Genomic DNA, 1,153,433 nt, shown 5'->3' on the forward strand with positions numbered 1-1,153,433 from the left:
CAATGCTCTCAGGCACAGGGTGGGATTCTTGGGGTGTCCTGTGCAGGGCCAGGAGTTGAACTTTGATGATCCCTCTGGGTCCTTCCAACTCAGAATACTCTATATGATTTATGCATATATTACATATCATTTTATTATCAAAGCATGTATTAATCCTTTCCCTGTGTTTCTGAAGCAACATATCCTTCAAGGTGGCTGTAGATTTTAAGTACTCTGAATTATGTGTGAAAACAAGTCACCCATGGTTGCATAGTAACTCAAAACTGTTGATCTTAAAAGAAATGAAAAGAACTAAGGACTGAAAAGAACCCATCATCACCCAATTGCTGGCATGGTTTTCTGAGAAGTATAATGTTATAATCAAATTTGTCCCAGTACAAAAAGACATCTGAAATCCATTTGTTCTTATTGCAAAATTTTTCTGACTGTGGGGATCGAAGTTGCTTGGAAAGGTAGGTGCTGTCTTCTTCATCTGTGTGTTGGAAAGACACCCTACTTTTAAGAAGGCAGGCTCAGTAAAATCCCTGAAGTATCTTATGTCCTCACTAAAGCCAAAAAATACTTTATTCATAAAGGACTCCTCAATCATGAAAATACCTCTGTGCATTTAATAACCAACCTCTTCATTCACTCTATCATATACATGTCTGGAATTGTGTAGGCAATATAACCTACTCTGCACTTGGATACTAACAGCTATAGTGATATTGTTATTTTCTAATTACTTAGAAAACCATAATATAGGCAAAACAGGCTTCTTTAGTACTATAATTCTCTTAAATTCCAGCTTTTAAAAGCACTGGCCCTGTTATTCCCAAGACACCTGGGTATTTTTTTAGCTAACTCATTTTACCCATTTTAGGTTGTATTTGAAATAAAGAAAGCTGAATTGCCACACTCTGTATCTTACTAACACCTATCACAGTGTGTTACAGGTTAAATGAAGCCAAAATGGCTAAGAAAAGTTTTGCTTTTGGAAATGTGCTGCAGAAAAGGGAAATACCTCTTTTTTACCAGTTTGTCTGCTTTATCTTAACTGACACCAGGTAAGCAGCTCTGCAATGCCCTCTGTGTATTTCAGTGAGAACTTTCACTTACAGCCCTGTTCACAATCCTTGTTTTAATAGATTGCAGTATGGTTTTTAAGAGTTTAATGAATGGGAAAGCTCACAAAAACTTTTTCTTCATTTCAGGAGCTCAGAAGATAATGAAATTAAAATTCCCACAGAAATATTTAACAAAAAGACATTTTATAAAGTTTCCAGCTATGCATTTGGTACTTCATTGCCTGATTTTTCCAAGATTACAATTGAAGGATTTAGAATTGGTACCTTGTATTTCTCAAATATTCATTCTGCTAGAGAAATATTATTTTACCCCTATTCTCATGTGAAGGCAACTGTTGAGAAAAGTATTTGAGTGTTTGTCTAGAGGTTAAAGATTTTTTTTCCCCAATATGCAAAAAGAATAAGTAACAGCTGTTGAAGTATATCTTCCTTAACCCTCCTCATCAATGTTACTGTAGTCTATAAGAGGACATTTTTGACTTCGCCCACTTCCAGGAGAATAAGAAGATTTTTGCAGACATCACAGAAACAGAATCTGGCCACTCAATCTTTAAAATCAACGAGTGTGAAACAAAACTCCCAGTATGAGTAGCAGACCACAAATTACATTTGTAGATTTAAGACTCATAAAAATGAAATAAAATTATAATTAATAAATAAGCTAAAAGAACAGCAGATCCCTTCTTCCCTAGATAGCTTTTTGCCTACAAATTGGAGACATTTGATCTGAAAGCTTTGCAACACAACGAAAAACCTCACAAGACTCCCATAGCTGTTTCGATATTTTAGAATAATTACTCTCCCTTAGCCTGTAAATCTACTGATTATCTCTGATGCCGATTTCCACAAGAACTTGAGAAAACATCCAGCCCAATATGGACTTGGACTTTCCTGCAATACTGTCACATAAAAAGCTGGAGAGTTAAAAAATAATTTAAGTGCACCAAAGAAACATTCACACTGACAGCCACAAAGACGCTTTTCCAGGACTCTTGTTACAGTAAGTTAGAAGGCAGAGCTCATATTTTTCACTTCAACTATGGTTTGACAGATATGATAATGGATCCTATTCCAGTGTTTATGAAAAACCTGCAACATGCCAAGGATGGCTTACAGCTTTGGTTGCATAACAGGCAGCTATGAGTTGTTGATGTGAGCCATACAGAGTACCTTCATGGAATTAGACAGCTTACTTCAAAAATTAAGGTATTTAGATGTAAGAAATACTTCTTTAAGATCGAAGAACTGCTAATACCAAGATGAAAAATGTTTACTGGAGCAAATGCATTATATTGATATGAGAACAAGTTTCTAAACTTAGCTCCTTGAAAAGGATGTAATTTCCAATAGCTGATCAAATCAAATCTATTTTGAGATATATTAGTCAGCCTTCTTGGAAGTCTATAATTACTGAATCATTAGTTTGGTTGTCATATGCAAAATCCGATGCTAAATAGTTTATATTTCTTACACTTAATTTTTTTCCTAAGTCATGCTAAGGAACACAAAATGAAATAAAGCAGTTGTTGTGAATTAAAAGACACTAAAGTTTCAGCTCATTATTTTCAGTGCCAAGAGGCAGAAACACAGATCATGTCATTTCCAATTGGACATGTGTATATCTATTTAGGAGGAAGGACATGAATTCACAGGGTGGCAGTGTCAGCCAATAAAACATAGGAAGAAAACCTTATTAATCATCTTCCAATTCTACCACTGTCCCAAATTCTTTAAGCCATTTACTTCAACTTGCACAACTGATAGCTGCAGAGCAGAGATTTGATGTTAAAGTCACTGCAGGTTAAAGGGCGGTAATTAGTCTGAGGGGAACATAAAAAAAGAGGGCAATGCAAGGTGTGTAAGGAGAGTGATTGTCAAAAAAAGGGCCAATGTGAATTTGTTTAAACTGTATAACCTCAGAGAATGTCAGTCTGAACTTTATTCATTTGTGTGGTTGCCTTTGATAAATCCAGTGAGGAAGCCTGACAGCCTCATGCTAGGTGGACTGAAGCTGTCCACCAAAGACAGCATAAGTGAAAAGACAAAGCAAAGCAAAAAATCCAAATAAAGAATGAAAAATTTCTCAACCATATGTTAAAAATCTCTTGGAATTAATAAAAAATTGAATGTTCCCTGTTATATCCCTGCCAGAGCATATAATTATCCTTGTGAATTAATTGTTAACAGAACTGCACCAAAGGCATGCACACATCTACCAGTAAATAATACAAAAGATTTAAGGACTCTGCTATTAAATTATTACTTTTAAACTTGTGGGGAAATGGTATTGTCTGGGCATTTCTTAAACTGCTAGGTCCTTATAAGTGAAAATAATTCACATGCATGTCCTGAGCCTTGTGTATATCAGCAGCCTCTGGCAGTGCTCCGTTTCAAAGGTCCATTGTCCTTCAAGTTACACATTTGAGCATACAAAGAAAGGCTCCAGGCTCATGAGTTCCACAGCTCACACCTGACTCTAGAATGGTCACATCTACTTATCTGTTAGGAAATGCTCTTCCCTGATTATTCCCAGGGAGTGTTTGACCTTGCTGGCATAGATCAAACCCCACTCACAGAATGTGCCAAGAGATGTTCCCAGTTGTCACTTTGCATAGCAGAAACATCAGCTTGGGAGCAAGAACACCGTTTAAGAATGTCAACAAGAAAAGCTGTGCCATTCCACTCAGAGCCAGCAAACACTTTCTGGGCTAGGTTCAAGAAGCATCCTCAAATCTGGAGCCTAGTGATTAAGATTGTCTTGTAGAGGAGACAGATTTTAGCTACATCAGGCTAACTGAATTTTCACCTTTTTAATTGTTACAATTGTTAAACACTGTTATAATAAGAAAGGTAAGACAACATAATCTCCAACTACAACTTGAAAGATTATCCTGTATGTAGATATAAATATTTCCTAACTGCACACAAGAAGCATTTTCTTGCAAATTCCTGAGCTCTGGGGCACAAGGAAAAGGGGTGGTTGAATAGGATCATGTGGTTATAATCATCTCGCTTAAAGCTGGAATTTAGTGTTAGTTTATACAAAGGCACCTAAATTCTCCATGCACTGCGCTGCCTTCTGATTCCAGAAAATTCCTAAGAGAGAGGAAGCCTTACTATTTTTTTTTACTGAGAGTCTACTCCAAGGTATTGCAAATGCATTGAATCTCTACTAAATACTGGGTTGGCTTTGAATTTGCTTGTGTACGAATTCAATTATTCAAATCCACTCACCTTGCAGCCAGCATAATTCTTCTATTAAAAAAGAATAAATCTATAGATTTAACAGGGGAAAAAATGAATAACATACTTTGAGGTTTTCATTAATATTTGTCTAATCTTGTGGAGAGTGGCAGAAATGTATTAATTTTAGATTTAGGCACAAACTGGACACAATGATGTAATTTACTTAACTGAGAAACAAGCAGAATAAAGGTCACTCTAAAACTTGCTGCCTCTGGTGCTAGAATAAAATGGAAATGATACATAAGATTTACAACATACATTGAATGTGAGGATTAACACAGTCTTCCTTAGACCAACTAGAAAAACTGATTCCAGGGTTAGTGACTCTAAAGCAGGACACTTGCCAATTTTGCATAATTTCTTGGGATTAACTCAGATTAATTTTGTTATAATTCAGGAAAGTAGCAAATAAATTATGCTTTAGTGCAATTGGACTGGCATAAGGAAAACATTTGCAAAGCCAGAACATACCTTATTTTCCACTTGTAATTCAAAACTACAAGCCCTCAAACTTGCAGTCTATAGAATATCTTTCTGCATTATCTGTATCTCTGCACTACCTGTCTCTAGAGATACTTATAAATGTGATATATGAGCTCATAAGGTGGCTGCTTCAGATCCTGTGCAGTTTAGGATCAGCGTAAATGTTGTATAAAGCAGACAGCAAAAATTTGGCAGTCACCCGCATGTGAATAATTTTTAAAATGAGGGTCAGAGGTGTAAAGTAGAAAAAAAAGTTATTAGATCATAGTTTTCAACTTGGTGAGTTCTCTGTCCCTGTAACCTTCAGTCCTCAGATTGCTGAGCTGCATGAAGAACAGCATTCCTTACAGCAAAATAAAATCTTTTAATTCAAATACAATATATGCAGGATATTTCAGTGTAACTAAATTTAACACAACAGGGCATGTTGGCAAACACAGAGCACCAGCTGTCAGCACCCAGAGCTGACATGGTTATTCTTTGTTCAGTTAATTATCTAGGTTGGTTCATTGCTGTATTGCAGCCTAATTAGAGTAGAAGTTATATGATCATTTCTTTCACCAGTCCTCTGCCTCTATGGGTCAAATCTTTGTTTCAGAAACAAAAAGTCTCTCATTTGTATAAATTTTGAGCTTTAGTTTCCAGATAAAAGAACTGGGACTAATTTTCTCATTCTTGCTCATAATTGTAGTGACAATTTTTTGGGTTTTACACTCTTTAAGACTACCACTTCATTTAAGGTCAACAAAGTTATATGTGGTAGAAGCGACAATTACACCTTAGACTTCCTTCTAGAGAACCAAATGCTCTGAAATACTTAGGTCCCAGGAATGGAGATATTTTGTAATTGCTCTTTTGAATGAACATTTTGAATGAACATTTTTTAGAGTTTGTTCACAACTAGAATTGTATGTAACAGGCTCTTGAAATTTGACAGGGATTGGAAAGTTTTGAGTTAGTAGGATTAAATAAGGTTTTGTGTTATCAAAAGCCAACCCAACCCACACAGACCATTTTTCTCTTCCTACTGAGAAGTACTGGAAATTTCATGAGACTCTACTAATGAAGGAAGATAATAGTGAATATTACTTTAGAATAAAAAACAAGTTATAACATGAGAACACCAATCTCAAACACCAATCATGAGAAGTATATTTCATATACTCTGTATGGACAATCCCATCATACATGTTGGTCATGCGGAACTATTAAACTGAAAGACATGGATTTTTCTTAGATGCTTTGGGCCTTAGGTAATCACTTTTTACTTTCAGATTCCTGTCATTTTTTATGGATTTCAAAAGAGCACTGTGTGATTTAGCCTGGAAAGTGCTGGGAAGAAGAATGAATGTGAATATACTATGAAACCACTTTTCTTAAAAGTATTTACAAAGTATTTCCTAAAAGTATTTTGAAAATTTTGAATGTTTACCAGAAAGGTCATTGCTTGCAACTAGTTTTGCACATGCAAAGAAATGCTACTGAGGCACCTTGGAAGTTTGTGTTTGTCCTTAATGAACTAAGTAAAGGCTTTACTACAGACACTTGTGCTGAACTTCTCTCTGATGTGTCACTGTATCACACATCAAGTAGTTATCTCTTCAATTTATAATATAAAAGTCCATTTATAGCACAGAATAATAGGCATATTTTATTTCCAATTAAGATTACTCATCTGTTCACCCCCACTAAGATTTCTACTGTGCTTTTAATTTATCATTGCTTACTTTAATGCACCCAGCTTAATCACACTAGCATCAGGAACCAGATCATTATAACCAGAGCTGTACAGAACTAATTTAATCTTCTTGGGGGTGAAAAAAAAAAAGTGTGAGAGAACATTTTAGATTCAAAGTACTTGGGCTTTTCTTTTTGTAACATTACTTACAATCTCACTTCATATTTCAAAATTGCTTTTGAAGGATGAGGCTAGCATGCCAGTTTGACTATGCTGACTCCAAAAAAGTGTCAGCTCTCCATCCAGAACCCTACAAAAGGAGGCAGATATACCAGAGAGAGTTGATTTGACATAAAGCTCATAATCAAAAACAACAAAAAGAACATAAAAACAGAAATAAAATCCATTAAAATTCCTTGGAATGTTCATATTTTCTTTCTCACTTTGGCATATTCAAAAGCACCACAGAATTTTTTCAATGTCTGTTCATTTCTGTGCAAGAGAGATCCAGATGCCGGCAATGTCAAAGATTGGGACTGAGGTGTCCTGGCAAAGCTGCCTCAGGTGTACAGGAGAGTTACCTTAGAAAGCTGCTCAGGCTGAGATCAAAATGACACATTGAAATAGTAGAGAGCTACAGATAAGAATTACTACTGTTTGTGATACACAGGAGAGGTGAAGGAGCACGAGTCCTGACATTGGGAAGACATGAAGGGCTTCGGGCAGCAGCGAATCACAGCAACAGCTGAAGGATCCCCCCACAATTTTCTGCTACAAAGGCATTTCCAGGACTTTAGTGTCATGGTTGAAAGATATGATTTTAGAAGCACACACAATTTAGGGTTAAAACTTTGCTGCTTGCTCATTCAGATCTTTCCCTCAAGGAAACAGAGGACTCAGGCTTGTTTCTTTGGTAAGAATTATTTTGCACCATGTAGTGGAGATTTATTCACTATAGTAGTTAGTGAGCAAGAACTTCAATCAGTAGAGAAGAAAGAAAGGTTATTTTCCAAGGTGAATGTTTTAGGCTGTGAATGCTCCCTGGCTTAGGAGATGTCCTGTTATTGTAATGAAACACATCTTAACTGCCTACAGTGTTTCAGGTAAGTCACAGGAAAGGAGCACAGAGCAAGGAAATGTTACTGTAAGGACACTTGACTCTGTATCCACTTTGAATGGCAATCAGCATAAACAAACACAGCCTTCAGGATCTAACCTGTGTAAAAATAACCACTGAAGAACTGAAAAAATTTAGACTGGGATGGGATGATATGCTGATCTCCATCAGTAGTGAAACTGTGAAACCTTAATACCAGTACCAGCTTTACTTACATGCATCTCTGCCAAAAAGTCCTAGCAAAGAAAGAAAGAATGTGAAGGAATCACATTCATCAGCAACATGTCTCAAAGGCATAGAAATAAAATTTCAGAAAGTGTTTCAAGTCAACAACAAAATGCAGTGTTTAAAGAGGAGCTGAATACAAAAAAAAAAAAAAAGCCCCAAACAACTAAGGTATGCAACAAAACATAGAAATGTCTACTCAAATACTTTCAAAGGCCAGAGATAAAGCTATGTGCACAACACTGCAGCTCATGTCAGGAAATAAGGAACAAGTAGACATGAACAATTTTCATTAAAATAAATTGTATTTTCCTCACAGGCTTTGTGGCACTAGTTGCTTGCTATATATCAGCTTATTTCTTTATGGGCAATGAAGCTTTTCCTGCCAAACCCAGCCCGCCTTCATTACTTATGGTCATGTACAACAGTTTTATCATCTGTCTCTTAATTTCAAATGCTACTGTATAGGAAGTGATTTACATCTTTCTTTAAAGCACCTGTAATTTCCATGACAGTTTGATGTACTTTTTCTTGTTCATCTGAAGTAGATGAAACTAGTCTTAATTTTTTTTTTCTTGCAGGTGCTTTACAAATAGCATTGTCTTTATGGGTTAAAAATTGTAGGAATATGGACACACATCTGGTCACTCCTACAAATAGTTACCACTAGCAATATACAAAGTATCACTATAAATCCTCTGATTATTTCTCTATAGATTTTGGAAAATTCCAAGGAACCACACACCAGATATACAAGTGAATGCACTTGCAAATATTTTCTTAAAATATGTCTACCTTCTTAGCAAGTGCCTATTGGGAGAGATTTTCTTTTCCTTTCCTACAAAGAAGGTAGAGCCACCATGGTCTTTTCTATGTTAAATTGCAAGGGTTGAATGGTACCTTCCAGCACTCCAAACCCATCATTATTCTAATAAAAGAGTTGACCTTTGAACTTCCCAGAGATATTGCGGAGAGGCAAATCCTATCTAAATACCACAGGAAAGGACTTTGGGAGATAGAGAAAATAATTAGAAAATAAGAACTTAATTTATTAAATTCAAGACAAATCAGCATTATGCAATAAACTGATCCTCCTACTTTGATTCTGCTTGGGGTTGGAGCACACTGGTAAGCACAAGGGAGATATGGGTACCAGGTGGGGAGGTCAGCTCAGTGCTCAGTAGTGCTATGAATAAAGAGAACTTGATTCTTCAGAGTTGCTAATCTGACTTTTTCACAGAACATGAAATTAATTAAATAACAAGACCAAAGCATTTCTCTGCCTCAATTACCCATTTTTCCCTGAAAGTGATAGAATATAATTATGCTCACATATGTAAGAAGCTCTCGTAAAAAGCAAAATCTATTAATCAGTTAATCAGGCCACACTTCAATAGAACTGTTAATGCTGTGCATGCAGGGGTGCTTCACCAAAAGGCAAATTAGAAACTCAATTAATTCTGAATTATTTTAATAAATCACTTTAAGCCTGGATTTAAAGGAGATATACATATGCCAATGCATCAAGTTATTATTAGTATGGGAACCCCAAAGCTATCATGAGCTGCAGCTGGAAACTTCAAAAATAGAGGAGACTAAGGATTGGCTTAATCTGAATCTAGAAAAAATCTGAAAGTTAATGAATTTTGAAGATCCCAATAGAAATCTAACTCTGCAAGTCAAAGAGGACGAAGAAAGTACAATCTATTAACCATGTAAACTTCCTAGGGATTACCAGCATGCCAGATACTTTCAACATTTCAAAATTCACTATAAAAGAAAAAAAAAAAAAGGTTTAATGGCTAGGAAGAAAAGTTTACTACAAGATTGAAGCTAAGTAAGTCACTTCATATATGCTCTAATATGAAGGCAGACTGAAGCCAAGTACATGAGTGAACATCAAAAAAGTCCCTGCATCTTCCTCCCTAGCTATGTAATAGCTGTGCCATATTGCCATAGCCAAAATGCGAAGCTGTTGCTGAACCACATTCTCATGGAGGACTAATGCAGATATTTGAATCATGCCTACAGATTTAATAATAATTTGTTTTTATGTAAGCACTCTGTGTTGTCTTCAATGTCAATTAAATATATATATATATTTAGGCCTTCTATTGCTTGAATAGTTATAATTTACTAGAAGCTTTGTTCATTTTACATGAGAAAAAATTGTAAACTGCAGTCTTCATAATTCTCTGAATTACTCAAGGGAGCTATGCAGTCAGGGAAATAAAATGTTGTACAATGTCATTACTTATATGAGAAAGAAAATAATTTTACTATCTGTGGTACTTGGGTATCGTCAGCTTTGTGTCTTCCTGTTATATTGACATCCTCAGCACCACACAGTCTCACTCCTGTCAGCCCTGCTTTCATCCTGCAGTGCCTCCTTACCCTTTCCATGACAGTGAGCGCTTGGAAATGGCTCTGACACCTTCCCATTGCTCTACTTTGTCTGATAAGGTGGTGAAAGCTGCTCCAGGCTTGTGACCAGACTTTCAGAACACAGGAAAGGATGACTCAGGAGATGTAACACTGTCTTTGATGGGAAAAAAAAAAAAAAGAAAGCAGAATGGAGAAAAGGAAAGTGAGCAGAATCTGGGACAACTTAATATTTAGCTGGATGTCACAGAGGCATATAGTCCTTCTCACTTAAAAGATTTTCAAGGGGAAAATTCTTACAGCAGCTAACATTAAAATATCAGTCTGTCATCTTCTCTGTAGACTGCAGAGTCAAGAGAAAAATCATTTATTGTCTCAAAATTGTTCCATTGTTTTTGGAAAATTTTCCCAAATGATTTTTTTTTAATTATTTTTTTCTGGCTAGGTAGTTTCATAAAATGATATACTACTGTGCTCAACTGAAAGATTGCAATAAATTACCAAAGTAATTGTTTTATCATTGTAGGTCTTCCAGCCCTCGGTTGCATGTGAAAGACATTTTCATTTTCATCCATATAACTTTTGGTTTTTACTAAGTACCTTAACAAAGATACTTAAATTGCGCTTTCCTCATTTTTTAGATTTTTATCACCAAAATTGCTCATACAAACTTGTTGTTATCATACTGTTGTTATTATATTTTTAGAGTCCCATACCTTCAGGGTGGTTTTCTCACAAGCAGCTCTTCACAGCAGTGTTGCTCCTGCCGCTTCACCAGGGCTCCTCCAAGGCTCTCCCTGACCTGCCAACCCACCCCATTTATCTTAGTTACCTTCATTAGCCACAGCTGCCACCCAATTAAGGACATCACAGCTGCAGCCCATTTAGAACAACTAGGATCGAGGCAAGGCCACTTACATATATTATACAATATATATATTTTACCAAGACTCATAGGCCACTTATACAATATATAGATTTTACTACGGCTCAAAGGCCACCTATACAATACATACTAAGATTCAATGGTCACCTATACAAACTGGAAAAGATGAGTGACTTATGACCCAAAAACAGAAATAAATAGCAGCCTCTGTCAAAGCAAGCAGCTTTGTAGTAGTCATGGTATATTGGTACCAACCCATAAGAGAATTGTTACACTGCTGGAACAATTCAAGGACTCAAGGGTAGGAGCAGAAAATGAAAACTGCTAGAGGGTATAGAAAGAAAACAGACTTGGGGATATCAGAAAGCAAGTTGCATTTGGAATTTATTATACTCAGCTGGAAGAGGCCAAAGAAGAACCTAAGTCATGAAAATTTCCACAGCTTCATTTACAGGGCCATTAAAAGTTTAATTTACCCCAGGCAATGGTTTTTAAATTGCAAATTAGAACAAGGCACTGATATTTTAAATTTGTCCCATTGCTTTGCACTCATCAGAGGTGGTATTTAATCTCCTGAGGCCTTTGCATGATACAAATACCACCATTTTCACGGAGTGTTTTTCAGAAATTTACATTTACTTCTGGTTTGCACCTGATGACGTGAAAGTTAGGAGGCTGCATAACACAAAATGTAAACACAAACCTGGTTTTCATGTAAACGTCAGTCTAGCCCCAAAATCTAAATTAAGAGTGGTTATCTGCTTGAGGCATTCAAGCCCAGAGATAAAACTTATTATAATGAACCAGAATTAATAGCATATACATTATATCAAAGCTTTACTTATACGCATCACTGACAAAAAGTCCTAGCAGAGAACTTTTATAAAACATTCAAAAGCATGGCTTAAAATCAACAGCTAGTAAAGTTTGTTCTTTCAAAGGCCATTTCTGTGAATTTCAACACCTGATAAATTGTGGTGAACAAAGCATCCCTGGAGGAAGACCTTAAAACACTCTGATCTATCACCAGCCTACTGTAAATTCTCTAATTTACTGTTCTTAGTCTGTTCTAGTTCATAAATGACATAATCAGCAGCTGCTGAACTGCAGTTCTAATAAGTCACTAGTGCTTGCAGCAAACTTTGTGCCAGGCTTTACATAATTTTGTGACATTTAGTAGTTTTATTATTTATCATTAGCATTCATTTATTTGTAACAGCATTTATTCCACCTTAGCCGTGTACCATGCTTTTTAATTCAAAGACAATTACAGGAGCATAGTTCCTGGTTTTATATACAGTGCAATACACAAGCAGGTGCCTTTTCCCCCACTACCTTGATCCTGAAGGCCTGTGGTCATTTGTTGCCTAGAAGCACTCCTCCAGCCTTTTAACTTCCCCTCACTGAGGTCCCCAGACACTAGAGGTGATGTCAGAGTTCAGCATGCCACCAATCACTTGCTGATGATGAGAGGCAGCAAGGAGTCTCAGCCTCAAGGAATGACCTTGGCAGGTGCCTCACCAAGGGAGATCCTGGTGCACAGCCTGCTGCTGTGCAGGAGAGCTCAGCGGGCCCTGGGCTGTCCACTGTTTACAGAGTCAGATGATTCATTTGTATTTGCATGCCAGCAAGACATCTGGGTCGCTGATGCAGACAGCCCTTGGCTACCGTGCTGCCATCCATCCCCCAAAGTCCAGAGTAAGCTGGGTGCAGCAGTCACCATCCCCACTGGTGGCTGTGGCTAAAGCAGGGCAGGGGAAGGCAGGGAGACGCACCATCATCACTGTCCCTCTTCCTGAAGGTGTTACAAAGATGAATGGGGTAATCACAATTTCAATGTCCAACTGAGACTCAGCAAATGAGAGATGATGAATGTGTGGGCCTTCATCTGAGGAACAAGGAACCCTCAAGAGACTGAGAAGCTCTGAACTTTTTATTGTAATCAATATTTCTTATGAAATAGCTTGATAGCTATTTGAGAAATGGCTGGCATTTGCTGTTCAGACCAATAAGCCAGTGGTCTGGGGGGAAAGAGCAGTACAGAAACACAGACTCACCAGGGTCATGCTGCCATGGCTTAGCCCCAGCTGGCAGCTGAGCTCCATCCAGGCCCTTGCCCATTCCCACCCTCCCCTCCAGTGCAATGAAGGAAAGAATTGCAAGAGCAAAAGTGAGAAAACACATGGATTTAAATAAAAACAGTTTAATAGGTAAAGGAAAGCAGAGCCAAAGAAGGAATTCACTCGCCACTTCCCACAGGCAGGCAGGTTTTTAGCCATTCCCAGGAAAGAGGATCACACATAACACTTCCTGGGGAAGACAAAGGCAGAGGACTATTTCTCTCTGCTGATCCAAATCCATAGGCTCATCTCACAAAATTGATCACAATATATAAAAAATGAGATTATTTTGCTTGGTTTTTTTGACATGGTTTATGTTTTCATTTTGTACTCTAATTGTTAATATCATAAATACATTTTCTTCACACCAAAAATGATGAACTAAAAAAATAAAAAAAGAAGCTGTTTGACAATTAGGATGTGTTAAAAAAGTTCAGAAATTCTATACAGTGTAAATAACTCTTCCAAATACAGGAACTAGCAAGCAACTCATTTTTGCAATGCATTTCTACTAAATGCAGTAATCTGAAGGATCCCTTTGACACTTACTGAAATCAGTATGCATTGGCAAAACTTGCACAATGAAAGAATGCTTAAGTGGTCTAAGATCATACATGCTTTTACTTTATTATAGAATTAAACAGAATAATTTTGTGCAGTATGAATATTTACCTAAGCAAATGGAAAGATGCTTTTTGTACCACTTACCTTAACTATAGTACAGTTTGGAGAATGGTCACATAATCTTATCTCTGCAGAAAATGGGTAATCAAAGTTGAAAAACAATATAAAATAAACAGCTTTTTTTGTTGTTTCAATACCACAGGATTAAACTGTCTCGCTTATGACAATGGAAAGGTTATATTCTGTCAAGAGCATAAAATGGGCTGAACATTTTTTTTTAAAATCAATGATATTCTGAACTATAGGAATCAAGTTTCAAAATTTAGAAAGAAAATTAATTTCAGAATAACCTTTTATTCAGGATACATCTAAAATGCAAAAGACGAAGACAAAAATGGATGTGGAACTCTTACAGCTTTTTCTGAAACACTAGTTATTGGACGTTAGTGTATTTTTTTGAAATTACATATGCATACACTCTCAAAAATAGAACTTGGATCTGGTTCAACGCAAGATAAAAATCCTTGGTTTCTTTTTATTTAATTTTGTTTTTTTACATTCAGTTTATGTAGTAGTTGAAGAGAATTTGGGAGAATTTATACAAGCAAAATAGGAATAGAGTGACTAGAATTATTGCATAAAATATGTTTTTTAAAATTTTCTGTAGTTCTATTTTTCCTATACTTTGTGAGATACATATGCTTGCTTCAAACAGAAATTGTAATTAGATGTGTTCAAAATAATATATACTTAACATAGCTTTTGAAAAGGAAAAAGCTGACAAAAAATTTCCCAGATTGCTAAAGACAAATAAATGGATTCAGGCTTGACTCTTCTTAATTAATTTCTTTCCAATTGGGTGCAATCTACTTGTATTCTCTTCAGGCTTGTGACTTAAGATGCATCATTACAGCACTGCTTACAAATAAGAACCTACACTACCTTCAGATGGGCAGTACACCTTGCTGTTAAACTTCCAGTTTAACTGTGTATAATGAGTAATGATCATTGATAGGATGATCTCTGGATGCCCATCTAGCTCAAAAACACTTGGATTTCAGAGTTCTGAAATGTCTGTTTAGCTCTGCTCTGACTTCTGAAGGCAGAAACTGAAGAACACTATTTACTTTAGAAAACTGTCCTCCACATCAGTGCTCCTCAATAAAGCACAAAGATTTCTAATTCAAATTCATTACATTAAAAAATGTTGTTTAACATCAAGTAATAATAAAATAAATTCATAAACCACAACTTATGTAAAATGAAAAAAATATGATTACTACGTACGGAAGCACAGGTGCAAAATTGAAACAAAACTTTAGATATTTTTCTCAGCTTCCTTGCGCATTCTGTAAGTTTTTAAGAACAGTTTTAAACTCTTGACTGATACTAAGGTGTTAAAGACATCAAATAGTTCACTAATGACTCGATATCCTTTATTGCTATATTTCTGAGAAAAAAACTAGATAGCAATGAACAGAAAATCATGTTTGAAACCATCTACTGTGCACTCATCATAAGATTGTTGCTCTAGGAAAATAATCAGAAAAAAAACCTGTTCCGCACAGTGGCAAAGTTAAAGATTTTTTATGTATATATATATATATATATATATATATTTTTTTTTTTTTTTTTTTTTTTTTTTTTTTTTTTTTTTTTTTTTTTGCCTCCAAGACACTACTTACAAGCAAAGTCAATAAAGATTAGCAGAACACAGTCAGTAGGTAGTTTCTTACTCTGAAACAGCAGATACTTTAAAGTGTACTGTGGCTGCACCATTGCTATTATTTCCTTCATGGGCTTCAAGAACTTTATTTCCTCTCATTCAGCAGTTCATCTTGCCTGTCAAGAAATTCAATTAGTTTAGTGCTTGGCCTGAAAAAGTGCTGGGAACTGCAAAGATTAATACAAATGGAAATTATGAGTATACTCTAGCAGTTATAGTTGAAATACAGAAATGTATTTCCTTAATTCTGCCTTGTCCATGATACCTTCAAAACAGATATCTTTCCCTTAAGGCAAAAATTAATACTTGCAAGGAACAGTGTCTGTAATTCCGTGAAAATAATAATTCCTTTTTATTCTACCCCCACTTTATGTGCATGGAAAAAAACATCCTTCAGAAGGGCAGAACTAGTATAAAATCAATGAACTATAAATCTGGATTTGTTTTTGTAGTTTATCACTGAGCATGAGAACACAGGTTCAGAGCCTACTTTTTATTTGGCAGGCATAAAGTTCTTGACAATCAACAAGAAACTATTGGAAATTGCTCAACTTTGAAGAAATATATCTCTTTGTAAGACTAAAATATTTTTAATATTCACTAAACCTGAAAACAATTATTTGATATTTCTAAATTACCATAATCCCATAACTTTCTAATGGGAAATAATTTAATCCGTACAAGACTCTCTTACCATTTCAGGGCAAATCACACCTAAACCTTTGGCTAACTGATATTTTTCTCATTTTTAGCTAACCGGTCATTTCAACATATATTCTGCCCCACTTTAATCATAATAAAGAATTTTTCAAAAGCGATCTTAATAGAGTAGTAAAAATGAAAGGAGAAAGAAACCTGGAATGTACTTTAATTATCTATGGCAAAAAAAAGTGAGATAAAGGTGAGAAAGAATTTCTCCAACCATAGCTATTTGATATTTCATATTTCAGAAATTTAATCTCATAATGCACATTCCAGAAAGAAAAAAAAGGAAAAAACTAAACAAAACCAATAAAAACCCTCCAAACAACAACAACAAAAACAACCCAAGCAACTGCATATGCAAAAAAAAAAAAAGGCTTTTGACCACCAGTGACAGTAAAAATTTATGAAAACTAGATCTTTTAAAGATCAGTAAAAAAACCCATTAAGTTGAACTCCCATCTAGGTCTGAGTAAATCTATATTAGTGCAGTCCTGATTACTTAATGGCATTTAATTCAGTGAACTTTACATAATTTTTTCACTGATCTAAAATGCATTGAACTTACATAAGTGACTCCAAAACACATTTTGTTCCTGAATATACTGTTATAAATTAAGATTAACTTCAGAGAATTCAACACCACAATCAACTTTAGAGAAGTCAGCATCAAATTTATGAAGCTGTTAATAAGAGCAAATTCCTTTTCATTTGTTACCATCCCTCACCATTCAATGTTTGTGTGCTATTTACATGCAAAGCTGAGATGCTACAAAGATGTTCATCACCCTCTTTTTATTATTATATATTTTATTACATTTGCTGAGAATTCCAGATGGATAGCAAGGTTGAATTAAATTTATTTATAATGAGATGGATGTTTAAGTCCCCAAAAAGTTTAGTGTAATCTGTAATTTACTATCAAAATACATGACACATATAAGTTCAATCATTTTGTTTTCCAGGTTATACATATACATTCATGTTCTCTGTGAATCCTGAATAAATCCTTTACTGCTCTATGAGGCTGCAAGCAATCTGGTACAAATGTTTATAAAAACAAAAGCATATTTACAGGGAAAATTCTTCAAAATTCTGTGAAGATTAATGCTGTCCTTATCCTCTAAAGTATAAAGATGGAAAATCAAAGGTCTCTGAGTGGTCATTTCACTTTGGCTCCTCCTTTGAGTGGTGACTTCCTTGTGGGTTCTCATTCACAAATAATTTAAGTTGATATAATATGGTTATATAACAAGAGAAAGCTTCATTCCAATCTCCTTATGGGCTAAATTCACTCCTAGTCAGTTTATCTCCATTTATTCTGTGCTTAAATTGTCCTTCAGCTTAAGCAGTTTTCTTCATCTCTGATGTTTATCTCGTGAGACATTCATGGTGAACAATCCTCTCTGCTCTCAGTCTTAGCTTTACTTGGTTGAACATCACATTATTCTAGTCCATAAAACAGGTTCTCTCTTCTCTTGACAATTTTATTTGTGCTTGTCTTTACCTGCTCTTTGAATTTAGCAGCCATGGACATTTGCTCTGGATGCATTCTTACTAGTGATCTGTAGAGTGGTATCAACATTTCTCTGCTCCTTCTGAAACTAGTTTGCCTGTTATAGTCTGAAACTATATTTGACTTTTGAAAACAGCTTCCTCTTGACAGACATTAGTCTTTTCTGACTGCATTCCCCCATGTTGGGACACACAATGTGGAACAATCTGATATGACTTGATTAAAAAGTAATAGGTCTGAAACTGTATTAGCATGTCTTTAAACTCATGTAGTCTATGAAGCTGTTAAACAGATTCTTTTTAGCAGAACAATAATATACCTAAATTAAAGTGTTTATAATCACTGAGACAAAATTTGCTCAACAAACTTGGCACAGCATGTAGTGTCCAGCCTCAGGCAAAATTTTGAGTGGACTTATTTTATGATTTTTGAACAAAAATTTTATGATATTGCTTTTTTTCATATGATTTCAGCACTTCTGTTAGCTACAGTATTTTCAATCAGAGTACTGCAACGTTTTTTTAAATAATGAACTCTTAACCTTAAAGGAAGCTTGAGCAATCACGGTGATTTCTATTGTCTCAAATATTTTTCATGTGTAGAACATTTCTGTCACTCTATTTAAATTTATTTAAAACTGTGTTAATGCTCTGCTCAGTGTGATCTCCTTAGGGCTCTCTGGCTAAGTTGGTAGAGCAAAACACTTGGTGCTGAGGACTCAGAATCCACAATGACATTACAAATGGGGCTAACTTTGGGATGGAAACATGGCAAGATGACTTGCACAACAAGAGTGCTCCAATGGGTGGCTATAAATAGGGTTGAGCATTTATGGATAACAATTGGGAAAGGCCAGCAAGGCAGATATCCCACTGAGAGTCTGTTATAGACTGCCCAACCAGGATGAAAAGACAGATGAAACACTCTATAGGCAACTGGGAAAAAACCTCACCAATCACTAGTCCTTGCTCCCATGAGGGACTTCAACTTACCAAATATCTGCTGAAAGTACAAGAGGGCAGAGTACAAGAAATCAGTCTGAGAGGTTCCTGGAGTGTGTGGCAGACAACTTCCTGGCAGCTGTGGAGTGAGCCACTTTGGGAAGCTGTCCCGCTGGACCTGTTGTTTGTGAACAGGGAAAGACTGCTGGGCGATGTGACAGCTGGAGGCAGTCTTAGACACAGTGATTATCAAATGATTGACTTTTTCCAGACAGCAGACCTTGTCCTGCTTATGAGACTGACTCAGAGAGTCCTTTGGGAGGCAATCTTGAAGGGTAAAGGAGTCCAGGAAGGCTGGACATGCTTCAAGGAGGATATTTTAAAGGTACAGGAGAAGACTATCCCCATGTTCCAAGTGATGAGCCAGTGGGCAAGAAGACCAACCTGTCTTAACAATGAACTTTGGCTGGAACTCAGGGAAAAAAAAAGTTTATAACTGTTGATAAAGGGGCGGGCAACTCAGGAAGAGTAAAAGGATGTTGTGATATTGTGGTGGGCCAAACCCTAGCTAGAATTTAATCTGGCTGTTGCCTTAAAGGAAAACAATTTAATTTTTTTTACAAACACATCAGCAGCAAAAGGAGGTCTACAGAGAATTTCCATCCTTTATTGGATGAAGGGAAAAACCTAGTGGCGAAGGTTGAGGAAAAAGTTGAGGTACTTAATGCCTTCTTTGCCTCAGTTGTTAATGGTGAAATGAAATGTCTTCTGGTTTCCTGCCCCCTGAGTTGACAATGGGGACAGAAGGTAGAAACAGGGAACAGAATGAAACCCCCATAACCCAGGAGAAAATGGTCAGCAACCTGCTGCTCCACTTAGACACACACAACTCTGTGGAGCCAGATGGAATTCGCCCAAAGGAACGGAGGGAGCTGGGGTTACAGCTCAGCAAGCCACTTTCAGTCATTTAGCAGGAGTCCTGGCTCACCAGAGGGATCCTAGCTGATTGGATGTCAGCAAATGGGATGCCCATGTACAGCAGATATTGGAAGGAGGAGTCAGGGAACTACAAACCTGTCAGTTTGACTTTGGTGCCAGGGAAGACCATGCAGCAGATCATCCTGAGTGCCATCACATGGCATATGCAGGACAGCCAGAGGACCAGGCCTAGCCAGTGCAGGTTTGTGAATGACAGGTCCTGCTTGAGCAGCCTGATCTCCTTCTTATGAGAGGGTGATCCTTTTAGTGGATGAGGGAAAGGCTATGGATGCTCTACCTGGACTTTAGCAAAGCTTTTGACACCATTTCCTGGAGTCAATAGCCTCAAGTTGTGCCAGGGGAAGGCTAGATTGACTATTATGAAAAAATTGCTTTCACTGAAGGGTGTCAAAGCAGTGGAACAGGCTGCCCAGGGAGCTGGTGCAATTCCTGGAAAGGTCCTTAAAAGACACATAGATGTGGCACTCAGGGACACGGTTTAGTAGTCACCATGGCAGTGCTGGGTTAATGGTTGGACTCGATGATCTTAGACGTCTTTTCCAAAATTAAAGATTTTATCATTCTGTGACCTCAACCTGCTGTACAGGAAAAACTGCATTTTCTTCACAGCACAAGCCCCAGTGAAACTTTGATGATCAATAGTGATTGACTTCAATAACTGTTAGTTAAAGCACCTACTGTGTGTGCTGCAGAAACACTTGTATGACCTTCTATTAATTGATTAAATATGCCACTGACTCAAACAGACCAGGATCCACATCCTTTTCTCTAACAGTTGCAGAAGAATTCAGACCTTCCTAGGGAGCCACAAAGCAGGCAAGCCAGGAGACAGGCTTTCCCTTACAAAGCATTTACTTAATTTAAATCTGGGGTGAAAGTAAGGTTAATTATCATTATGCCAGCATTTTGTTTATGTGTACCTACACAAACAGATTGTGGTGTTTAATTGCACTGTACCTAATTTATTAAAAGCTTATATAATAGAGGAACATGGAAGGTTTGGTTTTTTTCAGAGAATGGTTCTTATCTCAAGAAAGACTGTCATATACAGATTCATATAGACATATGTGTGTAGATACTTTTAGTATTTAGGTGTAATATATATTTTTTGGTAAACATACAAATCTATATTGACAGTTGAGGAACTTGTCATAATCTTTTATCTTATTTCAGCTTGAACTAAGAACATATGCAGTCTAAATCACTGGTTTACAGTTCTTTTCACCTTCCAAATGTCAGTTTGGATAAGATAACTTATCGAGCACTTGGGACCTATTTTAACATCTATGTATTACCAGCTATAAAACATAGTGCATACATTTGAGCACATCCTTTTGGGGGAGAAAAGATTTACAAAATTGGACTGATGCACCAATCATAATGGAATATAGCTGGGTAGTGAAATGGCACATTGTTCTTAATAGGTGTTAAAATTAGGAATCTGTAACAATCTCTGACGAATGCCAGAAAATACAGTGCTAAATACGAGGCAGTCTCCTGCCACGTGAAGCTTGAGTACAAGGACGCTATTTATTAGTGGGCTCAAGCAGCTAAAGGCAAAGGGTTTTTGATAGTGTTGGCAAAACCAAAGCACTTTAAGCAACTGTGTTCACACAGAATGAGTTTGCAGACACCACTTGTAGGCAAATTATCACTGTTGGTATCCCTGATAACTGACTGAAAGATGCCAGCTGTAAAAGGAATTCTAGCACTTTTCCTAAGGCTTCATTCCCTCACAGACAGACAGGGAAATTATGGCAAAGCCTTAGAGCCCAATTAAGTTAACAGACTCTTACTTGGAGCACAGGAAGCAGAATAAGGGTTTGTTCAGAACACAGCTCTCCGTAGGATATCACCAGCGGTTGCCACGGCCACATGGGTCCTTCTGTGCTACACTGTGCCACTGCCTCTATCATCACAGTGAAGGCTGTACATGTAAAAATGAGCTGGCTAATTAACCACAAATCTTACTAAAACATTAACAAGAAAGAAAAGTTCTGGTGCCACTTCTCAAAAGTATTATGCTGTGCCTATTTTATTCTGCTTTTTCCCATCAATTATGGAGCAGTCATTATATAAAGGTTTGGAATGAACTAACTCACCCTACTTCCCATTTATCTCAGTGTGATGCATTTACTTTGGAAATGGTTGATTACAAATAGATAATCCTGAAATGATAAAAGAAACTATTGTGGCTTTATTTTAAATATATATTTTACTTTTTCATGTCTCTAGGTACTTATCCCATAATAATTTTCCTCCTCCTTGTGTATGAATTTCTTATGCAATTTACAAGTGTGTTTGCTATAATAAACCCTAATAATATCAAATCTATTGAAATAATAAAGTTGTGAGAGAAAACAATAGGGCAGAGGATTTTTAGTAATCAAAGATGGTGAAGATTAAAAGTCCATTCCCTTCACAGTAGGATCTCTGAATTCACCCAAAGAAGCCTTTGGGCTTTACAGAAACCATTCATAATTAAAAGACAACCTATCACTTACAGAGGAGGCTGCAATACTGAATTACTTGCTTGATCTAATCTTCATTTACCGACAGTTTAAGTATAAAGTTACCAATTCTGATCTCATTGTCAGCTCTAACCACCATTAACTCACCTCAGCTTCGATGAGAACGCCGGCCACTGCTCAAGGTTTCAGCCACTGACTGAAGAATGTCTGGCCATGTCCTTGTTGATGCATCTTGTGTTTTTTACTGAGGTGTGCTTGGTCCTTCCTAGCTTTCAGCCAGGGCTGGAGGACAGTCATCCCACAGTGGTGATTTCAGGAGCTTTGGGCAGTCACAGCAGTAGTCTGAGGCCACAGTTTATGTTTCTTGGCATTTTTGAACTTCTTCACAATGACGTTTGTGAATTGAAAAAAGATAATACTTCCCTACCACAGACATTATTTAGATACTGTGATATGTCTGATTCTGTAATTATTACCACCATAAGGACAGATAATTTGACACCAAAAAGCAGGCAACAGAGTTATTTTTGTTACAGGGTGAACTCAGTACTCTGGAGAATGGCATCTAGTGCAGAAGGACTTCAGAACTCTGACATGAGTGCTTTAAAAACAGATAAAGGAGCAAATGCATAATGCATTCTAATAGCTACTCACATGTTAAATAGTGGCAGTATATTATTCTGAGACATAGCTTTGAATTTACAAATTCTTTGGATTTATATATTTTTGAAGCTTTTTGATACTACTTTTTATAATTAAAGCAATGTGGCTTAAATGCACATAATAGAAAGTGGCAGAACATACCAACACACCTTTGGGAACATGATTGTGTGCTACTTCTTGCAGCTTTGTTTAGTATCAGAAAATTAATGCTAACATTGATAAGCAACACTCATAAATTTGGGTCAGATAGTGATGCTCTCTTTCATTTAGAGAAAAAAATATTTCAAAGACTTACTCTGCTGTGTTCAGAAGCTTGAATAATACCCAGGGCACTCAGACGGTGGCCATCAGGTTTCATCAACAGATCATCAAATGAAGCTTTATTTTAATGCTAACTTGTATTTATACATGAAGTTGTGGTGAGAAAAGAGTACAGTTTCATTTGACACTTTGGTATCTGTAAATAACTAATGGATTTGTTTCTTGGTAGCAGGATTGGCGACTTTTTTTTTTTTATATTTATCTTCCCTTAGAACTCACAAGGAAAAATGTATAAATCTCTTATTTATTTTCAGGTCTATAAGGAGCAGAGCACATATTTCAAGATAAATAAATTTTGAATCACAAATGGATCTGACTGGGTAAACTCCAGAGACTTCTAACAAGATACAGAGCATTTCACTCCTATGACAGTGGTTTGAAATTAGCCCAGGTGAACAGAAAGCAGGAGTCATTTTCATCTCATATCTGTTCAGCAGCCTGCACAAAATGAGTTGTTGGGGTTTAATGCATGCATCTCCTTGGGGGTCACACAGCTGCTTTTCAGAAACCAACGTTAATCAGCAGTCAGCCTGAATTATGAATATGCACAGACAAACTAGCAGTAGTATGCAAAAAAAAAACACATGGGATAGGGACTACTCTAACTAAACATACACAGCAGCATACTCCAAAGGATCTGCAGAAATTCAGGAGAAAAATATTGATATCAGTGCTGGTATTTCTTTGAAATCATCCACTCGAAGCATGAAGCTCAAAAGCAATCAGAAAGGCAAACAGATGTTCAAAGTTAATAGGACATTTTCAGAGAGAACAGGAAGCACTATCATTCCAATGATGTTAGTTCTACACCTGGAATATTATTTTCTTTTTTTCATTGCATCATCTTAAAAATACTGGAGATTTAGAAGAGTCCTTAAAAATGTTCCTAGAAAATACAAGAGAGTAATGATAATCTGAAGCTTTGCACTGATTGAAAATAGAGAAAAATTAGCTAGACAAACCCTCAGTCTGCAGGAGGATAAATGAACAGGACATATGAAAAAGTAGTGATATCATGGATGGCATGAAGAAAGAGAATGGTCATGTTTATTCAATTTTTCCACATAAGAGAAAAACTAGGAGGCATTAAATTAAATAACAAGGCAGCAGGTATAAAATAAACAGATGCACTTTTCCATGCTATATGTAATTAAATTATGGAAAACATTTCCACAGGATGTTTCAAACCCAAACACAGTTATAAAGTGGCTAGAGAGGTAAGGGCTATCAAGGATAATTAACACAATGCAGTTGCAACCCCTTATACTGGAATGCCCAAGCTGCTGATTGCAAGTAGCTTAGAATATAAGCTTGGGGAAGTGCATTTCTATGCTACCATTTCATTTTTATGGTTTTCAACAAGATATTTCTTCCAGGCATCTACCATTAGCTTGGGAAAGAGAGGGTTCTAGGTTGAATGGTGTGGCTGTTTCTGCAACAGTATAAAAAATACTACTTGCCTATTATTTTTGTAAATATATTCAAAGCAAAGAACCAATATTTTATTGTGGCAAATGTGCTTAAAAAGTATCCAGCATCTGATAAAAATGAACATAGGAAGCAAATTATTCCTCAAGGGCAAAATACCTCTTAGAGGGTTTTTTGTTGTTGTTGGTTGTAGTGTGGGGATACTAAATGCAGCTTTTTACATCATTAATTCAAAGGTGCTATGACAGTTGAATCTCTAAATATGTAAACTGAAAAATATATGGCGAACTTACTAGAGCAATAACATTAAATTCAGGGGAAAATCTGTTTAATACTTCAGGAAAAAACAAAAATTGCCTTCAGCATCTTGTACTTCACGGGAAAAACATTTGTTTCAAATTTAACTCTACAAATGCTGATATTTTTTAAACTCCTAAAGAATGAAAGCACTCATTTCAGATTACCCTCTGTTTTCAAATGAGAATTGCTGCCTATACTTGTTATCGAGGAAGTTGCCATTTTCTGTCTCTGTGGAACCAGCTATGTACAGACATAGTATATATTCCTTCTGTACTTACTTTCCTTGGGCTTTCTAGGTCCTCAGTATTAAAAACCCTAGCAGTTATTTTTATTTCCTTGTGTGCTCTTGTACATAAGGAAGTCTATCATATATAAAATGTAACCATGTACCATTTTCTTCTTTTAAATCAATAGGTTGTGTTTTCAAAAAATGCTTGAGCACCTGTCATAAAAATATCTGCATTTTGTTTCAACAGCAAGGATATTGCAATAACAGTTGCATATGGGTCAAGAAAATGGCTGGAGAAACAGGACCAGTTTTGTAAGTCAATCGATTCTCCAACACCATTCTGCATGAGGGCTACAAACATTCATATATATATATTACAATTTTTCTCAAAATCTTAAAAAAATATAGATACTAGCTCATGTTGAACTCCCATATCCAGAGGAATATTAAACTGTCTATATGTTTAACTTAGGAACGTTTAACCTTCTATAGCCAAAATTTCCAATGGAAAAGAAGGAAAAATACAGCAGTTTCACATGTTGGCACTAGTAGAAGAGTGCATCAGTAGAATCTGCCATTATTGTAGTAATCAAATTTGAATGTCTGGATCATTATCACACATAATGGATGGCAAAATTTTTAAAGTGTTATTTCTTTCTATTTGATTTGTAGCACTGTTATACATCATGAAAAAGGATGGTTGAATGTGAAATCTGAACTCATCAGTCACTGGGAGCTGCTTATCCAGGCTATTAAAATAATTTTTTAAACTACATATCTGGTTAAATTTGAAGCTAAAATGGAGATTTTATATCTTCTAAATGTCAAGAAACAAGGGAGCTTAATCATATTTATGAAAGCTCACAAAAAAAGAGCAGATCAGTACCAAACAATGAGAAGCCACTGATAACTGACAAAACCAGTTTAAAACTTCCACACCGGGGAGTGAAGTCCTAGCTCAAAGGAAAGAGTAGAAACTTTACACTGATGCTAAATAGCTTAATGAACAAACAGCAACATGATAAAGAATAGTCAAACAGCATTATTCCTTCTAAAATATGGAAATTGCTTCACTTATCTTCCCAAACAACTACCACGATTAAATTGTTTTAGAAAATTATAAGATATACTTAAAATTTTTTTGCAATCTTCAAGGAACAAGATCCAATCAGGTTGACAACTGTGTGAAAGTCAATTTCTACAGAAATGCCCTTTAAAACTCCAGTCAACAGAGGTTGTAGATCTTAAAAAAGAGAACGCAGATATTACTAATGTCAAGATGACAGATAATCTTAACCAACAGACAATGAATACTGAAACTATGAAGGTCGTAAAAGAAAAGACCCCCAAAAAGCACAAGTCTGTGTGGAACAGTTTTTTACTTGTCAGTATTCTACATTAACTGCCTATGCTTTTGTGACCATGCTATCTATCTCCAGAAAATATACCTGTATTTGAAAACAAATCCCATTCTGTATTTACTTGTGTTCAATTAAATTATATTTTCACTTGGACAAACTTTTCTGGGTCTTCTATTATCATATTTATCTAGAAGACTCAATAGTTATACAAAAAGTGCAGCTTATTTTCTGTATTTTCCTTTTGTAAGACAGGAAATCTCACCTCATAAATTTGAAGAAATCATGAAGACAGCAAATGAAATTAAATGAAATAAATAAATAAATAGAAAAAATCAGTGTTCCATTCAATAGATCCCTCTTGCTGGGCTACAGGGACTGTCAATGGAGAGGGACATATAGTGACAGAACAAGGGAGAATGGCTTTACACTGTAAGATTAGACACTAGATTTAGATTAGAAGTCTCCAAGGCCAGGCTGGATGGGGCTTTGAGCAAGCTGGTGTGGTGGAAAGTGTCCCTGCCAGTGGCAGGGGGGCTGGAACTAGGTGACCTTTAAGGTCCCTTCCAACCCAAACTGATTCTATGATGACTGTACAGCTCTGGTTTTGCGACCTGTTCATTCTGAAAATGAACAATGCAGCCCAACATCTGCATGTGTGACTATGGAACTGCATCAGTATGCAAGTCTTTCTATATTTCCATTTTTTTTGCCTTTGGTTAATTAAGTTCTCCCTAGAATGTCTGACTACAGAAAGATAATCTCTACTTTGCAAAGATTAACCCCATTAATACCAATTAACACATAACAAAGAAGGCTTTTAATGTTTTACAGCAGCGGGCTAAGGAGGATGGTTCTGAGGAGGATTAGAGGGGATCACTTGTATCTGTAGTTTATGACATCTCATTAAATAGTTTATAATAACCATCAAACATTTTATAGTGATGAAGTTGTAAATGTTTAAGCAGTGGGATCCATTACTGCAGTGAAGAAGAGGAATTTATTTCGTACAGTTTAATACAAGGGAAAAGAGGAAAAAAGTCCTACAGAAAGCAAAGATTCAAAGATGGTATCAGCAGCATCACAGGTTTTCAGAATGAAATCTACGTTTGTTTCCTTGTTTATAGAAAAAAAAACCAACAACCTACAAAAAAAAAAAAAAAACTCGAAAGAAAAAAACCCTATACCCACTTTAAAGCACTCCAAATTCAATGGAAAAATTAGCTTTCTCCTCATTATATATAATGACTACACTGGTTCAGTTTCTTCTTTACATTTTATCTTAAGAAAATCACTGACCAATGTCTGTGAATTAGTACATATTTTCAGAATTAGAACTTCAAGCATTTTATATTTTTTTTAAATATCAAGTGTATATTTTTAAATAAAGACAATTACATTCTTCCTAACAATGAATTCTTATAAATTTTTATTTAGGAATAGGATTCTTCTATACAAAAAGCAGATACTAAAATGAAACCTTATTATCCTGTTTACTGAATGGATTTGTAAACAGGAACATTTAATATATTGTTTCCTCAAACTCTATTATAATTTTTTTTCTCCACTTTCCCATCAATATGCTCAAATTCAATTTATTGGAATATAAGAGTATTGGACATACTAACACCAGAATTTATTTCACAAACAACAACCGAATCAGTAGTTTGTGGGTTTTTAGGTTTTTTTCTCTTTCAGGCACAGAAGTTAAAAATATGTCAATGGATGAGTGCATACTGAAATCCTTGGGAAATATATGATATTTTTAGTGCAGACAGAAACTGAAAAATGAACTTTTTTATCTCTGTACAAGTACTTTTTGCAGGGCATGAGAAAAATAGAACCTTGCATATTTGAAAAGAGCCAATTAATCTCCAGTCTAATGCTCTGTTCTGTTCTGCTTTGCCATCCTCCTCTTCTACTGATATTTTATTCTTCTTCCAAAGATCTGAGAATATATTGGGCATGGAAGCTGCCACTCTGACAGGTTCATGTGAGGAGATGCTCCTGTCAGGCCATGTCACACTCACAGCTATTGCATTTCAGTAACTATGATAATTTAGCAGAGATACCTATATAAAAACAGCGACCTATAAAACGTCTGCTTTGCTGAGCTGGCACTATTGCTGCCGTGTATTGCCTCAGAGCCCTCCTGCTCTCCCACATCCTGCTTGTTGCTAGGTAACCAGAAGGATTTCATAAGCCAGCCCAGAGCAGGCTTTTGGGTTTGGGCATGAACTTCAATAATTTGTTAACTAACAAACACAGAAATCAGAATTTGCCGTCAGACCCAGCTGGTAAAATTACATCTTGAAGTTGTGTGTGTATGTGACCATTGCTGGCCACCAAGGCAGTATTTTTGTCAGAACAGAGCCATGGTGCCTTTTTCCACATATTCCACAGGGATATCAACTGCAACCATCTGCTGAAAAATTGCATTATCTCCTATCTGAACATGATGTACCCTCTCAGAATTTCAGGAGGACATTATGAACAGTGTGCTATTCCATAAATGATATGTCAAACATGCTTTAAGACTTCAGATGAAGCAACAGAACATAAATAAGTACATATGCTTATATATATATATATATCTTCATCATACTTTCGTGTAAGCATATCTTATATTATTGTGGAAATATTGAAATTATGCATGTGTGTGTAGTTTTTCACTTCCAGCAGGATTCAGAAGCTCCATTGAGGAAACAAAAAAAAAGATGCACATGTGTACATCAACCTTCCACAACAAACCTGGTTACACCGTATTTTTGCCCTCATGGTACAGCCACAAAGAGTTATAATGACAATGTTGGAGTTTGTTAATCTCTCTATAATTACCAAAAGATATATTTCACAGCAATTCAGTCACTCAGTTGGTCAAGGTAGATTTGTCTCATGTTCATTATCTTCTTCACCACAGAGGCTCTCCCTTCAAAACTAATTTCTGACTTTCCTTCTACAGCACTTGCCATTGAACTTTCTAATTGACAGCATTTGAAAGCCTGGAGACTCTTCTGTCTGCCCCAGTCTTCAATGATCTACTTCAGTCATTTCCTTTAAAAGATAAATTTTCTAATAGACTAATAGTCCAAGGTTACCCCCTTGCTCTTTCATAGAGAAACATTAGAAAATAATATGACAGTGTAAATTAGACAGCTTCCTGCAAATCACAGATATTCTAAGAGGTGATAACATAACACTGCTCACTCAGTCACCTGGCTTTTGCTACGTCCCATCACTTTAACATCACACCTCTTTATAGTAAATTCCCTTTGACTCCATTAGACCTCTTTTCTCTGTGCCCTGAGAAGAGCAGTAGTGACAGAATTCTTCCAAGCCACAAACTAGCACTCAAAACAATAACACAATGATCAGGAACTGGGAAAAAAAGAATGATGCTCCACCTGAGTCCTCTGCATGGTTTGTATCATGTAAATTGTAATGATCCCAAACAATAAGTGCTCTGCAGGTCCTGTGCTCAGGATGACATGCTTGCTTCCTAGCTGTTGAAATTGCTATATGGAGCTACAATAATCTTCCTGCACAAGTGACAACAGCAAATATTTCCAACCCCTAGAAATCTGATCACACATAATTTAGCATAAAAACTTACTTTTCAACATATTGCATTTTAAACATGCCATAGAATATATAATTTTATTGACTCTACCATCTTTAAGTCCTCAGTGTCTTTGAATTAACAGCAGGAACAGAATTCTCTGTTTACCTAAGAAAACAACCAACCAACCAAATACAACTCACCCACACGCATTTTCTCTGAGCCTTGAATATCATTTGAATTGTTTTTCTGTGTTTCAGATATGACCCTGAGTAGTAAATATTCATCTGCGAATAATGTAAACTATACACTGTCTAGATGGTTGTAATTGTCAAGGGGATTGTGATGCAAAGTTCTCTTACCCTGGAGGTATATAATTGCAGGTACTCATAATAGATAAAAATGCCTATCCAGCTTTTTCTGATGCTCCATGATCTGCTTTATTATTTCATAGAAATAGAAGAACAGAGCAAAATTTAAAATAAAAATGTACAGTAGGAAGAGTAACTAGTAATTTATCTGGAATCACACATGAGATATTTGGTTTAGATCCTGAAGTACAACTCCTGCAAGGTCAATAGACAAACTCAGACTTGATTTTCTGAGAATCTGCACACAGAAACCTGTATCACCATTGAAATATCAGAGAACAACAGCATAAAATTTAGAAATTCCTTGTGCCAAGACATAGCACCCATTGCTTCACTGTGAGCAGACTTGGTCATCTTTTAGTATTGCCTGTCTCAGTACAGGCAAACCACCAAGCACCAAACACAGCTCCAGTGATCCCCAGGGGAAGGCTTTGCTCCAATGACAATGTGAAGAGCATGCAAATATGGAAAGGATTACTCATGTATGTAACAAACTGCTCTCCTGATTGGGACTCGCAGGTGTTTATAACTCTAGTGCAGAAAGCACAGAAATCTGCCAAGAGGATATGAGAAGCACTGTGTCAACACGGTAACTTCATCATAACTTGAGTTTCTATTTAAAATTTTCTTTCAAACAAAGAAACCTGACCTAAACAATATGTCACTGATTATTGTTTTCAGAAAACCCATGAATGCATGTGATTGTACACTTCAACCCAGGGTACTCCCAAAAAAAGAACTGCTTTTAAATGACTACATAGATCTTAGAGAACAGAATTAACCTTGAAGAATAAGTTAATTAAATCAAAAGAGAGAAGCATTTTTTGTAGGGTAAAGAACTGGAAAACTTATAAAATGGTCAAATCCTACTATAGTCAACAAAAAACTTCCAGCAATACCCAGTAACACACTGATATTAGCTGTCATATCCAGGAGTCAAGTTTGCAAAATACTGCATCCTCAGGTACATTTTCTGAAAATTAATTTATGTGAAATAAAAGTTTCTGCATTTCACGTTAAGGGTTAAACCCAAATAATATATTCCTTTTAACTGAAGTCATTCACTAGTAGAATTGTGCAGAAGAAATAATAGGATTTGATTTAAGAACTCTTGATAGAAAAAGCTTGAAAACTCTTCAGTGGATTGTTCAAAGATGAATACTTATTTGTAGCTCAGTGAAAGTGACTTTAAATAGTAGCAGAATTTGCCTTTGACAGCAAATATACTGGAAGACAATTTCATATGCCTTTGCTTACTTTTTTCTGGTGTTGGCTCCACTGAAAAACTGCTCTCCATTGACAACAAAGAAATTGAACCAAAACAAATTAAAAACAAATAATCATACCACTAAAATTTCCTGATAAGCTTTTAAAGAGTCAACATGAGATGAATTTTGCATGGGACTTAATGCTTTCCTTTATGATATATGAATGGGTTCGCACATCCTTCAGCATAATTCAGCTCTCATCAGGCCATTAAGATATATAAATATTGCATCTATTTCATTGCTTCTATAATGATATTTGAAAGTGCTTGCTTTCTCCCAAGAGTACGCTTTCAAAAAGAACAAATAAATAAGGCCAAGTTGGTATTTTTTTAATTTTTTTTTTCATTTACACTTAAAAGTTTGAGCTCACTTTGTGGCAAAGGACTACAGATTTGCCCCAAAAGCTTTATAGGCTTATTAAAAGAAAAATGTTATTCAGTTCACATGCTGCACATGAGAGAAAAGAATGTTGATGTGACTGTTTTTGGTTTCATTGAAGACATTTATGAATGGAGTTCCTCACACACATATACATATTCACATTCAGCCTCCTCCCAAAGAGGCTCAATCATCAATCTCAAACCAAATAAACATATATTACAAGAAATTAAATCTGTGTGAGTCCTCTTCATAGCAATACTCTTCATTAAAATCTCTAATATCAATAATTTTGTTCACAAACTGACAATTCAATAAAATCACTTTGAAAAAAGTCTGTAAAGTCCAGTATAAACTCATAATTTATCTTCATTATGAAGCCAAACTTCCTAATAAGTTATTAATCTTATGTTAAACGAAAAAGTTATGTTCTCAGACCCACTCTTCCAGTTTTAATCAGTTATGTAAAAGATACCTCACTGTCTGGAGATTGTTGGCTTCCATGTGCCTTTTATGCATCTCCAAGTTTTAGTTATTTTCTTCCTGGAAGAAGTGGTACACCTGACATGATATCATGCTGCTGGATCTCATCACCTTCTGCAGAATTCTATCTACCTTCTCCCATATTGCAATTTCATACTACAGAAAATGGAGTTAACAAATTGCATACTTTTAAAAATCTATGCTTGAGTTCGTTTTTACCCTACTTCCTCTTAAAGCCCAGGTTAACAATCTGTCCATACTAACCACCTGAATGCAGCAGTCCTAGCAGGGCTTTTTTTCAATTTGTCTGCTGTTTCCTGTTCTATTTCCTTGTTCCTTCCCAATATTATGCTGTTTTTCTATGTAATATATAATATTCATATTCGTTCTCACGTACATATGGAAGTTGTGCTCTGCAGTCAACTTTCTAATTTGGGCAGCTCTAATCAAAAACACTTCAAGCTATTTTAGCTGCAGGAAACTAAAGATGCACAAAGTCATGTATAAATATACAAGAATACATGCATATATATATCTACTCTCATATATACACATATTCTTGTATATATATATATATATACATATTTATATATATATTCTGGTACATATGTATGGCAAAATTGGGATTTGAGAGTGGGAATTGGAATGCATTGGAAAAAAACAAAACAATGAACACCCAAACAGCAATGACTTAAGGAACCAGAATCTTTGTTACAGATCAAAGGTGTATGCTCTGTGGAACCACTTTCTCTTCTGCAATTCCTTTTTGGCTAATTTTATAATTTACAGACCAAACTGTTTGAGAAAAAACTGGAACCTAAAGAATAATTTTTTTCTAAAATCTTTGTAGGCAACAGTCCCATGCCAAATTGACCACTGATAACCTTCCTGTAGACTACACAGCACCTGTGGAATTTCAGAACAGCCCTCATCACAGAGCTGGTCTGGCACTACCTTCCTTCAAATTTCGATTGCAAACTAATTGCAACACAGGGAGGAAAAGTAAATTGAAAACTCAGAAAGATGAAGAAGAGAGAGTTCCAAAATACAAGGCATGCATCTTGCTACCTGGACTTGAAACTCACCCTGGTTTTATTGCTGGAAATTTTTATACAGCCATTATAAAAGGGAAGGTGTAACACTCTTATGTATTCAAATAAATGTACAGAGTTAAATTACAGAATTTCAATGAGAAGTGAAAGTGGCTCTTTGCAGCACAATTCAGGAACAGCACAATTCAATTCTTTTTGGTTACAAACACTCTCTGATGGGTGAGTTATGCTCTTTCCTCCACATTGCAGTGGAATTGATTCATTGGCAAACAGGTGCAGTTTAATCACTTCTAGTCCACATGGCTTGCAGCACAAAAGAGGGTTAATAATCTTAGAAGCTCGAAAACATTTTGCATACAGTTTATTCAGAAGTGAGATTTCCCGTCTCTTGGGTATTGCCTCACAATTCCTGTTTGTACCCTCAAATAATTACTGTCCAAAATATACTCAAAACTAGCTCAGTCTATTTCTTTATCTACTCTTTTTGACAGTCATTGCATTGAGGGATGCAACATAATTGTGTTATTTCAGGCAATAAAACGGTCATCCCCCATAGACAAATAATCAAGCAATTTAAAATGTGGTCATGGTTGCCTGAGCAGCCAGATTCTGATTTCAAAAGGCCTGGCTACATAACCCTGAGTGCGTTGTGCTTTTTAAGGGAAAATCCTTTCACAAAATAACTATTACCTGGGGCATGGGGGGAAGGAACAATACATTTATTGTTTTTGCAAGCATCTTGTCCGCTCTCTGGATATAACAGCCTCAGAAATCCCTTAAACTCCAGTGTTTTGCTTCTCACACACACACACAGAGTTTTCTGTCTGGTTTTCACATACACACACCAAGGTTTGGGGTACTTTTGAGTAGGTTTGTTTTGTTTTGTTTTTAATCTAAGACTTCAATCTGTGGACATTTTGTTAATTTATTATGATACTGTGAAAGCTATGTGAAGCAGTTAATAAATCCTACAGATGAGGAAGTTGTTGGAGAAAGCTGGAAGACAGTTACAGTAGGAGGAGCGTGTTCTTGATAGCATAAAATTTATTTATGCAGTCTTCACAGCCAGTCCTGAGGCACTGCATTAAAATGAAATTGACTGATGTCACACTTACCAGTTACCAAGTTAGAATGTGCAGATTCATCAAGTATTTGAGCTTCTTTGCTTAAGACTTGACTTAGTCTTCTTGAAGAGTTTAAGCCAGCTGCAGCAGTTAACAGATGGTAACAGTTTGATTTGGACTCTTTTAAATGAAGTATCAATATCATATCAGATATTACAATTCTACTGTTTTAGAAAACAAGACCCATGAGACAAAGGAGGAAGGGGCAGATCTCATCCTTCTCCTTTTACTAGTTTCCTTTTGACCATCAAATCTGATTTCCTTCAGGCCTTTTCTCTGTCGAGAGATATATTTTCTAGCTTTTTAAGATATGCATCCCACTGGATTTGAGGACTTGCTCTTTCCCTTAGCCACTAGATCTGCCCTCTCAGCATTCCCCCCAGCATCATTTACGCCTCAGGATATGCAGAGCCCATTTGAAGGTGAAACCAATGTGACCCAGCATCACCGGACTGGGCAACCACCAACAAAAAGGATAAAAAGCATTCACTGAACAGCTTTGGTATTGTTACATATCATGAATCTCAAACTGTGACTCTATTAAAGTACAAATTCACTGTCCAGCACCAAGCAGCAAAGCAGCATGAACAGTGACTACATCAGACTGGTGCCTAATGAGATCACCTATCCAGTAGCCTACAGCCTGCAGCCCTGACAGCTCTCTCCTCTGCATCAGAGCAGCTGCACAACTTGCCCTCAAACCCTTCTGCAAACTATTCTCTCCATCTTCATCCAAGATAAGGCTTTCTCCTCATATTATACTGTTGTAATGAAGTCCCCTTTTCTCACAGTTCAGTAACCACAGACAACTGACAACTGCTTAGTCCACTTCATGGACAGTTTTTCACTAAAAGGTTTTTTTAATTAAAAAAAATATTACATCTGAATGCTCTTAAGTCAGCAAAATCCCCAGAAACCATAACTATAATGAAAATAAATCCTCTCAGATATTTTGTGAAATAACATAAAATTTTTCATTAATCTCAAAAAAAGAAACACTGCAAAAGTAAATTCTATTCTTACCCACATTTGTCATTGACATTTCTATCTTAATTCACTTAGACAATGACAACAGGAAAGCCATATTTGCTTACATGTTGTTCTTCTAGACAATCATTCATAATAGTAAAAAAAGAGAATTTTTTAACCATACAACTCATTTCTCCTAAATTAAGACCTGAAACACTGATGCAAATATTTTGTTAGTGACTTTTCATCTGTTTCAAAATTATTTTTCTTCAATTACATTATCCAGAAACTTTTCTACTTTGCCTTGGGAAAATAATTTTAGAGCCAGGAAAACTTGTGGCACTTTGGAAAAGATCACAATCTCCCAGATTTTTCTCTGGGTTAGTTATTTTGAGGTTGTTTGTTAGTGAAATAAAGAGCTACAGAATATAAATTCCCTTTCCTCCGCTCCCAGAAATGGACAGTATTAGAAGACAATAAGTCAAATTTCCCCCTTATGTCCACGGCAGATTTTTATCATATGCTGGTCTGAGAAAATAAGTAATTTTACTGTTGTCATACATATTTTTGTCTCATTATATCTTCTTGGTATTAGAACAGTTTTCTGGTAGTAGCAATGAGAAAAGGTTAATCACCAGATAAAGAAATACAACTAAAATTTTTAAGCTGTGCTGGTTATGCAAGATATACTCAGTGACTCTTCTGCTGATAATAATTTATTATTCAACTAAGATTTAAAAATTTTTTTAAATACAAATGACTTCCATAATCACTCTTTCTTTTCAGCATTTATACCGCTTTTTTACACTTAGCCATCCTACTTTGGAAAAAAAGAAAACAGAGTTTATTTTCAGCTTTGCTCTGAGTCCACACTGAGCCCAAAGATCTTGAAAAATTATTTAAAATACAAAAATGAGATTTTGAAGTGTCTTCAAATATACTAAAATAATTTGTTGTCCAAACAGATAAAAGGAAACAGAACTCATGCCAGAATTATTTACAAATCTATTTCCTTCCCCTCACTCAACTCACTGCTAGCTGCAAACTGCGGCACCTGTGAGTTCCTGGCAAACCTGGTTTTCCATCGAAGAAGGGCACAGCTCAGCTCAACATCCCTGCAAGGCCTCAGCAGGCTTGTTTCTCCTCCCATCCACGAGCTGCCAAAGCTCCCCCTCCCAAAATGTGCCCCAATATGTCCTGGGGAAAAGCCCCAGCAGAGGAACCCCCACGGCCGGCCCAGGTGTTCACCTCACCCACTTCACGTGGGAGGAAACAAGCCAGACTTTATCACAGCTTCCCTCTAACAGCTGAGGAGGAGGGAAATTGTGAACAAGTATTTGTAAACTGCCTGAAAGGCTCCCGTGGAAAGATTTAGCGAAGCAGTAAATGACAGCAATTCCTCCTTACCCCTATCAGCATGAATTTCCACTCAGTTTACAAGACGGAGTTAAGTTCTAGTTTAATGTGTTGTTTCCTTTCCATAAAGGCTTTCTGCCCTTTAGTTGAATCAATTTTCTTGAAGAGGGAACACTTCACAGTCCGTATTTAAGATAAGATTGAAACAGATAAGCCTAAAAGTGCTCTTAAAGGGCAAAAAATACCCACAACAATCTGCAAAAGCTTACTTATTCAAGAGAAGCCTTTTTCTGAGGAATAGAGTAGATATTTCCTACAACTTTTCCCAAATGAAATATATCCCATCTCTGATTCTGTTCTGATTGTTTCATCCATGTGTGCCTGTACCTTTCCTGCATCCCTTCACTTTCTTCCTAGAGGATGGAATTGCTGATTGCTTTGCCTTTTCTGTCAAAGCTAATGTTTGAGAAAGCTACAAGAGAAACAAGGGTGTTCCACTGTTTGCTCACATCTCACTCCATATGACTGTTCTGCCAATGTCTTCGGCAGCAATGTCACAGGTACACAACAGGCAAAAATGCCATATCCTTTAAATACCATAAAATCCTGTATTAGTTTTACTTGGAAACAGTGAATCATTGACCCTTCCACTTGAAATTCTCAGAGAGGATCATTTAATGCTTGAGAAACACAAAAGAAAAGAAAAATACTCCAACCCCAGCAAAGAGAGCAACAGCAGTAATGAACCAGCATTCACACTGCTTTTCACATCTGTGTTTCCCAGCACATTTCGTGAAAGGGGAAATTGCTACAAAAAGTGAAATGAAGAGTTTTTTCATATTGATTACAAAGACCAGTGGCAAACTCGAATTACTACAGAAAGAGATATTCACTTTCTCCAACTTTCAGATACATAAACTTGAGTACTCTTTCCCACTGTTTATACATGAGGAACCATTTTGTCCTGCGATAGAGTAGATCCTCCAGACTCACTGCACTGTATACATGGGGTCAGCCCTTACCTCAGGGGTAGGGGGACTCTGTCCACACCAGAACTTTCACCTTTGGTGAAAGCCTCTTTGTCTCATTTTCCTCCTCTGTCACAAATGACTGTGGGCAACCTAACCACCCAAAGAGAAGTGCGCTGCATTTCCTCTGCATCTGCATTACTTTCCAAAGCAGACCTGATGAAAAGCATAAAATGAATGGGTTTGTGTGTGTGTGTGTGTGTGTGTGTCTCTCTGTCTGTCTGTCTGTCTACAATAGAGGAAAGAATGGACTTATATTTGTTTCTAATCTTATCTGTCTTGACTGGTCTGTTTCTTGTAGTACTATTTTTCACTGGCGCTTTACCCAGACATTGTCCCTGCCTATGGAACTAGGTGATCTATAGGCCTAGATGATCTATCAGTTCCCTTCCAACCCAAGCCGTTCTGTGATTCTCTGATTATCTGGATGCACATATGTTCTGGAAGTTAAATCACCAGCTTCTTTCTTCTTACCATTACTTGTGCCATTCCTTGAAAAGACCCTGAGTAATGAAATGGAATAAAAAGAATTAATCATGTCAATTAGGATTGCAGAGGCACAAGATTATTGGAAGATTCCATAGGGGATGGAGAGAGAGCAGTTTGTATCTGAACAACAGAAATAGAGTGATGACACTTTTAATTCTGCATAACTTACCCTGCAAAGACAGGCTGGCAGCTATCAAACACTTTGCAGCTGCACTAAGATAGAGCACTTGATGGAAACTTAAATGAAGATACAGAAATTTAATCCAAGGCCAAACTCAGAAGCAAGAGGTATCAATACTTATTACCCCATGGTGAATATCCTGTGGCCTATTTGCAATGTGTCTGGTATGTGTCTGATAGAGTTTATATCTCAGAGTAAATGCCCAGACAGAAAACTGCATCTGTCCCAGATGACTTGGAAGGGATGAACACTTTTCATGTGCTTCTGGTATACCCTTAAAATCAAAGCTGCAACGCTGTCACAGCAAAGCAATGTGAAAGACTTGGTTCTCAGCCCATCAATTCTCCTAGGACTTAATTAACATTTTAAAAGAACAAAATATTTTCCCCTACTGAACCAATATAGCAACACATGTCAGATCACAACTTTAAAATTAAACTAAAGCAACAGACCACTACCAGTGGATTAGATGTGATGAATTTGCACAACTGTAAAATTTTGGCATCATTCCTAGCAATGTGCTTCCATAGCTGTGCTATCAGTACTTAAAAGGCATTTAAAAAAAGACCTGTAATTATCTGTGATCAGCACAAGGAAAATCCATTTAGAAGTAGGCTGATCCAACTCTTCAGTGATATCAGCTAAATGACAGTCTTGTGGCACCTCCATCAACCATGCATGAAATATGGTTGCAGTAATCTAAACTTTAAATAGATTTCTGAATTTTTAAATTTAAAAAAACACCTCAAAACAAACAAAAAACCAAACAGCTTTTTTTTCACTTGGGTTGTAAAGCACACTTTAGAGGAGACAGAGTATAATTCTTCTCCTCTTCAGAGGTAACATTTTCCTGTGTTAAGATATGCACAAGAGATTAATTACCTCACTTTGGGCAGGCTGTTCTGCTGACATGCTGCAGCCAAACCACAACTGCCACAGAAACCTGGAAAGTTTGAATTTACCCTGTTGTGCTGCTGAGCCTCAAAACAAGTGCTGGGCAGTCATACTTTTCTGCACTTCCATTTACTTTGAGTTTGTGTGGAGGAAAAACTTCCTGATGACCATAGAGACTGACTCTCAATTAGAGACAGAGAGTGGTACAACCGAAAAATGCTACGAGGGTACTGAGTGAGACCAGACCCTACCAGAAAGTTTGGGATGAAACACAGCACCCTACAACCTGCCATCATGGAGAGAATACATAATTAAAACGATTCAGCTTTTTAATTAAAAAATATGCTGAGTGAAAACTGAAGGTACAGGGAAAAAATTGAAACTGTAACTAGAGACAAAGGAAAAGGCTTCTAATCTGGAACATAATAAAATCCATTTAATATTAATTTGATTAGTGAAAGAAAACAGCATATTCATAACCTAAAGGATGATGAAAAAATTATAAGGAAGACTTATTTGTGCTTTCTACCCTTTTGTGCCAGCAAATTAGAATGAAATTAAGAAAACAGTAGGGACATATAAATTTTGTATGAAAATAATAAGGATATCTTGCACCTTCCAAAATTTAATCATAGAGACAAATTTTCTATTTTGCAATTTCCTTCTATTATTTTGTAAAGGCAAGAAAAAACAACTTAAAACAAAACAAAAGCATGTTACAAAATTACCTCGAGTTTCACAACGCATCTTTCCTTTTTTTTTTTCCCAATATTCTAATACCCTAAAATGTTATCTCCACTTCAGGAGATAAAGGGGAAAAATGTAAGGTCCTTCTTAGTTCCTAATAAAAAATATTGTATTACTGAAAATAACTTCAAAGGATAAAAATGGGAAGTTCTACTAAATGAATTATTTCACTACTGCCATCTTTGTCCAGTCTATGCATTCCAGTGCTTCTTTCAGGTTGATTTTTGTAAATCCAATTTTAAAATCAGCAGAAGTTAATGCTAAAATTATACCTACATGCAGAAATTGCCAATTGGGGTCTCCCAAATGTCTACTTTTTCTTTTGGAAAATTATTTTCTACCTGTAATGTATGAACAGTTTATTTTTCAGAATTCCAACTTAAATCTCTTTCTACAGTAATCTTTAAGTGTCCTTGTACAACATTATAACAACTTAAATGGTTCCCTGTGACTTTTTTGACCCACACAAGTCTAAGGAATGTTGCTTTTATTACTTTTAAAATAATCCCGAAAAGAGTTTCCAGCGTGATGTATTTAAAATTAATTCATCAATGGGTTCAAATATGAACCAGCTATACCAAGGAACACAGTGCACAAAATGAGAAGGAAAGCATAGCTTCACAGTCTCCCTCAACTTCCTTCATCTTTTCAATATATTTTTTCTCCTCCTGTAATGTTTGTTTTCTCGGGACACTTCCCTCACCATTACTACTCCATTTCATTTTATTCTTCATTGCTAGGTTCACCCCTTTATTATGTTATTGTTGTGTTTTGTGGACAAAAGCTTTTTTTGCAGTACAGAATTGATTGCTTCCCCACAGGAGTGTCAGAAATCAGCGGGAAGTTGAAAAAATAAACATCCAGAGCCAGTGTTTCTCCAGATAGAAACAGCAGGGGACAATATTTCCAACAATAATTATTCATGTCCATCCTGATGGAAACACTCCCAACATAAGAAATAGAATTTATTTAGAAAATAAAAATAGGAGAAAAGAACAATCTCTGCCCAGGAAGTTTTAGCAAAAGCCATCAGAGTTGTCAGTTTCTTTGTTTTATTCAGTCTGTTAAGGCCATGATAATTTATTTAGGTATTTGTTTTCTATGAATCTTAAAGCATTTCTATTTACTGTCTATTTTTGTTTCTTAATTGTATTTTTATACAATTCATAATCCTTTTATAATCTTAATATTCAACAGCATTGATAATTCTTTCAAGTCTTTATAATTTTATCAAATTCTTGATTTTGATCTTTCTTCACCGCAAACAAACATATATTCTAACAGGAAAAAAATACTCTTTCAACGTGGAAGATAGATTAACGCATGGCATGTGATCAACAGCCTTAATCTTGGATACAATATTCAAAACTTATGCATTATTTATGAAACTACTTTATGTTATCAGATAGGAATGAGTTGTTTAGGAATTAGTGAACTAAAACACCAAGTGCTGCAGGAGCCCTGCTTTAGGAGCACAACACTGACCTGTGCTTGTCTCACTGACCATTGGAACTCACTCCCAACACAGGCTGGACAGGTGGGTGCCTCGGGAAGGCACTAGCAGAAAATGGGAATTTAACAGCTCAACAGCAATGGCAAGCCCAGAGGAGGGCAAGGAAAGGGAAAACCTGTTTGATTTCATGTGGGTACTGACAAAACCAGAACTCATCTTTCCACCTCGTTTTTTAGACAACTAACTGTCCTTTTGAGGAATTAAATGAGCAAATTGAATCAAATTTAATTACATCTTATGGGATTAAATTTGTTATAGGGTTTGGATTAATTCTGTGGTCCACTAACTCCAGTTCTGTTTTACTAGATTCTCTCTTACCTCATTTATTTTCCTTTATTTTCTTTTTTATAAATATCTTTCTTTATTCCTTTAAACTCACCTGTAGAATCAATTTTTTAAAAATACATATATATAGACTCCATCTGCATGCAGAGCAGTCCAAGATAGTTTCTCTTTTTAAATTTTTTTTATTTTTCATTTTTGAAATTTAGTTGCATTTAACTGAGCTGCTGTGAAACGAACAAAAGTATTTCTTCAAGTCAATAGAGTTCAAAATGTTTTACTAAAATAAAATAAAATTGCAGTTCATATTTTAAATTTGATGAAAATATAATCCCTGCAAAAACTTCTCCAAACTAAGATATTAATCATATATTGCTATAATAGCAGAGAATCAAAGAAACTAAGGAATCTCTTGCTACACAAGCCATTTCAAGTAGACTGAAAAAAGCCCCAGAGAGTACCAGACACACACCCCAATAAGTGGAGTTTGGATGATTTAAGAGAATTTCATTTCACACTCTGTGTAGGAACTTGTTGCAGAGTTGAAAGACCAGATTTTACCATGCATGTACTGCAAAATGCAAGAAGAAAACAGGAAAGTATGGATAAAGCAGTTAGAGTCCTTGTAGAAGCTTCATGATACACAAAAAAGTAATTTTTGAGTTTGCAAATTGTACTGGTAGAAAATATGTAAAGATTATCTGGGATATACAACTCCTACTTCTTGCTTTGAACATTACATCTTACTGTTCCTTTCAAGTCCAATAATAATCTAATTTATTCTGGTTTATCGGGGTTTTTTTATGCTAAGAATTTCTATCTTAAAAAAATATTTTTTTCCAAGTTCTCAAAAATTACAAGTTTTTTTTCTCTTTCATATTTTACAAAAGATGATCATAATATCATCTGATGATGTTATCAATTCAGTATCTCCCCCTCACTCCAAAATTTCATACCTCACTGTAGTTACACTACCTGAAAGACATCTCTTACGAAAGTCAGTCAGAATTCACTGATTTGGCCCCTTGGAGAGCTGATTACCAGACAATCTGGGTGTATGTTATAAACATGAGAGGAAAGAGTAAAACCAAGACAAATTAAACTAAATATTTCCTTACACATTTCTCACCTAACAAAATCATATTTTATTCTTATTAAAATAAATAGCATGTAACTATTAAAGTACAGATTTCATTTGTCTTCACAGAATTCACAGAATGACTAATTTGGCAGAGACTTTAAAGATCATCAAGTCCAACCCATGCCCTAACACCTCAACTAAACCATCGCACCAAGTGCCATATCCAATCATTTTTTAAACACATCCAGGGGTGGTGACTCCACCATCTCCCCAGGCAGGCCATTCCAGAACTTTATCATTCTTTCTGTAAAAAACTTCTTCCTAAAATCCAGCCTATATTTCCACTGACACAGCTTGAGACTGTCTTAATCAAGTTAATACTGAAAAACCTATTCTAGAGTCAATCAAAACAATATTCATATTTTTTCAAAGCATGATTTTGCCATTTGTGTAAAACTTACACTGTAAATCCATTACTTTTTTTATTCTTCAAGTTTTCCATTGTTTAGTACGCATTAAGCCTTACAACCAATTTGTGATTAAATGTGGTAAACAAATAAAAAAAAATTCCTCATTTCTAATAAGACACTGCATGTCTGGACCTGAGCTATTAGCTGTTATGCTGATCACTGCTGTATCTATGCTCTTAAGTGGGGAGCTGTCAATGAAGTCATTCCCAAACCTATTCTCTTCTGCCCTGCTGTGCTCTTCCATCCACAAACTAGATACAACCACAGTGTTCTCACAAGGCACCACCAACCCATAAGAGAGGTTGCAGGGCTAACAGGAATTTCAGATTTACCTGGTAGGCTTCACAGAATTTACCCAAGCTCATCTTCTGCTGATGAACTGCTGCTATGTCAATAGTGGTGGCTCCATGTGTTAGTTTTTTATAATACTAATATATAATTGCACCTCTGTAATAAAATGTCCACTACTACCTTTGGACTAACTGCAGATTAAATTTTAGAAATGAGATTTTTCTTGAAAACACCTGCACAAATGAGAAAAAGATAAATTAAATTGTTCTACAATGAAAAACAGAAACCCGGGTACTAAAGCCTTACTGCTTTTATTACATCTAGAAGATAAGGATAAATTATTTCTTCATTTACTTCTTTTGGTATGAAATTGCAAGGTAGCTCCTAACATTTCTTAGACCTTCACCTTCTTGTCTTAAAGAAAAACAGTGAGAATTTAAAAAATAATGTATTTAGGTCATGTAAAAATGGTATATAACCTTTAGAATGGGGTGAAAAAGTTGAAGAGATTTTCCCTGCCCCTCGTTGAAAAGACTATATTAATGGTCTACCTGACATATAAAAGCTTGTAACAGCTGTTATGAAACATTTTCCTAAGACTACAAAGCTGTTATAATAAAGTACAATATTAATTTACTTGTCTTTTCTCTAATTCTGTGATTAACCTGTGTCAGTGGGGACAGGGAATCTTGAAACAATTAAATATAACTTTTAGTGTGTTAGAATATTTTAGCAAAAAATACAATTAATCTATTACTTTTCATACATTTAGCCCTTTTGGAAGGAAAATAAAATGTCCATCTTCTATGATGAATTGAATGGAACTGACTTGGTTTGCTTTTACACCTGTCATTTCTGCATATGGCAGGATTAGCAAGACTCGATGAAAATTCCAGAAAGAAAATGCATTGCAATTTCTGTTTGCATAGGACAGCAGATAAACATCTTCAAACTCCATCAAATGAACTGAAGAACAAATCATAATTTCTCATGAGCCCACTAGAAAGCAATAGATCATAATCAAGAACACAAATGCTTTTGCACAATCCCTTTACATCACACACAACCTGCAAGATAAATTTCATTAGAATTTTTGTCAGTTATGCTCTGTCATACAGGAGATAGAGGCTTCTTTCTTAAAATTGTTGTCTCTGGAGCAGTAACAGGAGGCATTGGCATGTGATTTGAGCATCAAAAGTAGAGAGCACGGCATTCCTTTCACTTTATTACAGAGCTCTGTTCATAATTTAAACTGTGATCTTTGCTAACTCTGGTATTTAATTCACCAGCAAAAGTACTGTTTTGTAGAAGTAGGAAGGAATCAGAAATAATATCTGTGGTTCCAAGAAGGATAGGGAACATGATGGGAAGATCATACCTAATATCACAGACATGTAACAGATATATACTTACCCAACCAAACACACCCCAATGATGCTCCTTTATGATTATTATGAGCAAGCAGAAATATCTGATTTTTTGATTAGCCCATAAAACTGGATTAACACTCAGTAAGAATTAATATATTGTTTAAAACAGTCACTGATAATATTTTGTATTACTGCAAAAAGGATCAAAGATTGTCACTAACCCAGTGTTGTACTTGACAATAACTATACCTGTTTTCTTATAGGCCTCCTACTAACCTACTTTAGGGCTTAGTAAAATACTATGTGCTTATAAAACCATGTTGACCATAACTGCTTTCCCAAATATTGATTAGCATAGCCATAATTTGTTAACATAAACCCATTAATTACAGATTTAAATTGTCCAGCTTTAGGTTTCCTGAATTGAATTGTTTTTCAATTTTCAGATTAGCATTTGCCATGAACAGACTGTTCCTAGCCAGATGGGCAAAGAATACATAGGAATGTGCAACTGTAGTAGTTTTGTACAGAATCTATCACAATGCTTAAAAAAAATCACCAATGAAATTCTCAATTACACTTTGAAGAAACAGGAAAACCTAAGAATCACAGCTGCAATGTTTTACATTCAGGTCCATCTTTGCCCTCTATTAAAATTCCCTTTGAGTAGATATTATTTTTCATGTAGCACATCAAAGGATAATGCCTTGCCAAATGTTTCTTAGAGATTGTTATAGAACTTTGGGTTTCATTCGGTATTATAGTTATCAGACTCCTTGCAGGGTGTGATTCATTGTCACCTATCTCCACTGTGTCCTCTTTAAATCAGGCCTTTGTATTACAACATTCACTTGCAACCTTGAGAACTGTGCATCTAACAGGAGATGTTTACCTCCTAAACCTATCAGAATTCCATCTTAAACTTACAGAATAGAAGTATATTTTTCAGTGGGATCTTCATCCTGCATGCTGTTCCATACTAGAAAGATGCAAACAGATTTTGCTAAGAATTTTATTTATGTGGCACAAGGCCCCAGAAACCCTCAGTTTGGGTGGTTAAGAAAGAGAACAGGTGAAAAGGCATTCAGAAATCATACATAAGATTCTTTTTTTTGGTCCTAATTTGAATAATCTTAAAATGCTTCTGTTCAGCTGCCAATGCATAGAGTTTAATTTGGCAGAATTTCTGCTTGGAAGAACACAATGTCCTGAAGTGGGTTTTCTTATGGAAAGCTTTCCTTTTAGCTTTCAGCAAGCACAGTATACACCAGTCCTATACCAATGAGCTAAATCCAGAGAACGTATATAAACAGAAAGGCGGAGGGTGCGCATTTCCCTATGGTACATGAGTCTGAGTTTAAATTAATGGAAACTGAGTACTCTACAGGGAGTCTAATTGTCATGCAAATTACAGTAACTTAAAATATCCTCTGATTTATCTGACTTTGTTCTTTCTATTCTTTAAACCAAAATCCTCAGATTTTTTCATGTGATTTACTCCATGAAGAGAATGTTGATTTGATTTTGCACATAGGGATACAGCTCTTATGACAGGTATTATTATGGCTAAGCTTCTTTCATATTTGTGCCTAGAAGTCCCAGAACAACTGAACTGGAAACCACTACCTTTGATATAAAGATGAATTTTCTTATTGACAGTTATAAACAGTAAAAAACAGAAAAAAGTTTTTAGTTTTGTCTAATAAATTCGGAGGCAACTGAAGTTCCTTGCAAAACTTTTTCTGGCATTGTGAAAAGCATCTTGTGATATAATAGAGATAATTGCACACACCATTAGAAGGAACAATCTCAATCTTGCATTAGAAATCAAACACCCTTGTTTGCCAGTATGTTGTTTTCACAAACTAAAATGAAAACTGTGATATCCTTCATTAATGATCCAAAATGATTTAATTATTCTCTTTAAAGTGATTGTGTTTTGGACCATCAGAGCAGATTATCATAAGAATTTTAACAAACTTTTGATGTTTAAAGCCACACTAAGAATGAGCTATATCCAAGTACAGAAAAAAACCAATATTTTATTTATAATCTTAGTTTAGTGTTTGAACTACAAATTCTGGTTCTAGAATTGCTTAAAAGATCATGGGTTTTATAGGCTTTCACAAGTAAATTAATTTTTGGGTTGATTTTTTTTAACTTTTTTTCCATTTTTTTCACAGAATGGTGCTTTCGGTAAGTACAGAGCAAATCATTACATGGAGAAAAAGAAGGTTTACTTGTTTTTCTCACTTGCAAAGTTACTGTTATTACTCCATTCTCTGTTGAATAATTTCAAAAAAGGGCATGAGAAAACAAAAGAAAAAAGAGAAAGTGACAAAATAGACCGAATCTCACCACTAGAATTCACCATAAAAATTCCCAAAGTGTAACAGAATTCTTACAAAATTTCCTAGATCAGTTCTTTTAGGCAATCAAGATCTCCTATGAAAAATATGGCAAATGGGAGTCAGGGTAGGTTGGGCAGGAAAACAGGAACGAGGAGGGTAAATAACTGCAGCAAAAACAGGTTCTGAGGAATACACATAATTTTGTCTGCTTTAGATCACAATAGAATTTTTAATAAATAAATTTCTTTTTCTTTGTAAAGACACTTTTGAAACAGTAGATTTAGCCCAGTCATTTGTGTCATTTGTTTTATAAACCATCTTTTTTGTCCCCCCACCCCACCCCTTAATGTCATAAATGTTTTAGATTTGAGTCTCTTGAACATTGTCTTTCGAGTTCATTCGGATCAATAACGGTTCATGCACTGAACTGTGTATTGAATTTATTGTGTTAACTGTTGTTGTGTGGTTGAAAGGAGATTTATAAGAGTTATAGTGATTTAAGTGCTCATGCTCTATTGCTGGCATGGGCAAATGACTCTCTATGGGTGTATCGCCTGTAAGCTCATCATCCACATTAATGATCTCTACAGTCCGTGTTGGAGCATGATGGCTCTGCCGGTGATGCTGTTTCCTCATTTTGTAGAAAATTACCAGCATCACAGCAGCCATGAGAGTGATAGCCACAAAACAACCAATTATGATTTTGGTAGTCTTCATAACCTCATCTATTCCTGGGATCCCGTTGTTTGCGTCCGTCACAGGAATGGTGAACGTTTTTTCTGTCGATCTTGTGCTCTGTGGAGTGAGTGAGGTTGTCATGTTAATGGTTTCCCAGTTGGTAACTGGTGTGGGCCCAACCTGCTCTGTGGTCTGTGCCTCATCCTGAGAAGGTTCCACAGTCTCTACCGTGACGGTTGAAAAGTAGGTGTAACCAGGGTTATCCAGGGCGGTCACATTCAGCGTGGCAGAAGCCGTGGTATTCCCAACAGAGTTACTCACCATGCATGTGTACAAACCCGTGTCTTGCACAGTTACCTTGGTAAAATTTAATGTGCCATCACTGAGCACAGCAATCCGAACTCTGTATGCCCCATGTGTCATTACAGATCCATTTGGAGTAATCCAAGATACGGAGGTCAGGGAGGTCGATGCCCGGCATTTCATCTCTGCAGCCATGCCTTCTGTGACGTTGAGGTCTGCTGGTGGCTCCACTATGACTGGAGCATAACATGTGAAGTAATTCAGGTCCAGCTCACCAATGTACCTTCCTTTTAAACTGGGGGGCGTGTGACAACGGGCACAGCATGCAGTGTTGGAGGGTGCCTTATCTTTAATCCACCAGCTGAGCCAAAGGATATCACAGTTGCAGTTCCAAGGATTGTGATGCAAGTGGATCCTTTCTAGGCGGAGCGGTGTGAACAGGTCATGAGGCAGTAGTGTTAGATTGTTGTGTGCCAGGTTGATCTCCACAAGTGACTGAAGGTTATCAAAAGCATTCCTTTCTATCACTTGAATCTGGGACTGTATCATCCACAATTTCTGAAGATGCATCAACCCTTGGAAAGAACCTGGCCGGATGGCAGTCAGATGATTCCCAGAAAGATCTAACTCATCCAGTTTTACAAGCGGAGTAAGGTTAGGAATCTCTCGAAGATTGCACATGGCAAGGTTCAAATACCTCAAGTTGGACAGACCTTCAAAGGCACCTTCTGAGATGTATGAAAGCCTTTTCAATTCCCCCAAATCCAGCCTCCGGAGAGAAGGGATTCTGTTAAAAGCATAAGAAGGGATGCTCTCAATGGGGTTGTTTCTCAACCACAGTTCCTTCAGTTTTGATAGGTATACAAAAGCCCCATTTGGGATAGTGGTCAGACGATTGTCAAAGAGTTCCAAAGTGTTGAGATTGGCCAGACCATTGAAGGCCCCTATTTCAATTGTTCTGATGTGATTCCTGCTGAGCTGCAGGATTTCTAGGTGCCTCAGATGCTTGAAGCTATTAACTTTAATGATTTGAATCTGGTTCTCATGGAGATTGAGTAGCCGGGTGTTGGTGGAGATGCCGTCTGGCACGTCTCTAAGATTTTTCCGTACACAAATCACTTTACTGAACTGGTTGCTGCAGGAGCAGACCGAAGGGCAAGTTTGAGCCCTCACTAGACCAGCCACCACAAGAAGTTGAAGAGCCAACAGCACCACAAGCAGGGGGTCAAATAGGGCCCTGTTAAACCTAGGACCTATCATTATCTGCTGTGGATGTAAGGTCATCTTGTTCAACATTCATAATTTATTTGGTGTTGGTCCTTCTGGAGTTTGAATCGTCTGAAAGAAAGGAAGAAATGAGAAGGAGAACATTAAATTAATCTCAAATAATTGTGTTCTCTCAACAAAAGCTTTTCAAGTCCTTTCAGTCAACTCTACCAATTTCTTGAAATTCGATAGTGAGAGCAGGTGTAGAATTTCTAATATTACTTTTCCGTACAGATATGTATGTCAGCTGCAACTGGCAATGAGATAAGAAATAGCCATACATTAGTTATCCTGCACATTCCAATGTACAGTGTATACAGGTGGATGGCAGATAAGAAGTTCAATCACAATGAATACTGAAAAGAAATATAACTCAGGGGAGAGTTGAAAGAAAGGACAAGCATCTCCAAAGGCAAAAGTTAGCAACATAGGAATTTACTAAGATAGGAATTATCAGAGTATTCAAGGTGTTAACCTTTTTTACACATTGAAAGAGAACAGATAATACGAAAAGCAAGTTTCTGGAATGAGTAAAAATCTCTGTCTATACAAACATGATTCCTGAATCAGAGTTTAGCTAGAAGTAAATCTCTAAAACTGAGTGTCATGCAGATGACAGGGCAAGATCTTGCCTATAAGAATTAAAAAAAAATTAAAAATTAAAATAAAGAAGCATACAGAGCATTATCCAATTTAATAATATTGCCTCTTCAATTCTTTTGTTTTACACCAGCAGCAGAGAAACACTCATTAGCAAATGTGTACTGAACACAGAAATGAGAATAGCCATTTATTTAAATGCTGAAAAATATCCCTGTAGGTGCAGGGTTGGCAGTTTCATTGGCACCTTGAAAAAACTCCCAAAAAAATTCTTACTGCAAAGGGAAAAAAGAGCTTCACAGTAGAAATGATCATTACCATTTTAAGAACTTCAGTACTGATTCATGTGTGGCAGTTTTTATAGTCCCCAGCCTTCAGTTCATTTTCAATCTGCTGCTCAGTTTAAGATTCCTCTGTTGCTGAGATTAATGAAATTTCTTATAAATCAGCCAAAAGTGAAGTCTTAGAAATTACAGCAAGCTTAAAACATATTTATTACCCAGAGCACCCAGATGGATAGTACATATATATTCATTAAAACAAAATACCATAAGGCAACAGTTTTCCACTCCAGGCTCCAAACTGATTCATTTTTTGTAAAAAATAGAGACTTTTCATTAAAAAAAAAAAAAGGCAAAAAAAAAAACCCCACGAAAAAAATCACCAAACCAGGAAAATATATTAACTTTCATCTCACAGCAATTCATTTAATGAAACACTTTTTTTTCCTAATTGTATATTCAGACAATGTGTTTTTGAGAATTCATTTCTGCCTTTTAAAAAAAAACAAAAACCTGTTATAAGGGTTCAGAGCTAGCAAGTGTTCTCATCTCAGTTTTAGTAATTTACTGCAGAAAAAACCAATAGAATGGTTAAAAAACTGTGAAAAGAACTAGAAATTCTGGGTTGTATATCTTATGTTTGATCTCTCTATATGTGCTATTTATAAAACATCATTCTTGTTATGAAAGATTCATGAAACTGATGTGTTTTGCAACCTTGAGTAAGTCACTTCTGTCTCTGCAGCTTCTTCTGACCCCTGGCTCTGGAGAGCCCTGTGGCTGTAGTGTTAGATCTTACAGCTCCCACCCCTCCATCCCTTCCCTCTGCCAACACCTGCACTCCTGAACATCAGCTTCAGGATAATGTACTGGACTAGATGAGGGGTCGCTGCTCTACACACCTTCCTTTTCACTGCAGGCTCACAAGGTCACTTATCTCTTCAGAGGCGCTGAACAGGATGTATGGAGAAACACTCCAACCACTAAAATTCAAGTTTGCTTGCAAAAGTCCATCTGCAGTGAAACTATATTCAAAAAGAAGGTGAAAAGGCCATAGTTCCCATCTTTCCTACAGAGTTATGAAGAAAAATCTACTGTTGTGGTCAAAAGAATTCTATTAGAGCCTTATATCAATTTTAGGGTTCTTAGTTAAGACCTGTGATCCATGAATTTTGCTGCTGACTAGTAATTAACCATCATCTGTGATAGTTAAGTGATTGTATTAGCATTTTTGTCACCCTTTAATTTTTTTTTTTTTTTTGTGCAGTAATTTGTTTTTCCTTTCTCATTTTCAAAATTCTTCTAAAACTTATACCCTAAGGATTTGGACTGAATAATGAATTCCACTAACAAGTAATAAAACAGACACAGAAACACAACAAACTAATTATTTTACCATTGCACTGGTGCAATATTTTTGTCTTCACTTAAACTGGCATGAGAACACAGGCTGCTATGTCTGCCTTCAGAGCTGCCAGTTATCCTTGTGCACAAGGCTGGTGAGGCACAGGCAGCACATTGGGCTTGCAGAGGCACAGGAATCTTAGACCAATTCACTACTAAAGGCCAGCTTTGTAGGATGTCATACAGTTTCTCTATCTTTCTTTTTGTCATTGTCTGGTCTCAATCCTGCATCCTGGATTCCCTGAAGGACCAGGAAAACTACAACATTTGTAGAACAAAACAGTACAGAGAAATTAGAAAGGCCATGGGAGAGCAAGCACCCTCAACATCCAGCTCTGAATGCACCAAGTCCCTTCAGCTGCTCTTTTCCAGCCTCCGTGAAGCTGATGATCCCAAGCCATGCTGCAAGTACTCCAAGGCACTTTTCTCCTGTTCCAATTACTTGAACCTGAGGGTATCTCCCAAAATTTCGTTTACCTAGTTCTTCATCCAGAAAATCTTCCCTTTTCATCACTACGCATATGCTCCATGGGGGGAAAAAAATAATTTTACTTGAGTACATTATTACAACAAATAAATTACCTAGTTATGAGACTGATCAGTAAATGTAGTCTAACCAAAACCAAAGTGTTTACCTGTCTCAATTGCAAAAAGATTTTTGAAAGAAATGCTTTTATCTTCTTATGATAAATTCCCTATATTCTTCCTGGTTTTGGTTATTGACTGAAACAATGAATCATTCACAAGGAACAGCTTTTTCCTTGAGCCAAAATCGCCTGTGGCTTTTACATTTACTGTTCTCCCTAGTCCTGTGCTAGGGATGTCTCAATCAAATATATGCCTCAGTACAACCATCTATCAAAGTCCTCCAGGGAAATCTGACACCAACAGGTTTCTGTAAAATTCAAATCTGTGCATACTTCAAATACAAGTTTGGTTACTGACTAATTGATAGCTTCTCTGAGTCTATAATTCTGAAGACAGGATTTGTGACATTTTGTGATATGTGAATACTTAGTTCTAGATATGTTTTCACATGTATTGGTATGTTTGATCTTTCTGTGTCTAAGCTGTATCTTGCTTAATATATAAGTACAGAATATCTATATAGCCATCCCTCTGTAACATTTTCCAGGAGGCAGTGAGAGCAAATCTTAGCTTTTGCAAACACCATTTGATTTAACTTTGGACTTATTTATATTACTTGTCTTTTTTGCCCTGTTCTTTGTTAGTTCAGGAAGCAAAATGCCTCCTGTTTTTAGGACAAGACCACACTAAGTGAACTTGGTGCTGCTAAAGTACAGGGGAGATGATGATTCAAAAAAATGGCCATGACCAGCAGAAAATATACCAGGCAATACCTTGCTAATCATCACTTCCACCTACTGAGGTTTGCATGAGGCTGAAATATGGCAGTAAGATTCCTGGTGGCTGGAAGAATGTAGTAAAAAGATCCTTTCTTTTATGTTGGCTGTTTTTCAGGGCTCAGGGCTTAAATACTCAGGAACTCTTGATGCAGGTATTTCATATTAGGGCAATTTTAAATCATAAATATCTTGGAAACACCCTGGAAAAAAAATAGCCAGCATAAAATAACAGTGGAAAATTAATTTAAAGCCTTGAAGGGTGTTATGGAAATATTTTAATGGGCTTTACATAAAGATCCATCTGGAGCTCTGTACTAGAGTAATTTGCTATTCAATTCCTATTTATGCTAGAAATACTGAAGGTTTAGCTTTACAAGCCCACACATGGAACACAGACCATCAACCAGCTTCTTTAGTCCTTGTTGACACCTCTTTGTCTTCTAAGTATTATTTTTTTTTGATTTCTCTAGTATCAAAATAGCAACTCTACAGTCAATTCAATATCACTAGTGCCCTCTGCTGTATAGACTAAAAATTTAGTTTAAAATGTTCAGAATTTCCTTACTGCACAGTTGGTTCCCTACACACAGTGCAATTATCAAATGTGTTTCCAAACATGGCCTTTAGTCTGTCTGTGGCACTGCTCTAATTACCACAGTCATCTGTTTTTTTAGCGCAGTAATGTATGTTCTCTTTATGGCCATAGAGACATTCCCAGATACATATGGAGAGCTGTTCATTTTGTTTTCCATTTTTGCAGAAATAAAAAATCTTTTTTTGAAATTGACACTTGATGTGCATGTTGTCCTCTCTATAGCTTATCTGACTCTCTGTTACTCTTAATGTACTACACATTTCCCTCTGAGCTAAAAGCTCTGCCCTCTTAAGATCCAGTATAGAAGATGAAGCAAGGAATGACAGAGCTAATCTACCTCTGCAACTATGCTCAGTGCAACTTTCCTCAGCTTGGAGGATGCAGTGGTTACCCTATTGAAATGTAACTTTGCCAAATGTGTATGCAGAGGTGCCTTCTTTATGGGCCTTGTAATATTACCTACTTGTTTTTTTTTGTTTTTTTTTTTGTTTTTTTTTTTTTTTTGTTTTTTTTTTTTTTTTTATGAGATCTTGGGTCTGATGTGCTTTGTTCTCCTTTTGCTATACTACCAGGAGAAGGTGACTGTGCTCCCTCTGATTGCTGGAGGATTTTCCTGTAATGGGGATCTTTGATAACAAAAGAGAACTTGCATGCCATTTGCAAAGATCTGCCTAATGAGGTATGGCAGGTGGCAAAGATATTTCCCCAAGCTCCAGTGACCCCAAGCTCCAGTGACCCTTAGCTGGCAGTTTAGTTGCTGTTGGCAACTCGTGCTTTGCCTTCTGTCTTGTCTGTGGGTCTAGGAAAAACTGTCTCAGCAGCAGAGCTGTGCACTGCAAAGGCCATGACTTTATCCCAATATATGGTTTAAGATACAGTATGATCTAGCACACTTTGGTTCATGCTGTACCCCTGCCATGAAAAAAATTGAGATGTGATGTTATACGTGCTGCATTGAAAATACAGACAGAATTAATCAAGTATCAGGTGTTTAAACTATCACAGTAAAATTACATCATCACAAATTCATCAGTTAAGTCTCAGCTGAAGAACTGTTAAATCACAAAAGCTCTCCCTCAGCCATGTCCCAGAAAATTTCAGGATAAGAAGCATTCAAATCACTTTTTTCAATTTTTTTCAAGTTGACAAATGTGTGGATGCATTCAGAAAATTCATCTTTGCTTCACTCTATATAGCACAGTTATGTATGCTGTACCTCACACCCTTTTAAAGAGGTTTTCTGAGAGAAAAACCCTTTGCAATGATATCTGCATTTTTTCAGAGAACAAGCCACTCTACAGTTGCAAATTAAACAGCAGATTCCAAACATGTGAAGAAGAGCTAGGTGCGTCAAGCAGCTAATTATGCTGGGAAGTCTCTTCCGGTAGCATCAGCACCAGAGAATTGAAAATAGTTTCTGTATGGAACAGAGCTTGGAGTACAGCAGTAAAAATAGGTCCAAATCCCAGGATGACCTTATGCAGAAGTAACTCTTTTGACTCTCTTTTCAGGAACTCTAAATGCTCCAAGGGCCTGAGACTGATCCCCTTTTGGCAGCAATGGCAGCAATGGCAGCCAAGGGAATTTCAGGGTAGACACGCACACAATATGCTTTAGCTCCACAAAGTACTGAAACACAGGAGGGTTAGCCTTCATCCCAGAATAGAGACTGAGCTGTGGGCTGGGAGTTCCACCGGGGTCAGAAATGCTCTACCAACATCTGCTCTGCAAATGCTCCAGCAGCCTCACATGTGTGTCCCCATATGGCTGTGCAGGGTTGGGCCAATGGAACCACATTGCCAGGGATTCACTCACCCTAATCTCCTGCCCACCTCACCTCCCCCCTTTCCTCTCTGGAAATACCTTTCCACCTGGCTGAACCCTCAAGGACTTGAGCTCTCAGTTCAAGAGCAGTGTAAGCAGTTTGCATGCTGTTCCCTGCCCCTACACAGTACAATGACACCATTCTCTTTTTCCATAGGATGCTTTTGTCACTAACAAAGAACACATGCTATGCTCTTAACAGACAACTACAATGCATCACGAAAAATCAGTGAAACGGTTTACAGTAAGTTTACCATTTTAAAATGGTTTCCTTTTCCTAATCTTATTTTTTATTTCTTCGTGGGTTGACTCTGGTCAGAGGTGTTTGGCTTTCTTCTAATAGATTGATCTACAATGAAACCCCATGTTATGACTATAGAACTGGGTAACTTTATGTACATTGTTAAAAACCTGTTTTCCCTTTTCACTGCTATAGGACTTTAAAAGCCTCAACAGCAGTTAAGGGAACCATTACAATAACGTCTAAAATCCTGTGAGGTTTCAAAACCCAGCAGTTTTTATCTATTTGGTTTTTTATTTTATTTTTAGTTAAATACAGTGGAGGCCCAAGCAGGCTAGATAGACAGCCCTGCAATGCAAACTGATTACTCATGAGACCAGACAATCAAAACACTCACAATGCAAATTATTCTCCTCTTTGCATGTTTCACTGTTTTGCTCTGGGACATAGTTCTGTGGCCCCCTGAAGCATTCAAGTGTAGGAGGCAGAGCGGATATTGCTGTACCACACACATTTCCTAGTTCTCTCCTGCAAGCCTTTCAAGACTCAACTGAATCACTAAGACACTGATCTGAAAGACCTAAATGTGATTGGACACATTCAATCCTCCTGAATCACCACTGATTTCAGTGGAGTTCAATCAAGGGTGAGTTTGACCCAGTCTGCCTTTTTCTTCTTGTCTTTCATTCTGTTATACAGAAAACAGCTTTATCTCACCCACCTCATTTTCCAGCATGATTTCATGTTTCCTCTCTCATTTCTTCCTAAGGTTTAAAATTTTATCTTTAACAACAGGTAAAAGAAAAGAACATGAAATAAACCTTTTAAAAATGAGAATTTGAGTGCACATTGGTCCAAGCAAAAATATTTGCATTTTAGCTAGAAATTAAGATATTTTATAGTGTTTGAATCTCAATCAGTTTGGCATTTCTCTTTATAAACATAATTTTAAGCATCATTTTCAGTTTGTATCCTCAGTAAAACTAATTTCACTGTAAAATCACAGAAAACATCAGATAATAAGTAATGAATATTCCTTTAGGACAAACTTCGATATCTTAAGAGGAATTATACTACTTCTTTGTTGTCCTCTCCCTGGATACCACTCCAGGGAGTCACTCCAAGGGTGATGAGGACAGAACAATCCTAACTTCTCTGTTCAAACTGTTCATAGTTGCATGAATAGGAGCAATCTATGAACTATTCACAATGAGATAAAATTCTTTCAATAAAAGCCACCACAATGCAGCTTGGTTTTAGTGCACCCAGAAACATTCTAGAATTTTAATTGGAATTAACTTTTAAGTGGGTTAATTCTATTGCATTAAATCTTAGTGTGGACATTCTTATTTAGAATTTAATTTAAGCTAAATTGAATCAAGGCCACTGTAACTTCAATTAAGAGTGTCCATAAAAGGATGTAATGTAGTTTAGCTAGTCCCTTTTCAAAGTTAATTTGGATTCATTTTCTTGAGGCCCCGTATAGACATTAGGAACTTTTGTTCTGTATTGACTTGGGCTTGATTCAAACCAATTACATAAAGGTAAAAAGGTTTTCTACCTCATCACTGATCCCCCTGGGTTACTGAAGTTCCATTTTGCTTCACTAATTCAGTTCATTAAATATATTTTCCCTGTCATTTTGTTGTTTGTTTCATCTTATAGCTCCTTCTGGACAGATATTTATGTAGGGGAAAACGGGCAACTGAACAATAGAAATTTTACAATACCCAGATAATAAAATTCTCTTAATTACAGAAGTCTGTCATGGCACCTCATGAGCCAACCATGATATAAGAGGAAGTCCAACAAGACATTCAAGACTTGGCTATCTTATGTCAGAAATATCTCAGTGAGCAATAATTAAACTGCACAATTTCTAAAACTATATTTTCTTAATTATTTTTCATTCATTATCAAACTAAAATCACAGATCCATGTTAGGAAGGCATCTGAGAACCATAACAAAATTAGTACAAAATAACCCTTAATAAAAACTACATGCTGTTCAAAAGCACTGGTCAAAAACAGCACAGGTTTTAGTCCTGTCATACTGGGGTCATTTTTTAAAGTACCATAGTATTTTCTGGTTTTAGGAGCAATTGAAAATCTATTTAGACATAGTAAAGTGATACTTTATTAAAAACAAACTAGTTTTGCTCCAGTATAATATTATCAATTTTTATACATGGAAACATTAAATTGTAAATTAACATCCTTTTAAAAAATGTACTAGAACATTTCAAAACTGGTAGGCAAAAATCTGTTACTTTATGTAATGTTAAAGTTTGTGTCTTTTCAAAAAATGAAAAGGTGAAAATGTGTAAGGCTCATGGAATCCAAGGTATTAGCCCTGATTACTTTCAGAATTTTCTCACTACTCACAAATGATAAAAAGAGATGTGGGAAATGTCAGGTCAGAAACACCTAAGAATGCATATACGAATATAGCCAGTATAATGAAGAGAAACAAACAAACAAATAAACAAAAAAAAATTAGAGTATATACCTGCACTTAAGAAAGTTTCATCCTAACCCAAGAAAATTTGAATCTAGTTTTTAAAGTCCAAAACATTATTTCCTAAATTGCAATATTTACACTTGTCCACTGAATGTGCTAATGCTGAATAATCTTGTCACCGATACACATCATCCTCTGAGCCTTGCTGAGCTCTGGACCTCAGCAGATAACAAACACAAGAAGACAAAATTATTTTAGTTTGATGAACATGTAATGCAGTAGCAGTTTTCTATACCTCTCTACAATTTGGCAACAGAGATACCTTGGTAAAAGCTGAAGTAACTTTAAAAAATTTGAAGATTACTTTGATATTAGCAAATCAGAGAATTGTCCATTTGAGTGGCATGAGAAGATTGAGTTTGTACAATAATAACCGCAGTTTTTCCAAATGAACTTTGTATTATGTAAAACAGAGGGGACTGAGGGATGAAAGGAAATTATATTCAAGCAGCCATGGAAAATCTGCATCGATATTTTTTTGCAGTATGATTTAAAATAGGTATCTGCCTAAATACTTCTGTGCCATGATGACATGCCAAGAAGAATGTTTTCCTTTTTAAACTGCTAAATTATTTGATGCTGAATTGAAGAAGTGCCTGGTAGATATTTCATAACCTTGATAACGACAGGCTGTATTGTTAATATGTATTATTTCAAAATACCTTCTGGGAAAAACATACCCAGCTAACAACACACTAAAGCACCAGAGTCCATTTTGCATCATTGCATTTGTAGTGGCTAACTGAGTCCAAATTACTCCCTCATTCTGTTAATAAACAAAGCAACAAAGAGAAAAAGAGACATGAGCTAAAAAGTTAAGGCTGCAAATAGCCTTGAGTCTGGCAAATGATGGTTAAACTTCTTGTCCTTGTAACTATGGAAACCCCTTAAGGTAAGAGTGGAACACAGGCACTTTGTGGTCTGCAATTTACAAGCTGTTTATTTAATTATGAAGGAATATGAAACTGTTAGGGGCAATGCAATTATCCTACTGTGATAGTGTTTTGAAAGAAAAAATAGGTACAGAGAAATATAAGAAGTTAATTTTTTGGAAAATTACTTGTTTTAGGACTTCTATGAAACTGCAGCACATTGTTTTTTACTGAAATCTGTGATTTTTTTTTTTCCCCCAAAGAGAGTGAGGAGCCAAAATTAGTAATACGACATTTTGCCATAATATGCCTCAGTAGATTCATAGTAATTATGTCCATTCTATGCTTCATGAACAAAACCAGTGTCAGGGTGTATTTCAATTAAACCCTAGGTGTTACCAAAGTGCAGTACAGCCAGAATAGCAAGCACATTATTACCAGCTCTATCACTGCTGGGCAATGAGCAGGTCACAGGTTCTCTTGTGCACAGCATTTGTACACCTTTAAATATCACAAGTGGGAGAATGTTTCAATTCAATTTAGGAGGCAGCTAGTGACATAAAATTAAGAGTGAAACTATGTGGTGACTCAGGGGGACTATAAAAACTACTTACAAGTATTTTTCTGGATCTGAACAACAAACTTTGACCTGAGAGTTGTGTTATTGGGAATTGCTTGAATATAGTGACCCCAGGGCCCTTTGCACACAATGGGAGTTTTTGGCGTCAATTCATCATTTCCTGGACTGCTGTCAAATGTAATGTCAAATGTAAACACACCTTCACAAGGCCTCTGGGAAAAAGGCAGGTAATATTATTCATTTTTACAGCTGAAGAAACTGAGGCAATAATGGATTAAATTATTTACCAAAATTTATGATGTGTATATAAGATACTTTGCAAACATGAGCTTCACACTCCACACTGGCCAGATGCAATATATGTATTATCAAGTATTTGCTGCAAGTTGTTGCCACTATAAATTGCAAATCTGAAGAAATACTTTGGGAGTTTGAAACTCCAATTTATAATGCTACTCTTACTTGAAACTCATGGGACTCTTCTACCCAAACAAAAAAGCACAGACATCAGTCTGGATCACTTGAGGCACAGTCCAATCCTTCCAACAATAAAATTACTAAAGTGATAAAGGCTGAAAGAAAATTCCTTCCATAAGATTGTATAACTGGCAAAATGTGACATTCATTATAATTTGCTGCTATCCAACTAAGGAAATGTAAAGCCCTTGAAAAAGAACAACGGTTCACCTTCAGAGCACTAGCTTCAGTAGCTGAAGGAGGAAAGGGAAGACCAACTGGATTTAGCTGCATTCAGCACCACTCTCCATGCCCAGCTATCTAGCCAAACTTTACCCAATGAATTGTTCACCTGTCCACACCATGGGAAGCTCGTTTCTCCAGGAAAATGCTGCAGAAGAGAAAGCCTTTACTAAATTCCAAGAGGACAATATCCGCAGCCCTTCCCGGATCCACTAGGTGGGTCACCTTGTCACAGATGGAGATCAGGTTAGTGAAGCAAGACCTGCTTTTCCTAAACCCACCCTGGCTGGCCCTGATCCCCTGGTTGTCCTATACATGCTGTGCAATGGCCCTCAAGCAATCTACTCCATGACCTTCTCTGCCATGAGGTCAGACTGATACAAGCTCTACAAATCTCATTTTCATTAGCTATATTCTTTCAAGTGTCAATTTTTCTCTAACAAACACATGTTTCTGACCTGGTAAAATACTCATGTTTTTTACAGTAATGTTGAAGAATAAGTTTCAAAACCAGTTTCACTCTAAAGTGACTAATTACTAAAGTTTTAATTTCTAGATTCCAATATTTAGTTCATTAACCCCCAAATATCTTTGTATAAAGCATAATAATAGGGTCATACATGCACATATAAGATGACATTTTTATTTTACCGTAACAGGGAATAAACATCCTTTAACAAGCTAGCTCAGTCAGGCACTGGAAACAAAAATATTGAGACAGAACTAGGTCTGTTTTTTTAACTGTGTCAACCACTTTAACATGGCAAAATAATTTTTTTTAACCAGTTTTAATTTTATTCAAATTAATTTTATTCAAATGTTAAATTAATCCTGGAGTAACTTAATATTGTGTTTCAATATGTGCTGAAATATGGTACTAGCAAAATCCTGTATCATCCCTCCCAATGTGTTTTCTTGAGGTATTCAAGACAGTGCATATCTTTTCAGAATGTCATCTGATTCGAGAATTGGCAATATAGATCTGCCTAGCAAGTGATGATTAACAAAGAGATCTTTGAATGGAGCTTGGTGAAAATACAAGGCTTTAAAGGAATTTGTGAGAAAATGTGGCAACATATATGACTTATTCTATTTTTGTCCAGACAACCTATAAGAATCATAAATTATAAAGATAGAATAGATGTTATCTCTCTGGAACTTCATACTACAGGAAGTCTTCTAGAGAAAAATAATAGATTACTTTTCACATAGACATGGTTTTAAATTTGATGAAAACACCTTTATTTAATGGAATATCTTCTCTACACAGGCTCCTTATAGCCTGCTTGTCAAAATCACTGGCCAAATTCAAAATATTATTACATTACTGTGAAAGTCATACCAGATCCAGGAAAGCTAGCTTACAATACTTTAGCAGATGATAATTTTCACTACAGTGCTGTGTATCTGCTCCTCGTTTCCAAAAGGCTCTAATGCTCAGCATCATCAGTGCTGCCTGCTTGTTCAGCTGTTCAGACTCTTAAAAGTTGATGCAGTATTCTAGGCGCATGACCTCACCACACACTTGCATTTTTAATTAGTTCTGTGAGAGACAATCATAGGTAAAAATTTACTCCTACAGAAACCAAAGGGAGTTTTGCATTTGGTTTCAGTGCAGTCACAACTCCATGCCATATATCAATAAGAATTTGGTATATCGTGCCAACGGCAGATTATTGCTGATGTAAGCACTAGGGCTTTGATGACATTCTTTTAGGATAGTTTTCAAGGATATGAAAATATAATTTTCATTTAATTAAAACTGTCAGAGAACATAAAAGAAAAAAATAGTAACTGAGGCAGCTAAAAAAGAGTTCCTATATATAAAAGGCAGCTATAAAAAACCCAGTAGTACAATATTTTAAAATGTCAATATATTAATGCAGCTGATTTAAAGCAGCTGTCATACCTTATGGTAACAAATAGCTTCCAGCAAAGGAGAATGTTACTGATAAGGACCCAAGTACTGAATTTAGGATATTTTTTTCATTCTGTTCGTTGAAAGATACAGTTACTATAGACAACACATGATCTGGTCAATAGTTAAAGATAATAATAAAGCACAACTTAGCCAGTAAAGTTTTCATTGAAACTCATGCATTTTTACATGCATAGCTATACCTAATACACCTAAAGATACCTCAATGCTATTTTTAAAAAGCTACTTGTTTGTGTTCTATCAAGAAAGAACTTTCTGAATTTTTGAATTCTAACTGTTGTTCTAGTCAGAGCACATCAAAAATACAGTTGAAGGACAAAAGTGCTAACGTATCTAGTTCTCTTTGGCTCAAAATTATTTTCTGGATTCTTGTGTATTCTTCTTCCTACTCCAGAAAGATGCATGAAGACAAGGACATGAAATATTTCCAAGGTGTCATTAGCAGGCATCCATGTAAGCACTTATAATAAATATGGATAATGCATGATACTTCCTCCTGTGAAGTATCCAAAGACTTTCGGCATCATCAGACACTCTCCCACCAGAGTATTTCACACCAGTTCCATGTACTTGTGAGCTACTAAAAGCAACGATGAGTATAAGTGCTAATTGGCATTAAATATCAACGATACACAGCATGTATATCCCCAACACTGTGATGACTTGCAGACCTGCATCACATAGTGCACTTTTTAGACTGGAAGATTACACAATTAAAGGTAGAGTGGATTTTGCTATCTGCCTATAGGCATATGCAGTTCTTTGCCTCTTTCTAGATGTATCCACTTGTGCAAGAATGCCTAATGGCAGCTATTACCAAGTAATTGTCTGTCATTGTCTGCCTTTGATCTGCAAGAATGGTTTTAAAACTTGGGTTTAAGCATCTTCAGAAAAGCACCTTAATTTCTTTATTCATACTGCTGTTCATATATTCAATGCTTAAGAATGCTCAGAAAGTGACAAAATGTAATCACAGCAACTAGAACCAGCAAAGACTTCAGGGAGTTCTGTCTCACATTCTTCACATAGAAGCACAGAGATTTCCTTTACTAGACCTGATTTCTGAGCTGGGATCTAAATCGCAGAAGGATTTCATGGAAGACAGGACAGCTGCTGTGTATCAGAGATAAGGAACATGCACAGATTTAAGAATTTCCTCTAACACTTCAGCCATAGATCTAAATCTAAGCTATGACTAGCTGGGAGGGAATGATGGAAAAAAATATATAGGGAAAAGAAAGTGATATACATAACCCTTTCCTGTGGCTGCTCTTTATAACTTTCTTTCCTTTTCAGTAGAGTGAAGGCAACATTTTTCTCTGTAATTCTAGGAAATTGTCTGAACTGAGACCAATTTCCCAGATGGGATAAACTAGGTTGTTTCATTCAAGTCAATGAAACCAGATGATTTTTATTTCAGTTGAAGGCTGTGATCCTTGGTAGCCTCTAAACTAAACTTATCCCTTCTTGAAAAATAAGCTTTCTTGGGACACCTTAGAGCAGCCTTCCAACACTTTAATGGGGCATACAAGAAAGCTGGAGAGGGTCTTTTTAAAAGGGCATGCAATAATAGAACATGAGAAACTGGCTTTAAAATGAAAGAAGGCAGACATAGATCAGATATTAGGAAGAAATTCTTTACTGTGAGGCACTTGAACAGGTTGCCCAGAGAAGTTGTGAACGCCCCATTCCTGGAATTGTGCAAGGCCAGGCTGGATGGGGCTTTGAGTAACCTGGTCTAGAAGATGTTGGGGGTGGGTTGGACTGGATGATCTTTAAGGTCCCATCCAACCCAAACTATTCTACAATCTCATGTGTTTATGACTATCAAGAGGTTCAGACAGCCAACTGCTATGAAAATGGAGCTTTTATAAATTAGGCTTAGAATGGTAAAGACAAAACTAATTGTTTTAACATGAAATAAAGAATTCTGATTGCTGAATGCTGAAGGACTAATAATCATACATTAGGAGTGGACCTTTTTTTTAGTTCTCAAGACATAAACTTTCCTTTTCCTGAATAATGAGGTATTTCCTTTCTTTTTCTCTTTTTTCTTCCTTATTGCAATAAATTATAGGGTTTCAATCAAAATTATGAAATAAAAACAGCAGACTTAATCCACATCAAGGAAAGAGAGATTCTTATCTCCTCTTTTACAATGCTGTCTGGTGTACATGAAATTTAAGTTTTATATTAATAGATGGTAATAGATTAGAGTTATATATTAACTTTTATTTAGGTTTTTCCCTGTGTTTTACATCCTTCACTGAAAAACAATATCCATCCATCCATCTATCTCTCTCTCTCTATCTATCACAGTTACTTTATTTCCCACTGAAACCTGAGTATTTCTGGAGAGACTCGCAGCAGGTTTTTTATAGTTTACCATGTTATATCAAGAAATACTGAAGGCTGCTGTCTTCAATTGAAATCAAAGGAAAACTTCAGAAAGTTTAGAAAAGTGGGCTATATATCTATGCTCAAATTTGACATAAAGTAATTACGGTAAACTTCCCTTTTGTTTTGGAAAATACATATTTGGAAGAGGATTTGACTCCAAGTGGGGTGGATTTCTCATTCACCTCTATCATGTTAAAGAACAGTTATTTCTGTCAGAACAACACTAAAACACTGCTGTAGAATTAGACTGGGAGAACAATCTGCTTTTACAAATTTGACAAAATAGCTTCTTGCAACTTTCCATTTCTTTCAGCAGATGCAATGAATCCTTTTAAGGAGAGACAGAAAGCTAGGTGCCCAGTGGGAAGAGACTGGTACCCTGCATCCTTTAGCTAACAGTAAGCTAAGCACACTGATAATCTTTATAGCAGTATTTGCAGAAGCGTGTTCCAGACAGTGACTTTTCCCTGACATTTGTCCTGAGTGAGACAGGGTGTGAGAGAAAACTTGGGAAACAGCCACGAATTATCTTGCCTCTTCCTCAGAGAGTAACCATCATTTGGTGGGATCTATTAGCATTCAGTATCTGCTGTCCAGACTGCCCTGAGCAACATTTCTTACTAAAACAAGTAACAAATTAATGTTCAGGGGCAGATACTGGGATTTAGAGTGCACTCTATAGGTAAGAGTGACAAGCACAAGAAGAGAGCAAAGCTATATTAAAATCTTTTCATAATACTTTACAGCTGTTTAAAGATGGATCATTTTCTGCAGCTCTACAAAGTATACTGAAGTCAGCAAAACAGTTTAATAGTTCCTCCTTAATGTATAAAAGTAGCACAGTAAGGCACCTTTCAATTTAATTAAGGGTCTTCTAAGAACTGACAAAATTCATTTCTCCTTCCTTCTTAAAGAATACTAAATCCTTATTTTAAAATTTAATTTACCTGCAGTCTGGTGTCCAAGTTGTCAGCAATTTCTTTTTTTCCTTAAGTGTAGCACAAATTGCTAATTTTAAAATTATATAGCAGCAAAAAGAAAAGATTTTTTTCTTTTAATGGTTTGGGGTGCTTTTCTTCCCACCAGGATCCCTCACATTTATACTAAATACAGCTTCATTTCTCAAAATGAAATTTAACAAGCCGTACTTAGGAGTGAGAAATGCACTTACTAGATCATATTCAATTGCTCTTCAATGTTATTCTTCATCTCCCAAAAGGCAAAGTAAGAACATACTAGGAAATGAGAGGAATTTTATCAGTCATTGCTGAACAATACGAACATACAATGCAAAAACAGCAGACAGTATACCTGGAAGTGGGTACAGAACCACTGCTGTCCTCGTGAAATTCTGATTTTCAGACTGTTGATTCAAGGATTTTGAACTAGGCTTTGCTTCACCTTCCTTGCAGACTGCAAGGAATAATGACCAATTCCATTTTCAATCCAACAATCCTTGGCCATGCCACTCTGCCCATTATACAAGTGGCACAATCATCAAAAGCATGAGTAAAATTCAAAGATCCACACTTCATACTACAACTGTAATGACCTGACTTTTTATGCTCCTGAGTAAAAGGTCCTTTTTTTCTGAACACATGCTGAATTTTGCTATTTTTGGAATGTTCTCTCAATGGGAAGTTTCAATATCAATTCAGTGCGTAGCGATCGCTTCATTCAACACCAAATTAGTTATGGATGCTGAGCCAGTGCTCTGTGTCATGAAGAATGCCTGTAGAAAGTCCTGACTGTGCTGTAATAGTGGCTACTGTCAAAAATAAAATTCATAAGCCAGATCCACAGCTTGTATAAATCAGTGCAGCTTCACTGGCACCGGCTCTGTCTCACTGCATCCATTTAAATAGTTTCTCAAACTCCTGATCCAACATTTTTGTCCAAGTGCTGGTTTAGGTAACTGCAGGCCAAAGTACATACATTTAAGAAAAACAACAATAACAACAAAGGGTACCATCTCTCTTTGTTCACTGTTAATAAGCAAGAATGAAGATTAGTTTTTCAAAATATTTGTCTGGTAATTAGTTCATTATATTCTTATGGAAATTATATTTAATGCAGTATTTCTCAAAAATGTTTCCACTTAATAAACACCAGGGTCACAAAGACCCTCTACAACAATTTCTGTCTCTGTCCTTTGCAATGACAATTGGATTTCTGTCACAAGGAATAAACAAGAGGAGGTTCCTAGTAGATGCGGATGATGGCTATGAGGAATTCAGTGTTTGATATGCATGGGAGTCTTTCCTCTGGAACAAAGACATTAAAAGGTTTAGATTATAAGTACTTAAATTTAAATTCCATTTTCACTCCTCTTCTGATGAATTATGACTTACCAAAGCCATGCCAAAATTAACAAACAAAATCAGAATCAAAAGTTCCAGGTTCAAACTTTCTTTTATAGTATAAACAATGTTGTTTTCACAATAATATTAAATCTACCTTAGATATACTTTCATCAACTGGTACTAAAAAATCAGCTGTTTTGAACTGCAGAAATTAATCATTTCATCTTCCCTATTTTCCAGTCATCTCACTCAAGGATAACTCATGTGCCACTGACCAACGGCAATTAAGAGGACTTCAGAAGAAAAGTTGGAATGTTTCTATGACACTGCTGTTTCCCATTTCTTTCTTCAGGCTAATGTCATAGCCCTTAACAGTATCATATTCTCTTGTGCAATATGCAGAAATACCACGTTTCTGTTTAAAGTCACAGATTTATCTTAAACATAAAAAGTAACAATTGGAGACGGCAAAAGCCTTTCATTATTTTGAATGTTTGATCTTAGTGAGGCCTCACAGCACTTCAGTTAAGTTAGGAAAAAAATGTGTAAAACTATCTGGACTGTATTAGAAAAAAGTACCCATAATCTTTGATGCTTATTCCTTTCTCACAAGTATGAGCTACTATTTTTCTTTAGCTTAAAGCAGCTGGCTGCAAAATCTTGAAAATGCAAAAAGTCTTTGCCAAGAGAATGAACTGCAAAAATTTTTCTGTATTTTAACACCTGTAGTTTATTGTCCAAAATGCATTTAAAATGTAATATTGAAATATTTTTCAATATCAATCAAAATGTTGTTATAGGAAAAAAAAATATTCATACTCACTTCATAGGGTAAAACTCTAGGTTTGCTGGAAATGAAAGTAGCATGTGTCCAAACAAGTCAGTCTTTCAGGAACTTTTCCCCCCTATACTTCCTTGCCTACATGTAGTATCAGATACCTGATGTATCTGAAAGATGAGTCTTCACAAGTTAATCTTAAACCTGTTATAGAAAAACAGAATTCAAACTTGGCTTTTGCAAGCAGTGTAGGGATTTTTTACCCCGCCCCTTGTTCATTCACAGTAGAGCTGGGTGGTGTATGTGACATTTGCCATTATTTGCAACTCTTAGTTGAAGAAAACTATGTCCTGTGCCACAGCTAATGGGGCAATTCCTGTAGCTCTTGTAGCAGAACTTTTGTTCTGCAATACTGAGGATTATAAATTTATACCCTGCTGCTAAAATATGCTGTTGAGGCCATTACTCAGTCTGAGCTAAAGCTGATTTGATCTTGAAACTCAGCAGAGTAGCTTCCTGACTCAAGATCATAGAGTTATAGAGTCTTTCTCAATAAAGGGTCAGATTAAAAAAAAATAATAAAAAGAAATCACGGGGGGGGGGGGGGGGGGATCAAGAAGCTCATTTCAGCTAATTACTACCACCATATCTGGCTCATTAGTGCCACTGACTCATGTGGTGTGAAAAACCAACTGAAAAGGTTGCACACCAGCAAACTAAACATGAAAAATACTCTTTTGTAGTTATAAATGAAATAGAATAATTGATTTATGGTCAATTAGTCCTCCGACCATCTGTTATAACTTAAGTGGTAAATAGCTAAATAATGCAAAAAATATAGGAGATGTGAAAAAAAAAAAACTTAGAAAATGTATCTTCTTAATAAGCTGCTTTCTTTTAATTTAAAAAAAAAATACTTAATCTCTTCCACTCATCCAAAACTACTGCCAACAGAACTTGCTGAAAAACAGCCTGTTATGCAATACCATGAAATGTACACAGTGGTTTTGATGATAATAAACTATTCAAAAGCCTGGAAATTCTTTTTGCAGAGCCTGGGGATAAAAATCTAAAGAATTTAATTTCTACAGACTTTACAAGAGAGTTTTATCTATCCTACAAGATAACCCCCAACCACAATCTAAAGAAATAATTTTAGTTAGGTTCTGGGCAGGAACTACTGGCCCCAGTAAAATAATTAGAAAAATACTTTATTCTCACAAGAGGTTCATTACACTCCACATGTTTTAATAAGAAAAGAAATGCAGTCCTGTTCAATTTGTAGATCTCTACTCTTTTCATGCCTGTTAAATCCTACATCAGGTTCTCTCTCCCTCATACATATTTTCTTGTGAGTCATTTATAGATAAGCACAAATACACAGAGATTTAAAGGACTGAAGCCAGCATGCTTCATGATAATCAAATCTTTAATTCCTAAAGTAGGAGTAAGGTGTCTACCTAATTTTGAGGATCTGAGCCAGAGCTACTCTTTGCAACTTGTTTTTGCATTGTTCATAGTCATTTTCCTGGAGTTTTAAAAGCCTTCTATTGGGTTCAGTTGAGTAATACACAGATCATCTATTTCTAAGCTAGAAAGAGACCCATGTTGTGATGTCCTCTAATTTAGGGTCATCCACCCCTTTCATTAGTGCGTGTACTGCAGATAGAAATAAGAAAAAATTATGGAGTGGAGAAAGTGCAGAATTATAGTATGCAGTGGATGTTTAGGCAGAGGATCTGAAACCATCACCAGTCCTTTGAGACAGTCCTGAGAGACTAGGACTCAACAACCTGAATATTGTGCCATGCAAATGAGACTGAATTGCTTCTGGGGAGAGGTAATGAAATGGGAAGATGAGTGTCTTCGTTACCATTTTCTATTTCAAAGAATAATCATGCCTTAAAGCTGCTGAGACCAGTTCCTCAGATACTTGTTTGTGGCTTGGGCTTCCAGACAAATCATGACATTTACAAGTGCTGTTTCATCCTTCCAAAGATGTTAGCACGGCTGACTGACTATTCTGTTGTTAGCTGAGAGGTGAATATATAAATATACCAAAACATATATATTTCATAGGGACACATACTTAAAAAGAGATAGGGACTGGAATTAAGGTCTCAAAAGAGGAAATTAACTCACTTGCCCACTGACTCGCCCTAGCCTAGCCTTGTTTGAGGATAGTCACATGATCCATTAATTTGAAATCTAATTATGCTCTACTACCAAGCACAAATGCAGGGAACTGCATGTACCCAAGGAGACATTTCAATGAGCTTTCCTCTGTGGAATGTCTGCAATACCTAATTTTAAATAAGGACCCAAGATTTTGCCTTCACTGAAATGAAGCTAATCTCTGCACAGTGAACCAAAAGAGCATTCCCTTAATTAGTGGTGTCTGTGTTGGGCCAGACACAAACATGAGAGAATTACATTCCAGTCCTGAGAATTACTCAAAATCTCCTTCTTATGTGTCTTGTTGAATTGGCAAATATATGTTCTCATGCGACTAAAAACCCCACTTCAAAAAAAAAAAAAAAAGTTGATATCTCAGTGTTTTAATCACATTAAATTTTTAGTTCTAATTTATCCTTTGGACTTAACAGCATAGGGAAACAAGTCTATCAACAGAGGGACAGATCTGTGGAGTCTGTCTAAAATTCACCCCAGCTTTTCTAAGATGGATTCACATGGGAAATCTTCCCTTGTTGAAGTCCTGTTTCTTTTTAAAAAAACCTCTTCTTGCAGTGAAATTGGTACCCTTATATCAATAAAAAATACTATAGGTGCTGGATTAAATGTTTCATTTGAAAACATCCAGCAGCATAACAGAAATGTGCAGCTCACTGCAGCTGGGATTCAGCATGCACTAAGATGACCTCCTAAAACTCTTCATGATCAAAGATTTCATCTAAAAATTTGTCATCCATAGTTTTAGTCCTTCTGAAACCTTGAAAATCAAATTAAGTTAAACAGAACATTTTAGTCTTATTATCATTGCCAGCATAAACAATTCAATCAAAATTATCTCAGATAATAAAAATCAGCAAATATCACAGGTTTTAAAAATTACTTGATCACTAGAACAGGGAAATCACTATCAGTTTCTAAAAACAGCTGTGGATGTGCTGTGCTTTTATAACCTATTAAAGGTATTTTAATTTGTACAGTTATCAGAGTCCCCCTATTTCACATTGGTGCTTCACAGGAGCTTTATCTGAACACAGTGTTCCATACCAGCAGCCCTGCAATCAGCAATAAAATATAATGAACCAGTGTTAACAGCACAGTGTGCTAGCTTTAGCAGCATGTCAGTCAATGGTTTTGTTAGTTTGGCCAGGAAAATTCCAACTTGCCTGTAAATTCAAGTAGATAGAAAATACCTTTTTCTCCAAGTCTGTGCTGCAGATGTCATCTCTGGCTTTTACTATGTTTTTTCCTCAGACCAATTAAAGACAGCTTGTCATTATTGCTAAAGTATTCCTAAGTCCAGCTCCAGACACAGAAGGGAGTCATGGCTTTATGGTTTATTATGGAAATAGCTGGGTTTTCAATTCCATAGGCACACAGAGCCAGTCAAATAAACGCTCCCCTTCTGCCACACACAGTTCTCCAGTTACATTGTTAGGTGCTTTCAGCTTCATTTGAAACATCAGGTACTGGTCATTGCTTAAAGCAAGATGCTGGATGTCATGGCTGTGTGATCGGATCCAATGTGGTAAAATCTCTCCCTGCAGGAAGCAGACATCTCTCTAGATAACTGCGGCTGCTGCCGTGCCGATCACACTGCGTGCAGGGCCCTGTCTGCAGGGAGAATTTATGGGCACACCCTGCAGGCAAGGGAGGCTGGAAAGCTGGGGGCAGAGCAGGCGGGCTGTGGAAGCGTCGTGGATGGCCAGCAGTCCCCATCGGGCTGTACCGCAGCAGAAAATGAGAGCGCGAGGGAGCTGCTGACAGCCCACACACTGGATGATGGGTTTCTTTCTGAAATGAGGAAAGTAAAACAACACTCAGCAGTGATGAAAAGACGTAAAAGAGCAGCCCTGAACTATCACTTCTTTCAGTGTTGCAGGGACTGGCTCTGTGCCCAAGGCAAAATTACATCTAAGCTCTCACATGCAGCTGAGCAGCTGAGAGGGAAATGGTGGTGTGTGCAGGGACTATGTGAGTTAAGTTCCCATTTCTAATTGATCCTAAAAGAAGCTGAAAATTCCAACCTCAGAATTCAGCCTAAATGTTATGAATGTCTTTTTTTTTTTTGCAGTCTTGTGCAGCCAAATGTGGTGTTGTGAAGTGATACCAGAGTGTCCCTATAGGACATGTAAAAGTCCTTATTCAGGAAAGCTACAGCTCTCAGATACAGTTCCCCAGTGCTGTGCTCTCACATCTGCGCTCCACTAAAGCCAAGGAACCTCTATAAACACTCATGCCCTTCCCAAAAAAGCATCTGGTCTCAGCTATTCACCAAAAGGTATCACAAGGGTAGAGGTTTGTCTAGATTTAAATGTGGGGATCAATGGCTGTTTACTGGTATTGCGAATATCTCAAGATGTTTAAACACACAACTTTACTGAACTGAATAAAAGAGTGACAAAGCCCTGCAATTCACAGCACACATTGATATATTTATTGAGATGAATTTAAAAGAAAACTCTGTTACACATAGGTTATTTTATAACTACCATCTGTCAAGGAATTCTATATTTTTCCTCTAGAGCACTTGTACTGCCCACTCTCCGGGATGGGAAAAATGGAAGAAAATAATCTCTAGGTTGAGCCAGTAAGGCAGTTCCTCAACTGTCTCCCTGCATATGAGGGGACATATGAGTGAAACTACAGATGGGCCAGCTCCAAGACAGACGGCTATTTCATTTTTTAAATGATGAACAACAGATAACATTGCCAGCCATCTAAAGCCATGTTGTTAGCTGTTCTTTATGTTGAGTTAGGGTCACTGCCTGTGAAATCAGCTTGTCTGAGAATAATCAACATACTGTTCTCAACTATTTCCAGGGGAAACAGAGCTGGTTTTGTTTTCTGTCATTTCAAGTTTAATACTCTCTTCTTAATCTGAGTTTTAAAGGGTCTCACAGAAGTGTCAACTCTGTGTTGCTTGATGAAGGAATTTCATTAGTCTAAGGTGACATTTTAGGTTTTGTTTAAATCATTTCTAGTGTTATTGCTTCCTGCAGAGAAGGATTCTTTTAAATCACCAACACATTGCTGTGCACAGTAGAGACCTCCCTTGGCAGGATATGAAAGAAAAATCACGTACTGATAGCTATTCATACTCTAAAAGTGGGCAGAGAGTAATGAGGAAAAAGGCAGTCAGAGAAACTCTGAGCATGGACAATTTTTGCAGAAAGAGTAATTAGAGGACAAGGCATGTTCCAAAGTTGTTGACGAAAAGCTTTTCACATAAAGAAGCAATTAAAACTCCCGTGACCACAGTTCAAAAATAAACCAATGGCATTTCCTTCTGTACCACATTTAAAACTAAGTATGTACATGCATAAGGATTAAACATAAGTGAATGCATTGCAACTTCATTTGCATCATCAACATCCTTTAAAAAGAATTAGAAATATTCAGCAAAATATGTTATACAAGAAATGAATAAAACTGTCATAAAATTCTTAAGACCACAGCTGTCAAAGTCTGTCTCTATATTTTCCAACTTACCTAGCATTTCTACAAATTTACACTAACCTCAGCTAGTTTGGCTTCATTAAAACCAATGCCCAGGTCCCAGATATTATGCCATTAATTGTTCTAAGGCTGACTCTTTGAAAGACTCAAATGCCTGAACATAACATGATCAAAATATATTTTAAAGTTGTTTTATTGCTGGTGGCTACAAATAAGAATTAAGCATTCAAAAAGGTAGCAAGGTACAGAAATTATTGAAAAAACTATTTTTTATATTTCCTAGTTCCCTATCTTTTCAGCTCAAAGACAAACCAATTTTTAAATTACTGTTCTCATAGATCTCTCTAAAGCTTAAGATCTGTCTAAAATGTATTTTTTTCCTACATACAAAAGTTAATTTTTGTTTATTAGAAAGATTTTGAAGAGCAATGTAAAAATCAAGAATGAGATTATCAAAGCCATTTGACACATATTTAAATGTGTGCTCTTTATTTATTTATATTTTCCATTAAAGAAACAACTATTACAGGAATGTACTGTCAACAGAAAATTTAATTTAAACACTAGGGATTATTTGCCTCTTTTTCAATTTTTTTTTTTTATTTTAACATTTTCCTGCAAAGCTCTGATTGCAAATAATAGCATTATGTTGGCACATGAACTGCAGAAACAAAACCTTATTGGTGTTTATTCATTGCTTGTGCTGCAGAGTGCAAAGTGCACATGCATTAGCTATAAAAATTCTGTCTGCTTTAATAATTTATGCTATTATTAGTAACACTGTGTGAGCAGGCATGCTTCCCAGTATTCTCCACATACAAGGCAGAGTTCAAAATTCATGTATGTCCTGTGGTTAGGCTTTATTATTACATGAAAAATAATAAATAAATAAACAAATAAATAATAAATAAATAAATAAATAAATAAGTTTAACATTTAAAAATATGAATGTTTCTATATAAACCTCCTCAAACTCAGCTGCTGGTGTTTGTCCTTCCTCAGGATGCCTTAATCTTTTCTTTTTAACAGAGTCAATCCTACTTCGTTTCTATTTAGGTCATGATAATGAGTTACCTGCTTTGGTGAGTCATTGTGCTGCTATTGACAATTCTCACAATATATAATGAGGTATTATTTTAAAATGTCAAATTATTTTACCATCCTACACTCATGATACTTTCTGCTCTTTAAAATGACTACTGGCCACAGGTATATATTGGAATTTGCTGCAGAAATTGCTAGAGTACATGTGTAAATATCCACTGGGTTTTTTTTTTCTTTTTTTATTAAAATAAAGTCAGATTTCCCTGAGAGTTAATGGTCACCTCCTAGATTTGATTTTATGCTTAGTGGGCTGAATAATAAGACTGGTCAGGAGTTTTACAAGATTTATTTTTTTAACTGAATCCTTGGAAATAAAACAAATTTGTCAGATCTTCCAGAGGAGTGGGAAGTCCAGAAAGCGTGTCAGCCCCATTCAGAGATATTATCTAAGACCATCTCTCTGCCCACTGCGGAATGAGGGACCTGGGGGTCCTGGGGCTTCTTCCTTTGGAGCTCTGGCTTAACCTAAATCTCCAAACTTCTTGTTACCCATCTTTGCACCTAAGCTTATGTAAGAAAGAGCACAGGTTTCCTGAGCAGCTCAGGAACCTTAATGTTTTAGTTATGTTTCTCACTTTAGTTTGCTTGAAACAGTATCTTAGACTTCCTAGTACACATGGAATTTTGAAGTTTATTCTGCAATTCCTTTTTTTTCTCTTATTATTTATTTTTGAGGTAAAGACTTTCATCATCCTTACAGTTTTGAGGTAAAGACTTTCATTATCCTCTGCAGAAAGAGGAAGGCACATGTAGGAAGAACAGGATGGTCAGAGGATGGTAAGGACAATTAACATAAATGCATTCTGTAATGCAGAGAAACAGCTGTGTAGAGGAGGATTGTGATGTGACGATGGTTAACTCTACAGAAACAATTTTATAGCAGTCAAAAAAGCATATTAACATCAAGAATTATTAGGGAAAAACCAGAAAACAAAAGCCTTGCAATTCCCTCTTTAAATGTATTACTTCCACAAGGCTTTTGACACTGACTCCTGTAATATTGTCATAGGCAAGCTCAGGAGTTGTGAGCTGGATTAATGGACAGTGAGGGGGGTTGAGAACTGGCTGAGTGGCAGATTCCTGAGGGTCATCAGCAGCACAGGCCCATACCCCAGAGAGCTGTGTAACCCTTCAGAAGGGCCTGGACAGGCTGGAGAGAAGGGCAGAGAGGGACCTTCTGAAATTGAACAAAGGCAGGTTCAGGTCCTGCTCCTGGGGAGGAACAACCCCCTGCAGCAGCACAGGCTGGGGGCTGAGCTCTTGGAAAGCAGCTCTGTGGAGAAGGACCTGGGGGTCCTGGTGGAACACAAGCTGTCCATGAGCAGCAGTGGCCAAGAAGGCCAATGGGGCACATTGGCACACCAAGAAGAGCATTGCCAGCAGGCTGCGAGAGGTGATCCTGCTCATCTGCTCTATCCTGGTGAGGCCTCACCTGGAGCACTGTGTCCAGCTTTTGCTGCATCTCTCTATGCAAGCATTAGAAAATAAAAAAGTATATGCATCATGACACAAAAATATTTTTTCAGAAAGCAGATAGTTATCCAGAAATGGATGCTAGGCGAGTTTTTGGAAGAGTAAATCAATAGGAATTTATAAACATAAATCTACTCCAGGCTCAGAAATTAATCTGAACTGGAAAGAGTTCAGAGAGAGAAGAGAGACTGAGAAAACCTAGCTAGGAAGGAAGTAAAAACAGTTGACAAGCTCTAGGTCTTTGGCATGTTCATATAATTCCTTATAGAAAAAGAATCCCTGGGCCATATTACCACCCTTATATCGAGGCATTCATCATGTTAAAAGCAGTTAGCCAGGTGACCTTGCATCAAAAACTGATGCAAGGACACAAGCTAGCAGAATGACAAACTATCAAGAGTATCAAAAAAATAACATCCCAACAAAGTTTTAAGTTGAAAATACTACAGAGTAAATTAATACATTGTTATTATTGTTAGTTTTGTTTTGTTCTTTTCCTATAATGTTTCCTGTATATCTACTGTGTGCCACTACAGGAAAAATATACTGAAATACATGGACCTTTGGTCTGACTTGGAAAGACCTTTCTTGTGTTCCTGCTAGGTAGTTGGAGACTAGAAATATTAACAATAACATGCTTTATAAGAAATATGTTGATCAGATGTTTTGAACGACTAATTGTCCTGAGTGAGAGACCTACAGGAATGAAAAAGGAGGTAGGACATTGATATGAGAAGAAAATGGAAAGAATAAACACAATACTGACTTTGTTAGACATGAGGATGTTTACAATTTTGCTTTTCTGCATGAATTTGGGACTTAAATATGAAAACAAGTGTATGGCTAAAGCCCAAAAAAGAAAATGCAGAACACATCCCACAAAGTGTGAATGATGTTCAAGAAAACAATCTCTTAAATACTTAGCATTGATGGCAGTTGGAGCCAAGAGAAGATAATTAACCCTGTCCTTATTGAATTGATATCTGCATTTGGAGTGGGATGCTTTAATGCTGTCAGTACCAACTAGTTACATTTATGATTTCCTTAAGTCCAATATTTTAAAAAATAAGAATGACAATCTTCAAGATATCTCTCCTAATTCAAGCAGAGTATAAATTTGTTGAGTCAGTAGAAGTGTTTTCCAATAACAGAGCAAAATAATAAACAATCCTACAGATGGGCTAAAAGTCTGAAAGAAAAATTCTATCAAGTATTTCCAGTGGAACTCTACTAGACAATACACCATGCTCTACCACAAACAAAATACCTAAATAATGACAGGATTCCTCACTATTTACCAGGAACAAAGACAGAAATACTTCATTTTCCTGGTTTTGAACAGGAAAATGCTGCCAATGCTACACAGTTAAATTAGATTAATAGAAAACAGTGAATTCCTTTCCCTATTTAAGTGGGCTTCAAAGTTTAAACTCATGAAAAGAAAGCACAACAAACAGAAATATTTGACACAAGAATGTTATAGACACATAAATTCCAACATGTGCACACATTTGTATGCACACACACAAATTCTTGTTTGTCATTCCCACTCCTTCTAGATTGTTTCTACCTCCTAAATCACTTTGGGGAAAAAAAAAAATCACTCTTTGTACCTTGATAATGTATTTGGCCAAAATTTTGGTGCCAGCAGTAGAATTTGATCAGTTTTTAAATCCTTATATAGTCATTGTAGCTATTAAAGAATTGACATGTTAATTGCCACTGCAACTTATTTTGCATGAAATATTAATTCTTTACTTATACCGCAGGATTCAGTATGGTAGGAAAATCTTTCAAATGAAGAAGCTGAAATTGCAAAGCACAAATACAGAAGCAAAGAAAAACCTAAAGATATGGAGAGAATCCAATCCCCAAAAATAATTCACTTTTCCCCCCTATCATTTATTTTTATTTCATGGCATAATGTGCCCTGCTCATAATCTCACAAGCCAAGATGAACCTTGATAGATCCTTATTCCAAATTCCACATATTCAACACAGTTGAGTCAGTTTCTGATTGTCTGAAGGCAAACTTCCATCTCTTTCCATCCCACTGTGTCAGAATTTTGCTAGTAAATATTTTCTAGTAAAGAGTCATGAGATTTTTGGTTTCGTTTGGGTTGGGTTTTTTTCTCAGTTTTGGTTTTTTACCTACTACTATTCATTACAAAATCAGGAGCATTTTATGCGAGTGCTGCATAAGCACTAAACTTCATTAAATTTTGACTCAGTATTAGCCCAGCTGTGGTGTTAGAGAAATCAATGATGTGGGAGCAAGGACACTTTCAAATATCTTTCTTGGATTCATCATAGACATAATCAAGTGATAACTCAATGGAAAACCGTGGCATTTACATTCATTGAACTCAATGTCTTCTATGTTTTAGAGTTCAAAGTAATTTCATTTTCATGCTCCAGAGTCAAATAGGCATTTTTGTGCACTCACGTTTTAATTACATTGGTTTCTCCTCTTTTCTTTCTCGAGGATCTGTCACTAAGACTAAAATTGTTTTTCAAAGCACATCTAAGCAAGAAGGTGACTTTAGGGTTCATTATCTAATTGATCAAACAACCTGCTAATTAAATGCATCTGGGCCTAATCAAAGTAGAGACATAATGCAGCAACACAGTGAAACTGTCAGCAAGGAGTGTGAGGCTCGCACCATCAAGGCGAATGGAGCTCACTCTGCTGCTTAATTACATTAAAGCTAAGATTTTCCAGGGAGCCTGGCTGAGAGAATTGGCTGTGTATCTTAAATTGCCCTGGATATGTAAGACTGTGGTTTGGAAGTGCCTGAGTCTTAGCAATAAGCTCTGCCTCACACGACTGCTCTTGCCAAGCTTGCTCAGCTCCTACAGTCTTGACTCAGCACATTTGAGGCTAGTGTAAAATCTGGGCTGAATGACCTGAGTGAACGGGCTTCTTCATGGTTCCACAGTCAAGGCTGGACACACAGACCTGCTAGATCTCTAATGTTCAATAAACACCATCATTTCTAGTGTTTAAAAGTAATGAGCTGCAATGAGATTTACAGAAACTGCCTTGTGCTCTCCCTTAACTCTAAGTCAGTAGTGTTTTCTTTTTCGTTAAAGCCTATCCCCATTCTGAAATAAAACCAAATAGCTGACTAATCTCTATAAATCTGCTGATGGCAATGACTCACCTAAAAAGAAAAGGAGATCGGGGAAAACTCCACACTTTTTCCTGCTATAAGAAAAAACAGCAACTGTGTCCTTTGAGGAAAGATTTACCAGTCTAGATTGATAACACGGGTTGGAGACGCATTAAATATATTCTTAGATCTATCTGAATAATAGGTAGGTCTTACTGACTGAAGGCTGAGCTGTTCAATCAAGGCTAATGTATACTTTGCACACAATGTTTATGAAAAGGTGAACTATATTTTTCATCATAGGTATTGAATTTATTGTAGTAACATCTGGAAATGCAAATCATGATGGTAATGCTGAGAGAATCTTACCCCAAAATTGACCTTAAAAGTGAGGAGAGAGGCAAAAGTAATTGTCTAATCCCATTAAAAAAAAAATCAAGAGCACATTTATGACCCAAGCTCTCCAGCATCAGTCTTCTGTTCGAACTTGTGGGCAAAACTCCAGTTGTTTAATGATGTGGATAAAAACTCTAAAGCATGGCTCTGCCTGGTGTCACTCCTGGTTAGTGACCAGTTGTACACTGCTGCAGTATACATTGCCCTGGAGCCAGCACAGTTTCCCCATTATTTTATAGAGTGGCATCTTCAAAATGGAAGAAATTAGCTGCTAATTATGATCATACACTGCTGCCAAACATCCCCTATTTTTTTGAGTATTTTCAAACTTCTCACTACTGTGAAAGACATAGCAATAACCTCCAACAGAGAGAAATATCTTCTGCCAAAGAGGACATTTGCAAACATTTGCCTGAGTAGGGTAGAAATCTCCAGTTATTTCATATAAAAGTGTTTCCAGTAGCCCAAGTATAATGGCTCTCACAGGGTGCCTCTGAAGCCAAACCCAGAAAGAGATAATATGGTCTCATAATCCTGACATAAATAAAAGCAGATTCCAAAGTAAAGAACTAATGAAATTCACTTCAGTGTCAAGAGAATAGGAGTAAGGATAGAAGAAAAAAAGAAAAATTAAAAGTCTATGTTTTTAAACAGATTTTGCAGCCAAGCCAGACTTCAGGAACTCCACCCGTAATTATATTCACAAACATTGTTATTGTTCCTGGGAAGCATCAGCTGGTTTTAACCACTTTCCTTCTGAAATGAGTTCAATATGTTTACTACTAGCTCCCCAAACTTAACTGACATATTCTGATTTGAATCTTAACCATTGTGGGTATATGTAGCCACTGTATCTGAGTTTCCTGTCAAATCCAATGTAATTTCATAACCTCCAAGGCTTTTACAGCAACAGAAATTACAACATAACCCTTTTAATTGAAAGCATTTTAGTAACCAACAAAAAATTTGACAGAAAGTTCATGTACATGTCAGGAAGAAAGCATGCACACATAGTAATATAAGTTTGAATGTGTATATGAACTAAAATATGAAATCCCAGTTTTGTTATCAAAGAAATTTCATATCTGACTTGCAGTTTTCAGAGGCAGGAGGCCATTAATCATCAATGCCACTCAATTCCCAGCAGTCCTTACAGTTCTTTAGTTCTTTAGCTTTACTTCTGAGTTATTTGTACAAAGAGATAAACCAACTGGTTTAGCAACCAAAAAAGCAATCAAAAAATCCCAAACCAACCACCCAACCCCAAAACCCATATCTTAATAAGTATGTGCAAAAAAGCTTAAAACAAATCAAAATCTTGCAGCTCTTCTCTAGGTAACAGCCTAGCAAAAAGAAGCATTAGTTCAGAGACAGAATTGCCTGCTGTTTCAAAAATTTAGTACAACTAGAAATTTCACTACTAGATAGTGTCTAGGACACAGATTTGGGGAAGGAGCCTCATTGGGTAAACCTGCAAAGTTTTAGCATCTTTAGACTGGCAGAAGCTGAGGGGCCTGATGCAACTTCAGCCAAAGGACACTATGAGAATTTATCTTTTCTTCACAGTTAGGGCAGTCAAGGAAATTTCAAGGAATTGGAAGGGCATGTAAAATAGACAGTAACACCAACACTAAGAGTCAAGCAACAGTCTTCACACCCTAGAATCTGAATTACTTCTTTAGCAAGAGCAATGGCTTAACTTTCAAATGTTTTGCTATATATGAATCAGAGGAAACATATCTGTTTTTTCTGAATTTTCTAGTGTGCTACTGTAGGGAATCAGCAACTCTGCTTGTTCCAAGAAACTCTTTTGCAATGTTTAAAATCTCAAGAGTTCATTAGAAAAAAAGCAAAGAGAAAAATACATTTTTCTCATTTTGATTACAAAGGATTGCCATTTTGGGGTTTCTATCTCCCTAGAGTCTTCTAGAACTGAATTTTATAACTTCCCTTCCAGAGATTTTGTAAGAGAAAAAAACATTTAATCATCAAGTACTCCATAAATATTCTATTCATAATATTATCTTATATAGAGTGAGAAAGTTTTTTTTAAAAAAAGAGTTAATATAGATCCATGGGTGGCAACTAGCAAAAATGAAGTCTGAGCAGTTTCACTGAAGCCAAAAACTTACCAAAGTCATTGTCTAATTAAAATGACTTTTGATTTGACTTTTTCTAGACTTCCAATAATGTACAGGAAATCAAGAAGGCAAGAGCAGGAGATTTGTTTCTTGCTCACACTCTGTGTCTTTGCCAAAACATTACCTTCCTTCTTGTTATGAAAAGAGATATCTAGCCCTGAAATTCTGTATTTATTAGATGTTACAGCATTCAAGTGAGCACAGGTATTTATTGCACGAACATGGCAAATGTCTAGCAGCTGCAAGTACACAGGAAAAGTACATTTACAGGAGCAAGGCAATCCTCCTTATGCTCTGCTACTGAAATGTAGGCACTGCAGCAGAACATTAATAGTCATATTTTAAAATGTCTGGGGGATGTTACAAAGGAAAATAACAATAGGAGTTCCTGGAGGCTAGAAGGAACACCTAAGGGATGGAAATAACACATTGTGATTTCAAAATTATTTACTTGGATGTTCTTTTGGAAGGGGTCATTGCCTCCCCTGTTTCTAGCCAAAGTGGACCTCAAGCAGGGAAAGGTGGGATGCCTTGGCACAGGCACATCAGTGGCAAAACAGGAAGAATTTAGATTTCTGAATTCAGCTTGATTACAGCTCGATTTATTTCTTCTACAGCAGATTCATTATTTACTAAACGGGGAGTTGATTCATCCAGATCAGTGAGTACTTGGACTTGTCTTATTCCAGCAACCTGCATTTTACATTTCTTCACAGTTTTAACAAATACAGTGCAAAATGCTCAGCCAAATGAGAGCAGTTTTCTTTCCTTTCAAAAAGCAAATAATCCTTGCATGATTTGCAGTTGCTGTATTAATTATATTTTTAAAAAATCTATTTACTTATGATTTTTCTAAGCTACTCCAAAAGTAAGACCATTTAAATGTTGATTCAGTTTCAGTGCCCAAGAGAACTGCCCCCAAGGAATCCCAGCCACTGAATCACTTGAAAACGCCCTTGTAAATTAGCAAGCATTGCACAAACACTGCTGGTAAATTCAATCATTTCTGTGTCATGCTGCATTGTTATCTCCTGCTCACTTAGAGAGCTGAAGTTCATTCTGCCTTGATTCCATGTAGGCTAGTGAGATGATACGAATGACTTTGGTTAAGTAGCACTGACTCTATTAATATTTAAATACAGGGAATAATAAAACCAGAGCAGAAAGACTTAGAAATTAAACTACCAATTGCACGGTTCTTCTTCGTGTTCTCTGTTTCTTTAATAACCCTCATTTCTACAACGGTACTTTTCCCTTTTAAATATTCCTTTGTATTTAATGTAGAGCTATTAGAAGAAAGAAATGCAAAAGATCAAGGTTCAAGCTACAGTATTTCTTATGTCCCTCAATCCCTATGGGCTTTCACAGAAGTTACCAGGGTCAGAATTTTGAAAACAGATGCTTTTGCCTGAGCCCAGACATCAGCACCTTTTAGAGATGCTGTTATATAAGTACTTTCAGAAATCAGAGCCTTGATACAATAAAATCAATCTTTTGTTTATTCTTTGAGTGATTGCTTCCTAAATTACAGGAAACTGAGAAAAATATTCAGAACTTTAATACCACATATATCCCTTCAGCAACAAAAGCAACAACATGTGAAACTATTACATGAATCCCATGTCAAACACAATTCCTACTATATTACTACTATAAAACTCCTGCAAGTAGCAATTTCTTAGTTGAGACTAAATAAAGGATAAAAATCTAGACTTTAGAATTTATTCTCATAATGTATAAAATGCTTGCTAAATTTTAGATTTCATGAATTCATACTTATTTTGATCATGTTATAAACTTATCTCAGTGTTTTATGTAGTTACATAAGTAAATGTTTATATTGACTGAGGTATTATTTCAATTAAATATAAGTACAGGAGAAAAAAGACTTTGTTCTGCTTGTTCGAGGTTTTTTCCAAGATTGAGACAGTTCAAAATTTATTAAAAAAACCCAAACCTGCTACATGACTTTTCATCAGGGCTAAAAATATTAACTTTCAGTGCAGCAGTGAGGATATAATTAAAGTTTGCAGATGGTGTGTTTCCAATATTTGGAAAAGAGTGTAAAAGACATGAAGAATAATTCTTACTACAGCATTACAAGTGTATTATCTGACAGTCTATTAATATTTTCCCCATTTTATTCCTTACACTCAAGTAATGCTAATATTGTTCTCAGGCATATTACAAATGTCCTGCCTATTCTGTTTGTTTACATTTATAAACTCACATAAATTGGTGTCAACTATATTTGTATAGATAAATATAATTTAATCCTTTTTTGACCAATAAATGGAAGTGATTAAGCAATAGTTGGGTAAAGAACTATCACCTCAGTTGTCTGCCCCTCCTACAGCTAATATTCCAGCCTTAATGAAGTTAATCATCTTGCATTAGATATAACAGTGCCAGGCAAATTGTCAGTGATGCCAATAACTTGGCAATTTTCTGAAAAGCCACTTCAGCCGTTAAATTGTCCAAGTTATTCATTCTCATCAACCTGCTAGGGGAATAATTTGAAAATAAGATGATCTAGATGTCTAAATAAGATATAAATAAAATTCTTTTTTTTTTGCTCTAACAGAGAATGAGGATGCCTTGGATTTTTGGATCCTGATCATAAAAGTACTTAATACAGCCATGTTCTTACTTATGTGTGAGACGTACTTACATCATGGCATGAAATTCCTGTCACATACAAAACTGAAGTAGACTTTAATATAGAAAGGAAATTGAAATGGACAATTTGCTGCAGAAGTGCTCCCATATGTATCTCATGAAGTTTAACAAGGCCAAGTGGAAGCTCCTGCACCTGGGTCAGGGCAACCCCTGGTGTCAATACATGCTGTAGGATGAAAGGATTGAGAGCAGCCCTGCTGAGAAGGGCTGAGGCTACTGGTGGATGAAAAGCTGAACAAGACCCAGCAATGTGTGCCTGCATCCCAGAAAGCCAAATATATCCTGGGCTGCATCCAAAGCAAGGGCAAGGGAGGAGATTCTGCCCCTCTGCTCTGCTCTGGAGAGACCCCACCTGCAGTGCTGGTGGGTAATATTTTATGGTACCAAACAGTATTAATAATAGTCCACATGTTCAGGCCTCTTTAAGACTCTCAGTGCAGGATCTATCCTTCACCTGTAAACAGCACATTTTCGCTGCATGCTTCTAAACTGCAGACAAGGTTGAAAGGAAAATAATCTACATTTTTCAAAAGGCTTATCTTAGAATGAAGAACTCCGGTGATTCATATGGAGTATGAATAATAAATCTTTAAAATTCTCTTTGATACATCTTTGCACAAGAAACAGTCATTATTTAGAGGTGCATCTGAGAAGTGAGAGAACTTAGTTATGACCCACAAAGGGAAGCTCTGTGTATGAGGAGAGTAAAACAAAGTAGCATTCCCAAATTCACATGATATTGGGCTGAAACATAGGAAATAAAATAAACATATTGCTATGACTATTGCATATTTATAAAGCACCTTATAAATGGGAACTTCAAAGGCTTTTTCAAAGGATTCATTAATTAGATCACAATAATCCAGTGAATTAAGTTTATGGTATTCATTTTAAACACCATTAAATTTAGGCAGCTTAAGTGACATACCCAAGAGTGTATATACAAAACAGTGGTAAATTAACAAATTGGGCCCCTCAATTCCCTTGAAGACTATGGGCTGACACTTCAAATTTCTTATATGAACAAGACAGTAAGGAGACATATATGTTCTATCCATGAAAGAGGATTTTGACCATTACAGATTTAAAAGTGCAACAAAGGATCAAAACTCAGTGATGAGCAATGAGCATACTGAGCCTGGAAAATATGGAAAATAAATAATAAGTTTTTCCTCTGAAGTGTGACTTGATTATCAACTGAGACAACAGCCTAACGTGAACTGTGATTTTCATAGTAGAAATTTGCTAGATATCCATCTGATCACAAGAGGTAAAATGAGGTGGAGATGATAATTGAAATGCAAAACAGGCAGTTAAAAAGATGGCATAGGTTGCAATCAATGGGGGATTTCAACAGCTGCCCAGACAAGTGCTGGAATCCATTACATTGGATTAAGAAATGTCACCAGTGCAGTAAGCAGTCAGACTCAGATTATAGTAGTTCAGAATAGAGAAGAGATCATATTTCATTAGGATTATTCCTGTTTCCTTTTAACATAGTTCCCAGAATATCATGGAAGAAGTGATACAGAGATATAGTTCCAATTTTCACAACTTGACAGGTTTCTTCTATGCACACACCACTGTCATTTTAAATACTTATCTACAGCATATATTTCTGCTGCAGCTTTGCTTGCAGCAATGTAACTGCATCTCCCACACTAGATCTATCACTTAAGAAAGCAGCTAAAATTTTAAAATTAAGAATCTCTAAAACTTGATTACCACAGAGCTCTTTAACAAACCATATAGATGCCTATCTTGCTTTCTTCTGCTTGTGATCTTTTCTCACTGTTTTCAATTCTAGATATTCACCATTGACCACTTGCTGCTTATTGCCCACACAAGTCTGGTCATAGTTCCTATTCAAAACACCCCACTATTTAAAGACATGTATTAAAGCAAGCTACCACTAAGACAATAATATCAAATCAAAGTTTCCACATTAGGTTTTCTTGTTTCATCCAAAAGAAAAAAAAAGGCAAATTGCATATTTTTAAATACTACCTATTATGTTTTCATCATTCATCTTAGAGGCTCTAGCTCCCCAATAGCCAGCTTTTTTCATATGAGTGTCATGAGTAAAGCAGTGCTACTGATTAACTTCTCAATTATGTATCTGTCCAGGTATTTTCTGAGCTCAGAGTGTAACAGGCACTATAACCAAAGAGAATGAAATGCATTTGCAAGATTATTTGAAAATAATTTTCTATAACCTTGGTTTCAAAATGCAGCTAGTTTTTCCTCTTACACTTATAATACGCCAAATATCTAAGCCTTCAGACATAAAGGTTACGATTGCAGCACTATGCTAGAGGTCCAAATATTGGAAAGTACTGGTCACCCCAAAAGCCTCACAACTTGGAACAGAACATTAAAGTACTTAGATCCTCACAGTATCAGTTATTACTTGAAGTGGTACAATAAAACTTCTGGGAATGCTCTGGGGCTCATAAAAAACAAGTATTTAACAGAAAAGCACATAAACTGTAGTCAAAAAGATAAGGGATGTGTCAGCTGCAGGAGCTGACTTTGGTCTAAGGTTTAACCTTTCTGTCTGATTTTCTTGGGCTTCACTCCTGTTCCCTCTATGCTATATTGGAACACTTTCCACATCATTTGGATTTTATAGTAGCCAAAATTGTAAAATTCATTCATTATGTGAACATATTATATGAATGAACACAATGACAGAAAAGAAACCAGGAAATAAAAAATAAGAAAAGAAGAATCCCTTGTATGTTTTAGAATGGAGAAGGCAAATACTGCATGGTTAAACTAATTTCAAATTATAGTCATACCATGTAAGTATCAAATTTTACCCTGCTATTAACTTGAAAAAAAAAAAAAAGCATTAAATGATTTTAAAAAATCAGAAAATTATTTTATTTCATCTTACCAACCACACATTCTGATATTGAGGAATGTCTTGCTGCACCTGAAAAAACTTTAAATTTACTAATAATTTACTTTGATAAGCAATAACAGCAAGAATATTTGAGATTAAGCCAGATTGGAATTAGCTCAAAATGATCCCAAAAGATGATGAGAAAAAAACTAAACAAGCTTTTAAATCTATATCTCTCAGTGGGTGATATAAGTAAAAATGAAGCAAAGCAAATCAAACCAACCAAACAACAAATTTAAAATAAAATTTTAAAAAAATTTAAAATTAAAAACAGGGAGAAACTGCAGTCTTTTTTGTCCACTGATGGGGAAGAATACCCATTCTTTGTAAGTGATACGATCTCAAACTCTAGATTGGAAACCAAGCCCAACAGTTTTCAGCACCTTACATCATCCTCCCCAAATATGAAATTCTCGACAAGTCACAATCCTTACAGTGGAACAGGAGCCAGCTCCTCCTGTAGCAACACAGGTTTGGCACAATTTTATGAAACATATATCTCTGTCACTAAAACAGACTGTAAAATAGCTAAGAGCAAAAACTAGGTAAGAAGGCGCCATTTTTATGTCATCACTTGTCATTCCTCGTCCTGAGGTTCTGTCTGATTGGGTCTGCTTGGCTCCTACCTACTTGTGTCTAGTTAACTTGAACTGCTTAACAAGTTCTGTGCATGCATGGCTTCACATTCCTGCCATAAATCTCCTAGTAGTACCGATACTCCATGTTGTATTTCTCCTGATTGTGTTCCAAAGGAGCAAAGGCATAAGAGAAGAGCAGATGACACATTTTATTCACAGATAGGTGACATCTGAGACCAAGTAGGGCACCAGATTAGTACAGTTTTCTCTGACTGTGAGTCATAAATCCCCTGAAGGTCACACAGAGGTTAAAAAGAGAGCTATCAATGAGCAGCAGCTCAGTCCCTGCAGGGCTGTGAAATAAGAGACACTATTATTACTTACTCCAATTTTTACACTTCCCAGAAAACTCAAATTACCTTTAATTGCTGGAAACAGTTCAGCTCCTCTAAAATGAAGAAGTCAATAAGTGCAGTTGTTTTTTACTCTCCTGTCCTGAGGGGACTTGTTAATACTGATTAGGTGAGATCACGCCAAAACAGATGAGCTGAGAGGGTCTTTAACTTTCAGAAAGTTACCTAAATGTAATCAATAAAGTAAAAGATCTGAGGAGAGATGGCAAGGGAATAGACCATTGTTGCACAGCCATTTCTCTTGGCAACTCTGTCTTTCTCTGAAAGATCCTGCCTCCTGTGTCCCCAGCCAGATTTCCATCCCCTGAACACACATTTGGTTGTGCTAGTACAATTCCACTCACTGCAGAGATTTCTGGAAAAGAGGGCTACAACTCTCAGGTTAATAACAAGCCTTCCTGTAAAGGCAGAATAAGTTTAAAACAGATCTTTCTATTTCATCATGCAGCCCCATTAACAGTCATAGGGGTAAACAGCAGGGACAGAATAAACTTAAGCAAAATGTACTACTCTATCAGGATAGAGTGGAAATAGAGCTAGAGGACACAAGGACAAGGACTAATTACTAACTAGAACACCAATATGGAAAACAGAATGACAGAGGGTGTACGGAAACCACTGTTCATATCTGGAGTAGAGAAGGACAGGGTGAGTCAGCAATATAATTTTTTTTTAAATCTTTTTAATGCAGACAAAATCAATAAGATGATGGCACAATTGTTTCCAAGAAGAATGGCTTTCAGAGTTTTCCATGAGGTTTTTAAAATAACTAAACATGATGAGGCTCTTGAAGACTGCAAGGGTAGAACTACAAGACAAAGCAAATACAGAAGCATTGATGAAATGCAGAGTAAGAGTACATCAAAGGAGACCAAAAACATCTCTTCAGAATTGCAGGAGGAAAGAAATGGAAAGCTAATCAATTTTCCTTTTAGCTTATATAAATAATACCAAGTTAAACCAAATGTCATATTTTAAATGCATACATCTTTCTTTTGGAGAGAAACTGATGGAGTGTAAAATATACAAATAGCAGCACAAGTAAGGGCACCTGGAGTATTTAGTCCTTGACATACCTTCTTTTTGTACTACCTACTGTCAGAGGAAAAAAATCAGGTCTAGGGAAGAACCCTCCCTTCTCAGATGGACTGCTGATCTCAACTCAATAGTCTGCTTCCCCTCCATGTGCAGATCTCCAGCTGCTTATACTGGGAGTTCTGAGTATGCAGTGAAAGGGTTTTAAATTCCTAATAATAGCAGGAAAAATTGTATTATATCTAAAACAGAAGCAATGTGCTTTAACTAAAAAATACCAAAATAACAACAAAAAGTTTATTTCAATTGCAAAAACAAGCATTCAAAAAAAAAAATCCCAAAATGTCTTTGCAGCTCCTTTTTCAAGTCATCCTCTGCAAAACATGAGGCAAGGTCTGAATAGATGGTGAATGTAAGGGAAGGAATGACTAAAACATGATCACGCACTTGAGAATAATATAATAATATTTATATTGATGTATGCAGTATAACCACTCAATCCCTCCCACATTTTACTGGAAATACAAAGGATTTTCTACCATAGCAATCCTTACATATGTACTACATTCCTTCTGAAGTGGGGAACCAAAGAAGGTGAAGTATGGCAAATTTATGGTTCAGAAAATGAAGAAAGTCAAAAGTAGAGCTGTTAATGGACTATGCATGCACACTTCTATTGCAATTGTCATAGAGGTAACACAGCAAAAATCATAAAAAATCATTAAAATTTGAGTAAAATAATAAAGCTAAGAAATCCAATTTAATTTACCACTAATAAGTTTCACAAACCTCATAAATTTAGTTTCATTTAATGCTCAGAATAATTAATTAAGAGATATATATATATATATATAAAGGTAAGGATCAACATAATTGTCTACATATCCAGTTCAATGTAATTCCTTACATGCACTAAATTCATAGGCATGACTAGGGAATATGGAACCTTTTCAAGTGAAGAACATAATGTATAATAATTAGACTGAATTTGTCCTTTTCCTCTGAGGGCACTGGAGATAATAACTGTGATGTCTTTGAAATGACAGCATGGCAGGTATGGTTCTAAGCACCATATGTCAACGGCTCTGAAGCTTCCCTCTGAACTGACATAATTTAATAATATTTTTTCCAAATAAAACCTAAGTATTGTAGCAAAACCCCAGCTCTTATGCATTCTAAATTAGCTCATCCTGTATTCATTTCACTTGTTTACAACTCTTATGAAGTTTATCTCCTTTACCTGTAGTTATGTGGAAGTCATCAAAATCCATACATACAATTTAATCAACACTCAATAATTTTATGTACAAGCTAGCATGACAGCAAAATAAAAAAAAAAAATCAAGTGTGTATATATCTTCTTATACCTGAATGGATAGGCAATATATTCTAAAGGCAAAGCTCCAATATTCCTCTTGAAAGTCAGAGAGTATCTTTCCATCAGAATGAAGAGGTTTCAAATCAGGCTATGTTTACCATAGTCCAGTGTGTTCTGAAAATGTTCACTTTTTCCTATTCTTTTGTTTGTTCTGTGATTACTTCAGAGATCAAAAGTAACAAATGCCTGGAAAACCTGCTGAAATCTGTTTCTGAGACTAAAAGTGGAAGCTATACCCTTCATTATAATAACAAAACTTTCCTATCTGAATGACCCCTAAGTTAGTTTTTACATGTTCCTTGATTATATTAATAATTTTAAAATAGAGGAATGGATATTATCATATCCTATGAGAACCTAGAATACTACTTTTTGTTTGGAAGTCAGTTTTAAGTTTGATGGAACAAATTCTTCTTGTTATTTCATTCTGTAGACAGCATAGCTTACAGTATTAACTCAAAAATTCTCACCAAATTCCACATTAGTCTCTACTATAGAAAATTCTCTGTTCACACTTGGCTCAGGAATATATGAAACTTTGGCAAGTAAGACAAGTAAAGTCTAATATTCCATATTCATAAAAGAAGGAAGCTGAAGAACACATTTAGCAAAGTGGAAAGGAGGATGCATGCCAATAAGTTCAAGCAAAGCACTCCTAAATAGAAGATTAGCTTTACATTTCTCACACATCAGATTAAACCCCATGAAAATCTGATTTCTCTTTTCACCTTATAAAACCTTATTCTTATCAAGTTTTTTAATCAAGCAAAAGTAGAAAATAAAAATATTAAAAAATACATCTATTGTGACTGGCTGTACATTTTGTTTATGCAGATTTTCTAATTAAGCTTCAGCTGTCATTTGAATCTCATCAGCCTGTTATACTGGGACAGGGGAAAGGTCATCAGAAAAAGATTTCTGGTGGCATTTTGTCTGAACAGAACCATTAGAAGGAAAAAAGCCTGGGAGTGGTACAGAAGAAAATAGCAATGAAACCATACTTCACAAACATGGAGTTAAGGAAGGATGCAAAGCATGATCTGATTTTGATCCAATGCTCAAGAGATTAATCAGCTATCACTCTCTGATCACCTGACTCTGACATAGCAGAGGTGCAGCAATGGTGTCATTGCTTTGCTCAAATACCTAAACCCATATTTTCCACTCTTTTGATGCTAATCAGGTAAATAAGAAATTTGATGCAATCAAGAATGATCATTGATTTCACTCTACAACCATCCAGGATGCACAAAGTTTATATGCAGTTTGAATTTGTTATTGCTCACACAGATCAATCCAATTCAGTGTGCAAGCCTTATTTTTCACTTTTTTCTTTTTGGACCATGACACCTTTTTTTTTTTTTTTTTTAATTACATTTTTAAATTACCAGCAATTCTGTATCAAATGACAATTTCTACTTATAGAGCCCTTCTTCCTCATACTGGTAATTTTAAAGTTAACTTTTAGCTGCAGCAAAGGAATGGATTATGGTGGCTCCCAGATTTGTCACTAGTGGATATTTGACAATATTTATCATTATTGTGGAACTCAGCAGCTAGTTGTAATGCTTAATATATGCTTAGAAGAGATCAGGACAGGAGAAATGGGAACATCTCTTGCTTATAACTCAAAACATAGTGGACTGCGTCTTGCCAAAACTTTAGTATTCCTAGCAAAACTAAATAGGGATACTTATGCCACTGAACAATATTTTCTGGTTTAGCTATTAATCCTTTGTTATAAAAAGGGCTACTTTATTTTCAAGACAGTGTATAGGACTGGAGACAGGACCATCCTTGCCTCTCTCTATGCAATGTCCGTAACTAAGACAGCTTTTCTCTGTTTAGACATTTTAAGGTAATTTTCAATTGTAGTGTCTCAAATCCTCAAAGTACTATCAATACATGCAATAATAAAGTCAAAGTGGAGCTTTCTGTGGAGAAAATGGCCCAGATTTCCAGATCAAAGTCACTAGGGAAGAGGTTCTACCCCCTGCAACTTTCTTAATGCTGCATCTCTGTGTCTTTGTAAAACTGAAGTAATGATCAAACAGAAGTTGCAAAGATAAATTACCTACTCATTTTCACTTATGCTGCTTCTAAACATGAAATTTTGCTATAGAATCACATTTTCAAATGCAATATTCAGAGAAGTTGAGCACTTCTGTGTTGCTCAGTTATTAAATAAATTAACCCGTGCACTGTCACTTTTGTACTGATGTAGCATATTTTTCTCTATTCATCAGAGGCTCATTGTTTACAGTGTTACTTCATGTATCTAAAGGAGTAAATGACTCTGAACTCAAATACTCTTCTATTCATCCCAGCAAAAAAGTTTTAAAAGAAATAGAAGTCAATAGCTGTAAATCAAGAGGATTAAATATATTGCTTCCCTCATTGCAGCATCTGAATGATATAGACCTCTCTTTTATTCGGCTCAAAAAGCTCTTTTCATAAAATATCAAAGGCACTGCCATAATATAGCAATGTTAGAAGACTATTAGAAATAATATTATGACAAAGTGTAATAATCAACTTGTCCAATATAAAGCAATGCTGTAATATATTGGAAATATTTTCACAGTTTAGTTCTGTTAGCTGCTATGTTCCATGTGGCATAAAATCAGCCTTGTTTGTACTGCTCATTTGCTTTATATAAAAAGTGCAGGGATTGCCCTCAACATAATTTTCAGGTTTTTCTAAATCAGTTCAAATATCCATGTGACTAAAATGAACAATGACTTACTGGATTAAAGCAATCTTCAGCCTACAGAGGCACAGAATACCCAGGTCTGCCTGGTGACGTGGGTTTCCTCTTTGCCATCTGCTTCTAAGCAGAAGGAACAGAGAACTGTTCTGCCAGAGGGAATTCCTTCCCAAAGGCTGATACTTGGCATTCACAGTTCCCATAAGAATGCTTAACAGAGCAGCAGGAAGCGCTCTCAGCACTGGTGTCTCGAGGTGCAGCTCCTTTTCCACCGCTCTCACATTCTTCTGCCCTTTCACCTCTAGCTCTGCAGACAGCCCTACTGTCTCACTGTGGTGCATCTTGATCCTGAACATAAGACAGGCTTACACAGAAAAAAGTTATACCGAGCAAAATTTGAGATTAATTTGAGATTTGCTTTATGTGAAGCAAGCAAACAGAACATTGCAAGATAAAAATAAACCCCAAAACTGACCATAAATCACCATTCTATTCTAACCCTACAAGTATGCTTCATTCACATCCCTCATGTACATTTCTTCCAATGTGCACTTTCTCAAAGGCCATATAGACATGAATTCTCTCCCTTCCCCTCACTTTATGAGGTTCCACAAGAATAACTTCCATCACTGCTACTTTGGGTAGATTTAAATGTCCTGGGAAGCTCTAGCTGCAGTCAGGTAATTTGTGTATGTAAGGTGTATTCATCTGCTTTTTTAACAGTCACACTGTCTAATCCGGACTGTTCAATATTCACTTTTTCAATCTTTCAGATTTCAATAGCTTCATGATAAATATTACATCAGACACTGGATATAAACAAAAGATGTTATGCATCTGATTGCTGGTATGTTAACAATTTCTCACCGAGATCTCACCTTCTTCAGCAGACGCAAATGTCACCTCAATAAAAAGTGATCTACTTGATGCATTTGAGAGTTAATTCTTTCCCTCCCCTTCACCCTGCTTAAATATGTTCTCTTTTGCAAGTAAAAGTTTAAAGCAATTTGAAGCTGATCTTTTGTTATCTATCAATTTTATATTGCCAAATCAACAACTTGTGTTTTCCAAATTCCCAATATTTCAAGGGAATAAGGGGAAAAAAATTCTATTAGGTATTCAGATCAACTCTTCCACATCGAGTTTTATTCTACTGTAGTCAAAGCAAAATTTCTGTTGAAGGAAATGTTAAAAATTGCAGGACATAATTCTGGAACAGTACAGGAACCACAATATTCAAAGGAAGGTATCTGAACATCCAGTCTTACAAAGAGTAAATACCACAAACTGCTCTCCTTCAGCATCAGATGACCAGTTTTCTGCTACCTATCACAACAGAACTTGAGAACTGAAAAGGGAAATCATAATTTATCAAACTAAGAGGAGCATAATTGGTAAGAAGTTACATAATAGCAGAGAAAAAACAAGAAAAAAAAGGCAGATGAACAAAGCCCAACTCTACAGACATGAGGAAAATAAAGAAGTAATTTGATAGACTGTATCATTGGCATTCTGGCACACTAAGGGGACCAGCTTTTCAACTATTTTTAATGAAAGAAGAATTTTACACACTAAGTTTCAATAAAAAGAATATGAAACATAAGAAAACTATTATAAACATTGTTATCAGCTGTGGAGAGAGTAATTTAAATGGCATTCAGTGATGCAGGTGAAGGCTGTCTGGTAGCTCATCCCTTTCATATTTGATTTCTCAGATAATTTCAGAGATCCAGTGGTCTATCCTTGTCATGTCATAGGCTTTAGCCCTTTCCTGAAATATTGAAGGAATTGCTGCTGTCCTGTCTCTATTTGACTCTTAAGGGTTATTGACATTGGTTCTGCCTAAGGGTTCTTTCTTCTAAGACAAAACCTCGGGATCTCTTGGTGCTTTCTTGCCTGCTAGCAAGGGGTACTGCCAGTTTTGCATGCTCATGCTTTGTGACTGCAGTCTTATTAATCTCCAGCTGTGTAGAGCTAGTTTTGCCCACACAGACATTCAAGAGACAAGCTTTGTTCTAAGCATGGCTATGGGATTTGTTAGGTGAAAAGAACTTCTGTTTTGATTTGAATATCTCATTTCTTCTGTTCTGTTTCAAACTCTGGGCCATGCCTCATTTTCAAATGGAGATTTTCATTATGTTTAAGAACATAATTAATTCTGAAGCTGTATACACTTCACTTAATTTGAAAGGTTTGGACTTTTCCAAAAATCATGGAAGAAACTGGTTCCTCAGCTGTTACAAAACAGGAAACAAAATCAAACCCTGCATTGACTACTATGACTTTACTCTAAATACCCTCAATGGGGCACAGAGACTGAAAATTCAGACCCATTAATCTTAAAACGTACCAAAAGAAAATATTGATCAAGCAGACCAGCAAAATGCAGCCACTTGTAAACTGACCAGCCAAAGAAATGCACAGAAAGAGTTCTATTTGCTAGGACAATGTGAAACATTTGTCATTCATACCAGAAGCAGAATCTGGTCAGAATTCAAGGATATATACTTAGTACTGATATCAGATCAATATCACTAGAGTCCAATGAAGATGAAAGCCTCTTACTGAAAATATAAATTACCCTTAAACATCAAGATCTCAAGTTATATTAAAACAGCACTCTTATCTTCTACCTTCAGTCCAAATGGCATTTCAAGAATAGTTCACATGAAACACAATTTAAGCAGGGAATCAGAGACTGAAACATCAATCCATTAGGTTTCCTATTTCTCAGGAAGTTTTAGGTGTGAAGAAGTTCAAACTTCACTTAATCTCTTGCAGATGAAGATATCACAATGTCATCCCCTCTAATTTCAATTTCTTTCCCTATTTGTCTTGAGGGGTTGTAATGTCTTTTCCAGTGTAAAGCCTGAAATACAAATGATTCTCTATGGCATTGTTGGATTCATAGAACTATAGAATATCTGAAGTTGAAAGGATCGTCAAGTCCAACTCCCTGCTCCTCACAGGACTACCTAAAACTAAATCATGTGACTAACAGTATCGAACTCTCTCAGGCTTAGGGCCATGGCCATTTCCGTGGAGAAGCCCATGGCAGTGACCAACCACCCACTGGGTGAGCAACCTCCAATCTGAAGTTCCCGTGGTGCAGCTTTATTCCATTTCCCTGTGTCTTGTTGCTGGCCACTAGAGAGAAGAAATCAGCACCTTCCCCTTTGCTGCCCCCAGAAGGAAGTTCTAGACTGCAATGGGGTCACCCCAGCCTTTCCTTCTCCAAGGTGAGCAAACCAAGTGACCATAGATGCTTCTAATAAGTCTTGCTCTTAGGACCTTTCACCATGTTGGTTGCCTGTGGACAGAGTCTAATAGGTCAATGTGCTTCTTTTGAGGTCCCCAAAACTGCCCTCAGTACTTGAGGTGGGGCTGCAGTGTAGAGTGGGACAATAATGTCCCTCAACCAACCAATGATGCTGTGCCTGATGCACCCCAGGACACAGCTGGCTCTTTTGGTTACCAGGGCACTGCATATTCAATTTGCCACTGACCCAGTTCCCAGATCTCATTCTGCAGGGCTGCTCTCCAGACTCTTCCTCTGATTTGTACATACTACCACACTGACCTGTCCCCAGTGGAGAATCCTGCACTTGCTCTTGTGTTCAAGTTGCAGAAGTTTGCAGAGAACTGTTGCCTGTGGGATGGACTCACAATGGAGAAGTTCAGGGACTGCACGCTGGATCGGGGGAAGGATTCCTCTCCCTGAGCAGTGGCAGAAACAACCCAGGATAACCTGGTCATAACCCTCATTTCCTGTCTCCGTGCACTGCTGGATGTGGGGAGGTGGAGCTGGGAATGAGAAAGGGATGGAGGAGCGTGTTTTTAGGATTTATTTTACCTCTCATTATCCTGCCCTGATTTTGTTAGTAACAAGTTCAGTTAATATCCCCAGTTTGAGTCTGTTTTGCCTATGATGGTATTTGGGGAGTGATCTCTCCCGGTCCTGATCTCAACCCATTAAATGTTCTTTATATTTTCTTTCTCCTGTCCAGGTGTGGGGGGGATTGACAGAGAAGCTTTGGTGGGTACTGGACATCTGACCAGGATCAAGCCCACTACACTGATCATGCTGTGTATATTAGCATAAAGGCATTTTAAATGTGCTCAGAACATCATTGAGCAGACTGATGGACCTGCTAGCACACCATCCCACAAACATCGGCATGCTACCCTCATGCTTTTCACTAGTGAACCTGGTTTCATCCCTTTCTCGCTTCAAATCTAGTTTAAAGCTCTTTTAATTACACCTATCAACTATTGGGCAAAGATCCTTTTTCCCCTTCAAGAAAGGATTATCACTAAAGCATCCACAAAGCAACATTACAGAAGTTCCATGAGAGCCTGCCCACATTGCAAGTACAAAAATGCAACCAAGACGCCTGAAACACAGTAAAGGACTGACACTGGGTCCTCTGGATCTCAGACCAGATCCAACCATGAGCAGGCTCTTCCTGTCTTTTGTTTACTGTAAAGTATCTAAGACAAATTGGTGTCATTTTTTGTGAAGACTACTGGGCCCTTACTAAAAAAAGCCCCATAAACTCATTTCTACTAGATAATAGAAAACCAAATTAGGTCTGGAGAAGCTAGGTTGTTGAAAAGTAGATTATAAGCTGAAAACTATCCCATCTATAAATGTAGGAGGCAAGGCCTCCCTTTCTTGTATCAAACCTTTCTTCTGTGACGACTTTGTGAATTGTAGCAGTAGATTCTCTGAACTGTTTTAATGAATGAATGTCAGGGAGCCGGAGGGAGCTCATCAGCAACAAAAGGAAGGTATCTCCCAGGCACATTTGAAAGCCTAACCTAGTATTCAACCAGCCAAAACATCTATACTGAGCAAAGAAAAATATTTCCCCATTAAACGATATTTTATGGTTTTTCGGTGTCTCATGAGATGTGGGAATAGATCCTTATGAAAACTTTTGCATCAAAAATCCCATTTTATTTTCTACCAGTGTGATTTTCCATTGTTATTTTTCTTGCACTCTGCATACATTAAGGCATATTAATAAAGGGAAAAAGCAAGGCAGCCTGTCAGATATTTCAAAACGTACCATGGGAAATGATTGGTTTAGGATGAGTGAATAAAATCTGTTTGTTCAGCAAACTTAATTTTAGCTGAGAACCAAGAAATATGTGTATAGCATGGATATATGATAAGTTAACTGGGCTCAAAAATACACCATATAGCTGGGCTTTTGGGACTGCAGAAAATGTTTTGATGCTTCATGGCTCAACTTTCAACACAAAGGAGAAAGCATTACAGTAATTCTGAGGGATGACACGTTTTTAGTTTGCACATTCTCTTGGACTTCTGAAATGCTGGGAACAAAAGCATCCATAGTTAAAGCTTCAGGGTAGGAAGAGAGTCTCCACAAGCACAGTAGCTAAGGTGAGATTGAAAGAACCCAATCAAACATGATTATGTACTTTTAAAAATTCAAATATTAGCTCTCCCTGTGAAAGAACATTTTATTCTGCTAAATTGTTATAGGGCTTATAAACTGGCATTTACAGGATTTTAATCCCTATAAAGAATTTTAATTTCTATAAATTTCTTGGAAAGTTACTGTAAATTTGTGATTTGTATTCTCTTACAGGTCCAAAAGAAAACAAGAAAACCCCTGTAAGATACAGCATCCAAATTCTCTCTCACACAAGGATGGGAATTGAAACTCAGCACAGTTTAAGAAGTTCAGGAAAGATATTCAAGGGATGCTGTATGAAGAGTCAGACAACAACAAAGGTTTGTGCTCCCCTTCCCTACCAGTTTGCTGCCATGCATTCCAACACATCCGTGGAGCCTGAAAAGCTGACTTGCATAACAATATCCTAACGTGAATTACCTTTTCAGTAGGATTACCGTCTCGGGAGGTGATGTTTCTCCTCGTTTCCCAAACTACCCCTGGACCTTCTCATCCTACTAGCCCATTGGAGACTGTTCCACAGAGCTGCCTGGACCCCCCCACAGCATCCACCCTGTGGAAGAAACAAAGATTGAGAAACTGTGATGCAGCAGTTAAATTTTCTCTTGACATAAATTGATGACATGGAGAGAGAATAACTCAGGTAGAACAAACCATGATCTAGAGCTGTCACACACAATCTGAGAAGGGAGGGGAGTTGCAGGATTACAGTGCCCCCTCAATATATGTAGGTGTGGCAGAACTGCTGAAGGCACAGTTATTTTGAGAAGACTTTTAAGGAACAAATACAAACAGAGATTTCAAAGGCAGCAATTAGTCAATAATGTGATCACTTAATCTTACAGATGACAACCTTGCCTTGCCTGTTGGAAATGCCTGTATTTTTGCATACTTAGCAGTAAAAGGAAGGAGGTGGTTACTTCTGTATTTCTGTAATAAGTAGCTTCATCATACACCATAGAGGGCAAGGTGGTAGAATTCAGGTCTTTTTCTGTCATTAGTGACAGTGAAACTTGTCTGTGTACACCTCTTGAGGGCAAGGCATTCCTTCCAGCATGAAAACTATCTTCTTCTAGAGTCTTATATGCACACCATAGCAAAAATTAAAATTAAGTTTTAAAATTAATTAATTTGATAAATAGTTTTCAATTTATAGCCTCTATATACTGCATCAAATTTCTGTATCAGTAATAAGTAAAGATTATAAATAATCATGCATAAAATTTCATAGCTTCAAAACACAGATCGGTATGAGATATAAAACAGGCGATTGTTTTCTTTTTACTATTTAAAAAAAATTAATTTGCAAAAGAAAAATAAATTCTACTATCTCTTGTTTATGACAAAAGACAATTGAGCAAATCATGACTTCAGATAACCCATAAGTCACTGATTCTGTTTTTCAAAGACCTGCCTGCTTTCTATTCCTTTGGCCTTGGCTGCCTAGCAACCTCCACAGAGCTTTCTTAGTCTATACTAATTCTGGAGAGTTTTCATTTATATATTTATTTATGAGAATGTCTATAAGGAGGATGCAGAACAAAGAGCTGCTTGTTCCTTCCTTCTAACAGTGGATTCCAAACATGTCATCTCAGTGTCTCAGTGAAGGACACAGTCCTCAGTTTTGCAGAGGTACCTGCCTCCTTGATTTTGCTTGGGAAAAAGCTGTTTCTGTTAGACAAAAGCTTCATCTCAGTAGAAGGCTACTGATGTAACAGGCACTAGTATTTCTTGCCCTCCCTGTTGGTTTGATTCATTGATAAGATTTTTCACCCTGGATTCCTAGGTCCTTATATAAGGTTACTGTGCTCATGCAGCCTGCAGCTCTTACTTAACATGAAGACAGTTTGTGCTACTGCTCTGGGTCACCAACAGCTCCAGTATCAACCAAGCTCTAGAGGGAAATGGAGACTAAAGCTGATCTGCTGTGTCTGTGACTCAAAGCAGGACAATCTGGAAGGTTTGGATGGGACTGCTTGTTATAATAAGTCGTTTGGAACAGGATATGGACTGTCTTTCCCTGAGCCAGTCATCAGCTTTGCATGGAAAAGACTATTTCCTCAGGGGTTTTTCTGTTGTTTGGGGTTTTTTTTTTCCCCTTCATTATAAGTGCAAAATTGGGGATTTCACAGAAAATATCTCTATGCTACATTAAGAAAATACATATTCTCTTGCCAGTACTATTCAACCAGCACTTTGCAAATACTTTAAGCCCTTATCAACACAGCAATCTCCTCCAATTGAAAAGAAGGGGAAAAAAAACAAGAGAGGAAGGGATCATCAAATATGCACCCTGAAAAGCTTAACAGGCTCTCTCAAATGATGTGGTAAAGAAATGCCAGTATTCGTAGTTTGCAGCCCCATGGCGGGGATGTAGGATTTGTGTCTCACTACTTCCAACCCTGAGCTCCGACAAAAGAGGTTGCATTTACTTCTGGATCACACTGAAGCCTGAAACACAACAAATCAATATGTCTTAAGATATCTCAATACACCTTAATCACTTGATTCCATTTTTTTTCTGATTAAGTTGACCTTTAGCTACGTTCTGTCCTTAAAGGAAATGCAAGGGATCTGTGACAGAACATAAATCTGAAACCAGATCTTCTAACTTCCACTCAATTTCTTACCAACAGGGCTAGATACATAAAGATTAGGTTGTTGTAAGTCGTAGGATTGTGGAAGCATTTTTAAATCTTGGTGTTTACATATACTTATGAATCAGTAAAAATTTACTCCCAATTCAATAGTAGGGAAAGAATATATTTTTAAAAATCTCCTCAATATTGTAAAAGGCAACAAAAATATTGGTATATTGGCTGGGTGGTATATCGGTGTCCAATTAAATAAAATAAATGTAACAATACAAATGATAGAAATTATTCAAAAATTACCTGCTGGTTAAAAGAAATACATTTTGTAGAGCAACTTACAAAGAGTGAAAATACTCCTAGAAACTAAAATAAGCGAAATTATTCAATAAACAGGAGAAAGAAAGTTACTAGAAGTAAACAGAGGCCTAGGATTTCTTTTTTCTATTCATGGACTAACAATAAACAATTTTTCACGTTCCTTTCCCTCTGTCATTCCACACACTAATGTAAATTCGTAGTTAGCAGCAAATATCTCAATCTGTACTCCTCTGAGTTATTGTAATACAAATAAATTCCAAACATAATCCAAAACTAAGTAGTTGCTTATTGAAAATGAGTTTCCATACGTATGTTCATTTTTCACAGAGCATGATTATTATAGCAAAACTTGAGCATGTGGTGTTTCCTCCCCTTACAAAGTATGATCACAATTACATATGTTTTTAAATGTTAAGTTAAACTCTCTGAAAATAAACCTACTGAAGGGTACCAGAACCACAGACTCACATGTCTGTTTTCTCACTTACTTTTGTGAGAAGTCTGTTTTTAATAAGTTCAAGGGCATGTAAATAGACAATAGAGAAAAACTTCTTCATGCATTTTTATTTAAGAAAATGTGTAATAGGGTTTTCTACAGAATGAATAAAGTTGCACCATGCTAGAGCAGCTAGAAAAGGAAATTCAACCAGACAAAATGAACTGTCTCAGGGCATATGGAAAAATAAGTTCCATGCAGCCCCATTCAAAATTTCAGAGACTATAATTAGGTACTAAATCTACTACATTTAGACTGGAAAACCTCACCTGCCATGCACTTATGGTCCCAAAAGAAGAGAATACTAAAAAGAGATACAATCCTCCCTCCCTCCCCTCCCTTCCTTCCTTCCTCCCTTCTTTCCCCAAGAAAGAGATACAAAATGCCTTCAGTTTCTGGATATGGACTACAGAATAATGAAATGCTAGGGAGGGTGTGGGAAAAGGTAATTACAAAGCAAATGAAACTTTAGTGGGAAAAACAGAACAAGAAAATTATCATCAACATGAAAGTGTAATCTTTGCTTGAATAACTAACTCACCAACGAGAATTGCAAGAAACCTTTTCAAAACAATCAATATTATTATTCCAAAACTCATCTCCTCATTTCAAGTGCACTGTATTTACTTCAGACTTAGGCCAGTAACTGATCAAAATTTGGTCTAAAATATTTAAATATTTTCTGACAATTCATTATGGCAATAAGTAAGAAAAACTCATTGAAGTTATAACTGGGCTTTAGTCATTGTTCTCAAAGCAGTGATATTTTTACAGATTGCAAATGGATGAAAAAATCTGCAGTAAAAAGAGTATTTATCATGAAAGACTAAACATAGTAACATATGCTACCATGATTATAGTAAAGAACATAAATAAGCAGAAGAGAAAAAACAGTTACCCAGTTCCTGCTATTTTTAATAAATATCACTAACAGGGTAACATTCAACTGCCAAAAGAAAGGAGGTTGTTATACTCTGTTACTACGTCTGGCCCTGAGCTGCCATTCCAGAAGAGCACAAGTTTCTTGTAGATTCAAGGCCTTATCTGCCTGCTCCTGAAGTCTTGGGTAGGCTAGGATGTGTGAAATAGCATTAGATTCTGTTATTTATGAATCTGAGTCACTTGCAAGCTGTTAGTAGAAATGTGTGTGAGCTCTGGTTACTTACATGTTAAATAACAAGAGTAAAATCAATAAAACAGAAAATCATAGTGTGCTATGCCCACATAAGACTTTAACATCAGGATACAGAGAGAAAATACTAGAAAGCTCCTTAAAGAAAGGTGTGTGTACACAAATTCTATACTAGCAGTAAATATGAAGAATTTAGAGCTAAATCTCACCTCTGACTGCTGACTCACTGTGCAGTAACATAAGCTACTGGTGTTTCCTTGATGGTTCAAAAAGGTGTTCTTACTAGCTTTCATTCCCTTCAGTTTTTGACATATTCTGCCATTGCAGAGCTCTATTTTATTTAGCATGCTTAAAAGAGCAGAACTTTTTTAGACTTCAGAATTTTCCAAACCTCCAAAACCCTGATTAGCTATGGCCAAGGTCATAACTACACTTTTTCCTGATATTTTATCTTAGTTAAACGCTGAGCAAGAATTATTCTCTTGCATAAAACCTGTACTTTCTATATATACTGCACTTCTCCTTTTTCTTCTTTCAAGAATGCCAGATGGAAGCAAACCAAAGAATAGTTGTATGCCTGGTATGCTAATTATTTTAATATTTCTGCATTTGAGTTTAGCAGATGAGGATTAGTTAATTCTGCATGGTTATCTCTCCAAAACCAATTTAAATAAGGTACACCTTCTAAATTGTAAAATAATTTTCTCTGATCTTCTGCAGCAAAGATATTCACTCATACACTATTGATTGGAAATGTTTTTGTACATCTAATCAATAAACGAGTTAATATGTGTTAAACCAATCTTCTCGACTATTTGTCTTGCTCAGCCTAACTAATACCAAGCTGTGAGCGATTCATTTCAGAGCAGCAGTACAGTGTGAAAACCAGACTGGTGTCTTTTTAATGTGAGTGTCTGTGTGTGCTTACAAACACAAAATGTCATTAAAAATATTTTCCCCTGACAATATTTCCCCCATTTTAAGATCAGTTCTATTGACTCTTAATAATGGTCTCCAGATACTCATCTGACAAATGGCTGTTTAATTTATTTTTTACTGTGAAAGATTTGACCTGGTTTGTTCATCTATAAATACACATTTTTGTACTGTAGACAGAAATATGCATTTGTTTTAGCTTTCATCCCTGCTGTGTTTGTATAACACAGTAGGATATTCACAAACAGAAAGAAAAGAGATCGAAGAACATTTGATAGTGTTTTCTAGCATTTTAAATACAGAAAAAAAAATTAGTGTCTACTTCATCAAGTGCTAAACTCAGTATGGCTGAAATGAAACAGAGACTGGGCCAGAGAGAAAAAAAATTTTCATGTTAGGTGGAAAAACAACCCATGTTGTCAACAAAGCAATAGGATGAGTGCTACTGAGTTCTACTGAACTGGTAATTTTAAACTTATATTCACCTCCCCTAACAGCATATCTGATGTAGCTCCAGCTTAGCAATGATTATAAGGAATTTTGCTATACCAGAAGGTAATAGCATCAAAGCAGTCTGTGAGGATCTTTATCTCTACAAAAAAAGGAAGGTGATCATCTTAACAGATCTAGAGCTGCAGAAAAATTCAGAAAGAAATTTTGAGTTCCAGAGTCCTATTTTAATCACAGTAAGACATAAGTCACTATTTTTAAAGAGCAGCTAAACCTTTTTTTTTTTCTTTTCAAATGAAAACAGAAATTCTCTATTGTTAGTAGTATTGGTATTGTTATTATTTATGTGAATTATTCCTATTTTCTATTCCCCTGCTGGTGTATATGTTGCTTATATCAAAATTTTGCAAATCTTTTACCAACTTAATACCATTTTGTAGAGTTTTCAATCATTAATTAGAAGTGAATTTATGTAAATCAGTTTCAGAAACACAGCATGGAAGACAAAGGGCTGGCACTAAATAACCTTTAAGATCTGTTGTGATCCAAGCAATATTTTAATACTGTTATATGAAAGGAACTACAGGATGTTCCTATTCACTAGTTCACGTGGATACTTCCTAATCACAATTCATTTCCCACAACACAGAGTTTCCAAATAAAGAAAATTTCAATTATATTAATAATGCAAAAGACCTATCCCCTTATTGAATTTATTTTCTGCCCTTTGTACCCTCAAAGTATTGTGAAAGAAAGTGACATCATTTGCTGATGTTGCACATGGGAAAAAAACTTATTCCCTGCATCATGAAAAAGCAAGAGTTTGAAAGGTGCCTGCTTTGTAACTGAAGAACATCTTTCAGAAGATTTGAAGAATACGGTTTATCTTATACTAATGAAGAAGGTGATTTATTTACAGTATATGTGCATAGTCACTTATCATTGCTACTCTTGAGGTGAACATAAGGTGGAGGCTGACAAACAGGGACTGAAGCACAGCTAATATTATTCCCTGCAACATACTGAATAGAAATAGCTTAATCTTGCCTTGCTGGAAGGGGATATGCACTGTTACCTGCAAAAGAACAGGGAAAAACCCCACCAAACAATTGATGTAGAGCCATTAAAGATCAAAATATTTTTAGTGCTATTGCAACAGTGTAGTCTACTAGTACAAAGCAAAGCAGTTAAAAATGTCAGCTGCTTTCTTATCTGGAAATTGTTCATAAATTATTGATGCATTTCTCTGCTAATAATGATATTTTTAAAGAATTTCCAGAAATACAGCTAAAAGAAATTAAAACCTATAAATTACAGATTAATTATGTGTCATTGGTCATCTAGTGCAATGCTGATGGTTCAGATGGGATGACCCAACCTTAACAGCTAGAAAGAGGCAAGAAAATATTTGAACATTTCAGGAAAAGAAACGGAGGCTTTAAACATGTAAAGGACATAAAAATAGGGGTTTTTTTCCTTTAAAGAGAAGGTGTTTTGGAAATTATGTTCAGTTTAAAAGAAGTTCTCTTCCCTCTGAAGAGTAAAATGGGAATAGTCACCAGATCTCTAAATAATAAATATCATTATTAGCAGAGCATTTCTCTGCTAATAATGATATTTTTAAAGAATTTCCAGAAATACAGCTAAAAGAAATTAAAACCTATAAATTACAGATTAATTATGTGTCATTGGTCATCTAGTGCAATGCTGATGGTTCAGATGGGATGACCCAACCTTAACAGCTAGAAAGAGGCAAGAAAATATTTGAACATTTCAGGAAAAGAAACGGAGGCTTTAAACATGTAAAGGACATAAAAATAGGGTTTTTTTCCTTTAAAGAGAAGGTGTTTTGGAAATTATGTTCAGTTTAAAAGAAGTTCTCTTCCCTCTGAAGAGTAAAATGGGAATAGTCACCAGATCTCTACCAGGAACATTTGCTTCCTGTTACACTGATTACCAAGATGTGAAAAATACCATCAGTTCCAGCTCAGTACTCCAGTTTTCCAAAACTGTCAAAATCGTACTCATGCAAAAGAAGTATCCACGCAAGCATAATGAAACAATCTGATAGAAAATGGCACAGACAACCACAGGCAGTGGTGCCCAGCTTATGAACCCTCATTAAGATACATGAACTCCACTTGTACATTTTTTTCTCCAAAATATGCAGTGCCCATTTTCACATGGCAAATTTGGAATCAAATAAAAGTAGTAACCTGTAGGCCTTATAAAGTCTCAGAACAGACTTAGACTTTGCAAGCAGGTTATCTGGTTAAGCATTTTAGAAATATTTGCGAGCAGAATTTTATCATCTCAAGTATTAATTTCTATGGTCTGGGAATTACAGTTGTACCTGCATTAATATCACCTTTTTATTGCAAATAAAGAATGGTGAAATTTGCAGAAATATCCCTTTCACTTTTTTTATTTTTTTAATTCTACACTTAAATTTAGTCTAATTTTTTAGTTACAGTGCAATGAATGTGTAATAATCCATAATATTTTTTTAAACATAATTAAAAGTGCTCACACATCGTAGGGAAAAAAAGATTGGTTATTTGAAAGAGCAGCAGTGCAAACTTTCATCTTTTGCATATAATCTAGTAGATAAACTACTTGCAAGGAATGAGGGATACTCAGTTCAATTCCTGCTTCAGTTTGAACTGAAGCTCTTCCAGAAAAGAAGTTTATTTCACAGCACTAAGGTTGGAAAAGACCTCGGTGGTCACCAAGCCTAACCATCAACAAGCAGCACCACAATGTTCATCATAAAACCATGGCCTCAGCTGCCAAAACCACGTCTTTTGAACACTTCCAGGGATGGTGACTGGGATGGAACCACTTCCCTGGGCAGTCTGATCCAATGCTTAACAACTCCTTCTGTGAAGAATTTTTTCCTAATATCCAGTCTAAACCTCCCCTGACACAGCTTGAGGCCACTTTTTCTCTTCCTGCCATTTGTTACCTGAGAGAGGAGAAACTCCCACCTCACTACAACCTCTTTTCAGGTGCTTGCAGAAGTGATAAGGCAGACTTCATGCCCCTGGAGCAGAACCATACTTGCTAACCATGTAAAATTTCTGGGGACAAAAGGAAAAGAGGGAGCACCCATGGTAGTGAATCTGGACATGGAAAGATAGTTCTGGTTCAGAACTGGGTTCTTCTTTGTTTATTTGGGATTATTACCATAGTAACAAGATCATATAAAATGTACCTTCAAGATCAGCAATCCAAAGCTGGTCTGGAAATCAATTGTGGCCTTTGTAGTCTACCTTAGACACTACTCACCAGAGTATTACAAAGACCCTTATCTATGGATATTAGATACAATATATTGATTAGTATATTGAAATACACCCTAGAAAACAAGTTTGTTCTCCTTAACAGCACACTCATGAAAACCTTTTGAACAGAGTTGAAGAGGTTTCAGCTCAATTAAATCTACAGTAGACAAAACCCCTGCATGTATTCTTGCCTAGTCATATTTCAAGAAGGATGAAGAGAACACCTTGCTGAGACTTACCAAATGTTTAGCCTCCCCCCTAAAAAAAACCTGTTACAAGTTTTATCTAAATGATTTTAGGCTACAAACTTTATCACTTTTTGAATTTCTGTCTTGAACATTCATAACATTTTGTATGAAAGGCCATTTTTATCCAACATAAGGAAAAGTAAAAAAGGAAGAAAAAAAAACATAATCACACCTTGTGTGACTGCAGTTGTCCAGGGCTGGACTATGCAGGAACTTGTGAGGCAATTTCTCCACAGGAAAGGGAATTGTGGTGCACCACTGCTTAACTTGTCAAGCAGCAGCACAGATTGACCAGGGGACCAATTTTGGAATACAAGGTATAAAATAAAACCTGGACCATTTTTTATGCTTGTATTCAGTAATGTTAAGGAAATGCACAACAATTATACTGAACTCCTGAGTGGAGGGGAGAGGAAAAAAGTAAAAAAACACATCCAGAAAAAAATAATTACGGAACTTCGCAAACGTGTCAAACCACAACTTCAAATGACAATCTACATTGTAAAAAATTCAGCAGGTATCAATGTATTAAAGAAGGTATCTCAGTTTTGCTAAAAGAAAAACAAAAAAAAAAAACCCAAAAAAAAACAAAAAACCCCTATAAATATGAAATTTGATAGCAAATTCCCATGATTTCCCCCCTTTCTTCAAATACTCTTCAGAAATAAAATTTAGTCTTTGGCTGAGATCCAGTATAATCAGTCTAACTTTCAAATCAAGAAGGAGATATTGTACCCAAGCGACTAAAAATCCCTAAGAAAACTCAAAATCCCAGCAAATTATGCTGCTATTAGACTTCAGAGACCATCATACTTTTGACACATCTTTAAAATGGTGGGCTTAGTGGTTTAGAGAAATATTAAATTCTCTCATGAAGAATTTCAGACCTCCTCTTTCCAGATCATTCTCCACATTTTCCCTGATTTCCCCTAGGCTGTGGCAAAAATCTCATTGCAGATGAGCACAGCACCCAAGCTCCTGACACAGCCACTTGGAGACAGTGATTCCAACATAACCAGTTCTCATCTATTCTCTTGTCAGGGCTTACACATAATTATCTCTAAAGTCTGTGTTTTCTTCAATTTGAATCATGCAATACAGTCATGAGGTGAAAACTGATATTTTGTTGACTTGCTAATTAAGAAAGTAGATGGAATACTTGAAGCATGTATTACTAAACTTTTTTGTTGTTTTTAGTCCTGTCAAGAAGTTTAACACAATTTGTGAAAGCTTGGAAATGCTAGCTGTTACATTTTTACTCATATTTATTCATTAGAAAAACCAAAATTAAGCAAAGAAAATTGGCATATAGTTCTGAAAACCAGTTCTAGAATGAGATGGAAACTTGCAATCCCCTTAATTTCTATGTTTAAAGAACAATCAGTGCAGAGAAAGAATACCTAATTTACAAACATTCATTCATTCCTTTGCTTATCAGCTAAGGTAGTCAGGAGAAATGTCATTATACAAAACTCATGTTTGCTTCAGCAGCAGAGGGAATGAGAACAGAGCACTTTATAAACACCTCCAAGGAATTGATAAGGGATGACTGCAGTTATCGGCATCAGAGGCACAGACAAGGAGTTTCTCACCCATTGCTAATGCCACAAGCTACCCAATCACTCCATCCATAATGACATCCACAGGAAAAAATCTGGGACCATACTCTGCATGTTTTCAAAACATCCAGCATGGAGCATTTCTTCCTCCTAAATATATATTGTAAAAGAGTTTCTAAGGAACTATCAGATGAATTTATATGCTCATAATTCAGTGGATTCCTGACTGCTTACTTCTTTCAATGGCTTAGAGTTGCTAGTACCTAGAAAATTTATTTTACTTCAGGTGAAAGAGTTCTCTGGTCTGTGTAAAAGAAGGATGCAAATTCTACATTGTATCTTATTAAGTTCCAGATGGTCACAGACAGCAGCACAGTGACAAACATAACCTTCCTGAGTAATCACAAATATACTAATAAAGTACAGCATATACAGCATACCTGGACTGTTACCTTGACTGACTTTCTATCTGTAAATTACTTCTCAGAAGTTAAATAATTGTTGAGCTAGCCCATGGGTTTATTGCTTTTCTGAATCACACATACAGCTAGCTAATGGTTCTGATTACCATCCTAAGAAATATGCATAGCAAAGGAAGATTTTGCTGTACTGCAGCCATGGCAGAGCTATTTAAGCAAATTAAAATGTCTCCTTAAGAGCAGGTTTCTTTCTGTGCTTGTTCACATCACAGGGAAACAGAGCTAATGCTACGCTCCTATGAGTGCTTTATGCATTCTGACAAACCAAACGAGGTTTGTCAGGAGAGGCTCTAGGCAGCATGGAACTGCTGCAATTTTACATCTCATTGATTACCACAATGGGAATTGAAAATGGTTCTCTGCTTTTGACATGATATTAAAAATACTGTTGCAGAGCTCAGAAAAATATGCAGGTCCTTCAATGAGGGGAAAACTTTGTACAGCATTGTTTCCTCTTGAATTTGAGTCAGGCCCATCTGACCTTTACGAAGGCTAATAATAAAGCACGAAGGTGACATGCGGTAAAGCGTGTCATTCTGTGAGTCGTTCTGCAAGAGGATGCATGAAACAAAAAGGCAGTTCAATACCCCGAGGCTTTGGGGATCTGCTTGTGTTGTGCTGTGTGCATCCTGTATACTGCTGGCATTACATAGAGTATGTGGGAACCCACATGTCACAACAAACAATACAAAAAGAACAAGGCCTAAAAACGACTGTAAGAAAATTAAGATTTATTATTACTGTCACACAGTGTATGTCATTGGCTGGTTTGATGTTTTGGAGAGGTTTTCTATGAATTTTTCAGAAGAATTATTATTGCTTTTATACAAAAAATCTGAAATCTCTTCAGTTGCCATGTCTTCAAGTGATTTATTTTTGCTGGATCCAGCAGTCCCCATCCACAGAATGTTACCATTTTATGAGGGACAGACTCACATTTTAAGCACAGCAAAACACCCCCAAAAGCACAGAGAATAATCTACAGTGACAGCAGTAGAAGTTTGTTCTACTCAGAGATTGCAAATGACATATGTAGTACCATGTGCTAAGCAAGCTGTGATAGTCACTAACCCTTTGAGGTGCCTAGCAACCCTCAGCAGCATTCAGGAGGAAGAGAAGATTCTCAGCACTCAACAGAATTAAATTCCTAATAAAACTGTTTACTCAGAATCCTAGCAGCCCTCAATGATCTTTAAAATCAGGCAGAGGGAACCATACTTACCACAAGACCAAGACATTAGTTACTGCAATTGCAACATCAAAACCAATTTCATTTAAAAAGGAAATCTCTGTATTTAAAAATAATTTCAGGCTAATAGAACTTCCAGTGGACTGGTCAACCAACTGGGAATCAGAAAATCAGAGCTCTGAATTTCATATCTTTCTGATATTTATTCTTTATAATATCTATATACAAATAGCTATACTGATGCTTTACATTTGCATACAATGCAGATACATTTTCAGCACACACACCATATAATCAACAATTAGTATAATAGGCAAGCTAATCAATGGAGTTTGAAATCATACAAAAATTGAAAACCAAGTTTCAGTAAATTCATGACATCTGTGGTATTCCCACCTGTATATCCAATCACAGTAAGTCGGATGCAGCAATTAAACACAGGCATTTCCAGTGACTCACATTAGGACACACTGGGATCCATGTATCAGCTAAAACTAAGTCTGTATGATAAAAAAACATACCATTCAATAAAAAAAAAGAAACAAAAACTCAAATGTCACTCCAATACTACCAAGCTATCAATAAGAACTAAGCTATGTGTGAAGACAACTAGTAGTTTGATAAATAGCAGAACAGGAATAGAAAATCCCTCTCACAGACCAAAGGTAGCTTTTGAGAATTCACAAATATCTTGTCCTTGCTGGACAATAATGAGATAATAATAAAGGCAGCAGTCTGCCTAGAAATCCAGTAAGTGATCTCAGTAATCATCTTAAGAATATTAAGGACTAAGAATAAATTTGTGTAAAAAATATTGTCTTGGACTTCTTGATCCTTTGATATAAAGTGAGATAAGGACAAAGGGAAATAAAGCCAGAGAAGTTATGTGGTGATGGGACAAGCCTCCTGATCACACTTGAAAAAACTAATTTTTCCAGAACAGAAGTCATCTGCTAGCCAAACCCAGCAAGCATTTAATTTTTCTATAATAAGAAACTCTTTCACACAAAACTTTGTGATGTGTACAGTTGCACCTGTGACAGCTGTTCTCATCTACTGGTAACTGGTCTGATGGAAAGGCATTAATATGAACTTTAATACTAACAGAATCATTATCACCCTTAGGTTTTTTTAATATATGCATATATAACCTATCACCTGCTACTTCATTTGGTGATGGTGCTTCATAGAATACCTATTGCTAATTTTTCAGTATAAAAGAATACACTTTTCTGGGGTTTTTTTGTACATGTCATATACCGCCATAAACTAAACCTTATAATACCAACAGCAACTTATTCTGAAACAGAGAATATTTAAAATAATAAAAAAGAAGCAATTTACAAATTTCAGTTAATTATATTAGTTTCTAACACCAATAAAGAGTTTTAGATTGGCAATTCTTCAGTACAACTGGCTTCAGCTGTTCCAGAAGGTCATCAGCTGCTACAAAAGGCCTGATCTGATGCCAGCAGTAGCTGAGAGTTCCATAAATAGTGAAACAGTAATTTCATTAGTATAGTTCTTACACAGAGCAGTGTATTGGAATACCACAGAATGGCTGAGGTTGAAAGGGACCTCTGTAAATCATCTGATACAAAACCCATTCTCATGCCCCTAGATGCAGTTGCCTCTGGCCCTGCACTAGTGCAAGGGTTGTTCCTCCTCAGATACAAAACTTTGCATCTCTCTGTGTTGAATTTCATGAGGTTCCTGTCAACCCATTTCTCCAGCCTTTCAAGAACCCTCTGGATAGCAGCACAACATTCTAAATACATAACACATTCTTGGGTCACTTGTTTAAGACACTGCTAATTTTGTCATTTCACCTATTTTTTTCTTTATTTCTTCCTGTGAAATGCAAAAACATTAATGCTTTCCCCTTCTTTTACCATTTACTCAATCAATAATATATGCATAATGTGTCTCTTCAGCAGAGACTGAATTTTTTTCTTAATTTCTGGGAAGTATCATTACAAATGCTGCTATGAGAAAAAAAAAAACACACACACAAAACAAAACACTGCAGCTTGGGTCTATTAACCTCACAAGTAACACTCTTCATCTGAATGCATTAAATCATATAAAAATGTGATATAATAAATGAAACATCTCTAATCTTATCTTGGTGCTCTACTGAAAGTCTAGGCGGGCTAAAGGGCTGAATTATAGCTAAAGGGATTTTTTTGTTGTTGTTTTAGCTGTTTGGGATTTTTTTTGAAAAATAAAAGAAATAAACTAAGGCACTAAAGTTCTGATTTTGAGTACCCAGTGATAGAAACCGTATGGCCTGAACTTCAGGGTTGCTAAAGTCGCAGTGAATTCAAAGTTAGGCATCATCACTGTTCTGTAAATTCAGACTTTGCAGGTATTTAAACTTGGTTACTTGCATACCAACACATCCAACACAGAATATTAAATAATGTATGGCAATCCACTCTCCTATATAATTTTAACCACTTTCTAAGAAGTGGAATGATTGTAATCAGTGAAAAATCAATACAATATCTCATCTCATAAATGGATTTCTACAGATTTTAAAACTTTCATTACACTGTTATTTAAATTATTTTATATTTAAATGAATAAAAATTAAAGTGGGTATGAATTTTTGAATGACTTTCAATCTTTAAACTACATATGCATTGTTAATACAGATGTACTGAATCTTATCTAAACTGGATTAGCGGCAGCCTAAGTGTAAAGAAGATCTCCAGAAGAATGATTCAAAGCTAATAGACAAAATTACAAATTTTCTCTCAAATTTGCCTTCAGGGCAGAGGGAAACCAAAAACTTGTCCTTTGCTCCACCTCTTTTCCACCGATAAGGAATGATGGCCTCTGAGAAGGAGATACTGCCAATCACCACAGCCTTGATCATGTATATGGCTGGTACCACAAGGAATTTTGGATCCAAAGCATTACTGGATGACAAAGAAAATTTACCAGTATATCTCGCATTATCTTAGTCCATTGTCTCCTTCATACACCTTACACGAGTCTGATGCAATCATGGGTGCCAAGTCCCCCTAAGTCTAAGCAATCTTGCTGCCAAAATTATAATGATGAGCAGGATATTCGGAGATGAAAGAGTAACAAGAAAACCTCATTTTAGAAGGACAGACCAGTCAAACATGACTAAATAAAAAAAAATAAAATAATCACAAGCAAATAAAAAACCCCACATGATTTTCTGAAAATCTGAAGGTTACAGATCTTGAGAAAGAAAATTTAGCACGATACAGCAAGAATGAAATGCCAATAAAACAACAATAGTATGAAATGAAGGTAATAAGCTGAATAGCAGCAAAACACTTCATGAGACTAAAATCTACCCAATAGAGACATAATTCTGTAAGGCAGGAACATTTGGAAACAGAGTAGACAAAGCATGAGACAGCATGAAACAATTGTGTACTGATGACACAGAAGGCTAAATCATCTATATTTGCCTTTTTGTCTTTGAGATTACTTCTTCTAGTCAATCATTCTGGAGCACCACTACATTTTAACACCTCTTTCTTTCATTTTCTTTCTCCCTTCCTCTTCCCTTTGAAAGCACTATCAAAATAGATGTGACCTCATTTCCCTTCTTTTTCCTCTGGCTTTAAAGGAACAATCTGTATAATCACTACGTTTACCCAAATGTTTTCACATTTGGTTCTTTATATCTGAAAACCTATTTTAAGGAACATCTGGACATAATGTTCAACATTCCTCTCTTAAAATGTAGTTTTCTGTAGTCACATGATTTTTATAAGGTCACCTATCACAAAAGTCAATGACCTTATAAAAAAGTAGATGAATGAGTGAGGAAAGATTTGGGCTGGAGAAAATGTTAAGTATCATGACTGTTTACCACAAGCATACATCCATATACAAAGTTCATTCACAAAAAATAGACTAAGGCTCTTCCAAAGACAGGAAAAAACCTAGAAGCCTGCAAGCATTTTAGAGAAAAGATTTAATGTTAATAGAATTCTAGAAAATAGTATTCAAAAGCTCTTGATGACAGAAGAAAATAAATGCTTCTCTCTCCTTGTTAAAAAAAAAACAACCTCAAACCAGTTTTGGCTTTGCTGGGAAACTATTTCAAATACAAGAGTATCTGTACATGCTTGTTGAAATGCTCTATATCTTCTAAAGGGGATGTGTCATGAATTTTTACCAAGTTTTTAGTAATATTCAATTTTTCCAATAATTTTTTCCAGACATTTTTAAATGTCGAAGAGAAAAGGAGGAAAAATACAAAGATAGTTACTAGTATCCTAATAGCATATTTTCTGCCAATAGCTGCTAATATTTAAATTATTTTAAAGAAGTTATGCCTCTTATGAAATACTCATTACTTTTTCAATACCAAATTTATCTATTTTCAGTCTCTTGTAAGAAGTGTCTGAAATAAAAGATTTTTATATCTCAATCCTCTCAATATTGTCACTATTACACTCTGTTAAGAAATAGAAATTTATTGTCATTTAATAAAATGCCACAGTTTTTGGTCCAAATAAAAGAAATTAAAAAATAAAAAAATCAAAAACATTTTATTTAGTTTGATTAACTTGACCTGTAGTCTGCAGTCGGGGAATTATGAAAAATCTACTGCCTTATGTGGGGGTATGCGCAATAGAAGAATCTTTATGTAGAGAGTTGTTTAACAGACTTGATGGTATTTGGTGTGCAAGAGCAGGTTCTTTAAAAGGAAGTAAATCTTTGTCCATTTGTCTCTTCATGTAGGACATAATTTGAATTTATTTTTTTTTTAATTCTCAGCAGCTCTTGTCATCCTTCTCACTTCAGCTGCAGGAAAAACAAAAAATTTTGGTTGATAGTCTGAAAATATGATTTAAACTCATATATTTCACATCCTTTAATAAATTAGGCCTAAACTCTGGTGAAATTGAACAATTGGCAGAATGGACTGAAGACACAAAAGAATGGAATAACAAGGGCTCTGCATATCTGGGACTGTGTGGGTAAGACGAAGTGATAGAAAAGTTCACTAAATAAAACATATAAAAAGTAAACAAATAAGTAACAAATAAGTAAACACATATGAATAAAGTAAGACTAAAATAAATAATAAGTAATTGTAAAGTAAAACATAAATAATTTGTGGTACTACAGTCTCATGCCCCACTGATACCTTGTATATCATAAGAACCTGCAGAATGCAGGAACTCTAGGCAGAAGAATGTACAAAAAGTACTTGGAATAAAATTTAGCTTTGTATCCCTGAAAAACTATATGTACTGAGCTAAATTTGGAAAAAAATCCCAAAGAACACTATGGAAGTATTGCTGGTTCCCACTAAACACCAATCTGGTTTGAATTCCAAGGACATCTTAGAGTTTTTATTCTCTTATTTATAATACCATCAAAGAAAACTTTGAAATTAAAAATCACACCATAGAAACCCCCTCCCACACCCAAAAAAGCCAAACCAAACCAGTCAAAAAAAAAAAAAAAAAAAAAACAAACCCTAACCCAATGACAATATTTGCATTCATTTCTGATGAACAGGAAGAAGTATTAAGGCAGTCAATTGAAGTCAAGTAGAACTTGGTAGGTTTCTTGCCTTGGTAACCCTTACCACCTCTTGGGATAGGGATTGTGAGATAAGTGGCCAATTACCTTGGAAGAACAAATGGTTTAGCCTAACTTTACTTAAAGGCTCCAACATTTTTAAAGGACAATTAAATAAGAAATTATTACCTCCAACCAGGCTCATTTAGGGCAATTAGAACGAGCATAATACCCAGTGATATGTTATGTCTATTATGTATAAATAAGGAGGAGGTTTTCTGAACATTCAATATTTTCTTATAGGAAAAGGGGTTTTTTGTTATCTTTACAGAACACTGAGAACAGCTAAAAAAGCTGCTTTACAATAAGTCCCAACTTGACAGATTTTGGAGTTTTGTTTTATTTGATCAGGTTATTCTCAACATGTTTTGGAAACCAGGAGTCAGTCCTCTGAGCAAAGTATGAGTGGCAAAACTGAGTTATGATTGAAAACTAGCCTTGCTCTAATGGAGAGATGGAGCTAAATAACTACAGCAGCACTTGGATCATTTAGCTGCCATGTCCTGGGCCTAGGCACTCAGTTCTGGCTGAAAATGGAAGGGTATCCACAATATTTACCTTTGATGGCATGCTTGCCATAGAATGATCAGTCATAATAAACTACTGTATATTTATCATACACATGCAAACCAGAGAAACTATGTGAGTCTACCAAGGAAAGCAGAGAAAATAATGTGTTATAAAAGACAGTTATTCTTTTTCTTTAATGAAAAAGGGAAGCCAGCTCCAATTTCTTGAATCTAGAAAAAAAGCCATCTAAGCCCAGAACCATATTTGCAAATGCCATTACGTAGTTGATTTCCTGAATAAAAGAGGATTTTGAAAATACTTAAGGCCTGAGTCAACAGAAATATCTGAAAGTTCAAGGAGTGCAAATGTCTGCAGCCAGCAGAGCTCAGTACAGGCACACTGACTGTTCAAGGGAAACTCTGAGGGAGACAACTGGGAGGTCCCACTGCATGCCAGGCTGAGCACAAGCATTTCCACTGACTACTTTGGGAGGGCAGGTGGTCATGCTGATTTCTAATAGTCCTCTCCATACAAAAATTTCCTGGCTTTATTGAATTATAAAAGTAGCAACACTTGCATAGACATATTCACAAATATTTTCTCTTAAATAAACAATAAAATTAATTAAAAACTTAAAATATGCAAGAATTAAGTAGAAGTTTAACAATTTTATGTAGTTTGAGGGGTTTAGGCACTCATGTTGGAAAAAAAGTCCATAAATCCTAGAAAAAAGTAGAAAAAAACCTTTTTTGTTATCTAAATGTCCAACTTACAGAAACAGATATTAGGGAAAAACACCATCCATGGTTTAATATTTTTTACATAATGGATATACTTTTATAGGTATCATATATTCTATTTTATATGTGGTATAATCCAATATTGTGCACAATAATTAAATTTTTACAGTTAATAACCACTATTATGAAAAAACAGTTCTGGGCTTAGTTCTAAGCCCACTTTCATTAGTTTCCCAAGGGTCTAAAAGGTGCTGAACAACTCCAGCCTCTAATGACTTTGTAATCCTATTTTGCACTTGGCTTATTATAGCAACTTGTATTTCTCTTCAGTGGCTCAATCCTGCACAGCAGAGAGATCTAGTCCTGATCCAGCAAAGCGTCCTGATTCCTGCAGTTATACCCAGATCACAGTCTACAAAAACTTAATTTTCAGCAAAAATGATAGAAGAAATGGAAGGGAGAGCCTTAGCACTGCTTTGCCGGCACAGGAGAAAGCTGAAAAAGGCTGATGTAAAGAAGGCAATAAAATGAATAGATTGCAATAAATTGTTTTCTTTATGGATCAAGGTATTGTCTGATTTTCAACTGTGACTAAACCACAATTCCCTTCCTGAGATTCTTCTTGGATATTCCTTTCCCTACTGAGGGAGTTGAAGAACTGTTCAGTCTAGCTTTTCATTTACTCTCACCTGTATTGTCATCTCATGCAAAATAAAATAACTTGAATTTTCAAGCTGGGTTTTTCAGATAGGTGTGAGTCTTATGGTCATGAACTAATTATACTTTTTAATACACTTCTTTGCCTTCATATTTGTTACCAATATTTCAAGTGTTGGGTGTTTTTCTTCCTTCATTTGTTATTAATTAATATGTTTCTAACCAAATAATGCTCTATAATATTTATACGTAACAGCTACTAAATTTTGCTGCACTTACTCTGCCCTACACAAAAGCAAGTATAACATTATTGTCTTTTAGGAAAAGGACTCAATTTAATGTTAATATATCTGGATTACCGTATCTTGATCACTCTGGTATTCATTAAGTCCATTTTACCTGTACAACAACACAGAACAGTGGTAGAAGCATGGGAAAAAATATAGGAAATGACAATTTCTTTTAAGAATTAGCACTGTATGAAATGCCTTTGGATGAAGGAGGGATGAAAGGGGGAATTGGTTATTTTAATGATTGGGGCACTCTATTTGGACTTAGATAGGATCTAATGCATCAATACCAACAATGAGAATAATTACTCAATGACTTTTGATTTAACTTTCTTGGCCAGCTCTGGGACACTGCAAAAGAAACCCAGCTGTTCCTTGATTGCACATTTGATATTAAATGTTGTTATATTTTCCTCATTGCAATACAGACAGTTATAACACAGCAAGTTGGTTACTATGTATGTTCTCTGGAATACTGCAATCTTAACAAACTGAAAAGAGATTTTATAAAAGAATCAGGTAAGGAAGAAAGATAAAGCACACCAAGGAAATTCTGTACATGCTACTCTGAAGGACTGGACTTAGGGCACATGTGTTGTAGAGACTGGATCTAGCAATAAATGCAATTGCAGAGTTAAGCTAAATTACTTTTATCAATTCTATTTAATAAGTGTTTGTATAGCCTGTACCATCAGACTTTGACCATTCATCTTCCAGTCTATTCAAGCACATTGACATAATCTAACAACATAAGCTTTGAAAAGATAAACGTAAAACCAATCTACATTAACTCTTTTCTATTTGAAAGACAGGTCTGATTAAATACATGATTTATTTTACATTAGAAGTCAACAATTTTTAATGGTATCATAGGAGCTGAAATCCATGAGAACTGCAGCTTTTGAGATTCTTTGACACAAACTATGTATGTAAAGTGTTCAGATATAGGTTTAGTTGTCTTACCTAATGAAATGAAGATTCAGGGCTTCAGTTTATACCCTCTGCTACCACAGATAATGGTAGTAGCTAATTCCCATGCCTTCTGGAATAGTGATGATAAAGGAAGTAGAAACACAAAATCCGTAAAATTTAAATTGAGGACTCTTTGTCCCAAGGCATTAATGTTATGTATGCTTGTTGTTCGAAGACAGTTCACCCCAGACTATCACTTCTTGCTTTTTAGTCATGGTGCATAACAACTGTCTCTCATTTACTCAGATCTCATTCACATTTATTCAAGAAGAATGAAGCTAGCTAGGAATACTTATGCACACTGATTGGGTAAGTCTACTGGTAGCTTTAGCCAAAATACAATGATCTTTAAAATTAATTTACATTTTAAAAAACAGGATTTTTTAAAAATTTCACCTCTTTTAAAATATTGCAGATTAGTATTTTAAAAATATTTCTGCTTTTGCACCTACTGCCTGAAGAATGATAAATGCTCAGTTTAATTTATTTTCCATCTGGTAACAGGCATTTACTTCCTTCTAAAGATGACTGATGTGCTGATCACATTTCAATGCAAGAAAGTATCACCAAATAAGGCCAGAATTTTCCATTCGCTTCTGTTGGATTTAGGCAATACTTGTTCTGAAGAATGTTCTAGTTTTTCACCCATATTTAGAAAACGTATTGTGTACCATGGTGAGATAGTCTGATTCTTGCCAGATTTGAACAAAAAGGCAACACAACGTTAGATAATTTTAGTCGTAATGATACCATTCAGTGGAATCACAGTTATGCAATGCTATGTTTTCACAGCATTGTGGAGTTGTGTTAGGATACTAATTTCTTGGCATTGTAGCCCAATTATTTTCATTTATGAACTCAGAGGGTGGAGGGAAATTTGCCATGCTAAAATTTGAAGCGGTCCTTTAGCTTTCTACTTTGAGTCCACTGTTGCACATACACCATTCTCATAATAGCAGAACAACTCTGCTATTACTGAACAGGCAAATCAGATGGATTTAAAAAATAGAGGAACACTGTCAGGATTTTTTGATGAACAGTAAAGGAGAGTAGTCTAATTGGTAGAAAAGTCATGTATGAAGCAGATCTCCTTTGTGGAATGCAAACCAAAGCAAAATGCGAAAAAAAGTACCATCATGTTCTCTTCATCAACAGAAGTTTATGCAGACATCTCTTAACCTAACACCCACCACAAAAATAAAGAAAAATACAGTATGTTTGGGAGACAAAAGTGTCAATTATTTTCTTTAAATTCCTAGACAGTCATGGCTCTGACTCATCCAATTTTCTCAGTTTAATAAAATATGACCCTGTGGGAGTAGCCTTTTGCAAAATTTACCATAACTATCTTCTGCCTCCAATGTGAGAACTGAATTGTGACCATGTGGACAATTTCTCCTTTATCTGGTTAGTTAACTATTGAGGTACCTCTGTGTAACTTCCAGCCTGATCATTCTGGCAATGTGGAATTTATGCAATGCACAAAACTTTGATAAGAATCTCTGAATTCATGTAAATTTTCCAAGAACTTTTAAAAAAGGATGAAATTAAGAGGTTGAGAGAACTGAATTGTGACCATGTGGACAATTTCTCCTTTATCTGGTTAGTTAACTATTGAGGTACCTCTGTGTAACTTCCAGCCTGATCATTCTGGCAATGTGGAATTTATGCAATGCACAAAACTTTGATAAGAATCTCTGAATTCATGTAAATTTTCCAAGAACTTTTAAAAAAGGATGAAATTAAGAGGTTGGGGGGGGGGGAAGGGGGAAAAAAATAAAATTTAGAATAATTATGAAATCAATAAACAATTAAGCAATTCACCAAAGCTACTCAAAACACCACAACACCAAAAGACGCAGATTCTACGTTAAACTCAATTCATAAAAGATCCTTAATGTGCCAAGCAGAGGCAAGTAGGCAGGTGATATCCATTTCAGTGTCTTAATTGTATTTTTACCTCTACAGACAGTCATAAATTAAAAAAAAATAAAGTTAAAAGTGAAAAAAAAGAAGAAACCTAACACTACATTTATTCCCTTTCCCTAAGTCTGACAAAATGTTATTGTACTGTATTTGTAATTTATAAACAGTGATTTATGTATAAGCACAGTACACTGGAAACATTACATTCAGACAAACTTCTGATCTCAAAAACCCCTTCTCAAATAAACAGTTTTTATTCATCACAGTATTTCTGATTCAGTCGCAGACATGCCTTCCTGTGCAAACTCAAGGCAACTGACAATGTGAGAAATCGAGACATCACCAAGCCCTTTGGCTGTGCTGGGATTTTCCTGGGGGTAGGTTGGTCACAGTAAATTGTCCTTAGCTGTGAATTTCACTTTCCTCCTGAGACTCTAAATCTCTTGACCTCTGAGTCACATTTCAAGTCCACATACTCTTCATCTGCTTGTTTGCACAGAAGGGAGAGGATGAGTGTCTGCAGAACTAGAGAGGAGATTGAAAGGAGATAGGTCCTGGGTTTGAGGTAAAAAAGGAACATCTCTATATTAGTGGGGTGCTACAGAAACTGGTCCTCCATCTGTAGGAAGTGGTTCGTCTACTAAATGCATAACAAGGCGGCACATCTTATCAAATGGAAGCACTCAATGTTATGAATTATGACAAAAACATCTTTATATCCCTAATGTTTCTGAACATTGACAATAGTCAGAGTATACAAAATCTAACAGTCCAGGAAGAAGAAAATTTGTGCTTTTCAACCATTATATTATATGAACAGAAAATAAATGAATAAGAATTTTGGTGCAAAATATGTAGAAAGCCAGATAAGGTTTTGCTTGAATGCTCCTTATCTACTTGTTTAGAGCTAGAATATTAAAACAATATTTAAATAAGCATATGCTTGCAATTCTTACTCTTAAAAGTAAGAATTTTTGTAGGCTTATAATCTTGCTTAATTTTAAGGAAGGAAATTTTAGGTTTTTTTTTTTTTGTGCAATTCAATATATGCCCAGAGTAAAGTAAGTTAATAGGAAAAGTCACTATGAGCCTGAATATAAAATAGGGGTATGAAATTGCTGGCAGATCAGGAAAAACCCTTCTTAGCCATGCAAAGACAAGAAAAAAATTGACCCATGCATCCAGAATTATTTATTAAAAGGAATATTAAAAAGATGTATGTATTTTTTTGTTTTCATCTCTTACTCTGCACTGAGACACTGTTTTGCATATGGTGACACAGATTGCAATAAGAACTGTGCTTACAAAATGCCTTTTATTCAAGTACCTTTAATGCAACTTAAATCTTATGTTCACAAAATCTCTCCTTAAATCCCACTCTCACCTCTTAAATTACACTAAATTTGTTTTGATATCTGAACTCTTAAAAACCGAGAGTGTTGGCTGCATACATTGGGTATGCACGGGATCTGTCCTACAACATGAGAATGCAATTTCTGCTAAGTTACAAAGAAGTAAAAAGGAGCACATAGAGTCTGTGTGGTTTGTTTCAAGCAATGGGTAAGAAGCCACAGGAAGGGTGACTTCTTCACAGAGTTAAGAAATCTCTAGAGCTGCCCACTACAGTGCACAAAACTGACCATTCCACTATATTTAAATCTATATCCTAATTGCATTTTTCTTTCAAAACCTATAATTTGAAATTTTAGATGGAAGAAAGATGTCAAACAAGATCTGATATGTTTTCTTGCTTTTGGGAGATGGGTGATAGTTTCATTACTTGTTTGGCAAAAAACTTATTCTTAAACCTTTCTGAAAGTAGTTCCTTTTTTACCCAACTGCCATGTAGTTAGTGTTATAAATCATCAGAAATCTAGATGACTAATGTGTGGAGATTTATATCCCACTCCTAAAAAAAAAAAAAAAAAGGAATCGGGTGTTTTGTTAAATATACATGAAAAATAATATTTCCCTGCTACTTTTCTACAGTGCAACCAGAGTTGCAAAGAACCATCACTTTAATATGTCATAAGGCCAAATACACTCCAAAACTTTCAAAGCAATCTATCCACTAACACACATGCATGCACCTACAGAAATATATAGCTTTAGCAGTGAAAGTAGCTCAGCTCATGCCAGTGAAATTAAACTGACAGCTCCTCTAGTACATTTCTGCCTCAATATAGAATCTGTTTTAGTTTCACTGAGGCTTCATTTTGGTCCGTAGATCCATCTGCATGAAAAAGCTGACAAGAACAGTGTTGTATCCTAGAAGTTTTTAACTTTTCATTAAAAAAAGCTACAGAAACGCTCAGAATCAGGCAACAGTTCACTTTCTTCCAATCTCCTCACTTACCTCTCCCCAGTGCCATGATCATTCACTGATATTTCTAGTCTTCCAGAGACCTCTGGCAGCACAGTACTCTTTGGAAACACAGTGTGACAGAAAGAGCTTTGGAATTCTGCTGCCACTGAGGAGAGAGAAGAGCTATTGACAGACAAAATTCATAAGGGCCCCTAGTCAAAGATTAAGGAACAGCCCTATTACAGTTAGATTTCCTAGTAAGTAGGTAGTTGGTCTCTGTAAACATGTGCCTTATCCCAAGCTAGGTGGATGGTTTGAAAAGTAGTCACACCAGTTTCTGACAAGAGAATTTGCAGAAGGGACTGGGAGGGAAGTAAGAGAAAAGGACTATCCCAAACAAGATTTCAGTAGTAGGGAAATTTATTGGTTTCTGTTGTAAGGGAACAGTAAAGGATATTCAGTCTCCTTCCTTGAAAATCCAGGACTACACTATATGGAACACACATGTGGAATAATGCATAAGGATTAAGATGGGATATGGATTTTCTAAATGCTGATTACTACACTGACTACCTAGAGAGATATTCTCAGTCATTATTAACAGGCCTTTTGGATAATATACCCTTAACATGCACTAGCTATGCCAGCAATATTAGTGCAAGCTCAATGCAGCTTAGTGTTTTATACTCATGTGAGGCATGCTGTTTTCTCCTATAAACAAGCACATGAGATCACCCAATTCATTTTTATAATTTCTGCAAAAGTAGTGTTATTTTTCCAAAGGCAAAGTAGAGGGTGCAAAAAGGCGAACACAGAAAAGAGCAGCGAGGTAAGAAGCATAACTGTCTCTGACCTCACCCAGAGCTTTCTAACATTAGGAATGCCCTTTGCTACCTCAGAGCAGCATTCCAGAAACTTTTGGACTAACCTCTCAGCTGTAACAGTGAAATGGCACACTACTCCAGGAAGGCTCATGAATGGAAGAAACACAATTTATCTGAAAAAAAGGACCTGGACTACAGAATTCTAAACAGAGAAAGTGAACGTCTACCTCACCAGTAAGTATGAAAGATGTATATTTATTTTAGATTTCCATAACAATTTTTTTTTCAGAAATATTTAGTGCCAGAAATATTTATTGCAATCAGTGTCCAAGTAAGGTGAAGAGTAACTAGAAATATGAAAAGACAGTCCATTGAGACTGCATTTAATTTCAACCTATACTACCAAAATCTACTACCTGCAGAGATGCAGAGGAAAGTTCACTTAATTTTTTCTTCCTCTCTTGTCTTCCCAAACCTAAGACAGGAATTAGCAAAAGAAATAAATAAGTAAAATCAAGTCCATGAATGGAGTTATTTTATGAGGATAGAAATGCACATTTCTACTCTGAAATTTTTAGGAGCTATTCACAGCAAGAAAAGGATGTGTTCAAAGCAATCTTTAGTGTTCTGTAAGCTAAGAACATGTTGGATATACCATCTTTGACACCTCAATATTTAGTCTATTTCAGACCAGGGAAGAAGACTGTCATCTATTGCACAATAGGTACCACCTGACCAACTATTGCAGAAATTCATGTCCGGATTCATATCAGAAGCCTAAACTGGACACAAGCTCAAAGACAATAATTTTGGTTGGTTTTGATTTAGATGTTGAACCCCTGGGTCAGCTTAAAGAAACAGACTTCTGCAGCTGGAGGCCCAGGTTGCTGAAAAGACAGTGTTTCAGAAGTACAACACCTAAAGCTCGCAAACATCTACACTGGGGAGAGAACTCTGGAGGTAGAAGCTTGGGCACATAAATAAGTTTGTGGATCGGGTACCGAGGGAACATCTAAATACACATGGGATTTGTTCAGGGATTTGCTCACCCACAGCATAGCTTTCAAAATTCACCTTTGTAGAACATTTCAGATTTGACAAATTCACAGATTTCAAAGGACAGTTTTCCAACTAAGTAGAAGACTTAGGCACTGAGTCACAGTACTGTCATAAAGCAGCAGATGACCCAAAAACTTATTTGGTGTTCTGATAGCAATCTCAGCAGAGAGGGAATGATGGACTGCAGAGTGACATCCTTTGGGGTATTTTGCTCATAGCTACATATATATGTTGATGACAGGATTGGAAGCCTGGTTATAGGTGCTCAGGCTACATTCCTTCTGCCTGCAGGTACAGGAACCTCAGAATCATCTACTCTGCCTTTCTGAATTGTCAAAATATACAAAACACAACGAGGAACACTTAACTACAACAGTCTTCCACAAAGACAAGGACCCCAAGAGACAGAAAAAATACTTCTCTGCAAAATTTTAAAATGGTAAATTATTTTCAACATTAAAATTATACCCTTAATTTCCAGCATGAATTTATGAGACCTCAGCAGAATCTATTGCTTCTTCTTTGAATTTTATTTGGTATAGTACAAAACATTTAAACATCTACTTTTTTTCCTCTTAAACTAATCACATCAGTTCTTGAGCTTCTTAATAAATAGATTGATGTTAAAGTACTAAACTTTTCCTTTTTATTTAGCACTGAATATTCTTTTCAACAAAATTTTTAAGTGTGGACAAATTCATATGCAAAGAGCATTCCAGTTTTCCCACTGACATTGGTAAAATCACTATTCTGTTTCTCTGGAATGTCATAATATTTTTTAACACTAGCACAGTGGGAGCTCATGTGGAAATTCTTGCCTGTTGCAATACCAAATTCTCTTTAGAGTTGGCTTTACAGAGTGGCCGTCATTCAGAATTTGTCCTTCTTGTATGTCACATTTAGCATCCAACATTACTCAGTATGCCAGTCTTATTTATCATGCTGCCTTACTTGGTCTCAAGGGAAAACTTCTCAATCCATGTGATTGAAATCACATCACTATGGCCAAAGACATTTAATTAACTGGCACTCTCTGCCAGCTCAGAATCATCAATACAACAAAAACCCCACCATACTAGACATTTAAAAAATGGCAATAAATACCTAAAAACTTTTAAAAAACTTTATATAATTAATCCTCTAAAGCAACATCACTCAGATATCCTCACAGGCCATGCTGGTTATGAGCACACCCACACTCCTGGGAGCACAGGCTTTATGCTTTAAAAACATCATGCTTCTTTCAGACTCTTATTCAAGCTTTGTTTCATGGGGCTTTTATTATTTTTGATTATTGGAGGGATGTTTTTGCTTTTTCTTAGTTTAGGGATTTGTATCTGTTTGTTTTGGTTTTTTCCAATTCTCCTCTTTAGCAGTCAGTTTTGGGAAATGTCCTCTCAGCTCAGTTAATCTTACTCACCCAGTTTGCTCTCACATACCCATCCTAACCAACAGTTTAATCAGTGTAATTTTGCTAACTGTGGGCTCTATTCTTATATGAAGTACAATTTTCTGTCAATGATTTTGCTAGAACATTGGTATTATTATTGTAAAAAGAGTTACAATATCCACATAATCCATTAAAAATATTTCATCTCAACACTTACTACATCTTACAAGTGCTTCTAAGCTACTTGAATATCCCATGTTTTTTAAAGTTTGAGTGTACTTTATTTCCATGGTAACTTCTATCTACAGCCAGGCAGTATAAAAGGGTCAAATTGTTTGCTTGATAGAAAATAATTCCCATAATACCATACTATTGATATTAAACTTTTCTCTGCTTAAACTTTCTACCAGTTGAATCCTATATTGTATTTTCAGTACCTTTGCCTAAAATTTATGCCAGGGGAAATGGACAATGGTTACCACATCCATATAAGTTTCACCTGTAGCATTAGAATGTTTTCTAGACATATACTCTTGATAACTTTTTGAAGAAGTAAAACACTACTAAGAATATTTGTCCCCTAATAAATATTCCCCAAAATCCTTTTACTTGCTTTCTCTTTCCATAATAAAAAAATTAATAATAATTTTTCCAGATACAGAATGGAAATATTAATTGAAATATTCTGACAGTGATGCATCACTACTGCCAATATCTCTTCACAGGATGTGGCCAAAAAAACAACAAAAGAACAGCAATACTCCCTTATTCCTGGTGTATTCTAAGACTAGCACACAATCACAACACTGGTCTTCTATGACATCAATTGTCCTCCTTTTACATCTAATTTTTTAATAGACATTGTTATATGATTTCCTTTTTTTCCCTACTAGGTACTAGTTTGTTTTGATATAATTATTGGTGTAATTGTTAATTTTTTTTTGTCCTTTTCCCTTGTATCAAAGACAGACTCAAAGTCAAATACAAACTCTTTTATAAATTGGGTTTTTTCAGGGCAAAAAAATATATCCCTAGAAACTGACCAGTTTATATTCATAGCCTTGTGTTTATATGTCTCTTCCAATCAATTTTTCTCATAATTTTTCTCAGGTTTAGAAGACAGGCATTTCTGAAGCAGCATCACTGACTGCTTTTTACCTTTGATTTGGCCATAGGTAATCATCAACTTTACCTTTCTTTGCCAAGACACAAAAAAAGTGTTATCTGGGTGATATTTTAAATTAGATGCAATACCTTTGTGAATGTATTTATTATCATACTTATTTGCAACTCTTAATGACATTCTACAACTACTGCATGACATTTTCATCATATCCACAAACCTGAAATTTCCCATTAAAAAATGCAATTATTTTTTCCACATGTTATGGAAAGTTACCTAAGGACTGAGCCATCCTCCACTATGTAGTCTTTAACAGATACCTCCAGGCCTTCACTTAATGTATGTAACTCAATCTTCAGGGCCAGACCACTCAGGAAAATGCACATTACAGAAAGAGGGATATCAACATGAACATTCACTGAAGGTGAAGTTTTCTGACCTCTTTCTGGTTCAAAGGAGAAATCCATTATGGTTTTAATTCCCTGCACCATATACAGTCAAAATTCACACGGGCGTTAAATGCAATAAAACTCCTATTGAAGTAGTAGACTGTGCACTGCATATGAGCAACATGAAAGGCTAATGGGGTCACCATCCTTCCCCTCTGGTAGCTGTGTCATCAACAACCTTAACAAAAATGAACCTCAGTTCTCCAACGGATGTAGCAAATATAAAATCTTTCCTTCGGAAACATAATATAGAATCACTTGTAGAAGAAGCTGCCTGTCCAATAAGGGTTCACAAACTGAGTAGGGGCAAAGAAAATCCTTGTAAAACCAAACATCTAAGCAAAGAACCCTTAACAGAGCATATATGCCCTTTGGCAAAGAAGCTCATGTAATTGAATATATTTGTGCACGTTTCATTTGAAACTTGCATGTATGGAGAGAGAGAAAAGTATGACTCCTTAATCCACTTCTTTCTGTCCCTGTAAAACCTCTTCTAGCCTCTTTTAAAATAAAAACTATAGCATTTTTGTTAAAATGATTCTAACATGTTACAATATTCAGTTATTGACATGTGTAATCAATACACAGAGATTACACCATCATAAGGCTGAGAATTCAGACCTAAAATATCTAAAATATCTTTAAAAACAGCTACTTTTGTTAATATAAGATCAGGTTTTGCTGTTGCAGTGAGATTAATTCATCAATTATTCCATTACACACTGATGAAAAAGATGCACTAACACCTGGAATGTCAGCAGGGATGGCAAAGGAGCACAGAGCCTTTGGAAATTCTGAAACTTGTAGCATATTAACTCAACATGGCATTCAGATCATCTTTTTACATCCATAAATATACATACTTTTTGATTATTTAGCTGTGAAAATAAAGAAAAAAGAAAACAAAAACCTACAGAGCAAGATCTGTCCTGCTGAAGTAATTACTAAATATCTTATTGAGATCAATTGGAGCAAATCTGGGTTTATGTTCTCACAATGACAGAAGAAAATAAATGGTAAAGGAATTAAACCGGTTGCATGGAAGGGTTATTACAGAGCCAGCTAGTTCATACACTTTACAATGCTAAATGATGACTAAAAAATGAACAATAGTGAATTACAAAAAACCCTCATTATTTTAATTAATTCCTGCAAGACAAAAATCTCACTTATACCTGTTCATGGAGAGACTGTCATCCTCTTCTCTTACATGAACAGTCCACTAATAGCTGTTTATGGAGATTTACAAGAAAGTTAAATGTTGCTTTATAGTTGATGACGATTCAGTATGATGAAAATTTCCTCCTCTATTCCCTACTATCATAGTTTCCAGTTAAGACAATGGAACCTGGTGATCTTCACTAACTTGATGAGTGGGCACAGTGCATGAGAAGTGAGGTGAGTAGCCCCCATCTCAGCCACAGGTGGCCACCTTTTTGCCATTGCAAGGATTTTGGTAAGTTCAAAACACATGAACAGAATTATTGCCTGTTTAAGATCTTAAGATAGTCTTTAGCTTAAGATCATGTCTAAGGGTGATGATAAGCAGTGTGAGGAAACCTGCCTTGTTTTGACTCTTGCTGCACCCTCACAAGGATAAACAGGCTCTTTGTGTGCTTGGCTTTATTTCCCATGTAACATGGTGTGAGAGGGAAGAGATTATTGCCATGAAAGTGAAGCGAGGTTTGTAAGCAAAATCAAAATATGCTGCAGATCTGAAGGACTCTAATACTTTCTGAAACTTCCTACCACTGTTGTCCAGCATCAGGTCAGATCCTTTGGGCAATGACTCTTATATGTATGGTGAAATAAAAGCACCAACTCCTGGGCCTTCTAGAAGTCAGGTCATACTGCAGTGCCTGTACAAATATGAAAGGAAATCACATCCATATTTCTGAGGATTATTTTAATGCACAGGATGATATGAATCCCGTAATCCCATAGCTGTTAACTAACTGATCCCTCAAACACAAAGAGCATTAATGAATGCTCTGAATTGCTGCTCATTTGCAGAGAAAACATCATTTATTTAACTTATCTTGCTGTGAAACTTCTGAGTAAGCTTTAGCTAGCTGCAAATGAAATAATTGTTGATGGAATAGTTTGCCTTGTTTTGAGGGTGATTGGTTTCCTTTTTAATTCTGCTGGTTCCTGGTTATATTGCTCCCCCACAGTCCTGACATAACAAGTACAAGCTTGGCAGCAAAACTATGGCAGATTTTATTCAGTGGTCTGATGCTGCCTCTCTCTCTTTCACAAGCAGCAAAGGTAAATCTTGTCCTGGCACTGTGAAAACAGAATTTCAAGATATATGTTAGTATTTAAATTTACACAGGCTATGGTATATACCTGAAATGCTTTTTAATATGCCCAAGGAATAGATCCAGTCCTGGAAAGTCCATTGTTGTTTCTAATTGTCAGCGACTGCTACACTTTGCTTACCTGCAGCTATCCAATTAACATATCACCACTACAGAAAATATTGTAATATGCTCCATGTCCTAACAACAAGTCTCACACTCCACTTCTATCCAACAATTTCCTCCTAACTGGGTTTCCAACATATTAGCAAGTATCAGTGAAGAGTATACAGGCATATATGCCATCTGATAATGCAGCTTGCAAGCATCTTTTCCTATTGCTGTGCAAAGTTCTGCTGTGGAGATATTCCTGCTAGTTTAGAATATCGAGAGAGACAGAGAGAGAGGAGATTGAGAGAGAGAGAGAGAGAAGCAAAGCTCAACTCTAGAAGAGGAAAACATGTAACTTGTGCCCTGAGATATCGCTATGGCAACATTTAAACAATGAACAGAAAGCCCTGCAGGATTCTGCTCTTGCTTCCTTGGATACCAAATGTAAATCCTGATTCTCTTTTATTGTGTGCATGCACAAGCTTCTGATTTTTGCCTTTTTCACTAACAGATAGCAAAATATCCAGGCCCCCTACCAGGAACTACACATTAATTCACTTCCAAGTATTGCAGCTTGTGAATATGCAAGCAAAACACACCACTGGCATAATCATCTCCCTTCTTGTGCCCCCATTTCTACCCCTTAGGATCAAAAAAATGACCATGAGAGTACAGTTAAATAACAGGTAGCCCCTTTTTTTTTTTTTTTTTGGTGAATGAAGTCATTAAATCAACCTCTCTAAAGTGTCACAAACCAATCCCCAATGCCTTCTGCCATGACAGGAAGTAGAGGCAGGATCCTTTTCAAAGGCTGCTCCTTCTCTAAGCTGCTAGAGTCAAGCATGCTGCAAGGCCACCTTCCAGATCACCATAGCTGCTGCTATTTCTAAATCCTTCTCATCTGGGTTATCCTGTGGGGGCTGGAGGAGGCTGTTTTTGTTTATGACTTTCACAGAGCAGCTGGTAATGGGCTGAAAGGCCCCTGAGAATACTAACCTGAAATGCAGTCAGCTTCACTACTCTAGAAAATACTTAGCAGGTTCCAACATGAATATCTTCAGAGTAATTTTCATCCAAGACTGGAAATGGCACTAATTCCATCACCCTTCCTTCTCCCCTTGTTCCCTCACTAGCCATCAGAAACAAAAGCATATCTCCAAGCCAACACAAAGACACTCTGGCAAGACAGAGATGGAGGCTCTCTCTCTCTCTCACGCTGCTGCTGAGTGCACAGTGCACTCCTTCAGTGAATATGCTGCAACTTGGCTAGCCTGGCTTGGGATTTTTCACCAGCAACAAGCTCTCTCAAAATGTGCTAAAATCCTGTCTTGAGCCCCATCCAAAATCTTCCTGCCTCATATTGCAACAGCAAGAATCTTCACATCAAATAGGAGATAGCTTTTTAGGTCACAGGCAAATAATTTTAAAGCCTACATATAGGAATCCATAGCAACACTTCTGGAATCCCTTTGTTTTTCTCCAGTCCCGCATAATTGCTTGTATTGGCTCACATCTACAGCATTTTTTTCTTGGGTCTCACCTAATTTAAAAGCTCATTTTTCACTTGTCAGTGGTATCAGGCTGGGAGATACTGTGACACAATTTGCCGCTCCAGCAAACTGAACCTGCTTCAATTCTAGATCAGTACAAATCATTCCTGACATGAGAAAAGACATAGAGCAGCCATCCCCTTGCATTAAAAACTTACACTTTGCCTCAAGTTTGAGGTTTGATCTCCGACCTTCTGGAAAACAATTAGACCAAGCAGAGCAGGACCTTCCAATACAGCTTTATCTTTCTTCCTGCATTTAGTGCATAAATATAGACAAAATTGTTCCCTGTACAGTGCTAAAATCCCAGCTTCCTGGGGTCACTACCAAAAATATCATCCATGGTTTGAAGAGGAGACAGCCCTCAGGACCAGCATATGCCACTGAATGACACACCTGTGCTCAGACACCTGTGAGGGAAGTAGCAGAGACAGCCAGCTCCTGCCTCTGGATGAGGAGATATGTTGCTTCCACTTGGCTGGATGTTTGGATTAATATTTAGGCTATTTATTTTATTATCAGCCCTTTGGGCTCTGGATAAGCCTCAGCACAAATACTGAGAAATGCTATACTCATTCCCACTTTGACATTGAAGGAGTTAAACTCTGGGCTGTTCCATTCGTCTTTTGGCTACTGTATTAAGTGAATGATTCACTGAAGTGTGAAACTGTTGCCTCTTTGGAAGCAGACACACATCCCTAGCTTTTTAATGTTGATAAGGTTTGCCTATTTCAGCCCAAACTGGTGACTAAATTTTCCCAGTGCTTCTTTATCATGTCAAGAAAATACTCCTGCTAGTTATTGTACAAAATGAATAGGGCAGCTATGACAGCTTTCTATTGGCCAAAACTGGAGTTGCTCTATCAAATTTTCTGTTTATGTGTTCACTTGAGAGCAATCCAGGGAAAAGCTTGGAGATGCCTTTTTCTTAGCCAGCTTCTTTTTCCTTCAGTAATTACTGAGCAGCAGCTTAACATAAATTTAGCTTTTCTATTGCTGCAACTGCTGATGTAAGTGTAGCCCACAACAGGGCACAGACTTATCATGATACATGAAGGAATAAACAAGAGTTTTGCACTTGTTTTCAGATGCTGACAAACTTATTACCCATTTAGTGTCCCACCAGGAAACATGGGCCCAGAGATAAAAAAAGGAGGCTAAAGCACTTCACACTAAAACAATTCAGCTATATTGAGAAGGATGAGAGCAATTGGAGCTAGAAGGAACAATTTTTGCTGTGCCTGCTTCCTTCTTTTCCTGAACACAACTGCACAAAGGGTCGGATTTGTTCGCGTGGCCAAACAAGAACTCCCAGTGATTTCCTTAGGTGCAGAATTGATTAATCCTTCTCAAATAGCCAATGTTTAAGAGGCATGACCTCCAAACAGAAGCACATGGGACACATTTGAGGGGCAGAAGTTCTCATTTCCATTACGCCAAAAGATTCAGGACATTTACATGAAGTAACAGTAGTGATGTCGATGAATGAAGAAAGGGGGAAAAAACAAAGAGGCTAATAATGGTTTATGTATTTATCCAGGGAAGTTACAGCCCTTTTTTGTGTTGTTTCATGCAGGCAGCTTGTGAAGTGAGAAATGCTGCCAGAAATTAAAAGAGCTAAAATTTGGATCTATCAACACTTCTTTCCTCCCTGACCGCTCTCCCCTTCTCCAGAATATTGCTGCTAGAGAAAAGTAAAATGAGTGCCAAAGCTAGTTCTGCACCTTGCCTGCAAAAAGAACCCAACAAAAACCCATTCCTATTCAATGGTTCATTTAATTAGTTGTTTCTCCCTCTCATTCTGCACCAGTTTTGGCCTAATACCTTCAGCTGGAACCTTAACATGTGAAGGCCAAGGTTGAAGAGGGCAGAGGTGAAGGAGGACAGAAAGGGAAGTAAAAGAAAGACAACTCCCTACTCACGAGCTATGCAGTCATGCCAGGAGAGGGGACGGAAGTAACACTCTTCCCCACAGGAAAACATGGACCTCTATTTTAAACATCATGTTATCCTCCCTTTATTCTACCCTCCCACACGACATTTCTTCAGGAGGGGAGAGATATTTACTGGTCTGCTACATAACATTGCTAATTTCTGAAGCCCACCACTTACAAGCCACTTTTTAATTATTTTCATTACCAGCATAATAAAGAAAGTCTCTTGACACCTCCAAATCCTCTCCTTGTAAATCAAAGTAAATCTCTTTTAACTGCCATGAAAGTCCAATGGAATCCTGAAGGATTCACCACAAAATCACAAAGAATTTCCTAGGAGATCCAGAGGGCATGGGTGGCCAGTACAGCAGTTCCCTAAACTCCCCTTCAATAGGAGAATATCCTCTCTCTGCATATTACTGTCTCCTTTTTTAGCAATGGGGTGTAAAACACGTCATTTGGCTTGGAGCTGCATCCTCAAAATCCATTAAAAGCCCCTGCCCCACACCCCCCCCACTCCCGCCAAAAGCCATCCTTCACCTCCCTGCTTGATTATAAAATGTTCCTTTAAATACACCATATTGATCTGCAATGTCAGTCTGGATACCAGCATTCAAATCAGAGCCTTGAACTATTTTAAACACTTAGTAAATAAATAAACCTCCTCTGTGCATCTAATTCCATGCAACTTGCATCCGTTTGTAGAGACTGGGCAATCAATCAGGCAGCACCCCCCCATCACTGCAAGGGCTTTCTCAAAAGATTTCTTTGCTAGCAAACATTTATAAATGCTATAGAGACACACGGGCAGGTGTCTGTAACACCCTACCAAGGCTCGAGTTTTAGGAATTTGAGCTACTGTGAGAATTCAGTTCTACCCTCATTCCTTCCCTTCTCTCTTCCCAACCGCCCCCCTCCAGCCATTATCAAAATACAGTCAGGTTCTTTATTCAGGTGGGGGGAAAGACTGAGAAAAGAGGAATAAGGATGAAAGAAGAAAGGCAATGGGGCATAGATCCTTTTCCAAAAAATAATAAAATTAAAAGTGTACTCACTGTATCCTCAAAGACTATCCAGCTGGAAATCCGAGTGATTATGAAAAACCAGGGTGGGGGAGGGGTTAGAAAACTATTTCATTTCAGCAACCAAAACAAAATTAAAAACAAGAAAGGAAATAAAAAAAAAAAAAAAAAAAGGATATCCAATTGCAATTTCCCAGCAATTTCAGTCCATACAGGTGCCAATCCAACCCAACACTGCTGAACTCTCCCCTTCTGGCAATTTGCTTTCTTCTTCTCTGTCCTTATTTTCTCGGTGGCTTTCAACTTTTCTGCTTAAAATATCTGTGCTAGTAATGTTGATGGTTGCCTCCACTGAAGAGTAGTGGTTTAAAATAACAGGAAAAAACCAAAAATCCTTGAGAAGGATGAATAGTCCTTTTCCTTTCTGAAACTTTTCATTCCACTGTGGATCATTTGCTTAATTTCCTTTTTCTGAGGTTTTCTGCCTCTTTGGCTCCACTGGTCCCCATTGCTCTCTATTTGTTTTTCTCTGGAGAGCAGAAATAACTGTATTTCCTTTTAAGCAATCCTCCATCTGCATTCTTTTAATGTAATTTTGTTGTGACACTTAGGATCCAGGTCTTGCCAGCCAATTTTCTTTTTGCTCCTTCTTTGCTGCACTATCAATTATCCAATCCATGTGTCTCCACAATAGAATGGGGATTCCCATTCTTATTTTCCTCTATACCCCCACACTCCTTTAGAAAAGAATCTCCTCTTGCATTTAAATTTTTATTCCTGTCTGTCAAAACAATAAACTTTTAGTCTCTCTCCCCCCTCTCCAAAGATCTGATTAGATTTCCAATCACAACCCAGTGCGCAATTGGATTTTTGATTTCGGCAAGAAGCCAGCAATCCACAGCATCAGCACCCTCTCCTTGTTTCAAACTCCACGTTATATCCTTTTGCCTTCCCTCCAACTCCTCTGCATTTTCATAATTTCACATTAAATGAAATGAAGGAGGGAGGGAGTAGCGAAAAATTCAAGGTTCCCACCAGCTGTCAAGGATAAATCCATCACCTCGTTATTTTTTAAACACTTGGGATGGGTATTTTTAACGCCCACTCTCGCCTTCCCCCCCCCCCCCCCCACTTTTCAAAATCCTTCAGACGTTAGAACTCCCCCGATGGGGCACAAAGAAACCCGAGAAGATGTGATTTGTCCTTTTAGCTGTAAATTTCAGAAGCATACTTTGCTTTTCATTTTAGCTTCCTCTCCATCTTTTGTCCAGCAGCTCTATGAATCCAGAAGCAGTGAGACGGATAAACTTCTATTTCTTTGAGGAGAGAGAGGGAAAGAGAGAGAGAGGAAAAAGGATAAAAGCTCTCCCGTCTCTGCCTCCCTTTTCCTCCCTTTCTGTGTTTCAATGCAGGTCTGATCTCATTTCCAAGCTGAGCCTGCTGTATTTCAGATGTACAAGTTGGATTTCCCTTCTGCACGGCAGTGAGTTAGTCTCCCATCTTCTTCCACATGCCAGTTATCTTCCCCCTTTTCTTCCTTCCTTCCTGCCTCCCTCCCTTCCAAGATGACACAGTCCCAGGAGCGCAGCCGATTCTTTCAGCTTTTAGTTTCATCCCTGAGATGCATAGCCCTTTGCACAGCCGAAACGCTTTCCTCCTCCTATGAGCTGCAGCTTGAATTCTCCCCGTGTGAGCATGTAGGGACGCATGTATGTGTATATCCAGCTCCTGACAGCTGCGGCTGTTGCTGGGAGTAGCTCCGCTTTTCAGTCGCTCTGGCTTTCTCTTACTCCCCACCTTTCAGTGGCACCCTAGGATTTGCAAATGTCCCAGGGCTGGTCGCTCTGGCTACACTCCTCCTTCTCCCCTTCCGTTCTCTCCCCTCTTCCTCTGTCGCGGTTTGTTTCTTCTCTTCTTTTTTTTTTTTTTTTTTTTTTTTTTTTTTAATTTCTTTCCCCCCTCTGTCCCCTTCTTCTCTTCCCCCCCTTCCCTTTTTCTTTGCTTGTGATCAGTAAAATACAATTACCCAATTACCTCCCATCATCTTAGCACTGATTGGTCAATTGCGTTAACACTTGATGTCGGGGAAAGGGGCCGGGAGCTGCTCCGGCGTGGCGTTGCTGCCACCTGCTTGACAGACTGGGAACAAACTCAGGGTTACCTTAAGAAATCTCCGAGTCAGAAAGCAGTAATTGAAAAACAAGGGATCATCTTAAGGAAAGGAATGTCAAAACTCATTTTCTTAAAAGCCTGCCTGATTCTGACAGCTCAACCAATATTCTCAGGTTCCAGCCTAGCCGATGAGGCAGAGTAAATGACAGCAAGATGAAATGAGGTATAAAGTGTCTTTGCAAAAGAGGTACAGGGCAACCAGAATTTACAGGTAGCAGCTCTGGCCACTGATGTAGAGGCACAATTGTAATATGAAACAAGGTATAAAATTATCTTTGCAAAATCTGTAACAACGAAAATAATTTGCATTGAAAGACAATCTGTTTTCCAATTACAGAAATCAATGTTTGTTTAAAACTTGTATGCACATAAAAATTACCTAAAATTCCAGTTTGGCAGCTGTTCAAGGGCAAAAGCCCTTTGAACAGCTTCAAGGTTTCAATGAGTTTAAGTCCTACCTTCAGTAAGCTGTGACAGCAATGCAGCAATGCAACATCTGGGCTTGCCTATCAAATCTGCCACAGTTTGATTACAATGACTTCAGACATGCATTTTGGAGTTTTCTGAACTGACTCTCTAATTTGAGTTACTGAAATACTGACATGTGCTCTTACCTGCTTGCCCAGGTATGTTAGATGTACTTATCTATATTACCTAAAGTGCTCAGAATTGGGCTTATGCCTTGTTTCTCTCAGGGATCTAAGTTCAATGGAAATTTTACAGAAAATTTTGTATGTTTAAGATCAGATACAATACTCACTTCATGGAAACAGAAAATGGGTGAAGTATGTGCTGGCATTTGTCTCTCTTAAAATCAGAAAGATATTATTTATAGATCCAACTCCTCCATACAACCCAAAAAAAAAAAAAAAAGTGAGGTGCTTTAATTGTAATTATAGCAAACTTCAAATATTAAGCAGTAACTGAGTTATTCCATGCACTATGTAATATAACTAGCTCTCTGCTCAGTCCTCCCTCAAATAGTAAAGTTATGTTTGGTAGCCTTACTCAGGCTTCAGCTTTTGTGTGAAATTGACATATGAGAATATAAAATAAAGTGTAAGTTCTATGTCATATTAGAAGTTTTTCCAGAATTATAAAATCCATAAGCTAGCTGAATTCAGTCAAGTAACACTTACTGAATCATTGACTTTCAGATTTATTCTACTGACTCAACAGGCTTTCTGGTGAGAAGGTCCTACTAGATGTAAGTTAAGCAACTGGAACTGGGCGCATTTATCATCTGATCTTACTATCCCTGAAATCAGTGGCAAACACAAATTACCTGCAATGGGTGAAAGGCTGAGTGTGTAGCAATAATAAATAACCCAAACCTAGCAGTCTTCCCAATATGCTGAAAAAGTCTCTGAGTTTTTTGAGGAAGGTTGCAAGTGTGGTAGGACATGAAGTAACAAGTTACTTGCTGACAAGTATCAATCTTTTTCTCAGTTGGTGAGCTTATTTTGTTCCTCTCTGTTTCACTGATGCTGGTGGTGTATTTTGGGTCTACAAACATCTTATAAGAGTCTTTTTCTTTTAACTACTCAAAATCCAAAAAACCACAAGGTTGCTCCTTTTCCCAGAAGGATGAAAACATCACAGTCTAATATGTTTCCTGCACTGTTTTTTCAAGAAGTTCCTGAAAAAATTCTTGCTACTATTAAAGAATCTGTGAGTGAAAGCAAAGGTTTCTATAACTGAATTAAACAAATATACAGGTGTCAGCTGCAGAAGATTTTTGGCATCCAATCAGAATCTAAGACACAAACTCTGCTGTAGCTACAATATCTCTGTTGATTCAAAGGGATACTTATGATAGAAATATGTGTATTTTCAAATGACATCAAAATACACATTTCCAACAGATAACTGCTTAAATATATTACATATCTTTCTATATACAAAGATAATATATTTGCTGGCATATGTGTGGCAAAACAAAAAAATGTATCAAAACTGCAACATGCTCTAGGCTATGATATGATCTCAAAGTTTTGTTATCTTTAATACATCGATTAGGCTTTATCACCCAATAAACATAGAAGATAGTGTGATTATTTTCTTAGAACATAACTTTAAAGCAATCTAGTTTGCAATATTTACAGGATAACATTCCATGCTACATGAAAAAGTAAATATCTTTATACAAAAAAAATAATTGCATTTATCTGTTTAGAAGCATATATTTCACACACATATGAAACCTATTTAAAATAAATATTTTGGTACTATCACAATAACTCATTTTTTAATCAAATGTTAAAAGACTATCATTAACTCTGGAGAGAACTCTTACGTTTTTCCTCCAGCACATTATATATTGTTGCCTTGAAACACTGTTGTTTGTATATTGCCTTCAATCTTGCCCAGTGCTGAGTATGAAAGGATAACAAAATTCAAATGTATGTACTGGCAAATATTCCCATCATAAACACGAAGAACACATTGTTATAAAGATTGCTATATAGATTGTTTTCCTTTCCAGCAGACAAGGCCAGCTACAGAACTCTGTGTATGACTAACACTGTAAGAGACTAGTGGAAACGACCAAACATTCACAATATTCAGTCATTTGGTGGACGAGAAATGTGGCTAAAGACTAAGAGAAAAGGATTTTGACCCTAAACAAAGGAGAACAGAAACATTGTAATTGAATAAACAGAACCAAATTTTGAGGAAAAAACCAGTAAAACAGATTGCTTTGCTTAGACAAAGTGAAAAACAATTGCAACATTTTCCTAAGTCAGTTGACAGTCCCACCATCCTTTTAAATATAAACTAGAAAATCATAAAGAAAATAAAATATTATTCTTTCTATTTTATTTAGTATTGCTGACAAGAACATGTTTGCATATGGAGAGAGTACTTGAATTCTGTTAGAGCTTTCTACTTTCAAAAGGGAATAAAATTCACTGACAAACATACTTTTGACTGCACAGATCTAGGATCCAGCTTGTTAATTAATTTGTTAATTCAATGGATCTCCTAAAACTCTCAGACTATATAAAATATATTATATATAATCTAAAAGAAATAACATAAATATTCTATTGTAATTGGAGCCCACAGTATATAATTTCTTGTTTATGTGATTTCACTGATTATTGTTCAATTTTTTTTTAATACAAAAAGCAATAAAATAAGGTGCATGCCATCAACACTATCAATTGAATGATACTGCCTCATTTATTGATTTTCATGGGCTTTTTTTTCCTGCTGTTTACAGTTCTAGTGAGATTTTTTTTTTTTTTTGCAAGTAATTTCTACTGGGTCATAGCAGCTTGGAAGAAGTAAAAGAAAAGCTATCTTCCTTCCAGGAAAATCCTGTTTTTTTTCCAGGATAAAACCACAGCACATGATTTTCGCACGGGGATGTGTACCTGACTGTTCAATAAACTAACCTCTTCATAATATCATAATAACAACTGTTTCTGATAGAGATGGAACTGAATGGTGGGGTTTCTTGTTTACATTTGAAGGGAACTACATTCTCAAAATTTCTGTATGCCTATTGCATGTTCCCTGTGCAGTTGGGTAAATAAGACAAATTTAGAATTGTTGTACATTTGTGCAAATTTTCATCTTCCATGCTAACCATCCATGACTGAAAACAGCCTGCTGTTGGAAGAGACTTTCTAGAATTTCTTCTTATGGAACTGAGTCACTTATTGTCAAATTTTCTGTTATGCAGAGACAAAACCAGTTCCCCAAGCTGATCAAGAGTCCTAACAGTATCCTGGGCTGCACCAGGCAAAGCATTGCCAACAGGTGGGGAGGGGTGATTCTTCCCCTGTGCTCAGCCCCAGAGAGGTCACACCTGGAGTGCTGTGCCCGGATCTGAGCTGCTCACTACAAGAGAGACATGGACAGAATGGAGAGAGTCCAACAAGGCAGTATAAGGACAACATATTGGAGCATTTTTCCTATGGGCAAAGGTTGGAAGAACTGAGACTGTTTGGACTGGAGAAGAGGAGGCTTGGTGGAATCTTATTAATGCCTCCATGTGCATGGAGGAAGGGTGCAAAGGGGATGGAGCCAGTGATGCCCAGTGACAGAACCAGAGGCAGTGGGCACACACTGAAACATCAGTGGTTCCCTTTGAATATCATGAAACATTTTTTACTATGACAGTAAGAGCACTGGCACAGGTTGCCCAGGGAGGTTGTGGAGCCTTCCCCCCTTGGTAATATTCAGAAGCCATCTGGACATGGCACCAGGCAATTTGCTCCGGATGAATCTGCTTGAGCAGTGGGGATGGGCTATGTGACCTTAGAAGGTCCCTTCCACCCTCCAGTATTCTGTGATTCTGCAATTTACCAGTCCATAGAAGTATTTCCATGAAAGAAAAATAAGAAACCTCATATTTAACTGGTAAAAATATTTTTTCTCAAGTGCTCTTAGTTTCTCATTTACTGTGGGCTTATCAGAGTTATGTGCTTAGCATTCAGCTCTGCACTAGCAGAGGGTCTCCTTTGTTTTCTAAAATGAATTATGCTTGGGTTAAAAAACAGGAGAAAGAAAAAAGGTAAATATTTCCTAATTCAGCTCTTGCAATCGTGTTGCAATTCTGACTGGGACATATAAATTTCAAGTGTTTCCACCATATAGCTGTTCTGAGAATAGTACCCAAATCCTGTGATTTTTTTATGCTATTAATTTCAGGCTTAGAATTTGGATTGAGAAAAATTATCTCCTTTCTAGGACTGAGCACCATTGACATTAAGCTGTCATGAATTCATTCCATAGGGAGGAATTACTTCTTTGATTTCAATGGACCATCTCCAGATTAATGCAGGTGTAAATGAGAATAGAGCATTCTTTATTTTATATCCATGCCCCATTTAATATGTACTTGGTTTTCTAAATCACACAATTACATAATCATTGAGATTGGAAAATGTTAGTAGAGTAAAAAAGAGGAACAGTTTCTTTGAAATTAAATTTTGAGAATTAAAATTTAAGAATATAGACAACTAGATTTGGGCAGGAATAATCCATCTGTTTGAAAATAATATCTTTATAGTGTGACAGCCTTTTTTTCCCCTCAGTGAATATTAAATAGCAAAAATATGATACTTTGACACAGAGATGAATGCATCAGACATCCTAATTTCTTCTCCTGTGGAGTTATTGTGACTGGAAAATACGATTTCCACATATTGAGAGACAACCTAGCAACCATATTTTCCTATCTTGTCCTTATGTTTAGCATCTATTTAAAGTGAAATTCTGATACAGGGAAAAGATTTACAATTTAACTTCTAAGCCAAAGAAAAGGTAACATCCAAGATCTCTAAATTTTCATCACAACAAGCAGGATAGTTTGCTTTAACCATGCAAAGAAAGTTACAGCTTTCAATAAACTGGGGAGGAAAATAAGTGTTGCATAGAGAGGGAAAATTGTCAAAATGGAGAAAATATGAAAATTTTGTGCCATAAATAACATTTCCAAAGCAGATAACTTTAATATTCAAGATCTCTTTTCAGGTACATATAAAATAAATTACTTCAGCTAAGTATCTTCAGCATCTTCTATTCCTATGTCCAACACTGGGGAATCATCTGTACATGAGAAAATATTTTCACTTCATCCTCATTTGTCAATATGAAAAAAACCCTGTACTTTCATAGAAATTTTTTTTTCTACTCCCTTTTCCTTTTACTTTTTTTCCCCTTAAAGTAGTAATGGCACAGCCTTGGCCACCAGTAAACAACATAAGATTTTTTTCCCAGATTTTTCTAAATTCAAATGCATTGAAATACTATAATGCATATTATATAAGGACCTGATTTCTTACCGTTGGTGCTTGTAGGACTGCTGCTAGTGATGTGGGCATCAAAAGTGTTATAGCCAGGACTCACTGGAATTGTATTTCCAGAGTATTTGCATGATATCAAGATGGGCTGTTTGATTCTCTCCACACCTGGCTCTCTACCTGTAAAATGGAAATAATTCTTACTGCATGTGTTAAACTGGAGGGACTCACCTTTATTTAGGGAGTGTAAAGTCTTCCACTAGTGTCCGTGTATGACCTGACCCCAAAATCACCACATGATATGCACTACAGCAGGCAAGGCAGATTGGAAAATATAAGGTAGCAATTGGGGTAAAAAAGCCATCCCTCTAAATAATTCTCATTCTTTCCTGTACCCTAGCAGTCAACACCTGATATCAAATAATTTAAGATCCCTGAGCGTGTTATAGTGTAAATGTACATTGACAGATGTTGACATAAACTAGAAGGATGAGAAGTCAGAGAACAATTTAGGACCTAGAAATGAACAAAGGCAAGAAGCACTGTATTTATACTCACCAATGTTCCGAACTATGGTGTAGGTTACTTGAAAAATTACTCTTCAACTTTAATTTCTCTGGATTTTTTCATCAGGTGCTCAGCTCTCCCTTCTATCTCCACAAACACGTCAAAACTCTACATCACTTAAAGAGCATATGAAATACCTAATCATCTTCAGTATGATCTTAGAGAGATGGATGAAACACTACAAGACAATGCTGAACATCTTGAAACTCTTTTGGAGTTTACTGGGTTACTGCCACTCTAGAGCAGACCAATAGCCTGCCTAGTCCGCTGTATTGTCATTTCTAAAAAGAAGACAAGATTGTTCCATAACTTTCACTTCATAAAGCACTATAAGCAGAAGAATAGCCAAGACCAGTTTTCATTGGATTTGCACTGAAGCCCTGGAAATGTTACAAGTGGAAAAGATACTTCTAAATTTTGGAGACAATGAAAGCAAACAGGTTTAATATGAATAAACTTCTTTGTCCCCATCAGGGCAGGATCCTTTGAAAAGGTCTTAAAAAATCTGTGGTTGAGAACTTTTCTCGTTCTTTATTTACCCCACATTAGACACCCTAATAAGAAGAAATGCTGTCAGTCACAAGCGGTGAATGGGATGGCAAGAATAATGATTATTTAAATATTTATTTTCTTACAAAATATTTTAAATATTCAAATTATTATTTTATTTTTATTGTATTAATAAACAATATTTTCTTCTTATCTATATTTTATTCCGTGATAATTTAGGCTAAGTTTTCCTACAAATTCTCTGAACTTCACTCCCAGGGGCAATGGTACTAAATATTAAATCAATACTAAGTATTAAATCAATACTCACCTTACTGAATCAATCACATCTGATCTTCAAGGTCTTGGGAAGAGTTTCTTGTTAAAAGAATTACTTCCGGTGATGAACAGGATAAAACACCTGTAAGGGATGTAACTTTGTTTTAAGAAGCTGCACATCATGATTATTATAAATTGTTTGAGTGTGGGGAAAAAAGCAAAGGAACCACAAGATGTGATGCACAGAAGTCTGGATTTGATCCAGAGTTATACTAAATGCTTTTTTGTTTTACAGATCTTCTATTTCTCTCTCCTTGAACTTTTCTCCTAGCTTAGATTGAGGCTGCATTTCCTTTAAATTGTATTTGCTTTACAATCCTTTGTGCATGTCAGTGGAAGGATAAAATATAAAAAAATTCTGTAAGAGATAAGGAGCACTACTGGCTCCAAAAATCACAGTACTGATAGTCTTTGAACAATAAGAAGGTCTAATATTAAGAAAATTAGAATAAGAGGCTAAAGAAAAATTCTCCAAAGTTCTTCAAAACTTAATGGAAAGCACATTTTGTAAAAATCAGGAGGTCAAAGGAAATGACCTTTCACTTAAAATGTTTCATGTGGGCCTTATTTTCAGAAGCAGCACAGCAATATTTGCTAAATCCAGCTCCAGTTAAAATGTGTTCTCCAAAGATGAGCCAACTACAATGAGTCATCACTTTTGGAAAACACATTTAGTAACTCCATCCATGAAGGCATAGAATTGGAAGCAGGAATTAACCATCTATAATAATAAAGCACATACAGTACATTTTACTAGCATTTCTTTTGTGGAAGAGAAATTTAGAAGAAAATATTAGGTTCAAAGGAAAATTGTAATACAATCTCTCAAAAAATTAAGGTTCAAAAGCGGTTTCAATTTCCTATTCAAATCTGCCCCAAGAAATATGATAATTAAACACAAATCAGTTTGGTTTTTTTATTTAATACTCCTGCCCTCAGGTTTTTTGGGAAAACAAATACAAACAAAAAAGAAATTTATCCCTTGTTATTTATTGATATGAAAACAAAAAATAAATATGTGGTTTCAAAGTGATCATTTTACAGAATTGTGGTCCCTTAGCATTTTTTTAAGAATTCACATAGCTATTGAAAATCACAGAATTGTATGTAAATTGCTGTTTCTTTTCCTGCATGACTAGTGCAGATAGAAGAATCAAAAATTGGTTTGTGTCTGCCTTTTTTTGAGATACATAACCTATGTACATAGATGTTTATAATGAAAAATGGAATGTCTAAATGCTTTCATGTTTGAATGTAATTGACATGGAGGTTTTATAGTTAGAAAGCTTTAAGGAATAGCTATTTATTTAAAAGAATATTCCAAAATGTGTGACAAATAATTGACAAAATTTAGATAAATATTTGAAAATAAACTATATTTTAGATACTAGAAAGTATATATTTTTAGAGAGATCGATGCAGATTGGTCCTTGAACTCGATAGTTTAGGATTTTTTGCTTGTTTGTAGGCAGAGCAGCATTGGCATTGTTCCTATTAAATTAATGTGTTTAAGATCAGAAATTCTAAAATTATTATTACTCACACAAGAATTTGCACTTGCTGAAATTCTTCAATTTAAAATTTTCTGAGGAACATCAGAGCATCACAAAACCTGACTTTATTCTGCAAATAAAATCTCTAAAAGATATTCTAAAAGGTGTTCAAATGTGTGAATTTGGAAAATTCTGTGATTTACAGGTTTTGTCTAAGTGCATTAATCAGCTAACTCCCATATGTTTTCAACTTTAGAAGCCTTCCAGAAAAGAATACTAATTATTTGTTTCCTAATATAACAGAAATTAATACATGCTAAATGTTTAAGGTCCATGTGTAACCTTGCAGGTAGTCAGCACCATCCAGGTCAGTTTAATCATACTGATACTGAAAACTATCCCATTTTTTGAAAGACTTAATTTCTATTCCTTATTTCTTTTCAGCAGAAGAAAACGAGCAGCTTGTCACTATGGTATTAGGTGGGAGGCAGTGCATGGCAAGATATGAGTCAGTCGTTAAGCCTGCTGGTCAGTTAAAAAAACCCTAAAACTCAAAACAAACTGCAGCTTGTCACAATTACTGGGGCAATTCTATGCAGAGAGAATATGCATTTAGGCAATTTATTCATGGATGGGAATTTATTTCCAGAATATGCTAATACTAAAACAGGGGATACATTTGAGATACCTCTTCTGTACCTTGCTCCAAAAAACTTCAAATACCTGGATTTTATATATTCCCACTTTAGGAAACTGATTGATGTTTTTTCTCTGGGCTAGTTCTGTATTATACCAATGCCCATCCTTGGGGTTTTATTCTCCAAGATATTTAAGTGGGATATTTATAGGGAAACCATGCTGATGAAGACCTTATATGCTAAGCTCTAGAACGACAAGAATTTCTGCTTTGGTTAAATGAGAGCAAGTATATAAATATACCTCAGCCCTTTGTCACAAAAGTGTGTGGGAGAGGCACATTAGGCGAGGTGCTAGAAGTGAGGGAAGCTCTAACTACTTGCAGCTATGACACATTATTATTCATTGCATGGCATGTCACTCAGACTGTCATAATGCACAGCAGAGAGCATGCACGTTATCAGTGCAGAACAGCACTGAGGGGCTGCAGAAGCACAGGTCATTTGGGGAAAATACCTCTGTAACAATCCAGGCACAAGTTTGCTGCTCTTTGTGAAATGGATCTGGCAACACGAGCGAGGGGATCATCAACTGGTTACTATCAACAAAATTCATCCATTACAAATGGAGACATATCTAAAAGGGCTTCCTGACGTGGTTAGAATTCTCTATGCAAATAAATATTTATAAATAAATAGCCAATAAATATTTTCCAACAAGATATATCAGTCTTGGAGAAAGTGATCTGAACAAAGAACAGGTCAAATGCTCGAGAAGTTGCATGGGACCAAAGTCAGTACAGTACTTTGCGCTATGGAAAAAAGGTTAGGAAGAGAAGATAGAATCTGCAGGGTCAGAGAAAGCACAAATACAAAACCTAAAATCAACCAGGAAGAATGAAAATAAATAAATCAGCAAAGGAAATCAGATATAGGCATCAGGTTCAAACACACACACAAAAAACAAATGAGTCAATTAGACAAAGAAGGCAGTCTGAATTTCTTGAATATGAAATTATCAGTTTATAGATATGAAAAAATCAAACTTAGTTTTTATGTATTTGAAAATTAGCTTTTATGAACAAAAATCTATGTTTTTTTCTGACAAAAATTTGCTTTCTTAAGTATTTGCAAACAATGAAATCACAATGTGCAAGTTTATTTTTCAGGCCCATCTTTAAAATGATTGCAATATTTAAATGATTGCAATAACTTCTTCAATTTTTCTGCTTCTTTCTGTTTTCTTTTCCCATACACAGTAGAAGCCTCTGTTTAGGAATTTTGGTTTTGGTTGACTTTAAAGTCAGGCTTTAGCAGAAATTCAGAGAATCCTCAAACGGACTTACCAGGTCAGAAAACATTACTGCAGTATATCATAACCAACCCTGAGTGAGACTTTCAGGCAGTTGGTATCAGCACTTCCAAACATCATCTATACTCCACTCATTATATTTATTTCAGAATGCACTTGATAATATGATAAAAATCATATGGTAATTTTCTTTGTTAGACAATGAGTTTGAGCAGTAATGACTGAGGTGAAGCACATTTCCAAGGAAACTGTGAGGAACTAATTATCATGCTCCTCTATCAAGAATATCAATTTGTTAGTAACATTTTAGTATTTATCTATCTGTGAAACCCTGTGAACTTATTACCTTTCAATTAACAAACCTTTCAATTAACCCACACATTAAGTTGTACTGATGCAGGTCTTTTCATGGCAGTGTGTCTACAATCCACGTATAGGAATCATCTCACAGACCCACAAAGCATACCAGCCTCAAAACTATGGTGTTTTGCAATAGTTATCACACAGAACTTGCACATCAACAGCAAGAATTGGGATTTGTGTTCAATTTCATTCAAAATTTTAGTAGGTAAGAGACAATACTGTTACCATCATGTCACCATCATTTTTTATCATTGTTCAAAATACATTGATGACAAAGGACCTGAAGAAAACTTTCTAACTTGCTCAGGAGTTTAATGGCCTAAGCAGTACAAAGCATGTTCCTCATTGTGTGACCATTTCCTAACTCATTGAACAATTTTAGAACAATAAGCAAGCAATTTAGAACAATATGGCTGAGGACAAAGGTGATACGGGAAGGTCAGGATGAAGATAAAAAGGAAAACTAGAAAGGATTTATGTGTTCATATCTTCATTAAAAAGTCAATTTCTTTCAATAAGTATTGCACCGTGTATAATTAATTTTTCATAAGATTCAGAATTGTTATCTGACGACTTTTACCAAACTTTTTATAGAAACTACCTTTTATAGAAACTACCTTTTATTGAACAACCAGAGAAGTTAAACACAAAGAAGAGAGGAAATATACTGTTGCAGAATGTGATACTCTTCCTAGAATATTCTTGGTTTGGGTTTTGTTGGTGTTTTCCTTTGGTTTGTTTTATTATTTTTTGGGTTTTTTTTTTTCCCATTAATATTTACAAGGGACAAATTAAATTACAGAGTCATTACTTTGGAAAGGAAGGGGTCATCCAGTCCAGCGTTCTGCTTAAAATATATCTGATTAGAACAAGTATCTCAAGGCACATCCAGCAGAGACATACAACACCTACAAGAGCCCACAATGTCTCTGGCATATCTTACCTGTTTTTTAACCACCCCAGCGTTTTAGGGGGTTTCCCCCGATTATTAATATGAATACTGGGAGCTACGCTGAGAAGGAATTGTTCAGGAATGTTGTCTATGCTGTCCTGGGAGCTGAATTCACCATTGCAATGCTGGTAATCATTGTCTGTTGAATAGGAACCTACTGCATGGTGTCAGAAGAGTAAATAGCACCCACTCTGCTAATCTAGGCACTAGAAATATTTCACACAAAGTCTTATACTTTTAAATTTAGAATGAAAATATTGAAAAGGCAACCTTAAAACCAGAACAGTGGGATTAAGATATTAAGAATGATGAGACAACACCTGTATCTCCAGTACCTCAACAAGTTTATTAGAGAAAGAAGTGATGATCTTTATGCAAAATTGTCAACAGGGCATTGTGGGACATCTGGTTTTATTTTCTGAGTTTTATTGATATCCTGCTTTTCCTTGTGGTACTCTGGTGTCCTGGATTTATTCACTATTGAAAATAAAGTTAGAATGAATTATCCAACACAAAAATGTTCATCTCAAGTCCCAGTCTTTCAAATAAATGAAGTATAACTAATATAGATAACTTTTACCCAAATGTGTCAGAAGTAGCTGTATTTTCCATTTCAAATTACACTGGATCATTCCAGATGAAACTGGCCTACTTTAGCCTACATAAATTTATACTGTTATTAGATATGGCATATCTTTTTGAATTTTTAGAACCCAGACTAAAAAGACATTTCATGAAAATGTGGTAAGTTTGAAAATCTTGATAAAAAGTGTATAAAGTTTTTTCTAATACACTGATATGTAAGTCTAAGCTAAATATTTAATCAAAATAAAATTATACAAAATACAATATTTAGTAATATGTAATTTTAGGATATGAATATACTAAGAAAGAGAATTACTGAGATTATAAAAAGATCCTGCTTTTGAACGATACTTGAAAAAACCGTGAATGTGTAAGACAGTTTGTGGTCAAACGTAGTGGATGTCCATTGAAATGCGAGGCCAAGTGTGCACCAAGGATTTATTCTCAGATATTTCTAATGATTACTAGCCAGTTCCTACTGGACCTGCTCAAGCAATGTATACACAAATACTTTGCCAGAATTACCTTCATAAGAAAAGCTGAATTGCAGGGCCAGAGGTTGGACTTCAGTGACCCCTGTGGGTCCTTTCCAACTCAGAATATTCTATTATTCTAAATATTTTTTTCACCTTTATAAAATGACTGTCAGCTAGTCTTGTTTTATAACACATAAGTATGTGTGTATACATACACTTATTTCGTCTGCCCCATACAAGCAGAGTAAAAATAATTTTGTGTGCAAATATAGCTGTAAATAGTAACCTAGAGAAAATAACTTGGACGTACTGACAAAATTTAACAGGTACCATATGAGGATAATGAAGTCTAAATTATCAGAAGACATGAAAAGTCAACTGGGGATCAGCATATATGTTGAGTTTTCCCTGACAACTGTCATTCTTATGCCAAAGTTCAGACAAGCAATGGAGACGTCTCACTCTGACAGTCTTCCTCTGCTGCCTGCCAGCACTATCAAAGCATCAAGGCCTCTGAAACAAAACTAACTGATAAAAAATACTAGAGCAAAAGGAGACCAAATTTTTTCCTTATTATCTCATTACCTGTTCACAAGAACTGTGTATTGTTAAGGAATTTTATGTAACAGTTTCATCAAGGAACTTCCTGCGTACAGATTTTGATAAAGGTGAGACTGATGCAGCAGAATGCACTTCTGGCTGTGGGTACCTTTCTTCCATGTATATAGGACGTGACACCAGACTTCTGAAAGACTGTCTGGGAGATTGCAGAGAGATATTTTTACCTATGTCTACTGTGTTGCATATGAATTAAACTAAATAGGTCATTTAAGGAGTTAGGATGCGTTGTCAACAACTCTTAAAATATCTGTTAGTAATAATTAAAAAAAAAATGAAGCTTTAAAAAAAAGGCAAGCGTGATTTCTAGTTTTTATTCCCCAAAAATAAAAATTATGACTGTAAAAGATAGTCCTGTATCTCCTCCAGAACACAGCTGGTAGGAGAAAATAAGCAAGACTAACTAGCACACTTATTATCATAAATCATTCTTGGCACCTGTATGAGTTAAAGCAAAAATCTAGTTTAATTTACAGCAACAGAAGAAAACTGGAGGAGTGGCGGGAATAAAATTGCTAGCTTTAAGAACAACTTTCTTCAAAATGCACAGTAACCTTGATTGTGATTCTACTTCCAAAATGTTCAAATCATCAAACAGAAATAAATGAACTTGTATGTTCCTCATTTCAGGTAAATTCAGCAATACATGAGTCAACTCTTGATTTTCTCCTTGCTTTCAATAACCACTCTAATAGTACCCAAATCTGTTGCTATGTAATTTCACTTCACAGGAAAAAGTGGTTGCACACAGACTTTTTTCCAAACATTTGTATTTGTATGACCTCAAATTAAAAAGCACATATTTTATGCCTGCATTTTCCAGACTTATTTTAAATACTGATACATGCAAATCAATTCAACCTTGAATAATTCTCAAGCTACTAGAAAAGTACAAGACAAAACAAAGAAATTCTAACATCACTTTAATTTGCCACTAATAGCCACCTTGCCACTAGACTTGGAGTAAAACCTTTGATTTTCACACATCTACTTGCTGGATTTGCCATGCTTGAGATGTCTGTAAGAAGTAAGTACCAGGAGGGAAAGTCAATTAATTTCCCTTAGCAAAAAAATTCAGTATATTTAGCCCAGAGTGATTTTGTGATATTCTTGCACTTTTCATGGACTGGCTCCCACATAACCATTAACAGTTTGTTTGCAGCTTGAAAGTCACTGTCATAATTTTAAGTCACCAGTTAAATTAATTTATTTTATTATAGCTTCTATTTGAGGAAAACAACTCATTTCTGTAATCTATAGGAAAATAACTTCTGATTCTGAAGGTCTGAAGAGAAGCTATAAATAGTAGAAATACATTATGAATATTTTCAAGGGAAAGCAGTAGTACAAACCAGTCTATTTGCCATTTCAAAACTAAGAACAGGTTTATACTTTGAATGCCAATACAAAAAAAAACACTAAAATTTGGAAATAAATTAATGTTATGAGGTTTGAATGTAAAAATAATCTTCACCTTGAACCTAGAAGTCATCTATCCCATTTTATATTTAGAAAAGTAGTTCCTTTAGGCAGGTAATATTTTTACTGCTCTACCTTCTCTCACAAGGTAGACTGTCACCCTTTTTGATAAGCACTCTACATTTTTCAGGAAGAATTTAGTAATAGATATTCTTCTGCCTTATGGTCCAGTATTTCAGTGTCTATATTAGAATGAGATTTCCAATGACAACATGGAAAAAAGTGTCAAAGTATAAACCCATATCCTACAGAAACTATAGCCGATATTAACCAACATATCCTGCCCACATTCAGCATGGGTTGCCCTTGTTTACAGCAACTTTTCATGTGCTGAAAAATTTCACTATCCCCCCCTTCCATACCTCATTCTTCTCTTCTTTTCAATGCCAATTTTTTCAGTTCTTTCTGAAATGCCAGTTTCTCTAGACCTTCTTTCTCCTCATTGTCAAGATATGTAATAGCTCCTTTTTGAAGCTGAATTTCAAATTCCATTAAAATCCTCAGAAATCCAAAGCAGAAACACTGCATAAAAGATCAAACAATGTGCCTTTTGTTCTGAAATTATTTTTTCAAAATTGGTTTTAATAGAAAGAAAATGAGAGAAAATTTTAATTCATTTTGACGCCAGTGTACTTTTTCTTTTTGATTTTGAATTTTAGAGGATTAGCTGGAAGATCATGCACATGCATGCATTCATAACTTTTGTCTTTCAAACTCAAAGGTTAAAATGCAAACTCTTTAAATAACTTCAAAATCCTAATTATTAACTGATACACAATCTGCCCATAGGAAATAACTTGTTCCTATAACATTATTTTGCCAAGATTGCCATGTACACATTTAAAAACTACTTGTGAAAGTGTCAATCAGTTTATAAGTGTTTTGTCCATATCATCAAGTACTTCTGGGTTGTTTTCTGCATCATATTCTGCATTGCTTTGTGAGATTTAGTGTTAAGTGACTCCCAAATCATTCTATATTATTTGCTACTCCCAAATCAGCTATTATTTGCTATTCAGATGGTTCTGTCTGTACTTAACATTATGATTTTTCATTCAGTTTTTCTTTGTTTGGTTTTCATTAATTTTTCCCATTTGAAGCTTCTGTATTAAACACACTATGGTGTCTTAGAAGGATGAAAGACCACATGCCACTTTAATCCCACTCGCTTAAATTCACATCAACTGAACAATCCATTCCAGATACCCATATTTCTAGATATTTGTAATTTAGATCAGCAATTTAGAACACAGAGAAAAAAAACCCAATAAATAGTACAGCAAAAAATGAAGATGGAAAAATGTCACGGTGTGTGACTCAGAGTGATGATTTTCAACTGTTCCTTCTACATTTGAAATGAGACAAAGTTGATGCATGACAAGGTACAAACAACCATTGCATGCAGTGATGTCTCTGACATTCCCACGAAAATGCCTGTGTGGGTTTTATTAGGAGAGAAAAAAACTACCCCCTGAAAATATCTTTAAGTGTATTGCTGGGTTTAATAAGAGCATTAGTGCTGAGTACCACCCTACAGTGCTTTTTCAGCACTTACAGTATATGACTTTTTTAATCTTACATAGTATGAAGACCACATACTCCCTGTAACTGAATTTTAATGAGTAAAATGTCTCTGGAGAGAAAGTGAAAAATAAAAATTCTGTTACTCAACTCATCCCATATCACTGATCATAAAACAATTCAAAAACCTGTGTGTAACATTTAGGCCATACTGTCTGAATAGGCATATATGGAAAAATTTTATGTTACACTGACACTTTGATATTTTTGGTAAGGGAGGCCACATCTCTACTTATATATGACTGAGATCTAATCTGTTTTCCATTTTGCAGATTTCTTTTAAGAATGAATTAATCAAAACAAGTGTACTCCTGTAAACTTAACCATTTTTAGGCTGTTCTAGGAAGTTACAAAGAGATTCTGATGTGTGCACTTGCTGAGTGCTTGACATACGGAAGCAAGGAGCACTTCCCAAAAAAAAACACAGAGGAAAAGAATTCCAAATACCATATGTTCTATGCCATTCTCAAATCCATTAGGTTTTAAACAGAAACTTTTGGTACCTACAATTCTAATCAATAAATTAATTGCAAAATAACTGAGTTCATCTCAGTGACTTTTTAAATAATATTTCCAACCAGTAGTTAAAACTTTGTAAATGTCAACCTATAAATCAGAGGTCGAACAGGGTCTTGAGAGATCTGGTATTCAAAAATACCCCACAGCTTTGCATCCAAGGCTTGCACTTGGAAACCCCTCAGTGTTCCACTAAATCCCAGATTTCTTGAACTCCTTGAATGAATCATTTAGCCTGGTTCGGATTCAGTCCTCCTTTTGATGGACTTGCAACTGTAAATAAATTCTTTCAGGATTCTTGTTTCTTCAGTTAATGCAGTTATGTTAACAAGACAGGGCCTTTTTAACTAAGGAGGAAAGCTTTTCTTCTGCTATTAGAAACCTTATTCTAAGTTTTACATTTTCTCGCATTTTATATACAATTAAACTAATACACTACAGTTTTAATACTGAGTCACACCCAGTTGCAAATGTACACTCATTTTTGGATGATCTAGTCCAAACACAATGAGACACTTATGTTCATAGCAGCTCTGTTTCATATTGAGAAGGATTTATAGGGAAAATATTCACATTAATTGAATTTCCACATCAAAAAATCCCCACTGAACACCAATGAACCCATCCACCCCTCTCCAAAAAAATTTCCAACCAAAAAACTACAAACATAAAAGCCCAAACAACCAAAAAAAAAAAAAAAACAAACCAAAACCCTGCGGTCCTTAAAAAGGATTATTACTTATCTCAATGAAAAGGACTTAGATTCTGAAGTTCTTAAAAATTTTCCATGAGAATTTGTTAATTCTCTAGTTTTAGGATGATCTATTTTTATTTAACTTAAACAGTAGAGTAATGAAGACAACTGTCTGCCATGTAGTGAAGACAGCTGTATGCTGAACTCAGTTTGTATTTCAGTAACCACACCATACTCCTGCTGTCAAAGATCTTAATTCGTAGACATTTATACAGTACAAAATACAGTGGTGTAGAAACCTACCAAAAGGCCTAGGAACCATTTATAAACCACTCAACTTTTACTTGAGGATTTAAAATAGTCTATGGCTCCTGTGTGAAGCTTTGCACAGTGACTACTTCATCTGCTAAGATACAGCAGACCTCCTGTAGCAAGCTATATGTAGAATAATTCCTATATCTGATTGATAAGTAAATCAACTAATTATAGTCTAGTACTTACTGGCCACACCTATAACATCTCATTAGGCAAGGGATGTTTATGTCTTTCAGAATCATCTCTCTGAATCTCCACAACAGTCAGGTCCTAATCACCTAACTTTCAGGACATTTTTCTGATCTTGCATGTGCATTGCTGTTTGTCAAGTATTGTGCTTCAATTTCACTGTAGTATGACAAGAAGAATAAATTAATAAACACCAACTAAATCTCATTATGGAACTGTTAACTCCCCACAGCCTGCAACATTTCAACAACTAAGTCAGAAAGCCAAATTTACCACCTTAACATGCAATAATTTCACTCTCCAACCCCTTGAAAACCATCCCTAATTAGACAAAATAAGCAGAGATAAGCTTGAGGGACAGAAAAATCAAGTAAGTTGTTAATAAAATTTTAGTATTTTAACTTAATCTATTCACAGGTAATTTGGGATATTTTTATTTTCTTCTTTAATTAAGAAATATTATGTTCTATACTGTGAAGAGATTAATATTTAAATTAGTAATGCTTATGAAAATACTAGATCTGAAACTCCATTGTATTAAGAAAATCCTGAGGCAATTTCACTATGAAATTGCTGAAATATTCCTGAGGATCTATATATTTAATTGACAAAAATCCAGTTGCCTTTATGATCAGCTACCTGAAACATCTTATGTCCAGTAAAGTTTCTTTAGTGAATTATGTTGACATGCTTTCTATTGTATTAATTAACCGATGGATAGCAGGAAAAAAAGAAAACAGCAGTGGAAGAGATTCAAAAAACTTCTACATTTACAGAGGCAAAAAAACTCCATCAAATTCTGGCAAAAGCTGTAATGAAATGTAGCATCAAGTACTTGATTAAAAGCCAAAGGTATTGTTTCTATTCAGTACTCCAAGAAAAAATCAGTGAGCATTAAAACTCAATTCTTGTTGCTGAATCTGCATGCATAGGAGTGAACATGACTCATTCATCATTAAAGTACAGATGGACAGGCCATCATAAGTGATTTTTTTAAACTTTGTGAAATCTATCTCAGCAACCATTAATAATAACTACTAGGCATATTTACTTGGGATCACTGGGTCACAAAGGGCATGATAAACATAGTGACATGTTCTTGGCATGATTGAAAAATGAGTTTTGGCCTGGCTGAGGTCTCCCATATGTGTCCTGTAAGCCCAGCTAATGAGGCAGGACAATCATTAAAACTGGATGAATTAATATGACGTGAAGAGGAGAATCCACAGATGCAGTGACAGAGATGAAAGTAGGTCACATTCTCACAATTTAAATAGAAACAGTCTAGACAGCATTAACATGAGCCTCAAAAGACTTGTACTGAAACCCTCAGCACAAAACTGCAACATCTACTATGGCTGATGATGAATATAAGAATAAAACAACTAAGATAAAGATCACAGATATACATTAAATGGGAAAAAATAAAAACTACTTTGGCTTTAGCTGGCATTCAGTGGATTTAAAATGTTTACAGCATACCCAATAAATAGGATAGAAACCAACCAATATAATAATTATTTTGAGGTAATTTCCCTTCAAAAGCCGGTAACTGTAAAAAAAAAAATACATCTCCCTGTTATTTTACAAGAGAATTGAAAAGGCTTGTTTTCTCTAAACCTGTTGGCAGAACACCCAATTTTAAAAAAGAAAAAAGCCTCAAATAGCCCACAAAAAAACCTGTTGCATAGAACAGTAAGAGTTCCTCAGTCATTCTTTCCCTTCATCTTTATTCTTTGCTCTTTTTAAGAGGATAGAATGGTAATGTGGAGTGGACACGTGAAGCAGCAATGACATGATGAAGACAAACAACTGAATTCCTAACATGATAAACTGAGATAGGAAAAAATGTTCTCTGTTTAAATAAATGGAAGAATAATGTTTACACAAAAATAACAACTGTTGATTATTGTTCAACACTTATGTAATACATGGTGTGACCAGTTCCCAGGTGAAGCTTCTCTTCAAAATTTTTTGTACCACAGAAACTTTTTCTGTTTTGTGCACATCCCCTACCATGAAATGGAATGATACAACCACCAAATAATTTCCAAAGTCATGGATATTTCGTAATGTGTTGTAATGAGTGGATATTTTTGCAGTAATAAGCAGGTTATCTTTTTAGCGGCTGCTTGATCTGCGTCCCAGTAGTAGAATTACTTACTAACAACAAGACGCTTCTCAAACTGTTCCCTCTACAAGAAAAGGTATCAAGCTTCATTGTATGGTCATGTTGCCATTTTGGATCGTTAAATTTCACCAAAAACCTGTACTAGGCTACCCCAACTTTTTATTTCCCCCTACTCCAATATTCTTTATAAGAAATATAAAAAAGTGTGTATTGGTCCATTCCAATATAATATTGGTAATACTCACACTTTTTAGTATTTGTCCATGATTTTTATATCTTTTAGAAACAAAAGTCTGCATACCTTATCTATATTAGGTAGGTATAGAAGTACCACAGAACTCACATTTTTAGTATATAGGCAAAAGAATATTTTGGAATCATACAGCATTGTGTAATTTGATCTAAAGCTACACATATTTCAAATATGTTTTAAGCAAACTCACATTTTAAATATATGAAAAAATATTCATTTACTCACCAATTAAGTTCTATAGTTGTTTTAAACATAGAATAGATAAATTTTCCTGTCATTATCAAACAGCTATGCTATTTTCCAAGAGGGAGAAGCCCCTTTGTAACATGGCTAAGAAAACAAAAATTATTCTAAAAAGGCATAGGGAAAAATTCCAGTTTAGAAACAGGGAAAATGTTTCTGCTTTATCTGAGAAATATCATTAGAAAGGTAACAGTAAGAATACATATTGCCTGCTTATTTCTTCCAATGTTCATATTGTTTCTTATTGGAAATCTTTTCAGTGTATTTAGCCAAGTACATGCATATATACCAGCTTTTCATTACTGCTTCATATATCCTTTCAAGACACATGCATAGTTTTGGTCTTCACAACTACAAGCATTGAAGCAGCAAAATTCAAATGTGGAAAAAAATTATGCCATAAATCTTATGTTTTGAAGATCTCAAGATGGAACACAGAAATAAGTGATGTCTTCAAACTCTCCTTGGGCTCAGGAGAGCCTAAATCACCTGGAGAGTTCTGAGAAGTACTGAGAGAGTACTGAGAGTTTATTATACACATCAATATCAAATGTTAGGCAAGTTGAAAGGCATCTGTCTTGGACATATCTTTATATGATTCTTAGTCATGGATTTAAACAAAAATTCTCCCAGGGAGATAAAACAGCTTAACAGCCAGATGCTGCAGAGCAGTATTTGGCACACGCAGAACTGATGAAGTTACCGACTATGAAGTGAACAGAAGAGACTGCAAATGTTTCCAATGCTTACAATCAAAACAGCAGAATGTATAGGTAGAAACTTTTAGCTGAGTAGAGTGTGGCTTAAAGCAGAAGTAAATACCAACTGGTACATGGACATTTAGAATATATGAGCTGATATCCAGCCATTCCACTTTCAATTATTCCAAATTACACCAGGTTGACAGGAAAGTAGACTTCTGCATTGAGGAAGAGTTGTTACTTCTTATTTATAAAGTCCTGAGAACTCTCTAGATGGGCCAATAGCAAAGCTTTCCAATTTTACTGAAAAGTATTCTAAGCATATAGGAAGTTGAATCATCTAGTCTCATAGAGTGCCTTGATTCAAGCAGCACTATAGGGATGGCCCAAATCATTACTGGTGTCAATTTTTTTTTATTTTTAATTATAACATTTTGTGCAAAATATTCTGTTTTTATTAATTCTAATTAATATTCTATTCTAATGAATAATAATGCCTTAGAGAGAAGGATCCTTCCAGATTTCCAGGGTCAGTGGCTGTATATCATGAACAGAGAAATTATTTGTCATATTAACTTTGCAGATACATAAAACTCTTTTGGCTTTCACTGCAAAGCAACTTTCTGAATGCATCTCTGCTATGGATAAGTGACATGAATAATGTCCTGATTTTCTTCATGAAAATACTTCATTTTGTACTCAACACCACAGCCTGGAAAAACGCATCCTTCTTCATTTTCAGGAGCAGAAAATTTCGGCAAAACAAGGCCAGCCATATTTTCAAAATTTCAAAAGTCTGCATTTGAAATACCTCACCTATAGTATTTGATAAATACTGCTGATTATTCTCAGTTCAGCAGTACAGAATTTAATTAAAAACATATCCAGATTATTCCTGGAACACTTCCAATATATTTAACAAAATTTCACGGAGTGGAAAGCTAGTTGCAGACAATAGAAGGATAATATATTCTATTATTTTCTTAGAAGTCACCTGCACCAAATAGGCCAGCACTCATTTTTCCCCTCAGAATCACAACACCAAAAATACTTTTTACTCAAGAAAGTTACATTAGGGACTGGCAGGCCAGCAATTATGGTTTCATACTTGAGGGTATATTATATACACTGCTGTAGTGACAACACTACAGAAAACCCTCTACTATTAAGCCAATGGGAGGAAGCACTCCATATGTCCCAGATAGCAGGCTTTACTGTCTATATAAAATAGATTAGCATGTTTCTCTTACCTCTCAAGGAAAAGATGCCAATGTCATAGGTAACATCAAGTTTAGAGCACTGGCCAGCATTTTTTGCAGTGAGACAAGGACTGTGATGCTCATAGAGGAAAAGGTTATGGTTCAACTCCTAGAAGCAATCCCTCTGGAGACCTCTTACAGGATTTACTGAATGTCAGAAGGTTTTGCTGTTCCCGTCTGCTAGACTTGTGCTGCAGACAGACAGCAGGATTTCAGCATACAGTTTGCCTCTTTCTATCAGCTTCTAAATTCTATTAAAAGTGCCTATGGCACTCCCTTGCTAGGAAACATTTAGCACTGTCACAGACACTCATTCCGAGAAGTCATTTCAAGGCACCAGAGTGCTTTTTAAAACCTCTGCTGTGTATGCATGAGCACCAGAGCCTGCAAGTACCTGCACACACACACCAGAAAAAACTACTAATGACCTCCACACATGAAAAACCTATAGGTGACAACCATGCCCTCAGTTATTTTGGTTACAGTTCTGTTATTTTGAGAGAGCATTTTCGGCCATGTTCATATTTTATGCAAGACCCTTTTCCTCCTAACTTTGGGGTTTTTAGTTTTGGGGTTTTTCTCCTATATACACTATGGTACCTCACAAAAGAGAGCAGTCATATGTTCTACTCTGGCATTAACATCTCCCAGGAACATACAACTGCAACCTAGCTGACATGTTATTTCATTTCAAAGACTCTTCTTGTCACTTTATCTACTGATATATAAGCAAATCCATGGTCATACCAAAGAAAACAAAAAATCAATGGATTTTTTTGACACAGTAAAAACCTCCAATCACTGGAGCATATCAGTATCATTCTACTTGCCCCATACCTCCATTATTTAGGAGGTATGGGGCAAGCAGAATGATACTGAAATGCTCCAGAAGGAAAAAAGCATTTTAGGTCACCTACAGATTTCCCCAAACAAGTGAATTGCAAGTTTTCTGAGTCAGGGCAAAGCAAGGAGATTAAAGGTTTGAAATTTATGTTAAGCTCCAATCTTATACTGAGAAAATAAGTATAAATGTATGCATGCATGTATGTATAGGTATATATATGTGTGTATATATATGTTGTATAAGTATACATATGCATGTATGTATTTAAAACATAAATAATGATTCCAATGAGATACAAATTATCTTTTGCTGAATATAATTTTCATTAGCCCATATTATTTTTATGTGAAAAAAATTACTTCAATTTCTTTCCTAAACTAAATACAAAAATTATCCTTCCAGTAGGTTCAATAAGTAGTTATCTGTCAGAAATCCATCTTGAGATGATAGTAGTAAAACTGCAATTCTAATGTATATGTGGAAGCTTCTCAAGATTTATGCATATTCTACCTTTATTTCCACTCAAAAAAAATCATAGGGACTAAAGAGTCTTCATATTTTTCACACTGAAGTTACTAGTTTAGTTGGCAACAGAAGGTACAACTTAGTCTTTAATTAAAGGCAAAGAAATACATAAAACTACCGGGAACATTTCATCTCTCAAAACCTAATCAAGCAGTAATGCCAGAGTGCGACTGCACAGTAGATGTGAAATATAAACATTCATTTAGTTAACCCATTTGAAGGTGTTTTCCTGGGTACATTCACAACCACTAGTCAGGTTGGAAGTTAAATTACTACCTGCTGGTGACTGTTTAGTGATTTACATCAAAATAGGTGGAGATCTCAACTTCATGATTTCCAAATTGTTTTGAGATGTGTCTGCTATTTAGACAATTCAGGAAAGAAGCCAGTGACAGGGATTCCCTCTGACTCAGTTGTTTCAGTAGAGAAGGAAGTTTTCTTTAGTTTGTAGTTTTCCACTCCAGTAGGTTTTAAAATATCTCCTATGATTCAGACAAAGGAAGAGGACATAGAGAAGAACAATACTGCAAGATGCAGAAATGGTTGAAAACACCAAGATTGTTGAAGGGGAAAATAGTGGTACATAAACCCCTTTTTCTTTTAATTTTTTTTCTTTCAAGAAGAATACTTTTATGATTGGAGCAGAATTTCATACCCTGACCAACTGCCATTTTCAAATAGAATCTTGCAAAATTACCCAGACAATCAGACAAACATCCTCCAACTATTTTTCTGCAATGGCTAGATGTACTATTCATATTTAAATGTATGATTGAGAGGATTAAGAAGATAAATGCAGTTTCAGACTAGGAGAGCAATCTAGTCAATAGATTAATTTTATTTAGAAGACAAATTTGTTCCCAGATGAAAAATGTTTATATCTTGCAGTAGTTGTAAGTGATTTAAAAAAAAAAAAAGTGAAGTATAAAAAAAAACCAAACCAAACACTGGTAACAAAGGAAGTTCATTAGGTACAGACAAGTTTTAAATGACCACCTACTTTTGGCAGTGTTACTAATCAGTCTGTCCTTCTTACACAATATTAAAAGCAGGATGTTCAAGTAAATGAAAGGTACTGTATTTACAAATTTATGAGGAATCCCAGCAGTCCTCCATCCTTTCATGTGTAATCACTGCTTGTGGAAGCAACTATTGAAGGCTGTGGCTATGCTGAAGGCACCTGGCTGTGTTCCTAACTGCACTCAGATGAAATGAGGCAGAGATGCGAATTACTGAAAGTGAAACCTCTACTATGTTCTTCCTGAGTATTATTCTGGCTTCTCTCATAAATCAAAGCTAAAAAAGCTTCTCTGATTTTTCAGTGGTTGCCAATAGAAACTATTAGCCACTTATACAGGTGGGAGGCCAATATGTAATAGGATGTAACCAAGAATACTATTTTCCTAGAAATAACCTGACGTGTAGAAGAGAAAAAATAATTTCTTCCTCCTCCAAACACGCCTTATAATGTAACTGCATGAAATAAGGATGGGGGCAAACTTTTAGATTCAGGGCCTGAGACATCCAATATTCGTGTCCCACACCAATTATGCAGGAGGCTCACATTAGAGCTCCAGTGCTTTGCTGTGACTACAAACACCCGCTCACATGTCTGGGGAATGTGGGCCTAAAGAAAAGAGGAATCAGTTAACTCATTTAAATCAATCCCTTTGTGCTCCCCACTCAGCTCCTGAACAGTGCCAGCCACAGAGCTCAGAGACAGTCTGCTGTTCAGGCTTCCACAACTGCCTGACCTTTCCTCTAAGCATATTAGCCTACAGCAGTCCAGCCTCAGCAGTCCTTCGGGGCCGTGGACTTTGCTGAGTTTTATCCGACAATCAGTGTTCTGAGCCCCAGGCAAATCCTTCAGTGCTGCTCTTCTTATCACAAAGTAATTACCTGGCCTTTCTTATGGCTGGTTTGAATTCATGGCTTGAACTCGCTGAAAAGGTTATAGAGTCAAAAAATAAAATCAGAACTTCTTTTCAGTCAGTTTTCCTCACTTCATACCAGATGGAGTCAGCAACTTGAGAAGTCTGACAGGCAACTTGACTGAGTCTATCAGATGGTCAACTGATCACTTTCATGTTTGCCAAAACGCTTAAGGATAAAAAACAGAAGCATATTCTATTGACATTAAAATACATAGACTAGAGACAGATTTCTGAAATGACAGTAAACCACTCTGGAGTGGGAGGATTTTTTGCATAAGAATTACAGACTTCCTCTCTAAGCAGAGCGACTGTTGTCTACTAGCATTAAACAGTTTCATGTGGAGTTTTAGGGCAAGTACTTTGTGAAACAGAAAAGACGACATTTCTCTGAGGAGCTGATTTATTTGCTTTCCAAAAGACAGTATTTGATTAACTAGCTATAGAAGCATGGACTAAGTCCTGGAATAACTGTATGCTATGCTTTGTCTTGTTCCAAGCACACTTTTGTTAATAGCAAGATGGACAAACACTGAAATCTGTGACACTTGCAGATCACAACTGGATTAATTTCAAATAGGTCCATGTTCCTGGACTACCTGCATTTATTCATTTGAGATGCTGCCATACCCAATAACAGATCAAATAGGATCCTTCAGCAGCCTGTCGTTGAGGGCCATCCTGCCCTCACCTGTCTTCTCACTAGACCAGAAGCTTAGAAAGGAGATACATGAAGCTATATACAATAATCTTTTGGTTAAATATATTGCAATTCTAACATTTCCAGAAAATACAATGAAAAACTACATAGTAAAGATAGAAAATACTACATTGGATGCATTGATATTTATTCCATTTCACATTAAATGGATTTAACAATTAATGGCAATCCTCCCTGCCAATCTGTTATATATATCTCAAATATGAAGACCAAAAAGAAGATCAAAATTTCATCTTTTTTGGTCTTAGGAAAAAGCCTCCTTTCATATTACTTGTGAAGGACCTTTTTGGAAAATATTATTTTGGTTAAAGTTATAATAATTCCTATTACTGGCTGAAGATAATATGCAAATTATTAAAGAAATACTGTGCATTTCATCTATACCCATATAGTTTTTGCATAAATAATTAGTTTAAAATATTACTTATAAGGTGTTATAATATCCATTTTTCATAATGGGCTTTATGTTATCGGAATACTCCGACTAAGATTTAAAATTGTGTAACAATACTTGTTATATTTATGACTGAGGAAAGCAGACTTACTTCTGAAAGCAGAAGCCCTCAGGAACAAAACATTTAAACATACACACTTGCTTTTTTTTTTAATTCCTCTTTCATTGTATACGTACCTATATATATTCACTACATATTGTGATGCATATGGAGTTGCCAGCATAATACATGTCTTCCATTCATGCAAAAAATAGCAAGTAAGAACTACTTATTTTAAGACACTTGTATTAAAGTTTACCACTCTTAGATTTTCCCACTTAAGGAATTTTTTTTTTTTTAAGATAATTTAATATAACATTTTTATACATCAAGCCACAGTTCTCTTCCCCCTCCTCTGTATTATGTAGTTTTTTGGACTGATTTATGTAGATGTAATACTGTATCTGTGCTATATAAGTAAATAATTTTAATTTGGCTATCTGCCCCATGTAATACACCTCCAAGGCTATGCTCAGGCTCGCACTCAGAGGCACCAGGGAAGACAGCTAACAAAAGTTTATGAGGGCAGCAGATGTTCGTTCATGCTGTTTGATGTTGGTGAGATCTGGAACTTTACCACTAAGAAATCCAAGAATAGGAGTCACAAGGGCAACGTGCAAGCTTCCTGCAAACACACTATTAATCAAATCAGTATTAAAACTGGAATGAATTTCTGTGCAGGCAATTCCAGGAGCTTCTTTAGCCGTTTACTCCTCTTTGCTACATTCCCTTTGTAATATACTCATAAACAGAACACAGAACTCACCATTAGTCATGCCCTTTTTAGGAAACGTGTAAGGCTTTTGAGGCTTGGAGGTCTCAATATAATCAAGTGTCTTCTCATGCTGAAGTATCTTCAGCCAGAACACAGGAATTTATCCAACTCTTTATGCCTGTTGGACCCAAAATTTACTGAGTAGAATGCTTGTTTCATTCATATGAAGTGTTTAAAAACAACTTAACATTACACGTAAATCTTTATCACATAGTCAATAAGTGATACCAGAAAATTTTGTGTCTGTTTTTTAGCAGTGAAATAGCATAAAAATATTCAAGTGCCTAAACTATTTAGAAGCATAAATTTCATTTTCTGTAGTGTAAATGGCACTCACAGACCTAAGACTAATTGGTTTTCAATGGGTTTCTGGTTTCTACTTATTTAATTAATTTGTGATTATGAGAATTAGGCTCCTAAGCCATTTAACAACCATTAACAAGTTTCTATATAATGAAAAATTAAATTCACAAGTACTAAATTAACACTTACATGATAGATACACTGAGGGATGAAAAATTATTAGAAAAGATTGATTGTCTGCTGATACTCTTCCATTCTGGTCTCTGAATCATCATTTTCCTACAAAATATTCCCAACTATTAACCTTTTAGGAATAAATATGTGTTTATCATATCAACAAAATTTAAGACTATCTACTACTGACCAGATTATTATGGCTTTTTCTTTGGAGTGGAGAAAGAAGATACAGGTAAGGCAGTTTCAGCGCAGGAAACGAGAGATTTAACATCTACTAAGATCCATATAGATAAAAATATTCAGAGAAAGAACCCCTATCAGTCAGTCATCAAAGTATTTTAGTAACTAGATTTTTATCACATATATTAAAAATTTATTTCCATTACACAAGTGACTGTAATCTTAGAGGAAAGACAATGGAAAAAATACCTTTATGCATTTTACTGGACTTTAGATTAAGTTTTTAGTGACCAACAGATAAAAGAAAGAATAGAATGCATAATGTTAAAAACTCAGGCTCCAGCAACAATTACCCATTGTGAAAATATATTCACATGGTATTCTCAAAACTTCCTTTCCATAGGTCATTTGAAAGGATATGTACATATGTATGTTTTAAAAGGTTACATTAAATGGAAAATACAGACCAGACAGCAAAATTTCCTAACTTTATTTTTCTAAGGACAGACTGAACTTCCTCCACATTCCATAACATGCAGTCAGAATAGCATTCTATGCAAGAGCAAATGAAAGGAACAGAAGTAAATTATTCATGACACTTCCAGAGGTGACAATAATAATTACAAAAGTTAAAATTCCTGTCCTTTTACATATTCCCCTTCTATGCATTTACAGCTCATTTTCAAGATATTTTGGTTTCTAGTAAAATACTTCCATTACTGACAAGTTTTCATTTTTGTTTTGTTGACTTATTGTGACCAAGGCAGCAGTAAAACAAAGTGAACAACCAACCTCCAGATAGATATGTACAAAATTAACCTCTTTTCCATAGAGTCATGTCTTATTTTCTTAGAAATTTTCCACCTTATTTGATCTGTTATGCTTAGTGTTTCTTACAGCATGATTGAATGGGCAAATTGCTGCACACCAGAAATGTTTATTCCCATACCCATAATTTTCCCTAATTAGCAACTTTGAAATGTAATTTTTTAAAGAATGAAAAAGATTGTGATATTATTAAAAATATAATCTCCCTAAAACATTGTTTTATGTGTTATAGTTGTTGTCTACCTGCTCGTCTTAACTTTATTTAGCAATGCATTTTCTGAAAACGGTTTTGCTGAGTTGTGAGATATAACAGGGGTACAAACACTGTCAACCAGGTGTGCCTCCTCATTTTTCTTGATGGATTTTGTTCTTATTCCCTGCCCTAACTTTATTAGAATCCAAATGGATGGAAACAGCCTTAATGTCATATTTAGGTAATTCTGGCTAGATAAATGAAACACTAACAAAGAGGAACTAACTAAAAGAAACAAACAAAAAAAAACAAACAAACAAAAAAAATCGCTCTTTTAATTTACACATTCAAACCTTAGCCTTTCAGTCTTCTAGATAAATCCCCGTAGCTTGTTGGTAAAATCTCCAAATCAATCAATTTTAAATCTTATCTGAGAAATGCTAAAATGCAATAGAATTACCTTTTAGCTAAACCACTACTAAACTTCTCCTAAACTACAGCATCAAAATAGCATCTTCCAGGAGAAACCATGTGTCTGTGCTCTGGCATTTAGTGAGTAAGAGCATAAGTCAAATGAATAGATTGATTAGACAAAGCTATGTTAAGGATAAATTAAGTATTGATAAACTTGATAAAGCATGATATCACTCTGGTGTGCCACAACACAGAATGACATATGGCAGAACCAAATGTCAATTTAAAATGCTGTAATGTGCTATAGATTTGAATCAGCATGGTGATATGACAAGAATCCTAAAATACAAAATAAAAGATTTGGAAGAGTTGTCTCTAGCAGTGAAAACTACAAGTTTTCAGTTCTAGTTTAGCGAAATTTAAGACTAGAGAAAAAAAAAAGCCAAACCCACGACATATCAAAACCAGACCCAAAAGTTAGTAAATGTGATTATTATATTTTCAGTTAATTCTTACCTCAAGAAAAAGACTTTATATTTAAATACTCAAACTGTTGCTAGGAATAGGGCGTGGGACAAATTTCAGAGGCAGACTAGTAACCAGCATTAAAATTGTTAATTTTACAGTTACAATCATCGACACTGATTCACTCAGAAAGACCAGTCATGATGGAATCTCATAAATGAATGTGTACATAAACAGTAAAAGAAGTTTTCTGCTTTGGAAACTGTACAAGAAAAAGAGCATATTACTGGGATTTTTAAAATCCTGTATCCATAGTATTGACTTAGTCCATTTACAAATCCTATTGCTAACCCACTTTGGGGTTTGTATGTTGGCAATTACAACAGTCCTTTAGTCCTTTAAAGAGATTTATTTTACAAACAAACCATGATCCTTTCTTCAATATTTTTTTATCTCAAAAGAGATATTTAATCAAAATTAACTTCATACTTTTTAAACTATGGGCATGAATTCTCTGCTTCTAGAAGAAAAATAAGAATAATCAGAAACACGGTAAAAGCAGACATGGCGTATGTTTAGCGCATTAACACAACCATTTTATACATCATATGCTGCAGTTGTCATACAGGTTTTCACTCTCATGAGAACAGAGTATACCTTCGACTAAAATGTACAGTCTTCACAAATTGTCAGGATTTGACAAGGAGCTCATCTAGGAAAGCATCAGAAAAGAAAATAAAAATTATTTGTTCAATGTAAGCACTTGGAATTTGGATCTCAATTGAAATACTCTGAGAAATGAAGGCATCTGCGTTACAGACAGCATCAGCTTCCGTTTTACATAGACCAAAGAGCAAGTAGGTGAAAATGTATTTTTCAAAGAAATGCAATAAAAAAGAGAATAATTAATAAGCTTGATTTCTACAGGAAAAAAAAAAAAAAAAAGGTGGTTAGTGTGTAATGCTATCTAAACTGGCTGCCCTGGAGACTGATATAATTTTTTTTCTTTAGCCAAAAGGTAAACAGAATGTTTCACAAGCTTTCCAATGAACTAAAACATGTAAGAACCACTTAAAGAAATGACAGGATATTAATTAATTAAAAAGCTCCTGAAAAGCCTGCTAAGAAGAACACTATATGAACAGAATTTTTATTGGAGCTACGACAGATATATAACAATCTTTCACATTAGTTCCCCTATTTTACACAGTTCTCCCAACAACCACTTACAACCACTTGTAAGCATTTCACTGCATAACACCAGAGATGGCTCCAGGCTCTGGAATGGGACTCAAACAACAACCAACCACAAGGTCCTTACTACTCTGATAGCAGGTAAATATTCCTTACTAACCTCACTCACTGACTTATGATTGCTATAGTCCTGACACAACTGATAGCAGACTTCTAACACAAGCTATTTTTTCTCCATACATTTTATGCCAGCCATTTTTTTTAATTCAAAGAAAGGAAAAGACACTTGTTACTGTGTTCTTCCCATGTAGGACATCAGGTTAAAAAACATGTTTGTCAGGATATAATTATTATTCATGTTTACAACCAAATAAATACAATGAAGGCACTGTGAATAAACAATCATATCTTCTCAAGGACATTAGCAGTTCAAACTTTCATCAACTTAATATGTCATTAAAAGACAGGAAGAAAATAACAAATACAACCAGAAAAAAGGCCCAAACATTTTTAAAAAGGAAAATCAGGTTCTGTGTGATTTCATATGGCCTACCTGTCAGGCAAGGGATCCCTTGAAGTCTAGGTGATGGTTTTAAGTACAGGCTAGATAAATATATGTCAGGAATTAGTTATTATATTTATTTTATTTTTGAAGATGGAGGTCGCGTGCTTATCCTATTCAGGTCCCTTTCAATAGAGTCCAAATCATCCTCAATGATTGATATACTACTCAGAGTAGGCTTCCTTGCTGTATAACACAGGAAAAACCTATTTAGTAAGAGTTATCTTTCAAAATACTGAATTAGGAAAAACTATGAAGTAGCTAAGTCATTATTCTAAATGAGCAGAAATAAAGATCTTGTATGATCACCATTGAGTTTGATAACTTAGGTGGGATTAATACTCCACACAGTCAGTTTTGCCTACTAAATATGAAAAGTAAATGTATTAGCCATTTCCTACTATACTACTTCTAGCCATACACAGTGATGCCACACCAGAAAATAAAAAGTTTCACATCATATTTTACTAACAAGGAATATGGAACCTGTTTCCATGGCCTTGATGTCAATTTACATTATTGGCATTAAAGCTAAATGAATAAGATTCAGGGCAAAATAAGTTAATTTCTTGCTCATCTTTTCTGTGGGAGTCACCTGATGCTTGAGTTGCAGTTGTTATATTTTAGTGTAAAAATTAAATTAATATTTGTACAATAACGAAATAGCAAATCATCTTAAATGGATTTCCAAAACCTTTGATACTATAACAAAAATAATTGACCTAGACAAGAAGCAGCATGAGAGACATCATAATTTCTAGCTGAACAACAGTCTGAGTTAGAATCAAGCAACTGTAGATGACCTACCAGTTATGTACGTCTCATTTTAAATGGCAGTACAAAAGAATGGATGGATTCAAAAAAGATGTTGGACAATTTGAATATAGAAAAACATGGAGATCTGCTACCAGCCATCTGGAATAAGTTTCTTTTCACTTGCCTGAGTAGCATGTTTTAAGAATTCAAGCTGCAAACACATTGAAGTAACCCAAAAATCATTTAACAACTTGACATATAGATAGAGAACGAGCTGAGGCAGGAGCGATGTGTGTGGTTCCCAGGAGGATAATCCACCTGAGTTATAACATTTCCAAATGTGCTGCATAATGTAAGTATTAATAGGACACAGGTGCCTTTGCTGTTGCATAGAAACAGGTGCACTGAGGCGAATCAAGTTATTTTTAATAAAGTAATTTCCATTTTAGACAACATAAGGTGGAGATTCTAGAAACAGCTTCCAAATTCTGAAGTGCTGTTTGCTGCCCACTAACACACGAGTCTCCATGCTTTGCAAAAACACATTATCATGTTGGATTAAACATCAGAACTGGAGATAGGATAAAGCCTTTGTACCAAAAATTAATCCAGGAAACACTACCATTCAAGCATATCTACCAAGATAAAGATCTATAAAACCAAAGAAATATGCCAGTGGAAGTTTAACTGACAAGGAAATTAACCAAATTAAGTCCATGCCATAAACAGGAGGAGAAAAAAAAAAAAGGTAATTAAATATACTACAACACTATCCTTTGCTTACATTACAGCGTAAAATCTAAATAATTTTGTAAAAACAACACGCTACCTTTACTGCAGACTGCTGAAATAATATTGCAATACAGTTTCAGGTTCTGATTGCAAAACAATGCCAGAGCAGGATTAGCTGTACTTGGAGAGAAACATCACAAAAAACAGGGGGTGTTTCTGAATGCAGTATCAGCAACACATTAGCCGGGTTGGAATCCTTTTTTTGGAGAAACAATCTAGGCCAGCATGTAAGCTTGGCATGTAGAACCTCTAATGAACACAACCCTTTCATCTCAGGTTCATCACTAGCCACAAACTATTATTGAAATGGCCTGCTTTTGGAGAAAATCTGACTATCATTTGTTTTAGAGTCTTCAGAACTAATCACAGTCTGAGGAAATTACCTACATTTTAAGTAGATTTTCTGCTTCTTCACTTCAACTGTTCTGAAACTGTGCAGTGTTAACAAACAGCTGTAGCATTCCAGCACAGAAATAGTTCATTTAACTGCTAAGCACATGATAAATAGCTTCAATTATTTGTGGTCCAAAGGAGCAGCGTTTTATGCTGATTAAAGATTTGGTGCCTTAAAGTCAGAAGTAGTTGCCCTAATAGCATTTTGGCTGCAGAATATAACTAACTTTTTGTACTAGATTTGCTCAGTAAAATCCAATTCCTGGGATATGCCTCCCTATTTCTGCAGGATCCAACACCAACCCCATTGCAGCTCCAGTACATTTCCAGTCCAAGTGTATGCAAAGCTTTTTATGGGACTCTGAAGGTAAAAGATTCCATAAAAGATATCATAATCACAGTCTATAAAACAGTATAGCCCAAAAATAAAGAAAAAATTGAGATGAAAATGAGGATACAGATGGGTAATTAAAATTTTGTTTTTACATCTGTTATTACAAAGCAAGACCTCATTAACCGTGACCATAGGGGAAAAAAATAACAATGCTGAAAAGCATGAGTACCTTCCAGTATAGAGTGAAATACCAGATGCAGCCTACATCATGCAGTTAAATACCAAACACAGCATTCAGAACCAGTTTTAGGAAATAGAAGAGTTAGGGGATGGCAAATATCAGGGTCATTTCTCATTTTCTAATTGAAAAAAAATAATATTTGCGAATAAAAGAAATCAGCTGAGAAGGTTTTTTCTTAGTTAATAATTATTAAAAGAATTTGAAAAGGCACCTTCAAGAGAAAATAATGACCTAATCCTCAAGCAGGGAACCCTTGATAATTATGAGACCTTCATTTTGCCGTATATCAACAGCTTGTTATGATTTCTGGAATGTTTATGCACAAATTTCTTACTTCAGATAATGCATCTTTCTTACAATGGAGGGACAATTTTATATTAAACAAACTGAGAGACTCATTTATGTTTCTGCTATTGACTTCCTGTGAGATTTTGCATCTAGTTTCATTGTATGCTGCCCCATCTGTTTTGAGAATTCTACAATACTACAATAATGAAGATCACATAAGATACTAGATATATGTATTCCAGCCTTCCTTAGCAACAGAAAACTCATGGCTTCTTGTCTCCTTGGGAAGATAACAAGAGATGTGCAATCTTACATCTAGAGAAGAAATATTTTTACCAGGGACAGTGTATCTTGATTAACTACATATCTATAGAACAAAAATATAATGTCAGGGCCATTAGGTGAGAGCTTGTAGCTTTTTTTAGTTCAAAGCTCATAACCCTAAATAGTTAGTGTTAGTTATATATAGTATAGTTAGAATATATATATATATACACTAACAGTTTGTTATATATATATATAAAATTTGTTATATATATAAAATTATATATGTTTAAAAAGTTATTAAATATGTGTGTGTATAGGGTCTATACATGTAATGCTCACACACAAAAGAGACTCTTGTAAGAAGAATATTCTCAAATTATATCCATCGCACATTTGTGTACCATACCTAGCAAAGTATGTCCTGATGGAATTAAGTGCTTGAGACCCCAGAGGTTAATCTGTTCATATTCTTGAAAAATACAATTAATATTAAAACACTTTAACCCAGACCAAACAAACTTCTTAATTCTGTCAGTTTTTATTTTCTTTGTTGCTAGCCCTTTGCTTAATTCCATTCTACACTCATCAGAAAGACCTCTAAAACTGCTTCTCCAAAATTTCTTAAGATAATTTTTTCATTTCCTGTAAGCACCGTCAATATAAAGAAAGGTATCTATAAATTATCTTAGAAAGGAATGCAGAATAAAATTAACAGTATCATGAAACATAATTGACTGAAAGTTGAAAAGTGCAAACTGAGTCAAAAGAAAATCTAAATATTCCCAGAGTAAGTTACTTTTCCTTCCACTTCAGGAATTTAAAATGTTCAGCTTTATTACTTTGCTTTCTCAAAAACGGAATAATAAAGGCAGGACAATAAATGGATCCAATTATTTCTATAAAATATTATTCTTCCAACAAAAAGAGCAAGACCAGTGTTTTGTATACTTTTCCATTTGCTTGAGCCCGTCTGAACTGAATGCAGCCTTTCAGCATGTTGCACGGGTGTTACATTAAAGCACTAAGAGCACCTAAATCCTCAGAGACCCTGGTGTCAGAAAAAGCAGGTTTAAAGAAGGGCAAAGGCCACTCTCTCAGTCATTATCATTCTCAGACGCAAGTCTGTTGCTCAGTAGGACAGCATTCATGGAAACTACACTCAGCAGTGTCAGCTCTTTGAGAGAGGGCTCCCTCCCTTAAAGAAGGGAAGGCTTTCAGAGAAAGACTTTCCTCCTCATTTCTTCTGCCTAAGACAGCAACAGATGAAGGTGCCTCTCTAAAACACAAGGGAAGACTTGAACCTTGGTCTTTGAAATAATTTTATCCACTGCATAGGAGACTCTGAACATTTTTTCACTACAGTGAGGACGATAAACTAGATTTATACTTTTCTTTAGTGCAGGCCAAGGTATTTCAGGGGAAAGAAATTATGTCTGTATACTCACCTGACAGTTAGTGCAATGTAATATCATTACTAATGTTAAGCAAATATTAGTGATTTAAGAATTTTTAGTGCTCACCCTCTAGTTGGTTTGTTTGGGGTTAACTCAGCTAATTTTTGTTTGTTTTGTTTTTTGTTGTTGTTATTTATTTGGGGTTTTTTGTTAATTTGTTTTTTCTTCCATCTCAACATAGCCTAGTAAAAGGCTTACTAAAAGGGATCTTTCTCAAAAATTACTGTCAGACTGTAAATATCTGCAGCAGAGTATTTTCAATTCATTCTATGTATTTATTCAGAGAAGAAGCTGAAATCATTATAAAATAATTTCTTTCATATTTAAAAATTCAAAAACCCACATTAAGTCGCTCCTTACTGAACTACAGAAAAGTTATTACTGTAATTTAAACACCAAATATTTGCAAGTAATCAATAGATTGAAGAATTTACCAATCTGACTTCAGACAGGTGAAAATGTGTTGAAAATAAAGCATTACTTACCCACTCAGTATAATGACATTTGATCCATCTATTAGAAGTGTGTGGAGAAAATCACAGAAGCAAAACATAAATAAAACCAGTATGAAGAGGTTTATTACTGCAGCTTGTGAAAAAAAATCAGTGTTTATCTCTGCAGGTGAGTCTGGGTCTTCCAATCATGAATTAATTTGGAGGAGAATCTGAGTTACACAGTGAAATATAACCTGACTAATTCTTAATTTCCATACATTCAAAATTCAACCTTTTGCTTCCAAAACTTTGTTAAAAATTTAAGATGAAACTTCACCTACTTTTATACAGTACTAGAAGAAATAATATTTTAATTAGATGAATCCATTAACTTTTTCTATCTTTTATTTACCTATGTGGGTATCATACCCTGTCACTACCTTTCAAAGAGCAAAAATACACTGACAGAAATTTTTTTCTAAGACTTGTGAGTCAACATGTGAGTATGTTTTTTAAAGATATCACAAATATTCTCATTAATACTTGAAACTAAAAAGGTCAGAGACTAAAGACGTTTTTAAAGTCATATATTCAAGCAATTACCTGGAATTCACAACCAGTTCTTTCAAGCCCAGTTACAATATTCAATAACTAAAAAAAAAAATTAGTTCAGTCTATTCATCTAAACAAATATCGCAGAAATATTAGTTAACTAATAATCCTTTTGTAAAATCCCAAATAAAGAAGAATATGGGAAAGAGAATTTTGGGGGCTTTTTTCCATAGAGGTTTTGCAGTCTATATACAACTACTTCGTAAATAAACAGGAATTACTTATGTTCTTAGAGTACATGCTCTTTTGGGAAATGAATACACATGGTGAATATAGAATGATGCAAGTTTTATCATCAGCACCCCCAGACTTCAGACATTTGGGAAGGATGTCTCCACTTTTCCAGTGACAGCAGGAAAGAGGATTATGAGACAAGATCAGACGTGGTCTTCCAAATTATGTTTTAACAGAGCTTCCTTTAACTCCTACAATGCTGAAAAACTTTTTACATAGGATTACAATAGGATTACAACATGTAGGCTCACATGGTTTATCAGATACTATTGAAGTTCTGTAGCACTTTTCAAACCGAAAATATTTCAAAAAAGACATGGAAAATAAAAAAATTACACAAAAGATAAAACTGTCTGAACAGTAGTTTAAAATACTTCATAAAATGTAATTTTTCCTCTCATCTGGGTAGCAGCCATCATTAGTTCCTAGAAGAAATCTATGTTTTATTAGTTAATCCAGATATTGTCCTAATGCTGGCAACCCTGTGACATAAGGTATTGCAAATTACAAATTTCAGACTCTTGCCTCTAGGCAGATGAAGGAATCAATATCAGTTGCTTCCTCTTTACTCCTGGAAAGGTATGTACATGGAATTAGAAACACACTTCAGATAATAGATTTTGGATAGATTTATACTTTTGTGATTTCTTTGCAAAACGTCATTTATCCCATCGGACATCTTAGATTACAGCTTGATGTTTGTGCCACTTTGACACAGCTACATTCAAAACAGCAACGTCTGCTCTAGATAGAACAGCAGACATTGCCACAGAGTTTTCTGATGCTGTGAAGATGCTGAGACCAACCATGTATTCCAATCAAGAGTAAAAAATCAACAAAACCAAACCACAGTCATCACCTCATAATCCACAATCCACACAATTAGATAATTGGAGTGATTGCTGAAATTGCTGCAAGACAAGATAAACTTGGGGGTTTTAGTGGAGGCAAATCCCAAGCCTATCATATTGATTTTCCTGTTTTTCAGCATTTCAAAACAGCCTATCTATTTTCATTTCAACTTTCCCTTGAGGTATTTAAATTCCTTTGATTGGTTGAGGCGTGCAGCATTTATTTCTTGATTTCTTAACAGCTAAAATAATTCTTCAGGAATTAAACATTTTAGTGTGCTAGACTGAAGGAAGCCACTACAACTCATCAATTTAGTGTAAACTGGTCTTTCATTTTTATTAGACTTCTCTTTCTAAAAAAAAAAATAAATACCAGTACTAGAGATTGACTGCAAAAAGCATTTCTACACTTGTTAGCAACTAAAATCACATAAATTAAGATTATTTTTTATTTCAAGAATAAAACTAAAAACTATTAGCAAGCAGTATTTGTATAACTTTAACACACAAGAACAATTCCATTGTGTAAACCTAATTATTACACAGAATCCAGTAATAAAATAGGCCTATAAATTTGCCAGGGGAAAAAATATTTTCTTACAACTCAACAAGGTTTAAAAGATGGGTATGTTGAATTAAAGTTTAAAGTACATATGCTGAAGTTTTTTCTGCTCTTGGAATTGAAAAGAATTTTTTTTAAAATCATTTTCAAGCAAAGGTTCCAAAGGATTTGTTGCAAGCAGTGTTCTTTAGAAAAAAGAAATACATATTGTAAAAAATGACATAAGTTTCTAATCATTATTCAGCTAGGGGAGCCAAAGTTCAAATAATCACAAAATACTTGAAGGTGGGAGAGGACTCTGGAGATCATCTCATCTAAGCTCTCCTCTCAAAGTAAGGTCAACCAGAGCAGGTTCCCCAGGATAATACTCCACAACCTCCCTGAGCAATGTGTTTCACTGTGTCAACATCCTGACAGCGGTTTTCTTTTTTCTTCTTTCCAATGTATAAATGATATTTTGCCAAGATAAAAACATGCTGTAGGGCAGAAAGTGGAAGGAAATTGGTCCTGATGGCTTTCAAGGGCTTCAGAAAACATGAAATGTTCAGCTCAAATAGTAATGAAATTCAAGATAAAAAATTCAAATTTTGGGGGGATATTTAGAGAATGGTGTTCGTATAGTTTTATGGTAGGTATGAAAAAGGCTCTCAACCTGAAATTGACATAAAACTTCTGCACTAAAAATCTAGAATATTGAATTGAGATTTGCACCTTGGCTCAGTTACATCCAATTCCAAAGGATCCAATAAATCAGTTAATCACAATTATGTTCCACTGTCAGGTTATTTGGTGGTGGTACTTACTTACAATTTTCAGTGTTAAGTTGTTTTGGTATTTGGGGCTGATTTTTCCTGCCTCATAAAAGAGAATGGCAGAAGAGTTGTCTGTATAAGGCAGTTCAAAAGGTGTGCTCTAAATCATAAAATTATTTGTTCTCCTTATCATCATTTGATACCAAGGTACCAAATGACCTGCCCTCTTTTCCTGAAAGACAGGATAACTTCTTTCTTTCTATACCCCAGGCTCTGAACATGGTTCTCTGCACTGCCCACTCCGAGTCAGAGACTGACAAGCACAATTCAGCCATTGCAGTTTATATCCTTTAGAGGTGATTATACAGCTCTCCCTTTGATCCTTTTTCCAAAATTCAATTCATTCTGCTGAGCTATATGCTGCCTATCAGGCTCAATTAATTTTAACTTGTAAATCCTCTGACCTCTAATACTTCTATTTGTTCTTATCCACACCTTAAAAAAAAAAATATTCTTTGATCCTACCACCTCTGAGATTTTAAGGTCAGATATGGAAAAAGTTCAACATATGGGGAAGTATGCCACCAGTGTGAAGAACATCAAAAAGAATGCATAAATGGAAGTGGAGATTGCCTTTTACCACTGCTGCCATCTGCTTTGAGAATAACACCTGCTCATAAAGACAGACAATCCAACAGAGCAAGAAGAAGGTAGAATAAAAATTTAAAAAGCCAAACAAAACCAAATCAAAAGAAAACAAAAAACCCAAACCCAAAAAAAAACAACCAAAAAACCCCAAATTAGCCCTGCATGAATTCTTTAATTTTCTGTAGAAAATATGGATTGGCATATATTTTTTATAGTTGCTGTGAAAAAGCTAGCTAATACATATCAATAACATCTACATGAGATCTCTTTCCTCTGTAATACAGTTTATAACTGCATTCCATTTGCAATCTAGCTTGCATTTCTATCTTCTACTGACTAGAGTGTAGATTACTGCAGAGTATCATGAGAGGGGACTAATTTGACCTTCCAAGATGCTTTAAAAACCTCAGCACATTTACATCTATTAGATCTTGAACTTCTCAGAAGAGCTGATATATTTAAATACGTATCTAGTAGAATTATTGTTAGCAATGCACTAGGAGCAAAAAATGATTAGCATACCTTGCCATTATCTACTTTTTAAAAATAGATAAGCTGAATCACAAAGTGCCAAGTGTATTTTTACATTACCAAAGTAATTTGTAAGAACAGATTTGTTCTATGTACCGTGTGGGTACTTTACACTCAGATTCTACAGAAACAAGATTTACCACAGAGATGAAGATGCATGAAGATGTGATAAAACTACAAAACTGTCCTCAGTGTCAGCTGGCTGAGCGCAGGCTGCAACTTCCTAGAAGGTAAACATTGTAAAGCTAAAATAGCTGATTTTTCAGAATATATGCAGTATTAGGAGGCAATCAAGCTTGCCTAATGGCATCTTTCAGTAGCCAAATTACAGCTCAGAGGCCATACAGTGTATTTATTAAAGACAAACATGGTTAATTTAAACTACTATAGACAGAAAGTAAATATTTCAAGAAAATTTTGCAGGATATAATTTTTTGAAATAGCTTCTCCCTTCAAAATAGGCTGAAAGTAACTTAAAGGTTTTGTTAGCTCTTTTAAGAAAGGTTAATCATTATAAAAGACTACAGGAGTTCACAAAGTACCAGCTCCAGAAACTGAGGGCCTCTAGCCACAAGCAGGAATAAATGAAGATTTGTTCACTTTTATCTGATATTCCTTGGGCAATTTCTGAATAAAATAAACTCAGCTTGAAGGATTGAGATTGAAAAAACTGCTCAGCTGCCAGTCATAACAGCAGCTGAAAATGTTTTTCCTTGCCCACGAAAAACACTTAGTATGTAAAAGTTGGGTTACAAGGAACAGTCAGAACAATAGGAGCAGAACAATTCTAAAAAAAAAGAAAAACTCTTAACGACACAACGAAATTCTCCAGAAATCAAGGATGAGAATAATATGAACTCAATTGTCAACCACTCTGACTTGTACAGAACTTAACATAAAAGTTTGTTTTGAAGGTAATTATTTTCCTGTAATAGATGAGATGAACAAGGCATTTTCGATATCACTTTCAGAAAATGAGTACTGTGACTTCTTATTGTATTTGAACAAATAAATTCAAAGGACAAGGATGTTTATGTTACATTTTGATATGATATTTTAATCATACATCAGTTATTTTAGTTTTGTATGATTTTCCAACCTTCTTGTTGAAATCTTAAATAAATTTTTAACATACAGACTTTTTTAAAATAAATGTTTACATTTCCATAATAGCTTAAGAAAGTAGCTACAAAATATGTCAGGTTAATTTCAAAGAGAAAAAACCCACAGGTCTTATAATAAAAACTCCTGTTAAAATAACATTTGATCTTCCTATTGTTGTAATTTCAGGAAAATTTCCTTTAAATGCATTAAAAACTCATCCATTTTCTGTATTTACTTCCTCAAACATGTTTTTTTTTCCTTGCAAAAGAACACAAAATTAGAAGTTGTCTGTAGTCTGATAAGTTATTTTTGTTTGTTTCTTCAATCTTATATGTATCTTCCCATAGTAATGAAGGCTGAACCCCAGCACAGGCAGCAAATCCATTTTCATAGTAGAGAGATAATAATAAATCATCTTAAGGTCCAGGTTTATTAGAAATGACTGAAATACATTACAGGGCAGCAATAACTTCAATGGTTGGTTTGCCAACCAGTGGTGTGGAATTAAAAATGCATTAAAATTTGTAGAAAGGAAAGTAAATAGCAGAGAGTTTAGATTGGTTTTGACATAGTTAAATGAAGCATTATTTCTCTTTGTGTGGTTAATAAAATAAAACTCTACAGAATGTGAGAAACATTCTCTTTTCAAAGCTGAAACGTGGAAAAATCCATTATTAATTAAATTTAATGCTTATTCCCTCCACTGCATGTCAATGATGCATTTCAGAAGAGAAGTGCAATGAAAGGTTCTTCTCCTTGCTTCTCCAGAAGCCACTTTTATAGATTTTAACACACATGTTCTGTTCAAACTTTACAAATGTAAAACAAACACACATTTGCACAGGAGGACCTATTGTAATAATAACATTAGTAATAGTAGTAATATTATAATTATAACAATATTTGTTGATAATTGTTAATAATAACTATTATATAATTAACCTGACTCTTACAAATTTTCCAAAACTATTTAGACCATTGCCCAAATTTACCCAGAGGACCAGGAAACAATAAGAACGGAGACATCATAGGAAGTACCTGCTTAAGATGTATTTCCTGTATAAGGAAAAGTTTATGGTGGCATGGGAGTTAATTTTCTAAGGGCTCAGTTGTCCCAGGGAAATGGGGTCTGGCAGTGAGGCTGAAGAGCTGTGCAGCTGTTGAGCTGAGCAAAGGATTTGTAGAGCTCACAGAATCACACTTTTTTCAGTTTCTATGGGAACAGGTAAAAATGCCACTGACAGGGTGTTTTGTCCCATGCTAATGATTTAGGAAGTTATCAAACCCTCTTTCTACACAGTATAGCCTCTATCCTGGAGGTGGCAAAAGCCAACACATGTGCCTAAGTTGTCTAATGGACACTAATAAGAACAAGTTAGCAAAATGTACCCTGTTTTTTTCAGCTAAGGCTCTAGGCATGGCAGAAGCAGGCAAATGCCTTTAATTTTCAGGACCACTTCAGCTATTCCTAACTACAGCCATTCTTCATTGGCTTTCAAACTACAAAGACATTTCTATCAGATAGGGGAAAAGGAGGGGGAAAATCTCTACTGGTGTAATTGGGAATCTTTAGGCTGATTTTACATTGACCAAGCAGACTGCTTGGAAGGAAAAAATGTAAAGGAAGAAAGAGGTCATTCATTGTAGCCAGTGGAGAAAGAAGAATAAAATTTCAAAGGAGAAATATAATTAACCAAATTGTATTTGATTATGACATGAAGACTATCAACTTGACATTTATAGTGTCAGTCTTATTTCCTAATTTTAACATTGAGGATGGTCAAGACCTTCTCTGTCTCTATTTCTAGAAACACTAAATAAAACATCCTGAAAATATTCCAGAAATATCCTTAGAAATATTCTGAGAAATATCCTTACAATTTCCCCACCCCACCTCCCTGTTGACACATGTTATTTTCACCTATTTTCCAGGTTCTGCCTGCTCACCTACATGTTCTCATTAGGCCATTCATACTGCAGAAAAATTATTGTAGCTGCCTGTGTAAAAGTCACATCAACAAAGAACATCAGCTTTTGCTATTGTATAGACCAGTCTCTATACCACCTTACAAAAATTTGTGTGTTTTGGTTTTTTTTAAACAATATATAACTGAAATTTTTGGCAATATCTCTGATTTCAAGCATGAGATCTCCTGAACTCCCAGTGATAACATTTTTGTGATCATACCAAATGGCAAATCATGAAATTCTTTACCAGTTCCAGTGCTTTGTTTTGGCAAATAAGTAATTTGGAAAAATCCCTCATGAAACAAGCTCCTAACTCTACTTTCACTGAAATAAAGGAAATAGCATTTACAGGTACAATCAAGATGTGAATACAGGATGGAAAGACAAGTGGTTTTACCTAAATAAAGGAAAATTAAAGCTTTTTCTCAATTAAAAATGTATATATCTATGGACAGACATCAGATACATCATCATGAGAACTGCCTCTATGTATCATTAAACTAAATCTAGATTTAATCTAGAAAAATATAAAAAAATATTAAAATATCATCATAGTAGCATCAAAATTTTAAAGATCAATTTAAGATTGGAAAATGCAGGTTTGATTTTAATAGTTTTGCAGACAAACTGCACTACAGATACCCTAAGACAGCTGGAAATACTTAAATATGCAATGTGAAGTCAGCCTATGATTGTTGAAGTACTAATCCCTCATGCTTCAGGAATACAGACTGCTAATCTCTGCTTGTCATAGAGAAGACTCCAGAGCAGCAGTGGGTATTAGAAGTACACAACTCACAGTGATAGATACTGGATTGCTTGAATCTTATCTTCTTCTGAAAAAAAAAAAAACAACCCCAAAAAACCCCAAATCCCAAAACCCTACCTAAAAACCAAAGGACAAATTCTAAGAAAATGCCAAAACACTTCAGATTTTTAAGATGTGGAGTTGGCCATTGGATGGGTCAGAAGTATAAGGATGGCCTATACCGGGTTATATCATCAATTTCCATCCAGGCCAATGTCATTGTTTTCTTTCATTTTTTCTTAATTTTTGTTACAGTATTTCATAGGGCTAAAGGAATTACTGATAGGCATCCATACCACACCATCTATAATCACCTCAAACAAAGCAGGATGTATCCATCCTCATTTTTCTAAAAGACAGGGTGGAATGTGAGGTGTGCCTATTTCTCATAAAAATATTATGGTATGTCTAAGCAAAATCAGATTCTCACTTGCCTTTGCATTCCCTCAATTTTCAAGGGTTCCAAGAAAAATGAACATTTACCCTTTGATATTAAGCACAAGGTCAGACAGAATAAGTGGTTGCAAATGTCCATTACTTTCCTGTCATCTGCTCAATTTAGGTTTCCAGCTGCCAGTGTCATACATTGCCACACCATTAAAAATTAAGGGACATTCAGATGCATTGATCTGTATCAAAAGCACTTTAACAGGAAAGAAAAAAAATAAAAAAGGCAGAAAATCATAATTTTCCTAAAGTGTCAAACTATAAGATGAAAATGTCAGAAGGAAGAAAGGAAGAGAGGACTCCCCCAGAGCTGCCCAGATGTCAATTGGTGCAAATAAGTTAATTGTTGCTGCACTCACCATTACTCCCCACCTTTGATCAGGCACCTTAATTTGGTCGGAAAGGGAAGACATTCTAGAGAGCACAAAGGGTGTATATATGTATGTTATCCAGGCAAATATATTTTCATTTTTATTTGTCGCTTCTAAAATAAAACTGACAAGGTGTGTATTGAGGAATAAAAATACGTTAAGTATACCGGAACCAAGGGCCATAGCACAGAATTAAACATTGTAATGTAAAATATTCTGCATAGAATGGCACTTGATTAACTTTTATTCTCTTCTATTTTGGAAGTTTTCCAATCAATTTAAATAAAATTACCTTTTTTCTTTTATCACATCTGGAAAAATCTATTATTTTCCAAGCACTAATATAATCAGTCTTAAATAAAAATGCTACCTCTATTTATTTCTGCTATATCACTTTTGATGGGCTTCTTTTGTTCTGCTTCCTATTTCTTGTCTTTTGGAGTCTCTTACTACAATTTAATAGAAGAAAAAATTTTTTCCTATATTAAGAAAATGTCTAGTATAATACTATCATTAAGAAATTGTGTTTGAAAGGCAGTAGCCACAATAAAAATATAAACCATAGGTTCTAGCACCTGAAAAATAACTACAAAAGAGAGAATAATGCGCAACAGATTCATATATTAGATCTTATTGAACTGCTAATCCAATATAAATTATATGTTCAATATAATTTTTGCAAACTGAATGCATTTTATAAGTTTCTTGTTTCCTTAAAGCCATTTCTTTAAGCTCAAACTAGTTCAAGTTCATGGCAGGGAATGAGTAAACATTCCAGATTTTCAGTACAAAAGGATCATATTTTCAAATTTATATAGTCAGATAAAACCAGACAGGAAGACAGAGGGGTTTAAGGACGATCCAAAACAACTAACAACTTTCATCTAAGACCTCGATGAAATAAGATTGATTCTTGACTAATACTCTTTTCCTGGATGCCAAAACACATTTGTATATCTACCGTGGTGTTTATAAAAATTGGAAATCTCTGGAAATTGTAATATTATTTCATTTGTCACCTCCAAAGAATCAGCTGCTATTCAAGAGGAGAGTCTGCTTGAATTATGCAGTAAGGTGTGTGCACCCTTAATTTCAAACTCAGAGCAGAGGAATACTAGCTGTACTAAATTATGCAAACCTTGGTAACATCCGTTCTTTTCACCTTCAAGTTTCTTGACTGTTGGATCAGATATTCACCCTGGTAACAAACAGTAAATATTTGATTTTCTTCCTAAATAGAGATACAGTAGAAATCTGGTTTTATACAGTCACTGAAAGTTTATGTTGGGATTTTTTCAAAGTTAGATGAGGGCAGCTGGGATAAAATCATTTTAAGACAACAGTCTAGAGACTTTTAAATCATGTTGACAGTATGTTTATTTTATAGAAGTACTTCAAGCAATATTGAATTCACTATGATAATCACTACCTCCAGCATTAGAAGATTTTCTTTTAACATGTCTGTTTTTAAACTGAATATAGAGCTTTCAAAAACATAAGTCAGACAATTATGAGTACAAAAAAAATCCTGTGGGTAGGACATAATGTTTATATATTTCTTTTAGGCAACTAGTCTAATGCTGAACAACTCAGTTTTTTCTTGCCAGATAATTAAAGGTTTGGAAACCATTCAGATGCAGCTGTTAGGCATTATTAGTGATAGTTCAGCAGAATGTATAAAGATAGTGAAATACTACTGATCCAACTAAGAGTTGTAAAATGTTAAAGGAACCTGCAGAGTTAACATCAAATTAAGTTTCTATTAGTTCCAGGTTTAGATGCATGCCATGTAAGGAATGAAAAATTTCCTAGATACCCGAACTCCTCTTTCTGCTTTTTGTTTTTGTGACAATCTGGTGATATCCCTTCTGATATGGGAAGTAGCCATTACATAAGGAACACAGCAATAAGACTAATACTTGTTGGTACAGTTCCAGGAAAAAAAAAAAAAAAAAAAAAGAAGAGTCAAACAAGATGAAATTACCTGTCTCAAACCAGAGACTGGAACTGAACTCAACTCTGTTGCATAGATTGGAACTGAACTGAAGCCATCCAAGCCTCACAACATTGCTGGTCCTCTCCTATGCTTCCTGACCTCAGGTAACACCCTTAGCCACAATATGGACATTTTCATGGGTCACCTTGGATCAATAGTGCTCCATGAATGCAAATTACCATGAATATACAGCCCAGAAAGCACTCTGCTGTGTAATGAGTACACCTGGTGTTGTTGCTATTTGTCTTCAGCTCCATATTCACTCAGAGGCAAAGTTAGCTCATTGTTCTTGCCTCTCACGGCACGCTCGACATGCTATTTCACTTCTCTTGTTTTCCAAGGTGCAATGAAAACAACAGGCAACTGTATTACTGTATTGTAATGCTTTATATTGCATTCTCTTCCCTTCTGTTAAAGTCAAATTGTTATTTAGAGCCACTGGCATGACACTAGCTGTCTCAGTAGCAGTATCTCCCCACAGTTTCCCCAAAGTAAATTCAAAGAATCAACTCCATGATGCAAACATCTCCCTTTTAATCACCATACTGACTATAAAGCTTTCTCATTATCAAATGAACATTTACTGTCCTGTGGGTAGTGGAAGAAGTAGTACTGCCTTCCCATTGGAAGCAAAAACCACTCTATATTCTGATTTGAAAGGAGGCAGGAAAAGGATGTTTCTAAGGTTATCTTTAAAAGCCAGTTCAAAACAGCAATTTGGTGGCATAACAACTAAGTTTGACGTATATTTTATTCACTACAAAATACATTCTGCTTTTACTATCTACAAAGAAACATGTAGGTATTCAAGAAGTCTGAACTAAAGCCACAATTATCTCAGTACAGACACAGAGGTAAATACTTTTAAAAAAGCACAGACACAGGAAATACTTTTAAAACTTTAAAATTTAGTCTCTTTAGGGAGAAATTAATCCCTATTTGAGAGTAGCTATAGAAATACTACACTCTTAAATCCTGATTTCTCTAGTTGGTGCACTGTTTTTGTACTAATGCTGTGTTTAAGAATGACTGTCCACTTGTATACCTCATTTTATCAACAAAGCAGGTATAGTAATTGCCCTCAGGACAACTATGAGATATACTTTTCTAAGTGTTAATGACCTTGAAATTCATATACAGTAATATCTGTCTAAATGCCAAGTATAATCCTTTAAATGAAGGCTTAACTATTGATGTCCCTCAAGCCTGGAGTCTGGATATGCAGTCCCACAGGAAAACAGGTTGTGAACTGGAATCACAAAAAAACCTCTTGGATTGGCAGCAAACCTCTCTCCATCTGAACAGCAGAACCTACATTTCCAAAGCTCTATCCCAAAATATACAGCAAGGGATGTTGTACTCTCATTACACAAATACTGATGGTGTAAACGGCAAAGCAGAGGAAGAGAGTAATTAAATGCAGGAGGATGGCTGGGTAGAGAACAAACAGAATTGAGCCACATTGCTGATTTCTTCATTGTTTTAGTATTTCCAATGAATACTCATCCTTCTATTATTGTGCAGTAATTGCATATTTCTGTTTTGCAAAAGAAAACCCTGCACACTGACAATAACCACTTTGCCCCCTTGAGGCTTGAAGCTAGCAGGAGAGTCCATTCTCCTCACAATAGGCTGGCACTGGAGTATTAGTTCACGTTACCACTGCTCAAGCAAGGGTCACTGAATTTTAGCATCACTGTGGCCTTCTAAGACCTTTTTAAAATTTACAGTGAGATGAGCCTGAGAGCTTACTGCAGTATTATGAGAGTCTGGTTCTTTTCCCATTTTTATAAAAAGTAAAGGTAGATACTTGAAGCAGGAAGCTCTGTTTGTGGTCGTGATGAGAAAGTTGATTAATTTAGTTGCCCATTTACCACAGTAATTTTCTAGCAGACTTTTTTTTGTTTTTCCCCCAGCATGAGCATGAGTACTAAAATATAGAGCTCTGCAGTACTTTGGAACAAATTCAGATTTTAGAAGGGCCTGATCCAACATAGTCCCCACAACCAGAACAAGAGAATACAGACAGATCACACAGGCAATTAAAAGAGTTAAAGAAATGGAATCTGGCTTCTAGCTATGCCTTATGGATACCAGCTTAAAACTGTGGCATCCATAAAAATAATCCATATTCTATTAAGAGGGCTAAGCATTGCTGGGCAGCCTAGTTTTGTCCCTGTCAGAGACTGAACCATTGGTCTTCCAGATGATCATTAATTTAAAATAAATGATCATTAAGAGTTTCTAATCAGCATAAACTCCAGGCAGTAAGATGAATTTTAGTTATAGTCAATATATAAATTCCCAGCCATTCAGATAACATTTTATAATTTAAGTAAATGGCTTTTGTCATGGTTGACTGCATACTTGACCCTGATGCTCCTCCTGTCCCACTTTTTTCCTGATTGTTGTACACTGACCTCTCATGATTTTTACAGTTCTGTAAGGTGGTGAAGAAAAGATGAAAACTCATTAACACTGTCAACATCAGAACTTGTCAGGGTCATGAGGCATATATCATCCTCACTTCTCTGAGACCCCCTCAATTTAAGTCTGCCCTCACGGTAAGCTAGAAAAGTGAATACTTCAAAATGAGTCAGGGCTATCATTCAACAGTTATTCATGATAGAATACAAGCTCAATGAATCAGAGTAGATATAAAATACTATCAAACTGTATTATATTACCGTACTGTCTTTTTAATGTTTTCATTTCAACTTGCTTCAAATTACTTTTTCACAGAGCAAGACATCAAAGATTGTCATGTTGGTTAATGAAATAAATGCAAAATTTTAGTAATCACAGTACTAAAGCAAGGCAATTACAAGTCAAAAATAAAGAAGAAACTCTCTAATTTGAAAAAAATATAGAGAAAAGTATTTAAGAAACTAGAATACAGTTTTTACGTACTTTTGAATTTCAACAGCATTTACCATAATTTATAACAACAAAAACACTACAAAAATTGTGTGGATATATTAATAAACACAAGCAACTCCTACTTCTTACAAATGTTTGCTTTTAAATTTCATTTGGAATTAATATAATATTTTCTATTAGTTTTAAAAGCAATTTCAGAAAAACACCAGCTAGGTATTTTTTCAGTAATATGGTATATCAAGTATCAAAATAGTTGAACCTTAAAGAAGAATATGATTTTTTCACAGCATCTCCCACAGTAACAGGATGAATTCAATCAGAAATAGATTAAGTGTCTCAACTGCCCAAAACAATACCCAACCAGAAAGCAAAACATAAAAATACCTGGAAATCCGTAGCCATGTGTTGTAAGAAAACATCCAGACCCATCAATCACCACTGAGCTCTATTTACACACAGCTCTAATGGGCAAATTCAGTGTAGCCATGCAGCAGACTAGCAGCATATGCTACCCAACTGCTACCACCTTCATGTCATTATAGGAAGCAGCATGTGCACACACATGCAAGCTGTGCCTGATCCAGGGATCAATGTGGGTATCAAGTGATCCTCTGATTAAAAGCCACAGGATATCCCAAAGAACAAGCCCATCAGTTTTATGGAGTTTTATTTCTGGCTACTTTTTGCTACATTCTATGAGAAAAAGAGGAATCCCAACTCTAAATTTATTCTTTAACCTTCAATATATAAAGAAGTACAGAAGATGGACTTTCATTAAAAGAAATATCTACTCCTTTAATAGATTCAGTCTTGTGATATGAGAAAACAGTACTTTGGAATCTGGTTTTATAGTCAACTTAGATCATTATTAAGTAACCTCCAATTTTCTGAACACTGTTATTTTTATAGAAATGTATTTTCCTGGCCAAATAATCTATTTTCTGTTTTTTTGGCACTGTGAAAGTACCTGATTCAGAGACAACAGAGAATCAATAACAACTTCAGCAGCAGCAATATCATACATGTCACCGTACTGAGATGAAAACATACAAGAAATCTGCATTTTCAGATTTTAAAGTACAGATCTTCAGTGAATATTGGTGAACAGAAACCTCCTGGGCAATCACCCATGCAAAAGGAACAAAATGTGGGAGAGTCACATTGTTGCTGAGCAGCTCCTTCATGTTATCTCTGCACTCCACATTCATTAGAGTGGGTTAATCCAATCTTTATTTACAGGACGTCTTTAGGTATAGAACAAGAATATTCAGCTTGATGTCAAACAGGCAGTTGAAATTTTCATTCACATGGTAGCTGTCTCAACTGCATTTTCCAATGCCCTTCCAGCAAGAAATTCCTTCACAGGCTAAAAATACTTCCTTAAAAGTGCAGTACTGGAAGAATGAGACGGTAACAAACTGTGTCCCTCAAGCAGTGGGATAGATAAAGTAAAACTGAAGCATTGCCTACAAAAACAATAACCCACAAAAAAAAATTCCCATCCTGGAAAAAAATCCTTTTAATTCAATTCTAAATAAAACCCATTTTCAGGTGAAGGAATGGAAGAGGAAGAATGGAGTACTTTCCTAAAAGAGACAAAAAATCTGGAAGCCCTGAGTTCAGGATAACTACACTTCAGAAGGATTTCTCTTCTCATATGGTGTTCACAGTCTGAGGATGATTCCAAAGATTTACCAAGTAGCTGGGAAGCTTTTGGAACAGTTTATAAGCAGGAAATATCAATTGCCCACCTATATATTTACAAGATGTTATTGGGCTGAGAATGCATTGGGATGGCAACAAGGTAATGTTCATCATTAGCATCCTCTAGCAGGTATCTCAGGTTTTTTCCCTTTAGCTGAAATTGCTCAAAAGTTGTGTCTCTCTTGTGCACCCATAAACTCATTAACTCATGTAACAGATGTCTTAAGTCTTCAATAGTTTCACAGGAATTCTTTTGGTTCCAGTCTGATGTCACCAGTAAATAGGAGAGGAAACTGTTGTCTAATTGTTCTCTACCATTCACTCCTCAGTCAGTAAATGCCATGTTCAAAAATCCATCCAAAATTTCTATTATCTGTATGTAGAACTTGCTTTTAAAAGTTCCTCTTTGCACAGTACCAGCGCTTTCTTCAAAATCTGTAATTGAAGTAAGTGCACATCCTTACTTGCAAGGTATTTTTGATCTCTGCTGGCCAATTCATTTTATCTCCAAATTAAAAGCAATGCAGAGAGGAACATTAGTAAAGGCAGCACTGATATTGATGGATGGATAAAAGCACCAAGTAACAAGAAGAGATATTCCCTCTCTTCAGCTAATCCCATTTCCCCACTCCCTGCTCCCCTTGTCCCACACTGCCTCTCATAATGTGTGACTATTTTTATAAATTTCTGCAGAAGTAGGTACTTATTTAGTCTTTATAAAATTTTCCAGTAGTAGACCCAATGCTTAAGCCCATTTTTTGTCCTCTTTCACAGGGTGGGTAGAACTTAAGTAGGAAGATGAGCAATTAGGATCATGTGTTGTATCCTGTAGCAGATGTCACGAATCACTGGTGTGGTGAGTTTCCCCACCTCCTCAGGCTGCTCTAAAATCTCAGGAATTCTCTTTAGTCCTCAGCTCTGAGTAATGAGTTAGGCAATACCTCTTCCCTTGACCTTATAAGAAACTCAGGGGATAACCTGAGATATCTAAAAAGTAATAGAGTGAACATTGCCATCAAACTTTTTCCTGTTATTGGAAATTTGTATTAAACTGACTTTTGCCAGTGCTTCTTTAAGTGACCTAAACCAATCATTCATGACATTTATGTAAGAATCTATTATGAAATCATGATTATAAATATATTACACTGTATCATTTAAGGAACTTCCTAACATAAAATATTAAATGCATTTTCGTTAAAACCACTTTAAAAGAAGCCATGATCTATATCTATTCTGGAGACTGTCATTTTATATAATCACAAGAATTCCTGTGAATGAGTAGTTTAAATAAAAATGCATGATCACCTGCCATTCTCTATCTATCTGGGAAACTATACCATGATTTCTTATGTAGTACTCTGCATCACAAGTTTTTCCTTTAGAAGAAGAGAAAAAGATAAACAAGTCAAGTTCTTATGGTTCCAGACATTCCAGGATCTTCCTAATCCATACAAACCTTAAGGATTGGAATAATTGGAATAATTAGGAACCTTGGAATAATTTCAAGCAGATGCAGATGATAGCTTCATATTTCAATGTCTGCAAAGAATCACTAACTGATCAGGTTTATTATTAGTCATAGGGTGAATGATGAAAATGAATGTGAGAAGTTATAGCAAGCACAGACAGACATCATCCTAAACTGGCATAGCTATGACATATCAATATGATTCTTTCAGCTGCCACGTAACTTCTCTCCAGAGAATTGTGCAAATATATCTAAAATCTAACAGGCAAAGATGTTGGTGTCTTTTATCTGAACCGAATATCTTAGAATTGAATATCCATCAGTACTTTGAAAGGCCATGGCTTCATTACCTTCTCACGCAGACACATTTTAGAAAGAAAGAAGTTGTATCTGATCCAGGCTGCAACCCCACCCTATAGATTCAGAAGTCTCATTAGCTTGGCTTTAGCTTAACCAAACTAGTTACAAGATTTTTTTTACTGAGGCACAGGCAAAGCAAGTGTAACTTTCTTGAAACATATATAAAATAAATATAAAAAGACACAAAAGTAACAGTGAACTTTTGGGGTCATCAATGTCAAAAATTACAAGTTGGCAATCAAATCCATACCAATCTTGAAAGATGCCCATCATTTCGAATGACCGTCTTCCAATGCACACATATTAAGGAATGCAAAGCTTCTCTTATGTCTCCAGTAAGTTCAAAGAGATATCCAGGATTGGAATATTAGAAATTCCATGTGAACCCAGAAATAACTAATCTATATTTATCTTTAAAAGAAAAAGCAACCAATAATTTGACCAAGTTTTTTAGCCTGTAATTTAACACCTATTTTTATGGCAAATTAAATTTCCAGCTAAAATAAAAATCATCTTCAGCTAAAAGAGCTAGTTATGTCCCTTGGAAACTTATTTTAAATATATCTTGATTTCATTGACACAAGTTTGCAGTGAAATTTACACAAATCCCTATTGCCACTTCTGCCAGTCTTGTTCAATTTCCCACATTCTGTCAACATGTACCAGGAAGAAAGCATTATGCTGTGTTAAATTATGTTACAAGTAGAACCTTCATCCCAAACTGAAAGGGAAATAAATTTTAAAATAGCACTGGCTAATAACCTCCTGTGGCTTTTCAAAATCCTGTCTGTTCTACAGAATCTAAAGTTTATCATTTTTACAGGCACCCAGGGACAGAGTCACTAAATTTCTGAATTCTCAGACACAAAAGTATGGTCTAAAAGGCTGTTGGTGTGTAAGAGACTCCAGATAGCACAAAATCTCTGCTTATGTGTATCTTAATTAAAACTAGTGATATTCCTGTCAGATACAACATTGTTTGACTTGAGTGTTTGTTCAATAGTCATGCCTTAAGCAAGCAAGGCTTTCAAGCAGCTTATAGTACCCCAAGACCCAACTTAAGAAAAGGAGAAGAAATTAATAGGAAAAATCTCAAAAGCATATCTAGATTCCCATTACAAAATACACTGTATGTGAAGATTTAAAAAACCAGCTGGGAATTAAACTCCAATTAAACTGCAGGTACTGCTTTTATGACTCATGCACTCCAATAGGGAGTTGTGCATTTAAGGGCATTATCTAAGTACAAACTTTTGAGCAAACTTTAGACAGCTGGTAAAACAGGATTTACTGGAGAATCCTAAGGACCCTCCCGATCTTCTCAAAAGCATAGCAACTACCATCATTCTAATCAAGAAAGTAAAATCTCAGCTGGAAAGGTAAATTAAGATGCAGATCCTCCGCCACAAAGACACATCTACTTAGATTCTTGAACTAAGCGTTAACCTAGATGTTTCTGAGGCCCTTTCATTCTCATTGAGGCTTTAGCAAAAAATAACTTCCTTTCCATTTTGTTGACCTTTCTGTATATATTTCCCTATACATTAAGAAGCAAACAAGCATATGGCATTGATCTCATCTGAGAAGTATAGGGACAAAAAAGTAGATAGCAATAAATAGGGCATCCTTTTGGCAATCAGATGACAATCTGACGTGTCTGCACAATCCAGAAACCTACCTTTTAAACTAGGTTTTTGTTTTTGTTTGCTTGCTTGTTTACATATTAATCAAATTAATATTTTAAAATTATTTCAGGTAGTATATTAAGAGAAAATACCAGACTGGAAATATAACTCAAGCAGCCAGCAAAACCCTTTATAATGGTTATTTTAAAGAAGAGAAGTTGATTTGCCATATTTCCAAGCTTTTTAATTTTTTTTTTTTTAGGTAAGGACAGTTTTGTTTTTCTGGTTTTGTTTTTCATTACCTCCCAGAGGCAAATTCTTCTTGAGTTTGTGAAATTGCTATTGCATTTACATTTTTGCTACAAGTGCTTTGGTTTGCACTTCCATGGCTATACTCTTTGTATTACAGTTCAGAAAACAAACAAACTATAAATCTGAAACCATAACCTAAGTTTTTAAAATAAGTTTTGGAATAGTCTTTATGCATAATCTCCTGTTAGCTGGACATTATTTAAAAATATTTTTTTTTCATAAGAGGCAGAGGTTCTAATAGATTTGGGAAGTCACCTGTCTTCTATGTCATATGAGAATGTAATTTTATTTCTTTATAGAGCATTTTTTGCTTTTCTACCACTAACTGGTGTTGCAACTATCTCATTTCCATTTGGGGCTTTTAAGTTACATATAGCCCTGAAAGTGTCATGTTTAATTTACTTAATGAATATATGATAATTTATGTGTGTTCTGCTGCTTGATGGTGCATAAATGTTCAGCTAGATGCTTCACCTTCAATTTGCTTTCACAGAAAAGATATCCTAGACTTGCACAGGTAGATATAAATGACAACACTTTGAAGAACAAAGATTGTCGAGGGTGGAGAAACACATCGCCTGCTTTGTGACCAAATTCTCAGGATTACTGGAACAAATAGCTTCATAAAAAGGAAATATTCTCTATTCTAGCTACTAAATTGTTAATAGAATTTTAGTATTTTTGAAAAGTAGTTTTTTTGTAGTATTTTGCTGGACAATGATATAAAAAAAACCAAAACAAAACTCAATTTTAACTCAAGACTGATTTTCTTAATTTTTCTTTCCTAAGAAATTCTACAAATAGTAACCGTTTTAAATTTCTGTCCTTGGTTATAGAAAAGGGGAATCTATTATGGACATCATCCAGAGCTTGCTCTGGAGCTCAAAGTGTGTAAAATAAATAAATAGTTTATTCTTTTTTATGATGTTAACTTTTCATTTATTTGTTTTAAGGCAAGCCCTGCTGTCATTTACACTGATAAAAACCTTACTAATTGGAACAAGTCTTTCTGTCTCTTTGGTGCCAAACATCCTACATCTTTTCTCTCTCTCTCTACCTTTAACTAAAGACTTCAAACAAGCTTTTCACATTATCTCATAAAGGTATATTCTATCAACATCCAAGCTGGTAGACTTCTGAAAGCAGAAAGTCGCTGAAAGATGAGACATCACACAGAGGATCACAAAACTCATCTTACTGGCAAAAAAATTTCCACAAAAGTGGTGTAAATTCATCTTGGACAGAAAAATGATACTAACAGACCAGTGACAGAAATGGACATGTAGCTACTACTGATACTGTGGCTTGGTCTGGGAAGAAGGCAGCATCAAGAGTGCACAGCTGAAGGGTTTTCTGGCAGCTCATTTGCAAAAAGTTCTGCTCTCTGAGCAGCTGGAAGAAATATCGCAGCTGTTACAGCCCTGGCAATCAGCATGCTCTGCTGAGGATGGCTGCTATGCAAACACTCCTTTGTGGCATACACAACATACTCCATTGGCTGTTAAGTGGCAAACAAACCAGTTTGGGAATTCCTATGCAAAGAGCTGTCCTGCTGATACTGGAGAAAACTGGTTCTAATCCCAGTTTTACAAGCCACACTTCATAATTAAAAATCAACATGAAGTGCTCTGGGGAAGATTTTAATTTTTTATCTGGACTCATTTTGTTGGCTCCAAATGTATAGTAAATGACAGAGAACTGCATAAGATATAATCTTCTGTGTAAGTCCTTTAAAATCTCTACTCAGAGGAAAGTAAATCAGAACTTACTGCATTAGCATATGGAAAAGCTCATAGCTTTTCCAATGCATATCCCCAAAAAGACAAGTAAGTCAGGAAGCCCCAGGTAGGTCTCCCAATAAATGGGCATGCTAGACACAAAGACCACAAATATGATGCACAAGTGATTCTTCTGGTTCAAGACATGTTCTCGTCCTGAAGTTACGACAGATGGGCAATAATGAACAGATTACTCAAGTGGGAAAACCGGAATTTAAAGGCTGACAAATGAAGTACAGAAAAAAAGACTTGAACATTATTTGAATGTAAAGGTGATAAAGGCTTAAACATATTTATGCAATTGTTTCTCCCTTTAAGATTCACATGGAATTTTATAGTAAAGATACCCCAGTTTAGAAAAGTACACCCTAGTATAGAAAAATATATTTATGGAAAGCCGAAGTGTAGCTATCTAAAAAAGAGAACAATAAAGAGGATTGATGTTTTGGGCGTTGTTTGAGGTTTTTTGGCAGAGGGTGGTGGGACCATTAGGTGTTTTGTTGTGTTTTTTTCCATTTCAGTACCACAATAGAGAGGTGTCAGACAAATTTAAGAATAAAAAACAAAATCATCAGGATTTAGAAGGAAACTTCAGGTTAATATTATATTCCTTGAAAAATCTGCTGGTCAAATTAATTCTATAAGAATCATAAACAGTCATTATTTTCCAACTGCTCAATCTTCAAAAAGATGAGCAACAGATATTGAGTCTTAATTTCTTAAAGTATCTGAAATCAATGTTCCTTTTGAAGTATCCTTAATGATAAAAAATAACTGTCCCTCTCATGTGACAGTTATAATACCATGCTTACAATAAGGATTTGTTTTGGTAAGGATCTCTTTTTTTAAGTAGTAACAACTGAATATCTAAATTATTGTATTCAAGTGAACTCTTTTCTGCTTATGTCCGATCATATCAAATATCTCATAGTTACAGTCAGTGACTGATGTCCAAGTGGAGATCACTGATGGTCCCCATGTATTCCTGAAGTGTCCCTCTAGGCTTGGCACCAGCCCTGTTTAGCATTTTTGTTGGTGATGTGGACAGTGGCACTGAGCTCATCCCCAGCAAATTTGCCAATGACACCAAGCTGTGTGGTGCAGATGACACTCTGGAAGGAAGGGATGCCATCCATAAGGACATTAACAGGCTTGAGGGGTGGGCCCATCTGACCCTTATGAATTCAACAAGGCCAAGTGGGAAGCCCTACACCCAGGTCAGGATAATCCCAATACAGGCTGGTCCAAGAATGGATTGAGAGCAGTCCTGAGGAGTTGGGGTGCTGGTGAATGAGAGGCTGGCCATCACCCAGCGATGTGCACTCACAGCTCAAAATGTCAAATGTATTCTGGGCTGCATCCAAAGCAGCGTGGCCAACAGATTACAGGAGGTGAATCTCCCCTTCTACTCAGCTCATGTGAGACCTCACCTGGAGTAAGGCATCCAGTTCTGGTATTCCCAATGTAAGAAGGACATGGATCTATTGGAGTGTGTCCGGCAGACACACTGATATTATGACCAGAGAGATGGAGCACCTCTCCTACGAAGACAGGCAAAGAGAGTTGTAGTTATTTAGCCTGAAGAAGAGAAAGCTCTTGGAAGACCTCAGCATGGCCTTCCTGTGCCCAAAGAGAGCCTACAAGAAAGATGGAGGGGGATTTTCATAAAGATACATAGCGATAAGATAAGGAGGAATATCTTTAAAGTGAAAGAAAGTAGGATTAGATGAGACAGAAGAAAAAAATTATTTACTGTGAGGGTGGTGGGGTACTGGAACATGTTGCCCAGAAAATGTCCCATTCCTCAAAGTGTCTGAGGACAGGTTGGGTGAACAACCAGGTATAGGGGAAGGTGTCCCTGTCAATAACAGGGGAATTGGAACTAGATGAGCTTTAAGATCCTTGTCAACCTAAAGGATTGATTTTATGATTATAGGGTTCTATCATTTCTAAGATGAAAAGTGAAACATTATAATTCTTAAATGTTAGATAAAAATAAAAATAATTTGTCTTCAACAATTCCATATTATTTCTCACTGGAACAACACTAAGTTCAATATCAGGTACAAAATATCTTGTGAAAGTACAGTGGTCATAGTTCGAATCTTCTATTCAGAAAGCTCATTTAAATAATGAGTCTCTGTAGAATGTCAGCAATCTGAGAACAACAAAGAAATTCCCCCAGATTCTGTGTTATTATATGGAACGTAAGAAGAATGATCACACTTAATTAAATATCGCAGATACAAAGAGCTTTGTTTGACCTTATGACAGCCTTTGAGTTTTGAAGCTTCAAGCTAGTTATTTATATCAATAAACAAATAAGGTCTGATTCTTCAGCATAGAAATTTCAGACTTTTTTTTTCAAACTGCTATAATCATCACAGCTAGATAAAATGAAATGTATGTGCAAGTTCAGCTACAATTGCAAGATAGTAAAAAATTTTCATTTTTCAGTATTAAATGCTCTATTTTCATTAATTTTCCTTGGTATACATTGTAACTAAATATTTAGGGGAAAGCAAATTTGGATTATGATCTAAATCCAGCTCCCAAAGATACCAGAACTTCCAGGTTCAGAAACTTTTCTTGTAGAAAAAAATGAAATTAGCAGCCATGTCAATTTACCTGAATATTACAAGCAATAATTTTTAAATATCAAAATTACTGAGCACATATAAATTATTTCTGTTCAGTTCTCTTCATATCATTTAACTGGCATGCTAGACTTCTCGATATGACCCGTGATGTGCTGTTTGCTAGTTTCAACCTTGTATTAGGGCTCAATACTACACTGAAACAATTCTTTTTTATCAAAACAACAACCAGCACAGACTCAAATACCTAAGGGGGACAAGTTTGGTGTTTTAGTAAGCTATGTGTAATGGAATGATTTATGGGTCATTCACAGAGGAGGTGGTGTCACTCAGCCTTGCTTGGTTTATAGTCAAATCACCTGTAGCTAACACACTGAACAGATATTTTTTGTTAACTATTCATTTCAGAGCACTACATCTACTCTGGAAGTAATTTCTTCTAGATCTTCATACCTTGAGAACTTTCTGGTAATGAGCACCACAGGTATTCTGTAAACATGTGTTTCTAGGACAACAACACTGCTATTTCTATAGTCTCACTAGTCTCACTAGATACACCAAATGGCTTAATTATAAAAACAAAATTTTTCAAATAAACATTACTTCTTGTTTTATACATGCATTTTCCTGTCAATAACTTGTCTTTCCAAGCAAAACACTTCCGTATAATATGTTATTATATTCCTTGAGAAACAAGTAATCCTTAAATCCTGTGGCATTTTGGCCATCATTATTTATCAACCATATTTACTAAAATTGACCAAATGACCTTTAGGATAACCAAAATAGAAAAAAATACTTTTAAACTACAGAATAGCACATGTAGCATACACATTATTTGTTGTTTATGATGATCTTCCATTTTTTAGTCCCACACAGCAGCAAATGAAAGCAGGAAATATTATGCACATCACAACATAGGCTGTGAATTCTGCCCCCCTGCAGTTCTTGGAAAAGAACTAGCTAATTTCTAATTGATCTAATGATGTCCCACAGTGTATATCTGCAGAATTTATTAATTCTGGCTTTAAATAGCCTTTTACTCCTTGCTATGTTTCTCTAGATATAACTTTGAAAGCAATCTCCAATATACAGTACAAGATACACTGGCAAAATACTATTCAAAAGTATTAAAGAAGGCTTTCCACTATGAAAAAGGACCCTACTCTGAAATGTTTTCTGTGTACAAAACATAGATATATTGGTCACACAAAAAATATACTTATTTTTTAATAAGTATATTAAAAAATAAGATTTTTACCTAAAGGATTAGGAGCTGCACCTGATTTGAGTGGAATTTCAGTCTATGGATATATTTGCAGGGACGCCTCACTGATACTCACATCTCTTTGCACACATCTGACCTCTAACATTCACACAGTAAAGGGAAACTAGATTACCAGATTTAAAATAATGAAAGGAAATATTTTCCTTTTTAATTTTTTCTTTTTATTATCCATAGTCCTTGTCTTATGGAGCTTAAACAAAATACAAATCCATCACTGCAGAAGAGACACATACGTTGCAAACCACAAATTTAGTCCAGAGCTGGAGAAAGTGTTTAAAACTTGACTTACTACCTCCCTTACCTTTAAGTACTTTCACACAGCCTTTATGTTTCACACAGCCCACAACATCACAGCTTTCATCCCTGTTTTTACATAACTATTCAGATATGCCTTTTGTTTTTTATTTTTTTTTCTTAAGAGAATGATAACTATTGATTAAAAAACACTATATTATTTCTGAATTTGGATATCAAGATATGATGCAGCTTACTTCCAACATTGCACTGCTTAAAGGACTTTTAGTAGGCAAAAACCAAATACATGGAGAAGCAGTCAGCCCAGAAGAGACATGCATTCTCAAAGTATTTGGAGGAACTTTACTTTCTCAGACACTCTCTCCATGCCATACATCTCACTGTATCCTCTGGAGCATGGAAGCTGCCACAAAGGTGCTTTTATCTAGGAAAGTTCTTTTTAAATCACCTTCATATTCCTTTCAGTTTTCATCTGGCTGTTACATGAACATGAGCCTTTCTGCATCACTTGTCTTAAACTTGAATTTCATCCTAGGTGCAAAGCAATCTTTAGAACTCCCCTACTGATGCTTAGGCTGTACCAAACAAATATCACAACCAAAGGTATTGAGTCTTCATCTGAATCATGATATGTCTTACAGTCTGAAGGCACCAAGAGGTATGAGTTAATCACAGTCAGCTGAATTACCTGGATGCTGCACACAGAGAAGAATCATTCTGCTAGTGGCCAAACAAAACCAGCACAAAACAACAGCAAACTCTGTTAACAACAAACCCTGAGAACATACTACTTCTCCCCACCTACCTTCCCATCTTAACTATTTTTAAAAGAAATTTGTACACCTCCCTGCCTCATATACACACTTTGATGGAATCTAGAATATGAATGAGAAAGGAGTAGGATACAGTCATAAAAGGCACATAACAAACACAATATGGAAATTTTGAATAGCCAATTAAAATTCCTGAACTCCCAAACAATGTTTTCACAATGTTACAATAAATCTAAATATAGTTTAGTTATGATTTGAACTTTGGTAAAATGCTCATGGCTGCATCCCAGGAGGGCACACAGATGTACTGCTGCCAAGTCATTCAGCACAGGTGAGGCTTCACCTGGTAAACAGAATCAAAGAATAATATTATTGTCACTGTGTTCATCACACCTCTCTTCCTATCAGCATGCTCTACAGCAGAGCATTTCACCATGCTCTGCTGAACAGAGTGCTGGCACTGCACTGAAACTCTGATCCAGCATCATGCTTAAACATGTTCTTAATCTTAAATGGCAGAGACATCACAGAATGCATGAATGGGTTGCAAAGGGAGGCCCAGAGTGCAGCCTGAAGAGCAAAGCAGTCACCTGCCAGCATTGCTCACTCAAGAAAAGCCTACAGGGCTGATCTGGCATATACATGTTCGTATTTAAAAGAAGTAACAGTGGCTATTCCAAATGTTCACCCCAAAGCACATAAATCAAATGCTGTGCATCCTCTAGCAAATACTTCTGCTTTTGCAGCAGTAAATTCAGGATAAAAAAATACAGCTCCTATCCAAAATCTTTCTTACACTGATTTCTAAAAGAATGCTTAGGTCCCCAAATACAATTAATGATCGGTTTTGAAGTAATCTAATTTCAATCTTAAGCATAGTCTGTCTGAAAGGACAGATTTTTAGTTCTAAGAAAAGTCTGGAGCTCAGATTATGCAGCAGTGTTGATTTTAGTAGTATTATTCTTATACACATGGAAATATACATTCCTATTTCCTGTATATGTTCACAAGTTGTATTGTATAATGTTTTAAAAGTCACGCTGCTGAGATTCTGCAGGAAATACAGAACCTCTCTCCCCCACCCCCTCCCCGAACACACTGAACCAAGTGGAATCAGCGTCCTGGTTCTTAGTCATGTAACAGTTTCATGTATGCACTGGGAGCAAACATATTGTGGGAATGACATCAACACTGCAGAAAGGTTAACAAAATATTACCAAAGATAGACAGTTCTTCAAAAACCTCAAAGATTCACACATACTTCCAAATGAATCTATTCATATCTTTGACAAATTTGTACATTGATAAAGCATTCAGCTTATCCTAAATAATTCATCATATTTCATCAGGAAGTAAAATTCTTCTGCCTTTTTTCTATAATCTTTATAGTAATTTCTCACTAAATGACACGATTTCTGCCTCAGCCTCCTCTGGTCTTCAAAATTTTTGCACAACTATTTTGCTTAAAAAATGAAATTTATTTCACCTGAATGTCTCCTGGAGAGACTGTTTACTTTCATATCACCTCCTTCCAAACACATGCATTTTGCAGAATAAGATGCTGCTCAAACCAGAGCAAAGAAAAAAAGAAAAAAATCTTTAAATAATTAATTGAGAATACTTCTCAATCCTCACACAATTACTTCATTAATTGATTTAACCATCAACAAGGGAGGTGGGGAGGAGGTAATTCTTACTTGAGATCTCATGAGCCCTTCCCTGACAAGATCTACTGACAGAGGTTTAACATACAGATATGAAAGTGCTGGCCACATGAGCAAAGACTCTATGAGGAGGTGTTACTGCTATCACTCTGTACCATGGCATCTTGGACAAAATATCTTGATGTGTCTCACCCAGTGTTTTTCCACTACAGCTCTATTTCAGTTCCAGTTTTCATTTTAACAAAATATTTTCATTTTAGAAGAGATGGGTAATCACCACATCTGTAGGTACCTCTCAGTGTTGTTTACCAATTTAGATTAAAAAGGTTAATCTTAGTCCTACCTCTATCTAGAATTCACACTATCTAAACACTCAGGTACCTACAAGTATGTAGCCTGATTTCCAGAGCTGTCAAGACTTGTTATTTAAGGAAATGATGACAGTTAAGTACCAAGCACTTAAAATCTAAATCAAGGCATCCAGGGATTCTTGATTTCACTACAAACCGTCTTGAAAATGTAAGTGACTGGAAGCTTGTGAAAAAATCATGGAATCTTAGATCATTCTGTTCAGTGACTCAGCTGGAGGCATGGTGGTAGGCAAGCATCTCAGACTACATTAAAACATGTTAGAAGAGTCAGGAGCATTATAATTTTCCAGTGTGCTACAGTCAAAAAATATTGCCAAGTCTCACGATCACCATTTTAGGAAGAAGTACAACTAGAGACAAAGGTTAACCACCAAATATGAATGATTCACAGACATAGCTGGAGGCAAAAAAGGTTTTTGCCTCTATATATTGAGGATATTAATTGGATTAATGAGCAGCAATCATAACTCCTCAATCTTAAAAAACAAAAAAACAACAACAATAAAACAATTGTTTTGAGTATAAGCATGTGAACCCACTAAATGGCAAGACATTCCTTTTCTCCCTGAGGGAACTCTGGGGTAGGTTAGATCAGGTGTGCTGTATCTGACCTGGTATATCTTGCCTTCTCACAGAGGCTGCATCATCTGTGAGACATCAGACCTAAGAGCATAACACTGTTCACACTTCTTTCACTTCAACCCCCTTCCTCCCACTTACAGCCCTGTTCTAGGCATTGTTTTTCACACATGAATGTCAGAAGTATTATAAAACTCTTTCTAGAAACACCAACAGTTATAGAAGGTGTCTCATTCTTCCCACATAGGAGCTATGAAAATGGAATTAATGTGATACTCATTCTAAGACAGCAGGCCTTGCTGAGAGTCAATGTACACTGACAGCATTTTGGGCTCAACATCACGCTGAGTTCACTTGGTCTCAAATTAATACAAATGCAACGAGCTTACATTTGTCAGCCTGCAATGTCACACATATCTATTTGATTTTCAAGTGTTGCAAGGGATTCAGAAATCAAAGGATTTTCACCACCAATTTCTGTCAAAGTGTCCAAGGTATTTTAGACTATTTTACCTTAGGTTCAAAGCAAGAATAATGGTAATATTTTTCATCTCAGAACGAATTCAATATTTCATTTCAGAGGGTACAATTGTGATGACAGTAACACTGATGTTCCCCTGCAATAGATCTATCTATTAAAATTTCCAAGAAGAGATGAAATGAAATTGAAAAACACATCCAAAATAAGACTATTCACAAAAATATGCTATTTCCAAAAACTATTTCCAAGAAAACTCCAGATTTCACAAACGTATTTGTTATGCAAATAATTATGGTTTACTCCTGTTATATGAGCTCACTGCAAATCATTTTCACAGTGCTTGGTTAGCATATAATTGATTATGCAATTGTGAAGTGTTTTCTTGGAGGGATTTTCTTTATCAATTTGTGTTATTTAGATACTCTATTTCCTTCTGTCACAAGATGTTTTTGTTTTCTGTCACCTACTGGGAAGTACAACGTGTCAAAAAATGACTGTTGGCTAAATTATGCATATCTTTTTGTGATGCAGAAATCTTAAATAATTTGTTTTTACCATTGTTATCATGCTTTAAGTTGTCCCCATTGTGTTTTCCAGTATGGATTTTCAAACCATTTCTATGGAATATAAAGAATACTATAAGCAAAGTTTTTATTTTTGTATCTCTCTCTAATCTTAGAACAGTCAGAAGTGCAAAATATTTTCAACAGGAAAATACTTTAGGTTCCTTCAGGTCTTTATGCTTAAATAAAACACTGATGGTTATTAAATGCCATGCAAAAGATATTCTAGACTACCTAAATCCTTTTTCCTCCTAATATCATAACTCTCAATCATGATTAAAATATTTTGGGTTTTTGTTTTGCTTTTTTGGTTTTTTTTTTTAAATGTAGTTGTATTTACTAGATGTTGTTCTTGAAGGTAACGTACTTGGATTAATGCAGTTTTTTTGCCTTTTAAAACATTTTCTAGTGGATCATATATTAACAAACTCTTACCGTAGATGAAATGCAGGAATGTAAAAATTTACATCACATACAGCTTTCAAAATACAAAAAAATCCTCTCTATTTTAAAGCAAATTGTTTCAACTGCTGTGGAAATTGCTTGTTTATTGGATTCTCAAACTTAAAGAACAGAATCACTTCTTCAAAATACAATATATTTATTTGCTTAAGATTGAAATTAAGGATTGGCTTAAGAACAGAAGGGAAGTAGTACCCAGTTTTAAAGTGTGAGTTCCTTCACATAAATTTATTTCATCCTATGCAAGTCAGATATTAGATTTTTTTCTTCTGACATAATTTAAATGCTCTAAATCAACTTTTGGACACACTTAACTGATTCCAGGGACTACATTAGGACTCAAATTTTAATACTTTGAGTCACATTAGAGTCTATTAATTAGATGCCTGAGTAACCAAAAATTGATGACAAGGATATACCTCAGAATATCAATTCCTCTCAATATGAAGAAATGAAAATAACTTTTTTTAAACTTTGCTGAATAAAAAAAAAAAAAAAGTTCAGACTTTAGAATCTGAAAAATATTATCACGCATTAAGGACTATCTGCAGTGTATTATGTAGACATTAAGCAAATATGTGTATTCATGAAATGAGGACATTACACTAATAAAATGAAGCACTAACATACTTAACCAAGCTTAGAACTAACTCTCTAGACTACAAATTTGAGTAATTCTCCAGGTAAGGGTATTCAGCATGTAGTGACACTAAACAGGCCTACCTAGCTCCCATTATTCCACTTCCATTCAAGTTAATAGTGCTGCTTCTCTACCTTATTGAGGCAAAAAAACTCCAAAAGTCACTCAAACTACTCTTCAGCAAAGCATTCTGATTCTCAATACAAACACAATACCAGACAAAAATTCCTATGAGTAAATATAAATCTTAATGAAATTCACAATTAATTCATCTGCTATTGGAAGAATAACACTAGGATGGGATTAGTGTAAATAAAACAAGAATCATAGTCATAGAATGACTTGGATTGTAAGGGACCTTAAAGGCCATTTTGTTCCAACTCTTTCCCTCCCATAAGCAGGAACACATTTCACTAGACCAGGTTGCTCAGAGTCCCATCCAATCAGGCCTTGAACACTCCCAGGAGTGGGGCATTCACAACTTCTCAAGGCATTTGGTTCCAGTGCCTCACCACCCTCAAAAAATATTTTCTTCCTAATATGTTATCTAAACCTACTCTCTTGCACCTTAAAATCATTCCTCCTTGCTCTGTCACTCCATGATCTCTCCATCTTTGTTGTATGGGAATCTTTACCATATCATGCTGTTCTGGCAATTATTTCAAGGTCATCTTTACTATCAAGACTCTTCATCGTTTAAGCAAACTCTACTCAAGTATTTTTGATACTCTTCATTCCTGTATCTCATAGTGAAGAGCTGGACAACTTACAATATTCCATAAGTGCCTGCAAGGGGTCTACTCTGAAAGAATTTCATAAACCCCTCTGATCAGGAGGTCACTTTCAAATATACCATGACAATATTTAGGTATGCATCTCACGCTTCTGTTTTATACCTGTCTGTACAGGACTTAGAAGTAGAGGAAGACAGGGTCTTAGTGGGTGTTAGTTTATCCACTCTCTTACCCTCAGTCTTTTTTTGAATTTGACTTTTCCATCAGTGCAAATAGTAATAATGATGCACCTAATTTCCAGTTGCTGATGGAGGACTGTCTAATTCCAAATCATACCCAGGCATTCATGAAGGTGCCTGATCACCTAGGCCCAAAATAGGGTCTCAGGTGGGATGACATAGCATGCAACAATTCTGCCTGACTATAAGCACCAGAGACTCAAAAATTTACTATTAAAAAATGTTCTTTGAAGAAGTTTTAGAATATACTCACAGCTCACACTACCACTTATTGCCTGTTTCAGTAGGAACTGGAGATAAACAGTGAATGATTTTGGTTTAGCTTGTCATAACAGTAGTTGAGCATCAAACATAGAACCATACTGAAGACCCTCCTTTGGGGCTAGCCTATAACTCTTGTTTGCAGAAATGTTTTTCTATTTCCATTGCAAAATTTTTCCAAATATAATTCAAAGAATTTCTTTTGTTTGCCCAGGAGTTTTACATGTTCAATTTTATAGCAGAAACTCCTAAGAGACTTCTGGACATGCTGGAGACGTCTGCTGTACATGTAGCTGTCTAATCTACTATTCATTCATAAGGATTTCAATCTTAATTGGAAAATCTGACAATTAGCCTTATTTCTGTCTTGCATCTATCCAAGAAAGCAATGTTTTTTAAACCATCTGGAGTGGCTAAACCCCATAAGCCAATGAAAAAAATATAAAGTGTCAAATTATATGTTTGCACAGCAGTTCTGTAGTGCCCAATGATACAGACCACACATGTACTGTGCTGAAACAGACATAGAAAAATCTTTTTATTGGAAACAACAGTTGAAAACCTACACCTTTCTGTTATAATAAGATATAGGCAAAGAGAGAGAAACTAAATTAAATCTTCACATAGAAAAACACTGCTCAATACACAATATTGTAGATGCATTTTTCTCTATTCCTTTCATCAGTGTTTGGGCAAACTCACACAGATCTCCCAGTAGTTATTAGATAAAACATTCATCTGCCTTTTCACCACTTTTACAGCCAGAGGTATCACCTTCAATAAGCTGGAATTGAACATGACATTTAATGTCAAGCACAGCACTGCTAATACGATCACAATTGTCTCAAGAACAACCTGCAGCATGACCCCTCTGACATATATGAGTTGTGTGTCCTTCTCGGTGTCCTAGTCCATATTCCTTGCCCAGAAATTCTACACCACTGATACTGAGCATCTTTTTTTGCTCCATTTAATCCTCAAAGGAAGTTGTTAGTGTCATCTCCTCGACACAGATACCTCTTTCTCCAGTACTTAGCACACCCACACCTGCAATCCCCTGTGAGGATGCAGCAGTCACAGGTTTTTTTCATGCAGCCAATGACTGGTGTTGTTTGGGTTTTTTAATTTATAAGGGGAATTAAAGAGATTTTATGCCCTTACCCACGAATACTTAAAAAAAATTATGAACACACTTTTGTCTGGCGACAGCAAAGAGGCTTCTTACAGTACATGCATTACATCAAGGCAGGGAAAATCAAGTAGAAGACACTGAATGGCAACAGCTTTACAATTTCTGTTTCACCAAGGCAAAACAAAAAAAAAAAAAGCCTTTTTGAAAGGTTTATTGACATAGGATGTATTTGTATCAAATTATAAGCTTATAATATACTGCACTGCGCATGTGAACAAGGGGAAACTGCAAAGCACTCTGTTGAAAGACTGTCACAGAAAAGCTGTTTGGGTTACCTGGTTTACTCATAGTTCACAATCTTTAAATATCAGTGTCCTGGAATTATTGTTTACTATTTCTAGATCTGCAGTAATGATGAAGTTAAAAGAAACCCATTGGAGTTCGTTAAAAATAGCACTGACTTTGGGGAGAAGGAATAGAATTCTATTGTCATTTCCAAGACACAAACCAAGACAGAAAACAGAAAAGACAGCTTGAAACTTTTTACAAACTTTGCACAGAAGGACAAAATAGAGTCCAAGCAGTAAAGATCCCAGTCAATAATGTTGTTTCATAGCTTAAAAAAAGGTGGAAATCTCTTGGGATAAAAGGTTGACTTGTTGACAAGTACAGTTCTCATCTTGGGGACATCAATCTAACGGTATCTGATTGTCATTTCTTCAAGCAGGGGACATTTTAGATGGGTCTCTTGAAATCAGTATAAAGACCTCAAGAAATGTGGGCAGTCATTGCAAAAAGTTGTTTGTATGATTTTCTGTTTCTTTATAGATGAGTGTCTTGGTAAACATAGTTTATAGACAGAAAACAAATTGCTAAAAATATACACATGCCTTGGCCAATAGCAAAATATATACAGAAAACCTGATGAAACAATTCTCACTTACCGATGATAACAAACAAGTAGCCAACATATTCTATTAGACCTTTAGAGGGGGATTATTTTTTTACTCTATTTAAATACCATTTGGGCACCTACCTCTGACTTAGCACTTTGCTTGCCTGTGGAATTAAACAGATTTCAAACTGTTCTATTGAGCTCTGATGTTCCATAAAAAACCAAATTTGATTAATCAAGATAATGTATTAACTCCACCAAGGACAAAACCTTACTCTTATGAAACTATTTTGGTGTTTTATATTGCCACAATTAACCACCAAGAGCTTTAAACAGAAAATCAATAGCTACAGCAAAATCCCAGCACAGATATGATATTCTTTGTCCTGCTGTATATTAAAACTCAGCTTGGAGGGATAATGCAATGAGGTTGACACAAAAATGGTGGCTCATTTATTTTTCTTTCCCTTGTCATTATCAGTAGTATTAGATGGATAACCTAGAATAGAAAGGAAAAAAAATTGTTTTTTCCAAATAATAATGGCAGAACAAATTCATCTGGACTCCAGTGGAAGCCAAACCTCTGACTACAAATATCTCTTGCACAGTGGTTCACAGGGGCATCACAGAGAAACCTAGAGGGCCAAATTTGGTCTTCAATGGAATGGATATTTATCACTTTTAGAATTAAAGGATATGATGGATATGACGTATGGAAGTCTGTATCTTAACCTGGAGTGAGAGTCAAAACTTTTTAAAAACCTGAAATAAAGCATAAAAGCTACCATAATTGATGGTGTACCAAAGCTTGCATCTAAGCTTACAAGGAATAAAATGGGAAGCCTGAATTTCAATGCCTTCAATTTGGCAGGACTCTGATTTCTGTGAAACTTAGGCACAAGTTGCTTATTTGTGTTTCCTGTTTTTACCAGCATCTCATGTGTTTCCTCAATTTAAGCCAAATGCTATTTTTCAAGAAAATAATTTTTCATAAACATTCGGTCTTTCCCTTAGTCACAACAACTTATTGAATATACTTGTTAGGTAATTTGGTCCAGTTCTGTGAACTACAGCATATTCCTGAAGGCCACTGGTTTGAAGCAATTATTTTCTCACTTTTCTTAATTCCTTATTTATTTTCTGTCTCACAAACTTTTCTTCAAGTCAGTCTGTTCTGTTTTTAAAAGAACTTCACCTTTTCCTAAGTCCCTTCTCTGCAATCATTCTAATATCATTGCTAAATATACCACCAGTAATTGCATGAATTCTAAGGCTGGATTTTTTTTAAAAACCAGCATCAAGGTACTCTATAATATTATTTAATTTACAAGTTATGGTGGGAGCAGCCTACGAGAATGATGGACAGGGCCAGTTCTCAAGGGTATGTGGTTTTAAGACAAGAAGGAATGGCTTTAAAATAAAAGAGGGAGGGTTTGGATTAGATATGAGGAAGAAATTTTTCACTCTGAGGGTGGTGAAGCACAAGAACAGGTTGCTCAGAGAAGCAGTGGATGCTCCATGCCCAGAAATGCTCAACAACAATTTGGATGAGGCTTTGCACAACTAAGCAGAGTAGAAGGTGTCCCTGCCAATGGCAGGGAAGGTGGAACTAGATGATCTTTAAAGGTCCATTCCAACCTACACCACTCTATGATTCTACAACTCTAAGATTCTAAATCAAACAGCAAAACATAAATGTGGCATATATGTTTTCTGAATGTTAGCATATGAAGCATCCAGTATTAGAATAAGTGGCCACACTGGAATTTAGCAACAGCAAACTGTGACACCTATCAGAAAACTTGGGCTGCAAATGATCATTTGAGAAGCTATTTTTAAGAAGGCTCAACACTCAATACACCACCGCTTCCCCTCCACCCCCTGAGAGATAGAGAAAATGAGATGTCAGCAATCAACACAGTCAACAGATCCAATGCAGCATCTGACAGCATTTATGTTAATAGCACTGTCTTGTCCCACGGTCCGAAGAAATATCCTGTCAAAGCTCCACATGCAACTGGGACATCTCACTATGGTTGTCTCATCCTCAGATGAGAATCTCCTGACAAAAATTTGAACATACAATTAAGCTTTCTTGTTTACCAGTGAATTCAACGTTTAAGGAATCTATGATCCAAACTCAAGTCAGAGTAAAGATTAGTTTGCTGCAACTTTTTTTGAGCCAGTTGGACATATGATGTTCTACTAAAATTCCCTAACAGCTGATCATGAGGCATCTAAGGAGGTTTTGATCCCATTCTGCTTCACTGAGCATTAAACAGTATATTTCTAGCCTTCTCAAAAGAAGATTGTTTTCATGAAAGATATTTTAAGCCAACATCAAAAGATGAACTGACAAGGATAATATTTCTACTTACTTCAAAGTCTGCACTTAAACACCATAATTAAATGTCCAAATTATTGCAGAATTATTTCTGCTTACCTTGTACAATGGTACCAACTGTTTAGCCAGGAAGCAAATTTCTCTGGGGTCAATCAACACACAAATTTCTCCATTATATTTAATATAGAAAGCAAGGTGGGTTATGTTAAGCAATTCCTCTACAATGTGTGACTTTAAATATTACAGTACATTCTTTTTAAGAGAAGGAAATATAATGGTGCGAGATCTGGTAATTTTTTTTGCATTTGGACATGATGTTAATTTAGGAGGAGAGGAGATATTCACATGAAAGACAGCTATTAATTTTTATTTCAAAATATACAAGGAATGTTTGAAAAACATAGATGTTTTTCAGATTCAGATTACAAATAGATCTTAATTTGAAAGCATTTTCTATAGGAATTTTCCTACATTCAAGTTCTGAAAGGACAAGAAACATCTGGAAAGCAAAGTGAAAAAAGTAAAGGCTGGTTTTATTTTTAATTTCAGTTTCTTAAAAGGGCCAGAATCAGTAGTACTGGGTAATTCTGATTTGCAATTCTATTTAGATTCTGTATGGTAGAAAGTGCAGACCCTTTCACTGTCAGAATCTCCTACAAGAACACTGTGTCATGCACTTGAAATACCAAATCAGTGTTTTCACTAACGCCTGGAAGTTGTTTCAAATGTTTACTTCAGGATACTGCTATGCCTAAATTATGTCACATGTCTATATGTAAATGAGTGCATTGATGTGTGCCACACCCATAACAGGCAGCTGCTTCACTTCCCAGGTTAAGGAGGCTATTTCCTTCCCATGGATCTCAAAAGTACCTCCTCTTACAGAGGAACTGCAATAACTGGATGGCATGTTTTCTTCCTCTACTAATAATTACTTTTCTTACTTCAAAAGAATTTTAAACAGACAGTCAGGAATTTCTCAACAGGCTCATTTTAGCTGGGAACAGCTAAAATATTTCATTTGCAATCTTGATCTTATTTTTTGATATTTTTTTGAGAAAAAAAAAAATTGCCAGTACTTCAAATTAAAAGTTTACTATTTAGTAAGAAAATAATTTTGAAACAAAACATTTTGGTACTTTTAGAAATCTTCTCCTTTCCATTCTATGTTATTTTAAGTTGATTGACTAATCAAAACTATTTCTGGTGTAAAGAATTTTGTTTCAGCAAACAAAAAACCAAAGTTTTGGCAAAGATGCAAAATGAGAGTGATTTTCTGCTTTTCAGAACAATCTTCTCATCCCTAGGAAAATAAATGGTACAATCCGCTTGTCCATATGAAACCAGCACTACCGGGGGTCTTTCCTAAGGAAATTTCCATGCACCATATGATGTATCAAGATGAACCTCTTAGACTCATTCATATTGCAGATAGCCACAACCAATACTGTTCTTTGAAAGTTATTTTGAAACTTAGAATGGATAGGCACAAGATTATGAGGGAGTTTTTAACACTTGAGAATGCAGACACTACACTTAATAACAGAAGTAGGGCTGCATCTGTAAGATTGCTCCATTCTAATTGCATATTGAAAAGATCAGACCCTGGGTTTAGAAATTAAAGCATTTGTTAAAGTGTTTATTTAACATGTTCTGTGTCTTCCAGATGATGTGCCCACCTAGTACAACTGAAGACAGACAATATCCAGGATGTCTCTGTCTACTGGGCGAATGGACTGAAACAGCCTGAGAGAATGTATTCTGTAAGTCACACATCTAGAAAAGATTTATTTTAGTGACTAAAAAAACAGCCACTTCTGTAATTCTTTGAGACACCAATCCCTATTATTATGCTATTCTGGATGCTGTCTCACAGTAAGATTCTAACTAAATAGCATAGGATTCCCCACCAGATTCCATGAGGAATCAAACTGCTGGAAGCATGAAGGGTTTTTGTATGTTTGCCTTTCATCTGAGTTTTGCCTTAAAACATAAGAGGACGGGAGCTGGGCTAATGAATTTCTTTAAGATTTATGTAACTAAATTAGCTCACTTCACTCCATGCAAATTCCCAGACTGCTGAACCACTCAGTAATGAATACAAATATAGGTAAATCGCTTGAGTCTAAACTGTCTGCTTCAGCAGTCAGTGACAACATGGCCAATGGGAACATTAACCATGTTTTACTCTTCAAAAATGCTGTGTCCTTTTGCACATTAATGACTTCCTATATTCCATACATTTACAAAGTATGGTAGGTTGTGATGAAGCAGAAGAGCAGTAAAGATGCTACGTGTAGTAGTGTAGAATCTCAAATAAATAGTTTATGTGCAATACTAAATAAAGTGATAATAAATTTATAAGCATACTATGTATGGTTGGAACATGGAGCAGAAGATACTGTAAAATTATATACATCTGTTTCTTTTGTCTTTGCACGTTAGCTTTACTAGGGTTTGGGAGGAAAAAGAGGAACAGTTTGACTTCCTATACAAGAACACACAACCTTGGAAGTTGTTTAAAAATAAGAAAGCTATAAGCTTTTAAAATCATTAACACTCAGAATAAAAAAGCTGACTTTTACCAGAAGAGAACAAAGCATGAAAATACTTAAAACATTGCATCGTGTTCAGTAAGAATTGCCAGGGTCCATGAGGACTCATTGAGCTCTGACAGGAAGACAAAGAGAAAGGGAAACCTGGAAGTGCCTTTTGAAAGATTAGTCTAAGATCCTTAAATAAGTGGTCAGATACCTATAGAAAAGGTACAAGAGTTTAAAATATACCTTTTTCTATATTTCTTTAAAATATACCTTTTCCATGTTAAACAAACACCGCTTTGCTATGACTTAATTATTTTATTATAGAGTATCACAGTCATAATTAGAGGGGGAGAATTGTAAAGTGAGAACTCAGATCAGACCTGCTGAATGACCTAAGCTGAAGAATACAACTGCATTCTGTGAACTATTTATACCACACACACCAGATATTATCACAGTGCTCAACTTGAGTCTTTATAGATATAATGAAAATATCTGTTTCAAGACTGAATGCAGTTTATGAACTTAGCTACCCCAGGAAAACTAAGTGAAATAATTCTGAATTATTCTACTAATTCATTACATGGTTGCTAAACTCATGAATGAAATGAAGGCAAAAAAAGCAAAAGTCTCAAAACTATAACTCATTCTCTTACACTCTCTTTTTCAGTTTTCTGTTGCATAAACTGCACATTGTTTTGGATTTAGATTATTCTGATGGCTTTAAGAAGCCAATAGGAGAGCTTGTGTAAGATAATAAAAGGAACCAAGCACATCTGTATTTATTTGCCTGAACTAAATTAAAGCAATTTAATTTCTCTTGGTTTTTTTTTCCCCCTCAATGCAGTATATTTATAAGGCAACACAGTCATGGTCTCTGACAGTTTACTCTATTTTTTCAGGGAGATGAATAAGATACAAAAGGCCACTGTCTCAGTAGAGCACTCAGATTTCATTAGTGAAAAGGACAGTACTGTACAGAGAGTTGCCCTTACATAAACTTCAGCCATCTGAAATTATGACTTATGCTAAAACTTTCCAAATACTGAGACTAGATTCCAAGAGTACCAGAAGTGATCTAGGCCCATGTGGAGAGTGTTTACTGTGTACATTTCAGTTTCTGTACACTGGAGGTGCAAGACAGACGCAAGGAAAAACAGCAGCTTTGCCATCCCATGTGTCTCTGCAATCAGCCTTAATCACTCATTTACTTGTAATTTCCTTGTAAACTTCTTCAGAAATCATTTATCCATTTCGCAAGCATGCCTTCAAGTGTGACATATACAACCTGAATACCAAATAGCATTTGAATTCTAAAACCATGGCAAGAATTTTCTACTTATACTAATATTCATATAGATCAGAAACACATAGACCTTGAAGCCAGTGCTGAAAGGAGTCAAAGCTCCAATGCCAGCATGAACCACAAATATATTGTTTAGAGAAATCCAATGTCACAGAAGTGCATGGTGACAAGAGTTTTTTACTTTCTTTAGGTGACACGTTTTATCTATAAATTGTTGTAATCTCAGTGCTGCATTCATCTTTGTGTTAGGCTTAAGTAAATATTTGGTAAATAAAGCTGGTCAATAAAAATCTTTTTGACAGCAATTGTGAAAACCTCCAAGTGCATCAGACTACAATAATTTTCTTCACTACTGATTAAATCAATAACAGCTAAATCATTGGGATATGAAAGATGATTTGGCACGTGTAAAGCTTGTATTGAAAGGTACCACACAGGATTAGCTATATTAATTTCAATTAAGTCAAAACACAAGGAAGAGGAAAAATATAGGACAATTGCTTTAAAAAAACCAGTGAACAATAAATATTAGTTCTTCTTTGGATGAGTAAAGAAAAGTAACAGCTACTAATAACATCTTGTTAGGATACTAAGAATAGCCTGCGGAATCTCGTTTTCTTGCTATAAACAAACAAACAAACAAATAATATGGAAACTGTAACAAAACCACTGAGTACTGCATACAAATCTACCAAGATAGCCAGTATTTCAGATCTGCTGATAATTTTTCTGGAGTCCATCACAGTAATGAAAATACTTTTAAGCTATTATATTACCCCTTTAAATATCAAAAATGAGACTGCCTTGAATTTCCACGTGGTACTTCAGTTTTACCCAAATTCCGCAGTGCACAGTCCTCTCTTTTAAGATTTAATTACTATGACAAAACTAAGTTTTAGTTTGCTTGCTTTGCCCTTGCTCCAAACAGAAATAAAATTTGGTCTTACATGCTATTTGTTCTTACCAATGAAGGTGACAATAAAACTCCCACAGACCCATAAAATTAATTGGATACTGATCACCTTTTATGCCTTATAAAAAGATAAAATTTCTACTGTCTACTAAAAATTAGAGAACACAGGAAAATTAAATAGAGCATAGAGTAAGAACACAACTAGACAGCCCTTTTAGGACTTTATTTGCAGATGAAATAGTACTGACATCATGTTCAGGGTTGATCAATCTCTGTAAAGGAGATTTTTGTACTCAGCACAACAAAGTTAGATTTCTAGAAACAGCCTGTCCCACTGAGGTCCTCCAGTCTGTGTAAAATAGAGGAACTCACTATTTGTCATGAGAGCAGAAGGAGAACCCAATGCTTAAGGAAAACCAAGTAATACTTTGCATGGAAATGCAGGCTGTTTTTATATGGAGAGACTGTTGGATTCCAAGTAAAGAGCTGGGCTTACCAAAGGGGAAAAAAAAGACAGAATTGCCTAAATATTACACCATCTTTTAAAATACTACACTGCAGCGAGCTAGCTACCTACTTGTAGCAAATGCTCTCTCATTTTCAAATTGTTATCTGTCAAAGAAGTATTGCAAGTGGGGAGGACTCTGGAGATCTCCAAACACCCCTGTGTTTGACTCTATCAATATATGCAGATATCAAAATACACATACACAAATACATGAAGGTTTACACACATCTATATAAACATATATATCTAAGTTTCTACATTTTCTATTCGTGTCCCTCACAGAAAATACCAGTCATTATTTTGTTGTAGAGAGAAAGTTCCAACTTTCTTTTGCTCTAAGACAACACAGGGAAGTTTGAGGAAACAACGACATCACCTTTTTTCAGGAAAATCTGAGCAAAGCTGTGCAATTGTCCATTAGCTGCTGACCATATACTTCTGAAATCTTTTCACACCTTCTCATTCTCTTTTAAAAGGCATTGTACTTTATTTACTCATGGAATATTTGAATGGAAAGGGGACAAACTATTAAACTTCACAAATAGTTTCACTATTTCTTTGATTGGTATCCTGATTTCACTATTTCTTTGATTGGCATCTCCCGATGAGATACTCTGCTGTGTTTTGGTTTTTAAAAAAAGGTACATAAACTTCTCTAGGATAAGCAGGCCTAGCTACACTTAACTAAAAATCTTCATTCTTACTATCTTTCCTTCTTCTACCTTAGTTTAGGTTTCTCAGAATCTTGATAGACATTTTTTCTTATATATGAAGATTTTCCCCAAGATTTTTAGAAAACAATATGCAAGAGAGGAATTGTTGTCCTTAAAACCACCAGAGACCCATGTCTTACCCATACAGCTATAGATAATCTCTTTGTTATAAGTAAACTCATACACTGTAATAAGTCTACTGTATAAAACCAATAAAATGTTCCTGTGGCAATATTAATTTTATTGCCAGCATACTCACAAACATACAGAGCTTCTTTTGCAGCCTTGGAGACGTCTGAGCATCTTGCAGTTTTGTCAGTATCCTGTATCACATCATCCATCATAGATACATAAAGCTACTAAGACAACTAAAGAAAAAGGCACCAGGAGTATGGCTGGAGGCTGTGCATTTACTAGCTCAAGCTTTTTGGTTGCTCACTGAACTCATATACCTTTCATGGTTGATTTCTTTGGACAACTACCTACGGAAATTAAAAGAAAATGTAGGAGAAAAAAACGGTCTTTGTAGGAGATGAATAGACAAAACACCTACTGTGTCTCCAGCCGGTTATTACACCTCAACAGCTTGGAGGTTTGCCCTCTTCTTTTACCTACACTTCAACTTACACAGTTCCATTCTCAATAATACATCATTATATACTAAGCAAACTCCCCTGATAATCATGCACTTTTCAGAAGGTCTGTGCATCATCTAAGGTGCAATTTCTTATTTTCAGAGCTGTATCTAATATATGTCTATATCCTAGTATATCTTCTATTTCTGCAATACTTACTTGACTGTGGTATAATACAATCTCTAAAAGACAGATCATTGCTCCTGCTATGACAATATTTTGTCTTAATTATTCTGATGATGATGGAGTCCTGAGTGTTCTTGGTTGAGGAGATGTCAGATGGTTGAGGCCTAATTAAGTAAAAATGATACTTGAAGAAAGGCTTCAGTAGTGTCAGTCACTACATTATTACCTTCATTTGCTCTGAGTTAGATTTAGATAGCCTTGAAATTAAAACATTTTAAACTATGTATAAACTTAAAATGCAGAAGTCCTGATATGGAATGACTTAACACCACCAATGACAGATTATTGTTAAAACAAAACTTTTTTTTTTTAAGCATGGAGAATGGAAAGCACATCAACCAGATGATCACTTCATGAGGAAAACCACAGATATGTGGCAGTGAGATACAACATTACCTGGTTACTTGACAAGGGCACTAATCACCCTGTACACATTTTCTGTCAATAAAGGATGTAAACCATTCCTCCTGCTTATTATACATCATCTAGTAATCAAAAATTCACAGACTGTAACATCCACTTTTTTGCTAATTAGACTCAGGCCCTGCTGACGGGAGCTGACATTACCCTCTGCACAATTAATTTCTATGCTACTGCATCATGAAGTCAAAGAAAGATATTTTCTGAACTTCCTACCCCACAGCCCTAGGTTTCATCTGCAATAAGTTCTGTCTGAGCTACATGGATTACTAGCACAGTCAATTCAAGTGCTGACAACCTTTTTTTATCTAATTGGAATAAGAAAGCTTAGGCTATGGCACAGAAACCTCACACATGAAATCATCAGCAACATTCTTAATGGTGGATATCGTGCAGTGGTTTCACATTTAGAGCTGGCAGTGCTAATGTCATTCCCTGATGAGAAAAAGAGACATGGCAAAAAGCCATGGGATGTAAGTTTTTTCCCCCAATACCTTTCTTTTTTTTTTTTTTTTTCTTTTACTTTTCACTTCAGATGTACAACAGGTGCTTGTAGGAAAACCACTACTCTAACTTAATCATGCTCACTGAGATAAAATGCTAAGAGGCAGCTCTGGGCGGGGAATGACAAAACACATTTGCATAGTTTGCACTACAGATTTTATTTAATTTATGAAGAAAGGCCTTTGAGGCTTACTGCATTGTCAAAAGCTGTAAATATAAAAGTGCTTTCAGTATTTCCTCAAGTGCAAAGAAAAATGTCCTTTGGATTCAGAGGTTAAGTGTCACTGATAAAATCAATCTTCATAGCCTTTCAAGCTCATGTTTAGAGGGTAAATATGGTATGGGTAAACTATATCATGTTGAAAAGGTTTTCAGTTACTTCACTGGAAGAAAACCTCATTCAGCTCTGGACTTCCCAAATACAACCACAAAAGTCTTGTTTGTGAATTCTAAAATTAATATACACACACAATATTAATAATAGATTTTGTCCTTCAATGAAAAGTCCTAAATGCTAACAAAAAGCACTAGATTACCACCAATGCCTTCTTCCACATCTATAATGTATCACAAGGTATTACATGCCCATAACACACATGTGAAATAGTTCGTTCAGTGCTTTCTCCTACCTTGGTCGATCCAAGTATCTCACACTTCAATATGTATTCAAAGAGCTTTCTGGAAGAGACACATGATTTAATCATCAAATTATCTAATTGCTTTTTGAACAAACAGATTAACATGGGTGCTCTCCAGATCTGATATATGATTCCTAGACTCACTAAAAATAACATCAAAGAAGAAATGGAGTAAATAAAACAGCTTGAGAAGGAAGGCCAAAAAACATGAAGGTGTTTATCTTATATGGGAAAGGATGATTTATGGTTTCCTTTTCTTGTACATACTCCAAGAGCATTCTTACACAAAGGCTGATAAAGGCAAAATGAAAAAAATGAAGGGAAACAAGAAAAAAATGAAGGAAAACAAGAAGTGCCTCTTAGCTCTCTATTAGCAACACAAAACTTCATCTGCGGAACAAAGAAAAGTGTCCTTTGCTGCAGCTGTCAGATAGGTCTAAATTCTATGTTAAAATACATAACCTGTCTTTAAGAATAAGTGCTTCAGGAGTAAAATTGCTTGTTTGTAAGTAGAAACTTGTTTTAGAGGCATTTCTGAATACAATAAGCTTTTAAGCTAAGTGAATAAACTCAACTTCATAAAATTTTCTTCTGTTTCAAATAGATTTCAAAAGCCTAGTCTAGATTTGTCCTTTGTTCTGGCAACTCAATTTAGAAGAAATTTCAATGTTACCAAAATCATTTTGTTTAGGACCCTTTTTTTAAATCTGCACACTTGAAGTAGCTTCTTGAACTAATGGAAAATCCATTACTTTTTTCATCTGACACTTGCAGGGGTTTTGCTTTTAACCTAATAAATTATGAAAAGTTGAAGTTCACTTTTTCTCTCTTTTTTTTTTTTCAATCTGTGAGAAACAGGCACAGATGCCTGAACTATAAGATAAGTGACTTTACAGCTCAGAAACTAGAGATGAAAGACTCAAAATATGCTGTATCATTTTACAACTCATGTACTAATCTCAATATTTGCGTTTGTCTTCTTATGATATTTTCTAAGGAAGCACTTCAGCTACTAAAAATATGTAATAAACAGAGTGTAAAGGACTGAGAAAATGTTGCCCTTCAGCTTTAGAAATTTTTTCCCAAAAACCATGCAGTCAACTTCCAGGTAATATGATATGCAATATGATACTTATAGTACCTGATCTCTCAAATACAGCATAGGCATGATACTATTCTGATGAGCAAAGCAATAATTGTGTGATGAACACACATGCATTCACAAGCTACTTTCAGTTGTATTTAGTTATTGAAACATTTAACTATCCAATGAAAATCAGTATCTACGCTACTTAGTCTTCAATTTCTAACAAAGTATTTTGCTGATGTCATCATTGATCTTTTTAACACTGTCTTATTTAGGTATTGGTTGTATCAGAGGAACTTGAGAAGCATTTTAGGACTAATTATTTGAAAGAAGAAAGGAAGGAATCAGAAACATTCTCCTTCTAAAGGCATTTTAAAATCCAACCCATACTAAACTGACACAACATGCAGTCTGAAAAATACAATTACTGCCTCTTTTACAGTATTTTAACTTCAGGACACATGCTTTTGGTGATGGAAAACCTTCAATCTATCCTTCCAAACTTAACATTGAACATTACAGAAAACACAACTATCTTAATTGTACCAAGTTAGAAAGGATACTCAGTGATAATTTCAACAGTAAGTTTTATCTCTTTTGCAAAGAAAAAAAAAACAAACAGCAAAAACTTAGAATATTAAAACACTATAAATAGCTTTGAGGTGTACTTGTCTGACCAAATGGATACAGTAGCTGTGTGCCAGCCAGGACAACCACTGGACAACCGAAAAATTTTAAGATCTTGTCTGATTTAGGAAGGTGTGTGTCTTTAACATACATCTTAGCACACATACTGTGTCATGAATATATATGATGCATATATTATCAAACAAGTCTGTTTTTCTAGAACAAGACAGTGTGTTGTTGACAGTCATTTTGAAGGTCAACAACTACAATAGTCATGAGCAAGACCAGTACCCTTGATTTGTAAAGACTATCCTAGCCTATGTGTTAGAAAACTGGTACCAAGTGCAAAGAGATCTCAGTCAATACCTGTGTAATGAACTTAGAGTAGAAAGGAAGAGCAAGACAAGTCCTGGCTGCAGAATATCCAAGGGCCTTGTCATGAGACCCACTCCAACAAGGGCATGAAAATCCCAGCAAGTGCTTCCACCAAGTGACTACACGTTCAAGAACTCTTTCCCCCAAATTCATAACCATTCTACAAGAAGGACAGGTAACTAAAGTTTTAGCATTTCTATTACCACCAGACTTCCATTTCTCTATCCACATTCCAGAGCAGGATTTGGCACTAGCTAACACAGGTCTTATAAATGGTAATGAGGATGACAGGATTCTTTCCAATACTAGATCCAGGAACTTACTCCTGGTGACATTCTCCAAACATGAATAAAACATGAATAAAACAAACATGAATAAAACAATTGCCTAGCTGACTTGGATACACTTGTGCAAGACCAACAATTTGTGGAAATAGTATTTGGTACTGGCTGGTCTCATGTCTGGTGTGGTAAGCCAAAATTATCTCCATAGTAAAGCATTTCTTAAGGCAGTCAGACTCAACACAAAGTGATCAGATTGAACACAGCAGCAGGGAGCATGACAGCAATCAGTGATCTGACTTTAGTCCATACTTGTCCCTTTTTCCAGTAACTGTAATTTGCCTACTGATTGTGACCCAGTGGTCACAAAAAGTACTACATGAAAATTTGGTTCCACAAGACATGCCACTCTTTATGGGTATTTTCAAAGACTACTTCAAAGTCAGCTGCCAATTTGCAGCCCAGTTCCCAGAATTAGAATGTCTTCCAAGACCAGATTTGTTTTTAATCAAATTCTAAGAGTCTTAATACAGCCCCGCTTATTTCTGTGGCTACCTTCAGAACTGAACTTTTCCTTTCTGCTGATGTACTATGTCTGATGTGGTAGAGATGACACCACACAACTATAAATAGTTTCACAATATTCTAAAAAGGGTTCCAAAATATGCCTGTATTTTAAACTCTGTGCTTTCTCAGTCTGTATTTGACCATCATGTCACAAAGCATGATGAGGCAGCTTTCATAGACTGTAATTCTCCTATCATTCCTCATCACAGATCTGAATGCAGAATGATCATCTAACAAGGGTTAGCTGCTCCCTAAGTGATGAGGAGACAGAAGCCAAATGAGATAAAAAGGTTAGCAAGGCAGAGCACCATTGGAGAGGTAGCAGAGATAATGGTCAAGTTAAACCAAGAGTGCAAATCAGCAGGGATATGCATAGCCACAGGGCAGGTCCCAGATCAAACCAAGAAAACAGTCTGTGGGTCAGAAGCAATTACAGGTAATCAGGGTGATATATTATCCAGAGGTCAGTGAGCAGGTTCAGAGGCACAGAACAGGTCAAGATAGGATGCCAGTACATGGGCTAGGACCCAGAACAACAGGATCTGTGTCTGTGCACACAAATGGCCGAGCCAGCCAGCAACCAACACTGCCAGCACAGCTCAGACAGAGGCTGAAGACTCCAGACTGAGCCAACAAAGAACTCTTTGGTTTACAGACAGAGATATGGATGGAGGCCACAGTTGAGGCTGCTCTGAGTCATTAGAGATATTAATACACTCAAGGCCCTAACAGGGGTGATCTTGGCCACTTGCCCATGATTTGAAGATTACCCAACAATCTGTGGTGATTAGACAGTTATGTGGACTATGCAAAAAAGATACTCCAAATTTGGCAACCCTGACTGGGACAACTTCCCTAGAGATTCTTATCTTTATCATTCAAAGAAGAAGGCTATATTCAATTAAACCCAAAAGCGGGATTTTTTTAAGTTTAAAATGAAGCACCCTCAATATATAGTTTTAGCTGTGCTAAGATAGCACACAAAACGAGATTAATAGAATTCAGATAAGCATTAGACTTAATAGGCTTAATGAGAACATGTGAAATAGAATAATTTTAGAGAGAGATAAATCCTCAAGCTCCAAGGCATATTTCTACCAGGAAATGAGAGAAGCTAAAAAGTTCATTCCATTATGATTCACTTTTCAGAATAGTCATGATCAGAAATGAGCACTTGAAAAACAAAGAAAACAGACAGCCCTCTTCAGTTTTTAAAAGGAGCAACTTATATGCAATACAAGCTGTTCTCATACTGGAAGGCTTTTAAAGTTCCCCTCTCCTACTTACTGTTATAACTATGGATGCTTTTCAGATAGTGAAAATATATAAACTCTTCTGTTCAGATGCCTAATTTCATAGATTGTCCAAGAGTCAAGAACGTCTCTTGATGGATCTAGCATTCAGCCTGTGTCTAATATTTTAACAATTGCAATAGATGAAAATACTAAAAAATTTAGGGCAGATGACAAATAAGGGTTGGATTAAGATTCACTAAAACACATGCAGACCACCAACGATCAAGTTTCAACCATCACTTTACTCTTCCCTGTCCACCTTCAAAACAGAAAATCTCATCATTTTCAGCAAGGATTTAAGATTGCAGAATCATGAAATATTCAACCTTAGGAAGACACAAGTGTCTGGGAATGACACTAAGTTGAGTGGGAGCATTCATCTGCTGGAGGTAGGAAGATTTTGTAGAGGGATGTGGAAAGGCTGGATAGATGACCAAGGACCAAGACCAATGGTATAAGGTTCAACAAGATAGTGCTGGGTCCTGCATTTTAGTCACAACAACCCCAGGCACTGCTACAGGCTTGTAGAAGAGTGGCTGAAGAGATGCCCAGCACAAAAGGACCTGGGGGTGCTGAATGTGAGCCCGTGTGCACCCAGGTGGACAAGAAGTCCAGCGTCATCCTGGGTTGTAGCAAGAATATTGTGACCAGCAGGACCAGGATGTACTTGGCGCTGGTGATGATCTACCCCAAATCCTGTGTTCAGTTTGGGGCCCCTCACTAGGTGCCTCAGACTCTGGAGGCCCCTTATACTGAGGTGCTGGAGCATGTCCAGAGAAGGGCAACTGAGCTGGGAAGAATCTGGAGCACAAGTCTCACAAGGAGCTGCTGAGGGAGCTGTGATTGCTCAGCCTGGAGTAAAAGAGGCTCAGGGGAGCCTCTTTTACTCAACTCTCTATAAGTCCCTGAAAGGAGGCTATAACCAGGTAGGGATTGGTCTCTTTTGTCAGACAACTAATAACAGGAGAGAGGTCATAGCCTTAAGTCACATCAAGGGAGGCTTATGTTGGACATCAGGAGGAATTTCTTCACAGAAGGGGTTGTTAAGCACTGGAGTGGGTTGCCCAGAGAGATGGTGGAGTCACCATCCTTGGAGGCATTCAAGAAATGAATGGACATGGCACTTAGTGCTACTGTCTAGTTGACAATGTGGAGAACATCATTGGTTGGACTTGTTGATTTTAGAGGTCTTCTCCAAACTAAAAGATTCATGTGATTGATTTTGTATGAGATTAGGCTGCCAAATGCCTTAAGACATTGGTCTTTATCCTGTGTTGATTTCATCAACATCCTACATAGACAGCCTTTTAGTCAGTTCCTTGACTTATTTCATGATGAAGACTCCTGCAGGAATACACCTCACTCTTCCCTTGCACACTTCTCATAAGCTGTTAAAACACATAGTTCTGATGATTAGATTTTGTCTGGCATTAGATTTTATTTACGTTTTCATACTTGGAGGTATGTTTTCTCAAAGCCAGCCTCTTAACTATAAGAAACAAGAAGATTCATTTTTTGCAATGCATTAGCACAAAGCGCCCCTTAATGGCCTGACAGCCTGCACACTAAAGTGATAGTCTTATTTGCATGAGAAGAGAGGCAGGAAGTACATGGAGACAGATGGGTGAATATTAATTAATGCTTATAAGACTGAGGAAAATAAGCAATTTGAAATTTGTTATACCCTCTTCCCAAACAACCTTGTCTTATTTACATTATAACAATACTAGAAGACAAAATGTATTAAACGCATAAGGAGCTAAAAGCTTTATGTTAAGTATTTTGTGAAAGATAAGAACGGAAACATGCACAGCTAAGACTGTTCCAGCTCAGCTCTTCCAGACACTAGAAGAGGGAAAATAATTTCTCACACGCTAGAAATATCTCATAACCAGAAAGCTATGTTATTTAAACTTGCCTTTAGGTGGACATCCCAACCAAAACTCACCAAATAATAGCACTGTAATTCTACTACTGAAAATCTGATCTGGTTGCTGATGAGACACCATAGACAGAGCTATGAATATTAAAGGTTAAGATGTCTATATAAAGACTTATTGTCCATGGTTTCCATGTATTCTATAATTCTGGCAAACAGTTACCATTACTGTGAAGCTCTTTCTCACTGTCAAATTAGGCACAGCACAGCAGCTGTGCTTAACATGCGCCATATGTTATCTCAGAACAGAGCTGATCAGGTACAACCAAACATCGCATCTACTCCAGCTCTGAAAATCAGGGAGTGTGTTCCTTGCACATAACCACCACGTTATTGAATATATCGTGTAAAGAACGTGGCTGCACTTCCCCAGCAAAGTCAGTCCATATGCTGAAAAACTACACTAATTATGTCCATAAAGGGCAGCTACTGTGCTAGTGTATGCACTAGATATTGGCACACTAATGTTCTGCTGATATTACTGCATTCTTGTACAATTTTTTTGATAAGCCTTCATTAAATACCTATTCATCATACTTCAGTATGAAAAGGGCAGCTTTTGCATGATTTGAAGTTGATGGCAGTATAATAAGTTAGATGAAAGAACAGCCTTGAAATGAGAATAAATTTCTCACAATTTTCAGGCTTCATTTCTTTTTTAGGCAGGAAGAACAGGATCTAAAATTGCATAACTGTATAAAAAAATCTATATCACTGATATACAATAGGATGTTATTTTATTCACACCCAATAGCAACTCAGTGGACCTGTTCACATGTAGATGAGTAAAGTCTCAAGTCCTATAAATTTTGCTGTGAATTAATTCACAACGCTCCTGCAATGACTCTGAAAAGTTGATAACTTGGAATTGTCCCTTCCAACCCAGCAAATTGTGCAATTCTATGATTAAGAGTCCCCATAATGTCCACTGCACATCTGCCATTGCTACTAAAAAGGTAAAATCAAGCCTTAAAAAAAAAAAAGGGGAAAAAAAAAGGAAAATATAATAAGAGGGAAAAATAAGGAAAAAATCTAAAAGCATAAAAGGAGAAAAAAAAGACCAAGACGGAGTGGAAGAAGAAGGACAATAAAAGTTTCCATAGTATTTTAGTTAGGTAGATCATTAACCTCAGGAAAATGGAGAGATTTCTATTGAATAGGCAGCAACCATTTTAAAAATTGGAATTCTATCTGTATGCCATGTTTACTACTCTTGATGAAAAAACGACACACAAAATTTTTTGGAAATACATTTTTTTCTTTCAACTATGATAATCAGATTTTCATTATGCTAAAACTGTAATTCCCCTTGAAAAGAATAAAGACCTTTTTCTGGCAAGAATATATTGAGCTATAAAAATGCTACACATACATGTGTGCATAAATTCATGCTTGTTTTAAGCAAATAGCCTATAGGCTTATATTCAAGGTTCAATTACAAATAAATCAAGAAAAATATTTAGATATGAAGCAAAATAGATTACCTGAAATCTCATTAAAGTCTTTTTTGAAGTGGAAAGCATTATCAAGATTCATCCCCCACTTTAGTCAAGATGCAGATGAGACACTTAGACACCTGCACAGCTTCCCATTCGACACAACACTCTGTCCCCTACACTCCTGGGAAACAAGAAGTGCGGGTTACCTAGGACTGTGCACCAAGAAAACATGGTCCCTGAGAAACAGCACAAAAATATTTGCCTGTGATCTCTTCAAAGTTCATTGACCCAAAGGTGATTTCATGATGCACTTTCAATTTCAACATACAGAGGTTCCCAACAGAAAATGGTGACACAAGACTGGATGGTGAAACAACAAATGCTACTAGTTTAAACACCCAGATTTTCCTAGATAATAAGTCCATGGGTGCTGGTTAACAGTATGAAAGTTCAGATGGAAATCTTAGTTTAAGCAAAGACAAACATATTTTTTTTTTATGATTTCCTAACACTAAGCATTTTTAAGCTTTGAAACACATAAAACTTTTATTTGACTGAATCAAATACTAACTTATGTGTTGGGAGTTTAGTTGACTAGAGATTGGAAAAGTGCAAGGCTGTGGCTAATTCTAAGTCTTGCACTTGCAAGACAGCATGTCCTTGGGCCTAGCTGTGTATGATAACAAGTAGACAGAGAGACATGAGAAAAGAGAGATGTAAGTTCTAAGGAATGAGGAAGAGCTGATGTTGTAGTGTAGCCAATAGACAGTGTAAGTTACAGAATTTTCATGAGTTTATTACTTGCTGTATAAGTGTCTGGTGCTCTCTTCAATAAACAGAACTTGCTGATGATTCAAATTGAGCCCCTCACCTGACAAATAGCTTGAGTTTTCCCCTCACCTGACAAATAGCTCATCCCCAACAAACAGATCATTCTGCAACACTTATGTATAATTTCTTGTTTTGGATTCTCTAGTGCCATTTTGCTATCTACAGCATTATGGTAGTCATCCTTACTTCATTCACACGTTCTCAGGCTGAGAAGTCATTTTAAAATTTTTTAAATCCTTGCTTAAACACACCTCCATCCCTCCCATTTTTCGTTTTTTTTTTCCTTTAGGCTACCTCAGAAAACTTTCTCTATTGGACTTTTAGAGCCTTACATCAACAACTTATCACCATTTTTTGTAAGATGTTCCTAGTCCCTTAAAACAGTAATTCTTTGAACCTAATCTGAGTAAAAAGAGTTGACATATAGCCATGGGGTTTTTTTCCATTTAGACAACTCGCTTCCAAACTCCAGATCATGTAACCTGTTAAATGTCTTCTGAAGACAAGACATAAGGAGTAAAAATATGACAATAAAAGAGGATTGACATACAATCACAGCAATAATTCACAGACTGTTCACAGATTTACTCCCAAATCTATATCTCAATATAGAAAAAGGATTATGCAGACAAAAACCTTAGTATATTTCTGAAGTTTTGCTTTATATGGAGGAAGGGAAAAAAAAAAACAAAAAACCAACAAAACAATTTCAGACTGTTGAAATCTGTTGTTCTTATTGTACATGCCAAGACTTATTTAGACTCTATCCAATTTTAAGACTCTCAGAAGATAACAGCTAAGCTGTATAGCTCCCTAGTGTAGCTGGTTAGCGGTAAAATGGAATCAAATACCGATCACCCCAGAAGTACTAGCAGTCAGGTTTTAGGAGAACTGTTTCTAATAATAAAGAAAATATAGAGATGTTACATAGTGAGCAGGAAAACTAGAGAGAGGAGTGGAGGTGGAAAGGCAAAAGCATTAGTGATAGGAATAAATTCAAAATAGTTCTGTAGTCACTGGAGCACAAATCCAGCTCACCTAATATCAGGAAGATTATCAGGCATTTATCTGTCTCAAATACTAAAAATAACCTGTGAAATAATGTTTTGATTTGCCTCGGAAGACACTGCAGTCAAATAGATCCCCTAGCAGCTGTAGCACCTGTAAGTATAAATCATGAGATGCCGAGTAAAATTACGATTTTAAATTAAGCTGGAACAGTTCAGAAAAGAAGAGTCTAGTCAGCTCTGAGCTGTTTTAATCTGCATGGGTAGCATGAGGGATGAAGAGGGAGGGGGAATAAAAAGATTTTTCCAAACCACACAGAGAGGAGCTGCTTTTTCCTCTGTATTCCTTGACAATAAACTTAGAAGAAGATCTTGTTTAACAGTACTGCTATACCGTTCATAACAATTGAATGTGGGTGCCTATTTTAAGCCTTCATTCAGATTGCTCCCTATGTGATTAACAGAGATGTTGGAGAGCTTGAGCTCATCAGTTGACGAAATAGCTTGAAACGAGAACTGCTGGATCACGTTTCAACATTTATCACAAGTGCTGGACAATCACATATGTAAATTTTTAAATGTGAACTCAACTCAGAATTTGAGAGTGTTCAGAATTATACTATAGCTATGCATAGATTAGTGATTTGATATCTCTTAGATGCATGTGTTAAACAAAGATGAGTAATTTTGGAAAAAAAAGAATGTGCACTGCTATCAGGGTTTTGAAGACAAGCTTATTAACATATAGAAAATGTGAGAAGGTCCTGAGCTGAAAGCCACAACAGGAAAACAAAAGGTTATTTCCCATAATATTCCCTAATAAATGCTTAGTCTTCAGATTCCAGTGTTGGCAAAATTTGCATGTGGATTTTAGAACAGGTTGCACCATTTTCTTTCTCCTTACAAAGACTTGTCATCCTGAGAGAGCAGGCAATTTGAGCCTGTAAGCATTCCATTTTGTTCCAGTCCAGAGCTGAGTGCATATTTAAAGGTGAAATAATAAATGTTGTACACAGCAGCCCTTAGGTACCCTCAAGGAATAAAAGGTTGTACGTAGAAGTAAAGGATTGTTTTTCTTGTTTGAAATGAGCTAAGATAGACTATAACTGGTCCAATTTAGAGCATAGGATGCAAAAAACCAAGAGGCTTTGGAACATGAGAGTTCTAATACTTCTGCTATTACAGTCTTTTATGATTGAATTACTACTGCTTGATGGAGCATTTGCTCTTAAATGACACTGTTGAAGACACTAATGAAGGAGGAGACATGGTGAGCTAAATCAAAACTTTTAACTTTCAAAAGTTATCATCATTATTATTAATTATAACACAGAAAGTATAATACCTAACACAAAACTATCTAGAATAATGCAAAATTTAGGGGTTGTTCATTTGAATGACAGTGAGGCAAAGAAACATTGGGACAATCTCTTGGTCTATGCCCAGTCTATTTGTGTGATAGCAAATTTAGTCATTGATCCCTTCCAAAATCAGCTGTCTCAACTTATTAAACCTGATTGAGAGGGCTGGTCCTGAGAAAGCTCTTATTTACGTAAAATTGTTAAAAGGAAAGGCTTTTAAAGCCTCTCTTCACACACAAAATTGTTATTAAATTTGTGAATTTTTCAAAGAATTGACAGAAGTTAATGTCCTTGCATTCTAAATCCAACACAGAAAATTGTCATTTCAAAATCATGAATGAGAATAATGACCAGCAATAACAACTGAAGTCAGTATTTATTTTTCCAGCTACTGCGACCCTTATCCTGTTTAATAGCTGATACCACAAAAATACAAACACCTGGGAAATCATGTTTGTTACACAGCATTAACAATTCACAACTACAGTAGATCAGAATCAGAGCACAGGTTCCTACACTCATGATTGCATATATAATTTTACACTTCTATTCATTCACACATGTGCTATATGTTAAATACTTAGAGCAGAACTGTTGCCATCAGTATAAAAGTTTTGCATCCCTAGAAAATAAAAATAATCTGATATTTGAAGTTAGAGATTATAGCAAGTCAATCAAACAGTATTTTAATACAGAGATATCTTTGCTATATTTTAAAATGTTCTATTGCTATACTTTGAAGATAGAATCTAAAGGTGAAATATATTATTTGATTGCTTCTAAATTTTGAAGAGGATTCAACAAAGAGGTCACACTAAAGCCAAAATTACTTAACCTATAAAAGTTTCTAGACCATTTCTATATAGCAATGTCAATAATAAAAACGACAACATGTAGAAACTCTCAATATATTTGATTTGTTGTGTAATGATAGTGGTTATTTTAGTAATCTATTCTTTGAATTTTAGGTGTCACTTGGAGTACTCCATGTATTCTAGTTTACACTCCTAATTATCAGGTATTTTTAACATATGGGAGACTTGCATTCACTTCCATGACTGTGACACTAAGAAAAATCAATAAACACGCTAAGATTTGCAATATGAGAGATTTCACAAGACATAGCATGACTGCCACAAAGCAAATCCTTACCCAGACCAGGCCAGATTTTCTGCAGCCTTATATTCCTGAAGTAGTGAAAAGCAAGCAAAAGAACATACAAGGCCAAAAACCCACTATAAAGCAGATGCTACCACACTGTCCCCAATCCAGCCCCTTCCCCCTACACTGATTTTACCCATTCATACTTCAGTACCTAAACATTCTCTACTTGTTATACTCCTTACAAACCTAGAGTAAACTCAAGTTTTACATTAAATGGGATGGAGATTAATGCTCTTTGCCTTTTAAGTGAGCAATGAAATTATAAATTAATGACAAAATGCAAAATCACTAAAGCCAAAATGATCAATGTCTATGCCCAAAGCCTCCCACTTTCACATCTACTCAGCTTGACAAATTGTTTTCTCTACCTAAGACACCCAAAGATTTAATTTTGGTTGGAACATTCAGTTAACATTCAAGTCCTTTATTCATCTCCCCATCCCCTCCTGATTAAAAGCTTACCATTTTTGGTTTTAAGACTACTCATTTGTGTGAGCATGCTACTTAAATGTCAGGTTCATGACCCCTTCAGGTTACAGCAACTCTATCAAAACTCCAGCACATCTTCCAGTAGTGGTACAGTGCAAGGATCTCATTGACAGCTTTTACCCCAGACCATTCTCACTCCTTAGATGACCCTAAAAGAGTTTCTTGAAGCCATTTCTAGATCAACATAATGGCTGCCTACAGGATTACAAAACCCGAAGTACTCACATTTCTTTTAAGCAGGAAGAATTCTCAGGGAGAAGAAAAATTCAGCTCTTATACACCAATAACATTGAAAACCAAGACTATCAAAACTATGTAATTATCAAAGCAGAAGTCTTTGCACACACAGCACCTGTTACTATTTGCATATGCAAATTATAGATAAGGGCTCCACGAAGTATAGACTCCAAAAGAGGCCCATGTGTGAGATGAGGGTGTATAGGGGAAGTCATATGAGGAATGGCTGAGGTCACTTGGTCTGCTTAGCCTGGAGGAGACTGACAGAAGACCTCATCACAGTCTACGACTTCTTTGCAAAAGGGAAAGGAAGGAGAGACTCATCTCTATCTGGTGACTGGTTCTGACAGGAACCAAGGGACCAGCATGAAACTGAGTCACAGGAGGTTTAAATTGGATATTAGGAAAAGGTTTTTCACCCAGAGAGTGGTTAGACACTGGAGCAGGCTCTCCAAGGAAGCAATTTCTGCATCAAATCTATCAGAATTTAAGAAAGATTTGTACAACGCACTCAGGCACACGATGCAGTTCTTGGTATTGTCCCGTATAGGGTCAGGTGTTGGACTTGATGATCCTTGTAGGTCCCCTCCAACTCAGGATATTATTCTATGATTCCAAGCACAATTGTTATATGCTCTGTCTACTGGTATGAGTTGGTCTTGAGAACACCCATGAAGAACCACAGATGTTCTGAAAGTGAAATAGTTTCTCTGAGTTTAACAGCTTTTCATCTTTCTCTGTGGTTCTTGAAAGAAAATTTCTCACATATCAGAATTCTGCCTTTCAAGCTGGTCCTACACGTGGGTTCTTACAACTGCCATTTTTCTTTGTACAGACAAAAGGGAGAAAACCTATTTTGTCTTCATCCAATTACTTTTTTCCCAGTGAAGCATTAATACTGTAGAAAGATCTTCCAGCAGCTTGTAAGTCCACATATACTAAAATATCAATCCTACACTGGGGAAAAAAAAAAAAGACATTTTTGTCAGAATTATTTCTCAGTGATTTCTGTAGCTCTTTGCTAGGGTTGTTTGGCCATCCATGCGTAACACAGCAAGAGATTGAATTCCACAACTATAATGAGCCACAGAAAAAGATCAGAAGACATCAAAGACAATTGTAATATCATATCCTATGATGAATGATAGCAAGGAATTTCTTTCATATAGTTTCCCGATCACCCTAGAAAATGGAACTATACATCCCCAGGAATGAAGAGAGAAAAAGAAATCCTCAAAATACCATCATAACTTAGAAAAAGGATAGAACAAAAAAAAAAAGACAGCTGTACTAACATACTAACTTGATAGCCATATTAACTTGAACAGATGAGATTAAATTTCATTCTGATTCTAAATATGGAGAATAACTTAAACATAAATTTACACCAACAAAACCTAAGGATGCACCAACAAAATAGCAGAATTTAACTCCAGTGTAACTTGCTACCATATTACCTTCCCTTGAGTTTTATTTCTGGTAATTTAAGAACTGAATTTTGCAATTTCAGCAGAGAAAGGGGGAAGAAAACACCGAAACCACCTTCTTGACCTCAATAAATGACCAGGAAAGCTTTGAAGTTTAAAATTAACACAAATAAAAGTGCAAATTAGAGGCTGCCAAGACTACTTTCAACATCCTTTAGATAAAACAGAACATCAGATATCAATATGTCCCTACTTATGGCAGAAACTTTTGGACATATTTGCATAACCCTTATTTCAAACCTCACCTTAAAACCATTTAGTTTCTCTGACTCTACTTAGAAATCATTTTAGAACCACACTTCATGACTTATTGCAGACCTTCTTCAGTTTATGATTGTTTAATAACAACTTATATGGTTTTAATATTGTCTTTTAACATATTTATTCTCCCTCTCTGATATGTTTAAAGAAAACCATCTCTCAGCTTCAGCTGGACTGCCCTACACAGACCGTGTTGTGTCATGTTGTCTAAACTGCTGTATTGCTCTCCCTACCCTGAACATACTTGAAATCAAAGATTTTTTCTTAATATAAGTATCTGATATGTCACACTACACATTGCCTATTAAAAAAATGACACCAGTATTCCTCTAAGGCAGCTAATAATTACCTGTGACTGCCTTCTAGAACCTGCTTTGTCATTTCCATGCTACTTAACAGCATCAGCAGATAGTCATTCTCTGACCAATATGTTCAGATTCTCTCCTTCTCCCATCACCTCCAACTGGTAAATCCCCAGATTTTACCTAAATTCCTAGTAGAGGTGTCCTGATGCCAGACTTTATTATTAGATTTCAATCTAGAGCAATTATTGAGAACAAGATCTCTCCCTGGTTTTCACTGTTGAATGATACCATCAGTCTGTGCCTAATTACAGCTCTCACACTTTTGAGTGCAGCCTTGTATGAGAAATAATTTATTATATTAAAAAGATATGCAGTCATATTTTAACCTGTACTTCTGAATCAGAAAAAAAGGTACAGCTTTTATGTTTATTGCCATTATTTATCTGCCCTTTTCTAACAAATCAGTTTTCTTTTTTACTAGAACTACTTGTACATCCATATTTATGTATTTGCCTATACTTACTTATATATATTTTGAAATGCCCAGCACATCAACACATACAGATCTTAAAATCTGAAGGTGGAACACAGTATCTGTTTAACACCTTCCTATAAAACTTTTTAAAAGTGTATCCAAATGATATTTTGAAATTGAAATTATTGGAGAGTAAAGAATGCTTTCCAGCACTTAAATGTGTTAGAAATTTTAACAATGAAAAAATACATAAAGTCTTATTAAAACAGTATAAAATATTGTTTTCACCTTACTCTGTCTGTAATCAATGTCTTTTTTGTTTCATTTAAGTACCTGGGGAATTATTAGGAAGTCATCCAAATGTTCTGTATCATTCACCACATATCAGATCAGCCTCAAGCTAGAACACTCAATAAACATTTTCATAACATTTTCAATAGAAATTAATGCACACAGTATATCTACGGAAAATGCTGAAACAAAAATAAAATGCCAAAGGCAGCATTTCTTTTCTAAAGTGCTATTGGGATTAATGACCTTTCTTCTATGGAAAAAAATTCTTTCAAAAGTAATCAGCTCTACAGACTATTTAACAGAAATACATTTGGAATGACTGGGAACTAATCAATCAGTCTGAGTGCACAGAAAAATGACATGCTACATGAATTTGACACAGATGACATCTCTTTGTGAGCAAAAACGTTCAGTGGGCTTAGTCCAGCTTATGAGATTGGGGACTGGTTGCTTTTCTATCTGTCACACATGTCCAAAGTAGGACTATGTTCCTGTGACATTTACTGAAGAGCCACTGTAAGTTTTTTATTCAGAAGTACACAGGCATGAAAACTAAATTTCTAGAATGGTTATATGAATGATCTGAAAAATCTGTCGTTATTTTGTAGCAGCTTTCCTGTGCGTTTCACATCCTCTCCTAAGAAATCAGTCTCATAATAGATAATTTATTATTACTCTCAAGAGTCTTACCAAATAGAGTATGATGTTTGAATCAAAGTGGGGTGCTGAACATGTGCCAAGGAAGGCAGCAAAAGAACTCCTTCATCATTTCAGCACTTCAGCCTTCTATTATGATTGCATTGGCACCTTTCCTAATGTATAAATGAATTTAATCTGCAGCAGTGCTATATGGAAGGTGTGCTGTACGAACCTTGAATTTTAATGTAAAACATTCTGGATAATTTTCCACACACTATATGAAAATTAGTGAAGTTCACACACTTGGCAGCCTCTAAATCTGAAAATGTCACAGATCTGCATGAAGAGCTGAGCAATTCTGAAAATTAATGACTGTCACATATGGCCATAAGATATTCCTAGTGAATTAGTGACTTCAGGTTAGTGTTTTCAGCTATGGAAGATGCTTAACTCTGCAGCAAACCTGCACTTTTTCCTTTCAAAGTTACCTAACACCCAGTGCTCAAGAGAAGAAACATGGCACAGCTACAAATGCAAGATTATTCCACTTTCCCTTATTTAATCCATTGTTTTTCTACAAAATGACCAATGGAACATTAAGTCTTGAGGCCACTGGCTTAACTCTCACTTTGCTCTGTATGACACAGTTTCAGCCTTGCCCTCTCTTCTCATGTAGACTAGAAGAGCCTGTGAGGGTAAGGAAAAAATTAGCACTTCAAAAGTGGTAATAGAAAATACTTGGTTGTAATCACTCTCATTTTACCATCTCCATAATTTTCTTTCTATCCCTCTGCTCCCACCACATTCTTCCTTATATCCTCTGCTAGACTGTCTCACTCCTGTGTATCATAATCACAGTTACCATCTATGTTACAAGGTACATGATAGTCCTATTAATAGAAAATATTAATTAATACTTGCGATAACACTTAAAATGCATAGAGGTTCCAACTTTCTATCCTAGCACCCTAGCTCACATCAACCTAAATTTAATAAGAGTTATTAAGAGGTAATTTGGTGCAATAACAAATAAATAGAAAACCAGATAAAACTAACTCTTCTGCAAATAAATGGTTTCACTTCACCCCAAATCAAGAACTTCACCGGTGTTTCAGTCTCCAGCTGCCCTGCCACCACAGCCGCTCTGCCCACACCACCTAGCTGAGTTATGCACACTCCTCTCAAGATGCCACATGAACAGTTTTGCAGTGTCTCCAGAGTTTGCAGTGGACTGCAGCACTTAGGGGCCCTCTCTTCGCTGGAGGCTCAGTGGGTATCTCAGATTGCAGTTAGGTCTCCAGAAATGGAAGGTCAAACGAGTAAGTTATCAGTCTTAGTTGCCAAGGCAAGGTTTTCACTAGCAACTCTCCAAAACAGCAGAGATACATCCCTCCTGTAAATCTTTTCATCCTAAAAAATTAAATCCTGAGATGACTCAACTTGCATAGCAGATGCAAGGTATGATGCTTGGGCTGCCTTATGACCTGTTAAGATCCAGCCTGATGGGAGAGTTGGATCATTTCACAAGCACATCTTTAAAAATTTCAAAATTTCGTCAGCAAAGGAAGAAAAAATTAAAAATTGATTGAAATATTTTTGTTGTTTGTGTTGGTTTTTTTTTTTTTTTTTTTCTGCATGGAACAACCAGTATTTTAACAAAAGAAGCCAGTACTGAAATATACGTCTATGTCTGTACATAAAAAAAGCAAATCATAGGTTATCAGCCTGGATATGCCACGCTTCATCTGATCATTGCTAGATGTGAGCAATGAAAACAGAGTTAATGTTCCATAGAGAAAGCAGAAGTGACAGTAATGCCCAGGAATGGACTTTTACACAAAGAGCTCACTGGAAAAGCTCAAATGTCAAGTGTAACAGAAGTTTACATTACTTCAGGTTTTTGACTTATGGCCCATGCTTCCTTTTTCCTATCCATACAAACATACTCAGTAACACAACTCAAAATCTGGTTAAGCATAGCACTTAGGTTTTAATCATTATCTGCAGAGTGAATAATCAGGACTCCCTATGTGTATGAAAATTTCTTGAACAAAATAACTCTTATTCTCTTGCCTTCATGGGCAGTATGTGCCTTGAGGATGGACAGATCACAGCACAGGCAAAATTCAGTTGGACCTGATAATGCTCCTTGCCTGAACTAGAAAGGGGGTAAATTCCAAAGTAATTTTCTAGCATTTGCCTACTCCCTACCGAAAAAGAATTTGTATTTAAAGCTTCAGCAGATGTCCACAGAAAAGCTTGTACTCATTCCCCCAAACATTTCATAGGTATTATCCAGCTCTCCCATCTCTCCTAATGCACTATCTCTTGATGAAATGCATTAATTAAAACACTGGGATCTATACACGGTTGATCGTAACATAGAAAATATATCTGAAAGAAAGCAAGTTTTAATAATTAAACTAGAATGAGAAAAAGGAAAAGAAAACCCCAAAAACCCCACAAAAAAACTCCACAAAAACCAAAAGCAGGACTCTCCATAAGCTGAATTATATCTGTTAATACACACAGCTCTGTAACTGTGGCTAAGGTGGTGGGCTCACAGGCTTTAAAATACAGCAGAATTTAATTCTTCTTTTATAAATGCCTATGACCTATTAGAAATCACGGGCCTGATTTCCAGAGATACTGAGCCTGTCTCTTCCATTTACTTTACCCTGAGGTATGTGTGCTCAGTCAATGCTCCTAGAAATCAAAATCCAGTAACTTTATATTATATTAATGGCCGGATTCTCTGCCTTCAAGTAAAGTACACTGATTTACATTGGCTGAGGCTGTTTCTCGTGCTGTTTTTCTTGATACTGAAGCCTCTCTGCTTACAGTAAAATAGAAATAAGATAAATAAAAATTACAGAGATAAGATAGATAAACGAGATAAATTAAACAATAGATTAAAATAGACATATTAGACTATCACAGGACTGCTCTCTCCCACAGACTCCTCTCCATCCTCTCCCAAAGCTCATGCTGCTATCTTCTTCATTTGCCTTTGGCAAGCTGCCACTGCCAACTCCTTCTTACTGCCCGGTTTCCAAATGCAGTCAGCCTGACTGGACACAAGCTGACTGCAGGACATTCAAAGCCTTTGCACTGAAATTCTCAGTTCCTTGATCTAGACACACATATGTAGACTGGCAGTAAAGAGAATCAGCTAAATCAGCTATACTGTATCACAAAATTTATTACTTGACTTCATGATACTGAAATACCAGATTTTCAAATGTCACTGTTCATGTAAATCTTCATAATATTCAGCCAATTTACGTGAGAAGAATGTTTCCATGGTTTGCATATACACACTAACTTTTCCTTTTGGAGTTACACACCCAATTGGTACTCAGTAGTTTTACCTTTTGGCCTATGAAAATTTGCCTCAGAATGATATAGCATGCTGTGGAAACAATTAAGATTGTCCACTCAATATCTACCAGAGGTTTTCCAGCATCTGATATTAAGCTGACATGATTGCAAGAGACTATTCAGGACTTGCAATTTTGATGTGACATAGTTGGATCTTAGACTGAGAGTTTAGGAAATTCCCCACAGTACCAAAGGGGAAATTATGTTCTCTATTTTCATGCACTTTATAACTCAAAAAGGAAAAAAAAAAAAAAAAAAAAGGCATTTAATTCTGGAAAGATGAACTGTCTCTTGTGTAAGTAGGAATCCTTAATCCTAGTTCTAAGGTATTGTACTGAAGTGCAGACACATGCAGACACAAACACGTGAAAAGCTATGCCAGGAAAAGCTGCTTCTCCTGCAATTCAGAATATGAATGTGCTTGTGCACTGGTGTGAGATTTGTTTTGATTGGTCAGACATTCACTTATTCCACTAGATCGGTTCTGCAGGGGCCCAGAGGAGTTGTGTGTGGCAGTGATGCATGGAGCTCCTCTGTGAAAAGAATGCTTTTCAATGGCATATCTATGTTACAATGAAGGAGAGAGAGAAGATGCAGTGTTTTGTGTTTTCCCCTACTTTACATTACTTGCCAAAGAGAAAAAAGTCTCACTTTGTCAAGTCTACAAATTCTTTCCCCCTTAACCACAAAAAAAGAAGATACAGAATTAGAAGAATTTAATGACCAACAAACCAAGTCTGAATTCTCTTTCTGTTGGACTAATTTCTCACATCCATGAAGAGGGAGCATCCTCAACTTTCAGAGAGCTTCCAGTCTCAACTTGCTGACACACTCATGTTGCCCAACCCCTCTAGAAATGGCTGTTGATTGTTACAGATTTTAGTTTCCAGTCACCACACATCCCACTTGAGGTGCTAAAATGACCTTCAAACAGTGTTAATAACCAGCAGCTGGAGATCAGAATAGCTTTGATTTTTTGCTGCGCAGATCTTCTGCCTGCCGTCATCCACCACCATTGTATCTACCTCACTTATTTAACACCTAGCTTCTATGTCCCATTTCTCTTCATTTTCTCATTTAAAAGGATTTCACTCCCCTACAGTGAATGTTTACATACATAAGGATTTAAATTGGCTGAATTAACTGAGCTAATTTCTGTTTGGTACCACCTATTTAATTTACCTCACACAGTTGTAAAATGAAACCCTCTATTTTAACTGTGAAAATAAAAACAGAGAAAAAAAAATCCACAAACATTAAAACATAATGTGGGTTCAATTCCTTCAGTGTTATATAAACAGACAGGGTTTTTACTTATAGGCATACTTATTATGGATTTAAAAATTTTACTTCCATATTAAAGACTTAAGGCACAAATTCATCTCAAAAAATGACTTAACCCCTTTTTAGGTCTGCAGAGCTAGCCATTTTAACAACTTGCATCTCCAGATTTGAGAAGATCTCTTCTCAGCATGGATATACTTATAGCCATGTGAGTTTTAGCAGTTGGTCTTTAGTGCTGTTTCAGTTGATGATTCACATATTCTGTAGGTAGAAATAAGTATAGTTAATGAGATCACAGAAACATTCTGACAGCTTTGATGTGAATACAATCCCTATATTAAGAGCAGTGTGTGGAGGAGTAAAGGGTGGGATGTTCTCACTTGTAATTTGAAATAAATTTGGTGCATCTCAGCACAGTGCATAGCAGACTGATGTTCAGAAAAATCACCAGTCAAAATAAAATGGGCACCATTCTTAGCAGCAGCAGCAAAAAGTAATGATTAAATGGGCACATTAAGATCGAAACACACTTGCCATGCATTTGCTGAAAGGAAAGTGTCTTTGGAAGTTTGATGTCAATCCCATCTGCACAATGAAACCATGGTCAAGTCAGCGTCCTTAATGACAAATAATTTTAATTTCTAAAATATAAGTAATAAATTTTCAGGTGGCCTAAATCTGCCCTGCTCTACTGACTTTAGGAAAGCTGTGCTTTTACAGAAAGTTTCCAAAAAATACTAATGGTTACCTACCACCTAAACATTTTATTTCTTCTTGTATGGCTATGCTGATTTAATGGTGGTTTTGTCTCAGAGGAAAACCCCTAAGAAGCTGCTATGGTCCTCCACCCATGAACTACTCTGCTAATGCCAGTTTTCTGAGGTACACTGTATAAATCCTGCGGATCTCAAACACAGGAAGCTTTTGGCACTGGTCATATATCAGGATCAGAAAATTTGTGACCCTTTTTTTAGAATAAAATTAAAAACCGTCTTTTATGTAACCACTGTCATCCACCACAAAATAAGTGAGCAGCACAGTGGCTGTATGAAAACTCCTTCTCATATCTGAATGGAAAGGAGACTAAAGTTAGAACAGAGCATTACAGTTTTACTCTCCACACTCTTCAAAAAACCCAGTAACAGCATGAAAATTTTAAAGTGATGCAAACATTACATAAATTATTAAGTATTAAAGCAAATTTCCTTTGGAGGAAGAAACCTTCTAAGCTCTTTCTGGAATGACAGGAATGGGGATAGTTCTGAAGACACCTTAGGCAAATGAAATAGACACACTGATCAGTCCCAGACAAGATGCTACTACCCTCATGTCCCTCTTCCTTGCATTTGGATCCACTTTGATAGCATGACATCTAAAAGCCATTTCCACAGTCCACACCATGACATAACTTGCAGTTTTGTTATCTTCCTCTCATGCTTTTTCTTTTCCTCAGAACATTCTGATTCCCTATTACTATAAATATAAGGACCTTTCAACTGCCAGTGAATTGCATAAAAATCCAGCGACACTGGACTAAACTCGCCCTTGATAGGAGACCTAACCTGTATTTGTGATTAAAAAGAACAAAAAAAAAAGAGGCAAAGTCTGCAGTTTTAGGAAAGTGTAGTGAACCTAAATTTTACTTTGTAAAATCATTTAGAAAGCACAGGTTGTTTATTAAGCTAAGTTCCATAAAGACAATCCTTAATTTACATCTATTAAATTTTTACATATCTAATAAAAAAGAGCATGCAAATGCAAAAGCTGAAAAAAAGCATTCATTTCTTCCCCATGTTCCTACCTGCTTGCTACTCTGAAAGGAATTCTAATGTTAAAAAGCTTCACACAGTCTTCCAGTCAGTAATTAGACTCAGTTTCACAGTCAGTCTTTACTTTCTTGTATCACCAGAGGCTAAAGGATTGAAGGTAGCCTAATCCAATGAGAGGGGAAATCCTCAGATTTAATGGTGGATTTAATTATTATCATTAAAAAGATAATAATTACAGAATTCTGGCTTGAACTAGGTCCACACACTGTCCACATACACCCCATGCATCTGTTGTGAGGAACTGTATGCCTGCCATATTATCAAATGTGAGTGAATACAGTGCTACATTTCACAAAACTACTGTGAAATTACTTTCCTTTACTCTTCTCTCTACTCTGCTATTTTAGTTTTTTCTTGTTTTGTTACATAAGGTATGCACTTTGCTAGATCTATAGCTCTGTATAATTGCAGGAATAATCTCATGAGCGATTTTACCAGTCATACTGGCAGCAACCCAGAAAAAGTACTACAGCAAACATTATGGTTTAAAATTCCTTAGTTATTTTTACAAAGGTTTTTACAAAACCAAAGTTTTTATGGCCCAAATCTATAAAGCTACAAGAATCTGAGAATTTCCTATTAATGAAATTGCTAAAGAAACATAAATTTATCTAATGCCATCAACTATTGTTAGCAAGGAATCCTAACCGTACTAAGCAAGCTCTCATTTGTCAAGAAATAAGAGGAACCAGATTAATAATAATACTAAATTATAACAGAACACTGTATTTTGATATTAACATGAAATGCAAGACTATATTCTGAGGATTTCTCAAGTAATCTGGTACAGATTATATAGACATAAGAAGTCTAGTGGATTAAAACCTTACATTTGGAAAAAGGACAAATAGATTAGTGGGCACTAAAATATTTCTATAGAGTCCAGTTTTTTTCCAGGCATATACATTTCTCAGAATTCAAATCAGTAATTTGCTATTTTTTAATTAAATTTGTTGCTGTTATCCATATGTCTAAAAGAACTCTCAACCCTGTAACTTTCAAACATGAGTCCCATAGTGCAAAAATTCATCATAAAGCCTGATGGATAGGTGGATAGTTAAATTGTAGTTTGGTGAATTCAAGTTAGTTAAAGTTAAATCATATAGATAGATTGAGTCTTTAAATGAAGGTACTCGCAAGCCTATCTATCATAAATCATGAAATTTCCCAAATCAATGTAGTTTATATAAAAATTAGAAACACAAAAATCTCTATCAGCAGTGAATTATGAGCAATGATACTAATTCTGGTGGCAGCCATGGTAAGAAGTTGTTCCTCTAGTGCAGGTGGAGACACAAGCTGCATCACGCTGACTTTTTATAAACACAGATGAACTGGACAGTAAATGCTGAGCAACAAGAACACAACTACACAGCAGACAGGAAGCTGCCAATCTAGAGAACTATGTACACCAGCAGTTTTCACATCAAAGAAAACCATTCCATGTACCATGAAAACAAAAGCTGTAAAGAGACCTTGTGAACAAGTCAGCTATAAAGACATTTGTGACAAATTTTTTAAAAACATAAAGGTTGGTCTGGGAGAAAAACCTGTATGGGACAAAACAAAAAAACCCAGGAGGCAACTTCCCCTTAACAAAAAAACCCCCTGTATTTTCAAATTCAGTCTATTATATTTGGTAAGGTCTGGGCAAATTTTTACCAAGCACAAACAAGCAGATGTTTGATAGAGAGACACAATAAAGTAACTGAATTCCAAATAAAGGTTAGTATAGCTAAAAGTTAGTATAGCTAATTAAATAATTTTCCAGCATTATTATTAAATGCAGTCTTCAATTTTTTTTTCCATAAATCTCAGTATATCACAAACGTTTTCATATTTCTATATGTATTTGCATGGGTTACACATAAATCAGAATTTATTTCTGAAATCAATTAAAACAAAGAAATAAATCGATCAGGAAGTGTTAGAGTGCAAAGACATAATTGAAAACCTGACATCCTCCATGTGCAAAATTGTTAATAGTCATCCTATTATACTGCCTTTTGCTTTAGTTTCTGCTGTTTACATACCTTAACACTTATCCAGTTGCATCAATAACATGACTTAATTTCTATTCCCTAAAAGTCAAGTACATGCCAGTTGCACTTGGAGCTAACTTGCTGACAAAAAGAACTTTGCCATATGATTATTCATCATTCAGAAGCTGGAATGATCACCAGTACCATTAAAAAATGCAAAAAGATAATTATTTTTCATAATTCTCTATATAACATGAATAATCTAGAAGGAAAAAAGTGAGCTTCCAGTTGCTTCATTCAATCATCTGTTAATAGAAAATTTCCTTAAATATATGTTGATTTGAAATATACTTTTATATAGTATATGAAATATTCAGAAATTTATTTTTTTAATCCATAACAGTATCCCTATATATAAAAATATAGGAACTGATTCCCCAAAATGTTTCCTGCCTTAGCTTATACTGACTGGATTTTTGGGAAATCCACACAGCTGGAAATCAGGTCAATGGCTCCAATGCATAACCTCCTAAAACTAATATATACCCCTAGAAGAAACAGGCATTGGCTCAGGGTAGGATGAAGTGTTTTCTCTACTTGTCTCACAAGTCATTATACTCTCAAATCCAAACTGAATAGGTTTTTTTACAGTTAAAAAAATACATGACCCTTCTGAGGTTTTATTGACCCAGTAGGCTCTAAAAAAATCTCTGATGCTTTGTTGGCACTTACTATCACTTGTGACCTTTATTTTCTAAGAAGGATTATCATTACCGCCTTGCATTCTACAGTTCCCTACAGGATATCACCAGCCATATGTCAGCCTTGCTCAGGGGGTTCTCATATACAACTCAAACAATTTTACACCTATTTCTAGTGTTCACTCAAAATTATACCCATTTTTTTCTGTATTAATTCCATCAGTTTCAATTGAATGTGGACTACTAACATGCAGTTAAAGACACAATAACTTATATGATATACAGAGACCTGCTGGTATCAGTAATTTGAGAGCCCTTTTTTTTCATTAAATCGCACACATGAAGCCAGATTTGTGAATCAAGACAGTAGAAGATAATATTTTTAAAGACCTTTCTAGTCTTGCAACTAATTATTTGATCATATACCATTTTGTGTGATGCTCCCATGATAACACACTTAACCACGAAGCTTTGATCTTTCCTTATACCTGCCACTTCGCTCATTAATTCACCTTCTCAGTCTATAATACTGTCTCATAAGCCATGACAGAGACTCATATTCTTTATATTTATTTCAGTAATCTTCACTCCCATGATGTGGGAAATTTTCACTCCTGAATCTCTAAGTTTTGGTATCCCATGATTTTGCAACACTGGAAATTTGAAGTGCTGTGTGTCAAAAAAAATAGAAAGAAGAAATAAAAGAGATGTATCTATGAAAGAGAAAGAAGTTACGCATTCAAGTGGTTTGGATCTCAAATTGTAAGACATCTATGTGCAGGCCAGTAAGAGAAACACAAGTCATAACATTATTTTGCTAATCAATTTTGCTACATTCCAAGATGGTGCCTGTTATCACATCTAGGTTGAAACGCATGGCTATATTTTCACTGGTTTGGTTTGTTTTTCTTGAATTGTGATGAGAGAGCTGTGAATTAAAGAAATGAGGTATTATTAACAACTGTCAAAGTTCTAAACCTAGTACATTCCGTAGCTTTAGCAGTACTGATCATTTTCCTAAACAGTGCTATTTATTTCCTGGCAAATGGAAACCTGAGAGGAGTATTCCATAATAACAGTGTCATATCCTTCCACAGGGAATTTAGACTGTAGGAGATTCTAAGTACAATGTTTGACCAGCAACATAATGACGTAGCTTCATGTGAAAACTACCTGGGATGGCAACAGGAAGAGTGAAGAGGAATGGTCATTTGAGTCCCAAAGATATTGTTACAATGTGGGTAGTGCAGTGCACAGTATAGTCCAGGCATTGCAGTCCACACCTTCAACCAGAAGTAGAGCTGGCCGCAAACATCATATGCCTTAGGGAACACACAACACCTACAGATTTACCCTGAATATTTTAGACACTGTGGGAAATGCAAAACATGAATCTCGTGTATTTCAAGTGGAATTCTGCTCCAATTTTCACTTGTGAAAATGTCCCTCTTGGACTACATTAAAAATACAATATAAAGAAATAAGATGGATGTAAAATACTAATGCTTATAATATTTCCATTGATGTAATTATTCTCTTCCCAAATAATTAATTTTAGTATTTACAGGACATCCTATAATCCAACATACGTTTACAAATTGAGAGTAATTTCTTTGTCTTTTAAATACAACTATTATAGCTCAAGTTTTAAATTAAAATGATATGAAGTTAAAAATTCAAATGCCCTGGAACATTTCAGAATTCCCTGCTTTCACATTTCATTATAATTCAAATACAGTCCAAGTTTTCTAGAGATTTTTAAACCATATTGAGGGACATGGATTCAGGGGCAAATGATGTCTCTGAAAAGGAAGAAAACCCATGGGAAAAGTTTTAACCACAAATATAGGATTTTTTGAGGAGCAGGATAAAGCTTTACTGCTCTCGAATGTTATTAGGTGAAAGTTCAAGAGAACATAATCCCACAATCACATCAGTGAAATGTGCCAGCAGAAGCAGTGAGCCAGCCCCTGAGTAGAAAGCAGATTCACCTTTCTGCAGATGAACAGTAAGAAGTGGGCATCATCATCTAGTGGCTGCAAGAATTTATACTATTTTCCAAAATACCGTCACCTGCTGTGGCAGGTCAGTGCCTTGAGGACTAACTGAGCACTTTCAGCCAGTTCTTCACATTCTGGAATAACAACTGGAATAACACTCCTCTTGAATGTCACATAAGGTGACACAAAAGTGTTTCAAATATTTCAAGATATATTTTCTTTAGCTTTTTGTGTTTGACATTTGGACTTCTGTACTTCTGCTATTTTTGCCCTCCGCTTTGGTCACACAGTAATTAGTTTCTTCCTGCTTCTAAGTATAAGAAGCTCAAGAGTAGCAGTAACCACTAATACTGAAGTTTTAACATTTCTCACCTAAGAATAGAAGCTGTTACTAAAATAGCTGTTGCTTTGAAATTTAGTCAGTTAAAAATCTTATGCAGGAAGGACTATTTTCCAAGAATATATGGAAGAATAAGGATATATGAATTTATGATTGCAAGGCTACCATTTCAGATTTTTCAAGCATCAATCTTTAAGCATAGGTACATTCATGGTCAAGCTGATCCTTTGGAGCACATTAAAGCCTAAATATTGACAACATTTTTCATACTTCATATCAGAGGATTTTGAGGACTGTACGATCTGGATTACAAAGTCACAAAGCTGCAAAGTCACAGTGACAAAACTGCAAAGTACTGACCCATTATTTTCAATTGCTGTTTTGTACATGAAGCCTGCAGAACCTTTCAAGCATTGTGTCTGCTTTTCTGACAGTGTATTGGTTCTTATCCTTTTCCTGGGGAAAAGCTCCAAGGAAATTTTGCAGATGCAGATAAACTGTGAGAGGACAAAGATTCAGTGGATCCAATTCATTACCCAACATAAGTACCAAATTTTGAAAACAAATGCTATTTATATGTCATCCTTTGATGGTTTATAATGGCCATTATTTGGAATGTTTGCTTTATCTTCCCTCAAAAAAGGTTAGTTGTCTAAGACTTTGAGATGAATTCTGGAATTGGACCCATAATAACACAATTGCTAAGGCACTTCTATTAATCTCCTAAGTGATAGAAGATATAGCTCAACCTAAGGGCTTTCTGAGACATATTTAAAAAGATTTTTTCTGTTGTAAATAAATTGCAGATGGGCCAAGTTATTCAGAAAGCAGATTAGTTTTACATAAGCTCACTGCTGTTCCAAAGACAAGAAAAATTTCAAGTTTATCACCTTGCAATTCCTCAAGTTACACCAGCTGAAGAAGATAAAGTTGCTTTCTGCTAAGACTTTTATAAAGGAATTGTTGCTAAAGTACATATAATCTACCTGCTTTTTTTTGCATTAAAATCTGTCATAAATTCAAATTTCTGCTTCCATCACAATAAAATATGTTTAAACACAGACAGTATTTAAAGCCAAGCCACCCATCAAAAAATTGCCATATCATAACAAGTGTATTTAGCGCACTGTATTTTAAATGCTATGGGCTTGTACAATTTATGTTCAATTAGAAAGCAAGTTTTGCTGATTCTGGAGCACCTGCACACATACCATATGAGATAGAAAGGGAAAAAAAATAGATTACTGCTGTAATAAATCCCTGCATTATCATGGCAAGCTGCAGTGGGTTGACTCTGGCTGGATCCAGCTGTCCCTGAAGGGACAGGAGGGACAGGTGGATCTGCTCCACTGCAGGCTGCAGGGAAATCTCTGCTCTGGTCCCTGGAGCACCTCCTCCTTCTCATTCTTCACTGACCTCAGTGTCTGATGAGCTCTTTCCTTCATATATTCTCTCTTGTCACTGCTGCTGCCTGTTGTGCAGGTGGATTTTTCAATCCCTTTTTTAAAGCTGTTATCTCAGAGGAGTTACCACCGTGGCTGAGGGCTCAGCGGTGGGTCCATCCTGGAGCCCAATGGTATCAGCTCCATCAAACCTTGGGAGGCTCTGGCAGCTGCCCACAGTAACCACCCCTGTAACCCTCCAGCTACCAAAACCTCGCAGTGCAACCCCAATACAAGTGTTAGTTTTATTCAGAAGATAACAGTATGGGTAATTAGACAATACGAACACCATATATGCCATTTGTGCTTCCTCACCATTATAAAAACCTATACATTTCAAGCAGAGATTTGTAGAATGTTAATTTTAATCCACAGACAACAGTTCTCTACTGAAGTGCAAAAAAGCAATCCCAGAATGTAGTTAAAAAATATTTCTGTAAATATAAGCCTGAAAGTGATACTATCAATACCCGAACATATGATTTGAGTAATTTAATATAGTGACCAAAAAAACCCACCAAAACAGGAAAACCAAAACCAACCAAAAGTACCCACCAAAACCCAAAAATCTGAAGCTCTAAGACATGCAAAAATAAATGAGCAGAATTCCACCCTGCAGGTGGTGTACAGATTTGAGACAGTAATTCTCACAGACAAGTGGCCGTAATAGAACAAATATCTACAGTAACACATTAGTTTTAACTCTTTTACTCTTTTTTTCCTAAAGGGAAGAGAACAAAGGACTAAATATCAATTCAGACAAGTCTACTTCCATGATGCTTTCACATTTATTTTGAAAATTTAGTTTCTATCTTTTTTTTTTGACTTTAAATAAATACTAACCAATGAAAATTAATTCTAATTTAGTTCGTCACCCTCATTACAAGTTCTCCAATTGTATTGCACCAACACCAAAACTTTCTTAAAACGCCTCTCAGCAGTCTCCAAAACATGACAGTCATCACTGTCCAGTAATTTCTAGTAGCATTATTAGAAAAAAAAGAGTAACATTCTACCATAAGGGATACTAAAAACTGCCTTTCAGTAAAATGGTTTTCTATACATATATTTTCTATTTGAAAATACTAAAAAGAAAACAAATTATTCCTTAGAAGAAAACCATATTCTTCTTTGATTTATAGAGATTATCCTTCTATGAGGGGAAATAGAGATAATTGAAAAAAATCCTGATATTTTTTTAGTGTCATTATTTTTGATTTTTTTAGGACTGGCTTTTTTAACTTGAAAGCTTTTTTTAAGATCTGGATGGTTATGGAACTCAAACCAAAATAATTCTTATTTAATAGCATACTTGCATGTAGGATAAAGTCTCAAAAAATGCTTTTACAAGGAAAGAAAAATCAAAACTAATTATTAACCTAGAAAAGGTTTCAAAATCTATTTAGCTATATGAAAAAGGAAAATGTAAAATTCCCATTCCAGCACTGGTAGCCATCAGAATTCCCTTTTCACAATCATGACTGCACAAAAAAGTCAACAAAACAAAAAATCAGGTTGAAAATTGTTCTGTACTCTAAATTTCTCTCATGATTTGGAATTCCTCTGTACAAATACAAAACAAAAGACTGTGCTCCCCTCAGCACACACTAACGTTCTAATAAAAAGTTCCATGCTTATTGCACTCCAAATCCCGTGGAATGCACGCAGACTTCTCTGACTGTTAATGATTAATGCTTAGCTCTACTTTATACATTAAGCACAAACAAACGACTACAAGACTGACACAGATGAGTCACAATAAATTCATTCCCTATAATTTGCATCTGCTATCAGCGGAGAACCTACAGTTTCAAACTTAAAAGTCATTTTGAGATCTGTAAACACTGATAACCAATCAGCCATTTATACACTTTTTTCTTATAAAACCTTTTGTGAATATATGAAAAGTTATAAATGAACAGGCAAGAACAAAGTTTGGGAAGAAAGTAATAGCAGGCCTAAAAAGACACACATTATTAATGAATAAAGAATGGAAGGAAAGCAATTTTCAGTTTACCTGTCCTCAGTAATACATGGCACTGTTAATTATCCTTCATGAAGTGATGTGTATTTATTTTCCCAACAGTTGTCTTAGGATATGATCATAATAACAATCTCCATTGCACATTCCTTTTTTTTCTGGCAACCTGTGCATGTTGAGGGGGAAAAAAAGGCATTTCATGTTGCGGTGTGTCCCATACTGACAGAGCATGAGATTATAATTTGCTTTAAAATGAACATAAAAATCTTGTTAATAATTATGAAATAAAAACACCTATAAAGTGCAAACAGTTGAAATTTTTTAGGCAGACCACCTTAAACATGCAATCTATAAAGAAAGGAAATTAAAGAGAATTCATCTGGTTTTGACTTGGAGTTATATTCTGTTCTGCTTCTCTTAATCAACAATAATTTTAATAATAATAATGTGGAACTTGCTCTTGAGACACCACAAAGCGGGTAGACTATGCTACAGGCATTATCCCATTTACCAGACAAATATTTGCCAATTCACACCAGAACTCAAAGACATGGAAAAATCATTATCCTTTTCTGAGCTGCATACATTGAGATACTGCTAGTTTTTTATTGTGGGTTGGGTTTTCCAATGTTTAGAGCATTTTATAGCACTTGGCAGGAGCTCTACATTCAAGGCCAAATATACAATGCTAGGGAGCACCTGGGAACTTGGAAATTCTTTGTGCACAAACTCTCTCTGACAGTAGCGTTACTTCCTGACAGGAATTAAATGTCGGGTATCACCACCATGACACACATAAATCTTCCCTACAAGCAGCAGATCTGAACAGTATTTTTCTTTTTAACCCCTTGAAGCTTTTCATCATACTGATTCCACTGCAGTTTTATATATGTGTGACAGTCATTAATGGTTACTTATATATTTTTTTTAATCTGGAGCTACTTTATAGTAGCTATAGGAACTACTGCTTTATAGTAGCACTTACTCTACCGAGGAAAACAAAATTCTAAGGCAGGTGTGTACTATGTTAATTTTGCACAGTGTAGCTATTCAAATACCTGGAAATGTAATTTCTCCTTTTAAGCAAAAAAACATCTGATAGTAAACAGAGTGGTCTCTAATTAATTAACAAATCATATTTGACAAGTTCATGACAAACATCAAATACTTCCACAGAAAATATGAAATCACTTGAATACCAGAAAGCTTATTTCTTCTGTGTTCAGAGGCAATGTGTGAGGGAAAACTCAGAGACAAAAATACAGTAACGTTCCTTTAGATATTGTAATATTTGCAGTTTCTCCTATGTACCATATCAGCTACATAGATAATACTTCTGAATTACTAAAATGGATGTATCTAGTTAATATGCAGTGTGGATTTAAAATAAATATTTCGAACATTTCTATCTTGTTTTCTCCTAAGAGTAATTTTTCTATCCCAAAGACACATTATCACTTGCCTTTATTAGCTTATTGTGATCCAGTGGGTTTATTAATTAACTGTAAATTGCCTCTGCTGACTGCTTTCTATGTATACAAAACAGATTAGTTTTGGTACCTAGAAAAGCAAAATCATCCTTTAGAATGTAACTGGAGGGGTCTAGTAGTTTCTTATCATCAGAAAGAATTTCTATTTGGGCATAGATGTTAAAAATACATTCTTTTTCATATTTATGAAATATAAAAATAGAAATTGAAACACTGAATCCCATACAAAAAATATTATAATACAACATATAGGAAATAAAATATAAAAGTAAAAAAAAAGTCATTCCTTAAAGCAGGAAAAAAATGCTTTATATATACACCTACACCACTGATATATTATTCACTTCCATAATAAATGAGAATAATCAGGGGACAAAAATAGACAAGGGAGAAAAACCCATCAGACACATTCACAGTCACAGATTATACCACAGCTTAATTTACTATTATATAACAGAAAACTAAAAAAATCACAGCTGTTCTGAAACTTAATCAGAAGGATCATTTGAAAATTTCATTATAGAAAGAGATTTTTGTCCTGTGCTGTATGAAGATGAGAATTTGGCCTAATTGTACCATTAAAATTATGAGAACCACTATGTCAAAAAACAGAAGGTACATATCATCTTAAAAATTATTATTACAAATTAGTAGATTTTAAATTAACCTCAAATATTTTGCCTGCCATTAGGAGTTTATCCTTGCCAAGGATGACACGAACTACCTTTGGCAACAGTAGATGAAGGAGTCAGATGACATTCCAGTCTGCAAATTAGATCACATACTTTTCTTATTTGTGGCAGTGAAGATTATTCTGTAATTACAGATGTTACAACCACCTCACAGTAAGCTGTTAAGGTAATTCTTCACAAAAAAAATTTCTTAATCTGTTTTGTGTTTTTTAGTACATCTCAGAATCAATTAGCGCCGAATATTAATCCAGCTTTACCAGCAGTTATCTGAGGTGTTTCAACAAGCACAGAGAGCTCACATATGCCCCATGTATGCTGGTAACTACCATCAGTCAGTTCCTCTTCTGCACTCAGAGTTCAGGGAAAGGGATGTTGGAACACGAACTGGTGACAGTGACTCTGACTGCAGAGGTTCTGTTTCTAATTCATCCAAATGTTTCAAATGGATGACCAAGGGTGGAAATTGGATTATGCGTAGAAAAGCACTGAGCAGAAGGATTTTATCTTTTGTCCCATGTTTTCCACCTGTAAAATGACTATTGAAATTCATTGTATACTTTATATTTGTATGTGTAAACAATAGACAGAACTATTTATAAAAAGTATATAACAATGATAACAACCTCTGCAGATGTTTTCATAACAAAAGTAATAACAGCACTAATCAATAATCCTATTGTTAAACAACTGTTGTAATTGCCACTGAGGAACTGCCTGGAGTTTAAATACAATTGCCTATTATGATTGATTACCGAACAACTTTCATTCAGTGTTTGGGAATCGCTGAAAATCTTTGAGGTTGGAAGGGATCTGTGAAGAGGATCTAATCCCAGGTTTCAAAGGCATGCAATGTTTTGAGGATGTGCTGAAATAAGCATCAGTTTGTTTCTCATCCTGCCTCTAACATCACACAGTACTATTTCCTAATCATGTTCCTACCACACAATGGCCACTGAAGGAAAGACTGACCTTTTATCTACTAGTAGCACAGTGTTTTGTTGTTAAAACATTCTACTATAGTTGAGCAACTTGCTACTGCCTCAAAAATTGAAATTAAATTTTTGACTCTTTAATTTCAAATTCTGAATTTGTTTTGCTTTCTTGTAGCTTCTCCATGTACATATCACTACATTCCATTTTCTCTTTTAAAAATACTCTTTCTCGGTCTGATGTGATTTCTCTGTTTCCACAGCAAAGATTACACGCTCATGAAAGGACAAATTCTCTCATCTCTCATCATATTGTATTTAAATATAGCCTTACTTTCACCATTCTTCTTGTCCCTCACAGAAACAGCAAGGTCAATTTATTTCACATTGCAAATGTGAAAATTTGAAAAATTTATGTTATTACTGTTCCCTGATGAGTGATGTCTAAGACTAAATTATTTGGATTCTCCTCTGCATTGCATAATGTTATGAAAAAAAAAAAAAAAGAAAAAAACAAAAAGAATTCTGCAGGCTCATCTAGATATCAAGAATTTCCTAAAGGATGTAAATTTTCAGTACCTCATTCAGGGCCATTTTCTTGTTTCATGATGGTTCTGTGCTGAAAAGAATCTCACTCCCAAATAGATTAAGTCAATGTACCACACTGTAGAAGTCTGGGTAGGTTTATACTTGGGATTTTATGGAAATGACTCAACTGTTCCTACTAAGACAATAGATCATACAATTTTATGCATGGTCTGAATGTGACATAAAATGTGCACATCTATTTCTCTTACTTATCACCTAGGGAAAATAAATTGTGTTTGATACTCTAATTCTAAGAAAGACTTCTGGGACACAGTGAAGTAAGTTGATTCTGAACTCAACCATAATGATTTAAAAAAAGGTTACTATTTTCTTTCTTGAACTACATTCATGTATCACACAGAAAAATTCCTTGCATGCATGAACCACCATAGAGCTTTTGGAGATATAGTTTCCAGCCATGTAAAATGAATAAAAGACATGTTGATAAACCATTTCTTTACCACTGCATAGGGGATAAGCCACACTTTAGGCGCTTTTTATAAAGATATTTTCTTATTCTGTCATTGCTTTAAACTGCCTGATTTCTTTTCATAGGGTATTTCTCCATTCCCAATGATAATTTCATTTCCCTCCTCTATAAAAACTTCTCTATTTCTCCATTCCTAACAAACAAAAAGTGTGAGCAACAAAAAAAGAAAATAGTATTCACTGCCATGAACCACCTTTTTCAACCCATTCCCTAGTGTCTGGCTTTGAATGGAGTCAGTAACACCCGTGCAGAATTAATACCACACAAAGCACATGGCAAGAAAATGCCCATCTCACACAGGTATGGAAGATTAGATATGCTCTAAAACAGAGTGAAAATAGCTATACTTAATTAAGAGGATATTCAATCACAGCCCAGGATGCATTTGTGTCCAAAAGAAAACGGGAGGAGAGCCATCCTTGCAAAGGAAGCTGCACAGTTCAAAAAAACCGTGAAGGAGCACCACCAGCTGATTCAGAGTGCCCTCTCCCAGGCACAAAAGGTTTCCTGAGAGGAAAGTCTTCTCACATCATGTTCAAATGTGTCCCTTCAACTCCTAAATGTAACAGGAACAGCTTGAGGTGCAAGCTACGTTTGAGATAGACTGGGAAATGGGACAGTGCAGTGGAAGTTTTTACTGGTTGTACAGCTTTCAAATGTCGTCTTATGTATACAGTTTGCATGAAATTTCAGAGTAAATACTACCGATATTTTAAGCCTCTGTGTAAACATTCCTAACTTTAACACTGCATTATATTGATTTAAGTCATTTTTAGCTGGCTTAAACTAAATCAAGATATGACACATTCTGGAACATGAATGTCTACGCTGGGGCTTACACAGAAAGAACTGAAGCTATGAGTCATTACAGGGTTTCAGAACAAATTATATCTGGACTTAAGTCATCTTCATATACTCTGTGAAAGATGCTATTCAGTGAGAAAGTCAATTTAGAATTTCCTTCCCACAAAGAGGAGAACAAACTTCTGGACACAGGGAATAACCATGTCATAATTAGTATTTACATATGCGGATCCTGCAACTATTTTTCACACCATGATTGGGAAATTTTAATGATTCAATTTATCAAGACAGAACAGTATTTAGTTTTAATCAGAAAACTAAAGGTTGCAAAACAAGAAAATATTTATATTTACATTGAAAAGCAATCTTCATGTTTATTCATCAGCAATTGAAAAATATTTATCACAGGATTTATTTGTAAACTTTTAGAATTCACATACATCTAAAAACCTTATTTCATACATAATTAAGGTCAAAAAAGGACTGAGTCTCATAAATATATGGATATACATAATTGCTATATAAATAAGTAACATCTTACAATTAGATTAGCCTGAGTTTATGGATTTAGTATTGTATTTTACAAATACCTTGGAAACAGAATTTGAGCCTCATAAAAGGATGATACTGTAAAAAGTATGTTATTATGCCTTCCTTACAGTGTGCTCAGAATTAAAGACAAGCTGATACACAAACTGAACTTTACCAAAAGACAAGCTGATACACAAACTGAAATTTACTAATGTAAGACAGGTTCTTATCCCTGAGAAATTCAAAATAAACTATGCCATCATTACTTAAATATGACTGAAATGAAAAATGAAACAAGCAAGCAAGCAAACAGAAAAACACCTGAAAACCTATAATTTAAACTGCTACAGAAATATATATTTCCTATTGTCCCTTGTAGGTTTACAGATTTAGTTCTTGATATTTTCTAGGAAAATTAATCCATGTGTACTAGAAATAGCATAGTTCAAGCAAATATCAGTCTATATCTCAATTTTCTCAAAAGCCTTTGATCCAAACAGAGGGTTGTAAATGGATAAAGCCAATATATCTTATCTTCCTTAGAATCCTTTCACAGGCAGCATTATACTGACAGTTGCCATGGGGTTCTGTTTATGTTCAGTATAATCTGATTTATTTCATTATATGCAGTTCAGAATGCTATATAAAGTCACTTCTTGCAAATACTGCCCTAGGTCATTGTACCCTCCAGAGATTAATTTCAATTAAAAAACATTTTTCACATCATAAAATAACAGCAAGCACTTTTGGTGAAAAACCCAATTTGGTGTTTTTTTAATAGTATTTATTTATTTCAGCAATAAGGCATGCCTGTAGGTACATACTAAAGTAAATGGAAGACAAAAGTTTGGCTTTTTTCCAGAGAACCCACTGATTTGCAATTCCTTCCATCTCTGCCCAGATCCATCTATGAATAGAACCTCCCCTCTAAGTGTGTGAAAACACATATATGCCCTTCTTTAATAAATTAAAAAGATAAAATAAAAGTTATCAGAACAATAATTTTTTTTTAAAAAATCACACAAACCATAGCATCTACTACAATAATTTCATAAGGGAGAGAGGAAAGTTTCTATTACTCCTTGTGCATGATTTTCCCTACGTGTGAATTATTATTTCAACGGCTTCCAAACTATTAATCATAAGTTATGACCTATTATTATGGAACAGATGAACTGAGGTGAGCTGATTTTGGCTGGGATAGAGTTATTTCTTTTCATAGTACCCCTGTGGGGTTGGATTTGGTTTTGTACTGGAAGGTTTTGACAACACAGGGACGTTTTGTTACTGCTGAGCAGTGGTTGCATAGAGTCAAGGGCTTTTCTGCTCCTTACCCCACACCACCAGTGAGGAGCTGTACACTAGAAGCTGGGAGGGGACTCGGGACAGCTGTCCCCAGCTGATCAAAGGGACATTCCACACCATATGACATCATGCTCAGTGTATTAGGGTGGAAGGAAGGGCTGGCTGGGGAGCATGGTCAGAGTGATGGCATTTGTCTTCCCCAGTAAGCTTTATGCATATAGAACCCTGGGAAGGGGTGAATGAATTCCTTGTCTTGGTTTACTTGCATGCGTGATTTTTGCTTTATCTATCAAACTGCCTTTATGTCAACCCACAAGCACTGTAGCTGTTGGGATTCTCTGCCCACCCCAGTGCAGCATGCAGGGTGAGGGAGGCTGTGAGCAGTACTTGGCTGCTGGCTGGGGTTAAACCACACCATGAGGATTACACCTAACTCCCCTTGGAAAAATGAACCTGAGAAAAGATCAGCGCACACTGCATCGATCCCTGCAGCAATCAGCAGAAAATGAACACACATTGACCAATGAGTGGAATAATTGCTTTGTTGACAATCTCAGTGAAGTTCAACCTCTGTAACTAAGTAGATAGAGAGATAAAAAGAAAGACATGATAAAAATAATCCATCATCTCTGTTTGCTGCTTTATATGATCATCTGCCATTAGTCACATACATGTCCAGATGGCCACAGATCAAGGATCATATGATACTTTTGATCGCAGCAGTTTCTTTGCCCTCCTGTCCACAGATAATATGAAAATATTCCACTCATCAGAAACGTATTTCTACTTTTTAAAATGTTAAAACACCTTACTGTAATAATTAATATTGTTCACTCCTCTTTACCTCTTAATTAAATTCAGGAGAAGTCAGCAAATCTACAGTGGACTTGTAGTCCCAATTTATACTTGCAAATATTGTAAGGTCCCATGAGTATCGTATAGCTGCTGATACACCAGTTGCACATGACTTTTCTAAATGAATATATTGCATAAGAAGGAAAACAAAAGAAAAACAAATCACTATCTGAGGTGGATGCAAAGATGCTAATCAAGAAATTACATACCCATTCAGAGACTAGATGGAAAAAGAGACAAAGATTACTTTTTTCCAGCTGAAGTAAACTTGAATAAACCTGAAAGTCAACCTTGTTAGGACATTAGAAATTTTATGAACCTTATTAAACCATAACAATTTTGAAAGATAATAAAAGTAGCCGATTGGTTTTTTTCAAATCCATAACAAACAATCAATAATGCAGTGACATGATCTTTAAATCACTGCACTATTGAAAAAACAAGTGTGGAGATGTGTTCACAACAGTGGAAAACAAAATAGTCACATGGAGGGATAAAAAACTTAACTATACATTGTTTCTTTGCATAGAGCCCGTTAATCAGGCAGAGGTATCAGAGCTATTTGGCATTGAAGTGGCTGGACTGTGCAATCCAGATATCCAGCACTGTCATATGATGCCAAGAAATAAGATTATTCTATCCTCTTCATTCAGACTTGTTAGGAATTTAAGTAGATTCACATGGAAAACCATAACTTTCTTTAGTGATAATTGCTTTAATTTCTGATTTGAATGACCACAAGCCAAAGTCTCAGGAAAATAAAGAATAAAAGAGGGAACGTCACATACAATTTACTAGCACAAACATATCTATATACACACACATATATGTGCACATATATACATATATATATACACACATATAGACATATATACACATATGTATATGTGTGTGTATATATATATATATATATAAACATACATACAAATATATGGTTCTATTTGATTAGAGAGGAATAAATATTAAAGTTACTTGAAAGCAGAGGGAGCAATGTTCCCAAGAACTGCCGATCTAGGAATTTTCAGAAAAAAATCAAGATAAAAGTAATCCAAGACAAAGATGAATGTGAAATGTGATACAAGGCAATGAAGTTTGACTGAAAGTACATTATCTATCAATATTTGACAAACATTTTAAGCAAAAAATACCTGGGGTTTATTCATGCTTATAAGGTCTGATTTTTTTATCTGTGTTTATTCAAGCATCTGAAAATGGAGAAAAGAAATTGGGTGACAGTTACTGGTATATCCAAGGTCCTCCACTTAATGAGGTAAATGGATTTACAGTAAATAGTGCAATCTTATAAACTGTATATGGAAGGACTAAGGTGAATAGTTTAATGCTACTAGAAATTACTGGACAATGAAGAAAACATGACCATAATGATTCAGTTGGTCTTGTTCCACTTTTAATGCAACTGTACAAAACCTAATCTGGACTTCAGTAGATCACAATGCATGTGCAAGAAATATTAATTCAAGCTCTAGAAGATAACAGGATCATCATCAAAAAAACAGAATCCAATCTTATAAGAGGAACTTGAAAATGCTTAGCTCATTCACTCTAGAAAAATGAAGGTTAAGAGAAGATACAATTACAGTCTATAAATGTATTGGCTTGTTAAAATTAGAAAGATGCAGAGAAATTTTAGTGTAAAGGGCAATGTCATAAAATCAAATGTGCATACCCTAATGCATTTCTTAATAAAACCAGAAGAGGACTTCTGAACATTGAGATGCATTTTCTGTAACAGACTTACACTCAGAAGTGGGGACAACTGTCCTTTCAAATTTACAGTCAACAAAATTCAGGGAATTTAAGAAAGGAAGTACATGATCTGGTGGTCTTGTAGAACAGAGAATCAGTCTCAGTAAGGTGTATTATAACAACAAAATCAGTTTTAATTGATTTAGGCTCTGGTCAGCTGTATTCTCACACAGAAATCATCTTGACCATATTCACATACTTATTCTCCATAAGTAATTTCCAAAACTGTGCATTTCTTCAGTTTGAAAATTAGTCAGTGAGACACTTAGCATATTATATTATGATTACGATTACCCTTAAAGTACTGTATTTGCTTTGGAAATCAAAAATCTTTATGACACTTACCTTTCAGAAGAAAAATAATGGTGGTACTTTAGGCATATATAAAAGGTCTCAAAACCAGCCAGAAATCCATGTAAAATTGAGTCCTACAATTATTCCTACTTGTATGGCTGTTTACTTCAGTAGCTCCTACCATTAATCATTCCTCATCACCCTGGCATTTCTGACGGATTTGTTATGGGTGGATACAATGATATGCATGCACATTGAGTAGGTGTTGCAATATTCCAGACATTTTCTTTTACTAATTACGCCACAAACAGTGAAAGTTGAACACCGAAACAAATTCTTGCTAGAATTTGTTTATTGAGGATTCTTTTCCTTCTCTTTTTTCCTAAAAATGTTTCCAAATATTGGTAAAGCAGCTGAACTATATGAGAGACTCTAATACAAAGTAAAAAAGACACCAAGATTAGCATTCTCCAGAACAACAAATGGGTTGAGGGGGAAAATCAGACTGGAGTTAGAAACCTTTTTAGATCTGCAGTCAAAACTTGGAGAACACTAGATATAGACAAGGCATGGTATCAACATTCAATGACTTATTGATTTATGTCTCTAAATATTTCCCCTCAGATGAAATTGTGAAGGCCATATTAATAACTTCTCAGAGACAACATACAGATAGAAATAAAGGTCCTATTTCCCTTCCTCCCATGGAATTATTTTATATTCCATGTCAGGAATTCATGTTATTTTTTGCTAAACTAAATACTTACTCCTGTCTGAATCCAACAGCCAAACGAAAAAGGACTTTTGATTTATTTAATTGGGAAGCGAATATAGAAACTTTGTTTGGATAAAAAATAGTCCAGGTTAAATGAAAACACATATATTAACCTGAATGGGAAAAAACTCACTTTTAAACATGAATGAGATTTAACACCAAAAAATAGCAACACTGTCAAACCCCTCTATTTCTTATGCCTTGATTTCTTCACCTATATAGGGCTTGTATCTTGGTTAAATACCACATTGAAAAGAGCTGTCTGAAGCAGATTACTCAAAAATACATTATATTCACTTTCTGAATATATTGATAGCCATGGGCAAAAAAGAGGTGATGAAGTGTCTTAAGACTTTTCATGTCATGGAAGACTAAAGGAAAATAAGAATGTGAACTAGAATGATAGGATGGCAGAGTCTGTAGACCTCCAAGGCATGAAACAGGCTGAGGCTGAGGTGTCTAAAAGTCCTGCTGTGTCAAGGAGAGCTGAATTAAAGTTTTCTCACTGCCTCAACAAATACTGCAACAACAGTCACTGGAAACTCGCATTATAAGACCACCATCTCCAGTTATTTGACAATAAGAAGTCAACAGTAATAAGAAGAATCTCATTTTGCCAGTACAGAATTGAAAGATAAAAATAACCAGGATCAGATCTGTTGTTTATAATTTATAGCCCTGTTTGGGGAAAACTAACACAATTTATAGATACAATTCTTGAAATTCGAATAACAAAATATAATTGCATATTTGTTTTTCCTCCTAAAGATGGCAGAACTAGGGAAAATAAAGGGTGCCAGCTTTTTTGCCATGTGATTTTTTCATCCATTTTTCTCTCAGTATGACTTACAGGTTGCAGGAAATTAGAGAGTATAGAGATCATCATAAAGAAAGAATATTTTGTAAACACATGTGTAACAGCTAAACCATAAATTGGTTCCATTTCCTTAGGACTGCTTAAAATATTCATTCTCATTAGATGCTTCTACTTAGTTTCTGGAGGACATATTCATGACACAATATCAACATCAGATACCTTTCTCTGATAACTCATAGACCTCTTCACTAGCAGAAATATGCTCACTCTTTTGATGAGCTTTTACTGTGTTAATTCTAAATCAGAAGTCCTCTCTTCTTGCTCTCAGAATTTCTGAAATGACTGTGTGCCTGCCCTTAAAAAGAATTCTCTACAGAGTGAAGCAAAAGTCAAACAAATATTATATTTTAAATTCACTCTCCTACTGAATCGGCTCAGAGATACAATAGGAACAGTTTGGAATTAGTTTTTTGCTATTGATGCCTGACACCTACAGTGCGACAGAGCACAGCAACTCTATACGGTTTTAAAGATCTAATTAATAGCAAGTTGTCATAGGAATATTGTTAAAAGTGAAAAAAATGATAGAAATACTATATCAAGAGGAAGCTTAAATTATGATCAACATAGTAAAGGAAGATAAATATTAAACTGATTAGTAGAGTCAATGGATTTCATAATTCTTACTCTAAAATATTCTCCTAAATTTGTAGATGAATCCAGCTCTAAAATCTAACTATGTTAGATTGTATATGCTGAGATTTTAAATCATGTATAGGTATCATACATTGCTATATGCTGATATGTAATGGACAAACAACTTTGAAACTTAAAAAAGAGGTGGAGAACTTCTACAAGATTTGCAACATGAAAAAGGTTTGTGAGGTACAATTTTCTGATGACAAGAAAAAATGTCATCAGAATGTGCTAAACAGTAAGAGAAAAGTACTTAATGTAGTTTATTCTCCATTATTGCTCTTTGACATATTCCACTGAGGAACAAAACCAAACAACAGATAACAAACTTTTCCACATACTACTGAGAACACTCATCAGTGTTTAGCATTTTAAATTCTCAGCATCAATGCTGACAATATCACTGAGTCAAATATTATGGCTAGATATCTAAATGCAAAATAACTGCATGACTAAATAAATCTGTATTCATTAAGGCTAAATCAATGATAATCAAAATTCTTGTTTGTGCAGAAAACAAACTGCTGCTAGAATTATGAGGAATTTTAGATCTTCACGAGTACTTCTGTTTTCATACAGCATTATGTGCTATCAGTTCTGTTGCAGGACTTGTTTTGAGGGATCAGATATGATAAGTGGAACTGACTCAGACTGAGACATGATTCTGTGTCTGAAATGACAACCACACACTCTTGCTATATTTTCTTTGTGGGATTTTTTTTTCTTAATATGAAGATAATGAGCAGAATTTAAAGTCTAATTACCCAAACTTGAATCATTGATTTCACATATCTAGAAATACTGCTACAAAATGACACAAAGACAAAAAGGCATAACAAGTGCATCTTCAGTGTCACACTGAAACACTTTGGCTAGATCTAACCTATTATCTATTTATTGCACATATCCTTATGTATCACAGAATGACTCACAGAGCTAAAATAATAATTTTAAAAATATCTGAATTTCATGCTGGATTGACAACCTTGGAGAATTAAATTTTCTCCTCATCAGAAGTGCAGAAACAGTGTCAGTAGATATACTACTATCTCGTTCTCATCACCACCCACTTGGAAGAGACTATTGTTAAAGGCAAAAAATTTCTTAACTTTACATGACAATGCCTGCAGCTTTGAGTCATATATGGCCTCTTTTGAAGGGTTGATAAGCACCTGCATTTCAAACTGACTTTCAAAGAAATTAAGGGCACTTTGAATCTGTGGAAAGTGGAAAGACATAATGTGCTGAAGTGATGTACCTCAGATTCTAGGATCCTAAATTAGCAGTCATCTTGCAAATAAAAATAAATCCTATGTTTCTTAGATAAGATCACAAAACAAATTCAGTCAAGTAATTGCTGCAACTGTGCTAAAGTCAACACACCATTCAGTTAAACAAATGATCTGGTATCACTCTCTTAAAATTGTGGACAAAAATGATTTGAAGAAAAATATCTTTCCTTTATCTCAAGAACAGGAATTGCATTACTACTAAAATTTCGATAGAGAAAGTGCTGTTGTATTTATCTATTTTAAGATTAAACTTTGATTGATTTAAGTATTTCAAAAGTATACACCTATATAGATGCAAAGACATATGGCATTACCATTCTGTGAAAAGGTCTTACTAAGATGGCAATTGCTCCTGCAAATGTAAAATGATTTAATTATAATCCATATAATCTAAATTGAATAGTTTCTGTTTCAAAGACTCACTTGCATAGTGTTAAGAAGCTTGGTAATTTCAATTAGAAAAAATATACAGCTGTTGTGCTTTCTTTCTGAAACATGAATCTATCATAATGAAGTTCATAGATTATTTTACTGCAGGGCATTATTGGTATAACACATCATACAAAAGAAAAGCTTAGAACAGTCTTAAAGATCTACTTACCTTTTAACATGTTTTTAGACATTCACTCTCAAAAGAAAAATTAATGGAAACATGATAATGCCATAGTTATAGTCAAAACAAAAGAACTTATGATAAAAAAAGAAACATGTAATAATTATTAAAAATCAAAAACTCTCAACAGATATATGAATGCCAACAATTCAGAGGAATGTTGCTTCAAAACAAAAATTGAATCTATAATGATTTTCTGGCAGGAATTGACAATTTTATGACGACTGCTGTACATATACAGGAATCATTTAAAGTCAAAGCACTTTAGCAGCCTAAATTCATTGTGCATCACTTATGTAAGACTATAAGCTAGACTCTACGCCTCACAGGAAACAAACATTAAGTGTTCCTGTAAAAATTATGTCTGTATAAGCTTATGCTCACACACCTACAGAAATATGGCTTCATGTGTATAAGTTTGTATGACACTGACAGAGAAACCTGTGAGACCTTGGTCATCCTTGTGGCTGAGCCCCTGAAGCACAAGTGAAAAAGACTAGAGAATGGAACATTACTAACACACCAAATGGTGCCATGTGTTTGTATTTAAAGTTGACTCAGAAAAACTTGAGTAAATATTATGTGTTCATACATAGCTTAGTAAGGTCAAAGACGTAACAATTCAATAGTGTCTGTTTGGCACCTCTACATTATAAATTGGAAGTACAAGATCATTCCTTTTAGATGCCAGATGCTGAGAAGAGGTGACTTGCTGTTTTGTGATAGCACTCAAATGAGTGTCAATAGGAAAGTACAGATTTCCAATGAGCAGATTTCCACAATCATCTTCTGAGGTCTCCTCCCCAACTACATGAAACAAAGGCATAAGAAAGTAGTTGAGGTGCCTGAGAAAGGAGTGGTGGAATGAATATTTGTTAAAATTGACAAGCATTCAGAATTAAATCTGGGATTCCTTTCAATGCATTAATGGTATAGAAAGACCTGAGAAACCATCAGGACACCCATCAGTGTCCAGCTTTGTTGGGTTCTGAAAAATATGCTGGAGAGATTATTATTAGCAAACCATTGTATGGAAGGTATAAATGAAAAGTGAGTGCTTGAAAACCCATGAGACTCTGTTAGTTTGTTATCCATACCTGAGAGAATTATGAGAGTTTTTGGCTTTTTTGCCTTTTTTTTTTTGTGGTTGTGGTGGGAGGGGGCCTTTAAGGGTAATGGAACAAGGAAAGGATATTTGTTAGCAAGAGAAGGGCTGATCCTCCAGTGGAAAAACAAATATAAGAGATATGACTAATTATGATTATGAAACCTGCTAGGCAAATGAGACAGAAACAAGTCAACATGGTCACTTGAGTCAGAGATGCTTTAGGGCATAGGACTAAGAGAATATCCAGGCCCCAGTCCATGTGTACACTTGAGGGGAAGGAGCAAGACGAAAGGAAAGATATGCACACATAGAAAAAACAAACTTCATCTGAAACATGCTCTTAATCCTTACTGTCATTATTGTTGTAACACGGTCTATTGAATAACTAAAAAACACATATGTCTGGGGTCAAAGTGTATGAGGCATCAGTCTATCACAGCCTCAATGTTTGATTCATAAATGATCTGTAGAGGGAAGAGCACCACCTACTGAATCACATATCCACTAGTAAATAGATTTTAGCACTCTTTAAAGATTTGTCATCCAATGGTGCTCAATTTTTGGCAAAAGCTACTAATACACAATTTATTTTGTTGCAAAATACACGTGAAATTTGATCTAGTTCAGGTCAGTCCACAGCATTTTCTTTATAGTTTTTTCACTTCCTGTTTGTGTTTCTCTTCTTCCTGCGTTCAGTTAAACATTTTTATATGAATGAAAATTCAGATACAATGGATGCTGGTATAACTTTTATTTCATTTTAAAAGTTGATATGACTTTATAAACTTCTCAGAAATATGCATCTGAGGTGGAAGTTTAGGGGGTAGGCTTGCCCAGCCACAAGTTTATGACAGAGTAGAAAAGCTCTAGAATTGCAAGCAAGCTTCTCAATAGATTAAGAGGAAAGACACGTGATACTGCAGATACCTATAGCATATACTCCACTTTCAAACCATACTCCACTTTCACAATCAATCAGCTGAAACAGCTCTGAAAATGATGCAGGAAAAAAAGACTCTTTTTTTTTCTTCTTTTCCTTTTTTTTTTTGGCAGGTACTCTCGGTATATCCTTGGATAAGTTCTCTGTGAAACTGTCGACCAAGCACATATTAATGCAATGTTTATGAGGAGGGCATTTAGGGACTCATGGAGTCCCGGCAGCTGTTTCTTACAAACTTAAGGAAAAATATTTCTGGATAGATTCCAAAAGCAGAGCTTAAAGCATTTTTAATATTTTTTTCCCCTTGCAGTCACATTAGATTCAACACATTAGAAGGAAGAGTATTACACTGACAATCTGTGACAAGCAGGTCATGGCTAGATGAGAGACTTAAGAGTTTTGTATACTCCTACAAACTCAGTGCTTCATTTCCCAATCATGTCTCTTCTTCAGCCACTGCTTTCAGTTCCTGGCACTGGTTCAAAGTTGAGAGGGAAGAGTATGCTAACAAATATTGTAGAAACACTCAATGGATGAGATGTGTAGAGTTGAAAAATGAAAGACAAGGAAAAGATCAATCCATTTGGCAACCTTGCCACTGCACCTGCTATGGTACTCTGGAAATCAAGAAGGGAAACATTCAGAACAGAAGTTTCATCCTGGGCAGCTCAAATGCAAACTTCTGTTTATAAGTATATCAACTCTTTTCTACTATAACCTAAATTTGTGTCCATGTTACTTTTCTCTGACTCTTCAAGAATCTAAAATGTTTGTGGAATCCTGCCTCTAAAAATTAGGTTAGCTCTTGGGGAAAAATAGTCACCTTTCCATTGGTTAAATGAGTTACAAGATGTACATCTAAAAAAAAATGCACATCATCTTTCAACAAGCAGCATTACATATGTATCCAAATAAAACCTCTATTATTAACTTAAAATGCAGTTAAGCAGGGTAATTGCTGAAAAGTCTCAGGAATGAGCACCTAGGGACTTAAGAGGAAATTTTAGGCCTCATTAGTTCAACAGTAACACTCCTAGTGACTTAATGGAATCAAGACCACTTCAGGTTTGAGCTGTAGATCAGTCCCTGAAATCAAAAAATAGATCTCTATTTCTTTCTGGAGGGGTTCATTTTTCTTTTACTCCATACATGTTTTGACTTGGGCATAACATTGGCTAGGACTTTTAAGAAACCCATTCGTTTACAGGAAGGAGCTGTGACAACCTACTTAGGCTATAGTCAAGTGAGATGTGAAAGGTAAAGCTGCAGAGATAAAATAGAGAAGAAAAGAGCTATGAGGCATCTCAGGATTCAAGAGAAAAGAACACTGATGCAATAAAATGTATAAATACCTAAAGGGGGATTATAGAGCTAGAACATGGCAATACAGGAACATCACAAACCATCCTATTCCACAGAGCAGTGGCAGACCCTGACCCTCCCCTAATTGCCTCATCGAGGGTGATGAAGCATGTTAGTGATCAGCCTAAGCTTATTGCTAATTCTAATTAATCCTTCATGTCTCAGTCAACAAATTACTGCTTTTTACCTTTAAATGGAGCATATCCTGTTCACCCTTTCTGTAGAGCAAAAGCCATCCAGACTGGTCCAGAGAGCGAGGCACTATCTTCAATGGACCTTTACCTGCTCTCTTGCCACAAATTATACCCATCTCTCCATGTCATGCCTCACATGGCAAACATTTTAATCAACCATAATCCCATCATAATTCCATCCCAATTTTTTTACAGTAACTGCACTATATTTGATGAAAATTGTAGCATAATTTTTGCAGAGTAATTAAGTTGTTGCAGAATAAATACCTCATGAAACTGATTTTCATTATTTGAGGCAATACAATATCAATGGCGCAACACTAAACATACAAGAAAAACAATGTAAAAATCTAAGGCATTTTTCTACTACCTTGTTTAGTTTCTTTTTGGCTTGAATTACTACAGGAAAACTTGGAAAAGGAACAATGATGGATATTTGCTTTTACTCTGAAATATAAATCTTAAAAGTATTTTTAAAGTGTGAGTCTCTGTATTTTCCATGTTGTTCTTTTTCACTGAAACTAACAAAAGAAATTATGAATACTCAAATATGAATCACTTATTTGGACAAAGCACATATTTAAATAATCAGTAATTCACTTCTACTGTCAAAAGACAAAGGCCTACAATTTTCTTTCATATAATACCTTTTAAACTGTGCGAATGTCATCATGCACTTTAAAGGGCAGCAGAGAAAGGGCTGAGGAGAAGCAGATAATTCCAGTGCTATATCCCAGAACTGAAATGGATTGCTGCCAACTGTAAACATGCTTAATTCATGTCTTGGTATAAGAGAAGATGAAGGCCAGTTGTTTGATACATTTATGGTACCATGCAAATGTTGGCAGCGTTTTATAGTGCTGTCATATTCAGAAAAGCAATAACAGAAAATATGACACTTAATACAATTGCTCCATTCCTATATACAGAGAAATATCTTAACCACTTTTAACACTAATTTTCTGATTCTCTGAACGTTGCATAGCAAAGATCAGTACTGGAGAGTAAATTTTGTTGTACTATGCTTCCTCTCCTGAAATCATCCACACTATTGTGAACTAAGTTGTGAAAATAGTTCTGTGAGCAGAATAGTGAGATGGGGGCTGGCAGGGAGTAGTGAACATTAAGAAAGCATGGACTGATAACTCCAAGTGATGAAACATTAGTACTTCCACAACACATAGAACAGACATAAAAACTACACAATGATTCCTGAATTTGAACACTCATTTAAAATTTCCATGACAATTTATGGAAATGTCTAGCAGTATTTTACAGAGATTCCAGCTAAGTATAAAAAATGTCTTTTTGTTTCTTTCCCTCACCTCAAATTTTAACCTAAATTAACAACACGTAGGAATCTTCACAGGAGTTTGACCAATTTTACAAATGACAGAAATGCACACAAATAATCTGTGTAGCTCTTGGTTACCATTTAAGGCCAATATACAGAAAAAGTGTGCTGCTTTTGGCTGGGGCGGAGTTAATTTTCTTCCAATTGGTTGGTATGGGGACGTGTTTTGGATTTGTGCTGAGCAGAGGGTTGGTAATACAGAGATGTTTTTGTTATTGCTGAGCAGCACTTGCACAGTTTCAAGGCCTTTTCTGCTTCTCCCCAGCAAGGAGGCTGGGGATGCTTAAAAAGTTGGGAGGGAACACAGCTGGGACAGCTGACTCCAAATGACCACAGGGATATTTCAGATCATTCGATGTCATGCTCAGCATATAAATCTGGGGGAAAAAGGAGGTAGCCTGGGGACCTTTGTAGTGATAGTGTTTGTTTTCCTGAGTAACCATCGCATGTGATGGGGCACTGCCTTTTATGGATATGGCTGAACACCTGCCCACAGGAGCAGTGAATTAATTCCTTGTTTTGCTTTGCTTGGAGGACAGCTTCTGCTTTAACTATTAAATTGTCTTTATCTCAACCCACAAGTTTATTCTATTTGCTCTTCTAAATCTCTCCCACATCCCCTTGTGTAGGGCTTAGTTGCCAGCTGGAGCTAAACCACAACCCAAACAAGCAGAAAACCGCAAACAACAACAAAAGAAAACCCAACCCAGAAAAAACAAACAAGCACAAATGAATTGGCATTGCTTGATGTTAATGACCACTGAGCACAACTACTCACTTCTAAATGAATCTGCTATTTATGGAATGCATGTTTTTTGTGCTGGAGCTTTCAGGTTTTATTAAAAATAACAACAGAAAAATTGCAGCATCCCTGATTAAATGATGTAATGTCTCAGAAATCCCAAGTAAAATATGTATTATAAGCTACTTAGTACCTTCACAGACCAACACACTTTGGGATGATTTGAAAATTCCCTACAGAAATCTTTAATTAAATCAGTGTTTCTTTTTTTTCATCCTACAGAAATAGTTTGTTATTAATAATTCAGAAACCACAAATCTACTTCCTTTCTGCTAGGATAAATTTCCTCAAATTCTGCTCTAGGAACAATAATTATATTACTCTATCTATAGATAATGCATATCCCAGACTGTACTCTAATGGACAGCCTTTCTTTAATGGGGAAAAAAAAAATTACATCAGTCAAATAAAGAGGTAGCCTCTAACTTGCCCCTCTCATGTAATACTGGACAAAAAATGCTCCATAAGAAAAACCCTATGCTCCACAGGATTTATTTGGTTTTTTTCCTCAAGTGATTTAGAGGTAAATACTGTATAGAAATGACATTTCACCATCCAAAAAATCTTACTCTTGACATTAATTTAGATTATGAAAATTCAATAAAATAATTTGGACTTTCTGGTAGATTGGCACCTTTTCAGGGTAAAATATTCTGCTAAAAAAAGACTAGAAAATTATTCATGAATATGAACATATGCATTTTTCGAAAAAAAAAAATATTAACATGTTTTTGTGAGCAAAAGCAACATGATACTTTCCCAATAACATAATAAATTAAAATTAATCTAATTAAATTAAGTCTTTTAACTTGAGAGTTGCAGTACTTTCTGCAGGCCTCATATACTCTTTAAGACGACAAGAGCCTACACAGCTTTTCTTGTCTTTCTTCCAAGATAACAATGAATTCAATTGCAATAAGAAAATCCATACCACATCAGGTTAAAATTGTACCATTTCTTTCATTAACTCATACTCTCAGAAATGTTGTGATGGTGGACTACTCCCTTCACTCTGCAATGTGGAGTTTCATTTCAATGCAAACTTGCATCTCACATCAAATGTCTCATTAAGCATATATGATTCATAATTTTGATTACCATTTTAATAATCACCAGCACTCTGTATAAATGACTGTGCCAACAGCAGGATAAACCAGCAGTTAGCTATACTAAAAATTTTACTCATTATTCTGAAATCTGTTCCATCATCCTGTTTCTGACTTATCTGTTTATACCATCAGAGGGTAATTCACTAACATTACCAGACATAAAGACTGTACAAGCTTCATTTTTCATTTAGACCCTCCCCTGTCCTTTCTATGAAATAGGCTTGCATACATTGCATCCTCTCTTCCATTTATGCTCTCCTTTCTTTCTGCCCTACATACTTCTCAAATCTCTTTTTCAGTTTGAATGGAGTGACTTTTCCAGCCTTTTTAAGTAGAGCTCAAATACAGTCCCACTTGAGCATGAGTTCAATATCTTACAACTTTGGGAAGCTGACAGTCCAACTCTGCACAAAGGTTACTGTCTCTTATGAGAACTGCAATGTTATTCTTGCTTAATACTTAATGCAATACCGAATTCTTACTTACTTGCCAACAAAAATTATTCCTGGGAAGACATAAAAAAACATTGTGCATCAAAAAAAATGTTTAGCAGAAGTGAAGTGATTTTGTCTTAATGGACAATGCATAAGTAAAATGCATAATTCCTTTATTATCTAATGAAAGGATCTTTGTGACTTTCATTAATATTGTTTTAGCAAATGCAACTTGCTTCAAAGTATTTTCAGAAACCTGTCAATCCTGACAAGTTTTGTTTCATATAATTCACTTTAAAATCAATCAAATACCTTGCTAAAAAAAAAAAAAATAATTTTTTTTTATCTTTTTTTTTTTTAAATAGAGGTAGGCAAGTGAAAGGAAAAAAAAGTAAGTCACATGCACGATACATGCAACTCAGTAATGAATAATATTCCTATTGGTGTCCCAATTAAAAATACTCATGTGGAAGCAAACACTGATAAAAGACTGCAGGACAAAAACTGTGCCAAACTACTAATATGTTGTATTTGACATGAAAGTCACCAGTTTGATGTATGATTGGCAATAAGAAGGGGAAAAAAAGGAAAGAAGGAAAGAAGGAAAGGAACAACTAAAACATTTTTAAGAAGTTCAATAATTTTAATAAGAAGACACAAATTGATGACTAGAGAGGGATTTTGAAACATTACTAAGAAAGCCAATGGATTAATATGGTTGCTAAAGAGTGTTTCTATGCTTGAAGAAAACACCAAACCACAAATTCAATGTCTGAATTACAGGTCTGTTTTTTTTTCACAGCTTACTTCAGTTTCCCAGTTTGGATAAAGTGAGAAGTATTTAGACTTAAGAGATTGAACCCCGACTCCATTTCAATCCAAGGCAAACCTTCTACTAGGAACAATATTTCTGTCAAGTTCAAATATTCTGAAAGACCTTAATCAAGCTTTCTTCTACTTCAGAGGATTCTGGGTTTTTTTTTTGTTTTTTGGGTTTTTTTTTTTTTTTACAAGGAGACTAAGAACTGTCTACTGAAATCTGTCTTGCAAAACAAAAGTACAGACCATTGAAATATTTTAATGCTTGTGCAAGTAGAAAAACATGCTCAAGATCAAAACTATCAGTTGTTAAAAGTCTTATTTTGTGAGTAGACACTTTAACTTCCAGATTAAATACTCTGCATGACTTGAATGTACTCTTTATCTCATTATGTATCTGACTTCATGAAAACATTAGAGTTGCTGTGGATGAATCACTTCTGTTCAGCTGTGACATCAATTAAGTTAGGCTGAGTGGGGCAACAGCTTCTTTGCTTGAGGTTAAAATGGTTACAAAACATCCATTCAAAGTAAAAGTGACAACATTAATGCCATTAGAGATTCCTTTTATTTAGTGCTTCTTTTATTTCAATGTGTAAAACCAATGCAAAAGAAGAAACTGAAGTACTAATGAAAAGCATATGGTACGATATTTGTTTGTGGCAGAAGCGATGCTTAATTACTTTCCCATTACTCACTGTTCGCAGTATAACATACTTGTAAAATGACATGGATTTTGATGAAAAAACACACCCTTAGAAATGAAATAGCGTAATAATTAATCTAGATCAGAAAAAGTCACTTCAGTCTGCAAATATTCACCTCAGGATTCAATCTTCACAGTGCAAATAATTTCATAGATACCTGTACTCACAGATACATAAACATGTCACAGTACTTAACTATGAATCTACTTTTTTAATTAAATCAAAAGAGGTTGAGATCTGGCTTTGGTCAAACAACTGCAAAAAGCCCCTATGACTGTGTAACTTTCTGTTTTTCACCCTAACAACCTCCTTGCTACAGCTTTCCACCCAACAACAGAAGTAACATGCAGGTAACATTCCTCCGCTGCCACTGTGAGCTGCTGCATGGAAGGATATTGAATGTTTTAACTCAAAACCACACAAACCACATTAAACTGCTTCTGAGATTCACTGAAAAAATCGGTCCTATGGTCCAAGAGATGAGAGGACAGAGACTGGTCAAAAATGCAGCTCAAAGCAGCAACACCTTAACTGAAATCCCTGTTAGTTTCTGTGGCAATCACTCGGCCATCATTCACTTGTCTTTATGAGCTAGTAATAACTTTGGCTGACCATTATATGATAACTACATACAGCAAAACAATTAAAAATGTATTAGATTTCGCAATCAAATATATTCTTTACATATCTGCTCATTATTTATGCTAATAACAGTGTGCAAAAAAAATATAATTTGCATGAAAAAAAATTAACCAATCAATGATAAACAAATATTATTCAATTTAAATAATTAATATTAGTTGATAATATTTATAGAAAAATATTTGTACATGATGGAGAGATCCATAGACTAACCTGAGTAAAAAGGGATCCACAAGGATCAGCAGGTCCACCCCCTGGCCCTGCACAGGACACCCCAAGAGTCACACCATACACCTGAGAGCATTGTCCAAGCACTTCTGGAACTCTGTCAGATTTGGTGCTGTGGCCACTTCCTAGGGAGCCTGTTCACCCAAACACCCTCTAGGTGAAAAACCTTTTTCTAATATCCAAACTAAACACCTCTTGACACAGTTTATTGTGATCAGAGAAAACAGATTAGTGTCTGCCCCTCTGATTTCCCTTGTGAGGAAGGCTCAGGCCACAATCAGGTCTCCCCTCAGTCTCCTTTTCTCCAGGGTGAGCACACCAAGAAATCTCAACCTCCTCATATGTTTTTTCCTCCAGGCCCTTCACCATCATTCATCAAGTTACCTGCCACTAAAAGTGATCTGATACATAAGGCAAGAACATCAATTAGTAGACACCACATCACTTATTGTTAATACTACTTCATATAACTTTATCTCTTCAAAACATTTTTGTCATTATGCAATATGTTTGATAAATACTTGAGGGATTCAGCCCTGCAAGCAAATATCATGTAACAAACCCTGCTTTAATTCAGATACAATCAAAATAATAAATTAGACATTTTGTGCAATAAATAAGTTTCATTCTTCAAGGTGACACATTGTACCTATTCTAAGGTTTGATATGCAACAATGCAGTTATCAAAGGAAGTGCATATTATGATTTTCATACAGGCACACTTCAAAAAAGTCCTATAAAGCCATATGACACAATGTTTTATTTTAGTCCAACTTAAAAACAATTATTAATTATAATACATTTTTCAAATAGTAAAGTCACTACAGTCAATAAGAAAGAATTATTTCCACCAGCTTTAAAAATATCTATTATCTCATGAAACAGAGTGAATAGAGATATAAAATTCCATACAGTACTATACCAATGTGATATATATCATCAGTATATAGAGGAAATTATAATGCATAGAGAGGTAGCCAGGAATGAGTTACAAGTCTCTTGACTGATACAGATTAATTTCACAGAGTTAACACGTATTATAATGATATAAAAATAACAGCAGTTCCTATTGCTACACGGTCTTTTATCTCTGGAGCACTTCACAAGGACTAATTGAAACAACATCCCTGCAAGGTGAATACATTTTATTTTCTGGGTTCTACAAATTGGAAAATGTAGGCACAAATTATTAAAAGAGTTTGCCCTAGGTCACAGGGCAAGTCATCAGCTAAACCAGAAATACAACTTTCAAATTGAAGTTCCCAGTTCTAATTCTTCTTTAATACGGTATGCACAAGAGTAATAAAAAAATAAAACTCTTAACTAAGCACCTACTGTCATTGAAATCAATAGCAATCCTGTTGCTTTCATTGGTGGAATCTCAACTGCAACACCAAACAATGACAAAGCTCTACTAACACCTTAACACATACACTGGACAGTCTCCAGATGGCTCCTGAAAATCTCCTAAGAGGGAGACTCCATGGCATCCTTTCCCAGTACTGCCACCTATCCCAGTGCTGTTTCTGCTGTTCTTAGGGAACTTCCTGTCTTCGGGCTTGACTCTTTGCCTCTTGCCCTCTTACTGGGCAATGCTGAAAAGAGCATGTCTCTGTCTTCTTTACAGACTCCTCTAAGGTATTCATAGTCATTAATACATTTCCCTCCTGAAGTTTGTGTTCTCCAGGCTAAAGAGTCCCAACTCTCTCAGCCTTAGTTCATTTAACCTTTTTTTTCCTGGGGGAATGGGTGCATGAATAATCTAAAACTCATAACTGTAGAGGCAAAGGACTAGACCCCAAATTCAAGGATAAAGGAATTAGGCATATAATATATTTAGAAATAATTAAGTTCTCAAACAATTCCAATTATCTGAATGCAAACAATTTAGACAATATCAAAATGAACCCCACTATTCCCACCAATCTTTAGATTATCCAATCTAATGCCCTCCAATATTTCACATGATAGCAGAGTAGCTGTCTACCACATATTAAGCAGAAGATTTATTCTGTTTGTAGAATGGAACAAATTATTATTATTTTTTAGCTACTTTGAAATACTGTGAATAGAAATATTTATTTCAAAGGCTTCTAATGTTTTACTAATATGAAGTTGGTTTTGTCTTCTCACAACCATATTTTTTTCATGCATTCACTTCAAAAAATGATAGACATTATTGTTGAAAAATTTTATAAAAAGGAATATTTTTAATAAAGTTAAAATACAAGCCTTGTGTAATTTTTGGTGGAGTCATCCTTTATTTATCCTGAGAAACAAAACTAATTATTCATACAACCCAGCTGCTGTCTTGAAGTGCATGCTTTAATATACTAGTAAACATAGGGTGCATCAGATTTTTCTTTTCTAAATAAAATATTTTAGAAGTACTAAAGAGGAAAAAATATCATAAATGTCTTAAAGAAAATGATCATTTTAGTATAGGAAATTAGAGAAACAGGGGAGACTAAAGAACTTCTGCCTACTGAATCTTTTCCTATGGTATAATATTGAGCTATTGCATCCTGATTATTCCAATCAGTTCCAATTATTTCAACTCCTACATGTCAAGCATCAGCAGTTCAAAGTATAATGGGAATATCACACAGCTAAACTCAAGAGACAGAACAAAAAAAACACCAAGCTATTTGTTCTCTACAAGGAAAAGCATTTACTGTACTGGAAAACACAGAAGTGCCTGTAAACAGATATGCCCATTAAATCAGTTAGTCAGCAAGGTCCCTTTCAAAAGAGCAACATGGAAAACATCATCTCAGGTTTTACTTAACTTTCTGTTCAAAGGATGGATGTTGAGCCTCAGGGATCAGCTGGTGACATGAAAATCTATCTTCCAAATCACTCGGGTGTTTTTCAGTAATGAGTTCCCACTTCCCTATCCCTGAAAGGCATGGCAAATAGAGTCATAGATCAAAGCAGCACATAGCTGAGTGAGTACAGCTATGGAAGCTAAAATGGCAAGGGCTGCTGTGTGGTAATGAAAAGAGCCATCACTAAAGATTTACTCTAGAATTCAAAACTGTCACTTTCAATTTGAAACAAGGGATCCATTAGCTCAGTGCACTTTTTATTGTTATTGATTTGCAATTTTTTACTTTCTTTTAATTTCAAACTGTCATTGAACGCACAACTGTTTTTTACTTAACGGAATAAGCCTTGATAATTTTGCTTTCAAATAATTATTCTCAAACCACATTTTTTTCCTGCATTAGCTCCTTAATGAATTTCATTAATATGGGTTTCCATTTCCCTTAATTATATTTTGGCAGATTTGCTTTTAGCCACGTCTCACCTTACCACAGTAGTGTTTTGTCACATCCTCTGGTTAAGCCAGAGAGGCCCTGAACAATTACTACTCCTACTAAGGTGTGTGTGCAAGCAGGGGGCTAAAGTGCATGGACACTTTTATTCATACCTGATCAAAAAAGCCAAACAACTTCCTATCTAACTTAAGTAAATTGCGAGGAAATCAGCTACTGTTCCCCTTGGTAAGGAGAAACTATTCAAAAGAACACAACCGAAAGTGGAAGAGGAATTCCAGAATTGCAAGTCCCAAATATAAAAACTATGACAATAATTTGAGACAAATGTCGTGGCGAATTATATTTACACAGAACCATGAACTATATTTACACAGAACCCTACCAGACAGCAATAACACTGATATTTGATTGACACCTTTGCCCTGTTAAACTCAGTCTAGCAAAACAATATATATTTTTACCTCAATCCATTGAAGGCCTCATATGTACACCTAAATTTCAATGAAAAACTAATATAAGGAGGTTATTTGTATTAACTTAAATGCATTCATATTAAATTAAATACATCCTTACAGACTTCACTGGATCAGGATCATAGACCCCTGAAAGACTGAAGTCAATGTTGCTAAACCTTAACCTGAGAAATAAACTTAGCATAGCTTGAGATAAGGATATGGACCATTTCCTAGTATTAATAATACTAGAATGATATTAATATAATCACAGAATCACAAAATGTGTGGGAGTGACCACAGGAGGTCATCTGGTCCAACCTCCATTCTCAGCCAGGGTCATCCTAGAGCACATGTCACAGGACTCTGTCCAGACAGTTCTAGAATATCTTCAGCAAAGGGGATTCCAAGCCCCTCTGGGCAATCTGTTCCAGCGCTCCTCAGTCACCTGCACAGTAAAGTTCTTTCTCATGTGCACTTGGAACTTCCTGTGCATCACTTTCTGCCCACCATCTCTTATCCTATTGTGTGGAATCACCGAGAACGGCCTGGCTCCATCATCTGACATCCTCCTTCCAAATACTGAAATTGATGAGATCCCCTCTCAGTCTTTTCTTGAGACTGAACAGGCCCAGCTCCCTTAACCTTTCCTTGTAAGAGAGATGCTCCTGTCCCTAAATCACTTTTGTTGCCCTTCACTGAACTTGGTCTAGGAGTTCCAAGTCTCTCTTGTCCTGAGGAGCCCAGAACTGGACACAGAATTCCAGATGTGCCTCACCAGGGCTGAGCAGAGGAGCAGGATCATTTCCCTTGGCCTGCTGGCAATGCTGCTCCAAATGCACTGCAGGATCCCATTGGCCTTCTTGGCCACTGCTGCTCATGGACAGCTTGTGTTCCACCAGGACCCCCAGGTCCTTCTCCACAGAGCTGCTTTCCAAGAGCTCAGCCCCCAGCCTGTGCTGCTGCAGGGGATTGTTCCTCCCCAGGAGCAGGACCTGCACCTGCCTTTGTTCAATTTCAGAAGGTCCCTCTCTGCCCTTCTCTCCAGCCTGTCCAGGCCCTTCTGAAGGGTTGCACAGCTCTCTGGGGTATGGGCCACTGCTCCTGGCTTTGTGTCTGCAGGAACTTGCTGAGGAGGCCTCTGCCCCTTCCTCCAAGTCAGTGTTGAATTCTTTAAACAACAGTGGGCCGAGGATGGAACCCCGGTGGACAGCACCAATGACACGAGTCCCACCGTACCCTGTGCTGTTGATTACGTCCTTCTGGGATCTGCCACTCAGCCAGTTCTCAATCCGCCTCACTGTTCCCTCATCCAGTCCACACTTCCTGAGTTTGCCTACAAGAATGTTGGGAAAGACACTGTCAACAGCTTGGCTAAAGCTCAGACTGACAATATCCACTGTTCTCCTTCATCATCCATCCAGGTAGCTGTTTCATTGTAGAAGGAATTCAGATTGGTAAAGCATGATTCACCTTTAATGAATCCATGCTGACTACTCTTGATCATCTTCTTGTAATCCCTGTGGTTAGAGATGGCCTCCAGAATGAGCTGGTCATTAGGGATTGAGTTTAGACTGACTGACCAGTGGTTCCCTGAATCCTCCTTCTCGCCATTTTTGAAGACTGGGGAAACTTTTGCTTTCTTGCAAAACATGTCTCAAACATGTCTCTCCATCACCACGATCTTTCAAAGATGACCATGTGTCCTCATCACTGCGTCCACCAGTTTTCCCAGCAGTAATGGATACATTCCCTTGGGGCCCATGGACTTGAGGATGACAAATTCCCTAGGAGTCCTCTAACTCAATCCTCTTTGACAAAGGGAAAGTCTTCTAACATTCCTTTACCCTTCTAGGTCAGAGATTCCCGGGGGCTGTCCTTGTCAGTGAAGACCAATGTAAAGAAGTATTTCAGTAATTGTGCCTCCTCTGCATCCTTTATTACCAGGGCCCTGCCTCCATTTAGCAATGAGTCCACATTATCCTTAGTTTTCCTTTTGTTCTTGGTGTTTTTAAAGCAGCCCTTCTTGCAGTCCATAACACCCTTGATCTGATTTAATTCCAGATTGGCCTTGGGTTTATACCCATTTCTACTTTCTCTGAAAAAATTTCTAATTTCATCCTAGTGGCCCTACCATGTTTCCAACTCCTGTGTATTTCCTCCTCCTACTTGAGGAATGACAGAAGTTCTTTATGCAGCCATGGAGGTCTTTTCTCTCCTTTGCCCAATTTCTTGCTTATTAGAAAGCATTGTTCTTAAGCCTGGAGGAAGTGATCCTTGAATATCAACCAACCTTGAATATATCTTGGACTCTTCTTCCCACATGTTCCCATGTGATTCTTCCAAGAAAATCCCCGAAGAAGCTAAAGTTAGCTCTTCTGAAGTCCATGGTTGCACTCTTACTTGTTTCCCTGCTTCCTCCTTGCTGTATAGTGAAGTCCACAATCCCATGGTAACTACAGCTGAGGCTCCTCCCAAACTTTATAATAGTAAATTCTGTTTCTTGTAAATATATGTTATGACATAGTGATGCATGAATCTTTTTCCTTTAAATCTCAACTAACAAGCCAAACCCAAAAGCGTTTTGCAATTTTATATCTCTTTCATAATATGCCTGCAGCACCATCTTTTATTTTGTCACGGCCAAAAATCCAAACACTTAAGCAGAACAGTTTGGATTTGCTTCTAAAGTTCTCTTGTACTGGGTTTCTGTAGCTGCAAGTACTTGGATACAGAAATTCCTGTCAACAAATGAAAAATATTTCATCTGCAGATAACTTAGTTGATCTGCGAATTCTGTAGTCCATGTTCTTTCAATATACAGCTTTCACGCTGATAAGATAGATTCAACTTGACACCTAAAAATCACCTGGTGGTGACCTCAAATAAAAGTTCTAGTTTAGAATTTCTGGATTTCTGACCCTGAGCAACCATAAAAGTTCCCATCCCTGGAATTGTTAAAGGTCAGGTTGGACAGGGCTCTGAGCAACATGATCTAGCTAAAGATATTCCTGCTCATTGCAGCAAGGTTGGGCCAGATGACCTCTAAAAGTTACTTCAAACCCAAACCATTCTAGGATTCTATGAAACTCACTGACATAGAGCTTCAGACTTTGAATATTTTACTGTGTTCCTATCTTTACCTTATTTAGAAACTTAACTGATACATGAATATTCAAGTTCACTTTATAACCAGAAAAGAGAGATACTTAAGCAGATGTCATAAAATGATTTTATAAAATGAATTTTCCCAAAAGAAATGCCATTAGATCTTTCCCTCAAAAAAGGCAAAGTCAGTATAAAGACTGTGATTCTGTAAAAGAACAAAAATACAAACCCAAGAAAGTGTTATAAAAGTACCTGGTTTTCTCAAATAAGTAACATTTCTCTGTTGTAATATAACCCTTATTCAACAGTATACTTTCATTTTCTTTTTGTAATCAATTTTCAATGATATTTAGGACTCAGGATGACTTCATTTTTCAATTTCTCTAGCATGAAAATTTTAGCCAGTTTTAGACATTTAGGCCATACCAAACTATCCTCTCATTATGTTTACTCTCTTCATGCTCTCTCTCACTTCATTGTAATCTGTATTTTAGATGAGGAACTACATTTGAACATAGATATTTTAATGGCAGCAGATCAAATACAATTAGCGACATAAATTTTCTTATTTTTTGTTCTCTGGTAAACTAGAATAATTAAGGTAGACAATCTTTCATGAAAATATTCCAATTAGGAGTTAAATGAGGATTGCTGAATTTTTGCACAGAGTTTTCTCATATGATTCATTTGATAAATTATTTTTTCTGTCTTTCATTTTCAGCACTTTCTTTTAACATATCTAAACCACAAACAAAAGGAATTCTAGATTAAAAACAATCATTATGAATGCACATTTTATAAATAACTGAGCCAATGAGGTGAAATGCATTATACAAAGAATTATTTTACAAAAATACGCATATTACCCTCTGATTTAGCAGAAAGATTACAAGGAATTAAATAAAAGGTCCTGTCTCAAAGCATTTGTGTTTTTTTCAAAGCTGAAAATTGAATTCACTTCTGTGAAAAATTACAAAGGTACAATAAAGCAAGCAAGATGCCTCAAATTTTCCCAAATTAATTTTTTTCCTCTAACAAGGATGAGCTCAAAATCCCAGACACAGGAAATGCCTGGGATCTCTCCTAATCAGAAAACTGAAGATGAATCAAATGACAAAGCTGGCAAAAATCTCAGGCCTTGATACTTCAGTTCTAATACAACACAGATTAAAAAAAAAAAAAAACAAAAAAATCGAAACACAAACAAAAAATATTAGTTAACTGGGTAATTAATGCCTCTGTATCCTCCTCTGTATCCTAAGGATGTTCAAGTATCTTTTCCTTTGTATGCCAATGATATTTTAATGCACATTCCAGGGTATAAGACTTGGCTTTAAGGCATTACCTGCCTATTTAAAATGATACAGTTCAGTGAGCCATATGCATTCACTGATTAGTAAATATACCCCTGATGATTCTCTCTAATGTTTTCTAGTGCCCAAATTTTCTTCTGAATTTCTTCACACTTTTTGGCCTTAATAGCACAAACAGATTTTCCAGAAATACATCCTCTGCCAGTTCTGAAACAGTATTCAGGAAATTCCAACATGCTCTACTAAATTAAAAATATTCTTCCAAAACCCTCAGATATTTGGCTAATCTTGGCTTACAGAACTAAAAGATCATCATGGTTTGAAGACATGGATCCTTCCCCCACAATATCAGAGACTCATGTACCAGACCTTTTGCTTCCACAGTCAGGGCAAACCTATGAACCACCTTCAAAGACATAGACCAGAAACTAAAATGTATACAGACTTATTAGAGGAGCTTAATTTTATGGAGCATTATAGTTTCTGCCCACTAAGGAAACCCTTTTTGTGCCCTAAGCTTTTCTAAAACACAGATAGCCAAATTTTCCTAGCAGATGACCTCAAATGAAATTAAACTTAGACTAATTGTTTTTGACTTGTATTTAACTTCAAATTACTGTTAATGGCCAGGATTACTGCACATTTCATTTCATTTAAACTTAACTTTGTGAAGCAGCTGATACCAAGTGCTTACATGTACAGAAAAGGTTTTTTTAGAAAACATGTCAACAGTTGGCAAGTCTGCTTTCTACAAAGGTTTTAGAAATTTCTAAATGCCACCGGCACATAAAGAGATTTTAGAGCACAGCTATAGTCAACTGCACTAGGTTCCCTTTTGGCAGATAATCTGTTCAATGTGCATACACATGCCTTTGTGGAGTGTGTTTGACCATCATGAATCCGATTTCTAAAGCTGCAATTATTTGTCATTCCAACTTACACTAAAACTCATCAATGCAATCTTTGCTGAATTCACAGGAATTCACAGCTCATTACAAATATTTTATAAAACTTTGTTGGTGGAGGAAATGCTCCTAAAACAAGAAATGACACAAAAGTGACATATATTCTTTTCATCATTCAAAAAATGTGCACTACGATGCGCAGAGGAATGACAAAACTAATACAGACGTCCAAAATAACCATTTTTACAATTGCTTATGTTTTTTTGTTTCTTATTAAATGCAGAATTTCTGCATCACCAATAAACCAAGACATTCACACTTTCTTTGCCTTCCCTTTCTGCATTCCAGCACTGGAAGAGAAATTTCTGTTCATGACACTCTTGCGCTGACAAAGACAGAGAAGGCAAGCACTGGCTCAAAGTCTCAGCTCCCAAAGATCACTGCTTTACAAAGATATGGTTAGGTCTGGGAAGGACAGTGCATGTTGCATGTCAGCTAAAAGAAGGGGACTGGTTTCATATGTTCATCTTACTTTCTCAAAGGTCTTCTCAATTACCTCAGTTCTATACAATCTTATCCTTAGGTACAGATCTGGGAATGAATTATTTTTGAAAGCAGCTAATAAGATGGACTCAGCAGCTATTACCACCTGCTCTTATGTGGTTTGCACATAAAAGAGGCTGGAATGTATTTTAAGATCAGAAAACTCTGCTGTATATATAATTCCTGTTCCTACCTCAGTCTAGATTGTCCTTAAATGGGTATTTCCTATTATTATACCAAAAATGTTATTAACTAAACCAAGATATTTGACTTGGTCTACTTTTCTAATGCATATATCCTAAAAATTATTATTTTCAGTTTCAGACAGCTCTAGAAGTTTCAGAAGCTTTAGAAGTCTCCTATATTTTTCTAATATAAAATGTAAACAAAAAGTGCATGTGTATGTGTTTCTCTCATTGCACAGTGTACCATTAAAGTACGAGCAAAATCCTGAAACCTTAATATTTAACCAAGAGTCATGCTTCCACTTCATCCTCTGCAGCAGCTCCTTTCAAATTAATATAATGGAAACATGAACATATATGGCTAGGAATTGGCTTTAGATAAAGATATTAATATAAATCTTTGATTAGCGATAGTCAAAAGTTTAATTTAATAGATAATCATATTTAGAAGTATTTAATGTTTCAATTATTGTTACAAATAATACAAAAATAGCTAGTCATATGCAACATATTATAAAAAACCTATTTTTTTATCTTTGAACCGAAATTATTTTAAAGCATATTTAGTAACAGTTAATGCTTATTATTCAAAATTATTAATTTTGTATAAAACATTCACACTGATTAAGTTTTAGAGTAACTAAACTATCCATCAACTTGGATAGTACCATGTCATGCAAGGCAAAGGGTACTGCTTGCAGAAGAGGAATGTCTAATCTTGTCTTACATACCCATATAAAAATACTCTAAGAGATAAATGGCTAAATCATATCATTTTACCTATCAGCTGATCTCGCTAAATACCATTTTCTGGGAGCATAATAGATGTGTCATCAGCACAACCATTATTTCTTACTCTGTTTCAAGTTTTCATGCAGTTCAGGAATTCATTTGAACAACTCCCCTGCTTTGAACAAAAAATACCAAAACAACAAAAACCACAAACAAAACAAAAAAAAACCCCAAACCCTCTGAAATTAAGCATTTCTCATGCATCTATTAAACCTGACGTGACAAATGAAAAATTTTCTTGTTAGAGAAAGCCAAATCCATTTAACTTATGCTGAATTTAATTCTTTGTTTTGTAGCCAAACTGAAATTATGTGAATAAATTATCTGCATAGCTCAACATGTTATTGAGTCCAAATGTGAGCAAATATAAAGCAATCCTTGATTTGGTGCAGTCAATGTGCCACTATAAAATGTTACTGCATAAAAGAGATTTTGGGGGTGAGGATCATTTCAATTGAGCTGAATAAACCAGTAGTTTATTTTTCAAGAGCAGGAGATAGCTACTTGATAAAATATCATCAAATTTGATAGTAACTGATCAAAATTAACAAACATGTACTTTGCTACTTGATGGCAAACAAAGCAGGTTTATATTCTGTTAAGATTTTCCATTTAGGATATCACAAGCTTACAAGTGTGGTAAGTATTTGGAAGAAAAGTAAATCCATTTCTAATTTTGACTAATAAACTAACAGACTATCAAGTTAAATATTTGTTGTACTTGTTACCTTTTGAAAGTAATTCCATGAGAAAAGAAGTTAAAAAGTAGAAAAACATTTTTGACTGATTTCAACCAAATTTTATGAGTTTTTGAAGTACTGAATCTGTAACTTAAACGTAGGAAGAAGTCAAGAAAACATTGCTGGACGTCATAGTTTTGAAAACAACTTTTCATATGCAAATTTGATATAAGGTCCTGCTGCAAATAATGGCCTGAAAAGATGGTAAAGACGCTTCAGGGAAAAGATATTTTCTCCATTCATCTCAATGAAGTTGTTCACTTTAACAATCATCTCTAAAACGTAAGAGTCAGTTTTAATAAGTTACTTGAGAAATATGATAAAAAAGTCACAAGCCTATCTTCACACTTCACTGGTGCTAAGATTAAGAACTTAGCAGAATACAGAGAAACTTGTTTGCACTTAAAGTACTGCATTACCTGCAACTTCAAATGGTTGTAAAGGCAGCTTTACTTGAGTAGAATAAATTCTGTATAGGAACGTCCTGGGGGAGCATAACTCATTGCAGCTCTATTTCAGTAACTGCTTCAGAGAGCAGATTAACTATCTTCAGAAACTTGCCTACTTTGGAAAACAGCTACATCCACTAACAATCTGGCATACTGTCTGAACATCTGCATTTTTCTGATGTCATAAGGGTATTGATTGCTATTCAAATGTCAGTCTTTCCAATGTGATTTTTTCTTAATTACTTTTAGATACGCAGAGCCCCTAAACCATTGAATTCCATCACCAGAAAAAGAAATATAAGCATCATTATAGCTTATAAGCTTGCTGTCAAACCAGGCCAATGCATGTATTTTAATTCTTTTCATTTAAGCATATAAATCTTCTTTATTAGTAGATGTTCAATATGTCAAATTAAAATGTTTTATTTTTCTATTTGGAATAATTATAGATTTATACATTTAATAATCAAGTAAAAATAAAGATTAAATCAATAGTAAACTTCAAAAGTATATAGAAGATTCTCAATTTAGTTAACTAGTGGGGGTTTTTTGTGAATAAGACTCTGAAGAAGCAGTTGAGGAATATTCAGAATATTGTCCTGACTATAACAGTAGTAGTAAGAACTAGCAGGTACTGCTGTTTCTAGGCTCTTCCCTTGTTATTTGGATTTTCATGTTCAATTAGTATATTCACAAAACTATGAAATAATCAGGCGTTGAAAAAAACCATTAGGGAGAAGCTCTGAAAAGTCTGAGGAAGTTCACTTTCTTTCAGTAAACATGTTGGTTTCCTGCCAAACGATTAAAAGTCTCTGTTCAGTTGTAAAGAAAATTGGCCCAAGTAGAGAGAAAATGATCATCCTCTAGACTCTTTGCTAGACAGAGGAAAGCTCAGAAATATACAGCTTCATAGTTCACTGATCCCAACACTAAAACATGATCAACAGAAAAAGACATCACAATCTGGATAAATAAACACGATCATGTATCCTGGGGTTTCTTGATGGGTATATATTTGTCTTAGAAATGGAAGGGGTTTATCTCTGTGGACAGATGTTGGTAGCCAGAAGAAAAGTCAAGACATTCTAATATATTTTAAGTAAATCAGAACAGCAGTATGGACTGGAAATATTCCTTGTCTTAGGGAGGTCTCTAGCCTTGGAGCCCTGCGCCCCTAAGAAACTGGTTCATGCCCCCCTTGATTGTGCTTTCAGTCTACACAAATTTTATTAGAAAACTGCTTTGACACTGCTTTCTTAAAATTAACGTTGACAGAGAAAGGCTCACAAATGCTAATATATCATTTGTCTTTCATTAAAATGAAAATTAATTAGATATAATGACCAAATTCACCAATCATTTTGGAGAAGGAAGTATTTGAAAAGAGCTTTACATCATTAGTAATGCTGACAAGTCTTATTGTCTTAGCATATTTTGTTATGCTGGGTTTATCTTTAAAACACTACTCCAAGAATGAATGTGTTTTGCAAAATTATAATTTTCATGCTTTTCTCAGTAACCAGATTTTAATGCTGCATGTATAAACAGATGAAAGAAAATAAAAAGCACCAAACACTTACAAAGAATTCCCCCTAAAAAACCAAACAGCCAAACAACCAAAACAATCAAAAAATTCAGAAAATAAGAGAATGGAGGTTTTTAGGATCTGATTCAGGGTTTTAAAGGCTTTAAATGGTGAGAATGTTCAATTGTGCTAATTTAGTTGAGCACAGACTGTAATGTTCTGCATACTCAAATAACATCAAAAGAATAAAATGCTATCTTATGCCAGGAAGCAGTTCTTGAAACAGTTTAATATATGTTCTGACATGTTTTATTACTGGAATATTTTGCCACTGTATCCTAGAATCAAAAGTGGTTTTTTGCATAAATTATCACAAAGAACATAGTTTACTGTAGCTTAGTTTTCAGCAGTGACTTAATTCCTATTACTCTAAGTTAGCTTCATTAAACTAATTGACTTAGCTGGAACCAGTCACAGTAGTTAAGGTTTGCAGAATTGCAAGTAGTAGCTGTGCTGGAAAAGTTGAGAATAACACAAGTGTTTCTGCCTATAGTGAATAAAACTACTGAGTTATTTATGATGCATCAAACCAATAAATTCGCTAAAACAACTCTAACTGACATAGCTTTTATAATGACAGCATACGCAGAAAAAGAATATCAAGATTTATATTTTCTCAGCTTTCTGAAAAAAATCAGTAAGTGTATTTGTGATAATTCCATTTTCTTATCTAAAACCACCAACAAGACAGATATATTTCTACTCAGATCCATTACTTACAAGGAGGAAGGATGGTCTTGTTCTTGTGGTCCACTCCTAAATCTCCTCTATTTTGGACTACTCAAGCAACCTTAAGCAAGTGACTTCATGACAGGGGGTCTCAGTTTCCTCAAATTCTCTCCATACTAAAACTGTAATTTGCTTCTGCAAGAATTTTGCTGAGTTTGGAGGTTGAACATTACAGAGCAACATCAATATAATTCAGCTGCTGAATATATCTACTCTAAATACTGGGTTTTCAAAAGGTCTAAGAGACTAGTAGCTATAATGCAATAAAAAATAATCATAAATAATAAAATAAATATACTGTTAAGGCCTGTCCACTCAAGTTTTGCCTCAGTTATTTCTAAGTAAACAGATGCAATAGTATTTTATTAAAACATAACTTCATTATGAGGATAAATTTACTAACATTAGGCGACACACTCCAGAATATGAAGTAGGAAAGAAATCACAGAAATGTCAGCCCCTCCACTGATAAGCCAGTTTTTATGAATAGATCTTCTTTCAAGGTTTAATTTTAATTACCATTAAATCAGACTTCAGATTTTCCATCAAAATTCACTACTTTGACATCATCATTTGCTCATGTAGCCGTAAACACAAAATGGATATCACAGTTATGGGATGAGACAAATCTTGCCACCATTTGAAGCAGTCTGCCATGCACAAGGATAAATAGATGTCAACCAAAATTCAGAAAAGCCCTTCTCTGATTCTTCTTTAGAGTTATATCCTTGACAACAATCAGCTTCTAAAGAAATGTCATCACAACCTAGTGACAATGCCTCTGCCATTTGTTACTTTCATTTTGAGGGACTTGTGAGGGCCATCAGTAGGAAATCACCTTTCTTTGTTTGGCTAAACTGCTTTAGATCCTCTTTCTTCTTCTATGACTAATTCATGATCTGTCTCCTTCAGAGGCAGTTCCAGCCTCATTAAAACTGACTCCTGTTGCCTTGGATGAGTGTGGCTTCAATGGGAAAGCCACATCTGAGCGCACTGGTTGACCCGAAACTTACTCTTTAACTCCAGCCCAATCAGCTGTCAGAATGTTATCAAAAATGTGACATATTGTAAGAAGGGAAAGCTTTATCCACATTACTTAATTAGATATGTTTTAATAAAGACATGACCTACTGCCTCTCTTCTCACCTGCAAGCACTATAATTAAAGTTTCTCTAACAGAAGAGCAAGCTATATTAGTTCTCTTGCCATTTAAAAAAATTGAACAGAATTCTGCAAGAACTTGAGAAGTGAAAAAGGAAAACATGTCAATCCTAGTACTATGATAGATCTCTATTTTTGTGGATGCACAGTTTTTAAACACTTGAAACAGTAAACAAACAAAGGTAGCAGGTATTCTAGAAGTTCTGGTTGGCATCTTGGCCTTTTCTTCTAGTCAGTAGGAATGTTTGTTGTGTGGAAGCATTGAAAATCAACACACATTTGTTTATTTAGCCACATATGGGTACTCAGGGTCCTTAACATCAAAACCATCTGGACTTTCACAAGTAGTAAACACGTAAAGACTCTTATTTACGTCAATGCAGGTGTAAAAAAATATAAAAATCATAAACATGATTCAGTGATGGGTTTAGGTATTAATCTATGTGTATGGATCTGTTTGAACTAACAAAACAACATGTAAAAAAAAAATAAAAAAACAACAAACCAAACCTGGAAATGAATATGAATTTTATCTAAATGGGGGCAAAACCCTCATTTTGTAGAGTTTCTATTCCAGGAAATAACTACCAGTGAATAACATTAAGAAAATATAAAATGCTGCAAAAGTCATGCTCCAACTTTGAAAATTATAAAAGAAATAAATTCTCAAAATTTATTTCATTTACCAAATTCCACACATGTTTGATAACTCCTTAAAATGCCACACTGGGAGAATAATCCATTCAAGAACACAGACAAAGCAAAATGAATGAACAACCTTATCCTAAAACTGAGAATCTCTGCTGTTGTTTATAGTTGATATGCAGGGGACCTACATTATGTATATGAGAGTCCACAAGCATAAAGAGTAAAGCAAAATCTAATGTCTCTAGTACAGGAGGCTAATAAGTTTAATTACAGACAGGCCTTAGTTTTATTCTTAGTGTTATTTGAGGAGACTGAGTCAATGGGTTTCAAAGAAAGAACTTGAACTTCATCTCATTTACTGACGTGCTACATGAAAGACAATGATGAGATCAAGACAACCAAAAAAAAAAAAAAAAAAACACATTATGAAAAGCCACAGGCAGGTTGATACTCTCAGCACGTTCAAGGAAAAACATGTGTAAGTCAGTGAGTGAAGGTGTTTCAGAGGAAGTGCTGTGAGACAATCCGCCTCACAGACTGCGCCGAAAGGCTCAGCACAGAGCCAGCATTCACTGCAGCAATGTGGCCCTTTAAGCAAACAGTTCCTGCTAACTGAAATACTTCATGGATAGTAAGCTTAAAATCTCACATGTAGAAGAACTATTGAGACTTTCATCACATTTCTGAGCATAAAACCTAATCTTATCCAGATGTACCAACAGACGAGAAAACGGATTTCTTATGGTTAAATAATTGTAACTAAACTTACTGACCTGTAAAGATCAGTGGAAAATGGAATATTGCTGGTCAGAAAGTGACCTCAAGTCAGAATAAGCAGGCTTAATGAAAAGAGTAATTACGAAACCTTAAAGCGTAGACTAGAAATTGTCCGTGATACAAAGGGAATTGCATTTTTAGACTACTCTGCCCTGGAAAAGTTTCAATTCAAAATTATCTCTGTAATGGGAAGTCACACTTCTAGACAGCAAACAGTGATCTTGAATCTGTACTTTTGACAGCAAATAAAAATAAATGTGACAGCAAATGAAACAAATAGCTGTTATTCAGTTTAGAGAAGACAAAACTGAGGGATGTAAAAGACCACTGTAAAGAGATTAAACTACTCTCCATTAAGCATTCTGAGTAGCTCAAAAAGAAATATTATGCAATTATCACAAAGACAGCACATTTTAGGGTAATTTCTACAAGCAAGCATTAGAACACATCACCAATGGATCAGTAATGTTGAAAAATTCAGTTAGATTACATTTCAGGAAGTGTACACTGCAGATGTTGTCTTCTGCAGGACAAGGACATCGAAATGTCCAAAGATGAGCTGGAGAACCTTCTCATATCCTTCTGTACATTTTGTACATCATTTTCTGGTGTTTAAAATCTTATTTAAATGGTAATTTTTATTTGACTATACATCATTTTCAGCAGTCTCAGACAAAAAGCGAAATTTGGAATCCTCAACAGTGCAAGTTTTTCCTCTCTCTTCCTCTGCTCTCTTACAAAAGGCTCCTCATTTCTAATGAAATTATACTATTAATTCTGAAAAGTATACATTTCTTTCAACAACTTTGTCCCCCAAAAAAAGAAAAATAGGGCTTTTAAGTAACGGTTTCACTTCATCACTCTTTGAAAACAGTGTAAGAAATTCAGGATTTCAGCTTTATTTTACTTTAGATTCACTTAGTCCAATAATAACAGCTAATGGGCTGAAACATTAAATGCAGAGTTTGTGTACAAAATCCATTGAGATACATATGAGGTATGGCTGCCTATAACCTTCCATGCTAACCTTACTGTTCTCCATTTCTCATGAAAGAGAAGCACTTGCATTAGTGCACTATTGCTATTGATTTATTTTCAGTAATATCCCTGCTAAGTATTTGACAGCATTACAAGAGGAAAGAAACAGAGCTTCTTCTACAAGAAATGAAAACAATGAGACATCCCCAGTAATGAAGAGCAGTAACATTACCTTACAAAAGTATTCAGTGGAAACCTATCCAAAGCACTGAACCATCCCTGCAAAAGTTTCTGCCCCATGAAACAGCTGGATGTTCACATGAGTTTACCTCAGAATAATGCTTTGCAAAGGACAAAATAGAGCAAAACCAGCACCATTTCAGAGTTCTCCCACTCCAGGAGCAACAACACTGGCCTCTAAATAGCAAAATACACAATAGGAATGTTCACACTCAATCCCTCCTGGGATAACACAATTTACTATGCTAGACAAAGATACTAAATCAGATCCTGAATGATTCAATCCATTTTAGAATGAGCAAGTAAAGAGTTATGTGAATTCATATTTGTATATAGTGTTATTTTAAGGAAGTACAGACATCCAAGTATATCCAGAAGACACAAATCATATTAGCTGTAAAAATCTAAATCAAATCTGAATCCAAAATCAACCTTCAGCAGAGGTAACAATTGCTGTGTTACACAGCTAGTATAGTAAATTTTCTTCGTAAAATGCATGGTCCAGTCAGTATCACAGGTCAAAATAGGTGTTCTTTTACTGAGCTGCCTCCTACACTTGCTCCTTGCCTCCTACTTGGTCCCTTGCAAAGCAAAATAAAATCAATCCTTCCAAATAACTGTAGCTAGAATTTTAACTAAATGAAACTGTCAGATGTTTTCCTTGCAATTATCTACCTTTTCATTCATCATCTTTCTTGAACATTGGGTTGTCAGCTATGAGTCCCTGAAGTATTTCAATCGCTGTTTAGAGCAGCAACTTGTGGAAACTCACATTTTGGTGTTTGATCTAGCCTCCTAGATACAATTTGTTGTGAGGGGTCATCCTTTATCACCAAGGTTTTCTCTAGTGTGATGAGTTAGGGTGCATGAGTGAAATAACTACAACCCATTAATTCTTTAAAGTAACCTTGAGATTTCACACCTATATACAATAATAGGAAAACATTGGCGTCAAGGTGGTCTCATCTTCTTTACCTATTTTTAAACTCTAAATGGCAGTGGTGGGGTGACCCTGACTGCATGACAGGTGCCCAACAAGCTTTTCTATCATTCCCCTTCCTCACCTGGACAGGGGACAGTAAACATACCAAAACACTCATGAGTCAAGCTAAGGGCAAGGGAGATCACTCACAATTACCATCACGGGAAAGACAGACTCACCTCAGAGAATAAATTTAATTTATTGCCAATGAAGTCACTGCAAGATAATGAGAAATAAAAACTAAACCTTCAAACAACTTCCTCTCACTTCCTGCTTGTTCCTGGGCTCAGTCTCACTTCCACAATTTTCTCTCCATCTTCCCATGACAATGGCACAGAGGCACAGACAAGGGGGATTACAGTCAGTTCATCACATGTCCCCTCATCCTTCCTCCTCAGAGGGAGGACTCACACTCTTCCCCTGCTTCAGCATGGGGTACATCCCATTGGATACAATTCTCCATGAACTTCAACATGACTCCTTCCCACAGGCTGTAGCTCATGAACTGCTCTAACAAGGCTTTTCTCCCCAGGAATGGGAGCAGTCCTTCAGGACCAGGCTGCTCCAGCCTGAGTTCCCTGTGGAGTCACAAATCCTGCAGGAGCCTGCTCCAGTGTGGGTCTCCCACAAATCCACAGGTCCTGCCAGGAGACTGCACTGAAGTGCGGGCTTCCCACGGGGTAACAGCCTCCTTTGGACATCCACCTCTTCTAGCATGGGTTCCTCCATGGACTGAAAGTAAATATTTGCCTCACCATGGACCCCCATGGGCTGCAGGGGCACAGCCTGGCTCAACACAGGCTGCAGGGGAATCTCTGCTCTGGAATCTGGAACAACTCCTGCCTCTCTTTCTGCACTGACCTTGGTGTCTGCAGGGCTGTTTTTCTCACATTAGTCTCACTCTGGCTGCTGTTCTGCAACAGGGATTTCTCTACCTATTTCTGAATAAGGTATCACAGGGGTGCTATTACTATTGCTGATGGGCTCAGCTTTAGTCAGTGGCTCTAAAGGTTCCAGCAGCTTTTTACTGAAGCTGCTCCTGTACTCTCCAACCTCAAAAGTTGCCACTGAAACCCAATACAATGATCCTCATCTTTAATTTCTATCAGATTAGCCATCGAGACCAGGAAGATAGCATTTGTTTTCTCTAGTGTATACTCTTGTTTAGCACATTCACTGAAACATAGAAGAATAGCAAGTAGTTCATCTTGCAAGACCTTCAGGGAAAGCATGAGCTCTCTCTGTACTGTGATTAGTTCTGATAACAGGCCATGAGCCCCTGGTACTGTATCATGGTTAGCAGTGTGCAGTATTGAGCAACTTTTAAACATTGCTACAAAGCAAACAGTTTCAGGTAGAAGGCACAAAAGGTGCTCTGTTAATATTCTCTTATATGTATTTTCTAATGCATAGATTCATGTGCTATTTAAAGTAATGGGTTGCTTTCATTTATGGGATACATTCAATAGGAATCCATCAGCTTCTATCACAGAAAATATCTTCTATCCATGAAAACAACTAACCAGAGAGTATTTTCATTATACTTAGAAAACCCTCCTTTCCTTAACAGTCATATTACCACAGTGAAAAATTAGAACAAGAGTGACAAATGTAGCATGTCAGGCCATGTTTTTCAGCATCAGACACACTGCCACTCAAAACTGAATTCCAGCTGTGGAAAAGAGGGCCTCCTTAGCTACCATGAACATGTCCCGTGTCCCTGTCAGGTACAGCCAGGTTCTTGATTATGGGCTGTTCTATCAAGGTACCCTCTGGAAAGTAAAAATTGGGTGGTTTTTTTTCACTGTATTTGAATGAAGATACAATAATACATATTTTTAGCTCACAACACTTGAAAAGAGGCAAGTTTCATAGAACAAGTTAAGCACATTGTACTACATTTCCATGTATGGATTTTTTTTACCATGCATATTTCACCTATTTTTAACTTTCCTCTTTAACTCTGGATAGCATTATTTACTAATTTCTGGTGGATAACATGTACGTATATCATGACATCCTAACTGATAACATCTTAATATATATTATTTCAAAACATTAGTGGCAAAAGTTCCTGCTGTCATACTTCTTAAGAAGAAAACTTTCTAAGAATAGCAGAAAAATTGAAGATTTATTTTCCATCTCTGAGCTAGACTCCACATAGAGAACATAACACCCTTTGAAAGAGACAGTGAGAACTACCAGCATTTCTTGACGATTGTCAATTGTGATAAATACAAGAAAGGTGACATACTACAGCGGACAGAGTCAAAATTGTAGTGGTAAAGATGGCACGCAGTGATGAAAGGGAGATAAGAAATTATTACAAAGACACACAAAGATAAGAAATATCTAAAAGGGTTTTATTAACGGTATTAAAAAAGTTTCTTAGATTAGGTTTTATAGTAGACGCAAATACCTGTAATGCAACTAAAAGTAGCAATCCCAGCACTATTAAAATATATATATGGGGATTGAACATTTATTGAACATAAGTTTTTTTTTTTTCAAAAGGAAAATGAGAATTAGGAAATATACAAATTTGTATTTTAGTTCAAGATATGATTTAATAAATAAATAGGTTGAAGATAATAGCTCATAACTAGAGGACTCTCAAGAGTTTAAAAACAGATCCATGGTATTTATGCTGTAACATTTTATATATCTCAGACAGAAGGGACTTTTTAATGCAAATTATCTCTTTCAAATACTCATGGAGATGAAAAATTTTCTGGTGACATATTTATCAAAATTTCTGTATTTTTGTTTGAAATTAATGCTTAAAACATGTTATTTCTCTAAAATCACTTCTTACTCCAAGTGGAACTACATAAATTCCTTCACAAGCCTCTCCCATATCTAAATTCTGAGGCAGGATATGTCCAATTTGGGCTTCTGAACAGTTTGGCAACTGAGAATATCCAATACATGCTGTTATATCTCCATAAATATATTAAACCTGTGCTGACTAGTCAGCTTTTTATTTTCTGTTGAACTGTGTGTGACTCTACACAAACTACAAATGCATCATTTCTTACATGCTTGTCTAAGTGAAACAATAGGTAATCTCAGAAGTTATCACTGGCATGATTGTCTGATGTAATGTATGAAAATTGACATCCTTAAGCAGTAAGATATATAGAAAAATGGAGGAAGAAGGCTCAGCGATTTGACCAAGACCAGGTATGGTAAAGCAGCAATAGTTAGTTAGCTTTGTTATATATTTAAGCTGGATGTTTAAGGTCTTCATTTATCTTTTCACAAATCTTTCACTTTTTGGGTAAACTAGAGATTTTTTTTTTTAAATTACCATATAACCATATGCCGCTTACTATTATAACACCAAAAATCATCTAAAATGAAGCAACTAGACCTTTATCTTGAATTTTCTCATCAATATCTTTCTCTCACAGACCCATCTTCTACAATTATTTCAAACGTAAACAAAGTCTTAAAGTCAAGATACAATTGAGCCGCAGTCTAGTTTTGCAGATTCAGTAAAGTTTAAGAGATCAGAAGGTATTTTTCTTCTACAGGATTTATGCAACTAGACTCAAATCCTTTAGAGCTATTTCAAGCCCTAGCTGCTTCTGCTGCCTTCTAGAGCAGAATAATCTCAAATGGTTCTCCCAGGGAGAGTGAGGAGAAAGAAGTATATTATTGAAGCCACTTAGAGACATTATCACCACCTTCCCAAACAGAGAAATTCAGCAGGATGGTAGGCCTCTATTCCATTGCACCTCCAGTGTGTCCCTTGAGAAAGAAGGAGAGATTGCATTTTCTGTCAAATACGCTTTTTTGTAAGAGATAAGTGAGGGAGGTGTTAGGCCAGTTGGAGGGTTCTAAAAGCAGTGTTTCACATTCAGTCAAAGAAGGAAAACTTGACCCTTCAATGACCCTAATGCTTACTCTAATCAGTGTAATAATATTCGGCACAATTCACCTGCTAAAACATCAGGCAGAGCAATGAAAAGAACAGATTTTCTTAATGTCACTCTGGTGATTGGTCTATCTTGTAACACCTTTTGACACTAAAATGAACAGATTAAGCAGTAGGAAATGACAGAGCTGCCAAATTCCGAACACTTGCTGCCCATTTCAGCTGGATTGCTAAATCCCTCCCGAATCACACATCTACAATATATGCAATGAATCTCTGATTAGAATTTTAATTTTACCTGATATGCTGCTATGTTGTTGGGACTTTTTTTCCCTAAAGGAAAACAAAACCTTTAGCAAAATAAGAATCACTCATGCAGGAATTCTATGGTCAATGTCCAAACAGATCTCAGATCCCTTTTCTCTACAAAATTATCTCCAGGGAAAATCCTCTCTATCTACTAGCAGTACAAGGCCTATAAGGTGCAGCTAATCAGTGCTCATTCAGCTTGATAAATTTATGTTATATATAACATTGAACTGAAAAGGAAGCAGTAAGAAAACACTCCTATTATTGCTGTGTTCTCCACAGTGGCTAACCTGTGGCTAAAATAAGCATGTAACTCTGCAAAGCCGTATTTATAGAGTTGATTATCAAAATAACTTTCAGATAATGGAGTAGAAGAGATCCAGTGGGAATGATATTAATGGGTGAAAAGAAGGCAAGCCACAAATTATGGTACACCTGTACGTTTAGTCAGCGAAAAAATTAAATAATATTTTTATGATGTGCTTTTATATATATTTCAGGATCTATAATAGAAATAATTTTTTTAAAACAATTGTATAAAACATAAGAGAGAGAAAAGATTTTTATCAACAACAGAGAGTCTATTTCTCGATATGCTTTGCACTATTTTCTAAGTCTAAAATGCACCTTGCATCTCTAAGTCATATTCTATAACACATTCCCATTTAGCATGCCTCTTGGCAGGCTGGCAAGACTTCTCCTTGGACAGCGTCTCCTTTATTTCAGCTTGAAATCTTGTGACCTATCTTTTACACCATTCCAATACACACCTCACACTTTGAGTTCATACACAACATACCATCTTCCATAGTGCTTAGATTTCCAGGCTGAACAACAGAAGGACAGCACTGATTAGAGGAGGCTGCAAAAAACAGTGGAGATGATGTTCAGTGAAAGAAATACCAGAATCACAGGTTTTTCACTGCTGGAATATTTTAACTCCCCATTTACCCCACATAACCCAAGGATTTCTGTTGACTTTTGCTCACTAGAGTTTCTGTAGTCCTAGCATCACACATAAGATTGGTACTGAAATGTCAGAGAAGCTGGTAGTAAAAACAGTAGTGACAGCATGGGAGGCAGTAAGATTTTCCCTGCTTTGAACTCATATTTTATGTCCTATAGTAAAAGCACGAAGTAAACTTGAGGTAAAGTGATAGTTTGTGTGCAATTACATTGAGGAAATTAAATTTAGAGGCAATAGGTATGCATTTTTCATAGAAAGCACAGGGTATCAGTTTGAAATAAGGGTTATTTCTTATAAAATTTGGTTTAAAACCAAAGAAAATGGCTTACAGGAGAGGAAATAATTGTAGTAATTTTTTGTATTTTTAATCTATCCAACAATCTGTTAGGAAAATTAACACTACCCTAGAATACACCAAGGGAAGGCACAATATTATTTTAGCTTGGTGACTCCAAATTGTTTGATTCTACATATGTGCTCCTCTTTACCTTCTAAACATCATCCTACCTAAATAATCTTTAAGGTCCCTCCAAACCCAAACCATTCCATGATGTTCATGGGGTTTTTTGAGATCTGGGTTTGATTTTCTTTGGTTTTTTTGGGTTTTATTTTTGGTTGGTTGGTTTTTGTTTTTTTTAGTTGGTTGGTTGTTGGTTTTTTGGTTTTATTTGAGATGAATACAATGATGTCAGGATTCCATAAATGCATTCATAGGGTACTCCTACAGAATATGTTTACTGTGATAAAGAAAACGTCATCACCAAGTTTCATCAATCCAGGTGGCTGATCTCATAGATCTTAAATCACATTGAAGGAAGAATGCAAATCTTCAAACTTTTTTCCAGAAGCTGAGGGTGTGGTGGGGGTGGGGCATGTATTTCCTTTGACTGTGAAAGACTGCAACAGACTGCTTCCCTCAAAACTCTACAAAAAATTGATTTGCTTAAAAGATCTATGACCACTAAACTCCACAAAGAAAGAAAACCCTAGGGCAACATGCCTCAAAATACATGGGAACCTAATTATCCATCTGAGTGGCATATTAAAATTAGCAGTTTTAATAACTATTAAACTATTAAAAGCAACAGTCCTAACTGGTTTTAACTATATAACTAATTATAAAATTTAAGGATGAAGAGACATTTGCAGTGCAGAGAGTGAGAATTCAAATGGGTGTTCCTATAGTTTCTGTATGTGGGTGTGTATGGGGGAAGTGTCTTATTTAAATGCATACTGACAGTGAAAATGCAACAAAAACATTTACATTTGCTTTTGGAAATGTTTTCCCTTAATTTCTAATTATTTTCAAACAAAGCAAATGCTTAGGACTTTATTAAATCCCAAGGGAATAATGTCAGCACTACCTCCTGCTTATCCTTCACATGAAAAGCCAATTATGTGAGAGAATATTTAAGAGTATGAGGGAGGTAGTAGAAACAATCTCATACTTTACCAAAAATATGGTTGGCTGCAAATATTTCCTTTCTCAGGCTGAAAAGCTAAAATACCGGTGTTCTAAGAAAACAACTGGTACCTAACATTAGGCTTAGCTTTAGAAATTAATCTCTTCAGGTTCTCAGTCACTGTGGGTTTATTTTAGTGCTATGTATGCAATCTCCTTTTTCAGCCTTATGTGTACATGTAACAATCAATCTCAAATTGGGGGATTTCTACTTGGTTTAATTTACTGCTAATTAAAGCAGTGAAGGAAGTGAGGCATGGGGCAGAAAAAAATACTGTCAAGCAAACACTTGGATGTCAGGGTCATGTACACAGAAGTTTGCCTCAAATGCTTTGCTGTTCTTCCTGCTTTACTCTCCCACACTTTGCTTTTTGTCCCTTTTCTCAAATGTTCTCTGCTCCTTCAGGTTTTCCTACAGCTCTTTCTTAGCATCCTTGCTGCAGCCACAGCCCTTCAAAGGCTGTTGCTACCCAATGTGGTGCCTGGTTCCATGAGTGTGTCTCCAGTAAGATGCTCCCACACCCTCAGCTGCCTCTTTCTTTCCTCAACATTTTTCTGTAATGATGCCAGCACAGCAGATAACACTGTGGCTACTTTTGGGCCACCAAAGCAAAATTTACATGTTGTTATTTACTTGAAGGAGCAGGAGAAATCCTGTGTTTTGTTTTCTCTCTGGTGCATTGAAACTGTTGCTACCACCAGGAATTATGAGACACTGCTGGAATGACCAGTTTACATTTCTCAAGATGCTTTGCACTGAAGAATTGAAAAAAAAAAAAAAAGGCATCTCAACATATCATTGTGGGATTTACTGAAATAAGTACGAAATAGACTTCTACAAGTGAAACCAGAGTGGTGACAGAAAGACACTTTTCAGAGCTATAGAGAAGCCAAAGTCCATATGGTTTAGCAAGAAGATTGAGAGAAAGGAATATGATCCCACTCTAGCTTTCACTCAGTAGGGTTATTGCCAGCTTCGAACATAACCTCAGTCCAAATTTACAGAAAAAAAAGAATTTGCAGACATTCAAAACTATTTACTTGATGTAAATTGTCCCTCTGAAAAAACACTGTGTATCTAATCATTTCCAAATCAGGGGCGAACAAAATCGATAAACATGTCTGTTGAATTCTGTATGTGCATTTTGTAATCAAAAATGTACATATGTTATGTCAAACCAGTGATGACACTTGTGGGCTTTGTAGCTAGCAGTGTCTTTAGGGTTTTTGCATTAATCTCAGGTTTCCAGATAAATTGTGACCTGGAGTGCATGCACTATTGAGATCTTTTCCCAACCAGGATTTTAAATTGAAATTGGGAAAAAAGGGACCTAGTCAAAATTCACACACACATGTTTTCCTTTATGTTTGTCAAGAGATTTTGAAATGGCTTTTGCTAACTGAAATAACAGCTAGAAATATACTTGACATTTCACTTATTTTTGAGCATTTTTAACCTTGGCGCAAATGTTTCATCTCTTATCTTGTATACTGGGATGCAGTTCATGAAAAATTTATCTTCCATGTGGCATCCAATATTTGGAGATTATACCACCTGGAATCTATTTATTCAAACACACCTGGTGCTGTCCTCCCTTTTTAGACTGTATTACAACTTAGTCTTGCCACTACCATGAATCATAATTTTTTGGGCTGTAGAGAAGCCTGTTTACTTATTTCCCAGTAAGTTACATACATTTGGGAATATGACTGAAAATTTAATAATTCACAATGCCATTCTACTGGAGTTTGTCTACCAGTTTGAATAGTAATTTTGTTTTTATTTTGTAATGTTTTATGCTTGTTTCATAAATCCCAGCAAGGTAAAAAGGACTAAGCACTCTTAGTATCAGAAGCCAAACTTCTGTTACCCCTGAGCATATTTATTGCTTTGTTTTCTGTTTAATTTCACTGTTCTTCAAACAATTCCTCATCAATGAATTCCCAGAAGAAACCACAAGCCCTGAAATGAGGGATTTTTTTACATGGCAGAAGGTACTTAAAACTCTGTGAACCTTAATGCAAGTCTTACTTTGGCAGTTCATAGGAATTCCCTCTGCTAGAGCCTGAACATAAAAGAAATATTTTATGCAAGTTCATAGTAGATTCTTCAAATGAATTAAATTATTGTTCGAAAGCTAAATACCATAAACATTGCAATTACTATATATTGCAATTACTATATTGTACATCATTAGAAACAACATTAATCCACTTCATCTTTATCCTTCATTTTACAATGGAAAACAATCTGTGATTATTTTCCAATATTCTGGCATTATAAAGATGACACTACAATATCTTATCAGCCTGCTTTTGCCAAGCCAATTGTTTTTTCAGATCACTCGGTAAAGAAGCAAGTTTATTTCAAAACTGGAAGATATTTAGTATAAAATAAGAGCCCAAGGAAAAAAAAGGCCCTCACTGCTTCTGTCATAAATTTAAGCTTTTACACACTATTTTAATATAATTCTGTCTGTAATTTGCTTCTATTTGTTATTCCATCTCTCTGATATTGGTTTGTCTTGAAAAGAAAAGAAATTTTAAATCCTGACATTACTGTGCCTTTTTTTTTTTTTTGTTAATGAAGAATTACCAAAATGTAATAGGTGTTTCTCAATCATCCACCTTGAAGCAAATACAGGGATATTCCCTTAAAGGTTTGGGTGAGGGGAGGATTCCTTCTCCCCTCTGCATAAATAATAGAGTTCCAAAGCAATCTGTGAGAACAATTCAATATGAATTATTTGGGGCTAGCCTTCCCAAAATACCTCTGTCCCCATTTATCTGACATTTTTGAATCTCTTCGTTAAAAAACAAAACAAAAAAAACCCAAAAATGCAAAACAAACAAACAAGCAAAACCACCATATAAAAGCCCACAAAAAAGTTCATTAAAAAAAATAGTGACAATCCATACTCTAGCAGACCACACACTACACCAATCTCCAGCACTCACCTACGGTGTCATCAAGCTCCCAATGCAAACTCTTAGTACCAACATACAGCATGTTAGCATGTTTTCTCAGTGTCTGACTGTCACACAATTCAAGCATGGTGAGCTACCAGAACTTAAAACACCCAGAATTCCATGGTTACTGCTCTCCCAAGACTCCCCAAGTCTGACCATGTCTGCCTTATTTGGCCCTAGCAGGCCTACTGGATCATCCTCCGTGGTCAGCAAGAGACCTTGGACTCTAAAGGTGTCTTTGCAGAAGATGTTCAAGTGCACACTAAAGATTAATGCTTGTGATACTGACACTTTCTCTAGTTCTCCAGAAATAGGCTTGATCTACTTTTTCTTCTTGATCAGATTGCCCATAGCAGATGCACATCAAAATTCCACACTTGCTGATCTCGTCCTTGCTCTTAAGTTCCCAAACAGCTCCTTGTCTTTCCTGAGACACAGCTACAGATTCCCAACTGGACAGAGCACATCTCCTCTTTCTTCCCATCCTTATCCTCTCAGCAGCATGTACGCATCCAAAGCAGCCCTCTAATTATGTAACCTATCCTTTACCACTTTGTGATTCCATTGAGATAAAAGGTCTGTGACTGCACATCGACTTCTCATTCCTCCTGTGAGATTCCCATGCTGCAGGCATTCATGCACTGCATAAGTGAAATTTAATAAAGGAAAATGCAAACTTCTTGCATTTAGAATAGAATAACCTGTGCAGTAGGACTCTCTGGAGAGAAAAGCATAACAGCAATATGTCCTTGTTATAAAGGTGACCTAAATTCTAAGCAATAGAGCTTGTGGTCAGTAAGTTAAGACAAGTGATTATTGCCCTCCATTCTGTATCTTTGGGACTACATCTTCAATACTGTGCTTCAACTTTGAGATTCCAAGTATAAGATACTGTCACGTCAGAATGGAAAACCATTCCTATAAATTCAGCGAAGGGTCAGCAATATACCTAGGGTACTGGAGAATCCAATGTGCCAGAAGATGCTGAGGTAACTAGCTTAATTCTATTCCTAAAAAAAGGAAATCTAATGTAGGATCTTATTGCCACAGTTAACTATTTAGTGAGAAGGTAAAGACAGACCCTCCAGAATAATCTGGAGGTACACAGTGCCGGGGTGAGAGACAACAGACACAAGATGCTTGAAGGAAAATTCTAATTAGATATAAGGAAAAACCCTTTCACACTGACAGTGATCAAATACTGAAACAGGTGCCCAGAGAAGCTGGGGAATTTACATTTTTGGACATGTTCAGAATTTAACTGAACAAGCTTCAAGTGCATCTTCATCCAAAATAAGCTGGTTCTGCTTCAAGCATGCAGGCAGACAAAACAACCTCCAGAGGCCCCTTCAACCTAAATTATTCTTGGATGATATCACTACTGAGGTCACTAAAACACATCAGACAGAGAGACTATTTTTTCCTTCTCCTTAGTTTTGTGAAAAGCGTTGAATTTCCTTCCTACAAAAGAGTGAAAAAAACACACAAATTTCTTGAAGTTCCAATGCAAAGACATACAATGCTGCATTAATTCCTCATCTCCCTAAACATTAAAAGAAGTAACAAAATTAGGAGCTGAAACCTAGAAAAAATTCAGGTGAATATATTTCATTGCTGTAGGAATACCTATTCTGTATTTCTAAAGAAAAGGTGACTGGAAAATTATCAGTGTAACACTTTTTCCTCAGGTTTTTTGTTTCCTGTAAAGTTAAAAAGTGGAAATAATAATAATGACAATGACAATGTATAGTTTAGTATTTTTTCCTCTTTTTTTAAGAGTGTAAAATGGTTGAGGTATTTACCTATTTGGCATGCAGTCACAAGATATTATACATCCTGACAGACCTCAAAGCACTTCACAACTCTATAATAATAGACTAATTCCATTTACTACTGAAGTGCAGCCAACTATGAGACAGAACACCGCAGTGGTTTAACAGCACAGATGAACACTGTCAGCCCTTTAGATTAGTAGGTAGATGTAAATATCCTATCCATTTAAAAACCACAGGGCGCTTTGAAATAGAGTAGAATTAGCCAAACTTTAAAATAGCAAAGAAACAAGAAGTAATATAATTAAATGGTAGAGATATATTCCTCTTCTGCTTTTTGTATTTTCATTCTGTTTGGGTTTTTTCTGTTTTTTTTTTTTTTTTTTTTTTTTTTTTTTTTTTTTTTTATATAGACTCATTAGAACACATTATTTGGGATAGCTAAAATCCTTATTCCAAATGAATACTGAATTTGACCTGAGTCAAGAAAAGATTAGTTTCATATGGAACACATACTAATGTCTCCTTTGATGGCCCACAGTTAAATCCTGACTCACAATGAACTAAACTACTGAGTCTGTTCTGATCCCAGCTCAGAAATGCTTTACTTTTCCACAATGCTTCTTGAAGTCTCTCAGTAAAGCTTAATGACATATACTCTTGGTATTTAAACATACAGGGCTCAATCTGTTGCTTAAGTATAAACGTCTAATGCTATTTGTCATGCTCCAGGATTATGTGAGACATTGTCAGGAGTCTGGCAGATATAACAGGATCTATGGGAGACTCATGCCCATCTGGAAAGGCAGCTGGAGGCTAGATTTAGGCAACTAAATCAAGCCTCCACTGCAAATTTAAAAAGCATCAAGCTGGTGCTACACACATCACTCTCCCTAATGTTTCTGCCTATTTTATCTGATGATAACAGCTATTACGGAAGTGTTGAAATAAAAAATTTTCTTGTTTTAGAAACTCTAAGGGCTTCCTACAAGTGTATCAGTTAAAATTACAGATTTCACTGGCAAAGAAAGTGTGTCTAGTTCTGATTAGGAAGTGTGTCCTTAACAAATTAAATCACCAGAATCTTAGGTTGAATTATCATTAGCAAGACAAAGTTCTATAATTAGTAGGAATATTTTAGTATTATACCTACATTTGTTGTGTAATAGAGGTTATAAACTTTAGTTGGTGAGCTAATCTGGCATGTGTCACTGTGTCACTTGAGTGCAACCAGACTGAAGACAAGTTATTCCATGTTTTCATTCTCCAAATATAATTGAAGACTAATTGTAACAAATAGGAGAAATACAATTAATATTTTCTTATTTGGGACAGTTTAAGAGATTTAAGAGTTAAATGATTCTAATCTGAAATCACTAAGTACTGGAGAAGTGTCGCAGACATTTCTCCACAGAAATCCTTCCTTTCATATTTCTGTGTCTTCGGGAGCCAGAGGCCCCCGAAGAGAAGGTAAACAATTATTATCAGCTGCTGTGGAATGCAATAGGATTCACCTTGATTGGCTCATTTTCTATGTTTATAATTAAGAGCCAATCACCAGTTCAAGCCAGGGGACTGAGTCCTTGGCCACAACTTTGTTGTGGGTTCTTTTCTATCTCTTGTCAGCTTAGCTAGCTGCTCTGCAAACGTCTCTCTATATTCTTTTTAGTATAATTATAATGTATTATATCATATATTAATAAATTCAGCCTTCTGATCAAGATACAAGATTCACCGTCTCTCTCTCACCAACTGCGACCCACACAGGTCGCGGTAATATCTGGTGACCCCTCGTGTAAGAGCAAAAATTAATCTGATAAGACCAGAGGAGCAAAATTGCTGCCCTGGGTAAAAATCCTGTATGTGTGGCATTTGATGGTTGCTTTGAAGTGACCTCAGAAAGTGGATTCAAGCCAGGAGCTGAAGAACCGAAGATCCTGATTTGGACAGAGTTCACAGCCAAGGCTGACCACAAAGAGAATCTTTCTTCTGGAAAACCATCAGGAAAGATGATGGAAAAGAGCAGCAGACCTGTGGAGCTGGCCAGAGCAAGCTGGACTCTTTCAAAAGGTACTGTTCACTTTTCTATCCCTGATGAACCAGCCCTTCGTAGCTTGTGGCTGTTTGTATGGCAGACCCATGCCTTGCCAGAGAGATTCAATTCTCCCCTTCAGAGGAGAAAAAAATAGCCCTCTGGAAACATTGGTGCAGGGAAGATGGTTTCTTTTTGTCAAAAACAGATATCTATGAATTCTTTCGATGGGCAAAGCTTTTTGGGTTCTTTGCTGATGTCTTATATGCTTTAGATGCTTTTGTCTGGGAGTGCATGGACTCGATTATCCAGCACGTCTTCAGTAAGGGACGCGTGTTGCCTTCTATCTACCCAGCATTTATAAAGCTTTTCCCTGTCCTGAAATGCAGAGCAGCTTGTTTTCAGTGGATCTCTAATTGTTATGGCCAAGCTCCGTTTCCACCACCTTTGGCAGAAGACGCGGTGGGGGAGGACATTTTTCTTCCCAGCCCCCCCTGCTTCACGGCGGGGGGGGGGCGAAACTTCGCGGCGCGAAGAAGTTTTTTTTACTCTTGCTCCGGAGCATGCTCAGATGGAGTGTTCTCTTTCCCCCCCTTCTCTCTCTCCGGGGGGATGGGAGCGGCCGCTCAAGCCAGCGCCGGCCTCTCAGACTCCGCCTTCAGAAACGGGGGCGGCACCGGTCTCTGAGGTTTCCTCCACGGCCCTGCTAGAGCCGTCACTCCAGGAGATCCCGTCTCCGCCTCTCCAGGAGGTCCCGCCCGCGGTTTCACCGGCCTCCCTGCCCCCGCCAGAGCCAGTGTCGGAGAAGGCCGAAGAGACAGCACTTCCGTCGATTGACCTGTTGCTAAGCAACGGCGACGCTCCGCTGTCTCTCCCAGCTCCGCTGCTGCCGGTTTGCACTGCGACGGCGACTGCGACTGCGCCTCCGCAGAGGACCCCAGAGTCAGCAGCAGAAAACGGAGTTGAACCTGCGGGACCCTCGAAGCAGCCCGCGGCTGATCCCACGCTCAGCGCGGTTCCCCCCCCGGTTCCGGCTTCCTCCCCGGTTCCGGCTCCGTCCCCGCTGCTTCCACCGGACGTCCCAGCAGCCGCCCTGGAGGCTGGTCTCTCCTTCAGTGGAGCAGGGGCTGCCCGCCAGCTCACTCTTGCGGCAGTCCGGCTGCCGGCTTTCAAGCTCGGCGGTTTGGGGGGTGGTTTTTCGGGGATTGTCCCATGGAGGCCGCCGCCTCTCTTGTGCCCTAGCGGCGAGGGGGAGGGGGCTCCCGAAAGTTTTGCCTTTGGTCCCCAGCCCAGTGGGGGTGGTGCCGTGATGCTGTGGGAAACAAACATTCCCAGACCCGAGATGAAGATTCTCGGGGCAGCTTCTATTTCCCTGCTGCTGGCATGCCTCAGTGGTTTAGGGGAAAGGAAGCGTCTCACTACCCGTGCTGCCATTGTGCTGGCAACAAGGTTCAGGCCCGCGGGAATGCAGAGCCTTCCTTATGGGTTTGGCCTGGGATGCTGGGCTCAGGAGGTTCCTGGGCCAGGGCCATCATTTGGCCTCCTTGTGTTTCTAGGGGTTCTGGTTTGTCCTACCGGTCCGGGTCCCCCTGTGTGAGCCAGTTTTGGGGTTCCTGGTCCAGTATGGGCCAGGGCCCCCAGGGCCTTTCCTTCTCTGGCATTGCTCTGCTCGGTTGCTGCTCTTTTGCTTTTCGATCAAAAAAAAAAAAAAAAAAAAAAAAAATTTAAAAATTAAATAAAAAAGATTGAAAATAGGCGGGCAGCAGCTCTGAAGTGCTGAAGCACTGAAGGGCCAGAAAAGGACATTCTAAAAATTGTTCAAATTGTTTCAAATTATTTAAAATTGTGTTATGCTGTTTCAGGACCAAAAAGGACTCTCAGATGTCCAAAAGAAACAACTTCAGCTGATGGACTGTTCCTGAAACTCAGCTGCATGGACTTGAATTCTCTTTGCATTGTTTCTTGCAATTTTCTTATACTGTAGGATTGTTTTAGTGAATTATTAGTATTCTATATTTTATAGGTGAAGGAATTTCCTGTTCATTCCACATCAGCATTTTTCTTTTATTTTTATACAATTTAGAAAGGTGAGATGTCGCAGACATTTCTCCACAGAAATCCTTTTCTTTCATATTTCTGTGTCTTCGGGAGCCAGAGGCCCCCGAAGAGAAGGTAAACAATTATTATCAGCTGCTGTGGAATGCAATAGGATTCACCTTGATTGGCTCATTTTCTATGTTTATAATTAAGAGCCAATCACCAGTTCAAGCCAGGGGACTGAGTCCTTGGCCACAACTTTGTTGTGGGTTCTTTTCTATCTCTTGTCAGCTTAGCTAGCTGCTCTGCAAACGTCTCTCTATATTCTTTTTAGTATAATTATAATGTATTATATCATATATTAATAAATTCAGCCTTCTGATCAAGATACAAGATTCACCGTCTCTCTCTCACCAACTGCGACCCACACAGGTCGCGGTAATAGAGAAGTATTAGAAGTCAATTCTTCAGTCATATAGCCTATGTCTTTAAGTTCAATAGGGTATGAAGAATAAAAGAAAAAGTAGTTTACGTTTAATTTAGCTTGCTACAAAAGAAGTCTTTATTTCCTTTTCAACATATTAGAAGTGTTAATTTGAGTCTGAGTCATTCAGCACCTATTTCTCTCTGATTTTTTCCTTTCTTTGTCCCCATCTTTTCCCTAATTTCAGCACATATCTAATGAACTGATATATTGATAAAAAGGTTAAGAGATCTGCTTTCAGCTCCTGCGTAAATATGTCAAAGAAAATAATGTTACAGAAAGTCCAAATGGCACAATAAAAACTTCTTGCCATGGACTCATTATACAGTGCATCATATAAACTCTATCTGTAAAAACTTTTATTGGTATGTCAAACATTAGATGTGACTTTTTTAATGTGGGTGTGAAAAAATTTCATACTTCTTTAATCTGCTTATAATTTAAAATTAGAGAGATGAAAACACAGTTTTTAAAGTAATCTGTTTTAACTTTGAAATGGAATCATGAACTGGATAAAAGATGGAAAGCATGAAGTTGCCTTCATTCAAAAATTATTACCAAATATTTACATAGCCACCAATCTTTAAGCAATTAAACTACTTTAAAACTGTGGGGTTTTGTGTTTTTTTTTTTTTCATTTGTCAAAAGGTCATAAAACAACAGATTTTCCTTCCATAAGTCATCTTAATTGACTGTAGATGTATTAGAATTTTTTTAAAAGGCTCTCTTTAAAAGTTATATATGTGCTGAATAAAAATATTGTCTAGTAAGCAATTTTTGAGGCAGTTCCATCTGAGAATCTTACATTTGATTTTGGGCTTGATTTTTACTTTAATCTTAGATAGACATAAAAACAAACAAACAAATAAAGTATATTTTCATTCATATTTGTTCATTTTATGCTAGAGTATTAGCAACCAAAAATGATATCCATTCCATATGCAAACTCTTATCAAGCATCTCAGAATCACAGTACCTCAACTGTGCTATTTGAAAATGAAATTAATTATGATATTAGGATACTTTAACAACTTTAGATATTATATGAAGTGCAAAATGTTTCAAATTGATCACAAATGTACTGCAGCAAATATGAATTTTACCTCTCTTGTTGTTCAGTGTCTCCTATTCTGCTTTCTAGTAAAAACATGTACAAACAAGTAACCTGGGCTGCTTTTTGTAGAAGGCAACACATCACAAACAGATCACATTTTTAGCATGCGACATAGCACAAACTCAAAAACTCAGGGCATATATTTTCCCTTTGTGACATGAGTATTGTATCATGCTCCTTAAAACTGAGCACAGAAACTTGGGCTAAATTTGATGTGGTGAAGAGAATGAAACAATAGTTAAGAAGTGAACCAAAACAACAACCAAAGACAAATTTTCTGGTTTGGCTAAATTAGGACAGATTTCAGAGAGATCTCAGTGCTGGAGTTGGACACCAGCAAAATAATGAGTACTATAAAAAGTTCCAAATAAACTGCAATTTTGACCAGTAAAGACCTGCTGCTGTAAAGCAGCAGGAGAGTTGGTTCATCCATTCACTGGTATGCCTCAATGCAATGTGCAGTGTTTAGTGGGGCCACAAAACCTCTGTTTCCCAAGAATTGCATCTGTGTAATCAGATTTTATCCTTCTGCACGAACACAGACACAGAGTGTGTCTTACTATAATCTGTTCCAGTTCTAAAAGGGTGAAATAGTTTCTAAACAAAACTTAGTGTTGCTTTTTTTAATTGCTTGTTTCAGTTTGTGTTCAGGTAAACAATGTCACTGCAAATATTTTCTATTTAGAAATGTCTTCTTCTCCAGAAATGGAGTATGGACTATTAGATTATTTGGCCTACAAACTACACACTGCTCCTACAGTGCTGTTTTTTCTTTTTTGTAAAGGAATTGAATATTGTGGTTTTATTAGTATTAATTTTCAAGGCCTTTCCCTCTGGCTACAGTATTAATGCAGAAAAGAAAGTACTACTTTATGTATAAACTGTTTTCAAAGTCTAAAATACATTTCATAATTAGAGAAAAAAAATCTTTTTTCACTTAAAAGCTGGCTAAATTATCTTTAAGCACAATTCTTTCTATATTGGGCCATGTCTGGCTTTGTAACCATTACTTTTTATAACTGTTTGCATTCAAAATAACTAAAAAACTACTTGAAATTAAGCAGTCACTATTAGTTCCATCATAACACTGCTTTACCAGTGATATTTGGTATCTTTGAATTTTCTTATTTGAGCTCAGCATAAGATGCAAATTTGACTACAATGCAAACCAGTACAAGAGCTATATAAATATTACATAAAAACAAGAGGCATGTTTTTAATTGGAATTGGTTTCAACGCTTTGAATGGTTGTAGACAAATTTACTAGGGTCAAGGATGTGTGCATGTCTGTATTGTTTAAACCAATAGAGCCCACAACAAAGTATGACTTGGGGAAAGCTCAAAAGCTAAATTTCGTTCAATCCTCAAAAGAACAGTGCAAATTATCAAGCAGAGTGAAGTATTATTAGAAGAATTAAATAATATAATCATGGCATGCTGCTTTAACAGAATAACTCTTCTGCGAATAGGTTGTGGAGACAGCTTACCCAATTTTTAAACAAGGTTTCAATGGTTGAGGCTTGAGGCGCACTGACAATTTCAAAAACCCCATTGCATTTGTATACTCCATAATAATCTCCAAGAAAGGATTTTAATCTTCAGGGTTGTCAATTGATACCCTTTACCAGCACAAAAGTCATCATAAAAGAAGGACAATTACAGATCTACTGAATCTAATGAAAGAGAGAAAACTGGAAGTGAGTAAAGGAAGTTCATGTTGTGAGCATGAACAGAGGGCATCTCCTTCCTCTGCACCAAGCCTGTTCTGCACGCTCCAGCATTTCAAGATTCTAAACAGACGATTTTCTTCTTTTTCCATCACAGAGAAACTACTATGGAAAGATCTTTGTTTGATTTGTGACATCTACTTGGTCTTTTTTTCTGCCTTCCCAAATTGGAGAAAACCACAAAAAAATGTCATTCTTAGGTACCGCTGAATTTAAAGATCCTTTTTTTTTTAAGCAGATTTCAAATTAGCTGAAGTTTAATAAACATGAGCAAGGCCAAACATGAAATCTTCTCCATATAGGATCTGCTCTTACACACAGCTTACAAAATTCCAGCATTCCAAGGGAAATACCAACAAGCATAGCCGTAATGCGAACTGCTGACACTCAAAAATGTCCTTTTCCACTTCAAATTCCAACAATTCAACAGCTCTCAAAAGAGTTATTGATGAAGCCTCAAATTAGCTGTAAAAGTTCATCCCATCAGAGGCCTTTTCAAGTGTATTCTGAACTGAATTATTAGCAGATGGGATTTGAATTTCAGCATTTGTAAAATAATTCAGCCCTGTGAACAAAGGGTTCTCTGAGGATTTCTTCAGTTTTTCTTCTTAACCTCTCCCAGTAGAAGTAAAGAAAAAATTCTTTCATCATCTGAAAGATTTTTTTCCCTTTTATATACTTACTGCAGTGGTGACCATACGGTTACAGTCCTGTCATTTTAATCTCTTTTTACTCTCCAGTGTTTGTGCGTGCTATTGAATTGCTGCTGTACATCACCCCAGAGGAAGAGTTATGTTTCAGTTCTGGATAATGGATTTGCTGTACCATAATAGTTTTTTACAGCGATTTACCTTATCAGCATAGCCCTTAAACACTGACCCCTTCTGAAATTCAAGACTTTTAGATGGTATCAGCTTGTTACATCCATTTCTACTATTAATTGCTTCAGTTTCAAAGTTTTACTTAATGTAACTTGAACATGAAGAATGAAAGAAAGCTATTAAAATGTGATACTCGCTAGTGCCCATATGGAATAGAGATTCACTCATTTACAGGTTTCACCATATTCCCTTTTCAAATCATTCCCTGTTGTTCAAGCCCTCAGAGGACTATAAAGACCTTTTATGTTTGCCTACAGCCTGCCTACCAAGACCCTCCTGGAATCAAGAGACACATTTTGAATTGGTCCCAACTGCTCTGCCATTTTCAATGAAAGCACTCAGCAGAACAGCTGTTTTTACTCATGTTTTTAGTCTTCCTTTTGCAGTTCTCCTAGGCAAGACCTACTGACTAAAGCAAAAAAAAAAGAAAAAAATCCTTTTCTCTCAGAAAAGTACATAGGCATCTGAAGACAGAAAAGAAAACATTGCATATTGAGAAAGGGAGAAAAATTAGCCACAAAAATATACCTGAGAATTCAGAGGTCACTGGATCCAAATTCTTGCTGCAAGCAAATATAGTCATAACTATCAGAGGCTGTCAAGCATTGTGCTAATAATTCTCCCTTTTCCCAGAAAGTTAGCTCTCTTCTAGCTAGGCTATACAATAATTAAAATACTCCATCAAAACGTATTCATGCCTAATTTCTCCATTTGCCTCTCTGCCAGCCCCAGATTTTAATGCATTCTTCCTGCTCTGGCACTTACTTGTGTTTTCATGCATTTAGAGAAAATAAACACAGTCTCCTCTCACTTGTCATTTTTCTATGTTAATTATGTCATCTTCTTCCAGACCTTCCTCATAAAGGAAGCCATTAGTCCTCTGAGTATTGTAGATGCTATTGTTTACTGTAATTTGAAATCATCACCTGAATATGGAACAAATAAAAGAGACCTTCACAGTATAAATTTATGACCAAATTTTTTATTTTATCTACCTCTGCTAGAAATTCCTCCTTCACTGCCTGGAAGAGTTTAAGATTCAATTTATCTTGGGTGATCCTGTAATGACTGAGCCCTACTTAAAGAACTGACAATTTTCAAAGCTGCTGCTCTATCATCCATGCTGATATTAGATGTGAAAAGAAAGAGGAACAAAAAAAAAAAAAACCCCAAACAGAAAAAGGTAAGAAATCAGACTATAAAAAGCCAGTAGAATTTCAAAACATTTATACCCTTAAAACACATAAATAGTCATACTTAAGTATATAACCTTCATGCTGACTCCTGGAAAATTATGTCTGGACTTCTCTGTATGTCAAGCAATGTATTCATACTTCAGATGGCAATGTAATCGTTGCCTACCTCTACAATAACTGAAGAGCAATTTGGTAAATGGAAAAGAAACATTGGATAACAATTACCTGGCTCAACTAATATTCAAAAGATGACTCTAAGCATATTAAAAATATCCCTAAATTATGATTCTTTTCAATTGTGTTATAAAAATAGTATTGTATTATGAAATAAAAGTTCTCTTCAGCAAAGAGAGGCAAGTTGATCAGCTACTGTAACCTACAGCCAATATTTGTTGCAAGAGAAAAAGCACATGATTCACTACTTAAGAGAGATGTGAATCACTAGGCTGGTGCTCTTTAGGACCATTTTGGCAAAAAGAAGGTAATTTTATGCATTTTGAGCTGTTTCTGTGAAATGCCTTTTAGGGTAGCATGAACATCCCTAATGGACAGATATTTGAATAAGATGACCATCAAAGCAGCATATCACAAACAACACAAGGTTCATTTTCTTGTCTGTGCAGACATAACAAAAAGCGAAAACTAGAAATGCATTAATGTAAAAGTTCCTCCAATTACAAAACCTCCACCTCAGGTAAGCAGCTCTGACATAAAGTGGTTGGGAAAGCTTGAAGCCATGCTTTGCATGTCTCCAAGACTCCTAATAAAAGAATTTTAGAAACAAAGGAGCCCCTTGAAGGAGAAAGCAGATAAAATCTAGAGTAAATAATGCAATCATAATAAAAAAGAGAATATTTATGGGTTATCTCACCAACTCCTTCCTCAAATTTATTAACTGCATCAGATTTTTTGATCCCTGTACTTCCTAAGTTGGTAGTTTTGTTAATGAAATGAAGCCAAGCGTTACACAGAACCAAGAGAGTAGTACCAACAGAAGACACTGAAGGCAGATCCAAACCCAACAAGACAAGCCTTTAAATAAAACTTAAATCTGATCATGTAGGGGCCTGCCATCATTCAAATGCCTGACTGTGCATGTGAGATGTGCATTCTTTGTGCATCTCGAATGTATTACACATGGACAAGGGCAGTACCTCCTCCCTAGTCTGCACGAGACACAGCAAGAAACAAGGTGCAGGAAGCCACTGGGAAGCTGCCAGAACTCTGCCATTGTATCAACCATTTTCCTTTGAGTCAACATTGGGTGTTTAGTATGCTCCAGTTTTGCTTGGAAAAGGGAAGATGGCAAGAGTATTTTTCTGATCAAATCTTTCAAATGAAAGACAAAGTGGGATGGGCAAAGAAGGCTGCTAGTGATCTGAAAATGAAAGTAAGGGGAAGGTACTTCCTTGACCTGTAAATGGCATAAAAATATTTGGTTTTTTTTGTTCTCTGGTAAAAACCAAAGGAACTGAGCAGTCAGTTACTCAGTTTTTGCCATTTTATGTACCACATGGTCTTACAACTGTAATACTTGCTTTCAGACCAAGCAAAAAAAAATCTGAAACACAAAGATATTACAAAGAATATATTATTATAATATTATATAAATTCTGATTTTTCCTGTACTTTTTCTCTTTCTTCGGTAAAAAGAAGTATCAGCAAAACATGTATTTATTAAAACTGCAACTCGTCATTAGATTATATATATCACTGATATGCTTCTTTGCCTAATGTTTGATAAATTAAGGGGTGCTGACTCCAGAAAGAAGTCTTTCCTGAGAAATAATATTCAGAAAAAATGATCTAGAGCTGCATTACCAGCTTTGACTGAGAGTAATATACTCCATGATATACTCCTGCTTGTTCAGAAGCAAAACCATATCTCATTTAAATTTTTAAAATAAGATATACTGCTTTTCCTTTTCTAACTCCTTCCCAGCTGTGTAATCAAGTACTGTCACAGCATTGAACAGTTTCAATATGGTCCAAGCGGCACACAGAAGTTTCTTTCCCTCAGGGAGCAGCAAATCCACACTGGAGCATTTTTCAGGCACATTTCCAGACTGCTTGCTGTCCAAACCCTGGTTTGGATCTCTCAAGTGCCAACAGGATTTCCTTCCTGATCTTGAAGCTACTCAGTCACCCCTGACTGAGAAGCAGCCAGGATAAATTTTAGGTGACAAAGGCCCATCCTTCCCCAGCAGAACTAGGCCAGTGCCTCAGATCATTTGAAGAGTGAAACACCAATACAGTTATAACTTCATCTTCCTGCTGCTGCTCTACAACTTTGCTTAGCCAGCTACTGACACAAAGCAAGCTATTTCTCCCAGTTCTTCAAAGTTGTTTAATGAGTGATGAAAGTTGGTAATAGAAATAATTGTTATGTATACTGCTCCAAAACTGACAGAAGAAACACCTACCAGTATTATAATCGCATACTTTTTTCCAGAAATAAAGAGACATAGAAGAAGGATGTTTAACTGTGCACAACTATCATCTTCCTTTCAGCATAATAATTGTTGTGTATCTCTATAATTAAAGATAATTATAGACTATAAAATTTGTACAGCGATTAACCAAAAACAAGATGATGCTCTGTGCTGCCAAGACAAAGACATCTATCACTGAAATTTCTCCCTCTTGTATTTGGAATTTCCCTCCATTCTATTTCTGTTGCCTTCAACCTTACAGTATATCTACAACTCAAAAAAACCCCCCTGATTTTCGAAGTGCCATGTTAAATCTGAGTTGCTCCATATTTTAACCTTAATAGAATAGTGAAACGAGACTTTAACAACTATACTTTAGCCAAAGAAGCACATTTATCTCTAATACTAAGAATGTGTTAAATGTACATCCAGTAACAATAAATACTATAATCCTTACAGATATGCTCTTCACTAATGCCATTGCAGATACTCATTGTTAATTCTACATGCCTAATCCCTTTCTGAATACCTGATTTCTGTAATTTCTATAATTGTATAGATTTCTCAGGCTAGCTATCCACCAAATATAATGGTATTTCCTTCTTAATGCTATTTCTCCATTCACTTTAACATCCATTACTAGCATGGCACGCTTATTTCCTCTGATGTGAGTTTTTCAAGAGACATTTTGGATATATTTGAGGAAAAAAATCCCAGACTTACTATCAAAGTTTTCCCTCTAGTGACAAGAACACATACAAATGAGCTTACTATTTAACAAGGAATAATTTGAAACTCTGAACTCCTGCTCTATGTTTAATATCTGCATTATAAATACTTTACATCTGCAAAGAGATGAAATATAAAGCCCAAGGTACCAAAGGGAAGACTTCAGAAAGCAACAAAAGACACAAGCACACAAACTGTATTGCCACCCAAATTTCTATGTATTTTTGTTGAATGAAATTTAATGCAATTTGCCTTTTTTTTTATTTTTTGTAATTTGAATTTAGCTGTATATTTAGTTGGAAAGAACATCATGAAGTGAGGCTAGAAGATCAACAGCTACCCTATCTTCTGTTTGTATTGAGGGTTAAAATCCATGACCTACAACTGGTTTTCATGTAATTAAACAACATTTCCACTGTATAATATAACAACAGATATGCAACTGTTTTCATGAGTTTCAATTTGGAATCATATTTATCTTTCTTTGGCAGGAAGCATTAGGAATTTCTCATTTTCTCTAGGGCTGTTTGGCCTAAATTCAAAGGATTTTTTGGATGCACTGTCATCATGAAAGTGCTTCATTTATATTTACATTTCCAGGCCTTCCATGGAGAATGCTACTGAACATTTCATTCATTCCATTTTCACTGGAAAAGTGCACACTGCCTGCTTTTCTCCTCTATGACTGGAAAACAAAAAATATACTTTTTAGTGATTTATTTATTTTCCTTACAGATTTGTTCAACAACTTTTATCTAATGGGTCAGTCAGCATTTTCTGTTCCTGCTATTCATAGTTTCACCCTCTTTTGCACAATACTGACTCCATAGGTCTTTACGGCACTGCATCCTCATTGAAATAATAACAGCAGAAAAAAATCTAATTTCAGTGCAGGAATTATTCATTAACATCCTGTGGCTGCTTTGTTAAAGCAAACTTGTTTCTCCTTTGTTTCTAATTCTTCATAACAGCACTTATTTGAAGGGATCAGAAATACTACTGAAACACATTAGCAAACTGCACGTGCAAAAATAAATACTGTTGGTGACATGTTTGTCCATTTTGACTCCCAGAAAAAAAATCAGTGGATGAAGGTAGGGAGAACACCTTTAAGGGAATAAAATTCCGTTTACTTTCACTTTGACTGAAGAAAGTAGGAGAAAATTCTAAATTTATGTCAAAATTGAGCAAACTGGTTTTCACTGCTTTTTTTCAAGATGAAGGATGAAAAGGGTCACTCATTTCACACTGCTATCTCTTGAACTTCTCAAAAATAAAACAAATGTGGCTGCAGTCCAAGAAGCTCAAGCAGTCATCCAAGAAACTGACAGTATCTTTCAGGAATGAAAAATGACTGTCAGCATGAGAGACAGTTCTTAGTTTGCCTGTCATTATTTACTTCTAAGGTCTGCCTAGTCTGGGGAGATGTCAAGGGAGCAGCTGTCAGACTGAAGGCAACAGAATTGGGAAAACAACCTACACTTATATTTGAATTATGATTGATCATAACCTGTACTATGCAAAAAGATAAGTATAATGAGGCAAAACAAAAAAGAAGGAGTTGTGCTCACTCAGTTAAAATATTAGTGGTAGTATAGGCTAATAGTTTAATTTATAGTTGCTTGGAAATATCCTACAGAAATTAAGTCTCACCAAAAAATAATGATTTGCTGAATTTCAGGTCTCTTAAAGTATATAATAAACAATAAAAAACCCTTATTTATATTCGTAACTGGTTTGCTTTTCTGCACCTTTTGCCAAAGAGGAACAAAGCTCGAGAACTACTTGAAACACACTTATCAAATTTTAATTTTTCTCTACAATTCAGTTCAAAGTATGTAATAAATAATCAGTAAGTATAACATTCATCTTTAAAGCTGAGAGAAGGGACTCTTGTAAGAAACTTCAGAAACCCACTGACAAAGCCCAGTGGTGAGCTAACAAAGTGTTAAGCTTTTCTAGCTCAGTTTAGGAGTGGACTACACCTTTTATTCAGATTGGTTTTGTCTGAGCTATCACTTAATGATGTATCACTTCCTTCAGAGTGGAGCTGACTTCATTTTAACTTAGCTTGTTTATGCCATCTAAAATTGATCAGGCTTCTGTTATCTGGGATTTTAAACTGATGGCTAATTCAAATAGTGCACAGGTAAAGAATTTTGTATTCCTAAAATAAATCTGGCATATCAGAAATTTGGTTTTTGCATATACACAAAATACATCCAGAATTTTTGAAAAAAATCTTTAGAGCCATGATATAACTGTTGAATGCTGTTTATTTGGCATAATAATTTTGACGGGTTTGCATTTGACAACTTTCTGCACCACTGAAGAAATTTATGTGAAGTAGAATTATTCATTTGCAAACATCATCATTTCTTTTTTCATTAGATTAGTAAAACATGAAGATTTCAAAGACAAAATGAAAATTTCTTCTGAAATTAAGTGTAAATATCTCAAAGCTTTAAATAAAAACCTAAATTAAGAAATAAAAATATCATAAAAATAAACATCATGATTTACCTGTTCCTGTGTCTTACCACCAATTCTATTTGCTTCTTTTTTCTGCATCTAGGTTTCTCTCTCTCTCTCTAAAGAAATATACATCCTTTTATTTTTCTTGCTTCACAAGAGCATATACAGGCTACATTACCAGAATGTCAGACAATTTTTCACCTTGTAAAAGTGATGTAAGGGTGGTGCACCTTTATTGATACACTGCAAACATTATTGAGTATGTGCAAAGATATTAGGTTGATTATTCACAAAATTTGTTAACAAAGTGTTATGTGTAGTAAGTTGTGCTGGGTTTGGCTGGGGTGGTGTTAATTTCCCAGTAGCATGTTCTGATATCATGGGGCTGGTTTAGATTCCTACAATATAAGTATAGCTTGTTATTACCAGAACCAGCTTGTTATTGCCAGAACTATTCTGAGCTTGCATAGTTCCACTGCAATAAGCCAGTAGCCACCAGTTTTTCTTCCTTCAGGAATTATTTTGGAAATCACAAGGTGTATAAATAAGCATCATACAGTTTATCCTACCAGAAGAAAAGCAGTACTATTGTTTTCACTTAGTTTCTGCGGCAGGTTTTGGTGCAATTTTTAAGGTTCTCTTACAATTGACCCGCACCAGATGAACACTTACTCATATGCACCAAACAAGGTAAATAAATATTTAATGTCCAGACAGTTTATCCATGATGCAACCAACAAACAGCCACTCTCAGTATTGTTCTAACCATTAAATGCTGTTATATCTAGCAGATTAGTCTTGGTAGCATCATCAAAATTTAAGCAGATAATTCGTCTGCCAAATGCATCAGGATAAATCACTTGGAATGGATCAGAAGTGAAAAATTCTCAGAAAATCTAACTGACTCTTCCCAGGGATTAAAATATATTAGAAAACATCCTAAATTTTAGGTATAATTGCTGATATTACACTTCCTATATGTTTCAGGCTCCATATTAAAAGGAATCATGCCTATCACTGTAAGTTTTCAGAAAGACAAAGTAATAACAAATGAGAAGTTAATTTTTTTTTTCTTAAAACCTTTGAGTGCAAAGCATTGCATGTACACAGTTCACCAGGGGGACTGGGAAAAAAAAAAAATCTTTCTGCCCCAAATCTGCCAGCCATACAAAAAACCATACAATACTGAAACTGCTGTCTTCTTGGTTTATTTATTCTGCTTAATTTGACAATGGAACAACTCTGATTTGTAAATAGTATCTGGCTTTTACTTTTCTTGTGTTACCTTAATCTCTCTGGTCTTTGGGTGAGGCTTTTATTGACATTGCACCTTTTCGTTTTACTCTTCTTGACCTAAAAAGCAGCATAAGTGAAGTTTGCTAGAATTTTTGTATTTAGTAAAATAGTTTTCTTATGAGCTCAGTAGCTACACACTATGTAGCACAGGAGAAAATTTCTCAAGAGTTAAAACTGCATTTCATGAATGTTTTCCTACAGTAGCAAACGAGACTTACACCTGTTTGTAAAAATTCCGGCTCCTCTTCAATAGCCTCTGTCTGAGTAACAAAAGTTCTCCAAAGGGTAGGGCTCTGGAGCTGAGCAAGTCATATCAGGGAATAAACTCCACTGTCAGCTCTTCCTTCAATTTTTCATTTCAAAAGCAGTATTATCCCTCTTGGTAAAAACAAAACACAAGGAAATACTGCAGAACATTTATCATACAGTAGTTCTTCAGAGCCAGACAGAATGTTTTACAAAAAAATCTTTGCTACCATATCCTTTCTTGCTTTATTCTTCAAGATTTCATTTGAAGTTCTATTTCTGCAATCTTCGTAAACATGATTTCCACAAGTTTATTTTTTGGTGAAGGTCCTCTGCACACACCACAATCCAAAAATTCAAGAGATAGGACAGTCTAATCTATTAGTACATATAATGATACTATTATTCCTGTAGAATTTCATCCATGAATTTGCCAATTTGTCAATACATTGATAGATAGCAATTCTTCCCCTTACATGTACTTACTTGCTTCTACCATCCCATTCATCACGTTTCTTTGAAACTTCCTGCACATGTGACATGTGGCAGAGTTCGCTGGGTTTGTAGCCTATTACTTAAACTTTGACTTTTTTTTATATATATATATATATATACACTGTTTTATTCTTTTTTTTTTAATCTAAAAAAGAACATCTATGTCTCAGTTTACTAAGTTACTTTGATGAAGTATATTTAGGCTGGTATGAAGACTTCCTTTAATAAAGCACTATTATACACAGTGATAATGCATCTCTCTTCCTATGCTATATACAAGCTAATGTGTGGGGCAGTTTTCTGAGAGCAGAAGTCAAAACATTTGGGGGATGGGATCCCCATAACAAAACCAGGTGCTCCATCTGCAGTCCTTCCTTGCCTTAAACTAGCAACTAACTAACAGAATTGCCAGCTGTAAGCTGCACAATCATTCAGATTGGGAAAGTCCAACTGCAGCAAGCCCAATGAGCCACATTTACACTCAACAATGCTGAATAATTTATGGTAAGCACACATAGCCTATTATGTGGTCAAAAGGAACATGCAAATGCTTTTAAAGGTGTTTTGGGGGGTTTTATTCTATGTGAAGTAATCACTTTCTGTGTTTTGCCAGCAAAAAAAAAAAGCACAAAACACAGCAAAAGGTAAATCCTATAATGCCGTGATGGCAAGTATGCTGCCTTCTTTGGAAAATATCAAGAATCTGATAGCATTTAATAATTATAATCTGGAAAGTATTACACAAAACAGAAATAACTGTCAGTAAAGACATGGAGCTAATGCTCCATAAAGCATGTCTGATTTGTTCTGCAAAGCTTAAATATTTTTCAGGAAAGCCTTGTTGGGTTTTGTTTTCTAAAGAGAGCAAATATAGCACAGATGCAAACATCAATTACTCCATCCAAACAGAACAAAAGGTTACAAAGGTTACCTTCCCTTAGTGAAAACACAACACCTACTGTGTGCCAAGGTGAAGATAAACAGATTTCATTCTGTATTTGTAGTATGATATATCTCCATCATCATTGCATCGACAGAATTTTATCTTTTTGCATGATCCACCACCACTTAGTGTCACTGGATACTCTTTCAGTCCATTTTATACATCTGATGTGCCCTCTGGCTACATGTACTGGAAAGAGAGACTTTTGCACTTCGTTGGCCATTAAGACAGCTGCTTATGAAAATGAAAGAGAACTGAAAAAAGAAATGTTCAGAATACCATGAGAAAATGTCTATGAGATGGAGGAGTAGTTAATGACATTGAAATTGAATCAGTATGGTACCAAAGCTGCTTTGAATTGTTCTTGAAAGTGTTCTTTAGGGCCTAGGAGGACAAAATCAGGAAAATAGAAGGCAGAATGAAGAATTACAAAAAAAAATACTGTCACCCTGAATGATGTCTTCTCTATCTGTGCCCTTTTTGCTGCTGATTCATAACATGCACTGAGAAGTAACAAATATACATTTGCTCTGGCTTGGCAGAAAGGGCACAAAGAGTGCACAAAGTCAGAGCTTGCTGCTCATATTTCTGATCTTTTCCAGGTCTCCGGCTAAATGTTTCCATGGAAGCTTGAGAAGTGTCTCAAAATGGACTAATACAGTGAAATGGAGACAAAAGTTGCTTTCTTTTATATTTTCTGTTTTTCATACAGGAAATAGAAATTAGGTATTCACCATTTTTACACCACTATTTTTACCAATTGTTTTACTAAGATATTAGCTTAAAAATATGTATTGTAATTGGAGCATGAAATGTGGGCATTTATCCAAGTTAACAACATTTGAAACAGAAAATCATTTAAGTACTTTCTAATAGAGATGCCAGGAGTATGAAGCTTGTGTAAAATCCCATATTTTGTTAAGTGATAGCTTTGTCTCATAGTAATCTCAAACACAACTACTCCCCTAGGAAAAATCACAGCATCCTCAAATGGATTTCTTTGACACCCGCTTTTCTGAAGTTACTTTAAATTTTTGACCCTTTTTTTTTTCCTTTCAAATCAAACCATGTAAAACTCACAGAAAAACAGTTGTCTCAAGTTGAGAAAAAACAAGAGAGGGATATAAGAGTATCTAATAGCTAGGATTATACCTGCATTGAGATGTCTGTCTCCTATAATTCAGACCAGGACATGAGAACAGACTACTCTTTATCTCCAGAACTGTTACAGTAATAATTTTGGTCAGCTCTTTCATTTAATGCTGCTCTTCACATTCAAAAAAGTATTCCTACCAACTGTGTCCTAAGATGTAAAAATGTTGTACTCCGTCTTTGCATTGTTATGGACTCATTCAAAGTTCACAGGCTGATTGAAAAGAGCTGCTGCAGACCATTACAGAAAGTGCTACCAACCTTTACTACTCTGGGCTCAGCCAAGAAGCTTTCCAAAAATTATACCCTCAGAGCCTTGAGACAGGTTGTGGAAGCTCTCTCATTCTGTTACTGAGATGTTTTGGCTGTGTTCTGGAGAACAGGAGTGATCCATTTTCAGGTTCATGGTGTGCAGCAGCAGGGACATTTAAAGCTACACTGCTGCTCTGATTCATCTCAGATGTGTTTAGGGTGACAGTAGCTGTATTTTTCACATGGTCTGATAACATTCAAAGATGACTCCAGCCACAGGTCCCCCCCATGAATTAAGATCTGGGCATATCTGGTAGAAAACAATGCAGAGTTTAATGTGATCTAAGCTTATATAGGTGACAGCAACAGAAATGGGGTAACTGTTCAATAAAATGTCTGCTTAATAAAACAATTCATAGCATTTAATTATTTTGTGTTAATCACCTTTTGAAATTTCAGGTGTTTCCTATTTTATTGCACCTTTGCCTTTCTCTGTGCAAGATGAGCTAGAGAAATATGTGCTTTATTTATCAATCATGTTCTTTATTTGTATTCATATTAGCCAACTGTTGGTGATTTACCATGCATTTTTAGCTATATCACCTAGTAAAGAAAACTTCTTCACCAGAATTTATTTTACTATTTCAAATGATGTTAAGTAGCTGATATTCCTCATAAACCTGCATTTTCACTTGTCCTTCTTTTCCTCTCTACTATTCTCATTACAGTGTGAGTCAATGTGAGAAAACATATGGCTGCTTCAGGTAGAAGTATGTGGTCATAGCCATACCATATGTAACAGCATTGTTTTCTTAAATACTAAGACATGGTACATTAAAAAAATATAATATAGACATACACAGATAACCAGAATGACTGAGAATGAATTAGCACAGACATTTTTGATTGCGGACAGTATCTATCTTCCAAAGGAACAAAATAGAATTGGGTAGCAAACATGAGTGAGTGACTATGTGTGTGGTGGATAGGTTATAGGTAAATTAATATTCCAGAACTCTGAATAGATTTGGAATTGAATTCAGTGAAGAAATTAGTTTAGTTTTATTTTAGTCAAATAGCATTATCCAAACTTAATTACTCTTCCCCAATGCTTGAAGTATTTCCATTTGCAGAAGTGACAATTCTCTAACAAAATTGGCAATGAATACCAGAACTGAAGTGATGCATCTTCTTTATGACATTGATATTTAGATTATTTAGACAGACATATATATATATAAATCACAGCCTGGCATCTTATCTTTGAGGGAAGCAGATATGCTAGAAAAACAACTGTGCACAGCAAATGTAAAACTATACTACCAAATATTTACTTTAATTTTTTATGAGAAAAATAATAATAACATATACTATGGCCACAACAGAAATGCATATGTAGAGCTGGAATTTATTTTCAGGTACAATGCAGTTTGCGGAGATAGAAAAGAGCTAAAATTCTTTGTATCCATTTTTCGCACCACAGATACAACTTTACCCTATGAATTCCATCCCTTTGCTCAACAAACAACAAATGAGAGATACACTTGGTAAGAATCAGTAGAGTATCCGGCTTCTTTTAATAAAGCAGTTTGGAACATTTATCAAACAGAATTGTAACAGAATGAAACTTCAACAAAGAGAAGGATTGTCAGGATGCCAGTAAAACAGCAGCAACAAAAAAGCACCCAAAAGCAGTTTTGATATCAATACCTCAAAAATAGGGAATTTCAAACATCGCTTTTTAGAACTGCGAAGTGCAACTCTCTTACACTTCTTTGGTATATCAGGTTCAAAGTACTGTAAGACATCTATCAAAATTTTCCATCAAAACAAGATCGCTTCATCGCCTATCTGGTCTTGGCACACATCTCGCTTCCAAACCCAGCTGCAACCTTTCAGCTGACACCCAGTGCACGGACAGCTGCTCCCTGTGTTAGGGCCAAGCTGCCAGCTGTGTGACAGCAGCCCTGCACCTCTGCAGCAGCCAAGTAACAACTGGAAACAAGAGAAAACTCTCTAGCAAAGCAGCATCCCAGAGTCTGCACCAATAAAACTTCCCTCTGTTTAGCAGAAAAATAGTCCATAACAAGTATATACACAACCAAACTATTTTCCTATTTTTCAGTCACCTATGAGAGTTTTTATTTCCTTGGCCTAAAAGATCACAGGACCATATAACAATAAGGGTTTAAGAGCTAAACAGTGCTTCAAGCCTGTCTGCAAAACCAAGAGCATTCCAATCGTGGCAAATCCAAATTTGGAATTGCTGTTCTGACATTTTAAAAGACAGTCATGGAGAATTACAGTGGATAACATGTTTAATTTCTTCATCTTCAGAAGCTGTTTGTATGTAAATATATCAAAGCTCTAAGGACACAAGTGAGGGATCGGGGAGGGGGGGAAGGCATTTGCCAACACTTAGGATATAACTTAAGAAGCTTCAGCTTGGTATCAACCACGCCGTACCTACCAGAAATATTTTAAATGCCAAGACCATAAACTGGTGATGTATAGGACATATCTTATTCCTGTTCCAAAGAGACTAGGATGACAAAATAATTCTGTAGTAATTTTACTGTCAGCCAGATGTGCAGTCTGAAAACTGAAAACCTATAAATGAGTCAGCAGAGCTTTTCATTTCAGTGAACAAAGTGGTATTTAACATGTGATTTGTGGCATAAATAATATTGTACTAAGTTGATGAGGATGAAAGTATCTAAGAAATGCAAATACTTAATAGAAATAAAGAATAGAAATAATAGAAATGAAGTTAATTTAATTTAAGCACATAAACTGCATTTAATATACGTGATGGTTTATGACAACTAGATTAACTGCATGTGGTTTTGATGTATTCTAAGCAAAGCCTTTTTTCATTCTTTCACTTTCTGCCCTGGGTGTGTGGAAGCAGCTCAGACACCTAATAATATTAGCCATACTTTCTCACAGGCATTAATGCCTGATACATTTCAAATCAATTTTTAATAAGCCCAGTACCTCAGCAGTCTGAGAAAGACTGAAAAAAAATTGTGTCTGGCTCAAAGCATCTACAGGATGTGTGGGAGGGGGCAGATCAAGTTCAGCAAAGGCAGAATAGTGCTCTGCCCCACACCCCATCCCCTTTGGAGCCTCTAGTGCAGCTGTCAGTCACTAGCACACTGGAAGCAAGGTCCCACCCCTGCCCTGCAGGCCCAGTATAGCCCAAGCGTGGCTATCAGAGCAGAAGCACCTCCTGAGGAAGGATGGCCACAGGAGGCCAGAGCAGAAAAAACACAAAGATTGCCCAAAGATGCACCTGGCTATGCACCGGGGCTTTGGAGGAAGCATTCTCCTAATTATTTTCCATCATATGGAAATGATTTATGATTTAACCAGAAAAAGAGCTTTTTATGATTTAACCAGAAAAAGTGTGACTGGACACTGGTACATGAGGAGGTCCTAAAGCTACTGGATTTTGAGAAGGAATATATCAAGCCCTTGGCCCCATTGATCCAGAGGACCCTTTGCAGGTTGAGTGGGGTTTTGTTATCCATGGGCTGTCAATTCATTTGTGGCAGCATGGACCAGAGGATCCTACTCATCCAATCCAATTTCACTCACACAGCTTGAAGGATGCTGAAAAGCAAGACTGTAAAAGAAAAAGGGTGTGTGGTGAAATCAACCCTACAAGAAGCAGCAAGATTGTAGGAGAGCAGAGAATAATACTGAGAGGCCCCTTTAAGGTCCTTAAGACAAGGATTTTGGGCACACCACCCTCTTTTGGGGTGGCACAAAGGGAGACTGTCAGGAAGTGTATGCTCAGATAGAGCATTATAGCCACATTCACAGAGGGGAATTGTTTTCTCTCCCCAACCCCACCCACCTCAAAAGGGTGTTTTTAAAAGGAGATATTAGGTAGTTAAAATTTGCTAGACTAAAAGCAGCAGATGAAACTGAAAAATGTTACTAAATTAGCAGTAAATTCACAACATCTTTGACAGTAATTCTTTTGTTCTTCAAGCTGGCCCTAGAAATCAAAATGATAATCACAGAAGCCTATCAAAAGCCTTCATATAAGTGTCTTTCTTTGTATCACAAAAAATGTCTGCTAGAATGAAGCTGTATAAAGTTGGGCAGTTGAGACTCCAATAAAAACCTCACCTATATGAGAGTGCTCCTATGCAGAATGCACACAGAAGTGTTTGCTTGGGTGCACACGCTACAAATTCCTCACCTTCAGACAGTTTGAAACTGATGAAACATCAAAGATTTATAACTACTTGAAGTACCACCACTTCTGCCCCCAAAGGGAAAAGCTAACCTCAGGCCTTCAACCTTCCAAATTAATAACCAGTCCTTAAAACTTAAGGTCTTTATTAGATGTTCAAATCTAATGTTCTTACTGTACCTCCTATGGTTTCCTCACAAATTTGCTTAAATAGGAAGAATTATTTAATTCCTAACAATAAACTTGGACCAAAATAAAAGAACAACATTGTGCACATTTAAAAGTATGTGCCAATACATTAGCAGCAAGGAAACATATTATTATTACAAAATGCATGCCCAAAATTACAAGGCTTCAAAAGCATTTTTATTTCAAATCAGCTTTTAAAGAGTGTGATTTGTCTAACATGTTATTAGGACCTCTTCAGATGAAAGGAGAAAAATGGATTAATAACAAAGAGAATGCTGATTGAAATCTAATTTCTATTATCATAACTAAATGATGTTTTTGCATGCAGGCTGAAGCTGTGTATTTTGAGATATGCAGTCCCCTAACACAATGTCACTCATTTCTGTGCTCTTAGAGCCGTTTCCTGTTGAATTGAAAATAACAGTGCCTCAAGTAACTACACAGCATAAAATGCTTCCAGTTAGAAGCCAAGACTCTAACCGGAGAAAATAATTAAATCAATCATTCCCAAACAATGTTTTCAGCTGAAGAACAATATCCACATGAAATCTCTTTAAAACATTATGTACCTGGATTATTATCAGCACTACTCAGATGATTATATTTTCACCCCCCAAATCACACAGCAATAAAACTCCTAACAGAATTTCTATTCTATCAAATAATGATTAAAAAATAACAAAAAACACACAGAACAAACTGAATCAGGCAGAACTCTAGTAAATGAAAGATATTAAGGCAGTACGAAAACAAAACATCATGAGCTGCCCTGGGTTCACAGATCCTCAATGTACTGTCAAGTACCTAAAAATCCTGTAAGCTGGTCTGGAAGTTGGGAGTTAACCACAGAAGTGAAGCACCCTGAGCAAGACAAGCCTTTTAAAAGCACGGAGGGCTCCATCCCCAACACCATCTTCCAGGCCTTCAGAGTTCCTAGGAGCTACTTCTAGCACCAAAACACCCCAGCTAGGGGCACAGCCCAATTTCTACCTTGCAGGCTTTGTGGCATACAGCTTCCCTGAGAGAACTGTGTTTAATTAGCTACCAGTGGAAAAGCACTGTTATTCCTAAAGGTTATCAGGAAACCAGTTGGGATGAAAGGCTGAGGACACAGATTTTAGTTTCCACTAATCTGCATTTTCTGATGTGAAAAAAAACCTCTTGCAAAATGTAGATCAGTTCTCACTAGTACTGACACCACCCTGTGGCTGCCAGAATTCCTTTGATTGCTGCATGTGCTGAAAACCAAACACTTGCAGCACGTGTGTTTAGTTGTCTTGTTAGCTCCTAGACTGAGGGGGGGGTGTAAATAAATTAGTACTGCATGCAGCACAGCTTTTGCTAACTTTTTACAACAACAGGGACTAAGAGTCTTCCAAAAACCAGAGAGAAGGACCAGGCATCATAAAATTGTAATAGCAGAAAATGTAAATGATGGGATGTCACACATGGAAAGTTGAGGCTTATTGATCAGCTATAGCCAGTAGCTATGCAGTCATTTTAGGCCAGCTGCAACCTAACTCTTAGTCTGCACAATAAAATGGTACTAAGACATTTAATTTTTTATTTGAAATTGATGGCTTCTATCACAAAATCTAATGAGCACATCAAATAAAAGAATTCATCTTCCCAACACAATGAAGAAAAATCTATTTTTTTCCCTAACAATGAAAACCTTGATCTTAAATCGTCTGATCATGACACTGAAAGTATTTATGAATCAGAAAAAAAACTATCTAGATGTTGATAAAGGGATGCCCAGTTTTTATTTTTCTGTCTAGTCCTCTAGGAAGCTACAAACATCGGTGTCAACTTCTCAGCTAAAACAAGAATTTTCACGGCACATCTTGAACTTTTTTTGTCCAGAGACCCATTTTGCAGCTTCTTCTTGTCATTTTTTCAGTAGAGAGCACAGACACACTGCAGTTTCCATTGCATAGCTTTTGCATCCCAGTTTGAGAATGCCCACCTATAGCTGAACACATTCAAACCACTTGTTCCATCAACTGATAATTTGTTTGTGAAAATACCATCTTATATTAGGTAATTTACTTGTATAGTAGTTGGAAAGTTCACCTGAACAAAGAAAAGTTGGCTGGCTGTGTGTCAAACCGCACATTTAGGTTCTGACTAGTCACTAGATGTGGCACATCACCTCAGCCAGTGACATCTCTTCTACTCATTGACTGGAGTATTTCTATAAACAGTGACAGAAATCATACTGAAAACACTGAAAACCAGGATGTTTAAAGTCCTATATCTGTGTGAGTGCATGACTATTTGGATCAAAGATATTCAGTCCCCTAACGCTGGAGCCCATGAATTGTCCCCACAAATGTCTATGCACATAAAAGACCAAGACCATGCCTTGAACAAAGCTGAATCAATTAGCCTTTCAAAAGTCAAACAAATAACAGAGATACAACATGAACCTCAAGAACTGTGCCTTTATCAGGCAGGAAATGCTTATGGCAATGAAATCAAACATCAACAGGAGAAAAGTTCAGTCTGTTGTTCCACTAGCAATACCAGAAATCATGCTGCTACTGAGCAGCGACATTGTTCCACACACATCGCCCTGGGAAAGAGCAAACGAACTTTTAAGCCTCCCTTTCTGTGCTAGTGCATTAAGTCAGAGAAGGTCATTAATACTACTTAGCATCTCCTTCAAACTGAAAATTTTAATCAGATTTTACACTTCTACCAGGCACTGTGTAGTTGTGTTTTTGCAGTTCCTACCAGAAAAGGTCACAATACCGCTATTTTGGGGGGAAGTTAACGCATAAAGGCACTTACTTAGTGCCAGACCATTTTGCTGAGCAGGTAGGCCCTGTATAAATTTTTTTTTTTCAGAGCTTTGCTTCGCAATTATGATGGATTTTAACTTGTGCTGCTATAAACCTGCCTATGTGAAGCTTACAAATGATTAGTAGAACCTGATGAATATTAATGTGCTAAGTAAAACTAGGGGATAAAAATATCTTCCAAAAGGTATTGCCTCAGACAATCTGCCGCTGTCACAGCTATCACTTAGCTGCTGCTGTGATAAAAAAAATACATTAAGAAACATCTCTAACCAATGGTTTCTTTGGTAAAATCAAATAATAATCACTACCTAAATTGAAGACATAATCAGGGTTACAGAAAATTTTAACTTACATGTTGTTCAGAAGACCCAAGAGAACATCAGTCTGTTTTCTTTCTGACTCAATAAATAATCACAATTTCTTGCAGTAAAAGAATTCATTTCTGAAAGACAACAATAAATAATAAAAAGATAAAAGTGAGGTTAAATTATTCACAGTTTTTGGGGGGTTTTTGGTAGCCACACTGTGATAATAATATCAAAATACATTACTACAGCTGGGAAATTTACAGGAACATGGTACAACTTCATTATATCTTCATTTGTAAGGCAAGCAAATTATTAATATTTTTAATACTCAAGGTACGTTTAATGTATAGGTTAGTGTTACTTGCACTGTAGGGAGTTTAATATTTCTGTTTTATTCTGTACCACCAGGAGCAAAAGTTTTATTTTCAAGAAGCAAGTATTCTCAATTTCTACCAAAAATGCCTTTCACATATAGTCTAACAGAAAATGGGAGCATGTCCAAAAAAACCCTAACATTTTTCTTATGTAAAAAAAAAAATCAGATTTTCCTTGAATATTAATGAGGAGAAGATGTGAAGAAAATCCGGCATATCATATCCCAGCATACCTTCCTTTATCCCTTTTCAATATGTATTAATGAGAACACATGAAAAAAAAGAAACAGGTAGGCTGAATAATAGACTCTTGCAGTAAAATCAATTTAAGAGTGGAATAGGCTGGCAAGAAAATGAAGACTATACATACATACATGTGAATATATGCTCTATATACAGTTCATTTCTACAGCTTTGAAAGAAGCTTAAGAGGGCATAACTTTCCTTCTAGTAGGAAATTATACTGATTTTAAAAAATCAGTACCTGTAAACAAACCCTAGTTAGCAAGTCTTGTTTCTTATCCTAAAATAACAAAACATTATAAGATTTCCATCAGTGTTGTGACTTGCTGTCAACAGGGAATTTCAAGCATTTTTGACAAGAGAATGTATTCTTTCAGATTCCTGAATATTTTTAACTGAATAACTAAATTATTAGGTTTCTTTCCTTACTGTTTGTGACCCCTGTGAACCAGTACTCAGCCATCCGACAGATGAGGACACTAAACAAAATAAGGGAAAAATTACTTAGAAGATTTTAGTAATTTTTAACCTTTCAAGACTGAGAGAAGATATTACTGAGGGTACTATTTTCAGTGAGAGAATATGTCAGGTTATCTCTACTAAGTCCACACACCCTCTAAAGCTTCATCAAATTCTTACAAAGAAATAAGGGGTGGCATGCAGGTTCTCATGGAATGAGTGCTGGTAGCCTGACACAGCTTTCCAGTTTTGTCAGCATTTTATCGAACAGTAATTCTGACATCCTGCATTTATCTAACCATAAAGAAACAAGACTGGTTACAAGCAACTTGATTGAGTGGAAGTTGTCCCTGCCCACAACAAAGGGCTTGAACCAGATGACCTTTAAAAGGGCCCTTTCGACTCAGCCTATTCTATGATTCTTTTATTCCCAATAGCCTCTTGCCTAGTTTGACAACTTCCAGTTGTTTAAAAGTCGTGTATGGGTTCACAGAAAGTAAACAAATGCATGAAACACAGTATAACTATCTTTCCATGTAAAACTTAGGTATCTGTAGCCTTTCCCTCACCAAACTATCTCTTATAAGAAAAAATTTCAAAAGATTCATCCATGCGCAGCTCACCTGCTTTGACTTTCATAGAAATGTCTCCACAGGACCAACTAAAATATAACTTATTCCTGCAGCAGTTCAATGCAGCCTTTCTGCCTCGGATAACGTAGTGAAGCTTTGTTTCACACCCATGTGTGTGGCCACATCATATTAGGACTGCCACCTAAGAGTATAAGTGTGGTTAGGGCCTACAGTGACCACACAGAAATATCTAGCCCCTGGTAGCATCTGCTTATTGTGAATATACAGAGTATGGGAGAAAAGATCACTAGAGTAAAAATATTAGAGATTTGAGTGAGAAAAAAATGAAATGAAACCAGAGAAATGTAAAAATTGGGGGGAAAAATCTATTTAGTGACAATTAAGAAGTCATTGGTATGGCACATTACAGAAGATAATTCAGGGAAGAGGAAGATTATAATAGTTTTATGAAGAAATAAAAATATTAAGTCCTCTAAAATAGTTCATCTCACAGTCCATGCTCAAGTAGTGACCAAAATTATCGCTATTCAACGTGAAGAGCTGAAACCAATTTTCTTCTCATGCAAAAACATTTTATATTTTTATAATCACTGCTGAAAGTTTAACACTGGGACTTTAGAGGGAAAAGCAGTAAGAGAAGAACGAATTAAGGTGAGATACTCTATATGTGAAACCACATTTAATCAGCATGATGCAATATTGACGTAATTATAAAATTTTGCACAAACATTAGTCAAGGGTGTTATAATTAGTGCTGTCTACACTGCAGAGGGTCTTGAGCTTGAAACATTGTAGCTAAGAGAATGAAAATGATTAAACATGGCAAGCTGAAAGACAGCAAAATGTGTATGATGTTTTCAACATCCACGCCCCCAGAGCAGTGTAGCTTACTTTTATTTATTAATAGTCTCCAAATGCAGGCCTTCAGAAGAATTCAACTAATCAACTAGCACACACACTAATCTACTGAAATAGAGCCAAGGATATTCAGCCAGCCTTCTGCCTACTTGCCCTCTAGTTACTTCAAGAAACTATTAGCAGAGAACATCCATGACAGTATTTCTCCATTGTTCTGTTATCCTTACTATTATATGGCCAATATTAAAAACTAGAAAATAAAAAATACAAGTTTCTGTGTCAGCTGCAGTGAGAATGAAAACAACACACTCTTCAGTGTAAAAACCCACTCTACAAACCTTGGGTAATTTCACTGGCTTTTGTTTCCTACTATCACATCTGTATTTATCAAAACTTCTCCAGTGCCCAGATGTAAACAAAATGCCCCACCCATAGTTAAATGGAAATATCCCTATGTCATACATACATTTCTATTGCATTTGTACTTAATTTTATTTTAATTTGCCACTTCAGCAGCGGAGTAATGTGTTAAATGTACTTTATAGTCCCCTAAAAGGCCCAGCTAGGTGCAATACTGACTCTTTTCAACTTGTCTGTCCTGCAAGTTCTCCAACATTAACAGTTTCTAGTTACTCAACTACTTCCAGTTTCAATTATTATTGCCTGTATTTTAACTCATTATTAAAAGTAGGCTTTTAATTAACCCTTTTTCATGATGATTCACTGAATAACTCATCTTTTTTTCATCATCTTCCCTTTATAAAGTCTTATAACCCTTTTTATAGCTATAAAACACATTTTGACCATCTTTCCAAATTTATCCTTAAATAGACATTTCCTCTGCACATAATCACATCTCCATGTTGCTTTTTTACTTTTTGGTTTGGCTTTTTTTGGGGGGGAGCAGTTTGCAACAAAGGCAACCCATAGCACTACCATGCAAGGTAAATGAAGTTTTCTAGATGACAGAAAGAGCAGCAGAGTGGACACAAGGCCAGCCAATTAGCCCACAACAAAATGTGTTCAGTGCTAGTCAGTCCTTTTATATTAACTTAGAGGAGCATAAGGTAATAGGGTAGAGGAGACTAAAACAATGCTTATAATGAGCAAAATAGGGAGAAAACGTAACAACAGAACTTTTTTTTGCTGAAAAGAAAAAAAAAAGACCGAAGTCTGCCAAATTTCAGTAGTGTTGGGTAAACAGAAGGGCCAGTCAAGGACTTTGCGTAAGGCTGAATTTTCATATTGAAAATGAGTTAGCGTACCTGAAGCTTATGAAACATTGCTCTTACATTTCAAATTATTTCTTTCTCTTAAAAACATTAGAACACAAATACAGCAGTGCCATGGACAACTTTTCAATCAAAATCCCTCTGAGAATTCAGAATGCTACTGTCTAAGAGCCAACACAAATTAAGTACAAAATAATTCAAGCTAGTGCTGGTGTTACTAAAACAAATTTCAGAAGTTATACAGCTACACTGAATTAACTGGAAAAGCTCTGGTTTTGGTCAGCATTTCTACAGCTCAAAAGCTAAGCAGATAATGTAATTACTACAGGAGAGCTTGGGTAGTTTTATGCTTTATCCAAAAGGAAAGGGGATAGCTTCAAACTCTCTTTCTAAGGCACTGGTTCCACACCGAGCCATTAAGGCACAGTAGTGCCTGCAATTCACAAGCTTCTCTGCTTTCAGCTTTGTTTGTTTTAGAGCTGCTGCACAAGGAACAATCAGTGAAAGCTGCTCATAGGAAGTGAATTGAGCAGCACTTTGAACTTCCAGGAGTCATACAGAGCTTCTCAGAAAGCTCTGTATCATTATTCAGTTCATTGCAAGAAGTGCTGTCTGTAGCTGCAGGAACATTCATGACATCAGGTGGTGTTGCTTTGGGGTTTAACACTTACACTACATCTCACAAATAAATTACAAAGACTGGAATTTTTCTTTTGCAAAACCACTAGAGAGACTTACTCTTTCCTAGTGCATCCTCCTGCCCTCTTTCCTTAACCCTAATAAATACAGTAAACAATGTCAAGACCTGCCGAGACAAAATATTATTGTAACCAACCTATTTTCACAATTTATTAACATTATGAAAAAATGCAGAATCTTTTCAGAACCACGAACAGGGTTGCTGCCTCCCACGAAGAGAGAAGAAATAAATATGTTGTAGGCATTATTAGGCATACCTATTCCTTCCTCTTTTTAGCCAAATGCATTACAATTCTATTTTGAACATTATTCCTGTATTTGCTATATAGTTCAGGGCCAAATTTCTGGAGGAGAAAGGAAGACACAGAAAGCAAATTCTATTTAATTTCTGGCAGTCCATGTGTTACTAGGGCAAAAAAACCACAGAGGTATTTGTGAATCCTGGTTACTCACAGAACTGAGCTGTTTGAAATCAATGGATTTTAAGGTTTCCTGACAAGGGACACTCAAAATTTACAGGTTAACATATTCAAGATTCACTTGATTTCCTGCACCTCCCCCCGTGAACTTTGCCATGCTTCTTAATCCTCAAATTTAGCCAAGGGGAAGTGAAAAATTGTTGAGATTACTGATGGAGCACAGGTACACAGCTCAGAAAAAACAAAATCAGTGCATAAGTTTAAGCAGGCTTTATCAGCTTTAAGGCCTGAAATGGAAGCTCTGCATGTCAAGAAACTAGTTTCAGTCTGGTTGCTGTATTTCTACACTCTCAAAAGCGAGCAGAAAGGGAATCACATCAGTTAAAACAGACCTGAGAAAACAATTCATGTTACATTTCAATTCTGAGACTCTCTCATAATTAAAATGTAAGATGTTACTTAAACTTCTGTATTGTGTTTATAAACATGTAACTCAGTTCTTGGCAATTTCTTTACATTTCTTTGGAAAAGCAAAGTGCTTTTTCAACAAGTGTTCAAACATTAATTGCCTGCTTAAAATCCAAATGCTTGCATGAAACTACAAACATCATCTAAACAGTAGGCAACCTAAAAGCAGTCCAGACAATGCCACGGGAACACAATGTCATCCGCATAAATTTGATGGAGTATTTAAAAAACAAAAAACATAATGCAAGAACTACAACAAGCTAATAATAAACTGTCAGTGATAATAAAATTAGAACTCATAAGTGGATAGCAGGCAATAACACTGATTTTTTACCAGACCTCATGGGGTGGTGGCTCCCATCGGACTACTGTTAATCACATGGATAAGAAAAACACAGAATATTTTCAAAAGTTCCTGCCAGTTGCCAAGAGAGATTCTTGTCAACATCATACTAAAAGGCTATAACATTCATGAAAGCAATTAGCAAATGGTAATTAAGTTCTATTACACAATATTTGCAACTATTTGCCTTATTTATACTCATGCCCTCACCTGTACATATGAAAATTTTTGTCATAACAGAACATAGACATATGCTAAAGTTAAAATTGAAGTATTCCTTTAATCTTTTTATTTAAATTGCTATTGGTCAAATTACACCTCATTTTTGAGGCTGTTTTACATTGGGAAAGAAGCTAGTCACTATGAATAAATCCAAAAGCAAATATTAGAAAATATACTGAAGTAAATTGAAAATCACATGGAAAACATATGAAGAATTTAAGTGACACCAACCCACCTCCTTTAGTGCATAATTCAAAATTTTCAGTGTCACTGACTAGTTGTATAACCTTTCAATAGAAAAATAAAACTATGCAGCTCATTGAAACTAATCAAAATTTAACAGGTGTTAGCTATGAGCTTGAAAGTATTTGTGAATTATCTATAGATGAACTTTAAGAACATGAAAAAAAATTCAAATTAACAAGGTTATTAAGAAATTATCAGCTTGTTAATCAATAATCAGTTCACAATTTTGACCTACATATTAAAAACCAGCTAATTATTAATCTGTAGTTTCAGAAAATCACACTGCTGTATTACCAGCAGATTCACTACAAAGCACTGCATAAAACCTTGTAGCACCATGTAAGCAGAATCCTTACTAATCCAATCCAACAGCCAAACAAATAAAGCCCATAATATAACACTTATCACCATACTTTTGTCCTCATCTTTTAATTTAGAGTTTGAACAAGAATCAGTTTATTGCTAACTGAAGTCACAACAGCTGGAGAGCATGCTACACTGAAAGTCTCTGAAAAAGAATCTGTAAGGAAAGTTTGAAAGATGATCAGAAGCAAGGAAGATTAAAGCAAGCTAGAAGTCATTCCAAGTGCTAAAAGAAGCAGGAGAGAAGGCATAGAGCTGAAAGTGAAAGAAATGAATGAAGGAAATTATGTGTAGGATTGAATAAATATCACTTTTTAAACCCAGTAAGCAGCTGAACACACCCAATTGCTCGCTTACTTTTTGACCTGCTGTGTAAGAAGAATTGCAATGTTAAAACTGTGAAAAGTCATATGTTGGAATAGTTTAATATGACAAAAAAATGGTAGATGCCTTTTCCACCCCCTAAAAAAAAATAAACCCAAGAAATACTAATGATTTTTTTTTTTTTTTTTAACTCTAACTCATTGCTCACCATCATCTGACTAGGTTCAAGCAGTCCCTAAGCAAGAGCAGTACCTGCTCCTTTCTCCCCCTCACTGTTTGATTGCTGAGCATGACACATTATGGTGTGTAACATCCCTTCGGATGCTTGGGCTCAGCTGTCCTGGCTGTGTCCCCTCCCAGCTCCTTGTACAGTCCCAGCCTGCTCACTGCTGGGCAGTGGGGGATGAAAAGTAAGTCCTGATTTTGTGTAAGCTCTGCTCAGCAATAACAAAAAACATTCTTGTGTTATCAACACTGTTTTCAGCACAGGCTACTCCAAAGAAAATTAATGCAATTCCATCCAAAATGGGTACAAAAGCTTCAGAGGTTAAGACCTACAAGACCTCAGCACTGAAACAAAAAGTTAAGAATTGCAAAGGACTCTGAAGGTGAACTTCAGGTTGTACAAGGCTAGAGATCAGAGGGGATTTGAGACAGATATGTGAGGTGAATTTAGTAAAATAATAAGGGGAGTGATTTCAGTATATACCCTGGAGAGATCTACTGGTTATGAAGGGAATTAGCAAGCAATACACTAGGAGAATATCAATTAATATAATTATTTTTATAGAATGCAGACAGTGTTTCAGTAAGATGCCTTGCTTTTTGCTTTCATTTCTGTCCATAATTCTTGCACATCTGCCTTTTTGCAATCCTTTCAGATTCACTTAGAACTGCTCCCACCCTTCCCTCCTGCTCCTACTAAGGCATAATGGCCTTTCTCTTTTTGTATTATTTTTCTGAGTCATGATCTCATGCTGAATAGCATAGTCCATTCCCCCATCCACTTAAGATGTTAAAGTAGGTTTAGGAATATACTTATGTCAAATTATAGAGAATTCTAAATAAAATGACATTTTCCCAGGTTTGAAATCCTATTCCTTTTGAAGCAGGTTGCTCTTGGTGCAGGAAGTGTAAACCTTTAGTGCAAGATGTACTCACAGATATACACAACTCTTTTCTGTATTTATAGTTTCCAAGAAGTAACATATCATGTCAAAGTAATTTAATAACCATTACTTCATGTATTTGTTCTTCATGGCTAATATCAACAAATCCTGGCCACCTGTCTCTTTTCTGCTTAAACATTCCTCTGAAAATATTTATCAACTCTGGTCTCACTACTAGGATTTCAAATTTTCAAGCCAGCTTCCCCAAACACAGAAAACACCTTAAGGTAAGGATGAGAGATAAAAAGACTGTGTTATTAATAAGGGAGAATCTTTCTCCTGGTTCTCAGTTCCCAGGCAACATTCATCTCAAGATGAGACCTTGAAGTGATAGAAACACAGACCCAGAAAACTATTTCACATCAATACTCAAGACTCGCTTATTATAATTTTCCTCTGTCCTTTGAAGGAGCTTAGAAAAACTTTCAGACAAATAAGATACTTTTAAAATACTTATAATAAGCATATTTTAAAAGGAGAAAATGAGAAATAGATTCCAGGGCTATAGTGATGATGATGATGATTAAATGAAAGAACTACTCAAATGAAAGATTCAAATAATGCTGATCACTAAAGCAGGAAAATAGAAATGAACTGGTATTTTTAATAACTAGTTTAGAATTAAAGAAACACTTAAATCAGAAGTTTTAATGCTTATTAGTGTTGAATAATTTCTTATGGTGGCTGAAGAAGGGAACCCTGAAAATTAAGTAAGTTTGGCATACTGAAAATTAAAGGAAAAAATAAATCAGTGAAACAGAGCTCTGATTTCCCCACATCCACTGCATTCTACCCCAAATATCTGAAAGATGAGTGAGGCCTTAAGAATACCTATGGGAAGTAATCGTATTTCCTCAACATATATCAGTTTCTCTATCCTATTTCTTTTTATTCTTACTGCCTCAAGGGGACAGACTGGAGTAACAAAAGGAAAAATAATAGGAATTCCCAGCATATTTCGAGACCGCAAATTAGTGTCAGTTGTGTTTTCCCAGGAGTCAGGCATCGAACCAGTTCAGGTGTGAATATTGTTTTCTTACAAAAATAGTTGTTATGATGACAGTAGCAAATGTCAGGTCATGAATCTACTAACAAGGCAATAATTGTTGCACAAGGACTCAAGCAAATGTTCTAAACTCTACACAGCTTTAAGGTTACAATATGCTGATAATTCCCAGTGCCAGCACTGCAAGGGTATGAATTGTCTTAAGAAGAGTTTTACAGTGACTAACCTGTATTCCTGACGGTAGAAACTCACAAAAGGAAACTGATTTCCTAAGCCTTGCTCAGTCAACATCATTGAGTAGAAGTAATCAGTAAGAGGACCTTTATCAGGAGCACCCTGATTCAAAGCCAGGTACCATGGCACAGCTCCAAGGCTTTAATCACAGCATGCACACATGTACCTACAGGTTCTAGGTACAACCTGTACTCAACATGTCAATCCCAACACTTTGATGCCCTAACTCATCCTTGAAGCTAGTCTTTTTAAAGATCTTACCCAGAAGACCAACGCTCTACTCTTGTCTCTACCTGGTCATTACAAAAGCAGTATACTCTTCATACTCTTCCAGTATGAAACCTGACTGGTACTGGTGCCTCTTTCGGTACTGAGAAGAGCCAGAAAGATGTGCATGGCTGGCAGCTTATGTGGGGTCCCAAGCAGGACAGCTTGCCCCATCAGGATGCTGTCAGTCCTGTTCTTACAAACTTTGCTGGGGCAGAGCTGCAAACCCAAATGAGATCAAATCATCAGCTCCTGTGTCTCTGTTTGGAAAGGCCAGTCTTTTGCTTAATTCTCCCCATTTGTGTTTGATTCCAGCTTTTTCTACATTTTACTGACACCTTATTCTGTTGGTTTCCTATACCCATGTTTACATGTTTATATTTACTTCTTTTTGTAGATTATAGATAGAATATATGACTCACACAGTGAAAACACATTACATAACAGCTACCTCAAGTTTTCAACATTTTTAATTTCTACATTCTCATGTTACTCTAAATTCTTACAATACGGTAATCATCTGACCTGAGTACATCAAAGGGCACCTTCATGGTGAGATTATTGCTAAGAATACTTTGTCACAGAATGTATATCTGTTGAAGGAAAGCACAAAAGTTCAGGATCTCATTTATTCCTTCAAACAAAAAATATAAATTTTATAGCTACATACTCAGACCTGAAAAGAGTAAAGCATGAAAAAAAGCTCCTTCCTAAAGGCATAGAACTTGCATCTTCAGGCAAGCATACAGGAAATTGACGAATGCTTACTCAAACTAGCAAAGACTACATTGAGCAGTCATTTAAATATAGCAGTCATCAGAGGAACATAAATTCCTTTTCTCTTGCCTGACATGTAACTTATTTCAGCAATAGAAAGCATAAAACACTGAGAAGAAAACCATCTCCACAAAAGCCAGTGGAAGATGGCCACTAGGTGCTTTGGAAGCAAGTAAGAGCCAAATAATGTGCCCATGCTTTCTGCAGAATATGTTCATTTTCTCACACTAAGAATCAGGATATGAAGAGAGACCATAAATTTCTAAAAATAAGTCTTTGTAAAGTTATAATAGAAGCTTCTGGCAGGTATTAAAGAATTTAACAAGAGACCAAAAAATTTCATGTTTCAAGTCTGATCTAATATTTAATTTTTAAGGGCAAGGCAGACAGCTAAGATCTCTGGGAAAGGGCACATCATTAACAGCTGTTCGTGAACTTTAGTTTCAAGAACCTTTACCTGACACTTTTCAAAGCTCTGATGGATGCTGTACTGAATAAATGACCAGCCAATACTCTAAAGAATCAATTCAGGGCAGCATAAATATCTTTTAGTCAAAACAAAAAGTTTCTGTGATTTGCTAGATAAATATTAAAAATATCTGCAACTTTATATCAGAGTACCTAATTTACCAGGATTTCAATTTAAATCACCGTAGTAAATTCCTTAAGGAGAATCAAAACAAAAACACCAAAGAGCAAAAATATTCCACCTTCTCTTTAGTCAACACAACTGGGCACAGAAGCAGCAAATGGAGATGTCTTGTTTTATGAGGGATTACCTAGATGATGCAGTAGCATGTGAAAAAATAGATGGGCTGGATGGCACAGTGAAGAGGTTATTACTCCTGCAAATTTACTGAACTTTTCCATTATTCAGAGACCCCACACATAAGATGACTTACACTGCTGGCCTGAGCAGTGCAGCAACAGGTAATTCATTACAGAAGATTAGGACATAGATACACAAGGTCAACAGACTAATTCAACTTCTGTGATTCTATTTTATTTTGGTCAATGTTGTCTCTAAGAACACATTTTCTTGTCTGTTGACCAGCGTAGTGTTAGGATAAATATGAAAGTTATGAGAAATTTCAATGTCCTGTAACCTGATAACTCTCAACGTGGTTAAGATTGTTCTTGAGTCTGCCTAAATTAATCATTTTTTAATTTATTTCCACAAAATACATCATCTGCAGTTTTACTGGAAGCTAGTAACACTAGCCTGTTTAAAAGTCAGAAAAAAAATTCCTTCAGTTTAATTTTACATGTCCTAGAAACAGTTTCTTAGCCAACTACAATGCTGATGGAAACTGGCAATTTTCAGGAAGATGAATTTTCACTTCTGCAGCTAAATGTGAAACACCTTTTAATGTAAAGATTAATTAGAGCAGAAATAGATCTGATTATACCATTTTATCTTATGTCAAAACTATTTTTCCAGAGAATTTGAAAGAATCCCCCCCAAAATGCATATAATTCAGACTTAACGTAGTGGTATGGGAACAGTATATATTATAAAGAACATTTCTGAACATGCCACAACTCTAAGGGAATTCATAAAAAGGATTTAAAAAAAAAATTGAGGGTTTCTCTGAAAGTAAAAAGGGGAAAAAAGGCACAGTAAGAAATGCCTTTTCTTCTTCAGTAAGAAGCAGGAGAGGAAGTGTTTCCAGGATGTTGGTAAATTTTGATGCTTTGAAGGTGTCTTGAATGATGAAGACACAGTATGTAGCATACAGAGTCAGAGAGGTGAATATCTGGCTGAGGGTCAGTTTGCTCTCAGGTCAGCAAAGAAGAGCGGACAATCAATGCTGACAACAAAATCTTAATACAAAAACAGAGAAAAACTGAGTAACTGTGGAGTTTGTCATAGAATGCAAAAGAAGCCTAATCTAGGAAAGAGAACAGTAGCTGCTGAAAGTTGTTTTATTTCTTATGTACTGAAGAGTGATTATGTCACCTCCACATTTTACACAAAATGCTTAATCTCTACCACATAAACTCTTCAATTCCACAGCACAGGTCCACACTATACAATACAATAAATATCCAGAGGAAAAGTTTCTTCTTATCCTATAATTAACATGATTTTTTTTTTATTTTAACCTTAGAGGTTAAGCAAAAATTGCTCATGAAATTACAGAGCAGAAGCTGCTCAAAATGCATGACAGTTTCTGAGTAGGGGTGAAAAAGTAGTTGGAGAAAGAATCAAACGGCATCCTGTATATCCTGTGTCTGTGGAACACAGTAACACTTATTTTTCAGCAAAGAGGTACATTTATTTAAAAATTACAGTTGTGTCACTGAACTGCATTCTCTCTCACTCCATATAAGCAGCTCAGCAGATCTACTCTGTATCTTTCCTGCATTCTAGGTAACTACAACAGTGCAGTTGAAGCAAAAATTCCTTTATTAGCCATTTTTAGTGCAGCTCTAAAACAGGCTGAGTTGTTTCACTAACATGACCATGGTTATATTACCCCAAGTCATACCACAGGTATGGAGGACAGAAATAAACTCTAGCAGAGACAGTCACTCAAGCACAGCCAATTGCCTTAAATGAGGGTAGACAACTAATGTGTAGATTTGAAGCAGATATCACCATGTCAGCCTCATGAAAATGGAACACAAACGGAACCCAAAAATATACCATTAGCAATTAAATATCAATGCAGGAAAATAATGAGTAAATTCTGTTCAAAGACTGGATTTTTAATTACAGACACTCTTTAAAGGTGAAATACTGTGGCAAATCACAGTGCACAATGATTAAAATGCTAGTCTGATACTTTAAAATGCTGTATCCTTGGCTCTAGTATGTATTTACCATGCACAGTAATTCTACATCCTCAAAAGTTACAGAACACTAGAAAAACATTATTTTTAGCACCTAAGAGAATTAGGAACTTTGATGGCTTTGAGTGAAAAATGTTATAAAGTCATATATCAGCACATTATGAAATTCAAAATGGGGGAAAAGAACAATAAACTTAGATGCTTCTAAAACTATCTTCCTAGAAAAATTTAACAAAATTGATTCAATTTTATTTGAATGTCACTTTGTATTTCAAGGTAAAATTGCTTGGCCAAGGGAATGCACAAATAAAGAGAAAGGTTTGATTTGGGAAGGACAAAAACAAAAACCCAAACAAACACCTTCCTCTGCAAGTTATTCAACTCATATTACCTCAGTTTGACTAAATGTATGACTCAGTATGACTATAAAACTCTTTGTATTACATGAATTACATGCAAGACAGGAATGAAATTATATACTTCTCCTGAAGAGTCTATGAAGCAATGAAGTAGCCCGCTAAACTCAGAATATCTTTTGCTAAGAGTGTCATCAGATGTGCTGGAAGTATTGAAGCAGGAGCAGACAATCAAACTGAAATCACAGCAACTAAAATAATTTTATCTAAAAAAGATGATCACTTTATTCTTACCCACACCACAGCATATTCCACAATTTACTGGAGCAAACTGGAAACACATAGTACAAACTGGCAAAAAAAACCAGCTATAAGGACAAAAGCATAAAAGATCAAATTCAAAAGCAGTTCTGTCTGTAATAATGTCTTGATCATCTTGACAACTGGCATTCCTTAGTGGGAAACTAAATAATACCGTACCAATTGTGACTTTAGTTCAATTTTCCAAAAACTTTTCCATCCCCATGCTATGATTTCTGGAACAGAACAGGAACAAAAATACAGCAGAATACAATGCACAATTCAGATTTTCATCATGTTTTCTGTATAAAGTATTTTTAATTCAACTTAATTTTTATAAAGTTCCAGTGAAAACTAAAAAAAAGTTTTGTGATATCCTTGCATGAATGCAATGATTTCTTGGGGGTGAAGGTCTCAGTTTAATAAACCAATATGCATTTCAGTTCATTGTAGAATATCTCACAGATAGTGCTTCAGATAGTTTCTTAACAGTTCAGGAGGAGAGGATAGATATTCTTTTTCAATCCAGTCACAGGAAGAGTTTTGTTGTTGCTATGGTAACAAATATATATTTTTTTACTTTCTTTTGTCATACCATACAATTGGTAGGCTTTACACATTTGGACTGGACAACCAAGTTTCCTCTCCTCTGCATCAACAACTTGCCATAAAGGTGGAAAAAAAGGGCTGCAATCACACCAAAATAAATTTGCTTGAAACTATGTAGATGTTAAGCTTTCACAGGGCAAACTGCAGTAGCTGACTGGATCACAGAAGGATGTTTTTCTGCAGTCTTGAGTAAATAAAAATTGTGATCCAAATAGTCTCTAAAGAAAAATTTCCTTAACTTAAAGGAAGAAAAAGTAGCACATGGTGGGATTTTGTGGGATTTCCAGTGGAGAGAAGGGTGAAGTATTTTCTATGTTGTCCTTGTTTATCTTCCATTCTGAGATCTCCCATGAAATCTGAGATGAGGCAAACTGCCAAGTCTGGCACAAAGCCTTATGACTACTGAGAAGCAGTGTGTCCCCAAATTGTGGGACAAAACAACTCAAAATACAGTTATAAGAGAACTTTTACACAAAAGCCAATTTTTTAGCTTTTAATTACTGAAAACAACACTTTCTCTCTCAATGCAGAAAAAGATTAGAATAAACAGAAGCAAGTCCAGTAAGGGGCCACTGTGATGGTCAGGGTTAGATTCACTTGGTCTGAGGAGAAAGGGAGAGGGCTGGGAGTGTTCAGAGCCAGTAACACAGTGGGCTGGGAGGTGGCAGGGGCAGTTTCTACAGGAGGATATCTTCACAGTGGTGTAAGGGAGGAAGACATCAAAGAACACACAAGTTGAAACAAGAGAGGTTCTGACTTCTCTGTCATGTGAATAATCTAGCTTTACATGAGGCTCCTCACAGAAACTACAGTCTTGGTGTCCCTGCAGATTTCCAAGACTCATTTGGGTAAAGCCAGGAGCAGTCTATCCCCAGGCTGTCCTGGCTGTGAGCAGGAGGCTTGAGCACCAAACTCAACTACCCAGTAATTCTTTATACATATGGTAAATTTTATATTAAATATTTTATATTAATATGTGTGTATTAGAAGTTGTACAAATCCATTCCATTAATAGTTTAGGTGAAGCAGTCTGAGAGCTTTCAATGTCCCCTTTCTGTGACCTGATCTTAAGCTACGATGAAGGATTCTTTTTGGAGAAACATTGTTTAAATTTTGGACACAGATTGATTACTTACAGATTTTTTCTCTTATCTCTTAAAGAGTTCTGCTCTAAAACTTGCTCCAGTTACAATTGCATTGCACATGCTTAGTGTGTGTGTGTGAGATGCCATTCTATTTTGGACTTCAAGACCTGGTAGTTTTGTCTAGGTGTAAACACTCCTTCTTCAACCTACACCTACAAGCCAACATGATTTGCTTTCCTAAAAAAACAGTTTTACTTTGGCAATAGCATAATATGAATAATCTTTTGTAGCAAATTCTCCTAATTTTTTCAAGTCTATTTTTTTTTCTGAGAAGTTCTCACTAAGTAGTAGTTCTACTTCAGTTGATTTAAGACATTTCTGAAAACACTTTTTTTTTTAACTTTGTAGTTTGTAATAGTTGGAATATCCTGTGTATTACACTGGTGCTTTCTCTTAATGAGTTCTGTTACATTATCTTCTGAATGGTTCTTAAACATTGTCTTAAATGAAAATTTAAGCTGCTGACAAAAGACTGAAATCTTGCTACTGAAGGACTCTTTCATCTGCATTGGAAATTAGCAGCTAAGAACATGTCTACTTGGAAATTATGCAGCATAGGTATGGAAATCTCACAAGGTCTAGGATGAGGTTATTCTTCCATAAAATCCATGAACCTGAGACATAAGCATAGCTTCATTCTACAATAATATTCTCATTACTTTCATAGGCTTACTAAATATTATATCACATTAGAAGAATATATTTCATGGCCCAAGTCCCATTTTATCTTTGAAACTTTGTCCATGGTTCTTTATAACTGCAAATTAAATAACATTTCAGTGATAAAATAGATCTATGTATCCAGAGCTATTAGAATTCACGTGCAGAAATATGGGACCAAGTTTAGAAACCACCTTGTTTGCATGACAGACAAGGTCAATTGTTTCTTTTTCCAGACAAAAAAACCCCCAACTATAATAGCTTGTTTGAATCAGATTCAAACATCTATTTTTGAATTAAGAACACATTTTTAAAAATATGCTTAAAACTGACTATAACTGATTTTGTTAAACACTGTTCTCAACAAAATAAAAATCAATGCTTTATTTAGATAAAAATTGGCCTGAACACACATAATTACCATAAAACAAACTCAAAAAAAATAGGAAAAAAAATCTTTATTGCCCTATACTTAGTGCTTGCTTGACTAAATTAGTCACTGAACTGCCTAAAAAAAAGTTATTGTTCTGTTCTAGCTACTTAAATTAGTTTGGCACTTCCACTGGAGTTTCTGTTGCATTGGGGTAATCAGTCTGGATGACAGCTCTGCCATTGGTAGGGTGGACAAATAATGATGACAAACAGCTATTTTTTCCACTATCATGTAGGATTCACAAAATACAACATGATCATATCTTGTATTGGCTGTATGGGCCATGCTTCTAAATGTCATCAAACCAAACCAAACATCCCTGGATATTTGCTTTTTTCACCTCCTCGCAGCAGTAATGGCTGAACAGAGCACTAAGATGGCCAGCATCTCCCCATCCAATTTTGGGGTTATTTGTTAAAGGAGGATGGAGCTTCAAATCTGACAAAACAAATTCTTTTGGTGGCTGCAATTCAGACCTCATTCAGGTAGCAACAGAGTCAATAAAATCACCCAAATTCCGAAATGTGGTGTTTTCCTTAGAAGACTGCATCAACTAAACAGTAAAAGCAGGTTCTTGCTCTCCTGCTGAGGTTTCTTCACATCATTATAAAACAACAATAAATCTGTCTGAGCACCTGCCTCTTGTTATTGGCTATAAATCCCACAGTATTACCAACCACTCCAATTTCATTTTAGCAAACGTCTGTTACTGATTTAATGCTCTATGCTTCAAAGATTTGCATCATCAGTTGAAGATGCATGGAAACAGTAAGGCTAACAAATCAGGTCCTGAAAAGGATTAGAGACAGTTGTCTTGAAGTGCTACTTTGCATTCAGTCATGTTACTGATATCCACAAAACATAATAATTGTCATAACTGGGAGACTGGAATTACTGGGTCTTTCTCACATGCAAAGCCATGTGACCTTGGAGTGAACAGCATGAGTAAAGACTGCAACTTTGGTAAGGAACAATCTCTTCCTTAAGGACATACTTGAAAGCTATTCCAAGACCATCTCTCGATCAACACCTTGATAAATTTAGCAGACTGAATTTCTCAAGCCTTTCACTGGTGTTTCCCAGATCACCGGCCTTTCTTGAAACTTCTCTTAATTCATCTCAGCAATTTGCATTTGCGTAAAGGACAGCCAATTTGGACATCAATATATAGAGCAGTTACATGGATGTACAGAAGAAGAGTGTTACTTTTCACCATCTTGCTTGATTTTTGCCGTCTAATTCAAAAATGTTTTTGGTATAGAGGATATTTAAATGCTCCTGAGAAATCAGCACAAGATTGCATTAAGTAAAACATGAGGCAAACAACTTTTAACTAGTTAAATATATCTAGAAAAAATTAAGAATTCAGACATTAACATGTTTTATATTTTCTCTTTCATCTAATGCTGGAGCATACAAAACTCATTTAACTATCCAGTACAGCACTTTGTGACTATTTCTACCAGAAATCATCTAACTTGCTTATACTGTCAATTAACAAAAGTACATGATGTACATTATCATCTTCTCTATTATATTCTTGTTTAAATTTGGCAGACTTTAAAATGTCATGTCAGAAGTTTATTAGAGTAAAATTGTAATCAAGTAAAATGTTGCTGCCTGCCTGTTTTGAATATTTTAAATATGAACAATATTTTCAATATTTTAAATATGAAAAATATTTTAAATAGGAGGACATGTTGAGATGGTCTCACAAATACTATTATAAGGTCACTTGCATTAATTTTTAGTATTTCTTAAGCAATTACTGCATGTAATCATACATAAAGTGTATACTTTATCTTAACAGAATTTTATCTTGTCCCTATTTTTTGAAGGTATGTGTGTTTCTTCTCTGCAATTATCTTTGCTCTTTGGGCTTTATATTCATCTATGAGCTTCCACTTAAATGCCTTTCACTTGACTGCTGCCCCAGCTCCCCCCTGCATCTCTCTGGTAAGCTTTTTAAGTTTTCTATGGAGTATCTGACACATGTAGTGTTACTTTCCTCTACCTTCACAGAATGTACATTGATGTCTTGATTACAATTGAATGCTTCTGTTTTCCCCTTTATCTGATGAGGTCCCTTATGTAAAACTGAATGTAATTAACAAATGTCTCTGCAATACAAATGTCTACTGAATTTCAATTCTGACCTAGCTTGACTTGCCACATTAATTGAATTAAAGTAGTTTCCTGGAAGGACATTGCTTATTGATGAGATGACCTAATCAAAGTTATCTTGGCAGGTATCCATAGTCAATACAGAGCCATATAGAATCTGGGGTGAGAAAGCAATCAGATTGAAATTTGCTTTCCTTTTCCTTTTGAAATTAGGGTTTTTCAATTCTTAAAACATTCCTAATATACCTACATGAAATTCTGGGAGATATTGTGCCATTTAGAAGCTGTATCTGAAAAATTTCCTGTAAAGATACTGACCTGTTTTAGTGAATATAAACAAATCATGCAGATACTGCTATTCCTAAGGACTTCTCTAAGAAAACAAAAGGCGTCTGTGAAGGAAAGTAGTGGTTTAAGGGTTGGCATAATCAGATTTTTGTTTTTCAGTACTTTCAGGTAAATGTACAGGGGTTCAGGGAGAAAGCAGATGCAAAGACAACGTGTGCTTGGGCAGAGGAAGGTCCAGAAAGGTTCATCTTTTGGCCACAGGACATATTTCATGGCAACATAATACAGCCCAGATGAATTAAAAAATATTTTGCTTACCAAATTACAGACCTCTTCATATTTCTGGGAGACAGTAACAGAAACCCACAGAGAGACACAAAAATTATGAATAACCCTAAAAATTTAAGAAGCAGAAGAATCAGAGCAAGGAACAAAGGAGTGGTCCTCCTCTGCATACCAAGTAGCTACACTGGTCACATGCTAATCTAGGTGTTACAATGGTGTGCAGATCTACAGCAGGACCTAGTCACCTATTCATATCATATTTATATGAATAGTAAGTAAGCAGAAAGAATTCAGCCTCATGATAATTAAGACATTTAACTAAATAGCTGTCTGTTGGGAAAAGAATATTGTGTGAAGACCTCTTAGCAGCATATGGAGTGTCCTATGACAATTTTCTGATACTTGACATGTTGTTTCATAACAATATTTCTATACAGCACAGTGGTGAAACCAGAAGAGGGCAAAAACTTTCTACACTTGGGAACAAAACACAGCTGAGCAGTTTTGAGGATTTTAAGTAAGTTTGAGTTCTCCGAAAAACACTGGGAAAAAAAAAATGCCATCAAAACAATCAAATGTGTAACAACTAGAAATTTCTTTCTGCTACAACATACAAGGTTTTATGATGGCTTCCTATAACAGCACATGAATTCAGGGTTTTGATTCTACCCCATCTGATATAAACAGGAGGAAAAGGACAACACCAAGGAAAACAGATTATCACAAAGTTGCTCAGAGAAAATTTTCAACAGGCTCTATCAATGCCATTTCAGCAAACGAAACAAACACATCTGTTGAACTTTCCTCATGATTCAGGCTCACTCAGTGTTTTCATTAACGATGAGGATAATGAAACATAAAACATAACTTTCAGTTCTAAGCTTCCAAGTGGTTGTCATCTCGACAACATGTAACTATGATTTAAAGAACCAAGCAAAATTATCCTTAAAGGTGGACAATATTTTGAATCTAGGGTCATCACCCTCCTACACAAACAGAGTGGTAGTGTGGAAAAATGGTTTCACACAAAAGGATTTGGAGGTTTTTATGGTCCAGGAGTTAACCTAATTTTATGCTGTTGTAAAAGCAGTAAATTGTATATGGGATATACCTGCTAATACACAGCCTTGAAAAGGCTGGAAATTATCCTCTACTGCACTTGTCAAGGATAAAGACTCACATCAAATTTCAGGCATTTCAGTGAAGATTAGGGTCAACTGCAGATAGTCCAGAGGAAACAAGAAAAATTACAAAGAGATTAAGAGCTGTGAAAAAGAAGGAGGAGAGAAAACAATAAAGGAGTAAAAGGACATTATGATAAGTTTGCAAATACCTAGAGAGCTGTGAAACAGAGGATAGCATGAATTAATTTTCCATGCCTAGGGATTACATGACCAAGAGTAACCGATTTAAACTGCATCAAAAGGAAGAACCAAGTTAGTCTTAAGGAAAAAAAAAAAAAAAAAAACACACAAACCACCTATCCATGTGGAAGATAATGCAATAAAATATAATTTGGAAACTGTGATGACTCTGTCCCCGCAATCAGTCCCTTCAGAGGTACTTTGGCCTTCCACAGACATGGGCTGACAGAGACCTAATGAAGTCTGACAAGGGCAAATTCAAAGTCCTGCCGCTGGGATGGAGTAAGCCATGCCAGCTGCACACAGGGCTACATCAGCAAAGGGACAGCCAGCAGATTGAGCAAAGTGATTATTTCCCTCTACAGCATTTGTGAGACTCAACTGCTGTCCATGGGTGCTTCGTGTATAAAACACAGATTACAAGACACGTTGAGGTACTGAACAGCAGCCAGTATGAGTTAGAGCCTGATGTACATGATGGATAAGGAAGACTGAAAAAAGAGACTGGTTCGTCTTCAGAAGAGAAAGTTCATGGGCCATCTTGCCTTAATGCCTAGTGGGAAGTTGTCAAGAATAGAGAGACCTACCTCAACAGTTCCAGTGACACATGAAAGGAGATAAACAATGCAACAAGAATCATCTGCTTAAAATTGCATTTAAGTTTAAAGTAAAAAAATCACCATGATGGCTGTCAAATATTCAGCTGCCTTCTCAGAAAGATGTGTATGTCCATCTTTGGAAATACTAAAAAACCTGAGTGAGTAAAATCCTCAACTACCTGATCTCATCTGGCCATACACTAAGTAGCAGCTGCACCAAGCAATCTCCCCAGTTGCTGTCCATGAAATCAAATCCTCCTGAAAAAGAAGTATCAGGAATTGCAAGCATACTTGATTTTATTTTATATCATAAAGATGACTGCATCACCGTGAGCTATTCTGTCAGTTCTATAACTCAAGAATTTTCCATCTTGTGGGGGTATTTTGAGGAACTGTCACTTGACAACTGAGGATCTATCAGCAGACAATTTCACAGAATGACAGAATAGTTAAAGTTGGGGGGGGACTCTGAAGATCACCCAAGTCCAATCTTTGTCTCTAAACTCAAGTCAATTGGAGCAGGTGGCTCAGGACCATGCATATCTGGATAGAAGTATTAGCAACAACACAAGACTGCTGGTGACCAATTTATGTTCCTGTTTTACCTGTTTGGGTCTCACATAGTAAGTCAAGTTTGCACGGTACATATTCCTATCAGACCCACACACATTTGAAGATGCCACATGAAAGTGTTTCTGAAAATACAGAACTACCTGTAAATCAGAAAAATGCTTGCAACAGCCCAGATACATTTTTATTTCCTTATTTTTACCATCATCAGCATCACTTACAACAACAGTGTAGGGAATCTGCTATCATTCCTTAGCACAGCTGGAAAATTTAACTCAATTTTGCCTTACACCACCCCTTTCCCATGTACTCTGCAGGCAGTTATTTGTCATAAACAAATAAATTAGCCTTAACTGTTATGAGCAAGCAGAATGCTTTCAATTAGAGGCAGCACCTTCAGACTGTTCACTCAGCAGCAGGAGGACAGGAAAATGTTTCTGTTATTGAACTCCTTGGCACCATCTTGCTTGAGGATATTTATTTTAATAAACACAAGGTCGTTATGCTGGCATGAGGACACCACAGGTTCTCCCTAAGTGTTATTCTCTGATTACATGTTATCTATCTTGCTGCTGTATCTCTAGCTGAATTCTGTCAGCCTCAACTGAGCAGCTCCTGTTAAAATTAGACAAAACCTCAAGGGAGGGCAGTCTCATAAACAGAGGACTCTAATTCTAGACAGTTAGCAGACAGCTCCATATGCAGGAACAGCTCCAGCTTCTTTGTGCTGCTTGCTCTATCAAGCACCTGTCACCTCACAGTGAGCTGCAAAAATTGCATCTATCTCTGCATACTAAGGACAAGGTTGTTGATGTCTTACTTACCTGTTTTATTTTGTATGCAGTATAGAATGTAGCAATAGAGGTGCTGATAATTAAGAAGCTTTTTTGAAAGTTCCAGATGCTTGGATATTATCCTGAATCTAGAACCAACAATTGCATACTCTGACACTTCTCTGTTGTAGACTAATTATACTGTCAGATCAGTTAATGACACTCAGTTTTACAGATGTTTTAGTCCCCTTCTGCTGCCACAAAGCAGCAATTTGCCATGTTGCAGAACAGCAAAAGCAGTATGATGAAAACTCATTCAGGGTCCTGAAACATCTTTTAAAAACAATCAGTGTGCTTCTAGTGAGGGCAGTCTCATTACTATTTCTCGGTGACAATGAAAGAAGAAATAAATGCTCTTGGAAAATATTTGAGACCTCTGTCTGTAGTGAAATGACCAAATAGTCTTATCTAACATTTGGGATGCAGAGGGTAGACATTTAAAAGATCACTGAAGGGGGAGGGACCAAAAAACCCAAATTCTCAGGCATTCACTTCCATTAACATACCACTTAGGGACTGAGCCTTTCCCAAATCAAAATATTGAGACCACACTCCACCCTCTATCATCCTGGAAAAATACAAGAAAAACACCTTGTTGGAATTCTGTTGACCTAATAGACACAGCAGTGAGTGGGGGTTAACTGAATAAGGGATGGAGGGCAGAGAGAAGTTATTTTTTTAGCTTATTCTAAGCCAGGCAAAGTTTGAAAAAGAAAATATTTCAAGCTAAAATAAAAAAAATATGTCTCAGTATATGTCACAGCATATGTCTCAATTCTTGAACTAATACAAAAGGATGCTTTTTTTAAGACTTCAATTACTGAGTATTTTTTCCAAAATCAGAATGAAACTTTGAATGTTCATAGTAAACATATAGCTTAGAAAGCTGCATCTATGACTCACTATTGCATTTGAAAATTATGTATATACTATGTGTCCATTTTCTCAGGCTCAGAGAATGGCAAAAAACATTCTCAACAGTCATAGTAATGTATAAGAGTAGAAACACTTCTCTCCTTCCTTCAAAAATGGAAAAAAATTCAGCTGCTGCCAAGAGCAATTAATCTTACTGCTAACTCAGTCATTTAGAACAAAACCTGTAATTCAAGAAGCATTTTTAATTATCTTTCACTTCCAGGCTGTCAGCAACTATGGTGATACAATATATATTCTTTGTTATCAATGATTTCTAGAATATCTGATTTCTTAAGCATTTTCTAGCCCTTTAGTTATTTCAAGATAAATAACTTGGTCTGTGTTTTGGTGAAGACAAGCAACCAAATCATCATTTTCAAATCCTGAAATTTTTCTTACACACAGTCTTGAAGGAAAATTCAAGGCTTTCTACACCTGGAAGATTTAATGACAATGGACAATTCAGCCACAGAAAGAATTTCTCAGAGCTCTGTGTTCAAAAGACGCTTATATAACAAATTTCAGTGCATTTCTTTCAATATTAAATATGGCCATTTAACTATGCTTGCCAGGATACTTTGCAGTCCCCAAAGTATCAGCCGGAGCAAATGCAATCGAGTCATGTTTGCCATCAACTATTACTTCCACCTGGTACATCTGGTACATTGATTTAACTCCCTTCTCAAACTTTAGGCATCCTAGGTACAAACGGTCTTTAGCCACACAAACTGTTTTACAGTTAGCCTTTTTAAAATTTACTGTGATGTGAACATTCCTTTTTCTAATACTATTCATTATTAAACATCTCTTTTGAGTCACTACACATGGTAAAGCACAATTGCCTGAGCTTTTTGTGTCTTTGTGTGCCTATTTTGCATGCACTCCCTATTACTATTCACATCCAGATCTGTTCAATCCATTATTGTCTTTGCAGTTCCCACAGGTGATTCAATGTTTTGTAAAACAGATGCCAGATTCACATAATCCTAACTATTACTATTGTTATTATTGCTGGTTCTATCATTATAATAATAAAGGGAAGGAAGCATTGATGTATAAGCTGCCTTCTTAGATGCAAACATCTCTCTTCCTGGTGTGTTACAGGCTTTATTGCAAACCTTTAGCTACTCAAATGTTGAGCCTGTCTGGAATCAAACATCTTTCTTGCAGACTTGCTGCTTGGCAGCTGAAACTTCCCTAATGTATTTGTCCTTCAGCAACTAAGTGTGTCCTGCTTTGAGTTCTGATTACTCTTTGTAATTCAGGGAGGGAAGTAGAAAATGGAAGATCTTTATAGTAACTCTTAAAATACTGGTGTATTACACAAAAGTAAATAAGAAGCATAATTAGGATTATAAATTAGAAAAAAATGTTAAAGTGTTCAATGTCTATTCAGGAAAACATAGTACATTTTTTTCAACTCATTAATAACCTATAAAAATTACCTAATATTTGTAAAAGAGATAAAAGCTTCTTGATTGACTTCAGACCATAAGATTCAAATATGGAATTCAGACCTGACAATGCCATTGTTGAAGTGCATCTCTCTTTGCACTGAAAATCTCTTTCTCAAAAAGCAGTATTCCTCTTTTGTCCACCCCCCCTATAACACAGCATCACTCAGTCTTAACTAATGTCCACACTTAGTCACTGATATCACGCCTTTGCTTTGAGCCAGTTTGCCCCAGCAATTAATTTAACCAAATCTGAAAAATACTTTAACATCATCTAACACAAGGTATTTCATAAAGGGAGGAAGCGGGACACGTATTGTTTAATACAAAGTAGAGATTTAATAAAGAAATCCTCCAGGTAATCACATATTCCTGAACACTGCTGTGCGTTTTCATTTAATAGCTCCAAAACTAATTATTATGTAGCTACCTCAGTGTTTTGAAAAACATAACATGCAGTTATTTTGTGATTGCATGTTATTTTTTCATATCAACCTTGTCATTTCAAGAGGCCTTAAAACATAATTAAAATATCAGAGATCCTATGATTAAGCTGAAGAGAAGCTTGTGCTTTGAAAATTCATCATTCATCTACACCATTTAATTGCTCTTCAGAAAATTTTAGCTTAAAAGACATTAAATAATACGTATTTAATCAAGCAGCAAAAAGACCTGTTCCCATTTCTTTTATAAGGTATGTCATTACATTCAGCCATCAAGAACAACCTCTTTTAGGGCTGCTGTGTAAGCTGCTGTAAATGGCAATTTAATATACAAAAAAAAAGAAAAAACAATGAAAAATATACCCAAACCACCACCAAAAAAAAAAACAAAAACTCAAGCTACTCAAGCTGGACATTTTCTGCAAATGGGGCAGCCAAGTACGGACCCATTCATAAAGACAAGGAAGCAAGACTCAAGCAAACTGTCTATTAATTAGGCTATTCATTATTCTCCCACTGAAAGAACTTGCAGACACAAGGCATACAATATGAAGTAGCTCAAAATTAGGATTTCACTGAAAAGTCTAGATGATGCATACATGCTTTCATAATAGTAAGAGATTTATTTTGTGATTCTAACCTATACACCTTTTCTAAGTTATATGTTCCAACATGAAATGATAAATTCTACATTAAAGTGGTGGAACAACTATGCTAATTTTCAATGACACTGGCCAGGATATGAAAACAGTATGTCAAAATAAATGTGGCTTCACTTCCCTTTTTCCCAGACACACAAATCTCCAGTAAAATCTACTCTAGGCTTCTCTACTGTAATCCAAAATAAAATCAGTAATCAAAAAATAAGGTGGTTTCAAAATCAAAGTAGTATTTTTATATAAATTATCAGGAGCATTGAAAAGAATTTTAGAATTGAACTACAGGCCTTTGGAAAACACTAAATTAATTACTCATCTCAGCACTTCTCCATCAAGATGCGGTAGCCTAATTTTCAAGTTCAGATATTTACTGGAGCATTTTTTCAAGCTATTGCAGTTTTATAACCCTGAAGTTCACTTGATAGAACAACAAGGAGGCCTCCAAGCTTCATATCAATAAAGACATCTCTATCATCTAATAGCATGTAATCACAGAATATCCTGAGTTGGAAGGCACCCAATAAGGATCATCAAGTCCACCTCCTGGCCCAGCACAGATCAGCCCCAAAAATCACACCCTGTGCCTGAAAAAATTGTCCAAGCCCTTCTTGAACTATCAGGCTGGTGCTGTGACCACTTCCCTGGAGAGCCTGTTCCAGGGCCCAGACACCTCTGGGGGAAGAATCTTTTCCTGATATCCACCCTAATAAATCTTCCTGACAGAGCTTTATGCCACTGCCTCATGTCCTGTCACTGGTTAACAGGGAGAAGAGATCTGTCACTCCATTTCCCTTCATGAGGATGCTCTAGACCCCAAGGAGGTCTCCCCTCAGTAACAATTGTGTATCAATTATATCAGAGAATCCCATCACAACAACCTAACATAAGGATGGTCAGATTTCTAATACTTCGGGAGTCTTAATAGCATATTATGTGTTGAATACTAACATTCTCAGCAAGAAAGAAGAAAAGTCACAGGAACCACATTCAAGATCAGAGAAGAAAATGGGAAAATACGTATCTAATGGCCTGAAGTTTTACATTAATAACTTTAGTCCCTTACACCTAGGAATAACCAGCATCTCCTATTTTAAGTAGGACTTATTTCGAAATTGTTTCCTTTCCTAGAACCACATTATGGACACACTCACATGTAATTTTAAATATTTCAAGTTTTCAGTGGGATAAGAACATCCTAAGCAGTTAGCAACTCACAGCTGAATCGAGAAGATACTGTTAATTACAGTAGAGAGAAAAGATAATCTCAATGCTCAAGATTCAAGCTGCTTGGATTTTAAAAAATAATAAATACTGTAACAAAAGGAATGGATTATACAGCTTTAGATTAATATGCTCTTACTACAGCTTCTGGCTGTAAACACTGTCAAGGGTCAAAATTAGAAATTGAGAATTTACTGGATATCAGCTGGCCCATAACTATGGGCCCATTCAACTCACAGTATTCAGCTTCTGAATAGCCACTTTTTTTTTTTTTAATTATCTGTAATGGAAAGTGAAAGCACACAGCAAAATATCTCATATTATGGAAGACTGCAGAATCAGTACAGGAATTTAAGAAAAGAATATGAAACAAATGTACCCCTACTGGGAACTGTAGATGGTTAATATCCCTTAAAAATCCAGCAGCTACATAAAATAACTAGCATATAAGATTCTCATTTTGAAGACTCTTTGTGACTAGGGACATGGAAAACTTCTGGTTAGTTTGCTCAAGATATTTTTTTCAGATCTAATGTTTGCTAAAACAAACACTAATCATGAACCAAAGCTCAAGTAGCAACATCGTTAGGTGGGCAAAGCAGTAATAGTAAGGGGGAGGAGGGAATTTTTTGGTTTTAAGATTTCTGCCAAGTGCATGGAGACAGAAGTGGGGATTGTCCAATTGCATGCTACAGAATCCATGGGTTTCACAAGTAGCATGCCTTTTATCTTCCTGCAGGGATAGAGACTAGGTAAGAATTTAGACCTGTTTTCCCTATCCATTAGACTACTGCTATTTCCTTGATGTGACTGAGTTTTACTCATCCTAACTGCTTTCACAAATCTGTAATTTATCTCAAATAGAGGGAAAAATATTACAGATTTGTCTCTTTCAAGCATTTAGAAGTTAAGTGAGACCTTAAAATGACTTGAAATTAATTTGCTGAAACAAAGGGAGAGGTAAGATACAGGAACTTGTTGGTCAGCTTCACCTTCATTTTGTGAAAAAAAATTCCACACATATCTGAAAGCTAAATTGGTAGGAAATGACAAACCTAACACCCAAACTGAACTGACATTAGTCAGAAGTGGCATGATAGTGCTCATAACCTTCTTGTCAGCCTCCTCTAACAGGAAGCAGATAATGAGCTCAAAGTTAAATTGCTGTATAATAGTGGCAGAGGACACTTAACCACGGATGCAATATCCAGTGAATCAGTGTGGACGTGCGAAATGCACAAAGTAAAATCAGAAATATATTATTCATGAAGAAGCTGACAAGCTTGAGATGTAACTCCTACTGTCAGCAACTGACCCTCGCTATGCGAAATGTTACTGATGTTAACTAGCAAGGCTACAAAAGAGTCTGTACGGTGTGAGGAAACACCACTCTCACTTTACACTTGTAAACTGAGCAACCACAGATTAGAGTCTGGCTACAGCAATATCCACATGCATGCACTATAGAAATCCAGTAAAAAATTAATACATGCTCCTAAAGTTAATAGAGCTACCATGGAGAGTTCCAGCTGTCTGCAGAAGAGGAAAGATCATACATTTTAAAGATGCCATGTAAAAACTGACCTGTTTCATTTGACTTATTTACAAGGTCTGAGGTAAAGACAAAAGTAGAAATCTTCTGCAGCAAGAGGTATGAATCACTGCAAGGACAAGAGGACACCCACAGTGCTACAGACAACTTGAATGAAGGGAGCCCAGATGGCTTTGAAGTAAATACAAGTTCATTTCTGGCTACCCCAGCTTACTTATCAATAGCAAGGCATAGAGGAGTGAGCAAGCCTACCACAAATCCATCATTCACATTTCTCCATTTCATTACAGACAGAAAATGCACTTGCAGCATGTCAAGCTGAAATAGCTCTTGGCATGAGTCAGAGAAGAAAAACCATAAAAGATCAGCCAGGAGGAAATGCAAAATTGTTTAAAACTGAAGTGTTTGTTTCTCCGAGTCTCTGGAAAAGGAAACTGCTTCATTTTGCAGAAAACCAACTCAATAAAAAGATTATGAAATTTTTTATTTCCTGATTATTGTTTAAAAGTATTAAATTTTTTTATCTTCCACTCCTCCCTATTAGCTGTTTGAAAGGAGAACAGACATAAGACAAAATAACTATTTTTTAGAATATATCCTCTCCTTTTTCCTTTCATATATTTTTTTTCCAGGATTATAATAGTTTACTTATACCAAAGGCATTAAGACTGAGACAGTATTTTAAAACTACTGTTCAATATGCTTACTGGGTTTAGTCATACTCTACTATGTCTAGAGGCTGAAGCACATAGAGGCTTTGCCTACGCTGCCTGCTAAATGTGCTCTAATATCCTGAAATTCTGCTCCCCTAGCTGTTGTGAACACTAGTGAGGAATCCTGCTGCTCTTTTGCTGTCTACACACTACTACCTCCTTCTGATGGAAAAGTAACACACGTCTCCTTTCACAATCCAGTCAGAGGTAAGTTCAGTCACCTCCCCCAGGTTCTGTAGTCATCAGATGATAAAATGAACCTAAAAAATCCTGTTGTATTTATTTTTTCATTATTTTATCACTTTTTTGCCTCAATAAAAGGACAAACAATGTTATAAGGGAAAAACAAAGCACTCAGTAGTTAATAACTATGAAGCATTTAATATATAGCATAAATCAAAAGCCAGAAAAAACACACAGAAACAAGAAATTACCATTTTGAGGGTAATGAGAGAATAAAAAATTGAAAAATAAAACTTTCTGTGCAATACCACTATATAATGTACAGCAGCAGTTTATACTTTCTCTAATATTGCTGCTCACAGTAGATGAGGTCTCACAGGCACCAACTCTAATTATTCACAAATACACACACTGCTACAGGGATCAAGAGGCCAGATCAAATGATCACATAACTGATCCACTGTTAATAAACAATATATAGAAAACAGGTAGTAAATAATTATAAAATGATAATGATGAGAAAATTATAATGAAGAAGGAAGAAGGAAGGAAGGAGGGATGAGGGAGGAGGGGAGGAAGGAGAAATTGCCAGCAGACTCAACATGAGTCAGCAGTGTGCCCAAGTGGCCAAACAGGCCAATGGCATCCTGGCCTGTAACAGGAATAGTGTGGCCAGAACCTGCAGTACAGGGCAGTGCTCGAGTCCTAAGGAAACCTGGTGTGACTGTGTGAGTGGGGGTTGTGCAGCTGTGACTACTCCAGCTCAGGTGGGGCAAGGGTGACTGCCAGAGTGGCTCCTGGGTAATCAGGAAGAGAAGTTTCCTTAACAGAGACTTTATCACTCTCTACAAGTACCTTAAAGGAGGTTGTTGCAAGGTGGGGTTTGCTCTTCCCTCCCAGGTAACAAGTGGCAGGACAAGAGAAAATGGCCTCAAATTTTGCTAAGAAAGACTTAGATTGCATGTTAGGAAAAAAAGTCTTCACTGAAAGGATTATTCAGCATTAGGACAGGCTTCCCAGGGAAGTGGTGGAACCACTGTGCTTGGAAGAGTGGAAAAAATATCTAGATGTGGTGCTTAGGAGCATGATTTAGTAGAAGAGATCACAGTGTCAGGTTAATGGTAGCATGATAAGGTTAATGGTTGATAGATTATCTTAGAGGTATTTTTCAAATTTAGTGATTCTATGAAATTTAATTTTAAACAATATTTCTCACTCAACAGTTTTGTTGTGTATTTCATCCTATTGCTGTACTTAAGCATACCATGCACAGCGCCCTACATGCTTTCTTTAAGGGGTCCATCCTTGGTTTTAAGTACATCAAATAATTTGAAGATCTCATCAATACAAACATTTTTGATCCAATGCATTAAGCAACAACTACTCTAACAGTCAAATGCTTATTTCTGCTACCTGTCAAGAGGATACCTACACCCAACCCATCCCTATCCCTCCCTATAAAGGAAGGGAGAGGAGGCAACAATCCAGTGACTAGGGTACTAGTAAAAATATTGATAGGCTTCTATTGAAAATTCCTCTCTGTGGACATCTCCATTAATCACTGTATATATGTTAAAAATAATTATAAAAAGTCCTCAAAGTAAACCATAAAGTCTCTAGCACCCGACATCCATAAAGTATTAGTCCGAAGTCCACAATCAATGAAACATCCCAGCTCATAGGTGTGTCCTGTATTCTGTTTATGTAGAAAACCAGACAGTGAAGAAAAAAATCCACAAAAAATGTTTTTCATCTTTCTCTGCTTGAGGAAGTGTGTGCCAGGCATGTGTCAGATGTTAGTCACTACTGCTTAAGGCAAATGAGGAGAGAATATTCCATCAGACTAGGAAAGTCAAGTTTCTGGATTGGTCAACAAATCCCTAAACTCTCAAACTGAACTCAGCCAAAAAAAAAAAAAAAAGCCTTTGGAAATAAACTAACAAGAATGTTTCTGCATTATTTGGAATTTTACATTAAGGTTTTTTTTTGGAAAACAATAATTTCTCACAAGCAGAAGTTGTACCCATGGTGAATCAACATACAACCATATCGTATATCGTAACAGAACTATTAAACTTCTTCATCCTTTCCTTACAGACAAAAAAGCTTTAGTATTTTAGCTTAACAGTGATATTTGCATTTCTTAATACACTGTTTGTTACTGCTAAGCTCTTGTAAGATTTTCCTTCCTTTTCCAGGTGAGCAGACAGAGGAAGACAATACTAACACAACCATAAAGAAAGTATCTCTGGCATGTTTGGTTGTTTTGCACACACAGAATCAATCATGTGAGAAAACTACAACTCTGAAGAATGTAAACCAAAGGAAGAAACAACATGATTTACATGCAGAAGGTCAGCTCTGCAACAATATTTTCCTATCACAAGGACTTGGTCCCAAGCTCAGAAAAACTGAAAGTATGGTCACAACCATTCTGAAGGGATTAAGGATTCTGACTGGTACTTGTAGTCACAAAGAGAAAACATGGAATATAAAAGGAAGAGCACACACAGAACCTGTGGCACACTCAGGCCAGGCTCAGACACAAGGCACAGCGCTTAAAACTATGTTGCAGTTCAATAAATTACCCACTTGCAATCAATCTTATCACAGTGAAAAGTAATTTTACTTAATGAGAGGATCACTATTTTAATATTTCAGATTAATCTGAGGAAATGAGAAGCCATCCAATTTTCCCTACTCTTTTTCCTAACCTCAGCCACATTTGACCAAGTATGTTTTTTATGCAAGGGGAAAAAATGAAAATTGCAAACAATTAGAAATTTAAAGTGCAATGCTCCATTTGTTCAGGCAAAAGTTATTGTAGTCCATGTAGTCCAAATTATGGAGGTGTATGAGACCAATACTTTCCTATAATAACTGGCAAAAACTAGGAAAAGAGTTTTTCACCAGTAAAAGCGGCATTTTACAGGAACATTGTGGACAGAATTGCATAGAGAGCAATGTCAAAATTAATCACTATACATTCCCATTTAATTTAAATAGTGTTGCTTTGATGAGGCAAATATTAATCCTTAATATATCCTTTATTTTGAACTACAATGTAATCAATATGATTTGGACTGCATGCACTAACACCTTTTGAAACTACAAAAAAATTATTTAAGAAACAAGATACTCACTTTTTCACTTTGAATTGGAAATGAAAGAGAACAATGCCGATTTGTTGGGATTTCCCATTGGAAAAATAATTCAAGATTGTTTGTAACTTCAAAGTCTTGTTTGTGGCTAAACATATTCCACACTGAGAAACCTAAGAAAATTCTGATTTTAAGCATATATTAATATAAAATGTGGGTGCCCCACTATTTTTGTATCACTAATAAAACCTTTTCAGTTCCAATGCTGCTCAGTATTCAAAGAATTTAAGATCATGATATGATCACTAAGAAATGTTATAATCTGTAGAGCAAGATGAGTTATGTTTTAGATGTGTTGTTTTTATATTATTGACATACACAGCTTGCTGTTTTCATATTTCCAAGTCCTAGTCTTTCACGTATATAGATGTTCATTGTCAAAGCTCCTTCTTGTAAGAAACTCAAATCCTAGACTTTCAGGAGGACAGAAGAGCATATCAACATTGCCTAATATTAAATAATGAAGTTGGGAGACTTGTCTCCTTTGGGGCCTTATGCAATCCACAGTGAGCAAGAGAATCTTCAGAGAAGAACTCAGACCTCTCTATTAGATTTCTGCTCATGTTCATCTGATAAAAAAACCTCTTTGTCCTCTTTAGATATAGAAGACTTAGAGATTAAACTAATGTACCTTTAAGAAAAGAACATTCTTACCTAAAACAAAGTAAAAATACTCTTTCCTTCCTAACAGTTTAAACAATGCTCAAATTAGTACTTGTAGAAGAATTGGAAGCCAAGACTCAAACATCACAATTCAAGAAAAGAAACCCTCATCTTGTATAAAAGTATCAGGAGTTCAATACAAAGTCAAATTCCTAAATTGGTCATTGATTAGTTATCACATGGATAACAACTCCTTTGAATTATTTGAACATGATTTCAGACATACCAAAATAACTCCTTTTGCTTTGTTTCTCCATCTGTAAATTAACATCTTCAGGTTTAGGTTATATCTGTCATTACAACATACATACGAAGGGATACAACTACAGCCAAGTGGCATTCACACTAACTGCCTAATAATTGAAAAGCACCTTCAGGACATGAAGTGTGTATTAAGTATTGCAAGCTCCTGCCTCTTTATAAAAGAAAGTTACTAGTGCTTGCAAAAGCAAAAATGACTCCATGTAATTAAACAACCAAGACCCCTGCCAACTCTGCAGTGTACAAGCCTGTACCCCAGCCAGAAGCCAGCACACTCAGGACCAGTCCTGCTGAGCTGTCCTCATTACAACAGGGCAAACAAAGATGTTTTCTTTATGTTCTCTCAATAATTACATTTGATCTGCCTCACTGAGGATCTCCTGCTAGCAATGAAAAGTATGAAGTGTTTCAACGGGTCAGTCTCTAGCTGTTTTATTTTCATTTCAAACATAGCAGACACTTCCTATTTATAATTTCCAAGGCAATAACCAGAGTACTCTCCCATCTTAAGCCTTTCCAGTGACGATGAGCCAATTACACATCAACTGCAAGCTCAGCTAGCAATTTATCCTAATTTGCCAATGAGCACAAAGTAAAATGGGCTTTTTCTAAGGCTTCAGATGTTCTGTGACCAGAGGCACTTTGAAGGTTCATCAAAGTTACTTCAATGATTTTTTTTTTTCTTGCTCAATTTTCAATGTTCTTTTGCTTCACAAACTGGTTGATTGAGAAGATTAAGGTGTATCTGTTAACATGGATGCAAAAATTAATCTTTAACATGGGCTATATGGACTTAAAAGAACATATACTAACTTTATCAAGCACTGTGATCAGTTACTTGCTCTTTAAAATCCAAATAAATTGCCACTGAATGGACAATACTTTAAAGTACAGAATATATCTAAGCAACTTTTCATACAGTAAAAGCAGGTAAAAGAACAAATAATCTATCCTCAAGTCATGCAGAGGGTCTGGATTGGAGAAAAGACACTCAAGTTTGTCAAGATCTGGAATTCACATGTGACATCTGATATATTTATGCAACTCTTCTATGAAAAAACCCACAAATATTGTAAAAAAAACCCCATAAATTGGGACAGAAACCTATTTCTGAAATGAATAACTTTTGCTCCAATTCATTACATTTTAATTCTTCAGAGAAGGAGGGTAGTGACATTTCAAAATAAAGCCTTTTGAGTAAAAAACCTAAATATCAGAGAGAAAACTTGTAAATTGCATTGCTGGGTATTGCATAAAGACACATAACCAGTTTATGAAGATTCTGATGCCCAAATCGCCTTCAGAAAGAATGAACAACAAGGAAATACGAGGAAATTATGTAAAAAGAAGAAATTAACAGAATTTTTATTTTTCACACACCAAATTTTAGACCATACAACAATAATCACTGTTGCCTTTACACAAGTGGGAAGGCAAAATAATTCCCAGTACATCATGTCAATTATTTGAAACTGTAGATTTTAAGTGAAAAAAGATAAATCTCACATTTCAATATTCTTTCTGAGCTCCCTGTCAACAGTCTGAGTCCCTTCAGCAGAGATCTCTAGCTGAAGAAGCCTAAGTTTATTTTAAGATAAAACATAAAACTTGAGGCCAGAAGACAACAAGTAAGATTTTCCACAGCAGATTCGAAGTAAGGCAAGGCAAACTGATTAGGGAGGTCACTTCATTGCTTCCTGTAAGAATTAGTGAAGATTCATAGAGCTTGTTTAAACTATATCTAAACAATCATTTCATAGCCTTTTAGTACAGCTTCCAGCTTAATGCGACCCAGCCTGCTTGAATCCTTGCCTGTTCAATGTCTTCCCTAGACAGTTCCAGGAACTGAGCCTTAGCTTAGATTCCAGTGATCATATTTCAGCAATGGGATGAGCATCCCTGAGAGCATGCATAGTCCAAGAGTACTGTCATAAATGGAACTTTCTCTACCAGCATTAATCTCATCAAGGCTCAGTGAAGGCTGGCTTTGAGAAGCGATAAGGCAATACATCTCAGAGCCAGTGTTGCCTAAGCAGCTATGCACAGAATAATACCTTTGTTCCCTCACCACAGGCAGACAGATTGCAAGGCATAGTAAAAACATCTCTACCCACCAAGCCTTTGGCATCATGTCAGCAAAGAAAGTTACCACCACAAGAGCGTGTTTGACCTTGAGAAAAGCTTAGTGTTAACTGGTACCAGAGGGATTAGTAAATGGACAATTTTTCCAACACAGTTTTCAATTACTTTGATGAGCAATTAAAATGTTAATTAAAAAACAATCCAAAACTTAGTACTCAGTAGGTTATGAAATAATAAGGTCTTGTACACTTGCTGCATTAGAAGCACTAAGGTCACAATGCAGAGAGGTGTGAAAGAGAGGGACTGTATTATACTTGGTGCTGTTTGTTTATTTAAAGAGAAAAAAGATACCTTAAGTACAGCTGCCAATGTGTTTTCTGAGTTAGACCAAAGATTTATATAAACAGTGACTTGAAAGATAGCGGCTTCAGGCAGAAACCATCACTCACCCAGGACAGGAAAAGAAGTACCTGCACTCTGCTGTCACCTCAAGAAGTTCAGAGTTCATCAGTCAAATTCGAAAATAATCATTAATTATTTAAATAATAAGGAGATTTTTTTTAATGGCCAAAATTTGGGCTTACTTGCTTTCACATCTGCCATCAACACAATTAGAAACTGACTTCTATTTCAACTTCCTGCTGTGATTCTCATGCAACTGTAGAAATTTAGGACTTTGCATCTGAAGCAAACCCCTGATTACTGTGAGTAACCAAAAAAAGATTTTGAAAGCTGTCTCTTTTACACCTTCACTATGGAGCAGTTAAGATCTCTTCAGGAGGGTGAAGTGGCTCACCTGTCCCTCCAGAGTTACCAACTGAGATCTTGAGCATTTACCAAGTCATGTTTTCCATCATACCTATAAATATTTGCTAGCAAAAAACCCCAAACAAACAAAAACACATGAACCCCCCCCACATACACAAAAAGAAAAACAACTAACCAACCAACTAAAAAAAAAAAACCCAAACCAAAAAAAAACTGAACAAACAAACCTCAAAGTTTTGTTGATTTGGGGTTGCTTTTTTTTTCCACACTGCCAAGCTGCATTTAATGCAAGGTAGGAAACCAATCTCCTTCTCACTATGCATTGACTCTATCATGGATGCTGCAACAAAGCAATTTTCTCTTAAATTGCCTCAATGACACAAAGTGCATTATCATTAAAATTAAAACAGAGTAGTAAGATAACCTCAGTCTTCTAGCATTTTCAAAAAGCAACTGTGATTCACTAAAAGCAAAAAAAAATTCTTCTTAGGAAAGCATGGGTTCTTGCCATCCATTCAATAGCTGTCATGTCATGTGATTGTTAACTAATATTTGAGGTTAAAGACGGAAATCTTTTGCATTCTTGGAAAAAACTGTAGTGGTTCTACTATGAAACAGTATTAATTAATTTTTCCATCCTCTAAAATCATACTTATGGAAACACACAAAATAAATTGCCCCTGTCTTACATATCAGTTTATCTATCAGTATTAAAGCAAATAAAGTAGAAAAAATACTATGAGGGAGTCAAACAGCAGAAGGAGCAAGAAAAAGATGTATACCACAAAATATAACTCAGACTTTATCTCAGAAGTTAAATTCTTGTTCTAGTGATATAGCATCTGAAACTGCGTTGGACTGCATGGTTACATAGGCCCAGCCACAAGGCCAGAAAAATCATTTCATAAGTAGTCTCACTGAAGTAAGCCATATACTAAATTGTAAAACCAGTTTAATTTAACTCCACTGCCTAGAGCATGCTAGTAAAAAAAATACCAGAAATTCTTTGCCTTACAGACTGAAATCCATAATGAGTTATTATTTAAAGCTTTTCTTTTTTCCTATTAATAACATTTATCTACAAAATAATCTGAAAATTAAAGTTTAAATCCTTGAATTACACCTTCCACTTCAGTATATCACTAATATTTTTTTTGATTAATAAATCTCCATGGCTGTACTCGACAGATGTAAAGGGACTCTAGTAATGCTGAAGGATAGAAATAAAACAACTGTCTTCATTGGAAACTGCCAGGTGAAACTTGATCTGCTAGCTGTAATTAACATGAGTCGATTTTGGCTGAGACCTTGTAAAAATTAACACTTCACATTATAATATAGATCAAATTAAGATTTCAAAGAAGCGTTACTCTAAGCATATCATTATTTTACTTGAATATATCTGCTGGAAAAAATGTCTACTTTTCAACATAATTAAAAGTATTTTAATAAACACTGAAATGTTCAAATGACTGGTATCAGCAAAAAAAGAGCATTGTTGCAATGATTTTTTGGGGGGAAAGTCCCTAAGGTGTTAGGTTTCCCTTTATTTCATTATAAATCCCCTTAAGTCTGCTAATCCAACTTCATTTCTCCATCATCATTTACATATTGCATGTGAATTTTCATGCAGGTTCTGGCAGTTCCAGGTATTTTACTTTGCAGAGTGTCAGAGGATTCTCACATTTTCTCTATGCCACAAAATCCTTGTAATGCCACCTAAATAATATTGTGGTACATGCTAGAAAGATCACATTTCTTAGCTGACAAAGTGGACATAGTCTTACACTAATGCAAGAGAATCAAATATAAAATATTTTATTATTAGCTTATATAAGGAAAGTTGGTGGTTTCAGCAACTTTGAGAGTGACTTCCTGATACTAGTGCAAATAAAGAGCATAGAAGAAAGCCACTGAAGGAGCTGACCAACACTCATATTTTTAATTATGTTTTCATTACATATATTAAGCAATGAGAGCCCTGAAGATAACCAGGTGGGTGAAGCATCTCCCCCTTTTTCTTACAAGGAAAATCGTAGAGAAAGGGGGTTCTTAAGACTGGGGAAGACTCAGAGAACATACAGCATTTCCAGTATTTAAAAAGGGCCCACGAGAAGGCTGGAGAGAGTCACTTTCTGAGGGCGTGTAGTGATAGGACAAGGAGGAATGGTTTTAAACTGAAATATGTTTAGTTTAAATATTAGGAAGGAATTCTTTACTGTATGGATGGTGAGGCACAGGAACAGATTTCCCAGAGACAGTATGGCCTCATCCCTGGCCAGGTTCAAGGTCAGGTTGGATGGTGCCCTGAGAAACCTGTTCTAGTGGAAGGTTTCTGCCCATGGCAGGGGGGTCAGAACTTGGTGATGTTCAAGGGCCCTTCCAACCCAAACCACTCTTCTGCTATTACATTATTCAAGACAGCAATGATTTGTGGCACGGGGGAAGAATACTGAATATGAACTGTTCAACAGTACTAAGAATTGAACCAATTTCACTGTTCTATATAATTTAAGCTAAACAAGGAACAGTACCAATAGCTTTTCATAGTTTAATACCTAAATGGCAGTTTATGTTTCTAGAAAGTTTGTTTCTAGAAAGTCAAGGGCAGTTTCTGCCTAAATACACCTATGTCATTAACTACAGTTTATTTAGGTCTCCATTAAATACAAAAACACTTTGCTGTTTCTCTTAAGATCCAGAGTTGGTTTAAGGATGCTGCAAATGTGTTTACCTTTTCTCTAGTTTTCTCTACCTTTTCTTTGTACTTAAATGGAATTAGTTGTCCCTTTCAATTTTCATCCCAGTACCACATAAAACTGTTAATATGTAGATTTTAACAAAATGCATCTCTCAAACCAAGCCCACAGTTTCAAGCACATGTACTTCATCTGAAGCAGGACAAGAACCATTGAAGGGGAGAGGAACAATCACAACACAAATAGAAAGCATAGTTATGAAACACATAAATTTGTTTTATAAAATTCTTTTCTGTTTTGTTTTTTGAAATTTCCGTTCTGAATAGCTTCTGAAAGCTTTATCAGAGAAGAGGAACACAGGGGTTTCTTCCCCTTTAAAAGTGTTAAACTGAGTAACTGCTCACTCTTAGAGCTGGGTGCAAATTGACTTTTCTGCAGACTGAAACGAATATTTTTTTAGTTGCTGTCTTCTGCAGTAAAGAAAACATTTCTGATATAGTTGCTATTTAATTTTGATTTCAGATATAGACCACAAGTTATCCTGCAAACCATATCAATATAGTCTATATGGCCGAAATTCAGAGTTCTGATGCTGAGGTTTGAAGCCTACAGTTGCCATGTGGATTAATGTTACATTATGATCATTATGTACATTAATGATACGTAATGTATTTTTCCCCTTTTGTTTCTTCTTCCCCCTACTATCCATATCCCAAATGTTCTGCTGAGATACCCTGAACACAAAATGACAGTTTGGTTGGGATGGTTTGAATAAAAAAGCAGAAGGAAAGGTGTCACAGCAGAGAAATCGTGACCCATTTAACTCCAGAGAAAAGATGAGAAGAGGAAAAAGTAGTTGGAGGTGGAAAAAAGCCAAAAGAAGGAACCATGAGAGTATGGTTTCAGTAATTCACCTTTCTGACTTCCTTTTTACTGTAGAAAAATAATTCTAGCAAATAAAATACAGGCATTTCTATTTGCTGGGGCAAATTTACTTTCCTGCTCTATTTACTTCAGCTGATTGCTGTTCTCATTCAAAATTGCTTCATTCAAGGAATACATAACTTGTGACTCCATTCCTTCATGTGCCATTTAATTCGTGTTCCTTGGGTTTTCTCTTCTCCCCTCCCCAAGAAATTTTTTTCTTTCCTTCCTAACTTTCTCCTCAATATCATTCTGTTTCATCTGCTGAAATTTTTATATTGGATTCTGTGAGTCAGACTATAGTTTAACAGCCAAAATATTTCAGTTAACAGTATAAAAGACAGATGGCAGAATTTGCAAAGTTTTAGTAGTGATGGTCTTTTACTAACAGTCACTAAAAAGAGAAAACAAAAGGTTGCTTAAACTTTTTCCCACAAACTTTTGGAAATGCGTGGAAACACTGGGAAATCCTGGCAAATTTTTGGAAACTCCCTTGTTGAAAAACTCAAAGACGCAGATAGAGTACTCAATATTGCACATTTCTGAGAGGAAGACTATAGGTCTCCTGTAGGCAAGGGGGTAAAACCTGGCCCCATTCAGCCATTGGCAGCAGCTCCAGAATCCTCTACTTCTTTTCTACAAGAGAAGGTCCTACTAAAAAGTTGCTCTTTGTTTACCTCTTGGAGGCCATTCCTGCATGTTTTTACCACTTTACTACCATTTCTGATTAAGTGGATAAAGAAGGGGAATGAAATTTAGCTGTGTTTTGTAGGACATAAAAAAGGTGCGATGCTCGAGGGCAAAAAGAATTGAAAGTTAACCTTCTACCCAAAGTGCTTGCAGGACATACAGATTGCAGAGGACAGCCTGACAAATTGGTGGTTTTTTTTACAGTTTCATCCTCCCAGATACTCCTTCTCTCAAGACAGTATGAAGGCCAAAAAAAAAATAGGATAAGAACCACATGGTATCACCATAATGAGAGTAGGTGGAAATATTAAAATTGACACATTTATTCTATAGTATGCATTACACCACTGCACCTCCCAGATTCACCCATCTTTTCATTCTAATATTTCTGTGCAGTCACCCCCCTGATTGCTGTGTTTTTCAGCACATAAATGAAACCTCCAGTCTGCAAATGAAGAACACAATTGTACCAGAAATTGCATGTTAACCCATAATTTAATGTGAATCTGCACATAACAAATAGTTAAACTTTGCTGCTGCCACTGCCTCTTTTGGAGTTTCCCAAGCTTTAAAAAGAAACAAAAAAAAAAAAAAAATCCATCTTGTGCTAATTTGGATTGGTAATTTTCAGTGAGCTTGACACAATTACTTATAAACTGCATTAGTGGGGTTTGAACCTTTTGCATTGCATTGAATTTCTGCCACCTGTCTCAGAGTCCGCACTACAGGGACATTGGAAATCACAGTTCCAATGAAAAAACACACGCACAAGGAAAAAACAAAATAAAACAAAAACACACCATAAAAACCATCCTGAAAAATGAAGGAAAGTATTAGTACTGAGTTTTCTGTTTGATCCAGTAGTGTTCTTCCCTCACCCTTTCCAGGGCTAAGCAATATGCCAACACTCAGCCAAAGATGTGAGAAGATTTGCAGTTATTTTTGTGAGTTAGCGCATGGCTCCAGGTCTAACAGGGGGAAGGAGACCCCTTACTCCACATTTTGGTAGAAAAGTAGAAGCTCACGTCCCAGCTAATTCCAGATTCATAGTTATAACATGGAACATCTCAAGAGCAGTAGCAGAAGAGTTTGTCACATCTCTGCATATGGCTTCCTCTCCACAAGCCAAAGATCTGTAAAAGTCTCCAGTAAATGTCACTATGCACAAACTCCTCTTGTTATCAGAAATATTCTCTCTAAATTAGACCTATTTTAATTTTAACAATAGCCTTCTGCTATTCTATTGCACTTGCCAGTTTCAATTATCATCTGAAAATCTTCTCTATTCACATTCCAGAGCTTTAAAATGGCTTAATATCCCATTAGCTTTTGCACACATAAATTTAACATTAAAATAAAAAAAATTAGATTGCTGAGATGCTTGAAAAGGAGACAAAAGTACAAGACTGCTTCAAATGCAAATGAAATCTCACTAAGATATTCACCTTTAACATTACTATCTGTCAAAACAATAGGAATATGGATGAAAAATGCAGATCAAAGCAACCTTTGAAAATTGTCGATTAACATGGCTATTGCTGGACATCAATTTTTATGCTTCTTTGGGCTGTCTATAAATTATGTATACTTACTACTTGCATAGTGGTAATTTTATTTAGACCTCATTTCCTTAGTTTGCCTCTGAATGTAATGTAGTTTTGTTCCTTTAATTTTTTGTTCACTTACTGATTTTTTCTCACAAGGCATCTGATGATGTTATCCTGATCTTTATTTCCTGTCTTTCCTCCACAGCAGACAAGGAATCATTTATTATTTTACCTTTAACATAATGTCTCTCAAATCACCACAAATCTCTTATGCTGTAAGTTTGTTTTCCAGGAGGCCTGTAGAAGTGGTGCTCTCTGTTACACATCTTAGTGCCGGCAGAACAAAAGAAAAAAAATCTCTTCCCATTTCTAAATCCAACAGATATTCTACCAAATTTTTCATTTATCATATTCCAGGCAAAGTAAATTAGCAGATTTAGCAAACAAGGAACGGATAAGTCTAACCCTCATTTTCTTAACACCCTTATGGTAAATGATAGCATCATGGAAAAGAAAACAAGACAGGGAAGGCAGAAGAAAAGATCAAGCACAGAATTTTATAGAGATTCTTGGCATGATTTAGCAGCATTGCAGGGACTAGTGCACATCCACTAGACATAAAATACAAACTCAGATATTAAAGTAAATCTCCATAGTCCAAAACATGAGTTACTGTCATTGTGTAGGACTGTCTTGGTGGAAAGGCTCCCCTACACACACTTGTCCCAATCATAGTTCCTGCTGCTGTAGAACTGTGCGCCTCCAGGTCTTTTACATTTGCATTTAAACTGGATAATTTAAAGAATTCTATGTTAATAAAAATAAGTGAAAAATGTTAGAAATCAGAATAAGAGTTAACTCTATATCACCATTCTCTAGATTGAAAATTCCTTATTCTAAATATTAAAAATTGTCAGTCATCTATGATAAAATAATAACACATTATGTACAGACCAGCTATGCCCCAAGCAGTGAATAATAAATAACCAAAGCAAATAAATCACTCATTTTCAATGGTTCATTTTGTGCCGTTAGTTGTTAAAAATAATTTGCTAAAAATAGCTGATATTTATGAATGACTACTACAATCACAGAAACAGGGATGCATTAAAAGGTAAGGAGAAGAAGAGACCACATTTGTAATTAATAGCTGATAATTAATGCTTTAACTAGTCTGATCTGTCACTCATTTTATTCCAAGTGACCAGACTTGTTGAGTCTGAAATTATGATTTCATACCTTACAGTATAAAATGAAAACACATCAGGAAACAGCAGCTTTTACAGGGCATGCAGAAGGTTCTAGCGTTCACAATCATCTAATAGGAAACGTGTGCTGAGGTGACAGATGGGTCTCAGTCCTGTGGGTACCCACGTTACACCTGACTGCTTCATTCTTTTGTTCACACACATGAAGTGCAGCTAAGGAAAGGTGGTGTTGCTCTGAACCTGATGTTATTGCTAGGTGTTGTTTTCATAATGCCTATCAGCAAACCACTGGATCAAAAAACTCCTTCTGGAAAAGCATCAGGTTTTTGGCCAGCACTTGTCAATTTCTAAACAGGCAGATCTCAGCAGATACCTGATGAAACTTCTGACCTTCCCTCTCCATCCTGCTTTTAAAGCGCTGAGCACTTCAAAGGACATTTTCTCTTAGTGTGATAGAGACACCAAGAGCATGATACTAAAAGCAACGAAAAAACCAAGAAAACAGAGAATAAAAATAGGGGCTATTAACTTTTTGCATGACCACAAACTAGAATAAAATACTTCTAGATTTGAGCTAAAATTTGCTGAGTAAAACACAGCAAATTTTTAGACATGGCCATTTGTTAGAAAAGTTCCCAAATCCAAGATATTAAATGCTATTGTGTGTGAATGTCAAATTTTAAAGAACAGACAAAACAGATATGCTAAAGAGAAACTAATTTTCTCAGGGACTGCAGAAAAATAAGTCAGATGATATTTTATTTATTCTACTGTACCATAAGAGAAAACAGTAAGATTTGTCATACTGTTTTATTCTAAATTTTCCATCTGAGTTCAGGCAGTAGCCAAAAGTTGGTTTCATCAGAATGCAAGTCATGAGCATTCATTCATATCTCCCAACCTCTAGGTATTAATATCTATATGTAACAATATTAAAGATTTCAATGATTAGGGGATAAAATAACTAGAGATTAGGGTAAACCTTGGATTTACACAGTGATCCAAGTTATCTGCTTTCTGACAATTTCTTTCAGTTGGTTTGTTTTTCTATTTCTTTTGATTTGCTACCAGGTACTAAATTGATACCTTTATGGACATTTTGCTGTATAACCTCACAAATGTTCCTTCTGACAACTAAAAGTAATTTCAGCTTTCAACCTTTCATATACAGCATCAAAATGTACTTTTTTCTTGTGGAAAATTTAGCCCTTACTACACAAAATTTCATTTGCCACTTTATTATGCAGGTATTGAGTTGTGTAAGATCCTCCTTCAGCTCTTTAATTTAACTTTAGTATTTCTATTTACACCCATCAAGAGGATTTCTTACTACCAGTTGTACATTGTTCCATATGATAGGTAGCCCTTGTCCCAACACCAATATCTTTCAGTTACTCTGGTGACTTAAGGAGCTGACCATTTGTTCCTTCCCTGTGTTGCCCATGTTTAAATTGCTGATTCACCTATTCAAGGAGTTCCTTTCTTATTCCCCTGCTCAGTGCTTTGCACAGAGGAATTCACTTCACAAAGCTATGCTGCCCTTTCCTCCATGTACTTATTCACAAGGCCTTTTGCCTTTTGTAAAGATTTTAGTAATTTGCCACGCACAGTCGTCCAAATCTTCCAGAATCCCTGTTTAGAACATATATTTTTCACCTTTAACTATCTGGGCAGCAGGAAGCAAGAAGACAAACTACATTTATTGGTTATGTGTAGTGTAGTTTTATTAATTCCTTCTGAATTTTTTTCTGATCCTGGCCTATTCATCTCATCTCTTGGTTGCACAGCCTCTACTGCTGACAATGCTTAGTCTCTGAAATAACTTTAATCCAGAGTAAGACCCCAAAAGCTGTCATTAACTGTTGTCATCTTCGTGTAAAGGTTCTCATACCTTCTCGGTGATTTCTCATGGACAGCTCCTCACAGCACTGCCAACAATCTCCATCTCTCTTCATAGCACAGCCAACAAACTCCAACTCTCCCCTCACCCAGCTAACCCACTCTTTTTAGCACTCATCTTCTTATTGGACACAGCTGTGGCCTATTAAGAGCAGGCCTGCTCCTAATCTTAGGTGATTAGTACAGCTGTAACTCCTCAGGTATAAGACTACCTTCTGAACTATCTTTATTTTCTTACATTCTATCCCTACACAATTAACATGGGCAAATCAAGCAACAAAAGATTGCCAGTCTGTAACCCCATTTTTAGATTATTTTATCATAAGTGTTTTAAACTGATCATATCATGCCCTAAAACATGAACAAAAGCTTCTCCACAGGAACAGAGTATCAGTAATTGGTGCTTGTCTTTTCAAATTCCCATGCCAAAGTTCTTCAATTATGTTCTGTACAGACTATACATTTGCTAATGAAGCCAGAAAGATCCAGAAGGACAATCATCAAATTTGTAGCAAATTTGACACACAGCAAATTTGTATGAAGAGGACAAAACCAAAAGAAATAAAACAAAAAACCACCACCAACAAAATCAATCTTATTAATCTGCACTTCTTTCATTATATTTTTGACTACTAATTTTAATAGCCAGTACAATAAGTTAATTTTCATAGCCATTAGTTTTAACATTCCATATATTTGCAAATGTGTGACTCAGTCTTAGACATGCATTCTTCAGAACTGGAAGAAAAACCTAACCTAATAAAAGAGAGGCCTCAGACACCTAAGATGATATTTCACTGGTCTGGGTAGCCATTGCAACTCTGTTTTGATCTACGGGAAATTCAGGCACAGAATATAAAACCGATTTTCTGGAATTCTACTTCCTTTGTGGTGGATGCATAAGGGTGTTCTGAGATGCACTGAACAGCCTGCTTTGAAGGACTGACAAAAGATCAAATTCACAATTATACCCATTCCTACACAGATGACATAGAAATAGACATTACCAAAAAAAAAAAAACAAAAGAAAAAGGGAGAAAGCTAAACTGAATCATTAGCAGATTAGCAGAACTAGCAAAATAGCCTTGCAGATATGAAAAGCCAAAAATTTATATGGACAAAATCACTCACAGTAAGGCAGTTTCTGTGACTACTCTGATGTCTCAGGTCTTTTGGATGTCAGCTGCTTAATCCACATGTTTTATCTCAACTCCTTCCCCTCCTGATTTTTTGCTATCTCTTGAAATTCAAAGTACAGCACAGAATAAATGTAATCTTACACATTATTACCTTGTCTCTTTCATGCAAAAGAACACATTTTGGCAAATATTAGTAGACCTTCCAGTATTTTACTCCTCTTACTCAGTGGCTGAATAAATACTTCACATTATACTTAATATAATAGAAGCTGTTCGAATGGTTTATGGCCTTGGAGCCAGGGCATATATTTCACATTGAAAATAAAATGCTGACCCCAGAGAGAAGACTACAGATTTCACATTGTGGGAAAGGAGGAAATCAAGGAAAAGGAAAGGACATAATTTAACAAGCTAGATGACTAAATCCATCCCTAAAATAGCTCTGCTGAAAGCAATGGGGCTATTTCCAGCAAGGATGAATTCATGCCAGAAATATCAGTTATTGGATTGCATTAGCAAACAGAGTTTTGCAGCAGTGAAAATTCCTTGGATGAGGAGCAGTGAAAAGAAATGAAGTAAATGTCCAAGACCACTGCATCAGCCTTCTGAAATGAACTTGGGATATTATGCCTACAATGTTACTGCTAGAGTCACTCCTATCACCTGTCTGGGTAAATAAAGCAAGGGAAAGAACAAAGTGTACTATAAAGAAATTAGATAATGGAATTAGGAGAGGTGTGGGAAAAAATTGAGAACTCCTAGCTAGACAATCTAAGATACAGCAGATTAATTAAAAACTCAGGTAAACACATTGCCTTTCTCCCCACTTACACCAGAATGTGGTGAGAAACAGACAAGTTGCCACATTTAAAGAAGAATGAAGAAAGTGTTTAAAAAAAATCACAAAAATTCAGCATGTATTACGTAACTCCTCACTGCAGTATCCCAGTAAGTCCAACAGTAATTGTATCCCCTCTATGAATATATGAAGTTCAACTACAGAGTAGGAATATATCTCAAATAAATCCCCTAGTAAAACTATATTGAAAAGTATGATTTATCATTACCATTTTTAAGGATCTGAAAACACTTGTTGCATAGAACTAAGATGAATAGATATTCTAAACTGACAAGCTTCAAAGCATGTAGACATTAGACGGTGATTTGAGTAGAATAAAATCTCAAAGAAATATTTACATACAGGAAGAGTAACTCAATAGCCACCAAATCCTACATAAAGTCAGATTAGAGTAAGATCTAATTATTTTGGAAATCAGCTCTTCAATTAATAACCAGTGATCAAAATAGATAACTACCCTTTGATAAAAATTTAAAAACTCACAAATTGAAGGGACTTTTTGTTACTAAAAGATAAAGCCCTTAAAGACAGAAGATAACTATTTCTAATAACACTTACTGTTAGCTAGTAGCAGGCAGGCAGAAGTCCTAAGTAGCATTGAAAGTATTATACTTTCATTTAGTATTCAATGCTATATGTACTTTTTGACTGTACTACATAGAAATACTTTGAAAACAAGACAATTAGCATTTTAAATAATTTCTGTTTCCTAGACCCTCACTGATATCCATGGCCTTATACTGCATAACGTGTGCACAATTTTTAAACCCAATGTGAAATATCCTACCAATATACATATAAAATTTGGGTGTATTTACTGTAAGCAGACCCCTCAGCACAGGTCTCCACCAAATATGTGATCTATAGGGGGCTTTCAGCTCCTACTGCATGATGGGGTATCCTGGCCACAGGGAATCAGGACATGGATACACAGTGTGGTACCCAGCAGAGTTAGGCGTTACTGGGCTCAGCCACTTAGGCCCCTGGGTAACTGAAGGGACTCTGATTTAGGAGGAAGAGCAAAATGAACCCTCGTAGCTGGTACTCTGAGCACATTGTAGGACTTTACCCTACAAAAGCAGGCAGTTTATTTAGTGCCTAAACCAGAGCAATAATCCAACACTAATGGTTGTTACTAATTAGACTTTTAAAGAGCTCACTGGGAATTTGTAGCTAAGTATTACTGTGCCAAAGCCCAAAGAACTGGCCATATTTTAACTGCTTGACTGTGGCTGAAGCAGACAGAAATAGTCTTAAAATGTGGCATAATTATTCAGCTGTGTTACTAGCTAGTAGTCGATGTTAATTATGCATTAAAAGCTAAGAATGTTATTTATGACTGTGCAGGGTAATATTTATTTATAATGTATACTCAGGATTTTTGACAGAAGGCTGTCTTATATGTTCTCCATGATTTAAGAGCAGGAAAGAGGGTCACAGATTCCATTTTATCTATGTGGCACTCATCTCTTCCTGTATGGTAAATATAAGCAGCCACCCAAACTCATTTTTGGATTTGAAAAATATAATCAACAACTAATTCAAAGAGCAAGTCAACATGTAAATCTGCTATGCAATTGAAATCAACTTTAAACACTTCTAACTAAGAAAAGAGTACGTATGAAATGTCTCAAACACCTTCCCCCTCACCGAGTTACACAGAAAGTCACATGATACTCTGCAATGAATTCAATGTAGCAATCAAACACATCTTCTCACAAAGTGATTTCACAAAAGACAAGGCTTTAACAAGCCAAAACAAGTTTGATTGTTTTTCCTTAACCAAGAATTATTCTAGATCACCATGAGCCATAGCTACATTTCTTTTTCCTGGATTTTGGAAACTCCCTCGAATGTACACCACATAGATTTTGCTACAATGAAAACCTGCTAGGAACTACTTTCCAGCCCATACTAACAGAGTAAGAGACAGCAATACCAATTGAGTAACAGAAATTCTATATAATGCTTGCTCTTATGAACTAAGGTCAGGAAGAAGCGTTGCAAAGTCTATTGGCCGCTTTTAAAATGAGATTTAACACAATGGCATTCCAGGGGGCTCTCTGGGAGAGCGAGCAGAGAAGGAGAGAATCTAAAGATGGCAAAGACTAATGGATATAAACATCTGAGAGCAAATATGTTCAAGGGCACTACATCAAAATTATCACTGTTCTGTAATCCAGAAGCAAAAAACTTTGGGCAGGAAGTATAAAATCTAGAATTGTATAAAATACAGTTGTAAATTTGCCAAATTGCGCTCACTACTGAATTTCTATACATCCTTTCAACACCAGATAGCTTATAAATAATTTAGAATAAATGCAAATTAACTAAAAATAGATATTTAGATTTTTTTTTCTGCACAGGAAACGAAGATATTTAAATCAAATTCAAATATCTTCAAATTTATTCAGGCCACTACTTCTGAGCTTAAGAAATCAAATAGACTTTCAAAAGGTAACAACAAACTCTTGTTTCTTTTTGTTTCACCATAAACCCACCCAACACAGAATTGAGAGAAAGACTCCTGATTTTCAAGCAGTTCTCAGTTACAAGTGTTCCTGGTCATTTCTCCATTATTAACCATGCTTATCTTTGTCTGCTCCTACAGAGCACATACACTTGCAGGTATAACTACTGTTATTTGTGTAGTTCCCGATGCAAAATCAGTAGAGAAAAAGACAAAGAGTTCTGTTTCTTCAAAACTGAACTCTGCACTTTAACATTCGAAAAATCTATTCTCATATTAATGCCTCTACCTATGGTTATCTTCCACCATCAGAATGGGTTAATGGCTGTCAAATGGCAATGCACTCCACTGCTATAGTGCTCCAGACATTACTGAAAATACCCAGATTTGGGTTTGCTAAGGTTATCCTGAAAGGATACAGACAAGTTTATACTCTATCTTTTTATTTTTCCTCCTCATATTGCGGTTTTCATGATTAATATAGCCCTTGCCCCTTATCTTATTGTGAAACCTTCTAAGCCTCTCTAACCCCAATTTCTTTTCATGGATAGGTAAAGTGGCTGTGATAGGAGAGCTAAGACAGCATTCTTTTATTTTCTCATGCCAAAATATAAATTGTAAGGACTCAAACTGAGTGGCTTGCCATATGGAAAGAAAGTATATTATTGCATCAAACCCTATCATGAAGTAAGCAGATTAGGAATGCAGGAAAACAAGCCAACTTGAAATCCTTGCTAGCTATTTCATTTCCCACAGGATTTCAGAGGCAGTTCAGATGAAGCTGCTATCCTTGCAGCCTCCAAAACCTCTCCCTATAATAACTTGCCTCTTATGAAGATTAGCAGGTTTTCGCTAATAATTATGTAAACCTCCCCGAAGAATCACAGGCTCTCCTCTATCACACCACAGCCTGCATTTACTGCATGTCTACCCTCTTTTTCATGTTTAAATGAAATACTCTTTTACTCCATGCACAGATTCACAGCAAAGATTTCAGTGTCATTTGCATACTACAAAAAAGGAGTGATACCACCTCCAAATGAGATATTGTGAACTTCCAGAAAATAAGGACGTAAAAAATGTGAGTCTGGATGGTATGATAAACACAATTTGCATTCCCAGTTGAGAACCTGGCTTTGAATAGGGGCTGTAAATGCAATATGCATTAGGTACAGCTGGAACTCTGAATGGTCAGTATCATAAGCCCAACTCACAGATAATTAAAAGAAGAGTCACTCAAATGTCAATAGAAATGTGCTATCCAAGTTCAACAAGTTCCTGTTCCTAGCAGAGATGGGTAACTGACAGTACCCCAACACATCACTGACATCAGGTAATGTATAAATAAAAAGTCATTCAAAAAGCCTTCCAAGCATACTCTTTTTAAAGTAGGTTTCCAAACACAAAGCATCTGCCATGGGGAACTGAATTATTGTTCCACTTTGTAAGATGTAAAGCATGAAAATCATTAAGACTAAAATACTTGTGCACACTCTTTCAGATTGGAAATGTTGTCAAAAGGCACAAAACCTTAGCCCACCATTAACCCTATAAAACTTTTATGGTAGCAATAATATATAAATAACTACATTAATATGACCACAGATTTGTGTAATTTACAACTGTGCTTTACCAGACATTAAAATTCTAATTCACAAACATAGGTGAATTTAACTTTGTCCCATGGTTAATTCTCCTGATCAGACTTCTTGATTTTTTCCAAGGCTGGACATCACTAAAAATCCAACAAATAAGACAGCAAATATACACGCGCATAAGACAAATGGCATCTTCACATCAAAGCAGTGGTGAAACACACCATTTGTGCATCACTTAGAATAATCCCATTATTGCTCAAAAATTATATACTTGACAGACATTTTCGGAGGAATTAAACATTCAGCATTTCTGACAGCCAAGTTCATTTAACACACAGTGGTTCCTTGACATGCTCCCTGCTATCCCAGCACTACTTCTCTCTGTCTCGATCTTTTCCAAGCCAAAAGCCACAGAAGCACCCTTCCAGAGTGATACAGGATAAGCAACATGGGCCCATAAGAACAAATGGAAGGGCCTAACCCTGTCCACACAGTCACTGGTTTCCTTTTGCTATGTTCTGTGTGTGTCCTTATAACACCTGTGTAGCTAATACCCATCATAATGCTCTAGCCTTTTGTTCATGATGGAGGAAGCCCCCATTGCTCTAAGCTCTGTATTTCTTTGCAGATATCCTGCTCTCCAGTCTATTTATTTTTATCCTTAGCCATCACAGTATGGCTGATGCCACTAATGTCCCTTTTCCCCAAAACAGAAATAACCTTTATCCCCAAAAATGCAAGCAGATGTGTCAGTTTCTCAGTTTGCCCTCTGCTGCACTTCTAACTTCCCTTTTTCATTTCCCACCACACAATCTTCATACTGTTCATTTCTGAATCACAGTCTTCATCTTTGTTCTCCGATTATCTGACTCCCAGTCCCTAATAGGGTCCCTGTGGGTTCCTTTTTCCTTCAGTGCCATTATGGTCTCTTAAGTATCAGAACAGAGAGTCTGTATTCCCCATGGCAGATTCACCACTTCTGCAAGGCTTTCCGAGCAGATGCCAGTCCTCTCTTTCCTAATTCCTATTATTAGCTGTCAGAAAAGTAAATAATTCAGCTTCCAAAACTACTTTTAGAGAATAAGCAGAAACAATTAATGAGAATGCCATAATAGTCACTGATAACTGTTTATCTCTAACTGCAAGCAAATGCTAAGGTGATTTAGCAGACAACTTCTATGATGACAGCAATTTCTCTCCTATTTTCTCTTATTTTTCTGGGTTTGTAGTTATTTTATGTTTTGAATATGAGGAAACATGAAATTTTTATTTTTCTCACATGGTTAAAAGAATAAAAAGAATCTGAAAATGCTCTAAAAATCGATTTAGATATTAACACTCATGGAACTAAACAGAGGAAGAGTAGGTAAAGCAACTTTCTATGAAAGAGACAAAGGTTTATTTTACAATTATCTCCAAAGGCATGATGAAAATGAACGTCAAGATGCAGAAGTAACCTGGAAAAGTTCTCAAGGGTTAACAAGAAGTCATTGCAGTGGGGCATAGGCTGATTGAAACTCCATTTACCTACCCGCTACAGGTAAACTCCATTTACCTACCCGCTTCACTACCCTAAGCCTAACCTCATAATTAGGGGTGGTCCAGACCAGATAAAACGTAGGAGCAGCAATGCTGGGGCCTTGCTGGGATGGCCTTGGTATGCCTTTTACAGCCCCAGAGTTTCAGGAGCTGTAAGCTCTTGGACTCTCTCAACCCTAACCCTAACCACAAACAACATTTCCAATACAAATAAGTTACTCAGAAAAAAGGGAAAAACTACAGTCCACTGACAAAATATTTGTATTTCTTCTTCCTTCACAGAAGAAAACCCAACTGCTACCAAGCACATTCTCATGTAAAGCTAATCAAGAGAGCAGCGACAAGGGGACTAGAAGGTAACGTCACAGCAGAAAAACACAGTTTACAGCAAAGGACTTATCCCAGCTGTTTTTCCTGTTGGAATTCAGAAACATATTAACCAGCAGTATTTTAATGTTAAATAGACAAGCTTGATAGAGCTGGCTTGATAAATGTTCTCTCCCAATGTCTCACCATCAGCTGTCTTCACTTGTTATCGCATTAAACCTGTTCAAAATTATTAAATTAAAAGCAGTACGGAAATACAATTATTTTTCATCTAATGCACTAATGTCTTCAATCCTTTTTTAACAGAGTAGCCTTCTCATTCATGTTGGGATTCTATTCCCCATTGGAATGTATTGCTTCTCTCTAAAACTCAAACTTTAATTTGCAAAATGCTGATTTCAATGAGTGGAAGCTCTCCAGTCCCTATGCCAGATCTCTTAAACCCTAGATCCTGGTAGTGACAGATACCATTTCCATTGAATTTCCCAGATTCAGGGAGAAAACTCCCAGATTCCAGTACTGGCCTTGAAACTTTGTGAATTATGACAAAGGGGGTTTGTATGAGGGTTTGTTTTGCTCAATTACATCTTCTAAATTCAGACAAACTGATGAACTTAGCAAGGTAGGATCAAAAAACCCAAATTCATTTTTGAATTGGTTGTTTACAAAGGAAGAACAAAAATTTTTTAAAATGTTTCAGGGCTCAATTTGATTCAAATAATAGAAAAATAATTTTTCCAAAAGCACAAAATAAATCACAGAGATTGAAATTCACACACCACCTTCACTGCAGTTTTTCTGTTCTTGAACTTTGCTATTTAACATGAAAAATGTCAAGCACAGGCACCGTTTCTAGAGAAAGACACATTACAAGAGCAATCAAAAGTACTTACAGGTTCTTTGTGACAGAACAGGGTACAGTGCCACAGCTTTCATTATACTGCCTGGGTCAAAGAATCCAATAGTCTTGGATGTTCAGGAGAAGCTGTAAAGTGGAATTTTCTATGCTGTCTCTTCCCACACCCTCTAAAGATCTAATGAGTATTTTGTCATTGGTTGTTTTATAAAAAACATATTGAGAAAGAGAGAGAAAAAAAAGTCAGCTTATAGTGTCTTGCATGAAAGTCTGACTTGCAACAACAAAGAAAGTGAAGTGCTGAAAATTCTTCAGAAAATGATGACAAAACAGGGTTTATTCTGAAGAGCAATCCCTAAATGTAACCCAAATAAACAAAATGAAAACAACAGGCCACAAGCTATAGACAAAATACAATCCAGATCAGATAGTCTGTGCGAGACACTGAGCTTTCCATGCAAGCTGAAAAAGCATCAGTACCTTCTGGGAGCCCAGCTAAGCACTCAGAGCTGGTGTACTTTGGCCAGCAAATAGATAGGCGCTGACAGGGAAGCCAGATGGCGTCCACCTAGTCCAAGTGGCTGGCTGCCTCTCGGCTGGCCACCTCATGGTGCTTCTATCCCTGCAGCAGATACTCTGGCCTGCAGGTTAGTTGCAAAATTCTGTCTTGGAGCCTTGCTTCATTTAGAGGGGAGTCAATGGCAGACAGCATGTTGAGAGAAAAGGAAAAACTGGAAGCCTTGGGAGACAACATCTGACACAGAGAACAAGGTAAGAAGAATGGAGAGGACAATAGGCTTTACCTTTCTCCTGTAGCACATCACCTAGATCAGCTTGAGTATTTAGCAGCTCACCTCTGCATTTGAGATGGAAACTTCAACAAAAGAGGCTATATTGACATTACAGCTCTAAATGGCTCTACCAAGTGCATTTAGAATATGACACTTGACAAGGAAACACAATTTTTTCTCCTGTCCTCTCCCTGAAACTGCCAGAACTAACGCTGTCATTCCTAAACAGTCAATAAAAACAAGACCTTTTAAAAGGTTTTCTAATATTAGATTAGGACACAATTCTTTGTCCTGTTCACAGTTGGAGTTTTTTTCCAGTTCTCAGTGGGTAATCAAATTACTAGATAGTCTTGGACGCTAACTGAAGGACCTGCGATTGGTACAAAATGTACTGTGGTAGCTTGCAAAACAAGTGTTATAAATAGATATGGGAAGGAAAATCCTTATCCTGTCTGCTACTTCACCTTTCTAAGATCACAAGTAACTATGACCATGGCATTCTTGTTTTAAACATTATGATGATGAAATCCTTAAAACATTCTTTGCTTTCATTTTTTGGATTAGTGACATTAAGTATCAGTTCTTACTTTTAAGAAGCCATCCCATTTTCCAATACACAGTAAAAGCAAACCGGTAGCACTGCTTGCTGGGGTCCCATGAGGGCAAGCCTACAGAAATCACTTCACCATCACCACTTGAGGTGATAACACTCACCAGTGGCGGATTATATTCTGTAAGGACACCAGCCCCACTGCCTCTGAAAGAAGTCTTCTGGTTTAACTTAGATGATTCAATGCTGTACCCCAGAGCCTATCAAAAACCAGTTCTGTCAGCTCAACTGAGGAACTACTGAGCAACCACTGCAGAAAACACAACTACACTGAGGAATAACAGTGGCATTTGCTTCCTTGAGTGACTGTCACAAGAATATAGAGCAAAGTAAGATCAAGAACATAGTGCTTCCTTTCTTCCCTCAAATGGTCATGTGAGGCAGTTTGGAGTTCAAATCTAGCTAAACTCTCACACAGATATATATAGAGTACCCTGACAATGGTGAGTTTGAAAATGCCACTTGCCCTGACCTCAGCCGACTTTTATTAGTCCTGCAGCCTGGATATCTTTTCTTTTCCACCTGTGAGGAGACACAGCCTCTGTTCCAATGGCTTTTCATATGAAAAGCTTGAATCTAGAGTACATTAAAATTTCTCTTCATTATAGCTCCTTTCTCAGATCAGTTATTTCATATTGCCTGAGCTTTTCTCATTCTCTTCAAGAGACCAGAAGCTTTGCAGTACTTGTAGTATTTCACCCATCTCAGTTCATGCAGTGAATATTGACACAATGCTGGTTTCATATTTTATACTTAATTGCTCTAACTTTCTGAAGTAATGGTTTTGATCATGGCTGATAAGGACCTGCAAAATTGTAACTCAGGATTTGCCTCAGCACTATGCACTCTGTGATTCAGTTTATTGGCTTCACATCTGGGTTGCTCTGGTTTAGCCATCCTGGTCAGGATCCCATATGAACTATCTTCCACTGACCTGGTGTAGCACCTCTAATATTCTTTGGTGTTCCTACAATAACTCTATACATGCACAGTTTAATAATCAGGTTTACTTTTTTCTTTAAGGCAAACAAAAAATTCTTTACCTTCTTGTGCTGTGCACACAAAACAAAAATATACCTTCTATACTTGATCAAGATTGAATCACTTGAAGAGTAATGGAAAAAAAGTCAGAAAACACTTCCACCAAATTAAGATTTGCCCACAAATACTCATCTAAAACACTCTGATTCTGTTTTTAAAAGTTTGTCTTTGTACTAAATTTCTCTCAAATCCTTTCTCTCTGGCAAAGCTGCTATGATTCCAGTTCCATTAAAGCCAAACCCTATATGGTTGTAGGAGGTGCCAGGACGGGATAAAAAAAAGTGTGAAGTACTTTAGTGGCACATGTAACAACCACTTCAAAGCCATAAATCCTACAAAAGTACCTCCGAGAATAATGATCAGTCAAGACTTTAATCATCGGCAAAAGCGAGTTGAGAGAATAAGGAGGGCCCTAAGGGTAATAGCTGTAAAATGAAAGTGTCCACCAAGCATATTTTTTTCATTACAGACAATTGAGCCATTTCTCAACCTTGTTTATCTTTAGCTTTTCCTGTTAGACCAGAGGGAGAGTAAAGGATATTATGCCTAGCTTCTTCCAGTGAAGTAGAAAGAAAAATGGCAGAATTGCTCTAAGACAAACAATGCTACTTTCACAGATCTGGTTACGTGCCCCCTTTTGGGGCAAGCCTTCAGGCTGAGTTCCAACTTGCAGCCCCTTGAACATGCAGCATCTGGCTGAAATCCAGACTTTGTTCTAGGCCCAGGATACACAGCATACTTTGGGTATACTAGCATGAATTTCTGAGTACTGAGACACATAATCCCATTATTCACATTATCCCAAACAATCCTATTGTCTCCTGAGCCTTTGTCACATCCTTCATGCAATCTTCTGGCTTAAATTCACCCAGTCCCAGAAGACCAGGGATATGTGACAGACATGTAGATTTCCATAATATTGATCATTTTTGCCCCAACTTTGAAAATCTTATCACTCTTTACTTAGTACTAGGTAGAGATAAAAAATGGAAAAAGATAATCGGGAGATTTACTTTTTACTGAAGCCTGAAACAAATAAGGAGCATTTGGTTTCCTCTTTAGTTTTTCCTATTTATTTTTTAGTTTTTGCGTCACAAATACCTTTAATATTTTTTCTAAATTATGCAAAAGTGAAACAGCTGACGTAATATATACATCTTCAGCAAAATAATCAGAACCACAAACACAAGCAGAGTTTTTACAAACCAAGAGACTAAAATTTTCATTTAACTTGCATGACTGTTAGTTTTTAATTATAAGTTGAATTACTGTCTAGAAGACAAATTCAGCACAGTTCAATTGATTTAAACTCTATTCATTTATTACAAACAGACCAAAACTGATCAACAATTTGGAAGTATATATATTACCAGCATTTTTCAGAATCTCAGGATATTCTGAGTTGGAATGGACACACAAGGATCATTTGATGTGTTACAGTTAATAGTAGCTGAAAAGACCTGTATACAGCATACAGTCTATGGTTACACTGTAGCTGTATTTCTGGGATGTTTCTGATTCCCATTTGCTTATTTTACAGGTAAAGAAACACCAAGTGAGAAACAAAACTATATTATTACATCTGCCTAATATTCTTACTCAAGAAAAAAATACATTATCAACTCTTTCTGGATGAATGTAGAACTCCTTTTAGTGTTTTAAATAAATTGCAAATCCAAATGCCAGCATAAATTTAAGCTGCTCTTGTGACAGAAGTACTCAAGCACAACAAATGACTGAAATACACACAAAAAACTAAGATTAAATTAGACACCAACTTAAGCATCCCTGGTTAATGTAAAATAGCCTAGGAACATCCATAATTTTTCAGTCAACTTGGTGTTCTACTGATATGTGAAGTTGTTGAAAAGTGCACATTTACGTTAGATTCCAGGTTAATTTTGCACTCTTCTGTGAGTTAGGACACAAAGGGAGTTGGTACTCAATCTTAAAGGAACAGAAATCATTGCATAAACAACTGTCCTACTGTCTATCAAACTTGACCAAAGCAACACAGTTCTCACTTAGAAAAATGTGGAATCTGTAATTGTACTTTCCATTTTAGCCCAAATTAATCAAAGAAAAAATTAGTGCTTTTTTTCCCTTTAGGAAGATTAATCTGATGTTGTACATTCCCAATAAGATGAGCTAGATCACTTTCATCCATAAGGAAAGGATAAGATAAAAGTTCCTGTACATACTGAATTTCTTAGGGACAAAAGAAGTCCACCTTATTTTTTTGAGGGAAAAAAACACCACAAACAAAAGATTAGTTATTAATAATGAACCAAAAAGCCACATGGAAAATAGAAGCAAATTGGTCTAACTTCAACATTTTATTTTTATTTACTTTCCCCCATATATCAAGGTTTTTTGTTGTAAATTTATTTAAGCTACAGAATATAAGATCATGCCTTTTAAAAAGTATGAAATTATGAGAGGATACTTGCATAACAAACCATTTCCTTATTAATTTCTCCAGCAAAATAAATATTGATTGAAAAACTCCTAAGTGCTAATTATAGTCCTATGTCTTCTGAAAATATTGTTTGCAATATTAGACAATGTTCATTTACTGCTATAATGCACAGCAGTTAGTTTTGCAGCAATGAAGGGTCTCAGTGGAGTCATAAACTTCTCAGCATCACAGAAAAATAAGACAGGAAGAAGAAAAGGCGAAACCAAAATATTAATACAACTTTTTAAACACAACTTTCTAGTCTAATCAACAAGAGGGTCACAATGGGAAGCTCCTTCTCCTACTACCCAGTTGCATATCCCTAATTATGTCCTTGCAAATCTTTCCATATCTTAAGGTGTGCAAAGCAATTGGTTTACAAGATTGCAACCTATTAGAATACAGAAAACCATGTAGTAGAAACCTCATCTGCAGCAGGGTATATGAGTGAATTGCTGAAAAAAAATCAAGGGAGTGTAGGACTCTTTTAAATTATTAACCAGCTCTATTTGGTAAAAATGTCACATCCCTAGCCCTCTATTTTTTAACACCACATTAAAAAGTAGCCACTAGGCAATCATCTTGACCATGGAGCATTCTTTTCATCTTTAGAAAATCTAAAGAATTAAATCTTCCAAGAGAGAAAAATTGGTAATTTTTTTTAAAGTCTCAATTTTCTCATAGGCTCTCCACTTCCTTTTGCTCTTTTTCCTTGTAAAACACACAGAAAACTCAATTCTCTAAGTGACAAACTATTGCAGTTTATAAAACATAAGGTAAATAGCAACAGAAGTGTAAGAGCACTCAGAGTAATTTAGATGTAAGAAATAATTTGGGAAGGGCTTAATAAGTGGTTTTTCAGATGTGAGAATGTCAGCAAGAGAAACATTCACAACCACCCTGGTTTTGACATGTGATAGAAATCTTCAGGGATCATCCCTCTCAGATCATATTCTGCCATCTAGCAAGACTTCAGATATATCTAGGTCACATACAACACTCTGTCCACCCCCCCATACACCTCTGCTGGCCCAAGAACTGTAAATATTTTATCACAGAGCTGGCCTATTTCTTCAGGATATTTAGAATGTTAAATAATCATTTGGCAGTAAACAACTCATAATAAATGTTTTTCCCCCTCACCCAAACACTGTTGGCTGTTTCAGGGCAGAATATTGGATCTTCTTCTTGTGTCTGGGCCAAATGGAGAATTTCCTAATTTTAAAAGGTCTGTTTCCTCCCTGCAACTAAGCAAGCAATTGAAAGTTATTGACAAATTCCACTGGCTACCACATATTCTCTTAGCAGCATTAATTTTCTTTTTCCATTCCCAGTATGTTTGTCTTTGATTTCAAAGATTCACTTCCTGACGAATATTCAGCGTAAAGCACCTACAACTGCTGGTCCAGCAGGTTGTTCATTTGGCCACGTGTCCCACTAGAGAATTCAGCCTAGACCAGTGCACTTGCAGTACATCACTCCCTTTTATGTGCCAGCCAGGGAAGCTGCAGGTAACCTTGCCATGACAGAACAACACAGAGAAAAGACACTGTAAACCAGAGTGTGGAGGGGAAGAGCACAAATCCAAACCCTCTCCTCTAGCAATTAGTCACAGAAAGAGCAAGACAAACACTTCAGTTGTATGTATTCTCAAGAGATTTGGAGTATGATTTTTAGCCAGTGATCCTTGTGGGTGTGAGAATTTGCCTTTATGAGAGCAGGAAAACCACTCAGAGCACTCATTGGAAACATTCAAGATAAAATTCATATGGCAGATGGAGGACTTCCTATAAATGATGATGTGACCTTCAGATTATTCATATTATTATTCATATATAAATTGCAGAGGCAAATTTTCTTCCAAGACATTGGTGCACACATAATGCCTATTTAAGGAACAGTAAAAAATTCCTATGCAACTATTTACACATCCAACACATTCCCTTGTGTCTCAGCTGATGGTTACACATCACACCAAGATGATGGATTTACTTATTTCTGTAGTGCAGGGTGCCTATCAAACATTCAAGATGACAAGATCACAAGTCATTCCCTAAGCGGGGGAAAAAACCCCACTGGGGTATAAGAAAAAGCTCATCATTATGAGTGATGTTTTATTCCTTATTTCTTGTTTATTTTCTCTTTCTTCATGTCCAAATCAAGTACCAGATGCAAATACGTAACAAATTATGATCACAAACAAGCTGCATAACAAGAAATTTGAAGAAAGAGGTTTTTTCTCTCTTTCTTCACGAACTGGATATTTTAGGCAAGATTAAAATATCCATAAGGTTATGTGAAAAATAAAGGAATAAAGCATGTTGCTGCTGTAACCAGAGGGTCACATCACTGTCTTGTTGCAACAAGAGACTGAAATGCTTGTCTTCCTCTACTGCTTCATCAGATAGATGATAAATGGAAATCTCAAGGGGCAGTCATACCAAGCAGCACCCTAGGTAGAGCCTGTCACCTGAAGAGACATGAAAGCAGGCACAATGTCCCTTTCTGATGTCCCAGACTTCTTGTGCCTGCAGGGCAAAGCTAAGCGAAAACTGAGAAATCTCAATGTTGTGATGCTCAGAGGATAAAGATGAGCTCAGAAACAGATATTGTTTCTATAACTGTTTGCATAACTTGAAGCACAATATAACACAGAACCACCAAGAAATAGAAAATTTTCTGTCACCATGTCAATATAAGTGAGTTTTAAAGTAAAGGGAACCTGAACCTCAGAGGAAAGAGAAATTCACTGTGATGTTGCAAGAAGCCCTTCCCACCCCTCTCCCTCCCAGGGCACCCTCTTCTCTCACCAGAAGGTTGTGTCAGTGAAAGAGGTGGAAGCCTTGAAACTATGGATGATGCTCAAGTTAGGGCTCAAAAATGCTGCCTCTACTTCCTCACAGCCTGGAATAGCTTTCTACAAGGAACTTAATTACCTGCATGGCTGCTGTGGCAATGCTTCCCTAACACAAACATCCATAGAAGAAGAAATTATTAGAGTCTGAGAAATATTTAGTCAGTGAGTCTTAGATTGAATTCCTAGTTCATAAACAAAACAGACAACATGAAAGGCAAGTTCACTGCTTTGTATAAAATCAGATACAGATGCATAGAATTATTATAGCACATGTCTAATTTCTAGTATCTATATTCCTGAGATTCTCCTAAACTCCTGAAGATGGCCAGTTTTGAGAGAAAACAAATTCCTTCTTCAAAGTAAAAAGAACATGGTGCCACATTATTCACTAGATTACATGTAGTCTACATTGAATTGGCATTCCTTGGTCATGCAAGGAAAGCAAGATTAAATAAAAAAGAACCTGTTAAAGTAAGAAAAACCTTTGTCAATGCAAAATCACTCAACAAATATGAATACAATTTTTACTGGTATCAGGATGGATGGGGTGGGAAGGAGAGAAGGGTATTTGGATTTTTTTGAGTTTTTGGGTTCTTTTGGGGTATTTATGTCATTGCTTATGTCATTGCTGTTATTCAGAGAGATTGACAGTCTAATAAGATCCGCCTAGAACTGGATTGTAAATTTACATTACACAGCATGTGTTCTGTCATTATTACACTATATGGTAGGATAATGGTCTTAATACACAGTGCCAGAGGCAGAAGAGGCTTCTGAAAATCACTTAGGAATCAACACTGCAGAAAATAATCTGATTTATTTTTACCATTACTACTTATGAAAATACAAACTCAAAATTATTATTGTACAATGAGAGAAGCTATAACCAGCAGTATCCTGATCCAGGAACATCTGGAAATGAGTCACTGCAACAAGCTGCTGCTTCAAAAACACAGCATAACAGTCCCTTAAGAAGGCATTAAATTTAATGGAAAAAAAACAGTCAAAGCTCATATCCATTATCTAGAGGTGGTGACATAATACTCCTCAGACCTCAAAGTCAAGCCATTTTCACTTACAATGAGAAGACTGTATGAAATAAATTCCAGCACAAAAACTAGAACAGAATGAATAAAACCAGGACTTAAAAAGGATAAACCAAAAAAGTAGCTGAAATAAGGAGGAAAAAAAAGACTCGCTTGCTTTTAAGAAGGGAATTTTTTCTAACAGGACCAAAATTTTAGAATACATGAGACACTAATAAAAATTTTATGATGTTAAATATCTGATTTTTGCTAAATGAAAACAGTAGCATTGAAAAGGGAGGGACTGTGGAGGGTATTTCTCCAAAACTATATAACTTTGATTCATTAACCAAGTCATACTCGGCACCAAAAAATCAAATGATTAAACATAGTACACCTATTTTAAGTATTGGTCACCTAAAAGAAAAGAATGCATGTGTTCATTCAGCAAGTATATTGATGCCATAGTAGTGACATGATTCTAGTTTTCGAGAAGACCAACAATTACTTGGCATTGATATGCCTAGGAACAGGAGAGGTCCAGCTCTCTTTACTCTAGCACCCCCAACTCTAAATGAGGACACGAGTACAGGAGTAGGAGCTACTGAAAGCATCCAGGTTTGGGGGTGCTCTCCCACTCCCCAGGGCTCTCATGAACCCTTTCAGTGCAGAATATTAGGCCAGATTGACCACTGGTCTTCTGGCCCAGAGAGCATTTGTTATGATTCTTCCCCAACTTGCTTTTACCTTCCTTTTAGGCAATTGCAGAAAAGCCTCCCAGCCACAAGAATATAAGAGAATATGTAACGTATTAAAAACTAGCCTGGTTTCTGTGATACAGTGCAGCTTGTCCTGTCTGACTGTTGGCTTCAAGCTAACAAGGTGACTTCAGTATGTCCTGTATTTCCCTTGTGCATTTCCACATCAAAAACAGTGATGCTTACAGAAGAGGAAAGGGAGAAATAATTCCTCTAACCTTCCTCAGGTGTGCTGTAAATTTAATTTCAACTGCCTACCCATTCAATCTGCTTGAAAATCTAATGCAGCTGGAAGCTACTCAGTCACTGAGGAAGATGACAACACTGACCTCTCATCATCATAAAATCTAGTGTAAGATTCATATCAAATTCTAGTCAAGTGTCCAAAAATAAGGTTACGTGGATCCTAATGTTCATCCACAGTGTGAGTTTTCAGTACTGTATTTGATATTGTTTTTCAAAAATTTCTTAGCTTGATGTCATTAAACAAATCCACTTTGAATAGCTTACCTTCAAAAAACATAAAATAAAACTTTACTAGCAAAATTACACTATTTGGTTTTACATCAGGCTCTGCCAGTAAGAACGTTCTTTGCTATTTCCTCTTCCGAAATAATCACTGTTAGAAAACCTTAGACAGCAGCTCTCATTTAATTTGTAATATCCGGCTTGATCCCAGGCATTATATTGTTTAAAGGGCACATACGGGAAATTATATGTAATTGATTATGGCTGACTGTAATCAAGTTAAATGTTTTGATAAAACCAAAGATGTCATCATTGCTCTGCACCAGCCTTGGCATTGCATTTTCCTCCCTCTAATATCAGAATAATAAAAAGAACTAATCATTCAGGAGAAAATACATGCAAAACTTCAGAAAAGGAAGCAACAGTCATAAATTTTGTTCTGAAGATGGAAATATTTAGCAACTCTTGGCTCTGGAATTTGGATCCCTGCAAAACAAGCAAGCATGTGGAGGACTGTAATGCATTTAAATATGCCATAGAAGTGGTGCGTGCAAAGTGTGCTGAACTACTGTGAATTAATGTTGAAATTTTCAAGGTAAGAGCTAATTATATCAGGGATGTATCACAGAATGCAAAATGCAACACTGCTGTAACCCTTCCTAACTCATGTTTTGCCCGTTTGTGTGAGCTGCCTTTTCCTTTCTATTGGAAGCAAAGCAAAAAGGAAGTTTGAGCATTTTCATTAGAAAAAACACGTTAAAAATTAGATATTTAGATCTCAGTTCATTAGTTGGGTAAGAATGAAGGGTAAAGCTTACAAGGAGCTAAAAATTATCTAATACAGAAAAACGCCCTTCAACTTCAGCCAAACCTTCAATAAGCAATCAATATGGATACACTGATGCATGGCAGTGAATTAATAATCTGAGAACTTGCTATATGCAATTCAAAGCCTTTGGATTCAGAACAGTAAACAACTGAACAGTTTCTCATAGTTTATCAAACACACACAACTTCTCTTGTCTAAGAAAAGGTTGGATAGTGCAGGGACAGCACAGCACTAAGATTGTGGAAAGAGATAATGCACATTGTGTTACCATCTCACCTTCCTTAGATCGTGCTAGCTTCAGGGCTTCCTGAATCACTAATTCCTGTTAATAGTCCGTCTGCTGTCACTGTACTGAAACTGGTACTGCCATCAAATCAACCAGTTTTACTTCAACATATTATCATGTTCTCACACTCAGTGCTATTGATCTGCTCTTTAGATTAGACACAACCTAGAGCAGAAAGCAGTTCTGCCCTGCTCAAGTAGCACATGGCAGAGTTGGGTTAAGACTTCTGCCCACCTCACAGTAGACAAATGCAGTTTTAGGAGTTTTTAACTCAACTGCAACAAACTCTTAAACAAGTATTCATTCCTGAAATTACAGTAAAAATATGAACATAAAAATATGCAAAATTTTGGGGGGAATGGGAATGACAGACTGCACCACAGCAGAATTCAACTGAATTTACCAATACAGAAACAAGTTCTGTGATTCCAGTGTACTACTATTATTCTAATAAAAATAAATCAGGAAAATTCCAACTGCAGTAGAAATTCCAAGTGCCAGCAGATATGAGCAAATAATTACTAACAAGGCCTCACTCTAATTCAAAAACATCAGACATGAGGTCCGTACAATATTCTGTACATTTCTTTCCAGCTAGGTATTCTGCTGAATGGCTTTATTCCTGAAAACATTTGCCAAGATTATGTTTGAACTCATTTAATTAAAGTTTGTAAAGTGCTCAGTGATCTATCAGCAAAGTCATGCTAAAGCAGCAAAGTATTATGTAAAACCTACAAAAATATGAACTTACCCATTCATCAAATGAATTAGGTTTCTCTCATTAACTGCTTTGAATATGATCTAATTTGCCACAAGTATTGTATTTTGCTTAAAAACTGCATAAGTAAACTCTATTCCACCCTATATCTACCACTAACCTAATCACAATACCAGCTGAGGAATCTCTCCATTTGTATGTGGATTTAAAGATCTCTGTTGTTTTCCTACACAAGTCAAAGTTCACCTTCAAAGTATTAGGACTTCCTCCAAGCTTAAGACTCTGTTATCTTAGTTGAGATAATTGATTTTCTTACTTCCTTTCACATTCAGTATGATAAATTCAGTATGATAAATTCCCAAGGAATGCCCCCTGCCAAAGTCAGAAATATTGAAAAATAATTGGAAAGATGGCTAATTTTTCTGAAACACAGTGTTATAATTTAGAGTTCAGTGGGCCTTGCTAAATGCATACAGAAAATGTGACATGGCCTAAATTGACAGCATCAAAGGCTAATAGAAAGAGCTACTAGACTGAAAAGGAGCATGCAATTACACTCTGAAGATGGGTGGACTCAGTTCTCTGGGATTACAGATCTCAACTGCTACTAAATTGGTAAATACTAGGGAAGCCATTTGCTGGGACTGTTCATTCCTCTGTCTGTTTGGATTTGAACCTCATGGTATTTGAAGAGCATAGCCTGTTATGGAATAAAGCCTAGCCCGCTCACGGAATACGGAGAGTGGTTTTTTTCTTTCCTTACTTCTTAGGAGCCTTTCAAAGAGCTGTGTTTACACCCCACAAATAAATCTGTCCTTTTACCCTAAATTTCTGCCTCATACAGGGCTTCCTTAACCTCCTATTTCAAGCCTAACATCTTTGTTGCTCAGCCCTCATTACCATTATCCCTTGCCCCTTCCACCAATCTCTGACTGCACACAAAATTTTCATTTTCTTCTCATATTCTTGCTAGTAATTTCTCCTCCAATTTAAAATTTCACGAAGTCTACCTCTGTACTGTATTTAATACCACCTCATTTCTGCACTTCATTTACTTACCTTCACATGTAATATAGGACTAAATATAAATTAAACTACCTTTATGGCTTCATAAACCATCCTTTGAAATTGTTTCTTAACAATGAGGCAAAAAGAAAAAAATGGCAAATACTTTAAAGAAGGAAAAGAAGAGAGGGACTGACTACAGCTAGCTTTAAAAACAGAGCTACAATACAGCTAGCTTTAAAAATCTAAATATTGGATATTTTTAAGCTATTTGCACTAATTCAACATGAAATTTTGACAAGTATGAAAGGTACATAATTTTTTATAAACACATTACTACCTGCCCTCTATATGCACTAAAATTTTGTTCTCTCTTTGAGTCTTGAATATATGTAAAATATACATACAGTTACAGATTTTTCCTTCTCCAATTTCAACTATTCTGTGATTCTGTGAAATGCTATTATTTATAAGTTCTTTAAGGGTCATATTTTACACAGTAAGCAATATTAAAAATAGGTGCTATTTGCCTTCATACGAAATTATTTAAACCCCCACCACATACGTAATATTTTATGGAACCATAGAATATCCTGAGCTGGAAGTGACCTATCAGGGTCACGGAGCCCAACCCCTGGTCCTGGACAGGACACTCCAAGAGTCACACCACGTACCTGGTAGCATTTTCCAAACACTTCAACTCTGTCACGCTTGGTGCCATGACCTCTTCCCTGAGGAGCCTGTTCAGTGCCTGACCACCCTCCGGATACAACACCTTTTCCTGATACGCAGCCTAAACCTCCCCTGATACAGCTTCACAACATTCCCTTGGGTCCTGTCATGGGTCACCAGAGAGAAGAGATCAGTGTCTGCCCCTCCTCTTCCCCTCAGGAGAAAGCTGTAACTGCAATGAGGTCTCCCCCCAGTCTCCTCTCCTCCAGGCTGAACAAACCAAGTGACCTCAGCAACTCCTCACATGGCTTCCCTTCTGAGCCCTTCACCATCCTCATGGCCCTTCTCTAATCTCTTGATGTCTTTTTTATATTGTGGCACCCTGCAGACAATATTCAAGGTGAGGCTGCCTCAGTGAAGAGCAGAATGGAACAATCCCCTCCCTTTTCTGGCTGGTGATGCTGTCCCTGATGCCCCCAGGACAGGGCTGGCCCTTCTGGCTTCCAGGGCACTGCTGGCTCAGAACCAACTTGCCATAGACCAGGACCCTCTGGGCCCTTTCCACAGGGCTGCTCTCCAGCATCTCATTCCCCAGTCTACACACATAACCACATCGGAACTTAAATAATTTGTTTTAAGCTCTTAAGCAGTCACTAGGGAGATTTGGAAATACCTGAGGTTTAGTTCTCAGTGGGCAAGGTGGTTTTTCAAAAGGACTTACTTTCTCATAATTGGACATTTTATTATAAGACTCAATGAAGAATTTTACCTTAAAATGAAAATCCTACTCTTTGGGAACTGAGATCACATTTATACACCTGGATCAGCAAGTAATGGTATGATGACCAAGTTACTAAAGTGAGGAGACCTTGTTCCAAAAAAGCAAAGTAAACTCCATACATTTCTGAAAAAAGGAATTATAACAAACTTTCATTTCTCCACCTCTGTATACAATTCCTAATCTTCCACTGAAAGTCCAATCAAGATTTATAATCCTTCTGTACACCCTTCAGCAATTCCATGATTTATTTTAAACGCCAAAGACCGTTTATCTTAACCAATCAACAGAAAAGTACAAAGGCTTCAAGTTTTTTTGGTTAGTGGCTTGCAAAGTATTTCCCCCCTAAAGAAAACTCTAATTGTGTATTCACTTATCCACTTAATGATCCACAACGATTTTTCACTAGGCAGGTGTAATGCCCATAAAACCAATGTCCACAGAAAATCCTCAAGTATAACCTACCAGGTAGACCAAAAGATACAAAGTTCTTCAGATAATGCTGAACCTGGGATGCAGAAGATCATTTGTGTGCCCTTAAGTAGCCACTTCTACATAAGAATGTGAGAATTAACACATTCTTTTTAATAGGTAAATTACATTGAGAACATAGTTTAGCAGACTCCTTTGAACAAACACTTCATTGTCAAGAAGCTGATAAAGTTTTATGCATTTTTGAAGCACCTCTCGCAAGTGGCATAAAATTATAGACTCCATTTATAAACTTAAATAAAAGTGTAACTTTACAGAACTACAGAATAGTCATTCAAAAATTAATTTCTGTCTCAGATCCAAAAATAAAAACATATTTTCATTTTTTCATAATTACAACTATTTACATGTCTTCAGGGGAAGAGCATGACCTTACCTTACAGAATAAGAGTAAGAAAATTGAGAAAAATAAAGTTAATTTCTATTAAAAATTTTAAAAGGAAGGACCTTCTCAAAATCATAATCAGTTTCTCCTAAAAACTTGAATGTCTGTTATGATTACCTTCTCACCTATCTTCCAGGTCAGACAAAAAAAGCAAAATATGCAATAACATCACAGAACTATATTGCATTCTTGCCCATTATCTGACAGGAATTGGGGTTACTACTTTCATCCCAAGAGAAGTGCCACAGTATCTACTCAGAAATACCTTAGCATTTACCTTGTTTTCAGAGATCAGATTCCCCTGAAGGTTGAAGCTAAGTATCAAGTGATGATCAACAGATTTACCATTCAATTTTTTGATCTGTACGTTGTTTTCCAGAGCACAGGTGATTAGAGATGCCCTAAGTATTGACTGCTTTGTTAAATCTTTCACATCCAGTCTTTTTTAGCATCATTGATCCAAGGCTGAGAATAGTACATAGACCTTGGCAACCTGGCCAAAAATAGGGACTACAGGCTACCGAGCACAAAATGAACAGCTACTGCCTGAACTGCTTCTCGTGGTGAACTGATGCAAGATTTCACCATGAGGATAATTGATGTCTCCAAGTGGATCTGAAAATAATACTATTTCCAGTTTCCTGAAGTTTATAGTAATTACACAGAAGGTCTGCTTTTCCAGAGCAGTACAGACACTACACAGTATGGAACAGGTAACAGTAGTTGCTACCAAGTGCAAAAAATATTGAACCAAAAATGTAAAGAGTAACTACTAAACCCAAATTCATTACCTTTTTAATAGATGCAAGAACTCTGAAGACAGCAAAACAATAATTACTAGCAATACATTTGAAACATGTTAATCAACTACATATGTACACAGAAAGGGAAAAGCAGTCCTCTCTTATCTCTTGAGGGCTATCAAGGGAACATAAAATATAAATATTCAATTGTAACAGATGTCAGACCTGATGAATATATCAATTTTCATCCCTGAACAGATATTTTTAACAGCCCAGCAGGAGCGCACACATTTCAATAAATATCCACATGTTCCAAAACTAAGAACATTTGTTATTTGTAAGAGAACCACTACATTAGAAAGATTATTACAAGAAAATACTCATGGGAGAAGTCAAGCTTTCCTTTGTAATTAAACTTTATTTGAAACTGAAACAGAAGACTTCCTAAAAGAGACACTTGCAAAGCTTTCAAAACAGTTTTCATTCCTAACAGCCATGCAAGATTTAGAAAACATTTCTAATATCTGACTTTGTTCAAAAGCAGAGCACATTTTTGTTTTTCATTTCCAGACCCCCCCCCAAAAAAAAAAAATCTGTGTAATAAGAAAAACAAAAGCAAAAACAATCTCCATGTTAGAAATGGTTTGGGCTTTTGCTCTCACTCACACAAGCCGCCATATTATCATCTTTTTTCCATTCAGCTCTCCACCAAGAATTTTTTAACGAAAAGGTAAAAATTCTTTGTGTAGTATCAATGAGGCTGACAGGAAAAAACAGCGATACAATACAGCAAATTTATCTTTGTTCTACACAGAGGTTTTCATGAACCTGTTTTCAAAAAGATATTATTTCTAAGAATACTCTTCCTATAAACACAATTGTTTGTGTGCAGCATGCAAATTCATAAAATTCTCAAACCGTTTTAAATTTGCAAATTGTTTTTCCTAAATTTATCACAACTTTTGAACTTGTTTTGGAGGGGTGAAAAGTATTTCTGGAATGTCTCATTTTCTTCTCCACTATTTTCAACCCACAGATATTTGAAAATTTGTTCAAAATCAAGACTTAATAATTCTTTTTATGGATGAACTAACTTGCTGCTCAAGGGAAAACTGACAGAGAAACAATCAAGTGAAAGAGATGAAAAGAAAGCTCCAACCCAGTGAGACAAACGTAGAGAAGATCTTTTTCAAACTTATGGATAAAATGTTAAAAAGTAAAACAGATTAATCTAAAGGGGAGAAAGCAAGCAGAATCTCAGTCTCAGTACTTGAACTTCAGTCAGAGGTGAGAGAAAGTAAAACTTTGGCATTTTGCTATGTTTTGGCACTTGCTATAGTTACCATTTCACTTCTGAAGACCTCAGCAGGGAATCAGAATTGCTTTAAACGAGCAATGATTGAAAGGAGAAAGATTTGTGGATGCCTCTTCTTGTATCATGGTCTAGTCAAAAAGAAATATGAAAATTGTGATACCAAGGACTTCTGTCCTAATTTCTTGCTAAGGTCTAGCCAAATTGAACAAACATCTTTTTATTGACATTATGAAGTCAGAAAAAAATTACCAAAGAAACAAAGGAAAAGCAGTGAGAGACTAAATAATTTCTCATTAGCAGATGAAAATGCAATTTAAAAAAAATAACATCACAAAGCAAGACAATTATTCATATATTAAAATTCTCAAGGAGAAAAAAAGAAAATACTTAAAACCAACTATTTTGTGTTCAAACTGAGTCAACATCAGCACAAAACTTGGAACAAAAATGTCAGTTGTGAAACGATATTTCAAGACGGCACATGAATTGTGATATTTGGAACTACCTGGATAGCTAATAAGGATTAGATTCAATTTGGTCATGAAATGGAAAGGAAAAAATCATCTGACACATTCTGCAAGTTCTTTCTGGATTCATCTGTCACCTTTGAAAATTTCACCCTAAATCTTCCTTTCGCTGCTAAGTGACACTTTATTAATTTGATTTTAGCAATATGTACATGCATGGAAGTATCCCACAGGTACACACATGAGAAATCATGGGCTAGATATACCCAGCTGCCATCCCAAACAATACTCTTCAAGAGGCACACAAATATCCAACTACCTATGTTATTTACTCAATTGAAAATTTGAAATTTAGCAACTCAAGTGAAATACAACAGGCAAACAGTAATTAACAAAGGTTATTTCTATTATCCCTACTACAACAAATGAAAAGAAATCTTTCAAAGTAAAAAATTACAAAAAATATTCATTGAATTTAAAATTTATATATAGAATTCAAGCAATTTCCTTTCATGAGACTAATACTAATCTACAGAATCTAGAAGAAATCCTACAGGAGCCAAGACCTAATATACATCCTTTAAAAACTGTAAGATCCTAAAGTTGAAGAGCAAAACTTCTAAGTAACCATCTACTTCCACATGAGCAACATGATTACTGTAAGCAAGAATATATTATCAATTTCCAGTGCAATTTAAAGTAAGTGTAAGAATTTCTTAAGAAGAAAAATCACCTCATATAAGAATAATATTTTGGGAAGTGAACTGCACTGTAAAAAGAGACAGTGTGCAAATGAAAGAGAGACTAGTGAGGACTTTGGGATTTAACTTGAAATTGCTTGCAGCTGAAATAAATTTAAAAAGCCTGCTAGGTGACAACTTTTTTCTGAATCTGAAGAAAAAATAAAGAAAATGATGGAAGAATAAAGATTCTAAAGATATACTGGGAACTTTCGTTTCATATTCTACTCCCTCCTTCCAGCCACACACAAAAAGAACTAACCATTTCAGCAGAAGAAACTTAAGCAAAATAAAATTTTCTCTCAGTGACTGCAGAAACACTCAAAAATTAGCAGTTTCAGTGAATCTTCTTTACTGCTTCTCTAGCTGCAAAAAGGTGGGGCAAAAGGGAAGAAACTTCTCTGAAAACAAATGCAAACCTTTGTTCTGACAGTCCTCTGTCAGAACAAAAATATATCCTTCTCAAATTTCAAAACCAAAATTCAGTTATAAAAATTTCCTAAAATTTGTACTTTTTTCCCCCCAGCCAAAAGTCCCAGAATCAGCATTTTAAATGGGTCCTGTCACAGACATCTTTTGTGAAAAATCCTTTCTTAAGGATTTTTCCTTTGGGAAGCTGAGGCCCCAGAAAAAGCATGTAAACAATGGTTATCTGCTGCTGTGTAATGCAACAGGTGCACCTGTGATTGGCCCATGTTGGATGGTTACAATTAAGCGCCAATCAAAGGCCGAGATCTCTCTGGGGCAGAATCAGAGAGAGCTCCTTTGTTTATTCATTCCTTTTCTATTCTTAGCATAGCAAGCTTCTGAGACTTTCTCTCCCTATTCCTATTAGCATAGTAATGATGTAATATATAGCATAAAATAATAAATCAAGCCTTCTGAACATAAGGTCAACATTCTCATCTCTCTTCACCCTGCAACCCTTGCAAGCCCTGTAACAGGGTCCCTTTGATTTACTGCAAAGCACATCAGACCTTTGGCTGAAAAAGTGCCCATATACACATATCCCTTTTGAGCTCACCTGGTTTTTCTCAACATGATTCTAAGCCTCATGAATGACAATAATGTCTTCAAATTTTAAACAAATCTGACTGATGCAGACATATATGATAAAAGCTTGAAGTAAATGTCAGACATCAGGCTTTATTCCTCTTAGGAATTAAAAAAAACCTGAATTGGTTTTAACATGACTAATTTTCAATATTTAGCTTTATTTATGTTCATGCCATTTAATAATTCAACTGCTATTAATTACAGAAGAGCAAGAGAAAAGATAACCTTGCACTAGCCACAGACATGAGCAGTGGAACACTGATGCCTGTACCACTTTTCTTATCAAGGTATGATAAGAAAAGTGGTAGAGGCATCTGTGTTCCACTGCTCATGTCTGTTTTTTACAGCAGTGTTTTCTTACAGTGATATGCCAAGACAATTAGCCGGAATGCAAGAATGACTCAATGAATCTTTCTTTAAAACAACTGTACCAACATACATCTACCCAAATGTGCAGATTCAGAAATGCACACATGTATGAATTCAAATACATAGTTCTGTTCTTCAGAACAGCATTCTTACATATGAATGGGGGAAAAAGAACATTTAAAAATAACATATTTTCCATATATTTGGGAAGAAATGCAAAAAGAAGAATTAAACTCAGCAAGCATCAAAACAAAAATTATTAAAATGCAGATATCTACAATCCCACAACAGTCCAATATATTAATTTGTGCTACTCTGACTTCTAAGCTTTTTTTTTGTTATGTCATGCACCTGTGTAACAGATGGCAAAGCCGTGGGCCATTGCCTTAAAGACCCAGCACAGGGACCTGCAGTCTTCTCTAGACATCTGTATAACAACCAAGGGAATTTCCACCAAAAACCTAGGAACCAATTGCCTAACTTTCTGAAAAGGGGCATTTTTTAGTATGTTTTCAGCGGAAGATGAAGAAAAAACTGTAGATTCACTAACCATATTAGAAAACAAATTGGGATACTTTAACAATAAAGCATTTTCTGTGACTACTTTGGCAAGACTAATTGCCCAAGGGAAAACAATTAGAAGCAAGTGATACAAGATGAACAAGGGCAGGTCCAGATGACACAAGAGGCAAGAAAAGAATCTAGTAAAGAAACACTGTAAATCTTATACTGGCCTCAAGCGACCTTGTAATATACTTCTACTTATTTGAATTTGCTTATAATTCATGAAACTTTGAATTATTCTGATTCATTTAGAAAAGAAATGAGGAATTTATATATAATATTCTATTTGTATAATATTATCCACTGAACAGACCTAGCCCTTTACTGGGTCTCACCTGTCAAAGTAGCCATATTTCAGCAACAGCTCAATCCAAGCCTGCTATGATGCCAGATAGTGATTCTGTAGCACATTTTGCGTCAAAGTGAAAAAATGTTTACAGGCTGACAACTTTGTGCTTCTGTACTTATAACAGGTGAAAAGGCAGAACAATGAAAAGCTGTTCAAAGAGCAAGACAGCAGTTTACAACGACAGGGGTTTGCTTGCATGTGGTATTTACCAGGAGATCTCTCAATAAAATGTAATAAACCAAGCATGCCCATTTTTTATTTCTACAACCTGTGAGGTTAAAGGATTGCTTACTTCTTTGCATCTTGTAGTATCTTCAAAGGATCAGTGTTTGTGGGAACCCAAGAATTTAGCAGTGCTGTTAGAAAGCCAAAATCTATGATACTGAGCATTTTAGACCAATGCTTTGTAGCATTAAAAATAAACATTTATCCCAAAACTCCACTGACTGTTTCTCATTAGAAAAACATAAAATTTTTGCCTATTTTAATATTCCTTCATCTTTCTTCTATGCTTATTGCTCTATATAACATGAAAAAAATGTGAAAAAAGAGGCCATATGTAAAGAAATTGTAATAGTAGAAAAAGGAGCAAACACACCAGAAAACATCTCTATTTTTTACAATTTCCTTCTCATTAAGAGAAAATCCATGGAAATTGGAGGAAAACTAAACTCAGTTCATATTTTGTAGCTTCAAATACTATTTCTATAAGCATTACTGCAGGCCATAGTAACAAGTTAAACCAATTCAAACTGTGCTGAAGCACCAGTAGAAAAGCAAACAAGGGTCAGAAAAACAGCACAATTATCATATTTTAAGATTTAATATTCAAAAGAAGACCTACCTTTTTCTCAATGTTGTTTACAATTAGAGACAGAACACCAGACAAAGCTTGTAACATTATTAATAACTAAATAGCTGAAAGGGGAACTTCTGAAATCAGTGATACAGACCTTCAAAAGGGTCTGTAAAAAGAAAACCTCAAATTAATTGACCAGTATGTTAAATCATTTTTGTAGAACATCTCACGATTCATGATTTTGCATAACAACATGATAACACCCAGGCAAGGTGGAAGAAAAACTGAAAGAAAGTACACACATAAACTTCTTTTATATCATACATTGATATATGATTGACATCAGACAAAAAACTGCTTACTGCAAAATTGAGTACAGAAAAGATTGAGACTTTCTCCTACAATCAGTATTTCCTCACATAATAAGATGCTCTCAAATCCCCAATACTGAGCACCAGTAAGGTTTCTCTTTATTGTTTGCACAAATAATTATCTAATTATTAAGTAACTTCACCTACATTCTAGAAATACAGTATTTTGACATCACCTCCAAAATAAAACATTCTGCAGGAATGTACCATCTATATCCCATATCCAACTGATACTGTCTACAATCAAGGTTACCCAAATAAATTTGGTATTAAAAACCAATCTGCTTAGTGACTCAACAAGCTGGGGGAAGGTGATGTTTTCTGAGTCACAGAAAAGATTCAACACAGTGCAGGCAGATTTTGTTTTATTAACCAGAACTGTGTAGGATTTAATGATCTGAATGAACCCTCTCTTTTGAAATGAGCTCAAAATCTTCCTAAAGTGAGAACATACACACATCTGTCAAATATAAGCAGGAGAGTACATATACTGTACATATGCACATGGTGCCTGTATTCTGACAAGTAACAAAAAAATCCACAAGCTCTATGCATTGATGCATGGGGTAGATGATACAGTTGTGTACTCGTTCTTGCTTGAGATACACCAAACCAGAAGAAACAGCAGAAAGAGAATGTACTAAAAAATAGTTATTAGAGGGGATGTCCACAACAAGGTGCTCTGGCAATCACTTTGGCTTCACTGGATTGAAGCAGGTAGAGAGGAAGATGGTTTCACTGAAGAAATATAATTCAAGACATTTTAAGAACAGTAGTGCTGTATTCTTCATGGATATAATTTCAATTACCTTGGGAGCTTGGGAAATCCTAAGGCTAAGTGCCAGAATTATTTTTCTGTGCTAATTCAGAAGATATTAAGAACAAGTCCGCTTATTTCTAAACTGGACAAAGTCCACACAGCTACATGCAGGGTCTTCCCCCCTCCCTAAACAAAGCATTTTTCTTTCACACAAAGTCAAAACACAAATAATTCAATGTTTCAATCAATTAAATAGTTACAAAAATTACTTAAAAATTACAGTTCTATACCTGAAGTTGATGTCAAATTCATGATTTGCTGATGAAAATATATAGAGCACTGCTGCAGCTTTCTTATCAAATCTTAACAATAAATTGCACCTCTTTGCCAAAGAGCAGTTACTCGTAATGCTAACACAGCAAAAATACTATGATTTGACATGGAAAGTTGCAGGACTAGGGCAAAAAATCCATTACCACACAAATGAAAATTATGCTGGACTGAGTCACAACTTCCTTCATACGTATGCCACAGGATTTATTACCTACTCCCTGTCCTCTGTCTTCAACAGTTGCTCTGTGTTTGTTCCTAACCAAGGACAAGGAATAATACTTCTCCCATTAGCTGTCCCTAACTCACAAGACTGTCTTGGAAAAAAGTGATCAAAAATAGAAGAGAATTTTTGAGTACAGTCATAACCTTCTCTAGTGGCTCAATGCATCAGAGAAATGAGATTTCTTTTAACATAATGTAGCTTAGTATCACACAAAACATTCCTTCAGTTCTTTTCACAAGGAAACATAGCATTAAAACCTACCTAATATTTTGCACTTAATTGCACAGCAATTCCCACAATAAGGACTAGTGAACGTCCATAATAAAGCCTACATCAGCTGGGGCCATGAAAGTTTACCTACATTTCTCCAGATTCCCTAACAGGCTAATTTTGGCTGTGCTAACTCCAATCATATTACAGCCACTCAGAGGTTGTTATTACTTAACTTTTGTCTAAAATGCCAACAGCTTTTGACATAAACCTTCTGTCACTTCTGAGTGACCTATCAGGAAGTAAACACCTTTGATGCACGCATATTAAACAAAAGATGTAAGAAAAAAACAGGAAAGAAAGTTTTTTTTTGCAAAATACATTAACAAAGACTACTTATATTATCATAATGTTCAGTAGCTTGACATTTCCAAAGAAAATTCATATAAAATCAATATAAGTCAAGAGAAAGATACAAAATACTATTAAAACCATGGCAAAACTCTTAAATGAAAATATAATCTAAAAGTATGGATAAAAGAGATTATTCATCTTCTTCCAGGTCAAATATTAATGATGAGCAATAACACTAGCAGCCTTCCTCCCTCCAAATTACTCTTGCACTAGCAATAGATCTAATCGAGGTTGTTTAGATAATTTAAACAAGGTAGATACTATGCTGAAAAGTCCTACCATTCCAAGTAGAGTTGTATCAATATCAGCAATTTTGGTAAATAAATCAACACAGAAAACGTCCTAGAAAACATGTAAATCACTATTACTCCTACTTATTGTATGAAAATAGCTATAAGCATACAAACAGACGCGCACCATAGGTTTATCTGCTGGGATCATTTTCTTTCTTGGAGCAGACAGATGATCCAAGTCACACAAAATCACAGCACTCATTAGCATTTTGCAGTGGTAAGTGTTTTCAAATTATGTGCATGGAACAAGTAATAGTAGCGAAAGCATTTTTCTTAACAGAGTGAAAAAATGTAATAAGAGTATGCACCCACCTTTCTTTAGGGAAAAAAATGTTACTATTTATGTTGGAGAAGTATAGCAGCCTAGCGGTTCTTTTGCACCTCAGAGAAAGAGAATCACATTGTAAGAAAAGCTTTGCTAAAGCTTCTCTGCAGAATGAACAAACCGGTCCTTTGTGCTCCACAGGTAGCATGTTAATCACCTGCTGCAAGCTCAGGCTGAGCAGCTCTGATCGACACCTCTGGAGAGCACACTCCCAAGCATGGGCGGCGCTATAAAATGTGCTACAGCATCGCTTGTGGGTTGCTCCAAGGCACATTTTCAACACTCAAAAACCCAACTATTTCTCTCGATGAGCCTGGTTTACAGTAAATGAAATAGAAAAACAATAAAGGCAGAACAAATGATGAATGAGAGCAATTATTACTAAGCAAAAAATGATGACTCAGATTAGCTTGTTGATGAATGACAAAAGCTTGGTAACTGAACTCATTGTGTCTTCACTTTGTTCAGTGAATTTGTAACAGTTATGGGGCTGTTCAGCCCAAATCAATTTGTTAGGAAATTAACTTTAATTATTTGATTCAAATCAATGGAACTTCAAAGCTGATTCTAACAGCTTTTCAGTATGCTAGTGAGAAAAAGACGAAAATCTCCATACTGCTAATAGGTCTACCAACTCTCAAATCGCAAACGTAAAGAGAGATTTTATAAGTATGTATTTCTGGACATCCCCAAACAACTTCTGTGTGAGACACTGGGATATGCAAGAGAATTACACAAGCATCCACAAACACAAGGTATCATTAATACAAACAATACATTTTCCAGACCAGGATCGAGCATAAATTGTCAAAGCCCATTATTTGTCAATAAAAGGGGTCAATCAGAAAACTTTGGAGAAGCAGACCTTAAACGTATAACTCCAGCAGGTCAACTAAGATACAAGGTAGACTCCATTCCAAGAAGTATCAGTAACCCACTGAAAATGCCCCTTGAAAACAGTGACACCTGCAACACGTGCTGTGAAGAAGTTGTAGCCACCCCAAAATCACATCAAATCATGAAACAGCACGCCATAAAAGATTGATTTCTTTTTTCCTGCCAATTTACATCTGTTAGCCAATGAGGCTCTTAAAATCCATTTCGTAAACCTATTATTTTTCTGTGCTCCCGATCCAGTTTTATCCACCATTATGTCCTGCATAACATTGATCTTTCACTTTGTCCTCTGTTTCACCTAAAAACTCTTAATAACACTAGGCCGCATCTCTGAAGTAATACTTAACTTGCTAAAGGACAGCAGCTTTGGAAATGAGTACTGCAGGGGTTGCAAAAAAGTTGATTTGAAACATGAAAGACTAAGGATCTTTTTCTTGTGCTTCTTGGCACCAATGAAAAATTAATACATAGTTCTCTTCCTGGGAATATGAATAATCAAAGTTAAAGGACAGAAAATCTTTGCCAAAGCATCCTCTCAATTTAACCTCTGTTCAAGTTTGCAATGGAAGTAAGTTTGCTGAAGAAAAATCCATCCTCCAAACTACTAGAGTTTTCATGAAGCCTCCACCCAGCACACTGAAGGAAAAAATAAAAGGCATTGCAAAGAAACAAATAAAAATCTTTTCTTTACCTTCCTACAATTTCCAATAACAATAACCTCTTCATTACAAAAATCTTTTCTAGATTCTAAAAACTGAAAAATATCCCTCTTCCTCTGCCATCCTGCCTCTACCATTTTCTCCATCTCATAATGCAGTTTTTCTACATGATTCATGGCTACCCTGTGATTATTTTAAGATCTGTGAAAACTGAGTTGTAGTGAGAAGCAGTCCACTTAAGAGATCTGGTTTTTGCTGTCTACTATTTCCTAAGTGTCATTTTGTCTTTCACAGAATTAGGACTGCACGATTAGATCACAAATATATAAGTAGATTTGGAATAAGTAGTTAATATCATGCCTCTATCCATGCAGGGTCATTGCACTTTTTATATCTGCACATATAGAGGAAAATATGTGTTGAAAGATTTAGTGTTGTTAGATAACATTGTCGCTCTTTGCCTTTTGTTGAATTTTGCTTATAAGGCTCCTGCTCTGTCACGGACTGGTAGATAAGCACATAACACATCAATGGGCAAGAGGTTTGTGCCTAGGAAACTAACAGTACTTTAAAAGTATTCATCAGATTTTATGCTACCCTGAAGAAGAATTGCACAGGGTTTGGATAGTTTGCCACCTGTTCATTTATGCATTATATCAAAGAGAAAACAAAAAATAATCTAAATGACCAATTTTGTGATTTGAGCTCTGTAGGTCATTTATCGCTGAAGATTTAAGGTACTTTGGCTATAGTAACTACCACATTTTTATTATCAAATGCATGATAAAGGAATATTTGTTTTCAATACAAAGTTTCAAGTACTAAGCACCACAGAAGATATTTTCACTGAATATCTGCAGCTCCCGACTGATTTCACAGGAGCAGTGAGTGGCCAAAATCTTGTGACTTTTTAGAAAGATTAAAGTAACAGCAACAAATCAAGTAACAGTCTGGTAAGCTGACTATCTGCTCAGGATTTTGTGAGGGCACTATTATGTATTTTTCAGAATTTTACCTGCCCACTTATTTACTTCATTTATCACCTGATTCCATGACATTATATTTTTGCTATAGGCATTATTCAGAGAGGTGTAAAAAAAAAAGAAAATAAGTGATAAATATATTCTATTTTCTCTACTTTTTGATATTATATTCTTTCACTCCTGCTTCATGAGTTACAAAGTAACTTTTTTGAAGGCAAGAAATGAAATGTGTTCATGAGTATTCAAATAGTATAGATAGTCCAGCACATATTGATTCAGACTTTGTGATTAATGGGAGCTCCGAAACCTAATTGCAATCGTTAGAGAAGAGTAGGATTGTATTATTCTCCTGGAAGCTGCCACCATCTGTGGGTCATGATTGTAACAGGAAAAGGTTAGGGCAGTATGGAATATTACACATTTATTTATACCTTTTGGTTCATCAACTCACTATGAATAAGACATGTAGAAATAACACTTATTCAGTAACCACTACAACTTGAAATAAAGTTACTGACCAAAGGGAAATTTAGACTTGGGAAGAAAATCCTTTAGCTTTCAGTCCTAGCTCTCCAGAACCAAGTATTCTTTAGATAAAAGGGCCTGAAGAAGTAATTCCAGCACTAATATTTTGATCAGCCTATAGGAAATTAAAATACAGGAGTCATAAACCAAGGATTCAATCTTGAACTTATCAGCACAGCAGCAGTCAGGATGCCTCACTTTGTTCTGTTTCAAAGTTTAGTTCCAGAAATTAAGTGGCAGTAAAGAATTTAGTAGAGGCAGAGAAATCTAATTCCTGTGTTGGGAAAAGAGGAAGACATTAAGTAAAAAGTTTGAAAGTCCAGTTGATCAAGGAATTCGTTGTGACTTCCGGGACTGGTGTAAAATAGTGGGAATTTGTAATTCTAACCAGTTTGACAATTAGCTCACCTCTGTGGAAGTGTGCTTTTGTATCTGTATGCCAGGACTTTGCTTAGTGACTCTGGATACTGAGCTAAGCTTGCTATTCTGGAGAAGGCAGCCACCTAAAAATCACAATGGAAATTGCTTCCTTAGTTGGCGTATTAGCGGCTAAGGCTGAAGCATGCCTCATGACCAGTCTTTCACACAGGCTTTGGAAATAACCTAGGCTATTCACAGCTCAATCCTGCTGCCCAGAAGCTGAAATTCAGATATGACTAGATATGGTTAAATTCAGAGCTAACCTTGCTCAAAAAGTCAGAGATTATATAGAAATAAATTCTGGAAATCAATTGACAATCAAGGTAAAATGGAAAGGGCATGCAGGCAGTTCCATTTCATTGAGAGAATGAAGAGTCATCTTGTTCAATATTGTGTCTGCTTTTCTTTTACCTTAGGAGTCTTAACCTAGAAGCTGACTGAACAACTCATTATACTTTCACTTTATTATTATAGCCTGACATCTTTGATCATTAAAAAACATTTATCATTATGAATTGTGAAATGATGCAAAATGAAGCAATGATCCATCTCCAACTTGATAGGCAGAACAGCTGGAAGAAGTAATGACAATCAGACTGCTGTTCAAATGCCTGAGTCTTTCATGCTCAAAGAAGAATGTTATTTCCTCTAACTGGGCTTTCCATTATTCTCTTTGGGTAGTTAGGGATGAGCGCTCAACAGTGTACTGGATTCGCTTATAAAATGTAAAGCAGCCAAAACATGAAGAACTACTTAGTCCAACTCTTCATCACACATTCTGCTACCTCCCTGCCTTTCTTTGAGAAATAGGACAAAAGCAAAGGTACAGGTTTTTCAGTGCTTTGATACTTAAGCTTATTTATAAAATTGAAATGCATGTGTCAGAGTTCATACATCCAACTGGAAAAAAGCAAAAGAAGTTTCTTTCTTCAGAGAAAGAAATGTGTTCAAAGATACAAAATTCAAATTCTGACACACCTCCTAGCATTGAAAGTACTGTGGAGAAACTGTGCATTCCTATAATGCTTTTTAACATAAGCTTTCCCATGTACTGTATTGCTTTTTAACATAAGCTTTCCCTCATCCTCACCTATCTCTTCTTTCCTTCTTCTACCCTCCCAAATCAGTAACTAGATTCATAAAAAAAGTTATGTAACTATTTTAATGAGGTGGTCTTTTTTAATCAGATATATTTTAATAGACAACGAGAACAAACTGAAATAAGCATTCACTTTCCATTCTTCTTACGCGTGTACAAGAGTAGGTTATTTTCCCCACATTCATTCTAATTCTAATTAAGTCCTCTCAAAATCCCTAATTCCTAATCATTCATTTCATTTCCAAGCTTTCTAAGCAGAACACTTAATTCAAGTGACACCCATGTGTCTCAGTTGTTTCAATTTTTACTGGTTTTTGACACAAGCAGTACTGGATTATAAATGTATAAAGCTACATAAAGGCATAGAACATAATATTTCTGGTTTTTGCATATTTTATCAGCATTTTATTTAAAGCTATGGAGCATTAGCATCTACATTAATTTTCAATGAATGTAAAGCTGTTGCCAAGAAAGCAGCATTTCTAGCAACTCCACTGGACAAGATTTTCTCAGTATCTAAAGTTTCTGCATCTTTTAGCCTTTATCAGTATACTAGAGGTTTTTGTCTACATTTTTCTTTCAAGACCATGCTGCAGTCATCATCACTTCTGACATATTACCTCAAAGCATAAATCTCTAGCGAAATCCAAGTAACATCATCAAGAGTAAACAAAGAAACTTCCAAAGCATGTTCCTTACACTGGAACCTATCCAGTGTGCCTTTTACAGGGTGTCATCCTGCAGGAAGGCAGCCACTAGCAATTTTGCTAGTTAAATGAGAAATGTAGTGTCTGCAGTTCATAGAGGGAGAACGTACGTGCTTTTGTGCTTCTTCTTGACATTATAAAATATGCCAGGGAAGGATGGAGTTATTTTGTCAAGGACACACCACAACTCATCTTTTCTCTTCACAAATCTTAAACATGTTCCACATCAGCTGACAGCATTTTCAGGCTGGGAATGGGAAATTCTTCCCAGGATGAGACTTCTAGCACTACCAAGCAACCCAAACAGGATTGCCTATCTTGACTAGAGACTACAACTTGGTCAGTATAGACAGTTGGTAAAAGAAATCATGATACAATTCCTTGGTCACTGACAGAAGACCACAAGGGGCATACTCTAAAGGAAACATTCCTGAAATAAAACAGATCGAAGGAACTGATAAAAATATTTTTTTTCTTCACATACATTTCTTTTTTCTAATGGCAAGGGCATTATATAATATGTTTATACTAGCCTTAACTTGGGAAAACAGTATATAAGACATCAAACTGCAAGATTTACAAAAATTACTGCAGAAAATGCTTTTTCCAAAAAGCTTATTCAAAGATCTTATTTCACCTACTCAAAGATCAAGATGTAGAGACTGCATTCTGCAGGTGCAGCATTTCCTTACTTGTTCATGTATTTATTTCTAAGCTAGCGATGGTTTTCATATTTCACCTTCTACCTCCTCAAAAAAATACTCCACATTTTAATAACTATGCTTCTAGATAAGGAGTTTCCAGAATACCTCATCCATTTTTATTTTTTTTGGTCAAGTCGTGGGTGCTTTTCAGGACAGGTTATCGTAGAGTCACTGAGACACTGATGCTGTTACCAGGTATGGTAACTCAACCACTTCCCTGGGCAGCCTGTTCTCTGGCAGCTACAGCTCCCAGCCAGTCTCACCACTCCCTGAGGGCTTCCCAGCTCAGGAAACCTCCCCACAGGCAAGTGATCCATCACTCAAGTTGTAGGACTGGCTGGTGCTGGAGCAGTTCAACTGGGTGAATGAAGGTATTGGCAAAGGATCTTCCTGAACCAGAAAATACTTCGGCATCTTCTAGTTTTTAATGTAACATGTCATGATAATGTACAAATGAACACACAACGGGAATGTTATTTGCTGGACTTAAAGAATTTCAAAATAATTTTCAAACTCCAGTAATTGAGGCAACTGGAAAATAAAAAGGTCAACTTTTTAATTTTATCTTCCGTATATGATACTGGTGCTCCTCATTTCAGAGGAAAGAATCCACCCAAAACTGCTATCCAGATACTCAAGTTCTGTGAGTCATTAGAAGTAGAGCAGGCACTTTACTTGCTGGCAAAAAAGTCATTCAACTTTTATGGGAGAGACACAAAATATGGGACTGTTGTCACTCTATGTTATTTCTTCCCAATGATTCAAGCTAGTTTATAAGCTCCTCAGATCAGGATTTGTAGCTTTAATACCAAATGTCACACAGAATTATAGTCTGACATCCAAATGTTAATATAACAACAATTGACCCTGCAGGCATCTACAAATTCTGATCTATCAATGGCTGTCAGTACTAACAGCAGACTTGGCATAAGTAATATTTTACAATTTTTCCAGCAGGTAAAAAAATATTGCTATTTCCCATTCTCTTCTCTTTTCAGCTCTAGGTTCCCTCATCCTATTTACACCTAATTTCAGAAAGCATCGGCAGAGATTTCTTCTAGAATTTCTAAGCCTCCTTATTCCCATGGGTAAAGTTTCATCCAATTTTGCACTGAAGCCTGTCTATGAGTTGTTCTATACTGAGGTCTTATGTAGCCACATATCTCTATGGCAATGCTCACAAACAGAAAGCAAATTTTTCTCAACAAGTACAGGTGACAGTTTAAACAAATGACTAAAATACTTGCCAAACTGAAGTACCAGCCTTGCTGGATTAAAACCAGAAAAACCTGAGAGTAATGAATTTGCCCAACAGAGTTTAAAAGGTCATGCTTATGAGCACGTCACAATGTCTGTAAACTTCCTGCAGGTCCAATACAATTGTTTAAACTGTATTTCCTCTCCATCCAAAAAGACAGTAGAAATTCCTCATCAAGTTGAAAAATCAACTTGAGGCTTTCCTGTGTGAAGAAGAAAATAGCTTTGAAAATGACCAGAGAGTGTTTCAATCAAAATAAATTCTTCAAAAGCCAGACTAGCAGATATGGTTGATAAACCCTTTATATCTCAACAGAAGAAAACCTTTGCTGTAAGTATTACAGACCAAAGTGTCCTATTATTCTTGGAGATAGTTTTGCATTAGTTTTATATTTAATAATAAAAAATTACTTTAGATGACTGATAGCATCAGAAAAACAAAGCTATTTCAAGTGCTAAGGTTTTATAGGATAATATACTTCTACTGCACTTTATACTACATTTATTTTACTTTCTGGATGTGTAGAAAAGTTTATACTTTTTTCTATTAAAGACATTCTCTCTCAGTGACAAAGCATTAGGATTGAAGAATGAATTTTTCATGAGAAAACACTGCTTAGGCTATGACAGGGTCAAACTCTTCCCCTTGAGCTCTGCCAATGTACCTTAAAATTTTCCTCGAAGCTCTATCCCTTGGAGTCAAATCGTGCAGAAATATTCAAACTGATCCTCAAATGTTCTTCCCTGATGAATGTTGAGAAATTTCTAGTTCTATGTGCAGGAAGAGAACCAAGCATCTTTAAATGCTCTACAATAGCTATCAAAAAATCTCGTTTTGTTGTTTTTTTTACAGATATGTTTTGAAAGCCTCAAAAAAGGTTCAACTATCCCAACAAGTATCTAATTTCCTTAAAAGCATCTGAAGGGAAAAAAATCACAAACCTTTTATCTAAATCGCTGGGGTATTTTCAGTGCCAAAGATCCAGAGGAGATATTTAGATATGTCAGACACAAAAAGATAAACCTATCTTGCTTCAGGCTTTTGGACAGCTTCCAAATTTTTTCCCTCTAATATATATTTTTTTAAATAGATTTGAAGTCAAGCCTGCCTCCTAGCAGGAACAATTCAAGATTTATATTACTTATTAAAGACATTGCAATTACTAAAAACTATCTAAGAGGTGAATGATGGGCTTTAGACCATTTCATAAAATGCAAATATATTCCCCACTGGTGATTTCAGTAGTGAGCCCAAGGACTCCATTTTCCAATGATGTGGGTACTAGTTCTCTTCCAGATCAGCAGAAAATATCTCTTTTTGGTGTAATAAAGCATTTTTTCCAGCTATGTTTCTAGACAATCTTCTCCTGCTCAAAATTTAGACCAAGGTTTTTATCCTCATCCTGCTTAGTCTGCCATCTTCACAAAGACATTTTGTCCAAACTTTCGCATCCTCCTTTTTTTTAGCCCTATTGATTCAGAATTCTTGTCCTCCTTTTATAGTTTTCAATTAATTTCTTTTGCAGGTTGTCATTCACCTACACAGTGTTCACCTCAATTCACCCTCAGTGCAAGCAGCCACTCCTGCAACAAGACCAGTTTGCTTGACTGCAGCCTCCAGTGCTTGTTTCACATTGCCTTCCCAGCTCTCAAGGCAGACCCTAAAGCTGTCCTGTGAAGTCCATCCTATGAGTACAACAATGATGAAAGAGTCAAGTAAATAATTCTCAAAGCCATGTGTTACTCTATCATCAACAGTGGATCACAAAGTGCACAGAAATTACTATTTTGTGGAGTTGTTGGGAAGCACCTAAAGATTCTGGCTCAGCACCATCATTTCAATATCTCATCTCTTTCTTGCATGTTTTGAATTCTTTTGCTTCTACCTTCAGCTCCAGAAAAAGAAAACTCATTTGAGGTTCCCTAGAGCCAAGGAAAAGACTTTCACAGCTTAGTACCCTTCCAATCATTAGAGACAGGTGGTATTACCTCATTTGTCATACACGAATTCAAAATTTTGGAGTTATCAGGTAATAATGCAAACGTCAGAAAACACAGAGAAGAGAAAACAAAGAAAAAACAGTATGAAAATTATTAATAGCTTTCATCCAAGGTGCCAGAGCATTTCATGGTTCAATCTAATTCAGCAGAACTTTTGAAAATTCTGCACTTTAAAAGGTAATAAAATATTTCATGGTAATTTTAAACTTGTCTGCCTCTGTGTGGCCAGCATAGGTGAATTCCTAATCAGTTTACTGAACTCAATCACTTTTTAAGGAAAGTGAAAAAACCTTTTTACATTTCTTGTAAATTTATGTAAGGAAAGAAAGCTTTTTAGAAAGCATTGTAAGGACATAAATAATTTTGATTATACTTCTGTCTGTGCTGTGGATTGTGTGCACAACCCTTAGTAACATGTATAAACAAATTTTTAAAGCTTTGGCATGAAGGTACATAGCAGCTCCACTTGTACACAACAAAGGTTATGATGCTCAAGAATTGCGTATCCCAGATGCCTTTCTGTTCCTAATAAGATCTGACACAGTCTAGCGAGAAATGCCATAGGAAAGTCTGTATCTAGAAGAGGTGAAGAGGAAAGTCAGTTTTTGGACTTTTAAAAGACAATTCTCTGAAATAGAAATTCAAACTATGGGAAGAAATATAGTCTTGAGCAAAAATGAAGTAAACAAGAGAAACAGCAAAAAAAAAGGAAGACTTTTGGAAGATAATTGTAGAAGTTATAGAAGCTGAATAGATTAACTAATACACAAAAGGTGCTTACAGAAAACTGAATTCCTTCTAGTGGAATGGGAAGGGTATCAATGTGTAAATGAAATAACTCAGCCTGTACAGCACAAGCTGCAGCACTTTCAAACACCAGTTGTAAATAAATAAGTTTTCCTACTCATTTAGTGGCAATCATAGGTACTAGGTTAGCAGCATGAAGAAATTGGATAACATGGTAATGGCAGCCTGGGTAATGGCAGGACAATCTGAAATGTCAGGAAACCATGTGACACATTTTTCAACAATTTAAACCACTGTGAAGTATCACATTCGCTGCTGTTAAAAACAATTTTCATAGCTGTAATTCCTCTGTCTTCCACTTGATTTGTAAAGAAATTCTAACATGACAAATTGATTCTTTTTAATTCTCTCCACAGCAGAGCTTCCCTTCCTTATTTTTTTTGGTTATCATTATCCTGTATGATAGAGATTTGCTGATAAGCAGCATAACCATTTAAAAAAAAAAAATTAGTCTGAATTCAATTAATATGTATTCAATTCAAAACTCAATAAAAAGGAACACTTCAAACACCAACTAATGTCTTCTTTATAAAAGAAACTTTCAGCCACCATATTATTTTTCATTAAGAAGTTTCTAGAGTTTATAAATAAGGTATTTAATTCAAAACAGCTTTTTTGAAAAATTACCCAATTTAAAAGAAAAAAATAAATGGAATAGTTTCAAATACTTTAAAGAAGGCATTGACACCTTATGTCTCAATTCAGGTGTGAGTTGTCTCAATTCAACTGACCCTGAAACAATCTTTTCCTTTCCATTAGTTTGCAGTTCTGCCTTCAAACTGAATGTATTTTTTCCTTCCTCTTCCACTCTATTGTGCTTACCTGATTTTCCAAACTGCAGCAGGGGAGCTATCCAGACAATATTTATTTAAGCAAGCTATTACGCAAAAACAAGAAAATGGTGAAGCTGAAATAACACCAAACAAAATTATGTTGCTATTCCTGCCCAGGGATTTTTAAATTTCATATCAATACTTTCTTAAATGTAGTAATTATCTCTCTTCAATAACGATGGGAATGCTACATCTAAATAAATTTTAAAATCTGCTTCTGTTGTATTGAAGCATGGTAGCAGATGTCCTTTACTTGATACATTAGATTTCCTGACCAGAAAGTGAGTGGTTCCACCATATTTCTCATGCACATTTCCTGTCCGGAAGAGTTTCAACAGGTTTGACATATTGTCGGTGTACTGCAATCACTGTACACTCATGGTAGAGTTGATTTGCATACATACACAATTCCAAAATTATTTTCAGAAAAAGTAGCAGACAACATGAAACCTGTGGACTTGATACTGTTGCTTATCAGGAATCACACTTTTAGCGGGATTTGTTAAAAGCCACCCAGAATGATTTTGGTAGACACATTCTACAGCACAGTCCATTAGAACCAAGGTCGTACCCTTGGTTGTTCTCATTACTGAACCATAAAACCAAGAGCAAAAAGACTGCCTGAAGGAAGGGTTGGAGGGGCTGGTAGTCCTGACAGACAATAAAGCTTCTATATGGCCGGGACAGCTGAAGAACATTTAACAGAGTTAAAGCCAGACAAGAAGGACTGTGAAACTAACTCAACATTAAGTTGTGCACTTAATGTAAAAAACAGGAAAGAGAATGTGGGGTTTATATGAGAGAGCAAAAAATATAGCTGTTTATAAATCATATAAGGGTAAGGACCAATCTTACTACTTTCAAAAAGTAAGATTAACTTAACATACTAAATTGTAACTGATCTGAGAAGAAAAATTCGGAAAGAAACTGTTGAAAAAGTACTGCATAAGCCATCAACAATCCAATAGCATTCAGCTAAGCAGAGAAAGTCGCCCAGTTCCAACTGTAACTCACACTGTACAGATTACAATCTGTCATGGTAGAGAACTCAAAACTATGCTAGAAAAGCACCTAGACAGAAAATTTGTGAAGCCCACAAATCAAAGTCCATACAAAGAACACATGGAGCTACACATGCTATGAACAATGCCAACAAAACCAATGTTTTTCTGGGCAAAAGGAGACAACCAACCCACTCACCTTGTGCTTGATAAACATTATTCCCACCCCCATCACTTAGACATGAGAGCCCTAAACCAGCATGTGTCATCAAACCTCTTTTCATTCATCTTCCAAGGATTATCTACCTCCTCCTCTAAATCTGTCTTCTCATCTCTCAGTCTTGCCAACAGTCACACAAAAAATATTTCTTATCTACTTCATGAATCTCAATCATTTTATGGTAAATATACTGTTTTAATTTTGTCTTAAATTGCATCTTTTCAGTAATTTCAACTCACACAATTTCCCATAAATGGAACATTTTTTTGTATTATGGTTATCTTGGTAATCGTAACTGCACAAGGACCGATAGCCTGTCAGCCAAATACACAGGAGAAAATTTTATTGTGCTTATGGTTAAAATTATGCAATCAAGATCTATTTTGTAATAGGTCATTACCCTGTCTATCATTTTTATAACTAAAGTGAGACTCAGGTCCACTGTACACTGCAAAACATTGAGCCAAGTCATGGAAACCAATCAGCTTGACGAAGCAGGAAAAACTTAACAATTCGCAAAACACTGTGCTCCAGCTTGGAAACATGGAAATGTCAACTTGAATTAATGATAATGTTTTTAGGGAAAAATATTTCAACCACGTTATACAGATGTCTGTATGTCTGTCTTTATGTCATAAAGTTGACATAAAAATTGGAGGGTGGGATACATAAGGAAAGAGCTCTTGCTCCAAGGGTACAACACATCACTGAATGCTTTCTGGACGTGGAGAAAAATCCTTTTCTGGAGCCCTACACATAAACCTTATCCACTTGATCCCACAAGAAATGAAAATCTTAAAGTGAAATATTTCAGCTTAAAATTTCTTTATATAAATACATTGTTTTAAAAAATCTTACCAATCTGTGGTTTTTCATGGTGTTTACCTTCATGAAAAAGCAACCTTGTGGTCTCAGGAGACAGAGCAAAATGTCCTAAAATCCATAATTTTTTTCTTCATAGCAATCTGCTGCATAGGGCATACATTTTTGTGATGTTTCCAAGCTTCTCTTAAGCATTCCTTGTCCCCAACCTCGAAACAGCTTTAATTCCTAAGGATACTTCAGATAATATGAATCATGCCCATTTTCTTTTATTTATATTTCTTTACTTAAAAAGAGGGAAAAAATAGATTTTTTAATAATTTGCTTCTTTTCCCATTAGGAATGCATTCAGCCACTGTCAAAGTAATAAAGCAAACAGAATCCTCCAAAAGAATTGTATAGTCAAGAGTAGAAGAGGGGTAAGATTAGAGATGACAATCTCTCCCCTCAGTCCTCACTGCAACTTTTACTGCAATATCCTGGCCAAAGTACCATATTCAGTGTCACTTTAGTTTCTGTATGTATATACCTGGGAAAATTGTAATGATAGACATAAATTTCTATCAATCAGTCCAGACACATTAAACAATAGAACTCCAAACATACACAGCATATAGTCATTTCATATAAATATAGTTCATGGAAAACCACACACAAAATCCATCTGTAATTAAAATTCTTCAAAATTGCCTAATGTATCCTATGGTATACTTAAAAAAAGTCCTGTATGAGAATCTTTAAAATAGATTTTCTTCTTTGAGAGAGGGAAACAAAATTAAGCTATATTTCCTACATGCCAGAATCAAAAACTGATGTACATTTTCTTTACCTCTATTCAGGTTTCATGCCTTATCATTCCCAGGTGTACTAAATTCTAAGTTACAGAAATTACTATTTCCCCGCTTTTTCTACCAATGCTCTGTTATTCTTGCCCTAGTCCATCAGCTCATAAAAGCAACTGTCACTTTCGAAGTTGAAATTGTACTTGCAATATTTTCCTTCCTGAAGTCCATTAGAAAATCACAAATATACTAATTGTGTTCAAAAGGTTGACTTCTAAACCAAAACTGAGGAAAGGCAGCAAATTTTCTAGTAGATATTAAGAAGGAATAAGTTATTACTGTTTCCTCAGACTTAGTGAAAAAATTCAGTCTGTAACTGAAATCCCAATGGTCTCAGTGGGATTACAGGCAAGTCCCATGGATGCAAAAAGTTTAGCAAGGAAAACACAAGACCCATGGTCCCTAACACGTAATAAGATACATGAATGTATGTCATACATGCAGTGTGCATGCAGTGTGACATCTATGTGATACCAGTGTTTTGTACCTTATAGTACAAAGAATATTATGATCATTCAACCTCTTCTAGATCAACAAAATGCAGACAGAGAAGCAAACTCCTAATAACTGGCTTTACAGGTAATTGTCCTCAGATGTTTGCAGTACACAGCCTATGATAAAACTCATTAATTCCATTCAGTGAAGACATGCTCTGTGAAGCAAGGACACACCAATGTCAAAATATCCCCAAGAAAAAGACTGTTAAAATATAGGTTCTAACACTCTTTTCTGAGTAAACAGCTAGCAGAAGATAAGCCTCTGAAGAGATGAGCACTGTGACAAGATTCAGAGAAATGTGACATTTGAACGTCTTCTCAAAGTTCATTCAGACTATGCAAACCCCTTGTATTTAAACAATTTGTTCCAAAGCGAACCTCACCACAGACAAGGTATCTGGCAAACACGACCTTCCATTTTCTTTGCCTACAATTAATTAGATTTTAGTAGCAAATAAATTTCAGTGAGCACTTTCAAAATTCTGGGGGCTTTCACTAATCATTGAATCCTAAATAAAAGATATAAAAGAAAAAACATTCTCTCCTAAAATATTTATGAGATAGGGTTTTTTTCCAACTGGAAATCTAGTTTAGGGTACATGTCTAAAAGCAGTTGCATTGCTCAGTTGAGTAAAACAACCTGTCGTTTTTGGTAAAGAGAATTAAGACCTTGAGGCATGTCAGTATGATACATTAGTATCTGTGACTAGAAATAGCTAAAAATAACTCTTCTAACTAACACTGAGTCTGATAGCAATAAATTCAATTGTCTTTCCAACTCATTTTTTCCTGTACCTGGAGAGCCACCCAAATCAGAATTGTGGAATAATCTATGTTGTCAGGGTTTTTGTTTTTAATAAAAAATCATACCTGGTCTGGTTGCAGGTGGGATAGAATCAATTTTCCTCCTAGTGGCAGGGAGAGTGCTAGGCATTTTGCACTTAGTATGAGAATATTGCTGAAAACACAGATGTTTTATTTGTTGCTTAAGAAGTGCTCACCTTACATCAAGGTCTTTTCAGTCTCTTAATGCAAAAAAAACTGGGAGGGAGAATAGTGGGGCAGCTGACTCAAACTACCCAAAGGGCTAAGCCATAACATAGAACAGCATGCCTGGTATAACAGCTTGGAGGAGTTGGCTGGAAGGTGCTGATTGGTGGCTGGGAACAAGCTGAGCATCAGTCAGTAGGTGGTGAGAAACTTGTGCATCACTTGTCTCTCTTGAGTTTTATTTTTCTCTTTGCCTATTTTTGTTTCTCTTTTCATTACTAGTATTAATATAATTATATTTCATCATAGTTTGATTACTAAAATATTTCTTATCCCATGGGTTTTACCTTTTTCCAATTCTTTTCCCTATCCCGCTACAGGGCTGGGGTGTGAGCAAGTTGCATGGTGTGCAGTCACTAGCTGGGGTTCAATCAGGACTGATAGTGAAGGGTAAATTTTTGAAAGAGGTTAGTAGCTAGGAACAAGCAGGTAGAGAAAGCAGCAACAAATAGAGGATTGAATGACTGATGAAGGCCCACATGAACATCATCCAATGTGGCTGAATAAAAAACTACAAGACACACACAAACTGGAACTCAACTGAATATTCCAGAATTTTTTTACTAGAAATGCAATGTTGGTTTTTTGCATGTTTTAGAAATTTTGATAAAAGCGAAGAACAATTTGTGTTGGAAAGAAACTTCAATGATCATCTAGCCCATTACTCTGGAAGCCCAAAAGAAAGGAATGTTTGGTACTGTTGTTGATTAAAGAGAGAAGACTATGGTCAACACCATGCCTTTGATCAATATTATGAAAAACAAATCCATGAAAACAAATTATTCATTATGGTTTTCCATTTCCTGAGCTTTTTATCTCTTTCAAAAGGCTGAAGCTGGATTTATATACATCCTTTACCCCTTATAAAACTTGCTTCTAGTTTGTTAGGATAAATCACAAACAGCCGAAATATGAGATAAGACCTTTTAAACAACCAACAGCTAAAAAGTCAGTTAATAGAAAATTAGTTAAGTGAATCATGGTTCAGTCTGCCTCTTCATTCCTTAAGCTAAGGCAGAACAAGATGATAAGCATCTTTTCTTCTCTCCTATTATTATGGATATCGGTACAATATTTAAATTTTCATTAGCCAAATGCTGCATTTGTGTAATAGGATCAACAGCATAAATCAGATTTGCCATGCTACATGTTTATGGTTTGGTTTTGGGTTGTTTGTTTTTTTCTTAAGCAACTTAAATTTTATGGTGAAAAAAATTATACACAGGTGCTTTTAAAGCAGAAAAAAAAATCTTAAACTGAGCTCTGAAATCCACAGTAAAGGTAACTAAAAACCACCAGCTTCATACTTGAGAGGAACATTTCATCTCCTAAAGCATCAGCCACTAAGTTTCAGATGCTAGACAAAATATTCATGTGTCCGAAAGTGAATGTCAGGCACCTATTTCTAAAATCTATCACGTTGCAATACCATTAATTACCGCTCATTTGCATAAATATTCTTCATTAAATTAGAAAATGGATTCGCTGTACTTGCCCATCATTAATCATCTGTCCAAAGGAAGATGATTACAAATCTCATGTTACCATCTTGCTGAAGAACACAAACTGAATGGATGTATGGCTAACTGTCAATGCTCATCTCCTCACTAACAAGATGAGAAGGAACAAACAAGTAACAGTTTAAGGCATTATCAATCATACAATCCCATATATACACTCTTGGGGAGAGGGAAATGCTTTTTTCCCTAAGGGGAAATTTCAAAGATGGAGCAGTCCTTATCAATTATTAATCAGGCAGTATAAAAATAGTCGAGATGAAACAAACATTATTCACATTACCAGATTAAATTGCAAATTTATTAATATCTAATAGATTTTTTTTTTTAATGAGAACTCTCCATAACAGGCAAAATTGACAGAAACAGAAGCCCAGGCTGGTGAACACCTGGTGATCCAGAAAAGCATCCAGTCACCAAACTGCTCAAGGAGCTGTTCTTTTATCTCAGTATATTGACATATTGTTGGAACTAAAAATAGTCTTAAGTGCTGGTAATGACAAATTTTTTGAGACTTTTGTTTTCATTTTATCTCAGTATTTTCATATAGCCAGAACTAAAATGTACTGTATGACACTGTTTCTGCAGCTACATTTTTGTCCTATATCAAGAAAGTACTGTGCAGATCTGAGTTTTAAATCATGAACTTTATTGGAATGAAAACATCTTAAAGCCTTAACCTCACCTCTACTTTCCATCCAGGTATAATTCTTCCTTCCTTATCTCCAAGCCACCATTAATATGCTTTGCTATGAGTTCTTCATATTCCAAACACAACCCTCACCAAGTTGCCTACATCTCTTCACTATCCTGCCAAACAAGGGGATTTCATAGGCAAATAACCTGTTGGTCATTTGGCCCCATTCCCATCACTGCCAGACAAAGCCCAACCACCCCATAATTCTTCCATAGGCACCAACAGATTTGGCTATACTGCAACAGCAAAATATTTCTTGTTTTTCTATAGAATCTTATTTCCTGAAACTCCCTATGTGCTTCTGAATGCTGCACTGTCTCATCTATATTTTTACCTGTGTGTGTGCTTTCCTTTATTTATAGCACTCAGAATTTATCTTCACAGTTTTGTATATTTTCTTTTTAGGTCATTTTTTCCCAGGAGCCACAGAAATGTTACATTCCAACACTGTCTTCCCAAGCATCCAACAGTCCTCCCAAGATGCTGTCATGTACAAATATATTCATTATTACTTCACACACATTCTTAATGAAAATACCAAATCAAAGGAATAAGAAAACCTTCAGCTTCTTTAATTGCCAGTAATAAACTTTTCACCACCATGTTGACTAGGCGCAAAGAACACAAATCAGTGTCTTACTGTGCTAAACACTACGCAACAAACCAGCAGCCCTTGGAATAAAGCATTTGCTGACAGATATACACCAAGACAACGAATGGATACATATCAACAGGCAAAAAAGATATTTGAAAGTATAACTAATTTTTTTGTATCTTAACACATCTGAGATAACAGAATTCACACGTACGGAACAGAAACTCAGGAGAACCCATTGTGTGAGCTTGCAGCATATGTGTTACCACACTGCATTGGCCTATATATATTATCCTTTTTTTTGTGGAAAAACTTTTAAGGAAATCTGCTTCATATTCATAAGTGGAGAATTCAGGTGGGAGACTGAGATCCAGCAGTTATGTAACAGAAATGAAAACGTATTTTGTGTGATGGAGGGCACGCCTCTCCTGGTGTACATAGACCTAAGTCTGTAAGGCACAAACATCACACTGGTGGACAGATACTGAATAATATGTTATCCTCTAAGTGGCTGCACACCCTTTTGCCTCTGGTCAGCTCAAGCTTTTCCTAGTAAGGCTGTTATTCATGACACCGGAAATGTCAGAGGAAAGTTTGTGTGCATGGTGATGTTTATATATACACCCAAGTTATACTTCAATTTTCAGCACAGAAATGGCTGCTGGAGAGAGAAGTACCATAAATCAGCTTCAGAACAGTGAGAAATTATTCCTAGTACCTGAGTGTAGGTGTTTCAGCCATGTACAAGCTAGGAAAAAACCAGTAAGTTTAGCAAATTCTAAACATAAGAGTCTTTATAATCTATTAGACTTATAGCATATGATGCAAAGAAGGAGGGATATTTTTTTCCTTTTTGGGAGAAATAAACGCAAACAAGAAGAACCTATTCCAAATTCTTTGGTATCTGACGATTAAAGCCTATGACCACAATGTTTAAAATAATGTACTACAATTTTATTTGGTAGGGGTTTTTTGCAGGTGTTTGCATTGTTTGGTTGGTGGGGTTTTTTCTCTTGTCTTGTGGGTTTGGGTTTTTTTTGCTTGTTTTTTAAGTGTTCCCAGTGATGACTCAATAGGCAGACAGGAAACACCCAGAAGCACAGAATGGTTGAAGCTGGAAGTCATCTCTGGAGATCACCTAAATTCAACTGCCCTGCTCAAGGGGAATCATATCCAGGTGGTTTTCCAGTATCCCCAACAATATCATAAAACCTCTCTGAGAGACATGCTGGGGAATAAATTGCCACACAGTTAGAAGCTTTTCCTTTCACAAACCTAGAAATTCCAGTTTTTCAAATTTGTGCCCATATCCTCTTCTTTCATCAGGCATCTGATTCATCTGTTCTCCCTTCCATCAAGTATTTACACATATTTGTACAATGTTCATGTTAGGGAACTGCTAAGAAACGTGACAATTTTGATTGTGGGCAGGAGTGAAGTACAGAAAAAAAACCACAACACAGCAGGCTTATTAAAAAACAACAAAACCAAACATTGCCCCCACAATGATTTTGTATTCTCAATTACATATTATAAAACTAATTTCAATAAATAGAAAGTTCAGTGTTTGACATTGTGTTCCCTGCTTATGAAACCAGTTTTCCTTCTAGGGCCCTTCTTTATAAAAAGCTGCATTATGTTCAGGTTGCTGGTTGTTTGGGTGTTCTTCTCTTTTTTTTGGCTCATTTGAGCTTTATATGATAGAAACACTGGAGGAGGATTTAAAAAAAAATCATATGTTTTTTTCTCCATAATTACCATGTTCGCCCACATGAAGCAATTTTAACACATTTCCTAAGCAGGTGTGTGTGACTTGAGGCTGTCTGTGAAAGACATCAGATGAAAGAGGAAATGTCCAGCACCTGTGTTGGCTTTAGGTTGTGTAGCACCGACCCTTTTCACACAATGAGATGTGTGAACGTTCCAGATACAAGGGGTAGGCACAGGGCTGTAATGGCCTGCAAAACCAGCCATTTTCGATAATGAAATACATGCAGGAGATCCCGCTCCTTCATCCAGTACCTCTAATAATCCCATGCTCTGAGACATGATCCCAGCGTGACACCTAGTGGCAGCAGCATTTTTAACCCATCACTGTCTTTTCAGAAGGTTCCTTACTGCATCCCAGAGATGCACACCTATTTTTAAGTTTGTTCTAATGCACTTAAAACATCTTCAATTCAAAAAATTAGTAAAAACCAGAATATTCTCAAAATTATTAAACTGCTTTGTTTCCTCACATCCAAGCCAGAATTTACTGAGACATATCAGGACACTTTGTAAACAATTGAGGCAACAAATATCCAGTAACTATTTATTTCTTGATTACTTTTTAAAATTCTGCTTCTGTTAAAACTCTCAGGAACAGGAATTGCTCAACTAAATGGTCTTAATGAGGCTGTAATACACTTTTCATGTTGAGGTTTAATAGTACAAAGTTACTGCTTTATTCCCATAACTAAACATGAGATCTATGAAAATATTTAAGCGACTAATTCCCCCGCCTCACTAAATCAGGAGACCCTGACATGCATCCTGAAATATATCACACTATTGTATGTATACAAACTATAATTTATAAAGACTGGTTTTATATGTGTTATGTGCAGCATAATATGTATCAGAGAGATTGATGATAATGGTCAGTTCATGCACACATTCTCAAGGCTGTAACCTTTTAAACAATAATATTGCCTCATATGGTCCAATATCTGCTCTGTTCCCCAACTGGTATTTTGATATTAATTTTTAATCCTCTAATTGAAAAATAATTTATAGAACTAATATCATGGTGCTCATCTCTATGATTAGTATAAATTTGGAATAGCCACAAATTATAAGAAGGGAAATAAATTTTTACCCAAAAATAGCAGGCTGTATTATTTATCAAAGTAAGAGCTGTGCCACCTAATTGTATTGCCTATTGTATTGGATTTACATGGCAATGGTAGTGAGGGGACTACAGGGGTGGCTGTGAGAAGCTGCCAGCAGCTTTCCCCATGCCTGATAGAGCTGACTCCAGCCAGATCCAAGCTGGACTTGCTGCTGGCCAAAGCTGAGCCCATCAGTGACCATGGAAACACCTTTGTGGTAACACATTTAAAGGAGAAAAAAATCAGAGCAGAGAGAGAAGCGAGCATATGTGAGACAAAGAGCTCTGCAGACACCTGGGGCAGCGAATAAGGATGGACAGGAGGTGCTCCAGGCAGAGGAGCAGAGACTCCCCAGGAAGGACTTGTGACCTGCAGGAAACCCATGCTGGAGCACCCCTTGGATGGACTGCACCCCTTGGAAAGGATCCACACTGGAGCAGCTCATGAAGAGCTGCAGCCTGTTGGAAGGACTCTTGCTGGAGAAGTTAATGGAGGACTGCCTCCTGTGGGAGGGAACCCAGGCTGGAGGAGGGAACTGAGAGGAGTCCTCCCTTTGAGGAGAAAGGAGATATAGAGACATGTGATGAACTTACCACAGCACAGCCCCCATATTCCCTGCATCCCTGCACTGCTTGAGGTGAGGAGGTACAGCATTTGAGAATAATATTAAGCCCAGCAGAAAGGGATAGGTGGGGGCAAGGTATTTTAAGACTTAATTTAATTTCTCATTACCCCACTCTGAATTTGATAGGCAATAAATTCAAATAAAGTCCTCAAGTCAAGTCTGTTCTGTTCATGACAGTAATTTGTCATTTGATCCTTAACCCATGAGCCTTTAATTATGTTTTCTCTCCCCTATGCAGCTGAAGAGGAAAGTGACACCAAAGAGAGATGTGACAGAGCGGCTTTGAGAGCACCCAATGTCCAGTCAGTCAATGTCTCACATCTATGATTGAAGAAATGTTGCTTCCCTCAGTTATATGGATAAGCAAAAGGCTGTTGCAGAGAATTTCCTTGTACTTCAAATAAAAATTAAATTTAAAAAATTTCAGAAAAAAAAACAACACAAGAAAAAACACAGCACAAACCGCAGCAGCACTTAAGCAAGACTCATTAATTTCATTAAATTTCCAGGTGAGAAGAGGCTCTCATAATATCACTCTCTCTACAATAGACCAGGACTTAATAAAGAAAAAAAATTTGAAACAACACATTTTTGAATTTGGGGAAATGCATTTTCAGACTGCAGTTTTATCCTTGAGGCTTAGTGTTCCTTGTTAATATATTCAAATATGCTTACAGAGTAGAAAGAAAATAAACAAAACAATATTTCCTAAAAGAACAGCACTTTGTTATTTTCATTGCTATTCTTTACCAACCCCCAAACACTAAATTACTAAATCCACAAAATAAACCAAGGGATCTTTTTTTGCTTTTTGTTTTGTTTTTATTGAGAGGGTGAAGGGGAGGGCTGAATGCATGTATGTGGAGGTGGTGGTATTTTTTTCTCTTAGAACACTGCAATTACCAATATCTCTTAAAAATACCTGCACACAATTGCATGTAATAGCCTTATTTACCCTGATTTGTGTCACATAGGAGTAACAGGTTCAGAAGAGCCCTGTGCCTCAACAGACTGGTTGGATTCTGCAGTTCATGTGCCTTCCATGCCCAGGTGGTAAAGCATAGTGCTGCCTTCCAGGGCATCTCATTTACACACCTTTCTACAGTCTTTGAGAAAAGTTTAAGAAAAGCAGGAACATAGTTTGCTAATGGTCATGTGATACACAAAACCAAAAAACACTTGGAATTATAAAGACTTTTCAAGGAAAACAAGGTTTTTAATGAAAACCCTTGCCAACAGCCGCAAGTAGCAGTCAGTAAAATTCTAACCATAAAAAAAAACAATTATACAAATTGGTGGGAGCAGAAAGTGAAACTACATTGAGACAGATGACCAGGGAAATAAAAAGTCCTTCTCAATGAGTCTTTAAGGGAAGACTGGTTATCTTTCTTTCTAAACAAGTTGCTACACTGTTAGGCATACCAGATACAACCAATAAACAATTCTAAAGCTTGCAAAGAGGATGGGATATTAAAAAGGGGGTTTAATCATGAGAGAAATTATATTCTAGGACAGACTTTCAGCAATAAGACTGGTGCCTCACCTCTTTTTTCTTTTCTAGATAGAGATGCAAAAATTATTTTCAAGCAAGTTTATAATCCAAGACCTAGACCCAATCTTCCTGACTCACAAGATGCTCTTCTTGTCATACACCAATTATTTTAAATTTCTCATTTCCCTTTTCTAGAGAAATTACGAAAAGCAGTATTATAAAAAAGGACTAATTTTGGTGTTACAAATATTGAAAAAATTCCTTGAGGCTCAAACAAGTATCAAAACCCCCAGTGTAAAATACTCTTCACAAGCAGCATCTGTTTTGACGGTATATAGACCATCTAAAAATTTTTTTGGCAACTGAAAGAAGAAACAGATAAACCAGGAGTACAAAACAGCAATAAAAATCTCTTGGGATAGGTCACACATATTTAGAATTTGGGAACAAGTATTTGTGCTCTTTGTCCTATCGCTTAACAGTGACCAACAGCCCATATCTAAAGAAAAAAACCCCAAAACCTGAATGATTTTTCCCCTCTATGTTCATTGCCTCCAACAGCAATCAAGAAAGAAGCAGCAAAACAAAATCTTCATTTTTGATCCAACACTATAAAGAACAAGATCTGCATGGTGTACAATGTGTTTTGGGGTTTTTCTAGAAATAATCAAGTATCTATTGGAAAAATCATACATAGAATACTTTAATTCTGGTAAGAGAAAAATGCAAAAAAAATGGGATGAACAATGCAAATATCATTTTCAAGAAATTGGCTATTACCACCATTTAAAACTATTTTTAGTTCAATATGTGAGCTGGTTAACTCTAATAAAATCACTTAATTTCTTTAATTGTCTATTTTTAAATTATAATTTTAGCAAACTACTGAGCTGGCAAAGAGACACCTATTCAGATCAATTACTTCTACTACAAGTTAATGCTGAGTCATTTTACCATTTGGACATTTACCACCAACAAAATACTTAATGTGTGTCACATGAAGAATTACTTGAAGAACAAAATATATGCCTGTTTTTCACAAGTCTCTAGGCAAGACAAGAGCAGTAAGTCCCTTTTCAGAAGGCACTGTTCATCTCATTCAATTGAAGCTTAAAATCATAGGCACATAACTTAAGTTTGATAAGCTTAATGAACTACCATGCTTGAGCTGTGTCACAGTAACCAACAAAACTCATGTTCTTAAACCAAGAGACTTCTCTCCAACCTATCTGGACTCATAATGGACTTGCAGATCCCATTAATGTCCTGCACTATCAGCCAGCCATTAGCCAGAAATTAGCAGCGTCACAGGACAACATTCTAACTGCTTCCCACACTTAATACACTAATCCATAATACTTGATTATTTAATCTAAAATGGCCGACTTTCAGTTCAGTAGATAATGAACCCTCCCCCGTAACTGATGTGAGTGTGATTTTGGGGTGTAGCACCTCCCAAAATCTCAGAACAGAGTATGGGGTTCTAATAGCACCTGCTCCAGTCATGGCAGAGTGAACCTACCTTAAAAGCCCACCAGCACTGACAAAACTCAATTAAGTCACATATCAAAATGTATTTTAGATGCCAAAGAATATAATCTTTGACTTCACACCTTAGAATTGAGCAAAAATAAAATTAAATTTTATTTACTTACATATAATTTACAGACACCATCTAGGGAAAGCGTAAAAATAGAGACAATCAAATTAACAATTTCACTATACTTAATACAGGCACAAAGCAGTTGAATTTTCAGGCTTTACAGCAGGAACTAAACACGGGCTTTAGAAAAAACTTTCTAAGATCAAAAACTTCCTATCTTGGAGGGGCCTGAACATTTTGAAAAACAACAAATATTGTTTAACCTCAAGAAAAAACAGGTAGATATGTCACTAGTTTGAAAAATAGGGCAATTCCTGGATATGGTCCTAACTGAATTCTGGTTGAGTAGCCATAAATAGGAGAGGACTTGCCATTGTTTCTTTCTTCCACTTGCCTAGGGCAGCAAGGAACAGGGGAAGGAGTTATTAATGAGGTTTTTTGAGGTAAGCTTGTTTCAATCACATTTCACTGTAACCTCTGTTGTTACCTCATAGAGCTCCAGTAGACAAAAATTGCTGACCTAATTTACAAGTGACTTTTCAGAACATGGAGGAGGACACTGTCGGCACATTGACAAATGAAGATTGAATTGTTGTAACCCCATTAAAACTGGCTTCAAGATAAAAGGATCATCACCAAATCCCACTGAGTTGACTTTGTACTAGTACATGTTATACACAGTACATGCAGGTCTAGATCATTTGGAAGTGACATTTTATAAGTCATCCATAAAATTCTGCATGGTCTACTACACATGGCTGTTACCAGTAAGAGCCAAGCTTTGCAAACACTCTTAAAAGCCAGACTGGTATCTTCTATATTTCTAAACAGCAACAATGAAATTACCTTTTTTTTTAAAGGATTTTCATTGCTCAGGTAAGGCACTGAGGCAACATTAAAGATGAAAGCTTAATAGAAGTAATTATTAATAATGAGATATAAACATTTTAAAGTCAGCCTTTTGATCCATGTAATATAGTAGTCATTAATAGATAGGATTGAAATAATTAGCTTAATTTATTAGCATCTTTAATGAGATTATTTTTCTGACTTGAGATAGCAGATAAACATTAAAACACTTCAAAGGTGAATTGTTTCACTAAGATCATTTGCTCAGAGTGGTAGGTTTATTAAGTTTGAATAGTATATGCTGCAAAGATAGAGTAGTGTACAACCTCTGTTGAAAAGTTCAGATACAACAATGACAAAGTGGAGAATTAGAGTGAGTGTGAATATGAGCAATTTTGGCCAGTTGTGACATTTAATCTGAGATTTTAAGATTTTCCTCCTCTTTGAGTTTAATATCTACTGAAATTAAAGAATATTCTCTATCTTAAATCCATAACTAGGATAACCTCAGAGCTGTAAAGAGAATAAAAACTCATGAGCAAGATGTTGAGATCATTGGGGTATCACATCCTTACCACTGCTTACTAATGAGCTGAGGGGCTCAGACCTAAGACTCTGGGCTATGGGGAATCTCTCCATGCTTCTAGTCCTCCCAGATGACAGGACCATGAGGACTCAGACTGAGGACTGCCAGAGGACCTGTTGCACAAGCAGGAGCCAGGTCTCCTGCTCACAGCTGAATTCTTAGACCACCGAGTGAACGTGCCAGGGCAACACAAGCCAGATCAGAAAAGGTTTGATAGTGAGAAATGTGAAAAGACAATACCACATTAAGGGACCTACTTTCTGCTTTCTCACCGAAGTCTTAGATATCCTAGTGTCCAGCTGGGATTAAAATCTTTGAAAGACCATTCATGAATTTCCAGGCTAAAGAGTGCTGATGTCTTAACAGACTAAAGAATTTATTTTTTTTTTAGTGGTCCCCCCAACCCAGAAATACTGCAGTCTGGCAAGTTTCAGACTTGGAATCAGTCTAGGCAGCAGAGCTGTCTGCACTTTCTAACCCTGCTTTACCAGGTGGGAAGCAAACCAAACAGATCTCATTATATAATTTAGGTCTTCTTTCTAAAAGCCTTAAAATGGAAATACTTAAACTCCATAAGAGCCCTATTAAAAAACAGCATCCAGAAAATATCACCATAATGACAATGAAAATTGGAGTGTAATTCCCAGTTCAACTGAATAGGAACAAAAAATAATGTGGACAGGATACCTTTGGAGGAGAAGCTAAGGAACATCCTGTTCCTCAGGGAGGAAATGCTCTGGGGACAACGTACAGGAAACCTCACAGCTTGAAGAGGGTCTGCAAGTACTTACAGATTGGGGACCTATAAACTACAGGGTCAAGTCCAGAAGCAAAAGCCAAGCTCAGAGCCTACAGAAGCTACATTGAGAGTGACAGAATTTTACTAGAAAGAAAAGGAAGCCAAAGCTCCAAGTAGATAAATGTCTAGAAATACTGAAGACACAGAGGGAGCCTACTGTAAAAACAATTGCAATGGTACCTACATTTGGATAAAGGACATATAAAAGGTTGAATACTGAAGGTGTCACCTTTCATGAGACTATTAGCCAGGACTGTACACTGAGTTTAATTTTAGACTACCTGCACCATGCTCCACCAAGTACTTATGCTTTTTGTGCTTAGAGTCTGAAAGAAGTATTTAACATCTGTGTCCAAAACAATAAGATCCAGATTAAAAGTCAGGTAAATAATTTCATCCAAATAGATTTCGTTCACACCACCATTCAATGCTATGCTGTTGAATTTGTTCTTCCTTTGTTTTCTTTTCTGACAAGTATCTGCATGTCTGGATTTCAGTCAGAACTGTGTGGGTTTTCATACAGGATTCATCACTATAGTAACCAAGAACAAATCACCAAGTGTGAGGGGTTTTCTGTTTCCCTCTTTTTTTCTGTTTTTGTTTTTTTTTTTTTTTACATTTTAAACTGACAATGAAGTCACAGTAAAATGGGACACAGTAAAATGGTTCAGATTCTCAGGAGCTTCCACAGAATTCCAATGACATTTGGGTTTATAAGCCCTCTGGAATCCACCAGAAATCCCTGCATAAATAGAACTATGTAGGAATTTTCTGCAGTGCTTTAATCCCATGACTACAATAGGACTAAATCTTGTTCCTAATAATTTTATTAATAGGAAGCAGAGGGTGGATGAAAGGCTGTATTAGTGAAATTTCTAGCCTCATCTTCCAGACAAAAATTTGGACGATTTTGAGATAAGTCACAAAGCTTATCAAGGACCATTGATGACTGGTTAAACAGATGATAAAAAGTCTGAGCCAAACAATTTGAATAAAATCCTGGGAAAAATATTGCCTGTCCTTTACAATCATTTTAAGAAAGCATTTTAAGCACAACAAGAGATTCTTTTTCCACAGAAATATTTCTAAATTAAATGTTCCTCGAATATTGCATAAGCTAAGACACTGACAACAGTATTCAAGAAAAGATGTTAACTGAAAGATCATTTTTATGTGTATATCTGGATGTGCATCTATAAATAGATTTGTAATAAGATGCATTAAGATCTCAGGCTCCTCTGCAAATAACAGATGAAAGCAATTGTCTAAGTTTCTCTCAATGTTACCACAGAAAACTTTTATTTAGCATTTCTATTTATCTGCAAGCAGCATTCCTTATTTTGATTCTATTGCTCTTAAAATGAACAGATGAGGGCATCCTGTAAAATTATTGCAGAATGTCCAATACCATGAAAAGAGCGCTTGTTTCACGTTCTTGCTAAGTTCCTAATAACTTACAGTGCACTGAAGTGCTGGAGCAGGTATCAGGAGTGTGCTGCAATCGGACACAGATCTCTAACTATGAAATGCAGCTCTAGGAATGTTTGGCATAACGTAGTCCAAGAACTGAACGACCAAAACTATGCTTAACAAACAAACCCATCTCCCATCAAGTTTGAATCATTGAAATCAATTTAAATAATGAAAAACTGCATAAATGGAATGGGTGTTTGATGACCAAATTTCATTCAACAACTATTATCAGCTAACACTGCGTATACACAGGTGTAGGGAAATGACATTTGAACAGTCATAATGACTAAGTTTCATCCTGAAGGAAAGTTAAATTGAACCTACTCATATACTCATTAAGCATACTGGTTTAAAATGCAAATGCCACAGACTGCTTAATCCCATTATACAATTTCCACCCTTTACAAAGTAGAATGTTTTCTTCCTGCAACCTTATCAACACAGGAAAAATTTATCTGGGTAGGAGGGCTTGTACATTTACTTGTGCAAGCAAGTCAATTCAAAACAAGATGACTGCGTTAGTAGGGACTATCATAAATAGAGACAGAACAGCTCAGGTTCACTTAATTTGGTCCAGTACATTATGAAGCCGCAAAATACTTTAGGAATGTCACTACTATTAACTCACGCATAATGAAACTACTTTGCCATATCTGGTGACTTCAAGAAAGCAGCTGTTTGCATCCTGAAAAAGATAAGCAACACCAGATCCTGCTTACAGGAATGAGATCTGGAGCTGAATGACAGGATTCAGTAGAAGGAGGACATACAGGGGCCTAATGAAGTGACAGCATGGCAGTAAAGCTACAGCGCCTTTTATTCACAGGCTACAGGTTTGCATTAAGGAGCTGCTATAGAAATGTGGAGATAGAGGCCTACATTCAGTTCCAGCACTTTTCTCTCAGTTGTCATTAATTTTTACACACACTGGCAATGAAAACTAATATACAAAAATACTATTTATGGTTACTTTCATTTGGTGAATTATGTAATAAAAAGGAAAAGAGAGAAAACTATACTATTACTGATTTATTAAATCTGAGGATGAAGTGACCATTCTGCATAACACAACTTCTGCTCTGCCTATCAATACTTTGCCCTTAAACTGCATTTAGTGCAATTTAATGCATTTAATGAAAGTTGCACAAAGGAGAGATATAAAACACTGAAATATAATGAAATGACAAATAGAGTGAAGAATGATAATGGACTCAAAATACACCCAAATATCACATCAAAAATAATTACTCATCTAGTTGGCCAATATGATTAACTGCTAGCCAAATAAACATTTCCTGGGATAAGCAGATGTAGGGGAAACTTCACATCTAGAGGTTTCATGATACAGCCTCTGTTCTATAAATGTCCCTTAAGAGAGTGTTTGAAAAATAAAAAAATAAGCTATATATGAATAAGTTTCAGAGAGCATGAGGACACAAAGACAGAATAACCACTGCTTCCCTACTAAGAAAACTATATATTTGTTGAAATGCCTTGCAAGGAACTGCTAAAAAAATCAGAGTTAAGAGTCTGCATTCAGTTCCCCGAAGGCAGCAATTGGCTCAGATGACACTGGCTGATTAAAATGGATTCTCTACTTTATGCATAGAAGAGCTATGGAAAGAGAAGATTAGGGTATAAGACTAATGGGGCAAAACAGCTAAAGCTATAAAAAAACTGTATGGCTGAATTATCACCCCAAGGACCAACCCATAAGGATAAAGAATTTGAGCATACTAAAAATGTCTGTACTCTGTCATATGAGTTTACCATCTTGTATTTCTTGAAAACATGCCACCAGCATTTGTGGAACTAAACACAAAAAAACAACTTTTCTTTAGTAGTGTCTGGGGGAAGAAAAAAAAAAACCAGAACACAAACAACTTCACTTAGCATTAGAATACATAACAAAAATAAGTTAATGAAAACATTGAGTCCATTAACAGCCAGCCTGTTCTTGTAAATAAGCAGAATTGCACAACAAAATCTCTCAGATATAGAAAATGTCAGATAACAGCCACAACCTCCTGAAAGAAAGCACCTAACTAATGAGGCTAGGTCTAGTTTATGTCCACATTGACAGCTGTCTTAGAAACGGATTCACAGATTCCCAACAACATTCTTTCAAACCAGTTTCCGTAGCAACTGCCACCCCATACTCCTTCCCCTAAGGCACAAAACATCTAATAAAATAATAATATTAGCAACAATAACAACATTATCTACTTCCACAATATCTATGGGAGAATAGGTTAGATTTCTTCTAAGAAACAAGGTTGACTCTTACAGTGGAGATTCAATCTATTGCAACCACATTATAATGTATTTTTTATTTATTTTGTTTTTTGAAATGGAAAACAAATACACAACTGTCTAGAATCAGAGTGAACTGTCCTTTTCAAAACATTTGTTGCTGGTGGTAATGAATTTCAGGAAGGAAAGCAGAGAAGTATATAAGAAGAAAAAAAGGAAATGTAGCAAGAACAACCTAATAAGCTATAATTTTAACTTGTTGTCAGATTCTGTCCATTATGAATTGATTTAGGCAGTCCTCCTGACAGGTCTTGAAAGAACTGGGGAAACCTGTAAACTTACAAGTAAGTGATGCCCACTATCAAGATCAGTGACATCTATTCTTTCTTTGGCAGCAGTGATAAAGGAGTGCAGTATTTTCTGGCTCTCAGAAAATTCCAGGAGAGCTGCAAAAACAGGTTTTTTGCTACAACTACTCCAACATAGGTTGAGAATTTAACCAAATAGTGCATCTGGTATCAAGCCTAGCAGAAATCCCAGTGTATGATACCATAATAGCACCTTATATATTCTCTCTATTCCCTCATGAGTTGTGCATGACTCATATATGCTCCATGATGACTGTAAAATTGCTGAAAAGCTATGTAATTATTCTTTCACAGTAGATAAATTAAATAGATATACATGTCTTATAATTTACCTATTGTGCAGATACTCTTGAATTATTCCAAAATATGGTATTTTGATTGTTGAACCTATGACAAAAAATATTTTCAAATGTGTTCTCAGGACAACATGCAGACCAACAGAATAGCAGTAATGAGAATAGGTACACTTACACAGAAATCTAAATATTAAAATTCAACAAACACCCTCCACACACACCCCACCCCCCACATTTTTTAATACAACCTAGGATTAGAGAATGGGTTCAAATTTCTGATAAGCAGAGTAGTTTGACTGGAAGTGTAGATTTAGACATTTGTGGTCACCACCATCTTGAGTGTGTAAAAGAAGCCTAATAAGCGTGGAAGCGATCTTAGTTTGGGGCTGGTTTGGTCAGCACTGCTGATATCCAATCCTTTTGATCCAAAAGCAGGCTAAGTAGTTTCAGATCTCTGCAGACAGACTTATACACAGCAAGCACACATATGGAAACAAGGAAAACCTCATTTGGAGGTTATTTGTTCTTAGTAGCAAAGCATAATTGAAAAAATTAAGCCTTGAAAAAAAATTCCATTTCCTATAAATAAGGCAACCACCAGTCAAATGGTCTGAAAGGTGAAGGAAAAGACTCCCACCATTTCCTGTCCCCAGAATCCAGGAACTTAGTCATCATGCTGTGGATATGCTTTCTGGAAAGAGTTTGCAGTTTGTTTTTGAGAGAGAAAAATGCATATGCAGAGTAATCTCTTCCATGCTTTCGATCAGTGAACCAGTTCTTTAACATCTCCAGTGAGGGAGACTCCACTACATCTCTGGAGAACCTGTTCTGGTGTTTGGTCACATGCACAGTGAAAAAGTTCCTCCTCATGTTCAGGTGGAACTTCCTGTACTTCAGTTTGTGCCTATTGCCTCTTGTCCTGTTGCTTGGCACAACTGAGAGAAGCCTGGATTCAGCTTCTTGACATGCTCCCTTCAGATACTAATGGACACTGATGAGGTCCGCATCTCAGTCTTTTGTTCTGGAGACTGAACAGGCCCAACTCCCTCAACTTTTACTTGTTGCTCCAGTCCCATAATCATCCTTCTAGCCCTGAACTGAACCTGTTCCAGAAGCTCTCCAGTCCTGAGGAGCCCAGAACTGGACACACAACTGCAGATGTTCCTCACCAGAGCTGAGTAGAGGGGCAGGATCACCTGCCCTGACCTGTTGGCAATGTCCTTCTAATGCACCCCAAGATACCATTGACCTTCTTAATCAAACGTACCAACCCTAATCCTCTCCTACTTTAAAGTAAAAAACTTCGGAATACCACAGTTAAAGCAGAACAGCATATGAAGCAAACCTTTAACTTCCCAAGTAGGCAGCCTAGATAGCACTAAGGGTAAAATATTGTAAATTCTCTACTTAATCAGGGACAGAGAAAAAATTTAAAGAGAGCAGCGATAAAGAGTGGCAGTGAGGGAGATGCAATCTGAGGGAGTGAACTGGCAAGCCTAGAACAGCTCTCCTCTATGTGATTCCCTGCACACTGTGGCCATTTAGATATTCGGAGGATCAAATTTGCATGTACAGCCAAGGAAGCAACAATAAACGAGCATTATAGCGATGCTGTTCCTTAGGAAGGTGTGAGCATGTTCAAAGCAAAATGCTTCAGCTGGCAGACTGACTGACTGCACCAGTGTGTTATGTGCTTTGAGGGCACAGTCATGTTTTGTCTCAACAGGATGCAGCTATGGGTTTCTGACACTCAGTGCCACTCCAGGAAGCAAAGTCTAGGTTAGACACCCCCAGCACAACCACTTTCAGAGAGCAGTAGATGCTGTGCTGAGGTTCTGCATATCCTATTCCCTCTCCATCACTGGCAGCAGCACATATGCATGATTACACAGACAGACACAATAAACACAAGCTGCACTTTAACCTACAGTTTTGTTGATATTGGTGCCTAGTGTGACAGGGCAGATTTTCTCCAAGACGCACTGGTCCCCCCGCCATGTTACATCTATGCAAACAGCACTGGTATCTGTACAGTCTGAGTAAATTCTGAAGTTACTAATCCTCTCTTTTTCTCCCCAGCCTCCCTGCTCTAATTACTGTGCAAGAAAGAAAAGAAAGACTGAGATTACAAGAAACAGGTCGTTTAAAGATGCACTTTCCAGACATTCTCCAGCCTCTATACAAAAGCACTAACAGTGCCTGGATGCTCGCCTGTTCTGTCTCTACCACTGATTTATTATAGAACCTTGTTAAGTAATTTACATCCCTGTGACTTCTACTGTCTCCAAAATACAATACTAAAGCTTATAATAATACTAATCCTCAATTCATACTAATATTAGTGCTCATATTAAAGCTAAGACTTACACTTTTCTAATAAAAATTTACTTATCTGCTGTGAAGATATTTTAGTTAATAATGATTAAGATACAACAAAACTTTGCTCTAAAATAGACAAAAATGGCAACAAGTGATAATATATCCCTCTTTTGTATCTTTCTTGTGCTTGAACATCTTATTTCCTTAATAAGATAAACTTCACAAAGCCATTTTTTAATAGTTCAGATACAATAGAGAACAATAAAATTAACAACAAGCAGTAGTGCCATTTTACTCCATTTTAACACCAAAGTAGTAATCTGTTCCAAGATCATTGTTGTTATTTCTTCATGAATAGATTCATTATCTCAGTTGTCCCATTAGCAAAGGCACAAGTTTATTGCTTTTAAAGCAAGAAAAACAGAAATAATGTCCCTCTGCATTTCATGAGACGCACTGGATTTCATTTTGAAGCTCATGCAGAAGGAAATGCCAAGAGAGGGTAGCCTGGTGGCTGTTGCGTGCTCCATTTCTCGTAGGAAAGATGCACGGCAGCTCCGTGCAGCTCCAGCCCTGTGTGCTGCATGTTCTCCTAGCTGAAGGGAGCATCTCTCCAAGCTCCCGCGGCAGGCTGCCCAGGCGGGCGCGAGGCTGGCTCCTGGCAGGTGACAGAGTGCTCCCGCTCCCCGCCTCACCAGGCTGCAAGGGCACTGCTGCTGCCGAGCCAGCCGGGGGAACGCGGGGGGAGCACCGAGGAGAGCAGGAGGAAGAGCAAAATTCCAGCTGCACTTCCTCACATAAGAGCTCCCTGTTAAACAGCCTTGGAAACAGCCACAGCACCAAGTTAGAGGAAGCCTGCGCCGTGCCAAGTTGGCACCTGCTGGGGAGGAAAGGAAGCTGCTGGGGGAAAATAACTAGAAAGATAAAAGAGTGAGGAGTCACTGGAAAGATGTGAAATATTTAAAACAAGTATGGAAAATGGATATTAGGTGCTGCTTTTCCCTTAAAACTACAGTTTGGTAGGAAATCCTGGGTTAAATAAAAAAGCTGAGAAAAATACAAACAATACTGTCTCAGGTATTTGTCTTACTAAACTAAGCAAGCTGGGCAAAGCACAATTTGGTGGTCTGCTATGCAAGGCAGATGGAAGGTTAAATTAAATTTCAGGAAGCCATGCAAAGATGAACATGGTGTTCTCCACTTCATAAAAGAGAGCAATTTCACTGGGAAATTTATCTTTTGGTATAGGTATAAAACAGAATTAAAACTCTTCCTATTTATTAAAGTGTTTAAGATGTCTTCCCTAGTGCACTAAACCAATTTAAGCACTGCAACTTCAATTTGCCTACCAAAAATTCACCAGTGATTACGAGTGTAGAGTACTTCTGCTCCTGCAGTCTCAGCGGTAACCCACACTACAAGAATTCTATCACAATGGTTTTTACTCTGGTACCCAAAAGTTTTGTATTTATAATCATTAAAAATCCATATGCCACCACACAACAAGCAAGTGCCTCAAGTAAGCAAATATTACCTGCTTTTAAAATAATATAAGATACACACCACAATTATCAAAACTTACCACTTACCAGGAACAAACTCACTGTAGGACAGAACAGGAGAAGAGGTTGTACTAATGGGGTCAGCAGAAAATTCTAGTGTCAAGCTATGCCTCTAAACTTTAGCAACTCCTAACAGAGCAAGTTAAGAACATTTCAGGCTGTATTCTAAGTCCACAATCACCATCATTTAACCAGCATGATCATTTGGACATTTTGCTAATTTAATTTGCAGGTTTTTTAACCAGCCTAGAAGAGGAGAAAGTTTCTGATCTTTGATGGATACAGCCACAAAATTCTGATTTTAAGAAGAAAGTAAGGCATGTTCGTTTTGGTCATTTTATTCTGCTCCAAAAGATGCCAGTTCAATTATTTTCTGGAGTTTCCTAAATATTCTCCGTGCTTGGAGGTTTGTATCTGCTTGTTACCGCTATGAACAAAATTTCTCATAAAGGTTAATGTAAAATAGTATGAACCTAGAGTAATAGAAAATTCCTCTGCAGACTTATTCAAATATAGTGTTACTATGCAGCCAAAACAAGCAATTTTGCTTGAATAAAATGACATTAAAGAATAGGGAAAAGGAGAGACTGGTATTTCTCAAAGGGGCCATTGATGCAGACATAGGTATCAAGTAAGCTGCAGGTAAGTGTTGTCCGAGTAAACAGAAATCAATCAACTAAGTACTGGTTACTTGGAGAATTTAGCCTCATTTTCTCTTCACATGACAAATGTTAGGACAATGAAACAAGGACACTCGGAAAAATTACCTAATTAATCATAAGCTTAATTGACTTAGGAAAATCTTTTGCCCAAGTGAAAAAATATCCATACACTTTTTTATGCAAAAAAGGGGGTATATCACAGCAGAAGTTTATGGAATATGAAAAGACTGGTGAAGTGGTGCTGCTGAGATAGAAGAACTAGTGGGAGAGAAGAAAGCGCAAGGAGAATTTGATATTGTTCTCATCACCAAGCTATCCGGTAATTTCATAACAACAACAAAAACCACTTGTTTGAAATGGTGGGAGGAAAAGTCCCTTAGGTTTGTAGAAGGAAAGGAGGCAGGAATAAAGGGACCCTTCAATCAGGATCTCAGAATTGCTTTGTACTAAATGCACAAATCAAATTACTTGCATGTGAAGGTCAAACTCTGTGCCATGTATAAGCACAGTGCTCATGGAAACCTTTCATTGCTTTCAACAATGACAAAATGAAAAAATTAATATATCTACTGAATTAAACCTGATGTGGTTTAAAAAATTGAATCCATTCTGTTTTCAATTTTAATCATTCATCGCTCCTATTTTATTACACCAAGAGACAGAACAAACTTAAAATGCATTAACTTAGTTAAACAAAGCCTGATTTTATGATGCAAATGTCAGTCTTCACAGTTCAGTAAGTTCTTTTACATGTTATGACTTGTCTGCATTACCTCAGCTGACAGGTTTTTTTTATAGCTCCTTTTTTCAGTAGGTATCAGGGTCCCTGATTCTACCACCCACAGCCATGCTGATCCAAACCTTATCTGAAGTTATGCACTGTTGTTTCACAAGCAGCTCCTGCTCTGCAGGATGACACATGGTAACCTTCATGTTCAGAGCAGCTCACAGGAGAAATCCTGCCTAGCCCTCATGGAGAGCACACTTTATTCCAGATACATACACACTTAACAGGTACAGCCAAGTACCTACATTCTCAGTCATTATATGTCAACAGCTCCAAGTATTTGTTTCCTGTTTGGGAACTAAGGCAACATGAATTACATCACCTCTTCTTTCTCTTTGCTAGCTGAGGAAAAAAAAAAACCCTTCATACACAGAACAACTTGTCTGGTTTTTCACTGGCTCAAATAAAGCAAGATAAGGAATTAATCAAAGTCAGAAAAAATATCTTTTTAAATTACTGGAAGAATATATGTAAAATGTTAAGAAACTAATTATCCAAAGGTAGTGAATCACATGAACCAAATACTGTACTTTAGAGACATTGTGACAGGAACTAAGAGTCATAAAAACTTCAGGCAGATACACTAATCCAGGTATTGGAAAAGGAACCAAAAAACTGCCCCATTGAAATGCTGATAATCCCTGTGAGAATGTATTTAAAGTAGCTCCTAATTAAGAGAATTCCTCCACTTTCAGCCACACCAGAGTAGTTTAACCCTTTCACATAGAGACATCAGTAACACAGGAATTCAGTTAATTTTTCTTTTGCTGCAAGAAAAGCAGACACAGGTAATAAAAGAGGACACTGAATAATGTCAACGTGAAGCAAGACTCAATTAGCAATGCCACAGTCCAGCATAAGCAACCAGTAAACAGATTATTTTAAGTCACACCATGCAGATAAACAACTCCTTTAAAAAGGCAGTTTATGAAGACTACGTATGTCCTATGTCCATCCTGCATAAGAGTCAAAAAGAACAATTAATTAATGGTCACATAAATCAAAAAGTAGCATCCTGTGTTCAAGCTATGCATGGAAGTGTAAAATATATGGCCAGTACTGATATGTACAGTTATGAAATGGAAATACAAGACATGCATAAAGAACAAGAGAGGAAAGAAGCTCTTTGGGTTGCATTCCTGGGGAAGGATTCCCTTTTTTCTCTTCCACACTAGGTGGTCATAAGTCTACTTTCTCTTGCTCAAGTTCCCTCAGAAATGTTGTCTAAGTGGAGTTTTAACAATAGTACAAACATAATTAGGATACACTACACATTAAACTAAGATATACACAATGCCAAATGCCACATAAGCATAGCTTTTCCACCAAAAACTGAAGAAAACCATGTAAGGAATTGTTTTGCTAGAATTCAGAGTAGTTTGAAAATCCAACTTGCAAATTGCAGCTCTTTCCTGGCCTATTTATTCATTATGAGTTTTCAGTTATGAAAAAATGTCCTTAACAATCACCTCCATCAATACTCTGTGGAGTGGAGCTATCTATCACTACATACAACAGAAGATGGAGTACAGATGGGCAATAACTTTATTATGATGGGGAATAAACATTAAGTAAATTCCATCATCGCATCATTAAATAATCTTATACGTATTTTAAACCTGAGCACAGAGAAAAAATAAAAATCATATGACTTCCAAGAAAGCACAAATTTCCATTACTTCTTCCTATTTGAGTGGCCTTCTCTTGAATGCAGAGAGCACAGTCACCATAAACACTAGTCATGAGGCCAACCACTGCAAAACCATTACTAACCAGGAATGCTTGTTACCAGAGGGACAGGTAGGTCTCCTTCTGTTGCAGTAAGGTAGAAAAATCAAAGAAAGGCTTCATAAAATCAAGACTGCTCTCCTGGAATCAGTGACTGGCCTTGTCAAGCTAGCACTTGGCAAATACCCACGTGAAAGCAATCCTGGCATGAGCAGTTAGTTAACGTAATCTATTCCTGGGTGAAAAACAAATAGCACCTGTATAAACTGTTTTTACACCGTTGGATAGAAAAATGAAAACTATCTCTTACACACAACTTTTCCTGCACATACACACTGGGGGTTTGAGTAACTAATCAATACAGAAAAACAATTTGTTGCTAACCAATAAAGAAATTGGCAAGAAAACTACTAACCAATTGGAGTCAAAGAGGGCTGTAAAACTGTATATAAACAACCTACAAGAATAAAGAAGGGACTTTTTCCACCATGAAGAAAATGGAGTCCATGTGATTTATTCCCATATCCTTCCAGCATGACTTCTACGCCTTCAACCTTTGTTTTATTTCCCTCCTGCACTGAGTGCGGGCAGTATGGAGCTCAGCAGCAGGCAGAGCCCTGCAGCAATGGCAGAGGAGGAGGCACCAGTGGGAGCTGTGCATGCGCTGCACCTGTGGCACAGCCCTCACACAGGGATCCCAGGCAGCAACACTGCATTGCAGCTGCCACTGCCAGTTATGCTAGCCTCCCATACAGGAAAGTTCTTCTCCTGGACAAAACTAATCCTGGGTTTATCAAGTCCTTACGTTTCACTTGATATGGCCACATTTCCTTAACAATGCTCCAATCCCATTCTTTCCTTTTTTAATTTACAGCTATCCCGTCATTGAAAGAAATTAATCTAAAGTGCTACATTTAATCTGAAAGTTTCTCATCTCAAAATATCAGCTAAGATTTTCAAATAACTATAATACATGTCTATCACTTTTGAAGGTACAAAACCATACACACATTATATATAATTAACATGGTGCCAGGATATACTCGTTCTCAGTTCTGACTTTCTTGGGATAGCAATGCCCCAAATTATCCAGGAAGTCTAACAACTGAAAAGAAAAACCTCCAAAACAACAAACCCCAACAAATTCTAAGCAAATTAATAGTAATACTTTCAGAGAAAATCCAGTATTTCATATAACATTTTCATTTTCCATTGGGATTACCATTTACATACAGTCACAAGGTTTAGGAATGCCAGGACAGATACTACCAAATCAAAGATTTTCCTATCCCCAAGCAGCACCACCTGTGTCACCCTGATTTTGGACCGCATGGAGTCTACCCAAGTTTCTGTAGGGCTCTGTGATTTGTTCCCCTCTGCTGGTCATTCTACCTTTAAGTTATTTGTCATAAAATGGTTCATCCGAGGGTTTAACTGGCACACAATTCTGGATGTCAGTCAGAAAGTCTAGTCCTTGCACGTGCTCCTTTAAGGAATCATGGTTTAGGGGAAACAAATCAACAAATATTTCAGCAAACCAACCCAGTTGATTCAAATTCAATTAAAGTGCTGTGATTTAGGTCTACTATACCCATAATTGCTCTCACTGTTTCGCAGTGGAAGGGAGGAGGACAGGAACTTTACCGAGTTATTTCTAGCACATATGGAATCAACACATCAAATTACCTACTAAATCTTTCATCTAGAAAAGCTAAGCAGCAATTCAACAACTTAGTATTTTCATTCAATACTTGTGGAATTGCAGACATTATAATGGAAACCTTGTGCAGCATCTGACACTCAAGTATGCTGTAATCAAAGCTGTATCCTTCCTGAAATATATATTTTCATCAAAATACGTATTTTGGTCAAAATATGTGTGATTAGACATACAGAAGCAAGAAGGTAAACTGAATAACATGTAGACATTTACATTACGTGAAACACTGCATAGGTTTTTGCACATTACATTTTTCACTTATGGAGAAAATGATAATTTTAGTGTTCCTTAAGTAGATCCTTTATCTAATGCATACAATGGGATTTTTTTTGGAAACAAAGTGGAGGCTAGCTGCAGCTCTTCACCTAAACAGTGTCATTGGAAAGCATCCTCATCTTCAACATGGCAAAGCTGATCAACTGTATTTAAACAGCAAGCAATGACCCATATTATTGTCATCAACCCTGAAATTTTGAAGCTGTGGTTTTTAATGTTTCCAAATCACTTTAGGCAGATAAAGCAGCTCAAGTATCTTATCATGAGAGAAACAGATGAAAAAGTACATAGAAAAATGTTATTCTAATGCAGATCGAATAGCTAAAAATCTCCTCAAAATGCAGAAAGTTACATAAGTGATACCTTCTAGAAAAGCATAAGGATGGATAATACAATGAACATTGGAGTGAAGCAAAAAACACAGACTATTTTTGAGCTAAATCTAAAAGAAAGCAGCCTGGCATTTTTAAAGTAGTTTTCCTTCTTCTGTGGCTAACTGAAATTGCCAGTCTTCTTACATTGTAAGTAACATTGTAAGTAACAAATAGAGAATTATAGCAGGAGAAGATAATGTGGAAGCCTGAAGTGAACTGTACTTCTGTAGAAGGGTAGCAATTAATTTCAACACAGAGTTCTAAAAAATAAGCACAGTAACACAAATGCAAGGTTTATCAAGACAGTATATGACTTTTTACAACTTCCCATGTCTCTCTTTAAGGATTTTACTCTAGATATCATCACTCAGACCTAACAGAAAGAAACATCAGACATTTGCAATGTAAAAACACACCATGATTCTGAAGAAGCTCAAACATTCCTTCTGGGATGTGTCCACAGCAAATAGTCCATCACCAGCTTTCTGTTTTGACTGCTTTTTATCCCTTTATCCTAGCATAGAGATATGACTCTTCAGGGCCCCTTTTCAAACTCTCTGCTAATGACTTGTACTGGCTGCATGTAGCAGGAGTAGTGGGAGACACTGAGGTCAGACAGCTCATTCTGTGCCATCACCTAATATGTACTTAACAATTTGAATGGAACTGAAAATTCCTAATCACTGCCATTGAGTTGGTAAACATATTCATTGCAGAGAAAATGAGCTCTTGTGACGTAGGAGCCTGTAAAAAAGGGAGCTCTTATGAGCTCATTTGCTGTATATTCTGAGTACTGCTGATATGCCACTTCTTAAGTGCTATCTTGCATAAATAATATCCTCATAGTCATATTTATGCCTCAGAACTAGAGGTCAGCTGAAAAATAGTTCCATCACCAATAACTGAAGCATAGGCTGGAGAATTCCATGTGGCAATTTTTCACTGTGGCAATTTTTCACTGTATTATCTCATAGCAAACACAAAAGGACAAAAGAGATACTACTTTTTGAAAAATTTATCTCCCAAGAAAGCTCATGCCCAAATAGCGAAAAGTAAGTGTTAGAAGAAAACAATCTGACAGCCACTGACTCTGCATAACAAATATGTCAGTGCACTTGAGATATCACTGTGAAAATCTTTATGACATTTATAAGGAGGGTTTCTAAATACACACTCAAAGACAGCAAGCTGCTATCTGCCAATTTATTAGATGTGCTCATTAGTAGCAAGCTATCATAACTTAAACCATCCAAAATAGCTCACTTATAAATATTTCCCACAATCCACTAAATATTCTGCATTAGTATCTACCCATGAAGGTAACATCACAGACAAAACACCTATACTGTCCAAAGGTTGGTTTATAGTTCATAAAGACTACTGTAAGAGCTCTCTACCTAAAGACTGCAAACACTTTTCAAAGACATTACAGGTATAATGATACAAATACAGAATTATGGTTCAACTGTGTCTGAAAAGGTTGACAAAGGAAGAATAAAGAAGCTCAGGAACCTGTAAAAACACAGAAAACAAAACGAGGCCTAGAAAAAAACCAAAAATATTCATTTGCAGAAGGCACAAGCATCTTAAAATAGCTTAAGTGCTTTGGGCATAAAACCCTAGCTGAACTTGTTTGGCCAGGCTAAAGGGCAGCTGAGCAGAAATTTAACTCCAGCCTACAACTATTTGAATGGGAGTTAAAATTTATGTCAGAGATGCCTCTCCGTACTGCATAATGCTACAACTAGAACCTTATTGTCACTGCTGCTATCTGGGAAGGTCCTGATTAGAGAAAAGTTAATCAGGAGAGTGGAGCAGCTAAGGGACAACTGATGAAACCTCCACCCTCAGATTTTCAACAGGATAGCAGCACTGATATAGAAGAGATTGAGAGAGATCCCTTTTAAACCACGCTTTTAACAATCAACGAAACACAGGAAGAATACAAATGGTCGAAAGCAAATACAGCTGATGTGTATACGCGCAATGGTGCCAAGGTATAAATTTAAAATTATAAAAAATGACACCTGGAAAAAAAAGTTTAAAGAAACCATAACATGTTTTGGATTCTCTGCTTTATCACATATATAAAACTAAATAACTCTCCCATCCCAAGTCCATAACTATCTTCTTTCCTCTTTAACACTAAAATGCCAATTTAAAGAACTTCCAAAAAAAATCTAAAGCATGAACTGAAGAAAGATAAGAAATAATATGACTAGCATGTTCCTTCTCATTAATACAGAAATGGAGGTGGGAAAATAACAGTGAAAGTGTTCTAATTTTAAAGGACACCATGAAATATTTGCTGTTACAAATAATATGAATGGCCTAACATCAGTATTGACCTAAGGCAGTTGATTTTATTGGGTTTAATGACCCATTACACACAGCAGCCCAGAGCTTTGCTCTGTGCAATCAGATCTAATAGACAGAAGCATTTTATCTATCATTCAGTGTTCAGAACCTGTTTGGTGTTGACTTTCTGAAGTTTATTTTTAAAATTCAGCTTTACATACTTTACATACATAAGTATCTTTAATGAGACATCCCTAATCCCAGAATATATGCCAACTGAACAGGGAGGTTTGCTCAAGAGCACATGGTCTCACTGGCACCCCAATGCACTACTAAGGTATGACCTTGACCTTGGCTCATATTCTTACTTAAAGTGTTAATTCAAGGTGTGAGGAGGTGCATGATCCAAGGCTACAAAATACTTGAAAAAGTCAAAGCAAAGATAATAGAAGATATGCCTGTTTCAAGGAAAAATAAAGTCTGACTTCCTCATATCCCTGAGGGCTGCTGACCAGAAAAGGCTTATCACCTGTCCCATCAGAGTCAATAAATCCAATAACGTTGCCTATGGATTGTTCCTGATAAGCAATACATATTTGCTGATGTTTTATAAATCCTGTCCTTTTTCCAGTGATAAAAAGGATATTACTAAGACTGACATGAACAAGAAGGGTTATACCAGAATTCTCTGACGTTTCAAAGGCTACATGGATATGCCCAGATGATTTACTATTGCTTGTTGCCCTCCACAGGACATACATGAGGACCAGTCTCAGCACAAAGTAGCTTTACAAAATTATTCTATTAGAGATCCAAATAAAAGACTCTTGTGAAATAATACAAAAAATCACATAAAAAACCTGAATGGTGGCAAAATTATTTCAACTGATTTAGACTATTCAACAGTTAAGTGACAAAGTCCTCAAGTTCAAAGTATGGCATTTTGCACTGTGTGTTTTCTCATTTAAAGTGTGATGAACAAGATTTGAGCATTTCACCTCTGAAAGACAGATGACATGTCCCCACTCTCCATTCATACAAGGAATAAAGGCTGAAATACCTGATATACAAAATCAGAAAAGCTATTACATTTGGAGAGAAATTCAAATACAATTAAGGCATAAAAACAAGTAAGGTGTTAGTATGAGTAGCTTCATACTTACTTTCGATTTCAAGCAGCAGTATTTGAAAGGATTTGGTACAAATGGGCCCAGGTAAGGAGGCCAGAGGTCTGCCTCAGTGCTCCAGATCTTTGCACAATTGCAGTAAACAATCAGGAACAGCTCTTTTGGAAGGGTTTCAGAAGCACCCAGTACCTTGTCACAAGCACACCTTTCAGGGCTACATCTTCCCACCCTCTGGGAACTAGGTCACTCGTGCAAAGACAGTTTCCAATAGATTAGAGATAATTAAATTATGTTTTAAGTGCTTGTTCCTCAAAACAGTCACATCGCCCGTTTTGCAGTCTTTCCACCTAAGCCTAGATGCCCATTCACAGGTGTCCCACACTAGCCTTTAATGATGACTGCTTGTAACTATCATCACCTTTTTGTCAAGCTTACATATACAAGATTAGTTTGATGCTCTTGAAAACTCCCACAGAGGCAGAGTTCAGGCTCTCTTCATGAAGTTGAGCTGACACACAGAAAGTGCTGTAATCACAATCTGTTTTAAATTGACATGCCACCATTGCATTGGCAGTCTTATTTACTTCTAGCACTTCAGTAGTTTGATTTAGTAGAAGTTCTTTACCATAGACTGCCTAATTCAGAAATTTAAGAGTAACAGACTATCAATTAGACCTTAAAATGTGAATAAAGTACAAATGCTCCAAGTCATCATGCCTTCCACAGGTCAGCTGATGATGAAAGAAATATGGATCTATCAGAAATAACTAAACTGTTTATAAGCATACAACAAAGTCAACATTCACTGAGTGCTTATAACTTTTTGAGAACATTCTGAGAGCAGTTTAGTTCTTTAAATTCCTACATTAAGTCAGTAAAACTGCTGCATCTCAGCTGCAGTAATCACAGGCAACTGCTTTTCTAAGATTTTCAAACCCAAAAATTTTCTTTCTTTAATTTAATGCCAGCACTCTCAATTAACAGATGTTGATTTGGTCTTTGACTTGTCTCAGCTAAAGCAAGCCTAAGGAGGGAGAAAAATAAGTGTCTGGCTCCTGGTAATGGAATAGTTTTGCATGTAAGCTGACTTGCACCTTAGATAGACTTGGACTGATGAACCAATCGTTACGCAGGAGTTCTGGTACCATAGCCATGAATTTATATGTAGTGAACCATTCATCTGTGCAAATTAAAGGCTAGGGATAATGGTTATATTCAGGGGTAATCATATATCTAGAAAAAGGAAAAAGCTACATTCCCCAAAAGTGCTTCTTGCTGTACCAGAAGTACATTTGCTGAATAGAGCTAGGGACAGAAAAGAAAGAAATCTTTCATATTTTGCTGTTAGAAACAAGGCAAGAATTCTTGCCCACCAAATATGAAACCTGCCGTACCCTCACAAACATTCTATTGAGGGTCTTTCATGGGATTAATCATCTATAAATCTAAGCATGTACTAATCCCATATTATTGAAACTGTAAAAACAACCATGGGACACAAAAAATCAAAAGCTGAAAAAGAGGAATGGACATTTTGAAAGGACAAGATTAAGTGGACATTCTGAATAGTCATTCCAGTCTTGCAGCTCTGCTATCAGGGCTCTCAGCTTCAGACTTACTTGAATTATAAAACAAGGAATCAGTGCTGAACATTAAATTGCAAACATCACTGACAGTGGGAATGTGAAAGGGTAAAATGAGCATTTATTTGTGTGAAATGAAAGAGACAGAAAACAGTGATTTCTGTCTAATGCAGGACCAGGGTGTGCAATGACACCAACTCTTGCATTCAAACTCCACAGAGAAAACAGGCAGAAGAATGCTGATGTCCCACTCCACCCCCATGGCCATGCCCAGCTAACCTGAAGCAGTATCTGACTCCAGTTCGTGTCACCAAGCGTGATCCTAAACCTCATCCAAGGGCCAGCATGGTGGCCCAGCCTGAGTCTGTCCCATGAAGCTGTCTGATGCCCTGGGGCTAGAACTGCCCCCATCTTGTGCCCCAGTCCCGGGACAGGGAGGGCCTACAGACCACAGCAATTTCTTCAGAAGAGGAACTCAGGTGATATGACTGATACTTAGATATACTAGAAATCTGACAACTCATTCTTTCATTAGGAATAGTAAACAAGTTCTGCCAACATCTAACTCAAATGTAAGCTTTTTAGACAAATTTTCTTCAATTATAAAAGGAACTTTATGAAACTTATCCTCAGTTTCTTCTCACCAAGTACCCTCAAAGCAGTAGGTACTTTCATTGCCTATTACTCTGCTGAAAACAAAATAAACAGGAAAAAACCCCAGAAGTCCATTAGCCCTAAGTAACTTGTGAGGATGTTTTTCTTTCACATTAATAAATTTAATTAGCGCTGTGGGTGGCAGAGCTCCATTACTCTCTACCTTCTTCCTATTTTAAGTATTGCCCAACTGCAACATAAACTGTACCCTTTAGCGCTGCTCTACTATTCAGAAAAGACAGACATACATTCCAAGGCAGTCATTTGATATGTGGGTAAAGCCACAGGCAAATGTAAGTAAAGTCAACCTATGTAATCACAAGGTACAAAAAGTCTGGAGTCAGCTGTCATTGTACCCATCAGATGTCTTGGGAGTGCTATGCTGCTTCTTCCTGCTTTAAAAGAGTTACTGAAAATTGAATCTAGTATTAAAGAATTTTTAAAAGGCCTCTTTTGGCATGGCGCTTTGCATTTGATGTCAGCAAATGCTTTTTTTTGCTTTTCTTCAAGCAGCTGCATTCACTATTGAAGCATTAACCAAGCTTCTTCTAGCCAAAAAAGGCAAAAAAATTCGACTGTCTGCAGTAGGACCGCTTACACTTGTATCAACACTGTGTTCAACCTGTCACTGCTCCCAAGAAAACACTTCACACAGAACCTCCCTAGATGATTTATACTGTTAATGATTCTAATTCTAGATAAAAAAATTTCTTCTCTATTCACAAGGAAAAGAGGTCTTTTTTCTCTGACATTTTAGCCAGCACACATTTGGAGATGTTTTTCAGCCAAATGTAACATGGCCCTAAACTTCATCTCAAAAGCCCCTGCACGTGCCTTGTGCCAGCCTGTACATAAAAGTCAGCCTAGAGTACAGTCATGCTCCTCTCAAATTGTGTCACATGAACATGTAATTTAAACATTCTTTTAAAAGCTGCAGTATCTTTTAAGGGAAAATATAATACTGCAAAATTTGAGCAAAAGGTGCATTCATGAGCATCTCTACACTACATTAAAAAATCATCTACTACTCACAATCCTGACAAATCCTTGGCCAGGCAACAAATTGAAACTCTAAGTGGGGGTGAAAAACACTACAGGATTTCAGGCAGAAAAGGCTGTAATAGCAATGATGAACTGCCTATTACAAAGAACACAGAGTAGCATATCTTCATAAGACATCCCTCTGGTGAGATAAACAGCTTGATTTGTATTTATCATCTTTGGAATAAACAGTAGAGTTGTTTGGGTTTTTGATTGTACAATCTATATGTATGCAAGTATTTATAAAGTTAGTGTAAAAAATTAGGCCAAAAACCCATTTGAGATTCTCTCTAAAGCCATAAATTCTGTTCTGATTTCAATCTTCAACTTTCGTGTATCTAACGCACAAATGTCTTGACTGCTACATGAAAACCAAATTTGGGCTTCCTGAATTTATGATGCTTGGCTTGCCTAGCTTTGTTTGATCAGAATTGATTTTGTCATTAAGTTTTCCTTTTCTCCTTTCCTTACTGACATGAACATAAGAACATAAAAATAAATGATGAAAAGTCTTAAGCAAAACAAAAGGCTCTGCAACATCAGTCATTAGTGAATTGATTCCTCTATAGTTATTCCCTGACTGGGGTGGGGAAAATCCCTTCCAACCCAATCCATTCTATGGTTCTAGGAGAATGATAAATATTTTCTCAAACAGTTGATATCACAGGCATTTCCAGTAATGTCTCGCAGTTTCAGCGGGGATGTAGCTAGCTCACAGATTATGCCATTTTTCAATAACTAACAGACTGGTCAGCCCTGGAGTCTTAATTGCAAGACACCCAAAAACATTGGCTCTGAATGCTACTTTGCTTGTACAGCCTGAGTCATACCTTAAGCCCAACATGGACCTTCATGGACAGTGAAAGTTTAGGAAGACAGTAGCAATTAGGGTCTCATTAGATCTATTTGCTCAGTCTTAACAGCCATGATTTCACAGATCCAACAACTCAATTTCAGAGCTTTTTGTTTACTTGGCTATCTTGAGAAACAACTCTCCCATGTCTTGGAAAAGAGACCACAGTGACAGCATACTAAGCCAACAGGGTTTTGCTCTACTGGATGCAGTGACCTCCAGCAATGGCTGCACACTTGCCTGAGGAAAAAACAAAGTTCAATGAATGTATAGAACATAGATATTTTCAGTGAATATCCTCCCAGCTTTGCATTAATTTCACCTCAGACAGATCCTGAAGTTAATATGCTGCTAATATATTAAAGCAGTCTTTATTTTACTATCAGCCATGAATTAATTTTATCTGCAACTGGATTTCATCATATTATAAGATCACAAACCAGACTGGCCCCAAAGGAGACCAAGGAGCATGCCGAGGGTTTGGCTTGGAATGGAATTGAAGAAGCTCATCAAATCCTTGTCATTTTCCAGATTTTAAAGATGTTTCTTTTCACAAAAGTGAGGATTTTTAATCAGTCCTAGGGTATCTGTCTTCCAGACTGAAAATATTTGCAGTATTGCTTCCCCCTTCCTGATCATAAGTTATGTGATAGTAGAAAACACACAAGAAGTGTCCACAGATAAAAAAAAAATCTGATTCAACTCTCCACAGATTTGGGTAGTAAGAGACATCATAGCTTATTTGCCAAATAAGCTATTAATATTTTGAAAACTTTTTTCTGCATACTAATGAACACATGCTACTAAATTCACAATAATTGAAGGGTACAAATGAGGCCAGTGCAAAACAAGGAGAAAAGTTACCCCTTTCAACAACACTTGAATATTGTTTGAAAACTTTTTTTTGAGACAGATCATCTTAAATAAACACCTCCCTCTCAAAAATAAGGACTCTCCCTGGAGACAGTACATAAGTCTTATCTTCCACAGAGAGTAAAAAGTGTATTCTGTAACTGTAGAGAGTACTCCTGGTTTACAATGATTCTGCAGTCCTTCCATCAGCTTTCCAAGCCCACTACACTCTATAAAGAAGATTGGCAGATTAGATAAACTTAGGATACTGCACCTCAAAAGAGGGATCAAGTGTGAAAGGAACAACTACTGACCAACTACAGAATCCACTATTGTAGCTAGATATGAAGAGGCTAGTGGCAATAATGCACTGCCAAAAGCCTGTGCCTTTCAGACTAATCCACTTTGTCTTCAAGTGAATTCAGAAAAGGTACAAGAAATCTGCAAATAGGTTTTCTAAAAAAATAGCCCAATGAACCAATAATTAAAAGCTTACACATTATAGTGATTTGAAAATGATGGGCTTTTTTGCTGTCTGTGCAAATAAAGAGTTACATTAAGATCAAAGCCATGCAAGTTCACTGTTCTCCAGTATATTACCTGGACATTGCATATCTTGCTCAATAAAGTGATACCTATAATAAATATAACACACTATATTTGAGCAACTTAAGCAGTTAAAAAATCAACCATAGAGATGGAGAGGAAGAAATCTATTCAATGGTCTTGTTTCTCACCTAGCCTAGTGGTTACATCATGGTTGACTTTGCTTCTAAAATTCAGGTTTCCATTCAGAAGATCAATATAAATAAAAAACATAAGATTTTTTCTCACCCAGTTGTGTACCTCCATCTTATCATTTCATATAAGGTAGAAATGCTGAATGCTGATTTTTACATGTAACTTTACCTTTGAAATATTTTCTTTGTTTTATATTAAAGTACAAACATTATCAGAGTACCTTTCCTACAGCTATGCAATCTCCACACATTTCTAAAATAAGCTGTTCATCAGCACTTTTGTACTTAGGCAAAATGCTCCAACAAAATAATAGAAGCAAAAATACATAATCACATATCTTTATCTGACATTTCTTAATTATGCTCTGTTGTGTAAAGAGAAAAAAAAAGAAGAGACATGAAAGTGACCACAACAAGATGATTCTCAAAGAGCAATGGTCACACAAAACTGTTCTCATTTGTTAGTGTTTTTTCTTTAGCTTCCCTTCTCTTGACTAACCAGCAGAACCAAGTTTTTAGAAATGCATGACTGTGATAAATCAACTTGGCAACAAGTTTTAAGCTTCAGGGTACACAAGGCAGAACACAATGAGTCACTGAAATAAAGCAAAAGGAGAGAAAAAATGGAATCCAAGCTCAGACAGGGAAGAGAGAAGAAGGGTAAAAGTCTATTACAGCAGTATAATCTCTAAGCTAGATATGTAACTCGGCCTTTATCGCACTAAAGTCTAGACAATTCCATACAAAGCTGAGCAGTTTCAGACGTATCTGAAAGAAAAACACAACTTCTGGTAATAGTGCAGTTTATTTCCAGAGAGGAACAAAAGAAGTGAAAGATACAAATTTAAGTGTTGCATTTGTAAGTATTCTCACCAGTTTTATATGCTGGTTTGGGAATAATCCAAGGGCTTCCACAAAGTAGTAAAACCTAAATCTCCAATCTTACTGAGTGTTAAAGATCTGACTGAAGCGAATGTGAACTGCATCCTTTAAGTCATCAGGTCTTAAGAGGAAATTGAATAATAAATTTCTGTTAGCATCACACACACACTGTCCTCTCCGACTCATTACTTTCATTCATCTCACTGTTTTCAAATTTATAGAGATGCAGAAAAAGTATAACTATTCATACAATATACGAAAACAAGCCATGCAGTTTTCCTTCTTACTTAGGAAAGTATCAAATGTGAAATAGAGCTACAGACAAGTTCTGAAAATGATACACTTGACATGTCAGTGAAAGCTAAAATAACAAATGGTGTATTTCAATCCCAAAAATTAACTGCATGACTTGTACAGGAACAAAAACGGATAAAACCACTTCAATAAATACTCTGAAAACTCTTACATTGGGGAGAGGTAGATAACATTACTAATCTTAACAGCAGCTAAACACTTCCCAGGATCAGATCCAAGGAAGCTGCAAATTCATGTCATAAAGCAGTTGGAGATATATACAATTTTTTTCTGTAAAATAACGACCAATGTCAAGAACTCCGGTTATGCTTCTTAACAACTACCATTAAGCTGTGATAAATTAGATAGCTGATAAAATCTGACTTAGGAAACTCCATTTAAAGGCCTGTAATACTAGGAGAAACATATCACAAAAACCTAAAAATGCATCTTGGGCTTGTCAACAGAGGTGTCACTTCTGTATATCCTTGAAATGAAAGTATAGCAGAAATGTAGCAATCAAAATTCATCGTTTACATGATAATCTAAATATGATAGTATTTAAAACCATTCCAAAATTTCAAACACAAAGTCTTAATTCTAGCTTGGCCTAAGAATTGGAAGAGAGGAAGAGAGTCATAGCTACAGTTACGGTCCACTCCAAATAAAATTTGTTTGACTTGCCTGAACTTAACTTGCCTTGAAATTCTCTTTGTTTGAACTCCAGAACCTCAGAGTTTCAGGATTCTCTTTGGCTATCTCACACTAATGACCAGCACTCAGGTTCATTACTTAAGTGATGGTCCATTTCAAGGACAATTTTTTAAAAATACTTTGGTGTTTCTTTGGTTGGCTGGTTGTGGGATTGGTTTGGGATTTTTCTATTGTTTTGTTGTGGGTTTTTTTGTGTGTTTTTTTAATATAACAAGAAAAAATATTAAAAATCATCTAAATAAAACTTCCTAGATTGTCTATGAAGTTACTAAATGGCTGTGGCAAATTTACCTCTGAGCCTGTTAGAAAAGCAATCAAACCCAAGGTTGACCCAAGATATTGCATCACATGTATAAAACCAAAGAACCTGTTCTGAGTATGAAGATTTGATTAAATGCATTCAGACTCAATGTATAGTCTTCAATGAAATATATAGTAAATAAATTACATCAGAAGCAGCCTTGTGCCTAGCTTATCCACGTAGTCTAAAAAACCATTATTGGCACCTTATAAAAATAATCACCTTCACTGAGAAACACATAAAAACTCCAATCTCTCTATTGCAAGGCAAACAATTTCTGAAAAATATACAGTAAGAAGTAATGTGTGTAAAGATGCCTTACACACCAAACTACTCCCAAGCAAAGAAGTATTCGAAAGAAATAAGGATTTTGGAAGTGAAAACTCAGATGAAACTTTCTGATTTCCATATGTTACTTCCCATCACTAAGACATCAGGTAAAAGCCTCCTGAAAATCTTTCAAAAATTAACACTCAAATATTTCATTCTGTAGTTTAAAACATTGCTAAAAAATGCATACAACAAATAGGAGGATTTGGTTTTGCTGATGCTTTACTTTTGTTTCTTCATTACACCAAAACATTTCCCCCTTCCCTTTCACATCTACTGAGACATTTACCATGTCTGTTCCCCTCCACTCAGTTTCACTGCTCAACAGATCATTTTCCATTTCTTCACTCATTCCATTCACATGATTTTCAGACTGCTTCCTTTTTGCAATTACTGTTCCAAGCCTTTACTTGGTGGCTAAAGAGCTCAACTATCTCATAATTGAAATAGTTCTGTAGTAAGAAATATTTTAAGAATTAAAACCAAAAGCACAACAGCCTATAAATTTATTAAAGGCAGAGTCTCTTATAGTGGTATATCTCACTCTGCATCAAAAGCCCATTTGAGATCCTGTAGGGTCTTTCCATTAGGTTTTTTAGAACTAAGTGTCCGCAAGTGTGACTCCTTTCACACAGTGATATATATATATAGATATATCTACGATCAGCATTTGGAGTCACAGTCCCCTCTGCAGAACTGATTTTCTCATCGCTCGTATCAAAATTTCCTGCCTTTCTTTTTCTAGCTTAATATAGATATGTGACTGCAGGTATATAAATATATATGTACATACATAACACATGCCTATTTAGGAGGTGAGCAGATTTTGACTTCGTTTGCTCTGGCACATCGACTCACTGCCTGTTTTTGAGCTATGAGCACACACTGCTTTTAGACAAATAAGTTCAATTGATTACATTACTGGGACTCAAGCATTTCTACCTGCATGCTCTGTTACTCCTTAGTTATATTACTTCTCTTCTGTATGATTTACATACCAGATGTTTATAAACCTTTTACTTTACTCTCCCCAGATAAAATATATGCAAACCTTTTTTTTTTCACTGTACAATAGCAATTCAATTCCTATTCCAGGGCCTGCAAAATGATTTTGCTGAAGACCCCTAGGAAGGAAATAGAAGTCTTCTCTGTGTCTTATGGTGTTGGTTACTATCTTTACAAGCAACCCAAGGAATGAGATGAGATGAGATGAGAAGGACGCACAAGATTGGTCAAGGATGTGTCACTGCCCTGAGTTGGAGGACCATGACTATGAGATTGATTAACCCCCAGTTGATCCTGAACTTGTGTAGGACCTGCTGCTCCAGCTGCATCCCCACAAATCTATGGGGCCTAAAAAGATCAATCTGAGAATCCTCACGGTGCTAGTTAATATCACCACAGTCCCTCTCAATTTTTGAGCCATCTTGGGAAACCACAGGGGTCCCAGCTGACAGGAAGCAGTCCAACATTATCCTGCTTCTTGAGAAGGGCAAAAAGGACAACCTCAGAAAATACAGGCCTGCCAGTCTCATTTCAGGGCCTGGTAGAAGATTATTCCAGGAGGTATTGAAAAACTCCTTGAGGACAACTCAGTCATTGGGTACAGCCAGCAAGCTTTACAAGAGCAAAATCCTACTTGTTGAACCTGATTTTCTTCTAGGACAGGATAACCCACCCAGTTGATCTAGAAAAACCAGTAGATGTCATCTTTTTGGACTTGAACAAAGCTTTTGATACTGTCTCTAACAGTATCCTTCTGGACAAAATGTCCAGCAGACAACTGGATAGACACATGCCATAATGAGTGAGCAACTGGCTCCACAGGTCAGGCACAAAGACTTAGAGGGAATATGGTGACATCAGCTTGGCCAGTCACTGGTGGGGCTCCACAGGGCTCCATCCCTGGCCCAGCTCTCCTCAACATCTTCATTAAGACTTGGATTGGGGGACTCAAAGAAATAGTAAATTTGCTGACAACATGAAACTTATATGAGCTGTCAACTCCCTTGAAGGCATAGAAGCCCTGCAGAGAGAACCGAGAGATTGACATTCACCAGCCATATGAAGTTTAACAAGGGCAAGTGCCAGATTCTGCACCTGGGACAGGGCAACCCTGGTTGTGCATATAGATTAGGAAATGAGAGGCTGTAGAGCAGTGCCACAACAAAGGGACGTGGGGATTCTGTTTATGGCAAGTTGGATCTGAGTCAACAGGGCCCTGACAGCCAGGAGGGCCAACCCTGTCCTGGGGGGCATCAGGTCCAGCAGCACCAGCTGGGCAAGGGAGGGGATTGTCCCCCCTGCTCTGCACTGGGGCGGCCTCACCTTGAGTGCTGGGGAAAGTCTTGGGTGCCACAATATAAAAATAACAAAGCTATTAGAGTGTCCAAAGGAGGGTCATGAGGATGGAGCAGGGTTTAGAGGGGAAGTTGTATGAGGAGCTGCTGAAGCCACTTGGTCTGTTCAGCCTGGAGAAGAGGAGACTCAGGTGAGATGGCACTGTGGTCCTTAACACCCTCAGAAGAGGAAGCAGAGGGGCAGATCTTATTCACTTTTGTGACCAGTGACAGGACTCAAGGATATGCCACGAAGTTTAGGTTGGATATCGGGAAAAAGTTCTTCACCCAGAGGGCAGTTAGGCACTGGAACAACCTCCCCAGCAATGTCACAACACCAAGTCTGAGTTCAAACAGCATTTGGACAATGCTTTCAGATATGTGGTGATATTCTTGGGCATGTCTTTGGCATACCCAGGAGTTAGACTCAATCATCCTGATGGGTATCTCTCAATATAGCATATCCTATGATCCTAGGATTTTAAGACAGGAAAATGCAGGTTGTCCCAGAAGAATGGAACATTTGAGAAACTGGTAAGGACTAGCAACAAATTTACTTGTGGTCCAGGTTGAAGTCCAGCATTTTCATAACCTTGTAAGGAGTGCTCATTAAGTTGATATTTCTGAAATGCCTGTCATAGCATCCTCTCCCTAAAAAAAATAACTGAAAATGCAAAGTGCCTCAGAACTATTATTAGAATCCAATCTATTTTTCAATTAAAATCAATTTATAGTAGCCAGATTAAATGACAAGTTCTTTAAATCTTTGAGTTATCGTCGTGTTCCTGGGGAGTTAAAAGACTCACCTAGTGAATCTCTAAGCCTTGTCATCATTTTATTTAGTTTAATAGCTGCATTTTTTTGGTTTTATCCAGGTATTATCCAGAAAACAAAAAAAAAAAAAAAAAGAAGACAGGGACACCTACCACGGGGATTTCTCATTTGTGCCAACAAGAACAAATCCACAGCATTCCTGCTTAATTTTCATTTTACCACATACTCCCCTCTCATAAATGCAGATACCTACAGGCACGTGTCCTTACATAAACTGCCAGCTGCCCAATTGAAAACTGCCTTGCCTTTGAGTCAGCGAGGTGGGTGCAACAGAAGGACAATAGTTATATATGCTCTGGTAGCAGCCTGCTGCCTATCCAGGTGACACAGGATGTGCTTTAGGGAAGGTCAAACAGACCTCAGGTATTCAGATGCATTAAATTTCATATCAACAATAGCTCAGTCACAGGGGTCATTCCTACCCTTACAGTAGAGCAATCTCAGTGGTATGTACTGAAAAAGAGATTGAATTCCAACACAAAGTTGAAGTTACAAGCCTAAAAGTCACTATTTATGGTCCTATCACTGTAGCCTGCTTTCTCACTTTGGACAAGTCAGGATAAATTTATCTGTTCAATCCATGAACCATTTAAAGTAGCTATTTCTCCTTTCACACATGGCAGTATAATTTTGCACTGCAAAAAGACATGGATTTTTCCAAATTACACAAGATAGTTCAATAACACATATTAGATTAGATCAATACCCCACCAGATTACTTGTTAATGTAAGTCACATGAGCCCACCTTCAGTCCACTGAAAAAACAATGAAACACTGCATGGTACAAAAAAAGCACACAAACAAACACAAAAAAACCCAAAAACCCCCATCTACCCATAAAGAAGATATATTCATGTAGGAATAATTAAGTTTAGACTCAAAGATCAACTAACATACTCTGTCACTTTTAATATCAATACTTTTTTTTCTGCTAAATGCAATATGTTTTGTCAAATACTTCTGCTGTTAATCATATGAATGTCATTTCCTAACACACCTCTCTTCCGCTTCATAATAGTAGAGGCTACAGTGTTTAATTTTTCATTTGTGTCTGTGTGTTTGTCAAGGTCAACCAAACACAACACGTGAAGGCACAGCCTATCCGTTGGGTATTGTGGCACACGCTCTGTTATTTTTCCTAATAGAATTCCTGTAGCACAGAATAGAAGCAAAGAGATTGAAGGTAATTGAGCTGATATGTACTTGTGTACTAATTTTAAAGGGTATTTGTAGTGGTGAATACTTCATTCAAGAGGCTCATTTTTGAATCTTCTACAAGACGTACATAGCTGAAGATCCTCAGTGAAGTTGCTTTTGAAGTTGTTGAGCTTGGAATAGATGGGGTGTGTCTCCCACCAATTTTCAAAGGCTTTTAAAGATTTAGATTACTGGCCACAGAAGCACAAACTGCTACTTGTCCCAAAACCAGCTCTTTCAAGATTTAAACTAATGGCTTAGCCCTTGACTCAGTCTACCTCAGTAAAATAGAGACGAAACTGATCACCTGGTTATGAAATATTAGTAACAGAACATATGGCTAAACACTATAAATATAATGAATGCAATTACCTAATTACCTGTCATGATTTAACCCCAGCCAGTAGTCACGTACACTCACTCCTTCGTTCCCATTGAGATCATGGAGAGAATCGGAAGGATAAAAGCTGGAAAACTTGGGTTGAGAAAATGACAGTTTAAAAGGGAAAGCAAAAGCTAGGCCTACTAAAAGCAGAGCAAAGAATTAATTAATTTACTGTTTCCCATGGACAAGTAAGCATTTAGCCAGGAGAGCTGGGCTGCAGCACACGTAAAAGTTACTTCTAACAAAACCTCATCGTTCCAAACGTCTCTTATTTCCTCCTCCTTTTTCCCTCCACTATACATGCTAAGCATGATGCTATATGGTCTGGAATATCCCTTTGGTCACTTTGGCCACTTGTCCTGGCTGTGTTTCCTCTCAATCTCCCATGTACCCCCAGCTTCCTCACCACCATGGCAGCATGGAAAGCAAAAAAGGCCTTGGCTCTGTGTGAGCCCTGCTCAGCAATAACAAAAACATCTCTGCATTACCAACCCTGTGCTCAGCACAAGTCCAAAACACAGACCCATACCAGAGTCCGTGAAAGATATTAACTCCATCCCAGCTGAAACCAGTATCTTACCATATTAAGAAACATGCCTAATCAAATGACACCTAAAATATTGTGCCATTTTTTAATTTTAAGAATACTCCAGAAAGAACACGTTATCAAACACTTGGAGAAAACTTGATAACACTAAACGTGCTTTGTTTTCTTCCCTCTTCTCCTTTCTAGAATACTCAGTCTTACATTCCACTGATCCAGTCTGATTTCCACGCACTTAGAGGAGCTACCGCCAAAATGAGTGGCCTGTGTCTAATATTGATAAGCTTCAACAAGAAAATGTCAAGTCTGGCACTCGTGTGGCATATCCCATTACTGATTTGACAGTATCCATCAGATTCAAAACATTAGTAGAGCATCTCTTTCAAAAATTATATTGAAACAGAACACCATTTAAAATATTTTACTACCATTTGTGGAATGCTAATGTGCAAGTGGAGGAAGCAATTGAAATGAATATTATATTGGAATCACTTTTGCAAAACTAAGAACAGTGGCCAAACTTGAAATGAGAAATTTTTGCTCTTGCTTCATAGAGCAAAAAGATGTCACAGAAAAGACATCCCACTGCTATATTCATAATCTTGGTAAAACAACCTACAGGAAAGGCAGTTGCTCTCATTTTCTGTCATGATTAATTTTAATAAATTATCATAGTCTCTGTAAGCCCCATTCATTCTATCCCTGGTCAGTTCCTCAAAGCTTTCCAATAACTCTAAAGTGGATTTTTTAAACTTAAACAGAAAAAGTCAATAATTTGTTTTATAACATCAATGCTACAACCACTGTCATTAAATTCTGTCCCCAATAGACACAAACTGCCTAGAGAGTTACATTATTTTGTTTTCATAACTTTGGTCTCATCTTTCTGTGAGAAAATCCAGTAAACAAATGATTTAGAAATGAGAATTAATATAAGAAGAATGCATGTCCCAAGACCAAGCCACAATACAGGCTTTTGAAACACACTAAACGTGTTTGTTCTTTGGCTTTAATAAGAGCAGCTACACTTGTAATTTCCCAATAATTTGATATTTAAAATGTTCAGATAGAGCAAATCAAACAATGGTTTATCCTTGAGGAGAACTGCTGGTCTGCCAAGGAACTGAAGCAAATCAAACCTTTAAAAGGCAGGTGCATTTTAGAGGACACAGAGCAAGGGCAACAGGAACCCACACATGGGTGGGTTCCATTGTGTGGAAGGTTGTTCCAGTGTGTTCCTCCAGAGGTGTGGGAGGTTGACAAAGCAGAAAAACCCCGAGATTTTATTTAAGCAAAAACTAAAGTCACTACATTCTGTTTGCAAACTGAAAGCATCTTGTTAAAAAACACAACACGTCCAAGGCTTTATGAAAACATTTTCTTGTATTTACAGCGAGGACAAGTCAAGTTATCTCAGATTACCCTCTGCTGAATGAACCAAGTCATTAAACTGGCATTTGCATTGAAAGGCTTTTCACAGGGTTTTCTGTCAGCCCTTTCAAACAGGGATGAAATGAATGAGGGCCAGCTTACAAATGATGCATTGTTGAATGTATGTGGGAGCAAACAGCCACCATTGTGTGTGCAGGTGGGAAAGAAAAATGAATAGACAAGGAAGCTCATGGAGACGAAGAGTCTGATTATTGATGGGCTATGTGCATGTCTTTAACGAAGCTCACCCAATAAAAGATAGATTCTCCCCTTACCCTTCTCTTTAAAAATTAATTATCCTGAAAAATATACAACAGTGAAACATCTCAGATCATGCTTTTTTTTTTTCACCATTACACTACTAATTTAGATCTAGAAATATCTTCCTGAAAGTATCTTTCAGTATTTAATTATTTCAAACTCAGCTCAATCTCTTACAGTAATACCCTCATGGCCTTTTATTCAGATGAGGAAACCGAGGCATGTTAGCAGCAGAATGCAAGAATGACAACTTAAAACACAGCACTTCTGAACTCCCATACTTTAGCTAAGGAATTAAACACCAGCTTTCATTTTATCCTTTCTCAAGTAGGATGCAACCACATGTTCTAATGCCAAATGTTGATACAAACAAGAGCAAAACCAGAAGAACAGATAATTCAATACATTGCATAGAAAATATCATCTTCCCGTCACAACCTTTTTCTCTGTAAGTAGTCTCAAATAGTCTTCTGCCATATTTTTCACAGCTGTTTCATTACTTTTCTCTCCTGTTGCCTGGTGGCAGCTTTCACCCATGTTTTCCTCACTGAAAAGACACACTTCAAGCCCTATTTGAAAAGATTTCTTTGCTATTCTGTTGACTTCTCCCAGCTTTTATTTTACAGTAGAACATGCTTAAGCAGTATTTTTACAGTCATTTCTGGATCATCTACCATTAGTCTCTAAACATGTAATTTTGCAAGTTGTTTGGATTTACAGGGGAAACGCTTAATTCTACTAATTTTCAACTCACAAATTGTATCTTGGCTTCCTAATAATATCATTACCTTCATATGAACCTTGAAAACTGCCAATTTTATTCCACATCACCAGAGATCTTAACCACTGTATAGTTTTCCGCCAGGTTAATAACTTTAAAGAGTGTGGGGCTAGGAACAGATTCCTGAGGGACTTTAGCAGAAATACTTCTGTAATACCAAGGCACCTGAGCAACTGCCACCAGAGAACCAAAAGTAACACTTTTATTACACCAACATGTGCATACAACACATCCTGCAAGGAGAAAGAAGCTCTTTACTGAACTTTTACTTCTAGTAGTAGAACCTCCTGATCCTTGAACTTAAAGGTCCAACCTAAAACTGACATCAAGAAGAGAGCACAGAGTGTGAATCCCAACCTCACTCTCCTAAGGTGTCTAAAATGCCAGGATTCAGACATAGCTCTGCATACCCTGCAAAACTCTTAACTTTGTGTTAATTACAAATTTCATTTACTGCAGATCATCATGTATGCCAGAGAGATTATCCAACTCTCATCTGGGACTAATGAGTGAGTATGAGATTTTGAGTGGAAAAGGTTCTAACTTCAAGTAATATCAGATACACTTGGAATTCAATTAAAAACTAAAAAGCTACTCTGATTGGGCTTTTTTAAAATTATTTTCACTGATTAGAAATAATTATATTACTTTTTACACTTAAAATGCAGGTCTTAGGTTGAACATGCTTCCATTCTTTGTTCTTTTTAATCACTGATACAGCACTATTAACCTTCATCTGGAATTTCCCTAATGCTCCAAGATTTAGGCTATACCAATGTTACAGATGACTTGCACAGATAAGTTTTAAAATATCTTGCAGAATATCAATCCAAATATAATGATAGAAATCAAAGATATAAATATTCTACTTCAACAAAGACTACTAGCAAAATGGAAAAGAATTATCAGTTAGTTGTATAAATTAGTACTTTTCCAAAACAAGAACAAAGCATTTAATCCTTCCTGAATTATTGGTAGCAGTACCACTGGTTCTATGTGATTAGATTTCCATCTCCTTATATTTCCTTTTTTCTCCAAGACATACATGCTTGTTTATAAAAAGATGAAATGTATTCTATTAATATAATATGCATATTTTCAACACAATTTCTGTACATCATCCTTTTGTCTCTACCCTGAGGGACCTCAGTGTCATTTTATGTTCCCTTTTGTAGATACTAAAAAAAAAGTCCAAGTGATTTAGGATAAATTTTACATTTTTAAAGTGTCTTCTCTCCAAATCCCCTCTCCTAGTTCAGGAATCTCATCTGTTTGCAGCTGCACCTAGCTGCATTGAGAACCTGGCATGATTTCTATTGGTTTGGAGCTTTCTTCTTGCACATAAGTCAAAATCCTATTACAACATACACTTTTTAGTTCTGTTATGTTTTATTCCATCTGATTTATGTGCACTATAAAACACTTTACATTGTATGTAAGGGTTTTGAACATGGAACTTGAAGTCCATACGAGTGCTAAAGTTGTTTGAGCTGGGAGGGCAGGGGACACCACACACCACTGGTAACATTACATCTCTAGCACACGACATGGAAGTTGAAACCATCAGTGCTAAAGCTTTTCCACTCATCAGCTTAAAGGTAACACAGTGTTGAATAATTCATTTTCTTGTGTGATTCGGCAACAATAGGTAATAGTAACTATGCTTAAATTTTATATTGTGAACATGCAAGTATTCTAGATCACTTGCTCCTACTTACCAGGAATTTGGAAAGAAGTAACATCATTTTACATGACTGCAACTTCATTTCTTTTTCACCTACTTAGTCTTTCTTAATGAGGTCATAATTTATTTTCTTTTTTCACATTCCAAATCCAGGGACTGAAATAGCCATATTTTAGTTACCACTTAGTCAAGATTAAATTTAGAAATGAGCAATTCCAATTAATCTTAAAAATAGGAAGAATAATTGGGCTCCCAACACTGAGTTTAGCAGTTACATTATTTCTTTTTATATTCTGGCAGGCTGATAATTGTCTTTCTTCCTTTTCAATCTGTGTTCTTTCCCAGTCCATACATCCTCAAGACTGTAGTCATGATTTTAGAGAGGTTCTAATGTATCTAGAAGACTCATTTTTTGAACAAATTTCCCTCTCTGCTTGGCAGAAATCACAAATTGTACAGCACGATTCTTCCACAAGAGACGAACCAAAATACATTAGCACCCTGTGTGCACCTGCTTTGTCAGTGATTCATATGTGTCATTCTCTATTCATTGAGCAGAAAAGAGATCCAGAATATTTGGGACAATTCTCATGTTTCCTCCATGGTCTCGAGTGATCCATTTGTGGATAAATGTTGGGAGCAGGGGGTTGTTGAGTTTTTTGCAGGTTATTTAACTTTTTATAACTGTTCATTAAAACTTACCTACAACTCACAGGCAATCTGTTCTCTGTGAAAGCTGTCCTTCACATCCATCAGAAAAATTTCTCCTATCCCCGTTCTCTAGGAAAAGAGTTCTTTTATTCACTTAAATATAAAAATGCAAGTGAGGATTATGTGTTTTCTGGGCATATACCCTGGCATGATAGGTCTGAAAGTGGAAGCCTATATACAATACCACCATACAGTATATCAATTCATAGAGTTGCCTCTATTCCAGGGAAAAAATAAAAAATAAAAATCCAAAGCTTGCCTCCACTTCCCACTTTCCCCACAAAGCAAGAAATATTGCACAAATTGCCAACAGAAGACATGCTGTAGATTTTTGCTACAAGTGTACTGAGCACATGCCTGCGTCCAAACAAGCCTGTGACATTGCCAAACATCCTTCAACCTGCTCCCCTGCAAATCCTTTTGGTTAATTCCATTCACCCAGAAGCTACACTCAAAACCAGCCACTTCAGTACACCTAGTTTTAGCCAATAGTGTTGGCAACAAGATGTAAACAGCACTGTTTTGTTTGTACTCTTCTAGGTCAGTAAGTCTTCAGCAAGGTCCAACTTCAGAGACTGAATGTTTAATATTTTGTAAACCAGACGCAATATTTTAATAAACAAAATGGTATCTGATAAAAATTAGCTGGAAAAAAATTAATGAAGTTCATTTTCATGGAAACACATCAGAATTTCTATGCTCTTAATTTTCAAGCTCATAAAAGCCCTGTTTTGCTTACCATTGAAATATTATGCATTTCAGGCAGACATGACTCACAGATTTTATTATGCTCCTTCAGATCGTGTGCACACACATCCCCTTTATCTGTAACCTCTGTGGCCAGGAATTCACTATGCATTATTTGTTTGATACTACAGCTTAAATTAAAATTGTTATTTCATTACCATGCACAAACCAGATTGTTTTTTTTTAAAAAACTTAAAATCTTTAGCATGCATAAGATCTCCAATATATGCCTCCCACCCCTGAATCACAGGGAGCAGCTCAGAAAGAGAGACTGAATTACAAAATGAAATGTTAAGCACTCTTGTCAGATTAACAAGCAGCTAAACTAAACTGTGAAGAGACCCAACAGCACAAGTGTGTGGAGCTCTTCTTCTACACAAGTTAACAAGAAGTATATGGAAGTGACACTCATGAACCCATAAACTTGACAGTAGGTGACAAAAAATAGAAAGGACTTTGTTACCAAGTCTGCCATCTGTTTTTCTAACTCCCTATGTCATTTACATAAGAAGATAAGACATTTAAATCAGAACTTCATTGGACTGCATGTTAGTGATACGCCAGGCACTCATCATATTGGTGATACCAGTGACTCACTGGGAGGAATACCTGGCATTAGGTGAGGGTGGTAAGGCAGCAGTCGAACATCCACAGCTCTTTCTCAGTCCTAGGACCGAAAGTTAATATCTCCTCTTAGGTGTAACTTCCTTTTACAAAGTGTGCATCTCAAAATTAAAATAAATGAGATGCAAGTTGTCTTCAAAAAAGCGTTCATGATTATCTTAGATCAACAAACCTTATATTTAGTAGGTTAGTACTTAGCTGCAAGCTAAACATTAACAATGAAGAGACATGCAAGTTCAGTTTCCTAGAAATTAATCCACTACTGGATTAGCAGATATTTTATTATTTTGTGCAGCTACATAAACTAAAAATCAAACATCACCACCCTACACACACAAACATACACAAAAAAGCAAGACTAGAAACAGGTAGAAGCAAAGGAACAAGCAGCCCTGCCCTTCAGCTGCATGTCACTCTTAGCTCAACTGTGCAAGCACTATAGTTCATTGCTTTAAGCTGACATAAAACCTGTCAAGTAGCAATCAGCCCATTGCTTCTACCCTACCAATTCCTGTGCATCTTTCAGATGCTGGAACAAATCCATCTGAGACTTAACCAAGTAAAACAAAATGTTTTATGTGCCACATCTGTGTCCTAATCATGTTCAACAAGTGGATACACAGCTCCCCTTACTTGTGGGCTGAATGGCTCACAAGGATACATTAATTTTCCACTCACTTATTCTCCTTCCATTTCTTTTATCATGTGAACACAAAAAGAACCTCAGACAGCACTGAAGAACTCCAGCATCAGGCCATCCTGATGGCTCTTGTGAGGAGACATTACATTGCTTGCCATAAATACAGCATAACAGTTTGAAAAGAAAACTAAACAAAACCATTCAAAACCCCACCATAATACCAACAAAAAAGAAGTGTGCTTCTTTTATGACCTTCCTTCCTGAACATTTTGACTATATTTGTCTTTTGAACGGGACATTTTTGTGTTATAAGCACTATGGTTCATTATAGTTTTCATGATCCCCACCCCATAATTAACCTCAGTTTCATTTCCACTATTGATCATTGTTTTTAGTAATGCAACCTGTTGTTATTCAGGCTAATATAAAAGCTACCTTAGTAACTGGAAAATACTAATGTCTCTACATAAAACTTTCCATCACATTTATGTCATTTGTTTCAAACATGGTTTCAGAATTTGTCCTTGTCAGTCTACAAAATGAGATAAGGATCATTTCAGCTAATGTAACAAGGCACTTGAGTAGATAAAAACAGAGCCTGACAACAGTAAATGCACATAGAAGCATAAAGTAAGTTCTTCTAAACATTTTTTATCACCATTATTGTCTACTTGGACTTGAAAAAAAAATGATCCAGCCCTTCCGTTTGTGTTTTTTTTTCTATTCTGAACCAAAGAAATACATTCAGAAGAACATATAACATTTATTTATACATGACAAAATTCAAAACAGCTTAACAGGAAAAGTAATAATTTTTAAAAAGCAACACATTTAAAAATATAAAGTATCTGCACTGAACTTTGCTTTGAATTCCTATTTTCTAGTGATTCAATGCAGCTGATTCTTTAAGTTCTTCAACTTAAATTCACCACCACAAGTACACCACTTGATATCACTGGGACCAATCAATTGCAAATTCAGTCATAGCAATTTTGTGGAGAATGAAGTTATCTGCAACATTACACTGTTATGCTACAAGCGGTAAGTTTCTTGCTGATGGAAATGGCCACTTCACTAGCACTTACATCGAATGGGAGTGCTGAGATTCATTTGCATGTACTCAAAGATGGCAAAGCAGTCAGTGGTTTCTGACCTGCTTAGGTTTGTAAAGTTTTTTTTATATTTAAGGATAAAGTTAAGCTGAGCAATTTGTCACACATTCTGAAATACAAAAACATCAGCATTATGCTCCAACTCCTCCTTTTGTACTCAAATTACTATATTTAAAAGAGCAGTTCCCTGTTCTAAGATGTAGATTAGAATAATTTCACAGTTTTCTATGATTCTTTGCAACATTTACTCTTGAATAAGCAGAGGAGGCAATGTACAGAAGGACTTGGAAATGACTACATTACGCCACTTTCACTGAGTAGAAAAGAAAGTAAATTCATCACATGGGGTCATCTGCCTAATTAGCACTACAGTTTTTCTGATCTTATTCCATCTGGAGTACAGCAATTCCTGTTCTTCTCCTACTCTGCAGCATATTACCAATGTCTATATTATGTTGTCAGACATATGCAGGTGGCTGTCACTGGCATCAGTAGACACAAGCTTTCATCCAAGGGAAACACTGATTTTGATGAACAGCAAATGAACTACATTCTTTGTTCTTAATTTAGCAGACAGGTGTGGCTTTCATTAGCATTCAGTAAGACCTACCTTGTAAAATATAAGCAGAATAAATTTCATAAAAAGAACAGATACAAGCTTGTGCTTCATTTATGTGCTGGAACAAGCAGAAAAGCAAAGCAATCACAAGAACGGCTGCTTCCAGCTACAGTGAGATCCCCAGTTGATGTAAACTGCAGTAAAACCAGCTAAGCCAAAGCAACTATTTGCTCAATGCAGCAACAGAAGCTTACCAAAAACATTCATCTGACCATTTATAATGTCCTCTTAAGCTGGTAAATAGTACTTTCACTAAATATTCAAAGTACAATTAAAGAACTGTGTTTTTCCTTTTGGCTTTTGTTTTTTGTTTTTTGGGGGTTTTTTGTGTTTTTTTGGTTTTTTTTTTTTTTTTGTATGTTACACTAGCATTGACAAAAATTCAGATCCACCAGCATGGCTGAGAAAGAAAGCTGAGCTAAAATGAAGAAGTAGTAATTCAGAACTCACAGATCTGTAAGCACACAGCTGTGGGGTAGACAGGTGAGTTAGGGTAAATGACCTAGTAACTGAAGTTACTGCTGCCTTTTAGAAATCAATCTTTGATCTGAAAGCACTTTTACTTTCTGAATTCCCCCAAAGTATCTACCTGTATAAAAAAAGCTTCCTGTATATCTCCAATTACTATGTCACAGAGACACAGCCTGGACACAGAACACAGCCTGACACACAGAAAAATTCCATAAAAGCTCTCAACACTAGACCAGAATATGACTTACCTGTCTACTGCAGCTGGATAAAACAGGCACTGGACTACAGAAGAGCACTGCCCTCTGGGCAGAAGAGATTAAGCAGATTGTCAAGGTGGGAGGTACATTATAGCAAAGACTTTGTAAAAGAATATTAATCTAGCTTTGGAACATTTGCCATTGTTAAGTGCTTGAGAGGAACTCAATTTTCCAATAAGAATTTTTCCCTGTAAAATCTAATCTGCAAAAAGCACACAAATTCCATCTCTTCATTTCCAAGGGTGGAAGACTGTGTTTCTTAACAGCAGAAGACCAGACTTCAATGCAACTTCTATATTGCAACTGCACAGAGATTTATAAATATGGGATTTAAATACCACTTAAACAAAACCAGAAACAAGAACTTGCCCTTTCTATGTGCCATTCAAGTTATTTACTAAATCTCACTTAAGCTCTCATAAAGATAACGCTCAAGACTTGCAAAGCATAAACTGAAAATCTGACTAGTCTGCTTATATTTTGCATATCAAAAGTCAGTAACTTCACTCAAATTTCATATATATATCTACACACACAGTATGGCATGACAACATGCTCAGATTATAGCAAGGGCATGAAATCCATTGCATACAGCAACTTGATCACTGTGCAGATCCCAAGGATTATTTATGAATGAAGAGGACAACAGCAGGAGATAAAGTGGACTATTTAATCAGGTCAAAAGCAACAGACCTCATTCAATCACACAGATACACACAACCACCTTTTCCTCTCCCTACACCTTACCTATTCTTTTAATCAAATAATATTCTGGGACAACACAGTAGGTTCATTTCATGATATATGCACCAATCTTATTTCATTCTTTAGAAATTGGGCTAATCTTTATGAATTTTCCAATAACTCAGCAGTTGCATAACAGAAGATGCTTCTATCCAGCATGCCTCAAAGCAAAACACAATTCCACCAAACCACACCCTACACCCAACAGTCCCATCCAACTCTTGCTAGTACCAGAGATACTCAGAAGTCATGGGCAGATGCACTCCATTGCCATATCATTAATTACAGAACATAATCTATTGTTAATTCTTCACTAGGCCATGATGGCAACAAAATCAGGATCCATCTCAATTTCCACATTGAAGTTCAGGGAATTGCTTGTCTTCACAACTGAAACATCAGTACTTTGTTATTGTTTTTTAGTTTTTCCCTTCTCCTAGAGATAAATTTTGTGGTCAAAAAATGGTGATAGGAACATAGGTTCATGCTGTCATCCTGTTGCAAAGGCTCCCATACCATCTCAGTGATTTCTCATGGGCTTCTCCTCACAGCACAGCCAACGAACTCCAACTCTCCCCTCACCCAGCTAACCCACTCTTTTGTAGCACTCATCTTCTTATTGGACACAGCTGTGGCCTATTAAGGGCAGGCCTGTTCCTAATCTTTGGTGATTGGTACAGCTGCAGCTCCTCAGGTGTGAGACTGCCTTCTGCACTATTTCCTTACATTCTATCCCTCCACAGGTTCAGATGAGTATGGACCATACTAAAGGCAAAGACCAAAGGATATAACCTTAAACTCTTGACAGTTCTTTTAGTATATGCAAAAACCACAATGTGATATTGCAGCCTTGGCCAGACTTGTCATTTTTTGCCAAGAGTATAGTCCTCTAGCATCAAGTTTGTCCACGTAAATTTCCCCTCATACATCCACTATCCTTATTCTTGGTACTGCCTAACAGTAGGCCCAGCAAGTTCTGCCTATCTCACCCCTAGTATACAAATATTTTAAATACAAAATGCAGCATATATCTGCTTTGTTATCTGCACTCCATTCTTAATAGCAGTTGCAAGAAAGTGTCTGTATCAATCCAGATGGAAAGTGATGCAAAACATTTCCCCTCCCCACATCCACAAATTATACCCCATTTTCCCAAGGAAAACTTGGGAAGGAGGGATGGCTATAATAACAGCCTATAGAATTAAAACACAGTTAGTACATTGATCTTGGTACCACCACCAGCAAGCAGACTTCTCACTGATTTGTAGAAAGCACAAAGAAGATGATAAATTTCCAGCAAATCTAATATTGCAGGAACAAGGAACATGCTCAAATTATTGTCAAGGCAGATGGTTTTATTTCTGGACTGGAGGTTTTCTGCCTTCCTTTGAATTGCCTGGTTTTTTTCCTCACTATTGTTGCCCCTATCACTAAAATGCAGAAGAAATCCATTCTGCAAAGCTTCCCCAACAAAATTTGTCTCAGAGAAGTCACTTGCTCCCCTCTCTTAAACACTCATTTCATTTATTTGGCCTCCTCTCTTTTAAAATCTCTAGTAGATACCAACACAATAGTAGATCTCTACTTTGCATTAACCATATAGAAGAAAGAAAAAAAATAAATCTAAGATATTTAAAATTATCTCTTCCTATTGTTTAACACTACTTCCTCTAGAACTACCACAGTAAATAACTCCCAAGTAGGCTGGCAAAAGGGAAAAAAACAGTAAAAAGGGAAACAAGATAGAAAAGAAAAAAATCTGATATAATTGAACACTCAGTATAATTAATGACTGTGTAGTATGAAGCAGGGCTAAACACCCAACATCTACCTTTAGAGGCTGGCCTAAACATAGAGAAGAGTAAATATCCAAGTCCTTTCCTATTTTGACTGCCATATGCAGGAGCCATCCTTCTTATCAAACTTGCATTTGTTATCTTCTTTATACTTAATGCAAAATAGGGAAACCAGACCTTGAATCCTATTCATCCAGCTGCTGGGATAATTGAGTAAAGACACTCAAGTGATGAACACGAAGCAATGTCAATAGTTGCATTTTGTCCTGTGCTATTTATGCAAGGCATAGATAATAGGAAAATGAGCATTTTTCTGTCCTCACTGGAGAAATAGAAGTGATGTGAAGTGATGAGAAGTGAATGAGCAACTCATTAGGGTTCATAACATGCTTTAAACAGCACTGCATCAAGCATTATGAACCATTCTTCACATTCATTCAAAGTCCAAGAGAAGGTTTTATTATATAACCAAAAAAAACTACTAAAAATGGTTGTTCTTAGCAAGCACAGTCTCCACTAATGAATTTGTTGACAAAAGCTCCTATTGGTTTCATTGCTGTTAGTTCTATAGTCAAGTGAGCCAGCTGGACTCTGTTTCCACTCATGCAGCTTCATATCTAATTAAGTTTCATTTATGGAATCAAAGTCCTCCAGTGGTTATAACCTTGCTGGAGACAGAAGGTCATTAACTTGCAAAAAAATTTTATGCGTATGTGTGATAAACAAAAACACCTACTTTTACTGTCACTTTTCAAAGCAAAATATGCAATACTAGGTTATTCAACACAATGATTCTGGGATCTGAGTTATTCTTTAATAATTATATAGCTCTATGTAGCTCTTTCCCAGATACTTATTTTTGCACCACAGTTGGCCCTTGCTTTATATATTCACCTGCTGTTATTCTGATAATTAAAGAGTTAATGGAAACCATTAATGAAAGAGGTAAAGGTGCATTGATTTTCTGAAATACTGTGAAAAGGTCCTAGTTCTCAATTCAACAGAAATAAAAAGATAAAAATTTATATATATTTGTACTATCATCTGGACAAATCAACTTTCATTTATATATCTGGAGTTGGTACTGGAAAGACAGTTTTAAATTCTGACTGGAAACTTTTGTTGTCCATTTGTGATCACAAGTAAACTAATATATCCCTAATGAAAAAAGCCCCTTTCTTCCTCAAGTGAATGATAATCACAATAATAATACAACACTTATAACATTTGAATTCACATTTCTGAATTTCTTAGCCAGGAGACAGAAAAATAGTTGATAGCTAAATGTACACAATTTCCTGTAAAAATAAATTAGTTCTGATATCTCAAAGAAAAGAGGCAGGTGACAAGGAATGGTGAAAACACAATGAGATCTCATTTTAAAAAAAATTTTATCAAGTTATCCATAGTCTCTGGTGTGCTGCCATTTTCAATATGGCACTGGGAAAATTATATGATGGAAAACTGCAGAGTTCTCAAATTCATAGAATTATCAGTTAAGGAAAATAAAAAAAGAGAAAAAATGAGAGAAGAAGAAAAAAATAAAATAAAACCAGGAAAAACAAGTTCACTATGGCTTTAACTTAAAGCCTGTTCTATAGTCTTTTGTCCACAAGATTATTAACTAGGTCAACTTAAACAAAGTTTTTGTTTAATAAATTTTGACAGTGTTTAAAAACTGCTAAGACAAACTGCTACATTTTGATCTTTCCAAGGCCCTTGCTGATGAAGTTTTTCACAAATATTTCCGTTCTTTTCATTTCGTCATCCTCAAAAGTTAAGTGCCTACACTAAAGCACAACTGTTACAAAGATAAATTAATCGTCAAAGAACTTGAGACACTCAGAGCTCCAGATTCCTCCTGAAACATCTTGCTAGGTTATTTTACCATCCCTTCCTGACTATGTGCCAAATTTAAAAAAAAACAAAACAAAACCAAACCCACCAAAAAAAAACCCCAACACTATAGATATTGGAAGGAATTTTGATAAAGGATAGGTTTCTTTATTATTTTTTAATTCCTTCCAAAGTATTAGCTGAAGATCAAATATAATTTGTGGCAATAAGAGGACTTAATCTCAAAGCCATATACTTTACATTTTATCAGCGTAATCCTTTTATATCCCAGGCTATACATAGACATTAAAGTCATCTACTAATTAATCACAGATTAATGACAACACATATCTGACTGAGCCAAAAGACCAGCCAATATAGTCACACATTCTTTATCACCTTTTCACAGTCAGTTCCAAGTAACACAGACTCTTGCTAAGATATGGAGAAGTTTACTATAAAAGCTGTATCCTATAACTGAGAAATGAAAACACTATATCCAAATGTATTAATAATTTTTGATAAGCTTTGGATAAGCCATGCAATGACATGTCTTCATGCAAGAAGTGTGAACTGAATCCAGAATCTGGAGTACACCTGCCTTCAATGTATTTTTATTTTAAATAATATTATCGCCATTACACAATTTCCTCTGAAGGTAACATGTCCCTCTTTGGTCCTCATAAATTCCTACTGCTTGATGCAGACTAATTAGACCAAGTACCCAATTTAGTACTTCAAAAAAGCAGCTACATCTTATGCTTTAGTGATAAGAAATATCCAGAGGCACTAAAATTGTTCTTACAATTGCAACTGACCTGCTTGTAAGAGCGCCAATTTACCTTGCTTCTCTCATGTCTCTGAACAAGTCTCTTCTTTTTGTTTCATGGGCTTTCTCTTTTATTGCAGTCTTCCTTCTCTACAATGTAGGACATCAGGAAAATATTTTTTAAAGTATATTTAAACTATTAGTACTATTAGCAGCTTACCTTTTTTTTAATGCAATGTTGAGCAAACCTTGTCTTAAAGTATATACTATGACAGCAAAAATCAGAAAGCATACCACAGTACAGGTATTAGGGTGATAAATACATATACTGGGAAATGTTAGAAAGAGATTAGCTACAGAAAGGAAAGACGATCTAAACCAGAGATAGGGACTACAAAGATCTGTATTTAATGGCACAGCTGCTTTGAAGATAATTTAACCATGAACTGACACAGTTTGAACTTTGAGAAATTGCTTTAAAGATAGAATCTCTGATACCTAGAATAATCCAGAAATACTCTCAATACACAGGGCTCTCAGGAGAGGGCCATGTTGAGCCCAGACTGCTAGGGGAGATGCATGGGTTCTTTCTAAGTATCCAGGAACCAAGGGCCTGAAGATGCCAACAGCTACAACTTGGGAATTTGGCTTAGCTAGACAAGAAGCTACAAGTACAGAAGATTCTGCATTTGGGAAAGGACCTGGACATTATCACTAGCAGAACACACAAAGCTCTGGTGTGTATGTGTTTCAAGAGACCTGTAAGCTGAGAAGGAGGAAGCATTGCTCAAGACACTGCCAGAACATGGTCCATCAGAAACACAGTCGTGCAGACTGCTGGACGAGGCCAGGTTCTTAACTATCTCATTATGCAACTGTTATTGTCAGAAAACACTGGCACTCCGTTTTAGTCTTTAGTCCAGTAAAGTTTATTAACCAAGTAAACAAAGTAAGGTAAGGCTGAAGCAATTCTTCTAAATTTATTATAGATACAGTATTACCAGTAGTGAGCATATTTCAAGAAGGGACCAGCTGTTCCCTTCTTCTGCAACTTCCCAGAAATTGCAGTCCTGTAGTGTTCAAAGTCAGGCTTTTCCCAGACATTCTGCATTAGCACTACTGTTGGGGATTCTGCATTCCAGAAACTATAGTATGATATAGTTTTTATTTCCCATCATTTGGATGGTAACAAGTCAGTTACCCATTTTACAGCAGCAGTGACCATCCAGATAACCTAGTATGAGGTTACTGGTGAGAGACGGGATGGTAGGGTGAGTTATTGACTAAGTCATCATACATTAAAAACCATTAGATAAGCTTTTTTTAGGAAGGTAATAGTATTTCCCTAATTAAGGCATATTATTTCTCTTAGAGTCAATATTTCAAATGAGGAATCCCACAATACTCTGATCTATTTACACCACCAAGTGAGACAGAAGAATAAATAAACAACATTGACATCTGTGTCACAAATGTAAACACTTGAAAAGACTCTTTCTGCCAGCACCAGCAGAGAACCACTGGTGCTTCTGAAGCAGAGAAACTTGTTGCACTCCAAGTAAAATCAAACTCAGCAAGATATAATTAATATTCAAATGCCTTGAGCACAAGCATAAGGCAACAAAAATAGCATAACCAGCAAGAACTGATAAGTATCGTGTGACATTGTTACACCATTAATTATATAACCAGCAGCCAGCATTTCTAACCAAGCTAGACATAAATATAATTAATTGCAAAGGGGCAAACAGAGGCTTATTATGGAGTTACACAAATAAGATAGAGTAAGACATGCAAGTAGCAAAATCAGAAAGGTAACAAAAGGTATCAGACAAGAAAGACATTCTGCTGAATTATTTTGGTTTTCCTATGCACATAGGCAAGATGTTTAGTGAAGCTAGCCAATTAGACCATATTCTCATTTTAGGAAGATTCATTTTTTTTTCTAGCCATTCCCACTGTGAGACTGTGAGACACAAATTCTCAACACCAGAACAGTTCTAATACAGAAATGCCTGATAAAATGTGAGCTTCTTCATGAAGAAGCACAGCATCAAAAAGTATCAAACTGAATGGAAAAGAAGCAAGCAAAGAGAGTTAAGAAATCACTTTCTCTGGACTGAAAAATATTCATCTTTATTTGTGCCTCCAAATGATCCGGCATAAAGGAAAAACACACACTCTATTGTCTTACAGGTATTAAAGTCCATCATCAGGCTGTGACAGATGCAGATTCAAAGTGCTGCTTTGTTTCAATCAGACCAGAGATTGCCTGGATTCTCTTAAATATTCCAAGCCAATAAACTACTCAATAGACTATGGTAACACAGATTTTGTCTCCCTCTCAAAGTGGTTGACAAAGTAGTTTAAAAAAAAAAAAAACAGAAGCAAGCAAAAAACAAACCCTCCATCAAAACTCTTTACTCAAAAAGTTTTATACAAAAAAGTTCATGCAATTGCTAAATGAAAGTATCAAAAAATGTAACTGATTCATAGTGGTTACTTAGTGCAAAAGGATAGGAGAAAAATATTTAGGCCATTTACAATCTGAGTTTTCTTAATCTGAAACTTTTCTCATCCAAAGCCTGTGCAGTACATTTAGTGCACTTGATACTTAGTGATATTCTATAAATAGTGCTATACTGAGAGATAATAGGCAGATCGTTTACTCTGATTTTTTTTTAAATTTAGAACTAGTTACAATTTAACAATCTCTCATGACAACAGCACAAATTAACTGTGACAAGCCCTTTCTCTTCCCCTACATATACAATAAATTTCCAATTAGTCCAAAAGAGAATCAGTATTGAAAAGGACTAAAGCGAGAATTAGTACCAAAAGTGGAAAAAGTTTCCCTATAAAGGATGAAACTGTACTGAAATGTGGGGGAAAAAAGCTTTTCTTTTTTCCTTTGCTATGAACTAAATTTTATGACCTGGCCAAAACCTGCTGAGCAATAGGACTTGACAAAACACATGAAGCAGATTGTCAAACCATCTCTCATTCCAATGAGAGAAATTGGCCTGGATCCCAGCACAAGGATAACTAAGGCAGTGAAGCTGCATCCATATACAAGTCTAACTTATGACTTTAAACTTATTAACTTACATTAAACAGGCTGAAACACCAAGGGGTTTGTTTTCTCCTATGAATTTTGCCAAGACAAGGCACTTTGGGGACCTTTTTTAGAGTATATTTTTCCAAGGAAAAAACATCACACAGTGAACTTATCAAGCCACTGGGGCTGCCAACATCCATGCTCATCTCATCAGGTATAGTTTGGAGAGAAACCAGTAAGCAGACATTGGTGAAGAAAACCCTTGTGCGCTTCAATGAATATTCATTACATCCTCTAATTTATTATCATGTTTACAGCCAAAACTGCAGAGCAAATTACATTCTACATAAGGTCCCGAGGGGGTTTTCATTTCCACAGCTTGGACTGGCACCAAAATAAAGCACATTAGAGAGAAATTGCAAAGAGAGCCATTAATATTTAATGGCCTACTAACAGCAGTGCTCCTCATGACAAAGTCACAGGGCAGAGGAGGGAAGGATCATTCAGAACTTTGCTCCACAAAATTCTGCTCATTAAGCAAACTGAATTCAAACAGACGGCTTTCTAAACAAAAGCGAAGAAACAAGACACAAGAAATTCCCTCCACCCTCAATAACAAAAAAAAAATAAAACGCCCCACACAAAAAATGAAAGAACAACCACTCAATATTAAGGGGAAATAAACAGCAAAAATTGGACCCAAGAGATAAACAGACAGCTCAAAGGAGAAGCTTATTACAGGAGCAGAGTAAAATTTGAAATGCACAGACAGGAAGCATCATATGGAGAAAACCCAAAATAATCAGTGGCTGGGAAATGTAAATAAGTCATAAACATGACAACGCTGAAATTTCCACTTCCTAGCACAGAAAAAGCTTCAACCTGCATGTCCAAGAGAATGGAATTAAAACACAGGGGAAAACAAGTGTCCGGCAGCCAGCAGAACTTTCACAGCATTAGTACAGATGGTATAAACTTGTAACATCTCTCTAGTGATTCAAACAGGATGGCTGCAGCAACACAGTCATTGCAGATGGCATGACTGATAAGGATACTCACACTGGTCTAGATTCATTTTCAGAACTGAAAGCAGATGCAGTAAGGTCACTTAATCCAGCTGTTTGTTCTCTTATGCGCCTCAAAGTCAAAGAGGAAACCCCAACTATTGCTCCTCTAACACATGGTAAAGTAATAGTCTTGTGAATACAGCTTCTCTTTCTGATTCCAACTACAGCTCTAATGTGGCCTCAGAGCACTGACCAACGACTACTGTTCATCACCTACTGGACAACCTCCCTTTCCACAGAAAAATTCTTTGGTTCAGTCACTACTCCATTACTCCCGCACTGGGTATTTTAAAAACCTTGATCCTTCTGACTGCCTGACCCTGCAAAAAACAGACTAAGGCATGCTTTTTTCATACCTGCTTAATTCAATCTTCCAATTGTTCTATTCAAATTACTTTGAGATATTATTACCAGTTTTCATCAACAGTTCCTTATCTCTTTCCATCTACTTTTTACCTTTCTGTGGAAAGAATGAGACTGGGAACAGCACAAAGCATTCTAAATTGAGTCTCTCTGAATAGCAACTAAGTGAAAAATATCTTCTAGGCACAGATCAGAATTTACATCATGTTTCTTAGATGTTCAATATTTTCTCTAGGATGCAGTTTTCCAGACTATATTTGGTTTAGGTACCAACTGCTACAGCTGCCAGGGGAACTAACAAAGAGAGCTACAAAATAAAGACACAGAGGTCAACACCAATTAAGCAATCTCAGTCCTTGTCTTTCTTGTCATACCTTTTTCTGATCACATAATAAAATAACTTGTATGGAAGAGCGTTAACTATGTGGGCATTTGTTACATTAACCTTTTCATTGAAGGTTCCAAAGCATTATTATGCTATTTTGTGCTTGAAGTGCTCTTCCAGAAGGAATATAATGTCATAAATGTATTTAAATTCTGATCTATGTTGGGTGAAAATAACAGAATAAATCCCAACACACTGTTGAAGGTTTTAGTCACATTACAGAAGTGTGTTTTATTCTTGAAGATAATTGCTCTTAAAAGAAAACAATATAAATTGCAAAGTAAAGGTTGTAAAATCACTTGAAGTAATTCAGTTTTAGAATTACAAAAAAACCAGGTGGAGTCAAGAGAAAGTCCTCTCAACTTTCATCACTGAGGTACTAACAGGGTCAACTTCACCAGGTCTCCAAAATTCTGGCTTTCAATTTCTATATTTCAGTGGCCTTGCATTGAATCCTACCCTTTATTATCAACTTTGGAGCCATAAGGGCCTTTCACTGAGGCTACTTTTACAGCAATTTCTCAGTTGAACTCGTCCTTTTTTACCCAAGCCCCAGAAGTCAGACTGTTTCTCTGGCCAGAGGAACTAATAGAGACTAGAGCATGAAGAGCTGCTAACTCAAGCAGCAACAAGAAAAAACCTGGTTTGAAATACTAAGAAAGATGTTTTTCTTCAGAAGAGCTGGGGGTAAATGAACAATTTTGCCAAGCAGGATTGCTTTAGCATTAACAGACAAGAGGTGACAGACAAAAGTAGTTCATCCCTAGGCAGAGGAGATTAAACTCCCTAAGTTCCCTGGGGTTTGTAGACAACAGCCAGCAGAGATATTTCCAAGTTTTTTTCCAAGTCAAAAAACTTCCTGGCTCCACAGAATTTAAAAGCATGTGGTATAGAGCCAATTAAAAGATACAGGAGACTCAAACCTGCAATTCTCCTAAATCATGAGCTAGAGAACAGGTACACACCTGAGATATTCTCCTGGAAAGAAACAGGTGGCAGTGGACAGACAGCAGCCAGCATGGGAATCCACATCCAGCTTGTGCTTCCCACACCCAGCCAAAAAATATGAACACAGGAAAGTGAGGAAATTCAAGGCAGTGGATTAGACCATTCATCTTCAACCTTGTAATTATCTTTCCTTCTGAATAATAATTTTTTGGAAGGGGAAAGAACTAGTGAACAAATACACCCAGGTCCTCAGACAGCCTCACATAAATGAGATGCAAGTAACTAAATCTTGGGGAATGATCTTTGTGTAAATGCAAAGTTGTGATGAAGATAAGCTGGTCTCAGTACAAGAGGTATCAGATGTTATTGGATCTGATTGGAACTGAGTTTTAGAGCAAGTTATGAGGAAGTTATGATGACTTGTAGAAATAAACTGGTTTCTCATTAAAATACTAGTATGGCAAATTATCAAATAACACATGAGAAGTTTATATATTTTATAGAAGTATAACCCTTCAGAGTGACAATCTCATTTGCTGTTCCCTTTAGATAGATATAGCACACACAAGGAATGTTTGTGTATAAGGCATGGTACTTGGACAAACTTCAAATTCTCTTGGGAGAGCCACACAAATCTAGGTCAAGGTTAAAAATTGGAAAAGTATTTGAAAGAGATACTGAATAGAGGTCTTTTCTAGCTCCACATTTCACTGTGATTGAAAACAGTCTGATGTAGCCTGACTGTTGATACACTGAGTAGAATTTGATATTGAATCACAGATAGCTGTACAGGGAAGGCTCACAGTGTTCAACCCCAGCTGAGAAAGTGTGGAGGACAAACTGTGATTAATGGCCAAAGTCAAAGCTGACAACAGCTATTACAGAGTGGATTACACAGCAACCTAACGTAATATTGCCAGACATCACCCTCAATCAAGCCTCTCTCCTGAACAAAGTGATCAACACTAATCCCATTGCCATGCTATTATATCAGTAGACTCATAAGCTTTCCATTCCCCTATACCATTTAAAGGTCCAAAGATGATGGCTCCTGGCCATTTGGAGCACCAAAAGTTCAGTCTTGACTGGATATTGCTAAAGGTTCTAAAGATTCATTCTCCTGGAAAAATCTTAACTAACAATATATCCCTCAACACCTACAGCTGAGAAACCATGCACATATCAGCAATGGATGCCCTGAGCCAGCGCATCCTTGTGCATCAATGTGATAACTGCATTATAAACACTATTTTTTATATCGCATATGCTTAAGCAAGCAAAATGATTACAGACCACAGCCACATCACTCAATTGGCAAAATCTAAAGGAGAATTAATTTAAACAGACTTTAGCAAAGAGATTTTATTCTGAACTCCCAAATGGAAGTTTTTTTATTTTGTCTGGTCATATGCCAAAACATGACACAAAATATACGTAAAACACATGGAAAATATTCTGTAGCCAATATTGCTTAATGAGAGCTTGAATCAAGTGTACCCAGTTTCCAAATGCAAAACATCTATAGTTCACAGGCTTGTTTTGCTGATTTTTTTCTCTTTTGATTTGTTTTTAACCATAAGATTACCATTTGAATTATATTTAAGTCCACTACAGAAGCAGAATTTATTAAGATCAAAACATTTTGCTTGTTTTTCTTCAATTGTCTAGGCCACAATTAGGAGTAAATAGAACCTGCAACTCTTTAATTTTTATTCCAACTTTTCAGATTTGTTTTGGCTTTTGAAATCACCCAGTGAAAATAAGAAGATTAAATTTAGAATGAATTTTGTGTTGTATTTTAGAAAGAAAAGGGGGCAGGTTAATACCAAACAGTTGATAGTGTCATACATTTATGCTCATATCTTTACAAAACCAATTGCAAGACACCAGTTGGCCGGCATATAAAGATCAACTTAGAGTAATTTAACTATATTAAGTTAGACAAAAACTTTCCAACATACTTTAGCTAATCCATTTAAGGAAATATCTACTGCCATAAATATGATACACCGTACTCTAAAATTATATGTGTAAAAATATGTAAATAGCATAAATTATTTGAAAGAAGTAATCTTTTCCTTTCCTCGACTCTATGGGAATAGGAGAAGAGATAGAACTACAGTTTAGGCCAGATGCTAAATGCTGTACTAGACATATTAAATGGCACAAATCCCACCCTGCACAGTAATGCTCTCAGTACTGATAGTCAGCTTCAGTCTTCAGACCTTCTGCACCACAACCACCATGTCACAGATGTGTAATATTGTCCATAGGGAGGGTTCAAGTAGATCAGTCACATAAGCAAGGTACAGTAAGTTGTAAATGAACCTCACTGAACTAAACAGCTTAACTGAAACTTTCTTGAAAGATTTATCCCTAACTACGTAAAGGAAAAGAGTGAGAGGCATTAACACATTCTCTACTACAAGTACGTTAGTAAAACCCTCGTGATGCAGTACCAGCAGTGCTGAACACGCACTTAAATCAGCTCTTTACAGTGTAGTTACTCCATAACATCATCACCAGGCACAAGAAACTCTTTGTCACAGCAATTTATCAGTTTCCAGCAGACCCCTCCTTCCCAAGACAGCAAAGCCCAGAGCCCAAACTGCTGCCAAGTGCACAAGCACCTGCCTCAGCTGGGCTCTCCAAGGCAGGCTCAGCCCTCGTTCAGGCTGAGCGTCAGTCTGCCAAATGGATCCTGACATCTTGCCAGAGGGAAGGGCTCCTACATGCTCGCTACATGCCACCTCTTCTCCCACATCTGCAAAACCGGCAGCTAGCCAAATGTCTCCAGCTGCTCCTACCTTTACTCCTCTCTCCAGAACTCGAGCACCTAGATGGCACCAACTATGTCTGAACACATTTAATCAGAGCAAACTCAGTTCAAGTTGCTGCAAAAAGAAAGGCATTCAAAACTCATTGACTTCCAACAGTAATTGGATCATCATTATCAAACAGGAAAAGAGCTAGGAGTTGCAGGAATCTGGTACCCATATTGCCATGCTACCTCCTCTCCTAGGAGGAAAAATCCTTGGGACTTTTATACCAGCTCTACCACTATTCTTAGCACCTGCAAGAGCTGGATATCCTTAAAACCCTAATACGGCTAGATATCCTTCTAACACACACCTGCCAGTATGCTGCAAGCGATCCAAAATTGGGGTCCTCTTATAAGTTTCCCTTAATTTATTACAAGGCAGCTTCTGCTGGTTTGAGACCCTTACAGTTCAGGGATTGCTAGCCATTCACTATGTTTCCCAGAACAGTTTCCATTAGCACTCCCATATTCACACCAACCATACAACACAGGTAAAAAATAGAATATACTGTTCCACAGATGAAGAGGAGTGAGTGTGGTAGAGCTGCTAGTGCAATCTTTGATATTGAAAATGCTTACAGTTTTAAATCCTTAAAGTTTTAACAGTGAATGGCAGGAGACAGAGTAGTGTTTTGTACTGCAAGCATTTAGTTTATTCAGATGATGAGGAATGTTGACCCACTCTCACTCCCCATGTCACAAGACAGCAAGTTTGCTGCTGACGTGTGGCTAGAATGGAGATTACCACAGCAACATTCCAGTTGTTTTCTCTGCCTTCAGCACTCCAGACAGGAACTTCTATGAATTTACATTGATTAGGCCAAAAGACTTGTTTGGACAGACTTTCTTCAGCTGGCAAGCATGGATGAGTACAAATATTTATGAGGGCAGAAAAGCAAATGAAAACCTAGTGGAGCTGTGAGACAAGCTTAAACAATGATATTTACAACCCATTAACATAGGTTGTGCTGTCTTTATCAACTCAGTAGATACAGAAAGCTGCAAGAGCTGGTATAATTTCACTGGGGTGCATCAAAAACATCAGAGAAAGTTAATATTATTACATAAGCATGCACATCCTTACTGGAAGGTTTAAAATATGTGCAAGTAGAGACATGGTCCCAAGGCATTTCTTTTTGTTTCAGCAGAGTTGAAAATGGTGCTGCAAATATACTTACATTCTTCATATAAAGATCCACCAGCTGGTGTTGAAAGTTATACAAAAGCTGTAGGTAACAAGAACTGTGTTTGAGAAGATTTTTGTTTTTTTATGGTGTCCTGAATACTTTGCTAAGGAATACATGGTGAGAATTCTGTTTTTCCTCTGGAAATTTCCCAGACTTGGCAAAATATTTAAACTGGAACATAAAAAGGTTTCACCTATGCTCTAAATATAAATGATTTCAAAAAGAAAGTCTGAATCTATTTAGGGCATACAAGTATTGAAGATTCCAAGTAACTATTTTTAAAATCATACATAGGTACTATATGAGAAACTTTAAGGTAAAAGGATCAAGTCATTCATAAATTTTCATTTGACCATATACTATCTAAATTAAAAGGGAATATCAGAGATGATAAAGAGGCCTTTCTAGTAATTGCAAGGAGCAAGCAAACAGATTCAAATCTAATTAATTTTTTCTCAATATGAGATGAAACGTAATTAAACCTTTAAAAATTTTAAGAACCTCCTGTGTTTCTAAGGGCTTAAAAACATCAAGTTGTTTCATATAAAAAAAGAGCACTCATCTATGTTTGAGACCACTGGACCAACATCTTCACAACAGTCTTAAGTGTATTTGCTTTCCAGTTTAAAAAATAGAGCAAATATGATAAGATAATGTGCTGCTGTTGAACAACCCTTTTAATACAGAAAAGTTTTGGCTGGTTTTTTAAATAGTTTGTGTATAATAGTAAATAACGTATAACAGTAATAGTAAATAGTGTATGATAGTAAATACTTCAAAACTACAAAACTGTTCACATCATCCAATTTCACTGTTCCCCCACCCCCATCAGTACAATAAATATTGGTATCACAATAACACCACATTGTTCAACCCTGAAGAATTTTGGGAAACAGGCCTTGCATAAAAAATACTTTACACAGTATGTAGCACTAACTTCACCAGCTCCAGCTTAGCTTGCAAAAAATTATGGAAAATAGAATACAGTACTGTGCCTGTTGAAGTCAAATTATTAAAAAAAAAAAATTTATTACATTTGATTTCCTCACCCTAAATGTTTTTGATTCTCCAGCAGTCTCACTTCTATGGGATTACCACAGAGATGCAGAGTAGCTGCTTCCTTCACCTTCCTAGCTCAGCTGGTTTCCTGACTTTTTGGATGCTGATAGCCTGACAAAATGCAACAACCACCAGAGAATATCCACCTGAAAATTATAACTAAACTCAGCTCCCATTTTCATTCAAAACCCAGCTCTTATTTTCACTCAAATATTAGAAGCAGATGGGCTTGTGGGATTATTCTCCCCATTGACCAATGCATTAGAAAGGATACCAGAAAAAAATGCCATCTCAAAATTACCTAAGTAAGCTAGGCTGATATTAAGGTTCTCTGCTATGGTTTAATAGCACTGTATCAACATTAAAAATATTCTGAACACATATTTGGAGTGGGAAATCAATTGCCAGGATTTTTCTCTCAAAGTTGTAGCCACATATTTAATTAAGAAGGAAGTAGTCAATTAAAATTACACAAAAGAGACACAGAAAATAACAGAGAAAGTGTTGTGGGACAAAAGGAAGCAGGAATGGCAATTCATCAATGAGGAATTAACAGTAAAAATAAAATACAAATGAAAATCAGATCTTTGCCGCTTAAATCCAAAGTATTACACAGCTTTGAGAAAAACACCTTCCATCAACACATTACGAGACCAGATATATAGTCATCACTAGGTCAAGCACTCGAGTCAGACAGAGACATTATTAAGATTTTCTGTTCGGCTCTAACTCACCCCTAGTGATCATCGTGGTTTTTGCTACAGCAGTCAGTAACCCGTGGCTTTTGTGCCAAAAGCTATGGGTGTGCTGGCAAATAGTTCTGCCAAGCTGAGGAGCTACAGCCCAGCAGGAGCCACTCGGCACTCAAATGGTGCACATGCCAACAATGCAATTCTGACTGTCCCCAGTCTGAGTCCAGCAGCCGAGCACTAATTCCGTGCAGGAACACTGGAGATGACCTTGCCTCAAACAGGCTCATCTAAAACTCAGGTTTTGTGCTCCATGACCAACTTATGAGATAAGCCAAAGCAAGGCAACCACAAACACTGGGGCATCAATACCAAAACCACAGTCCTGATGTAAATCAGCTCACCAGTGTAAACCTATCCCTCGCAGAAAACATGAGTGCAGCTTCTGACTGACATTTGGCCACTTTATGTAGGGCTAGAAGTCAGAGCATCACAAAAGGGATACTTTCCAGAGCAAACTACTTCCATATGCAAGTTACTGGCAGTATCTCAGATTCCTCATCCACCAGAATATCAAATTATATAGGTATGGCCTGCTTCAGGAATAAACTACTAAATAAATCTGACTTAACAGTGTTAATACATGTAGTGACCACCTCCACTGTGCAACTCCCTTTAAAAGCTTAGTTTTCACTGTCCCAGCCCCACCCCCGGCAAAAAAAAAAGTCTCAGCAAATCAACAACAATATGACCAGGAAACATTTATTATGTACATATTTTTTCACCATAAAGCTACATCCAAACTTTCTATTCTGGACTTCTTAATGACAGACCTTAAACTCCATTATTCCATTCTCCAGAAGACATCTGTACTACTCAGTGCACACAGTCCTATGGCTCATCAGTGGATGTCACAGATTACACTCAAGTTTTTCATTGGTCACATCTCACAGAAGATGGAATTTTACAATTATGCAGTGTTGACCTTGAGAGTTACTACAGCCACCAACACCACTTCTGATTTTATAGCCACAAAGCCTCTTCCTCTCCCCTTCCTCATGCTTCCTCTGCTGCTTCTTATTTTTTACCATTTACAAGGCAGTATCTATCCATGTGCCAACAAGGCTGCTGAAATTCAAAATATAATGGAAGAGGATCAATGAAAGGCTATTCAAAATCATCCAAAAAGAAGGGAGAATATTCTTAACATTTCTGTTACTGTGTTCAAGGAGTCAAATGAAAAGTTATCTGGGTCAAAGAAAAATAATATATTGAAGAGGCAAAACAAAAGCTGGAGAAGTATATGAGCAATAACTTAGGTAACTGAATCTGAATTTGTTTGCTCTGATTGCCTAGAACCTCATGCTATTTACAGAAACCAGGAACAAAGCAGTTGAGATGAAATGACTACAATAACGCCTGGCAAAAATGATATTAAATCCATGTTGTTCTAATTATTCACAGTGTGTAATTTGGTTCTGTCCTCAGTCTTGCTGTCTAAAAGCAGCTGGGCTTCCCTCCTTCCAGCAGTGCAGAGCATGAAGACAGAAGTCCCCTTTCATTTCTCTTTGTCATTCACTAGGTCACTGAACAGGAGGGTACCTTTGGGCACAATGGGAGAAGTCACAAGGCAACTACTTTTCCTCTCTGAGCCTAAAAAACTATTTTGATGCATTACCTGTAGCATTGTGCACAATGAGCATTCAGCAACAGACAGGAAAAGCTCAGCAAGAAAACAAGACAGCTTAACTAGTGATTGGAGAAGACTGAAGTCACCAAGGCAAGCAAACTGACATGTTAAGAATTTAATAAAATATTCTATGACAGAGCACTCTTAGGGATTCAAACAAAACACAAAAAACCCTTACAGAACATCAGGATGCCTGTCTCTAATCACTCCCAAGTTTTGGGCAAAGCTTCCCCTCTCAAACATATAAATGGTTATACAATTTGTAGTTAGATTTCTTGTACATAATATGTTATACTTCCATCAATACTTGAGTTGTTCTTCAGTTTGAATTTACTTGTACATCTATGCAGTCATTTTAATTTTAAAAATTCTATTAACTAGTACCTTTGATTTCTCTTGCCATCTATATTCAATTAATACTCATGGTGACCAACTGAATGACTAAAACGTAGAGACATGCAGACAGAGGAAGGAAGGTTGCATGCTTAGCCTAGGAAACAAAGCTTAAAAAAAAAAAAAAATCAGAGTTAATTCTCTTTTAACAAGTTCATTGAGACAAAGTTGGAGCATATTTTTTAAGTTCTAAGTGGCAGAAAAGGTCCAAGTAACCATAAGGAGAAAACAAAGCAATAAATTGCATGTTCCATTCTCCTCATAAAGCAAGACAACATGAGGCAGGGTCGGAGGAGACATGAACCCAGAATGCACATAAAAGAAACAAATGTTTGAGGAATTGTAATGAAAATAGAAATAGAACTCCAAAAAGGATGCAGGAAGGAGAAAAAATATCAGGGGAGGTGATAAAAAAAAACCTTCCAATGGAAATGGATACTGTTGGCTCAAAAAATCCATGTTGCACTTAGCATGTTCTTTATGCTGCAAGAAATGACTTTGACAAAAGACCCTCGATGGAGCTCCAATTAGCTATATTATAAATAAAAAGCTATTTGATAAGAACAGTAAGGAAGGCTACAGGTCCATAAAGAGAACTCCCAACTTCAACATATGGTGACATATAACAGCATAAATGGCCTCCCCCCATTCTATAAGTAGGCTTCATTTATTTTTACATTACAACTTCTCTCTAAAAATGTACACAACACTTTCCAATGCATACATTAGTTTGTATTACTTGCCCTCTTCGCAAAAAAACCAAAAAAAACCACAAAAACACTATAGAAACTTTAAAAATAGAGGGAATTAGAGGTCCTGAACTGAGCGTCTCTATCTGGACTTGCACGTTTTCTGACTTCCAGTAATTTAATTCTGAGGCTAACTCCTCCATTAATACAAATATTTGATATTAAACGCATTTTTTATGAGCTTCAGTATATATTCCCTACATCTGCTGCCAATAAATCCATGGTTTATTACATAACTCCACAATTTTACTTCATTCTGACAGAAGAATATTGGGGCTGAATACTTTCCCTAAACTAGAAAGTGTTAAGGAACAGACCTTCAATATATTAGGCATTATCCCGAGCAAGTAAATACAAAGTATGAAGGATGTATACAGCCTTTCATGCTGCCCAACCTAACAGTTTGTTCAAGATTATAGCACCACTTGCAACAGTAAGGATTTATTTCTATTTCACTTTGATACAATTATTTAACTGGTTTGAGCATTCTGAAAGGATTGCCTTCAGCTTCCATGCAGAGATGGCAGTTCAAGAGACAAAATAGTCAACATATCTTCCTCCTGTAAGCGTGATATGTTTAGGAAGTAATTGCATCTCCCTGCTGACTAGCTGTGAACCTTTCTTGCAAACTAACTTCAAGCATTACTCTAAAAAAAAAAAAACCACCTAGGAATCAAGGCCATAAATCAATTTGGTAGCCTACAAATCCAGTCTCATCCATTGTTTTGTACATTGATCAGTTTCAGATCAGAGATGGTGCTTTAGGAAAAGTATTGCAGATGAGGTGTCTTAGCAGCATGCAAAAACATCTATCAAACCTCACACCATTAAGTTGAAATTTCTAGCACCTAAGCTTTATAAGCTTAATGTTTTAATCAAACAAATTGAACAAGACTTGGAAGAATTGCTGATGTCACTTCTCAGGCTGAATCCATCTTTCCTGAACAGCAACTGAAGCAGAAATTGCCTGTGAGGGAGGTACCATTTAAACATCCAGCACTAATATCTGTGGATATCATCTATAGCAGCACTTGGTACTCATGGGAAATTTCAACTTCAGATGGCTATTAGAAATACAACACAGCAGAGAGGACGCAACCCAGAAGATTCCCAGAGGATGCGGAAGACAACTTCCTAACACAACTGATAAGTGAGCCTTCCAGGGGAGGTGCCCTGCTAGATCTGTTAAAGGACACTGGTAGACAGAATCCCTTGGGAGTCAGTCCTGAAAGGAAAAGGAGCCCTGGAAAACTGGATGTGCTTAAAAAATAATAATTTAATGTTCAGGAACAGTCTGTAGCTAGATGTAGAAAGACAAGTTGTTGGGGAAGAGGACCAGCTTGGTTAAAAAGAGAATTTAAGACTAGAGATTAGGGAAAAAAAAAGAATCCATCACCCCAGAAGGAAGGTCAGGTGGCTTGGTAGAAGAATATCATAAGATCACTTCAAATTGCAGGTTCTGCAAAGTGTCACCCACATCAGGTAGGTGCAGACATCTCCCATCACATGCAACGTCACAGGATCCCCAATTAAAGAGTGTAATTGGGGTCTCTTAACTCTGAATGGGCAGGAAAGCTACTTTTCAGAGCATGCTGGGTGTACATCATCATCCTGACAAAAATATTGCAAATAGATTCCACTAAGAATTTTTCTGGCTATGGTCAAGGAGCAATAAAAATTTAATCCTATTCCCATGGATATACTTATACTTTTCTTTCAGGTAGGATACCAGGGTAATGCAAGGTAGCAGAATAAGCCCACAAGAGTTCTGACTTGAGAATGGCTATTCCCTAACATGAATCTGACAACTAAGTGATCATGAACATAGCTAAAGAGATTCACGCTGGTTTTCATCAAAGTTGATGCTTTCAATAAAGCATGCCAGATAAATGGTCCTGTAAGTTAAAAATTATGACTTTAGAGATCATCTCACCACTGGGTTGAGAGTTAAACCAATTATCATTTTGAAAAAGCACCTACAAAGAACATGCCATTGCATATGTGCCAGTGAATTTGGTGTCCCAGTTCCAAGAAGGTAAAAGAAACATTTTTGAAAAGCTCCAATAACTACTGTCCTCTGTGATCATTGCTTCTGAAGCTCTAACAATGCCTTCATATAAGTAATTTATGGACTGTAAACAAAAACAATGTATGAAGCATAAATACTATTTGCCTTCACCTCTGTTAATTGCTATGCTTATTTTTTATTCATAAAATCATATGCAGAATATATACATCTGCAACTACAATGAGCAAAAAACATTCTAAAGTCTTAAGTGACTGTAAATATCACTTTATTTTCACAATGATTAACACACATTGTTTGCTCATTGACTGACATGGCAAGTAGGTTTCAGTAAATCATGTAATTGTGAGTCCAGAGAAAAGATTTAGATATAGGTAAAATGATGTCAAAAGTTAATAGGATTTACAGGCAGTTCTCTTTATAAATCATTCAGTGGAAAAAGCATGTTTTTCTATCCTATTTAGGTCCAATAAAAAAATTGGGATAATCATGCACCTGTGGACAAATGCTTTTATGAATGACAAGTTATCTAGATAACTTCACCAAGACTTTTGAAGCATAAAAGTACAAGGAATTATCATCTTCATGGGAAAAACAAAAATAAATAAAATTTCATGACAGCTAACTGGGGCAGGGGAACAACAGTGAAACTATTAGCACCCAAATATACACTAGAAAGTTTAAGTAATTACTTTTCTCTAGCTATTGCCCATGATGTTCAAGTCTGAGAAGGGGTATTCTGTAATCACACATTCAGCAGGACAATTAATTGGAAACACTAATTTGCTAGAGCACAACAGTTAACACTGAGTGTTATTATGAACATCTGTAATTGTGCTAAACACCACCATAAATACTTCAGTCAACTAAAATATATTTTTACAATTAGCATGTGTCATATGTTGTGTTCATAACCAGAAAAATTTTAATGTATGCTTATGAACTATTGAGTTATGCAAATATGCCCCAATAATAAACAGCATAGCTTGCTTGCTTTTCTAGTGCTTTTTGCATTTTAAAGCTGCATTTTTCTAAGTAAGTTATTAGGGAGCTACACAGAATTTCTGGTTCCATATTATTCTATCAGACCTCTTTTAGTATTCTGATTCTTTCTGAATTTCCTCATCCTGACCAGATGTGAATAAAAAAAGTTGAAAATATCTTCTAAATAGTTAGAGGTAATAAAAAAAACTTGACAATTATTGCAGAAAAATTAATATAACAGGAAATAATTTAAAATGTTATAGGAACTTTGCAGAGAATTCCTTTCTCTCTATGGCAGTTTTGTTTTGCACTGCACGTTGGTTTTTTTTTTTTTTCCCCATCTTAGGATTTTTCTTTGGTTGGAGTGTATGTGTGAGTACTACTTCCATAGCACTGAAGTACAGACTGGTAAAATTCATGTATAAAAGCACCAAAAATACACTGTCATTCTTTGTCACAGGTACATTATTTGACCAAAAAAAATGTACAACACCCATGAGTGTCAAGAAGCAACACCTGAAAACAAATTGCAATTTACCCTTATAATGCTGACATACAAATATCAATACATTCTAAATAAAAGAAAATTTTAACTTCACAAGATATTTCAGCTTAATCTAACCATTAGCATATCCCTACTAAGATTATCACATCATCTTTGCAATAGTACTTTGGGAAAGGAATACTCTCCCATGAGCTGAGAAAAAGTATTGGTGGAGTAGGGAGAATCAAAGTTATCAGTTAGTCTAATGAAAGCAACAGTCTTCTGGAAAATGTAATCCATTCCAATGACTTTTTCTAAAACTGTCCAGTGCTTTTCCTCTACGCAATTTGTGCCAAGTAAGATTAAAACCTGTTCCTACCTAAAGATCTACTGTCCAATTTAACAGTCTTAACAGAGAAGTCTATAATATTTTTTCTGTCCCAGGACTGAACTAGTTAAATCAGTCCCAGAGAGGCTTTCCAGGACAACCTGTAGATATACCAGGTGAATTCAGAGGCTTCAGCTACTATTGCTTTTGCAGATCAGGTTCTGCAAAAAGAGAGAAGTGTTCAAGATTGAGTTTTCAACATTTGCAGGACAACTTAACTTTTTTCAAATAGAAATGAGGGGAAAAAATCCCAAAGACAAATGAGAATATTTTATCTAAAAAATGCCAAGGATACAAGAGCTTGTAAGCATATGTAACAGCCACAGTGCCCATAAGCAAAACAAACCCTACCACTGGCAAAACAGGAAACCAACAAAACCTGCAACACATGAAAATCCCCCCTATATTCATTATCTGGCTAAAGGCTTACTGCTAACATTGGAAAGCAAATAAATAAGTGTTCTCACACTTCATATTCAAGAAAGTGTTAACAGATTTTAACTGCTGACAAAGTCCAATTCAGTAATTTCAACACCTATAATACACACAGGTAAAACTCACTTACTCTGCACCCTGAAGATCACAGTCCTTAGCAAACAGCCAGTACACACTCCTGTTGTGTGCTAAACTCATTATAGAGAATAATGGAGCACATTATTTCTTAAATTCTGTTGCCTCAGGCCACTCATATCATAAACCATAGGAGTTGTGTCACCAATGCCTGAAACAGAAATGAAGTCATAATTTATGCATATTTTAAGACACAGGAGCCCCTCTTCTCACTTTACAATCTTTTAAAGACCCCTGCAGTTCTAAGATAGCCTATTACATTCAGTAGTTCTGTAGTTTCTTTAGTATTGTATGTACAAGGCTATCCCTTTAAGGGTCATGGCACAACAGTTAGAGATCTAGATGAGGCAAATAATACTAAACAAAAATTGTATATGTAATGTAAGCAATCATCACCATAACCACTGATGTCTAAGATGTGACCTCACCTGGTCCAAGAGCAACAAAGACTCTTTAGATTAAAGCACAGGTAGGCTGCAGATCTGAAGGTGCCTTCCTTTAGGAGAGGTATCTTCCTACATGCGATGGTCAGCACCTGGCACATACTTAAAAGCACAGAAATTGATATGACACAGTTTTTATAGCCCTATACTCAAAATAAAAAAAAAATTCTTAATTTTCTCTAGTTCTCCAGTTTCAAAAAAAACTTACTTAGTCTCATTTATTCTGTTTGAGATGAGCAGTGAGAGACATACAAGATATTTCTTTCCTACCCCATTTTCTCTATTTTCTTTTTATTGTTCTCAGGAAAAGGTTCAGAGAGACAACTTAAGATTTTCAAACTATTTATGCATCAAGAGTAAATAAAACTATTTTTTCCACAAGTGCTGCTTGAAAAGATGATTTTTTCCACTCTCCTCATAAAATAAACACATTATCCCTACTTGAAAATCAATAAATCCAGATGACACAGTCTTTATTATTTAACTCCTCTTCATTTAGTAATAACTTAAGAACTCTTACAAGCCCAGAGTTCTTATCTTTATTCTTCCCTATTTAAAACATTCATCACAGTCCCCCACAAAAGTCTTGCTGATGTACTCCTTCAGTCAATGGAAACTTTTCCACTAAGACCACAAAGAAATGAAGCATTTCTTATTTCTTTCTACTGTTTTCTTCCTAGCCCTGCCCCCTCTGTTCTTCTCCAAAATGAAGAAAAAAGCTAAAAAACCCCAACAAAACAACAAACCAAAAAATACTTTACATATGCTCTGCTAAAGAGCAACATGTGTTTCTAGTATGTTCTCAACCCTTTCTTATTCAAAAGCTATTGTTAAGTGTAATTTTTAATCATTTTAACCATAACTGATCACTAAGCAGATATTTTCAGTAATCTAGTAACAAAGACAACTGTGTGATTGAAAAGCAGAATTTAACTTAGGACCCATCAGTGGGGTTTGAGCATTTCAAACTGCTTTCCAGAGTTTGTTACCTTGCCCTTCACTGTACTGAATTAGCTTTATAACAACTTCACAAGCTCTTTAAAAGCTACTTTGAACTTATAAAAAAAAGACTCAAATAGAACAATTTCTCTATCCATCATATCTTTGCCAATACGGATGCCTTTTGTCACCCTATGTCCTTCCATCCATATTCATCATTCAGAATATTGCAATGAAATAAGAGTTTGGCTTTGCTTTCTTGAGTTTTCTAAGTTCTTACTGAAAATTAAAGTCTTGGGTTTTTTTTTTGGTTTTGGTTATTTTTTTTTTATTTTCCAATATTCAGAAGTGAGAGCAATAATTATATACCCATATGTATGAATTATATGCATGTCAACTTGTTGATCTAGGGTTACAGTTCTCCCATAGGGTACAAGAGGTCTCAGGTTCAAATCCTGGATGAGACCAAGTTTAAGGCCTGTCAGCCTGACTTCAGTGTCAGGAAAAGTCACAGAAGAAATCATCTGATGTGCAGCACAGCTAGGGAATAAGGCCCAGACAGCATGAGATTGGGAAAGACAGACCTTACATCACTGACTTGATCTCCTATGACAATGCAACCCATTTCCCTATGAGGAAAAGGCTGTGGATAGCCTACCTGCACTTCAGTAAAGTGAAAGCTTACCACACAACTCTCCTGGAGAAGCTGGTTTCTCATGGTGTAGTGGTGTGTACTTTCCACTGGGTAAAAACTGGCTGGATGGCAGAGCCCAGAGCATGGTGGTGAATGACCTTAAATTCAGCTGGTGGCTGGTCACAGGTGCTGTTCCCTGGGGCTCAGTACTGGGACCAGTCCTGCTTAATATCAATGAAGTGGGCAAAGGGATTGAAGCACACCTTCTGTCAAGTTCACAGACAACACCAAGCTGGATGGGAGTGTTGATCTGCTGAAGGGCAGGAAGGGTCTCCAGAGCAATTTGGACAGGCCAGATTGTTGGGCTGAAGCAAGGGTATAAGGTTCAACAAGGCAGAGTGTTGGGTCACAACAACTCCATGCAGCACAACAGGCTGGGGAAGAGTGGCTGGGAAACTGCTCAGAAGAAAAGGACCTGGGGGTCCTGATCCAGAACCAGCTGAACATGAGCCAGAATTTGGCCAGGTGGCCAAGAGGGCAAATGGCATCCTGGCCAACAATAATATGGCCAGCAGGACCAGGGCAGGGATTGTCCTGCTGTACTCAGCACTGGGGAGGTTGCCTCTCAAGTGCTGTGTCCAGTTTTGGGCCCCTCATGACAAGAAGGACATTGAGGTGTTGGAGCACATCTAGAGAAGGGCAACAGAGGTGGTGAAGGGTCTGGAGAACAATTCCTGTGAGAAATGCATGAGGGAACTAAGGGTGTTTAGCCTGGAGAAAAGGAGGTTCAAGGTAAAGCTTAGCACTTCTATAACTGCCTAAAAGGAATGTGAAGCCAGGTGTGGCTTGCTTTCTTCCAGGTAACAAGTGACAAGAGGAGAGAAAATGGCCTTGAGCTGTGCCAGGGGAGGTTACAATTTATTCACTGAAAGGGTTACCAAATACCAGAACAGGCTGGCCAAGGAAGCAGTTGAGTCACCATCCCTGGAAGCATTCAAAGAGAGCATGTGGCTGAGGCACTTGATAACATCATTAAGTGGTGAACACAGTGGTCCTGGGTTAATGGTTGAACTCAATGACCTTCAACTTTTCCAAACCTAACTATTCTATAACTTCAGTAACATGCCTCATTATATTACATAATTCAGAGACAAGATTCTGCCAGCTGCTTTTTCTTGGTTTATGGAAAACCCAATCACAAGCATTCCATTAGTTCTGATCAACATACCTTCCCTATGCAAATAATTCACTTCTCCTATAAGCCTTTGTAGAAAACAGTGTAAAAAATTTAGTCTAAAATATAACACTCAATTCTGTTTTCATTAGTGTATTGATTCTGATAGAAACATTATAATGGGCTTGCTAAAATATTTTCATAACACAAACCATACCAGTTGATTTGGATCAGATTCAATTAATACAATATTGTCTTTACATCCCGTAAAACTTTAAAAAAGGTGTTGGTCAACAAATGGATCAGTGTTCTCTGACCAATAAACTGATTTGTTCTTCTGTTCTACAATAGGAGACTTTTAAAAACTTGACTGACCTTAAGCACACAAATTCAGTTCTACACAGAAGTCACCTTTAATATTTAGCAATAGGACAAAATAGCAATAAAACAAAAGATTAAGAAACAAAAAAACCAGTTAGAACTCTGAAATCTTTACAAAGATAAGAACAGAACAGCCTGAAATTTTCTATAGCAACTTTGCCCATATTTCCTACAAATTTTCAGCATTCTGAAGGAATAGGCAACAGTCTGGTAAATCAACTCCTTTCTTGCATCCAGTTAGTGTATATAATGTCATGAACTCATGCTATTTTAAGTTTTGTGTAGCTTTAACTTGATTGAAACTTCTGTGCGCTTAAACTTTTCAATGCAATGAAACAAAATCCTGTGAAGTGAGCCAGCATAAAACCTACCTTAAGCTCACTGAGGTCTTGATCAGAAGATAGCCCTGCAAACACATGCTCATACATACACACATTTATAGTACTCAAGTGGGTTTAAATTTACCATATACAAAAGTAAATTTCACTGTCAGAGTCAAAAGGGAAACTGCAGAATTGAATCTCTTTATATTATTCTTGTGATGCCTAGAAGCAGGAAAAGAAAATTTCCATGTGTACTCTGACCTCCTGCAATTCAAGACAAAATTACATTTGAGCAGTGTTAGATAAACTTTGGTAGGCAATTCTGACTGTTGAGAAAAGGAAAACACAAAGGTACAGCCATCTCAACAAGAGGACACTGGTGAGATCTGCGGAACAATGTTCAGGTTTGGGTCCTTATTTTGCCTAATCGAGGCCAGCAGATTTTGCCTGCTACATTACCTTGCAGGAATCAAAACTGGAACTTGCATCCCAAGCTCCCACAGCAATACCCTAATGTCACATGGACAGGGGAAAAAGGCACAAACACATTTCATGATTTTGCTTTTATTGTAAATTGCTGTGTCTTAGATTTTTTTGTTGGTCAGCTCTATGCAACACCAGCTTTCAGTTACATACACAAAGACTTAAATTTGATTCTTTGTTAAGGTACTAACATTAATATATGTAGGGAGGCAACACACTGCATATGGGGGTGTGCACTGGAAAAAGAATTTGAAAGCTATAGTACATTGTAAATGAAAAACAATTGCCTTCAGGCCAACAAGCTATCCTTCAAAACAAAAAACCAGATAATTTATGCCTGCAGAGGTACTGCAAGGCTCATATTTTCACAGACAAAATTTCTCATAATATAGCTGAAGCCCAACAGGAAGTATCTATTAATCCTTTGTACACTCCAGCATTGTTTATTCAGCCAAAAAAAAATGGCATAAAACATTAATGCCATTTTTTCACTCAAGGTTTTTTTACTCCAATAATTGAGGAGCTCTACTGATCAGATTGAGCATTGAAAGACTGGGAGAACAGATGGCAGACATGCAGAGAATAATTTTTGCATCAAACAAACCTTCACTGTTCAGTACAATCTATGCAGAAGAATATGCTCTTTTTAAAGCATCCCACTGGGCAGGTAAGAGTGAAGGATCAGAGTCAATTAAACAAATGTGCTTTCTATTGGCATCCAAAAAGTTACGTCTACTCCATCACCAGCCATAAAGGCTGAGCTAAGTGTGTACTGCTGAACACAAAAGGCCCATTTCCATCTCTGAACTGGGTGAGACTAACACAGGTGGACAGCAACTGGAGGAAACACACCACAATACGCTATCTTGGAAAAATCCTCATTTCCATGTGTTGACACCCTTAGAGGTGGAAAGGCTAAAGGAGGCCACACATTCTGCTCAAAAACAAGGCAAGTCTCTATTGCCAAATTAGGGAATTATGATTTTGCTCCAGTTCTTTACACAACTGAAGGTCTGCAAAATGCTACAGGATTAATATGAATCTCAGAAGTATTGTGTTTACATCAGCCTTCCTGAACTGTAAGAAATTACTTCAGTACTGAAGCTTAAGACTAAAAAGATTGTGCAAGATGACTATTGTTAATACTCTTCCAAATTTCAACAATATTGTTAATATTGTTAATCCTCTTCCAAAATTTATCATTATGTCTTTCTCCAAAACATCATTAAGACTTCAGTGGCATCTGAAGTGCCCCTTTTAGCTGAAGAATAAACATTTAGAACAAGTTTTTTCTCTGGCATGAAGGGTTATCTCCTTTCATATCTGTAGCTGGTGGGGAGCATAGGACTGATAAAATCTTGTCCCAGTATTTGCCTCTGTTTATTGCTTTTGGAAGTGTTTAGAAAAAGCCAACCATTCACAAATATCTTATCTTGCTGATATTCCAACAGCATTTTCATAAAACAAAACCCTTGGAACTCTCTAACTTGCTTTCAAACTCTGTAAATGCCATGGGACCTTTCTACAAGGACACTGCTATGACACAGCCTGTAGGAAACTGTTCAGCAGTCTGAATCCAGATTTGTCTCTATCATAAGATGTGAAGGTGGTTGTGAATTTTAGAAGCAACCAAGTGAACCATTCTTGAATACTTTCCCAATTTTCAGCCACACTGCAGTAGGGTTATAGGAAGCAGTGCACTGACAGCACAATCCGCAATAAAGGTAACTCTAGATTTAAAAGCAACTACTGGCTGAACACTCTCTCTGCCACATGCTAACCTGTTGGCAGTTGTTCCAAGAATTTAACTCTGGAAACCATATTCTTGAAGTGAGAAGAAATAGACTACACCTCTGGATGACTAGAAAGCAATTTTCTTTCCTAAGGTAAGAAATTCACTTCATAATCACTCTCTTCTATGGAGTGTCTGGCTGTCACAGTAGTATCCTGTGACTGGATGGGGTTTTTAAAAATAAACACACACATATATAAATCCTGTAAGTCATAGCAGCTTTGCTGTTTCAAAAATAGTAACCCAAATCCCCCCATAAAACCCCATACACATATTTCTAAAATTTAAAATCAGTTAGGTCTTTTATTCACCATGCAACAGGAATACAGTATTTTTCACAAAGTCTATTTTACATCATTTTTACTTTCACTTGATGGCTTTGGTTGTGAAAGAGTTAAGTATCATACTACTGTTTGTGTTTCTCAAGGGAAGCAATCTAAGATTGTACCTAACCATTGAGAAGCAGCACTAGAAGAAAACAACAAGCAACCAGTCTCATTTCCTAGACATACAAATTTACTATGACAAAGCCAAAGACGCATGTTTCAACGATTCTTACAGATTTTTTTCTGCAAGACAAATGTCTCCACACTATTGTTGCTGCTGTAAAACATGGGAGGAAAACAACAACAAAAAAAATGTATAACAACTCAGACAAAAAATACCAGACAGTGAAAAATAACTGATTAATTTAAATTGGACAGTTCTGGTTGTTGGCAGAAAGCTGAAAACTTTTGTTTTTAAACACAGAACCAGTGGCAGCATGGTCTGAATACAAGTTTTAACTAACATAGGCTTCTAGGCAGTGTCAGTCAGCATTCAGGTTTGCTGCACTGCTCACTTGCCTTGACCTCCAGTGTACTTATTTGATGTGCAAAAGAGGATCAAACAGAGCATTGCCAAAAGGGAAATTATAGTTGTCTGAGCTCTTAACCTATTGTAAGCACCTCTCTTTCAAAGCCAAGCTATGAATACATACACTGCACTTCTGCAGCACTGATAAAAGATTCCTGGTGCATCATGAAGATGAAAAATGATTCTCAGTCAAGGGGGAAATTGCCAGAAGTGTCAGAAGACATGTTGCAGTGATGCAAACAGTGACACAGACATTAATTTCAATAATTTGACAGTGAAACAGTGCATACCTGAGCTGTCTAATTCTTTACAATCTTCCTTTTTTCACAACAAGATCTGGTCATGTAAGTTCTTCAAAAGCTGTTATCTTTCCCTAAACTCATCCCCTCCCCCCAAAAAAGCACATAGATATTTCGTTTCAGCAAGCAGATTTTAATTAATTATACTAAAATGAGTGATGATCTGGAAAGGTCACACCAGTCTTTCAGCAGGCCCTCTCCCCCAGCTAAGTACTTCTCAGCTACAATTGATTACCTTGTCATTTAGGTTTGCATCATTCCATCAAGAGCAGCATGTGTGGCATCAATAGCATTACTGATACTGTGATGAACCTTATATGGCCTCCATTGCATGCTCGCAGTGCTAAACTCTAATAGAGGTTGGAGCCTTTAGAGTGACACCCTGGAAAGGAAGACAGAGGACTGGGGAGATCTAGGACAATAATGGGTATTCCCATGACTCAATGATGTAGCATAACAGGGTACCCCTCAATGAGGGCTAATTCTCTCTCACCATGTTTCTCTTGTTATTTGCTTTAAATCCTTGTTGATGCAAGCTATGTTTCATCCATTAAAAAAAAAAACAAACAAACAAACAAAAAAAACCAAAATTAAGTTACTAACATGTAATAGCCAAGAGAGTTTCTTGGAAATATCCTTTACTCATCTACCTTAAAAGAAAGGATTCCTACATGAAAGATATTTGCACAATGATCTGTAAAGAAAGTCACATGTATGCTTTAGCATACATGCTTACCTCTTATTCAAGAATAGTCAAGATCTTTCAAGCAGCTGTAGCTATCCCAACACATATTCTATGTGAACTAATAGAGACTGGTTCTTGCATAGGCTACTTGGATGTTACTATCTGCGACGACAGCTCCCTACCCGGTACCACACCAAAACCTCCCCGTTGTATAGCTGCCCAAAACAGGAGCCCATTTGCCCATGACTGCTTCCCATATCAAACCTGCAGTAAACCGCTGACTTAAGGGAGAAAAAGGGCTCTCGGGTGTCTGCATACAGAAGACAGCCAAAGGTTCAGCTCTCCCTCACTGCCAGGTTAGCAGGGGACACAGACAGATGGTCACCTTTTGCTGAGGCAGCTCAGAAAATCTTTTTTCAAGTATGAATATAAATGGGGCTTGTCACTTTTAAAGTCTGAAATATTCCACTGGCACCAGTTCAACTGCCTCTTAGTTAAGAGATTTTTGTACAATAAATAAATTTGCAGTAGTGCTAGGTCAAAAAAAAAAAAAAAACAAACCCAGTCAGCTTCTTCTGCCCCCATTTCTCTCATCAATACAATGCACCCTTGGAACTTTCAACTTCGGGGAAATGCAAATTCTTCAACAATGAATTATGCAAGAGGAACGAAATACATGTGGGGTATAGATATGACAGAAAAATCTTTTGCAGCACATACGGGGTGACAAGGTACAGAGACAGTGCTCTTCACTCTTCTGCAACCGAAGAGAGAAGAGTTAAATTATACCTGTAGTGAGGTTTTATACACAGCCTTAAGCAACTCCACTTACAGCATCAACACTGCTGAAAGCGACATGTGACTTCTGAGCCCTTGGTTACAGGATGACAGAAAGCAACCTGGATACAAATCCCACTTAAGGTTACATTTGTCCTTTGCTACAGACCCTACCAGTCTGCTACGTCCTACTTCACACTTGGTGAAACAGGAACACTTGTACCCTGCCTGTTCAAAACACAACATAAGTCACTAATTGTCACTGGAGCTGTTTGTTTGGACCAGGCTTTTTACCACTGGCACACACACCAGATTGCAAAACTGTGCTTTGCTCTGCATAAAGTCACAAGCAAGGGGTAAGAGGTTGTGGGTATTGAAACAGCAGAATAGATTTCAGACCAAAGTAATAATCAAACATCTACAGAACTGCACAATATTCCATAAAAACATCAGCATAAAATTAGAAGTAGCTAAGAGACAAGGTACCTCAGCTGAAAGGTGGAAAACCAGAGGAGAAGCGGTACCTGGCAACATCCAATAGTACTGCTGGCATTAGAGATTCAAATCCTAATCTACATCGTGAATATCACAGCACACACACAAGCTTTCACAAGCATTTTTCATAGAAGGCACACAGGTTGATAGTAACAAGTCAATTTTTACCCTGGGTCCCACTGAAACAATTAAAATTAGTATAAAAAGAGCGCTCACAGGTTCTAACAGAGTATAGAGAAAAATTTTGTTTTGCAGTATCAAGAACTTGGCCTGAAGGAAAACAAGCAAGGCATGCAAAGCAACTTATTTACTCCTACTGTTCAGTTGCAGCAGCTCCCCCAGGATAAAGACACTGCAATACAAGAAAATACACAAGAAAATTGGAAGGACAGAGAAGTCCTGGTGACAACTTATTGTATGTGTGACACAAAACAGCAGCCATACGGCTAAGGAGGTAAATACAGCATGCCAAAAGAAAAGGAGGTCAGCAAGTGGTACCGAGCAAAGCCGCCGGTTAGCGCTCACCGCGGTGCAGCTGCGGTGCCGGTCCCATTCTTTGCCGAGGATAAAGAGGGAAGAAGGAGCTGTTTGTTTCCCTGCCGTTACCACTAGGGACTCCAGAGCTCCTCTCCGGCTGCCGGCAGCACCCTGGAAGCCGACAGCCAGGAGCGGGCCCGCTGCCGAGGAGCGAGTGCCGCAGCGCCCGGGAGCGTGGCCGCGGGGCAGCCGCCTCGGCGGGAGCGGGGAGAGGCATCCCGGGGCGGCCGGCAGCGCTCCGCTCCTGCGGGCGAGCAGCGAGGCAGGGAAGGGCTGTGCGCAGGGAATCGGCGCAATGGGGGCCGCTAAGGAACCTGCTCTTTGATCTCCGGTAGCCTCTCCGTGTCTTTTCGTTCAAAGAGCACCTTCTCAGAGAGCTGATTGCTAGATCATGTCAAATGATGCAGCTTTAAATGTGTCCCTTAGAAAGGCGTGCAAAGAACTATAAATAGAGAACCCTGACTCCTAAAACAGATTTTTTTTTTTTTGCCTACATCACGTTTAATATACTAAGAACCTTTCATACACCGAAATTTCTTCTGAGTGCAAACAATCTTTGCCCCTCCAGCTCACATATGAAAGCACAGAATCTTACAGGGAGAAATCAGCTCTCTCCTACATTTGCACAGCAAATAGAACAATAGAAACACATTCTGGAGAGCCTAAGAACCAATGTAATAAAACAGCAAGTAAAAATATCAGTGAACACATGATATGTGAAGCAGGTGACTCAGCCACAAAAATAAGAATTCAGGAGAGGGGAAATGAATACTTTCAATTATGTTTTTAAAAATACAAGCAAAAAAAGTCTAAGGAAAACATTTCTATTAACTAGGATTCACATCAGAAAAAAAACCACAGCTAGATGATAATAAGAAATAAAATTTAAAATTTTAATAGTGACATGAAAAGTACACATAACAAAATGTTTTGTACTAAAACTGTGTATGCCAATATCTCCAAACACTTTAAAACCAAGAAACCATCTCCAGACAGAGTGGGGAATGTTTCATTTTCAAAGCCAGCTCTACAGAAGTTGTTTTGGGTGTCCATTTTTTTTTCTGTTGCTGTGTGGTGACTTGGTGACAAAAACCTACTCACAAATCAGTGGGCAACACACCAACATTTACATTCAATCCCCAAACTAAGACCACCAGAAGGCATTTCTCCCACAGCCAAAGTTTCAACACTGATTTGGTACATATTAGAGGCAATTACACCAACTCAGTACTCTAAAAGGAAAGCTGATCAGCGTGCAGTCACATTACACAGACTTCATAAATCTTAGCAAGCAACACTACAAGCAGCTACACACATATGCAAGATAAAACTAGACAGCACACTTGGAGAAATAAACAAAGAAATTGCTTAGCTCCAGAGGCTTGAACAAGGTTTATTTTCCACAACTGACACTATCCCCACCTTGTTCCATCTCTGTTCCTCCTCTTGATCACTCAGTACTCTGAGACTTACTCTAGCCATGGGAGATCAGTTCTTTATTATGTCCTCCCACCCAGCTGCTTCCTAGGTCAACAGCTCTGCCATGGTTCTCTGACTATGAATCAAAGAGAGGACTTGCCTCTAGCTGAAAGCAGAGCAAAGTAGCAAAAGCAGCAGAGCTGAATCTGAAATTCTAAGTATACAAAGACAGCTGAGAGCATGCTTATGCACAGAATTCTTTGATTCACTTCCCCCTCTCAAGCAACTTCTTTAGTTGTTTTCCTCTGATAATGACAGTGCCATCTGCTCTTACCATTTATCTGGTATCCCTACCTTTCGGGTATGGAAATATCCCTACTCACATAAAGCATTATCAAATCAATTATGCTCTGTTTATGAAAACATACTCAGTTGCTGGAGGGAAGATCACATAGTTATAAGCAAAGTGACTCCAGATAGCAAGCCACAAGATACTAGGAAGAAACAAAATCCTACGTGTTTCATCACATGACTATTCTTAGCAGCTGTCTCTACTCAAGCAAGTTCCAGAAGAAATTTCCCTAGAACCAGTTCCAAGTAAAACCAAACCTGCAGGTTTCCCAGCAATAGTCTGGCAGAACATACAAAGTGCACTGGGCCTGGAAATGTTAATCTCTGGCAGATTTTTCCATGCTCTAGTTAAAGGATTCTAACCTGCGAAGTCATCCAGCACATGCTGATAGGAATAAGGACAAGTATATTGGTGTACAGATGAGGGCCCCAAATGCATTAATAAATATTGAAACTCTACAGCCAACTTCTCAGTGACTGTTCACTAGCTTCATGTAAGGGACAAATGCGCCAAGGGAGTCTGCATAGTTTTCATCATTGGAGGTCTTTAAAAACAAATTAGACATCTACCAAAAATTATACAAGTACAGCTGATCATTCTGTGGACAGAAACCATCCTTTCAAACTCATACCTAAGGAAGATGATCCTTTATCCTAATTAGTAGCCTCTCAGTGGGTTGGTCGCTCCCTTCATAAACTCCATTTCACCAGAAATCATTCCCAAAATGAACATAACACCTAATAATGAAACATCACAAAAAAGTTAAGTAGAAAAAAATCCTATAAAGCACACCCAGAAGCTTTGTGTATTTAAGGTTTATGAATTACCCTAACCATGCTAATCAGGGTCAGTTTGGACAATTTCATCAAAAAAGAGCCTGTAAAGTGGGGACTAAGGCTCACAGGAAGTTTGCAAACCTACAGAAAGGTGAACGATCTTCTCTATACTTATTTATCAGCACCTCAGGACTTGAAAGAAAAACACCTTGCCAGCCAAAAAGTCAACCCAGGGTGGCAGGGCTACAATTTCCCAGCAATGTCAGTGAGCAGCCAGAGTCTCATGATCATCAGCCATGTTTTGTCCAGAGCTGCAGACACAAAGTGGGGAGTGAGACAGTGTAAAGTTAAAATATGATAACTGAATCTAAACAACACCAGAACAAAGGCCTGAATTTTTAAAAGATTTACATGCCCAGGTAAGTGTCAGATTATGAAGAGTCAATTACTACACAGGCAAGCATTCTGAAACAAACGCGGCTTTAATTCCACGCTAAGAATTAGTAATCGTGGAGAACTTCTCAAAGTGAATTCTGCTTGCTTATGCAAAAGGAACACACAAGATAGAAGAAAATCCATTTTTGAGATCTCTCGATAACTGCTCTCAAGTCTAAAAGGCTCAAATATGTCAGATGATTTCAAGCTCAGTACAGCTGGCCTGAGCATATGTCAGTTAACTAGGAATAATAATCAGCTAAATGTTATTTCATAATTCTTTGCGATAATTTATATAAATGCACAAACAGAAAATTACACAGTTTATGATACTTGGAAATTAACGTATTGAAATTCACTTGCTACCACCTTCCTCCAAACCGTAGGTGAGATTTATGTAGATATTTCTTTATGCTTCAACCTAGCAGGATGACCAATACAAAGACTTCCACAAACACCGTATTATCTCAAAAACTTTAGGAAAAGAGCTTCCCATTTCCAGTACCTATATAGCTACATGATGATTTCTAATTTCCTGTTTCGTATACATGAAATACATAGGTAAGGTATTGTCTTGTTCTGCCAGGTACATTCAGCTAGCAAAACGCATGCTTTCCTTTCCTAACATATGGCCCAATTACCATTTAGGCTACTATGCAGCAATCTTTTTATCAATTAGCACAAATAGTCACTAGAGTCTGGGCTCAAGTACTTATCTGATTACATATCTGCCCAGAGCTGTCCGCATAATAAAGTATAACATACTCAATCTAAGACAGGAATCGCTTGCTTATTACACATCCCATGCTTGGCTAGCTAAGAAACGTTAGAAGACACATGACAATTGTGTTAATTCCAAGCAAGCTGGTTTGTTTCATTTTTCTGCAGTGCTTTACTTCATTTTTCTTTGAAGAACAACCATCACTAGCAACTTGTCCAATAAAAGAGGTCCCAAACTAAAGGACAGTAAGATTCAGGAATACAACTTGAGGGTCATGTTGCTTGTATTGCAAATATTGCACATTTGTAACTCCAAAAGTCATTTAGTTATCCCAAGTTTCCTGGAACTTCTTACTTGTAAGCAGCTTCCAACACCATCACTAAGGTGATCTGTGCTGCCTCACCTTGATTTCAGAGCCACACCTGTGCTGTCTTGTCTTACCAGAGAAGAAAAGCTTTATATGTTTTGACTCAATGATAGTCAACTTTAATGATTCATTTTTAGCTACTGAATTCCCATAGGTTTATGGAAATGTGAAGCCAAGTCTGAAAGCCCCAAACAAAACTTCAGCAAAAGAGTCATATCTCCACTACAAAGGCCACATCTCCATTTCTTGTTTGTTATTATGAACCCAAACACTCACAAACTGTACTAAGTTTGTGTATAACTGTATGAAGTTATTTACTTCCCCTCAACCAATCAACCTACAGATAGCCTTTGATGCATTTAATTAGTCAATATCCATAAGCACTTTGATAAAAAGCAACATAATGTGCCAAGTATTACTATTGAATAACCAGCAGCTCAACTGCATTTTGCCAAAGTACAGCAATAAGCTTGTCCTTTTAAACCTGCTCATAATAATTATAGCTGTTAACAACAGATATTGTTCAGCTGAATGAACATTGTGAGACTTCAGCAAACAGCTCTCATCAATCTGACATTCTTACAAACATCCCTTGCTAAATGTCAAGTGAGATTTCCAGAGGGAAAGAAAAGTGTCTTTCTTCCCAGAAAAGGACAAAGTTTACACAGATAAGAACAGAAAGTGAGACAGAAGTGGAAGCAAATAACTGTTTTCAAAAGAGCTCTAAAATTACTGACAACTACACAAACTATTGATAAAGGTCTGTTTCTAAGCAGGAGAAAGAATCATTTATAGTGCAGAAAACTGTTTTTTTTGGACACTGGTATTACTCTTCAAAAGTAAAGAAGAAACCAAGAAAACAGTGATTTTTAATTTTTTTTACTTCACACTTCTGTTCTAGTCCTTTGAAGAGTTATTTGGAAATAGCTTGCCATGTCTTAAACTGTTCATTCATTCTATAATATCCTAAACAAAAAGATAAATACCTTAACTTGTGGCACAGAATAAACTATAGTACATTTTATTATAATTTTATGGCATTTGCACAATTTCAATATAAAGGTGGATTTTTCTGAAGGAAAACTTATATCTTGTTCACTGGAATACCCGATGCTGCGCTGGACTTACACCAACAGAATACCCCAACATGTTGCCCATAAGAAAACAGAATCAATGAGTAAGCATTAGCTAAGCAGCAAGATGCTCTTAAAGTGCTACCCCCACACAAACACACCACAATCACCAATATTTTAGCAGCATTTTCTGTTGGTTGATTCTTTAATGAAAAGAATGCTGATTTTTTTAATGGCTATAAAGTGCTTTAAAGGTATAGATCTCTAGCATGCCTTACTATGAGCACCTCACTTGCCCATGTATATATTAGAATAATTTCCATCATGTGAAAGTATCTTATTACCAGTAACATACGTATTACAGTCCTCTATGTGTGTTTGATTAGTGCCATGGCCTTTCACATATACACATCAAGTCCTACATCAGCTGCCATTTAATAAGCTACCACAAGGAGTAACACTTTCAGAAAAGACTGGCAGCTCCTGAAGTAATTTTGATAGTTGAAAGAAACACAGAAGAACAGCCCTACTTCCACAATGCTTTTCAAAATAGCCCTGAATGACTTCAAGAACTGTTTTGTTCTTTCTCCAAGCTTACAAAACTTCATGTTGTCATCTTATTGTAAATCTTCCATACCTTCTCAGTGATTTCTCATGGTCCTCTCCTCACAGCACTCACTTCTTCATGGCACAGCCAACAAACTCCATCTCTCTTCACAGCACAGCCAACAAACTCCAACTCTCCCCTCACCCAGCTAACCCACTCTTTTGTAGCACTCATCTTCTTATTGGACACAGCTGTGGCCTATTAAGGGCAGGCCTGTTCCTAATCTTTGGTGATTAGTACAGCTGCAGCTCCTCAGGTGTGAGACTGCCTTCTGCACTATTTTCTTACATTCTATCCCTCCACAACTTCATGAACACTTCTATTTAACATATGCAGATTTTTTTTTTAATGGGGAGGGGAAAAAAAGCCACTTTATTTCCAGGTTGAATCTAAAATTAATCATGCTTACACACTTAGAACAAATAGAATTGCAAGATTGCTTCCCCACTGATGGATTCATTAATATTAATGACTTATGAAATCACTTAGTCCATCTGCAAATCAAGCCCCTGAATTTCCTACTGCAAGACTAGTTCTGCATAGCAAGCAAAAATAAGGTATTGTACCTCAAGAATCAAGTGGATTAACAGAAAAATTGAAATAACAGTTACTTGAATTCAGTCACACACACTGTTACACTGATAGTGAGCTTCACCATGGATGTGCAATCACTTTCCAAGTCATTAGAGTCTGGACATAACTGGTTTTCTGACAGAGTCACATGTTTAATTTTTACAGCCATAACTTCTGTTTCGGCCAGTTTCAAATTGCCATAATTAAAGAAAACTTCAGTATTTTGCAGCTTTGGACTCCACACAAGTTTTAGCCCTTGGCCATAGCAGTTTGCTGAAAAGCTTTCATCTAGGGTAGAACCTAGGATGTCAAGTCTTCCAAATTTAAGACCTTGTGACTTAAAAGCTGACTAAGGTAAAAGTTACATGATGATGCACACCTAAATCTACAAGAATCATGAAACAGAGTTCTGAACACTTTACATTTGTCTGATTTCTAAAGATAACTCTAACTCCAGCTATTCCAGTGCATAAGCACCCATTGAGTTTCCATCTTTCAACAGAAAATAGGCATTTTTCATTTAGGAACTGAACAAGTACTCTATAAATCCCAAGTACTGTCATTTACTTTTTGACACTCAGCAGTAACCAAATCCAACCTGGATGAAGAACCCTGTGCCAAAGAAATAAAAAATTAAAAATGTAACAGAGAGGAGTGTGGAGTATTTATGTTCTTCCATCTAGGAAAGAAATGGGTTAAAATTTTTATTGTTCCAAGGTGCAAACAACCATTATTCATTATAATTACAAGAAAGTATTAGTCTCCTTCATCAAACCAAGAACCTTATACAGCAACCCCTGCATCCCTGACAGGGCTGAATGAGTAATGGTCACCAATCCAGTTCCATGCCAAAAAAAAAAAAAAGAATCAGTGGGAGTGATCAAAACTAATACACTACAAACAAAAGTTGCTCATTTCTTTCATTTCTTTCTCTGAACATTATAGGCTTCTTTTTTAAACTGATCAGTGAAGTAATCTCAGATTGTTTTCTGTTGCTCAATTCCTTCCATAATCAATGAACAGATTCAGCAAAGGCACTGTCATCATCTCTTCTTAACACAGTAGTTAATGCCCTGAGCCTTAGTTAGCTTTTCAGATCAAAGCGGGTAACAAATAAATTATATACCTGCAGCAGAGATTGTACAGTTATGACAAAAGGGAGGGGGGAGATTGGCAGAGGTAATAATGTAATTTCACCTATTTTTTATTGGATTTACATGCTTGCAATAAGCATATTAAGCCACAACAACACCCACAGCTAATGAACTAATGAGTTGTTAGCAACACCTCCGCTTGCTCACTTAGTGGCGCGATGCTTTACCGCGGTCAGCCCGCCTGCCTCCCCACTCTGCTCTTCCCCTTCCCGGTGCAATTCAGCAGGAAATGCAGCTGGACCGGTGCTCCACAAGCCCTGCTGGTGACTGCTCCCAAGGCTTGTGCTGCACCACCATACACTCAATTTAGAAGAAGCGCTTCTTGAAGAGCTACGCTTTAAGCGCCTCCAGGTCACAAAGAAAACAAACCGATTTTAAATTGCTTTCAAGCGTGATAAAGCTCAGAAAGGAGTCCGGAAAAAAACAGCAAAGAGAAGAGATGAAAAGATTTGAAGCAGAGATACAGCTCACTTAAATGGCTCTTTAAATGCTGGGCTCCCGTCTTGCTAAAGATTTGCAGAGGAAGCTCAACAGAGGAAGTGTCTATGGGAGAGGAGGCAAAAATACCTGTGGTCAGTGAAACGCAAAACCAATGTTTGGAGACAAGGCAGGGCCCACGCCAGCTGAAACTTAATGCTCTTTCTACAGGTTAAAACAAAATCCAAAAAGTAATCTAAATATTTTCAGATAGTTGTTCACCTCACAAGTACAAGAAGTTTTAATGTTTCGGACAGAAAAATCAGCTACTGTTGTAGTATAAGTGATTATGGCAGAAGCATTTGAAACTTATGAAATAATAGATGAGTGTATATGCTCACAGACAAAATATTTCTAGCTGTGTACATGAGAACAGGAATGGATTTCTAAATAAATACTGTGTTACTCTCTGAATAAAATCTGGAAATGTTTGCGTCAGGTAGTGTTAAGAGAGCAATGAAGGCAGCAGAGACAAAAGAGGTGTTTGTCTTTACGATGATTAAAAGAAACTAGCCCAAAGTACTTTGATATGGACACAACCTTATTCTGACAGTGACAGAACATCATAAGACTAAAGTCTTACTAATTGTATTATTTAAATAATAGTTGTATTTATGCAGAGGGTAGTAGGGACTGTATTGAAGGACTCAATGCTTTTTCTTATTCAAATTTGGAATTTTAAATTATTTTTAAGCTTTCTTGGGGAAGACTACACATACATAGTAATGAATGTAAACAATATTGTTTCAATTTTGTCTGTTATATCCAAGAACTCTAAATTTAAACTCCACATAGTTTCATCATCTGTCATGAATTTGCAAGGTCTTAATGCATTAATTTCCACAATCATAACTCAATGCCACCATCTTTTTGAACCATTTTAAACACACATGTACTACAACAGATGTGAAGGGGTAACATGTTGAATGTTTTTCTATGCTTCAAGCATAAATAAGAACCTAAATATATTCTCTGTAAAGGAATACATACTAAGGTGGATGAGGTAGTGAAAACTTGTTTTTTAATAATAATTTTCTACTTTCAGATCCTCAAATCAAGTTCAATAGAAAATAAGACCCCAAACATTAGATGCTATGGGCTAATTCAACAGGAATATGCCGTATAAATGTTTTATTATAGTCCATAAATTTAAGAGTAATCACCAGAGTCATATAACTTTTTGATGGAAGCCTATAATCTTCATATCAATTAAACACCATACAGTTCATCTTCAGGGGGCAGAGATTCCTCTGAATTCGTGACTGTAAGGTTCAAGGCAACATAATCTGAACTTTTTAAAACTCTTGCTACAGGTGTTATTTTACCAAAGACTGCAATCAGACCCTTTGCTGGGAACAGCTGGCTGGACTGCTGTCAGATCCCTAAGCCCTGGAGCTGCTGCATGGTCCAGCTATTCATTCGGAGTTCTACCAGCCAGTGTCCTCAGAGCACTATGTCCTCAAGTTTCCCTATGCAACTACACAACAATTAAAGCAGATCAGCACCTGTAGGGGTTTTGTAATATTTATCTCTATTACTCAAACTGATCTCACAGTCCTACTTTGTTGTTTCTGCCCTTGGGGGAAACAGAATGAACCCTGTAATTCCAGAGCAGGATTTGTAACATGATGTATTAGCATAAGCTGCTGTACAAACTGTGGCTGGATTTCACACCTACTGTGAATGAGGGGCTATGCAAAACAATGGAAAGCAAGACACAGCCTCCAATACAGCAAGTCACAATTTCATGGTTGATTTAGTGACTTTTAGTGACTCAACTCTTGCTTAATCCTTCTCAAATTATGTAAAGAGAATGAGTCAGAAGTTGCTTGCATATTTCATCTCCATCCTTACCAGCCAAGGGCACACAAAGCAAGCAAAGAACAAGAGTGAAATGACGATGGCAATACTTACAAACAAAACCAAAAGTGACATTGCTAATGACACAAAAGTTGCCCACTACCCTGATAATGGTGATCCACTTTTGTTGCCCTCATCCAATGTGAATAGCAGTTACACCAGTCCCAGCAAGGGTTTGTTGCAGGTAGTTCAGATTCAGGCATGCCCAATGTGATCCATTTCTCCATGTGTCCTGCACTACTACAGTGCAGTTTTAAACCTACTTAGCCAATAAAGGTAATGCAAAAGGCAACAGCAAGACAACACTGGTGTACTGACCCTCACTCCTGCCTGGGTATGAGCAGCTTAATAGAAAAATTTTTGGCACTAAAGGTCACAGGTAGCAAAAGACCAAATATCTGAACCACAGTCTTGGCTCTTACAACAATGTATTGCTTGGACATCCCATTCTGTTCCAGTTCTGCCAGTTTAAATAGTTTGATCTCTAAAGGAAAGTATTGCTTTATCTCTCGCAAAATGACTGCATTTCATCATCTATTCAACAATAAATTCAAAAAAATTAGTGCTTGCTGAATGTCTGCAAGTAGAAATTGAAAGCCAGTAAAAGTGTTTCCTCATTTGATGAAACTTGGGGCATCATATGTATAAGGAAATGCCATTAAAGATATTTGTTACTGTAATGCAGAGAAAGCAAGTTAATCAGAAATAGCATCAGAAGGACACAGGGTGGTGGCAGAGAAGATTCTCATTTTTGTCCTGAGGGGCAGCAACCATGCACTGGGGAGTAATTTACCAGCATAATGCAATCACTCAATAACAGTTTTAGTAGTCTATACAGTACATAAATCTGTACACTCTTTAGCCTACAGGAAAAATGGTCACAGAGAAAGCAAAAGGAAGTAAGACAGATCACAAAATAGCTATATACACCTGCAGTAGATCAAGTAAGACTAATTTTTCCTAGACTTTTTGTTGTACTTACCTGAACACTGTTAATGTCAACAAGCACAGAAAAAGAGCCTGCTCCCTATACAAGTACTAGAGTACTAGCCTAGATTTAAAGGCACACATATTTCCAGTACTGTTAGGGATTATCATGTCTAACGGATAGGGCAATGAGACAATTGAGGGGTATTGCTTTCTTTTGTCTACCAAAAAAACAGAATACGACAGACTTCCAATCTGGGACAAAGCAAGGACAAAACACATTAGCTTCATCTCACATAATCCACACAAACTCCTTGTCAATGATAACATCAAATCATAAAATTGAGACTCTAGAGAACTGAAAAAAAAATCCCAACAGCTCAAGTAGCTGCCTTTAAGATGTGATGTTAAAAGAAAACCAAACCACCATAGTATTACACTAGCAGTCGTCCTCAAAACACATTTCATGTAAGAGCATATTCACAGTTTGTTTCAGAAAAGGAAACAATTAAAGCACTTCTTTTGCTTTGTAATATTAAAAATTCAAACAGTATTACACTAACAAACAGCAACTTCCAGTCCCATTACTAGCAATGGTAAAAAGCCCATGAAACCTTAAATTCTTAATGTTTCCTAGTGTCTGTGTATTTATCCTACTAAAATCAAGTGGTACATCAGGGTCTTTTGTAGAAGATATGCTCTTCTTGCTCCAGTGACCTTCTCTCCACTGCTTCTTGTAGTGCTCACCACTCGGCTTAAATAATTAAATAGGTCTCAGCCTGAAGTGACTTCAGAAATTCACCTACATTTGAAAAGTGCTATTTAGACAATAATTTGTAGAAGAACTGGAGATCAAATGTCTATTCTCATAAACTGATATACTTATTGGAAGTACCTACTCATTTCCACAGCCCAAGGGCCTGGACAAGATCATGCAAGGAGCCTTCTAGTACACCAATTATAGTTAAACAACATGGAAAGAAAGACAACAACCAGCAACATCCAGAAGTTCAGAAGATTTTAACTGTTAAAAGCTCAGGCATGGTTTCTGCTTAAAAGAAAGAGCGCACTCTCATTGTATAATAGACACGAACTAGAATAAAATAAACTTAGGAAACAAGTACTCATGTTACATTTAGAAAAAAAATGTTATTTCTCTAAATATTCAGATTTAGAAAGCACATTTTGGCAAGTCATGGCTTTTCTCCTCCCTCAATAACAGCAAAAGACATTTCTACCAGCAAAGTAAATATTTATGAATATCAGAGCAGTAATTTCATCCATCTCTACTTCTGTTGTATCCTCAAAACCATGACTTGATCGGCTGTCCTGTGTTCTCCCACAGTTTCCCTTCCCATATCCAAAAGCATAAAAAAAATAGTGTTTTTGGGGAAGCTTGATTCCTGCTGATACCACCAAACATTTTGAGTTGGGTCATTCCTAGACGGACACCAAGAAGTAGGTTTATGTCACAGAGAGATAAGAGATAAGGAAGATGGTCTTTTCCATTTCCAGACCTCAGAACCTTCCATTACATTCCAGAAGAAAAAATCACTGAAATGTTCACGATTCAAAGGAAAGCTTGGATTTCAAATGGGAAAAAACATTATATAAAAATTAGGGTTTTGGACAGACTCCTCCTTTTCTCCTTTCCACATTCTGCAAATATGTCCAGTAGAACATATAAATCACACAATGTCATATGAAAAATATAATGTGCAATGAGACAGGTGTGGAACTTCTCTTTTCATCTAAATGAAAAGAAATATTGTGCATCTCCACCTACTTCAGAAAAATAATATAATAAGAAGAATTAAGGCAGATTAAGAGACTCTTTTAGGCAGCTTAAGACCCTTAAGCACACACTCCCAAGCCGAGTACTTATAATACAAGAAGTCTCCTAGTTACCTCTCTCAACTGTCACTGTTGTCAGTATTGCATAAAGCTGCTTAAACTATAAAGCTGATTGTCAAGGGAATCCCGGTCTGAAGGGATCTTTTGTGGTCTGAAAGGGTTGTGACTTTGTAAAAGGAGGGCATTGGGTTACTACAGCAAGCCTTGAATATCAATGACAAAGGAGCAAAAGGGAAGCTCACAAGTCAGGCTAGACTCTCTCTCCCCTACCATTCATCTAAATCACATGGTAGTTGCAGGGCAGGAAAGAGCCAAAGAGAACCAGGGCAATCCTTGCTCCCCGAGAGCACTTTGCTCTCCAGTAAAGAGCACGGACACCATCCTGCGGGTCACAGGGAAACAAGAAACACAATGAGCAATGCTACCACACACAGCCCACTCCACTGCAAGCACCGCTGCAAATCTCAGAGGCACAAAACCACGTGGAACAGGTGTTATATGAAACATGAAGAGCAGAAAGAAACATGTTTACTTCCTGATGACAGGTTGCATGTATCCAGCCATACATTAACTCAGTCACATTCCTCTGCATATTCTAGAGCTGATAATATAAAGCTATGAATAATTTTTTAGTTTCTGAAGATGGTCAAAGATTTCACACTTTGGGTATATATTTTTCACAGAAGACCTGATTCATTACATAATAACTGCCTTTGTCAAATATTCTGAGGTCTTGTTCATGATCTCCAGATATCACATTTTCTTTTCCAGTAATGAAAATACCTACCCATCCAGTTCTATTACATGATACAAATTTTCAATGTATTGGTCACTTGATCTGAAGCCATTTCTGGATACTTAGGTTCTTGCATACCTGCTTAGTAAATTACCTCCTCTGTGTGCCTCAGTTTGCTTCCAATTCTTTAATTCAACTGATCTTAACTATTTTTAGTTAATGAGAGGAATGATTGCATATCTGAGCAGATAAAGAACATGTCTTTGATATTACAGCCCAATTGCAGTACAATAACTGAAGAGTCTTTGAAGGGGTAGCACTTCCATGAAGTTCTGTTCTGACTTGAGTTTTATTTTTACTTAATTTATTCTTCCTTTATTTATAGAACTGCAGCTCAAATTTCCTAGACAAATGCAAGCCTTAAGTTTTCAAGGCTTTTTTTCAAGAAAGTTCCAAATCTCTTATGGAGTTTTCATAACACCACTGCTGCTATTAACCTTATTCAAAATAAAAATGGAGACTTGAGACCTGATTTCTTTCTGAAGCATATGCTTGAGAAGTTTAAAAGAACACTCTATAACCCATTTTCTCCCAGCCAAACTGCCAAAATACATTTTGCATGCAAAATTAAAACTTTCTTCCACATGCAGTCTGAACAATGCAATCCCTATTTCTATTCTTGCAAAAATAGGTAACTACTTTTGCCTTGGAGGTAATCTCTGAGTTCATCTTTTTTCACCCTTTTCTCTCTGTTTTTTCCTACTGAACTTTTTGCTTTTCAGAAGGCAGCTAGTCTTGCAGGCTTTAAGTAAGGAGATAATTTCCTTTCAACATGCATAATTTTCTTCCTGAAATAACCAAGAGTATCGTGAAGATTTATAGGTTTACATGAAATGCATCCCTATGACAGACTCCAGAGAAAACGAAAAATAGATTGAAACAAAAGGAGCCCCAATGTGAGAACCTCTGTTGTAAGGTTTAACCCTCAGAACATTCACCTTCACTTTGTCCCTTCAACTAACAATGCTTTCAAGAATGTTTAACTGATGAGCAGTAAGTGGTGAGGGGGAAATCACACAGAGGAAGAGGTGCCATCCCTAGATTTACATAATCATACCAAAATGAGGTCTTTAATGTATTTAATAAGCTAGTGATGCACCACAGCCAGAATAGAAGCAATGCTGTTCTTTCTTATTTGCCAATTTATTGCTGGGACACCAGAAAAGACAGTAAAGTTTATACACTGGTAGACAAATTTCAAAAAGAGAGCAAAGAGCCTACAAAATACATGCTCACTCCTTGACATCCCCATGTAGCATTTTCTCCTAAAACTAAACAAGAGTAAGGAGAGGGCCTCTAATGCTCCCACAGGAAGTTAAATGAAATTAAGCAAACATTTCCAAAAGAGTGTTACTGCCCTCCCACTGCATTTATTATCTTTCCTTCATACAAAGTCAGCTGTTTCAGCGAAGTTAAACAGAGACCGACATCAGTCTGTTCTTACTTTTGTAAGCAGGACAGACAATAGGACTAGAATTTTTCTGTAGTTTACTAGTACATGCTGGACTTGATGGGTCCTTGACATAAATTTAACCTACCAAAACAACATCTAAAAATACCAAAGAGATTGGAATGGGCCTCATGGAAATAATCTGCTGGCCACAGGTCACAAGCTGAAGGATATGTAAAAAAATGCATGAAGAGAAGCCCTTATCTGCAGTTATAAGCTTCATTGAGGCACGTTTTTGTTTTATACCTTTCTGTTCACCTCTGCAAAGCACACAATACAAATAATACTTACCACTGATGGCCAGTTGAGTAAAGAAATTTTGGCAAATTACAAAGCAATTGTGCAAAAAGTTTCTTCAATATGCACTGGAAAGAGACCTAGATTTCTTGGTACAGTTCTGCCTCTGCAGTATCTGTTCTGAGAAAGTCTCCAGTTTCCAAAGAAATCTCTGCCCACCATCCTCCCCCAGGATCAATAGGATTCTACCTTATGTAACCACTCTAAGTTTGGCAGCGAGAGCTCTTACACAGCAGCATCTTGCAGATTGTGAGAGCACCAAAACGCTAAGTTTCCTCCTTGGCAATATGAAATGGCTGTTGAAACTCAGCATTCCACTGGGTCATTTGATCTTCACTTTGAGAATTTCACCATCGCTACTTGAGCAGTCTGAGATGTAAGAACCTCTGGAAGCAGATTCCCACCTGCATACATACCATGCTCTCAACACTACTCTTGTGGGCCACTCCTAAAAGCCACCATGTCTAAAACATTCTCTCATTTTTAAAATTTTTGTTATACAACTAAAAAGTACATGCACTTCCACACTAATTTGAAAAAATTTAAGTAGCTCTTACTTTTAAAGGATGCCTCTTTAGCTACCTCAGTCTGTGAGAAGACAAATATTAAATAGCATCACAATGGGTGTCTTCCCTAAACAAGCTAAAGAATTAAACAAATCTCCCAAATAAACTTCACTTTCACACTTCCAACTAGGAATACTGAGACTGGTTTTAGAAATTACAATTAATTTGGTCTAGATTCAAGACTCTTAAGCAGCATATTATCACCCATTTTTGCTTGCTAGCTTAGGAAAAGGAATTTTGGTGTCTCCTTCACTCCTAAACCTTATCCTTTGACACAGAATGAAAAGAAATGGGAAGGAGAGTAAAAGAGAAAGTGGGAAGGGGGTGGGAGGTGTAGAACATAATTTACTTCATTCACCTAACTTATCAATTCAAGGGATGTATTTGTAACTTCATTTTTCTTCAAGTGGAAAAAGTAAATTTTACTTACTATTAATTCTTTTAAAGAGTTAAGAATCCAAAGTCCACCTGCATGAATTTCAAGTGATCAGAATATTTGTCAAAGTAGCATGCAGTTATAAGCAATATGTTCCTGAAAAACTACTCTTTTCTGCCTCCTTATTTCAAAACCAGGCCAGTGTCATCACATTAGTGTAAGATAATATTACAGACCAACACAGTGAGTCAGCAATCAAAATTATGCTTTCTGCCTTCCCACAGAACTTTTTCTTTTGATTTAAGTCCTGGAATTGCTGGTACATCTCTCTTCCATCCTCCCCTTACTTCTATGCCACTGCACTGCTTCAGGATTGCCTTACCAGTTGTCAATCCAGCTTGTTCCAGAAGAAAGAATTCATGTGTAAAGTATCCTGGGTCTGAGAAACACAGAAACATGTGCTGGAGAAGTTAGTGCCTGGTTGGCTGACTTCAGCAACAAGAAAAGGAAGCTGCTCAATTAACTGGAACTAAGTGAAAAAGAAATTTCTATTTTCTTCCATTTATTCTTAAAACAACATTTAGACAATTCAGTTCATGAGAACCTCATTGTACCCATACTCCTACTGAGACACTTCACCTATGACACACTTACTGCAAGATCTGTGCAGGCCTTCCTGTCAAATTCCAGCAAGATGCACAAAGCACAGTGGATTGAGCTCACACAGGCAGTCAAAGAGTACAGAGAAGAAACCATCTTACACATTAGGTGAGACTGAAGGCATATGGGGCATTACACTATGAAATAAAACTTAAATTCAAGTATCATTAAAATGAAACAACATTCCTTTTATAGACTTGACTACTGATTTGGGTTTTTAAAAACAAAAAACCCCCACATGGTCCAACTGGTGCTAAAGCCTGTTCGCACATAAAACCTGCTAAAACTGAGTATTATAAATTTCCACTCTTACCATGAGAATAACAAAAGTATTAGAAAATAAAATTGATCTTGAAATAACATGCTATGTTACATACAATATCATGTATAAGAAATACCAAAATAACAAGTGTGACAGTCTAATTTAGAAATCAGAAGCAAAATCCCAGAAAAGTTCTAATGAAAATCTAAGTCAACACAACTGGGGGAACATGGGAAGAGAAGCACAAGGTTTCCTCTTCAGTGAGCCTGTTAAAATGCCAAATAACCAGTATTTGCTTTAGTCCACAATATAAGGAGATAATGAAAAAGCATGATTACATAAAAACAGATGATTAATAGCAGCTGGACACTATAAAGAGTGATGACATACTGCTTTTCCAGCATACAGGCTACTGCTCTTCCACTCAGTTTGAGGCAACGCTACTAAATTTTATTCCATGTATAAGAACATACAGAAATGGAAGTGAAGAAAAATGCATTTCACATTTCTGTCTTTTTTGCCAGAACATGAAAGTTTCATCTCCAGGCAAAACATTTGTCCCCTGCTTTCATCCAGTCAACAGCTCTGCTTTGATAGTCTCATTCAATACTTCAATTCTAAAGCCAGAGTAAGGCTTTAAAAATCATGAGTTGTCATCTCTTCTCACACACACTTTTTTTTTTGGCCCTCATTACACAGAGTCTGTTCCCCATAGTTAAAACACAGCTTATTGCCTGGTAAAGTAAGATTCTGATGCAGCACACATTTGGGGCTTGAGCAAAGTACAACGTGGGAAAACTATGGAAAACTGCATCCTGCCCAGAAAGAGATCTGGCTGTCATAACCATATACAGTAAATGCACATGCAACACAGAAGCATCACTTCCAGAAAATGAGGGGAAACGCACCTATAACCAGTTCTCCTTTCTTCCTTAATCCATCTTTAAAGTTATTATGCAAAACCAGTGGGAAATAGAGGGACTGACTGACAGGATGCAATAATATAAAGTGATTTGATTACTCTGAAGCAGAGCCTTTTCATTAAGTTTTTAGCTTTACAACACAGGATCTATTACAAGGGTCATTATACTTCTTTGTACCAAACAGATCATCCTATCTAATGTGTCTTTGTATTTACAAATCTGATGTAATTCCCCTTATCTTTGCATACACACATAGAAGCACCTGAACATCTGGTTACTCAGGGATCAACATAGAGTTCTACTGTCTTTTTACAGTACATATCCAGCTATGCAGTATTTCAAAAAGAGATACTGTATTGTTCAGTATTAGTCATTCATAGTCATTTAATTGAAAAGGCATGAGTACCTAGCAATTGCATTTGGAGAATGAAGCATCTTTGAAATGTATTTACAGATTTGCTTACCTCCTTGGGAATGCTAAGTACTATCAGTGCAGCAATAAAAAAAGGCTCAACTACAAGAGCTCTGATTCTATTGTAGTGCAATGATATTTTATTTATATTATTTAATGGAATGATGGGAAAGGCTAAAGCAGTCATACTGTTACAGTAGAAACTGCATTGTGGAAGGGGGTGCAGGGGGAGGCAAAGTGCCAGGCTGAAATACTGAGTAGCACCAGAGCAATACAACTGATAGATCTCCAGAAATTCTGGAGTGCAATGAACCATGCTGGATGAAGCATTTACTTTCATCACCTGAGTGCTTAGTAGCACCCCCATCCCAAAAATTAATGGCCCACAAAAACCCATTTGTGACTGGCACTTTATACCATAAGAGTTATTACTGTTTGGTACTGCATATTGCATAAATTCTGTAGCCAAAAAAAAAGGAAAGCAGCATTCAAAAGGTTAATGAGAAGCAAACAGATGAACTTCATGTAAGTGGATGCACAAATCCACAAATTTCTATTCTGCTACCTTCTCCTTCAGCTAACAGCAGCAGAAACAGCTTTGTACTTACATATTCATCATTCCAGAGCTGACTGAAATGCAGAGAAAAAACTAGACAAGATTTATGAAAATATGGAGGCTTCTACTGAAGATACTGTACGAGCGATATTTCTTGCCCATTCGAGATAGTTCCCAAATATTTTAGCTTGTTTAATAAAAAGATTTCTCCTCCTAGAAATTCTAATACCTTTGAAATAAAAGGAGCTTCATAGTGCTATTTAATTAACATTTTCCAGGAGCCCTATAGATTATTATTTTGCAAGCATTTTTACTGTGCAAATGGCAGGGGAAGGAGGAAAAAAAAGCAGAAAAGGAAGTAAAAAGGGGATGCAAATCACAAGCACAGACTTTACAAACAACACACTCTGTATGCACCCAGTACTAACGTTTTAGCCTTTTTCCCCTACTTTGAGCAAGCAGGAAACAAACAAGGAAACAGAAGGGGTAGACAATCCCCTGGACTTACCTTTAGTACAGTTCCTCTATAAACTTCTCAGAGAGAAATTTAAATTCCTCCAAGTGGATATGATTCTTAAAGCTTTTCTCTTTCTCGAGTCACACAGAAGCAAAACAATTAGTTTTCAGAGGTTCCATTTACTGCTCTTCCATCCCCAGCAAAATGCGTCCAGGAGACTATGCCAAAAGTAAGCCCAGAACTCAAAGGCAATTGGAAAGGGAGCGTAGGGGGTTACTGAAGGACCAGATTGTGAAATTCAGTAGCTTGAGCACAGAAATATCCTACTGTACAATATACCTGGCTTCTTGCTCACCAAAAAACTGTAGTGCAAACTGTCAGTAGTAGCCTCCAATAGCTGCTGTGTGTGCTGCAGATGGTATGTCTCACTGTTACCTTCCCAGATGGGTAGAGGATTCAGAGAGCAGCAAAACCAGGGGGTCGCCTCCAAACCAGGTGGATTGCCAGCCACTCATTCACTCAGTCCAATTAATCAAGACAAGAACAGCTAGTCACCGGAGGTATCTCCTTCCAGGGTGCACAGGATTATGGCAAGGTTATTAATCTTGCTTTGCTGCATCCCCCCCACCCCCTACATTCAGCAGCCTGCACCGAGATGATTGCCAGCTCTGTCTCTGTCCCTGTTCTACTGCATTTTGCTCAGCCCTCTGTTGCTGCAAGTGAAACACAGAGGAGGGAGGAATACTAATAAGGTGGTTAGCTACAGTTTCTTTAAGGCATTCTACATACTGCGTGCATGTGTGTGTGTGTGCATGTGTGTGTGCATTTTCCATGGGGCAATCTGGATTTCTTGGCAGCTGAAATAGGACTTGTTTCTACATCAAAGTCTGAATTAATCTGGATTATCACCTAATGAATACCGGAGCCAGCAATTGTATTTTACTTAGGATAAGAGGAGGGCACTAAATGGTCTAGAAGATTAGGACAGCAGCAGTGGTTATAGGGGGAGGGAGTGGGGGGTTGGTGATGTAGAAACCACACTACAGCCAGAAGAGTATAATCAGTTTGAAAATTTGTTCCAAACAGATCATTTTAGCAATATTTTAAAAGTCATTCTTATATCCTGAACTACTTGGGATTTTAAAATCAGCATTTTATTATCCATCTTTAGATTAGGCAGCGATATGCAGAGTCAAGTAAATATTTTTAGAAAAGAAAAGACTTCTAGCAGAAAAGGAAAAAATTAGAATGTCAGCGAAGGCAGACATCCAGCACTGCATTTATGAACATGCTTGAAATTCGCTCCTTTAGTGAGAATTGTTTTGCCAAAACCTTTCACTTATGAAATGAGTTTAGAATTCTCAGTCCAAGAACCAAAACAGATTTTGCTTTTATTGCCTAGATAACTGACCTGCATTGGTTCACAAACCTGAGTATTCTGCTGTGGAAAGTACAAGTCCTAGCTGTAATTCACTCATGAAATAGGAAAACAGACATGTTGCCTTTGCTTTCCCACAGATAATTCAGACCCTCTGCATCAGGTTCAGGATGCAAACACTGCTGTCTCACTTGTCATCCATAATTTCAGTTTTTTGCAGCAGATGACACTTCAGACTCCTTCAGGAGACTGAAGATTGAGACCCCTTCAGAAACATGAAAACAAAAATAAACCATTCCTCAGAAGCAGCTCTGGGATTACTACAGTAAATTATAACTATGAGGGACTGTTAAGGAACCAGCTCATGGGTCTGAGCAGCCAAATACATTTGACAGAGCTCCCTAAAGAATGAGCTACATGAAATGAGTTTGGTGCTTCATATCACAGAAAGAGCTACCACTACAGGTTTTAGCAACCAAACTGTAATTGAACATGGTGGAAGTGCTTTGGGGAGTTTTAGGCACGCTAAGCATGGAGTAGCTGGCAAAGCAGCCTGCATGCACTGACCGTGGCAGTTTTACTGCTACTGTAGCACAAAGGACTGCAATGTAACAGGGCAAAAATCCGTAAGCACAGTGGCCACAATATTTAGTGCTAATGTGGAGTAAAACTCTTCTACTGTTAAGTAAACCCTGAAGTTTTAACAGCCAGTGAACTTGCAAAGCCACAAAGCATGATAAGGAGGCTGTGGTACCTGGAAAGAGAAATGTAGGAGACAGTTTCAGAAGATGGAAGACCTGCACTGTTTTACAAATGACACATAACCACTTGGGCTTTTGTTCACTTCTTCATCTTAAACTGTTGTATAATTTAAATCTAAAATTATTTATTTATATGAAAATCCACTGTACCAACAGGAGAATTAGTATATTGTTACTGTTTTTTTCTTTGCTGCAATTATTTTGCTTCTCCACCCTAGCCTTTCTTCACCCTCCATCGTATTCCCAATCACTGCATGACATGTTGCTGTTTTCTTGACTCGTGGATCTTAGAGAGGATTCTTGTTCATCCACAAACATAAACATGCCTATTTACATAGGAACATGAGCAGCTACACCAGCTTGGACTGAAGGTCCATCTAGCCAAAGTTTTGCCTGCATTGGTCATTGTCACTAATCAAGGGGAGAAAATGGTGGCGTTTCCCAAGTACACTATGCCAACCTTCAATTATCTGTGCCACAAAAAAAATCAGAGATAGGAGTGCTCTGCACACTTTAGTATGCCACTCACAGGTTCACAGTCTTCTATCATAAGCAGCCTGGACTCATTTCCTCATGCTGAGAGGCCCTGATGCATTTACCTGCCCTTCATATTGACTTTGCTCTATTCAGTCAAACACTCCTCACTAACCTTTTCCACCTCATGCAGTGACCAAAACGCCACAGAAGTATAGCACTACACTGACACTTCGTACTTTTAGAGTCTATCATCCCGGAGCACATGCTAATGAAGCTAATGCCAGATTCTGTTTTCTAAGACTGTGGTATGAATAATTTTGCTACTCTCAGATTAACAAGTTCATCAGGGATATAACATCTATAGTTCTGCCTAGTCAGCTAAAGTTTCATAAGGAAGACCTCATGCCTAGACCAAAGTCCATTGTGGACATCTTTCTTCATGACCTTTTACTAGGTGCAGTCAGAATTGCTTGAGTATATTAAAAAAAGCTCCAGAGCTAATTAAATCTATTCATAAATCTAATATTTACAATCCATGGGACTGGAACAACAGCAAAAGTAATTAAACTGACTTGCATTCTAATTTCCATGACACAGAATGCATGTTAAAGAAGAGAGGAAAAAGAAAGATTAAATTTTGCCCAAGAATAAACTGGCATCTTCCAAATATTCATCATCATAGTACCAAACGTGCAGGCAAAGACTTTTGTCCTATCTCACCTGTCCTTATGTCATTTTTAAAGCCATTCTACCTGCTAATTACTTTCACATTAATCACAAGGAAAAAATATTCCTTGCACTTCAAGAGGTTTTTCTTGCTGTTTGATTCCAGTTTTTTTTCCTCAAAAACAGGCTGCACTTAGGTCATCTCATCACTCTCCTGATTACAACAGTCTTACAAATATCTTTGGTTTTGTTCCCCCAATTTGGTTAAAACAAAGGCAGTTTACAATGCAATATAAACCAGGTGGATATACCACTCCCTTCCCCCATCCCATCTCCCAAGGTGGGGGGGGGGAACTTGACTTCAGCTCCCCCTCACTCTAGCCCTCACTTCATTCAGCTGAATTTGATGACCTGTCAGTTAATATCAATGTCACTCCTCTGAAAACTTCTGAAATTCAGCACAAGTGAAGAACACAAGCTTATAGCTCAGCAAAGCCCTCAACAGAGAAAATACTGACCCAGCACACATGCTCCCACACAAAAATCCTCCAAAAGCACCTCAAATATTTTACAATATTTCATTATATTGGCATCATTTGATTTAGTGATGCCCCATATTCCATATGCTATTTGCAACCAGTTCCCTTGTTTCGTCTTAATTTCCAGTTCCTTTGTGAAGTAATAATCATATTTGTGAGACTGATTCCCACACTGAGAAAGCATTAGCAAGACCACAGCAGGAGTGAAAGATGACCCAAGAGGTCCCTGGAGACAGGCTGAGGCTGGCACCCAGTACAAGCAGGCATCACTGGCTGATGAAGTTTGAAGAGTTACAGCTGCCAGAGTGCACACTACCCCCGACGAGCACCCTAGTGACAATCATCAGAAGAAAATATAGACCAGTTTCTCATCCACCATTTGGCTTGGCACAGTCCTAAGAGAGTCAGGATCAATGGGTGCTGTAAATTTATGCACCGGCCTCAAAACTGCAGGGACTGTGAAGCAGCACATGCAGCTTCTCCTGCCTCTGCTAGAGGGCAGCGGCAGCTGCTCCTAAGGAAGGCCAGCATCCACTGCCACTGCAGGACTTGAGACAACTTCAGACCTGAACTGCGCAATACTGAGGCTTTTGGAAAAGCGATCACACTGATCTTTCTCCTGGAAGTTGTGAAGTCTATTAGTAGCCACAAATATTTTTAGGAGAAAACTGAAAGAAAGTAGAAAAGGAAACAAGAGAATGTATTACCTGGAGAAGAGAAAAATTAATTGCCAACTAACTTAAGAAATATTTGCAAAACTTATATTCAAGATCAGTGGTAAACAGATTTCTGCTGCTACTAGAATCTTGCAGACAATCTATCAGGGTCTATGCATTACTGTTGCAATAGACATATGAGTAATAGTAATAATGGTATCATCTTAAACCTTTCCTCCAGGGAAAAGGCACAACAGCAAAACTGCAGCAAACACTTTCTTCATGTTCTTTATATCTTAAAACTCACAGTCATAATCTAGTGAGAAACTCAAGTGAGTTCCTCAGAACTTGAGAAACACACTAAGTACAATATTTCATTATTTACTGCCCTAAAATAAAGACAGTTTTTTCATATAGTGGCAGTTTGCTTTTTTCTAACCAGCTATTTTGAAAAATTGAGTAGCTTACATTGTGGGTATTTTTAGTTCCAATAGACTTACAATCAAATTCCAGTCTTCTGCCTAAAAACTTTAATTCAGTGTCACAAGCCTGTAATTTCAGATTAATTCTGCAATGCTGAAATACAAATCATAATCGCTTTGTTTTTGTGTTATTTGGATGCTATTATTTAAAGACAAGTTTTCCAACCCTAATATCTTAGACAAAAAAAAAAAAAAGAAACAATTTGATGAAAAATCAGAAGTAAAAAGATAAGTACGTTTCTTTATCTTTCTTCCTTCAAAGGAAAGACATTTAAAGCCTTGTTTGAAAGCATGAAAAACAAATTCTGTTTCAGAAGCTCAGCTCATGAGACATATACATATCTCAAAAGTCTATGCCCACAGACTCCAAAGCCTAAAATCATACACAACTGTTTATATTCTGATATATACCTGTTCCCCCACAACACTTCCACTCCCTTTCCAAAGGAAATTACATTTTTTCCTCTCTTGTCAGCAGAGCAAATAACCTTTCTTTTTCTTCCTTCTTTCTGTCCTTCAGCAGCTACTGCTGCAAGGAGATGACACAGATGCAATACACAGACCCTCAGCCTGAGCTAACATGAGCATTCTTTGTACATTTGCTTACATTTCTCTGGGGCCATTGTATCTCTTCCTTCCCTCTAGAGAAATGGGTTTCAAGAAATGTGCAGTACATCTTTTAGTGAAAAGAGACAAAGTAATAGTCTAGACTTTGTTCTCACATAATTGTGCACTTGCTAAAAACATCTGGATTGCTGGCATATACAGGTAGCCTTAAATACTGATCACTGTTTATGAAACAAAATGAAAGTTACTAAATTAAACTTAAACATCTTGGATTTATTTATCCTGTGCTAAAGAAATACTGATATCAAAAAGACCAGGGTATGGCACTAGCTTATTTAAGTTCCCTAGAAGAAATTTTCTAAGCAGCTAGAATATTTTGAGTTTTTGATTTGGTCATAACTCTTTTCATGATCTTGAACTTAGCATACATTCAGGTAAAAAAAAATTAAAAGAGAAAACTTGGAAGCTGTGATTGAACATATATCTTGAACCAGTATTTCAATTCTCAAATGCTTTAATTGTCCAGGAGCTTTGACTAACCTCTCTGTACTGCTTGTGCCCACCAGCACTTTTTTATTTACACTAACTCAAGTTTTCTGACTTCAATTAGGAATGCCTAAGGTATGGTTTTATCAATATTCCTGCTCTCCAGAGACTCTCATTTTTCCCTCTAGTGCCAGCTCCAGGTTTCCTTTCAAGTCTCACTTGTCTGCACAGGAATTCAGAAAACCAGCTTGAGTAGTAGCGGGACTAACATTGCTAAACAAGGCAAATATCAGGATGAGTGTAAAATTAGTTTTCTTTGGTTACAAATGTGTTCTTGCTGTGTTTATCAGAACACTGTTGTAGATTACCAAGATGATTGGGAGAGTTCAAAATGTCTTCTAGTAGGCTTCTGACTGCACAGTATTTTGCAAAGTTGCTTTAGAATATTTACAAAGTTGCAAGCTGACACTTAAGTCATTAAACTTTGTTGGCATGCAGAAACAAATTACAGTGAATTAAAACAAAAGACATTATCAAGATTCAAAGAAAGGACAAAGAACTCGCCCTTTGTGAGTTTTATATTCAGAACAGTTTTGTGACAACAACCCTGCTCTTTCACTCATCAATGCAATTTCAAAAACGGCGTTTTAGTCCTTTATAGCTTGACCCAAGCTGGGCCTGAAATAAGACATTTCACTTCACATTGGAGACAAAGGCTTGTGACCAACCAAGATATCAACAGCGACTGCAAAGTTTGCAAAATAAAAGCGACTTTCACTTCAAAACAGAGATACTTAAACTATTAAACTAAACATTAATAAAACACAACTGCAGTTTTAAGACCTTAAGGGTGAGTCCTCTGCTCCATGACAAATGAAGTTCACAAATTAAGGTGGAAAGCCTTAAGAAGAAAATAGTTTTTAGGCTGATCAAGGAATAAGATCTATGAGGTCCATCTCTCTTAACCAAGTAAACCTCCTTGTTGCTGCATTGTAATGTACATTCACTGGCTTGCAGTCTAATTTGAAAGTATGAACAATGGGGTGCCCATCACTTTCCAAGAGAGACTGTTCAAGAGCCTAAAAGATCTCAGAGTTAATGCTGTAAAGATCCACTGCATGAGCACTGAGTTCTATTACTTCAAAAACACATGCTGATAGAGAATGTTAGACTCAGATGACTCACTTTCCCATTAATCAATTTTCATCAGCCATTATAGCCATATCCCTCACATGCAGTGAAACATTTTTTGCACAAGATTTTCCTTTTCTCTTTATACTAACACCTACATATCACCATGGGCAACAGGCAGCAAAAGATATCCTTACTTGTGCTAAATGTTAAGCTTACAAACAAGAGATCATTTTGGACTTAAGGCCATCTTGCTTTTTTCTCTTTCTTATTTGTCTCAGAAAAAAGAGCATTTAAGTACCCTTAAAGACAGCAGTCCTTTCACTTGTGGTCTTACACCCAAGTTTTTTCTCTCAGACTCCCTTTATTGTCACTGTTTGCAAGAGTTTGTACCTCAGGGCACTAAAATTTCTTTTCTTTTAGGTACTTCTATTTGTGAGTAGAAGACCAAATTCTCCCAGGCCCAGAAGTGCTTGAGTGAGTAGTTCAGACAGATTCATTTCAAGCAGGTGTTTTTGTTTGATATTAGCATTAGCAGATTGTTAACTACTATTAACCTGCAATCACATTAGGGAAAGTACCCTGGCATATCTGTTTTCATGCAAATAGAGAAACTCCAAAAAAAATTTAAGGGGTTCAAAGACCTGTTGGTGAAAACCAGGAGAAAAAAAACTTTGAAGTTTAACCCTAGAGACAAGTGCTTTAAAAAGTGAATCACCTGTTCTTATTAATGCTACCTCCATATTCTTGTCAATCTAGAGCAGGACCATGATTTTTTCTGCTTGACAAATTTTGTTCTGTACCTACTTGATCGGGATGATACAGAGATGAAGGTTTCCCTGTGCTGCAGCCAATACAAAGATTCATATCCCGTTTCTACCTTGATCCCCTGTGATAGGAAAGATGTGTGCTAATGTCTTTCCAAACAAGCTGATGGATGAAGGTGTGAAATGGGTCTTAATGGCTCTCCTAAGTTTGGGCAGCAGGTTTGTTGCAGAGCTCAGGCAGCTTGGTTCCTGAAAGAGACAAGAGCCTCTGCAGGCCTGAGTTTCTGAATGTTGAGATAAAATGGTAGGTTCAAAGGCAGACATGGGGTAGGGGATTTGGGGCTGTACCTTCCTGATACCTCAGCCAGCGAGGAAAGGAAGAGGGCAACATGCACAGGAGTCTAGGATAAAAGGAGTCTGTGCCCTCCAAAAGCCCATGGCTGTATGCCTCAGTGGACTCTCTCCCTTTATTCGAATGAAGTTGCAGGACTCCTCTGTGTCCTGTTTGGACATAAACCTCAGGCATTTGTGGATTTTCCTGACACCTGCTTGCCCTGCAGTGAGCTGCAATTATTGAAAGCGAAATTAAGAGAGCCTGAAATGGTCCATCAAATATATTTTGGACATGTAGTGAAAACTTATGGAAATGGGTATGAGCTTCCTCCTACCTGCCATTTTGGTGAGCCTGTTCTCTCAGCCATGGGTGAGAGAGAAAACAAAAAGAGAGCAAGGGGTGGGAGGAAAGAAGCTGTTACAGAAAAACAATTCCCCATGTTCTGTGAAATTAGAGTAATGATATCTTTGAATGACCATAAGAACCCCAGAAGACATTGACTGGGGTGGCAGTGTAGGACAGAAAAACAGAAGGGGGAAAATGTTGAGGGAGTAATGAAGGGAGAGATGGGACAAGCCTGAAAATTTGTGACTGAAAGTGAGACTCCTATAAGACTAAAACAAATACTACTTTCACATGAATAGAAGGCTGAAGGATTAAGCAAGAGACAAAGCACAATTAAAGGCTTCACAAGCTACAAAACAAGAGAGGAAGTAAGCATGTTAGAAAACTTGCATCAGTATCCTTGTTTAGAATACCACAAAGGAATCCAACCAAAACTCACTTCCTTCAATAGCAGATTACTCCATTAATAACATTCATCAAAAAACAACTCACATGCATTTGAAGACTCAGTAGGGTCCAGTGGTTGCCAGTTGCTACCACCAGCAGTTTGTTAGAGGACTTTGGCTCAAAAACAAATAAATACAAGCGATTCATAATTTAACCTAAACTGAAAATAATTTGTGTGAGACAAAACATGTGCTAAGTTGTCTGAATTAATTCAAGAGTAAGAAGAGAAAACCTTCTTAAATATTGACTTTATATAGGTCGTTTGGAAACCAAAGACTGGAAAGAAACATAAGTCTTAAAAGCATATGTAAACATATAGACACAAAATAAATAAACCCTGACTTCTAATCAGGAAAGTTATTTTACATAATAAAAAAGCTTTCAGTAAGAAAGGTTAGATGAAATTAAAGTAAATAAAAGTTTAAATTGTAAAACAGAAAACTATGCATGATAATCAGAGAATTTTCAGCTTTGGAAATGTCATTCAGAAGAAATAACATAAGTCCTAGAATAAGTCTCACTTGAAATGAAACCGGACAAAATAAGAGCTCAATGGGGAATAATCTTATGCTAGCGAGGGGCATTAGGTGACCTAATGAATTAACTCCTTTCCATTGCTAGCTTCCATGAGTTAATGGAGAAAACCCAAACAGCGGCTGCGGTTTTTCAAAAAGACATAAGTAAAGAAGAAAAACAAGGATTTTGTTGCCACTTGGAGGATTAGAAAGCCTCTAACAAGAAAGCATTAATTTTTATTTTCTTTTTCAAAAGGATAATGCACTAAACTGTTAAAAAGTATTGATTTTACCATGCATAATGAAGGTTATTTGATTATAATATTCACTCTAAACAAAAGCAAAAAACTTTAGAAATACTCTCTCAGTGAGAATTTTACAGAACTGTAGCACTTCTGGATTATACATTTCCTGTCAAGTACCTCCTTCAGGCTAAGCAGTTTGGAAAAATTAATTCCAAAACTTCAGAAAGCAAAAATTACAGTAAAATTACTTTGATTTGCGAAGCACAGTGTAACAGCTAATCCAGTGAGCTTTTCTAGCATACTGGGGCTTTAGAATAACTTTTTATTTAGCAAGCAACACTCCCTGGCATCAGGCAATTTCCATCCATATTTTGAAAACATTACAAACTTGTAAGACAAACATGCAAAACTTAAATGCACCCTGTCGACATCCATTCAACAGAGTGTTATTTGAGCCAGCAGCCAGGCCACCAAAGGGTGGAGGCCAAAGTGGCTGAAACAGAGGGAGTCTAGAAGGACAAAAAATTGCGGAAACGTAAAGCTGAATTTGCTTAAGCGATAAAAAGGAAAGAAACAGCACGCATCAGATAAGTCCAAAGGACTAGAGTACTCATCTAAAAATTAGAGGATGCAGAGAACTCACAGCTAGGAAGAAATCAGGTTCCCCACTGCCTAAGTGACTAACCCCGACAGTGTCCTCTTACAGAAAATGCACGTTTTCTCGTGTGGTGTTTCCACACAGTTATTTTGGGTACCCCACTATACCAAATATAATAAACTTTTGCACAGCCTTTAAACATAGGTTATTTCACCTCAGAAAAAGCTACAAAACATACTAATATTCCCTGAGCATAGTTGCTTTAGATTCCTGAAGACAAAGAAAAATTTTATATATTCATCTTTTTCATTTCCATGCATCATTCCATAATCAGTATTTTCCATTAGGTAGATAAAGGCAATTTAAACACAACACCACATACGCATTACTCACCAGTCCTACACGCAGACTCCTCAGCAGTTTTCACAGAAGGCTTCCCCAGAGCCAGGAACCCTTCGCCAAAAAATACAACTCTAATAGCAGGTCTGATCTGGACAAAGATTCTCACATACATAGAGGAGGAGAAAACTCACAAACATTCTGTATTGGCTCCTTTTACTCCTAAGTCTCCTCCCAGGCAACACCTGAAAAGCTGCACCTACCCCCACTCAGCTGAGCACTAATTGCTGCAAGTATCGTCAAATATGCTCCACCAGCTTGGCCCTGACCCCTCACAGCTGCTGGTAGTTAGGATGTGACAAAGAGCATGAAATCCAAAATCTTGATCTCCTTGTATTCACGGCTCTGATTTTTTTAATCTGAAATGTTCTGAACTTCTGTTCCATATTAAAATAGACATCATATTACCCTATTATAAGACAATAACAGGAAAAAATTACAGTAGAATATTAGTAGTCATTAAACTCTCAGATGGTTTAAGGATAAACCCCATGGAAAAGTCTTTTTCTTTGTGATTCTGTTCCCAGGAAGTCAATTGAAACAAGTACAGTAAATAAGGTGCAAGGTCAGGCACAGCAAAACCACAAGTTTAGCAGCATTTAGAATAAAAACAAGTGATGCAGCCACCAGCATAGAAACACTCAAAGGTTATTCTTATAGCTCCAGCTAAACCACAAGGAAATCTTTAATGGGTGGGACACTAGAGCTACTCATCACCTGTGGCTTAGGGGGCAAGATTTTTGTGCCCTCTGCTCCCTCCATCATGTGGCATTAAGAAGTCATAACAACTTGCATGTGCTTCAATTATGCATTTGTTACTTGCTACTAATGAGGCATTCTTAGAACTTGTATTTCTGTTCTTTTAGTAGATCAGTGTTTGAATGATTTCACTAACAAGCTTAGGAAAATTCCCAGTGAAACTTTTCTTTCTGCTATTTGTGCACTCACAAACCTGCACCGGTTCCCTGTAAAAGACAAGTGCTGCTGTAAGGTACAGTCTACTGATAAGCTGGTATAAGCTTTTTTGTGCCTCTAATACTTACTAATATAAAACTGTATTTATCAGCTATTTCTGTGAACCTACATATAAACACATACCCACACACCTAGAGCCACATAAGATTAATCCTGTGACTACACTGGCTTGATTGTTATCCTATAAATTTAAGCACCTGGACTGAGCTGCTCAGAGCAGGAAGCTACAGAGGGCTTAGACTTGTGGAGGTCTTGCCACACTTTATTGAGTTACTCAGTGCAACTGAGCAGAAATATATTAGCCCCTTGAAAATAAAAGGTAGAATACTTCAGCCCAAATAACTTTTACAGATAGTTATGCTAAAATAATTTTTGCATCCACTGCCTTCTGGTAAGGCACAATACAGTTGTGTATACCTGAGTCCAGTACGGCACTGAGGGCAAATTGTCTTTGAAAAAGTAGTCTAAGTTCAATAATTCTCTTCAGAAAAAGTTTCATATTCAAAATGTCACTGTAGAAATCACTGTAATATATAAAATCTTAGGACTGTTGGAAGATTTTATACAGATAGGGAAAGAAGAAATGTTGTTTTACACATCAACAGATTTATTTGAAGAATACTACTGAATGCAAAAGTATTAGCATTTGGCAGTATTCTTCAAATAGTCCAACTTTTGTTGGTCTCTAATTCAAGTAAGGGTATTCATTCATTGCCACATGTTGCAAAATGAAAAGAAAATTTTTGTATAGTTGTCTAAAAGTAGGATAGCAACTGAGGGGAAGGGGAGGAAGGGGGACGCTATACACCCAGCTGAAAAATTCAAATTCAGAAAGATTTTGTTTCTCATTAACAAGAGAAATATGCTTATCATTTCTCAGAAGAAGAATACTTGTTATATATGTTTCACCTCAGGCTTTTAAAATGGCCATTTCAGCAAGCCGTTGTCTTATACGTGGTGGCCTTGATCCTGATCTCAGTGTCTCCATTAGCATCTCCATTGTCTTTATTAGGATTCCAGAGTTAACATCCAAATTTGCTTTTGTGATGGACAATGCAGCCCAAGTGGCAGTTCTGAAAAAGAAATGAGGAAGAACTAGAAGGAACCAAATCTTCAGAGCAAACATTGCCAGCAGAGCTGCAGCTATGACATCCACCATTCTTACTCTCAAAAAACCCAAAATTATCTTCCTGTCACAACCTATATCCATCCAGGAAGTTGCCCCTCCCATTGCACACATAAACATCTTTCCATGCACTGATGCAGAAAGAATCTCACTATTAGCAAGTGACTGAAGCTTGTGTTTCAGCCCTTCTTAATGTTTTACTGTTGTTTAGCTACCCTATGTAGTAGAGATTTAATTTCATGATAAAATTTTCTGAAATTCCACCAGATATCTGTTAAAAAATTAAAAAATAGGTCAGTTCTTGTTAAAATCTAGAAGAGTGTATTGCACCTGAACCATTTTTAGTAGGAGCTGCAGCACTGCCCAAAGCCACTCACAACCAGTTCCAGATGGCTGCAGTGCTGGTGTAAGAAACTTACTGACCCCAGAACTTCAGCAGTGGGTGACCTGCCCTGGGGCAGAAACAGCTCGCAGGACCCCAGCTGTGGATCACCAGGGGAGAAGCAGATAGGAATGGTTCTGTGCTAACCCTGGACCCTGTGCTTTCCAACTCCAAAGGAATTGGGGAGCTACATGTGAACAAAACTGAGGAAAGTTGGGCATAGGAAGTGGGGTGGAGCAGTGTTTGAGTTAAGCTGAACCTGGGGAAAGCAAGGGACAAGTCTTTCCTCAGAGTTTGGTTTGTTCTGCACATTTTCCTTCTCTCTGAATACTCAAATCAACAACTAGAAAACTGGTTTAGTTGGAAACATGATATAGCAAAAATTCTTCTAGCTGATTCTCTTTTGCTCATGAGAGAGCCCATAGAACTGTATGCACTTTACATCAGTTAAACTAACCCGTCTGCACCTTGCTGGTAGTCAGCCACTGGGATCACAGCTTACACAGTGCATCAACTACATGAATCATACAGACAATATATTCTTTGAAAAAGAAAGACAGAAGCAATCCTTTTTGAGAAAGCTCTGCAAGATTTGCATTTTTTAAACCTGCATTTACTGGATTTTTACTAAATTTACTAAAATTAAGCAACCACTGGCTTTTCTGAAATTAGTGAACACCTAAAATTCAATGGCTTCATTGAGCTAGTCCAGTTTTAGAAGAGGGAGCTGGTTTATCTGTCACTCATCATCACCATAAAATTCTATTTGAGCAGCTTCATTGATTCCATATCTAGAATTTTGCATACTAAGTAAATATTATTATACAATCAGGTTCTGCTCCCCAGTGTATCCATGAGAAAATTGCACATAAGAGGCAAGGAAACCATTTTAGTTGTAGAATCACTTCAGCAAGAAAATTGAAAGTCTCACAGCCTTCTTGGGGAGTCACTGTTAAGACCAAGCCTGTTTTGGCAGACTTGTACATCTAATACACCCAAAAGAACCAAAATCTCCATTCCAACACATTTCACCTCTCTATCTGGAGCCAGAAATAGGAGACAAACTGAAAGCTTCAAAGAGATTAATTTTCAGTCTGGACTTGTGGAATGCAATATAGAGGGTATTTGTGTTACTGAGACAAAGACATTTAGATAGCCATGAAAATAGATCTTTAACCAAGAAAGTGTTTTGCTTCTCTTCCTAATCAAGAAGTGTATACATGCACTGTATAAAAATTAAATTGAAATATATAAAATACATTGCTATTTGCATCTATTTTCACCTTTCTGTTAATTTGTAGTTATCTGGTCCTCTATTTCCACAAACATCTTGAAAATGTTGCCTTGAATTGTGTCTTGAAAAGAGACATGTCGGTAACAAAGTGGCTAGAGAAGACCTGAGATCTGCTGAGCTTGGGTAACTTCACTAAGTTGCAGAGTACTTTGTAGTGCATTTAAAAAGAAAAGGTCTTGGTCCGTCTAAGACCTTATACAATTCCTTGCATATGTACAAAACCATCCAGTGTAACTACACTCTGTTGCAGTACTATCAGCAGCATAGCATCTGTTTGCAGAAACAAAGGCCTAACTTATCAAAGGTTTTCAGGCATGTACTTTCTAATTAGTTGTCTAACTCTCAATGAAATTAATAAGATATAAACACCTAAAGAATACAAGGTGCTTTACCTACAGCCCACTCCCTAAAAACTCCAAGTACAAAGAACAGTCATTATAATTACCAGTCAAATGATGAATTCCCAGGTAAGAAACACAGGGTAAATGAATTCTTTTAAGTACACTCTATGTGAGTGAAGAAAATGCATATATGTTGCAGTAAAGTGTGGCCATAGCTATAAAAACTTTTCTCAGTAACCTCTGATTGAAAGCAACCTGATTTAACACAGCAATAGCAAACAGAGTCTAGGCTCTTCTGTTTGCCAGCCACCTTGCCCTTATCTCCACTCGCTAGGGGTACAGTATTAGGAGGATCCTTTGGCCTGAACAAGCACAGCTATTCTTGGATTCGGTGTTTTCTTTCGGTATGTGACACTCCAATCTACATGGACATTCCTATCTCCTTTAGAGTCTATACCTAATGTCCAACAGTGAGTTTGCTTAATGCAGATTTCATCAGTGACAGGCATTTAGTGACAGGCATGAGATTTCCAGAGGAAGTTGACTGAATGACTCTAAGGTACATTGCCATGTTTATTATTATTATTACAGCTAAAACTGAACTGTTGTGATTCACTTTGATTAAGTTCCAAGTCATCTTAAAAATATCACAGCATTCAGCCTTACACTGCATTTTTTGCCAATGTTTTTCATGAATCTCTGTAACACCCGCCTTTGCAGACACCAAATTGTATTTTTGCCTGTATATTTCTCCCCTGTCGAAAGCTTCTCATTTACAAATGGCAAGCTCTCTACAAGGCAGCAGGCTCAAGCTTGGAAAATTGTCATTCTTCAGGTTATCCTCCACTCTCTGACACTAAGTTCTTACCTTCATCAGAGAGCTTTCAATTCCCTCCTTACTTACGGGAGATAAAAGCCCTTATATTCCTCCCAACAACAAGTTTTCATCTTCTTTATGTGCACAATAGATTTCAGCTTTCTTCCCCCAGTCTTGCCAATTTCCCTAATTATCTGTCAGTGGTGCCAAGAGCTCCCACATCTATCATTCCACAGTATCACTCCATAGTCACTGCCACAGCTCAGCATCACTGCATCAGCTATCTGCGCTCCAGTTTTACGCACTGACATGGGGACTGCCTCTCACAGTCAAGTGTATCACTAAATAACCCTCTTTCTTCTCTTTCTAAGCAGCTCCTGCTTGTCACTTCCAGCTGTCCTCCTCTGTCGTCATAGTCCTGCTACTACAGAATTGATTTCTACATTCCTCTTGCTATTGGTATGAAATATCATTCACAGTTTAACAAATCTTGGCGACTTCAAGACATGTTTCTCCATTTTTTTCTTCAGTGTTGCTTTCTACTTGCTGCATGAATTCTGTTGCATCATGTAACCAGTATGGTTTTAAAAAATCACAGTACCTTTCTGAAAGTTGCAGGTGAATTTGAAACACTAGCTTTTTAATTTGATACATTATTTAGGCAAGCATTTACCTGGGTGCCTTTAGTGTACACACTCTGTGAATGATTAAGGGAGGAGGTTTAAAGAGTGCCTCCAAATCCCTGGAATAACTCTTGTACATAAAATTACTCATGGATGTAATGATTTGTGGAAAGAAGACCATATTTTATAGATTAGGGCTGTTCCATAGAATGCCTGGAACTGTTTTGAACCACGGGATATTAAAATATGTCAATATGCTGGTTTTTTTTTAAGAGTTGAAAAGAGAAGAAAATTGCTGTAAATCAAATAAAATGTTCTGAAGGCCATTATTTTAAACTTATTTGACCACTGAATCAGATAATTCTGCCAGGATGTTGAGTAGAAAGCTTTGTTTTTCAGGCTGCCATTGTTTCACAGCTATTTCCAAGTAAATTGTTTTAAATAAGAAAATATAATTTCCCCAAGACATACAGTGATTTTTATGCTTCAAGATGGTCAATAAAAATGATGAGTTACATTTAGTGGAAGACTGGAGTCTGCTATTTCTCTTACATTCTTCTACAAACAGAAGTCCAACAGGTTAACTTTGCTCTATCCTGCTGCATTTAGTACTCGCAGTACTCTTCTTAATGCTAGAAGTGTTTACTGATTTCTGTGTAGTGCCTCAAGGCCTTAAAATGAATGTGATTTATGACTGGCAACATATCTGAGGTATATGATATAAGATTGAAAATATTTTTCAGTTCTATTCACAGTAGTCTTATACCAGAGTCTATAACTTAAGCATCTCTTCTACTTTAGACTTTTCCCAGTCATATTTTACTTCACTGGGGCACTAATAGAGTTGCTTCTTTAAGCCTTGATCCAAAGCCCAGGAAATTCTGTGGAAAGACTCCATTCAACTTCTGTGTGCTCACTGCATGCAATGCTTTCTTTAAACTGCTTTGTGATCCTTTAGTTGACAAATTATATTTAAACAAAAAAGTTTTAATTTATTCATTTTTCCTTACTCTGTTATTGATGTTTCATGCTATATATCAAAGAATGAACTCGCATAACAAAGGAAAATATTTTTTTATAAAAAGCAGGCACAAGACTAGAAACTATTGCTTTCTCTATACATGACAGCATTAAATCACAGAGGGAATACTACAATTGTATTAGCAAAAGACATATCCTGGCTTCTTACACAACAGATGTTTTTATGGTTTGAAAGTTAGCTTTACACTATCCATGGACTATTCTAATATTTACTTAAATATTAAGTAATTATGTTGCTAGCTCAGAATAACTTTTATTATATCAGAATCAGAAAACACGGAGAAAATATATAGGCAAAACAATTATGTATTATATGCTAAGAAGTAGTCTGAGATCAATAACTCCCCAAACAGTCATCCTTCTTGGGACTTTCATAAGGCAGCACTTGCAATGGGGAAACTGACACATGGATCAGTGTTACTAGGAATAGCTTATAAGTTTGAATTTTTGAAATAAAATCATCAAACACAGCCTAGTGTCAGAGCTAGGGTTAGGGACAAGAGGCCAGGTTACAACTTGCCCATGCATTTGGGTATTTCTTGAAATAGAGATAGCTGCACAGCTTCACAGCCTTGCCCATCTGCATTTGGATTAGGAGCGCACTCCCTTCTGGATGCCATCCAGATGGGTCTCAGCAGACTTGAGAGCTGGGCCTGTGCAAATTTCAACAAGTTCAACAAGGCCAAGTGCATGGTCCTGCACCTGGGTCAGGTCAATTCCAAACATGGATATATGAAAGAAGCCCTGAGAACAAAGACTGACTTGGGGGGGAGTAGTGGTTGATGTGAAGCTCAACATGACCCAGCAATGTCAGCCCAGAAGCATCTGTGTCCTTGCCTGCATCAAAAGCAGCACGGCCAGAGGGCAAGGGGAGGGGTGATCCTCCTCCCCACTGCTCTCCTGGTACCCCATCTGGAGTGATGCATCCAGCTCTGGGGTCCCCAGCATAAGAAGGATGGGGGCCTGCTGAAGTGAGCCCAAAGGAGGCCAAAAAGGTAATCAGAGGGCTGTAGCACCTCTGCTGTGAAGACAGAACAGGCTGACAGAGTTGGGGTTGTTCAGCCTGGATACAAGCAAACTCCAGAGAGAACATAGAGTGTCTTCCAGTACCTAAAAGAGACCTAAAGGAGAGTTGGAGAGGGACTTTTCGCAAGGGCACATAGTGATAGGACAGCAGGGAATGGCTTTAAGCTGAAGGAAGGGAGACTTAGATTGGGTATTAGGAAGAAATTCTTCACTGTGAGGATGGTGAGGCACTGGAACAGGTTGCCCAGAGATGTGGTGGCACCGTTCCATTCCTTGAACTGTTGAAGGTCAGGCTGGATGGAACTTTGAGCAACCTAGTCTAGTGGAAGGTTCCCTGCCCATGGCAACTGTGTTGGAACAGCTGATCTTTAAGGTCCCTTCCAACCCAAACCATTCTATGACTCTGTGATTCTGTGATTCCTTCCTGTCATACAGCTTTCCAACTGCCTTCAGACTTTTCTCAACTGCAGTTGAGAAATAATCTTTCTTTTTATTTCTGGAGAAGCTGCTACTTTAGGTTTTATAAACACCAAAGTCCCATATATTCTCTGTGGTGAATATTTCTTCTAAAAGCAGAAGCTTTTGACATGACAGCTGCACTAAAAAAAAAAAAAAGTAACTACATGAATTCTATTGCACACTGAAAAAATATCATTACCGCTTGATAGGTAAAACTGTAAAAAATCAAATTTTGTAGTCTTTTACCTTTGGAGAAAACACTGATTTAGCATTGTATATTTCATTGATGCAGTCCTATTTATTTGCAGAGGCCATGAGCCTGATCATAGAAAGAAACAGACACTATATTTGCTCCTTTTTTCAAAGCAAGAGCTTTCAGAAGTTCTTTTACTTTACCATTTGACCTTCTCTGGGCCAGATTGCCATCCTTCTGTTACTCTGCCCCTGGTTCTTTGCTGTGTTTTCTGTTTGCTTTACCCTATGACTGTTAGAGCATCACCAAAGGTCATCAAAAGTCTCCTTTTATGTGCAGTTTATTATTCAGAAAAGAAGAACAGATATTCTTCATATAAACCTTTTTTATGTCTATGTGTAGATGCCACAAAATCCTTGGCCTTTCAGTTTTCAAGAATACTAAACTTGTGTTCAACTTAATTTCTTGTTCATTAAATCTACCTAGAGGGCAGGCATTTTTCTAGCTCTTAAAATACTCTACCTCTTATGTAGGCTCTTGATGGGTTTGGAAACCTAAGCCTATTTCAAATACATAGATGCTAAAGGAAAAATTAAGTTTCCACTGTTACTTAATTCAATCAACTGGAATTTCTACTCACTAAGATTTACTTGCCTGATGTAGCTTTTCCGGTTATTCAGTGTCTTCTGACATTAGAGTATTTTTACAAAATGTTTCCTGATATATCATTCAAGCCTTAACCATATACTGATTGGGGTTTTTTCAACCTTCTCTTAACATCACTTAACTTTTTTATGCCTAGCACCTATTGTTTTGTTTTCTCTGAAATTTCTTTTATTTGCCATTCTGACAAAAATGTGTTCTGCTGCCTTTTTCCTGCAAATGTGGTGTTAATATCATTTTTGCCATATTTCTCTAGCCATGGAACAAATTCCATTTAAGTTTTTCATTGTTTTGGATTTTTTTATCTATAATGTAAATTTTTAAGATCAGTTTTAAATAACTATACCTACAGTGCTACTGAGCTAGGCAAAGGCAGACAGAAACATTTTTGGGATTTAACAGTAGTCTGATATTTTTCTCAAAGTGATGTTGTAATTTCAGAATATTGAAAAATAATTTTAGATGTAGAAAAATATTAAGTTTGAATTTGGAGGTAGGTTTGTTTTTTCATAAGTTTGTCACTGAGTTTCACAAGTCTACAATATGATCAGGGAATTCATGGAGCATTATTCACTGTCAAGACTCTGGATTAGAGCTCTGCTCCAAGAAAAAAAGAAGATGACATTTCAACTTTAGTTTCACACAAGATTAAAATCTTTGCTTCTAGACACAGGGAAAATAAAGTACTTTGAAAATTCAAGAATGAGGTAGACAGTATTTTCAGCAAAACCTCGACATAATAAAGAAATTTTGAATTCATTTTGCATGTAAATGTTTCTCTTGTATTACATATGGTTTTCTATTAAGAAATGTGGGTCCTATAAAGGAAGATGCACAAAACTAAGAGGTATTATTGCAGTATTGCTTTGTATAATCTCAAACTGAACAAATGTTTCTGATGTTCAGTCTACATCCTTATTCTTTAAAATCTTGATTGTCAAGAGGTAAGAACAGAAAGTTCTCTGCTCTTTTCTGGAACATCTTTAATCATTTTTCAAATTTTAATTGGATGTTATCACACTTCTCTTATTTTACCTCTTTGTGAAAATTTATAAAAGGAAAAAGAGTGCTGTATTTTTGAAATGGATCAATATGTGCACTTCCTACAGCCAAATATACAAATTTCTACCAGTCTTTTTAAGGTAAAGGCAAGGGATATGATCTCATACACGATAATGGAAATTCCTATTAAAACAATCTAAAAGTGTTCATTCTTGCCTGTTGCTATGCCTGTTTCATCTTATGCCATGAAACCATAAGATGTCTAGTTTATACCTGTGGCAAATTAGAGGAGCGAGCATTCTTTATTACTTTCCACAGGTCATTGGAATAACAACACAGAAACACAGCTGTTACATTGTTACATAGCATAAGCCTTTTTTTTTTTGTGTGTGTGTCTCTTTTTTTCAGAGCAGTCTTATGACACTGGGAATAAAGAAAAAGCACAACCAGCACAAAACAAAGTGCATGAGGCAAGGGCTCAGAAAAAACTAAAGGGTTTGTTTCCAGGGCTGTTGATCTGACCATTAGCTACAAAACCCTTTTGTAGCATTTGCAGTTTTGCTCATTCCCACCAGAGGGGGGACCGAAGCTGCACTGTTTCAATACATTTGCATGTAAAATCTAGCATGATGTGCTGTGAAGTGGCAAGAGAGAGTTGATTGGATTAAAAATTCAGACCTGGGGCGTGAAATTCTTGTATTTGCATTTTTCCATATAAAATTTGCCTTAGCTGAAAGGAAAATATTATAACTTTGGTCAAGTGGGCATAGAACTGAAGAGCTGGCATATATGTCTAGGAACATGAAATAAGCATTTTAAAGCTGCTAGCAGAAATTAATTGCTTATGAATACTGAACAGTCATTGAGTTTTAGTGAGCTATGCACCAGTACTTTATCCATGTATTTATTTTTGCCTGACATTATAGTTCCAAATTTTTTCTTTTCTCCTTTTCAAATTAAAATTTTCCTACGCCGCATATATGAAATCTTTAGTCTTAGACTAAAGTCTTTCTGTAGCCCAATTGAATCACAACATCCACTGCTTTCATACTTTCTTCCTTTGAAATCAAGCAGTCCTTCAATAGCCCTCCTTTACTTCCACCCATGCCCAGGATAAGTTGTGATATTAATCACAAAATGTGCCAGGTTGGAAGTGACCATAGAGGTCATCTGGTCCAACCTCACTGTTCAAACAGGGTCATCCTATGACTCATTGCACTGGACTGTGTCCAGATGGTTCCTGAATATTTCCAATGAAGAACAATCCATACTCTCTCTGGGGAATTTGTTCCAGTGCATGGTCACCCACATGGTAAAGAAGTTTTCCTCATATTCAGATGGAATTTCCTGTGCACCAGTTCCTGCTTTTTGTCTCTTGTCCTATTGCTCAGCACCATGAAGAAGAGCCTGATCCATTCTCTTGATATCCTGACCCTTCAAATAGACATTGATGAGGCCCCTCCAAATCATCTCTTCTGGAGGCCGAACAGGCACAGCTCCCTCGGTCTGTCCTCCTGAGCTTCAACCCCCACATCATCTTCATAGACCTCCACTAGACCCAGTCCAGAGCGCCATGTCTTTCTTGTACTGAGGAGTCCAAAACTGGACATAGATGAGCTGAGCTGTAGAGAGCTGAGTAGAGTTGCAGGACCACCTCCCATGACCTGCCAGCAAAGCCCTTCCTAATGCAGCTCAGGATCCCATTGTACTTCTTGGCCACAAGGGCACTCATGGTTATGTGTGGGATCTCAGCACCTCAGGATGGAGGTGCAGAGAGGCCGAGACCACCCTTGGGGGGCTCGGGAATCCTGGAATGTTGCCAGAAGTGTCTGGTGGCAGGATTTTGATCCTACACAGGAGATGAGACCTGTATGAGGACTGGGAGGAATTCACTGGGTGTATGGTGAAGGGATAAGTTAGTTAAAGTGTAAAACACAGGGTTTAGGATTTTGGTACAGGGGGGTCTAAAGAAGTAAGATGGAGGAATTGGGGCGTGTCCTGTCCTTCTTCTTCTTCTTCTTGGCCTCCATCTTCTGTGGTGGTGGTGGCACTTTGGGATTGGTCATTACTAAAAGTGCACCGGTTAATAAGAGTAGAAAGTATTGGAGAAAAATGATAAATATTGTACACGTAACTTAGGGTATAAAGATAAGTGACCGCCCGGGGGCTTCGGCAGTGTGCCCATGGCTGACTTGCTGTGCAGACCTCTGTCGGGCTGAAAGAAAATCTTTTAGATAAACAATTAATAAACACCAAGACCGAGACAAGATCAGTAGTCTCTCCTCGTCCTTTGAAGCGTCGGCTCTCCAAGGCCATCCCTGAGAATTCCCTGGACCTAAAACAGCAGCAGAAAACCTTACAAGCCAAAACAGCCGAGAAACCGTACAAGCGGCGTCCCTGAAATATCTCCGGACATAAATCAGCCGAGCAAAGAGAAAAGAAGAACGCCGGAAATTTACAGTTATGGACAACTTGTTGTCACCAGACCCCCAAGGTCTTTTTCCACAGAGCTGCTTTCCAGGAGGCTCCCCCCAGCCTGGGGTTATTCCTCCCCAGGTGAAGGACGCTGCATTTGTCTTTGTTGAATTTCAGATGGTTCCCTCCTGCCCACCTCTCCAGCCCTCAGGTTCCCTCTGAAGGGCTGCACAGTCCTCTGGGATATGGGCCCCTCCTCCTGGCTTTGTGTTATTAGCAATATTTGTTCCAAGTGAGCTGACCCTGCTTTCACCTCCTGTGTATTTCCTGCTTATGCTTGAATAACGACAGGAGTGAGGTGGATCTCATCTCTCCCTATCAAGTGCCAGCAGACAAGGTCCCATGGTTATGGAAACCAAGCCCCTCTCGACAACACCATCAATGTAGCCAGTCATTTACTTGGTAAATCAGGTTTTCCTTCAACATTTACCATAACTGAAAATATCAAGGAGAAAACTACCTCAGCACACAGACCATTGTCCAGTGTCCCCAGAGCTCTAAAAACATGGATGAAGGTTTCAAATTTGCCCTTGTTTTCATCAATACCTACATGAAAGACTTACAGGGGATAATAGCCAGGCATGTTGAGAAGCCTTGGCAGTCTTTCTGTGACATCTCTGATTCAAGCTCCTAGCAGGCAACAGACTCTTCAGGACAGAGGTTAGGTGGGCAGATGGGTGTCCCTGTCCCCTGCAGTGAGAAGTCACCGACTGCCATTGCTCATTGCTTCTTCAGGTGATCCTGTGTGGCTCAGGGTCTGGTGACTCAGGTCTCTCAGCTGTTGCTCAGCTTCTCTGGCTCTAGGAACTCCCTGCCCAGCTCATTCTAGTGCTGTAGCCGCTGTTGGAGTTGTTGCTTTTGCCTTTGTCAACACTCACCTTGCCAACTGACTCTAATTCTTCTAATCCTTTTACCAAGTATTGTTATTTAGGTTTTAAATTCCCCAAGGCTATTTTCAGCATATAGGGGAACCTGTGCAAAAGCTTCCAGAGTAGTTATTCAGGTAGGTTCCCTGAGCTATATATAATTTTTAAATAGATGAGGAAAAGTATGTCCCTGATTCCAGGTCTGTAATAACTGCATTACTTTAATGTTCAAGACAAATAAATTGCTCTTAAATTTTCATAGCTTCTTTTTGCTCAATCACAATTATATTCTGTGTTTCCTCTGTGCCATGATTTAATTCTAAATATGAAATACTGTGGCAAAATTTGCACTGTTCCATTCACACTCCCTGAACAAGCACAAAAGGTCATTGCAAACACAATACATGATGCAACATTAATGTTTCAGTAACCAGAGTCTAGTAAGACTGTCTTTAGAGAGCCAGGAACCATGTGTGGTCACATAAGTTCTCCTAAACACATCTGGGTTAATGCCTTAAAATCCTGACCTGTGGCAAAGTCAATCCATTAAATTCCTGACCTGCAACAAGATTAAAAATATTATATTCACATTCAATTTGAAGACTTAAAGTCAGATGACTAAACAGAAAATGGGCCATGATTTTTAATGTTTCTTAGGTATAGAGACATTCAGCATCCTCTAAACTAGGGAAAAGGTTTCATTTTTGTTAACCAGGTAATACACATCTGGGCACATAAAGAAATTCAAGTTTCTGTATCTGGTCTCTTGGCAAACCTGAAATGGATGCATGCACATGAAACCACACAGCCTGAAAAGTCAGCCACTTTTAATGTTTTCAGCAGGGTTCCCTCCAGGGACCCTAAAAGGTAAATTGGCTGCCCATTCCCTTCCAGAACTCCTGCTATTCTTCAAGCAAGTTCAAAGCCTCATACTGACCAAAGGCAATTGTCACATATGGTAACACCTATTATCTTTCCAACATCCATATGAGTATACTCACCTTTAACAAGGTGAAGTAAGTGTCTAAAACAGAGAGGAAAACATATACCCTCTTCTAAGTTAAAGAAAGATGAAAATATATTGGACAGAATCAGTTTATTCTTCAAAATACTGATAATTTAAGCAGGCAACAGCTTTGTCTCCCTCCCAATCTCTCTAACAAAACCTCTTCTAATTTTTTTGATGGAGTCTTTTCCTTCAGTTACTTAACCGGTACTTGTATCTAGGGGTTTAATCGCAAGATTCTTCCTTTCTTAGCAGAATCTTTGGGTTATAGTCCTGTGAAACCAGTTTGCATCAAGCTCAGCAGGTCTGATTTTATTTGTCCTCTGCAAACATGTTCCGTTCAAGACCACACAATAGCAATCTGGCTAAATTGTCCCCACTCTAGGTAAAATATTTTTTGCTTTGAACAAAAGAATTTCTGGAGATAAAAGGATGAAACTCTCTACAATTGACTGTCTAGACTGTGAAGAGTGCTGTCCTTTGGATACAAAAGTCTGAAATTCTTTCGATTTTTCTCTGCAAAATTTGTCTTGGTCAGCATGTTTTTCAGACAGCATCAAATATAGTGCTTCATTTCTTAAGGCTTGTGGTTCTTTAGCATTCAACAGAAAGCTTGTTCTCGGGCTTGCAAAGCAAACCAGCAATGACATTTTCACTGAAGGTTGGAAGGTACTATTGTGGCCATTCTGACTTCTCAAAGCCTGTCAAAATGACAGGGCAATAAAGAATTGCAAGAATATACAGTATACAATAACTTTCTTCTTTGATGCAGTCACACAAAGACAAAAATGGTCAGAAAAATTGCTGCCTTGCAGTATTCTTAATGTTATTACATATACTTCTGGAAAGTATATGTGTATATTAAATTGCCTTTAGGCAGAACCTTTGGTGTGCACCAAGTGGCTCCTTTAACTTCAGGTAGTTTAAATCACTCTGTAGAGCAGAGATAATAAGGATTTTTTTTTTTTTTTTTTTGTAATATCTAAAAAAGCAAGCAAACAAAAAAGCTTTTGGGTTTTCTAATCTTGTAAGTGGTAAGTTATCCTATCACTGTCCTTTCTAACTCATTTTACCATTCACTTTCATGGTATAGATATAGTGGGGTAAGTCTATCATCCTACAGAATCACACTGGAAATCTCTCTAGGTTCACATCCCTCTACACTTTCTCATATCCTTAAGTGCTAAGATATCTTATGCCAGTCTGCTCACTGAATGTTTGGCATATGAAATCATCCCAACTATTTCCTGGATAACTTCTCTGTCTCCAGGCTGGGTTACTTGAGAAAAGAGTAATCCAAGTCCGTACTTGGTCTGAATTCATAATCTATCACAGATAAATGGAGACAGGTAAGCCCCAGCACCATAGTAAGCGTTATATATCCTTCCTAAAACATTTATCCCTTATGAGGAATACTATATACACAGAGTTAATATGATCCCATCAGCAGCTTTTGTCTCCGTCTTAGAAACACAACACACTAGCAGCTCTGTTCACCTTCCAGAGAGTTTTAAAATAAATATTATATTTAGGATGTTTAACACATCCCTCCTTAAGGCTGTATCTTTCCACCTCCTGCTATCTGTGGTTTCATCACAGAAAGCCCTGAAGTGCCTCCCTGATAGTGTTGCTGTGATTGTGCAGCCTGGTAGCAGGAACATCACCAAACAACAGTGTATAAACACCTATGTGGATGTTTACATAATTATTTCTTCATGTAATGATGAAGGTCTTGTGAGGCTGGTGAGGAAGGGCATAGTGTTTGTGCCAGAAATCTCCTTGCAATGGGGCCCAAAGGCAAGTCATACATGTTTGTCATCAGGTGTGGTGTAGACATGCTAAAGGCAAAATAAGAGCTATGGTGTGGACACACCTTACATACAACACTGTAAATTGAATTTGGAAAGAATCTTCAGACAGACAGCTGTATTGCTCAAATTTAGCTGCTTAACTTCAAACTCCCATGCCTGAGCATACTAAATATTTTCATACTTTTGTAACACTTTGATGCAACTAGAACTGGAGAAAGACTGGCAGAATCTGATCCAGTGATGCACTGAACAGATCTCAGGGAGATAATACCCAGACTTGGTCAATGACAGTTTAAAAATTGAAACAGCTTTCATTTTCATTGAGATCTGGCCTGTCTGATTCCTGTAAGGAAGAGGTGATGAACTAATATGGATAAAACCTCGTTTCTTCCTACTACATACTTCCAACATAAACCATGGATATAGAATTGCACTAACATTTACTACTTTTCACATAATCTTTAAAGAAACAGGCTATTTCACAGTTTTTAATTTCAACAAAGTTACGATTTTGAAATGGTTTCTGTTTACTACAGTTAAGTTACATTATTTAAACCCTTAAAAAAACAAAACAAAACAAAACAAAAAAACCCAGACAGAAAACCAACTGCCTAATACTCCACTGAATTCCAGAAATGAAGACGCTTTTCCCATTGGACCACTGCCCCTGGCTTTCAAGGTCAAGGATGGCTTTCACCTTTTGAGACAGTGCAACACCCTGCTGCATTGAGGTCAAAGGTGATTTTAATAATCCAACATGCCTCTCTAGGGGTCCCAAGTCCACCAGTATGGAGGACAACTCATGTTCAACAAAAGCACACAATCTCTAACATCTTTAGAGATTTTCATCTCAGTCCTCAGAAAAATATGAAAAACAGTTTAACAGAAACATAATGAAACAGACCGACACAGTCTGGAATGTAAGCAATCTTTGCAATGGATCAGTGGTCCCTGTCTTTCAGCACATAATCTCTACTGTAAATGGGACCAGCTATGAACCAAGATAAACTAGTGAAATACAGTATGCAAATATTGGTACTACCTATTTCTTGGTATAAAGCATCTAGCAAATGTGCCATTTTCCTCTAGCCAAACCCTGCAAGCGAAACAAATGTTATTATGCCAGTGTTTATACAACAGTTCCAAACAGTATTAGCTTAGAATTGCAATAAAACACATTATCCTTCACAATAATCTTTAAAGAAATAGGTTTCTAAATGAAAGTGTTTATTAACAGAACATTAAATTTTGAAATTTGTTATTGTTGGTGAAATTAAGTAGAATGTTTTCATCCTTTAAAATTAAGTGCACAAAAAACCCTCTTAATTTTAGGACCACCAACTGTGATCATGCTAATAGCAATGGAAATGATTAAATAAGACACATAATTTTAATTCATGAGCCTGCGTCTTGTTCTTCAATTTCCCTGCTGCATTCTTAAGTGGGTAAAACCTTTTACAGATAGTGCCATGACATTTGTTTCCTGGATAACCAGCCCTACAGTGTCCTTTTATGACACTTGTAGGTACACCAATACTGGAAAAAAACCTGCAAAGAGATTTAATAAAATATGCAGCATAACTAGCTACTGGAGAGAATTTTAAATTGTATTTCTGTGCATCTTTAGAATTGTTTATCAGGTTTGTATACATATAGGAAGACCAATTAACTTAGACACTACGAGTCCATGAGAATACCCTATGTAAATATAATGAATGAGTTCTGTAAGCAAATGCCTCTGTGAAATAAATTATTCAACTGTTTTGGCAGACAGATTGTCCTTTATCTAATGCTTCAGTGGAAAGCAGAAGAAAATGCAACTGGAGTAGCCTTGTAACATAACATATGTAAATCTTTCCTGAGCTATTCGGTGGCAATTTAAATGCCCTTAAGCACAGAGGCTGATGGTCTCAGTAATTGTTTTCCCAGTCATTTGGGAATCTTCTAATCATTCCTTAAATTTTGCATCAGTAACACCTGTACTCTTCCATCAGCTCACTCTTCTGTGCTGCTTTTGGGACTGTGGGCAGAACTAGCTGCTGATGTAACTCCAAATTTCACTGCAAAAACATGTGCCCAGACAGCTCTTGATTCAGTGGAGATGTTATCTATGTGTGAACAATGAATATTAACAAGTCTCCTCCTGCCGTGCAGATTTAGGTCGAGTTGCTTTGTAGTGCTAAAGAAATGTCAGTGTTTTCTGTCCTTCGTTTATATATCCATTGAATAAATCTGAATGGCACTTAGGGAGAACACATTTGGATGAAAGGAGCTATAGAAATTGAGCTAATGCAGTGAATCTAAATACAAATTAATTCATTTATCATGATACAGATATTTGAACAGGTGAGTATTTTCCTATATCCTACTCAGCCTCTTTTCACATATTGCTATTGTTATAAGAGACAAGATAAATCCCAGAAACTTTATCAGTTAGCAAACTTTCTTTTCTCCATGTGAGTGACAAAGAGAGAATCACTTGTTCTTTGTAAAGCTCTTATGAACAGTCTGCAGCCTTCCAGCCATTTTATTCATGTGTATGAGCATCATGGCCCTTTTATCATTAATAAAATTTAGTTAAATTTCAACATGTGTTTTCAATTTATACATCCACACTACAGAAATGATCACAACTATAAACACCCATTCCTTCACAATTAGCCACACTCATACAAATATCTTTAACACTGTCAGATCTGGAATCAGCTTAGATGGAATGGCCCCAGCGGCTTGTTGACTCCAGCAAAGTTGTCATTGACTACAAAGAAATAGATCTAACCTTCCATTAGGGAGAGTTTTACTGGCTTTTGTCTGGGTAAGTGGCTGCAGCAGATCAGCATAAAAGTTCATCTAGCCTGGCATGCTGCTATGGGAGATGGCCATATGTGAGTGCCTGCCCAGAGGTCACACAGTGGTGACTCTCTGATACGCTTTTCCAGCTGCAAGGATTTGTGGCTTTGTGATTTCCTGAACCAAAAGTGTTATCCCTGTGGTTAATAACACCCTCATGGATCTATTTTCTATTCTAATTTGTCTAATTGTTTTTTGACGCTATGTAAATGTTTAAGCATCCACAGTGCCCTGTTGCAAGCAATGCTTCAGCTTAATTATGAATTGAGGGAACAGAAAAAGCCTGATCTGCAAAGGGCTCCTGAGAGACTTCGAAGTTAGCCTGGCCTTTGGAAAGGATGTAGGATGAATTTACTGTAATGGGCTCTTAACGATTAGAAATGCCATCTTGTATGTTATCTGGGCTAGATATCTGCAAACTTTCTGAAGTGAGAGCTATAGAGCATAAATATGCTCCTGCATTGGATTTAGGTGCTTCCTTACTGGACAGTCTAGGTGAAGGGAAGAGCCACCAAGAGCAAGGGGTGGTGCCTGGGGCTGAGCAGAGGGCAAAACATGGAAAGCAGAACCTGAGCAGACAGTGTTAAACAAGAAAACTGAAACTGACCTTGGCTTCAAATTGTGGACTAGTATTAAACATCTGTGAGGTGGGGAAAAAGCTATCAGCATGCAAACTGTAATGGGAGCAAACCTTGTATTTACTGTTATTTGCGGAAGTTTGTAATCTTTTCCTCTTCTTTTTATTTTTTCCCCCCCCACTGAAAAGACTGTTTTAGGTAACAAATATCTGCTTCACAGAAGAGGCAGAAATAATGATCTCATATAAATGGATTAATGTAATGTATTTAAAAATGAAAGGGATTAAGCTCTTACTAAATTATTTAAGTCTGCTTATGAATATACAAGCAAGCATAGACATAGATTTTCCTTTTATTTTTTACTTGAAGATTGATTGCCTTTTAAGAAAAAGAAAGGGGAAAAAAGCCTATATCAAATAAGGATGAAATTGAAATCCTCTTTTATTTAACTAAACCTTCATTCTGTAAAAAAAATTGACCCTTATTTTGCATGAATAGCATTAAAGATGCTGATTTCTGCATTTAGCCCCAGACATTTTTTCACCTGAGTTACAGGGAATGAGATAGGAACCTGACCTCAGATAAAAATCTGAGGTGATTTAAACTCCATACTGTAAGGATGCCTGGATTTTCCCCTAGACACAGCTGTGAGACACCATTACCATTATATCACCAGCATTTTTATAAAGGCCACTCACACTGAGACAATGACAGGTGCATCTATTAACATCCCAAGCTCATATCGAAGATGGGAGTCTGAAGAATTTCAGACTGAGTTATGCATAAATATATCGCATGAAAGATAAGAGGGCAGTGACAACCAAAATTATATCTGGAAAGGGCTTTTTTCTAGCTCCATGTTTTGACTATTCAAATCCCTCCAATACTAACTCTAGTGATTGAAATATTAATTTTAGCAGCTTTAACATGACAGTTGAAATATCCAAAGAGGACCTAATCAGCCTCTTAGGTTATTGGCTGAATAGTAAAGTGAAAAGAAAATTAATGCAACTTAGCCAGCATAAAAAGATTATTTCAATGTTCTTCTGACCAATTTAAATGATGAAGCATCTGTATTTCTGAAGGTGAAACACAGAGAAATAATCTTCACTGAATAGGCATTCATATGTGTTCTAATTCAAATCCATAAAACAGAAAACAGACCAAAAATTGTCTTACATGGCACGTACACAAAAAATCAATATGGTACAACCTGACATCTTGTAACAAAAATGTTCCATTTTAACCAGCATCTTACATGTTGATTTATGACACTTTCTCTATCATAAATTGCAACACATTTAGACAATATTATTTTGGTACCAGATAAAGATGTCAAAGAACCTCCTACACTGGCATTCCTATGTTATTTCAGAAATATAACTTAAAACGCATACTACATCTGACACAAAGCAAGAGAAATTCCGAGGTGATATTTGCTCTAAATTTCAGCAGAGAAGGGTTCTCTTGCTACAACCAATCAACCCTCTATGAAGTCTTACCTGAAGACAGCTGAGCTACTGACCTAGACAGAAGACTTCAGCTTCATTCATTGACAACTCATGGAAAGCAAGTGGTCCAGAAGCAAATGATGCAAATATTCAGTATTCATTTTGACACATAAATCGTGTAAATTTTTTGAACAGACAAGACAAGAAAATTACAATTTTCATGAAGTGACTGAAAATAAAAAGTCATTATCTTTGTGTAATAAATACTATCTAAACTCCAGTAGGAAGAGTTTTAGAACTCTAAGTCTTGGAGGAAATTTTATAGTCTCAAAGCCTAAGGACTTTTCAGTTTTCCTATCTCATTTTCCCTGTCAATTTGTGGAAGAATAAATTTCAAGTATCAATAAAACCATCAAAGTTTGACCAGTTATTCTAGTCCACCTCCAGTGTGTGGTATTTCTGCTCTAAATCCTCCTCCTCACAGTACCAATTTTATGCTGAAATATTTTGGCTTACGATAGCATCATACTGTGGATATGAAAAAAGGGAAAGCTTTAGCATATCAGCCAGCCAAGTCTAATAGATTTCTCTCATAAAACTGTTTCAGAAAAAAAAAACAAAAAACAAAAAAACAAACAAACACTTTTTTTTTTTTTCTGCAAGGATATAATGCAATTTCTGGAGGTCTTCATGGAGGTCTACCACACATAAATGAACAAAACCTTAAGGAGCATGGTTTATGCCCAGTGTTAAACTGCTCTGAACAGAAGGTTTGACTTGAGACCTCAGGAGGTCCCTTCCAACCCGAAGGAGTGCCTGATTCTGAGAACCTGTTTGGTGTTCATAATTTTGAATAAAGGGGGGGGAAAAGGGAATTCTCTTAACTTTGTCTCTTAAATAGTACGAGAAATATACATAACATTAGCTGATTTGAACTCAGGATTGAAATTTTTCTTTCCAATGGATGAAGAAAGCAGAGTCAAGATCAGCTCTCCTGAAATCAATGCCATGAATTCCTATGAGTAACATCAGAGTTAAGACTTCAGTTTATCTGTGACTTTGATAAGCAATCACCATAGAAGTGCAAGCTGTTCCTATGCAAATACTAAATCTCACTGTACATCAAAAGATTGCCAGAACTAAGCTACCAAGCTGAAAAGGAAATATATTTTCAACTATAGCACTGACTTTAGGGCTATGGGGAAAGCAAAGAACTCTGTTTAGTCACCAGAACTTTAGATCCCTCATTTGGAAATAATTGACCTATGTCAAGATTCAATTTATAGATCTGCAAAATAGCCATATTATGAAGGCTATAGAAATAATTTTCAGACGAAGATGTTACATAACATTATAAAACTCATCTTTACAGCATTTCTAGTCTTCAAATTGTAAATGGGAGCTCAGAGTGCAATTTCTTCATAAAAATGATGCTGGAAAGAAAGACAAGTATTGACCTTTTTCTAATTTCTCCTATCAGAGCACACCATAGGCATAAGGTTGGGTTTTTTCTGGAAAACTGAATATAGGAATTCAGTATGAAACTACTAAATAACTATCTGATTTTTGACAATCTATTCTAAAATAAAATACCTTCAGATATTCCTAGAACATATATCAGCAAGTTACCATCAAATTAGAAATTGACCTTCAAATTTTTCAAGCTGAAACTAGGAATTTTTCTGCAATAATGTTTATGGTTATCTTAGTACAAATTTCATTTTGATTGATTTGAAATTCCTTCACATATTCGGTGTGCTTCAGGTCCTCACACTCTGCTATCACAAATGTTATGAAAAGACATTTGAAGTCTGAATAATTATTTTATGTTTAAAAGAAAATGAAAATGAGTTTTTCTTAACCTCATTTTAAAAGCAACTGTTCACATACATTTAATCAATCTGACTCATTCAAGAAAGAGAAATAATGTCTTGTGTGATTTTTTGAATGGGATAAACTGAACAAGAGGTTGGCCATCATTCATTTTGAGTTCAGTTTAAAATTTTCATTAATATTTTCAATTATTGTTTACCTATATTTCAAAATTATCTGGCAAATATTATTTGCAGTTATGAGAACATCAATTTGGAAATTATTTTCTAGCATGGAAAATGTATAAAAAATTTTTTAGATTAATATAGTTAAGCATTTTGCTATCTCTTAAAACAACTCATTGAAAAATGGCAACCATTCATTATCTAGCTGTTATATTATTTTTGTTGTGCAGATATTTTTTGGGAAATTAGATAGAGAGAGGCTACAAAAACTAGTATCCTCTTTGGACAATGCTGTTTCATGGGAAAAACTATTTCACAATAATGTGCACATGCTGGAAACATTCTGAAATATTTTCTTAAAAAAGACAAAATTATAATGCAGGATTGAATTCAGTATTGTTTCATCTGTTTATATTGTTTGGTGTGTTTTGTCTACACAATTGAAACAAAGTATTTCAACTTTTGGGGTTTTTTTCCTTTAAAAAAACAAAAAAACCTGTCTATTAAATGTTCTGAAATGTCAGCTTTTCCATTTGATTGAAGAAAAAATTATTTACAAAATGTGAGAACTTCTAGACAAGTAGAATTTCTGGTTTCCCGCCAAAGCTACCTATGAAGTCCCGTGTTGACAATAGTTTAAGATGCTAATATTGGGGTATTTCTGCTCATTCTCTCATGCTGTCATGACCAGGAACTGGCCAGTAATCACTTCATCTGACAGTAAGTGTCTCCAAATAAGGAGAAATGGTCAAAGGCCGGGCAGGTTTCTAGATATCATCTTCTTTACTGGTCAAAATGGTTAAAACTTCCTTGAAAACAAATTTGTATCACTAGTATTTTTTTTCCCCAGTATCTTTGTTTTACTTCACCAAAATCTTGTAAACATATTTTTTCCTCTTTGTTATTTTTTTCTGGAACTTCTCAGATCTCTAATCACTTTTCTAATGTATTCCATTCCTATTTCTGCCACCAAGTTACTACATATCAGCTCTCAAGTCTTTTTTCCTTGAAAGTATTTGCACTGTGTCTTATTTACAATGTGAAGAACATTATATAAAAATAGAAGAGTGCAATAAATTCAGTGAAATAATTGATTTGCTGCTTTTTCTATTAGAAAATATTCCCTAACAGGACTTGATTTCTAAAATAACATCCCTCATTTTATTGATAATTGTTATTTCTCGCATACCTTATGGATGTTGTCATTCTATAATCTTAATCTAATGATTGGTCCCTATTTGCTTCTACTCAATTTTTCATCCCATGTAATGCACCAGATTAAAAAAAAAGGGACTATGACTAACTTGTTTCTCAAGTTCTGGCAGCATTGCACAAACCAGAAAAAAGTTAGTGTCTGACAGCTGAAAGCAGTCTCTCAGAATCTCTAGGTTTTTTTGTGAATCCTTGTACTTTTCCTGATGCTTTCACCTCCTGGTTACACTAAAGAGACAAAGTGCCAATGATCCCTGGCTCCATTCATGTTAAAAATTCATACTTATTAAGAATATGCATTATTTGGTGGAGTTCAGGCTTTTTGTGATACTTAGAGGCATTTCTTAGAACAGAAATTAATAACATGATTTGCAATGCTCAACAGTAACATTTATTCCTTGCTCATAAAAATAACACAGTTACAGACAAAATTAATGGCACACACAGCTTAATTTTTTTTTTCTTACTTCCCTTTCCTAAATTTCTTCCCTTTCTCCTAACTTCAAGGTACCTGATAGTCCAAACTCATTCTAAATCAAACAAATACCATACCCACTTTCTCCAGCCTATGGATTATGTGTCCTCTCTTGTTTCAGCAATGTTGTCTGTCTAATCATGAATTTTTCAATAGAGTCAGACTGGCAAAACTGTGCAAAAAGAAAGCAAAAATGCTCCACTGTCTGAGGCACAGAAGGATGGTGCTGCCAGGCCAGCTTTTAAAGCTTTATCCCAATTAAAAGGAAATATGAAACGTTGTACTTAATTTCAAATTCATATATTTCACTAGCATATTTTTCATTTTACTCACAGTGAGTAAATATTCCATGCAGATGTTATAATAGAAATTCTGAGTAGGTTTTTGAAAAATCGCCTGCAATGTATTGAATTAGCAAGACCTTAAAGTGTTTACAAAACTGAGTACACTGAGACTTTATTTAGAGACTCTTCTTTTTTCCGAGTTATCTCAGTAGCTACCTGATCTTGGTTATTGGCATCCATTTGGGATTTTCATTTTGTATTTGATATTTTGATATATTTGAAGGAAGAAAAACTCTAAACCTAACTTGATATGTTGTCTAAACACAGAGCATTCATTCTACATTCTAACCATCTAGCCATGATAAGTTATTTTTTTCTCATTTCATATGGACCAATAACTGATATGGAGAACTGTTATAGTGCAGTTAAAACTGAACTTAGGTATTATCTCAACCAAGCCAACATAGCCAGCCAAAATACATAGAAGGAGGACTTCATCTTAAGAATCAGATAAACATAAAAAGAGTCAGAGCAGTCTAGCAATTCAAGACAAGCATATAGTATGCAGTTTTGTCAAATTGGAAATTAAGATCCCTGAATAAATGAACAGGTTGTAGTGGGCACAAGAAGAGTGTATTTGCATGTGATTGATGAAAAAGAAATAGAAAACTGTATTCAGATTCTCATGCATTTAGAAAACTTGAAAAGGTGGAGAAAAGACACTCAGAAATTCACAAGGATAACAGAAATGTTTTACATTGACAGTGTTATAAAAATTCAATCTGTTTATCCTATCAAACAAAGCTGGGGAGATATTGACAGTGTAGAAGTACCTTTTGATTAGTGACACAATGTAAGTATCTTTTTAACCACCTTTTTCATTCAGTCACTAATACATCTGCACATTCTCCACATTTGCAGTCATTTGCACAGCCCTGCTAGTAGTCTACAGGGCAGATATAAAAAATTCAGAAGAGATGTTTTCCATTTGCATATTCCTTTACCACTGTCCTGTTAATGATGCTGTTCCATGGCCTCAAAAAAAGAACTCAGACTGACAGTTTGAGGAAGACAGAGACAGTTGCAATGACAGCCTGGAAAGGGTGAAGAATTAATGGCATGGGTAAACCTGATTTGTATTTCTATTTTTAAGCCTTTCATTAGACTATCTCAGGAAAATGTATAATTAACAGCAAAACAATGATCAGGATTTGAAATCACTTATAGCAAATGACTAAAAAGACCAATTTCTCAGCAGAGCAAGCAGTCATTTCAGAAGTACTATAAACTGTTTGGACTCAGATCAATTTATATTTTAACTGCACAAGCCTAATAGGCTGCATTCATGCTGATAAAAGTAACTGTACAGTTACTCAGTGGTTCTATTGTGGAAGCTTTTATTTGAGCCTTCTTTGTAGTTTCTTTGCACTGTTGATACATAAATAAAAAATATTATATTAATTAATATCCAGGCAAACCTTGTTAGACAGACATATTTTATTCTATACTTCACCTTCATTTCTCTAAAACCTGTCTGTAAATCTGATACATTTGTTTAGGAGATTTTATCCAGATTTTGCTAACACCATCTCATAGTCAGCTTGAAACATAATTTTGTGAAGTGTGTAGGCTAAACTATCTGCTGTTTTGCCATTTGTAATCTCCCTCTACATAGACTATCTATGATTTTGCCAGAGGTAGAATAGCTGTATTTCATATCTACTTTTCACTTAATCATTGCAAATAAAGGTCTAAAGTAGTAGAGAAACAAACTATATGTGATCCAATTAAGAATCCTAGCAGAATTAGTGTAACTCATTTTTTTCTCCAGTACTTACCCAGGATGTACTTTTGTGTTGAAAACTTGCAGAGCTGAACTGTTTCAAAGAATGGATCTGTTGTGATATCTTAGTATGTCTTGCCTGTGCTTTCATTGCAGTTATTCTGTAATTCTTCCATTGCATCAATGAACTACTCATTTACCTGAAACAGAGAAACCATAAGTGGATTAAATAAGTTTTCTATGTAGTAAAATGTTCTGACCCCAAGGTGAAGCAGTTCCATGTTTCAGAGTAATGTTCAAGAGACCTTGGAAGAAGCAGATATGAAATTTCTGCTCATTCATGTTGACTTATGTCCCAAAGTATAAAAAAACCCAACATGAACATGTCAACAACATTTTATTCCAAATCTTCTTTGATTTTGGAACTACTCATTTTTTTCAGCATAGGAAGAAAAATGAACATCACCCATAAGATCAGATGAATTGACTGTAGCCTTTTAAAAACAAATGCAGAAGGTGCCTGTTGCATTCCAAATTCATTCAGCAATATGCAATCCACAAAATGTAAGCTTTCAATAAGATCTTTAATACAAGACTGGGTACAGATGGGCAGTAATAAGAAAGTAGCTCCCAAGTTGGTTGTGAAATCACCTCAGCATAATGTAGGCCATGATGTGCTAAGCACCTTTTAGATATATTTTAAACAGGAGCTAGGTGAGACCCAAAAATGTCATGTGGAGGTTGTTTATGACTTGAATGAAAGTGCTTGCAGGAGAGAAATTCGTTTTCATCATATCAATAGACCAGAGCTTCCCTTCCTAAGGATAAAAATATATTAAAGGAAAAAGGTACAAGCCCTCAAAGTCCCACAGATTTGGATCGTACTATTTTACATCACTTCGTACACCTAACGTGCTTGAAGCAGAGGGGTTGTGTGGAGCACAAGTTAGGGATTTCACTGTGAGGAGGTAGCCCCTTGTGAAAGAAATAAGGTTGTTGGTACTTAGCCAGTGCATTCACTGGACTTTGGCAGCTTTAGAAAAATTATAGAGGAACTGTCAACTGAAATGGTGTCAACGGTGATAACATAAAAAGGAAGCAAAAAAAGGACCTGATACCAAAAGAGACATTTCAACTGCAATAATTAACAATTATTCATTTATTAGAAAAATATGGGAACAGTAAGATAGCAGTGATTCAAATGACTCTTAACAAAAGCTCAATTTAAATTTAAAGGTGAATCAGGAATGAACAGAGTCATGAGACAATCCACAACAGCTTGATTTAGACTTTAGACAAGTATCTCAAACTGTGCCTGAACGTATCAGAAGGTTTATTAAATTGGCATGGGATTTCTCCTAAGTCACGTGTATTTATCTGCTCTAGTATTCATAGAGGCCCTTCAGAGATAATTTTGATAAAGCTCTTGTACATGCTTCGAAAAGTAAAGATACAATTCTTACTTCATACAGTGGGAAATAATAAGGAACCTTCTTGAGTCTCCATGACTTCTGCTGATGTCAAACTTGCCGTAGAACAGATTGGATATCTGTAAAGAAAATTTAATACACAATCAAAAATAAGTGTCTAGCAACATCAGAATACCCACTGCTGATCTAGAGTCAAATCAGATGTAGTTCTCAAACTACTTCTTAAATAAGTACTTTTAGTGATGTTTAACATTTAATAAGCAGATTTTCTGTGAACTAATGTGGCTTTACGAAGATTTATTTCTGAATGTATATTTTGCTTTATTTAAAAAAAAGGTCTCTTGAGGTGAATTTATTTTGCGATTAGATTCCACTCGACATCATACTACCAGCAACTGCCTGCAAGGGAAGGGAATGTAAATTTATAACTGCAAGCCCATGCTATAGCAACATAAACACAAGGATAACATCCAACCCATTATATTAGGCAGGCTATAAACAAAATCTCATCACAGCTAATGTGCAACTGTCAAAAGACAATGAACAGATGGGCTTTTCACAGCCCCACAGAGGTTAGTGCAGTCTGAAGCACTTATAGGGATTTGGGAAGGCTGGACAATGGCAACACCTTAGCACAAAAACTTCTATGCAAAGCATTCAGGTAGAGAAGAGAATCATTTGGCCCAAGATCACCTAAACAATGAGGTGGTCATTCCCAGAGCGGGCCTTGGTATGTAACTGGGCATCAAGGCTTGTTGCTGAAACAGTTTCTGTTACGACTGTCTTCTGTTATAATATTTCCTGCTTGTCCATCCAACACTTGCAATTCTGAAATGTGAAATCAAATCTCAGTTTTACGAGAGTTTTTATTCACAAACTTTAGAGAATTCTCTCTTTAAGGGAGACTTCATCCCTTAGATTCCATGCATGAAGTTAGGCAAAATTGTGATATTGAAAATCAGTTTTCTCTTTGCCAGCATTGACTAGAACTGGATGAGGCATGGTATTTTCTGGAAAGCCTTCAGTATTATCAGAAAACTGAAAGTTTTGACATTTGAGCCCAAGTCATTGCCCCTTATGCCTGAATGCTCTAGAAGCAAGCTGCTAGAGATGTTTTCATTTAAACTTGTCCATTAGGCATGTTTTCTACTGGAACTTATCCATACCTGAGTCAAATTATTTTAATGCTATGTGTCATGAGAGAATCAAGTGACACAAACACAAATCATAAAGCCTTTAGAGGTTAAAATGCAAATTCAGTACTAGAAATCACATAATCCCATATGTCTGTCTGTCTATCTATCTATCTATCTATCTATCTATCTATCTATCTATCTATCTATCTCTAACTTTATGTATATACATATAGACACATGCATATATATGTCTATGTGTATATAAATACATACACACACACACACACACACACACACATATATATATACAGGAAAACTGTCAGCTGGTTATTCCCCACTGAAGAATAGTCTCCTGGTAATTTGGTTATAGTCTAAGAGTGTGGGATCAAATTCAGAAAAAGAAAACAAACAAATTACTGTTTTTAAAAATGAATTGGTCAAAGGTGTTAATTCCCCATCCTTCAAGAGATTACAGTCTGACCCTTTTGTAATGTGGTCAAGTATTTCTGATGGATTATGATGCTTTAATTAATAAGCAGCTTGCCTTAGGCAGAATTGTGAAACTGCATACTCTGTTGTCTTTTGGCTTCTTACAGATTCCCAACAAAAGCTGGGAGAAGATCCGGAACTGTCATCCATGTTGTCCATTATCAGTCATAAAGAAGAATCTCTGCAAAGTATTTTTCACAGGTCATGATGGGAGTTTATCAATTATTCAGTATGTTTGAGTAGACTGGACATCCAAACACTGTCTCCTTTAGGAGAGTAAAATCCCTACCTCAGAGCTGAAAAATACTTTCTAGTAGCTTAAGCCAGCAATAAACTCCATTTCCTTTAGTCTTTCCTTCTTTGTACTGCTGTGTCTATGGGAGTTTCCTTGTCAGGAAAGAGTCAAGTAAAAGAAACTCACCAAATATCAAGACCTCAAACCTTGCATTCTCCTGACCATTTCTCTTCATTCTATAGGAGGGAAGTGCTGGAAAAATCTAGTGCTTTTGTCACGGAATTTATGACTATAATTCCTAAGGCTTTGGACTACACAGGGATCAATATGGTTATAGGGACAAAAAACATTCAGTCTCCAAACTTGAAATCTCACGCAGTGAATGGAAGATGCTTTTTAGAACCAAAACAAAGGCAGGGAGGAAATCCATTTATATCACACATATTCCCATACCATGACTTTGAGTAAGATGTCATATAGAAATGTGGGGAGGGGGCAGGGAAAGACTGCAGTATTTGAATGCTGCCTTTTAGTTTATTTGTATTATATTGAAATATTTAAATATATATAAATCACTCTAATATTTTTCAGCATTTTACAACAAAGTCTAGGGTTCAAAGACATAATGTTAAATATTAAAAAATAATTTTAACAAACTTTTAATCTTGCAGACTCATAAACAAAATAAAGATTCTAACCCACAAAAATATTCCCTTGAGGCAGTAGGACCAGTATGAAGTGTAAGTACTGTGCCCAAAACTAGCAGTTTACTGATCTGCATGAAGTCACAATAGATGTTTGACATCAGTACTAAATTAGTCACATCATGTATCCTGAAAATCTTTGAGATATCCATACGAATCATAATGAGCTAGATTCTGATGTGACCCACAAACTGAAACCACAGCATTTGAACAGTTCATCATATTAAGAGAAGGATGTATTTTTTGCTTTACTTTCTTGTTTCTAAGAATGTCAAAAATGCATTTTTAACACCTTTTTTTTCGGTTTAATGGAATTACACTCCTCTCAATATATGTAGAGGCAAAATAAATACCAAAGAACACAAAGTCCAAAATCTTTACACCAATGATGTGATTGGTTATACTATCAGTTAAACTGATAGAAACACATCTCTTTTTAAAACAACATTAAAAATATTCCAGCTATAACATGTAAAAGACTTCAAATGAGTTTCAGGTCCTATACTGGCTCTGAGTCCCACTGAAAATCTCATTAACTATATTTTCAATGAATTTGATCCATGAAGTCTGTTATAAATAGGCCCAGAAAAGTCATTTTCAGATGAAAGTGTTTCTCTTGATGTGATTAATTTTTAAGATGGGTCTCCGTAAGTGCAAAGCTTTCAAGTTACCAGAATCTTCTACAGCACACAATCCACTCCACATCTCCAAAGCTTTATTTATTTTAAATTCTTTTTCCTTTCTTCCTAGCTGGCTACATTTTCTTCACTAAAAGCTACTTTAAAGTAATACTTACAAGTGTCAAAGTCCTGTCTTTTTAGTGACTCTTTTTCTTTCTGATATATTGCATTAAGCAGCACATTGGGAACGCTTCAAATCATTTTGAACACAGAAATAATTTTTTCTGTGAGGAGCTAACACTGTTAAGTTTTTACAAAAAATTAAGAGCCAAAATTCTTTACCTAACCCCAAAATGTTTCCTGAAGTACTCAAAACTGCCTTTCTTATATCTTTTCTAATGAATTTTTATGTTAATTATATTGTAATCAATATAATTACAATAATTAAATTGTAAACCAATTTTCTTCTCGTTTCTGTAATTACAACATGCAGAAATTAATTATAAAATTTGACACATGTAAGCTAACCTTAATTGTTTAGAAATATGTTGACAGATATTTTGCATTTATAACTATTAGTAAATTTGTCTTTATCGAAGACCTCCCCAGACCAACACTTTCATCCTCTCTTCACCCCTGAATCACATTTCTTCTGGAATTTCACCCTACTCTCTTCAGTTCCACAGTGTCTCACAACAACACCGAGCAGCCTTTCTCAGCCTGGACACACTTCCTTTCCACCCATCTGAATCTAAGGAAAAGTAGGGCTTTGATTCAATAAAACCAACGTCAGGTAGAACTACAGAAAAGTAGTGATATTTACACTCTGTCTATACCCTTCACTTTTAATGGGGAAATGCTCTCAGGAGCATTTGTGGACACAATACAGAGTAGGAGTTATTTTAACTTGTTTCTTGTATGACAGATGAGATGTTACTCCTTCCATGGCAGGGCGCTCACTGTTAATTGTCTAGCTTGGTAGGATGCAGCCAAAGGCTACATATAAAACTTCCTTTTTTTTCCTCAAGTGTCTCTTCTCCACCAAGTCTTTCCCTAATGAAGCAGCCTCCCTAATTCCTGCCAGCTCTGATGCTCTGCTACAGCCGCCTCTGCACTGAACACGGGGCACCCTTGCTTTGCTGCACAAAAAACTTTGGCACTTTGGCACTTTTTCAACAATTGTTTTAAAACTTTTCTGCTTGTTCTGCCTATTTATATTCACTCTTTATGAAATAGGAGTGAATCTGCAAGGAAAATGTGCAGAGAAATATTGTCCATCTCCAAAAAGTACATGGAAAACGTGCATGTCTGTAATCTCAGCAATGTGAACACTCAGAAAAAAGGAAGATCTGCTTTTGAGAGGAGGAAATCTACCTTGGGGTTGCATAAGTGCTCTCTATTCTTCTTGAGTACAGATAAACCAGAATGGGAGAGAATATAACTGAATTTTGTAAATACTGTCTCCACTAAACTTTTAAACTTTCTCTGAGGGAGTTGAAGGGGATAGTTATGATCTATCAGGGTTCTCTCCTCTGGTGCCTGCTTTGCCATCCTGAGAAGCATGAGAAAACAAAGGTACTTCAGGAAATGTGGTTTGCTGGAGGGAAAAAGAAACCAAGTGGCAGCCACTTCCATGCCCTTACAGTCTGCAAGACTAAACGATAGATATTTCCAGGTAGTTGAATTTGCTGTTTCCCACATTTGAGAAAAGAATGACCATAAAATTACTTTTAGTGAGATTGGGAAAGCCTGCATTATTTGAAAGAAGGAAAAATGGCTCCAAACCTTAAATAGAAAGCTTGAAAAGAAAATAGTAGAGAAAAACCCATTTTTCCGTTATTACCTCAAGAGACTTTTTGTTTATTTATGACAAACTAATAAACTGATCTATTCCCTTTTTTCACAATTTTTGCACAACATATATAGCCAGAGATCTCTAATTAGAAGGTATAAACAATAGCTAGTTTTCATTTGATCCACTCAGGTATGACTCATTGTCTTCTTTGTCTCCTCAAGTAAATGCGATTTCTTCACCTTGGCTGCAGCGTCCAGCTTTGCCCCAGCAATTAAGGAATTATAAAAATCAGAGAATTTTCATTTTGTAGACTGGTTTCACTGAGCAGTTAGTCACTATGAGTCAAGTCAGAAACCTTTTTAGGGAGAGAGACAGCAGACCTTTTGCTGCTAGGCTGACTGTCCACTTGCAGAGAAGAAAGAAGGGTCTCATCTCCTTATACTCCTCAGGTGGTAAGTCACCACTGAGAGGATGTGAAGCGATGAAACTCTCCTTTCCTGATCTTTGGCTTTATTCAGGATACAGACAAAGAAGAAGAGCTACAGCAAAACTTCCATAAATCATACATAAGTCCCTTCAAAAAGTCAAGTAACAAAATGTGAAGGGGGTAAAAATGAGGGGATGGAGTAGAGTTCTGATGATTCCTCAGAAGACTGGACTAAGTGGTTGCAAGCTTATGGCACAGCATGTAGTGTTGTACTTTTACGTTAAAATAGAAGGAAGTCATTCTGTCTGTGTGAGCAAGGTCTGATATTAGTGATGTGTTTCTCTCCCAAACCATCTCAGTTTAAATGTTAAACTCAGGTCTGAGAATTTCTTTTTTCACCATCATTGCTTGTGTTCACATAACCGATTTTTAAATAAAACTTATTATTGACTTTAAAAATATGAAAGGTTATTTAAGTCATTAAATTCTGTACAAAAGTTTAATCGATTTCTAAATAATAAATCAACTCTGGGTGCTCTTAATAATCTTGGTGTAACACATTTCAATCCAGAAGCACTACAAAGTATTTATCTTTAATGAATAATAAATGAAACATTGGTGTTGACTGAACAAATGATTAAATATTCAATCAGTAAGAGAACATGGGAATAATTTTTAATTATTAATAAACTACAGATTTTGCTTGTTAAGTGCTATCATCTTTTTGCATGAGTGACTTCTCTCAGCTGTCATCATAGGGCAGATGAATACAGGAGCTCATATTGGACACCATCTGTCTCTGAGAAAGAAGAGTTGTTTCACAAGATACTAGGGGTCTTACAAACTCATTTTTTTTTCAGTGCAGTCTTTGGTTCTGAAATCCTGCTCTAGTACATATTCATATTTGTTAGAAAAAGACAGTCACTGGAGCCATGAAAGCTGATGGTCAGCTGGCCAGCCTGACAGAAAGTTTGATCTGTTGTGTTTCCTCTTTGGCTTTTTCACTGCCTGCAGTTCTTACAGTTCCCTAGGGAGTTTTTCAAAGTAAGATTTCATGGGAAATTCTGAAATAGCCTGAAGCAAGGCTATAACCAAAAATATCCCTAAATAAGGTTTTTTCCCCCTCCACTGGCTACCCTGAGGCCTATAAAGTCACCCATGAGCTACTTGAGTAGAGCACTGTGGTCTTTGTCTATATCTAAACCAATGGCTCTTTTGAAATAGCCATCCTCTTCTCCCAAAGCCATTCTGTGGCACCTCTAAGTCCAAAATCCACACTGGCACTACTGCTACCCCTCCTCTTCTCCCAAAGAAAAGGGGTTTTTTACTAAGGCAAGGAAAAAAAGCCTCTGCATGCTCTACCCAGGACCAACACCTTCAGCTGTGGATGAACAAAGGCCACTCACTATGAACTGTGCCATAATAAACAGCTGTCCCTCTATCCTCACAGGTCCCTAGTGAGCCATGGCAAACCTCTGCTTACTGCAAAGAAATAGTTTGCATGTGCCTGTTCATAACTTGCTGCCACTTTCACTCAGTTAGGGCAAGTAATGTATGCTTTACAGTCTTTTCATTTATATAATGCTACAGTGTGTCATGTAGCGCAATCTGAGAATTGTACAAAAATCATCATCTGAAATGAGATTGTTCTGACACCCCCAGCCTACAGCAACATTTTTGCTCAGCTGAACTGATAAGAGTGCTGTAACTAATAGCTGAGCTGGAGAGCAGTCTGAAAGTAGATTTATGGTCAAAAACAAGTCTGTCCAAAGCAGCTATTCCTTATCCATGTACATACTTGCTAGAGTATGTTTGAATCATCTGACTTTGTGACTAAACAAGTTCCCTTCTGTTAGATTTGAAGGGCACAGCCACTAAGCTACAATAAACTGGGTCTTATTTTATCTCATGAATTATTAAGTTTTCTATCCACGTCTCAAAGATAAAACCTTCATTAGGCCTGCTGAATTTTTTTTCTTCTAGAAAGTACTTTCTTTGTTAAAACCCCCCAACCTTTAACATGAATATACTAATTTGATTGGCATTCTCTTAAGGAAAAGTGAAAAAACATTCTTCATAAGGGAAATTGTTTAGTTCTAATTTTTTGGAACAAGAGTTTTCTTTTTTTTTTTTTTTAATATTGAAGTGACCTTTCATTTTAAAGTTTAGTGTTAAGAGAAGGAAAAAGAAAGCAAACTTTATAATGAAAAATGTCTTTCAAATTGATTTTTTTCCCTGTTTCTTACAGTTAGTAATGGAAGACAGATTACCAAAAGGGAAAATAATTCTATCACATACTTCTAACACTCTATTCTACTTGAATTACAGTCTGAAAGGTCTCACCCACTGTTTCTTGAACACAAAGAGCCTGAGAACACTACGGAGCATGCAAGGAAAGGCAATATTGTCACAGGGATCATACACGGGAAGATCTGGTTCTGTTCCCATGTCTGTCATTGGTTCTGAGCCTGACTATTGGGAAGACAGACGACTTTCTACATTTCCACAAATCCAGCACGAAATTACTGATATTGCTCTACTTTTAAGAAATATTTTTTACTTTATATATACGTCAGACTTCTAATAAGTCTGCTGTGAATTTTATCAAATAAGATGCATTAAAATTCATATTATTTTATCAAGTGTGATTTAGCTAAGCATCCACAAATAGGCAGTGTACCATGAGGCATGATACTTAGTCTTTGAGGATTTGTGCTGAAATAATTATGAGCTATGGGGCTGACGACATTCTGGAATTCACTTGTAGTTGTACACAACAGAGGTAAAAGGAAGAAGGTCATCACATCTCAGAAGCCCCAAGAATTGTTTGGGATTTTTATGTAGTAGAGACTGCAGAGACTGGGAAAGCTACACAGAAGGATGCATTAAAAATGAACCTTCACCTCCATTTCATTCTTCTTGGAGTTTTCATAAAACTCAGTCCATTGAACTTGTGCCAGAAAAATGGATTCAAGAAACTTGAGTCTTATTTTAAATCCTCATTTTTAAGGATTTATTTTTCTATACTTGTGTAAATGTAGAACCAACAAGGGTGAAGAACTGAACTTAAACTCTTCTTTGAAGTGTCAGTCACAGAAGATGTGGTCCAGTGAGCTTCCAAGCTGATTCTTCCCACAGTTTTAGATCAATAAGACCAGTTCAAAAGTCAAGAACTATTCCTTTATGGAGGCCACAAGAGCTACCTGTATTTGCTTGTCTCTCTTTACCTCTCCAAATTTACAGAGTACCCTAAAGACATTGGGGTGGACTTGACTGGGGGGAGGTATCATCCTGACAACACACTTCAAATGATTCAGGAAATCTGGTTGTTTTCCTTGGTAAAGTGAAATTCTACAAGCCCTTTTACAGAGTGCTGTGCTAGAAAGGAACTCAGTCAAAGAAAAAGGAACTTCCTTTATCTGCTCGGGGCAACTAAAGCAGAGCTCAACATTTTTTATGCAGCCATTTTAGATCTGCATGTCTCATACATAATAAAATATTTCCTGGTGTATCCACTGGAACTACATATGGCCTCAAAAAGCACAAAGAATGATTCTGTTGGAAACAATGTTTTGATAGCCAATCTTCTGATAATCTATCACAATCTTTCTACAACAATACCATACCAGAATTAATATGGGAAAACTGAGAGGAAAAACTTTGAATGCATTCATCAGGCAAAAATAAGTTCAATCATTAAATATGTCATAATGTTTCATTTGATAAGCCTTTTGGAAAATTAGAATTAGGAAACAGTTCTAGAAATCTAATAATACTTTGGCAACATTGATTTCTCATATATACATTTCCAATAAAATGAGTATATCAGTCAATGACTGCAAAAGACAAGGTTATATATAGTTATATGTAACACTTATAAAACTACAAAGGACACTACCTCTATAAAGTCTATCTCTACAGATTTTATCTTTGCTAATACTGTGTTTCTGTATTTGAAAAATATAACCTGAGAAATACATTTCCATGGTAGAACTAACTGTAGCAGTCCAGTTCTTTGCTAGTAGCATCCATGGTCTTTTGGTTTGGTTAGGCTTTTGAGAAACAAGGTGTTTCAAGTTGTATTTTATTCATGTTTTGCAGTTCAGCTTGAAAAACTTAATTAACACCATATCAAGTTTGAGTGGTTTGAGTGGAGAACTATTTTTTCTACACAAAGCGTCTGCTTCAGAAATTACATTTTATTCATTATAACTTTCTGGATTACTTCTATTTATCAAATAAAATATTGGAAGGTGTTCCATCAGATGATCTTGAGGTCAAAAAATTTTTTTGACATCAAGTCTCATATGTTTTAATTATTTCAGATATGCTTTATTTAAAATAATATAAAATGGCAAACTGTCAGACTTTTCTGTGCTTGAGAAAAGGAAAAAAAAAGAACTCAGAGCTGGAGTACAAGAAAGAGGTTCTAGGGAATTACATAAATTGTATTAGGGTCATAAAGGAAGGATGTTAAAAGATAAATATAAAGCTGATGAAAAGAGAAATTTTTTAAGCATGATACGTCATTAACCTGAGGAACTTGTTGCAACAGGATATAATTGAAGTTAAGAACTTAAATGGAATTAATAAAGAATTATACATTTACATGGATAATGAGAACCCAGAAATGATAAAAATTTACTAGAATGTAAACCTTCGTACCTTCAGGCAGAAGGTAACTGCTAAAAGGTAGCAGCATGGATGCTTCTTAAAATATTCTATGACAAATGTATTCTGATTAAAACCTAAGTGTTTACCTTGTTAATTCTACTGGTATACTATGATAACTTTCATTTGTATTTGTCTGCATTTGTATTTGTCTGTATTTGTATTCTGCTACTTGTGCCATTGATTTCCAGAGAGTGGTAAACCTTCAGATATTCTAGTTTTTTCCTAATATCCCTCTTGGTATGCAGGGAAAGAGAGAGCTCATTTTAATATACACTTTCAAATCTAATTTGTGGCACTTTTGGAGTCCCTGCTGCATCATTATAGTGATATCTAAATCTAATGCACACTTGAAAAAGGAGGTATAAGGAGCTGATAACAGCAGTGAGCAAGGTGGAACAGTGACACAGCCAGACAAAAGACAGAACTGGAAAGTGACAAAAATTGCACAGAAATGCTATTTTTAGAAGAACTAAAAGAGTGGGGACAACATTGAATGGATACTGACAATAAAGGAAAACTATGTGAATTTCTGAAGTCATGGATGTCTCAAAAGCTGTCTAGACTAAATGAAAGAAGACGAGAATAACTGTAGACAAAAATCTGAACAATGAAAAGATAAAAAATTAGCTCTTAGTCATCCCATCCCCCCCCCCCCAATATTTGTATGAAAGCATTAGTAAAGCTGCCCAGACCAGGTACTACCCTTGTGTTGTCAAGGGATATAGCCTGCAAGATGCATTCACTAACATGCTTTGACCAGTTGCTATTGCAAAGTAGCAAATCAATACAATTTTTTGTCCAGACAAAAACTGAGAATCTACATGACATAAAAATAAGAGATCCTTTGCCAATTCAAGTCAGACCCTGATGGATCTGGAGAAGCAGATCCTAGAATATATCTGTTCTGTGTGAAAGAAGAAGGATTGTATATCATGTAGTGATCACTCCTGGAAGCATTGCAGATGAAAAATTTAGATTAATGTTCCCTAGAGACATGGCAAATATTAGGTGCTACATTGTTAAAGTTCTCATTGCTAGCATGGGAACCACATGTGGTAATCTAGCAAATTTACTTTGTAGATAATTTTCTAAATAAACTCAAATCTGTTTTGTCTCTACATAACACATTAAAGGCAGTTCAGTGAGAGGAGGATGAAGACCTCACTTGTAAGCTTGTGATCAGAAATGCCGTGTGATTATAAAGCAAAGGAGTTGGGATGAAAGGAAGCCTCTAAACACCTTGCTGGACAATTCGGGAGTGCAATCATGGTGAATCCAATACAACTCAGCCATGCCTGCTGGGCAGGGGTGTCTCCAGAGGGAGTTAGATGGTGCTTGAAACATCTGGCTGGGACAGAGCTTCATTACAAACAGGAAGACACCCTATGGAGGTATAGGAACTGAGTATTGAAAAAATGTCTGCAATGCAGAATATTAGTATTTAAAGATGTTATCTACATTTATCACATTTGTCACTTGCCATTAATTTAAATCCCCTTTATGCATCTGTTCAAGAAATAATTAGAATTTTATGCTGCAGTAAATATGCTTGTTCATCCATTAGTGCAAAGCAGAAGATTAATTGCAGTACGATGGGAATCAGGACTACTGTATTCGGAACTACAGCAACAAGGGTGACAGCTGTGCTGCCCACATACTTTGCCTCAGTAAGCTTCAAAGCTTGAAACCAAAGTATAGATGAGAAAATAATTAAACTCCTGACAAAGTAGGGCTATCCCTGTACTTGTGTGTGTGACCACAAAGACAACCAGCAGAACAACAAAAGATCTCACGGAAACTAACAGAATAACACTGTCCCAAAAGTTCTGTTAATCAGTTTTTCACCTATTTTTATAGACATAGCTTTATATACAGAGATTCATAGTTTGTATCAATCATTACATTTTACAGAAAAATAACCTGAATTCTCTTTAAGTACCTGTGGTAAAATTCCAAAGTGTACTAAGATATCGTAAGGCTATATTAATTTGGCAGTAAAACTCTAGAAGGCTGAAAAAAATCATAACTGCCACTAGCTAAAAATGACACTGTAAAATTAGAGCCAAGACCAAAGATAATGAGTTGGAGAAAAGAGATGTAGGCAGCAGAAAAACACTGCAAAACCTGCCCTGCCTCGCTGTGTTTGGCTCAAGACAAAGGAACAGTGTGGTGATGGACCTACCCTACCACTCCTCAGTCCTAAGGTGTTTATGAACATTGTCCTGGGTATACAAATCAAAGAAACCTCAGACTACTCCTTTCTCCAGAGAAAACATCAATCCAAAAGCGTACCCTAAATGAGGATCTTGGTAATGCCTTTTGATTGTGGGGTTTGACTAAACCCACTGATAAATGCAACAAACCAATCGTATGTGATTAGCTGGGGGCTGTGCAATTAAAAACCCAGTTTTGTAACTGGATGATTAATATCATTCCAGTTCATTATATCAAATAATCCACAGATGAGGTGAATTTTGGCTTATTAAAAGTTAGGAATTTTTTACTCATTATATTCCTAATGAGTAAAAATCAAATATAAATTGGCAAGATTCTTACAGGCTTGGCAACTGGAAATCGGCTTTTAGATTCAAAGTACATTTAGTCTTTTGTGGCTGCTCAATTGCTCCACTGCCCTGACTAAAGATAAAGTATTTTTATGGCCACAACCTACTTGAATAATTTTTTTTGCAGACAGTGCAAAGTCCTCTTTATTTAAATTTGTTGGTTGACTCATTTCGTGGCATGTATCTGGGGACAAGAGCAAAGAAGGTACTGCTCAAATTCAAAAGTAACCATTTGCCTTGCTTTTAAAGTGGATTCATATTTCAGATGGGTGCAGCTGTAAATAGGAGATTCAAGGCCTTTCATGTCTAACATTTCTCTGGTTTATATTTTTTTAAGGATGATATATGCTTGACACATTTTTCTATGCTACTAATTTAGTGGAATTATCAGAGACTAAAAAATTAAAATAATTAAATATGTAAAAAGAGCACTGAAACTACCTAATCCAATTGACTTTGGTGTGATAAATTTAAGCCTAAACAAGAATTTACTTTATGTGAATAAAAGATATAGACCCAAGATATAGATTGGTGTGAAGAACCTGCACAACAAAATGTGAAAAATGTGATCTTAACAAAAGTGTTTCATGCCTAGAACAGAGCAAAACAGTTTACAAAAGAAATCATGGAAGAATAAGTAATTGGCTATCAGGGCACACAGGCTGGAAACCAAACTTGACTCTCATGATGAAGACTGGTATTACAGATACCCATTGAACTGATGGGAAACAAGATCTTCCCCGAAAGAACATCTGAGCATTCCAGATTGTATAGCAAGATATTTTTTATTACTGTGCTGTAGTTGCACATTCATTCTGTAAACTATGTTTTGCCCTAGCTCATCTTCAATAACTGCTATCAGCAAAATGGATTTTCTTTTCCAGGGTGTGTTGCAGTGTTTAAATCTCTTTGCTGTATTATTATTCAGGATGCTAATATTGGCTGATCTTTCTCTATTTGATTATCTTTATAAGTCATCTCTCTCCCCCTCTCCCGAGGAATGAAATTAGGAATGCATTTTTTCTTATTCTATAACTATTTATGACCATTATAGATAGATTTCTGTGGGTCTTAAGCAGAAACAATCTTTTGCACCTATATGCAGCACCTCTCATCCCAAATTTGTGTTACCATGTGTAATTTATACTGTTTCTAAAGTAGCCATGCAAAAAGAAAGGTGAGGAGACAGAGTATACCCACTAAAACAGAGTTCTTTTGTATTACAAATAGAGTTATCTAACAGATCAGTCGGCATGAAAATGCATCACAATTCCATGTGTTTTGTGGGAAGATGCAGCCTGGAAGAAAGTTATTAGAAGCAAATATTACTGTTTCACACATGAAGTACTCAGCACTTTACCCTTCTGGCAACTCCTTCCCCCGTAACGCTGCCAGAGTAAAGCTGTGAACTAATAAGGACTGCCCACAAATTGTGGGTCTAGTGACTGAAAACACTGCACTTAATTCCAGTACATTAGGTTTGGTTGCAAACAACTATTTCCAGGATCAATCTAGAACTGTTATGTATAATGAAGAAATAGATATGATGACAAGTCCCAAACTTGTGACCATATGGAGATAGGCAGAAGAAGCAGCAGAAGAGAATGTTCCTTTTGCGCTACATTATTCTGACATTCTTTCTCGCTAAGAATCCTTATAATACAGACAAATCAGATTGCATGATTAGTTTTCCTTATGATAGTTAGGGCTTAAAATTACAACCCTTTTATTGATTTTTAAGGCAAGTAAAATACAGTTTTATCATCTGAATTCTACCTTCTGTCTAACAAACCAGAGAATTCCATCCAGTCACTCTTGATTGCAGGACCATAATATGTGCCTTTATTGAAGAGATAAAGAATGAACAATTTTCCAATGTAATATTTTGCAATGGTTAATTACCCTTACAGCTAAAGATGCAGGCCATATCTCCAATTTTAATTCTTACAATTATAGACTAATTTATTGCTACATAGGTCTTCACTATACTGTACACCTTCTTCAATATCTAATATTTTTTTTGTTAGTGAAGATTCTATATAATTATTTATCAACTCTTATTTTTTCTCTAATCAGCTAAACAAATGAACACATTTACTCTCTCCATTCCTTTCATTGTTCAATTCCTGTATTTCCTTCACTCTTTCTAACTGCCTTTCTTTTAAAAGATGTTTTATGAGTTATAAGCACTTATAAGTATAAATAATAAAATAATTAATTTTCTTCAATTAATTACTCTTTCTTACATATCTAAAATTTATGTATTTCCTTTTGTGCAATAACCTTAAAGTAAGACACATTCTAAGTGTCAAAACAAATCTAAATTGCTCATCTCTGTCACTGTTAGTATGAACAGTTTTAGATGCTAAACATATTCTCACAACCTTCATCACATATTCAACTCTTGAGTGCGCAGAAAAGAACCAAAAATAATTAGAAAGAGAGAGTATTGGCTAAAATGCCATAATAGCACTAAACTGTGCTTTTTATGAGTAACCAGCAGGATATCTGGCACTGCTCACAGCATCTTTGATGATTTCTACTGCAGAAATTCAGAAAAAAGTAACTGAGATAAATGTATTGCATAACAGTATTTTTGCTGGAAATTATTCTTGTTCCACAAATTTACCTGTGATCACGATAGGAATGCTTTCTCCAAAATTGCTTTCTGAACAGCTAACTGATAAAGCTGATTTGTTTTCTTTGATTTCATTTTCACCACAGGGAGTACTGGCTACTAATGGAAAGAAAATCTTTGTGTCCAGTCACAGGCTGATTCCCATGGGAAAACAGTTGTGTGGAAGAATTGTTAGCATCCCTAAAATAAAATACATGCATACAGCTAGAAGAGTAGGTTGTGGTTTTATGTTACTGTTTTGCTCATTTGTTTGAGCAAAGTTATTAAGAGATATGTCTCAGAATAAATTTGTGGGACTTGACTGTATAATGAAAGAGGGATTGGTCTTGCTGGAAGTATTCTGAACAACCCAGTACTCTGTAATTCACAGATATGCCATCTGACCTTCAATTTATTTTTGCATGTTTTCCTCTACTCTTCCTTTTCCTTTATTTTCTGCTTCCTAGTTATAGTTTAGCATTCCACCCACCTTAGCAATGTGGGTTTTTGTTTTTTTTTCTCACTATGTATGGAAAATTCACCTGCCAAGCCCACTCCTGCCTCTGAACTACGTGGAAAAATGCCTCTAGTCCCTCTTCTAGCCGGCTCTCTTGAATGAGTCATTCCTAGTTTTAATATAGCCTGAATTGACAAGAAGAAATTAGAATTTATCACTTGACTGATAGAATTAAAAAGCAGCATCTAGTCTGTGAGTATTTCCTTGTCTCCATCTTCTGTCCCATGACTTCCCTATGCTCAGCATCTTGTCTAATGGGACTACTTTTGCCTTGTTGAATTCAAGATCAGATTAAGATGACTGTATGTAGACTGATTAAGATTTCTCTATGTAGGAAAACACTGTTATATGAAGCCTTACCAGTCATGAAAGAGTTTCAGGATCAGTGCAGCTCATGCACTAAATTATGCTCAGGTATTCAGTTTCGGTTAATATGATTCCACGGATTTGCTATTCACATCAGGTCTCAAGGTCCATAATTACAAATCTCATATTATGCCACTGTGTTTATCTAGTTTACTACAGCAGGAAGGTCTACCATAAATTATTATGGTAACAGCTTTGAAAAGGAGTTCTTAGGTAGATGCAAAGTAATTTTTTTTTTAATTGACTGCACACTAACATGTTGTTGCAGTTTAAGGTGTGTGCAACCCTCCTTATTAAAGGCAGGAGTTCTCCCCTTCTATAGATTAGTATTATGCCTTCTTTTTCAGAGGCTCTCAGTGCCAAGAAGAGAGAAGAATAGGACTAGGGGATATTTATCTCCTGCCTCCATTGCCTTGTGTTCTGGCATGGCACTTCAGTCCTAGTCAAGGCCAAGACAGTTTGCAATCTCATATGTAATTCTGATGGACTTAATGCTGCAGGAAATGTTACATTACCAATAATGGTTCCTGTAAAAGTTTATTTCAGGATTTTTAATTTCAAACATCAAAAAGAATTATAATGAAGTTAAGTGCCATTTTCCATACTATATTCGGAGCCACTAGATGGTGGTATGCACTAGACCTGAGGAAAAGTACAGAAAGAGACTGATTAATGTGCTCTTCCACTGTCTGAACAGGAGATTTTTCATGCCTCACTTTTCAGTCTTCTTCCAGCCAACCTTTTCCCTATCAGTTGTTTATTTAGAAGGGTGATTGTGACAATTACAAATCTCAGTTGAAGTTTCTCCCCAGCTTATTGACTGAGTTTGCATGACAATAAGATCTCATTTTGAGATAAATCTAAAAAGCCAAGAAGACGATGAAAGGTCAGAGACAACTCGCATGCAGTGAAAAGAATAAAAAATAATTATGTGCAGTCTGGCTTATGAAAACTTTACTAAATGTCATTAGATATAAATGTTTTCTAAAGTTTTAATGATAAAACAGGATATTAGGTACAGATGATCCAGTGACCCACTTTTTTAAATTAATAGGATAGGACAAATATATTCAACATTTTAAGAATTTATGTTTGCGACTTTGTTCAAATTTATCTTGTATGCTTCTTCATACTGGACAAAACTATCTATAGCTGGCTAACATAGCTTTCATTTGGGACATGGATTTTGGTCACCTCTCCTTCAATCTGAATTGTAAGGAAGATGTGTAAAATTAAAATCTAGGATTCTTTTCCACCACCACCCAGTTGGTGTTTAGGACATTAACACAGCAAATCAATGGTAGAATAAGAAATTTCAGGACTGAATCTCCAGGTACTACAGCTACATGGAGATGTTATGTTTCCTCAGTCCTTATTTGTATTTTCCTGCTGCCTATTTTTCCTTGCTCCATCTTTGTTTCTGTCAGTCTCCATCTAGCTGTCTTGAATCTGCTATTTGGCTCTGCCAACTCATGTAACATTTCTATACAGCCTAATAAAAGACCCCACGTTAGAAGTCTGAGCTGTGGAGGAAAGCTGTGTGCTACCACAGCAGTAGAAGAAAATACAGAGATCCACAGTATAATGCACTTTCAGTTTCAGAGAGCCATAACACAAGATAGCATGATGAGAAAAATTAATTAAATAATCATTTTATTTTTAGAAAATGCAATGATAGAAAATCAATAATACATTGAAGCCCATTAGACAAATGTCTTGTAATAGTAATCCTGTAAAAGAATGTGTCATTTATGCAACTATTTTTAATTCTTATTTTCAATCTCAGATGAATTACTTCAAATTAGCAGGATACAAATCAATTGTTATAAATGACATTTGACAAATGAGGAGCAAGTCTTAATGGGAAAAAAAGGCTTTTATTCTAATACAATGCTGATTAAGATTCTTAACCTATTCCACACTATTTGTAGGAGAAAAAGCATGTTTGGCATTCAGCAGCAACACATAACTTGCATGAGACACATCTTCCAGAAAATGGAAGATGGAAGAAAGCTCAGCATGGGGAGAAAGAAGACAGTTTTAGTGATGTTGTTGCAGCTTTAGTGATGAACCTGATTGAACCTTTGCTCCCTGTATATTTAATTCTATGGAATAGATTTTTTTGCCCATCTCTCCATTTTAATGATGAGCACTGCCTGGCTGTATAACTGTATTTTGACAGCTATTGATTTGTGGGAGACTGATGGAGGGTTGTAGCAACAAGGAAGCAAAGTTCAATAAGCAATATCATAGCAGGAGAGGATAATTTCATTTTTGTATCAGAACTGATTTCACTAACTACCACAGATATATTTATACTTTCATATTTCCAGCACTACACATGTGCATCCAAGTAGCAGCACCAGCAACCATGAAACCAAGATTTTATCCAAGTGATCTTTACAGCATTTCTTGTGGTTGAACAGGTGACAGTGGATGCCAACTAGTAAAACAATCTCTTCTGCTCATTTTTGAGGTTGATTGCTCCCTAATTAAGGGGTCATTAATCTCTCTGCTGCTATCAGTCATCAGTGTTTCCCACCTGCCTTTTGCCACTGATCTCCTACCCCTCCCTGTGCTGGCATCCTGATGGCTGCTAATGTTGGGACCATCAAGCCCTGCTATTCTTGTTAGCTTCTCTCTGCCACTGTTTTCTTCAGCACCTTCCACAGCCAGCTTTTCCCATTCTCCCTTCATACTTACCCAATGCTTCTGTAACAGTTGTCCACAGAAAACAGGCTGGGGAATATCCGACTGCCAGGAGGCTGACAGAGAGGAGTGATGAAGGGCGGCAGTAACACACACAGATGTGTTAAGGCTGATGGAAAGTTCCTAATGGACATCAATCCATCCTGATCTTCATGAAGAACAACTGTTTCACTTAGGTGAATCAGAGGTGTAGGAGTATTGTGGTAGAGCTACAAGGCTTGATGCCACCTCCTGCAATATCAAGACTGCAAACTTTCAGAAGTCTCAAAATGTAAGTTGATTGAATTCTTACCACTCACATGTAAGAGTCATGGGTATAATTAACTGCAGTGGAATGGTGTATAAAAGCTAACTTCATAAAACAAGTGCATTTGTACAGTTTCAGTGTATAATCCCTTTGACACAAACCTGTTGGAATCCTAGTTACTGAGAATTTTAGATTTTCTGTGCTAAGAGGCAATGACTCCTAAGAGAACGCTACTTTTGACCTGAGGCCATGGAGAAGGCTTCCAAAATTAAATGATAGAACTAAAATTATGAGTGTGTATCTTGACTAGAAGTGTGTACTATCACATGGCAGAAAACTTGGAGTTTAAGGTTTTGGAATATAGTAATATACATAAAACAAGATGAATGTTTTAAGGCAGAGTCCTTCTTCACCTTCTTCTTCATGGGTTTGGGTGATATTGCATAATTAAATAAAAAAGTCCACATTACAAACCACAAGTAGTTAGTTATTGAGTTAAAAGTAAAAAAAATTTGTGTCATTTCTTAATTAAACAGTTTAACCTTAAAAAGCCTTGTAGAGAGAAAGATAACAGCTCTATTTTTAGTTTGTTAAAGTACTGTAGAACTCACAGTTTGAGACTGTAATATAAATAAAAACTAATAAAGATCTGAGTCCAAATGAAAAATGATGTCTTGCACATTTAATCTCAACCTTAAAATATCCCAAAACTCCACACAAACACTCTGTAGTTTTATAGTGAATGTAGCATATAATGGTTCACATTTCTTTTCAGTGTTCCTTAATGGGAAAAGGGAGTTGGAGTGTCATTGGACTACAATAAGAGTCATATAACTCTCACACTTCTCCTCTGTAAGAAACCTAATTCCACAATAAATATGACAAGTATTCACTGTTTTCCTGTCCTGTAAATCCCTACTGAATTCACATTTTTTTTCAAATGCCATAAAAATATATGTTTCAGTTGTTTTCTCCTTGAAGTGTCAGAATATGCCATGAGGAGCAAAAATGAATCTACTCTTCTTCTTCTCCTGCCTCTTGCTTAACATGGCATAATTAACCCACTATATAATGAGGAACTAAGGCGCAGCCAGGACACACCAATGAGCTCTATTTATATCACCAGAATATAATACATGGTAGAGTAGTAATCTCATACCTTTTAACTGGCTACCATGCTTCCCTTGTTTAAAACAAATTATGACACATCTGCAATGCTAGTTGGAGACAGTCTGACACCGGGTATTTAATACTAAAAGACAAGTAGAGTGGTTCAGTAGTCAAAATAGGGACTAGATTTAGCAAGCTTTGTTACCTGAAAAATGTCTTTTGCACCTGTGAAATAGAGAGAGAAGATATTTAAGGTATTATTATGGGAAGGGATAAATTAGTGTCTATATTTTGTATATTGGTGACAATTAGACTCAAATGACTTCTTTGTTTATATGAGCATAAAAATAAATAAAGGCTTAAGGGAAATAAAAAGGTAATTTTCTTCAACAACATGAATTAAGGAGGAAAGAAGAAAAGCTTGAAGTAGGTACTGAGGCAAATAATGAGAAAAATGAAGTTCTAATGAACTACAGCAATTACAGCTAGGAGTTAGCTTGAATGATTAATAAATCAAATGATAATTCCTAGGATGAGGATGCACTTCTCCTCAAGGAACTGGTTCTGTTGACCCATACAGAAAGCTGAAATATTCAGAAAGTTAAAAGTGTACATTTACAAGTCCTTTTTGAACACTTAGCCACTATGCCCACTTCCTCATCTCAGCTAATGGCATGGAGGAAAGGCATGAATTATTAAATTAGAATTTGGCTTGCTAAGTAATTGTGTTGTGCTTTTTTCATTTTTATCTTGTTTTGTCAATGTTTCCCTAGAGTCCTTATTTGGGGGATGTATTTTTGAAAGACTTTTATGCTCAGTCAAGCTCTGGAAGGCATTTTAATTAAACATAAATCTCTTTTGCTTGTATGTATTTGTATCAGATGTGTGGACAAAGATCTTTGTGTGTCAAAACAAGTATAGAAAAAGCATCATGAAGTACTAAGGCCTGTCCACTTTGCACTGTCTGACAACGTGCTACTCCACTACCTCTTCAGGGGAAAGCTGTAAAAGCCTGATTAGCTCCTCAAAATTGTTCACTGACTGCCAAGGTCAGCAAGGTAGGAGGGCAATTGCAGTAGTAAAAGGGCAGCAGTTGAAAACAACACGACAACCACAAAGGAACAATAGGAAGCAAATGAGCTGCTAGGATTGGGATTAATATGAAATACTGAAGTCAACTAGTATGCTATATGCACAGTACAGAGTGGATAGGACAAGATTTTTTTGTAAACTCAAGCACCAAGACACCTTGAAAGCATTTTTAGAATGAGAAATCAACAATAATAGCAATTACATTATCTGATAGATAGAGAATTGTTTTGTATTGCTTTATGGCTACTTATTTGTCCTGGCTACATGTGACTGTTCAGCCCAGGTCCACCAAAGCTCCCGTGGACTATTTCAGAGTCTAAGAAAACTAAGTGTGTAATTTTTCTATGAAATACACCCTTTTTTTTCTTCCCTTTATATTCAAACCAGTAGTTCAGGCTAATATTTCTATGTTGATCTCTATTGATAGTCAGGGTTTATCTTTCCCTGTACCCAATTTATATATTCATTTTTGTTCTTTTTACATTGAAAATTGTTCAGGCAGCTGACTGTTTCTGGTTTTATGAAGATATGGACACAAAAAGCTGCAATCCATCAGTCATCATCTGTCAGAAACAAGCACCTTTGTAACACGAACTTTAGTAATTGTTCAAATTCCATAGCAAAAAGATTTGCCCGCCTTTGAGTGTGCACATTCTTTTCAGCCTATTAAATGCTCCCTATTCTAGTTTAACAGCATAGCATCAGCTTTTAATTTGACCTTCAGTTTTCACATAAAACCCAAATTTTGCAACCACAGCATTTAATTCCTAATCCACGTGATATGGATGGCTTACAGAAAGTCACGAGGTAAGCACATTAGAAAAAAATCAAACTTTCTTGACATTAGGACTTTCAAACCTTTTTGTCCCTCCAAGAATTTTTGCAAAAGTTACACAAAAACTTTAATTTAGATCACAATCTAGATTAAACATCTAATCTAAACATCTAAACATCTAATCTAGATCACAATCATTAGTCACAAACAATTGAGATTCAAAGAGATTTTAAAAAGGCATTGGTTAAATGTTACATATGTTTTCAAATTTTATCACCCTTTAAGATGTAGTACAATCATGTTTGCCACCTATACCACAGCCCATAAACAGCAGTTACTCAGGTAATTTAGATAGCAGGTTGACTGTATTTCTAGCATTAACACATGTTCATATCACCTGTAAATGGCAAAAGACTGCTTAACTAATTAATATTATTTTACTAATTTACATAAAAGAAAAAATATTGTTTGCACCTCCTTCAGATATTTTCTGTCTTCTGATTTTATGATTTTATTTCTAATCATTATATTTAGGCACAGTCAGGTCCCTGCCTCCTTAAAATCTTGCTGATCTATGTGTTTTCTTTACTTGGGTCTCTCCCATTTCTCATGAAGGATCTATGCTACGACTCAGAATTTAGAAGGGTTCATATTCCATTCTGCTTTTCAGGGAATAGAAAGCATTTGACAGTGTTTCTATGTCTAAAGCACTTCTCTTTAGACTTCACTTTCTCATTGAAAGTCTCAAATTCTGTTGATTTGAGACACAGAGGACAAATTTCAGAAGCCTTAATGATCTATTCTTACCATTAAAAAAGGTAATTTCTACTGTTTCATTCTGTGATACTGAAAGCAAGAGTGAGAAAGAATGTTTTCCATGAAAGACTGAAGAGATGGTTGAAAATAAAAAAAAAAACCAAAACAAAACCCTGAAAAAAGCAAACCCAGTGTGATAGATGAGTAATGTGAAGATTGACTCTTACCATTAATGGAAAAATATCATGTGTATAGGTTAAGAAAAGTTTACAGATTTATAGTTATGTTGTACCCCCTTGTGTGGTTATCAAGGGACATCTGGGAGGGCTGACTTGTCACTATGGTGACATCTGACCTCCAATCAGGATTTGAGGAAGAGATCTCTACCACTGGGCATCGAAGAAGGGGTTGATGGACAAAATTTGGGGAGAGGGTTAAAGGGTTAAAAAGGGAAAATCTCCATTTTGAGAGAGCTGAGCGCGTGGCAGGGAAAATCTTTTGCTCCCAGCGCCGTAATCTTTTTTCTTTATTCGGTCTTCTGTTGTATTTTTGATAAGGTTTAATAAACCTTCCTAAACTATGAAGAGTAGCTATTTCTCACACACACAAATCTGCTAACAATTTATATAAGATCTTTATATATATAAGTAATCAAATTCATTGAAGTCACCCTACATATAGTTGCAGGCAAATTTTCATTAAATAGAGATGGTATTCATTATGTTTGGCTTCTTAAACAACATTTCCCTGTAATTTACTGTTACTCATTTTAATTCAACTGTAAACCTTTTATATAGATACTTGAAAAATTGATATCTAGCTGAGAACTACTCTGATTTTCCAGTAAATTAGTTGGTAACTTTATTTGGTGAAAGTTTTTTGATGCCTGTTAAGAAGACCAGAGTTATCTCACTGAAAGAAAATTAAGAAAATAAAATTAGAAGGTGAGAGCCATTAGTTAGACAGTTTTTTTTGATGACAGAAGCACAGATAAAGGGGTAAGGAGATCTGGTTTTATGCTTGGCTGAGCTAGCAGTTTCCCATAAGCCCTAGCAAATATTATTTAAAGAAGCTTTCTATTTCTTGGGCATTATGAGATTAAGTTCATCAGGGATTGCAATGCCTTTTGAGATCATATGATTTATAACTTTATGAAAGTGAAAAGTATAATTAGAACTTCCAGTGGTTTATGAAGTGAAAATAAAACACCTTTCCTCATGCTAAGCCTTTTGACTATGAATTTGAAATGCTCAGTGTTAACGATGCAGCCTCACCAGGCACTTGCAGGATTAGATCCAACCTCATTGTACTTTGATGGGGACACCTCTTCTTTTCTGTTGTTCACATTTCTATAAGGTTCTATAAGGTTATCTGTTTTAACCAGTTAGCAGAGACTGCTTGAACTGAGGCTGTTTATCCAATGATTCTATTTTATCTAGTAGACCATGAGAAAAAGAATGTTTGTTACAATTATGATAATATTCACATTGCATGCTCTCAGGCTAACATTAGATGTGTCTCTCTCCTCTAAAATACCTGCCTCACACTTCTGTCTCCAAACAGAAGAGAAAATTTTAAACTCAAATTTATATAGCATTTCTGTGGCTTCTGTAAATATAATGAGCTTCTATTAAAAGAAAAATCACCTTGAACTACAACTACAGATCCAGTTCAGAAGCAGTCTTGCTTAAAGCATTCCACCCTGTGAGAAGCAGTGTGTTGAATAATTACGCTGAGAAAAATTACTGGAAAGGCTTTACTTAACCTTTTAATCATACAGTCAATTGCAGCCAAGTTCAGTTTTTCTAATCCCTCCAGTTCTGCTTACACAGTGCATTCATATGCTTGGGATATTGCCTCTGTGATCTGAAAGTATTCCATCCCTGGTGTGTGCATGCGTGCAAGTATATTCTGGCTTCTGTTCTAAACATTTTGGCAGCATCATAAATGTTAATATTGCATGAGCAGTAGCAGGCTTGTAGGGTGATGACTATTACAGGGCAAAGGCAGGTGGAGTAGGAAAAAGCCTTTATGTACATAGCAGGTGATAAATAATAAAATGCAACAAAAATCGTAGGCATACTTTGTACAACATTAATGCTTCTTTCTCTTTCTTCTGCCAAATCCACAAGCTCATATGGGCAAAACTTGTCCAGCTAGTTTGGAATTGCCATTGGAGTCCCCTCTGAACTCTCCCACAAGTAAAGAAGTATGCTTATTACAATAATTTTTATAGCTGAAGAAAATCTCTGCTTTAATGTGTCACTCTCTAACTAGGTTTCCTCTTTGCATGCTTCTTTCAGAAGTTTTAGGATACTGCAAAACATAATTGTGAGTAATACTCAAGTTCTGAATGTTTCTACTTTTTTCAGCTTTACAAGAAAATTTATTTACGGTAATAAAAAAAAGTTTATTTTTGGAAGGAATTGTTATACAGCATGTACAGCTCTCTTAAAACCTTATCTCCATTTGAGCTACCAAAAGCCAGGACAACTGACGCTGTCCCAGAATCAAATGAGCACTTCTTCTTAATCACCAAGTGATATGTGAACTTTTTAACCTTTTTTTTTTCCATGTTTTTCCCCTGTATGTATGTTCCCTAAAAACATAACCCATATTATGATTCTCTGGGAATCATAATATTTGAAAACTTGGGTTTATATGAATTAAAATAAAAGCATTGTTTAGTAATTGTTGACATTGAGAATGTCAATGTTGACTTTAAGAATCCTTTCTAATATTTGAATGCAGTGTAGAACAGTTCCCACAAATAATTTCAGCAGAGGATGACTTCTGAGAGTCAAAATATTGCTATGGGTTATTCACTTTGAGGTTTCACCCAGAGACAGATGACCATTCAGAAAGTGAATGAGAAAATAACCTGAGGTAAACACCTTCCCAGAAATATCTGAACACCTACCTGCCTTGTGTTGCAGATCAGATGTCATATGAAACACAGCTTTTCATAGAAACTGCAAGAGAGTGAGAGGGAGACGAAAGCAGACGTCAGCAATAGAGAAAAGACAGTTAGGAAAGCACTGCAGTAAATGTGCTGCATGACTGCCAGGAATCTGACAAAAAGGCATTTTTTGCTCAGCACTGTTGCTTCTCTACCCAGATGACCAATAAAAAGTATTTTATTTGCATAAAAATATATAACATCCAGATGATATCCAAGTGTCTCTGAATGCTTCTGTTTTCTTTGCAGAGCTTGGAGGGATCACCAAATTCAGGAGCTCCATTCTAGGAGTTCTGTAAAGTGAGCTGGGGTAACCCAGGGAGATGTTAAACAGCTTGTGACTAGAACAAAACAGAGGTGCAAGTCAGTGATAATCCATGCTGTGCAGGAGAAAATAGTCATCTCATGTATGCCTTTGGCTTCAGGATCATTCTTAAATTCTATGGGTGAACTCCTCAAGAAGCCTGATAATAAATCCAGGGCAGTAACACTTTAGGGATTTTTTCTCTGGACACACTGACCTTTTACAGAGTGAACCTGCACATTAATTTCATCATTATGACACAGTGAGGAAATTCATAAGGGAAATCAGTGCCAGCCAGGAGAAAAAACACATTTTTACTTAGCCGCAGTTCTATTCCTCTGTTGCTTCTTGCCAATTTCTGAAATGTAAATCCAATTTGACTGTTTTTCCAGTTAGAGAAAGAAATAACCTTTAAGTTAAATATTTTTTCTTCAGACAATTCCAGACTAACAATATCAAAAAGTGAATGTGCCTGAGCACCTAGAACTCAGTCTCGAATCTAGAGGGGGACTTATCATCAAGTAGAATAGTACAGCAAGCCTTATTTTTCCTATGATTGATTATACACCTTCTCAGTAATAATATTCTAGTCATAGACCAGGTGCAGTCTGCCAGAGAACACATGCATTTTATAAACTAAGTGGTCAGTGTTCAACAAATAAAAGAAAAGCATGATATAAAAAAAATAAAATTAGGCTGAGATGTAAGATTTATTTCTCATCACACACTGAAACCTGAATGTGTATTAGGAAACACAATGCGCTCTCCTGTTAGTACATAAAACAATGCAGACTGATAATTTCATAGTAGGTATCCATGATTTATAGTTTTTTGTTTTAAGGATGGGGAGCCACAAAATTGCACATCGCAATTTTTCTTTCACCTCTGTTAGGAATACTAACAAATTACATTTTTCTCTCTACTAATTTTAGTTATGTCTGCAAGGAGATTCATGAACACAAATTGGAGAAACATAAGATGCACTGAAGGATTTCTCATTTCTTTAGCCCCTTCATTTCTTCCATTCTGGATGTATTGTTAATGTGGGAATTCAAATCCTGAGATCTTAGGAAATATGATTTCATGTTGAGAGTGTTCCTGACCAGGTTGTTGGTGGACTAATTGATCTCTAGAAGATCCTTTCCCCTGATCCTGTGATGCAATTCTATCATTGACTTTCCAGGATATATTTTCTTATCAAAATTGCAAGTAAGCAGGCAAGGCTTACTTGCAATTTTGATAAGTTCCATTTAATAGAACTAAATAACTACAGTTCTTCCAAAACCAAAAAACTTTAGAACGTATTTTCTTTTCACACTTCTTGAAATAATTCACTTATTTTGTTCTCTTCCTTTTAAAGTTGTTTTGGATGGGAAGTCCTGGGCAAAAGAACTAAGAGAAATAGATCATCAGTGTCAGTCAATCATTACCACATGACTGTCTGCCAGCAGAAAGAGTGCTGGCAAGTGGCCACTTAGGATATGAAAAGAGGAAATAATAGAACTTCATCTGCGATGCAGAATTTCAGCAGTGGATAACGTGAAATACCAATCACAGCTTAGTTGCATCAAAACTTCTCTAAATATTTTTAAAAGAATACATACAGTCCAAATATTTTCTAAAAGCTTTAGAAAGTTGGGGTGAAGGATTTATTCTGGAGTCCAGAAAGAGCAGGGTGAGTACAGATGTCTATTTAGTTGACTCTACCACTGAGCTCCCTGATGATGGGCTCAATCACAAACCATCCTTGATGGGTCAGTTAGCTGAAGATATCTTAGAGGATAAATCATAATTTAATCTGCTGCAGGGCATGAAAATAGGAATTAAGAGGGATCACATAGAGGGAGCAGCAGTTTGTATAGAAGATCGTATAAAAAGGGCTGTGCATCTTGTAGATCCACAGCCCACAGAAATGCTCTACTCTCTGCCAGGATAGTGGGCACTTGTATCAGAGTGTTAAAAAACAAGTGTTATTATAGAGAAAGCCCCTGAGATGTCTGATGCTTCCACCCACACTGGACTGGTAAAGAAGGATGCTTCAGTACAGACAGTAGGATGCAATGAAACTTTGTTCCCTTTTCCTGAAGAAAATATCAGTACATGGAAAAGATGTGCACAGGTTGATGATGTGTTTCAGGGTCTCGTTAAATGCAGCACAGCATTAGAGCAGCTGAGGAAATGGATCAGTGGTTACAGAACTTTGCTCCAGTGGCTGACCCCACAAAGAATGAGGCACTTTAGACCCTGGTGAGCTACAAAATCAGGATTGCTCTTCAGACTTTACTGTATACTCCAGCATCACAAGCAAAGCCAGATCTGAAGCGTGAACAGCTACAGACACCCACAAACAAGGACTGCAAAGACAAACTGTACCAGCAGCTGTCAGTGGATACTGCAGGAAAAAACAAGGAGTGCTGGCAGTGAGTGACTCTGTTAAGGGACACTGAAGTGCCATGTGCCACCCTGAAGTTGTTGGGAGAAGTGCTATCCTTGGGGAGCTGAGCCTGTGTGGTGATACTGAGAGGGCATCACACGATTATAGACTGCTCTCCACTGCTCCTCTTTGCTGTGGGCAGGAATGACACTGCACGCCAGACACTGTGCAGAATCAAGAAAGATAACAAAGTCCTGGGGGTTCAAGTGAAAAGTTCTGGTGCCCAAGTTATTTTTTCTTCCATCCTACCAGTCAGAGCAAAGGGTGCAGCCAGAAACTGATGTATAGTGCAAATCAACTTCTGGCTTTGTAGTTTGTGCCATCACGAGAGTTTTGTTCAATGAAAATGACTGGGATCAGAATATTCCCTTTTCTTGCATAATAGAGTTCTAAAGTCTCAAAGACGAGCATTAGAATAAGTCTGATTTTGTCATAAGCTGCTGTTTTAGCTCTTGTCGTATCGGACCAAGATACATTTATATCTTTAGTCCTCAAACAAAGCTATCTATTTGCTCATTTAAGTGTATCCTTCATGTTTTGGACTTAATGCTTCTGAGTTTAAAATATGATAGGCCCATTTATGAAGTTTAGCTGTCATAAGAAGAGTCCATATTTGTCCTCAGAATCGTAATAAGTGGCTCCTGTATATATCAGTGCATTTGTCCTTTTAAGTGACATGTGGGGAAAAGTAAACCCTGTAGTCCATTCTCTGCATGTAGACCCTTTTTAAGTTGCTATTGTAGTTTACTGATATTAAGGAACATAAGAAAGACGAGTAAGATGAAACTTCCTACTCATGTTTGGTTATTTAATGTGTTATCTCCCATTCCATTTTCAATATACTAATTCAGAATATACCGAGGAATGGGAATGGGAAAAAAACCCACAAAAACCTAAAGTTGGAAAGGAAGCATTAATTGCATGCCTATTACTAAAATTAATATTAATGTTTCTATTTATTTTTATACTTAATTTTCAGTTTCTTTCTGAGATTGCTTCTTTTGTTCACCAAATAACACCTGGAAAAAAGCTTCATGGCATTGTCTTTTTGTTTAATGAAGAAAATAACAGTTACATTATCTGATTTAAAAGACTAAAATAATTATTAATACATTTTGAGTGTTCTTGAAAACATCAGGTAGAAGGAAAAAATGTTTCAACAGCCATAAAGAGAACTCAACAAATTTGCAGAGGTTTTCCTTGTTGCACTGTAACTAACTTCATGTTTGAGTGTATGAGTTTGCCACTGCAAGGGAGACATGCATTCTATTATCTCATTAAAGGATCAGGCAGTGGGAGAGGATTTCAGCATTTCAAATTTTAGATTTTTTTTTCAGATATCTTGTGCCCAGTTTTACCATGATTCTAAATTTCCCATGATCCCTAATACTTTAAATCTCCTCTTAGCTCTTTCTTGCCATTTTCCTGTAAGCGAGGTTATGTGAACTGAAGTGATGGAAAAATCTCCCAAGTACCTCTTCTGGGGGAAGACTTATACCAAATAATGATTTTACATATGAATCTCTGGGTCAGGTCTCTTTTCACCCTTGCAAAATGCCCTTTGGTATTTTCCAAGAAGATTTAGATTGTCCTTAGACCACAGCCTGGTCAGTCAGGATTGAATGAGATAGAATCTCACAGTCATTTATTCTCAAAGATGCTAAAGAAAATGAAGATCAAGGTGAAGGTTAACTATGCGATTAAAAAAAAAAACAAACAAAACATAACAAAGGATGCAGGGCAGTGGAGTCACCTATACATCTTTCCCTTCATTAGAAACAGTCTGTAATGTCCCTGAAGCAGCCAAATACAGAATTCTTAGCTACAATGCAGTGCCACATGCCACGAAAAGAAAGTACAAAATAAATTGAAAATACAAGAACATGCTGCAGTTTTAAAGGGTTTCTTGTATAGGCATTTATGGACTTAGAAAACTCTCTTCATTCTACTACACAGAACACAAAAGTGGAAAGCAATTCAATTACTTATTATTTATGCAAGAAATGAAGAGTTCCCAAGTTAGTCTTTCATACATTTTCTCCTGCTCTGTTGGATACCTCACTGTGTATGGTGCCTTGGGATCAGTCAGGAGAGGATGTGAAACCCCTGGTGTGAGAGTGCCCAGAGAGCTGCACAGGGCACTGTGGTGAAAGGAGTGCCACAGCTGCGCACAACAGCGGTGAGGGAAGTGATGAAAACTTGGTCCTCCTCCTTCCCTTTGAGAAGAAAATTCCTTATCTGAGTGGAAATGTTCCCCTCTCTGTTTCATGTCAAGGAAGTGATGATGTTGTTGAATTAAGAGTAAGATGAGAGTTCTGAGCATGTTGTTCTTAGGAGAAAAAGCTCAAATCTTTTGATAAACAGTAAACCCTGTCTCTCACAGGGTTTAACTAAAAGGTTTTTATATGGCTTCACAAATATGGTTGAATTTTTTTCTGCATGAAAAATATCCAAAGTGAGCAACAGACAAGGGGAAAAAATATTTTTAAAAACTATAGAGCAAATCTTGATCTTGAGTCGTTTATTTATGTATTCATGCATATATATGTGTGTGTGTGTGTGTGTACACATGAAAAAATCTCAAAATATCTCTAGGTTTATTGATTAATTTTAAAAGGTGGAGTCCTCTAATCTTGACTATTTGCTATGCAACTTTACAATAAGAAAGCTTTTTTTTTAATATATTAAGGAGTTAAAGCAAGAACTATAGGAGTCTAACAGGGAAGCACAGACACCACCATGGTTCACAGCTTCAACTTAGCTGTAGAAATACACATTCCCATTTGGAAAAATAATTCTATAACTTGATTTGTAGCTGGGCAAAGGCAAACTTGCATTTTTTTTCTCTGTTTCCTTCCAAGCAGAGATGTCAGCTGAGATCAAAGAGCTGCCAGATTAACACCAGGTTTCAGAGCTCTCTAAAAGTTTATTATCCAGGTTTGCAATTTTCCACCAAAGCTTCCTACACACAGGAATTTGTAGATGCTTATCCAACTCCATAGCATCCATCAGCTTATATAACAGTTATTAATGTTTTGGATATCTTAAAAGTGGCAGACCAATCTTTTGCATAACCATATCTTGCATAAAATTAATTACATAATCTAGTTTGTGGCAATTTTTAAATTGCAAATTAATTAGCTCCATCTGGTCTGTAATTTTCCACTTAGCAGGTAATAACTTTTAAAGCATCTGTTGCTTCTGAAACAGATAAGACAGTATTGAGTATAGCAATTCTTATCTGCCAAAGTTATCTGGTTAGACAGTGGTGATCTTGATTTTTTGAGAGGTTTTTTATATGAGATCTTCACTGTATTGAATTCTAAATGTCTTCATTTGCCATAAGTGCTTCTGGCTCATTACTTGCTGCTCTACTTGCTGTTGATTAATGCAAGACATTTTGAAATGTGTGATTATTACATCTTTAATCTAAAATAGACTGACTGATAAACCTGCTTTATATATATTTCCTGTTGATGGAGAATCACTACTACTGTACCTGATGTTGAGACACAGCTGATGAAGGGGAAAAACCCCTGTATGTCCTAAATACAAATGTATTCATTCACAAACAGGAAAATTAAATTTTACAGCGAGGTCTCATGAAAGACTTTATAGAACTCCTGAAGAAAAGACAAAGTTTTGTGGAAATGGAAAGAAAGCAGATTTCTCCTTTGACTTTAGCAACATATGTATCTTCAAGACTGAGGCAAATTCAGATCTTCAGTAGTCAAGTTTGTCAGTTCTTTCCAAGATCACATCTTGATTTTATTCTGCTTTAGAGATATCTTTTGTAACTGTATTGAAAACCATGTCCTAGTAAAATGGTTAATGTTGTTATATATGACTGCCATGGTGTAGGAACGGTGCTCCTCAATTTAGCACTCCCACTGAGATGCTCCAAACCACTCCCCTGCCCCCTCCAACCCCCTGTGAGTGGCCTTGGAGGAGAATTGGAGGCAAAAAGGTAAAGATCATGAGTTGAGATAAGAACAATCCTGAAACAGCAGTGAGATAAGAAAATGAATAGCAGGTAATGACAGCGTACAAGAGAGAGGCGGGCAAATCATAGGGAACCCCCCTAGCAATAAACAACACCTGACTGCTCCCTCCTTCACGCTCTGCTGAAGAGACCCCTTCCCTTCGGAGGAAATTCCCTCCCCCCTGCCCTTAGCAGCAACATCAGGTGGTGCAAAATAACCTCTGGGTCCTGTCCATGCCCCCTCCCAGCTACTGCAAAAATGAACTGTGCCCTGGTCAGAACCAGGACGATGAAATTGTATCCTGTGACTGGAAATTCTGCAAAATGTTATGGAACATCCATATTTGTGATAGGCAAATCTGAGTGTAGATTATTTTATAATTCTAGATGTAGATTTTTGAACAGATGTTTAGAGTCTGGTGAATATCCCTATTTTCTGATTCTGTCACATGTATTTCTTACCACTTATTTATCATGTTTTGAAATATACCACAAATTAGTTCATTCTAACAACTGTTCCTATTCACAAAGATGATTTATTTTCCTTGAGGTTTGTGACACTAGAGTCAGTTTACCTGATGGCTTCTCTAGTGCAAAGAAAATAACTTTCCCAAATTGACATTTGTACCAAGATGAAAGTGTTCTTTCTGTTTTTTGGATATCAGTGGCTGGCATTATCCTGGGCCTAATGAAATGTATCATAAAACTCCAGTGCTTTGAAATACAACAAAAGAGGGATTAATTTATGTCTATGCTCCCTGTGTGATATATTAAGAACCTTGGGAATCCAGACTGAAAACTTAGGTGTCAGATAACCAAGTTTCCTATTTACACATATACATGACTTAGAGATGTACACTGGTGCACTGCAATAGAAGGTGCCACCAGGGAAACTGAGAAATTTTTTTCTCTGACAAATTCTTTTACAGATGCCTTGATTTCCACCTTTACTGTACAGTTATCTGCTGATGCCTTGTCAGAAGACAAGTCAGAAGCAAAACCATATATATATATATATATATATATGTGTGTGTGTATGTGTGTGTGTGTGTGTGCGTGTGTGTTTGTGAGAGATATATATATGTGAGATATATATATATATAGATATATATATATATATATTTATATATATCTCACATATTTGAACCGAATGCATGACACAGAGTATGTTTTTGTCACAAGGAAAGTGATGGTACCCACTGATACTTGTTGTCACTCTTATCACTTATTTTTCATCTCCCAAATCTAAACAAAAGTGTGGTGGATCCAAACACTTGGATTAGGGACACCTTTGTCTTAACTGGCATTACTTGGTTTTTCTAACAATTCATCAGCATGATTTAGGATTAAAATCACATTAGATTCCTCTCACATCTTGTGAAATAGTTTCTACCTCCACAGGACAAGGCATTTTGGAGAAGCTTATGCTTTAGTTTCTCATGCTGTTTGCTTTGACCTTATTAATTCTCCTGAAGCAGTTACAGTTCAGCACAGCTAGAATGTAGCCCATGTCAGGTCTTCAGTTTAGCAGCACTTTAAAGCTGGTCTGGACATTTTTCTCTACTATGCGTCACTGCTCTTTCCATCAAAGACCTTTAGCTCCAGTAAAACTCCTAGAGCTAGTGTATAGTGAGCTGGGTGGCATCTGTATCCAACACTGCCACCTTAAGCATGGATAAAGCTCTGCGTAGGTATTTGTGATTCTTTCTTAGAGCAGTCTGAGTCTTGCAAAGATGATGCAAAATTTTACTAGAGAGAGCTGATGAAATTCTACTTTTCCCCATTTGGTGAAAATCCTGGAGCACAAAAACCAATGGTGTTTCCTGTCATGTAGGTATTTAATGAACTGTTGGGTAAAATATGTCTCACTAGTGAGAAATCATGCTTTATGAAAAAGTAAAGACCTCATAAGTGTCACAGAACAAATTATTTCCACTGAGTAATACAATTTCTTTTGTCAACACTATGAACAGCTGAGCAACTGATTTTCAGAAAAAAGTACTTGTGAAATCAGAATCCAGACAGAATCACGATATGAGCAACACATGCAAAACTATAAGGGCAGGGTTTTCCACACTAGAAAAAACCAACCAAAGCAAAACAAGAAAATCTCAACCCAACAAAAACCCATACCCATTTGAATTTGACTAGGAAACATTAAATTAGAGCTTTGAATGCAAACATTTCAAATAGGAACCTTCCTGTCCAGGTAATAGCTCTGCATATACATTCTCAGAGCTCAAAACTCAGACTGCATACCTTGCCAAAAAGCTGTAGGACTCCCTTAGTTTTGGTGAAAGCAATGCATGAACAATATTCACTCCTGTAATTCAAAAATGCTCTCCAAACCACTTCTATTTCCATGCTGCCTGGGCATGATCCATTTAAGGCCATTTGCTAACCATAATTATCTACCTGAAATATGGTGGAAGTGCCCACAAAACACATTTAAGCAATGCACTTAGACAAAATGTTTAGAGACTTGCTAAAAGCCAAAAAAAGAACTTAAAATAGTTGCAGAAGGACTTTTTTAAATTCAACTACTTGTAATCAGAAAAGGAACAAAAACTTCAATTTTTGAATCATTTGAAGATGACAATGGGAAATGGGAAAAACAGCATTTTTGCCAAGGCAAGAATTTTTAGTTCCTTTAAAAATATTCATAAATCAGCCTTTGTCAGGGGAAACGAATAATCATAATTTCTATGGTAATGTAAATGTGGGAAGTACCTGAAATGAAAGGGAATATGAATCTTGCCTCTGAAGACACAACTGACAACTGTGTGTGGGTAAAAAACAAAACAAAACAAATCACTTATTTTTTCTGGGGAATACTCTTTCTAAAGACAATGTGTCAGACATTCATTTATTCCATTGTTGTTGTTTTTTAAATTTTTAAAGATTACTCTGTTTTTCACATCTTATTGGATAAATCACATTATCTGATGCTTGTAAAGCCTTGCTCTTCCTCTTCCAATGGGCTGCTTTATTGACTTCTGTTATTTTTGTTGTAAAATGTGTGAAAACAGGCTTCAGCCTATCCCTGGAAGCACAACCAGTTCCTTGGGATTCAGTTGGATTCAACCTTTAGGACAAAAATCCATCCTTCCAGCTGCACTTTCAAACATATGTTTTGGGTGCTGTTCTGTTGACTGAAAGGATATAGTTTACTCTAAAAAAATAGAGCATACAAGAGTGAATAAAGCAAGATTCCTTAAACAGCAACATTACATATTTTCTGTAGAAGCAAGGGGCCTGGCTTTTCACCAGACTGAATTAGGACAATAGGAGTGCAGACTTCAGTTTCCACTGATGAAATCAACTACCAGGAAGTTACCAGTAAACCTGACTGCTTGATTTTCTTTTTATTCAATTTATATTCCCAGGTAATATATTCCTTATATTCCCAGGTAATATTTTTACTGCCCTTACCAGTGTTCTTTCCCTTTACCTTTGGACCCTGCAAAGGCTCCAGCCTCTCCTTTGGAGAGTTGTCTTTGTTAACAGAGAGATAGCCTTAGCCACGCTAGGATTTTAGCTCCTTTTGAAGTACGCTGTCTTCAGCTCCCTTAATACCTCTGGCTGAATGACTGAGCAGTTTGTCATGTCTCATCTAATGATTTCTCACACTGAACACACAGTAGTGCTGCACTGTGCCCTTAAACAAAAATTCAGCTAGCAGTCATATCCTGCATTTCAAGCTGTGATATTCAGCAGAGCTTGAGGCTAATGTATTCATAGCTGATTATTTTCTGGTGTATATTGGATGTCCGAAGTGTCCTGAGGAACCCTGGAGGCTGTCAGGTTGGAAGATGAGGTAGCTGGCTGATCTGTTCAGGGTGCTGTTCAGCTTACACTCCTGAGATGAAGGCAAATTACTCCAGTTATTACACAAAGATGCTGTTACCACTGTGAGTGAATATGTCTTCAAGCCACAGGTAATGGCTAGAAACCTGAACTTTAACAATCAATCCATTAGATCAGGATCTCTTTAAAGAACAATTATATCTTAGATAGAACTGAGCACCATGGCTGGTGGATTTTCTGCTGTGAAGCAGTCCACAAAATGGTACAAACCCTAAGGTAGGTTATAAGACTGCACTCCATAAATACCAAAAAGGTTTATCATACAAGTTTTGGAGTTCAATAAAGTAACTGCAGTTCTTTTAGCTCTGCTTAAGCACCAAATTCTTACAGACTCTGAGGGCATCTCAGCAGAGGCACGCTGTACTATGCAAATCTACTTTAAGCCCATGGCAAAATCCTGAGTTCCTTCTCTGAGTGTATAAAAACTTTATAATCTATCCCAAAACAGTTATCTTTTTAAAGACAAAGGCACCTTGAAACAGTCTGAGATGCTTATCCTTCCAAAGCATTTCTCTGGGCACTGAAATGCTTTGCTTCAGGAAAACTGGCAGACGTGACAAAGCTGTCTCTTATGCCAGTTACCTCTCAGATTAGATGAGATGGTGAACAGAATGCTTCTGTACTTTGATTTTCTGCATGAAAAGGTCTTTTTTCCTCTGGAATTTAGGAGAACACAAATGTTGTCTGTCTAGTGCTCAAGGTGTTTGGCACTAGGATTAGCTCACAACAATCACCATTCCATCTCCTGTCCAGTCAGAGCAAAGGCTCAAGGAGCATTAGCTTCAGAGTTCAATTAAGGTAGGATAGGCAAGGGGCATGAGGTGTAGGATTAAAGCACAGACATGAGAAGCAGCTTTTTGAATATCATGGACAATGTAGCTGTGGTAGCCCAAAGACGCAGAGTAGAAAAACAGGAAAAGATCTCGTGAGTGAAGGCAAAACAAAACCCACTCATAATCGGGGGGGAAAAAAAGTAGAAAGAAGAGTTTCATACAAAGGGGAAGGAGATAAGGGAAGAATACAAAGAGACTAAAAAATTTAACTTAGAAGCTGTGCATTAGAAAGATTTTCTCTAACATTTATGTTAAGGAAACAAGCAGGTGAGAAGTTGAAAGTAAGCTGGGATAAAAGATGAAGACAATCTGGCAAGACAGGGGAACTTCATCATAAAAAAAATGAACCTGTATACATTCTTTCTGAGGATATCCACATAAGAAGCATCCTAAAATTGCTTCATTTCTGATGAAATTTATCTTTGCTGTCAACAAAGGCAGTTTTGCCCTTCCCCTGAACGAATGTGGAGAAAAATTATTGACTCCCCGGTACACAACAGAACATGTAATTAAAAAGAAGCACCATTGTTTCCAAGGTGAACGTTTCTTCCATTTAGTTAGTATACTGGAGATGGGGAAGGAGAGCACGTTTCAAGAACTAAAGAAAACTGTGGGTTTCTTTGAAGTCTGCTTCCATTCCTCCAACATTAAGACTGTGTGCAAGTCAGTCACAAATAAAAAGCTGCTCTGAAAATCCCCAGAACCCAAAGGTGACTTAAAGAATCCGACATTCAGCAAAAACAAAACAACTCAGTCGTCCCCTTTGATCACTCCAGCCAGCTGCCCTAGGCGAGTCTGGAGCTGTACAAAGCTGCCTGGAGACCTCAGCCAATACACCAGATGTCACTCTGAGACAGAAGAGAGAAGATAGATGGGGGAGGAGAGAAATTTTCAAGATAAATTTTTGAGGCTGACATTCTACTGAGAAACATCAGAGGGTATAAAGCTCATCATCTTTGCCTATAGAAACAGAAAGTGAAGGAAAGAAAAAGGGACGAAGCATTCACAGAGACAACTGAGAGCCTCAAGAGAAAGATGATTTCTGCAAATAGCCCCTTAATGTTTGGTTTATGTCTAGGTCAGGAGAGTAACCATAAAATGTCACCTCATCACCATCTGCAGTCATCACAGAAGTTGTAAGGGAGTATTTGGACCCATTCACAATTGCCTTGCTCCCTTCCTGTGCAAGATTTACTGCTCTTCAACTCACATTTTATTTTCTCTTCCCTGCATTCATTTAATTTCAGAGTCACTGCATTTATTCTCTACCATCCATTTTCCTCAATAATTAATTCCCCATATCCACTGCCTTGTAGCTACAGCCACAGTGGTTTCAATTGAGAAAAAAAATCAGGTAATTATGAAAACCATGACATTGCTTATGAAAACTAAAAGAACAAATGCTTCTAATATGAATGCCTGGGAGACAGACTCAGAAGAACTGTCAACTTTCCCACTCTCTTTCTATATCTCCTTCTTCAGATAAAGTTTTCATAGCATGTGTCATGATCTAAAAGCAAAAGCAAACTCAAATGTCATAGCTGAAAATGACATTTCAAAGAACTAACATCTGCACTGGAACAATTTCTACTATCTCCAATGTGTTTGATTCTGTTTAGGATAATCTATATCTAGAAATTGATATCTAAGATTGTTAAGTGTATTTACAGATGTATAGCAAACACTATGACTTTCTATGCTTTGTGGCTGAAATTATTTGAATCATATGGTTTCTCCCTTTCCTACCAAGACCAAACAAAAGGTCCAGAAATTGCTTTGGTGGGTGGGTTAGAAAGGGACTAAAAGGAGCAAATCAGGGCAAGAAGCTTTTACAGTGAGAGCAGTTTTCATGCAGGGAGTTCTGTAATTCAGCACTAAAAAAATCTCCTGCCAATTTAGATGCCATAATCACATCATCAAAGTGGTCCTTGACAGCCCTAGAATTGGAGGGAAGCAAGAACATTTGTTTCATTCCCTGCTCTTTACAATAGAATATACCCTTGATTATTCTGTATTCAGTCTTGAAACTGCCGCAAACCTGGCCTCTTAAAGCTACTTGTTAGTTTTGCAGTCAAGAAATTGAGAGTTGTGAAATACCCCTACTGCTTTAAAAATTATTCAATCAAAAATAAAGATCCTAGGTAGAATTCAGCTTTTGATAAGTCTCACTTAGATAAGTAGAAATATATTAGATCTTCACCTGTTGTAAATGGTGTGTCTGTTATCTGATTAGCAAAAATCTCATGTTCCTACCAGCTTGGATTGCCCAAGCCAAAGCTTCTGTTTTCTAATTTTAAGATACTTCTCAGGAGATTTATTTGTCCGGCTGGATAAAGCCTTTACCAGTGAAGAAGTTTCAGAAAACTTTTGTAAAACATATAAGCTCATGTCCCATTTCATTGCATTTTGGAATACTTGATCTTGCTTGTCCTTGCACATTATTTTAACTGGGTAGCAGCCAGCAGCAGCCACAGCAATGAGATTTCAGGAGCAGACTCTTGCTGGTATATTATGTCACCTCAGTCAGTGGGCTATTAGGCTGGCTGGTCACTGCCTACCAGTACATGTTACTTTCTAATTTCCCCACGTGGGACTCCAACAATGAGCAAGAACTCAGATTTCCCTCTCTGATCCCCATAGGCACTGTGTGGATGATGCAGTGTTTAAAAGGACCCTGATGGTGCTAATTGCTAATCCCATTAGATTTTCTTATTGAACTTGCTACAAAGAATTTTATACTTATGCTTCATAATTAGACAGCACAGGAGAAATAATCTTTTGTTTCCAGCCCCTGTCTGACTCTGTTCTATCCCCCAAATTGTCATTTTGGTTTCATAGCTTCAGATGTGTGTTTCCATGCTAGCCTAAATCAGTGTTGCTTGGGTTACATTTTTTAAAAAGTGATGTGACCTATAAAACAGGTCCAATTTCTTCTTACAAAGCATTACAACAATAGCCGGATGTGATTGGCAATTCATATTGCCAGACTTATTGCTAAGTGGCTTGAGCAAAAATGAGTCTGTTCCTGGAATTTCTGTTCAGTGGAGTCTGCAAGAAGGGATTTATAGAGGGCAGATAATAGAAGGAGGGGAAGAAAATCTGAAAGGGCAGTAAACTCCTCACTCCAGCAATATTTTGGGTTTTCTTAAAAAAATTCAGTTTTTACTGTGTTGATGGCTGCTTTGTCTCCTCCATGTCTCTACCCCCTAAGTTCGTTCTACTGCTCTCAGCTTTTTGCTTTTCTCTAACTTCTCACTTTAGTGGTGCCTCCTCAGCCAATTGAAACTCAAGTCTAAAACACATGCAAACTTCAGCAGAGCCTTTAATTTCTGAATGAATTGCAGAACTTGCTGCAGACAATGTGTGCCCAATCAGGCCACCTTATTTGAATACTGCTTTCAGGTCACAGACACAGATTTTCAGCAGTCCTGTCTTATTTGAGTTCCCAAGTTACCAGCTCCTACCCACAGCAAAGGCATATAAGTCCTGAAAGTATTGATGACTGGGTAGAAAAAGAGAGAAAGTTAGAAATGTAGTCGTAAGAGTTCTGTCCTGGAGTCATTGAATCTTGTTAAAATAGGCTTTCTGGGATTCACTGTGTCAATTTGAATTGAGAAGTGCCCTCTTTCACTTCTTTATTATGCCATCCATCTTACAGGCAGTGATGTGTAGTCACATCTTGTAATAGATACTTCCAGCAGGATTTCGCTGTTGCGAACATGGCTTTGCTTTTCCCCCGAAGAACCACAGTAGCTGTATCAGCCTGTGTCATTTGTGGTGTAATTTAACAGAATTGTCTTCATGGAGGAAAATTCATTTTCATACAGAGAAAATCTGTCCTAGGCATGACCATAGAACAGGCAACACATAACTGATGACTCTGGTAAGGGCACTCTGACTGGACAAATTCACCCATCTTGGCATGAGCCACATTTATGTTTGTTTTTTGCTTTTAACTGTCAAGAGGGGGTGTGTGGACAGTAGACCCCATTTGGCTGTAGTCGTCTGTAATGAAGTTCACTGCAGTCTCTTGACTTTGGAGAAATGGTGATGGAATATACTTGGAGCTATAATCTTCATTAGAGGCAATCATATATAGAACAAATGTGTCTATATGCCATAGCTTCTGTGAAGCTCTTTTGTGTGAAATGGATTAAATGACAGTGCACATAATAGCTTTCAGCTATTCTTTAATTTAAACTGTTCCTTACAGACTGTTCACATTTCTTGATTTTTCATTCTACCTAACTACCTTCTATTGTTATTTCCTACCACTGTCAAAAAACAGGTGTTCTTGGCAAATTTAAGAGTGGCACAGCAGTATGTCTCCTTTTTCTCCCACTCTTTCTCAGCAATCACTCCCTTTGTGGTGGTTTTCCAGTGCCAAGTGGCAAATCAGCATTTTGGAGGAGCATTTTGGAGGAGTGAGGTATATATGAAATACTCTTCCAATGATACACTCCACCAAGCCAGCTCCATTTCATCACAATTGGTGGATGAGCTCATACAGGAAAATGAACATTATGTTTAAGCTTTTTAATTGAATCTGCAGTTTTCTTCCTAAAAAGTAATTTTAAACTAAGAGAAATGAAGAACTCCCCTGTATCTTACTCTGACTCCTTTCAGCTGCCAGGACTATGTCCCAGACCACCTAAGAAATATTTGTTTTCTTGATGAAAGAAATGTGATACTAAATTAATTTCTCCCATTTATACACAATCTTCCATCTTGTTAGGAATCCAAAGTACACTGAAAAAAATATAGGGACCTTTTGGGCTTGTGGGAGCCTGGCACTTCAGAATATTAAACTTACACCTCTTCCTCTTGCTGTCAGAGAAAATTTCCCTGTAGCAAACAATGAAAAAGAGATCTGAAGAGAGTGAGTGGGTGAAACATGACTGCATTGACTAATGCAATGCAGCCATTTAATACGGTAGGCAGAAAACAGCTGCTGTTTAATTTCTTGCAACTACTCTGAGTGGCTGATTAGAATGGGAAGTGACTAAATCTCATGTATATGGCCAAATGAAGGTTTGTGTAAAAAGAATATAATTCCCTAATGGTTTGCCGTGATATATGCATACAGAGATAACTAGAACATTGCTTAATTTACAAGGCCAATATTTATAAGACATATATCTATTGGTAACTACTAGCATTTGTAACGGTTAGCATAGTATTATGTGGCACAGTTTCTTTTGAAATGTTCTACTTTTCTTTAAGAGGAAAGGCATAAGAAAGGGTTTGAGTCTTTTCTTGGGGAATTTTGTACAACTGAGATTGTCTGTTTGATGATTCAAGGCCATTTTTGACACAGAGCCAAGAGCACCAGTAACTAGACAAATACATGAGTCTAAACTCTGAATTGAAATGACAGTTGCAAAATTTAAACTGTCACCATCATTTATATAATGTCCCACTTAGCTTCTTGTTTCATTGCTAATGATGTTATTACTGAACACTCCTCCTAAACCAAAAACCCAGTGTCCGACATATGTAAAAGTTTTTAAACTCCTTAGAGTCTTAAATTTACCATGATTTTACATCCTATTTACCTGGTTCTTTGCAAGGTCTGCTTCTTTTATTGCTCATGTGTTCACACTCATTCACTGTATAAATTATTGAATGTATAATGCCTTCTTTTGAAAGATATTGTTGACAGTAAGAAACCCATACATTTAAGATATTTTGGTGCTAGAGCTGGTAATTAAGATTTAGAATGATAATGAGCACTAAAAATAGGAAAAATGCAGTTTCAGCTAAATTACCTTAAAGTTTTGATCAGAAAACATTCATTTTCAATATTAATAGAATTCATGGTTGCAGTTAGAATTGAGAGAATGTAATTTTTCATACTTATCAACTGTGAGACTCAGTGTCAGATCAGGGACATTAAAAGACTATTTTTACTTCTTCTTCTGGTCTAGAGGCAGCTTCCAGCTCAGGAAATGGGGCTGCAAACTGTTTCAATGGATGGCTCATACAGCTATGCTGTGTGTTGCTTCCTAAATACTCAGAAACAAATGTTCTGCTGTTCTTCCTCTGAGACAGGATCCTGGTCAGGTCCAGTATGACAGTCTCTGCTCTTCTGAAGGATTTGGCATTAGGAGGTGCAGAGAATGAAATAGCAGGAGCCATTAGGTTGTTTGACAATACCTTAGTTATTACCGTGGAGGATGTGAGAGCAAAATGAAAGAAACCGGTTTTATATAGAGGACTCTCTAAGATACAGTTTGCAACACTGTTTGTTAATAAAATACATCCTGAAATTACATATGGAAAACACTACTAAATAATTCTATCTGTTTTTCTAGCAATATAGTGGTTTTCTCTGAAGTGCTTCTTCATTGAAATAACCTTATGAAGTGCATCTACTTTTTGCAAAAAAAAAAAAAAAAAATTATTTCTGGTGTGCTATTAAAGCCTCAAGGGATGAGGCTTCTGCTTCTTCCCCTCACAGTAAAGAATGTTTCCCTTTTATGAAAATTCTGCAATTATTTTAGCTTAGATTTTTCTTTTCTCATTCTAATAGCTTCACTTGGACAACCAGACATTTATAAGTCATTTCTCTGTTGTTCTTTACACTATTGAAATACTTGAAGCTGGCTCCCTCCAGAAGGAACCTGGCAGCAGACCTGGTGTATGTGTGGAAGAGACAAATATGGGCAACAGGGCTCTGGACTAAGGGAGCAGAAATGCATTGAGAGCACAAACACACTTTCTGTGCAGCACTGGACTCATCACTGTATCACCTGAGCTAAGCATTAATTCTAGAGCAAACTAAAGGCCAACAGCCTGTTGCCTATACCCAGCTTCTAGCTTCATTCTTTCTGTTTATAAACTGCAGCCTCATAGCTCACAAGCAGACTATGTGTTAAATAAGACTGATCTGGTTTCCATTTTTTACCACTCAGAAAAACTTTTTATTAAAACAAAGAAGCAAACTACTCACTTCACTTTGGATTATATTTCTGAGTAAATGCAATAGTCATGCAGAAGCATCATTAAAAGAAATTATTTAGCATCACTGTTGCCAGCTTGTAACTCAACAGTTGTGTGTTTGTGTTTCTCAGAATACAGAAGTTTCCTACTAACCTGGTGTCTGATTGAATTTGTCATAAGACACTGAAGAAGAATCATTAATGTTCAGGGCAGCAAAAAGCAAACAGTTTGTGGTTACAAAACAAAAAACCTTTTTCTAATCAACTCAAAACCTGAACACCTTCAGAGTGCCCCAAGCAGTTCCTGAGAGAAATGAATGTCATCTGAAAAGCCAGGATATATGGCCACTTAGCTAGACTGAACTCTGAGACACTTCAGCTGAGCAGCCTGAGAATACTTTGCTATCTTTTTTCACTACCTTGAGGCTTCTTTCAATAAACAATTGATTTCAGTTTTTAAGTCTGTCAGCACACAGTTCTTTTAGTTGGCAATGAAATTCACACAGTGATCTTTAAACAATTCTCATAAGGAGTTTGGGAGCTTCCAGGCCTGTCTCCCTATTAAAGGAAAACAGAATCCTGAAGTTTTATTTTTACAGTGTCACATGGAATCTTTATTATTACTAGAAAAAGTAATTATTACCAGTTGGAAATCACTTATCTCTGCAGTTTACTGCTGGTAAAACAGCAAACAAGCTGTTAATTTATGCCTTGTAACAACAACATAAATACGGGGCATGTTTATATACTACATAATTTTTTTCCTTGATGTAAGTATCCATTTTCTTTTTTTAATCTGTTGTTCCTCATTACACAAAATAATTCCCCAGAAGGAAGATTCCAATCTTTATGTGTATTTGGAGAGACAAAGATTACAGTTAAATTAGGTTGATAGCAATGGCTGCAGGTAATACTTCTGAAGTGAGAAATTCAGAGAGGCCAATCCTGGAGCAAAGTGTAGCTCTGCTGAACAAGGCCATGCAGTGTCTTGCTTTATATTTCAACTCGGATTAAACCTTGTGCATTTCAGGTAAGGAATCGTCTGACTAAAATAACCATTCCAGGTATTAGAAGACTTTGATTTTCTTTCTTTTACTAATGCTCCATTAACCTCCAACATCTGCTCTTTCTGTGCACAGTCAGCAGTTCTACTAATATCTCCCTTCTCTTCTGTTCTAGCAGGAGCAGTCATTTTTAATAAAGTTGTTATCCTCTCTCTCTCTGATTTTCCCCTCTACAACACCATCCTGGTGTATGAGTGCATGCTGTGCCACAGGGGATCAGTAGTGCTGCCAAGGCATTGCTTTTGCTTTGTTTCAGCACTTCTTGACACTGAATCAGTGCACCACAGGTCCATTAGAAATCGTCAGTGTGAAGTGATGCCTCCAGCACTGTATGAAAAGCTTTGGTGCAGAGTAAGGCTGTGGTCATAGATATTTGACCTAATTTGTCACTGAGTGGTAGTAGAAGCCAGAGATGTAGAAGCTCTTAAAAGTACTTTGTCTCATAAATTGCATATTTTTTTCCTGGTGGTTCCCAGACTGCTGACAAAGTCATGCAAAAATACTACCTCATCTGCTACCTAAGTAGTTTTTCCTTGAAGCTTAAGGCAACAGTTAAGAGTTCACAGCACCACAGTGCACTGCAAGAGAATTGAAGGACATACTGCAGTTGGTGCACTGGCAAATCCAGATCTTTCACATTCTGTCTGAGAAACTAGAGGCCTGGCTATGCTATTTTGCATGCTATGTAGTCACCATTTCTAGATTGTATATTCTATTGATGTCTTTAATTGCCTATGCTACTGTAATATGTCTGTACTACTGACACAATAGATTACTTCTGTTCATGAAACTAAATAGCATCCACAGAAGGCATACTTGTAAAAGTTGCATTTTCCTCAGTTCAGAGGTAGATCATTCCCCAGGGATGAAAATGCACACCACTCAGAACTACTTCATTATTTCTAGTAAAATATAACTTCATATTCTTGCTGCTGCTGCCCTCCTGAACTGTGATAAATCACAGTTCCTTAATGCCTATGAGAAGTTAGGGCTGTCTTTAGACGCCTCATGTAGTATCAACAAGGGAAATACGGACCTAAAAAGACTTTCCTGCAACTCTGTTCTTTCAAGTGTCCTTTTTCCTCACCATCTTATACAAACATCTTCAGTTATTTTTTTTTGGATGGTTGTCTATCAGCTATAAACTAGATTTTGACAACTGTTGACCACAGGTACATCCAATTCCCTGTACTCTCTGGGTGATTTAGAGAGAAGATGAGATACCAGTGTAGGATTTTCTGAAGAGGTAATAAAAGAGAAATTAATCTGCCAGATGAAAATTCTTTGTTGTCAGCATTTCTCTGAACTGAAGGATTAAATGTAGGCTGAATTCGAAATGGAAAATATATTTACACAGTGCTGTGATTAACGGCCACAGCAGTGCTCTGTGCTGTGTGCAGCTATGTGCAGCAAGCTATTTTTAAGGGTTTCCAATAACCCTAGGCAACCCAGAGTTCAAATCTGACATCCAAACGTGGGGATCCTTTGAGATCTCTGTATAAAACAAATCTATATTTTTGAAAGGTTTTCTCTTTTTGTAAGAGATTAAAAATGCATGTGTGATCTCATAGGGAAAGGACAGTTCTCCAGACAACTGGAATTTACTTTTGTTTCCTCTACAAAATTTATGGATTACCTAAACCAAACAATTTCTGTGCTCCAGTTTGCTAATGGTTAAAACAGGAAGATAACAGCTCTGTTATGCCTTCTGAGTTACTGTGTCGATACACAGCTGTAGGCAGTTGTTATCCGGGGCAGCAGTGACTGCCCTTGGATTCAGCCACGCTCCGGGTGCGCATGGAGAAGGCGGCTTTGGCCAGCCTGGCAGCACCCAGTTGTTGGGCAAGGCAGGCAGCTTGCTGGGCGGCTGCAGACAGCACTTCAGAGAGGGCTGTTGCCTGGAAACACCCACGTGCCTGGACTGCTGCGCCACATCCGCAAGCTGATCCTGCTTAGGGCACACCGTGGAACAGCCTTAATTGCTACATGGATAATCCACCTAAAGCTAGCTTCTAACACAAAAACAAGGACCAGTTCCAAATGCACCTTGTAGTTTTAGTATAACCCTAGCATTAAATAGGCAGACTCCAAAACTGAAGGGACGTTGACTGAGCTACTTCTTTAAGCAGAAGACAGGAAAGTGAACGACATCCATAGATATGAAGATTGGCAATGAATCAGTAAGTGTTCAGCAGCTGATGAACCAGTTCAGGTGTAACCTCTGGCATGGAGAGAGGATGATTAGGACTTTTGATGCATCTTGAGTATTTGATTCAGTACTCCCACAAAAATTCAACTGTCTTTGAACTTCTTCCTTCTAAAGCCCTGGAAGTATTTCTCTAGGAAGAAGTTTCTGTGATTTAAAACAGCCCTAATGGGGCATGCTCTTTTGCCAGATGGGGCATTGACATGGTTCTGACTGACACTGCTGAGATCCTTAACAGATCTGCACTGCACATAGCCAGTACCCAGCAGCACTGGCTATGTTTACATGATCTATGTTTACATGATCTATCTATCTAGTTTATGCTTTCCACAATAATCTAGATCATGCTTTCCACAATTAGTGCTGTAGTGGTTTTGTTGATTTCTACAATCTTCATGCATCCTGCACTGAAGGATTTATTATAGATTCTCTAGGGTGGGAAAAGTTCAGACAGAAAAGTACTGCTTGGTATGACTTCTCAGGAGGAGCTGTGAAAATAATTGATTTTTTAATTCAGTTGCTAAACTTTAAAAACTCCACAACTTTTGATCTGAACCAAATGTGGCATGTTTTCTTTTTCTTATTTTCACTTAGACAGCTCCTGCCCTCTCTGCTGTTAGGAATTCCAGTCTATTTAGAATAAAAATATTTTATATTTACTGTTGGCAAAACAATCAAAATCCAAACACTTCCAATTTCATTACTATATCCTCCATTAGCATTACTCAGTAATCAGATCAAATGACACAGGAGAACTCATTTTGACACTGCAAATAGTCTGGGGATGCTGAGTCCAGAAAGTTTACTATTTCCAAAAAAAAACCAAGGAAAAAAACAAGATAAAACAAATCCCCAAATCACTTAGCTCTTTTTAGAGTAGAATCTATGAAATGCCTCTGCTATACAGGGGAGGAAAAGACAGGAACTGCAAATAAGTCTCAGGGACGAGCCTATACATCTGTCCTATGTGCCCTTATTAAAATGCTGATGGTATGCTCCAGACATGCATCCTTTTCCTTCACAAGAATGCAAGTTCTGAAGACACAGAATAGATCTGAACCATCAGGGAATATGTGTGATGGGAAAAGAGGAAATAAACCAACTTTTAAAAGTTTTTCTATCTCAGAAGCATTTTTAAGTTAGAATAGTCAGAAGAAAATTCACATTGTTTATAATAAAGTTTCCCCCAGCAACCTGCTTGTTTTCAAGGAACTAAGCAAAGCAATAGCAGTGATGAAAACTGGCTGCAGCAGTCTGATATAGCACAGCTCCTTTTGTCTGTTCAGAATGAAGAAATGGAAAAGGCATTACCAGGAATGTCCTGCTTTCCCTTCCCAATTCCTGGAAATGGTTCAGCTCTTCCACCTGTGACAGTAGGTGTTTTCTGCTTGTTACTTGTGGAGAGTACCTGACACGAGGCTCTTGGCAGCAAAGCTAGGGGAATGGAGTTGATAAAGTGTCTTTGTCGCTGTTGAGGGACTGGAGTGTGCAATGCAGATCAGAGGCAATGGTGAACTACAATCCAGCAAAATGACTGAGCTCCAGGGGTTTAATTCTGCCTTTGCACATCTTTTAGCCTTTTCTCCAATTCTACCTGTGGTGTAAATAGTTAATTTGGAAATCTGGGATCATAAGCCTGGTAAATCCATGTGCTAGTTTCTTCAGAATCTTTTCTTCTTGAGAAAGAGGAGTTTTCCAGAAAATAAATATTACTCTGCTGAGCAGCAACCTTTACTTCAAAATATACTTTTATTGCTAATTTACCACAAAGCTCATTAATTACTCTGGTATTTAAAAAAAATATTTCGAGTAATCAAGATTTTCCTCATGCTCTGAAAACAGCTGTCAAAACCAGGTAAGACACAAATGATAGGTGGAGCAGCAGAATTCAGAACTAAAGGCAGTTTCAGCATTTTGCATAAGAGATTTTTCTTCTTTTTCTTCTAAGTTTTTTAGATGGGAAGTGAGTGGTTGGGCTCTGGGAAGTTATAAATACCTTCCAGGAAGAACTCTTATTCAAGTAAATAGTTAATATTCTTCAGAATTAACAGCTGAATTGGTTACTGAATGTGCATTTATTAGGAGAACAACATAGAAAACATTCATTGCCCAAACCAAAAACAATCTCCAGCACACAGCATGAAAAAAATACTGTCCTGCAAACATGGTGATCCAACATAATGTAACACATAAAGTAGAGAATGAATGAGTCTATAATTCAGCTATACATGGATGCAAAGGCAAATCACTTCAGTTACTTGCCTGCTCCTTCTTTTGTCACTGTATGACTAATTACTTCTGCTTATAAGAGGATTACCATTTGTAGACATTACTACTAGTAATCATTTAAAATAAAACACTAAAACTTCCCAGTAAGATTGTCATTATCATTCTCTAAGTCAAGAAACACAGGGTAACAACATGTACGAGAGGTTTTTAAAGAAACTTCAAAACCTGAGGGATTAAAAACACATAAAAAGATTAAAAGATGACAGAAGAGAGAGATCTGTACTCATTTTTATTGATCATCTGATTTCAGGGATTCACTGCCTTTACAGGGGATCTGAACTTTGTCATATAACTTTCTAGGAGCATGCTAATATTATCATTCTTCTGCTGCTTGCAAAATATGGATATTTTTGATTTTTTTTCCAAAAAAGCCCCAACCAAATATATATATATATATATAAAACAGTTACAGAAATTCCTCCTGGAAACACCCAAGATGAATTTTGATTCAGTATAATTGATCAAATACTTCATGTTTCACTTTCATTCTGATTTAAAACTACCAACCTTAAGAGCTGGACTGTTGGACACAAGGATCCTTGTGGGTCTGTTCCAACTCATAATATTCTGTTATTCTGTGGATTGGCCAAAACATAAGTTCATAAAAGGTTGTTTTTAAATATTTTTTTAAACATACATAGAAATAATATAGATTTTTCCTAACACTTTTCGAACTGAAAGATATCTCTATGGTGAATTAGTATTTAGATAGATACAGTATTCATTTCCTTTCCCTGATCTTCAGCTGGCAAAAGAGTATCTAATTAGAGTAAGGTCAGATTAAACTTGCAGAGGATGCTGCTCTCATCTATCAACAGTTTAACCAACAGGTCCTTCCACAGTCCTGTTGGTTGTAGGTACAAACATGCCTGTGATGCAAACAGCAGGAGGGAGATACAGGCACTTCAGCTGCACAAAGCATGAGGAGAATTCTCAAGTGTTCTGCACTGCTTTTAGAGAGAGAGGAGAAACAGGGAACAGGAAAAAAAGTTGAATTATTTCACATTTAATTTAAAATAATGTGATTTAATTTTGATTGACTTTTGGACAAGTTCCTGTTTCCCAGCCACTCTCACCCATTCACAGCAGATCAACTCCTGACCTTAGTCCACACAAGGCTCCTCTGAAGTCAGTGTCAGGCTGTCTGTTGACTGCGGTGGGTTTTCTCAACTATACCTGTAAGAAGCTGGTTTGTTTGAATCTTTGAAGGTTGCCATTCTTTGCAAGACAAAATATGGATGTCATCCTGAGAACAACCTCCCTCATTTCTAAAATGAGAGACTGATAATATACACTTCCAGAGACAACTGTTGGTAAGGCATCTAAAAACAGGAATAAAGTCAGGGAAGATTTTGTTTTCATTCCTTTTATTTATTCTTGAGGGACAGAAAGAAATTCCTCAGCCTTTGAAAAGATCAGGGCAGAGTGATGGATCAGGATTGAGGTAATACTTCCTGAATATGAAAAACAATGTCTGAACTCTTCTCTGGAGGATCTATTGTAAATGCTTAAAAATTAAGCACTTTTTTGAAGAATGATCTTAAAAGTTTATCTTCATCTCTCTTTCTTCTCATAATCTGCTGTCTATTTTTCATGCTTAGACTGAATCCCAAGGGCTTACTATACATATTCAGCTCAGTGGAAATCTCGTTATCTTTCTATGCTAGGCTTCCCATCCCATTGTTGTGCCAGCAACACAGGCTACTTCTGTAAGATTCTGTATAGTATGTTATTTCCTACTGCTCTATGTGCATGAATCATTCAAACAGGAGAATATAGCAGTTCCTCCTGTGGCTCATTTATTTACACAAGTCAAAGTTTTGTATACCAGCAATACAGTGTATTATGTGCCTGGGAAAAAATCTTGGCAGAAGTAAATTACAAAAGCCGTCCAAACCAGGGAACTTTCTGTTCAGCACCTTGAAATGTGAACTCTCTGTGATCTACTCAATTTGTTCCAAGACTGAAATAGTTTCAAATGAAAAAAACCTGCAAATGGAGCTCCAATCACTGTAAGTGGCAGCAGAGAATCATTAAGAATGACAAGTGGTGTATTTTTACAGTATATTTAGAGGATTCTTGAACACACACAATACTTCTCAGCCTCCTTTATCTCCCATATAACTGCCAAGACTTGCTGATGAGATTGCATGCTTTGCTATTTCTCCCTAGTGCAGTACTTTGAATAAAACAGCTTTAAACTTTTTCTTCTACTCTAAATGTTTCCTGGGTCATGAATGGAACAGCAGCAGAGCTGTGACTACTGGGCACACATTAAAAGGCACTTAGCTGGGCACTGGAGCTTCTCATCTGCTCACACTGGTCACATGTCAGCACAGTATTACCACAACTAAGCTAAAGTGAGGTCCCTTGGGATCCTCAAGGAATAACTAATGGCGTGGGCAGTGAGTGAGCTCCTGTGAACCCTGGGACTGCGCACTGAACTGCAGTACTGGGCAATAGACCTAACAGACTATTTGTTAAGGTAGCGCACTCTCACAGGGTGTCCGACAAGAAGACTGAGAAGGTTGCAGTTAAATGCACACCAGCCACAAAACAGAAATTAATAAGATGAAATGATCTGTAAGATTGCTAGACAGAAACACTTGGAAAGGTGTTCACAGTACAGCAGTGTACTTTACCATTGTAAATCCATGTAGAAAGAAAATACGTGAGTAAGCCATATGCACTTGCCAAAAAAAAAATAAAGAGAAAAAGAAAAAAGGGGGAATCTGTTAACATAACATCTCTCATAATTTGCTGATCTGTGTAACATTCTGTAGATGGCAGTGTGGGTAAACCATCTCTGAATTTGTAATATTGCAGTGCTTGGCTTCTGTGCATATGTTGCTGTATAAGACAGCAATATCTAAGCTAGCACAGACAGACTTTGTTAGTAAGAATACACAGGACATTTTTGGAAACAGAAATCAACCCAGCATTCATATGGGAAAGACCTCCTGAGACATATCTGCTTTTTAAATTCCAGCTAGTTTAGACCCCAGTTCTTGCTTCCCCTTTTACAACTCATGGCAAAGCTAATTTTGAGTTGTCTGGGATACACCTAAATTTAATATTTGTACTTCTATAGTGGCTTGCAGAGTTGCATCAAGCTGTAAGTGTAGAATGATTTCTGATTGCTGCTGCTCCCTTCCCGTTGCTTCGCATCAAAATTAAGGCACAGCTTCTGAACCACAAGTCTCTTTACATTTCTGATCTTGGGAATATTCAGCCCCAGTTCATTGCCAGAGATCTAGTCCTCTCTTAACAGCTGATCTGGGATTTCCAGACACATCCATGGGATCCACAGCCAGAGAGTTGGTGAGTCAGCCTAGACCTGACCAGTTCCAGCACAAAAAAAAACAAGCGTTTTTCGTTGAGTTTCTTTTCAGAATAATTCTGAGATCCTACATCATTTCCCTACACCACTTTCATTCCTGTACTGGCTTTAAAACTGACATGACAAAATGAAGAAATCCGATGCACACCATATATACACACAGACATCAGGAGTCTGAAGTGAATGCTTTAAAGCCCTTCATGTAATGTACCTGTTTGCTTCAATAAAAAAAGGCATTTTGAAAAGTCTAGAGACACTAAAGTCATCATCAAAATACACATCTGAGACAGAAAACAAGGGCTCATTCTTAATTTCTTTCATCTGCCAAGTAAGAATCCTCATATACTCAAGAGTATTTTGAGCCTTAATCTTTAAAGATTATGGAAGTCTCAGATATATTTGGGGTCCAGCACAGGAGCCTAGGACCAGGCAGTGGCCCAGCTGTGAGGCAGTGGGAATGGGATCCTCAGTGGAGTTTAGCACTAGACCCTCATCCCAGGTGAGCTCCCGTGGGGTGGGGGTCAGCTCTGTCCCAGCCCCACCACCGTGGTGCTGTGGAGCCTCACCTGAACACCTCCAGCAGGAGGGGAGCAGCTTTGGGCTGTGGTGGCCTGGGCCCTGCTGCCAGACCCCCAGGAGAATGTGGATGTGCTCAGGGCCCTGCCCCTCAGGTGCACTTCCAGAAAAAGTCAATCCTATATAAGGTACTCCTTATTTTAAATTAATGCTGACCTGATGTTGATTTATCAATGAGAGCAATAATTTTCATCCACCAAGCCATCATTGATGGAACTCAAACAGTGCAAAACATCCTCTTTTGCATATAAACACAGACCATGAAATCTTTTTAAAGGAGAACCCATTCATAACCTGCAGTATGTGTGCCTGAAATGAATTGATCTATAATATTTAACAATGATGATTGATTTGTACCCAGAGGCAGGAGACAATTCATCAGTTTTTGTATCACCTTATGTAGCATCTCCATCCTATTCATGTAAAATTGTCAGACAGAATAAAAATGAGAACTTTTGGTGCTTGAAAGATAGAAATTGAACTTTTCATTGTCATGATGCTGTTTTCTTTACAGATTCTTTTTTTAAAATGGGCAAGTTCATATATTTATAATGAAAAGTGAGGTGAGGATTTTGAACTTCAGCAAATGGAATAGCTATGAGGCATATCCTACCTACAAAAGCAGGATTCAGGTTCCCCAAAAAGAGTCTTAACCTGAGACATGAGGCTTATGCTCTTATCTCAGCTTGTGAAAAACATTAAGGTGACAGCACAAACCAGACTTCAACTTTCCATTTTGATTTAAAGTTGGCATGTTTATCAACCCAGTGTACCTTGTGTATTTATCCCTCACCTGACATTAATTTCATTCTAAGGAAATTATACATTTAACAAAATTCAAAACAGATCCATGGTCACTTCATATAACTTTTGCTACACAAAATCTGCATCCAAAGTTGACCTCAGTTATAATGGATTCTTGGCAGGTCAAACTTATTGTTCCATGGGGAATGGACATGTCTTTCCCTTGTAGTACTACTGTAATTGAATTTAGCTGCTTTGTTTCTACTCTTTATTGAGTTAAAACCCATGAATATCACAGGCATTTTTTTATTGTTGGTGGTATTTAATTTTTGTGGTAAGTATTCATCTAATTAAAAAAAATAACAACCTCAGAAAAAAATTAAGTGCAGAAGAGAAAAAGGTTAAAAATTGTCTCAAGTTATTTATTAATCTTTGATATCCATAAGCAAAGGTTTTCAAGTATGTTTAAGTATAACTCAGAACAAAAGCCTACTCAATGGGCTATTATAGAATAAAGTGTGGATCTATACATGTAGCAATAGATATTGCTACATATATAGATCCACACTTTATTCCCTTTCCTACTAGTCATTCATGATAAGAAATGTTTATCAGAACTTCCATTCCTTATGCTATGTGATTTACCCATGATCCACCTATCTTCTCCTCTTCCTTCAGCAAACTTCCTAACCCTATTCTAAAAAAATTTTGTACTTATTTTCTTAAAAAATTCTGTGGTTTATCTTGGCGTTTGTTTGGTTACTACATATCTAGTCACTCACCCCTTCATAACTGCCTGGACACAGGGGAAGTACCAGAGCAATGATTTATTGCAGAGGGGGTCTGCTGCCCACCTTTGATTGGTTATGTCATGCCAAGATGTCCCCTCCTCCCACTTCAGCTGATGTCATACTTGTACTCTCCCTGCTTTAATTTCGGGTAGGGTTGCCTCAAACACCCTATGAGAGTCCAAATTCAGTGTGTTTGCTCTTCAGCACGCACCAGCTCAGAGGAAAAGTGTGTGACCATATAAATCCCTCACACCAGGAGAAGGCTTAAGTCAACCACATTTGTGATGTCTCTGTTCATTTAAAAATAAGTAGAAATTAGAAATACAATTAATTTAATTATGATCAGAACTTAACTCAGCAGGAAAATATTGTAGACATTTTAGTAAATTTTTGCTGCCATTCCTTCTGACCATCTAGATCTGTATCCCCATACCTAGCACACTATTTGTACTTTCTTGGCTGTAACTGACACTCAGCTCACAAACCCTGGAGCTGGTTCCTGGTAAGCATTTAAAGAAAAAAAACCACTTTTTTTCTATAAGTCTATTTTACTCTTGGTGTTTTTAATTTTCTAATAGCCATCTGCTCAGATTATTTGTGGTAGAAATTGCTGGGTCAATCATAAATACAACAAGCAGGTATTTTTTTCTTTTAAAGATATGCACACAAAAATAAATCTGTAAATTGATAGTGGAATGAGATTTGCACTGACCTCCACTTCATTTCCTGTACAAAAAGGAATTTTAATGACACCTGCTAAGGCTCTGTGCCACAGTTAATCAATACTAAATCTACAAGTAGAAAATAGAAGCAGGCTCTAAAATTTTCCGTTAACATCATGCAAAGTACAACGTGAACAAAAGACTTGCCTTTTTATTTCAAAGCTGAAAGCTAATGTCTGACTACTCTGATTTTTAAAGAGTACAGATAACATCCTGTGAGTTCTCCAGATCCCAGTGAAAATATCAAATTAGTGTTAGTTTTGATATGATAAATAATAACTTTGGAAAGTAATACTATAGGGTTTTTTTCCCAAAATAAACAACAGAATTTATCTGAACAAAACTTTCTAGCATTCCTTTTATATTCAAGTATTTGTGCCAACTGCCTTGAAGTTTCTACTGACTTTGAGAAGAAGTGGGGATGTAGCCTCGCCATCCTTTATTTAATTTAACTTTATTTAGTGGTGTTTTCTTAGCACCATTACTGAAAGAGTGGTTGTAATTAAAATAATTATACACACAGAATGCGTATATTCTAAAAACAGATTTTGTTTCTCTTTACAGCAAAGATTTTATTGGCTTTTGAAACATAGCAATGATATGATATGTAAAATTGTTAATAATGAGTGCTTGAGATCACTGTAAAAAAAATCACCAGTGAGGGCATCAGTAAAAATCAGATGTAATATAAAGCAATGGTATGACAAATTTCATTGGCAAGGTTCACTCTACTGCTTACTAGGTGGTTAAGGCACACCAAGGGAAAAAAATGCTACAAACAAAATCCAGTCAATCAATCCAAAGTGAAATATACCAAGAACTATTTGTTTGTGTGTGTGTGTGTGTGTGTGTGTGTGTGTGTGTGTGCGCCAAAATTAACCGGGAACAGTGAGTGTGTATGTGTGTGGGACAAAAGGATAGGAATGGCAAAAATAAAAGGAATGCAGCCTAAAGGTTTAACAGCATTCAAACTTGAAAATACTTAAACTTATATCTTAAGCTTAACAATTTAGCAAAGGATCAAGACTTAGCAGTATTTCACTTAGCTTATAACTTATATTAAACTTGTTTTCAGGCCTAACCCACTTAGATATCCAAAGTACTCAAACCTCTAAGAGAGCAGCATTTCTCCCATGTCTGCCATAGCATTTGCATCCTTGTGTGCACACAGACATAAAGAGTCAGTGCAAGGTACCTGTGACAAACTCCCTGGAAGGCAGCAAAATGCTCACCTTGGAAGCCTTTGTGTCTCCTGAAGGGCTGAAGGCCTGGGCCTCGAGGAATGGGGGTTTCAGTCCGGGATCCATCCTTGTTCAGCAGCCTCTGAGCACAGCAAACAGGAGCTCCCTGGCTCTAGGAGCTGTCCCTCAGGGGGAGGTGGCCCATCACCCTCACTGCAGTCCAGGAGAGCTCCAAAGGCCTCATTTTGGATCTCTGTGCACAGGCCGCAAGCGAGGGCCTCAATCATAACAATGTTTCACCCTGGCCACCGTCTGGGCAACTTTCTTTGAAAGTTTAAGAGCAAAGGTGTTATGCCATTCAGGCAAGAAAAGTAGTTTCCAAGGTTGTTCATAATAAAAAGGGCAGGAGCTCGTTAGGCAGCAGCAGTTTCTGGGAGCAGAGGATGTTCCTGAGGCGCTCAGGAGACGCTGAGCCGGGTGCTGCTCGTCAAGGCTGAGGCCTAACGAGCGATTCTGGGATCCTGCTGTGGCCTGGAAAGGGGATTGTGAAGCACGGCCTTAAAAACTGAACCTTCAGTAGCAAGTTGCAACTATGTCTGACTGAAGTTTATTTCTAGCTATTTCACTAACAATTTTGTATTGATTTAGCTGCCTCTTTCTGTTTACTTTAGAAGAAAGCAAGTTTGGATTGTTTGCAGCAGGGGGTGTATGACTGAAAGTACCTGGAAAATTACATATTAATTTTTTATGACTGCATTAAAAAAATTTACTTCTACTTATATTTCTCCTTGATATCAGGAAAAATAGTTCAGAGATGCATGTTTGTATCACTGCATGCTCTATTGAAAGTCTTAAAATTGATACATGAAAACTGTCCCCAGCAAGGTTCAAATCCATTCTAAACTGACTTCTCTTAACAAAGAGTTCCTCTTCTTTGTTCTCTGTAAATAGCTCTTTCATAATGGTAAAGACTATAAGATTGATTTTGATAAACCATTAGATCTAGAGCATACACAGAGGTAGCCCTGACATAAAACCCGTGGATTTATTCAGCAGGGCTTCAGACTTTTAATAGGGATGCAGGTTCTCTATAAACTTGTAAACAAATGAAAAATCAGTGCATCAGACTTGCATACCAACTGGAAATTGGTTCTATAACAACTAGTTCTCACTTGTTTTATAGTCATGCATTTTTGGAAGAAGTCTGGAAATCCATCTAAGTACTATTAGTGATCACAAAAGTCAAGGATTAAGATCAGGCTGACCCAACTTTCACACATCAAAGAGGCAATAGATAACTAAGGTTCAAAGATGCCAACAAATGACTGAATAACCTGCCCTTCTGTGATAAAGCTGGGATAATCTCCACAGTACTTCTCACATAGTAAACAATCTTTTTCTTCCAAGATTATATCATTAGCCCATACAGAACAATTTAATTTTTCACTCACTGCAAGTTGTATTTGGAAACTGTTATACAAGACATGTTCCATACACTCATTTTCTCTTGTTCAATCTTCTATCTTTTAGTCCAGAATGATAACAAGCTGTTTACATCAACTAGAAGAAATAAACCTATGCCTATGCAATATGCGTAATACCCATGCAGGGCTGGCCTCTACTTAGTCTTGCAATTTATATCATGTTCTGTTTTTGTTTCACAAATAACATCTTCCATCAAACTGACAAGTCCTTTTCTTTAACTTTCTTCCATAATAAATACCCCACCTCTTAAATCTGTTTTCATTAGCAAAGACATGGGTCAGACAGAAAGGGCCGAATGTGGGCAGAAGACACTTTCATTTTCTTTAGCTATTATTGAATGTTTTTATTTGTGGTTTTACATCACTTCAGCATAGTGCATCTTATTATGACTGACAGGTCTGCAATGTGATATTTGTTTCAGAAAAAAAAGACAAGTTTTGCTTGTTTTGACCTGTAACCATTTGTCAGCATTGGACATAAATTATTGTGTATCTTTCAGCTACAAGTTTCTTGCCAGACATAAGCAACAATTGTCTACCTTGTAACTGATCCAGTCTGGATTGTTCAGTTTTCTGAAATTATTTTATCTGTTTAGTGAAATTCCTGCTCATCTGCCTGGAAACTTCCATTTACACAAAGAGTATGGTTTGTCTTGTTTTAACTAACTCCAGGCTTTCCTTTCTTTGAAACTACATGGAAATATTTTGCCTCCTATATTTTTATGTCTTCAAGGAGAAAAATGTGTATTAAGTATTAAAAAAGGGTATTTTAAAATTTTTTATTGAATTAATATAGCTGGCAAAATAATGAAAAAAAACAACAGGACCTTTTTGCTTTAAACAGTGTAATTAAAAATTAATTACCTGAAAGAGTTAATGATATCAAAGAATAATAATACCTTAAATGGGAAAGTACAATATATAATTATTAGGAAACCATTACCCTGTTAGACAATAATCATAATCAAATAAACACACAAGTGGTCAATCAAACAATAAAAAAAAAAATTAAAAAACCACACAGGTTAATTTCTAACACTATCTCAAAAGACTACTTTTTGCAGACTGGAGAGAAAAGCCAGTTGACATACATTGCACTGAAGGGTGTCATGGTAAATACACAAGCAGCAGACTGAATTACCATACAGAACATTTCAAGTGAGTAGATGCGAAATCAGCTGGGAAAAAAGCTGAGTATACAATGCATTTCCAAAAAGATAAAAATATCAGAATTCTTGCATTTTTGTCAAAAGTGACAAGAAAAAACAAACAAACAGCAAAAGTCCCTAACTACTGGAGGAAGATAAAGCAAAGAACAGGCACACTTAATACTACTTTATTTACTTTCTTCTATGTGAGCTAAAATCCTTCTACTTGGTTTTGAATTAGATTTTGCAAGCAAAAGAAACAGGATGCCTTAGCATCAACTATTTGGTTAGTGTTTCATTAATCAGGCTACTCTAATGCTCTGAAGAAAATCAAATCTCTATCTGTCATAAAGACCTGATATCAGGCTTAGAAACTGCTCTGACCCTCTTAGAGAGCCACTGCTAACGGCAGTGGGATTACAACTGCAACCCACTCCCCCTTTCTCTCCCTAGAAAAATACATTTACTGTTGTGTATCAGTTTGCATGTTCACTTTCAGGCACTAGTCGCTTCTGAAACAAAGCTAAGATTTTGCATAGAGTTGATATTTGTACTTTTGTTGAAGGGGAATAAAAAAAATTTTAAAGAAACCTTGGTCCACCTCAGAGTTCACAAAGAGATTGCTTGGTTGGGTAAATTTACCCAAGAATGGACAGGTTTGAAAATAAATTAATTTTTTTAGGGATATGATATAAACGCTTTGTAAGGTAAATGGTTTTTATATGGTCATGCTTATAAAAATATGCCCATATAAATGTTTCTTCCTTACTTTTGACAATGGTTGGTTACATAATCCCCACAAAAACTTTTTTTAGGCAACTTTAGTTACCTAGGAAAGACTTCAGTGGGGCTGACATGAACAGTGGAAGACTCCTGCAGCTTAAAGGGAATAGTACAGATATAATCATAAGATTGAAAAGCTTTCTGATATAGCCCTTTGATTAGAAAATGTTTTAAATTAAACTGGAATATAAAGTTTGCTTGTTTCCACCAAGAAAAACCCCAACCAAGCAATCAAACAAAAATACCACCAATACACATGTCTTTTCCAGACCATCTCATTTCTACTTCATTCAAGTAAAAAATTCATTTCTGGATAAACTTCCTGAACTGGTGGGTTCAGCTGACTGTAATAAAAACATAGAAGATGAGTACAGGTGCTAGGAGCTAATTTAATAAATGAATATGGAAGATAAAACCTTATTTCATGGTACATGTTTGGTATTTTGAAAATCACAGTTAAACAAGAAGATTGTGAGATTATCTTGGGGAAGTCACAACTAACATTGTGCTAACAGTGTTAAATGAGAAGTATTTGTCTCCTGCATCTTGCTTTTATAGCTCATGTAGCACTCAATTAAACATCAAAACACAACATTTCATGCTGTATTTTGAAATCACTTACTTCAAATACTTTGATAATATATTAGATCATAAGATGGTCCAATGGGTCTGAAATTATTTGTCAGGAGCAAAGAATTCTAGGTTTTTTTTATTACAGAAAATTTTAAAATTATTTAACTTTTATACATGTTCAAGTATGAATCCCTCTGTGGAATTGAATGTCACCTCCCCACAGCTTTTATCCCCTGAGTGATGAACCTAAGGTATGTTATTTTAGCATGTGCTGTTCCATCTGACTGGTTAGATTTTGACTAAGTTCAGAACTCTTTTGCTAATGCCAGCTGTCAACCTATCATTGCTAAATAAATAAATACTGGAAAGATATATATATAATCTGAATGTAGCTGGCTGATTACCACTTTAAGCTCCTTGTTTAGAAAGGCAAACTCATTTCCACCTGGATATGCTGATTGACATTAAGCTGGTTTCTGAAACATTTAACAAACTAAATTATTATTTCTGATAAGTGTTGCAGTTGTGACCAAATCTTACAAGTATGTTACAGCTCGAGACAAAACTCCATGACTTACAACTTAGACTTTAATGTAGAACTACAAAACCAGAGGTATAAAATCTTCTGTCAATTCAGATTATTTTTCTTCATATGGCATAAAATCTCCCTTTTCCAGGGAATCATGTCAAACTAGGAATGTGAAAAACTATTTTGTACAGTTTCAATATAGATTTTATCCTTCACTGAGTTTGTTTCTGTTATTCCTTAATTAAAATGGATAAAATCTCTTTATGTAGGTTTCAGTAAAGTGACGTGAAGAGCTTGACAAACTCAAGATAAATTTGTAAGCTATTTCGGAGTTGCTAAACCTCTCCTGAGGGAGCTGCCAGGAGCTGGCAGCTCATGCAACAGTGGCTGATGCGACCTGGGCAGGACCAGGAGTGATAGCAGCCATGTCTCCTCACAGAGCTAAAAGAAGTCTGGAGGCAGCTGGTATTAAATCCAGCTGGCAGACAGTCACAATGGTGTTCCCTGGGGCTCAGTGCTGGGGACAGTCCTGTTTTATATCTTTATCAATTTCCTGGACAAGAGGACTGTGTGCACCCTCACTCAGTTCACAGATGACACCACGTGGGGCAGGAGTGTTGGTCTGCTGGAGGGCAGGAATGCACTGCAGAGGGATTTGGGCAGGCTGGATTGGTGGGCTGAGGCCAATTGTGTCAGGTTCAACAGCCAGGTCCTGCACTTAGGTCACAACAACCCCATGCAGTGCTCCAGGCTGAGGAAGATTGGCTGGAAGACTACCCAGTGGAAAAGGACCTGGGGTACTGGTCCACAGTCAGCTGAACATGAGCCAGCATGTGGCCAGGTGGCCAAGAAGGCCAAAAGCATCCTGGCCTGTATCAGCAATGGTGTGGCCAGCAGGACCAGGACAGTGATTTTCCTCCTGTACTCAGCACTGGTGAGGCCAAACCTCAAGTCTTGTGTCTGGTTTTGGGCCCCTCACGACAAGAAGGACATTGAGGTGTTGGAGCATGTCCAGAGAAGGACAGTGGAGCTGGAGAAGGGTCTGGAGCACAAGACTTAGGAGAAGCAGCCGAAGCTGGGGGTGTTTAAACTAGAAAAAAGGAGGCTGAGGGGTGATCTCCCTGCTTCCTCAGAGGTGTCAGCTCAAGCTGTTTCTGTGTTACTGCACTGCGAATAAAATGCTTTAAGGAATGCCTTAGAGGAATGTCTGAGACTCTACTATGGGAACCCAAAAGTTGAGCTGGTAAGGAAATCTTATCTGTGAGTGTGGGGCATGCAGAGAGGGAATCAAGCAGGGCTTCTGTCAGCTCACTGGATCCACCTGGTGCAAAGGGGCATCAGACAGTGTCAGGGGCAGAAGGGAATGCATCTGGTGGTGGGAGTGTGACTGCCAGATTGCCTGAATGGTTAAACAGGGAAAATTTCTCCACAGATTCTTTCATGTAGGCCCAATACCTCTGCTTAATTTTATTATTGGGGTGATTCTCATCACATCTCCAAGGTGAGCATATATAGCTTATGCAACCTCATGCAGTTTTGATCTTATGAAACTGCCTGCTCTGTTGCAAAGCTGAATGATATTTTAAATTCAGGAATGCTGCACACTCCTACAGGAGTAACACTGGAGTGTTGTGTTTTCTCACAGAGATTTTACTTTCACCATCATCACACTTGTAGTTTTTAAACTGAAATAAGTACGATCTGTTTGAAAACGCAGGTGGAAATCAAAGCAACCTACCACCATAGATTAGGATAAAATATTATAAGAGGGAGCTAGGAGCAGTATCTGTTATTCACTGGAGCACTGAACATTAAAACACCCATTAAATTCTCACTGCATCATGACAGCAGGTGGCCTTCATTGGTAAATCTTGGTCTTCCTTCTTTTCTCAGTGAACATACTTTTGTTTCTCCTAATTCACTAAGTCATTCTGGATGATGGGAAGTAAAATTCTAACTGCTTTCATTCAAGATATACAAAACTCAATCAGAAGAGTAAGAAATTTTTCTTAGTCTAAATAAATTGTTGTTTTTTAGGAAGCCATTTTTTTTAGAAGTGAGCTTTACCATTTTTAGAATTTGGAAGTCTCTAACTTTTTAGTATTTAGTTGTGATATCTTTAACTGAATTTTTTGGAACTCACCTGAGTTTCTTTCCAGTTGCCAATGTTCCCCTGCCTCCAATATGAACAGCCACATAACCTCCACAGACATTTTCTTTAACCATTGGTTTCTTGGTTGTTACACAGATCTAAGATTCAACAAATGAACATCCATAAAATCTTTATATGAGAGGTGTTCTATAAAAATGTAGCAGTACATATCTGTTTTCTTCAGTGGATAGTGAAAGGTATAATCATAAACATTAGCATTCATCTAAGATGCAGATAAACCGAATAACAAAAATAGAAAATCTTAATTCTGTACACAAAAATGGAACCGTTCTGGAAAATTTTCCTGTCATTGGGTTATTAACTTAATGTAGAAATTATTCACACTTTAATAAGATGGTAATTATTTTCAAGCAGAAGCAGGTTGCCATGTAACAATTCCTCATACAAACAATCTTACTTGCGAAAAAATACATTATTATTTCTGCCAACTCCTTTCCAGAACAAGGTTAGCAATTACTTTTTATCTATAGTGATCTACAGAAACATGAAAATTAATGACTTTTTATTCTGATATTTACTTTGAAAATTCTATAAAATTGCAAAGATTACAGGATACTTTTGCTCTGCAACAGAACCTGAAATCTGATTTTCCCAAGGACCACTCACTGTTTCTGTTTAATACAGGATGGGAAGAACAAAGCTTCACAAAGAAATTTTTGTTCTTTTTTTTTTTTCAAAAGTGTTTGACTTGTGTCCTTGATGTAAATTGACACTTTAAACTTACTTCATGTTGCAATTATGTCAGCACTTTTATCATAACAAATGCTTACCAATGTATTGGAAGCAGCTCTCCAAGTTTTAGCAAACCAGCTGGCAGCTGCTGCATGTGTGGCTCTGACTGATAACGAGGTCCCTGCATTTCCCTAAGCCAGATGCAAGCAACAATAAACAGGTGGAGTAGGTGGTCACCAGAGAGAGAGGGAAATATGGAACTTGTTTTGGTTCTTCTGCTGGAATTCTGGGGGGAAATTCTTCTGGGGCACCTAACAGAAAGGCTCTGCTGTTTCAGCCCCCAGAAGCTGTGTGCACACGTGCATGCACATAGCTAAGGTGGAATAGCAAAGTGCAAGAAGGGAATGTGACTGACATTACCCTTGGGAAAGCTAACATGTTATATGATAGCTGTCAGCTTTGATAGCAAGTTTTGAGAATGCCAGGATGTCACTTACAGAGTGTCATTACTAGAATAATTGCAATTACTGGCACACAAAACAAAGTCTTGAGCAAAGTGGCACAAAAATCTAAATGCTATGCTGGAAGATGATGATAGGTCTTGCACATCTGTGGAGAAATTTGCTGCAGATGATCAAAGTTACAACACCATTTTGTGTGTGTCTGTGTGTGTTTTCTGACATTGCTTGTTATTTACGTAAATTCTTCATTAATAGATGAAAAAACAGTTAACAAATGCATAAGATGTACTATTGCCTTTTTGCCTTTTTTGTTTTACAGATATGCAACTTGCAGGATGTTTGACATGGGATATACTGCTTCAAGGCTGCAGGGCAGTTTCTCTGTATGGTCTCATGTTGTGGCTTGCTTCATGTTGACTGTTCCACAGATAACTCAGGAGACCATAGTACTGCATTGTGTTATCTGAACATATTTTAAGATACATCTTTTGAGACTAATTTAATCAACAAGAGGAAAAAATAAATCAGGAACCTCTGTCCAAGAGGAAGTGAGGCTTTCAGTTCTGTTGGAAAATGTATGACTTTGGTGTTTTTTTACAGTATGCCTTTAAATGTTATTTGAATGCATTGAATTTTAAACCTAAAACATTAAGAAACTTTAGATTATTTAACATCCATCAAAAGCTCTTACCCAGATGAAAAAAGAACCCCATATCGTTACTTCCTCACAAAATAAAAAGACAAATGGAAAAAACTTTAATATTCAGAAATAATGGTCATTAGCACTTTGCTGACCAAAACCTTACATGCAAACCTTTATACTTATGTACAGCTCCCTCAGTACACATTCACAGATTTCAGGTCAATGACTAAGTAGCCTCTAAAAAACATCAGTACTAAGCATGTAAACATAATGTGGACATTCTGTCTGTGACATATTTTATTGGAGGTTTTGCTTTACTATACCTGCCTGTGGACATCTAGATGAACATACATTTGCCTGAACAGTATTTTCCTTAGAGCTTCCAAATGTATGAAAAAGATGTTTGATAAGCCATGTGCAAAAAAGAATGGGAGGGAGCATATGTTCACTTGTAAATAATTCGTGGATTTTCTTCCTCCTGTTCTTCAGCTAATTTGGAGTTGTTTGGAGAATTTTCTCTCCTATTGAAAATGTATAAATGCCTTGCAAATCATCTCAGATATTACAGTACCTGGAACCATGCCAGAGGATCACAAACTAAAGTTCATCTGCCTGCTGATTCAATAATCTTGGGATAAAAATGATAGGAAATCAAGGATTAGGATTACACATAATAGTCTTTCAACATCTTGACTTGCCCAAGAATATCAGCTAATGGGCTGAGATGCTTAATTCCACTGAGCACAGAGTCTGTGATTGGTGAATAAAGTTAGAAATGGTTAATTACTGCAGATCTTACTGAGAGCTCACAACCACTGATTTTTCATAGCGAGAGCCCAAAGGATCTACCACATTGCTTCTTGCACTTACTTCTAAGCACATGAATTTATCAGTCCCTATCAAGTACTGAAAGCCTCAGTGCTATCAGAACTGTTTAGACAAAGCTATAATAAGAGGCAGGATGCCAGTAGCTCTCCTGTTTGTTTTGAGTGTAGTAACAGCAATGGACACCTATACCTTTTAGTTGTGGTTACCAGCCTCTAGCACTGGACAGCTCAATGTTAAGCTCAGAAAAACAGAAAAGGCACCCTAAGAACTTTCTGTTGAAATTCTGATAGTGTTCTCAAGTAATTACACCAACACTTACAGCAGACCAACAGTTGGAACATCAGAGTAGTTTTGAAACATGGAGAAGCTTGATTACAAGGGATACTTGGAGGCCATGTGGTCTCCACTTAGCTCAGAAAACTGAAGCTAATATGGATCCCCTAGACATTCTTGAAACCAAACAATACCTGGTGTTCTGTCCCCTTGCTTTTCTTGAAAGGATGCACTGCCAAACACCTCACTAAAGAACCTCAGCCTCAGTGGAAATTGCCCCTTGTGACAGAATCTGGATTTTCATAAATGTACTCATGGAATAGTAGATTTAGAAGGGAAAATGCTGGCTTGACTTAGTTTTGAAAATTTGGAATGCTCCGTTTGGTGCATTGAGCTTTTAGTATCTTAGAGGCATAACACAAACACAAAGCTTTTAAATCTATCCAGGAAATGGTTTTAGAAGTGCTAATATGGATCAAGCTTCTCATCCTAAGTATTCCTCCAACCAGTAAGTTAATACAACATTAGAGAAGTTGTGGTAGAACAAAAGCATTTTTACCCTGTAGCAATTAGTTGTGGTTTTGTTAACAACTACTTAATTTTTTAGATAGTTATATAGAAACCTTATATTCAGAATAGAATTTTGCAAAGGTAAATTATAATATTGCAGTCCCAAAAGGAGTTTAAGGGCTTATTTAAATAGACACATAATTTAGGATTTCAGAAGTGATAAATAGAAGTGATAAATATTCTCATTTTATCTCCTGCCAAAATCTCTTCTGTTCCAGGAAAACCAATCAGCCATCCAGTAAATGGAATTCACAGGACCTCGAAAGTGTACACCCTGACTTGTATCAGCAATAGTGTGGCCAGCAGGACCAGGGCAGTGATCTCTCACCCCTGGACCTAGCACTGGTGAGGCCACACCTCAAATACTGTGTCCAGTTTTCAGCCCTTCAAGAAGCATATTGAGGTGTTGGAGCAATAAGCTGATAAAGGATTTAGAGCAGAAGTCTTATGAGGAGTTTGGGCTGTTTCATCTGAAGAAAAAGAGAGTGGAGACCTGAAAGGAAGTTGTACCTAAATGGGAGTTGGGTACAACTTTCTCCCAGGTAACAAGTGACAGGAGAGAGAAAATGCTCTCAGGTTGCACCAGGGAAGGTTTAAATTGCATATTAGGAAAAAATGCTTCAATGGAAAGGTTATCAAGTATTGGAACAGGCTGCCCATGGAAGTGGCTGAGTCCTCATTCCTGAAGGTATTTAAAAGACAGGCAGGTGTGGCACTTTGGGGACATGGTTTACTGGTGGACTTGGCAGTGCTGAGTTAACAGTAACTTACTATGATCTAAGAGGTCTTTTCCAACCTAAACAATTCCATTATTTAGGAGAGCAATGCAAATTTAATAATAAAAATGTGAAGCAATAGAATTAGAAGAGATATCTACAGAGAAGAGAAAGGAATGAGAAAGCATTGCATATTTTAATTGGGAAGAACAGGAGTGAAGCTGTCTACTTCTATGTACCAGCAGCAAACAAATTGGTAGAGTCCCCAAAGCTCAAAGGGGTGTGTAAGGAAGAGTCTTCTCTTCCCAGAAAACACAATTTCAGGCCATGCAATTGAATTAAGCAAATAATGAGAAAGCAAATAAGTGCTCAGAAATTCAACAGAGATCCAGCAGGAGGAAATAATTGAACAAAGGATGCCTCTGCATCTCAGCTCCTGAAGTGGTTACTGTGCTCAGCTCACCATCAGTTAGTACTGTCTGTGCTGGCCCCAGGGTGTGTAAAGGCACTGCAAACTGGGAAGCTGAGCTGCACTTGGCATAGCAAAAAGACAGGTCTTCAACAGACAGCAAAGAAATAGTGAGAGATAGAAAACCCAAAGTATAAATATTAATAGCACAACATTGGCTCTTTTTCTGCATACCCTGCAAGAATTTCACTGCTAAACTTGGATCTGAAGTGTAGCTGCTGACCAAGTCTTCATGAGAGAGGAGCTGGAAAAAATTTTGCATCCACTGGGAAAAGAAGCAAGACACATCCCTACTTGAATAGCATTGTCAGCACGGCGTCAATGTCACCGTGGTGCTGTCATTTTATTTCAGCACAAACACAAGATATATGGGTTATCATGAGTCACAACGGGAAGCCTGAACCCTGATCCCTTCAAAACACATAGTGTGTTCTCTGCATAATCTGTATACTTTGGTTTTACCTATTTGATTAATGAGGAAACTAATACTCATTTGCTTGACATGTAGGGCCACTGAGACTAAAAGTTAGATTTGAGATACTTTATTTCAACATATTTTGCCTTTTAAAGTCAATCCAAGGGGACACTGTTTTAATTAATTAATCTTCTACTCCCTGAACTCTGGTGAAAATGGGCCTGCCTTGTCTCATTACCGCTGCTTCAGCCCTCAGAACCACCTAAAGGTGGATTTCACAACTCAGATGTACATCATAAGAAATGGTTCCCTGCCCTCATGGGGCTCTGAATGATGGTGATAAAAGCCATGTTAGAACAGGCAGTCATTCATTAGGATGCCTAAGGTGCTCTCCCTGCTGTAAAAAAAGGAGAGTGAAAAAGCAATAAGCTAACAGCTACCAGAGAGTTTTTTCTCTTTGATGTTCAGCAGCTTTAGGACACATTAATTGTTGCCTTTAGATTTCCCCAGATGCTGGCTTAGCAGTCCAATTAACCTGCTGCAACTTTTAATGATTGTGTCATATGACAGAATGTAAACTCTATGTGTTTTCAGCAGTGTCCAAACTTTGGGGGTGGGCACACAAATTCAAGGGTTTTTGTCCCTTTATGACTTTATTCCTCTCTGTAGCAAGATGGTTCAGATTACAGTCCATTATTTCATAAGCAGCGCTGTTTCAGGGCTCAAATGCCTTTCCTGTCGCACCATTGAGAAAAGCTTGTGGCATTTAAGAGTCATTCCTTTATGAGATATTACAAACTGCACTGTTCTGGTGCCTCTTGGACTGAATGTCATTGATTTTGTTCAGTTCCCCTCTCTAATCTTTGTACATCCTATGTTTTAATGATATGCCAAAAAAGTTTCCAGCAGGATATGGAATTGTGCCTCCTTTCAGAGAGCCTTCAGTAAACTTTTTATCTGAAAAGAAACTGCAAGATAGATGTAGAAAGAGAAGACAGTAAGGACAAAATTTAGCCTCTACAAGGTAAACACACAATAAAGCCGTTTATCTCTGGTATCCGCCAGGCATCTTATCAACTCGATTGGCTTATATCCTTGCTAATCTTCTACTCTGAAATGTGAGGATTTTTCAAAGCTAAATATTAAAAAAAAAAAAATCTGGCTTTTTCTGTCCTTGACATTTCTGGTCAAGGATTTCCTTTATACATAGATGATCCAGTACTCCAGATTTCATGCTTTGTGGAAAAGGGAAGAAGAAAGAGGCCAGTTATTTGTACACATTGCTGTACCATTCAATTTTACTGTGCCTATTAGGATTCTTTCAAGATGCCAGTATTCTGGATCAGAGTCTGTGCAGCAGGGAGGCCACAAGCTGTTGTATTGGCACCTGTGCTCAGAAACTCTTTAGTGAGAACATAGAGGACAATTTCTTCAAGCTATGCATAAATCCTATTAGCATGGTCAGTTGACCACACTAATGTTAAATCAGCAATTAAGCAGGACAAAACAGTGACAGTATCTGTACTGTCAAGGCAGTCCTTCTAATGGAAAGAAGATACTATATTTTGTCAAAGTGGAATGGCATTTGTAAAGGACTGGACATAAGACCAGAATTCGTAAAGCCTGACATAAGACCAGAATATTGAAAACAACTCTTCTGCACTTCTGTTGGCTTCTTTTAAAGCCAGTAGATATGGTTGCAAATCCACATAAGCCTTTAATTGATGTAAATAAAACATAGGATGTAATCAAAATAAACGTGTAAGTGCCTAGAATAATTGCACATGTTAATCCATTCAGAGAAATTAGCTTTGCATTTATAGAGCTAAATAAGAACTTATTATTCAGCCACCTATTTCACACCCAACTGATGCATGTTCACTCCTGTGACCAAGGCAGCCCCCCATTTTCAACAATTGTGCACTCTGGCACAGAGCAGCCCTGGAAATGGAGTTGTGAAAAGGTGCTAAAAGCATCTATTTGCACATCTTAATTTATCACACTCTCAAATTCTGGCCCATTCTGTAGTGGAATGGGGTTAACTTTTAGTGTAAGAAAAGTTCTCATGTTTTTTGACTTCCAAAAGCAATATACTGAAAATGGCTGCAACTGAGAGGCTGATCTAGCAGTTTGTGAACTGTGCTGTGTTTTAACCATCCACATTTGGAAGCTCTCTTTTTTGTAATGTTTGCATAGATATGAAAGGATTTACAAAATCCATTTATATGCCATTTGTCCTGCAATATGGTCTTTACACTTTGTTTTGACTGACAGTTCAAAAAAAAGTATATCACTGAGGAACAAAAGAGAAGGAAAATCTTTTCATGAAATGAATGAATAATATGACCTACTTTCTGAGTGTATAAGAATGGGGAGATTAGCATTTTCCACCTTCCTGAAGTGTTCTCAGGTTTTATAAATCTAGAATGTGCTATGGAAACATCAAATATTGTGTGGGATGCTGCAATCTAGATAAAGCTATCCTGTTAGTTATAGATATCTCCAGACTCTCCTGTTTCTCTAAAATAGAGTTGCTGAGATTTTTGTATCTGAAGCAAAATCCATCCACATATGACTTCTACAAACCATGAGACCCTTCAGAAGTGAATGAACTATTTCTGAAGATTTTTCTTGAACCAAGGCAAGGTTTTGTTACTTTAAAAAGTACTGGGGTTTTTTTAAACCTCTGAAACTGACATATGTGAGGTACAAACACTGTAAAGACAATACACTTTAGTTTTCCCAGAAAGTAAAATCACCAAGGTCAGTCTATGGATGGAGGAAAAAACAAATCTATATTAACAGAAAAGATAAGCTCTAAGCCTCTTATTTGAGAAAATTTTACATTGGAGTGAAAGTACCTTCATCATAACCTTGAAGAGTCAATGTTTGTATTATTTAGAGATGTTGACTAACTGTTCAGCTATGTACATCCAGAGGCTAATGCCCAGAAATCATGGGTGCATACCAAATATCTATTTAAAAATCAAGTTCATTTCAGTTACAGAAAATTGAGAAAGACCAACATAACTATTAGCTTTTAAAAGAATCCTTTTAATCATTTCAGATCAATTTATTTGTAGCAGGACACAAATTGAGGAAAAAACTTTGAGCTAATTACTGTTCTTATCATTAAATTGTCTGAAGAAATATTGATAGATTTGAGTAGTCTTCACTACCTATCAAATTAGGTTCTTTACTTACATGTGCTTTTCCATGAAAGAGCTCACTTGGAAGCCCTGGAGAAAAAGAAAATTAATCTTGCTACTTTCCCACTTCTTCAATAGGATGCTATTTACTTTGGAGTGCAAGACTAAAAGATCTTATTTCAAAACTGCTAATTATCTCATTTGCCAAACCATGTTTGTTAGTGATTAATGCTGGGGTCAAAGATAAGCACAGAATGCTCTGCTGACTGGGAGTTCACACACAGAAATAGCGCCTCAGTCATACAAGCTGCCGACCAGTTAAGGTTGTGGCAAATGTGCATTTTCCATCTAATTGTGTAAATATGGATATTCCTACTTTCTTAAAGGAAAAAAACATAACTCGGGTAGAAACTCCTAAGTCATGTAACAGGAAAATTAAGCATATATTCAAATCTCAACCTGAAAGAGCTCATTGAAGACATTTGACTGTTCTGTAAAAAAAGTCAGTTTATTCACTTGGGTGTTATTGAAATAGACTGATAGAATCTGTGTAGTCAATAGTTTCCCTTCCAGGTAATTGTTTACCTGCATCAAGTCTCCTGAATTTCTCACAGACCAGAGGCCTTGGAGGATCCATTTAACTGTTGTGCGTATTTTAGTTTCCTAATCTATTGACCAGCATAGTACCATTAATTTGCTTCTGCAGTTTTCTGTTGACTTCATTCACTCCTGCCTTGTAACCCCTGAAAAAACCCTCTTTTTTCAAATGAATATAAGACATCATCAATTTTCTGAAGAGCGGAGTTAAATTCCTCCAAGATACACTTCTTTATTCTCTGTAACAGCACCCATTTAGAGGACTATTTTTAACTCTTCTACGATTATCTATAGTAATCCCCTTAGTACATCTTAATTCAGAGAACTTCCTGACTGTGTCCAAAAAGCTAAATCAAAACAAAAGGCTTTCAGCTGTGCCTTGACATTAAAAAAGTACAAACAAAACTCAAATCCTACCTTAAGATCTCAGCCCATTTAGGCTGTTTTCCTTTGTCTTTCCTTAAAACTTCTAGGCCTTGCAAAGTCCTCCAAGAATAGTGATAGAAGAAAAGGAAGAAAGGAGAAAAGCTTTGTTACCCCCCTCTTGGCCCAAAGACTTAAAATGAATTATTTGGGTTGGAAGGAAACTTAAAGATTGTCTAGTTTCAACTCCCCTGCAGAGACACCTTCTACCAGAATTTGATAATTTTAAAATAATAAACAATAAAATCTCACCAATTCTTGCTGTCACTCCTGCTACAGGCTCTAATGTTTCTTTCACCTATTACTGTGGTGTTACTTATCAGGCTTTGGTGTTATCAGTCTTTAGTGTGGCACCTCAAAGTGGCACCTCTAATAGTTCCACTTTATAGCATCCTTTCAATGACTGAGGGAGTAGCGACGCAGGCGTTTTATGAAGAGTTATTGGGCAACCTGCAATAGATAACAGCAGTAGAACAATTAGCTACATTCATCAAGATCACCTGAACAAGGAACAGCGTGTCAGATACATTTGTATCCACTTCAAAAGAGAATATAAATCTCAATATATAAGTTTAGAAGACTTATTAGACTTTCATGCCTTGACAAGTGTTTTATTTTAATTTCATTCTACACCACAATGAGTTGCTGACATACAGTTATTTCTCTCAGTCATGGAATTAAGCCAGGTTTTTTTGCAGTGATACGTCTCCTGGCCTAGTGATAGAAAAGAGGATTTGTATAATAGTGTTCTAGAAAGGGGTAAAAAGTGCAGGTACAGTGAAGAGAAATAGTTGCACACAGGACCTGACGGAGATCAGTTAAGAATGTCTGTTATTCATTAATGTTGTGAGTCTCCAGATTTTCCTCCCTTTCTGAAAAAACATAGTAAGGTAAAGAAGATTAGCATTAGCATTTCCAAGCTTCATTTCATCCTGTAGGATTAAAATAATCAACCACTTTTGCACTACACACAATTAAAGGTAGATTAATAAATTGGAATACACTTAATGCTAGAGTCAACTTTTTTAAGGGCACCTGAGCTTACTGAAGTGAGACACTGAGATAAAATAGCATTATGCAATATATGTTGAGGTCCTTGTTTACCACAAATTACCTGTAAGACTGTGGAAATCACTTTGAACAGGTGGTGTTTCCAAGAGTGAGTATTCCATAAGGTAGCTAAGCAAGCTTGAAGTAGGATGCTCTACTATTCCAGTGGGTTTAGTATGATTTGTACTAATAAATGTAAACATCTCAAAGCTCAGTCTCAGTAGGGCTTTTAGCAATGTCCAAAATTGCCAATTCAAGTAACGATTACTTGTCATAGACTTGCTCAGATCACTTACCAAACCAGTGTCAGAAATTATAAAACAGCTCAAAGATCACTGATCTCACAATAGTCTACAGTGATATTCCATAAAAAAGGGTAAACATTACAAATCTACACAAGTAAATGAAGGGCACAGATTTCTTCCTTATCAAAAGGGAGAAATAGGTGACAAGGAATATCAATCTGAAATAAAGAAAGGACCACAGAGACATTAATGTGTGCCGTTTACTTTAATTAGAGAGTGGCTATCTGCTGTTCTAACAAAAAAGACACTTCAACAAAATATAATGAACCTTCATGACTCCCTTGGCAAACGCAGAGCAAAATAACTTTCTTATTAAAAGGATGTAAAATTCAGCAGAAAAAAGACAAAGACAAAAAGGATAAGAAATTCACTCTGAAAAATATTCAAGTAAACTACAAGTTGAATACTGTACAAATGCAATAATTTGAGAATACAAACACTTTCTCCACAGCACCCTCACAATCACACTTGATAATGTGTGGGAAGCACTTGATAATGTTGCAGCAGGTGACATACTTTTCATTAAAACTTTTAAAATAGTTTTTAATATTTTAAACAGCAAAGAACTCTATTAAAAGGAAAAGTGTTTTTCTTGCTAAGAACTTCAGGTAGTTGTACTGGACATTTAATTTAATTCTCTGAAAATTATTAATTTATCCTTATTCTCAGTATCTTTCCTTATGATTTTGTCAGGGGTAAACATCATAGTGCTGGGGGAAGTACTGCTCAACCTGTGTACTGAACAGCTCCAATTCCAGTGTAGCCACAACTGACTGACTTCCTTGCAGTATGGAACTCACCTGCCAGGGCAAGACACACCAATTTTAAGATTTTGTTCTTACTTTTTCCACCTACAGCACCACATCTAAAGTGCTTACTCACTTGCTTTTGAACTTCTCACTTACACATTATGTTTTTAGTCTTTGCTTTTCTCAGTCTTGGAGTCAAGTAAGAACTCCAATGCTTCAGTTTACAGTTCTGTAGAGAATGTAAACATCCTTTTACTTTTTTTTCTTGATTGGTTATCTTTTAAACCATAAACATGTACTACAATACATATTACTCTCTTGTTACCCACAGTAGATTCTGTTTGTGCTTGGATAAAACAACAGAACAGGACTGTTATCTGCCTAGAGAGTGTAGTCCAAATGTTCACATTTCAATGAGTTGTCTACAGTCATCCATTTGATGCAAGCCCTTGAGCTTCATCCAGAAGATACAAAGGAGAGAGATGAGCAGAGAGGCTGTGGGGAGCAGTCACTGGGGACACTCTTTACTGAATTCCATTATTTACTTCTATACACATAGATATCCCTGCTGTAGGACCAGAGACCTCTGAGACTTGGGAAGAACCTGTCAGGAAAAACTGGAAAAAAAACCCCAAGTGAACCACACAAAAAACCCCTAAAACCAAGGAAAAAGTTGGCTCCAGATTGTTTAATGCAATTTTCCAAATTTCAAGCAAGACTGAAATGCTGAGTAAATCTAATGCAACTGATAACAAATAGGTGCAATTGCATTCCTTTTTTTAGGAAGACTCATTCCAGAAGAAATAAGAGAATGTAGTAATGCCTGAGGTGGCAAAAATCCTCCCAAAGTCTTATCACAGCAGGGAGGGTGTTGGGGAATCAATTGTCTTAATCTGACTTTAATTAATTCTATAACGAGCATATAATTTCACCCTCCTGCAGTACAAAACATATTAATTATGAGTACAAGGACACAAACAATAAAATTAAAGTAAAATTAGGACATAATTTTCTTTCCTTCAAGTGTTAAGTAGAGAAGGATAATAAGGCAGTAGTTAAGAGCTTTTTAACTGACACCTGGTTAAAAAGAAACCATACAAAAATCCTGGCATAATTAGCTAAGCATACAGCACAATCATTTTTCTAATTTAAATATTTTCTAGTTCCTTGGGTTGGGTTTTATTTTTTTGGGGATACACATTTCGTTATCTAAAAAAAATCTCCCATTTCAAATCTTGCATTAATTGGAGATAATACAGGATTAAAATATTTTGCAATATTTTAATTATTTTACAAGAGAAATGGAAGATATTACAGCATTAAAATATTTTACAAGTGTTTATCACTTTGCTACAGTTTAAAAGGAGAGAATAGACTTAGCTTGAATGAGTCTTCCAGATCTAAAAAAAAAGATCCTTGAAGCATCTTATTCTTACTGAATTTCTTAAGCCCAGATTGCTAGCAAAGATCAAATATAGGTACTTTCTCCAGATGAGTGGTATGACCAGTTACATCAGTCTCTTAAATTGACATCTATCCAGATGTTATAGTAGACTTCCTTATTTACCCATGCCTTGTACATGTCCAACAAAATACTGTTTCCCTCTGCCTCTTCCCCTTCAGATATAAACAAGGATACCTAACTTCTGGACAATGTAGTAAGCGTGGATTGTGTTGGAATAAATCATTGATTCTCCTGCGCAGCTGTATGAATAATTTTCTACATATATACATATATACATATATATATATAATGCATTGTGTTATTAGTAACTAATAAATGTCACCTGAAATATCATCTAGGAAGCAGAACACCTTTCTTGCACAAAGTCGTTTGTCAGCCTGCACAATATTGTAACAAAGCTCTGGTCATCTAAGAAGTTACTCAGATCTCTGCAGTAACAACTGCAACAAAAATTAACCTTTCCCAAACTGATTTACCTGTGGCAATGGTAATACCTGTCACATCACAGCTATTTTTTGGCCATAATATTTCTCCTTCTTCACTGTGCTCCAGAAGTGAAGAGACTGTCCTAATTTTCAGTGAAACAGATTTATGATAGGCAGCACCACACTTCAGTTCAGCAAAAAAAAGCAGAATACACAGACTTGCCAGTTTGTCCCAACTTGCTGTTTATTGTGACAATAGTGCTGACACATATTGAAAAAACACTGACATAAGTTAAATCAAAAAGTTATATAAACATTCATCAGAAGTTTTCATTTCCTGAAAGTGACAAATCTCTTTGGAACTTGCCCTTTGCCATTATGAAAAGGAGAAGAGTACCCCTTTCTTTACAGTTACACTGCTTTACTTTTGTCCTAGGGAAATTATACTGCCAAGAATTGCAGAGAAAGGCATGACAGCACTTTGCCTCTGTTGTATCTGGGGAGTGGAAAAGGGATAGGAGCAAAGAAGAGAAGGTATGCATAAAAGCAAAAATGCAGATCTAGCTAGAAAAGTGCTTGCAAATAAATTATTGCATCTGCAAGGCTTGTGTTGCTGTTGTCCAAAGGCTTGATTCTGTTTGTTGGGTTCTGGTAAGGGAAGAGGTGAGTGCTATGCTTGGTTTTTCAGAATATTCACCACACAATAGCAGACACTCCTGTCACCTAGGATGGGATATATTGAATCCAAATGACACAGCTGACAAAAAGAGTTATGTAGCTCCATGAGCTTGTGTACTTTATTGCTTACATTAGCTCCTGAGAAGAGAAAAAGGTATCTCAATGGACTGTAAATCTTCACTGAAGCTCCTCATGACATTGTCTCCTTGCATTAGGGAAAGTGAAGGTGACGTGGTACCTGCCTATCATGAGTATGGCCAGCATGAGATGTTTCTGATGCTCAGCTGTCTGACACCTTTCACAGCACACAGCCAGAATCCAAGCATGGACTGAAGGGAATAAAACTGCCAATACATCTTTTTGGAGACAAGTTTCCCTTCTCATTATCCACACAGCTGTATGAAGTCTTCAGAGAAAGATTTAAAATTTTTTGCAGATTCATATAAAAAACCTAAGGGCTTGTACTGAAAAAAAATCAAAACATTTACCTTATCATCCTTGTCTTTGATAAAGCAATCTGTAAAGGTTGCTGATAAAGCCTTACAATATTTAATTTGCTGTGCAGTTGCAGACCTAACAGCTGCCAAGTCAGCACTGCCTCCTAATAACTGCCCTGTTGTCAATGAGTGAGTAAGTGTAACTTAGGGTAGTTTAGTCACAATGGGGACATCAGGAAGGCATCCAGCTACCAGTATGGTAGGACTTGTGGCTAGATTGGGCAAGTTAGCTGGAAGAAAAATACCAGTGTTTTTCAGCCCACTGAGTCACAATTGGTAGTCAGCATTTGGATGGCTTTGCCATTTTCTGATTTCCTTTGGTATTCTCCAGTCTGATGTCATCGATCCCAGCTGATTGAAAAACTTCGGCAAATGGAAAAAAACAACAAGAATTAAGTACAAAAAGCACATTTCATCATTAGTAAGTTCTGACCATTATCTGTCACAAGCCACTGTCTCTGATGGCACAGAAGATAATTTTGCCTCTGTGTCCACCTCGTAGCTCTATTTGTGGTCTCTGGTGTCCTGACTTACAGTGTGTTAGCTTAGAATCACTCAGACTGAGTAACTGTGGTATTACTCAAACTCCTTTTCAAGGGTCAGCATCTTCCTGCTATCTTGTAGGTCTGAGGGGAATAAGAATTTTTCTTCTTTGCTAAAGGAAAGACCTGGAGACATTTCTTTCTTCTTATGATGATGCATGCTTTTACTGCTAAGACTTAGAAAAACAGGAAATTAAGAGGGCTAAAACTGTGTAGCCCTGTTCTGTCATGTGAGATGGGATTGATTTAAAGCGATTGGCCTCTTGCACATTCTTCTTACCAATTTTGTTATTTCCCCTTTATGATGCCTGACTGCTGTGTTACTAATGGCATTAGCTCTGCTGCTGAAGCATGCTGCCACGCGTGTCATAAACTTTCATACACGTGCGACATTAGAAGCATGACAATTTGACATCTGCTCAGTTTAAAGCATATTTACAAGAGATTACACAAACCAGGGGAGTTTATCCATCTTTTTTTTAGAGATTAGCTTTGGTAGGCAAAGCCAAGAATAAATGCATCCTATGAATAAGGAAAGACTCTGACTTGTTTCAGCAAATTGACATCAGAGTTGTTTCCTGATAGCACCCTCTGCTTAAGCTGTGCCTGTATAGAGCTGCTGAAGACAAACCAGCTGGCTAATATTTGTGTACAGTGCAGAGTTCTCATCTAGAACATACAGTGTCAAAGTAAGAGCAACTTTGTATTTCAGTGTTTTACATAACTAAGTTCTGGCATGATAATGAGGCCAAGGTGAACAGTGCACAATATTCCTTTGCTCCATTCATACTCATCAATTAATCTCTCTCCAAGAGACAGTCCCATACACCATGTTGTTCTAACTCTCACCAGTTTGCTGTTCTAATTCTCACAACTCTCACCTCAGTAATTTTCATGAAAATCCTTACCTGTTTTGTGCTTGATCTGCAATTTGAAATATGACAGAGCTTGTTGAAAACATCCTTTCAATAGACTCACTCAAGCTCTGCTTTGTACAGTTACTGCATGTTTTTTGTGTACATAAGTAGATATATAGTGGTGAATAATTCAAAGAGAAGGATACATTTAGTACTAGGGAGACATGATGTGCTCATCTGATCTGCTTTGATAAAGTTATTTTCCATCACAAAATTTGCAGAAATGGTGTTCACTTAAATATTTAATAGTATGCAGAGACATCAGCATGTATTTTCCTTTGAAAAATACTTAATTATATCAGTTTTAAATTATGAAACTAAAGCTAAAGCTATTTAAATTAGGTTTAACATTGGTAAGGAAGTTTTTGGGAAAGTGTTTTTTCAGCATCCTGCAAACACTATTTGCACTGTTCACACTCTGAAGTGCAAAGCCCCATTATAAAACCCAGTCCATAAAAACAATACCATGAAGCTCTGTTTCCCCAATGAGCCTGTGTAAGGTTTATTTGAATTTAGAAGTCAGAAGATTTGCATAGACATGCACACATACACAGATACTATAACTAACTTTGCTGCAAATGCTCTATAATCACTTGGTTCGTCTTCTGTCATCTCTTTCCTCTTTGTCAAAATAGCAGCAAAATGGAACACTATTTTATTGATAGCTCATATAACGGGAGGTGAAACAGCTGAGTCTGTAATCTGGAATTAAGATTCCATGATTTTGATATCAATATTTGGTACATTAATTGGTACCTATATTCAATAATCTGATTGGACTTTCAAGGATATCTAAAGACAGAGGGCTTGTAAGGTGTGAGCACGTGTGAATTCTTTTCTTGGCATTTCCAGTTGGCTAATGTGAGTCAGCTCTGGTCCAGAAGCCACATACAACCATGTCATCAAACCACTGTGGCCAGAATATACATTTCCTCTGCTACAATCTAACAGTGTCCTTAAAAATTGTAAATAAGATATTTGGTCAGACACTTTACTACATAAAACTCACATATGAGAGTCAAGTTACCCCTATGCACTTTGATGTTTTTGCAGAAGAAAATAAAGCAAGTGTATTTGTCAATGCAAATCTGCATGGAGTTTCATAGGACCAAATCAAAAGAATAATTATATTCCTTTAATATGACTGCATAACAGAGAAAATAGGGTTTTAGGAAGTGTTTGCTACTGCATTCATACATCTTTAGGGTGTGTGATAAGGAATCTTTCCAGGATGCTCTCCAGTTTTAGTCTAAACAAAACAATCCTCTTCCAACCTGAGAACCAAGGACACCATTACAATTTCAGTCCCAAAAAGTATTAACAACAGCACACTGAGGAGAGCAGTTTGGGAGGATGGGACTGCATAACGTGAATCTGTAATTGGACAATTAACCTCAATATATACATGGACCAAAACTTATAAAAGAATGAAAACTCATAACCTATTGTCTATCCCAGGTGTAGCCTCAGCCGGGCTCTTGTACAGTCCAAGGTGTATCCTTTAAAGGCCTTTTAATAAATACCTGCTTTGTTCCTTTAACTCTGTCTAGCCTCTGCTCTACATAGGCTCTCAAGGCATCAATACAAGGCATTCTGCTTGATCAGATTCTCCACCATCACAGTAAAGACCACATCCATGTTGCCCCTGGTACTTGATAGAATATGACAAGCAGCCCTGACTGTTCACGCGATCCCTGGCACCTACAAGTCTTCCACTGCACCTTTTATGTCTTAACCTGTGCTGTGTAAGCACAAACCCTTCCTTTCTTTCCAGCTATTGCAAACCCAGTGAAATTGTGTATCAGAACACATGAAATCTTAGAACACAGTGCAGCTGAGTGAAATGGCTGCAGACTCACTGCAGCAGTCCAGCACACTCATGAACAGCTCTCTAGCACACTAGGGTTACCAATAACCCAGGAGCCCCAGCCTAGGACACTCATAAACAGCACCCTTGAAAATTACCACATGCTTGGAAATAATCTAAAAACAAAACACAAAACGTGTTGAAGGACATATCATTATTATGTGATTTTAAAAGGCCACAGAGACAAAAACCTTAAAGTTTTTAACAACTAAAAAATTTCTGTGATTAAGAAGTGATTACTTGATATACAGGGTAAATTTCTATCCTAAGTCTTTATTACTGCTAAAAAAACCTCATTAAACCTCAATATATAACTCTTCATCTACTTTGGTGTACAAAGTGTTTGTATATAGCTTATCTTTTAACCAGTCCATTTGTTATAGTGTCCTTTTATCTTTCTTTCCAAATCTCATGCTGCCATTCCACGTTTTCTATACAACACCAACAGAGCAAGCCACAATTGAAAAGTATTGAAAAGTATTTCTATTGATGTAAGTGGCATGTGGTTCAGGTGCATGATCTTCCTCAGCAAATATTAAAAAATTAGACTTTTCTGTCAATATAATCCATTTTCCAGCCAAGTCCCAAAATCATTGCTCTTACTGAAGAACATGTGGGAAAGGTCATCCAGAATATAAGTTCTCTATGGGATGTTTCCACTTTTACTGATAATTAAATCCTTTAAGCTCTGATACTTCATTGAAATTAATGTTAAAAAAATACACCTTTATAGTTGGCTTAAAAATATAATTCAAAAATCAGTTCTTACTTTGTTCTTCAAGAAGTGCAGACAACACTTTGCAAACAACAATTTTGCAAATTGACACTCACTGGCAAACACCATTCTCATGAGGCAAGATCAAAACAATACAGCTAGATATATGTACCTGAGCTGCAAATGGAGTTTGTGTATCCAGGCACTATATAGATAAAGAAAGCAATTGCTAAGTAGCAGAATGTCATATTAAACCTTGGAAATCATTACAGTTTATCCTTTCCCTCCAGGAAAAAAAAAATGGAAATATTGTTTCTGAAACATTGAAGTACCTAGTTGTTTTTAGGAGAGGAGAACTGTAAAACCTACATCACTCAAGGAAGCCAAAGGAGCTGGAAATGAGCACGGCTGCCCAAGCCAGGGTTCTACCCTTGGTGCCTGTGCCGTCCTGGGGCCCATGCAGCCCCTGCAAAGCAGCAACCCAGCTCTGACCCTGCTCGTCACTGGGACCTCACCCTCTCTGGTCCCTGCTGGGAGCAGCACAGCCTGTGACCCCAGTGAGGTGACAGTGTCCTGGGCACAGCTCTGGTGCTGCCACAGGGTTGGTAGTGACAGTGCCCAAGGCTGATGCCTTCCACTGTTTGTTCCTACTCCAGTCAATGCTCCTGTCCAGCAGGCCACCACACTCAGCTGGCCTCAGAGCCATGGGCAACTTCCTGTCATTAATTAGCAAACCAAAATTATCCATCCTGTGTTCTACACGAAAAACACCTGAGTAAAAATCTTTTCTTCATGATACTTTTTATTATAGTACCAGATATTTTCATTTCATTCCTCTCTCCAAGCATATATAATTCAATCACTTCTGGTAGGAGAGGCTGGAAAACATCCAGCAAAGACTAAAATTATTCCACAAGTAGTGAAAAAGCAATTAGGTAAAAAGTAGTTGGAGAGGACCCTGGTAGCTCTAGGCCAAAAAGAAAAAAAAAGGATAAGAAAAGGTTTCAAAATCCAGACCCTAATTTTCCTGCTATAATCTGCCTGAGATGATACTTGCTTTAGTCTTTTATCATCATTCTGGTGGGCTGAGAATCTTAAATCTCTTCTTATCTCTACATTTAACATTACAGGTGAAGGTAATGATGTAAGTGTCTGAGCAAAAATATTACTGAACAAAGTTAATTAACATCTCTTCTACCATTAAAACTCTTTGTGTGAATGAAAAATATGGCAGAAAGTTACTCTTGTGAATTCTGTTGTCTGGTTATTCTAATGACCACACAGGACATAGTCAACTACTCTCTCAGTAAATCTGTGGGATAAAATATATTCATTATTTCTGCCTCATAAAACTACACAGAATTTATTTTGCAGAAATGTGGGGTAATTATGTTTTTGTGATTCTTGATAGGGAGGCCAGTCCTTTCACAATTTCATAATGCACACCCTCTGCAACAGTCTGCGTCTCCACAGCACAACCTATGTTAGCAGCTGGAAAACTGGTCCAAAATCTATGCTTCCTTTTCAGATCATCAATGAGGCCTCTGTCCTGGCCTTCACAGTGCTGCTGGAAAAATTTCAAGGGCCTCAAATTATGCAGAGCCATTGGAAAGATTCCAGTAGTTGAAATAACAAATGTCGTGGGAGTGAAAGATGCTGCATCAGACCCTCACAACATGACAGGGTTGATTTTCATATTTCATTTTTCATTTTTGCAGGTGAAGCAAGTTTTATCCTATGGGAAATGTGCAGTTAAATAAGTTATATTCCGTAAAAATTTCAGAAGTACCAGATAGAGAAGAACCAGAAGGCACCAGTCGCTCAACAGTATCACAGAATATGAGGACATACCTTGTTCTAAATTGCCCCACCAGCGGTTTTATTCCTAAGACAATTCAGGCAACTCCACAGAAATGAGATGATGGAAGTTTTTTACTAATATGGCTGGTTGCAGCAGATGTAAGGCTTCCACTCTAAATTTCAAGAAAAATTTAGTGTTTTTTTTTAAATTATTTTAGCAGAATGTTAAGAAGAAATAAGGCAGCTAAGAAGGAAAGAAGAATTTGATGCCCAATGAACAAAAGAGCTGATGGAGAACAATGGGGATCAGAAAACCATTCCATAATTGAGACTTCCATCCCTGTAAGTGAAAAAGCAGGCAGCAAACATAAATACATCAGCTGAAAAGCAGACATGGGGAGTGTTAGATTAATTTTTCTCCTAGGCTTCATCACCACATTTGCACATCTGTGCAGAAGAGAGAAACTCTTGAGAGCACAGGGGAAAAAAGGAAGGAGAAACAATTCATTTTTAAAGACCTATTTACCACTGGCAAGAAAAAAAGCAACAAGTACAGGTATCTTGGCCATGGAAAAACTCAGAGAGCTACAGTACATTATTTTTCTTGTGAGAGGTAACCAAGAAGGATAATTAAACCTCAGAGGCAGGTATTTGTCTCATGCAATTTTTCTTTGAGTAGAAAACAAGCTTTGAGGCTGCCCCAAGACACTCTTAGGTTTGCTATAGCCACAAATGCACACAACAAATGAAGACATTGTATTGATTTGCTCCTGTGTTTCATGAGAGGAGGCACCTTAATATTCACTAGGGACAAAGCACTGCCAAAAAAAGAAAAGGAAAAGGAAAGAAAACCCTAGCAATTCTATACTTAATGGAGTAAGAAAGAATATTTTCAGGAAATGCAAGGGTTTATTTTAAGTCATCAGCTGAAGCAGCCTGCCTTGCCTTTGAACAAGTGTATTTGCATGAATAGCAGCTGCTTGCTAGCTTTCATGTGAGGAAAAAAACAAAAGAAAAGTATCATGTGGAAATTATTTTTTAAATGTGTAAATGATTGGTTCTGAAACTAACAGCAGTGCAACAGAAATGTTTTCTTGTATAGAGTGCATAAATTTCAGTGTATTTAGGGTGGTCATGACACCTTACAGTTTACAAGGCCTTCCGAGAACCTATGTCAAAGTGACACTTACATATTTAAGTCTCACGTTGTTACTCAGGGAGCCACAGAAATTAAATTCCAAATTATCCACTCCCTTCCCCACCACCCCTGCCAGCAAGAGAAGGGCAAGGGCAGAGACTCTGCATTGGAATAATGATTCACTGAAAACAAACACAAATGGAATAAGGAGTTACAGCAACAATATTAAGAACAAAAGTATACAGAAAGAGAAGGTTCTTTCCCTAAAATGTTGTTTACCATCTCAACTTTGTTCTGCGTGGTGACTGAGACAGAGACAGGATTGTGGCTGTTCCCACTGCTAGTGTTTCCCATCCCCAAGCCCAAGACATTGGAAAACAATGACAGACAAAACCCCAGAACCAGATTGTCTGTGTTGCACCATCATTTATCCAGTCAGCTGTGGAGGCAGTGTTCAGCTTGGCTCAGCTCCCCATGCCTCATTCCACAGCTGTTTCATTTCTTGCACCTGCTCCTGGTCTGCCATTCATCCCCAGTCCTTTTTTCTTAGAACATCTTTGGACATGAATCTTGTCCTTTTTCCTTTAGAAATTGTTTGAACATTTCTGAAAATGTTAATAAATAGTATCAGTTTTGAAGTCAAAAAAATTGGCAGATTTTAAAAGGTCTCTGTCTTTGCAACAATAAAAAGGATTTTATACTAAATATGTTTAATTTTCAAAGATGTCAAGTAAATCAAAACCTTCAGAAAGAACCATATGGATGCAGAATTTCAGGGAAACAGGAATAATAAGTCCTGAGTTTTGAAGTGCTTCATGGTTATCTTCAGGGGTTTAGTGTAATTATGCACCGCTAGAAGAGAATCTGTGGGACAGTATTCTCCATTTGTGATTCCCTTGTAACCTTTAAGCTACCTTTTTGCTTTTGTTACAGCCAAATAAATGCAGTAATTAATGTTACTCTTGGTTTTGGTGCATGTTTTGTTAATTAATTCTTAGTTAGTTAGTTAGTTAGTTAGTTAGTTAGTTAGTTAGTTAATTTTCTCCAGGAACCAGTATCCCAACTTTTGGAAGTACAGAGATAGCCTGGGGGTTCTTTCAACTGAGCACAGCCCCAGCATCAAAAGGATATTATCATGGAATAAAGTTGCCAGGAGGCAGATACTATTTATGAATCCTCTGGTTGTATAGTGCTGTAATGATAAAAAATGTCACTGTAGCATATTGTGCTGAATAACAAACATTTCTTACCTACCCACTTTAAAAGTGCAGAGAGCTGAGGCTGGTGGTTATCATCAGAAAAGGAAAAGATATTCTGGCTTTTCTTCTTTAAATTGCACCAAAAACTTTCCTGTAAATTATGTCTGTGGTGGAGCAAAGAGTAGGAAGTTCTGAAAATATCTACAGTAGGCATATGAAATATGGTTTGACTATTTAAATTAAATAAGTTCTCAATATAACTAACTTTAATTTCAGAGAATAATTAAAAATGTAATTAGTTAACCCTGCAGTGTGACATCATTCACTAAGTTGTTAATGGAAAAATGCATGAGGATACTTGGTGTGTTTACTGGGATCCTTCTGTGATGGTAATGGTGACCAATACAGAGGTGTTCTGTGTAAATAAAGATACCATTGGAAAACTTTTGGACATTTTCAGGGTTGTATTGCATATGTAAAAGGTTACGAAAACATAAAGTAGGGAGTAAATAAAGACCTTGAATTAACTTGATAAAACTCTTGCCTTTTCTAGTATGGGGCTTTTTTTTTGTTTTGTTTTGTTGGGTTTTTTTCCACAGTTTAACTTGCATTAGTTTGGGAAAACCCTTAGCTGAACTAACATGAAGTGACTGTACAGAGGGCAAGACCCACTGATCCTGCTGTGGAATCATGGTTCTGAGTACACACCATGTGAAGTTAGGCCACAGTTAAGAGCTGCTGCTATCATCATACACATCACACATTCAAGCCTTGTGTCTGCGATACAATTTCTGTGCTATCATCTCATGAGTCATGATTTTGCTGATTCTGTTTCTTCTGTTGATCTGAATGGCGACTGCATTTCTTTCCCTTACCTGTGTTTCTGCACTGAGCTACCATCTGCCTAATCCCTCTACTCTGGCAGTGTTTCCCTCCCTGCCCAGGAAACAGCTGGTGGATTTCAACAGGGTAGTGGGTTGTTATAGGACCTCACATGGAGGATGGAGGAGAGACATTTCAAAGCTGTCAGACAACAGGGTTGGATGGAGCTCCATTATGCCAGCTTAACATCTCCTAAATACAAACTCTGGCTTCAGTTAGAGAATCACAGAATATTCGGAGTTGGAAGGGACCAGCAAGCATCATTAATACCAATTCTTAATTGAATGGCCCAGTACAGGGATCAAATCTGCACCCATGGCATTACTAGCACCATACTCTCACCCACTGAGCAAATCTCAGTTGCTGCCAGTATCCATCTTTTTCTACTGTTGCTTTGCTTTTTTTTCTCATTTGTCTTTTTACATCTGTCCAAAGACACCACCACAAAGCAAGCATTCCTTATTAAATTTACTTATACAAATTCATTTTTCTACACATATTATATGAAAGCTACAGAACACAGACACAAAAAATTCAAGAGTGTATATATGTAAAATAAAGATATGTTAATTGCTCTTTGCAGTGTAGTAGCTTAATCTACTCAGAGATTATACAAGCATTTGTACAAGCAGTAGCTCCACAGTCAATGCAATCTTCTCCTTCTATATGTTGTATTCACAACTTGGAAATCAAAATTTCTTCAGTTTAATTACACAAATGTGTGCAGAAGTAAGTTCAAGAGGAGAAAGCACATCAATGTATGAATCCATGAAAATATTAATGAAATTTGAGAGAAAATTTTGTGTATTACTATTGAGAAAATCATAACTGTGTGAGGAAATGTACAAAAGACTATCCCAGTGGATGGACGGCTCATCATTTGAGTACCTAGCACAGGTGAAAAAAACTTTGAACTCTGTTCATTGATCAGGGAACATAATAAAATCAAGAACAGATGTAAAAGTTGAAAAAACCAAGAATCTTGCACAAACAAAAGATAACCAATAAATTAATATTCCTAAAGAAAGACATCATTGATTAAAGTTATTCTATCGGGAAGAACATTTAGGGTATTTGAAAGGACATGAACAGATGATCATTCTTAAAAGAGGTTCCTTTTAAATGAAACAATTCTGATTCTGCAGCTTTGATCCTTCTCTGTGGAGACATGCATTTCGCTTGGCAGATTCAATGTATCATGGAAAGTGAGTTATATTATAATCATTTAGTCACAGGGAGAATTAAGCACTGACATATATCTCTGTCTAACTACTCATGCATTAAAGAAGACTATAAATAGCCATCAAAGAATTAAAATTGGAATTTAGGTGAATCTTAAGCAATACCTACATTTATTACAGAAATAAAAGTCACAGCTCATTTTATTTTCCCTCATTTCTAGGGGTAAATGTATGGATGAAGCATAGGAAGTTGCTGATTTAGGTTTATTGTCCACCTTTGTAAGTACTCAAGCTATGTTTTGACACATATTTGAGATATGAAAGCACTGGGTGCAGCAACAGGGTCTAATTGCCCTGACCAGCCTGCATGCACCTTCTTTTTCAGTCTTCTTATGCAACCTCTCCCCTCTTCCATCACAGTCCTTGGGGTCTGCCCTGCTACAGTGTACCTTGAGCCAGGCTTCTGTGCAAAGAGCTAAGCTGTGAGAAAAAACTGAGATGCCCCACCCTAAGGCTGCAAGTGTGTTCCCTACACTCTTGGGCTCCAAAACTGCAGCTGAGATCATGCCCTGGCCCCTGATCCTTGACTGAGCTGCACCATGGGTGTGCCATGCCTGCCTGGTACCTTGCCAGTCCTGACCCTGCCTTCTTAACTTGACTCCCTGGCTTGACTCTGGACCCCCATGGGATGGAGCCCATGTCAGAGAGGTCCCTGTGCTGCCTGGCTGTCAGCTCACCTTCCCTTGAGGGGCAGCCCCCATGCTGCTCACTTGGCAGTTTTGTACTGAGAATCGAGGAGACAAAAGAAATCTAGAATCTAGATACCTGTGTATTAAAAAGGTGCATTTCCATGGCTCTTAATGATGTTGTCCAATGTCAGGTGTTTCAATTCCAAATTTTTAGGCAACAATTCCAAAATAGGGAGATTTTTTCCTCCATTCCTGTTCTATGCTATAACCCATATTCTTTCTAGCTAAACAGATGGTGGATTATGTTTTTGCAAGTTCTAGTCAGGGTCTAAAACAACTTATCATAAGATCATAGAATATTTAGGGTTAGAAGGCAATTCTTTAAAATTCCTCTGGTTCACCCCCTGTGCAATGAATAGGGACATCTTCAACTAAATAAGGCTGCTCAGAGCCCTGTCCAACCTGCTGCTGAATGTTCCCAGAGATGGGACATCCACCCCACCCCCTCTGTGAGCAACCTGTGCCAATGTTTCACCATTCTCGTTGTAAAAAGATTATATCTAAACTAAATATTTTCTCTTTTAATTTAAAACTACTCCTCATTGTCCTATTGTAACAGGTCCTGCTAAAATTTTTTACCCATTTTTCTTATAGAGCCCCTTTGAGTACTGTATAACTGCAATAAAGTATCCCCTGATCTTTCTTTTCTCCAGGCTAAATAACCTCAACCTTCTCAGTCTATCTTTTTAAGAGAGGTGCTCCAGCTTTTGGACTATCTTCATGGGCATCCTCTGGACTGTTTCAGTAGGTCAGGCTCTTCTTAGATTGAGAATCCCAGAGCTGGGTGCAGCACTCCAGGTGGGGTCTGTCCAGAGCAGAGAGGCAGAATCCCCTCCCTCAACCTGCTGGCCACGCCGCTTTTCATGCATTTGACTTTCTGGTCTGCAAGGGCATATGGCCAGGTCATGTCCAGCCTCTCATCCACCAACACCCCCAAGTCCTTCTTGGCCAGGCTGCTCTTGATCCGTTCATCCCCCAGCCTGTGTTGATACCCATGGTTGCCCTGACTCAGGTGCAACAGCTTGCACTTGGACTTATTAAACCTCATAAGATTCCCACGGTCCCGCTTCTTGATCTTGTTCAGGTTTCTCTGGATGGCATCCTATCCCTCAGGTGTGTCAACAGCAACCACTAAGCTTGGTGTCATCTTCATGGAAAATAAGTAAATATCTTCAATGCCCATAAAGTCAAAAAGGAATCACATAAGTGGAATCTATGTCATTATCATAGCCATTAAAGAACTATGTAGAAGGTTCATAGATTCATCTTCTTTTTCAAGAAACTTCAACACATTTCTTCCAAACTTGATTGACTATTTTAATTATATATTACTCTGAGAGGTTTTATCATTTCTGATGCAATTTAACTGCATGGTTGTGAGGTAATTAGAAGGTTTTGTGGAACAGCTACATAAAAATTAAATGAATTTTTATTAAACTGTTACCTCTTGATGGGATCTTTCTATAAATCTCCCTGCAGGCTTCCAATTGACGGCAAATCACAGTGCTGTTTCCTCAGTTAAATGATGCCTTCAAATTTCCATTGCTTTGTAGCGAATGTTATTGTGATCAGCACATTCCTATGAATAAACTGCTAGCTTTAAAAAATACAAGAAAAGCTTTAGAAAATAGTAATGTTTTGTTGTATCATACACTCCATGGCATCAGTCATGGTTTTCCTCATACTATTCATTTTTCAAAGTTAATTACTCTAAGTGTTTTGGGGGTTTTTACTGTAAAAATGTCATGAACGGAATGTAGGCATACTATAGGGAGAATGAGGAACTGAGTTGAATGACCTTCATCCTGTAGAGTTTAATAGCATTAAAAGTGGACTCCATCCACATTTATAGTTATGCATTTATTCCTGACACTTCTTTAGGTAGAAAATTTTATGCATGAAGCACATATATATATTTCAGTGTTTAGAAATATTCCTCAAGTGTGAGAAAGTTCCAATTTTACCTGCTGAGATGCAAAAGAGAAGCTGTTTTTAAGAATAGTAAATAGTTTTTTCCTTTGAGATAGACTATCTTCTGGGAAGAAAATATTCACATAATTTCCCTTTTGGTGTTTCTTCCTGCCCTCCGGTCAGGAAGGCAAACTTTGCTTTCTCCCATATACATGAGAGAAATTCACTACACAATATGCAGTTCCTTATAGGTAGATCGTCTCAATATGTGTGTAGGATTCTTGCCTTTCATGTTCTGTTTCCACAGCTGCTTGTGTGCCCATTTTGTTTCAAACCAGCATATGAAAGAAAAGTCCTGTGATGTCTTGCCTACATATTATTACAATGCAGACAAATACTGCAGCCTCCTGACACCTAAGGGCCAAATAAACTGTATTCATATGAAACTCATAAATAAGGTTACACACTTGCTAAACAGCAAAGTGTGTTTTGTGGTTTTATTTACCCACAATTAAGACAGCAAATGCAAATGCATACTTTTGTGATACTAGAAAAAGACAACACAAGAAAATGCTATATGAATTATCTGTTCTGTTTCTGGCAGTTTTATCAGATTGGTTCCATAGAGAAAGTGCATCCTTATATGCATATGCATAGTATCTGTTTTCCTACAGTCACCTTCTGGGGAAGAGCCAGCTTTGGACTCTGAACGTCTCTGGGAGCAAAGGTAGAAGGCATTTGGACCTGGTGTCCTTTCTGTGTGGTGCATAATACACCATGTAGATAAAGAAGTCCCATTTGTGTAATAAAAATAAAATAGACTAATGACAAGAGAAGTAGAACTACTGGAAAATAGGTTGATTCAAATTTTCCAGTTCCACTAACTGGATAGCAAGGTCTCTCAAACTTGGTAAATCATAGCCTGGAATGTTTATTGGTGGGCAAAGGGTAACTCTACAACTATTCATTAAATTGTAATGCTTTCAGATCCAATAATTCCTCCTAATCTGTTGTCCTCTCCCTTCTGCAGTCTGTAAAGGTCCTGTTACTGTGCCTGTTCTGAAAGAGAAGTCTGTACATATTAGCATATGAAAGCACACTCTGATTGATATTACCTGTTGCCTGGGAATGAAATTGCTTGATTAAGAAAATTTATGGATTTGGCCAAATTTAGCTGCTTTGCTGTGCATACCTGATACAGAGGCGATCACTCTCATCCTCCCCTTCCTTCCTGTGTTTCAATGCAAGATGGATGGAAATGATATGGAAAAAGATGTGCTAATCCCTCACATGAAAGTAAAAAGATTCCAGGGGACCACAGAAAAATTAAACTTGTACCTACCATTATTCAGCCTACTCCTTGATCCTCACAACAGTACTAGAAGTGATTCAATGAGATTTATTTTTATAATAAGAAACCTTGTCATGCAGTAAACCAAAATCAGTTGTGGTCACTAGAATATACAGATATTTTCATACCCTTGATATATATATACCTTTAATATATATACTCTTGATTTGTATGACCTCTGAATCTTCTTTTTTTTTTTTATCTGAACCTTTCTGATGCATATTAAGCAAATATTATGCTTAAAGTAATCAGGAGTAGGATTTTTGTCCATTTCTCTTCTGACAATCAAATCTCTGAAAATTGTCTGTATGGAGGAAATGAAATCCCCCTGTTCTCAGACTAAATCTGAACCTGATGTCACCCTCAAATATTCATGCATGTAATTTACTGGACTCACTCAGATGTACAAGCAGCATTTAGCTCAGCTCAAATATATAAGATACAATAAAATAGAATCAGGATTATCATAGATATAGTTTTAGAAATAAAGAAACTGAAACAGAGGTGTCATCATCTAACCAGGTGGTAAAAGTAGAATTCAGGTTTCCTCAGCAGAGGTAGTTGAATGGTTGTCTGCCCTGAAAGAAAAGTTGATCTTCTAGGAAAAAAAAGGCTGTCTTTGTTTTGAAAAAATAGGAAAAAAATATAAGAATTACTCAATATAGAGAAACAAAACTCAAAACAAAACTGTAGAAAGGTTGCAGTTTGCTTAAACAAAGGAGTGTAGAAATCCAAAGCCTAAGGCCTCCAATTTCAACTAAAACTCCCAGTGCTTCTAATTTCTAAGCTACTCCCCATACCTAATCGAAGGTAAAAGGAACAAAAGCCCTGCAACAATATGGCAGCTGAGTTTAAAAATATTTGAAAATCTTGAGTTACCAGATCCAGAGTGAGACACATCCTAGCTGCCTATTCCAAGGAACAGCTCAGATCACAAAGGCAGAAAACCTGGAAAAACTACATAACCTGAAAAGCCTCACCTCAGGCAGATCTCTGACAACTTCTAGATGCTTTGTCAAGGACCCTGGACCCCTAGCCCATACCTACAGTTTCAGTTTTGCAGATGGACATGTGAGCCACAGGCCTCAGAATCCCAGCTGCAGCAGGAACCAGCCACCCATGCAAATATTCGGGAACCAAACAGTGCTTTCAACTCTCTTTCCTAATTTTTTACAAACAAAAACTTCTAAATAAAATATATTTGGTCATAAAGGAACCAGCCACATCTGCTCTTGATTCCTAGTTTTTTCGATACTGGATCGCCACTTACATGGTCCTGAACGTGAACACTCACAGTATTTGGTAGTTTTTAAATATAGACTTCATTGAGGAGGGCCTAAGTTTAGTCATTTGTACTACATTTAAATTGCCTTGGTGGGAAAATCTTCACTACATATGAAAAAGTCCCTCACCTATCCCATTTCCTTCCTTCATGCAACACTACTTTGGGATCATAGAAAGAGTTGGGGGTAGAGGACAACATTGTCAGGACCTCACCCATCTTACGGGGTTGTACAAGGGTGTCTCATTTTGCTGAAGGAGAACTGTGTAAAGACAAAGGGATCTACAAAGACCCAAAAGACCTCTGGAAGAAGAAACTTTCTTTGTGATAGCTGCTTTAAACAGCATATCAATATCTCATAAAAATGGTGAGTCATGTTCAGAAATCATGGGATAAGCTTAGAAGTTAGAACTACAACTTACTTTCATGCCTTGTCTCCTAATTTCAAAGGTAAAAGTCACCTATGACATGCCATCCACCTGTGCCTCTCAAACTAATCTTTAAAATCAAGGGAATGAGTAAGTTCTTTTTGCTTTTAGCAAACAATGTTTTCTTTTTAAATGGTTTGCTAGTCATATATTCAGCTGACTGGACTTTCCTGAGCCAAAACTTAATATCATAATAAACAACAAAGATCATAATAAAATGGCAAAAATTGAGAGTATAAAAATTATTTTGACTCGGAAGTCTCTGTTCTAAATCGCACGGGAAGATCATGGGATTGGGAGAGAAGTTCTTGATTTGACTGACTTTTTCTCTTCCCAACTGATAGAAGTCCACTGCAAAAAACACCTCTTTGCTGGTAGTTCTCCAGAGGAGAAATATAACAGCTCATACTCACTTTTCTTTCATAGTACATAGGAATTGTGCCCAAAATTGATATGAAATAAATGACAAATTACGAAAATTTTTCTTTTCATCTACATCCTTTTCAATATTAACAGTAATGTTCCTTTTTGTTGCTTTGTTTGTGGGAATTTTTTTCTTTGTTTTTTTTGTTTGTTTAGCTAACCAGAAGGCTTTCTATTTTTATTGCATTTATCCAGATTGAAGCTCATTCTGCACTTGGCCCACAGATGCCTTAGGTAAAAATCTTTGTGCCAGCTGTAAAGGAATAGGACCCTTGGCCCCCAGCTGTATATGCCAACGATCTGGCCAGTAGATAACATAAATATCTGCCTATTTTTGATGATATGAAACTGAGAGTTTGGTTTTGCATAGATGTTTGAAATACCCTACTTTTTGCAAACATTCTCAAAAGCTTTCTTTTCAGTTCTGCTAAGGAACAAAGAAAGTAAAATTGAAGACATTGTCAGAAAATGAAATTGTCAGCTTTGGTTAGCAGATGTATATTTCATTGCCTTGTGCCTGTCATTAGTAGCTCTTTGTAGGAGTAGAAAATGAGCCTCTATTCACATGGCACTTTGCAAAGTGTGTAAATGTTATCTTTTATGGGAATAAAAAGTTTCTGAGTCCAGTTTAAAATGAACACACTATTGTTATGAAAAAAGACTTCAGTAGTGGGGACATAATGACTGTAAGTCTGGAACAAATTTATCATTATGAAAAAATGAACTCACTTTTCCCTATAATTCTCATTCATAAAGGCAATCTTTTGCTGCTTTACCTTTGTGAATCTACCTAGGTTTCCCACTTTCACAAATCTTGTTCCCCCAAGACAGCTCTGTAATGAGAGTGAAGTGTTTTTATTATTGCTTTTGTTAATCATGCTTCCTGCATCCTGCAAAGTGCTTCTTACTCTAAACTGTGCCAGAATTATTGGGGAATTAATCAATACTTGTTACCAGTCATGATCACAGCTGTTAATCACAGCTGTAATTACCAATTGATTAATTAGTGCAGCCCTGTTCAAGAGTCAGGAGTCATTAAATTTCCAGTACACATAACTTTAAATTCAGCCCAATATCCACAAAGCTATACAATTACATTTCAACCCAGCATAATTTATTTTAAAATGCTTTTTATTAATAACTTTTAATTATTACAGTGTTTTCCAGTAACACAAACTGAATTCTTAATCTATATATAGTTTCTCACTGCATACCTACTCTAAATACAATAATTCAAAGAAAACCCAACCTGCACATATTTAGGGATCTTGCTTTGAATTACCCTTTCATTGTGATAGATGCCTTAGCTAAAGAGCAACATTTGGGTGTATTCCAGAGGCTGATACACTGAAATTATTTACTTTCTTCTGTGAATGAATGCAATTTATATAAGCAAAACAGCATTCCATTGTAAGAACTTAGATACTGGTGGATTTTTACTGGACAGTGTGTATCATCTAACTCCTAAATCATTGACCCTTTTTCTCCACAGTTCCAAGCAGAACACTCTCATAATCCATTGCCTGAAGTTTTATCAGAGTATAAGGAGGTAAGTTACCTGTTACAAGATAAGCACATTTCCTTATGCTTTCTAGTTACTTAGAATATTTATAATATTTTCTGGTAAACTCACCAGTCTGCCTTTGCTTTCTATGTTCCATTAAAATAACTTTGATTAAAAATCAAAGCTCAGTCTTTGATTTAAAACACACAGTTATTCATTTGAAAGAGTACAAACCCCAGGCAGCTGTAAGAATACTAAACATAATCTACTTCACTTGTCTCATAACTTGTGTTTGTTTGTGAATTTTGGAATACAATTTTGTTTGGCAGCATGTGCTCACCCCACAGCTTTTCTGCCTGTGACATCTATCTACTCCCTGGTCAGCTTTTCTTTCTCCTATTTCCTCTTCCTGTCCTCCTCTTTCCTTTATTATCAGCAGCTCCTTTCTGTCATCAGATACAATTAGTGATCTCTTCCATCATTGCCTTATTCTGAGATGGTTTAGACATGAGAAACTGATAAACCATTGCTCATAACAATATTTTTCTGAAAGAATGTATTTGAATGTACCACGACCTGTTGCACATCTCATATTTTTTTTATTCTCAAGCAAAACATGAGGATTTTTCCTATCACCTCCTATGACTTTTCAGTGACAGACAAGAATATTGGGCAAAATTAGTCCCCAATAAATTAGTGTCACCAATCCTGCCCAGTGATCAAGGGAAAATACCCTGCCAGCAGACATATCTGCCTGCCCTAATCACCCCAAGAAATCAAAATCATTCAGCTCATAAGTAAATACAAAATGTTTTCATGTAATATATTACTGTACAAATCTAAAAATCTTTTAAATGGAGCCAGAAAAAAATATTATTTAACTTTTATTTCATATGCAATATATTTCCAATAGGTTAAATACTATTTCACCATCTAATGGACACCAATATGAAATAAATTTGCTTTAAGAATATTAGGAATACCTAACTATTTTAGCTAGAGCAAAAACACTTACATATTTTAGCCTGATTTAATGGTAGCTAAACTTTATCTTTCTATATGCATCTGCTCATAAAATATAAAAAAATATATCTACTGACTGACATGCTGTTCCACTGGGCCAGAGGTAGTGGGTTTTTTGTTCCAGACATAGTTACATTATCACACAGCATGGTTTTCTCTTACCTCTCAACCAGATAAAGCATAGTAGGGAAAATAGAAAGTACTGAAAACATAATGGCCAGATCCCTCGGATTTCTTGGTAGTGTTACACATTATAACCATATTAAAAGCATATAGCTATAGAAAAGATAATGGTGTCTTACAAAGAATGTCCAAGGAATTAGGGGCTATTACCCAGTGGCTGAACAGCTCTGTAATGTCTCTGCAAGTTCAGAAGCTGGGCTATGTCTACTCTTCTCACTGGATCTCTATTGCTGCTACTGATGGCTGTCCTAAGTGCTGTCATTACAGCTTGCAGATTGCTAAGCCATGCAAATTCAATGCTCCTGGGAGCAGAATTATAAAGGTTTTGCATTGTTAAATGCGTCAATGATTCAACTCCCATTTCCCTCAGCACAATTTTATAGTGGATGCCCATTCAGCCTCACAGGGACAAATAAAAAAGGGTGTTTTCAAGCAATATCCATCTAAAAGATGAGGTGTCATGGTCTCTTGGCAAGTGACTACTTGGATGGCAGAGCAGTTTGATTTGCAACAGTTATAAACCAGCTATTTCTGACCCTAGAGCGTAGCAGAGTTAATTACGGTAGTAAGCTGTTTGGAGCAACTAATTTATATTGTGATGCCTTAGTTGGCACAAGAAAGAAGAGATTTGTCAAAATATACTAAGACAGCTCCCCCAAACCTGACTTTGTTTTGTAACTCAACAGTAAAAATCTTGTTTTGTTATGACAGAGACAGAATATAATCAAGGGAAGGTGTCTTCCTTGTCCTTAAGGCCATATTTTCAGTTCCAAAGAGTCTTAGCTGACAGGCCAAACATGTTGTGCAGAGTCTTTCAGAATAAGAAAAATGTTGGGGGGTTTGGTTTTTCTTGCTTTCAGAAGAACTACAACTTACAGAACGACAGCCTTTTGGCTAGGCTAGAGAAAACTTTCAAAGATAACTGTGTAACAAATGAACCATCCAGTCCTAGCTGCTGCTTACTTTGTCTCTTGTCACCAGACTGCAGAGGTACTAGTGACTCAAGACAGCTTTTGCCATCATTCCCTGGCTGGTAACCCTGTTGAATAGTTAAATAAGAAGGAAATGTCATTTACAAAAATGCACATTTTGTGTGTTTATGCTTTAAAATTATTAGAGAAAATTGAATCTTGAAAGGCGGAGAACTAGATATATATTGAGTTCTAGCAAAATTTTCAGCAACTCACTTTTTTCATCCCTGCTTCCACTTCACAGTTCCCACAGGAGCTATTATCCACAAGTTGAGAAAAGCTCTTTCAAGCTTGGATGGATCATTATCTATTGTCTGTGTCTTCATTTGGTACCCATCTGACAGATGAGCAAAGAAAAAGAGTATTCAGGACAGCAAACTAAACAGTTGTTTCTATCAGGTCACACCTGTAAGACCAGATAAATAACTGAAAATGGGTGATGGGAAACTAATTCTCTTTTTGTTCTTTATATGCCAACTCTCCCTCTTCCCGCTCTTCTGTACCACAAGCCTAGAGACATTGTTCTGCTGGAACTCACCTACTCTTCACAGTACCATGATGTGCATGATGTTCGTTCTAAGAGGCAGAGATTTCTGCACATACATCAATAAGAGGTCTCAAGGCACCATGCAATTTTTCACAGTGAATAAAGCATCATATACTTCAGTTTATGAACCAAGCTTCCCTGCTGGTCTTGTTTGATGTCTGCCTAGTGCAGTAAGTTATGGGAGAGAAAAACAAACTTTCTCATTTTCCTGTCTAATAGCTTTTGTTTTTCCAGAACAGTGGAATATCAATAAAAAGTGAAGTTATTTTATCACTCTTATTTACCAGAGCATGGCACTTTATGCTTTGCTAATCTGTAAAACTCAGTTTTGACACAGCCCGTCTGCCATTATTTTATAAACAAGATGGGCAATCTCACATATTTCACTAAAGAGAATAAAGAATCCAGATGCCAAATTCTTAACCCCAGTTAGTGGAAAAAATGTCATTATTAATAGACAAAAATTAGGGTACAGTCTTTTTCTCCATTTAAGAATACACAGTCTGAGCAAAGTATGTACAGATTTAACATTACTCTGATCATCTTCCTTTCACATAGATTCCAAATGATTAATTGGATCTGTGAAAATGAGGCAAAAGGTCACCCCTCTGGCAGCTAGGCTGTCAAAGTCACTAACTACTTTGATAAATACAGGCTCTGATGAATTCCTAAGGCTGTCTTCAGCCCATCAGATATTCTTTTGCATATTTAAAAAATAATTTAAGTTCTCATATACTTTATTTGTAGTCTTGTCTCTTCCTACAAACAGGAGGATGTAAACAGAGTGAGAAAGGAGTATTTTAGAACTAAAGTCTCGTAAGCTTATATCAGAGAAGATTTTTCATGCCATGTTTTTAGATCAGAGAGGTTGATGAGGATTTGTATGCCAGAATGTGCAATTTTAGAACGCATGGTTTGATTGCCTGTCCTGGTTTTGGTTGGGAGAGAGTTCATTTTCTTTTTAGTAGCTGGTACAGTGCTGTGTTTTGGACAATAGTATTGACAACACATTGAGATTTTGATTGTAAATAGCACTTCTTCTAAGTCAAGAATTTTCTGTTTCCCAGCCTCTGAAAAGAAGCAGGTGCACAAGAAGCTGGGAGGGAGCATAGCCAAGACAGCTGACTTGAACTGGCCAAAGGGATTTTCCACCCCATAGGATGCCACACCCAGTATGTAAACTGGGAGAGTTGTCTGGAAGGTGCTCCGGGACACTCAGCTGGTGATGAGCAACTGAAATGTGCACCACTTTTTTCTCTCAGGTGTTATTTCTTGTCTTTCTCTCATTTCCATTAAAATTATTTCTATTATTGTAATGTTGATATTTTGTTTCAATTATTAAATTATTCTTATCTCAATGCACAAGACTTCCATTCTTACATTTCTTTTTGTCACAGGAGAGTGGGGAGCAGACTGAGCTAGTGCCTGTGTTGCCCTTAGTTGCTGTTCTGAGACAATGACACTGTATTAGGGTGAGAAGAGGAATTTTTATTAAATCAGTTGCAGTTTTGCAGATCTACAAAACTAAAAGACAAATAGTGGTTAGATTTTGAATAAATGATGGAACACATCATTAATATAATTTTGCTCTGACAAATGTTGCAATATCTGTACTGTCAGAGCTCTGACATCTATAAGGATATCCTTGGTACTCACACTATTGTGATTTTATCTCACAGAAATAAAAATTGTATTGCTTGATTCCTGGAAAATTATTTCCAGTAAACCAATGATCTTTAGGAGCAAAATAATCAGACATATGCAGCTAGTGTGCTGTAAGCATAACTTAGAGATTGACTAAAGAAATAAACAGAATCACTCCCATAAAACCTTCACAAGGATTTAATCACTGCCAGATAAGCAAACCAGGTCATAATTATGCAATTGTTTTCCCTTTCTGGGGTTTCTAAGATACTCTAAGGCATGAAAGGGCTCAGTAGATGTTCTTTTTCTCAATCTGATGGTAAAAAACTGTTTCCAAGCCACCGGCATGGAAAACTGAGCATTGTGTGTGCCTTGGTATGCTATCATACTATCCTCCAGAATGATAGGATAGTATGAAAAGAGCCCCCACAACATGGCTCTTTTCAACTGTTTTCTGGCACAAGATACTTGAGCAGAGAGGAAAAATAGTCTGTATGGGTTTTAACTTACAGAAGGCAAAAAAATATTATGGTGGAATGACTATAATTGTCTTAATAAATTACTCCAAAGCTGTATAATTTGTGTGTACAAAACACAACTTTTTAATTTCCTGTGAAGAACTAAGGTTGGAATTATTTCTATGAAGTGTGCTTGCTTCTCAGCAGCTTCTGTTCACTTCTCCATGGACGTGCTGTCCTGCCAGAGCATGGCCAATTACTAATGTCTCTGGGAGAGGGAGAGTGGTCTTTTCCAACTTAATGAAGTGTGGAGTCCTTTTTGTTAAGAATTGGAAGGTACATCCCTCCTAAGAGAGACCCATCTGGCACCTAAAGACTCGTAGCAATTATCAAAGCAGGCTGTTGCAAATTTCTAAGGGATATAACATTATTAACTGAGACTGAAGGAGCCAATGACCTGTGTGCTTCTATGCACGGCATGGTTGTCAAGATCTTTCTTAGAAATTCTCCTATATATTCAGTGAAGCTCTCCATGGAAGAATTGAGCAGTGTGTCTGCAACAAAGATTCTACTTGTGAAAAAAAAGGAGGTAATACAGAATTTGGGAAGTACCTTTATGCCTAAAAAGTTTTCCCTTGAAGTCAAAAGCACCAGAAAGATAGTTTCTGTAATAAATACGATCAAAACTTATTAAAATGAAGTAAAATCTGAACTCTATCAAACACCAACTCCTATGGGGAATCAATACCTCCCAGTGAAAACAAAGCATTGACAATATATCACCGTATCAGTGCAGAAAATGGGTTATTGTCCCAATATTTAATACCCACTAGCTGAGACAAGTTTCCCATGTCTCTGTGCATCTGTACCAACAAGAGGAATATGATGTCATTATATTCATTTATACAGTTTTGGTCCAGGTAGCAACTTCCATTTCCTGTTGTCTTGATTGTGCCTTCTCCAGGGCCACTGGAGATGAGGAGGCCTGAACTGGTGAATATGTTATACCTGGAGCAAGGGAGGGAATGGGAGTCTCTCATCCTTCATTCTCTTTCTTAAAAACAATTGACTTGCAGTGTAGGGAACTAAGGGAACTTCAACCCCCCTCACCTGTATTTTCCAAGATAAGCTGATGTTGCAAAGTAATTTGTGACCTTTGTGGTTCATAGTCTGTCTTGAGAAAAGTCCATGAAATTTCCTGGGTAATGCTGAGCAATGCTGTCTCTACCATAGAGTTCTTAAAACAGCTTATGCGATCCAGTTCAGCTGCATTTTGCAGTTCTTTGGCTACTCCAGGGAAATTTATTAGGATGAGAGTCTCCTAAAATTCCATTGAACAAGGACACTTGGAAGAGAGGAGTAACTTGATTTCAGTCATGGAACTTGAAAAAATCCCTTTCTCATGCAAAATGAAAATAAAGACTGTAACAGAAAAAAAAATATAGGCAGTATATTATAATATTTTATCAGGATATGGACATCAGAAAAGTGTGAAAAGACATTTTTAACCTTCTTCAAAGTTGAAGTATACAGTGTGTCTTCCTCTTTCTCTGTATGCAGTTGGCAGGCTATAGCTGAAATGTCTTGCAGAGCCTGTCCTCAGGAAATAAGAGTTAGCAGTAGAGGCATGGAAGCTCATGAGCATCCACTCTTGTCTGATATCTGCTGTTTCAGTCTTTCACAAATCAGAAGTGATGATGAATACGGTGTGACTGACTTACCATCTGCTTTTGGTGCAACATATGACATATCACTTCATCAGAGACTCGTGACAAACCTTATTCCTCTGCATGCTTCCCAGCAAGTGTTATAATGATCTCCTAGAAAAGCGCATCATACCTGCAACTTACTTATCATATGAACACATTTTCTGAAGTTCCACTGTTAAGTGCTGACAAATGGCCATTCTGTACAAAAAAAGCAGCAATATCTGATGATAAGAGGCAAACTAATAGAGTTTCTTTCATTACTCACTATCACATCATAGATCATAATGAAAATTCCTTAGACACCATTCATGTTCAGTAATTATATTTATCCCTATGGGAGAAAGTTTGGTGACAGTATATGTGTATTTTTTAAGGTCCCCCCAAAAATACGTCTCAAACATGGTCTGCCTAGTTAAGGAAAGAGAAGGAGACAATAGTACAGAAAATTCTAGGGCAAGTGCTAATCCAGTATTCAAAAGTAACCTCTCATTCTTGCTTGTCCATCATAAAAACCCTCAAGTCAAATGAACTGTTCAACATGCAGAGATGCTATAAGATTTTTCTCTAGTAATGTCACCCTCATATCTCAGTTTGCTCACCTGTAGAACTGACACAATAACTTTCCAGGAGTACTGCAGTCAGTGGGATTGGTGAACTCTCTCTCTGAATGATAGTGTGTTTGTTGTCCCATCACAGTCTTTCATCCTCTTTGAAAGAAATGACAAGTCCTTACAGCTAAACAAGTCACCTAGGGCATATTCTACATCTTTACATAATTCTTTGTGTTTGAATGCACATATATTTAGCAGTTAGGTGCTCTGCTGCTTAAAGAGATGGAAGTACATAGCTCTTTTTATATACAGGGCTCCCTGCAATTCCACATTAGTCAATGAAAAGGATATAACTGAATGATAAAGGAGCAGCAGTCACTGCTCAAATTATTTGTAAGTCATTCATTCATCTTTATGTATAGGGCTGCCAGGCTTTTCCACTCACATAGAAGGAAAGAAAAACTAAGACTTGGTGCTTGCTCTTCGAAGAACTCTTCAAAACTAGAACTCTTCATAACTAAAACCAGGTGAAAAATAATGATAGAAGGAAAATGCCACACAAAAATTAGGTTTTAATGCATCTTTAAATATAGCTTGTTAAAAAGAAAGTATAAGAAGATTAGAAGGAAATTTGAACCAAGACCCTCAATATGTTATCATTTACTCTACAAAGAGAGTGTAAATGTGTATGGGAAACATGCTTTTGATGTGGTGGCATTATGCTCACCCTTTCCATTGTTGTAAAGTAGCAAAGGATTAGACAATATTCAGTCCAGATTATTAAAGACAACATTCTGAGAGATATGGTGAGTAGAAACACCAGTTTTAAGAGAGGTAACATTGAACTGGATATCCTTCTAGTGCCTAACAGCAAGAAAACAGGATGAATCCATAACAGGAAAAGTATCTCTTACCTTGTTTCTCTGTTGTTTTCAAACTCAAGCTGTAGAGAACAGCTTGTAGGCAACTTTTTTTTTAATAAAAACTCCAGGATTCATAAAATAATCATTGACAATTAAGCAACACAACTGAAGTCTCCCTCTTCAAAGGCAGGTGAGAGAAGCAGAGAAATATGCAGGTTGCCACAGCTGGCAGAGAGCCCTCTGTCATGTTTGTCTTCTTTTGTTTACTTTTTTTTTGATGAAAGCACTTCTGGTGCCACTCTAGTCTTGATGGAATCATTGTCATAATTCCGTGTGTTCCAATTTTCTATGATTTTTTTTCTTTGGACAAAAGACAAGGTGGAAGCAACTTCTGAAGCATGTGGAGCATCATCTCATCAATAAAACTATTTAAATAACATGCCATATTTTCAGATTCTTGAGTTTTGAAAATCTGATTCTAGCTTTAAGTCCAGCTGGCTGCTCGGGCCATCATTTGTTAAAAAAAATATCTGGAGACAGGACCTTGGCTGACAAGACAACTTTCTCTGTTGTCCTGTGCTTAACAGTACTGTGAAAAATTTGAAGCTTTGCACAACTTCTCAGTACCAAATAGACTCTCAAGGTACCCCAGGGAACTGTTGAGTTTGTTAATCTTGCATCATTGACAAAGACAGATAAACCTCTTTCATTCTTTTCTATTTTTGCCAACTAATTTAGAACACTATCTTCCAACTCTATGAATCATGCCTTCAAATATATTTCAAATATACATCCACCTGTCTAGAAGAGGAAAGGGAGTCTCTGGCAGTAGGCTGGCCAGCTTGGTGAAGCAGACTTTAAACTGAAGGACTCAGGGCAGTGCATCCAAAGAGACAGTGTTCACATCCAGCTGGGGAATAAGCCAGGCTCACCAGAGCAGTGACAAATGTTCCTTATCTGCCTCCCAAAACAAGATCCAGAAGGCAAACCACCTTGAGGCTGTGTATGGCTGTGGTGGAGCCTCTTGCACCCTTTGTGGGAAATCTGCACACTTAATTACCTCTCTGAAATGCCTGCACACCAATGCACACAGCACAGGGAAAGAACAGGAAAAATGAGAGATCTGTGTGAGGTTGCAGGGCCATGATCTCATTGCAGTTACAGAGACATGGTGGGATAGCTCACATGACTGGAATGCTGTCATGGATGGCTACATACTTTTTAGAAAAGATGGGCCAGCAATGTGAGGTGGTGAAACTGCTCTTTATGTGAGAGAGCAGCTGGGTTATATGAGCTCTGCCTAGGGCTGCATGAAAAACAAGAAAAGAGATGATGGGTAAGAATTCAGGAGCAGGCAACGTGGGTGACACTGCTGTGGGTGTTTGGTACAAGCCACCCCATCAGGAAGAGAAAGTCAGATTTCAACAGTCAGCTGGAAGGAGCCTCTCTCATAGATGCTGGTGTTCATGGGGAGCTTCAGCCACTCTGCTTTCTGCTGGAAAGACAAACAGCCAGGCACACACTGTCCAGGAGATTCCTGCAGAGCATGGATGATAAATGACTTGGATGGAGGACTTGAAGGTACACTAAGTAAACGTGCCAACAAAAATAAATTGGGATGAGATGTTGACTCCTTCAAAGGCAGAAAGACCTTGACAAATGAGAGAGGTGGGAAATCAAGAATCATAGAAGTTTAAGGGCAAGTGCCAGATTCTGCATCTGGAACAGAGCAACCCTGGAAGTAGGGACAGACTGGGGAATTCCTTGTGGGTCCCTTCCAACTCAGGATATTATATGATTCTATGATTCTATGGTAAGGTTTTTTAAAAGTTAAAGATTTAAAATAATTTTATTGTGGAAAGTCAAATGAAATAGTGCAGAGGATGCCACAAAAGTGAGAGGCTAGAACTGTTATTTTCAGAAATTTGTCTACAGGGGCATCTCTGTTCAAAATAAAACCATCGCTGTTAGTGCAACTGTTTAAATAGCCTGACCTAAATAGAGCAGAAAAGTCAGCAAACTTATGGTTGCACAAGGTTCAGTCAGGCAAATGTCTGGAGCACATCTTTTATTTAGCAAGGGAAGCTAGAACCATTCTACCATGTTCTGACTTTGCAGATACATGCTGCAAGTGTTACAAGGCCCATTGGAAATTGCTATTTCCACATTCATATAATCTTCTATTATCTCTGCTCAGTCACTGTGAGGCAGCCTAATCTATTCCTTACCATACAGACAATTTTTTTTCTAACTGCTAAATAGCATTTCCCATTTGGATTCTGATACCCAGCAATGGGCTCATTTGTTTAAAGACAGTTTCTACATACCCTACTAAAGAATGTCATTTTGCAGGCAGTAAGTTCAAATGCTTTCCCAGCCTCTAAGTTTAACCCATTGGTTGTGTCTGTATGGGCTTATGTATACATATAATTGTTATTTAAGTCAATGGCATAAATTAAAATTACAAAATGTTGCAGAGACTGCATGATGAGATGTCATAATAATGATTTCAAGATTATTTTTACTGTTGAATTACTACTATAAATCCATTTATGAGCCCTTAGTTGGAAAACACATAACTGCTTAACACCAAGTACATATTCAGTGGGAATGATCTAGAACTAACCTAGTTTTATATAGCTATTAGATTGTGGTGAGGTAGAGACGGCTCCCATGGCTTCCCCTCATATGAGGCCATAAGGATAATGTGAGAACACCTGGAAAATTGTCTGTAAAAAAAAAAATCCAACTATCATTTGCAGTAGTGAGGTGAATAAATAAAACTACTGTCTTATTTCTTATTACCATACTTATACACTGGGCTTTTTGAGGAGTTGTACTTGCAGGTTTTAGTTAATTTATCTTAATTTGCATCATCTCTCATTGACATCTGATTTTGCATGTCCTTTTCAAACATGTCTGCAGCCTGTTTGGAGGTTCCTAAATCAATGTATAGTACCTTGTATGGATATTCAAATGTAAGCATAGAAACAAGCTTTTAAGAAGATCATATACAATGATGACTTGCTAGGAACGGAACAGATATTCATTATAAATATAAGGAATGACCAGTTTTTCACAATAACAATGATTTAATGCAAAATGTAGGCCTCTGTAATGTTTGTTTTGGAGATGGTCTACCTTCAGTCTGTTTATTGATCTAAGTAGTCACACTGCCCCTGGGAAATCTCTCTATTTCCAACCCCATTTATTTCCATTTGCCCCTGAAGGACTTCCAGATAGACTAACATGGCAATTCAGCTTAATGTTATGGGAAAAGGGATATATTAATATTATCAATTAAAATATAAACATAATTATATGTTTCACAAGAAATTCTGGCATTTCAGCTTGATTTTTGATGAAAACAATTCTGGAAAATCAAAATTTCCCATGCAAGAGAGAGAGATGATTTTACATTTTGTTTCTTAGCTGTCTTTAGCCAACTTAAACATGAAGGGAACACTTGGAAGTTAGATTTAGCATTAAGTTTAGTGCTGGCCACAAAATGAGCACCTACTCTAACACTACAAATCATAGATTATGTGAGTTATATGATGCCACAGGAGGTCAACTAGGTCTACTTACCTGGCCCTCTACCTACTCTTGAATGCCATTTTTCTTGAGATGGCCTTCTGGCAAAAGACTTGAGGCTAGATAAATTATTCTGATGGTGACAGGTTACTGCTGGCTGACTTTTTCATCATTCTGAGTTGCATTGCTCATGTGCTACAATTTCAAGTGCTCTGATAAGTCTCTGGGGAAATATGGTGGTGAAGAACAGGCTGGTTATCACTCTCAGAACCATCAATCCATGAATCCTTCTGCCTGACTTTCAAATGGCCTTTGGGCCAGAGAATAGCTGGAAGTGCAAACCATCCCTGTTGGAGGAAGACACCAGTTATCCTTTTTCCTAGGACAGTTATATGACTATTTGTGTTTCAGCAATTAGGCATAGGATCTTCTCAAACCTCACTTGAAAGGAGGTTGTAATGAGGTGAAGATTGGTCTCTTCTCCCAGGTAACAAATGACAGGAAACGGCCACAAGGTGCACCAGGGATGTTTAAATTATACATTATGAAAAAGTTCTTCTTTAAAAGGGAAGTTAGGCACTCAAATAAGCTGCCCAGGGCAGTGGTTGAGGGACCATCTCTGGAGGTGTTCAAAAAACAGGCAGATGTGGCACTTAGGGACATAGTTTAGTGGAAGACTTGATCTACCTCAAAAAATTTACTGCATGATGAGACTTTTACAGTTAAAACAAGTAGCAGAGCATTGGAATGTTATGGCTTCTTCAGTAGATCTATACAGTATTTTTCAACAAATAAATCAATTTCCATGTAACCAAAGCCTAAAAGAAAGTTATTTATGAGCTTGCAATCTATTTCAATCTTCAATTGGTTTTCCAGCTTTACATGATACTGTGTTGATATCTCCCACTGTTAAAATACTCCCCCTAAAAGGACTTTTTTTCCTGATATTTTATGCCTCATTTGTAAAGTCAAGCACAAAAGAGAGTAGAGTTGATAAAATAATCAAAATAAACAATGAAAACACTCAAAAGGACACCTACAGAACATCAGAGTTACTAGTTCTAGGAGATGAAGGGAGCAAGCCCATGTCACTGCACAGATCAGATTGAGACAATTTAGGCATGGTCAGCTATGCTTTCTGAGGCTTTAGCATGCAACCCAGAGGCACACTGGCCTTAGCCTTTATTAACAAATGACAGGAAACACAGTCTGCTAAAACATGGCATGGAATTATATAAAAAAAATTTAAGTTACTGTTTCAAAAATAGGGAAAGGGAAGCCTGATGGGAAACAGATGAAGTTGTGCATCACTTTAGGGGTGAACAGCTGAATTGATTATGTGAAGGGAAAAGAAGACCTATCTTCTCTCTTCACAAAATTGTCTCTCTCTAGGAAAGATGGAATTTTTTTTGAAAGCCTCAAAAGTTGATAGCCCCTCTTTGGAGTGTTGTGGTGATAAGCTCATTGGAACACATGTTCTTGTGAACATTGGGCAGGGACAGAGCTAATATGTTTTTTTCAGAGCAGTGCAAAGTCAAAAAGTGCTAATGCAGCATTGCGACAGGCATCTCATTTTTATATGGCATTCTCTATAATGTGAATCACACTATTCATATTGGGTTCCTCAAAGTAGAACATGAGGGTTTCAGGCACTGATTCATGCTCTTACCTGAAAGCATCACAATGACAATTTCATGTCACCTTTAGTCCCAAGAGGGTTGGAGGTTCAGCAAAAGCATTGAAGACCCAGTCTAAAGGCTGCAAAAAGAAATAGCAAAGAAATACCAAACAGCTGGAAAAAGGCAAGCAGTGCTTCTGCCTTAAAAGGGCTTAAAAAGATAGTCAAGGACTTCTATGTTTTTCAAAATAACTTTCATTCAACTGACAAGAATCCAAGCAGCCATAGGAAAAGTTAGCAGTGTAAAAATCACTCCATTACATGTTTTTTTAAAAAAATAACCTGTTGCGTTTCCTTTGGTAACTCCTACGTTCAGAAATAGTTAGAAACAGTTGGAACAAGTGGAAATGAATAGTTCTGCCTAGGCCACAGTAAATGTTTGTTGCATGCATACATAAAGGAAAGATTGGAGACAAATTTTATAATGTAGCAAAACAACTTATCCGCCTCATAGACTCATGATTATTTGAATTGAACATTTGTGACTGAGGAGGCTGTCTGTAATCCTGATCTGTTATTTCTTTCACTAACTGTTGAGTTTTGATGCTTACTTCCACAAGGAAGTAAATGTGTTAAGAATTTTATTCTTATACGAAAAATAGATACATTTAATGAGCAAAAGACATGAAGTCGAATTTGGATTCTGGCCTGAGGCAGAACTGTGAGACAAGATCTACAAATGTGAATTGCTCTTGTATCCCCAAGTGCCATTGGGTCTCTCTTACATGCTATGAATATATAAGCTGCTTACCTGTTGCTATAATGCAGAACTAGCACACATAAAAAAAATGAAAGGAAGAGAGACAGAAAAAGAGAGGGAGAGGAAAGGCAGGCAGGAAGGCACCTGACCCTATATAATACACTAATGGCAATGGAAACTGATCCAACATGTGGGGTGCTTACTTGAATGAACTGTGAGTGTTCTGAATTAAATAGATCCTTAAATTTCCTGACAAATTGAGAGTTACAGTCTTTGACACAATGATTTATAACATATTCAGGCTAAAAAGATTAATTCTATCATATGTACAATGGAACCTATGAAGCTTTATATACAGCTGCAAAAATATAGTGTAGATGGGGGCTTTTTTCTCAATAGAGAAAAATAGCTGGTAGAGTAGAGAAACCTGATTCTGAGTTAAAAGTTAATTTGAGGTTAAGTAAGGTGCTGGACTTGTATTTTCTTAAATGAAAATGAGAAGAGGTGAACTACAGAAATACGTAAACAAATGACATTATAAAGTCCATTTTTCCTACAACAGCTATTTAGAAAATGTAAAAGGAAGTAAGACTAGTCTGATGCTTTCTGTTATCACTGAACTTATGAGAATTAAATTATTCCTCCAGCTGGAAATAAGATCCTTCATCATTTTAACCTCATCCTCTCACTTTTAATCTGCATTTTTCAAAGTTTTAACATGGAGGTAATTGCCTGCCACTACTGAGTAAAGTAAAATACAAAAATTAAAAAATAACTTCCCCTTTTGGCCAGAAAGTAACAGTATTGGGACTGCACAATTTAACAATTATATTATTGGCTTAGAAGTTAGCACCCTGTTGAGGCATTTACATTTCTCTGGGTACTTGCACAGAAAGACATTGTTGCAGCAAGTTACCACTGGCATACCAAACAAAGTGGATTTTTTTGCAGTCAGAGACCTTGAGATTAATTGTAATCAAAAAACCAAAAGCAACTCTGAATACTCAGTTCTGCACCACAAGACAGCCTCCAAGATCAACCAGCTTCCCAAACTTTCACCCACCTATTTTCATGAACACAGGTTAAAAAAAACCAAACATGAAAAAAAAAGAAGGTGCTTTGATTTTTCACAGATTGTAAAATCTGAACTGCATACCATAGAAGGCTTCAGCAAAACCTTTGAAAATATTGGAAACTTCTCTGCAGGGGGATTGTCTAGACCTTCATTTATTCATGGCATCATGTTAATTAATGATGGCTTGAGCAGGACAAATCTATGCCACAAAGGAACAGGCCTGCAGAAGCGCCCATATTTCTCCCATTTCAAGTGGTAATTTTCTTACCACATTCTACAGAAGGCAAAGTCATGCACAGTTGTGCTTGAAAAACCATGAATGTGGTTCTTCTGGAGTGTAATTAGAAAGTGCTAATACCAATGAGGAAACTCTCAGATGTTCAGAAGGCCATTTTTTCTTTATATTCATATATATAATGTATAAATTTATATATAATAATAAAGGATTCAAAGAAACAGGTGAGTTTCTCTTTATTTTTCTTTTTTAAACTTACATATTTTAAAATTATGCTAAAATATAGCAAGAATCAAGAAGGTGAAAATAATCTCTCTTTCTATACAGTAAAACAGCGATTTGGGGTTCTAAGCATTCAATTGAAAGCATCTACTTTCTTGGGTTTCATTATGATTTATTTTAGAATTGATATTTTCATAAAAGATTGAGAAATATGTTAAATGGAACATTTGTTTGATCTCCAAACAGAATTTTCAGGTGAGTTATCCCAGATGTGTTAATTTCAAATTGGGTTTTGGACATATATATTTGAAAGTATTTTTTGCCGTCTTCTTCTTCCTACCTCATTTGGATGCATTTGGATCACACTTGAAATGTCAAACTGCAAAGATTATAATTTTAATATTTGTGTTCATCACTGAAGTTTTTAGGGAAATGCTCAACATATTCCTTTTCAAGGAGCTAAAACTTGGTATGGCAGAGTTAAATGCCCTTTACCACAGAAGCCCTGATTAAATCCTGACTGAACACTAATCCAACACTGTCTGAGTGGCTTGGCAGTAGTTACCTATGTCACACTGCTTTCAGCAGTGGAACAGACTCTCCTGGGGATGGATTAGAAGAGGAAAGGGACCAATCTATCCTAAGCAGACCCCTTCCATTCTAGAGTGTATTCAGCCATTAAAAGACAGTCAGTCCTCCCTATCCTCTTTATCCAGTTTCTTTCCCATGTTTTGTCCATTTTTATGTTTATGGGTTTTTAAGAACCCAATAACCCAAGGAAAGGCAGAAACTTCCTCTTTGTGGTAAGGGAAGCAGCGCTGTCTCACAACAGGCCTATCTGCACAGGGCCTCTATGACAGATCCCTGTCAGCCTCTTTTAAGTCTCTTTCAAAGCAAAATCTTCTAAAAAATCACATTAGTAGGTGACACCAATGATGAAGCAATGCATAAAAATTGCCAAAGAAAAATATAGATTTGTTGTCTAATGGGAATTTAATAACATTAGGTGATTAGTAGAGCAGATTCATACTGGACACCATTAAATTAGAATAACATAAGTGAGCCTTACTTTACTTGCACTGACAGCAGTTAGGTTTTTCTAATAAAGACTACTTGTTTTCTCCCAATTTGAAATAAAACTTTTAGAAAGCTCCAAATAGTGAAGGTATTTATTAGAAACTAGCAGCTTCTTCTCAAGAGAGATGGTCAGTCTTCCTCTATTTGTACATTCCATTTACATCCATGGCATGTTTTAACACTACGGACAAAAAAAAAAAATCAGCATTTTGTTTTAAAGCACAGTTACAAGAGGAAATCATTGCCCGTTATTTTACCTATAATTTTTCTAGCTGTGATTTTTTCTTTTCTTTTCTTTTTTAATGAGAAAAAATAAACAAAAGATATTGCCACATATTTCAAACTGGAAGCTTTTAAAAAACATCATTATCTGTTTTATCTCTCCAGTTGCAGGAGTAGAGCAGCCCACAGGTGCTGTGTAGGGTATTTTGTAGCCTCATTTATTTAGAAATTAATCTCACCTGGCAAAGTAAAAACTATTTGCTATTCCCAGCAGCGATGACCTAAAAAGTCAGCATTAAACAGTATTTGTTAGACATTTTATAATGTAATCAGGTCTCTTTATTGATGCTTACTGCTGAGAAGGGCATAAAGGCTCTCCCAGAGAAAGTAGTGGAAACTCAGTTTCAGCAAATCACTTAAGCAGGTGCTTATTTAAATATGTGTTTCAATTTAAGCAGGTGCTTATATTCCATCAAAGTAAACTAGTCTCAAAAATGTACTTCAGTGCTCTGCTAAAGCTGGGCTAGCACCTCGATTAAAGCCTAAATTTGCAAACACTTACATTTCTGGCTTTTCTCTAAAGCTCTCTGAGAATTTTAGAGCCCCAGCTTAGGTGTTATGCATCTGCAATGAACAAGAACTTTTCCTTCCTCTATATGAACTCTTACTGGCTGATGAAGAAAATACAGTTTAACATTAAAAAAGATAAATCAAAAGTGAAGTTGTATCTCTTATGTATTAAAAAAATGCTAAGTCAAAATAAGCTTTATTCCTCTAGCAAGGTGAATAACCATGCTCATGGGGAAGATCAGGTGAGGTGTTCTTACCACAGAGTCACAGCTGAGCCAGGAAACAGATTCCTACTTCTGGGGATCTGCAAAGGCCCCTCAACCTTTTCATAAGAGCCTGTGTCTCAGTGACATACCCAGCCCAGATGTCACTGTCAGTAGCCACATTTGCTTTGATAAAACAGCCCATTTCTGCAGTCATTTCAATCTAGAAAAATAGTTCATTTACATCATTTATTAACCTCTGTGCTGGCTCAGAATTCCCATATTTCATAACATGAAGAAGGTCTGTTTAATAAATTCCTATTTCTAAATGTGTCAGATAAACTGATGGGAGTTATTCCTGTGTGGTGATGGTAGAATTAATACTGGTAAAAACATATAACAAATATGTACACTGAGCCATGCCTCTGCTACAAGGAGTTTTGTATATTTACAGGTGAGTAACTGGGTAAAGGAAAATTATATTTATGCAAAGAGGGAGGAAGGAAAAGAAAATTCATTAAAAAGTACAATTCTTTGAATATTTTTGTGCCAATTAAACACTGTTTGAGAGTCTGGAGATATAGTTTGCACACTTGGTTTTATTCCTGACGTCTAAATGATTTTTTAAGTCTGAGTAATTTAACTTCCAAAAATCAATGTGTGCTTCTGGATAAAGTCTACAGGGTCATCAGACACATAGATGTTAAAAAAAGCAATACTCTTTCTGTCTCAGACATCCTTCATCAAGGATTTGCATATACCCAGAAAGATCAAATTTCTAATTTGTAGAGTATTTGGGGATTTTTGGAGATGAAAGGGACCATTCAAATGTTAGCTATTACCATTGCAGGAGGCAATCTTTACTATCACAGTAGGGGTAAGTGCTATAATTAGCGCCAGATAGCGTTGCTACTGTTTTTCATTTATATTACTGACAGTTCTGAAATTATCTTGTGGGGAAAAGCAGAAATTATTTGAGAACCTATTCCTGACTGTGATCCCTAATTAATTGAATGTATTATGCCTTAGAGACATATACTCTTTTACCTGAAATATTATAGTAGTTAATGTTAGCATGAATGACAGTATATTGCTCTTTATGTGCCATGGGACACTAAATATGATACCATACAATTTTAAACTTTTACTTTCCTTTGAACTTCCAGGTTCAAGCTGCTCCTCATCCACAACTGTTCTGATGGTGCTGAGCAAGGTGTGTTGATTTATATTTTTTTAGTCATTATTATTGCCACATAATTGAGAGGCTTGAAAATATTTAACATCATTTGACAAATCAGTTTACTTTTTCATCTTCTATTTTTTTCAAAATAGTGGTGTATATGGCCTTTTTACTTGTATATTAAAATTGGCATTACTGTGCTTATTTGCCTACACTCTACAATATATAATTTATTTTAATACCAGAAATCCTCACCATGATGAAGGAAAATTTCTCCTCTTCACTAAAGCACTGAAAAAAACTCAGTATGATGTAGATAACCAGTAAAAAACTGCAGTAAAATTACTGTAACTGGCAGCTTAAGGTTTTGTTATCTGTGTAGAGAACATTTAACACTTTCAGCAGATATATTATTTACTGTGAAAAACACTAACTTACTATATTATTACAGCAAATATATTGTTACTATGAAAAACACTAACAGGGTCTTACATTCAATTATTTTTGATAACTTACAAGGATAAAATCCAGTGGACACCTTCCCATCTCTTGGTCCTATTGCACTAACAGCAGTTAAACTATTTTGGCAGCAGCCCACCAGGCACTTATCATCTCTAAGAAACATCTGTTTGTCAAGGAATCACAGAAAGGCCTGAGTTAGGAGGGTCTTCAAAGATCATTTAGTTCCAAACTCTTTGCCATGGGCATGGATGTCTTCCTGTAGCCCAGTGTGCTCAGAGCCCCAACCAACCTGGCCTTGAACACTTCCATCTTGACATATGTGAATCAATATTAGCATGTGAATCAATATTAGGCACAGTATGCACTGGGCTGTAATGACAGCACAAATCCAAGCCAAAGGAATATCTCAGGTGAATCTTTCCTATGAAATACATGACTGTTTCCTATTTAACTTCCGACAAATCATTTAAACTGCTTTGAACACTTGTCATACAGTGTTTTAAGATACAATTTTTTTTAAATTTATGAAAGATGAAAGTACAAATGTGTTTGTGGCTTGTTTCAGTGAAATTTGAAAAACTCATGCTTTAATATATTTAACATACCAGATATCATATGAACTTGATATTGATGGATAAAAATATTGATAATATTTATAGAAGCTGGGGGAAGATCTTTACATCCCTCCTAATCCACTGAGCTATCTTTACAACTCCAAGGACTATTGCTTTTCCATTATTATGTGTCAAATTTAGCTTTTGCAGTACTAGATGATATAACTGCCCTATTTTCTTGCCAGAGGTATTGTCCCATGTAAAGAAAATGTTTTGTCAAGGCCTCAGACCATACATCCATACAGAAGACCCAAGCTAACCATCACTTCCAAAACTTCTGTGACTGATAGAGAAACTGGCCATTTCTAATTTAAAAGCACTAATGGATATTTACTCATAATTTTTATACTTCTGACATCGGTAAGACATCCTAAGCTCTGTGAACTTTTTGCATGCTTGCTTGTTTTCACACTTCTGCAGATTCCCTAGAACAATTTGCTAACTTTAAACTTTGTATTCCAGCTATGACTTATTATGCAAATATCATATCCATTTTTCCAAATCATTTACTCCACCATGTGTCTGATGGTGTGCACATATTGAAAGTAGGGGTCCTATGGCACCATAAACTTGTAGATAAAATGTTCCTGCTATGTTGTAGGATGCATATGTATGTACAGCCCAAAATACATCCATATTGCACTGTAAAATAATTTTCAATAGCTCTTCTATCACAGTCTAGTTTTTAAGCTTCATGATTCTCAGGCTTTTCTCTCCAACTGAAGCCACATTTCTGGATGTCTTTCATATACATGTTATATTTATGTTTGTCTCAGGAATTGTAAAAATTCAGTTCATTATGCAGTGAAGACAGCAAAATTGTAGCACATGCATTTCACAGACTGATTCTAAATTAAATTTCAGTCATATTCCTGGGCTTTTCAGGTGTCTTAATATGCTTTGAGAGGGCTTGAAAAGTCACAAAGTCATCAGTAGCAGCAAATTTCATTAAAAATGTTACTCTTTGGTTCAGGTTATTAATGAGGATGTTTAATAAGAACAGGCACAAGATCTTGCACTACCCTATTATTAATAACATTAATATATTTAATACTTGGAAACCACTCTGCTTTTTTTATGACATACTATATCTTCTCCATTAGGGTGCTGTACTTCTGTTGTGCAGCAAGCAATTGAATTTTGTACTGCATATTTTGATTTGTGCTAACACCCTTATACACTAATCTTACTAATACACCTTAAATTTATTTATGTAATAAATCAAGCTGTCCTGCATTCCTACTTTTTTGCAAAATATATTCATATGTCATTGCTTCTGTATCATGAGTGGAGATTCATTTTGAGTTGATTTTTCTGCTGGCCTGGCAAAATTATAGTTTTTGCAAGGTAAACATCTTCTTTCATGACATATCCATTATGACAAATGTTAAAAACACTTTGCTGTGAAGTGTGTCTAATTTTTAACTCAATTTTATTACATACAGTGTTCTCTGGAACTCTCTAGTAATTTAAAGTATCTGGTAAGTTCGGTAACAGCCAGTCTAATACCCACATGGACAGCCAAAGGTGCTTTCTTTTGCATTAAATTATGTACCTTCAGTTTAAATCAGAGCTCTGTGTAATTCTCAGAACAGTTAAATATGCCTGATTTCCATCATTAGCATGGGAGTACACTGAAGCTCATAGTGACTGAAAGCAGCCCTGCAGAGAAGTACTCAGATGTGGTGATTGATGAAAAACCCACCATGAGCCAGCAGTGTGCACTCACAGCACAGAAAGCCAAACCAATCCTGGACTACATCCAAAGGAGTGGCACCCGCAGGGCAAAGGAGGGATTCTCCCCCTCTCCTCTGCTCTTGTGAGTTCCCACCTGGAGTGCTGCATCCAGCTCTGGTGTCCCCAACATAAGAAGGACATGAAAATGTTTGAGCAAGTCCAGAGGACACCATGAACTTGGCAAGAGGACTGCAGCACCTCCCCTGTGAAGACAGGCTGAGAAAGTTGGGGCAGTTCAGCCTGGAGAAGAAAAGATTGCAAGGAGGCCTACTTACAATCTTCTATATCTGAAGGGCACCTACAGGGAACCTGAGGAGGGAGTCTTTCAGGAACTGTAGTGATAGGACAAGGAGTAATGGGTTCAAATTGGAAGATGGAAAATGTAAGTTAGATGCTTGGAAGAAGTTCCTTACTGTGAGAGTGCTGAGACACTGGAACTGTGTGGCTGCTGAGACCAGGTGGCCCAGGGAAGTCGTGGGTGCCAGTCCTGGTAGTGTTCAAAGCCAGGCTGGATATGGCCTTGAGTGACCTGGTCTACTGGGAGGTGTTCCTGCCCCATGATTGGGACTGGATGGACTTCATGGACCATTCCAGCCCTTACTATTCTATGATTCTATAACACTGGGTGTTGTGACAAGAATCCTGTAGTGAGCTAATAGTAAATCTGTTAAAATAACTGAGAAATCCTCCCAGATACACACTGTTTCTTCTGATCATAGCTGCTTAACCTGTTACAATGGTACTCTAGCTATTAACATTCATGAAAGAAACTTCATTTGTATATGATGCATTTAAGCATGTTATACTAAAATATTCTAATTAATTATGATTAAGTGTTTTTAATTTTACAAGTATTTCTTTTGTGCATTTATTTCAACCACTTGCTTAGTGACCAAAAGTTCTTAGTATTTGCCTGTGGAGGGTGATTTTCTAGAAAGTACAGAAACAGCTGACTTCTGTGTAGCCACGTGATTTGTACGGTAGCATTGGTATGAACAAAAAGGAAGCAAGAAAGGCCAAAGAGATACATTTTCTAGTGCCATTACTTGTAGCTGATTTCAGCCACTGCTTGAAAGAAGTTTATTCTCTCCCTGTATTAATGCTGCTGAGCACTAGCTGCGTGTGCAGTGGTGTTTGCTTGATGCAGCAAAGGTCACAGGACTGCTTCCTCTCTTGAGTTTCTGGACTGTCAGTTCATCCAAGAAGGCTGAGAGACAGGTAAATAAAACGCTGCTGGGCAGTAGAGATGTTGGAAATATTTCCAAAAAATTGCTAGCAAGCCATGCCTATGGGCATGCTGTGCAATGACCTCTACCTCCATGCTAAGAGCTCTGTCTGTCACAGGAGGCTCTGCCAGCTCACCCAGTGGGTGGTTCAGGATCAATGGTTGTCTCCTTTTGGGGGCTGGTCTGCAATTCTCTGCCATTTCAGGTATTGGCAACCAATTTCTGTCTTGCCAGAACTAAAGAGTCCCATCAGCTATTCAGCTGAAGGATTTCATGCTGCTAGCTATTTACTTGCATAGTGCTGAGACATTTGGAGCTGACTGTGAGAATATCTTTCTCCTTAAATTCTCTGAAGAGTCTGACTGTCACACACTGCAAATTCAGAATACTCATGCACACTGAGAGAACACCTTGGCATGAATACAGCACAGGTTCACTTGTCCATGCAACAAAGCAGAGTTAAACATTTTGTTGCAATCTTGTATGTGAGAAACTGCAATCATGGCAAAGTGAAAATGTGTTTAAGTAATGCCATAAAACTCATACCAACTACATAAGGATTAAAATCTATCAAAAAAAACTATCTTTCAAGTTATAAGGCCTTATAATATTTAGTGTTATAGATTTAAATTCAGTATTAGTTTTATTAAGGATCTGCATGACATTTTTCTTAATGAGTGTGAAATACCTGAAATATCTCTGCTTATAAGAGATTTAAAAAGTAATAGCCCTCTGTATTAGTCTCTCAAAAAATCAACATCTTACATTTAAGAAACCTTCATCTCACATGCAACAGAAAACATATGGAAGCAGTTTTTAGGCATGATGTTGAGCATATATTCCCTTGCCTTTTTATAGCATATTAATGTTAAAAGTAATCAGTTTAACTTCTATCCACTGAATATTAGTGAAGTAGTTCTAATCCATGTGGGAAATATAGATATCAGCCTGGCAACTGGGTTATCCAATAGAAACTTAATCTTCAAACAAGTACAAAATCAGAATAGCTTAAATAATAGTTTATTATAAAATAAGACACTGCACTTGTGGAAAAGAGGCCTAAGATCTTATGTTCCACTAGGAGAGATCTCTCTTATTAGTCCTTTCCAAGTAAACTCAGTAAATTCACCATTGTTTCCCTATCACAAAAACTGAAAATTACTAAGTACTTCATAGTTGTGAATTTCAATATTTTGAAAATTAAAACAAAATCTGTCTGATTTCAAAACATCCCAAGACTATTTCTAAAGCAACTCAAAACTGATAAAAACATAACACTTTAAACATTGTTAGAAAGGCCCACCATTCCTCCATATGCATAGGAACCACTAACACCAACAGTGGTTTTGTCCTTTTCAGGATCAAGGCTTGGCCTTCTTGAGATTTTCAACATGACCGCAGAGGGAAGGAGTCTCTCCGTTTCTTTTTCTGGGGTTGTTTTGTTGGTGTTGCTGCAGGTTCAGTTTCACGGCTGACTGGGATTAGTGAACACCAGCCTTCTGAGAGGGGCTTTAGGAACACCCTGCAAGCTGAGTGGCAGATGGGAAAACAGTTTTTGGCATCACTGGCTTTCTAATTACTGCAAGAAGAACCTAGCATTATGTCTCTGCCCCAAGCAGCTGTACTTTAATTTGCAATGGAAAAAATCCAATCAGACCTGGTTTTCCCCCTCTCTTGACTTAATCCTGTCTTGTTTTATTTTTTAATGTGATCATGTTATTTATTTGGTTTAATATTTTAAGCTAAGTTTCCCTAGTTTTTTTGTTTTTTTTTTTTTTTCAAGAGTGGCTGCCAGGAATTTCCCTGTGATGGGATTACTTAGAGATTAGCCACTGCCAAGAACTTTCCTTTGGTATGACATGATTATTTAGGGAACAAACTGTTGTCATGTTCCATCATCAAGAATTAGGATTCCAGGGGCTGGCCAAACTGTTCAAGCTGTAAAGTTATAAGTGTTACAGGGAAGGCTCAAAGTGAGGGCAACATGCAAGAAACTGATATTTCAGTGTAGTCAGGAAGTAAAACTATCTACTGTCTAGGCAGAAAACATCAAACTCTCCAATTTATCATTTCAGATGTAAATTAATGTGCATATAAAAGGAATCAGAAGGTTTAGGTCTGTGGCAAGTAGACAAGCTGATGATTCCTTTCCCCAGTTATAGTAACCACCAGAGCTCCCATGATTTTAATTTGATTTCTTTTTTTTGACTTATCTTGCAGTCAGACAGCAGTTAGAGCCTCCCCATGCATCCCAAGACATCCCTTACAAATAAAAGTGGCTCTTGCCACTTTATATTAACCATGTGCTCCTAGCATCTTGTCCTGGCTCTGACCAGGCCAGTCTTAATTTTTGCAGTAGCCCAGAGAGAGAATGACCAGGACACAGAGGTTACTCTGTACTACCTCATGTTATTTCCAGTGCAGGGCTTCCCATAACAAACAAATAATATATATATTTTTGCTTTTGGAAAAGAACCATGAGAGTTTCATTTAGCTACAGCAGCAGTTGATGTTCTTATTTGTAAAGAGCCAATCAAAACCACATGTTAAGCACCAATTTTCTTAGTATAATACATTGCAGAAGTAGAATTTATTGTATAGATTCAATTTCTTTATCACTTGTTACATCCACATCAATTCAAAAAAGGCCAGATTTTATTCATCCATCACCTGTGTAAACAAGCCTAGCAGACTTGTGATGCAAATGCTCACATTAACATGAAGTTACAACTCTTTTTTGTCATAGAAGTTGAATTTTAGAATTTTCTCTTAGATTTAACATTATGAGTTCTCAATTATTATTTCAGAATATATTATTAGCTCAAAAGAAGGCCTATGCCCTCACAAAATCTATTTTCTACTACAAAATTTGGCTGTAAAACAAAAAGAATGTGGTGAATAGATTTTGTGTGCCCTACCAAGCAGCACAATTTAACTTTTAATTAGATGAAATTTATGTATGTATTCTGTTTCCTTTTTCAAAGAATCATGGAACTTCAGCACTTTTAAGACAGTAGAGAAAGCTGACAGAAGACTCTTGCTATCCATTCTGTCTTCCATTCTACTTTACTAGCCCTTTCAACAAACTGATTTTTATTAAAATACAATATTTCATCAAAAGCAGTTTATATACACTGTTTTTTTACTTAAAAGGGCAGTGAGAACTCTCGTTGTTTAAGATATTAATATGTATAGGGCTTGAGTAGCTTTGTTACTGCAGCACCCAGGAGGTTCTGAAGCAGAGGTTCACCCATCCTGACCTACATCTTAAATAGACCTATACAAGCACTGATTGCAAGATAGCAAGTATTTCATATATTAATTCTCTAACAAGCAGTTTATATTAACTGAACAAAAAGCATTTTGTCTTAAAATAAAGTTGGGTGTTTAAAAAAGTCTAAAAAGATTTTAGACTAGAGACAGAGACCTTGTTTAAACTTATCATCATTCACAATTATTGTCCTGTTTTACAAAATGGAAAGTGACTTAATTAAAGACAAAGCCAGGATACAATTAACATCTACAATAAAGCTGACATTTGAAGTCCTGAAATACAGACTCAAGCATAGACTAAAACCAGACTGAAGCATAGGCTAAAAACAGACCTAAAGTGTCCAAACAAATCTTGTGCCAAGTCACAACTAATGGGCTAATTTCCATTCAGTACAAATAATAAGAGTTCCTAATTTTCACCACCATTCCTAAATCCATATGTGTTCTTCTCTGCAACAGCTAAATTCCTAATGAGAATGGCTAATAACTAGATTAATTTTTTTTCACCCAATAAATGTGTTTACTAATAGGAAGTATTATAAAAATCATAGGAAAACATTTTAAGTAACTGAAAGTTAAGACAATTCATATTCTCTCATAAACAGGATTTTGCTGTATCAGAACCCATTAGGACATTATTTTTTCAATATTGATTCTATATCACAAATCATGTGGTTGAAGCAATAACATTGCCTCTCTTGCTATAACTAAAAGCAATGCATTTGCAAAGCACATTCTGATAAATAAGACAGTAAAAAAAATTGCTATTATTTATTGTACCATAACACCCTTCCTGCTAGAAGAAATTAGGAATAAAACTGCATTATACTTTGTTTTAAACATTTGCTTGATGAACTTTCAAACAGTATCAAAATACATCCCAAGACAATGATTTGCCTATGTGAGGCACCAATTTCTTGGTTTCCTGCTCAAACTTAATATTTTTCTGTTTTGAAAGTTCTCAGCAGAAATAAATGGGAGCAGGTGTAGGCTCATCTCTAAATATTTGGGATGTGTGAGGACTGTTTAGTTTCATAGAGAGTGAGACAAAATAAATATTTATTTGTTTGTTTACTTATTTTATTTAATTTTTAAATATTAAACAATAATCTGTTTTAGCTCTGGATTTTATGGTCTTTTTATGGTCTAAATATAAATATTTACAGACCTTGATTCTAAGGTTCAGAAGTGATAGAATAGTATTCTGCTGAGAGCATACACAACATACTGTTCCATCCTCATGACATTGAGCACTTATCACTAGTGAGGAAAAGGTAGAAGTATGTTGATGTATACCTGTTAACATCTGCTATATCTGCTTTATATGGGAGAACAAAATATACAGCTTTCATCAGTTCTGCCCAACCTCTTATGAGATCTCTCCATCACTCATTCAGCGTATCAACGTTGGATGCAGCATGCAGTGCACCTAAGGTGCTACAGCTGTATACAGGTGAAAAGCACGTTTACAGACACACCATTATCTCATGAGTCTAAGAGAAGAATCTTAGCCCTCCTAGAAAACTGAGATTAACCAGCATTACACAGGATCAGGTGCAACATGCCCCTAGGATCATACACCATCATAAGTGGCAGCCTCTGAGGTACTTGAAACTCATATTTGACAAGCATCGATTTACACAGAACTATGAACCACATAGATCTCCAACTGGCAATTACTGACTCTTATGTCTCCCTCTGTGCCAGAGATATCTATCACAAAGCCTGATAAGACAGTAGGAAGACTAAGAAAAATAATGGTGTTGAATCCACAAATGATACTATGGACCACAGATAACTATACTAAAAATCTCAAAACAGAGAAATAGTCTAAACCAAGTATTACCCACACTACAGTAATTCTGAATTTGCACCACAGTAATCATTGCTTAAAACCAATGGGAAGAGTCCCTGACCTCTAAACCAGTATGATTTTGTAAGTGTGATTGCACCTGCTTCAAGACCAACATGTGATCATTCTGCACAGTCACCAAGGCAAGGTGCAATTGAAACTGTCACACAGCAAGACATGTAACACGTAGATAAATGCTACATGTAATTTCAAAATTGTGAATCAGCTAAAAACTTTAAAAAACTAAAAACCTGCCAAACAAAAAAGGTAAACCTGAGCACTGGTCAAAATTATTAATCATATCCATGCCACTGAAAAGACATTTTCTGATAAGAAATGCTCTTCCTTGCTGACAGTGAGCAACTATCACCGCCACAATGCAACAAAAGATCCCAAATTAGGAAAGAACTAGCTCAAATCACTTATGAAGCTTCACCTTCATATCAGGTGGGAAGTATCTATTAAAACATTTATCCTTCCTCTGATCTCCAGTGAGTAGCACACAGGCATAGGCACACTCCAAGAGATCTGTAACAATACTGGCACATATAGAAGATATTGTCAGAAGGCAAACACCCCTGCAGAAGAATGTGGCATCTTCCATTGACACAAGTCTCAAAAAATGTTGAAATTCAACAGTTGGAAAGAGACCAAGGGAAAATAAATACTTCTAGCATTTGGAGATTCCTATTTTTTCCTTTTTGTTTCCAGTGTTATTAACTAAAAGATAACATTGCTTTTCTGTAGTTACAACTTTTTCATTACTTAAATCCTTCATTATGAGTGGTCACAGATAAATCAGACAGAATGTAGGATTTGCAAGTACCAATGAATCTATCCTTTGGTGTGCAAGTCATTCCTGTCCTCTTTGAGGAATAATGAACATTGATAGGAAGAAATATGCGATAAGGAACAATAAGGAAATTGTATTTCTTAAAGTGCGTGTTTAGGAAAAAGGAAAAGTTATGAGAATAAGAAAAATTTCTTAACTCAAAATAAAAATATGACATAAGATGCCTTCCATGAGGGATGCTTGAAAAGGCATAAAATTATTTTTATTCAGCAATAATTTCACTGTGATTTTAAAGTTTTCATTGGCTTCTTAATAGACTTTATTAAGTCTTAGATGGCCAAAGGTACTGAAATGGAGTCTCTCCTAAAACTCTCTCACATATTTAATCTACTTCAGAAGTTATATATATTATTAAAAGTTCAGAGCCTGGGAAGAAAAATGCATTATTTTTTTCTTTAGGCCTTTTCCATCCTTCATTACCCCGCTCCTCTTCCATTTCATATAAGATATTAATTTCTGATTAAATGCTTTGGGATCTCTTTCTTGATTCAAATCTCTGCTTTGTAATGTTACTCTAGTTAGGAAACATTTATGGCAAGGAAAGAGTAACTGAGAGTAACTTTAGATTGAATACAAGCCAATGATATACAAATAAATTACACTCAAGTCAAATTACAGTCAGTCTCTAGGAAATATAACAAGTACTTTAAAGTTGTCACCTCCTAGAAGAAGGAAAAATGTAAGACATTAGACGAGTATGTACAAGTGTCTACAATTCTAAATAATTTAAATTGCATACAATATATTAAAAGTCAGAATAAGAAAAAAGAAATAAAAAACTCTAAAATTAGCCTTACAGAAATGTAATTTACTAAGCACAGTACCCAGAACTTCAGCAATAACTCCAATAATGTTTCCTACATAATATTAAATCAATATTTGTAAAAGTCTTCACTGAATATTAGTTATAGACTAACAGGAATAATCCCTTGAAAAATAAATCCTTTATGATTACCCAAGATTTACAAATAACTTATAGCAACACCCTACTGGGCACTTTGATGAAGTTTCCCTTGAGGCTGATGTAACATGAGGTTGCCTAATGGATGTAAAGCTCTTTTTTTCTATCAGGTAAGAAAATAAATTCCTCCATATGTCAATTGCAACACATCTGTTCTTCAGCTATTTATTGCATCCCAACATATATTGAAATTTAGAGTCAAATATAATGTCAGAATTAGTTTTAAATGAAATGAAAGAGAAGAAATACTACTTAGAATAATTTTTTTTTATTTTCCCAAGACACTGGTCTGTACTCTTCATGAAAATGCAGCCAAAGTTATTTTATGATCACAGGGGTCAAGCCTCTGGCTGTTCATCCGATGGTTTTATTACTGACTGCATGTTCTTGATCTGGTTAATCCTCACTTGGAAAGCAGATCACTGTATTTACCAGAATAAGGTAAATCCCCTGGATTTTTCTATCCTGTTGCCTACACTATATTCTGTTGACTACAGAATAGTTGACTACTATACACTATAGCTGTTAACTACACTACATTCATTAGGTCTATACTTTTTCTAATTAGAATATATTCAAATAGTCTCATGTAAAATGCTAATCAGACTGTCTGATGGTTGATCAAAGCTTACACTCTTTGAAAATTAGCTCACTTATAGTGCAGCAGCCTGTGCAATTTCAAATGCACAAATCTCCAAATGTAGTTATAATTATTTTGGGAGATAATAGAAACTCTACCAGGATCTTTATTTATCCTCTTGTTCTTTTCTTTGTCCCTGCTGAATTCCTAAAATATACTCACTCCTACAATATTTATTTTAGATATAAATAAAACCTGGTCCAAATTCAAAACAGATCTGTTTGGAATTAAAAAGTATTTGACAGTAGAAAAGAAAGGCTGGAGGCTCACAATTAACAAGTCAAGAGTGCTTTAAGTCTTACCTGACTCATTCCCAGCATGAATGGTTCAATAGATGAAACCTTTCCATTTTGTTTTCTTTAAAAACAAAATGTAATCAATATCATGACTGATATTGATCACGTGTGATGCCTACCTGACACCCATTTCATGGGCATTTTCTCGTACGGGTGACAATAACAGAAAGAAGTTTTCCATTTACAGTTCTCTTTCTAACAATCATTGAGCTGTTTCTGTTTCCTATTTCATGGTGCCATATCAGCACAAATAATAAGCATTAAACCTGTTCTCTTTTCTTAGAGGAATGAATTGCTAAGCAGTCAGAAACCTTTTTCTGTTTTGCTTTAAAAGTATTTTGTAAATACATCAAATTTAAGAGGAAAAAAAACTGTAGAGATTTTAGGCATTACTTGGTGACAAAGACTGTCTGCCAAAGCCAATGCATGGTAAGGTATCATTCTGAAGTCTGAGCATTAGCGAATGGCACTGCTAGGAGAAGACATGATTCATAGCACAGTATTAATGCTTGTTGACATCATTCTACAGTTAGGTATTTGTTTGCAAAGGTTGATATTCATCCCTCCAACCTGTCCAGATTCTCTGGCCAATACTGTTTGAACTCTGCCTCCATTTTCCCAGCACTCTGCAGCACGCTATAGTTTTTACCGAGCAAAATAGGGAAGGTTGCACAAGTATCAGCAAAAGTGAGACCTATTGCTCCTCTTAACATCTGATAATAAACTTCAAAGCAGAGAGCAATGTTCACAGGTCCTCCAATTCTTTCACCAGTTGAAAAATCAGTGTGCTTATATTATTCTTCCCCAGTGCTTTTCTAATCTGTTCCTAATAGTATCTCTCAAGGAAGACTCTATGATCTCCCCAGACTGTTTCTTGCACGTGTTGCCATCCCCAGAGTTAGAAAAAGAAAATGTTTTACCTTGAAATATGGGCCACAGTTTAAGGGCAGATTGTCCTTTCTCCTACAACATTGCCTGACCACAATATCTCCACTCTTTTTTTCTTCTAGACTATCTTAGGTCCTGCACTTTACATGTAGTATTATTTTCTTTCAGACAAAGATAATATTTATCTAATTGGATTTTAAAAATACTACTAAATGGTAATTGGTCTAGTAAATTAAGATTGGGAGATAAGAGAGTTGAACAAGAGAGTAGAAAACCAACACAATTGGTTGACCAACACAAAATGTACACAGGGACTTAGAATTGTGTGACAAAAAATCCCCTAGAATCTGTTCCTTAACAGGTTTGACAATAACCTTCACCTTCCTTCAAATCTTTTCTAAAAATCAATTTGATCAAACCCCCATATTTGCTGAATAAGTGTTATTTAATTACGCCTAGATGATGAGGTTTTCAGATTCTATTTTGCTCAGATGCTAATGTTTGCTAGGGCCCTAGTAGACATGGTATAGAGACTATTTATAGCAGTCAAAATAATTTCTTATCTCTCCTAAAAGGGAGTTTCTTAATTCAAATAGCATGATGCCTAATTATATTTTATATATTTAATATTAAGGATAAAAAATAACACTTAATCTTTTACCTGAGCCATTTCACTTATTATTTAACCCCAGTATCTCCTAATATTAGAGTAGTACTTATTTTTTATAGGTTTTTTTTTCACAAATAATTTTACAGCTATGTACTTCAAGCATCTGCAACAAAGAAAAAAGGAAAATTTTTTTGGATTCTTTTTGTAGAGGGATCATTTTTGACTGCTATGGCCTAAAACCTTTTGTAAAATTATATTATGTAAAATTTGTCAAATTAGGACATGGTTTGATGGTAATAGCATGAAGGAGAGTAAATGTCTACGTGTAATTACCTACTACAATTAGAGATGTCTTGGACATTTCCCTGAGATAATGAAAAGAAAGTCACAGTTTATCAACCTCCCATCAACTAAGCTGAAGAGAAATTCCTGCCAATTTATTTGTCACCTGTGTTCCACCAATTTGAGGATTGGAATCTGAATTTATCCCATACATACAATTGCATTGGTAGCAAACCTTGCCATTCTACAGGACTGTGCATAAATATTGGCTCATACAGAAAATGGTGCTACATGGGGCACTTAGATCTTCTTTTACCTCTGCATGCACTTTGCAATTACTTTTTTAACATTACACCATAATATGTAACTGTGAAAAAAAGTTTACTTCTAATTTGTGGTGGATACTGTTGCAAGAAAACAAAGTTTTTGCTTCTCACCTCCCTGAAAGCTCTGCGTAAACAGTTATGCATGCCACAGCTTGGTTTCTGAATATGAAAATCTTGAAATAAAAGGAATCCTACCCACAGAAACCGAGAAAGAGAAGCTCTGTGAACTGTAATTTCATTATTGCAGCATGAAACTGCATAACTGGAGTATTTGAACTAGGGTTTCTTCAAATTTTATTGAAAGAAATAAGATTTTGATTCCGCTACAACAAAATTATGTGTTTGCAGCAGGTTATTAGTTTATTTGCTCTAAATCGTCACTGTGAGATGAATCGTCACTTCTTATCTGTGAGATGTACAACACACACTCTGTAGTTCTGCAAAGAATTCTGTACAATTGGGGTCTGGAATTCTCTTAGCAGACAGATAGCTGGTGATTTAAGCATGTGTTAATGCAGTTCCTGTGGGTTTGAGAGATTCTTCAGAATTAGCCTGGTGCTTTACTTCAGTTGTTCTGTTCAGGATTCTAATTACCCATTAGTTAATGAAGGAGCTTAAATTTTGCAGAGACTGTTAAATTTAGATATTTCCTTACTGAAATAGAAACACTCTGCTTCTATACTTATGCAAACATACTTAAGGATACAAAAATCTAGACAGAAGACTTGACTTAAACACTTGGCAAAAGGTGAACGTGACTGAGACATTTTATCTGGATGAGAAAAGGAGCATGTAGAAACAAAGAATATTTCAACCCAGCCTGAACTATGCATATGACTTTGTAGGGGAGATAGAAAACCCAATCATCAAAAAAAACCCCACAAAATAACCCTCAAACCAACATAAAAACCAACGAAATGAAGACAACCAAGCAAACAATAAAAATAACAACCCCAAACTAAAATAAAGCAAGCAAACAAAACCAACAACAGCAACAACATTTTCCAAAATGACAAATAAATAAACAACCCAAAAATATAATAAAAACCCTAAACCCTGCAAATGGATTTGGGACAAAATGCTGACTGACATTTTGATGCTGTAAGCCCTCTGAACTTTTTCATTCTTCTTCTGCTAAATAGAACTTGAATCCAAGCACCCAGTTGTGCATTATTCTCTGAAATGGAAAGGTCAAGAGCATCCCATGATAACTCTCTTGGTCTAAGATTAGCTAAAGACCACTTCATAAATGAATTTCACTGGATTTCATTATAAGGGCATATTAAAAATGCACAGAAATTCTGTTATGCAGAGTAGGATAAGAAAATTATAGAGGAAAAATGCATGAGGTGAAGGATTACTCCTGGACCCTACAACATATGAGAAATAAAAGAGGAGGAAAGGCTCAGTTTTAGGAATCCTTTCCTAGTGAGACAGCAGGCAATGTGCTGATGTCAGACAAACATGTTGGCCTAGACTGACATTAGAGACAAGGATGGCCTAAGTCTGGAATGATGGATGAAGATGATCTAATGCAGCTTAAGAAGTCTTTTCTGTCCAAGCTTGAGTCTTCTGTCAGTGCCCATCTTCATTTACTGAAGTGAGTCACCACTGACAGTGGCATTATTGGATAAAACCTAAGATGACTGTACAGTTCACCTTTGATCTTAACAAATAGAAGGAAACTCCAAGTTGTAGGATCTTCTTATATCAAAGGTAACACATATAATCAAGGATTGGGTTTTTTTCTGTGGGCCAGTTGATTACATTTCAATACAGATACGTAGCTATCCTGCACAATTGTCTCAGATGCTGTTCATTTTACTTGCTACAACACACATGTCAAATACTTAATGTTCATGATCAATAATTATGAGTAAATTGCAGCTGAAAAGAAATTCTGCAGCAGCCTAATACCTGAAATTAATTTGTAAGATGGTTTCCACTGAAAAGACAAAAGTTTATTTGAAATATTAGCTTGGCATTTTATTTCATTCTGATGAAACACATATATTTAATATTATGTGAATGTAGTCAGCTGAATCATATCTGGCATACCACACTGGCATACCCTACAGACAACTCAATATGAAATAAGTTGATGGGTTGCAGTGTACTTTGGCAGCAACGGTGGCATAAAAAATCCATTGGCAGTGTCTCTGTGAAATGGCCTTTCAGTATGTTGTCATCAGAGACAGCATTTTCAATGCTCAGTGTTGTGGTGCTGATAGCTGCTTTCCCTTCTAGTCCTTCCTGGCACAAACAACTGCTATGTCACAGATGCTTGAAGTTAGATGTTGGGATTACAAAATGAAGAAGAGGAAAATCAGAGCAATGTGCAGATACTTTAATAGCATGCATTAATAACTTAGCTACTGGGTAACAGAAGGTATTGTTATCCAAGACCTTGCATATTACTGTTGTATCATTAATGTCCATGTCATGCGCAAAATAATGTCACTGATGTTGATTTAAGATTTTTTTAATCAGAAAGACTTTTGTAACAAATAGTTTCCTTTGCAATACTTACGAAAAGCAGAGGTTTCTAAACAGATTTTAAAAATGTACACTCAAAGAAACAGTAAACAAAATGCTAGCAAACATCAAAAGATTAGCTATAGCAGGGCACCAGTGTAACCTATCAAAAATAAATCACACAATTTCTTAAACAGACATTTTAAATTGAATATAAAACACTGGAAAAGAGCCTTTTAAAATCTAATGCTTACAATGGAACTTGGGGAATGGAAAGTATTGATTCATGTACTATCTTCTTTCACATTTCCAAAGCATGTCAGTTTTTCTACTGAAATGACACATTTTGAATAGTATAACAATTTTATTTACATTTTTATTAGGCTTCAGACTTAGCATCTCAATTACAACAGAAAAGCCATTCACGAAGTCATAAGCAGCCATTTACAAAGTCCATAAACTATTTGCACAAATTCAGGAGGACAATTAAATAAAAGATAAATTTTTGCAGTGGCAAGCTCTTACTTTTTAAATTCCCATGTGGCTAGCATAGCTTTTAAAATAAGTGACCAAATGTAACATCACTTTATACGTAGCTTTTATTCAGAAAAAATGCCATGCTCTGATTTTTCAAGTCATAGTATTTTTAGGAAGAAAGCTCTAACAAATCAGAACATTGGACTAGATATGTTTTTACATTATTTTTCCATATGCTGAGTATTCATTCAGTTACGGTATGTCATCTTAAAAACTATCGTAAAATCTAAGATGACAGAGGTGAGGATAATAACTCTGATAGGAAAGAGCTACCATACAAGGAATGACTAAATAAATCTTTTCAATTTGGAAAAGAGACAGCTGGAATAGGCTGTGTCCTAGATGTCCACAAATCATAAAAGGAAAGCAGAAAATAAAACAGCAGCACAGGAGCTAGAGGGCTATCTGGGAAATTGTAAGGAAACTGCTCTAGTGAAAAGGCAGAAAAGTACTTTCTGGTATGATAATAATCTGTGGAACTCACCACCCCAGGTTCCTAGGTTCAAGAAACCTATATGAGTTGAAGATGGGATTAGGGAAATTTACTGAGGATAGTTCTCTTGTCAGCTCTTAAGCATAGTGCAGATTCTGCTTCTGCTGAAACATCTCCTAATAACTCCATAAAAATTAACTCCTGGAAACTGTCCAGATATACAGAGTTTCTGCATAGGTCCTGATCTAATGCACCTTTCCAAGTATTCCCATAGATTAAGAGCCAGACTAATCAATACGGCACTTGTCTGGTTCCATGGCACATGAAGTGAGATGATTGCTCATTTTGTCATGTAAAGCTGGTTTCTTTGTAGTCGTTAAGATTTTCTCCACACAGAGCAATTTCATCATCTCTTCACGTGTTTCAAACAGTAAGTTCATACATTTATTTTTTCTTCTAATAGTCATATAAATAGAACATTAATGACTCCAGGTATATTTCAATCTACAGTTTTATTGTTTTTTTTCTTAGATGAAAATAATATAGACTTTATAAATAAATCTCTAGTTGTTAACCTGTGTAAATATTATTGAAAATATACTTCTGATGGAAAAGACAGTAGGTCAAATTAAATATGGGGAATAGACATGGTTTGCTGGAGAAAGGCATTTTCACATACTCAATTCTCTAATCAGAAGGGCATTTAAAAATACTCTTTTACAATATGTCTGTATTTGAGATTAATGCAGCATGATCATCTTGCAAATTTAGTGTACATCCTGACTTTTTTAAACCCATTCTTTTTCATGTGATACTTCAAGTAGGATAGCATCATTTAGGGTTTCTAGCTTCACCATAATAAAATCCTTAATTAATTCAGAGGTTGTCTCAGTTGGCTTAACTGTCATTGTAGTGCCTTTTTCTTGGTCATACTTACATCTTCTGTAACATATTTTTCCCAAATGTGTCCATATTCTTGCAGTCCTAGTGCAGTGCTTCCACTGGTATTATGTAGAAGCAGAAGTGTTCTCTGTCAACTTGTTAACAGCCTTCATATCTGGAGGCTACTGTCATATACATGTTCCTAAAATACTTACAAGTTTCCAGCTAAGCTAAGGATAGAAAAAAACAAAACCCTGGTACAATGTTTTTATTTTCTTCAAATAAAACTGACTTAATTAACTAAATGAACAGTAGGGTTGAAGGAAAAATGTGATTTGAATGTCCTGATTATATTCTTTCCTCATGTCTTGTGAAGGCTGTAAAACACACAGTGTTCCTTGGGGCAAGAGCCATGTCTCTGTTTATTTTCTAAAATGCTTACTACAGGAGGAACCTCAGAAAAAAAAATTACAGCTTACAATTCTTCTCAAGCATTTCCTTCATTGTGTTTATACTGGCATTTTAAGAATGTTTAATTCTCTCAGTCTTGAAGGTTTTCAGTAATTCACTTAGGAAAGGAACAGATGCACACAAATGCAGTGAGTGCCTGGGAGAGGCTTGCAAACCTGTGCAAAAAACCAGTGCCCAGAATTTTCAGAAGCCTGAGTTTTCCCAGTATGGTTAGAAAACCACACAACATTAGTGCACAAACAGCTTTAGATATTAAGCAAATGAAAACACATGCTTAGCATGGCAAATAAGACCACAAAATCATGTCCTATGGAATGCCAACAGGGAGCTGCTGTGTTACGGCAGCCCAAAAGCCATGCTCAGTGACCCCTGGGTAAAGTCTGCAAAACTCCATCTCTGCCTGAGTCCTTACTTTGGCATGCACCGCTGGCATGTGTTGTCCTCAATCTGCATAGGAAACAAATGGTGTTATTGACCTGCACATTCAGGTTCCCTTGACAGTAATCTTGCGTAAAATTCATGGAATGCGTGCAGTGTGGAACAAGGTGAATTTCTTTAGAATCACTTGTCTTAGAGAACTGGAATGATTCATCTCTTAACTCTGACATACCCTTCTTTAACAACCTTGGCAGACATTTTCTGTATGAATATTATTCACACAGCTGTTCCATTGATGTTCTGCAAAACATAGTGTCAGTTTTAGAAGTCCAGTGGAGGAAAAAGATTTGTTGTTTTTTTTGTTCATGCAGCTGTCTGCCTGTGCTTTTTATCTTCTTTCAAAGGTAACAAGACTCACATTACAGGAATCTTTAAAAATAACTGTCAAATACATAAGTTCTTTCTATATTTGGCTGCAAAGCTTGAGGGTAAGTCTTACATGTTTCTTAAACTTGACCTGTCCTGTCAGCACTGTTTGTTGCCTCCTGGTTCAGAGCTGTACAAGCATGTATGGAAGCTTCTGCATCTGCTTCCTTAAACCTTGGGGTGGCACACAATGATTATATCATTCAGGCAGAAGAAATGAAGAACCTAGCAGCATTTGGTTTGCAATTTTTTTATGCTTTTGAAGTAAATTAAAGGAAAAAGGGATCAAAAAATGTTCAATTATATACTTTTAGAAAAGCAAAACACCCTAAGCAATAAAATTAATTGAAAGGCCTGCATTTATTGCTTGTGTTGTCCATATCTCAATCAGAAAAATTTTAAATTAGTTGAAATTTTGCCTGCAGCAACTGATTTTTGCAATTTTTTACTCGAAATGTTTCTTATAAACAGAGTATAGATAGCAATACAATTTGAGAGGTGTTTTAAATAAAAAGATTTAATTGCCGTAACAACTTATCCACAGTCACCAGGAAAATAAGTCCTGTTCCCATTTAGTCCCTGTGTATTTGTAAAAGCCACTTGTTTCTTCTTAGCTAGTATGTGGACATCTTCTTCCTAGTTTCATAAATACCTTAAAAATATAAGAACTTTTTCAAGATACATTTTATTTATGTGTCAAGACTTTGGTCGGAAGGGTACAGTGGGGCTGCCAGGGTGGCTTCCGTGCCTTCTGTGTGTCAATTGGGGTCAGTTCCTCCATTTAGGTCCCCAAAGCTGAGCCTATCAGCGTTGCTGGTGGTACCTCAGCAATAACATATTTAAGGGTGAAAAATGCTGCCCAGCAATTGTAGGAGAAAAGAGTGAGAAAAATATGAGAAGCAGCCCTGCAGACACCAAGTCAGTGAAGAAGAAGACGTGCTTCAGGTGCCCGAGCAGTGGTTCCCCTGCAGCCTGTGAGGAAGATCATGGTCAGGACTGAATGATGCTGAAGCCCACATCAAAACTAGTTTCTGAAATCAACTGCAGCCTATGGAGAGGAGCCCACAGAGCGCTCTGGCCTAGAGAGCATCTATGCTGGAACAGGGCATTGCTGATAAGCAGTACTTCACGGAAAGGACCCATGCTAGCACAGCTCTTGAGGAAAGATTGGCACTGGAGCAGTTTGTGAAGGACTGCATCCTGTGGGAGGGACTCGATGATGAAGCAGGGAGGAAAAGCATGTGGAAGAAAGAATAGAAAAGGGTGTTATGAACTAACTCTAGCCCCTTTTCTCCATACCACTGTGCCACTTGGGGCTTCAGGAAATAGAAGAGTCAGGTATAAAGGAGTGAAGTTGAGCCTAGGGAGAAGGGAAAAGAGTGGGTTTAGTTTTGTCTTTTTATTTCCTGACTATACTACTATACTATATTTTTAAATGTCAATAAACTGAACAGAATTTCCCCAAGTCAAGTCTGTTTAACCTGGGCCCATGGTAACTGATTTCTCTGTCTCTATCATGAACAATGAATTTTTTCTCATTTCCTTTCCCCTCCAGTTGAGGGGGAATGAGAGAGTAGCTTGTGGGGGGTGTCTGGCATTCAATCAAGCTAAACCCACTACAAAGAAAAAAAAAAATAACTTTGTTTGCCTAGAATAGAGTTTGATGTCATAAAAAATAGTCCTACTGTAATTTTTATTTAGGCTAATACATCCCTCATCTGCCTCCCACAGTTTGCATTTACTTAGTATAAATAGACTATGAACTGATTCCATCTCTCCCATACCTCTTTTCTGCAGCCTCAGAGAAGACAGAGAACAACCATTAAAGCAGCACTTTACATTGACAGCCAAATAAATACTTGTCATTGCAAAAGTGCACGGCCTTTGCACTGCTGTTCCCTTTGACTCAATCTCCATTTTATCCACACTGCTCATGAAAAAGATCTAAAATATTGTGTCTAGACTGAGCCATGAGAAAGATTTAACAGGAGGAAAAGTTTCTGTTTGCAAGAATCTCTGTCAATGACTTGTCATTCTCATTAGGCTGCTGCAGAAAATCAAGGAAGGAATTACTAAACCTCTTTATTTAGAAAATCACCTTTACTTTTAAGCTCTGGAATGTTTGGAACATGACAGCATTAAAAATGCTAAGATGAGCAGCAGCAATAATAAGCTGCTGCAAACATGAACACAAGTGTTGACAAATTTCACATTTCCATCAGAAGGTTTTAAGGCAGACTTCACAATAAAGTGATCAAAGAAGTATCCTAGTTTTCCTTTTATTATATAGAGTAATGATCTAGCTCAAAAAAGAAACAGAAAATGTGATTTATTTTTCAAAATAATATATTTTCAAATTGGTATTGTAATTTCTTCATATTGTTATAGACAGGACTAGATCTGGGATAAGGAAATGGTGAAAAAATTAGCTACTTAATTTGACAAGACAATGAGTGAAATTCAAATCAACATATAACTTGAAGGTCATTGTTTATAGGAAAAAAGTAAGTAGTAAACTGGATGCAGTCAGTGACGCCTAGTTCAAACATGTTAAGGAAAAAGCCCAGCAACAGTGTCGTCTGTGAGGTTCTAACACAAGTGGAATGCTGCTTTCTTGGCACAAATTTAACTTGATAGTGTTTTTCCCCTGCTATGCCTCATGTCCCATCTGGTCACTGGATAACCTTCCTCTTTCTTATTTCTTTATTTCTGTATTCTACCCAAAGCTTCCTTAAAATCAGCTACTGTTAAATGAGCTCCTAGTTCTTTCCTCAATATAGTATTTTCATTTGTACTACCTCCTTAATTTATGTTTCAGTTAATCTGTTCTGAGTACTTACATTCCTTCCTGTCACGTTTATTTAGTATCCCAGCCTTTGGCAGGTAACTGCAACCACAACCATGTCTATTGACTGTGCTACCACAGGTTATTGCGTATAAGTGATTTACAGTCAAGGAATCAAGTCAACACAGGGAGAGTCCCAAACTCCTAACTGGGAAACAGCATGTAAGAAAGCCAGCCGGTCACACAAGGCATGCAACACTGAAAAAAGTCTGTTCTCCAATTATATCTTTTTCTTCCCAGAAAAACACTAAATATAAGTAGGAAGTGATCAGGATAGTTCATCAGAGAGTCGGGGTCCCTCCTGTCATTTGTGTATACAATACCCCTCATTTCAGTTCTTGATCTGGCAACTTGAAAATTCAATGCCTCTGTGTCAAACTTTTTTAAGTACAGCCTTATTATTTCTATGTTTCTCTCAGTTTTACAGTGCTTCTGTACAAAGAATGCAAAAGTTTTTCTTTATACCCTCAGCATTTCTGTACAAAAATCCTGATCAAAGTAAAATTTGAAGCAACTAGTTGATTCCCAAAGCTAAATAGCTAAATATTTTTGAAAGCCAAATGAATCCTTTGAAATGGATCTACAACAAGGATTTAGGCATTAAGTCTTGAAAAATTATCATAAGGAGACCTATTTGATATTTGTTCCTCCCATAAACAGGGTAGTCACCAAAGGCAAGCAATTAAGGTTTTTTGTAGCCTGACAATGCATTCTGAAAACAGAAGCATGTAACACACAGTATAGAGTGTTTCAACTAATGCTATTGCAGAGAGATAGGTGGGCAGTAATTCCATAGAAACAATGTATGGATTATAGTGCTTCAAATATGAACTATGGGCCAACAATATCATGATACTGCAAGGTCCAATAATCCTACTAGGAAGTTTAAACAGAGATAATATGTTACACATTTAAAGCAATGATTTGAACCCTCTCTATCCTTGTAACCTGTCCTTTCCAAGAGTCCTGACTAATGGAAACATAACATATTTTATGCATAACAGATTTTAAGAAAGAAGATATGGGGAGAAAACAATGGTCATTGAAATAATAATGAGTAAAATAGCTGAATCTATGATGAGAGAAATGGAATGTGTGAGATGACTGTATAAAAAGAGGTAATATGACTATGTTGGTGATAGATATTCCAATGATAAGAATAGTGAGCACTAGTGTAATCTGCTTGCAGATCATAAGAGGCTTCAAATAACACATAGAGGAACGTGTCTCAGGAGTGATACAGGCCCTGCCTTCTGACAATGTTCTCCAAAGCGATTAAAATCTCTTTCCTATGATTTATCTAGTTTTCATAGAATGAGCTCTTAATTTATTAATGCATTCAGTTATTAACTTATTTACTACATCAGTGTCCTCTGTATTCTAAATATACTGAGTCATCTCAGCACTGCCTATTTTGTTCCCAATGCACACTAGATATCTTTCTTTCTTATGTATGAACATGCAAACTAACTCTTGGAGAAGAGCTGATCTGGTTCTGCTTCAAATTCTGCCTCATGTAAAATCAATAAGTGTTATGTTAACAAGCCACTTTTAATGAGAATTAGACTTCTTTAGTCTCTACACATCTGCACTAATGCTCCATTTTTCATTCTCATGTTTTGATGATTCAGTGCTTAAATATGTTTACCATTTCTTCAGCCAAAGTGGCTTCTTATGCCAGAAAAGTACTGGTATACTAGTACTCTTCTGATAGATGTTAAGCCATGCTCTGCTGAACCTCCTAATTGATTTTGTGAAACAACTGAAGTGCAGCTGCTGACTTTGAAAAAACATGTATTCATCTTCTAAGAATACTCTGGAGAGGGCAATTCTATTGCCAATCTAACTGCAATTAAAATTCTTTGATGTAACTCTGTACTTTTGACTTTATAGTTTGGATTTTCAGAAGAATATCAGCAGCGCTAAAAAGGTTTGACACCTCAACCAGTCTGCACCTCAGCCCATTGATCCTTTCATTATCGACAAATCTACTAGTGTGAGATATTAATGTTCTGTCAGCTACCACATTAATAAACAAAACTGCTGGAATAATGAAGAAAGAAACCCAAATAAGGAAATAAATCAAACCTGGACTTTCTGCGAAGCTGCATAGCTCAAAATTTTACTACTTTGCAGAGACTTTACAGCTCAAGATTAGCAGGCAGAAAAATGTGGATGCATTGGTAGTCGGTAAATGTTAGAGACTTACTGATTAGGAAAAAAATGAAGAAATTAAAAAATGAACACCTTTTAAAAAAGTTCTCCAGCTGCGTATTTTTTTGTGAGTCATCAAAGTATTGGATGTTTCTCCTGACAATTCCCACTGGAAATATGGTCAGTAGGCCAGCTGGATCAAAAATTAAATTTAGTCAATTTAATTTTTATGCAGTCAGCATGGGTATATGAAGGGGAAATCATACTTAACTGAATGGAGTAAAGAAGTGTTCTACATCAGGTTACTCCCTAAATACACTTAATCTCTTCAATTTGATCAAACCATACTCTGTGTGTTTAAGTTGTGGTGTTTCTAAATTATATTAGCAAACCTTTTCTAGTGCTATCAACAGTGTAGAAAGTTAATGCTGGAGTATCTCAAATATGTGCATTGTGATTTTGCTTTTAAAAACAAAATCTGCATTTTATCTTCTTGAAAATTTAATTAGAAGAAAAGCTTAAATTATCTCTTCTCTCTTACACTCAATTGGTCTTTTGAATCTCAGCTGGAGAACTCAATATTTGTATCAATTCTACTGAAAAATCTGTGAAAAATATGCAAACCAATTATTTTAGGTAGAGCAGAAGCTTCAAATTCATTTTTTAAATTTAAATTAGACTTATTTTATCAATAGAAGATCTGATGTGTTAAAAAAGCACTGATAAAAATGTGTCTTGAAATAAAAATAGCCTAAAAAAGGTTATTCATATTTTATTATTTATATCACTCCAGAATGAATGAATTCGATGTTCAGTGAGATGAACCTGGCCAAATACACTATGTATATTCTGTTTCACTTTCAGACAAGTTTGTAAGACTACTAAAATTTGATTCAAAGTGAAGCAGGAAGTTAAAAATCTCCCTACTTTTATTCATGGTCCAAGCAAAGTGGGAAGCATTTCAATTTATAATGGATTTTGTGAGCAATGGCCCACGTCTTCATTTATTTTTTAACATGAGTCAGAATTTTGGTGGTTACATTTCTTGACAGAATTGTTTTAAAGATTCATGTACTTCAGTGCACTGAGAATTCTTCAGTTAAATCAGTGTCCTGTCTTGAATACTCAAAAATTAGTCAATGGCTTATATATTACAAGAATTTATTGGTAATTTTTAGAGAGGAATAATCTATGTTCTGTGCTATGTGATGCCCTTTTAGGTAACATGACTGCCTCTGCTAATATATTCAAATCCATAAAAGTAGTCAGAGATCTTTTGAAAAGATCTGTCAGAGATCTTTTTAGTAGTTTACATGAAATGAACTAGTTCCTCAGGCATTCTCATAAAAATTGCTACCAAAAGTGACATCCTTATGAATGTGCACCACTGCTACTTAGAGCAGATCCCTGGAGGATGAAAGTTCAGACAAATGGTGCTGCAGTTCAAATGAAGCCTTCAGTAATTCTGTCTGTTCTGTTGTGTTCAGCAAAGGAGTGCTTAGAGCTCAGAGTTTTCAAGGTCATGTTTGGCACCATTAGGACAGAATTGAAAAACGTCATCCTATATACATAAGAAGATACAATTATAATGTCCTGTAGGTATGGAAAATGTTCTCAGTACCCTTCAAACTTTTAAAATCTTTATATAACATGTATTAAATTTTTTTCTTGTAATATTTCAGATAAAGAGACCAATATATTCTATCATGTACACAAGGCTATTTCATAGCTTCTCAGTGTTTTTGAGGTTCATCATTGAGTGCCCAAGAACATATATGATCTGCTACCATCAGCTGATGAATGTTAATATCCTCTTACTCTTAGATTGTAATAGCCATAGATTTACTCTTGTTTCCTATCTGGAAGACACTTTTTTTCCTTGGTAAGAGGAAATCAGATTATCAGAGCATTATTTGATCTCATTTACAGTGTTTTTTGCAAATACTGATAAAAATTTAACACAAGTGACTCGCAATATTATTGACTTGCCTTCTAAGAGATTGCTTATTTCACTTAGAATTACTTTAGAATTTACAGCTTCAGGTATGGGTTGTGTAGGCAAAGATAATGCATTTTTTTCTTAAGCACACTAGCAGTGAATTATCACAGGTGCTATTAGAACCAGCTCCCAGAAAACACAGTACAAAATCCTCTCGCTGCATCTTGGCTTCATCCTGCAACTTTACCTATTATTGCTGGGTCTGCGCTCTGTCCACAGTTGAATATTTCTCTTTAGAATCAGTTGTTATTCTGCCTTTACATATGAATGCTGTTTCTGAGAGAAGGCCAGTCATTCCCTTGACTAGTAGTGGTACCAGATAACAAGAATTATAAAGGATGGATCAAAGATAATATTCAGTGAAAGAAAGGAAAGAAATGGCAGCATTTCACCCAGTAGCTGCAGTTGCAGTGGTTATAAGACCTCCAGGCTTGACCTTAGAAAATACCATTCCACTGAAATATCCATGAAACAATGAACAGAAAATATTTCAGCATCTTCATTTCAGTACCTTCTTTCAGCATAAAAAGAAGACTATGTGTGTTTGTGTATACAAGGGAGTAGACTGCTAGGAATTGCAGTTGTGAAGCTAAAAGGAAGTCCAACACTTTTAAAGCAAAAGAAAAGTAGTGCTGTTTGCTTCTAAGCAAAGCTGTTGGAGGCATGAGTGAAGATCTATCATTTAGAATTATATCCTCTCAATATGAAATTAATCCTTATCTCCTTCTTTCAATGCTAAATTAATCCTTATGTGGTTGATGCAGTTCTACTTGGGATACAAGTTTACAGTGAAATAAAGAATCACTGACCTACCTATTCACTCAATCTCAGTAAAGGTGATCTGCCCTTTCCTTCACTACATGAATTTTACTACATGTATATTTACTAATGCAGGACATTCAGAAAAATCAGGAGTAGAACTGAAGTAAATTTCTCTGCAGTTTCTGTCCTTGTCTGAAATTACAATGCAGCATTACCATTCTATTTAAGATAGTAAATAACAGTTATATACTAGAAATTACTAAACTTCCATAAGAACTGATGTGTTATTCACATCATGCTGTTTCCTAAGATTATCTTCTTGGGTTTTATCAGACAATATACAACAAAGATTAGTAGCAATCTAATCTAGTAATGAAAACCTCATGATTGTTTATGAACAGTTTCTTTCAAAACACTTTTTGCTCCTTGATTAACACTTATTCACATAAACACTGCAGCAGTATTACTCATGTAAATAAATTATCATAAAAGGTGTCTAATACATGTCTAGAATTGCAATTCAGCCAGCTGGATTTCCAAACATCAGTTTTAAAAGTTTAATATAAAATCATTTGGGTTTGGATATTTTTTTCATTCTAATAGTAGATTAAATCAGAGTGGAGTGGTAATATCTCTAAGTTATTTCCCAAACTCAAAATCTAAGTGTGGCCCATAGTTTTAGCAAATAATAATAGTAAAATTATTTCTAAAATCACCAAAAATATACACCTCTAGGCCCATTGCCAAGCATCATTCTGCTCTCTAATTGGCCTCTAACATTTTTGCTGTTGCTGCAGACCAAATTAAAAGTAGCTAGCCACAAAGGGCAAACCATAGGGAGACCTGGTGCCATTAGTAATCAGAGGTGATGATTAGTGAGAATGGCAGAGGAGACACTAAGTGCTATGTGATTAAAGAGAGACACACAGAAATGTGGGCAGTGTAGGAAAGAAAAAAAACAAGTCAAGTCCAAATGATACTAAAAATATTTTGAGCTGTAACATCTGTATGTGAAGACCATCTTGTTAAAACCTTGTAAGGTAAGTAATCAGAGTATTGGAACTATTCTCACTATTTCAAGTGCTTTCTTTATTTTCCAATTTTTTTTTTCTTTTTACCTTCTTCTTTTACTTACTTCATTTGTTTTGGCTTGTGAACCAGTGGGAAGTGTGAGATTGACAGATACAGTGACCAAAATCTCTATTAGTCCTTCCAACAGGCACAACATGAGCCATAACTGAACAAAATAACAAAATTTGTCCTTGTTACTGCTTGCCAGCCTGTTCCAGCTGTGTTGCAGCCAAGTCAAATCTCTCAGAAAGTGAGAAAGTTCCACTCAACTTGTCTAGCTAATTCTTTCACCCACTGCTAAGCAAGGCAGAATATCTACTGTAAATATGGTAATAACCTTTGTTTTCTGGATCCTCGTCATAGAAGGAGATCAGGTTGGTTAAGCAGGACCTCCTTTTCATTAATCCATGCTGGCTAGGCCTGATCCCCTGGTTGTTCTGCCTGTGCCAAGTGATGACTCTAAAGATAATCTGTTCCTTAAACTTCCTGGGCACCAATGTGAGGCTAACAGGCATGGAGTTCCCTGGATCCTCCTTCCAGCCCTGCTTATAGATGAGTGTCAGATTTTCCGACACCTGGAACCTCCTCAGTTAGTCAGGACAGCCAGTAAATGATTGAATATTGGTGGACTGCTCATCCTGTAATGTTTTGGTGCAGGTTGGTAAACATGATCTCTTAAGATCTCTTTGTTTTATGGGTTTCTTTTGTTGTTGGGGTTTTTATTCCATATAGAAGATTCCACATAAGTGGTTTTTACTTGGGCACATTTAAAGATGACATAACTAAAGCAGTTTAGTATGAAAATTTCGATTATATGAAAATTTAGATGTGATCTGTGATGTACACAAACTATAATAACATGAACACTTCCAGAGAATCTCTTGGATCCCTTTTGGGGAAAAAAGTTGCTTCTCTAAAGCAGAGTGCCCAGAGGTATAGTTTTTCCTGATAAACAATAAGAGTGTAAAATAATTTATAACATCAGCACAGTGCTCATCTAAATTGTGGACAACTGAAAAGACTGAAGGACACAAAATCAATGTATTCACAACACACAGATTTCTTGCCTTCTTCATGAACCTTAAAGTCTGTGAAATACACAATTTTTGGAGAATATATGCACAGCTGATGGTTTTTAAGTTCTGAACATAAAGATAAAATGTACAGTAATATTTTGATAAATATATTTTTCCATGGCCTGGCCTTTAAAAGATACACAAAGAAGAAGAAAGGATATATTATAACTCAGGGATGAACTCTTGTCTTGGGAATTTCCTAACTGGAAGAAACTGTTTCATCCTCCGGAATCTTGATTTCAAAACCCTTTCAGACTCAGTGGATAGGCAGAGATATCCTGTTCTGGCTTGTTTTACACATTATCTCTTTCTTTTCACTTCTTTTAGTTTCTCTTCTCTCCATCCTCTCCAATCTTAGTTGCCCTAACAAACCTTTTCCTTTGACGTGATATTGAGCTGCCTTTCCCACACACCAACACTTGCACTAAGCAACGTAGACACACGGGATGAAATGTGTCCAAACAAGCCCTCTCCCAAGTGACACAGCCCAAAATAGCACCTGCCACTCAAGGTAAGATTATTAGATGCAAATTATATGCATCATTTAAAATCATTAGCTCTAGGAAATAATTACAGTTTTCACCATGACCTTGTCCCTCATGGTACTTCATCCTTAAGGCTTATTTAATTAAGGCACAAGAAGGATAGCTTTCCTTAGTGATTATGCATGAAATTTACCTGGCATAGAGATGTGGAAAGAATCCCTCTCCTCCATTCTCAAAATCCCTTTACTTCCTCATTTTTGATTGCAATGAAGCAGTAGAATGAAAACCTTGCAAGACAGACTAGAAAGGATGTGAAAGCTCCTTTGCTAACTACCTTTAACAATAAACTTGCCTGTTCATTATGGAGGGCAGTTTTATCTGTTTTGCATTGTTCAAGATGGGTGAACTCAATGGCATCCTGAAGTTCATTTCAACCCTGCCTTTGCACCATTTATCTCTAATAAATAAATAATTAAATAAATAGCTTTCTGCATTCACCAAATCCAATTCAACTTCAGTCCTCTCCTTGTGATTACAGTATGCATCCAAAATATGTGAAAATCAAACCTGTACTTCTCTAGCTTCCAGATTAATAAACTTCCCCTATGCTCCAAAATGCATGCATTTTCCTTTTTTCCTATGCACCAAAATTTTCAGTAAAACTTCTGGATTTGGATTTTAGCTGAGACTTGATGGTCATCTATTTACCATTTGAGTTCAAAAGTTTTCACTGACTTGGTTTCCTAAGGCCCTCTTCTCAGAACAGCTGAACTAAGGTTTAATGCAGAAAACTTATGGTTTAAACCATAAGGTTTAATTCAGAAAACTAAGATATGCATGTTTATTTCTAGTCCTAAAATTAGGACAGACTAATTTTGTGTCCTTGATAAAGTCTCTTAAGGTTTCTCAGCTCAGTTTCCCCAGAAAACACAAATGACATTTACTATTTCATGGACATAATAGAGAATACTGTTGAGAGATAGAACAGGACTTTTTCAACAGTATATTTATTGTCACAGACAATTTGTTGTTATTAGATTTCTAGCAAAAGCTTATCAGTTAATGACATTTGAAAAGTTTAAGGAACTCAAGGGCTTTCCAAAAGAGGAGCTACTATTATACATATAGAATTTTAGAGCAAAATTACCAAAATTGTTTAAAAAATTCAAGTGGAAATATTTGAATACCACTGGAAATTTGAAAGTATAGGAACAGAGGGAAATTTTGAACAACTGTTGCAAACAGTTAGGTGGCTGAACAAAGTGACAGTTGAAACAGTTGAAACTATAGTCAGTACTGGATTCTAAAGAAGGAATTTTTAAAAAGACTACAGTTGTCCCTCTCCATATGTCATTGTGAATCAATTGAGGTGGTATGAAGCAGCATGAGCTGAGAGAACTTAAGGAAATAACAGCTGTTTCATTAATGGTACACCAGAGCATTTTTACAGAAGAATCATCTAAGATAAAACTTGCTCAAGGGAATAGTCTTAGAAAGGAGGAAGAAAATATAGAAGCCCTCAGTGCTAGTGTGCAGATGTAAAAATAAAAGTCACATAGATCAATTTTAGTCCTTGTGGTTCTCCTGAGATAAGAGCTCTGGAGGCAGAGCACTGCTTCCCAAAAGCATAAGCCTGTGGCTGCAGTAGAAAATGACTGCAGAAATGTTTTCCAGAAAAAAAATTTCATTTTTCTCTTAAATGGCCATTTTGTGGTTTTATCAATATGGTCTGATTCCACAAACACTCAGAGAGAAGGGCTAGAAGCTGAGTGATGAGGTTCAAATTAGGATAATATAATAAAAAATATGAAATTGTGGAACATATTTCAATTTTCAGCAGCTATGTTGCCATTGTTTTAGAGATCATCCAAATTGTTCAGCAAAATTTAAATTAATACCTAGTCTTCAATGAGAAATATAGCATAAAGCTGGCTTCTACCTCTTTCTATTTAATTCAGGCTGTCAGCAGTGAAGCTGATTTCCCTGCTCTGGTCTGTTTTTGCAATGAGGTTTAATATATACTGACAGCAATTACACAGAAATAAGACTTTAAACAGGCCCTATTCAATCCTCAGAATGGACAAGAAGCATAATGAATACCTGCATCTCTTAGAGAGGAGGCTGATTCTGAGAGATGGCCTGTCTCAGCTGAAAGTTAGGACACTTTAGATACTTTCAATACTGTGACACAAGAATTTCTTCTCTGAAATTGTCATCCTTGCCAGTACACAAATCATAGCCTTTACATTCTAGTTCACAACAACTACATTATGAGCTGGTATGTGCTGTACTGGAAGCAGCAGACACTTCACATTTCCTTCATTTTCAGGAAATTCACAGTCAGCCATCTATCTTTCTAGACACTTGTTACCTCCACAGACACTGATCACATGTAGGATCTCAGTAGGGAAAGCTTCATGGAAAAGAGGGAAGGTACCTCAGATCTCCACAAGCGCTGTTTTCAGGCATTTTTGGTATGGTCACAAATACTAATAATGCTGCATACCTTCCTTGAAAAGTAGGTACAGCTCTACATGTGAATGGGGTCATTTTGCATGTACAATAGAAAATTACATATGTGTTGGGTAATTTTCATAAACATTTCTATTGAATTTTTCTTAGCTATAATTTAGAGGAATTAAATGAGGCACATAATTGTACACTCGTTCTCTGAATTATCATGTATTTAATTTATATAGAGTATTATCAGAAATATAGAAACAAACTTTAATTATTAATCTTTAAGAACATTTCATGGCTATCAAGAAACATACAAATTGAGTCAAGTGGGATGAACTGAAGCCTGAGGAACTGCTGGAAACTAAGTAACAATAAGCAGCACACATGGTATAAAAATATAAAGTAATAACCCAAGCTGACCTTCAATCTACTGACAATTCAATCTGACAGGAATTTTCTGGTGTGGCTGGCAAGTAAACTGATTGACTTTAGAGACAAAACCTGGACTCATGATTTAGGGCTGCATTGAATTTAGACTTTTATTATTAAACAAATGCAGCAGGGACCAGTTAGAACTCACTTTTATAGTTAACTGAGACACAGTTGATGGAGCCTAAACCCATGAATTGTAGAAGTCATTAAAAAAAAAAAGCAATTGGAGGCTTATTACTTGAATGCTCAAGCAAGCCAAGTAACAAAATTTCATAGCAAAGATAAAATAGCAAGTAAACAAAGAAACTGAAAGCAATGAGAAACATCAAAAATAGGAGACATTTTTCACAGGAAAGACTGAAATAAAGAAATCCTCATATAGGAAAGAAGAAAAATAAGAAATCCTAGTATTAAATCCAGCAAACTTTTTGAAGTCTGTGTCTGTTAGTGTATAAATTGCTTTCCTTGTAATTACAATATTTGAGTGACAAATTTTACTGAGCATTTCACAAATGAATTGGATTTCCTAGCAGATAGACAAAACTTCACTAAATAAAAATGCAATTCCTCATGTAGTGTATGTAGGGGGATAGAATACAAGTAAATAAAGGTAGTATAGAAAGTAATCTTACCTCCCCCTCCAAAGAGTTGCAGCTGAGCCAATTATTGAGGATTAGGAGCAGGCCTGATGTTAACAGGCCACACCTGTAGCCAGTCAGAAGAGTGTTATAAAAGAGTGGATTGGTTGGTTGCTCTGAGCATCAGGTGGTTTCAGTGCCTAGGGAGCTGCCTATGAGGAACATCAAGGAGGTATGAAACTGGCAATATGGAACCCTTGCCATGTAATGACGATAGAACTCTTGCGCTATAATAACAACAGGGTACATCTGAACAAGAAAGAAAACCCAGTTGAAGTTTTTCAGTGGAAATATTTTCAAGGAGAAATGATCTCTCTGAAAAGAATTGTTATAATAAGTTTAATACCTTGAATCTATATTTTCTGAAAACAATTCTATTCACAGAGTACCTTTCACTTGTAACAAAGTGTTTCTTATACTTGAATGTTGAAATATAAAGAATAAGAGAGAGATGTTCTGATATATGACTACATCTATTGTTCACAATCTGATTTTCATTTGGTTGAATCCCTGGGTAACTTTTCATTTCAGTGGCATTTTTCCACTCTTACATCTGTTAGCAGGGACGAAAGTATAGTTCTGTATGGGATTCACACTGTGTGTCAATATAAATGGGTCTCCTAAAATTTAAGCAATATTTGCACAGATACATACATATGTGTATGGATACATATAGATACATATACACACACATATCTAGCAATCACTACCTCACATTGTCATGCATTTATATACTTTTATATATTATCACAATACTTTAACATTAAATTAGTAATCAATTTAATATTTTTAACTAATGAATAATATCGCAAACAATTAATATTCTATTTTTTACATACTTTTTTAATATTACTTTAAAATACATTTCACTGCTCCATGCTCTGCCTTTACTGCCTGAACATGAGTTAGGCATATGTGTACACCTGTATTTTTCTAAGGTTATTTAGCCTGTCCAAACAGAGCAAAGCACCTCAGTTTGCAAGCTTTTTTATGTCACCAGTAGACATTTCACTAGCATGTATTTTGGGACAGTCTCTCACTACAGCCTCTTCTAATGATCTAAAAGCCACAGGGATTTGTGTAGTATGCTAAACCTTTAACACAAGCCAAATGCTGTGTCAGCACCAATTCTAGTTAGTCTCTTTGGGGCCATTAGATACACATGGTGAGATTTCATTCCCATCATGTTTATAGTTTCAGCACTGCCTAAAGGGATTATAAAAACTAGTCATGTCTGTGTGAGTCTTGTGGCACAGCTCAAAGAATATCCCTGAACTCAGGGCCAGAATCTTTTTTTTTTCCCTCTGGCTACAGTAAATAACACTTTGGTATTTAAACATAATTTACAGTATATAGATGTTGAATAAGAGAGAGGGAGAATTTCACTCAGTGTGATTGGAAATAGGAACACAAATATAAGAACAAAAAGATTACCATGCTGCACCTTGATCCTCTCTGATTTGACATTTGTAGTAATTGTCAAACCTTGAGAACTACAGAGTTTCCTTCAGAGATGGTAGCCCCTGAGAAGGAGGCAGATTAATTTTTGAGCATAAAGTCTCTGGTATTCTTCATTGGATTAATGAACAAGATTGAATGAGAGTTTAGGATTATCTGGAAGCTGCAAGGTGGTACAAGACAGGACTTTGTATTGCTTCTTCAGTTTCACAGTGCAGCTCTTGACATAAGATACTATTAGGCATGAGTAATGGTATCACTGTTTAAACTGTAAGCATAGAAATGCCATTAGTTGTATTTAATAATCCAACTGGCCATTCAATAATTTTGCTACAAGTGATTGAGCATAATGTTAACAAAATAGCAAAAGGCACAGTCTGGCAAGTGGAGAGGGTATCTTCTGGCTTTGAAAACACCTTCTTCAGTCTTTACCAAAGACTTTGCGGCTGCTTCTATTAAAACTTAGAAAGTGTTTTGGTAACTCTTTCTGTATCACCTTTTGGAAAATAGGATTGCAGAGATTCTTTTATAAATTTGTGCAATATGACAGAGAAAATTGGAGGGGACTTTCTCTATGAATATGGCTCTTGAGTGAGAAAAATCATGAATACATTCCTAAATTTTTATTAATATGTAACTTTGCTATATGGGCTAAATACATACTTAGACAACACTCTTGATTTACTACCTTAACCATTACATTGATAACTAAATGTTGCCAAAGGATAATCAATCTGATATATTTATTTCACACCAGGGTAAAATTTGAGCACTTTTTACACAAATGACACCTAAGGTAGTTATATTTTTAATTCTGTTTAACACTTGATTTAAAAGAAAAATATTTGTTTTGAAACATAACTGAAATAGCTGTTGGTGGGTCTAAAATTACAGTAATCTGTTTTTAAATACCCCATCTTTTTATTTCTTGACAATGTAGATGAAAGAGTTGTGTCTAGATCTAGTATCTTTTAAGACAAAAAAGACTGTTTTCACAAAGTGTCCTATTTCTGAATATTTTGCATTCTAAAAAACCTGTGGCCACTAAGGGTTTTACAGCTGTCACTCTGCAGCACTTTGTGGTCACCTGGAGTTTCATTAATAGCAACAAGAACCAGATACTTGTGCTCTAAAAACACAAATAATTGTTACTGCATATCAAGAAACAATACTGCTAATGTTACAAGCAAAGGAGCAAGAAAACAATGACAGATCTGAGTAGCTCAATAATGAGCCTAGCTAATGTAAGTTCTAATCATGGCTAGAACCTACATTAGCTAGACTCATTATTGAATGAAATGGAATTTTATATACTAATCATAATATTGTAACAGAGAGCTTGAGATCTTAAGATGTCATTTAAGAGGAGGATTTGTCTTGCTTTTAGTAATCCTGAGGCCTAAAAAAAGGATTTGAATTGATTTTATTAAACATATTTACATATTTCAGCCTAAAGCTTTACTATTGCATAGTCAGAATGTGTGATTTAAATCCTCTGACAAAAGGAATTGGCCATGGTAGAGAATCTTTAATAAACATTTTTGTGGCTAGGAAGGACAGCTCACAAAGTAACTGACAGTCAGAAGCCTTCAAATTATGTCAAACATAATTTTGTTTTGCAAATCAATTTTTTAATGCTTAATCAGCCCTCTGGTAAGCAACTATTGATTTAAATTAAATCAGAAAAGTTTACATGCAAATCAAAACTGAATTTGTTAGCTGTTTAGAGATAACTTTCTTCTCTACTCACAAAAATGGTGATCAGAAAGTGAGAAGAGAACACAAGACATATTTTACTTGCTTGCAAAGCAACAAACACATTGTTGTGTTTGCTGATTTAAATTACTGTCTTTAATAAGCTACAATGCATTTTCTGGACCAGCTATTTCTGTCTAACTTAACAAGACACTCTGACTGGGGGAGGAATGGTGCCCAGTCTGAATGACTGTGTGTATGAAACAGCCATGAATACTCAAAACTGATTACAGAAATATATAGGAAGTTGCAGATTTTGGATGGATGGATGCTCTAAGTTCGTTAGACAAAAACCCCCACACCTAGTCTCTTTGTGGATGTACATGAATTCATCTTTCATACACATAGGTGAAAGAGAATAGAACAGGAAATCCTTCATCTTGACAGAACTATTTTCCAATTTGTGCTACGTTAATTTAGGGAACAATAAAAACCATTCATTTGTTTTTCTTGAGCAATCCTATCCAGCCTGATCCTGAACAGTGCTGTTTTTTTTTTTTTTTGCACAACGCACATGGTAAAATTTGACCCAGTCATAATGTATCTAAAACCAGACTCCAAATGAACCCAATCACATTCACTAACCCCTGCTTACAGATGAGGAGCAGATTCTAATTTTTTTGCTTAAATTCTTTACTAAGAGTGTAGCTGTCCCAAAAGGGAGCATTTCCACTTCTGCCTACAGCTAAAATTGTAAATTCTTAACATGATTTCTTGTGCTTGTGAACTGACAGCCCTAAACAATGAATTCTCTGTACACAATCCAGAATCACTACAAGCTTTTTCCTAAGTAGCTACTTAGGAAGTACTGCAGTCTAAAAGAAAGATCTCTGCAGGTTATGTATCAGATTATTTGATTTTTATAAGCTATTTCCCTCCTCAGTCCTTTATCTGACAATGCTAAAATGTGTAAAAACCAATTTTAGTTTCCCATGTGTGGTCTGAAAATCAAACATATTTTTCTTAGAAACTGGTTTCAAAACTATCAAATCCTGCCCTAAAGCAATCATCCAGGGGCATCTTTCTGATTCTTTCTGATCTGAGCTGATTTAAATTGATGATCGAGCTGAAATCTACTTTACATTCCTGACTGAAGATATAAAGGAACAAGATTAATCTTATTTTACCAATCTTTTTATTTCTGGGGGATGTAAAATTTTCTCGCACATGTGGTAAATTAATGTTGCATCTAATCACAGGTATGGAGGAACCTAAACATCTGCAGATTCAAGATAAAATTTCCCATGATTCTATAGAATAAGTTAAAGGAAAGCATTTCAGTCTTCTTTATTTTCCTACTGTTTCTATCCCTAACTGATAACATATGTAAGGTTCAGTACCCACAGAGGGGATACTAAAAAGCAGACAACCAGTTGTATCAAACACAAATTTTTATGCAACACTTTTCATCTCATCTGCTGTTGTATTAATTACATCAAAAAGCAACACATCTCAGAGTCAAGCTTTTTCTACTTTGAGGAGTTTTACCTTGAAACATGCTACCTTTGGTACACATTTTTTTTCTTTGGGTTTTTTTCCCAGATAAAAAGTAATCAATCTGTTCTTTAGGCCATGCTGATATTCAAAGAATCAATATTAAAAAATAGTCCCTAGAAAATGGGTCCTAATACATGTCTCATTTCATGCAAGAAAAACCAGAAACAAACAAAGAATTTGATGATAAAAGATTAAATTTTAACCTATCAGTTTCTTTTAAAAAGCCACATTTGAAAATTCAAGTATTTATTCAGATATTTGTTTACCCAGTTTGCAGTACATGATATCATATATTTTTTACAATATAAAAATTTGAAATTGTTCTATACTGCATTTTTTCACAGCACACATCATCATTGAGCCTTAATTAAACCCTCCTTCTTATTTTTGCTACATTTAAAGATATTAAATACAAATTCAGGTCCAAATGTCCTTTATTTTGGCTATAGATTTCAATTAAGCCAAATTATACTGTCTATAAACACATCAAATCATAGTGGCACAACAAGAAATGAGAGACAAGAGGATTACTGAAGACCTTTTTCAAACCAAAGCATTATCCAGACAAGACAAATGCACTTATAGATTAGGAGATGCATGAAAGAATCATAATACAACATAATTGTACCTTTGTCCATAGTAGCTTTGCAAAGGCATTTCATTCCTGACTGTCATTGGCCTCTGTTTTTCTGCACCATGGCTCCCAGGCTGCTGGGTACCCTAATGCTGACTTACTGAATGTGCCTTCAAAGCAAAATCCACCACTCATACTGAATGCTGCACAACAAAGGAGAGTACTAGGAAAGGTCACAAAATTCATTTTCTCTAATGATGGAGGTATTCATCCAAATATGAAAGAGTGCTGCATTTGATTTGCTCCTCTGGTATTTTTAGCTGTTTTTAGTTCCACCAAAAAGGCTAAATAATCACATCTCTAAGCCAGTCATACTGACACATCTTTAATAAATGCATACAGATGAGGGGACAAATGGCACATAAGAGATTTAGGAAAATACTTTTTGAAGAAACACAATTTATTTTATAGTCTTTGAAGAGTGTCTGACAGCAATCCACAATGGCTTGCAAGCCTAACCAGCAGTGTAAAGAGACCAAAGTCGTGCTGCAAATATGACTGGAACTGTAAAGCTATAGAGCTTAACCTTTTGCTAGTAGATTCTGTCCTGGTACCAAAACATAGTTAATTACAGATTTTTAAAAGAATTTCAGTAAAAATGGTTCATCCATTTCTTCACAAAAATATGTAAACATATTTGCAATTACAATGGCAGGTGAACAAACCTGAGACCTTTAATTATCCAGCAGTGATGGAACAAAAAGTATCTCTTTAAAGTCATTCCTTTATAAAGAAAAATCATATTTCAGTAGGGCAGATGTGTGTATCTGTTTCTCTTTATATTAGATTATAAGTCAAATATGAGTCCTATTCCCCAGAATTTTAGCCGTCTTCTTATTCTGTCAAATAACTTCTTGGTGTTTGTTCAGGTTTTTTGAAATCTAGAGCTACAACATTCTATGATAGCCTTCTGGACAGTAAAACCTCTAGAGATTTGTATAAGGATTTATTATCACTACACTGAAGATTCTATGTATTACCTGAGAAAGAATAGAAGGCGAAACAATTGAACTCTGTTTAGAATACCTAAGACAGAATATAGGCTGGATTCAGAAGCAATCAGTCTTCCCTTTGTCACCTTGACCCTTTAAGTCAAATTTTTTTACTTACTACTGCAAAATGGCACAGTTCTGCACTGGTCTCAACAATCAGCTCCTTAAAAGGAGGCAGGGATATTCAAAAAACTACATTTTAAAAGAAATCAGGAGCTGTTTATTCCTGTAACCAGTAATTCATTGTCTTCTAATCTGCATTTACACAGGCCCAGATACGCCCAGCAGGCAAGGGGCAGGCAGTAGCTGTCAGTTGGTGGTAGACTGTGATTTGGGAGCATATTGTTTGCCAACCTTTGAGTTAAGTCCCTAATAACAACAGCTTTTAATTCTTGGCTTATTACAAGTGGCAGTGTGTTGTATTGGTCATTGGGTTTAGACCCCTCAGCAGTGCTGCAGGATTTACTGAGTGAGTTGGGGTTTTATTCTGCTTACTAGGTGTCTCTCAAGTCATCAGCCAGATACTTCCTGGCACTGTTCCCTCAACAGGGATAATGAATCATGACAGTTCATCTCAAATTGCCCAGCTCAAACATTTAAATGTCTGCCACAATCTACCAATGAACCCATCTGAGTGCCATCGGGGATCAGTGGGAGAAACTTATTAATACACATGGGGTTTGGCAGCATGTCAGGCTTAATATATCACAACAGCTAAGATAATACAGTTGTGCCTTCCCCTCCTCTGTCCTGTGGTGAGAGAAGAGAATACCAGCAGTGTGATATCACCAGGGAGTGCAGTGGTGCCATCCTGCACCATTTGCAGCATCTCACTTTGTATTCATCCACTTTCTTATGAGTCATTTTGAAGTAAACTCTTTTTTTTTCAGTGGAGAAGTTTTAAGCTTTGCAAGAAGTGAAATGAACTTTTAAAAGTACCTTTCAGAGGTTTTTAGGAAACCTGTAGCATTCTGATTAATAAACTTAATACACATTTGATTCCCTCGTCTACACTAGAACCATGACAGACCAGAATGAGCTCATAACAAGCCAATAGCTCAATTTGCTAACGGAAATTTTTTTATTCACTCAGAGAATCTTAAGTATTACCGACATGAAGTAGTTGAAGGACAAATGGAAGTGCCTTAATATGCAGCTCCAACTGGCTACATATTTTCTCCCAAAAGCTGTGAGAAGCAATTTGAGATAAAGACCTGTTCATTTTGGAACAGCATTAGTGTTTCTTTGATGCTGTATGTATATGGAGGCTTACGAATAATTGAAGACACATGCTTTATTTCCAATCCAAATGAAAAAAAAAACCCACCCAAACAAACAACAAAAACCACTTTTCTCAGAAGAAGCTACTGTGACCGAACAAAATTCACTTCTTCTCCATTATGGTAGGGGTAATAACCAGTAGAGAGAAACTTTTTGATAACAGTAATATCTCTGGACACACATAATGGGAAAGAAGGCATGTTACAGCTCATTTACTTATAGCACTTATGTGTTAAATTGCAGGTGACCTAAAATAGAATATAATTCTTCAGTGGAGACAGCAGTGAAAGGATTTGGAAATTTATCCCAACAAAATTGCTCTTTGAGTTAATATTTTATGGCTCAGTATTAAAATAATTATCCTCATTATTGATCCTGCCTATGTGGTATGGGCATCCAAACAGAACCTAGTAATGATCTTAGTTTTCTCCAGAGGACTAAAACTTGGAGTGGATTTCTTTAATATGTTATTCACAGAAGGTTATGAAGAAGATTTCTTTAAGCACCTTGCAATTAATTTTCTCCTATGTCAGCAGCTGTGCAAAAACTGGAAAAACACTGTCAAAATGAGAAAACATTTGTGTAAGACTCACCATTATCAACCCCTTTTTTTCATTCATTCCTCCAACAAAAAGTCATAACTTTGATATTCAGAGGCAGAACAGAAAGTGTCTTAGTGTAGTGGTAATGTGTTTTTGAAATAAACTCTCACTTAACCCGGTTTGTCTTGTGTTGGTCTCTGCAGAGAAATTCTAAGACATGTTAAGTAGATTCTTTTGGGAGGGAATTAAACAAGATTCTTTAGTATGAGTGTGCACCATATTTTCCAGCCCTTCTCCAGGAGAGAAGAGGTGCAACCAAAGACTTGTGTTTTGGATAGTTGTAACCCTTTTGCATAGTGAGGATAACTGATCCAGAGAAAAGATCTAGTCACAAGAAAGAATCCCAAACTGCTGGTAATGTTGAAGGGGCCTCAATACCTTTTTTTGTCTACTGACTTACTTCCACCACACTAAATTGCTGGCTACTGTAATTCTCACTAACGGAAGTTACTTTTTTACAACTCATAACAAAGTGAAGGGCTGCTGTTGTCTCAAAAGGTAACAAAAAAGCACTCATTTTCAACCACAGTTCCAACTTCTCTTAAGGAACTTCATCTTTCTCACAATGAAGAAGGATAGCTCTAATAGGAGGGTGAAGGGAACAGCAATGAAAGGATTCCCAAACTAGATTTGTATTTTAAAGCATTTGAAAGTTATTTCAACACATGGGAAATTCCACTGCCTTACTGAAATTTAGGATTAATTTCTATCCTTTTCCTTTACTTTTTTTCCTCTAATTTCTCTTATCTCCAGATTGTCTTGTTTTCTCAAAGAGCAGGAAATTTCTGCCTGTTTTTCCTTTTCCCCTTTGCCCTGTGTGTGACCTTACAGAATAGTCATTACAGTTGAATCACTGTGTTAACAGAAATATTTACATGTTGCCTTGAAGCATCAACAATGCAACTTCTGTTCCTAACCTAGTCTAACACTGCACACTTCTGTATGTGCATTAATTTTATTCAGCTTCTTTTCTTGTAAGCAATGAAATTTATCTGAGCCACTATTTCAGTGGGCTCATTTACCATAAGACCATAACACAAGCAAGGATGTCTTGAATTCCTTTAAAGACAACACAATTATTTTTTTTAACAAAGAATTACTGCACTTTCACCAACATGACTCCTAACTAAAGCCAACTAAATAGTTATACGATTTTAAAGACAGATTTTGTTCTCAATCACGGTTAAGAACAAAGGAAGGGAATATATGAAAAGTAATTGGTAGTTAAGTTTACATGCAAGTAGCAGTCAAGTTGAGAAGATATTTGTCTCAGCACAATCAAAACATAAGGAAATAAATCAATAGACATTACTGTGTGAGAAGAAACTAATTAAATTTTGTAAAAAGAATGATGAAAGTGCATGTAACTCCATGGATAAGGGACAAAAACATGAGCAGATGCAAAGCTGTGATTCTCTTCGACAGATAAACCGATAAAAGGTCAAAAACCCCATAGAATAACACTTATACAGAGCTGACCAACTCAGCTGCAAGACAGGAAAACCACTTTGGCTTTAGGGCATAACCTATTAATGAATAAAGTAGCTCACAAGCTGGAAAAAAATCTGAAGCAGGCAAGTATTCAACACATATATCATATACATGCATGTATATGTACACATCTGTATGCACACATACCCTTCCCAATTGAAGCAATTATTTTGCTTTCAGAATAGGATTGCATGAATTATTTGCTTCTTGCTATTATAGATAAATCTGCTTTTTCTCAACTCTTGATTGTATATATAATTATTTCAAAACCCTTCAAACAGGTGCCAGCTCAATTTTTTTCCCACGTCTTGTCAGAAACCGAGTTATTTCCATAATTCCTTTAAAAATCTGGTGGTCTGCTTCATGTAAAAATTAGCTTGCCTTTTTAGTAAAGCTCTTATAACACATAGAGTTATAAAGCCATTACAATGTATAGAGTTGTCAACAACATTTTTAATGTCCAATTATCTCTCTATATGCTGTAAAATCTGTGGTAACATTTTCCTTTCCGGGTACCAGGCCCAGAAAGGGTTCTGATTCCTCTTACTGCTATGGGGCTCCTGTGTTCTCTCTGAGATTGACACTTCCTTTTCCAGATCCACAAGTAAGCCTTTGTACAGCTCATTGCAGCTGCAATTCTGGCGTCACATCAGAATGGCTGCACTCACTGGTGAAAGTTATGAGCCATAACTACTCATATAGATACATACCTATAGAATCGGGACATGGTTTCAGAAAACTGAATGAAAAGGTTCCTTCAGAAAAGGAGAAGGAGAAGAAAAAGAAAAAGCTTTTTGTAGTCCCAGTTTGCTTATGTATCAAGTTATAAGGAGAACAAGCTCATGTCAATATTCACTCAATTCCAGCACTTATATACCTCACTCATAATGGCTAGCTAAACATTCTGATAAGACACTCTTGCCTGTCCAGGAAGGAAGAACTTAGTTTCATATCCCAATAATGAAAGCTCAAAAACATTTAATTCAATTCTCCACTGCAGCCAGAGAAACGTTTGAATAATGTATGTGCCTTTAATCCATGGCCCCTTTGCTCCTCCAGCTCTGTCTCTGTCTTGCTCTTGTTTTCCTGTAGCATTTTGAATCAGAATGGATTATGCACAAGGGACCTTCATGCACTGCAAGCTATTTGGGAATTTAAACAAAGTCCTCTAGCTTAATTAGCCTTCTCCTAAGGTGGTAAATGCCATTTTTTGATGTTGCAAAGGAGGTTTATGGCCAAGCTAATAACGGACAGTTAACCATATATTTCCTGAGCTGCAGTGGTAAACATATCATTTCCCTGGCCTCATAAATATAACCAAGTGTTAACTCACAGTACAGACCCTGAAGGAAATGTTAAGAGAGGAATAACAGCTTTGCTGCATTTGCATACTCAGGACACACAGTAATGACTGTGAGTATTAAAGCTTGTTACAGCTTCTTCAAGACTGTAAACTGGGAACATCTTTAACTGATAGATCACCTAAGAAATTCTTAACACTGCTACTCTGTTTGGAATGAAAATCTATCATGAGAAAGCAATTTTAAAATCGGGGGCAGATGAATAATTCAGTAAAAATATGTCAGTCATTGAACAGACAACAGAAAAACTACTGCTTTTTGTTATTTTTAGAGAGGGATGAACAGAGGTCATATCAGCCTTACACAAAAAAATAAACAGTTTTAGATAAATTAAAAGGGGAACCCTTTTGACATTGTATCAGAATACAAGGATACATATATTTTTTTAATCAAAAAATAAAAATCCTTCTTGGATGAAAATTATCCTGTGAAGTTTCAGACTACAAAAATTGCTGAGACATAAGGTTCATAAGCCTAAAAATATGTACTAATCAGATTTACACCTCAATTGTTAAACAGAGTATTTTGCCAGGAAAACTCCACTTTGTGTAACTAAACTAAACTAGCCAGGCTAAGTGCCTAAGAGTGCATGTGCAAGCATGTACAGACCTACACACACATATGTATAATAGGATGAGGGAAAGGGAAGAGAATGGAATTATTTGTATACTCTTGATTTCGACCGCTCTGTTATGTTCTTTTATCTCTTCTTTTCAATATTCTGCAGTCTGGAGAGAGGGATTGTTTTATCTAGGCATCATAGCTCTTTGGACTACATTTTCTTAAAGTGATGTTTCACAACATATTTATCTCATGGAAGAAATCAGAGAGAAATACATCCCATGATTCCTCCCTTGTAGCTTTACTTCTGATTCTGCTCCATCTGACCTTTTCCAGATTGTTTGTCCTCCATCTTTGGGAATTTATCTTTCTAATATTTAAGAGTGAGATGAAAGAAGATGTATTACTAATTCTAGAAGTGAAAACCATTCTGGTTATATTACTGCTGCCAAAATCTTTTAACAAATGTTAGTGTTATTTTTACTTTTCCAGGGAATATTTAATGAGCATCAAATATTCATAGAGGATAGGTAATATTTAAACGACATCTTTAAAGGACTAAAAATTAAACTCTCTCACAGTGATTACTACATTAAGGCCTACAATGCATTTTCTTTAGGCACAAACTGTCTCCAAGGTGATGTCAAGAAAAAAGATTTCAGAACTCTCAGTACTATTTGTATGAAAGCTCATACCCGAACCTCTCTCTTGGATAGCCTTCATGTTAGCCTCCCTCTGCCTGTAATCAAACAGCAGCTATTCTCATTCTCACTCATTATTTTATTTCAACAGTCTGATCACTATTTGTAAAAGAGAACACAGGTAATGTTACAGGAGATCTAATGCAGACTGTGTGATTATATAATATTTTAAGATGTTAAGACAATACAACTATGCTTAAGAATCTTTCAGTAAAACAATGGTGTGGGGTTTTTTGAAAAAAAAAAAGTATTTTGCCAACCACTCCAACAAGAGGAATAGAAATTTTCCTCTTCTTTTTATGTTTCTTCCCTTATTTCTATCAAACAGATGCTTTGAATACCTCAGGAATGTTATTGTGTACACTGGGAAAGAACTGCCATGCTTCCAAGCATACTAAGCTCTTAAAGGTACAACTACTAAAATCAGAAGACTAGGGGATGTAAGGTGCAGTACAGAAAAATACAAGTATGCTTGTTTATAGAATATAAATCTCAATAATGGATACGAGCTACTGAAGGAGGCTATTCTCTTGTAGGGACACAGTCTGTGGTAATTGGGAGTGGGGCTGCAGCTATGAAAAGCAGGTGAGCAGCATTGACAGCAATGAGCCATGGAGTGCCCAGGGGCACTGACCCATCACCAAAGGGAACACAGGGCACACAGGTGCAGTGCATAAACATCAGGGGTATAAAAGGCTGGGCTAAAGAACAAGAAAGGCAGATGCTTGAAGCTTTTTGATGTGGTGTTGCTCTGCATAGGTTAAAGCTGTCTGGTATTGTATGGTGATACTCTGTGTATTGTGGCTGTCTCGACTTGATATTATCTCAATTTATATTTCAAATTTACTACTGTTTGTCTGAAAAAAGAAAAGAACAAGAAACCACAACTGGAGTGAAACTACATGAAAGTTGCGATGGCTGAGAAGTAAGAAGAAAATTAAATACCTAAAATAATAGACTACTATAACCAAAGCAGGTGTACAAAATACTAACTTCCCAGATTCCCAATAAATATCTCAAAGTTTTTAGGAAGCTTCTTATAAAGTTTATATTTCTTTTTCCTTTTTCTTTCTTATGTCTCTAAACTAGAGGAAACACTGAGGTTCTTGATAGCTAATCCTGACTTTGTCTTATTTAACCAGTGCTCAGTCAAATTATTCTATCTTCTCATCTGTCATGTCTATGTGTTGCTAAAGTAAGGATAGCAATCTTTGATGCTTGTAAACACTTATTTTTAATGGGAGAAGGCAATGTTTGGTCTACTCAACTAATTTTATCTTCTTCACTTAGAAGTTCCGAATGAAATCGGACTATAAGATTTAATTGACAGTTTTTGAATTGCTAGAGCATAGACAAAGATACCCTGGCTATCCTGGAAGTATTTACTTTCATTTGCTCAGTAAGCCAAAATTCATAAAGTGATGAAGAAGAAGGTGGAGTCTCCAAAATGCTCTAACAAAGAGTTGATTTTGCTATTACTGGAGGTGCTGAGAAAATTCCTCGTATAACTGAGCCAGGGAGGAGCATTTAGTCAGACTTTTTGTTTTGATCTATTTTTATCTCCAGCAGTCAGTGGGACAGAGGGGGACCACAAAGAGCAAGACCAGAGTTCTTGCCCAGGAATATTCTCTCTTCCTTCTAACACTTTGGGAGACAAGAGTAGGAGTCCTGGAAGCACCTTTGGTAAGTACTTGTTTTCTACAAGCGTGACAGAGTGAGTGGAAACAGAACAGGTGGGAAAAAATCCCCAGAGTAGACTCTAAGTACATCCTTCCCTGACAAATTTTATTTTACAAAACATGGGCGAGTCATTTTATAACACTTCTCTTTTCTGCCTGTTGCTAGTAACTTATCTGAGATGATACAGTGATTGCAATCATTTTGGAGAAACAACTGTGGTTTTTTCCTCTCATGAGGGATAAAAATGTGAGAGAGGGGAAGTGAAAGGTGAAGCAGCAAAAAGAAAGAGAAAAGCTGATAGTTTCAAGAGACCACAATAAGGATCTTCCTGTTTGAGCACACTGTAGAAAATGAAATTGTTCTTTAATTTCTTTCCTTGGCTATGGTTCTTGCTCTATATTTCCAATCTATTCCTAGTTGGGAAAATCTTCAGGAACTAAACACTATGCAGAACAATAATGACAAAGAGATTTACCTTAATATCAGGTAAGTTAGCTATGGAGTACTAAACACTACCATTTCTGTAGTCTAGGTGAGATATCCTATATTTATAGAGCCCCACAGAGACAAAGTGAGACGTGGTGTTTTCCAAGCCTGCATATTAAAGACATTGCCATTTTTATTTAAGAGGTTCTTGTTTATCTTCTTGCATTCCACACTACAGGAAAATCTTGGCAAGAAGGTGGAGATATGTGATTGTCACATTCAGTGAAATATAGTCAAGGGGTCTGCTGCTGTGAGGACTTTGGTTAGAACTATCAGCCAAGCACACCTAAAATAAAGGGTTTGGCTCCCCAAATAGTCTTTCCTTTTATGCACATGTATATATAGTTCTTATTCAGATGTTATCATACAGCATCAGCCTCCTCACAACCACAAGGTGCTAAGTGATAAAGCTCAGTGAATAGGTTGGGCATATGCTGAGATATCCATGATTTCCACCTGTGAAGGAGGAACTTTTCACTTTTAGAGCCCAGCTACTACTAGCTGTAACAACTTTGTATTTATTTGAGATGCTCTAGGCAAATTATAGAGTATATTGACTTTTACAGGTTGCATTGTGAGTCTTGCATGTGCTGTGATTGTTGGGAGACTTTGATTATGTGGACTTAAAATTTTAACCACACAAAGACAATAAATTGGCAAATTTTCAAGTTTTGTTCAACAAGCTTTAAGTGTCCTTGAATCAATAATTTAATTACTAAATTGCCAGGAGACTGGTAAATTCCCACAATTTTTTACCGTTGGAATAGTCCAATGTTTTATAGGGAGAGATTTTGTATTGCAAAGAGAGGAAAAAGGGAAGGGCAAATGCATTCCTAGACAAGTAAACTACTGAATGTTTATTGCCTAAGATATAAATAATCATGGGGAAAGCAATTTTGTAGCTCCCTATCAATCTTCTTATTAAAAACAGCTAATAAAAGACTACAATAATCAGACTGATCCATGCAATGGGACAGAGAATTCTTTATGCCTGCAATGATCATCAAAAGTACTGTTCCCTTTATGGTAGGAGCAGGATCATTGTTTTGCCATTAGCCTCCTATAGAGGTAGCTGAAGAGCTGCCAGTTACAGTGCTGAGTCATCACTCTTTGTGTGACTTGGACCAAGATCCATAGATTTCTTGAACAGGCATTCAAAGCTTGAGTTATGCAGCTCACTTACCATGCAGCTGGTTTTCTCCTAGGCTCTTTTGCAGTATATGTTGGACTTCTAGCAGAATAAAATCACCCTGGTGACTTTCCAGGGACAGAAGATCTAGAGAAGGAAGGTGTGGAAGTACTGGGTGTTCATACTGCCCAATCCACATGGGCACTAGAGCCAGCTGGCACAGACAAGAAAATGGAGCAAGACTGCCAAAAAAGCAATTCTTCTCTAAGCTGAAAATACTAAAAGGCATTTGATGGGAGGCATATAGTGAAAAGAAGCTTGCTTTTTGCCCTGCTTATCAAGCAGGGCTAATCATAGTGAAAATGTTACTTCATACCTTCACAGATACTTCTCGTCTTACCTAAGCCATGAACCTGTTCTATCTACAAAGATTTAGAAAACAATACTTGCCTCTATCAATTTGCTTACATTTTTGGATAATATCTGTGACAAGGGTGCTATCTTAGCTTGGATAATTCTGAAGAATTTATTTCATTACCCTTTGGTTACAGCAATTTCTAGTTCAAGAATCCCATATTTCACTGCAGCAATCTCACCTTTACATTGTGCTATTTAGCTCAAGCATTGGAAATTGGGCAAATTTGATATAGCTACCCAGTGCCCTAATGTAGGTGAACAGGGAGGCTTTTCTATTTTACTGGTGGTATAAATGCTTTTGACCCATCTTGTTCATTGATGTCATCTCTTAAATGATTACAGAGAAAAGTTACCTGAAAATGACTGCATAACTTCTGAGTATAATGGAGACAGGGAATGGATTTCTCTAATTCTTCTGGGTATACCCAAGGGTTCAATTGCATCATTTGAACAGCTCCCTCAGGCAGAGTGTGAAGGCCAGTGCTTTTGCTCTGCTACCCTCCACTCATCTGTTTTGGATTCCTGTTCATACAGGTATTACTGGCAAGTCGCTAAAGCCAGAATCATCTTATGACACCAGATTTTGTGTATGCCTCTTACACAGACATGATAGACTCTTAGGATATAATACAGATCCCAGATGATCTCAACACCTTCAGCAGCACAAATCAGAGTGAAAACATTAATGTTTATCATCCAGTCTATTACTGTCAAACTCTGCCTCCAGCAATGCAAGTTCCACAACATTAGCAGTAGCATTTACATCAGGCAGTTGTGTGAGGTCTTTGTGTGTGTCCTCAAGCATTTTAGAATATAAAGAAATGTTGATCCATGCCAGAGGATTCTGTGCTGGCGTACAGGATCATACTATATGAAGCTAATAAGATCAAGTTCACACACTGATATCTTCTCAAATGAAATCTTATTAAGGGAACTTTCTGAAAATAAGGGCTATACATGAGGTTTTAGTTCAGGCAGTTCTCTATTAATTTTGAAGCTCTTAGCTCTTACACACTTGTTATTTTTTATTGATTAATTTTCATTAATGCTGCACAAACACTGAAAAATCATGTGCTTACGCAGCTTACAACTTATGTATGATACTAGGTATCATTAGAAAATTGTCGTCTCCTGCTGTGCGGAATCCTGAGTAGGGAGACCCTTCCTTTACTTTCATGTATCAATTTCTCTCCCTGATTATCCTAGTCTCAGTAAACTAAGATTCCATCTTAGAGAAAGAAGTACTTACATTCAGAGATGTAGTAAAATTATTTGGCAAGGCTCCTAACCTAGGTGTTAAATGCTGTCTGCTCTTTACAAAGTAACATTCATTGGAAACACATAGTTCTTACATTCTATTGCCTTTGGATTCGGCAATTGATGGAAAGCTAAGAGATCAGCACTGTCAGAGGCAAAAAAAAAAAAAAGGCAGTTTTTCTGTACAACAGACATAGTTCTTAAAGCATGTAGTTATCTGCTAAGGAAGAAATACTCAAATAAGTAGCAGGAATACTTTAAATAATTGGAAAGGTTTGATTTCTTGTGCTTCAGCAAAGCTATCTTTTTCATGCTCCCATCAGCAGTGTAGGTATTCAATGAGGAAATTAAATTGTTGATGATATCAATATTATCGCTTTATCCTGATTTCTAGTTGTGTGTTAAATATCTGATAGAAATGTATCTGCAGGTACTCTGTTGTTCCAGCTTTCTTCATCTCTTGAGACGGCTACTTATCAGAGAAAACTTTTGTAGAGATTTGGTGGCTGCTGACACAGGTTCACACCCCATGTTAATCCTGACATGTGAATTTTAGCTTAAAATTTCACTAGAAAATATTTTAAAACCTTCTGCCTTTTGGTCCCTGATAGCAGAAAATGTTTTTCATAGGTCCCACTGTTGATTTTGAGTAAAGTATACATTCTGTGTTCATATCTGAGGTATATAACAAACAGACTTGCATTCTGTGAGGAGCAAGGTCACAGGGATGTTTAGTTGATAAATGCTCTGTTTTGATGCTTTAAGTTCTTAACTCTGCTGCTTTGTCTCTAATCCACTTTTAAACCTGGGCTGCTGGGGGAAAAAGCTGCTGCTTCTGTGCTAGGAATGTCAGACAAGTGGATTAGCATGAGAAAAAGTTATCTCTTGATTTTCCATTTCCCAGTTTATCATATAACAGGGGAAATATTACAACTAATCCTTTAGCCTTTTAATGGGACTAAAAATGCATGTAGCTCAGATGCAACCCTACTCAGAGTGGCTGTCACATACTCTTTGGGTTGGTTTTGGTTTTTGGTTTTTTTTTTTTTTTTTTTTTTTTTTTTTTCCAAGGGGAAATGTTTAATGATTACATTTGGTGTAACTTTGCTTTTGGTGGATCAAGTCCTGCCTATCTAAACAAGTGCATTGGTTAAGAAGTCTTTGCAAGCAAGCTCCTGACTGACAGTTTTCCACTCTCTACTTTAGTGCCCTTTGGTGCATAGTTCTTCTGATGGGTTCTGTGTGCTGGCAATTAGCCTGATTAAAAACCCATTGGAGAGTTTCTAAGGTGACAGCTTAAAAGTTTTAATGCTCCCTGTGATTTGTGAAAAGGCATGCATGCTGCTCTCAAAACACCTGAGAGATTATTTAAGATGTGGCAAGCCCAAGTATCAAAATACAGGAATGCCAAAGAAGGAATTTGTCCTCTCCAAATGTTCTTGGCAAAAAGAAAATGCTCAATGTCAGTAAGGAACATTCACTGTTGTCACATTCACAGTAACAAAATGATGACTACATCAGATTATATTTGTATAGCTCAAATTCTTGCAGGCTTAGACCTGCAGGAGCCATTTCTGTGCATTAGAATAGATCAAAGGTTTGTTACAATTTTGTTGCAGATGTATGGTCATACAGAGGCTGTCTAGAAGGTAGGACTTGGACAGAGCACATATTACGGAAATGTTCCCTCTCCACCTCTGTCATTTCTGAACCCAGTCTCAGTCTTGGCTCTAAGCAGGCCTCTCTCTGGGGTACTTGAATTCTCCTGTAGTGTATGATTAGAGATTTTTTCACGAATGGGATGGGACTGCTGGGATACATTCCTTGAGCTTTTATTGCAGCATGAGCCTCATTACATGGTTGAGACAATATAAAGATGGCAAAGGCTCATGTACAACCAGCAGCAGCCAAAGATTTCTTTGTTACAGATCATTTAAAAAACTTTCTAGCCAATAGCCCATTGCTAAAGCTTACAGAAAATTATTCTGGCCAGTTACTAAAAGTACACGTACACCTGCTTCACACAATGCTTGCTTGTCTGCTTTTCTATTAACAATACACAATACTTCATTATTAAGCTTAAAACCTTCTACTATTTTGCTAACCATATTTTTCTGCAGTCTTAAGGTCTATCTTAGCCAAGCCTAAAGCTCAAGCTATTGTTTCATGTCCTTGCTTGCTGTACTATTGTAACTTTTCTACTTTTAGACTTCGCAGCTGCGGCCAGTTCTGAGTATTCTGTTTTTTGTGTTTCTAAGGCCTGATTTTACAGCTTTCTGGAAATCTTCTTAACTTTAGTATTTCCTACACTTCTCCCTCTCTAAACTAAAAAGAAACCCTCTTAACTTCGTCACTTATTAACTACCTTGTGTTACATAGCTCTGCTGTAATAAGTATTTCTTTTTGCTTGTTTGAGGCACCTCTCTTGTTTAAGAGTTGCTATTTTACACCACAGCAATTTTAATGCTGTAAAAGATCTATTCAAAGAATGTAAAATCTGACAGTAGTTACTATTTATGGCTTTCCTCACATGAAGCACCATTTGTGTTTGGAGGTTTTTTCATGAACGGGTCTACTTTTACCATTTCCCACATGAAGAAAATCTCTAATACCCTTGTTTGACTCTTCATTTTCTGGTGACCTAAAGGCACCATATGCTACTAAGATGATAAAAAAAACCATTTTTGATGGATTAACTGTTGAGAACAAGCTAAGGTTATTTATTTAAAATAAATGCTGAAAATCAAGCCTTTTATCTGAAGTGGGATGAAGTGCGCCTTGGGAGACACTTTTTTTGTGGTGTATTTGCAAATGGTTTATAATATTTAGGGAAGAGTGTTATACTAATTAGGAAATTACCTGCATAATAAAAAAGAGATGTTAAAAAGGAAGCAAAAAAAGAAAAAAACTTGTAATATTATAGTACTATAGGTTTACTGGGAAGTTAACAACCCATCAACCAGATTTTATTCCTTACCTTTCATCCATGTCTTTTCCTTTTTTTCAACACAAGAGATTGAAATTAATCAGGATATCTATCCAAACAGAGTACACTCATCACCTTTGAAAAAAAATTTTGCACTACCTGGCCAGTGCTTATTTGCAGACAGTAAAGACCAATCCAAAACATATGAATAAATATTTTTTCTAAACCTAAGCTGGTAGAGGTTCTTGTCTTACTGTAATTCTTCTTACCTCTCTCTCTCATTTGAAGAAAGCAGAACAAATGGCATCCTTAAATTTCCCTGCCTATTTTGTTCAAAGAAACTCACAATTTATTAGGAGTGGTTTGTTTTCCCCCACTACTTCCTTGCATTATTTTCATTCTTTTGTCTGCCTGCTATGATAATCACTTTTCATAAGGGTGAGACTAAGGGTGTCATTAGTTACCAAAAAGAGAAATCCAAAACATCCTATATATTGGATGCACCTTTTTCTACTTTTTTAAAATCAGAACTCTCCAAGAACTTTTACTACTGTTCAAACTTTATCTCAAATTAATTTTAAAAGTAAAAAGCTTGTGTTTGCTGACAAAAGCTTGTTTCTAGTCATGAGGATAACTGCTATTTCACTTAAAGATGAACTATGTAAATTTATTCTCTCTACATTCCAACAGGAAAAAAAAATAAATAGCCTTCTAAATAAGGGTGAGAGAAGAGAGTAGAAGGGAATGGCAATTCACCAAACCAATGAATAATAACAAATATGGCAGCAGCATTTTAAAAGTCTCATGTCTTTTCTAAATAATATTCTTAAAATGAATTTGTCACAAAGTTGTACTTCAGGAAAGAAACACTCATTTTGCTTTGTGCACGAGAAGGGAATATGTTACCCCATATACTTATATCACATTAATCAGTCAAAACAATATAAACTTCTGCTACTCGTGCTATCTGCAGACCTATAGAAATTAACTACTAGCTAAATCTAACTGTTCATATTTAAATTAGTGAAGGTTTATTATACATCTAGTATAGTTTGTTAGCATGGAATTCTGTCTTATCCAACAACACTATAGAAATATATGTAATAATACTATATCTATAATAATACAGCATAAAGATATTTATATATAATGCTATTAAGAAAATGTCTTGCATTACTGTGCAAAAATCAGTTGAACCTTAGAAATGTTGGCAAAATGGTGTAGAGCAATAGGAAAGGGAGTTTTCCCTTCCAGTTCACTGTAGATATCTACAACATAATATTTCAGAAATAATACTGATATAAATTTACATTCAACAAATTAAAAATGAATTGTGAAAACTTCAAGTCAGATTTGGACAAATACAATGTCTGATCAAGACAAATAATTTTACATGGCAAAATGGAGAAAATTTCATTTGTGGCTGCTGGTAAGAGAAACTGGGTATTAATTTTTTTTCATTTAGGAAGCAGTTCAATTTAAGAGAATCAACTTAATTTCAGGCACGTTCTCTAGGTGTTCCATCTTTGCTCAGATTGCCTCTCTCTCAAATATTCACACATAGATGAAGCTGTAAACCCTTTGCAGAAAAACCTCAAGCATAAAGGAAGACAAGAAACACAGGGTAAAAGAATGAAAGACATGATCCAGTTAGATGTACAACTAACCAGGTACCCTTCCAGAATTTAGGCCATCTCTTCAAAGATGCTACTAAGCCACCATTTATTTCTGTCTTCTTTCAGTCTGTCCCTCAAAACCCTAAAATAAATGATGGAACTCTTCCTTTCAGGAAAGGGAATGAAATCTTGAAATCAGAGAACAAAGTCAAACAAACACTCTGAAAAGCAGGTATGATCAAAACCAAGTATATATGGAAAAAACCTGGGAAATTTGGAAAATGGAGTGCTTACAGCCATATGGACTGAGATGAAATGTGGTACAGTGAAAAGGACCAAAACTTTCCAAAATTACTCCAATTCAAATGCTGGAATCAGGAAAGAAATGTAAATAAAGGGTGAGGAGAAGACTTGGAAGAAATTAAATGCTACCAAAAATAAAAGGGAGAATTTAAAAACTAAGAGAGAATCCTAGAAGCAAATGAGATGACAAGAAGTGCAGGGAAATGCACCAAAGCTTGCCCAAATAATCCTCATTGAAATCACAGTACATTTGACAAGAAAATCACCATACTCAGTCCTTCCTTTTTTCCATTTTCTCCAAATTTTATATACTGAGCGTGATGTGGTTTGGTCTGGAATATCCCTTTGGTTATCTTGGTCAAGCCTGAAATGTGCAGCCATGTTCATATGCAAAGTGACTGCTAATTATGCCTGAAGAAAGCTTTATTCAGCCTTCATGCCCTTTACAAGCCAGCCTTTTTCTACCCAACAGACTACACCTATTTTTACAAACTTATTAGATATCCAAAAACACACATGTTTTCTTACTTTTAATCTGTTTATCCATTCTATTATCTGATATTTAGTCTTTGTACCTAAATCAATGTTGTTGTGGTAGCATGAGAATTTTTTTCCACATTGATTTCCCATAGTACTGCAATGTCACTTTAGCTCAAGGTGGAGAAGCCAATATGACGAGAGCAGTAATCCAAATAATAATGAAGGAATTACAAACCAAATTGCACGTAAGAAATTGAAATTATGTTTGAGTTCTTGGGCTATGAACTTTGAGATCAAAACAAAAATGGTTGTTAACATCCAAGGCATCGCATCAAATAATCCATTTCTTGACAAAATCTACATCCTTAAACATGTTAGTGTATGAAATAAGTGTTGGAACCAAACAAATTTTTTTTCCTAGCATCAGCTGAGTCTCCTAATGCTCTGAATGATATTTTTCTTCCAGTGTTCTTATTCTTCCCAGTTAGAGAAAATTATATGTGGGTGGTTGGGGTAGAGAAGGAATGTGTCTTCATATTTCACAGACAAGAATATCTTGAATCAGCCATTTGTCTGACAGTGTCTAAAATGAAAGTTAAAAGCTTCCACTATTAACTATCAAGCGCTTCTTTTGGATATAACTCTAGGTTTTTGTCTACGGTTTAAACCATGAGTGTATCATTTGAGGACTTTAGCAGCTGGAGATAGAGATTTTGTATTTAGAACTTCAAGATTAATATTTCTTCTATTAATTTGTTTGTGTTCCAAATCCATCTAATTTTTCACCACCTACAAGCTTCCTTAAAAATCCTAGAGTGCAATCACTTTTCCATATTTGAAAAAAGAATTTTTAAAAAAATTATTTTATTGAATGTTACCTTTCTGTCAGTGATCAAAGAATATTTTCCTTGGTTTTTCTTTAGGCCATGCCACTTCAGATGATTCACTGATATAACAAACCCTTTGCAGTTTTCCTCAGTGCAAAATCAAACTGGGTTTCTGGAGAGTTAACTTAAAAAAATCTGTGCTGTCTTGTTCCAGTGGAAAGCATTTGTTTCACTGCTTTGTGTTTTGATAGTATCTCCATATGTTTCATGGTATGGATAATGGTCCTTATAATAGTATAATTTGACATTGTATTGACATTCATTTATTTTAAGGAATTTAGTGAGTATAAAACTCCAGTATGCGTGTCAGGTAATGTGAAATGGCACACGGGCATACATGTGAGTATAATCACTGCAAAAAAGAATTTAGTTTCGATAAGTCAACCACAGAAATTCACAAAAAGCATACAAAGGCCCACTTTCCCTTCAGCTCCTAGCATCTCCAGGACTGATGAAAGCAACATGCAAATGGCTATAAATAATAGAGTAAATAGAAGCTAAAATAATTGCACCTGACTTGAGAAACTAAAGAAAAGTTAAACAATCCACGTGAAGTCATAGGACTTAACGCTGCAGCTGAATTCTTCTTCCTGATTCTATAATCAAGTAATGCTCTCATGCTTTCTGTAATTATTATTATTGCCACTCTGTCAGAAAAAAGGTGTTGAGCACTAAAAATTTTGTAAACTTTGTTGGTTCATATCTTAATATAAATAATAGCTTACAGAGTAAAGAAAGTTGGTATGATTATCTTGAAATTGTCTGCTGTAGAGACTAGAGAGAAAATGGGGCCTTGATACATGCTCTGTTCTTAGGCATCCTGGAGTCCCCACTTCATAGGAGGGAAATAGATGAGAAATAGTTCGAAAATGAACTCAATTGACCTTGGCAACAGGAACACTAATGGCTCTAGGAGTGGAGAGCAGGGCAGGCTACTTAATCCTCAGTGTCAGAAAGCAATTAAATGTGCTAATTACCAAATTATGTGTTCAAATTCTCAAAGGCAAGCATAAGCAGCAATGATTAACCATTTTGCAAAGAAATTCTTTCCTCTCTCTCCAACTGTTCCTGGGCATTCCCAAAAGATAACATTTTCACACAGGAGCAACTTAATGTCACACTAAATGACAATGATAGCCTTTGCTTTCTCCTTGGAGATGGTACATTTATGATTCCCAAGTGTCAGGCTGTGAGACTGGACAATGTTTAACACAGTCATAACTGTGAAGGTATGAAATTTAGATAAGTGAATTTATTGTCGGAGCTGCCACAGGGGAAAGGAGAGGTAGAGCAATTTCTAGTCTTGCTTTTCAAAGGTGAAGAGGTGAAAAAAGAAGAGGAAAAAGAAGAAAAAAGTTGAAAATTATTTCCTGGTGTAATTGTTAAAATCAATTAGTAAGTCTTGGGATATTGCAAAAGCCACAAGACCCTATAGTGTCACAATAAATGTTTGTGAGTGTTCACCTTTGAAGAGAAGGTCAGTTTTGCCAGAAAGTTTTTGCCATATTCTATACAAAGGTAAAGAAGAACTAAAATATTTCCTGGGACTCTTTTCTGACATCTTTCCCTAAGCTCCAAGAACTTAGCCTGCTGAATTAAAGCACACAAAGAGGTTATTGTAAAAGTCCAGTGCACAAGAATAAACCTGGGTTATTTATATGAAAGTTAATCTCAAAGTGTCAATAACAGGTCAATGCAACATCACCAGAACAAACTCAGCTGCATTCTTTCCAAGTAGTGCTGTTCTCTAGCAGATTTATTATCCTCTCATACATCACACTAGCAGGCTGCTGGAAAGAGGAAGAGAAAGGGCTGCCCTAGAAACATTTGATTAGCCTTTAATTAACTTCTGCTTTGCTGCAGAGCATCCATGTAGTCAGAGAGAGAGGATAAAGGAAAAGCACAAAGGAGTACAGCTGAGGAATAGCCTCTGCATGTATGTCAGCCTGCCACTTGGTTTGCGTATTCCTTTGAACGCTCCTCTTTTGGGGTTAAAATGAAGAAAAATTAAATTTTCTGATTTTTACCAATTTTCTTCTTTTTATTCTTTTTTTTCAACTAGAAGCACAATAAGTTGTTCAATAATGAAGGGTCAAAGCATTTGAAATAATTTTGCAAGTAAAGAACTACTTTGATTTGACTACTGCATTGGTATTCATCTCCTGTGTTCCTTGTGTGTGTTAGTTCACCAAGTGTTGACAGTTCAGAGTCTGCAGGACTTGGTATGCAGATGAGTGAAACTTCACTGTATTAAGCATAATTTTAAAAGAAAACCTTCATTATCTCTACTCTGAAATATCCTGCCAGGTTGAACAGTTCTATTTTTTCTTAATTTCAAGATCTTTGCAACAGTGTTTTCTGGCCGTCTCTGCAAGATTTGCTGTATGAAGAAAAAGATTACAGAGAAATATCATTTTTCATTACACTTAAGCCTCTATCACTCTATCACCTCTATCACCTCTATCACTCCTGTCCACACAGCACACATCTATTCTCTGCAGCCTGTCTTTGCACTGCAGTTTGAAACACACAGTAAGTTAAAGTGGGTCTGTTGTGTTATCACTGGTTTTCAAAGATAGCTAGATTTGTATTGCACTTATAAATAAGTGTCATTAATCCTTTGAGACACAACTGTAAAAACTAGAATATCTTTTATCTGAATTTGTTCTTCCTTTCCTTCTGCCTAGAGTATGCTGAATCTTAAAGGCTTCTCATAGAATTTAAAAACACGGGTTCCTGAGATTGTAAAGATTGAATGAAAAACATAACTTCATTACATTGTTTCTCGATTTTTAATGTAAGTGCTTGATTGCTTTTCAAAATTATGGCAAACTATTACTATTACAAATATCACTGCTAGGAGCACTTATCATAGAAACACTGAATCATAGAATGACTGGGGTTGAAAAGGACTTTAAAGATCACCTAGCTCCAGCCCCCTTCCATGTACAGCTTTCCCAAGACCATGTTACTCAGAGCTTCATCCAGCCTGGCCTTAAACACGTCTAGGGATGGGGCATCCACAACCCCTGTATGTCAAAAGTCATGCAATACTGGAATGCAATTTATTTTAAAGTCATATGAGAAAGTTGTGTTTCATTTCTACCTCACAACAAGTTTCTGCCAACTGTAAGTTTCTATAGGACTTACTGTTCCAGCATTCAAGTCTTGAGAAATTTCTATCTGCTCAGCAATACAATACAGCATCTTCTTCACATCCATAATGGAGCTTCCTACAAACAATAACAGATGGGAAGACTCAAGATTCTTTAATATTATCTGTATTTAAAAATTATGGAGCTTTATTGATTATTTCTTAACCTTGATAGTGTTGGGGATTTTTTTTCAATGCCAAAAAGTGACCCCTTATTACACAATTAAGGGAAAATTTAAAGAAGCCTGAGAATCTCTGGAACACAAGATTGCTATAAAGAATAATTGATGAAAGCAAAATTTTAATCAAACGTTTTAAAATTAACATGCTTTGATGATTTAATGGGTTTGTTTAAGTATACAAGTTTACTTTGGGAGATGCAAAATTTGTAAGTGAGCTACCTAAGAAAACATCCTGTCAGAATATTTAATAATTCTTAACATCTTTTATGTTTATAGATCAGTGATCTTTGTTTTTAAGTTCCATTAAGACTGTCAAGACACATGCAGGTAATTCTGAGACAGCCTTACTTATTTACTTATTTTTTTCTTAATTTTTACTATAAAAAGCAAATTCTGAACTTCTTGACTTCTTCAAGTTTTCACCTGGCAAATAACTGGTTTTTACTAATTCATATGGACTACAGTTGTAGCAAGATAACATTCAGTGACAGGAGTTAATAAATGACACTATATCAAAAAATTTAAATATTATACCTGGAATAAGTAACAAATGGAGGGTCATCACTAACAGTTTAGGGTTCATCTGTGACTTTACCAGAAAATTTTTTGTGTAATAAAGTTCATATATGTGCATCTTTCATATATTTATCCACATATATGTGACAGTGTCTTGGTTTTAACCCTCACTGAATCATTTCCAGAATTTCCTCCCTAGTTTTCCCGTTTTTCAAAATGTAATTTAAATGTAATCAAAATATCTCTAGGTTTCACAGACAATAAGAGAATTATCTAGTACTTGAGAAGTATCTAGATATAAAATTCTTGGGTATATTGTTGGACTTTCTTGTTTTTGCACTAAAACAGAGAGGGGCATTGATACAGCACTCTGCAGCATTTTTAAGTATCCAAAGTACAAGCAGAAAAAGTACTTTTCCAAAATACATTCAACCCTCCAGCTTCTGCAAGTCTAGCCCCACTCACTTACAATATTCCTGCCAAAAGTGTTAGCATGATCAGTGGATTGAAAAGTTCTAAAATTGGCTGGAAATACCATATAATCCTGTTCCCAGTTTAATGGAAAAGGGAAGCACTGAAGAAATTGTCCAGACTGAATTCAATGAAGGCCTTTCACTGTTAAAGAGCAGATCCTTGGCAACAGACTGAATTTCTCAAACAGAGAGAAAGAAAATGGATTTTCATTCTCTAAATGCTTAGATGATGAAGATATTCAGTGTATTTGAAATTATCTCCTGTAAGTATTTTGCCCTATGAGTCAGTAGAACTCCACAGAAGTTTTTGTGGCAGCACAGTGAGGCACCATAACAATGTATATTGTCTTTCAGTTTAGTGTGTGTTCTTTCTCTCAATGTGAAATATTATGAGACAGCAGTGGGCTCATTTTATCTGGGCTATCCTGCAGTTGCCTTCTGATTCTCATTTTATTGGCTATGCAGAGAAGATGCCATTTAAAACTTTAATTGCCAGAGAGGGTTGTGAAATATTCACTGAGATTTACTACTTTCCCTTTGTGATGTACCTTCACAGCAAAGTGACCCTGGTGGTTAGGAAGCATATTGTATAAATGGCAATTTAACGAGGGCTTGGAGACTATGAGGTCCCCAAAGAACACTTAATTTTGAAATTTTCTTGTTATGGAGTATTTTATGAAGAAATCCTGGCAGGAATTCCAATGAAGATGACCTGGGTCTTTAGCCAGAGACATTATAAAAAAATGGAACAAAATTCTTAGTTAATACTGTAAAGACAGGCAAACTGCATATCCATGAAGTCCAATCTTATTGATTAACTAAACTGATGAAGAGGCACTGACATGAACATATTCAAGTATGTAGCATTGTTCAGAACATATCAAGTATGTTGATCTGTTTTCAAGAAGAGCATAATGCATTGTAGATGCATTACTTTAATACACAGATTTTCTAAAAAATTTGAATTCTGCTGCTAACCTACTGCATTTTCTGCAAGACAGCTAAACTGTTACATTCATTTTATTGCTTGTTAGCTTTGAAACATAAAAATGACCATTTATATGTTAATATTGAGTATTTCCCTACTGATCATTTTTAGGAAGAACTTGCTTCAATATGCTCAGTTCCAATCCTGTATTGATTCCACTGTTTACTGAGATGTTAAACTGCTGTACTCCTTTTAAAACAACTTCTGCTGTGGGTTAAGCCCAGGAGGCAAGACAGTGTAATAGACAAAGCAAAAGATACCAAAAAAATCAAAATAAAACAAGGGATTAATTCACTGCATCTCATCAGCAAGCAGGTGTTTAACCATTTCCAAAGAAAGCAGGGCTACATCCAAATGCAATGGTTACTGGTGAAGACAAAAGCAGTAACTCCAAAAGTCTCTTACTTCCTCCTTTTCCCTGGATTTATTGCTGGACATGAATCATAGGATAAGGAATAACCCTTTGGTCAGCTGTGGTTAACTATGCTGGCTGTATCCGAATCCAGATTGTTGTGCACCCCCAGCCTACTTGCTGGCAAGATTTTATAAACTAACTAATTGTATTTAGTAATATAGAAGAAATCTACTTCTAAAATGAAGGCCGCATGAGGTTCTTCAAAATAAGGGAATGATGTCATAGTAAGTGACTATCTATACCACATGCCCTGAATATATTAAAGCTTGTGATAAGCTGTCACTTATCGTGTTTGATCATTAGTGTCACAGAAACTACCCTGAAAATTCTGTGAGAGACTAAAATGCAGAACATAATTTGAAAGGTTAAATGACAAAGCTGTATCCAAAACTATCTGTATATTACAATCAGATAGTTATCTCAAAGATTTTTAACCCCTGACACTGTTAGTGACCAAGACCTGAGAGAACATGTGTCCCTTTCAGCTGCTGACTAATCCTCTGACTAAGGTCACTTCAACACTCCTTCCACTTTTTTCCTGAGGTGGTGATGATTGAACATTCAAGCAAGCATCACCAGGGGTGAGAACCTAATTGGGATTGGAATTCTGCCAGCAAAATGAAAGTATGCAGTGTCCAAAAAAACCCAAACCAATCTACAAAAACCCAACCAAATTAAAATAGCTGCTGTCCATGTCTGTGTAGGCCACTTAACAATAAACATACACAAGAAAGACCAGTGAGTGCATAGACATTTCTATTGAAAAATTAAATTCTTTGCCAGACTGGATGTATAAAATTCAAACTGGTCAGATCTAACAACAGAATAATTATAACTTCTAATGGCAGCTACAAGTGAAGTAAATAAATGATTTGTCAAAATATCATTGCAAGGAGTGACAAACACTCACCCCTGCTCTGTCTCAGGATTCTCAATGCACCATGAAGAGTGGTGCTGCTGCTCTTGCAGTTTCCTCAGCAGGTCAGTGGCTCCTGCCTGTCACAGCAGCGGTGTACAGGCTCTCAGGGTGGCTGGAAGCAGTCCCAGATGGACAGCCCACAGGCGGCTCAGATCCGCAGGCCCGTGAGGGCCAGAAGCCGCGGCCAGCTGCGCCTCACAGCCCCCTGACTTCCCCAGTCCTCTCTCACCTCAGTCTCCACCTGGTATGAGACTGGCTCCCAAGGGATTCACATGTCCATAACTGGAGTCAGCGCTCCTCAGTACTGCTGGAGGGTCCCTCGTGGGGCTCCTCCACACTGTCCACGGGCTGCGGCCCCTCAGGAAGGGGCCGTGTGGGGAGGCGGTGGGCCCAGAAGGAGAGCTGCTGCTGCTGTCCGCCACTGGCACTGTGTGGGAGCGGTGTCTGGGCGCAACAGGTGTGTGAGGGAGGCAGGCAGCGCAACACTCAGTGAAAAACAACCCTGCACACCTGAGCATTTGGGAACTGTCTGTTCAAGACAGCTCTGAAGGACACAAGTGTCCAAGCAGGCAGCAAACTCTATGTGAGCCAGCAGTGCACCCTGGCAGAAAAGAAAACCAAGTCCAGAGAAGAGGTCCTTCTACTCCACATTTGAGAAGACCAGGCCTGTGTCCAGGTTTGGGCCCCTTGAGCCACATTGCAACTTTGTGAGTCTCCACACGTAACCAAGAAGTCCATTCTTCATTTCTTCCTCAAAGGTATTTTTTTGATCATTGATATCTTATCCCAAGACTGACCTTGGTTAAGGGTTCACAAGCATCTGCTGTGGCAGACTTGACAGGATGGTAACTGGGAATGCATCACACTGGGAATGCAGCAGTGGCAGCTGCAGATGCAGCCTGTTTTCTCCAGGAGCTCTGAAAAGAGTTCGGCTTCTTATGGCTGTTTCCAAATTTTTCTGGAGCAGAAATGTGGCACATGAGAGCAGACAGATGGTCAGTGTGCCGTGCTGAAGGGTACTTGCATTAAGTAGGCACAGAGACTGTGGAATATGTTCCCAGCAGGCGATGCTCCAAGTGCTATGCAGTGCAGATATAGCAAATTGGTTTTAGAAAGGGCTAGACATGAATGGGGAGGATGCACACTGCTCCTGGTTAACAAGACCAATAATTCAGCAATTATTCCCTGAAGCAGGTCACAAGAACAATAATAGATGTAGGCTAAAGGATGCAAACCTGGTTCATTTAGCTGTGGCCTAGCTGAGATTGATTATTCCTTCATTTGTGTTATATCTTCTAAAATATTTTTAGACAGCTTTCTAAAAGTGTCTTCGATTTTTTGGAAGAGCATATTTTGATTCAATTCCAGAGTGTATCTAAGCATTTTTCATCCCTTTCTTCAATTAAGTTAAAAATATATTAGAGTCAATGTTAAAAACATCAGCCTGACTTGAATGTCTTCTTCCCCAGTAGTTGTCAAAATGATGATCAAAACTTTTAATAACCTCACATTGAATTTCAGTGGTATATTTAATCCAGATTAAAATTAAAATTAATTTTGGATTATATACTCTGATTTTCAGAAATAAATCAATTTTATTTGAGGACTATATTTCGTGTCCCTAAATACCACATGGAGAAGCAAAAAATATGACTTGTATAAACAATGATTTTATTCACTGAGATGAATTAACACATTCAATTTTCATGTCAATATTTAGTAAAGGCACTGAAAAGAACATAAATGCCACGAAGTGAAGGGAAAGGAAAGGTAGAATTGGAGGTTTGCCGTGACCAATAACAATACCTTGAGATTATTCTCTCTAGAATGTATCATTCGAGCAGTCATAACTGACAAGCTCCAATTTAATGAAAAGAGCTCTGAAGGGGTTTTTTTACATTTTTAAAATATGGGTTGCAATTATTTTTGTGTGTTTAGGCCTTTTTTGGTCCTGTGGAAATCTCCTCCAGAGAGGCAGACTATCACTGAAGAGGTTTTTTACTGAAAAAATTTAATTGCCTGAGTTTAGAGATTGATGCAGCAGCTCCTGGGTCTATAACTGTAGTTTAAAAAGAAAGATATTGAATATTAATGCCATTGTTCTATTTTCCCTGGAATTATTTTGATAAATAAACTCAGTGCACCTGTCAAGTGTGGGGTAAAAGACCTGGAGAATATCCTGGTTTTATTTACACTGAAAAATTTCTGTGAAAGGATTTGTTTCAATAGTGGAATTTGTTTTTTCAACTGGTTGAAAATTACCTGCTTTTGTAAAAAAAAAATTCACAATGAAAACATTATAACATTCAAAAGGCTGTGGGACAAAAAAAGACTTTTAATTTTCAAGAGTGTGACTCAAAACTCTATTTGTTTCCCCTAGAAAATTATAAAGATATTATTTCTTTCAGTTTTCCTGCTTTTTGTAGAATATTAAAATTACAGATATCATCCTGAAAATTAAAAAGATAACATGTTTTTTTCCATTTTGAGGAAGAGGACAAAGGATATATGGGTAGATACTGGAAATGCCATTTGGAAGTCACTGTTGGAAAGATATTTAACCTAATTTAAACTTCAAATCCTGTGTGTCAGATACAATGAAATCTCTAAAAATAATTTTTCAAAATCCAGTCACTGAAGTAAAGCATCAGAATTAAGAGAAATAAATGAGGAAAAAGTCACCCAGAATTGGCTCAGTGGAATAGTTTTGTCATTCTGGATAAATAATCTGTATAGATTTATCTGACAATGAAGAATATTTTTATTCTAGTATTCTTTGGGGCCTTTGGATGAGAAAGAAAATTAAGGTTTGTAAGTGCACATCAGATTATTACTCAATACAGACTTTATGTCCAAGTTAGAAAAAATGCTCAAGTATTTATGTATTATTAGCAGTGTCAAAGGAATTAGATTTTTTTTCTTATATCTTGAAAGATAAGAGGATATATAAATCAACCTGGTCACATATTACTAAGTGTTGTCAGCAATATCTCACCTTAGCTGGAGACATACTTTGTTTAACCAGGAACATGTGAATGAAGCAAGAATAAATCACATGAATTTAAGGTATTTTGACTTAAGGACTGGGAAGTCTAGGTACTTTCAACACAAAGAATCTAGCTGAGAATGATAAAATTTCAGTATAAGGAGTTTTGGAGATCCTGGTAGATTTTAATGAATTAAGTCACAGAATAAAAGTAATGCATAAAAATTTGTCTATTATGTGTATATGGAAGATGAGAAGTAGTTGAAACTTATCAAAACTGGGGCCTTCCAGTACCTGAAGGGAGCCTACAAGAAAGATGGAGAGGTACAATCCACAAGGGCATGGAGTGCAGGACAAGGGGGAACGGTTTCAGACTGAAAGAGGGTAGGTTTAAATTAGATATTAGGGAGAAATCCCTTACTGTGAGTAGGGTGAGGCACTGGGACAGGCTGCCCAGAGTTGTGCACACCCCACCACTGTGAGTGTTCAAGGCCAGGCTGAACACAGCTCTGATAAACCTGGTCCAGTGAAAGGTGTCCCTGGCAGGACAGTTATAACTGGATGAGATTTAAGATCCCTTCTAACCCAAGCCATTCTATGGTTCTATGCTTTTGAGTCTTTTCATATATGTTTTTCATATATGTTAAATCTCAAAGAGGTAAATTCATTAGGTAAAGTACATTTTTAACATTATTTCTTGAAAGGAGTGACAGGTTTTTTTTCATATCTGAACATGCAGAACTGAAATTTGAACGCATTCTTAGCGTTTGGATTGAAAAGTAAATACTACTGAAAAACATGATTTTAATTTCAAGAATCTTAAAGGATCAGTTGCCCATTAAGCACCCAAAACAGGTTATGATTTAAGATTAGATTTCTGCTGTTAGTTTATTGTAGGCTTTGAAATGGTCCTCTGGTCTGCAGCAGACAGTACATTCGGTTGATTGAGAACTAATTTTGTGGCATGGCCTTTGAAATATATTAGCAGATGAAAATATCTCCTGTAACATCTTGAGCTTTAGGATGGCCATCTGAGCACTTCAAAAGAAAAGTCTTTCTTTTTAAAAGTCAATGCTAAGGAACTTTCTTAGTATAGAGCTCTTGAATAATAGAGATAGTACCTTTTATAGCTTCTTTTGTTAAAATTCTTTGTAAGTTCTATTCTAAAATTTAAAATGTTTATGCTTTATGCTGCTTGTATGTAAAAACTTTCCTTTTTTCTTTCATTTTTTTCATCCATGCAGTGGATGAGAGTGCAAGTATCACAGATTTTCTGACAGCGACAATATTCAGCCCACTAAGAAGCTTTTCTATTCAAAATTAGAAATAAAGTTTAAGGGCTAAAAAGGCACTTTGCAACTTGATTTTGTTCCCTGCTTCAATTAGTCCTCTAACCTTGGAATGTCTTGATCTCTCTGTTCCTGTCAAATGCCATAGGATATCACACAGAAAAGCTAATATAAACTGTTACTGTAGCTCCTCTTGAGTTCTTCTATGCATGAACATCATAGTACTTCCCCTCCATCAGGAATTTGGATAGCAATATGTCTGTGAACTCTCCTGTGCTTTAGCCACTACTATTCTGCTTCAAAAGCCATATCTGTGTAGAAAAGTATGGGAGTCATCCATATGTGTATATATGCACCCAAACATGGATACATTCTGGCAAATAAATCCCCTGAGACTTTAATGATGCTTAGTTCAATCCTAGCTTCTTCCTATCTCTCTGGAGAAGGGATTAAAACATATATATATTCTCAGTTTCATAAGAAGATTGGAGTTCTATTTCCTTTTTATTAATTTATAAGCACTTCTAGTATGCCCAGAACTACTGGCAAAGATATAGAGACCACTCTTCTGAAATTCTTTGATCTGGAAATAATTGCACAGGATGTAACCACCAGAAAAAGAGAAGAAAGAGGACAAAACTGGAACGGGTTTATTTCATTTTGTATGTAAAGAATGGGTTGGAAAAGAAAATTAACTAAAAAACAGTCCATGTAGCTGACAGACAAACTGAAACCATTCCCTGGTCTGATTGCAACATGATTGAAGGTGATAGATTTCAAAAATGTTTTCAAAGTGTAAAAGGTGAGGGAAAGCCTAGGGAAACATGGGAACTCTGTAGATGGAATTACGTGAAGGAACTGTGATTGAAGAAAAAAGATTGAAGATATATTGTCTTCTACTTTTTGAAGTATAAATATGTGAGAAGACTTAATTGGAGCAGAGTGCATAGTAGAGGTAGGGACACTAAATCTTGGTGTTGTTACTAACGGAGAGTCCATGGAGATATTGACGTAAGAAAGGCATAGCATTGCAAGTGATGGGAGGAAAATCAGTGAAGAGAGATTTTGAACTTTGTACTTTTGTTGTTCTTTTACCACAGTAAGTCCTATAAAGCTTTCATCGAAAAATACATCAATGGTTCTCATAGGTTAGCTACAGATACAAATAAAGCACTAGAAAATGTTTTCTAAAAATACCTGCACAATACCTTCCTTCTATGTTGTAGAGTCCGTAAAACCTCCTTGATTTTAAGAACTGTTTTGCTGTGTTTTACAAATTTTACTACAGTTTTAAATGCATGTAGAAAACATAATTTCACAATACAAATGTTGTTTTGCAATATGCAAACAATTCCAACAGAAATGACATTTGTTCCCCAAAGTTTTCCTCTATTGCCTCTCAGCATGAAGTATGTATTGATTCCAGCCTCAAGAGTTGCATTCCATTCTTCCTCCATTTTAGCAGGTGATAAATCAAAGGTGACAAAGTAAAAGTGAACAAGTGGGACTCCAGGGAGAGGGGTAAGGGACTCTCTTCTAGCTGGCTGGAAAAAAACATCTTGCAAACAACTACATTTTGGACTTAAGAAAGTTATCCAGCGTTAAAGAGAAGATTGCAAAAAGATCTGGTGCTTTCCAGTTGTCATATTTTCTCAAGAAAATAGTTTCTTTATTAATAGTTTGAAATTTTTTCCCTCTGATTTACTTGTTTGATAGTGTTTCAATTATTTCTTTGAAGAACTTCTATTCAGAATCTACATCTTTTTATCATGGCACTTTATGAAAATGACTTATATTTTTCTCTGCCTCCTACTGGACTTCTAAGGAGTTGTCCATCAGAGGACTGTCTGAAGTGCTTTTTAATTCCTGGGAAAACAGGAGAAGAGGTAAATAGATTTAAAAAGTAATTTAATGACTGCATTCAACTGAAATCCACAGATTCCCTTCTGGCAAGGTTTCCTCTTTGCATTTATTCTTTTAAATCTTTGTCCTCCAATGCAGTAGTTTCTTACTACTTCTTAGCAGTTTGTTTCTGGGGCTGTGCTCCCTCTGACATAATTCCCACAGTATTATTCTAATCACCTATGCAGCTTAAAAGTTTGTGACCTACTTTTACCTTTTACCATCTGTTTCATAATTCCCCATCTAAAATTCCTCCTTTTTTTCCTATTAACTTAAATATGCAGGAACTACATATTCCTCATGACAACACTTATATTTTCAAATTTACATCTTCTTATGCTTGTACCACTATCTGTGCTTAATCCTCATTGGCTTTCTGCCATCACCAGTTATTTATTGTAAAATATATTTTTGTTTACATTTTTAAAGACCTAGTGGATACCTATAACATGAAGGAACTAAATACCTCAGTTAAAGGTTGCTTTCAGCGACCTGCGTTGTGATTGTACAGATTAGGAGAAAAAGTTTAATTACAAGATTGAGGAGTTGTCTGTGAGAAACAAGAGATTCTTCCTGCTCTGATCTTAACTGTGAATAAAAGAAACTACATTAATCATTCATTTCCTTCAGGTTCTTAGATTATTAAGGGATCGAACCTCTTTGAAATAAATTTCACTGTCAAAAGCATGGAGTACTTGATGCAAAATAAGTAACTGTCTTTGCGTGTTGCTACAATCATTGACCATGGGCTAGAGAATGAGGATTCAGAACTTGGCAAGGTTCTATTTTTCTTAAATATTTTAACTTGACTAAATTGTATACACGTGTTCCTGCTTTTGAACAGAGTATTTTATATTATACCTTTAAAAAGAACACTAAAACTAACATTTCCCTTCAGCTCAAGAGATAGAACTTCTTTCCTTGATATAACTGACATTCCTGAAAATCTTGGAAATTTGTTTCACAAGTCTGTGTCTCTGTTTCCTCAAGAGAAAAACAGGACAGTTCTTTTGGAATATAGTTTGTGTTCTACCAGCTAAGATTACTTGGTGTTGTGTTTATTTTAAAAGAATAAAATAGGGTTTAATCATGACTAAAAAAGAGCTGCTAATTGTGAAGGATGAAACTGTGCAAAAGCATGTAGTAACTTCATGAATACTTCAATCTAGGAATTGAGAAAATAAAACTACTGAGGGACCTTAGAGAGATAAAATAGAATTACATGTTTTCAGTTTGTTTTTCTCATTATGACTAACAAATCAAACCTTGTTCTGTAATATATGAGATTTTGATTTGGGAGCAGGGAGAGAAATGTCAACAGCTGCAGTTGTGGTATATTAGTATTGGTAGTTCTATTCAAGCAGTGGAGAAAGATTTTTTAAAGCTAAAAATCACATAGAGTGTACAGGTAATAACAGAACATTACTCAACAACAGTAAGCCAGATTTCTTGCAGAACATCTTGACAATTTTGTACTGTTACTTCTTCAACTTTACACTGTACAAGAGGGCTCATATCCAACAGTAAGATTCAAAATCTAATTTCTGTGACACAGGAGAAATTCGTTCAGCTTTTCCATGTTGGTTTTTGGCATAAAATAATAGAGGAAATTAATACATAAATAATAAAATTGTTATCTCCTAAAGCGCATAGTTTAGCCAGGGTTCAGTAGCTGACTCTTTTTGTACTAATATCCATCTGGAATTTCAACACACATGCATTCTTTCTGCTTTGGATTTTTGTGAATGGAAGAGAAAATTCTTTCATTTTTCTGAGATGTTTCCATGTCAGGCAGCTAAACCAAGGCAGAGCTTTGACTAAGCTACCTGTCCTTCACACTGAGATATGGGCTGATAGTCTTACTATTGAAATAGTCCACATTGTCCACTTATTTGTCTGTATTGAAATTTTAAGACATAAACATAGACATGTAATCTTCAAAACTGTGGCAAGGTCTTAAAAATTTTCCCATAAACAGGATTATTTTTCTGTTGCCTATAGAATGAGATTATTTGGCTTCACATGATAAATCAAGATGCAAGAGTGTGTCCCTGATATATTCTTTTTCTTGGACTACGATGCAATTATATAATGGATGATTTTATATTAGTAATTGCAGCTAATTCATGTAACAGGGAGGTTAACTACAGAAGTGAATTCATCATCATCTCATGAGTGTCATACTCAGTACATGGCAGTGTCATTTTTCTGAACTAACATGTTTTGCTCCTTGTACTGAAAATACACTTCTGTAGTCATAAGGTTAATTGCCTGGTTTACAATTTTTATCACTGTAATTGCAGAGTAATTATGCTGTGTTCAGTAGACTAATAATAAATTTTAAAGTAACAACAAAAAAAGTTTCGTATAATGGAAGTAAAGTTATCTGTTCTAAAGAAATAACTGCAGTCTTAGAATAGTAGTTTAGGCCTTGGGATGGAGTATTTCTCAAATCCAGCCCACTCTCTTATTTTTGCTTAAAGACCTGTCACACATATCCTTCTCATTTAGAGAAACTCCTTTTTCAAGATAGGGTCGACTTTTTTGGGGGTGTGTCTTGGAAAGTGACATGGGAAGAATCCCACCGAGTCTCTTTCTAGCAGTAGTTGTCAGGGGAGCCTTGTTCACGTCAAACCAAACGAGACAAGTGTACAGAATTAAATACAGATGGCACAATTCTTTCCTTGACAGAAGTAAAGCAAAGCTGATCTAGAAATGTTCCTGACTTAGGAGATGTATCCAGATCCTCTTACTTAAAAGGAGACATTTAATATAAAGATCTTCCCTAAGGAAGAGGAAATATGTATAAAAGTAGTGGAATGCAATGGGGACATTAATATCCCTCACAAAACCACCAACATCTGTCAGCTATTAATTTCTTTTTAAAAATAACAGAAACACATCTTGTTAAAGAGAGATTCCCAAACTGCCAGACCCTCATATTATGCCATTGATCTGCATCTTCTTAAGTGAATTCCCAGTATTCCAATATCATTGACTGGAGTATTTATTAGTGTGTTTGTGCATATTTGGCAGCTGTGAAATGGGTTTGGCACTTTTACACATAAACACCAGAGGAGAGTTGAACCCTTGGTTAATTGGCATTGTGACAATTATAAAAGTGCTGTTCTTGTGGAGGAAACAGTTTATTAAAGACAGTTAAAGCTGGGGCCCATCCTCCTCTATAGTCATTATTTAGATGGTAAGTTGGCAATGATTATTGTCTTTAGCAGAGGAAGGAAAAAGAGAAAAGAAACCACCTGTGCAGAAGAAAGGAAGTTTGTTAATGGAGCTTGAGGAAGTAGTAGAGCAATCTGGACAGTAGAATCACTAGTGATTACAGGAACAAATGATGTCAATTCAAGTGGCATGGCAGCCTTCATTAATTCCAATGCACTATCAATATGCTAACTACCAAATTATTTATCCTGTGGAATGACCCTGATGGAGCATAAAGCTTTTGTCTTCCTGGCATTATGTTTCTATACAAAACCCTCCAGCTACAGATCTGCACATTCTCCCAGATGGGCAAGGCTCACACTAACAAAGAGAAAGATTTCAGCTGTCACTGAGTGAATTGCCTTTCCAAATCTGGTTGCAACTGTGTGGTGTGGGATTGTTGTTTACTATTCATAAGAGCAAGGTCTACAGATTTTGTAACTCTTTGGAAACAACAATCTTCCAGAAGAATCAGGAATATCAACAGTTCTTTTACACTGAGAAAACAGATTGATTAATTTCATCTGATTCTGAAAGTACACAAACATGGTGGATGGGGTAGCATGATTTCAAATTGTAACGTTTGTGTTCCATTTAGTAGATTTAGGTGATGGATGGGAACTGAACACAGTATAGAAAACTAAAAGATAACAATTTAGCATCCAAGGTAGGTCAAAAAATAATTTGATAGCACAGAGAAGTCTAAATAATAAATAGAGTGGATGGTGTGCATAAATCAGTCTCCATTTTTAGGTGTAATACAACACTATTAAAATCAGGACAAAACTGTTAGTTTGATATACAGTCAGCCCACTCAAGCTCTATCTTGTCTGTGGGGATTAAAAAATTCCTAATAGTCCTTTTTTCCAGGAGAATGCAGTGATATAAGGAGCCTCTAACAGTAAATTAGTTCAGAAACTCCTTTAAATATGCTCATTTACAGTACCCTGAGCTGCAATGCAGTCTTCCTGCTTCCTACAGAATCCTGCAGGCATGTATAAAACACTCTAGATCAACTTTTCAGCCCTCTTCCAGTGACAGCAGGAAGATCAGGTAGGCACCTGCAATAAATGGAAGAATGTCCCTTGATGGAGGGACATTCTCTCATGCCTTAAAGCCAAAATAAGCAAAATAATCTCAGAAGATGGCAGGGAAACCTATTGTTGTTAACATATGCCAGGTCATATGGCTTCTGCAGGGATCAGACACAATTCAGGCAGAAAAATAGATATCAGAGTTTCTTCCTTCACTTGTCACTTTCCTTGTGGTATAACTAAAATGTTGGACCAACTATTATTTAAGAACCTGATTCTGCCAAAATGATGTGTTAAGTGGATGGCAAGACATCCAAGAGCAGATTTCAAACTGTGGAATCAAACTACAGATTAAGTAGATTTAAAAAAATAAAATGCTGCAAATAAACAGTAAAGAGATAATAAGTGTCAAAAGGGCTCACATCTAAAATGAGATCAGCACAAGGTTGTAATGGCAGTGGGAGCTCCACAGATTAGACCCTTTTCCTTCCATTCTGTCCCCTGCCTAAAGATACATTGAAGAAATGTCTAAGAAGGGAAATGAGGCAAGGATTGCATAAAGGGGGTGTGGAGTCTGAGGGATGGAACAAATCCAGAAAGATTTGATGAAAGGACATGAACTAAAGCCTATAAGAGGGTAGTGAAAAGTAGATCACTAGTAGTTACTCTTGCAGTAACTTTTGAAAATTAAAACTTTTTGAAAATTAAAGACTTTTTGAAAATTAAAACAACCTAGTTGGTAAAGAAAAAATGAATATGAGTTCTTAGAATAAATTGTTTTCTGGGCTTGCCAATACTTTGGTTGTACAGCTTCAAATGTAAGTCTTCTGATAAAATCCACTTTTTACATTTAGAAGTCACGTTAAAATAAACGCATTCAGCTTGTCAGGCACTCACCTTCTTCCTCCACTATCTTGTGCTGTTTTGCTGTTCTTTTACTGCAACCCATCTGTGAGAAAAATAAATCCTTTTTGGGGGGGGGATAATTTGTCTTTTACATGTGTCAGAGACATTTACTATTATGGGCTTTTTTTTGGTATATTTATAAGAAATTACAGTGCTTCATTAAGTAAATATAGGTATAACTATAAGCATAGTAAGTATACTTTAGACTAGTGTCTCAGGGATTATTTTCATTTTTTAATTTAAAACCAGAAAACAGTAACCACTGCAGTTTCCTTATTGTGATTATTTTATAATAAATACAGAGAAACCGAATCTTAATTTTTGAGCCATTTTGAACACTCTTGTGAGGAGAGTCAGACCTAGATTTTCAGCACTTTTGTCTTTTCACAATCCCATAAGCAGTTTTAATTTTCATAGTACAATTTAATATGCATTGAGATGACAGTATGCTTTTAGTATATTTGGTTACAGTTTTGGATCAGATTACATATTTGGTTATTTTAAGAAAAACTGATTTAGAGCTTCTTATATAATATTTAGTGGGGCAGAAAGAAAGCCAATCCTGTTAAACAACTTCTTGGTTGTTCAGGTATTCAGTCACAATAATGAGACCTGTTAAAATCTGTTTTCAAATCCTGAACTCGCATTCCCTCTTGTGTATGACTCAGAGGAATGAGTCAGTTTTGTATCCCAGTAAGTGCTAAATTATTTAGCACCACTGAAATAGCCCCATCAGGAGAGAGTGAGAAAAACAAAACATTTGTCTCCTTAAACCAAAAGGTCTGAACTGGATGTGCAGCTCTGGAGTTTCAAGCTCCTGCTTTGGATTCCTCAAGCAGCATTCCTATGGTGCTGCAGCCATTGTTGGTAACCAGTCTTTCTGTGTTATCCCATTTTCTTTGTGTACAGATGAGGCTGATTTTGTGTGTTAGAATTACACAATTTATTTTCTCAGCCCCTTAATATACTGTCTTTAAGCAATTCCTGCGGGAAGTCTTATAAAGGTTCACAGGATACCTTAGGTAAGGGTAAGGACTTCACACCTTCCCTGAGCCAGCTGATTACCCACACTAGAAGGTGTCAAATAAGCCACATTTTCTACAAAAGTGTCCTTTAATCATTTAGAAGGATAATTCTGCAGACACACCTTACCTTCAGAGATGAATGCTTGCTTGTTTACAGCAGGACGTAGATATATGGCCCAAGTGGTTCCTTTTACTGGATCCTATATAAGACGGAAAATTTCATGTCATGTGTCATGTCACAAGATGACAACTTGTTTTACACTGGACATAGTTAGGCTCCCTTGAAGGTAACATTACCATTGTCAAGACTGACTTTAAATCAAGATCTTGATGTGGCCCTGTAACCCTATTAACACCTCTCCAAGCCAGTGAGTTCACAGCACTGGATTAAGATTGATAAATATGTCCATTCCGAGCCATCTCTAATGAATACCTCCATGCTACTTCAAATAATAACATTTCCCTCAGTGGACCACAGAAAATGAGCCACCACAAAAGCTGATTGAAGAAACCCCACCATTCCTTCAATTCAAAACCTTAAGGGCTTCTAGCAGCAGTGCTGTAGATTCCCTTAAATCCTAATTACAGTGAATTAAATTACTAAAATGCTACTAATTACTTTTTAATTTCAAGAGAGATGTTTACAAAGCACATTATAATGAGTAATACAGTACTTCAAATGATTACTAATGTTGCCATTTTGTCTGACTTAATCTCAATTAGTATAAATCACAATGTCATCATTGCTAATTGCTATTCCTTTTGAGCAAAATGCTAATTTCTTTTTACAATCATACAATTGCTGTTTGTTTTTCCCTTAAATTATTCCATTTAAGAGGCCCTGATAAAACGAGTGTTCAGAATATTTATTTTCTAGAGCTCAAGAAGAGGAAAGCGTGAACTGAGGCTTTTAGAGTTTATTTTTCAGTCATTTTGTTTTTAAATTCATTTTTTCCTATAATAAAAAAAGCTTTCATCTCTCAAATGAATCATCAAGCAAGATGTAAATTCCTATCAAACTGTATTTTCAAGGGATTTTGCTTGATTTACTGTCAGAAATTTACTTTATTATCCATCTCTGAAAGGAAGATTTGAATCTTTTCTTCATGAGTAAAATGCTGTACACTTGACTGTAGCTGTACTCTCACAAGGTTCTTACTGCACCTGTGAAAAGCTGAGTATCAACAGAGAAAGCTAAAATGATTTGTCTAAGGTCAGACATGCAAAAAGGGACTGGCACAGCTGAAACCACCATGGAGCTGGTTATCCTACTTGTGCATTAAGTACTAGTGCATGCTCCTGCCCTAAAAAATTCTCACAGAATTAGATGTCAAATGCTTGGGTCTCCTCAACAGGTGTTGCATTGTAATACCAATGGATTTCTATTCTGGTGCTGTATAAATGAATGGGACAGCACACAGAACTTTGATCTGGTTATCTTCACCATTGTTAAGTGAGGTCCACTCCCAGCCTTGAGCCATCAGAAATTACTAAAGCTCCATTTGGGTGCTTACCACACTGGTCTGTCTTCACGTGGGATCAGATTCAGTCATGTCATGGCATTTCCTCATCTTTCTCTCTCTCTATCATTACGGAAATAATTTGATCAGCAGGGCCCATTAAACTAAACGGAGCTGGAAAGAGATGCCAGACTATGCTTAAGAGTGCCAGACTATGCTATTGCTTACTGTAAAACATCTTTATGCATTTAGATCAAAATTAATACTCCAAGATCTAGTCGACTCTGCTACACTTATTTCTACAAATATGTGTGAAAGATTCACCTCTCTGTCCTGGGAGATGATGGAGCAGAATAGATCTAGTAAGCTTGTACACCTTTCAACAGCCTTTTTTTGAGAAATCTGCGAAGGGAGTCTTCTAGACTATGCCCTTTCATCCCTGATATAGACACACACAAGTCCTCTGAAAAGCTGGGTGTTGGTGGGCCCAGTATTTTTCTTTCATTAAATCTTGGGTGCTCAGACATAACAATTGTAATAATTTTTAAGGCACATTTCAGGTCACTATTTCTCTGTCTTCCAAGAATGAGCAGAGAATTAATTTGTTATTTACTCCATATTTAGGTTTTAGGTAGAAAACATACCAGTGCAAGTACAAGTAGTACATTTTCCCTATGGTTTTCTTCTCGACTCTGCTTTGGAGATATTGTTAATACTGAAATTTCTGTCTTGAGAAGGGTGAAAAATCTGGAAAGCAGAAAACACAGTTTTCCCTTCCCTTAGGTGTGAAAGGAAAACAGAACTCCAGATTACATCAACATAAATACTCCCGCACTTGTGAAAATCAAAATGGGCAAAATTTAAGGCAGTCCCCACTATTTTAAGAAATTCCTTCAGAGGAATTTCAGTCTCAGATAGAGTTTACAAATACAGAGAGGTTTGTCACTCTCTTCAGTTTGAGCAGGCTGGGGAGCAAAGGACATTGTAGTTGATCTACATAGCAATATTCTGTGCATTAAGAGCAGTCTTTTTTCCTCTCATGTAAAACTTTCCTTGTAAACTTAGTGACTCACTGTGGAGGCAGAAAGCTTTATTTTTTTTTTCTCAGCCCTCATTATAATGCAGTCAAATTGCCCTTCAAGATATTTTTCCATGCTAGTGGCTGAACTTCAACTTTCACACTAGCATAGGCAATACCAGAAGGACCAAGGCACTGTTGATGTAAAGAGAAGGATTTAAAAAATTGCTGTGTCTAATCATTTTGAATTTTTCAAATTTGCACAATAAATAGACTAATCAATCTTCTAAGAAAACATGCCCAGAAAGAACTGCACTGCAGAATAAATAGCACAGTTTTTATTAGCCTTCCATTCTACTTACTAATCTCCTATCTATAGCAGGTATCTGAAGGGCATAGCAGAGGTGACTAGTCACTCTCTTGAGATTCTTTACCTGTATTTTGATAGATTTTTTTTTTCCACGCAGTTTGGGGGAGTGAGTGAACATCAAGAGATTAGAGAGAAAAATGCATATGATTTTTATTTTATTTTGCAAAAATGTTTCCCTCTATTCCTGTTTTGTTTTGAGCTTAAACCAAATATGTAAACCTGGTATTCCTATGGCAAAACTTGCAGTGGAATTATTGGGAGAAGAATCTTTTTTGTCTTTCTGTTTTCCCATTTTATCTATCGCTGGAAAACATGTCATACAAAACTCAAACTTTATGTTGTATTTCTGTTTTCATATAAATAAGGAACTGGAATTGTTGATTTGTTGCATGGTCAATAGCATTTACAATTTGATTCCTGCAGTAAAAACTTTGTTACATTTGTATACAGATGAACTTTTTTAAATGAACTCCTTTGTAGTACTAAGTAACTTAACTAAGTAATTAGATTGTCATGTAAAATGAGTATCAAGACTCTGAACCTCAGGTACTACTTAAATGGTCTCCAAGTACACGGTATTCAGCACAAGGACTTTGTTGCTGTTCAATACTAAAATTAAAAAGTCAGTTGTGGAGTTCAAATCAGGACTAACATTTGTATTCTAAATTCTGAGATTTTTTTTAATCTGGGTATATTGCTCATATTCAGCTCTAGCAGAAGGCATTCACTCATGAGACTGCTTTTATAGATGCCTGAAGATGTTCAAAGAATTAATGGCTTTGCAAGATACTGAAGCATCTCTTTGGAAAGCAGAGGAACAAGTAGCCACTGTATAATTGCAAAAGGAATCTGTCTTCCTGAGGAAACCTTTGTTTGAAACCAAACTCACAATGAATAAACCAAATAAAACTCTCCCATAAGTCTTTAATTAGAATGCTCTCTATCTGAGTAGGAACAAAAAGCAAATCCATCCAACTTAAGAGGCAGGCAGAATCTTAAGAACAGAATATTATTTTCTGTGAACTGTGCTCCTGTCTCAGTGATCCTGAAGACCTCAATATTGCACCTATAAGAATGTCAGTGTAGTACCTTCAGTTCATAAAGGCAGCAAATCTGTCAAATATAGTCATAACATGGTTGCCTATGATAACAAGGATGAGATGAAATGAGCAAAGAAATCTGCTTTTTTTTCTTACGTTCCTAAGAAGTGATATTGCGTCGACCATTTTGAGGATTCCCTGAAGGCTGGTGCAGTCTTGTCCTAGTTTAGGCTGGGATAGAGTAAATTTTCTTATTAATTTTCTTATTTCTTATTTGCAGTGTATGCTCCCTGTTGGAATTTACCACCTGTGGGAACAGGGCTAAGGTTATCATGTTGCTGTACTTTGTAACACTGGCTTATGATATGACAGAGCTGTCTGTAATGAAACCAGTCTGGTATTTGTACCCAGCATTGCTGGGGTCTCCATACTTTGGGAGACATCAAGCTGCAGCTACTAATACTTGCACTTTTAAACTTTTCTCCTCAGAGGCTCAGCCTATGGAGGAGACATTCCCACAAGATTAGTGGGAATGGGGAAACACCATCTGAGAACTTGGAAATTTCTTGATATCATTAAGTTATTGAAACCAACATGAACCTATTGCTAGGAACTAAGATGCTTTGCTGAAGGAGTTCCAGAGCTTTTCTAAGGTTTAATAATGTTTAAGAATATCACCTAGCAATCTGCCCTAGGTTGGGTAACTATGAGTGGTAGTGTACAAGGGATAGAACAGGCATGTGCCTAGGGCTGGATACCGTCAATATTTTGGAACTCTACCCCTGAACAAGTCCAGAATCTCAAAAACTAGTGTAATATTTGGAAAAAATATGCTGTCACTCTGGCAATTCCAGAGAGACACAAATTACTGCAAGGTGCTGGGACCTGACCTATGCCCACCAAGCCTTCTTCAATACCATTCAATACTCTCAAGAGGAAAAGGAGGTCTCTGCATCTGAAAACACAGTGACAGACACTGCAGCTACTGCATGTCCTGTGGCAGACACTGTGGTTACTCCAGCCCTGGCAACAGGCACTGCACTGAAGGAGAGAACCAGCCCATGCCAGTATAATTGCCCTGATACAAAAGAAAAAAATAACAATGAAAGCCAGCCTGTTTAGTAGATGTGGATGAAGCAGGACCACCAGTAGAAAAGGAGGATGAGGCAGAACAAGAGGTAGCCATTTGATCTCTATCCCTGAGTGAGTTCAACTCAAAAAGATTTCAGCCATCATCCAGGTGGGTTCATTATGTTTTATGACCCAGGCAGATTTCATTATTATTTTATTTCAATTATTAAACAGTTCTTATCAAACCCCACAGGTTTTGAATTTTTTCTGATCATCCTCCCCTTCCCGCCAGGGTGTGTGTGTCTATCAGTGAGAGTGGCTGTGTCTTAGCCACTTAGCTGCCATCTGAAATTAAACCACAATGGCCTCCAAAATTACAAGACTAGTATGAGATCGAGCAAGTCCCATTAGAACCCTAGGATTTGCTGAGTTTGTGGTAATGAACACTAAGAAGGAAAGTATATTTTCATAATTTCTTAAATATGAAAATTAAATACTTGTAGAAATTCTGTTTCAAACTGATCTCTGAGAGGTTTTAGATTCTGACTACTCATGTAAAGCTCTAGATCAGGTTAACAATGACCTTGTTCTGCAGGGCCTTGAAAATCTCAAGGATGGAAATTATGCATCCTCTCTGGGTAATTTCTCCCCTTGCAATCCAGCTTCCTGACTACCTCTTTTGCCCCAGCATCTATTGTAATAATGCATAAATGATAAGTGGCGTTTGCATCTCTTTATACTGTCTTTAGTGAGAAGAGTAGGGCTTCATTGTCTTTGGAACTAACCCTTCTGTATCTCCACATCCCTCCTGAGGTGGAGAGCCAAAAGTAGCCACAGTATTTCAGGTATGGCATCAGCAATGCTGAGTGGAAAAAGCTGATATTATCCTCCGGTCTGCTTGTTATGCTGTCCCTTTGTGTTACAGGTATATAGTCCATAGCAGTTCTATACAATCCCCTAACATCTCCATATCACATAAAGTCCTTCATAGTCTAGTGTGTGGTTTCTTTTGCTCAGATAAGACTGCTGTGTTGATTGATATTTAACCCTATATCTACCACAGCTCCACATTCTTTTACAGCAGGGCTGATATTCAGCCAGCTGGTTCTCAGCCCACAGTGCTGCAGAGGGTTACCCTGAACACATAATTTTCCACTTTCCTTTCTTGAACTTCAAGATTTCTATTGGCACAATCCCTGTTTTACAAGGAATTACGGATTGATACTCTGCTTGCGGTGCCAGCTACTTCCCCTACCAGCTGGTAGCTCATTACTATTGGCATTCCTCATGGGTCAGTACTGGAACTGAGAGTGTTTATCATCTTTTTTACCCATTTTGGTGATGAGATGGATGTACCATCAGCATGTCCATGAATTGTGGGCAACTGTTAATGCACTGGAGTGTACTGCAGCTACTCGGCAACCTCAACAGACTGGAGTCATGGGCTGACAGGAGCCACATAAAGTCCATAAAAAGCAAATGCAAAATCCTGTACATGAGGTGTAAGCAACAGGCAACAAGCAACAGGCAAGTTGCTATAACGCAGCTGTGCAGAAGTGGCAGAGGGTTGCTCATGAAGAACAGGCTGAGTTTGAGTTAGGAGTGACTTAGACAAAGAAGGCCAGCCACATACCAAGCAGGGAGGGATTATTCCCTTCTATTCAGCACATGTGGGAACACACTTGTATTACTATATTCAGTTTTTCTCTATATTTAATGGATGCGTACACAGGGATTTTCCACATCAGACTAACTTTTCCAGTCTGTTGAAGCAATGGGAGAATTAACAAGGTAGAACATCCAGATCAGCCTGCTAAACACATTTACACTCACTTTAACCCTAAGTCTCTCTCTCTGGTGCTGTTTCCCCAAAACAGCAGAGAGATCCCTCCAGAAAGAGCCAAGGGCATGTTTTTGGCATTGAATAACATGTTGTCAAGATGAATCTATTACTGTTACTGGAAATTGCTCCTCAGTCAATATTAGCGGACATTACTGTCATATCTCATCAGATGGTGTAATTTCAGAAGTAGAGGCAGAGAGATGTTACATTTTAAGTCTTTATTTTCATTTTAGTTCTGCCCCTCAGTGGGTGCAAGTGTTATCTAAGTGATATCTAAAAAGAAGCAAATGTTTGGCATTCTGCTTTCTACCCTACAAGCTTTGAAGAATAATTTGCAATCCATTCTGACAAAGCAAGCCAGATGACCATAAAAACTTCCATGTCTTGTGAGGAAGTTATGGGGGACCATAACAACAGTACCATACTTGTTATGGGCGACCATAACAATAATATAATTTCAGTTACCAGAACTGAAAATTCATCCGTAGGAAATAGGAAAAATAGTCACTGGAACTCTTTAGTACCAAAATTCCTCTACTCTGCAGTGCTTCAGTACTTTAAGACAGGTGGTTTAACTGGAAGGAGTAGCACAATCATAAACATCACATACTTACGGGTTACTACACCCATTATACATTATTTGATGGTCTTTTTTGGCATTTTTTGCTCTTTTTTTTCTTTGCTTGTTGTGAAAAAGGTATAGTACAAATGAAATGAAATGTTATGCAGGTAGAACTGAATGGATAACTAAAACTCTTGATTTGCTTCTTCATTTTCCCAGTCACTAGAACATAACATTGCCTAAGACTGACATTCTATTAGAACTAAGTTCTTTAATAAACACTTGGAATATATAAGTTCTTGTCTGTTATCCTGTCACTGAACTATCAAATATTAGGTTTCTTTCATTGCCACTGGCAATAGTTCCTATCTTATGGTCTAATGAAAAGTCATTTTTCTTCAATAGACCACACTTCACCTGTAAATACACACTGATACATGATATTTTATCACCTGTTTTAAGTGCTCTGGTTATAAATGACAGAATTATTAATGTCTGTGAAATCAGTGAGTACCCTTCAAAATATAACCAGAGAAGTAGAATTTAAGGATTTGAAGCAGGTAGTTGTAGAAAGAAGTAGTCTCCCCTGAGCCTCCTTTTCTCCAGCTTCAGCTCTCTCAGCTGCTCCTCACAACACTTGTGCTCCAGACCCGTCACCAGCTCCATTGCCCTTCTCTGGACATGCTCCAGCACCTCAGTGCCTTCTCATTGTGAGGGACCCGAAACTGGGCACAGCACTCCAGGTGTGGCCCCACCAGTGCCTGGTACAGGGGAACAATGCCTGCCCTGCTCCTGCTGGCCATACTATTGCTGGTACATGCCAGGATGCCATTGGCCTTCTTGGCCACCTTGGCTCATGTTTAGCCAGTTGTCAATCAACATTCACAAACACCCTTAAAACCATGACATTATTTTCTTTCCAAAAATATTTCTGAGTAACATAGTTAGGTGGACCATAGATGTTCTGAGCAGTGGCAAAACTGTGTGTCACTCTTGCATGTAGCATTAATACTTCTAAAGGTCTGTATATAATTAAAAGAAATAAATTCTTTGTTGTCTAAAGTACTATAGTCTATGAGATACACTTAGAGAACAGGTCTTTGCAACATATTTCTCTGTGCTAGAGTTTTATGGCTGTCACTAAAATGTCACTGATCCAGTGGCTATATTATCTGAGATTCAATTACAGTGGATCAATGTTGCATTTTTAACAATAACCTTTGTAGCATGCTGAACAGAGCTGGAAATGCATCTTACACCACATACCTAGTACCAATCGACAGCAGCAGTACTGCTAACATATACAAATGAGAAAATAATAAAATGCTTCAGAATCAACTTCCAAATGGTTAAGAAACTTTGAGCACTAAATTCTGTCCCAAAGAAATAAATTTAAAAAGTAGAGTTCAAAAATTTCTCAAACACTTGCCCATATATTTTCATTTCCATACATATATTCAATCACTCACAGAAAGATCCTGATTTTTAAACAGAAAACAACCCCTTTTATTCAGCCACACCTTGATGTAACATTGAAATTTTTTCTTCTAGCAGTTCCCACAGAAGAAGTCTTGTTACTCCAAGGAACACAATTCGGTATTTTCACGCTTTTAGTTGCAGGTTTATTTCTTTCTTGATCTGACTGGAAAAATGAATCACAGCATTAAGACTTGCATTCATTTTTTGTTGCAGGGTGGATGACTGATAACAGAAAAAATAATTCTTTTCTTTCAAAGATGAATAGTAACAGGGTTTTACATTAGCCATTAATTTCCACCGGTGATTTTGGGCACAGACTGTATGTTATCGATAGCCAGTAGTGGACACAAAGTCCTCATTGCAAGTCCCAAGCATTGAAGTATCATTATGATGAGAAATTGAAAATTCTCATGGTTTCAGAGAGAATTTCACACAGGTTTAAAAGAGTAGTACCAGAGCATATTGTTTTTTTCCTGATTTGTGTTTTTTCACAAAGCTTTGATGGATCTATTAATTTTGTTGTTTATTTTTATATATAAAAATTTTCTGCAATACATAAATAGAGTCTACTGCTCTTTCCTATTCTCATGCCCTGTTGTCTTCATTCCTGAATAGCTAAGGAAGATAAGAAATAGGAAAATAGAAAAGAAGCATTTGTTGTGAGAACCTCCCATGTATTTTAGATTGTTTAATTTTGGAATTAAAAGCTGTGAGTGTTATAGTGTCTCAACTTATTTGTATGGATGGATTTTTGTATGCCATTCATGCCGTTCAAAGCAAGGCTGCAACTGTTGCATACTCAGAGCTTTCTTCCTCCGACTCTTACTCTTTGTGACTCATACTGACATAACATTATTATAGAAACAGTAACTGTAGTCCCTTTTTACAATAATGATTAGATCAATCAGAGGAAAATGATTAAAAGTTTTCCAAAACTTTTTATAATCAGGGATCGCCCCTTCCTTTCTAACCTCTCCTGTGGTCATTTGATCAAAGTCACCAAAACTATGCTATTCTCTTTCTCAAAAATAAAAAAGATAGCATTTCATTATATGTCTCAAACTGTACAGCTGTACCTGAGCGCCCCTGTAATCCCTGAGATATATTAAAGATAATGTAAAATGAGAACTGGGTTAATATTGATGGTAGTAGGCAGGTGTCATCGGGAGCAAAACACAACAGGATTTATGGATATTATGTCAGGCCTTGTGCTTAGGCAGAAATGTCTCCACCTTTTCTCACTAGGCTATCATTTGTCATCAGACTAAGATACTACCTTCTGACTCTAAACATCTCCACAAATCAGTGGAGATGATTAGTGGTCACAGTGGTCACTAAGTGCTTGGACACACTTTCCCACAGTGCTGCAGAGTGACAGGAACTGCAGCTGAACACGTTTGTGCAGGCTCAGGTAAAGGCCCTGTATTTACACAGAGGGGCTGTGCCAGTGTATCATGTGGAAATCATTCTCTCTCTCTCTGAAATATTAAGTAGATAAGAAAGCTAAAAGTAGGCAGTCCAGTGAATACATGGATTTTCAGGGAATGTGTTTTATGTATGTTTAGTGGTAGACTGAAAAAGCTGGGGCAAATAACCCCTAGTATTTCATTCAAGTTTGCTTTCATTTTCAGTGAGAAGGTGTTAAAAGCTTTAATTCTTATGATGGTGCAGTGCCTTGTGTTTGTGGGTGTAGTCATCAGTACAATTTTAAAATTGTATTATTTGCCAGAGGATTATCCAAGGGCTACAAATCAAGGATAAATTAATATTTTCTCATTTCACCCAGTTAAAAGGGATAAAAAAGTATGGTGTAAGGAGTTTTCAAAGGCCTTCTTTGGGGTCTGTTCAACTCTGTAAACATAACCTGAATTCCAGGATGATTTAAAGTTGCTTTCACATCCTCAACCACAGAAGTCACAACTGAAAGTTCATGCAAACCTGGGCTGCAGAGCCAGGTCTACTATAGATGGCATTCCTTCTGAGTGGGAAGTTTGTGCATTTTCTCCTCAGGCTTCAGAGATTTCCACCTCTTCTTTTCCCAATGACTCGCAGACTGCTGGGAAAGCAACTTGAGTAAGAAAATACTGCAGAGCTAAATGAGCTGTTTGAACCTTCTCCTGCCAAAAGGAAGATATGCCACTAAATCCAAGGGGTATATCTCCTAGGGGTCTGTGCCCTAAAACATGCAGGACACTCTTTCTCAGGAAGGAACGAAACCTCTTCCTCCCTTTAAGTACTCAAGTGAAGAGAAAACCTTTAATCTGATTGGAAATCTACATGAAATTAGTGATGTGTTTGAGAACATAGGCTTGATAGAAGTAAATACTAAATAACTAAAGTGTACACAGAGATAGTTCTTTCACTCAATTCAGACAGCTGAAGTTTCACAAACAGACTTGCCTGGTATAAAAGTTTGGAATTGAGCCCAACATCTTTCCTCTCACCATACAAGTTACAAATTTGACAATAATGACCAGGATAATCAGCACTCACATTTTAATATTAATCTGTCATTTACGTCTATGTAGATAGCTTCTTTTTTTACTGTAAAAGCCAATGGGAGAATTATACCTCTAAATGTCTAATCTGACACATATGGCCTCAGCCAAAGTGACATTTAATTCAAACATCATGCTTCACTGACATTGCTCACAGAATGCAATGGTACTCAGTTTATAAAAAGACAAACAGATCAAGTCCTCCCAAATTAGCTAATTTCCAAAATGAGCTCATCTTTAAAAAAAAAGAAAAATAAAAAGAAAAAAAAAAAAAGAGCTGTGCCCTGGAGATTTCTGCAACCTTTAACAAATACACTAAAGAGAAGTAAATTATTTCATAGTCACACTTAAAGCTGATGTTTGCGTCCAGTTTCTAGCTATCTGCAAAAATGTTAATCTAACTAACTGTTTGATTCCCTGTCTTACTCCCCATCTCTTCTTCCTCCTTCTCACCACCAACACCACCATCACCAAGTGTTTATTAGGAGAACAGATAATTCTGAATTGCTCATTTCTGAGTAAAATTTACACTTTTGCTACTTACAGATGGAGCACTCTCTTGTGCTTCAAGAAGCCACACTTGACGTGGAAAAATCAAAATTTGCTGCTAGGGAGCTCTTAGGTTAACTTGGTCAAATCATTAAGCTTTTCTTGCAGAGAACATTGAGACAGACACATTTGCTTTGCTAAGTTCATTTTAGTAAATATTGGTTTCAAAATTTCACAAGATCAAATGGATCTCAGTGACTGCTCTGGTACAAATGTACATCAAATATACTTATACCAGCTCTACCTACTTATCTTTTACTTGTAAGCCTATCTAAGCTGCTTCTTACTTGTTGGCCTGTGGAATGTTTCTTTTCTTAGTCATTAATTAATTAGGTGTAAAAAGATCCCAGTCAAAAAATATTGCCATATAATAAAGTTCCATGAATACTTAGTAGGAGTTTCTGCATCATGCTTGTAGAGAAACTACAAAGAAGGTTAAGAGAAAAAGAAACACATGCACCCACATCTAAAACTGATATGCACTGTTCTGACAAGACATATTTAGAACAGGTTTCTCTGGTGTCTGAGACACCACTTTCATTTTCACAGTGGAAGGAGAATTATGCTTTCTGCAGGTTCAGTGGAAGATGATGATGTCACTTGTAAGAGGCAGTGTAAAACCAAGAGTAATTATTCATCTTTGTGCCATGATTCAGCCTTCTTTCCAAATACACTTCTTTTTAAAACAAAGACACAAACAATGCTGTATATGCATCTTAAATCAGAGCTTCTTTATGTAAAACATACACAGAGTAAACTTCCTCTGGCAATTGATAGAAATCTCACAGATTTTCAAAAGCAGAAAGAGAAACTGTATGCATACTTAATTTTATTCACAGTACTTAATCAGGAGCTTTATTAAGTGAGGCATACATTTTTTGTACTTCCCTTGGGCACAGTAGTTTCTGGAGATCCTAATAAGGGTCAGAATGTCTTTTCTTCATCAGATGTTCATAAATTACTTTCTAATGCTTAGTTAACACTGTACATTCTTTATTATAGGAAAACACAGAGATTTTAAACTTTCTATGCTGAATGACAGGATTCTAACTTCTTCCTTGGAATGAACCCTTAGGAGAACTGAACTTCAACCCCTGCCTCACACATACTAGTTGTAACTTGAGATTTCATTCATTCAAAAACTCATCTTGCCAATCAAAATATTGTCACTGGGGTCAAGCACAAAAAGAAAAGAAATTGATGTGAGAACCCAGAGTTCAACAGAAGTTATGTTTATAGAAGCATTCTTTTGGCCTTGTTTGCTCATTCTATAAAATTATGTATATAAATACCATATAAATGCCCTTATGGACTGTTGTAAACTTCTAGATTTGAAGAAGATGTCGTGAACTACATCTGATTTCTAATTAATTTTTAAATCTAAATATGAATATCCAGGTCCTTTTAGAATGGGCAAACAAATATAGTTAGGTTATTCTTATATACAGACCTTATGTGTAGCTGCTAACAAATTATCTAACAAAGTTTACTTGCAAGTGAGCATCAAGATATTCTATTTAAATTTCAAGACAGGTTTCTGCTATTAAATGAGATTGTTTTAAATGCCTGATTTAATGGAAATGCAGCAGTCAGGTACATTTAGGGTAATAGGAGCATGACAATTACAATGACGGTGCAGAAATGTGGAGATTTTCAACATAATCTAGATATTCCTTCCTGAGCCTGGATTTCAAATTACAATATATTGTTGTGAATATATGCCACTTTTTAAAGCTATATTGCAGTTAATTTTTGGCAAAGAAACTTAGCTGCTAGCAATTGCCAATTTTGCTATTAAAGGTGCAGTATTTTTATCAACATTTTCTACAAGATTTGGTGGAAGTTTGGTGTTACACTTGCAAGCACAGCCTGCAGGTTTGAGATGGGCACTTTTATGAGGCTTCAGAAGGCCTAAAATTCAGGAAGAAATGTGAACTTGTGATTACAAGGAGAAGGATTGAGGATTAGTAGGCAGAGTTTCATACCATTTATTTACCAGAACAGAAAGTACAAAAAGAAGAACATATTTGCAAACATTTACCTGACAATTCTTTTCCCAGTATATTTAATTAAAATATTGATGGACTTTCAATGTGGAAAAAACAATCAGCCAATGATATTGCACTGCCTGATTGTCAGTGATTGTCAGCCTCTACAAGCAATTAAACACCCATTGTACTTACAGACATCAAACTGTGAAAAAGGTGCTAAGAAAACTGTGTCAGAAGCAATGACATTTACCTCAGAAATACACAGTGGAGTAGTAGTTTTAGACACAATTCAGTCCCTTCTAGTTTCATCTTACAAATTAAGAAAAACACTGTTCATTTATTTATTCCTGAACATGATTTGTTCTTGTTTACAATAAATAGCCTTTCTTTAATCTTAGAAAGTTGCAAGGGGCAAATTCAGTAGTTTTTGCTTTCATTTGCTTTGATATGAGACTCTGTATCAGGGTTTGCTGGCAGAAGACACACTGCATCTACTTTTTAAAATGTGAGGCTTAAGACCAGGGTTTGATAACATTTTTTCACAAACAGTAAACTGAAAACCCAATCTCCCAGAAACTGCAGAATTCAGGTAAACGTGTGTGAATATTTTCAGCTCCAATAGAAGGGGAAAGGATATTAAAAATATCGAAGTATTAATTTTTTCTAGATGGTTGAAATGCTTTGATGGTCATCCAACAACAAAACTTCTCAACAATTCTTTGATAGCAAAAAGAATTTTCAAAATTACAAGCTACTCCATATTGGATAAGAAAAAATGTCAGAAAGGTGACCTGAAGAAAGCTGTCTGCTTTCTTTTCTGCAAATTTGGTTTTTTTTCTTATTCAGCATGAAGTGTTTTCCTGAGCTGTTCAATTTGTCTCTTGCACCAAGAGCCATTTTTGGCTGGCCACAACAGTATTCTCCTCCTGTGTTTAAAGTGCCTGTAAGAACACAGCTAGACATGATGCTTCAAGGACAAACATAGTACTGTTTCACCCAGAGGTACTTTTTAACTTATCTGAGACAAAGCTCACAGCACGTGGATTTCAGTTTCAGCTGCCCTTGAATTCTGTTCTCAAAATTTTCCTCACACAATCACAAAAACTCATCAGAATGCTACCCCGTGTTTTATGCAGAAGAGACAGTTAGGCATTTTTGTGATGCAAAGTAGGGAAATTTCTAACATGATGAAAAGTCCGAAACACACAACTACAACACAAAGATTAAAAAAAGGATTGCTCTTAAATCTCTTAGTATTAAGAAACACACACTGAATATTTTTCAAACTGTTAGGCTTCTACTTCTTTCTCATTATTGGTGTTTTCTCTTGCAATTCTGGCATATAGATACATTTTCAGATACCTCTATATTTACCACAGTCACGTTTGTTTTGCTAGACTAAGGTAGGTTGTTTAGCTGCTTTCAGAAATTCTCAAAAATTTTTAATTCTCCACATTTTAAAATTAATAAAAGTCTGGCTTATGACTATTAATATTGATAATAATTTTAAATCTTTTAGATGGCTGAACAGCTCTTTATAAGGAACACTGATATGGTGCAATTTCCTCTTCTTTATGAGGAGATAATAGGAAACTATTTCCTTTCATGTATTCTGAATTTTTTTTGCTAGCTTTTTGGCAGCAAAACACAATTGTCAGACTAACATTCAGTTGAAAATTACTGTAAAAAAAAGCAGTTTAGACGTTGAAACAGAATGTTCTGGAGTTGGATGTTTAGATTTGGATTTTTTAACTTTTTTTAAATGAAAATCTGAGGTACATATAATTCAAAATTACAATTTTTAAAGTAAAAGTTTTACCAGAAAATCTTGAACCCTGTGTAACTTTAATGAGCACTCTGTTGATAAATTGTACTTTTGAGAGCAAAACATGAATATGCTCTTTCAAAAATGCAAGGCCTGAAGGCAAATTTCCATCATTGTGTCTAATTGTTATACCACAGCACTAACAACCAATAATATACCTCCTGAAGAAGAATTCCCCACACCTTTAAGGGAAATTTTGTGAAAATGGAAAGAACCTAAATTTTTGTCTTACCTCTGAAACTCTGAACATTGTCTTCAATCAGGAATTTCATGACTGTTCTTACTTCTTCTCAGAACCATCCCCGAATCTGAAGTGCTACACCAATAAAAGCTAGGAGCTCCTGAGACAGAATTTTTTCTATCCTTTACATATGTCAAAAAGGAAAGCCCTGTATGTAATTAAGAAATCATGGAGAGGAAGAGAGAAACATAAGCATGTGCAAACCCAATGCCTCTCAAGAGCACATCAGGATTGCTCACCTCATCTGCAGAAATCTGAAGATTTTGAATCTGAGCTGTAAAATAAAAAAAATACTAGCTCAAATTTTCATTTTGTGTTCTTCTCCAGTCACATTTGTAACCTATTACTTTTATTTTTTTGCATTACAGTGCACTATAATACTATATATTTCATTTGGATGCATTCCCCTTTCAAGAGTTTCTATACAATTTAAAGAGGAGCAGCATGGGGAATGTGATTTAGATACCCTAATACAACCATTTCTGTTCTTCTAACAGTAAAGTCCTAAAAGCCAGTGTAGAACTTTAGAAAAAAACTACTTGAGTGAACATCTTTGCCTTTGAGTGAGTCCTTTCATTTGTGTGAGCTGTTAGATGTTGTTCCAAGCCCCTTTCCCTGCAGGATACAAGGCTAAGAAGGATTACTCAATCTTAAAAACCTCACAGGCTCAGCTTATGACACAGAATCCTCTAAATTCACTAAGAAAGCAGACGCTTCTGAGGTGCTTCAGGCCCAGTTTTAGTCTCTCTTGGTATTTCAGTTGGCAAAAATGCTGTCAAAGGTAAACTCCACAACCAAAGAGGCAGTGGAATTATGAAATATTGCTGGCAGCTGATTGAGCCCAAAGTCAGAAGTTATAGTTAGGGTAATTTCATGAAATATAAATTCCACAGTTTTATTTTCTCACATAGGGATCTCTGTGCCCCTGAGACTTTTTTCACAGTCAAGCAGCAGAGTGATGGGCTCTTCTTCGCATAAAAAGTAGCATTTTCCTGTGATTTCAGTGAAACTCAAGGTTTTTTTCTTTGTTTGTAAAAGCAGAAATAATCGTACTTAGTCAAATAGGAGTTTACTGACTGTTAATGTTTTCAAAGCGATTCTTTTCAAAAAGGAAAAAAGGTATCATTATTTTAAAACTGTTCATTTCGTAGATTATTTCTTCTTTACTAAGATTTCTGATCATTTCAACTTCTGTCTTATTCTTTATTCTTGGAGAAAATGCTGAATCTTCCTTAGAATCAGCTTCACTCTTTAGGAGGCAGTGTCCTCATTCTCTTTACTGGGAAAATGCATTATCATGGGTAATATGCAATAATTTCTGATGCACTTCTCATGATGACTTATGTCAGGCCAAAAATTGCCCCTCAGCAACGTTACTACTTTTCCCCCCAGAAAGTTACTACTTTCCCAGAAAAGTAGTAGAAAAGTTTTCATAAAGCTGTAGAAAAGTTAGGGCTATTCTACTGCTTTATGAACTGAACCACTCAGCACTCACACTGGGACTTCAAGCTACTAGCATATGTACAGACCAGTGACAAAGTCTGCTCTAGTATATCTAAGTACTGACTAGAAGGAAGTAAACTTTGGAAAAAGAACTTCTCATTCAGTGGGTGTAAGGTAGAAGCACAAATCATATAATTTACCCACAAAGATTTGGATCAAGCCAGAAATTACACTTGTAAACCTGAATAGTTTTTCCACTAGTAGATCTGCTCTTACCTTTCACCTCACAACACCTGTCCATAAAGAGACAGACAGAGGAATGTAAGACTAGACACTGGAACACAATATAGAACACACAACAAAACCAGATGTTTTTTTCAGCAGAAACATCAACAGATTATGTTGTAAGATTGAACCCAAAAGTTTCTTTCCTGCTCAATAGTGATTTCAGGTTTCTTTTATCTTCCTGCAGTTACAGTTATCCAATAACTGTACCCTCTAATATTACCATAATTAAAACAGCTAAAGAAAGAAAATGGTCAGTAGCTCCAGTTTAGATGTTGGCTATGTTCCCCTACAATATTTGTGAATATCCTAAAAGTTCCACACAATCCTTGTGCCTCGCTTAGATTCCCTTTAGCATCTCCAAACAAGATTTGATTACTTAAGTTTTGTTCTGATCCTCTGAGTTTCATCCTAGTGCAGGACTGTTGCTGACAAAACAATCTCCTGTGCTTTGTCCAATTTGGCTGCAAATTACTAAATCAATGTGACCTTCACAAAATCTCCTAGATGATTATTCTGTAGCCTTGACTGCCAATATGAAGCACTTCCCATTTACCAGAACTCTTCACAAAAAGCAATTCACTAATTGAACAACATTTCAGTCTTGGGGAAATTGAGAGAGTTCCTGCTACAAGACAGAAAACAATATTCCTGAAGTTATTATGAAACTTAATATCCTGTCACAGTCGTGCTCAGGCTGCCTGGTTCTGCCAGAACCTAGAATGTGCAAGACCCCATTTTTCTTCTTGGTTTCTCTGCCACTCCGCAACTTTATATCCATTTTACTATTCTTATCCTCTAATTCAGTTATGGCAGAAAGCTTTACAAAGCTCTGAACCCTCAAAGAACTCAGGCCTGGCCTACAAACACACTGATTTGATTATTTTTTAATAAATAGCCCCACAGCACGTATAGAGAATCAGGGCATATTTAACATTACATTTCAAAAAATTGAGGTAAAAATGGATTAATATTTAGTGCTTCAATTAATTTTATACATTTCAAGCTGCACACTTTGGGACATAATCCTATTTTTATCTAGACCCAGAATAGAGCAGAATTTTGCACTATATACATATACTATAGTGTGCAGTGCCTGAACAAGTATCTTCCTCTATGAGGATGTTGAGGAACTAGAACAGGCCGTCCAGAGAAATTGTGGATGTCCCATCCCTGGAAGTTTTTAAGGCCAGGATGGATGGGGCTTTGAGCAACCAGGTGCCCCTGCCCATTGCAGTGGAATTGGAACAAGATGATTTTTAAGGTCCCTTCCAATCTAAACCTTTCTATGATCCTGTGTCTCTGATGCATCCATTACTTGCCATTGCTGAAAAGGAGACAGGAAAACAGAATGTGACATTGAAACAAGTATTGCAGCTCCTATGCTCCTGCTGGCTTCAATGGTAAGGGATATTTTGAGTAGGTTTTACTGTTCAAATCTAAATGACCACTCTGGCCATGAAGAAACACAAAAGTTTTTTCAGAAAGACCCACTTCACTGCAGGACTTAGATGGACAGCTGTTTTAGGGAAATGGGAAAAGAAATATTTCCTAGTTTTCCTAAAGAATTATCAAACATTTAATTTCAGATTGTGATTTTGTCTTTCATTTTCTTTGGTGCATCATTAAATATAATTTCTAAAGGCAACTCAGTAGATCAGACACATTAGACACACCTTACTAATTTGATCATTGTTTGGGAATATTTTTCATTTTTATTCATCTTCTTCTTTTCTTTCCTAACACACTTGCCAAAAAGCACTAACTTCTACACAGAGAGAGAACATTCTGGTCATTATCCTTTGATCTGCTTTTCCCAATAAGTTGACTGAATCCACTATGCCCTCCTTAACCCTTTTTTTCCCCTTTCCAAAACATTACTAGCTCCTTTACTAGTTCTTAATTTTCAATAACTAATGCACTCAAACAGAGATTTTTTTTTCCCCTTGACAGGGATTGCCTGCCAGAATTTCATAAGATCTTGATCTGAATTTGTTAAATAGAACTTTTCGATATAATTTAAATTTTTACATTTTAATTTAAATTTTAATCTCTGCTTGATCACAAAGGTTTATGGTGCCAGTTTTGTGAGAAATTGAAAAACATCATGGAGTAGTGATTGTTTCATATGATTTTATGTGGCAAAAATGGAGGTCTCAGATGCAGAAAAAGTGGACTAAAGTGTGAGTGAAAATATTAATATGCAAATCTCAATAAATTCACACACACATATATATATATATATAGGTGTATATATATATAAGTCACTCTAATCCTTCCACACTCACCTCAATTGGAACTTTAGCCTATGGTAGCTTTCATCACAACACTTTCTTGCAATACCTTAAGTCTCTCTCCACAGTCATGCATTAGAATCTTTCTACCAGTTCTCCCTCTGCAATCTATTTCTAGTTGATTTGGAGAGCAATAACATTGCAGGAGCTCAGACAACATTTTTCACAGGCCATATATCAAAGCAATTTCCAAATAGACTGTTACATGCTGTTGTATTTCCTCTTTTCTTCAGGAGTGAGACCATTGCAAAAAGTCAAGAAAGAAATAACAATGGCAGCAAAATTGCGACTGTACAATTATTTCATTCCTGATAAACTGAAAGATATTTGACCAATTTCTTCTTGATCAAAGCTCTTACATTTTGCCAGGTTTCCAAAATACTAAGAGCCTAAAGCCTTGAAAATTTTGGTACGGCTATTCTGTTTCAAGAATCTGAACTGCCTCCATATTACATTAACAAAGCTTCTTCCTCATTGTTATTAGGAAGTGAAAGAAACATTTGAAAGTGAAACAAAGTATCTGGAAAGGCAGTAAGAATACAAAGAAATCATGGAGGTCTACATATAGACTTCCTTGTACAGGGAGAAATTTTGATGAGGGAAATAGAGTTTTTCCATCTGGGAAATGTAGTTGATCAGCATTGCTCAATGAGTGTTTTTGTCAGTGGGATTTGAAACAGGATTCTGCCTGCAGCTTTTAAGATTTAATTGTACTAGAAAATCAGTTTTTCTAGTGCAGTCTGGTGGCTAAATCTGGGTAAAGAGGAGAAGAAACAAAATTGAGACGTGATGATTCTGTGTCCTAGTCCCTGTTCTGCTACTGAGCAGCATCGTGACCTTGGACAACACATTTAAAATCCATGACTTACTGCTTCAGCTGCCAAATTAGGCAAGGCTGACCTGCCTTTGAGGGGGCTGTGGGATTCAATTTTTAACATCTTGGTCCAGAACCACTCAAAACTGCAAAATAGAGGCTTTCATTGTTGTAGCTTAAAAAATTGAGACTTCAGCTCAGTAGAAATTAAAAATCAGCGCTTTCTTCTTGTAACCCTGGGGATGATGACATAGATCCACTTGAGTAAGCACAGGAAGATTCTGAGAGATGGGCAGAATAACAAATCACAGAATAAATGAATGAACAGAAACATCCAGCACAAGTTTTCCTAGCTGTCCTCACCTCTGCTGCTTTGATTAATAGGGAACAATGAAGTAAACAGTGCTGGAGGACAAACTAAGCAGCAAAGAATTGTAACTGACAATTTGCTGCTAAAATACATAGCCCCTTGTAAAATCTATTGATTAATGAAGTCTCTCTACCAGCATAAAAAAAAATACACAGACAAGAGAGGGAAGCAAACTCGAGTAAATACTCTCATTTAAAAAACTCAGCATCATGCAGCACTTAATCTGTCTTTTATTCAATAACAGCAGCACATACAACTAACCTTTCTCTTTTGTTATTACTCACCTGGAGCTATTAATCATCAGATTACAAATAAAAGATCAAAAGGAGAGAGGAGACGTGATGAGCCTATTTCTCCATTGGTGCAGCTCTGAGGTGGGTGCTGAACCCCAGGAGGGGTGCAGAGCAGCCTCCCAGCCCTGGCAGAGGGGAACTGCAGCAGGGTGTGCACACAACACAGGAGAGGTTCACTCTTCTTGCAGCAGAGATAGAGGGTGCCATCAGCAGGACCCTGAAGTCACCTTCCTTTCCAGCCAAAGTTTTTAGTCCAACACTGCCATCTATTGCCTTAAATTCCAGATTTAAAGGAAGCTGGACGTTACAAAGCAGTCTGTCTTGTGAGATGGTCTCAGATCTGAACACATATGCGGCACCCCACTAGCCAAACACTGCAGAAGTTACAACCCAGACACATCCTTTGCCCTTTCAGCCCAAGTTTACTGTCATGACATGTTGCCAGGTCAAGGCTGTGTAATGGAAGAGGAGCTGAGCAGGCTGAACATTTGCAGACAAGGCAATAGAAAAAAAGGAGAGGTGCTCTAAGTGTTCTGTTCCAACTAAACCCTTCTGAATCATCCTGCATTAACCTTTTGATTACCACGCTGAACTGAAGATTTATCCAGAAGATGTACAATGAAAGACCCAGAGGAGCCCACTTCAAATGTTGCCTTGTCAGAGCAATACCAAAGAATCCAAAGGTCAAAGGATGAAAAGGACTTCTTGTACAAATTGCTGTCTGGTTAATAGAATGTTAAATCACACTAAAGCAATACTTTAGCTGAGTGTAAATGCAGGCAAGCGCTTTCGCCTCTTTTCAAAAGGCTGTTTGCAAAGTTCATTCACTGCTTTTTGTTCCGGCTGGAATGCCCATTTCTGAATTCATTCTTGCACGCCATTACACAGCTAGATAAACATAGATATGCAGAAATAAAACAGTTTTGCTTCCAGACAGACAAAAAATATTTTGGGGCTGGTCAAGAAACACAGACCCAGATACAGTTTGATGAATCCTTCAAGTTTCACTTTTGAAAAGAAGAATAAGTTGTGTGCTTCACTCTCCTGGGGAAACAGATTTAATTAGGCCCATATGAGGAGAGAGAAAAGAGAATTAGACTTTTGTATTGTCAAGGAATGGACCAGAACACTAAATCTTTTATCCACAGGAAGGCCAGTTCCCAAATATATAAAAAATTCAACTGAAATGTACCCGTTTTTTCCTTTCTCAGACTTCAGGCAGTGCTGTCCTATCAATGTTATTAAAAGTCCTACATTAGATTTAACCACTTTATAAGGTTTTGTCTTTTGAAATGGGCTTGTTTAAATCTCTTTTCTGACCTGCACCAGTTATCTGCATGAGCTCAGTCCTATAAGAAAACACATTAACTTTGGGGAAAAGTCTGTAGTGTGAGAGATAACTGATAGACAGGATATTCTAGGCCAAATGAAATAATATTTATTCTCTCTGGGAATTCTAGAGATACACTGAAGGATCTCTACTAGGATAATTTGCAAAAAATGTCACCCAAATATTTTTATGGTGAAGGAGCTCTTCACAGAGGCAGCCAGCTCCACATCTCCTGTAAGATCCCTCTGTTCACCTGCCCCTCCGTCATTCTGTTTTGTACTTTAATTTTTCCTCTATATTTTCTACATAAAAATTCTTTTACAATCCATCTTCCTCACAAAAAAAAAAAAATTCCTTAATTTTAATTCTGCTATGAGGGCTTTCCCAAATTTCTTTTGTTTACCTACAATTGTTTTGATTTTATTATTTTTTTTAACTGAGGAGGAATGTAGAAGACCATTGAAAGGGGGGGAAAAAAAGGAAAAAGTGAAAATAAGAATAGACACTTGGTAGTGATACTAAATGTTTTTTAAAAAATTAAGGATAAATTGATGAAATGTTAAAACAACTGAAATTCTTAGGACTCATAGACTCTTTTGTATGCTAGGCCAATAAAACTTTATGTGAGTTCAAACTTTTTCCAGCCCAGGATATTAACAAAATTACTCTCTCTGGGCTCTATTCCTATAATAGCACAGTAAGGATTTATCTACTTTTTATGTGTATTCATGAGTGAAACTTCTGTATTCTATTATATATGGGGATTTACTTCATCAAAGATACTATGCCCTTGTTTGGATTTATTAACATTTGATCTTAAGTATTCATCCAGAACTCTTACAGCCCCAGCTGATGTTGAGTTGGTAAGACCCAGCTGACTACAAATGAGTTGCCTCTTTTAAGACATCACTTCTCTCCCAGATGACTTCTCCAAAGGAATAATTTCAACAGATCTTTTGCTAACCACCCTTCATGTAATATGTCATGTCTAATGTTGTTGTGAAAAATAAGAGTGCATTCAATTAAAGTTTGACTTGACAGACTAAGCCCATCAGTATTTTCCCAGATATAGATGTTCATATGTAAACATTCCAGCCATAAAGTTACTCATTGACTTGCCTTGTCAGAAAAGCCGTTTCAGTTTTGCCTGCATGTGTCTTACTTTTTCCAGATTTTCAATCCAACAACTTCACACTACCTGAAAGTGAGGAAAGGAAAATGAAAAAGGACCAAAAATTTTAGGCACAAAGAAAGACCTCTTGTAGCAATTTTTAGGGGTAGAATGCTTACATATTAATCCATATGGGTGAAAGGGGATGTTCCAGAGGCTTTTAGTGGTTGTTGATTTTGTGAAGGGGACACTTATACAAATGCTGATTTCTGTCATCTAAGATGACAATTCCCTTCCTCTTTTCTTCCATTATCCAAAAGATCTGTGTTTTCTTTCCTAATTTTTTGGAAGCTCAAACCCAAATATACTCAAATATTTCAGTTTTCCATGAAATTCAGGTAAATGTGCTTAACATGTAGACCAAAGGTATAATTTCCTATTTTTTAAAAATCAAAGGGAGTAATTTAGTTACAGAGATTCAGCTGTTTACAACACTTAATGTACTTCTGTAGGAACCCTGGAATCTAGTTAACTGCAGTCACAAAATCACAAGTGCAGAAGTTGTCCAAAAGCCACCCACATGTTGGGCAATCTCTTATCAATAGGAGCAATAAGCGCGGGATCAAGATGGATACTCCTTCCCTCTGGCACTGTGATGCCAGACACTATTGGCTTCATGGAGAGGGAAAACTGAGCTTTGCAGCCCAGGTGACAATAATGTCCCTTAGCTCCAAGTGTTACCTGGACTCTAGGGAGTATGTCAAAGGCTTTTTACCTCACCAAGAACCAGGTTCTGTCAAACCCCACAGCAGTGCCTTTCAGAGCCTCTGGTCCAAGTCTGCACCATAAGCACCTCAGTCAGTTTGTAAACAAAACACAAAGAGAAAAAAGAATACTGAAGTGGTTAGACATGAATCAACATGACTAACTCTGTGACATGAGTTTCTGCCTCATGAGAAAAAAAAAAAGACGGGGCATATTCATAGCCTCTATTCCTAATGTTTCTGCAGCAATTTTGGCAGCTGGTCTTGTAGAATTCATTTCTTCCAAGTCAGCTCGATCTCACACTCCAGCAGTTTTGATCTGTAGCCTCCTAGATTAATGCAGCATAAACAACTCCAATTATCACAGCTCATATCAAAAGATTTTAGAGTAAGGATAATTGAGTCAAACTGTGCCACTGAGAGAGACATACACAGTGGCATCAGGGTGGTATTGGAAAGTTTCCAAAAAATCACAACATATGACTCAAAAACACAATCTATTTAATTTTAAAGGTACTCAGCCTGCTTTTGATTCTTTCCAAATACTCTAGCTGTGAGTCAATAGAAAAACTGTAGTCTTTTTTGTGGTAGATTCAAATGGAAAAGATTTTTTGGTCTGGATATTTTAAAAATACGTGTGGAACATAGCTTTATTCCAGTAAAAACAAATTTTCTTTGAAATAGAAAAGCGCATTTTGCAAAGATAAGAACTTCAAAGTTCATCCTAAGCAAGTAGTGAGAAAAGATCGGAACCCAGAGGATAAATATCTGCAGAAAAACATATCTCTTTTTAGTATATAATTTTAAAAAATCTGTTTGAAATTATAATATTTCTGGAAACCTTAAGTATATTTCTCATTACCAACATTTTTCAGTATGTAGAATAACAAAACAGCGCAACATTATGCAGATAATCTTAGAGAATTTATCACATTCTGTGTTATGTTTGGTTTTCTCATTGAATAGCTCCACATAAATTGTCAAATATGTGCTATAACTAGTGTGATAAGGGCCAAAGCAGCCGCACAGCAAAAATAAATGACAAAGGAATGGATCCCTGAATGTGAAATGTCAAAGGTGAAAGAAAGCTGTTTATCTGGGATTCTGCAAGAATACTCATCTGCTTGAAGAGCATTCCTTTTTTTCATCAGACAAATAGTCCTTACAGGGATCTTCACCTGAAATATGGCCTGCACCCTCTTAACTGTTGCTGGCTTTCCTTTGGCTAATGAATGAAGAGAAGGAAGAGAAACCTAGCTGTGATTCCTTTTAGGAAGCTGGAAGTCCAAATAGGTAAAGAAGAACAGTAGCCACAGCGACAGTGATGCAAAATGTTATAATATTATATAGAAGGGCATCCACCTAGTTTATCAGAATAATCTATATAGCTCCCAACAGGAGTAGCATGGAATACAGTCTATTTATACAGTGAAATTTTATGAGGTAAGACACTTAGTAATTTAGAAGTTATTATTTTCTACTGCATCCATGAGACCAGCATCATAATGGAATTATCAAGAGGCATTTTCATTGCAGTTTACAAAAATAAAATCTCTAGTGTCAGTTTTAAATAAAAGTGAAAGAAAAGGGAACTGCACTTTGTCCTTCCTTCAGTGGAAATGCTGCAGAGAGAGGCCATCAGCAATGTAGCTTTTCTATTATATATAGCACATTTCAAAAGTCTGTACAATAAGCTGGATTGCAGTTTGTTTCACTTTACAGCAAAAGAGAACTAGAATTTCTTACTAAATGCTCAGAGGCAAAATTATATGACTCCAGCACACCTGGTTCTATGACATTCCAGCTCCCCATACATCTGCATGTCCACTGCTGGTACTACTGGCATACATGGTTTTACAAGTTTCTACATTTTCAAACACTGATAAAGTTCTGCATAACGTTTGGTGTACTACAGTAGCTGCTATGCTAACCCATAAACTAAAAAGCGTAATGATGAGCGTGTAGCCAGAAATGCCAATGTGCCTCCAGAGGGTCATAGCAGATCTGAAATGTGTCCCTTCAGAAATACTAGGCTTAAAGAGAAACATCAGATCTGCTCTGTCTACCCGATCAACATGCAGCAGATGGGCTTTTTTCTGTCTCATTCTATTTCTGTCTTTCTCAGAAATACAGCAAAAGGTCCACAACCATCAATACATTAGGTCATCTCCTGTCACTCAGCAACAAGACCCATATCAGACAGAAGAAGCGTTGAGACTTTTCTTACTTGTCCTGTGTTTTCCAGAATCTATCACTTGGTCACATTTCTTTATGTAAATATTGGAGCTTGATAAAGAATTATGCCTCTGCTCCTTAACAAAACTCTAATCTCTTCTGCATTTGTTATGCTGTCTCCAACGTGCCTCTGCTGAGCATGGTTTGCTGCAGGACTGGGAATTACAGGATCTAATTCAATACTGCTCCACACTACAACATTTATTATTTCTTCAGGCTTTTCCTTTCTTCTCCATTAAGTGGAGGCATTCTTAAATCACAAGGTATATGACTATGAAGAATTTTCAGATTCAAACTTCATATTATGTTCCTTTTCAGAAAAGAATTTTAGGAGGAAACCATCTTCAAAACAGTAAGAGAATCCCTCACACCAGTGACTGACAAACTGTATAAGAAAGCAAGAAGCATACTGAATAGCCTTTCTTCCATCATATAATCAAAACTCTGGCATCCTTCATTTTGCCATTCATTTTAGAAAGTTTTTATCCTTGAAGAGAGGCCAGCTCACACTTCAGCTCCTAGCTGGTGGAAGGGAGCTGGATGATTTTTGAGATCTAGAACTGAAAGTGTAGCTTCTACTTACAGAAAAGCGACTGCCATGTGCATGTTAGGGTATGAAGTGCTTTATTACCTCAGATTACCAGCGTACCTTTCTACTAGTCACATACAGGTACTTAGGAAAAGTGAGAACTCGAAGCCCTTTCAGAGGGCCTTACTTTGACCCCATTGCCCAGCTGTGATTTTGAGCTCTGAAGGATTTGTCAACAAATAGATTAAGGCGTTGCCTCCTGTCTACCTATGCTACATAGGAGCTTTTCTGTTTGTGTTACATATTTACCAAGAAATGAAATTCTTTTCTTTTGTTCCTCTCAGTAATTGGGTTTGAACTGGGACATTATCATGCTACACCAATGTCTTGGATCTCTCTTCAGTAAGTGCTGAAACCATTAGTTTTCTTTTGGGCTGAATTCCTTCGGTCTAGCAACCAAGGGCACTGGGACCATTCATTCATGTTGGATTTATTATCTGTGGTTACCTGGTAGAATAATTTTTCTGCATGCTGAAATGGGGCATAATTGGGCTATTTCTCATTTCAAATGGAGTCTGCTTGTACAGAAGGAAATTGGTCTACATCAGGTTTTGCCTCATATTTTAATAACTTCAGCAGAGAATAGGTTACACTTCTCTGTTGGGAGTCTTTCCAGACTAATGTTTTTCAGGTTTTTTAGTGTCATAGAAATTGGGCTCTGCCATATTTTTATGAAAGGCAAAATGTAAGTCCTGGTCATTTTTGCATTGCTTTACAAGGTAAACAAGAAATAATATTGTAAGAATATCTGGGTTTACTTATTTTAATACACAGTCAGATCACAATTCCTGGGAGACATTCTGGCCTGATATTTCCTTTTTACCATTATAATATACTATAATATACTATAATATACTATAATATACTATAATATACTATAATATACTATAATATACTATAATATACTATAATATACTATAATATACTATAATATAATATAATATAATATAATATAATATAATATAATATAATATAATATAATTAATATAATATAATATAATATAATATAATATAATATAATATAATATAATATAATATAATATAATATAATAATATTATACAGTTCTGTAATATATTAATGTCTGATTTTAAATTGATATCTCCAGCAAAGTGATAATTAATGTAGCTTGGTCAATTAAGAAATTGAACATTACAAAACTTCTGGTTTAGTGGCATGCGATTCCCGAGTTTTTTCTTCTTTTTATTGTGCTATAGGTCAGAGGCATGGTACAACAGAAGAGAAACATTTAGAACTTTTCATTAAAATCAATCAAAATCTTCCTCTTTGAGCATGTACTTTTGTTTGGGTTATGTTTTCATGGTTTGATTCCTTTCTTTGATTCACAGCTAAGGAAGGGTCAGACACACAGGGAGACAGGCACTGTCTTTATTCCTTTAAGCCATTACTCTCAAACAAGCTACTGAGTAGATGTGAAAGACAGAGCACCAAAGTAGCAATCAAATTTGCTTTCCAGCATATTCCTGTGGTAGGCATCTGATAAAGAACACAGATGTTCACTTTACATACTCTCTGTGTTGGAGCTTTGGCAGAGGTATGGGTCTTCATGAAAAATGAGTGATTATTATAACATAAAGTGAGACCTGAAGAAGTCCAAATTACAGCCCCTTCCCAGGCACTGTGAAAAAATAATAATTCTTCCCCAACCACAAGGAGCACAATGGATACCAATATCTATTGTGTTTTTCTTTCTGTGAGCACAAGGAAAGCCAAAAGCTGGAATGCTTCCAAAAAGTGATCACAGAACTCTGTTGAAGGTAAGTTAAAGAGCAACAAACACAGAACCATTTAGGTACAGACTCTGGCATTTGGAGTCTCTGGCAGAAGATTCTCCCCCTCCACTCCACTTCCTCTGAACACTGAGTCTACCTTTTGGGCTGCTGGCACAAGGATGTAGACCTGTGGAGTAAGACCAGAAGAGAGCCAAAGTAATGGCCAGAGGGCTGGGACACCTCCCCTGTCAAGAAAGGCTAAGAGAGTTCAGGTTCAGCCTGGAGAAGAAAAGGCTCTAGGGAGACCACAGAGCAACCTTCCAGTATCTGAAAAAATCCTACAAGAAAGTCCAAGTCAAAGAGGGGCATTTTATGGTATAGAACAAGGGGGAATGGCTTTAAATTGAAAGAGGAAAAGTTTAAATTATATATTTGAAATAAATTCTTCACTGTGAGGGTGGTAAGGCACTGGAACAAATTGTCTGGAAAACTTGGTGCTCCATCCCTGAAAGTGTTACTGCCAGGTTCAATGAGGCATTGAGCAACCTGGTCTAGTGGGTGTCATCTCTGCCCATGGCAGGGAGTTTGGAACTGCATGATCTTTAAGGTCCCTTCCACCTTCCAACCCAAGCCATTCTATGATTATTTTGATTATTGACTGTCAAAAGCTGGGAGGATAAATCACGGAAATTGCGTCAGACCAGTTGTTCCTTGGAATAGTCCAACATGGATATTAAAGTTTATAAAATCAGTCTGTAACCCAGTTTCCTTCTTGCTGTATTAGCTTTATACTTGGAGGATGTATTTTACGGAAAAGATACTGGGGCAAAAGAGCAGCAAGTTTCATTCAATTAATGATGACCCTAAGGATTGTGTATATATGTTTTCCTCTAGCTCTTTTTGTTGTAGCCAATCTAAAAGTAAAATAAATAGCTGTAGATGTTCACATGTTTTGTTTTAGCTGCACAGATAAATTATAGAAGGAAAATAGAGGCACAAGGAAGGAAAGTGGCTTCTCCAAATATGTCAGTGGCAGAACTAGACAAACATTTCCACTTTCTAGTCTATTACTTCATTTTAGCTTCTCCATTTGCTATACCCTAGTGACATCTATTGTATGGCAAAAAAGGTGGCTCACAGTTTATCCTGAAGATCAGTGGATTGGTAGCTGATAGTCAGGATGAATCCCTGAGGACTCATTAATGGAAGATCCTTTAAAACCAGGGTACTTTAACATGGTCACTGATGGCACCCGAGACATTATTGCAAAGTCCTGCTGGTCTTCAGATTTGAAGTCACAAGAGTCTCTATAGGTCAGAGCCAATCATTTGTATTGCATTTGACAAACAGCACCCATGTTTCAGCTCACTGCCTCCTGCATCAACTCTCCTTCTAATAAGATTTTTACTTTATTTCCATGAACAGCATATTGAAGTAATCCAATTCCCAAGTCAGGCATTGGTAGTAGCAGCAGTGTACTCCCATCTGCAAATACAAAAGGAAGTAATTTTGGCATAGAAAGGTATAAGCACATCTAAAAGTCTTACAGCCTTTCATCTTCAATCCTACGTCAGATAAAGAAAATGCAGAGCTCTACACTGATGATCTGAAGGATTGCTATAAGCAAAGAAATGCACCACTATAACTACTACATTTTTTCCCTAACAATACTAAGAATGCAGGATTGAGAGATGCTGCCCTCTAATTAGGTAAAAATTACATATTACAAGTGCTAAGCCAGATTTTTTTTTCTCTCTTACTTATAGAAAATTAAAGTTACAATTAGTTGCACTGAGACTGAACTAAAATATCTGACTTCCCAGAAATGTAGCCAAAGCTATATTACCTCTTTGCATTAATGCTGTCTAATAAATAGGTTTCAGGAATACACATTAGTTAACATTAGAAATGCTTTCAAAAATTAATCTAGCTTCAAATTCGCTTGTTCCAGCTGATGTGGTCTATAATACTTAAATGTGCACAGCATGCTTATTTCTGTCCAGCATTTCTTTCAGTGAAAACAGTTCATAGAAAAAATTTCAAAAAGGTATTCTTTGACAAAAGAAGCCCCACAAATTTGCATTCTTAAGGATGAGATCTACTCTTACTTTACATCAGTTTACATTTCACTGACTCTAACAATGTTTCTCCTTATTTTTACCAGTCTAAGGTAGTTCTGAAACAGGCTTTAAATTTGTATTAATTTGTATAAATGCATACCTAGTTATGATGTAGATTAACAGAATATGGCACACCACTCATTGTGTATTTCTCACAGACAATATTTTGCTCTTGTACATTTATTACAAGTCCTGCAATTTTGGGTGGGATTTTTCCCCTTGAAATCCCAGTTTACAGTTATATTATTTTACAAGAAATCCAACTTTCATTTTTCTTTTCAGAAAATAAGCTTCAAGTTCTCATGGCTCCTAGGAGACATTTGGAAAGGTTAATCTGAAAGGATCAAACACTAGAAGGCAAATAATATAAAATTCCCAAGGGATATTACTTTTTAAATCTCATGATTCTTAAACTAGTTTTATGAGATTAAAATTGCAGCTGGGGAGATTGAGGTTAAACATTAAGGAACCCTTCTGCTGTACAGATAGTTAAGTAGTAGGACAAGTTTTCTAGAGAGCTTATGATTTTCCACCAGTGAAGGTTTTTAAGAGCAAATTGGACAGGTTGCTACCCAGGAATGTTTAAGCTCTCATTGGTTCTGCTTTAAGATGTGGAATAGTGGTGAGGTCATGTAGTGAGTTCATCTCTAGCCCCATTTTCCATAGTAATGATTTATGTAGCCTGATTTACCGTTTTTAACATGTTGGGTTAACAATGATAAGTGCAAAATTGCTTCATCTAATCTACCAGCAATCCTTGTTTGTAATGCATTCTTACCAATATTGCTAATAAAAATCTTTTTTAAAAATCAACTTCAGTAGGAAAAAGGAATAGATTCACTTAAAAAACACTGGAGTTTTCCCACAAATTCCCCTCTGTATATATTCTAAGGGATCTCTACTCAGGATATTTTATCATTCCTAATGGACAGGCTTGTTTTCCTTTTCATTGTTTCTATTCTCAGCTAATCTTCTTACTTTGTTATTATACTATTATGACTTTATTTCTAGAATCTTCATTTTTTAAAAAAAGTTATTCAGTTGTGGCTTTTACAAGTTCTGTTTGACCGTGGCGCAGCTGACACTTAAGGTGGCAGTTTTCTTATATGAAAATAAGCTTACCTTGTTAGCAACTGAAAGAACCCCGGTCACTAAATACTTCGGTGATGACTTTTGAGGTGATTTGTTCTGTTTGGACTCTCAGCTCTTAGCACAGAATGCATGCAGTCCTCAGCATGTATAATATGTGCCCTTGATACAAGAAATCCTCAGAAATTTGCTGGCTATTTAGGAGAGAAAATTAGGGTCTAGAGATTCAAGATATTTCTTCCTGCCCCACAGCCTGAGGTCAGACCACATGGCTGAAAGCCTTGGAGTGTGGGAGAGGCTCCAGTAGACACTCCAGTAACTGGATAGGTATCTCATATACCTTATAAGAAATGCAGAAAAATTATATGAGGAACATTTCTTTCAAGTAGATGAATCAAGAATTTTTATGGAAGAAAACCTCAGAAGCATGTTCAATGCTGAATCTATAAAGTTCTGCACTCATTCTGGATATTGAATGAGCCAAAATTCCTACATAGAAAAAAATGTATATCAAAGCTTCTGATAAAATGCATAAAACAAAGGAAAGTTGAAGTTACCTGTCCCCAAGCAAATCAAGTACTAGTTTGCCATCAAGCATTGCTTTGCTTCATGTTATTAGCCTAAACATATGGTTCTGAAGATGTCTCTAGAAAAAAAAAATATGCACAACTCTTAGCATCCTCCTCCCAATAGGATGCCAGTAGGATTCTGCTATCAGTCTTCAAAATAGACCTTTGTCCTTGGAGCTTATTTATGGTTTATTTGATTTGAAGGAAACATTTTTATATTTGTGTGATTACTGTTTCTGAATTGTCAGAAAGTTACTTGCACTTGGTCTGCCATACATGAGGGAGCTCAGTGAACCAAGTTCTTAATCTCAAAAGCTGAGGGACTCCTAACATATTGTGTGCTCTGCAGGCAGAGGAAACTATCTGCCATGACCCAAGAAGTGGTTAGAAGAGCTCCTAGAGACGACCTTCTGAGGCCTTCTGCTGACTCCCAGCAATTCTGTTCTTTCAATGCCTGCTAATAACATTGCCTCAGCAAATCCTATGCATTTATAATGCTGCAGGTGCTTTGGGTTGGGCACAAGTTTTTGGTAGAAACAAATACACAAAAAAGGCAAGGCCTGAAACTGCAAATGCAACATATTTTATCCCAGCCTTAATTATTGGAGAAGTTGAGTGTCTCAGCTTTTAAACAAAAGGAATGCTCTATTCAATCCCTTGGACTTGTCTTATTTCTACCTTAGGAGACCCAAACCGGCGACTGAAGAATCCAAACATAATGTGTTCATATTATTAATTCAATTCAAATTTGTCAGTTCCTGGTACTCCCATTCACTAAAGAGTGGAGCCAAGTAAAAAGTAAAAAGACCCATTCATCACTAGTAATAAAATATGGCTTTTGTTTTAGTTAGTTATGTTTCTATTCACAGAGGGTGAAAAAGTTACTGAGAATCAATAGAACTACTTTTTCTTATGCAATAACAAAGTTAATGCTGTTCAGTGGGAAAAGATGCAGTCATTCAGAAATGTCTTTCTCAACATCTCTCTTCTGGAACATCTCACACTCTCCTGAGGTTTGTAAAAAGCCAGCCTAAGTATAAATAAAGAAGAATGTATTGCTCTTAGGAAGGGTAATAAAAATGAATCAAAGCAATATGTCTGTTGCTCCCACAGCAAATAGACCAAAAGTGCAGTCTTCCTCATAAAAGTGTAATTTGTTAGATACACAAAAGAAACAAAGATCCAAAACCTGATGCCAATTAAACCTATCTAAATCTGAGTGGCCATTTTGTCATTCAAAACCCTCAAACTCAGATAGTGGAGTTGAGACAAGATATTGAATGAACAAAAGTCTGTAGTTTAAAATTCTCCATCTCTCTACAATGTAAATCCCTCTTGGTGCCATTAAGTCAATGGCTTTCCTGTGAATATAGTGTAACATGTAATTTCCTTTCCTTATCTCTAAATACATTTAACATAAAAATAATGCCTAAATTCTTTTGAGGGAGAGGAGGTGAATCTATTTCTGACCATTTTGGTTAGTTTTAAGGTAAAGTACTTCAATACAAATAAATATTTGTAACATTCTAATTGTGAATAAGTTTTAATGGGGATGGATTGGGAATATAAAGAGTAGAAAAGCCAAGGGTTGATGGAGATCTTAAATAAGGCATCAGGACAAAAGCAAGACTTGAACAGAGATTAGAACAAGAAAAAAACTTGAGGAAAAAAAAGAACAGAAAGAAGCCTTGAGTAGGCATCCTGAGGCACCCAGAGCTGAAAGATACAAGACAAAATTACCTGTCTCAGAAAGGTAAAACAGGCCCTCTTCAGAGCCATCCCTCTGATGTAATGATATCACGGGAGTGATACAATGGGCATTGCTCTTAGACTTTGCTCATCCTGGTGGCCATTTCTCAGCATGCATTCTGATGATGACATCATTGGTCAACTCCAGGCAGACAAGCATGCGATAGTGCCTTTTTTGTAAAATAGATCTTCATGTCATGTACTATTGCTGGCCTGATTCCAGTCTATCTTTTTACAAAAATGTTGAATTATCAATAATCTTTGTTTTATACTGCTGCTGGTGTGCATGTGCAGAGTCACATTGGAATACAAGCTCAAGTCCACAACCTGTTTCAGTTCTAGAATTGTCTAAAGGTGACAGAATAGCATTTACTTCTTCTTTGCTAAAGTGATTAATAGATTAATAATGGTAGCTGAGCACTCATAGTGATTTATTTGACAAGCCAGTTAATCATCCAGGTATAATAGTACAGAATTAGGAGCAGGCCCTTCAGAGTAGGGTCAAAATTAGAGATCAGGAAGTCATTTAGCAACCATAGGAGAAGATGAAGAATGCAAAAGGTGAAAGGAAAAGAACATCTTGAAATACGTGAACACTGGGAAACAGCTTCTCATATTTTTCTTCTAAATTCTAATTTAATTTTGAGAGCTTTGAGGAGCATGATGACTCTGCATCATCAAAGTCTCTAATACTTTATTTTTCTTTAGAAGACCATCCTGTGTGCACTTCTCCCTCCCAAGACAATAGCATAATTTGTATAATATTGTGAATAATACACATAAATCATACAGCCCCAAATACCAATATTTGGAGAATAGCTGTAGGAACCCAAGTACTGCTATGTAAAAACAATTAAATTTGTTTTTTGGGGGCTGGTTTATCCTAAATACTGCATTCTGTCTGAAGAAAATAAATTGTAAAGAGAATTATACTGAGTAGAAACACAGAGCTATTGGAACTTTTAGAGCTGAAATTGTCTGAAATATAGTGACAAGAGCCTTGAACCTGAATCACCAAGCAATGGGTTTGTAGAAGACCTTTAATGGATTGTGTGATTCCTGTCACTAACAAGTTCACTTAGTGTGTGAAATTTTTTCTTGTTGCCCCAGAGAAGAAGGTCTTCTTATGATGATGAATATTTAAGAAGTATTTATTTCATTATAAAAGCAAGTATTTATTTACTTCTTTATATAGAATAGAATAGAATAGAATAGAATAGAATAGAATAGAATAGAATAGATTCAGTTGGAAGGAACCTACAAAGATTGTTTAGTACAACTGCCTGGCCAAAAGTTAAAGAATATTCTTAAAGAGATTTTTCAAACACTAAAAGGCTTGGGGCACTGCTCATCTCTCTGGGAAACATGTTCTAGTCTTTGACCACCCTCTCAGTAAAAAAAAAATGTTTGCTAATACCTATACCAACTGTGGTCTATCTTTGAACCATTCATGCACATCCTATCACTGGGAGAAATGTCACATAATTAAGTCTTTAGGAGGTTTTGATCCTAAAGACATGCAGAATGTGGCCAGAAACAAGACAGTGCTGAAAGAACTCAGCAGTAGGAAAATAAAAGTAAAAACTTAGGCCATCCAGGGGCCAACTTACCCCTGTTATTCAATAAGCACAGTGTAGAGTTTAGCTGCATGCAATTGCAGATGAGCTGAAGGTCAGCTTCCAGAGAACAGGGATGCTCTTAATGAAATAACAGAGTAAAGCCAGAAAAGCACACCCAATATACTATTTCTGTCCTGAGTTTTCTTTGCCTGAAAGTTGAGGGCTGAGAGAAACTAAAGAGATTTCTTGACTCTGAAATACACAAACAAGCAGAGAAATTATTAATGCAAAGGAAGAAACTAACAGAATGCTCTGATTGTACAGAGACCCAAAACTACTGAAAAAAAGATGTAAAAAAGAAAATATGTTTCAATAACTAACCAAGGAATAAAATTCAGGCCATATGGCTGATGCCAAACACCTACCTAAAAAAGACACATAAGCCTCTACCCTTATACCATCAGCGAACGTGTTCTGATAGTTAATACTCCTTTAGGAGCTTAGTGAAGACTGTTATTTTGATTTGCTTTGGAATGTGAGCTTTTTCTGTGGAATATAAAATATTTTTGTTTTTGAGATTAATAAGATTTAGTGATATTTTTATCTGGGAGAAAGCCAGCATCTAGAGAATCCTGGCATGTCTTAAGGGAGAGGAAGAGGTGTTGGGTTAAAGATTAAAAAAACCCAAACAACTCTAAACCAGAGGAAAGTGTAGGGAAAAGTACACCCTTTTAATGAGTTAATTAAGGAGTTAATGCAGAGAGCTACACAGACAAATCCTAATAATTCAGAGGTCATCATCAATACTATCTTCACAAACAAAAAAAAAAAAGAAACAGAGGTGAGAAATTCTTACTTAACTGAAAATAGCCACGTGGAAAGATGCCAGTTTGAGCTGTGACTCAAAAACAACAGGTGAGGTTGAAAACCTTCAGGAGATGATGTAAACTGTTAATTCAGATTGGTTGACCATTTCTGAAATCAAAGTTTCATCCTTATATGACACATTACTTTTATCATGCTATACCACTTACTGGAGCAAATTAATGCAAAAGGATCTTGTTAAGGGAATAAAAAACTAAAACTAAATGGTAAAAACTTAATGAAGAATAATAATACCACAGACACTGGCTTGGCATACAAATGTCAAAAATACAGCAGAAAAGATACATTGACCTCACATGAGAAAAATGCCTCCAGAAGCAAAGCAGGGAAAGATATTTTTGTGTCAACTACAAGACTTGGTACTTATTCTAGATATTTTTTTTTTCCTTCTCTGGGAAGTTGATACTGTAAGACCTTTAGAAGCACATACAGTAAAGAGTTTTCAATTAAGTTTTGCACAATGGACTGGGAATAAAATAAGTAGAAAAAAAGAGAGAATTTCAGATTTCGTTAGGTATGTTGAGAGCAGAAATTATGAAACCTGGTTTATCATTCATAGAACTGATGAGTTTGTAATCCTAGAAAATAGATATAAGGAAGGATCTTTCTTGATAAAAGGAGGAATTTTTTACAGTGAAGGTGTTTGAGCACTGAGACAGGTCACCCAAAGAGGCCCAGAGAGGTGGTAGATGCCCCATCCCTGGGCACATTTAAGGTCAGGATGGATGGGGCTCTGAGAAACCTGGTCTATTAAGTTTTGACTAAGAGAGAACATGGTTAGACTTCACCACAGAAGGAAACCCCTGACTACCAACATTAAAAGAAGAATTGATTAAGAGTCATCAATTTTTCAGCCCTTACAGCTCCTGCATCCCCAAATATCTTCTAAGTGGCCAGGTTAAATTACAGACTGGGTGTCTCTGACCTCAGCACTGCTCCTGGCTCAGGCTGTTGGTGTGTGCCCTCCAGAAGGGCATTCTGAGCTCACCCAGGCAAGCCATGACCTCTGCAGGCTGGCTGGTGTGACTGTCAGTCACACACTACTGTCACTAAGCCAAGCTATGGCTCTGCTAGCAGCAGCCCATGCAGGCTGATGCAGGCTGTACTGTAGCACCTGTCATCAGCAGGACCTGCAGCTTGTCCCCTGCCCAGGAGGGGCAGAGACAGAAGAACACTCATTTCTGTAAGTGTGACAGCTCTGAAGTGTTGCTTGTGGGTTCTGAAATATACCTTGGCCTGAATTCCAGCTGTGATTAAACGTGTTTCCAGCAGACAGCAACTTAACATAAAACTAGCAAGAATAAAGTGAGGATTTTGACAAGGTATCATCCAAAAGACTTTTCCAGCCCACAGGGACACGACTGAAGATTTTTCAGTATAATTCCTAATATGACAGGGACTAAAGCTGAACCCTTGGTCATTCATTTTAAATTTAAACCTTCCTGGGTCACTATGCTAAAACCACTCAGGATAATTTTTAACACAGGAGTCAAAGAAAGGATCAATGTAATTTAACTTGAAAATCCAGGCTGCAAAATCAAGCATCAGTTCTGAGAGGTGGAAAACATAAGGGCATAATAAAGAAGTCATAGCAAAGGCTGGTCAGTGAAATTTTCTTTTACAAAAAGCAGAACATATTATAAATTCTCACTCTGCTCTTCCAAGTATTTGGAGATGGATTTGTCATGTTGAAATCATAAAGTGATGCTGTAAACACTGCTTTAATAAACTAGTGCACACTTCACAGACTGAATTTTCAATTCTTGTTAGACATGATATGGAACAATTTTCAGATGGAAATTATCTTTCAATTAGCAAAGATAATAATAGAAAAAAAGAGTGGTAAGGGGGTAATTCTGCTGCTAAGAGTACTGACCTAAGTTGAATACTTCATAGTTACAGAGAAATCAAAAGAAAAATAATAGCCACTGTAGTCTTCCAGAATATGATATACTGTCTTCAACTGTTGAAAAAATACAGGAGATTCCCAATTACAATCTCAGTGAACCCAAACTGAGCACCAAAATCACACAGAAATAATGTAGTATTTGAGAATTAATGTGCAATATTATGTGTAATAAAGCATCTAAGGTGAGGATGGGAATAATGTTTTATAGTAGAGGAATTCAAAATTATATAAAATCAAAAAGACAATTATGAAAGTCATCAACAATTTAAATTCTATTATGAGTAATCTTTAGTGTGAAGGTCATTGTATCTTCAAGGTACTAATTTTCCCTTTTGCTATCTTTCTCAAAAGAAGAAGAAAAGTTAGCAAAATGAGACTCAATTCTTGCTCAAAAATAGACCTGGGAGCTTCCAAGAGCAAATTGATTGCCCAGAAATAGAATTTTTATAGAACTATGGAACATGACGTTCATGTAATCTCGTTTACATCCAACAATACTTTGTCCAAGTCAAATACCTTGATTTGAATTTTGTTCTATGCAACCAGACAGTGGTGACACTGTTGTAATGGGTAAAATGTTCCAGTAAAAGTTCTTCAAAAATCTTTTTTTTTCCTCTAGAAAAAAGGAAATATAATTTGGAATTTTAAAAATTACAATGCATTGACCCATCTTGTAGGGTTTTTTTAAAAATTCTTTTTAGCCCCTGCTTTTCATAAAACATAGGAGAGCCTGAGTGTATCATATAAATCAAAGTAAATATGTAGTTCAGAAATGCATGGCATTTTGATGAATGAATGAATGAATGAATGAATGAATGAATGAATGAATGAATGAATAAATGAATGCATGCATGCAGACCTTCAGGAACAATGACCATGTACCCCATACTCTCAGGGAAGGTGGAAAAAGTCCATGAGCAGAAGCTTATTATATCAGGCACAGAGATCAACCTGATCTCCACATTTTCAAATGGACTGATATATTTAATATGACATATTTAATTATTTGTCTAAATAATACATGCACCCACACAAGCCTCTTTCAGAACCAGTATGGATTAGTACCTATGATTGAAATTGTTGGTTCATTAAAGCAATAATATCCAAAATATGTAAGCATGAAATCATATGTATTTAATGCAAAACAATGACATCTGAACTAATTCAAGATGTCATTAATTTGCTCAAAGTATCCATTGGTCATGGCTCCAATTTTGGCAAGGCCATTTAGTGGTGTCACTTTGTCTGCAGCTTGAAACATAAACAGTCTACATATAGCGATATCAGGGGTTTATTTGTGGATCTGTCTTCAAACTTCACTGCATCAGTGAATCTGTGTTACAGCATCTGAGAGGTGTCTGTGATCCCCTGCTCAAGTAAATGGATGAATTTAAGCCAGTGGTAAAGAATGTTGCCTGCTCCTTTCAAGGCTGGATTATTACCTGGGAATTACCTGGGAATTGCATATTGGGATGCTGTGATGCAGCCTGATTGGATTCACTTTGTTGAGGGACAAAGTAAACCTGAGGGAAGTATATGTAGAGCATAAATATTACCTACACAGGAATTTTTCCTGTCAAATTCTCCTCAAGCTGGTGTGGTTTTTAATCTGTTCTTATGTAATTGGACTCAATCATATTTCTGAAAAAGCAAGACTCTTCAAAATCAGGAAATTTTCTGCTATTGCTTAAGATGTTCGTTTTGTTGAACTATGACTGTCATAAGATAAACTGTAGATGTACACCACCAGGCTGAGCAAAGTCCCAGTGCTAACTAATGAGTTTTTAGCCTGCTGACCAGATGATGCCCCAGTGTTGTTTGCATGCTGTGGACACATTCCCTTATGGCACCTCACTAGACTGGGATATGATTAGATGAGGTTTCCAGAGCCAGTCAGTAGTTCCCAATATTAATGTGCAACAGGGCCGACCTCTTCAGTTCTCCTACCTTTCACTGGTGTACCTAAGCATGCATATTTTCAAAGAGAATAGCCAGGAAATGAACTAGAAATACATCATTTTTGCAGCCACTGATAAGTATTTCGTCCTGTCAGAAGAGAATGTAACTGAAGGTAAACACCAATTCTACTGAATATTCAATTTGTCCCATAACATGTCAGTAAAAATAACAAAGATCTCTCTTGCTATAAATAATACAGATTACTCTTTCAGAATTTCATCCCTTCAGCAAGACTGTCAGAAGTATGTAAAACAAAATGCCTTGCAATATCAGTATTTCATACATCACATTGACACTCTCCACAGCTTTTTCTTTAGGCCTCAGTGGTTACAGTGAAGATGGGCGAGGTGGCATTAAGTAACACAAGTGCTTTACTGCCAGCTTTCATTTCAGATAAACTTATTCAGGGACAGCCTCTTCCTCTGCCATAACATTGTACAGTAGCCAGCTCTTATCTCTCATCTCTTATAAGTACTAGAAGGAACAAAATAATTCATACTTGATTTTGAAAAAGTTCTTTTGGTACCACTTTTAATTAGCAACTTCTCAGAGGTCTCTGGAACAAAAGGGCTCGTGAGAAATGGGATTTTCGTGTTCATAATGCCTTTGTGCACTTGGATTCCTAACATTACATTATACATTATAACATGACTCCCTAGCAACACAGGCAACTGAAAGCACATCAAGTTTGTCCTCTGCTCACTAAAATTTCTTACTATAAAATACTGAATTGAGTTCAAATCACAATTTCCCCTAGAACCATGAAATTGTCTGGACCTGGCATATCTGAAGTTTGAGCAGGAATGACAGTTTGGACCTTGAATCTTCTCAGTGATATGAAATTTCATGTGTGCAGGTGAAATTGCCTTGGAAATTAGTGTAAAGTTGTCATTGAAGTCTCCCGGCAGAAAATGGCCATCACAAATCTCATTTTTCTGAGCCAAAATGCAAGGTTTAATTCTTTGATTTGTCTTTTCTAAAGTATTTATCTTCTCAAACAGATATTGAAGAAAAGTCATGCACCACTTAAACTAAGACATTCTGGGCTTCCTTCTGCAGAAGAAGGGCAAGACTACAAGATACATTTTGCAAAGGGCAATGTATCATCTAATCCTAATTTATTAGCAGAAGTGAGATCAAAGGCCACTTTTAGGGCACCTGATCCACATGAACTTCCCCAGTCTTCTCAGGCCCTTAGAGGCAATCTTGGATTGAACAGACAGAGGTAGAAGACACAAGATAAAGCAAAAGTGTGAAAAAAACACAGGTTCAGAGAGAGAAATAATGAGTCAATGAACAGTTAATCAGGAGGGCAGATTGTCGACACAGCTCCTGCATGCTTTAACTGCATGCAGCAGCAGCAGCAGCTGTTTGCTCTGTGTTTAAAAGCAACACCTCTTCTGACAACATAAATTCCACTGAAGAGTTTTAGTTATTTAAAAGGTGATTAGATTGTAGTAATTTATTTTAGTTTTATTACAATGTTTTTTTCCTTAGGGATCTTAAAGGGTTGTTATTATTTCTCATAAAGCACTTTTACTCCCAATAATCAATATCAATTTTAATATACCATATTATTGCTTAGATTTATATTCTTGGTTTGTGGGGGATTTAGGTATTAATATAATTAAAAAGAAATGAGATAGAGTGCTCTGCTTGGAAGGTTCACATAGAAAATAATTAGCTTTTCCTCTAATTTCCAGATGATACAGAAATGCTTACACTGAACTATTTATATTGGATATATTTCTTCTTTTCTTCTAAGTTAAAGAGTTTTAATAAATAAGGGATAATAGGGCCTTTGTTTTTGGAACATCCACGTAGCAACAAAGGTTCCTCATCTAGCTGAGATGAGAATTAGGCCATTCAGAAATTTGAGGAGATACCCCGTTCATTTCCAGTGCTCTATCACATGTTCATCAAAACCAGTTAAATAATTCAAGCAATAAATCTTTGACCAAAGCTATTTTTTTTGTGAGAACCTTTATGCTAACCCTTTGCAATAAACCCTCTCTCCCATATAATTAAGTAACCCATTTTTATTTGCCAAATCCATATGTTTGCTAACTCATTTATGTCCCATAGCTCCCACTTAGATTTATCTGCCCAGATTTTACCACAGTCTGCACAAAAACCCCCAAACCCTTGGCACAGAATCTCCTACAGAGTACTTTGCTGCTCTTCTTTTCTATGCCCTGCAAGGATATATTTTACATATCAGAAATGTGATGACAAAGAAAGAGAAGCATTTTTCAAAAGGAAATTCAGCCTTTTACTTTCCATGCTTTTGAGGGCAAGCAATATTTTTTGCAGAAGATTTCCTTTAAAATAAGAATTAAAGGAAATGTAGTGCTGTATCTTCTTCAACTAGCTGATCTGATCTGTAATTACTGCAGAGACAGTCAGAAGTAATCAGACTGAAAGAAGCAGAGATTTGTTTTTCTCTCTTGGAAGAATTGTTATGTGCTTCGATGTGATATGCTTTCTGGTTTGTTTTGTTTTGTTTTGTTTTTAAAGCTGTCTACTAAATTAAAATTAACTTACTTCCATACTGCGAATGGGTAGGGACACCAGCTAGAACCCAAGGTTGCAATAAAACCCAGTTTGCACCTTTATTTTATAAATAATCTGGAAGGCATCTCAAAAATAAATAAATTATATGGTCTTTATCCTTTGCCATTTATATAGTGCATTTATACAATATTCATGCAGGTTTCCAAAGCACTTTCAAATTATACATTGAGAAGTCACTTTTAAAAGTATCAGGAAATGTCCATTTCAAGTATGGAAGAAATTAAATAGTGAACACAGTACCAGATGTCAAGACAAGGTGTGCAAAATAGTACTCAGCCCTTTTACACTGCATAAAGCAATGGGGTCTAGATCTGAGGTGAAGCATTTAAGATGCTCTGACAATAAATAGCAGTAAAGTTATAACATTCTGTCATGGTTTAACCTCAGCTGGCAACTAAGTACCACACAGCTAGTCTTTCACTCCCCCATGCCCAGTGGGATGGCAAAGAGAACCAGAAAAAGGTTACATCTGTGGGCTAAGATAAGAACAGTCCAAGAACTGAAATAAATTAAAATCTAATCATACCAATAATGAAAAGAAAAAAAGAGAAAGAGGAATAAAACCCAAATAAGATGAGTGAAGCACAAGACAACTCCTCACCAACAACTGACCAATGCCCAACCCAACCCCAAACAGTGGTTGGTACCTCCCAGCCAACTGTCTCCAGTTTACAGGCTGAAAATTGCAGTTCCAGCCCAAATCAGGACACATTCTCTTTCAGAATTGTAAGAAAAGTAAAAAAAAAAAAAAAAGTAAAGCAACTTCCTCCTCATGAAATTATACACTATATTTTACATAAATTCCATTTTAGTCACATATCATTATATACCAAATGCACCACATAATAGAAGCAGGCTGATGCTCTTGAAAATCTCCTGACTATAAGCCAAAATGTTAATGAAACACCAAAGTACTTGGAAACATGATCTTCCAGGCCATTTCCAGTCTAAGAGGCCTGATCCGTCACAGAGAGCTCAAGTTCAGAATCCATGCCTTCCTCACAGCTCTGTCAAGGGATAGATAGATGTGTTAACAAAAGGACTTCACCAATTAAGGAGAAATTAAATCCAGTCCTATCAGTCTGTTCATATACTGAAATTTACAGGAACAGCAGGACCTCATCCAATTTGTTTTTTGATATAGTGTAAATATATCCAATCACTTCACTGAGGCTTAGATAATGCTTTAAGTAGGTAGGAGTAGGTTATACGTAACTCCACTGCACACTTTGCCTTACGACTGCAAATCACCTTCCCAGAATAGACTTCTGAACCATGAATGAACATTGAATGCCAAATTGCCATGGATTTATGACATAAATTCCCATTTATTCTACAAGAAAGCATGACAGAGGAATATCATAGGGGAATCATAACTCAGCATGCATTACTCTTGGTAGCTTTGCAGCCAAGCTTTGCTCGTGTGTTTGCATCTTTGGGTGCTCTTTCCAAGGGAGAGAATAGTATAGAGGCTACACTCACAGTTCTTGGTAAATGACCCTTAATAAAAAAAGTCCAAATCACCACTTCAGTCTATTTTCACTTAGGTTTATGGACCGAACTGTATTATCTTTCCCTTGTAAGTCATTACAAAGTATATAGAAAGCTACCAAGCAAAACTCCAGTTTTTTAGCAAACAGGACATTTATTCAGCTGATCCGAAGCAGGCAGTGAGCTCACTGCTTGGAACTATGGCTTAAAGTAATTTGATTTGTTTTCAACTGGAAATCTAGACCCATGATATTCCTGTCTATAACTTGGTTTTGGTATCTATTAATAGTTTATTAATTGCTAAGTAATTATTAAAAGATGTGCCTTTAATTCAGAATTTGAACTATTTAAAATACTACTATGTATAGTCCTCTTAACAGCCAAATAATTAAGTTCTACCTATCTAGCTAATCTAGCCAGCTAATTACTAATGTGACACTATCTCAAGAAAATGAATGGTATCAATCTGCACTAAGTTTCTCTTCTGGTTCTCCCTACACTGTGGTTCTGCAACATGATCAGTTGGCTTTTCAGCTCTAACCTTATTGTAACAATTGCTATCACTTCATCTATGTCCTTTAATGTTCCAACCATGTTATTGATTTGCAGTAAATAATAGTTGCACGAGCACAACTCATGGGACTGCTATACACCCTTATTCACAGTACAGTCTACCAGGCTCCCATGGCCATTTTCTATGGCTTGTGAAAGTCACTAGGGCATTTCATAGATCATACTCTGAAATGATCTGTCAGTCACATAGAAGTTGATGGAGATGCTCCAGTACCAACCCCCCCCCCTCCGAAATTAAAAAAAAAAATGAATAATAAACCTTTATTTATCCAAGGAAAACTGTTTTCATTTACAAAAGGCCCATGACATTCAGCAATAAATTAATCTTTCTTGATTTAGTCTGCAACAGTGGCAAAACTAGAAGGGAATGTGATAATGGAAGCTGGTTGTGAACACTACCAAAGCCCCCAGTCGGTCCCATGGTGTATTCCATCTGCTACAGTCTACAGTTCTCCAAGTTAGTAGAGGAACAGAACTTGAAACTTATTTTCTGTTCTAACGAGGGAGGACTGTTTACCTTGAGCTGTATATCCTCAATGTTTATAAACATAGAAACTCTGTATTTGGGTCCAGTACCCAAATAGATAGGATTTTTTTTTCTTTCAAAGGCCACCATATCATCCATCAACACAAAGGAATATTTACTTTATAGAAAATGAGCCCTTCTCTAATTTGTTTGTGTTTGAAGTTAGAAACATCACTGTAAATGGTTTTTCTGGTCTAATAATTGAATTGATCTAATATTATTTTGTGACAAATTAGTTATTGAATCAAAACGTTTTTTTCTTGGTGGTGAGGGAAATTCTATTTATAATTTAATAAAAATTTCTGTTACTGCTTTCACTATAACCAAACATTCACCATAATACTCACCCCTGTGAATTGCACATCTGCTCAGAAACGTTTACTTTCTGAATATTCACTTTACATAGGTTTTGGTGAAGGTCCTGATGAATGGTATGCAATGGCACAACACCTGGGAGAAATTGCTTATAGAATCCTAATGCTTTCTGGATGAATGCTAATTTTTGCTAGTGAAATGCAATTTGAATGGTGATGAGTTTCAGATATAATCTATGCCAATAGAGAGCAGCTGAGTTAACTCACATTTATTTTGGACAATGATTCATCTTATCTTCCTAGGCACTATGAAGACACTGCTAATTAGCCATACAGCTATGCCTACCTTAGTTACATGTCTAACTTGCTTCTACTGATATGTTTTGGCCTGGTTTGCTTGTATGTTGTGACAAATGTGGTGTCATGTATGTGGTGTCCTGTTCTCCCAAAGCTTAAAAATTGGTCTGCACTCATGTAAGGCAGTGCTTGCTACTCACTAGAACTGGTGGTTGGCAATTCTGGGCCTTAAAATGCAATGCAAATGGCACAAATGTTACTCCCATCAAGCACCTCCCTCTGTAGTAATTTGTGACATGATTCCTTATTTTCTTGTCTTCAAGTATAATTATAAATTTGAAAGTAATATTTTAGCAGATTATACCCAGAAAGTGAATAAAAAGAATGGGCCCTTAATTCCATTTTCACAGTTAATTTGAGAGACTATTGTGCTCTACCAACTATTCTCTAATAGGCACAGAGAAGCACAGTTTTTACTGCACAAATGCATTAGTGTGAATAAAACAAATGAGATCTCAGATGCATTAGCTCGTTGGTTATTCTTTAGCACTTCTCATCATAGCCTTAAGTCTGGTAGAGTAAAATTGCCATATTTTCCTTTTACTGTCTAAAAAGGGAGGCCAAAAGAAGCAAGAATGAACTTCAGGGAAGTAGATTATAAAAAGTGATAAGGCCATAAATATTTGTTTTGATCTAAACCGTATACAGATGGTTTTTACATCATTTTTTCTACAAAGATTGAGTTATGCCTCACTGAAGGGAGTGAAAAACAAAATGAAAAATACAGCAGAGCAGGGTTTTCTCTTGCAACAGAGACATGCTGCTTTTTTAATATGTTAGCAATTGCTGTTGTTCCCACAGAAAAGAACACTTGTGGGTTAACCAATATATTGAGCAGTGGAATTTACCTTTAAAATTAACAACAGCTTTTACTCAGTAGATTTTTTTTTTTCTTTTAAATCAGGCCTAAGCTGTCTGTAGCCAGAGTGGTCACAATCTGACAGCTTTGTAGATGAACACCAGCAAACAGACTGGTGATATGACCATGCCACAAATTTAGTATGATGTATCTGTCGTTCACTGACTTCTTATATGTGGATTATAACTAAGACTGTGCCTAAATTATGATTGGAAATGAAATGTTCTCATATTAGTTGCAATTCTCCTTCAGATTGACAGAGCTAAGTATGAGGAAAATAGTTTGGTCTTGATTTAAAAGAATAAATCCAGGTTGATGGAAGAGTGGTTTTTAATAAGTCTCCATGTTATACAAAGAGTTAATTGTTTTCTGGTAGCAGATGAAAAATTCTATGCAGTAGAGACCTGGTGCTGGCTTTGCTTTCTATTAAAGACGTGACTGAGTACAGTGCTCATCTCAGTAGAGGTGTACTTATATTGGGACAAAATAACATCATCTGCCTCCATTTTACAAACCATTTCCCCCAGCTATTCAAAAATAATTTTATATTTTTATTTTCTAAATGTTCAAAATTTTATTAGGCTACTTATGGACAACCTGGCAAATTGATGGTTGAATAAAATCTACACCAAAACACAAAGCTATTATACTTTTTAAAGTATAATCTTTTATACTTTTTACATTTATAGCTTTATACAATTTTTTTACTATATTTTTATATTTACTGAGAAACAAACCACTATCAGATTACACTATCCTTTTAATTAATCCTCTAATAAAATGTGGGGAAAATGTAGTGTTCACAGTTTAGAAGAACTCAGATGAAGTTGCTACTCTACTGTAATATCTACATCTTTGTTCCATTAGAACTTGCTTCTGTTGCCTGGGAAGCAGAAGTGGATGAGGAGATGCAAATTGCAGCAGAGATTACAAACTATTTCCAGGATACTCCTGGAAGAATTTCTCTGCTTCTTTCCTTGATGAACAGTCCAGCCTTTGTGAGAGCTGTAGATGTATGAAGAAGGCACACATTTTAAAATGGTGCATATGTGGCAGCTTTATAAATATCTATGATAACAGAATTGGTACAATAGCTGAGGAATAGGCACAATTCATTCTGTTTAAGACAGCATCCAAACAATATGATGTGGGTAACCATAGGGACTACTCTTACCATAAGATCATGGACAGCTATAGAGCAAATAGTGAAAGAAAATGAATTAAAACTATTAAAAGAAGATGGAATAAAATGCAACATTGATTTAATAAAGCCAGCTCACTTCCAGCTCTTTCCATATTTCTTTTTAGTAAAACATCTGAATTTGATCAATGCAATCTTGTGCACTTTGTACATTCATCACAGTTCGCCCCCCAACAAAAAAGCCACACCAAATTTCTGTGATACAAAGAAGAGACATTCACATTAATTTCCCATTCAGATAAAACTTCCCACATCCTCTTGCATTTCATATACAGTCATCATGTTTTCTCCGCATTATCTTCTTAAATCTGACTGTGCATGATTTTGTCTGAGTTTAAAACACCATTTTGTCTGGTAACAGAGGCAGCAATGGTAAAGAATTCTTCTCCATGTTTTTGGATATTTAAAAAAAAAGACTGCTTATAGTCTGAATGCAATATATGTTAAATAGATCATCTGAATAGTGGAAGCAGTGCATTGCCAGTCAAAAGAGACAGTTTCAACGTAAATGTGCAAATCTCTTGCCTGAAGTAGTGAGGAACATGGAATGACTGACTGAGCAGTTTACAAAAATCTGCTCCCATGTGTATCTTTCAATTAAAATAAAGACACATTAGTGGCTATTTTCAGGTTCTGTATAAGCTTGCTAAAAGCCTATGGTGCCTGACAGCAAACCAAACCAGTTTAAACAAATCTTTTTGTATCAATAACTAATTACATCCTTGTTCTGACTCAGTAACACAGATTTATAGTTCCATTATAGTGTTTAATTAGAATTGTTTTTAATTTATCCTTTAGAAGTGGTCTAATTGGTGAAGGAACAGATGTTACAGGTCACGTGGCACCAGCCTGACAGTGCTGGTACAGAATGGCCAACTGGGCTGTGAATGCCTTCCAGAATCTCTTTCAAACACAGGGGTGAAGGGGAGTTTGCAGCATGTCTGGTTTCATTTGCAGATATTACCTGCAAAACTCATGAGGTTCAATCTCCTGCTGGGATGAACTTACTGACTCGGAGGAACAGTCAGTAACTATTTTTCATTATAGTTTCATTGGCAGCTGGTAAACACAACAGATTTAGGACAGCAGGCAAACAGGACTCTATTTAGGCCTCTCTCTATGCAGTTTTTCTTTTTTTCCTAAGCATCTGACAGAAAAATAATTTCTTTTTTTTTTTTTGGAGCCATGGTCTATTAACACTGACTCACAAGGGAGACATAGTATTAGGTATTTGACATAACTCATGGATTACAAGTATGATTTCAGGGAGATGGAGTGACATTTATGTTTGGAGGAGCTTTTACACCAAAGCCCCAACCTTCTGAATACTGAGGCTGAATGCTGAATAGCTCAACAGAGCCTTGAGCCTGTCCTGAAATTGAACTAAACAGGAAGGGGAGCTCTCCATTTTTTAATTTCAAATCAGAAAGACCTAGAATTTCAAAGCAACATAAAAATCCTCCAAGTTATGTTCCCACAGAGGAGGCAATTATGAAGAGGTTTAGCATGCAGGAAAAACAGTCATTTGGCATGGATAATTTCTATCTATTTTATAGTCATTTTTGTTAAAAGCAAAATGCAATTAGAAAAGTACTGGCTGATAATTATAAGAGACACAGCATAAAATGAAATGCTCAAAAGGCAGGACAGCTTTCATTCAAATATCCCTGTAGTGAAACTCAGATTTATCCTGTCACCATCATTCCAAAAGATACCAATTGCTCACAATAAAGTAAATGATGTATATATGTCTGAAGTAACTACTGAACAGACACTGTTGAAAAGCAGCTACTACAGGGTACAGTGCAGCAGCTATTGAGCTGTGTCTGCCAATCAACCATTCTGAAAAGGGGAAAAAACAGAATCCTGAATGCAGCAGAAATATTGGGAGAGTTTATGTCAAATACTGTGATTACTCTGGTGATTGCAGAAAACAGCATCACATTATGATTTCAAAGGCAGAAGAGATATGTCTCATTCAAAAGGATGCCAGGCTGCTATTAGTTAGAATGGGTCTTTGATCTAATAAATGATGAGGTTTTTTTTTACATGCATCACACTTTTATTCCACCAGCCTCCTTGCTGTTGGTCTTCTGTAGCAAAGTGGGAGACTAAATGTCCCTGAGACGTTTTCATTGCTGCCTAAGACCCCGCTGGCCAGAGATGCTCTCACATGGTGTAAGCAAGTCTCTCCTAGGACCCTAATTCTGACTGGAAAGCATATACCAAATGTCAGGGGTTTGCCACAATGTGAGTTTATTTGCCTCAGTCCTGGAGATATATGAGGCATTTTAGGTCAGTGAACCTAATATGCAAATGCTGTTGTATCACAAATGATCTTTCATGAATTGGAATGACTTATCAATATCACTCTAACTAAGAACTGTTTTCATATATTAATAATCTTTCCACAGTTAACTGGAGCATGACATTGAACAGCAGGAAATGAAGCAGAAATCAAACACATAAGCTGATTCTCTGGCACTTATCTTACAAATACTTTTGAGATGATCCATTTGCTGTATACTTGCAATTAGATTATATTTTGAGAACTGAGGTTTTAATCTCCCAGAGACCTCAGCCAAAGCTTAGCCTAATTAACACCCAAACAATATCTGAAATAGTACTTCAGTATTTAGTTCAATGATCTGCATGAAACAGAAAAGCACCATAATTCTTTTTTCATTGTATTTACATGAAGCTGGACTTAAAATTATCGTTTTCAACTAGGAAATACAAATTTTACCTCTCAGGAGAACTTTTTTTTTAAGTGTTTGAATATATTTTGAGATTACTGAAAACAAAAGTATATGACATCCACTAAGCAGTGTATGCCATCTCAGAAAGATTTCACAAAATAAAACTTTCTGTAGAGAGAACAGAACAATGTATATCCTTGTCTCAGTGCACATAAACTATGCATTTTATTAGCTGCAGGTGACTCTCACTTCCAGTATATAATGATTTGTGCTTCCTCATTAAAAAGTGATACACTTCAATTTTTTAAGACATTTCACTCAACCTCTGTTTAGCACGACCATAATACCACAATCTTCTATTAGCAGGGAAAATGTAACTGTCATTTAATACCTCCAGACTTGCAGAAGCTGCCCATGGTTCAAGAGGTGAAAATAGTAGATAAATGCTTTTTTTTTTTTCTAGGAAAGAAAGAAGACTAGATGAGTGGGTGGTGGCATCCACCATAGCAGCTAAATAATAATCAAGAATTTTTGTGATTAACAGAGAGTGCTGCTAGAATTTTCTGCATTTTTTTTACTTGCCATTGTGAGCCAATTGTAGTGGAAAAATAAAGAAGATATGAGCATTGAGAAATTGATAGATTTGACAGGCATATTAAACAATACAAGGTGGTAGCAGCTCAGCCTGAAAAAGCTATCTCTCAATATCTTTAACTCAGAAAAAAATATATTTTCTCAGTAAGTAATACCAAAGAGATACCAATCTTTTACTTGGTACTACCAGTAAGTAGTACCAAGAGGTACCAAACAGACTAATGCAAGTGCAGAGACCTGTGCATCATTGTCTAGTGTAGCATTTATCCACGAGTACCTGAGTGCATTAGTAGAAGAACATCATGTCTGGCTGGCACTCAGATGGACAGGGTGAAGTGAAATTAAAATGCTGTTCTGACACACAAAGAATTGTCACAATTAACTAGCAAATCATTTTACTGAAGTACTGTGCTCTGAGTTTTGATCAAAAATGTTCACTTACATTGACTCTACAACTGGAAGTAATTCTGACAGTTGATCATGTTCTTTGTCTATATTATTTATGTCAAATAACACATAGAAATCATTCCTGTCAAAGTTTATATATGTGCAGTATAGGGAGGGTCCCTCTCACTACTCCCTCAACAAGTTTGCCTCTTTCACCTGTGAATTCTACAATAAACTTCAGATGTCCTGCCCTTGCTCTGTAGTTGATTTCATTGCAGAGAAAAGTATTTCCAACCTTCATATTTCCACATTAGAAAAATATTATGATAATGAATATTCCTGTAATTTTAACTGTCACTGAGAAAGCACCATGTAGTTGCTTCCAGATGAGTAAGGCAGTAGCAAGTTCACTGATGCATAGCATCTGTAGGACTTGTGACCCTGTTCAGCGATGAGACCAAATAAGAGTCTGTGGATGGCACCAAGCTTTTTGTAAAACACTCTTATTTACAAAATTTTTCATTATTACAGATTTTGTCACTCAGTTTTACAGAACCATGAAGAAGCAGGAGCTAAAAAAATCCCTCAAGATATGGGGGAAATATTCCAATGGTTTTCTCCCTTCCTTGCATTTTCCCTCTACTGTGTCCTCAAAATCAAATAAAAAAATATTTTACCCTTTTAGAACAAACTTAAATTCTAGAGAAACACTTTCATTTCAGTTGTGTCATAAACATAATTAATAAAGTTTTCTCCATTTTATTGTCTGCCAGATAAAGCATTCTTCATTTTGGAGAGGATAAAATGAGATTATAGAAATTCAGAAAGGGTTTGGGCATCGCCTTTCTGCATGATTTGTGGCAGGTCTATGGCAGCACAACCCTTTCATAAGGGACTGATCAATTTATATTTTCTTTGGAATCTGGATTAATGGGTCACCTGTGTTATAGATAAGAGTAAGTTTAAACAGTAATTAAATTTGCTTCATTAATGTAAGGGCAGAGGCACAGACATCTCTTTTTACAAACACCAATAGTCAGAATTGGCTGAGAGTCTTGTTACCTTCACTAAACTATTTTCTTCTAGGGGATTTCAGTAACCTCTCAAAGAACTCCTAAACTACTCCTGGTAACTGTCTATTTTGCTGTGGCAATGGACTGTATTTCTAATTCTCTAATTCTTTCTCTGATCATTAGACAATGGGTTTTCTTCCATCTCTCTCCTCGTGGCCCTGCTACAGAAAACTGTGATGGTGCAATGAAGAAGTTGTCTGTTACGCTGGTTTGTGCACACATGACTATCCTTTCCCAGGTGCCCAGCTTCAACAGCAGCTTGAGATGCACAGAGTAGTGTTTGTGTGCATGTCTGGGGGTAGGGGAGTGTATATCTTGGCAGTAATTAGTTTCCCACAAACAATGCTTCCTGCTTCATCTGCAGAGTAGCAGGCAGGTAGATTACAGTTTAGTGAATTACACCCAAAGGCTCTCTCTAACGTTCAAACGTGCTACCATATTATTTCATTTTCAGACAGTTTAATACAGTTCCTGATCGTTAATATGATTTTAATATCTGACAGTGCAAAAGGGTAATAATGTTGTGGGGCTTAGAAAGCAGAAAGAATAAAACAGCCGTCACCATCAGTGATTCACTGCTGGCATGTCGTGTCTAGAAAATATATTTTATTGCCCTGGTATGTCTGGACAGCTCAGGGAAAGATTCAGTCATTCAGCTTTCAGACCTATGAAAATTATTTTAATTCTTACTCGATTTGTTCCAACCCTTACCCTTTCTCCTAGCACTGTGCCAGATGCTCTCTGTGACCAGCAGGTCCTACTCAGCCTCACATTTGCAGGCAATTCTCACTGGCTGTAATGTGTCTGAGAGCTATAATGTGTACCTGGGGAACTTGGGGCTCAGGGACAGTGACTGATGACAAACCAAATCCGTGTTTTGTTCAGGAGCTTCAAAAGTATGACTTCATCTTTCTGGAGACATTTTTTGGTTTCTTCATAGCTGTTCTCCTAGTTTGCCCTGTGTTTCCTTTTACATCTTAGATTTTTACTGAGATTTAAATATACACCAGTGGTTCTCAGGTGCTCACATTGGTTCCCAGACATGGGCATCTCTGCCTTCTGTCCCTCAAGATCTGTCTGATTTAAGCATAGTGGGAATTGGTACAGGGGTCCTGTGCTGTCACAATCACCATCAAATGCTATATAACCATGCCATCATGGCATTGCACTTTCATAAATGAATTTCAGCCAATGAGCAGGACAGTGTAGACAATGGTCTACATGCAAAGCCACACTGATGCAGCAAAGTTGCTTCTAGGATTTAAGATAATCTGTATGGGATTGCAATAGTCTCCACTTGTACTTCAATTCACTTAACAGTCAGGTCAGGAAACTCTGTCTTGGACAATAAAGGCTCAACATCAGACTTGCAAGCTCTCTGAGAGAAAATCTGCCTTTTCCCTTGTGTTTTAATTGCCAAAGGGTACAAGACATAGAAAGACTCTATTGCGTGACCTCATTCTACTACCAACACTGACCATTCCTTCCCAGTTTTCTTATATTTTAACTAGTTAATTAACTCTATGGTGACCTTTGCTTCTACCTACCTGGTTAAGAACCCATGAAAAAAGGAACTTGTTCACTTTGTAAAAACAGGTATACCAGAAAATCAGTTTCCCAAATTATTCTTTCGCACCCACAGCCAAGTGACTCCTTCAGAGAATGGAAACCAGTGTGTAAGCTCTGACTTCATTTGGTGCGTTTTTTGAAAAACAATGTACCATATTTAATTAAGGGCTAGTTATGTACTTAAAATAGTTTCTTGCAGTTTGCTTGATAGAATAATCTGGATTGTTTGTCCTCTCTGAAAGTCTTAAACTTAGAATAGCTAGGAAACCCATGGTTTTAAATTGTGATAGGAAGATCTTCTAAGAAGATCCCCATGAATATCTGCTCTGTATTAGCAACACACAGCTTTATCTAAGATGAAGCCTCTGCCTTCTGACAAATTCTGCTTCAGTCTCAACTGTCTTGGCACAAGTCAATATCCAAAACCACAGTTCCACAGCCCTGGTTCCTGCACACAGCACGAAGAGTTAGTCAGTCTTACAAACTTGGCTCACTTGACTTCCTCAGTTGTTTCACCTTACATTATTTTCCTGTTTTGTGGTAATAAATCAGATGATCATTACAAGAAAGAGGATTATGAACATGATTAACAGATGAGGTTGTTGAAGGATTTATTGCTCTGGCCTGATTCTTCACTAGTTTCCCTAAGAAAAAGTCTCATCCATCTCATATTTCCCAGTAATTAGCTCTGTCTTTATAGCGTTGTAAATACTGCTTTAATTACTGCACTATTTAGCTTAGATGAGATTCAATAGCAGTAACTTAAATGGGATTCTTGTACTATCAATTTTTTTCCTTCCCTTAATTCATTTTATTCTTAACTCCTTTTAAGATAAACACACAGCAAAGATTGGCAAAGACATCTGGATGTGTTTTCATAATTAAAACCTTGCACAGGGCTCCTCTAAGAAGGAATGAACTCTGTTACTAGACAAAAATGTCTACTCCCACAAGAGACTGCATAATGGATCTGTGCTGGTCTATGGCTGTTTTCTATTATTTCACAAGCATAAGGAGGCAGGCACTCAGCCACAGAACTCAAGCAGAAAATTTCTCAGACTAATAGCAGCTCCTACTGCTGAATATGCTTTGTATCACCCGCTGTGTCTCTATCCATCCATACTCACTGACAAGATGTAATTTCAGTCTAGTAGATGTCGTCTACCTGAAATTCAGATGAGCTTTTGAAGTTTCACATGTAGACAAGGTTAAGCAAAGGAAAGCAGCACAGGAGAGAAATGCTGAGGTTCCTCACTCTTAGCTCAATATGTTGTTAATGCAGAATTCACATGGGAGCCCCATGGAGCAATAAAAAGTGTCAGAAAACGTGCTGTTCTGGGATTTGGGAATATAAATTCACCAAGAGTTCTTACTCCCTGTATCATATGGAATCCAGTGACAGATATGATGTGGCCAAATAAACTTTTCCCTGCCTCTGAATAAGCTTACCAAAGCTGTCTGTTTACTGAAAGAGAATGGTGGTATGCTCACCCATAAGAACTGTTGAGAGCCTGTTCTGCTGGTAGAGCAAATGCTGCTTTCTCCTCACACACGGCAAGACATTGTGATAACTTTAAGAGTGCAAGAAAGCATTTACTTATCTGATTCTCAGAGAGACAGATAAAAGCACCCCACTCCTCTTATTCTCTCTTTGTCTAAGCAGATGGTAGCTATACAGTTTGGAGCTGGACTAAGAGTTACTCCCTATCAGAGATATTGTCTTAAAAAAGAAATGTGTGAAACCTCTTTTCCTTAAACAGTTGTTTAAGAATAGACTAGACAAAGCCCTGAATTTGCCTTCATGGAAGGCAGCATCAGGCAAAGTTCTGTAGCTCTTACTGGCACTGTTAGGTGATGAGGGACTAAGTGTGTTTGGTGTTTATTGAGGTCCAGAAGTATTAATCAGCTTTTTTTTTTTTTTTTTTTTGCAGAGCCTAGAGAAACATTAAGAAGTAACTGAAATTGGATTGGAATTGTAGCCAGGTATTGTACAACACCATAAATAATTACACTGATTATTTTCTTACATATAGCCTTTTTTCAGGTATTACTCTCAGAAACACTTAAAAGATCTTAAAAGATCAAAGTTTACAAATTAAGCAAGACCAGTTAATAGGAAACTTGGAAACATTAGGAAGACTGAAAGACAATATTTAGAGACACATTTTCATATTATGTCAACATTGCCTGTGAAACTATGCAGGCTACTCAATACTTCTCCTTTAAAAAGAAAAAGACTGTTACAAAACTCCACAAATCAAAATTTCATTAACTAATTACATTTTGCCCATTTGCTCCTGCAGCTGACTGTATGCCTTCACTTCCAGTCCTAAACTGCTGCAACTTTTGTTCTTTACACAACAATCTGAAAAAAACACTCCGGTCAATACTAAGTCAATTTACTAAAAAGATGTGTGAATGAGACCTGAAAAGTACTATTTTCACTCTAATGGCACTTACGGTGAGGAGTTCCCTTTGAAGTGCACCATTGGTGCCCCGAGATTCCTCACTGTTGAAAGGAGGATTCCCTTATATCCCTACATACTCCACTACAAAGCAGAGTTCTTTTCTTGCTATGCTCCAGCCATGACAGAAACACATTATTTTATAGAAAATCTATTTAGTTATTTTGAGAATTCCAGATCAAAGCCTCTATATAAAATTGTGGCCCTATCATGAAGTATAAAGGAGCCTTCTTGTATAGCAGGCCTGATAGAGTGAATACATTTGAGGGAATGCTTCATACATGCCATAATTCAGCTAGGAAACATCCAGGTTTTAATCCTCCTTACCTCCATCAGAGACTCTGTGCCACATATTCTATATTATCCTCATGCCCCCATTCCTCTTCTATCAAATTCATTTACCTTCCCAGCAACAGAAGGCTGGAGGTGGATAAAAAATGTGCCTGCGCAGCCAGGAGGGCTCCAGTGCCATTGTAATGTGGGCATAAAAATCAAGGAACATATGTAGAGGCAGCTGCTCACAGTTGTGAAGGCATGTTAAAAATATGGGACTGTTGAAAAACTTCAATATATTTTATAACTGAGGAACTATGTGCTTTTATTGTATTCTATATGAACCTACAAAAAGTGATGCTTTCCTTTGGCACATTTATTCATAGCTCATTTACAACAGAGTAATTCTTTCATGCAACAAACTAGAAGGTTTATGCCTAGTCTTTTGTCAAAGAACTGTAAGTTTACTGCACTAAATCTGTCTGACAGAGAAGCCAGACAATGACAAGGACTGGATCATTACAGAGAAGGTTGAAAGGAGCTCTTTCTTATGGTGAATCACTGCCCATGTTTCAGTTCCCTAAGCACAGCTTCTTAAAGGAAAGAGGGGAAGTTGTTTTTGTTTCTGGAGTTGGAATGCTAGCATGGATCATTTAAAGGAAGAAGAGAAACAAAGTTTGAGGTTCTCCTCTGAAACAGTGAGTACACATCCTGTCCTCCTGGACTATCTTCCAAATAACTCATTTGTATCTTCATTCAAAGTACATGCACCCTACAGACCTTCAGAAAAGTGTCCTCCAAATTTAGTGGATGAGTTTTCTGCCTTTGAAAGAGATGCAGTTTAAACAAAGTGAGTGTTACAACAGAGAAGATCAGAGAGAATATTGCTGAATTCACCACAATTTGAATGTTTCCATTTCAAAGAAATCCTGGAGTTTTAACAGAAGAAATGCAAGAATAGCCAAAGACTAGAAAAGGAGAAACTATATACCCCAAAAACAGCTTTACAGAGAAACAGTGCAAAACTTTCTTGAAAGGGAAAAAATTACTTCTTTTTGAGTCAGACTTACTTTGTAATGTCACTGGCTCTGGAAATGTAAGTAATTCATTTTAGCACGGCCCCCAGTACATACCCTTTTCTTGTGTGAGGCCATGGGAAAGGCATCCAATTTTGTTGGTCTCTTGATGTACAAAATGAGTAAACAAAGTGAAATCAGTACCTTGTAGAGATGCTAGAAGGATCACATACCTAACATGATCAAAGCACTTTTAAAGTGTATGTACTTTCATTACAAATTAATTGAGCTGTTCCAGGGAGAGGGAAAATAAGATATAATTATTATTTCTATGCCTTTAATTCATGTTCTAGCTTGTTAATTGACATAAAATATGAGATGGGGAAACTGAACTGCTGTCTAACTGGGAAGAGTTAACATTGCATTAGCTGTATGCACTAATTTTATGGTTTTAGTGATATAGCAGATGAAAGTCAAGGCAGAGAAAGACATGACAGTAGGAACCCTAGGAGTTTCTGGCAATAATTCTACATCAGATTGTGACAGTGTTTGCCCCACCAGCACATGCTCCACTAAAAATCACTGGTGTAATTAGCATGGATTTAATTGACCTACAAGATAATAGAAGAGCCTGTTAAGAAAGAGTTTCTTCATCCAGAGGTGTAAATCTCTGCTTTTGACATCAAATTTATCTTATTGAAAAGTTTATGGGCGCATAAAAATACAGGTAATTGTCTTAAAATAGAAGGGATAGTCACTAAGAGAAGTCATACACAACTAGCAAGCAAATCTTCCCTACTAACACTTGTCTTCTCCCACCTGTAATGATACAGAAATAGATGGACACAAAATTTTACCTCCTGATTATTGATTTGGGATTCAGAGCAGATGAAGCAGATGTTACCTTGATGAACTATGCAGAGTATTTAGACAGTCTCAGTCTAATCCCAAGCCTCTCTCGGTGGCAGAGAGGAAAGAAACAGAAACAGAAAATTAATAAGGAATATATGTGACTTCTAAGAAAAATACACAAAGGAAAACTAATTGCTAATAATGTTCAATGTGATTTTATACCGTATTCTTCTGTGGGTAATTTGGGGTCTTCAGTTACCAAGAATAAAATTCCCATCACTTTTATAAATATCCTAAGTCCTTTGGCATCTTTTTCAAAAGTATTTTATAAGAGCATGGTAGAAATTCTATTATGTTTCCTTCTCACCTTTATTTCTTCAGATCCTATCAGCAAGAACTAACCTGAAAAACTGACAGACTTTTCTTATCAGTGCTATGTTTTACCTGGTCTTTGAGTCTAAATCACAAAAATACGTGGTACAGTCATGCACTGCTGCTGATATAATTCTGATCTTTCTAATCCTTCTCTCTTCATCTTTCTTGCTATCAGAATGATAGCAGTTAATTTGTGTCCAAAAAGCACCTTGAAGTGTAAAACTCAGTACAAGTGCTAAGTATTTAGCACACAGCAAAATCAGACCAGTTAATCATTTAACAGTATCATTGAAAGTCAGCTGCTGAAAGAGGATGGCGAGTACCTTATCTCCATACAGTCTGAGCAGGCCAATGCCCCTGTCCTCCAGTAGCCTCATAATTGAATGTCTACAACTTTTGGTAAAATCTCTACTTGTCTCCAAAGTCAGGAGGCTATTGCTGTCTTCCTCACCACATCATCAGTCTGTCAAATGTCCTACATTTCTGAATAATTCCTTTCAGATAAAGGAATTATTCTGGCTTTTCAGAAAACTGAGAATATTAATAAGAGCATTCACTTCTAATTCAGTGATATCAGGGTCTGAGAGTAAGAATCACTGGGATCCAACCTCCCATTGTTATTCATGTCAACCCCTTTCTCAGCCATTCAGGGTTCCAGAGTGGCAGCACAAGGCTGCTGGTAAAAACTGGGCAGAAGCAGCCAATTGTGAACAACACAGCAGAGCTATGCTTGGCACCAGAGGAGGACATGTCCTGTCCTGCTCCCAAAAGAACAGCAGGAGGGCCAGACTCTCTCCAGTCTAGTACTTGCCAGGGGGCAGCAAGGGCTAGCTGTCTGTGATTAAGGGGTCAGGGCAGGAGCCAAGGCGAGCCCTGCACAGACTGTGTGCTCACCAGCTGGTACTGGCCTGTGGGGGCTGAGTCAGGCATAGATAAGGCCCTGCAACAGCCCCAGGCGCAGCAAGACTTTGCTTCCTCTGGGCAGTGCTGGCAAATCTGCAGGAGAGAGCTGTGCTGTGAGGCTTAGGGATACAGGCAGAACTGGAAACAAGCATCTCCACAGCACAACCTAAGGAAGGGAAGTCCTGACTTGAAACAGAGACCCTGGTCCTGACAGCAGCAAAGGAGGAGAGTGGATAGAGATCCCAGCTGACACTGTTCATAAATGTTGTCTTTTGAGTGTCCTCAGGGATGTGACACCTTTACTGACCTTACCTTATCTTAGAACAAGGGAAAAATCAGTGATACTTTCAAAAATATCCACTAACTCCGAGGAAACAAATGTAAGGATTGTGCAGTTTTGCATGAGTGCTCAAACATCTGCATTATTCATCTGGCCCTCATCAGTACACTGAGCTCTAGGGAAACTTTACAATACTGTCAAAATGTATTACTTACTGTATCTGTATGTTTTATAGGTCAAACCATTGTCCCTCTCTTACAGGTAGGTTTCGCGGTTCAGGCAGACTGCTGGCACGTCTGCACAATGCAGTGGAGTGTGAAGCATACCTCCTTGAGACAGCAGTGCTCAAGGCTGCTTCCAAATCGGAAGCAGTACAGTTTCAGCACGGCCTCTGAACAAAATACACTGCTGTGATGAAAGACTGAACTTATGAGTCTGGCATAGCAATGTCAAATGTGTTCAGAATGCTTTCAGATCTCATGATTCTCCTCCTCACTGAGCAGTGCCGTGTGAATGCTCCTGTTTCCAATCTCCATGCAGTACTTGACTCCATGTTGCAGGCACACCCCAAGGGATTCCCCCAGAAGCCTTAAGGGAGTTGATGGCAGAACAGGAATTTGGCCTTGGAGGTTTCCAGCTACATTAGCACTGGCTAATGCTGGATAGAAGACCCCTCCTGAAGTCTCTGAGGGACCATGGGAATAGCTGCAGAAAAGTGAATGTGTTGGAGGTGAACAATAAGTGAGGCAAGTTTTATGAGCAATTGTGTAAATCTTCCTGTTTGGTTTGAAACAGAAACCTCTCTTAGGTCTCATTCAGATAAGTAAGTACAGTTATAAGGAGAGCTGCAAGTGCAAGTTTTACTTGTGCTGGCTTTATAATGGTATTTTTGAGACTTACTGAATGCACTTCTTTATTTACTATAATATACTTTTTATATAGCACCAAGCCATCTTGGAAAGAAATAAAATGAGCTAATGATCTCATTTTTCATGAGGTTTTTGGCTTTTTTCAGTAGGACAGTGAAATGTGCACCACTCATAGCATAGTATTTCAACAGTTATTTTGTCCTGGAAGAAATAAAAAAAGAAAAAACCTGTAGGTAAAGTCTAGCCCTTCATTTGGGCACTTTGTTCTTTTTGGGTAAATTACAAACCAAAGACCCTAAGGCCTTGAGCATGATAAAACAGCTTTCCATTTCTAGAAAATCTTTTCACCAGAATCTTTCCCCAATATTTTAATATATTAGTAGACTTCAGAGTAGGGTGAAGTAATTAATAAGTTTATAATGAAATGCATAACTGACTTGCTTTGATTTGTATTGGAAGCTTGTCAGTGTTAGCATAAAATGCCCAGGTCAATAAATTGCTATAAATCAGCATTGATTGTCAATGACAATAATGACAGTCATTCAATAGAATTCATTTACACCAGCAGGAAAATGTCAGTGGTTGCCCCCCATACTATCAAATCAAATGCTGCTTATAGTACAATTTATCTATATATGATATATTTATGCAAAGTGGACATTTCAATTTTCACTTAGTTTGCATTTTTTAGTGCCTAAATTGGATTGCCTTTGGGGAATTGATAAAATCAAAATAATAGAAGGACAAAAAGATTCCAAAGCATTCGTTGCTCAGATTTTGATTTTGAACACAAGATATGAAAATCTGAATTTGTAGCCAAAATCACTTTCAAGTTCCAGATGGTGTGACATTTAGCCTTGCTGTGTTCTCCAACTGTGCTCACTGACACTGAAGGCATGGATCTAGAAAGAACACTATTTATTGCACAGCATAATAGCAAAAATAGAAATAAATGTAACTTAATTTTAAATAGTGTAGCAGTTTTTTACCAGAACTTTACTTGGCTCATAATCTGTTTCATGCTTTTTCTGAAAAGTAGTCTGGGCATGTATTAAATTGCTGCAATGCAAGATATGTCACTTTTCATGCCACCAAAGGTTTGTTTTTACCATAAGAATCCCTAAAATTCATTCTCTGAGCTTTTTTTTTTAATGTATTTTTATATATTCTCAGAGCAAAACATTGCAAATGAAATTACACAGTTGTGATTAATTTCCTGTGTATAGGGATGTCTGAAATTGAACCTTAGGAGTTTTCAGATTTGTTTCTGCAAAAAATTCCAAAATGCTGCTCGCTGGTTCATGACTATAGAGGTGTTGTAAGATCAGACAGGATTTGTTTTCAGGGTATGTTTGGGTTTTTCTAAGAAAAACAGAGAGAAAATTTCCAGTACACTAAAAATAGTTAAACCAGCCTGGATAACACAAATTAAACTGAGAGCATACAGGGTACTAGCTGTTCTGTACAGGATATAAGAAACCTTCTTCCATTAATAGTTTATAATAACCAGTCCTGTGTTGTCCTTGTATCATCATGTCTTTGCATACCCTAAAAACAGGAGTAGTATCAAAAATAAAAATGTGCATTTTCCATGTAACTAACACAGCAACTTATGTCTGCAACTGCTAATATTCAGCATGCAATTCATGCAAGGCTGTCCCATGTATAAAGAATGCCTGCTACTGGCTCCTGCTATTTCACAAAGCCAGAACACTGGCACAGAAAAATACCACCTAGATATGCCTGTGCCTGGGATATGCAAGCACTATGGAAAATTTTGCACTATGAAAAATATAGAACAGTGGCAGGTAAAAGACCAGTGCAATGGAATTAAATGTTTGCACTCCTTCTAAGCACAGTACTAATGGGGAAGTAGAGGGAAAGAGAGAGCAGTGTTGTCCTCAGGGATTTTGTTTGGAGGAATATTTCAGCCAACAGAAAAAAAAGAAATTATGGGAGACTAGAATTAAGGACTCTATACTTCTGGTACTTGCAAGTCACCAGCCACTAGATTACAAACCTAGACTTTTCTATTTACTACCTGATTGTAAATTATCCAATTTTTTAAAAAAACATTTCTCTAAAAGCCAGGAGAGGAATCTGAGCATAGGATTTTGTGGACATGGGTATATTAAATAGCCATTATATGAACTAATTTGAAGGAGCTAACCTTCCTAGAAGATGCACTTGATTTCTTCATTGACCTTACCAAGTGTTTAGGATTGTTGGTTTAGATTAATGTGGCAATTTGCATTTTGCTTTGTTAAACTGCATTCTGTTTGTCAGGAAAGTTTTGAAGCCTCACCTGATTGTTGTGATGATACAGTACTAAGTATAAATTGAAGTAAGGTTTTTTTCTAGTCACTCACTCAGGTACAACACACTAGACCAGACAGAATACAGCCACACACTGCCACTGTAACCTTGAAGTGTATTGTGTAAATTCTGGTACTTTCTTCTTACTCTTAAATCCTACTATCTTTTTAGACATTGTATGTGATATTTAGTGTATTCATTACTTGCTGTCATTCACTTCCTGACAAAAATTCCAATGTTCATAAATACTATTTTTTGATTATTCGTTCAAGTATTTTATGAACTTGAGAGTAAGCTGCTGGCTATGTCACTGATCTTTCCTTTTTCTTGCTTAAAGATGTGTCCTTTCAAGGCTTCTGATGCCTTATCTGCCTTGCATGAGTTATCAGATAACAGTTAAAAATTTGAGACTGTTTCAGCCTCAGGTTATATTGTAAAATTCAACAGCATGAGTCAACTTCTGAAGAGAAAGCAGAAAAACACCAAACATAAAAATCTATTGCCTATATTTTATCTTTCATTTAGCTTTCACCCTGAAGTGACACAGACCCACACAGATTTTCTTTAAGTTTGCATTTTGCTTTCCATCCATTCCTTGTGGCTGGAAAATACAAGCACTTTATCTTTTTCATTTGAGCTTAATCCTACCTTCACATATCCCTTCCTTTATAGTCAAAAAATTATTGAAACAGCCTAAGAACTTGTTGAATCACTTGTACGTGGATTGCTGGACAAAGCAATAATATCCCAAACTGTGGTGTTCTGAATAGCCCCAAGGAAATCTTTTATTAAATTTAGGTAAATAGCCTACCCCCATCCTCTATCCTGCCATTTTTCTTTCCCAGGCTATATGTGTGTATTTGAAATCTCTTGTTATCGTGCAATCGTTTGCTATAGATAACATGTTAAGTAGCCACAAAAGGCCTCATCTGTAATACTATCTTGGTTTACTGATCTATAGTACCCTACTGTTGCCAGTCTTTTTTTTTTTTTGACTCCTAAAGACTTTTATCATGTCTCAAGTAAGCATCCTTGATGTACAAGGTGAAATTCTTCATTTTTTCTATCTAATCCTTATTAATAGTCATTATCTTTGCATTAATATTGCAGCTTGCCAATTATTCTGTCAAATATCCTCTTCTTAAAGGAAGTGGTAGCATTGATCATATCTTAAGAATACACATTCTTCTTTGTTCTTAACACCTTTTGAAGACATCTTTGAGTCATAATTTCTCCTGCTACTTTATGATCTGTTATCAGCAACTGTATTCCTCTTTCTCTGTCTCCTGAAACAGAGACTTTAAATATCTGTCAAGGTCATTTCTTGGCATCTATCACAAACCTTTTCCCATATCTCTTTAGAGTCCCTTTGATTTGAACAATGATTTTTTTCTTTTTTTAATCCAGATTTCAGTATAAATATTTCAGATTTTTCTCTATATGTAATGGAATTTAGATTTAAAACATGCCTATAGGGAAGACACCTATTTAACTCTATTTATATTCTGAGAAAAAAAGGATGATTTACACCAGGTTTTTAACTCTAGGTTACAGCTGTTGAGTACTAATGAAGCACTATACCAGCATATTTTGACAGTAAATTGTGATGATGGCATAAGTATTTAAATGAGTGAATAAATATTGAAATGGAGTTGACTTAGACAAACAGGCTGAAATGTACAAAATACTACTTTGATTTCAATATCCTAATTTCATAACTATGCCAGCAAACAGGTGATCAACTATGGAAGGCAAAGCTGGGTGTTCTGACAATAAAATGTAGATCTTTTGAAGCATAATCCCTTTCTAAATGTAGATGTCCTTTTACTGGAAAGAGGTAAGGTAAGGAGATATTTTATGGGTTGGCTTTTTTTTTCATTTTGTTTTTTTTTTATATGTATATATATGTATGCAATGTATGAAATTAATTTGAGCTCTTACTGTTTTAATCTTAGCTCTTCTTTATCTGAATGCACAATCCTTTGTTTCTCAAAGGACTGCTGTTTACCAGGTCTGATTTACTGTCCATTTGAAGAGGAGTAGGATAATGCTATCTCAAAGCTGTTATGTAAGGAAATCAGGAAGCAGCCTTCATATTAGACAATACGATTGAGGCAATTATTCTGATTCCTTAACATCAACTAGAACTGTAATAGAAAAAAATTCTATTCATGCTGGTGAAAGATGCATAAACTTTGTTAAATGCAAAACTTCATTTCTTCTGGATTTTCTTTATAAAGAAAGCTGCACCCATCTGATGTATTTTTCCAGCACAGTGAAAACAAATGGGTTTTTTTCTTCACTCTAATCATATACCTCCTCAAGGATTTAGATCTGGGGCTGTTCCTTCTCTGTAAAAATGGAACAATGACTACTCTAGAGATTCTTCAGCCATCAAAGAAACAACTTGACAATTTTTAAAGGTAGAATTCAGATGGATTTATTTGCATCTTCAAAGAGCCTTATATAGAAAAGGAAGGGTACAGTAGCATCACATGATTATCTATTTTGTGGCATTAACTGGGCTCTTTTTCCTCTTGGTATAAGTCTGTAATAAATAAGAATCCATTTCCTAACAACACAAGTAAGAAAAAGTCAGAGAAAGCTAGAGCAGGAAACATAACAAAATACTGCCTACAAAAACTTTTTAAAAGAAATTCTAAAAAAGCCAGCAATATAAAATACAAACTTCTTGAAATAGTTTGAAACATTCAAAGTGCTTTATAAGCTGCTTAGTAGTATCAAAAAAAAATCTTACCTTTGAAGAAACAGATTACTATTAGCTGACAAATGAATTGAGTTGGAGAGTCTTAGTATAGTTCAAAGCATGAGTTAGTGGGACAGCCTTTTTGAGAAAAGTTAGTAGGCTTTGACCTGTACATACATCTGTACTGGTTTCTTGTCTGTAAAACAAGATACGCAAGATATCTATTTATAGAACAGATTTCTATAGGTCTTTGATAATATAGAAAAGAATATACCTCAATTCACTAGACTTCTGGCCTACATGTCATTAATGCCATTGTCTAAAAGGTGCAACTGATAGAAAATGGGAGTGGAATTAGACATACAAAAGCAATACAACTGTAGTAAGGGGGGAGAGGGCAAAAGTGCCCTCACTGTGCACTTTAAATTTCTTTAATTCATTTTAATAAAACAAAACAAGAAAAATACAAGCAAAGAAACAAACCAAAAAAAAAAAGGGAGATGCCTATTTCACTGGCTTACTCAGCCAAGACAAAGATTAGAGGACAAATGAAAGTAGCAAAGGTGCTTCAAATAGTCTTTAGGAGAACCTGATCTGGAACAATATAGAGCATAAGTTTTTTTGCTGTAAATAAGGAAAGAAAAGTAGTTTATTTATTACAGCCTCTAGACAGTAGTCATGGGGGACAGAAAAGTATTTTGGCTTTCCTTATGTAGTATCTAACTTTGAAAACAGTGGTGACTATGTTTCCTGGAATATCTTTCTCTAACTTCACTTGTTAAAGGGCCTTCCAAACATTTCCTTGTGTTTCTCTAGACAGCACCAAAAGTATAAACTGATATCACATCATTTTTCCAGATTGTCTGGAAAACTTAATTCATAATATTTTGGAAATCATTCACTGGAAAATGCTGCTTGATTCAGCATAGATCATTCACTGCTGCTAATTCTCAGTTGTGAATTTGTAGTTTTAACCTTAAATAGATATCATATCAAAACTATGACCTGCTCTGAGAAGACACTAAAATGCATATTTGCAGCATGTTTAGGATGGTAGTCCTTACTTCGGTGGGAAATCCACAGGAGAAGGATTGTGCTTATCTGCTGCTGATAAACAATGCTGACAACAAAACTCAATTAGCTTTTAGTAATTTTGACTCCTGCATCAGGGCTGGTTTTTCTTTATCAGGACTGGCCAGCAAAATATCAGCAGATGTTCAAATTGAAATAAATAGCACCCTTGTTGTGCAAAATTTGCTCTAAATCTTTTAATTAGAAACACAAATATTTTTCCATCTCTTCCAAGAAAAGGGAAGGAAAAAAGGCTTTGATTTATCCAAATTGTATCCCCCCACAATCTTTCTGTCACTTCAGAGCAGTAGTCCCATTCCCAAGATTAAATCCAAACAATGTCCATGGAGAACCCGATGTCCTATGGGTCTAATCTCTATATGACCTTATTAGAGTATGGACATTAATCAGGACCCAATGCAATACAGGAAAGAAATGCAGATTAGAGGCAATCCAGTAACACGACAGCAGGGTTAGCTCTGCAAATGTTTAGCTATTGCTTACCTACAGGTGGTGTGAGGTGAAAGCGAATCAGAAAAGCAATTTAGTGAATGCATGGGGAGCACATTAAGGATATTAAAACTATAGGAACTTACATAAGAGGTTGAGACCTAATAATCAATACAAAATGTAAAGACTGAATGCTATGGAAAAAGTCATTATTTTTCTGCTTCTGTGTCATGTGAGATTTATTGCTGCTCTCTACCATCACTACAGAATTCCTCCCTTTTTTCCTTCATGTGGCCCTTTCAGTTTAAGTCTACGGACTGTGTTTCAGGGGAACATTTATTGCTGGAAGTCAGCAAATTATGGCAGCTGCTCTGACAGTCTTTCAGCTCCTGTCTGTCATCTCAATTTACAGTGAGGATATAGAGCAAGAATTAGGTTTAGAATGGAATAAAAAGTGATTATATTTTCCCTGAAGGAAATGTACCTGCAGCTTCTTTAAAAGCTAGGTTCTCTGCAGTGATAAAAGGCTTTGGAAGTAATTACATATAGGACACAGTCCACAGCATTTTATTTTCATATGCTATAAACAAGCCAGAATCAATAGTGAGTTGTAATAAAAAAGGCAGCATGTATTAATTTTACATAGTATAATATATTTTAGGAGATATGCAAGCTGATAACAAACTCTTTGCTCTGCAGGGGGGAAAAGCTTCTTGAACACTGACTCATGCATCATACAATATTGTAGGAAGTGATATTCTGTGTGCGTATGTCAAAGGTGCTTCCCTTAACAGTTTCTCTCTTCATAGAAATTGCTGTGTCTAATTGTGCATCTTTGGAAAGAAATCTTGACCTTCATTTCCAGCAGCCTCATGAACTAATCCTCCCTCTTACTCAGTTGCCCATTTCATCTCAGTTACAGCTCTCAGCTTCTGGATGATTGATTCAGCACACAAACATTCAAGCACCAGATGCAGAAAGGCAAAGCTCTTTGTTCTTGCCTTTTACAGACAGGGAGCAGAGGCTCAGATAAATGAAATACCTCAGGCCTCATCAGCAACTAATCCAGAAGGACAAATAAATATTCTAAACCTAAGTTAAGGAAGACAAAAAATGAGATTTTGATTTAAACTAGACAGGTTTTTTGCAGACAACTGCAGCTTCAGCATGACAAAGTTGCACTGAAGGTCATGGAGATTTCACGGCTTCCTAAATGTCTGCCTGTGTGCTTACCCACACACACACAACACCCCTTCTCATCTATACAATAAACTCCAAGTTAGATCATAGCCTATGTTTAAAACAGCTGTAAATAGGATGATTAATAACTAAAATGTTTGGGACGGAGAAGAGAATTCTGGCTCATTTAATCTTGAAGTTCATTCAAAGTCATTTGAAAAAAATCCCATAGAAGTAGAAACAGAATCTACCAAAAGTCTCTGTCTATGCAAAGTCAAGGCTATGCCTCATTAAGATAGGATAGTAACATAAGGAAAAGGAAAAGTTTGTAAAGGATAAAGAGCCTGAGGTCCAAATCAGAAAAGACAACTTTGATAAATCCTCCTAACTCGTCTCAAACTGGGGCAATCAACAATATGTGCTTTTATTTACACAGTATTTCAGTATTTTTCATTGATATCACATCTCAGAAACACAACTTTGTCCTTGGATTCAGATTTAATTACCTGGACAGGGACACCTTCTACTTGGTCAGACTACTCAAAGCCCCATCCAACCTGGCCTTGAACATTTCCAGTAATGGGACATTAACAACATCTCTGGGCAAGAAGGCTCCTCTATAGCCTAGGAAGACTGGAGCAAGCAAGTCTGGGCAGACTTGAAAGAATAAAAAATGAGATGGATTTCCTTTTGCTATTCAGAAGGAAACTTTGCCTTAGCTGTCTCATGCCAATTGTTAGATTGTCACTGGGTGGCACTCACTTGAAAATTCATTGATTTGTACAAATAAATGAACAGTAACAATTAATTACACACTCCATGAGTACAACTCAGTTGGAAGGCAGAAGCTGTGCAGACTTGCACAGCCCCCCTACCCCCCTACCATCCCTGCTGTGTCATCAGGATCCTTATTAACTCACCAGGCAATCTTTGGTGATTCCTCCTAGCTATTTTTTCTTACTCTTTTGATCATGAACATAGAGCCTGGCTGAGTTCAATGAAGCCATCCCAGCAGCCTGACTGCATGCAGCCTTTGGGGAAAAGAGTTACTAGTGCCATTAGATGTGCCCCATATGAAATTCTTGCATTTTATATTGTCTGGATAAATTGTTTCTCAGCTTCATCAGAGGACCTGATGAACATACAGATATAGATATAGACATATAGATATATAGATATGTAATATCTAATATATGTAACTTAGGTAATATATTAAGTATATGTGTAATATATATGCCATGAGATATACAGAAAGCTCTGTTCTGATCTCTAAATTGAAGTTCATGAAAGAAAGAGAAGAGGTTAGGTGAGGCTTTTAGACAAGAAATTTCACAGCTCTTGACATACCTCATTGACTCTCAGACTCTAAGGACAGGGTCTGATTTCCATCTAGGTAACATTTAAAGGGAGGCTAGATCTGGGATCTGTATGGTCAAACCAAAAGGTTTGGAGATATGATAAAAGATATAGGTGACTGGCTGGGACTTCATGCAAGATGCTCTGAATTCTTTGAAGCAGTTTGAGAGCTGAGAACTAGACAGAGAAAGCACATGTCCTACATCACTCTTGCAGAAAAGTCTTGAGGGAGTTTTGCTGCTTTCTTTGCTGCTGACTTCACAGTCAGATGGAAAGGAGCATGAAAAAAGTACATGAGAAGGTATTAAGGAGAGGCTAGACTTAAGAAAAGCAGGGTATGAAGATAATTTTATGTATATAAAAGTTCAACATTCTTGATATATGATCAGAAGCCCTAAGTGAACCTACTTTTTCAGCCTGGCCACGCTACTTGGAGTCTCAGTCTGGCTTGGTGTTCTGATTCAGCTGGGACAGAGTTAATTTTCCTCATAGTATAGCTGGTATAAGAGACTGTCTTGGTCTTATGCTGGAAACAGAGCTAATACTACAGGCATGTTTTTGTTACTGCTGAGTGCTGAGCAGCACTTCCGCACAGTCAAGGTCTTTTCTGCTCTCACCTCATCCCACTAGTGAGCAAGCCCAAGTGACCAAACAGCTATTACAGACTATAATGTGTCATGCTCAGCATATAAAGCTGAGGGAAGAACAAAAAGGAGGGACTTTCAGGGATATGGCATTTGTTTTCCCCAGTAACCATTAGAAGTGGTGGAGCCATGCTGTCCTGGGGATTGCTGAACATCTGTCTGCCCATGGGAAGTAGTGAATTAATACCTTGTTTTGTTTCACTTATGTGTGTGGCTTTTGCTTTACCTATTGAACTATCTTAATCTCAAACCATGAGTTTTCCTACTTTTACTCTTCCGTTCTTTCCTGCATCCCACCAGGAGGGAGTGAGCAGCTGAGTTGCTGGCTAGGTTTAAACCACAGCCCTGGGTTATGGAAACTCCAGCTTTATTTAAAGCAGCGATAAATATTCTGATGATACCTCCTTAATTCCAAGCTCAACACTCAGAACATGAGCTGCAATCCACCTCTTTAATTCTAATTATATTCCATACCTAAATTGAGAAACCTATCGTACAACAATCTTTCAATCACTATGCTTCATTATTTAAGTTCAGTGACTGGGGTAGATTACTGCAGCATACCTTTTTTTTTTTGGATATTCTATTCATCTTCTATCTGAACCTGCCAAAAATAGTTTGAAAAAATAAAGTGCAGTAACTGGCTGAAGCTTAAAATGCTCTCCCGTATGAATTGTGGTATTTTGTCACCCGATGAATGATTTCATTTGTATTCAGTTCATTTTTTGTTATCTCTGATATCTTTTACCTGCAGTGTTTATTGTGCTTAAGGCACCAGTAGAATGTTCATGAAAATATTCAGCTATAACTCTATTCAGTCAATAGAGGTATTTTTCCCTCCCATTACCTACCACAGTGCTGACATTTTATTGCTTGCTGAGATAGGAGACAACAAGAGGGAAAATTGAGTCATTTAATTCCCATCTCTAAAAATAAAACTCCCAAGAATGGTTTGCAGAAGAACAAGTAATTGCTGCAGAATTCACAGGCTCTATTGTTCATTGAAGGGAGAATATTCTGGAGATGAAATATATGGAATCATATGGAAATTAATGACTGTTTGTGATATCACAGGTATGCTGAAATGCTTAAACTTTCCTGTGTCCTTTCTATCAAAGGATGACTTTACCTGATGTCAGTTGGATAGGTATACAAATGTATTGTGACATTTTAAGTGCTTCTATCATTGTAGTTGTAGAAATCTTCACATGCATTAATAAGTCCAGTTTTCCAGCAACTCGAAAGGTAGGGAAGTGTCTCCCATGACAAACAGGAATGCAGGAGTCATAGACTGAATACCTTAGTCAAGGTCACACGGTAAGTCTGTGGTCATATCCAATGAACCCAGATCTCTTGATCACTCAAAGAACAAAGCCAAACTTTTCTCTGTACAATGAGACAAGTTACATACTTTGCCAAGTCTAAAGCCATAATTATGCAACACAAAGATCATTATGCTCTGAAATACAGACTTCTACTACACCTTTAGTCAGCCTTACCAAGTTTTGAAAAGAGAGCTGTAAAGCTGGTGTAGCCACCAGTTGCCATGGTGAGTAAGGAACAAAGATTGTCTTACTGCTTCTAAAAATATGTTTGTAATGGATAGGGATAAATCCAGAAAAGTAGAAAAAATAGACAAAATGGCTGTTAAATATTACTGTGCAAACCCTAGACCCTTCTCTGAAATCTTGAACTATTAGAAGTTAAAAATACTAAGATCCTCTTTTACATTCAACCTTTACTGGGACTACAGCATCTGAAAAACAGTTTGGTTTTTTAATTTAAGTCAGATTTATGCTGACTCTGTCAAAGTTAAGACCAGTCTTGGGGTGCCTCTAATGTCTGGGAGCTCTGAGAAGCCCTTTTGAAAACCTTGTGTAAATGGGATGTGGCTGAATAAGAAGTGGATTGAAAGAGATGTATGGTAAAAAAACATTTGAAGTGCACCCTTACAAAACCTAGGATTCTGCTGCAGTCTTGAGCACCATCTACTGGACCTCTATTTGCTGACTAATTGCTGCTTACACGTCAACACAGGACAGCATCAGGGCTATTTCTGTTTGGGACTTTGCCCTTCCCTTCCCTCAAGGTGTCCCTCAAATCAGGCAGGTGAACAAGTGCAGAAAGCCACTTCTGCACTGGCAAGATGCAAGGAGTATCTCCTCTCTTGAGTTAGTGAGGTGAAACAAATGCAGCATGGTGAAATCCAGGATATGTCCCACAATGTACTAATGAGCTCTTCATGGGTTGTTAATCCTGAACTTCTGTTGTCTATTTTCTTCCACATATGCAACATGTCAGGCAGAACAGACAGAGCAAACTTCATTTTCTATTCTCTCAGGTTTCTGCCAAGGTAAAAGAACTGTTGCAAGAAAATATTTTTTGCAAGATTGTAGGCCCACATGGATTGGGAACCAGGTTTTGACTGTGATTTTGTTGAAAGTTCTGCTGGGTTTCATGGCTGAGTGTTTCTTTGGTAATTTTGGCTTTTTTTTTTCCTTTCTCCCCAAGGTAGTTTATGGACATAAGAGAATCTGTTCGTCTGAGTGGTATTATTTCTTTAAAAAATCATTAAAAGTATGAACCCTGTTTTCTAGGAGGAAATGACAAATTTTCAATTGAAACTGACAAATCTTGAATCTGTGCTTGCTCATGCATCCACCCATGTGCTAATGTAGAAATGGCTTTTCACTTAGTATTTTTCTTATGAGCTCAATACAATTTTCTCTATCCGAAACTAACTATTGTTTTGAGAAAAGCAGATATCAGTGCAGACATTCAATCTAAGATCTAGTTTAACCTCATAAGTTACTTTTATAATAAGTGACAACAAACAGCATCCTAGGCTCTGTTTTCCAAAACCTTTAATCCTTAGTGAGAATATTCAGATCTGCAGGAAGAGCATTTCTTCTTCCTCCATTTCAAGGGGTAGTTCCATAAAACAAAACGTGCAGACAGAATTCACTCCTCCAGGAGAATTTAAAAAGTGGAGCATTGGGCTCCTCTTTCAATGCACCAGTTTCCTTATTGCTTCAGTCAACACAAGTGCAATTAAAATGTGGTTTTCTGGAAGTAATGGGAAATCACGAAGTAGGAGATTAATGTCTGTCCCACATACATAAAGCTCCTTTGTCCCAGGAACAGCCATCATCATTCATGAGCACTTTAATTCTTGTTCCTGGTTCACTGTGACATTTTCTCCTGTATTTAAAACAACAATTTGCTTATTTGCTGCTCTACTTCCCCTATCAAAGGAGAAACCCAGCACCCAAAAAAGGAACAAATGGAAACAGTCCATCCAGAGAAGGGGCATCAGGAGCTGTTCCCCTATTGTGTTTGAATTCTACTTGCTTATACACACCAATCATACATGATAGCAGTAAGCCCCGACACTTCAAGATCTTTTCCATTCTGTATTGTCTGCATTCACTTGTTGCTTTAGAGGAGGGATAAGAGGAGCTGTTATCTTGCCAATTGGGAGGTACAGACTGCAATTTAGCAGAGATAAGCAAAATTAAAACATCAAAGAGAAATAAGGAGATTTCTGTCTTTCCCATTAATCCCTAATCATTTTGCCTCTTATCAGTTATTTAACCAATGAATTTATGTTCCAGGTTTGAGCAGCTGCAGGGAGCAAGGGCTGGGGAAGGAGAGTGCTTGAAAGTGGCATCTGTCTGTTAGTGGTAATTAAGCCAAAATATGCAAAGTTTTAGAGTTCTAACTGTTCCCGTTAAGCTGTTGATGAGCAGTAAAATCTCTGATTAAATTTTAAGCGTAGGGAAATGGGCCAGGCTCCTGACATGGGGAGGCTGCCAGAGTGAAGTGTGGGCAATCACACGTGCTGCCTGCCTGTGCTAGAGTGGAGACAAGGCACCGGGGGGGGGATGCTGACTGACTATCCCAGCCAACATCACCTCACCACTGCTCCAGGGCTCCATTCTGTGCAACTGACAGCCCCCAAAACCACAGCCATTTACAGCATGGTGAAGACATAAACCATAGGGTTGAATGACTTTTGCACAGCTTTATTTTTCAATTATATGTGCATACCACAACCAGCAATTTTTACTTTCTTTCTTTCTTGCTGTCTCAGATCATGTGGATTTCTTTGGCAAATCATAGTGTACTGGTGGATATTTACCCAACAATGGTAATTGTTAAGGTTAATTAATGTTTTCACAGTACTAAAAGACTGCTTAAAATCAGTTAATTGTTATTCCAGTTTATATCAGCATTAATTATCATTGTCTAACTTAGCCCTCGTCCTCCAGCACTCCTTTCTGTCTCCCATCCCTTCTGTCCTAACCTCCCGGAATGAACCAGAGGCATCACTCCCTAACATGTGACATGTCATGAAGCTCTGTGAGTAATGAATGAGCCCATTACAACTTTACAGTAGAGGAAACATGTTAATCTTTTGTCAAACCTGTGCACACAGTGTCCTCCTTCCTTGTTACAATTATTCAAGGGGAGATGGCAGTTTCTCATCCACAGCCTTTCAGGTAACCACTGATGCATGTTTAGGACAGAGATAGGTACGACTGAACACAGGCCTTCAGATCCTGTCGCAGGGGAACAAAGATGACAGAAGCTGACAGCAGTGACTAATGCTCTGACCTAACTTTCTTTGAAACAAACCTTTGGAAAATCACAAACCAAAACAAACAACGATTTTTAAAAAAAGACCTGTTTCCAGCTCTGAAGAATTTATTTAATTAAGTATAAAACCTAAAGCATCCAAAGTTCATTGTTTCTTGAGACAGTTCCCTGTACTGAGACTGATGTACATTTGCACATTCCGTGGATTCTGTCATACTGTGGATTCCCATCATATTGCATGATATTGACATGAAGAGTAGCAACCAAAAAACTGAGAAATTTTATGGCTTTTTATTACAGCAAAGAGCACATAACCACACCATAGAAAAAATAGGAAACAGAGTATTGCAAGGAAACAGATACTGCAAGGAAAAGGTCTTTTCAAGAAAGTATTTCTAGAGGATGTCAGAGCATCATCAGCTGTGTGTGGATTAACAGAGGAGCCATAACTCAATAAGACATGTGATGCCTTCTTCCAGAAGGCTTCTGTTATGGACTTTGAGACACTCTGCTTGTCAGAGGAGAGAAGGAATCCCATATTTTAATGTGCCTTGGTAGTCCTTGCTACCAGGGAAGGAAAACACCATGCCATCAAACCAAAAAAATTGTACTGATATTTGCCATAAGCAAGTGTAAAGAACACACTTCTGTATGTTGGTAGCTGTAACAGAATTAAAATGTACACAGAGTTATAGAAAATCTGGAGTGGGACTCCTAATCAGATTCCTATCAGAATTCCTTCCAAAGGACTTTATAGGAATTCATTTTTTCTCTTTGATAGGAAAATACAGAGCTTTCAGTTCAGCTGGCTGTCTTCAAATAGTGAATGAAATGAATTCTTGTGAGCTGGAAGTGAAATGCACTGTTTAGGCATAGATGAGTGAATGCTCTGCAGGATGAAGCTGAAGAGCTTCTTTTCTAAACAAGAGAAAATGAAACAGATTGATTTTATATGGGCCTAATGCTGTCAGGAGAATTCTGCAGTCTTGGCGCTCAAGTTTATTCAGGGACTTAAGACTGACAAAACTGGGACACTGACTGGAAAGAGTAGTGCTTATTTTGGAAGTGGATCATTTGCTTTTTGTATTACAAAGTGTGCTTTCCTAGATGTGCTGTAGGGTAGCATGAGCAAAACATTATCTGTTAGTTCTGTTAGACTAGACCTCAGATACTTATGAAGGGAGAAGATCAAGCAGAGGAAGAAGAGGTCCCCTCAGCTTTGGGATTTGCTCTTGGACTACCTCAGGCAAAAAACTTTCATCATTATGCAGTAAGGTAGTACATCTGTCTTAGCTGCTTTCTTGTCCTTGTATTTAATATGAATTTTGAGATGTATTGGCTTGGTGAATTAGGTTTGTTATCTGCTCAAATACTTTGCATTTTGGCCATTGAGTTGATCTGTTGGACAAGTTGCTATATTTCTGAGCGTTTTGTTTTGGTGTACTAAAAAGCTTTCCACAAGACGCTGGAGCTCTTGGGTACAGGAGATTTAGGATAATAATAATTTTTAAAAAGATGCATCTGAAATTTTTCTCTCTACTGTTACAAAGCAAAAATAACATAAAAAACAAATCAACAGGCCTAAAGGTTATGATCTGCTTTTATAAAAATTAAATATCATTAAGAAAAGAACCAGCCAAACAGTGGAAAGAAAGACAAATTTGACACGCCTATTCTGACACAGGAATTCTACTCCAATACAATATCCTGATCTCTTCTAAACATATTTTAACATACCTGATTTCTCCACTTAATTTTATGGAAAATAATATTGAAATTTAGGCTGAAATATAAAAAAATTATTTGTAAAAATAGAACAAAATAAGTCCTGATAATCAGCTTTTATTTTAAATAACCAATACGCAGTACAATAGCATATTAAAGAGAATCTGTAAATGGTTTAAGCTACTTTTAATAAATAAATAAATAAATGGCTGCCCCAGGCACCATTGTTTAAAAGCCTGATGAATCTTTGAATTCTAGTCCTACATCTGACACTTATTTGATAGATTGCCTTAGAGAAGTCATGTCCACACATGATGTTTCATCCCCTTAATCTGTAAAATCAGCATGAAAATATTTACTCCTTAGGCTGTTGTGAAAATTAATTACCATTTCCATAGTTATTTAAAGATGTAAGGTGCCAAGTAGCATTATTATTATGTTGCCTCAGTCTACGATTTTTTAAGATGTCACAACATGGGTCAGTAGTTAGAAACTTCCAGTGAAATTTAAGGGGTTTGCATGATGTAGTTCTGCAGTATTAAATTATAAAAATTTCCACTCCAAGCCAATAATAAAAAGGTCTCTGGTATTTTTTAGGAGGCAATGTGCTGCCAGGGGTCATTTTTTAATTTGAAAGTAAAATCAAGAAACCTCCTGATATGCTGTGGTTATTAAATACTAATGGAAATTTCCCCATTGTTAGAGGGAAGGGTGGCGTTTTAAATGGTCTTCATGATGGGATGCTGTATGTAGTTTCCATTTTTTCTTCTTTTCATGGCAGAAAGCATTCTTCATTTGCCGTCATTCTTCTGTTTGCCACTTGAGTGTTTGTCCTCAGAAGTGGCAGCATTTTGGTGAAAGGTGATGTCATTTTCTCTCTCTGCTTTCTTAAGTGGCTTCAATGTCCCTTGCGATGAGAGGCACTGTAGCAGAGTGAGCCATTACCAGATATTACTGAAAGCTTTGATGAGGTGAGGTTTGAAATTGCTGGTTGTCTGTCTTCTCACATATTCCATAACATATGCACTAAGGAGCATTATTGTGCAAAATGGAATGGACTTGTTGGAAATGTGCTTAATTGAAAGAGATCCAGTAAAAACATAATTTAGTGAGATAATGGCTGTACTGCTTCTTATTCTTGCAAATAAAGGAAGTTTTAAATTCTTATCTGCTGAGTCAGTTGATGAGCTACCTCGGGAAATATTTTATTGACACAACTGCAGCTTATGTGTCCATTAGCTCTCCTTAACCTTGAGGACAGGTTGCAAGTAACACATTTTCAGCCTCTTCCTCTCACCCAGAAGCCATTTGTAGAACTTCATTTTTATGTCTGACTGTGGCTTCAGTTCACTGTGCCAGGTGACTCAACTTCCTTGCCTGGGTTGGAGTTCAAGCCTCCAGGTTGGAGTTCAGACTTTGCCTCATCTACAGCCTGCCAGCCATATGACTTCCTTGAGACAAGAGCTGGCATTGAAGCCCTGGGGAATCTGGACTTGAGACACAGCTCCCATTCCTAAGACAGTGCAGCTGTGCTATGAGAAGTTTACACTTCCAACCCCTTTCCAGCTGCAGAGCTCGTTTGCTCTTGAGAACTGGTTAGGAAGGAACGCTGTGCTGGCAAACCTGGAGCTGTAGTTTGCTTTGATTTATTAATTAGCTAGATTTGCATGCTATCATTACCTCTAGATAAGATAAAAGCTTGCTAAAATTTCATTATCTCCCATCAATATGCCTGCCACTTTTGATAAAGTAGTAAATAGAAAAATTAAGAGTAAATTAAGGAAAATAAAGGATCATTCAAAGGATTTCCATCAGCAGTGGTTTGGAGCTCTGGAATACTTTTCTTACAAAAACCACATACCCAAAATTATAGATTACTTAAAATTCACAATTGAACATAATACTGTTGAGCATGCAATGGAAAATTATCCTTATAGTACCAAGGGAATTAATTAGACACAGCTTCCATTCTGATATGACAATGTTTTGAACTCACTCTGCACTTGTTTTGCACAAATCTGGATACAGAGTAAATCTTGTCTTTGCTCATAAACATAACTACAGCCAAACCCAAAATTAGGCCTGAAATTCTGCAGGTATCTACAGCTTCTGAATTTCCCTGGCATCTTTTGTTTTCAATTCCAGTGCACAATCTCTGTTTTCTATTTAAATCCACACATTTCTGATGAAAAGCAGATGTAAGGTAGCATTGCCATGATCCTGTTATTAGTCCCAGATCTGTGTTCTTGTCTCCAGACAATCACACTTGACTAATCTCTGGGGCCAGCCCAAGTCGTCAGTTCATATTGCAAAATTATCCAATACAGGAAATGAAACTTATGGAAAGCCACTTCTTCGGTTGGTTTTGGGGTTTTTGTTTGTTTTTTTGTTTTCTCTAAAAATAGTTTTTTCCTGGTTTCACTCATTGAACACATTCACCAGAGGGGCAGATGAGCATCATAGCTAGAACATGGGAGGAGGAGGAAATAATTTTCCAGGGATTTGAACTTATCTCTATTTAAATCATCATGGAATTAAAGCCTGGTAAAAACCTTTATAGCCAGAGATTTCTTCTATGATAAGTGAAAAAGCAAAAGTAACCTAAATTACTTTATATTTCACCCTATCCAACCTATATCACCTTTATATATCACCCTTTATATATCACCCTGTTCTTTATAGAGAGATCTTAGAGATACAATTCTCCTAACACAGGCACTACAGTTGTGTTATGGACTAAGTTAAACAAGTAAATTTTTGAATAAATTAGAGTTTTAAATCCAGCTTTTATGGGTGCAGATGTTATGATATCACTTCTTCCCAGATCCAGTATTCCTGTAACAGAAACATAACTGTGCTCAGCATGTGACAATGTCTGTGTTTCTCATATACAAAAGTGCTGAACATTTCAATTTGCCTTCCATCCTGACTCTGATAGCATGATGACTAAATACATATCTTATCATATCTTCTGTGTATAACCAAACACTCATATAAGCCTACCTGATTCATTCAATGTACAGAGAAAAGGCCAAGAAACTTACTAATCTCATGTTATCTTGGACATGAATATGCATTTATATGGGGGAAATTACCACTAGGTAGACCTTTTTATTTAAAGATTTCTAGTGTTTTGCAAAGGAAAATACTGCACAGTCACAGAAGGGGAAGTTGACATTTATAAGATTAAATAACTACTCCATTTCCCCCTATGTAATGTAGCATCAGAGAAAGTCATAATTCAGGTATCCTTTATTCCACTCACTCTGACTGCTGTCTTACATAAGATTGAGTGACTTTGCACTTAGGAGAGCACAGTGGGTATCCAGAATAGTGTTATGGATCTGTGACAGTACTGAAATAGTCTGGCCTGTCTGTCATCTGCAGTCGTCTGGCCAGATTGCACCGATTTAAACCCTACAGTGGGTAGGGTTCAAAACCACTGGGGTTTTTTCAGAAGTGCCAATGAGCACTGTACCCAGTGGATTTCTCTCTCACAATCCTGCAGATAGGAGCATTTACTGACGGAGTCACAAGGCAAATTGATGTTGCCTAAACGCAACACAGGACTTAAAGGCATATATTTCAAACTAACAGGAAGACTGGTATATGTGCTGTGTTACCCACATCCAAGGGGTTGAAACGTGATACTTCAGCTGCGATATGCCTGTACCAGACTGACCAGCTCTTTCTTCTGCCTCTACTACTCAGTCTGATCTGTGAGGAAGACACATTTCTCCAGCGCCCTGTAACACAGACATGGTACAGTATCCGATCTCAGATTTTCAGTGGTATGAAAAAGTAATCAGAGGGTAAAGAGCTCATTTGTTAATGTGGAGGAGCATTCCCCCGACCCTTTCCAGGCCGCAGCAGGATCCCAGAATCGCTCGTTAGGCCTCAGCCTTGACGAGCAGCACCCGGCTCAGCGTCTCCTGAGCGCCTCAGGAACATCCTCTGCTCCCAGAAACTGCTGCTGCCTAACGAGCTCCTGCCCTTTTTATTATGAACAACCTTGGAAACTACTTTTCTTGCCTGAATGGCATAACACCTTTGCTCTTAAACTTTCAAAGAAAGTTGCCCAGACGGTGGCCAGGGTGAAACATTGTTATGATTGAGGCCCTCGCTTGCGGCCTGTGCACAGAGATCCAAAATGAGGCCTTTGGAGCTCTCCTGGACTGCAGTGAGGGTGATGGGCCACCTCCCCCTGAGGGACAGCTCCTAGAGCCAGGGAGCTCCTGTTTGCTGGGCTCAGAGGCTGCTGAACAAGGATGGATCCCGGACTGAAACCCCCATTCCTCGAGGCCCAGGCCTTCAGCCCTTCAGGAGACACAAAGGCTTCCAAGGTGAGCATTTTGCTGCCTTCCAGGGAGTTTGTCACAGGTACCTTGCACTGACTCTTTATGTCTGTGTGCACACAAGGATGCAAATGCTATGGCAGACATGGGAGAAATGCTGCTCTCTTAGAGGTTTGAGTACTTTGGATATCTGAGTTAGGCCTGAAAAGAACTTATCAGCTAAGTTAAACACTGGTAAAATCTTGTTCCTTTGCTAAATTGTTAAGTTATAAGTTAAGCTTTGTTAAGCTGGAGTGCTGTTAAGCCTTTAGGCCATATTTCTTCTTATTCTTGCTACTGCTATCCTTTTGTCACACACACACACACACAGAGTTCTTGGTTAATTTCGGTTTGGATTCATTGACTGAATTTTGTTTGTAGCTCTTTTTTTTCCTTGGCGTGCCTTAACCACCTAGCAAGCAGTAGAGTGAACCTTGCCAATGAACTCTGTCACACTGTTGCTTGGTATTAAATGTGGTTTTTACTATAACTTGCTGGTGATTCATAAAACAATCTCAACCTCTTGTTCATAACAGTCAAGGCTAGAATACACCTGACCAGGTGATGTTTGAGGGATTTCCTTATCTAGGCCCTTGCCTTACTCTTCTGAAAGCACCTCTCCAGCAATTAGTTTTGTGTTAGCCTCACAAAAAAGAAAGAGGAATATGAACTATGCATGACCTTCATATAAGTTCATAATACATAGTCTTCATACAAATTTGTACTTCCAACACTCCATCAGAAAAATTCTTTACAAATTTCCCTGTATACCTAATGCTAACTGCAGTTTTAATCAGAAATCTAAATTAATCCTGGTTTCTTACATGGCACTAAGATAGCTTTTACACCAGGGATACAATTAGCTTGTGATATTTTATAGGAGAACTGTGGTGGTTTGTACACTGTGGTTGTAGCTCAAAGTGATAAAACCTCTGTATAAATCAATGTTTTTTTTCATTTTACTGGCACATGTAAATTATGGTCTTGCAAATTACTTAAGGAAAAGCATCCTAATGACAACATTTTATCAATTTTTTCTCTCTTGGGAGTTAATAGAACCATGTACATTCTAGTGCTTAAGTCTATGGCATCAGTGCTTTTTATTCCCTTGGAATGATATTATAGACTCACCCCAGGTCTAAGCACACCTCTCCCAGTGGTTATCATCATGTGTTCCCATATTACCAAGTCTTAATAACTTTTGTAAAGCATTCTCTACCGTTCATTGATGCACTGCAGGTATCATAAGTAACTGCAACTCTGAAATAGAGACATTCTATCCCATTTACTTCATTTGCTTGTTGTGTCAGTAATTCATTTCATTCCCAGGTTCCTGTCTCAGAGTTTCTACTGTAATAGGGATGGGATGAAGTTTTAGTGTGACCAAAGTTATGCCTCATTGTCATATTCAATAAAACGGTCTTGACCATGGTCTGATAAATTGGTGGGGAATTGGGATCTTTGTGCCACAATGCTGATAGGATTTAGGCCTCAACAACATATGACAGTATTGGCTTTTTGGGAATCCAGTTTAGAGTAGCCCTCAGAAAGTTGTAAACAGGTGCAGCCAGGCTGGTTGCCTGCAGGCCAAATCTCACCTTGGCATACTCCATCCAGCATCTTGTCTTTTCCTCAGAGGAAGGAGGGAAAAGCTTTGTGTCTGACATTAATATTTTCTCCTATGATAGCCACCATTTCTGTATCACTCTGAATTGAGACTGAGTTTCCAATGTCAAGCACCAGTCCCCGTGTCTGTCAGGCTTGGCCCACCTTGTCAGCAGGTGATATTTTAGAGCTTAGCAGTAGTCCAGTATGGGGATGACGTAAGCAACATTTTCCTCCTTTCACTGCCTGGCTGTAGCTAAGGAGGTGGGCACAGCCTTTAGCACTGGCACACAATTTCACAGCCCAATTACAGGATGACTCAAGGGAATATGACTAGCAAGTGTGATGGTTGCTATTTGGCATATCTGTCAAAGTCCTATAGATATTTCTTGGCATTTGCCCAGTTGCCTCCTTAATGTCTTATGACATGTGTTCCCAAAGAGGCTGGATTGTATGTTTACATCTCCCTGGCCAGAAAATGAGCACCAAAGCAGATATTCCAAAACTGACTTTATTAAGCGGTGCAAGCCAAATAGTTTAGAAATCATTTCATTTCCATGCCTTGTTTTTCTTCACGATTTCTCTTTTACGATGCACAGTGCCTGCTTTAAACAGGTGCAGAACTGCCAAGGGACCAGGAAGGCTGCAGTCCCTCATTAACACACCCTGTGCATCAGGCATTCTAGCTACATCTTATGGTAGTAAATGTAATGTGAGCAGGAACATTCCCAGACACTGATGCCAACTGGCAAAGGATGTCCCATGCCTATGCTGGTTTATTTTGTGAGCTTCTGAAACAGGGTGCTGCATGCAAACTGCTTATTGGAATAAGCAAAGCTCAGGAATAATTTGGGAAGCTGCTATTTGGCATGGGCCAAATGCCAGGTGCCACTCTAGCAATCAAGCTTCAATGCCCTTGGAATTCACCAAGATTTATTAGCAGAGACAGTTTTCAAGAAGAGCTTGCAACATTTCATAGTTTATCATGTTCACCATCCCAAAAGTTCTGCCTCCAGCTCTACCAGCGAAAGGAAATCTCAATTAAAGGCCAGGATGATGTAGCCATGTAAATCCACAGATCTGCACAGTAGAAAGCACTTTGCATTTCTGTATTATCTCTCTTCTTCAGCATCTCCAAAAAGTATCAGTGCAGCAACAGGAAGTTGCTGGCTGTTGTTTGTCCTGCCCTAGATGATGGATAGGCATTCTTAGTGCACATGTGAAAGCACTAACAGGACTGAGTTTCAGTTTGCCATAACGTACTCATAGCCACAGCCCTTTTCTATGAGAAAAAATTGTATCAGGCAAATATAGCTTAGTCATAAGAGTCAGTCTGGTTTGTGTATTTTGAACATGCAAGTATGTGAAGAGCATGTGTTGAAAACATGAAAAGTAGTTGCTTAGGTACAAAGAATAAATTTCCTTGGAGAGACTTTCCAGTCTTCATTTAAAGTGGCCTCAGTACATAAGGAGTCCATTTGAATTAATAGCTAGAGTCAGAAAATCAAAATGAGGTACTACAACCTCATTCAGGATGTTTTTTATTGCCTCTGTTGAGGGCCTTTTCTAAACAGGCAAGTTCTAGGTCCATGCATTAAAAAGACCTACTTGCTTTCTCTTTGATTCTCACAGCATAGGTATGATTTAAGAGGTTATTTTATAAAGCAAAAGAATTAAAGGTGTTGCAGAACTTATTAACATAAAAATATTTTTATGATTCCATCAAATACAGGAGGTAAGCACTTCAGTTAGTACTGTCTGATTTTTCCCTTCCATGTTGCTGCCAAACTACACTGAAACTCTTCTTTGACTTCTGCACCCCAGATCCTGGTGCCTCTAAGACCTGCAAACCTAGAGTCCTATTTGTGACATAGCTTCTCAAGCCAGATTCACTTTAGCATTAAAGCATTCTTCATGGTTTTAATTCACTGGAGCAATGTACTGCTTATCAAGTCAATCAGATGTTGTTCCTTGCTGCTGCTAATTCACTGAGAAGGGGTGGGTTCATCATATGGGGTCCTGTGAGCCCCAGGCCAAAGACATGAGCAAAGCAGGCTGTGGGTGAGGACAGCAGACTATTGAGAGCAGCAAATAGTCACATTCCAGCTGTTTCCTTTGCAATGCCTTTTTTCAGCCTCAGAATTGGTTCCTGATGCCAGCAGTAGGATTGGATGACATTTAGAGGTAGTGATGTTGTATGGAATATTCCTTCCCTGCAGCACCAGTAATTACTGTACCCCCTCTCTACAGACCATCACTCCAGCAGCTCTAAGAGCAATTCGCTCACCACAGCTCTCAACTTACACAGCCCACTCTCCGCTTCCCATGCCTGCCTCATCCCAGCTGCTCACTGTGGAAGCAGCAAAAACAAATAATGGCATTATTAAGTAATGACAATGGAAGTACTGGCATGGCTGAGAAACTCTTTCTCTTTGCCAGCAGGCAGCAATATATGTAATGGAAAAGAAACCACTTGGTAGTTGCTTTCATACCCATTTCACTGTTTCAAGCTGCTTCGAATTTGGATGTTTGCAAGATATATTCTTCATAAAACTCTCAAGAAGCACAGGCATTGTGCCTGTTGCACATGATCTATGATGAATGCCGAGGCCAGTTTTACTATGTGCACAAGGGAAACCAAACCACTGTGCTGATCCCCAGTGCTCCATTGAAAGTGACTGGTTTGAGCAAAAGTCTCATCCATTCTCAGCAACTCAGTCTATTTGTATCTTCTCACATATTTTCTCCTGGGATTGCCAATTTGTTACCCTCTTAATAAGAAAAGAGTAAAAGAAAAATTATTACAAGTAATGCTTTTCCAGATTGCTTAATTAATAACTATGTTTGTGCAAAAGAAAGTAATGGGAGAAAAATTAATACACTATAGCTTTTTATATCATTTCATTTTGGGGGCAGTTTTGGCTGAGTTTCAGATCTGTGCTCTGAGTGCTGAAATGGTTAAGCAACTAAAAAGATACTAGTAGATTTCAGGAACTTCAAACTGAATTCATTCTGCAGTGATTATTAAGTATGTTTGCCCAAAACCTTGCTTTGCCCTCTAAACTCATGCATCCTATTGTACCTGCAGTCAGTAACTACTCTTTCTAAAGCTGTGAACACAGGAATCACCCCTAAAAGATGATGACAGATCGTCCCCATGAGGCGATCAAGAACTCCGACTGGAATCGGTCTTTCACAGCCCTGTCACTGAAAGACAAAAATTGTTCACAGCTCCTGACTTCTGTTTCAGCTCTCCTGGACAAAAGGAACTACAGGATGGAGTACAGTTTTTTGAATTTATGTATTGTTTCAATTTACAGAGAAGCCCCTTTTCTTTGCTCTATTTCCACAATAACTGCAAATGACACTGTACCAAGATGAATCTGTGAACCAGAAAAAAAAATGCAGTGTAATAATAGACAGCAGGCACTACATTTAATTACATAGTCACATCATAATCTGAAGCAGAAATCAAAGCAGCCCAGTGAGAAAGCCTAACTGCTTTGCCTACTAAAGATTGAATATTGTTCATAAGATGTTAAATAGGATACCGATGGCATTTCTGAAGTAGGCAACTGTCCATGGAGAGTAGTATTATAACTACTAAGCTCATTGTACATCAAAATGTAGTGACAATTTGGTGACAGTGGCTGCAATATGTGGTGAAGTGATGAGGACTCGGGTTTTTTTCCAAATCCTGTCTGCTATCAGATTGGGGTATAAACAATTGCCTTTTATTTTTGGTTAATAAGAAAAATCTTTCTAGTCACTAAGTAGATGGGGGTTTTGGAGAATGGGTGATAAAACACAGAGCAGAAAGCTTTCGAGAAAATAGGAAGTTACTATTCAAGGAAAAGGTAGAAAATGAGAAGAAACTATTTTTAATACATATGAAACCAAGAGGCTTTTATATGCCTGAGTTATTATTGAAATCTGCCTGTGATTTCAGGATGTGATTACAGGGAGCTGTTGTTTCATGAACGATTTTTAATCCTGTTGGCTGAGTCAGACAGGGTGTAAATTTGCAAGTCGATTTGTATGCAGATCACCCTGCTGCCTTGGTATTGATTTGAAAGATGCAAGAGGAATGTTCCCTGCTTTATAAGGAAATCGACTGAAAAGAAAAAAAATATGCTCTGAGTCCCAAGAGGTTTTGTTAAAATCTGCTAGAGAGACACTGTATGTCATTCCAGGAACTGGAAGAAACTGTATCCAAGATGCTTCTGTTTAAACATAGAGCTGTTGACATCTGGTATGATGGTTATGGATGCAAAGGGCACTAGACTAATCCATTTGTTTTTCGCCTTTGATGGCACTGGTTTGACCCACAGTGCCTGTCCCAGTGTAATGACCCAAATGAATCCTCTTTTTGAGATCACTTTTAGCCACTTCACCTAGCAGCTCCTCTTTTAAAACTGCAGCACAATATCGCACAAATGTAGGCTCTCAGTGTATCAGAGTGAAATGACAAAGACTGAGTTCTCTGGCAAAAAATGAAATGCATTGGCTGATGTCACAGACCCAACAATACTAGAGCAGTAGAGCTGCTAGTTCTCCTAGTTCAGGGCTGCAGTACAGTTGCTGAAGTATCAGGGAGATGGTGACTCTCCCAGTCCTTTCCCTTAACCAGATTTTAGCAAACTTTCACTTTTGTAAACAGTCTAATTGTCACAGATATTCTATTAAAAATGAAAACTAAAGAAGAACTATAATTCTGATAAATTTACTTTGCTCACATCCAGGTTCTACTATTTTATTCTCCACCTCCAAGGCTGCATAGTATGCAGGCCTTGGACTACTTTAAGAGCTCAGGTGTCCCCAGTGCTACCCCTTGAAACCAAATGGAGCTGTACAGGTACAGACAATCCAGTATCTGAACTAAGTGTCTGAATAATCTATTTCCAGACATACATCACAGACTTCAGAATATCCCTAGTCCAAACTTAGACAAGTTAACCATATCAGAAACTTTAATAAAACTATTAAAATATAGACACTGGGGATTTTTCCATCTGTGTAAACAGGCTAAAGACACAGTGAGCACTAAAAAAACAGAAAGGATAAAAATAAAATAATAGATACTGCAAGTATATGTTTCATGCAAAGTGCCCATTTCATGCATGAGATGACAAACAAAATTGTAGTGGCAAGGCAAAGATTAAGAGAAAATTCTGATGCAATGAGCTGTGCAAAGGGAGGTAATTCTGTGCTTCTAGTTATTTTTATTACAGATTCACAAAAAAAAAAATAAAATAACGATAAACCTCTTGAAAATTCAGAAGACAATTTTTAAAGAGGTAACAAAGAAGGTTTTTTTAACCCAGAATACAAGGAGAAGTTGCAGGCAATGAATATTAGTCCAGCTGTGTAGTATTTAAAAAGAATAATATAATATATAAGAAATTATATAAAAAATTATACAGTTACCTCTTACATTAGATTAGATATGGTATTATGACAAATACTAAAGCTTTCTCTTCTGAATATTACTGCAGATTCAATGAATTTAAGATGCTGAGCTCAGAGCACAGCACAGGGATGGTAGTCCTTCCATGGTCTGTACTTCTGGAGCAAAATAGATCATAGCAGAGGTTGCAAGACAGCTGCCATTAAAAAGCTAGCTGTTAAACAGTTGAAAAAAAAGATTAAGATAAGATGTGAGCACCTTTTTAGCACCCTTATCACCAAATAATTCATTGTTTGAGTTACTCTTTCATGCCAAAGTAATATGATGCAGCTTGCATGTCTACCAATGGGTCCTGTCAAATATTTGTATCTACAGTATGGACTTGCTAAAATCAAGGAGAGTTCCTTTCCTCAGCTTTGCATTTGCACTATTACCTGTGTTGTTGATGGACAGGATGATTACTTTTTCTCCTGTTGCAATTAGAACACATACTTTAGCACATGGCAGCCCAGTCCAGATTGTCTACCGATCTCTTGCACTGGATTCTCAGGTTATCTATGCCCAATGTAAATGCAAGACTGGAAGTATTAATGAACTGTTCAACCTTGCCAGCCTATACAGTATTCAAGCAGGTGAATAATGGGTCTTTCTGAAGATGGCATTATCACAAAAAATGGGCTGTTTTCAGAGGTCAGGGAGGAGGAGTTCTGGTTAGACGTTTATCAGGATAGATAGGACAGTTATTAGATCCTTAGCAATCCTTTAGATGCACATCACTGCATTAAGAATAACCTGTTGCTTTTTTCTGCATACGGAATTTCATGTAGATAGGTTTTTTTTAAAATTCATTGTTCAACTGACATGAGATCTTCAGTTGTGCCTATCCTCAGAAAATTGTCTGCATAAAGCAGCCTGTGGCTCCACAATAATCTCTGGGAGGGCAAGAATTCCTGCTCTATATATAATTTTCAGAATTTTCAATAGCACAAAATTCTTTGCAAGAGGCTGTGCCTGTGTGTAAAGATTTGTCACAGTCACTGATGCCGATGCATTGATCTTCCATCTTATGTGCAATGCAAATGAAACAAGGATGTCATTGCAAAAGATTTTAAACCATTAAAAACATGTGGTGGAGGTGTCTCGACTATCTCTCCCCTAACAATCTGCAGAAGTTTTCTGTGGTTTCAGGGCCTTTCTATGTTTTGGTTCCAAACTGTTCCTTCTTGGCTGCGTTTCTGCTCGGAACATTTAGTTCTGAAGTGGGGACTTCAGGGATAATGGTGGTACCTTTAGAAACTGTCCTTGACTTTCCACATCTTCTCCTTTGAGATACATTATTTGACATGGATAGGTTGTCATAATTCAATATGACACACCAAATCATCCCATGTAGCTTTCACAGTCACATTGACTCTCTAATTCTCAACAGTGCCTAACTCTTCACCTTTAGGGATGCAAATTAATTAAACTCTTTTAAACTTCCCCCCTCGCTATTTCCATAGGTAAAATTCACACAATTTTTCCAATAGATGTTACCCTTCAGATGACCCAAACCATAGGAGACAGTTAGTGTCATTTTCTGTGCAAATTGCATTGAACCTAATACAAGAGTTCAGTTTAATAGAGAGACTGGCACAAAAAAGGGTTTGGATTGCAACAGCATGGAAGAGAGAGAGAAAGGAGGAGGGACATTTCCTCTAAGTAAGACCTTGTTTGTTTTCAAACAATAAATGAACATAAATAAAATTATGCAAAAATGCAGAATCTAGCTAAGTAGAATAATACAGTATGACTATATAGTGTATATGTTTAAGGGTCAAGTCCTAGTATTCTCACACAATAAATTATGTGTCCCTCACATGCATGCCTTGGAAATCTTGGCAACTAAGGGGTCACAAGAATTAGTTATACTGGGGTTTATAGCTCTTGGATTAGACATCACTCTCTTCTAGTCAACTATGTGTTGAGCAATCTCACAGGATTTTCATAGGTGTTTGCTTAGTATCCCTGGAGCCTAAAGCTGTCCACATGTTCACAGTCAATTATTTCTTTATATGCAAGTTTGTCATAGCTCCTTCACCCACCTGCAGTGAAATAGAATGAAAAGGAGCCAGGTGAGTATGACAATTAACCACATCCTGACCTGATGGAAATCCTCCCCTAGTTTCATTTTTCTGGATTTTTTGTTGTCTGTGCAACTGTTTGTAAGAGTTTTATATGTAGTCCACCATTCATCTCAATCATTTTGTCTGCCATGGGTCTTTTCCTCCTTTTTGGTCTCTAGCACTCATCTTCTTTCCAAACACAAGCAAATGATACCTTGAAACCTAGAAACAACTTGAATTTATTCATTTTAGCCATGTTCTGTAAACCATGATCCAGCAGAATTAAGTCAGTCGCTTTCAGGTAGACTATTCATCTCTATGGAGTGATGCATCAGCAAAATATCAGTCACTCAGCCTTGAAAACAGTTACCAAAGCAAAAACTATCTTAGTTTTTAAAAAAAAAAATGAAGCAATTTTTATTTTTTCTGTCCCTAATTTGCTTTAATGACTGCATCATAGCAACATTAAAAACTCAGAATTCAGGCTATCATAACCAGCGAATGCAGATAGATGTTTGTGATAAATGTCATATGGGTAATTAAGTTTATGCATGAATAATTTGCTATATCATCTGGGGGTCTGTGGCATTTTTTGGATGACATGTAAAATTAAGTCCTGGACATCTCAGAGTTCTATTCACAAATATCCAGCCGTGGTCTGTAGGCAAGCTTGTGACAGTTCCTTCCCTCATGGCATCCTGAGCTTTTGTGGCAATTTCAGCTGGGTGCAGAATTGATTTGCAGATTCTACCCATCAACTTCCATTACTGTGTGTTGTTAAAAACAGAGTGGAAGATCCCTCTGCACGCAAGTGGGTTATTTTTTTTCAGGATTTTTTGTGTGTATTTTATGTAGGGCTTGGTTTTGATCTCACAAGCTGTATTTTTAACTCTTCTAGTTAGAGAAGAATATCTTCTCCTCTCCACTTTCCCAAGTGAGATCACAGCAAATTGTAAAGTGTTTAAGTCTTACATTTGTGAATGAAATGTAAATGAAAAAGATATGGATGAGGTTGAAGGATTCTCAAACAAGTTTTTTCTCATTCAGCAGTGATATGCTTTGGGTTACCTAGTGAGTTACAGTGGTGGGCTTCATTCAGCATGACTAAAGGCAGCTGAGTCAGTCCCCACCCTTCCTGTTCAGCAAACAGACAAATAGATATACAGTAGCTGTTTGTGATTACACAGCTGGTATCACTGTTAAAATTCCTCTTTAACTGAAAGAAAATGGATATCGACCTGTATTAGCCTGATTGCATGTCAGGTTCTGCACTCAGTTTGAATTATTAGGAAATAGGCAAGGAAAACTGATTGTATTTTAAAGGTCCTGTGAAAAGTTTTAGAGCTATGAATTAGGAAATGATGTTAAGCAAATGAGAACTAATAGCATATGTAATCCTCCATTGTGCCTTACCTCTTCAAAGGACATTAATTTTCTCTGAATAGGTACAATAAACAAAAGTTTTGGAGTGCTGTTAGCTGCTATGTAGGATTCACAGCAAGACACAGCACAGTCTTTTCCAGCACTCAAGAGATTCATCTTGCTGCACTACAGATCTCAAGATAAAAGATATTGGAAGCTATGTGTCACAAAACTAGGCAGACATGAGCACCAAAATTAGTTCCTAATACTGGAAAAATTGCAGTGGAATCAACGTGGTGGTCCCCAGCTGTGAATTACAAAAGAACAAAACCCCTCTTCCATCCTCCAGCACTGAGCCATAGGCGTCCTGGCACAGCCAAACAAATGCCAAGCCCTGCCACAGCTGTGGCTGCTGGAGGACTTAAGAGCTGCAGTGCAGCACCATAGTACCAGGAGCACGTTTTCTAGGCTGGCACTAGCACACTAGGCCAGACAATTAGGTCATGTAGAAGGGTCTTGTGATACTAAGCAACTGGTTTATAATACAGCAAGTCAAATTAAATGGAAAAAACCCCAAAGTAATGTGTAAGGAGAAAACAGTGCATCATGACTGTCTCTAAACTATCATTTTCATAGACAGAAATGTTTTTCTTGTCCAAAGACACTGGAATTATTGTGGATAGATGTTTGAAAGTATCAGCTTCATGCCCAGCAAGAGTTTAAAATTAGCTGTAAAATAGGATTAAATATAAAAAGAAAAAAAAATTGTATTATGACTTATTCATTAAGAAAACATAGGAAAAATTAATATTGTTTAACCATGTGTAAGTCCTTTTCCACACATACCTTGAGTGCAGTTTCAATCATCATGTCTTAATAGACTGTAACACAGCAGTGCAGAGAAGAGCAAGAATGCCTGGAGTTATTGAAAGGACTGTATATATTTAAAAAAAGAACACTTCAGTGTGGAGAACTGATGACACAAAAATGGCAAAATACAAAAGGGCAAATACTGTTCTGAACTGGCTATACTCTTACATTCATTCTTCAACTCATCTTCCTCCGCTGGCCACTGTCAGGGGCACTAATAATGAGCTTAGTGAGCTTAGGAGACTTTTTCTCTGTCCCGCTAATAAGTTTTTATGCTCTTTTATTATTTTTACACTTTTACGTGTCTCAAGGTAATTAAAATTGTCTCTAAAAACTTAAATATCCTGGCAAACTGAGGCAAGTTCTTGAGTATTCAGAGACATTCAAATTCTGTATATTTCTCAAAATGCCATCATTTTCTCCTCTGTCATGTACAACAACAACCAAAAAAAATAGCCTCTTGGTTTTCATTCTGATGTCTACATTGCTATTCATGCCAGGAGACAAAAGCATGTCTGGTCAGCAAAACTGTCCCTCAAACTACAGCCATATGCCATTCACCAAAAGTTAGAGGAACATCTCATAGTCATTCAGAGGTATATACAGAGGCATGCAAATTTCTTATCACTGTTTCCTAGCATTTGCCAAGAGGCAGCATGTCAAATAAATAATTTAGTCTGGCTGAGGCACCGCAGGAAAACAAAGCCATCAGTCATCTCAGCTACATTATTGATCACCAATAACAAGATACTTGCTAAGACAAATGGTTCTGTTCTTATACTAGTGAATTTTAGTCTACCCTGACTAAATAAATCATATTGAACTCTTTGTTGTTTTAAGATGTCCAAACATTTATGTAATAATTTTTACCTTCCATTCTATTCAACCATTTATAGAATATCTCTATATATCTGTTGTTTGTTTGTCTACAGTCATTTTCTAAATCCACCTGTGTATTTATCTTATAAAGTTAAGCAAGGAATTTCATGTCTGTATATGTAATTTTTATATCTACAAAATCTTCTTGTTAGTTTGGCTGCAGAAGAAAATGTGAACAAGGTGATTATGCAAGTCAAGCACTCTATCAACCCTCAAGAAAAAGGTTTTTCTTCTCCCTTATGTTAATGGAGCTTGTAGGCTCTTCTATGGGGTGTTATGATATTATTATTTGTACTTTAAATGTAGCTTTTCTCCATTTTTCACATGTGGCTGTAGTAACAGCAGTACCCAAGGATTCTTAGTAGGTCTATTCCACAAAAAGTGCTTCAGTATATCAGAAGTATCCTCCTTCTTCTCACTTTCCATAGAGAATCTGACAACTGAGAATTTGACAGACCCATGCAGAATGCTGTGAGCTCCTCTCAGCTGTCCATATCATGCTCTGGAGGAAAGTGAAAGCTGGTGGCTCACTCTCCAAAGATATCAGGAGGAGGAGTAGTTCCTGAGCCTCTCAGGGGTCAAATGCTGTTTGCAAGATGCTGCTCTGTCACAGCAATCAAGAGAGAGGTTCTCCACACCTTGTGGATGTGCAGAAGATAAATCTGCTGCCAAAGCTTGGGCTGAGAATGGCTCTTGCAAATCCTAAACCCCTGAGCTTTCTACATAATTCTTTTTTTACTAACGTTTTATAAACTCTGGGACTGATCTTCACCAGAAATTTTTATTTCATGTTAAATCTTGGCAGTTAACTTGGAATAACTATGTATTTTAAAGGTTTATTTTAGGCATTCTTCAATCATTTTGTCAAAACTAAAGGCATATGTGGGCCAATTTAAAACTATGGGCAGTAAGTTCCAAATATAACATTCCTAGGAGAAATGTGATATAAGAATGGAAATGAATACACTTTCAAGTAAGAAATATGTTGGGGAAAGGGATAACAAAAATATTTCTATAGCTGAAAGCATCATCTGTGTTTTGCTGACTTTTTATTGAGCAGAAAACTGAAAACAAAACTTCCCTTATACATGCCAGAGTCTTTGGGTGTTTATGGAAGTATAGAGAGACAAAAACCCTCTCAGTATAATTTGGGGCTTTGAAAACTCCAATTACCTCAGGGGCCTTCTGTGGTGCCACTCTCTAATGGGAAATAGTAGTCACAAATAGTACACACTGTGATCTAATGAGATTGCACCTTAGATGGTTACATACAAACAGCAAAACTAAGGACATTAGGTCCAAAACCCTTGCAGTGAAAAGCTGAAATGGACCAGTCTATAGAGATTGAGTACACCAAGCCCCAGGGTCTGAATAGCAATACAGAGCACATTTCAGATTTTGAAGCACTTCCAGAAGTTAATGAATGCTATTACAATGTTAAGAACTGATGTTTGTGAATTTTAACAGTATTTTGTGTTTTCTTAGGGCTCCAAATTCTCTTTTACATATCAAAAAGAAGAAGAACAGTTATAGATGATATCTGATGTTTAATTTGTTTTAAATGGATTATATGCTCTTCTCCTCTAGGTGATTCTAGCTGAGCAGTTCCTTTTTTATTTCTTCTCATTAGAAATCCCTATGGAAACCAGTAAGATTGCTACAAACAGAAGAAAACCTTTGCCTGAAAATCTCTTCAGGTTTCCTTTCATATCTCCATCTAAAACATCTTTGGTGGCCTTTAGAGCTCTTGAAGTCAATGACTCAGTTAGAATTGATTTCAGTGAACCTAGTGCTGCTAATTGATATTACTGAAAGGTGTGTCCTATATCTATGAGTTCTTTTTCCTATTATTGCTTGTTAACATTCAATTTCTAATAATTTGAAGAAAAAAAATCCCTTTAGTGAAACCAGAAACAAAAACAGATCTAAAAAGAGGTAATATAAGATTTCTGATTAAAGCATAATTAAAATGTGACTAACATAACTTAGACTCCTAAGGAGTTTAAACATGACTTTATCATACTTGTTACTATCCTCATCATACAGATGACAGTAAAAGAAAGATATTTGGAGGCCTAGCTGATGACCATCAGGCAGCTCTTTGAGGAGTGCTAGGACTTTCTGATACTTGTATTATGAGCTATCCTGTACAAAAAACAGGCCCAGCTGTCATCCCTAGAACACAGCAAGTTAATGTGTCATTGACCCTGTCTAAAGTTTTCTCTTGTCATGGCCAGGCCCTTATACTCATCCACCACTCTTTTCAAGCCTTGGAAGAGCATTCTTTTCATATTTTCTTCTCTTTTTCTTCATCTCTTTGTATCTCTGCATTTCCAAGAGAAGAATTCAGAGTAAATTATCTTGACAGTTTCAAGCAAGTACTTTGACCCACACTGATGAAGTAGGTAATTAAAAAAAAGGTGACTAGGTAGATACTCTGATCTGTAGCTACCTCAGGCAAACAAACTATGCTACCTGCCCTAATAGATGTGGGAGTGAATGCAAGATGCAAATCCACAAATTCCCATCTACTACTTAAAAACAGCATTCATTTTCATCTTGGACAAGGGAAATTATTCTCTCTTTTTCGAACAGATTGTTTTTCTATGTGTCATGGTTCAACCCCAGCCACAACTGAGCAGAAAAGGCCTTGGCTCTATGCTCAGGTATTCATAAACACATCTCTGTATTACCAACTCTATGTTCAGCTCAAGTCCAAAACACAGCCCCACAGCAGTCACTGTGAAGATTAACTCTGCCCCAGCCAAACCCAGCACACTCTGCCTTACAGCCAGCCTGACTAGCACCCAGTCTGTGAAGCATGGACATTGGATATATTCTACTGGCTACATTTCTCAATGGGATGGGCTTGCTGAGAACCTGCTGGCAAATCATCAGCCCAAGTCATTCTGTCTCTAGCAGGCTTCACCTTCTTCCGAGGGCAGACTGCTTCAATACATATGGAAAGAGACTTTGGATTGCATGGAGAACTTCTGGGATACAGTATGATAACCAAGATTTGAAATTCTATTAATGCAGGTTGCCTAATTTAGAGATGATAGACAATGCATAAATTAAACCTAAATACTGGTTCAGGAAAGTGACTGATGTCCTTTGAAAGATAAACCCCCAGGGATGAAGGGACATTCTTCAAATCTTATTAGCATAAAAACCAATACTACTTTTTGTTTCTCAGCATCCTGGAGCAGAGCTGCATTTTGCTCCTAGCACTGATCTCCAAAGTGACATGAAAATTATCAGCAGGGGTGGCTTGTATCTATGGAAATCAACCATAATAATGCCTATAGAAACATATTCATCACTATTTCTTTATTTATATTTGCTAGCACTTTTGAAAAACTGATGGACAAATTGGCTTTGCAATCACTGTCCCTGCTCAGTGTGTCTTAATGGAGGCTGACAGTTGAAGTTATTTAGCTTTTGTTGCAGCATAAAGGCATTTCCTTGTTTCCTTTTCCTTACAGGAGATAGTAGACCTTTTCATAAACTATTATATATTTTGATTACACTATCCCTCTCCCTTTTTCTTTGTCACAAACCAATAATTACAGGTTGTACATATCTTGGAGGATACTTCTGGGTTTCACAGGCTCGTACAGACAATACTTAAGCTCTCTGATGCAAATCTAGCACTCAGGAAAAGAAAACAGGAAGTGGTCATATCTTTTTCAGAGATGACAAAACTTGTGGTTGCACTCTTTTCACCCTGTTTATCACTAAAAAGGCAGGCAAGATAGATTGGTCCTGGGTAATTTTTTTATTATTATTTATTTATTACTTCAGGAATTGTGTCACTCCAGACCAATCATATTAAGGACTTCTCTTGTCTGAATCACTGTTTCATCTACACATTTTATACTTTTTAAGTCAGCCACCAAGACTCTCATGTACTTGTAATTTTTAACTTCTATTTTTGGAATTTAAATTCTCCATGAGTTCACAGGGAGACCAGATATTTTCTAAAGTTCAGAAACAGTAAACAGTTCTCAGATCATATAATCCCTCACTTTCTCTATACTATGCCATTGCAATGTGTAAAATACTTCTCATGGAACAATTTGGGTTGGCATCTTATGCCTCAGTTCAGGAAATTGAAGCTCCTCAGCTGACAGGTCTTCTGGAACTCATGGAAAAGCTGTTGCTACTGCTACAGCTGAATGTTTAAGGATTCTATGCTTCCTATTTGTTCTTAACCATACCTACTCAAATCTCTGTCAACACACTTGTCTATCCTGCTTGTTTTGTATATTTTGCTAGTTGCTCACATCTTTATTACTAGATGAAGGTAATTACCAGGGATCCTGGTCCATACAATATCTAGGGTATTTTAAAAATTCTGTCATTAACAGAATTTTAATTCAATCAGTAGAGAATAATTTTTGTAATATGGTGTTCTCTCCTCTGGGTCTTATTAAATGGTATGAGGATTCCAACTTTAAATTACAAATTTATCTTGTGAAGGGAAAGGACTTATAATAGCACAATTAAAGAAAGCTAACTCCTGGTTTAATTTGAAAGAGCACAACAAAACCTCAGATTTCAAAATTAAAAGCTGATAGTGTATATGGATTATTACTTGGTCATAAATTCTGAGATCATAGGTTGCTTAACAATACCTTTACAGTACTTGGCTAAGGTTGCAGAAATTGTCTTATGTAGGCTCAAAAAGACAATTAGGCTTTTTTGGAACAAACTTTAATATCTGTGATGGTGCATTAGTAATTATGTACCTTCTGAGCCTGGAGTAGGTAGACAAGTTTTACATTGCACTTAGCCTGATGCTGAGGTGTGGTATCCCATCCCTAGCCTTTCCTACAGGTAGCCTTTGCTAATTAGCTCTCTTTAATGACACACATCTAATAATATCATGTGTCTACTTGTCAGCTTCAGCCAGAGAAAACAAAAAATCCATATAGGAATGATCTAATGTGCTCATTTCTCACTGCTGTCTATGATCATGGTAAGAGAGGATTAACATCTTGCCTTTTGACCCTTGTTAGCCTTGAAAATTTTTTTATATAATTTTAGTGGAAGATAGATACTTTCTGTCTTCCCAGAGCACAGCCACTGTTCTTTGAAAATTCTACCTGTAGTTAAAACCTAGCTTTTATACATGTGCTTTCATGACAAATGGTATAATGATTACAGAGAAGCATCAAATGAATATTTACCATTGACGAGAGTGCTCAGAAATCTTCTTCTTACCTGGTCTTGGAAAAAAAGTGATACATGACTGGAATTTTTTTCTCCTCTTTGTTGCCTCTGCTTGTGAGAACTAAAAGAAAAAAATAACTCACCAAAATAATGATAATAGTTTTAAAGATTTTTCTAGACCTTCATATTTCTCAACATACTCCCCAAAAAGACTGCTCCTGTGGACAAGACCATAAACTCTTTTTCAATGTGTCTTGTGTATATTTGATCAACATGAAGCAAGCACTTGGGGAAGCTGCCAGTTAGAGAATTAGATACAGCTGTTAGTGAATGGCATGGTACAATAGGAGAGATACTAGAACAGTAAAAAACATAACAATACATTGACAATACAATGACAATAAACACTATTGGAATTCTATTCCTTTACCAGCAATTACATTTCAGACTAGTTGTATCTACTCTTTTCTGGTAGCCTGAGGACCCATTAGTAGCTGAAGCCCAGTAGATAATCTGCTAGAGCACATTGTCTGGTTTACCTCAGTCTGACAGGAAGCCATTTAATGAGCTGGAAATAAAAATGCAGTAAGTGGGCACACCCAGGAGATATAAACCAAAGCCTTATCCTGACTGGAACTAAAGAAATAGCTTTGAAATTCCCCTGGTTTCTCAGTTAACACTGTCACAGCTTGTACTCTTTACAATTATATTAATTTCCTAGGAAAAATTAGAGTTTTGTCCTTCTAATAGCATGACAACTGCTTAATTCATCATGTTCTCCTTCTTTTTGGCTTTTGGATTGGACATGGATAAATGGCATTTTCTCTGAGTATGTGTCCTTATTGGAAGTCAAATATGTTGTCAATTCTCATAAAGTAAGCACAGATAGGCCAAAGTAGTCTTAGAAGACAACTTTTCCATTCAGTAAGCAGTGTCCTTCCTTCAGATTTAATAAAAAGGAGATACTTATTCCAAGGAAAATGCCATTCAAGTGTGACAGTAAGTAAACACTTAGAAGCTGTAAGTGGAATCTTAAAGTATTTCTCCCGATATTATTTCTCATTTTTCCTTGAATATCTGACCAGTTCTAGACAGCCTATTAAAATTAACTTCATAATAAAGATCAGCATTTGTAGAAAAATACAGAAAGCTACTTCAAAGCATGATTTATATAAACAAGATGTTTTGTGTTCACAAGCACAAAACTGCTGATATAAGTAGTGCTTAATATTTTGTTTTCTTTGCTGAAACATGTCAGCTAAGGCCCATTTTCAGCTTTTAGTGACCTCCAAGTTTTTACCAAAGCAGGCAAGCTATTCTAGAGAGCTGCCTAGTTGAAATAGGAGTAACCGAGTCAAGAAATTACACTCCATCCATGCAGCACTGATATTTGAGACGATGGCTATCCTACAGAATACTCTACCAAGTGCTAGGTTTGCAATGTCTCCCTGGACAAATGAAAGTCTCACTTTTCCTTGGCAAGCAGCTACATGCTTGCCACAGAGGAACTGAACTACTTGGGTAGTTCACTACTTCCTCTGTGACCCAGAATGGTACTACATGATCAGTAAGTAAAAACTGAGGTGTAAAATTGTTTTGCTGGTACACTAGTTAATGCTGAAGTGGTACCTTGTGGTGTTCTTCTAGTTCAACTGCTCCTGATATTTTTGAGCCACCATTCTGTAGTTGTAATTGTCTTCAGTGATGGACATGCTAGGAAATCCAATTAAGATAAAGGGAACATCTCCATCACTTTGGTCATTTCCATCTCTCCTCTATGATTCCTTGAGGCGACTCTTGCACGAAAACTTTTGCAAAGTCACTTATCTGTTCTTATTTTTCAGAGCATACATATAAGTTTTTGTGCTCCTTTTATTTTGACCCCCCACATAAAAATTAGGCCAAAAATGATCCCTGGCATTGTAAACAAATTGCTTAATGATCTATAAATTGTTGTATATTACTTCAGCTAATGCAACAAGCTTCAGAACAAGTAGAAAGATAGCAAATTTCTGTCAGTGTTGTATAAATTTAGAAAGATATGTTAAAGAGATTCTATGTATAAAGGCCAAAACAGGAATTTAATTTTTTTAATCTACCACAAGTTGATGATGAAGGATGAAACTACCTTGTAAAAGAAAGAGACAAAAGACACAGAATACATAATATTGCTCTGAATAGAAAGACAGTTCTGCACAAAACCCTGAAGGTCTATAGCTTACTAGCAGTAAAATTGTCAGAATGTTCTTGATTTCTTTGCAGATCATAGGCTCTAACCTTTCTGGGGTTCTACAGGTGAGCAGGAATATTATTTTGTTGGGGTCTGCCTCCTCTGCTTGTCATGGCAGTTTTACATCTTGCACCTTGTTGGTTTACTAGAAATCTCACCTGCATCTGTCAAAATTCATTCAAATTCTGATTTCATTTTTGCTGTCCCTGTGTCATCCTAACATAATTGGAATTCCTGTTAAAAAAAAGGAATACACTAATAAGCTAGGCGTTTCCAGACTTTTCTGGGGCAGAAAATCCAATTCCAAAATAAAGTCACTTACTTATGGCTGCAGAAAGTCACCCTTGGAGCAAGATGATCAGCTTTATCTCGAAACAGACAAAGTGAATTAAATTCTAGTGTGAGACAGAATTTGGATTTATGGCACAGATCCCTATCTGCAGTCAGTGGAATGCAACAGTTCATACATGCTAACAAGTGTCTGAATTTCTGCTTCTGCAACTAGACTTTGACTTGTAAATAATGAATATTCCCATGACATTATGCAAGTTTTAATAGAAACTTTAATGAAAAAAGCTGCTAAGGATTATAATCAAAAAGTATAAATAAGCTCTATACATACAAATATACAATGAAAGTGATAGTAGGGTTGTCTGTACACTTTCCCCAGTGGGAGAAACACTGTGCCTAAAAAACAAAGTGAAAAAACAAAAGCAAGTTCTCTTGCAAAGATATTTGCATATTGTTATTAAACAGCCAACCTTTACATAATGAAGGGCATATTTACAGTGCTGCTCAAATTGAATGCTCTAAGGCTGTTTTATGATATTAAAATATTTATAAATAGGCTTTAATTCAACTTCGCCTCTGTCAGAAATTCAATGGAAATCCTAATTACCATTTCTCTGTGCAGATGAAAGGCAATCATATGTGCATATTGACATTCAGCTAACACCATTCACGAAAAGGTTCAATGGTTTAGCACGACTGCCAAATCATTAAATAAGGGCATAGGCTGGTTTTATAAATAATGCTGACTGTATTCAGAGTATTATAGGACACACTTGAGTTGTACTGCGTAGCTAAATGAAATTGCCTATACGCTCTCTAAAACTGACAGGCTGGAGATCAAATAGAATGATAGAAATTAATTTTTTTAGCTTGTCATCCAGGGTATCTTTCACAATCCTTAGCTTCAGTAAAAATGAATATATTCATAATTTAAGCACAGTATTCCCTGATGTTATTGATTAAGCCGGACTCAAAACATCGTTCAGGTTCAGGTCTTTCTCCTTAATTCATTGAAATATTCTCTGCACTTACCTTAGAAAATTAGTAATTATATTGTGAGACTGATGGGCAATGGGACACACTGACAATTTTAATTTTCTCATGCTCCCAACCTTTTGTGTCTCCTAGGCATGTTTCATTTTGCTATGTTTGCTGCCAAAAAAAAACTTTTCACACTTACTACTAGGCCTGCATTTTATGGAAAGGGAAAGAAGAAAAGGCACAATGGAAAATTATCATAAGCCATCTTTTGGGATCCATATAGCCAGAGAAGAAAAACATGCTGCTATCCCTTGTGCTCTTACAATTGGTTCATTGCCTCAGGCCAATAATCCCTTGGATACTCAAGGCTTCCCCAAAATTCACTTGCTAAGCTCTTTACAAAGCTAACATGCTATAAGCTGTTGCAAGTCCTTGAGGTGATCTGTACAAAAATGCTTTTCTTTGTTTTATTGTGCTTTTTATGCAGACTGAATTAACTCAAGGAGATTGAAATTACAGGATTTTGATCATTATTCAAATCAGTGAGTAGATAATTTGCTTCACACTTCTTAAATTCTATTTCCACTGGCGCATTCCAGTTTTATATATATATATATATATAATTTTCTATAGGACATTTCTTGTATATGGCATTTGTCTTGGTAAGCATAATGTAGATATGGTAAGCATAATGTAGATAATTTAGAAAGCTCACTCTATAGTCATTAAAGTCCTTAATTATGACATCAATTTTTAAAAATTATTCTACATTTTTATTAATTATGTAGTGATTGTCTTGAAAATTATGGCAAGCTGAAAAAAAAATTGGAAAACAACCAAAATCTTTGGTTTAATTTTCATTTTCTTCTAAATCTAAGCGAAGTTACTTTAGGCCTCACCTCATGCAAATCTTTCCAAACCACCAAGAAAGGTCTCTAAGAAAAAGAAAAAACACTAATTATTAATGCATCAAAGAGACTTTTTCTTATCACCAAATCCTTTATCTTTCTAAAACTTGTTCATCTTCTCCTTTTTATACCCAGATTTTATTCCTGGGCTAGAAGAGGAAACAAAATTTTTTACCTTTTTATCAAGTCTGTCCAAATTTCTTCCCTTACATGAAATCTATAATTTTTTTTTTTTTTTTTTAATAATGGCTTCTTTTCTGTACCATAGGAAGAGGTTGCAGCCAGTTTGATTGAGTTTTCAAGTCAATGTAGTGAATGTTTGGAATTTGACAACTTACTTCTACCATCTTGGTAACTTGACAGACATTAACACTATGATAGCAAGCATACTACATTTTCTACTAGTATTTCATATTATGCTTTTAGTACAGTGATAGATTAAGTCATCATATAGGTTTTCATAACTTCATTGTTAAATATAAAATATTTTCAATTTTCTTTTTTAAAACAAAGCGGTTTTTAATAGTTATATTCCATCTGTCTTGAAGCACTACTGGGGGTTTTTGCAATAAAATCCACAGAACTTCAGAAATAGTTCTCAAAAAGAATGGCACAGATTTGGTGCGAGCGTCATCAATAAAATTTAATAGAGACAAAAACTGCCTTTTTCTTTCTCTGTCAAGGCAATACAAATATAGGAGAGCAAATGTTTCTTCTTTCATGTTTCTTCCATTTTCACAAATCATCAGTCAGCACTACAAAAGATGGAATTAACACACCTAGGATTTGGAATCTAGCCTGGTTCTGAAGACCTGACAGAAAAAATATTCTGTTTCTTGAAGTGAGCCAATTTGTTCTGACCTCCTTGACAGAGAGCAGATTTGATACCCCACAATCTCACTGTGGGTGTTACCTTCCAACCGTACCCACCCATAAGTTTACACTGCCATCGGCTTTGAAACACGGTGCTGTGAGAACAATTTACAGTATTTGACAGGGTGCCACGAGCCATCGCAGCCTCTTTTCAGATTTGCCGTTCAGAGGAAATGAGTTCCTAGCACTGTTACTACACTGTAAAACCTTGCTTTGAAGGACAAAAGCATGTCACGAAGGTAGTGAATAATGTGGAAATAATCTGTGAGCTCTAACGCTAGAGAAAAGAACTGGGGTCTCAAAGCCAAGAGGACAGCCTGTGACCCAGACAGCCTCTGAGGGCACTTCAGAGAAGCACCTGAAAATTCAGAGGATTAGAGATACTCTGGAGTACAGATTAAAACACTTCTCTTTTTTCTAAATGTTTTTGGTTTTGGGTTTTTTTTTCTTTAAGAATATTAACCTTCCAAAGGCATAAGGAAGAAGAATATTAAAATTTACTAATCAAGAAAACTTTTCTTAAACCTTTTCAGCGCAAGAGGTATTTACCGATCTAAACTACTTAGTAGTCTTTTAAGACAAGCTTGAAATCTTGGGGAAATGGCTCATGCCTGCACTGGTTGGGTGTTTCTTCCCTGTCTGGAACCCAGAGTTACAGAGCTACAGATCTTGATAATAAGAGTTCAGGGTTATAAAGCTTGAAAATAAGCAGTGTAGAAATGAAGGTTATTACATATGTTTTACAGTATAAAGATCAGATTTGTGCCAAGGACAGGACAAGGACTCAGATAGACCTTTGGTTTTTGAGTGATAGGAGAGTTTGCATAGCAGTGCAGAAGCAGTGAAAACACATCTCAGTGACAGCAGTCTCTGGCTCATGGAAGAAGAAACTAGGGAATCCAGCAAAGAGGGAAAGTGTTTTTTCTAAACAGAGGAGAATCACAACATAACCAAAGGTAATAATTTTGAAGTTATATCCCAACAAGTATTTCTGTGTCAGATCATAGTTGAAGGGGACAGAAGATAGCTTTACTTGGTACACACCAAACTGAGTCATTATGAGAAGGTTTTCTGATTTTTCCACTGTTCAGTCTGAGACGCTAGAAAAATTATTTATTTAAGTACAGACTGCTTACAGAAAGGGGCAACATTATTAACTGCTACATGTGGCTCTCTTGATTAACTCACATTTTATGAAGCACTTTGAGATGGCACTCAATAGAAAAATGTTCCAGAAAGAAAAAATATGTAAAATATGTAAATATGTAAGACTTCAGTGTGTTTGTCCTAGATTATCAGTAATTAAAACTGGCAGTAAATTTAATATATGAGCATTGATTGAACTGCTCCTGCGTATAATTGAAAAGGAAGGAGAAGCAACTTTGCCTGACAAATGCTGTAATAAGTTCCTTTCATTCCACACTGTGCCTGATTTGTAAAGTCTATCGTTACAACGTAAGTAACTAATTGGTATCTGTGCAGAGATGTCTCTATTGGCACATTAGACCTCTAGAAGAAAATATCCTATTTGCAAAAACAATAAAAATACCAATGGAAAGACTAGCTTTTAATATGGTACTGAGTGTAGGCTGAACAAATGAAGAGTCTTGATGTGATTTAGTATTATGCCAACAGTGAACACAACTGTAAATTATTTTTGCAACCTGCTCTCAGAGTCCCAAATTGCCTTTTTACTGTCTGCATTCCTAGTGATGGTTGATACATCCCAGGGAAAAGAGAATACTGATGTCTTTTATCTTGATTTAGCTGCTGGGCTGGGTTCTTTATATATTCAAGAGCAACAAGAACAAAAAAAAATATTCTGCTTTTGCAAAGTCAAAATGCAAATACATTCTAGAAAAGTAGAAACCACTGATCATGAGTAGAAAGTTTTTATAGTGGCAATTTAACCTGACTGTTATTTACACTATAAAACTGTCTCTGTGTCTGAAGTTGTGTTTACCAAAAAGATTAGACAAGATTTCTTGCCATTTAGTTGGCTTTAAGGAAAACAAACTGATAAAGTAACAAACTATGTTGTGCATAGAACAGAAATGCTGTTTAAAAAGTTTTTAAAATATTTGTGAATTTGTACTGTTAAGGTATTTCTTTTCCTTTTTTAATGTAGAAGTTTGAAGAAATAAATAATATTATAACTAATAGTATTCACGAGACTAGAACTGTAGTTTCTGTTGATTTGCTGACCTAAAAATTTGTTCATTTACATAATGATCAACTCTGCAATATGTGCCAGTTGTACCTTCAAGATGAACACTTAGATTTTGCACATCATAATATACAGATGTGTAGAATTTGAACTGGAATTGAGCAGTAACATCTGAGAGACTTGTGTACCATAAACAATATTTTTAATTAATCACAGCTACTTAAAGGCCTATTTTCAACTGGCTAAGTGGCTTTTTGTGATGGAAGGTGCTTCTGACTGCAGACAAAAGCAGTCTGAGCTGCTTGCATGAAGCAGGGAACCATTTTGCTAAATGGGAACGTTTATACTAAATATACTGATGTGCTCACATAGTGCAACACACTCCTAAGAAAAGATACTAACTCTGCTGTACTATTAGTAGATCGCTACAGTACTACACTGAAGCTGCTTCTCTTTTCTTTGTATAAATAGTGTGATACCAACACTGAAGCAAAACAAGCCTACCACAATCCAGGGCTCACTCTAGAATGTTTGGATGGTGATATTTGATTGTATGACTTTCCTTGACAGTAGCTGAATGTTCCAGGAGAAGTGACTGTGAGGTAGGTTGCGCTGCACCCTTTGTAGGCAAGTCCAAAATCTATTGTATAGCTTTATCTGCAGATAGCTTCATCAGTCTGACTGAGCTTTTGAGATGAGTTCCTGCTGGCAAGGCCTGACTTCTGGACATGGAAAAGTATAGCTGTCAAACCAATAGGATACAATCCTAAATGATGCTTTTATGTCATGGTTCAGAAATAAAACTGATATGATTATTCACATTAGGAATCTACTTCCAGGTTCTGCATAGCAGAAAAATTTAGTCAGCTCAGCAGCTGAGCTGAACTTCTGGGTAAAATTGAACCAGCTACACATTTCTTTCAGACTGTGACACCATCACCATCAAAGAACCTCTGAGAGGAGCCATGTCAGTGATTCTAAGCAAAATCTTCCCTAGTTAGTAATCAGAGCTCTTGGCTGCAAACTTTTCCACATTTACTTAAGATAAAGTCCAACCCCATAGCAGAGAGAACAGCAACATGTGTAACAGTGAGCTACCCCAGGGCAGAAATGGATTGAAACAGTGCTGAGATGTAATCTAGGAAGAGCTCTTGCAGATTCCATGAGGCTTTTCTCCTTCCCTGTCAAAACAAGGTCATTCTCATTCATATATTTTCCAGTGTCTACTCCTAAAATTTGTTGAGTAATGGGGCTTTTCACCAGAAAAAAACTTTTCTTTTAACAGCTGCACTTATAGAATGGGCCTCAGCACTCTTACATCTTATTGTTATTCTGACAATGTTCAGTATGTCTGCTTAGGGTATGTCACTCTCCTTTGTGATTTCAAAGATATTTTACCATTCACTGATGCCCTTGACAATAAAATTCCTCCCCTCAGAAGCTATGAGTGAAGCACAGTTTAGTATAAAGGACTACAAATATCATATATATTACATATTTCCTTAAAATGACATTAAAATAAATCAAGTTTGAAAAATAGAACACTCTGAAGTTATGAAATTCCAGAATTAATGTTTCCAGTGCAACCTTTATTCAGATCCCCTCTGCATATGCCTTTCTGATAGTCTTTAATTACAAGATCAAATGTTTCCCATGGGTCCCTTGCCTCATTTAGTGCACCAATTGGGTAGTACTTACTGAATGGTAGCTGTTCAATAGTGCCTTTCATCTTCAGCCTTTATTGCAGAGACTCTCATGCTTTATTTACTAAATGCCATCTAATACTTTCACTGAATATAGAATTAAAGGCCAATCTATTGTCTTCATGATGCTGTGTCATAGTTCTTAGCAAAGATATTAATATTTATATCAGCTGTGTGAAGAGAGGTACAGTTCTGTTTTACACATGGAAAACAAAAGTACAGGTATGCTATTCTGAATTAGCCTTGGGTGTTTAACTCAAGAAACTAAGTGATTCCAGAACATTTAATATTTTATATCAATTTATCTGTCATTAATACCTGATGTAGTTGCTAGTAAGCCTCTCTTCAGCACATCAGTGAGCTCAGTTGGTCAGAGCATTTTGCTAAGAACACCAAGGTCATGGATTTGATCCCTGCATAGACTATTCACTTAAGAGATGGACTTGATGATCCTGATGGATCCCTTTCAGCTCAGAATATTCTGTGATGTCTTTGCAAAGAGTCAAAGTATTAAATTAGGTATCCTTAAACTCAGGGTGCATTTGGAAGGGAGGAAAACTTTGTTCTTTAAGCATAAAGAGTCCAGCTGACCTGTTAATAATCAAGTCTCCTTCCCAGAGGTAATCATCACAGTGAAAAGTCAGACAGCCCATGTCGATAAATTATGCCAAGAGGGAGGGAGGGAGGGAGGGAGGGAGGAATGAAGGGAAAGGAGGGAGGAACAAAGGAAGGGCAAAAGAAGGCTCTGTCTGAAGATCTTCTAGCCTATAAAGAAACAAAAAGGAGTGTGTTATCATAGGGACTTCAATTTAGGATAAAGAATAGGTAACTTTGTAGAAGTACATAAAGTTTTTTCATATAGTGTGTATACAGTGTGAAAAATGATAATATTTTCCTTCTGTTACAAGATAAGGATTTTGTGTCAGCAAAATTGTGAAACTGCAAGCATACATGCATGAGGACCTAATGATCTTCTTTTGAAGTAGTTGGGCAAAACATCCTAGAGGCTTCAAAGAGGGAGGGAATGTGTGGCAGTGCATCACCCCCACCCTTGGACCACTCGATGACCTCAGATGAGGAGCTAAAAATCTGAGATCTCATGAAGGAAATCAGAGTGATAATTGCAGTTGTGAACTCAGGATAATTTTTTCAAACATCATTGAAGAGTATGATTGAAGACAGGGATGAAAATGTTCTTGTTTTACATCCAATCACAGTTTAACAATGAAGCTTGTCTGAGTGCATGCCTAAGTAGTCTGTTCACCTGCATGTCTTTTCTTTTGGACCTTAAATGTGCAGTGAATGGTGTGACCTCAGGAAGCTATTTAGAATTACTGGGTAATCTTAATAGCAGGTTCAAAGCATAACATGGGATTCAGCACCACAGAAATTTCTTCATCTGTCTTGTGTGGTACCACCAAATGTTTAGTGATTGTAAAATGAAATTTGACTTACTAGCAGTCTCAGCTTCCCTCTGTCTGTGTTCTTGACACTACTCTAAAATTCTGGTGCTCAATTTTTCATTCATGGCATCTCCCTTTCTTTGGCTACAAGCCGGGCTGTAGGTCGTAGTGAGATCAAAGTACAACTTCAAAGCAGCTGACTTCTAATTTTTTTCAAGAATTGGTAAATGAAACTGTATGACATTGTTCACTATACAGCCTGTTTGCCACAGGTCTAACTGGATCTATAATTCTCTGTGATCATATATAAATCTATGTGATAGCATTTAAAATGTGACAATATAGTACTATAGGCATGTTGTATCCTTTCCATTCACAGATATAGTTGAGGTTTTGGTCTTAAAAAACAAAGACAAAATTAACACTTAATGTGAAAATTCATGCTATTTTACATATAGAATGTTGTAAAAGGTGAGGGCCAGAATATTTTAATTCTCCATTTTAAAGTGTTCCATTCAATACTGAGTGTATTGCTCCTGGAGGGAATGTTCCCATAGCTGCACTGCATGTTTTCTTCTACAGCACTGGTGACACCTGGAGACCAAAGCAGAGTTTGTTCTGCAATCAGTTCCTGCAGTCAGATGTCAAACTGAATGTGATCTGTCTCAGCCCTAGTGTACAGGTTGCCATTTTCTATATCCTTGGACAATATTTAATCTCTTTGTCAATGATGAGCTATGAACGAGCCATGACAGCCACTGTCAACAGGAGGGGAAAACCATGGAGAGATGTTAATTGAAAGGTGTAGTGAAGTGTGATTAAGCACTAACCTTAGGTTCTTTTAATCTCCCATAGCCAGGACACAGTCATTTGTATGAACTTAAGTAGGCATACAAGGTTAAGAACGCAGCAGAACCACATCTGTTCACGTCTCAAAAATTAATCTAAAAGTGACATTTCTTTACTTGCTCCAATTTAAAGGAATATTTTTGTGTCTCAGGGACAGCAAAAAAAATTAGCATTTTCTAGTCTTTAGGGGTGTAAGATTTATTTTTACCTTATTTCTGATAAAGTTCCCATATTTGCGCTGCTGCTATACTTTTAAATTACTTTCCTGTGCTTGCCACCTTTCCTAAATCTGTTGCTTTTTTTAGACTGTTATAAAGTGTATTTACTTTTAGCTGGTTTTAGTCTCAGCAACTGAACAGGTAAAAACGTGACTTGCTAAAACTGAAGCTAAAAAAAATCAGATATTAATGAAAGGAAATGTAAAGGGCAAGAAGAAATGAAGTACACTCAAAGAGCCAGCTAGTATTTAGTTGCAATATGCATCTGTTGCTTAGGCTTCATCAGAATTTCACCAGGTCTTTTATTTTTGAGTCACTTCTTGGTAAATTACAAAAGCTGTGTCTCATTTACATGAGCAAAATGGTAGCATTCAATATAAAAGTGCATACATGCCTGATTATTTGATGTCTTTTACATTTCAAAACTGAGTGTTTCCATGAAGGTATTTTACCAAACACATTTTGCAGGAGAAAATACCAAATGCTTACTAAAACTGAAACCCCTTCAAAGAATTTCAGATGCATCCTAAGGCTGGAAGCAGTGCTAAGTACTTTGCAAATGAAGGACAATGCGCATATCTTTCCAATGGAGGGATGAAGTGATTAATGTTTGTGAAATGCTCAGAGAGCATATTTTCCTGTACTCTTATAGACAAAGCTGATTTTTATCCAAGGCTGAAAAAAGTACATCGTTGCACTTCAATGATCGTTGAGTGTATTCCCAAGGCACAAATACATCATTTCAGCAGCATTCCATTTTCATTCAAAAAATGGAATGAGATTGAATTATGCAGTCAGATCCCAGAGTTCTTGGTAACTTTTCTTTTAGAAATGCTTTCTCTTATTCAAAGTCTTGTCTTTTCATGATTAAATAATACAGTCATTTGTAGCCATAGGATGCCTGGCTTCAGGGACACAGCAGAATAGCTACAATAGTTTCCTCAGCTAGCAAGCCTAAACACATCTGTGCCAGGGAAAAAAAATGCTGCACACTTGAGCTGTTACAGACAGAACAAATGTTCTCTAATTTTCTGTTGGAGGATTTGCAGTTTTTCCACTTGAGATGATGATGCTGAAATAGGATTTTCACTTTTTGAATATGACATAATTTATGAGGAAGATATGCAGTAAATATTTCAGCTGGAGTAGGTTTAAAATTAGCTCAAGATCAAAAGGTTTTAAAAGTAGCTTCTGTCTTTTTGGAGCTTGTTTAAACTGTGTAGGCTTGGATGTGTCAATAAAGAGTGAATGACCACTTTGAAAAACAACTTTGAGAAAGGGTCAGTATGGGAAGAGTTTGCTGTTTCCTCTGATCAGAAAGGACCTGATCTATGTTGTTTACAGTGAGACCATCAAAGGGCAAATTTTCTCAGGAACATGCAGGATTAACAGTCTAGGATCAGCTCTTAGTAGCCAAATGTGTACATCCTCTGCAATGTCATTAAAGGGTTGGTAGGAATTTTCATAGCAGAAAGTTTTACCAGAAGGAACAGTGACAAGGAGCTCACAGTCCCTGAAGCTGTTTACCTAAATTTAGTTTAATGACCTCCAAGACTGTACCTGTTTTACTAAGGACAAAATTCTAGGGAAAAAATCATATCTTTTACAGACAGCAAGCAGGTAAAAAGGTAAGCTGTTATGGGGGTTTTGTTTTCCCCTTGGAGATACCCATTGACATTGTGTTATCTCCATCAGATGATCAGCAGTTGGGCAGGGGTGACCTTAGCAGAACAGTAGGCAACAGATCAGAAGTGACTCATTGATTTTATGAAGCATTTCCTTTCCCAGCTGTGACCTATCAGTGTAGGAGCTTTTAAAAAAAAGAAATTATAATTAATTTTTCAAGACAGAGTCAGATGACAGAAAGCTGCCTGCCTCTCTTGGTTAAAATGTGATGCATTCTACAACCCATTTAGAATATCACACAACATTTAAGAAGAGGTTAGCGATTTTTTTTATTTTATATGAAACAAAAACAGTTAAAAACTAGGTTAAGTGAAATGTGGAGTAGTCAGATACCATGACAATGACTGTGAAAAACAGAGAAAGGGAGTAAAAGCTTATCAGAAGATTAGGTAGAATCAGTCTCTAAGGAAAATGTTTATTAAAACTACTGCATTGTCTTCATGAGTGTATGGAGGCTCTGAAGAGCCCCTTAATAGTAATGGCAATCATAAGGATACTACATCTAACAACCAACAAATGTGACCATGTAGCTTTTCTGGACTTGTAAACACTCCAGATGAGTCACAAACCATGGTTTTGGGGTTTTTTTCGTGAGTATTTAAATATTGAATGACTAAAAGTTTGAAAACCGTGAGTTGTTTTCATTAGTGCTAGGAAAGGAAATCTTCCTTTGATCTTCCCTACCCAACTAGTATATTGTTAGCATACATATTGGAGTGAACTGGATAATACTATGTCTCTAAACGTATAATCTGTTTGTTAGTGGCAGATATTTTATGGAAATCTGTAAATTAACAGTTAATGAGGTAGACTGTCGGTATAAACAGTAAGTTCTGTGCATGAAAATAGACTCTTCACCTCAGAACAAAGGACTATTCCAACAGGACAGAAACCAGAACTGAGAGGATATAGTACATCCTGGGTGATTGTAAAGTCTGTGAAGGGTGCTATGTGAGCATTTTCCCCTTTAGGCAAGTGATTCTCAGTCCCAGAGAAGGCCCAACCCACAGTTTTCCATAACCAAGTATTTCAACATCTCTCACTTCAGTTTGGAGAATGCAGGTCTCCTTTCATCTAGCAAAGTGATGGCAGTAACAAGCCATCAAAAGCTGGGTGTTATTCACTTCTAAGATGTCTGTGAAAACTTGCCTTCAAAATGCTAAAGCAAACTGAAGATTTTCATATCTGCCCTAAAATTTATCATCTCCTAAATCTGAAAAAGTCTCTGTGGGTGAGCCTTATTTCTCCCTGAACAGGGTGTGCCAAATAACTCTTCTGATTCTTCCAATGAAGAATTTCTATTGCATTCCCACATAACAGCTGCATAAGCAAAGGTATGGCAACCTCTGCATACTGGCTGCATCTTTGCTATCATTCAGAATATCATTATATCCTGGTGTTCTTTAATGAAGAGCTCCTATCTGTCACTGCTTATTTTTGTGCTGTCATAGACAAGTGACACAGTGGCTTTAGAAAGCTGTGACAGATTTGAAAGTACTGTTGGGATTCTGCTGTAACACCAATTTTGAAAGGACTGTGTTCCAAGTCAGTGCTTTCTTCCTCCAGGGTTGCCTAGCATCAGTACAGGAATTCTTCAGCCTCCCTGCTTGGTAGCAGGCAGATGTTTATGATTCTTTTTATTGTTTTCTTGCATCTGAAACAAATAATAGATATGGGTTTTTTCATTCTGTGAATTAGAGCACTGTTAACTGGTTTATAAACTTCTAGAATATGTTTAAAGATTATTTGGATATAATATTCATCCTTCAAGGCAATGGGCCTACACTCTAAACTTCACTTGTTCGTGTGTGTTTTGTTAGGGAGGAGAGTACTTTTTCCTTATGCTAAATATAAAGACACTATAGTTCTACACAGTTAAATCTTCATTATATCTAGTACTAATAAGTGTGCCACTAGAACAATCTGTTAAGTAACTTTGCTAATCTTAGCCCATTATACTGGATTTATACTGTAGAAGAAAATCTCTGTAAAAAGCAGTGAAACAATCTAATGTAGAGAATGCAGATTTATTGTCTCTGAAATTGTGGCAAAGGAGAATAATTTGCATCAGAATAACTGTAGTAAGTTCTGTCATTGATAATGCAGGTTTCTTCCAGTATCTCCTGTTTCTAAAGAATCTTTATTTCATTGTAGTTTAAAAAGAATCGTCCATTACAAAAAAAGGCTCATTTTTAAATGTCAGCAAATGTGCATTGGCACTTGAGAAGCATAAGGAGTGTTTCGGTGCTGCAAGTCAAGCACTGTCCCTATCACCCCTTAAAGACCCTTTTTGAGCCACTGAACTCCTCCAGGTGTGCCCCAGGACACAGTGAAAAGACTGTTAAAGGTCTTTGCAGGGAGGTCCTGCAAAATGTAAGGTGGTTCCCACAGAAGGAGGAGAGATAATGTACATGTAGAAATTCCTGGGTATACTGAGACTTCATTTGAGGATCTTGGTATTGAAAAGTGAATTTCTATTGCTTTAAACTGCTGGAAAGGTTGTTAAGGTTTGTCTTTTCCAGACGTTCATGTGCAACAAAGAGACAAATTTCTTTGTGTACTATCAGCTCTGTACATCCATGTACTCCCAGATCTGATCTGCTCAGGTTGCATTACAGCTGCAGGTTACATTCAGTAGGCACCTGTACAAAACATTATTAGTTGGCCACTTTAGCACAATATCACCAGATCACAAAGCAGGTCTCTACTTCAGCTGGGACAAAAATTTATTTTACAGTAGTTGTTTCCTGTAGTTAAATCTTCTTTACATATTTCTGGATATCAGTAAATTCCACTAATGCCAGGACCTGTCAGACAGGCGTTCATGCAGCAAAGAACTCATGGTTTCAAATTGCTTTATTTCAATAACCCTAGAAGCCAAAGGCAAACATTTATTTGTATTCTAAGAGAAGAAAGGGGCTTTTATCTTGCCACTATTTCTTTTTTTTCATTCCATTTCTCCTTTATCCCTCTATTTCATATCTCCAGCTTTGCATCAAGCACTGAAGCCTGTTGTCCCACAGATGAAGATGTCTCCATAATCTGTAACTCACAGTTCTGTAACCAAGCAGTCTTTTCTCTGCAACAGCTTGACAGTGCTGAAGTTCTCTAGTAACCTCTGCATGCCTGCGCATACCTAGGGACTTAAAGAATGAGCACATCACCCATGCAACTTGAAACATCCAACAACCTAGTTCAAGTGAAAAGAAAGGGCAACAAACCAAAATTTAAAAAGAATATTTAAATATGTTAGAAGCTCAAGACATGTAGATTTGACAGGGTGGACTGATTTTTTTGCTACATTAGTATCAGTAAGTTTAATTTTACACATATTTGAATTAGAATGATCTGTTATTTTTCAGTATCATGGACATTTAAACCGAATGTACTTGCTTTGACTTTAGCAAAAAAATCCCTTTGCAGCAATGAGAGAGAATCTTTGATGCAAGGGTATTGTTGTTACCTCCATAAAACAAGGAAATACCAGTATATTTGTGTCTCTGCTGCCTCCTTCAGAACAAAAAGTAATGCCATTTAAAGAATCTGTCATCCTCCATTGACTCACAAACCACTAAAGTGTTTCATTCTCTTAACAGGGAAAAAAGTGGAGCTCTCCTGTCTGTTTTGACCTCCAGAAATTAGCTTTTGCTCAAAAACATTACTTCTCCTGTTAAACCTAACTTAGTGTTGCTACAGGCAATAGCTGACGGTGCGCAAAAGTAAACTTTGTTGATCCCATTCTTGAGTCTCTTCTTTTGATATTACCTGCTTACTGAAGTGCAGGCTGAGAACACTTAGAAATGTCCCATGAGGACAGACTGGGGATATTACATGGAGACAGCTAGGGAGACTGCTTCAACCACAAAATTAGAGTTGTGCATGAATAGCATAATCCGTTTTATTAAAGTGATTTTCTCATTGAGGTTTTAATACATTTCATACATTTCAAAAGGAAATTACAATATTTGAACTGAATTTTTCAATTAATTAGAAACAAGGTACATACTCCCAGCCATTTACAACTCTGGATCTCAGAATCTTCCCAGTATGCATGAACTATTCTGGAGTCATATGTTGGGCAAAAAGGGAGGATTAACCATCCCAGGCTTTAATCCTTTGAGATTTTCTTTCTCATACTTTTACCTACTTAATGGATAAGCTCTCTAGGATACCAGCTCTCTCTTTCTATTTGTAAACACAGCTAGAAGCATCCAGCTCACCCTTCACTCTATCCAGTAAGTGCTATTATGATACAAACAGTCATAAGAAGAAAAAAAAATAGAGAAACGTCATGTACTTAAAAAGGACTATCCTTGACAATCTTATGAAGAGGCTTTGTAGTTTTAATCTGATATCAACTCTGCTCCTGTTCTTAGTCTTCTCATTTATGATTACCAGAACTTTCAGACAGTATGAGGAAACGTAGTAATGAATTTCATGATTTTAACAAGAAGAGACCTTAGGAGTCTTGTTTAGCCTGGTTTAATAGGAACCGAGATTTTAGTTTGGTTTGGTCTTTTCATTTAAAATTTTATCAAAGTAGAACAAGATTTCACCAGTGATGTTAACCAATCTCATAGCTTCTTTATTAGAAGCACAGATCCCTAAGAGCTGGTCATTTTTCTCATCTCCAGATTAACCACAATGTAAATGCAGCTGCTGTTTTTTTTTAAAAAAATCCCTCATTCTTAGCCCTTCCCATTATTCCTCTGTGCTGCAGTTGCTTCTACTTTTGTAGCTCCTGATACTTTAAAATTTACCAGCCATTTTTCAGATAACTTCACCATCGCTCCTTCTTTTCCATCACTCTTCAACATCTTGGAAATTTAGAAATCCATCTTTTCTATTTGTAAGACTTTAGCAAGTTGTCTATGACCACAATTCTAGAATTTTCTTTTGACTGTGCAATAAAAACATGCTTTACTGAATCAAGTCACAGATTGCCTTATAGATTATTATTTTATAAAAAACTTGATCCTGATATCCTCTTTCTTATACCACAGAAATCTGAAGTACTTAGACTAGCCATAACTTTTCCTAGGGGAAAGCGCTGTAGGCTTTGAGAAAGGATACAATTAACTGTAGGATACTCTAACTTCACATGAGCATCTCTCTTTATGGTTTTTAAAGTTTTCCCTTTTGTTGTTTTCATGCAAGCTTAGCCATCTCACTTATTACTGAAACTCTGTGGCACCAAAAACATTGAAAATATCCTTTGGTGTATTCCCTGCTTTCATCCATTTGCTATTAGTCTTTTAGACTCTGAAGTAAACTCTTGAAAAAGAGCATGTCCTCTGTTCTTTTCACACATTTAGGTTATCCGGAGTCCTGGTTTTGCCCTTGTTAAACTCTTCTATCAGTCAGTATGTTCTTTTAAAAAGTGAGTTTAATGCCAGCTTGAATGTTAGGCTGACAGCCCTGAAGACTGATGTCCATTGTTTATGTTCAGAGAAGTCTGAGCTGTGGCACTACCACACACATTTCTCTCTGTAGACCTTCTTCATCTCTGATGCAGAGGGAACACCTCCAGGCAGAGAGATACTCTGGGCTCTGTGGCCATTCACTGCCTGGTGTTGAAGGCACACATGGGCAGGAGTGCATGGATGAAGCTTTTTTACAAAGGTGTTCAGTGTTCAGAACTGCCAGGCTGGTTCCTTTTGCTTCCTGATAAAGACCCTTTTGAATTCAAAAGCCAAAAACCACTGATAGTATGACCTTGTCTTTATTGTGTGATGAATAGTAATGTACTCAAGAGCAACTTCTTCAGCCTTGTACCAGGTAGAACACCAACCTTTCATTCTGGTTTTTTCTTGTTGAATTGCTAGCACTGCAAACACATTCAGGTCTTATAGAATACACCCCTTTTTCATCTTTGGAAATTATGTAATTCCTTCATCTCAGGAGATCATAGCGTGCACTTCAAATATCTGTTTGACTCAGCTAAAGTAACAGGAAACACATAAAATATACCAGTGTTCATTACTGACTTCAGACAATCACTTACTACTGCCTGTGTCTTGAGTCAGGTTATGAAAACTCTCTTTTAATGATTTTGACAATTCCTAGTATAAACTATTGCTTTGTAAATTAATGTTGGAACTGCAGTGGATGAAAAGGTGCCCTGTCAGCTGACATCTTGATTAGCAAAGAGCAATCCATTACTCCTTATATGGCCCACCAAAGTATTTCCAACACTGTCTTGTCTGACAGTAAAGGGAACACAACCTAGCATATCTCCACTCACTTTGCATAAATTTCAAGCCTTGCAACCCATGTAAGGAAATACAGAGTGACAGCAAATGCATGGATAAGTCATAGGATGAGAATTCTGAAGATCTGGATTCTTGGCTTGGCTCTTTTCAAGATTTCCTGTGTCATATTGGATAAATCAATTGTAGTTCTGTGTAGCTCATTGCTACAGCCAAGTTAAATTTGTCAAGTACCTTAAGGTATGTAGGATAAATCCAGGAGTGCCTATAATAGTAAGATGGAAGATCTTTGTATTTGTAAAGTATTAATTTTCTTCTATCCATGTATGTTGAGAAAGCATTTTATATATATCTTTTACTATAACATGAAATAAAAGCTTTGAAATAGCTGGCATTGGGGACAGGGGGGGAGGGAAGGAGGGTTGGGTGTTTCATGATGGTCTGCTAAAAATTGCATGTACTGTGTTTCTTTGCTGTTAATAACACAATTGATGAGATTTGCAGAGATGTAGGATTCCACTTCACAGACTTTGAAATGTGATTTGGGGTTGATTGAGGACAAAAATCCAACAAGTTTTAATTCTCTGGTAAATGCACTAGAGATCTGACTCCCATGGCCTTTACAGCACAGATTCCCTGGGGTGTGCAACCTGTGGAAGTGCTCTGTGGGTTTGGCTGTCCCAGAAGTTGGGAGCCCAGACTGACAAGAAGCTGAGGGTTGGATGCCAGGCTGTTTGGACTCCCAAATCTGATCAGCCCAGCAGATGGGATGCTGAAGTGTTCAGGTCCCAAGGCACAAGACTGAAGATCTGACAGTAGCCTGGTCACATCATAACTCTGTAAAAACCAAATCACTTCTTTTGAATGTTTCAGTTTCAGAAAACTGCTAGATTTTTACAGTTACTTCAAGTTTCTGTGAATGTAGTATGTACCAGTCATGTCTTTGCTTTTTCTCTTGTGCACAGATATAGGTTACAATGATAAATAAGAGAGAATTGACAGAAGGATACCGTGGAAAGGAGTTTTACAAATACTAATTTATATGTTGCAGCAACTTCCTATAAGTCATAAGGGTGTTACTCAGCAGGGACATAGAACTGGACAGAAGATAGTTGTGATACTGGTTATTTTAGAAGAAAAAGTGCTGTTCTCTGGTCAAGCTGGCTAAGGCATCAGAAAGGCTTCTGACAAATTCAGATCTGTCATCATTTGTGGACTGTTTTGGTCTGGAAAGGTTTTTGTCTGGCTGATGCAACTGTCCCACCCAGCTGCCTGGCAGAGGAGCTGTGGGGCTGAGGGCACCCAGTTTGTCTGCTGCAGGAGGTGAAGGATGGCTGCAAACATTACCTGGCCAGTCTAACTAGCACAGGCACTGAAGAATGGACATCATGAGAGGGTAAAAAAGATGGGGATGAACTTGATGCTAGATATATTGTGGATTTGTTTTGTTTTGTTTTGTTATTTTAAAAACCTTAATCAGACCTTACCAAAAGGTAAAGATTTGTATACCAGTCACAAATTTATGAGTGCTGGCTTCTTCTTGGGCTCCTGGGGCAGTTAAAATATCCAGTAATAGATGGAATTAACCTTGAAAAAAAATAATTCTAGTTTTTAAATATTGGTGACACTCATTAGATATCACAGAAATAATACATTGTCAATATAGTGTGAATTCAATTTTATAAATACTGGACCTCAGCTGGGTGACATTATTGGAGCTGCATGAAAGTCTGGTTTACATAACTGGAGTTTCTAAAGCCTAACACTGTGTAAGAAAGTGGTAGAGGGGCATTCCAGAAATTATTTGTGATGTTTTCATTGATGTGTTTTGCCAGATCATAGGCTGAAATAGCTCAATAAAAAGTCTGAAGTCTTCTGACTTCCACCCTTGGTTTAATAACAGTGTAACTTTTTATACTGACAAACTAGTTTAGAACACTTGTGCCTAACTTCTCCATGTAAAAAGAAACTATAATAAAACAATCACCATACCAGAAGGTTATGTGACCGTTTGAAATCAGGACATCTAAAACTGAAATTTCTAGAAGCAAGAATTTCTATTGAAAAGCAAAATATTTTCAGATGGAAAATAAAATATTGATTTGATTAAATACTGATTCTGTTAGCTAGCAAAAAAATAAAATAATAAAACTCAGATATGCTAGAACAGCAGGCAGTAGGACTATAAGAAAATAACTGGAAGATGCATATTGTACTCTTGCAAGGCGAACCCTTAGTTTTATATCATGATGAGGTCAGGACATGACAAATGTTGCTGCTACTAAGCTCAGTAGCATGTGCAGGACTCCACAGACCAGTGGGTGAGTTGGCACATGAGTAGCAGAGAGACAGGGCTGGGCCAGCTACACAAGGGAATTAAACTGCTGAGGGTTTGGAGTTTTTTTAGATGTGTACACTCCAAGTCATACTCTAAATATCTGTGCATGTTACTCAGAAAATTACTTCTCATTTGTTTGTTGTAATAAGAACAAGACTAGCTCCTGTTTAAATTAGGAGATTACTTCCTCTACAATGTTTTTCAGGGTTTATGGATTTGTCATCAAGATTTCATGGCTGTTGTGATGAATTGCCATAAAGACATTATCCTCAAAAGAACAAAGAAGACCTTTCATACCTGATTAATTTTGGAAATAATAGGAGCATTTCACTAAAGTTAAATGATTGTTGGAGGGATATTTCTTACTGTGTCCAGACAATTTTTTTGCTAAACATTTGAAAACTTTCCTTTTCCTTTGACACAGAAATGCAGATATTACTCTGCATGTAGTGCACATGACATTGCAGCCCTTAGTCAGAGAGATCTGTGCGTTCCTATACATGTCCCAGGCCTAAGGCAATATGTTATATTTAAAAATAAGCACCAGTTTGTAAAGATAGGTCTCTCTCTTCCAATCTAGCTTCAGTTTGAACATTTATTCCTTTTTGTGGTTTTGGTCTGCTCACCACCATTTGTTATGGTGCACTTTGCTCAGCAATAAAGTGAGAATTGTATGATTGATGGATATCTAAACCACTTTTAGTTAATGTCTGAAAGGACAGTGCTGTTCGCACCAGCATTGCACATTGTTCATACCAATATTGCAGCTTCATAGTTTAAAAAAAAGCATCTAGATCATGAAGGAGCAGCAGTTTCTTATGGAATTTAGTAAGTATGGTGTGAAATATTATTTTAGTCCTGTGAAGGATAAATGAGCTGGTGTTTAACAGTCAAGACTGTCCAGTACTGACCCAAACAAAGAAGTTACGGCAGCATTCTTTGAGAGATCAGCTGGCTTTATAGCTCCCAGTTATTATTTTCAGCATTTCTGGTTTCATGCCTTTTATTGGAGGAGACAAAAAGAGATTCTGAGAGATACGGAATTATAGAACAGGACAAAATGGGATTATACTAACATGCAAATAGGGCCTATTTCATTTTCTGTATTTACTGGATCACTTGGGTTGTTAGCAGTAAATGAACAACATTGCCACTTTAGCTATGTAGATGAAGTTATGCAGCAATTGTAGCTGAGCATACTGAGATTGTCTTTTGTTTTCTAAAAATAGTTCAGTTTATTAAACTGAATCACATTTGTGATTGCCACCAAATCTCATGTAGAAAATCTCACAGTCACAAAAAATTGAGCATTGGTTATTTTGTGTAACACCTATATTGACATCAAACCATCACTGACCATTGTTTTTAATCTGATGCATGTGATTCTCACAACCATGGACCACAGTTAAGAAAAAGCTTAGGTTGCAATGATATGCCTTGATTACTTCCCAGAAGATAATGAAGTTTGTGAGCAGCTCATAAATTCATTCCCACTGTTATTAACAAATAGGATGCATATATAGAAAAAAATAACAGTAGAGATAATCGGGAATGGTGTAGAACATAAAATAGTTTGTTATTGGAATGCTGCTTTTAGGCGTTTGCATGCAATCGTTTATCTTGGATACTCAGAACTGCTGAGAAAGGGAATGCATTGATAATATTATTATTACCATATAATTTCTGCTGTACTAATAAAAGATATAAATCTGGGTCAGCTTCCTCTGGGCTTGTTGCTATTCAGACATAGGTTTACAGACCAGTAAGAGGTATAGTTGCTTGTCAGATATAGAATTAGATACATTTTGTGATTTAATGCATTCATTTTGCTTATTAATTCAGAGCTTCACACTGATAATTTGCTGGTTGAAAAGTTTGCTATTGATGGCCCAACTGTGGTCACTGGCTTTTTTGTTTAGGAGGATGTTAAATAAAACTTCAAAAAGAGAACACAAAGAATGAAACTGATTCTACAGTTTTCCAGGGATACAAGCTGAAAAATAAAGAGAAAAATATTTTTCAAACAAGAAGACAAAACCTGTTGTGCTCACAATGTTTGATTACAATGTCCTACAGCTTGACACATTTAACTTAATACTCTTTAACTGGGAAAAAGGAAAGATATGCATAGCAATATTATGCATGGAAATTGTCTTTGCATTACTTTCAAATAATCAATACTGAGAGGAGAGGGGAGAAAGGAGAGAAGACATTCCAGACTGTTTATATAATTTGTTTTGTTAATGTAGTCCTTCTAAAACCGAAAGAGAAAAGAAGATAAAGAAAACCGACAATATGTCTGGCTTTCAAGTAAGAAAATCCTGAGACTCTGTGCTCTGTCACAACAGCTGTTACACAGATAGGCTTACTGAATCAAAGTCTATGTCAAGCTGGAGAGATTACCTTGACTACCAATGTTGGGAGATAACCATCACCAGGGTGACAGAAGCAAAGAGAGAGAGAGAGAGCCACTGCAGGGACAATAAGCTATGTGCATGTAGAGAAATTTCATCTTTCTATGCATAGGAAATTAGTTTGCTCTTTATCTCCCTGCGCATTTCTCGCTCTCATCCAGAGGAGCAACCCTGCATTCCCAGGTACCTGCAGCATGTCTTACAGAAGGTGTTATGATATCAAAGTATGGGAACAGCCCAGGGCATTGAAAGAGTCTCAGAGGCACAGACAGGCCCCTCTGAATGCTCACTGGTACAACAAATCTCCCCAGCTTCTCGAAATTATCCTTGGGAGCAGTAGGGCTGCAAATATCAGTATAATTTTCTGTTCTGTTCCAGCAGACTGAGAGTTTCCACTTTTGCATATTTAAATTTCATTTCATTTTTCCAATATTGCATATTTTTGTGGCAGAAATTTAATGGCACTTATAGATTTTTAAAATTAATTTGTGTGGTAGATAAATGAGAGATAATGAGACAGAAGGGGAAATCAATATGGAAAACAGGTGAACAGTATCAACCTATGATCTGCTCCAATCTTTACAGCTTTCCCCTATAAGTTTTCCCACCACCTCTAGTCCTTGTCAATGGCTGATGGAATGCTAGACAGAGTGTGCCTCCCAGCACTTCTCAGCAGGTCTTAGAACTAGGTCATCAGAACACCACCCCCTGGTCTATGCTTACAGGACTCACCACCTGGCTCTGAAGCAGAATTTTATTGCAGGAATTTTAAACTAAAAACAAAGTGTTAAAATAGGACATCTAAGAGCATCATACCAAAACTGGCCTGCTCTTTGGTAGCAAAATTCCTATTGAAAACTGATCATTTCACCTAGGTAAAGGTCATTCATATAGGTCAGGGAAGAGAATAATAAAGGTGCATAGACATACTCATGTGGACATATAGGTGAAAGGCTAGTATGCACATCTACTTTTCCAAGAAGAATGACAGGTTGTACAGGATAAAAAATTCTGTGATGTAAATTTACATTTCTCTCCTGCTAATAAATGGGGCAATGAAACAGCTGACTGCGCCCCTAGTGCAGATGTGGGAGTTATTTACTTTCTAATCCTTTCCCTTTTAGCTCTGGCTGGACACAAATGAAAATTCCTGGCATTAGGTATTAGAAGAGATGGAAAAAGCACAGGAAACCAATTTACACGGTTTCACTTGACTAGCTTTCTTCATTTGACTCCCATTAGCTCTGATAATGTGTCCTCGCCATTAATCAGTTAGGGGGAGAAGAGGTGATGCCTGTTTTTTCACATGCATAGGAGGATGTATGCGTACCACACCAATCTCACTGGAAAAAGTTCCCCACCTCAACGTGTCTCCTTCAGGACTTACAAGGTACAAAGGTAGTGATCCTGAGCGCTGGGACAACCTTTAGAGGCACAGAAGGTTTGGGAGGAATATCTGAAATAAATATTTGAGTTAATGGTACTTCAGCACAAACTCTATAGAGGAAATCTATGCCTGCCATAATCCCATTAGAAATAGTGGGACCAAAGACTTGTAGAGACAGTTGATATCACTAGATGGGAACTTCTTCCATGGTGTAGCATTCCCATCACAGAACCACAGTGACAGCTGTCGAATAGCTGCTGGGGCGGTAACAAGAGCTTCATCTGGAGAACTCATGTTCTGCCTCTTCCTGGCTGCTCCTGAGGAGAGGAAACAGGCTCTGGGCTCAACAGCCCTGGAGTCTTCACCTTTTGTGTCTTGCACTATAAAAACCAAATTGTTTGCCCTGAAGGCCCTATGCAGATATTCATCAGTGTGGAGCTTGTAAAATGTTTCTGCATTTATGCCAGCCACTGGTCAAGCCTGACAGCTCCTCATTGCTGGATCATGGCACAGAGTGTAAAAAAATATGAAGGGTTTTGGTCAATTTCTATGAGGTTTGATGCAAATGCATCAACACTAACGTATTTTTAAAGTGTAGACAGTAAATTGCAGTAGTTTGTTTCCATAGCAATAATGTCCACAGTAATGCTAGTGAAATCTGTATTTTGTCACACAAAAATATGTATGTCTATAACAAGTGAGAACAATGGTCCAGCCAGATCAGTATCGCCAACAGTGTCCTAGACAGATGCCTCGGGCAGAATATAAGAGTAAGTGAGTGCCAGGTAACATATATCAGCTATAGGAGATCAATACCCATGGGTCTGCAGCTCAGAAACTCTCTGAATTAGAGGTGATTTCGTTGTTTTCAATGGTCTTTGATGTTTTTTTCTTGTATGAGTTTATCCTATTGCTTTCTAAGTCTATTTAATTTTCTTCACCAGCTGTTTCTCTTTGTGCCACATCCCTCCACTTTGGGAATCATTACCAATATATACATGTCAGGAAAGAGATAAGTAAGCCAAAACTCAAGTCTGTTCAAAGACTTCTAGGACCACACTTAGCTTTTGCTATCAGTTAAAACCTGATATAATAGACTTGCCAGAAATTAATATCTCTGATTATTAATTAAAGTATGATCAATCAGACGTGAACTAGAGCAGACCAAATACTCCTTGAAACCTAAACTAACTCACAGGAATATTCTGTATTTGGACTATTTCCAGCAGCTCTTAGCCCCTTGAGGAGAAACAAATAAATTTTCATGTTAAGATGAACACTGACAATGAACTGAACTTCCACCTTGCCCATATCTATCTGATCTTGACAGGGCATTTACACCTTCTCTGCTTCATTCATACCCTCTATACCTGAACCAATTTGAAAGGAGGTTATAGAACAGAATTTGGCCCCTGCATCTAATTCAGTATTTGCTTTCTGTCACTTACTAGGCACGTTCAATTAAGACCACACATTTGTTCCTGCCTATTTAGAGAAAAAAAATTGCTTTTTCAGTCACTGCATTTTAACCAGGGGAAGTACTTATGAACCATATGGAGCTGATAAGGTGGGATAGAAAGATCCTAAATTTAAATACTTCGTAATATGAAAGGAAGGGAAGGGAAGGGAAGGGAAGGGAAGGGAAGGGAAGGGAAGGGAAGGGAAGGGAAGGGAAGGGAAGGGAAGGGAAGGGAAGGGAAGGGAAGGGAAGGGAAGGGAAGGGAAGGGAAGGGAAGGGAAGGGAAGGGAAGGGAAGGGAAGGGAAGGGAAGGGAAGGGAAGGGAAGGGAAGGGAAGGGAAGGGAAGGGAAGGGAAGGGAAGGGAAGGGAAGGGAAGGGAAGGGAAGGGAAGGGAAGGGAAGGGAAGGGAAGGGAAGGGAAGGGAAGGGAAGGGAAGGGAAGGGAAGGGAAGGGAAGGGAAGGGAAGGGAAGGGAAGGGAAGGGAAGGGAAGGGAAGGGAAGGGAAGGGAAGGGAAGGGAAGGGAAGGGAAGGGAAGGGAAGGGAAGGGAAGGCAAGGGAAGGCAAGGAAAGGAAAGGAAAGGAAAGGAAAGGAAAGGAAAGGAAAGGAAAGGAAAGGAAAGGAAAGGAAAGGAAAGGAAAGGAAAGGAAAGGAAAGGAAACCACAAACAAACAAACAAAAATTTGCTCATCCCAATGCAAGAAGTAGCTCTCCTTAATTGAAAGTGTCCCAGCAGATTCTGAGCCCGGCCCTCACTCAGCTGGAGTAGACTGCTGAACCTGTGTAGCTTCACTAGATTCTCACTGAAAAACGCTCTAAAACAGCTTCATGTTTCCACATCAAATCTGATTTGAGCATATGTTCACAGCGAGTCATTCAATTTGTTCTTTTGGTGCCTTGTTCATGTTCATCTCTGTTAATGGTGATCTTTCAGCAAAGGGTCCACAAATCAAACTGCTATGCCCTGCAAGGATGCACTGCCCAGTGTTTGCAGTGGGTTTTATAATCTAAGTTAACTGGAATGTTAGCTGTTTCTGAGTGAGTGGCTGCATAGTCCTTAATGAGTGAATGAATAATAAATACAAATATAAAGTTATGAAAACACATCAGGTATTCTTATTTCCTTGCACTCATCCTCTCTCATCTGCCAACTTGGTCTGCATACAAGGAAGCTTATCATAAAATACACCTGTAAACAGTCCTGTGCTGATGCATAATATATGAAGATTTCAGTCTCTGAGAACATTTCATTAAAATATTTGTATGACTGCAGTATGTTAAACCCTCAGCTACTTTACTACTCAAGTAGTTTGATTTGGGAGGAGATCATAGGAATAGATGGCTGGATAGAACTTTTGGAGCGTCTGGATGGCTGACGTTAGGAAGCAAGCTCACAGTTTTGTTCAATTTTTATCCTTTGTTTCAGTTAACTCTTGAGATGTGTGTCACAGGTGCAGTGGGATCTTTCAGGCAAAGCTTACTATCCATGCTGTGTGCCTCCCCTGATCATTGGGAGTTTACTGAGGAAACAGAGCAAACTTTAAGATTAGCCACAGTACCACTGCTTTAATGTGCTCCATCTGAGGTAATTGTGATTATTCATGAGAAAGAAAGGATTATTCAAAGTTATTGCACAAGCCTGCATCTTCATTTTCACTGTGACTACCTGCAGTTCACTGAGCTTCCTGATAGATAAAGCTTCTATTTTCAGTATTTATTGGGTGAATAAATATATATTAACTGTTGTGTAATTAGATAGAGTAGCAGCAAGACTAGTTAAATACACATTGTAAACAGAGACAAAGCCTTCTCCATTTTGCCTCACCACATTAATTTCTTCCATGTTACTGCAAAGACTACTGTGATGATTTACATTGCATTGCCTATAAGAGATAATGTTTGGGGGGCTCTTCTTTATTTACAGCCATGATTTTTATAACTTTTTCCTTTTAAATATTTTCAGATTTATTTCAGGTTTTGGAGAGATTGACTTACAGCTACAGACAAAGGACATCAGATTAATTTCTCCCAGCAATGTCTGTAGACATCCCAAAACCGCAAAGCATTCTGTAAGGAATTCAGCTGTTGCTTTTGTTCCATTCAAAGACAAGCAACTGAATCAAATTATGAAACAAAACAAAATCCAGTATTCCCCACCAAAACCAAACACAGAAACATACATGATGCATTATGAAGTCTAAGTTTGAAAGTCCCATGATTAATAGAAGTGGAAATTGCTCAACACTTTGGTCTCAATCTCCTTGTGAGTAAACAGCAATAAAATTATCCTGTCTTTATGATGCACCGAAGGATACAACAGGTCTAGTACAAAAGGCTTTGAATTTTTTCTTTTTTTTTTTCTGTTGGATATGAAATTGCTGCTTAGACTGATTTAGCCACCTGGAAATGTTTTATGTCTTTCAGCACTTATTTTCTGTTATGTTTTTCTCAGCCCTCATATTCCCATAAAACTGTTTAGTGCAGGGAGCTGCTAAAACTGAGCTGAGCAAAAGTTACTGAATGTCTTACCTTTGGATAGCTGGCTTTGCTTTGAGACTGATCACCAAAATTAAGAGTTAGGTGACATCGACATTATTGATTCACGCTGAGAATTAGTTGCACAATCCTAATATCATCTTTAGATCCCTCAAACTCCTTAGAAGATGAGGAACTGAGGATTTTTAGGTAAGGTCAGCAACACTTTGGAAGGTCTAGGCATGTGGGGAGTATTTGGCTGGCAGTGGAAGTAACAGGACTGGGGTGAGGTGTATTGTCAGAGTGAATACAACAGCAGCATCTGTGACTCCTGAGAGTGAGAAGAGCAGTGAGCTGGGACACAACTAATTCCACAACACATAATAAGTAATGGTTACAAATCAGAACTTAATTTCAGAAAACTGCAAATAATTCTTCACACTACAGCTATTGCAGTCCTTTTTTAAAGACTTGACAGGAGCTCAGGAAATGTATTATCAAATCCCACTTACATTTGGGCAAGCCACTTATAGTCTGGTATTCAAGATCTGAGGTTTAATGCCTACAGATGCAAATAGATCTCCCATTGTGCATCCTGTCTATTTAAATTGTAAACTTCTCACAGCTGGAATTATGTCTTGTCATATGTTTTTATACTACCTGGCAAAAGTTTTCTAATTTTCTAATTTTGATTGAAATCTCCAGGCATTATTGTAATGAAAATAACTATAACTATCTCCAATGGGACAAAATCTGAGTGTCAAATTGAAATTGAAATACTGGAATGGACATAACAGCCAACAGGTGCCTACCATGCAGTAGAAGCCCTTTGTATCACAGACACTTTAATACCATTAAATTCTCCATCATCACTTTCCTGAGTTACCTAAAGAAATAATTCCACAGCTAGCAGTCAGTACATCTTTGTATCAGGTTTTATGTAGTTGCTAAACTGAACTAAGCAAAATCCACGTAAATGCAGAAGAACATTCTTGGAGTAAGTTTCTACACCCCTAATTTATAAACCTCCACCCCCTAAAAGAAGCTGATTCTCCAGAGGTGGGCAGAAAATTTCAGTGAAAAGCAGGGAGCTATGATGTGGAATCCAACCAAGGCAATGAATCTTGGAACCAAAAATCTTCCCATCCATTTATGGTCTTTTCACCACCCAGGCCTCAAAGTTATTAGCAATACTTTTATTTATTGATAAAATGCTACTGAAAATGTTAAAGAGTTTAATTTTCCATAGCTAGTCAAAGTTGTGCTGGAAGCTAACACACAGCAATGCAGCTATACATTGATTCCACAACAGTGACATCCTCAGTGCCTTCTGGAGGTAAAAGAATAATAGGAAAAAAATAGAGAGAGGGGAAGGGGAAGGGGAAGAGGAGTTCTCTTCTTGTGTCATTGGGTGAGTATATGAGATCAAATTCATGGTTAGGAACAGAAAGAACAAAAAAAATTAGATGATCAATCAAAGTAAAAGAACAGTTTTAGCAGATCTGCTCTTTCCGGGGTTAATTCTGCTTCTAGAAGAAATTAGGCGAAGCAGGTCATCAGGATTGATCTGATGCTCACAGAACATTTCTGAGCCATATCAACAATTTTTCCAAGAATTTTCCCCACCTTTATTTCCATTTACTTCTTTGTATTACATCTCTTTACTGTCTTTCGACTGTCTTTGATGACTTTTGTAAATTCCTGTCCTCATCTTCCCATTCTTCCTCTCATGACCTTTTGAAGAGAAATAAAGCTTATTAAAGATTTTCTTTCAAAAAAGAATAATGAATATTTGCTCAGTTATACACAACCCCCTACCAAAATCACATTTGTTTCTTTCCACAAATTTTTGTTTCCATTCCTATTCTTCAATGTTCTGTTCATGTTTTATAAAAACCAGTCACTCTACCACAGTTTTTAGCATTCACTGCTTTCTCAAGAAGCATAAGTTACTTTATTAATCCATATAACACTCAGGTTCTGTTATGATGCTTTAGAAATTACTTAAATTGTTACAACTGTAAAATAGAAATACCTTTTTAACCAGAGTATATAGCAGTTTTCACTGTGGGATCTTTGGAGGTTTTCAGGATTGTTGGAGCACTTTACAAGATACTAAGACCCCTAGCTAAAAGGCATGAGAGATGGCAAAAACTGAGGAGAAATGCTTTGGGATGGGAGATTTGAAAAACTTGCTGGTTTGAGTACACTAACAACTGGGATAAAATCACTAAATTTGCTTTGTGCATATCTGTTCCCAGCTGGTAACAACAGAGGTCCACTAGAATGAGGAAAAGCATTTTTTACTAGCATGGAGAGCTGTGGGGATGCAATGTTCAAAATGAGCATGTAATAATGCACATACATTTTCTGAGTGACTTCAAGACTTCAATACAAGACATTAATTGTATTGTAGTTCTGCCTGAGTAATGTAAACAATAGTCTGCATTATTAATTTTAAGAAAAACTGTGTTTAATTGTATTAAACACAATTATAGTTCTGCCTTAGCAGTGCAGACAATGGAATTCATTATTACATTTAAGTGAAAATGTATTTAATTTTCTAGCAAGCAATCTCATTGAAATTGAAATAGTCTACTAAAATATTTTCAAAAACCAAATTATCTTTAGCTGTAATATTTTTGCAAAATACAGCTGTCCATATTCAATTAAGTTAATTTCCTTTTAGACCAAACTGCAGGAAGAAGTGATTTTCTTCTAATTTTATGTGGAAGTGTTTCACATTCAATCTAAACATTACATGTGTTTTATGCTCTAGTTAGGAGCTTTCTTATAATAAGAAAAAGCAGGAGCATCCATGTACATATGGAGATATATTTACAAAATTGCTCAATCAACCAGCTCAGTGAGGAAACAAAAATGTTCTACTCTGGGCTCCTTTCCAGGATAAGAAGGCAACAGAAAAGAATAAATGTGCATCCCAGGTGTCGTATGTGTCATATGAGTCTGAATGTGGCCAAAATAAATACCTAGATCCAAAAATCTGGTGAGTCCAGGAATCTGAAGGTCTCCCAAATCCTGTAGATTAGACAGTAGCTGCTAAGAGTGGTAGATATATTTAAATACATCATGGGGGGAAAGGCTGATTTAAAGACAGGTTATTTACAGGCAATAACTGTCCATGTGCACAGAGACAAATGTTCTTGCTGTTGCCTGGGTCTGGTCACAATATCCACATGAATTAAGATGCTTATTTGTGACTAGAACTGAGCACATTTTAACCTATGTTCTTGCAGGAGTTGCTCCTGGGTTACATAGAAACCCTCTCTGCTCTAGGTGGACAGCCCAGTATTGAAATCAGGCAAAAAATAGCTTGAAGGCAACATGAGCGTAGCTGGTATTCCACTTTTGATCTCAGCAGAAGCTCTGCTGAATGCCTTTTTTTCCCACTCTCTTTCTACCCATCCCACTTCTTCTTCCACTGCTTCAGATGCTTCTTAGAAAGAGGAAGGAAAGTTAGAGTGAATGGATTTTCAGTTAAAAGTAACAAAAAAGATTAAATCCAAAAATATAAATTCTAATAAAAAGTTCAGAAAAAAAAATGCATTTTCTTTCAGTAGTTCTCACACAGGTACTTTGCGAACCAATTCAGAAAAACATGTTCATTATGCTTGGATAAAAAACTGGACAAGGAACAATTTATAACAAAGATTTATAATTATTTTATTTATAGTTTGGTGGAATCAAGGACTTTCTGATGTACATCAGGACCTCATCATGCTGGACATTGTAAGCACAGGAAAAAACCTGATCTGCACTTCATGGAATTTATTATCACTGTCAAATTTTGGCAATAGCAAAATGAACCTAGCTTGGATAAGCGGCCTTTGCTAACTCATGTGCTACATCCTTATTTTCTTGGGACCTAATGATAACTATCCCATGTGAATCATTACAGCTATTTTTCTTTTTTCCCATTGTCAAAGTAAACCTGCTGGGTTGACAAGCTTTTTATGGTCAGCAAAGCTGATCAGTGAGATTTGTTGGGGGCCAGAAAAGTGGGACATTTCTACTTAAAATTCACATCTTGCTTCTGCTTGCATTGCAGTTCTCAGGACTTCATGTGCCATCAGATTTATTGTTGGGAATCTGACTCAAACTTGATCTTAATAAAATCTATTCTAATTACATATTAAAAAATTCTAAACATCTCAACTTGCTTCTTCCTGCCAGGCAACCCATGAAGCAGCAAATTACTTTGGATGGTGCTGCAGGTTCATAACCTAGCATTTATAATTGTCTTAAACTTTAAAAACATGGTCCCATGTAGCCATCCTTGACTTCAGGACCTAAGGAAATTTCATTTTGTCATGAGAGAAAGTAAGGCTGAGATTTTTTGTTTCTCTGAAATCAGATGAAATTTTGCAAGTGATTCCAGAAGGAGTGGAGGAAGAGAGCAGGGTCAGTAGCAGTCCTCCTCCACAAGTCAGCTGTATAAATCCAGTGTTGAAGGGAGAGAAAGATTTTTACTCGTAGGTATGAAATGACATAAAGAAAATTAAATGTAAAATTTAGGTAGCCACTGAAGTTTTAGTAATGGGACCATTAAAGAACATACTACATTTAGTAACACTGCTGCACTGAGAAAGTCTTGGAATGCCAGATGACATTTGTGTCATTTTATGGTAAATGAGTGCCATCTACTTAACAGCAGCAGGAAAGCAAAGTTTGAGATAAGAAAAATTCTGTAACAGCCTTCAGCCCTTACTCTTACATACCCCCACCACCATGGTGGCACTTCACAATGGAGATCCATGGATGTACAATTCAGCAATTACCTTCAATGACTGATGGGCTCTTTTGCCTCTCTTCTCTTTGTAACCCTGGAGCCTGGGCTATGACGATGAAGAGTCCATTAGTGTGACCCTGAGGACCTGTATCTTCTCCACTTGCCCCAGAGGGTTTGAAATGGTGAATTTCACTCTGTTTCTGATCCCTCATCTCAGCAGAGATGAGACTCCATGCAGAGACAAAATGCGTGTCCAATCTATCTTTGCACAGCCCTCATTTCACACTGTGTGCTGGTCTATATCTCCAGCTCCTTCATTCTTCTCATTTTCCTGGCTGTGAATGTCTCAAAAAGGAGATAAAAGCTGGAGTTCAGTCCAAGAGCCTTTGAGTGAAAGAGGCAGAGCAGAATACAGTTGCCAGCACTTCCAAGTAAAGGGAATTTGAAAACTAAATATCAGAAACTTGCCTACAGTACCTGAATGGATTACAGCATGGAAATATTCCTGAAATCAATGTCAGGTAGGAGAAATCCCAGATCCTACTCCCACACACTTGCAGTTATGGTGAGGCACTGAAACTGATGATAGGCACAGCTCTGCTTCCAGCATCACATCCTCCTACACAGCAGAAAAGCTAGCCCTTTTTTGAATGAAAGTTAAACCAGTTCCCAAAGTTTTGCAGCAAGGCAGAGATCGTGAAGCAAATCTAAACTCCACAAAACTGAGAAACACATTTCTCATCATGCCTGGGATGATGTGTCTCCAGGGTCATTTCAGAGCGGCATAGCCCTCATCACGTCCAGGGGTACAGAAGGAGAGCAGAAGGCATGATAGACAGCATGGGAGCAGGAAGGATTCCAAGCAAGGCACAGAATTCCTGAGCACCCCATGATATTTCAGTTTCTCTCTTGCTTTGACAGCACTGTTATCAATGACAGACCATTCTAGAACTTCTCTGTGCAAACTTCAGACGTTGTGCAGTAAAGGCTTTGAAACAATTTCTTACAACAGAAACAGTCTGTCCTGTTGTCCTTGGCTGCAATTTTCTTTCTCGACACTTTCTGCTAGTGCAGCATTTTAGTGCTGCAGTTGTATTAACATAGTCTGCGAAGCATTTCAGGACCATTCAGGTTGAGAAGAGCTATATTAATGTAAAATATTCTTCCAAGAGTAAGTTAAACAGAAAACACTATATTGATTCAATGCCTCACAAGGTCTTACAAGAATTAATTCAGGTAGGCTTGGATGTAAGCCTTTTATGCATGGACTGAAAAGTGGCTGAAGGCTGGTAAACAAATGCAAAGATTAATGACACTGCAACTTGCTAGGAGCCTTCTCAAACAAATTTTCTGGGTGCCTTGAAACACTAAGTACTAAAGCTAACAACACTCTTGAAGTTGGGACTGACTGTGGGAGGTCACCCAGTTTTGCAGATGAGAAACAGAGGAACCTGGAGAGTCTTTGCAATGCATCAGCCAGGATTTTGGTATCAAGTTCAAATCCAGTCTAATGCTGTAGTTGCAGGACCACCCTTTCTGATAAATTTCTCCCATATATCTTTAAAGATACAGATATTTCTTTAAAGATAACATATTTCTTAAGCTTTCATATCAGTTAAACCAAAAATTAGTGGTAGTCTCTCTCCATAAGATTTCCATTACTTTCTCTGCTCTTTTGAGTCATACAATATTTAATATTATTATATTAGGTGAATTTTATAAATTCTGTTTTCCTAATATTTAGAGAAACAGTGAAAAGAATAGCAGCAGTGGACAGTATCATCTCTCTAACACTGATCAGAAAATTATGCTTATGGAAAGAGCATGAAAGGAGGCCTATACCAGCCCATTGTATATAGACCAAAGATTAACTCAGTGTTTAAATACACTTTTTATGTTAATAGATAATGGTGTGCCTACACTTGATCTCTTTTTACAGTCACTTTTTTAAACCTTGTAATGATTTGGGTTTCTTTATTTCATGACTGCAAATTCAACATTTTAATTACCCATTGAGTAAAAAGCTGGGGTTTTTTACTCCAGGTTTTTTAAGCTATTTCAGTTAATAATCCCAGTTCCTTGTGAAATAAGTGCATAATCATTCCTATTTACCTTCTTCAAATTATTTGTGATCTTATATGTTTGACATACTCTCTTAGTCTCTCTTTTTTATGAGATTATGCTCTTTTAAGATCAACAGACTTTTGGACAAGAACATGATCAAAAGTGTTTTGGAAATCAAAACGCATTATGTCAAAAGGATGAGACATACCCAAAGATCTCAAGAACAGATTACTGTTGCTTTACTGACTCTGCCTGAGAATGTCACATTTATCCACATCTGTTATTTTTATTTTTTATCACAGCTTCTGTCCATTTGTTTGATAAGAAAATCATACTTTTTTTGTTTGTAGATTTTACAATGTGCCTATTCCCCACCCACACAGATGCCAGGGGTCCTTTAAAAATGGTTGTTCTGCTTGCCACCTGCTCTTTCTCTGGAATAAACACTAATTTATTCAAGAGTTCACTCAGAGCAGTTAGTAGTTCAGCAGCAACTTCGAGAACTCTTGGGTTAATACCATCTGTTTCTTACGGTGTTTGTTATTATACATTTTATTGATCTGCTCTAAAACCTTCTGCTGACGCTTCACTTTGAGGCAGATTTTCATACTCGTTTCCTGTAAGCAAAGGCAGAAACGTCTCTAAGTTCCATGTAGAAAATACTAATGTAAGCAGCTCTCTCAGCCTTTCTGCTATGGCCACAGCATCCTCCAGTGCTTTTTCCATGGCTCAGCCATCTGTCAGCCTTACAGACATGGGACGGATGTATGGTTTTCATGTGTTTTAGAGAGACTGTATTACCAATTTCCATGCCTTTAGCAGATTGATTCTTAGAATCAGTGTTGATACAGATTATTGTATTTTTACATTTTGCATATCAGAATTTTAACACACTTTCTAGTTTTGCACATTTGGATACAAATTCTGCTTTTTGAAGTATATCCTTTTACTTATAATTGCCTCTTTTCCTCTTTCCTTAACCACATTATCTTTTTTTTGTAATTTACAATATTTTTATGCGAATAAAAATTTAGGCTGAGGATGCAATATGGTGCCTTTAAAAGTTCTTGAAAATATTTTACCCTTTTTATTACTCCCCTTTATCCTTTAAAAAATTTTCCTGGCTACCACAGTTTCCATTTGTGGGAAGATGGATTGTAGGAGAGTAGAGATAGTTCTGAAGGCAATCTCGTCCCTGACGAGTTGCAGCTGTACTAACTACCAAAGAGTAAGGACAGCCCTGCCCTTAATAGGGCACAATTATATCCAATAAGGCCTGCCCTTAATAGGCCGCAGCTGTGTCCAGTAAGAATAGGTTTTATAAAAGAGTGTGTTAGCTGTTGAAGAGAAGAATTGGTGTTTGTTGGCTGTGTTGTATGGAGCAGTAAGGGTAAGGTGGTTGTACAAGGGGCAGTAAGGGTTAGTGTGTTCTGTGAGGGACAGGAAGGAGTCAGCCAGCCATGCAGAAGAGAAAAGGAGTTAGTGTTGTGAGAAGCTGCCTGTGGGAACTCAGAGAGAGAGAGTATGAAAGTTTTATAGTGAGATGATAAACTGATGGTGACAGTCAGATCAGCGCCAAGCACTGATGCCAACAATTGGTGGCCTCTATAAGGATGAGTCTCGACATCCATTATGAAGTTAAATTTTGCTGTTGAGGTCTGAATCTGTAGTAACTCTTCTTCCTTTTGAAGAGAGTTGCTTCAAGGGACGCGCTCACCAGTGATTTCTAAGACTGTAACTTCTGTATAGTGTTTTACCTGGACACTTAGCTAACATTAATGGGAAAGGAGAGGCAGATGTGTTTTCAGCCCTTGCAGGTTCTCTTTTCACTGACAGCATTGCATACCAGCATTCTCCTCCTCATTATGAAGTCAAGACAATGCATTATATTCTCTCCATTTAAGCATGAAATTTTAATCTGAAGAATTTCTATGTAGCAAATTTAGAGATTTTATTTTTTTATGCTAATTTATATTAACCATGTACACCAATAATGCAGATGTTCTGTCCCTGTGCTTTCCTCAGCATAAAGCTTTGGTCTCTGATTTGCTCTTTGATTTCTAGAGTTCCACTGTTTATTGCCCTTCCATGAAGTGGCTAAGGTTTATGTTACACCAACTGTCTCACTCATAGCTGTAGGTTTTCCCCATATCTCCACTTTTACTTCTCCCATTGCTGCTGTTATCCACACGAACATTCACCAACAGCTCCAGAAAACCATTTTCTAGGTAATTGTCCAGATGGCTCATGAAATTTGCCACTTCCACACCTGGCAGAAAAGTTATCATGCATAATGAACTTATGTGGAGGGTTTTATATAAAATATATTATTTTTAAAATAAATAAACTAGGAATTATAACTGGGTTTTTTGCCAGATCCTGTTGTTACAGTGAGCATTTTTTAGTTGTTTCCTAAGAAGCATGAAACAAAGAGTATTGACTCAAGAGCCCTAGGTTGAACATTTACAAAGCTACTTAATTGTCTTCATAAAAGTGCTCCTTCAAAGCTACCATTTGCCATATGTTTATAATAGTTAAAAATTGGTAAGTTGTGAATATGTGATCACTTTATACCAACCTAGTGTGCCAGTGGTTTCTTTGCTTCAGGCTAGAGTTCTGTGTGTCCAGTCTCCTGCCTTTGACCTGATAGCCACATTTTGGGTCATTTTGGGACAGAGTTGGAAATCTTCTGTTTTATTCAGTATTTCCTGAGTTACTGTTGAAGTCCAGTCATAATCCACAATTACCAATTTCACATAGGATGCACCTTCATCCTGCCTGCCTGTGCTGGATGGATGGCCCCTCTTTACAACATAATCAGCACATTCCTGGTCAGAGAGCTGAATCTTCAGGGAGTTCCTGCAGTAGGCAGGGAGTGTTACAATTTTACAGACATACACACAGATGCACATACCCCTTGCAAGAGTGAACTTACTTGTGTGACAAATGCACAGATCATTCAAACATGGATGTCCTGAAGTTCCATAATGAAATGCCAAGCCTCCAGTAGGGAGTGCTGTAAAAGATAGTGCAATGCAGTCAGAGACACCGTAGTCAATAAAAAACATGATTACGTTATTATCCGGTATGCAGCCTTAGAATAACAAATTCAACCATCTTCCAAATCCAAGATACAACATTTTGATAGAACTTTATATTCATTCAAAGTTCTGATTATTATTATAAATATTATTATGGAGTCTAGTGGTTTTATGTACAGTGTCTAGAGGTTTTTTAAGGTAGTTGAGTGTGTAATTTAACAAGTGACTTAGAACTTAGCCAAGAAAGAATCTCAGTTGTTGCATTGGCATTGACAGATCTCCTGAGTGGGATGATAACAACCAGAGGCAAATGCTGTCATAAACAGTGATTTTACAGGGCTTATAGAAACTCACAAACAATTCCATCAGTCTTGCAGCATTAGTAAAACCACATTCACCAGCAGGAAAAAATGCACCTTCTCACATGCATTTGGAGACACTAATACAGAGTTCCAGTCTAATATCATTTAAACTTTCATTCCTCTGATTTCTTGCATCTAACTCTAGGCAGCCTTGGCCTGTGTATTCCTTACTCCATCATGCTGTGTTCTGGCAGTCCTTGTATGTATAAAGTATCTGAGCAGCCCCCTTACTTCCTTCATGCTACTTTTTTCTATCACAGAAAATAGAAATTCCCTTTTGCTTTGAGTCACTTGCTGTGAGAAAAAGAGATTTTCAGACTTGATTGCAGCCTTGCTCCATTCTATGGCATACACCCACATAAAAGATTAAGGAGGATGACTCATGTCTGGGTAATTTTATTGCTTTACAGAAGCCTAATAATTCTCTTAGAAAAGGTATTGGAAAGCTGGTTGGAAACTCAGTTTTAGAGAAAGATGGTTCATATCATGTCAGAAAGAAAAAGATTCCATTGTGACCCAGCATGCTCCAGAAATCATTTCCTGTAAGATATCAGAAAAGTTGCACTTTCAGACTATGCTAAAGTCCCTCTTTCATTTTCTTCTGGTGTATCTTTTGGAGTACATACAGTAAGTGCATGCAGATGAAGGTATTAGAGATGCTTCTGGGTCTTTGCTGTACACTTCAAAGGTACAACTGTAGAATTTACAGACAAAATAGGCCAGGGTACAGTAACGGAGAGGATAATATTGCAAACATATAGGGCCTCAGTCATTCCTGCATTTGTCTTCAGCTTGATGGAAGAAGGTCTACAATAAGTGAAGGATGGTCCTGCTGTAATGAAGCTGTCAGCGGTAACGAAAGTCGTTTGTGCATGGCCTACCACACTAAATTACTACTGACTGCCCTCAGCACAGCTCTCATCAATCCAAGCACACCTGCTGCGTAGGGTGATGTGGACCATGGGGGAAGATATCATTATTCTCTTCGGGATGCCTCTGCTGGTTCTTCATCATCTCCCATCCTTCCTCTACATAAGTTATCATTGATCAAGTCCTGTTATTTCTTCAGGTATAGAGCCATGGTACATACAGTAACACCATTACTCTTCCCTGCAATTCGCAGACACCTCTAAATTATTTCTTGCCCTTCCAAATGAGTTATTGTCCAGCATCTAAGCTCTTTTTTTCCACTTGTGTCCTGAATGTCAATGTTGAAAATAAAAATACTCCACTTAAATCCATACTTCCTAGAATTAAGTCAATCACTGTATCTTCTCTAAAACAGATCATTGGACTGGTTCTAATTAGCTTTAATTAGTGGTTATTCATGTACAAATTTCCTGCAGAGTGGGCACTGAATAAAAAATGCATCCAAGTCTTACCAACCTGAATGCATGGGCAACTTTCCATGTCAAAATTTAAGGTGGTCATGTGGGTATCAGAAAAATAAATTTAATCAACTTATCCCTTGGCTATGAATGGCAGGAAAAATCACTGACAGAGAGGAGCATTTGTTCAAAATTAATTCTGTGGAATTAACTTTTCTGTACATGAGAGAAGGATGGTATTTTGTTTACATAATCAGCACTCTCTAATTATATTCTTTCAGATGAACTCATCATACCTTGACATTTATTTTACATCACTTGTACTGTATCAGTCTCAAAATTAAACCAACACTGAAATGTCTGTCCCTGAATCTGTCTCTCATGGATTTGCCTGATCCCAGGATTGTTTCTTCTGGAAAGCTATAAATGGTATAAATTCTGTTGTACAGCATAGTGAGAGGATTCACATTTCTAGTGTTTGCTAAGTAAACTGATGTTCAGTCCTGTTGTAATATTAGCTATAATTTTCACTCTGTGTATAAAGACTGGGCTCTCTCTATCATCTTCAAACTATCCATCCTTCAACCTGTGCTCCTATCCTCGTGCAGACACTACATCCTACCTGTGAGCCATACAAGGTTCTGGATTACAATAATAGCAAAAGGATGCTATGCCTGTGAAGTCCCTGTTTCTTACTTATATATTTTCCACACCTTTCTATGCATTTGTTCAGAGCTGCATTCAATGGCTAAATCCCCATTTGTCAAAAGTTAGGCACATCGGTGTAAGTTGCACAGCAGAGTCGAACTTTCTGGTTCTGGTGAAAATCTGAAGTGGACATTCCATTAGACATCCTGAAAAGCTGCCCTTTAACAGGAATCAGAACAGATCAGAACAGCAGTAAGGTAATTTTTGTCGCTGATCTTAAAACCAGACGTAAGTCAATGAATTTCTTAAGATATTGGCAGAGCATGGAGTACCCAGATCTATTTTAAATAAAAAACACCTCTTATATCTGTATCTCAAATGTATATGCAAAATAAGCACTGTCTTCTATATAAAAGTGATTCACCCTCAATATTTTTTGTGAGGCAACTCAGTTTTACAATATCCATCACTTCTAACCTGCTGCATTGTTAGCTCTGTATCTTTAAAATGCCTCTGTTAGCTATATTAAATGTGCTTTTAGAGTCCAGCATTAAAAGTTATTATCATTCCAAAAAACTAACACTTTTCATTTGCAAATGTAAACCTGGCTCTATCATAAAAAGCAATGAAAGGAATATATCAAGGAGAAAGATGGGAAACTGCCAGGTTAATAATTTGGAATATTGGGATGAAAATGTGTCTGGAAAAATGTATTTGATTACTTACAGGAAGTCATTATTTTATCTATTAATATTTTTAACTATTTAGCCTTCAGATTTATACTGAAGTATAAGTCACTAGACACAGTATCTACATTTACAATTATGAATCAGGTTGGATGCTGGAATGGCATCAGAAAAATGTGGAAAAACAAAAGAAAGATATAAAATCATGTAAAATAGATTGTGCTCTGTGATTGTGTGTTTATGAGAAGATGTGTATATATATTAATATATGTACATCAAAATGAAATTATGTGCATAATTTTAAGAATTTTATCAAAGTTTAAAGGGTAAGAATTGACAATTAGGAAATTACAGGACTAAGGGAGTACCTGTAAAGCTAGTTTAGCCTCTGATATGTATGCATCACAATACATCTCTTCATTCCATGATCACTCATTTTTATTTACAGAGAGCTGTGGTCTCAATCAGTGCTCAGAATTCAGAGGATGCACCTAATGAACAGCTCTTTAATATTTGACTGTCTTCTTATTGCTCAGTGTGTGCTCTCAGTTCTTATTTACTGCATTACATTCAAACCCTGCCCTGAATACACAGCTGTTCATTTCCTTGCGGACTTTTCTATGGTGGTGATGACTAATATCTAAGTGCTTTGCAAACATTAATGAATTTATCTTCTCCAGCCCAGGTGAGGTGGAGGCTGTCATTATCCTCTTATTGTAGACCTAAAACTGAGCCGCAGGAGAGTTCAAGTCAAACACAGCCACTAACACCAAGCACACTTTCTCAGATATGTAGCACCTCCGTTTTCAGAGTATTTAGCGGTCTGATTTTGTATGCTGAGAGCACATCCCTGATTGACTGCAGCTATAGTTCTGAGGATTTTACACTCCTGCCAATCAGGAAAAAAAGTCTCATGCTGGGCACCCTGAGAAAAAGGAACAAACTGTTAATGATCCCATCTGAAAACCCCATTTGGATTTGAAGACACTTGCTAAGAAACACATCAGAATTCATCAGAAAAGATAAGACCTAATTCTTGAGTTCAGCATATGTCTGCTTTAACTGTGAGACTTCATAGTCTTGAAATTCTTGCCTCATAAAACAAGCAACCTCTAAAAATGTACAACAAAAGAAGGAAAATCCCATGCAAGTTACTGGCACTACGCAATATGGATTTCCCATACTTTATTCTTCAAAAACGGTCCATGTGTTTTATCTTAAGTCACAGTTTAAATGGCAGGCATCTGGAAGTCCATTTAAGACAGGCCCAGTCAAGTCTTTTGACCTGATGTAGTCTAATTAAAAAATGATTGTTGTGGAGGGAAAGACAGGTGTATCACCTGGACAATAGGAGCTGACCGCAGTCACTTATCTCATGAACAGTTACATATATGTTTAGTTTTCTGTCCTTTTTGCATCTGTGACCTCAGAAACACATCCTTGTCTCATGTAATAGATGGAAATGTGCAAAGAGTCTCTGCCATGTAACATCACCACTTTTATAATGGAATCAAAAAGTAGGTGAGGTTAGAAGGGTTCTCAACCTTTGCCATTTTAAGAATGTCCTTAACTAGTAACGATTTAGAACCTTGCTATTACTAATTTCTGATTCCATTCAGGACACATTCTCTGGCCTGCTCATTACCAAATGAATGAGCAATATTATCTGTCCATTATCCATCTAGATTACACATTTAAAGACAGGCCCACATAAAGAATCTGCATTTACAGCTTTATTCCTCAACACGGGGCACTGGTAAACCTCCAGAGTCAGTGCAAATTATCAGTAAATAGCATGGACAGTTTTTCTAGGGCTCATGATAATGTTAAGTATGGTTAAATAAAAAATATTACATAAAACTAGAACAAGTCTTAGTACAGCTTCCAGATTATAAAATGGGGTTTCAGTCCTACTCATACAAGTCTAATCAAGAACAATCAACTGAACAAAGCAGCCTCAGAGGACATTTTCCAAATGACTATTTTAATGTCACTTAGTAGATTAAAAACAAGAGGCAGCATGCTTACGTTTGGAAGGAAAGATATAAGTAATTTCTAACTCTCCATTGATTGCAATTCTTTATGCCACTGCAAGGAATAGTCAGAGTGAGCATCTGAATTATTATCAACAATATACAAGATAAATTGATCTATTTCTTTATTTATCTCGATCATAATAATACTGGTCAGTAATTTTTGCTGAAGAACAAAACACAGTAAACATTGTGAACACACCCTGGAAAAACTGAGAGGTACAACAGCCTAATGAAATAGAGCAGAGACTGAATGATCCTGCCAATATAATTACCTAAGGTGTCAACTGTAATTTCAAACCTGGGTTTTCTTTTAGTTTTTTCTCTTGGTCTTTCTTCTCCAATTTTGCCCTACTCCATCTACTCCTGCTTTCTTTTAGTGCTAAAATACTGCTTATTTAGAATACACCAAGGCAAATATTTCAGAGACAAGTCCTGTTCTTTCAGTGATGAGGTAAGGTAGTTCTAGCCTAAGACAGTCACACAAATGAGTATATAGGTATTTAATGACCATTCTACAGAATCAAAGAGTTCATTATGGACCAGAATGACTTTCTGTATCTCCTATATCTACTGGATGCATATGCTCTGGGAGCAAAGGTATATTGCAGTGCTCTGAGTTTTCTTTTCCTCCATGCTTTCTTTATTATCCTCTTTCTTTTTCTGTAGTGTATTTGTTTCTCCTAAATATTTTCTCCAAATTTCATTGCTTTTCTAGTCTTCCCATTTATTTTTCTTTCTTTTCCAAGTCCTTTCTCACCTCCATATTTTTTCTTTTTTTTCTGTTCTATCTCTTTTAAAACTTTTTTCTCTGTACCATATTCTACCCTCCTGCAACCTCAATCTCTCAAGTCCCTATCTCTTTTTGAGTATAACTTTCCTTCTAGATATATTCCATTCTTTCTCTTGTAGTTTTTCTTGTCTTTCTTTTCTGTGATCCTACTGACCAGTGGCCAGAGAAACACCTAAATGCCAAGTATTTGCTATACCTTATTTTCCTAAGTAAACCAGATTCTTTTTATGAGTATTATTTGTATTTAAAAAAAAAAAATGAGACACCCTAAGTGGTCCTAAAGGCCTAGAAATAGTACATTTAGGATGGTACATCTGGGAATACTACACTAAGAAACAGTGCTCATGAAAAACAACTTTCAGTCAAGTAAACAAGATCTGCAACAAGAGAGGGGTTTTAGAGAGATCAAATGTAAGTGGTTTGAAAATTATTTTTGGAAGCCTAAGGAAGAACTCTGCCTAATTTTGACTGGACTCAGGTGTCCTAGCCCTTGATCCCAATCTTTTTAATATCTGTCACTCTGCTATGATTTTCTCTGTCTACTTCTCTTTAAATTTGGATTATAGCCTTCTAATGGCCTCTGGTTGTTACAAGGAAGAACAGGACCTGTCTTTCTGTTTTCGCATATGAATCTCCATTCTTTTAAGAAGCAAGTGTCAAGAAGTCCCCATGAACTAGCCTGCACATAGCTCAAAGAAATAAGATGTTTTCCTGTGTTTGCATTTTAATTGAAACCTAAAAGCAATGAGAATTAAAGTGGCACGTGTAGTTCATGGTTAAGAATTTACAGCTAACGAGACACCCGCAGCAAAACTCAGAGTTCTCTCCCTGGAATGCCTGACCTTACAGGTCAAATACTTTCTCTCTAGTCCTTCCTTCCACAGCAGTTGAATACAAACTTTACTGCAGAGACAGTAAAGTTCCATGCAAGTAACTGCTGACTAGGGAGAATAGCAATTTGTGGTGAGGAATGAAAGACACTTCTCCTGTGCTTACATGGAATCAGTCAATATATTTTTCTTCTATCGTCAAATGTCAACTAAACAAAGCTGTTTCTCTAGCCACAGATTTTTCAGCACAACTTCACTGACACAAAGATAAAATGAAACAAACATAAAATGAATCAAGCATATGTGCAACCATTTTTAAGACCTAATAATTATTAATTTCTAACCTGCTTTAGAGCTCATCCCTTATCAGTTGTAATAGTCATTATTTAAGGGTACAACTGCAACATCAATTCAAACTGAGCATTCAATTGTTCAAGTACATCTTAAATAATGTGATAGAGTTAATCATTTCAAAAAGAAAAAAAAAGTACCATGATTCATTTTAACCTAGTTTTATACTATCAGAAAACAAAGAACAGCTCATGGATTGTAAGCATCCTTTCTCAAGCAGCTATTCACACTAGAGGTCCATACCCTTCCTTTGGGTGCAAATTGCCAAAACTTTCTTTATTTTATGTAATAGGGCTCTGCAGTATCCTAATGCTACCTGTACCACAACTTTAAATTTTCTCATGCGATCCTAGCTTCAGGAACAGCCACTGTTCTATGCGACATTTCATGTAACAATTCAGCCTGTGCTCAGATATTCTCTGCAAGAAGACATTATTAAACCTCATCTAGTCTGGTAACACATCTCTGTGGTGGGTTGCCCACCCCACAGCAAGGCCAGCAGAAGGAAAGGAACCTGTTTTGTGAGTGATCCTCACCTACTGCAGCACAAGGAAAACATTACAGCTGAAAACAGCAGTGAAGGCTGTCTATGCTGTGCCAGCTGACTTTGCCCTGGAACAGAATAACAAGAGGCTGGGAGTCTGTAACAGCTCTCATTATGCACGGATCTGTGCAGAGCAGATGATCGCAGAAGGAAGAGATGTATGCTGACTTCTTGTTTTCTCTTCTGGGTTTCATTGTCCCCATGACTAAACTGAGATCTTGTTCAGAATAAAAACACCAACATGCTTTCCATGCAAGAAAAATATAAGCATAGATGACCTTGAATTTGTGTATGTGCAGACTTTGGTTTGTACTTCAGAAATCACTTTGAAAACTTAGTTGAATACTTTGTGATCTTGGGTAAAATGTCAATTAGGCTTCTACACTTTTGAAATACTTTTGTGAGTACTTTGTTTTATCCCCAGGTAATAGAACTTCTTCTAAAAGACCGTAGCAACCTTGACAGTTTTTCAAGATGTCAGCCTGCTCTGTGTACGAATGCAAACTAACATACAGCCTGTGTCAAACTGGTCAGTGCCACCTGCACCTAGTCCCAAGATAATGATAAAAAATTAGAAAATGCATAGCTTAAGAATTGTATCTTGTTTTCTCTTATTCCCTTTCCTGCTCTACCTTAACACAATTTAGTCTGCAAAAACTCTCCTCTGGAATCACATTGTGAGAGGTTTTGATAAGATATCACTGTGTTAAGACATCTCTCCAAGGAGGACCTGAGGGAAATGTACAAAGGGTTTGCATTAATGCATATGAATTCAGTAATGTATTGAGTTGCCTTTCTCCTAGGATGTGGAAATTTACACAGTGCAGACGTGGCTGATGTGACTGGAGATCACAAATTGTAGCTAAGCTCCCAAAGCCTTGGCAGCTTTTTTTTACTAGTAGGTGTATGGGATTACTTCTGGGATAGAAAGGGGATTTTGCCCCTCTCAGTTTTCTTCATCAAACTTAAAGTACTAACTTCTGGAGCTTGCTGTTGAAAGGTGTCAGTACTGTGATAAAATTTCCAGTTATTAATTTCACTGTTTGCAAATTGTTTCTACCTTGCAGATAGTGCACAGAAAGATGCAGTTTTGTATATTACTAGTAAAGGGCTGTAAGCACATAGAAGGAATTATTTTAATAAGATTTTCATTCTTTACTGTTCTCAGCTGAAGAGAAAACGTGACTGAGAAATCCATTGTCTGGTCCCTTCTCAAGGCTATCCAACAAAATCACCTGGTTCCATCATTTCCAAGTGCACCGTCTGCGGGGTGAGATTTGGCACCAGATTTTCCTAAGCAGCTGCACATTTGCAACTGCCCATGAAATCAGTGTCTGTAGTGTCTCAGAAAAGGTGCCCAAGATTAGAGGATCTTTTGAAAAGCCATAAAATTATTTCATTTCCTTGTGAGATGGAAAAGGAAAGCAAGCATAATGATACAAACACTTCTCATTTTATTCTAAGATGAACAGCTTATATCTTAATAAAAGAACCATGAGCATTTCAGAAAAGTGTAATGCTGAAATTAATTGACAGTTGCTCCTTAGGGCCTTGTTTCCCACTTTGTTACATTAGCAAATTCTCCTCAGGAGCAAAAGACCTGCGTTTTTTCTCATGGAAATTTTTTTGTGACTGGATGATTCTCAAATGACAGGACAGACAACTCTGGATACAGATAACACAGTCCAGTCTATTAAGGCCAGTTACTTCCTTTATTTCCTTATAAATTTCATTTGGCATTTATCACACAGATGTTTCTGGATGAAGATGCTCCTGAGATGCAGGCTCATAGTGTTGATGCTATCTTTTGTTGCTTGAGAATCTTTTTCAGAGTGCCTACTCATTAAGTAGATATATTTAGGGACAATGCTATTTGAAATGTTAAGTAAACAGTTTATTCTTCCTATGCAGGAAAAAAAAAAAAAAGTGTTCATGACATTTGTTTAAGTTATGCCTATTCTATAAATTATAATTGAGGAAATACCCACAAAACTAAGAGCATAGTGGTTTTATCTTGCATCTGGCCTCACATACCATTCTGATAGTCTATGAAGCCACAAATGAAATTAGAAGATCATTTCCCAGGTAGAAAATTTACTTCAGGAAGAAAAGGGCTTAAGCCACCTCCTTTGTAATTTTGCAGAAGAATCAGGGTCAAAAATGGAAGCAGCTGGCTTTGCATGCAGACCTGCAAGAACAATTGCAGTTGTATTGCTGTACAGCAGTATCCTTCCCTACACATTACACATCCTGATGTCAAGTCCAGTCTTCAGTAGTGTGTCTTTCATGTCACTCCTCATAAGAATAGAGATGTAAACCTATCTGGCCGAAATCCAGCATACTCAATAACTGTTTATTGAGTAATCCACACTCTTTCAACATTTTTCATCATTATTTTCTTAACAACTGAGTCTCTTTGAATGATGTTGAAGTTGCCATCACATTCAACACTAGAAGTGGCAACTTATTAATTTAAAAAAGCAATTTCACTAAGCTAAGTAGGGAAGTGCCAAAACCACCCAAGGGCTTCAATGGAATCAGAAAATCAGTGTAAAGCTGAGAAGCAGAGTAATTTATAAAGGCAGAGCAATTACCAGGGACAGGATTCCATCAGGGGCATAGCAGCACAACAACTTGATCCCTATGGTAAATTGCAAGACTAGCTTTAATGACCTCAAAAGGTTGGGACCTTTGTTCTATATTTCTGGAAATCCGGAACAGTGGCAGAGCAGCAGCTGCTTGGTGCCACCACACTTAGTTAAGATAGATCAGAGTGATTCCTGTAATACAAAGATATTGAAAAGATGGAGAGAAACCATGCACACAAAATAGCTTATGCAAATTGCCTCTGGTGATGCTTCATAATGCAGCCTGGGTGGATTAATCAGTGTTAAACAAAATAGCCAGCAAAATAAAAAATACTGTGATGTGTCTAGACTTCTCTTCAGGGAAAGAATATTTTGGTCTTGGGCCATATCTCTTGATTTGTTTATGGAGTTACAGGATCAGCTATCATTGAGCACCGCTAAAAGATGAAAAGCTCAGTTTGGAAGCTGGGAGCTTGGATCTGGAAGGATGAGTAGTGGCAGGTTGCTGAATTTCTGGAGCCAGTTTTCAACAGCATCTGGAGTATGTCATTAAATTTATCCCATGTGGACAGCTGTTTGCATCAACCTAATAGTGATGACTATATCCCCGTGGTTTTGTACATCTGACAGAAATATGCTTGCATTAAGTATTATCTGATAGCAATGACTTAATATTCATGTGGTAAGACTAGTGGAAGATGATGTCCTTTACCCTTCTCCTGTTGGTGCCATATGTTTCATGTAACATTTTGATTAATCAATATGTATGAAACAGCAGCTTTGACATGACTGTAATTAAAATAGCAATATGGGACAGATTCTCATTTGGCACAAGTGGGTACTGTTCTGTTGACTTCAAAAAAGTCATCCTCTACTCATACCAGAGCAGCATTCAATCTCACAGCGGGATTGGAGAAAAAGCCAGAATAGGTTGAGTCAGACTACTACATCTCAATCCAGAAGCCACCTGCAAAATAGTAATAAAACCCTGAGAGCACAAATGTATGACATCCCTGGATGGTGTTATATGCTCAGCTAGGCAGCATATGATCCTGCCTTCAGCTAAGAAAATCATATTTGCTACCCAGTTGATATTCCTATTTTTTCAACAGCTAGATTTGATGGAAACAAATATATCCAAATTAATGTTGTATTATAACTGTGTTACCACTGTAGGTAATAATTCTGGTACATAAACAGTGAAATTTTTTTGTGCTTGAAGAAAAGTTATCTCAGGCCATGGGGAAAATACTGCAAGACTTTCATCTCATAGCTTCTTACAGGAGAAGCACTGAGGTATGTCAGTTCTTGCTATTTGATAAATGATTTAGAGACTGCAGAAAATCAGTGATCAGCTGGTAATCTGTCAAGGGAAAAACTGGTTTTCTTGAACCTTCTTATGTTTGATCAGTGTGCCAATGCCCCAGAGATGATGAGACCCTCGTGCTGCTCAGTCTGTCAGTGGCGCATTCTGGGGACTCCACTGAACAGCTTGCTATATTGGAGGCCAGGTCAACTGTCTTGTTTAGAGACACATGCCAACAGTGCATCAGAGGCAAATCTTTTACTGCAATTTAGGGAGAGAGATCCCCTTCCTGGATCTCCTCACTCCTAGTTAAATATGTTATCCACTGCCAGGAACTGCTAGCATCCTTAAAGGATAGAACAACAAACTTTAATAAAAAATACACTGACAATACAAAATTCTGCTATCTTGAGATAATCATTTAGTGTACACAGAGTAATGTTTTTAACCAATAGGCATCTCTATGGAGGAGAATATAGATTCGGTCTGTTGACTGATTCCTGAAGCTATCATGGAGTCTTCCCTAATTTCTCCCCACACTTACCTCATTTTTATACTATTTCTTTACGTTTGCGTGAGGCTTGAGTGACTCTAGTCATACATACCCTTGTTACTGACTGGTGTAAAATTCTCTGGTTTCACTCTTAAAATGTAGTCAATGAAATACAGAGAGCAATTTCAATGAGGGATAGTCATACCTTGGAGGCAGGTAACTTTGGCTCTAACTCCAGGGATTCAGGTGTGCGTTGATGTTGCAATGAGATTACAATGAAACAAGTCAATCCAAGGACAGTAATTTTGCCACAGTTGCTGGTTCAACAGCAAGACATGACCCACACACCTTGGCTGGCAGTTGCTATGCGATTTATGGGCTACATGGTATCATCAGGTTCCCTTCCCTGCAGAGCCTGGCCTTGGTGTTTCCATTCCACTCCACCCTCCATTTCATTCATTTTAGCACTTGCTTAAGGTTGCAGGCACTTGCTTAAGGGAGCAGGAGGAAATCATTGTTGAAGAGATTTTCTGTTTGCCAACCACATTCCATCCAGGAAGTAGCAGCTGCATTTTACTATAATTTCTGTGCTCTTATAACATTTTTTAGAATGTGAATTTAACTTCCCAGTTTTCTCAGTTTTACCCCCAATCATCTTCCCATAGATATCATTGCATTTCTTCAAATCTATAGATTATATCAGAAAAATCCATATTAAGTAAGTCTCTAAGAGGAAGCCTCACAGGGAATGACCTCAGATGCAAAGTTAAATTCTTATGTCACCTTGGGGTCTTGGAGTAAATTGGTCATGGCCTGATTTTGAGCAAGTCCGCAGTGTCATATGTATTTGTGCTCCTCTGGGAAACGAGCTTGAGACAAGCCAGATGACAATGACATGTACTGCTAAAAACCCTACAGTTTGTAGGGGTGAAAATTAATTCATAATATCTCTTCAGAAAGCAGATAGGGCTTTTATAAAGTTGTAACTATTTCAAATACAGGTAAATTCTTTAAGTGTTTGAGCTTAAACAAAAAGTTTGAGAGTACTGAATTGAGATTGCAAGCTAAAATATTTTCTCTCTTCTATAATGAAAAAGATGAAGATCTAGATCTAGTCCTAGATGGGTATAGTTAGGATAAACTGAACGCGGATATCTTGTTCAGTTTGTGTTCAGACACGTCCACATCTTCATCCTCACTTAAGTCAGTAAAGCAACTCCAGAAAAATCTGCCAACTTGTGGCTGGTGGTCCTTTGACTTGGCTTTGTTGCATACTGTTCAGCATTCTATGGAACAAGTTCCATTTGCAGACAATCAGTTCAATTTCTCTTCAGGAGTTTGCTCATTTGTTGTAGTTGTTACACAAGCCTAGCTGAGTCCATTTTTATGACTTAGTTATGCATCAAGGTCATAACAGTAAATTTACACCATGGTAAGCTTCATTTCCTGCTTCCATGTTGACAACTACAAGAAGGTCATCACGAAAGGAAGTGAAATGTGGGTGAAAGCAGAATCTCGTTCTTCATTACAGTGTTACAAAGATGTTATTTTCAGTATTACTTTCTCTATGCAACACTTTAAAATGCTAGCAGTCCTGCTTGACGGCTACATTGAAGAGATTCAAGATGGCAGCTTGCAAAAGAAATCCCTGTGATACACCATCACAACAAATTTGTATTGGCTTTTTGTTTTTCACTGGTTTTATTTGAAGTAAAGCTGAAAGTGCCAGTTTCTTCTTCACATGGAATATGAAACTCAGAAATGTAGAGTAGGTCCTGTCAAGAAAGTACAGGTTTTAAAATTATTCTAGACAAGTTTGCAGAGGTATGAAAATCTCTCTTCTGTAAAATTGTTAGATTATGTATTATAGTGTGACTGCAAAATGTTGAAGCTCTTCATATGTTGCCCCCTGCCTATATCCAGGGACATTTAGAAGGACATTACAGAGCTTTTGTGAATTCATTGTTTATCCTTGGATGAATTTGATTTGAGGAAATTGTCTGAGACTAAAATCTAGCCATCCCTGACCTTCCAAGGAAGCGTGTCTTTATTCTAAAATAAAATTCTAATTAAACAAGACTTGCACAAAAGCACAGCTTGTAGAACCTACAAATTGGGGGCAAGAAGAAATCCTTCTAAGCAGCCTATGAGAAGGCTGATTCAAGGAAGATTATAAAGAGAGTTATGGGGTCTCCTTTTCTTATCTGCTTATACAAGTTTTGCATCATTGTTATTTCACCTTACCAACACTGGACTAAACCTAATGTAAATAATTAAGAACCAAGTTTAAATTGCTTCAAGATGCAACAGATGATAGGTACACCACAGGTGTCAAAGGGATCTATAGTTATCTACCACAGGATGAAGAAGGGAGAGTTAATTTTAAGGGTTTAGCTGTGAGAGGAACTCTGTATGTGTGGACACTCAAACATCTGCCTACACACTTCAAACTGCAAACAGAAAAAGAAGCAGCTTCAGAAAAAAGTACCTAGGGTGAGGACTGGTGGATGTTTCCTAGGGGAGTCCTGTAACCAGCTGTGACACTGTTCTGTAACAGGTTTGTTCTGAGGTATCAAGTCAGCCCAGGCTGCAGCAAAGGGAAAGGTGTTAATGCCCACAGGCCAAAGAGAGAGGGAGTCTGCCTTTTGCTCCTGTCCTGAGTGAGAACTTTGCATACTGGCACCAGGGAGCACAGAGACACCCTGTGGGCTGTGCCCAATGCAAAAATTAGAAGGGGACACAGCTATAGCTGGATTTCCTTAAAAATATTTAAGGCTAAATGTTATTAGAGAGAGAAAGATGAATGCAACAGGCTGATTTGTAGTATTTATGAAGTACTCATAATGGCATCAGGGAGTGAAGGCAGCTTCTGTGTCCTCAGCCAGGTAGCGTGACAAAGTCGCTCCTCTGAGTGCCATTTTCCATGAATCATTACAATAGTCTAGACTAGATAGAAATCACAAGAAGCCATAGCTAATACCAGAGTTCAGTTATGATGAAAAAGTAAAGTAGACCAAGACTTTGATCCAAGGTGGAGACTGCTGAAGAAAAAATTGTGGAAAATGACAGAAATTTTTGAACAGCTCTTGAACATCCTAGTAACTTAAGAGAAAAAAACAAGGATGTTCATTCTTGTGAAAGGAGATAGTAGAAGTTCTTTAGGAATGCTGGACTAAGTGTATGTAGCTTCTGCCTTTTTTTGCAGGTAAGTGTCAATCAATGCAAAGAGCTGAAAAATCAAGTATTGCTGATGCAGGACTGATTAAACTTTATGACTGAGATCATTGCAGTCAATGTGGAAAAAAAAAAAAACAGCTCTACAGAGGCATTGCTATTTTTTTTCCAGATATCCTAGAGGTCATTCTTTCTACATCTCCTATGTCTTGAATGGTGAAGATAGGATGCTTGCACAAGGAGCTGAACAAGCAGAGTCTTCTCATGTCCCTCGTTCCACTTTAATTTCTCATTTTCCAGAAAGGATGTAAATGTGCTTTGCAGGCAAACTGAACATGCAAAAGTGTTTGCATTTGACTCTTGGAAAATACCCTTTAAGAAATGATAACAAATGCCAAGAGAGTAGGAAGATGGGAGGAGGGAGAGTGGGGAAGTGGAGAAACACCTTATATTGAGACTTTTTATTAAGAGACATGTGAAAACACCCTCTAGACAAGATTCTTCAATCATCAGACTCACCAAACTCTTTTTAACCACTGTGCTTTATCAGCTTTGGAAATAATGCTTCAGGAATATCTAATACAGGTGATGTTATCAAAACTAGATAAATATCTCTTGCATTATTGCAACAAATGTATGGTAAGAATGGGGCTATAAGCAAGGCTACAAGTGGGCAAGGCAGGGCTTGCCCACTCCTTCTCCAACCTTGACTCATCCATTCTGGAAGTCTGATCTGCAGCAGCCAAAGCAACTCAGGTTTATTAACCTTTACCTGGTGTCCCTCTCCAAGGACCAGAAGGATGGGCAGTCCTTTGTCCTTTCTGTGTTAAAGCTCCTGACAGAAAGCTGCTTCTGCGCCTCTCAGTTTCTACCTGCCGTCACAGAAAATGTCATAAAGGAAACAGATGCTTTTACCTTCTGCCTCATACTTGGGAAAGAGAGGATATTCCCTCTGCTGTTTTTCTGTCTTAAAAAAAACATTTCCCCTGTCTCTCTACATTGGACTTTTTATTCGCTACTGTATGTAGAAATGTAATATTTCTGTTTGCAATTCCAATTTCACAGTTGAGCAGGATCTGCAGAGACAGGATTCTAATAAAATTGCAGAAACATTTAATGCAATGACTAGCAGATGGGGAAAGGATTTGTGGCAGCTCCATTTTTCTGATTATGTTAACAAAACATGGCATGTGCTTTTCTAATACACAGACAATGATTCCATTTACAATTTGAATCTGATGACTGAAACTCATCAGGTGACTTTTTTGAGAACGTGTTTATCAGCTGAATGATCTAATAATACAGAAATAGTGATTTTTCTTCCCTCAAATTAATGTTCCAGATTTGAAGTTTAATGAAGTTACATGAGGCAATTTCAAAAATTGTCTAAGTGCAACAATGCAATTTCAGTAAATTATTTATGCATACTTGATTCAGCAATTAGAAGACAGCAGCATATAGTGATCCACACTAGGAAGCTGTTTAAATACAGATAGGTTCAGTGCACTAATATGGTAGGGGGATAGTACTAATTTAAAAAATGGAGAATCTCTGCTAAGTCAACTACATGAGGTAATGTATAAAATTTTCAAAATTTGTTCCAAACTGTTGTTTAATAGGAAACTAGTCTCAAAGTCTGGACGTCTGCATAAAATTTACCTAGCTAACATCTCTTATAAACCTAGTATCACAAGTCCTGGATCAAATATTCCAATTTCTACCAATTCTTGAACATGGATGTCTCAAATGTCACCTGTCCAATGTGCCAGGTGCTCATTTACCATGTTTTCAGATTTGCTGGAATTGGAAGTATATATATCATATCCAGTTCTGTTACCCCAAAAAAATACATCTTTTAAGACAAGATTCTAATTATTAAGTAGGGAAAATTATCGAATATCATTAAAAGAGGACCTGGAGAAGGCGCTGAAAGGCTACAGTGGGTCAGGCAAATGCAGACCTCAGAGAGAACATACACATGTTGAGTTTTATTTGTTTTGATTTGTGTTTTTTCCTTTGCCTTCTCCAGCTGAATCAAGCCTAATTTTTAATGCATGTTTAGAAACCAAGTGAAAATTACTTCAGCTGACTTTAGCTGACCCCAATGAGTCTCAATTATTTGAGGTTGCAAGGGAGCTATCACATGATTTACCATGTGATTTATTTCTATAAATTATTGTGAGGTCTCCAAATGACTGAAAATGTGAAGATAGTCCTTGAGGCACAGTTTAATTGGTGGTGCTGAAAGCCTGTGTTACGATCCCTCTCATTTGCAATCTTATCCTTTCTCCCTCTCATTCCCAAATAATACCACTGCAGCTGTGGTGAAGCTGGCTAAAGTCTATGAGCATTATCTTCTATCTCTAATTAGTGGCCTTTTAATAATAGCACAGAGGAGTTAAAAGAAATTTGCCTCACCTTTTATTCAATCTGGCCCCATTCTAGGCTTACCTATCAGACTTCTGTTTCTAACACTTCCAAATCTTACATGAAAAGCATTCCTGTTACCAAGGAAATGCCTTACTGAAAATAGTTCCTGAAACACCACAACCACTAATGCAATCAAAATAAAAGCAGGAATCATCACCAGTGATTCACAGGCCCTCATCACTTTCCTAGACAGGACTTTTTCACCACATCTCCGCCCCCTTGTCTTGCCAGCAGGGCCATGAGGAGTCACAGAGCAGTGAGACATATCTTCTGATGCCATCCTTAATCTTCTCTGCCTTTTTATTTCCCAGTGTGACACTGTCAGGCAATTCTTCATTTCTCCTCTGTAATCATGGCTCTGTTCACTTTCCATGTCTGTCTCCCCTTATTATGGATCAGTCCTGCTGTCCTCCCAGCCCCCACAGTGCAGCAGCCAGGGCTGGCTCCTGTGACACTTGGGTTCCTCACTGAGCACACATCAAGTTGATGCACTCTTTGTGTTTCCTGGCCTCCGCGTGTTATGCAGAAAAGTAGCTATCTAAAGACTGCACCTTCTAATTCAACAAATCTGCTCCCTGTGGAGGAAATTTAGGGGTGTGTTGCAGCAATTTATGCCAGCAGCTGAGGAGGTCAGCTAGTAGTGCTGGCAGCAAAATAGGCTTGACTGCTCTGAGGCAAAAAGCCAATCCTGACTGATGTGGAATCTGTATAGCCAGTATTAGGCTATAACACCCTCCCTGGGAGTCCTTTGTACAGTGTGATAGACAGGAATTAGCGTGGCTTGGGTGTTAGTACGTACCAAACAAGCATCAGAAGGTGCACCCCAGGCTGCCTTGGGTCAGAGGAGAGTGATGTCCCCTCCTCCAGGATCTGCGCTGAGCACAATGGGGATCTCCTGCTGGGCTGTGGAGTCCTGTCACTGCACTCATCTGTGCACATTTTTCCAGTCCCCTTGATCACATGATGACAAGGGAGGAAAGTCAGAGAGATTTATGCTGTTGGATTTTCTGTGAATGTGGGGAGTATATGCCTATTGGCAGCCAGAAGAAAGCCAGGAAATCTTTTGGCTTGGGAACAGAATGATTCTGAGAGAAAGCACTGATGAAGGAAGGATGTGATACCAGGGATGCTGCCTCTAGAGTCACTTTCCAGATTAGAAAAAAACTGACATTTAAAACTGACAAAGCCTGTCTTTAAACTGACATCCAAGGCTTGTAGGTCTGAAGAATTGGTTAGAGTAGACTGTGAGGGTTTTCACTGTGCAGTCTAAGACAAAGAGCTAAATACCAGCAGCACAGCAACTCCACGGGCAGTGTTGCAGCTCACACATAGAAGAGGATTTATGATTTTGTATCTTTCTGGAAGAGGGAGGTTTCATAATATCCTTCCGTAAAAAAAAAAAAAGGAAGTAGGACGCATCTGTGCTAAACATTAAGAACTTTTTTACTGAGGAATTTGAAAATTTCTTTATCTCTAAAATTGATGAAAATAGGTTATAGTGTGTGATATAAAATTATATAGGGTTACCATGCATGGGGGAAATAGCATAATACATCTAGTCTTTAAAATATTGCAATCTGATTTTATAGGGCTTCTAGAGAGAAAAAGCCCAATACAAACAAAAATAAATTTAAGAGTAAATTCTGCTGCAAATATTTATTTTCACCTTTTTTGTGTGCTGTTTTTCTTTCTGTTTGGGCTTTTGGGTTAGTTTTTTCATCCTGGGGTTGTTGGGTTTTTTCAGGTTTTTTATTTTTTTTCTTGCTTTCTTAGCATTAGCAAGACTAGAAATATCACAGGATTTTATCTTTATGAAATTTTCATTTTTCACAGGTGAGCAGTTCAGAAATCTCTCAGCTCTTCTTAATTTGGACTGAACTAGACCTTTTGAACTCACCCTATAATTGTGCATTAAATGATACAACTAACTCCTAGTTCCAAAGTCATTTTGAGCAATGGACTGCCCTGTCAGTGATTTCCCCATCCTTTCCAAGGTAAGGCTGAAGTAAGAATATTCTTTTGAGTATTCTTGATTTATATTCTTCTTAGGCATTTACCTTCCTCCTAGACAATCTGTGCTTCATATCAACCTTGCATAAAGGTCTTGATAATCAAGGCTTCTGACCATAGCCATTAAAATGTAGCACTTCTGTAGCATTTACCCTTAGTCAGTGTACAAAGACAACTTTTCTCCACCTTAGAAATATTTTACAGGTTTTCTAAAAGGGAGGGAGAATATGATTTTGAAATGTATTGTTTTCATCTTATGCAAAGTTCACCCTGACAGTCGGCTGGTAAGGATCAAAGTTTCATATGGCATGTTGAAAGGTCAAAGCATGTATTAAATTGTGCACTGGAAAATCAAAGCTTTGTAATTTACAGGCAATAGCTCAGAAATTCATACTTGAGGAGCAGGGTCAAAAGAAAGCTCTTATCCCTCTTAATTCACTTGGCAGCACAGTTCTTTCCGTGTCCTAGCAGTGCCTCCTGCTGCTGCTGCCATGCAGGTCTGTTGATGTTTCTCCTCAAGATTTCAGGGCATGTAAGGTTCTGTGCTCTTGGTCTGCCTCCTGCTATGGCACATCTGTTTCAGGACTTGAGTAAAAAGTACTTTTGGAAATATTTGACAGAAATTTTTCTGTAGCTCAATATCCTCTTGGTAACATGGATAAAATATTGTCCATAACGTGAAACTTGAAAGGATTTGTATTTGAAAATGAACCGCTGCATTTTTAGAGATGTCTTAGTGAACAATCTCAATTATATACTTAATTTATCCATGTATGCAATAAGTACAACATAAACAATAGAAATTCTAAATCTAAAAAATTATTTCAGTAATACTGATTTGCTTCAAAAATATGTTCCAGCTTAATTGAAAATATTTGAGAGGATAATGGGTTATTGCAGCCTTGATGACACAGAAGAGTTGCATTGCTTTGGTTACAACCTAGGCATAGGTATGGATTTAGTTAAATTGTTCCATATCCCATATGAATAGGCTTGGTTCATAACTGATTTATATGGATTTATCTCGGTTCAGTTATTGAATTAACTGGATCCATAAAGAACTTGTATTACTTTTAACTATATCAATTTTAAAAATAACCTGAATTAAACTTTTGCAACATGCTTTTGTAGACAAGGCCTAGGAATAGGAAAATGAACTTTTATCATACTTGGGGCTTTGGTTTTAGCTCATTTTCACGTACTCTTCTGTCCATGAGGGATAATTTCAAAAAGTTTGTGGAGCCACAGTGCAAGAGCTCAAAATCAGTCTATTTTCCAGATGATCTCTCTCCTACTATTTTTTTTTGGTGCTAAATGTAGTGCTTATTAATGCAAAACTTTAGTGATGACCTGGTTAGGGAGACTCTGAGGGAGTGGACATGTATTGTCTTCCTTAGTCACCCTCAGAAATGCAGAAGTGCTTCATCATGAAGCTGTTTCCTTGCATCCCTGCTCTGTCCCTAGTTACTCAGTTCATACTTTTGTGCCATTGGAGTTACATTTCTGTCCTGTCACAATATCAAGGTATCCCAAGCTCTTGATACTCCTAGCAGAGTGTAGACTATTGGAGACAAACTAGATGAAAGCTGTAAAAACAGGAGTGGAAAACTGAAAGAGAGCAGGCTTAGATTAGACTTAAGGAGTGCAGCAGAGTGCACTTACTATTCGAGCTCTTGTAGAGTCATGCTACAAATATTCAAGGTGCTTCACCCAGAAATAACAGGTAAAACTCTTAGTGGTTTTAGACACAGCAGTATCATTTTAAATTTATGTCCTGCATATCCATCCTCACAATGTTCATTGAAATTAATGTAGCTTTTTTGAGTATTAAATAAATTCTGAAAAAAATTATTGTCCACCAAGGATTTCAGAATTGTCACTAACCAACTTAACTGAGAAGACAATGAGGAAAATCACTTTATCTCTGAGCTCTGGAGGCCCCACAGGAGAAGTGGATAGCTTTGACTGAGTTAGAGAGAGCTGTGAATGCAAAGTCTGGTCAATTTGTTATGCTATTAAGCTTACATGGTTCCCATATTTATTCTGCTCCTGAAGGGAGAATGTGCTTTGAGTGAAACACTGTGAGGCTTGTAGTCACCCTTGCTAGTTTGGTGTGACAGCAGAGAAACCAAGCACAACATGGATGCTCAGATTTGAACATCACCCCTAATCCCTCCTCAAGTAGAGTTGAAACTTACTGAAGCAGCCTGCATGCTGCTATCTGTACCCTCCCCACCTATAATAAAGCAAACCTTTATGCCACTGAGATTGTCCCAACACCATGCCCTTTCCAGACAACCCTCATTCACAAAAACACTGAAAATTTCTTTCAGAATAAATAGAAGGAGGCATGGCCCCAAAAACTATGTAGCAATACCAAGAATGTTTTCCAGTCACAGACAGAAATAATGGAGCAGAGGATCCTCCCTGCCAGACGATGGAAGGGATTTCTGTATGTAGCAGTCATTTTGAAAATAATTTCAGGGTGCATTCTTCTCAGTGATCTCTGCTTAAAGAAGCTCAGGAGCCAAAGGATTTAGCTCAGAGGTGAAGTTAATAACTATTCCTCAAGATATTGTTCCAGACTGCAGTGCCTACCAATTAACTATTATCAATTGAGAAAAGGAAATAAGCTTCTATTTTGTCTAGTGAATGAAATGAGGGCTGAAGCAACCATTTTTATTGCTGTACTTATATGAATATCAACATAAGGCAGTCAAAGTGAAGACAATTATCTCTTCATTTTCAATCACCAACTGTACAATGTCCCTGGGTTTCAACATCCGACTCAATCCTATTTCACTATTGCAAACATTAACGAGATACCAATTGATTTTTAAAATGAATGTGCTACAATTCAACAATAGCTGCAGGGCAGTGAATCAAAACTACTCATATGCTTGTGACTCTGTCTCTCTAGTGGCTGAATTCCTACAAAGAGGATATCAGCTCTAATAATGCACAGATGATCCAGGTTTTGTGTAGATATCTCTGTGCATCCCAAACTCACTATTATCATATCTGAATTCCCATGGTGGACAAAGACTGCAGTTTAGAAGAAGGACAGGTTGTCTGTTTTGATGAACTGATAGATGAGATCTGTGTGAAAAACACAATAGCATTAAAGCTGCAGATCAGAGCAGGAAGATCCTCAAGTCTTCCTAAAGGACCTAAACATCTTTTGGTACAGAAAAAAACCTCCAAACTTACATTTTACCACTAATAAGGCAAAAAACTTTGCATTCCTTGTGACAGAAAAGGCTTTTAGAACAGTAAGAGTGGACCTTAAATTATAGGCTTTTTGCTGCATCTCAGCACAGCATGTCCGTGTGCAATTTCTTCTCAGCAGCCCTCTGTCACTTCCTTTAAAATAACAGTCTGGACCTGTTCTGTGAAATTGTTCAACCTTTCAGAAACATGATGGTACAGACAGCTGCTTCTCCCCTGTCCTGCGTGAACCTGCCCTGTTCTGCCTCTCCCCATCTCAACAAGCGCTGCAGGACCAAGTCTCGCAAAATTTCACTGGAACAGGCCTTAAGTCATTTGCATGCAACATGAAATAAATGGAATGGGGAAGACTTTATAGGTGCATTTTCTGTTTCTAGTCCAAAGGAACCAGAAAGAATAGGTACCATGTTTTTTTTTCAATGGACAAAATTAACTTCTTTTTTCCCAGTTATTTCCCTTGTGACAGGACTCAATTTAGCCTATAACATACATTCTTCTTACTTTGCATTCAATCAGATATTTTATGACTTAACACTTGCATGTAGAAATGAATTATACCTGCTTGACTATTTTGTAAATTCACATACTCCACACAAACATGTAGAAAATAAACCTTAAGTTCATTTTCCTGCTTGTGCTCCAAGTGCTGCTTGTGGCTCTTTAGCTCCACTGTCTGGTGGTGATTTAAAATTTTATAAATACAAGTAAAATAATTTATTTTCTAATCTAAGTAAGATGTCAGCGTTATGCTTCAGAAGACGAGGGTATTTAAGGTGCCTGGGTGGTATAGCTGGCTGTCACTTATAGTAGATGAAAAACACATATTGATGTTAAATGCTTCTTTGCTCTTGAATTAAGCATGTCTAATATTTTACTTGTTATATTAATAGGAAATTAACTCACATTATAGAACTCAGATCCATTACTTCCAGGGTTTTGTGTATTATGAATCAAAATTCTGGATTGTTCCACTTAAGGAGAGGAACATTCAGAAACTTAAGAGATATCCTTCAAGTGTTTCCTTGGCCTGCCTTTCCTTTTCTGTTCTTCAGAGAACTATCATGAGCTCATAAATAAACAATTTACAAAAAAAAATTACTTCTATTCCTTTTTCCATCCCCCTATTGTTAAACTTTTGATGAGGATTTGATACCTTTTTAGTGCTTGTTCCAAGCAAGTGCCAATATGTATTGTGGGAGGTGGTGAGAGGCAGCAGAAGAAAGAAAAGTTCTAACTTTCTTCTTTAGATTCTTCTTTAGAATACATTTAGATCTGGTACTGAGGATATCATGGTGAGAACCCTGGTACACACAGTTAGTCAGGTGGGCAGACAGAAATTGATTGAGTAAGCAGACAGCCAAGTGTCCTGAGAAATACATTTTCTTTCCAACCAGCACTGCTGGCTTTGAAAGAAGTACTAGGCAGTTACACAGTCTTTACTGTAGAAAAGATGAAGTACATTCAAAGCCAAAGCCTGCCCAGCTGACTTTCTTCTGTCAGAGGACCTGATGAAAAGGCATAGACTGAGTTTGATTCACATGCACCCAATATAGCAGCTTCAACCCATAGACATGGCAAAAAACACCACCTGCCTTCCTGCAGCACTTGCCAATGGTGTCTTCAGGTTCTGCAGAGAGCATCTGCATTTCTCAAGCCAAGACCTCAGATGATTTTAAATCTAGGGAATGTAGAGTAAGGGTTTTTTTGAATATTTTCTAAAAAGAAAATAAAAAGCAAATATACAAGGCATGTGATATCATCCCTTATAACTTTGTCCCCACCCACTCCCATACCATATTACCTATGGCTTTGTTCTTGAGCTTTTGTTACACTAGGTCTAAATACATTAGAATGCCTTGGCTGAGTGATAAGCATGTTTTCCTATACCTGTTTATTTGCTACAGTTCAATAAAAAGAGAAATGTTATGCATGAAGGAAACTAGAGGAACTAAATTAAACGTGACAGAGAGTTCACCACTGAATTAAAATTGTTACAAAAAAGGTCTCTTGTATTTTCATAGACAGTCTTCCTGGACTTGGGTGTAGTAAGATAAATACAAGGATTTTTTTTTTTAAATTGTGGGCTAAAAGATTCAACAGGAGCATTTTTCAAAACCAATCTTCTCTAGAAGGACTTACATGGGGATAATGTTTATTTTATTTCTTAACAGATTAGAAAAGTAGACACATATTTGTAAATAAGCACTTCAACCTGACATGTTGTAGCTATAGGTAGGATTATTCACACACCATTTCATTATATTTTCACAAAATAGTTCCATTATTCAATGCATAACTGCAGGTTTGCTCTAATCTGTAAAATAGTTCCTCACCCTTCATATTCGCCAATTAGTTTTAACTGTGGGGTTTGGTATGGAGTGTGGGATCTTCTGTGCAGGATGTCCAACCTCTCATTTCTGCATTTATTGATTGTCTTGGTCTCCAGTTCTCAGACAATGCTGCTATCAAACCCCATTCTCGCTTTTGAAGCCAACAGCTGCCTACCAATAAGAGACAGGTTTGATTTTTCAGATGAAGTTATCAGATTCAGCCTACAGGCTCTTCTCCTTCTTGCTGCCTCATTCCTACACTTCTCCCCAGATCTAGGGCACCTTTGATGCTTTGGGCCCTCTCTGTGTGCCCACGCCCCATGCTCATCTGGAAGGTGCTGCTATGGTCCCAACATTGGGCTGTGTTTTCATCCTTCACTGACTGAGCAAGGTGCGCACAAAGTAGCTGTTGCTCCTGTCTCTTCTGCTTCTCTTCCAGATGCTTCTCATCTTTCAGCTCTAAAGAGAAGGACTATGCAAACACTCTGACAAATGTTCATGAATTTGTTTCTCTTACAGCTCAGGAGATACTCTCCTCAGCTTTCATTTTTTTCCAAACAAAAGCACAAACAAGCTTGGAAACCTGAACACATTTATTTATACCCATAAAAATAATGCATTGAGCACAGTGTTGACAGACATTTTTGGGCTACCTTCTAATATCTGCCTGAAGTTAGGACTTCAAGGGTTAAACTGGAGATGAGTTTCAACTTTGTAGTCTGTTCTGTTCGTAGGTCATTTTAAAATGTCAGCACTCATACTGCTAACTTATTAAAGCTGATCTTAAACAGTCTAGTGCTTCTCAGTTTTAAAGTGGGCCTTTCAATTCATCTACAAAATATGCATTTTTTTCCTGACAGATGAGTAATAAGCACACGAGAAAAATAGCTTTTAGAACTGACTGGTTGAACTTCAAAGTGTATGTTTTGTATGCATAAAAATGTACACAGGCTGGCAGTGTCAAAGCCTTAAAAGGAAAGACCATTATGTCTTCTGCTAAATGTAGCTATGCTGCTAAATTGCCTGTGATTCTAGAGAGCAAATCTTGCAAGAATAATCTATGTTTTCCTACTCAGTGGTAAAAGTCAGGTTCCCTTGAACACAGACTTCCTGCAGCACTCCCATCTCCATTACCTGACATGCAGTTTTTCAAATATTAAGGCACTTTTTCAAACTTTTTGTTACCTCACAAAGGACTACTTGAATCTGCGTAAAATGCAAGGAAAATAAAAGACAAACTAAAGGGATATGTAAGCCAGGAAATTCCAGCTATGCAAGCCAAGTCAAACAGCATCAGACACATAGAAATTAAGCTTTATTATATAAGCAAGATTTAACACATTCCTACTAGCTTGTTTTGAGAGTTGTTAAGCTGAACTACTGTGTGGCAGATGTGATCTGATAACAGCCTGAGCTTTCCTTTCAAATACCTTTATAAAGGAACTTTATTTGAAATGGGGCAAGGAGTCTTCCAGCCCTGTATGAACAAATCATACCTATAGAGGATCATAGATATAAAATCATATCAAATTAATTTTACTGTCTGATGGTTGCCTGCTGGTTGCCTAATTTTTGTTTTTCAACAGGAACTGTTGGGGTTTAGTCCATGATGTTAGAAGGCAAATGTCCACCACTCCAAAGCTACTTTACCAGTAATTCAGTCTTAGAGAAGACACTGAAATTGTTATGGGTACAAGAATTAATTCTTCTTTCATCCTGTAGGCTCTCAAGTCTAATGCTAAGCCAGTACCATGCAACACCACGTCTAACTTTTGGCACCCAGCCATAATCTTTATCCAATCATTTAATAATCAGTTTCGGCCTTCTTCTCAGCATGAAGACATTTATTCCTTTGATTTTCAGACCAGGATATTAAGAACTCCATGATATAGTAGCACTGATTGCAAAATGACTCAAGTATTTAAAACAATGTTTTGCTAGCTAACTTTTTTTTTAACTTGGAACATTTTAGTTATCAGATTTATTGAGCACCCCAAAATAATGGAATGAGGGGTGGAAAATCAAGACATTGCTGCCACAGGGCAAGAATGACTGGCTAGGGGCAGAAAAAAACTGACCACAGCTTCCTCACAGTAGGAAACATCTATTTTGGACCAGATTCACAATTCATGTTTACTGAATTTCCATCTTGTTCTGAAAGTTGTTATTCAAAACCAGTCAAAACCAAATGCTATTACAAGTTTATTTGATGGACTGGAAAGTAGATGGATTTCACTGACAGGTGCATGATGAATGAAGTTGGGAAAAGAAAATTAAAATAACAAAGTCCAATATATTGCTTACTTCTCAGAAGATAGATGCTTGTAGTAATTTATATTCAAGATTCACAGGCAGCAAATATCCTTAACTATTTAAATGAATTTTTGTCTATTTTAAGCTTTCAAGCATGTGGTGTATAAAAAGTGACCTAAACATTAGATTTAGATAAGAATTTTTACAATATCCAAGGACTCACCTGCACAGGAAAAAATCCTACTTAATTAAACAAAAGGCAGCTTCATTTTTTTTCTGTACTTATCTGTTCTGTATGAGATTTTCTAAGTCATAAAGTTTTAAACAAAGCTAGAATCTTTTATTCCAAAATTCTAACTTACAATATAAATGCAAATTACATCACAATCAGAGGAATGAATTCATCACAAACAGTGTCTTTATGGAAAATGTTGAAGAAGAACACTGCAGATAAAGGAAGAAAATCTCATTATGCCACTTTGAGAGTGTGTGATTGTAATGGTTCTTGACATCAACCGGCTATAGATTTTATGGAAAACCACACAGGGAGTAAACACAGAATATCTCATCAGAAACAAATTGATACTTAAAACTCTTGTGAGGATCACCCAAAACAAGTGTCCTGAAGATGCTGTTTGAGAAGCTGTGGAAAGGAGCCCACAGTGTTTTAAAGGCAGAGACCAGACAGGGAGCACATTTTGATATCATCATCTGTTTTCCTGTCAGTACCAGATCCACTGCAGGTAGATCCTCAGCCTCTTGCCTCAGGTGTAGTTGCTCTTTTCCTCTTTTCTTCACACAGAGAGGAAGAGACAAAATAATACAGAGGAGAGATTAGACAGTCCCAGGACAACAGGAGAGGTCTTGTGCCCTGACATACATAAACTGTTCCTGGGACAAAAAGCATGACCTGAGAGGCCAAAAGAGACTTCTCCTGTCCCATGCATGTTACAAGTGAGCCCACCATGCCTCAGTGGGTCACCAGTGGGTGACCAGAGCACAAGTTGTATGAGCTGTGCCTGACTTTCCTCTCAAAACAATTCTCTCATTCAAGAGAAGGAGAGAACATTTCAGATGCAAAATTTGGTGAGGTAAAAGAGCAAACCACAGAGATCAGGAGTCCTCTCAGTCTAACAGGGGTATGCAAGATATTGGAAATTACAATTTTGAGGTATGTCAGAAGGATCACGATTAGGGGTGCTGGAGAAGTCCAGTTTGATGTTTCATTTGATGTCAGAATCGGTTTGAGTTTTGCTTTATTTACAGTTTTGTTCTTCTTTACAGACTTGTTGAGTTGCTTTCTCTTAAAGAAAAACAAATTCACTGCTGGAAAGATTTCTATTCAATGACTAGATGAAACTCTAAACTAAGGAAAGATCTAAGCTCCTAGCTGGGTTATCTATAACTCCTTCACCTCTTAAAAAAAGATGTGACCTTACGTTGTAACATTTCCCTCAATATGTCTGCTTGTGTCCCAAAACCAAGGAGATAACACCCTGATCTATTCTTCCTATTTTCTCCTCACACTGTAGCAATCCACCCCTAGTGCTGAGTGGTTCAGGCTGTCTGTATGTTAGAGTATGCTCAGGAGTTTTGTCACTAGCTGCAGCATTTTCCTCAAGTGTCTTCAGATTTCCAGACCACGAATGTATTCATCAGCTGTTGTGGAATATATGATAGTCATTATATGATGTATAATAATGTTAAAAATTGAAAGCCTTGGCCATTGTCTATCCACCTGCACAGGGCATAACCCATCCAGTTTATATGTAACACAAAACAATTTCAGCTCTGATTTAGTATCTGGCATTTTCCTCCACTGAGGACTCTCCTGTATGATATATTTCAACCAGTCCAAAAATAATTTTAAAAAAATTAAGCTTTAGAAAGCTACCAAAACAACTATGCTAAGGCATTATAAACATCAAGTAAAAACCAAAATTCGCCACCATTACATTGAACACCTGGAATTAAAAAATTTCTCATGCTTCTGCCAAAAATTATTAGCTCCTAAATAAATATTGTTGGGATGAATTTAAAGGCACCATTTGCAATTCCCATCTGATTTGCTTTCTAATTAAGCAGTGCTCAGAAAAGTAGTAATAATGAAATGCAAAATTTATCTGCTACTAATACTCAGAGTGATACAATGTCTTCACATTTCCTACTTATGTCCAAAGCATTTATGAAATCCTGAGCCTCCAACAGCATTCCTCACATTATAGTAAATTTGGCTGAAGGAGGATGAGAAATTAGTATGTATGAAACAATTGTATTGATTTAAAGGGACCTTGTGAAATTATTTTAGCAAATTTGATTCATTGTTTAGAATAGACAAAGTTCATGAGTAAAGAAAACTCTATTGGAAAGGTTTACCTGAAGAGTCATGCAGTAAATTTCTGATATAGAAAATATCTCTTTAAATGTCATATACACTTGCCAGAAACTCACTCTTGAAACACTTCTGCAGACCTTATCTAGCTGAGACTGCACACAGCATGCAGGATAAAATTCAGTTCATTTTAGAAACAGAGCCTCCAAAAGCTGAAACATGTGACCTTGCTGGGATTTGAATGTGCTTTGTAGCAGTTTTATCATCCCCAGGGTCTTTGTACACCAGTTGGTAAAAGTTCAATAGAACTTGGTTATTATTTATACTAATCACATAGCATAATTGTTAATAATTAATAAGGTTGATGTTTTACGCTCAGATCACTCTTCTGATTTGCAGTGCATATATGAAAAAATATACTGAAGAGAGAGTACAAAACAGACACTTAAAAAGCATTTGGAAACATTGAATAAAATCTATTATTCCCTTTTTTTTAGGATCTGTGGACTACTTGCATAGGACTTATTAACTATTCACATAGTTTTTTATGCTCAAAAAGCTATTTCTAGAAAGAAAAGGTTATGGGTATACACATGAACCCATTTCTATCACATTTATGCAACTGACTTGAAAACATTGGGTGGGTTTGTGAAAAAAATAAAAGTCAACATCTGTGACCGACAGTCTTTAGTAGCCAAGAAACTAAATTGTGTAAATAAGCCACTGAATTTTTTTCAAGACATAGGTAAGAAGGAAGTCAGTTCAGAGATGAAATTATATTGAAAACAACTAAAATTCTGGTTGGATTCACCTGTGTTTGCATTTTTCCTATTCATAAAGCTTTGGAGGTAATCTAGGAAGCAAAGTCAAAACACTTATTTCAGCCTCCTGTGAGGCAGGGAGCTTGCTCATCTAGTCAGGTGAACAGCAGCTAAAGTATTTGATGACAAGTCTGGTTCAGAACTGAAAATTCATTGGAAAGCCATCTTATTTCATTATTCTCCTTTATATTCCCTTGTGATATTAGCTGGATATTTTTAGGCACAAATATACTCCCCAAACCAGGTCAAGGACACTGCTGAGAGAGTCTAGGATTTGGCAAATTCTGTTTGACCAGCTCTGCAGATTTGAACAAATCCAAGTCTGTTCATGAGTAATCTGCAAATACAGAAGGAGACTAAATTTGTCAAACAAATTCTTAATTCTACAGTGTTTGCCCAAAGCTACTCCCTTGTTCCAAATGCCCATTAGCCTCAGCTGGTGTTCTTTATATACTCACTGTAGGAAAAAATCCATACTGGGAATAATTGAGGTGCTATGAACTTCAGAGTAAAAAAGCTTAATCCAATCTTCTGTGCATGTATACATAGATTTGACTCTGGTAAAATGCTGGTTCTTCTGCCATCTATCTCGTTTGTACAACAGGAGCAGTTTAACTTGAACCAAGGAAAGTCACTCTGAAACAAAGAGGTCTCAGACGCTGTGCTCAGCAAGCCTAGGACTATTCACTGACGTGGGACCCTCAGAGCCAAAGGTTGGTCAGCCAGGCCAAGCAGACTCTCTCCATATCCCAATATGTGCTGCTGTGTCCCATGTGTGTAAGTGTGCAGCCAAAGTCACCCATGTTTCAACTGGCTTCTCCAAGCACTGTCTTATGATGGAAAGCAAGTATCAGCCTATATCTGTCAGCTGAGAACAGACACAAGCCACAGGCATCTGTATGTTTGTCCCTACAGTGACTGAAACACAATATATGACACTCAGTATTCTTGGGGGCTTTTGGTTTGGTATTTTTCACTTTGCTCATTCTTGACAGGCAGTAGGAAAACGATAATAATATTTTTATTATTTACCACTATGGAGCTTTCCAATACAATAGAGCTGCAATTTTAAGTTGGAAATGTATTGCTTCAGCTTTAGCAGTGAGTATATAATTAATCTCTTCTTTTTATTACTTTGTTTCTTCTCCTTTAGATAGGATGTGACTCCAACTTGGTGTAGTTTCCTTGCCTTCTGTGATGCCTGGATAATGTCTTTAATTTGGGGATTAGACTGATCTAGTTAATTGATCATAGCATACTCTCAAGGCCTCACTAAAGCTTTCATGGACTTCTTACATAGTACTTAGCATAACTGTTCAAGTGGCAAAAAGAAAGTCTTATCTTCTCTCCCCAGAGGTAGCTAATCTAGCCTCTAAATCTAGTAAAACTTGCAGCAACTGTTGAAAAACTACACAGGATGTCATAAGATCCACAAGCAAACTTTTCCCTGCTAGTTTTCAGTTACTGATTAAGCTTTGTTTTCTATTTATTTTCTTTTCTTCAGTAACAAATGGTGACTGATGAAAGCTTTTCACTGCAAATCAAAGGCATTCATCCTGTTTTGTGCAAAAACTGGGGTAGTGACAAATCCACAAATGCTTTGCCTGAATCTGTTCTTTGGAAGAACTAAAGCTTGGCCCAATGTGTTTGGACAGCCTTAAAATTTGATCTGTAATTGTTTTTTGTGTCATGCAGTGGATAAAATATATTAAGGTGTGTTTGAACACCATAATATATTTTATCCACTGCATGACACAAAAAACAATTACAGGAAGAAGCTTAGCCTAGTGCTTAAGCTGACTAAACCCCTGCTTTCTCTGGTTTGGCTCTGAGGTTTCAAAGGTTATTAATAATTTTGGAGGCATTCATTGTTTAAAACCTAAAGGGTCCCTGTGTTTGAAAAGCAGAACATAAAATGCACATGAAGTTAAAGATCAAATTTGAAGGCTGCTCTAAAGCTCCTTCAAAGCACTGCCACTGATTTCAGCAATCTTGGGGTCATTTTCTCAGGCCGTTACTTTTGTGCCTATCAGTTGGTAGCAGTAGACAGATGAAACAAATGCTTTGGACAGGCAGCACAGTTAAGTGGAGCTACAGGTCAGAAAATTTATGTTCTGACCCTGTATCTGCCACCAAAGCGAGCCCTGACAAATCGCTACATCCCTCTACATCTCAGAAGTAAAATGGGATGATACTTACCCACCTTTTAAGGCACTGCACTTTGTGCTCCACCAGCAGTAATCATTCCATGACTAGGAGGCTCAATTATTTGAAATACTTTGAGATGTAAGATGGTCTGAAAGTATGAAGTGTTATCATTAATAATAATAATGAAAGTGGGAAAAAAATCATTTCCAGTAAATTAACACAGAACCACAAATCAGTTCTGATCTTGTGGGTTTTAAGCATAGCATTTCTTCCCAAAGGCTACAGTATGATCTTTCCCCTTTCATTCATTTCAACCAACAGTTAGGTTCAGATTGCTTTTTAAATATTTAATAACTGCTCTGGACATTTTATTTTATGGTGATTCCACATCATGCATCCCTGGGCTTCTTAATTCAGCACCAGATTTTAGAACAAACAAATCCAGTTAATTCCTCTGTGTGTAGATCAGGCAACCAACCCTCCCTTGGAGTTTCCTGAAGGTCAAGTGAAATATCCAAAGGAGATTTTTTCCATTTTTCACACCCTTCTTTCCACCCACCATCAAATCAAGCAAAGCTTCTCTTAATCATTATCAGGGAGACAAAAAGTTATAGTGCAGAGCAATGGACCGGAATTTCACACTCCATTTGCACAATAACTCTGAGGGCTGCTAATGTGCTGTTTGCTTTTTAGCAGGCATCTCTGCAGTCATCACTGAAATGCATTTTGGCGCTGCTCCCAGGGCAACTTAACTATTTATGACAGCTTGTCTTGAAGTGCCTACATGAACATTAGGATGTCCACAGCAATCTGCAAATTGACCCATCCACATGGCGTTTGAGATCAGATGGAAAGAGCTTTAATAATGTAATGAAAGTTAGGGAAGACATAATTTTTAATTTATCTTTTTTACTTTCTCTCCAATTTTCCCATCTTTTGGCCAGGATATGTCAAATTATTAAATCCTCCTATATTAACAGATGCTAATGATCTCTCTCTCACTTGGACTGTCTTTTATTACGCATTCAATCAGACAATAAAGGGGAAATATAAATGCTCATCCTATGTAAACTATTTCCCTCCAGAGAGTGAACCTGCTCCACCAGACCCAGCTATTTGCTTATTGTCCAAGCTGAGTGATTTAAAAGGCAGACATTCTTCCCAAAAGCTTTCATTTTCATGCTGTTCCAAAGTTCAGAGGTGGATTTTATTCTTCAATCTTTATTTCAGCTTTTTATTCTCTCCTAGAAGCAAAGCTGCCTAATAAAACAACATTTTCAGACACAGCAAATAACATAGAGGGAAAAAAACCATTCAACTGAGATCCAACTTCAGCCTCCAACAGGAGTGAGGAGTTATGTCTGGAAGGTTCATCAGGATGAGAGAGGTCACAGCTCCTAACTCTGTTGCTGATTTATTCACAGGGCACCTGGAGTTAGGCTACCTCACCTCATCAGGCCATATTTCGTCTCTTACAGATTGATGTGTATCAGGAGCTGTGAGAGAGGCAATTTCGTACAGAAAGTTAGAGCAGAGGAAGATAGAGAAAAAGAATGGGTTACTTCCTTTATTTCCCCCTTTTTTTCCCTTAACTTGTTTTGACTATAAATATTTTCTGTAGATATTGGTTTTAAATACATGGCTGTGTAGTGCAGATTGGAATTTACCCCATGACCCATCTCCTGAGGTGATAATTATCTTCCTCTCTCTCCCCCTTGAGGTTAACAATATTCTCACATCTCTCTTTGCTAGGACCTTTCCTTACATGGTTACCAGTCACCTTTTCCCTCCAATTCTCAATCTGATTAGCATAATTCAATTACGTTAGAGTCACTGATCCCAGCTTGCTCTCTGAAGTTCATTGCTTTTGTTCTAATGAAAAAAAAAAGGCTTGTGTATTGCAAAATTGTCCATTTTTCTTGTTATCAAGGAGAGTCTTGTTATCTAGGAGAGTCTAACAAAATACAGTCTGTAATAATAGTCTTTTTTATAATCATAAACCACAAACTCACGTTTAAGTCTGTATTTGTATGTTTTTTACAAGAGTCCATAAACCATCCAGCAAAATGTGACCTCAGCTTCTGTAAGACCTCCATGTCCAACAGTGCTGCAAAAATGTTCATAACCTGAGAAATACAGAGGTCTTCAGGAATAAAGGTCCCTTTACAACAACCCCGTGTATATTTCAAGATGTGAGCAGTTTCCAAGTTAAGGTGTGGGTCTGTGAAAGCAAAGTAGAAGAGCAATATGCTCTGAAAAGGCGCCTGTCTAGACAAGTTGCCTTGTTCTCTCATTGCTGTTGTTGGTGCCACCCCACCGTTGCTAAGATCACCTGCAATATGAATGGGTTTCATGTGACTGAGAAGCGTTTGGTTTAGGGAGTGCTGTGGTTAAAATGCTTACTGTTACTCTGATCTAGTTTTTCTCTTGTTCTTATTACAAGAAGGCTTGCACCAGTAATCGCAGGGGCTGGGAGAATTGAAGGAAAGGGCTTAGTGTAGTTGAGGACAAACGCGACTGCAGAGCAGCGTGGCTGTTTGCTGTGCGTGACTTATGAAAAAAACAGCCAGAAAACTGACTTTGTGGTAACTAAAATGATAACTCAAAAAATGCATTGGTTTTGCTCTTTGGAGAGAAACAATTGAATTTTGTTTGCTGTGGAAAGCTAATTTATTCCTGATTGTTTGTGCACTACAGAAGACTAACCAATACCTCCTCATGCCTGAAAAGGATGGCAGAAATTCATAGAGAAAACCTCAGCAGAAGGTGGCTGAGGTGACAGGAGCTTTGGGAGGGCAGGACCCCTTTCTGCAACCCTCCACTGGGTAGAATCAATTCTCATCAACACTTTACAGCTTTGTACAACTAAAGATGCTCTTATACAAATGCTAAAAACAGTGGTCCTGTTTTTTGAAGAGTAAAATATCGGTCTCTTCAGCCTTGTCTTAAAATGGGCTATGAGCGACAACCATTAGACAAAGATTTTTTGCATAAAGTGTCTTTTTGTAAAATTTCGTTCCATTCAAGATCCTAGAAAAAGACACTTCTGAAATGCAGTGTTGGTCTGGAGAAGATCATCCTGGAAAGGTTTTGTTGTTTTTTTATTTATTTTGCTTCAGCTTTACTTGGTTTTGCTTGCCTGTTTGTTTAAAGACAGATGGACAAAGAACAAGAAACAGAGTTAAGAAAAGGAAATTGTTGTTGCCTTAATCTCAGACTTTCGACAAGAACCAACGCTCCCTGTGATTTAGTATGGCGGTTGGAATTGTGTCTTCTGAGAGAGAGTGTAGATTACAAAACCTTCCTTCCTTGTGGCTGCAGACATTAGTCAGCCCCAGCTTACTCAAGACAGCAGCAGGGATTCATTCCACAACTGTAATAATTCACAAAATAAAATGTTTGTAGGTTTTGGGGGTTTTTTCCCAAAGATCTGATCTAGTGTCAGTAGTCTCAGCAATAAAACTCTCATTGCCTAAGGAGTAGTGTATGAAACAACAGCTACAAAGAATTCATCCCATTCCTGTCTTCCTGGACTAACAAATATGAGATCTATTGTGTCTGAACAGCATTCTTGAACTTAGCAATGTGAGTTGTAGTGGCTAGTCAATTAGCTTTAGTTGCTTTCAGTCCATTTTAAAGGGAAGTGTGGCCTGATAGATTTTTTTGGGTTAGTTTTGGGTTTTTTACTACTGAGTCCTTGCTGCTCCAGAGAAATCACTCCAGCAAGCCAGCCAGGAGCTATCAGCTCCCAGCCTAGTCTTTTATATAATGTCCAAAGTCACAGAGAAGGTAAAGGTAGAAGAAATAAGGAAGATTGTTTCTCACATCTGAATAGAGTTTTATTTGCAAAGTTTACATCTCCATCACATGAAGAACTGCTTTCATTGGAAAGTTTGGAACCTGCCACTGGTCTATCAGTAAGACAACTCTTAGATCATTCCTTTGGAAGACAAGGCAAACTGGCCTGTGTTCACCATCTCTGTGACACTCATGGTTTCATAGACCTCAAGTCATCTCTTTTCCAGGCTCAAAGATATCATGGACTTACAGTGACTCATCATTTGAAAACAAATCCCAAACATTTTCCAAATCTTTTCTATTTCTATTATATACTTTTTAAGATGAGCAGAACAGAGCTGCAACCACACAACTGCAGCATAGATTTCTAGAATGGTATAATGCTGCTCCCTATTTAATTCACTCACTTGGCCCTAACAACTAGAATATATTTAAGACTGTTGCTCAGCACTGTCATCATTTTCCCAAAACTTTTTATTCTGCATGAAACATCTCAATCTTGCATGATCACAATAAGCTTAAAGCCCATCATTTTGTATAAATCAATATCAACCATATAAATTGTTAATTTTATGTTATGAAAGGAACTCTATAAATGAGAAACTTTGTCATGTCTCTAAGCATACCCTTAGCTTCAGCTCAAACATGTTACAACATGCTCTCATGCTTTGATCTATTATTTGCAGGTCATTCTCATGGGATGGAAAGTATATATATGTGCAAGTAAATAATAAACAAATACTTTTAAAAATGCTTTTTTTAAGCCCATGTAGCATTCATGGAGGATAAGGGCTGACAGTTCGGGGTGAAGATAAAGACTACTACTTACAGAATGGAAGTAGAGCAAACCTTCCTTACACAACCTACCCTCAGTTAGAGCTGGGCGAGTGTTTCAAAAGAAAGTATTTTAGATTCTAGTCTTACCTTCTCATCCATAGAAAAATGACCTAATACCTGTAAAGGACCTTCATGACATCTCTGGGACACCAAGCTGACTCAAAGGTCTGCTGGTTGCTTGGGCAAATATTTAACAAGTTCAAAATAATATCGTCTCATCTTTTCACTCTGCACATTTTCATTAGAAAGATGTGATTATCAGCAAGGTCAAATTCATGTTGTTGTCCATGTGAAATTAGAAAAATAAAAATCCTTCTGAAGCCCACTCCATTCCATCTTCATATGTTGTCAAAGCTGGAAGTAGCCAGCTGTAATGCTGATTTTCCACCTGTCAACTTATGCAAGTCCACCTATACACATACATAGCGTTTTGTCTGTCTTTCCTGCATCCCTCTTTGCATTTCCCAAAACGTGCAGTATGCATCAGGCTTCCCTCACATCTAGGTTAGAAGAAAAACATGTTCTGATTCTATGACTGTGTGTGGAACATTTCGCATGGCCAGCTGATGGTAGTCTCCATCCACTGCTCCATGTGCCTCAGGGAAGCCAAGGGGTGTCCCAGCATTGAGTGCCTGCAGCTCAGCCCTTATTATCTCCCTTGGACTTTTGAGAAGATAGGACTGGTTGCCTCTGCATATAATTTTAAAATTCTTTTTAGTCCTGAAGGCAGCACTGAAATTAATAAAATTCTCTCAATTTTTTAAAATGTACAGGTAAAACACTTCAGTGTGTAGGTGTGCACTTACTGTGTACAATTTCACAATTTAATTTTTTTATAACAGATAAATATTTTTTCTGATGTTTGAAATTGATAATATCACAATGTGCATGATGAAAAGCACAAAGGCTATATATGTATCTGGAACTGAATATAAAAACAGCCATGAAAAACATGTGAGTAAAAATGTTAAACAAACTCTTGCAATCTCCAATTTCATAGTACAGTTTTGTCAACACACATTTCATCCTCCTAAAGTCACACCAAAACCTCCTTGCATTTTATAATCTAAAAGCCAAGAGGTGATGACATCTCACTGAAAAAAAAAGCCAACAAAAAAAAAAGGGGGGGAAAAAGCAAACAAAACTAAATTTACACCAAAATGTAAATTTGTTTCTTCATTTAAAGTATTAGGAACCATATTCTTTCAGCTGCTGAAAAGGCTTTGCAGATAAAGACAGGGGAGGTGAAGAGGGATTAAGCACTGAAAGAAACTAAGATGCCAAAAGAAATGTACAGCTTGTGTGGGGATCAGGGACTCTTTTCTCAGCAATGTGTTCATAAATTTTATCCTGAGTGTATATCGTGAGCAGAAAGTCAAGGATTTAATATTGCTGGCAGTAAGCCAGCAGCATGTTAGGAAGGTTTTATATTAACTCCCCACATACCACTCTGCCTGTGCACCTCAAATTGACCTGCACAGTGCCTTGCTGCATCCATTCCAGCTCCCCCTACCCAGACCTATTGGCTCAGAGGGGGCTTATACAACACCTTGCTGCCCCAGCCCAGGAGGTCACCAGTGACTGCCATCCACACCATAATTCTCACTTTCATCTGAAACTCCCTGCAGCCTCTTTTGCTAAATCTTGGCTCCTTCATGCCAAGTCCCAGTAACTTTTTTACTTTTCACCCCTGTTGCTTTCACAGCAGCCAGTCCTGTTCCTCATTTGTCAAAGGAAGAATACTGGAAACCACTCACCCAGGCTGAATTTGAATCAGCAGCCAGCTCTACACCCTGTTTAAAGTCACTTGAGCCACTCAGCCTGTAAGAACTATTAATCTCACCTATCTGGAATTCCCATTAATTCTCTAGACAAGAAGTTACTCATTAAAGTCTTGTATATTATAATGTGCATATCTCATAGCACCAAAATGCTAAAGCGATGAAGACTATATAAGTAATCTGCAGATATAGAGAGAATGCTAGCTCATAGGAGTATGAAAACTGAATGGCATGATGTATTTTATCAAAGCTGAGCTAGAAGTTACCTTGTTGCTTGAGGAATGTATTCTGAATATTTTCTTAACCACAGGCATATCATTCATGTCATAGTGCCAGATTCAGTCACTTAAGGACTGACAAATATATTACCCTGAGCTTCAAGGGAGGCATAGATCATGTTTTGGATTTCTGAACCACAGTGAATTCTACTGTCAATTCAGTGAAACATAAGATAGTGCCAAAAAAGAATAGGAATTTCCAGTTTAATTAGTTTGCAGCCAGTAACATGATTCTCTTTGTACTGAGGACAAACTTTGTATCATAAGGACTCCAGTAGGCATCACCCATTTAGGCATGGAGATTTGGCACTATATGTGCTTCCATCAGTCCTGGTTTCTAGGTCACCTGGCTTAGGGTGCAGCCTAATTACACTGGGAATTGTCTAGTCAAGATGACTGGGCTGGAGCAGCTTGAAGGCATCAAAGCCAGCTCCTTGCCTTAGGACATGGTTTCCAGCCCCAGGATTACTGTGTTAGCTATGTTTAGCAAAGCTGAACACAGTGAGTCACAGCAGAAATTACAGTATTTGAAGTGAAAGTCCTGCTGAGAGATGTTTTTTTAAAAGAAATGCTCAAACTTTTCGTTTGAGAACTGAAGGAAGCACCTTGTGATTTTGAGAAAAATTGAAAAAACATAGGAAAGGAAAAAAACACTTGCCATGAGACTGCAAAGATTTTCAAAAAGAAAATACATCAGTATTTTTTTCCCAGTTCAAACCCAAGTAAAGGTTAGTTGCAATACTTTAGCTTAGAAGTAAGCATATAAATAAATTATAAATCTATACATATTCTTTATAATGATTCCATATGAAATTTTAATAACAAGCCCATTCTTCCTGTCTTCTTTGTCAGTAAAGCCTGTCTTTGGCCAATGCATGTTTTATTATTTTGAGAAAAACAATTAGCTATTTAGCTGGAAGCGCTAAACTCAAGTGTCACTGAGGGGAGAATGGGAAAATTTTCTCTCTTAGGAGAAAGCAATCTAGTTTTTAACAAAGACTGAACACTAAAACTTTAGCTGAAGGCAGCAGAATCTAGCTTATATACACTAAAGATTTTTGTCACCTTGATTTCCATTTTTCTGTCATCAACTCTTCATTCAGCCTCTTTAAAAATCATTTCTTAGTTACATGAAACACTGGTTCCTGAAATATGAATTTTGTTATTCATCCTCAGGAGGCAGCTCAGCGAATTCTGTCTGAATCAACGAGTGGAAACAGATTCGACATGAATCAAACAGGTACACAAAGATTCTTCTAATTATATTATAATCCTCTGGTGTTGGTATTTTGTATGCATGTTTATAGAGTAGTGAATACAATATGTATGGGCCTGTAACCACAGGAGAACAATGCCCTTTAATGGACACTATCAGAAAAATGCAAGGCTTTTGTCACCTTCCTTAGTAGTTGGAGATTCTCCACCTCACCATTTATATTTAAGCAGTTGTTTCAAAGCTAGGTTTATACCACCAGTGTCTACATAGGGCCTAGGTAATGTTTACAAACTTAATAAAATTAATAATTATTATTTTGTTTGCTATGGCAAACCCACTACTGGAGGGTGCCCATAGGAACCCAAAGGAAAGCTGGAAAACTTCATAGAAAGGGAAGCAAAGGAGAACATTGAAAACCCCAAATAAAGCTGAATAGACTTACTTGAATTACCCAAAGTGAAATTTGGCATGGTACAATTATCCACCCACAAATCAAGTGCACTGTCTGTAATGAGAGCCCTTGTAGACTTTGTTAAGGTACAACAACTTTTCTACCACTCGGCTGATTCTGTGCCAGAAGGAAAATGCCACCTACAGATTTCTAACATCCATTCAGCTGTAAATGCTCTTTCTGGGCCTCCTCAGTAAAACACTGCCTGCCTGAGTCTAGTTATCTAACAAGATCTGATGAACGTATGCTGCAAGACAGTACTGCTTAAGAAAAAATGTTCTTGATACTGTTACAAATGCTTCCACAGCTGTGAGTTTTCCCAAAAGAGAAACTGTCATTACAGCAACTATTGTGAAAAAATCCTGACACATATTAAGGTTTTCATATCCTATTTATTCCACAGTATCTTTCAATCTCTTAATATTCCCTGCTTGCCTGCTTGCAATCTATTTTGTAGCCAGCTCCATGAGAGCACTGTCACTCCCCCTTCTGTCTTTCTCCTTAAGGTTGCTGGTAACCCTACTGTGAAGGAGGTGAGTATTAACCTATGAACACATCCTGTGTGTGATATGCTTCTCCACAAACACTACCTTAATACACAAGAATTCTCAATTATGTAGAGCAAATGTGTTAAGATTAAAGGTGCATCCTCATTTTTTCCTCACACTCCATGCTAATTCAGTAAAGTATGGTTTTTTTAACTACCTCTTATTCTAGAAAATACTGAATTTGATGAAGTCTTGCAATATATGTCAGATGTAGGCTGGGAACAAACCTTTTGTAAGCTCTATCCTAGGACTTGCAGAGTTCTGTGCCATACCACTTAAAATAGAGGCACCAATGAATCATACTAGTTCCTTTCAAAATTATGTAATTTTTCAATCCAGTGACATTATATAGTACCTTTAAGGAGACACTTAGCAGAATAAACTACTTGTTATTTGCAAACAAGGCTCCTCACCTTCTTGGGTTCCAAACAATCTTAGATTCATTGGTTATTTCAAGATCAATTTCCATAGCCTCAGAATAGCATAAAATTAAGTCATCATTAGGAATTGACCAGGGCATAATCCCAAAACTGCAGTTATAAAAATTTTTAAAAGCTATTGTGTGTGTGGGCACGCACGCGTGCTTGTGTATGTATGTGTGTGTGCGCATGCACATGGGTTGATGGATAAGTATGTGATGACTTGCTCCCTGATGTGCCTGATCATGAAATTCAGAACTTTTTATAGCAATGCAAACAAAACCTAAAATTACTCAGTCCATTAGAACTGAGGGAATCAAAGGCTGAAATGACACAGGCAGAGGCTTGAAAACCATGTCTCCTTTTCTAGATCTCTACTGCACTTTAAAATCAAACACATGAAAATGGAATTTCTGTGGAATCTTTTTACATTCCTTTACTGTCTTAGTTTGCAAGATATTCCCTTTAGAAAGGATCAGCTCTTGTAAACAGTGTGTGCATTGCTATGTAGATTAGATGGAGAAGAAAAACAAAGAAAGAGAGAAGCAGTATAAAAAAGATAGACTCTGAAAAGGTAAACATCACCTGTGAACCACTCTGTGCACCACTGATTTGATAATTACTTATTTCTAGTGTGATCACTTTAGAGCTTTCCATGAACATGGCATGGGATGGCAGAGAGCAGCCATCCCTAGACATGATCATGCAGGCTTTCCTTTTCATGAGCAATTCATTATACACACTTTCAATTAGCTGTCAGTTTTAAACTTTTGTACCCTGTTTTAAACAGAATGAACAATGCTTTAAAATGTGTGTGAAAAGCTAAAGTATCTTTATTAAATGAAAGATACTCTGAATATCTGTAAAAATTGTGGATAATTGCCATGTCTTCCATAAAGCATTAAACCATCAGAAAAACAATTATTCAACTTAGTGGCTCAAGCACCATGAAAAGCAGGATTTGGATCCGAGTTCTTATTCTAGTTCATCACAGTAATTTTATTCTCTTAAGCCTATTGCAATGGGTCAAGAAACCTCCTGGGAAAAAGAGTTTGTGAAATGTCTGGCACTTGCCTCTTCCGCTTGGACTCTCTGGGGATCCAGGAATGGATGTAGAATTTGACCAGGAAAAAGGAAGCAGGAGAATTTTTTGAATGCTTTCAACATTCATGATTTATAAGAAGTCCTGCTTGACATTGAGTTGCATATGAAAGCTCAAGATAGATCAACTTTGCGCATGAGCAAGCTAAAAAAGAAAGTTCAGGCTGATGCAGGAATTCATTGAGTATCATTTTAAAAATTCTAGACAGGCATCTTATTATGGCCAAATCAGAGTAGTTCCAGACAAGACTTCTGAACTAAGACATTTAAAGCACCTAAGGACTTTCTGAAAAATCTATCTCCCTCAATTTCCCATTCCTTCTAAATATGATTATAATCTAGGAAATGCTTCAATTCAAGAGTAAAATTAATTCTCTGCAACTTTCTCCCCTACTATATGTACAGAAAATATGCTGGTTTCTTCAGCAAAAAGCAGTATCACTAAATAAATAGCCCCACACAGATATCATTCTCCAAACATGGAAACCATTTCAATGGCAGCTTTGCAAACTCCAGAAGATGATAGTGTATTTGTTCTGACCAGTGGTTTGAAGCTCAGAAGAACTTGCTTTTCTGAATTTGTTCCATTGTGCTTTTGATAGCAGAAGGCCATCAGCAGAGAGGCAGCTGCTAAAATGGCTCAATCAAAGATTAATGTCGTAACCACTCATGCCATGCCCTTTGTTATCTAGTCAAAACTTTTCTATAGTGTGGAATATCTCCAGAAGGAGGAAATTTTTTTTTGTTTTTTAAGCACTATTTGAGGAAAATCATCTAAGAAATTGTATTCTTCTGTTCATTCATTTTGTGATGATCCAATTGGATCAACAAGCAAGTAAATTGGTTTTCTGTTCTCACGGCTGCTGGTCCACCTTTCCCCTCTCCCTCATAATTCAGCAAGCAAACCAAGAAGTCAATTATTTGCACAGCCCCATGTGAAGCTTTTCACACTAGGCATAGTGCTTGTGTTTCACTATCTTACTTGTCTTCAACGTTCTTCCTTTCAGGAGCCAGATTATGGCCTCATAAAGCTGTAGGATGCTACTGAAATGGCCTAAAACTAGTAGCTATTAAGGTAAGTTGCAGTATTAATTGAATTGTCTCTCTGGTTTTTTTTTCCATTTGGAAAGGAAAATGGTACAGTCTCCTCCTTATAACCGTGTGCCAGTGTACACACAATGAGCTTTTAGCCAAATTCCTTTGTCTGTCTTTCTGCACGTGCAATTGTTTGTCTTGCATTCCATGTTTCTGGGCACATGTAAAATATGTTTATGGATTATTGAACGATATCATTATCCATATATTTCGCTCTCCAAAACTAGGAGTGAATAATAGATCTCTATTCCCCAAATATTATTCATCCTACTGCAATGGGAAGCCACCAGCTGGAGCAACCCTTGTCAGACCAGACATTGTCATTCCAGCTCTTTTTGGGGCTCATTTGCATTAGCCCTCAGTGACAACAGGACTAGATAATTTGTGAAGGTGCCTGGTGGGTCCAACCTTGGCCCCCTACTTCCAGACTGCCACTTTCCCAGGGGCCTGCAGCACAGTGCTCTCAGCCCAACACTACACAGCGCCTGCCAGCCTGAACCAATCTGTGGCTCCTCCAAGGCTCAGAGTAATCTCCGCTCTCCAACCCTCTTTTCAGGAGCAGAAGCCCACAGACACACCTAGAAGCCATAAATCCTTCCTGAAAAATATGTATCCATCAAGCCCCTGATAAATGACACCCATCCAGAGCCACACTAGCCTTCTGAATGGATAATTAGTGATATTGGGTTTTCTTGGGTCCTGTGTGGGTTCACCAAAGACTTCAAGCTGACAGTTTAAATTCATTCCAGCTGCAGAAAAAATAACAGTCAACAATCTCAATCTTGGATTTGATTCATCAAATCTCTTTTGTAGAAGGAGTAAAACAAATGTAAGAGAAAGATTTTTGTGTAAAATTCTTTCTATTTCACAAAACTTTGTTTTACTGGCTTAGTTTTAATCTCAAAACAGATGCATGCAGATGTGGGAATGAGTATTCTGACCAGTAAACTCACAAAGCCTGATTCTGGCACTGCATGCACTTAGAACTCCACATCATGGAAGCTGACCCTTCCCCTCAAGGAACTGGGAACACACATGGTTTGGAAAGCAAAAGAAGGCAAGCACAGTGCAGTGGAGCATAATGAACAAAACCTCATTAGTCACATCTGTCTTCAGGACAGCTCCCAATAGTAAGAAGTGGTTACACTCAGTATCAGCCTTCTTCATCTGAGTACTGGAGTAAAATCAGCAGTTCCCCTGAGCAAATTCAGATGTCTTAGGTAAAACAACTTCTTGTACATGTCCCCCTCTATCCCTGTCTGGCACCCCTACCCTGCAGAACAGGGACAGAATTAATTTTCCATTTTCTATTCACAGCAAATAAAGAATACAATGTTCGCTTTGCATTATTTTCATCTTTCATCTTAATTATCACTGTGGAGACTACAGAAATCATTATCTTTATTATGATGAATGTCCAATTAGCATTTCCCATATAAATTTCAGATCATGAAGGGGGCTGTAATGGATAATGCAAATTCCTAATGGTCTTTTTATTTCCTAGCTGAAAAATTGAGGTGCTTAACAAAATGAAATTTAATCTAAGCCATTTTGAAACAAGTCAAGAACTTTAATTACTTGACAAGGAGGAGGGAAAGAAGAAACTGAAACTAAATCTTAAAAATGGCCATATTTTAAAAGACCTTGCTTTTCCAGCCCATTGCTCAAGCTTTTTCCTCCAGATAACTAAACACTTGTCTGGCTGTGCTCAATAAGTTTTAAACTATTGTGAAAGCTGATAGAAGCAATTTCTTTTATTAGTTCTACCATTTACTAAATCAAAAAATTATTCAAGTAAACATCCTGTTGTCTCTAATACAGTATTTTAATTGATTCCCATCCATCACATGTAGTATGAAATTGGCAATAACTACATCATAACCATTGCAAGCCAATAGAGACACAACTCCTCCGTGGTGCTGGTTGAGACACTGAGGTGTGGGTAGAGATATGACAGGTGAATTCCCTTGGGATGGTTTTGGATTGGGCAAAATTAATTCAGCTGGCTGTTTTAGCAGCATCTCAAGTATTATTTGCACAAAGGAGTAAACAAATCATGGGGTCTGTACAGTCTAGCTTGTCATCTCTAATTATGAATGGTAACTATTTCCTTGAGCCAGGAAAAACCAGACCTTTGTAAACGCTCTTCTATCTAAGCCAGCAGATAATTGTGGTGACACAAAGGAAAACTGTACCTGGTCCAAAAATGAAGTAGGGATCAGCTGTCTAGTCCCTTTTGCTTTTTTTTATCTCCTCTTTCCTTCTTTTTTTTCAGAAAAAAATTTACCCCTTCTTCTAGCCCATGTGGCCTGGAAGTAGCTCTTCACAATTTCTAAGAGCCATATCCCGTGGCATAAGTGAACATACACACCTGCACACACACACACACACACCCCCATACTCTCTTTCTATTTTCCCCTTCCCCAAACACTTTCTTATCCCTCACTAATAGATTTAAAGATACAGGGTTCCTATCTTGTTGATGGGATATGTAAGTAGAGGTCTGCATTGGCTTCATGAATTGCAATGAAAGAATTTGGCAGCCTTGGGATGGTCTCCTTCAGAAAATGCCATTTCAGTCAGCAGCCAGGGTAAAACAGCTCCTAGGAGGTAATGACTTACAGCATGAAATTTCTATTTTATAGCAAAATATTCTGTTAATTACCAAGCAAATTGTCTCTCTAAGAAGATATTATCTTCTGAGAAGAAGCTGTTCAATTATTTGTAGTGTGATTTTCTGCAGTCTGCTCAATCTTTATTCTTGTCAGGACATGAAATAGAATTCTAAGAATTTTTACTTGGCTTTCATACTGGTACAGGCTGCTTGTCCCACATGGTCTTGTTGCATATAACAACTTTTATATATGTCAATCATTTATAAGTCTTTTTAGGCCTTCTTGGATCTATTAAGTGAAGAAGTATGATTCTTGATGTTTTATTACTGCATTATAGTATGATATAGATCTAAATTTAGTTCTAGCATATGTGGTAGGTGCATGATATTGAATAAGAAGAGCCTAATAAGCCCAGTTATTTTCATTTCATTCTGTGTGTTTATTATTCATATAAATGTGTAATTCTTTTCTGAAACCTCCTTCAAGCTTCATCTCAATCATATCTCATGGCACCAACAATTAATATTCATCTTAAAAAGCACTTCTTCACATCTATTTGCATAATAATTTTCACAAGTTATCATTTGTTTTTCTCCTTGAGAAAGAATCGGGAAGATTATTTCACTGACTCTGATTTCATCCTTTTATATTACCTTGTTTCTTTTGTTTTCTGCAGCAGCTGAATAGACACCATGCCTCCTTTCTGAGGAGATTTTTGTGTTTCCAACATTTCTTTTGTGCTCTTTTCCTGACTCTTTTTATATGCATCTGGGTGTACTGAGAAGTACAGTCCATCTTTTAGGTGATTAGGAATTTTCTTACTCTAGGGTCATGTCTCCACTGCACCATAATTACATTACACGATTACACCCTTCCTTCACTTATGTATTCCTTACAGAAGGGAAATCTGTGTTTTGGATGCACAGTGACAGATTTACAAAAGTTTCAACTGACTTAGGAGTCACTTAGACCAGAATCATACATATGATAAACTTAACTGAGCTTTACAGAAAATAATTTACAGAAAATAATCTTTACAAATTAATCAAAGGGAATTCAAGTTAAGATAATGAACTTCTGTGTATCGTTTTCACTTATTTTTAGACTGTTTTTTAATGACACTGTACAACTTTGCTCTATGGGGCTTTTTTTTCCCATTACTCTATTTCAGTATAGTTGACAGAAAAGTAGATTTATTCAAGATTCAGATTTTGCTACGTTTCACAGAAAAAAATCCCTGCTGTCTATTTAAGAGGTCCTTCCACTTGAAACTTTATTCACTATTTCACATTTCATTTTTTTTCCAAATCATTACATTTTCACTTCACTCCATGTCTATACAAATTGTCCAGTGTTAAATATAGGTTACTTATAATATTACTTTGTCTTTAGCCGCTGGAATAAATTATTTTTCTGAATAAAGTCTCTCTCTATGGTAAGGTCTTATTATCTTTGGCCAGAACAACATGGATAGATGGATATAACAGAAAGGACATGAGATCTACAAACAATGAAGAATATATAATATCAAGTTAGGGTCTGCTTATTAAACAATGAAGGAAGATGAATTTATAGCTCTATAATTCTAAATTATGGTATCTTAAATGCCCATCAGAATATAAGAGAAGTTGGGACAGTTTTACTGCCCTAGCAGATAAATAACCATACAGTCAAGCATTCCTGATGGAAAGTGCAGGAGCAAATTGATGGATAGACATCTGCAGCACAGCAGCTGATTTTTCAAGTTAAATTCATTAAGACACCTTAATAGTGATTGGCAAGTTCCTTCAAACAGAACAGCAAATAGGTGAACAGGAGTCTGCTTAAGAAGCTGTCATGTCACTGATTAGGAGTGAAAGCCATGTCTAATCTATTTGCTGGTAAATCTGCTTGTTAAGCAAACAAATTTAGCTATTTCACATAGAAAAAAAAATGTGTTCCAGTGAAGCCAGGTGTTACCTGGAACATTCTCAGCCTAAGCATCCTGGGCACACCTGTGTGAGACAGCTTCAAAATGCTTGGAGTCTACAAGTAGAAAAATCTTACAGACTGTGCAGCCTAATGTTTAGAGCCAAAGAAAAGAGCTAAGAATCTTTGCATTTGTTTACATCTCTGTCCCCTCTCTTTTCTTGAAATTTCATTGTTCAAGCCTGTCCCACTGTCAAAAGCAGCCTAAATGGTGACAACCTGCTTATATTTTGATTGCAAGATTTAACCTGTTAGATATGCAACCTGTTTCTATGCAACTGGAGCTAAAGGAAATATTGACTCTCATGGGTACAGGAACAGAGCATTAAGGATTTAAAAGTCCTTGCATCCAAAATACTTAAGTATATATAAGTAAGTACAAAGGTCACCACAGTAAAAGCTATTTTACGGAGAATGTGGATTCAATACCATACTCAGTCTTTAGATACTTGAAGAAATCCTTTCAATGGCTTTATAAGGCATTTTTTTCTTATAAGCCAGGTTAAGTAATAGAAAATAATTGGCCTACTAACAAATATTTTGCTGGTTTTTTTCCCATCAGAATAATAGTATTAAAAATAACAATATGCCTTTGCATCAGTAACTCTTAGCACCTCCCTTGAGCAACTGTGTGCTATTCACATAGACATATTTACATGAGACAGGAAAAATTTTATAGTGGAGACAGGGAAAATAGTATAAACTTGAAAAACTACTAGCAGGGAAAATCTAAGTAGTCTAGCTCTTAACAACTGTCAGACAATTTTGAAATAAGATGCCTCTGAAACAATTTTCTTCATGACCCCACAGGTAGTAATTTACTTATGTGCTGGAGTGCAAATGGTTTGGATAGTTTTTTTATTCAACTATCCATATATCCATGGATATTTCCCTATCCATATTTTAAATGTAGTTAATTTTGGCTCAGTGACAAACATTTTGCACTTACTTCCCATCAGAATAATGAGTCAAATAGATTTTCTCTCTCATGGAGCGCCACTAGAATTTAAACATTTTACAAAATATGTATTTATAGGAGTGTAATATAGTGACTGTTTTAAAATATTTAACAATAACCTATAACAGAAACTTCTCTAACAGGTATCTGCTGTGTCAGTGTAGGAGGGCATGGTCATTAGCAGATTATAATAAGATCATCTTTCATTAGTTTGATAATTAAGATACATTTTTTATGAACTACACAATTTGGGAAAAGAATTTCTGTCCTGTGAAAAGCAGTATGAGCTCTTTAATGAATGCAAGCAGCCTGGGTTTTCATTGTATACTTCCTGTGAAAGCTCATACTGCACACAGACTCCTCACTCTTTGCTTCCCCACATAAATCACACATTTCTGAGGCACAGAATTTGCCCAGTTTTCTGAAATTCCTGCCAGATGTCATTTTACTTTGTCACTCAAGAACATAAACAGTCTGGTGCAAGACAGGAAGAAGTTTTCCTCTTTTATTTTCTGACTCAAAAAAAAAAAAGTACTGCAGAACTTCCCTGTTACACAAAGCTATACCAGTGAAAACCTATTCCATTTAATATTAAAAAATGCTCATTTTTTACAGTAGCTCCTAATAATATCTACTTAAAAAAATAAACTGTTGCCTGTAAGTTAGCCATCATGAGGCAAGTGGTGGAGTATTTAGTAGAATATTTTTCTTTCTAGAAAATGCCATTTTCTTCAACAAATATCTGACAAATTTTGAGCCATAAAACTTAAGTAAAACATTTTGTGTCTGTCAGCCTGAATCTGTATATTCTATCCTCATGTTCATTTTTTTAATAAAAGAATGATTTGGGAAGGATTCTACTTTAACAGTCCAAAGCTAGAAATATATATGACCACATTTCATTAAAAGCATGAATAATTCAAGCAGTGTTCTCTAGTTGTCCTTAGTAAACCTGCACAGGATGCAGAAGAATGGTTATAATTTTACTCATATGAGAGAAATTAAAAGATACAGTGGCATTCTAAATATTAGGTAAACATTAGTAAAAAATAGGTAGACACATCAGGCAACAGGTGAGAAATTGGCTCATGGTTTGGGTGCAAAGGGTTACAATAAATGGCCTATCAGGCATTCTTCAGGGCTCTTTTCTAGGACCAGTTTTCCTCAGCTTCCTCATAGGAAGTTGAACGAAGACCTGTGCCAGATTCTGCACCTGTGTTGGGACAGCCCTGGATGTGGGGACAGACTGGGGAATACAATGCTGAGGAGTGATTAAGGTGAATTGGTTTGTTCAGCCTAGAGAACAGGAAGCTGAGGGGAAATATTGTGGTCTACAACTTCCTCACAAGGGGAAGCAAAGTGTCAGGTACCATTCTCTTCCCTCTCTTGACCAGTGACAGGACTCAAGGACAGGGCATGAGACTGAGTCAGGGGAGGTTTAGGTTGGATATCAGGAAAAAGTTCATCACCCAGATGGTAGCTGAGCACTGGAACAGGCTCCACAGGGAAGTGGTCACAGCACCAAACCTGACAGAATTCAAAAAAAGTTTGGACAACTCCCTCAGGCACATGGTGTGACTCTTGGGACTGCTCTGTGCAAGGACAAGAGTTGGATTTTGATGATCCTTGTGGGTCTTTCCAACTCAGGGTGCTCTATGATTAGTTGCAGCTTAAGTTAGCCATTTATTAATAACTGTAATTTGTTCTTGTAATAACTTCATACCCAGTTGTTACAGATTATGTATCAGCCCCAATATTATACACAGGAAGCTCCAAATATCATGCAAGATGAAATAGATTATATGTCCTATCACTGCATTGAAATCAGTAAGTGGCTAAAACCTGATTTTTCAATACTAAGCAAACACTACAGATAAGGCATCAACATGAATAACAGGCTGACAGTTTTTACTTCAGAACGAAATATCCTGGCAACACTCACAGCCAGCTATCCATTGCTTTTTCCTTTGGATTGGGAGCTCTTTCAGTGAATTCAGGAACAAGCCTGATCCTTTGCCCATTAAGCCTTTTGCCCAGCAGACCTGAGTAGCCCTCATAAAAAACTTCTAATAACAGAACTCAGCATCACTGATGAGGTAATGAACTGTTAAGTGCTTGGTGGATTATGTTGGTTTAAAGACTGGTGCAGAGCAGTAAAATCCCTTCCTAGAAAAAAAATTATAATTACAATAATAATTACAATCTGTAGAACTCAGGATAATTTACAGCCTTTCATATAGTTTTAATATGTAGAAATCAAAGTACTTTATAGCAAAAAAATAATGTTTTGAATACTGTTATTTCGTTTTCTCTAATAGCCATGCAATGCATCAGCTGAAACAGACTTTTTGGTTAAAGGCAACACAGCTGAATTCAAGTTGCAATATTTAATCCATAAATAATATAAATAAATAATGTCACTGCTGTGGAATAGGGAGACATCAGAAAACATAAACCATGGGTAACTTAAAACCCAGTCAACCAAGCTGAATTTTCACTCAGAATGTGATTGCTAAGTGAGTCTGGTTAAGCATCAGGAAGTTTTATTCTTTTCTTATATTCAGTCTGTTTTGCTCGGTTGATTTTCTGCTGAAGAGAAAACAAGCAATGTGAAGTCACAGCAAGAAAGAATGGCTTTGTGATTTTGCCAAATCCAGGATTTTCAAGACAGCTCACAAGGATGCTTAATTTCACTTCAAGGTCAAAAATAGTAAAAATTATGGTAAACAAATTGCACATCTTCTTACAACTTGGAGCTGTGTGAGAAAACTCTTACTTTGCTGATCTACATCAGCTGCTTTTCATGGCTTTTAAATATCTCCAAAAAGCACCAAAATTTCATTGAACTTCATCTAGACCTTAGATAGCCAAATTGAATCTTCTGCCTCTCTTCTGTCTTCTTTTCTGTCTTCATTAACCACCATGTAAAAGAATCAATTCAATCATAATCCTAATCAATAAAGAAATAATGACTTTTTAAACATGTAAGTTCCTTACAAACCTCTGATCATAAATGGGAACTGGAATTCCTGCCCAAGGAAACCTTATGTTACCACTAATTAGCAGTGACCACATGCTTTAAAATCTGGTGTGGATTGCAGAGTTTACCCATTCACAATAATATGAGCACTTGCCAAAGATTCTAAGAAAATTTGAAAACATGCCATCCTGGATGATATCTAGAAACATACAACCTCTGCAGAAAATGCATTGTGTGACCTGTAAAGAAAAACTGTCACTGTGTATGGTTAACATGGAATTCTCAATTTTTTTCCTTAGAGGAGCAATAAGAAAGACAGGTTTCTCTTTCTCTCATTTTTGTCAGCTTCAGCGCGGGTAAATCATAGAGTTTTAGTAGATATTGCCATGGAAACCTACAACTAGTACTGTACAACTTATCTTTTTAACATATTACACTGTTTGCCAGGTCCTTGTTCTGTTCAGGGAGTTTAAAGGATAAAAGAAATATCTCTAGATCAGTCTGAATAGGAAATCAAGTCTGAATAGGAAATCATGTTCAGGCTTGGTTTTAAGTCAGTCAGATTCTGTTTTTCTGGACACTCACACAAAATGTATTTTTTGGTTTTGAGCCATATCTATAACTAAGATCTTAATTTAACCCTGACATTTTATCTGCACATCTTTCAACATGTTTCAAGGAGGAAATAAGTTATTGAGTGTGGATTCTGTCTAATTTGTTATAATTTACTGCCTCAAAAGCTCTTCTTGGCTTCGTCATTACCTTTAGTTACTGTCCACAGCTGTAAGGTTTTCCAGCCCTGGAGGGATCAGATGGAATACAAATGCAGTGCTCCACCCTCATTTCTATGAAATAATATGCACATAGTAGTACTACACAAATAGAAAACCTGCTGCATCCACAAATATGCCATGCTTCAGTCTGCTACAACTGTATTGGGCACAGTATGAAAACTCAATTAATACTGGAAGTTACACCACCTAATGTCACCCAAGTGGCATCCAATTATTTTTTCACAACACCTTTTGTTTAATCCCAGGCTAACCTAAGAGAGTGGGGCCAGTATCCTTCCCCTTCCACCAGCCCTTTGGTAGGAAGGCAGGAATCTGTTGGTTAGTCTCTGCATGGCAACAGATTTACAGCTGTTTACCTTTTACCTTTCCCAAAGCAGTTCTGTTGCTCTGATGCAAACTAATGACTATTGAAATTTGACTGTTTGATAGATTTTGCTTCATAGCAGTCTCATTCAAATTAATCATTTGCAATTTGTTTTTGTATTGGGATTTTCCATTAATTATTCCTGGGCTCTGGGTTCTTGATCTCACAAAAGAAAACACCATCTTGCTAAGAAAAAGCACCATAGGGAACATCTGTCTTACACTTCGTTACTATGGAATATGGTGGTATAATACACAAAAGGAGATCCCAAAATCCAAACACAAACCTCTCTCAACCTACCTTCCTTCTGTGATTGACTTAACTAGATCACATTACCACAATTCTATTCATAAGTCTTTGCAGGTCATTAACTCCCAGCTATTGAAGAGAGAGAAAATCCAATACTGCCATCATCTCTGCCTAGGAAATGGTTTGCAGAGTACCTTTAACACTGAGTTGTCAAACAGATATCCAAAAGGGGTTTGTGTCATCTTTTCCTCTAAACAGAAGCTTCTGCATGGTAGGGGGGAAAAAAGTTTAATTGCAGAGAAATAGCAGCATTTTAGCTTCTATCCTGCTTTCAGTTAGGGTAGAATTACAGTAGCTGTTACAGTGCTGTGTTTTAGATTAGAAAGCAGAACGGGCTTGATAACACACTAATGATTTAGTTTTTACTAAGTCATGTTTTTCTGAGTCATAGACTCTTGTTCCTCGTCTCATGCTCTGCCAATGAGGAGGTCTGTAAAGAGACTATGAAGGAGCACAGCTGGGACAGGTGACCCAAACTAACCAGAGGGATATTCCACACCAAATAATGTCCTAGCCAGTATATAAGCTGGGGAAGGTTACCTGGAAAGGCAGTTGATCTGGTTAGAGAAACAAAAACCAACTTATTTAGACACACTAACAAAAATAATGCAATACCAATTAAGCCCAGCTAAAATCCTGGTTCTATGGGATGTGCAGTTCTTCAAGGGAAAAATAGCATTGTTTGAATATGGTGTAAGTTATCTGTCTGACATGTGCAAGGTCTGAGCTATCTGCAATGTGGAGAATTTGTCTTTTGCATTGTTATAAAGCTCTCCCTGATTGCTCCCCTGCTGGGTTGCCATTGGTTCAGCCTTATGCAATCCATTCCTTACCAATTTATTCATCTTCTCAGCCCTTTGATTGAAAGCTGATGCCTGTTAATAAAACCCCATATAAAATTAAAGACCCCAAGGTGCATTTCAAATCTGTGCATTTATTCTGAAATTCTTGATAATTTACATAGATTTCTCTGTCTACTTTAAAACTTTAAAATGCCACAAAATAACTTCCTAATTTTTTGGTAATTGACTGTTGCATGTCAAAATGTGCAATACAGCTATTGGCAAATTTGGTCCTGAGATTCTTCCCAACATATTTTACTCCCATATTCTATTTGTGAATACTGAAGTTTTGAGAAGTTACTTCTGTACCTCTTAAAGTTTAAATATTACTTATTTCCAGCATAAAATGATTGCAGGAAATTAATTTCTGCTGAATCCTTGACTCATGACTTAATATACCACTCTATGTCTTTTTTCTGTGATTTATATTTGTGGATACAATTTATATTAAAATGCACACCTGTTAAATACATCCATACACCTTCACAAAGGTGTAGTACAACACCAGAACTGAGGCTGTTCACTCTTGATGATTCTAAAAATGAACAGAAAATTTCAGTCACATTCATCAGTTTTCAGCACTTTCTCATTCTGATCGGTGTTACATGTGTAGGGCTACCACAGACAAAGCATCACATAGACAGGCACCTGCCACTGAACCTGCTACTGCAGTCATCGAAGGTCCATCCACCTGGGACAGGCTGCTGCTGAGCTGTCTGCAGGCTCCATCCCACCACTTTTGCACCTGGGTCAGACTGTTGCACTTCCATCCCCCACATCAGTACTCTGATCACCCCTTCCAACTGCTGGAAGAGGAAGACAGAGGTTATGTTGTAACAGCGGCTCAGAGGAACTTGCAGGCAGACTTAAATGCCCAGGAGACATACCTGTGAGTGTTCAGGCCAAAAATCTATGTGCCAAAGTGACATAGACTCTAATTTCCCAAGGTGATAACTTTGGCTCCAATTGCACTTCCAAGTGCTGTTCATTCTCCTCTTTAAGCCGGCATCCCACTGAGCCATGAAGTTACCCTGACACAGCTGCTGAGGTACCTACACTATATCAGGTCAGTAAAATCAGTCGTAAAATAATCCTCTGGGACAGCATCATAAGGATCCTTAGCATAAGGATGTAGCTCCTGGAAGGCTCCCAAAAGCCTGCATGGAATGATTCCAGCCAAGGCACCACTGTTCAGGGCCCTGTACCTGGAAGGTACTATCAGGAAGAACTAATCAAGCACAAGAGCTCCTTCTAAAATTTCTAAGCCGGGTTAGAGAGGGTAATTTAGCTATGAAATTGGTCCAGGAATATAGTCCCCTGGTCGCCTCACCTTAGGTTTCTGTAAAGAACAAGCTTAGTGCAATTGAAAGAACCTCTTTGCAGCAACACTGAGCCTAGGAATGGGGGAGAAGAGGAGGGGATTATAATTTTTTTACTTATGGTCAAGCTAAATGTTAAAATTGTATTTTTTTTATAATCTCATAATAAAACAGAAATCTTATATAAACATTTTGAACAACTATGACATAGGGAGCAATGGCTGATGTGTTATGTATATAGTGCACATCAGACTTGGGCAACTGCTTAATTTTAATTTCCTTTCTTGTCCCTGTAGTCTGTTTTTTGATTTTTACAGTAACATTTGTATTTTTTTTACTGATTTTGCTAGCTTAATATTTTCTGATGACATAAGTTGTAGTTAATAAAGTGATAGTCAGAAGCTCTTGAGTAATCTGCCCAAGGCATTTAGCAATAATTTGCTTGTTCTGTGACCTAATAACCATTTTACCTTCAGGGTACAATAAAACAGAAGTGCTAATTCAGTAGTGTTAAAGAAAGACTAATTATACTGAGGACACATCCTCTTCTGAGCTTAGTCACTTGTGACCTATTGTGAAGCTACCAGAGAAGAGCCAGGCACTCTCCTGTGCTGAATTATTCATGGGCTTATCTGCTTCAAAGGGCTGATGGAAGCATTGTTCATATGGTTCTACTCATCATTTGGCTACACTGAGCTCAGCACAATTTAAGAAATATTCAAGTCATGAACATCCAGATAGGGAAACATAGATTCATATTCTATGGGATCTTCAGCTGGTTTTCAAAAAAGTCAATCCATTTCTGTATAAATGAGACACAATGTGTGAGAAAACAGTGAGAGGGAAAATCTCATGAGCAAATGTGTCAATGGCTTATCATCATAGGCTGCACTAAGATGAAATTACCTGTTCAGCTAGAAAGGGAGCCCAAAATCTCCCCTAACATCATCACCTACAAGTGTCTAAAAGTCCCTTTATTTCATGAGCCATTTTTTGTCATCATCGCAGGAATCCAAAATGTCTTCTGAAAATTGGATTTATGTATTAAATAAAAGTAAAATGTATCAGCATTCAAGCAGAAAGTCTCTAAGTTGTATCAGCAGCAAAACAGGATTCCTTCACATACGGTTACATCCAGTGCACAGCAGGTCGTACTTGAGACACCAGAAGGAAATTCAGTCTCTGTGTACATTCAGTTCTTGACTCAAAAGCTGACCCAGATAAGTATGGTAAAATTTTGCTTTACATTAAGGGATGTAAGTGCCCATAAAAAAAATTTCAGATGGTACCAAACAGTCATAACATAATAACACACTTAAATGCTATTTGTCTTGGATAAAGCTAAAAGCAAGAATGACAAGGAATGCTCTGTTTTATGGCACTGTGTTTAAGCCGCCCAGACTCAATTATGCAACTTTATTCCCTGTGAAAATTGAAGCATAAGAAAGAAATCTTTATTCCTCCATGTATAATAAATCATTGTGTAGGGCTTTCTGTGCAAAACTAGCTAGGGTATTAAGGCCTTGACCATGCAAAGTGATTTAAATCTAGTGAGTTGCTTCAGGTATTTATATACACTTTAATTTGAACAGGATGAAAAATACAGGCATATGCAGGCCCTACAATCTAAACCTGTTAACACATTGCATGCAAGCAGTTTACTGATCTTGGGCATCACACTCTTTTCTTACCAGAAGCAGCCTGAAATAAGAGCCAGTCAGGAGGGATGGTCTGTTCCTCTCAAACCTCACATGCTGCCTAGAACTGCTACAATGAAGAAGCCATAATTTTAACATATGCACAAACCATTTTTTAAAATGTGCTATCTCAGAGAGATAAAGCTACAGAGTCAGTCTGAATAGAGCTCCAAATTGAATGGAAAACCAGCAAAGTTTACTCTACTAGAACTGTTTTCTAGCTCAGATAAATTGAATTGGAAATGTGGAGGCAGAGGAGGAGGACCTAGCCCCAGTGGCTGCATATGTCTGTACATATATATGTATAATATTTATATCACACTACTAGATTTACAACACATTGAGCTGATATGTTCTAAAACAACCCTTATGTTTAAAAATGAGCTAAATTCTTTAGCAGATGAAATCATACAAATGCAGCTGTCTCAATGTCACCCTGCTTATATGTTCCAAATATAATAATTTGTATTTATTATTGCTCAAGGGAAAAAAAAAAAGGAAATCTCAAAAAATAAGGGATTTTGCTGAGTGTTGATGTGGCTAAATATGCACCAATCCAGCAAGTCAATACATACCAGTTGTACTTTTCACTCTGACTGAGCTCACTTGCACTTCACTGTGAAAACCTTAAAACTCTTTCTCATTCATCTGTTTGTTTGATTTTGAAATTGTCCTATTAACAGTCTCTGTTAGGCTCATAATGAAACAAGGCACTCACTAAGAAAAACAGTAGAGGGCTTCTCTATGAAATTTCAGAGCAATGGAAAGAGTGCTATTGCATAAAAGAGCTGCTTTCAAATGGTGAGGGAGGAGAGCAGGTACTTCCTAATGCACACCACATTCATGAACAAAGGTGATTTATAGGGAGAGCAATAAAGGAGCTTGCAGCAGAGACTAAAGCAAGCAATGGAGACCTCATTGCTCATCTGGTTTTGTCCACTCTCAAGGTGGACTAAGGCCACTCCATTTAGTTACAGTCAGAGTAACAAGTCAGGGTTACATCTTTGTATTTTGATGGCGCTCTTTTTCAAATAAACATCACAAACTTGAATACTATTGCATAGTATCACATACAAAGCTGAGGCTCTGCCACTACCATAAAGGTGGGGCCAGGGAATAATAGGGGTCAAAATAGAAGTCCAGAGATACATTGTTCATGGCTCAATGAGAAAATAAATCTCCCCTTCTTTTGAAGCATCCATGTTGGATTTTGCCAGGCGCACATTTACCTGAGACTATAGGTTACACAGCTCTTTTATGCAATACCACTCTTTCCATTACTCTTCTTTCTCTAAAGAGCAACACAACAAGTGATCCCAAGCTGCATTATGCTGCCTCAGCTCTGTAGTTCCCCCACTTAAATCAAAACTCTGTTTGCAGGAAGAAAACATGACGGACAAAAGCCCAAGTGAAAGTAAAGACTGTCCTAATTCAACATCTTTAAGTGCAAAATGTATTGAATATCTAGTTAGCATCAATATTCGCCCCTATTATGAAAACCAAAATTAAGATTCTTCAGGAAAATATCTATGTACAAGGATAATAATAAAGCTTCAGGTCAAGAATTCTTGTGTATGGAAACAGACCCATTAGATCTACCTTGCAATCCAAAGGGTTCTGTGATTAGATATCTTCTGTAGTCTCATTTGATCTGCTTACAAATTTACATTCCTTCCATATTTTCCCTTAGATGACTGCTCTGCAGCTGGAAGCTTATCTATCCATCTGTTTCTGTACCTACAAAATTAACTTTATGGCCAGAAAGTGCCAAGCCCTGCACATTTAGTGCAAAGGTAATGGAAGGCACACTAATGCTTCCACTGCCCACACTGGATATTTGACTACCACTGCCGAAACGCTTCTGACATTTGTCTCGCTGTCTCCCACATGCTTACAATTGTGACATTCCTCCTTCCAGCACCGACCCTCTCTTTATCTGTCATGGGTACATTCAGCATGCCATTGGTTCCTCAGCTGGCTTTTTTTGTCACTGTGTTGTAACACTTTATAGCTGACCACTTCAGTGTCTTTGGACAATAGTCAATCATGTCTCTAGATTGCAGATGTTTCAGTACCTGCTCTAGTCCCTTATTTCTTCATCCTAATGGTTTCATTGGCATTTTGGAATAGGTTTCTATATGGTCTCTGTGTCCAGACAATGGATCTTCTTTGAGTACACTGAAGAGGCCTCCCAGCCTTTCTCTGTGTTTTTCCCTGCAAGGAAACAAGGGCCTGTGGGTGAGGTGGAGGGGACCCATGGTCCCTCCTGGCAGAGGGGTGCAGTGCACACTAGGGACAAGATCAAGCCATGCCATAGAGAGCATCACAGTGTAGGTAACATCTTCCTGTACCATCAAAGCACATCTCAGCTCCCTGTATTCCTCAGTCCCCCCTGGTGCATGTGCCCTTACAGAGAATCTCTTTATGATTTTTCTGTCTCTTTTCTGTCACAGTCCTCTCACTGCATGCTCAGTCCTGAAAATGCAAAACATAAGTGAGCTCTTAGGACAAGTGAGTCGCTCTGATCATCTTTTCAGCTTCACTTCTGTGAAGAATTGAACAGCTGTATTTTGTTTGCTTTGTCAGAAGATTATATTTTTACAAATATAGGAAATTTTTCATGAATGAAAACTTGTGAAAAGCTGCAGATGCATAAAAATTTGTTGTTCTTGACAATACATAGACAATAGAAACCACATCGAGTAACTCAGCTGACCAGTCAGGCAAAGGAGATTGTTAGCCCTCTGTGGTGATTACTCTAAGGAATGGTTGTTATGAGCAACCTAAGCAGTTCACCAAGTTATGTCCATCAAGACAATGCCTTCTCCAAAAAAAAAGCTGAAATAAAAGCCCCAAAAGCCAATCAGTGACGAAAAAATATCTGGCTATCTGCAATTAAAAAAAACAAAACCAAAAAAATCTCACATGTACATTTCATTCTTAGGCAGGCCGATCTTCCCTGACTGGAACATTCTGCCAGCCAAGCATGTTCGAAACAGAGCAAATGGTCTTCATTCCTTGAGCCTTGCCTTGCTGATTTGAGCTGCAGCTAAGCAGGCATTTCTAAAAATAATGCAAATAAACAAGCATTAGTATTTTTATAATTATTGCTACTATTGTTGTTGGTGTTGCTGTTATAATCACCATCATTATCATTATTGTCACTATATAACAGAAATATCATTGCTATTAAACAAACTGCTATTTCTTTCTATCTCCATAGTTTTTAAGAGTTACAGGCATGGATTAGCACTACACTGTACCAGATTTAGCCAGTCAAGCAAAGTGCACAGGGATAACCTCCTAGTTTATGGTCCTATTTACACCTGTGCCCAGGTCTGCAGGAGAGGGATGTAGGGGGGATGTCTGACTTTCACACTTGATTCCCTGAAGAAACAATAATTTTGTATTTGACCTAAAAATCAAAGAGACGGTAAATACTAGTGAATGGATCAAGAATGATTTTCACATGAAAATCTCGCTGTAAATACCTCCCAGTGATGAAGAGACCAGTATTTCAAAATGTCTGCTCTGACAACACTTAATAAATTACAAAATGGCTGAACTACCCAAAGCTGCCAGTACCAACCTGTGTGCTTACAGCAGAAAATGTTTTATTGCCAGACAAATGCTTATGTTGTTGTATTTATGCAAGAGACCACAGCACCTTGTGAGAAGTAAATCACCCATGTCTATACCAGTCCTTTCTCCATCTTCCCTGAAAAGAAATCAGGGCACCAGGTGCTGTGTCAGCCTCTGCTAAACTAAGTGTTTGGGGTTACCCAGCACCAAAGTTAAGCTGAATGAGTCATATGATATGAGAAAACTGTGATGATGAAGCCTTTTCCAAGAGGTCCTTCATTTTATGCCATCAGCTGTAGTCTAGGCCCAAGCATAAGTCTTTCCCTGTGGTCTGAGGTTTCACCGTGAAACAAGGGCTGTCACTCACGTACCTCCTGGCAGATTATATTTTCACTGCAGGCGATTGCCTGTCAAACTGCTGAATTTACAAAGCTCCCAGTGAAACCTCCTTCAATTTCCTTGTGATTGCAGTGATGTTTCCTGTTGCAAATGCCACACTCTTAAAATGTGAGCTTTGTTGTCCCTATTTCCTGAATTTACCTTAGCCATTCTGGCCAATTTTACACTTAAGGACGTGAGCAAATGAAGCAGTTGGCCACATGACACGTTGTGATGCAGACCTATGGTTAGTAGTACACTAAACTTCAAAGTGTCTCACACTTACTTCAGACTTAGGCATACATTTGGATAGTTTCTGAAGAATAGCTTACTAACTCCTGTAAATTGTGAATCTGTCTTAGAAATATAGACTGATATAGTAGTTCAGGTTCAAAGGGATCTCTGGAGCTCTCCAGTCCAACCAACTGCTCAGAGCAGGGTTGTGCTCAATCAGCTCTTGAAAAGCTCAAGAATTTTTCTCACATTACATATTCATATGAAATTCTGCTGCTACTATGAGGCTGCATATTGAGAGCATGTGGCAAAGATCTATAGCCAAAGAAATTGAGAGTATCGATCAATAAAGATAGAACATTATTCTTCTCATCCTGAATCCTGTCACAACATGGGATAGTTAATGAGCATAGCCAGAAACACACAGCATATTCTTGTTATCAAGATCAGGAAAATAATTAGGAATTGGGAAAATGATGACTGTCATGAAAAGAGTGGTTTAGGTCACTTAGAGAATCATCATCAAAGATATTTACAAAAGCAGGTTTAATACAAATTTAAGAAAGTGTGACAAAGTCTGATGGCAAGATTCACTCTATTGCTACAATGTGGATGAAATATACAAAGTAAAAAATATTACAGTCAATTCTGAATGGTTTACACACAGACTATAGATGCTAAAGGGTAAGGACACAAAGAGGTAAGGGAGACCCTCCTATTGAGGCACAAGGGTCAGAGTTGGCCCCCTTACTTTCCAAACTCCTGTTCAAGATTAGGTGTGGCTAGGCCCAATCCTAGTCTCAGACTTGGACAATAGCATATATTGAAAGGATTTAGCAGCACTTTATCATTTACTTTGATGTTTATAAAATTTTTCAATAGAATTTACTACAGTTTCAACAGGGACTTAACTATAGTTTAAGACAGCAACATACAGTATATGTTGTACAGGGGGCCTAAATTAATTCACACACAAACACCCAAAGACACAAAGATGTTCATATGTAAACGTACTAAGGCATACAAGTTAAAAGTTCCCCTCAGGTTCAGAGAAGTACTCATGTTGAATGCCTTTGAATTTCTCAATATTCAAGGGTTGAGCCTCATGGCGTGGGGTATCAGCCCAGACCCCACCATCACCTTTTGGGTAGTTCTGAGTATTGCAAAATTGAGAGTTTGCAAGCTCTTAGAGGCATCCCACTCAGACAGAGATGCTGGCACAGCCTGCTGTGGTCCAGGAGAGCTCAATGGACCTAACTTAGGACCACTGTTTACAGGATCACAAGATTATTGACTTTAGTCACCCATCAACCTCCATCCTGGCCATAATTCAAGATGGTAACTACTGTAGATTTTTTTAAGTCCAGTAACAGTGATATTATTCCTCTTGTTCTACAATTCAGTCAAATAATGTTCTAAGGCTCTCTGCGGGTGACTGAATATTTCTTGTCCCCCTCCTTAGCTGGGCAATCAAAGTTCCTGGTATGGACAGTGTTGCTCCTACCTTGGTCATACAAGATTTTCTGATAAGCTTAAGGAAAACTTCAGGAACCATCACTTCATGGCCCCAAGATGTCCCTGAGTCTCACTTGCCTCTAATACATCATCATCCTGACACTTTACTACTTCGTGTTTTATGCCACAATAAATGCTTATTGTGTTCATAGCCTTAAAGTACTATGGAAATGCATTACTACTGATAAACTCTGGGGCAAAGACAGATTTCATCATAAAATAAAAACAGAGCCATAACATCAAGAAAAATCTGAAAGAAAGCACAGAGGGAAACAAATATCTTCTACCTTAGTATCCTCACCTGTCTTTATTTTCAAGTCACAGAAGTTAGGAGGTGTGTACTTGACTCCACCTTATAGAATATGCACTAGCAACAAAATAATTTCCTTATTAAATTATGAGAATTTATGCTTCTTTACAGAATGCTTCAATAATGTACACCACCAGCTCAGAGACTGTGACCAGGATACATAACACACTCCTCTTTCATCTTTACAATAACTTTAAGGCTCTTCCCTGAAGCTCTTAATAAAGTAGAACAGGCTCATATGGCTAATTTCTTTAGCATTTGTCAGTGGATGTTTATTTATGGGAGGCAGCTGTCACACTCAAAACATATTAGGCATTTCCTCCACAAGAAAGAAACAGCCAGTGTGTACAGAAAAACCTGCCTTTCTCTTTCATCTGTGTTCAGACCCTTAAGCAAGTCGTCAGCCTGATATGCATCTTACATAACAACTGGGCAGCAGTTTGTGTTTAGCTAGCAACTAGTGATAAGGTACAGAGGTAAAATCACCTACTTTACTCAAGAACCGTCTGCCTATAAAAAGACATTTAATTTCATTCTTTACAGTGGTCCCGCTGGACATTTTCATGTTCAACTTTAGTTTTTATGATGTCTGTCTTACCAAAAGATCTCCAAAGACACACCCAGCTGCATAAGTAGCTTCATCTTGGTATGCAGCTCTTAAATGACATGTACAAGTTACATGACTGCTCAAGCCAGCGAGTGGTATCTTGTAATAATTACTACTAGAATTTGATCAAGCAGTTATATTTTTCTTCAAAAGTTTAGATATTCTCTTTCTGGTGTCTTCAAAAGGAGCTTTTACCTGTTGCCTGATTAGCAGAGTAACCCATCAAACTCCTTCTGACTTTAACAGGTTTGGTATAGATCCTAGAAGGACAGCAAACATGGATGTGAGTCTTCTTACTAATGTATATTTCTTTAACCCAGTAAAACAAAATGAATTGTTTTATTGGGACAAAAATGAATTGTGTTCAGTTTTTCTGAAACCATACAGGCTTACCTTGTAGGAGAGTCCCGGTTCTGTGTAGATCTCAATTCAAGGAGCCCAGTGGATCAGACAGCACAGCGTGTCCAAGGGATAGCTGCTAGGTACCTGTTTGCTACATTAAATCCTATTATCTGTCTGGTTGATTCCTGTGTGTTCAAATTTATATTACTGCTTGTGATGTAGCATCTTGTCCTCGTAACACAGTACCCAAGCATTTTACCCATTTACTTCTGATTGCAAGTACCTCTGTACTTTATGTGTTTGCTAAAACCATGTAGATAAGATTGAGCTGTTTCTAAAAATCACAGCTAGTCCTGTACAGATTTATTTGAGTAAACACTGGATACCAGCACAGTGAGATATCAAAAATAGAAAGGATTTGAGTGTTGCTAAAACTTATTCCATGTTGCATTTTTTAGACTTGATTTTTTTATATTGATGGCATTTTCCAACATTATTTAAATGCCATGATGAATATTCATTGTACACAAATCAAGTTGGCCATCATTTCCATTTGGTTTCTAACGTCAATATGTAGCATTTTGCTGATTCTGCGGACTGAAACCATTTATTTCTCTTTATTTTTGATAATCATGCAGGACTTAGATGTTTGTGAGGAAGCTAGCACATAGATCATTAATAATACTGCTTTACTCAAAAAGTTGAGTTTTTCTGGTTAGTAGCATGCAGGCAGCCTTGAAGATTTAGGACTTAGTTTTAAACCAAAACATTTTTTGTATTTGTCAGATGAGCAGATTTAATTTAGAAATACAGAAAGGCAATACATCTAGACCTCTAGGACATTTTATCACATTTTTTCAGAAATGTATGTTGAAAGATAATATTTTCCAAGCATCTGATGTGTCATAATATTTCTCATTTTACTGACATAAACAAATGGCAAATATTTTACTGTTTAGAAACGTATTAGACCTGAGCATCCCTAGAAACCTTTTCTTCATTCAATTTAAGCAGATTTCCTACACTCAGAATATCATTCACAGGTTCTGAGTTGCAATTCCCAAAACAGTAAGAAATACAGTGCCAGAAATACCAAATGTTTCACTGTGAACCCACAGGTCACTGGTTTGCACTCAAGAGACTCAAAAGCCTAATTTTTTCTATTCTGTTAGGGAGTATGAGGAAAAGCAGTCAGTCTGCAACAGGAGCCACAAGACTTTGCAATATGGTCCCCAAAACATGGATGATTGTGTTAGGAACATAATTATTTTCTTAAAGGTTATAGTAATTACATCTCTAATTTTGTTTGAACACAGATTAATTCACTCTGCTAAGATCTATGAGAAGAGAGACCTCCCCAGAGTCCATTAAGAACTGTTGGAAGAATTTTAATTGCAAAAAAGGTTATGCAGAAACATTTCTTCCTACAGAATGAATAAAATAATGACAAGTTACTAGAAATTTCCATGCTCATGTAGAAGGATAACAATTGTGTGCCCCATGAGAGTTGCTTTGGTGAGCGTAAATGCAAAAAAGATACAAGTTTTTCTAAGCAGGTTTTACTGGATTCATGGAAAGCCAAAAATAGCAGTCTCAAACAGCCTAATAAAAAAGATGGACATACTAAAAAAAAAGAAAGAGTATTTTCATGAGCAGCACAAACCAAAAGCACACACTTGAGAAATTCAAATGATAATTCATATTAGGCAGTCCCATCTTTAAACTGACTATAATCTATAATTACCAGTTTTCTCCATATTTCAGTGAATCAGGTTAAATATTTCACCACAGATGCACCTGTCTCTCTACACATTCATATAGGAAAGAAGTCTCTAACATTTGCTCATGAAAAGTAAGAAGAATTTTTTTTTTAAACCGGTATTCTTTCAAGTGACACAGTTAACCCTTAACCCTTACTTAGAAAGTACACAGCAGTGTACTTTTTAAGCCTTTTCACAGGGACAGAAAATACTGTAAGGAGAAAAAACTAGTCAGCAAGCCTTTCATTTCTTAAATTGAATTAATGTTTTACTTTCTTAAATGAATCTAAGAAATCCCCTGAAAGAGAAACCAGACACTTTGACAGTATATTTTTTAAGACCTGAGCTATTTCATTTGAGGACCACTGTGTACATATTGAAGAGCAAAAGGATTTCCAAAAACTTGTACAGAACATTAGCTTGTCATGGGTGACATGAGAGAAATCTCATCTGTTGATTTGTTTAGTTATTTGCTTTCTCCTTGTGCTTTTTGTCTAGGTGTCCTGATAGAACAATGACCACACAAAGCTATTCTTCTTCTGGACAGGGGAAAAATGACAGGTATATGAAGAAATAAGGTTTTCCTCTGCAGCAACAAACACCTTCCTTCCCCCTTTTAAAAAAGAGTTGACTGGGATAGAATCCCTCCCTGCACAAGGTTGTATAAAAAGAAATCGTTATTTCTAAAGTATTTCTACTGTGTTTCAAGTAGTTCTGCAGGTGTCCAAGAAACAAAAAAGATGCTCGGTCTTTTAATATCCATATTCTAATTGGATACCTGATTTGCAACACTGCATTTGCATAAAACATGTATAAACAAAACAGCAATTAACCTTTAGTTCTCGGCATTTTTTCTTCTATCCAACATGGGTCAGTTACCATAGAGATTATACCTACAAGATCTGCAGATGTGACTCAAAACCAGCTAGAGTATTCATCTCAGCCACATCTCAGTATGACACCAGGATAATCAAAAATCTTCTAAAAGAGAAATGAAAGTGCATCCAAAACACTAAGGGGGAAAAAAAATTAAAAGGAAAACTGCATGGGGGAGAAAAGGACTTTGAAACACTGGCCAGAAAAAGTGTCCTTTCATCAAGACAAGATGTCCTGGCCAGACCACAGAGTCTCTTCTTGAAGTCAATGCACTGTGAACTATTAGTGCCTCAGGTGATTCAGGGCTCAGCACAGAGCAGGGCCTGGACTATCCACCAGCTCAACTCAAAATGTTTGGTTCCTTAGAGCTGAACCACACACCAAGGCCAAAAATTTATTCCGTGCAGCAATTATTTTCAACTGCCCAGGTGCAGAGCTCTCTGTAATGGTCCAGGGAGTACACTGAAACCCTAAATTAATTGTTCTAGTCAATGCCTTATGAAGAAACATTAAAATTGGCAGGAATCAGCATCTTGTTCTGATGGGACTTTCTCAAGGGCATTCCTGCAGTTTCCATAAAAGCCGGAAAAAGAGCAAAAACATTGTTTAAGGAATGAAAGAGAAAAAACACTTCAGGTTTTGATTAGCCTCCTAGCTTTATGTAGGATTGCATTTTGGTTACCCTTCCAAAATTACCTATAGAAGCATTCATATGATACACTTGCCAGAGAATTTATATAACACCTTCAAATAGAATAGCTTTTTGCACAGTTTCCTCTAGGCATCATCTGAGAGGCTTTGTTAAATTCCTTTCTGCAATGTATTCAAAAGGAAATTTGTCTGCACAGTGTTCACCATTATGGCATGGATATTTCACCGAGATAAGAAACATGGGCCTCAGAAAGAGAGAAAAGTGCACAAAGTGCTTGGAAAACACACATGGTCTTTTCCTCTGCATCAGAAAGGAAATTAAAAGTAGTGTCTGTGTCCCACAGGCTGGATCATGTAGTGCATTTCCACAATTTTATTAGAATCATCATCATGAAGTTCATGCAGCATCATTCAGGTTAATGCATCACAAAAGGCTTTGCAGACTGAAGAACATCTAGAGAATCAAACAAATCCTGCTAACAGAAGAAAATCAAATATAGAGAGAGCCATATAGAGGAGCTGTATGAGTGCCTACAGCAGCACTCTGTATGTACACAGTGTCTTTTAGCTGACAATTGCAACTTTCAATGATCTAGGACTCTCAATTAGGGACACCTCATTCCTTTCTTTCATCTCAAAATAACTCAGTCAGAAATACAGTCCACATTACCTGTTACAGCCAGTGCTTCAAACCAATGTACTGCATTACCTTGAAGTTAAAGCAGAAGAGATGAGAAAAAAAGACCTGCAGAGATACAAGCATAGAGAACGCAGGGGATTTTTACCTGAAATATGAGCAAAGTTATTGATTAGGTAGAAGTGCAAAGCAGAATCTTGGAGAAAAAGCCTGATGTATTTTGCTTTCTTGGGGAGAAGATGAGACAAGAGTGCACCATAATCCCAGAACTCCAGAAATGTTAATTGGTGTCTAGAGAAGCAGGAGTCAGTGGGGTACCCCAGCAACAACATGGAACTCAGATGATTTGCTTTAAATAAGTAGTTGCAGCCACCCAGAAAGCAGAATGGAAAGAACTGGTTACTGGAGCCTAATGCATCCTTCCTGGCTCTTATTTCTGAGATTATGGCTATACAAATTATTATGCATTACTGTTTGTACAATACTCTGGACATGTAAATCTCTGTTTCTTTGTAAGTCATATGTATTATTAATGGCATAATTCTCATGAAACCAAACATCTTTATTCTACTGGGCAAAGCATGTAGAAGTTAACAACCAAAACAGTGCAACATTTCTGTAACAGAACAATGCCATTCTTCTCTTTGAAATGAGGCCAGGTAGTAATCCCAGATGAAGCTGAAGTACATGACATGGGAGGTTGTATATCACTCACGCTACCATGTCTGTGTGCAAGAGAGACAGAAAGTGCCATTACGTCCACTTGTGCATGAAATCCTAGTCAGAATGTTTCAGTGATATGGATGGGAAGGGTAAACCTGCCACCTGGGATTGCTTAATGAACATTGTAATTAGCAGCACCAATTAACTAATTGTTAACCTGACAGAAGACAGTGCAGAAACAGCCAGTCTGCCCGCCTATGTTGTCCTGAATGCTGTTTTAAATCCAGGAGTCTTGCAGCATATTAGGACTTTTATTTGTGGTTGGAACATGATGGCTAGATGCATTTTTCCTAATGCATCTATCTTAAGTGGAATACCACAACTGCCTTAACAAAACAACAGAGCAATCAAAAATTAGTAGTTTGCCAGCAACTTGTGGCAAAAATTAGTTTGACAACAATTCTGATCAAAGGTAGATTTTTTTTTCTCCCTATCTCCTACTTCCTCCAGGGGAAAAATTAAAAAAAAAAAATTAAAAATTCTAAAAAACCCCAAGGCATATAAATAAATAGAAAAATAAAACACAAGAACCTAAAGGATATTGAGATCCTATGGGTCAAAGCTTTAGATGAAGAGTAAATTTTAGAAAGACCAGACCAGGCAGAGATGCAGTATCCTAAAAGTGACTATGGCTTTTAAGAGCACCAGAATGGAAGATAGTTCTGGACCATAAAAACAGTGGTATGAAATTATACTCCTCCACTAGGTGCACAGAAGGAAGTGTTGATCCACAGGTCACCATGGAAAAGCCTGACCCTGCACTAATTGCATGATGGCACTGAGCCCCTACCACTGCCCCATCATCGAGCCCAGCCTGCTGCTGGGACCTGCTGTAGGATTTCCAAGGCCCTCTGATCTTTGATGCTTCTTAGACCAAGGTCCAGATTTTACAAATCCATTTTAAATGTAGATGCTTGTCAGCATACTTGAAACAAATGGTTTTACTTTAACTACAGCTAACCACAAGCAAATTTCACAGTAGCTACTGCCATAGTATGTAGTAATCAGGACCTCTGCCATGAAGGAATTAAAGGATCCAGCACTTTATGAGAAAGTCATTTGGGCTTCCACCTAACTTGCTCCAGATTTTTAGCAAAACACAGATCTATTTCTGAATTAAGAAATTATAAAATGCTGGCTGAAATAAGTAGACACAGCAACGTTAGCTGTTAGATGTTAGCAAGAATTAGATAGTTTTTCATTTTTCTGCAGTTCCTAAGTCTTTCTTCCTTAAATTTTACTCAGACACACACTAGTCAATAGATTAGCAGAACTGTGCTCCTCCACAGCTTGGCTTTTTAGTCCACAGCCACCCCCCACTGTTCTACTCATCTCTTCACAGCTGCTTCCCATGCTCCAGGCACCACATCCCTCTCAGAGTGCTTCCAGCTTTAGCAGTCAGGATGTCTGGGTCCAAAAGTGTTGTGCTTCTTTATAAGCCAATAGACCTTCAGTGCTTCTGTGAGGTATTCCAGTGGGTTTGGAGTCCCTGTATGAATGTCACACACAGAAAAAAAATGCAACTTCTCTCTGAAAACACAAGCAGAGCAGGAAGATGTATAACACTGAGAAGGAAAGAAAATTTAAAAGTCAGTCTACATAATATTAATTACAGTCTCTTACCCAGTTTATTTAGATTATTTCTGACTTTGTTAACACTATGTAATGGAATGGTCTAACATTAAGTTTAAATTTGGCAGACATTCAGTGGTACAAAGGACTAAAATCACCATCCCAGAACGTTCAATGCATTCTGATATTCCAAATCTAGTTCTAATTATATGGCAGGTATATTTGTACTCTGCTGAATTCAATGTAGCATACAAAACCTTAGCTGGCTGAAAAAAAACTACATTGGTTACCAAAAATAGTTTAGCTATGGCAGCAGAGGTGTCAATTTCAGTTAATTTGCACTTTACCCAGGCAGTCTTTGCTGCACAAGGATCACTCTTTCTGAAGCATCACTTACAGAGAAAATGTGGTCCCGGGAAATTGGTCCAAGGAGAGCTAGAACAAAACACACATGGAAGAGTCCTGACTAGGCAAGATTTTGCATCTAAACTGATAGACCCACAGACTATTGGTGGGGAATCATTCACTCTTATCCTCTACAGCAGCCACCACCTACAGCCCAGCTCCTACTCTCTGGGCCTCTCTGCCTTTGCAAAGTCAGGCAATAATAGGATGTGGCCTATGCCATGGTCCCTCTTGTTCTGATTCCTGATCCACTTCCTGCATCTATCTAAAACCCTTCCCAGTTCTTCATGTTACACCACAATCTGACCATCATGTAGTCTTCTCTGAGGTTCGACTTCTGGTTCATTCAGCAGCAGACATTCCTGTTCTTACTGTTAACAAACCTCAGTCTGAACACATATATTTTCACTGAATCATGACAGCAAGCTGACACTAGACAATTCCTCTGGTGGCTCTTACATTGGAGACTTCTGAAGGAGGAAGGTGGTGCAAATAGCCCATATCCTTCAGGAGGCACCTTAGCAGGCTACTTCCTCTGACTGCTTCAAGCTCCACTGTACCTGAAGTGACAAACTGAGAGTCTGAATCTTCAACGATATCAAGAAAAGCTAGCACCTTCAACCGGCATCAAATTTTGTCAAAGTGCTATAAATAGATGCCTTTTGTTTGAGTTGTTCTTAGGGGTAAGATGACATCAATGAGTTTTACAGAGGTTAGAATTCTCTTATCTCCCCTTCAGTATCACTATATGTCCTATATTAGAAATTTCTATTAGGGAATGCACATCATCATGTTATCTGATTTTACCCACAGTAACAATAAAACAAAAGTCCGGACCACCTAACTATGTGCCAAGAGCACATCTACTTATCTTTTCTATTTTACCGTGTAAGCCTGAGATTCTTTCATTGCCTAAAGTACTTTTTACAGCTTATCTAGCTTCAAATGTGCTTTGAAATACAAACCTACGGCTTTGCAATAATGACACTTTCACATCTTCTGATCACTTTTGGGAAATCAAAACTGAAAAGCACATTTCAATGGCAACTTTGGGTCATGTGCCTATGCAGTGGAATTCTTAGCTGAGGCTTCAGGATGTTGAAAGGCACAACAAAGACAGAGGAGGTGCTCCATTTTGTAAGATGTACTTGGAGGACAAGAAAGTTGGAAATGGCATAACACAGTTATTCGAGGATAAACTTTTACATAAGAAAGAGGTTTAGCAAGGAGAAGCAGCAAAATTTAATGCAAAAGTCTAAGAAGGGATAGAAACTTTTGAAGTTTTTCTCTGCATTCTGATCAGGTCAACAGATCACAAGGTATCGTGGACAATGGAGATTTTCATTCTTCATTCCTACTCAGAAAAGGCAAGGAGACACATTTAATTTGTCCAGATTTACACAGCTATTGACAAAGGGAGAAGAAAACTCTAACAAAGAATCCACAGCATGATGAGAGAGCTACAGGCAGATTTTCTTGACTCCAGATATGGTGGTGTACTTTACTAGGTATCCCTCAATTTTTTTTCCAAAATTTCCATTTCCTGAAAATATCAACTGCTTGCTGCGAAGCAGCAAAAATTAAACTTGAAATGATTGAGATATGTTTCAGAGAACTTTTTTAAGGATTCGTACAATTAAAGTCTTCTGAAAGTATTTCAAGATGAACTTCCATTCATGTCTTGAATGCAAAGCAATAAGAGTTTGCATTTTTAAGTGGAAAAATGAATGGCATCTTTTGTAACTAACCTCCTCATTAAGTGTTTCTCCTTCTTCCTTTGGCCTTCCAATTCACTAGTTTACACTAAGTTAGGCTTACAGTACAGCACAGTTGAACAATCTGTATTTTCATCATCTTCCATTGGAACTCTCAAGGTCAATCTACTAATCAGTTCATTTTTCTCAGAGATCCACAAGGGTTGATTACCCCAAGGGCATCACTAATTAATATTCAGGTTTGAAATAGAAGACAGTTAAGTTTGATGCTAATTAAAGCTGGAGAGTTTCATCCCCAGAAGCCCACAATGAAATCAGTTTTAGTGTTAGAATGTGTTTTGCACCACCTATTTTTTTCACTTTTATTATTTCAGAAATTCTTTCTGGAATCAAATTGCCAGACCTCTCTTCTGTCCAGTTTAATGGCCCGAGACATATTTGTTTAGTTTTAAAAATCTCTGCTGTTATTTCAGAGGTCATCAGACACCTTACACATCTTCATGCAATCTAGAGGGACATTTGTGAACATCCAGTAATTTCTGCACTTTAGATCACTTGCAGAACATAGAGTCTGCTTCATCGTGCAGCCTTGCCCTTCACAGGAGATCTTAGTAAGCATGAAGGTGTTTGGAGGATGATAGAACTTTTCTTTGACCTCACTCAAGCAAAATTTGTTATGATGTCCCTGATACACATCCAAAGTTCACTGAAGACCTCTTCTAAATCCTGTCAAATCGGTGAGAAGACTACCACCTATTTAAAGTGACTTCGGCTCACATTTTACAAAGACACGAGAAAATGAAGCTTTATATATTGCTAATGCATATTCATATTTTTAGATATCTTTACCTTATGGAGTTCCTGCCATTTCTCATTTACCCCCAGATACACAGAATAATTAGTCTCGATACACTTCAGGAGCTATCAATAGCCTATTAACTTGTCATTTTCACATTTATACACAGGACACTGCATCACCCTCACTGTCACTGACATTTGATGTCCTGCTATTTTCTTTTCTTGATAGGGCCAGGGTCTCTGAAGGACAAAGGATTGGAAGTAATGTACTGCACCCATTAAAGTTAATTGCATGCAAACATTAGAAGCCAGACACCCATTTCAATCATGAAATATGAATTAGAATTTGCTGAAAGCCATTTATATTAAATTACATTTATGATAATATTTAACTTTTTGTTATTAAATATTTAGTGCCCTTCTGCTTCCCCAATATGATACACCTTAAAACTCTCATATTTTTGACAGAATGGCAGAAAATTGAACATGCTGATTATTACCTTCAATGCTCAACGTTGAACCAGAGATGGACAAATAAGTCAGAACTATGAGCACCTGCATGATGCAGCACTGGACTAGGTGCCAACAACTTGTGGCCAAATGCAGAACATAAAATTTCAGAGACAGATCCAGACTCATTTTCATGTTACAGCCAAGAAACCAAGATAAAGCTTGGTACCACAACAGTAGCACCATTTATCTCGACCGGGAGCTCTTACCATAGTAGAGTCAGGATTGCCCCCCGCCCTGCCTCTTACAGAAAAAAACCCTTTCCTTCATTGGTTTTTTCCTTTGTATTCCACAGTAATTCATAGGAAAAAAAAAACAACAAAATATCAAAGGCAATTGTGCATTTTGGCTCCTCTTCTCTTTCCGATTTAGGTAAACTTGATATTGACTTCAGCTTCCTGGGTAGATAATGTGGGTGCTCTCTGTGTACCAGCTGCTTCTGCTCCTAATGATCAAAACCAATAGTTCAGATTATGTTTCAAAAAGCAGCAAAAGAGATGCTTCAGCTGCTTATAAGGGATAGACTAGAGTGGGATCAGCAGTTATGGCCTTGAAATACTGGCCTCTGAACAGCCTGGAGTGACAATATGATACACAGGGAAGCACCCAGCTGCTGGTTGTGATCAAAATCTCAAGTGAAACACCATGGAAATAAAACCCGTCTTATCACTGGCAGTACCAAAGATTATAGAAGTGTATTTGACTAGATGGCTGAAAAGTTGGCCAGAGCAGCTTAAACATGCCTGTGGCAAATATTCCATGTAATTCATAAACATCTATGCATAATGCACATTTAATTTCACTTAAATGCAAAAATACTGCATATGATTGAGATTAGTTCCTCCCCCATTCACTCACACTAAAATGGGCTGTCAGGTTTCTTCTTCTTCTCTCCAAAGACAAAGAAAAGCTGGATATAGCTCTAAAGAGCAGTGCAGTACATTTTTGGAAGTATCCATCATGCTTCTTCATTTGCTCAAGGAGAGTTTAGACTACACACTCAGTCATTGTCAGGGATAATCAGAGGAGCAGCTCTGTTTCTTTTCTCTGCATTCAGCCAAAGCTCATGGATGAAAAACAGGTGCTTGAAGTAGAATTCAAGGAAGTTAGGCCAACTGGAAGAGTGCACAGCCCATAGAGCTGGCAGTTCTGGTGCAGGCACCCAAGGCTGCTGATATAAAAGCCCATTTGGTCAATACTGTGCATGAGTTGGGTTCCTCAGTTTTCAATGGCAAGCTCTCACAGTGCTTCATAGGAAAACCCAGCTAGTGAAGAAAGCTACAGCACATTAGTTCAGCTACAGGGGTTATGGCAAATGCACCTACCAGTCTTCAGCTCTGTATATGAGCTTCCCAGAGGATGTGAAATTAAGTTCTTAGTCTTGGTCTCTATCCTCAACATGTTCAATGGCTTGAGGCGAAAATAAGCTAGAAGCTAGGCACCCAGAAAATGAGAAACACACACATGCTGTGTTTTAAAAAAAGCTTTAAATGACTTGCCAACTGCCTAATAGAAATCTCCTACAAAGATTTTTTTTCACAATAGATAAAGAAATGGAGAAGCAAGCATAACATACAGTCTGTAGTATGTCAGGCAGCTGCCAAGTGACAAGAATTTGCTTTTCTTCCTGACAGTCCTTGTCTTATTGGCTGCAATTGCTAAACATCTCCAACACACAACAAAGGCATCTCACATGAAATGATTTCACATCCTGTGTAAGCCAGACTCAGTGCACAAGCATGGCCCATGCTGTGCTGTGAATGAGGCTCCATACAGGAAGGTACTGCTGCTGCATCATGAAAGCACACACTGTGAGACATAAAAGGACAGCTAAGATTTCAAGGGCAAGTTTGGTCACATCTACATTTCTTGTGCAGGTTAAGACCCCGTTATCCAAGCTGTCCTACTTATATTGCCCAGATAGTGCAATGACCTAGAGTGAAAAGGTGAGCAAACACAACACAGTGTGCAAATCCACTAGTTTGGGCCTGAGTGCTACCTTGGCCCCTGAGCTAGTATAAAAACATAACCTTTATTAATACAACATTTACTGGTTTTTGGTTAGGAGAATTCACAGTCTTAATGTTATTCCTGTTTTGTGTGAAGTTTTCTCAAAAGATGCTACCCAAGAGTGTGAGCTGAAAAGCAAGTTCTCACTGATTTCTGTGGAGGCAAGGATAGATCTCCTGTGAGAATGACAATCCCTCAAGCATGTCAATCTGCTCCATAGGACCTAGACCCAATCCATGAAATCATTACTCTCTTGTCCTGCTTGAAGAGGTGCCTCTTCAAGCACAGGATAATGTTGATAAAACCTTGTTTGACTGAAATTTAGCTTGGAGGCTACACACTCTGAATGTTACTGCTGGGTAGGATTGGAACTTCCTGTTTCTCTGAGATTTTCCTTTGTACCGTCTCTGTAGTGTGTCATTGTGTTCATAGAGCAGCAGGCAGAAAATGGCCTGGCATCTTAGGAGTCTACAAATTCTTACCACAGAAATAGCAGGTAATAATTATGCCTCTGCATGTCCGGGGCAACTGAGTCCTTTTTCATAGAGGAAAAAAGGTAGTACATTGTCTAGCCATGTAAAGAGTTTTGTGTTGTACTGACAGCACGTTAAAAATAATAAGAGGTTGTCTGTTCAAAATTGGAATTTATTATAAGCATCTTCTTTCCATCCAGTAGTGTGGGCCTAGATGTTGAGCTGCCTTTCAGCCTGCTGCAGGTCAGAGATAGAAATCCTCATGCCCTTGGCCTCATCCTTAGAACCATCGTGTTATGTCCAACTCTTCTGACCAGGCTCTGCCAGATTCTAGCAGCTTTGTAACTCTGCTACTGCATGTTGTTTTCTCACTGGGTGAGTGCAAGAGTGCTGTAATTCCCCAGTCCTAGGCTGCTAGTGTCCAAGATCAGGCTGAGAGCAAATGATCAGCTGTAGGCTCAGCATTTGCAAAAGCACAACCTGAGCTTGTCAGGTAGCAAGCTATTTTGGCTGTGAGTGGCTCATCCTGGCAGAAGGAATGCCAGTCATTGGAGGCTGGTGACATTTTGCCTGCCACTATCTACAGATGCTCACTTGTTACGAGTACATGTTGCACTTGTCTCACGCTTTGTAGCAATCAGCCATTTTCTTGGATTTAGGTGAAATGGTGTGAAAAGGGACAAAGGTTCATGGTGTGGGAGCAGCAGCTTAAGAAGTAGTTTTGATGCCTGCCCAAACAGCCATTAAAGACAATAGAAGTGCCAATTCAGAGCTGGCAGAGTATTTCAAGCACTTTGAGTGCACTAAACTATGATGGAAGTGACAATCAGATGATGCCCCAATCATCTTTTCTCATTGGAAAAAGCTTAAATGCACAGTCATTTTCAAGAAGATAAAACTGGCTTAAGGAAAAAAAGTTTTTGTTTGAGGGCTTAAATGGTGTACTGAACAAGTCAAAACATATTTTAAAGCAATTGTTCATAGCCAGTGCTTGTATTAGAAATTTCCAGGGGAAAATGAAGCATATCAGGAAGGTGGAAAGCATTAAAAGCATAGACATGACCTTAAACCTCTGTCAAGAAGCTAAAGCAAACTTTTAAGTGTCATACTTGACATAATGCCATCCTTTAATGAAAACTAACCCCTAAATAATTTTGGTTCCCCCAGTCTCCAAAAATGGATGAGAAAGAAAAAAGGAATTTTTTTAATTCTCAAAATAAAATTATGCTTTCTAATCAGTCTACAAAGATTTCAGACCCAAATGTTTTTATACTATCACTTTAGTGTTTCTAAAACACCTCATAATTTGACTTGATTATCCTGAAAGCCTATTTCTTCAGACAGCCTCATCAAGCTGGGCCTTCTAAAACTATTCCTATTCTTCTGTTGACTCTGGCAAGGTATTCCTGAAACTGCTGCCATCTCCACTGAGCTTGTCCAGTTGTCACTGTGGGGCCCTGGCCAGTGAATGGTGAAGGAATAGATGTCCCCACCCATCCTTTGTCTACGTTGCTACAGGCACAGCAGTGGATGAAGCACACAGCAGGGATAGGCAAGCTCTCACTTGATTTAATACAGCATTTTTATGGGCAGAAAAATATTCTCATGTAAAAATGCCTTTGGCAGAACCTCACCCTGCAATGCCAGTCCTCTTTTTCATCCCCTCACATCTCAAACAGCTGTGGTGCTTGCTCTAGTGTTACCCGAATGCCAAAAATGTTTGCTCATATCAGAGAGATTTTAGGGATAAAAGCAAGTGTGCATGTGTTCATATAATGATTTTGAAATATCTTCCCATTATCTGTGGAAAGGGACCCAGAAGAAAAGATTCAGAATGTCTGCAACAACTAGTTGTATTACTCAACTTTCAGGAAAAACTAAATGCCAGAAATTCTCTTCTTCAACACTCCACAGATCTCTCCTTCCCATCCTGTGTCACCAAAATATGCTTAAAGGATCACACTGAAATTTTGCAGGATAGTAGGTGCTCATTTTACAGATTTAATAAATTAAAAGGCAGGTCCAATGGACTGTGGGTCCGCTAATGTCAGATGTGAATTGCTGCAAATACACATGATAGATCTGGCTGTTCTGTGATCATTGTTTTCCCAGAACACAGGCCAAGAACTGAAGTTAAATGGCCAACCATGGCAGTAGTGAAATAAGAGTTTCACTTCATAAGTAGAGATTGAGCTGAGCTCAATAAAATACATTTTATGGCTTCAAGCAATAGCCCAGGTTAGAAAAAAAAAAAAAAGTCTGCATTTATTCAACAAAGGACTTGTATTATTGCTAGTGGATATGGAGAAAATAAGCAGTACAGAACTGCCTGAGTCTCTGGTTGTCCACTGTTGAACTGGATTCTTAGTCATTTAACTCAAGGTGAAGTATTAATGACCTTGATCGAAGGAAGCACTCAATCACATTCCTAACTTTTGGTTTTATAACTAGTCATATTGGAATCTATTGTACAGATCCCATACTTAAAGGTACACATAAGTCTAAGTATTTTCCTGCCTAAATCTTTCAAATGAGGAGCTAATATTTATAAACAGGAGACAAGATGAATAAAAGCATAAAGTGATTCAGACCAGGCAAAAATGGAGACCAATAAGTGCAATTGCAAAAATTTTTTAATTATGAGAGGAAGCACAGAGGCACTATAGTAACTCAACTCAAAATTCTTGATACAAACTTAGATATTGTACATGAACTGTGATACTGACTAACAATGTAGCCAAAGGACAGCATTCCCCAAAAGCTTGGACACTGTATTGCCACAGAGGAAATTAATTTAATTAGATTATAAGAGTATGAAAGTCCCCTTGCAAACATGACTACTCACATATACACAAATGCAATTATTTTGTGTTTAATTGACAGGGGAAATTTGTGTGTGAAACTAGCAAGGAGAAGAACTATTGCAAAACAAACAAATAACATGGGAAAGAGCTAACTGCACAGTCAATGCAGCAAAGATCCTGTGTTCTATCTGTGACTCAAGGAATGAAATAGAAAAGTTAAGAGCTCACACCGTGAGCTCTCAGCAGTATGACTGTTTATGTGCAACAAAAGGACTAAATAAATACAAGGAAATGGGGAGAAAAAGGTTCCATCAGCAATTTCTAACCATACGTTTTTTAAAGAAATAACCTCTCATGGAGCTTTAGCTCCACTTACTGGCTGTAAATTAAAAAGTCCTTATATATACTCAAAGGCCAGCTCCCAAATAATTTTTACTGTCTTCAGTCTGATCTTTTTCTTCCATCTGAGCTCCCCTGACTGACCTTGGTGCAGCTTAAATCTGAGACACAGCAGTCAGAAGAAGTTGGTGAACTCTGCATTCATCACATTCCTGGTACTCTGAACTCCCCTAGGCTGCCCAGCTTCTTCCGAGTGGGTCTGCTCCTGGCAAGGCTAAAAGGAATACCAGGATCTGGAACACAGCAGAGGCATGGCAGAGTGAATGTAATTGTGATTCTTGGAGGAGAGAGATCATGTACAAGCCTTTGTAGAGTTGCAAGATATGAGTATTTATCTGCATGAAGCTGTGGCCCTACCTCACTGCCAATGTCTTTTCAAACCTACTACAAAGGGTTTCTGCTTTATATCACAGAGCCATGGAGACTGCTATGCTTATCTGGCTCGGTTTTTCCTCGGCATCACAACTGGATTTGCAGATTGAGTTACTTTAATCCTCCTCAGTCTTATCACTGAGTGCCTGTGGAGCATGTGAGCACATACACTTAGGCAGAACAAGAAATGCCAAACATAAGATGAGCTGCAGTGTCCAAATGTGGGAATGGAAATAGCTGGAATTCACTGAGTTACCCATGCACTAAGGCAAATGGCAAATGGCAGACTCTGTAGGAACAAGTACAACAGTACCTATAGATAGCTAATCAGAGAAGAGCAGGGCAGCCTGAACTTATACCAGCAATATTCAGGGGATCTCAGCAGTTTCCCATTCAGGCATGGGGAAGCACACATAATCCATAGAGTTACAGAGGACCTCAGTAGCAGAAGGAAGAAAAATTCCTTCCAGACTCGGGAGAATAAGACATGCTGTGAGTGGTCCATTTAAGGGCATTGCATCACCCTAATTAAATACAAACAGCAAATGTCAAAAATTTCTTACAGAGACAGAAAGCAATCAAAGGTGGACTCAGAAAGGCATCAGGCAACTGTCTGCCAAAAATATATTAATTCTACCCATAATATCAGATCATCATCAAGAAGGGAAATAATGCTCTCAGCCAGTACCCTGTTCTTCAGTACTGTAGATTTTGGACATATTAATAGCTTCACAGCTGCCAATGTTCACAAACTTTTTGAGCATCAGCACGGTGAAACAGACTGGGCGTTTCCCTACATATTTCCTAGCCATGCCCCAGTTCTTCTGGGAAGAATCTCAGAAGTGTGAATTAACCACCTGCTGTTGTTCTTGCTCACAGCCATGTACTTCACCCAAGTGCCTGATGCCTCTTGCAATGGACAGATTGCAGTGGTATGCCAGGCAGTGGGTAAGGCAGAAGCACAGGTGGTAGAGAACTGTTTCTGTGATCACTCTGAGTCTGCAGGGAGTCAAGGCTACCCCTTGACCTGCTCATTTGAGACATAAAACGTTGCAGCACAACTATACTAGCAAAGCAGTCATCTTTAGGTCAGAGTTAACTGAACCCAACATGACCTTACTTCAGCTTATTTTTCTAGTGTAGAAAAGCCCAAAGGCATAATGTATAACATACATTAACTTAGAAAGGTTACCTCTTCATTTAATCATACATTTCATTTATTGCTCAATTAACATACCTCATGCATTTTCATCCTTCTATTACAGCTGCAGTATCTCAGACCCAGACCTGTACAGCTCAGCTCTCTGTGAGGCATTTACTGTTATCTACTCAGGTAAATCATTTTCTTTAGTACAGGCTGTCAGCATCTATCCTTTCAAAGGAGATGATAATTTATGTGGTATTTTATGTATGCCAGGTATGTACCACAGCAAAAGCACCCTTTTTTATCCCTTAGCTCCCTACCTGCACTAGGGTTGAAGATCTGCCAGGCTGTGTGCAGGTTCAGAACCCAAGATGACAGCACAGATCCCCATCTCAAGTCTTCTGCTCATCAGGGTCTTTGGTCTCTATGCACCAGATAGCACCTAACTTATCATATCCATGAGTAAGAACTGCAACATAGCAGTTCAGAAATTCAGAAGGAATGATCAGGAGCACCATAAGCAGACTGTGTCTCTAATAGATCAAATTTTCTCTGAGCACAGGGTGAAAGATTTTGTTCATTCCTACAACAGCTTTCCATCATGACTGTATTACACAATAAATCAGAGACACTCATGCAAAGAGCTCCCCAGGCACTTCAGTCCAGTCCAGATACAGAGAAATTACCTACATCTTATACAGTGCTTCTGGCTAAGATGAGCACACTGCTTTCAGGACAAAAATCAGTATCTCCAGGTAGAGTTACTGCCCTTCCTATGTGTAAAACCTACTTAGTGGGCATGCAGAGACCTTAGTCGGGTGCTCCAGTTTCATGTAGGTGAGATTTCTGTTGCTAAGGTTCTCCATGAAAAGTATTTGTAAGGCAAGTGAGTCACAGCTTTTTGTGCAAAGTGAACTCTGTAAACACAGACTGGCTTTAGTGCAGCTCTCTTTTGCCTTGCCAGATGATGCCCATCCAACACTTCACATTCTTTACTAGTTCATACACAGCACAACTGGTGCCTTCACTGTTTGTCAGTGTAAGTATCTGAATCTTAAAAGCAGTGCTGCAGAAAAGATAAATTAGTTTCGAAACACAAATACTGTGTGTCCATCCTTTTGGAACACGACTTTCCATGTCTATGAATCTTCCACATCTGTCTTCTGTTGTAACTAGGCATCCCCATAGGGGCAATAATTAGCATTGACTTTATGCTTTTCAGAAGGCTGATCAATCACTTTATTGGACTATATTTATCAAGAAACTTATCACTCCTACAGATAGTCACAATACAGGTGGACTTAATTGGTCCTTGAATCTAGACACTATCACCATTGGCTAATTAAGAAACTACCCCTTGGTAAACAAATCTCTATAACACATTCCACATGCTCACAATAACAGGTGTAGCAAGTGAAGATAAGAATTGTTTATCATTCTTTTTTCTGATCTTCTCACAGCCTTCCCCAGGACAATGCCTGGGAAAGTTGTGTGTTGCTCTCTGTGGCCAGAGAGCTGCTGCCGCAGTCTTCCATATCTAAGAAACCACATATTAGGCAATGAATGCACACTGGTGTAAAGCTACTTTGCATAAGCAACTGCAATGTTCAGTTGACTCTGTTGAAAAAGTTGAGATGTTCCTGGTTTTGTGAATGGGACAGCAAGTTTAAGATCCCCTGCCTCCACACATGGAGCCCAAGGTCTTATGTCCTTTTTCCTTTTCCAGTATGGGGCAGAGAGAATTTGTGCTGCTACTGCCACAGGAAAAATCATTCACAACAAAAACCAGGAGGAAAAAAAAAAAAAAAACGGAGTCACTAGAAATATTTTAATTGAAATACATTGCTATAAAGAACAAGGAGAAAAAACATTGGAACTGGAGATGAGTTTGCTTGCCCAGAAATGTTTATCCATTTAATATAAATCCTGAAGAAGGAAATACAATAATCTACAATATTATCACAAACTGCTGAATTATCTAAAATATACATTAAAAAGTTACCCTGCCACATGAAAAAATGTCTTTAGTTTCCTGATCTTTAGACCAGCCAATTCCTTTAAGGGATGTCTAATATTAAAGCATACCATACCTTCTTTCAGCTAAAATGCCCCTGTACAAAACTTTAAAAATTAAAAAAAAAAAAAAAAACAACCAAAAAAAAAACCAACCCACAAAAAAAACCCTACCCAGGTCCTTCATTAATCATGAAAGCTGAACACTACAAGTGAAATGTATTATATTCCCATACTTCTGAAATTGAATAATTACATAGAAAGAGAACAACTTCATCAAGAAATTGTCAGTTTTAAGGTAGAATGGGACTTTTTCCCTCCTCCTTCCCTGTACATCCATTCTGGTGTTTCAGATAAAGTTAACGGTCATGAAAGAGAACTAGACAGAGAACCCTCAGGAGCAAATGGATACCCGTATCCATTTATCACTAGGTGAAAATGAGTGGAATAGATTGAAGGATACATAGTTCACAATTTCTGTGTAATTATTTAGAAGGTTTCTTCTTGTTTGGAAATTGAACTCAATGTCTCTTTATTGCTTAAGTCCTACAAAGAGTATCCAAAGGCTGGAGCTGTATTAAAATAGTATTAAAAGAGGCCTTGAGCTTACCAAGTGTACAGTTGTTCATTCCAAGTAGTGAGCCTTGTCTAAGACCAAATGATCCATTCGATTTATGGCAAATTCAGATGAGATTGGTAAAGACTAGAGGATTAAAAATCAATTTAATACTTAATTGTAGATTTGAAAATCATTCTTACTAGGTCCTGAGTTTGACATGTTTGAAAGACAGTGGGGGCATAGGAGATAGACTGTCAAGGATCACAATCCATTTCTACTTGCTGAGTAAAGAAAGAAAAATGCCTCCATCAAAACGGTGGCAACAGTATTGGAATATCTCTTCAAGAACAGGTAAAGATCAAAAGATCATGGAAAAAGACCTACATTTCATCTTTTGTCCAAAAGATGCATTATCCTGCGGTGAGGGGATAGATTTTTGATTCTACCTTCTTTTCATGGGATTTATTGCCGGTTCCCCTACTCCAGCATCATAGACAGCACTGCTGCTTTCCCAGCACACCCATTTCTTCCATTAAACAAGATAACTTACACAAATACAAGGGAGGAGAAAGACCTTAGTATGAATTAGGGGTCACTGTTCCATGAAGATTGATCAAAGAAATAATGACTTGAAAGGATGCTGGATTTGTTTTTATTATTGCTAATGTAGAAAACAAAGTGGGATGTGAGAAAATAATCAAGAATAGGGAAAGAAATCTGGGCATGTATCTTCACTATTCCTTGAAAAAAGGTCTTTAAAAATGCTAACTGTATAGATTATTTAAACTTCTGAAAAATTAAATGCCAGTATAGGGTGCTGTTCTACACTGGCCCATTTTAAGCTCTAGTTACCTGTAAATATCTCCTTGTTTAGGAAGTCTAATTAACACAATATTTATACCCCTAAGAAGTCTATAAATCACAAGCACATAAAATAATGCAATAGCATGGATGCCAGATGGCCCATATTATGAACTGACTGAAACTTTAGATCAAATTTGCAAACATACTGTTTTCTTGGAGTTCTCCTCCCCAGCATGACATGAGGTGATACTCATCAAAACTGGTGATGCAGTTGAAGTAAAGGGAATAATGCAGAGGTGGCTCAAAAGGAGGTTTCAAATAGCTCAGAAGTTGGCAGCAAGCACGAAGGGACCATCCTCGTATCCCGCCTCACAACGCACTTTGCAGCAGTCTTGTCACAGCCATGCTGCAGCACCAGGAGTGCTGTCAACTACATGTGAAAGCTCTTTTCTTTCCCACTTCTTAGTCATACTTAGGAGTTACTGTAGCTCTCCCTCCTCCAGGCTGAGATCTGACAGCCAAAGTAGGGCTATTGAATGAATCTCACTTTTCTCTCTGCTTAAGTCTCAGCAAGTTCTTCTGCCATGACAATGGGACCTGAGTGGTACCTAAAGCCTGCAGTGGCTCTCTGCAAGAGAATAAATTTCACTCTTTGATACTGTATACTTTTAAAGTGACTGATTTTGCCATTCATTGAAGAAACCTGTTACAGAATTATTAACATTGGAAACATTTATGTTGTTATAAATGACATGTGAATAGAAATGTGGGTATATAAAAGCACCAGAAAAAGAATGTCAGAGCAAGTGCAAAAGAACTGGTGAGCATTAATTGCCCCAGAATGCTGTATCTGTGATTTCATGCAAATGACCAAAGAAAGGAAGAAAAAACTTAAACATAAGATGGAGGTGGAGAACACTGCTGGAACCATAAAATAGTCAGATAAGTAAAAGTGAAATTCACAAATTTTATCTAAAACATATATGGGGACAAGAAAAATATAAGGAAACAGGTACAAATACCTGGAACTCTACACAGAGGCATGTGTATTTCTCACATTCCTTATTTTTAACTACAATAAGTTACTACTGCAGAAAGATTCCAGAATGAGTCTGTATATCTTTCCTCCCTTTTTCATAATAAGTCATTTTGTTCATGCCTTTATTATCTGATCTCATTCTAGCTTACTGGCATCGTTTCTTTCTGGGATGTCAAGCAGAAAGGGTAGTATTTCCAGAGATCCTTCTGTGCACACCCTCTTCAAAAACAACCTTCTGATTGACTTGCATAGTTGCTTTTTGTTGCATGAGTCATATAACAAGTATATAAGCAGTTTGCAGCGTACAGAGCAGACTTTGTTTGCTGGTTGTAGCAGGACACTGGAATGGGGTCAAACAACTCAGACAACACCCTATTTGCAAGGCTACCAGTGGTGGACTGACAGGGGGTGTCACATTGGGTTTGGTGTTGAATTCTACTAAAACCAATGTGATGCATCAACTCCCAATTAAAAAAAAAAAAAAAAAAAAAAAAAAGTTTATTTTTTATTGCATAGTGAAACAAAGATTTGGCAGATAAACTACCAGGCTGACTTGGAGATAAACTGTCACCAAAACTGCAGGATAACAAAATCCATATGACCGGCAGTCATATCACTTTACATCACAAAAGCCCAGTCCACTTTTATATGATAGGTTATTCCAACATACTCCTTCCTGGAGAGTGTGTATGAAGTTTTCTCCCTTAAAGTGAGGACAGCCCTTCAAGGATACTCCTCGAGGCTGAGTGAAAGAGATCTGCACACGAGCATTGATATAGTGAGGTACATCAATCTCTGCTTAATAATTGTTTCTTTTTGATAGCTTTAATATTATCGCTTTGATATAGTGCATTATACTATACTATACTATACTATACACTACAAGTAGTCCTAGTTTGGATCAATATTTTGGCCTAATAATTTGTCATAATAAAAAATTCATTTTATATAAATATTTCTGATTTACCATATTTAATCCTGAAGAACAAGGTTGACACTCTGGGGCTAAGACTGGGTTCAGCTATCACCAGACTCCTCTGAGAAGGAGTTTACAGTGCAGGGGGTCCTCTCTGCATCTCATGGCTCAGCAACAGGGCTTCTCTAATAAGCTTTGTCTGAAGCTCCCACTATCACCCATGACACAGGTCTGACGTTTCTTTCCTAAAACAGTGTCAAAAGAGTGAACAGGTCCTCGAAGTTGCCTAAAGCATACTGTATGGCCTCTGGAGTGATGGGCATTTCTTCACTAGGAATACTTCAACACCTGAGACAGATCTAGGGCCACTACAGCTCTTTGCAGCATTGCTGGATAGCACCAGCAGAAGACTTTGCCTCCTGTTCTGGGAGCATTTATGGATCCGTCCCCAGCCATGCCACAACTCATTGTGAGCTTTTAGGTGAGATGTTGACACAATCATAGCATGGAATAGACACCTGTCCTGAGAATTGACTCTGATAACCAGACTGCACTGCCTGCAATAACCTTGCCAGAATAAAATGTGCAATGTACAACTTCCACCTGAGGCAAGTTTGGAATAACTATTGTTGGTCCAAGAAGAGTGAGTCTTTCTTTCATCCACACAGCAGAACATACGGCCCAAATTCAAGTTACAGCCGAGTGAAAGACAAAAAACTACACACAATAGATGGGTGATGCTGAGTAGCTTGTAGGGACAGTTTGTTATCATGCCCCTTGTGCCACTAGTACCAACAAACAAGTCATTCCAACTTCAGTCTCATCTTGCTGGAAATTACACAAAGTTTAAAAATTTTTTTATAGCTTTTGCCAGGGGTTCCGTCTGCCTTTGCCCAGGGGTAAAGGAATTGAAGTTTCTTTTTAAAGGAGCATTTCACCACTCAAGGCCTGATAAGCTTAACATCTAATCAGGCTAGGAGTAGCACAGAAGATACACAAAAGATAACAACCATTAACAAACATCAACTCCAAACATTAGCCCTGCATGGAGACACCTGGGAAATATAGGAGAGAGAAAATAGGAGAATGAAGAATGACAACCTAATCAACATCAAAGGGGAACAATTAATAGGAAAACAAGTACTAACACCTGTGTAACTTGGGACCAAAGAACATTGAACCAATTAATTTCTTTGGGTTTTGACTGAAGAAGTATGTGAAAAATCTAGTAAAGACCATGTGTGATGGAATTACTTTCTCTGCACAACTCAGGCAATGTGAAGATGAAGAGATTTCTATTGAACATTCTGGCCAAAACATCCTAGCCAGAATAAAGTAATGTCTTAATTCTCTAACACTAAAAATTGTTGGGGAGTTTTTCTTTTTGTGCAGTTTTGGGGACAATGCCATCAACAGACAAAGCTGCCAGCAGCCAAGAATGTGGAGGCAGGAGAAACATTGTCCCCCACTTTGTGTGGCAAGTGGCTGAGCTGCAGGAGGCAGTGAGAGAGCTGCTTAGCATCAGGAAGGCTGAGAAGGAACTGGATGGTGGCTTCCAAGCACAGTCTGCTGTGGACTCACAGCCCACCACCAAAAACTCCTTCACAGGCATACACAGAATGCCCGTGAATGGAAGCTTGTAACAGCAAGGACCTGCAGGAGGAAAAGACTTCTCCTGAAGCCCAAGGTGCCTTTGCAGAATAATTTGATGGCTCTGCAGACAGAGGAGGAAAGATCTATCACATCAGAAGAGACTGGCACTGAGTAAGGCAGCATGATCTTCTCCCCATGTAACAACCAGCACAACTAAGAAAAGGCAATGGGTGGAAGAAGTGGGGCACTATCCTCTGAGACCTAGGTAGGCACTCATTTGCTAACCTGACACACTCTCTAGAAATGTGTGATGCAGAGGCTCCTGTCACAGTTCTCACTGAGAAACTACTGAGCCTTTTACAGTCCAGACTATTACCCACTGCTTTTGCTTCTTGTGGGTGCCAGTGATACAGCCAGAAGCAGTCTGAGGTGTGTCAAGGATTACAGAGCTCTGAGAGTGATGGTAAGGGACTCTGGAGCACAGGCAGTTTTTTCATCAATCCTGCCAATCAAAGGAAAGGAGTTTGAAAGGGTCATTCAGATCTGGAAATTCAACAAAGGGTTACAGGACTGATGCAACTGAGATGTGTGCCTACTGAGACCATGGGAATTTCTCTGTGAAACCTGGTCCACTGAGGGGACTGATGGGGTCCACCTGGCACAGAAAGAGAAGAGCATCTTGCCAAGATGGTGAAGAGGGCTTTTAAAGAGTTCATGTGAGACAAGAATCTCAATTAATCTCTCTCCTACCAGCCTGGAGAGGGTAGACAGGTCAGTGGTAGAGAACCTGAAGAGCAGCACTGGGCCATTTCACTATCTGCATCTACTGCAGTTTATCATGTTTAAACACCGTGGTGTTTTTTCCTTTTTGTTCTGCCCCAGACTAAGCCAATACAGAGACAGGATGTTCCTGGAGAGCAGCAGGGGCCATAGAAGCAGATGGGGACAGGCCTGTTTCCTGCGAATCCTGGTACACTCTTCACAACTACATTTCCTGTGCTTTGCCTTGTGCTGTGAAAGTTCCTGCAGGCAAAGGAGAGAAGATTGCTTGTAACATAAGCACAGCATGTGAGTTGTGACTTCTGTCTTTATTTCTAGTCCAGGTCTTTGAGTCATAGAATATATGTTGATTCCCAAGGCAAAAAGATATTTCTCAACTGCTTCAACATTCACACTTTTAAAAAATTAATCTTCTCTTTCCCCCACCAGCTCACAAAACCATTCTTTCTTTAGATTATTGTATATTATTCTTATTATTGCTCAAATCAAGCCAGCAGATTTACTGGCACCATAAACTGGAACACTGACAGAGAGACTCTCACAATGTATTAATTTCTTATGTCCTGCCACACCTGGGTTAGACTGACAGCATCCTCCCAGAAGTAAGGGCTATTTTCCTTGCTTTTGTCAGACCTTTTTCAATTCAAGGTTATACAGGTATACCACCATCCCAGAGAAGCAGCTCTCATGAGGAAAGTCCATACTGAGTACCATGGTATGCTTTCTGCAGGATTGTCCAGCCAGTGCTGTTTCCACATTTCTGCAGATTTTTATTGACATAGCAGAATGGTAAATCTATCAGAACTCCTCTCATTTCTTATGCATCAGGAACATGGTCATTGTGCAGCCTAAGTTCCCTCTTTTTCATACACTTGAAGACAGCCCCTTCAACTTTATTCCGAGAAATGCAACAGCAGGGAGAGCACCAGATGAATTGCCAAATGGAGAGGAATCAACTATGCCAAGTGCTAACTGGAGTTTACTCACAGACACACACACCCATATCACAAACTGTCTTGCTGCAATATTTTTCTACTAGAACTAAAAGTGGTGCAAGGTACATTTTTGTGCATCTCTTAATAGATCACAAGTTTCCTATCTACTCCAATGTGCCCAGCTTCTTCCTGAAGCATCTTGGTACATCCCAGCCTGTCTGCTCTCTGTCAGCAGTGCAAGTGTTAATGCATCAGACACAATAAAGCTTCATAGAAAATAGTATCCCACCGACTAAGATTTATTCCTTGAGAGGCAGATAACACTTTTCTTACTGTTTTGACTAAAATCCTCTGAGTTCTTTTAAAGTGCTGGTGATTTTTTACACTGCACCAGCACCAGCCATTCACATGTAGTGGACATCCTTGTGTCCTGCAAGCGAATAGCATTTGCAGGTCTGTAAGTGTATTAGAAATAGCTGGACTTTCAAAGCTGGCCTTGTTGGAATACATAGTCCATCTTGTAATTGACTGTCAGCTTGATTTACAATGGCAGTTGTGATGTGCTTGGAGATTTCAATCCAAAAGGCTCTCTGAAATAAATGAGGACAAAAGTCAATCCACTGAGGCAGCTCGATTTGTTAATATCATCAAAGAACAGGGAATGGTTTAGGCAACACAGCAAGCCAGAACAAAATGAACTCAAGACAGAAGCAGCCCAGACAAAGGCAGTTCAGAAAACAAATCACAACTCCTATAAAAATTATAGAAGCAGATAGAGGAATGAAGATCAGCAAAAGGAAATTTAAAAATCATTCTATTCAGAAGAAAAGCAAGAATTTTTAAGTTTTGAAGATTCTGACCCATCAGACACTTTATGTAATTTGTTGAAAAAAGATTCATAAGAATCTAAATTTTATGTTTTGGGCCTGAATTTGTGGCACTATGAATCTTCCAGTCAGTTTGCTTCAGAAACTGATCGCAATAGAATATTAGGAACTAATAATCAGGCTTGATTATTAAATTTTTTGTTAAATCATGAAATTCTGGTTAAACATTAGGAAGACAGGTAAAGGGTAAGGGAAGAAAATACTCATAGAGACCTCCATGTTCCTGGGTTTCTCTGTGGAACAACAGGCCTTAGCTTCAATCCCCAGGCTCTGAACACCTTGGGTTTTGCAGATATTGCCTCTCCATTTTTAAAATGAATAGAGACACTCCAGACAAACTGAGGTTAATCAGAACTGAGGGGACTTAGGTAAAATCTATTTTTCACCTATGGCAAGAGCTTGTCAGCAGGTGGACAATGTTAACCCCTTGTTTTCCAGCCACAGTTGTGTAAGTTCTACTCCTGCGTTTAGGCTGAATGTCTTTGTTTAGGCTGACACACCTGAGATTTTTACTGAACTAGAATCAGAAATATATTGTTCAGATATAATAAACGGCAATGAAAAGCAAAGCAAAGCTGACTTCAAAATGTATCAGGTATTTCATACAGAAACTTATATCTTAAAATAGAGCAGTTTTTGAAGGAGACACAACAAATTAAAATATGATTTATGATCTTGATTCTTCATGTAGACCCAAGTGACTGATTTGGATAAATTATTACTTTGCCACTGGGATCCTTCCATCTCTTACTTCTGATTTCTGTGCTTTGCTGTTAGCAAACAATTTGTTACTCAGACAATTAGCCATATCAGCAAGCAGCTGCCTGGTAATAATATTTTATGCATGCCAGTATTGAACTTGACATTGCAAACCATAAGTGCTGTGGTCTGTCCTGAGGTGTATCAATCCACTGGTCAGGCAGATTAACCCCTTTGTAATTGAAGAATCCCCAGACAGGCTTTTGGTTCAAAACCAAAAGCTTCTCCCAAGTGAACTACAGATAAGTCTCCAGTTATTAGCAATGTAACAAAGTCACCTCTGTCCTCTTACTGCAGAAGAACAAAGACTTTTGAATGCTTGGCTGCAGACAGCAAGAGGACCATATGCCTATCGCCAACATCCAGACCAAGGTCCTACTCCTAGTGCTCCAATTTCTTTCTTCCCTTTTATAGCTAAGTCGCTCTTTTTCACTCCTTGAGAAGGTTTAATTATTTCTGGATTTCAAACCATTTTTTTCTGCTGGGAAATTATATCCATACTGTTTTGTTTTTAGTGACAATATTTACAGAAACTTTCTCCCTTTTTTCAGCTAAAAAGGAGTATAATTTTTAAAAATATAATTCTGTTCCAATTTCTGTTGAAAAATACTTTACCTTGGAAAAACTGAGGAAAACATAAACCAATATACAAGTGAAAATATGTGTTTCAAATAAACCAACATACAAAAGGACAGATGGTGCTTTTCATCAACCTTAATTCTCCTTCCAATACTTATCTTCTTGATCTCACCATTGGAAAATCTCTTACCTTTCCATTCAGATGCATCTCCTAAATTCAACTTGATACCTTTTCCTGTTTCCCTACTACTGTCAGAGTGGCTTTCAGTCCTGCACAAAGCAGTGTTCTATCTTTAAGTCTCTTTTACGGTTTCTTGACATATAACATATAGCTTCCCTGTTACATAAAATCAGATCCGTTAACCAGACATTTTCTTAAGATTCCCTTGACTTAATCTGGTGAATTTTGTCTCTGGATATTATCACTTGCCCAGAAAAGAACCTATGGGAGCTCACTAAAATTGTGCTTTTTTGCCCTTCTCTCAGAAGAGAATGTAGGACAACGATATTAATTAAAATACAGATATATCCCAAAATCTCAAAAACATTCCCTACAAGTATTGTGCTCACAAAATTCCATCCATTCACATTCCCCAGAATGTGGATTTATATTTTGGCTGTCAGAGGCCTGTAGCCCTCTTGGGATTGTTGGTTTAAGACTCTGTCTGGAGAAAAAGAGGAAGTGCTGCAGCTGTACAATTCTCCTGAGATAAATCATTTAGCACATTTTAATATGCAGATGGCTTTATTAAAGTCATTTAATTAGGGCCAGAAATGTTGAAGTTCAAAATCTCCAGAGAGTTTAAAAATAAACTGAAAATGAATATGGGATTTGACAACAGCAGTTGTCAGGGCACTATTAGAGAAAGGGACAATGTAAAAGAGATTTAAATATGGCATTTTGGTATGATGGAGAACCAATGGAAATAAGGTAGGAAGAAAAAGAATTGGGAAGAAGATATGGCTGAAACAGAAGATTCACAAAATATTGGAAGTCTTTGAAAACAACCTGAAATGAACATACACTAAATATTGTATTATTGGTATGTTGTGATCAAGGAACTGACTTAAACAAGATTAAAACATAAAGAAGCAAGTGCTTCCTCCAAAGTAGCTGTTCACTGAAGTGACAAAAAAAAATCAATTTAATAAAACAGGATAAAACACTGAATAGCTGGAGTTCCCTGGAGGATGAGATGCAGCAAGATAAAGTCTCTCTTTCTTTCCAGATTTCTGAAGAGTCATTGCTTTTCAACACATAACTCTGCTCCACGGGAAACTTCACTCCTCAGGACTGTCAGACCCACAGTCTGGGTAGCAAATGCAGTTGCTTGGAAATTAAGCTTCACTCTGGTACCAACAAAGAAGCTGCAGTTATTTCTACTTTGTCTGTGCTCTGTTCAAAGATGCAAAGACAATGTCTTAGACTGAGAAAAGCTCCTGTGAAACGGTGAAGTATTTCAAAGGATCACAATGGAATACAATGTAAGAAGGAAGGGATGACCAAAGCCAGCTTCCCTCAGAGTAGTGGAAGCCTTTGAAATAAACCTGGAAAAGATATTCACCAAGTTCACTAACACTTGTATGCTGAGATCTGTATAGACAAAATCATCCTTTGAGTTCTACATCTTCTTTGGATCCATCTGTTTCTTGACTAATACTTCCAAATTCTACTTTGAGTCTGGGATTTTACATGCTGAAAGAAAGATGAAAAGAGAGGTACAAACTAATGCATACTCTCAGTAGAAATTTCCTGTGAACATAAAGGAAGGAAGACTGAGGGCTGGAGATTTGCTCAGTGTTCAGGAAAAAATACAAAATTATGTCACTGGCATCAGAACTCCTATTCAGTTTTTGCTGCTGTAACTGTGAGCAGAATCCAACTTTATTTAGCTCTGGCCAAAATTCCTTCATTATAAATGTGTGTGCCTGTTTTGTGTGGTCTAGCAACCTCAGAGAGAGACTCTACCTGTGCTATGGGGTTCCTGTCTGTGAGATGGAAAACTAAAAATAATCTGAGTCTTCTGTAGCATCAACATTCATATGCTGTCCTGCATTGTTCTTCGGCTGAGGTCAGACTCCTTTTCACAAATAAATGTGAGCCAGCATCCTGTTTTCTCACCGTCTGCTCAATCCTCTCTCTGTTAATCTGTGTAAAGTACAGCAGAAAATCCAAAATGCTAGAAACATACCAACAAAGCAAAGTTCTCTTGTGGAGGCTTTGAAAGTGAGCACCAGGAAACTGAGCAAGTAATTAATGTTACAATGTTCTGTCTCTAACATCAGAAGAAACACAGCCACAATGCACTGGATTCCTCGCTGCAGAGCCTAATTGTCTCTTAACTGCCTGTGAGAATTTGCAGTTGCACAGCAGCCAAATGTGCTGTAGCACAGCCTTTCCTTGGTCAATGTGTGCACGCTGTTCTGCCACCCCATTGCTTACCAGGGGAGCATTCTTGTAATATTTGCGAGCTGCACACCTTGAGCATCCTTGGGATGAAGCTGTTGGAGAGAGCAGGGGAAAGACACTTGTATCTGTCATTTGGAAACAATATACCACATGTGATCTTGATTTCAGACCTATCATATAATTTTTTTTCCTAGCTGCTGAAAACATTCTTATTCTTCTTACAAAAGAGAGTAGAATTTATTCAGCTCTTGTGAAAATCCATTTACTCATGTTAGAGATAAATTTGCCCCTCAGGACTCTAAAAAAAGCAGTCAGAGTATTCTGGAATGCAAAGAATCACTCCTGCTCCTGAAATCCATCCTGAGGCATAATGTATTCTCACCCACGCAATGAGCAAACTCTCTTGGCTGGTACTGAGTAGGAAGCAGAAAAATATCTCTGCAGCTTCTCCCTTTCGTTTTGCCCTTTTCCAATCACCATCCCACCTGACTGTAGGGGAGCTGCCTGTCAAGTGCTGCTCAGCCCTTACCAGACATGAAATGGAAGAAGACAATCTCCTGGCTTTTTCCCCAATGCTACTCTTGCCTGAACAATACCAGACTCAAGCTTACCACCAGACTGAAAAACTGCAAAGGTTCTTTCAGCTGACAGAGTCTGTGGAAACACAGCATCAATCTTAATGGCCTCCTATTGGCAGTGTCTGGGATCATCCCTGCTTGCCTGCAAGCATTTATTGAGGTCAGTAAAACCACTCTGACATTTATGTGTTGTTTGCAAAAGGAAAGGAGTGGCTAAAGACTTACATTGGAGGTTGAATCTTCATTTTATCAGGAGCTATTTGAAGAGGCAAACTAGATTTAGTGAGACAGTTCAGGAAGGATCAATGGAGCTTTATTTCATATAGTTCTAACTTGAGAGCCAGGATTCCTTTGCCTGAAATTGCTGTCAAGCTGCTTCTCAGTAGAAATGTGGGGTTTATGCAGCTTGCCACCATCTTCTCTCCTTAAAATCTTTTATCTGAAATATCAAAATTTCAGCCTTTGAGGACTCATTATTTGATTTTTACATAGCAACCTCTTTGATTCATCAGGATGCACAGAGAAGCCTGATAGTTACACAAAAGCCCAAAGCAATAGTATGAAGTAAACTCAAAAGACAGGATTTCCTTTGATATATCAATAAAGTCCACAAAATTTCCAAGTAGAAATTCCCATCTTTATTTACCTCCCAAGCAACCCCGGCAATGACAGCCTTTATCAAGTTGTCAATACCAAGAATAGCACTCTGTCATTTTGGGCCATCACTGCAGAGTAGCACAATCAGGTCAGCAGACAAGAGCATCTGGTACCATCATGGCAGAAGCAGCCCAGCCAGGCTGCTCTGCAGCTCACTGAGGCCAAAGCACTTTGCAGAATAAGCCCCTTCCAGACTTTTTTGTTTGTCCTTTTTAACACCTCAGAGTGGCTATGCCAGGCCAGCCCAGCCTTCTCACCGCGTTGGTGAAGTTTAGTAGCTTTTCTTTGCCCAAAACAAGGAATAGGAGACAAACTGGGTCATCACAGATAAATAAAATTTTCTTCACCCTTCCTCCCCAAAGTCTCAGAGTGCAGGAACTGGGATCTAAGAGCACTCCTCTGGCTCACTATCTCTGAAAATAACAGCTGGGTTTTTATCAAGGAGCTGTAAAAGTCCTTTAACTAACATGAGGCCTAAAATATTAACTCATTGCTGAGACCAGACTGGGATTCTCCTGATTCAGCAGTACTCACTCAATGTGTCTGCAAATGCTTATAAATTTAATCACTAAGAGCCTGTGTGGATGACAGATGGAGATAGACAAAGTGGTGATGACAGGGGTGGAGGGTTGAGTATTTCCTTTTCCTATTTGTTGCTTAGTCAGATAAATAGCAGCCAAATAACACTCTCCAAACTCCCCCATCTCTGCAAGGTAAGGGCAGCTACAGGACGTAACAATGGTATGTAACTCAAGGCTCAGCTGGTATTTTCATGTGGAATGAAGAACAAAAATATAATTGGAGAGTTTATTGGCTGCATGATGCCTATTTCTTATTTATCTGATTGCACCTGAGAGTTAATTGTGAAATTTTGCACTTGAAAAACATGTATGCATGTTATATTTAAAAAAAAATTACCTGACTATAGAACTTTTGAATAGAAAGCAATGAACCTTTAGTACTCACCTGTAGGAGTACTTCAAGTAGTCCTTTTATCTAGCTATTATTCTTGGCCATTTTTTCCAATAATTTTATTTTTACACCAGAACAAGAACCTTGGAATCCCAAGTTCCCTAAACAAAGAATAACTGTAACACGTGAAGCAGCAACACAATCTCTCAATGTTTCATTAATATTGCCAACCTCTTTCTCTTGTAGCCAAAGAAGCAGCAAAGCAGCCTACATTCTTTTGGGCTATATATATCTTCATCCAGATCTTTTGGTGTGGAACTAGAAATGCCAAGTTTATTCCTAGGTTAGCATTCTTTAAAGCACCAGTTTTAATCCATGGTTCCAGCTTTGCTGGTCTGTTCTCTATATCCTCTTTATTCTCTGTGTCCAAAACACTTGCTGCAGGAGCCCAAAATAGCTCCATATGCTTTTTCCTATTCTTCTTTGTTGTTACATTCTTCCAGCTTCTCCCTCTGTATCTACACATTTATTATTATTGACCCTGTCATCTTCTACATTTCATTCACCGTGAACACATCAATCATACAGTTATGGCAATTGTGTCTCTTCATAACCAACAGCTGCATGTCACCCCAGCAATGGCTGCATTGTACAATCTGCGCCTATGAAAATTCAGTAGTCATGGACTATAGTAAAAATTCTGTGGCTGCCCATAGTGGTCCTCATTTTCTGTCCCTCAACTGGTTTTCTGCTCCTGAGGAAATTATTTTCTTTGCCAAGCTGGAAGCTAAAACTTTGCTGTTTTTTACAGTGTTTTTTTGCTTAGCTCAGAAATGGTGTGTTGTTATTGTCCAGACGGGAGCCCCAGGTGGGAGCCAGGCCTGAGACATCAGCTGTTTAAACAAGTGGAACGGCTGTCATTAATCTCTGCTTCTGGAACTCATAACAGGAAAATGGAGCAAGCAGGGAATTGGTTCTCAATAAAAGAAGCGTCCTTCAGCCTTGCACAGCTTCATGTCCAGCCACCAGTCAATATCTATTGTTCCCATAGATCACAGCAGCGGCAGGTGAGAAATTGCTTGGACTAGAGGCTTGTGTAGAGTGGACATGTGAGGATTTCCCATGCACACTACAGACAAATCAATCTTCTAGAATAAGACTTGAAAGAAGGATCAAGAAAAGGCAAGAAATGATACCAAGGATTTTTGGGAACACATCCTTTGTGGGAAATATTTAAGACAGGAAAAAAGCCTGGCTCTTGTCAAAAGGGTTTTCTTGTACTTCAAAGATCAATACAAACATGTTAGAGGTATGTCTTTGCAAAAATACTGATAGCTGAGAGCTAACTGCAGTGTCATCTGCCTGCACACCAGGCTTTAACTTGCTTTCCAGTACCAAAAGGAAGCTAAAAAAAGCCAGAGGCACTTTTGGAGTGCCACTACAAGGTCATAGGGCTAGGGGGGATGGCTTTAAACTAAAAGAGAGCAGGTTTAGATTGGTTCTAAGGAAGAAATTCTTTACTGTGAGGCTGATGAGACATTGGAACAGGTTGTCCAGAGCAGCTGCAAATGCCCCATCCCTCAAAGTGTTCAAAGGTAGGCTGGATAGGGCCCTGACAAACCTGATCTAGTAGAAGGTGTTCCTTATAATGTCCAGGAGGTTGGAACTAGGTAATCTTTAAGATCCCATCCCAATTCAAACCTTTCTGTAGTTCTATGTTTCTAATGCCTCCTTCTCATTATCTACATCAAAAATCTACAGCTTCAGAATGGCATTTCTTATTAAAGGCTTTGGCTACAAGCAAATCAGTTTTTCTTCAGAAACAGAGTAAAACATCAGCAATATTTAAGTACTGTGGTCTTCAAACCCTGTGTAAAGGCTACTATTCCATGGTCTATCACAATCTTCTCTTTTCACTGCTGGACAGTAGGGCATGCACTTGACTGGGCATCTCTGAAGGAATGCTTTATTGAGCCCAACAGCTGTCTCTTCTGTTCAGAACAGAGAGTACCTGAAAGTGGGCCACAATGGAGAATAGAAAGGTTTTAATGGCTTGGACTTTGCTCAGTAGGTAATAGAGCCCCAATGTTTTCAGATGCCAGGCAGGTTAGAGCAAGAGGCATTTCAATTCCCAGAAGGAAGAAAACACTTCTGGTTATATTACCAAGACAAATAGTGCAGTGAAATCGGTTTTGAGAGAAAAAAATTGGCCCCAAAAGATTGACTGAGTAAATTTTCAGTACAATTCAATTCATATGCTCCTCTGTTACTTTCTATTTTTTTCCTCATAAGCAGGTGGTAGGCAGTGCAGAATGTGGCAAGCTCTTTTATATGATTGATGGTTTAAACTTTTCAATTAAAAGCATGTTTGCTGGTTTGAGGAAATCTTTGGGAAGAAGGAGAAGGGAAAGCTCCATGTGAAGAAGTAAGCCTTATTTTCTCTGCCTATTAGCATCTCCCTTCCTGTTTAAGTTCACTCACTTTTTGGACCAAGGGGACAAGACATCACAGCACATTGTTGCTGGGTAGAGGTGTGACACCCAGCTCCTCTCCAGAACAGTGTCCACAGCACCCTGCCAAGGACATGGGGAAATGGAGCATGAATTGGAAGTTTTGCCATTTTTGAGTTGTTCTTGGTCCTTTCTGACACCCATCTCATCAATCTCTAAGGGTCTGCCTAAAGAGGAATAAACTCAGGGAAGCTGTATGTCACTAGACGTCTAAGCATTTTTAAAAAGTGTAAAAAAATATTTATGCTCCGGAATATTATCATCCAGTTCCCTATTCCTCTTTGAGAACACTGGAAATGCCACTACTGGTGTACCTCCTCTTTCAAGCTGAGGAATGCCCTGCTTTGGTTTGGCAGTTCAGGGATCACAATCCCCTCACTGTATCCCTGCTGACTGCCAGGGCTGTGCACGGACTGAGGAGATGCTGATGGGCTGCTTCTCTGTGCTCCCACACACTGGCTTATGCATTTCTAATAAACACTGAGACCAGACACCTCGGATTGCTCTGCTGCCTGGCTCCTGACTGGTGTTTTCAAAAAGACATTTCACCTTTTTCTTTGCTGAATTAAAATGATTCAGTGAGGATGACATGCAATGAATATCCAGATTGCCCATGATTCTTGAGATAATTAAACTTTCTTATTCTTGTAAGTGGTAGTCTGTAACATGTCCATAGCACATGGTTTTTTGTGGGATTTAGTATCCTTGATATGCAGACATTTATTTTGCCATCTAAAAAATAAGATTTTGATTGACTTGTCTTATAAAAGACATTTTATTATGGTCACAATTGCTGAGAGTCATAATAAGCAAGTTTTTTCTTTTGTTTTCACTAATTCATTGCAAATTACATGACAGAGCACCCCATCAAATGGTTGATACCTTCACTGCCTAAACAATCCTGGGATGAAAAATGCCTGTTGTCTGCTAGCAGAGACAAAAGCAGACTTTTGTAGCCATGTTGCCATTAGCTGTATTTTGAGCTGGGAGTTCACTGACAGTTATTTGTAAGGTGCTGAAACAACATTGTAAACTGGCTTGGCTCCAGCTGTACTTTGGAAGAAGTACATGAACAGTACACATAATTCAAACCCACCACATTTCAGAGATGTGCTTTTGTTGTAAATTTGGGATACAGAGCAACTATAAGGCAACTATAAGGCTTCCAGGTGTTACTTCAGTTAGTTGTCATGTTCTGTTAATCTAAGGGATGTTGCTACAAAACAACCTCTCACTAGCTATACCTGAGTAATCATCTGGAGGTGCATCACTTTCTTTCCCTTGATTACAGATATCTTTATACCTTGATCCCCAGTGAAGTGCTTGACTTAAACATACCAGAGTAGATGGAATGAAGCCAGTCTGTGTGTCCCCACTGAAAGCCATAGAAATTTATATAATCTTGATGTCAGAAATATAAAGACTGTGAGATTTTTAGCACAATTGCTAAAGCAGGCAGCGTGCATTAGGCTGGATCTACAATTTCTGATGCTGAAAATATTCCCATTGGAATAAGCATTGCAGCCAGGTAGAAGTGGCGTGGCCTGCCTATGTTAACTGTAAAGATCTATAAAGAGCCAATTGGGTGAGAAGTCCTTTGCATGGGCTTCTGTGGTACTTGGAGCATGAAGTTGTTTTAATCAACAGAAGCTATCAAGGAGTATACAACATTATTCTACCATGTCCACCAACTCCCAGCCCCTTGCAGCTTGTCATTCTTCTCAGAAAGGTTTCTTTTGACCACAGACCGTGTTGTGGGATAACAAGCCTGGCCTTTCCCCCTTCTGCTGTCTGCACTGGCTTAGGTCTGAAACGTATATGCCGAAGCCTTACCTGAGTTTCCCTCTACAGCAGCAAAGATAAACCCTAAGAGGTGCAGCAAGGACATAGCATTAAATTACTTTGACAGAGCTAGGATTATGTTCCCAGAGAGAGTCAGAAGAAAGCAGGAAGGCAGCATGAGAAGTACACTTATAAAGCAGCCGAGACTGGAGTCCAGAGAAGAGTCTTTTGAGGTGAAAAGTCAGTGGACTGGGCTTAGAGCATGATAGAAGAGGCACACCTGGTAGCAGCTGCAACACTATGCCTTGCATCCTGCAAGACTCGGAAAGCCCCTGTCATTTAAATGGCTATGGCTGTTGAAGATAAGCCATGCACAAGCAGTGGTAATTAGCATCTGCCTATCTTTTGTGTGCAGTAACTCAGTTCCCAGTGCCATGGTACAAACAACTGAAAACATTGCTGTTTAAGAATGACTAAATCAATTTTTATCTGAATTTCCATATGTTTCTTATAAATATTCATGTATTTATTTTTACAACACACTTATTGCCCTGTCAAAGCAGGGATTTAAACACCTGAACAACATAAACTGCCAGCAAAAAGGGGACAGGCTCTGAACCTCTGAAGGTATAGGCTAATGCCCCAAAAACTTGCTCTACATGAAGGTCTACATTAACTCAGAAATGTGCAGTACAGAAAAGGGGGCTTTCACGATCTTCACTTTTTGTAATGATTTTTATCCCAAAAAACATCCTTTCTATGTATTGTTCTAATGTAAACTATGAGACTGTATCTTACTTTGTTTAAATTAAAAAAAAAAAATCTTAGAGGACTGTAGTAAAGCAGCAAGTGTAAAAGTTCTACCTGTGCATGGCTTGAGCTCTACCTGATAAATGCATTAAATCTTCTCCAGAAAAGGGTATGTGGGACAGATATTTGGGGTTTTATTCAAATAACCTCACTAAGGAGACAATCTTTACTGCAGCCTGTGAAATTATCAGCTGCTTACAAAACTCATCATAACTTCAAGCACAGCATCTTAGCCATGACTTTGACTGTTCACTTGTAAAATCTATGTTAAGCCTTCAGTGCCTTCATAATCCAGTTTCTTTGTCCTTCTCTGGATGGATGAGGATGTGAAACTAAGGGACTATGAATATTTCTCACCTATTCCTAAAGTTAGAATTCCAGTTCATAGCATTGCCACTAGAATAATTACTTATTCTTTTTCTCATTAATTCTACTTATTTTTAACACATTAGCATAGAGTCTGTAAGAACCATGGGAACAGAAACATTGGAAGCTACTTCTCACACATCAGTGAAATAATAAAACACTATGAACTCAAAGTGGAACATGATCTTAAAAGAACAAAATTGCATTTGGAAAATTTATTTATGTATCAAAACTAATTATTGCAAGTTCCACCTCAGTAGTACTTGAGGATTTCATTACAAGATCTAATTGGACTTATATGTGCTGTAAAATTTTTTTTATCTTTTAATTGGTAGCAGAGATCAAAGTAAATAGAATGAAAGACAAACTTGGTATTTGTTTCATAAACTCATCTTCTGACTTCATTTGTATTTGCATGGTTCCTTGGAGCTGCTCATAGCAGAGGCTTGTATTAGCATGCCAAAAGAGAATCTGCTCCTGTTTTTTCAGTTCAATGCTTCAGAGATTCGTCAGTCATTCAGCCAGTCAGATCTTAATTACCAAAGGATGCTACTTCAAGTCAGTCCTGTGTATCCAGCCTCTCCTTATGCCTTTCTAGAACAGGTTTGGAAGAAAAGACAAGTAGGAGCTGTTGTGCCATTTTAGGCAACTTTCCACGGTGTAGCCACTAGCCTATTTTCCCAAGGGTGAGTGATTCCTTGTAATAGCTCACCTGAATTAAATTTGTGGGGCTGGACCTTTTAAACTTCACCCTACTTGGTAACATTAGCATTTTTGGTTGATTCTGTTTTAAATGCAGCCATGCCGAATCAACTCCTTCAGGGCTCATGGATATAAGAATGAGAATGAGTGAATTATGTCTGCACTGCCCAATGCTGTCTTGTGCTTTGATCCCCACTAATGCCAACCTGGCTGGCACCAAATCCAGAAGTAGTATAGCTGTTCTGTTGAAATGGCATCATTAAAAAATGAAACATATACAAAAATTAAACACCGCTTTTTGCAGTACCCTCCAACAGTTACTGGAGCTGAACCACTGTAAATGATGGTAAGCAAAACATCTCTTGAGCCAAGGGGGATACCTTCTGGAGTCAGTGATGAAGAAGAGACCTTAACACACTTTAGAGGTGTGCTTAGGCAAATGTCATGAAGTTCAACAAAGTGCAAGAAACTAGATAGCAGTAATCCCAGAAACATCTACAGGCTGAGTGGAGGAGTGCTTGAGAGTAGCCCTACAAAGCACTGGAGGGCAATGGTTGATAAAAAACCCACCATGAGCCACTCACAGCCCAGAAAGCCAAACCAATCCTGGGCTGCATCCAGAGGATCATGATCAGCAGGTTGAAGGAGAGGATTGTCCCCCTACGATGCTCTTGTGAGACTCCACCTGGAGTGCTTCATCCAGTTCTAATGTCCCCAGCATGATAAGGAAATGGAACTGTTGAAGCAATTCCAGAAGACACCATGAAGTTGTTAAAAGGACTGGAGCACCTCCCCTATGAAGACAGGCTGAGAAAGTCAGAGGTACTCAGCCTGGAAAAGAAAAGGTTGTGTGGAGACCTCATAGCAATCTTCCAGTATCTGAAGTGAGCCTACAGGGAAGCTGAGGAGGGACTATTCATCAGGAAGTCTAATGCTAGGACAAGAAGTGATGGCTACAAATTGAATATAGGGGCCTGAGTAAATGTATGTATTGCAGTAAAAGATCTCTGTATTGTATAAGTGACCCAGCCCCGATTCTGGTTATTGTAAATGGGCTGCAGCTGTGATGCCCTTAATTGGGTGGCAGCTGTAGCCCATGGAGGTAGCTGGGATAAAAGGGGGTGAGGCTGTCAGGGAGAGCCTTGGAGGAGCCCTGATGAAGAAGCAGGAGCAACACTGCTGTGAAGACTGCAGCCATAAGAAAACACTGAGAGAAGGTATGACAACAATTGAAAGAGGGGAAATTAGGCTAGATGTTAGGATGGAATTCTTACTGTGAGACTGGTGAGGCACTGGAACTGGTTAACCAGGGAGGTTGTGGATGGCTCAACCCTGGCCGTGTTCAAAGCCAGGTTGGATAAGGCCTTGAGCAATCTGGTCTGGCGGGAGATGTCCCTGCTCATGGCGGCAGGGGTGGAAATAGGTGATCGTTAATGTCCCTTCCAACCCTTAACATTCTATGATTCTAAGTGGATTCTTCCAGTCTAGTAAAAAAATGGGCCTCTTAAAGATTAAATATTTAAGCTAGCAAGTTTAAGCTTGCAACTTAGGAGGCAGAATGAGAAAGAGCTGCCAAAGAGACTGTAGAGTTCATTTTGTACTTACTGCTCACATGTTCTTGACATTCTTTCAAGACTACAACATGATTTGTTGTATTTTGCCAAAGACTGGCTTTGTTCTTTCTTTTGTTACACTTTTATTTTACGTGCAAATTCAATATTTACGAGAGATGTATTGCCTGTCAAAGTTTCTATTGGGAGGTATTTAATCTTCTCAATTTTTTGTGTGTTTGAGCTGTGTGGGTTACATCTGTAACACATTCCAGTTCCGGCCACCCAGCCTGGGCGAATGGTTTTATGTGTCGGCACTCTCTCCCAGTGTCTTTGCTTGAAACTGTGAAAGTTGCTAGTCCAAACTTCTGGTTGTCCAGCAAGAAAAAGGCAGTTTTTTTCCTAAATTTGAAAATACAAATAACTGACAAAACTACACACACACCACAGACAGAAGGGGAGAGGATAGGAGAATGCTGCTTTCAAAGGCTCTTGACCTCCTTGCTGTGTACCTTGCTCTGTCATTTTCCGGTGCTGCACTTTGCCAGGTAGAAAAAGGAAACCACAACCTTTACACATAGATTTCCAGATGGCAGAAGGCCAAACTGTCATTTCTCAGTTGTTTTTGGAACCTTCAGATAAAGTGACTCGGGAAAGATAAAATGTGATGCTGACCCAAATGACACCCTGATTTGCTCTCAGTGATGATCCTGGAGTGTTTCCTCCAGTAAACAAACATCCTGTTTCCCATGGCACTTGGACATAAAGTGAGACTCAAGGAGGATTCTTTTCAGAAAGCTGCTTTATTTCTTTTTCTCCAGCTAATTCTAACTCTTGCCCTCTCCTTGAGCTGGCCCAAGGGCTTCAGTAGTAGATACTTCTCTTTCTTTACCAGATATTAATTAAAGAGCTCAATCCTCAATGCGTTTATTATAATAAAAGAGCTATGCAGCACAAAGCAATCTAATTTTCCCTGCCTCACAGAGGCCAACAAAATGCCCATTTTGGGGCCTTAATAAAATAAAGGAGCTGCAGAGTTATTTAGAGCCAAGCTGAAGATTCATGTGTTTGAGTGGGTCATGGGTGCTTTATTATATGCTTGTCATTACAAAAAAAATGCTTATTCTGTAATGAGTTCCAGGGTGACAGAAAGCGGGCAGGGGCTCTTGTAGGATCTCACAGAAAGTATGTGCAGCCCTGCCTCTGAATTATTAGCCTCTCACAGCTAAACAGCTGCAGAACTGGATGTGGCCTGTGACAGAGATGGGCTGCAGAGCAGCACATTTCTTCCTGAATCTACAAGTAGTGCACTGTACCAGGTCATATAAATGGACAGAAAATGGGAGGAAAGGCACCAGCTTCTTTGGCTACAGTGCCCTAGTGACAATGCTGCGAATTAAGACTTGCTCTTACCTGATATTTTTTACGTCTGAGAAATTGAAGATTTTTGAGATATGATCATCTTCATTCAGCATTAGAGTTCTGATGAAGAAACTTGTCTGAAATGCCTCACCTGCAGTGTGTACCTTACAGGATACTGGGAAATCCAACCACAATATAAAAACCCATAGGAAATCTGAGTTCATTTGGTCTCAGAACTACATATTTATATATGATGGTAGTTCTCTTGAAAAGAAGACTTTCATTGCATGGAAGTTCTCCTGTGTTCATAATCCTCTGCCTGGAACATCCTAATCCTTTGTTTGCACAGGCATGTCTATACTTTGAAGTGTTAAATCATTGAGAAAAGTTCACAGACCAACAGTACAAGAATGGCTTTGGAGTTTTGGTATATCAAAATATATGTGGGAGATTGATCTCCCCCTGCATAGGTAATCATTTTACATCTGTGTAAAATAAACTTCAAACCTTTCCAGTCTGATTCAGATGAGCTCTGATATCCTTTATGGGTTAGTTTAAATGACAGCATAAGCAGCAAGACAACAGAAAATCAAGCACTGTGATTTGGATATGCTAGCTCAAAATGGATAAAGCAATAATAAAAAAGAATTAGCATTGTGGCTTTCATGCCAGCAGCTCTAATATCATTTATGTCGTCTACAGGAAAATAGGGACATAGGATTGGCAGAGTCTGCCTAGGTCATTAAGTCTGGTCCTCTGCTATCACAGGCAACAATATCATCTAATCCCTTTCGTAACTCCTGTGACTTGCCAATAAAACACAGGAAACACATGGGAGAATACTGCAGCTGTTCAGAAGAGCACAGAAAAACCCACAGCCTGTCTACAACTAAAAATGTGATTGAAGTTACGTAGGTTTTTAATAGGGATGAATCAAAAAGTTTGGATTAGTTCAGCTCTACTCCAACATTTTCTGGTGTACAAGTGGGAAAGGGTCATATGTGAACATGTCATTCAAGAGATTCACATACCTCTTTCATATATAAAGAGGTACTTTGAGATCAGAGTTTTGATTTGAGCACCAACATCATCAAAAAGTGCTCATAGATCTTGAATAATCATGACTGGCTCAAAATTCCCCTTTATCTATCACTTGACATATATTCAAGATGACATTTGAGTGGGTTGCCTGTTGATTCCAGGAATGGCTAAATAAATCCAGAAGAGACAACAGCCCAACCTAATTCCTCTTTTGCATAGAATATCAGAGTCACTCATCTATGACATGGAGAGTTCTGAGAAAACAACTGGTTTTTCCAAGAAACTTGTCTCTGTTCCATTTGTGATTCAGACATTTAATTTCATCTTGCTCCTTGTTAAGGTTCATATAAATAATCAATTGCTAGTTGAGTTGGCTGCCCAAAGGGACAAATTCAATGGCAAGAGAAAGGGAGTAGATGGAATGCCTCACTGGGACCAATAAGGCTAATGAGGGAACATTCATATTGTAAACTTCTAAAGAGTGCATGTCCCGAAGTTTGACCTTTTGTTGTTTCCTTGACAGTAGCTGATATTTCTGTCTGTATCTTTAGAGGGGAATCATAGGTCTCTCTTTCAGAGCTCTTCATGTTGCAGATTGTACTACTAGCCAAACTATAAGCAGTAAATAATCAAGGAATTTAAACCCATGCCAGAAGAAAAGGTCCAGACTGTCTCTTAAGCTAAAGAGAAACAGGCTGTTCCCTGCTTGTCCCCTACAGGAGACAGTTCTCAGTGCAGCATCAAAGCAGAATGGAATATATAGCTGCAGAGGATCTTACCGAGTTTGTTCGGTTTGTACTGAAAAATAGATGGTTTGGGCAATACTAGGTCAAAGCTGAGAAGGTGTTTCGATGGTCTCCTGTTGTCACAAATTCAGAATGGAAAGAGGAGTGAGTTGGTAAGGGAGAAAGCGTAGCCAGTCCTCAAACTGCTACAAACTCTGCTACCCTCACACGTCTTCACTAGTCACTGTTTCGCACCATTTTAGAAAATACAAATTGAGGCCAAGCCTATGCCTCTTCCAAACTGACGTGAGATTATATGATGTCTGCAACATCATTCTAGAGTGAATTTGTTTTTCACTCTTACTACGTATTATACTCAGTTTTCCATAGTATGTGTAAGATTGTATTGCAACTGCAGATTGCCATCATGAAAAGATATAATTATACAAGATAACCCTTTGCTTGGGATTGTCTAAACAATGCAGAGTTGGACCTCGTTCAGAATATATTACAGATGAGATGTTAGGACAGAGGAAAATGGCCAGTTTGTAGAGTTGAAGGACAATTTGTCAGAGAATAACAAGAAGATGTACATAATAAACACCTCTGGCTTCAGAGTCTGGGAAAAGAGAGAACCACAGAGAGAATTTCTGTGGTTTAACCACAGCTAGCAGCCAAGCCCCACACACCTGCTCACTCACTGCCCACCATGGGATGGGGAACAGAATCAGAAGGGTAAAAGTGAGAAAACCCATTGGTTGAGATAAAGATAGTTTAAAAGGTAAAGCAAGGGCCATGCATGTAAGCAGAAAACAGCAATGAATTCATTCACTGCTTCCCATGGGCAGGCAGGTGTTCAGCCATCCCCAGGAGAGCAGGGTGCCATCATACCCAGGTTACTTGGGTAAAAAAAATCATCACTCTGAACATCCCTCTCCTTCCTTCATCTTCTTCCCCCAGATTTACAAGCTGAGCATGTTGCCATAAGGTATGGAATGTGCCTTTGGTTACTTGGGGCCAGGTGTGTTGTCTGTATCCCTGCCCAACTCCTTGTACCCCCAGCTTCCCCACTGGCAGGGAGGAGCAAAGGCCCTGAGCACTGCTCAGCAGAGCACTGTTGATAACTCCCCATTATCAACACTTCCCAACAATCCCAAAACACAACCACATGCTAGCTTTAGTTCTAAAATGTTAAAAGTACTTAGAAGTTTTTTTATTATAAGGGTTTTTTTGTTCTCACTGCTACTATTAGAAATTAAGGCATCCTCTTGTCTTCACTGAAGTGTATTCATCACATGCCCCCAAAAAAGTACTTTCACTCCCTGAAAACATGATATGCATATTCTCTGTCACTTTCTTATGTGCATATTTTAATTAATACTTTCTCTTTGAAAAAGCAGGGAAACCCACCTAGGTACAGCATTCATAACAGTGTGACAAAATCTTCATACTTTCAGCACAGCAGGCACAACTAGTGCAATGAGTGTCCCAGAACTTCCATGTCTTGACAGAAAACTCCTGAAAATACCAGATGCTACTGGCCTTCACTTTGATAAAGGAATTTTTAGACTCCTCTTTCCAGTAGGTGCTGTGCTGATTCTCCTGACCATTACAAATACCATCAGTCTCTGCTGCCAAAACAGAAAATGAAGGTGAGGAAATAAGTGCTGTTGACCTGAGGCAGCACTGCTCATCCCAGGGTCTGTTCTGAGCAGGTGATGAGCTGAGAGGCACTGGTCTGAGGAGTTCCTGTGGTCCCAGAGATACACAGACAGATGTGAAAGAGCATCTCTAGCATAGGGCTTGAAATGCTAGAGAGAGGCAGGTAACCTACACAGCATATACAAAGGAACACAGGGATGGGCCACTCCATATATTGGGCAAAATAACATGGCATAGCCATGCCAAGATATGGCAGGGCTGGTATTTCCTGAGATCAGAGGAAGAAAATTATAATTCCAACAAGAGCAAAAACATGAAACAAAAGAAAGTGAGAATGGACAAAAAAAAAAAAAATAAGGTGAGGATGTCATCTAAAGAAGGTCCAAGCCAATGTAAGTAAACCAAAGCAGGAAGAAAAGGACTAGGTACACTGACCCTTATGCAAAAAACAAGGAAAAATGGTCGATGCTGTCACATGCTGGAGGGTAGGGAGAATAAATTAATGAATTAATAAAGGGCAAAAGAAACAGTAGCTAATTATGGTGTATTTCATGCCTCTCTTCTAGTAGTTAGCAACTGCAGCAGCAAATAACTTTCTGCTCTTTCTCTGTTAGGAGAGAGAAATACTGCCAAAATGCACTTAGGTAGTGAAGGGTCTCCAGTGTATTTCCTGCAGACTAGCACTCTCTATCCATGTAAAAACACCTCCCACATCAGTGCTACCAAAGACACATTGAGTTGCTCCTGAGGGAATGAGATGTAACTTTGGTCTCTGGCCGATCAGTTATTCACCTCCCTGTTCAGTGCTCTCCTATATGAACTGGGGGATAGTAATAGGTAGGGACTGAGGAAAGAAAATACTTGTTCTCTTCCCCAACTTTGAGCCTGTGCAGCAACACTCAGCTCTCCACATGATGCATAAACACAGCAGGCCGGTGGTTGTCTCAAGTCTACCGCCTGCTGGGCAGAGTTCATTTCTATCTGTAGTACAAGAGCAGAGAGACTATGGAAATGTCACCAAATTACAGCAAGGTATTCACAAGGGAAAAAAAGACATGCTAGCCAGCAAGTGTTTTCAAGGCATGTTAACAAATCCAGTTTATCTCACATGCCAGCTCTCCCCCACCTCATTCCCATTCCCACTGAATAGGTACTAATTGAAAATTATGTTTGCAATGTGAAGGCTTTTTCTAACTTGGTCTTGTTTAAAAGCATTTAGGGATCTTATTGTTTGTTGTATTTCAAAGTGATTTGCATGAACTCCCCAGGGAAGCCAACAAAGGGCACTACCAACATTTTGCTGGCAGACAGCAAGGGTTTCTACTCAGCACAGAATATTTATGTGCTTCAAGAAACACAGATTCTTGATGTAGAGGAGACAGTTGAAGAGCTCCAATGCAAAATATCTAGGAAACTGTTGTAAAATCTATTCCTGTTCAGCATTTTTAGCAATCCTGGTAGACACAGAGCTCAATTGAAAATATGAATAATTTTTAAATATTTTTCATGGGAAAAGTAGAATTGCCTATGCAATATAAACATGCTCAAAAAGATACTTTCCAGGCTTTAAGTCTCATGTATACATCACACTGTACACTCTAAAATCTCTTCACTGAATTCTATAGACGCCCACATATTTATGACAAATGAGTATACAAAGTGTAAAACATTTTGTATTTATCCAACAAAATATGTAATCATGCACTGCACACATACCTATATATTTGACACATGCAGGATGCCAGACATTGTGCATATGCACATATTTGTGCATTATATTACATGAGTGTCTTTGTAGATCATACAAAGCACAGGAACAGCCTGCACCTTACAACACACCCGCAGGACATGCACACAGCCAGATTTGCCAGTAAAGTTCAGATTACTTATATCTGTGTGCATTAACAAAACCTGTGTTTACGACATCTTCCAATTTGTATATATGCAATACATGTCCATCCATTCATTTACTTAATGAAGTATGATATTGAGGAGGAAAAAAAACATTAAGGCATACAGTAAAGTCTTCAGAAGACACTTTGTTATACAGAAAGCCCATTTCCTATTATTATGAGTTTTCAGACTGGTGTAAGACCTGGTCTGCATGCGAAAGCTTAGTTAAGAACAGGTACAGCTAGGTTAAGAACACAAAAAACAACCCCATTAATTGACATCCCCATGACAACAGAAGTCTTAGAGCTAAGCCAGAAAAAAACTCTTTGGCAATCTAATTTCTCTGGTTTAAGAAATGGGAGAAGGAAAAAGAATATTTTGCTTCTTTTTTCAGAGTAATTAGAGATTCAACTCGCCATCAATTTCTTTCCATTATAACAAAGGCCTGCATCTGTTTAGGATGATTTTTCACATTAGAGTGGCTCAAAGTGCCAGAGGAATACTATTTCATTCTAATCTAGTCAAGTTCCAAGTTGAAAAGAATCATCTGTTTAGAGATCCTATTTCAACTATGACTTGGACCACAGCAAGTGCTGCAGACTGTGGTTTCCATAGCCATGTTTACACAGCTTGCTACAGCCCACAGTGTGCCATCCAGGTGGCAGGGACCATTATTAAGTGCTGCTTGAACATATATTCCAAGTATTCCAGGTATTTCATCCACACTGCTGGGATTTTTCTGAAGTATGTCTGGATAACCTTGCCAGAACCAACTAAAAACAAATCGCAGTCCTCAAAATTCTTCTGTCTCTTTTGTCACTATCTAGCTCCTTCTGTGTAGCCACTGTCATTTTCATACTCTTATCAGCCAGCACAGATGAAAACAGTGCTCCATGCCATTCCAAATGCCACTGCAAATACACAGAAGCTGTGGGAAAGTTTTCACAGCCTGCTGCCATGTGGCTTTAGCACTTCCAATCTGTCACTGTGCTGCAGAGCAGCTCTCATGTGTTTTCAGAAGCAGTGGCAACAGCTGTCTCACCAGCAGCAGCCTCAGGAGCAGCGGAAGGTACAGGATGTCAAGCTGCTCAGTGTGGGAGCTGGGTCAGCATCCATGGCTGAATTCATCAAGCAAGAAGCAAGTGGTAGGGAATTTCATAGAGTCATAGAAGGGGTTGGGTGACTTTGAAGATCATCCAGTACTAACCCCCCTGCCATGGGCAGGGACACCTTTAAGCAAACCAGGTTGCTCAGAGCCCCATCCAACCTGGCCTTGAACACTGCCAGGGATGGGGGATCAACATCCCTAAGCAACCTGTTCAAGTACCTGACCACCTTCACAGTTAAGGATGTTTTCCTAATATCTAAACTTAGACTCTTTAAATTTGAACTCTGTTCATCCTTGTCTTGTCATTACACACTCTTGTAAACTCTTTCCCCATCTTTCCTGTAAGTTCCCTTCAAGTACTCTAAGGCTGCAATTATCTCACCCCAAAGCCTTTTCTTTTCCATGCTGAACAATCACAGCTCTCTCAGTCTTCCCTCACAAGAGAAAAAACTGACCAACGTGGTAACTCTCCTCTGGACTCACTCCAATAGGTCAATGTTGTTCCTGTGTTGAGGACCCCAGAATTCCAGGTAAGATCTCACCAGAGCAGAGCAGAGGAGCAGAATCCCCTCCCTTTCCCTGCTGACTGTAGTGCTTTGGATGCAGCCCAGCATACGTTTGCCTTTCTGGGCTGCAAGTGCACATGGGTGGGTCATGTCCACCTTCCTATCCCCCAGCAGCCCCAAGGCCTTCTCAGCAGGGCTGCTCTTGATCTGTTCATCCCCCAGCCTGTATTGATACTGTGGATCGCCCCAGCCTAGGTGCAGCACCTTGCACTTGGTCTTATTAAACCTCATGATATTCCCCTGAGCCCGCATCTCAGGTTTTTCCAGCTCCTTTGGATGGCATCCTGCCCTTCATGTGTGTCAACTGCACCACTTGGCATGATGTTATCTGCTGAGGGTGTTCTTGATCCCACCTTATAGGTTATTAATGATGATAATAAGTAACACTCATCCTAATACAGACCCCTGAGGAACACCACTCATCACTGATGCCCATTGGGACTCTGAGCCATTGACCACTACCTTCTGGAGGCGATCATCCAAGCAACTCCTAATCCACCTAACAGTCCACCCATCAAATCCATCACTCTCCAGTTTGAAGAGATCCTTCTGTGTTGTGGGGGACTGTGAACTGGCAGCGTGAAAATGCAAAAACTTGGAGGCAAAATACAGAGATGAAACCTGTTCTGAGCGAGCCCAGAGAAGCAACAGACTCAGACTGAAATGTTCCAGGAGAAAGGAATCATGGCATGGCAAGTCAATGATGGCCATCATGGCAAAGAGGCACAATGCATCCAAACTTCAGCCTGTATAAAAGTAACATCCAAATCATTTTATATCTTTTTAATGAAGGATGGAGTATCCATTATCTGTCCTATTAATTTGACCTAGCCAGCATTGTACACATTGTGGAAATTCTCAACAAAAGTAGCATAAACTCAGTATAAACTAGTTATCTGTCCCTCTTTCCCAGATGCTCTTTGAGCTAAACAATCTGTGGATGCTGTCTGCTTTTAAGTCTTCTTGCCAAATGTCATATTTAACAGTCTCATTTTCTTATTCTTCAAGATGTTTTGTCTCTAATATTGCTCTATGAATATTCCACACAAACAAGACAATCAAAGTATCTGAAGAGGGCTGGATTTTCAATCTTTAGCCAGCCTTGCCCATGTGGAAAGACACGCAGCATTTTGGTCTGGAAATGAGAGCGCTGATTGAGCACGGTTAATGCGCACGGCACACACTTTGTGGGGGTTGTGGGAGCTTCTGGATTGTAGAAGAGAGGAGCATTACTAACACATTCACAAACCATTTGAAAGGATGTTCTACATTTCTTACACACTGTGGCAGGGTAAGCACTAAGAGGAGTACAAGCAGACTGTGTAAAAAGGCGGCAACCTGGAAAAAAAAATACAGGGAGAAAGAAAAAGCCGGCTCTATTCCTCTAATCCCTTTTCTCGGCTGAATTTGGAGATGTGGCTTGGAACAGACTAGGCGTTTTTCCCGAGGGCCATGCGGGGTGCAGCGAATAGCGGCACAAGGGCCGGCGCCGTCCCGCGGCCGGGAGCGGCTCCTCCGCGGGGGCCGAGCGCCGCCTGCTGGCTCCGCCTGGGAGCGCGGCCGCGCAGCAGGCGCAGGGATTGCCGCTCCCATAGGAAAAATTTCTCACCGTGCCAGGGAGAAATCTTGCAGGAAAACCCGAGCACACTAGAAGGAATTCGTGGAAAATATGCGCTTGTCTGAAGACAGCAGCTAGGTGCTTATAGCCACGCAGGATACCTTTCGTGTGTGCAAATAAAAGGCTTTACATCTGCGAACATAGTAATGCACTCGTATTCCTCTGTGATATCTGGACCTCCTTTTCTGAAAAGATCTCCACAGATTTTTAAGATGGATGGAGGGTAATTGCTGTACCCTTTCACATGTAAAACCTCTGTTACTAGCTCAAGCCCAATTCTAAAATGCGAGTTTAGAAGAATTCAGGAGCAATTGCTTATCTAGCATAAGTTAACAAATGGACTCTATTTCAGTCACTTTATTATTCACAGAAATCTTCCAGGTTTGGTTCATGGTTTTAAACCACTATTCCAGTGTGAAGTCTTCATTAATCATGTCTTCTTCTGTCATAAGAAAAGTCTTTTCTTGCCCCACCTGTGGTTTTGTCTAAGGCTGGTCCTCCACCAAAAACCAGAGAACTTGTGGGATAGGAATAATAAGTTTTTTCCTCTGAAGAAAACAGAAAACTTCATTAATTTTACAAATAAATTATTTTTCCTCTGGAGAACCTGCAGTGATTCCAGAGTACTTGATTTATGGGCAGTGCACAGGAATGGGAGTCAAATGTATAATGACACCACTTCATTATCAAATTTACCACAGGGTTATCTCCACAAGCTTGGGTTTGCAGAGATTGAGAAGAAAAAAAAAAGAGAAAAATCCTGACTGATGGCCAGATTAACCCTGTTTTGTGAAACTATGAGACTTGCACTGCAGAGTCTGAAAAAGCTGTGTGTCATTCTCAAATGTGCATTTCAAGCTTCAGAGTTCCTAAAAATGCATTTTCAAAAATATCACGACTTTATTAAAGAGATCCATTACTAGCTTTGAAAAATAATTTCAAACTATTTCTTCAAAATGTGTAACACCATCAGCTCTTCATTTATTTTCTTTTAATGTAAAAGCTAAAGACTAACGGTGATTAATTTTAAAGAGGTTCATTATAAAAAATGCTATATATATTTCATAAATAGGAAAAAACTAAAAAGACTAGAGAATTAAAATTGTTGTCAGGAGAGAAAAAATGAAATTAATGATGTAAAGAAACAAGGAAGTAATTGAGGAAATAAAATTCCAGGATCAAAGGATGGAAACAGAACAAACCTCAGAGAAAATAATTTTTTTATGTGACTGAATACCCCTTTTCATTTGTGTGTTCTCTGTTAGAAAGACAATGAGAACAGCTGAATGTATCACTGCCACAGAAGGTAGAAAAGTATAATTCCAAGGCCTATAATAGATGCTATAAAAATGTGATTAAAATAGTTAGTTGTAACAAAATACATAATGCTTACCATCCCACCCTACCAGTTAATCTCCCTGCCATGCAGCCAAAGTCCATTGGAGTTCATGTCCCATCACTCTGCAGTGTCTGAAGTGCCCCTTCTGCTCTCCTACAGAATGCAGAGCCAGTCTTTTCCCAGAAGGGACACAGCCCCTCTCACAGCCATCTTCATTCATGCTTACTTCTTTTTTTCTCCACAACTGTCAGACCTACAGCAATGCATAAATGCTACATATTTATTCATGCTTGCTATGGAATGTAATCACAGTTTGATAGAGCGTTCTTGACAGAAAAAAAACCAAGAAAATGAGATAACAAGGCAGCTCCATCTATATAAACACTTCAGCAGGGGAGAGTAAAAGGCAGTTTAATGAGATGTTCATCTTTCCTCCTTTGTGGCCAAGTTGTAAAAGTTTGCCATGGTAGTGCTGATAAAGATGGTTATAGTGAATTTTAAAATCTGCATTCAGATGCAATGCTGCCTGGAAACTGCTGGAGCACAAGAGACTGACATCTCTTAATATCCGCCAGGCTGCCCGAGGAAGCTCTCCCTTCCTAGAAAATGAGAGGTTCTCCTAAGCATGCAGCTCATTTGTCGTAACAAAAATATTTCTTCTCTCATGTTACATTTTGTTCCCACTACTAAGATTACCCACCATATTCTTTTTAGATTACTTTGGGTAAATGTGATGGTCACAAGCACACCAAGGGGCAGGATGTGGTCAGAGCTCTCTGGGATCTGACAGCAGCCACAAGCTTCCACACTGTCAGACCCATCAGAGTGTGTAGGAATGACATGCATCCCCTGGTGGAGGAACGCTCAGGTAAAGGCACTGAGCCTCAATTCAAGGAAGGGGAGAAAGGTGACAGATGCCTCCCACAGCATCCTTCATGCTGCTGGGAAGGATATTCAAGAAAGGTCCAGTGCTTTGTGTAGCTCAGCCTCAGATTCACATAAGGGGAATCCTCTTCCATTTAAGTGCCTGTGAAATTTGCAGGAGGCTAAAGCATATTGATATACGAGGCGAAGACAGCCTTAAAACCTTTGCCACAATTTCTATTTGGCAATTGGAGCCTAATGAACACATGCTGCCTTCATTGGCATGAGTTGCAGATACTTCAGTTTCTGGAATTAGGGAGCATTTTCCTCTGCAGGAAAAGATGCAAGTCACCAAATCATAGGAAAGCATTCTTCATCTCGTACTAGGAGCTCAGCGTGCAACAGGCACCTCTCGAGCATCTTCCAATGCACTTGTTAGGACAGACAAAAAGGGATACAGAAACGAGGCGCTGGGGAAAAGCATCAGTCAAGGGAAGGAGAAGGAATGCGAACAAAGACCCGGGGTAGGTAGGGGAGGGTGGGGGGAGGTAGGAGGGAACAAAAAAACCTGCAAGAGGTGAAGGCCATGGCGCATCTGTGAGCACAAGAACGCACCCCGTAGCGCGGCCCCTGCCCGAGCCTGCAGCGGGGCGGATAACGCAGGGTCCGGGGAGCAGCCGCTAGGGCCGGGCACGTAACGCAGGGCCCGGGGAGCAGCCGCTAGGGCCGGGCACGTAACGCAGGGCCCGGGGAGCAGCCGCTAGGGCCGGGCGTTGCGGAAGCGCGGCCCGTCGGGGGCGGCCCCGGCCCCAGCCCCGATCCCGCCCCGCTCCGCCTTTGGCTCCCGCGGCTCCCGGCCCTGCAGTGCCACCTCCCACCGCCAGGGGGCGGCGCGCAGGCAGCGGCGCACGGCCGCTCCGGGACTGGCGCCTCGCTGGTGCTGACGACGCGGACCGAGCGGGAGCGGCGGCCGGAGCGGCGGCGGCGTCGTCAGTGGCGGGTTCGGTGTTTCGGTGGCTCTGCCCCTTCCACGCCGCGCCATGCCCACCGTGGAGGAGCTCTACCGCAACTACGGCATCCTGGCGGACGCCACGGAGACGGCGGGCCAGGTGCGGTGTGGCTGCGGCCTGCAAGGCCTTGTTAGGCCTCGGGCTTGCGTAGCGCCACGGCGGGGAGTTCCGGGCCGAGGGGGGCTGGCGGGCCAGGGTGCCGTCAGAGGGGCTCCTCGCCTCGCCGCACAGCCGGGAGCCCCGGGGCTGTGCTCGGGTGGGTTTCCTCAGGCCGGCGGCGCAGGGCGGGTAAAAATGAACAGCGCGCCCGCGGATCTGCCAGGACCGCAGTGGCTCCCGTCGCTTTTGCAGCATCCGCGTCCTGTCGGCAGCTTTCCTGTTAATGCGGCGTCTCGGATATTAGCCGGTTCTTAGCTAGAGTCAAATATGTTTTTTCCAAGGGGGCGGGGAGTTTCGCCTTGCGAATTCGGGCCTTGAAGTCTTTGACACCGCACTTGCAGATGCAGCGCACTTGCAGGTCTGGAGGGCGTCTGGCAGGCTGTCTTGCTAAAAGGCTTGCTGAGGGAAGGTGAAGTCTGGTATGGTTTGAAAGCTGCCTGTAGCCCTTTACCTTCTTCCTTGAGGCAAGAACGTAAGGTCGACCCTCAAGACTGAGAAATATTTTTTCTGTAAAATTTTGGTAAGATCTGCCATTTGTTTACACCATTACTGAATTATTCAAGAAAAGAGGATGACTTAGAATATTACCAGTAGAAAATATTAATGTTAGTTACAACTAGTTTTGGAATTGTATTAGTCCCTTATTTTCCAAAATGGCCCCCTGAAAAAGCAGAAGATACTTTTTTTTCCTTTTGGTCGTAATGTCAATAAGTAGGAAAGTAGTTTTACCATATCTGTATCTAACCGTGGATTTTAAACTAAATGAGAACACTGCTGTACAATGTCACTTAAAAAGTTCTTTAAGAGAAGAAATATTTTGGTGGTTGGGGGCAGGGGGGTGTTGAAGGTTTTTTTTTGTTTTAATTCAGGTCCCATTCACTTTGCTTGTGTGGTTATGCCCTAGTGAAACAAAGCATCCTTGCAGACAGCCCAGCAAAAACATCACCTCAGAGCCGAAACCAAAGTGCAAATAAAATGTAGGGAACTGCAGGGAGAGCTGCAGAGTAAAACATGCTGTTACCTTGCCACTTTAGAAAAGCACAGTTCATCTCACTTTGATTTTTGTGAGGAAGGAATGGGTAGAGCAGTCTTAGGCAGAGCAAACTCCAGCATGGTTAAGAAATGCAGCCTATGACAGGGTAGGTGTGTAAGAACCTCTGAGGGTAAGTATAGAATGGGGATTCCTAAAACTCTCCCAGCTTTGCCCCTCTCCAGCTTTTGGGTTCCCAGAGCCAGAGGAAGTGTCTCTGTAACAAGCATAGCTTGTGAGGTGATTCTTCAGTGAACTTTTCTGGTGCTCTGTTGAACTGAGTGTGCTTCTGGCATATAAAGGTTCTGTGTTAAAACATTTCATTGTTTTGTTAACCTTTGTGGTGGAGTTACCTCTTTGAATTTGTCATTTCATAATCTTGCCTGGTGGCTCCAGTTCCTGCGTTCTGAGAAGCCATGAGTTCCTTGTTCATCAGTTTTATCCCACTTAATGCTTTATTATCTCTTAACAACATCATGAATGTGATCTCTTACTGCAAAACGTCGTGGTCACCCTGTTTCAAACAAGAAAACATTGAGCATGAGCATGGGCACTACCAGAAGTTATGGCATCAAGAGAAGTACTGAGCTTGTCCAAGAGTGTTTCAGTTGAGAAAGGTGCTCAGGTGTGAGGTGTTCACAAGTGGAATGAAGGTGAGAAGTTGAAAAAAAGTGTTAGGAAGCTGGCTGAAAATAAAGAGGAAGACAAGCATTTCTTCATAAGGCATTGTGGACCTTGGCACAGGGCACTGCAGGGCATGAATTGACTCAAGAACTAACCTAGAGAAGTTAATGGATGATTGGTCAATTAACAGTAATTTAAAGCAAAGGTTTGGACACTCTCTCCAGCTTAGGACATTCCTTTGTTACAGATGGGAAGGGAATGCACAAAACAGAAGGATCACACTGCTGCTGTAGTTGCCTGTGGTTTTTCTAGATCATTCCGTGCTGCCAGATACAGATAAAAAAACTCCTGCCTGAACTGCATTTTCCTACATGGTAGGAGTAATTAGCATACAGGAACACAAATGCAGGGAACACAGGCTGCTCTGTTCCAGTGCTGTGTGAATGCTTTTTCATATGTATTGAGTTTTATATTACATGTTCTACAACAGAACTTGTTCTTAACATGCAGCCTGAGAACCCGTGTCTGTACTGATGTGTTTTCATTGCTGGTTTGTGCTGGCTCATTCCTGCCTTTGCTGCTCACTGCACTGCACTGGCCCAGCTGCAGAGGGAACTGGGTGGTGATGTGGTTCAGCTGCCAGGCAACTGATTCTTTCACTGCTTATTTTTCATCCAGATCTGTATCCCACTCTAGATTCTGACAACACAGCTATCAACAGGCTGTAGGGAGTGGTTCAGGAGCATGGGCACTAAATTTTAAAATGCGACTTGCTTTAGAGGACATTAAGGCAGTGTACTGCTTTGTAAATTAATATCTGTATTTGCTACAGGACAACTTTCATGGGGAGTAGTGGTGATGACATATGTGGCTCTGGGAAATTTAGTGTAAGTAAAGCAAAGAAAGTGTCCTGTGCTGTCAGGGTTGCTGTTCAGAGTAGAATAAGCTGTTTTAAGCCTTCTTTTTCACAACCATAAGGAAAATTAATCTTAGAAGGTCCTGATTTCCACTAGTACCTAATAATGCTGACCTCTATTTCACAAAAACACAGCTAACCACAAAGACTTCAATTAATTTAAAGTTTTGGTCCTGCAGGCACAGAACCAGAAGCACCTGTGTGATTCTAGTTGGAGCAGCTAGAGAAAATTTTACTGTTGTTGAAGTGTTTATTCTTGTGTTTGGAATAGATATTTCTGTATTTAAAATTGGAGGTTTCTGGGCTTTTTTTAAAGTCTAGTTTCCCTTAATAGTTCTTCCAAGCACTGTATTTCATCCCAGATTAGCTACCTGAATACATAGCAGAGATTCCAGGTGGAGTTAACTTCCTGAATAGATGCCAAAGATACTTTAGCACCATATATGTTAATAAGAATTCATGATCTACTGCAGTGGCACAGTTTCTGTAATCTCTACTTCAAAGACATGAAGTAGAGAATCCATGAGCATACAAAAAGCAGAAACTTCTTGAAAAACTGCCCAAGTTCAGTGGCAGGGATCATAGAATTTCTTGCACTAATCTAATCCCAGTGTGCAGGAGGTGCTACCCTTAGGGCCGGCAGCTGGAGCCATACATGCTTGAACAGACAGGAGCCAGAATAACAGTGAAAGCCAGGCAACAGAGGCAAATATTACCAAATTGGCATGGTTATATCAGTCTAGGAGAAAAATATATTCCTTTGTAAGGAGCTTGTATAGTATGGTTCACTTAAATAGTTTCAGAGACTAGGAGAAAAAAGTCCTTCCTTGTCTTGAGAAGAAGCCAGGATTTTTATTCTATTTATGTATTCTGGTTTTGTCTTTTAGCATAAGGATGCCTACCAGGTGATTTTGGATGGTGTGAAAGGAGGTGCCAAGGAGAAGAGACTTGCAGCCCAGTTCATTCCTAAGTTCTTCAAGCATTTTCCTGAACTAGCTGACTCAGCTATCAACGCCCAGTTGGACCTCTGCGAGGATGAAGATGTTTCTGTAAGAATAAGAACCTTGTAGCAAGTTGATACTTCCAATTTGTATTTTGCTGTTTTTTTCTCTTTTTGTTTAATGGGCTGTGTCTTTCGGGAGGGCAAGGTTGGTCTTTGGAAAACATAAATTTAATTGTATTCTGGCATTTAATTCATTGTGTGATGGTTTGGGAAGATGCATCAGTTTTCATTTATCTTCTTTAGCTCCCACCACTAATCGAAGGAATAGGTCTGTAGGAAGAAACTTACAGTTTATTTGAATAGCATTTACATGGCTTCCTATCAAAACGCACTTTGTTGTAATTGATTCTGATAAATACTGCTGGGAGACAGAATCTTGTTTGCACCTGAGAACCACAGGGATGTGATTCTGACTGTTGTGCTTCTTGAGATGCTTCATGCTGCTTCTGTGCTGGTAGAAGCTGTACCTTTGAAGCATTTCTGTTCATCAGGTCTTAAGGGATTTGGACAGATCATTCAAGGATTTTTCAGTGCTGGGAACAAACTCTAGAGTTTATCCCTGCCATATGTACAACTGTAGAACTGTCCTTCCTGTCAGCAAATAAAACTCCTTAATAACACACATTCTAGCCTTTATTTTGTTGTTCATATGAATGATTTTGTGAACAGAAGTACTGTTTGAATTTGATTTTTCTTCAGTGCTGCCTAGCTCTAAGAAAAATACGTTATTTACTTCATAAATATGCCAAAATAGGGGGATTTGGGGTGTTATGTAATTCCTGAAAGTTTAAACATTTTTTAATTTCCACATTATTGACAATTTTAACAGATCCGTCGACAAGCAATCAAGGAACTGCCTCAGTTTGCCACTGGAGATAACCTTCCTCGGGTAGCAGACATACTGACCCAGCTTCTGCAGTCAGGTGGGAGACACGTGCTGGCTTGTCTCATGGCACACCTAGATATGTATACAGTTTTGCTTCTGTAGAACATTTTTCATTGATTCATAATTTATCCCAGTGCTGTTCACGTCCTTCTTGTGTTTTCTTCTGCTTTATATTTGCTGTACAGTTAGGCTGAAAGGGCACTAATTATTCTAATCAAAACCAAAAATCTTTCTTTTAGATAAAACAATTTTTTTTTTCATTCAAGTTCTCTGAAAGAAACATCTGTAGAAAAAGGCATGGTGGAGGAAACCTTCCAGTTATAGACTGCAGCAAATTGCTTTCTGAAAAAGATTTACTGAATTTGTGATCCAGTTTCTAGAACCTGAAAAGGCCTGAGGGCATTTTGTCCCATACAGTTGCATTTTTGGTGCAAAATAAATATTTTCGGGGTAAATTCAGAATTTAATATACATTTAATCTCAGTAAGTTATAAAGTACTAAATATTAGGTGTTTAAACTTCTGTTAAAACTCCATGGTTAAGACTCTGGGCTTCTCAAGAAGGTTTTGGTTTGGGTTTTTTGAGATTTATGCATTCCTTCATTTAGTTTAAGAGAGAAATACTGTAGATTAATAATGAGTTTAAAAATAAATAACTATGTATTTTACATTATTTAAATGAAAGCTTGTTTATTAAAATAACTAAGTATATAGATTAATAACTTCCCTTCAAGTTTTCAGTCCTATCAAGTTTTAAGTTTTAGTTTTGGTAGGGAGACTAAAATGACAAATAGCTTTTCTTTTGCTTCCAACTTCCATAATAATGGCTTTGAACTTCCTCACTCTAATAGTTTTTAAAAATACAGGTTATGTTGTTTATAGGTAAATGCTGAGGACAGAATTCTTGTGCAGTATTAGCCTTTTTGGTTTTCTGCCCTTCCCTTTCCATTTCAAGTGTATGTGTATGAACTTTTTTCTCTCTCCAGATGATTCTGCAGAATTCAATTTGGTGAACAATGCCTTGCTCAGTATATTTAAGATGGATGCTAAAGGTAAAGGACAGGTTTTTCTATACATGGCTTTTATTAATACTTTGCAATCTGTAGTAGGATTAGAACAGGACTCAATTTTGTATCTTGTTAGTACAGTGTGAAAGTGAGATGCACACTAATTGTTTGGTTTTGCAAGCAGTACTGAACTTTATAACTGTGGATCTGAATTATGCAGACTAATAAAAGAGTGTGAATTTTTATGTGAAGATATATGAAAACTATTTTTTTAAGTTAGTATAGCATTTATTTTAAAATGTTTCATGGAATATTAAAAGAGGAAACTTCTTCTTTCTGTGTAAATGGTCCAAGTCATAACTTCTGAAATAATTTGTGTTACCCAATTTATTCTTCATTCAGGGACTTTGGGAGGTTTATTCAGTCAGATTCTTCAGGGAGAGGATATTGTGAGGGAGAGAGCCATTAAGTTCCTTTCTACAAAACTGAAAACCTTACCAGAGGAAGTGATGACAAAGGAGGTGGAGGAGTTCATATTGACTGAATCAAAGAAGGTGAGAGTTTGATTTCGGTTCAAATTCAAGTATTGTTCAACCATCCCTTGTCATTGGTGTTGCTTTGGAGGTCTGTTCGAGCATTGTACAAATGTGATCTTGTACTTATCTATTCTGATACTCCAAAGTTTGCAGCATTTTTTTTGTGGTAATGTTAAAATCATGGGTCTTCTAATTTTGTAGGAGTGACTTTGATTAGAAATTGACCCAATCATTCGCATTAGGAAGGGTCTTTGAGAGATTGTTCAGCTCAGGGAATCATGCTCAGCTGAATTCTCATCAGACTTCCTGGTGCTTTTTCTAGTTGGTTTTTGAAAACCTCCTATGAAGGAGAGATCCTGTCCTCTCTGGGCAACCAGCTTCAATGTTCAGTTGTCCTCAAGAGATGTTTTTTTTTCCCTCTATCCAGTTGAAACCTCCCATTTTAGTTTTGTGTCATTGTTTCATTTTGACCATGTCCATCTCATCAAAGAACCTGGCTGCTATGGGCAGTGTCTTGCTCTGAAGTGTTGGAAGATTAGTTAGTTAGTTTGCTCCACCCACATACAGGTCTCTTCCTTTAGGCTGGAAAAACCTGATTGCCTTAGGTTCCCTTCATAGCTCATGTGCTCTATACACAGATCACCTTGTTGATTTACCTTCGTAAAGCTTATCAAGCACTTCCTCATACAGGAGAGCCCAGCACCAGGTGCAGTACTCCAGATTTGGTCAGATGAGGGCCCAGCCAAGGACCTGTCAATCTTCTGTCCCTTTGTTTCCCTTGGTCTGTGCTCTTGTCCTTAGCCCAGAGCACTGCTTGTCAGGCAGGGTATGGTGCTGTCACTGGTGTTCAGCCTGCTGTCCCCCAGACCCCTCAGTCTTCTCAGCAGAGCAGTTCCCCAGCCAGAACATCCCCTGCATGTGCTGATGCAGGGAAGTTGCTTCATCCCAGGTGCAGGACTTGGCATTTGTCTTTGTAGAATCTTAGGAGATTTCCATGCATTCCCTAAGTTGAGAAAGATGCAAAAAGTTTTAAACCAGTAATGAGTAGATACTTGTTTAACATTTTTTTCTGCCTGAAGCATTTGATTTTTGTTAGATAGAAGTTTGTTCTCAACAAATATTTCTTTTAGAGTTAAAAAACCTGTTTCCTATGCACAACTTGATGACAACGGCTTTGATTTGTAGGTGCATTCAATTATACTGAATGTTTTCATGTGTTCCTTCAAACTTGTGTTTTTAAATTACTAAGTGTTAAATTTAAATGCTAAATATTTGCATACTTTACCTTTTCAAATCCAGTAGGTTTGACTTGGAGGCTTGCAAATTGCCACCACAAAAATACGTTTTCTGATTTTCTCTTAAGGTTCTGGAAGATGTGACAGGCGAGGAATTTGTTCTGTTCATGAAAATATTGTCTGGATTGAAAAGCTTGCAGACAGTCAGTGGGAGACAGCAGCTGGTGGAGCTGGTGGCTGAGCAGGCTGACCTGGAACAGACGTTCAATCCCTCAGATACGGACTGCGTGGACAGACTGCTGCAGTGCACTCGGCAGGCAGTGCCCCTGTTCTCAGTATGTGTTTGTGTGCTGTGCATGAGTTAATGGCTGGAGCTTGGCTTTAGTGTTCCCAATGGTTATGTTTGAAAGACCACAAATCAGTACTTACCACCTTTAACCTCTAATGTATGCAAATGCTGGAAAACATCCTTAAAGCCTCCAAACACAAAGATACTTCGTGTTTTCCTCTTCTCTTTTCAAATTTAAGCTGTTACAGTGAATTATGACAAGATTTTCACATTATTTTGTATTCATTTGATTATTTCAAGTCTAGTGCCAGGCAATTGCAGAGCTTAAGGGCCTATTCTTGGGTTGCAAGCAATCTTTTCAGCTGCTTTGTGGTCATCCTCTGAATTTAGGCTACCTGCAAGGTCTTAGGAATAAGAGGAAAGTTTCATAAAGCTTTAAGGTACAACTGTGAGGCAGCATTTATAAGGGTGGAGGGGTGATGGGAGAAAAACATTTAGCCCCTTCAGATTTAAGACTAACATGAGTTAAGTGTGATTGTTTGTTTGTGGGTTTGTTTTTATTTTTCAGAAAAATGTTCATTCCACAAAATTTGTTACTTATTTCTGTGAGCATGTTCTGCCAAACCTCAGCTCTTTGACTACTCTGGTGGAGGGTCTTGATATCCAGTTAGAGGTAAGCCAAAGCTAAAATGTCTTTCAAATAGTGAAAAATAACCATCCTAGATAAAGACCCCTATTTTAAAAATCACAGGCTCTTTCCTCAAGTAGTTTTCATTTTTTGGCTTGTAGGAAAAGTAGCTGCACTAGAAAAAACATTTGCTCTTTTGAGGCATGACTGGGCATTGCCTTTTAAAGCATGCGTCATCTGTCCCAAGCTTTTGAAGCAAGGTAGAATAAGTAGATCAGTGTAATCATTTTTATATTACTCTCAATTTTTGCTTAAGCACATAGCATTTACTGAAATGATGGCTGCACAGTTTGGGCTAATTTAGCCTCCTAAGGGAGTGGCTCAATGTCTGTAATTTTGTTTACATTAATCAGTGCTACAGCTTCAGTAGATCTCTGTGGCTCTCACTTGAAGGTGAGCTGTGCTGCAGATGTGGGAGATTAAGTTTTGTTTACTTGTTGACTAATGCTTGTTGGGATTAGACATGCAAACCCGTGTTTCTCTTTACAGACAGGAAAAACAAATTAGGCATGTTCTTCCTTGAATTGCTTCCTGCTGTTTTGGGAGGGGTTTAGTTGTAATAGCTGGCCTCTACTGTGACAGCCATCACTGTGATGTGATAATTGATTTCAGGTTGAATGTTAAGCTTGTCTACTTTCAGTTAACACACAAAAACATGGCTATCCTTATGTGTAGGTCTTGAAGCTTCTTGCTGAAATGAGTTCATTTTGTGGTGATATGGAAAAGCTTGAATCAAATTTGAAGAAGCTGTTTGATAAATTGCTGGTAAGACTAATTCAGTTTTTATTAATGTAAAACACTAAGAAATTAAGTTTTCATCAAAACAAGTTATTTTTATGTATTCATCTCTTTATTCTTTTTCTGAAGTGGCTATTTCAGAGATGGTCCTGTCCACTGATAGAATGTTGAACATAATTTTGCCATTTAAAGCCTTTGTAGGTAGAGAGCTGTTACCTGAATAATGTTTTTAGTCATGTAAATTAATGAGTGTTTCTTTTTAAATTTCATAGTCATGAGAGACTCATGTTGATGTCATTAAACACTGTATCTGCACTGACAATTCTAAGCAAATTCAGCACTATTTCAGAAGCATTGGTGCAGTACATTATTGCTTCCTGTGGCAGTTGTGCCACCATAGTATTTCCTCTGAGTCAAGTCACAGAAGTGTAGGTAAACCACCTACACCACGACTTTATTCAGTACTTCATCCATTAGTATAGAGATGGTGGATACTTCTTAAATTGTCAGCACAGATAAACCATGCAATTCAAACACTGTGAAAGAGCAGTCATTCAGCATAAATGTGTCTCATGCATTTGTTTTCCTTTCTGTTCTTCAGGAGTATATGCCACTCCCACCAGAGGAAGCAGAAAATGGGGAAAATGCTGGCAATGAAGAGCCCAAGTTGCAATTCAGTTATGTGGAGTGTTTATTGTATAGCTTCCATCAGCTAGGTCGCAAACTTCCGGACTTCCTCACAGCCAAGCTGAATGCAGAGAAATTGAAAGACTTCAAAATCAGGTAATGGTTTAGAGGCAAGTGTTAATGTTATGTTACAAGGTATTTATTAAAAAATGTTAGTGGAGTTCCTCGGGGCTCAGTACTGGGGCCCGTTCTATTCAACATCTTTAGCAATTGACTGAGGAGATTGGCTGCATCCTCAGTAAGTTTGTGGGCAACACCAAGTTGAGTGGGAGTGTTGATCAGCTGAAAGGTAGGAAGGCTCTGCAGAGGGTTTTGGACAGGCTGAATCGATGGGCTAAGGACAGCTGCATAAGATTTAGTAAGGTGGCGTGCTGGGTCACAACAACCCCATGTGGCACTGCAGCCTTGGGCCAGAGTGCTTTGAGAGCTGATCAGCAGAAAGGGGCTTGGAGGTGCTGGTTGGCAGCCAGCTGGGTGTGAGCCAGCAGTGTGCCCAGGTGGCTGAGAGGCCAGTGACATCTAGACCAGTATCAAGAGGCCAGCAGGACCAGGGCAGTGATTGTCCCCCTGTACTCGACACTGGTGATGCCTCACCTCACTTCAGAAAGGACATTGAGGTGCTGGAGTGCATCCAAAGAAGGGCAGTGGAGTTGGGGAAGGGTCTGGAGCACAAGTCTCAGGAGGAGTGGCCGAGGGAGTAGGGGCTGTTTAGTCTGGAGAAAAGGAGGCTCAGAGAGGACCTCATTGCCCTCTACAGCTACCTGACTGGAGGTTGTAGTGAGGTAGGAGTCGGTCTCTTCTGACATGTCTCAACTGAAAGGATGAGGAAATGGTCTCATGTTGCACCAGGAGAAGGATCAGATTAGATACCAGAGAAAAAAATTTTACTGGAGGAGTGGTTGGGCACTGGAATAAGTTGCCCTGGGAGGTAGTGGAATCACTGTCTCAGGAAGTGTTCAAGAGGCATCTGGATGTGGCACTTGGGTATGGTGTAGGTGTGACAGTTGGATTAGTTTGATCCTGTAGGTCTCTTCCAACCTTTGTAATTCTCTGACTCTACAGAGGTGTGAATTATTGTCTGGATGCTAAAGAAGCACAAATCAGATTGATGGAAGTCTTACTTGAGCATTTTTCCTGAAGGGGAAGAAACAATATTACAGCTTCCCTTTGCTTATGCTTTTATTTCTACAGGACTGGGTGAATTTTACTAAGGGATTGCTTTTAAATGTTTTAGGCTACAGTATTTTGCTCGAGGACTGCAGGTGTATATCCGACAGCTTCGTCTGGCACTTCAAGGAAAAACAGGAGAAGCTTTGAAAACAGAGGAGGTAAGAATTGTTCACGAATTCGGATTTTTCTAATTGAGCTTACTGAAAGAACTGTTGGCACACATTAATAGGCTACAGTCAGTTTTAAGTATGCAAATACATTAAGGGAATAATAGTGCTAACATTATTGCCAAGTGCATGTTACCTTATGCTACATTTTGCAAGTGAAGATGATCTAGTTTTGACTTTTAGCTGCTTTCTGCACCAAATGTATTTGGTTTAATTGTGCTCTGTGCTTTGTTTTGAAGGGGAGATTTTCATATGTTGAACAAAAAAAAATACACAGTGGAAACTACACTGGAATATTAAAAGCATCTAGTTAGTGTGAAACTACAAGAATCTTAAAAGCAGCTGTGATAAAAACTTGGAAGTGTACACACCTTTCACTATCACTGTTACTATAGCAATTCACTAGGAAGAGCAATGAGTTTAATGTTATGGCTTTGTGTAATGAAGTTGGCATAAAGCTACTAAATGCTCATTGGTGTCTGTTTTTTTTACAGAACAAGATTAAAGTGGTTGCCTTGAAAATAACCAATAACATTAATGTTTTAATCAAGGTAAGTTCTCACATTATGAAGGACTAAATTCCCACTGCAGAGTAACCTATGCAGAAGAAAGGAATAGATTTGAACCAAGTTGTTTTGTGGTATTGTGTTAATTGGTGGCAGCCAGCTCAGAGTTGGTGCTGCTTTACTTATTCTGAAGAGATGTGGATCTTGCTGATCGTGCTAGCAGCTTAGCTTTTGCTGCTAATTTTCTTGGGATAGGGTGTGGACACGCTTTCTTACAGTACTAGTTGTCCCCAGGAAAAGACCACCTTGGTTCTTTAGGGGTCTCTGGATTTTCTTGTCATTTCCCTTTCCTGCAGTGTCAGTGAGGAGTATGCAATAGTTCAGAGACATGCAAGGAGATCTAAAGGAGGGAGGAGGCAAAGCAAGCTTCTGCATAGAACCTGTTTCTCCAAAACACCTAGAAGAGTTGGGCTGCAAGAAATAGACTTTCATCTGGAGCCCATGAAACCATTCTGATTTCTTCTAACCCCCTTTTCCTCTCTTTCTTCACTCTCACTTCCCACAATGAACCAAAAACTTGGCCCACCATATTGAGAAGCCTGTCTTGTACCATCATAGGGATATCAGATGTCTTCCAGCAGGAGCCACTGTAGTTCATTGTAAGGTGCTTGATGTGCGCAGGGAAGGACAGAAGTCCTGGGCTTTCTCTGCAGATGCCCCATTCCTTGGAACATTCAAGGCTGGATTAGATAGGTGTCTGAGCAACCTGGTGTAGTGGAAGATGTCCCAGCTCATTGCAGGGTCATTGAAGTAGATGGCATTTAAGCATCCTTCCAACCCAACCTAGTGTATGATTCTCTGTTTGGTCAGTGTAAGACACTACACTGCTAAGATAAATCCTACTTGAATTTCCTAGTAAAGGCAGCCAGATAAGGCAGTGTTCTACTGCCTTCTCTCTCTGCCATGGGACTAAAGGGTTTAAAATTATTGGAAAGTAGTGGTTATTCTGGAGTCTAGTAAGTAAGTAGCTGAAATTTTGAAGTGCAATCAACATAAATTTAACTGTAGAATAAACTGTCCTTTTCTGCATCCATAGGATCTCTTCCACATTCCTCCTTCTTACAAAAGTACAGTTACATTGTCCTGGAAACCAGTACAGAAGGCAGATGCAAGGTAAGGGTTCTTCATACAATAAAAGAAAAACAGTGGGGTTTATTTTGTAAACAGTAAAAATTAACCTTCCAAGCTGTGTCTGTACAATATAGACAGCAGGTGAGCTAAAAGTTTCGCATCAGAAATAACACCCATCCTGTGGCAGTGGAGAGATGCTCTTAGTCTTGGTTTAGAGATATTAAGACAATCGACTGGAGGCTCTTCTGAGACACTGTTATTCAGGGCATCATCATTGGCTGCTGCTGGCTTCCAGTGGTTAATCTTTGTGGCTGAGCTACTATTAGTGTACTTGTCACCATAGGGGTGTAATGATATGTTTTTGTCTTCTTCTGTCAGTCAAAAAAGAGCAAGTGAAGATACAACTTCAAGTTCACCCCCAAAGAAAGCTTCAGCAGGACCAAAAAGAGATGCCAGGCAAATATACAATCCTCCCAGTGGAAAATACAGCAGTAACCTGGGTAGTTTTTCTTACGGTAAGTTATGCAGCTTGGAAAAACTTTGTCTAGTGACAGTTGTGTCTTGGGCTGGGGTGAATAAATATCACTTTCATGGAAGATCAAATTGTACTGCCATGAATTTTTGTTTGTGCTGGTCTCTTCCTAGCTGTTGATGTATTGTAGTGTTTGAATGTTACCAGCCTATGACTTAAGTCATTTGCAAGTTAGTTTTAGTAGTGTTTTAATACCTAGAGTTAGTAATTGAACTGTTGTGTTCTCTGTTATGACACACAGTGCACCAGTTTCCCATTGAACAGGCCAGTTGCAGGAGATGGCAGAGCTGGGTCACCTCCTGTCATACGACTTGGCCTGTGCTGCATGCCTATTACAGCCACTGCTGATGTTGCAGACCTGATCCAGAAGTTCTGAGAGTTGCCAGTTCACTGTGCATGCACACAGTTATATCCTCGTGCTCCCAGTCACACTGAATCTGCCTTTCTGCGAGTCATGTTTTCGGGTGAAGCACAAGAGCAGTTGCAGACTGAATGAGTAGGACCAGCAATGGCAGCAGCCCGTTCCTGTCTTTCCTATAGGCCCATTGGTCCTACCTCTGGCAAGTAAAGAGCCTGCTATGACAAATTGTCACCCACAGCCATGAGTTGAAAAACTATTATAAAGCTTTGGCAGATATATAAAGCTAAGAGAAGAGATAACACCATCTGAAAATTCCTTATTCTAGACATCAGGTGACACACCTGTGTCTTTTAAGATAAGCTTGTAATCCTGCAGGTCTAAAGATTGGGAAGCATTCAGCCAGAAATGTTTTATTACTTGCTACTGTTTCTTGTTAATGAGATGCTTCAGCCTAGTCAGTCAGCTCCTGATTTCTGTAGTCTTTAAAACCAGCATGAAGTTCTCTCTGTAGATTAATATAAACTGTATTTTAAGACTATTCATGAAGAGAAATCATGAAAGGGGAATGAGGGTTTGGTACGCCTTCAAACAAATCCAAAGAAACTATATAAACTTATTAAGTTTTGTGTTATTGGGTGATTTTTTGCTGTGATCAGATATTTTCTTAACAAAGAGAAAGGAAAAACTTTCTACAGTATCAAATAGTTTGTGTGGTATCCATGTCTAGCTAGGATTTGTGACTGAATGATGATATCAGCCCCAGAAAAAAAGAATAGTATGCTGGTGGTAACTTAAGGATAGGAAAGGACAGAGAGAAAGACAAAGTTCTGGTTTTCCATAGTTTTATAAAATCACTAGTAGCAAGTTAGAGCAACACCTCAAGGTTAATATTGTGTTATTGAACAGAAGGAAGAGCTAGGCAGCCAGCTTTCTATCTGTGGTGATAGATTGGCCCAAATATAGTCCTAAATTACAGGGACAGTTATGTATCACAGTATTAGTATGCAGAAAGGCTCCACTTTATTTGGATGGGCTCATTCTCCTGACCTCCTTTTAAAAGTCAGCAGGGTCCATTTTCCATCAGAAAATAACTCAGCAATCTCATGGCCCATAAGGAGGCATAGCCTCAGAGACTGAAGTTACCCTCCAGAACCTCCAGATCTTGCTGTTCAGTTTGGATCTGTATACAGCATAAAACCTTCCTGAAAAGTTGTGACTCTTTATTTCAGAGCAAAGAGGTGGTTTCCGGGGTGGACGAGGAAGAGGCTGGGGAGGACGTGGCAATCGCAGCCGAGGAAGAATCTACTGAGAAGACTGCTAAATCTTGCATGCCCCTGAAGGGCTGAAGTGAAAGTGCTACTCAGCAAGTTTGCTTGGAGCATTGTTTTCTTCAAAGACTGCCTTCCATTGAGACTGACTTAAATGTTCTTTATACCTTTGTATGTATGATCTACTTTTCTAACGGACTACAACTTGTCCATAGTGAAACTACAACTGTATTTTTGGATGCTTACAGTCAGCAGTTTTGGGTTCTTACTTTTGAAGTGTCTTCAAGATTCAAAATTGGAAAAGAGCATAGATGTTTCATCAAAAGCTGCATCTTGACAGTTTGTAAATTAACCTAAAAGTCAGCTACTACATAACTGAAATATATAATTGAGTTTATGTATTAATTAATGGACAGGAAAGGCATGACAACCGAGATATGTGTTAGATAAGCTTAGCAGCTGAAGTAATCCTTTCCTCATCTGTAACCATATTTTGCAATATGTGGAGAAGAGTACCATTGTTAAATTTACTTTGATTTACTTTCTTTAATTGAATTGAATTAAATACATGCTGTTTTTTTAAAGTTTGCAACATGGCTGGAAATCTGTTCTGCTTGTAGCATGAAGCATTCTTACTTAGAGACGTGGAGAATGTGGCATATTTTGGTTTGCACATCTTACTCTTCTCCGTGCATTGTAATACAAAAGTGATGTTTTGAAAATTAATTTTTAATGTTTAATATGAATATGTGCATATAGTTATGCCGTGAAATCTCAGTAAATGAATAGCATAAAAAACCAAAACAATAAATGACGAATTATTTCAGGAATGGGTAAAGACTGATGCAGTGATTAAGCTTCACAGACTGGAGCTGGACCATAGATGTTTCTGGCTCTTTTCTGTTTTATGCAGATTTCTGGATTAGTTGGCACTTGAGGGTGGGCTGGTTGGTTGGTTTTTCTTGTTTTGTGATTTTTGTGTGTGTGTGTTTTGGTTCTTTTTTTTAACCAATAGTTGCATTTAAAAATATATAAATAAAACTGTATTTTGGGTAACATTGAAAAATTCCAGCTACGTAGTTCAATTCAGGTGGAAAAGTTAACAATTCCATGCTATTTTTTCCATAGCAACTTGAGATTTTTATTTACTGATGTGCACCTGGAAAATACAATGTAAGAGCACAATGTTGTTTTGTTTTTTTTATTCTCACTGCTCAAAATTTTAACTTCTCAGGTCATTCAACATTGTAAAGGAATTAGTATATAGTAAAAAGAAGTCAAAACAGGAAAAGAATTTTAATTAAGTGTTCCAGAGCATGTTGATGTAAAATACCTTAGGCTTTAGAAGAGTGAATACTTCTTATCTTCCTTTTTTTTTGCCCGGTGATATCCACAAAAGGTGATGTTTCCCCACCCTAGTTGCTTTTGTATTTGCTTGTGAATCTCATTCAGGTGTTTTCATTAACACTCTTTAATATTTATCACTACAATCAGAAGGCCAGAATACCAAAATTATGTCAAAGTTAGAAACATTGTTGAGGATGCTAAATTGAAAGTCTGTTTTTGCTGAACTCTGCAGCAGTAGGTAGGAAACTTTGGACATTCCAGGACATGTGAGCTGACTGTATTTCTTGTTACATGCCAGCTGCTAAACTCTGATTTGTCATTAAAACCATGAAACTTGGCTAAAAGCTTTGAAGAAATTTGTCAGGTCAAAATGTCACTCTGAAAATAGGCACTAGATATGTAATAAGCTTCTACTGGGAGGAAAAATAAGGAAAAAGACATTTTGCACTTGTGGCTATAATTGGTATTTTGAGGGGATTTAATAATGTAATCCCAAAGCCTAAACACAGCTTGTATTTAGACTAGTAACTAGGTACTAGCAGCTGCTTTTCTCACTGAATTTTGGGTGAGTTTTCTTTGTGTGACTCCTGTACTTCAGAGGTGATGTGCAAAGCTCTTGTGGCCTCAGAAGTAGTTAGATCATTTTTCCCCAATTTCCTATCTAATTTTAACATAGTGAGTTCTTGTGGAAACACCTGTTTACCATCTTGTTGAATTGTAAATGTTCCCTTACAGCTTTGGAATAAATTCATTTTGTAATTTTGTTTGGCTCATTGTTTCACAGTTACTCTGCAGTATTGTGGCACCTTAGTAAAAGTTCTGTGGTACCTTTTCGTTGTAGTTCAGTTACTCCTTAAGTTGCTGTAGATGCAGAACGTTGTTTACCACTAAGGAATCATAATTAGACTGCATTAACTGTTTCAAGTTTTAAGTAATTTAACTTTCAAATGTGGAATTTTGAGGGGGAATTTAAATATTTGGCAAAAGCTGCACATTTACATCTTATTTGGAAATTTGGTGAAAAGGAGTCCATCATTGTCTTACTCAAGCTCCTCGATGTTGACAGTGTGATACAGTTTTTTAGTAACTTATGAGAGGAAAGCTAATGTTTACAAACAATTTGATGGATGAAGGTGTGGGTGTTAACATCTCTGAAATGGATCCCAGTGTCTCTGCTAACTTTGGGCAGCAGGTTTGTTGGAGCCCAGGCAGCTTGGCTCCTGAAACAGACAAGGGTGTGCACAAACCTGAGTTTCTGAACTTCGCTGTAGAATGGCAGGTTCAAGGGAGGAATATATGGAAGGCAGTTCAGGAAGGCTGTACCTTCCAGGTACCTCAGCCAGTGGGGAAAAGAAGAGGGCAACATGCAGCCAGTTTGGGATAAACCCCTAGAGAGAAAACCCCACGGCTGTGTGCCTCAGTGGACTCTCCTTTTCCTGGAATAAAGTTGCAGGACTCCTCTTTCCTTTTTGGACATAACCTCGGGTGTTTGTGGATTTTCCTGACATTTTTAATAAGCAAGAGCCACTTGGAAGGGCAGCCTAGGGGTTTTTGTGGAATCTAATGTGCCTGATTTGAAAACTCTGGCAGCAGTAAGGAACTATGGTACTTGTGCTGTATTTTCTCTAGGCTGATAGAAACCAAATCCGTTGAGCCACTGACACACCATTTTGTAACCTTGTTCTTGTTTCTACTTAATGAGTTTGAGTTGCAAACAAATATTACTGTTTAATAGGCGCTGGGAAGTTTGATGTTCCCAAGAAGCTGGACTGCAGAAAGATTGAACAGATCAACATTTGAACGTGGCAGCTTTTAGATTTCTCTCGGTACTGGGGAAACAGGCTCCCGCTGCTGGGTTGGTATTTACTGTCAACTAGAACAGGAAAAGGAAAGTTCAGGTTTTGCTGTGTAACTGGAAAGCATTAGAAGGGATGTGGCCTTCAGAGCTCTCTTCAGCCAGCTCCCGGGAAGGCTGGCATTAACTGTGTGTGCATGGCTGCAGGTACGCCTTGGTTTGAGCTGGCCACAAAGTCGTTCCCTCGACCCGTCGTGGCAAATGTTCCAGTGCCCCGGACAAAAATCACCTCTTTTAAATCGAAATTCCGCGTGTCGCCACACGGCGCTGGTTGGCATTTAACGCCGGCCTTGTGCTCGGGGCAGCAGCTCGGCCGTTACCGGAGGCTGCCAGGGCTGCGGGAAGACGCCGTTGGCCGGGCCCGGTTCCCCGCGCGGGGCAGTCGGTGCGCGGTGCTCTAACGGTGCTCCACGGTCCCGCTCCCGCTGCTGGCCCCTTCAGCCCAGGACTGCTGGGGCTGCTTCAGGACTGAGAGGGCTCCAGCCGGGGGCTCCCAGCGCCGCCTCAGGCACCGACCCGGGCCCGCCCCCGCCCCCGCCCCCGCCCCCGCCCCCGCCCCCGCCCCCGCCCCGCTCCGCCCCTCCGGCGCTGCCACACCGGGCCGAGCGCGCGGCACCGCCCGCTCCCAAAATGGCGGCGGCGGCCGTTCCGCTTCCGGGGGGTGCGAGCAGGCCGGGATTGGGGAAGATGGCGGCGGCTGGAGCGTCCGGGCGGGGCGGGCTGGGGCGAGTATGGGTCTTCTCCGGCTGGGCGCTGGGCCTGTGCACGCTGCTGGCCTCGGGGACGCGGCCTGCCGCTGCCACCACCCACTGGGTGGTCACCGAGGACGGGAAGATCCAGCAGCAGGTGAGCGGCCCGAGGGACGTGGGGCGCTGCCCACCCGGCTGCGGAGGCACGAAGAGCCCCTGTCCGCGCCGTCGCTCACCCATAGCCCCGGTCTGCCCCGAGCTGCGCGGCGCGGGGCACGGGACGCTCGGCCCGGGGCGAAGCCCTGCCTGTTCCCACAACCGCAGCAGCAGTCGGGCGCCGGTGCCGGTCGCTCCCGCGGCCCCGGCACAGGGGTCTCCCGCAGCGAGCTGGCGTCGCTCGTGAAACGTGTCTTGAATCCGCCGGAGCCCCGGGGTGAGGCATCGGGGAGGGGCGGTTGGTGCGTTGGGGCGAGCCGAGGATGGATTTCGGCTGGAGCTCTGGAGCAGCGGCTGTTCCCGCCTGGGGCCGCTCCCGGGAGCCTCGGGCACGAGGCCGGTCCCGCCGTGGCGGCGAAAGCAGCGGGAGCGCGGCCCCGGCTCGCAGCCGGGACCCAGCGGGGCCGGCCCCGGGCAGCCCGGGCTCCTCGCCGCGGGGAGGGGGTGTCAGTGAGTTTGCGATTTTTCGCATCCAGCCGCACCCGACCCGGCCGCTTTTCCTTCCTGCTGGAAGTAGGAAAGAGAAACGGCGGCGTGTGCGCTCGGTGCCGGAGCACACGCACGCCCTGTGAGTTTAGTCAAAATGTCTTATTTTAGTGGGCTGTGCCGCATGTTCACTAAGCTGCTTGAAAGAGTCGATCTGTATCTCATATTTAGGCTTTTTCTTAGTTGCTTGCCTTCCTCTTTGTTGTTGAGGGAGCAGTACTAGAAATTTACCTTGTGTCAGATCTGTCCGTTTTCCTCTGGAGTGAAAGAGTTGATCGCTGTAGCAAGCAATGTGGCCTTCCCCCTGAACAATGGAGTGGAGACATGAATGTCCATTATCAATTTCCATTTGTGAGGATTTTTAATCGGATTTTCCTGTTAAAATGCATTGAGGTCCTCAGACAGGTGGAGCAGACTTTTCTCTGCATGAAACTCCTCCTGTCTTTATGGTTCTCGTGCACTTTGGCTGTCTGGGTGGATCCAGGCACTCTAACACCCTCGTTAATAATAAATTAATTAATGACACCACTTCCAGTGCTCTCTCATCTCTTTTTGCCACTTAGGTGGGGAGGTGGTGCAAGTATATGATAATGGTCTGGAAGCATCTGTGTGTGTATCCTGAGTGTATATTCTAAAATTTGTGTCAGGTGTTGATTTTGATTATTGCAAGAAAAGCAGTTGTGACTTGGAAAAAATCCAATTAGATAAAAAGGCTTGAAAATCTTATTAGCTAAATTCATTACTTACTTTAAAGAATGGTTTTTCATTATGTCTTTTAACTGATGGTACAGGTAGAAGCTTCCACTATACCATTGTGGTGCATTAGTCTTTTCTGTTACAGTTCCAAACGCTTTGTAAGCAGGGGCATTCGCATGTTCCTTCTGTCAATTTCTCAAAGCCTGTAGGTGAGGTGAAAAAACAGTATCTGTGGAATAGCTTCTCTTACTTGCATGGTCAAAATTAATTCACCCATTTCCAGCAAGGAAATTCCAATTATAAGTGTGTTTTTACTCAGACTATGAGAAGCTAGGTTCTTCAGTACCTGGAATGTAGTGCTGCAAATTGTCCAGTGAACTTTTTGTAATTAGATTCATTTTGGCATCTGTTACTGTCATGTCCCTGGCTCTCGTGAAAACTGTATTTAGATTTGTGGTTATTGCTGGTGTAAACTCTGCATGGCCTCTGAATTTCCTTTTTTCCACTTACTCGTGTTTTGGGGAATCACTGGATAAGTTTTTTTGTGAACTTCAGTGTTGTTTTAAGTGCCAAAATGTAGCAGTAGTTCAGTAGTTAGCAGCAAAAGTGACGGTCTCCACCTGTCCAGCAGGAGACAGGAATTGTTGTTGTGCCACTCTTCAGTGCACAGGTGCAGTCACACCCTGAGTGCTGCATGCAGTTTTGGTGCCTCTGGATAAGGACATTACACTCTTTGTGAGCCCTCCCAGAGGAGAGCAAGCAGGAGGGTGGAAGTTCTCAAGGGTAAGACTTACAAGAAGCAGCTGAGGTCACTCAGCTCATTCAGCCTAGTTCTGAGGAGACCTCATCCAAGCCTACAGCTTGCTCAAGCAAGGCAGCGGAGGGGCAGGTGCTGGTCTCCTCTCTCTGGTGACTGGTGAGAGGACACGAGGAAATGGAATGAAGCTGTGCCAGGGCAAGTTCAGACTGGACGTCAGGAAAAGGTTCTTCACAGACAGGGTGGTCAGTGACTGGAGCAGGCTCCCCAGGGAAGTGGTCACAGCACCAATTGTGCCCAAGTTGAAGCAGCATCTCAGCAGCACTTGGAGGATTCATAAAGGATTTATCAATGAATTGGCAGAACCACAATTTTTCAAAATATTTAAGCTCTCTTCCTAATACCAACCACTTATTAACAGTACAAAGGCCTCCAAATTCACTGCAGAGGGAATTTGCTTTAATTTTGCTTTAATTTTTCAGAGTATTTTTCATTAGGTTGTTATGTATCATGAGAACTCAGGGGTCCATTCCACCTGAGATACTCTGTGATTCCTTGGCACTGCAAACCTCTGCACGTTACCTGCTCCAGGGCACGTTGCTGGTGGTCAGCTGCTGTTGGACCTTGCACTGCCCATTGCAGGGCTTCCAGCACAGCAGTCTCCAACTGGAAGTGGCTGCTGGTGGCAAAGAGTGGTGATATTAATCAGCATTTATATGATTTAATTTTGGAAATACTAGCATTCTTAAAGTCTGAGACACATCTTCAAAGATTACCAGCTTTTTAGAGAGGCACAGGCTTGATCTTCACTTGGGCTACTTCAGTTTATCTGAATGAAGCCTATATAATTAAGAGGTAGGCAGAACTTAATTGACAGTAAGACCCAGACATTCCCACTGCTAAATGAGCCACTATCAGTGGAAATGCAGATGGGCACCAGTGACAAGTGACTTCCTTGTAGTTTTTGAGTTTGCTGCTGTGAGCTTTGTTTTCCTTCATAGAAAAAGTGCAGAACCTGTGGGTGAGGAGCTGACAGCAGGAGTCACGGATCCTGACCTAAATACAAAAGATAGTTGCTGGAATGTGTTTGAGGGAAGAAAGATGAGATTATTATAAATTATTGACCTAAAGTCTCTTTTAGCTTTTTCTCCTTACGGTGCAGCAAGGGTGAAAGCATTTAATATGGGACTGTATTCAAGCATTGCAGTGAGATTGACTTTTCTGTGACCCAAGACCACAGGAGTACCCTGGCTCAGCCTTGATTTCCTAGTGGTACAAAAACCTGGCAGCAGTGGCAAAATTAACACAGACCAAACAATTTTCTAGATATCGTTAAGATTTCATTTAGTAAACAAGAGTACTTGCTAAGTAGGCACTGTTCAAGTTTCTAGTGAGCATTTCTAAATGACAAAACAAATTACTAGCAGTGCATATAATATTTCAGAGTCTCAGCCATCAAGACAAAAGCCGTCAAGCTGTATCTGTTGCTATAGTAGCTGGTTTTCAGATCAAAGACATCATTCTCTGGATCAGTTCATGTTCTTTTTGAGTCTGAGTCTACCTTCAAATGTGTGCTCTTGCAAGGCCAGAGACTGACTAATCTTCTCTCTTTAATGAGATTGTATCTGCTCAGTGCACATGTTTATAAGCCATTTCACAACTCACAGTATAAAGTTCAGGCTAATATATAACTGAGTTTTGACAGTGCTTGTCTGCCAGTAGGGAAGCTAGTCACTCTACAGAAATGCTAGTGTGCTTCCAGAGAAGAGAGAAACTCAGGGTAAACAGAGGACAGACAATTGTCAGATGAAATGCAATGCAGAATACAGTCATTCATGACTTTAATGGTGGGCACCAGCTGCTACCATGGCTCAGAGACCTGACATATGAGAGCAGAGGTGGGGTCTTTCTAGAGATACCTTGATGGAGGTGATTAAAACTGAGCAAGCTAGTGGGGACTCAAAGGGCTGCCTTTTTGTGGACTGTTGTAAACTCTGAAGAAGTTAGGTCAGAATAATTAAACAAAGTACAGAAACTTCCCAGGCAGATGATCCAAAGCAGGATTGGGAAAGTGTTGTCAGGAGCAAAGAGCCCCTGGCAAGAAATCTGAGCCGGCAAAAAGTTGTTTTAGTTTTAATGTGTTGTCATGTGTTTTGAAGTTCATGAGAGATGATCTGGAGAGGAGAGTCAAAGAGCAATGCTGCCTAACTTATTTGGAACTAAGACAACCTGCTGCTCAATGAATGTGACATCTGAATTTCCTGCAGTGCTGTAGTGTGCTTCACTCTGGCTTAGTCCAGTAGAGAGGAGAGACAGTACCTGCCACTTGTTCATATGGTTGCAGATTTGAGTGCAAGTGCACCTGAAGCAGCAGCAAGGCAAGTTGATTCATGGATGGCTTTAGAGTTAGTTAATGCATTACTCTGTCTGGCATCTGAGTGCACATGTATGCTAACAGGTTGGGATGATAGCAGTGGTCCATATGCTCAAGAATACAGGAGAAGCAGGAACCCAAACCCAAGGAAAGCTGAGATTCTAGTGCAGCCAAATAAAAAGCTATTTGCTGCTTAGAAGAGCATCTTCTGTGATGCATTAAGTAGTCACTCAGTCCTATCTTGAAAATGGCAGGTGAATGTTTGCTTTGCTCTTACTCTAAAGGTTAGTTTGCTTGGTTGTATGAAATCCTACTTGACTGAATTTCTGATTGTTCCAAGTCTGTTGTGTGCTAAACAACAAAAACATAAACAAAAAACAAGGAAACAAAACCCCCTACACACACATACACAAAAAATTTGTTAATTTTTACTGAAGTGTGTAAGGTGGAGCTATGCCTTCCCCAAAACAGTTGACAGTCCCTCCTTATGAGGGTGTGCAAAGACACCTGGGCTGGTTGGTTTAAATGTTCTGTAGTTTATTAGATGTTACCCTATCCCTAGGATGAGCTGAAGCAGAATGGTTCTGAGGTAAGGTTTTCTTTAAGAAGAGGAAAACTTGTTCTGGTTTAGAACTTCTCTCTTGATCACCAGAGGGCCATAGGCCTTCATGTGCTATGAAAAATAGTAGTTTAAAAAATATATATCTTTAAATTTTCTGCCTTTACATAAGTGTGGAAGAAGTTTTTTAGTCTGAATGTTATGTGAATGGCTGAGTTGCTTAATGTCCTTGTCCCAGGTAGGCATTTAGAACTGCACTTCACCAGCCCTGCCTGCTCCTGGGGGAGCACAGCCTATGTCTGTCTGTGTCACTGTGAACATCACAACTAGATCCAAATTTATAAAAATAGCCCTTGTGGTAGCCTGTATGTGCATCAGAAATGCAAATGTTTCATTCAGTGGAGCCATGGTAGAGAAGTGGCTTCCCCTGCTCCCAACAGCAGTCAGAGATCTGCATGTGAGGTGGACGAGCTGAGAGGCAGGTCCCAAGGGCTGCTGAGCTGCAGCTGCCACAGTCCAGCAGGTGATCTTATGGCAGGTTTTGACTGCTGACAGAAAAGCTTTAGTGCAGAGGGGTCTGGGTTAGCTGAGCATGGTAATGCACACCAAGGCAGTTCAGGCTGTAAGTCCAGAGTGCTGCAGCAGTGGCTTGACCGGGTGTAGGCAGGTCCTGCTCATTCCTCAGCTCCTGGTTTTCATACAGCCTTTGTCCTCTGGACACTGTGTTCCCAGGTCCTGTTTCTCTTAGGATTCTCACACTGTATTTCCTGTTTCTGTCACCTTTAAAATAAGGGTTGAACAATCTGAGAAGATGATATGAATCAACTGTTTCAAACTGGCTGTTCTGTGGTGAGAGTTGTGCTTGGTGCCTGGAATGCCTTCCCTGTATTGTGAGCTTCACAGCTGAAGGGTGGCCTTGGAATTGGCCCAGGCACAAGTTTGCATGAAGACCCCACCAAAGCCCAAAAGAGCAGAGTCAGCAAGACTGATATCCACTGTTATTGCTTGTACCTGCTTTAAAAATACACTGCTGGATAAAGTAATTTCCCTCAAAGTTTAACAGAAAAAATGAATGGGTTTTCTCTTATTCATTTGCTGAAGAAGTTACTACTCAGGGTTAATCTTTTTCAGATCTCTTGTAGCTGTAATAATTAGTCTTCCTGTCTGTACTTTCAGTATTAGAACACTTGAAAGTTTTAGGATTTGGCAGTGAGCAGACATCAAGAACCAGTCTGCTTTTATGAAAAAAAGTACTTGCTCATTACAGATGTAGTCTGAATGATCTCTCCATCTCTTGTTTTGATTCAGCTGAGCATATGGCTACTGAAAAATAAAAGCCTTACCTAGAATATACAGGTTAGAAATTTGTACCCTTAAATATGACTAGTGACACATTGGACACATGGTGTTCCAAGTAAAGTCTTGTTTCCCTTTGATGTATTTAGATCTGTTACCTAGGATATTCCTAGCTTGTGTGATGTCAGTTGAGCAGAGCTATTCAGTAATACTGCAACTTTGTTAGGTTTTATTTCTGAAGTGCTACAAGTGTTTAAAATTTGTGTTTTCCCTGTAGCACAGCTAGTATTAATAATATCAAAATATCTAGTGCTGTTTGTTAACAGGTTCTGCAGCAGTAAGCTTTTAAATGGCTCAATACTTATAAAAACTCATTTCAACGTCATTTTTCTGTGTGAGTTTTTTAGTGATAATCTTGGAACAAGTACCTTCTGACACTGCCTACTCATCATTTGGATGAGTCAATTTATTTTCCAGTTTTGTAGATTGTCTTGCACTGAAACCTGTGCAGATTTTTTGTGGCTTCCTCAGAAATGCCATGTAGCATCATGTTGGAGTGTAAAGTATCTCGAGACAGCAAGAATATTCCAAAAGACAAGCACTAGTTTTCAGATCCTTGGCTCCCCCTCAAGACTGCAAGAAGTTCCGGCCCGTTGGAGGGGGAATTGCCTTTATTTTGTACAGAGACAAAACATCCACGGCCTATAAAACAAATATGGGGAGCCCATATTTCTGTATGCCATCATTTGATACACTGTGTTTTCAGCTTCTTTCTCCAATAATCTGCCTTCTGCATGTAGTATAATGCTTTTAGGATGTGCAGAGGCACTAACAGCAGTTCTGATTTTGATGTGCCTGTGCCTCAGTTAACAATGGGGTTTCCACAGTACTTTGAAAAAAAGCCTTACTTAAAAATAGTTGACTGAGGCCTTCATTGACCGTCATTTTAAAATAATTACTTCCTAGTGCAGTGTAACTGGATTGCTGGGAAAATTATGCTGGAAGGTTTGGCAAAACTTGCAAGTCTAATTGCTGAGAGACTTTGATATATGGAGGTAACATAGGAGACTCTGAAACTTCAGGGTTTGATTCAACTCAATGTCTTTTTTCATTACACAAATTCTGTGTGTTTCTTGCTGAATCAGGTTCTTGGTGTACTTTGTGACAGTGAATAAATTTGAACTGTGCTTTATAAAGAAACTTTCACCTTTGGGCAAAGTTGAACAGAAAACACTTATTCTAAAAGTGTTTTACTGGCAGGCTTTCTGCAGTGTAACTACAGTAGCTGTCAAAGGTTCAAAGAAAGCTTTTCAGCACAACTTTTTTTTTCCTGTTTACCGTGTTGGAATTGAAGTCAAATTCTTGCATTTCAAGCACTTCATCTTGCATGTCACAGTTTCAGCACTTTAGAGGAAGAGTAAATGAATGTGGTGCTTTGCTGTTAGCCACACACTTGGAGTTAAAAATGAGTAAGTAGGACAAAGCATCTGTTCTCATGCAGGAGTCTCCACTTTCCACACCACGAGGCTGTGTTTGCTGTGCAGGTTGATGTCTGTTCTGTTTCATCCCAGAGGAGCCTTATGGAGAATTGCTTACATCTTGAAAAACATGATCCAAGTCACAATATCTGTGTATTTTTCACTGGTCTGGCTCCCAAATCAGGTGACAAGGCACAGCAGTGTTTGTAAGAGCACAAGCATGACATGAGTCTGAGTGAAACCAGTATCCTCTGAAATCTCCCTGGAGTCTTGTTGTGGGAAGGAAAGGCATAATCCAGTCTCTAGGTATCCATCAAATATCTGTTATTTGGACTATTGTATTTCTGACTAAGTGAGTGAAGCTCTAAGGGCTTTTCCAAGTCTTTGGGCTATGTTGCCTTCTCTTTGAATTTTAATAAGCAGCAGCTCACAAGAAAGTTCTGATTATTTTGTGGTTTTATTCAGGGTGTAATTTTCCTGGTTTGGGGATGTGGCTGCACAGGAAAGCGGGAAGATGCCAGGTGGAACTTGAGCACAAGCAGCATGAGGGAAGTGTGAGCATCCATGTAACAAGCCCTGCAGGGCTTCAAGTGTGTCTTCCTGATTTCAGCACATCCTGCTTCCCACTTACCTTTATCACTGCTGCTACTCATATCTGTGCTGTGCAAGTTATGCAGTTGCAAACCTTTGTTTGCAACTTACTGTATTCTTCATGAGGTGTCACTACTCTCCTCAATGGCAAACACAGTATTGGTTCTCTTTACAGCTCAGTATGTCAGCTTTGTCTTTTTCCTACTGTACAAATGGCTGGCACTGTGAAGAAAATGTGTTTGATGTAGGGATGGGTGTTGTAAAAAGCTGGATAATGAACTGTAAGTCTTCACAGTGTTGCTGACTGGATCTGAGATTAATAAGTTTCAGTTCAAAAGCCATCTGTCTGTCACTGCAGAGAAGGGGGTAATGAAGAGCTTACCAGTGCCCACCAAAGCTGCTTTATCACTCCTCTCCTCACCTGCACAGGGGAGAGAAAATAAAAGAGAAAGCTCAAGAGTTTGGATAAGGACAGGGAGAGATCACTCACCAGTTACTACCACAGGCAGCACAGACTCAGCTTGAGGAAATGAGGTAATTTATTGCAAATCAGACCAGAGCGGTGTAATGAGAAATACAAGCAAACCTTAAAAATACCTTCCCCCAACCCATCTTTTTTTTTCTGAACTTAATACCTGATTCCCTACCTCCTCCCTCCTGGGTGGTACAGGGGGATGAAGAATAGGCATTGTGGTCAGTTCATCACAGAGTGGTTTTACTACAGATTTTTCCAAGAAGAACTCCTCCTCCAAGGAAGAACTCTTTCCTGTACTCCAATGTCATGTCCCTTCCACAGGAGAAAGTCCTGCATGAACGCCTCCAGTGTGGTTCCTTCTCACGTGCTGTCACAAACTGTTCCAGCTCAGGGTCTCTCCCACAAGATCCCATCTTTCAGGAACAGGCTGCTCCAGTGTGGGTCCCCTTGAGGGTCACAGGTCCTGCCAAAAATCCTGCCCTAGGATGGGCTTCCCACAGGCTCTCAACCTCCTTTGGGTATCCACCTGCTGTGGTGTGAGGTCCCCCCTAAGCTGCACGTGGATCTCTGCTCCCTGATGGGCTGCAGGGGACAGCCTGACTCATCGTGCTCTTCCCAACAGGCTGCTGGGAATCTCTGCTCTGGCACCTGGAGCACCTTCTCCCCTCCTCCACTCACCTTGGTATCTACAGAGCTGTTTCTCTTGCATATTCTTGCTTTTTTTTGGCCACAGTAACTTATTTTCCCTTCTTAAATGTGTTATCACAGCAGCACTGCTACAGTCACTGATGGGCTCGGCCTTGGCCAGTCTGTCCCGGAGCCAGCTGAAGGCTTCCCTCTCAGACTTGGGAGAAGCTTCTGGCAGCTTCTCACAGAAGGCACCCCTTGCCATGCAATCCCAATGCAACTACTAAAATTCTGTGTTAGGAACTTCGTGTTTACACACTGGTAAGGTTAACTTTCTACTAGGCTGAAGGATTCTGCTGTTATTAAAAAGCACTTCTTTGCTGGTGACCAACTGGGTCAGATGTGGAATGGAAAATCTGAAGACTAAAGAGAAATATCCTTAACTGGGATGATTTCCTGGTGGATCACCATAACTTTATGAATAAATTCAGTGATATTGCTGTTTGGTTGTTGAAACTTTGGTTTCTGCTGCCAAGTAATAGTTGATGAGAGTGTAGTACTTATTGCATTGCTTTCCTGTCAACCCACACACACTGGGTTGGTAACATACTGCTCTAAATTCTCCAATACTAATTTCAGACTTCTCATGAGACTGTCTTATCAAAAGTTAAAAACAGAAGGCGACCCTGAATATGATTCTGTTTCTGAATGAATGAGAAGCCAAGGTCCTTCATCTTTCAGAAAAAGATTTCTGATTGGTGACGCCTGCATAACTTTCTCCAAAAATGCCCAGATGCTGTTTGTCACTGAAAGTAGAGCTGATAGTTGACTTTTCCCTCAGTGACTGTGTAGAATCATGCAAGCAGCCTTTAGATGTCAGATGAGCAGTGCTATTTTGGAATGGGTAATGAAGTGCTTTAAACACAGTGAAACTTATTTTCTTTGCAAATTAATCTCTCATTCATTTGCACATACCGTGGTAGTTTCTTTAGCAAGTGAAGCATAAACCACAGTGCCACATTCAGTGCATAACTCTGTGTGCAACCAGTTCAGAGTGAGGTGGGGCCCACGGGAGGAAATAGGAAATACGACCATGAATAAAATGCTGTAGACTTTAATACTTCAACTAACAAAATTATTAGATTTTTTTTGAAATTATATTTTCTGTGCTTCTCTGCATCATGGTGGATACTTGGTCATCCTTTATTTGCAACAGTTGAATTCAGAATCTCCAAATTCACAGTGTAAAAATGAATTAGCGTCAGTAGCACCCATCATTTTCTATTTGGTGGTGATATAAGAGAATTAATCTGCTGAGGAAGAAACTGAGTTTTTTATATAACTAGGTAGCCACCCATCAAAATGGTTCCATACTAAAAGAAGCCCTGCAGCTTTTGCTTTGGAAAGGAATACTTAGCCAAATTTAGCCAAAACCACCCTTAGGGTTTTAGTAAAAGGAACAAGTGTTTATGTCTCACAGGACAAGGTCCTTCCTCAGTCAAGAATCTTGTAACAAATGTAGATTTCACAGTCAGTAGTCCAGAGAAAGTAGATTTGAGCTTCTTCTCTGACTCACCAAGAGAGTACAGCCTAAGGTATAACCTGTTGACAGGACACGTTCAGATGACCAGAAAATATGCTGGAGATGCAGCTCTCTGCAGTAAGAGAGTGTAACAGAAATTTGTCCAAGCTGCTTGGAAAGGTGACAGAAAAGGAAGAACTGTGGTTTAGGAGGCAAACTTTTCCATTAAATTGTAATGTCAGGTTTGCACATTTGTCATGGGGGTGGACAGCCCATTTAGAGGTATCTGTGCTAACAAACAGGTAAGTGCTCACATCTTCATGCAGCAGCTGGTTCTGTGTCCTGAAAACTTGAACGGAACCTGGGCAGAACCAGGAAAAACATCTTGATGTAGACCATCTAAGAGTCATGTTAAAAGTGTGAGATGCTGCTGTCCTTGTCACCTTGTCTCTTCATTCTGTCATCACATACTCCTGTTTCCTTGTTTCTGTTCTCATGCTCATTGAATCCTTCATGAACTAATTTAGTTTCTAGTTCAGACAAAACAACCAGGAGGGAGTTGCATTCTGTTCAGCTCCTGAGTTTGGGTTAGCTTCCAGGAGATCCTGGTGGCTACCACAGCTGGTGTGCAGCCATGTGTACTGCTCTGACGCTGACACAGGGGAGGAAACGGGGCTGCAAGCTGGACGGGAGCCTTTGCATCAGCTCAGCTGCTGCTACACCACCTTCTCTGCTGTACGGACTTTCCCCACCCAGTGAGGCAGCAGAGTTTGGCATGAGGACAAGGCTGGGGTGTTTCAGCCATGGGTGAAGTGCTGTTAACTGAGCCCAGCCAGGGGCTGATGTGGAACTGCTCCATCTCTGACTTGCTTCTAATGTCCCTCTTCATGGAGCTGGGAACTCCTGTGCGTAGCTATGGAACCTGTAGCATGGTCTCTGTAACAGAGTTTTCAGTCTTCCCCTGCTTCCCTCTTGATTTTGTTCCTTTACTTATTAATCCTGAAGACAGTACATCCTAATGGTGGGCCAGTGTGTTCAATTAGTTGCAGAGAGGAGTTGAAGCTGAACTCCTTTATGCCTTTTGTGGTGGAGGAATTTTCAAAGTGCAAAACAAAATAAGTTTCTGTGATTGCAGTTTAAGATATCTAATATTTCAGCAGTAAGTACTCTGAGTAATGTTTGTTGTGGAAATTTATTTGCCTCTTATGCTTAGAATTTGTGTGCCTGATTTAATTAAAATAGGTTTAAAGTTAAAGTTTGGGTTGAATTGGATTCTCAAATGACAGTGTTGTTTGAAGTAAGGATTTTCATAATGGACATGTTATGAATGTTGACTGGACAGAAAACCTCTGAACAGACAATATGTGATTGAATGAACAAAATTGCCTTCTTTTAAAATCACTGTAATTAGGTGAATATCTTACATGATGGACTGTTAAAATGTCTTGCAGGTGGATTCACCAATGAACTTGAGAAACCCACATGATTTGGTAATACTAATGAGACAAGAAACAACAGTTAACTACCTCAAAGAACTGGAGGTAAAGCATAACATTTAAGTACTAACTAATTCTGAAAATACAGATTTATTTTTTTCCCTAGACTTTACAGTGATAGTTTTAAATCACGAAAATAACTTATTATTGGCAAAGTTCTTCTTCAATGAAAGGATGAAAAATTTTTCAAATCTCAAGAATTTTTTGCCTCAAGTTTGCCTAACTGGTCTCCAGTTGTATCATTCCCTGTTGTTAGCCATCAATCTTAACATTTTTGGATAAAATCACTAGATTCTGTTGTACTGTATTTTGGAAGAACACAGAGCAAATCATCTCTGTTTTTTTTCAAGCCTTTTTATTATTGAAAAGGGGTCTGGGACCACCCTTTTGGAAAGTGTTTAATGAACTTCGAACTGATAAACTGAAGTTTAAATATAAAAGGGGTTAGGTAAGCAAACAGCTCACAGCCCTTCTGGCCATGCACCCCTTTCTTGTGCCAGCTTTGATTTTATCAGATTGGGATAACTACGTTAAGCTAGATGAACACCAGAGAAAAGAAAGCTAGGTGAACCCCAGAGGTAGCTTTAGATGAATGGGTGAAGTAGGAGAAAGGAAAATAAGTGGGACTGCCCCTGGTGTGACTGTGTTCAGCCAGTCTTTCTCATCAGAGTACAGTCTTTTTTGTGGTGATGGACATTTGAGCTGTGGCTAGAATAATACTTGCAAGCTTTTTTGGGACATGGGTTGTGGGTGTGGAAATCGCTGATGTCCAACTTCTAGTACACAAATTACTTTCAGCAGCAGTTACCTATTGTAACTTGTAAAATTCTTGTACAAATTGCTACTAGCATATGTATCTCTATTGTTTCACAGTAGCATGTAATCAAACGTATATGGCTTTAATTAAAAATACAGGTGTTCTCATTCCACAGATATTCATGTGCAGTACTATTCACATGTACTCATGTTCAATTGTACTTAGCACACTGACTGATGATGATTTATTGCAATTTCTTGTATTACTTCCACAAGGTCTTACAGTGGAAAAAAGTGGGCCAAATGTCAAAAAATTTTATGTACTTGTAGCAATCATTTCTTCTTTTCTTTAATGGCGTATCGTGGTTTTGGAGCACTACTAGCCCACTTTTTAGGCAAACAGGAGAAATAAGGACTCATTCAAGGTGTATTATATCTAAAGAAAGCGTTTATATGCCATCCAAATCTAAAAAAGTCCTACAGATGTTATAAAAGATAAGGAAGTATTCCCAAAATTTAATCAGAATTTTTTAGATTTTTTGAAATTAACTTTGTTTTAAGGAAAAAGTGGAACTGTAGAATTGTAACAACTATAGCGTTTGCTTTCATTGGTGTCATATGCTTCTGTTTCCTTTTTTTCCTACAGAAACAGTTAGTTGCTCAAAAGATTCATATAGAGGAAAATGAGGACAGAGACACGGGGCTGGAACAAAGGCATAATAAAGAAGATCCAGACTGCATTAAAGCAAAGGTGCCCCTGGGGGACCTAGATCTGTATGATGGCACATACATCACCTTAGAGAGCAAAGATATCCGGTAATAAGATGCTTTAATAACATACTTTATATTCTGAAATTTTTACTGAATGAAAATAAAATTAACAGTACCTCTAAACACAAGCGAAAAATGACCAGCACTGACTTTCTTTAGATGGCAGTTATTGTTTTGTGTTACTGTGGAATAAAATTGAAACATCTTCCACTAGCTGTGAGCAGGTACAACGTACAAAAGCTGTTTCCCCCAAACCATCTATGCTAGCTCTGCCCTGAAACTTTTCCTTTCTTCCAGTTCTTTCTTCCAGTTACTTTGTACTGATACAACCAGATGTGTGAATTAAAGTGAAATATGTAATGTCAAAGGGGGTTGAATTTGCTTGAGTGTGCTTTCAGTGTTTTGAGCTAGATATTTGTTTTAGTGGAAACTGTCTTGACTCAAATTTGAATGAAATTCCGTTGATTACCAAGCTGTTGAACTTTCTGGTCATATTTTGTCCCGTGTTTACAAAGTGAAGGATGAGCAGCCAGTGTACTTGACATTCAGCTTCATTGGTAATTCATCTTCAGGAATGACTGTTTTGTTTTAGTTGGTTTTTTTATCATAATCACATGAGTACTTGAAGTGGGAAAAGATCAATTTTTTTGTCATACACCTTCATTTGGACTTCTCATCCCCCGTATTTGGGATTGGTTTGTTTGTTTCAGCTGAAGAGCCTGCATGCATTGCCATTTGCCTGACAGATACATCATTAATCATAGCAGTGATACACTAGGTTGACCCTGATACATTTTGGAGGCTATCCAAATGTTGATATTTTCTGTAAAGCAGACAAATTTATTTATCCTATAGTCATGACATCCCAATACAACTGAAATCTGGGAATACAACAGAAATGGGCTAATGAGCCCGAACAGGGGATTTCTGTAATGATTAAATCAGAGTACTCTGTATCAGCTACCATACTGCCTCTTAGGACCTTCAGCAGTATTTTAATCTGCAGTCTGCTGTGTTATTATGTTCTCAGCCCTGAAGACTACATAGACACAAAGTCCCCAGTGCCTCCAGACCTGCAGCAGCCAGACTGTACAAAAGTTCTAGATCTTCCATACAGTATTCATGCTTTTCAGCACTTACGGGTGAGTGAGCAAATGCAAATAAGTATTTTTCCCCATTAGGAAGAGGAATAGAAAACTGCTACTGGCAGTTGTCACTCCAGGTTGAAAGGTATTGTAATTCTCCAAGACTGCTTCACACTTTTTAAAACTACAGTTGGGCCCTGATTAAAGTACCTGCATATCGGAGGTTATGCCTGTTCCATCAGGTATAACATTTTCTCTTGTTATTTTTTCCTTTATTTTAGAGGGCATTTTTAGGAAAATTGAGTCTTTTGTTTTCATAATACATTTCATTAGCAAATCAGTAGCTTTCATTGGGACTACAACTAACTTGTGAGTTGTCTCAGTTGAAATTTGGAGAATGCTGAACAGGGTCGTTAAAATGTGTAAAGATTCAGAATAAAAATATTGTTTGCAGTTTTGTTGGTAGCTCCTAACAAACATGAATGTCTGTTTGGTATCTGAAGGCCAAGCCCCAACCCAGAGGATGAGATAATTGTTCCCTACTAGTACACAGTTTAGATGCTCTAGGAAAGAGCACAAGAGTGGTGGGAAAACTGGTTGTGTCAACAGCGTTATGTGAGCGGATTTTCTAATGCAGATGCAACTTTAGTGCTTTTATCTTGATATTTATTTTATTGCAAGTCTTTCATCAACAAATAAGGATTTTCTTACAGCTAAACACAAAGTGGAGATTTTTTAGCTCTGTTCCTGGATCTGGATGTATTTTTGAAAGAAGTGTGTTTATGCCTGGGGAAAGAAGAAAGGAGAAGAGGTGTAGGGATACTTCCACCATGTGAATGTAACCTTACAACACTGACTTCAGTGCTTCAGTGGTCATTAGTGAAATCAGTAGCTTCCAGATACCCAGTGCCTCACAAACTAAATATTTCCCCTGTAGAATTCACAAGCAGAGGCTGCTTTTGACTGCTTCTGCTGTTTTCCCATTTGCAGTAATATATATTATTATCTGTCAGAGGTGAAGTTGTTCTATCAATTCCCAAAGATCTTGAAAGGAAGATAAGATTGTAAAATAACCAAGCCGCATGTTTTCCTGGAGTCATGCTATTGTTTGTATTTCTCTACTCTTAAGTGTCAGCAAATACCTGTATTCAATTTTTATTTCAGGGTGTCCAAGAAAGGGTAAATCTTTCTGCACCCCTGTTACCTAAAGAAGATCCAATCTTCACATACTTATCACGGAGACTGGGAAGAAGTATAGAGGAAATAGGTCACCGTATTTATGACGGACTTATGAAGGTATGAAACTGGAATCTTGCTGGGTGCACTAAAAAGAGTGCTGGAGAGGTCTCACAAGTTTAGATACACCTCTTATAAGCAGTTGGATCCAGTTTGGCCCATGTATTTTTGGTTTACAGTTCAGTTTCAAAAGGCAAACTGAGACCACTTTCTGATAGGCACGTAGAAGCAGGAGAAGGCATCAGCAAAGCCAGTAAATAGATAGTTTCTGTCATCTTTAAGGATTTATGTAGTTATGTTGTCTAGCAAGCCACATTCATTGCTTTGTCAAGGTAATTAGAGTTTTAAAACAAAAAATATAGGTACTTGAAGAGCAAAGAAGAAACAACAGTACTGAAGTGTGTATGTTTTTGTTAAATGTCTTCCTGCAAAATCTAGGAACCTTCAGTGAACTCCAGCTAAGATGCTGATGCTTAAACTACTGTCACCTCTCATTTCACCTCATTTTGTATTTTTACCTTCCTGAAATGCAGAAATTCTGTTTCTTTAATACATGAGTATGCTAGTTCACTGTTCCTAAACATTGACAGCTGTTGCCAAATGGCAGCTTTCCAGTGCAGGAGGATAGCTTAGAGCAGCTGAGTGCCAACTTTGGTGCTCAGCTTTTCATCCTATAGTAATTAAAGCCCTGATTAACCTTTTAAGTTCATGTGTTAGTAGTTAGTACAGTTCATGTGTTTCTCGTTACTGCAGAACTCTTCTTCCTGGGTACTCTATAACATGGCTTCTTTTTACTGGCGAATAAAGAATGAGCCATACCAAGTAGTAGAATGTGCCATGCGTGCCCTTCACTTTTCTTCAAGGTAAGAATTGCTAATAAGGATTTCTTCTCAGATTGCTTTTCTAGTTATCCTGGTTAGTAAACAGGTTTTAGTTCCTAAGACAGTATGCTAAGGAATAATCTCTGTTACTTGTTCTCGGTCTCTGTGTACTATACTAGACATATAAGTAGTTGAGACCTTTTTCTAGCAAGTGATATATTTTAATGTGTGACTGGCAAATTAATATGTCCTTGTGCATGATTTTTACACAGTCTTAACTTCCTTTAATGTTAGTTTTTAATTTTTTTCCTATTTTTTTCTTTTATTCTTTTAGGCAAAATAAAGACATTGCACTGGTAAATTTGGCAAATATTTTGCACCGGGCTCACTTCTCAGCAGATGCAGCTATTGTGGTTCATGCAGCTCTGGATTACAGTGACTTCTTTACCAGCTATTACACTTTAGGAAATATATACGCAGTAAATACAATCTTTATTTTCCAAGACTTGAAGAAAATTAAATAATACTTGATCTTTTGGGGTTGACTTGTAATGGTTTACTCTTTTACAGTGTGTCTTGTGCTCCATGTGTATCTCATGCTTAATGCTTAAGATTCTGTAAGGATACTTTTATTCTTAAGTCTGTCTATTAGCAAAGGGTTTTATCTGCACCTGGAAATAAATTCCAGTAAAATTCTTTTGTAGCTTTTTTTTAATAGATGTAGTGGCTTGAGTGTCAGAAATGACAGGCTGCTTGTTATCATGAATTAAAATTTCAATTAATGGCTTCTTTAAAAACTGAGTATTGTTTATTAAATATTACTACGCAATGGCTAATTCTCTCTCTTGGTCATTCTTCAGATGCTTGGAGAGTACAACCACTCAGTCCTGTGTTATGATCATGCTCTGCAGGCCAAACCAGGATTTGAGCAAGCTGTAAAAAGGAAACATGCTGTCCTATGTCAGCAAAAACTTGAGCAAAAATTGGAAGCCCAGCATAGGTAACTAAAATATCCCAGTGGCAATTTAATGTCTGTAGTTCTGTTGCAGCAGTTACTCACACTTCAAGAAGAATTGTTTTTAAATTTCTGTATTTCTTTGATTATGCAATAGAATTAAGGATAAGAATACTTCAGGAAACCTAGAGTTAAAAATATGCAAGAGTGTAGGAAAAGATGGTATTCTTGAAAGCATTCAAAGTAAATCTTCTCTGTTTAATTTCCAAGATCACTTCAGCGAACATTAAATGAATTAAAGGAATATCAAAAGCAGCATGACCATTACCTTAGGCAGCAAGATGTTTTAGACAAGTACAAGCTCATCCAGGAGGAACAAATCTTGAGGAACATCATTCATGAGACACAGATGGCAAAAGAAGCTCAATTAGGTACAACTTTTTCATGTTCATGCTCATTAAAGCAATGAAATATGGCTCATATTCAGATAAGTGTCAGGATATAACTTCTTCATATATTAAGATGGCCCTGAGTGGCTCTTGGGTTTTGCTTATTAAAACAGGAGATTGCAGTATGTTCTTGAACAGGGAATTCCTTTTGAGTCTTTTGAGTCCTCTGGGCTGATAGAGTAAATAAAAAGGATTGACCATACTGGGGGCAGAGAGGTTGACTGTGTGCTGTCTTTTGTCTTCTCAGAAACCACACTTCTCTAATATAAAAAAATATTTTCTGCTCTGCAGGGAACCACCAGATTTGCAGATTGGGCAACCAGCAGCATAGCTTGCACTGTCAGTGGGATCAGCCTGTTCGTTATCACCGCGGAGACATTTTTGAAAATGTGGAATATGTTCAGGTTTGTGAATTGATACCACTACCTCAAGTTACATCCCATTTGCTTTATTAGTAAAGTAATTTCAGTTTTTTCAGGGTTGACAAAAGGGTTACATTTTGGATGTAGTAATTATAGTGAGAAATCTTAGTCTTTCTTTTCCAGAGTGCACAGTATTTTAATGCATGTTTCTTTTGATACTAGTGCAAGCGGAGAGACTGTGAACTATAGAAATAGAGAAGGTTTCTTGTAAAAGGCTTTGTTTAACTTAGAAAAGAGAATTACTTGAAATCAAAAACTTCATTTTAGTCCAAAGCCTTAGTTCCCTATGATTGCACCAAGAAAATTTTGTACAAGAGTATTACGAAGTTCTGGAAGCAGGGTGTGTACTGATACTGAAAATCCAGAATGACAGGCACCTAAGCAACACCTCTGCTGTGTTAGAACTGCAGATAAAGATTATGATTTCAGTTATTTTGCAATATGGAGTATGTTCTGAAGTTTCCCCTTAACTAGTTTAAAAAATAGGAATAATTATTTTTCATTTTGCTGTTGTCTTCTTGTCTTTGATTGTTTTTCCTATTATAGTAATTATAAATTCAGAATATTGAGATAATTCTGAAAGCCATGAGTCTTAGCAATTCTGACTTGATTTCAAGCCGTGCAATCTAGATAAGTAGATTTTTGGTACCTTTTAGCATTTTTTCCTTGATTTACACTTGTGTTTTCATTGTTGGCTTATTTACAGTATGAATATTACTCTTTCATGGTCTGAGTGGATCAAGAGGCTTAAATTCCTTTTTTTTTCTGCTACCCACAGTTCAGCTTATCAGTGAGGCTTAACTACATGAGCGGGGAGGGGAAATAACATGGAGAAATTCAACAAGCAATGTGCCATCTCCTTTATTAAAATTTGTCTTTCTGTTGTTTCTAGTTTGGTGAAGACTCTTCAACTTCTAGTATGACATCCATGAATTTGGACCTTCATGCAAACCAAAGTGTTCACAGCCAGTCCTTGCAGTCTTCCCCTGTGGCTCGTTCTGTTGTTTCAGTGTGGAATGTGGAACCCAGCAGAGTGAGTGAAGAGGATGAGCTTTGCTCTTTCACAGAGGAGGGGTGAAAGTGACTCCTCTCCTTGTTTGTGTAAAACTTTCTAGCATCTGGGCCACAGTTTTGATGTGTGACAGCGCTGGAGAATGTAGCATTCCAAATTTCTTCAACATACAAGTATCTGTCTAGTTTCTCTGTGCTGGTTTCCTAACCTTTGAAACTACTGGAGCACTGAGGGAGTTGTTCTGTAAACATCTGCTGCAAGTAAAGTGGTACAGCTAAAGATAGAAATTTCAGCTGCTGATATTAAAAAAAGATGGAAAAATAATAGCTGTAAAGATCTCAGTTTTGTTTTGCTTTGGTTTTTTTCTTAAGACTGTCCTTTAATATCTCTTTTATTACCTTGTTCATTAGAATATTAAAAATATTGAGAAAATATTAAAAAATAATTCCTTTCCCCCTTAGGACAAACAGCATATTCTTTGGCCTCAGCGGTCAGATTGCATGAAATCTTTCCCCAGAATTCCTGACCCAGAAGAACTGCCAACTTATTTCTTGCCTCCAGAAAATAGGGGATTCAGGCAAGTGTTGATTTTAAAAGCTGTATTTGTAAATCTTTGTGTTATGAGTGAAGAGTATTTTCTTTCTTGAGAGGATGGATGCAATTAGTAAGCAACAGCACAGAGGTGTTCAAACCTCTTTATCTGGCCTTTCCACAGAAGGAAGGCATTTTCCTTGATTGTTGTCTTTGCTGTAAGTATAACAGCCAGAGCCAATTTCATGGTGATTCTTCCCTGACTGTTGGTCAGGAGTAAGGGTGAGCACACTAAACACAGACAAAATGGGGATTTAAGCACAAGTCTGAATGTCTAGTGTACTATATTAATAAAAAAACAACTTGAAAGAGAGAATGAGGTAAGCATCTATTTAATAACTACAGTTAACTCTTGTACATTACATACATCCTATTAGCTTTAGTTATGATGACACAAAACAATGAAGACCAGAAAACAGTAAAAAAGGATTAGGAGTGGAAAACCCCAGCTCATTCATTTGGGACAGAGGTAGAAAATCAGCTTAGTCATGGAAGAGTGAGTTATACTTGTTATTATATAGGATAAAATAAATGTGTCTGTACTGCAGTAGCTAACTTACATAGATCAATACAGTGTTGTAATAACCTAGTCACTTAAATTATGACAGTGGTAGTAAAAAGACTGTTTTGTTCTACCCAGTCATTACAATACTAGTATTGAGCTTGTGTTAAAGGTTTTCATCTAAAAACATCCAGCAACTTCTTTTGGAGAAAAGCAGTTTTCATCTTAGAATGTTATTTATACATAATTTGGCTACGTCTTGATGTTTTTGAAATCAAGTTCTAGTGTAAAAAATTCTACTTTTTTATCACATATCTGTTTAGTCCTAAACTTCATAGAATTCTTATTAGCATAATATGAGAACCTTCTGTTATCTCTACTGCACTGTTCATTGTTCTTGTTATAAACACATTATTCTGTGCTTAAAAATGGAAAGTAAAGACCTTGTAAATTACTTTTCAAGGGAGGGGTGGTCCTTGAGTTCTTCATGTTTGCAGCTCGTGTCTCATAGGAGTCTGCAGTACGAGGCTTAGCAGATTCGTGTATTTCTACATGATGGCATGCAGCACATGCTGTTTATTTGTCTTGGTTTTCCTTATTGCTAGAATCCAGCCAATACTCAATATTCCGGGAGATACTGTTGAGCATGGAGAAGCACAGGCACCAGATTGTTCTTCCATTACTGATGCTCGTAATAATGAATCTCTAAACATACTGGTCAAGGAACTAGACACTAATCTAGATTTGAAATTTAGGATGCCAGACAATCAAGCAAGACAGGTAAGAGATGTTTTCTTGTTGGTTCTCTTCTGGTTTAAAATCCTCCTTTTTATTGCCTTAAAAATGTTATTCATATCATAAAAGATTTTGATATTTCAAGGCAATCAGTACTTCTGAAAAAGGTGGGCAAATTCTTTCTAATAGTATTGGAGGTAGGGTTAACTTGTCTGGCTTCTTTCAGATGCTGACCAAAAGCACACAAAATGGGAAATTTAATTTACTCTTTGAAATCACATCTTTCTTTTAAATCTAACAGTCACTTGATACGATTAATTTCCAAGAGCTGCTGCATTCTACCAAGCTGGTAACTTTCATAGGCCATTCTGGAGATTGGTTGCTTTAAGTGTTAAGTGTTCACATCCTCCTCTTAGTACAATGTATTTTATCTTCCCTTTGCTAAAGAGAAGATTTAAGGAAGCAAGTGTTGAATGGCCCTTGCAGATCTTGGCTGTAAAATTTATTCAGTAGTTTGGGGAAAAACAAATCTTTGTCTTTCAGGTTTTGCATTCTCGTATCAACAATGAAACTCTTACACTGGCAAAGATAGGAGTGTTTCTAGATCATGCCATGAAAAAGGTATGTCCATCTGTCACACGAGATGAATTCAGAATTCTTACTTGAGATTTGTTTTTATACTTCTAAAGTAGTCAGCGACACACTAGAAAGGAGTTTATTTGCTGCCTGTAACTGAAATGAAAGTAACTTTAAAAGCCATGTTTACAAAGCAGAAATACATAGAGAAGTATCTAACTCAGCTTAATGTGGACCAAACAGCCCTGTAGTTGCTTGTTGTTGTTGTTGTAAGGATATGGAGCAGCAATATATTAGCTAATTCTGGCAGCCATTTGCTTAACTGGGAGAAGTAGCTTGAAGCTACTCCTCCGTCTGCCACCCCTTCCTGCATGCCTGCCTTGTGCTCTTCCTCCTCCTTCCTACTACCCTGCTTTTCCCCCTACTCTCCCTCCAAGGAAACCAACCCTCTGTCAATCTTCTGTCAGGATAATTAGCACTCTGGGGCAAAGAATGTACCTCTGTATAGAAGCCTATGGAATGCCACCTCCATCTTGCGTGGGGCCTTTGAGAGTCAAGTGACAGGAAGCATTGAGAGAGACGTTGACTCTTTTTGACATGTCAAGCTGATATTTCTCAGTTTAACTTTCTTGTAGAAGTTGTGTCAAGGTATTATATGTAGATACTTTTCTAGTCTAAAATCAGTACCATTTACTATGTGCATCTGTCTTAACCAGGAGAAGAAATGAGCAGTAGGAGTTGATTCCTATGATTGTGTTGTTCAGAAGAGTCCTATACATGTCTAATGTCTTACTGTGCAGTGCATGAGTATTTTGGTTTTCACTGTAGTATTCTGTTGCTGTCATGCTAAAAGCATGAATTTTTCTGCCTGCTGATGTAGGAGCAGTCTAGTGTTTTACCTCTTCTGCTAATGATAAACTACTTAGAGCAGGAATGCCAGAGTTAGTATCTTTGTATTGGGAAAGACAAAATGCTAATAACTTGCTGAGAATTTAGTTAAGGGAGGTCATTGAGACCTGTGAATGAAGAGTAATTCAATGAGGAGTTTGGAATGAAGAACAATGTGCATTGCAAAACAGGGATCATTAATAATCTTGAAATCACAGGTTATGTAAGGTACTCCAAACGTTGAATATTGTATCATATTGCTTTCTTTCAGTTCATCTAGAACCACAGTTAGAACCCTTCTGTGGGAGGGGTTTTTGAAAACCTGGAACAAAAATGTTCTTACTAACTCAACATAGTATCACTGTTTTGCTTCCTTAATCCTTGCTGCATGTTTCCTACTCAGGCATGCATTTGGGCTTCAGACATGTAGGTAGAACTGAACATCCATTTCAGGCATTGGTTTTATGCTATAAATGTTTTGTAGAATTGGGTGATAGGGAATGATGAAAATATTAGAAACTAGAACATGCTTCTAAATAATTTCAAAGTGCATCTGAAAGTGGATGTTTTGCCTACCTCTGTCAACCTGTCAGAATTTTTGAATTTGATATTTCTCCTCTAGGTTGAGTGCTTCTTTTTGCTGTTACAGGTTAAACAGGAGGAAGGAACATTCAAGGTGTATTTGACACTTCCTCCATTCTTTCATCTGCTCTCACTTACTGCTTACTATTTTACAATCTTTAAACAGTATCTAATGCATGCCAGTTGTCAACTTTAATAAGACAAATAGATAACTAAATCTAAGAAAAAACAACTCTGAAACCTTAAATTGACAGGGAAAAGGTAATGTTAGGGGACCTGGAAGCACATCTGCCTGATTTTCCAGTTCTAGCCTTTTACACTGATCTGTGTCTGTATAATTTTAAGACTCTGCAATGGCCCTCAAGCGTTGCTTGCTGTAGTGAACTAACCATTATCACTTGTACATTTTGAGGGATTTTTTGGTCATGATACAAAGCATTCATATGAGTAGAGTGTGAGCAGCAGCTGCTACTAAATTGCAATTCAGCCTGTAAATCATGTCCATTTGAGTAGAATGGAGCAGATTGAATAATGTACTAATAGTTACAGCAAAGTCTATTTTGTATCCATTTAACAATGTAGTAGGCAAGAGTAAGTTCTGTTTGCTTATTATTAAAGAGTAGGCATTTCTGTCTTCCTGAGACACCTCTTTGTGGGTGTTTTTATCCTTTTCCGTGACTCTTCTATAGCCAGAAGATCCTCTGTGGCTTGTGCTTAATGAAGCTGGATTGTACTGGCGTGCAGTTGGAAATAGCACCTTTGCTATCACCTGTTTGCAAAAAGCATATAATTTGGCTCCACATGAGTATCAGGACATCCCTCTGGTCAACCTTGCTAACCTCTTGTTTCATTATGGTCTTCATTCGGATGCCAGCAGTCTCCTCCTGAAGGCTTTGGCCATCAATGCCTCTGAGGTAAGATGATGGGGTTTTGTGTTTGCCCAGCAGTGAATGTGTTTTCCCTCATTATTTTCTAAGTACATGTTACTTGTGTTTACCTGCACATGCAGTTCATCTTCCAGCTGGTGATTTGCAATGGATGTTAATTTCCATATAAATTCCTGACTGCACCAGGGGAGATGCTGATTGTTGAAAGTATAAACATCTCGAGAAGTTCTAGCAAATCAGTGACAGGCTTCTAGCCTCCCAAAACCTGTATTATGAGCAGTGCCTCCAAAGAATTTAATCTTGGTGTTTGCCAAGATTTTAACCTAAAACAGTGATCTGTCAAGTTGTCAGCATTGTATCTTGATTCTTAAAACCCTTAAAGTAGTGTGTATGCCACCAAGATCTTTATAGACATGTTTCTGTCTATACATGACACTTGATTTTTATCTGTCCCTAGTTTTATTTGTCCCTAGCTTTTGTCTATCTACATAGAGGAAAATATGTTCTAGGTGTTTGGTGGCTTTACTTCCAACCATAGATTCAAGCCAGGTTTTTGTATTTCTGAACAGTAACATGATAAATATTCTGTAGGTTGCCACCTATGTCATATAGGCAGTTTCTGTATCATTCAGAAACTGTTTGAACTACTGGACTGGCCAGAACAGTTGTGAAAAGAAAGGGGGAGGGAATTGCATAGCAGGGAACATCTTTTTTCTGGCAGGTAGTTTTGGTCTTGCATCACAGACACTTCAGTAAGAAGTTCAAGTGACTTCCTTCCTGTGCTTCTAGCTCTCTAGTTAGATTAACAGCATTAAAGCCTGCTAGGCTATCAATTACCTAGCATATAAAAAAGCTAAAAACAGAGTAAGTTTGTTCAGTGCAGCATTCAGAAACAAATTTTCAAGTGTTGGAAAGGAATGTAGTCCATTTGGGTGGCAAGTAAGAGTGCAAAAAGAAACTACAGAAAGAGCTATGCTTGATTGACGTGCCTTAAGAAGAACATACGAAAACACAGGCTTGGAGGGGAGGAACTTAGGAATCCTCAGGACCATGCTGTGTGAGTAGGGCTTTTCTTGAAAAATACTTGTAATTGCTGCCTCGTTACAGTAATGCCTGCTCGTGTTTTTTTCAGGTGTACTCAGTCTGTAATACCTATTGTACCAGAAAAACTAGCAGGAGGCATTGTACTTGAATGGTATTTCCTGGAATATAATGGAAAGTAAATACAAGTTAAAATTAATTACAGCTACTGGGAATAAAAGATGTGCTCCATCAACAAAAGCTCTTAAAAAGAAAAATAATCCTGTTGCTCAGCTTGCACACTTTACTGAATACTGTTTGGTAATGCAAGCTGAGTTGGAAAAATCTTCAGCTACTGCTCAGTCTTCACATTTTTAGATAATGAATGTAAAAACTGTTTCAGTGGGAAAAATGACTGCTTAAATTATAATACTGTAGTCTTTATTCTAGCAGCGTATTGGTAACTGCAGCAAATTACTTTGCCCAAGTGAAAGACTTTTCAGTCAACCCATAAATGTAATGTTTTACTCTGTGCCTGTAACAAAGTGTTGACTTCTACCCAGTGAAAAAGGTGTTTATAATCTTTACTTTTCAAAAAAATACATATTTTAGAGATAGTAGCCAAAAGCAGTAGACAAAAATAATGTTTTACAAAGAATTGAAAGGCATAAATGTGTACCCCTAGGCTAGTGTGACATTGGTGTTTTCACTAACCTAGCTTTTCTGAGGTAAATCTGAACACTCTTGGCAAATGCAATGCATCTGTGCCCTGTAGAACACTAGTGATATTTTAATTTTTTGTGGACTTTTAATGATTCTAAATTGCCTTTGCACATTTCACTTTAGTCCTGTGGCATTCTCTGCAGTAAGCATTATGTTTCTGATGGTTAGTAAGTAAGTACTTCAAGCTTCATTTCAATCTGTGTGTATTTAACAGCTGTTTTTTGTTGTGGAAAGATGAAACTCAACACAACCCTGTGGCAAAACAGCTTTTGGTTACCACCAATGCATCAGTCTGTTAGTTTTCCATTGTAAGAATAGGCAGTGCCTGTTTAGGAAGTTTTCTAAATTCTTTCCCACCAAATTTATGAGGGTGTGACTTGACAAGGGTATTTCCTAGTTAGCTTCAATCTTAAAACAGTGAGCATACTTATGCTGCAGTGTGTTGCTTTTGTATTCACAGCCCCTGACTTTTCTGAGCCTAGGAAATGCATACCTGGCTCAGAACAACATCAGTGGAGCACTGCAGGCCTTCAGACATGCACTGGATTTGACAGCCAAGTGCTTGGAGTGTGAAAGCAGCCTGAAGATGATCCGCTGTCTGCAGTTTTATCCTTTCCTCTACAACATCACCTCTTCTGTGTGCAGTGGTAAGCAACTGCTGAAAGGTGGACCACAAGTGAAATAATGTCTGTTTGCCTTGGGTGTTGGAGGTTTTATTTTTCCCCAAGTTTCCACCCTTCTGCTTCACAGTGCTTTCTACCTTTAAGGATCAAGGTTGAGATGTAGCTTTTAATGGAAAAGTTACAGTCCATTAAATAATTGCTTGAGGATGACTTCTTGAATATCTAGAGGGCTTCCACTGAGTGCAGATTACTTCCTGACTGTCAGTAATACCTTATTATTGGTAATAAGCACCACCAATATCTCTTACTGGTTAACAAGGAATGCTGGATTCAGTATTTATGAAAGGGCACACTTACTTCTAGGCTACTCAACAGCCCCTTTGTACATCCCTTCAGGTTTTATAGTCAGCTGGATTTGTTTCCTTAAAGCTGAAGAATTTGATGAAGAACAGTTTAGTTTGAATTTATATCCTTTCAGTGTGTTCAGTACTTTGGTTGTCATTTTCTAGAGTTCAGTCTTCAAGGAATAGACTGTCTTGTTGTCAGCATTATATTATTTCTGTGAGACCAAGATCATTGCTCTTAACACTCCAAAACTCTGTAAGAATGAACTAGAATCCAATCTCTCCCCCCAAAAAATTTGTAAATATTTTCAACTGAATTATTTATTGTCATTAATGACTACTTATATTTTTAAAAAATAATAGTTTTTGGAGGTGGATTCTTTCATTTTATTCAGTCCTACTGAATATATTCAGTACTTTGTACTTGAATATGGCCGATGTGACACTCATGAGCATCCTTGAAGACTATTTATTAATATATTTTCTAATCCCTTTTATCTCAAATTGTTACTAAGGTAACTTTCCATCTAATATTTTCTTTATTTTCAGTGTAAACCTCACTAGAGAAATGCTTGTGATTTTTAGCATTCCTAGGACTTCCCCCTGAGAGTTTTCTAAAATTCCCTCTCCCTCTCTAAAACTTAAAAGTAGAGGCATGGAGAAACCTCCTCTGATTTAGCATCTGGAGTTGTGCTGTCTAAACACAGACTAGAGGCCATCCTGTCTCCTGGTACAATATGGATGACAGTACAAATTCCAGGACTGTGCCATTAAAATAATAGTAGTGTTTATGGCCCTATGCACTTTGCTGTGATTGAGAGCCCATCAGCTGTGCAGAGAATTGAGTGCTGTTTGGCTGTGTGGGCTGCAGTGAATGGTGTAGCAGCCCAGCTGATGGATCTCATGCTGATATCCACAATGTCAACTCCTATGCTGGCACCTGACAATGAATCTCTTAACTTCAGATTGCCCTTAAAAAAATCCTAGGAGATACTGTAAGCAGTAATGGAACTTGCGCATTTCATCACAAGAGACACATTCTTCTAAAAATAAAAACAAAACAGTGTTTGTTTACTGCTAATTAAGGTCTTTTAAAAACTCAGAATGTTAAAGTTATTCCAGTCAAACTTTAGTCATAGCTACTCTGTTTTGAAGTTAAGCAGAAAGCAATTTAAAAGTATATTCACAGAACTTAAACAGAAACGTGCAGTGGTTGTATCTGATCTCCAAAGTTATCTTTGACATCTTTTGTTTTAAATGCTTTTCTTCCTTCAACTTGGCATAATGTAGTTTGCTTGATTTTTGGCTTCTGCTTGCATTGGTTCCTGATCCAGGATGTTCATTCTGAGGTCAGCTGTTACAACATGTACTGTTTAGGACATTTGGGTTTCTTGAATGTGAGGGAAAACCCATCTCAAAAGTGCTTAAGAGAACAGTGTTGTCTTGCCTTTTTTTGCCAGCTTGGCCACTGGTTAGCAAAGTGAGCCTGAATATATTCATCTGGTACATTGGAGCTGAGATCTGGTCAATAAGGAATTTTGTGAAGCTGCTAAATCAACAAGGAGCAGAATATGCCTTAGCATGTTAATGTAGTTATTAAATTTCACTATTCTATTATTTAAGTATTTTACTCTGTATTTATATTATTTGCCTTTTGCTAGGACTTTTCTTAATATTTATTTTTTATTATTTTTTATTAGATCTTTGGTTTAGTACAAGAAACCTGAAAATATAAAGCTGACAAATAGCGTAAATTTCTTTGTGCATTCTTGAGCGAATGTAAGATAAACATATTGGTTAATTCAGCCTTGATGATGATTTGTGGTTTAAGTCCAAACTCAAAATTTAAAAATTGAAAAGTAGATTTACCTATCTTATTTGCATACGGCTTGAGTAAATATTTTTCCCCCCCTGTAAACTTCAACTGACTCAAGAGAAACCTTGACAGGCTATATGAAAGTGAGGTAAAATCTCCAAAACCAGAATGATTTCAAGAATGTGTACTCAGAAATCATATTTTGCTCTTAAAAGTATCCTGAAACTTTGGGAGTCTTCTATTGCTCCTTCAGTCCAAGGAAAACAGTTGAAAAGAGGTGTTATTATTCACTTGATGGCATGTCATAAATTATTTGTATCCTTTGAGATCGATATACTGAAAAATATACCAAGAATTTGGAATGTGAGATGTTTCTCTGGTTTGATATCTTGTTTTGATGAGCATTCTTTCAGTATTTCTGAAAGTAACAGCAGTAGGCTTCCTGTGCTTTGGGTTGTAGGCCCATGTGATAACTGTGTTTTTGCTTCGCCTGTCAAAAGCCTGTGTTCATGAAAACTGAATTGAGTAGTGAGACACGGAATTCCTTGCTCTGCTGCCGTGAGCCATTGGCAGAATCCAGCAAATGGTCAGTGGGAATTATATGCTAGCATGAGATGGAATATGGGATCAAAAATCTGAATTCATGGCCTGATTTTTGATTACATTATGTGCTTGGTGTTTATTTCAAATAAGTGAAATAGGCATTTTCTCAAGCATGTTGGGATGTTTGCTATTAGCGCAGGACATTGGAAGTGTGACAGACTAACGCTGAGTTTTTGGATGCTTGCTTATATTTTCCTGTCTGTACTGCTGCCTGGTACTGTTTTGTAGTAACTTACTTCTGATAGAGATAATTTATATTTCAAACCCAAGTCTCGTCATGCACATGAGAATGAGAATTTAAAATCTCAGACCAACACTTTTCTATTTAACCTTTGCCTCCTGTATTCACGTTTATATAAATGTTTTTTTCATTGTAGAAGAATTTGCAAAACCGCAGAGGTTTTTGGTGGGGTTTTTTATGTAGGACACGTGTGAAGTGTCCAGTATTATTCCAACCCTGTTACCTGTGACATGTATTTTAGACAATAGCAGGAGTTCAAGCAATTGTATCTAATATAGATGATATATACAGCAAGAACCCGCACAGTGCCTTATTCCCAAATAACTGAGAAAACAGTTGGAAGACTTCATTTTTCCAGCATTATCCTGTGGTGATCCTTCTAGAGGCGACTTGGCAGTGTTAAGGATGCTGCCACATCAGCTGTTAGGTCACTGGTGAGTCAGTTCCTGAAGCAGGTTAAGAAACTTCATGTTGCTTGACAGATAACTTCAGCACCCACGTCTGACACACAGGTAACAGGACCAAGAGATGTGTGTTAACAAGTGTAAAAAGCTTAATGTGAAAAACAGGGACACTCTCAAAGGTGCAGAAATGAAATATTTGGGCTGCTTATTAAGCCAGCAGAGAAAGCCAGCGTCATTTTTGTCTGGTGCTAAGTGGCACATTGCTGAGATTTGTCTTGCACACTTATGGCTAAAAATATTGCAAGTAGCTTTTATCAGGTATTAAGGTGCGTAGATGACTATCCAGCTGTGGGATTGTTCCTGTGGCAGTTCACTGGCTGATGTAAACATTCAGATGTTGCCAAGCCTTATTACAAAGATTACAGAATATGAGAACCATATTTTTAGTGTGATGGTCAGCTGGCCATTGAAACATACTGATTTGTTAGTTGCTGTTGGATAAGACTTTGCTTTCTGTGTGTAAACAGAATTGTTGCCTGAGCAAACAGAAGTCATTTGTACTCAAAATATTTTTATCAGACTAAGCATCTATCTCTGTCTCACAGTTCCATTTGTTTGTGAGCTCATGCACTTCACATTTTTCCAGACAAGACCAAAATTCAAAATCTTATTAACAGACTGATGCTATTCAAAACTCATCCTTGGCAGGATAGTACTTTTACAAAAGGCTTTGTGCTGCTCTTTGCAAAGTCGAAGGAGTGTGAGTTCAAAATGAATGTATGTGTATGCCACCGAGAAACCTGAATCCCTGTGTGTAGAGGGAGCGTGTGTGTGTGAGAGCAGTTCATCCTCCTTCCTCAGAGCGAATTCTGTAATGGGGATCCGCTTTACGCGTGCCTTTAGTGCCCTCTTGTGGTACCAATACTCCGTGCCATATGAAAATCAAAACTCCTGGTTTATTCTGTCTATTTCCCCTTAAAATAAAACATGGAAAAGGTGCTTCAGCTTATATGTATGTGGATTTCCCTTTATCCTTCAACACTTAGGTTCTTACAAGTTAGTTAAAGTTAATAAGCTTATACCTTTAAGCAAATTGACCCGAAGGGGAGAGGTTGACCTGAAAGGAGAATCTCTATTTGAAACTCTAATAGTCAGCTTATGACAGATTAAATAACTTCCTTTAATCAACATCCCAGTTTAAGCAGGCATCTGACACTAGTTTGACAGCTGCAATCAACTCAGGTCCCTTTAGTCATTGGGGATACACAAACATTAAGCAAAAGTATAACGTCATTTTCTTTTCAGTAGTATGTTAAGACACAGGAATGTGAAGTACTTTGCATTTTAAAATGCACCTTTCACTTAGTTATTCCCTACTAGTTATGACTGACTTGATAGTCCCAGCAACAGCTACATTTTTGTTCCATTTCCTATAGAATGAGGTCCCATTAGACATTTTTATTGTAAAAGTAGTTTCCTCCTTGTCCAGGTGCTGTATCTTGTTTGTCCAAGGAATGCTTATCACATTAACACTTATCACACAGTGTTAATGGTGTTACATTAATGTTAACGGAATAAGCATCCCCTGAGGTGTTCACTCTTGGAGCTTTTCTGTATGTTTAAAATTCAGCTTTTTCTCACCTTCATTTGCATATTAGAAGACAAAAATCATGAGTGCTCCTGAACCTTATTGAGAATATTGCATGTACTCTTACTTATCTTAGAGTTTGCAAAAGGGGTGGGATCTTTGGGTGAACATTTGTTTCTCTGTTGCTCTCTCTCTTGCCTTATGATAAAGTTCATCTGTATGAACAAGAGTCAACATCAGTAGGGTATTTAAACAACAAGCAGAATTCTATGAAGCACATGAACAGCTTGTCAGAGCTCTCAGAAACACATCAGGGCAATAATTTGCCTTGGTCATGTAGCAGTAGGATGGAGAAAGTGGGTTCTGTGTGAAACAGGGGCTGTTCTAAGATCATTGTTATCCTTTGAAGTTGTTCATTGGTGGCCTATAATGCACAGGAGTGCACCCATGTGCCTGTTGTTCACCTTGCAAGTTTCACCTGGAATCTGAAAATCAAGCTGGATTCTTGTTCCCTCTGGCAGCCGAGCATCTCTGTCATTGAGGATCGTACAGTGACTGTCCATCTGAAGGATCTGGTGGGTGGCACACAGGTGGGCTCTAGATCACCATATTTGGACTCTTTAGTGATAAAGGAGTAAGAGGAGGTTAAATTGTACGTGTGTAGAGTGAAAACTTGCAGAATGCAGGCAGGTGGGTGATATGGAGAACGATGTCTGCTCTTTGTCCTGGTGGAATCCAACATCCCTGGGGAGCGAGGTTGTTGGTAAATGTCAGATGTGCTTCTGAGTGGAAGATCTTGGAGAAATCCATGTGAGAATGTGCTGTGTGTGACTCAGTGACTCAGTTATTTTGGGTTTGTGCTACTGTTTCTGCACCGCTAGCCCAATAAGGGAAGAAGCAGTTCCCACAGTCCACTTTTGCAGCAGTATTAGAATATTGAGAATATTGACATGATCTTGAAGATAGTTGACCAGATGCAGGCTTCTTGGTACTTTTCACTCCTTGGAGCCTGATTTAAAAATCATACTTTTCCCTGAAAAGTCTTCATTTAGTGTCTCTTGAGTGGCTGAAGGAAGTTGAAGGTAAATGACCTTGACCTAATACTGCTGTGCCAAGCTCATCAAAACCTGTTTTCTCTTTCCATGTCTTTTTTTTGTCAAAACTATAGAAAGGATGTATAGAAGAGATTCTTAAATTGAAAAATGAAAGAATGTGTTACTATGTTAAACATGGTATTTTTAGCTACACCAGTACCCCAAGGCTGTGCACCCACTGCTTGTGCACATTGCTTCCAAGCTGCTGCTTGCTGGAAAGCCATTGAGAATCTTAAAGGTTTCTGTAAACAATGCATGATTCCTTAAGTATATCCATGTTGTTCAAATGTCATTCTCTTTTGCATGTGTTAAATACACTAATGATTGAGTTTGTTCTGCAGCTTCTTTCATCATGCAGAATATGCCTTGCTCTCCTACACACATGGCCTGCTTCTTTCCTGCATGGCAGTGTACCTGACAGCTTCTCCCAGCAGCCATCATTCTCACTTTGTATCATGCTCTTTTAAGAATGGTACACCTGCAATATTTAGTGTTCTGCATCCATTCTGTCTTTTCCCAAGATCTGAAGGCCATTGGCTAGCAGAGGAGAGAGAAGAAAATTATGGCCTCAGCTGCTGTAGTAACTGAGAGAATGAGAATTGCACTGTAGAAGGGAATTTAGAACTGTAGGAGAATTCAGTGAGAGTTTACTGATGCAAAACCGTTAAGTATGAAGAAAAAGCAGTACAGTATTAAATTAAATATAATATGACATTTCCCATTTTTATCTGCCTTTACAGTGCAAAAGACTTTTCTTCATATGTTACCTGGATCTTTCCTTTACTTGAGCAATAGCTACATGTTTATGTAGGAGAAGGAGAAACATCAGACATTGCTCAAAGGGAAAAGGTTCCCTCTCCAACTAAGTTTTCAAAAGCTGATACCTTCAGTTATCAGATATATTACCATTTCTATGCAGTGTGTGTGGTGCTTTTCTATGACAAGAATGTAGAGAAAATGAGAAATTTGTGACTTTGTCTTCCTCTCTGAGAGGCTTTCTTTGCCAGTGGCAGTTACTTATGTGTAGCTGCTAAAATTTCTTACTGAACCTTAACTGGATGCACCACCTAGAGCTGGACCTATTTAAAGAGTTCCAGCAACTGCATATGTTCAGCAGCCTTTTTAGGAGGAATAGTAATTCCCCAGCTACATCTGCAGGGAGATGTGGTTTCATAAACATGTTTATAGTTGAGCTGTATGCGCTGAATTAGTGAGTTGGTTAAAGCATGTTTAGAAGAGAAAAGAACCACATATGGGAAAGTGACAATGTGTAGTTTAGTGTCATTAGCAGCTGGCCGAGACCTTGAAGGCTTTATTCATTTGGCCTAAATCTGAGAACTTGTAAAGTGGTGATGTGTGGCCTCAGCCTGTAATGAGTCATGTGGAGGTTGTCTGGAAGCAGCATGCAATGCCATGTGCTCAGATTAAAATGAGCACTGCACGCTGAGCCACGGAGTGCCAGGCACTTAACTACCCCTGATCTGTCTGCTTTATTGATTTGTTTTTTCCTTTTAAGGTTGGTTGCCTGGTTCATGTGAGTTTGTGTTGTGCTCTGACTGTCCTCAAAGCTTTAAATCTATCATCTGTTCTGGCTACTAGAGACTGAAACTAGGACAGTTCAGCATTTCCCTAGAGGAAGAAATTGAAGCTTCTTTAATGTTGTAACTATTTTGGGGAGAAAGGACATTCTTGCAAAAAATTATAGTCTTTCTGCAGTAACTATTCTATGGCTTTGTACTGTTCTGGCAGTGTGAGGAGAGTGTTTTCTTGTTGAATTCTAATCTAGAGTGGTTGGCAGTATTCTCATCCAACATAAGCTTCTGCAGGTATTCCTTACTTAAGGCTAATCTTGATCAACAGAACCATCAAACCAGGTGTGGTGGTTTGACCAGAAATGGGATTTCTGGGATGCTGTAGTCAAACCAGAATTTTTTTATCCTGTTTACAGAACAGTTCTGCTTTTTAATGGATTTGTGTAGAATGTACCCTGACAGGCAAACTGCCAAGCACTTGAAAGCTCTCTTAGATTAGTAAGGGACAGACCTACCTGGCGGTTAACACTGGTGTGCTCTTTGGGTGTGTCAGTAGCTCTGCTTTGGTGTCCAGTTAGGAGGAGCAGTTGCATGAATATCTATTCCAAACAAGTCTATAAATTATCATGGATCAAGTCTGACTATGAATCTTTTCTTGCTGAACAGTATAACCTAGTGAAGAGATATATAGATAAAGATAAATACAGCCTATCAAAATAGCTTCTCTGAATAAAAAACATGTAATCAGGTCCCTGTGGTATGTTGTTTAAAAGTGGTTATCAAGACATATGCATTCAGAGAAGTGGGAAGCTAACAGTAACCCATGGTGGAGTTACTAACTCTCGTAGAGTTCAAATGTATGATGGCATTTCTCAGTAGAATGTTATCATTGCACCTAAAGTCCTTTTTAAACTTGAGTTCATAGATACTTAGAATCTAACAAGATCTACAAAATATGTGATGCCTAGTATAACAAACATGTGGAAAAGAAGAAAGATTAGAAAGCTCAAAAAAAGGCCACTGTAGGCTTTGCTTATGCTAGTGATACTTAAACTAAGAATTATCTTTTGCTTAATCATAAACTGATTTCAGAATTGTGTTTTGTACAGGGATGTAAATAGTAATAATTTAATATTCACAGCAAGCCTTATATTGGAAATACTGGGTGAGTATTTATTGTTAAGAAATTAATACATAACTATTCTCTTACCTACAGTAAAAAAATCTGGCCCAGGGAGAAGTCACTGAGGACAAGCCCTTGTCTTCAGAGCTTTTATGTGCTTATTTCTCTTGGCTTTTTTTCTCTCTTTCCCCAAAACAAACAAGCAGAAAAAAATCTTTATCCTTGAGGCACAGACTGAAATTCAGACTGGAAGGCTACTTACTTTTCTGCTGTATACATAGAAACAGAGTCCTCTGAAAGAGACATTTTCCAGTCTTCTTTTATTCACTGACTGGACTGGGGGGAGGGGTGGGTGGGGGACAGTCTACATATAGATATTTAGGTGTTTTTATGTTTTATGCCCTATTCCTGGCATCATAGAGTAAGTTTCTGCTTATACATGTGCATCATGAAAAAAATAAGTTCCTATTTTAGTAGGTGGAAAGAGAAGGCTGTAGGTAATCAGTCTCTTTGATTTTCCCCTGTGTGATACTGAGAGGAAAATTGATATTTTCTACTCTGCTATAGAGTAGCCTACTGGATTCTTCAGGATGTTTTGCAAGCACGTCCCTTATTAAACTGCATTATGTTCTATTTTAAATAGGTTTGTCTTTCTCTTTAATTTTTTCCTATGTTTTGTCATTTTTTTATATTTCATGAGGAAAATTTTTGTATCTGTTCATCAGGGACTGGTCTGTTACACAGTGGTGAGATATTTCTCTCAATATGATCAAGAAATCTGGTTATGTATTGTTGGATATTTTCATGTTTTGAAAGGTTTAATCAGAACTGCTGTGCTGAAACAAATAGATAACCAATTTAGAAGCGGCTATTTTGCTACAAATCAGATTTTAAAACTTCCTGCAAGTGAGAAGAGTTTTACCATGTAAACCTCTTAACTGGAAAACTGTTGTTGGAATAAATAATAAAAAAGAAAGAACTTCTCTATGCTTCATTTTGTGTGCTTTGGTCTGAATTTTGATGGCATAAATTATCATCCTGTTTTTTGCTATGCATCAAATGAAAGCTTTTTTATGTAGTGTTTTCTTTGGCTATTCCTTTATGAACTCTCCTTTATGAGCTCTCATCATCTTTGAAGAAGGACCACTGGCTATCAAAGGGAGGAATTTGTGAAAGTCAACTTAATTTTGCTTTTCATTATTTGTTTTCAATACTTCACTTTTTCAATCGGCAGTTTGTCCTGTCCTTTGAAAATGTTTGTCCTGTAAATTCTGATTTTTCAAAGGAGGATTTATATTAAAGGAAAAAGCTAAAAATTAACAAATGGTGTTTGTGTGTAGGGAGAAAACACATTAAAAGCTTAGTTCAGAATTTGGGCATTACATTCCTCATTCTTTTCCAGTACCCATATGGATACTGAACTTCATCAGAGTAGGAACTTACTGCCATCTGTCTTTTGTTATCCAGAATAGAATCTGTGATGATGTGTGGGTAGTAGAGACATCTTTTTAGTGATTTATCCAGTGTGTTACAACTGTAAAAGGCACTGGAGTTCCACTGGTGTTACTGTTCTGGAGCTGAGTCGTGCGTGGCTGAAATCACAGTGATTGTGTGGTAGATCTGGGGTATTTCTCTTGAACTAAATACAGACCTAGCAAACATTCACAGGTCAGTATTGCACAACCAGCTAATTCTAATTGAAACTTCTAGTTTTCTTCTTTTACTCACCTGCTGTTATCATTTGGTGATCATTTTTCACTAAAAATTAAGTGGACATTCTTGTAGGTTTTTTTTTTTATGCTTGTGTGTGTGGAAAGCAACAAATTCCATTGGTATTGCTTCTGGAGTTTTATTGCAGCACTGTTGTGCAGTTCAGCAGTTATGGCCTGTGACCTTTGTGTAACATTTCTAATGGCAATCCTCTCTAGTCCTAAGTGTTCTGCAGTTTCTGCTTTCAGAGCTCAATCGTGGGATTCATTTTGAAGTACAAACATGTGGGTTTTTTTTCATTAAAACAGTAAGAAAAGGACTGCATTAATTTTAGAGCAAAATCTAAATAAAACCATGTTAATTTATTATTAAGGTGAGCAGAGCAGCAAGAGCTGCTAAAGATAGATCTCTGCTGTAGTTACTGCTCATCCTACTGCTTTTAAAACTCATGTCAAAATAAGTGGCTTGGATTTTTTCCCTTAGCAAATGCATTGCAATCAAATATATGTTTATATGTGATTGGAATAATATGGTTGCTGTTAATGTCTCAGAAGATCTTTAGGAAATTACCACGTTCACCTTGAAGGATCAGGGTAATTAGAGTATGCAGTGTGTTAATCGCTAGTGTTAATGTTGCCAGGAAAGTCAAAGTTCATGTTTTTGTGTTGTCTAGAGAATGGTCTCCCAAACAGCACTTCCCTGTGACACTGCCTGGCTTGTTGATCAACAGAGTCACTGTGGTACAGAAAGTAAGACAGTTCTTAGGGTGCTCTTAGGGTGCTAAGAGCACTCTTAGGGTGCTCATCCCAGGTGTTGATGAATGAGATCCCTGTAGTTCTAGATCCACAAAAGGTTCTGGTAGGTGAATTCTCTCATTCTAGATTATTTTTGTAAACCTTGGGAAATGATATTGCCTGTGACACAAAGCACTAGATAAGACTGGTTCTATAAAAGTAGTGAGTGACAATGTGCTGACTTTCAGTTTAATTTCTATAATGAATATATTTTAGCCTAATTGTAAATATATGTCACTCAGGTAGTGAGCACACCCAGATTTTTCACATGACCTCTAAGCAGCATCATTGCCCATTCTCATATGTAAAGTGGTAATACACCACCCCCCTTTACTTATGTGTCTCTGCATCTGTGTGAGCAGTGCAAAAGTAAAGAGAAGACTCCTTAGACTCCTTATTGATGCTGAGATGTCTGTAGATGAGTCTGTTCGTCTGCATGTAGGGATTGAAACTTTTTTCCATTGAGCTCAGTGATATGTCATTCCTGCTGTAGAAAGAAAAAAAAAGACCTATCTTTACTGAATTTCACTGTGGGGAATATTAGTTTTAAGCATTCATAAAAAATAAGTGTGGAGTTAATAACTTGTGTTAGCAGCTTAGTTGCAGTTTGTTCTCTACTCTGACAACTCAGGTATTAGCCTGACTTACATCTGTATTACGTGCAGTTCTCTCTTGGCTGTGTTTACCCATAAAGAGGCAAATTATTTAAGTGACACACAGCTCCAGATAACATGCATTTTTGCCTAACCTAATGCAAGTCACTGACTACAGCAACAGTCCTTGACTCTTGTAATAATTCAGGTGATAATGCAGCTCTGTTTATTACAAACAGTAGGGAAAGAAAAAACAGTACCTAAATTTAAAATTACTTGAGTTTTAGTTCTGAGGCATTATTCTGCCACTGTAATTTCTAAATATGTACCAAAAAAAATTAAGGGAACTAGTCTGTATAACATTAGAAGTTAGGACCCAATAATTTTCATAAACCTAGGATGTTGGAACATAGGTGGTGGAGTTAGGAATACCTTTTTTTTTTGCAGGTTCTACCCTGACAAAGAGCTAAATGTCAGTAAAAATTTTGTGCTGACCTAAGACACTTGGAGATAATTTTACTTTTTATTTCTAATGCTATTGATGACACCAAATCACATATCTTTAGTTGGTATATAAGAATCAAACAGTGAAAATATTTAATGAGGCGTCATTCTCTCTACCAGATATACCTCAAGAAACAAACAACTACAGTGGCAGTTAATTTACATTTTTAGAACAAAGAGTGCCTAATTTAATGGTGAGGTTTGATTACTTTGAAGAACTTACTCAAGGTGCACCACTTCTGTGTGATTGTGTGATACTCTGGGGGTGTTGTTTGTTCATCTTTCCTATTTTCTGCACTTTCCACGTTTCTTTCCTTGCCTTAGGTGAGTGGCTTTCAGTCTGAGCATATGGGATCACCTAAATTGACAGAAATTTGCTCTTAGACAAAAAAAAACAGCACGTAGCACCAGAAAAGTTCATATGTAATGAGGAGAGTTCCTAATGGTTTCCAGGCGTGACTTTTCTGAGAAATGGACAACATTAAATATGGTTCAGAATAAGTATTTGTTAGCCATTCATAGATGGAGCAGCTCTTAACCTCCAGTTACTGCATCGCTTCTCCCTCCTAGTATTTCTCCTTCCCAATGACAGATGACAACACTCTGGGTGCTTCCCTCCTTATGCTAGGTGCAGTTCAGCTTAAGGGTTCGCTCCATTCCTAAAGAACTCAAGTCTAACCTTTTCTCTGTGTTTTTTCTGCCCTACCAACTGCAGTAGTTGCCACAGCTTCAGTGGACATTTGAGAGGAGTCCTGAAAATCATGAAGATGGTTGATATTAAATGGGATGGATAATCCAGCAAATCTTTCCTATATTTAAAGTTTGGTTTGTGCTGCACAAGTGTGTTCACATTGGCTGAAAAAATTACAAGTTATAACAGTATGGGAATAGAGTCCTTTAATAAACAATGCTGTGTTCTGCTTTTCATCTCCAAGGTCTCAAGGCTTCAGTCTCAAATACAGAGTTTGTATTTGCTTTTTCTCCAGAAGATTTCCTTTGTAAATTAGGAACTACTGTGTGGGTTTTTCTGCCAATTTCTACATGAACCTGGTACAGACTGTTTGTGTTATTTGCATCACTTAAACAAAGGCCCAGACACTTGTTTGTATCATCAGTTTGATTTTTGTTTCACTGTCTGGAATTTAGTAGCTGGGTCTCATAATACATAAGGTAAGGCAGAACTCTGATCCTCTTCCCTCTGAACTTTCTTAGCTCTGCAGAAGCAATGGGAAGAGTGACAACAGCTGCTCTCAGAAAATAAAGGAGCAAGAAAGTGATCCTTCTCTAGTAAATTTTCAAGGTGAAGTAAGCTGAACTTACCAAGTACAATGTAGAAATTTTAGACTTCCAAGTTTTGTAATATCACTGTGTCAGGAATTTATACCTAAAACACATGTGCAGACTAAGACAGCCAGAATATATGTAAAATAGTAATAATAAATATCTGGGCATTTTTAGGTCAGTGGTCACTTTTGTCCTTCACATAACAGAGGTGCTGTAAGTATTGCAGTGATATGGCCAAAGTTCTACAGACAGAGACTGTGCCTGGAGTTTGGGGCTGTGTTGTTCCCTTGCTGGTCTCACTCTTCCCCACTGGACTTCCTGGTGGGTTTCAAGCTTCTGGCTGACAGAAACTGTGAAGTTCTGACTTGCAGTGTTTCAGTACCACCAGCTTCATGGTTCACTCACTAGAGATTTTCAACTTCCATTGGTTTTTCAACTAGTGTTTTTGTCTCCAGCAATATCAGATAACTGAAAGCAGCAATTTGAAAAAATTAGGTCACTCAGGTTTCTATATATAGCAGCTCTCAGATCTCAAGAAAGCCAGCACAGTCATCTAGCCTGTTTTTAGCTGTCAGTGTTTGTAAATTAATGTTAACAGAGTTGGTGTTAAGTAGAATTTTAAGAACCATCATTTTTTTTTCCTTCTGCTTGTGCTTTCCAGCTTTTTAAATCCTTTTTGGCATTTTTATTTAAATTAAAAATAGTTATCTATGTTTGAGCCCCTCTGCTTCTTTCTTTATACTAATGATGAGTGGAACTTCAGCCAAGGGAATCGTGGCCATCACATTTCTAAGCACCTGACTTGCATTGAAATCAGGCTGGGTTGATGTCAGGTGGGGACAGCTTAAGTGTTCTGTGTGCACCATTTGTCATGACTAAACGTGAGGCTCTCCATATATTGAAGTGCTTGTTTTATCTTTTTCTTCTTTTTTTTTTTTTAATATGAAACCGATTAGTTTTTCTTAGCAGAATGGGATAAATGAGCAGGGGACTGAAGAAAGAATCAATGACTGATAGAGTAGGAAAGGTTGAGTATAAGTGGATGGTAGATATTAGAAGAGTTTATGAAGTTAACTACTTCTGGTTTATATACTTACTCATAACATTGTTTGTTTTCTTACATACAGCAGAAGAGGTAGGACAAGAAATAGTTTTCCCAAAAGATTTATAAATCTAGTTTGATTTTGGTCACTCACACAGAGAAAATACTGGTTTGTTTCTCCTCCAAAGGTGACACCTGAGTGTTCCCAGGTGGAGAAGCAGAGAGCTAAAAGTTGTAGTTTCACTTTGCAGAGAAGTACTGGAACAAGTTACCCTTATGTGAGAGTTAGAGCCATCCTCTCATCCCACTGGCCTGATGATGGTGTAAAACCTAGAATTTTCCTTTGTACCATAGGATCATTGTGTGAAGTAGAAAGGGCTCACTGATCTACTTTGTTCACATTCTTGTTATTTTATGCTTCTGGTTGAAAAAAATAATGCTTCCCATATGCATAGAGAAATACAGTTTGCACTCAGAGAGGGCAGAATGGAGAATGTACTTGAGAATCTCTTAATGCTTTTATTCAGCTGTGGACTTCTTAATTCATTTCTCCACATATACTGTTTTCACTCACAAGTGACTGAAATAAAGGAAGGAAGGGTTCTAAAGCAGTAGCTGTGTACATGTCTGTGTCTCAGCCCCATAGCTGCACCTTGGGGTTCAGGGCAGTTCCCAGCCTCTCACACATGTGGAGAATGGCATCATTAGCTGTATTCCCTAAGCACCTCTGGCTGTGGAAAGTAATTAGTATTAAAAAATTGGAGATTTGTAGTTAAAATGTACTTATTATCAAAAGTGTTGTTACAAAGATGCAGGTGGTCACCCTTAAAAGTGTCTAAATGCTTATGTGGCACTAAAGGATGCTCAAAGCCTACTGTTGCAAGTGTACCCTTTTTTATTTCTGCTTATTACTGACTCTGCATTTGGATTCTTTCCAGTGTTATTCCTGGATCTTTGCATTTGGTGCAATGTGAACTTGTAACCTGAGCACAAAATTATAGATGTTTAATTTTAAGCTGTATAAACTTCTGATTTTTTGCACAGATTAGTGCTCTTAACTTTTTTCTTTCTATTTCATGAGCTGGTTGTGCCAACATGCTGTTTGTTGCTGGTGTAGAAGGTCAGCCTGGCATTTCCAGATCAGTCTGCCTTGTCTCTTTTCTCAAGCATGGTGACCACTGTGGTCTCTTAAGTGAAAATTCATGTGGCAGGCAAACACCTCATATGGTGTATTGTCACTAAAACGTGTCTTGGGAGTGTTCATTGGAGTGGGTACCAGCACACAGTAATTTCTCACCTCCTGTGCAACCTTCCTTTGAAAAGTAGCTGGTCTTTCTTGCATTAGTAGTTCACAGCATTTACCTAATAGCCTGTAACTGTTATACATTATCTCCCTTGTCAGTGGGCAGATTAGTTTTTAATCACTGAATGAAGTCTTTCATACTTTGTAGAATTATTGTTTTAATCCATAGGTTAAAAACATAGAAAATCCACACAAAACTAGAAGATGGTAGCTTCCACAATACAGCTTCTGCACTTGTATCCAGGAGGAGCTTTCTCTCATGGTATATCATTAAATTTCTCTCTTTCAGGCCACTGTCATGAGAAAAATCCAGATGGCAATTATGGCAAGGAGAAATACTTTGATGACCACTATGAGTCAGCTACAGCAGTGACAGAAGGACACTCTGAAGGAGGTACAGAAGATCCAGAAGTCCTTACTCAGAGTTCAGCAAGGGATCCCTCCTTCTTGAGACTGGAAAGTAAGTCAGCCTTACAAAATCAGTTCTGGCCAATAAAATTGTTTCTAGATTTTTCAGAAGGGCTGTCTGTTTTCCACTGAGAAGCTGTGTTTTCCCCTCTCTGTCCATAAAGTAGTAAGTAACCATAAACTAGTTTCATTCTTTTAACCATTCTTCTGCAAGCACAACAGGGCTGCTTATTTGTGATGGGGAGATGTTCATTGTCTAGTTCTCTCTTTGTGTAGTGACTAGTCAGTGATACTTGGCTTGTGCAAGGGGAAAAGTTAGATCACAGAAAAAAATATTCTTTTTCTACAATTTGTGAAAGCACAGGGAAAATAATTTTTGAAGTTTTTTATGGTTTTCCCTCTTAGACACAGTCACTGCAGAAAGCAATGGTTCAGAAGGAGTGGAGGGTTTAGAAGATGATCAGATGTCTGAAGAGATGCTGGCTTTGGTGGATGAGTTTGAAAATTCTTGGCCTCAGGAAGCTTTTGAAGGGGCACTGGAGGTAAAAGGTCGTCGGATGGACTTGCAGGGAATCCGGGTCCTGAAGAAGGGATCTCAGGATGGACTAGCTAGCTCCTGTTTTGGGGACTGTGGTGACGATGATGAAGCTGAATGGGTAAGTTTGAGTTAGTTTACCTAAGTCTTGTACTAAATGTTGTGGACAAGGGAAAGATGAAGACAGTTCAAGGGATTTAGTACTGGGCGATACAGATCTATGAACTTCTCCTGTGAGCCTAAAAGAGTCGTCGATGGCCAATGTGAAATGAACAAGTAGTTTCAATCCATCACCAACTTCTTGATCACAGTTAAAAATAAAAAAATATTTTAACCAAAAGTTCTAGTTAGCATGAAAACACAGGAATCCCTCTTGTCATTGTGTTGCCAATCAAATATATTACGAAAAATGCCTTTTAGTTCTTCAGCAGTTAAATTGATTTTCTCTTGTGTTGGAGGTCAGAAGTTGCATACTTGGTTTGCATGGTGTGATGCAGTGAAAGGGAAGCTTTGAGAATGAGTTGAGATGGGGAGGAAAAGAGAGAGACAAAGATCTCATCTGTAACATCTTTGGGCTAAAACAAGTAGTGCATTGGACTAAAACAAGTAGTGCAAAACAGTCATGGTGTTTCCTACTGTTAACCTTGCTAATATTGTTCTTTTGGTAGATCACTTTTCAGGTCAAACGTTTAAAGAAACCAAAAGTTGAAAGCTTGGATCTTCAGGAGCCAGTTGGAAGAAATGTGGAAGAAGGGACTAATGCAGAAAATGAAAACTTTTACCAAACTGCTCTAGAGATCAGTGGACCAAAGATACCTTCTCCTGGGCCAATAGGTAACCTGCAACTTCTAGAGATAGTTAATCATTTACAGCTTTTGTATTACTATGATTTATTTCCTTTGCAGCCTTTATGTTACACTGGTTTATTACTGAAAATAAGCATCACAAAAACTACATAGTGTAATGTCCCTTCTAGATGAGTACCTGGAAAACCAAGAAATCTCTTCCATCAGCACCTTCTTGATGAAGTGAAGCCTAACTTTATGTGTTGAATGAAAACTTTCTGGTTAATTTCCAAAACTTCTGGGGGGATGAGGTGGTGAGAGTGAAGAATGAAAGAGGTAGATATTGTAAGTAGAAGTTGTAAAAGAGAGAGGGGACTTTGGTGATCTCTTTTCATAAACTTAATGAGCAGAGAAGTTAGTTTATCAGGATGCAGAATAAGACTTCTGATTTCTGGCTAAGCAGAAGACATACAACTCAAAGAGAAAGAGCTGAAAGCTTAGTCTAATAAAAATTAAGTAAATAAAAATCAAGTGTTCTGCTATAATTGTTCAGTGATATTATAAGAGAAAACTTAGAACTGTCTTCCAAAACAGTGTGGCCATGGAAGAGAAGGGTTTTGCACCAATACAGGTGAGATTTTGAGAGGTAGATGGAGTTTTTGCTAGTTGAATAAGAGGAATCGGAGGATAATCTGTTAATATAGTGCCAGAGAATAAAACCCAAGTAATTGACCCCTTTACTACTTGTCTTAACCTTTCAATGGAGCTAAAATCTTAATATTGTGGGGCTGATGTGTATGCAAAGTTCTACAGTGCATCTTAGTTCTTGACAATTTGATGACCTGGAAAGTGATTTCACATTTTGAAGGCTTTTACATTAAATCTTTAACAACCTCCTTTTTTAGCAACTGACAAATGTAGGTTATTGAATTAAATATTTAAATGGGGGGGAAGGAATACATGCAAACAGACTTTCTTTTGTGAGTAGTACACACCTGTCCTTTCCTCAATGTATATCTTCTTTCCCTCTGGTTACTTCTGTGGCTTTATTACATAGCATCCCTCAATTGTAAAGTAATCTTCCCAACATTCCTGTGAGGCAGGGTCTGCTGGCATCCTCTTTGCAAGAGCTAAATCATCAAAATTTAAGTAACAAATTGAAGATCACCTAGGGAGTTCTTGGTAGAACAGAGGAATGATGGTATCTGTCTTGTGTTTCACTCCTTCCCAGACTACTGAACTGTGTCTGTAGCATTTCCATATCTCTTTATGTCCTTTCCCATTCACGCCAGTAGGAACATGCAGTCGGATAGTTCACAGTGGTGGTAATGGGAGCTGATAATTTTCCTTTGAAATTTCTCTTTGTATCTCGAAATTAATTTCTTTTTTATCACAATATTTTCTAAAATTCATGGTATTGCAGACTTCTTCATTATTTGCAAAATATGCTAAAGTGGTTTACTGTAACTTGGATGAGAAATAGGCGTTGCATCCAAATGGGCAAAATTTCACGTAACTGGAAATAAATACTGAAATATTCTCTATGTAGCTGATGCGATAGACTGGCATGTTGTTAAACTTGGCTTCCCACTGTGCAAATCTGCTGCTATAGTGAATTTTTCTTATGTTCCAAATAGTTTGGATGTTTCTGATACCAGAGGAAAATGTTTCCTAACATTTAACACAGGCCACTTTCCTAGGACTTGATATAGTATCTACCAAATTTGGGGGAAAGATTTCAGTAGGCTTTAGTTCAGATGTGAAGATCAGGTTCATGTTTCTCTCAGGATTCTGTTAGTTAACATAAAGCAAGTTATTTAACCTTTCCCTGCCTTGCTTTGCTTCTCTGCAAAGTGGGAGAGCTAAAGTGTAATTGTTAAATAGTCTCAGGAAGGTTTCCATCTTGAGTGTAAGAACATGGTAAAAGCCACTGACTGTCTTAAACAATACTCATTGAACAGTATTGGCAGGTTTTTTTGCCTGGAATTGTCAACAGATAAATAAGTCAACTTTTACTAGTTTTTAACTGTAGCTGTAGAACATTAATGATGACTCACACATTTGGTTTAAGGACATTTAGGTAGTAACGTTACCTGTAAACAAGATTGGCAATTGTTCTTAATCTGTACTTTTGGAAAAAGTGTAATGAAACAGGTTTGAAACTTCATCTCCTCATCTGTCTTGTGCACAGTCTGGTTCTGTCTGTGCATGCCAGCAGTCCTATTCAGTCCATGTAGATTCAGGAACGTTCTTAAAGAAATGTCTCTGCAAGACAGTAACTTTTATAATGTAGGGGATGTATCCACTGGCATAGAGTATTTTAAGAGTCATTGTACTGAAGTAGAATGTCTTTCTCCTTCCAGAAAGTTTCTTCTATTTTTGTTTTATTTTCTCAAGGAAAAAGGCATGACTACCGTAGCCTTGGCTGGCCAAGTCCTGATGAATGCCTGAAACTCCGCAGGGTAGAGCTTACAACTGTAGCCAGCACGTGGCTTGCTGTTTCTGCTAAAAACATTGAGTGAGTATCTTGGATATGAGCCCTAAGTAAGTTACTTACACAAAGCAGGACAGTTACTTGGTCTTCAGTGTGTGTAAACTGAAGATTTTATGTTAGTAAGAAAAAACTTCCAGGATTTCTAAGAAGTTTGAAAGCATTATGTGGAATTTCATTAATTAGTCTTGAAAAGTGCAAGTGCAGATGAAAGATCCCATTTCTCTTGTTTCTTGAGCTACTCAGATGAGATTCTGCCAGGTTCTGGGCAGTTTACTTTCACTAGAGAGCTTTCTAATGACTATTCTGTTCTTTTAACTAATTTGACTTGTTTTATGACATTTGTAGCATTACAGAACACATTGATTTTGCCACACAGCTGCAGGAACCAGCCATGGAGCCCCTTTGTAACCCAAACCTCCCAGCCAGTATGCATACTTTGGACCACCTGCAAGGTGTCTCTAGTCGGGCCAGCTTGCATTACACTGGAGAAAGTCAGCTGAAAGAGGTATGCCAGAGCTGAAGACTGTCACACAAAAGTGGCCATACTGTGGCAGATTGAAGGTGCATTTAGCTCAATGCCTTGTCTCCAGAGGTGACTTTCAGTGAGTGAATGCCTGGATAAAACTCTAAGAACAGTGCAGCATGAAATTTTACCAGAATGCCTTCCCAGCCATCTACAGTCTGCCCTGAGGGAAATCCTAAAACACCATTAGTGTCTCTGTATTTGTAGCTCTTTGTGAATGTTAGTGAAGGTAAAGTCCAACTCAGCATATTCAGAATTTCTAGTGTTCTTAGTATTCAGTGCCGTGGAGTTATAGCACTGTGTTATATAGATGGTATCAGCTCAAGATAGACAGTTGTGTTTAGGTTGAAGCAGGTTACAGCATTTGTAAAAATGCCAGGCAAAAAGCAACCAATGAGCAAGGCGACATCTCTTACCAGGTTCCAGCCTCTAAGTACTTGTACTTCCTATTCCACAGGTCCTACAGAATCTTGGCAAAGACCACTACTCACCACAGTCACTAGAACAAGTTGGTACTCGAATAGCCAAAGCTCTGGAAAAGGTATGTGTAAAGGAGAAGATGAGAAGTCTGGGCTTACTGCTCATGAGTGGCATAGTGGTCAATCCGGTCTCCAATCGTTTGTCTGAAATCCTGCTCAAGGAATGCATTAGTACTTGGACTAGGGATTTGTGTCTATTTAGCATCTGTAATGCCCTCACAGGTATTTTGTGGAGGTATATCCTATGCTTATACCATCAAGTGTCTTCTGCATCTCTCTGCTGAAACCTAAGCTTGTCAAATGTCCCAGTGTTTCCTGTGCCCTGTAGTGAGCAGCATTGCTGATTATTGATTTATTAAACTATTTCAACAGATCTCAGCTCTCTTCTTTCTCTTTATGCTACATTGATTTGGAGCTTATGGAGAGTGGAGTTAAGCCGTGTCTCCCCTCTCCAGTAACACTCCTGGCATGCTGCTGTCAGACAGCTCAAAGGGGCTTCCTGTTTCAGCCTGCTGCTTCTTCCTGGTGCAGTGTTGGCCTGGTGAAGTGTCAGATGTGTTCAGGCAGAGGTGTGGTACCATGTGCAAGCCTGCACTTCTGGTTCTCCTCAGAGAAACCCAAGCTTCCTAGCTGAAGGACCTCAGCTGTGAGCCCTAGGATGTCAGGGATTGCTATTCTATATTTACAACTAGTAGGGACAATATCCCAAACTACTATGGAAAAGAGAGCTCAATGAAAAGTTTGGTGCCCCTAGCCTGTTGGACCTAAAACTGTCAGAGATACTTGCTGTGCTTTGAAATTATTACCAATATAGCTTTGTCCGTCCCCTGAAAGTAAAGACATTACTCTTATACTCATGTTACAAGAGTTAGATTTTTGTTCACTTTAGATGTATACTAGTTTTTTTGCTTAGATGTTAGTTTCCCCTACAGACACCAAGATTTATCCAAATAAGCTGAATATTTAGTGCAGAGATTAGAAACAGAATTCTCAGTATTTTCCTTTGTAATGCAGGGCATGGGAGTCAGCCAGATAGAGACTGGGCTTTGGCAGGCTTCTGGACTGAGCCGCATCCCAGGGCATCCTTTCTCTTTCCAGTGACTGCAGGGAGCCTACAGGTCCAATCAGCTAATTTAGCGAAGTTTTTTCCTTCATGTTGGGTAATGTGTGTGCACATATAGATGCTCAGCATCAGAGAGCTGTTAGAAGCTGTTGTGGCTGCTGAAACTGTTGCTGTTGAAAGCTATTGAACTGCTGTTCTGTTCCTATGGAAGTGATGTTGAACTTGGAATTTGTTTCATTTGGCAGTCTCATTTACCTTGCTGTTGCATATATGTTGTCAGAAACTTTTTGCTGCTTTAAAATAGTTTAATGCTCTTTTAAAGTGTAACATCCTCTACCTCAGTATATCAAATAAATTGGAAGAGCGAAAGGTAGGAAGAGTATTCGCTACCAGTGTTTACATGACAGTTTTTTGTGTTTTTCTTTTGCCAGAATCAGACTTCATGGGTCCTCTCTAGCATGGCAGCTCTTTACTGGAGGGTGAAAGGCCAAGGAAAGAAGGCAATAGACTGTTTACGGCAAGCATTGCACTATGCACCCCATCACATGAAGGTGTGTACACTTGTGTGCCCACTCCTCAGGTGAAAGAATGTTTTCCTTTCACAGACTATTGTGAAGGCCAACACTATAGCAGGTGTCTGTAATGTATTAGATACTAGCTAGTTGAGGTGAAACAAAGATTTTCACCATTTGTTTAGTATGGACTTAAAAAAAAAGATAACTGCAGAAAGGGTTCAGTGGAATTGCCTGCAGTTCAGTGGATGTGACATCTGCTCTGGGCATCCCAGACTTGAACTTCCTCCTGTTAGTTAGGACTTTGAGTCTTCATCAGCCATTGTCTGGACAAGTCTAACCCAAGATGTGGGTGTATGTTTTCTGATTGTGCTTTTAGAGAAGGGAGTATCTCTTCTGGTTGTGCTTTTAGGGAGGGTGGGAGGTGATTATCTAAAGGAATTACTTAAGTGCTTGAATCTTAAGCAGTTGGGCTGTGAATCTCAGTTGTACACTCATCCTTGATTTTGTGCAGCAGTTCCTTGCTCCCAAAAAAAGGCAGTACTTTGGACACAGTCTTCTCTTCAGTGTTTCAGCTGGCTGAAGTGCTCTGTACCCTTTACCTTGGCAAGTGCCGTGCTGAGCATTGTAATGTCTGTTCTTAAACACCAAGCTCCCTCTTGCAAACTGATAAATGTAATATAGGCTCCTTACTCAACATAGCAGATTTTTCTTTTTGACCTGGGCAACAAATTGTACAGCCTGGAAAAATGTAAATTCCACTGGAATCTTGGTCTTCAGCCTTTCTCTGAAAATTGCCAGACGAAGTAGTTCATGTTTTCAGGATATTATTAGGAAGATTTAGCCATTAAGAGCAAAGATGCCTCAACTAAGAAATGCACATCCCCACTGCATATCCTTTGTATATTTCCTATAATGCTATTTATTTGCATTATCCATTTAAAACAAGGTTGGAACCAAGACCTAACACATCCAGCCTTTGCTTATTTTCCTGTCTTTCCATGTAATTGGTTCCTCAGGAAAGGAGTCCTTAGCTGTGTGATTTGTCAGGGTCAGACTATGGATTGGAAACTACAGTTTTTCAAAATTATGGTGAAGTAGTGCTTTTTTCTAGAAGTATGATATAATGTTGCTTGAGACAGTATGACTCTCCGACGTTGTGCCTTGGTTTTGTCCTCCATATTGAAGCTGCCCCCAGAGAAAACTCTGGATCTTGTTTGTAAAGATAGAGCTGCAACTTTTAATTCAGTGCTAACTCTGAGTAAAAGCTATTTTGTGTATTTTGGTTTATCCCCCTCTTTGTTTTTATGCACTTTGGCTACTTTCTCTTGACTTTTTTCATGAAAATAAAAGGTAATTAATTTTCCTGTGAACTTCTCTTGTGATCCTGACTTCCATAATATCTGCTTTTCAAATATGAATAACTTGCACAGCACAGGTATTCCTTGACATGTGAAGGCCAAGGAAATGGGGATCACATACATCCAGAACTTTTTATTGTCGTGATTTTACCCTATTTTTTATTGAAGGCACTTAAGCCTTGGTACTAAGCGGTATTTTGGAGATTTGAGGCCCAGCTCCCAGAGAGTTTGTTCTATCTGCCAGGGCTCTACAGTTTTTTCAGTCAGACAAGGTCACAGTCTGGAAATCCAGGAAATAAAGAACATACCATCCATGTCTAGCTGAGAAAATTTTATTTATAGCTATTACTCAGCATCAGAATAACAATTCTTATGGCAGAGGCAGGACAAAAAATGATGCATCTGTTGCACTAATGGTTAGACCATGTTTTCTTCCCTGCTGTCCCCTTTGTTCATATTCCCTTTTATGCAAGAGCTGAAGGAGAGTATTCAAACAAAACCGTTTCTCTTGTCTCTAAAGAGTGCACCTCATCTTTGGAGAGAAAAATAGTCTAAGAGCTTCTAAAAAGTAAATGTACTTTCACTTAAGTGAGTTAATTGTTGACTTTTTTCTGTCCAAGAGTAATAATTGTCACTATTGTGAGTGGATGTGAGGTTTTTTTGTATGTAACTCAGGCTCAAATGTAGTTTTGTATTAAAATAGGTCTGGATCATTATTCTCAACATCAAAAGAGAGGGAAGTGGGTAGGAACCAGATGAGTGTGGTTTGGTGGTGGATTCTTCTGTTTGTCTTGCTGTTCCTGAGACAATTGCAATGGAAAGAAACTGTTTGTTTCTTGCTCTTCTCTTACAGGATGTACCACTAATAAGCCTAGCAAACATCTTCCACAATGCCAGACTCTGGAATGATGCCATCATTGTGGCTACCATGGCAGTGGAAATAGCGCCGCACTTTGTGGTGAATCATTTCACTCTGGCCAATGTCTATGTAGCAATGGTGAGTGTGCTGTTGCCCAGGTATGGCTGTCTTTGGGACACTATTTACATGTATGTAAAGTCTTATTCTCACAAATCATTTTGAAGGAGCAATGTTCAAGAAATTTGGTATGATCATCAAGAATTAGTATCTTTAGAAAGACAAAACTTTTACTACTTATTTTACCCCTATTTGTCATTTAATACTTTAAGGCCAACATTTTTATAAGCTGGCTTAAGAATGCTGTGTGCCAAGCTTTGTAAAGACAGTAGCAAACAATTGGTAATTTGGGTTGTCCACTCATCTAAATACAGGATATTTTTATCATACTGGAAAATTAGTGATGAATTTGGTCTTGAAGAGCTAAGCTTGGAATAAGTAAAACCCAACACTCAGTTGTGGTGAACAAACACAAGGGAAGTTCATTTTCAATATCTGGATTCTTAATGCCCAATATAATTTTCAGATTGAACTCAAATTTCTTTATACTGTCTATATATACTATTAAAATACACCTTTTAAAAAAATCAAGATTTAAAACTCACCTTAATCGAGTTAGTCTTTATGATATGGCCAGAAATTCATATTATCTCTACTTCATAGCTAAAGTTACTGAGAAAAGGAACTTAAAAAAAAAAAAAATAAGTGATGAAACTGACTGAAAGCCCCAGAATGGTTTGGGTCTTTTCTCCTCTCATTTTCCTCTAATACACTATTGGATGTTGGCATGCTTTCCTAGTTAATAAAAAAGCAGGGTGGCATAGGTAATGAGATTTCAGCTATACAAAAATAGATGCTATTTCCACATGAATGCTTCTAGCTACCAGCCTGGAGTCCAGTTTATCAAGTGAAATTGTTTAGCTATTGTATGCACTCTAGGTTTTGGGGGGGTTTTGTTCAGGTTTACTCTTTTTATTGAGTAATCTTTTAAAAATGATTTCAAGTTATTTCTAAAAATGTTAGCTTTTCAGAAAATGTGATGGTTTTGTATTGTCCATGATTTTAAAGCTTTGATCTACTCAAATTCTGACTGAAATCTGTTTTTAGAAGTTACTTTCACAGCAAGAATACAGAGGTGTAATATTAAAAAGAAAATGCGAGAACATTGGTCAATAATTCTGAGCAATGACTTGACTCCTTTCCATGGATTATGCAGAATTGAGTCATTAGCCCAAGAAAATATCAGTTATTTGTGGGAGAAGGAAAAAAATCCTAAATCACAAGGATTGGTTTTGTTACTTTTGTGCATATCATGCTGCACAACTGGTTGGGATGGGAAAGGCATAGAAAATGTGTTCACTGTTTTTAGAATCTGACTCTTTGCACTCTGGTTTCTTTCTCCACAGGAGGAGTTTGAAAAGGCCATGAAATGGTATGAGTCAACATTAAAGCTTCAGCCGGAGTTTGCCCCAGCCAAGAACCGAATCCGCACCATTCAGTGTCATTTACTTCTGAAAAAAGAGCGACGGTCTCCTTAGAGATCAGCATCTTTCTGTTTTTTAAAAATGTCGTTATTCTCTATTCTGCTCTTAAGTGTGCTGAGATAAATTGATGAATTGAAATTTTTAACAAGACTGTTAAAAAGAGATGGGATTTGGATCAAGGGTTCTTTTATTATTTTTTTGTCAAATAGAGGAGCATCTTTGGAAAATATATTTCACAGACCGTAATTTTAAAACATCCGTGTAAATATTAAACCAAGAAACTTCCATGAGTCCATGACCACCTGTAACAGGACCTAGGCACTGTTAGTTTTTCTGTAATGCTCAGATTGGCATCAGCATCCAAAATAACTAGCTTCATGTCTTATAATCTAAGCCACTGGAAATGCAAAGCACACAACCATACCAAATAGTAAGAAGAGATAATCAGCAATTCATCCATGTGAAACTCATGCTTTGTCCAGTCTTGTTCACTCCATACCACATTACCTGCTTTTTTGGAAGGAGAGGAACAGACTTTTAAATATTTATTTAAAAACATGAGAAACATGAAGCATTTTTGGAATTCTTCGTTTCTGTTGGGGAATGAGGAGGAGGTAACAGCAGGACCCTAAAGTCAAAGTAGTTTTTAATCATACTAGCAGGAGAAAAAAAAAATTGGTAAAAACCCCAATAAGATGTTTTTATATTTGTCTGTATATTCATAGCCCTCTGCCTCCCTGAGTGGTTGATTTACTAATTCTTTGTTCACTGTATTTCTAGCCGTTTTGGAATGAGGTGCGAGTTTATGCTCACCCTGAGCCATACTTTCAGCTGCCAAGGAGGAGGAGAGGGACATGGTGTCAAGGTATCAACAGCAAAAAAGTCAGGTGGAAGATTTCCAAATCATTCTGTCTTTGGTTGGTGGAGGACATGATTCTCCAGAATCAAAAAGGGCACATGCTTGAAATAAAATAAATTGTTTATGAACAACTCACATCTTCTCCTGTACTGTGTATGTGATGCGCCACTCACAAGAGTGCGGGTTAGTCTGGAGGTGCTACAGCCTTTCCCTGGGAGCAGACTGAGCTGGGAGCCAGGAAAGCCTTGGACAGTCCTGAACAGACAATGATTTCCTGCATACCCTTGGAAAATTCCTTGCACCGCTGTGTCTCACTCTGTTTGTGGCAGAAGGAAATAAGGAGAAGTTCACTAACTCAGCTGTCATGTAAGCCACTCTGCAGCTTCTAGTGTTAAACATGCTTCTTTGTGATTCTTTTTAAAGAACTAACAGTGCTTTTGAACTTACTGGGTGTTTTTTCTCCCCCAATATTTTTCCTGTCTGGTTGATGCAAAGTAAGAGTAAGTATGGCAGTGGTAGAAACTGTGACATCAATGTAATTTTGATTATAGTGGAACTTAGTACTTCATAAAAGGATCCTTGAATATTTTCATATAAGACTGAAGATCAGCAGTTCTAATGCAAATTTTACCTCTGTTTTATTGCAAGTAATTTCCATTTATCTAGGAATCCTGAGAGAGGTATGAGCGAGTGCTACTGTTGGGTAGATTTTTATTAAAAGTGTGTGAACCTGTCAAATTTTTGTCAAGAGAGTCAACAGCATGTCAGATTTTATGTTCTTCCCAAGGCTGCTGGAAGGCTGAATGTTGTTGGCTGGAGACAGGCATAACTGTATCTCTGTATGAACTCCAAGAGGAAGATCACTTTGTGAAAGGTCTAATACCACCACTGATCATGAACTGGGATAATGAATTACAAAGATTTCTGACATAGAGCTGTGAAAGGGGAAAATAGCAAGGCAGGTGCAAGTAAATGGAAAGAATTTCCATTTGATGTAGGAAGAAAGAACAAAGGCTTTTCCTTGAGTTAATGTGCAGAGCGGGTGCTTTTATTCAGTTTTGTTAACCAGTCTGCTTCACTTTTATAGTGGTTAATAAGTATTGGGAGTTACTTAAATACATTTGGTAAATCTTCCATTTCATGTACTAGTTTTAAAATGCAGTGTGCAAAAACCTAGCTCGGTACAGACCATGTACCTTACAACATGGTTTCCTAATGTATCACATGGTTAAATCAAGTGGTTGCCATGTGCTGAGCTCTTTTCTACTGCATCTGTCTCACTGCTGTTGGGAGATGCTGATTTAAGTCTAGAGTAAGGCTGGTCCTTAAGAGCCTAAAGCACCAATATATGGAGCACTGGTGGTCATGCCTTTGACAAAAGATTTTTAATTAAAATACACCTTTTCTGGATCAGCAAGGATTATGCTCATAGAGAATGTTGCTGGGCACTTGAAATTGGTAATTAATACTCACACCAGCTTACATCTTGCTTACTGCAGTGTTTACTGATTTATTTAAGGAATCCAGCAAGATGCACTGTACACAGACATCAAGCAAAAATGTAGGAAGACTGAGTTTGTGTGTGGTCCTACTTTAAACTGGCAGCAAGGAGGTAGCAGGACATTGCTGTTCTTGCTTTGTTTTGCATTTTCAGAGAATTTGCCCATTAGAAATGGTTCTTGAAAACTGCAGTAGTCTGATGATGGGTTTTTCTTCTGAATCTTGGGTAAGTACTTAAATGTATACTGCCTTAGGCCCATAAAATTTGTATGTACAGATGTTCATTTGCTACTTGGCTACTGTGTGCTCTCTGCCATACAGCCAATTTTAAAATAGCCTGTGCTTCTCTCTTAAATGTATTTCCTGAAATTTTAGGTAATTCCTAGATGTGTAGTGCACAAGCAGTACATCCCAACTGAAGCAGGGAAGTAAAAATATCTACTTGGGAGCATTATCTTGGCCTAATGCTAGCGACAGTGTGTGTCTTAAAGATTTCACCCACTGGTGATCTGCTGGGGAATGCTGGCTTCTGCCCTTGGAGAAGGCTAATGGAACACTCTCATCTCCATGCCTTCAACCCTGCTGTATAAATGCCAAGAAGCGGTGGGCTTCAGTGCTTTGACTGTGTTCAAATGTTAGTCAATTAAAATTAATTATGCTGATCCTATGAACAGAAAACAAGTTGGGCAGCATGCTGAAATGGAGGCCACTGTATTTTTAAGAGCAAAGGTATGATTCTCTGCAGGGTAAGATACCTATTCAGAGAATACATGCATCTTCTTCCATTTAACTTATTTCAAAATAAGCTAAGGTGGTTTTCTAGGCTCTGTCTTTTTCATGAATGGGAAAGATTGTTACCTTGAGAGGATGATTTACCCTCCCTGTTGTAGAGCGTGACAAATTGCCTGTTCCTTTCCATGGACTGTTTGGATACTTTTGACAAACTGAACTTCAGTATGATTTCTAATAATGAGGCTTAGTAACTCATTTCACATTGACTGCTCTGCTTAACATATCACCAAAGTAGTCTGATTTAGGGATGACATAACCATAGATAAATGGCAAAATCCTCTCTTCTCCAAAAAGATGGGGTTTTCTCAGTTATTTTCAGAGCATATCCAGGAATGAAGTACAAATGGGAAAAAGTATCCATTTGTTCACACATAGCATCCTTAAAATCCTCAGCATCCTGACTTTAGAGGCTTTAGATAGCCTCTAAAGCTCCTGACATTCAGGGGTTTTTGAGGGAAAATGGTACAGGAAAAAACTTGTATCTATAAAGTGGTTGGATTTGATTCACGGTTGATGCCTTAGTTGTACTGGTCAGGACTGCACTGATACCATACAAAAAAAGGAAACACTGAAATACTATATTGGCATCCAGTGTGACCATAGGATCATATTCAAACGAGGTTTTGAAATGCAATAGTGACTGACATCATCTGTGGACACCTTGCATCACCTATGATAGAAAATGGCCATCAGAAAAGTTTTCTGATGCAGCTCACAACCTTCTTTCCCCCTCTATAACTCTCACTCTTTTCCTCTCACAGGAAAAAGTTCAAAAACAAACAAAAACCCCACAACCTCTCCCTAAGAATAGTATGGTGTAGCTGAAGATGAGATGCTAATTAGTTTTATTGCTGTATTGTGCCTTTCCTTCCTGCAGTTTGCAGTAGCTGCCATTAACTTGTCTGGGTACCAATTCAGGAACTCCCCACATTTGGACCCAGGTCAGTAATGTTCCTACCCTTGTTGTTGTCCTCCTATATGACTTTAGGGAACATGTTTCCCCTCCTTGCTGTACCTCTCCCTCCCACACATTGTCTGATGTCTTTTTAGAACATATTTGGGGGGGGGGGGGGGGGGGGATGTGCATTGGTTGGGACTGAAATTATCGCTGTTCATGAATTTGGGTGACAAACTGTTGTAAATCAGAGGTTATGAATAATAGCAACCCAAATGAAAAACAACCTATGAAACAGGGAGTAGGCCAAGTTTAAGTCTGTATCAGCAATGAAAGAATGAAAATGCTTTAGAAGGACTTGCCTGGGTATTCAGAAAAACACAATCTCCTCCAGAGCTACTGGATGTTGTGTGGCAGGTTCAGCTGATCCTCCCATCTCAAGCATTACTTAGATGTGTCCTCCTGGAGTGCTGCAGGTTGTCTTGATTCTTAGAGGACCAGCTGGCCATGTTTGAGTCAATGAGACTCTCTTAAAAGAAACATCCCCCAAGAGAAGGCTTTGTCAGGTGTGGGATTGGTTTTGTTGATTTTATTTTTACTCTTGATTTCCTGAATGTACTCAAGTGTGCCAGTATTTATTCAAACAAAAGAATTTGACTCTGTGAACACTGAGGCTCACGAAGCTTTCCCATCAATTTGTGGTACTCTTGCTGAAGTTCACTGGCTGGTCATCTGTGAGAGCCAACAGAAAGTTGTGCAAATGACTACTACAAAAGAAAAGGCAGTAAGTTTAAAGGCAATTTGTTTTCACTACCATTTTTAGGGAATCTGCACGAGAATGGTACAACCTATATTCCACAAAGAAAGTTTAAAAAGTGACAATCTGAATTAAGGGAGAGGGTTCTTGTACTTTAAGCTTTTTTCATTTTTAAGTACTGAAAAGCTCAGGATTGATTAGGAGTGGTGTTTTGATAGGGCTGACTGCTTAAAAAAGCATTCCCTCAAACTTTTGTAAGTAGCTGGTTTTTTAAACTTTTAAACCTAATGATCTATTTCTGGATTTCAGAGCAAAAATAATAGTATTCAAGTTCAGTAGTCCCAGAGGAGATGCAAGGACAGTGCCACAGAAGGAATGCTTTCGAATACAGGTGAGCAGGAGTTAGCTTTGTGGTATTTATAATCTAGGGGTATTTTCTTAACGAGGTTGTTTTGATTTGTTGAGGTTTTTTTCTTTAATCTAGTTTCAGGCTTCTCCTTCCATTTCCAGTCCTTCAGAATCGGGTTATTACTAGTCCAACAGTGTATTGCTGTGCATGTTTATATGTGCCTATGGCGTGCCAGGTACTTCACAGAAGTGCCAGTCTCTGCTCTGAAGGGTGTACAGCCCCAGACACTGGCCCACATAAGAATTTCAGTGGTTACTGGTGCTTTAGCCAGGGATCAGACAGTTGTTGAGTCAAATCTTCTGGCCACAGTCCCTCCATGATGACAGCACTGGTGCTTTTGAAATCCAACCCATCCCTATGTCTCTGAGAATAATAGTCTGACAAATCAATGATCATCATTCTACTACAATTCAATGGAAAATTGTCTGTTTTGCTTCTTGATCTAAACCTAATCAGGTCCTCTCTTTTTAATAGTCTAATTCTACTGTTGGTTTGGTTTTTGTTTTTTTAAAGAAATTATTTCCCAGAGCTGCAGCTGTTACAGATTACAGTATGGTAGCATGAGTTACCACTATGTCTTAGGAGTGTGTTTTGCTGTGCCCTGTCTTGTGATTCATATGCTGAGGAGCGAAGAATTGGTATATAAAAGTTAAGGGACACCAACTTGTGGGCAGATGCAATCCAAACAAACTAAATGGATGGAGGAGCCAGTCATATTCACTGCTATGGTAGAAGATAATGTAGGAAAAGTTTTCTCTGTGAAAACAGAAAAGAAACCAGGCTTTAGTGGTGAGACTCTTGAAGGAGAGAGAGGAAACTCAAGGTAGAAGAAGCAAGGAAAACAAGAGTCCTGCTTTTTGTGCCATCAGAGACTTAGTGGTGGCAGAACCAGACCAAGTAAAAAGGACAAAGCAGTGGCCTAAGTGGATGGTTCCTTCTGGTTGTCTGGAGGCATCACAAAACAAGGAGAAGGACACCTGAGAAGCTGTGAGTCAATGTTGCAAAGCCCCTGCAGGCAGCGGGGCACCTGGCATTGACGTGCATTCCTGCACGGTCAGTGTGTCCGTGGAGTTGGAGGGCCACAGCTGCTCAGCCTCCCTGGCCCAGGGACAAGCCTAAGTGCAGAAACGTCCTGGGAGCATGAGAATGAAGGCTCCCCTGATCACCTACAGCTGGGAGTCCCAGAGGTCAGTTTCCAGTGAAGTATCTGTTCTTTTTGAGCCTGCTACTTCTGTGTTAAAAAAGATTAACAGCTTTTGTCTCTCACTTTTTCTGTGACATGCTTATCTAAGGCATGCCTTCCTGACTAAACTGAGGCCTGAGCAGACTCAGCTTGACTTTTAACCTACTGACTTCTTTGGGAGGGTAGAATACTTGGTTGAAAGCAATTTTAAGGACTGTACAGCATCCATAATCTGCTTTTTTATTGCCTTCTCAGGCTAGATTGAAGTTACCTCTGGAAAGGAAGGGTCAGGATGTGATTCCAGTAACTGAGGTGTTAATACCAGGGAAACCAATCTAGACCTCACACACAGGGAGGCATCTTCCCACTCACTCTTGCCCTCTTTCCTGGGGACCTGCAAATAGTGAGTTCTGTCTTGTGTGACAGGGGGACCTTCACACAAGGGTGTGGGCAGTTTACTGTGCAAGTGGGTGGCATGATGGCAAGTTGTGTATGTCCCTAAACATGGCTGGATGCACACATTTGCACAACAAAAAGTACATGATGTACCCTACCTCAGTCACTGAGCCGGTTCTATTAACTATTACACTGCCATAATGAGAATTGAGTCTAAAGTCTATTTAATCTGTGTGTTATCTCTTGAATACAGTAGTGCTTTACAGTCTTTTTCAGTGATCTGAGAGAGGTGAATTGAATGATCCTCCAAAACCTACTTAATTAATTCCTGACTGTCATCATAGGGCAATTTTAATTATTTGGAGCAGCTTAGTCAGCACATCAGGTTGCAAGAGCTCTACAAGAGTTTTTATCTTGTCACTGTGGGTCTACATGGGCCTTCCTTTGAATATATATAGCAACACCCCCTATACCTGCATGCAATAACCAACTTTAGCAGGAGCATCACTAAAACCTCTTAGAAAATTGGGTGGCTGCAACCCAAGTGACAGCATTTCCTCAGGAGCAGATCAGATCAGTGCAGCACTGCTACTGGTACTCTGACAAAGAACCCTCTGTCCCTTTTCATAAACAGGATATTTTGTGCCTTTAGATGCCTAGAGTGTTTCATAAGAAACACTTTCTCCTAAAATGTTTCAAAAACATTTTGACCAGAAGAACAAACAATTTGGTGTATTTTAGTGTAGGCAAGGCTTGCTTTCTTCAATTGGAGGACCTGCAAGAGACAAAAATAAGGGAAAAAACCCAAATGGGTAGAAGTTTCTTTAGAAACGCTTCAGAAGAGAAGCCAAGACAAACCCCTTCTATTTGCCTATAGTTTCAACCTTCCTCAGTGCTGGGCAGAGGCTTAGAGCCTGCCCATTCCATTACCTGTGTGAATCCAGGGACAGAGCTTTTATTTTTCCTTCCATCTTTTTGTGTATTGGCTTAGCCCTGAGCTTTTTTTTTTTGTTTTTAATCCTTTTGACTGACTGCACGGCAGTTGTAGTTCTTTCAGTCTGGATAGCATGTCCTAGCATACCAGGTTACTGTGATTTCTTTGTTCAGCACACAACCCTTCAAGTGGGTGAAAAAGAAGAACAAGACCTTCTAGTATTGTCAGCATGACTCTAGGAAGTTTGAGAGGGGAATGCGAAGTGTGAATGAATTCACAATATTCATTTAAAAGTTGGTATTACTAGAACGAACAGCAAGGTCACAGCAGATAAAATGTAAATTAATTCATCCCTGTGACTCTTTCACTTCAAAGTGTCACCAGCACCCCTTGATTACCATCTCAGAGCCTTGCTTGCACACTACTCACGAGATCTCCAGCAAAATGGATCCTGGATGGCATGGCTTGGTTTTCAGGGGGAGAACCCATGAGCTTTACTTTTTTTTGTTTACATTAATCCTCCCTTACTTGCAGCAAAATTACTTCTTCCCAGGGCTTCAGTCACCAGCTTTAGTTCCCAGGCACCTACATTTCTCTGTGCCCCACTTCACCCACACCATGCAGCTCAGCCACCTCTGTGAGTGCTGCTGCCAACTTGGAGCAAAGGCAGGAGACAGTGAAGGTCAAAGGAAGATGGGGCTCTGGAAAGAAACCAGGCAGTGGCATCTGTTAGCTTGTAAGTGCTTCCCCTGTTCCTTACTGTCTCCTCCAGCCTCTTAGAGCTGCTGTGTGGGAGGAAAGAGCAGCAGCTGGAGGAAAGTGGGAGGAGTGGGAGGAAGAAGAGGGAAGAGCACCTGGGGGCTGAGAGCCAGCCTCACTGTCTGCTCCCTCTCACAGCTCCCTCCAGCTGTGTTTCTGTTCCTCACCTAGAGGTAAGATCAGAGGGGCTGATGAGCAGGTAGTGGTGTGAGCAGTGGCTGTGGGGCAGTGCCCACCGCCTCCCTCCCCCTTGCCGTGCTTCTGTCTTTCTCCATGCCGGGAAAAGGGCTGTCACTGACACTGAAGCACGCCAGCACTGTCACGCCTTATTCTCTCTACCTCCAAGTTAATGAATGGGCAGCTGAAGCAAAGAGGAGAAGTGGCCAAGGACAAAACTAGTATTGCCTCCTCCCTGGATGTATTTGGACTTGGATGGGTGGTCTATCCTACTAGGAGCAGGTAAGATTGTCCTATCCCAGTACACCTCTCCTATCCCATCCCACGGACTGTCCCAGCATCTTCCCGGGGGGAGTCACTGTGATGTGAGGGTCTTGCAACTCTTTGCCAGTCTGGGCACACCGGGTTTGTGGAGCTGTGTGCCCTGTCACAGTCATGCTACCTGTTCTCCTCCTCTGCCACCGCAGTCTTGGTCTCCATTGACAGAATCACTTTTGCAGGGCCCAGTTTTTGCTCTGCCTTTCTCTGTGTGCCATCTTTGGCCCTGTGACTCCCTGGTAGTGCAGTTTTGTGGCTACACAACTGCAGCGCTGGAGCCTCCTAGGTACACTCAGAGCCCCCTTCCTGCCCTCACTGCTGATTCATGGCAGCCCTCTATCTGTCCCCTCTATTCCTTTCTCGGCCAGGCTTTGCCAGTGCGACAAGCGCTGGCGATGGACACTGAGGAACGCGCCGAGGCTGGCGCTGATTCCCCAGTACCCCCAGCTTCAGGCTGAACTAACCGTGGGCAGGAGTTTCTCATGCTGGAAGGGGAAGGGGATGTCCGTGCCGCAGATATCCCGCTCTGTCCCCGTCCGGGGGTGGGGGGGGGGGGTCCGGCCCTTTCGCCGCAGGGACAAAAACCGCTCCCGCCGCAGCTCGGCGGCCTGGCGGCGGCGGGGGGAGCCGGGGGCAGGCCGGGGGCGGCGGGCGGCGCCTCGCCCCGCTCGGCCGGCAGGTGGCAGCCGCAGCCCGGCGTGAGGCGGCCGGGCCGGGCGGGGCAGCGCCGCCGCCGCCACGGGCCCGGGGCTCCCGTCGGGGCTCCCCCGCCGCGCTCTGCCCCCGCACGGAGCCCGGCCCCAGCCCGGTGGGATCGCCCCCATGGACACCCGGCTGCTCTCCCGCCCACACCGCAGCCGAGAGGGCGCTGCCCTCGGAGAGCGGCGCCCCGCTCCCCTCAGTGCCCGAGGTGCGGCCGCGAGGTTCCCGCCTCGGCCCGGGTTCCCCCCTTGCTGAGTGGGTGAGGGGCTGGGGGATGATGTGTTCGGGGTTTTTGGGGACGGGAATGCCTATGGTGGCTCCGTGGGAGCGCCAGGTTTTACGGGAGTGTTCCTGAGCCCCCTGCTTGGGGCCGCCCGCACTTCGCCCCGCAGGCCGGCTGGAACCCCCGGGTCCGGGACAGCCCTGCCTGCGGGGAAACGCCCGCCCCGTGCCCGCCTCCCCACCCGCCGAACGGCCCCGAGGGAGGCCCGGCTTCCCCGCGGGCACTGCAGCGCCCCGGCGGCTGGGGGGAATCTTCCCTCCCGCCCACACGGTCTGAAACTTGGGGGATGCGGCTGCCGGGGGTGGAAAGGAGGAGGCGGCGCGGTGTCGCCGGCGATCCCCTCCGGGGCAGGTGGAGTCCAGCACTGCACTTCTGAGGGGTTTACCCGCTGCAGCTCTAGATTCTGCAGAGGCAGGGTTTGCCCGTGGAAGGTTTCTCCGGGCGATCCTCCCAGCCCTCGGAATGCTCCTTTGTGCAGCCTCACGCCGATCCGCCCTTCGGGCTGCGGTGTGTGATTCCCTCGCCTTTCACTGTGGGTTGTTGTTTTGGCCAAAACTTCAGTCACAGCTGCGTTAATCTTTATCTGTTTCACGAAGCTCACGATTGTTGCTTTCCAGATGACCCTCCCCAGCTTTTTTTACCAGCTCAGTGCCTCACCTCTGCGTGCCCTCCAGCTTCTCACAGCAGCCCGTCTGCCCCCAGCCCAGGGGACAGCCCATTGGCAGGGAGTTCCCTGCTCACCTTTTCTGCCTCTGGAGCGGGCAGAGACATTATCCAGCACTGCATCTGCCCTGAAATTCAAAGCACCTCAGGCTCTGTCAGTTTCAAACCTTTCGGGCTGGATTCATCCTCAGAGAATGACACCACTTTCTTCCAAACTCTTTTAAATTCAGACAAAAATCAAATAGGAGTCGTGCATCGAGCTGGACATTTTGTGGAGCCTGGGAGAAGAACATCGGGTCTTTTCAACTGATGGTCACCAATCCTGCTGGGACAGGTAGTAGCTGTCTTTTGGAGACCTAGAGGGGCAGAGCTGGAGAAGTGGTGCAAGCATCCCCACCCCAAGTTGCACCACCATTTGTTAGTCCTTGCTCACCCCCTGGCAGGTAATGAGTGATAAATTGGGAACTGGCCCACGCAGGGTGTGGCAGAGGCACTAAAGGCTGAAGTACAGACGACACAGCCATGGTGGGGACTTGTCCTGCCTGTGTCTATGATGTTCTTTAATATCTCAGGATATATAGGGGATTGCAGTCTACAGGATTCTCAGACTGCCCCCCATTTTTTAGCTTGAAATGCTCTTTAAAATGTATTTTAAAAAAATAAATCCAAAAACTATTAAATGCAAAGAAATCATGAAAAACAACAAGGAACAAAAGCTCTCAATCCTAGCTGAGCACTGCACAGACAGGAACCTGCTCTGACGTACATGAGCACCCCATAGGGATTAACTCTCTCCTGCCCAACAAAGCCAGCCTTCTAGCTGCTACTTTGCAGCACATTTTGCGTGCTATAAATGTATTTAATCTAGCTAGATAGGAAGATTAAAATGTACAGGCTTAGTACATTTCACAGTACTATCTGCAGTTGTCCCCACCCAAAAAACCCCTCACAATCCTGGTCCAGGAGTTTTCTGCCTATATGACAGATCAAAAAAAAAATTTCCCTGTGAAGCAGAAACAAGAATCAGGCAGCAGAAGTCTAAAGGAAAACAACAAGGAGAAGCTCTTTGAGTCATTTTTCCCTTCGCTTTCTTGTAGTCAATATGCAGAAGGGCATCTATTGCATATTTACTACCAGCCATTTAATATTTTCCTACCCTCACCCCTTAACTCAGGTTCCTAAAGCCCTTTGCAGCCACTGCTTCACTCAGGTACTCCCAGGAGACAGCTGGTGTCACTAGCCTGCTTGTAAAAAGAGGGGCAGTGAGCCACAATTGTCTGTGTAAAGTCACCTAATAGACAATTCCTGGAACACAAAATAGGAGGTGGGATTCTCAGTTCTGACTTTAACCTTCAAGGTAGGTTTCCTCCTTTTCCCAAACCTGCAGTGCCAAACCACTGCAGTATCAAACATGCAACAGCATCCTCCGTCGTCTTGTCATCTTTGGTACCACATCAGGGTGGAGGGACAAGTAGGCTGCAAGCCTCCAGACCCTCACCTGCCTTTTGGGAAGACTGCCATCTAGAAAGCTGAACCAGGGGATTCATGCTTTTGGCTATTTGTGTTATCCTTCATTTCTATAATGGAACATCATTGCTGAGGAGGGAATGATACAGTATATCTTGCTTTAGGTGCTGCATCTGTCCCATGTTTAAGCACCATGAGAAGGTCTGATGTTTTTCCCAATGTACCACATACTTTTATTCCAATGTTTTTTCCCTGCATCTGTGGGCAATTCAAAATCTCAGCATGAGACCACCTGTGCAGGGACACAGCCCACAGCAGGTCTCAGCTGTGGCTGCAGCAAGAACCATTGTAGAAGAATTTTTCCATAGCCATGGCAATTAAAGCATAGCATTGCCTAAATATGCTTGTCCTTCTCACCATGGTCCGCAAATTTTGAGTTCTCTCATTTTTTTTACTTTCAGATCTGACTGGACCCAACTAGCATCTTGGGGTGCCTGTATGGGAGATGTGTAGAGATTGTCTCTCTCTCTCTCATTGACAACCCATTACTGTGGTACAGCACAGGACATGAGCAAGAGGCTCCAGAGCATCGGAGATGGTAGTGAAGATCCTGTGACAGAGGCAAGATCCTTTGAGACAGGTGTGTCATAACAGGTATGGTGTTTTCTCTGAGAAAGCCAAGTGTAAAATATTTGCTAGCTTACACTCTACTGCACTTTGAGGAAAATCTAAAAAAAAAAAATCTCTCTCAGAAGAAAGGGAGAAAATGGGTTCTTGGGAAGAAGGGATTTATAGAAGGGAATTCCTCATGTCTGCACATCTGTTCTAGAAATGAAAAATGTTTATGAGCTTTACCAAATCACTTACTTGGAATCTTTTCCCAAAATACCACATCTACTTTTCTTAATTCTGGGATGGTACCATTCTGAATCTATACTTTGAGTTCATCCTAAAATAAGATAAAACCCTGCTGAGGATGCCTAGTTAGCATTGCAGAAGTGTGGTATGAGACATAACTTTTCCTACATGACATGGAAAATAGGGTGGACCAATACTGAACTCAAAAGCACGCCAACAAGTTTCTGGATGATGTTGCTAATCAGTGTGCCTGTGTTTCATGTGCTTGTGCTCTCCACACATCAGTGCAGCATAGAAGTCTTAGGGGAAGCACCATAGGTGCCAAATTGGACTTTTCCAAGCCTCTTGTCTTCCACTTGACTGTGCTGAAGGCCCTTGCTCTCTGCAAGAATCTGTCTAGAGCAAGTGCAAAGTTTAAGTGAGATATCTCTGAGGGTATTATGGCATGAGATGGGTAAGAAAAGAGGGGCAAAGCATTCACTGATAATCAGAATGTGAAAAAATTAATTTCAGTTATTTCAGGCTTATGTTGCTCAAAAGCCAGCATTCATTGACATTTGAGAGGAAATGAGAACTTCTCAGTTAAGATCAGACAGACATCAGTGTTGTTCAGGGTTTCTTGAACACTACAGGGGGGTGGATTAAAATCCCTTTAGTGCTCCTAATGCCCATGTCCTAGGAATTCCTCCTAATTTGTCCATCTCTAGAAGACAGACATGTCTATCTCTAGAAAGTCCAGCAAAGTCTGATTTTTTATACTGGTTTAAGTGTCCTGAATCTTGGCTTGAAACACAAAACCTTCCTCACCCATGGCCCTCCTGTCAGTGAAACAACAGGATCACAGATCCTCTTAAGCATCTTAAATTAAAACCCCTTTCTTCCAGTGTTGCTCTTCTTGTCTTCATTTGCTAATTGTGAACATGGGAACTTGATAGCCATGAGAGACCTCATGCTAGAGCCTTACAGATCTCCAGATTACATGGCCATAATTAAATTGAGGAGAGCAGAGGGAAAGGAATTAATATCTTAAAAAAAAAAAAAAAAGGAAAGAAAGAAAAGAAAGAACAACAACCTAACCCCCAGAAATCAAATACAAGGCAATGACTTTAATTGTGTAGTATGTGGTCAGTGACATATGAGTCACTTGAGCCTATCTTTATAAGAGTAGCGAAATATGAATAAAACACCCAGCTGGCATGGTGCCACTGTCCCTGTAGCTATATCAGAGCATAACAGCAGCCTGTATTGTCAGCTAGAGGCTTATTGTCATCAAGGCTAGTAGAAATCCTAGTCCTGGGGCTCAGCTAAGAGTCATCTTATACCTCATCCTCCTATTGCAAGCCTGCCTTGGAGCTGTCTTCCATAGCTGTATTTCTTTTTATACCCCCATTTCATTTTCATGATTCCAAGAGTTTCCAAAAGAAGGAGTAGAAGTTATGATGTCTCTCCTCTCGTAGTTATATTGTTCACAAGACTCACAGCTCTGCAGTGCAGGTTCAACCTATGCTTTCTTAATGTTTCTGGGCTAGCAGAGAAGCTGGTTGCTGCCTGCCAGGTTTGACAGTCCAGTCCACTTTATGTGATGTTACCTGGTCCATCCAGATTCTCCAAGTGTGGCCAGTGCTGAACCATTGCACTTGCGGTCTAGGGTGGAGGAGCACAAGGAGGTGCTCTGTCAAAAGGAGATGTGTGTAAAGGGTATTGGCAAAGCCTTTAAAAAGGTTGAACTGGCATCTGCCAGCAATGACATTGGTTGTGGCTGACTCTGCTCCAGCTAGATGGATAGATTAGATAAAGTAACCCAGGTGCCTTCCAGCTCTGCCACTCTGTGACAACCCCTTGAGAGCAGTCTGTGCCACCATTAGCTTGATGAGCCATCACAACCAAAGCATAAAGAGAAGACAAGAGCCTATTTTGGTTTGGGAAGAGAGCTTGTAGTAAATTAGTGTACTTCCAAACCTGTGGTAGTGTAGATACAGCTATAGCACAACTGCAGAATGTGGTAACCTACCATAGTTTAAAAACCAGGGTCCATCTCATCCTCTCTTGCCAAGGAGCAGACTAGAGGGAGGCTGGAAGTTCAAGATGAGTTTTCCAGAAATGGCTGGTCTCCTATGCTACGTCACTCTTTACCAGCGTGCTGACATTGCAACTGCCTTGTGCTAAAAGGTCAAATCCATTCAGCTCCCATGTTGTGACCCCCAGTTCCCCAAGGGAGTCACACAGCACACATAGTTAGCTACTTATGCTAGCTGACTCCCACCTCCAGTCCCAGGTGAAGCAGCTATTTCCCTTGGAGAGGAAACCTAGAAGAGGGAAGAGTTTCAATGAGGTGCAAGACAAACAGTTGGGAACACAAGCCCAGTGACATTGCTCAGCAGCGATCCTTAGCCCCTAATCCCCGAAAGAAGGGGTTTCTTCTTGCTGGCTCTAAATGGGACTAGCACACGAATTACCAAATGAGTGAGGACGTTACACAACCATGAGGCGACTGATCTCATGTTCATATCGCGGAGGAGAGGAGCCCTCCCCCGCATCTTACCAGAGCAGACAGTGGGCGGGGTTTCCTAATTGGGAATCCCTCCACTGCTGCTCCCCCAAATCCCAAGCTCCTGTGTGTGGGGTGTGCTGCCTGTGCATCAGATGGGCGGAATGAGGCTGCCGACTTATTTTTCATTCAAAGGTTTAGCTGAAGATAGATTAGAACTCCACACATATATTCCAAGGCAAGTTTTTTCAGCAAGTGTAGTAGGCTTAGCCTGATATGCCCACCTCTATCCATCCTTCTCCCTCTAGAGAAAGGAGGCAGCTCAGTTTGTTGCCTTTCACTATATCTGTTTGTAAGAAAGTTGTGAGAGAAAAGCTGTGGGCTGAACACTCCAAGATAAAAAATAATAAAGCCGAAAAACTACCATGATCCTCTTAAGCTATCTGACAACTTGAGGTTCACCCTGATGTTGGTGAAGACCAGTTGAGGAAGGGCTTTGTCCTTTCCCAGCAGTGTGGTGTTTGTGTGTGCAGGGCAGGTGAAAAAAAGACTCCGATTAGGAGCTCTCCCACATTCCCAAACTTTTCAGCATCTTCCATCACCTAAATTTCATTTTTTTTCTGAGCTTAGAAGCATTTACAAGTCACTGATTAATCTCACCCTGTGACTACCCCAGCTACTCCTGCTCTATGCTGCTGGGTAAGGGAGCATGACTTGCCCAGGTCAGGCCATGACAGAAGCAAGAGAAAGCCTCAGGAACATCTGGTCCCAGTGCTTTCCTACATGTCAGGTTATATCTGTTCCCTCTGTATGCAAGTTTAAGGAAGACTTGGTGCATGAATGGGTTTTCCCAGGAGACTGGGAAAATTTGCATGTGCAGATCTGGTAAGTTAGGTAACTGCCACAGCTGGTGAAGATCAGTTCCATCCTAGGCAGCTGCAGAGGAGGATGACCTTCCCCATGTGGCATGGCTGGGGAGAGGGGCTGAACCCTGGCCAGGAGGGGGAGATAGGAGACAGGTCATGGCCCTTCAGGAGTGAATTTCCCCAGTGTCACCAGGACAGCCCTTGGAGAGAAGCCTAAGCTCCCTGCACTAGGTGTCTGAACAGCTATGCTGGAGCCTCCTCTGACCTCTCGTCCCCAGGAGTGAGGAAGCTTTGGACTAGGCTGACTCAGTTCAGCAGGGGACAGGAGCAGGGACACCCTCCTGGGCAGCCCTACCAGCAGGAGGGCCGGGCAGTGACCACAGGCAGCTGTCACCCCAAGCCCCGGGTGTGCACTCCCCACAGCCAGACTGAGCACAGAGTGACTGCTCCATGGAAGGGAGGGCCTTGGAGGCTGCTGGGGCTGCCTCACCCCACCGTGCTGGACACTCAATGGGGAGGCCAGCTCTGGCTGGTACATGTCCCTCCATGAGAGACTAATAGGAAGATTGCTGGGATTTCTGCTTTTGTACATCATCCTGCCTGTGAAGTAGCTACGCAGAAACATCTAAGAGAAAAAAATGGAAGCATCTTCTTGATCATATGAAGAATGTTGTCCTAAGACAGAAAAACTGGCTTTGTGTCTCAGCAATGACATTGACTATGTCTACAGCCTTGGGTAAGTCACTCAACTTCTATTTACCCAGCTATAAAGTGCAATTGTTTTTTTCTTTTTGTGTTTATTATTTTATTTTTCTTTTCTTTCTCTTTTCCCATATTGGCATCCTTGGGCAGCCTCTTAATACCCAGCATGTCTAGCTCCTCACATGTTATGGTGCAGATCTTATTTGGCTGTTTACTTCCTCCCATAACATAAATGGGAATTCACTATTCAGAAATCCTTGTAGGAATACTGAGATTGGGAGAGGCTATTTTGAGAATGACAGGATGGAGGGGGGAAAAAAAAGGATTTTGTTAAAATGCAGTCATTGCCCTTCCTAAGCAAGGCTGAGTTAGCATCCTAGAATTGGGCGATAAATGCTACTTTTTTTCTGTGTCCATCCCTTCTTTCATCCATTCCGAGCTAAACCTTTCTGCTGCAGTGTGTGTTCTGTCCTCAATTTAAAAAAAAAGGGGGAAAAAGGAAAAAACCCACAAAGTAAAATAAACCCCTGATAGTATAATTCCTCTTCCACTGTCTGAGTCTCTGCACCAGGGAACTGTGAACAGCACAGTTCCTCGTGCAAACAGCCCCCTGTGTAAAAATAGCAACACAACTGCAAACTTCAGGGTAATCACTGCTTGATTTCAAAATATTTGTTCTGCTCCTGCCCTGTCCTTTATCTCTTGGGCCTCTATATGTCACTAAAGCAACATTCGACAGCTCCTCACCAGGTCCGCCTCCTCCAATGTGCTCCATCATTATTAATGGAAACAATCTCCATTTCAGAGTATTTAAAAATATACCCTTTTCTAAATATAGGAAATCTGTGTGTGCTTAACTACTACAGGGCAGAATGAGAGGGACCAAAATATTGACATGCACTGGGTGTGTATAATTTGTTTTGATTCCTGCTCCCCCCCCAGCCCCCCAGTGCCGATCTGTATATTACCCACACACCTTGGAGGAAAATCTGACATTATTTAGCATGAGGAATGTAGCTGCTGCTTGGAGCCTGGAGTTTCCTTTGTTTATTTTTCCATCCTCTGTCCAAACGGTGTCAGTGAGAGCGGAGCTTACGGAGCTATTTATAGCCTCTCGCCACACCAGGCTGCACCTTGCCAGCAGCAGCAGCCCCGGGGGGGACAGAACAGGGCATTCCACAGGGCAGGGCAGGGCACAGGGACCTGGGCAAGGAGAGGGGCAGGGAGCAGAGCAGAGGAGGTGTGCAGAGTGGGGGACCATGGCATGCAAGGTGGGAGAGGAGCTGGGGGGAGGTGGACAAGGACAGCTGTCTCCAGTGCTTGACAGAAGCTGTTTTGGAAGAGATTTGAGGAGGGAGATGTCAGGTAGCTATTTCCTGGTTAGTATGGGGGCTTTGAATGAAATCATCTTGAGGCAACTTTTGCCTGGGGGAGTACTTGGGAGCTGGTCAGAGTGAGACCTGCCTTTTTGGGGGGATGCAGAAACATCCCATCTCACCCAGTACAGAGGGAGAATCTAAAAAAGGAGGATGGGAGGGGGCAGCAAGTCCAGTGAGAGTCATAAATGGGTCTGGGAATTCTGGGCTTATGTGGCCTGTTGACTCAGGGGACTGGGTGCTTCCCAACACTTCCCTGGCATCATCCCCTTTTTGGGGTGCCAAGCTCTGACCTTGGCTGGAGCAGACAGAACCATGCCATATGCGTGGCAACCCCCAGGAGGGTCTCGGTGCCTCCTCCCCAGCTCCCTCAGCTGTCCCTGAGTCTTATCTCCCCTTGCCATGCCTGGCCCGTCTCCCTGGGGATCCTGCCTGCTTCCCATGCCCCACTGGGGACATTTTCCCTTCCCTGTTCATGGGTGGATTTGATTCATGCCTGGCTTTATGTGCAGATGTGCTGGTGGCAGTTCCCTAAAAGGGGGTGAGGGCAATGTACCCACTGACGAGGCAGCTCTGGAATTCAGTTTGCAGCTGTGCTCTGTTGTTGTTAGCATTAATAATCTTGCCCTTGGTGCAGTCTGCAGGGCTTGAGGTGCTGACTAAGGAGCAAAAATCCAGGGAAGGTGGAGAGCAGGAAGGAGAGGTTGATTTGGGAGTGTGTGTGCATTCATGCTCTCCCCTGAGTACATGTCCAGAGCCTAGGGCCACCCCATTTTTCTAATGGGATGCAGGGAAAAAGCTGCAGTTTCTGCTTGAGGTATTGCTTGAGCTGGCAGGGAGAGCTGGGCTGGCCAGATGGAGGGATGAGAGGGAGGCAGGGAGAGAGAGGCAGGCAGGGATGGGAGGAGGGAGAAGGGAGCTAGACACCTACGCAAACACAGAGTGAGAGGAGATCCTTGGATGCAAACACAGACACAGGCGTCCTCCTCCTCCTCACATGCCCCTGATTCATTTCCACATGCCATACACGTGACATGCTAATTCAGGGCTACTACAGAACTCCAGGGCTAGAGAGGAACAGGAGAGAGAAATAAAACCCAGTAAGGCACCAAACTGCAGATTTTTAAAGGGGATTCAGCGCAGCTTAGCCGCACCCCCGCCCCTTGCTCCCTCCGGGGGGGCAGAGCCCGGGTGGCCCCCTCCCCCGCGTCCTCATGCCCCAGGCACCCCCACACCACCACCTTGCGGGAGTGGCTCCACGTGAGCCCCGCACACGGCACGGAGCCGGCGCACATCCCAGCCCTGGCCGGGACACACGCGGTTACATCAGCGGCACGCTCCGCTCCGCGCCCTGCGGCACCGCCGCGCTGGGGCAGCGCTGCCTCTGCCCTCCTTCCCGGCACTGAGGGCCTGCCGAGCTCCGCTCTATTTTTAGGCACAGGCACGTAAGCCCTGCCTGCTGGGGGGCGAATAACTCCAAGCAACCCCGTTACAAACCCGAGCATCCCCAAGGTAAATGTAGTCACCCGGCTGAGGGCAGGATATGCTCCCTGCCGCAGCCCACCTCCCCACCGCCGGCCCCGGCGCTTCGTGCCTCTGCCCACCTCCATTCCCGAGGCACGGCAGGCTGCCTGCCCTGCCTGACTCAAACAGTCACATCCCCACTGTGACAAGGAACTGAAAAGGAGGGAAGGTAAAATACGAAATACAACTGTAGCTGCAGTGGGCTCAAGTAACTCTGGCAATATGACTGCTCTGACCCCACAGGGGTTAACACCAGGGAAATGGATAGGAGAGTTTTATCCTCTGTACCTGTACCTTTGCCTGGTTTATGAGGTGCTTTCTTACCATTCACTCTTCCAACGCTGGGTCCAAAAGGAGTGAACCACCTGGATTCATAATTTCTGTCATGCAGAAATAACGTCAGTACAAAGAGCTCTGCAGCCCATCACCAGCCATCTTTCTCCCACTCCCTGTTTAAGGCTGCATCAATGCAAAGACCTGAAGAGCTTCACCCTCTCAGGCACCACCAGGTGTGCCAGAGACACGGGCAGGGGAAAGCAGTTTTCCTTTTCAGAGCCTCCCCAGCATGGGTAGGCAGAGACTCTCATCTCACCCACCCCAGATGAGCCAAACAGGGGTCAAAGTCCCTGGACCACACCAGAGCAAATGTGGTGAGCAAGAACAAGCGCCCTCTGCCCTGCGCTTGGGAGTGGTGGTGGCCACAGAAGCAGGACTGGATCTCTCCCCAGCGAACAACCAGTGATGGTGGGAGCTCCCAGTGCCCTTTGGAGTTAGCCCTGATCACCAGCAGCTCCCATTGCATCAGGTCAGTTTGATGGGGGCTCGCTGGGCATGACACAACCAACTTAGTGGAATTGATGTCTTTGTAGCACAGAGAACCAAGGATAATTTGGGCTATATTGTATGCTAGTATGTCTTCACTAACTGGAGTAACCCTCCAGACATTTCTAACAGGAGCTACAAATCTAGTAAGACAAAAGCCTCTTTGCTCTCTCCTGGGTAGAATCTTGTGTGTTTCACCTTTGAAAAGCATATTGAAGAAATTTAGGATGCAGTCCTGGTAATTTGCTCCTGTGAACAGGTGGTGATGACAATTTTTTCACCAAGTGTTGAGTCCCCTTCTCATTTTGGGAGCCAAAGGAGCTGGCCCCTTGTCCCAGGAAAGATAAGTTAGCAAGCTGCTTTCTTCTGCATTTCTGAGGAGGAAAGAGAAATCTAGTTTACTGGCTTAGCTCTCCCCACATGTGAATGGGCTTTATTTGCTAGACTGAATGTTTTGAACCAAGACCAAGGAAGGAGAATACACAGCAATTTCAGGTTTAGCTACCACTGCTTGTATTAGAGACACTGCTCACTCAGGAGAAGAAACTTGTGTTGCAAAGTACAAGAGAAGAAGGTGGAAAGCATTCAAGTGAAATATTCCACACAAGTATTTTAAACTGACAGTCGCATGAACTAAAACATCCCACAAGCTATATAAGACTGTGTAAGGCTTACTGAAAAACAAGGCTTTCTGTCTAAGGCAGAGGAAACAAAGGTCATTCATAACACCCACTACTGTTTGTATTTTTAACTTTTATTATGTCCATTCTCAGAAACCCTTATCATGATCAAGGTCTTTGTGTGCACAGATATTAAGGTAAGATTGGTATCCAACCCAAAAATGTTTTTAATGATGTAGACAGACAGTTACACTGAAAAGGGCTGCAAATATACACATGCACAAGTGTGTCTGTGTGGTTTATGTCTAGCATCCAGCCTCCTCACGATACCACCCATGGGCACCACAGTGCTAGGTACTCCCCCCAAAGTAACAGGGAAATCCTTGACCAAAGAATGTGCAACTGCAAGTAAGGATCAAACTGCCCTGAGTACTTAGTTTGAGCCTGACTGCTGCACACATGCCAGCATTGCAGTCCAGGAGTCCTGCCTCTCCCTGTCTCCAGTAACCATAAGACAGCACTCCCTCCCACATTTACAAAGATTTTATTTTTTGTAATTACATTAATACCTGTTCTTCCCTCATGCTAGCAATTTGGTTGATTTCTTGTTTATTGCTTTTCACCTTCCACACCTTCTATAATTCAGCCACATAGCCCCCAGGAGGTGGAGAACTAAATCCTCATTTCACAGAGACTTTCCCAGGAAAGGAGTGATGTGATAGCTGGAATTGGATCTCTGGCATTGCTAGTTCCTAACCCAAGACACAATCCCAGAGACAGAAATCCCACAACCCGTGATGCCAGGGCTCTTGCTGGATTTTGGAGGTTTGTTCTGGCTTCATCTCCTTGGGTTTTGCCATGAATAACAACTGCAGGATGTGACCCTGATTGCAAATGAGGTCCATGGGTGGGTTATGCACTGTCAGTCTTGCTTCTTCTCCTCTGGTCTTTAGTCCTGTATTTCCCAAATCAAAGCGTTGTACCCAGATCCTCTCAGGAGTCCCTCTTTGGATTAGGTCATGGGATTAATTTCATTCTCAGTAAAACTGGTTCTTGTGATTAAACTGCTACCATAGTCGACCCCAGAAAATCCTATGTTAGGGACTGGAGGGGGTGAGGAGAGAAAAGGCTGTGAAGAATCAGCTCCACTCATGCTCTCTAGCGAGTGTCTGAGCCATATAGGTCAGGCAGAAGCCATTTGCTGTGCTGTACCTGCTCCATGGATGAGCAGGAGACTGCACTTTGCGAATGTGTCAGCTGCCTTACTTTTCAGTTTGGTTCAATTAGCTAAACCCTTGTTAAAACCCTGTAGAAATAGGTATCCCTCTATTGCTCAAGCTACTGCTTTTCTTTTCTTTTTTTTTTTTTTCCTTTTTTTTCCCCCCTTTTTTTTTTTTTTTTTTTTTTTTTTTTTTTTTTTTTATTCTTTTTCTTTTCGGTCTTTCTTTGCATGCTGTCGTTCCAGCTCATCCTTTAAACACCCCGGCCATCTCTTCGGGTGCCGCGGGCTATTTTTAACCTCGGTGCGGGATCGAGCGAAGCCTCCCCGTGCCTGAGCCCCCCCGGCGGGGTGCGGAGGGGGCTGGCGGTGTGGAGCAGGGAGAGAAGTCAAGCCACAAGGGGGCATGTGCTCTTCTAATTCATAAAATGTGCCTTCATTGACAAAAAAGCTGAACAATTGGTGAATGGTGTGTGCATAAGTTAATGCTGCTGGAGAGCACACGGGTAGTGACGGGGAGCTTTGGCCGGGGGACTTGTGCCCAGGGAAACAGAAAGATAGGGAGAAGTGGTGGGGACCTGAAGGGCACCTGGGGTCTCTCTGTGCCTCTCTCCTGCTGAAGCACGGAGCTCTGGTGAGGGAGAGTCAGGGAGCCTAATTCTGCTCCCAGATTCCTCTGAAAGTAATGACAGCAGCAATTCTAAAGCCAGGAACATCTTAGTGATAGTCACAGGCTCGAGCTGGTTCTGGGAATGCCTTGTTGGTTTTTTAAGGTTTTGTAGCAAATGTTCTCAGCTGCCAAACATTTTTAATTCCTTCACTAGGTGACAGTAGAGGAGGCTAATGGCTAAGAAGAATATTTACAAGCAGAATATTTATTTCTAAGCAAACTTGACATCCACCTCCTAGCTGGGTGTGGCTGAACCCATCCTCACCATGTAAGTTCCCCACCTTTTGCTGTCTCTTCCTGCCCTAGAGCACTAGGGTAGTTTCACTACTTTGGGTGGTTTCACCAAAGGGCAACAAGTGTAGAAGGAAGAGAGAGGAACTGAGAACTGAACAGAAAGCATGGACCCCTGGGAATGCTTTAGCCCAGCCCTTCTATGGTCTCAGGTGTGTGGGAGTACTCTTATGAATTAAAGCACTAGGAACTGCTAAAGACCACTGTAAAGTCTTGCTTTCAAACAAAGTTCCCAATGAAACGGATAAAAGAAAATATGAGATGAACAGAAGCTTTCCTGTCTGAGGACCTCACAGTAAGTATTTGGTTTATTGGCTTTTTTAGAGTTTTAGAGTATTTTCAATCCAAAATGGAGCCAGATGTGCAGGGAGTCAGTTTATAAATTTCCAGGATATGTAGTTCAGCCAAGAATGAATTTGACGAAAGTGAATTTATCAGGATAATCCTAAGCGATATCAGGATCGGGAAGACAACCCTCATTCTGCCTGCCTAGTGTGCCCATGCCCTCCTTCTGCAACCCTTCCCTTCCAAATGTCTGGGCAATGCTGTCAGACCTTCACCCACCATGGGCTGTGACCAGTCAAGGGCTCTTCCACCAGTCATTATAGACCATGCTGAAACAAGAAGCAGGGTTGCAGACAGTGAGTCTTGCCCTGCTCCCTGGATTATTTCCCACTTCCCATTCCTTTCTTTGATGGGGAGGGGGAAGGAGAAAGCCAGGCAGTAAGGAGAAGTACCAGTGCTGTCCCTACAGCATGCAGAGGGGAGATACTGGATTACTCCATAGTGACAAACTGGTGTGTCACAAGGAACGCCTCCTCAAGTAAGGAGGCATGGGATGACCAGGCCTACAGCCACCATTGTTTAGCTTCAGTAATTCAGCCTTCAAGCCCCTTCATCTCATTTTAAATAGGCAGAGAAGGCCCTCATCATGCAGGTCAGAAGGTAACATTTCCCTCTGTGTCCATCTCTGCCTCTGCACAGGAACAAGCAAGACATAGGTACTGCAAGATTTTATAAAAGAAAAAAAATGAGGGGAAACAGGCTGGATTTACTTGTAGTCGGAAACAAATTTATGTCTTGAATGAGTTTCCTAAAATGGCATTTCTGAAAACTTTGAGTACAATGCAGCAGAGGTAGAAATAAACCTGCAAAGGGCTTTCTGTCCTGTAAGATCTTCTGACAAAACAGTGGCATGTGTGTATGATAAGATTTTTTAGAGGAATCAGCAGAAACAAACTCAGCCTAAAGCCTGGGATGTCATATCCAAGGCTGCTGCATAAGAGTCTCTTTCAGAAGCTAATTCATGATGTTGACAGTGACACCGCACCACTCAACATTCTGTGTGTGGAATGGGCAAAGCTTTGGGAAGCCTAGCTTGCCCTTGGGACATGTTTGGTTAGGTGAGATGCAGGACAGTCACCTCTCACCATATTACCAATTTGTCAGGCCTTTGGTAACACTTTTTGCTTTTGCTAAATTCCAGATAAATCCTCCATCTCACTCCTTGCACTTTGTGCAGACCAGAAATTTTCCTTTGGACATCAAATTCCAAGGGTAATCCTCCTACACTTGGGAAAAAAGACTTTGACTTGAGGCTAGACACAGCCTCATGTGCTCTCTGTAGCCTATGGCCTCTAATACCCCTAAAGCCATGTGCCATGAACCAAATTTCCTGGTTATTCTTCCAGGACTGAAGCTCCTGCAGTAATCACTAACAATCTTTAAATTCAAGATGCTGATTTGATTTAAAAACTGAAAATAGCAAGATGGATCTGTCCCACCCACAGTGAAATTTGGTAACTTACTTTGTCCATCCTTCTTCCTCTCTTCTAATTGTTCTTCTTTGTGCAGTTCCTTATTTAGACTGCAATCTCCTTGTGTACAGCACGCTCTCTTATACTGAACCATACAGCACTGTGTGCACTGAACTGCCTCCTTTCACTATTATTTAATGTTTACAACATTTGCTGCTGCACAGGTGGTGTGGTAACTCCCTGCTCTTCTAGAAAATTCCAATAGTCATAGGACTGCAATGCCTAAGAAGTCAATAATGAAACATTAAAAGAAATATCCCTTCCCAACACGATCTTAACTGTGAGCTGCTAGCATTAGCTCCTGGAAATGGCATGGCAAAAACTGAGGAGCCTAATAAATAGACACTCTCTTTGGGTGTGCTATTATTAGAATCACAGACAACAAATTGGAAATCCAGCATTTATCTGCATCTATTCTGAGTGTATTAACTGTGTTGACTGTAGCTGTATTGATTGTCTGTCAGAGTAGCTTGGGAAAGCTGATATCGTGATACACTGCAAGGTCTACACTGAGAGATGGCGTGTGGGTCATTTGGTTCACCAGCAGAGGTTTGGCCAATGTGTCTGCAGGAATTGTCTGCAGCCTTGTGTGTGATCTCCTGGTCACTGGAAGAGGTCAACTAGTCCATTATACAGAAGGAATCTGTATAGAAAGGGAAAAGTCAATGCATCTTTTTATGTGATATGTGTAGACTCAGCACTCAAACAGTGGCCAAGCCTAGCTCACACTCATCTGTTTGTGTGACCTTACCTGGTGCTTTGCCACATCAAGGGAGACATTAGACTCTGTCCAGGAGTCCTCCATACTCATTTCCAGTGTGCATGCAATGGCAGGTGAGAGCTCTGCTGTGTCACAGCACTCAGAGGGCGGAGTTGAGGTCTCATTGCAAAAAGCAATGTATGCAACGCAGTTCTGAGTCTCTTCAGTTTCCTTGCTTGCTTTTGCCCACTCTCTACTTCCTGAAAGGTAAGGAAGGAAATTTAATTTCCTCTAAACAAAGTTTTGGGGATACCAAGTCATACCAAGTCTTCTTCAGTTCACATAAACATACACACCCCTAGAAAAACCCAATCCTTTCCACGTTGAGAGCCCAGGTCCCCACACTGGATTTCCTTCACTGTCTTGCACACTACTTTCCTCTTTGTGCTCCTATGTTTGCAGGTACCAGCAAGAGGCTCCAAAGAGGAGCGAGGGAAGGACTGTGGAGTAGCCTGGACCACTGACTACACTTTGAAAGGTGGAGAGGATAAATGTGAAGAGAGCACATATGACAAGAAGGAGACCTGAAACAAAGTGCCCCAAAGCCCTGTGAGGTATGGGTGTTGGTTCTGAAGTTGATCAGCTTCTCACATTATTTTTCACTGCTTTCATCTACCCTATTCCTTTGGGCTCTTTGTACTTTCTACAGTGCTTCAGGTCCTCTGAAATCTCTTTCATTGCACCCACACTTGGTGCCTCCATACCTTCTGACACCATCCCATTCTTCTCCTTGCAGCTCTGTTTGCAGCTCTCCTCCCTTGTTTACTCCCACATGTCCATCCCAGCTTTACCCTTCTGCTTCCCACATCACACTTGGAGGTTATTTGACATATCTATGGGCAAGTTAGAGCATGGCAGGGCTTTGAGGCGTGGGTGTACAATGCACACAATGGCAGCACAAGGGACAAGAGGCAAGGGACAGCTCCAGGCTGCTCCTGGTGCATTGGAAAGGGGATTTACAGCTCTCGAAATTCACAAACTCATTCTTGGTCAAACAAGAGTGCCACATGAAGGAAAACAATGTCTGCACAACACCAGGTGGCTCTGGCTAGAGATAGGCTTGATGCCCAGCAGAATTCCCCTCTATTGCACTAACACAGAGGGGAATGGGAAGTGTTTCTAATTTGTCCTCTTAACTGCCTACCTGGCCTTCATTCTGCACCAGGCCTTTCACCATACTTCTGAGCTAGGGCCCCAGCTCTATTCCCTTCCTTTTTTTCCTTCTAACTCACTCACTCTAATTGCTTTTGTGCCTTCAGAATCGTCTCCTTCCTCTGCTCTCTTCCAGACCCCTCTTCCCTCTGCATCCAGCCAACCCACCCTGCCTCTCTGCAGCCAGGGCACATGGCTTCCCTCTGTCCACCCTCCCCAGAATGTAAAAAATTTAGAAACTTCAGAATAGTTTGTGCTAAAGGGATTTTTTGTCAGTGACTTATTGGAGTAGATGACCAAATTGCTTGTTTTTCTTTGACTGCATTCACTTTCCTTGCTCCAGGTAACCTAATCCTGTTGTTTTTAACTGTCTTCTATCTTCTCTCAGTAAGTCATTACTGATTTTTCCTGACTAGTTATGTTTCTAAAACAACATTGGACTGTTTATTTTAGAGAACACACAAATGTTGGTTAAAACCAGAGATAGTGGGGTTTGGACAAAAGGAGCTCTTGTAAAACATGAGAAGCATGTTTATCACTCTGTTCCCAAAAGCTGTCAAGAGAAGTCACCTGCATAGTGCACGGGTGCTGCTCAGGTTTAGCCAACAGACCACGGCACCCTGTGATCCACATGGATCACTTAGTTGTTTTCCCAGCAAGCTGCCTGGAAACCTTCTTGCCTCAGCATGTCTTTCTTCCCACGTGCAACTCACTTTCTTTGACTGGATAGTTTGCCACAAGCTCGTGTGGGGACCTAAGGTCAAAGGTCAACCACCTTTGAAGTAGAGTGTCATCACTGGTGCTGAGCACCAGCAGAAATTAATATCAAGGAACAGACCAGTCTGAACATGGCCAAAACATCTTTTGCAAAATGATGATGAGGATGATGATGACTTCAATCATAATAGTAGTACAAAGATGAATGAATGCATGAATGAATGATTCATACAATGGCCCTGCTTTCAGTCTTTATTTCTCCCTCAGAACTAAGAGTGGAGCCTCTATGCACACAAATGACATGTGAGATGCCCATCTCAGGCAGGCTGTGCATCTGCAATTTCTAGCTCAAATGACTCTAAATTTGCTCCAAGTGGTTTTAGCCAAGGCCGCTGGGACGTTCATCAGTATTGCAAAAATCAGATCAAGCACATGAATATTGGGGTGTGTTGCATACTTCCTCATTCAGCAGAATATGATGCTCATTCCTTACTAGAGCAGAGCAATGCACACTCTCCAGGATGGATCCGAGTGTATACAGTGCTGAAGTATTGTAAGTAATAGATGGTGTACCCAAAAGTGCCTAGCTGCAGTGGTGATTAATCATTTAGGCCCTGATCCTGCAAACATGCATGAGTTTAATGTTACTACTATGAGTAATCCCCTTGATCTCAAATTAGATTAGTCACAGTCTTAACACTTGGCACGTGAATAAATGTTTGCAGGGCTAGAGCCCTATTTATGGCCTGATCTTGCAAATTATTACTGTCTAGCACTGTGCCTCTGTTTCTGAATATTTTCACCAATGCAAAAAAAACCCCAAATCCTCACTCTCCTGAACTGTGAACATTGCAGGATTAGATCTGCTATTTGGTATGTATGTACAGCTCTGCATGGTGTAGGTCATGGATAGATACAGCTGTATCTGGCCATGAGTGTGTGCCTTGATGCAAAGCATGCAAAAGCTGATCACCATCAATGTTTTTTACTGTCCTTTACCACTGGTTCTAAGATATAGGTCTACCATCTACAGTGTAAATGGAATTTTTCTCCTACTTTTTTTTTTTTTTAAAGAAAGGAAGAGAGAGAGATACATTAAATCAGTTTTGCTAACTTAGGATGAGGACAATAAGGAACCCAATAAGCAGCTTGCAAATTTAAGTCACCAGTCTAATCAAATTCCTCTGGGCTGCGGTGTCCTTTCTGTGAAATCAACCTGCATTAAAGCGGCTGGGTTGCTGTTTGTGAATGTACCATCTCTGCAAATTACCGCTGCTCCGTTGCATTGTGTTTGTATGAATGGGGGTGACATGTGCTTGCCCACAGGTCCACGTGAGAGAGGTGGGGTGAGGAAGGAAAGATATTTTTAAAATGAATCTAGAGGGAGAAAGTGGAAGCTGCGGCTTCACAGAATGTGAATGGTATCCTAAAATAACCCCTGTCATCTGCCCACCCACTCACTGCCAAAATCAAGGTGCAGCTCTTTCATTTAAAATTAATTCTTGGCCCCAGAGGGTATCGATAGATCAATATCTTGTGCTTCTGATCTCTTGCGGGCCACCCTTCAATGGCTCATGCAAGGGCTAAAAACAGAAAGATGCAACACAAAAGATACCGCAGTCAGCTCAAGCAAGGGGGATATTTTTAGATCAGAAAAGGGAAAGGAGGGGAGAGGGAGAGAGAAAGGAAAGAGAGGGAGAGAGGCTGGTCTAGGGTTTGCAATCTAATTTAGTCTCCCTCTTCCCCCCCTCCTTTTTTTTTCTCTCTCTCTTTTTTTATTCCATCGGTGGTATTTTCCATACAATCTGATTTCTGCCCGCTTGGCTGGGGGGGCTGGGGGGAGGGGGGTGGGCTGGCACAGCAAAGCCAGGCTGAAGATTCTGGAGTTTTATGGCTCATTCCAGCTAGTGGCTTCTCTCTGCCAGTTGAATTAATTTGATACTATTTTTGAAAGTCAGTGTTTCTAAGGGAGACCTAATGACGCAATGACGTCAATGCAGGTCAATAGCACACACTGGAGGAACTGACTGTGCTACCGGGAGCCAAGGGCTGGGAGCCCGCTCCAGCAGCCCGGCTCCCGCACACACATCCCCGCCGCCTCCCTGGCCACCCCAGCCCCCCGCGCCCCTCGGGGGCTGTGGCAGTCACCTCCCACCACCCCCCCCCCAAAAAAAAAAAACCTGCGGTGAGAGGCAGAGTGGTGAAAGAGAAGCCCACCCTCGCTACCTGTGAAAGGCAGCGTTATTGTGGCGGTGCAGGCACCCGGAGGGAGGGAGGCAGGCAGGGACACGCGTGTGCCCCCGGCCGGCCGGGCCCCGGGCTATAAATAGCGGCGGGTGCGGGGCGGCGGGGCCGGGCGGCTCCGTCCCGCGCGCTCGCTCGGGAGGTGCCGGGCTCGGCGGTGCGGGGGTGGCGCGTGGGCGGCGGGGCGGGGGGGCGGCGGGGGAGGGGAGGGGAGGGGAGGAGGGGGCTGCTGCTTCTCCCTGTCTCCAAGTCAGGCTCTGAACACCAACTGGCTTCTTTTTTTTTTTTTCCTCCCTCTTTTTTTTTTTTTTTGCCTTTCTCCTGGAAGAGTGCAGGCACACATTACGCGAAACCCACAGCCTTTCGCGATACACAGCTCGAAACGCTCTAGTTTATTTATATAGCCCCTCCACCCTCGGCTCTTCCCACCAGTCCCCAAATTCCCTAGAAATCCAGCTAAGGCGTGGGGAAGAGGAGAAAGCAGTTTTGGAGGGGAGGGAGTTATTTATTTTTGTTTTGTTTGGGGATTGTTTTGCTTTGTTGATTTTTTTTTTCTTTGCATACAAAAATAAGTGAAGAAGATTTTGCAAGGTAGGTTTCTCTGTGCGTGTGTGTGTGTGTGCGCGTGCAAGTGTTTTCCTTTTGCTTTCTGCAAAGTTTTCTGATTTCAGTTGTTAGATGCTTTTACAAGAAGTAGACTTTTCTGATTTGTTCGGCTGCCTGCCTTGGAAAAGACTGGACAGCGTTGCATTCACCCTCCTTGTGAAGAGTTCTCTAGGCTGTCGTGTCGTGTGTCCTGTGCATTTGATGTTCCTGCAGGAAAGCATGCTAGTTTGCAAGCTCAAACTGCAGGCAGGGAGCTATGCATTTAAGACCCACACACACTTTTTGTAGAGGCTGCAACTTTCATTTTGTCACATTTTGGGGTGGGGGGAGAAGAAAAGCGTCGAGTCACTCGGGAAACGAGCTTGCAAATGAAATTTTAATTGCAGAAAGAGTCAAAGTCAGCAGTGTTGAAGCTTAAGGAGGATGGGAAGGAGTTGACATTTCTTGCATAGAGAATTTGCTACCACTGGGAATAGACTGAGAGTCCATAGTGGAGGGGGGGAAATAGGTAAAATAGTAACAAAGTAAATGATGAGGCAAAATTCTGATGCAAGTGATGCAGGAAAGGCTGTGAGAGGCTGTTACAAGCTCTAACCACCTGTAGAGGGAAATCTTTATACATAGTAATTTCTGATAGCTGATCTATAGAGAAACTAAAGAGAATTACAGGTTCCAAAGTTTGCTGCTCTGCAATGTTCAAACCAAGATGCCAAAATTCTTGGTTAATTCTTGGTGGCTTGCAAATTGCAGATACTTCAAGAGAAGTGGGGGTTTAGCAGCTACTGATTCTTAGTCTCCACCTTGGCTGCAGCCATCTGTGGTGCACATCCTGGTTTTCTTTACTGCTGCAGCACTCGACGTGGTTATCAAGAGATATCTTGCCTGAGAAGAGTGGGTTTGATTTATTATGAATTTCAAGCAGGTTTTTTAATTGGAAAAAGTTGGATGGTCTTCACTGTCTGAGGGGAAGGTTTCTAAAGTAGCTGTAGGAACCAGCTGGTCTAACCAGTGGAAAACATTTTTCCCTTCAGAGGATCCTGCCCAAGTTGTGTATAACCAGAAGAGTAAAGCCTTGTGACAACTGACACAGGGCACAATGTGGGTAATGTGTCGCACCTTGGGCAGTGCTTTATCTTCTGAGGTGTCTCAGGGCACTAGTCAGAGCAATGAAGTAGCCTGACCTCAGAGGGGACACAACATGCAACTGCAAGGTGATGACCAAGTGCCTCAGAAGGGTGAGGTGGCAGTGGGAGTCAAAGCCGTAGCAGGTTGTGCAGAAAGTCAAAAGTGAGGTGGTTAGGAGGCAGCATTTTCCCTTCACATTTGCTCATACACTATTTTCACCCCTTGTCATGAAGGACAGGCCTGTCAAGAATGGGCTGCTGGTAACAAAGCATTCATTTCTTAATCATAGTCATAGAATGGTTTGGGTTGGAAGGGACCTTAAAGATCATCTAGTTCCAACTCCCCACTGCCCACTTGACCATGTTGTTCAAGGCCCTATCCAACCTGGTCTTGATCCAACACTTAATTCTTCTGATGCCTGCTGCATCATTGGTCCACCTCCCTTAAAGAAACATGGAGACCTCAAGTTAACTTGGACTTGAATCTGCCATCTGTTGAGCCCTCATCTCTCATTTGCCTCTCCAGCTGAGGAAACATGGAAATCCTGTGTTTTATTCCTATGAATCTTGATGCATGTGTCTTTGGGGTCATCTGAGTAGTGAGACTGAAGAAGGTGAAACAGCACAGGACAGTGCCACTCCCTTGTTTCCTCCATATAACATTACAGCAGCTAGAGTGCATCCCCTTGGGGTGCTATTTTGGATCCAACCTGTGCCCTCATTATCTGCATTAACACCTCTGATTTTTGGTTCAATGATCTCAATCATCTTCTGGCAAAACCTCAAGTTGTTCCCACCCCTTTTTTACTGAGGTTTGTGCTTCATCTTTTCTTTTCTCTGTTCCTTATCCCAACCCCCAAATCTTTGCTTGATCTGGATATCTGAATGTTTTGAAATGCCACCAGGTTTAAGCAGCTTCAGGAGTTCCTCCCTTGACACTTCAAGAAAGCAGCCAGTGGCAGGATGACTCTCGGTAATGGGTTTTCATTAAAATCCTTTCACTTCCTCCTCTCTGGGAACTTCTGAGGTCCTACACATGGTCTTCTCCATACAAACTCTCTTTAACCCAGATATTCTCACATCCACTTCACCTATGAGTCACTGCACTTTCTAGCCTACAATTACATTTGCATAGCTTGTGCAATAGAGGGAATTCTCCAGCTTGCACACTGCTCATCTACCCTCCTGCAGCTTTTCAGATGCTGCGTCTTTTCATGTCAGGTTTAGAAGGATTCTCTGTGTTGAAAGAGCTAACCACTACCTCTTTTTCTGCCCTGTCCTTTCTCTCTACTACCATCTCCTCCTAGTCCAACAGGGAACAGGACTGCATCAACACAGGATCTTATCCTGAAAATGCTTATGTTGGTTTAGATGCTTGTGCAGAAGGATATTCCTTATTAAGACTCCTCCCAATTTTTATGGTCTTCTGCTACTCCTAAGTTTCTCATGTTAAACTATGTGCCGTGATGCAACTTATCTCAAGGAGACTGCATAAACCAATTCTAAAGTGAAGTTTTTCTTTAAGAAGGCGGTTGTTTATGTCACCATACAGCATATTAAGTGTCAGGTGGACAGCCATATAGATGAAAATCCTGTACTTCTTCTCACAGTACTTCTCCAAATGGTCTTACCAAGAATTGCATAGTACCTCTGGAGATCTGGATACATTCTTCTTCATAGTAAATGGGCAATGAAAGTACCACTTTCCTATGAAAAGCCTTCAGAGAGGCAACCCCACACTACCTTATAAACTCTGGACACAAGAAGCAAAACTCTTTCTTCTACTAAACTATGCATTCTGTAGAAGGACTGGACAAAAGATCAGTGCTGGTGAGGTAGAGCAAAACAGTTTCTTACTTGGACTCCCTTTTAATTTATAGAAATATGAGCAAGAGGACACAAGTCCACAAACTGTCTGACAGAAGGACTGCCCTCTCTCAATTTCACTGCAGACCTCTCTGAAAGACACTCCAAAATTCAGTGACACCTATGTGCAGTCCCACTGCCCAGTTAGTTCTCCTCTGCTTTCTCAATTGAAAACCTAGTATCAAGACAAGTGGCTCAACTCATTCTCATACTCCTTGGAGTATTTTTGATATTTTTGACATTTTTTCCCTTGAAATACCTGGATCACAAATAGGATTCAAAGATTGTTTCAGCCCTCATATTTTCTCTATTGCATCACATTCTTGCAGATTCTTGCTGTGTAGAGGCTTCGGTTCTTCCTGCTTTTCAGACTTAGCCAGCTTCCCCATTGACTCCCACTGTGAGTGGAGGCCATGCATCTTGCTCTTACTGCTTGCTTACTTCCCACTTCTCTTTGTACTACCCAAGGTCTCCTGCCTATGAACTTGTCTGTCACTTTCTGTGATCCTGTCAAAATTATCTGCATGATATAAATACTGTTATTTATAATATAAATTATATGTTAACTCCATAATATAATTTATAATAGAACAATAATAATTCTGCAAAATATAACTATTCCAAAATATAAAACCATGCTGGGACACAAATAATTTTCCTCTGTTTTTCATGGGACTCTGTTTTGTGCCCTTCCATTTGAATTGTAACCTCATGGGACAGGTATTGAGTCTTGTTCATTCTTTTGTCCAGTACCTGTCACATCACAGATGGGTAGGTAACAATGACACAATCTGTCATCCTTTTTACTTTTTGTCCCCCCTGAATAACTATCCAGCTTTATTTTAATGGTCCATGCTGTTTTGAAGTGTTGACTCCCAGCTAGAATGTTCCGCATTCTTACTTTTTGATTCTGGATTTGCACAGCATCCAGTAGGATGGGAGCTTAATCTGAGATTGCCAGCATATGATAATGGAGCTCATGTTTGAAAGTTTAACTTGTGACGTGTTGCTAATGTAAGGAGCAATCAGCTGATACAATATTAACATTAACAAAAATTAACACATTTCTAAATTTAGCTAAATATTCATTCTCAGTCTTGAACAACAACTCAGAATAGCTTTTACATGCAAACCTTGAACTACTCAGAAAATCATTACCTGGAATGTAATTCAGACTTTGTATCTCTGTTCATATAGCCCCATAATAATTGCAATTACTGCAAAAGCAGCACAAAACAGTGATCTGTGAGACATTTGCATAACTATATGGGTTTCATCCCCTGGCTCTGCAGCAGGCATTTATAGCAATATGATAATAGCCTGCACTTCTCTGTTGCTCATCCATGGATCTCCAGATATTCTACTAATACTCTGTAAGGTCTGTATGATGATGAACTTCTCCATCCAGTTCACATAATGAGCTGTGTAGGTATTAATACATGTCTCTTGTCATTAAAAGGATGTACAGACAGCCACAGCAAGGACCAGACAGAGCTGCTGCCCATCCTGTGCTTTGCAGGGGACAAAATGGAGAGAACCACTGTAGTTCCCCTACCTGCAGTTTGCCATATATTGGCTGGTGGTAGTGGTTTGATCAGGTGTGTGCAAGGCAGTGGTGTTCCTGAGGCTTTCTAGAGGGCCTGTACTCTTTCAAGTAATGAAATGTGTCCTTCTTCCTGTGAATTTCATGGCATGTCCTGTCTTCTCAGCGATAGCTGTTAGTCCAGCAGCTGTGACAGTTTTCCCTAGGGGAGCTGAAGCATGTCTTAGCAGTAAAAACTTATAGATGTTTCTGCTCCTATGCCCAGCCACATGAATGACCTCCTCCCAGTTCATGACCAAATAACACCATGTACTAGTAGACATAGTCACTTATTGGCAAAGTAAAAGAATGTGAATTCTACCATGTTTCTGTTGAGAAGATCCAACATCTGGGAAAGTAAAAGCCATTGATGCTTGCCCAGCTGGTCCTCCTGGGACTTCCACAAGTTCTGCACACACTGATGGTTTGCCAGTCACAGTCAGGGAACCAGTGGCTTAATTTGTAAACTGCTCATAGAAAACACAGCTTGGATCTGAGCACAAAGAGCTTGGATCTTGGTGCCACTTATAGGGTTGAACTTGCTATTAGCACACAGTGCATAAATGTTAACTGAGGATAAAAATAGATGTTCAGACAAAAAGTCATATGTGATCTAGATCTTTTGATCCATTTGTGTTTTAATTTTCCTTCATGCTATTGAAAACTGCCAAATGTTTCTGCTTTACTGAATATGGATTTCTCTAATTTGGGGGTCCAGAGAGATAGGAATTCCAGGACTATTGAACAGTGTGAATTTGAGACTTTTTGTTACCCCAAAAGGTAAGTAGAGGAGTGAATGATGAAATTGCCACCCTGTCCTTATTTGAATATGTGTTACATTTTCTGGCTGAGTAGCAATTTTTTGTTGCAATTTTTGATAGCCACATCGAACTACATTATGAGGAAGAACAAATCAGAAGCAACAAACAAGCAAAGAACAGTGTTACAGGAGCACCATAGGCCAGGATAAGAGCTCACAAGGCCATGTCTTCATAACCCTAGGCATCTCACCTTGTCTTTTACCTCACCATCTAAGAAATGAAGCTAAATTAATGTATTTTCTTTTTCCCACCTCACTGTCTTCTGCCTTGAGAGGACTTGACTTTTTTTTTTTCTTTGATGGATCCTTTGGCTTCATGATTTTTTATCTCAGAAAATAAATTCTTCCTAAATTAGTTCGATATCACCCTATCCATATCCCATTCTCTCTCACTGAATGTAATACTGGATAGCTTGAGGTAAAGACTGACACAGATTTTTGGCATTTCTTCATCACAGCCTTCTCTTATTTTCTACTTGTTCAAGTTCCTGTATAATTTACCTTGAAGTGTTGTCTTATATTTTTGGTCTTGTTTACAACTCTTTCTTTAAGGTGGTTGCCAGATATATGTGCACATTATGTTAAAGGTCATGGGTCTTATTCGTGACAAGTTTCATTTTAAAGGCTAATGAAAATCAAATCTTAGTGTAAAGGCTCATCAAATTTGTAGCAGGATTCCTCAAAGGTTATGCTCCTTGTATCTGAAGTATGATGCTTATTCACTGTATTTCTTCCATAGGTTTAACTTTTATTAGGAAGTGATATGAATTTCTTTTGATATCATCCTCAATATTGAGACCTTAGTGCTTCCACCAGCTTCATTATGCTAATACTTTTCTTCTTTTGATCCCTGTTATGCAGAAGTATGTCTCCAGGGCCTGATTTTGCAGCCATTGGAGGAAAATCCAGTTTCTATCCTTCTACATGTTATAGCAATGATATATATCTATAATGTAAACAGAAAAGATAATGATGACAAAGCAACCCACGTATACTGACATTTCAACCCCAAACTGTTCAAGGTGTTTATTAATACAATCTCTGTAAGATGGTACTTGCACAAGTTGTCTATTTATTGGTGTCCTGGTATATGCATTTAGGTTCTCAAAATGATCCATAAATTGAAGTCTTAATAAGTCCTTGATCTTCTGACACAGGTGAGATTTTCTTTACTAATGTACTGCAGTTTCTCATTCTGATGTTGGAGGTAAAGTGTTCCTTTCCTCCTTTGGCTTCCTTGCATGCTCTAATCTCTGATTATTTATAATATTGCTGTCTTCTTACTGATGATTTTTATTGATTATCTCAATGCTATAGATATCTTCAAGAACATCCTCTTTAGGTGAGTATTGTCTTATCTTCATTTCATGAGTAGATATGCCAAGCATATAGTGATTGGCACTTCATCTAAAATTTGAGGAAGACCTCAAAATTATTCAAGGAAAAAGCCTTTCCATGAGAAATTTCAGATCAATATTTGTTGTAGCAAATTTGTGATTGGAAGAGGAATATCTAGATTCTAATCCTCTGCTTTAACTAGCAATTACTCTTCTTCAGTCCTTTCACTAGCATATACTCCACCACCTATAAAAAACAGCAAATTGTTGAATAGATGTTGCTCTAATTTATTTCCATTTCAATGTGATTGCTCTTTCTTCTGCATTCTATGTTTTCCTGTTAGAAGAGTTAACTAGTAGAAGTTATGGATTAACCTGAACCTTTTATTCAAAACGATGAGGTGAGTTTGTGAGATCCTAGTATATCCTGGTGGCACTTCACTTCATTCTGTTTCTGTTTATCTTCTGTTCTCCTTATGTTTGGAACATATCACATGTCTTTCAGCTGCTTGGGTAAACTAGGCCAAGAACAGACTTGAAATGTTAGTGGGAGTAAGACTGGGTTAGAAGAATATTTTATAGCAATTATTTTATTGAATGGCTAACAGGTGAGCAGAACTCCAAGTTCTGAGGAAGTAACTGTCAAACTACAGCAAAGCCAAATTGAGAAAGAGGTGGTGCTTGAATCTGCTGGATCAAAACCCTGAACAAGTTATGAATACCACTAAAAAATAGTTTTATTTTCAAAGTATACTGCTTTAAAGTGTCATAGTTGGTTTGAGCAGCAATTTTTGCATGCTAATGTTTTACTATTAATAAAAATAGTAGTATCCCAATGTGGGGCATTATCTATCAGGGCAGAGTCTGAAAGGGAAATTTCCAAGAGTGAGGACAGTTCAATATATGGAGCATATGTGTTAGAAATTGGGCTGCCCCCTTGGCATCTTCAGTAGCTATAGATGAAAGGTCATGTACCTGCAGGTGGTGGGGACTCTGCTGCTTCAGTCACTTCAGTCAGGTAACACTTTACAGAGGAGGAAAACATACAGGATCCATTGCTTTCATTAAGACTTCATTGGCAGGGAGGCTTAATTGTTCAAAAATGAGATGGTTAATAACTAAAATATCGAGATAGAAGATTTTCTTTTTAGTGGTTCTAATGATCAGGAGAAATGGGAACTGCTGTTTGGTACATGGTCACCTGCCAAACATTCTTTTCATTTTGGATAGATTCCTTTTTTTTTTTTTTTTTTTTTTTTGTGCAAGTGATTCTCTGGGCACTGGACATCACTTCAGCTAAGCCTTTAGCAGCAGGCAGGGACTACAGGAGATGGTTCTGCTGAGATGGAGATGATGCATAGGGCTGGAGAAACAGGGGAGAGCAAAGGGGAAGGCAGCGTGGTTTTATGAAAATAAGGGTGAAAGGTGGTACTACAGCTTCCATGAGAACATGTTAAACCCATTGGTAGGAAGATCTAGCTCTTTCACTAAGACTAGAGAGCTTAGGAGAAAAAAAAACTCAAAAAAAAACAAACCAATCCCCCATTCCCAACACATGCAACCAACCAAAATCAAACCTAAATATCTCACATGTGTGACTGCAAGGAGCTGCTCAGGATGTGAAGCAGAGAGGGAATTCCAGGCATCTTTATGGCTGGAGAGGGCCCGAGGTCCAGGAGTTGCAAGGCTTGCCAGTATGCCCACTCCTGACCTGCCTCAGAGATCATCCTTGGTACACAGTCAGGTTGATCTTTGTGACAGAGAAAAACTAAAGCTGAACAGCTTTCCTCTGTTCATGTGCACAAAAGTGAACACTACAGAGAAATGCAAAGCTCTTGGGGTGTGTTTGGGAGGGGAGAGAGTAGATGATCATCCCTTCCTTCCACAGTAAGCCATGGGTTATCTGAAAGCTCTTGGGTCTGAGTGACAAAAGATAGTTTAGGTGTGCACTCCTCCATACTCAGACTCCTGTGTTCCCTAATGCTTTCATTAATCCAAGATGAGCTTTGTTGCAGCTCCTCAAAGAAGGTATGTTGTGTGTCTGACACTCTGTCTGGGCTCTTGAGGTGTCTTGGTCTATCCTTGGTATAAGGTCTTTCCCTACAGTGGTATTTCTCTGCATCTGTCTAGCTTCTGGGCTGCTACTGCTATAAAGGCCAACTTCCCAGGTGTATATGGTGAAAACATGGTTTAGGTTGGGCTTTTCTCCTAGATCTGAAGCACAACGTCTGTCCCGGTCCTGGGAAGATAGATTAGTAGCTGGCATGCCAGAGATGTGTGAATGAAAATGGATCTGCTCACTTCTACCTGAGAGTGTGTGTAGTCATTTTAAAATGCCTAATCTGTCTCTCCAAGCCTGACAGTGCCCATGATGTGATCTCACATGGGTGTGTGATGTCCCCCTCCCTGCGTGCTGCTGTATCGCTGTATCACTACCATAGCTTGCAATGGCATTGTGTGGCTGAGACAGAGGCGGAGACAGCCTTACCTCATTGATTGCAGTTTATTGACATTAGGAAATTCATTGTCTGCAAAAGAAGTTGGTAATAATTCAGTGAGTTAATAAATAAGGAATGTGTGTGTACAGATTAGACAGTAAATAACTTACTGGCTTCTTGATTGCCCCAGCATCGTGCTTCTCTCCTCATGCGAGGTGTGAAAAGGGCTGATGGTGGGCAGGGTATGGTAGGATATTCTCACCTGGTGAAGAGATGGTCCCATAAACCTTGGCTTTCCTTGGGATGCTTGCGTGTGTGCCTGAGCCTGTCCCCGGGGCAGGGAGGTTGTTTAATGCTTTTAGTGCCATTTCCCAACAAATGAGAGATGTGTTTAAATATAGCAACAGCCCTTTGCGCTTGCCTTTTTTTAGGCATTTTAAGAAACAGCTGCATCCCTTTGACTGGGAGACAGGGAAGGCGATATGCTCTTCAAGGTCCTCATTAGCTCCCCTGGGACTGTGGAAGGGCTACTGCTGCCCTCCCCTCGTGGCTACATTTGTTAATTGACCCCTCTTCACTCGCTTAGTGGCAAGAGAGGTCGTTTCAGAGATGTGTTTTGCTTAATGGGAGCAGGGAAAGGTGTGGTGCTTAAAGAAAATCCCTCTCTTGGCCAGATAAACCCCGGATTTGTCAGCAAGACAATTCTCTTTTGTCTGGTTGCTATTGATGCCTGGGTTTGAGGCGGGGGGCTCGGGGGTGCGAGTTCGTGTCTGTGTGTGTACCACTGTGCAAGCTCAGGTTTAGCCATTTGCGTACAGACAATAGCAGCATTATAATTTTTAATTGCAATTTCATTTGATATTCTCTCCCTTTCCCCCATCCCTCTCTCTGTATAATCTGGATCATTGCTCTCTGTAGCTGATTCCGTGGGAGACCAAGCAGAGTGCGTGGGTGCAGAATATAGAAAGCCAGAGCCATAGAATCTGTTATTTGCGTCATTCTAGGAGACGGGGCTGTTTGCCTGACAAATATACAGAATTAATCCTGGTTTTATCAATATCTGTCTTTTGCTACAGTAGCCAAATACAAGTGTAAAGTGGTAGGGGGACTTGCTGCTGGTGCTGTTGTTGATATCGGGAGGGGGGGCACGCGGGGGGGTGACAGGGAAAGACAAAAAGTGAGGATGCTAAAATACATTCAGCAACCCCCATGCTGTCTGCCTTACAAATAATTCGGAAAACAGGCTTATGTTTCCAAATTGTTTTTTGTTAAAATTGGTAACCACGAGAAGGGAACTGGGGGGGCGAGGGGGGGCTAATGTTCTTGCAAAGTCTGGCTATGCAGATTGCTCTCCCTGCCTGTGCTTCTGCATGGGATATGTGTGTGGTTTTTAAGAAATATTTCCCCGTCCTCAGACCATGTCCCCCTCCCCCCCCCGCCCCCACCCCCCCCCCCCAGCCCCCTCAGGATTTTTGTGCAACTGTACAGAGAACCGCACTACACAAAATGTGGGGCTTGCTAATTAACTCTTTTCCTCGAATTGAAGTGCCTTACTGCAAGCACAAAGCTCCAAGCACAGACATCTTTTATGATGAACTAGAGCCTCTGAAGAGGAGAATCTGAACGTGACGTCAATAGCTGATAACTGACGCAGCCTTGCAAAGGAGTCTCAGGCTGGCTCCTTGCAGCCTGCAAGCCCTAATGATTCTATTTTTTCCCCAGTCCCCCCTCGTAGTGAATTACTAGAACGCAAACACACACACCCCTTTTTTTTCATATATATATTTATAGATCCTTTATTCTCCAAACAAAGGGGTTTTTTAAAGGGGGAAGAGGCAGTGGGTGGGGAGGGGAGAATTTTTTTTAAAAACAACCCTTCTTGGTGCTGGATGCAATTCAGTACATGAAACCATCTCTGTGTCTTGGCAAAGCAAGCATCCCTGCCTGAAATCCACATTTGTGCATGATGGCAAACTGGTGCATGGTGGTTGTGTTTTTTCCAAAGCCCACTTTATAAAGACTCCGGAGGAAGACAGACATAATAATGCTTGCAAGGCAACAGGCAGAAAGGCATAGAGACAGACTCAATGCAACTGTGGATTAGGGGTTTGTGCAATAGGACAGCATGGAAGGCGGTCAGTTTGGGTCGTTTGGTGTGGGTTTTGTTTGTTTGTTTTTGTTGTTTTTTTTTTTTTTTTTTTTTCTCTGCAATGATGCACCTAAAGCAAATGTAGATAGTGTTGCAGAAAGAAGCTGGGGTATGGGGGTGCATGGTTGGGGGTTGTTGTGTTGTAGGGGGGCAGACTAAATGCACATTTAATGTTTTGGACGTAGCGTTCCAGCAAAATGCCTTTGTGTGTGGATTTTTTCCCCAGTACCTGCTAAAAATAGCATCAGGGTTTTGATCGCGTTCCAGAAATAGACAGAGGGTTGCACTTGTATAAAAAGCGAGCGCGGGTGGAAGAAAACCTGGACATCACCGCAGTATTTTTTTTCCAACTCCTGTCTGGAAATTAATTGTTGGATTCTCCCCCCCCCACGCCCCCCCCCACGCCCCCCTCCTCCCCCTCCCTCCCCTAACCGAGGAGTTCCCGTTCGGTAAGTAGTGATCTTTCCTGTGCATGATACAGACAGTGGCTGTGAGTCTTGTCTTTATTTTATGCATGCCTGGATTATATTTTCCTTCCTTTCTACTTTTCCTCTAAAGCGAGGGGGTTATACTCGTCTACATAATGAATTTGGTGCATGCCCGGAGCTCAGACAGAGGGAATTCTTGCAGAAAGGGGAATCACCCTGTCGGTAAATCTCTGAATCAATAGCGAGCTGCAACTCTCTCTCTCTCTCTGTCGGCGCTGTTGAGCCCCTCTCCCTGCCCGCCCCCCCCTCTATTTTCGCCCTCTGCGGGGGGAGAGGCAGAGCCGGCGGCGAGGCCGGGGGCGCAGGCCGGCCGCTCCCCGCAGGGCGGCCGCCGGGAGCTGTCCGCGCCCCGGTGCTGAACCCGCCGCTCCGTCGCCGCCGCCGCCACTCCCGCCACGGGCGGGTGTCGGTCCCGGCCCCGGTGTCCGCCGGGCGGGGGCCGCGCTGCGCCGCCTGCAGCGCCGCTCCCGCGGCGGCTTCCCCGCCGCCGCTCCTCCGCCCGGCGCCGCCTGCCCTTCCCGCCCGTGCGTTTGAAAGAGCCTGTACCTGATGATGGTGCTCCGCAAAATAAGAGGCTATAGGTTGCTTTATTTGGACTCACCCCTTCTCCTCCCACCTCATTTTTCCCCTCTAAGTGCTCACACTTTCTGCAGATCGCGTGTGTGCGAGCGTCTGTTTTTATTATTGCCCGTCCTTCGCGTCCTTAGTCATACCCTCACCAGCGGAGTTGGTGAAATGACTGAATTAGAGGCGAAGTAGTAGGGGATTGTTGTGGTGTATACGGAGTAGCTGTGTGGGGTTACCTCTGTGCTGCAACCACCCGTCACCCCCTCATCGCTTCTGGGAGCCAGGGAAGTTCTCGCTAGGCTACGAGCATGCATGTTCGCAGGCATTCCGGCTAGCAAAGGCATGTCATCAGATTGCATTAAAAGAGACAAGGAAACACCGTCTGGCACTCACATGCAGCGCCGCGTTATCCCGGACAATGGTATCCCCTCCGAAACCGCCGTGGAAGGGGGCTTAGCCGCAGACTGAGACCTGCAAAGGATGAAAAACGCACGAGGCAGACAATAACCAAGGAAGGAGCTTCCCCTGGAGCACGTTTAGCCATGGCCTCGCAGTAAAAGCAAGCTTAGAAAATGGTGCACCTACCACACAAAGCCCAGCAACAATTGCGGATCCGCAGACAATGGCATGATGCAGCCATGAACATCAGTATAGCACAGTACACTGGGCTGGGGTGAGAGCACCTCCTGGCCAAGACCGCATGCAATGGCTCTAATCTAGGCATACAAAAGACATAATTTCTTGCAATTATTCAAACACCAGCGCCTGAATTCACAGCACGGTACTCCACCCACGGCTCCTCTTAATGTCTAAACCGTCCCTTCCCCGAGCTTGCGTGGTCGTATTTACAAGCGGACCAGATATCTATTTTTTTTTGGTTGCTTTTTTAAAGCAAGAAAAAAAACCCTTTACAACACGTGTAGCCAATCATTGCAACTCTTAATATACCTCTACAAAACAGGCATTAAAAACAAGAAATGCCCTCCTTCCTCGCCCCCTCCCTCGCCTTCCCAGCCCTCCCCTCCTAGATCGTTGCCTCACTTGACACAATGCATAAGATTACCCTTAACTGGATCCTATTAAATAATTCAATGGTGGCGGTGTAATTTTGGTTGGAAACTGCACGGATTTCCAAGTCGTGACTGTAAAAGTGAGTAATGTGCTCTGGCTGCGTCATGGCTCCAGTCACAGATGGTTCCAAACTGAGGAGAAATCGTGACTTCGACTTGAGACGTCCCCTCTCCATGAAAAGACCATCCAATCACAACGGCGTCGGGGGGCAGCCGGACTCCGCGGAGCTCGCTTTCTCCTTGCTCTCCCGTCCGTGTGTGTGTGTGTGTGCCCGTGTGCCCGTGCCTGCGCGCGTGTGTGTATAAAATCCTCAACAAGTTGCAGAAGGGGTAGGGAGAGGAGGGGTTAATCCTGGGGAATCTTCTGCACCTAGTGAGATCGTGACCCTCCCACACAGTACAGTAACTTATATACACACCTGAAGGAAGGGACGTTTTGCTTTTGGGCTTTCCAAAAAAAAAAAAAAAAACAACACTAAAAACCACCAAAACATTGTTGGTGATGGTTGCACCCCGCGCGGGACTCCCCGGAGCGGCCAGGGACGCGCCCCGCCAGGTAAGTGTTGGAGGTTTTCAAACTTCTGCTGCCTGCGCTGCCCCGGCCGCCCTGCCCGTCCTGCCCGCGCTCCGCTCCGCTCCGTCGCGCCGCTGCCGCTGGTCTCGCCGGGGGCTCGGGAGGCGCGGGGCGTCGTTCGTGCCGCCCGGCGGGCAGCAGCGTCGGGAGGGAGCTGCGGCCGTGCGGGATGGGACGCGCGCGGGGGCGTCACGCGTGGGTTTCCCGTGCCGCTCGCGCGGGACCCTTTGCCGCCGCGGGGCAGTGGTGGAACTGCAAGTTCTGGAGTTCGGGCCGGGATGCGAGTCCCCTCGGTCCCCCGCGGGTCTCTGCCCCAGCTCGTTCGGGATGCCGGCGGGCGGGCGGGCCGCGACGGGGACGTGTGTTTGTCTTGCTCTCGTTGCCGCCGCGCACTGGCGGGGCCTCCGGTTCCCCGCAGGCTTTGAGGAGAAGACCTCTGGAGTTCAGTGACACGTCCTGGAAACTTTTAGCAAGCGGGTGTCCTCGCCGGCGGCGGTGGCAGGTGGCTTAGCGCCCAGGACGGCGCTTAGGAGCGGAGGGGAGGGGACGTCCCGCGTCCCCCGCCGACCCCGAAGGGTCGCCCCTCGGGTCTGGCCGGGTCCCCGCGCTGAGGCGGCAGGAATAGGGGAGGAGGCAGCGGCAGGTCCCCGTGTCCCCGGCTGCCCGCCGCGAGGTGGCGGGCGGCCTGGGGCGCCCCCGCCGGGGGGACCGGCGGCTCTGCGCCCGGGGTAGCCCGCGGCGGGGCTGGTCCTTAGCTTAACGGCGCCCTTTTGGCAGAGGATTCCCGGAGAGGGGCTCGGGGAGCGGCAGAAGCGAGAAGGGATCTGGGCTGGCCCAGCCACACTCTTGGACGTGCTCTTGTCGCGGATTTGGTGACTGATTGAACATGGAGGGGGCCTATTTTTCCTCCTTTTTTTTTTTTTCTTCCCCCATCCTTCCTTCTATCCATCCTTCCTTCCCTCCCGCTCTTCTCTCCTCTCCGCCTTTCGGGAAAAAAGGAAAAAAAAAAAAAAAAGGAGGAAAAAAAAAAAGGCAAAAAAAAAAAAGCCGAGCGAGGCAGTGTGAGGCGGCCGCTGATTGGTGGGTGACGATTTTAGCCCGCACCAATGAGAGGCCCGCCTGCTCTCTATTTATTTAGCGCTCAGGGGGGAGAGTTTTCTCTTTACGCAGCGCCCGTGCCCGGCGCCGGAGCCTCCGCGCGGATCGGGGCCGCGGACACGCCGCGCTCCGCCACGCTCCGCGGCCCCGCGCCGCCGGCCCGCCGCGGGGGGGAGGGGGGGCGGCAGGACACCCCCCTTCCCTCCCAGCGCCGCCTCGCCCCGGCGGGCTCCTGCGTTTCGGAACGGGACTTGGCGGAGATGGGGGGTGGGGACCCGGCGTGGCGGGGGACGGCGGAGCCGATCGCCCGTGGGTCCTGTGGATGTTATGGTGGCAGCCGGATGGATGGATGTAGGAAGCCGCGGGAGACTTTGTCCTTCGCGAATCTTTTTGCGGTCTGGGCTTGCTGTACATAACTACCTACCCGGGAAGCCCTTACCCCAAAAAGCATTCGCGGAGGGCGCATTCGCCGAAGGAGCAGCAGCTGCGATCGCCGAGCCTTGGACTTATCTAGACTCTGTGGGCTTCTATTATTAATTCCTGGCACCTTTCCCTTTCTCCCGTCCAACCCACCCCCCCCCCCCAACCCCACCTCCTGCTGTGAGTGTATATATGTGTCTCTAGATAAATATATGTAGTGAGAGAAATAAACACCCTTTCCCCCCTTTCCTACTCCGCTTGGTCCCCCAGACGTCCAAATATTCCCCGTCGCCTAACTTTTTAATCGACTTTGCCTAAAGGAGCAAATCACACGTTTATTCAGATAACTGTATGGTGTTTTTTATTTCATTAATGGAAAAATAAAAATAGAATAAAACTTCCTAAAAGTTCTCCTATCCTCACCTTCCCCACCCCCCTCCACCGACCCCCCCTCCTTCCAGGGCATAGCCGTGTTTGAAAATATGGGTGTCCTAGTTGATCGAGCTTAATTCATAAAAAAAAAATTCTTCGGAGCGATTCATTAAATGCTCTGTAATCGTGAGCCTCGGTTTATTTCGAGGTGGGGAGGGTGGGATTTACTGGGATCACCCTATAAATAATAGGGAGGGAGGAGGAGGAGGAGGAGGGGGAGGTGCACGGATCCGCCGCGGTTTGGGGGAGACCCCAGTTAGCAGGAGATGCACCATGGAAGCGCTTGCCAAAGGCGCCTCCCTCCCCCCTGCCCACTTCCAACCTGATTTTAAGCAACTTGCAGTCCGGTGATATCTCCACTCACTCTTTCCGCAAAAACTAGTGCCCCCTAAAAGGGTAAAAAAGGCAGAATCGGAGGGAAAACCCAGCCGAGGCGATGCTTTTGGACGAGGTGATTGCAAGCGAGCAAAGCAGCATCAGCACCAGCTCTGTGGTTCTGAAACTGCCTTGTGCATGCACACAGCACTGAGAGCATCTCAGGCAGGAGTTAGGGAAGCTACATTTTCCCTCTCTTTGCAGTAATTACCAGCCCGGATTCCGTGGGCAAGAAATAAATAGCAAAGAGAAATCCTCCCTGCCTGCCGCCCCCCAAAAGAGGCAGCGATTAAGCGCAGATCTGTCCGTGCAGATCAGCCTCGTGAAAGAGACAAGATCTAAGCAGCAAGTTGGTAGCAGAGTGGCCGCTTGACGCAACACAGGGGCCTATGGTTCGCCCGGCTGTAAAATAAAAAGGAGGTGGGGGTGCGATCCAATGTCTCAGCTGTTAGAAAACAGAAGGGCTCTCCCATCTGCCCCCCCCCTCCCCCGGCAGCGGCACGGAGGGAGACCCGGCTGAGAAAGGGCTGATCTTGCATTTCAGGGAAGCCTGCATTGGAGAGATCGGGTGAGGACCACAGTCTAAGAGTTAATATTTCTCGAGAAACAAAAGATATTTTGAAGACTTGCTCGCAGTTGAGAAAAGAGTAAAAGACTGGCTAAGGGACAAGTGAGAAAAGAAAGCAGAGCAAAAGCACCTCATTGCTCCCTTTCCTCCTTTTCTTCTTGCTCAGGACACGTAGCTTGAGCACTAGCTGGCTTGATGAAAACAAAGGTGGAAGGGTCACAATACCTTTTAAGTAGCCTTGCATTTTCATAATTATTTATTCTCTTCTACTTAGAGAAAAAAAAGACGTTTGTACTTTCCGGCGGCCAGCAAACATCTTTACAGGGGTTTTATTCATGTGAGCATATTCTAAAGGGAGAGACAAGGTAGAGGGAACTTGGGGGAAAAAAAAAGAGAGATGTGATAAGAGGGATCAGCCAAGCTAAGGCTGTAAAAAAATCCTCTCTGTTCCCTGCCTACTGTCGTCCCTCAAGAGGATGGAAACCAGGAGTGATTTGGGGGGGCAGCTCAGGCGCGAAGGGAAATCCGAGCCACGATGGTGCAGCTCCCCGTCTCTTTACCTTGCCAGCCAACTGTTGCTGCCATGCTTAGGGCTGCGGCTGCTGCGGGCGGAGCGGGAGCCGCTCCCTTCTGCTTGGGGCTGCCCCTGGCCAGGCTCCGCGGCCGCCGCAGCTCCGCAGGGCGCCCCTCGCCAGCCGCCCTGCCCCGCTCCCTGCCCCGCTCTCTGCTCTCGCTCCTCGCAGGTTCCCGTCCGCTGCAGGACGCTTGGACACGTCGGGCGGTCCGGGCCGCTGCCGCACCCGACCGGGCACCCACCCGCAACAACCCCTCCGGGCTGCCCCGGGGAAGCCCCGGCCCTCTCCTCCTGCCGTCGGGCTCCTGCCCGGCCCTGCCAAGGCGCGTCCCGGCCTGGCCTCGCCTCCCCCGACGTGCTGTGCCGGGTCTGGGCCTGAGGCAGCTGCAGGGGCTCCTCTCTGGTACCCTGTGGGTGTGGGTGGGTGTGTGTATCCCCACGGGTGATACGGGCGTCCGGGTGGGGCCGTGAGCCAGTCTCCGCTCCCCTCGACGCTTCAGGGCAAGGCGCAGCCAGGTGAGTCGGGGAGGAGCGGAGATCCCTGCGGGAGCCACTCCGGCGCGATTAATCCTCCTCTCCCGCTGCCTTTCCCCGCAGGTGCGGCCGCGCCGTCGAGGCCGGAGGCGCCGCGGGAGCAGCGAGAGCCGCAGGCAGGTGAGAGAAGCGACGGGCTTTCCCCACACTCCCGGGATTCCTCACACGGGCCCCTCCCGAAAGCCGGGGAACCGTCCGGGCTCCCGGCTGCTGCCGTTCCCTCGGACCCCGGCGCTGGTTACGGCCAGGCTTGGCCTAACACAGCACTAGGCCACAGCTGCCCCCCGACCCCCAGCACCGACAGGGCTCCAGCAGCACCTACTGCTCCCAGGCACAGGCAACAACCTCATCCCACATGGGAGAAAGCTCAGGATGCTGGAAGGGAGGTTGAGGCAATGAAACAGGGGGGCAAATCCACGTAAAGTTGTTACAAATGATATATAAACAGGCCGTCATGTTGATTTCTAGTGAAACCTGTCGTCTAAAGACAGTGGGGAAGGAAAATAGTGAGCATTGCCTAAAATCTCCGTGCTTCCTTCATTCATTCACTAGTTAACACTCTGCCACTTCATGGTTAAATGCATTGTCCGACATTTTCAGTTCTCGTAGTTTTTGCCTGGTAGATTTCTTTCTTTTTTCTTTTCTTTTTTAAATCCACCATCCTTGAGACAGCTAGTACAAATTACTGTCTACCACTATAGTCATGAGGCAGAAAATTGAGAGGCAAATTAATTGATAGCACATGTTTTAAAAGCAAAAGGACCCTCTCCCAGTAAAACAACCAAACACATCCTTGTTTCAGTCAGGTTTGGCCATTGTCCCCTGCTCTGTTTTCAAACATGGCAATTATAAAGACGAAATACGTTCCAGTTACAAAATGAAAAGTTTACAAATAATTAACTACAGAAAGGTCTTTTTATATTTTGAATTTTAAGTTCATTTTTCATATTTTAAATTTTAAATTCAGTTTATGAGTAAATGAAATACATAGGAAGGATTTTTGTAAGAAGTCCATTTTTGTCTTTTTATTTTGGCATCTAATTTCTTGATGTACAATATCTGCCCACAAATTGCAATGGACAATTTGCTGTAAAACAACACAAATGTCTTCCTTCAGAAAGCTGCCATTATGGGCAGATGTCTTCAGAGGTTAGGAGCTCCTAACCTGCCACCTGTCTTACATCAAACACTCTGTTAGGACCCATAAAGCTTAGCAGTGCTTTACTGGTATCAGCTTGTTTGCAACCAAAGTAGACAAACTCTGCTTACTTAAAAGTATGAAGGAAAAGCAGCTTCTCGTAGCCAAAGATGGGTAAGGCCTGCTAGAGCCTCAAGTACATGCAACTCCTAGACCAGCATTTAATCTGCCCCAAAAGAGGATGTATCAAATACTAAACTAGTACTGCTCTTGAGGTTTCTTAAAAGGTCAAGGCATACATTGCTAGGAGTGGGGGGTCAGTGCATGTTAATTTATGTCTGTTACTGCACTTAATACAATTATATGAAGGCTAAGGGCCTATGAATAGAATTGCTGCTTAAGACCTCTGAGCCTCCCGTATTCCTGTCAGTAAAGGGCTGAGAAATACTTCCAACCATCTGTAAAAAATTGCTTTGTGAATATGGGCCTCATGAAATAATGATTTAACACTCTTACCCCATCCTCCTTCTCCCCCAGTTTTTATTAATATTTGAGTCTTTCACAGATCATCTGCGCATCAGTTTTCATTCCTTCTATTGAAGATCTGTTACCACAAATATATTTAGCTATAATATTTGGATTAGCTGTAGTATGCTGCCATCTCATTTCTGGATATAGAGATTGCTCTTATAAAGGACTCATGTAAATTACCTTTTATTAGTATTATTATATTTTTCAGACAAGTTGTGTAGTTGTTTCTTGTGTAACTTTCAGTAACCATCAGGCCTTGATGAAACACTAGACATTTTAAAATATATGTCTAAAGGGGCTTTTCCTATAAATTAAAATTAAAATAAATATCTTTCAGCTTTTCTAGTACAGGGCAGGTTAATTTGGTTAGTGTTATGCTGCTGCCCCCCATCCCCCTCCCCCCCCCAAATGATCAAAAACTTATTATATCTCTTTCTTTTTCTGAAATATTTTGTGGGAACTAATTGTGGAATACTAAATAGGGTTTGTTGACTCACTGGAAGTGTCCACAGAAGCGTGTTTTGCCAAAATGTTCCCAGTGTTGTCATCCCTGGTTTAGCATGACCAGTGCCCTGATACCAGTTATGCAGGTAGTAGTGCTTGCAGCATGTTAGTTGACACTGTGTTTGTCTAACATAGGGAGTATGAGAGTGAAGCCCCAATAAGCCTAATTAGCAGTAGAAATGTTAGGAAAGGTTGGCAGATTTATGGTACTGCAGATGTGATATGTAGTCTGGGGGAAAATACAGCATGTAGACTTCCCAAAGTTCAGAGAGGAGCACTGTAGCAGCCAAACTTGGTCTGAAATAACGCTCTTTCTGTTTGTAAATATAATCCATTCCCATTTGTAAATAAACCAGAAAAGAGCAGCATTGCCCATGGACTTTGTTTGGAGCAGGAAGAAGCTGCACCTTATTTAAATACATTCAATTTTCTGTGTAAGTGACCAAGTACTGTTCAGAGCAGCACACACAGGCACAGGGTTGGCTGCATGCGTGCACAAAAATACATATGCATGTGAATATAAAATGGATTTTTTCTAGCACTTTGTTTTAATTCTGGATAGTCAAGCTTCTTAATTTGTAGAAGAGAGTTACAAAAGTAGTCCCTGTGAAATTTAAAGTTTCCACTTAATTTAAGAAGCACTACCTGTGTTTTATAGCATATTTGATGCTGTTGTTCAGATGGGTTTGGAAGGATGATAGAAGATGCTTTATTAATTTTTTTATGTGCACAAGGAGAAATGCATCATGGTAGTAGCATGACATGAATCACATTTCTAATACGTCTTTAGTCTCTGCAGAACCTCTCTGTGGTTAGGAGACACCATCTACTCCATGTGGCCACAGTCCAAACGCCTGCACAGCTCAAGTGCTTCCCATGACCCATGTTCCTGTCCGTGTGCAAGTAGTCCCAGGCTGTGGTGACAAAAGTGTGGTGACAGGGACACGCATTCGGGCACTGATGGTACCTCTGCTGGTCACCAGGATGCAGCATTAACTTCTGCAGGAGAAAAGAGATGATTCCCTCGAGTCGAGCCTGAGAAGAAACGTGACCCGTGTGTTTGTCAATGAGTTGTGGTGTTTTCAGTGCTAATGTCTAGGCACCCCGATGTTCTCTTCCAGGCAGGCATAGATGGGAGACGTGAGAGGAAAAGGGAGGTGAATTTAATTTTCTGTTTATTTTATTAGAGGATTCCCTCATCCCCAATGCTCATTCTCTGAATTTGACAAATCCATGCTCTCCCATTGCAGCAGCTCTGTGTCCTGGGAGGTGGCCAGGCTGTCTTCTGAAGTTGCCCTCTTTGCTTGGCAGTGGAGGTACTGAAGGGGTCACTTTCTCCCCACAGTTGAAAGTGAGCAAGTAGTTTTTTAAAAAGGGCTCAGAGAATTGTGAGTTTCTAGGCCAAGTACATAGTAAACAATTTTCTAAGAATAAATTCAGGGTGTGCCATGGAAGAGGTGTTCCATCATCCCTTATTTTCAGCGAGCTATACGTAAACAGCATGGAATAATGCTGTGCTAAATAACGTAAGCTAGCATGGGCTTCTGCCCAAGCAGACAAGGTTCATTTGCCTGGGAAACCTGAAAATTCTCAATTTGTGTGCAAAACTCTCTGAGAAGGGGAATTGCAAAAAAAAAAATTATTCTGAGAATTTGATTGTTTTAAATGATGTCTTTTCAAAATGATTGCATGATTGAAGGAAAAAATGGAAAGCAGTGGGACACTGCCATGGAGAAATTACATGCTTTTTAAAGAATGTGATTCTTCCATTTTTGTTCTCTTCAAATTATCTGCCCTCATGTGAATGTTTTTACCAGAGAGGTGTGGGAGGCAGAAAGCACTGCCAAATCAAGGCCCACCACACCCTTGAGTTTATAGCTTTACTGAAGGAAATAAGGTTATTTTCCAACAGAGGAGCTGGGACAAGCACTGGGAGAACATGTGTTGCTGTTCAGCTCATCACAGCACAGTCCCAGCTGTACAGATGTAAGTCAGCCCGTGCAGGTGTCCACCCTAACTGCAAACGGGAGGGAAAGGAGGAAGTGGCCTAGAAGAGAGGGCATTTGATCTTGCACTGAGTGGATGGCACATGGTGTCCACTCTGGAAAAAACATCAACATTTCCTGGGAGAGGAGTGAAGACCAAAAAGGGCAGTAATTAGGAGGAGGGCCGGGGAGAAGTCACCAGCAGCCATGACACCATCAGTTATTTAACCTCAATGTATAGAATACATAGTCAGCAGTGTTAATTGAACAGAAGTACTGTGAGCTGCAAAGACCCAAAGAAAGCCACAAAAGCCAACACAGAAACGTCTCAATGCCCTTGTCTTTCTCTTTCTGGAAAGTCTGGCTGGGTGACTCAATAAAATTCTACGTGTCTGGTGTAGCTGCCCTTTTCCTTAGTGACAAGCTGATGCCAGGTCTCTATCACTTTCTGATTTCCATTCTAAATCTCTTTAATTATATTTTTATATTTTAGTTATTTTTCAGCATGTGTTCATATGCTCTGTCACATTAAAAGTGGCCAGTGATTAAAGAGAAGACCTATTTGTCTGCTGAGAGCATGTGAAAAATCTTGACATACTGTTAGAAGTTCTTGGCTGTGCCAATACGTTTTCCAGTTTTGATGTGAACGTATACTCACTGCTAATTTGCTGTTTGTTGATCCATCTCCAGTGCCAGGATGGTGCAGTGAGGGGTTCCCTGCCTGGGCACAGTTCTCAGCCTTTGTCACAGATCTGTCTGTTCCTGTGGCCTCTTGCTCCTCAGAGAGTCTCCAGCCCATGTGTCCCAAGTGTAAAGCACAATTCGTGGTTGGAAAGGAAATTGGATTTCTTCTCAAAGAGGTAGAAAGAAAGGGACAGATGACATGACTTTTGGGGGGTGCTGTTTTCTGACAATATATTTGGTAACTCTCTTTTCCTTTCAAATCAGGATTTATGAAGCCAAAAAAGAAACAAATTAGCAGAATGACAGGTAGGCTTTTTTAAAAGATTTGTCCACTGCTGGTTCCCAGACTCATCCTCGTCAAAGCAACACTTCTCAGTCACTCTCCTTACCCTCAGAGGAACATCTGCTGGGGAAGCATGATATGGCACAGGTAGAGAAATGACTAAATGCAGCTCATGATGGGAATGTGGCAAGACAGTTCCCATTTTTCCTCTTTCAGTCCTCCTTCCTTTTTTTTTTTTTTTAATTTCCTAGTTTTCCCTTATTTTTATTTCATTGTTTCTTCTTCTCTGTCCCAAGTCAGGCACATGCACACTGTCTCTCTGTTTTCCTTCCATTGTGTCTCCCAGATTTTCACCCACCTCCATGGCCACCTGTTCCTGGAAAGGGCCCTCGGCTGATTCCCTTGCTCCTCCCACCTTGCTCCCTACAATGCACACGAGAGGAGTGCTCCTGGTGAGCACAGGAGGTGAAAATTGGGAGGCAGGGCAGGAGGTAGAGGAGTGAGCCTGGGCAGCCAGTTTGAGACATGATCAGTAGCTGGCCTTGCCACTGTTTTTGGGCCCTTGGACATTTACAATTTTCATCATGGATGCAGAGTGTGGAGACATCAGGGCCTGTCAATGTAAGTGTGAGAAATCTTCCCCTCACCTACGGAGTTTGGTGTTAGGGTTCCTCACCTTAATTGCTCTTTAGGTAAATTAGAGAGGTGTGTGCTGCTGTGCCTGTTGCACAGGGCTGATGTGGACTTTGCAGGTAGTTTAGAAATGGATTCTCCATCTGCAGTATGTTGCAGATGATTGAAGTTACAAGGCATAGAGGGGAGCATATGATCCTTGCTCTATGACCAGTTGAGGCCAGAAATGATGGGAAAGAAGAATCCATTACACAAAAATAGGATTTATTGGCATGTATTGCACATTTTTATAAAGAGTTTTGTAACTAACTGTGTGTGTTATGTTCACATGCATATGTTTTTATCATGCAGTTGTAGCAAAAGGCCAACCTAACTGAACCAAATTAAGAAAAACAGAAGCAATAGAAAAACCCCAATTTTACATTACTGATTTCTACTCTGAACTGTTTGAGTCCATACACTGGCAGGCCTCCCACACCTTCATCTCTAGGCTTTATTAAGAGGTTGAAGGATCGTGTATAGCGTGACTAAAAAAACAGGGTGCCAAGTCATGCAGCCGAAACATTTGGGAGCTCTGCTCATCAGGCTTGCAGTATAAGGGACATTATGTTGAAGACTGACCGTCAGAGTAATCTTGAAGGACCTATGGCAATGACTTTTTAACATCCCATGGTTTTCTTTTAAAAAAAAATTTAGAAGCATGTTTGTAAAAAAGAAAAGAAAAAACCTCCAGCTTTTTTTTGTGTTTAAATTAAATTAAAACACTTTATAGTTAATGTTAAAAACCAAAAGTAACTGATTTTTTATTAGTACTTGACAGCAAGGAGTCTATATGGCTAGAACAGAAAGATAAAGAATTGATCTTTTAGGTTTTTGGTTTTTTTTTTTTTAAACTGGCCAAACTGAATGAAATAAAAAAATAAAGAGCCTATAAAAGGGGAAATCAGGATTTCCCCTTTGTTTTTTTTTAGTTTCTCCAAGTGCTTTCTGGTTTTGCTCTTTAAAAAAAAATAGTATCAGAAACCATGACATTTTTTGCATAATAATTTTAAATTTATACAATAGTTTTAACTTATTATAACAATTATACAAGGTGCTTTTTTTTTTCCTTCTTTAGTTTTTCTTACCCAGTAGTTGTGAATATATAAGTCTTTGTATGTGCATAGATAGATGTGTATGTGCACATACGGACATATCCTCAAATACAGGTACATGCAAATCCATAGTAGAAGTAATAAAGGCAAAATGTGATCCCTTTCTTGATAGTTATAAGTTTTGCAAACAATTGAAGATGGTTTACTGGTCCAGAGGTTTTAATGTACAGTAAGAAAATTATAGTTAATTTCATAAATATTTACTAACTTTTTAAAGGCCTATTCAGTATTAATTCTGCTGAAATGCAGGGCAGACTATTTTATTATATCACAGTTTATGGAGTCAAGGACATTTTAAAAAATAATGTTTATTGACCAGTGACTGCCTACATTTCTGCAACTTCCATTCAGGTGTTTTTTAACACCAATTTTAACTATTTAGTCAAGAAAATATTTTCTGGCTGTTTGCATTTACCAGCAGTCTGTTGCAATTCAAAGCTTGGTATGTAGCTTCCAAACCTAGCAGCTGTTTCTGGAGAAAAGTAACTGCATCCTGATCCAGCAAGGGCTTTCCTCCTCCAAGCAGGTTTCTAACAGGACTTAGCCTGACCACAACAGGGCTCCTCAAAGCAGTAAATGCTGCAAAGAGATACAGATACTTGCAGGGAAAGGCCTTTTGTTTTGCAGTGCTGCATCTGAGATTTTTTTCCTCTTCCTTTTTACAACAGGTAAAAATATATGGCTTGTGTTGAAAATCAAGCTCTTGTTGACTTCTGCTTTACTTTTAATTGTGCAGTTACAGAAGTGGGACAAAGACTTTACAGCCCCACCAAAGGAGCCTTGTCTCTGAGAATGTCTAATTTTTGTCAGTTTGAACAATTTCCATAGGATGCACTTCTGGCATTGTGTGATTTGCTATCTGTTCCCATGCTTGGTAAACCTATTAGCAATAGACATTCTGGAATTATTAATTCACTGCTTCATGCTACATCTACTTCAGGGCAGAGAGACTGTTCAAAGCCTGAGAGGAATATTTGGGTTTCTAGGTCCTTTCTGATTAGGTTGTCAAAATAAAAGAGTAGGGGTATTTTCTTTTATTCTTTATTTGTTATTTTTTAATTTTAATTTTTTTTTTTTTAATACCACTAACAATTATTGCCTGGCAACTGAATAGAGAACTTCCAAACTTGTCTTACACAAACTATTTCTACCTTTCTTGTTTTCTTCTCTGATTATTCATAGTCATACTAAGCCTTTCTCAATGTAATGGGCTTTAAAAATGTATGTATAATGCAGCTCCTAAATTGAGAATGGAGACCCTGCAGTTTAGCATTCAGTAAACAAAATGTTACCAGGTACTGTCATGCCAATAAGTTTAAGGATTCCCAGATGAACAGGAGTGCAGAAACCCTTGTAACCTGCTATAGTACATATTTTTGCATAATACCTTCATTTACTTTCCCATATGGTTCTCACTGCTCCTACAGTGAGACCATTGTAAAACTCCTTTAGACTTGTATACAAAAAGTACTTGTTCAAGAGTGATAATTTCTTATTCTGAAGTTATTTGACTTCTTTTTTTGAGGCATATTCATCCCTTTCATTTTTTTTTCAGTTGATATATATTGCTGTACAGTAGAAACTCATGGTTAAGGTATTTTAATTCTGCCCAAATTTAAGCAGATATTACATGCAAGAAGAGCAATCTTGAAAAAAAAATCAGAAAATTGTGATGAGGTTGAAATGGAAGAAAACATTGTTCTGCATAAAGGAACATTGCATTTCATCTTTATTTTTTCTTTCCAGATTAATTTGGGTGTTCTGATGTATAAAAGTCCATGCTCTGTCTGCTCCCTGCCCCCACATTGTCTCAGTCACTGGTACCACATAAGCTTGTCACTCTGTACCCTCCATACTACATAGGTGAAATTTTAGCTAACATTTTCTCAGTGAAATAATGGTCATTGCTTTTCACTCTTATTAAGTAAATCGGTCTCTTGGTTCATTCCTTTATAGGAATGTCTTGTATAGATTTGAACTGGTAGAGTAGAACTCTGTATGTGGAGGACTAGGTATATGTGCATATATGTAGGCATATGTGCATTAAAAATGTAGGAAAAATATAGCAACTTAAAATAACAAATAGAATCAAATTAATCTGCCCTTAATTAATTTGTTTTTAAGGCATTTTTATTTTAATATGTATAGTATTTTAATATGTTCATGAAACTGCAGTATATTTCTCCTATACAGTGAAACAGATATGCTGGAGAGGAATTTCACAAACAGTTGCTTTGAAAATGTGTTTGATCATACCTGTCTATAAAGTGCATATCTAGTCCTTATGAGATTTAACCAAATCTGATCCAAATCCCACTGAAATTAAGGGCTGTTTTTCAACTGAATAGGAATTGCATCAGTCCCTTCAGTAGCCTTATTTATTTGGGGGAAACAGCTGTCAGGATTTCTGCGTGTGTGTGCATGTGTAACTGTGTACATTTTATTCATGTACCATCATATAGAAAAAACCCATGTTTTACGTAGTTTTACTGTGCCTTTGTGCCTGTGTTAGGTAGGCACATGTCCATGAGATAGTACATGGGAGGAGTTGTGTTGCAGAGGTCTCCTCTTTATGCTCAAGTAGATTTATATTTTTTTTAACTTTATTTTATTTTATTTTTTTTATATCTAGGAGATAGCCATCATCTAACCTTCAACAGGAAAAATGGCAGATTAATTTTTGCTGTTTTTTTTCCATTTTAATTTGTCCTTGAAGGTCAAAATTATTTTGGTGATCGCTTCATGTCATGATTTTTATTTGGAGTCAGACTGTAATATCTCTGGCACAGGGATTGAGAAGTTAAGAACACATATCTGAAGTGTCTAACACATCAGAAGAGATTTATTTTTTTTTTTGCCCCATTCCATAGTGGTAAAGCAAATATGGGCCAATACCTGCTAGCTTCATTATCCACATTTTCTTAACCACTTGGTAATTACACTTAAGTCCACTTGCTTAATTACAGAGCTAAAAATAGTGTTTTCTTTCATAGGTAGCTGTAGTAGTTGTGTGTAACGCATTACAGTAAATAATTTTTCTTTGATTTACAATGCTTTTTTTGCCTTTCCTGCTGCCTAGTTTAGGAGCCTAACCTCAGAGAAGCAAGTTTGACATTTTAGGCAATTGTTTTCTAACCTTATAGATGGTCCCCAAACTATACAGCACTTATTTCTTTATCAGCTTTAAGAATAAATGAGATACTGCTTTCTGGTATCCAAAAGGTAACCCCAGTTAGGTCTAATGCAGTTTTGGGAAAAGGTGTTAAGAAGGAAACAAGTCAGCTTGTTTCTCTGTCATTTCTAGCAGCCCTGAACAGTATGGAATTTGAGTAACAGAATCTCAGTGGAGTGAACAGAAGATTTTGTCTCTAAAGGCATTCTGAACAATGTAAATTGTGCTAATAGAGCATGATGAAATGTGAGCATTTGGTCATCTAAGCATCAGCCTAGGATGAAACCCCTATGTGCAGTCGGTCCCCCTCTCTCTTAGTCCAGCAGACACGTGAGGCTGTGGCAGCATGTCAGAGTGACTGGGCAGGAGAGGGGACGTGCACCATCCTGCTGGGGCCACCTGTGGTTCTGCCACCAGCCAGAGATCTGCTGCTCTACCCACTGCCCTTGTAGCTACTGCTACAACAGTAGTTCAGCCTGTTAGAAAATCTGGGTCAAAAGAAAAACAGAATATATTTGGGCCTGATCTTTTGTCCCAAACAGTTTTTAGCTTTAGAGGGTTTTAGTCTTGTAAACAGGTAGGTATGTAGCATGTGTGAAGTCCCTTGGAGCTGTGGTGGCCCATACTGGTCAGCTGAACCAGCAGCCAGCCTCAGTGCCTGCTGTGTCAAGGATTGAGCTGATCTTTCTAGTGAGGATGAACCAAAAAAAAAATGAAGCAAACTATATGCTGAAAAGAAAAGTTAAACATCCAAAAGATAGCAAAAGTACTTGGAGCCTCTTTTTGAAATAAAAAGTTCTGGATGCATGATAAATGCAGGCTTGACTTCCTATTTGAAGAAGTATTTTAACAGCTTTGTTTTATTTATTCTAAGGTTAGGTAGTGTTGTAATGGAGACCTTGAAGATGCTTTTAAGTAGTTGTTTTAGAAGCACATTTAACTAGTATGAGTAAACTGTAATGAAAGTTTTACTTTGTATGTGCTTATTCAAGGGTCCAACATGGAAGCAAGAAAATGTTTTGTAGGGGGGTGAAAGATAGGTGTGTCTGTTAGGTATGATACAGTTTCCAAGCTCGTGTGTGTCAAGGCCAAATGTAACTCACTTTTTATACATTTGCCACAGTCTTGTTTCCAGCAAATGGAAGGATTTATCTGAGTGGCCAGAGCAGAAACTTGCATTAAAAATTAGCCTTGACTATTATTCCTTTATTCTTTTGCATCCAGCAATATTATTCCTTTGCATTCTTTAGACAAAAACAAAATTATCCACTTTTATAATGAAGCTGAGAATAAACAAGCAAACAAAAAAATTAAACCTTTGCTCTGATATTCTTTCTACAGTTAGTCAGGGGGCCATTGATATAGAAAGAACATAATTGCATTTTTAGGTAACAGTCAAATTCATATTGCCCTGTCCCACGAATCTGCTGCTGTGACATGTTAGCAGGACCTAGCCCATTGGCTTCAAATGGACAATTCGCATACAGAAAGGAAGCAGGTTTTGGCTCAGTCATGTGTAAACAGAAGTTCCTCTGCACATCTAGAACTAAAAAAGCAGGTTTAGGATGATTTTTTTAATGAATGTAACCCCAAATAGGGAGGAAAATAATTCCATTGCAGTAGTAGTGGAAACTAAATGTTAAACAAGTGTGGATCAGAAAAAAAATAATTGTCAGAGCAGCATGCTGCCATTTTATCACTCTCATCTGTTAATATACATGTTATTCAGTAAATATGGGTATTAAAAATAAATGTTAATCCTCTTTTCATATTTATTTCATGGTAACAGTCATATTTTTCTCTTTAATTTTGAAATTAAAAATATAAAAACATTTTGCTCTATAGAACAAAGGCTGGATTTTTATTTCCCCCTCCATTTAAACTACTGATTACTAATTTATGTACTGGTCACTTATTGCTGACCATCCCAATTACTGCTTTTATATGGTATTGTACTTGCTGTTTTTCTGGACAGTATATGAAATAGGTTTTCATTTCTGCAGGATTCTAATCCTCTATTTCTACATATAGTACTAATATTTTCCTTAGAAACAGCCTTTCAATTGAGAATTTCCCCTCTGTAACTTTACCTTCATTACCCAAAATACTAAATACTCTAT

At 37.5% G+C, this 1,153,433-nt stretch overlaps 3 protein-coding genes and 1 long non-coding RNA gene across 7 annotated transcripts; 3 read left to right on the forward strand and 1 right to left on the reverse strand.

The window, feature by feature from the left end:
• Positions 1–47,326: 47,326 nt before the first annotated feature.
• On the reverse strand, positions 47,327–532,609 carry LRRC4C (leucine rich repeat containing 4C). 3 transcript variants are annotated; one of them, XM_058807064.1, is made up of 7 exons: positions 532,451–532,609; positions 333,194–333,283; positions 252,319–252,448; positions 146,157–146,246; positions 144,812–144,949; positions 99,829–99,961; positions 47,327–50,058 (listed from the first exon to the last, which is right to left on the reverse strand). In XM_058807064.1, exon 7 carries the CDS (start codon positions 50,014–50,016, stop codon positions 48,100–48,102), a length of 1,917 nt encoding a protein of 638 aa, XP_058663047.1. In that variant the 5' UTR covers positions 50,017–50,058; positions 99,829–99,961; positions 144,812–144,949; positions 146,157–146,246; positions 252,319–252,448; positions 333,194–333,283; positions 532,451–532,609; the 3' UTR covers positions 47,327–48,099. The 3 variants fall into 3 exon arrangements, with proteins under 3 accessions (XP_058663047.1, XP_058663048.1, XP_058663049.1); XM_058807065.1 differs by lacking the exon at positions 252,319–252,448; XM_058807066.1 differs by lacking the exons at positions 144,812–144,949; positions 146,157–146,246; positions 252,319–252,448; positions 333,194–333,283; positions 532,451–532,609 and adding an exon at positions 136,875–136,974.
• Positions 532,610–732,745: 200,136 nt separating this feature from the next.
• Positions 732,746–742,222, forward strand: LOC131559485 (uncharacterized). Its single transcript, XR_009274887.1, has 3 exons — positions 732,746–732,829; positions 733,471–733,587; positions 741,589–742,222. It is a non-coding gene; the product is annotated as an uncharacterized LOC131559485 (long non-coding RNA).
• A 277,472-nt stretch (positions 742,223–1,019,694) lies between these two features.
• Positions 1,019,695–1,036,864, forward strand: API5 (apoptosis inhibitor 5). The gene is made up of 14 exons (XM_058807910.1): positions 1,019,695–1,019,921; positions 1,023,439–1,023,600; positions 1,024,384–1,024,477; positions 1,025,426–1,025,491; positions 1,025,849–1,026,000; positions 1,027,346–1,027,552; positions 1,028,075–1,028,179; positions 1,028,870–1,028,959; positions 1,029,534–1,029,715; positions 1,030,854–1,030,947; positions 1,031,451–1,031,507; positions 1,032,559–1,032,635; positions 1,032,972–1,033,108; positions 1,034,716–1,036,864. The coding sequence occupies exons 1-14, from the start codon at positions 1,019,853–1,019,855 to the stop codon at positions 1,034,793–1,034,795; spliced, it is 1,572 nt and encodes a 523-aa protein (XP_058663893.1). The 5' UTR covers positions 1,019,695–1,019,852; the 3' UTR covers positions 1,034,796–1,036,864.
• A 1,722-nt stretch (positions 1,036,865–1,038,586) lies between these two features.
• On the forward strand, positions 1,038,587–1,093,340 carry TTC17 (tetratricopeptide repeat domain 17). Of its 2 annotated transcripts, none has more exons than XM_058806430.1 (25): positions 1,038,587–1,038,802; positions 1,051,174–1,051,263; positions 1,052,621–1,052,790; positions 1,053,776–1,053,887; positions 1,054,995–1,055,126; positions 1,055,820–1,055,929; positions 1,056,222–1,056,366; positions 1,056,748–1,056,887; positions 1,057,113–1,057,273; positions 1,057,583–1,057,695; positions 1,058,606–1,058,746; positions 1,059,187–1,059,302; positions 1,060,424–1,060,598; positions 1,061,097–1,061,174; positions 1,063,289–1,063,513; positions 1,065,690–1,065,876; positions 1,082,117–1,082,287; positions 1,082,641–1,082,891; positions 1,083,439–1,083,604; positions 1,085,953–1,086,073; positions 1,086,395–1,086,554; positions 1,087,030–1,087,113; positions 1,088,546–1,088,665; positions 1,090,841–1,090,984; positions 1,092,310–1,093,340. In XM_058806430.1, exons 1-25 carry the CDS (start codon positions 1,038,587–1,038,589, stop codon positions 1,092,439–1,092,441), a joined length of 3,660 nt encoding a protein of 1,219 aa, XP_058662413.1. In that variant the 3' UTR covers positions 1,092,442–1,093,340. The 2 variants fall into 2 exon arrangements, with proteins under 2 accessions (XP_058662413.1, XP_058662414.1); XM_058806431.1 differs by having other exon boundaries at positions 1,038,644–1,038,802; positions 1,056,799–1,056,887.
• The last annotated feature ends 60,093 nt before the right edge of the window (positions 1,093,341–1,153,433 follow it).

The sequence above is a fragment of the Ammospiza caudacuta genome, chromosome 6 (genome assembly GCF_027887145.1).
Source record: "Ammospiza caudacuta isolate bAmmCau1 chromosome 6, bAmmCau1.pri, whole genome shotgun sequence".
NCBI lineage: Eukaryota > Metazoa > Chordata > Aves > Passeriformes > Passerellidae > Ammospiza > Ammospiza caudacuta.

What these genes read in the sequence shown, in the direction of transcription:
- API5 (XM_058807910.1), top strand. Translation starts at nt 1,019,853, where the DNA reads ATGCCCACCGTGGAGGAGCTCTACCGCAACTACGGCATCCTGGCGGAC. An exon ending in CCACGGAGACGGCGGGCCAG is followed by an intron (nt 1,019,922 to 1,023,438) that starts GTGCGGTGTGGC and finishes TTTGTCTTTTAG; the next exon opens with CATAAGGATGCCTACCAGGT. An exon ending in CCTGGGTAGTTTTTCTTACG is followed by an intron (nt 1,033,109 to 1,034,715) that starts GTAAGTTATGCA and finishes TCTTTATTTCAG; the next exon opens with AGCAAAGAGGTGGTTTCCGG.
- TTC17 (XM_058806430.1), top strand. Translation starts at nt 1,038,587, where the DNA reads ATGGCGGCGGCGGCCGTTCCGCTTCCGGGGGGTGCGAGCAGGCCGGGA. An exon ending in AAATTGGAAGCCCAGCATAG is followed by an intron (nt 1,056,888 to 1,057,112) that starts GTAACTAAAATA and finishes TTAATTTCCAAG; the next exon opens with ATCACTTCAGCGAACATTAA. An exon ending in GGCAAAAGAAGCTCAATTAG is followed by an intron (nt 1,057,274 to 1,057,582) that starts GTACAACTTTTT and finishes TCTGCTCTGCAG; the next exon opens with GGAACCACCAGATTTGCAGA.
- LRRC4C (XM_058807065.1), bottom strand. Translation starts at nt 50,016, where the DNA reads ATGTTGAACAAGATGACCTTACATCCACAGCAGATAATGATAGGTCCT.